The sequence below is a fragment of the Salvelinus alpinus genome, chromosome 1 (assembly GCF_045679555.1).
Source record: "Salvelinus alpinus chromosome 1, SLU_Salpinus.1, whole genome shotgun sequence".
Classification (NCBI taxonomy): domain Eukaryota; kingdom Metazoa; phylum Chordata; class Actinopteri; order Salmoniformes; family Salmonidae; genus Salvelinus; species Salvelinus alpinus.
Genome location: NC_092086.1, coordinates 69,983,032 through 71,090,704, shown reverse-complemented (window position 1 = coordinate 71,090,704; position 1,107,673 = coordinate 69,983,032). Strand labels below are relative to the sequence as shown.

Below are 1,107,673 nucleotides of genomic sequence, written 5' to 3'. Positions count from 1 at the left end.
GTGAAGGGCATATTAGACGGCTGACCATAAAGTTGCTGTGTGAAACACCAGATGGAGTCTGCGTGCTGTTGTGTCCTTGAGCGCGGCTCTTCAACGGAGTGGGCTCGCAAACAATGTCCATCTGCACAATGTCCCTCCAGATTAGGGTGTCTACAAGCAAAGTCATAAATAACCATTATAATCATGGAAACTGCTGGACAGTGAGACAGCTGACCTTCTAATTGATCGAATGAGGAGAGTCAATTTGCTGTGACTCTGCAGCAACACACAAGAACAACAACCAACCAACCAACCACTGTCCTCAAGATTCCCCATCTGTTTGTTTCATTGGCAATGACACTGTAGACTACTGACAAAATATTGGAAACACCAACATAAAGTGTCTTAATAGGGTGTTGGGCCACCACGAGCCGCCAGAACAGCTTCAATGCGCCTTGGCGTAGATTCTACAAGTGTTTGTAACTTAATTACAGGGATGTGATACCATTCTTCCATGGGAAATTCCATAATTTGGTATTTTGTTGATAGTGGTGGAAAACGCTGTCTCAGCATTCCAGAATCACCCATAACTGTTCAATTGGGTTGAACACACACACACACCCTTTAAATCCCCTACATTCCTTTGAGACATCTCTTCCAAAGTCACTGAGATCTCTTTTTCTAGCCATGGTAGCCAAAATAATGGGCAACTCTGCATTTTTATACATGACAGGAGCCACACCTGTGTGGAATCACCTGCTTTCAATTTACTTGGTATCCCTCATTTCCTCAAGGTTTTTGTTTATTTTGGCAGTTACATGTACATATACTAGTAATACGTGTAGAAACATTCTCTGGCCAACTAGAGCGCTCATTTTACAATAAGAAGGGCAATGAGGCACTCTAGTGGTAAACAATAGCCATTTCATTACACAGTGTGTGATACTGTTCTAAAACCTCTCCTCAGGGACCCTCAGCCATTGATCTATTCCAGAGCTAGCACACCTGGGGTGTATTCATTACGTCTTTCAATGGGAACCATTTACCGCTTGAGAACCAAATGGAAGCAAACAAAGCAAGTGGAACGAAACGGGACCTACCTGAATTTGTCCAATAGTTTTCCGTTTGGAGTAAACGATTTCTGTTGCAAAACAGTAAATAAAAGTAACCTGTACAAGGAATGTTATTGTAGTTGAACTGGTCTGTTGGTTTCTTCTATAGGTTGGCCTACTTTGAACATCATTGCAGACAGTTTTAAAGCTTTTGAAAAAGCTAGTAAGTGCATGTGACAGGATGTGCAAGTGCATGTGACAATAACAAATATTATATATTGCAATCTTCAGTTGGCTCCTTTTTCCTATATTAAAATAGTTGTGTTATAATGCTTACTTCATTGAATGTATAGGCCTTTTCACACTGCATTGTTTGTAGCCCTGGGCTATCTTAGCCCCAGGCTAAGACTGGCCCTGAGCTAGCTTATCCTGTGTTCACACTAACATTTAATAACCCAGGCCTAAGCTTTTCACGTGGGCTAAGGATTCACACTTGTATTCCAAAGCGCTGGGCTAACGGACAAACACATCCATGTGACCAACAATCTATCTCTGCCACGCAAACAATGTTATAAGTAAGGTATTTATTAACACATTATGTCCTCTTGCTTTTAGCCGGGCATTGTGTTTCCATCGCTGACGGTTTGTAAACCTCACTGTCTGCCTGTCTGACCTTGGAAACAAAGTTTCACTTTTGAAATAGGATCTCGCCCTTGTACAGAGAATGCTACGTACGAGACATAAACGTTTCTGATCCAGGCAAAATCATGCAATATTATTATCATGGATAGTAATATCTTATTAAATGTCAATTGAAAAGCTATGAAAACAGATGGAAATTGTGAGAACACATTAGCCAGCCTGCATACCAACCGTTTTTGTTAGCCATATCAACCAAAGTATTTGCACAGATGAGTATATATTTTGTTTTTTTTAATCAGGTTTTTGTCCAAGTATACATTTACTTATCAAAATAGCTGCAGAACGCATCACAAGCCTATGCAAATTCAGTGAATGTGCAGATTTTGTGATTGGAGAATGAAAATTATATGCGTTGTTCTTGACCCCGTTTCAAACTGGATATTTTGGTACCGTGTTTCTGGGGATAGCCCCGAAAAGTTGGTGCCAACCCTGCCGGTGCAGGGCCAAATAGCCCTGGGCTAAGAATGGTGCTAGCCCACTTTAGAACGTGCAAGGCTCTTAGCAATGGGCTAAGGAGCAGTGTGAAACATCTGTAAATTATGTCTTTTCAACTTTCATTCAGAACCGAAAATGAAACTGATTTCCAGGTCCAGACAATACGCATTTTCAACATCAGGAAAATACATATTTTCAATGTCCGGAAAATAAGTATTTTAAACATCCGTAATTAAAATTGGCGATGTAGAGAAATGTATGAATAGGGAGGCCATACTCCAGTACAGTAGGTGGTGGTGTATGCACCTCTCGGTTGTGATCCCCCAAAATACACATTTAAACAAGAAGAAAAAATGCTGCAATACACATGATGTATCAAATCCAGAGGGAGTAAAAAATCGGATTGATCCTGAATTGTCAGCATTTGTTAGCAGATGTGACTCACACAAGGCTGTTCCATTTCAAAGACTCTATTAAGCTCTTGCTTCCTCCCTCTGCCTCTCAATAAATGCTCTTAGGTTTCAAATGTGTGGTTGTGAATGTTCTGTGCTTTAATGAATTTATGACCATAAATTATTACAAATGTTATGTGTTTGGTTTGAAATACACTGAACATGTTTCGTGAGCTGAAAAAATGTTCAATGAGCACAAAAAGCGTATTTCTTTCAAATGTTGCCCCATGGTGGTGGTGGCGTTATGGTATGGACAGGCAAAGTTACGGACAACAACACAATTTCATTTTATCAATGGCAATTTGAATGCACAGAGATACCGTGATGAGATCATGAGGCCCATCCGCCATCACCTGGAACAATTTTAAATCCATGTAATGCATTTAATGTACATTTTATTGTATTTTATTAGCATTTCAGTATATTTGCTACATTTAAAATGTTCTAAATTCAGACACTTTTTTGTTCTTTTGTTCTTTTGTTCTTTTTTGTTCTTAAGTATATTCCGCAAAGGCGGAGGTGTTGCTAACATTTACGATAGCAAATTTCAATTTACAAAAAAAAAAATGGCGTTTTCGTCTTTTGAGCTTCTAGTCATGAAATCTATGCAGCCTACTCAATCACTTTTTATAGCTACTGTTTACAGGCCTCCTGGGCCATATACAGCGTTCCTCTCTGAGTTTCCTGAATTCCTATCAGACCTTGTAGTCATAGCAGATCATATTCTAATTTTTGGTGATTTTAATATTCACATGGAGAAGTCCACAGACCCACTCCAAAAGTCTTTCGGAGCCATCATCGACTCAGTGGGTTTTGTCCAACATGTCTCTGGACCTACTCACTGCCACAGTCATACTCTGGACCTAGTTTTGTCCCATGGAATAAATGTTGTAGATCTTAATGTTTTTCCACATAATCCTGGACTATCGGACCACCATTTTATTACGTTTGCAATCGCAACAAATAATCTGCTCAGACCCCAACCAAGGAGCATCAAAAGTCGTGCTATAAATTCTCAGACAACACAAAAATTCCTTGATGCCCTTCCAGACTCCTTCTGCCTACCCAAGGACATCAGAGGACAAAAATCAGTTAACCACCTAACTGAGGAACTCAATTTAACCTTGCGCAATACCCTAGATGCAGTTGCACCCCTAAAAACGAAAAACATTTGTCATAAGAAACTAGCTCCCTGGTATACAGAAAATACCCGAGCTTTGAAGCAAGCTTCCAGGAAATTGGAACGGAAATGGCGCCACACCAAACTGGAAGTCTTCCGACTAGCTTGGAAAGACAGTACCGTGCAGTACCGAAGAGCCCTCACTGCTGCTCGATCATCCTACTTTTCCAACTTAATCGAGGAAAATAAGAACAATCCAAAATTTCTTTTTGATACTGTTGCGAAACTAACTAAAAAGCAGCATTCCCCAAGAGAGGATGGCTTTCACTTCAGCAGTAATAAATTCATGAACTTCTTTGAGGAAAAGATCATGACCATTAGAAAGCAAATTACGGACTCCTCTTTGAATCTGCGTATTCCTCCAGGGCTTAGCTGTCCTGGATCCGCACAGCTCTGCGAGGGCCTGGGATCGGGAGAGACACTTAAGTGTTTTAGTACTATATCTCTTGACACAATGATGAAAATAATCATGGCCTCTAAACCTTCAAGCTGCATACTGGATCCTATTCCTACTAAACTGCTGAAGGAGCTGCTTCCTGTGCTTGGCCCTCCTATGTTGAACATAATAAACAGCTCTCTATCCACCGGATGTGTACCAAACTCACTAAAAGTGGCAGTGATAAAGCCTCTCTTGAAAAAGCCAAACCTTGACCCGGAAAATATAAAAAACTATCGGCCTATATCGAATCTTCCATTCCTCTCAAAAATTTTAGAAAAAGCTGTTGCGCAGCAACTCACTGCCTTTCTGAAGACAAACAATGTATACGAAATGCTTCAGTCTGGTTTTAGACCCCATCATAGCACTGAGACTGCACTTGTGAAGGTGGTAAATGACCTTTTAATGGCGTCAGACCGAGGCTCTGCATCTGTCCTCGTGCTACTAGACCTTAGTGCTGCCTTTGACACCATCGATCACCATATTCTTTTGGACAAGTTCTGGCCTGGTTTAGATCTTACCTGTCGGAAAGATATCAGTTTGTCTCTGTGAATGGTCTGTCCTCTGACAAATCAACTGTACATTTCGGTGTTCCTCAAGGTTCCGTTTTAGGACCACTATTGTTTTCACTATATATTTTACCTCTTGGGGATGTTATTCGAAAACATAATGTTAACTTTCACTGCTATGCGGATGACACACAGCTGTACATTTCAATGAAACATGGTGAAGCCCCAAAATTGCCCTCGCTAGAAGCCTGTGTTTCAGACATAAGGAAGTGGATGGCTGACAACTTTCTACTTTTAAACTCGGACAAAACAGAGATGCTTGTTCTAGGTCCCAAGAAACAAAGAGATCTTCTGTTAAATCTGACAATTCATCTTGATGGTTGTAAAGTCGTCTCAAATAAAACTGTGAAGGACCTCGGCGTTACTCTTGACCCTGATCTCTCTTTTGACGAACACATCAAGACTGTTTCAAGGACAGCTTTTTTCCATCTACGTAACATTGCAAAAATCAGAAATTTTCTGTCCAAAAATGATGCAGAAAAATTTATCCATGCATTTGTTACTTCTAGGTTAGACTACTGCAATGCTCTACTTTCCGGCTACCCGGATAAAGCACTAAATAAACTTCAGTTAGTGCTAAATACGGCTGCTAGAATCCTGACTAGAACCAAGAAATTTGATCATATTACTCCAGTGCTAGCTTCCCTACACTGGCTTCCTGTTAAGGCAAGGGCTGATTTCAAGGTTTTACTGTTAACCTATAAAGCGTTACATGGGCTTGCTCCTACCTATCTTTCCGAGTTGGTCCTGCCGTACATACCAATACGTACTCTACGGTCACAAGACGCAGGTCTCCTAATTGTCCCTAGAATTTCTAAGCAAACAGCGGGAGGCAGGGCTTTCTCCTATAGATCTCCATTTTTATGGAACAGTCTGCCTACCCATGTGAGAGACGCAGACTCGGTCTCAACCTTTAAGTCTTTACTGAAGACTTATCTCTTCAGTAGGTCATATGATTGAGTGTAGTCTGGCCCAGGAGTGTGAAGGTGAACGGAAAGGCTCTGGAGCAACGAACCGCCCTTGCTGTCTCTGCCAGGCCGGTTCCCCTCTCTCCACTGGGATTCTCTGCCTCTAACCCTGTTACAGGGGCTGAGTCACTGGCTTGCTGGTGCTCTTTCATGCCGTCCCTAGGAAGGGTGCGTCACTTGAGTGGGTTGAGTTACTGACGTGATCTTCCTGTCTGGGTTGGCGCCCCCCCTTGGCTTGTGCTGTGGTGGAGACCTTTGTGGGTTATACTCGGCCTTGTCTCAGGATTGTAATGTTGGTGGTTGAGGATTTCCCTCTAGTGGTGCGGGGGCTGTGCTTTGGCAAAGTGGGTGGGGTTATATCCTTCCTGTTTGGCCCTGTCCGGGGGTTTCTTCGGATGGGGCCACAGTGTCTCCTGACCGCTCCTGTCTCAGCCTCCAGTATTTATGCTGCAGTAGTTTATGTGTCGGGGGGCTAGGGTCAGTTGGTTACCTGGAGTACTTCTCCTGTCTTATCCAGTGTCCTGTGTGAATTTAAGTATGCTCTCTCTAATTCTCTCGTTCTCTCTTTCTCTCTGAGAACCTGAGCCCTAGGACCATATGTCAGGACTACCGGGCATGATGACACCTTGCTGTCCCCAGTCCGCCTGGCCTTGCTGCTATTCCAGTTTCAACTGTTCTGTCTGCGGTTACGGAACCCCTACCTGTCCCAGACCTGCTGTTTTCAACTCTTAATGATCGGCTATGAAAAGCCAACTGAGATTTATTCCTGATTATTATTTGACCATGCTTGTCATTTATGAACATTTTGAAAATCTTGGCGCTCTCTAATTTTCTCCTTCTCTCTTTCTTTCTCTCGGAGGACCTGAGCCCTAGGACCATACGTCGGGACTACCGGCCGTGGTGACTCCTTGCTGTCCCCAGTCCGCCTGGCCTTGCTGCTATTCCAGTTTCAACTGTTCTGCCTGCGGTTATGGAACCCCTACCTGTCCCAGACCTGCTGTTTTCAACTCTTAATGATCGGCTATGAAAAGCCAACTGAGATTTATTCCTGATTATTATTTGACCATGCTTGTCATTTATGAACATTTTGAAAATCTTGGCTCTCTCTAATTTTCTCCTTCTCTCTTTCTTTCTCTCGGAGGACCTGGGTCCTAGGACCATGCGTCGGGACTGCCGCCCGTGGTGACTCCTTGCTGTCCCCAGTCCGCCTGGCCTTGCTGCTATTCCAGTTTCAGCTGTTCTGCCTGCGGTTATGGAACCGCCACCTGTCCCAGACCTGTTGTTTTTCAACTCTTGATGATCGGCTATGAAAAGCCAACTGAAAATTATTCATGATTATTATTTGACCATGCTTGTCACTTATGAACATTTTTGAACATCTTGGCATAGTTCTGTTATAATCTCCACCCGGCACAGCCAGAAGAGGACTGGCCACCCCTCATAGCCTGGTTCCTCTCTAGGTTTCTTCCTAGGTTTTGGCCTTTCTAGGGAGTTTTTCCTAGCCACCGTGCTTCTACACCTGCATTACTAGCTGTTTGGGGTTTTAGGCTGGGTGTCTGTACAGCACTTCGAGATATTAGCTGATGTACGAAGGGCTATATAAAATAAAATTGATTGATTGATTGATAAAGAGCAAAACAAATATACTTTGACATGTATTTCTCATAAATTCAAAATATTTTAAATAGTATTTGAATTAGAATTCCTGAATTTCCTTTACAAAGAAGTGAATTTTAATTGTGTTTCTAGTACAGTTGAACAAGTACACTTATACTCCTACACCATAGTAGTTATTGTCATTAGCCATGTAAAGGTTACATTGATTGACCAAGACATCATCTCAGCTATTGCTAACATACTATTTAGCAAGCAGTTGCTTCTAGATTAGAAATGTACATGTAACATTGTAGAGAACTGTGCATCAGTCAGATGTCACACTTTAGTTGTAGATATTACGGTGATAAATTAACATTTCAATAAAATGTGTAATGTGTAATATGTCATTTGTAATTAAAAGTAAAACTTTATTCAGTTTGAAAATGAACATCAAAACATTTGAATAAGCTAAATATGAGGAACAATATCACATTATAAATCAAACTTCAGTTGCAGTAAAGGATGCTCGGTAACATGCAAAATATTTTTAACATGCGTTTTTGAAAGTATACTTTAAATATATTTTGTGGACATTTAAGTTAAATATGTTTTTTGGAAAGGATACTTTAGTATATTTTCTTAGGATATTAAAAAGAAGCATGTTCCTCAGCTGTGCATATTTCCTTATGTGGAATAGACAATTGTTACCATTATCATTTCTCTGCTCTCTTCTGAACAGGAAATCAGAAAGTACTTCAAAACTCATGTGTAAGGAGTGCGTACTGGCGGCAGAGCAAAGACTGTGTTACAATGGCGCAGTTTAATAATAAAAATCACTGTGAACAAAAACAATATATATACAATGGGACAAAACCCCTTCGCACACCAGACATAACGTGCACATACATTTACAATAAACAATTCCAGACACGGACATGGGGGAAACAGAGGGTTAAATACACAACATGTAATTATGGAACCAGGTGTGTGGGAAGACAAGACAAAACAAATGGAAAGTGGATGGAAAGTGGATCGAATGGAAAGTGGATCGGCGATGGCTAGAAGGCCGGCGACGCCGACCGCCAAACACCGCCCGAACAAGGAGAGGGACCGACTTCGGCGGAAGTCGTGACATCATGTGCCTTGCCAAAATATTCATATCCCTTTATTTCTTCACATTTTATTGTTACTAAGTGAGATTAAAATGTATTTAATTGTAAGTTTGTAATCTATGCAAAATACTGTGTCAAAGTGGCCATTTTTTGTTATATATATTTTTTAAAGATTGATATAAATTAAATAACTCAAATATTGTCATTGCATAAGTATTCAGTCAAAACATGCTAGAAACACTGTTGGCAGCGATACCAGAGGTAAGTCTTCTTCTGTAAATCTCTAAGAGCTTTACACACCTGGATTGTGCAATATTAGCCCTTTATTCTTTTCATAATTCTTCAAGCTCTGTCTAAATGTTGTGGATCATGGCAAAACAGTCATTTTCAATAGATTTACAAGCAGATTTAAGTCAAAACTGTAACTTGGCCACTCAGGCAAATTCACTGACTTCTTGGTAAGCAACTCCAGTGTAGATTTGGCCTTGTGTTGTAGGTTATTGTCCTGTTGAAAGGTGAATTCCTCTCCCAGTGTCTGTTGTTAAGCAGACTGAAGCAGGTTTTCCTCTGGGATTTTGCCTGTGCTTAGCGCCATCCCGTTTCTTTTTATCCTGAAAAACTCCTCAGTATTTGATGACGTCAATCATACCGATACCATGATGCAGCCACCACCATGCTTGAAAATAAGGTGGCAGTTACTCAGTGATGTGTTGTGTTGGATTTGCCCCAAACATAATAAGGCTTTGCATTTAGGCCCAAACTTTTTTTGCAGTATTACTTTAATGCCTAGATGCATACAAGATGTATGTTTTGGGATATTTTTGTTCTGTATATTTGTATTGTTCTTTTCACTCTGTCACTTAATCATTATTGTTGAGTCACTACTGTTTTTGATCCATCCTCAGTTTTCTCCCATCACAGCCATTGAACTCTGTAACTGTTTTACTATCACCAATAGCCTCATGGTAACATCCCTTAGCAGTTTCATTCCTCTCCTGTAGTAGCTCAGTTCAGAAGGATGACTGTATCTTTGATGTGTCTGAGTGGTTTAATACATTATCCACAGCATAATAATTAACTTGACCACGCTTAAAGATATATTCAATGTCTGATTTGATATTGTTACCCTACCAATCTACCAAATCACTGTCCTGTTATGGGGCGGTTCAAAAGGCTCCCTGGTCTTTGTAGTTGAATCTGTGCTTGAAATTCAATACTTGACTGAGGGACCTTAAATATGTTGTATATATGGGGGACAGAGGAAGGGTTAGTCATAACAAAATCGTGTCAACCCCTATTATTTCACACAGAGTCCATGTAACATATGTGATTTGTTAAGCTAAAAGTTACTGCTGAACTAATTTAGGCTTACCTAAACAAAGGGGCTGAATACTTATATTTGAGTTATCACATTTTTATTCGTCTTACTTTGCTTCCACTTTGACATTACAGAGTATTTTCAGTTCACTGTTGACAACAAATTACAATTAAATAAATGTTAATCCCAATTTGTAATACAATAAATGTTGAAGAAATACAAAGGGTATGAATACTTTCGCAAGGCACTGTATACTTATAGTGTACTTGATCACTCACAAGCAGAGTTTCATTTTTTTTTAAATCAATGCTTCAACTTATAAACAACTCTAAATGTATTTTGAATGAATATACAAAATTACAATTCAAGCATTTGAAAATGAAGTACAGTTTTAATGAGTAGTTTAAGTTTAATGATAGAGAACATATAGTATACTTAAAGACTGAAAACAATGAATTTAAAGTACAGTTTAAATAAGTGTATTGAAGGTTGACGGTAGTATATTTATAGTATAATAAAACAGTGAAAAAACTATGACTTTAAAGTACATCTTTAATATGTGTATTGCAGTGTAAATATATTATATTTAAAGTGCAGTATACTTAAGATATACTAGAAAAGTACATCTCATATTTGAAGTATATTATTATAATTTTTGGTATATTTAAGTATACTTTAGTATACTTGTAATATATTAAAATGTACTTTTTTTTCGCTTGAGGATGCATATCTATCTTCCCAGTCATGTTAAATCCATAGATTAGGGCCTAATTAATTTAGTTCAATTGACTGATTTTCTTACATGAACTGTAACTCAGTAAAATCTTTGAAATTGTTACATGTTGCATTAATATTTTTCTTCAGCGTACAATAGCTAAATTATTTATACAATAAAAAGTTTGGCTGGATGGCAAATGGGCCGAATTAAGCGCTGATTGCGTCTGTTTGATGAGCTGAGCTGGGGATCCCTCCTTGCAGCAGCCAGGGCAAAGTGGGATAGACCATTCAGACCGTTCTACAGAGGGTAGTGCGTAAGGCCCAGTACATCACAGAGGCTAAACTTCCTCCATCCAGGACCTCTATCCCAGGCGGTGTCAGAGGAAAGCCCTGAAAACTGTCAAAGACTCCAGCCACCCAAGTCATGGACTTTTCTCTCTGCTACCGCACGGCAAGTGGTACCGGAGCATGTGTGGGACCAAAAGGCTCCTTAACTGCTTCTACCCCAAAACCCTAACACTGCTGAACAGTTAATCAAATGGCTACCCGAAGTATTTGCATTGACCCCCTTATTTTATTATTATTTATTATTATATTTTTGCACTGACTCTCTTGCACAGGCTCGATGTACACTCACTGGACTCTATCCACACAATCACACATACACACTGACACTCCAGCACACACACACATGGACACAGACACAAAACACATACACACACATGCATATTGACGCCACACACACATACAGTGCATTCGGAAAGTATTCAGACCTCTTGACTTTTTCCAAATTTTGTTACATTACAGCCTTATTCTAAAATGGATACAATTTGTGAGAAATACGTTTTTGGGCATGTGGAACATTTCTGGGATCATTTATTTCAGCTCATGAAACATTGGACCAACACTTTATATGTTTGCGTTTATATTTTTGTTCAGTATAATTACAAATAATTTGTAGAATGCAAATTGACCTCAAGAAGCTAAATCATAATAATTTTCAACTTTGCTTACATTTCTATACGATCACATCTCGCTATTATATGTGAGAATAGTTACGAACAGATTTCTGAAATTATAATCACTTGGAACTGAATTGCTGGTGTTTTTACAGTCTTTTATGTCCAACCCCCCAAAAAAAATATTTTTTATTTTATTTTTGCTCAGAAAGCTTGGGGGGCCAAATTAAAACTGTCCAAGACACATCACTTTTTTTCAAACGGTACCAAAATGTGATTGGTTCATTCCACTGTCACTCCAAAATTCTCCTCTAATAGAGTTGAATGGCAGATGCTTTCTGTCCAGCTTCTGAAGGCCTAGCCAATGGCTGGCTGAGCTAGCCTGGTTTTTCTACCCAGTACCGCCAAAGATAAATTCTGATTGGATTTTTTCTTCTCTTCAGTATTAACCTTTCTCTTTCCAAAACAAACTGAAGAGATGAAATCAGAAGATCATAAAAATATTGAAAATATACAATTAAAACGAAATGTAAGAAAATAAATGATGCTATAGCTAGCATTGGAAGCTAGGCTATCTGTTAGCTAACCCTCTACTAGCATAAGCCTTGACACAAAAATATGAAGGTGAAGATCATTATTTAATTAGATGACAGACTTACTGACAAAATTAAGATCATGATCCTCCTTAGAATTACGATTAGTGCAGTTTAATCCTGAACAAGCCATGTTTGCCTGAAGAACAAACACAGGAAAGTGGCGCAATCTGAGATCATAAAAATAGCTGTGTCAGTTTTAATATCAGCTTGTAGGAAGGGAAGAGACTGGAACATCTTTCTCGTGGAGTGCAATGACCATATAAGGTACACTCTCTTCTCTACACAGGATTGTGATGTCAAAACCAGCTGCAGGTAGCAACTCAATTATCCTGTGTGTGATTTTAAAGTAATCGGTTCAAGGACAAACATCTGGTAAAATAGATGAAAGTATTGGTCCATGAATGTGTTGGATTTTTTTTAATCCACGAATATTGACGACGAAGATCACCATATTCCCCACCCCCCATTTTTACACTGCTGCTACGCTCTGTTTATTATCTATGCATAGTCACTTTACCTCCACCTACATGTACATATTACCTCAATTACCTCGACTAACCGGTTCCCCCCGCACATTGACTCTGATCCGGTACCCCCTGTACAGTACATAGCCTCGCTACAGTTATTTTATTGTTGCTCCTTAATTATTTGTTATATTTCAATTTTGATTAAAAAAAATCTTAAAACTGCATAGTTGGTTAAGGGCTTGTAAGCATTTCACTGTAAGGTCTACACCTGTTGTATTCGGCTCATGTGACAAATAAAATTTTATTTTATTTTACTATGATTGGGGGATCCTGTTTTCTGGAAACAATTGCCTGCAATACCGGGGTCGGCCTTGAAATCTTCATTCCTTCCATTTCTCTCTGTCACATGGTTATTTCTTATGACTGAAATGTCCTTGTGTTGCATGCTACATTACAACAGTCATTTGTAGGTATAATATCATACCTTATGTTTATACATCTCCTTACCGTGCATGTAGAGTTTGTGTATTATTACTATGGAGTATATTATTGTGTATTGCTCTGCATGGATCCTAATGATTGTTTACTCTGCCTTTTTTAGAACCACAATCATATAAATATCTTCATATGGCAGTAGCTGTGTCCGCGTTTGTGTGTGTATACGTGTGTTTGTGATGACAAACTGTATAGCAATGGGCCTAACTGGACAACGCTGTAGTGAGCAGAACCTAAGCATTCAGCATTAAGTACTAGCGGGTGAAGGCATTCACAGCCATCCACTCAGACGAGCTCCAGCTAGCCATTTTTTCATAGTCATTCGTATCGTTGGATTCTGACCTGCTGTAGTTGAGCTGTTGAGGTGCCCCGAAGAAGAGTCTGTGCGTCTTGCCAAGATATGCCTGTCACCACCCACCCCAGCCCACACTGCCCCACGAAGCCATCATGAACCTGAGGAAGATGAGCTGCGAGGCCCTACACACCTCTCTCATCAAAGAGGCTACCAGCCAGGACTTCCACTGCATCCCGAGGTGGTCCTGCTATTTACCAGATCGACGTCCCTCCAGCCCCAGCTGGAGCCTACATTTTAGCTACCAGAGCGTCGGGAGCTCCACTTCCTCCCGAGGTGGCCCAGCTGCTCCCCCGACCGACGTCCCTCTAGGCCACATCTGTCAAACTCATTCCACAGAGGGCAGAGTGTCTGCGGGTTTTTTTGCACTGTGCCCATGATAAAGTTAAGTACATTACTTTAGTTGGCTGCTTTGAGAAAAACATACGTATGTAATATAACCTATTCTGGGTGCCTAGTGTGTGTGAATGAACTATGTGGGATATTGTTTTTACCATTGGCTTCCCTGAAAACAGGTACTGGCGGGAGGAGCAATATGAGTCTGTCAGGGCTCGTCACGCTGGATGGGGATGGTGATGGAGGCCTTGGTGGTCCACACAACGAAGAAGCAGGTGTCCCTTCCAGTGATGGAGTGGAGCTAACCTTGGACCTGGTGCTAGTAAGGATTGTCTTCACTGAGGCGGTAAGACCCTCCCTCCCGCTTCAATGGTAAGGTCCCTTGCACCATAGGGACACTTGACCTCCACCACTGCTGTGGTGCCCACCAGACCATCCGGTGAGGCATCCAGGATCCCAGACCCCATGACCCAAAGCCCTGACTCCTGTACATCCATCCGTGTAGCCATTTCGAATGCCTTGATGGCCTCCTCTTTGTTATCTGTGCCCCTTTACAGATAACACCCCATCAAACGACTGCAATCTGAGGACCCTTTTAAGCAGCGACAGAGTAACACGCTTGGCACTAACCACTGGTCCATAATTGCTGGCCATCAACCTCCCTCTCCTCATGTTGTGCCAGTTGGGGTTGGTGCGCTGTCAACTGTTGCCTGCTATATAGCCAGCCAGGATGCCTGCATGCTCCAGGTGGCCTTGTTTTTTTAACAATGTCCGGTACAGACAGGGATGACAGGGAGGTTAGCGGTTGTTCTAGCTCAGGTTCAAGGAGACCTTTCCACTGAACCTACCCCGGAGACGGTTGTTTAGCCACTGCAGATCATCCTCTGTGGGCTCTCGGGACAGAGGTTTGTAGTCTTCGGCCGGGTCCTCTACTGACTGCACCTGGTTGGGCCCGGCTGGCTTCCTCCACTCGCATTCCACATCCGTACAGCCGATATTATGAACTGCCAAAATAGGCTGCATGGCTACACTTATGAGCTCCATGGAGGTATTCGCTTGTGGTAGAGAATCCCCTGGTCACCTATAGAGACCTGCCAAGAGGAAGGATGTTAAGTGCCACATGCCTTTCAATGCATGACTTTGAACACCTTGAAATACATTTGTTTTAAGAAATGTGCTACATAAGAGCACTTATAGTGCTCTTCTCCCCTTTCAATGCTCTTATGCTCATCCTTGAAAGATGCCATAAGGTCGGAAATAGCGAAGTTGCTTGATATTGGCGGGAACTGGAACACGCTGTCATACACGTCGATCCAGAGCACCCCAAACATGCTCAATAGGTGACATGTTTGGTGAGTATGCAGGCCATGGAAGAACTGGGACATTTTCAATGGGCCTCATTATCTCGTCACGGTATCTCTGTGAATTTAAATTGTCATCGATAAAATGCAATTATGTTCATTGTCTGTAGCCTATGCCTGCCCACACCATAAACCCAATGCCACCATGGGGCATTCTGTTCACAACATTGACATCAGAAAACCACTCGCCCACACAACGCCATACACTTGGTCTGCTGTTGTGAGGCCGGTTGGACGTACTGCCAAGTTCTCTAAAACGAATTTGGAGGCGGCTTTCGGTAAAGAAATTAACACGACATTATATGGAAACAGCTCTGGTGGACATTCCTGCAGTCAGCATGCCAATTGCACGCTCCCTCACAACTTGAGACATCTGTGGCATTGTGTTGTTTGACAAAACTGCACATTTTAGAGTGACCTTTTATTGTCCCTAGCACAAGGTGCACCTGTGTAATGATCATGCCTTTTAATCAGCTTCTTGATATGCCACACCTGTCAGGTGCATGGATTATCTTGGCAAAGGAGAAATGGTCACTAACAGGGATGTAAACAAATTTGTCCACCGAATTTGAGAGAAATTCGCTTTTTGTGCGTATGGAAAATGTCTGGGATCTTTTATTTCAGCTCATGAAACATGTTACGTTTATATTTTTGTTCAGTGTGAGCTAGCTAAAGTATAGTCGGTGGCTAGCTAAGACATAGAAAGAAGACGGAAGAAGTTCAACACTTTATTCAATTCATTTCAATACAGCAAATGGATTCATCATGGATTGGGAACAGGTTTCTGATCGAGCTGGTAAACGGTAGCTGACAGGGTCGGCTAGAGATGACATGCAGGAGCTTCCTGCAGGAATTTGTAGTCTTGCGAAGGTCTTCTCTGTTGCTAATTAGCATTTCGTATTTTTGAGAGTAAATTGAGGCGAATATATTGATAAAACTCACCTTGTCCGAGAGAGAATTACACGGTTAAGCCTACACCAAACACATACTTAGTTTGAAGTGTTAGTAAAATTCACTATGTGAAACATTTATGGTGAAAAAACGATTGGAACCATTTCCGTGTTTGACCGCTCGAGTTTATGGGTATTATGACACATCCACTGTGCCAGACTATTGTTCTTGGATGTGGTTGGAGTGAAGCCAACTCCAAACTGGCTTCCCTTAACACTTTTTTGGAGGGTGAGCCAGGACCATTCACAGTTTAGCTCAATGCTGATTGGCTATTATTTTATACTTTTTTATCAAGGGAGGCCTAAAGCTCGCTGGCTTCCCTTGAATTCAATGCTACAGGCGGCAACAATGTCATACTATTTTTGACCAGACAGCATCAGATAGATGGCCTACACATACAGTGCCAGAGGGGAGCTGTTTCGCTCGCTTGGATGCTTTCTCTGGTGAGATACATTCAGCCTCTTGCGAATTGAAGGACAATTATGAAACACAGAGAGACGAAAGATACATTATTTTATATATTTTTTTCTTGGTAGGCCTAAATTTTTCGGGGAAGCCTGGCATCCCTTGGCATCCATGAATACACGCCACTGAAATTAGAGGAATTTCCCCCATATTAACACATTTCATTCTATTTTGGGGAAAAACAGGCTACTGGAAAAAAAACTCTAAAAGCCTGCATTTTGAATCTTTTGAGTGTAAAAACATTTATGTTGAAAAACATAAGGGGTAGTAGGCCTATCATTTTTATGTTTTATATCCAGACTCAGGGCTCAAACTTTCTCTTCTGATGGCGCTGGGGCAGGTGCCTGTGAAGCACCCCATCCGTGTCACGTCAACCCACTCCACCCCCAGCGGAGTGCAGCTCCTCTCCTCTCACACTACTCTGTCCCGTGCCCCTCGCTGTCGGAGAATAGGCCAACCTATCGATACAGGGAGGCGGGCGGGCAAAAACAGAACATTTCACCCGGTGCAACCTCTAACAACGCTTGTAGACCTCCATTTTAACAACCTTGCGAAGTGCAGCATCGCATTTATTGTGTAGCAATAAACTAACCAAATGGCTTTTGCAAATCACAGTCATTTGATCCCCGAGCTAAAGCTGGAAGAGACTGAGAACGAATGTTTCCAGAGGAGCATTAGTCTGGGGCACCTGCAGCAACTACAACAACGAAGCAAGCCGCCGTCACCGACTCCGTCGAATTCGAGAGGACACAGGTAGGACACAGAAGAGAAGACTGTCTTCCTTCACTTCGCTCAAACGTTAAACGAGATGATGGTACACGAAAAAAAGTGCTCATTCATAGCCTAAAAAAGTCCGTGATGTTTGCTGGGTTGGAGTAAAACATATTGTAATGAAACAGGCAGGGAGCAGGTCTCGAACCCTCGACCTTCTAGCCCGAGGTCCGGCCGCTATCGACTGTGCCGCAAAAGCGTGCTCGTGCGGCAAAGTCGATTTCCGCGCTTATAAACCCAGGGTCGTTACAATATGCTTCATATATATTTTGATATGTATAAAACTAGTGGCATCAATGGATGAGACCTACTGTAAAAGATAGTTTTGTAAACAGAAGAAGCATGCAATCAATAGACTGAATGCTGTGCACAACACTGCATTTAAACAGTAAGCTCCCCTTACAAAAATGTATCATGGTACTACTATGGTACTTTCACTAATACTGTACCATGGTAGAGTCTGAATCATGGAAATAGACCATGGTTTTAGCTTTGAAGTATGATGGTAATACCATGGTACTGCCATTGTACCTAAATATTACTGTGGTATTGCATAATTTATACCATGGTATACTGTACATCTGAATAATGGAAATGTACCATGGTTTTAGCTTTGAAGTATGATGGTACTTTGAAGTATGATGGTATATTGATTAATTTATATACCAGTATGGGCAAGTTTCTGATAAAGGCAGGCTACTGTTGTTGGTCCTAGATTGTCTGTAACATCAAAGAAAAAGGGAAATAGTTGCTGTGAAAAAGGGGTAATACTTTCTGATAACAAATACCTTTTTATAAATAGTTTTTTACTATGTTGGCTATTTAAGTGGTAATACCCGAGAAGCCGGTGTTTGGAGGATATATTGGCACGGGTGTTGTTAGGCCTGATGCAAATGTCGGAGAGACAGACAGCAAGGTTTATACAAATATCTGCTGTTGAAAACTAAATATTATCTCACATTTCTTTTAGACTAACGTCTAGATGCTTTTTATAGTGGAGATCAAGTTTATAAATTGCCTGGTTGGGCTGATGAGACAGTGGATTGCGCAGTCAGATGGAACAGAATAAATAGGCATTTTAAGGTCATAGATTTAGCCGGTGGTAACTTGTGGAATAGACACCGGCTGGAATGCGATTTTAACCATACAGCATTCAGGATTAAACCCACCTGTTGTATAATTCTAGATACAGAACAAAAAGACTGAACGACTGTGTCGCACCTCTAGCAACTGAGCCAATAGAACGAACAACCAGACAGCTTGGGAAGCAACCCTAGATTTGTGTCAGGACTATATCTTGTGGAAGGATGAAATAGTATGAATAAATTAATCAAAATAAAGTTTTAAATAACATTTGTCAACAATTATTTTAATATGTTGGTAACCTGTTGTATAAAAGTGATAATGCCCGAGAAGCCAGTGTTTGGAGAATATATTGGCACCATTTGTCGGCCCTCGACTTCGTCTCGACCCTAGGAACACCCATGCCAATATATCCTCCAAACACTCGCTTCCTGGGCATTATCACTTAATTGTATAAGAGTAGCCAAGTCAGTTGAATAAGAGAGCCAACTGAAAATGGTATTGTAGAGAGAAGCACCAGATTAACTAACTATTTTAAATCTTTAAGGTTTCAGATCATTCTTCTCACCATACACAATCCAGGTCCCAATGGTTAAGAGGGTACACTACTAGACCATTTGTGTTGTGGTTTTTCACTATGAGCAAAAGGGGTTTAAGAGGGTATTAGGCCTATGCCAGAGCGAGTAGGCCAGAGCAAGTAGTCAATGTTGCATTATCTGAGTACCATAAATTACTACGTTTTTGGTCACTTTACCCAAAAAACAGTGGGACACAGACCATCATAATACATTGTAAACAACTACCATGTTTTTATTTTTCACAACCTGCTGCTCGTACAAAACCATGGTGTTTTTTTTATTGTGCTACCATGGTTCTTTTTTGGACCATGGTAGCTAGTAGTCTACAGTTAAAAAAATATCATGTTGTTTTTTTTGACACTACCATGGGAGGAAAATACAATGGTAGTGGTGCAAATACCACGGGGTGTACCTGCCATGGTAGTACAATTAAAAAACGACCATGGTTTTTTGGTCACGACCATACCAGGAAAATACCATGGTATTGCTACAGTACCATGGTATTTTCCTGCCATGTTAGTGACCAAAAATAACATGATAGGACCATGGAATTTTTAAAATTGTACTAAAATGGTACATTTTTGTAAGGATCTTGTTAATTTCAAACTTCAATTCCAAGCACCAAGTCTATCTAGTCAGTCCAACTAAAACAGCTCTATTTCAGCGTTGGCCTGTAAATAAACCTTAAACGTAGGCAGTTGTGTAAAGTACTTTAGTAAAAATACTAGAAAGTACTACTGTACTTAAGTCGTTTTTTGGTATCTGTATTTTACTTGAAAATTTATATTTTTGCCAACTTTTGCTATTACTTCCCTACATTATGAAAAAAAATTGGAGTAAAGACTCCATACATTTTCCCTCACACCCAAAAGTACTCGCTAAATTTCAACAGGAAAATTGTCCAATTCACACAATTATCAAGAGAACATCCATGGTCATCCCTACTACCTCTGATCTGGCAGACTGTTGGAGTGTTCCCCTGGATTTCCGTTTTGGAAATTCCATTTACTTTTGATACTTAAGTATATTTAAAACCAAATACTTTTAGTCTTTTACTCAAGTATTATTTTACTGGGTGACTTTCACTTTTACTTGAGGGATTTTCTATTAAGGTATCTTTACTTTTACTCAAGTATGACAATTGAGTACTTTTCCCACCATTGAACGTAGGAAGGTAACCAGATAATGCAGTAATTAAAGCTACAATATGTAACTTTTTGGGCAACCTGACCAAATGGATATAGAAATGTGAGTTATAGATCTGTCATTCAAATTGAAAGCAAGTCTAAGGCGCAAAATATCTGTTCTATGTGCACTATTTCTATGCTTCCCGTTCTTAAGTTTAGTTTTTGCCTTTTACTTTCGGTTTTGTACACCAGCATCAACAGCTGAAAATAAATATTTTTGGTTATGGAAAATATATTTCACAGTGGTTTAGATGGTACAATGATTCTCTACACAATGACTGCTTGTTTTCTCACATAAACTGAAATTAGTCAAACTATTACAATTTTAGCAACCAAGAAATGGCGGAGCGATTTCTGCATAGTGCATCGTTAAGTACAGTAATTGCATGTAAACTGTACACCTCTCTCTTATTCGGAAAAATTGGTTGTGTTGTCATTGCAGTCACATACAGTCAAAAGAACCAAACCAATCACAAGACAGAAGCACTTAACGTCATTGAAAATCATACGCAATATGAGACCAAAGCAGCAGGTCAATCAGTATTATACACATATTCAACACATTTTAGTGGCCAGTAAATATGTGCTAAATGTACAAAGTGATCACCAGGTTTGTTTAGCTTATCACCTCCATTCGTTCCCCTGACCATGGATTTAAGATGGGGAGAGTTACGAGCATGAAGGGTAAGGTGCGTGGTTCAGCCCAGCACTGATGCCATGTCTCTATCCTCTGCTGTTTGTCCTTGGTCTGACAGCAGTAGGCCTTGTGCATGAATTCGTCTCACGGTCAGGTCGTTTTTATTAGTCTGAGCCTCTCCGTTATTTAATGTTCCCCAGCTGAGTGCCCTCTGAATTGTCTCTTTATAAAGCATCAAACTAAAATGCTGGTCATGTTTTGGTGCTATTGATTGTATACTCATCAAGGTGAAGTGCTGGGAGGAGGCAGCACAGTGTTGTTTTTTTTCAGTAAGCCTTATGAACCATGCTATTCCCTTAAAGTATTTCCTTACCTTGAAAGGACACATATGTAAATATGTAAATTCTCTGAACTAGACCTTTAAGGTACTGTATCTACCTTTTTATTGAGCTAAAGCAAGAGCGAAAGTTGATGCTGTTGATCTGAAGTGACGGATGATGGATCAATCAGGCATTGATCTACCAGGTATAGGACCAGTCAAAGCTGATCACTCTGTTTTTAACAGCTATCACTGTTAATCAAGCCATTAAAACACTGTAGTACAGCTGCCAGATCCCTATCAAAGTCAAATCACTGTCAATATGCCCTCATATTAATTCAAGGCCCCCTGCCATGTCATTTGACTCCTGTGCAGATCAAAGCAATCTACACATTTCAGATCCACCAGCATGTCATGGGAAGTCAATGGGTCCTGGATGGGAAATGCAGGAAATGAATGATTGTAGCTGTACCGAGTGGCAAAGCGAGATAGTGGCAGATCCCCTCTTTGGGTTGGAAAGGTTTAATTAAATGAAAAGAGGGATGATTAAATGCTTTCAGGTGGAATAAAGCTTGCCGCCCCGCCCTGACTCCTACAAAGCCTATATTAAATACGATGAGATCGGACAATTTTTTATTATTCCGAATTCTAGCTGATATTCAGATGCATCGCAGCATGCATTATTAACAATACACGGGTATGAAGTTTTTTTTTTGTGATGGATTTAATAAATATTATGTTTAGGCAAAAGGCACTTCACTTTTAAGCGAAGGCTTTTTTCAATGGGATTCTGATGATTGTACTTCCACTGTGGGGGAAATTATTTTTCAAATATAATTTTAATGCCCAGAACAGTGTCAAATGTAGGTATTGAGTTGCATGTGTCTGATGTAACATCTCATTTAAAGCAGAGGATAACTCTTTCACCATAGGCTAATAATACACAAGTACATATCCCATGCATAGGCCATACGGGGCACCTCCATAAACTCTACATCAACATTCAGATAGCATACCTTTCCTGCTCTACATTTGAATGGTCTAATATTATCTATATACTTTATACTTCTCATAGTGGCTGGGGGTGGTGGTGGTGAGGTTCTTCTGTCTCTTGGCACTTTGTCAAGTGAACCTTGGCTGGAGGCCATGCATGAGATTGAGAGAGTACTGCTGCGCTCTGATTTGTGTGCTGCTGACACACGACCACACTCCTGACACTACTGGGAAGCTCAGGCACTGTGTGTGTGTGTTTGTGTTTGAGAGTGAATACACTGCTGTTGGACTGCGCAGAATCACTGATTTACAAATCACCTTGCATCCCAAATAACAACTCATTATGCGTTCAAGATTAGCAATTCTGCACCTCACCTTGCTCCAACTGATCCCCCTCAGACATGCTGACAGGCTAAATCCAAGGCCAGCTAGGCTCTTTCTCAACCCACTTGGGATTCTGCCTCAGAGGTTTGTCTGGCTCATAGTGCAGTATTGGTGGGCCAACCAGGGAGGGAGTAGGATAAAGTTGCCCCTAGACACTGATCTGAGGCAAGTTGTGTGTTTACCCACCGAATGGTTAAGGTTGTGGTTTGGGGAGAGTAAGCTGATCCTAGATCTGTGACTTTTAAATGGAGCACGGGCCAGTCTTGCATCTTAAAGACAGCCAGGCTCAAAGCAGGGTTTCCCAAACTAAGTCCTGGGGCCCACCTGGGTGCACGTTTTGGTTTTTGCCCTAGCACTACACAGCTGATTCAAATAATAAAAGCTTGATGATGAGTTGGTTATTTGAATCAGCTGTGTAGTTCTAGGGCAAAAAAACAAAACATGCACCCATGGGGGGCCCCAGGACTCAGTTTGGGAACCGTGCTCTAAAGCATCAGTGGACTGATGTCATCGCAATCTTCATTGGACTGTTTCAATAACTCATGAAGTCTTTCTTATTGCAATTTTCTTCACAGATGCTCAATATTTGGTTGTACAACAAAAGGACTGCAGGGTTCTTTTTTCCGCCAGGCTACAATTCAAAACGGACACTTCAGCACAATCTTGATCAGAACAATTTCTGTGGCAGACCCCTTTTTTTTATTAAACTCTGATTGTTTGGACTTGGCTTGAAGGAAAGCCTGCAGACAATCACCTTCATGACCATAAACCTCATATGAATGCAAGTCTTACAAGATGTGCATAAATTGCACTATTTTGTTGCGCTTATGAAATGCCTAGCATAACAAATGCTCGATACACAATAGTGATTCATACCTCTCCAATTGTTCTAGGCGGACATTGTGGTGATTTGTTTGGGTTTAAAAAAAGTAATAATAAAAAGCATTTCGGAAAATACAGCGGTGTAGGTCTAGTTCGGTAGGATATCTAACCGGTGAATGGTAGACTCAACACAGAATACAGACGAGCTGAGCTGAAATGAATCCCAGATCACTATTTCCATTTGGTAGATCCCAAACCCCATAGCCTACACACTGGTTGTGTTCGAAATGCCGGAGACACTGCAGGATGTCTGCATCTCAGTTACATCATCGACTCCTTAGCCATTATCTGTGACCTCTAGGAAAAGACAGATAGTGCAGTAGCCTAGCTAGCTGCCAAAATTAGATGAGGATCTAGTATCCTTGGGAAAAGCAGCAGTGTAGGAGCCAATGGATAAATAAGGGCTCAGGTTGTTGTATCCAGCCCAGGCCTCTTATTGGAATATAATGTCGATATTATGTAACATTAGGACATGAAATCCCTAATGCAACACTCAGTATCCTGTTTCACTCCATCTGCACAAACAGGACATGCATTATGTAATATATCTCTTTCCTTGTCTGTACTGTATCAGTAGCCATGCTGACTTAGAAGAAGAAAACACACGATGAATGAATACAATCTGTAAAAAAAAGTCTAAGGCAAAAATTTGACAAAGTAGCCTACACTGTCTTTTCCCGGTGGATATTTGTTCACCCCAAATAATCATTGTTCCATGAAAAGAGTGTATTTTGCATCCCTTTGATATTTTAAGTGGAAATTGTGCACCAATAATGCATTTTAAAAGCCTGTTATATTAAATGAAGTGCCATTTAATATATACCACATGGAGAATTAAATAAATCTGATTTACTTTTTTATATGAGAAAGAATGGCGCCAGATGGGATGGCTGCCGTTTTACTGGCTCCTAACCAATTGTGCGATTTTGTGTTTTTTCACATTGTTTGTAACTTATTTTGTAAATAATGTTGATGCTACTGTCTCTTATGACCGAAAACAGCTTCTGGATATTAGAACAGCGATTACTCACCTCAAACTGGACAAATATTTGTTATGTAATGAGCCTGATGCGTAAGATATAATGCTGCTCCCAGACAAAGCCCAAATCCCAGTCATTCGCATGAAGAAAATAAGGAAATACAGGGGGCGGAGATCAGGGTGCCTTGTGAGAATTCGTCGGCGAGTGGGTAACCCGTCTCTACCATCCGTTCTATTGTCCAACGTGCAATCACTGGAGAATAAACTGGATGAGCTCCGTTTGAGACTATCCTACCAACAGGACATTAAAAACGGTAAAATCTTATGTTTCACCGAGTCGTGGCTGAACGACGACACGGATAATATGCAGTTGGCTGGGTTTTCCGTGCATCGGCGGGACAGAACAGCTAAGTCCAGTAAGACGAGGGGTGGGGATATGTGTCTATTTGTCAATAACAGCTGGTGCGCGATGTCTAATATTAAGGTAGTCTCAAGGTATTGCTCGCCTGAGGTAGAGTACCTCATGATAAGCTCTAGACCACACTATCTACCAAGAGAGTTTTCATCTATGTAGTGTTAAAGCAGTGTAAAAGCAGGTGAGCTGGTTCTACTCTTTTTTGGAAATGTTCTGGGGTTTTTGATGGAAAACTGAGCGTGTTGAGCATAACACGTTAACCTTGTTACCCATCAATAGACAATTAAAAATGTTTGTGTAGCTTGCATTAAATTGCCATTCCGTGTTGCACACACTAATCCTCCAGGGAATTTATGGCTGATTTAACCCAGTTACAGTCAACACTGTTACTTTGTTTGGCACTTAGTAGGTAGTCTTTTTTTAGTTAACCTGTTGGGATGGTATTTGTTTCATTAGTCCATTGTTGACATAGTCCCAAAATGTTTTGTTGTCAGCAATCAAGTTTTCAAGACATGTAAAATGCATCATACTGGAATTATTTATTTATTTTCAAGTTACATATCTTGAAAACTTGATTGCTGACAAGCAAAACATTTTGGGACTATGTCAACAATGGACTAATGAAACAAATACTAAAATATATTTTTGGGGTGGAGTTTTCCTTTAACTTCTGATTCTCGCTCAAGACCACTAGATGGCAGACTTGGGTAGTACATAGAAGCTGGCTATGCTATGGTATTCCCATGTGAAACACACTGCTCTGGGGTGTATTCATTAGTGCACACCGTAGTAAAACATGTTGTAATGAAAAAAGTTTTGCAACGAAAACTAGTGCTTCTTAATGGACAAATTCAGGTTAGTGTCTCCCCGTTTTGGCCCGTTTTCTTCCATTTGGTTTCTAATGAATAGACTGCCCTGTAGATACCCAGACAGAACTATTCTGTTCACGGAGAACCAGATACACATGACTCCCGTCACTTGTTATGTTAATGATGACAAGGAGACGAAGTCCCATCATGCACTCCTTCACGAGGAGAGCCGTGACAGGCGGTGATGTTTTCCCCGTGGCCAAAGCAGTAATGATTGACAGGTCGTTTTCCACCAGCTGGGCCTAGATGAGAGATACACCATAAGATTAGCGGTTGTCAATCAGAGCATAGGCGTGACAGTGTGTGTGTGTGTGTGTGTGTGTGTGTGTGTGTGTGTGTGTGTGTGTGTGTGTGTGTGTGTGTGTGTGTGTGTGTGTGTGTGTGTGTGTGTGTGTGTGTGTGTGTGTGGTGTTGTGAGCTCGAGAAATGGACTCAAGCCTGTGTCGGAACGGACAGCATCTTTGTCATACAGACTTGCGTCCATCATGTCCACACATTATCCAATACTGCCCCTCAGGGGAGTTTAATGGTTTACACAAAGCTTTCCCATAAACACTGCAACATTAAAGGAATAGTTCACTGAAAACATATGATAGTCAGCCATGGACGTTTCCCAGTTTCTTTGAATGTTCAAAATCATAGAGTATGAATCATAGAGTATGAACACTTTTAAAGCCTCAAAGGATAACATGATCTAACTTTCAAAACAAGTCCTTTTTGGCTAGCCAGAGCAGTCAACTAGCTAGCTAGGTAGCTGCAAATAAATCAGATTTGACTGTTCAGACACAAGTCACATGGCCAGGAATCAGATTTGTATCAGAATACAAACCACCTACGGAGCTTTTTGACAGTTCAGACTGCAGGAGAAATAACAGATTAGTATCAGATATGCAAGTAAATAGGATTTGAGTCACTCCAAACTGCAATGTGAACCAAGCTTAAGAGGTTCCTAGTGTCTTGTCATTCTGTTAAAAAACCTCACATATCTTTAAGATATTTTATAATTTCTCTCCCTCATGAGGGAGGATAATGAAAGTTCACAGAAGTAACAGGTAAAGGTAGATCTACCAATTAGTTATAGCAGGACTTGACATTAACCTTTTTAGCCACTTGCCCATCAGACAAGTAGCTAGATTTTTTTTAAATAATAAAAGTATTATATTTCTAACACCACGGGCCAAAACGGTGAATGAAAGTTGTGTTGTATCATGCAAGGAACCACTTCACAAAATCTAATTCATTATTATTACTGGTATTTTCAATGGAAGGCTACTGATCTCTGATCCCAAGTATTATATTTCCTGCCGTTGTGGCCTTGAGCAAGGCACTAAACCCCCCACAAAGTAAAATATTGCACTGATAGGCTACTGTACCCCGAGTATACAAAACATTAAGGACACCTGCTCTTCCCATGACATAGACAGACTCGGTGAATCCAGGTGAAAGCTATGATCCCTTGATCCATTGATGTCACTTGTTACATCCACTTATCTAGATGAAGAGGAGGAGACAGGTTAAAGAAGGATTTTTAAGCCTTGAGACAATTGAGACATGGATTGTGTATGTGTGACATTCAGAGGGTGAATGGGCAGGGGTGCAACTCAATATCATGAAGGTGTTCCTAATGTTTGGTATAGTCAGTGTATAAAACATATGTGGTCAACCCTCCATCTAGAGCGCTACTGGGTTTGCAGGCTTTTCATTCAACCCTGCTCAAACACACCTAAGTCAGTTTATTAAGAGACTGTTGAGCAGCTGATTTTTTACAATGTGTTAGAGCAGGGCTGGAGCAACAGCCTGCACAACCAGTAGCTTTCTAGGACTCTATGCAGAGTGGTTGGCAACCCTGAAACATTAGAATTATAACCAAATTATTTTTGTCTTTATTTGGATTTGGCTTCACACCAATCAAATCACATCCTAAGCAAAACATCATCATTGTCAGAAAAACGTGTCTGTTTCTGGTTTACTTGTGTTCATGTTCTGCAGTAGCTAGCTTGCTAAATTGGCCCTTTCCTAAGCCATGGGTAGATATTTGGATGTGTGGTTTTGACTTCATTCTCTGTACTGGCCGATGATTATGTCAGCAATTCTGATCTAACCATAAATTAATATGCCACTGAAGTTCAATATGTAGCCTAGATATAGCCTAGTAAGCTCACGTTAACTAGCTAGCTAACTTAGCTGTTTCATTGCTGCCCATGCAAGGAAGTTAGGCTAGCAAGCATTTTAGCTAGGTAGCCTATGAAAACAAAAACTAAATGACAATGTATGACATAGCCATAGATCGTTTGGCCAACATGGAAGAGAGGAGGATGGCATTGGCATTCAACTAATCTACAAGTAGGGTGACGCACGTACACACACACCAACACAGACAGAAATCAGTACCAGGGACAGGCACATGATATTTACACTGATTGAACACTGATTGGACTAAATTGTTTTTGGTGTCTTGAAGTTTGTTTTCAGTGTATTAAACTAAGCATATACAGTATAGCCTTGTTGATTTGATGATGTTAACATTTTTGAAATGGTGCTGGAATAGCAGAGGCAGTGCTCCTGTTTTCTTTCTGCTGACTTGCGGTAACTCTGGTTCTAAAAAGGGAAAGGGGGATGCCTAGTCAGTTGTACAACTGAATGCATTCAACTGAAATGTGTCTTCTGCATTTAACCCAACCCCTCTGAATCAGGGGTATGCTGGGTGCTGCCATAATCGACATCGACATCTTCGGCGCCTGGGGAACAGTGGGTTAACTGCCTTGCTCAGGGGCAGAACGACAGATTTTTACCTTGTCATCAGTAGTTGTTTAGTGAACTGTTGAAAACATTAATTTGCTTGAACATGCTGCAGGTCACATAACTGTTTGTTACATGCAATATTTGCTTTGTGGACTTCACCGGACAGATGTTGCTCTCTGGTTTTGTGATGAAACAAACGTTTGTGTAGTTGAATTTATTCCGCCACTGTGTGACTGTTGTCTTTTTGTTGTCAAGGTCTTATTGCATATAACAGTGACGTATGGGTTATAGAGCAAACAACGCAAATATCACAACAGGTTGCAATATGGCTTTTTTACTGGCTTGGCTTCCCCATTGGTTTTACCCACGCATCTACAGTACAGTACAGCATAGTAAAGTTTAGTACAGTAAATCACTCTACATTAGAGTACAGTATAATTTACTGTATTGCACTATACTGTATATTACTGTACTGAGATCTGCTGTACTGAACTCTACTGAACTATACTCTACTGTGCTGTACTGAACTCTACTGTGCTGTCCACTTTTGAAACATAGACGTCTATGATTGGTACAGATTTGGTTCGGTCCGGACCAACCAAATGTGGTCTTGTTTAGGGCCGGAGCTCACTGGAATAATGTGTGTAGAATAATACCTAACATGCAAAAGAGGATATTACATTTTTCTACCTTTTGTTTACCTATTCAGGATACATCACCATAAAGAGAATGGTATATTACAGATCAGGGACCCATGATGTCATTCTGTTACCATCATTCTGTTACTGGGTGTTAATCCACTTAATTTACTGTATGTAGTTCAATAACCAAAAGAGATGTTTTCAAACTCAAGGTGTCATCCCATTCTTTCTGAGAAAACGTGGTCACATAAAAAACTGAGGGAGATTTTACTGTCATTCTGTTACTAAACTTTACATCTGCACTGTTCTTTGAGTAAAAAATGTTTTCTGTGCAAATTGTTAAAATTGGTACATATGCATAGAGTTGTATGGTTTGTTTAACTCTTTACACTCGTGGGAATTGGCCTATATGGATAGGGCTCAATTGAAATGTTTCTTACAGAAAGAAAAAAAAGACAAGCTAATGCATAATTGATAGGGAACAGTTTGGAGATTATGGGAAAATTATTAGAACAAAGGTGAGGACACAACAGTTCACCTGACACAAGACTGAATCCAACCATTACACTGTTGATTTTATGTGCATTCTACATTTACTGTACTCTTTGACACATTTGTTGATAGCAAAGTCTGAAAGTGGTCTGGATACATTAAGTAACGTGAAAATAATATTCCTGGAAAATGTGGTGTAACATAAGACAAAAAAAATGACAAGGGTTTGAGTGAGAGGACTAACTGGTTTCTCCAATTAAGTGATAATGCCCGAAAAGCCAGTGTTTGTTGTTATCACTTTTATACAACAGGTTACCAACATATTCAAATGATGCTTTACATATTTTCATTAAAAACATTATTTTTATTCATGTATTCGTACTATTTCATCCTTCCACAAGATATAGTCCCGACACAAATCTAGGGTTGCTAGAGACTCGACCCAGTCGTTCAGTCTTTTGGTTCTGTCGTATGGACGCGACCCAGTCGTTTGTTCGTTTTGTTCTGTGTCTATAGACGCGACCCAGTCGTGCGTTCTAAATGTTCCAATGCCATACTGACTGGCAACGTTGTTGTTTGATCGCGGGGAGGCACTAGTAATGTCTGCAGTTTTTCGGTTTGGCTATTTGTTTCAAGTGTATTAGTCTATAAAGAAATCTCTTTGCCAAAATCCGTCATCTCTCCCATGTCTTTTTGACTAGTAGTTGTTCTGAAATGTTTATTGCTTGCCTACATTTTACTCCCTCCTCTATGTTTAATATAACACACATACATTCATTATTCATTTCGGTTGCCTATTCTGGCTAGAGTCAAATACTTTCTGGGGCACACACTACTGGTCAACATGAGCTACCAAAATTATCCAGAAGTGTGCTAGGCCTTGCAGTCCCAAGATAGAAGAGGAGGGGGGGGGTGGGGGATAATTTTGGCAGGCAAGAAAATAGCCTTGCCGAAATCCTCCCCCCCTTCTAATGTCCTTCATTTTGTGACTAGAGTCAAATAATTTCTATAGAACAAACTTCACATCAGGATAGGCAACCGAAATGAATAATTAATAGACTAATACACTTGAAACAAATAGCCAAACCGAAAACTGCAGACATTACTAGCGCCTCCCCGCGATCAAACCGTGATAAAAAATCAAATGAAACGCAGCCTAACGTGATCAGAAATCTCAACTAGCAAGCAAGTCGCAGCAATGAAGAATTGAGTGCGTGCGCGTTCACTTGAATGGGGGGTGGATTCTGGCAGGGGGGAGCTTTTCGGCACAACACTGGAAAATGTTCTTAACAATAGACATACATAGGCTGATTCTGTTCAGAACAACCCAGGGTATGACGCCATGTCATCTTGTAACTGTACATCAAACATAGTGATCATAAACGTTGACCCTGTATATGAAATTAGTTTTATGTTATGGAAATGTAAATTGCACATTTGGTCTCACGGGTGTTTGTCTTGCTTTGCTTGTATGACATCAAAGCGGTATTTATTATAATCCTCAACGTCTCATCTTTCAAAATACATCAGTAATTAAAACATTTCCCTCACTCAGACAAAATCAAATCAAATGTATTCATATAGCCCTTCTTACATCAGCTGATATCTCAAAGTGCTGTACAGAAACCCAGCCTAAAACCCCAAACAACAAGCAATGCAGGTGTAGCACGGTGGCTAGGAAAAACTCCCTAGAATGGCCAAAACCTAGGATGAAACCTAGAGAGGAACCAGGCTATGAGGGGTGGCCAGTCCTCTTCTGGCTGTGCCGGGTGGAGATTAAAATAGAACATGGCCAAGATGTTCAAATGTTCATAAATGACCAGCATGGTCAAATAATAGTAATCACAGTGGTTGTCAAGGGTGCAACAGGTCAGCACCTCAGGAGTAAATGTCAGTTGGCTTTTCATTGCCGATCATTGAGAGTATCTCTACCGCTCCTGCTGTCTCTAGAGAGTTGAAAACAGCAGTTCTGGGACAGGTAGCACGTCCGGTGAACAGGTCAGGGTTCCATAGCCTCAGGCAGAACAGTTGAAACTAGAGCAGCAGCATGGCCAGGTGGACTGGGGACAGCAAGGAGTCATCATGCCAGGTAGTCCTGAGGCATCGTCCTAGGGCTCAGGTCCTCCTCTGAGAGAGAGAAAGATAGAAAGAGAGAATTAGAGAAAGCATACTTACATTCACACAGGACACTGGAGAAATACTCCAGATATAACAGACTGACCCTAGCCCCCCGACACATAAACCACTGCAGCATAAATACTGGAGGTCGAGACAGGAGGGGTCAGGAGACACTGTGGCCCCATCCGATGATCCACCCGGACAGGGCCAAACAGGCAGGATATAACCCCACCAACTTTGCCAAAGCACAGCCCCCACACCACTAGAGGGATATGTTAACCACCAACTTACCATCCTGAGACAAGGCCGAGTATAGCCCACAAAGATCTCCGCCACGGCACAACCCAAGGGGGGGCGCCAACCCAGACAGGAAGACCACGTCAGTGACTCAACCCACTCAAGTGAAGCACCCCTCCTAGGGGCGACATGGAAGAGCACCAGTAAGCCAGTGACTCAGCCCCTGTAATAGGGTTAGAGGCAGAGAATCCCAGTGGAGAGAGGGGAACCGGCTAGGCAGAGACAGCAAGGGCGGTTCGTTGCTCCAGTGCCTTTCTGTTTACCTTCACACTCCTGGGCCAGACTACACTCAATCATAGGACCTACTGAAGAGATGAGTCTTCAATAAAGACTTAAAGGTTGAGACTGAGTCTGCGTCTTTCACATAGATAGGCAGACCATTCCATAAAAATTGAGCTCTATAGGAGAAAGCCCTGCCTCCAGCTGTTTGCTTAGAAATTCTAGGGACAATTAGGAGGCCTGCGTTTTGTGACCGTAGCGTACGTGTAGGTATGTACGGCAGGACCAAATCGGAAAGATAGGTAGGAGCAAGCCCATGTAATGCTTTGTATGTTAGCAGTAAAACCTTGAAAAACAATTGCAAAAGTTTCCCAATTAGCTTGAGGGATGGGGGCAACTTCTTGTCGCGTGCGGTGCTCAAATTCAGAACGGTGTCATGTATAGCATGTTACTGTACAGCCACTGCATTCCAATCTAGCTCTTTTTGTCCCAATTTAGTTTTTCAAATTGAACAGCCTGGCTAGGCTATAGTTTAGCAGAGGAATGGTGAATGGCAAATACGCGTTTCCAGGTTGCAAAAGCACCCGTGGACTGCATGCTTTCCCCAAAGATCCCGCCATGGCTCGCCGATGTCTCCACCAGATCGGTTGTGATCTGGCCATCAAGACAGACCGCAAGTTTGTAGCCAACTCCCACTCTGCGCCGGAATGCTTTGCCAACTCGAGGGAAGTGGAAATGGGATTTGTGCAAAAAGCGCGACTGCTTCTGAAAGATGCCCGTGTCCCAACCTCTGCAGAACCTACACTGGCATCTCTCAACCTGGTGAGTGTGTTAGCAACCTAGCTTGCTATCTAGATATCAAAAGCATGGTGGCTGGATTAGCTATCTAGTTAACATTACCAATTAATATCTTCTTTAAACTCACTCAATGTGCTACGGGGTCTTGACCTGGCAAAGTGTAATGTGTGATCAAAGTTCATAAATACGTAGCTAAGCTAAATGATCTGCATCAACAGTGTTAATGTTTCAACTGTAGAGACTGGCTATATAAGTTGCTGAAATCTGGATGCAAGCTAAGCAGTCTTCGCTACTGTGTAGATTCATAATGATTACACTATGATCCAGCGCCATAGTAGCCACACGATTTACAATAGTCCATTTTAACTCTACTCACAATTTCTACATTATAGATCACGGGTCAAACTCATTCCACGGAGGGCTGAGTGTCTGCGGATATTCGCTCCTCCATTGTACTTGATTAATGAATGAAGGTCATTGATCAAGGAACTCTCCTCACCTGGTTGTCTAGGTCATAATATGAAAGGAAAAAACAAAAACTGGCAGACACTAGGCCCTCCATGGAATGAGTTTGACTGCCCTTTTATAGATCATGACCAATAAATGTTCTGTTTCAGCCTAAAAGCACCGGAGAGATTGGGTGCCCAACCAAACCATGTAGTCTGCAACCCACCTCTGTACAGGTTCATCTGAAGCCCTCTAAAAGAAGCAAGGGTGAGTATCAGCTCTCTGTAGCAAGCAAGAGGCAGGCTATGATTTTGTTGTAAGGAAGTGTAGTGAATGAGCTATTGATATGCACGTGTGGTATTTTATTCATCTTTTCATTGCAGCCTCCGAAAAATGTTTCCCTTTTCCTTTCTTGGAATGTTGTGCCGGTATGTCATTAAGATGATCATTGCAGTTATCAAAGGCCATTAGTACAATGTTTCTTTGGAATCATTGCTGTGTTTCCTTCTAAACTGCATCTGGCAGCGATGCATTATAATGAAAATGCATCGAACTCCGATATGCCATCTTCTATCCAAAATAGGGACTACACTGAGCTGGCCTTGAAGAGACATCCAATTTACAGTGAGTTATTTATTACACCAATGGTCATGACACATTTGCATGTCAATGAAAAGAAAATGACTCAACTCTGCTTTCTCATAACCCACTCTAGGCTATGTTGATATCATCCAGCATCTGCTGTTTGGGGATGTAGAAAGGCCACAACCCTATCAGGAACTGTTGGAGAAGGTGCCAGTTCCTGAATAACTCTGCGCACAATTCAAGAGACCTGGCAAAAATACTTATGTCATGCAATAAAATGCAAATGAATTACTTAAAAATCATACAATGTGATTTTCTGGATTTTTGTTTTAGATTCCGTCTCTCACAGTTGAAGTGTAATAGTGTGACGTGCAGTCAGTTAGCAAGCTAACTATATAGCTACTGAAACAGATTGTCATTTTGCTGTGTTTTTGGGGAAGAACATTGTTTGCATCCATGAGCTAGCTAGCTTTTTTTATGACCAGCACTGTAGGTGTGCTAGACAACTTTACCAGCATCATAGCCTATGTATCGATGAATCGTGACATATGAAATACGAGTGATAGTGTAGTCAATGTGTCAATGTGTAAACTACATAAAAAAATTATGAACATGTTAAATTATGTGACGTGCAGTCATATTCAGGTCCTGATTGGTCAACAAGCTTATTTGACACGTCAAATAGTGTTAAATAGTATATTTTTTGACACGCAAAGACGCAAACGGTGTTCCATAGAAATCCTGGTTGAAAATGAAACAACTGAACTAATGAACAACGAAACAGCACAGCAAGTTAGTGAAAGAAATAGGTTGTGATTATGTTTTACTGGTAATGGGGACATGCGTAAATGCCAACAAAATAACTTTTTGGTCAGTGTGGCGCGTGTGTGTGTAACCTTTATTTAACTAAGCAAGTCAGTTAAGAACAAATTCTTATTTACAATGACGCCAAACCCGGACGACGCTGGGCCAATTGTGCGCCGCCCTATGGGACTCCCAATCACGGCCGGATGTGATACAGCCTGGACTCGATCGACGGTAGTGACACCTCTTGCACTGAGATGCAGTGCCTTAGACCGCTGCATTCATGTGTGTGTGTTAACTATTTAACTGTACTAGAATGCTTAAAAGGCTGCACATTTTTTTTATATCGGTTATCGGTATCGTTTTTTTTGGACAAGGAAAATATTGTGTATCGGCCAAAAATGTAATATCGGTGCATCACTACCGATCACATGATGGATATCCATGTGAGTGAAATGAGAGGTGCTTCAGAGCATTTAAGGAGAAAGGCTGCTGAAGGCATGGATTTTTTTCGGGTGCAAAGGTGATGCAGAGGGGAAAATCGAGTGAATGAGAGACTGACGAAGTGTGTATAGCTTGCGCAAAAAAACAAAGCAGAGCTCATGCCTTTCAAGCGACTTTTTAAAAATCATCATTAGTTGTATCATGCAGCCTTACAATGTATTAAAAATCAAAACATATGGCCCAACATTGTAGAACAACTAAAGTTACATTAATAACTCTAAATTAAGCATATATGAGTACCTTTTTCTTAACTGCTCAACACAGAATAGCCTCATGTGCGCACTCCCTCAAATCGTTTGGAGAAAATATCCTTTCTATTTTATTCAGCTTTGTTCAATTGTATTCTTCATACTATAAAATAATGCCACGGAATTTTAAGCAAATCTTGTCTGCTAAATGAACTAGTGTAGCCCACAGCCATTTGGCATAGCCAGATCAGGACCTAACATAGGGACAACTCAGAGTATGCTATTCTGTTCTTCTGAAATAGACTACATTTTCTTCATATCATGCTTCTTTAGACCTGTCCAAAATAAATAATGGATTTAGGCTAAAATTAGGTGTAGGCTATATTACATGGATTTATTAGACTTTTTAAAATGTAGATGTTCCAAAGGTCAGCATCAGTAGCGTGTAGGTGTGTGGAAGCCAGGAAATGCTTACTGTGTTTATGTTAATTAATGGTCGGTTATCGTGAGACCGACACTTCTTTGCTTGACAATCACTGGCTAACGGCCCTACAGCCCTACTAACGTCAGAGTAGCATACTTTCCACGCTATCTGCACAGCAGAACAACAACAACACATGCACGTACACACACACACATACTGAATCTGCTGAGGGGAGGATGCTATATATAGCATACTCAATAATTCTGGTTGTGATGGCCCTGACAATGCTAGACTCCTTACAAGAGGCATGGAGAAAATGATGGTTTCCTGTTTTCCAACCGACTCAGTGTTTGATATCAGTAGACTTTGAGAATTTAGAATGTACAAATAGCATATGAATCACATTATTTGTGTAGGCTATTTTTGTTCAAGAATCTTATGCTTTCATTATATTTAGGCTAGGGTAATCGTACGTTAAGCCACGTACACATTAAGCCCTCTTCCATCTTCGGGTTCAAAGAAAAAAGGGAAAAATGACATTTTCTGCTGTTCAATGTTTCAACCAATTCATATGCTCGTTATATACATATGTTTTTATTCTGAGCTAATCAGATGTTTTATTAAGTTATTTACAATTATGTGTAAGTTCCCACTAGTGGCCAATTTCAAAGCTGCAAATAAACACATTTTTCCCTATATTTCTTTGTACCTTTTCACATAAGTAATCATACTTCATGTAAAATTAGGAGAATCATGTGCTGATATATGTGCATGGTAGCATTTTGTCTTATTTTACTGTTAAAATAACCTTGCATTGTTATACATGGATGCCATTTTTGTAAATTTGACATTTATCTCAGGTGGGCTTGAAGGATACAGGAGCACAAAAAGCAGTCCCTCTATACAGAATGTAAATGGCAATAAAGAAATATTGTTCAATATGATCAATACTAACTTTGAATAATATTATAGTCTATATTTATACTCCAAACCATTGGTTTCCAAATATTTTATGAGTAAACTTTACTATTCTTTTCACCATGAATCACTGTTCCAGTTAAGCCCAGTATGCTCCTATTAAGACAGAGTTTGCATTGAAACACATGGGGATAGTGTGTTTATTATATTCCTAATATTCATTGAACATGAGCATGAATATGTTTTTTATTCCGATTTAACTTCTACCGAGTCAGAAACCCGGATCCGGGAGCACCCCCCACCCCCCACCAGTAAAAAAGCTGAATAGCATAGCTAGCATAGCGTCACAAGTAAATAGTAGCATCTAAATATCATTCAATCACAAGTCCAAGATACCAGATGAAAGATCCATATTGCATATTGCATAGTGCATATTTAGCCACAAAAAAACGTGGTTATACAATGAGAATAGTAGCAAAACTGGCCTGAAAATGTCGGGCGCTATCTTTGAGAGTGATCTAGTCTAATCGATAGCTAATCATAAACTTGACTAAAAAATACAGGGTTGACAGGAATCGAAAGACAAATTAGTTCTTAATGCAATCGCTGACTTACATTTCAAAAATTATCCTTACTGTGCAATACCGGGTACGCCAAGCGAAGCTACACATAACAAAATGGCGATATATGCGTTTACATTTTTTCAACAGAACAGCGATTTATCATCATAAATAGTTCTTACTGTGAGCTGTTCTTCCATCAGAATCTTGGCCAATGTATCCTTTCTCCGGTCTAATCGTCTTTTGGTCGAAAGATGTCCTCTTGTCCCATCGAAATGGCCAATAACGTTCGGTATGTACAGGAAACGTGCCCAGCTCATGGAAGGGTGTCACAAATAAATGCCTCAAAATCGCACTAAACGGATATAAATTGCTATAAAACGGTTTAAATTAACTACCTTATGATGTTTTTAACACCTATAACAAGTAAAAACATGACCGGCGATATATTACTGGCTAAACCAAGGCTTGGAAAGAGGTCGGTCCAACGTCCTTCTCGCGTCGAGCGCAGGGTCCAAAGGAAAGCTACTTCCGGTCTTTTGTGTTTTATACGGGCCCTGATTGCGCAATCGACTCCATTCAAATTGTCACCACTTACTGACATCTAGAGGAAGGTGTAGGCAGTGTTTGTATCCTCATAGCATTCACAGGGACATTAAAACTGACCTGGGACCAGAGGCCAAGATTTCTGAAATCTCACTCCCTGTCAGGAAAAGTGCTGTAGATAGAGTTCTGTTCCACTCAGAGACATAATTCCAACGGTTATAGAAACTAGAGAGTGTTTTCTATCCAATAATAACAATAATATGCATATTGTACGAGCAAGAATTGACTACTAGGCAGTTTAATTTGGCAATGTCAAAAAAAATAAAGTGCTAACAGCACCCCCTATTGACAAAAGGTTTAAGTTGATTAAAACACACAAAAACTACAGTTATGCATATTATGCTTCTAGCCATGGTGCCTTTACCAAGATTAGAAACAATTAAGAATAATTATAAACTGGGTGGTTCGAGCCCTGAATGCTGATTGGCTCACAGCTGTGGTATATGAGACCGTATACCACGGGTATGACAAAACATTTATTTTTACTGCTCTAATTACGTTGGTAACCAGTTTATAATAGCAATAAGGCACCTTGGGGGTTTGTGATATATGGCCAATATACCACGGCTAAGGGCTGTGTCCACGCACTCCGTGTTGCGTTGTGTGTAAGAACAGCCCTTAATCATGGTATATTGGCCATATATCACAAACCCCCGACGTGCCTTATTGCTTAATTTGAAGCCTCTGTACTTTCTTCAAGACGTTTAGAGTGGACAGGTAGTCATTGATGCAGAGATAAGAATAATATCAGGCATGAAAGATATCTGGGATGGAAGATCTACAAGTGGTGGACAAAAATGCAAGCAAATGAGGGATAAGAAGATGACTATTGGGCAACTACTCATGCACTTTTGGGTGGGAGCATTGTCATGTTGTTGTCCTTCATTCATCCAGGTGATTCCATATTTTCGTCCACCACCTATACCTTTGTAATACAACAGTAGAGAGGGAGATTTCAGATGATTCATTTAAAGTTGCGTGTGTTATGGTCTTTGTTGTATGGCTTCTTACCCACAGAGAGCCAGTGTGGGTGCAGGGTTGTGTTTTAACCAAGTAATAACACACCTGATTCAACTAATCCTGTCTTGATTGAAGTCTATGATTAGTTGAATCAGATGTGTACTGGTTGGCAAGAACAAAAGCCTACATAGCCTTCAGAAAGTATTCATACCCCTTCTTTGACTTATTCTACATTTTGTGGTTTTACGGTCTGAGTTTAAAGTGTATTAAATAGATTTTCTTTCCCACCCATCCACACACAATACCCCATAATGACAGTTAAAACATGTTTATATTTTTGCAAGTGTATTAAAATAAATATGGACATATTTCATTAACAAAAGTTTTCACACCACTGAGTCAATAAACCTTAGAATCACCTTTGGCAGTGATTTACAGCCATTCTGCGTAAGTCTCTAAGAGCTTTGCACATCTGGATTGTACAATACTTGCACATTATTCTTTTTACAATTCTTCAAGCTCTGTCAAGTTGGTTGTTGATCATTGCTAGACAACTATTTTCAAGTCTTGCCATAGATTTTCAAGCCGATTTAAGACAAAACTGTAACTAGGCCACAAAGGAACATTTAATGTCGTCTTGGTAAGCTACTCCAGTGTATATTTGTCCTTGTGTTTAGGTTATTGACCTGCTGAAAGGTGAATTTGTCTCCCAGTGTCTGGTAGAAAGCAGACCAAACCAGGTTTTCCTCTAGGATCATGCCTGTGCTTAGCTCTATTCTGTTTATTTTTATCTTAAAAAACTCCCAAGTCCTTACATATGACAAGCCTACTCATAACATGATGCAGCTCCCACCTTTCTTGAAAATATTAGGTGTGGTACTCGATGATGTGTTGTGTTGGATTTGCCCCAAACATAGCGCTTTGTATTCAGGACATAAATTAATTTCTTAACCACATTTTTTGCAGTTTTTTGCCTTATTACAAACATTAATATTTTTATTCTGTACAGCCTTCCTTCTTTTCACTCTGTCATTTTGGTTAGCATCGTGGAGGAACTACAATGTTGTTGATCCATTCTCAGTTTTCTCCTATCACAGCCATTAAACTCTGTAACTGTTTTAAAGTCACCATTGGCCTCATGGGGAAATCCCTGAGCGGTTGTCACGAGAATTTTGCTATCTCTATGGTTGAACTCAACTATCACTCAAGCTTTGTCTATTTCCCAGAGGTCGTAAATCTCCGGTTAATAAAGAATTAGACAAAGTCTCAGATTCTGCAATAGATCAGTCCTTTATTCAGAGAGCGCTCTGACTTCAAAATGAGAACCAAATATTTTTATAGCACACACACACACACACACACAAATGAACTCACATCAGTAGAAACTCCACCTCTCTTTAGGTGGGCTGTATTTTTCCAAAGTTCACATACATTGTTTATCACCCTTCTGCAACATGTTTCATCATCTTCTGCAAGCCATTTCTAACAGTTTTTCTCCTCCCTAGGGTGGGGAGGCCTCTTTCCAGTTATTAGTTTCAACGTTATCACAAGTCGACAGTTCAGTTGTCCTTGAATGTCTCAACTATACCCAGCTCATATTGCAAAATACTAACACAATGGCCTAGTCACACACATTATTGAATTATGACTCTTAACACATTTCATACAATTATATGGTTTCAGGGTGGAATACTTTAGTCATTATCTTAAACATACAAATTATTCTATCAGCGGTTTTCTTTCCTCTCCGGCAACTGAAGGGCGCCTGTATCTTTGTAGTGACTGGGTGTATTGAAACACCGCCCAAAGAGTAATTAATAACTTCACCATACTCAAAGGGAAGTTCAACGTCTGCTTTTTTTTTACCCATCTACCAATAGGTGCCCTTCTTTGTGAGGCTTTGAAAAACCTCCCTGGTCTTTGGGGTACAATCTGTGTTCGAAATTCACTGCTCGACTGAGATGAGGTAGTCATTAAAAAATAATGTAAAACACTATTATTGCTTACTCCTGAACTTGTTTAGGTTTACCATAACAAAGGGGTTGAATACTTATTGACTCAAGACATTTTAACTTTTCATTTTTTATTAATTTGTAAACATTGTGTTGTGTGTAGGCCACTGACACAACATCTCTATTTAATCCATGTTAAATTCAGCCAGTAACACAACACAATGTGGAAAAAGTCAAAGGGTGTGAATACTTTCTAAAGGCACTGCAAATCCACATTTTCTTACCAAAACAAGGGAAGTATATGTCAGAAATGTCTAAACTTAAATTTTGGTGGCATTAATAGGTAAACGTACTCAATATGTCACTGTAAACAGGTTTGCATTGAGAATATTTAGATTCAATAATTGACATGCCTGTCTATAACTCAGTGGCTAAATATGGGGCTGCAAAAAAAAATCTGCCCTGTTCTAGATAAGATTGAGAGGCACTTCCATTGAAAGTAGGTCAGAAAAAGCTACTGACTTCATGGAAAATAAAAATACTTGGCTCAGAGATATTTTAGACTAATGTGTTGCCATGAGCGTGTTGTCAGTATACTGTATGATTATATGAGCATAAAGAATGTTCTTGTGAGAGTGCTGTCAATTAAAAGAGATAACCTTGTCACGGATGGGATGTTTGTTTTGTTTATTGTGTCTGATAAATAATAATGGTAAACATTTTGTAACGGTAAATAGAAACAAAAATCAGTGCCCAATGTTTCAGTTAGTTGCCTGTTTTCAAGAGCTCCACTAGAATAATGTTGCCATATATTGTACATGCTCCCTGGGCACCGACGATGTGGATGTCGATTAAGGCAGCCCCCAGCACCTCTCTGATTTAGAGGGGTTAAATGTGGGGAACTAATTTTGGTTGAATGCATTCAGTTGTGTAACTGAGTAGGTATCCCCTTTCCCCCTTTTTTTTGTTTGTTTACAATGGTGTGTTTTTGTGTTTCACTGGCACCCTCTTGTAAGATATTGTCCTTGGATTTAAATGTCTTATGGTGCCACGATGCTTTACAAAGACTTATGGCTCTCCTTTTTTATGCATGCACAAAACCAGACTGTCCAGAGGCATCAAATAGTAAAATTATGTATGTGTGTGTGCATGTGTGTGTGCACATACTGTACTGTAGTAGGCTATAACTCTGTATAGCAGGATGTCTGGAATTTGGTAAGACCTATTGCCATATTGTAAGTAATTTTTGGTAGGCGGAAAGTCAATTTTTATAAATGTTTTAACTTGTATTTTTCCATATATAGACACACCATAAATCAACTATATATGCATTTAGCTTGTCTGATGCTTTAAGTGCACTGTTTGATGAAATAAGACACAAATGACTCAAGGGGGAGTCAGAGATCAAGATAACCAGAAGAAGAAAAATGTAACCTGACCCAACTATCCTCCCGCTCCTACTGGCTTTTTCAGATTCTTCCGTTACTCTCCTGGAGTTGCCGGTAATAGGCTACACCAGAGGTTGGCAAACTTTCTCATGTGGCATGCCAATTTGTCCTACCATTTCTACCGATCTGCGTGCCAGCTATGCTTTTCTTATGCACATTTTAGTGGAACAGTTTTATTTAATTTACAATAACATCTTCGTATCTCAAAATCATTGTCATGTGGTTAATCAAAATTCTATCTAAATCTAAATTAAAATGATACAAACCTAAAAAGTAACTTATTGCCATTGTCAACTACAGTTGAAGTCGGAAGTTTACATACACCTTAGCCAAATACATTTAAACTCAGTTTTTCACAGTTCCTGACATTTAATCCTAGTAAAAATTCCCTGTCATAGGTCAGTTACGATCACCACTTTATTTTAAGAATGTGAAATGTCAGAATAATAGTAGAGAGAAGGATTTATTTCAGATTTGATTTCTTTCATCACATTCCTAGTGCGTCAGAAGTTTACATACACTCAATTACTATTTGGTAGCATTGCCTTTACATTGTTTAACTTGGGTCAAACATTTCGGGTAGCCTTCCACAACCTTCCCACAATAAGTTGGGTGAATTTTGGCCCATTCCTCCTAACACAGCTGGTGTAACTGAGTCAGGTTTGTAGGCCTCCTTGCTCGTACACACTTTTTCAGTTCTGCCCACAAATTTTCTATAGGATTGTGGTCAGGGCTTTTTGATGGCCACTCCAATACCTTGACTTTGTTGTCCTTAAGCCATTTTGGCACAACTTTGGAAGTATGCTTGGGGTCATTGTCCATTTGAAAGACCCATTTGCGACCAAGCTTTAACTTCCTGACTGATGTCTTGAGATGTTGCTTCAATATATCCACATAATTATACTTCCTCATGATGCCATCTATTTTGTGAAGTGCACCAGTCCCTCCTGCAGAAAAGCACCCCCACAACATGATGCTGCCACCCCCGTGCTTCACGGTTGGGATGGTGTTCTTCGACTTGCAAGCTTCCCCCTTTTTCCTCCAAACATAACGATGGTCATAATGGCCAAACAGTTCTATTTTTGTTTCATCAGACCAGAGGATATTTACTATCTTTGTCCCCGTGTGCAGTTGCAAACCGTAGTCTGGCTTTTTTATGCCGGTTTTGGAGCAGTGGCTTCTTCCTTGCTGAGCGGCCTTTCAGGTTATGTCGGACTTGTTTTACTGTGGGTATAGATACTTTTGTACCTGTTTCCTCCAGCATCTTCACAAGGTCCTTTGCGTTTTTTCTGGGATTTATTTGCACTTTTCGCACCAAAGTACGTTCATCTGTAGGAGACAGAACACGTCTCCTTCCTGAGCGGTATGACGACTGCGTTGTCCCATTGTGTTTATACTTGCATACTATTGTTTGTACAGATGAACGTGGTACCTTCAGGCGTTTGGAAATTGCTCCCAAGGATGAACCAGACTTGTGGATGTCTACAATTGTTTTCTGAGGTCTTGACTGATTTCTTTTGATCTTCCAATGATGTCAAGCAAAGAGGCACTGAGTTTGAAGGTAGGCCTTGAAATACATCCACAGGTACACCTCCAAGTGACTCAAATGATGTCTATTAGCCAATCAGACGCTTCTAAAGCCATGACATCATTTTCTGGAATTTTCCAAGCTGTTTAAAGGCACTGTCAACTTAGTGTATGTAAACTTCTGACCCACTGGAATTGTGATACAGTGAATTATAAGTTAAATAATCTGTCTGTATACAACTGCTGGAAAAATGACTTGTGTCATGCACAAAGTAGATGTCCTAACCGACTTGCCAAAACTATAGTTTGTTAACAAGAAATTTGTGGAGTGGTTGAAAAACGAGTTTTAATGACTCCAACCTAAGTGTATGTAAACTTCCGACTTCAACTGTATATTAAAATAGCCTTTAAAGCCAACAAATAAATCATTGCGGCCTGCAGTTAGAAAATATCCTTATAAAAATATATATCCTATAAATCACATTGGCTACACATGGCCTGTCTGCAACAAATTTGAAACATTGTATCAACTATTAACTATTAACTATTAACTATAGCTTGTGCTAGCAAACTTGCAACGTTGTATAAATTATTCTGGGCCCTCAGTTTCTTGCGCCACTGAGCTCTGACACAGCTGAAAGCTACTTGCGCAAGGGATAAGAAGTAATCAGGTAGGCCTATTTTATGACGTTTACACTGGGTCAGAGCCTGGCATTTTCCCCTTTCATTTTGAGTGTTTTCGAAAGGGAAAGAGCTGGAAAGATTTTGAAATACTTTGAGGAACTATTGTCATACTCAATTAATGTAAAAACAGAATTTGTTTGCTTGCTGTTTGAGGTGAAGAAAACATTAGTTTGAGAACCTCCACAGCTCATTAGTGGTGCTGCGTTAAGCCAATCGGAAATACTATAAGATCCCCAAATGGGCAGATTTATATGCCTACATTTGCGTATAGGCCAAGTAGCAACAGGCCTACTTCTATGCGTAATCAGGTGCGCGTACTTACTCAACATTGACAGGAGCGCTCCAAACAAAACACAATGACTAAATTGACAAAACCCATAAATAGAATGAAACAAACCAAAACGTGTTTCTCACAAGTGTAGCATAGGTTGTGCATAGACAAACAACGTGTCCAATGAGAATGGTAAAAGACTGGAATAGTAATATATTGAATGCATTAATAGAAATTGCCAAATCCAAACAAACATTGTAAATAAAGTATTTACGTTTTTGTTATTGTTATACATTTGCAAACATTTCTAAAATCTGTTTTGTTTGCCATTATGGGGTATTGTCTGTAGATAGATGAGTAAAAACATGTACTTAATCCATTTTAGAATAAGGCTGTAAAGTAACAAAATGTGGAAAACGGGAAGGGGTCTGAATACTTTCCGAATGCACTGTATGTAATGGTGAATTGATAGACACTACAAATCAAATGCAAACAATTCACACAATGCAGTTATAAAACAATTCTGGAGAGACACGTGCATTGTGCATTTTAGCCATGCTCCCCTTCTTAGACGGTTCTGTCCCCGCGGCCTCAGCAATGGATTAGTCTCGGACTCCGCAATGGATTAGTTCACTGAGATATACAGTACCAGTCTAAAGTTTGGACACACCTATTCATTCAAGGGTTTTTCTTTATTTTTTACTATTTTCTACATTGTAGAATAATAGTGAAGACATCAAAACTAAGAAATAGCACACAAGAAATCATGTAATAACCAAAAAAGTGTTAAACAAATCAAAATATATCTTTTGTTTTAGATTCTTCAAAGTAGCCACCCTTTGCCTTGACGACAGCTTCTCTCAACCAGCTTCACCTGGAATGCTTTTCCAACAGTCTTGAAGGAGTTCCCACATATGCTGAGCATTTGTTGGCTACTTTTCCTTCACTCTGCGGTCCAACTCATTCCAAACCATCTCAATTGGGTTGAGGTCGGGTGATTGTGAAGGCCAGGTCATATGATCCAGCACTCCATCACTCTCCTTCTTGGTCAAATAGCCCTTACACAGCCTAGAGTTGTGTTAGGTCATTGTCCTGTTGAAAAACAAATGATTGTCCCACTAAGCACAAACTAGATAGAATGACGTATCGCTGCAGAATACTGTGGTAGCCATGCTGGTTAAGTGTGCCTTGAATTCTAAATAAATCACTGACAGTGTCACCAGCAAAGCACCCCCACACCACACCACCTTCTCCCCCAGGCTTCACGGTTGGAACCACACGTGTGGAGATCATCCGTTCACCTACTCTGCGTCTCACAAAGACACGGTGGTTGGATCCAAAAATCTCAAATTTGGACTCATCAGACCAAAGGACAGATTTCCACCGGTCTAATGTCCATTGCTTGTGTTTCTTGGCCCAAGCAAGTCTCTTCTTCTTATTGGTGTCCTTTAGTAGTGGTTTCTTTGCAGAAATTCGACCATGAAGGCCTGAGTCACGCAGTCTCCTCTGAACAGTTGATGTTGAGATGAACTCTATGAAGCTTTTATTTGGGCTGCAATTTCTGAAGCTGGTAACTCTAGTGAACTTATCGTCTGCAGCAGAGGTAACTCTGGGTCTTCCTTTCCTTTGGCGGTCCTCATGAGAGCCAGTTTCATCATAGCGCTTGATGGTTTTTGCGACTGCACTTGAAGAAACTTTCAAAGTTCTTGAAATTTTCCCGGATTGACTGACCTTCATGTCTTAAAGTAATGATGGACATTCGCTTCTCTTTGCTTCTTTGAGCTGTTCTTACCAAATAGGGCTATCTTCTGTACACCCACCCTACCTTGTCACAAAATAAACTGATTGACTCAAACGCATTTAGAAGGAAAGAAATCCCACAAATTAACTTTTCACAAGGCACACATTGAAATCCCTTGCATTATTTACCATAAATTTGTTTGAAAGTACCAGATTTTGACCACTAGATGCCACTGTTCATGCCACACATTTCCTTAAAAAAAGGTCTGAATTAATTATTTTTAGACCATTTCTATGGAACAAGCAAACCATTAGGCTACAGCAGTTCTGTCACGATCGTTACAAGGAGTGGACCAAGATGCAGCGTGGTACATTTCCATCCTTTAATATTGGAAATGAAAACTTCAGAGAACAAAACAACAAAACAAACAAACGTGAAGCTAATAATAGTGCTGACATGCAACTATCCATAGACAAGATCCCACAAAGCACAAAGTGGAAATGGCTGCCTAAATATGATCCCCAATCAGAGACAACGATAAACAGCTGCCTCTGATTGGGAACCATAACAGGCCAACATCGACATATAAACACCTAGATGACCCACCCTAAATCACACCCCAACCTAACCAACATAGAGAATAAAAGCTCTCTATGGTCAGGGCGTGACAAGTTCTAATAGCCTTCAATGGTAAAAGTCCAAAACACACCCTGTATAGTGTTTTTCAATGGTGTTGGGTTTAATGGTAAATGTCACTAATCACACTACATATAGAGCTGTTTCTGATAAATGTATTGAAAAACTTTTTCGATCAAAGTTTTGGGCTTGTAGGACAACTCTTCATATGAGAATTGCACCATAAGGATGGCCCTCAGAGAGCTGTCACTTGTCGGACTATTTAAGGAGATTTGGTTGTTAAAACATTAGGTTGTTAAAACTTCTTATGGCTGCAATCCCGTTAACGGGATCGATATGACAACAGCCAGTGAAAGTGCAGGGCGCCAAATTCAAACAACAGAAATCTCATAATTAAAATTCCTCAAACCTTTTAAAGGTAATCTTGTTGTTAATCCCACCACAGTGTCCGATTTTCAAAAAGGTTTTACAGCGAAAGCACCACAAACGATTATGTTAGGTCACCTCCAAATCACAGAAAAAACACAGACATTTTTCCAGCCAAAGACAGGAGTCACAAAAAGCAGAAATAGAGATAAAATGAATCACTAACCTTTAATGATCTTCATCAGATGACACTCATAGGACTTCATGTTACACAATACATGTATGTTTTGTTCGGTAAAGTTCATATTTATATCAAAAACTCTCAGTATACATTGGCGCGTTATGTTCAGTAGTTCCAAAAACATCCGGTGATTTTGCAGAGAGCCACATCAATTTCCAGAAATACTCATAATAAACGTTGATCAAAGATCAAGTGTTATACATTAAATTTTAGATCCACTTCTCCTTAATGCAACCGCTGTGTCAGATTTCAAAAAAGTTTTTCGGAAAAAGCAAACCATGCAATAATCTGAGGTCGGCGCTCAGAGCCCAATCAAGACAAAAATATATCCGCCATATTGTGCAGTCAACAGAAGTCAGAAATAACATTATAAATATTCACTTACCTTTGATGATCTTCATCAGAATGCACTCCCAGGAATCCCAGTTCCACAATATTATTTTTATTTGTTCGGTAATGTCCATCATTTATGTTCAAACAGCTACTTTTGTTAGGGCGTTTGGTAAACAAATCCAAAGTCACGAAGCGTGTTCACTAAAAGCAGACGAAATGTCCAAAAGTTCCGTAACAGTCAGTAGAAACATGTCAAACGATGTATTGAATCAATCTTTAGGATGTTTTTAACATAAATCTTCAATAATGTTCCAACCGGAGAATTCCCTTGTCTTCAGAAATGCGATAGAACAGAGCTCGCTCTCACATGAACGCGCATGGTCAGCACATGTTCAGGTCATGGTAGACCTTACTCAATTCCCTCTCATTCGGCCCCACTTCACAGTAGAAGCATCAGACAAGGTTCTAAAGACTGCTGACATCTAGTGGAAGCGTTAGGAAGTGCAAAATGACACATATCCCACTGTGTATTCGATAGGGGCTGAGTTGAAAATTGACCAACCTCAGATTTCCCACTTCCTGGTGGATTTTTTTCTCTCAGGTTTTTGCCTGCCATATGAGTTCTGTTATACTCACAGACATCATTCAAACAGTTTTGGAAACTTCAGAGTGTTTTCTATCCAAATATACTAATAATATGCATATATTAGCAACTGGGACTGAGGAGCAGGCAGTTTACTCCTGGCACCTCTGGGCACCTTTTCATCCAAGCTACTCAATACTGCCCCGCAGCCATAAGAAGTTAAGAGAAGGACAAACTAAACTAAATTGCTTTCATAGAAGACTGGCTTGAATTGTGAGGATGACCACGCCATTTATTTTCATCATGCGCAAAATCTATTGCTTTTCTACTCAAAGTTGCAAAATTAATTTTGTGATCTTTTTAATAAACACAAGAAACCAGCAAAATGAACAAAAGAGTGTGGCAGTATAGCAGGATCAGCGTCATCTAGTGGTCGAAGCCTGGTATTGTCACACTATTTTATGGTAAATAATGCTAGCGACTTCAAATCAAAGTTTATTTGTCACGTGTGCCGAATTCAACAGGTATTACAGTGAAATGCTTACTTACAGGCTCTAACCAATAGTGCAAAAAAAGGTGTTAGGTGAACAATACGTAAGTAAAGAAATAAAACAACAGTAAAAAGACAGGCTATTTACAGTAGCGAGGCTATTTACAGTAGCGGGGCTATAAAAGTAGCGAGGCTACATACAGACACCGGTTAGTCAGGCTGATTGTGTAGTATGTACATGTAGATATGGTTAAAGTGACTATGCATATATGATGAACAGAAAGTAGCAGTAGCTTAAAAGAGGGGTTGGTGGTGGCGGGACACAATGCAGATAGCCCGGTTAGCCAATGTGCGGGAGCACTGGTTGGTCGGCCAAATTGAGGTAGTATGTACATGAATGTATAGTTAAAGTGACTATGCATATATGATAAACAGAGAGTAGCAGCAGCGTAAAAAGAAGGTTTGGGGGGGGGGGGTTGGGAGGGGCACACAATGCAAATAGTCCAGGTAGCCATTTGATTACCTGTTCAGGAGTCTTATGGCTTGTGTGGTAAAAACTGTTGAGAAGCCTTTTTGTCCTAGACTTGGCACTCCGGTACCAAGTCTTGCCATGCGGTAGTAGAGAGAACAGTCTATGACTGGGGTGGCTGGGGTATTTGACAATTTTTAGGGCCTTCCTCTGACACCGCCTGGTTTAGAGGTCCTGGATGGCAGGCAGCTTAGCCCCAGTGATGTACTGGGCCGTACGCACTACCCTCTGTAGTGCCTTGCCTTGTGGCCGAGCAATTGCCGTACCAGGCAGTGATACAACTAGTCAGGATGCTCTCGATGTTGCAGCTGTAGAACCTTTTGAGGATCTCAGGACCCATGCCAAATCTTTTTAGTTTCCTGAGGGGGAATAGGCATTGTCGTAACCTCTTCACGACTGTCTTGGTGTGTTTGGACCATTCTAGTTTGTTGTTGATGTGGACACCGAGGAACTTGACACTCTCAACCTGCTCCACCACAGCCCCGTCGATGAGAATGGGGGCATGCTTGGTCCTCCTTTTCCTGTAGTCCACAATCATCTCCTTAGTCTTGGTTACGTTGAGGGAGAGGTTGTTATTCTGACACCACAGTATGATGTATGTGTAGTATGATTCAATCTTAGCCCAGTATTGACGCTTTGCCTGTTTGATGGTTCGTCGTAGGGCATAGCAGGATTTCTTGTAAGCTTCAGGGTTAGAGTGCCGCACCTTGAAAGCTGCAGCTCTACCCTTTAGCTCAGTGCGAATGTTGCCTGTGATCCATGACAAATTCCTATGAACAGGGGAAAATAACTATCATCAGATTCACAGGGAATATATTACGTAGTTTGAAGAAGCAATACTCCAAACCGAAGCTTAATACTACTTGTCAGACATAGAGAACTGATACTGTATACTGGTTGTTGGGATGGGATTGGCGTGTGGTGAGAGGGTTCCGTGGGTGGCTTTTGACCATTTTATTGGATTCCTCATGTCATACTCAATGATTGTCACGAATTCCACCGAAGGTGGCCCCTCCCCCTGTTCGAGCAGCGCTTGGCGGTCGTCGTAGCCGGTCTACTAGCTGCTACGGATCCCTTTTCGTTTGGTTTTGTCTGTCTTGTTGTTCACCTGTGTCTAGTTTAGGTTAATTGTGGGGTATTTAATCTCGCCCTACCCTCTAGGTTTTCTGCGGGATTGTTTGTGTATCTGTAATTTGTTTGGGTTGCGTTTGGTTTGTTCCGTTGAACAGGTGTTTTTTCTGGACTGCGTTCCTGTTTTTTTTGTGGCTGCTGTTGTGGTCCTGTGCCTGTTCTTGATGGACTTGTAAATAAATGTCCTTCTTGCAATAAAAAGTTAGCCAATAACCACAAGGTTGCTGGATCGAGTCCCCGAGATGACAAGGCAAGAATCTGTCCTTCTGCCCCTGAACAAGGCAGTTAACCCACTGTTCCCTGGTAAGCTGTCATTGTAAATAAGAATTTGTTCTTAACTGACTTGCCTAGTTAAAAACAAATTAACTTCAGAGATGCTGGGTGTCAAGAACGAGTGTTAATGTTTCTGGTTCTAAGTTTGTTATTAAAAAAAAATGCTAGTTCCTTTTCCAAGCTGGCTTGCTTGGTGGTGCTTTCTGGCTTGGGCATCGAGATGCACCAATCTCCCAGGAAAACAGGATAACAGCGGGATACGCTGGTTAGGGAGTGCAGGAGAGAGAGAGCAAGGGAGGGAAGGGAGAGGGAAACGAGTGCAAGAGCATGCAAGGAGTGAGTGACTAGAGAGGCAAACAGAGAAGAGAGAGAGCGAGGAAAGGAGTGAGTGAAGAGAGGCGAACAGAGAAGAAAGAGCTGGGACAAGAGCAAGTGAAGGAGTGAGCTGCAAGAGGCAGAGGGAGAGCGGAAGAGCCGTAAGAGGAACAAAAACAATTGAATGAAAATGTGAGTGAGTCAGTGAAGAGACAAGAAAGAGAGGCAGAGAGAGAGAACACATGAAAGAGCAGTGTGAGACCTGGAGAGGGTGGCACACATTTTAAGAATGAGAGTACTCCTCTGCTTTCTGTGCAGAACTGAACTGAATCTCAGTTAGCTTTTATTTGCAGAAACCTGTGCTTCTCTGAGCTACATTCAGAGAGACTGGGCGGTAGAGGAAATACAGGAGAGGATACACATTCTACTCCCTTCACTCTTTTTTCCAGTTTTTACTCCAAGGAAAGGGATTTTTAGGCTGTTCATTTAGTGTTTAACAACAAGGCAAGGAATTTGGAGAGAGCGGTATGGGGAGCAAGGAAGAGGTAAATTCAACAGCTTGTGCTTCAAAGTTTTAATTGTAACACATTGTAAAGTCTTGCATTTTTATAACGTTATATACAGTATATGATGATTGGGTATGACTGTGTAGTGGCTGTGACTGTGTAATGTGTAGTCTGTGTGCATGGCTGTGGGTGCATGTGTGGATGTGTGTGCGTGCGCGTGCATGCATGCGTACGTGCAGTGTAGTGCATGTGTGAGCGGACGGAGCACAGTGACGACTTAAAATATTGCCAATCAGCTTCTAACGTTCATGAAATACTGCATAAGTAAGGAATCAGAATTCAGAGCCCATGTGAAGTGTCAGTCGGAGTAACAGAGTCTACCCAGTGCTTTAGGAAAGGGGGTTACCTAGTCAGTTGTACAACTAAATGCATTCAACTGAAATGTGTCTTCCGCATTTAACCCAACCCCTCTGAATCAGAGAGGTGCGGGGGGCTGCCATAATCGACATCCACGTCATCGGCACCTGGGGAACAGTTGGATAACTGCCTTTCTCAGGGGCAGAACGACAGAGTTTTACCATGTCAGCTCAGGGATTCGATCCAGCAACCTTTCGGTTACTGGCCCAACCCTCTAACCACTGGTATTGAGTGAATGGGGATAGCTAAAGTGAAAGGGAAAGGGGGATACCTAGTCAGTTGTACAACTGAATACATTCAACTGAAATGTGTCTTGTGCATTTAACCCAACCCCTCTGAATCAATTAGCTTGTGATTTTGCATTTGTGATGAGTGCACCAGGGATTGATCAGTTGGGCAACAATCTGGACAGGATGGATTTTACATAGTCTCCTTTTTCAAGAGAACCAGCTATCAGATTAGTAATTACTTGCTTCCTCCTTTTGTCCTGTCCTTTCCCTCTGTATTCCTCTTGGTGCCAACCCTAAAGAGCTGCATAGTGCAATGACGACTGCTTACGCAGTCCCAAAGACAAAATCAAGGCAGTGGTTTCTATTCCTGGGCATTTCACTGAGGAGAGCTATACAAGATTAGTCCACTGCATTCTGTGATAATGAGTTCTGTCTAGAGTCCAGGCGCAGAGGTGCCAATGCTAGCGGATCATAAGGGACTGTGGGTCGTGCCTGCCTTTCTCAACATCATGCAGAGGCAATGGGGGAGAATGTGAATGCCGTCACACCATTATACTGTCCCTGGTACATAGTGCCTTACTGCTTTTTGAGGTTCTTTCGGTTCGATTATTAAAAAATTATATATTTTTTATTTCGTTTAGGATTTTTTTTAAATGACATTAAATACATTATGTAATAAAGCTTTTTAATGGAAATTACGAAAGCCAAAAAGAGTGAACATTCAATTGCCAAAACATTGAAGATATTAAATTGTTTCTGTCAGGTCCACTTTGGGTAGACATCAATAGAAAAATAGGAAATTACAATGAAATAAGAAAATATTTAACTTCCTTAAAGTCCTCATCTCATCTCTGCTCAGGCAGTAGCAGTCTGCCAGCCAAACCTAACATCATCTCTGTGCTCCCCATACTGTACTGTCTTTAGTCATCCTATTTAGCTAGGCTAGCTTGCTTAAGTATGCTGCAGAGCTGCCTAAATCATTTCACTAGCTCTTCAAAGTCGATAAGGCATACTTTCACGAACTGTCTCTGTCCCTCTTGTCATTGTGGTGTGTACATTCCTCTCTGATCAATCTCCATCCGAAACGGAAAAAGCTGGCGCAATGGATTATGGGATTGTACTTAATTACCACGTTTCTGAGCTGAACTACACTACATGACCAAAAGTATGTGGACACCTGCTTGTCGAACATCTCATTCCAAAATCAGGGGCATTTAAATGGAGTTGGTCCCCTCGCTTTGCTGCTATAACAGCTTCCACTCTTCTGGGAAGGCTTTCCACTAGATGTTGGAACATTGCTGTGTGGACTTGCTTCCAATCAGCCACAAGAGCATTAGTGAGGTCGGCCACTGATTTTGGGCGATTAGGCCTGACTCACATTAGCCCTGGCTCATCGCAAAGGTGTTCGATGGGGTTGAGGTCAGGGCTCTGTGCATGCCAGTCTAGTTCTTCCACAACGATCTCAACAAACCATTTCTGTATGAACCTCATTTTGTGCACGGGGGCATTGTCATGCTGAAACAGGACAGGACCTTCCCCAAACTATTGCCACAGAGTTGGAAGCACATAATCATTGTATGTTGTAGCGTTAAGATTTCCCTTCACTGGAACTAAGGGGCCTAGCCCGAACCATAAAAAACAGCCCCAGACCATCATTCCTCTTCCACCAAACTTTACACTTGGCACTATGCATTCGGGCAGGCATTGCGCTTGGCATTGCGCATGGTGATCTTAGGCTTGTGTGTGGCTGCTCGACCATGGAAACCCATTTCATGAAGCTCCTGACAAACAGTTATTTTGCTGACGTTTTTTCCAGATGCAGTTTTGAACTTGGTAGTGAGTGTTGCAACCGAGGACAGACGATTTTTTTGTGCTACGCGCTTCAGCACTCGGCGGTCCCATTCTGTGAGTTTGTGTGGCCTACCACTTTGCTGCTGAGCCGTTGTTTCTCCTCGATGTTTCCACTTCACAATAACAGCACTTACAGTTGACCGGAGCAGCTCTAGCAGTGCAGAAATTTGACGAACTCTTCAGTAAGGCCATTCTACTGCCAATGTTTGTCTATGGAGAGTGCATGGCTTTGTGCTCGATTTTATACAACAGGTGTGGCTGAAATAGCCGAATCCACAAATTTTAAGGGGTGTCCACATACTTTTGTATGTATATTGTATTTACTCCGCAGTCATTTGTCCATTTTAGAATGGCCATCTTGTGACTATCCCACTACTACTACCACCAACATCTGACAGTGCGCTTTTTTATATTTCAAACATCCGCTCCATGGGGACCCAGAATTATTCTATGGCCTTTCTCTTCTGAATTCTCTGCCATTGAAACAAGTAGGCCCTACTCTACTATACATACTGTCCATACAGTGTATGTACTGTACAAAGGGCTTTTTGTCAGCACTTTTTTTTAAACTCATTCTGTGTTTTGTGAGCAGCAAAGTTACTTTGCTGCTCGGGAATGCATGTTCATCATGTTTCAGGTCTGCAAACCGCCAGCAATGATGAGGGAAACCAATTGTTCCCTTAAATATGTACTCTTTCTCATAACTTCGTCTCAACACTTAGACAATGTTTTTGTGTAGTATAATTATGAATATCTGGTCACAGCTTGAACGATTTTTCATTATGTAAGGCAGAACAACTCGTTTGCATGAATTAATCCATGAATTTCTTTGCATTTTCAGCCTTCATCATTTGCCTAAACACAATTAATCACCGACTATACCGACTAAATAGTTTGGGAAGAATCAGTCGGGGCTGAGGGCTTGAAAGACCCTCATTTTGAAAACACCATTCTTCCTCTTTTATAGTACGATGCGCAGTTGCAAATCCTAGATAACGGTGCACGGCTTGCCAATGAAAAATAACAGACAATATCAGCTATAAAAAATCTTTGGCATTTAATGTGTGAGATGTATAGCCTTTTAAGTCCTCTAAGTCCTCCTTGATAAGAGTGGATGCTGAGCCAATTAATATAAGGCATTAACAATATAATTTCACTCCCACATCCCATTGCATTCGTTTTGACACCTAGGCTCTTATCAATGGCGTGTGGGGAACATACTGTAACATACTCATAATGTATACCCCCAATAATCACTTGAATCATACCCCTTATGTTAATGGTAATCCTATGATTCCAAAAAGCACCAAGCTAAACCTGCTGATATACAGATCTTTACGTTAGATTAATATGATGTTACGTCCAAGGAGGCACATAGGTTATATAGCCTATGCACCGTACAGCCAAAAACTGGGGCCTCAGTTTGCCTCAATTATCTCCCAGATACAAACCTTGCCTGAACAGATTAAATCACCCTTATACTAGCCTGCGTGTTGGGCTCTGGAGTCATTGCTTTAGCATTGTAACAAATCATGCATACAGTACACTACCCTAGCTAGCTAGCATAGTAGGGGAGGGGTGACGGTTGAGGAGGAGGGGTGACGCTTGACTAGTGCACTGTTGAGACATAACTAGGGGAGGGGTGAAGTTTGAGGAGGAGGAATGATAGTTCCAAATATGTATTCCGTAGGGATGGGATTAGTCCAGGTGATGCCAGACTAGACTGGCCAGATCTATGATGTATCTCTTGCAGTCTGGCTGCGCTGACACACACAGACACAGCCATGATCAACCATCCATCTGGGGCATATTTGTGGCCAAATGTGGCTCAGGTGGTAAGAGCATTGCACTATCAATGCCATGGTCATGGGTTTGATTCCCACTGGAACCACCTTTAAGAAAATTATGCAAGTTGCTTTGGATAAAAGCATCTGCTAAATTACTTATCTTATAATTTCAGTATTATATTTCAGGAATCAAACTCACATGGGTTGTAAGCAGGCTGCTATACTTCAACGACTGAACAATTAGAATTATCTTGTGCATAAGTGTCTAATCATGCTGACACTAAAAAATAGTCTCTCTATGTCAGGGTTCCCCAACTGGCGGCTGATTTGTTGTTGGACATAAAACACTGCAAAAAGACCAGCAAATCAGCTCCAAGTGATTTTAGTTTTGGGAATCGGTTGCAAAGTATTCCCACACATAATTGCGAGATAATGTTTATGTGATCTTATACAAATGTAAAGCATGGTTTGAAATTATATATGTTTTTGTCAAATGTTATATCTGTTTGGACTTCTTGCGGTCAATTTGCAGTCTGCAAATTATTTGTAATTATGTTCCGGCCCCCTGACCATCCGCTCTAGAAAAAAATCGTCCCCCAGTTGAATCTAGTTGATGATCACTGCACTATGTGATACATTTCTACGCTCCTAAAACGTCTCCCTCCTCAGCAGAGATAGTGCAGTGAAATTCTCTCAAAACATTGTAGAGAAAACCTCTTCAAACAGCTGTTGGAAAACCGGGCTGGCAAAATGCTGGCCCCATCCATGAGAGGCTATTGATAAAACAGATTCATTAATGATGCCCCATCCTCTCAGGGGTTGATGTATGGCTGTTGGCTGGAATGAGGTCAACATAGCAAGCTTGTTTATGACGGGTCTCATTGCTCTTGTCAGCAGCACTGTGCCAAATACCTGTTTTGTGTCTCAATTGGCACCTTATTCCCTACATAGTGCACTACTTTTAACCTGAGCCCTATAGGCCCTAGTTAAAAGTAGTAAACTATTTAGGCAATATGGTGCCATTTGGGACATAATTCTGGAGGCCTGAGCAATGCTAATTAATGCAAATGACTGAACAGTGAGAAGAGTATGTTTGCAGTGCCCCTTTTGTTTCCTTAAACATAAGCATTACTTGCGCCTGGCCTCTCAACTGTATTTTTGCATAACATGTAACTAAAGGAATAATCAAAGTCTAAATGATCAGGATTGAAAAGATTGTGAGTGACTTAAGAGGGGTGATGATGTGTTGATGTTTGGTTGGATAGAAGTTTCAAGAAAAAACGGTTGGTTACACTTGAACGCTGCATCATAATGGCTCATGATACAATCCTATGATGTATCTCTTGCAGGTTGGCTGCACTAACACACACAGACAATGCCATGATCAACCATTCACCTGGGACATGTTTGTGGCTCAGGTGGTAAGAGCATGGGTCAAGCTAGAATCCTTAGTTGCTCGATCCATTGTTGTACTTACACATTAATGAAATATACCCACTGATTCTTGAAGAATATGTATTAAAAAAAAGCTTGCTTTACTCCAATGTTTGTAAACAACAAATATAAACAAACACTGTATAAGCTCAAAACATAGTTAAAATTATATATTTGTTTGTTGAGGAGGGAAATGCTTGACCCATGCTCTTACCACCTGAGCCACATTGGGCCACAAATATGCCCCAGGTTGATCATGGCATTGTCTGTGTGTGTTAGTGCAGCCAGCCTGCAAGAGATACAGCATAGGATTGAGGCTCCCGAGAGGCACAACGGTCTAAGGCACTGCACCTCAGTGCTAGAGGCATCACTACAGACCCTGGTTTGATTCCAGGCTGTATCACAACCAGCCGTGATTGGGAGTCCCATAGGGCGGCGCACAATTGGCCCGGCATTGTCCGGGTTAGGGTTTGGCCGGGGTAGGCCGTCATTGTAAATAAGAACTGTCTTGCCTAGCTAAATAAAGGTAAAACATAAAATAAAATAAAATAAAAAATACATTACTCAAGCGTGCATGTCACAGTGGCTTTGTTTAGGTGTATTCCAGGCACATACAGACAGAGACAGAGAGAGAGTGGGTCTGTTGGCAGAGTTTTATTGTGATGTAGTGCCAAAGGGCCCATAATACATATGTCAGCGGCAACGAAGGCCAGTGCTTAAACATAAATATGTCTGTTTGACTGCAATACTTTATCTTAGTCCACTAATTTTGACATGGACAGTGTAGGAAATAGGGTACCATAAGGGAAGCAGGTGTTTTCTTTCCCCATTTAGTCTTGGGTGGTACTGATGGAAATTAGAGGGCCGATATTAAAGTGTGCTTTGTGCACTGTATGTCAGATCGACGCCCCCGCGGGGGGTTTGAGGCTTTTAACTAGGGCAACGTCCCCTCTGCATATCTTCAAACACCCAAGAACAAAGTCTGCTGATTTTAAACCTCTCAAAAGATCAAGTGGAGAGGCTTTTAAATGAAAATAAGTGAGGTGTCTGAAGTGAAGGTTAAGACAGGATGCATCCACACTGCTGAGGAGATGTGGTTGGTCACTCATCTTGACATCAAATCAAATCAAATCAAATTTTATTTGTCACATACACATGGTTAGCAGATGTTAATGCGAGTGTAGCGAAATGCTTGTGCTTCTAGTTCCGACAATGCAGTAATAACCAACAAGTAATCTAACCTAACAATTCCACAACTACTACCTTATACACACAAGTGTAAAGGGATAAAGAATATGTACATAAAGATATATGAATGAGTGATGGTACAGAACGGCATAGGCAAGATGCAGTAGATGGTATAGAGTACAGTATATACATATGAGATGAGTACTGTAGGGTATGTAAACATAAAGTGGCATAGTTTAAAGTGGCTAGTGATACATGTATTACATAAAGATGGCAAGATGCAGTAGATGATATAGAGTACAGTATATACATATACATATGAGATGAGTAATGTAGGGTATGTAAACATTATATTAAGTGGCATTGTTTAAAGTGGCTAGTGGTACATTTTTACATAATTTCCATCAATTCCCATTATTAAAGTGGCTGGAGTTGAGTCAGTATATTGGCAGCGGCCGCTAAATGTTAGTGGTGGCTGTTTAACAGTCTGATGGCCTTGAGATAGAAGCTGTTTTTCAGTCTCTCGGTCTCTGCTTTGATGCACCTGTACTGACCTCGCCTTCTGGATGATAGCGGGGTGAACAGGCAGTGGCTAGGGTGGTTGTTGTCCTTGATGACAAGGAACGCGAAGCGAGGCGGCCATCTTGGTCGGCGCCGGAAGTACAAGTACATGAAACCGGGTCTGATTGTGGATGAAAGATGTCATACTAAAGCAGGGATCGGACCGAACCAATGCATTTGGAACACAGACATTTTTAGGTGGTATGCATTGTACAGAATAGGACGTAGTGCACATTTTGGTGGCACATGGGGATATTATCATTGGCATTTTAGGTGCATCAGGATTGATTCATATGATTATGATATTGTAGCATAACCCAACATGTCTGTTGTATCCAATCCTTGTCAGTATTGGTTTGAAACAGTTTCAGCTACTACCTTATGGCCTAACATCTCTTTCATTTCAATCACTGTGGGGTGGAAAACGTACAGTGAGTAGCCTACTTATCTGAGAGCGTGGTACAGTTCTATCAACTGGAGTTTCCTCACTTACACAGCCAATTCACAATTTATTTTCATAATTCTTTGGCTCAAACTTTTAAAAGACGAAGCTCGACACTAAAGGCTATCCGGATGACGTCACAACGTATTGTGCCATTGCCAAGCTGCAGTGTGGTGAGGAAGGTTAAAAAATATATATTTGTGGGTTTGTCCCAAATGGCACCCTATTCCCTTTGCACTACTCTTAACCAGGGCCCATAGGGTTCATAAGGAATAGAGTAGCATTTAGGATGCAGAAGTATTTCACCCCTAAGTCATGTAACTAACCAAATTCTTTGTCAGTCCTAACCTCCTAATGTGGCTAGTGATTGTCTGGCTCTAGGCCATCTTACAATGAGTTTATTTCAGACTTATTTTAGCGATAAAACAAATGCTAAAAATATAGATGAAAGAGAATGACTGGACAATAGTGAAAGATAAACTATACACAGCTGCTACTGTATACTATTACTGTATGGAAGATGCTAAATTAAATAATCTGACTCAACTTTCTATCACCATGTGAAACTGATTATCTTCATACACCATGAAGCATTGGCCTAATAGGCTATGATGAATACAATCAGACCATTTTCAGTCATGGCTTTATATTGTTTGTAGGCTCTGTGTGCTTCAAAAGGTCTTCATTATTTCGACTGCTTCTATTTCAGGCCATTGGGATGGTGTGATTAGTAAGGAGAAGGTATTATGCTCTGAAAAGGTGGATTTTAATTAACATCTATAGTATGCTACCGAAAAGTATCTCTGAGCTGTGAATATGTAGCCAATGAGATCATGAATAATCAAATTGATAACTGCATTTGCGTAATTTGCTGTCACATGCTTGCTTGGCAGTGGCACTTTCTCTTCGGTTGTGGCACCAAATGCAATGGGACAGACACCACACAAACCCCCTTCCGAAAAGCAGTAGCCGTCTCGGAACTTTCTTTTAAGCCTGCTACGTTAAATTAACTCGGAACTCGAGAGGCCCCGTTTGAAAGCGAAAGGCAATTCTGATTGCGTGGAGCGCATGCCAATCTAATGCGTTAACACTGGAAATGTATGAGCTTTTAATGCCGAAAATGCAGGGAATATCGTTGATAAAAGGATAAATCACGAATTATAGTTTATTTCGAATATACAACGTTTAATAATAGTTTATAGTATATGCGTTCACTTGTGATTGATACAACCTACGTTTAATTTGTCAAATCTTCTCCCCAAGGCTGTGCGTGGACACAAACGAAAGGAAGTGTTAAAGCCATAGCAGATTATGGATGTGACAAAGTTTTGAAGGGGGAATTTGACAGCCGAGTCCATGCCTGGGTCTGAAAAGGTAGGAACGCTGATAGCAGACTAATTGTTTTCCAACGCATGACATGTTGGTGTTTTGAGAAAGTTAGCATTTTTTACATTGTCGTACATATGTCGTACCGTGGGAACTGGTGAAGCTTTTCTCCACTGGTTTTGTATGAAATACAGTAATTCACACATAGTATCTCATTTATTTGACATACTTTGTCCAGTAGTATTACTTTCCTTGCATTCAACTGTGTTATAGTGTGATATTGAGTGGTCATATTTGTACATGAAACCTTTAGACATATGCAAATAAATAGTTAAAATGTAAAAAGGCTAATAAGCAAGAATGGGCTCAACCCAGCAGTTGATAACACTTCATGTCCACCCGATGCATCAAACCCTGTGTTCCAGCGGAAGTCAACGCTTCAGGTGATGAGGCACTAGGCTGTGGTGCATTCTTGTATATCTATTTCCAACTCATGCGTTGCTTTACCACGCAGTGGTACAAACTGAACTACACACACAGACTCCAACTAGGTAGTTTTAAGCTCAAGTATGGAAAATGCTGGCTAGACATCTGGGAAAACAAAATACATCTGTTGGACATCGGGTGTAAGAGTAGGGTACATTAATTTTTTTACTAGGACTACTTATTTAGGTGAGAAATGTGATTGACAGCACACTACGGTAGGCAACATACATTGTTTAATTAAACCACATTTTATGACCCATTGGGGTCAATTAATCAATATTCAGACTTTGAAATGTTATTAAATATTCATTTTTGGACATACATAATTACCATAATCAGTCCTTATTTAACAATGCTTTCGTACCTATGAAAGCCATCTCAGCAGGCCTAAAGTCATTTTTGTAATATTATTGAAATGAGTAAAAATGCTATGCAAATTGCAATTCTAACATGGCATCACTGGCATGGCCTTCTTTTGACTTCTCAACCATCTGGTAGAGCTCTGTTATTTCCATAATAAACAACAAGTTGAAAAAAAGTAAATAGTAAATGAAAGTTCTTATTTGAGATGTTAGTAATAGGAATGTATGGGTTTTTCAAGAAGAGACAGTTAAAGGGTTAAGATTTTAATTCCTAAGGAAATTGGCAATGCTTATAGTTACAGTATAACAACGTGAGATGGAACACCTTACACATTCTTGGCATTGTCAAGAAGCAAATGTGTCACCTGGTAACATTCTGAACAGGCACTCAGCTATGGTTAAGTTTAGGATGTTAGACTATGTAGCTTCTACAATGCCTAAAATAACACCAACACTCATTTGCCAAATTAAGTTGGCTTTGGACATTTTATGACATGATTTACACACCATGACCATGTATGCATGTTTTATGGTACAATGGCAGGCTCTTTTCTGCTGACTTTGCTGTTGTTGGTGCTTTGCTCTTCCTTTGACGGGAAAATGTGCACATTGACAGGAAGTAACAGGTCCGACCCTTATTTTCTCACAATGTGTCTTCTGATGATCTCTGATGATGTTGCTTTTCTTGTCATGTCCCAGACTAACTATGATTCTATGCCTCATAACCCTATAGGCAACTGTAGACCCTCTATATTTCTTTAACCTACTATTGAGTTCAAGTTATTGTCACATTTGTTCTCTTTCCTTCTGTTAGAGACCAATTCATTTCACTTTCATTATGACTTTGTGTAAATGGAACCTTATCATTCTTAGTAAGATTTAACAGGGATTCTTTCCTGTCAGGCACCGCTTTGAAAATGAAGAATGGTTTAGGTTTCCCTAAAAGTATGTGTTTTTTTATAGGGTTTCCTCAGACCACAGGACTTTTCCTTTTCGCTGTCCCTAAACGTTTGATTTTAGGACCTTGACCAAGTACCATCTTTCTGTTTGTGACTCAGAGACAAGGTTTAAGGTCAACTTTGAACAATCAAAGTTGACTTTTTTGTCAAACTGATGTAGTTTGTCTTTGCCTCGTGTTAACGGTTGATACATATCGTTGATGTATCAGTTGAGCAGGACTGTAGTGGCATTGTATCCGCGGCCATCTTGTGAAGCCAGGGGTCTCCGAGGTGAGCTGGGAACAGGCCTCTCCTGTGTAGCCAGTTACCTGAGCCCATGTGAGGTATGAGACGGAGTCAGGCAGTGGACTTTCTAATATGAGGTGCTGACAGACAAATTGACCTGGCCACATTCATAAAGCTTCTCAGAGTAGGAGTGCTGGTCTAGGATCAGGTCCACCCTGTCCATATTACCTTATTCATTGTGAAATGTAAAGGCTAAATTGATCCTACTCCTACTCTGAGACACTTGAGACATACGGTCTCTGGGGTGAGTTTCCGAAAGCCTTCGCAGTAGCTGAAGTTGTACGTTATTTCTCTCGATGACCCAGACACAACATTTTTCTTTTGACAAAATGTCCCTCCTCCACTCACAGAAGAATTGACCATCAAGCATTGATTTGGGAATTATTACTCTGTACAGATGGATTGTGGAGAGACATAACCTAGGCCTACTGCACTACCTAGCTAGCTTTCACCTGGTCACAGAATGAGGCCCCTACCACACTTCCCTCTGCTTCGCGGCCCATGTGATGTGAGCCTCAAGCAAACCTTCTCATTAAAAGCTTACATCCTTGTCTGTCACCTGAAAGAGCTTATTTGTGTCGTAAGCAAACACTAAAGTGTACTGTATATCAAATCAAATCTAATTTATTTATATAGCCCTTCTTACATCACCTGATATCTCAAAGTGCTGTACAGAAACCCAGCCTAAATCCCCAAACAGCAAGCAATGCAGGTGTAGAAGCACGGTGGCTAGGAAAAACTCCCTAGAAAGGCCAAAATCTAGGAAGAAACCTAGAGAGGAACCAGGCTATGAGTGGTGGCCAGTCCTCTTCTGGCTGTGCCGGGTGGAGATTATAACAGAACATGGCCAAGATGTTCAAATGTTCATAAATGACCTGGCATGGTCAAATAATAATAATCACAGTAGTTGTCGAGGGTCCAACAAGTCAGTACCTCAGGAGTAAATGTCAGTTGGCTTTTCATAGCCGATCATTAAGAGTATCTCTACCGCTCCTGCTGTCTCCAGAGAGGTGAAAACAGCAGGTCTGGGACAGGTAGCACGTCCGGTGAACAGGTCAGGGTTCCATAGCCTCAGGCAGAACAGTTGAAACTGGAGCAGCAGCACGGCCAGGTGGACTGGGGACAGCAAGGAGTCATCATGCCAGGTAGTCCTGAGGCATGGTCCTAGGGCTCAGGTCCTCCGAGAGAGAGAAAGATAGAAAGAAGGAGAGAAAGAGAGAAAAAGAGAGAGCATACTTAAATTTACACAGGACACCGGATAAGACAGGAGAAGTACTCCAGATATAACAGACTGACCCTAGTCCCCCGACACATAAACTACTGCAGCATAAATACTGGAGGCTGAGACAGGAGGGGTCAGGAGACACTGTGGCCCCATCCGATGATACCTACGGACAGGGCCAAACAGGCAGGATATAACCCCACCCACTTTGCCAAAGCCCAGCCCCCACACCACTAGAGGGATATCTTCAACCACCAACTTACCATCCTGAGACAAGGCCGAGTATAGCCCACAAAGATCTCCACCACGGCACAACCCAAGGGGGGGGCGCCAACCCAGACAGGAAGATCATGTCAGTGACTCAACCCACTCAAGTGACGCACCCCTCCTAGGGACGGCATGGAAGAGCACCAGTAAGCCAGTGACTCAGCCCCTTTAATAGGGTTAGAGACAGAGAATCCCAGTGGAGAGAGGGGAACCGGCCAGACAGAGACAGCAAGGGCGGTTCGTTGCTCCAGAGCCTTTCCGTTCACCTTCACACTCCTGGGCCAGACTACACTCAATCATATGACCTACTGAAGAGATGAGTCTTCAGTAAAGACTTAAAGGTTAAGACCGAGTCTGCGTCTCTCACATGAGTAGGCAGACCATTCCATAAAAACGGAGCTCTATAGGAGAAAGCTTAGAAATTGCTTAAAAAATCTCGGGACAATTAGGAGGCCTGCGTCTTGTGACTGTAGCGTACGTGTAGGTATGTCCGGCAGGACCAAATCGAAAAGATAGGTAGGAGCAAGCCCATGTAATGCTTTGTAGGTTAGCAGTAAAACCTTGAAATCAGCCCTTGCCTTAACAGGAAGCCAGTATAGGGAGGCTAGAACTGAGGTAATATGATCACATTTTTTGGTTCTAGTCAGGATTCTAGCAGCCGTATTTAGCACTAACTGAAGTTTATTTAGTGCTTTATCCGGGAAGCCGGAAAGTAGAGCATTGCAGTAATCTAACCTAGAATGGATTAATGGATTAATTTTTCTGCATCATTTTCAGACAGAAAGTTTCTGATTTTTGCAATGTTACGTAGATTGAAAAAAGCTGGCCTTGAAATAGTCTTGATATGTTCGTCAAAAGAGAGATCAGGGTCCAGAGTAACGTCGAGGTCCTTCAGTTTTATTTGAGACGACTGTACAACCATCAAGATTGTCAGATTCAACAGAAGATCTCTTTGTTTCTTGGGACCTAGAACAAGCATCTCTGTTTTGTCTGAGTTTAAAAGTAGAAGTTTTGCAGCCATCCACTTCCTTATGTCTGAAACACAGCCTTCCAGCGAGGGCAATTTTGGGGCTTCACTATGTTTCATTGAAATGTACAGCTGTGTGTCATCCGCATAGCAGTGAAAGTTAACATTGTTTTCGAATGACATCCCCAAGAGGTAAAATATATAGTGAAAACAATAGTGGTCCTAAAACGGAACCTTGAGGAACACCGAAATGTACAGTTGATTTGTCAGAGGACAAACCATTCACAGAGACAAACTGATATCTTTCCGACAGATAAGATCTAAACCAGGCCAGAACTTGTCCGTGTAGACCAATTTGGGTTTCCAATCTCTCCAAAAGAATGTGGTGATCGATGGTATCAAAAGGAGCACTAAGGTCTAGGAGCACGAGGACAGATGCAGAGCCTCGGTCTGACGCCATTAAAAGGTAATTTACCACCTTCACAAGTGCAGTCTCAGTGCTATGATGGGGTCTAAAACCAGACTGAAGCATTTCGTATACATTGTTTGTCTTCAGGAAGGCAGTGAGTTGAATGGAAGATTCGATATAGGCCGATTTGTTTGTTTTTTTCTGGGTCAAGGTTTGGCTTTTTCAAGAGAGGCTTTACTACTGCCACTTTTAGTGAGTTTGGTACACATCCGGTGGATAGAGAGCCGTTTATTATGTTCAACATAGGAGGGCCAAGCACAGTAGTTTAGTTGGAATAGGGTCCAATATGCAGGTTGAAGGTTTAGAGGCCATGATTATTTTCATCATTGTGTCAAGAGATATAGTACTAAAACGCTTGAGTGTCTCTCTTGATCCTAGGTCCTGGCAGAGTTGTGCAGACTCAGGACAACTGAGCTTTGGAGGAATACGCAGATTTAAAGAGGAGTCCGTAATTTGCTTTCTAATGATCATGATCTTTTCCTCAAAGAAGTTCATGAATTTAATACTGCTGAAGTGAAAGACATCCTCTCTTGGGGAATGCTGCTTTTTAGTTAGCTTTGCGACAGTATCAAAAATAAATTTCCGATTGTTCTTATTTTCCTCAATTAAGTTGGAAAAATAGGATGATCGAGCAGCAGTGAGGGCTCTTCGATACTGCACGGTACTGTCTTTCCAAGCTAGTCGGAAGACTTCCAGTTTGGTGTGGCGCCATTTCCGTTCCAATTTTCTGGAAGCTTGCTTCAGAGCTCGGGTATTTTGAGTTCCTTTTTGAGTTCCTCAGTTAGGTGGTTAACTGATTTTTGTCCTCTGACGTCCTTGGGTAGGCAGAGGGAGTCTGGAAAGGCATCAAGGAATCTTTGGGTTGTCTGAGAATTTATAGCATGACTTTTGATGCTCCTTGGTTGGTGTCTGAGCAGATTATTTGTTGCGATTGCAAATGTAATAAAATGGTGGTCCAATAGTCCAGGATTATGAGGAAAAATATTAAGATCCACAACATTTATTCCATGGGACAAAACTAAGTCCAGAGTATGACTGTGACAGTGAGTAGGTCCAGAGACATGTTGGAAAAAACCCACTGAGTCGATGATGGCTCCGAAAGCCTTTTGGAGTGAGTCTGTGGAATTTTACCATGTGAATATTAAAATCACCCAAAATTTGAATATTATCTGCTATGACTACAAGGTCCGATAGGAATTCAGGGAACTCAGTGAGGAACGCTGTATATGGCCCAGGAGGCCTGTAAACAGTAGCTACATAAAGTGATTGAGTAGGCTGCATAGATTTCATGACTAGAAGCTCAAAAGACGAAAACATATATATTTTTTTTGTAAATTGAAATTTGTATTCGTAAATGTTAGCAACACCTCCGCCTTTGCGGGATGCACGGGGGATATGGTCACTAGAGTAACCAGGAGGTGAGGCCTCATTTAACACAGTAAATTCATCACGCTTAAGCCATGTTTCAGTCAAGCCAATCACATCAAGATTATGATCAGTGATTAGTTCATTGACTATAACTGCTTTTGAAGTGAGGGATCTAACATAAAGTAGCCCTATTTTGAGATGTGAGGTATCATGATCTCTTTCAATAATAGCAGGAATGGAAGAGGTCTTTATTCTAGTGAGATTGCTAAGGCGAACACCGTCATGTTTAGTTTTGCCCAACCTAGGTCGAGGCACAGACACGGTCTCAATGGGGATAGCTGAGCTGACTACACTGACTGTGCTAGTGGCTGACTCCACTAAGCTGGCAGGCTGGCTAACAGCCTGCTGCCTGGCCTGCACCCTATTTCATTGTGGAGCTAGAGGAGTTAGAGCCCTGTTTATGTTGGTAGATAAGATGAGAGCACCCCTCTAGCTAGGATGGAGTCCGTCACTCCTCAACAGGCCAGGCTTGGTCCTGTTTGTGGGTGAGTCCCAGAAAGAGGGCCAATTATCTACAAATTCTATCTTTTGGGAGGGGCAGAAAACAGTTTTCAACCAGCGATTGAGTTGTGAGACTCTGCTGTAGAGCTCACCACTCCCCCTAACTGGGAGGGGGCCAGAGACAATTACTCGATGCCGACACATCTTTCTAGCTGATTTACATGCTGAAGCTATGTTGCGCTTGGTGACCTCTGACTGTTTCATCCTAACATTGTTGGTGCCGACGTGGATAACAATATCTCTATACTCTCTACACTCGCCAGTTTTAGCTTTAGCCAGCACCATCTTCAGATTAGCCTTAACGTCGGTAGCCCTGCCCCCTGGTAAACAGTGTATGATCGCTGGATGATTCGTTTTAAGTCTAATACTGCGGGTAATGGAGTCGCCAATGACTAGGCTTTTCAAGTTGTCAGAGCTAATGGTGGGAAGCTTCGGCGTCTCAGACCCCGTAACGGGAGGAGTAGAGACCAGAGAAGGCTCGGCCTCTGACTCCGACTCGCTGCTTAACGGGGAGAACTGGTTGAAAGTTTCTGTCGGCTGAATGAGCGATACCGGTTGAGCATTCCTACAGCATTTCCCTCCAGAAGCCATGAGAAAGTTGTCCGTCTGCGGGGACTTTGCGAGGGGATTTGTACTAACGTTACTATCTGTACTTACTGGTGGCACAGACGCTGTTTCATCCTTTCCTACACTGAAATTACCCTTGCCTAACGATTGCGTCTGAAGCTGGGCTTGCAGCACAGCTATCCTCGCCGTAAGGCGATCGTTCTCCTGTATATTATGAGTAAGGCGACTGCAATTAGAAGGCATCGTGTTAATGTTACTACTTAGCTTCGGTTGTTGGAAGTCCTGACGAACCATGTCCAGATAAAGCGTCCGGAGTGATAAAGTTGAATGAAAAAAGTTGAGTGAGGGAAAAACAAAAAATATAAACGGTAATTATATGCACAGTTTAAGGGTTCAGTACAGCTATTTTTTTTCAAAATCAAATCATTTCTGGGTAACAATTAAGTACCTTACTGTGATTGTTTTCAATTTAAATGGTAAAAAAAAATTGCTTCTTAGCAAAGATACATTTCTCAATCAAGAATTTTGATAGGACTGTCTGGGAGTGATCTGAGTGGGAAGGGGAAAACTGACGATATCACCAGGCAGGCCAAAACTCCATCCCACCAGAACAGGCAGACATTTCAGGCGGTCTTTTCAAACCCTTTTACACTAAAAGGGAATTATCATAAATTTCACAATTACACAGTATTATTCCAACCTCATAGTGTGGAAATATACACTCAATATACAAAACATTTGGAACACCTTCCTAAAATTGAGTTGAACCACTTTTGCCCTCAGAACATCCTCAATTTGTCGGGGAACGGACTCTACAAGGTGTTGAAAGCGTTTCACAGGACGCTGGCCCATGCTTCCCACAGTTGTGTGAAGTTTGCTGGATGTCCTTTGGGTGGTGATGCACACGGGAAACTGTTGAGTGTGAAAAACCCAGCAGCGTTGCAATTCTTGACACACTCAAACCGGTGCGCATGGTACTTACTACCATAACCCGTTCAAAGGCACTTAAATTTTTTGTCTTGCCCATTCACCAACTGAATGGCACACATACACAGTCCATGTCTCAATTGTCTCAAGGCTTAAAAATCCTTCTTTAACCTGTCTCCTCCCCTTCATCTACAATGATTGAAGTGGATTTAATAAGTGACATCAATAAGAGATCATAGCTTTCACGTTTTTGATGAGAGAGAGAAATAGCGAGAGAGAGATTTGGTGTCTGCGTTACAGTGTTGTGGAAGTGAGATTGATAGGGGTCGGCTAACTACCTGCACTACAGATATCACGCCACATGTGTTCGTCGACAGAGATTAAAAAGCAGAGGTTGTTGTTTGGTTTTTATTGGCTGCGGTTCCAAGTCAAATATTTGAACTTGACTTACAGCTCCACAGATCAGGGCAGAAAGGTTCCTTATTCAGCCTGCATGTCTTGAATAACTTCAGCAGGACTGTATAAACACAGCCAGGTGCTTTTTTTCTTCACCTCGTTAGATGGCCATTGTGCGGCCAGTCTCAGGATGCGTCCCAAATGGCATCCTAATACCTTTACGGTGCCATTTGGGACGCATCCTGAGAGGTCGACCGATTAGGATTTTTCAACGCCAATACCGATTATTGGAGGACCAAAAAAAAAATATATATATATATATATACAGTGGGGAGAACAAGTATTTGATACACTGCCGATTTTGCAGGTTTTCCTACTTACAAAGCATGTAGAGGTCTGTAATTTTTATCATAGGTACACTTCAACTATGAGAGACGGAATCTAAAACAAAAATCCCGAAAATCACATTGTATGATTTTTAAGTAATTAATTTGCATTTTATTGCATGACATAAGTATTTGATACATCAGAAAAGCAGAACTTAATATTTGGTACAGAAACCTTTGTTTGCAATTACAGAGATCATACGTTTCCTGTAGTTCTTGACTAGGTTTGCACACACTGCAGCAGGGATTTTGGCCCACTCCTCCCTACAGATCTTCTCCAGATCCTTCAGGTTTCGGGGCTGTCGCTGGGCAATACGGACGTTCAGCTCCCTCCAAAGATTTTCTATTGGGTTCAGGTCTGGAGACTGGCTAGGCCACTCCAGGACCTTGAGATGCTTCTTACGGAGCCACTCCTTAGTTGCCATGGCTGTGTGCTTCGTGTCGTTGTCATGCTGGAAGACCCAGCCACGACCCATCTTCAATGCTCTTACTGAGGGAAGGAGGTTGTTGGCCAAGATCTCGCGATACATGGCCCCATCCATCCTCCCCTCAATACGGTGCAGTCGTCCTGTCCCCTTTGCAGAAAAGCATCCCCAAAGAATGATGTTTCCACCTTCATGCTTCACGGTTGGGATGGTGTTCTTGGGGTTGTACTCATACTTCTTCTTCCTCCAAACACGGTGAGTGGAGTTAGACCAAAAAGCTCTATTTTTGTCTCATCAGACCACATGACCTTCTCCCATTCCTCCTCTGGATCATCCAGATGGTCATTGGCAAACTTCAGACAGGCCTGGACATGCACTGGCTTAAGCAGGGGGACCTTGCGTGCGCTGCAGGATTTTAATCCATGACGGCGTAGTGTGTTACTAATGGTTTTCTTTGAGACTGTGGTCCCAGCTCTCTTCAGGTCATTGACCAGGTCCTGCCGTGTAGTTCTGGGCTGATCCCTCACCTTCCTCATGATCATTGATGCCCCACGAGGTGAAATCTTGCATGGAGCCCCAGACCGAGGGTGATTGACCGTCATCTTGAACTTCTTCCATTTTCTAATAATTGCGCCAACAGTTGTTTCCTTCTCACCAAGCTGCTTGCCTATTGTCCTGTAGCCCATCCCAGCCTTGTGCAGGTCTACAATTTTATCCCTGATGTCCTTACACAGCTCTCTGGTCTTGGCCATTGTGGAGAGGTTGGAATCTGTTTGATTGAGTGTGTGGACAGGTGTCTTTTATACAGGTAACGAGTTCAAACAGGTGCAGTTAATACAGGTAATGAGTGGAGAACAGGAGGGCTTCTTAAAGAAAAACTAACAGGTCTGTGAGAGCCGGAATTCTTACTGGTTGGTAGGTGATCAAATACTTATGTCATGCAATAAAATGCAAATTAATTATTTAAAAATCATACAATGTGATTTTCTGGATTTTTGTTTTAGATTCCGTCTCTCACAGTTGAAGTGTACCTATGATAAAAATTACAGACCTCTACATGCTTTGTAAGTAGGAAAACCTGCAAAATCGGCAGTGTATCAAATACTTGTTCTCCCCACTGTATATTTGTAATAATGACAATTACAACAATACTGAATGAACACTTTTATTTTAACTTAATATAATACATAAATAAAATCTATTTAGTCTCAAATAAATAATGAAACATATTCAATTTGTTTTAAATAATGCAAAAACACAGTGTTGGAGAAGAAAGTAAAAGTGCAATATGTGCCATGTAAAAAAGCTAACGTTTAAGTTCCTTGCCCAGAACATGAGAACGTGTGAAAGCTGGTGGTTCCTTTTAAGGTGAGTCTTCAATATTCCCAGTTAAGAAGTTTTAAGTGTAGTTATTATAGGAATTATATGACTATTTCTCTCTACCATTTGTATTTCATTTACCTTTAACTATTGGATGTTCTTATAGACACTATAGTATTGCCAGCCTAATCTCGGGAGTTGATAGGCTTGAAGTCATAAACAGTGCTGTGCTTCAAGCATTGCAAACGCAGGAAAGTGCTATTTGAATGAATGCTTACAGGCCTGCTGCTGCCTACCACTGCTCAGTCAGACTGCTCTATCAAATATCATATCATAGACTTAATTATAATATAATAAACCCACAGAAATACGAGCCTTAGGTCATTAATATGGTCAAATCCGGAAACTATCATTTCGAAAACAAAACGTTTATTCTTTCAGTGAAATACGGAACCGTTCCGTATTTTATCGAATGGGTGGCATCCCTAAGTCTAAATATTGCTGTTACTTTGCACAACCTTCAATGTTATGTCATAATTATGTAACATTCTGGCAAATTAATTACGGTCTTTGTTAGGAAGAAATGGTCTTCACACAGTTCGCAACGAGCCATGCGGCCCAAACTGCTGCATATACCCTGACTCTGCTTGCACATAACGCAAGTGGCACAATTTCCCTAGTTAATATTGCCTGCTAACATGAACTAAATATGCATGTTAAAAAATATGTACTTGTGTATTGATTTTAAGAAAGGCATTGATGTTCATGGTTAGGTACATTGGTGCAACGACAGTGCTTTTTTCGCGAAAGCGCTTGTGAAATCATCACCCGTTTGGCGAAGTAGGCTGTGAATCGATGATAAATTAACAGGCACGGCATTGATTATATGCAACGCAGGACAAGCTGGTTAAACTAGTCATATCATCAACCATGTGTAGTTAACTAGTGATTATGTTAAGATTGATTGTTTTATGCTAGCTAGCAACTTACTTTGGCTCCTTGCTGCACTCGCGTATGAGGTGGTCAGCCTGCCACGCAGTCTCCTCGTGGAGTGCAATGTAATCGGCGTCCAAAAATGCCGATTACCAATTGTTATGAAAACTTGAAATCGGCCATGCCGATTAACCTGTCTAGCCCCGGGGTTCCGCTAGCGGAACTCCTCCCACATTCCACTGAAAAGGCAGAGCGCGAAATTCAAAAAATATTTTTGAAAAATATTTAACTTTCACACATTAACAAGACCAATACAGCAAATGAAAGATAAACATCTTGTGAATCCAGTCAACATGTCCGATTTTTTAAATGTTTTACAGCGAAAACACCACGTATATTTATGTTAGCTCACCACCAAATACAAAAAAGCACAGATATTTCTTTCACAGCACAGGTAGCATGCACAAAACCAACCTAACTAACCAAGAACCAACCAAACTAACCAAGAAACAACTTCATCAGATGACAGTTTTATAACATGTTACACAATACATCTATGTTTTGTTCGAAAAATGTGCATATTTGAGCTATAAATCAGTTTTACATTGCAGCTACCATCACAGCTACCGTCACAAATAGCACCGAAGCAGCCAGAGTAATTATAGAGACCAACGTGGAATACCTAAATACTCATCATAAAACATTTCTGAAAAATGCATGGTGTACAGCAAATGAAAGACAAGCATCTTGTGAATCCAGCCAATATTTCAGATTTTTTAAGTGTTTTACAGCGAAAACACAATATAGCATTATATTAGCTTACCACAATAGCCAGAAACACAAGCCATTTACCAGCAGCAAAAGTTAGCGATCGTAACAAACCAGCAAAAGATATATAATTTTTGACTAACCTTGATAAGCTTCATCAGATGACAGTCCTATAACATCAGGTTATACATACACTTATGTTTTGTTCGAAAATGTGCATATTTAGAGCTGAAATCAATGGTTATACATTGTGCTAACGTAGCATCTTTTTCCCAGAATGTGCGGATATTTTTCTAAAACTCACCTATTCTGACCAAATAACTATTCTTAAACATGACAAAAAAATACATGTTGTATAGGAAATGATAGATACACTAGTTCTTAATGCAATCGCCGTGTTAGAATTCTAAAAATAACTTCATTACGACATCCAGCTTACGTTATAGCGAGAGCGTGCCCAAAATCTGGGCGCTACCTAATAGTACACGTTCGACAGATATATGAAATAGCATCATAAAATGGGTCCTACTTTTGATGATCTTCCATCAGAATGTTGTACAAGGGGTCCTTTGTCGGGAACAATCGTTGTTTGGTTTTAGAATGGCCTTTTCCCCTCGCGAATTAGCAAGCAAAACTAGCCAAGTGGCGCTAAGCTGTTCATCTTCACCAAACGCAAAGAACGCAACACGTCTAAACTCCCGAAAAAATTTCAATAATCTAATAAAACTATATTGAAAAAACATACCTTACGATGATATCTTCACATTTATCAAATAAAATCAAAGCCGGAGATATAAGACGTCTATAACGATTGCTTTTCAGAAGCCAATACTGGTGACCTTTATGCGCTTCCTGAACAAACGAATTCTGGGGTCATGTCATTCCAAGCTGTCTCTTTTGAGACCACCTTTCACCTCTCACAGCCTATTGACATCTAGTGGAAGGCGTATGAAGTGCATGTATAGTCATAAATCTCAAGCAAAATGATAGGCAGGCCCTGTAACAGAGCCTCGATTTGAGATTTTTCACTTTCTGACAGGAAGTTTGCTGCAAAATGAGTTCTGTTTTACTCACAGATATAATTCAAACGGTTTTAGAAACTTGAGAGTGTTTTCTATCCAATAGTAATAATAATATGCATATTGTACGAGCAAGAATAGAGTACGAGGCCGTTTAAATTGGGCACGATTTTCCCCCAAAGTGTAAATAGCGCCCTCTATCCTCAACAGGTTAATCGGTCGACCTCTACTAATTTGGGCTGCAATCCCATTGATCTGTTTTGATGGTAGTTCTCACACATAGGCCTATGTCTCTTTTGTGTGCTGGGCTTTATTTGAAATGACTTTGAAATAATTGATTTATCACACAGAGGTTGTTATACCTTTTTCAGTTACTCTTTTATGGATTAAAGCCTTAAAGAAGGCCATACTGTTGCTGGAGCAGAACCATTGAAAGCTATTGACAAAGTGAAGATTTGTATTATACTGTAAATATATTTTTTATTCATATATTTTTTAAAAGCTACATTCTAGGATTTTTTTTTTAGGTAAATGGCAGCCCAGCCACCTGTTCTGGTATACAGCTGAGGGTTAGGGCTGGGGATATGTACACTCCCCTACGTTTTTATTTGGACAGTGAAGCTAAAACGTTTAATTTGTCTCTACACTCCAGCATTTTGGATTTGAGATCAAATGTTTCATATGAGGCTGTCACGTTCCTGACCTTATTTCCTTTGTTTAGACTTGTTTAGTTGGTCAGGACGTGAGCTGGGTGGGCATTCTATGTTATGTGTTTCTATGTTGGGTTCATTGTATTAGCCTGATATGGTTCTCAATCAGGGGCAGGTGTTTTACGTTTCCTCTGATTGAGAACCATATTAAGGTAGGCTGTTCTCACTGTTTGTTTGTGGGTGATTGTTGCTGTGTCTGTGTTTGTTTCACCACACGGTACTGTTTCGTTTCGTTTGTTCCTACCTGTTCGTGCGTTCATGTTTTATGTTCTCAAGTTCAGGTCTGTTCACGTCGTTTTGTTATTTTGTATTTTGTCAGTGTTCTGTTTAGTTGGATAATTCATTAAAATTCAACATCATGAACATTCACCACGCTGCGCCTTGGTCCTCCTCTCTTCCACATAAAGACGAGCGTTACAGAATCACCCACCAAAACCGGACCAAGCAGCGTGATAACAGGCAGCGGCAGCAGGAGCAGCACAAGGAGGAATGGACATGGGAAGAAATACTGGACGGAAAGGGACCTGGGCACAACCGGGAGAATATCGCCGCCCTCGTGAAGAGCTGGAGGCAGCTAAAGCCGAGAGGCGGTGGTATGAGGAGGCAGCACGGAAGCGAGGCTGGAAGCCTGAGAGTCAAGCCCAAAAATTTCTTGGGGGGGGTTACAAGGGAGTGTGGCGAAGTCAGGTAGGAGACCTGCGCCAACTCCCCGAGCTTACCGTGGAGAGCGAAAGTATGGGCAGACACCGTGTTATGCGGTAAAGCGCACGGTGTCTCCTGTACGTGTGCTTAGCCCGGTGCGGTACATTCCAGCTCCTCGTATCGGCTGGGCTAGATTGAGCATTGAGCCAGGTGCCATGAAGCCGGCTCAACGCGTCTGGTCTCCAGTGCGTCTCCTCGGGCCGGCATACATGGCACCAGTCTAACGCATGGTGTCCCCAGTTCGCCAACACAGCCCAGTGCGGGTTATTCCACCTCCCCGCACTGGTCGGGCTACGGGGAGCATTCAACCAGGTAAGGTTGGGCAGGCTCGGTGCTCAAGGGAGCCAGTACGCCTGCACGGTCCGGTATATCCGGCGCCACCTCCCCGCCCCAGCCCGGTACCACCAGTTCCGGCACCACGCACCAAGCTTCCTGTGCGTCTCCAGAGCCCTGTGCGCCCTGTTGCTGCTCCCCGCACTAGCCTTAAGGTGCGTGTCCTTAGCCCGGTACCACCAGTTCCGGCACCACGCACTAGGCCTACTGTGCGCCTCAGCCGGCCAGAGTCTGCCGTCTGCCCAGCGCCGTCTTGCACTGCCCGTCTGCCCAGCGCCGTCTGAACTGCACGTCTGCCCAGCGCCGTCAAAGCCGCCCGTCTGTCCTGAGCTTTCAGAGCCGTCCGTCAGTCAGGAGCCGCTAGAGCCGTCCGTCAGTCAGGAGCCGCCCGCCAGACAGGAGCTGCCAGAGCCGCCCGCCAGACAGGAGCTGCCAGAGCCGCCCGCCAGACAGGAGCTGCCAGAGCCGCCAGGAGCTGCCAGAGCCGCCAGCCAGCCAGGAGCTGCCAGAGCCGCCAGCCAGCCAGGAGCTGCCAGAGCCGCCCGCCAGACAGGAGCTGCCAGAGCCGCCCGCCAGACAGGAGCTGCCAGAGCCGCCAGCCAGCCAGGATCTGCCAGAGCCGTCAGCCAGCCATGACCTGCCAGAGCCGTCAGCCAGCCATGACCTGCCAGAGCCGTCAGCCAGCCATGACCTGCCAGAGCGGTCACTCGGTCCGGAGCCGTCACTCGGTCCGGTGCCGCCCCTCGGTCCGGTGCCGTCCCTCAGTCCGGTGCTGCCCCTCGGTCCAGTGGGGTTGATATGGAGGGTCGCCATTAAAAGGAGGCCACGGAAGCGGGGATTAACTATGGTGGGGTGGGGGCCACGTCCAGAGCCAGAGCCGCCACCGTGGACAGATGCCCACCCAGACCCTCCCCTATAGGTTCAGGTTTTGCGGCCGGAGTCCGCACCTGGGGGGGGGGGGGTACTGTCACGTTCCTGACCTTATTTCCTTTGTTTAGCCTTGTTTATTTGGTCAGGACGTGAGCTGGGTGGGCATTCTATGTTATGTGTTTCTATGTTGGGTTCATTGTATTAGCCTGATATGGTTCTCAATCAGGGGCAGGTGTTTTACGTTTCCTCTGATTGAGAACCATCGCTCTGGATAAGAGCGTCTGCTAAATGACTTACATGTAAATGTAAATGTAATATTAAGGTAGGCTGTTCTCACTGTTTGTTTGTGGGTGATTGTTGCTGTGTCTGTGTTTGTTTCACCACACGGTACTGTTTCGTTTCGTTCGTTCGTTTGTTCCTACCTGTTCGTGCATTCATGTTTTATGTTCTCAAGTTCAGGTCTGTTCACGTCGTTTTGTTATTTTGTATTTTGTCAGTGTTCTGTTTAGTTGGATAATTCATTAAAATTCAACATCATGAACATTCACCACGCTGCGCCTTGGTCCTCCTCTCTTCCACATAAAGACGAGCGTTACAGAGGCGACAGTACAGAATTTCACCTTTTAAATGAGGGTATTTTCATGCATAGGACTATCTGTTTTACCGTTTAGAAATTAAGGAATATATACATTTTTCAACCATTCTCCATCCTGAAAATTAGGAATAAGCAAAAGCTTTGGGATCGGCAAAGGACCGGACCAAATCTGAACCAATCATAGATGTCTATGTTTCACAAGTTTAGACATGAAAGTAGAGTACATTACTGAACAGTAAAGTTAAGAACATTCTATGTTAACCGAATTGGAAGTCAAATATTACATTACTATGTTTTCACCACATCCTGTGATCACAGCAATAGATGTTGTTGCGCCACAGACTAATATGAAGCATTATGTTCAAGCTGAGATATCTCTTTTCAACATTTCATATTACATTAGATGCAGGTATCTTATACCGAATCTGTAAGTAACCTGTAATGTGATTCAAAGGCTGTACACAGAGGGAGTTTTTAACAGTGCTTGTCAAGTTAAACACAAGTGGCATGATCAGTATGAATAGTGGATACAGAAATGAGGGGAATGAAGTTGCTTGATATTGGCGGGAACTGGAACACGCTGTCGTGCGTCAATCCAGAGCATTCCAAACCCAATGGGCCTCATTATCTCGTCACGGTATCTCTGTGCATTTAAATTGCCATTGATAAAATGCAATTGTGTTCATTGTCTGTAGCTTATGCCCATACCGTAACCCCTGCGCCACCATGGGGCACTCTGTTCACAACGTTGACATCATCAAACCGCTCTCCCACACAATGCCACAGACGTGTTTTGTGGTTGTGAGGCCGGTTGGACGTACTGCCAAATTCTTTAAAACGACAATGGAGACAGCTTATGGTAGAGAAATGAACATTCAATTCTTTGGCAAACAGCTCTGGTGGACATTCCTGCAGTCAGCATGCCAATGCATGCCAATTGCATGGTCCTTCAAAACTTGAGACATCTGTGGAATTGTGTTGTGCGACAAAACTGCACATTTTAAAGTGGCCTTTTATTGTCCCCAGCACAAGGTACACCTGTGTAATGATCATGCATTTTATTCAGCTTCTTGATGTGCCACACCTATCATGGCAAAGGAGAATGCTCACTAACAGGGATGTAAACAAATTTGTAAAACAAATTGTGAGATTTTGTGTCTTTTGGAATATTTATGGGATCTTTTATTTCAGCTCATGAAACACTTTACATCTTGCATATATTTTTGTTCAGTAAATAAATATATACTTTATACACTATATGGCCAAAGTATGTGTACACCCCTTCAAATGAGTGGATTCCGCTATTTAAGCCACACCCGTTGCTGACAGGTGTATCAAATCAAGCACACAGCCATGCAATCTCCATAGACAAACATTGGCAGTAGAATGGCCCGTACTGAAGAGCTCAGTGACTTTGAACATGGCACCGTCATAAGATGCCTTTCCAACAAGTAAGTTCGTCAAATTTCTGCCCTGCTAGAGCTGCCCTGGTCAACTCTGTGCCGTTGTTGTGAAGTGGAAACATCTAGGAGCAACAATGGCTCAGCCACAAAGTGGTAGGCAAAGTGGTAGGCCACACAAGCTCACAGAATGGGACCACCGAGCGTAAAAATCGTCTGTCTTCGGTTGCAACACTCACTACTGCGTTCCAAACTGCCTCTGGAAGCAAAGTCAGCACAATAACTGTTTGTCGGGAGCTTCATAAAATGGGTTTCCATGGCCGAGCAGCCGCACAAAAGCCTAAGATCACCATGAGCAATGCCAAGCGTCGGCTGTAGTGGTGCAAAGCTCACCGCCATTGGACTCTACAGCAGTGGAAACGCATTCTCTGGAGAGATGAATCACGCTTCACCATCTGGCAGTCTTGTTTTAGCATGACAATGTCCCCGTGCACAAAGAGTTCCATACATAAATGGTTTGTCGAGATTGGCCTGCACAGAGCCCTGACCTCAACCCCATCGAACACATTTCATATGAATTGGAACGCCGACTGAGAGCCAGGTCCAATCGCCTATTATAGCAGCAAAGGGAGGATCGACTCCATATTAATGCCCATGCGTTTGGAATGAGATGTTGTTTTTTTTGTAGTCCGTAATTGCCTGTAGACCCTGACACATACGTCTCTTGTCTAAGCCATTGAATTGTGACTCCATTTTGTCATTATACCGACATTTTGTTTGTTTGATTGCCTTGCGGAGGGATTAACTTCACTGTTTATATTCGGCCATATTCACCGACCTCTTTCCATGGTTGAATGCGGTGGTTCGCGCTTTCAGTTTTGCACGAATGCCACTGTCTACCCACAGTTTCTGGTTGGGCTAGGTTTTAATACTCAGTGGTTACAACATCTCCAATGTACTTCCTAATAAACTCACTCACCGAGTCAGCGTATAAATCAATGTTATTGTCTGAGGCTTCCCGGAACATTTTCCAGTCCATGTGATCAAAACATTCTTGAATCGTGGATTCCGATTGGTCAGACCACCTTTGAATGGTTCTAGTCACTGGTACATTCTGTTTGAGTTTCTGCCTATAGGGCGGTACGAACAACATGGAGTCGTGGTCGGATTTGCCGAAGGGAGTGGCGGGGGAGGGCCTTGTACGAATCGCGGAAGTTAGAGTAGCAGTGGTCCAGTGTTTTGCTCGAGCGGGTACTGCAGTCAATGTGCTGGTAGAATTTAGGTAGCCTTGTTCTCATATTAGCTTTGTTAAAATCCCCAGCTACAATAAATGCAGTCTCAGGATATCTGGTTTCCAGTTTACATAGAGTCCAGTGAAGTTCTTTCAGGTCCGTCGAGGTGCGACCCCCCCCCCCCCCCCCCAATTCTCTTGGGAGATAATGCAGTCAGCATTTGATTGTAAGGTATTCTAGGTCAGGTGAACAAAAGGACTTAAGTTCCTGTGTGTTGTTATTGTTAAACCATGAGTCGTTAATCATGAGGCATACACCCCCGCCCTAATAATTACCAGAGAGATGTTTGTTTCTGTCAGCGCGACGCATGAATGCCACTTAATATAATGTTTACATACCCTACATTACTCATCTCATATGTATATGTATATACTGTACTCTATATCATCTACTGCATCTTGCCATCTTTATGTAATACATGTATCACTAGCCACTTTAAACTATGCCACTTTATGTTTATATACCCTACATTACTCATCTCATATGTATATACTGTACTCTATACCATCTACTGCATCTTGCCTATGCCGTTCTGTACCATCACTCATTCATATATCTTTATGTACATATTCTTTATCCCTTTACACTTGTGTGTATAAGGTAGTAGTTGTGGAATTGTTAGGTTAGATGACTCGTTGGTTATTACTGCATTGTCGGAACTAGAAGCACAAGCATTTCGCTACACTCGCATTAACATCTGCTAACCATGTGTATGTGACAAATAAAATTTGATTTGATTTGAAGAAACCCGGTGGCTGTACCGACTCTGACAACATATCCCGAGTGAGCCATGTTTCCGTGAAACAGAGAATGTTACAATCTCTGATGTCTCTCTGGAAGGCAACTCTTGCCCTTATTTTGTCCACCTTGTCTAGAAACTGGACATTGGTCACTAATATGCTCAGAAGCGGTGGGTGGTGTGCTCGCCTTCTAAGTCTGACCAGGAGGCCGCTCCGTCTGCCTCTCCTGCAGAGACAAGGTTGTTTTGGGTCGGTCTCTGGGATTAGATCCAATGTCCAGGGTGGAGGTCCGAATAAAGGATCCGCTTCGGGAAAGTCGTATTCCTGGTCATAATGTTGGTATATTGACATCACTCTTATATCCAATAGTTCTTCCCGGCTGTATGTAATAACACTTAAGATTTGCTGGACTAACAATGTAAGAAATAATACATTAAAGTCCTCAGGACTTGAAGCGAAGTGACCATCTCTGTCGACGCCATCTTGCTGTATGGTTTTGGAGAGGTTTTTGACCCTCTCCACAGCGGCCCCGTCAATGTGGACGGGGCCATCCTTTCTCTGCTGTCTCCTGTAGTCCATGATCAGCTCCTTTGTTTTGTTGACGTTTTAGCCTACAGAGAAATTGCAGGTTCTCCCCCTCAGGACCGCTGATGATAGACGTGTCTCACTCATCTCAGACTCTGCATTCCAAATGGCACCCTATTCCCTACATACTGTGCTACAATTGACCAGGGCCCTGTATAGGGAATAGGGAGCCATTTAGGAAGCAGAAAGAGGTTAGCCTCCCATCACAGGGGAATCAACAGTCTTTTGCTCTGAATCGTCTCCCTGCTGGGAACGAGAGGAAACCAATCCTAATAACAAAGTCCTGTGCTCCCTCTGCGTGTGCGTATCTGCATCATTTAGTTTATCTGAGTGTATAATTGTGAATGGGAGCTGTGAATACTTGCATGCATGTGGCTAAACCATACTTAGCATACAGCACCCTTTCACTTTACTCTGACCTCTAGGCCATGGCTGTGATACCAGGGACTAGAGCCAGGGAGCGCTGAAGAGAACTCATCTAAGTGGGCTAAGAACACGCTGTGCCAGCTGGATCAGAAATGCACAAGACCTCAATCCATAGAGCATAGATACCGGGAAGGATAATGACACAAGAAGATGCTATACTGATACTGTATACTCACTATCACTCTGGACAAAACAGTGAGAGAGGCTCTCTCCACCTACATTAGTGCAGTCCAGGAAGCATCCTGCCAGGCACCCATTCCCTCCCTCTCTCTCATCCTCCCTGGATAGAGGTGTCATTCCTATATGAGCCAGTTGTCGGTGGGACAGAAGATCATGACCGAGACCGTCCGGCTCCCCTCCTTCCAGGTGCAGGCCCCGGGGGACTGGCAGACCCCGGATGGAGACCCAGGATCAGAAGCCTCCGCCGGGGGAAAGGTACCCATTGCGGGTGGTGACTCTTCCGCCCTCTCCAGTTCTGCCACTCCGTCCCTCCGCCGCAAGCGCTTCAAGATGCGGCACATGAAGAACGTGCAGAGCGAGAGCAGCGTGACCCCGGCTGTGTCTGCAGCGGCTGCCACTATGAGGTCAGAGGTCATGAGTAAGGGCCAGGGGTCGCACTCCTTCTCAGGGGGCATGGAGTACTTACAGCTGCCGTCCATCGAGATTACACCATCCAACGACGAGGACGCGGCAACCACCTGGTCCAACTGCTCCACACCCAGCGCTTCGCCGCGACGCAAGCGCTTCCTGCTGCACCGCTGGCTGAACGTGCGCGAGAAGAAGGATCACGACAGTGAGAGCAGGTAAGTTTCCCCTAGGTACAGATCTATGATGTACTTCCCCTCCCCAATCTTAATCTTAACCATTAGTGTGCAAAACTGTGTATAATGTCAAATACACAGTGGGTTACCCATTAAGTGTTAGACATAAAGTTGGGCCAGCTTAAGGCACCCTTATGCATCAAAGTGTAGTTGGAACCATGTAGAAATGGAATCATATCAGAACCATTAAACAGAACAGTAATTCTGATTATACTAGGAGTGCTGATCTAGGATCAGGTGCCTCTTGTCCATTTAATTGTATTGATTGTGATCTAAAAACTGATCCTAGATCAGCACTCCTACTGATCTCGACGCCTTGTGAATTCAGGCCCTGGTCTGTAGTGGAGAGCTGGAATCTAGTTTGTTTTTCTTTGTCTTTGCGTATAATATTCTTCCTGCGGGAAAAAATGACACCTACCTACTTCTATCAAAGGGATGTGGTTTGTTGATTTCTACAACTTCCATCACTTTTTCACTTGAACAAGCCCCTAATAGTGATTAGTGACACGAAAAGAACTGCACTTAGCGGTTGAAGTCCTCAATGGGACCCTATTTGTTTGTTGAAACGCCATCCCAGGTTTGTGTTTCTCATATATACCAGCTGTCCGAGTCTGATTAATATACATGTTCTGTAAACAGGTTATTTTCACCCTCAAGCTTATCTTGACTAAATAGGCACCTTAAAATGTTACATAAGCCACAGTGCTGAGTATGAATTGCATTATAAATTAAACCAGGCCCATGATACAGTATGCATCATCAAACAGCAGGAAATGGAGGAGTGTCCTAAGAATAATGGATACAAATGTTTTATACATACAAATGCCATTGCTGCCAGAGTTTGGTCTTCAGTGAATGTGGATGATATGCACAGCACTGGATTGCAATAGTACATCGTTTGGGAAATAAATGGTTTGTATTGTTTTTAAATGGGGGTTTATGTTCACTATTGGAATTTGAAGTTTGGGCCTTTGTATTTTATGAGCATAATATAATGTTAATCGCCTAGAGTTGCCTGGTGTCTGTTACTAACTGCGTCTAAGTTGAACGTGCATATTTTAGTTTTATGAGGACTATTGACTACTACAGTATTGTACCTGGCTGTTCACTACTTTAAAGGATGGGAGATTTCTACCACTTGTAGCATTGGTTTGACTTTGATGACTGACCAAATCAGCTACGACATTTTGTTAAGGCTGTCACAAGAGATTAGGTGAAACTGATCTCTGACTGCATACTACAGCCATTCCAAGAGACAAAGTGAGAACCACAATCCATGCTTATTACTGTGGATAGTTCTGGAGTTGACCAATGTCCTAGTCCCATTGACATGTACAGCCTTACAACTGAGAGCTAAAGGTAGTGATGCGTCCCAAATGGCACCTATGTAATGCACTACTTTTGACCAGGGTCCATAGGGCTTTGGTCAAAGGTAGTGCACTATATAAGCAACAGGGGGCCATTTGGGACACAGCCCATGTAGAAGTGCCAGGGGACAGCTGGAAGGAGTCTACAGGGCTATATGAAATATTCATAACCAACACTGCTTTCTGAAGACCTGGGCTACGTCCCAAATGGCACCCTATTCCCTATATAGTATACTACTTTTGTAGCCCCCATATGGGCCGTGATCAAAAGTAGTACACTATATAGGGAATAGGGTACCATTTGAAACACAGCTCTGATTTGCCTAATATAAAACAGTACTGCTGCTTATGTAGCCCAGTTTCCAGTGCTCTGACACATAGCCTGGATGGCAGATTCATGCACCCACGCCGTATTGTTGTCATGGCAAGTCTTGCCAAGTTGGCTATCGCAGAAACCGACAGGCTGCTCTGAAGGTATATTATTTGCTATGAGATGTGCCACTTTTCTGTCACACTCTTTCATGTGGTACATGTAAGGCACATTGCAGTTGTGGCACTCTTGGTTATGTGACGAGGTCTATCCGACCAATGGAGGCTTGTCTTTTGTTGATGTAGTTGCCGTTGTTGTTGATTTTGTCTGGATGCCTCTTTGACAGGAAATATCCCAACTGTTTTTACATAAATGTTGCTGCCTGAACACTGGCAACAATGCATGGAAATACTTTCAATAGAACGAATTATAGCTTAAAGTGACTAGACGACCAGAGATACAGGATATGTCTCTACATGCCGGTTTCCCAGACACAGATTTAATACTAGTTCTAGACAAGAAAATGTTCAATGGATATACTTTTTAATGCAGGATTAGGCTTCATAGGGCCAGCAGTTATTTTTCTTTCTCACTTGACCTGACCAACTAGCCACTCGACCCATAGCAATAGGCTACTATGACTAGGGACTGGAGTCTTTCCTAGTCAGGTCACATTCAGGAACAACTCCTAACCTAACCATAACATACTTACCCTCACATTGCATTCACATTGGCTAATATTGGCTCAAACCCGCTATCCTGATGTGGCATTTGTAAGCAATGCTTGGATCTTGAATCCAAGCATTGCTTGTGAGAAAGACCCGAGTGAGAAAGACCCGATCATGTGACGGAGAGCCATGTGAGTGAGAGGTGCTTCGGCACGCAGCTGGGAGAAGGGAATTATAATGATTATATTCAGCCCAAGAGCACAACGGCCACTGGCCGCAAAAGGCATGGATTTTTTTTAGGGGGCATAACAAAGGGGATGCAGGACGGGAAATTCGAGGCATTAACAAGTGCTTGTCAAATTGTGAATGAGAGGCTGATGAAGTGTGTACAGCATGCGCAAAAAACTAAGCAGAGCTCAAAAACATCATTAGAGTGGCATCATGCAGCCTTAGAATGTATAAAAATCTAAACATATAGCCCAATATTTGTATCACAACTTAAGTTCAATAAATAACTCTAAATTAAGCATATAGGAGTACCTGTTTCTTTGTTAACTGCTCAACACAGAATAGCCTCATGTGCGCACTCCCTCAAATCATTTAGAGAAAATATCCTTTCTATTTTATTCAGCTACATTCAATTGTATTCTTCATACTATAATATACTGTAAAATAATGCCACAAAATTCTAAGCAAATCTTGTGTAGCCCACAGCCATATGTCATAGCCATATCAGGGCCTAACATAAGGACAACTCAGAGTATGCAATTATGTTCTTCTGAAATAGACTACATATTCTTCATATCATGTATCTCTAGACCTGTCTAAAATAAATAAAGGATTTATTATACTTTTTAAATGTAGATGTTCCAAAAGTCTGCTTCAGTGGCTTGTAGGCTATGCGGGGAAGCCAGGAGATGCTACATTGTTTAAACAAGGGACATAAATAAAGGGATCATAGGTTTCACCTGAATTCAACCTGGTCAGTGTATGTCATGGAAAGAGCAGGTGTTGTATACTCAGTGTAGCTTCAAAGCATGGTTAAAACTATCATTTTGACCTCATAGATGGTCAGTCTTTGCATCCATAGCTCTTTCTGTTGAGTTGTTACATTTCATTTAACTCTGAACTTTTAGAGTTGTCACACACACTCACACACGTGCACACACACACACAAACAGACAGATCTCTCTGCATGTGTGTTTTAAATAACACATATTACACTCTAACACTGTATCTCTGTGCTGTGTTTTCCCAGCAGGGAGAGCAGCCTACACAGCAGCCACGAGGAGGACTCCGCTCGCTTCTTGACCCCTCACAGTCGGGAGGAGAGGTGGGTAACACCTGTGTGTGTGTGTGTGTGTGCATATACATGTACTGTATGTGTGACTGCATACTGTGTGCATGCATATGTGTGTTAACATGCATGCTTGTGGGCAGCTAGGTGAATGTGTGCAATGATAAAGCAAATGCAATGTCCATGTGTTGCTCATAAAGACTTTTGGAAGACACTATGTTTTACATGTGTCGCCTATCAGACAATTTAACACAACTTGCTAGCGTGCAACGAGATGTGGTGAGGATGATGTGTGAGGTGATAATTCCACTAGAGGGCAGTTCTTAACCAAAACCCTCAATGGAGGTCTACTACACAGTAATGCAGGGTTAGTCGAGGAGAGAGAGAGAGGGGATGTGTGTGAGAGAAATGGAGAAGGGAAGATAAAGTGATGAGGGAGGGAGAGAGAACGAGAAAAAGAGGGGAAAAGGGAGAGGGGGACTGTTTTAAAGAGGGGTGTTAAATGCTCAATTTTACACGGGAGGTGTTATTAAGTAGCTGTGAAACGTGCCCGTTTTTTTTCATCAAAAAGCATAGGGAGGCTGTACACACAACAACACAGCCTCAGAGAATCCCCCCTTTTTCCCCCAGATCCTTCTCTCTCTCTCTTTTAGTTTGTATCTTCTCACACCGAGCACAGGTGACGTTGAATACACTAAAGATTCATTACGGCACACCATAGCAAAACATTTCAAAATGCCGTGCAACAGAAAACTAAAATGAGAGTTTCTTTTTGACATGTACCACTCCATTTCAGACTGTATACGTCAGTGTCCTGCCTAGGGAATAACACCTAGCTGATGCTGATGCAGGATTTCTGCATTTACTCTTAGCACCATCTGTGGCAAGAACACACTATTAATTTATGTCAAATAATGGTGTAACATCTCTTCTGTGCGCTTGCAGGTGTAGCAAGCTTGAATTTGAAATGGTATGCCCTCTCACAAAAAAGGCGTAGCACACGCCCCCAGCAGCCCCCTGAGGGGGGTGCCTGCGAGCTCATTCCATTGAACTCAGGTCGGAAGAACATCAAAGGTTCCGACCCACCCACTGTAAATACACATCCACTCCTCAGGTCATTTTGGCCACTGTCCCCGTCAGCATCACAGTGTGCCAGTGTAACAGTGTAGTAGACAATAGACGTCAAATTACCTAGAAACACCAACACAGATACATTTTCAATGAAGCTCCTTGAATTATTTCTCCTCTTATCCCTTTTCTCATTAAACCCAACCAGTCTCCACTATATCCAACCAGACAGGTATCACTAAATCATTTATATATACACTAGATGTTTTGAAGCCACCTCGCCTCCATCTTGGCACTCCCCCAACTTTGTAAAAAAATATTTTGGAAGTTATAGAAATGCATTTATTAATGTCTACATTTGTTTTTGTCACTTTTATTATATTACAGACACCGTAATGCATACTTTTACATGATATTATGTGAGCTAAATAAAAAACAAAACACATATATGCAAACATTTTCCTTAAAGTATAATTTTTTGAAAGTACTGATGTTACTGTCCCCACTACAACAAAAACATACTTAAATACATGTAATTTTGTCTTTGAAACATTTTATTGAAATACTATAGAATTCCATTCATTCCTATGGAGGACTGCACATTCTGGGAAGTGCCAATATGGCCTACTAGTGGCATCAAAGCCTCTCATTGGCCAATACATAGCATCAGCCATCCAGGGTTTTTATACATCATTGGTATCACTCAGTGGCTCACAGAGGCTAGATACCCATCTTTTATCAGCACTGGCCAGCTCACTAACAGACCGCCTGGCACACTGATGCATTTATTTATGGTCACGTAAACTTGAGGCTCCTTCTCTGGTGTGAAGGTACAGCTAACTCTCACGTTAATGATTTATAACGATGCAAATGTGGTCTTGCTAGACTTTAGCATCCCCCTTGAAGGTGTTTTTCACAGTCACCCCGAGAGTGAGTGAGAAAGTGAGTGTGTGTGTGTTCTTGGGTGTGACCTAATTTAATGCTCACGGAGCTAAGAAAAAATAGATATCTTTGTGCTGGCTGTGGCTGTGCACCTGTCTGTTATGTTGTGAAACGGTAACTAGTTAGAGTATTTGGGCTGGGTCTTGTTACTCACATACTCATCTCAGATATCTTCAGACCTCGGTTCAAGTACATTTGGTATTTCAATGTTTTTTTTATTTTTTATAAAATTTTCTGATATATATATCTATTTTTATACTGCTCAAGAGATTAATCGGACTGGTTGGTGAACATTTCGCTAATGAATACGTATATTGTTATATTTTTTGTATTCGAACCCGGGTCTGTAGTGATGCTTCTAGCACCACCCACTGTAGCGCCTTACGGTCGGGTGCCTTGCAGCTGTCGTACCAAGCGGTGATGCAGCCAGTCAAGATGCTCTCAATGGTGCAGCTGTATAACTTTTTTGAGGATCTGAGGCCCCATGCCCATGTTGTGTCCTCTTCACAACTGTGTGTGTGTGTGTGTGTGTGTGTGTGGACCATGTTCATTTCTTAGTGATGTGGACACTGAGGAACTTGAAGCTCTCGACCCGCTCCACTACAGCCCCATCCATGTGGATGGAAATGCAAAACTGACGCAAGATCAGCATCTAGGAGGAACTTCACCCTAGACCTTGACTCTCACTGTAGGGAAAAGCAGTCTAGGTTTCTAACAACTCATTGGAGTATTTCATTAACCTTTCACGAGCCTCTACCCCGGGTCCGGGATCACCCCCCACCCCCCCCCCCACACACTGATTAGCATAGCTAGCATAGCTTCACAAGTAGATAGTAGCATCTAAATATCATTAAATCACAAGTCCAAGACACCAGATGAAAGATACAGATCTTGTGAATAAAGCCACCATTTCAGATTTTTAAAATGTTTTACAGGGAAGACAAAATATGTAAATCTATTAGCTAAACACGTTAGCAAAATACACCAATATTCTTTGTCCACCATTTTTTCTCTCCACCAGGTAGCTATCACCAATTCGGCTAAACTAAGATATTGATAGCCAATAACCAATAAAAAACCTCATCAGATGACAGTCTGATAACATATTTATGGTATAGGATAGGTTTTGTTAGAAAGAAGTGCATATTTCAGGTAGAAATCACAGTTTACAATTGCACCGACCATCACAACTCGACTAGAATTACTATAGAGAGCAACGTGTATGACCAATTTACTCATCATAAAACATTTCATAAGAATAGACAAAGCATAGCAATGGAAAGACCCAGATCTTGTGATTTCAGACAATATTTCAGATTTTCTAAGCGTTTTACAGCGAAAACACAATAAATCGATAAGTTAGCATACCACATGTGCAAACGTTACCAGAGCATCGATTCAAGCCAAAGAGAGCTATAACGTAATCATCGCCAAAATATATTAATTTTTTCACTAACCTTCTCAGAATTCTTCCGATGACACTCCTGTAACATCATTTTACAACATACATATAGAGTTTGTTCGAAAATGTGCATATTTAGCCATACAAAACCGTGGTTATACAATGAAAATACTAGCAAATCAAGCCTCAAAATGTCGGACGTCATCTTTCAGAGTGATCTAGTTTAATCGAAAGCTAATCATATACTTGACTAAAAAATACAGGGTTGACAGGAATCGAAAGACAAATTAGTTCTTAATGCAACCGCTGATTTACATTTCTAAAATTATCCTTACTGTGCAATACAGGGTTCGCCAAGTGAAGCGATAACAAACAAAATGGCGGATTATGCGTTTAAAATATTTCGACAGAACAACGATTTATCATATTAAATATTTCTTACTATGAGGTGATTTTCCATCAGATTCTTGGGCAATGTATCCTTTCTTGGGTCTAATCTTCTTTTGGTCGATAGATGTCCTCTGTCCTTCGAAATGTCCACTAACATCGACCGAGACCCTGAAACGTGACCAAAGCTTCAAAGTGCACGACAAAGAAATTCCTCAAAATCGCACTAAACGGATATAAATTGCTATAAAACGGTTCAAATTAACTACATTATGATGTTTTTAACAACTATAACGACTAAAAACATGACCGGAGAAATATCACTGGCTAAACAACCATTTGGAAGGAGGCAAGTCCGATGTCCATCTTGCGTAAGACGCGCGAAGGGAAAGGACGGTACTTCCACGTTTTGTTGTTTTATAGTGGCTCTGATTGTGCAATCGACTCCATTCAAAGCGTGATGACGTACTGACACCCAGAGGAAGACGTAGGCAGTGTCGGTTTCTCCATAGCATTTACAGGCACCTTAAAACCGACCCCAGATCAGGGGTCAAAATTTCTGAAATCTGACTCCCTGTCAGGAAAAGTGCTGTAGAAGTAGTTCTGTACCACTCAGAGACAAAATTCCAACGGCTATAGAAACTAGAAAGTGTTTTCTATCCAATAATAACAATAATATGCATATTGTACGATCAAGAATTGAGCACGAGGCAGTTTAATTTGGAGACCAAAAAATGCTAATGCGGAACAGCACCCCCTATAGTTGCAAGAAGTTAAATTAGATGCTAGGCAATCTCTCCGGATGCTTATTTTACTCACACTGGGTCATACAGTATGTCACTTTACACAACAAGAAAACACCTCGGGCCCCGAACACACCAGTAGCGGTTGGTGTCAAGTGACTCGTGACGTCGCTGGATGTAGGCCTTGCTCTGCTCCGTTGCCAGTGAATTCATGAATCATGAATCCACGAAGTGTGGACAAATTTGTTTTATTGAAAGTGCATTGAAAATGAGCTAAAGTACTATCGGTTTTGAGTCAGGAAATGTGTACTTTTCCACCTAATACATGAGATAGATTATTTTATGCCAATATTTTATGGAACCGACAGCCACAGCAGCGGGTATCAACTGCACATGGCGCCCTTGTGGGGGAGACCCTGCTACGTAGAAATGTAGCACTTTGCATTCAGCAACGCCACGAATCAGAGAGCTAGGCTACCAGCATCACTTTGCTCATTGTATAATTCCTTCTCATATCTACGCACTCTCCTCCTCTCACCTTTTCCCTTCAATTGTAGACTATAGTGCAGAACATAACATCTGTCTCTGACCAGGCGCAAAAACCTCTCCAAGACAAACCTTCATACCATGACTGTTAACCGCTACACAGCCTACATCGTTGTCGCCAGATGAACATTATAGTCAACAAACTAGAACTAATGTGTTAGTAAAACAACAATCCAATCCATGTGTACAATAAAGCAGTACAGTTTATAGCAAGCAGTTTAGCAGTTACAGCGGCGAGCCCCGGTGACAGTAAATTTATAAAACCGAAAGCTTACCTTGATTTGGAAGAGTTGCAGTATTGGATATCCTTAGCCAGCTAGCATTCCTCTCTGTTTGAGCCAGGTTGTTGAGTAGGCTAAATTAGCTGAATTAGCTAAGTAGGTGAAAGGTAAACTAAGAAGAGAAAAAAAATAGTACGAAATATAGCTAGCTCTCGCTCTCTGCTGCTTCTCCTTAATATTTGAAGAAGTTAATTTGTTTAAAACTGTTCAACTATTGTCTTTCTCTTTGAGTCAACTACTTACCACACTTTATACACTGCAGTGCTAGCTAGCTGTAACTCATGCCTTCATTTCTAGATGAATTCTCAGAAATCATGTCCGTTCATACTGCAAGAGCTCTGTAAGTTTGGAGGGCTTCCTCCGAAAGTTGTCATAATTACTGTGTAAGTCTATGGAAGGGGGTGCGAACCATAAGCCTCCTAGGTTTTGTTTGGAAGTGTCACGCCCCCTGACCTTAGATATCTCTGTTTTTCTATATATTTTGGTTAGGTCAGGGTGTGACTATGGTGGGTACGCTAGTTTTTGTATGTCTAGGGGTTTTGTATGTCTAGGGGTTTTTGTATGTCTATGTTGGCTTGATATGGTTCCCAATCAGAGACAGCTGTTTATCGTTGTCTCTGATTGGGGATCATATTTAGGTAGCCATTTTCCTCATTTGTGTTGTGGGATCTTGTTTTTGTATAGTTTCCTTGTGCACGTTTGTTAGATTCTGCGCCTTGGTCCTATCCTTTCAATGAACGTGACAGGAAGTCAATGTACCCAGAGGAGGATAAAAGCTAACTGTCCTCTGGCTACACCATGGTGCTACTCTACAGAATGCTGCTGAGGCTACTGTAGACCTTCATTGCAAAACAGTGTGTTTTAATCCGTTATTTGTTGACGTGAAGATATTTAGTATAGTTTTATCTACAAAGGATAACTTTTTGAATGTTTCACAATTTTTTTTAAAATTAAATTCACTGAGTGGGATGGTCCTCCCCTTCCTCCTCTGAGGAGCCTCCACTGACACACACACACACACACACACACACACACACACACACACACACACACACACACACCCAACACCCAACCCCCTGCATTACTTAACACCTGCAGGAACTGCCCTATGGGGGGACATTGAGCACTGCACAGACTCCCTCATGGTTAACTCCCCAGCTCCTATCCCCTTCTCCCTCCGCTCCCCCTCCCTGGTGGACAGCTCATTAATTATGTGGTGATTGTCTAGGCAGGCAGGCCGTTCCCATGGGGAGAATCATCCACACCGCACAGCGGGCTATAGCTACAGCCAGGTATACAGGTACAGGGTACTATACGCCAGCAGCGCTGAGCAGAGCAGGTGGAGAGAGGCAGAAGACGGAGAGACTCAGGAAGTGGGTCACCTTAAGAGAGGGCAGAGAGAGAGAGAGAGAGAGGAGCTGAGAGAGTGTTTGTGTGAGAGAGAAATTGAGAGAGGGAATGAAAGTGGGATAGCGGTAGTGGGGTACTAAGGGAGTGTGTGTGTGAGATAGTGAGAGGGAGTTCTTGAAAGAGATTAGGATGCTTTTTGGAATCTGGAGAGAAAAAAGACATAAGATAGCCTGAGGGATGCAGCTTTATTAGATCAAAACCTGGCTCATGTTCCGGACCCCCCTGTGTCGGGCACCACCAGACTTCCGGTTTTGGGCGGGGGCTCCTTTGACCAGGAGTGACAGCTCTGGGGGTTAGGAGGACAGTCACCATGGTCCAGAGTGGCTCGCTAAGTAGTCAGATCTTCTGTGGCCTTGGGGTCAGGCAGGGCTGGGGGGGTTCACTGAGGAGGAAACTGGCCTTCCGCAGGGTCAAGTGAGTAGCACCCCCCCATCTCTCTCTCTGTCTCTCACGCTCTATCTTTCTTTCTGCTCTGGGACCCACGGGACTTGCACATTTTTTATCCCAGCCCAGCATTAACCAAGCGGATTCAACTAATCGAGGGCTTGATGGTCAGTGGATGAGTTGAATCCAGCGGGTTAAGTGATGGGCTGGTACAAAAATGTGCAGTCGGGTGGGTTCCCAGGACTGAGGTTGATGAATACTGATTTGCGGCACAGAACAATTCACCCACTTTACTGGACTGTTCTGAGGCTTAGACCTGTTATGGTGTTTGTTCAGAGAAAGCTGTTCAAATGATGCTGAGTGTATGTCTACATTTCTTTGTGCAATGTACTATTTGCTGTATTATCAATATATTGTTCTTGATGAGGTGAATACAAGTTGTTGAGTTGTTGTTGAGCCATGAACGATAGTTAACACAAAGACGTGTGCTGGTATTGTGTTTTTATTGATTTGTGCTTTTACTACGTAGGCGTACAGTACCACGAGATGTGGACAGAGACTACAACGGTGTTTGGATTTGAATGAGCAGGTTCATATTAGCTCATGGTTGTTGTGTTATTGTTGTATATGTGTTGTGTGTACTTAATGGTTATGCACCTTGGTAAGGGTCTTTACCAGGTCATTTGGATATGTCAGTCACGGTTTATTTATAGGGCCGGGAAAGATACCAGTATCGCGACTCTCATTAGTATCGTGGCAAGGAAACAAAACATGAAGCAGATTTAACTTCTTTAGGAAAACAGCCCTAATGTTGGAAGCAAACATCATGTTGTCATCCAGAAACACATGCATTTATTTTCCAATCTATAGCACACAATATTTTACATACAGACGTTTTTTTAAGGACCAAAGAGTTTGGTCTCCTTCGTGTTTTCATTTTCGCCATGGAAAAAATATTGCGATACTGGTATTGTTACAGCCCTATTTATTTACATTATATTGCCGTGGTATCCTGTGTAACTCAGTTGGTAGAGCATGGCTAGGATAGTGGGTTTGATTCCTGGGATCACCCATTCGTTGAGAAAAAAATTGTGCACTCATATGACGGTAAGTCGTTTTAAGTAAAAGCATCTGCTAAATAGCTTGAATACAACTGGACGAATGAATGTGTTGAGTGGTGCTGTCCTTTTGAATTATGAATTGAGTGCCATGATATCAGAATGAGTATTCACCCCCCCAAAACAATAGTTTTTTTATATACCTCTAAAACATGTCATTTTGCTTTCTTACAAGTTTGACACTTTAGTTTTTAAAAAATCCCATTTTTTTTTGTGCTGAGAATGTGCTAAAAGATGGTTGCTGAATCATGACTTCTGCTCCAAGGTGGTGAAAACACCATTGTTTTAGCTGCCGGACAAACTACCTCTCATTGGGTGGAGAGTATTCAGCCTTTTCAATTTGTCGAGCTGGCTGTTTCTGGTGTTTTGTAAGGTCCAGGTGCTGCTTCACCTTGGACGACCTAAACGTACATGTTTGTGAGTGTTTGAACATAGTCTTGTTGATAGGCAGAGCCGTGCTCGTCAGAGAGAGTGTTCATAGTGGAAGCACCAGAATGGTTATTCAAAGTTTAAGTAATATTTTATTACAATTCTAGAGCATGCGAGCCCACCGTCCAGTATGCCTGTGTGTTGTATTAAGGTTATCTGTGGCCTTGTGTACTACAATCACAGGAATAGGAGCTGGCCACAGTACACATGCTACACAAGGTGCAGCTCAATAGTCTATAAAGTAGCATCCTCTCCTTTCCTTCATCTGCCCTGATTGTTAAAACATTTAACAGGTAAGAGCAGAAGGCGTTCCCGATTGCTTTCACCTATTCTGGCTTTTGTGATCTGTGCAGAATAGAATAGAATGGAACTGTATTGTCCATTGTACGGAAGAGCAGTAAAACCTGAGAGGTAAACCGCATGGGACAAACGAGAGTGACACCCAATGACAAGGTAAAAATCTGTCGTTCTGCCCCTGAACAAGGCAGTTAACCCACTGTTCCTAGGCCGTCATTGAAAATAAGAATTTGTTCTTAATTGACTTGCCTTGTTAAATAAAGGTAAAAACAATTAAAAAAAATAAAATTAAAAACATTATTTTATTGTTATATTATTCAGTCTCCTCAAACAGTCTTATAATCATGCATCCCTGGATCGACTCTGAAGTGCTCAAGAGACTCGCCAACACAACACAACAGAACATCTGACTGAACCCTATACAGCCCCTGCCAACCAGGGTCCCCAAACCCTGACCTATGACCCTTTGACCTTAAGTGTCAGCCATCGGGCCTCAGAAGGAGAGAGGAAGCTCCGAGGTGAGGTTTCCTGTAGTTACAGATCAGCCTCCCCCTCCCCACCCCCAATCCTAACCTTAATCACTAGCAGGGAAAAATCTCAACTGACCCAAGATTAGTGTCTAGTGACAACTTAACCCTAACCCTAGATGCTCAGGAGGAGAGAGGGACAGATGAAAGGAGACACCCTGGCCTTTGGCGCCCTCTTCTGGGCCAGATTGTCTCACACATAAATACGTCATCACAGGAATAGGAGCTGGTCACAGTACACATGCTACACAAGGTGCAGCTCAATAGTCTATAAAGTAGCATCCTCTTCTTTCCTTCATCTGCCCTGATTGTTAAAACATTTAACAGGTAAGAGCAGAAGGCGTTCCCGATTGCTTTCACCTATTCTGGCTTTTGTGATCTGTGCAGAATAGAATAGAATGGAACTGTATTGTCCATTGTAGGGAAAAGCAGTAAAGCCTGAGAGGTAAACTGCATGGGACAAACAAGAGTGAGGCCCAATGAAAGGAAGTCTCTTAGAGAGATAGCAGAGGAGAGAAGAGTGGAAGGAAAGGGGGGAAAATAAATGAAAAGGTCAAACCAATGACATTTAAAGCCGTAGAAGAAGCAGTGCTTCAACAGAGACCCGCTTAGATGCTGCGCTCGCTTGATGTTGAGACCACACACACAAGTCGTATCTTTTTAAACTAGCAAATACCTTTTAAACACTGGTTTCATTTTATCATCCCCAGTCCCAACCTGAAATTTAACCGCAACCACTAATGAATAAAACGGTATATGTATTGTTCGGATTCACTATTGTTTCATTTCACTGATTCAGTCTGGACCAATGATTTTTGTATACATCATTGCTCTGGACCCGTCTTCATTAAAACCTTGTGTGCCTATGCTTATCTTTAGCCATGTGCTAAGGCGCCTCGCTCATTGCCTGAATTAATTAGGCACTATTGACTGTGATTAGGTCTCAGCTCTATAAAGGGCCATTAACAAATGTTTCTGGTTTAAGACGTTATCACAGAAAACATGGAACATGGTGTAAACATTTTCAGTTGTGTTGAACAGTAAAGGCAATTTTTACATAGGTGTCCATTAGGGTGACCCCAATTAGTTGACTGGTCGATTGTTTGGTCGATAGACTGTTGGTCGACCAAGATTTTTGGGGGGTCTAGCGGTCTAGTATCTATATAGTATCAGTCAAAAGTTTGGACACACCTACTCATTTTTTATTTATTTTTACTATTTTCCTTGATGACAGCTTTGCACAGTCTTGGCATGGTGAGAAAGAAAGGTAGAGAGGGCCAGAAAAGCGGAACCAGGCTCACAGGCTGGCTCCTTCTGCCTCCTTCTGGCTATTGGCCATTGGTTTGTTCTCCTCAGCTGATCTAATTGGCCAAGCCCCTTTGAAAAATGCCCTGACACACTTATATGGCAGCCAGATCCCTCTCTCGCCAGGGAAACAGAGATTTCCAGGTGAATTCCACGAGAACTAGGTGTGTGTGTGTGTGTGTGTGTGTGAGTGCGTGTGAGAGAGATTGCATAAGTGTGTGTCTCTGTGTCTCGTGTGTGTTTGAGAGAGAGCAAGAGTATGTATGCAAATGTGTGTGTGTGTGTGCATGTCTGAGTGTGTCTGTTCACGGCTCTCTGTTCAGAGGTCAGAGTGTTGTTTGGAGGCTCTGAGGAGGTAGAGGGTGCTTCAGGGATGCAGCAGCAGCGGAGTGTCATATTACCATGTCTGATGATTCATCACCACCCTACTGCAGAATGCAGCAGACCAGGGTGATCTGAATACCTCTACACACACACACACACAGATACACACACACATACAGTGCCTTTGGAAAGTATTCAGGCCTCTTGACTTTTTCCATTTTGTTACGTTACAGCCTTATTCTAAAATGGATGAAATAAACAAAAATCCTCAGCAATCTACACACAATAACCCATAATTATGAAGTGAAAACAGGTTTTTAGACATTTTTGCACATTTATTAAAAATACAAAACAGATATACCTTATTGATATAAGTATTCAGACCTTTTGCTATGAGAAACGAAATTGAGCTCAGGTGCGTCCTGTTTCCATTGATCATCCTTGAGATGTTTCTACAACTTGATTGGAGTCCACCTATGGTAAATTCAATTGATTGGACATCATTTGGAAAGGCACACACCTGTCTATATAAGGTCCCACAGTTGAGAGTGCATGTCAGAGCAAACACCAAGCCATGAGGTCGAAGGAATTGTCCGTAGAGCGCCGATACAGGATCATGTCTAGGCACATATCTGGGGAAGGGTACCAAAACATTTCGGCAGCATTGAAGGTCCCCAAGATCACAGTGGTCTCCATCATTCTTAAATGGAAGACGGTTGAAACCACCAAGACTATTCCTAGAGCTGGCCGCCCGGCCAAAGTGAGCAATTGGGGGAGAAGGGCCTTGGTCAGGGAGGTGACCAAGAATGGGGGAAATACAGGTGTGCCAAGCTTGTAGCGTCATACCAAAGAAGACTTTATGCTGTAATCACTGCCAAAGGTGCTTCAACAAAGTACTGAGTAAAGGGTCTGAATACTTATGTAAATGTAATATTTTTAACAAATTAGCAAACATTTCTAAAAACCTGTTTTTTTATTTGTCATTATGGAGTATGGTGTGTAGATTGATGAGGGGGAAAAAACTATTTAATCAATTTGAGAATAAGGCTGTAATGTCAAGGGGTCAAGGGGGTCTTAATACTTTCCGAAGGCACTGTACCTACACAACACACATAGGCATGCTCATAGCACTTATACAGGCAAAAAAACACATGCACAGCCAGACAAAAGCTAAGAGGTTTACGAGGAGAAAGAGTTAAAGCTCCGGCCAACTGTTCACGTTTCTCTCTTTCTCATGCTGGCCGATCACTTTCTTTTCTTGTCTTTCGCTTAACTCCTCTCTCCATCTCACACTACTTCCCTCAGCCTCTTCTTCAGCCTCTCCTCCCCTGACTTTGATGTGCTCATTTAGATGAAGGTGCTAGATAGCGTATAATTAGGATGCTAATTATAGTCTTCCAGAATTACTAATGTCTTGGTAACTTCACTTTAATGTGTTAGTCGTGTCGTGAGAGAAACTGTGTGCTGTGCCGGGGAAGTGACAACCGGAGTAAGGTGGAGTTTCCCCTAGATGCTGACCTTGGGTCAGTTTTGTATTTCCCTAACTAATGGTTTAGGTTAGCGGAGGCTGATTGGCGGTGGCTGATCCTAGATCTGTACCTAAGGGAAACTTCACCCTGGAGAAGTGACAACCTTTCTATAGGAGGCCCAGTACAGATTGTAGAAGAGCAGATGCTAGGCTAAGGGATTAGCACCACAGCCTAGCGGCTCGGCTTTGGATGCTAACCGAGCCTGACAGGCACGCCTGTCACCTGACCCCTCACGCCGCCTACTCATTGGATGACCGGTATCAAGCAGCATGCGGCTAAAAATACCAAATAAGGTGATAGAGGGGAAGGAGGGTCAGTGTGAGGCCCTGTGAGCTCTGGCTTTGTGTGTGTGTTTGTGTGTGTGTGTGTGTGTGTGTGTGTGTGTGTGTGTGTGTGTGTGTGTGTGTGTGTGTGTGTGTGTGTGTGTGTGTGTGTGTGTGTGTGTGTGTGTGTGTGTGTGTGTGTGTGTGTGTGTGCACACCTGTGCATGTGTGTACCTGTGCACGTGTGTATACAAGTATGGTAGTTCTGTGTTTTTGACTTTCCTTACAAAAATAGGGACACAAAAACCTGTACAAAACTGTGTGTGTGTTTCCCTGCTGTGCTGCTCGAAGCACAGGGAGCTGTGTGTGCACATAAGTAGCTGTGTGTGTGTGTGTGTGTGTGTGTGAGGGGGGGGGGGGGGGAGCACTGGGCTGACAGTGAGCTCAGCCACGTCACCAGAGACCAACATAGGAAAAAAACTGACCCACATCCAGGACTATAATTACACTAAATGTACAGCAGCACTGTAAGCTGGCTAGCACAGTCCCCTTGCAAGACATACAACAGTTCTGTCCGGACCACACACCACACCAAAAGACAGGGGTTCGATTCACCAAGTCCGCCCCTAGGGCTCTCTCTTTCTTCCCTATATTTCGTATTGCATCAGTTTCGCTCTCTTCGCTGCTGTCTAAAGATAATAATAACACTTTCGTGTTACTGGGGCTAAATGTAACACGGATCAGTTGTTAAAATGTGCTTAACAAATTCCATAAGTTGCATGATCTCATTCTGTATTCAATAATAGTGGTTTATCATGATTTTTTAATAGCTACCCCATCTCTATACCCCACACATACAATTATCTGTAAGTTCCCTCAATCAAGTAGTGAATTTCAAGCACAGATTCAACCACAAAGACCAGGGAGGTTTTTCAATGCCTAGCAAAGAAGGGCACTGATTGGTAGATGGGTAAAAAAAATAAAGAAAAAAAATCAATACACCCAGTCACTACAAAGATACAGGCGTCATTTGAGAGGAAGCAGAAGAAGGAAACTGCTCAGGGATTTCACCATGAGGCCATTGGTCATTTTAAAACAGTTACAGAGTTTAATGGTTGTGATAGGAGAAAACTTAGGATGGATCAATAACATTGTAGTTACTCCACAATACTAACCTAAAAGTAAAAAGAAGGAAGCAAAATATGCATCCTGTTTGCAACAAAGCACTTAAGTAATACTGCAAAAAAATTGGCTACTGCAAAAAAATATGGCAAAGAAATAAACTTTTTGTCCTGAATACAAAGCGTTATGTTGGGGAAAATCCAGCACAACCCATCACTAAGCACCACTCTTCATAATTTCAAGCATGGTGGAAGCTGCATCATGTTATGGGTTTGCTTGTGATCGGCAAGGGAGCATTTTAGGATAAAAATAAACAAAATACTGCTATAAGGACTGGCAAAATCGTAGAGGAAAACCTGGTTCAGTCTGCTTTCCAACAGACACTGGGAGACGAATTCACCTTTCAGCAGGACAATAACCTAAAACACAAGGCCAAATCTACACTGGAGTCAGAGTATGTGAGCGGAGCTGGAGTGGAGCGAGGAGCAGAGCTCGCCCAATTTTCCTGAAGCGTGGAGCGGGTTTCCTAAAGGGTGAAGCGTCAGCCTTCTCGCCCGCTCCAATTTCGCTCCAGTACCGCTCCAATAGTGCTCACTTCATGGGCCCAGCATGCATTTGTAGGCTACTTTTGTTGCTATAGGTCCTTGCTTTAGCTGCTGTCGAGGAGTTCGCAAAATATTGAATAAAGAAACTGATAAAACACACAGGTGCAAAATCAAGGTGACTTACAAAGATGAGGAGGACCAAGAGCAAGAGAGGAACGCGGTGATGTAATGCCCACAACTAAAGACCGATTGTGGAATCTGAAGAGACACATATCCCGAAAACATGATGGTTTCCTAAGTGCACAAGGTACCAGAAAGGAGCAAGGTGGGTAGTTAGCTAAGTGTCTCTGTAGGAAGGTATTTATAAACTACAAAATCAGATCTCTTTAGATGTTCTTTGGGGCTACCTATAGAAGAAAAACAACAACATTTGGTTCCATGATCTATCCCTGTTTATTATTAATATTAGAATAATTGAAAGGCCATCATAGTTCATGTTTTGTGGAGATCATATGACAATAAAATAAATGTCAATGCATTATCACGCCGATTACGGCCTATAGTAAAGTAGGATACATGTCAGGTTAGGCCTATATCCGGGACGTTGTCTAGTCTTATTTAGGTACTAATTGAAGATAAGCTATCATTAGGGTAATTAAGCTTTGATTTGTATTTATAGAAAAAGAGACGCAGCAGCAACAAACTTCTGCACATAAAGCCCCAGAAGTGTTGTGAGTGAGAAATAGGCAATTGGATGAGGCTTTCTTTAAAATGGTTTACTTGGACTATGAGCCGCTAACTAGGGGAGAATGGGAAGGGATGCAGTACTTTGCGAGTGCAGCACAACCAGGCTGTAAACTGCCTTGCTATAGTACGGTCTGAGACACCGTCATGCCCTATGTCCTGCAAGAAATGGATGCCAAGCTGAGAGACCTACAGTATTGCAACTAAGTGATGGTTTCGTAGTGTCAACTGAAATTTGGATTAGCAGAACTGGGACAGTTCCCTGGAGATTGTCGCCAGTTTCATTGATGGAAAGTATAAAGGTCACAAGGTTTTGTTGAGCGCCGAACACATACAAGGACACCACACAGCAGAGGCCTTTTACCAACAATATGAAAGTGTCCTGAGGAACTGGAACGTGCAGCGGCAAGTAAAACGAGTGGTGACTAACAGCGCAAGCAACATGGTCAAGGCCTTCAACCTACCTGGTTTAGAGGAGACCAATGATGACGGACAGGAGGAAGATGAGGCATCCGACACGGAGGAGGGGGCACCACCTGCGCTCTCGTAGTTCCAAATTGACCATATAGACAAAAACGTGGACATAATGGTAAATCAAATCTCCATTTACTGTGCCCAATTCACATGCTTCAGCTCACAACGAAGGTTGCCATTGACATGCATTATGGGGTTAGTGGACTGATTCAGAAAGTGGGGAAACTTGTGAAAAGTGTTAGGAAGAGTACATTGAACACAGAGGAAAGTGACAGATTGGGAGTGCGTCCCACAGCTCCCTGCATGACAAGATAAAACAGCTAATTACGCATGATTGCGTTTTTGTTGAAGATGTTTGAAAGAGACACATTGTGGCCAAACAAATTTAAGTCTACCTCCGATGATGCAAAACTCACCCTAAACAAAGTGCGTTGGCTACAGTTCCTGGTGGAGGTACTGACCCCACTAGCAGACCTCACCGATAATATACACAAAGAGTTGGGAAACCTGGGCATAATTCTCTCTGCCGTGTTGGAAATAAAGAAACTGTTGACTACCGTGTCTCAGCTCATAGACATTGCTGCTTATGCAGAAACACGATCAGATAACGTCTTCACTCGGTACAGGCGGTACTATAATGATAAACATCTTGTCCTAGAAACCATCCTGGACCCCAGGTTTAAAACTAAGTGGGGGATAAGGGATGAGCTGGTGGAGAGATATGCAACCTCCTTGTGAAGGAAACTGAGGCTATCAGCGCGCCTCCGGCAGTTGCATCTGCCGTACCAACAGCACCTAACTCAGCCCCTGAGCAAAACTAATTGCCCAAAATACCTTGCATGTTCGGCTCCTACTTCATTCAGCAGCAGCGTTCCTCTCTTGACACGAAAGGAGAGGTATGAGAAGAAACACAGACGAGGACGTTATCACCTTTTGAAAAGACAACTCCTCATCCCTGCCCCGCCTGGAAAAAGTGTCCCAACGGGTTTTTAGCATCCCCAGTGGCTCTGCATGTGTGGAGAGGGTGTTCTCCGCTGCTGGCCTGCTCTCCAGGCACCATCGCATGAGTCTGAAGCCACAGACTCTGGCCAAACTCAAAGTGAATTCAAAGGCACTGTAGACTGAGCCTAATAAGGCATGTTTCGTTTAATTGTTATTTAATTCTAAGTAAGTCATAGCTTATATACACAATTTATAGACTATAAGGTTTTAATACAACTAAATGCTGTTTTAAATGCTGAGCGCTTAATGTTCCTGCCAGCCTATTGTGTCGCACTTGCAAATGCATCACAATGTATTTCTTCATAGGTTATAGCCTTGAAATAATAGGCTAATAATATTCCCTAAATAATTCATTTTCGTTCCTTTTTAGACTACCTGTCTGGCTCATGACCTATTTAGAGTGTTTATATGCTGTTTAATATTACATGTAGCCTATTTGAAATGATGAGTGCTTCTTACAGTCAACTTTTACAATTATTCATAGAGAAACAGCGAAAATTGATGTTTTGAGTCCATGTCAATGGTTAAATCACATCAGAAGAACCTTTTTTTAGGTCTGGAACTGACACACTTTGATTTGTGAGTGTAATTCCCCTTTAATTGCGCACCTACTGTAGCAAGAGAGGAATGTGTAGATCTAGCGATGTTTCTGCTTGTAGGTCACCTCAGCAGCACATGTAATGGCAGAGTTTGCAAAACAATCGCCACCCAATTGATACAAATAGTCATTATATAGTTCTGTCAGGTAAGCCTACTTTGCAGTTATCATTTAATTGTGAAGGTTTTTGGGGCAAGTCTTTCTGTTTACCCACAAGACGTTTATCATTAGCATCGCTAACTGACTAACGTTACATACAGAATGATAGACAAACGCGCGCACCAAACAGACCGACAGGAGCAATATTGCTGGAAATTAATTGGCTTTTTAATTAAGCCAATTTGCGTCGTTAAATAAAAAAAAGTAACAAAAAAGCCAATAGTGGCTAACCAGGAGGGGGATAATGTCAATGTGGCTTTGATTAGATAGTACCCGGAAGCTTTATGTTTATGACAAAAATGAATGTACTTTCAGAATTTATTGGCGAACTACTCATAGGTGGGCTGCGAGCTACATAGCTAGCGATCTACCTGTTGGAGATCCCTGTCTTAGCGACTTACCTATAAAGACTCACAGCTGTATTCACCGCCAAGGTGCTTCTACATAGTATTGACTCAGGGGTTTGAATACTTATGTAAATGAGATATTGCTGTATTTAATTTTCAATATTTCCTAAAATGTATAAAAACATGTTTTCACTTTGTCATTATGGGGTACTGTGTGTAGATGGGTGAGTAGTATTTAAAAATATATATTTTGAATTTCGGCTGTAACACAACAAATGTGGAATAAGTCAAGGGGTATGAATACTTTCTGAAGACACTAGATGTCAAATGAATACAAATCCATTATCAATGTATAAAACAATAACAAAGAACATAAAAATACAATCATTTTCAAACCCACTTTCTGTCATGCCTTTTTCAAATATATATCTTTAAAGCGCAGTAAAATGTGTGTTCCCTGTTAGTGCTGTCCATGATGCTGAAGGGGGTACTCCGGGAAGGTTGAAGTTCAAAAGGGGTACTTGGTTGTAAAAAGTTAGGAAACGACTGTGATAGAGTAATTACATGGTAGGAAATCCATACATTACATCAGTGTTGCAGTCTTCTCTGTTACTAAACAGTGGAATCGACCAGACTAGCAACCTTCATACTGCTAACCTTTACCAGATCATGATGGTTTGCCTTCATAAATCCTGAATGTCCGTGACATGTGTCATTGGTTTTGAGTGGTTTGAATTCCTGTGTCATCGTGGCACTTCCTGAGCCTGTGGCATCTGGGGAGGTTTCCATGACAACAGGCCCATCCGTGGCACCAGTGTATTTTGAGTAAGGTGACTCAGCAAAACTTGACTGTAGCAGGAAAGAGAGAACGAGAGCAAGTGGAGAAAAAAAGGGAGGCAGCCCCAGTGCCCACTGTCATTCTCTCTCTCTCTGCATGTCCTCTCCAGTTTTTACCTTTTGGTGTGCTGGAGTATAGTGCAGGGAGCAAGGCTCATTTCTGTCCCAGAGCTCAACCCAAGTGAGGAAGGAGTTTGAAAATAAAATTGGCACTTAAGGTTCCTGTTGATTTGAACAGAAACACACGTTTTTCCAAATTTGCTACCAGCATGTTGCATGAATGCAGAAGTACAGCGTATCATAGGATTCCCAGATGTATCCAGCTTGGAATTTGGGGAAATGACCTGAATTTGGCAACCCTATCCATGACCTGTGGTGTTTTTAGTAAGATGAAATGTTCCGAACGTTGTAGATAGAAATACAGTGCCTTCAGACCCCTTGACTTTTTCCACATTTTGTTAGGTTACAGCCTTATTCTAAAATGTATTAAATTGTTTTTTTTAACTCATCAATCTACACTCAATACCCCATAATAACAAAGCAAAAACAGGTTTAAAAAATAAATAAATGAAATATAACATTAACATAAGTATTCAGACCCTTTACTCAGTACTTTGTTGAAGCACCTTTGGTGGTGATTACAGCCTCGAGTGTTCTTGGGTATGATGCTACAAGCTTGGCACACCTGTATTTGGGAAGTTTCTCCCACTCTTCTCTGCAGATCCTCTCAAGCTCTGTCAGGTTGGATGGGGAGCATTGCTGCACAGCTATTTTCAGGTCTCTTCAGAGATGTTGGATAGGGTTCAAGTCCGGGCTCTGACTGCGCCACTCAAGGACATTCAGAGACATTCAGAGCCACTTCTGCATTGAATTGGCTGTGTGCTTAGGGTCGTTGTCCTGTTGGAAGGTGAACCTTAACCCCAGTTTGAGGACCTGAGCGCTCTGTAGCAAGGTTTAACAAAAATGTGGAAAAAGTCAAGGGGTCTGAATACTTTCCGAAGGCCTCCAGAATACAGTGCCTCCAGAAAGTATGCACACTCTTTGACTTTTTCCACATTTTGTTGTGTTACAGCCTGAATTTAAAATGTGTTCAATTTAGATGTTGTGTCACTGGCACATAATACCGCTTGACCCTATCCCCTCCTCTCTTCTCCAGACCATTTCCGGAGACCTTCTCCCTTACCTCACCTCGCTTATCAACTCATCCTTGACCGCTGGCTACGTCCCTTCCGTCTTCAAGAGAGCGAGAGTTGCACCCCTTCTGAAAAAACCTACACTCGATCCCTCCGATGTCAACAACTACAGACCAGTATCCCTTCTTTCTTTTCTCTCCAAAACTCTTGAACGTGCCGTCCTTGGCCAGCTCTCCTGCTATCTCTCTCAGAATGACCTTCTTGATCCAAATCAGTCAGGTTTCAAGACTAGTCATTCAACTGAGACTGCTCTTCTCTGTGTCACGGAGGCGCTCCGCACTGCTAAAGCTAACTCTCTCTCCTCTGCTCTCATCCTTCTAGACCTATCGGCTGCCTTTGATACGGTGAACCATCAGATCCTCCTCTCCACCCTCTCCGAGCTGGGCATCTCCGGCGCGGCCCACGCTTGGATTGCGTCCTACCTGACAGGTCGCTCCTACCAGGTGGCGTGGCGAGAATCTGTCTCCGCACCACGTGCTCTCACCACTGGTGTCCCCCAGGGCTCTGTTCTAGGCCCTCTCCTATTCTCGCTATACACCAAGTCACTTGGCTCTGTCATATCCTCACATGGTCTCTCCTATCATTGCTATGCAGACGACACACAATTAATCTTCTCCTTTCCCCCCTCTGATAACCAGGTGGTGAATCGCATCTCTGCATGTCTGGCAGACATATCAGTGTGGATGACGGATCACCACCTCAAGCTGAACCTCGGCAAGACGGAGCTGCTCTTCCTCCCGGGGAAGGACTGCCCGTTCCATGATCTCGCCATCACGGTTGACAACTCCATTGTGTCCTCCTCCCAGAGTGCTAAGAACCTTGGCGTGATCCTGGACAACACCCTGTCGTTCTCAACTAACATCAAGGCGGTGACCCGTTCCTGTAGGTTCATGCTCTACAACATTCGCAGAGTACGACCCTGCCTCACGCAGGAAGCGGCGCAGGTCCTAATCCAGGCACTTGTCATCTCCCGTCTGGATTACTGCAACTCGCTGTTGGCTGGGCTCCCTGCCTGTGCCATTAAACCCCTACAACTCATCCAGAACGCCGCAGCCCGTCTGGTGTTCAACTTTCCCAAGTTCTCTCACGTCACCCCGCTCCTCCGCTCTCTCCACTGGCTTCCAGTTGAAGCTCGCATCCGTTACAAGACCATGGTGCTTGCCTACGGAGCTGTGAGGGGAACGGCACCTCCGTACCTTCAGGCTCTGATCAGGCCCTACACCCAAACAAGGGCACTGCGTTCATCCACCTCTGGCCTGCTCGCCTCCCTACCTCTGAGGAAGTACAGTTCCCGCTCAGCCCAGTCAAAACTGTTCGCTGCTCTGGCACCCCAATGGTGGAACAAACTCCCTCACGACGCCAGGTCAGCGGAGTCAATCACCACCTTCCGGAGACACCTGAAACCCCACCTCTTTAAGGAATACCTAGGATAGGATAAAGTAATCCTTCTAACCCCCCCCCCCCCCTTAAAAGAGTTAGATGCACTATTGTAAAGTGGTTGTTCCACTGGATATCATAAGATGAATGCACCAATTTGTAAGTCGCTCTGGATAAGAGCGTCTGCTAAATGACTTAAATGTAAATGTAAATAATACCCCATAATGTCAAAGTGGAATTATGTTCTTCAAAATTTTTACAAATGAATTGAACATCAAAAGCTTAAATGTCTTGAGTCAATAAGTATTCAACCCCTTTGTTATGGCGAAACTAAGAGTAAATATTTGCTCAACAAGTCACATAATAAGTTGCAATAAGTTGTAAGGTTCCTCCGTTGAGCAGTGAATTGCAAGCACAGATTCAAGCACAAAGACCAGGGAGGTTTTCCAATGCAGCGTCCAAGCGCAAGAATCGCAGACATTCAATTCTTGACGCCTGATGCATATTTTTATCTTGTGAATTGAAATAATGAAAAATTAATTTGATTTAGGTTGCATATGGCCTCGACCATACACCACTGATTATTTTACTAAGATTTATGAAGTCATGAAGTTACAACTAGTAGCTAGCAAGCTACATTGACTAGCTAGGTTCGCAATGTAAACAACTTGTGTAGTAAAATAATCATTTAGTACAACCACTAGCAACAGATTTAATGAGTACTTGTAAAACATTAGACCAAAGCTATTGTACTTATGCATAATCAGTGATTATGGTACAGTACAGTAGGGGAAAACAGAATAAAGATGGTCTTCTCTCTGCTCTTCTCCCCTCTCAAAACAATGACACAACGCTGATGGCAAAGCAACACAAAGCTTATAGTGGAGCTGAAGTTTTACAGTGTAATTAATACATTTCATATATGCTATCGCAAAAATAATAATTTGGTAGTGTTTATGAAGGTCTTTGTTAACATTAGAATAAATAAAAAAATCTTCTAATAACACAATAGCATTTTAATTCGTTTGTTACTAAAGCAACCCTGTTACTTGGCAACCCTGTTCATAGAGTGCCGCAGGTACTGCAGGATTTTGTCCCAACTAGGCACCACACCAGACCAACTGAGCTAATTGATCAGTTCAGTGGTCCCTCAGTAAAGCAGTGAATTTCAACACAAATTCAATCACAAAGACCAGGGAGGTTTTCCAATGACACGGAAAGAAGGGCACATAATGTTATTGGTGATGGGTAAAAAAAAGAAGAGCATGGAGCAAGTTATTAATTACACATTAATTACACTCAGTCACTACAAAGAATCAGGCATCCTTCCTAACTCAGTTGCCGGAGAGGAAAGAAATAATCAGTGATTTCTCCATGAGGGTAATGATGACTTTAAAACAGTTACAGAGTTTAATGGTTGTGATAGGAGAAAACTGAGGATGGATCAACAACATTGTAGTTATTCCACAATACTATCCTAATTGACAGAGTGAAAAAAAGGACATGCATCCAGTTTGCAATAAAGCACTGAAGTAAAACTTTATGTCCTGAATACAACGTGTTATGTTTGGGGCAAATCCAACACAACACATAACTGAGTACCACATCATATTTTAAAGCATGGTGTTGGCTGCATCATGTTGTGGGTATGCTTGCCATCAGCAAGGACTAGGGAGTTTTTTGGGGGGGGATAAAAAGTCCTCGAGGAAAACCTGGTTCAGTCTAATGTGTTGGTCATTACTGAGACGTTAAGAACAAGTTTTTTTGTACACTGATGTTAACCTTACTGGTAGTAACCTTTTTCGGGAACACAGATCTTCCAAAGGTGGTGGAGTGGCAATCTTTACCAAGGAACACCTTCAGTGCTCTGTTGTCCCTACCAAGTCTGTCCCCAAACAATTTGATTTGCTGGTTTTATGCATTAAGCTTTGTTGACTGTTGCTGGGGTGTTATTGTCCACCATCAGCACCGGCCTGTACCCTACCTGCCCTAAGCTCTCTCCTGGACTCTTACACTAAGTGTCACGCCCTGACCATAGAGGGCTTTTATTCTCTATGTTAATTAGGTCGGAGTGTGATTTTAGGGTGGGTTATCTCGGTGAATTATATTTCAATGTTGGCCTAGTACGGTTCCCAATCAGAGGCATCTGTTTATTGTTGTCTCTGATTGGGGATCATATTTAGGTAACAATATTCCCATTGTGCTTTGTGGGATCTTGTCTATGTTTTGTTGCCTGTGAGCATTATTATTGCTTCACGTTTCGTTTGTTCGTTTTGTTGTTTTGTTCTTTGAAGTTTTCTATTCCATAATAAATAATGGGAACATACCATGCTGCATCTTGGTCTACTCCTTATGACAAACGTGACACTAAGTATGCATTTGTCCTGCTAGCTGACCTAAACTGGGACATGTTTAAACCACCTGACCAAGTCCTAACGCAATGGGATTCCCTCAATCTTTCTCAGAAAATTACCAATCCCACAAGTTATGACTCCAAACACCAAGAAAAGGCTACTCTCCTTGATGTTATCCTCACAAATACTCTTGATAGGTATCAGTCTGGTGTTTTCTGTAATGACCTTAATGATCACTGTGTTACAGCCTGTGTTCGTAATGGCTGCTCAGTTAAAAGATCTGTCCTGGTTTGTCATAGACGCTTGCTAAAAAACTTTAATGAGCAAGCCTTCCTTCATGACCTGGCCTCTGTAAATTGGTATAGAATAGGCTTGATCCCGTCTGTCGAAGACACTTGGGCCTTCTTTCTTGATATTTTCAGTGGTATTGTTAACAAACGCACCCCCATTAAGAAAATTAGAATTAAAACAGGTTCAGCCCTTGGTTCAACCGTGATCTGGCAGAGTTATTCCATCTCAAGAATTCCATTTGGTGAAATGCTCGGCACACGTATACTCAGGCTGACTGGCTCTCAATCAGAAAAATTTGAAATAAGTGCACTCAGGCTATCCGGAAGGCTAAAGTTAGTTACTTTAAGGAGCAGTTCTCTCTCTGTGGGTCTAACCCCAAGAGGTTCTGGAAAACGGTGAAAGGAGACCTGGAGAATAAACCCTCCTCCTCACAGCTGCTCATGTTCCATAATGTCGAGGATGTGGTTGTGTCTGACAAGGAGCGCATGGCCGAGCTCTTTAATCACCACTTCATTAAGTCAGGATTCCTATTTTACTCAGCCATGCCTCCTTGCCTGTCCAACATTTCTTCATCTCCCAGCCCTTCTCTTCCCTCTTTTTCCCCTGACCCGCTACAAAGTTTCTCCCTGCAGGCGGTCACTGAATCTGAGGTGCTGTAGGATCTCCTTAAACTTGACCCCAAAAAAACATGGGTCAGATGGGTCAGATGGTTTAGATCCTTTCTTCTTTAAGGTTGCAGCCCCCTATCATCGCCGAGCCTGGAAGGCAGCCACGGTGCATCCTTTATTGAAAAGGGGAGATCAAGCTGATCCTAACTGTTATAGGCTCATTCCTATTTTGCCCTGTTTATCAAAAGGTTGATGCTTATTTATAAAACCCTCTTAGGCCTCACTTCCCCCTATCTGAGATACCTACTGCAGCCCTCATCCTCCACATACAACACTTGTTCTGCCAGTCACATTCTGTTAATGGTCCCCAAAGCACACACATCCCTGGGTCGCTCCTCTTTTCAGTTTGCTACAGCTAGAAACTGGAACGAGCTCCAAAAAACACTCAAACTGCTGTCTCGTACAACTTTATGTAGTGTTCTGCTGTCTCTCTTGTCGCGGTGTGTGTTTTGTCCCCGCAGGAGGCTTTTTGTGTTTTGGTAGATCGTTAATGTAAAAAATAATTCGTTCTTAACTGATTTGCCTAGTTTAAATAAAGGTTTAAAAAAATTTTTTTTTTTAAATGCGACCAGTTAAAGATTTTACTCACACAGCCAAGTCAAAGGGTCGCAACATGCGACTAAATGGTCACAGTCTGGAGCCCTGGGTTAGTATTGTGAATTAACAGAAAATACATAGAGTAGGATGCATGCAGTACGTGTCATACATGGCCATTTAGCAGTATGAGAACTTTGGACTATAAGGTTCTATCTGCATTTCTGCATTTTTTATTGACATAGCCTTTTTCTGTTCAATGTTCTCTACTTATATAGTATTCTAAATACCCCCAATTCATGTTGTTAAGTTAAAAAGAATACTAGATAAAACTTAAACCAAAGAGGGTTCAGAACTTTAAATACAATTATCTCAGTATCCTCTTATAGTCCCAAGCTCGCGAGTATTGACTGACAACAAATGTGATTTATCAAAGTGGAAATGTGAGTTTCAGAAATTCTCAGCCACAGATACATACAAGCACCGCACACACATATAATATAGTAGAATTAACATTAGGTTTCCCTCATTCTCACTTACACACACATTCTCTCTCTCACTCACTCACTCACTCACGACACACACCCACACACACACACAGTGTGCTTCATCTATCCTGCATTAAGAGATTAGAGAGCCAGCTGCTAGGACTGACTGAGCCTGAAGTTTGTAGCCACACACCACACACACACACACACACACACACACACACACACACACACACACAGAGAGAAACTGTAATCCTCAGAGATTCCGGACTCTAACAGACATGAGTGAGTGAGTGAGTGTGGGTGTGCGTTCGTGCGTGCATGTGTGTGTAAGAGAGAGGGAAACCGTGCTGTTCTGTCGGTGGGAGGAGCTAAGCTCGTAGAGAGCAAGAGGGGATTGGATCGGATGTGAGAGGAACAGAGCATGCCCAGTAGGTCCCTCAGCCCGGAGAGGGACTCAGCTCTGCATTCATCTGCAGAGTTTGAGAGAGAGAGAGAGAGTGAGTGAGTCTGCTGCATATGGGAGAGTGCATGTGAGCAGCTGCCGCCACCTTACAATCACTCGCACACAAACTCACACACACACTCTTGCTCACACTCTCCTCCACACACACACACATCCACAGACACAGATGAGGCTGAAAGCGGACCAGACAGGCAGCAGCAGAGGACAGCTTTTATAGTGTTAGGGCTAGCGTTAACATTGTAGCATTTTGAGCTAGTTGAGCCCCCCCCCTCTCTCTCCCTCTCGCATGGGCATTGCGGACAGGCCTGGGGCCCCGGGACTACCCCCCCTGTTGCCACTCAACATGCCAAGGAATGACTGGCTGGCCGAGTGGGGAGACCTCGCTATGGGCATTGGACAGCAACGCTGCTGCTTATCTCTGCACTAATGAAGGGCTTCAAGCTCGCCTGGTAAGACTACTGGCAATATTGGTCTTTATGGGGAGACACTGATGATAGGGGGAAGAGGAGGAGGAGGAGGATCAGGAGGAGTAGCTGGGTACTTCCCTGCCCTAACACGCTGTTTATTTGTTTCCTCCATCCTTCTCTCCCTCGTTCTCTCTCTCACACCATCTGTCCATTCCTGCCATCAAGGGAGGGAGCTTTTTCCCAGCCTGAGCCCTTTGTAATATGGCATCCTTGAAGAGAGCATCGTATTCCTCTCCTCAGTTCTCCTCTCATCATGCTCTCCTCTTTTCTCTTCCACGTTTTTTCTCAGGTCTCCTCTCCTTGGTTTTCTTCTCCTTGATTAACCTCCCATACTCATCTCCTCATCATCTCAATGTTGTTTTCAGTGTTTCTGTGTGCGTCTCCCTCCAGCCTCTCTGTCTGATATTTTTAGTGCTGGCCAGGCCTCCACAGATTGTTACAGTAGGGAGAGAGGGAGAATGCAGCAGCAACAGAATGGCGTACTGAGCCATCTTTCTTTCCCACTCATACCCAGCCATTCTTCTGCAGTGTCCCGAAGCCAAACTGGGCAAATTCACGTTTCTCCACCTAATTTTAGATCTCACTCCCCTCTCAGCTTTTTGCTGCCTTAGAAGCTGCGGATTTGCAGTAGTTTTGAATACCCCAGGTTGACATGTGTGTCAGTGTGTGTGTGTGTGTGTGTGTGTGTGTGTGTGTGTGTGTGTGTGTGTACCTGTGTTTGCATTTCCTTGCGCTGGTGTGTGTATGTGTGTGTATGTACTGGTGTGTGTGTACATACATGTTTGTGTGTGTGTGCGCATATACTTGCAGGAATCGGCTGCCGCGATTTGATCTGCCCTGGCTGCATAGGAATGAGTGCAGATTAGAGCCCTACATTCTCCCTCCCTATTGGTGTCTGCAACTGACCAGTTGTCTGCAGCTCTAGTGTAGCCAGTTAGCCACAGTCAGCCACCACGGATAGCATGCTAACTGGAAATCGCTGACTGGCTAACAATACAACACTACTACTGGCAGTGACCGACACGGCAGTGTTTCTGCTGCAGTCATTTAGCTGTGGCTCTGCGCTACGGCAAAATCATTGCCGCCACGGTAAAAATAATATGGAACCACAAACATATTTTAAAGATGCTAAAACAGTACACATTGACTTTTCCTCTGCAAACAAAACGAGTAATGAATAGAAAAATCTGACAACCCCATAGTAGAATGGTTTATGTATTTACCTAGTCAGCTTGTTGTTGTGTGTTCTATTGCGAGATAAATATTAATCTCAAGGTGCGTTCAAGTTTCGAGTGACATAGGGAGGGAAACATGCATCCTGATAAGCAGTCAATGCACACAATTCTTGCAATTGTGGGGAAAACAGCAATTTTAATTGCCATTGTTATAAAGAGGGGGAACCCAGCTTTCCTTTACTACATTATTTATTTCACAACTCTTAAATATGCGTGAACCCGTGAACCATTTTACACCCTGAGGTTTTAGAAGTGCTTGAACCATGACATTACCGTTCCGTGAGTGTACAGAGGAGAGGGGCTAAATGGGTCAATTCTAGGGTAACTTGGGGTTACACACCACCCTACCTCAAAATACAATTTTGGGAGACAGATGCCATTTTTTTGTTGAGCAAGAGTAGTGGCAACCAGGGATTTTTTTTGGGGGGGGGGGGATTGTGACATGAAGTGTTTTCTGTGAGAAGTACAGGCAGGGGGCGTTTTACCCCAAGTTACCCTAACAGGTAGGCCTACTTTTTATTGACTGTGCTTATGCAAGTTAGGACGCTAACTAGTTAAAAGATCCTATTTGGGATCCAGCTAAGATCCCAAATGTAACCCCATGCGTCAGCCTATTTATTGATAGCCACTATGCTGCATCAGTGGAGCTACAGGTGATAATGCTTCTTGCTGATAGCATACCTGATCATTTGGACCATGCATAGGCTACTGTATATGCACGGTCCAATATGTTAACATCATTTTTTACAAATCGTTTTACCAATATGTTATTGGGCTAATTTCTGGAGATGGAAATTCTATTTTAGATGCTGTCAGCCTAATTTTATTTTCATTCGTTTTGGAGTGGAAGGTCCTTTTAAAAAGTCACCCGAATTTAGCCCTTCCCCACCCCCCACATGTCCTTTTCCCCTCACTGCTGCAGATGTTTCCAGAGGAAAAATTGTGACACGGTTAAGCATTTTAGCGATATTCCCTTATGTATTATATAAGCCGTGTCTATGCCCTTTTTAGATTTAGCGAAACAATTATTCGTCGGTTGGTAGGGGAGGGCTTATTTTTTTCGGACTTGCGGTAGTGGATTCAGATTAGGAGGACTCGGTGGTTTGGGTGGATGGTGGATATGGACCGTCGCCAGGGATGGATGGGGTGTAAACAGGTTTTGGATCAGAAAGCTTTTGGCATTATAGGAGTGGGGTTATGCAATATTGATGGCTTAAGAGGGTGAGTGTTCTGGCATTTGGTTTAGTGATGATTTGCATGATGAAAACAAATAACCCAGGTGGGATCTTTCCCGACAGGCAAAAGTGGTTGAAATAATATAATAATGATGTCATTTCAACATTATCTCACTGGGTAGAGTAGGGCTGATGCGGTGACCGTATTACCGCCACACCGGCAGTCATGAGTCATGACCGCAGTACAATTCTATGTGGCCGTGAATCTCCTCTTATGCATCTGGACATGTGCTAGTAGTACCCAACTCGCAAACGATTTTCAGGTTGCTAATGGCCTGGTACTCAGGACTCTATTGTCCCTCTAACCACTCTGACATCAATGCAAATGCAATCGAAACACTCATATGCATATTAGTGCCTATTCATACGATATGAGCCCAAGCCCCAAAAAATACCTGAATCAAAATAATTATTGTGCCATTATACAATACATAGCCTACCACATATTACGCATAGCAGAAAAACATTCAAAATATACTAATTTAAGATACTATATCTCTGTCTCTGTCTCTCTATCTATATACAGAATATATACAAAAGTATGTGGACACCCCTTCAAATGAGTGGATTTGGCTATTTCAGCCACATCCATTGCTGACAGGTGTATAAAATTGAGCACACCGCCACGCAATCAACATAGACAAACATTGGCAGTAGAATGGCCTTACTGAAGATTTCCAACTTTCAATGTGGCACCTTCATAGTATGCTACGTTTCCAACAAGTCAGTTAGTCACATTTCTGCCCTGCTAGAGCTGCCCTGGTCAACTGTAAGTGCTGTTATTGTGAATTATACAATGGGTGGATTTAATCTTGAATGCTGATTGATTAAAAGTGCATTCTAACAAAATGTATCAATGTTCATTTGAGTTGCCTCTTCGTTAATTCTCCTGCCCCCACAAAAAAACGTTGTTTGAAATAGAATATTAGGTCCGGGCTGAAAATATACTAAGAGTTGATTCCGGTTGCACTGGCCCAGGTTTATGATTTGCGCAACATTGTACTCTATGTTTGATAAAAACGCATGGTTGTGGCTGTGAGAAGTGCGCCAATATCTCTGACATAACTAGAATGAGATTCACTTTCTATGATCTCTCTCCCTCTCTGCTCTAATACACATGAGCCTGCAACTCTCGTCTCTCCAGTGTTGCACTTCATCATTTATTTCCCTATAGAATCACAGGGTTCTGAAGGAACTGCAGCACCCCTGATAAATTGAAATACATTTGCCAAAGTTATAGAATAACTGCTGTCTGTTCAGAAATAAATGAAATCATTCAGAATAGCCTATCATGAGAAGGCCTATAATTTAGCCACAGACGATCAATCACTCTTTTTTTTATATAGCCTAGCTGTGGATTGTAGCCCAATAACAAGGAATAGTCTATAGTCGGGAACGCACAGCAAATCTGTCAGTGAAAAAACTGCATGTAGACAAAACAGGCCTTTTGCAATATTTCGAATACAATCAAGGGAAAACACAGGTTGGAAAGCAAATGGCTCCTGCTGAAAGAGAAGGCTATATGCTCTAGGCTACCAAAATATTTGATGAATTTCCAAATATTGTTTTACAAAGTTAAACAAGAGAGAGGCTTTTGGCACAAGCGCATCGGCTATCGCCAGCGAGTGAGCTGCTCATCATTGGGTGAGTCAGTGAAACTGGAATGCATTTTTAGGACTATAGTTTCTTCCTCATAATGTAGCCTACAATATGTGTTTCCACACACCTAGGCCTAGACTATTGATGGATTCAAGACAAGATCAATTTTATTGATCTCAGATTCCCAGTTTGTCAGTGTCAAAGTAGCCTGACATTTCGATAATTTGTGTGGTATTAAAAAAGATTCTGCCAAAGTCTCCAGTCATGTAAAATGACATAGAATTGCAATCGTTTATAAAAGGCCACATTTTTCACGGACCCTAGGCTACTAAAAATGTTCCCCATTTGTGCAACTTCTGGAAGTGCCTCTACTACACTGCTCTATGCCAGTACGCAAATGCGACGATATGCATGAAATGCTTTATAATAAAGGTGATCTTTTTTTCTCATGCGTTAAGGTACCTCAGAACTCCCTCATGCTCACTTTTTTCACCTCCCGATTGACAAATTAAGCACTGGCCGTGGGCCTGTCACCACCACTGCGCAGGCCTGCCCTGAAAGACACACGCCTTCCCATCTACCCCAAGGAGCAGCGAGGGAGGAAAATGGGAAGGGAGAGAGAGGGCGAGAGAGAGACAGAGTGAGAGGGAGGGAGAGAGAGAGATGTGGTAGAGTGAGGGAGAAAGATATAGCGAGACACTATTTAGCCCAGGCAGCAGGAAGAGAGAGAGAGGGAGAAAAATAAGCAGAAATGTATAGAGAGAAAGAGTTGGACAAGGGAGATCAAGGTAGAGAGAAGAAGGACAAGGAGAGATGTACAGTGGTTGCGAAAGAATTCACCCCGCTTGGCATTTTTCCTATTTTGTTGCCTTACAATCATTTGATTTACACAACATGCCTACCACTTTGAAGATACAAAAAAAAATTTTTTATGGGAAACAAGCAAGAAATAAGACAAAAACACGGAAAACTTGAGCGTACATAACTGTTCACCCCCCACCCCCCTCAGTACTTTGTAGAGCAACCTTTTGCAGCAATTACAGCTGCAAGTCTCTTGGGGTGTCTCTATAAGCTTGGCACATCTAGCCACTGCGATTTTTGCCCATTCTTCAAGGCGAAACTGCTCCAGCTCCTTCAATTTGGAAGGGTTCCGCTGGTGTACAGCAATCTTTAAGTCATACCACAGATTCTCAATTGGATTGAGGTCTGGGCTTTGACTAGGCCATTCCAAGACATTTAAATGTTTCCCCTTAAACCACTCAAGTGTTGCTTTAGCAGTATGCTTAGGGTCATTGTCCTGCTGGAAGGTGAACCTCCCAGTCTCAAATCTCTGGAAGACTGAAACAGGTTTCCCTCAAGAATTTCCCTGTATTTAGCGCCATCCATCATTCCTTCAATTCTGACCAGTTTCCCAGTTCCCGCCGATGAAAAGCATCCCCACAGCATGATGCTGCCACCACCATGCTTCACTGTGGGGATGGTGTTCTCGGGGTGATTTAACATAGCGTTTTTCTTGATGGCCAAAAAGCTCAATTTTAGTCTCATCTGACCAGAGTACCGTCTTCCGTATGTTTGGGAGTCTCCCACATGCCTTTTGGCAAACACCAAACGTGTTTTTTTCTTTTTTTCTTTAAGCAATGGCTTTTTTCTGGCCACTCTTCCGTAAAGCCCAGCTCTGTGGGGTGTACGGCTTAAAGTGGTCCTATGGACAGATACTCCTGTCTCCACTGTGGAGCTTTGCAGCTCCTTCAGGGTTATCTTTTGTCTCTTTTGTCAGGTTTTGGCCAGGACTGTTCTGGTTTTTTGTCACTAGATGTCCCCATTGCACCTTTTTTGTACCTTTTGTTTTTCCCTTGCTCTATTATTGTTTGCACCTGTATGTCGTTCCCTTGTTAGTATTTAATCCCTGTGTGTTCCTTAGTTCCTTGCTCAGTGTTTGTATGTTAGCACCCAGCCCCAGCCCAAGCCTTGTTGTGAACATATATTTTTCTCTTGTTGGATTTTCCAGAGGTTCTCTGGTTTTGTTCTTTTGTATTTTGGATTAGTCTTTTAGGTTTGTTTTTTCCCTTGCTGTTTTTACCACTTTGTGGATTTTCTTTGTATTTTGGAAGTTATCTATTTTTATTAAACCACCATCTCTAGTACTGCTGTGTCTGCCTCATCTTCTGGGTTCTGCCGATTTAGTGACTGTTTCTCGCACCGGGTCCTGACAGAAACACTGAGCCATTAAAATGAACCCAGAGGCAGCCAGTACCCAGGACTTTTTTCCCATGCTGTCCCACCACGAGGGGACTGTCCAACGTCACAAAGCTGCTCTGGTTCAGCAAGAGGCCTTAATGGCTGGACATTCTCAACTTCTGTCGGAGATGATGACTTCCATAAAGCAAATTTCTGATCAACTTTCTCCTGCAACCGCTTCTGCTCCAGTTCATCAGATTCAAGTGCCCGTGGCAGTTAACCCCCTGGCTGAACCTCGTCTGCCGCCTCCCCAACGGTTCTCAGGTGATCCGAGTGGTTGTAAGGGGTTTTTCACCCAATGTTCTCTCTCCTTCGAGCTGCAACCCTCGTCATTTCCCACCGACCGGTCCAAGATAGCATATATCATCACCCTGCTGTCGGAAAAAGCCCTAGCCTGGGCTACTGCTGTGTGGGATGCCCAAAGTCCCTGCTGTGCCAGCTACTCTACCTTTGCTGATGAATTCAAGCGAGTGTTTCAAGGTCCTACCAGCGGTCCTGACTCAGCCAAACAGCTCCTGACTCTCCGCCAAGGTCGGCGCAGCGTGACGGACTATGCCATCCAGTTCCGCACGGTGGCAGCAGCGAGTGGCTGGAATGACGTGGCGCTCACAGTGTGCTTTTTGAAGGGTCTTTCCGACACCATCCAAGATGAACTGGCCACTCGGGAACCACCGGACAACCTCGAGTCCCTGATCAAGTTGGCTTCACGCATAGACCAGCGTCTGAGAGAGAGAGAGCTCAACCGTAGATCTCTCACCCTAGCTCCTATCGGTCCCAGCTCCGAGTCTCCACCTTTATCCCCGCTGACTCCACCGGAACCCATGCAGGTTGGACGCATCTCCCAGGCTGAGAGAGACCGCCGGATGAGGGAGCGATGCTGTCTATATTGCGGCAAACCGGGCCATTTCCTCTCCACGTGTCCCGGGCTCCAGGGAAAACGCACTCTCCCGTGCAGGCCTGGGAGGACTGTAACGGGAAACATAACCTCCTCCCATCCATCCAACTCCCGCCTGCTCATTCCAGTTACCCTTTCCTGGGACGACCACGAGTTTTCTCTTCAAGCCTTGGTAGACTCTGGAGCCGCAGGTAACTTCATGGATGGTGTCTGGGCGAAGGAGAATGGCGTTCCCTCTGAACCTCTAAGTGACCCCATAAGGGTTACTACGTTGGATGGAAGCCCTTTGGGATCTGGACTTGTCACTCGTGTCACTACCCCCTTGCGTCTTTCAGTTTCCCAACACCAGGAAGTGATGAACTTTCATCTGACCTCGTGTTCCGAGTTCCCTCTCGTCCTTGGATACCCCTGGCTTCACAGCCATAACCCTCACATCGACTGGTCTGTGGGCACTATCAAGCAGTGGGGTCCTACGTGCCAAGCCACTTGTATCTTCCCAAGTTCCCCGAGTTCCCCTCCCGAGTCTCTAGAATCCATCGACCTGTCCCGAGTTCCCGAGTGTTACCATGACCTCAAACCGGTATTTAGCAAACAGAGGGCCACCAAACTACCACCCCATAGACCTTACGATTGCCCCATCGACCTGTTTCCGGGCACCTGCCCCCACAGGGGTCAGATCTTTTCCCTATCTCCTCCCGAACGAGCTGCTATGGATACCTACATCAAGGACGCTCTGGCAGCAGGCCTCATGCGTCCATCCACCTCGCCGGCGGGAGCAGGGTTTTTCTTTGTGGCCAAAAAAGACGGGGGATTACGTCCTTGCATCGACTACCGGGGACTTAATGCCATAACCGTCCGTAACCGCTACCCGCTACCCCTTATGGCCACCGCCTTTGAGCTGCTCCAGGAAGCAGTGGTCTTCACTAAGCTTGACCTGCGGAACGCATACCATCTTGTGCGGATCAAACCCGGTGACGAGTGGAAGACCGCTTTCAACACGCCTACTGGTCACTACGAATACTTGGTGATGCCCTTCGGCCTGACCAACGCCCCGGCTGTGTTCCAAGCGCTCATAAACGATGTGCTTAGGGATATGCTTAACATTTTCGTGTTTGTTTACTTGGATGACATCCTCATCTTTTCGAGCTCCCTTCAAGAACACACTAAGCATGTCAGACAAGTGCTCAAACGCCTCCTAGACAGCCATTTGTACGTTAAGCCGGAAAAGTGTGAATTCCATTCCTCTCGAGTACAGTTCCTGGGATTTGTAGTGGAACCCGGTCGAGTCCAGATGGACCCCAAGAAGGTAGGGGCGGTAGCAGATTGGCCCACCCCCAAGTCCGTTAAGGAAGTTCAGCGTTTCCTGGGCTTCACTAACTTCTACCGCAAGTTCATCAAGAACTTCAGCTCGGTGGCAGCCCCTCTCTCAGCTTTAACCAAGGGTGGCAACACAAGGTTTCTGTGGGGAAGAGAAGCTGAGACGGCCTTCCAAGGACTCAAGCAGCGCATCCTCTCTGCTCCCATCCTGACACTACCGACGGCGGATGAACCTTTTGTGGTGGAGGTAGACGCATCAGAGGTTGGTGTTGGAGCTGTCCTGTCTCAGAGGGGTGAAGACAAGAGGCTTCATCCTTGCGCCTTCTTCTCTCACCGGCTTACCCCGGCCGAGAGGAATTACGATGTGGGGGATCGTGAACTCCTAGCGGTTAAGATGGCATTGAAGGAATGGAGACACTGGCTCGAGGGGGCTTCTCAACCGTTTCAAGTGCTTACGGACCACAAAAATCTGGAGTATATCCAGCAGGCGAAGCGGTTGAACTCCAGACAAGCTCGATGGTCTCTTTTCTTCAGCCGATTCCAGTTTATTCTCACCTATAGACCCGGGTCGAAGAATCTCAAACCGGATGCCTTGTCACGAGTCTACTCTCCTGCCATTCGAGAAGATACTGACATGACTGTTCTTCCTGCCGCTAAGATCGTGGCTCCGATCTCGTGGCAAGTGGAGGATACCGTGAAACAAGCTCAAGCCATCGAACCGGGCCCTGGAGGAGGTCCTGCTAATCGGTTGTTTGTTCCCAAGGCAGCAAGGTCCCAAGTCCTTCTGTGGGGGCACTCCTCTCGCCTCACCTGTCACCCGGGCGTAGGTCGCACCTTGGAGTTCATCCAGCGTAAGTTCTGGTGGCCCACCATAAAAGAAGACGTTGCCACTTTCGTCAAGGCCTGTTCCGTGTGCTGCCAGGGCAAATCTTCTCACCTCCGCCCTCAAGGACTCCTTCACCCTTTATCTATTCCCCACCGACCCTGGTCCCATATCTCGCTGGACTTTATTACTGGCCTTCCTCCGTCCCATGGTAATACTACGATCCTAGTCATCATCGACAGGTTTTCTAAGGCGGCCAGGTTTGTTCCCTTGACCAAATTACCTTCTGCCAAGGAAACAGCTGAGTTGGTGATTAACCATGTGTTCCGAGTCTTTGGCATCCCGCAAGATATGGTTTCCGACAGAGGTCCCCAGTTCGCCTCAAGGTTTTGGAAGGCCTTCTGCCAACTCATAGGGGCCACGGCCAGTTTATCTTCAGGGTACCATCCGGAGTCCAACGGCCAAACTGAGAGGATGAATCAGGAGCTGGAAACCACCCTCAGATGTATGGTTTCCAACAACCCATCCACATGGTCATCCTTCATTGTTTGGGCTGAGTACGCGCACAACACCTTGTGCTCCTCCTCCACTGGTATATCCCCGCACGAGTGTCAGTTTGGCTATGCTCCTCTATTGTTCCCGGACCAGGAGGCAGAAGTCAGAGTGCCTTCAGCCTCGAGGTTCATCAGACGCTGTCGGCTTACGTGGAAGAAGGCCCGTCTTAATCTTCTGCGTTCCTCTCAGCAGTACCAACGACAAGCCAACAGACGTCGCCGTCCCGGTCCTACCCTGTACCCCGGCCAGAGAGTATGGCTCTCAACAAAAAACTTACCGCTACGGGTGGAGTCTCGCAAGCTGTCCCAGAGATTCATCGGACCCTTTAAGATTGCCAGGAGAGTCAATCCCGTTACTTTTCGCCTGCACTTACCCAGATCCCTTAAAATCAATCCCACATTTCACATTTCTTTATTAAAACCTGTTGTTTTTTCTCCCCTTATTCCGGCAGGCAGACCTCCCCCTCCGCCCCGTGTCATCGGAGGCCAGTCGGCTTATACCGTCCACCGGATACTGGACTCCCGCCGGGTGCAGCGGTCCTGGCAGTATCTGGTGGACTGGGAAGGCTACGGTCCCGAGGAGCGCTCCTGGGTTCCTGCCAAGGACATACTGGACCCTGACCTCATTCGTCAGTTCAGGGCCCTCCACCCTGAGAAGGCTGGTAGGAACGTCAGGAGCCGTTCCTAGGAGGGGGGTTCTGTCAGGTTTTGGCCAGGACTGTTCTGGTTTTTTGTCACTAGATGTCCCCATTGCACCTTTTTTGTACCTTTTGTTTTTCCCTTGCTCTATTATTGTTTGCACCTGTATGTCGTTCCCTTGTTAGTATTTAATCCCTGTGTGTTCCTTAGTTCCTTGCTCAGTGTTTGTATGTTAGCACCCAGCCCCAGCCCAAGCCTTGTTGTGAACATATATTTTTCTCTTGTTGGATTTTCCAGAGGTTCTCTGGTTTTGTTCTTTTGTATTTTGGATTAGTCTTTTAGGTTTGTTTTTTCCCTTGCTGTTTTTACCACTTTGTAGATTTTCTTTGTATTTTGGAAGTTATCTATTTTTTATTAAACCACCATCTCTAGTACTGCTGTGTCTGCCTCATCTTCTGGGTTCTGCCGATTTAGTGACTGTTTCTCGCACCGGGTCCTGACATCTTTGTTGCGTTTCTGATTAATGCCTTCCTTGCCTGGTCCGTGAGTTTTGGTGGGCGGCCCTCATTTGGCAGGTTTGTTGTGGTGCCATATTCCTTCATATTCCCGCTGTGTCATCAAGGACCCCACACACGCCAGCCACAAGCTATTCACTCACTCCAGCCACAAGCTATTCACCATTGAGGTCTGATACAAACAGGCTGAGAAACAGTTTCTATCTACAAGCCATCAGACTGCTGAATACTTGAACTGGACTGACTACCTGCTCTGACTCTCTGCAACTTAGCACACATGCACTCACTCACGCACACACCCACACAGATACACGTGTAAATATTGGACTACAAATTGTGCCTTCCTGTATTATATCAAATTAATTGACGCAATCAATCAATCTTTGCCTCAGCAATGTAGCACAAATGAATGGTCCTGACATTTGAGTTCGGGGTATAAAGTGCAAAGAATATGCATAGAAAATAGTTGTATAAGTAAAGGATAATTAACAAGGCGTTCTGTGGAAAATAATGCACAACGTGGAATGTGCGCCACAAGGCGCTAGCAGAGTGCCACTAACCTTCCACGGAGTTGCATTCTTTTCCAGAGAATGCATAGAGCCCCGAGCTGATTATCCCGCTTATACCACAGCTATAATTTAACACATTTGCCACTAGAAATGTGTTCAACAACCATGGAAGTAGCTAGCAAGTTTACTATAGCTACAGAAGTTGCCTTGGTAACCAAACAAACAAACTTGCTAGCTTATCTAACCAAACCATCAGTCCTGCTAGCTTGCTATTATGAAAAGGGAATAAAAAAATTGCAATAATTATTTCAATTCGACTTCTGCTTTCAAAAGCAGCTCAAACATATTGTAGAACATGTAAGAATGAACTTCATAGCCATTGAATATTGTCGTGCATTATGATTGCTTCAAGCCAATCAGAAACAAGTATTCAACAAGGCAATGGTATAAGAGAGTATACAAGACTATACAGCCTATGCATCTACTGTATATGACCGCTTTAGTATAGTGTATTGTTTGTCCACGAATCAGAGTTAATTTGGCTGTGCTGTGTGGTCATCTAATAGAATTGATTGGACAGAAAGACAGACTGGTCATTGAACAGCTGGGCCTACATTCCACAATCTTGTTAGTCCTGTTTTTTGTCTACATTGTAGCAACTTGATTATTCTATTGTTCTTAAAACCGATGTTAAGCCAAATCCTGGACTAAGATTATCGAGCGATTCTCCAAAGAGCTCACTTTTTAGTCCAGGCTTAATTCGGGTCCGAGAATCTGTCCCTTGATGCTTTATTAAAGTACTGAGGATATCGCCACCAATAGCACATATTCCATATCTAGATTGCTTTTCTATCTAGATATGGATTATTATTATTATTTTTTACCTTTATTTAACTAGGCAAGTCAGTTAAGAACAAATTCTTATTTTCAATGACAGCCTAGGAACAGTGGGTTAACTGCCTTGTTCAGGGACAGAACAACAGATTTGTACCTTGTCAGCTCAGGCATTTGATCTTAAAACCTTTCGGTTACTAGTCCAACACTCTTACCACTAGGCTACCTACCTAGTAGGTATTCTGTCCAATTTTTTAATTGCCATACTAATCCTTGATTGAAATGTTACTTCCCTCTTAGCTATGTTGTCCACTTTGTCTCTCACTCATTTCACCAACCTTCTGGATAGCAGCAAAGAGAAAACACAGACATGGTTATCTATCATACCGATTCGGTGAATAAATGATTGCATCCGAGCTACTAGAGTGTGAAAAGGCTTTTCCTTTTCTTTTTAAAGTATCTGTCATACTGACCTATTATAGATTTACCAACAGTAGATGATCTGTTTGTTTTCAGCTGGGTCAGGCGTGGAGCTCTACACTTGCTCACACACGCATATAGTAGACACACATACACACATAGTCTTGTATAACTAACCTTGTGGGGACACACAATTCAGTCCAATTCAAAATCCTATTTTCTCTAACCCCCTAACTCAACCCTAACCCCAAAACCTAACCTTAACCCTAAACCTAACCTTAGCTCCTAACCCTAAACCTAAAACTAACTCACGTTGTGGTGGTAACACCAATGTGTGTGTGTGTGTGTGTGTGTGTGTGTGTGTGTGTGTGTGTGTGTGTGTGTGTGTGTGTGCGCAGTGTAGTATATTACCAGAAACTTTAGAAGTTATTCCAAATGCTAAGTATTTTATGGAATTTTCATAACATGTAAAACATAAAATATGATCATTTTAATATTCAAAATTGAATCACAAAGCTCTAAAACATTACCCAAATGTTTACCCTAACATTACCCAATAAACTTAGTGAATAACATTGGTGTTTAGTATGTTTTACAAGCTTTTATTTATTTTACTGTGTCAATATTACTTTGGTGTAAATGTTTTAGCGTCAAACTGGTAGCAGTTGTGAAAAAAAGTAAATACTCTGCTCAAAAAAATAAAGGGAACACTTAAACAACACAATGTAACTCCAAGTCAATCACACTTCTGTGAAATCAAACTGTCCACTTAGAAAGCAACACTGATTGACAATAAATTTCACATGCTGTTGTGCAAATGGAATAGACAAAAGGTGGAAATTATAGGCAATTAGCAAGACACCCCCAATAAAGGAGTGGTTCTGCAGGTGGTGAACACAGACCACTTCTCAGTTCCTATGCTTCCTGGCTGATGTTTTGGTCACTTTTGAATGCTGGCGGTGCTTTCAGTCTAGTGGTAGCATGAGACGGAGTCTACAACCCACACAAGTGGCTCAGGTAGTGCAGCTCATCCAGGATTGCACATCAATGCGAGCTGTGGCAGGAAGGTTTGCTGTGTCTATCAGCGTAGTTCCCAGAGCATGGAGGCGCTACCAGGAGACAGGCCAGTACATCAGGAGACGTGGAGGAGGACGTAGGAGGGCAACAACCCAGCAGCAGGACCGCTACCTCCGCCTTTGTGCAAGGAGGAGCAGGAGGAGCACTGCCAGAGCCCTGCAAAATGACCTACAGCAGGCCACAAATGTGCATGTGTCTGCTCAAACGGTCAGAAACAGACTCCATGAGGGTGGTATGAGGGCCCGACGTCCACAGATGGGGGTTGTGCTTACAGCCCAACACCGTGCAGGACGTTTGGCATTTGCCAGAGAACACCAAGATTGGCAAATTCGCCACTGGCGCCCTGTGCTCTTCACAAATGAAAGCAGGTTCACACTGAGCATATGAGCACATGTGACAGACGTGACAGAGTCTGGAGACGCCGTGAAGAACGTTCTGCTGTCTGCAACATCCTCCAGCATGACCGGTTTGGCGGTGGGTCAGTCATGGTGTGGGGTGGCATTTCTTTGGGGGGCCGCACAGCCCTCCATGTGCTCGCCAGAGGTAGCCTGACTGCCATTAGGTACCGAGATGAGATCCTCAGACCCCTTGTGAGACCATATGCTGGTGCGGTTGGCCCTGGGTTCCTCCTAATGCAAGACAATGCTAGACCTCATGTGGCTGGAGTGTGTCAGCAGTTCCTGCAAGAGGAAGGCATTGATGCTATGGACTGGCCCGCCCGTTCCCCAAACCTGAATCCAATTGAGCACATCTGGGACATCATGTCTCGCTCCATCCACCAACGCCACGTTGCACCACAGACTATCCAGGAGTTGGCGGATGCTTTAGTCCAGGTCTGGGAGGAGATCCCTCAGGAGACCATCCGCCACCTCATCAGGAGCATGCCCAGGCGTTGTAGGGAGGTCATACAGGCACGTGGAGGCCACACACACTACTGAGCCTCATTTTGACTTGTTTTAAGGACATTACATCAAAGTTGGATCAGCCTGTAGTGTGGTTTTCCACTTTAATTTTGAGTGTGACTCCAAATCCAGACCTCCATGGGTTGATAAATTTGATTTACATTGATCATTTTTGTGTGATTTTGTTGTCAGCACATTCAACTATGTAAAGAAAAAAGTATTTAATAAGAATATTTCATTCATTCAGATCTAGGATGTGTTATTTTAGTGTTCCCTTTATTTTTTTGAGCAGTGTAGTTGGAAGAGTTGCAGAGTCAATTGCAAATGATGTCCTTTTTGATTGGATGTTTTTTTTTATTAACTCATGGCCAGTTTTGAAACAGATATGAAGATTTAGGGAAAAAATCTATATTTTATATGAATACATTTTTTCAAGTTATTCACGTTAGTGCTGGGCGATATGGCCTAAAAATCATATCTCCAATTTTTTCAATCTTATGGGATATTCACAATATATCTAAAAAATATATACAGTGGGGAGAACAAGTATTTGATACACTGCCGATTTTGCAGGTTTTCCTACTTACAAAGCATGTAGAGGTCTGTAATTTTTATCATAGGTACACTTCAACTGTGAGAGACGGAATCTAAAACAAAAATCCAGAAAATCACATTGTATGATTTTTAAGTAATTAATTTGCATTTTATTGCATGACATAAGTATTTGATCACCTACCAACCAGTAAGAATTCCGGCTCTCACAGACCTGTTAGTTTTTCTTTAAGAAGCCCTCCTGTTCTCCACTCATTACCTGTATTAACTGCACCTGTTTGAACTCGTTACCTGTATAAAAGACACCTGTCCACACGCTCAATCAAACAGACTCCAACCTCTCCACAATGGCCAAGACCAGAGAGCTGTGTAAGGACATCAGGGATAAAATTGTAGACCTGCACAAGGCTGGGATGGGCTACAGGACAATAGGCAAGCAGCTTGGTGAGAAGGCAACAACTGTTGGCGCAATTATTAGAAAATGGAAGAAGTTCAAGATGACGGTCAATCACCCTCGGTCTGGGGCTCCATGCAAGATATCACCTCGTGGGGCATCAATGATCATGAGGAAGGTAAGGGATCAGCCCAGAACTACACGGCAGGACCTGGTCAATGACCTGAAGAGAGCTGGGACCACAGTCTCAAAGAAAACCATTAGTAACACACTACGCCGTCATGGATTAAAATCCTGCAGCGCACGCAAGGTCCCCCTGCTTAAGCCAGTGCATGTCCAGGCCTGTCTGAAGTTTGCCAATGACCATCTGGATGATCCAGAGGAGGAATGGGAGAAGGTCATGTGGTCTGATGAGACAAAAATATAACTTTTTGGTCTAAACTCCACTCGCTGTGTTTGGAGGAAGAAGAAGGATGAGTACAACCCCAAGAACCCATCCCAAACGTGAAGCATGGAGGTGGAAACATCATTCTTTGGAGCTGCTTTTCTGCAAAGGGGACAGGACGACTGCACCGTATTGAGGGGAGGATGGATGGGGCCATGTATCGCAAGATCTTGGCCAACAACCTCCTTCCCTCAGTAAGAGCATTGAAGATGGGTCGTGGCTGGGTCTTCCAGCATGACAACGACCCGAAACACACAGCCAGGGCAACTAAGGAGTGGCTCCGTAAGAAGCATCTCAAGGTCCTGGAGTGGTCTAGCCAGTCTCCAGACCTGAGTCCAATAGAAAATCTTTGGAGGGAGCTGAAATTCCGTATTGCCCAGCGACAGCCCCGAAACCTGAAGGATCTGGAGAAGGTCTGTATGGAGGAGTGGGCCAAAATCCCTGCTGCAGTGTGTGCAAACCTGGTCAAGAACTACAGGAAACGTATGATCTCTGTAATTGCAAACAAAGGTTTCTGTACCAAATATTAAGTTCTGCTTTTCTGATGTATCAAATACTTATGTCATGCAATAAAATGCAAAGGAATTAGTTAAAAATCATACAATGTGATTTTCTGGATTTTTGTTTTAGATTCCGTCTCTCACAGTTGAAGTGTACCTATGATAAATATTACAGACCTCTACATGCTTTGTAAGTAGGTAAACCTGCAAAATCGGCAGTGTATCAAATACTTGTTCTCCCCACTGTATGTTTTTATGTTTTCTCATAAGCGTAGTTGTACAATTAAAGGTCAAGTACACTGCATTTCAAACTGTCAGTATTCAGGGTTTATGAAGTTATACGTAGGCTAAATATAAGCCTTCCACAACCATAAGACCCAGTAATAATTTAATTATTTTATCAAAATAGTTTAACCTGCTTTTTTTTGTTACAATAATCACTGATCTGGCTTTCAAGTCTGTCTATGAAAATGCCCTTTTTTGTTACAAATTGAACTAGAACCATGCATAATGCACATTCACTAATAATTACTAACTTCTTGTAGCAGGCATTTGGCTATAGAAAATGAACACAGGTCTTATCAACAATCTCTCAAGCCCACATACTGTAACGACCCTGGGTTTATAATCGCGGATATCGACTCTGCCGCTTGAGCATTCTTTTGGGGCACAGTCGATAGCGCGCTGGACTTCGGGCTAGAAGGTGGAGGGTTCAAGACCTGCTCCCTGCCTGTTTCATTACATTGGTGTCAGAAGTGGGATTGGACCTTGCATCCACGACAGTGCGTGTGCTTGGCCAGTGAGCGCGTTCCTATAAGACGTAGAGTCGCAAGCTAGTGCGAGGACGCCCTCTTTGAATATGTGGATCACTACAAATACCTAGGTGTCTGGTTAGACTGTAAACTCTCCTTCCAGACTCACATTAAGCATCTCCAATCCAATTAAATCTAGAATCGGCTGCCTATTTCGCAAACAAAGCATCCTTCACTCATGCTGCCAAACATACCCTTGTAAAACTGACTATCCTACCGATCCTTGACTTCGGCGATGTCATTTACAAAATAGTCTCCAACACCCTACTCAGCAAATTGGATGCAGTCTATCACAGTGCCATCCGTTTTGTCACCAAAGCCCCATATACTACCCACCACTGCGACCTGTATGCTCTCGTTGGCTCGCCCTCTCTTCATATTCGTCGCCAAACCCACTGGCTCCAGGTCATCTATAAGTCTTTGCTAGGTAAAGCCCAGCCTTATCTCAGCTCACTGGTCACCATAGCAGCACCCACCCCGTAGCACACGCTCCAGCAGGTATATTTCACTGGTCACCCCCAAAGCCAATTCCTCCTTCAGCTGCCTTTCCTTACAGTTCTCTGCTGCCAATGACTGGAACAAACTGCAAAAATCACTGAAGCTGGAGGGTCATATCTCCCTCACTAGCTTTAAGCACCAGCTGTCAGAGCAGCTCACAGATCACTGCACCTGTACATAGCTCATCTGTAAATAGACCATCCAACTACCTCATCCCCATACTGTTATTTATTTATTTTATTTATTTTGCTCCTTTGCACCCCGGTATCTCTACTTGCACATTCATCTTCTGCACATCCATCACTCCAGTGTTTAATTGCTATATTGTAATTATTTCGCCACTATGGCCTATTTATTGCCTTACCTCCCTTGTCCTACCTCATTTGCACACATTGTATATAGACTTTTTCTATTGTATTATTGACTGTATGTTTGTTTATTCCATGTGTAACTCTGTGTTGTTGTTTGTGTCACACTGCTTAGCTTTATCTTGGCCAGGTCGCAGTTGTAATGACAACTTGTTCTCAACTAACCTACCTGGTTAAATAAAGGTGAGATAAAAATAAAATACAAATTTGAAAGGAGGGAGTAGTGTAACGACCCTGGGTTTATAAGCGCGGATATCGACTCTGCCGCTTGAGCATGCTTTTGGGGCACATTCGATAGCGCGCTGGACTTCGGGCTAGAAGGTCGAGGGTTCGAGACCTGCTCCCTGCCTGTTTCATTACAATACTATTGATTAGCCAGCATATCTTTATATTTCAAGTTCAGCCAATTTAGATATATTTGCTAGCTAACAGGGTTGAACAGTTTTGTTTTCAGAATTGTTATGAACACAACCTTTTGTCTGTCTCCAACTTTTTGAACAGCATGTTAGCCTGTCCACTTCGTTCAGATGTTGAAATCAAGTGGGCTACCGTATTTCTCAGAATGAGAACAAGTTGCCAATTCCTTATATAATTGTGCTTTATGCTTATTGAACATTTATAAAACACAGCCTAGACAGCTAGTATAACAGTCTTTGGCTAAAATGCTGCAATGTTCATTGATACTCTCATTTTAGCAGTGTCTGCTCTTTGCGCAATTTGAGTAGTTGAGACATAAAACGGGTATCATAAGAAAAGTGCTGGTCCAGCCTTTCACACATACCATCACACGGGTGTGATCGTTCTACAGTGGTCCCTGAAGCGTACGATCACACCCGTGTGATTAGAACACTCATTTAGAACGCTCGTTTAGAACGGCCAGTTTCGAATGACGCAACAATCAGCATTTGAGCTGGCCACACTTTTTTCAGAAACTATTTACACAAACACAGTCCTTACAAAGTTATGTCCAGAATGTGAGCAGTTTATTTTGGGATGCAATGTTCAGATATTCACAGAAGTATATATAGCATAACACAATCATCCTAACCGGAAAAATGTAGGCTACATTTGTCCAAGCGCTAACTGAGGAAAGATTGACCCAACACAAGCAGTACTATTTTCTAACTCTCGGCTGGCATAAACTACAATATGAATTAGCTAATAGCAATTATTATGTATAATTAATCACATCACGGGTGAGCTCACCATTGATCGAAATAATTAGGTAAAACACTTTTGAAATCGAAAGTAATCCGAGGATTAGTTTCAGCGCGCAGCCATGCATTTGTTCCTCACAGAAACCGAAGATAATAAGAGAAGACAAGATGAGTTTGGTCTGTTTATAGTATGCATGTTGAAGGGGTGTGTCAATCACTGTCGTTCACGTCCCACCCTTCATTTCCGGAAGTCCTCAAAAAATGAGTGAACTCTTACTCACCTCATTTTGTTATAACATCTTTGGTCAAACAGACGATTACGTGAAACCCAGAATGCATTGTATGTCAACAAACATAGCTACACAGCTGGAATTAGCTTAGCTCATCATAATCAGTACAACCTTCAAAAAAGTATTTTACACACATATGTGCCCATTACAATCTGTGCAAGAATCGGAATGCATGATTTGTCACATAGAATTGAAAACATGTGAATAAAACAGTAAATACACAAATAATTGCCACACAAAACATTTTCTGATAGTGATTTATTGAGACAAGTGGCGCGTGCCGGCAGTCAACCACGTACCACGTACCCTCTCACTCTAAACCATTCAGTGTTGTTGTTTATGTATGTAGATAGTGAGCTAAGCTGTAGCATTACCAATAACTTTCAAAAGGAGACAACTCACAAATGTGGAAATTCTGGAGATTTTGAGTCTGAAAGTCAGGAATCAGATTCTGACAGTGAGGAGCTGCCCCCCAACCTTGTAGCCATTGAGAACCCTTAATCTGAGGACCCCTTGTCCACTGACAAAGTCCCAGTTCCATTAGAAGATGCTGGTGGTGATGGTGGCAGACTGACAGTGGATGAAGTACAGGAGTTCTGTGGTAGCTGGAAGGCTGCCAGCCATTTCACCTCTCCTGGCCCTGATGATTGTGTTGATGAGTCCCAGTCTGGAGTGCAACGCCCCTTGCCATTTCCATCTGAGGCAGAGTGCTTCAAGTTGTTTCTGACAGAGGAGCTGGTGGGAGACATAGTAGAGACCAATCGCTATGCCTTGGAGCTACAGGATAAGAGAGAGCCAGTGTAACGGATGTGAAATGGCTAGCTAGTTAGCGGGTACGCGCTAATAGCGTTTCAATCAGTTAAGTCACTTGCTCTGAAACCTTGAAGTAGTGGTTCCCCTTGCTCAGCAAGGGCCGCGGCTTTTGTGGAGCGATGGGTAACGATGCTTCGTGGGTGACTGTTGTTGATGTGTGCAGAGGGTCCCTGGTTCGCGCCCGGGTATGGGCGAGGGGACGGACGTAAAGTTATACTGTTACACCAGGAGTGGGGGGACAACCACAATTAGTGAAATGTATACATTCCTGGTGACAGTAAAGAAGAACTCCCTAAGAGAATACTGGAGCAGAGATCCTATGTTTGCAACTCCCTTCTTTGCCACCCTCTTTTCCCAAGACTGCTTTCTAGTTCTGCTGCTATGACTGCATTTCATCATCAACGCTACTGCCATCCTAAATGACCCGTTATACAAAACAAGAGATGTCAACAGCTGGCAGTAAAGTGCCATGACAAACGAGACGTCCATGTCCTCTCCACTGTCCATACAGCAACCATGTCGGCCACAGGGAAGGTGAACCACCTGACGGGAGAGAGAAACAAACCAGACTGCGTGCTTGACTATTACCTCAAAATGGGGGCAGTGGATAAGGCCGACATGATAAACAGCTTTGTGGAATGAACTCAGAAAACGACCAAGTGGTATAAGATATTTTTCCAGGGTAGCGTCAAAATACAACATGCCAATACTTCTGACGCATTTAGCATTGTTTTACAGAGCTAATAGAATAATGTAACTAGTTACATAAGCACGATTGAATATAACACCATAAAAGGTGAGTAACGTTACCTAGCGTGTCCGCGGTTATAAGGAATATACACAAATATATTATGCTCCATACACACAGTGAGCTACAGTAGAAACGGTATAACACGACACAGAAACTAATATAACGTAATTAGGCACTTACTTTGATAGAAACGGAGTCTGGTGGATTTGAAGATGGGTGTCTGTAGTGACGCCTCTAGCACTGAGACGCTGTGCCACTTGGGAGTCAAAAGGCCAGGGTAGCTTCAACATACAACACATGCTAATACATCCGTGACGCAATTAGCATTGTTTTCCAGAGCTAATAAGACTGTAGCTAGATACCTAAGCATTGAGTATAACACCATACATGTTATGAAATGAGTAACGTTACATCGCGTGTCCGCGGTTATAAGGAATATACACAAAAACATGATGCTACAGTAGAAACGACATAACATGACATGCAGGCACTTTGATAGAAACGCACTCATTTCCAAAGTTATTATTGGTAACGAAAACAACTTTGATTGCGATGCAGGTGACAGGTGGAAAATATGAACACGTGTATGCAGGACGGCAGATGAGTAAATGTCTGCAGACTTGAACTGCACAAACAATTGAGAAGTGTTTGGGGAATTTGTCCGGGTCAGAAATGTCAAAAAAATTAATTGGTCCGCAAAAGTATTTTTTTTTAATGTGAATGAATGAGGCGGAACACACCTCATTTCAAACTGTTATTATAAAATAAAAAACTGTTTAGAAAATAATTTAAAATTGACAAATAAAACAGGCGGCGTGCTTTTCTTTGAGGGCAGCGCAGATTAAATGTACTATTACATAACAATCACATTCTGGAATTGGAGAGAACGTTCTAACATCACGTGCATAAAACAACTCACGCTGGGGCGACCGTTAGAGATATTTGGAACTCACGCATGAAAGGGATAACAGTCTTTGGCTAAAATGCTGCAATGTTCATTGATACTCTCATTTTAGCAGTGTCTGCTCTTTGCGCAATTTGAGTAGTTGAGACATAAAACGGGTATCATAAGAAAAGTGAACTTCTCCTCTATTTGTTGGCGTGAGAGGCAGAGGGAGGGGCTTGGTGTGAGTGTAAACCATAGAGGAAGAGGTGAAGCGAGAGATTTCACTTTCGCTAAGATCTGTCCAAAATAAACCCAATGCGTTTCTATGGCGTTATTTTGGATCTAAGCTTGTCGTCTGCCTTCCCGACATTGTCAAGGTGGAGACGTGTATCTCGTCATTATATACAGATGTCTGGTGCAAATGGTAAAGTGCACACAGCACAGAGGAGCGAAGGAGCCGAGACCAAAATTATAACTTGAGAACAAGCGGACATAAATGCTCATAAAAAGGAAAATAACAAAACCTCGATTCTTGCAATACATTAGATTGAATCGAATTGATTCGATATATCGCCCAGCCCTAATTCAAGTATAAATGACCAAAATTAGCATAGATTCCAGTTATTTGGATAATTGACCAGTAGTTTTTCATCCCGAGCATAGTGTGCATCCAATGTGTGTGTGTCAGCACTGTCTGTGTGTGTGCGCGAGTTCGTAAACTGTCTTTGTAATGAGAATGGAGAAACTATCTATGAACTTGCTTCATTAAAGTGATTCTCCCACAGAGGGAAAAGTCAAAGAAATACTGGCTTAGTGTTTTCCAAAATGGCAGAGGAGCCCAAATGCCACAGAGAAAATAATTGCCCCCCCAGTCATCACACAGTTCACTATATTATGGCAGCTATAGTACAGAGCCTTGAAAAATGACCTCCCATCTACATGATATATACCGATACGGCCCGCGATTGGCTAAATTTTGTCTCACTCAGCATCAAGGTGCTCTCTGATTCTATGATTTGTCTCAGTGGGCTGTGCACTGCAGTCTGATTGGATGTTTTTGGCTCAGGCCACATGGCGCTATGTGCCATCAGCAGAATAGTCCCATGGTGATTCATATTCTGTGTTACTCCACAGAAAACTATTTCTATAAGGCACAGAGAAAGGTTGGTAATGTCAAAGTTGAAGCTATGCACTGTGAATAAAGCATAGCATACTGTAGTGTGCCATGTTTCAGTTTTTAGACTATAACACAGAATTAAATAGAACAAACACTACCAAAAGTATGTGGACATCTGCTCATCGAACATCTCATTCCAAAATCATGGGCATCAATATGGAGTTGGTACCCCTTTTGCTTTCCACTAGATATTGGAACATTGCTTTAGAGACTTGCTATAAGGGCACAGGGCGAGACCCAGATGTACATGGTTCGAGTCTCTGGTATGTATTATAATCCAAGGGGCAGGCAAGAGAATGGTCGTGGACAGGCAAAAGATCATAACAAGGTCAGAGTCCAGGAGGTACAGAGTGGCAGGCAGGCTCGAGGTCAGGGCAGGCAGTATGGTCAGGCAGGCGGGTTCAGAGTCAAGGCAGGCAAGGGACAAAACCGGGAGGACTAGCAAAAGAGAGAATAGAAAAAGCAGGCGCACGGAAAAACATGCTGGTTGACTTGACAAGACAAGACGAACTGGCAACAGACAAGCAGGGAACACCGGGATAAATATCCAGGTACTAATGGGGAAAACGGGTGACAACTGGAGGTGGGTGGAGACAATCACAAAGACAGGTGAAACAGATCAGGGCGTGACACTTGCTTCCATTCAGCCACGAGCATTAGTGAGGTCGGGCACTGATGTTGGGCGATTAGGCCTGGCTCACAGTCTGCGTTCCATTTCATCCCAAAGGTGTTTGATGGGGTTGAGGTCAAGGCTCTGTGCAGGCCAGTCAAGTTCTTCCACACCGATCTCAACAAACCATTTCTGTATGGACCTCACTTTGTGCACGGGGGCAATGTCATGCTGAAACAGTTAAGGGCCTTCACCAAACTGTTGCCACAAAGTTGGAAGCACAGAATCGTTGTATGCATGTCACTGTATGCTGTAGCGTTAAGATTTCCCTTAACTGGAACTAAGGGGCTTAGCCTGAACCATGATAAACAGTCCCAGACCATCATTCCTCTTCCACCAAACTTTAGATTTGGCACTAAGCATTGGGGCAGGTAGCGTTTTCCTGGCATCTGCCAAACCCAGATTAGTCTGTTGGACTCCCAGATGGTGAAGCGTGATTCATCACTCCAGAGAATGTGTTTCCACTGCTCCCGAGTCCAATGGCGGCAAGCTTTAGACAATTCTAGCTGACACTTGGCATTGTGCATGGTGATCTTAGGCTTGTGTGCGGATGCTCGGCCATGGAAACCCATTTCATGAAGCCCCCGATGAACAGTTGTTGTGCTGACGTTGCTGCCAGAGGCAGTTTGGAACTCGGTAGTGAGTGTTGCAAGCGCTATGTGCTTCAGCATTTGGCAGTCCCGTTCTGTGAGCTTGTGTGGCCTACCACATCACGGCTGAGCCGTTGTTGCTCTGAGACGTTTCTACTTCACAATAACAGCACTTACAGTTGACCGAGTCAGCTCTAGCAGGGCAGAAATTTGACAAACTGACTTGTTGGAAAGGTGCCATCCTATGACGGTGCCACATTGAAAGTCACTGAGCTCTTCAGTAAGTCCATTCTACTGCTGATGTTTGTCTATGGAGATTGCATGACTGTGTGCTCGATTTTATACACCTGTCAGCAACGGGTGTGGCTGAAATAGCCAAATCCACTAATTTGAAGTGGTGTTTCTATGGGCTTTCATAATGTTTGACCTTGTGTTTTTGATTTACAAAAAAGTTAAACGAACTTGATTTGTGAATGTGATGAAAAGAAAACCGAATTATCTGGAGGTCTATACCTCATTTATTGTTGAGGACCTTTGCAATGATACTTGATCACATATGTAATTCAATTAGCTCGTTTAGGGTTGATTTAATGAGCTGAGATATGCAACGGAGTTCGGAGGAAATGTAAAGTATATTCACCGATGACAGCACAAACTGGAAAATATAGATTTGTAATGTCTTGGGATCTCGTTGGTCCCCAGGGAACACAGACTTAGAATCCAACTGCTTGCTTTCTCTCAGCAGGCAGCACCATTAGCCCCACCAAGGTTGTGATCATAAGGCACCAACTGGAAGAAAGTGGTCTTGTCCAATAAGAATAGATTGTTTTTGTTTTCTGTTACGAAACATTTTGAAATGTTTTCTATTGTGTGCCCTAATGAACATGACACAGGAGTAGGGTTGCAAAGGGAGGGTATATTACTGGAAACTTTTTAAGTTTACCAGTAAACTACCAGAATTTTGGTATCTTTCAAGGATTTTATGTAATCTATCACATCTAGTAGCCCTTTTGGGTAATTCAGATTATCACAGATGTCTGTATTATCTCGGGCCCTTTCTTTGGTCTTATCACATGTAAAATATATGAAATAATTATATAAGAAAAATATATATATACACTACCGTTGAAAAGTTTGGGGTCACTTAGAAATGTCCTTGTTTTTTAATGAAAAGGAAATTTCTTGTCCATTAAAATAACATAAAATTGATCAGAAATACAGTATAGACATTGTTATTGTTGAAAATTACTATTGTAGCTGGAAACAGCAGATTTTTTATGGAATATCTACATAGGCGTACAGAGGCCCATTATCAGCAACCATCACTTCTGTGTTCCAATGGCACGTTGTGTTAGCTAATCCAAGTTTATCATTTTAAAAGGCTAATTGATCATTAGAAAACCCTTTTGCAATTATGTTAGCACAGCTGAAAACTGTTGTCCTGATTAAAGAATCAATAAAACTGTCCTTCTTTAGACTAGTTGGGTTCGATTACAGGCTCAAAATGGCCAGAAACAAAGACTTTCTTCTGAAACTCGTCGGTCTATTTTTGTACGCCTAGATATAAATATAGATATTTCATAAAGAATCAGCAGTTTCCAGCTACGATAGTCATTTACAATATTTACAATGTCTACGCTGTATTTCTGATCAATTTGATGTTATTTTAATGGACAAAAAAAAAATGTATTTCAAAAACAAGGATTTTTTAAAATTATTATATTTTTTTCTCCCCAATTTCGTGGTATCCAATTGGTAGTAATTACAGTCTTGTCTCATCGCTGCAACTCCCGTACGGACTCGAGAGAGGCGAAGGTTGAGAGCCATGCGTCCTACGAAACACAACCCAACCAAGCCGCACAGCTTCTTGACACAATGCCCATCCAACCCGGAAGCCAGCCGCACCAATGTGTCGGAGGAAACACCGAATACGTGCACTGCGCCCGACCCGCCACAGGAGTCGCTAGTGCGCGATGAGACAAGGATATCCCTGCCGGCCAAAACCTCCCTAACCAGGACGACGCTGGGCCAATTGTGCGCCGCCCCATGGGCCTCCCGATCGCGGCCGGCTGCGACAGAGCCTGGACTCGAGCCCAGAATCTCTGGTGGCACAGCTAGCACTGCGATGCAGTGCCTTAGACCACTGCGCCACCCGGGAGGCCCAAAACAACAAGGACATTTTTAAGTGACCCCAAACTTTTGAATGATAGTGTATTTTATGACAAATCTGTCAAACATTTTCCTGAATATAAACCATCAATTTAGTGAATACTATGAGAGTTCCTTGACAAGATGGTTCGAGGTGAGGAAATCGCAGCTTAGTCAATGAATGAACAATTTTTGAAATATATTTATTTTTTCATTTATTTAACCGTTATTTAACTAGGCAAGTCAGTTAAGAACAAATTATTATTTACAATGACAGCCTACACCGGCCAAACCCAGACGATGCTGGGCCAATTGTGCGCTGTCCATATAACATTCTTCCAAGAGTCTTGATGATCATCCAGGTGCTTCCAGGTGCTTTTTGGCAAACTTGAGTCAACTTTTTGGACGAGATGGGTCACATTATGTCTGGCGAAAACCAAACACTACATTCCACAGTAATAACCTTATACCAACGGTCAACTATGGTGGTGGTAGTGTGATGGTTTGGGGATGCTTTGCTGCCTCACGACCTAGATGACTTGCCTCAATAGAAGAAACCATTAATTATGCTCTGTATCAGAGAGTTCTACAGGAGAATGTCAGGCCATCCGTCTGTGAGCTGAAGCTGAAGCGCAGCTGGGTCATGCAGCAAGACAATACCTACACAGTGATGTAAGAGACTGATCAACAATTACAGGAAGCATTTGGTTGCGGTCATAGCTGCTAAATGTGGCACAACCAATTATTGAGTGTAAGGGGGCAATTACTTTTTCACACAGAGGAATTGGGTGTTCCCTAACTTTGTTAATTAAATAAATAAAGTATTTTTAAAAATTGTTGTTATTTGTTCACTCAGGTTCCCTTCATCTAATATTAGGGTTTGGTTGAAGATCTGATAACATTCAGTACCAAAAATATGCGAAAAATAGAGTAAATCAGAAAGGGGGCAAATACTTTTTCACGGCACTGTATATGGACCCAACATTGAAGAGCCATTGTTTTTCCATAGAATAAATAACATTATTGGTAAAATGACAGAAGGAAATGTAATCATTGGGGAGGCGATTTTAGTCAAGTGCTGGATGGATGTTTAGATAGGACAACTTTTGCTAAAATAACCTCTAGGAACCAGCTGGCTGTTCACATGTTGATAAAATACTTGGGCTTGGTGGATATATGACGTCTGCTGAAGCCAAAAGGAGTATACTTTTTTTTCTCACAGCCATGGATCACATTCTAGAATAATTTTTTCCTAAATTCTAGCAGAATTACAGAAAATGTGATGAGCTGTAAGATAGGAGCCATTTCTCTAACTGATCATGCCATAGTGGAATTTGAAATTGAATTACAGTGGGAAACAGTCAGAAAATGTAGGTGGCGATTAAACACATTATTATTACAGGATGATGAATTTGAGAGATCACTTGGAGTATGAGCTCTACTGAGAACGTTGGATATGGTATGGGTAACTTCAAAGGCCTTTTTAAGGGGGAAGATGGTCAGCTTTTCTTCTAAAACAAATAAAGAAAGTATAGGTAAAGCTGATAGACTAGAACATTAGATACATTTATTAGAGAAAGAACTTTTAAAAAACTATTCTACGATTTTGTTGAAACATGTGAATTGAAATTTCAGCTACATGTGATGTACAATGCTAAGGCTGAATATGTCCTTTTTAGGAGGAGAATCAAGTTTTATGAAGAAAGTGATGAAGTAGGGAAACTTTAAGTGAGCCAACTGAAGAAAATAGTAAAAAATCTTGGTCGACCAAAAGTCGTCTGTTCTTTCAACCAGTCGATTGGTCTAAATTTTTAAGAGTGTATTTTTCCACATATAGACACACTCTATGTGTTTTCATAAAATCTACAGTGGCAAGAAAAAGTATGTGAACCCTTTGCAAATACCTGGATTTCTGCATAAATTGGTCATCAAATTTGATCTGATCTTCATCTAGGTCACAACAATAGACAAACACGGTCTGCTTAAACTAATAACACACCGTGTAAACGTTCTCAGTGCAGGGTAGAAAGAGTATGTGAACCCTTCAATTTAATAACTGGTTGACCCTCCTTTGGCAGCAATAACCTCAACCAAACGTTTTCTGTAGTTGCGGATCAGACCTGCACAACGGTCAGGAGGAATTCTGGACCATTGCTCTTTTCAAAACTGTTTCAGTTCAGCAATATTCTTTGGATGTCTGGTGTGAACTGCTCTCTTGAGGTCATGCCACAGCATCTCAATTGGGTTGAGGTCAGGACTGACTGGGCCACTCCAGAAGACGTATTTTCTTCTGTTGAAGCCATTCTGTTGTTGATTTACTTCTGTGTTTTGGGCCGTTGTTCTGTTGCATCACCCAACTACTGTTGAGCTTCAATTGGCAGACAGATAGCCTAACATTCTCCTGCAAAATGTCTTGATAAGCTTGGGAATACATTTTTCTGTCGATGATAGTAAGCTGTCCAGGCCCTGAGGCAGCATAGCAGCCCCAAACCATGATGCTCCCTCCACCATACTTTACAGTTGGGATGAGGTTGATGTTCGTGTGCTGTGCCTTTTTTTCTCCACACATAGTGTTGTGTGTTCCTTGCAAACAACTCAACTGTAGTTTCACCTGTCCACAGAATATTTTGCCAGTAGCGCTTTGGAACATCCAGGTGCACTTTTGTAAACTTCAGACGTGCAGCAATGTTTTTTTGGACAGCAGTGGCATCTTCCATGGTGTCCTCCCATGAACACCATTCTTGTTTAGTGTTTTACGTATCGTAGACTCGTAAACAGAGACGTTAGCATGTTCCAGAGATTTCTGTAAGTCTTTAGCTGACACTCTAGGATTCTTATTAACCTCATTGAGCATTCTGCGCTGTGCTCTTGCAGTCATCTTTGCAGGACGGCCACTCCTAGGGAGAGTAGCAACAGTGCTGCACTTTCTCCATTTATAGACAATTTGTCTTACCATGGACTGATGAACATCAGGCTTTTAGAGATACTTTTGTAACCCTTTCCAGCTTTATGCAAGTCAACAATTCTTAATCTTAGGTCTTCTGAGATCTCTTTTGTTCGAGGTGTGATTCACATCAGGCAATGCTTCGTGTGAATAGCAAACTCAAATTTTGAGAGTGTTTTTATAGGGCAAGGCAGCTCTAACCAACATCTCCAATCTCATCTCATTGATTGGACTCCAGGTTAGCTGACTCCTGACTCCAATTAGCTTTTGGAGAAGTCATTAGCCTAGGCGTTCACATACTTTTTCCAACCTACACTGTGAATGTTTAAATAATGTATTCAATATAGACAAGAAAAATACAATAATTTGTGTGTTATTTGTTTAAGCACACTATGTTTGTCTATTGTTGTGACTTAGATGAAGATCAGATCAGATTTGATTCCAAAGGGTTCACATCATTTTTCTTGCCACTGTATGCGTTGAGCTTGTCTGATGCTTTAACTGAAATAAGACACAAATGCCTCAAGAGGGCGCCAGAGATCAAGATAACCAGAAGGAAATGAAACTTAACCTGTCCCAACCATCCTCCTTCCGCTTCTGCTGGCTTTCGCAGATTCTGCCATTACTCTCCTGAAGTTGCTGGTAATAGGCTACACGAGGAGTCGGCAAACTTTCTCATGTGGAATGCCAATTTATCATACCATTTCTACCGATCTGCGGGCCAGTTATGGTTTTCATATGCACATTTTCGTGGAACAGTTTCATTTAATTTATATTAACGTTTTCGTATGTCAAAATCATTGTCATGTGGTAAATCAAAATTCTATCCAAATCTAAATTAAAATTATACAAACCTAAAAAGTAACTTCTATTGCCAACTACGTAAAAACAGCATATAAAGCCAACAAATAAAAACATTGCAGTCTGCCGGTAGAAAATATCTTCATAAAAATAAATATACTATAAATCACATTGGCTACACATGGCCTGTCTGCAACGAACGTAAAACATTATATCAACTATTAACTTGGGTTCGGCCTGAAGCTCCTTGCAACATTGTATAAAATATTCTGGGCCCTCAGAGTTTCCTTCACCAGTGAGCTCAGGACAGACACAGCTGTAGACTATTTGCGCAAGGAATACGAAGTAATCAGGTAGGCCTATTTTATGACGTTTACACTGGGTCAGAGCATGGTATTTTTCCATTTCACTCTGAGTGGTTATCGAAATGGAAAGATTTTTCAAATTCATTTAGGAGTTAATTTGCTTGAAGAAAATATTACTTAGTTCCACAGCACATTAGTGGTGGTGCATTAACCCAATCAGAAATACTATCAGATCCCCAAATGGGCACATTTATACAGTATGCCTACATTTGCGCGCAGGCCAGGTAGCCTATAGGCCTACTTCTATGCGTAATCAGGTGTGCGTCCGTACTCAACATGGACAGGAGAGCTCTAAACAAAAGACAATGACTACATTTACAAACTCTTAAATGGAATGAAATGAACCAAAACGAGTTTCTCACAAGTGTAGCATAGGTTGTGCGCTCTGCAAACAACGTGTCCACTTCGACAATGAGAACGATAAAAGACTGGAATAGTAATATATTGAATGCGACATTACCGTAACCAAACAAACATTGCATATTCAAAATTCTACGGTAAATGTACTATTGGTGATATATGTAATGGGGAATTGATAGACACTAACAATAAAACGCAAACATTTCACACAATGCAGTTATGAAACAATGAAAGTGCACAAATTGGCAGGAGAGAGTGCATTCTGGAGAGAGACGTGCATTGTGCAGCCACACTCCCCTTCTTCTTAGACTGTACCATCCCGCGGTCTCCGCAATGGATTAGTCTCGAAGACAGATGTCTCATGTGCCATAAAAAAATATATATAGTATATGCCACTGCTCGTCTAAAAAAAATCGCAGTCGACCAACAGCCTATCGACCAAAAAATTGACCAGTCGAATAATTGGGGTCAGCACAAGTCCTGTATTCAGGTCCGAGGGCAGCCGTAAAGTCTAATGCGATGATCTTTCAATCACAACAGGGAGATCCTCTTACATCTCTAATGTCTCTGATACTGATAGAACCTTTGGCTATCTCTATAAAGGTTAACCCAGAGATTCAGGGAGTATATAATGGGAGAGAGGACCATCAATTGTTCTTATGCTGATGACATTCTGTTGCCGATTAAAAAAATAAAAAAACATGTGCTGCCAAAACTATGGAGATATTTTCTGTTATTTCTGCATATGAGGTTAAATGGCATAAAACTTAGGCTATGCCAGTATCTACAAGATGCCCATCAGCCACGGTTACCCCTTTTAATTTAGAGTGGATTCAGTCAGGTATGAAGTATCTGGGGATTCTATTATCAGAGTTAGATAAGATAGTGGATATGAATGTGTTTCCAGTACTCAAAAAAAATAAAACAAAACATAGTGGAAGTTATTAAATCTTAGTTTATGGGGGGAAAATGTATTCTATTAAAATGATATTTGTTCCTAAGTTTAATTATATTTCAATGAGGCTAGCAATATGCATTCCATCATACATTTTAAGCAGTATGACGGTATTATTAAAGGCTTTATATGGGAGGGAAAAGACCACGCTTCAGTATGCAGATAAGGCATGCCTCAAAAGAGAGAGGAGGGTTAGGACTGCCAGATGTGATAGTGTACAATGTGGCTTTCGAGCTATCCAGAATGGCTAGGCACTGGAGAGAGGAGGTTGAGGAGAGATGGGTCATATTGGAAAGTGGTTTGACAACTCCTTTTGGGCCGTTACATATGCTAACGCAAAAAAGTGCCAATGATACAGATATTCAGGGCATCAATCCAATTCCAGGTCATTATATGGCAGTATGGTTGTCAGTACATAAAAGCACTGGAGTCTCCACATAGACAAAGATATGTTTCTGTATGTTATAATCCTGCTATTTGTATTAGGAAACAGTCAATAATGTGGGGACAATGGGTAAGAGAAGGGGTTCATACTCTGGGAGACCTGCACAAGAATTAGGTATAAGTATCAACTTTGTGATCATGAGGTGTGGAGATATATGCAAATTGAAAGCTGCGTGTCAACACTAGGTGGTGCCGTTGTGTCAAAAGGCAACAATGTTGTAGAAGGTATATTTTCACTACCAAGCTCTGTACAATCAGCTTCTTTATGTTACAAAATGCTGCTAAAAGGTTAATAATGACCCCTGTGAAAACTTGAGAATTGTCTGGCAGGGGGATTTACAATGTGAAAGGAGATTTTTTTTTTAAAGACATGGTTGTATATTATTTCAAATATTGGGCAAAATGTCAGAGAAGCCAAGGGAAAAGGTATCCAATTGAACGTTTCTCATCGATTTTTATTTCACTCCCCTAAGGTTACAGAGGATGGGTTTGTCACAGGATGATGTGTGTTGACGATGTGAAGGGGCAAAAGGAACCCTCCTACATGCACTGTAGGAATGCCCAGTTGTGCACCATCTACAGTATAGGACAAAGCCTTACAGTGCATGGGAGACAGCCTTGGATTCCATTTACCTAGGTCACCAAGGCTGTCTGTTGAGTGACAAGTCTGAAATAAGAGGGAGTCACTTGACAGAATTACAAATATTATGTTTAGGTATTGTGTCAGTGTTAAGGCTGGTCCTGAAACATTGGAAAGGCTTTAGTGAGCTAGTGTTCATTGTGTCGTGTCTTTGGCTATGCCGGATTAAGTGATATGACATGCTATTCTATAAAATCCTTTCTCTGTAATTAATATTACCTGATTGAGCTAATCATGTAAATGTAATTAACTAGAGAGTCGGGGCACCACGAAATAATATTTATAGAGCTGTTATCTTCTGAATAAACTCTTAAAGACCTAATAATATTTTACATCAATAGCAGTCAATATTAATCGTCACCTTAATTCAGTCTCATCTGAAAGTTGTAAATTCTTGGTTATCTTCACGAACCCTGGCTAACAAGTTCAATCAGCAATACAAAATTGGGTTTAATTATTTATTTACTAAATACCTAACTAATCACACAGAATTACATATACACAGAATGAATCATACCTTGATTACAAATTACATCATAAAGGAAAACGTCCCTAGCGGGCGGAACATATATGACAGCTGGTTACACAAAAGAAAAGGGGGCTGGGTTTGAGTGAAAGTGTCACGCCCTGACCATAGTTTGCTTTGTATGTTTTATGTCTTGTTTGGTCAGGGTGTGATCTGAGTGGGCATTCTATGTTGTATGTCTGGTTTGTCGATTTCTATGTGTTTGCCTGATATGGTTCTCAATCAGAGACAGGTGTTTTGCGTTGTCTCTGATTGGGAACCATATTTAGGTAGCCTGTTTTGTATTGTGGGTTGTGGGTTATTGTCTATGTTATGTTGCATGTTTGCACAGTGTTTATATAGCGGTCACGTTCGTCTTATTCGTTTTGTTGTTTTTGTTTAAGTGTTCTTCATTAAACTTAGAAGAATGTATTCAAACCACGCTGCGCTTTGGTCCGCTTCTTACGACGATCGTGACAGAAAGAGCGGGAAGACTTTGAGGAACCAAGGGAGAAGCCATGGCTATCGTAAATACAGTATCTTATGCATTCTAAATTACCACCCATTTGGAAAAGGAAAATGCAATAAATATTTACTCTGAGCTGCGCTTCGGTAGGTTGGTGGTAGATGGAAGGCCGTGTTGCCCAACTGAGACCTTTGTCCTTTGAAGAATGTCTCTGGTGGTAAATTGAATACGTTGTAGTAACGTCGTTGTGTGGTAGACGGGATACTCTGTTCTTTCCTAGCCCTCGTTTGCATCTGCTGTTGCTAACTCAACGGCTAGGAGGCATCACTTCTGTAGTGAATAAGAGTTCAAAGTTCATACCATTCGCAACCAAAGCTCACGCTGATGTTAGCTTAGTTCTGTAGTTGACATGTTAGTCCTTTTTAACGCAGAGGCTGCAGACCTCACGTACTTGGAACAGGAGTTACATTTTCGTCAAGGGCTTATATAGTGGAGGGAGAAAAGGGGTGTGTTTCATAATTTACAACCTATGTCTCTTCATGTGGGCGGGCCACTGAGTCGGGCCTAATTCACTCATGAAAACCCAATTCTCATATTTTAGAAGCTAAAATCACATTTCATCCCATCACGAATAATTTCATATTCAAACATTTAAATTGAACAACAATTCCATGTGAATCTGATAACTCTGATGTGTAGACTTTCCACTGTAGAGTTTATGTCATTCTATCATTGATGAGAATGTCTCAGATGACAACCGAACTGACATCATATTCATTAAGTACCACCGCATATGTTCAATTGGTCGGATTACCAGAATATAGTTAATTTCCCCCCACCTTCTGATGTTCCCAGAATCTCTATGTTAATCAAGGGGTTTTCTAATGTCACATCAGTAGGGTAGAGAGAGGAAAAAGGGGGGAAGAGGTATTTATGACTGTCATAAACCTACCCCCAGGCCAACGTCATGACAATGGAGTGGATGAATATGTTGACAAAAACAACATTGGATGAAATCATGTTGGAAAATAGGCTGGAGAAAAATAATACACACTCGCAAAAGCTTTGGGAACGATTCTTGTGTTTTCTTAAGGGCACATGAAAGAATATCATGGCCATCAAATAGCATATGATTTAACAGGAAAACATATTCCTGTGTATTTGTGTTTTGTATTTGTGTTTAATGCATTGGTTGTTTTTTGTTAAAATTGAAAAAGATTAAATCAATTGTCTATACAATTTTTTTTATCTCAACCAGCTTCACCTGTAATGCTTTTTCAAAAGCCTTGAAGGCATTCCCACATATGCTGAGTACTTGTTGGCTGCTTTTCCTTCACTCTGCGGTCATCCCAAACCATATCAATTGGGTTAGGTCACGTGATTGTGGAGGCCAGGTAATCTGATGCAGCACTCCATCACTCTCCTTCTTGGTCATATAGCCCTTACACAGCCTGGAGGTGTGTTGGGTCATTGTCCTGTTGAAAAACAAATGATAGTCCCACTAAGCGCAAACTAGATGGGATGGCGTATCGCTGCAGAATGCTGTGGTAGCCATGCTGGTTAAGTGTGCATTGAATTCTAAATAAATCACATACAGTGTCACCAGCAAAGCAACCCACACATCACACCACCTCCTCCATGCTTCACGGTGGGAACCACACATGCGGAGATCATCCGTTCACTTACTCTGCGTCTCACAAAGACACGGCGGTTGGGAAAAAATCACACATTTTGACTCCAAACCAAAGGACAGATTTCCACCGGTCTAATGTCCATTGCTCGTGTTTTTTTTGGCCCAAGCAAGTCTCTTCTTCTTATTGGTGGCCTTTAGTTGTGATTTCTTTGTAGTAATTAAAACACGAAGGCCTGATTCACACAGTTTCCTCTGAACAGTTGATGTTGAGATGTGTCTGTTACTTGAACTCTGTGAAACGTTTATTTTGGCTGCAATTTCTGAGGCTGGTAACTCTAATGAACTTATCCTCTGCAGCAGAGGTAACTCTGGGTCTTCCTTTCCTGTGGTCGGTCCTCATGAGAGCCAGTTTCATCATTGCGCTTGATTGTTTTTGCGACTGCACTTTCATGTCTTAAAGTAATGATGGACTGTCATTTATCTTTGCTTATTTGTTGTTCTTGCCATAATATGGACTTGATCTTTTATCAAGTTGGGCTGTCTTCTGTATACCACCCCTACCTTGTCACAGCATAAGTGATTGGCTCAAACACATTAAGAAGGAAAGAAATTCTACAAATTACCTTTTAACAAGGCACCCCTGTTAATTGTTAAATATATTTTGATTTGTTTAACACTGTTTAACACAATAATATGGCTTGGGGGTAGAAGCTGTTAAGGACCTTTTGGACCTAGACTTGGCGCTCCGGTACCGCTTGCCATGCGGTAGCAGAGTAAACAGTCTATGACTTGGGTGGCTGGACTATTTGACAGTTGTTTGGGCCTTCCTCTGACACCGCCTAGTATATAGGTCCTGGATGTCAGGAAGCTTGGCCCCAGTGATGTACTAGGCCGTACGCACTACCCTCTGTAGCGCCTTATGGTCAGATGCCGAGCAGTTGGCATACCAGGCAGTGATGCCACTGATCAGGATGCTCTCGATGGTGCAGCTGGGTAACTTTTTGAGGATCTAGGGATCCATGCCAAATCTTTTCAGTCCCCTGAGGGGGAGAAGGCGTTGTCGTGCCCTCTTCCCAACTTTCTTGGTGTGTTTGGACCATGTTAGTTTGTTGGTAATGTGGACACCAAGGAACTTGAAACTCTCGACCAGCTCCACTACAGCCCCGTCGATGTCTACAACAGGCACAAGCCAAACATACCTTAAGGAAGCTACTGCCACCTTGTGGTCTGGAGTATTTTAACAAGGCTGTTTGGCGGTTGATCTGTGCTATGTGAACAACAAAAAGTTTACTGCCAAAACTCTGGGCAGAGGTCTTAAGTACCTCTCGTCAGTCAGTATCCTTGGTGTGTCTGAGGCTATAGGCCCTGTTCCAACACTTGCTTGTTGTTCCAAAACTGGGACAAGTCTCTGAATGTCCTTGAGTGGCCCAGCCAGAGCCCGGACTTCAACCCGATCGAACGTCTCTGGAGAGACATGAAAATAGCTTTGCAGTGACGCCTCCCATCCAACCTAACAGAGCTCGAGAGGATCTGCAGAGAAGAATGGAACAAACTCCCCAAATACAGGTGTGCCAAGCTTGTATTATCATACCCAAGAAGCCTTGAGGCTGTAATCACAGCTAAAGGTGCTTCAACATAGTACTGAGTAAAGGGCCTGAAAACGTATGTAAATGTGATATTTCAGTTTTTATTGTTAATAAATTTCCACAAATTTCTAAAAACCTGTTTTTTGCTTTGTTATTATGGGGTATTGTGTGTAGATTGATGAGGGGGAAATATCTATTGAATATATTTTAGAATAAGGTTGTAACGTAAGAAAATGTGGAAAAAGTTAAGGGGTATGAATACTTTCCGAATGCACTGTAGATCAACCAAAGGTCACAGCTTCCTCTTTCTGAAAACCTTGTCAGTCTCATTTCAGAGTCGGATTATCTGGCTTGTTTGTTTGTTGTCCTACTTTGTACCGGCTCCCCCCCTCTTCTTTAATTTCTTCTGGGCTGGGGAGGATTGTATGGTCAGGGGATAGAGGCATGGAGGAATGAAGGGAAGGGGAAAGAGTCATGTCAAAATGCCCATCAATTCCCCCCAGGGCTGACACATGGGGCTAGAACCTTCTCCTCATCTCTCTCTCTCTTTGCCTCTACCACTATCTCTCTCTCCCTCTAACTCTTTCTCTCTCTCTCTTTGCCTCTACCACTATCTCCCTCTCTAACTCGTTCTCTCTCCCTCTCTCTTTACCTCTCTCTCTTTCTCTCCTCCCTCTCGCTCTCTCTTCCTCCAACCCTCTCTCCACCCACCCCCTCTCTCTCTCTGTGGATTTCCAAATGCACAGTCAGTCTTCAGTTATCCTGATGTGACCCTCTGAACATGAAACGGTGTCCTTCCTTTCTTCCTTCCACCACTTAAATGGAAACCTGAAGTGGTTCTCGTATTGGTTAGGCCCACACTCTTTCCCATTGCCAAGATATTACAAAAGCAGTGCCCTGTTAACCATTTATTAGTGTACACCGTAGCGAAACGTTTTGCAACTGGAAGTTTTGGTCCATTTTCTTCCATTTGGTATCTAGTGAATACAGTATGACCCTGAACTGTGTGATGCTGCAGATAATTACAGTTCTATACCAAATCATGGGTTCTATCTATACCTAATTACGTACTAGTACCATTTCCAATGCAACCTCTAATGTATACTGACTCTGTGCTTGGATACACAACCTGTTGGAGCTTTCCTAACCCCATGCCTCATGGGATAAATCTGAACATTAAGGCATATCTGAGCACTTAGTGAACGGGATATTTGTTTTTCCTCCACTGTCCTTGTGCAAACTGAAGCCTAGTAACCTGGAGGACTGATATAATCTTTTCCACAAATAAGCATTTCTGTATCAGAACAAAATAACATGCCATATATAGCTAGAGTATATCAGCCTCCACAAAGGATCATTGTTTCATTCTTGGTTTCATAACAACAGTGATGGAGTTCATTGGCAAACGGATGGTGTTAATGTTGCAAAACTATGTCTATGTGTGAGAGAAAGGAGAGGAGAAAGTATGTGTGTGTGTGTGTGTGTGTGTGTGTGTGTGTGTGTGTGTGTGTGTGTGTGTGTGTGTGTGTGTGTGTGTGTGTGTGTGTGTGTGTGTGTGTGTGTGTGTGTGTGTGTGTGTGTGTGTGTGTGTGTGTGTGTGTGTGTGTTTGGATCTGTGTTTGCACATGCGTGCGTGTGTGTTCTTGCATGTGTGTGTGAAAGACAGACCAAGGGGGATGATAGGAGGAAAGGGCAATAAGAGGAGAATAGGGAGGGGTTGTGATGGGTGTGTGTTTGTTTGGGGGGGGGGGGATGGGCTGCCAGCGAGGGTAAAGTGACGTCAGCCTTGCACGGCTCCATTCATGAACAGCGTGAATAATTGAGGGGCTGGCCCCGGAAGCCACGCTGCACAAACAGAAGCCATTATGCAAAGCAGCTTTGCATCAGCAGCCATCTCTCCCCAGCCTCAGCATCATCCACATCATAGAGAAAGAGAGGGGGAGAGAGAGCGAGAGATAGGGAGGCAGGGAAAGGGCATTTAACGGAAGCAGGGAGAACGGGAAGAGTGTACAGGAAGCCAAGGAAGGATAGAGAGAAAGGAAGAAGGAAGAGAAGAGGGAAGAGGCTTTGCAGCAGCCAAAGAATGCGCCTGTGAATCACTCTACAGAGAGAGAGAGAGGGGAAAAGAGAGAGAGAGACAGACAGAGGGTGGCCATGACGGTGTTGATTTAGGGCGTGCTCCAATGGTTGCAAGTGATATCGGAGGGCTAGGCGATTGTCTGTCTAACCGAGACCCCGCACACGGGCCCCTCTGTCTGGGATGCAACGGAAGACGTTTCCCCCCTCTCCATCCCCTCTCCTCCGGCTACTCTCTTCCTCTTCGCGCTGATCGCTGACTGAATGAATGAATGAAGCAGGTGGATGTTGATCAGGCGGGTTGAGTCCTTCATGGCTGCCAGGTTAGTTCTTATCATTGCTTGGGGGGTAATTCATGTTAGCATCCTTGCAATGTCTAGTAGAAATGAATAGGAGGGCTAAAGGGGCTACTTAGCTTACGTTAGGCTAATTCTAATTGGGGCGTCCAATGATGGAGGAGACTGGTTACCTCTCCTGTAGACGTGCTGGGAATGAAAAACCCACCGTCTCTTTATTGCTTTATCATTCCACACCAAAAGGCTACAGCTAATACGGATCAGTCATTCTATTGTTTATTCTTCTCTCTGAGTGGGGCTGGGAAGTGGCATGTGAGTGTGTGTGTGTGTGTGTGTGTGTGCGTGTGTGTGTGTGTGTGTGTGTGTGTGTGTGTGTGTGTGTGTGTGTGTGTGTGTGTGTGTGTGTGTGTGTGTGTGTGTGTGTGTGTGTGTGTGTGTGTGTGTGTGTGTGTGTGTGTGTGTGTGTGTGTGTGTGTGTGTGTGTGGTGGGGAATGACAAGGCAATGATGAGGCGGTGGGTTTTTCATTCCCCGCACGTCAAGCGACAAGGTAGTCCCGTGTAGCTCAGCTTGTAGAGCATGGTGCTTTAAATGCCAGGGTTCTGGGTTTGATTCCCACAGGGGATCAGTATGAAAAAAGTATACAAATATATGCGTTCACTACTGTAAGTTTCTCTGAATAAGAGTGTCTGGTAAAATTACAAAAAAAATATTTTAAAAATCTCTCTTTCATCATTGATTAGCATTAGCCTAGCATGAGCTAATTAGCCATGTTAGCCCCCCTCCTACTCATTTATACTGTACAGTGCAAGGTGAAGATGCTAACGTACATTAGCTATACGGGTTTCATTGAGGAAACGATAACATCATGTCTTGCCTGAATGCCCAGACGCTTTGGGATTAAGTGTCTGACTTTAGGGACGATGTGTTTTCATCAAAGATCAATCAAAGTGAATGCTTATTCTGTAGCATGGCAATCATTTGAATAGCCAACTGATGTCTATGAGAGAGAGAGAGAGATCCTTAGAATGACTATGAGATATCGAGATTCAGAATGGCTAGCTGCGTAATGCAGCCATCTCTTCCCATATTGATATCAACTCAATTTATGCACCAGTAGCATATGCGTCCAGGCTTGTCGGTATGTCGTATTTCTTTGGTGCATATTGGATGGAAAATCACCATGTTTTGACACATTTTCTTCACGTTCTGACATGTTTCCTTTACATTTTGACATGTTTTAAGAATGATAACTCATTGTCTTTGCATGCCTCAATTGATCCATCACACTTAGCTATATAATGACTCTGTTAACCCGAAACATAAACCATCCTTCCACCCTTTCAGTGCCGTCATTATAAATGTAACCTGTGCTGATGGGGTCTTGTTTTCAAGACCAGGAGTATGACCTCATGCAGAGTAGCTTGACCTGTGTGAACGATAGTGTCATTCGACCTTTGACACAAGGCAACAATGTGGGTGGGGGATATGGGTCTTTCTATTTACTAGGGTACCAGTGAAGATTTCCTACGCTGGATAACTTGTTACAGCTGTTGATAACCATTTTTGCAGATTATTATCAATGACTTAACGTCCTTACATTATGATATAAGGGGGGGACATAGCTATATTCAATCAAATTCACATGTTGATTTAAAACTTATGTTTAACCCTTTCTCATGGTGTCTTGACGGATTTGTCAAAAATTGTGTGACATAAAACATCGCTTTCCGGTCCTTGCATTTATTAATCAGTTAAATTAGACATTGAACTTGAATCCTGGATTGGGTGTGTTTTTTCCATTGAGAGCTCAGAAATGCAGTGTAACTAACTAACATTAAGTGTCTCCTTATGCTACGGGGTGAAAACAGTCTTCATGGGCACACAAATCCGCGAATGTATGCGGTTGCAAAATCGAGTGCTTCTCTAACCGAAAGAGTCACCTTACCTACAGTAGATACTTAAAACCTAAATCGATATTGTCAACGTGGTTGTTCAGGAATTATGGATAATACCTGTTGGATGCGCATTTGGTGTCGAGCTGTTTAATTACGCCGTGAAATTTTCACACCTCATCATCCGATCCAATTTTGTGAATGACAGTCAAGTGGCAAACAGCTGTTGTCAGGGTGCATGCGTTAAAACAACCGGCCAAGTGCTGGGGAAAAAGTGATAGAGGAATGTCCAGAATATTTTGGTGTCTCATTCATTACGCCGTGATGACAGTTACGCCTGGATCCACATTGGATCTAATATCTCTAGCGAATGAATGTTGATCATCTGTTGTTGTCTGCTTGATTTACAGCAGGGTCTCGTTAGAGCCCAGACAACCTAGTGGCTTCCTCACAATATGATCTAGTAATGAAATAACTTGACAAATACATTTTGGTTTCCATGTTACACCTGCAATTTTAAACAATACAAGGGGTGTGAAGCCGACTTGAACTTAGAGCTCAGAAATTAAAGTACAGTCGTGGCCAAAAGTTTTGAGAATGACACAAATATGAATTTTCACAAAGTCTGCTGCCTCAGTTTGTATGATGGCAATTTGCATAAATCTCCAGGAAAAATATCAGGGACAGACTGATATTCTGCAAAAGGTACAGGGATTGGACTGCTAAGGACTGGGGTAAAGTCATTTTCTCTGATGAATCCCCTTTCCGATTGTTTGGTGCATCTGGAAAAAAGCTTGTCCAGAGAAGACAAGGTGAGCGCTACCATCAGTCCTGTGTCATGCTTGCTGGACTTTCTTGGGTGCCCTGAAGCCTTCTTCACAACAATTGAACCGCTCTCCTTGAAGTTCTTGATGATCCGATAAATGGTTGATTTAGGTGCAATCTTACTGGCAGCAATATCCTTGCCTGTGAAGCCCTTTTTGTGCAAAGCAATGATGACGGCACGTGTTTCCTTTCAGGTAACCATGTTTGACAGTGGAAGAACAATGATTCCAAGCACCACCCTCCTTTTGAAGCTTCCAGTCTGTTCGAACTCAATCAGCATGACAGAGTGATCTCCAGCCTTGTCCTCGTCAACACTCACACCTGTGTTAACGAGAGAATCACTGACATGATGTCAGCTGGTCCTTTTGTGGCAGGGCTGAAATGCAGTGGAAATGTTTTTGGGGGATTCAGTTCATTTGCATGGCAAAGAGGGACTTTGCAATTAATTGCAATTCCTCTGATCACTCTTCATAACATTCTGGAGTATAATGCAAATTGCCATCATACAAACTGAGGCAGCAGACTTTGTGAAAATTAATATTTGTGTAATTCTCAAAACTTTTGGCGACGACTGTACTTTAATAGACCTACCTTGAAAATCTGACATTTCCTCAATTTGGTGCTTGTAATTATTGTAACCAATTTATAAGTTCTCCTGCTCCCTTATAATTATCCGTGATTTCATTTTGTATCCGTTTTTGTGAGAGATGTGGCCACTGTCACGATGGTATAAATAGATCGGGAGACAGGCGCAGGAATGCGTAATAGGGTTTTTTATTGACCCAAATTACAGCGTGCCATGTAAAGGCACGGGGACGAAGACCAAACAAACACGTATACAAAACACAGGCTTGAAACCCAAACAAAAGAGCGAGGAGTACCTCGAATAAATCCACCGGGGCGAGACCCGTAACATACACGCACACAATGATTCTACACGGGACGAGACCCGTAATCATCTGCGCAATACAAGCGGCACAAAAGCCAAAACAACACAGCACAGGTACTTACATGACTAACGGACATTGGAACAATAATCGACAGCCCAATGGTGAACCAAAGGGCACATTTATACAATTACAGTCACGGAAATGGAGACCAGGTGTGCGTAATGACACAGTTCCGGAGGGATCCGTGACAACCACTTTCGTTTTTTTCCCGCCGCTTCAATTGAAAGGTGTTGCCCCAATTTATTTAGTCAGACAAATCTATATTATTCTCACATATTTTTGAATGTAATAATTATTTGAATATCAATGCATTGGCAAGGCCTAAAAAATCGGAATTCTTAAATATGTTCTGTGTCCTTTAGGGTTGGGCGGTATCCAGATCTGTCAAACCTTCATACTGTTCCTTTACCATGCCGGTATACTGTATTACCGGCAATGTACACAAGGGGCGCTATTTCTTTCCAAAGAAAAAAAAGAATACAATTTCACTCATAAACAGTTTTTGGCAGCAGGGATCTTGATCCAGGAGGGGATTGATTTTCTCTGCTGTAACCAAGAAGCTTGATCTTGCAAGCAAGCCACTTACAGTGTACCACCCAAGCCTAGTGTCCTCATACAAGGGTCAAAGGCAGATGCAAGTAAGCTCAACCAGAGATTTTGGAAAATCAACCCCTATGACTGTAATTCTGTACCTTTTTGCATGCTTTGTGTCACTGTTCCTCTTCAGGACCGAGAACGGTCCTCCAAGTATGCAAAGAACAGTTAAGATAACCATAACCCTATAATATGTTTGTATACTAGGCTACAGCACATACTCAGCTATTGGGCGACAACACGTAGTCAGCTACTGGGCTACAGCGCATACTCAGCTATAAACTAGAGTACATACTCAGCTATAAACTAGAGTACATACTCAGCTATAATCTACAGTACATACTCAGCTATAAATTGCAGTACATACTCAGCTATTGGGTGACAGCACATACTTAGCTATTGGCTACAGCTTCACACAAAACGGTAACAAATAAAGCAGCACAATGAAGGCGTATATAGAACCTTTTGTGAGGGCTATATGAAGCGAGCCATTGAAACCCTTATAGTTTCTATAGTATAGCAACATTTCTTCTGGATGTAGGCTTCAGTGTTTGCTGTAGCCTAAAGGTAAGGGTCAATTCCAGGTGACTGTTACAAATGGGCTACACCGGTGGATAAGTGTCCCTGAATGCGGTCAAGCCACAAAGCAAAATGTGTAATGGAAACGAATGGATTCCAGGACGTTGTTGTTGTTTCTAAGGTCTGTTTTTACAGACGATAACACCCTGATGCAACTCCCTGATACAAAGGTGATGCACAAGACACGACAGGGGTATTAGTAAAGACATGATATTAAGGTATGACAGACATGATATAGCATGGTGACACTAGTGACTGTCGAGCATTGATGAGGACTCTGGTGGTTCACAGTGGTCATGGCTTTACTGTGTAATACCGAGTGGTAGATGAGTATAGGTTTCAATGGGCTGCATGCCAAATGGCTCCCTATTCCCTTTATAGTGCAATACTTTCGACCAGCGCCCACAGGCCTCTGGTACAAAGTAGTGCTTTATATAGGGAATAGGGTACCATTTGAGACATATTTGTGGTCTTTACTTGCTATTAGTACACACACACTGGTGCACTGATATCAGAGAGGGTTGCTGTGGCTCATGCAACTTGTTTTCTCAATAGGCGTGTATACAGTATAACTAATGCAAATCAGAAAAGCGTGGTGGGCGGAGATATAGGTGGACGGGCTTATTCTAATGCCTTGAATGCCCCTCCACACACACACCTCCTTATCCTCCTACCCAGCTATAATAAGCATCCCGGTATGGTGTATCAAGACAGTTTCCTGTGTGTAGTCTGGAATAGACCAGATGAGGATGTATAGAGTAATGAAATGATAGATGAGACTGTTAGTTACTCTGCAACGGGGCTGTTCAATGTCTGCCAAAACACTTCCTGGTTTTCTCTCTTAATCCTAATTTACTATCAGGTAGAAACAATAACTAGAAGTTTATTGGCCCTCCAGGACTGGAATTGAACAGCCCTGCTCTACACTGATCCTCCCACCATCCCTTCTTTAAGGCAACACCCACACAGGGTGTTTTACATTCACTTTCAACCTGGTGGGTACTGTTTCATAATGCTGGAGCTGAGCTCTGTGTGTGTGTGCATGCCCATGTGTATGCCTGTAATGTTGTCCATAGCTGTAATCTACTGAATACAAGTTAGATTTAGGGAGTGAATTAGGGAGTATTACTGAAGCATTGTGTTCAATGACAGCAATTGAAAGAGAGTGTCAAAGTAATGTGTCTCAATAGTTCAATTTCAATATAATCCTCCATATTGTACCAGACAGTATACCCGAGAGGGTATCCTATGCCCTCCCTCTCTCGTTTGTTGGAATCTGTTCGCTTTTTCTGCCTGACACACAGACACACACACTCTGCTTCAATAATACAGTCTGCACCCAAAGCCCCAAGGTGATATAGAAAGGGTTGTAAACTGTGGAGAAAGAGAGAGAGGGATAAAAAAGAGTGTGTGAAAGGGGGTGGCAGGACACTCCACAGGGGAACGTTGCGTGGGAGCTTACTGTTGGTATAGAGAGAGAGAGGGATGGAGACAGAGAAGGAGGGAGGGTGAGATGAGGCATCAACCCCTGCAGCAGAGCATCTGTTCTCTCAGCAACCATGAAGAGGGTTTAGTGAAGTTTTTACATTTTTTATTGAACCTTTATTTAACTAGGCAAGTTAGTTAAGAACAAATTCTTATTTACAATGACGGCCTACCAAAAGGCAAAAGGCCTCCCGTGGAGACAGGGGCTGGGATTAAAAATAAAAATGAATAAAATAATAAATATAAGACAAAACACACATCACGACAAGAGACAACACTACATAAAAAGAGACCTAAGACAACAACATAGCAAGGCAGCAACACATGACAACACATCATGTTAGCAACATAACATGACAACAACATGGTAGCAACACAGCATGGTAGCAGCACAAAATATGGTACAAACATTATTGGGCACAGACAACAGCACAAAGGACAAGAAGGTAGAGACAACAATACATCACGCAAAGCAGCTACAACTGTCAATAAGAGTGTCCATGATTGAGTCTTTGAATAAGGAGATTGAGATAAAACTGTCCAGTTTGAGTGTTTGTTGCAGCTCGTTCCAGTCGCATACGGGTGTTGTATGTGGAGGATGAGGGCTGCAGTAGATATCCCAGATAGGGGAAGGGGGGAGTGAGGCCTAAGAGTGTTTTATAAATAAGCATCTACAGGTATACAGAGATGACCAGTTTACAGAGGAGTATAGAGTGCAGTGATGTGTCCTATACGGAACATTGGTGGCAAATCTGATGGTAAAAAACATCTAGCTGCTCGAGAGCACCCTTACGCGCCGATCTATAAATTATGTCTCCGTAATCTAGCATGGGTAGGATGGTCATCTGAATCAGGGTTAGTTTAGCAGCTGGGGTGAAAGAGGAGCAATTACGATAGAGGAAACCAAGTCTAGATGTAACTTTAGCCTGTGCTGAGAGAAGGACAGTGTACCATCTAGCCATACTCCCAAGTACTTGTATCAGGTGACTACCTCAAGCTCTAAACCCTCAGAGGTAGTAATCACACCTGTGGAGAGAGGGCATTCTTCTTACCAAACCACATGACCTTTGTTTGGACATGTTCAGAACAAGGTTAAGGGTAGAGAAAGCTTGTTGCACACTAAGAAAACTTTTTTGTAGAGCATTTAACACAAAATCCGAGGAGGGGCCAGCTGAGTATAAGACTGTATCATCTGCATATAAATGGACGAGAGAGCTTCCTACTGCCTGAGTTATGTTGTTGATGTAAATTGAGAAGAGTGTGGGGCCTAGGATTGAGCCTTGGGGTACTCCCTTGGTGACAGGCAGTGGCTGAGATAGCAGATTTTCTGACTTTATACACTACTCTTTGAGAGAGGTAGTTAGCAAACCAGGCCAAAGACCCTTCAGAGACACCAATACTCCTTAGCCGGCCCACAAGAATGGAATGGTCTACTGTATCAAAAGCTTTGGCCAAGTCAATAAAAATAGCAGCAAAACATTGCTTAGAATCAAGGGCAATGTTGACATAATTGAGGACCTTTAAGGTTGCAGTGACACATCCATAACCTGAGTGGAAACCAGATTGCATACCAGAGAAAATACTATAGACAGATAGTATTATTGACAAGTTTTTCCAACACTTTTGATAAACAGGGCAAAATAGAAATAGGCCTGTAACAGTTAGGATCAGCTTGATCTCCCCCTTTAAATAAAGGATGAACTGTGGCTGCCTTCCAAGCAAGGGAACCTCCCCAGAAAGGAGAGACGGGTTAAAAAGGTCAGTGATAGGCTTGGCAATGATAGGGGCAGCAACCTTAAAGAAGAAAGGGTCTAAACCATCTGAACCAGATGTTTTTTGGGGGTCAAGTTTCAGGAGCTCCTTTAGCACCTCGAACTCAGTGACTGCCTGCAGGGAGAAACTTTGTAGTGTGGCAGGGGGAAACGAGGGAGAAGAATCGGGGTAGTTGCATTAAAAGGGTTGGGAGATGAGGAAATGTTGGACAGGCAAGGAGGCATGGTTGAGTCAAATAGGAATCCTGACTTAATGAAGTGGTGATTAAAGAGGTTAGCCATGTGCTTCTTGTCAGTAACAACCACATCATCAACTTTAAGGGACATGGGCAGCTGTGAGGAGGAGGGTTTATTCTCCAGGTCTTTAACTGTTTTCCAGAACTTCTTAAGGTTAGACCTACAGAGAGAGAACTGCTCCTTAAAGTAACTAACTTGGGCCTTCCGGTTAGCCCGAGTGCACTTATTTCTAATTTGCCTGAACGAGAGCCAGTCAGCCTGAGTATCTTGCCTGGAGTAACTCTGCAAGATCACGGTCGAACCAGGGGCTGAACCTGTTTTTAATTCTCATTTTCTTTATCGGGCCTTGTTTGTTAACACTACCACTGAAAATATTTTAAAAAGATCCAAGTGTCTTTGACAGAGGGGATCAAGCTGATTCTATACCATTTTACAGATGTCAGTTCATGAAGGAATGCCTGCTCATTCACGTTTTTTAGCAAGTGTCTATGACAAGTCCGGACAGGACATTTCACTGAGCAGCCATTGCGGACACAGGCTGTAAAACAGTGATCACTAAGGTCTTTACAGAAAACACCAGACTGATACCTATCAGGATTATTTGTGAGGATAACATCAAGAAGAGTAGCATTTTCTGCGTGTTTGAAGTCATACCTTGTGGGATTGGTAATAATCTGATAAAGATTTAGGGAGTCCCATTGCTTTAGGACTTGGTCAGATGGTTTATGTCCCAGTTTAGGTCACCTAGCAAGACAAATTCAGACTTAGTGAAATGGGCCAGGAGAGAGCTTAGGGCAGGGAAGTTAGTGTTCTCTTCACTGAGCTAGACCAACATGGCCAAAAGAGCCTTAGTTGCCTGATGTCAAATGAAGTTCACTGAATCTGCCAGACCCTAAACCTGAAGGTCTGGAACCGTGTTCATAAAATATATTCGAGTGCTGATCTAGGATCAGGTCTCCCCTCTTATTCATTATGATTTAAAAGGCAAAACTGACCCTCGATCATCAGTCCTACTCTGAAACGCTTTATGAATAAGTGCCCTGGAGAGTAGAGACTCTCTAGTGGTCTGGATATGACATCAGTTAGTCGATAAAATTGCCCTCTCTTGTCAAGGACAGAGATGGTGCCTCATTGATGTGCTCTGTAGTATCAAAGACCAATCTTTTCCACTGGAGGAAGTGAACAAATGATTGTAATTGGGGAGGTTGTTCTTTCTTTAAATTGTCTGATGGTCAAACAACTCAACTTCCAAGGTCTTTGTAGATTGAAAGAAATAAAAACAATTGCACATTATTCATGTCGAGTACACATTTGCATCTCAAGAATTCAGCCCATAAGTGCTGTGAGTATCACAGAGTTTAAGCAGTCATTTTAGTCATTCTCTCTCTCTCACTTCCTCTCTCTCTCCCCAACAGCACTGCTAGCAATTCGAACCGGAGCACGCCCACTTGCTCGCCCGTCCTGCGCCATCGCTCTCGCTCACCCACGCCCCAGCAGAGCCTGGACCCCAGTGGTGAGAACATGGTGGAGAAGGGCCACTCGGACCCCTCCTCTGACAAGGACAAGTCCCCCTCCACCATAGAGCAGGTGGTGCAGCGCACCTACAGTCAGTCGGTACACTCCACCACACGCAGCCACGGGGGAAAGAACTCCAAGGTGAGCATGTGTGCCTGGACCAAACACACACTGGATGAAACACACATTCATGGGCCTAAACACAATTGTGTATTGGTGGAGAAAATGTACGTAGTAACACACTCAATTAATTCAAAGGTTCCAGGAGTGTTCCAGGAGTGTTCCAGGAGTGTTTCACCCATTCCAGGAGTGTTTCCCCCTATCTCAGACCTGTCGTCCTAACTTAGTTTAACTTCTTTGGTAATTAGAGAAACAACCATGCCCTGGTCTGGACCCAGGTGCAAGTATGGACATGACACAAACACATAGCCATCACATGACATCTCTAGCCTCTCTAGCCCCACCCACTGCATATCATCACAGTAGTTTGCCTTTTAGGACTTCTGATCCGCTGTACCTGAAAGTAATCCACACTCTCACAACAAATGAAACAGCAGCGATCTTTGTACCAATGGTATGATTGATTACTTTCTCCCACTGAAATTACTTTACTGTAGAATATACTCCAATGCGGGCTGTCAGAATGAAATTGACAAGGTCCATCTGTAAAAAATGTTTCTCTGCCATTCGGTAGTGGATTTTGAAAACATGCATCTTTGTCAAGTACTCAAGTAGAGTACATTCGGAGAGTATTACAGCCTTATTCTAAAATGGATTAAATAAAACATTTTCCTCATCAATCTACACACAATACCCCATAATGACAAAGTGAAAACAGATTTTGACAGAAATACCTTTGCATAAGTATTCAGACCCTTTGTTATGAGACTCAAAATTGAGCTCAGGTGCATCCTGTTTCCATTGATCATCCTTGAGATGTTTCTACATCTTGATTGGAGTCCACCTGTGGTAATTCAATTGATTGGACATGATTTTGAAGGGCACACACCTGTCTATATAAGGTCCCACAGTTGACAGTGCATGTCAGAGCAAAAACCAAGCCATGAGGTCAAAGGAATTGTTCGTAGAGCTCGGAGACAGGATTCTGTCGAGGAACAGATCTGGGGAAGGGTACCAAAAAATGTCTGCAGCATTGAGAGGTCCCCAAGAACACAGTGGCCTCCATCATTCTTAAATGGAAGAAGTTTGGAACCACCAACACTCCTCCTAGAGCTGGCCACCCTCCCAAACTGAGCAATCGGGGGATAAGAGCCTTGGTATGGGAGGTGACCAAGAATCTGATGGTCACTCTGACAGAGCTCCAGAGTTCCTCTGTGGAGATGGGAGAACCTTCCAGAAGGACAACAATCTCTGCAGCACTCCACCAATCAGGCCTTTATGGTAGAGTGGCCAGACGGAAGCCACTCCTCAGTAAAAGGCACGACAGCCTGCTTGGAGTTTGCCAAAAAGCGTGTCACGTCTGGAGGAAACCTGGGACCATCCCTACATTGAAGCATTGTGATGGCAGCATCATGCTGTAGGGATGTTTTTCAGCGGCAGGGACTGGGAAACTAGTCAGGATCGAGGGAAAGATGAACGGAGCAAAGTACAGAGAGATCCTTGATGAAAACCTTCTCCAGAGCGCTCAGCACCTCAGCATGGGGCGGAGGTTCACCTTCCAACAGGAAAACGACACTAAGCACACAACCAAGACAACGCGGGAGTGGCTTCGGGACAAGTCTCTGAATGTCCTTGAGGTGCCCTGCCAGAGCCCGGACTTCAACCCAATCGAACATCTCTGGGGAGACCTGAAATTAGCTGTGCAGCAATGCTCCTCATCCAACCTGAAAGAGCTTGAGAGGATCTGCAGAGAAGAATGGGAGAAACTCCCCAAATACAGGTGTGCCAAGCTTGTAGCGTCATACCCAAGAATACTCGAGGCTGTAATTACTTCCAAATGTGCGTCAACAAAGTACTGAGTAAAGGGTCTGAATAGTTTTGTAAATGTGATACGTTTTTTATTTTTAATACATTTGCAAAAATGTCTAAACTTGTTTTTGCTCTGTTATTATGGAGTATTGTGTGTAGACTGAGGGGGGAAACTATTTAAATCACTGTAACGTAACAATGTGGGAAAAGTGAAGGGGTCTGAATACTTTCCGAATGCACTGTATATCATAGTAAGGTTCTTCTCAACCGTTTTCATATCTCATTTCATGCTGATGTTGCCTCACTTCCACTCTCAGGAGTTGACTTGTCCGTCACTTGTCATGCTTTCGTTTGCCATGTTTACTTTTGAGACATGGTTGTTACATTTCTTCACCACCTGAACAATCATCAAACCCCCCACAAGCCAAGTCTGTAACTTGAAACGTTTTTGTTCCTTATATATATTTGCTCTTTTTGTTCTAGTTTTCTGATTTTCTTTGTTCTTCTTCTCATGCATGCTAGTCTCACAAGCGACTTTCCAAAGTAAGCATCACTCTTTTTCTGGTTTTTCTCCTCCCTCCTTCTAGCTTGTACTCATGCCTCGTGACTTGCCCAATATCCCTGCGATAGGCTAATTGTTTTTCCTTTATGCCACCCTACATTATGCTAAGCTAACGTGCGCCTCTATCCTGTCTTTACCTATCCTACCCTATGCAATCCCGCCCTACTCTACCTGATGAGACTACCCAACACTCTCAATGCTAAGCTATGTTAACCTTACCTAGCTTACCCCTTGCTAACCAACTATATTAGCCTACCCTTGCACTGACCTGATCTCATCTCCCTCATGCCATGCTAGCTACAGCGTTAACTCATAATGTACTTTTTATGCTGCTAGAGCAGATGTTAAAATGGTTAATCATGGTAACCGGAAACCCTCAGACTATTCAACATTACCCTAAATTACTGTTGCTCATCTTTCCACGCCTCGATCACACTGCATTATCCCATCCTACCTTAAAGGTACACTCATCAATATGATGTCATCATACAGCGCTGGGGGCCACTTCCTGTTTACAGACAGAATTCAAATCTGCCAAGACTGACACTATTGGCTCTTTTCAATTTATGAACTCCCTTGAGACATGTCCATCATACAAAGCAGGGTCACTTCCTGCTTACAGACATAAAAAACGACTGTACTCTAGTGGTCTTTAAGCAGGAAGTGACCCTGCTTTGTATGACGTCAAATTGCAGTGTACCTTTCATCCACCCATCTCTACATTTTAACTGCATACATAAGACTGAAGTTCGCTACCTTATTACTGCAGGTTACCGCTGGATTTCATAACACACTACTAAACGGGAGATTACACGGAACGCCAAGCTAAAATAACTCTGCTTGCAACTAATAAACAGTGTGATGAAACTAGCAGACCAGCTGATCTGACACTGTTACGGTGTCAAGCCAGCTTGATACTGGACAGTGGAAATGGCGTGGGAAATGGTCATTGTCTGCATTTACTACTCCCGCCCCAATGAAACATACTATCAGGAACAGCGAAATCGAAAAAGATACATGGAAGAATATGACATATTACAACTGAAAAAACACGTTTATTTCCAGACAAGTCGCCTACTTAGCCAAATTATGCCTACAGCGAGGCTACTCTTCTGCAAAAATAAAGTTATTGAAGACAATTTTAATGAATTACCACATTGTAAAGGAAAGTGATACGTAATGCAACATGTGTGATAGACAATTTAGATATCATTATAAAACAAAGCACTCTGCAGCTGATTCTTTGGTGAAGATAACGACATCCAAATAATAAGAGGTTACTCTCCCTACCATATTTCCGTCAAATTCAGACATTGTTTCTTCAATAAAGTACAATATGCCACTGTAGACATACTGGCCTGGGAGAAAATATAAAGGTTCACTATTGAGTGTTAGCACGTTGTTCTAAAAATAAAGAAATGTCCGCTATTCACAGCATAGGAAATGTTACTCTTCACTCCCAGCCTACCCGCAAACAATATTTAATAAAAACAATATAATTTGTGTAACTTTAAATAACTACTAGAATACAATATCAATTTACAGTGGATTCGGAAAGTATTCAGACTTCTTCTCCACATTTTGTTACGTTACAGCGGTATTATAAAATAGATTCTATAGTTTTTTCCCCCTCATCAATCTACAAACAATACCCCATAATGACGAAGCAAAAACAGTTTGAGAGATTTTTTTAAATGTATTTAAAATAACAGAAATACCTTATTTACAAAAGTATACCCAGTCTGAGGTACTAAGCGCTCTGGAGCAGGTTGTCATTTCTCTGTACTTTGCTACGTTTATCTTTCCCTCGATCCGGACTAGTCTCCCAGTACCTGCCACTGAAAAACAACACCACAGCATGATGCTGCCACCACCGTGCTTCACCGTAGGAATGGTATTGGCCAGGTCTGAGAGTACATTAGGTTTCCTCCAGACGTGACGCTTGACATTCAGGCCAAAGAAGTCAATATTGGTGTTCATCAGACCAGAGAATCTTGTTTCTCATGGTCTGAGAGTACATTAGGTGCCTTTTGGCAAACTCCAAGCAGGCTGTCGTGCCTTTTACTGAGGAGTGGCTTCCGTCAGCCACTCTACCATAAAGGCCTGATTGGTGGAGTGCTGCAGAGATGGTTGTCCTTCTGGATGGTTCTCCCATCTCCACAGAGGAACTAGATCCCTACAGGGTGACCATTGGATTCTTGGTCACCTCCCTGACCAAGGCCCTTATCCCCCGATTGCTCAGTTTGGCCGGGCGGCCAGCTCTAGGAAGAGTGTTGGTAGTTCCAAACTTCTTCCATTTAAGAATGATGGAGGCCACTGTGTTCTTGGGTACCTCTCAATGCTGCAGAAATGTTTTGGTACCCTTCCCCAGATCTGTGCCTCGACACAATCCTGTCTCGGCGCTCGACGGACAATTCCTTCGACCTCATGGCTTGGTTTTTGCTCTGACATGCGCTGTCAACTTTAACCGATGTAAATAAGGTATTTCTGTTTTTATATTTAATACATTTGCAAAAATGTCTAAAAATCTGTTTTCGCTTTGTCATTGTGGGGTATTGTGTGTAGATTGATGAGGGGAAGAAAACTGGATACTTTCCAGATGCACAGTAGTTTCAAGTGTCTAATGTGTAGCCAACCGTTCAGGACTATTTCCTTTCCCCCTCTTGATAAGAAATGTTTTATTAGGACAAGTAAAATCATTAATGGATTAAATAAATTGCAAAAAATGTATCCTGCACCATGATTTCTTCCGTTCATATAATGTTTGGGTTGTTTCGTTGCCATAATAGATTTTCCGTGGTGAACGAGGAAATGAAATGCATTATTTCAGTTGTTTGGAATGATTGTCGAAGAGATTAATCGCCCCCCTTTCGTCTGCTTAAATAGCCAGATTGAAATGTTCCAATGATAATACCCACCAGAAAACAAAATGGTCTTGATAAATGTTAGTTGCAATCAATCAGGACTAGAACATAACCCCGACATCTGCGATATGGAGCGGTAAACCAGTGGTGGATGATGGTTGCAATTGAGATCAGCTCTGCGGGTGATTTTAGAGCGTATTGATGGTATAACGAGAGATCAGCTGGTGATAACCTAGTGGCCATCAGTGGTTGCAATTGGCTCAAGGAGTTTACTAAGAGTCTATACTAAGAGTTGGCTATACTAAGAGTATACTAACGTATACTTTGTTGTGACCATACGGTCTTTGTTATCTTAACCTTCTTTCACTTCTCTTGACCTTGCCTAACCCCTTCTCAAGGTTGTGTTCATTAGGGCACGCAACATAACATGTTTTAAAACGTTTTGCAACAAAAATGAATGGTTCTTATTGAACAATGCCAGATAGTCCCTGCCGTTCTCAGTGGGCTCTCTTCTGTTTTGTGCCTAATGAACATGACCTAGCCTTCCTACCCTACTCTAACACTCTTTCCTGACGACATCATGATCCCCTATGTGGCCCTCTGTGTGAAATGTTCTGTGTTACAGGTACTGAAGTTGCCCCTAGATGCTGATCTTGGGTCAGTTTTTTATTTTCCCCAATAATGGTTAAGGTTGGGGGAAGCTGATCCTAGATCTGTACCCAGGGGAAACTTCACCTCAGAGCTACTGTTCATACTGTTTCTTTACTTTGATGGAGTACCACGCTGTATGAGTGAAGTCTGTTCTGTGGTGTTTTGTAGCATTGCTGTGGTACCAGGACAGACCCCGAGCATGAGTATTTGAAGGCATGTACGCACACACACATACACACAGATGCACACGCACACTACTTCGCCTCCCACCAACCACCGCTAACTAGCTTGTAATACTTTCTGAACAAGCTAACATATGGAAGGGGAAAAGTTTAAATATATATTTTTGGGGTGTTTTGACACTTTATTCAGACAGTGAGAAAATTATGTGGGGAGACAGGAAAGTGGGAGAAATAGTGTAAGAGTGGACGCGGGGATTGGACCGTGGTCTCCAGTGGGGAGTTGTACATGTGACATGTGGAGTGGAAAAGTAATAGACATTCACCGTTGGTCACTATCCTCTTAGTTGGAGGAGCACACACTCACCACACACTCATATATTCAGCCTCTCCAGCCTCTGAGTTAGAACACAAGGTACATAATCGACAGCCTCAAACGGCTTGACTCCCTTTTGGAACACCATAACAGCTAACGACAAACCATCCACATTCCAACTCTGTCATTCCTTCCAGTGTATGTCATACTGTATGTAATATGCAGTGCCTTCAGAAAGTTTTCACACCTCTTTGACTTTTTCTACATTTTGTTGTGTTACAGCGTGAATTTAAAATGAGATTTTGTGTCACTGATCTACACACAATACCCCATAATGTCAAAGTGGAATTGTTTTTACACATTTCTACAATTGAGTCAATAAGTATTCAACCCTTTTGTTATGGCAAGCCTAAATATGTTCTAGAGTAAATATTTGCTTAACAAGTCAAATAAGTTCCATGTCAAATAGTAAGGTTTAACATGATTTTTAATGACTACCCCATCTCTGTACCCTTCAGTCAAACAGTGAATTTCAAGCACCGATCCAACCACAAAGACGATGGAGGTTTTCCAATGCCTCACAAAGAAGGGGACCTATTGGTAGATGGGTAAAAAAACATTGAATATCCCTTTGAGCATGGTGAAGTTATGAATTACTCTTTGGATGGTGTATCAATACACCCAGTTATTACAAAGATACAGGCGTTATTCCTAACTGAGTTGCTGGAGAGGCAAGAAACCGCTCTGAAATTTCACAATGAGGCCAATGGTGATTTTAAAACAGTTGTAGATTTTATTGGCTGTGATAGAAGAAAACTAAAGATGGATCAGCAACATTGTAGTTACTCCACAATACTAAACTAAATGACAGAATGAAAAGAAGGAAACACGTACAGAATACAAAATATTCCAAAAGATGCATCATGTTATGCGTATGCTTGTCATCGACAAGGACTCATTTTTTAGGATAAAAATAAACGGATCAGAGCTAAGCACAGGAAATATAATAATGGGCAAATATTGTACAATCCAGGTGTGAAAAGCTCTTAGAGACTTACCCAGAAAGACTCACAGCTGTAATCGCTGCCAAAGGTGATTCGACAAATGTATTTATCCAGGGGGTTGAATAATTATCTAATCAAGATAAATTAATTTTTTATTTTCAATTAATTCAACAAAATTAAAATTAAAATTTTCTTCCACTTTGACATTAGAGAGTATTTTGTCTAGATCATTGACAAAAAATGGTAATTACTTTCCGAAGGCACTGCATGTCTGTATGTGTCATCTTAACTCTCTCATCTCTCATTTGCATGACCGCTTTTGTCTGTGTGTTTATTTTCTTTCCAGTATGACAGACTAAAACTGATTAAAGTAAGCGCGCATCTTTTCTTTAACCCTCCATAGACCTCTTAAACCTCCATAGCCCTCTTAAACTTGACCCCTGCTTGTGACGATATTTCACCTCACCGCCTAGCTCAACCTACTTATCCTTGGTTCAGTGTGCTCCAAACGTGAATCTCCTAGCGGGTGTAACTGGTTACAATGACGTCGTGGTTAGGTTGCGTACTCGTTGTTGGACATCCACTCCCTTTTTATATTTTTTCTTTATTGGAGAGGTATTGAGCAAAATGAGATGTAGGCAGAAACAGAATTGAAAGTTGCAGGGCAGGTTTTACAACCCATGACCAGACAGGCAATAGGTCATCTGGTGTCAGCAGCACTACCACTGGACCAGACCCCAGAACATTTTAGTCGTTCTTGACCTCATCATGGTTGTAACAGAGACCAGCTGGTTGTCGTCTGGTTATAGGATGTTTTCTCAACTACAAAACAAGTTAACAACCAGAAAAATCATCAAAAGGATGTTGAAGTTCGGTTGTTTTATGTGTAATACGGATGATTCATTTGTAACAGAATATTTTTTACACACTTGAAGGCAGCTCGTTGTAAGCTGCTATCATAAGAGGCCTTCATACATACAGTTGAAGTTGGAAGTTTACACACACCTTAGCCAAATACATTTAAACTCAGTTTTCACAATTCCTGACATTTAATCCTAGTAAAAATGACCCGTCTTAGGTCAGTTAGGATCACCACTTTATTTTAAGAATGTGAAATGTCAGAATAATAGTAGAGAGAATTGTTTATTTCAGCTTTTATTTATTTCATCACATTCCCAGTGGGTCAGAAGTTTACATACTAATTGAGTGTATTTGGTAGCATTGACTTTAAATTGTTTAACTTGGGTCAAATGTTTCAGGTAGCCTTCCACAAGCTTCCCACAATAACTTGGGTGAATTTTGGCCCATTCCTCCTGACAGAGCTGGTGTAACTGAGTCAGGTTTGTAGGCCTCCTTGCTCGCACACGCTTTTTCAGTTCTGGCCACAAATTTTCTATGGGATTGAGGTCAGGGCTTTGTGATGGCTACTCCAATACCTTGACTTTGTTGTCCTTGTTTGCCTTGTCCTTGTTTGCCACAACTTTGGAAGTATGCTTGGGGTCATTGTCCATTTGGAAGACCCATTTGCAACCAAGCTTTAACTTCCTGACTGATGTCTTGAGATGTTGCTTCAATATATCCACATATTTTTCCTACCTCAAGTTGCCATCTATTTTGTGAACTGCACCAGTCCCTCCTGCAGCAAAGCACCCCCACAACATGATGCTGCCACCCCCATGCTTCACGGTTGGGATGGTGTTTTTCGACTTGCAAGCCTCCCCCTTTTTCCTCCAAACATAACGATGGCCATTATGGCCAAACAGTTCTATTTTTGTTTCATCAGACCAGAGGACATTTCTCCAAAAAGTACGACATTTGTCCCCTTGTGCAGTTGCAAACCTTAGTCTGGCATTTATGACGGTTTTGGAGCAGTGGCTTCTTCCTTATTGAGCAGACTTTCAGGTTTTGTCGATATTGGACTCGTTTTACTGTGGATATAGATACTTTTGTACCTGTTTCCCCCTGCATCTTCACAAGGTCCATTGCTGTTGTTCTGCGATTGATTTGCTCTTTTCACACCAAAGTACGTTCCACTCTAGGAGACAGAACGTGTCTCCTTCCTGAGCGGTATGATGGCTGCGTGGTCACATGGTGTTTATACTTGCGTACTATTGTTTGTACAGATGAACGTGGTACCTTCAGGCCTTTGGAAATTGCTCCCAAGGATGAACCAGACTTGTGGAGGTCTACAATTTTTTTTCTGAGGTCTTGGCTGATTTCTTTTGATTTTCCCGTGATGTCAAGCAAAGAGGCACTGAGTTTGAAGGTATGCCTTGAAATACATCCCCATGTACAACTCCAATTGACTCAAATTATGTCAATTAGCCTATCAGAAGCTTCTAAAGCCATGACATCCTTTTCTGGAATTTTCCAAGCTGTTTAAAGGCACAGTCAACTTAGTGTATGTAAACTTCTGACCCACTGGAATTGTGATACAGTGAATTATAAGTGAAATAATCTGTCTGTTAACAATTGTTGGAAAAATTGCTTGTGTAATGCACAAAGTTGATGTTCTTACTGACTTGCCAAAACTATAGTTTGTTAACAAGAAATTTGTGGAGTGGTTGAAAAACGAGTTTTAATGACTCCAACCTAAGTGTATGTAAACTTCTGACTTCAACTGTATCTAGAATGCTCTATATTCCCTACATAGTGCACTGCTTTTGAGTAGAACCCTATGGACCCTGGTAAAAAGTAGTGCACTATAGGGAATATGGTGCCATTTAGGATGCACACCTAGTCTTAAAGTCTACTACAATATCATATATGGACAAGATCTCTTCCTATCAATAATTGAACTTTTGAATGTCATCATTACCCCCCAGTTATTAATATGCAGCCCATTGCTGCTCTCTTGTGGTGTATATGAGTATTGACTTTTATATTTACTTCTTACATACTTTTCTAAGGTTTTGTTAGCAGTGTGACAGACTGTATAAGTTGTGAAAGCTCTTTTGTGTGTGCACTAACCCATGTCTCATGTTTCTTATCTTTTTTTTGTCTCCTTCACCTTGATGTTTGTAACCACAGAAAAGCCAGAGCTGGTACAACGTAAGTCCCTACCTCTTCTCCTACCTCTTCTGGATGAGCTGTTTTGTTACTGTGTGTGAAATGTTGCATGTTTCGTTGGCACAGTGGGTTGGAGCAAGGCGCTTTCATTTGTGAGTTTGATTCCCACATGGTGTGTGTGTGTGTGTGTGAAGTTGCTCGGGATACAAGCATTTGTTAAAATTACCATTATGACCATATATACAGTATTTCAAAGTGATATGGGTAAGACAGGTCTTCATGTTGTCTGACCGTGTTGTACTTTGTCAGTTGATTGATGGCTGATTGTTGGGTATCATGCTATACCTCTTCGAATCTTTCTTCGAATGCTGCTATTGGCTGAGCATGAGAACAGTAATCATTTTTAACAAAGGATGAAAGAGTTTGAATTCTGTTGACTTGCAACCCAACAACACCCAAAACCAACATGAAGGGAAAGGTGTGACACATTTTCCCATTTTTAACACATATTTCTGAGGCAGGCAATCTCATGTTGAATGATTTGATGTGAATGAATGATGTGCTGCATGGACACCTCACCTAGGCTACTTTGCTTCTTCTCCATATATCATTTTAAAATAGAAGTCACGGGGAAACCAATAGCGAGAACAGTTGCTCTGCAGATTTGAAAAGACCTGCCTTTGAAGTACTACAAATTATCTATCAGCACGTACCTGGTAATGATGACATTCATTATTCATATGAAATTATGAATTCACTTTTAATCCCAACAAATAAATGAAAATCAAGGCTCATTTAAATGCCATTAAAGTAAACATGAACATTTCCTCAATTTGCGATTCACCTGGTGAATAGGGAACACACATTTAACAATGGAGTTGCCTCGTGGTATATTTTTCCCATGGGAAATGGAGAGAGATTGGAGACAAATGACATTCAGTATGAGACGACGTTGTTCTGTCATGTTTTCTGTGTGTGTATGTATGTGTTTGCATGCTTCTATGTCTGTGTATATGTGTGTGTGTGTGTGTGTGTGTGTGTGCTGAATACGTTTGTGTATGCATCTGACTGCAACCATGGCCTGTGTGCCCTTGGACTGCAGATAAGCAGTGAAGCTGACAAAAGGTCCATTGTGAAGCGATCAGTCGATCGCCCCACCACCCTGTGATGAATCAAGCTGACTTTTGTTCTGTGTATCAGGATTGTGTCCCAAATGACACCCTATTCCCTACACAGTGCAATACTTTTGACCAGTGTCCCTTGTCCCCTGGTCAAAAGTAGTGCACTATAGGGAATGGGGTGCAATTTGGGACGCCATCACTGAATGAGCCTGATCAATGCAGATCCAACCCCATGACTAGCATTACCAGCCTCAGTCATTCCCACGCCTGCCTTTTTCTGTTTTTAGTTACCAAGTCTGCAGTATATTATATGAACATTACTGTGTATTTGAATTTTCATGTACTGTATTGGCTTTGCTGACGACCAGGATTTGTCCAATAACAAATGCTTGTTTCTGTTGTCCGTTGCATTACAGTGTGCCGGATTTAGTTAATGGTGGTGAATATGTAGTGTGATGCACTTCCTGTTTCTGAATATCAACAGGAAGTGTGAATTAGGGAGATGTGAATTAGGGACACTGTTTTTTCAGTGTCAGAGGAGAGTTGAGTTGTTAGTCCATTGAACAAACATGGTAGCCTACATCTGTACCTTACATTTCGTGCTGTCTGTCACCTTTGGGCCTTTGGTGGTGTAGTAAGACTGGGTTTGCACTCCAGCAATGTTCTCCTCAGCAAAACATCACTGACGCTTGAGTAAAGTTACACATTCTGTCATACACCGAAATCTCAGTGCAAGGCCCTTCATGTGGTGTGCAGTAAAGTCACAAAGCAGAATTTTGCTAAGCCTCTTTGGAGTGTGCTTATAGTGAGTGTAGAGTGTTACTCCAACCTAACTGGACTCCAGTGATTTACGGCGGCATGACTTGCATCCAGGTCAGTGTGTCCAGGTCATGCCTGATTGGATATAGATGAGGTGTGTCTGAACCTAACGGTCTGTAGTGGTTGTAAAACAAACCGATTCTTTGGCCATAAACCACAGTATGACTGAGCAGCTGAGAAGCCATTTTAGGTATTGTTATTTGTTTATTTACTAGGATCCCCATTAGCTGTTCCAGAAGCAATGTCCCTGGGTCCAAAACGTCTTGTATTTACTGTTTACAGTCTGTGTGGTTCAATTTCAAGTTTTAATAGTGGTATGTACGGGATACACGTGGTATACACCGTCAACGGAATATTTACTTGCAGGCTCCTTGACAATACAAAAACAATAATACAATCTAAGAATATGAACTTAAGTAAATGGCTCAGTAGAATAGAATAAACATTTTAGCATAAGTATAATACAGGAAGGCACAACATTATAGGTGGCATTATGAGGATAGGCTACATTATGAGGATAGGCTACATTATGAGGATAGGATACATTATGTGGATAGCCTACATTATGAGGATAAGCTACATTATGAGGATAGGATATATTATGAGGATAGGATACATTATGAGGATAAGCTACATTATGAGGATAGGCTACATTTTGAGGATAGGATACATTATGAGGATAGGATACATTATGAGGATAGGATACATTATGAGGATTGGCTACATTAAATCAAATCAAATGAAATCACATTTTATTGGTCACATACACATGGTTAGCAGATGTTAATGTGAGTGTAGCGAAATGCTTGTGCTTCTAGTTCCGACAATGCAGTAATATCTAACAAGTACTCTAACAATTCCCCAACTACTACCTAATACACACAAATATAAAGGGGTGAATATGTACATATAAATATATGGATGAGCGATGGCCGAGCGGCATAGGCAAGGTGCAATAGATGGTATAAAATACAGTATATACATATGATATGAGTAATGTAAGATATGTAAACATTATTAAAGTGGCATTATTTAAAGTGGCATTGTTTGAAGTGACTAGTGATCCATTTATTAAAGTGGCCAGTTATTGGGTCTTAATGTAGGCAGCAGCCTCTCTGAGTTAGTGATTGCTGTTTAGCAGTCTGATGGCCATGAGATAGAAGCTGTTTTTCAGTCTCTGGGTCCCAGCTTTGATGTACCTGTACTGACCTTGCCTTCTGGATGGTAGCGGGGTGAACAGACAGTGGCTCGGGTGATTGTTGACCTTGATGATCTTTTTGGTCTTCCTGTGACATCGGGTGCTGTAGGTTTAATGGAGGGCAGGTAGTTTGCCCCCGGTGGCGTGTTGTGCAGACCGCACCACCCTCTGGAGAGCCTTGCGGTTGAGGGTGGTGCAGTTGCCATACCAGGTTGTGATACAGCCCGACAAGATGCTCTCGATTGTGCATCTGTAAACGTTTGTCAGGGTTTTAGGTGACAGGCTACATTTCTTCAGCCTCCTGAGGTTGAAGAGGCGCTGTTGCGCCTTCTTCACCACACTGTCTGTGTGGGTGGACCATTTCAGTTTGTCTGGGATGTGTACGCTGAGGAGAATAGGCTACACGAGGATAGCCTACATTATGAGGATAGCCTACATTATGAGGATAGGATACATTATGAGGATCGGATACATTATGAGGATAGGATACATTATGAGGATCGGATACATTATGAGGATAGGATACATTATGACCACGAGATCTAAGAAACACAGACTCCTCCACACAGCCAGAGAAATGAACAGAAAATGAAACTGTAAAGGGAAAAGGGGATGAAGTTAGAACTGCGCAGTTTCACTGCATGATAGCCCAACCGACAGCACCTCTTCCCCATCAGGAGGCTGAAAAGATTTGGCATGGGCCCTCAGATCCTCAAAAAGTTCTACAGCTGCACAATTGAGGGCATCTTGACGGGTTGCATCACCGCTTGGTAAGGAAACTGCAAGGCACCCGACCGCAAGGCGCTACAGAGGGTGGTAAGTACGGCCCAGTGCATCACTGGGGGCGAGCTCCCTGCCATCCAGGACCTTTATACCAGGCGGTGTCAGAGACTCCAGACAGCCAAGCCATAGACTGTTCTCTATGCAAGCGTTTACCAGTGCACCAAGTCTGGAACCAAAAGGACAATTAACAGCTTCTACCCCCAAGCCATAAGACTGCTAAACAAATCTGCTAAATAGCTAATCAAATGGTTACCTGGACTACCTGCATTGACCCTTTTTTGTACTAACAACTTGCACTGACTCTATGCACACACACTGGACTATACCCACACACTCACACATACTTACTGACACCCCATCACACACACGCATACACACACTATACATACACCCACACACACATAACACGCGCACACATGCATACTGAAGCCACACACACACATACACACACTTTCATATTCACCACATACGATGCTGCTACTATCTATTATCTATCCTATTGCCTAGTCACTTTACACCTACCTATATTTATTCTAAACAAAAATATAAACGCAACATGTAAAGTGTTGGACCTAATGAATTTATTTCAATTGTATAAACCTTGCTGTGTGTCTCTCCGACATTTGTAACATTGTTTCAATGTTCAGATTCCATCTCCAGCTGTCCCATAGTAATGAATGTGTCGGGAGTTGGGACGAGACAGACAGGCAGACAGCATTTCTCAGCCAGTCGAAATCATGAATCAGCTGGCATAATATTTATGGATATATACAAAGAAATGTAAAATGAAGAAAGGTCAAACGAAATGAAGTGCAGCTAGTTTGATGTCTTTCCAGCTTCAGATTGAAGTTACTGTGTTAGCTGTGTTGGCTAGCTCCTCTGAACAACAGTGTCCTAATGAGAGAGCACATTTTCTATGCCAGGCAAAATCGTGCCTCATTAGCTCATTGTTATGGATGTATCCAAATAAATGTCACTAGAAAACAGCTTAAACAAGTGCAAATGCAGCTACTGTTGTTATTCTGGCTGCACTGTTTGATGTGACTGTAAATTAGCTATAGTTGGCTAGCTAGCAAGCGAGGGATAAGAATGTTGCCAGCCAATATGGCAATGGAACATTTAGAACAAACAACTAGGTCGCGTCCATAGATACAGAACAAAAAGACTGAACGACTGGGTCGCGTCTCTAGCAACCAAACCGATAGAACGAAGGACCAGCCGGCTTGGGCAGCAACCCTAGATTTGTGACAGGACGATATCTTGTGTAAGGATGAAATAGTACGAATAAATTCATAAAAATAAATGTTTTTAGGAAAATATGTCCGTCATTATTTGCATATGTTGGTTACCCGTTGTGTAAAAGTGATTGGGGATATATTGGCACGGTGCCAATATCCTCAAAACACCGACTTCGAGGGCATTATCACTTAAATACACCAAACACACTCAACTATAATAGGCACATTCTTCGTTATGAAAAACCTATCAGCACGGCCTGAACTGCCCTAGGGACACATCTATTCAAAATGTCTTTTGGAGATCATTCCAAACATGTGAAGCCAGAAAACTAAAGACTGACTTATCAAAGGAGTCTCAAGAGTTAGCCAACCCTGTGAACGGGTTTGATAACTAACCGTTTTTAAATATTAAAAGTGAAGTTAGGTAAGTCGGCTAACTTGCCACTTTGAATCTTAACAGTGAAGTTAGGTAAGTCGGCTAACTTGCCACTTTGAATCTTAACAGTGAAGTTAGGTAAGTCGGCTAACTTGCCACTTTGAATCTTAACAGTGAAGTTAGGTAAGTCGGCTAACTTGCCACTTTGAATCTTAACAGTGAAGTTAGGTAAGTCGGCTAACTTGCCACTTTGAATCTTAACAGTGAAGTTAGGTAAGCGGGAAGCTTGTCGAACAGGGCTTTGTAAATGAAAAGGAACGGAATGATGTGATCTGTGTGACTTCAAAGAGGTCACAAGAAAAGGATCGGTGTGTGAGCATTTCACTGTTAGTCTACACCTGTTGTGTGCGAAGCTTACGACAAATAACATGTGATTTGAGTTGAAACACACCCAGTCAATAGACAAGCTATAGTTGACTGTGGCTGCCCGTCTATCATAGGGTTGTTCACACAGCCTATAACAGCATATTGTTCCAGGTGCATAGTGGGGAAAAAAACATATTGTTTCTAGTCTCTGCAATGTGTTCAATGGATCTGGACTTCAACCATTCTATCATTGGCAGTCTTAACAGAAAAAAAGGGGAGAGGAGCTGCACCCAGAGTCACCCCACATGCACCCAGTGACAATGATATATGTAGGCTATTATCCTGCGCACTGAGTCATGTTCAGTAGAGAGAAAACATTTGAAAACAGAGTGAAATGTGGAGGTACTACTTACACTTGTCCATTAAGACACACTCCTTTTTCATGTTCTATTTCAAAACGTTTTGCTACAGTGTGTCTGACCTGAACACGTCCCTGGTTCCTTTGGGTAATGTCACAGAGAGACTGCAAGGTCTCAGCCAGATGTTTGTGTGGGGGGAGACGAGGGGGAGGGGAGAGAGGGTGAAGGTGGAGAGTCAGGTTGGGGGGAGGGGTGGGGAGGGCAGTGTAGCTGTATGAATCACCTTTCTGGTATGAGTGTAGGCGCCTCCAACGGCCCTAACTCCAAATCCCCGTCAATCAGAGGGTCTTTGGAGTTCATTCACCCCATGTCCTGAGAGATAGGGAGTGGGAGGGAGAGAAAAAGATTTAGAGAAAGAGAGCGATCTGGCTGGGGAGTTGTCCTTGGCAATACTACAATGTTTACACTATAGATAAAACACACACACACACACAGACACACACACACACAAATACATACAATGGGTACTTCTGTGTGCTGCTCTCTCTCTCTGCACACCAAACCTCTGAATTCATGGTTGCCTCCCTCACTTTTCCTGGAAAATAAATTCACACTGTGTACCATAAGAGGAAAAACCTTTGTGGTTCAAGTCGGGACCTCAGGACGGACACACACACACACACACACACTTCACGTATGTGGATACAGTGTATCCTCTGGGTCTTCACATAGAGACCCATAGGGGTCAACTCAGTTCATTGAGGAGGCAAAGAAAGGGCTTTTTCAAGGAAGTCAATTGGTTCTCTAAACTTCCTGAAGTGTTGTTGTGATGTGTTGGGCCACCATGGGGTGGGGTAGAAACAGGCTTTCTGACAGGCTGAGAAGGAGGGAGAGAGAAGGAGAGAGGGAGGTACTGGACAAGAAGGAGGAGAGGGAGAAGGGTTTTTGGACAGGATTCATACCCATAAAACCATACAGGCACCCACGGCAGGCACACACAAGCACACTGCTCAAAACGCGCACACACTCACATTGCAGAAACACACAGACACACTCAAACTCACTCCTGCTGCACTCAAGTACCCCTCTACACCCACCCCACCCACTGGGCTAGGGCCCTCCCATTTCCCCTCCTTCCTCACTCTCTCTCTCTCTCTCTCTCTCTCTCTCTCTCTCTTCTCTCTCTCCCTTAACACAAACACACACTCACACGCTCGCTCCTCCTACACAGCTTTTTTGTTATAAAGCAGAGAGAGAGAGAGAGCGCAATTTCAGCAGTAGGACTAGAGTCCTGGTATGAGCTCTGTTGTGGTTTGCCTGGTCAGTAGTGTGCAGTGGTCCGTGTGGTCAGTCACAGGGTTTACACTCTGTCCTGGGATGCACTGTTGACCACTTTCATTGATGAGTAGCTGGCCCTTCACTGGACAAGCTAAAGCATCCCAGACTGGCCAAGAGGATTTTTCGGCTTTCTGCTCTCTCACTGAGGACAAAGACTTTGTGTGTGTGTCCGTTTTCACACATTGGAATACGACTGAGATTGAGAGAAGGAGAGAGAGCGAGAGGCTACTGCTCTTTTTGTTTCGGGATTATATTTTGATTTGCTCAGTTGGATTTTTAGATGTTGAACCTGCTTGAGCTGGGATTGTATGGTTTCTCTGTGTCAGTGTGGAAAGAGCTACTTCTTTCCCTCCATGTGGATTGTGTGTTTTGATATGTTGGGATAAATATTGCTTTTGGGAAATCATTTGAGGAGACCGTGCCTTTCTACAGCACCTTTGGAGGTATCGCTCTCTGAAATGACTTTGGGGATGACTGCAGTGTCTTAGCTCCCTAGGTTTTGCTATCCTGGACGTATAAGTTGTCTCTAAACTCCATGTGAAGAGGACTGTTTTAAACCAACGTCTTAAAAGCATCGCTGGTCCATCCATTGATTCCAGACTACAAAGCATTGTTGCATTTTCCTCTGAAATCTTAAACTGACAGGCTTGTCCTGTGTCTGCCCCAGGTCTTAACCTCGTCTTAACCCGGGTTAAACTTGGTCCTGACTTGGTCTTAGACCGTTCTTAACCCGGACCAACCGGTGCACCTGGCTCAACTGGCCTCTCAAGACTTACGAGGGGGGATCAAATTTCCCCAAAAACAGGAACAGAGAGAGGGGGTGGAGGGTGGGGGACGTTCCCATTCCGGAAAAAGGGGTCTCCTGCTTTCCTGAGTGTAAATACGTTTCTCAGTTTACATTGTGGACACATGCCTAACTGTACTTTATGGATTTACCAGAGTAGTTAATGACACTGGCTGTCATCTGGAGTTCTCGCTATCTCCCAGCCTGGACTTTTAGCTGGAGAAAGGAGTAGCCTTCCGCTTGCCACTGGTCACCATGAATTCATGGTTGTGTCAGTCATGTCATGTCAGTCATGTCAGTCATGAATGTGGGTGTGTGCGATAGCAGGTACACCGATAGTTTCTAGGTTCTACAGTTTTTAGAGCGTTAGGAAACGTTCACGTTCCTTCATTCTTGAGCACTGAGTTGTGAAATAGGCTGTTGATAATTCTGTCTTTTTAAGTTATACTCGGCTCTAAAGCTCTGCCAGCTACCTGTAGTGGTCGACCTGTAGTTGTGACAGATATCATTCCAGATAGCTCTGATTCCCAAGGCTCTTTGGGAGGGTTCAGAGACGCGTTGTATTAGTTCTGACCATACTAGAGGAGAGAGAAAGGGGGAGAGAGATAGAGAGGCAGGGGCTGATGACAAACAACCACTCCCCCGAGGGCTGAGGTTACTGCAGGTCAACGGCAGCCTAGGCACTGTGTGCGTGCGCGCGTGTGTGTGCGTCTAAGGGAGCAATCAGAATCATGATCCAGGCCTAAAAAACAGTTGGCTCTCAGAGACAGCAAAGAATTCCACTCCGACGACAAAGGGGGAATACCAGACCAGCACCGACCGCTCTCCAGGCATAGAGACACTGCTCACACCTTTGACCAGAGAAAAGAGAGAAAGAAAATAAGAGGGAGGGGAGGGGTGAGAGCCAAAAGAACATAGAGGCCCAGGCCATGGATATTTCAGTCAGCATGGACACAGAGACAGTGAATGGGACAGACTGGGAGTGTCTGTCTGACTGGGAGGCTATCCCTCAGCCACACGACGATGAGACCCAGGCCGAGGCCCAGGCCCAGTGGGAGACCTGGGACTGGGAGTCAGAGAGGGTCCCAGCCGTAAGTCACCCTCCATTGAGCTGGGGTGGAGACGGGTGTGGGGGCGGAAGGGTGTTGGTGGTGGGGGTTACAGTTTGGGAATTCCAAGCGGATAATCTAGTCGGGGCTACCTCTGTGCTGTGCTGCAAAGTGACTTGTGGTCTACATGCGGTCAAGGTCATTGTTTTGTACGGCTTTGGGGTGGAAATAGGATTGGTGATGAACGTCAAGTGCAGTGAACCTCGAAGTTTCTCTAAACTCTTAACTCCCCAACTCATAAACTTCTCATCTCCCTGTTTAGAAAATATCTAAATTCCCAAACCAGTGCATTAGAATCCAGTGCACTACTTTTGACCAGGGCCCATTTGGGACAGTACCTTAATTGCTCAGAGCGTTGCAATGAATCACTAGAGTTGTTTTGGTCTTTATATTTATTTAATTTGATTTATTGAAACTTTATTTAAGTAGGCAAGTCAGTTAAGAACAAATTCTTATTTACAATGGCGGCCTACCCCGGCCAAACCTGGACGACGCTGGGCCAATTGTGCGTCGCCCTGTGGGACTCCCAATCACGCCCGGTTGTGATACAGCCTAGAACTTGACTGCGGTTAGCTACGGCTCCGTGGTTCAGAGCCAGAGAGTGAAGATGTTTGACCTGTACTCTTTTTACATCGCTGAGCTGAGCCAAGCTGAACTGTACTAAAGGTATCAAGGGTCTCAGAAATTATTTTAGATCACAATGAATAAAATTGCCTGGAGAGGGGGGACCTGTTCCTAGATCAGCACTCCTACTCTGTGATGCTTGTTAGATAATACATACGGCCCCTTGCCTGGTTTGGCATCCACCATAGTTGCTGGAACCGTGCTACAGAGGACACTGTACAATATAAAAAAGGGCCGTACGGTATTATCGGCACAATAGTGTGAAAAGGGTACAGCTCTGTCAGGAGCCATTTTGAGACGAGCCCTGTGTGGAGAATGTATCAACATACTCTTAACTGTGAAGTGTGGATGGGCTTTCAGTACTCCAGGTGGTCCGATGTTTTACAAAGTGAGGCTGGTCTTTTCTAGAACCGTCTGCCTCAGAAAATACCTCAGTGATGAGCTAAAGAAAGAGCTTGTTTGATAGCCCTGAATGTATTGTTTGATGTGCGATTTTCACCTCGATGATCAGCTACATATTTGAACATGTAAGCTATAATATCCAATCACTAATATATATATACACACTACATGACCAAAAGTATGTTGACACCTGTTCGGCGAACATCTAATTATAAAATCATGGACATTAATATGGAGTTGGTCCATATTGCTGCTATAACAGCCTCCACTCTTCTGGGAAGGCTTTCCACTAGAAAGCCAATGGGGAAGGTAGCGTTCAATGGGGTTGACCTCAATGGGGTTCTGTGCAGGCTCTTCCACACCGATCTCGACAAACCATTTCTGTATGGGCCTCACATTGTGCACAGGGGCATTGTCATCCTGAAACAGCAAAGGGAAGGTAGCGTTCTCCTGGCATCCGCCAAAGCCAGATTCATCAGACTACCAGATGGTGAAGCGTTATTCATCACTCCAGAGAACACGTTTCCACTGCTCCGGAGTCCAATGGCTGCGAGCTTACACCACTCCAGCTGACGCTTGGCATTGTGCATGGTGATCTTAGGCTTGTGTGCGGCTGCTCGGCCACGGAAACACATTTCATGAAGCTCCTGATGAATGGTTCTTGTGCTGACGTTGCTCCCAGAGGCAGTTTGGAACTCGGTAGTGAGTGTTGCAACCGAGGACAGATGATTTTACGCGCTTCAGCACTCGGCGGTCCCGTTCTGTGAGCTTGTGTGGCCTACCACTTTGTGGCTGAGCCGCTCCTAGATGTTTCCACTTCACATTATCAGCACTCACAGTTCACCGGGGCAGCTCTAGCAAAGCAGAAATTTGACTAACTGACTTGTTGGAAAGGTGGCATGCTATGACAGTGCCACATTGAAAGTCACTGAGCTCTTCAGTAAGGCAATTCTACTGCCAATGTTTGTCTATGGAGATTGCATGACTGTGTACTCGATTGTATACACCTGTCTGCAATGGTTGTGGCTGAAATAGCTGAATCCACTCATTTGAAGGGGTGTCCACATACTTTTGTATATGTACAGTACCAGTCAAAAGTTTGGACACACCTACTCATTCCAGGGTTTTTCTTTATTTTTACTATTTTCTACATTGTAGAAACTATGAAATAACACATATGGAATCATGTAGTAACCAAAGAAGTGTTGAACAAATCAAAATATATTTGAGATTTGAGATTCTTCGAAGTAGCCACCCTTTGTCTTGATGACACTATTATTCTACAATGTAAAAAAAAAAAAAAAAAAAAATGTAAATAAAGAAAAATCCTTGAATGAGTTGGTGTCCAAACTTTTTACTGGTACTGTATACTTGTGTCTCTATCCATAGATCCATATTCTTTCTCTTGTATCATCTGCTCTGAAAACGGTCTTATCACTCCTTACAAACTAATTATATTAGGCTCATAGGGTAGACGCATAGAGATGTACTAAAGAGCTCATCTCCTATATCTGTAAAGGCCTCTTCTGTGACAGCATGCCCAGGGCCAATCTCCATTTTCAAGTGGTTGTACCCGCTATCCAACTGTGTGGCCAGCAAAGTAACACTAGCTTTAGTTCTAGGCGAATGGCGCTTACCTTACAGAGCACTGGGGTGGTTCGAATGACCCAAGGTGATGTGTGTCCAGTCCACCACCATCACCACCACTCTGAGGGCTAGTTGGCTGCATTCCCTCCCTTTTCAGGCTAAAGAATGCAGTGTTTGTGTGTGGAGAGACAGGCAGACTGGGCAGTGGTCAGCAGCACTCTGGAAGAAATGTGTTTATCTGAATCTCTCCTTTCAGTGAGAGGGATAGACAGAGAGAAAGAGAGACAGAGAGGCAGAGAGAAAGAGAGACAGAGAGGCACAGAGAGAAAGAGAGGCAGAGAGAAAGAGAGGGGGAACTCCAGCTGAAGCTGGGGTATTATTTGCATATTTTAGAGTGCTTGTTTAGTTTGTGATAGGAGGTTCTGGGTGATTTCAGGCTCTGACAATTTGTAGGGAAAGAGAGGACACACATCGTTTGAGTCAAGGCATGCAGTAGCCATGGTCAAATCACTGAATGTTAACTGTGAAAATCTACTGTAACAAGTCTACTACAATTTTCAGAAAAAATAAAAGATGTTCCCCTGTGTTGTGCCTACTGGGCACAACCCATGATATTCAAATAAGTAAATACGTTCACAGTTTGTTCGTTGCTATCGGTGGGGGGCATTACACTTGCTTGTGTTTATAAAATATTTAATGTGTGTATTTATATTTATGAGTAGACTACTTTTGTGTAAATGGGTTGTCTCTCTCAATGTGTTGTATGTTATCCCTCTCTCCCCGCTGCAGGTATTGAGTCCCACGTATAAGCAACGCAATGAGGACTTCAGAAAACTCTTCAAGCAGCTACCCGACTCAGAACGCCTCATTGTGGGTGAGTAAGATGGAATGATCAATGAAAAACTATACCGAACAAAAATATAAACGCAATATGTAAAATGTTGGTCCCATGTTTCATAAGCAGAAATAAAAGATCCCTGAAATGTTTCATACGCACAAAAAGCATATTTCTCAACAACAAAAAATTCTCAAAAAACTTTTTACATCCCTGTTAGAGAGCATTTCTCCTTTGCCAAGATAATCCATCCACCTGACAGGTGTGGGATATCAAGAAGATGATTAAACAGCATGGTCATTACACAGGTGCACCTTGTGTTGGGGACAATAAAAGGCCACTCTAAAATGTGCAGTTTTGTCACACAACACAAAGCCACAGATGTCTCAAGTTTTTAGGGAGCGTGCAATTGGCATGCTGACTGCAGGAATGTCTACGAGAGCTGTTACCAGAGAATGGCGTGTTAATTTCTCTACCATATGCCGCCTCCAACATCGTTTTACAGAATTTGGCAGTCCGTCCGACCGGCCACACAACCGCAGACCACATGTATGTGGGCGAGCGGTTTGCTGATGTAAACGTTGTGAACAGAGTGCCCCATGGTGGCGGTGGGGTTATGGCAGGTATAAACTATGGACAACAAACACAATTGCATTTTCAGCGATGGCAATTTGAATGCACAGAGATACCGTGACGAGATCCTAAGGTCCAACGTCGTGCAATTATTCCTTCCGCCATCACCTCATGTTTCAGTATGATAATATACGGCCCCGTGTCACAAGGATCTGTACACAATTCCCGAAAGCTGTCCCAGTTCTTCCATGGCCTGCAAAATCACAAGACATGTCACCCATTGAGCAGGTTTGGAATGCTCTGGATCGATGTGTACGTCACCGTGTTCCAGTTCCGCGCCGATATCCAGCAACTTCGCACAGCCATTGAAGAGGAGTGGGACAACATTCCACAGGCCACAATCAACAGCCTGATCAACTCTATGCGAAGGAGATGTGTCAAGCTGCATGAGGCAAATGGTGGTCACACTGGATACTGGTTTTCTGATCCACACCCCTACCTTTTTTTTATTAAGGTATTAAGATATCTATATTCCCAGTCGTGAAATCCATAGATTAGGGCCTTATGAATTTATTTCAATTGAATGATTTCCTTATATGAACTGTAACTCAGTAAAATATTTCAAATTGTTTCATATGGTATTTATAATTTTGTTCAGTATATCTTCATATTTTTTCTGGAACACCAGGGTGGTGTTCAGTAGCGCACATCGTAGCAAAAACATTTCGCCACGCATCAAGGAAACCTGTCTTCTTATTGGACAAGTTCAGACAGTAACTCCCCGTGTCGAAATGTTTTCTCCCTACTGAACATGACCCAGGTTTTATTTTCTTTGTGTCTTCAATAGTATGGATCTTTAAGTGATTTAAAATCTCCATGTCCCTCGACTTCTTTTGGTGTCTGCAGTGCAAACGCCTGACAAACTGAGTTTTGAGTGACATAATGTACACTGTTTCCACACCACAAGTGTATTCACTGATGTGAAACATTAAGAACAATCCAGATAGAAATGTAACCAGTAGAGCCAATGCAAGTCCCTATTCTACCCGGCAGACAATCATACCTGTTCTACACAACACATTTCTGAACAGAATGTACAGGCCATTCATACGATCAGGTGGCTTTTTCTGCCATGGGAGCTATTTTGAAGCTCAAATGCGCATAGATGCAGCCTAGTCCTAGATCTGTTTGTGTTCTTGCCAACTCCATTTCTGTCATCGTCAAGCCAAACAGCCTGGCTTCACAGCAATCTTCAAACCTGAACATTCTATCATTAATGAAGCCAGACTGTTTGGCATGATAATGAGTGACAAAGGCGTTGGCATGATAACATAAATAGACTGAATAGATGTTTGATCTGCATATGTTTTATATTTATTGGTAGAGCGATGAGCCTCTAATAACCCTATGACCTTTAATAACCGGATGACCTTTGACCCTGTGTGGCAGACTACTCCTGTGCCCTGCAAAGAGATATCCTGCTGCAGGGGCGCCTCTACGTCTCGGAAAATTGGATCTGTTTCTATAGCAACATCTTCCGCTGGGAAACGCTGGTATGGACTTTAGTTTCTTTTACCGTTCTCTACACTAGGTTACTCTGTCCCTTACTGTCCCAAGTTAGCCTCTACATAACAATGAGGTTATCTATTTTCTATAAATAGAAGGTATTCGACTTCAAATTAAACTGATTTGATTTTCTTGGTTTGTCCCATAAACTGCAGTATTAAAGCTACCGTCTAAGATTTGGGAATCTATTTAATTTCTGTCTGATTATAACATTTGGCTCCCTAGTGGCGCAGCTGTCTAAGGCACTGCATCTCAGTGCTTGAGGTGTCATTACAGACACCCTGGTTCGAATGCAGGCTGTATCACAACCGGCTGCGATTGGGAGTACCATAGGGCGGCGCACAATTGGCCCAGCTTTGTCCGGGTTTGGCCGGTGTAGGCCATCATTGTAAAAAATTATTTGTTCTTAACTGACTTGCCTAGTTAAATAAATAAAATATAAATATATATGTAAGATTTTATTATTTCATTGTTAACAAGCAACAAGAATGCAAACAAGTAATGTATAGCTGAAAAATATGGTTCAAACCATAAAATCTCTTGGATGCCATGGCCTGTCAGTTCTTGCATCTAGAGCGCTGTCTATGAATTTGAGTAGTGTTACATTTCCCTCAGCTGTTTACCAAAATAAGTGTTGTTGAGGACCCCATTCTTTTATTTTCCCAATCACGGACTGTAACTGAATGTGTTATCTGTAGTCTTCCACAGTTTCTCTCTCCCCCTCTCTCTAGCTGACGGTGCGGCTGAAGGATATCTGCAGCATGACCAAGGAGAAGACGGCCCGCCTCATTCCCAACGCTATCCAGCTGTGCACTGACAATGACAAGGTCAGCACTGGACACACACATATACAAATACATGCACATACAGTGCCTTCAGAAAGTATTAACACCCCTTGACTTTTTCCACATGTTGTTGTGTTAAAGTCTGATTTAAAATGTATTAAATTGAGTTTTTTTGTTTTTTTATCACCGGCCTTCACACAATACCCCATAATGTCAAAGTGGATTTTTGACATTTTAACAAAATAATTAAAAAATTAAAAACTGAAATGTCTTGAGTCAATAAGTATTCAAACCCTTTGTTATGGCAAGCCTAAATAAGTTCAGGAGTAAAGATTTCATTAACATATCACATAATAAGTTGCATGGCCTCACTCTGTGTGCAAGAAAGATTGTTTTTGTGTTTTACATGATTTTTGAATGACTACCTCATCTCACACACACATACAATTATCTGTAAGGTCCCTCAGTCGAGCAATGAGTTTCAAACACAGATTCAACCACAAAGACCAGGGAAGTTTTCCAATACCTCTCAACGAAGGGCACCTATTGGTAGATTAAAAAATACATTGAATATTCCTTTGAGCATGGTGAAGTTATTAATTACACTTTGGATGGTGTATCAATACACCCAGTCACTGCAAAGATACAGGCGTCCTTCCTAACTCAGTTGCCGGAGAGGAAGAAAACCACTCAGGGATTTCACCATGAGGCCAATGGTGACTTGAAAAATAGTTTAATGGCTGTGATAGGAGAAAACTGAGGATGGATCAACAACATTGTAGTTACTCCACAATCCTAACCTAATTGACAGAGTAAAAAGAAGGAATTTTGTACAGAAAAAAAATATTACAAAACATGCATCCTGTTTGCAACAAGACACTAAAGTAATTCTGCAGAAAATGTGGTAAAGTAATTAACTTTTTGTCCTGAATGTTTGGGGCATATCCAATACAACACATTACTCAGTACCACTCTCCATATGTTCAAGCATAGTGGTGGCTGCATCATGTTATGGGTATGCTTGTACTTGTTAATGACCGGGGAGTTTTTCGGGATAAAAAGTAAACAGAATGGAGCTAAGCACAGACAAAATCCTAGAGGAAAACCTGGCTCAGTCGGCTTTCCACCAGACACTGGGAGATAAATTCACCTTTTAGCGGGACAATAACATAAATCACAAGTCCAAATCTACATGGGAGTTGCTTACCAAGAAGACAGTGAATGATCCTGAGTGGTCGAGATACAGTTTTGACTTAAATCTACTTGAAAATTGATGGCAAGACTTGAAAATCGTTATCTATTTAACTAGGCAAGTCAGTTAAGAACCACTAGGCTACCACTAGGTAACCACTAGGCTACCTGCTGTCCCGCCCCGCCCTATCTAGCAATGATCAACAGCCAATTTGACAGAGGTTGAAGAATTTTGAAAAGAATAATGGGAAAATGTTGCATAATCCAGGTGTGGAAAGCTCTTAGAGACTTACCCAGAAGGACTCACAGCTGTATTCACTGCCAAAGGTGTTTCTACAAGGTATTGACTCAGGGGTGTGCAAAAATGTATATTTTCAATAAATGTGCAAAATGTGCAAAAATGTATATGAATATGTTTTCACTTTGTCATTATGGAGTATTGTGTGTAATGGGTGAAAAAAACGACAACAATTGAATACATTTTGAATGAATGCTGTAACAGAACAAAATGTGAAACAAGTCAAGGGTTATGAATACTTTCTGAAGACACTATACACAAAGGTACATATACACATAGCTTTTCTATCAGGTTGGTGATGTCATATCTTATATTGTTCTTGCTTCCCACAGCACTTTTTCACCTCGTTCGGAGCGAGGGACCGGACATACATGATGATGTTCAGACTATGGCAGAATGCTCTGCTAGAAAAGGTAAGACTGTTACATTTATGATAGTTCACTTTTAATTAAACTAGAAGACTGGGGGCACTAGTGTGTATTGTTGCCAATTTAGTCAGAACTTACCCTTTTCCCCTTCTTTCTCTTATCCCTCCTTCTTCTCTCTCTTTCCTCTCTCTCTCTCTCTCTCTCTCTCTCTCTCTCTCTCTCTCTCTCTCTCTCTCTCTCTCTCTCTCTCTCTCTCTCTCTCTCTCTCTCTCTCTCTCTCTCTCTCTCTCTCTCTCTCTCTCTCACACACACTCTCTTTCTTTCTCTCACACTCTCTCTGACACACTCTCTCTCTCTCTCAGCCCTTGTGTCCCAAAGAATTGTGGCATTTTGTCCATCAGTGTTATGGCAACGAGCTGGGTCTGACCAGTGACGACGAGGACTACGTGCCGCCGGACGATGACTTCAATACCATGGGGTGAGTTTTGACCGCATACACACACACACACACACACCGCCACCCCCCATCACCATGCATCGTAAAGGCTGGCATCGTTCCCCGAGCTGATAACCTTGACCTACAGCTGTTGCGCGTCCCTGTGGTGTAGGTACTGCGAGGAGCTGCCCGTGGAGGATAATGACACCAACTTCGCCAAGATGCCTGACGCCAAGGGAGACACCAGCCCCCTGTTGTCCCACAGAGCCTTCCCAAACAACGCCCTATCCTGTCCGAGCACCATCGAATCACTCCTCCCCGTGAGTACCACTGGATATTATACCAAATCTTGCTGTGGATCACCTACATACAAAACGTCATAAAGTGTTCTAGAGTCAGCGGCTCAGTCTGCTAGACCACCCCAGGCCACAGTAGTGGCATTTCAACCCAAGATAAATATTATACCTGGCTGAGCTTCACAAGTATGTACTGTAGGTAGTCGGGCCTAGGGTTTCAGTTGAGCTCATGACCCCTCCTCCTCTATAGTTTAACTTGGCTGTCGTGGACGAGTTCCCCCTGTGTCTCCCCGATGGCGAACTCCTGACCCTCCAGTTGCCGGGGTTGGACAACCGGAGCAGTGGTCACAGTAGTCCCGCCCCCTCGCCCTCGCTGGACTTCAACGACAACGAGGACCTCCCTACCGAGCTCAGCGACTCCTCCGAGACGCACGACGACGAAGGTTTACACACCAGCACGCCCACTCGCTCACGCACACATTCACTATTTCACTCACGCACACTGTCACTGTTCATGTATAACACACGCACTTACTCTCCTCCCTCTTCCTCTGTGTGTGTGTGTGCGTGTGTGCGTGTGTGTGTGTGTGTGTGTGCGTGCAGCAGGGGAGGTGCAGGCCTTCCATGAGGACCTGAATGGGAAGCAGTACATAAACGAGGTGTACGAGTTCAGTGTTGACAAGATGTACGACATCCTCTTCACCGAGTCCACCTTCATGAGGGACTTCCTGGAGCAGAGACGCTTTTCAGGTGACACCACAGTACCCAGACCAGTTTTAGAGTCAGATTAAATGGACAGATGGGGACCTGATCCTAGATCAGCCCTCCTACTCTGAGACGCTTTGTGAATACTGGCCCTGTTCAGATACTGTAGAAAGGTCTCTTCCTTTCTCTCTTTCCTTCTTGTTGTTCTCCTTCCTTTACTGATCTGACATGCCTGGATTGGTGAAAGCGATATGGTGGAAACCCCACGTTCACTTATCCAATAACTCCCAGATCAGTAATGGAAGGGAGGCAGGTAGGATGCATGTTGAAAGAATTGAACAAAACCTCAGTGTGTGTCGGACTAAAACTTCTGCAAAAGGTTATAGGAGTAAAGGGCTGATCTTTCTGTCCACCTTCACTATTTATCTAGACATAGTCTATCACCCCTGGAAGAAAGAGAAAGAGGAGACGGGCAACCAGACCAGAGAGATCATGTACACCATCTCCCTCACGAACCCCCTGGCCCCCAAGACAGCCACAGTTACTGAGACGCAGGTGAGTGGAGCCCCCCAGTGGCACTGCATGTCATAGCAGTTTTAAATGTTGTACACGGTTTGTTTTCATGCTTTGTTTGCACTCGACATACTGTAACTACACTCACTGTAACGTCACTGTTAAATGCAAGCACAATGGTAACTCTTTAAAATAAAATAAAATCTGTGTGCAATGCATTATGAATGCTATTATGGCTATGTACTGTATGTATTTTCATAGGCTGCATTAGTGAGCCATGGGTTATTATGAATGCTTATAGCAAGTCTTATTATGCATTATGGGTTTAGCACTTATAGATGGCACTAAAACGTATAGAAAAGTTGCCACATTCATTTTTAGATTACAAATAGCTGAAAGTCATTTGCAGCCAACCAATAGCCGGAATAAGCCTTTTTTGTCTGTTAACTCAACGGTGTCATATTTGTGTGGTCTAGACGCTGTACAAGGCCAGCCAGGAAAGCGAGTGCTACATCATAGATGCCGAGGTGATAGCACACGACGTTCCCTACCATGACTACTTCTACACTCTAAACCGCTACGTGCTCACCAGGGTGGCCAAGAAGAAGTGTCGGCTCAGGTCAGATAGAATTCCTGTTTTCTGTCTATACTTCCTGTGAGTGTTCTGATTGGACACGTTTAGTTAGTATCTCCACAGTTCACTCTGTTTAAAAAACGCTTTGTCGCTACTGAACACCATCTTGATAATGTGCTACTTGACTCCTTTCGGTGAAACGTATTCTACCCTTTAGGGAAAGAAGTTACATTTGAGGTTGACGCATACAGTGGGCCAAGGAGGTGTGATGGGAGTTTATTTATGTGTGTGGTGTCTGTGCGTGTGTATGTCAAATCAAGTCAAATGTATGCGCCTCTGTGTGTGTGCGCATGTACATGTGCCTGTGTGTCTATGTGTGTGTGTGCATGTGTGTGTGACCTGCAGGGTATCCACAGAGCTGCGCTACAGGAAACAGCCGTGGGGGCTGGTCAAGGGCTTCATCGAGAGGAACTTCTGGAGTGGCTTGGATGAGTACTTCAGACACTTAGGTCAGTTGTATCTCAAATATGACTACAACTACCAATGGTACAGTATGTAGCCTGGGAGTATTCTTGGAGCCTAGGATTTGTTCGCCGGATCCTCCATCCTGCCCTCTGTGCTCCCGTTTAGTTTCACTTCGCTTCATCAAGGATCTGTGAAGCGAAACAGAATGTAAGCTCAAGAGACCAGGATGGTTGTACGAGGCTAAGGATCGGTATCTCTGAATTTTAAAACAACTGCCTGTTTTTGTATTCTCACTTGAGACACTGGAATAGGTACTGTTTAGATACTGCGTGTCCAAGAGAAATTATTGAAGTAAATATTTATTTAACTCAAAGAATGTGAACACTGCTTAAACCTCTAGCTTGCATGCCAGTCTGTCATCTTAAGCTGACCATTTACAAGTTGTCTTGCCAAACAAGCCAAGGCAACAACTCACAACAAATGAGGTGTACATAGCAGAAACATACCGGCATCCTGGCTATTAAATCTCTGCGTGATTTAGAATGACACAGCCTCTGAATACCATACAGTACCATACCTATGGGCCGGGTCAAAAGTAGTGCCTTATGTAGGGAATAGGGTGCCATTTGAGACACAGACACTGTGTAACACAGCTTCCTTTAACTCTTTCCAGAGCTGGAGCTGAGTAAGGTGGAGGTGGTCCTGGCCGAGCCCCACAGACAGTCCCCCAAGGCCAGGGCTCTACGGGCAGGGGCATTGAGGCGACGGAAACGGCCCCTGGTCCACCTGCGGCCCCCACACATGGACGAAGCCCTCAGCTCCGTCACCACGCCCGAGGACGAGGAGGTCACCCACCGCCACCGGATCAAACACGTGGCAGGTCAGAGGGGACTGACTGACTGACCGTTGATAGCTGTGTTTGACGCAGAGTATGGTGTACATTTTAGGACACCCTCAAGCCTTAAGCCGCTGTTATCAATTGCCAATAATACGGTTTCAATCAGACCTGGGTTCAAATACTATTCAAATTCTTTAGGTGCTTTTGATTGAGTTTTCCTTGCTCAATGGAACAACTATCAGACAAATTCCCAGAATGTTTGCTGTAGCTTTTCCGAGCACAAACCGCGGTACAGGGTTCTAAAAAACATACCTGCAACTGACAGGAATATAATATTAGGTCATGCATGGCTTTTTTGTATTGATCCAAAATGGCCGCCTCTCTTCCAGCAGGTTCCACTCAAACCAGATACATCCCGGACAATGTCCCAGGGGGCCTAGCGCTCTACAGTGTCTCCAAGCTACTCCTCATCATCAGCTTTGTGTGAGTGTCCTTCCACCGCCACCCTGGAAGCTGTCACCACTGCTGGTTGTTTAAAATACTCTTTCACCATGCTGTTACTGAGAGGTGGATCCATAGATATAGAATTACTAGAACGGACAAAGCCCCTAAGATGGCCGTTGTAGTCATTTTAATGCTATGGGTGGAGAAGTCTGACTCTCACCCTCATATAGATCCATTGAAGTAACCATAGATATCTCTGGTCTCTACATTTCTCTCAGATGATGTTGAATGTTTTCGGTGTTATTAATGTGGCAAAGTTGCCTGTTGTGAGTTGTGACTCATTTGATTAAATCTGGCCACATCAACACTTCTTGTTCTTGGTGTACCAATACACTTGGAAAGTGGAGTATGTCAAAAAGTAAACATTACTGGAGACACCATGCAGTTTTGAAGACATCATCACATTGCCTATTAACTCTAACTGCTTCTAAACTCTTTCGCTAGATACCGTTACACTGTTTGAAAAAACCTGTCTCCAAAACTGACCGAGGTGTCGCCAGTTTGAAAATGTTAACATTGTGACGTGCATCCATGCGTTTCCACTTTCTGTGCGTATTAAAACCAACCATTCATTGGTAATCTGATTTCCCCTCTCCTACTACTCTAAAGTAGAATGTAGTATGAGAGGGGACATATAAAACACTGTCTTCTTTCTCTCTTTTCTGGTGGTGTGTGTAATTGTCCTATCTCTCTCTCTCTTCTCTTACTCTCTCGCTCCCTTTCCCTGTCTCCATTCATGCATCCTAGGATCTGTATAAGGTATTCAACTTTTTTTCATAACGCCATGTTGATTTTGATGATTAGATGCGTTTGATGGACTTGTTTCACCCCATACATACACTGGACCAGAGAATTAACATCCTTCCTTTGCAGTAGATGTAGGCATTCCCATTCCAGGCGAATCCTGATATCTCTCGTCTAACATAGACTTATGTCAGTAGTTTTACGCAGTTTCTCTCTTTCCTCTCGCTCTCTCTCTCTCTCTCTCTCTCTCTCTCTCTCTCTCTCTCTCTCTCTCTACAGCCTAGTATTGCTGGTGTTTCTGAACATGATGCTGTTCTATAAGCTGTGGATGCTGGAGTACACAACACAGAGCCTGACCTCGTGGCATGGCCTACGACCACAGGAAAGGTACTTCACACAAATACAATACAACCCAATTCAATACCAGCACCGTGGAATGACTTTGGAATTGTAAGGTGGAGTTGTAGTACAGAACGGTTATTCAAGTTTTCCCTCCACAATATTACAGCAATTGACAAGACATATTGCAGATTCAAAACAACATTGTGGACCACTGTGTTTTTAGACACTATAAATTACCATAGACAGTCATAATACATATTATAAACCGGGTAGTTTGGGTGCTGATTGGCTGAAACAGCATTCCAGCCGCGTGTATATCATACAAAATATAGTACCATGTCTATGAGTACTTGTTCACTGTTATATTTATGTTGGTAACTTATAATATCAATAATGCACTTCACCGTTTGATGGTATATGGCCAATGTACCACTGCGTTCAGTTGAACAACTGACTAGGTATCCCCCTTTCCCTTTATTCAGGCACTTTGCTTCTCCACTCGGACCTTATTGCTTAAAAGAATCATACATATCAGCCATAATACATTGCGTCCTCTAGATGGCGATATTTCACTGTGTTTGTGTGTGTGTGTGTGTTTCTCTCACAGTAAACTTCCACAGACGCAGCTGGAGTGGGCCCGGCTTCTGGAGTCGCAGCAGCGGTACCATGACGATGAGCTGCAGAAGTGGAAGGAGATCATCAAGTCGTCGGTGATGTTGCTGGACGAGGTGAGACAGCCGATCAGAACTGAGAATAGGGATTCATAACTGACTAATTGGGTCAGAGAAAGAATGTTCATTCACAAACTTTAAAGAACATTCAAGAATGTGTCTGTGTGTCATAGATGGTTGTTCAAACACACATGCAGTACTGTATTTAATGTGCTCCGTCAATATTTGATTTGACCCTGACGTGAATTTAGGATTGAATCAACTTGTTCCGCTTGCTAAAAGAACGTTTAACAAATTGCACTTCATGTTGACTTGAATGCATGATCTGCAAAATGTTTTGTTTCCTTTTCCTTTCTTTTTCCTTGAAATGTTTCCTTTCCTAGATGAAGGACTCGTTACTAAACCTGCAGAAGGGCATGGGCTTAAGAGACTATAACTCTGAATCGGAGGAGAAGAGGAGTCGATATCACTGACAAACAAACAATCCTAAGCCACCAGCCAGGACATTATGTGCAATATCTAAGGAACCATTTATGGGAAAGTCTTGGGAAATGTCTTAGGAAAACAAGAGAAATATGTTTTCTTGCATGGGGGAATGACGACAGGTCTCCCAGAACGACCGACTCCACTCCCACCGCCCAACGTCTGGCAGAAAGTTACCTCATCACCACCAGGACAGGATTGGGGCGGACGCCGTCTGCACCGTTGCATCATGGGAAAAGACAGCGGTGCCATGACCTACATTGGCCTAAACTCTGACTTTTTTATCACCTCGTTCTCTGAGAATGCTGTACTGTAAAGTGTTTTGTTTTGTTAGTTTTTTTGGGCCACGTACGGACAAAGCAAAGATAGAAGGGATGGGTCAGGGAAGCTTGCATTTCTTGTCTCCGTCGGGAAAATGTTTTTGTTTTCGGTGGAGATGTGTATTGAAACGTCGGCATATTTGTCTCAGAAGAGCAAAAATAATACTGGGTCAGGGGTTCCTTGTGTTCCTCCGTCGCCTTTTTAGGAACTCTTGGACAAAGTTTTGGAGCTGCAGTATCCCTTTTTTTTTTACAGACCTTTGGACTCTGGGACCACGATCATAAACGGAACCAGAATCAACATGCAGTGTTTCAACACAACCCATCATTTCTAGGATGGAACCACCAGGAATCATAGTATATTATAAATACATAGATATATATACATATATATATATATATATATATATATATATATATATATATATATATATATATATATATATATATATATATATATATATATATATATATATGAATATATTATAATGACGTATGTCTTTTTTTGTAGAAGTCAGGGCAAATTTTTACCAGGCTTCCATGGTGTATCAGGGCAGGTTTCCCTGAAAGCTTGTGCCATGGCGTTGTGTTTCTATGTTTGTGTGTTCATGTTTTCTAAGGCATGTTCTCTACTGCGTGTAGAGTACCCCTACCCCTTTGATTTGTATTTGTGGACAGGGGAGCTAGCCATAGCTTTTAGCAGCAGTGAGAATGTATTGGGTAACTGGTTACGTTGCCAGCTTGTTAGCATACACGGATGAGAAAGCGGTCAGCTTTTGCAGAGGTACACAGTAGGTGTTTCTCAATATGCATACTACCGTGCGCCACACTGTCATGCTCCGAGTGCATTCTTAGAAGACGTTCTCTTGGGTACATTCTTGTGAGGACGAGAGAGTGGAGAACGCATAAAACATTACATTTGAGAAGCACACCCCCTACTCTATTCTCATGCTGCACTTCCCTATTCACTGAACTTTCTTCCAGCCAGGACAATGACAATAGAGATGAAACAAGATATACACAAAGCAAATGTTTTAATTCATAACTAGCAGCTATCTATATGTGAATTTTAATAATCTAGCTCATCAGATAGTTTAACAGGCAAAAATGACCTAAAACATATGTTATGCAAAGTAGATGTCAATTCTTCATGGTTAGCTAGCTAACAGTTCTTTGTGGCCATCTGGCTAGCTAACAGTAGTAGCTAGCCAGTTAGCCCTATTGACTTACTACGTACGGGCTTGCGATCTACACATACTACAGTGGGTATTGTAGGCAGGTAAACATGCCAAAATTAACACAGCATGTATTTATTAACGTATCCAGATAAAATATTGTAGTCAGGCAATATATGAGATGTCAGAGTTTATTTTCTCTCACTTCAGCTAAAATAATGTCTGCCATTGATTTCTAATAATTTTGTGTAATTTTTTACATGGTTGCATCATATTTCTGTGCATAGTTTCCATTGAAACTTGCTTGATGCTTCAAAATATGTACAAACAGAGTACGGATTCGGGAAGTGCCCTCCGTGCTCTGTTTCGCATACTTTGATTTGGACTCATACTCCGACCCTCCTGTGCTTCAATTTGCGTGCTCGGAGCATGATAGTATGCATTTTGAGAAACACACAGTATTTTCCAATGATGCAACGTTCTTCCGGGAACAGGGCTTTCTTGGCCCAAGCCAACCCCAAATGTTATATCAACGTTGTGCTTAGGTTTTATCCATACATGTCTTCAACCTTGTCCTTCAGGATGATTTGTTTTAGGTTATGGATACATCTATTCATTGTTGCCAAGATTTACGTGTCAACTTTTATGCTAACGTATAATTTTTTTGGGGGGGGGCAGTATTGTTATCATCTTTTATTTAGCCGCTTTGTGTTGTATCAATTCATTTGTGGCTGTCCTGTATTGGCTGGAATACAATGTACTTGGGAGTGTACTGTATAGGCATTGGTATGGACCCTAAGTGATTTTACACATTCAATGGAGCTTGAATGTGTCCCTACCGGCGCTTCAAAAATAATTTAGGTTGTTTTCCCCAGTATTTGTTATCAGCCCAAATACTGTGTCAGACAGAGAAAACATCATGATCAGTGTTATGATAATGTGGATGTTACACTATGTCACTCTATGAACCTTCTTCACAGGGCACCTGGTTGTTCAGCTTTTAACCACAGACGGAGTGGACAGTATTTTAGGGAGGGTATTTCTTCGGAGAGGGACGTAATTTTACGAAGGGATACTGCAGCTGAACCGAAAAACTTTGATTACTACGAAATATTTGATGATTAAAACTGTGAACTTCCTCATTGAAAAATATGCTTGAAGCTGGAAAAAACAAGAATAACGGAAATTGTACAGTATTCAGAGGCAAATATTTAGGGGTTTATTTATGTACAGTGTATACGAGAAATGTAAAAGAAACGTTTGGGGAAACGTTCAGTGGTCACCCACTGCAGAACTGGATTCAAATACAGTACCATTTGAAATAATTTCAAATATTTCAGCTGTGCTTGATTGAGTTTTCCTGGCTTTTACGGACCAATAGAAAAGTCCTAAAACTGCAGACCCCACCCATTTGACACTCTAGGCAGGCTAAAACAAACTCAAAGTATTTGAAAGATTTCAGATAGTATTTGAACTCGGGTCTGACTTACTGTACTCCTCTGTCTTCCCAAAGATGTATGTTGTGGGCTATGTCCTGGCATATTGGATGTGTCAAGTTGACACAGTCAACCATTCCCACATCGTTTGTGTTTGATGATTTAAAATGCCCCAAATGTAAAATGTACAAGTAAGGTATCAACTGTGGCTAAAACTACAATTTTAGTATCTCCCCATCTGTCTATGGAAGAAGCATAGCTATCAAAATACATTTTCATTTCAAATTGAATTTCGACAGCTAAACACTTCCATATTTGCTTGCCACCCATGTATGTTCAATTGGTTGGACTCTCAAGGATTCCTGTGACGACCTTGGAAACGAACAAAGCCTGCGGCCGTTGATTCAGCCACTAACTGGTATGTTTGAGGGATTGGGATGAAGACACACAGTGCACGGTGTGCAGAAGTAACATTTAGGCCAAAATGATTATGTCTGAGTTTATCAACATTACGCATTGGGATACAACGCTTTAGACATGGGTCATGTTCACTACGAAGCAAACGGGCGAAAACAGAGAGGGACGTACCTGAATTTGTCCAATAAGAAACACTACTTTTCCGCTACAAAGCATTTTGCTATAGTGTGCGCTAATGACTATGACCCTGCACTCATTGGCTTTGCAGACAGTGGATCGGGCACAACTCACGTACATTCCAAAAAGAGGAGGGTTTCATCTGAAAGAAGAAACGACAATATATGCAATGGATTGATACAGTGGGTAGCGCTTCATACATTATGAATGTGAGTCATTTACACTATTGCTGAATGATTGTCCCACTCCCTTGCGCTATGACATGGTCAATGTTGCTGAAATGGCCATTTGACCTAGTTCAGGTCAAGTTGTTAAGCCTCATTTTAAGAGTGATAATTGAGACAACAAGATCTATTCAGGGTAGATTAAATGGTATTCTTGAGAAAAAGGGCCCATGATGAGATTACAATGATTTATACTGAACCTTACATTATTCACCAGTCGACATGACAATCATTTCTGTTGACTCGGTGAGAGGAGTAGAAAGCGGTCAACCAACGTGAGACGATGTGCAAACCAAAAGGTGACCCTTGGAAAGGTGACCCTTGGAATGAGATGGAATACGAAGCAGGAGGAAACAACGCAACTTGCCGCTCCACCACTCGTTATTGATTTTGTTGCCGAGGAGCGTCGCACAACAATGTGCAGTACATATTGTGCTCTTCTATCGTGTGTGCAATGCTGTTGAGGTGGGAAAAAACAGTGTTCATTGATTGCAGTAACTTTGTTGTTGTAATATCTCAAACGGACGTGGCTGTTTCACCATGAAGGATTCAAAGAAAACGCTCTATTAATCCGATGCAATACATATATTTAATACATTATCTAAAATGTCGATAGTAAGCTGCCTTCGTTTGAGTTCCTGAAAAACGTGGAGACCCTTGATGACCCTTCTATAGAGAATGCATGCTAGATTCCTGTCTCATTTGATTTCATTCATGATCTCAGATGTGTTCTATGCATAGGTGCTTTATATATGCAGGAATGCCTCAAATGGCCCTGAAAATGAAATTGTTAAATTGTGTTTTTAATAGAATGGTCAGTAAGCATGTCTGAGTGTCTGAGAAAACAAACAAGATATGTTGCACCCAAAAAGTAGTGTTCTTAAAAACCTGAAACTGAAAGAGCTTTCTTTATTAATTTGAACGCTCACAAAGCTGCAGCTTGACCTGTTCATGTTTGCCAAATGATAGTAAATTCTAAGGAAATGATGAACAATATGCACAATATAGGTAGAAAATAGTGTCTTAAATTGAGCATGAGACATACATAGCGAATTGAAAGGATGTATTTTAGAGCTTGTGTTTGTGGTTAAGTTTCCATGACAATCCCAAGAAGCCTGACCTCCAATGCTTTCAAACCCTTCACTTCAGTACACACACGAGCGCACACACCTCAGACAGGTGCAAGTTTTCCATCTCAGAAACACTCGTTTGTGGTATTGTATATCCTCTGTGTGTGTGTACAATACCTGATATGTTTTTTAAAGTGTTTTGATCACCTATATATGACTGAAATATTTATACAGATAATACTGTATGTATATGTTGTGTATAGCTCCAGTGTACACAGACTAGAGACACCCATCCGCGCTGGGCGTGGTCTTGGGGGGAAAACTTTGAAAGAAAAAACATTCTGAAGGCTTTATTGGTTTGTGGAGGAGTAGAGATGAAATAAAATAATGGAAAGTACGACTCACGTCTGTTTGACTCACCCCTGCAGCGGTCTGTTTGTCTGTCCTTACCAACAGAACAAAGGAACTGTGATATTATTTCAATATGGGTCAAGTATTTTTCTGTACCCCTTTGAGCAATTTTCACATGGCTTCCATTTGTGTTAGTGCTACATTTGGTCATTCATTCATTCATGTAAAGTCAATATGTTCATTCATATCTTTAATCTGATAGTGATGCTGCCATGTTACCTGGATATTTCTAAATAAGACGTACATTTTATAGCCCTTTTAAAAGGATAGAATAAGGGAGTGAATGCATTGTTCATTCATGTCCTTGCCTATGATTTCCCATGTTATCTGAGGTTGTGTTCCAAATGGCACTCTATTCCCTATATAGTACATTACTTTTGTCCAGAGCCCTACACAGACATACATTCAGAGACATCCACTGAGTGTACAAAACATTATGAAGACCTGCTCTTTCCATGACAAAGACTGACCAGGTGGATCCATGTGAAAGTGACGATCCTTTATTGATGTCACTTGTTAAATCCACTTAAATCAGTGTAGATGAAGGGGAGGAGACAGGTTAAAGAAGGATTTTTAAGCCTTGAGACAATTGAGACATGGATTGTGTATGTGTGCCATTCAGATCGTGAATGGGCAAGACAAAATATTTAAGTGCCTTTGAACTGGATAGGGTAGTAGGTGCCAGGCACACCAGTTTGAGTGTGTCAAGAACTGCAACATTGCAGGGTTTTTCATACTCAACAGTTTCCCGTGTGTATTGAGAATGGTTCACCACCCAAAGGACATCCAGTCAACTTGACACAACTGTGGGAAGCATTGGAGTCAACATGGGCCAATATTAGGAACGTGTTCCTAATGTTTTGTACACTCAGTGTGCATTCCCTACATAGGGAATAGGGTGCCATTTGGGACGCACATAGCTGGTTCATTCCACGAAATGAGTCTCTTTTGCATCCCTTTGATATTTTAAGTAGAAATTGTACACCAATATTGCATTTTAAAAGCCTATTATAGTAAATGATGTGCTCTTTGATATAAACCACATGGAAATTTCTAGAATTCTAAAATAAACTAAAAACAATTTTGACATCCCTCTGTGCACTCTGTGACTTCTAGGAAGATTTTAACCCGAAAATGTCTCACACGTTTTTACCATCATTGTAAAGCCCTACTTATTTAGTTGCTTTGACAAAGACTTTTCTGAAGATTATTGTTATTAGGGATTCGTTTAAAAAAATTAAACGGTCCCATATTTTAAGGTCAACCCTGTTATGTGAGCTGAACTGTCGTAATATGGTGAAACTATTCCTTTTAAAATATTTTTTTCTAAAGAAACATTGAACATCTAATGGTCAAATCATAATGTAAAAGCAGATGAGCTGGTTCTACACTTTTTGGGTTTTTACTGGTGATTTGTGGTAGAAAACTGAGTGGGTCGAGCATAACACGTCAACCTTGTTACCCATAGATAGACAGGCTAAATGGTTTTGTGAAGCTTGCATTCCCAGTTGCACACAGCACACTTCCATTCCCCCTGTCAGAAGGGGATTTATGGCTGATTGAAGGTTAAATAATTGTCAACCCTGTTACTTTATTTGGCACTTAGTAGGCACTTACTATAGTCATTTTCTATTTAATCTCTTGAGATGGGAAACCTTGTTTTTTATTCAGTTGAAAATGACAGAATGTTAAATTAGGTTAATTCATGTTTTTTTTCTCACCAAGTTACACTACCCAAAAGGGACTCGTTTCGTGGAACAACCCATCTACTGTATCTCCCAGAAATGAGCAGGCTAGAGTAGTGGCCACTGCAGGCCGCACGTTCCATTATAGGCAAATGTTCCAGACACTTAAAGACGAGCGAAGAGGACAACTGTTGTTATGTACACCCAAGGTGTTAATTAGATAATATGTAGCACTAATGTGATCGTGTGAGTGATTGAGTGAGCGATCGTATGCATATGGCCACCAAATGGCGTCTTCTCCTTGTTAGGCTATAACGTACCCAATCTACAGGCAGAAAGTAGGTATCCAGTAGGCTACTTATCACTGAACTAATTGCAACCAACCTTTGTTCTTTTGTTTCTAGTACAAATGATGTATAGAACCGGCTGTCTCCCTTGCTACTAGTCATATGATGGCCTTATGTTGAACGTAATAAACAGCTCTCTATCCACCGGATGTGTACCAAACTTACTAAAAGTGGCAGTTATAAAGCCTCTCTTGAAAAAGCCAAACCTTGACCCAGAAAATATAAAAAACTATCGGCCTATATCGAATCTCCCATTCCTCTCAAAAATTTTAGAACAAGCTGTTACTGCCTTCCTGAAGACCAACAATGTATACGAAACGCTTCAGTCTGGTTTTAGACCCCGTCATAGCACTGAGACTGCACTTGTGAAGGTGGTAAATTACCTTTTAATGGCGTCAGACCGAGGCTCAGCATCTGTCCTCGTGCTCCTAGACCTTAGTGCTGCTTTTGATACCATCGATCACCACATTCTTTTGGAGAGATTGGAAACCCAAATTGGTCTACACGGACAAGTTCTGGCCTGGTTTAGATCTTATCTGTCGGGAAAAGATATCAGTTTGTCTCTGTGGATGGTTTGTCCTCTGACAAATCAAATGTAGATTTCAGTGTTCCTCAAGGCTCCGTTTTAGGACCACTATTGTTTTCACTATATATTTTACCTCTTGGTGATGTAATTCGGAAACTTAATGTTAACTTTCACTGCTATGCGGACGACACACAGCTGTACATTTCGATGAAACATGGTGAAGCCCCAAAATTGCTCTCCCTGGAAGCCTGTGTTTCAGGCATAAGGAAGTGGATTGCGGCAAATGTTCTACTTTTATACTCGGACAAAACAGAGATGCCTGTCCCAAGAAACAAAGAGCTCTTTTGTTGAATCTGACAATTAATCTTGATGGTTGTACAGTCGTCTCAAATTAAACTGTGAAGGACCTCGGCATTACTCTGGACCCTGATCTCTCTTTTGACAAACATATCAAGACTGTTTCAAGGACAGCTTTTTCCATCTACGTAACATTGCAAAAATCAGAAACTTTCTGTCCAAAAATAATGCAGAAAAATTAATCCATGCTTTTGTCACTTCTAGGTTAGACTACTGCAATTCTCTACTTTCCGGATAAAGCAATAAATAAAATTGAGTTAGTGCTAAATAAGGCTGCAAGAATCTTGACTAGAACCCAAAAATGTGATCATATTACTCCAGTGCTAGCCTCTCTACACTGGCTTCCTGTTAAAGCAAGGGCTGATTTCAAGGTTTTACTGCTAACCTACAAAGCATTACATGGGCTTGCTCCTACCTATCTTTCCAATTTGGTCCTGCCGTACATACCTACACTTACGCTACGGTCACAAGACGCAGGCCTCCTTATTGTCCCTAGAATTTATAAGCAAACAGCTGGAGGCAGGGCTTTCTCCTATAGAGCTCCATTTTTATGGTATGGTCTACCTATCCATGTGAGAGACGCAGACTCTGTCTCAACCTTTAAGTCTTTATTGAAGACTCTTCTCTTCAGTAGGTCCTATGATTGAGTGTAGTCTGGCCCAGGAGTGTGAAGGTGAACGGAAAGGCACTGGAGCAACAAACCGCCCTTGCTGTCTCTGCCTGGCCGGTTCCCCTTTCTCCACTGGAATTCTCTGCCTCTAACCCTATTACAGGGGCTGAGTCACTGGCTTACTGGTGCTCTTCCATGCCATCCCTAGGAGGGGTGCATCACTTGAGTGGGTTGAGTCACTGACGTGATCTTCCTGTCCGGGTTGGCGTCCCCTCTTGGGTTGTGCCGTGGGGTAGATCTTCGTGGGCAATACTCGGCCTTGTCTCAGGATGGTAAGTTGGTGGTTGGAGATATCCCTCTAGTGGTGTCCTTGCTGTCCCCAGTCCACCTGGTCGTGCTGCTGCTCCAGTTTCAACTGTTCTGCCTGCGGCTATGGAACCCTGACCTGTTCACCGGACGTGCTACCTGTCCCATACCTGCTGTTTTCAACTCTCTTGAGACAGCAGGAGCGGTAGAGATACTCTGAATGATCGGCTATGAAAAGCCAACTGACATTTACTCCTGAGGTGCTGACCTGTTGCACCCTTGACAACCACTGTGATTATTAGTATTTGACCCTGCTGGTCATCTATGAAAATTTGAACATCTTGGCCATGTTCTGTTATAATCTCCACCTGGCACAGCCAGAAGAGGACTGGCCACCCCTCATAGCCTGGTTCCTCTCTAGGTTTCTTCCTAGGTTTTGGCCTTTCTATTGAGTTTTTCTTAACCACTGTGCTTCTACACCTGCATTCCTTGCTGTTTGGGGTTTTAGGCTGGGTTTCTGTACAGCACTTTGTGACATCAGCTGATGTAAGAAGGGCTTTATAACTAAATTTGTTTGACATTTGATTGATAGCAACACAACTTGGTACAAATATTATTGGGAACAGGGCTCCGGGCAGCCGAGCGGAAATGGAGGAAAACTCGCCTCTCTGCGGACCTGGCATCCTTTCACTCCCTCCTCTCTACATTCTCCTCTTCTGTCTCTGCTGCTAAAGCCACTTTCTACCACTCTAAATTCCAAGCATCTGCCTCTAACCCTAGGAAGCTCTTTGCCACCTTCTCCTCCCTCCTGAATCCTCCTCCCCCTCCCCCCCCCTCCTCCCTCTCTGCGGATGACTTCGTCAACCATTTTGAAAAGAAGGTCGACGACATCCGATCCTCGTTTGCTAAGTCAAACGACACCGCTGGTTCTGCTCACACTGTCCTACCCTGTGCTTTGACCTCTTTCTCCCCTCTCTCTCCAGATGAAATCTCGCGTCTTGTGACGGCCGGCCGCCCAACAACCTGCCCGCTTGACCCTATCCCCTCCTCTCTTCTCCAGACCATTTCCGGAGACCTTCTCCCTTACCTCACCTCGCTCATCAACTCATCCTTGACCGCTGGCTACGTCCCTTCCGCCTTCAAGAGAGCGAGAGTTGCACCCCTTCTGAAAAAACCTACACTCGATCCCTCTGATGTCAACAACTACAGACCAGTATCCCTTCTTTCTTTTCTCTCCAAAACTCTTGAACGTGCCGTCCTTGGCCAGCTCTCCTGCTATCTCTCTCAGAATGACCTTCTTGATCCAAATCAGTCAGGTTTCAAGACTAGTCATTCAACTGAGACTGCTCTTCTCTGTGTCACGGAGGCGCTCCGCACTGCTAAAGCTAACTCTCTCTCCTCTGCTCTCATCCTTCTAGACCTATCGGCTGCCTTTGATACTGTGAACCATCAGATCCTCCTCTCCACCCTCTCCGAGTTGGGCATCTCCGGCGCGGCCCACGCTTGGATTGCGTCCTACCTGACAGGTCGCTCCTACCAGGTGGCGTGGCGAGAATCTGTCTCCGCACCACGTGCTCTCACCACTGGTGTCCCCCAGGGCTCTGTTCTAGGCCCTCTCCTATTCTCGCTATACACCAAGTCACTTGGCTCTGTCATATCCTCACATGGTCTCTCCTATCATTGCTATGCAGACGACACACAATTAATCTTCTCCTTTCCCCCTTCTGATAACCAGGTGGCGAATCGCATCTCTGCATGTCTGGCAGACATATCAGTGTGGATGACGGATCACCACCTCAAGCTGAACCTCGGCAAGACGGAGCTGCTCTTCCTCCCGGGGAAGGACTGCCCGTTCCATGATCTTGCCATCACGGTTGACAACTCCATTGTGTCCTCCTCCCAGAGCGCTAAGAACCTTGGCGTGATCCTGGACAACACCCTGTCGTTCTCAACCAACATCAAGGCGGTGACCCGTTCCTGTAGGTTCATGCTCTACAACATTCGCAGAGTACGACCCTGCCTCACACAGGAAGCGGCGCAGGTCCTAATCCAGGCACTTGTCATCTCCCGTCTGGATTACTGCAACTCGCTGTTGGCTGGGCTCCCTGCCTGTGCGATTAAACCCCTACAACTCATCCAGAACGCCGCAGCCCGTCTGGTGTTCAACCTTCCCAAGTTCTCTCACGTCACCCCGCTCCTCCGCTCTCTCCACTGGCTTCCAGTTGAAGCTCGCATCCGCTACAAGACCATGGTGCTTGCCTACGGAGCTGTGAGGGGAACGGCACCTCCGTACCTTCAGGCTCTGATCAGGCCCTACACCCAAACAAGGGCACTGCGTTCATCCACCTCTGGCCTGCTCGCCTCCCTACCTCTGAGGAAGTACAGCTCCCGCTCAGCCCAGTCAAAACTGTTCGCTGCTCTGGCACCTCAATGGTGGAACAAACTCCCCCACGACGCCAGGTCAGCGGAATCAATCACCACCTTCCGGAGACACCTGAAACCCCACCTCTTTAAGGAATACCTAGGATAGGATAAAGTAATCCTTCTAACCCCCCCCCTTAGAGTTAGATGCACTATTGTAAAGTGGTTGTTCCACTGGACATCATAAGGTGAATGCACCAACTTGTAAGTCGCTCTGGATAAGAGCGTCTGCTAAATGACTTAAATGTAAATGTAAATGTAAATTGGGCACAGACAACAGCACAAAAGGCAAGAAGGTAGAGACAACAAGACATCACGCAAAGCAGCCACAACTGTCAGTAAGAGTGTCCATGATTGAGTCTTTGAATCAAGAGATGGGGATAAAACTGTCCAGTTTGAGTGTTTGTTGCAGCTCGTTCCAGTCGCTAGCTGCAGCGAACTGAAAAGAGGAGCGACCCAGGGATGTGTGTGCTTTGGGGACCTTTAACAGAATGTGACTGGCAGAATGGGTGTTGTATGTGGAGGATGAGGGCTGCAGTATATATATATCTCAGATAGGGGGGAGTAAGGCCTAAGAGGGTTTTATAAATAAGCTTTAAACCAGTAGGTCTTGCGACGGGTATACAGAGATGACCAGTTTACAGAGGAGTATAGAGTGCAGTGATGTCCTATAAGGAGCATTGGTGGCAAATCTGATGGCCGAATGGTAAAAAGGGTTTTTTCATAGAAGATCATAGGAAATCCCAGAACACAGTGTCTATTGTAGTAAGCTCACATAGTTGCTGTCACATACTCCATACAGATGTCACTGACTAGTGGGATATCCATTTCACACTGAGCAAACGATGTACAGCATTCTTATAAATACACTTTCTATCAGGTTTTTGCTTTGGCGGACCATCTTTATTGGACATTTGTCAATAAAGCTCATGAAACTGTTTGTCAAACTGTTTTGTGTTCTACTTGTAGCCCTGAAAATAGAAAACGACTTCAATGTGAGGCTAAATATGAGGGCATTGCATTTCAGATTCTTCACTGGGGGATTTAATGGGACTGACTATGACTGACACCAAACTAGAGTTGTCTTGGGGGTTGTTTTAATATGGGTGTCTTTTTTGTGTGTTCGCATGTCACAAGCGTTTGTACATTCACTCTGGCTTAACAGTACACAATTAGTTTCTCACTTATCTAGATAACTTGAAACAGTCTAACCACTAACCAGGTTCAGTGTCTTTAAGTTGCCTAAGGAAGAAATACACAAATCCAATGCAACAACCCAGCAGTCTGTAGCTTAAGCACACCGTTTAAAAGGGGTTAGAAACCATAAATCATGCAGGAGTGATGGTGGGACTCAAAGAGTTAAAGGGCAGCTGAACTTCCTGATTTGACGACGACCAAATTCAAAAAGACATGTGAGTTATAGATCTATCATTCTCATTGAAAGCAAGTCTAAGAAGCTGTAGATCTGTTCTAAGCTTCCTGTTCTTAGGTTTTGTTTTTGCATCTTTTTTGCATATTGCACCTTTAAGAAATTCATGTCTGAATTCAAACATAAGTTTATTTCGTGGGTGTAGTTTGATGTGGGAGTCTGTGTGTTCACAGGTGGGAAGAGTTAGCCAAATTATTCAGCCAATTAGCTTTAGGAGGCTGGTGTGCAACCATGGCAAAGTTGACTTTGAAAAGCCTATCTGTGGGGGTAGTTAGGGACTGTCAATAAATTACACAATGTAAATGAGACAATATTTTCATGTTGTACACCTTTTGGTTATGTTGTACACCTTTTGGTTCTTATTAAACGCTTTCAATTTGTATATGAATTTCTACAATTTATAGTTGGTTTGAGGTTTTTAAGTCATTCAAACTTAGCTATTGGAATTTTAACATATTATCCAACGTATGCACCACACCGAACGCACTGCAACTGCCTCTGCAACGCAATGCTTCAAAGCAAACACAGTATTTCATTGGAAATTAATATTATTCTGGCGTACCAAAATGGAATGACGCTGTCGGTGTGATCGAAGCGTAAACTGTGCATGCTTTTTCCAAATCGCAGTGGGAGGACCACCTGACTGCAAATGTACCTGGACATGATGGTTATTCCAAAGACAGAACAGTAGTTTTTTTTTGACAAAAGCAATGTCTCATAAAATCATCATCACATGTAATGGAAACGGCAGATATAGGAGACATTTTCTAAAGATCGACAACATTTTATCTGTTCGACAGGTCTGGATTTTTCTTTTGTCTAACTTTATTATTGTGACAAATGATGATGGAAACGCTGTTGTTCGAATAAATGATGATTGCTGAATAATTTAAAGTACTGTAACGCTCTGGGCGTAGTGGGTGCGAAGTCAGGCGCAGGAAGCAGAGAGTACAGGCTAGTGCTATTTATTGCACACAAGCGAACATAAGCCACCCCACAAACACAGGGCGCACACAAAACAAATGCCCCAAACAGGGGGACTCAAACAGTCCGGAGAAAAACCCACGCACGAAACACGTCAACATCGAACGTGCTCAGAGCAACACAAAACAATCCCGCACAAAGAGCAGGCGGGCCTACTGGCTAATATAGCCCGACTAATCAGCCTACACAAAACAGGTGAAACCAGTAAACAGAAAGGGGAAAAGGCATCAGTGGCAGCTAGTAGGCCGGTGACGACGACCGCCGAGCACCACCCGAACAGGAAGGGGAGCCACCTTCGGTAGGAGTTGTGACAGGTACACGGGGCATTTGATGTCATCACGTAACTATAAAGCTCCACTCCACATTTCATTGCGTCCTACTTGCAAAATTACCTCAGATCTACAGGAGTGCAAGTTTCACCATAGCACAGACCGTGGCGATACGTTGGCATATGAAAATAATTAGAATATGGCAAATGTTAGTAAATGATTGCATTCTATCCATGCCGGCTTCGTGGGCCTGACACATGAAACAGTCTCAACAATTTCTTAATGCGCATTCTGCATAAATGGGTCATGGAAACACTTCAACCACAACATTATTATTCAACACTGTAGGTTTTTGCAAAAAATATGTAGTTTTTTTTCTCTCTGTGTGACGTCATTACGTCCTGCTGTTTTATCGACACAAGATAGTTACGTGGAAACGCACTCTAGCAGGCAATTTTCACATATATTGTCTCTGCAAACTTTCTTAAAATGTTGACAAAAAAATCACTGGACAAGTTCATGGAAACATAGCTAAGATCCACCCACTGGGCACAAACGGAATCAATGTTGTTTCAACCTAGTTTGTCAACGTCTTGTCACATCTGTGGAAAATACCCTGGATTTGCAAAAAGTCATTAACGTCAAATGTTGTTTTGAGGCTGAAATTTCTTACCACAGAATTATGTCATCATGGTAACCAATTTTCAACATAGCTTATACAAGGTTTGTCTATTTTGCATTTGTACCTTTCATACAACGTCAGATATTCCGGGGAAAAAAACAGGCTGGGCAGCACCTCCTACTCTAGAGTCTATCTACAGTTATCCATTTGGTCTCCGATCCAGGGTTTTAACCAAGCCCTACTTAGCTTTGATATTGTTTCCTGACTACTACCAATGTGCTATCGTGAGAATGAGTCTTGAGAGATCTCTTAATAACTAAATAGATTCACTGTTGCTATCAAAGTCATTCCAAAGGAAAGGTTTAATAACAGAACAAATGAAATGTAACCATACTTTATAAGACATATATCATCAATGATACTATTTTAGGGCTTTTTGGCATTTGCAAAGTTATCAACAGCTATTGTTAGGGGGCGGCAGGTAGCCTAGTGGTTAGAGCGTTGGGCCAGTAACGAAAGGGTGCTGGGTCGAATCCCCGAACTGACAAGATAAAAATATGTTGTTCTGCCCCTGAACAAGGCAGTTAACCCACTGTTCGCCCAGTAGGCCGACATTGTAAATGAAAATTTGTTCTTAACTGACTTGCCTAGTTAAATAAATGGAGATGTGAATCCAACTTATTAATTTGTAGACAAACTGGAATTAAATTTAGACTAAGTCAGCGGCCAAACACAATGTTGCTATTTGGGAAAACAAATATATTTGCTAGTTAACCACATGTTTGATCAAGTTGATAGCTGTCAACATGTAGCTAGCTAACATTAGCTAAATCGAAACTGCTGGGGGGTTAACTCCCACCATCATCACTCTAGCTAATAATGTTAGGTTTCTAGAAAAGAAAAACGATATATTTGCTAGCTATATTTTAAATACTTGTTACTGACTTTTGAACACTTTCTGTCAAACTACTTTGTTCCACTGCCTGTTTATTGATTGAAAAAGTTGACAAGAAATAGGCCCCTCCTGCAAATAGGCTGTATTGTTTTGGTATAATTTGGCTGAAAAGGCTTGTTCACATTTACATGAGTGTTTAGATAGCCAAGTTACTGACTGACTAGGTTTATTACTATTCATGTTTTTGTTGTTATTGCATTTCAGAAGGAGAAGGAGTAAGATCACTAGAAAGTAGAATGCTGCCAGACAGCCACAGGATCTCTAGAGGTATTACAGTCAATGCTTATGAACTGGATATTGTATGTGAATTGCACATTTATATCAATGACACTAACAAAATGGTTGGATTGTTCAGCAACATGTGCAGTAAATGGTAACACGGCTTTGGTGATGAAAGGTACATAATGTATATATTGTCATCTTCCCATCAGGCCCATGTCTGCATGCTGTGACATGGGTCTGGATGGTGATACATCTACTTTCAGCTGCCTGACTGAATACTGGGGCCTTCAGTGTTACTTTACCTGACAATTAAAGCGAGAGTCTCCTTATCTCTGTCTCGTAGCCATTTAACATGTTAACGTGTATTTTATGTAGTCACTCATTCATACAAACTGCCACAGTAACAATAAACTGACTTATATTCACTTGTCTATTTGTCCTATTCTTCAGGCTAGTGTGGTATATATATTTTAGTTGGCACAGCTGTGTGATGTCTTATATACATGAATACAAATTGAAGTCTGCATGTTGTTTGATGTTTAAGTTACCATGTAGTTAGTGAAAATGTGAAAAACAGGCTGTGAAAAATGTATTATTTTGTCACAACTTTTTTTTTAAACGAACATGAGTAGTTATTACAAAACTTTATTGTGTTTGGTGATTATCCTCCAAATTTGGCCTTTGAAAAGCCTTGATACTCTAGTTGCATCCTTCCTCGGGGAACTGTCTGCTGATAGCTGACAACAGGGTGGCAGGTTTTTTGATGCACTGTTCTAGAGTTCCATGGCCCAGCAGACTCAGCTGGGGATAGGGGGATGGACACATGTTAGTTTCTCTGGGTGACTTGTCTGGAGGAGATAGCATGCCTTTTGGAGTGAGTACATTACATCCAATCCAACCAGTGGCCCTGGATAATATACTGTATGTCATCACACAGACAGACAGCCATAGTGAAGGAGGTTTATGTAACAGTGTTGCTTCCGTCCCTCTCCTCACCCCAACCTGGGCTTGAATTAGGGATGTGTAAAAGGTACAGTACCTCAATGGCATTCAAACGGTGTTGGGGGAGAGGCTTGAGTTGTGCTGTCCATCAGAAAAGTTGCAAAGACTATCATTCAACCAATTAAAAGCGTAAAACAGTGTATTTCCCGACCAAACAGCTGTGTCGGACATGCGTTTCATGCATTTTGGTTTATAAACAGCCTTACTCTGTGGTTCAATTTGAATCTTCCCATTGGCCCATGGCCTGCTGCCAAACCCTCTAATGAGTCTCTTTGACAGGGAGTTACTCCAGGGGTAGACAGGTTTATGATGCATAGGGCTTCTCCACTCCTCTTATGAGTGGAGAATTATATTTAAAAAATATGCATGACATTTATGACATTGAGTGCTCCATGTTTCTGCTGGTAGCAGGCCTTAACCTGGATGCATGGAAATGTCTTGCAGGACTCCTGCATTGGAGTACGGTTGTATATATCTCCACCAGGCTCCTGGAAATCAAATAACAAACCTGCATAGATTAACAAAATAAAATGGTACCTGCATTTAGTCAATTGAAGTCATGACAGCCATATATGTTTTACCCAGCAGTGTACAGGTTTTTGTTCCAGCACTTCACTAAAACCTCATTCAACTAACTGTGGTCTAAATTGAACAAAAACATCAAATTAAAATCAAATCAAATTTTGTCACATACACATGTTTAGCAGATGTTATTGCAGGTGTAGCGAAATGCTTTTGTTTCTAGCTCCAACAGTGCAGTAATATCTAACAATTTCACAACAATACACACAACACACACAAATCCAAAGTAAAGGAATGGAATTAAGAATATATAAATATTTGGCCGAGCAATGTCAGAGCGGCATAGACTAAGATACAGTAGAATAGGATAGAATATACTATATGCTGTACATATGAGATGAGTAATGCAAAAAACGTAAACATTATATAAGTGACTAGTGTTCCATTATTAAAGTGGCCAGTGAATTCAAGTCCATGTATGTAGGGCAGCAGCCTCTAATGTGCTAGTGATGGCTATTTAACAGTCTGATGGCCTTGAGATAGAAGCTGTTTTTCAGTCTCTCGGTCCCAGCTTTGATGCACCTGTACTGACGTCGGCTTCTTGATGATATCTAGGTGAACAGGCAGTGGCTCGACTGGTGGTGTCCTTGATGATCTTTTTGGCCTTCCTGTGAAAATTGGGTGATGTAGGTGTCCTGGAGGGTAGGTAGTTTGCCCCCGGTGATGCGTTGGGCAGACCGCACTACCCTTTGGAGAGCCCTGCTGTTGTGGGCGGTGTAAATGCCGTACCAGGTGGGGATACAGCCCGACAGGATGCTCTCAATTGTGTATCTGTGAAGGTTTGTCAAGGTTTTAGGTGCCAGGCCAAATTTCTTCAGCCTCCTAAGGTTGAAGAGGCGCTGTTGCGCCTTCTTCACCACACTGTCTGTGTGAGTGAACCATTTCAGTTTGTCAGTGGTGTGTACGCAGAGGAACTTGAAGCTTTCCACTGCGGTTCCGTCGATGTGGATAGGGGATTGGTCCCTCTGCTATTTCCTAAAGTCCACGATCAGCTCCTTTGTTTTGTTGACGTTGGGTGAGAGGTTATTTTACTGACACCACACTCCTGGGGCCCTCACCGCCTCCCTGTAGGCTGTCTCGTCATTGCTGGTAGTCAGGCCAATTACTGTTGTGCCGTCTGCAAACTTGATGATTGAGTTGGAGTTGTGTGTGGCCATGCAGTCATGGGTGAACAGGGAGTACAGGAGAGGGCTGAGGACACATCCTTGTGGAGCCCCAGTGTTGAGGATCAGCGAAATGGAGGTGTTGTTTCCTACCTTCACCACCTGGGGGCGGCCCATCAGGAAATCCAGGACCCAGATGCACAGGGCGGGGTTGAGACCCAGGGCCTCAAGCTTAATGATGAGCTTGGAGGGTACTATGGTGTTGAATGCTGAGCTATAGTCAATGAACAGCATTCTAACATAGGTATTCCTCTTGTCCAGATGGGATAGGGCAGTGTGCAGTGCGATGGCGATTGCATCATCTCTGGATCTATTGGGGTGGTAGCAAATTTAAGTGGGTCTAGGGTGTCAGGTAAGGTAGAGGTGATACATTGCCTTGCAAAAGTATACATCCCCAATGGCGTTTTTCCTATTTTGTTGCATTACAACCTGTAATTTAACAGGATTTTTTTTGTTGATTTAATGTAATGGACATACACAAAATAGTTCAAATTGGTGAAGTGAAAAAAAGAAAAAAAAACTTACTAACTTACCACTAAGCAAGGGGCACCACCAAGCAAGCGGCACCATGAAGACCAAGGAGCTCTCCAAACACGTCAGGGACAAAGTTGTGGAGAAGTACAGATCAGGTTTGGGTTATATAAAAATATCTGAAACTTTGAACATCCCACGGAGCACCATTAAATCCATTATTAAAAAATTGAAAGAATATGGCACCACAACAAACCTGCCAAGAGAGGGCTGCCCACCAAAACTCACGGACCAGGCAAGGAGGGCATTAACCAGAGAGGCAACAAAGAGACCAAAGATAACCAAAGATAACCCTGAAGGAGCTGCAAAGCTCCACAGTGGAGATTGGAGTATCTGTCCATAGGACCACTTTAAGCCGTACACTCCACAGAGCTGGGCTTTACGGAAGAGTGACCAGAAAAAAGCCATTGATTAAAGAAAAAAATAAGGAGACTCCCCAAACATATGGAAGAAGGTACTCTGGTCAGATGAGACTAAAATTGAGCTTTTTAGCCATCAAGGAAAACTCTATGTCTGGTGCAAACCCAACACCTCTCATCACCCCGAGAATATCATCCACATGTGGGTATGTTTTTCATCGGCAGGGACTGGGAAACTGGTCAGAATTGAAGGAATGATGGATGGCGCTAAATACAGGGAAATTCTTGAGGGAAACCTGTTTCAGTCTTCCAGAGATTTGAGACTGGGATGGAGGTTCACCTTCCAGCAGAACAATGACGCTAAGCATACTGCGAAAGCAACACTCAAGTGGTTTAACGGGAAACATTTAAATGTCTTGGAATGGCCTAGTCAAAGCCCAGACCTCAATCCAATTGAGAATCTGTAGTATGACTTAAAAGATTGCTGTACACCAGCTGAACCCATCCAACTTGAAGGAGCTGGAGCAGTTTTGCCTTGAAGAGTGGGCAAAACCCCAGTGGCTAGATGTGCCAAGCTTATAGAGACATACTCCAAGAGACTTGCAGCTGTAATTGCTGCAAAAGGTGGCTCTACAAAGTATTGAGTTGGGGTGGTGAATAGTTATGTTAAGTTAAGTTAAGTTAAGTTTTCTGTTTTTTTGTCTTATTTCTTGCTTGTTTCAAAATAAAAAATATTTTGCATCTTCAAAGTGGTAGGCATGTTGTGTAAATCAAATGATACAACCCCCCCAAAAATCTATTTTAATTCCAGGTTGTAAGGCAACAAAATAGGAAAAATGCCAAGGGGGGTGAATACTTTCGCAAACCACTGTATGGTCCTTGACTAGTCTCTTAAAGCACTTCATGATGACATAAGTGAGTGCTGCGGGGCGATAGTCATATAGTTCAGTTACCTTTGCTTTCTTGGGAACAGGAACAATGGTGGACATCTTGAAGCATGTGGGGACAGCAGATTGAATATGTCTGTAAACACTCCAGCCAGCTGGTCTGCGCATGTTCTAAGGACATGCTATGAGGACGCGGCTAGGGATGCCGACTGGGCCGGCAGCCTTGCGAGGGTTAACACGCTTAAATGTCTTACTCACGTCGACCACGGAGAAGGAGAGCCCACTGTCCTTGGTAGCGGGCCGCGTCGGTGGCACTTTGCTATCCTCAAAGGAGGCGTTGAAGGTGTTTAGTTGTCCAGAAGCAAGATGTCGGTGTCCACAACGTGGCTGGTTTTCCCTTTGTAGTCTGTGATTGTCTCTAGACCCTGCCACATACGTCTTGTGTCTGAGCCAGTGAATTGTGACTCCATTTTGTCTCTATACTGACATTTTGCCTGTTTGATTGCCTTACAGAGGGAATAACTACACTGTTTGTATTCGGCCATATTCCCAGTCACCTTAACATGGTTAAATGCAATGGTTCGCGCTTTCAGTTTTGCATGAATGCTGCCATCTATCCACAGTTTCTGGTTAGGGTAGGTTTTAATAGTCACAGTGGGTACAACATCTCCTATACACTTCCTGATAAACTCAGTCCCCGTATCAGTGTATTTGTCTATGTTGTTCTCGGAGGCTACCTGGAACATATCCCAGTCCACGTGATCAAAACAATCTTGAAGCGTGGGTTCCGATTGGTCAGACCAGCGTTGAATAGTCTTTAGCACAGGTACTACCTGTTTGAGTTTCTGCCTATAGGAAGGGAGGAGCAAAATGGAGTCATGATCAGATTTTCCGAAGGGAGGGTGGGGGAGGGCCTTGTAGGCATCCCGGAAGTTGGAGTAGCAGTGGTCGAGTGTTTTAGCAGCGCGAGTACTACAGTCAGTGTGTTGATAGAACTTCGGTAGCATTTTCCTCAAATTTGTTTGTTAAAATCCACAGCTACAATAAATGCGGCCACATGATATGTGGTTTCCAGTTTGCATAAAGTCCAGTGAAGTTCTTTGAGGGTCGTCGTGGTATCGGCTTGAGGGGGAATATACATGGGTATTACTATAACCGAAGAGAATTCTCTTGGGAGGTAATACGGTCGGCATTTGATTGTGAGGTATTCTAGGTCAGGTGAACAAAAGGACGTGAGTTCCTGTATGTTATCACAATCACACCATGAGTAGTTAACCATGAAACATACACCCATGCCCTTCTTTTTCACGGAGAGATATTTATTCCTGTCTGCGCGATGAACTGAGAATCCAACTGGCTGTACGGACTCAGACAGTATATCCCAAGAGAGCCATGTTTCTGTGAGACAGAGTATGTTACAGTCCCTGATGTCTCTCTGGAAGGAAATCCTCGAAATCCTGAGCTCGTCAACTTTATTACCCAGAGACTGAACATAAGCGAGTAATATACTCGAAAGCGGTGGGTGGTGTGCGCGCCTCCTGAGTCGAACTAAAAGTCCACTCCGAGTACCTCCTTTCCGCCGGTGGTGTTTTGGATCAGCCTCTGGAATCAGTTCAATTGGCCTGGGGGGTACGAACAAAGGATCCGATTCAGGGAAGTCGTATTCCTGGTCATAATGCTGGTAATGCTGGTGGGTTACCGCCGCTCTGATATCCAAAAGTTATTCCCATCTGTATGTAATAACACACATTTCCTGGCCTAATAATGTAAGAAATAACACATACAAAACGAAATACTGCAAAGTTTCCTAAGAGCTAGAAGCACGGCAGCCCTATCCGTCAGCGCCATTTTGTTACATTTTGCACACAGTTCAGTCCCCTGGGCCAGAATTCCCCCAAGTCTGTATTATTGAATGAGCTTCCCAAATTACAAGCTTACGATTCTGCATGATATAGATCCACACGTTATTCTCTTTCTACCTAACCATGTGAATAAACTCCAAGAACAAGTTTCAATTTAGCTAGCTAGCTTGCCAATGGCATTTATATCAACTCTATCAATCAGTTGGTTAAATAGCAAATATTATATTTGCTTTACCCTTGCATCTAAAGCTGCCTGATGAAGCTAGGCAGTTGATAGTAAAGCTAGGATGAACTAGAGAGCTAATTAGCTAACATTAGCTGCTGTCAATTTTGTCTGAAATGTACCATTATATTTCCCATGCTAAACAAACTACTGTCATGCCTTTTCACCCAAAAAATCGATGTACACATATAAAATAAAAAAGTAGATAATTTTATTCTAGTACTTCAGGCTGAGGAGTAAGTAACGTCATTACTTCGTATAAATAACTTTTCTTCTCCTCTTCAAGTTACTTCCTGAGATTTGCGAATCACTTTCTACAAATTTACAAAACGTTCTACAAGTTTCTGAATCTCTTGGTAACGTGACAACAGTGACAGAACCCCGAGCGTGCACAGAAAAAAATCTGCACATGTATTTTTGATTCACAGCGGAGTATTAATAGTCGTAAATGTATGAGTAATAATTCTGAAATGTGCTTGCATATCTTATTGAATGTATTCAAATGTCAAGTTACACGTTTGGGACCATAGTTAAATGTTTCAGACATCATGATGTAAGTTTACGAAATTAAATTACACATTTCCGAATTGTCCTTGCAACCATGAATCTCAATGTGTGACCACGACATTCAAAATTCAAATTTACGCGGTTCTGTCATCTTTATTATCCCATAATCATGTAGGCTATACCCGCACTGTATCTGCGAGTGCGAGCTGTTGGCTATGTACCAAGACCAGAGTGGACATATTTGCTATATATAACGCAACATTTTTAGTGCCAAACCATCAGTAGAGTTGAAAATGTGATGTAAACCCTTTTAACTAGTATTTGTTATTCGGTACATGGGAATTTAACTGCAACAGTTATTTTTATGTGCACGCACATCCTTTTATCTGCAACAAGTAATTTGATGAAAACACCCCACTGGGTACTGGTTGAATCAACGTTATTTCAACGTAATTTGTCAACGTATTCTGAGGTATAATCTATGTGGAAAATAGATTGGATTTGAAAAAAGTAATCAACATAAACTGTTGTTTTGAGGGTGAAAGTTCAACCACACGACTATGTCATCATGGTAACCAATTTTTACATAAACAAACCTTGTATAAAATATGTTGAATTTGTATGTTTGAAACAACATGAGATTTTCAACGTTATATCCACTATCAGAAAAAAATTGGTTTGTACAGCACTGGCAGCACTGGCTATTTTTTCAATTCAACCCAGGGTACGACTACAACTTTGATTGATTTCAAATGTAATCTACAACTTAATAATCAATATGTTGGATTCACATCTCCTTCTCAATCAAAGATCTATGTTAAAGAATAGGACTAAATCAAATCAAACTTTAAAGTGCATTTCAAGTTTGATTTGATTTAGTCCTATTCTTTAACTTAGATATTTGTTTGAGATGAAGACGTGAATCTAACATATCAATTATTCATTTGTAAACAAACTGGATATTCAATTGTGTTTGGTTGTAAACGCAACAAAATATCAACACTTGAAGGAGATGTATCTTCTGCTTGGATCGTTCCATCTGTGCCACTGAATTAGTCTGGCTTTAATTCCAGTTTGTCTACAAATTAATAATTGATATGTTGGATTCATGTCTCAAAAATCTAGGTTAAAGAATAGGACGAAATCAAATCAAACTTTAAAAGCACTTTAAATAAAGTTTAATCTGATTTGGTCCTATTGTTTAACTTAGATTTTGGATTGCAGTGGAGACATGAATCCAACATATCCTTCAAATGTTATATTTGGTTGTATTGACAACCAAACACAATTCAATATCACTTTTGCAATATAGTACATAGCCTATTAACTTGTCGACAAGTTAACAAATTTGTAGAATAGGATTAAGACAGTGGCTTTAATGAAACTTTCCAAGCATTAGATCTCCTTTAAATGTTGATATTTGGTTGTATTGACAACCAAACACAATTAAATATGACTTTTGTAATACAGACTAATGTAACAGTATTTATTCAACCTTAAAATGAGTAACACATCCATGGCCACATTTAGATTTGACTGTATTTGTCTTCTAATGTAATCATAGAAAACATGTATGTTCAAGATAGCATGCAAATGTAACTGTTTAACTTTAGTCCGTCCCCACGCCCCGACCCGGGCGCGAACCAGGGACCCTCTGCACACATCAACAACAGTCACCCACGAAGCATCATTACCCATCGCTCCACAAAAGCCGCGGGGAACCACTACTTCAAGGCCTCAAAGCGAGTGACGTCACCAATTGAAACACAATTAGCGCTCACCACCGCTAACTAGCTAGCCATTTCACATCGGTTACACAAATGTCACAGGTCTGTGGAGATCTTTACATTTGCTATAATAATCTGTTCTGAATCTTGAACAGCATTGTTCACTTGCACTATGTACTTTTAATGTAATCACAAATGCATTCGGTTGTGTTAATAGATGAAGCACAGATATTGTAAGTTGTTGTATAAATACACAATAGGCCTATCTGATACAAAGTATTCCATGAATGTTGTTGTGCTTTTAAATGGTTGAAAGCATAGTGATAACACATTGAGACTTCAACTAACTTCTGGCTGTCTTTTTGTATGGGTGAATAAAGGTTGAAGTCTCATTGATCAACATCTCAACCCAATATGATCAAAATATCCACGTTGAAATTACATGGTGTGCCCAGTGGGCCATTCTGGTAGGAAAATGAGCATATTGTTTTTATGCGGATTTTAGAATATGAAAATCGCATGAAAATCTGTCACCAATTGGATGGAAACATAGCTAGTGACTGCAATGGGTTTAGGCGAGGTAGCCAGAGAATGTGCATGGATTCTCATTGAAGGCTGGCCTGGTACAACTTGATCAACGTGTTTCTCTCCCTTGGTGTCAACTTTTACGCATTAAAATTGGCAGAGGGAATATGATGTTGCAAGCAATGAAATACTAAGGAGAGCTCAGTGTCCAATGACATCTTAAAGAGTAGAATACCTTTTGAATATTAACTATTTTGATGTTCTGGGCAACCAATGGACCATCGGAAAAGGCCGGGCATGCTAATGTCAAATTGACAGCTGCGGAATTGGAATTCAGCAACAGCATTGAGCCAGCAGGAGGAATGGGTTCGGTTCTGGCTACAATGTTGCGCAGCTGTAACCTAACCCTTGCTGTCGCTACTTCGCTTTAAACATGAATATCAAAGACTGAAGTAACTTTGAAATTAAAGAATATATGCAGAACATTTAGCCGTACTTGGATACTAAATAGGAAGGAACCGCTGAGAAACGATCGAAGAAGAGTCAAAGAGCAAGGAGAACGATGTACCGAGCGTTTTCTTTCCCAATGACAGCGGAGCGCAGACGGAATAAGGAGCGCATTGAGGCGAGTTTGGCCGGTATATGTGAGTTGGAGCTGCTGAAACAGAGCCAGGAATGCCTAGTGCTCAGCGCCCTCTCCATCGGGGACTCTGTCCCAGGACGCCCGGCATGGGGCAACCTCCAGCCGACCCGACCTTCTCCCGACACAGCCAACTGTGCGCTGGAGGACTTGAGTTATAGGCGCCAGCCGGTAAGACTTTCGTATTGTACTTAAAATTGCATATTAAATCGATAAGAAAACATTTTCGTATCGATCTAATTCATAGCTTCTAGTTGGACATTTTTTTAAAATCAATTTGGTATTACTGCATGGTTATGCTTTTCGTGCTCTTGGAATGAAATTGGGTCATAACCTAGGGTGTATCTGTGCTGAATAACGGTACCATCACAAATGTAGACCCGACACCCCCATAGAGTGTGCTCAGAGCGCGCGTGACCATTTAAGGCAAACTTGGTGTATTCAGTGCTTGTGTTTTTTCATTCCATTGTCTATTGACGCTGTTTCGAAAAATATGTTCACCTGGCTATATATTCTATATCAAGTCTTGTTTTGAAAAGGTCGGACCGTGCCCACCATCATACTGTAGCATCGACCCTGAAGGTTGTTTATAGTTTCGGGATAATCTTACTGTCCACCATTGGTTGGGACACCTGTCAATTATTTATCTAGCCTACTCGGTAATAATCCTATGATGAACTATAATATCTCCATATCTTTTATTGTGTTTTACAATTCTTATTTATTTATCTGATTATTATTTATTTAGGCCTATTGCAGGTTATCTCCTGGCTGCTTTTTTTTAAGAGACATTGGCCGAATTCAATGAATTACCTAGGCTTAATTAGGTATGCCTAAAACATATGTTAAAATATTTTTAGAAGTTAAGATATTTGTGCAGTCATTGCACAGGCAGTTGTTCATTGACCAAGCAATGTTGCCTGGCTACCCAGACTCCTTGCTCTGGAAAAACACTGCCATGCCCATGGATATTAGTTTCTTCTCAGCAATAAGTCTTGATCTGACTACCTTCCCTACCCTTCACCGAATGAGAACACATTCGGGGCCATCTGATTGGTCCAGAAACTGATGGGTTGGGCCAGAGCCAGAACACATGTAGGTAAAGTGGCAGTTTGAAAATGATCCTTGCTATCAAGGATCCTTGGGACATCCCTACCCCATTGAAGTTGAAATGTAAAATGGTTAAGGTTAGGGTTTAGGGTAGGGACTTCCCAAAGATTCCGGATAGCATTGACCGTTAGAAAATTCGTAATTAGCTTTGATACTCTGATTGGTTAGAGACGATCCAATCGCTGATGACTTTGTACAAGCACCTCTTGCCCCTTGTCACCACAATAGTGTTGGGAAGATCAGCTCTTTTTACTGACTCTGATATTTTCGACTCGTTCAGACAAAATAATAAATCTTTCGACTCATTTCGTTCATTTGAGTCAGTAATGCCCAGAGCATTACTGGGACCCCCACAGGACCCCCTACCGGCCAACGATGAACTGAAAACTCGAAAACTGAAAAAGTCTACAAGCCTCTCGTTCACATGTCCTTCACCATAGGGGGCTTATTGGAGCTGTCATTTGTGACTGAGACTTGTAAACGTGGGCTTTAAACTATTTACATTTGATTACTAGTCATACAACAAATATACTTTTTTTAGACATTTGAAATGAGGTCTGGTTGTGGCCACAACCGGACTAGATTGTGAACGGCTCTTGGCGGAGTGCATTGCTTGTCTGCCATGAGGGTGATAAGCACAATATTGTCCGTGGACTTCAGCCACCCAAATGGTTCGTTCTCGAGTTCCAGTTTGTTGAGCAGAGGCTGTGTATGTTTTGGTTCCACAAAGCTGTGTCTATAATAACATTCAATATTCAAATAATTGCATTAATTCTTGCACCATGCGATCAACTGTCAGTCTTTTTCTTCTCTCTGCTGCCTGCAGCATGATCTATTTTCCGATCATGCAGGTCAAATGAACAAATCGTTCATGAACTGCACATCAATACATCACAAACGACTTCAATGGATTGCAGTCTCAGACTAAATAAAGTATGTAGCAAATGACGGAGCAGCGGAAGAATTTGCTGTGAGTTGTCAGGCTACAAGTGCTGTACTTGATGCAAGTGTTGCTATCGCCTCATCGTGGTCTTGGGTGGTCTCCATAAAGCATGGATTACAATAGCATTGGTAAACAAACAAGACAGGACAACATGTTGCAATTTTGCATCATGGATCATTTTCTCCATGGATTAAATTGGTGATATGGGGATAACCTGGACATGGCTTAGAAAATTTGCTACGGGCTACTAAAATAAGAACCATACATTTTATGTTAAAAACAATTTACTTGCCCCGGCAATGAACTATCTCGCTGCCTATAAATAGCATCTTAAAAATTGCCTCCAGCATCAAGCGAGAAATTGTATGTGAATGTAATCTGAAATGGTTTCCTTGCCTTGTAGCTTTCCATCTAATATAGACTGAAAAACGACACGCATGACTTGCACACAACCCCTATATAGAGGTCACTTTAAATCTCTGTCTCTCTCAGTCGCTTCAGGCCACAGTGTGAAAAATAGCCACGAATATTGGAATATTGATAGGCCTATTGTTGGGCCGTTGCTCTTGTGTTGTTCGTTTTGCATCGCTCGGTGCCCCGGGTGGTCGAGGTTTGCGCGTTTTAGACCATTCCATTCGTCCACCCAGCGAGTCATGCAACACGAACTCGCTCAATGATCACCTTGTGGGCAATTTGGTTAGGCGCTAATGCTTGAAATATTTTTGAATGATTGTCTTTGTGGGTTTTAAACAATAAATCCTTCAAAATGTTCATTATGTGGACTATCCAGTATGACTATCTGATGATTTTATATGACTATTTCTACATAAAAGAAAGATATAGGGCCATGCCGTTTCGGAGCCCAGATTAAGCCTAATCCTAAAAAGCATGTTCACTGGAGATTCTCAATTTTAAGTCATTTTTGTCCAATGCTTAATCTGCGCAGCACAAGTTATTCCTGGCCCACAATCACTATTTCTCCAAATGCTTTCCTACATGTTACAAATTCATCATTGGGAGCAGATCTCCAATGGAGGAGGGATTTATTAAATTACGTATAGGTCAATCAATAGGGAATAAGGATTTTGCCATCTGACCTCCTCCCCACACAAAGGGCTGTGCATCCCAAATGGCACCTTATTTGCTATATAGTGCACTAATTATGACCAGAACATATGGGGCTCTGGTCAAAAGTAGAATGTAAGGCATAGGGTGTTATTTGGGACACATCCAAGCTGACCCATTGCAGATAGCCTGCTCTAAGACCAGACCTCACATCTGCCTGATTCATAACCAAACAGTGCTTGATTCTCCTTCTGTAGTTGGATAAAGATAAGGCAATAACCAGGCCAGGTGTAAGGGACTGCTGTGTGTTTGTGTGTGTGTGTGTGTTTGTTTGTGTGACTGTGTGTGTGGGCGTGTGTCTGTGTGTGTCACAGGAGAAAGTTGAGTGTGTGTGAGGAAGGTGCTGCCATGTGGTTAAGGTTGGAGGTGTGTGTGTGCGTGCCACGTGCATATGAGTTTGTGTGTGCGTGTGCGTGTGTATTTGTGCGTGAGCAGACCCTCCAGGTCTATTCCTGAGGCAGTGGTGCTGACAGCCATCTGACAACAGACAACAGCTGGGAAATCACATACGGTCCCCATTTCAGAGGAAAAGTGTGTGTTTGTGTGTGTGCTTAAAAGAGAAAACGGATGAATGTGTGTGTGTGTGTGTGTGTATATGGAGGGGGGATTGGAGGACAGATTGTCTGTATTGTATTTGTGATATCTAATCAGTGCTGCTATGTGATATCAATGTATGTGTGGGAATGTTATTCAAATAATATGTTTGTGTGTGTGCGTGTGTGTGGGCGCACGCGTGTGTGTGAATGTGCATGTGTTTGTCCTTCCATTAGCAGGCTGTACTGTAAGCCCCCCCATGGAGCCTCTTGCAGCTGTGTGGCCATGTGTCACCGGAGCTTCTCATATTGTGACACTCACACTCTACTCTAATGTTTAATGTGTGTGTGTGGGTGGGTGTGTGTGTTTGCGTAGCCTGTGTGTGTTTTGTGTGTGTTTCATGCCTAGCTGTGTTGGGTAAACATTGTGGAGTGTCAGGCGAGTGTGTGTACAGAATCAAAGCAGTAGAGAGAGAGAGAGAGAGAGAGAGAGAGAGAGAGAGAGAGAGAGTGAGAGAGAGAGAGAGAGAGAAGAGGGGTTGTTGTCACTTCTCTCTTGTTGTGGGGTCTCTAGACACACTCTGGGGTGAAGTTTCCCCTAGGTACACATCTAGGATCAGATTCCCCTCCCCAATCCTAAAGATAACCATTAGTGTCTAGGGACAACTTCACCCTACTCCCTCTACACACAGTTCCAGGGATGAGGGCAGTGGGTAGAAGCTCCAAACCACTGACGTAGGGTCAGATCTTTTTCCATTCCCTAATGGTTTGTATAAGGGAGTAATCTGATCCCAGATCTATGGCTAATGACAACCTTGACCTCGAACCCCCCACCATCTCCAACCTCCTGAAAAGAACCCCCGTGTTGGCTTGAGGTGAAAATACGTGCAACACAATTATGGATCTCCTCCACCATCACCACCCCCTAGCTCCACGGAGGCCGACTACCAACCTCAGTACCCAGCTTCAGGGCTCCCTGCTAGGCTTCGCTGAGCAGCAGGCTGCCTTCCCTCCCCTGCTGGGAGTTGGAGGATCCAGCAGGGGCATAATTAGCCGTACTCAGTGCTGAGAGAAGCTGTTAGCGGTTGTTAGCGGTGAACCGCGATGCAGGCTGTTAATAATTGATGGGAACAAAAGGTTTAATTGCACAGGAATCCTGCCTGAAGAGAGACATAAGCGGAAGCCGGGATGAGGAGTGTGTGTGGACTCGAATGGAGCATGCTTGTGGGTGTATTGTAGCTGGGTAGAACGGGATAGGAAGTTGTAATGTATTGTAGTGCTGGTGTCTGTCTGTTAGGGTGAGTGTTTATTTTGGGAGTGTGAAAGGGAGAAAAGGGGATAGGAAAGGGCAGAATAATTGATTAAGGAAGATGGAGATGCTTGTGGAGATTGATTTAGTGTTGCTCTAAGGGGATTGCTGTGTGACTTGCCTTCAATCTCTCTCACTCAGTCGCTCCTCCGAACTCTCTCTTTCTCTCCTTCTTTCTCTCTCAATTCAATTTCAATTTAAGAGGCTTTATTGGCATGGGAAACGTATGTCTCCTTTTTTCTCTCCTGTCCTTTTCCTCTCATTTTCTTTTTCTCTTTTTCTCTCCCTCTCTATCCCACTTATAGAGAAGGCACCTCACTTTGTTGCTGTGACAACGCTAGGGGTGTTACATCATTGGGTTTACCTAACAAGCTTAAGGCTCTGTCCCAAATGGCATCCTATTCCCTTTATAGTGCACTACTTTTGACCAGGGCCTATAGGGAATATGGTGCCATTTGGGATGCACAGTTAGAGTTGATTTTACTTTGGGTGCTTCCAGCAGGCCCTCTGGGGGCCCCTGTCATCAGCAAACACAAACACACCACTGTGATTTGACCTGTCAGAGGGCCCTGCACAAAGGCAGCGTGGCCTCCCGCGTACTCACACACACTACACTTCTCCACACCGCACCACACCACAGCACACTGCACAGTGTGAGGGCTTCTGTTTGAACTGGACGGTTTTGTGCACTCCAGTGTGGTTTGTATGCACGTGCGTGTGATTGAGCGAGAGTGTGTGAGTGCGGGTGTGTGCACACTATTGAACAACTCACAAAGCAAAAAAGTCTATACAGTTAAGCACAATGTGACTTCATTCAGCTGCACCACTCTGGAAACTCTGTGTGCACGTCCCCAATGGTACCATATTCCCTATATAGTCCACCCCGTTTGACCAGGGCCCATAGTAACCCAGCAATATAATACTTTATTAAAGGATAAACCCACTCCAAAACTATATTTTGGTATTTGTTTTCATTAGTCCACACACTGTTGATACAGTCCCAAAATGTTTTGGTTGTCAGCAGTCAAGTTTTAAAGATATTTTACATTCAAGAAGCAATGTGTCACTTGCCACATCATCATGATGATGCCAAACGCATCATATGATGGGGGACTAGAGGACTATGGGAAGGTTCGAGGCCCTCAGGAGAGGTACTGGGAGTTAGGCTAGACTCCCAGAACTTGCAGGAAGAATGGTTTAATCACTTTTTAAAGATGGCTTGAATCATTTAGACTAGGGAGATTAAATGTGTGGGAGGTAGGGGAGGGGGAGAGAAAGACGCTTTACTGTAACTCAAGGCAATTGCTGTTTATTAATATGTTTTAGATTACGAGCCTTTTCAGCGTTAATAATGATGGTTTTGGGAAACAAAGGTTCTAACGTTGAACTTAGCTTTAAGATTATTTTGGGAAACCGGGCCCAAAGCTACTTACAGGCCCAATTAGGGTTAAGTGCTTTGCTCAAGAGCACATTGACAGATTTTTTTACGCACAGTCGGCTAAGGGATTTGAACCAGCAACTTTTCGGTTATTAAACAAATGCTCTTAACCGCTAGAATACCGCCACCTTGTGTGTGTGCGGTGCGTGCGAGAATTACCTGGGTTAATGTCATGCATGCGCTGGATAAGGACCTGTGTGTGGGTTTAGGAGCGACTCATGTGAGACCGCGTCGGTTCAATAGGCACTTGCTTCCTTTATACACACACATACACCTCACAGCCTCTGTGTGTAATCCCTAAGATCAAACTTCTATAAACCCTATACAGGTCAAACTACAAAGGCTCTGGTCCAACGTATATCCTCGGATTAACACTCCAAGTGCACCAGTCAACTCCACTTCCAATCCAATCCATTTAGTTCACATGGAGAATAGGGAAGTGTTCCCAAGCTCTAGCAGGCTTTTGTTCCAGCCCAGAACTATCTGTCGTAGTACTAAATCAAATCAAAATGTGCCAAATACAACAGTGAAATGCTTACTTACGAGCCCCTAACCGACAATGCAGTTTAAATTAATTAAGTAATTAAAAAGGAGCAGTAAAAAATACAATATATACAGGGGGGGTGCCGGTACATAGTCAATGTGCGGGGGCACCGGTTAGTTGAGGTAGTATGTACATGTAGGTAGAGTTAATTAAAGTGACTATGCATAGATGACAACAGAGAGTTGCAGTGGTGTGGAGAGGGGAGGGGGGCAATGTGAATAGTCTGGGTAGCCATTTGACTAGATGTTCAGGAGTCTTATGGCTTGGGGGTAGAAGCTGTTTAGAAGCCTCTTGGACCTAGACCTGGCGCTCCGGTACCGCTTGCTGTGTGGTAGCAGAGAGAACAGTCTATGACTAGGGTGGCTGGAGTCTGACAATTTTCAGGGCCTTCCTCTGACACTGCCTGGTATAGAGCTCCTGGATGGCAGGAAGCTTGGCCCCAGCGATCTATTGGGCCGTATGCACTACCCTCTGTAGTGCTTTGCGGTCGGAGGCTGAGCAGTTGCCATACCAGGCAGTGATGCAACCAGTCAGGATGCTCTCGATGGTGCAGCTCTAGAACCTTTTGAGGAGCTCAGGACCCATACCAAATCTTTTCAGTCTCCTGAGGGGGAATAGGTTTTGTCGTGCCCACTTCACGACTTTCATGGTGTGCTTGGACCATGTTAGTTTGTTGGTGATGTGGATACCAAGGAACTTCACATGATGTGGATACCAAGGAACTTGGATACCAAGGAAGCTCTTAACCTGCTCTACTGCAGCCCCGTCGATGAGAATGGGGGTGTGCTCCGTCCTCTTTTTCCTGTAGTCCACAATCATCTCCTTTGTCTTGATCACGTTGAGGGAGAGTTGTTCCTTCTATCTAGGTGGGAAAGGGCAGTGTGGAGTGCAATAGAGACTTCATCATCTGTCGATCTGTTGGGGCGGTATGCAAATTGGAGTGGGTCTAGGGTTTCTGGGATGATGGTGTTGATGTGAGCCATGACCAGCCTTTCAAAGCACTTCGTGGCTACAGACAAAGAGTTCCCTTTGTAGTCTGTAATGGTTGACAGGCCCTGCCACATCCGACGAGCGTCAGAGCCGGTGTAGTACGACTCGATCTTAGTCCTGTATTGAAGCTTTGCCTGTTTGATGGTTCGTCGGAGGGCATAGCGGGATTTCTTATCAGCTTCCGGGCTAGAGACCCTCTCCTTGAAAGTGGCAGCTCTAGCCTTTAGCGCAGTGCGGATGCTGCCTCTAATCCATGGTTTCTGGTTGGGGTATGTACGTATGGTCACTGTGGGGACGACGTCATTGATGCACTTATTGATGAAGTCAATGACAGATGTGGTGTACTCCTCAATGCTATTGGAGGAATCGCGGAACGTATTCCAGTCTGTGCTAGCAAAACAGTCCTGTAGCTTAGCATCTGCTTCATCTGACCACTTTTTTATTGATCTAGTCACTGGTGCTTCCTGCTTTAATTTTTGCTTGTAAGCAGGAATCAGGAGGATGTAATTATGGTCAGATTTGCCAAATGGAGGGCAAGTGAGAGCTTTGTATGCATCTCTGTGTGTTGAGTATAGGGGGTCCAGAGATATTTTCCCTCTGGTTGCACATTTAACATGTTGATAGAAATTTGGTAAAACTGATTTAAGTTTCCCTGCATTAAAGTCCCCGGCTACTCGGAGCACCGCCTCTGGGTGAGCGTTTTATTTTTTGCTTATGGCGGAATGCAGCTCTTTCAATGCTTTCTTGGTGCCAGCCTCTGACTGTGGTGGTATGTAAACAGCTACTAAGAATATAGATGAGAACTCTCTCCGTAGGTAATGTGGTCTGCAGCTTATCATGAGAAACTCTACCTCAGGCGAGCAATGGCTCGAAACTTCCTTAGATATCGTGCACCACCTGTTGTTTACAAAAATACCGCCTCCCCTTGTCTTACCAGAGGCCGCTGTTCTATCCTGCCGGTACATCGTATAACCAGCCAGCTGTATGTTGATATTGTCGTCGTTCAGCCACGACTCTGTGAAGCATAAGATGTTACAGTTTTTAATGTCCCGTTGGTAGTTTAATCTTCCCAATAACTCATCCATTTTATTGTCCAAAGATTACATGTTTGCGAGCAGAATTGAGGGGTGTGGGGGTTTATTCGATCGCCTCCGACTCCTCAGAAGGCAGCTCTTTCTCCGCCTCCTCTTCACGCAGATCACTGGGGTCGGGGCCTGTTCCCGAGGGAGCAGTATGTCCTCCGCCTCGGGCTCGTCAGAGTTGTGAAAGAAGACAAAGGATTCTGCTAGTCCGTGGTGAGTAATCGCAGTCCTCATGTCCAGAAGTTATTTTTGGTCATAAGAGACGGTAGCGGCAACATTATGTACAAAAATAGTACAAAAATAAGTTACAAACAACGTAGATAAACAAAAAAACACAATCGGTTGGGGGCACGTAAAACATCTGCCTTCTGCTCCGGCGTCATTACTACCCTGATAACCCTCAAATTAGTTAGTGTTCATTTATCACCCTCTCTAACTTTTGTGTTGATCAATCACCCTCTCTAACATCTTTACCCTCCCACTTATTTTCCCTCCTTCTCCTCCTCCTCCACCTCAGCAGTTAGAGTTCCTCTGAGCACAAAACCTGACTCAGTCTTACTAGAGAGAGAAATGGGGGAGGGGGTAGTGAGAGACTTACATCCCAGGGTGGTATGTTTACATCCCTTGTTCCCCCCCTCTTCCCTGAGGTGGTTGGACCACCCCTGCCCCTGACTGGAGTGGCGGGGCCTGCTCCTTGTCCGATGAGTCGCTCCACTGTGGAACACTGGAGGGGAGAGAGGAAGGGGGAAGGGAGAGGCCAATAGGGCTATAGGAAGGGCTATAGGAAGGGGGTGACAGTTTTGGAGCTGACATTTTGTCAGAGTGATTGACACATGGATTTAACAGAAAAAAACGAATTTGTGATGAAAAGATGCATCTCTCTATTTCATGCTGTCTTGATCTCTCTCTCTCTCTCCCTCTCTCTCTCTCTCTTTCAATTGAATTCAAAAAACCTTATTGATAAAGAAAGTTAGAGCACTTACATTGTCAAAGCAAACATAAAACAAGGATGGTTGAGTAAGACAGGAAGATCTTTCTCTCTTATCTGTTTCTCCTTCTCTCTATTTACATCTCTCTCTCTCCCCAACTCTTCCTCTCCTCCTCCATTTCAGCCTCTACCCTTTCCTCTTGCCCTTCTTTCCAGTAAGTTCGCCATGTTTTGCTGGATGGATCAGCATGTCTGTGTTTTCACCCCACAGCTCCCCTGCTTTTATATGGTACTTTTTACTAGGTGAGAAATACCTGATTCAAACAGGGATGCCCAGTTCGTTCTCAGCTGCACTGTGGAAACCTTTCCCGCTTCATCAGATGTTTGGCTCCCCCGCGAGTCTAACAGCTGTGTGTGTGTCGTGTGTGTTGGGTTGTAAAATGTGTGCAAGTGTGGGTTTGCATTTGACATGTACAATATGTGCAGGTGTGTGCTGTCAGTGTCAGCTTGTATGCCCACATACACCTGACATCAGCATAATTCCCAGATTCCCCCTCTCTTTCTCCTCTGTATAAAATATGGCACATTATCTCTGCCATTTTACCCAGCAGGCTCTTCTGCTTTCTCAGCTGGTGGAACCATGTCGATGTTATGAGCCAGCAGTGTGTGTGTGTGTGTGTGTGTGTGTGTGTGTGTGTGTGTGTGTGTGTGTGTGTGTGTGTGTGTGTGTGTGTGTGTGTGTGTGTGTGTGTGTGTGTGTGTGTGTGTGTGTGTGTGTGTGTGTGTGTGTGTGTGTGTGTGTGTGTGTGTGTGATTCAGCAGTGATTAAAACCTTGCTCCCACTACCTTCTCTAGGACATTCATAGAAAAAGTAAGTCATCTCCCAATGCTGAATTTGTATTTTTATCCCTCACCTGAACCAACAAGATGTGTATAAGCTGTCTTTCAGAACAATCCTAATGGTTGAAAAGCTATATATTAACTGATTAGAACAAGTTAAGTGCTAGAAATTCAGCTCTTTACTGTTCAATGTGTATATGGACGGTTTTAGATTTTGTCTCAGATCATGGTAAGCATGTAAGGTTGGAGAAATCAGCTGACTCTGTACACATATAGGGTTGAGTTGTGTCCCTCATTTGCCCTCTATCTACCCCCCTCTCTCTTTTTCTCTCTTTCTCTCTCTCGCTTCCCTGCCATGGGCATTTCGGTAAATGGACGCTCGATTGGTTGATTGATTATGCAATTTATTTATTGATTGAGTAAGAGATGCTCAAGGTCTGCCTCCTATAATGCTTCACTAAGAGATTTGCGTGTGGTTGTCTTGTATTTTCTGCCCCCCTCTCTCCCTCTACCCCCTCTCCCTCTTCTCTCTCTGGTTCTCTCTCTCTCTCTCCTTCTGTCTGTAATATATTTGGTACTGCTGTGCCGCTCATGGGGCGAAGGCTGAGGCCTGTTGTTTTGACAGTTTTAACCTCCTCCAAAGCCGATGCTGTTCCCATCCTTCACCAACCATTTGTTTGAGAGATTTGGCAGAGGCTTTGTGTGTGTGTGTGTGCATGCGCAACCGTGTGTGTATATCCTTGTATCTCAGTGTATATCTGCCTGTGGGGGGGGGATGACGTGTTACTCTTCCACTGTTTAGTTCATTAAAACATATATTGTCACATAGGTGCAGTGACATGTTGTTTTACAGGGTCAGCCGTAGTAGTACAGCGCCCCTGGAGCAAATTATGGTTAGGTGCCTTGCTCAAGGGCCCATCAACAGATCTTTTCACCTTGTTGGCTCGGGTATTTAAACCAGCGACCTTTCGGTTACTGGCCCAACACTCTAACCGCTAGGCTAGCTGCCGCGTGTTGTAATAGCAGTCTGCAAATGTGAAGGTTGTTTGCGATCTGGCATTGTCTCTGGCTTTGTTTCTGACCCTGGGAGATGAGACTGTGTGTAGAACATCCAAATACAGTCTCTAACCCTGATTTTATTTCTCTCTTTGTGTTCCAGAGCAGTCTACAGTGTAGTCCGTGGGGTCTGATGGCATCTCTGGAGCAGCAGGTTGGAGAGCTGAGGGTTAATACAGCGGATAACGCAGTGGAGCCCCCGACTGACGTGGTGGACAATCGGCCCCGCTCAGGTAACATAACACTACACAAATTGGACCCTTGAGTATGGTTGCAAAATTCCCAGGTTTTCCAGATATCACGGTTTCAAGATTCCTGGAATCAACAGGGAATAAGCAGGAAATCTGGGAATCCACCAACTGGGATTTCTGGAAAACCTGTGATGGTAAAGTTACCAGAATTATGCTAACTTTTCGGTAAGCCATTTGTTCAATCTATCATCTTTCTGCTAAACAAAACATAGCCATTGTCGGTAGTATGACAGAAAGTGTAAATTATGTGATCTACTATGTGTAACGGGGGTGGTTGCGTGATGAGTATCCTTACCCAAGACCAGAAGACTTGTCTTAGCTCCTATAAGCTAAACTACAGGACTGTTTTACTATCACAGCCTGGAACATGTTCCGGGATTCTTCCGATGGCAATGAGCAGTACACCACATCAGTCACTGGCTTTATAAATAAGTGCATCGAGAACGTTGTCCCCACAGTGACTGTACGTACGTACCCCAACCAGAAGCCATGGATTACAGGCAACATTCACACTGAGCTAAAGGGCAGAGCTTACAAGAAATCCTGCTATGCCCTGCGACGAACCATCAAACAGGCAAAGTGTCAATACAGGGCTGACAGGGCACTCACGTCCGTTGCCATGAAGTGCTTTGAAAGGCACTTGGTGTCCACATCACCAACAAACTAGAATGGTCCAAACACACCAAGACAGTCGTGAAGAGGGCACGACAAAGCCTATTCCCCCTCAGGAAACGAAAAAGATTTTGCATGGGTCCTGAGATCATCAAAAGGTTCTACAGCTGCAACATCGAGAGCATCCTGACTGGTTGCATCACTGCCTGGTATGGCAATTGCTCGGCCTCCGACTGCAAGGCACTACAGAGGGTAGTGCGTACGGCCCAGTACATCACTGGGGCTAAGCTGCCTGCCATCCAGGAACTCTACACCAGGCGGTGTCAGAGGAAGGACCTAAAAATTGTCAAAGACCCCAGCCACCCCAGTCATAGACTGTTCTCTCTACTACCGCATGGCATGCGATACTGGAGTGCCAAGTCTAGGACAAAAAGGCTTCTCCACAGTTTTTACCCCCAAGCCATAAGACTCCTGAACAGGTCATCAAATGGCTACCCGGACTATCTGCATTGTGCCCCCCCCCCCCCCCCCACCCCTCTTTACGCTGCTGCTACTCTCTGTTTATCATATATGCACAGTCACTTTAACTATACATTCATGTACATACTACCTCAATTGGCCCGACCACCCAGTGCTCCGCACATTGGCTAACCGGGCTATCTACATTGTGTCCCACCACCCGCCAACCCCTCTTTACGCTACTGCTACTCTCTGGTCATCATATATGCATAGTCACTTTAACCATATCTACATGTACATACTACCTCAATCAGCCTGACTAACCGGTGTCTGTATGTAGCCTCGCTACTGTATATAGCCTGTCTTTTTACTGTTGTTTTATTTCTTTACCTACCTATTGTTCACCTAATACCTTTTTTGCACTATTGGTTAGAGCCTGTAAGTAAGCATTTCACTACACCTGTTGTATTCGGGGGACGTGACAAATAAACTTTGATTTGATAAGCTAATGCCTAGGCTTTAGCTCAGTGGGCTAACACAGTCTTGTAGTGAGCAGGACACCCAGCTTCCAACCCAGTCTGTCACATATGCATGGTAGTTAAGAAAATTGTATTTTATGAAGTCATTGTAATCAAGGTACTATTCACACATAGCGGGGATAGGCCTAACCATGAGCCTGCTCTAGTTCCATGCCTCCATGCTCTAGTTCCATCTGAGTACGTCACCATCTGATGCTGAGGCAGAAAGAGAGATTACCAAGGCCCATCTAGTTTCTGTCCTTGGCTCAGAGGCTGACATCATTATATGAGGTGGTTTGGTACCCTGGCAGCCACAAAAGCAGGCAGACACGTCTGCTCCATTTTAGAATGGTAACTTAAATTACTCCACAGTGGGCCTATTACTGCTCCATATAGCTATCTCACCCCTATCTCACCTCACTCTTACTGTATAGTACTGTATATTTCACAATAGTCCTTTTGGAGCAGTGGCGGTCGGGAGGACGTTAACAATTTTTCTGCCCATGGCCTTATTTCTATTACAGCATATTGGTTGACTGTCATTCATATTCCATTCACCCAGCTCAATGTAACATTGATTGGTTTTAGCTACGACATGAAACTCAAATGTTCCATTTACCCATCCTGCGGTTACTACAACCTAGACTATGAATGACATTTTGCAACTTAGGTGCACAGGTAGCGAGAAATTTGAGTATTCAAGGTGACAGACAGTGAGTGACACATTCAATACCGCCTTGCACACTCTTGCCTGCATCTAGCTGATCTAGGGTGTGATAATTAGTCAAAAGTTGCAAACTAGAGTTTCTATTGGACAAATTCAGGTATGTTTATCCCCGTTTCGTTCAGTTTGCTTCCGTTTAAGAACGTTTTTCAACAGAATCGGCGGTATGAATACACCCATGATCAAACGCAAACACAATTCACTATCACAGTGGCCACATACAAACATCATGATCACTTTGATCATTGTAGCTATAATCCTTCTCGCATTTATGCGCTCTCCTCCTCTCATCTTTTCCCTTTTCCCTGGCTCAGCTGTCTGTAACCAGGTGAAAAAACCTTTCCAAGCCAAACCTCATATCATAACTGCTAACTGCTACACAGCCTACATCATTATCACCATTATTAGCTAAAGTCATAGTCAACATAGCTACTCGTAGTAAACCCGCTACCATCATGCAGTACAGTCAGTAAGCAGTGTTAGCAGTTACATGGGTGAGCCCCGGGTGGCAATAAATTAATAAAACCAAAAGCTTACCTTGACTTGGAAGAGTTCCAGTGTTGGCTAGCCATAGCCAGCTAGCTAGCATCCCTCTCTGTTTGAGACGGGTGTTTGAGTAGGCTAAACTAGCTAGCTGCATTTGCTAGCTAAGTAGGAGAAACCAAAATTGAAAAACAAATGGACAAAATCTTTATCTCTCTCTTGGTTCTCCTTCATTTAGGAAGAAATTCATTTGTGAAAGTGAAAAAAACATACAACAAAATATATCTCTCTCCCTCTCTTTCTCTTTTGAAGAAATTAATTTGTTCAAAACTGTTCAACTATTGTCTTTCTCTCTCTTTGAGTCAGCTATTCACCACATTGTATGCACTGCAGTGCTAGCTAACTGTAGCTTATGCTTTCAGTACTAGATTCATTTTCTTATCCTTGGATTGGGTGGACACCATAATCAGTTCATGCTGCAAGAGCTCTGATAGGTTGGAGGACGTCCTCCGGAAGTTGTCATAATTACTGTGTAAGTCTATGGAAGGGCGTGAGGACTATGAGCCAGAGGAGGACGGAAACTAGCTGTCCTCCGGCTACACCATGGTGCTACCCTACAGAATGCTGCTGAGGCTACTGTAGACCTTCATTGCAAAACAATGTGTTTTAATCTATTATTTGGTGATGTGAGTGTATTTAGTATAGTTTAATCTATAAAGGATAACTTTTTCAATATTTCACTATTTTTATTTTTATGAAATTCACTGAGGACGATGGTTCTCCCCTTCCTCCTCTGAGAAGCCTCCACTGAGATTGAGGGACTGTCTAGGGCTGCGTTGCTTGTGTTCTTTGTGAATCAAAGCAGGAAACAGTTCCAAAGCCCACATTAAGTTGATAAATGCATTCAGTTTTCCGAGGGAGCATTTTTGCTGAGAGTTTAAAATGACTTGTCTTGAAGAGCTGTAAGCCATCCAACGAAAATGTACTTCCAGCTCCCCGAAGATGCCAGGAGTATAATATCCAAGGCTAATATTGGGTCAATTACCTCAGAGTATGCACAGCCGGCTGGCGATTTGGAGATTGAGGATGGCACATTGAAAAACGCTTTGAGAAGCCTTGAAAGTTTCAAAAAGGAAACATTGAGAGGCATCAAATGCCTTGAGGAATGAATAAATGACTAACATGCCGTTCACTTTCAACATGGAAAAACATTGGGATACAAGGCCACAGTATATCTGCTAACAGTCCTGTCTTCATAACTGAATGTTCATCAGCTATAGTCACATAAAAATGAATGCTGTGTAAGTCTTTGGAGTGGGATTACTCTTTTGATCAAGACCTGACTACCAGCTCAACTCTCTTTTGTCGTTATTTTCGGGACCCACATTTTAATCTTGAGAAAGACAATAATAAACAAAAAAGGAAAAGCTCACTAAAAAGATTACAATTCAATCTAGAGAGAGGCCAATATAAGAGGGACCCACCCGCCTACAGCTGACAAAGTTTCAAAAGTGGTAGATACAAGTGAAAATGGCAGGTTCTTTCTTTTCAAATCAGTTAGTGTTCCGGTTCATAAGAAAAGTAAACAATACACTGTATGCATACCCAAGAACTGTAGAAACAACCATCCACAGGAACTACAGACTGTTGCACTTGCATGCCAGTATTCCCAAATCGTCATTTGGCTGAGACGTGAGTGTTATTGGTCCTGTGTGGCTTAGTTGGTAAGAGCATGGAGGTAGCAAAGTTAAGGTTGTGTTGGTTACTTTCCCGCAGGGACCTCAGCCACATACGAAATATGTATGCGTTCACTGTACTGTAAGTCGCTTCAGATAAAAACATCTGTTAATAAATGGTATACATGTGTTTGCAGGATTCTATGAGCTGAGTGAGCGCCTGTCTCCTATGGGTCTGTCTGATTCCTCTGGGTTTGGAGAGCTCTCCCCCAGCACTGCCCGAGCCATCCGCATGGTCTACGCCAACGACAGGCCCAAATCAGCCGGTAAGTGACTACACACGCACACACACACCAGTGGACGCTGCTGAGGGGAGGACGGCTCATAATAAATGGCTGGAATGGAGCAAATGGAATAGCATCAAACACATGTTTGATATAGTTGATACTATTCCGCGTCAGCCATTACCACAAGCCCGTCCTCCCCAATTAAGGTGGCACCAACCTCCTGTGACAAACACACCATGCAAATGCAGTACAATCAATATAGCCTACAGGCATACCTAAGCGAAGAATTCAATGGATTTTATTCATGTTTTTTATTCAGTTTCAATAACGTCACAGTTGTTCAGCAGATGCATTTACCCAGATATAGAGCAATATCCATTTATGTTCTTGGCCATCTGTTTGGTTAGGTCAGACCACATAGTTACTAAATGTATATTAGTCCACATAGACAGTGCAAGATGGCAACAATGACGCCAACAATGATGCCAAGCTGGCACTAAGTCCCCCACAGAGCAGCGGCCAGCAGAAGCACATTAGAGCCAGACGCCATCAGACTCAATCAGCGCTCCCAAATAGCCCAGACTATAACGAGTTCTGGACGCGCGGCAAAACAAACACAAACCCATTTCGTTTGGGATGCATTAAGCGAAGGACCTATACTAATGGATTTTCTTCTACTTGAGTTCCCCTCCGTAATTGGCTCCTAGCTATTAGATTAAGAAGATGTGCTCCTAAAGATAGAAATGTTTAAGTTGTATAGTATTGCATTGTACTTTTATTTTCTGGACAATACACTCCAAAATCAAAGTTTGCCAGATGTTTTGTCAAGAAACCAGGCATGGGATGTGGACATATCTGTATCTTGGCATGAGACTACTTTTGAGGTCTGAACAAACTTTGGTTTTGGAGTGTAATGTCCATTTAAAATCAATCTCTGCATCCCACATGGCATCCTATTTCCAATATAGTACATTAAATAGGGAATAGGGTACTATTTGGGACACAGTGTTTTGTATAAGGGACTTGTGAAAAAGGGGACATCTTGTGCCCAGTGACATAGATAAACGAGGGGACTGGTTGTGCTGGTGGAGGGGTGAAAAGGAGAGTCTGGTTGTTCTGGCTTTGATGTGTAATTGCATCAGTGGACTGTCCTGTCGGGATTATGTAGAGGCCTTGATTATAGTCATGGGATTTAGACGTGGCCGCCGTGTGTATACTCAGTCGGAGAGAGAAAACAGAAAGAGAAAAAGACCCACTGTACCATGTTAGAGACACACACACACACAAGGCCAGACATAAATCAGGATACAGGAGACAGTGATATGTTAAAGTGCAGGTTAGTTGGTCTGGCCTTGGCTGTGGCTAGCTGACGTTAAAGGAATGCTTCCCAGTGGGATACAGGCAGACTAGCTTAGGGAAGACAGAGGTTGTGTCCCAAAATGGCACGCTATACCCTTTATAGTGCACTACTTTTGGGGCACAGACATACTTTAGTTTGACATAGAGTTGAGTAGAGCCCCGGTGGCCGACCTCAGCTGTTTATTCTATCTGTGTGTGAGGATGATTCAAAAGAACACTGTGTCTGCGCTGCTACAGGCTCTGGTGAAAAGTAGTGCACTCATTAAGTGATAATGCCCTAGAAGACGTGGTTTGGAGGATATATTGGCACGGGTGTTGTTAGGCCTGGGATGAAGTTGAGGGCATTTTATACAACAGTATACCAACATATTAAAATAATGATTGATGTATTTTCATTAAAAACTTCATTTTGATGAATTTATTCATACTATTTTCTTCCTTCCATGAGACATAGTCACCAACACAATTCAGGGATGCTACCCAAGGCGGCTGGTCATTTTGGTTCGATTGGCATTGCTGCCAAGCCATCTGGTTGGTCATTCTATTGGCATCGTTGCCAGCCAAGCCGACTGCTCATTAGTTCTATGCGTTCTATGCCAAGCTAGCCTAGGCCCTAGCTATCTAAGCTAAATGGCTATACCAGATTAAAAAAAGAAGAGAAAACATAACTTTCATTTGAACTGATTTTAATCAATGAAACAATACCGTCACTTTGTTATCCCCGCAGCTGAGCTACCTAGCAAGTTATTGTATGTTACTATGACAACCAGACCAACTTGTTGTTTGTCTTGTCCGTACACTTCCTATGATGAGGTGGAGATCGCAAATCAAAATGTGAACAATGTTGCAAAGGTCAGGGAGGCAGTCAGCAAGGTTTATGCACATTTCCGCTGTTGAAAAACAAATGTTAGGCTTAAAGAAAGGGGAAATAATGTCCAGATGCTTTTTTTTTTTTTTTTTTACAGTGGATGAGCTCATTCAGTTGCCTGGATGGGCTCATAGGACAGTAGATTGCGCAGTGAAATGGAACAGTAAATCGGCATTTCACCATCATAGCCAGTGGTAGTTGTGAAATAGACACCGTCTGGAATGCGGTTTTAACCAATCAGCATCCAGGATTAGACCCACCCGTTGTATAAATAGGGAATACATGCCGTAAAGAGGTCAATCAAACACGACCACAACAATGGAATTGCCATGGAAACGTGTGGGGGGAAAATCCTGAATCTCCTCGTTGTCCCCCCCCCCCACCAAAATTAACCAACATTAAGGCTATTGTTTATATGTTTATTTCACCAATCAACTGCAGTGCAGTTAAAAACGACTTGGACTACCAACACCAATTTCTGTATGCTAGCTATGCTACCAGCTTATTCGAACAGGAGTTAGCATAGCAGTCACTTCTTCTAAACCTGAAAAGGTTATTCTAAATGTTAGGAAGCGAAAACAGCTAAATATTATATCCAAATCGGACTTTAGTTACCACATTGTGGACCTGCTACAGTCAACCATGACTGATTTGACTGGTATCCAGAGTTGTTGAATGTGCGCCAATCCGGTGTCCTTCTTCTACACCCCACGGTCTGCGTTCCATCGACCTCTTTACCGCATCTATGGGGTGCCTTTTAGAACACAGCCTGTGTTCTGTCTGTAACCGTTGGCCACAATAAGCAGTGTCCGGTGTTTTTGCAGCTGTGTGTATTGTACTCACAGCTAGGGCTACGTCCATGGTCCCTGGTGTATGTTTGCTCATTCACATTAGTGGGTTTGTTTACCTACTTCCCACGACCTACCCCGTTTTTAAAAAAGGGTTCCAAAAAGGTTATTCAGCGGTCCCCACTGGAGAACCCTTTTTTGGTTCCAGGTAGAACCCGTTTTGGTTCTAGGGAGATCGCAATCGACCGGTTGGTGACGACTATGGGGACACTCGAAGAACCCTTTTAGGTTGTAGATAGCACCTTTTTTCCCCGAAGAGTGTAAATTGAATTTAATTAAATACATTTTATTAATCCCATGAGGGGAAATTGGATTTGTCACCAGCAAGACACATACAGCAACAACATACACATGCATACATTGGATACACATAGACAGAGCACTGATGGCTGGTGAAACAAGCACAACCCATGACATCCTTAGAGTCATTGTATTAGTCCCGTGAATTAGGCAGCACCCATGTTTTGCAAAATAGTGACACATTTGGTCAAATTCATCTGGGATAAGGGTTAAGTCTCAGTTGTGGTTAGAAACATTTGTTTACCTGCAGGGTTACAACAACATTTTAGAGGGTTTAGGTGGGTCAGGTGAAAACCACAGACAAAGCAGATTTATTTTACAGATGCTCTCGTTCCTTTCCATAGTCCGCCAACAACCATTGATTTGTGCGTTTTTGTTAGTGATTACAAAATCACGCTTCAGACACACCCTTAGCCTATGTCTGTGGGGTTCTCTCTATTGCTGTGTCACTATCCCAAATCTGAGGTTGTCCATTATGTTTGTGTCTGATTCTAACCGTGTTACTGGTTCTGTTTTCCAGGGGAATTCTTTGTGGCCAATCGGGACAGACAGCCAGAATCCGGGTCCCGCCCCACAGTCCCCCGCTCGTTCTCAGCCCCCTACCCCTCCCTGGAGGGCATCGCCGAAGGGGCTAGCGAAGGGGAGGGGGAAGACGAGGCCTGGCCCTGGGACACCAGCGAGGGGCCAGGAGGAGTGCTGGAGCAGAGAGGAGATACGGTGGAGGGGGAACCCACAGAGGAGGACTACCGTCAGGCCCAGCGTGTGGAGACCTACATCCTAGGTTTGATCCAGCGCCGTGCTCTGCCCCTCCGGCCCTGCAAGCCCCGCACCAGCCTGGGTCTGCACGAGGCCCGAACCGCCATCACCGTGGCCCGCCAAAGCAGCGTTTGCCGCAAGGAACCCGATCCTCCGCCAGCCACTGACTCCATCTCTGACCATCACCCCCACTCCAATCCCCACCACGCCACTGCTGCGGTTTCCCCCAGCAGTTACGAGCGTCCCCCTCCACCCTGGGCCTGCCGCAGCCTGGACCAGGAGCCTTATGCAGTCATGGCCCTGCTCCCTGACCCCCCTCACCCTCACCACCAACACCCCCACCCCCACCCTCACTACCCCCAATCCAGGCAGCCCCCCCTGGCCAACACCTGCTCTGCCTCCCTGGACTACCCCTGTGGTGAAGCTCCATCCCAGGACCCTAGCAGCAGCGAGCCCGACTCACCCCAGCACTTCCACAATGGCTACCCGGCACTGCCCCCATCGCGCTTGCCTCCCCCGCCTGACGAGCAGTTGGTCAACGCCCAGTATATCCCTGCCCAACCCTTCCGGGCCACCACCGCCAGGGCCTCTGCACACTCCCACAAGGGGCCCAAACCCAGCCGGGGCACCTATTATCCAGAGAGAGGCTCCCAACAGCAGCCGGCCCCACAGCAGCTGCAGCAGGCCAAGTCTAGAGCCGCTGCCAAGAAGTGTCGCTTCAGCGAAGAGAGGGAGAGGGAAAGGGAGAAGGAGAGAGAGAAAGAAAGGAACAGGGAGAGAGAGAGGGACAGGGAGCGAGAGATGGAGCGGCCGGGAGGCTCCAAGAAGCCAGGAAGACGGGCCTGCAGGTCCCAGTCAGAGAACAGCCTCAATGGGCAGAGGGGGGTCCCTGAGCGCAAGTACAACACGGTGGAGAGAGACGGGGGAGGTTCAGGGAGCAGCCGCGGGAGCCAGTCCAAGGGGAAGAGGCCCCAGCCGGGCAGTGCCGGCTACCGCCGCTGGCGCTCCACCCTGGATCTCAGCCAGGACGAAGCCGAGCAGCCTCCACAGCCAACCCCAATGCCCCCAGCCGACCATGGCTCCAGGCGCATCCGCAAACCCCGGCCCCCACCTTACACCTATGTCAACCCCCTGCCCAATCATCATCCCCACCACCCCAATCTGGAGTACCTGGACCGGGATCGTGCGTACCTGTTTCGGCCCGAGGTGGGCTACACGCACCCGGGGCAGGGTGAGTCTGAGTCGAGTCTGAGTGAAGCCGACACGCCAGCTTCCAGCTCGCTGTCCAGCGATTCAGACGAGAGCGGGGGTCTGGTGTGGCCCCAGCAGCTGCCCCCTCAGCTCTCCTCCCCCCCGTTGCCCTCCGCCCCGGCTGGGGTCCCCCTGCAGCCCAAAGCCTTCATCAAGATCAAGGCCTCACATGCGCTCAAAAAGAAGATCCTGCGCTTCCGCACGGGCTCCCTCAAAATCATGACCACCGTTTAGAGCGCTACCCTGCACCCATGTGGAGAATCAACAGTGGGGATTAAGACACTTTAGTGACACTCGCCATACATGGTTTCCTTTGAGGAGTAGCACTGTCATTTTTGGAGAGCAGCGGATATATAAGACAGCAAACATAACTCAGTGCACTGCCTAACTGTACATGCATACATAGATTATTTAGCTTTCAGTGCAGCCTTCACAGGCCTCAGATCTGCCAACAACTCTCCTGAACACAGAGCTGAGCCTGAGCTCTAAACTCTGATCTCTGATCAGTGCAGCTTTCTGCTGTTGCCTGAGCCCAGCCAGTTGAGGTCTGAGATAATATGATTTGTGGCTTGATTTGATGCTAGTGGTCATTTGAGTAGCTGAAGTGGACACAAAACAGAGAGTACTGTGAGCATGATATGAGCCCTGTGATGTAACCTCTGTGTCTCAGCATCAACGTATCTGTAGCCTAGGTTACATTCCAGGCTGACTACATGGCAGACATTGCATTGCATCAACCAATGGATACATGCCATGTCATCAACTGCATAACGCAGTCAGGCATCAGATTGCTAAATCATAACATATGGTTAACTGATATGTTACACACCTACAGTATCCAGGTGAGGTGTTGTGAGATCCGGCACATGTCTGCAATGTAGCCTGGAAAGCGGCCCTCCTCTACACATGTTCACCTGTGTGGCGTGGCGGACACACTCCTGTATTTATGAATGTAGTCTGTAAATAAAATGAGCTGGGACCATGGAACCTTTAGGGACCACAGCGGTCTTGTCTCTCGACCATCCGCGGTCAATGTGTGTTTTATTACATTTACATTTTACCAACTGGGCAAAAACTGGTTGAATCAATGTTGTTTCCACGTCATTTCAACCCCAGAAAATCTATGTGATGACGTTGAATCAACGTGGAAAACTGATTGGAATTGCAAAAAGTCATCAACGCAAGGGCAGTTTGTATTTCTTTTACTTTGAACCTAAATCCAGTGACATGGTGAAATGTTTTGTTGAATTCGCGTTAGTTGAAAACTCTACCAAAACTAGACGTTGAACTGACGTCAGTGTCCAGTTGGTAGCCATTTAGCAGACACTCTTATCCAGAGCGATGCTGATCTAGAGGGAGAGCAGATTTTAAAAAAAATGTAACCAGGCAAGTCAGTTGAGAAAAAAATATTATTTACAACGACACCCTCCCCTAACCATGCTGGGCCAATTGTGCACCGCCCTATGTGACTCACAATCACAGCCAGTTGTGACACAGCCTAGGAACGAACCTTAGACCACTGCGCCACTCAGGAGGCCAGATGCAAGGAATAAAATAAAGACTTTTGAGGAAGAGCCATGCTGACCGATTTGAGGGGAAGAAACGAGAACTAAGATGGACATCCATCATTTAAATGTTTATTTATTTAACCTTTTATTTAACTAGGAAAGTCAGTTAAGAACAAATTCATATTTACAATGAACCAAGACGAACACCCATTTCAGAACCGGGATAAAGCTATGCCGGGATGAAAGACAAGCTTGCCATAATGGCTACCGATAACATGATGAATGATAATAAAGATACATGATACACGTTTAACTTTTGACAATTGAAACCATGTGGCACTTCCCTCTGACATTGTGGCCAGTCCAGTTGCTCTATCTTATTGAGATAAAACAAAAACTACAGTGCCTGAGTCTCAAATGGCATCCTATTCCCTACATAGTGTTCTACATTTGACCACAGCCCTATGGACTCTTGTCAAAAGTATTGCTTAAGGTCAATCTCCTTAATAGGTTGCCATTTGGAAAGGAAACAGTATCTTCTGTGCTGGGTGGTACCAATGGAGCCAAACACGCTAATAACCTTTCACTGAAGTAGGTTGAAGAACACACACAGCTAAGGGAACACACACATTTAGCAATAAAAAGCGGGTGATGTAAGTGTTAAGTGAAAGAAAAGGGGGAGGTGGAGGGGATAAAGGAGGTAAGAGAATGGGTAAAGGGAGCGACAGAGGGAGATAGGAGGGAAAGCGGGGTAGATGGAGTTGGAAAGGCAGAGGGAGAGCAGTAGAGAGAGGAGGGGAGGAACTGGTTTCTGGGTAGAGATGGTATCTTGTTTTTGTTGTTGTCATGCAGGTCTCGCCAGCTGTGTCACCAACGCGGCTGCAGGCTGCAAGGCACTGGACAGGAATTCACTCGAACATAAACACTTAATCAATTTCTCCCCTCGGAGAACTAACAAGATAATTAGCCCCATATGTAGCGGAGCAACATCCTACACACACAGGCATACACACACGTGCACTGGCATACACGTTACACTCACTAACATGCGCTGCCATAGGCACACACACACACACACACACACACACACACACACACACACACACACACACACACACACACACACACACACACACACACACACACACACACACACACACACACACACACACACACACACACACACACACCTATAGTGGGAAAGAAAGACAGGAAAGTGTCATTAGCTAAAATGTTGAAAACTCCTCCCACAAAACCTTCTGACACACACACATTCTTACACACACACATACACACCAGTGGCGGTTGGTGCCGTTTAAGATGAGGGAGGACCTTTTTTTAAATTTTTATAAGCATGTCCTTATTTCTGTTACAGCATATTGGATGACTATCATTCATATTCCATTCACCCAGTTGTAACAGCGATAGGTTTAGGCTACTACATGATACTTAATTGTTCCCTATACCCATCATGAGGTTGCTACAACCTAGCCTATGAATGAAAGTTTACAACACAGGTCAAGATTACATTTTTAGGTGAAAGACTGACACATGAACAGTCAGTGACACATTCAATACTGCCTTGCACACTCTTGCCTGCGTCTACTGTAGCTGATCTAGGGTATAATCATTAGTCCAACAGTTGCAAATGTTGGACAAATTCAGGTATGTTTATCCCTGTTTCATTCCGTTTTCTTCCTTTTAAGAAACTTTTTTTTCAACAGTACCGGCATAATAAATACACCCCTGATCACACGTAAACACAGTTCACTTTCAAAGCAGCCACGTTGTATTGTCTATGCACTCTCCTCCTCTCATCTTTTCCCTTCGCTTGTGGACTTCAATGAACAACACATCAATTGTATGTGACCAAGCGTTAAACCTTTCCTATAACAAACCATATCATAACCTCTACACAGTCTACATCGTTGTCACCATATTAGCTAATGTAACGTAATAGTCAACATACAACTTTGGGATGAATTGGAATGCCGACTGCGAGCCAGGTCTAATCGCCCAACATCAGTGCCTGACCTGAATGCTCTTGTGGCTGAATGGAAGCAAGTCCCCACAGCAATGTTTCAACTTCTAGTGGAACGTCTTCCCAGACGAGTGGAGGCTGTTATAGCAGCAAAGGAGGGACCAACTCCATATTAATGTCCATGATTTTGTAATGAGATGTTCGACGAGCAGGTGTCCACATACTTTTGGTCATGTAGTGTAGGTAATAGAATTAACGCATTAGTAAACCCACTACAATCATGCAGTAACGTTAGTGGGCCCTGGTGGTAATAAATTAGTCAAACCAAAAGCTTACCTTGACTTGGAAGAGTTCCAGTGTTGTGTTGGATAGTCAAAGCCAGCTAGCTAACATAGCATCCCTCTGTTTGAGCAGGGTGTTTGAGTCGGCTAAACTAGCTAGCTGCATTTGCTAGCTAAGTAGGAGAAACCAAAATTGAAAAACAAATGGACAAAATCTTTATCTCTCTCTTGGTTCTCCTTCATTTAGGAAGAAATTAATTTAGTCATATTGTTCAACCATTGTCTTTCCCTCTCTTTCAGTCAACTACTCACCACATTTTATGAACTGCAGTGATAGCTTTCAGTACTATATTCATTCTCTGATCCTTTGATTGGGTGGACAACATGTCAGTTCATGCTGCAAGAGCTCTGATAGGTTGGAGGACATCCTCCGGAAGTTGTCGTAATTACTGTGTAAGTCTATGGAAGGGTGTGAGAACCATGAGCCTAAGTTTTGTATTGAAATCAATGTACCCAGAGGAGGACGGGACGGGAAGCTAGCTTCCCTCCGGCTACACCATGGTGCAACCCTACAGAGTGCTGTTGAGGCTACTGTAGACCTTCATTGCAGAGCAGTGCATTTGAATCTATTATTTTGGTGACGTGAATATATTTAGTATAGTTTTATCTAAAAAGGATAACTTTTTTAATGTTTTACTTTTTTTATATGAAATTCACTGAGGAGGATGGACCTCCCCTGTGCCTCCACTGAATTATACACACACACACACACACGTGCTCTGACACACTCATGTCCCCTCAAATGCAGACAGTCACATGCACATGCACACACACACATGCACATGTCTTGGTGCAGCTGTAGAACAGACCACTATTGAGTGAATAAACAGTAGGGAGTGTGTGAGGCTGGGGGAAGAGAAGAGGACAAGGATATTTCTGGGATATGGTTGGGTTCTGACATTATGTCTGACATTATGACACTGTTGTAGTTGTGTTGGTCCTCTTTGTCCTGCTGCAGGACGAAAACAGCAGGAGAAAAGAGAAGGAAGGAGAGGAATGAAAGACTGAAGAAAAGAAGACGCGAAATTGAGAGAAACTAGCTGAAATTACTCAGCCCCTCACGCTAAGCAGTCCTGCTGGAAGGAAAGAGGGGGAGAGATTGAGGGACGGAGGGAGAGAGATGGAGAGAGAGGGAACTCAAGCAGAAGAAAGAAGCCTCTGTCGCCTGTTCTCCCTCTCTTCACTAGTTCACTAATTTGCTCTCGTGCATTCCCCCACCCACCACTCCTTCTCTTTCTCTCCCTCCCTCTCCCTCTCTCCATCCCTTCATCTGGATATGGTTAGAGAGGCATGCTCCCTTCAGGGCCAGGAACCTGGGGTATTTCCTGAGAGCAAGCAGGGAGAGACAGGAGAGGAAGGGGGCAGTCAGCCAGAACTGGGCCCGAGGAGGAAACCAAAACCCAGAAAGAGAAACAGAGGGTGGGAGGGAGAGAGGGGGAAAAAAGAAAGGAGAGTCAAACTCGGCCCGGCCGACGCCACATCTGGCTTTGATTTGCGAGGGAGAGAGAGAGGAAGGGGGGGGGGGGGTGATGGTGTATACAGGAGGAGAGGATAGAGGAGAGGAAAGGGCTTAATTTCTGGCACTTGTTTGGTTCTGGAGTGATTGACCTATTTTCTTCCTCTTTCTCTCTCGTTTTTTTATTGCTTTCTTTATCTCCTTGCGCTCTGACTTTAATGAGTTGATCCGGTTCTCAGGAGACAAAGCAGCAGCAGTCTGAGCAGCCTTTTGCTCATTTTCTGATTTTCACTCTGTCTGTGTGCTTCCTCTGTCTCTCCTATCTCTGCTCTGTCCCACTCCTCACTCCTACTCCCGCTACATACTGTACATGCGCGCACACGCACGCACACACACACCTACCTCTACACATACTTAGACACACACAAGTGCAATCATTCCCACAAATTCAAACACGTACTCAAACACACTCAAACCCCATACATCAATGTCTGCCCTTTCCATATCATACCCTACATAGAGAGGTCTCACACACGGGAAGTATGTGTGCTGTCGGACCGCAGTTCTGCATACCACAGTCTGGTAGCCCAGCCAGCAATGTTGCAGGGGCAAAGAGGGGGAGAGTGGTGAGGGTATGAAGGAGGAGAGGGGGGTGAAAGTGGCTTGTTTGGTGGGGAGGGGGCAAGGTTGGTTGTGGATGGACTTGGATAACTCAACCCCTCCATTTCCTATGACAGACACCTCCCCCCAGGTTCCAGCCCTATAGCTGGCCCCCAAACCCTCTTCCCTCCAGTCCAGGCGGTAGGAAAGACAGACAGAAACACAGCAGAGCAGCGCAGCAGACACAGAAAACAGAAATACAGAGGCGCACGTGCGTCTGACACAAAACAGCCGCTGTGACGCCATACCAACGGTGCAGCACAGGGTTATGTATGTGTGCACGTGTGTCTATGAACACATTGCCAGTATGCATGGAGAATAGACACAAATCATTGTACATCTAACATTTCACACTTACTTTTCCTGGCATGTACAGCGCAGGAACTTCGGATCTAATATACACTGTCTGGAACAGTTGATCTCTCCACTTGGTTTTCAATGGAGCCTCACTTTTTCCTGCTGTTCTCTTTCTTAATTTCTCCCTCTCTCTGTCATCTTTTATTGTTCTCTCTTTCTTGCTCTCACGCTCCCTCTTTGTCACGCCCTGATCTGTTTCACCTGACCTTGTGATCTGTTTCACCTGACCTTCACCTGACCACCCCCTCCAGGTGTCTCCCATCTTCCCCATTATCCCCGGTGTATTTATTCCGGTGTTCTCTGTTTGTCTGTTGCCAGTTCGTCTTGTTTGTCAAGTCAACCAGAGTTTTTGTATCAGCTCCTGCTTTTCCCCAGTCTCTCTTTTCTTGTCTTATAGGTTTTGACCCTTGCCTGTCCTGACCCTGAGCCCGCCCGCCTGACCACTCTACCTGCCCCTGAGCCTGCCTGCCTGCCTGACCACTCTGCCTGCCCCTGAGCCTGCCTGCCGTCCTGTACCTTTGCCCCACCTCTGGATTACCGACCTCTGCCTGACCTGACCCTGAGCCTGCCTGCCTGCCGCCCGTACCTTTTCCCCTGTTGCTGTAATATAAATTGTTACTTCGACATGGTCTGCATCTGGGTCTTACCTTTATCCTGATAGTACGAACTGGCCATGACTGACCCAGCAGACCCGGGCCAGCTGCGCGACGCCATCTCCTGGCCGACTATGCAGTGGATTTCCGCACGTTGGCAGCGGAGAGCACTTGGAACCAGGAAGCACTATTCGAGTTGTTCCTGCAAAGCGTCTCGGAGGAAGTCAAGGACGAGCTTGCTGCTCGGGAGTTACCTACGGATCTCAATTCCCTCATCACTTTGACCATCCGAATCGATGAGAGACTACGGGAACAATGGAGGGAGAGGAAATCCGACTTTGCTCGCACGTCCGAGTCATCCCAGAAGTCCCCGACGATCCTGTTGCCAAGAGAACCCGAGGTTTCCCGACCTTCCCAGAGAGTCGCCGAAGACGGCTGAGTCGCCGAAGACGGCTGAGTCACCGCTTCCCGAGCCTATGCAACTAGGTAGAGCTGGGCTATCACCAGCAAAACAGCAGGGTGGCAGGTAGCCTAGTGGTTAGGGCATTGGGCCAGTATCGAAAGTTTGCTAGGTCGAATCCCCAGGCTGACAAGTTGAAAATCTGTCGTTCCCTGAACAAGGCAGTTAACCCACTGTTCCCAGGCCATCATTGTAAATAACAATTTGTTCTTAACTGACTTGCCTAGTTAAATAAAGGTTACATTTAAAAAAAATACAGGATCAACACAAAGTTATCTGTGTTGTGGGACTCTTGGTCCCACTCAGCCTCTCTCCACTCCCATGGATGTTAGAGCACTGGATGGGCGCTCTATAGGCCGGGTCACTCATATTACCTCTCCCATCAACCTACGGGTGTCAGGGAATCACAGCGAGACTATTCAATTCCTGTTCATCAAGTGTCCTCAGATTCCCGTGGTATTGGGATTCTCCTGGCTCCAGCGACACAATCCCCTCATCAACTGGTCTACTGGTGCCATCATGGGCTGGAGTCCGTTCTGCCATGCCCAGTTTCTGAAGTCAGCGCAACCTGCCCCAGGACGTCTTCCTGGGGGCTCGGAAGGTGCCCCGGACCTCTCCGCCATTCCCGCGGAGTACCAGGACCTTTGGGACTGCTTAATTGACCTTCTCCCTAGCACCACTCTGCCCAGGGACGACTGTACTCGATGTCGGAACCGGAGACCAAGGCTATGGACACCTACATTGGGGACTCCCTAGCTGCAGGATTTATACATCCTTTGTCCTCTCCCACTGGAGCAGGGTTCTTCTTTGTGGAGAAGAAGTACAAAACCCTGCACCCATGCATCGACTACCGGGGACTCAATGACATAATGGTGAAGATCCTCGACCTTCAAGCCGCTCCAGGAAGCCACCGTGTTTTCCAAGCTGGATCTACGGAACGCCTTCCACCTGGTGCGTATACAGGAGAGGGATGAGTGGAAGACTGCCTTCAACATGGCCAGCGGCCACTACGAGAATTTGGTCATGCCATTTGGCGTTACCAACGCCCCTGCTGTGTTCCAGGCTCTGGTAAATGATGTTCTCCGCGACATGTTGACCCGGGCCGTCTTCATCTACATTGATGACATATTCGTCTTCTCCCGCTCCCCCCAAGAACATGTGCTCCACATCTGACAGGTTCTTCAACGCTTCCTGGAAAACCATCTGTTTGTTAAGGCAGAGAAGTGCGAGTTCCATTGCTCCACCATCCCCTTTCTAGGGTACATCATCTCCGCAGGGAGTGTCCAGATGGATCCCGGGAAGGTGAGAGCGGTGGTGGATTGGCCCCAGCCTTCGTCCAGGGTGCAGCTGCAACGTTTCCTGGGGTCGCCAACTTATATCACCTCTTCATCCGGGGTTACAGCATCCTGGCTTCCCACCTGTTAGCACTCACCTCTCCCAAGGTTCCGTTCACGTGGTCCCTTGCTGCAGACCGGGCGTTCCAGGACCTCAAACACCGCTTCACCTCTGCTCCCATCTTGGTTCATCCTGACCCTTCCCATCAGTTCATGGCCGATGCATCGGATGTAGGAGTGGGGCGATCCTGTCCCAGCGTTCTGCCCTGGACCTGAAGGTACATTCCTGTGCCTTCTTCTCCCATATTCTCAAAACCACAGAGAGAAACTATGATGTGGGAAATCGTGAGCTTCTCGCAGTTAAGATGGTGTTGGAGGAATGGAGGCACTGGCTGGAGGGGCAGAACACCCGTTCATCGTATGGACCGACCACAAAAATCTGGAGTATCTCCGTACCGCCAAATGCCTCAACTCCAGGCAAGCATCGATGGGCCCTGCTGTTCACACGGTTCAACACATCGGCCGGAGCCCGAGACCATCCTTCCCACCTCGTGCCTGGCGACGGCACTCAGCTGGGGTATAGGGAAACAGGTCCGGGAGGCACAGCGGTCCCAGCCGAACCCCAGGGGAGGGGTCCTGATAACCGGATGTTCATGCCCGCTCCGCGGTCCTGGTCCACTCCTCTAGACTGGCCAGCCACCCGGGCTCCCGCCAAACCCTGGCTTTTGTACAACGACGGTTTTGGTGGCCCACCATGGTCCCTGACTTCTCCGCATTCATCACCGCTTGCAAAGTGTTTGCACAAAACAAGACTCCTCGACAAGCTCCGGCTGGTCTCCTCCAACCTATGCCTGTCCCTTACCGTCCCTGGTCCCACATCTCCCTGGACTATGTCATGTGTCTTCCCCCATCTGATGGCAACACAGCCATCCTGACTGTGGTGGATCGGTTTGGGCAGAGGGTATGGCTCTCCTGCCCCTCCGGGTGGAGTCCCGTAAACTTTCCTCCGTTTCATTGGCCCGTTCCCCATCTCTAGAGTCATTAGCCCCACTGCTGTTCATTTTCTGTTACCCAGTACCCTCCGTATTCACCCTACTTTCCATGTGTCTAGGATTAAGCCCTTGTCTCACAGCCCTTTGTCTTCTGTTTCCAGGCCCACCCCTCCTCCCCATGTCATCGATGGCCATCCGGCGTACACGGTGAGACGCCTCCTGAGTGTTCGACCACCGGACAGGGGTTTCTAGTACCTGGATGACTGGGAGGGTTATGCCCCGGAGGAGAGGTGCTGGGTCACCGCTAAAGACATCCTGGACCCGGCCCTCATCGCCGACTTTCACCGCCAGCAACCAGGTCAACCAGGTATGCGCACAGGTAGGACACCAGGTGGCGCCCATAGAGGGGGGGGTGCTGTCACACCCTGATCAGAAGTTTACATACACCTTAGCCAAATACAGTGTCTCCTTCCTGAGCGATATGACGGCTGCGTGGTCAGAAGGTACCAACCATCAGACCACGCAGCTGTCATACCGCTCAGGAAGAAGACGCGTTCTGTCTCCTAGAGATGAACGTACTTTGTTGCGAAAAGTGCAAATCAATCCCAGAACAACAGCAAAGGACCTTGTGAAGATGCTGGAGGAAACAGGTACAAAAGTATCTACAGTATATCCACAGTAAAACAAGTCCTATATCGACATAACCTGAAAGGCCGCTCAACAAGGAAGAAGCCATTGCTCCAAAACAGACATAAAAACACAGACTACGGTTTGCAACTGCACATTGGGACAAAGATCTTACTTTTTAGAGAAATGTCCTCTGATGAAACAAAAATAGAACTGTTTGGCCATAATGACCATCGTTATGTTTGGAGGGAAAAGGGGGAAGCTTGCAAGCCGAAGAACACCATCCCAACCGTGAAGCACAGCGGTGGCAGCATCATATTGTGTGGGTACTTTGCTGCAGGTGGGACTGGTGCACTTCACATAATAGATGGCACCAAGAGAAAGGAAATATTTGTGGATATATTGAAGCAACATCTCAAGACATCAGTCAGGAAGTTAAAGCTTGGTCGCAAATGGGTCTTCCAAATGGACAATGACCCCAAGCATACTTCCAAAGTTGTGGCAAAATGGCTTAAGGACAACAAAGTCATGGTATTGGAGTGGCCATCACAAAGCCCTGACCTCAATCCTATAGAAAATTTGTGGGCAGAACTGAAAAAGCATGTGCGAGCAAGGAGGCCTACAAACCTGACTCAGTTACACCAGCTCTGTCAGGAGGAATGGGACAAAATTCACCCAACTTATTGTGGGAAGCTTGTGGAAGGCTACCTGAAACGTTTGACCCAAGTTAAACCATTTAAAGGCAATGCTACCAAATACTAATTGAGTGTATGTAAACTTCTGACCCACTAGGAATGTGATGAAAGAAATAAATGCTGAAATAAATCATTATCTCTACTATTATTCTGACATTTCTTAAAATAAAGTGGTGATCCTAACTGACCTAAGACAGGGAATTTTTACAAGGATTAAATGTCGGAAATTGTGAAAAACTGAGTTTAAATGTATTTGGCAAAGGTGTATGTAAACTTCCGACTTCAACTGTAAAGTATAACTTCTTTAATGTATATAAACAAAGTGCACATAAATGTAACAATTCAAAACAAATGCAATCTGAACAACATAATAATAGAATATTGCACCATAACAAAGAAAAATAAATAACAATGTGCAAATCTGCAGCATCCCACTTAAAACATGTCCCTGGTCCCTCTTTTCTGTCACAACTCTGTCACATGTCCTGTGGTTACATATGCTTCTCTCTGGCTGTGAATCGCTGCAGACCCTTACACAGGAGTATCATTTTTGAGGCTGTCACATAGCTGAAAAGAGAGAACAGTAACTTATTAGTTCAGGTTCATGTTTTGTCTACTGATACTACATTCTCATCTACTGCTCATATACATATATAATACTGGATTAAATAATGACGTAGTAATAACTGCTTACTGTACCTCTCTCCACTGATCTCCACAGTGACCTGTCAAAGGGTTGCAGGACTCTGCACACCTCCTCCACCACCTCCCATTCCTCTTGGGTCAGAGCATCAACAGGTGCATTGACAATGGCCAGGGTAGAGATGATGGCATCCTTTGACTCAAGAAACCGCTTCAACATATAAAATGTTGAATTCCACCTTGTAGTGCAGTCTTGTTTAGGCCTCAGCTCAGGCATCCCCATCTGGCGTTGTGTACACTTTAGTTTTTCAGCACCTACTGTGCTCCTGTGGAAATATTCCACTGCTGTTTTCACTTTGTCCACAATGGGCTTCATCACCTTCAGAGCATCTCTTACAGGTTGATTGTGTGGGAAAGACATGGATGATGGGTCCATTTTAACATTTTCATGGCTTTGGTTATGTTAGCTGCATTGTCGCTAACAAAACAGACCACTTTTACATCTACTTGCCATTCTCTGGCCACTCTCAACAGTTCCTCTGCCAAGTTCTCTGAGATGTGTCTGTCGCTGAACTCAAAGCAGTCCAGAAGACAGCTAGACATTGAGAAATCTTCAATTAGGTGACATGTAACCGACATGTAAGAAGTGGTTACCCTTGATTTCCAGCAGTCAGTGGTAAGGCAAACTGCAGTAGCTTTTTGGACTCTTTCCCACACTGAAGCCTGTGTGCTCTCACGCAGTTGTGGAATAAGTGATTTTGAAAGTGTTTTCCTGCTTGGAATTGTGTACATTGGATTTAGACTATTACTCTAATTTCTAAAACCTCTGTCCTCCACAATCGAAAATGGCTGGAAATCGGTGGCAATCATTTTAGCCAATGCAATATCAATTTGGCCTTGTTTTGCTACAGACATAGACTTTGGCTTAAACTGGTCCATAGAAGCCTGGGTCGCGGAGTAGGCCTACTTGACTGAGTGGATACATCTCCACGTGTGGAGGTGCTGGCTCCACCACTATCACTAGCAGGCCCGATAGTTTCTCGAAGCTCCGCTACAGCTAGCTTCACAGTCGGGCGCACAGTTCGCATATGCCGGTGTAGGTTGTGCGTTCAACCGGCTTTATATGAGATTTTGTTTTGGCAAATTCTACACTGTGCTCTAGCATTGTTTACATTATTAAAATGCATCCAAATGCTACTGTGCTTCCGACTCATTTTCCAGCTGTTTTTTTCACAGCTGTCCTTCCTCTCTCTCCTCGGCTGCTAAGTGTGTGACTGTGAGTTGGCTCGGCCCTCCCTCATGTACCTTTGGTTCATTGGTTGACACTGCGTGTCTGATTGACAGGAACAACAGGTGAGGCTGTTAGTTTGCGCAGACATTCAGAACGATTGTGTGTGCGCTTGAGCATTTAGGCCTATATTCTTTTTAAAAAGAAATCGTTCTTTGAATTAGTTAATTCTATTAATTTAGATTCGGTTCTTCTGATATGCGAGCCGGCTCCTAACGTTCACCTTTGCGAACAACCCATCACTAGTGACAGTTGCTCTCTCCACAGCCTCGGACAGCAGCTCTCACCCGCTGTTTAGACTCTTTTGACATCGCAGTTGATGGGTGCAGTCAATAGAATCAGTATTAACACAATGTCACATTGAGCCGACTGAGAACGCAGCGTTGTGAACTGTTGTGAAACTCAGCAGAAATGCACTTCAGTATGAGGTCATGTTAGGGCTGTTGTGATGAGTCATGAGTCATGACCGCAGTAAAATTCTACGTGACCTTTGAGTCATGGTAATCTCCTTTTATGCAGTCTGGACATGCGTTAGTAGTACCCAACTCGCTAAAAATCATCAGGTTGCTAATGGCCTGGTACTCAGGGCTATATTGTCCTTCTAACCGCTCCGACATCAAAAATCACATCATCAATACAGTATGTGCTTTTAAACTCACCTCACTGTGATTGATCAATTTGAAGAAAGAAGGTCAACAACAGGTTGAAACTGAGTGGAAAACATGGTCGTTGTGGATGTTGTTTCAAAGCCTAAAGCAATGAAATGGACAGCGCTTTCTAAGGTGACGATTAATTAAAAACTCCCATATCCATATTAGAGCTTATGCATAAGAGCCTAATCTCGAAAGAAAACCTGAATTAAAATAACAATTGTTCCATTTTGCAATACTATATTACGCATGGCAGAAAAAAACATTAATAAAAACAGATGTAATATCTTTTGTACATAATTGGTAGTCTATATTAAATAAATGCAGAGTTAGCCTACAGCTGTAGTGAATTTGTATTTGATGTTGAATGGTTTAGTAATAGGGCTTTTTTTTTTTTTTTTCATAATTAATAGGCTGACACAGTACCTTTAGCTATACAGAATATCTCACCACCCTGTGTTTCCTTCTCCTCCCCTCTCTCCTTCATTCCTTTCTCATTAAACTGGCTGTCAGCAGTTTAACGAAGTATGTTTCGTTGTGAAAACATGTTACTATCGATGTTCCCAAACAGATTTAATTTGGTTTCCCAAATTAAGTTCTGGGTAGCTACAGGAAAAGGGTTGGACAGCCCATGACATACAGTTTGGGCGAAATATCACCTGTTGTGTGGGGAGAGGCTGCATGCTCCTCAAACGGTGGTTGATGCATGGAATGAAATAACCGGAGTAGCCTGCTACCCAAAATGAGTGAAAAACTATTTAGCCTCCAATTACTATTGGAGTGCATACTAATGACATGTATTTTTTTCCCTGCCCTGTTCCTACCCATTTTGATAATGGGCCATTCTAAAACAAATTGTACATATTAGTAAAGATAAGATTAAATTAAGAATAGTATGATATGATCAGTAGATCAGTATTTTGAATTTCTTTTGATTTCTAAGGCATTCTAAGGTTTGTCGTCCAAAAAGTTGACTCAAGTTTGCCAAAAAGGACCTGGAAGCACCTGGATGATCATCAATACTTCTGGAAGAATGTTCTATGGACAGATGAGTCCCATTATGCCTGGCGAAAACCAAACACGGCTTTCCACAGTAAAAACCTCATGCCAACAGTCAAGCATGGTGGTGGTAGTGTGATGGTTTGGGGATGCTTTGCTGCCTCAGGACCTGGACAACTTGCCTTAATAGAAGGAACCATGAATTCTGCTTTGTATCAGAGAATTCTACAGGAGAATGTCAGGCCGTCCGTCTGTGAGCTGGAGCTGAAGCGCAGCTGGGTCATGCAGCAAGACAATGATCCAAAACACACAATCAATTCTACATGAAAATGGCTTAAAAGCAACAAAGGTAACGTTTTGGAATAGCCTTGTAATAGTCCAGAACTAATCCCAATTGAGGTGTTGTGGCAGGACTTGAAATGAGCAGTTCATGCTTGAAAACCCACAAATGTTGCTGAGTTAAAGCAGTTCTGCATGGAAGAGTGGGCCAGAATTCCTCCACGGTGAAGTTAGAGACTGATCAACAACTACAGGAAGCGTTTTGTTGGAGTCATTGCAGCTAAAGCTGGCACAACCAGTTATTGAGTGTAAGGGGGCAATTACTTTTTCACACAGGGACATTGGGTGTTGCTTAACTTTGTTTATGAAATAAGTATATAATTGTTGTGTTATGTGTTCACTCAGGTGCCCATTTTCTAATATTAGGTTTTGGTTGAATATCTGATAACATTCAGTATAGAAAAACATGCAGTAGTAGAGAACTAGAAAGGGGGCAATACTTTTTCACGGCACTGTAGATGTTCCAAAGGTGCGTCTCAGCAGCTTGTACGCAGCTTGTATGCATGGAGGCCTGGAGATACTAAACATTATATGTTAACTAACGTTCAATTACCGTGAGACCGGCATCCTTTTGCATGACAATAATCAGCTGACGAAATGTAATTGCCTGCGACAGCCCTATGTCATGTGATATCTGGATTGCGATCAGTAGTACAGAATGTTCTGACAACTGACAGATCGGACTGTAGTACATGTAGTTGTTCCTTCGAGGTCCAAGTTTCAAGTTTATTTGACACTTAGTTCCATCATGAATATGAAATGTCATGTTGTTTTTTTAATACATGAAACCCACTAATTAGGCTTCATAGACAAGATGAGAGTTGTGTTGCTACTCTTTGTACATGTTAATGACCACTCTAAGTTAACATCGGAGTAAAGAGTTGCGTTGCTACTCTTGCCTTCTTAAAATGTCAGTAATGCAATGCTACTCCTTTTGTGCCTCTCAACAAAGTTGTTTTGTTTCAGATATAAACGTCTGGGAGGTCTATGCTCAATAATATCTAGGAGATGCTTGAACCTTTGTGGTGTAGCTTTTCTTGTTTAAACTGTAAGCCCACTGCCTACAACACCTGCCTCCTAAATAATGAACTAGGATGCAGTTATCCCGTGCAACTCCAGTGCCATTTTAATACCCCACACTCAAAGACGACTCTATCCCATTGAGGCCAACACATTTCCAATGGTCTTTATTCTAAAAGTCCTTACGCTCAAATAGTGATTGTGCAACTGTAGCTTGATTGCGTTGGAGTTATTTGGCAAGGGTTGGGGTGCAGAGTGGAGTGGAGTAGACCTGCAGTTATGCTGCCCCCGTGAAGTCTGATGGTGTAACTGCACCCTCACAGCCTTGTAACGTGATCTGCCGTCTCCTTGTCTTTCATGACTGACACATTTCACCCCTCACAAAAACCAATAGCCAGGGCCATGTTTCAGTACTGAAGGCATCAATCACCATGACAAGCTGGGGTTAACCAATGCAATGATCATGCAAAGTAGCCTATGACAATTGGTTCATTCTAACAGTACAATGTCGTTTACACCAATTGGTAAGGTGTAGACAAGCCCACTTGCACTTGACTGCAATTTCGCTGAGAAAGCATTCGCGGTAAGCGGCGTGGATGTCGTTCGAGCATAAATTTCCTTCAAAAGCCATGCGCTTGTCGACAATGCGTCTTTGACTGAATCCCGGGGCCTATGTCTTGGTTTAAGCCCTACTCTTTTCCTTACGATTTCTCTCAACACAAATATGCGACAACCTCCTGATAGCCTGGAATTTGACGCTTGGAGGATGCACAGTTGAGTAAAATGGGACACACACTTCCTCCTCCAACTGATGAGCTCTAGCATCCTCATCAGTATAGAGCTCCAGGCTCTGGTGCACATCTGCCTGTGTGTGTTAATTGTGCACTTCCTCTAGACTAAGCAGTCAGTACAATGCTGCGATGGAAATGTAGAGGTAAGCAGGTCAAAAGTTCCCCGGTAATACTACTGTGATATATATTTGAGGGATCTAAGATGTCAATGGTGTTACTGACACAGCCACTTCTTAAGTTGCTGTTGAGATACGTGTCTTTTGTTGTTCGATTGTTTTTATACTTTTGTTTTTACATTTCCCATTCCATTCGTTTATAATTTCCTATCTTATTGCGTATGATATTCGCTGAATAATTCATGGGAATGACGAGATGAAAAAAGCATGTGTTCGGAATAAGATTCTCCTCAGATAGTCTTGAGCTAGTTTACGTTCACTGAAGTCAGTGGGATGCAGGGTTGGGGTCAGTTCCATTTCAATTCAGTCAATTCAGGAAGTAAACTCATATTCACATTATTATTTTATTTTTTATCTCATAGAGAAGCAATTGGATTTAGATGATCTGATTACTTCCTTAATTAACGGTGAATTGACCCCATCCCTTGTTGGAGGTTTGGAAAAACATGAACCAGCTAACCAGCTCTATTAGGTAAAATGGCTTTGAGGTAACATGTCACAGTCATACACACACTGAAGAAAGCTTTGACCAAAACATCAAAAAGCTTTTTTCCCGCCTGCTGCTGGCTGCTGCAGGTAATAAATATATAAAATCAGGTAAGGAAGATATTGGATTCGACTTTGTGTGTGACTTTCTAACCCTGACCTACTCTTTTTTTCCAAGAAACATGGCTTTATTTCCTTAGTCATTCTCCATATGACAGCAACATTGCATTAACGCTGAGAAACACAGGAGAGGGTGTAATAAAGATCCAGATGTCATCCAAATACTCCACGATCTGGATGGATGAAGCTATACAGTTAGAAATGCTGTGTTTTCTTCAGTTTCAGAGCCCTTGTCTCACAAAGGGAAAGACTGTGCCAGACCCGTGTTCGATTAGGTGTTCTTTATTCATATTGTTGATGAAATATTACACATCAATGCAGTCATTTGCGATTGCTCGCACTCGTACCGTTTGTTGGTGCCTGGCCTGCAAAATATTCAAAAACACCTGTGGTGCCACAATTACAAGATAACATTTTGTGATTAATCAAAATGATGAGGTGAATATTAATGAGCTACGTTACTTTATTCATTTGTTTTCCTTTCTGTGCCACATCCCTATTTGAATGTCCTAAACAATGGCATGTGCTCACAAAAACATACTTACAGTAAGCTATCAAAAGAGTATAGTAGGTCAAAATATGACTACTGTAAAATCAATCAATAATTGCTCCAAACAAGTGGTTTCTACGTTTTACCTTTACAGTCCAGCGTTTTGCGTCTCAATAAAATCCTAACACGTGTCTCCCATATTATCACCAGGGAGATGCAGGGTTAACTGTGACAAAATCTGTTTGCACAAACTGATGTACAACCAATTTGACAGAAGTGTTACACAACTGTTGCGGAGACAGCACAATGGTCGTGTGAACATTTGTGTGCAGACAAACTCCTCAGGACCACAAAAATAGCAATTGTATCACATCCATTGTGTAAAATACTTTGTACCTCAACTTTAGTGTGTATGGAGCCTATTTGTTTTAGGTAGTGAATAACGCTGTGACCTGCTTGTTCCATGACGGCAATAGAGAACACCATTGCTACAGGAACAGTCATAACAACAGCTTTGCTGGGTAGACGCCAGGGTCGCAAGCTGCTGGTTTGTAAATCTATGTTGATAGTCTTTAATTGAACAATATTATTTGCCGCGGGGAGAGATGTGGGTCAGATTGGAAAATATTCACCCTGAACCGCCCATTGCACTGTATATTAGTATCTCTCAGACCTAGGATGTGTCTCAAATGGCACCCTATTCCCTGTATAGTGCATTCCTTTTGACCGGGACCCATAGGGCTCTGGTCAAAAGTTGTGCACTATATAGGGAATAGGATGCCATTACAGATCCAGCCCCAGCCACTTGCTTGTTTCCATATTGTCACATAGCAACAGAGCTGTGTCTTGAATACAGTCTGAAAACTATGGGTAGCTAATATCTTTGTATTTCTGTTGTATGTACACATTCTTTCTAGTTTCCCAAAAGGGAGAGGAACTACCGTTTCGATAATATATGGCATTTTAAATCTTTATTTTAACAGTAAACAATTATTAAACACAATAAATGATCAAAACACATTCCAGTCATCTTGAAACATGTCATATTTTGGTTACATATCAGAGAGGTAAAAATCCACAGGGTGTGTGTCCAGATGATCCATTGTGGTCCAAGGTGGCTTAGCAGTTCAGACGTCTTTTTCCGTATTGTCGTGTCGTGTCCTGTATATATATATATTTACACCTTTTCTTCGCATATCTTTTATTTATTTTATTATCCAAGAACTCAACTACAAAAGCTTTCCTGCAAAAGCTTTCCTGCAACCCGCTTCACCAATTACAAAAAGTATTACTTACCTCAATCTGAAAATCCATCGTGGAAGCTAGCCAGGGGCTAATTCAGAAGCTAGCCTGAAAGCTAACCAGAAGCTACTCCGATAGCTAGCCAGAAGCTAATCTGTAGCTGCCCCGAAATTAGCCGGTTTGCTGGCTAGCGTTGGTGTTTCAGCTGCCCTCGTTTTGTGGTCATCAGCTATTCCTTTAGCTCGATAATCTACCGGCACTTTTGTGCAACGCGACTCGGACCGGAGCATTCCGGGACTTTTTTTCTTTTTCTCTCAGTTTCCCCGGATTCCAGCCGCAGGCTCTGGACACCTGCACCTTGATTTCGCAGCTAGCTAGCTGCATACCGTGTGACTATTGGCTTACGTCGACCCCGGAGCAAACTCAAATCATGCTGGAGCTAGCCAGCTAAGGAGTTCCATCACCATCCGGACCCGTTTCTTTTGTTGCTGCTGCAGATACGGAACCCCACCGGGCCTTCACGACTGACTGCCGACGTTATCTGCCCGAGGGATTTATCCAACCGGCACCTCCGTCCCGACGTTACCTGAACGCTCATCTGAGGCCCGCTAATCGTTAGCTGTCTTATCGGCTGCTATCTGAACAAAACCCCACTACACGGAACCTACCGACGGAAACGCACGAGGTATCTACAAACAGACCTCCATCCTATGCTGCTACCGATAGCCATATACCTGGCCAGCTGTCTGGATCGCCACGACCCCAACCAACCTCTACTCACTGGACCCTTATTGATCACTCGATTAAGCATGCCTCTCCTTAATGTAAATATGCCTTGTCCATTGCTGTTCTGGTTAGTGTTTATTGGCTTATTTCACTGTAGAGATTCTAGCCCTGCTCTCTATACCATATCCAACCTCTCAGTTCCACCACCCACATATGCGATGACATCACCTGGTTTCAATGATGTTTCTAGAGACAAGATCTCTCTCATCATCACTCAATACCTAGGTTTACCTCCACTGTATTCACATCCTACCATACCTTTGTCTGTACATTATTCCTTTAAACTATTTTATCGCCCCCAGAAACTTCCTTTTACTCTCTACTCTAGTAGCTCTAGGCGACCAATTCTCATAGCTTTTAGCCGTACCCTTATCCTACTCCTCCTCTGTTCCTCTGGTGATGTAGAGGTGAATCCAGGCCCTGCAGTACCTGGCTCCACTCCTATTCCCCAGGCGCTCTCTTTTGATGACTTCTGTAACCGTAATAGCCTTGGCTTCATGCATGTTAACATTAGAAGCCTCCTCCCTAAGTTTGTTTTGTTCACTGCTTTAGCACACTCTGCCAACCCGGATGTCTTAGCCGTGTCTGAATCCTGGCTTAGAAAGACCACCAAAAATTCAGACATTTTCATCCCCAATTACAAGATTTTCAGACAAGATAGAACGGCCAAAGGGGGCGGTGTTGCAATCTACTGCAAAGACTGCCTGCAGAGTTCTGTTATACTATCCAGGTCTGTTCCCAAACAATTTGAACTTCTACTTTTAAAAATCCACCTCTCTAAAAACAAGTCTCTCACCGTTGCCGCCTGCTATAGACCACCCTCTGCCCCCAGCTGTGCTCTGGACACTATATGTGAACTGATTGCCCCCCATCTATCTTCAGAGCTCGTGCTGCTAGGCGACCTAAATTTGAACATGCTCAACACCCCAGCCACCCTACAATCTAAGCTTGATGCCCTCAATCTCACACAAATTATCAATGAACCTACCAGGTACCACCCCAATTCCGTAAACACGGGTACCCTCATAGATATCATCCTAACAAACTTGCCCTCCAAATACACCTCTGCTGTTTTCAACCAAGATCTCAGCGATCACTGCCTCATTGCCTGCATCCGTAATGGGTCAGCGGTCAAACGACCTCCACTCATCACTGTCAAACGCTCCCTGAAACACTTCAGCGAGCAGGCCTTTCTAATCGACCTGGCCGGGGTATCCTGGAAGGATATTGATCTCATCCCGTCAGTAGAGGATGCCTGGTCATTTTTTTAAAATGCCTTCCTCACCATCTTGAATAAGCATGCCCCATTCAAGAAATTTAGAACCAGGAACAGATATAGCCCTTGGTTCTCTCCTGACCTGACTGCCCTTAACCAACAGAAAAACATCCTATGGCGTTCTGCATTAGCATCGAACAGCCCCCGTGATATGCAACTTTTCAGGGAAGCCAGAAACCAATATACACAGGCAGTTAGAACAGCCAAGGCTAGCTTTTTCAAGCAGAAATTTGCTTCCTGCAACACAAATTCAAAAAAGTTCTGGGACACCGTAAAGTCCATGGAGAATAAGAACACCTCCTCCCAGCTTCCAACCGCTCTGAAGATAGGAAACACTGTCACCACCGACAAATCCACTATAATTGAGAATTTCAATAAGCATTTTTCTACGGCTGGCCATGCTTTCCACCTGGCTACCCCTACCCCGGACAACAGCACTGCCCTCCCCTCTGCTACTCGCCCAAGCCTTCCCCATTTCTCTTTCTCCCAAATACAGTCAGCTGATGTTCTTAATGAGCTGCAAAATCTGGACCCTTACAAATCAGCCGGGCTAGATAATCTGGACCCTTTCTTTCTAAAACTATCTGCTGAAATTGTTGCCACCCCTATTACTAGCCTCTTCAACCTCTCTTTCGTGTCGTCTGAGATCCCCAAAGATTGGAAAGCAGCTGCGGTTATCCCCCTCTTCAAAGGAGGGGACACCCTTGACCCTAACTGCTACAGACCTATATCTATCCTACCCTGCCTTTCTAAGGTCTTCGAAAGCCAAGTCAACAAACAGATTACCGACCATTTCGAATCACACCACACCTTCTCCGCTATGCAATCTGGTTTCAGAGCTGGTCATGGGTGCACCTCAGCCACGCTCAAGGTCATAAACGATATCGTAACCGCCATCGATAGGAAACAATACTGTGCAGCCGTATTCATTGACCTGGCCAAGGCTTTCGACTCTGTCAATCACCACATCCTCATCGGCAGACTCGATAGCCTTGGCTTCTCAAATGATTGCCTCGCCTGGTTCACCAACTACTTCTCTGATAGAGTTCAGTGTGTCAAATCGGAGGGTCTGTTGTCCGGGCCTCTGGCAGTCTCTATGGGGGTGCCACAGGGTTCAATTCTTGGACCGACTCTCTTCTCTGTTTACATCAATGATGTCGCTCTTGCTGCTGGTGATTCTCTGATCCACCTCTACGCAGACGACACTATTCTGTATACTTCTGGCCCTTCTTTTGACACTGTGTTAACAACCCTCCAGGCGAGCTTCAATGCCATACAACTCTCCTTCCGTGGCCTCCAACTGCTCTTAAATACAAGTAAAACCAAATGCATGCTCTTCAACCGATCGCTGCCTGCTCCTGCCCGCCTGTCCAATATCACTACTTTGGACGGCTCTGACTTAGAATATGTGGACCACTACAAATACCTAGGTGTCTGGTTAGACTGTAAACTCTCCTTCCAGACCCACATCAAACATCTCCAATCCAAAGTCAAATCTAGAATTGGCTTCCTATTCCGCAACAAAGCATCCTTTACTCATGCTGCCAAACATACCCTTGTAAAACTGACCATCCTACCAATCCTCGACTTCGGTGATGTCATTTACAAAATAGCCTCCAAAACCCTACTCAATAAATTGGATGCAGTCTATCACAGTGCCATCCGTTTTGTCACCAAAGCCCCATATACTACCCACCACTGCGACCTGTACACTCTCGTTGGCTGGCCCTCGCTTCATACTCGTCGCCAAACCCACTGGTTCCAGGTCATCTACAAGACCCTGCTAGGTAAAGTCCCCCCTTATCTCAGCTCGCTGGTCACCATAGCAGCACCTACCTGTAGCACGCGCTCCAGCAGGTATATCTCTCTAGTCACCCCCAAAACCAATTCTTCCTTTGGACGCCTCTCCTTCCAGTTCTCTGCTGCCAATGACTGGAACGAACTACAAAAATCTCTGAAACTGGAAACACTTATCTCCCTCACTAGCTTTAAGCACCAGCTGTCAGAGCAGCTCATAGATTACTGCACCTGTACATAACCCATCTACAATTTAGCCCAAACAACTACCTCTTTACCTACTGTATTTATTTATTAATTTATTTTGCTCCTTTGCACCCCATTATTTCTGTCTCTACTTTGCACTTTCTTCCACTGCAAACCAACCATTCCAGTGTTTTTTTAGTTTTTATTTTACTTGCTGTGTTGTACTCACTTCGCCTCCATGGCCTTTTTATATTTTTATTTATTTATACATATATTTGTTTGCCTTCACCTCCCTTATCTCACCTCACTTGCTCACATTGTATATAGACTTATTTTTTTTCACTGTATTATTGACTATATGTTTGTTTTACTCCATGTGTAACTATGTGTTGTTGTATGTGTCGAACTGCTTTGCTTTATCTTGGCCAGGTCGCAATTGTAAATGAGAACGTGTTCTCAATTTGCCTACCTGGTTAAATAAAGGTTAAATAAATAAAAATAAATAAAGATAGAGTTCTGTTGATGATGTCAGAAAGAGTTCTGTAGATATGTCACTGTTTGTGCTCTGCTCCTATTGGCTCATCTCCTCAGGCTTGGGTGGGGCAGTCTCGTGGAGGGTCGAATGGGGAGGAGTCAAACGGGCGACACTGAGGGATTGAACTGTAATAGAACTCTTTCTTCTTCTGCGAGAGATAGAGAGAGAGAGACAGAGAGCGAGAGATGGTGGGTTGAGGGCAAGCATCCACACTAGCACTTGTGCTGATCTGAAAGAATTGGATAGGTTCTAGCAATAATTATGGTGGTAGCTCAACCTGCCGTTGTGCTTACACCTACAGATTTACACATGTGCCTGTGCCTAGCGGCTTAGCTCTGGTTCTTACCCCTGCGGCACCACCATATCCTCTTTGTTGTCCCCACTGATGCAGCTCTCTGTCTGGGGGAGGCTCTGCTTGTTGTAGGGGTCCTCCTTCTCCTCCTCTGCTCCCTGGGAGCAGAGCAGCTCCCTGATCTCGCTTGCCTCGTCAGTCTGCACCACGATGGAGGGCAGCCGCCCCCTGCAGTGAATAGGGTCCTCGGCAAAAGACTCCGACTCTGACTCTATGTCCATGGGAGTCAGGGGGCAAGGGAAGATCTGGGGCAGAGAGGGTGTGAGAGGGGTGGCAGGGAGAAGAGGCAGGGGGCAGAGAGGGTGTGAGAGAGGTGGCAGGGAGAAGAGGCAGGTGGCAGAGAGGATGTGAGAGGGGTGGCAGGGAGAAGAGGCAGGGGGGAGAGAGGGTGTGAGAGGGGTGGCAGGGAGAAGAGGCAGGGGGGAGAGATAGGATGAGGGAAAGAGGAGGGAGAGAGCAGACAGGAAGGGAGGGGAAAGAAAGAGAACAGTATTTATACAGGTACTTTAAGTCAATTTAAAAAACAAATTCTTATTTACAGGGACAACCTGTCCAGAGGCGAAGATAGCAGCGATATAGAACAACACAAAAATGTCACTTGAACATATACATACAGTATACATAAAGCAGAACTAATGACCTTGGTACACTCTAAAAATTAGGGGTTCATTAAGGGTTCTTCTAAGATCCTCAAAGTTCTTTGAAGAACCTTACAGTTTTTGGCACTGAAAATGGCCCCCAAAAGGTTCTTTCAAGAACCCCACAGGAGGTGGGGTTCATCGAGGAACCTCCTTAGTTGGTGGGGGTTCTTGCAGGAACCTAACTGCGATACTGAAACATTTGGATTTGAATTTGAAAAGACAGCAGGTGAAGGCACTTAACTGAAAAATGTAAAGATCTCCTCAATTTAAGGTGAGGCTTGTCTAATATAATTTGGCTTGTATAACCTAAATTGATATTGTTTTATGATGATACCATCTATCTTTTCATATTTATGCAAATCTTTCCAAAACATAGACTGGACACAATTGAATGGATATCAATCAACAAAGAGGTAAGAATATGTAGGCTATAAGAATATGTTGAAGGCTAGCTGTATTGGGTGCAGATGACTGAACTGCTCACTTTTGTGTCTGTGTCTGCAGGTATACATACGAGTAGGCATGCAAAGGTATGTCAATTGGTACTGTATGTTATGCTGATCAAATTTACCTTCCTCCTCCCTTACCTCTTCAATGGATATCCCAAAGGCCTCTACATTATGAACAAGGTATGTGTATGAAAACCATTATCAAAACATTTTTATTTTCATTCACATTCACCACAAAAACCAAGGTATGAATACTGTCTTGTGTTTGGTTAATCATCTGTATAATGACATTTTGGGGGATTCACAGACTTCACCCTCCCTACACCTCTGATGAATATAACAGGAAACCTGTTCGATCACCATGCACTGCAAAATCATTCTGGCTATGAATACGGAGAACATCAACACATTAACAAGCCAGAGGATATACCCATTGGACTTGGGGCTCTGCTGGGAGTTTACTTCATATTTAGATTTTTTTATTCTGCTTTGCCACTAAAATCATAATAAACTAAACTATTGTGTTATTGTTATGCATATTGTTATCATTAACAATAATAATAATATCGGGGGGGGGTATTAAAAAATGTACGTCAAAAAGTTATTGATATTTCACACCTGTCAGGTGGATGAATTATCTTGCTAACAGGGATATAAATAAATTTGTGCACACAATTTGAGAGAAATAAGCTTTTTGTGTGTATGTACAATTTCGGGGATCTTTTATTTCAGCTCATGGAACGTGACCAACACTTTACATGTTTACATATTAGTATAGAAACTTTCTTGCCAAATAATCATCAAAGAACACTTTCTTCCAAAAACAGTTCTTGGGATGAAAAATGTTCTAGGTAAAACCCTTTGCCTTACAAAAACCCTTGTCTTCTAAATAGGCCTCTTTAGGTGGAAATGGTTCTTGGTAGAACCCTATCCCTCTGCAAAGAACCCTTTTGGAGCCATTTTGTCTAAGAGTGCAGTGGTTCTGTTTCTGCACAGCTGTGTGTGTGTGTGTGTGTGTGTGTGGGTGTGCATTCATGCTTGTGTATCAGAGTAAGAAAATATTGCATAGAAAGTGTTACTGGAGAGATGTCAATGTCCTATGTGTAATTTCCTTCTATTGACAGATTGTTACATGTGTGTGCGAGTGTACGTGAGTACCTGGTAGACTCTGCTCCCTCTCCTCTGCTTTGGATCTGCTGAATCCTCTGGGGCAGTCACCACATTCACGCTGGTAAAACACGGTAGAGCAAGATACATCCATATAGTGCACAGGTATCTTTTAACATGCTTTCAAGTATACTGTACATACACACAGGATAATACAGAAGCTGGAGTCCATTTCATTGTGCTTGTTGACAACATGCCTTTGATTGAATCCCGGCCATGGTTTAAACTATACATTTGATCTCAGGGATTACATTTACATTTAAGTAATTTAGCAGACGCTCTTATCCAGAGCGACTTACAAATTGGTGCATTCACCTTATGATATCCAGTGGAACAACCACTTTACAATAGTGCATCTAACTCTTTTAGGGGGGGGGGGGGGGGGGGTTAGAAGGATTACTTTATCCTATCCTAGGTATTCCTTAAAGAGGTGGGGTTTCAGGTGTCTCCGGAAGGTGGTGATTGACTCCGCTGACCTGGCGTCGTGAGGGAGTTTGTTCCACCATTGGGGTGCCAGAGCAGCGAACAGTTTTGACTGGGCTGAGCGGGAACTGTACTTCCTCAGAGGTAGGGAGGCGAGCAGGCCAGAGGTGGATGAACGCAGTGCCCTTGTTTGGGTGTAGGGCCTGATCAGAGCCTGAAGGTACGGAGGTGCCGTTCCCCTCACAGCTCCGTAGGCAAGAACCATGGTCTTGTAGCGGATGCGAGCTTCAACTGGAAGCCAGTGGAGAGAGCGGAGGAGCGGGGTGACGTGAGAGAACTTGGGAAAGTTGAACACCAGACGGGCTGCGGCGTTCTGGATGAGTTGTAGGGGTTTAATGGCACAGGCAGGGAGCCCAGCCAACAGCGAGTTGCAGTAATCCAGACGGGAGATGACAAGTGCCTGGATTAGGACCTGCGCCGCTTCCTGCGTGAGGCAGGGTCGTACTCTGCGAATGTTGTAGAGCATGAACCTACAGGAACGGGTCACCGCCTTGATGTTAGTTGAGAACGACAGGGTGTTGTCCAGGATCACGCCAAGGTTCTTAGCACTCTGGGAGGAGGACACAATGGAGTTGTCAACCGTGATGGCGAGATCATGGACCAGTGTAACAGATGTATAGTGTACTCTCCATGCGTTGTGTTTTAAAATAATAAATCACTTCGGCCAGTGGTCCCAGTTGAGCATCATTTATTTCTGTGATTAAATGGGAAACAGCACGTTAGTTGTGCAGGACTTAACAGTGATGATGGCTGTCGATGGCAAAATCCCTCGCATCACATTTTCATACTGGGCGAACAAAATACAAAAATACAATACAAAATATAACAAGTGTAAATACCTGTGATTAAATGGGAAACAGCACGTTAGTTGTGCAGGACTTAACAGTGATGATGGCTGTCGATGGCAAAATCTGTAGCATGAAGACAACTGTGTTAGCCGTGGCTTATGTGACCATGACATCGGTGTATGCTAGCTAACACAATTATTTACAGCAATCATATGCCAAAGCACATCCCAGAAAGCCCCTCAATCCCTAACAGGTACCATATAACCACACATGTATAAAATCAGTAACGTACAGCAAATTTGTACACATTGTAAAATAGAAAATAGAAAACAGTATTCAGAACGTGACCTACCCCTCGCATCACACTTTCATACTGGGAAGACCTGACGTTCGCGATCTCCCCCTATCTGCAAGCGGGGCCAATCACAACACCCCTTATTGTCATCAGAGTTGAACTAACCAATAAGAATGCTTGAACATCAAATACACATTTCTTTAGAGGCAAGTGGAAACATAACCAACCCTGTTACATTCTCCCCTGCTGAATTACACTTGCATACTACAAAGAAACTAAATGAGGTATGCAATACCTTGCAATACATATGTCACCAAATATTCCAGTGCAAATACTATTCTCTAAAGAGAATTAGGGGAATTCAAAGACCCCGTAGGAAAACATGCCTGTTACATGTTCAGTACACTCAGTGACAATAAGAACCTCAGACAGAAAAAAAAAACCTTGGCCTACATGACCCCTGACCCATTACCTCTATAGGGTCTCTTGAAAGTTAAAAGTAAAAAAAAAAAAATGTGGCTATAGACTTGGATTCTAATCCTACACCCACACAGGTACTCTAATGAATTCTGTATGAAAAACCCTCTGTGTCTGCATAGTCTCAATGAGTCTCACTGGGCGTTTCCTAACTCGACCAGCCCCTGACCTGACAGTCCTAACAGAGTTATCATTACGTTTAACCTGTGATCCATCATCCATCCAGGGATGATCATTCCTTGCATCCATACGGCTCGGTCTATGAATTTCAGTGTGTTTACATTTCTCCAGCTGCTTACCAAAACAAGTGGCAGTTGGATCTTTTTTTGTTTTTCACATCGTAGACTGTGGTTTTTTAAGTAAGTCTCAGAGACTGATGTCACATAGCAGAAAATGGATCGAAGCTCACCGCTCAGGTGACATCATGTCCCAAATAAACACAGTGGAGCCATACTTTCTGACGTTAGCATAGGTCTAAATGTGCAAGCTTTTGTAAATGGGAACAGCTAACATGTAGCCTTTGATCGCGTGAATATACATCAACGATTTGAATTTGCTGATGCTTAAGCTTAACCTTGAATTTAAACTTTTTCTAATGTTCGCAAGTAGGCCCCTGACTGTTCAACCAGTAAATTGGGGGGCTGACCTTTTCTATATGTACAGTAGCTTCAGAAATGATTTATACCCCTTATTCTACATTTTGTTGTGTTACAGCCTGAATTTCAAATGGATTAAATAGAGATTTTGTGTCACTGGCCTACACACAATACCCCATCATGTCAAAGTGGAATTAAGTTTTAAGAAATGTTTACAAGTGAATTAAAAAAAGAAAAGCTGAAATGTCTTGAGTCAATAAGTATTCAACCCCTTTGTTATGACAAGCCTAAATAAGTTCAGGAGTAAAAATGTGCTTAACAAGTCACTTAAGTTGCATGGACTCACTCTGTATGCAATAATAATGTTGAACATGATTTTTGAATGACTACCTCATCTCTGTACACCACATACAATTATCTGTAAGGTCCCTCAGTCGAGCAGTGAATTTCAAACACAGATTCATGTACAAAGACCAAGGAGGTTTTCCAATGACTCGCATTGAAGGGCACCTATTGGTAGATGGGTAAAAAAAAAAGTTGACATTGAATATCCCTTTGAGCATGATGAAGTTATTATCATACTTTGGATGGTGTTTCAATACACCCAGTCACTACAAAGATACAGGCGTCCTTCCTAACTTAGTTGCCGGAGAGGAAGGACACCGCTCAGGGATTTCACCAGGAGGCCAATGGTGACTTTAAAACGGTCACAGACTTTAATGGCTGTGATAGGAGAAAACTGAGGATAGATCAACAACATTGCAATTTCTCCATAATACTAACCTAAATGACAGAGTGAAAAGAAGGAAGCCTGTACAGAATAAAACATATTTCAAAACATGCATCCTGTTTGCAGGCACCAAAGTAAAACGCCCAAAAATGTGGCAAATTTTTTAACTTGATGTCCTGAATACGAAGTGTTATATTTGGTGCAAATCCAACACAACACATCACTGAGTACCACTCTTCATATTTTCAAGCATGGTGGTAGCTGCATCATGTTATGGGTATGCTTGTCATCAGCAAGGACTAGGGAGTTTTTTTAGGATTTAAAAAAACGGAATAGAGCTAAGCACAGGCATAATCCTAGAGGAAAACCTGTTTCAGTTTGCTTTCCAACAGACACTGAGAGAAAAATTCACCTTTCAGCAGGACAATAACTTAAAACACAATGCCAAATATACACTGGAGTTGCTTACCAAAATGACATTGAACGGCCTAGTTACAGTTTTGACTTAAATTGGCATGAAAATCTATGGCAAGTCTAGCAATGAACCAACTAGACAGAGCTTGAAGAATTTTTGAAAGAATAATGTGCAAATATCGTACAATCCAGGTGTGCCAAGCTCTTAGAGACTTACCCAGAAAGACTCATACATGTAGCTGTAATCGCTGCCTAAGGTGCTTCTACAAGGTATTGACTCAGGGGTGTAAAAATCTATGTAAATGGGGCATTTCTGTATTTCAGTTTCAATAAATGTGCAAACATTTCTTCAACTTTGTTTTCACTTTGGCATAATGGGTGATTGTGTGTAGATGGGTAGAACAATTTCAATTTAATCAATTTTGAATTCAGGCTGTAGCACAACAAAATGTGGAATATGTCAAGGGGTAGGAATACTTTCTGAAGGCACTGTAGAGATAGTAATACAAACATAGTGGTGATAAATAATTGTGATATTTATTATAATTATTGTGAGGGCTGCCAATTCACGTGTGTTTATGATTAGTCCCAGAGGCCCTGTTTGACACAACTGTTATGTTTGTGAAGCTACAGAATTGGTCAGCACAAAAATGTACACATCATCATTTTTTTGCTGTCTCCGTAACCCTGTAGTCATTTTTGTACAGAAAGGCTCTCCATTGTGTCACAACCGTTATGCCAAATGCGTTGTACATTATTAAATGTCTATGGGGCCACATAGCCTAGGGACCACAGACAAAAAAAACACTGGGATTGAAATTTGTGTCTGATGGCGCAGTCTCTATTGAACAGACTACACAGATGAAATGAAATAAGACACAGCACCTCGGTCTATTCTTATACAGACACTCCACCGCACTGATAAGCAACATGTTAATCATGGCAAGCCAGATTATAGCCAGAAGTCAGAGCGAACAGGTGAGAGTCAAGCCAAAGTGTTGACAGACACGCTCCAATGGCAGCTCAGCTCAGCTCTGCTGTTGCCGGCGCCAACCTGGGATTGGTACGTACATTTTTGTGCTTTTAAATATAACATTGATTCTTGAAGAATTTAACTAGTACAACATGTCTTTTACTCTTTTACTCCCCCAAAAATTATTCTAAACAAATAATCGCTTCAAAACATGGTTAAAACTATCATGTCGATGTCATGGACTGTCAGTCCTTGCATCTAGAGCACTGTCTATGAGTTTGAGAGTGGTTACATTTCCCAGCCCCATCTCTCAACTATACAAAAATAACTGGTCAGGTGGCCGGTTTCACAGACTGTAGCTTTAACGAGAGGGAGGAAGTCTCTCCTCCTCCTTGTTAGCTAATCCTCCACAGTAAGACCTTAACGAGGTAACGGCTTGCACACCCAGTACCTGCTCACCCCTCAGAGGGATAGAGGAAGTGAAGGGCGGGAGGGGAGGGAGGGAGGGAGGGGGGAGGGGATAGGAAAGGAAAGGGGGGGTGAGTGCAGAAATGGACAGAAAACAAGGACACGAAGTCGAACAACACAGATGCTGTTTACATTGTCAGTGCTAATCTGAGGATGGGTTCAATGGGGGCTGTTTCTTTTACAGCGACGGTCGACCGACCGCTATCCTGGACCCCAGAAATAGGGACCCTAGGTTAGGGTCAATTTTATTTTAGATTGATTGAATTAACCTCATCAGGCCCGAGGACCCCAGCAAAAATCTATTTGAATTTATCTGGATGTCCAGCCCTTATATTTAGCATCACAATGAAGTGTTTTACCATTTGCTTTTCAGAACAACCAGAGCTACAAGTAGAATTCAAAACAATTTGACATAAACAGTTGCATTCGTGAGCTTTATTGACAAAATTCATGTAAATAATAAGAAATAGGTCAGCCAAGCAAAAACTTGATATGAATTTATGAAAATACTGTACAGAAATTCAACTCCCCAATCCTGACCTTATCCTAACCTTAACCATTAGTCGGGGAAATGCTAAGCTGACCCAAAATCAGCGTCTAGGGGCAACTTCACCTTACTTCGGCTCTTACCTGTGGGGAGGGGGTAACCGGCTGGCAGGAGTGCAGCTCATGTCCAATGGAGAGTCCTGGCAATGGCTGTACTGAGACCAAATCAATCAGAACGTCACCCAAATACCGAAACCCAAGTCTGATGCTCTTTTGCGTTTTATTTATGCCTTTCTCCTGCTCTGTTCTTTTACTTATCCCTCTCTCTTCTCTGTCCCTCATACACTGACACACGCATACAGTATGTGCATACACCCTCATGCACACACACAATCCCAAGCCAGCTTTACCGACTGACCGGCTTAACGTCACCTTCAATTAAAAAAGAGCCAGTTACATCATGGTGACTGTATGTTTGCACGGGGTTGGACACATAGAGACCACGAGGCAAATGGCCACCGCAGACAGATAGTCCAGAGTAGTATTTATTAGTGCACAGCATAGCAAAACGTTTTTGCAACTAAAAAATAAAACGTGTTTCTTATTGGACAAGTTCAGGTCGTCCCTCCCCTTTTCAGCTTGTTTGTTTCTGTTTTGGGTACTAGTGAATACGACCCAGCTAATTAAACACTCTCTCCTTATATTTTACATCATACAATTGACACAGGGTCTCCTCAAGATAACTGTGTTTGAAATACAGTATAGTATTGAGTGTACACTGAGTGTACAAAACAGCTCTTTCTATGACATACTGTAGACTGACCAGGTGAATCCAGATGAAAGCTGTGCTCCCTTATTGACGTCACCTGTTATTAAATTCACTTCAATCAGTGTAGATGAAGTGGAGACAGGTTCAATAAATATTTTCAAGCCTTGAGACATGGATTGTGTATGTGTGTCATTTAGAGGGTGAATGGGCAAGACAAAATATTTTAGTGCCTCTGAACGGGGTATGACAGTCGGTGCCAGGTGCACCGGTTTGAGTGTGTCAAGAACTGCAATGCTGCTGGGTTTTTCATGCTCAACAGTTTCCCGTGTGTATCAAGAATGGTCCACCACCCAAAGCACATGCAATTGTGGGAAGCTTTTGAGAACTTGTAGTCCATGCCCCGACAAGTTTAGGCTGTTTTGAGGGCAAAATGTTTGACATACTCAGTGTGTATATACATTTCTTAATTTCTTTCTTTGTACGTTTTTGATTATGTGCGTATTGTTTTGTATTGCTAGGTATTATTACTGCACCGTTGGAGATAGAAACATCTGCAAATCTGTGTATACAACCAATAAACTTTGATTTAATTTAGATTTGATTTCATTTAGAGTTTCTCAGCCCAATACAGTTCAATTCATGGGTCATTCTTACTTTTGGCCACATGGGGGCACTAGTACATGTGACTGAAACTTGTTGCAATGTACAGTCATGGCCAAAAGTTTTGAGAATGACACAAATATTAATTTTCACAAAGTCTGCTGCCTCAGTTTGTATGATGGCAATTTGCATATACTCCAGAATGTTATGACGAGTGATCAGATGAATTGCAATTAATTGCAAAGTTCCCCTTTGCCATGCAAATGAACTGAATCCCCAAAAAAACATTTCCACTGCATTTCAGCCCTGCCACAATAGGACCAGCTGACATCATGTCAGTGATTCTCTCGTTAACACAGGTGTGAGTGTTGACGAGGACAAGGCTGGAGATCATGCTGATTGAGTTCGAACAGACTGGAAGCTTCAAAAGGAGGGTGGTGCTTGGAATCATTGTTCTTCCTCTGTCAAACATGGTTACCTGCAAGGAAACACGTGCCGTCATCATTGCTTTGCACAAAAAGGGCTTCACAGGCAAGGATATTGCTGCAAGTAAGATTGCACCTAAATCAACCATTTATCGGATCATCAAGAACTTCAAGGAGAGCGGTTCGATTGTTGTGAAGAAGGCTTCAGGGCGCCCAGCAAGTCCAGCAAGCGCCAGGACCGTCTCCTAAAGTTGATTCAGCTGCGGGATCGGGGCACCACCAGTACAGAGCTTGCTCAGGAATGGCAGCAGGCAGGTGTGAGTGCATCTGCACGCACAGTGAGGCGAAGACTTTTGGTGTCAAGAAGGGCAGCAAAGAAGCCACTTCTCTCCAGGAAAAACATCAGGGACAGACTGATATTCTGCAAAAGGTACAGGGATTGGACTGCTGAGGACTGGGGTAAAGTCATTTTCTCTGATGAATCCCCTTTCCGATTGTTTGGGGCATCCGGAAAAAAGCTTGTCCGGAGAAGACAAGGTGAGCGCTACCATCAGTCCTGTGTCATGCCAACAGTAAAGCATCCTGAGACCATTCATGTGTGGGGTTGCTTCTCAGCCAAGGGAGTGGGCTCACTCATAATTTTGCCTAAGAACACACAGCCATGAATAAAGAATGGTACCAACACATCCTCCGAGAGCAACTTCTCCCAACCATCCAGGAACAGTTTGGTGACGAACAATGCCTTTTCCAGCATGATGGAGCACCTTGCCATAAGGCAAAAGTGATAACTAAGTGGCTCAAGGAACAAAACATCGATATTTTGGGTCCATGGCCAGGAAACTCCCCTGACCTTAATCCTATTGAGAACTTGTGGTCAATCCTCAAGAGGCGGGTGGACAAACAAAACCCCACAAATTCTGAGAAACTCCAAGCATTGATTATGCAAGAATGGGCTGCCATCAGTCAGGATGTGGCCCAGAAGTTAATTGACAGCATGCCAGGGCAGATTGCAGAAGTCTTGAAAAAGAAGGGTCAACACTGCAAATATTGACTCTTTGCATCAACTTCATGTAATTGTCATTAAAAGCCTTTGACCCTTATAAATATACTTCAGTATTCCATAGTAACATCTGACAAAAATATCTAAAGACACTGACGCAGCAAACTTTGTGGAAATTAATATTTGTTTAATTCTCAAAACGTTTGGCCACGACTGTATGTAGCATGATTATAGAGGTTAGAGAGGTTAGGAGGTTGCAGGTTTGAATCGTACGACTGACAAGATTTCAAAATCTGACAAGATTTCAGGTGCCAATTACTACCGTTGTGTCCTTGAGCAAGACAACCCACCCCAGGGGCATTGCACTACACAGCTAACTGTGTGCTACTCCCAGCCTGCCATGTGTGTACAGTATGTTTGTGATTGGTGCTGTGTCAGCAAAATGTCACATTTCTGTTGTACTGGACATAAAGATATATTCTATTCTATTCTAAATATCTATTCTATTTTCTTATGTTCTCTTCTATTCTGTGCGTGGGGGTGCTCTATAGTGACTGAACAGCACTGCTGTCTCCTGTTATACATTAGACATAGACACAATGTCTCACAGTGTGTGCTTGATAATGGATGCATCCGAAATTGCACCCTATTCCCTTTATATAGTCATATATAGTGCACCTTGGTTAAAAGAAGTGAACAATGTAGGGAATAGAGTGCCACTTGGGACACCTCCAATAACTCATCGGCTCTACCGTCCCAGTCACATACTGTACTGTGACACTGTGGCTCACGTGTTTAGACGTGTCACTCAAAGAGCACTAACTCCTCTTTTCAAAATCCTGTCTGTATCTGTGCATTAGCGGCCACTCGTGCATTAGCGGCCACTCTGTGCCTAGATAGAACGCTCTGATGAAGGCGATTCATGTCGAAACATAAGCTCATTGTTTGTTTCTCCCGTCAATAAATCTATCAGATTTACTGAGTGCTCTTTTTTATTTACTCTCCTGGATATCCTGGGGTAAGTTTTTGGGGATTTTCAAGTCCCTCAGTTGAGCACCTGATCCCCCCTTTTTCATTTAATCTTGGCTGAAGCACGTTTCTGGGGTGTATCTTTTTTCCTAGGTAGAAGTTGTCAGATTACCCTCCCCTAATCCTAACCATAACTATTTGGGTTGAAATGTAAAAACAGATCATAGGTCAGCATCTAGAGGCAACTTCACTTAACTTTATGGTGTCTGTGTGAGCACCAACCAAGGTTGGGCTCGATTCCATTTTAATTCCACTATCCCAGGAGGTAAAGTGACAAAGTGACATTTTGTCAACTGAAAACATTGGGATTAGAATTGGAATTTCAGTTTACTTTCTGAGATCACTGAATTGAAATGGAAATGCAAAAACTGACCGTAGATCAGAATTGGGTCTGACCAGGGTGAAGCTAGTTGCCCAGCGTTCTGTGCTGTGCCCTGGCGTGTCCCAGAGTGCCACTTCCTTAGGAAAACATTCCACTTACACTGTCTGCACCACACTACCATGTGGTTATGCTGTGGCTCCCATACACAAACACAGACACTCACATGGACACCACACACACATTCACTAAGTCTAAGATATGCTATGCACACATCAGTGGAGGCTACTGAGGGGACACACATAATACAAACACGCTGTGCACATACTGACATGCTAGATGTGCACCAACAAAAGACACAAATGTACGTAGACATAGGAACGTACGCAGGCACACCTGTGCTCTACATGCACAAACGCCTAAGTGCATGAGCTCAAATACGGATGTACATCAGGGAAAACACACATAGACAAGAAACACACTGTCATATGTGTGCACAACATGCCGGCTTGCACCCACACAAGCACACATGCCCGACACTGTCACAAACACAATTCAAACACACATATCAATATGGTGTTCAAATGAAACATACATCAATATAAATCACGCGCTCGGTAGAATTTGCTATGAAAACAATGAAATATTGGAATAAAATGGAGAACCAATTCAAGACAATGAGAGGCCGATTTGAGGCAAGGGAGGCTGGAGCAGTGCATAAACAGAAGAAGAGAGGAAGGGGGCAGTTCAGTGGAGCAGTCAAAACAGAAAAGTTGTGAGGAGAGAGACGGAGAGGAAAGAGGGAGAGAGGGAGAGGGAGAGAGAGAGAGGGAGAGGGAGTGAGGGAGAGAGAGAGAGGAAAGAGGGAGAGAGGGAGAGAGGGAGAGGGAGTGAGGGAGAGAGAGAGAGAGAGAGAGAGAGAGAGAGAGAGAGAGAGAGAGAGAGAGAGAGAGAGAGAGAGAGAGAGAGAGAGAGAGAGAGAGAGAGAGAGAGAGAGAGAGAGAGAGAGAGAGAGAGAGAGTAAAGAGGGAGCAAAGCTTACAGGCACACAATGAGCGACAGACAGCGGGGAAGTGGAGAAGGACAGACAGACAAAGAGAATAAATGTATGGACAGACAGAGAGTGGAGGATTTTCAGAGCCAGTGAGCTGGACAAGAAAAGTGGACAACCACTGTGCCCCTGAAAAGAGTGAGTGAAGGAGGGAGAGAAAAAGGGAGGGAGGAGGGCTGTGGAGATAGAAGATGAGAGAGAGGTGAGATGGAGGGATCTGCAAAGGTTGAGGGACCAAAATAGCTCATGGACCGTGGACAGTTTTGTAACAGTTGTGTGAGAATTGTGGAGACAATAAAGCATGTACTGTACCTGCAGTACAGAGTAGTGTAGGTTTTGGTTTGACCACATACAGTTCTAGAACATGGAGCTACAATTCTGTGAAAGAGGTGAACGATTTTGAACTTTGAAGTTTTGGGAGGCAAGTATTGACGAATGAGATGGATGAGAGAAAGACAGATAGACTGAAAGAGAAGAATTAAGAAGTGGTAGCAGTGAGACAAAAACAGAAACCAAGAGAGGGGGCCAAAGGGTAAGAGAGAGAGAGAGACACACACACACACACACACACACACTGTACAGCGTGACGAACGAACAGATGAGAGTGGAGTAGCGAGTGGAACAGAGCAAAGAGAGAGGGATCAAGAGAGAGAGAAAGAGGGAGGGAGAAAGAGAGTGACAGACAGGGAGGAAGAGAGAAAAAGACGGGGCACTGTAAACTACAGGAAGCCCCAGTGTCAAACAAACAGGGGACTAGAAGAGCTCCAGTCCAGAACCAGCCACCAGCCTCCAGTCTCCATTGACTTCAGGGAGTCGCAGCGCCTGCTGGACAGCATGTCGGCGAGCCCTGGGCCTCGTGACTCAGACCGACTGCTGTTGGAACTCCAGGCCCCAGGGCCGGTGGGACTGCAGACACTGTTGGACCTGCTAGTGGGGGTGTACCAAGAGTTCCGCTTCTCACCCCTTGCCAGGGAGAAGTACGTTGCGGGCTTCCTGCAATGGGGTCAGTCCCTTACTTACAAAGCCTTACTGTGTGTGTGTGTGTGTGTGTGTGTGTGTGTGTGTGTGTGTGTGTGTGTGTGTGTGTGTGTGTGTGTGTGTGTGTGTGTGTGTGTGTGTGTGTGTGTGTGTGTGTGTGTGTTTGTTCAGATGTAACCTTGCATGGCTACTCACTGGTTTAAAACCTGCCTGTGTTTCAATTTGCTTACATGCATGCCGGGTCGGCCGAGTTTGCCCTTTTGGGATTATCCATAGGTTCTATTGCCCCGGGTAAACTAAATTAAGCACAAAGTATTTGAATGAAAACGATTACACTCCCCTACGTATTTATTTGTAGAGTGAAGCTACAACTGTAAATGTAATACTCCAGCATTTTGGATTTGAGATCAAATGTTTTATATGAGGTGACAGTACAGAATGTCAATTTTATTTGAGGGTATCATACATATATGTTTTACTGTTTAGAAATGAAAGCACTTTATGTATCTAGTCCCCCCATTAGAAGGTGTTATAAGAGGCATGGACAAATTCACTTATAGTGTATTAAATGAAGTCAAAAGTTTAGTGTTTGGTCTCATACTCCTCGCATGCAATGACTACATCAAGCTTGTGACTCTACAAACTTGTTGAATGCACTTTGTTTAGGTTGTGTTTTAGATTATGCTGTGCGTTAATTGAAATGAATGGTAAATAAGGTATTGTGTCATTTTGGAGTCACTTTTATTGTAAATAACAATATAATATGTTTCTGAACATGTCTACATTAAAGTGGATGCTACCATGACTGCGGAAAATCATGAATGAATGGTCAATGTACAAAGATCATACCCCTCAGAAAATGTGCATGTTTTGGAGACATGATCTTTGTGTATCTGTAACTTTTTGTGGGATATGGTTCCGTCTTGACATTAGACTACTTTAGAAGTCTGAAAACATCGGACAAACTTCGATTCGAAAGTGTAATGTCCCTCAAAATGGACAGCATTACGACTAGTTCTATGTTTATAGAGGGCAGTCAACCCTTGGTTGTGGTGAGTGCATGTGATGTGTTCCCCAGAGTAGCGCACTGAGTCATGTTGTGTTCTAGTAAGGGCAGGAGAATAAAGTGTCCTTACAGTGTAAAGACTGCAGTGAAAACACAAGGTCATGTAAGCCAACACCCCTCTGTTAACCTTCTTCCAGCCCTCGTGAGCCCCCATGATATTTCAGCTGGTGTCAGCCTGTTAAGCCCACCAGCAGTCACAAACACGCACACACGCACACACACACACTTTACAGCAGGAAATCACAGGACTATTTGCTGATTGCCTGCCCCCCAGGCTACTAAAACTGAGTACTGTTTGATTGGGAACATTGGCCTCACTGTTGGACATAGACTATGTGAAAAGAACTCCTCACATCTTCACACGTTTCTTTTCAACCTTTCATTGTTTATCCTCCAATTCTGACATTTTTAATTGACCACAAAATCAGTCTCTGGACTTGAACCCTGTTGAAAACCTGTGGTTTGAATTGAAGATGGCAGTCCATAAGACCAGACGAGGATATCAATGATCTGGAAATATTCTTTATGGAGGAATGGTCTAAGATCCCTCCCAATGTGCACTCCAATCTCATAAAACATTTTAGAAAAAGGCTCAGTTCCGTTATCCCTTCAAGGTGAGGTGTTGAAAGATATTGAAAACAGAGGTGGCAATAATTTTGACCCTTATCTTTTAGCGATGTTTTTTATTACAAAATTAAAAATTGTATTAGTATAAAATAATGTGTTCAAATTGTTTTAGGGCATACAATACAGATCAGTATTTGTATTTTTAATTTTATAGTATTTTTTTCTCATTTTTATCAAGGATGCCTTAATGGACCAGACTGTATATTCCATGATACTTCAATCAAAAATATGTGTATACATGTATACTGTAACATATATGGTGAATGGTTCCACATGTCCCAGTATATACTGTACAATGCAGTGGCGGTGAGTACCGTTTAAGATGAGGGAGGAAGATTTTTTTCTCTGGCCTTATTTCTATTACAGCATATTGGATGACTCTCATTCATATTCCATTCACCCAGTTCAATGTAACAGCGATAGGTTCAGGCTACTACATGATACTGACATTTTCCCTATACCCATCATGCGGTGGCTACAACCCAGCCTAGGTTGAGGTTGCTACAACCTAGCCATAAGGGTGTTTCAGTAGGCTAAACTAGCTTTTTGCATTTGCTAGCTAAGTAAGTGATACTGAAAGTCCGAAATAATGCCAAAATCTCTCTATCAATTTTTCTCTTGCTTCTCCGTCATTTTGGAAGAAATGAATTTGTTAAAAACTGTTCAACTATTGTCTTTCTCTCTGTTTGAGTCAACTACTCACCACATTTTATGTACTGCAGTGTTAGCTAGCTGTAGCTTATGCTTTCAGTACTAGATTAATTTGATTGGGTGGACAACATGTCAGTTCATGCTGCAAGAGCTCTGATATGCTGGAGGAAGTCCTCTGGAAGTTGTCATAATTACTGTGTAAGTCTATGGAAAGGGGTAAGAACCACGAGCCTCCTAGATTTTATATTGAAGTCAATGTACCCAGAGGAGGACGGAGGCTCGCTGTCCTCCGGCTACACCATGGAGTGCTGTTGAGGCTACTGTAGACCTTCTTTGCAAAATAGTGTTTTAATTTGTTATTTTGTGTCATGTGATTATATTCAGGAAAGTTTTATCTAAAAAGGATAACTTTTGAAATGTTTTACAATTAACATTTTAATGAAATTCACTGAGGAGGATCACCAATCCACATCTTGTCAGATCTGTGCTTGAACTTAATTTCTCCTGTGCTCTTTTGAATAAACTCTTAGTGTACAGTATTTCAAAATGCTTTGTAAATATGTGATGCGACTGAGTGAGTGTGTGTGTGCACAAAATGTTGTGTACGTACGTGTGCATGCAATTGCTCGTGTCCTACTGCTTCTGTGTTTTGCAATTTAGTTCAGTGGCCGAGGGATATCATATGTCACAGAGATGGAGGTTCCTATTTTGGTCTTAGCATGTGTCCAGTCTCGCTCAGGGATGAGTGTACTGTAGAGTGTCAGATGTGGAACGTTGACCAGTGATGCAGCAGGTTCGTGGGATTAGTGTAGGCTGAGTGGGTTAGACCTCAGTTCACCTTTGCTTAACACAGTCAGCAAGGGTCGAACAGGCAGAGAGTCAAGGAGACCCTGGTTGGTTGTGGGGATCTAAAATCCCCTAAGGTCCCCACAAAGATAGTAAATCAAGGAAAATTCTCCCTCGTGTGGACATTTCCCAGATCTCTAAGAGGATAAAGGCTATTTTAAGTTTAGGGGTTAGGTTTAGGGTTACAATGAGGGTTATAGTTAGAATTAAGGTTAGGGTAAGGGTAAGGGTAAGGGGTTAGGTTTAGGGTTAGGATTTAGGAGTTAGGTTTAGGGTTAGGGTTACAAGTTAAGGTTAGGGTTATGGTAAGGGTGAGGGTTAGGTTTAGGGGTTAGGATTTTGAATGGAAATACATTTTAAGTCCCTATGAGGATAGATTAACATAACATGTGTGTGTGTGTCTGTCGGTCTGTCTGCCTTTCTTTCTTTGTTTCTCTCACTGTGCATCTTTCTGTCTGGATCTGTGTGTATGCCCTTCTCTCTCTCTCTCTCTCTCTCTCTCTCTCTCTCTCTCTCTCTCTCTCTCTCTCTCTCTCTCTCTCTCTCTCTCTCTCTCTCTCTCTCTCTCTCTCTCTCTCTCTCTCTCTCTCTCTCTCTCTCTCTCTCCATCCCTCTCTTTCTGGCTGGGTTCTGGTCTGGTCACTCCCTACATGGCATTCATAACAGAATGAGTTTTCGATGGGGACACGGCCAAAGTCAACATGCACAGGAACGGGCTGTGGCTCAATCACCCTCCTTTTCAGCTTTCAGACTTTTGACCTGAAAAATGTAGTTGACAACATGTGCCGGTCGTGTTGGCATGTAGCTCAGGTGGACTAGAGCGATGCGTGTCTAAATCTGGGTTTTGTGTCTTATTTAACGACTTATTCTTGGTTTTTCCTTCTTTTGAATTATCAATGTAGACACTGCATGCAACAAGGGGAGAAACATATACCATCATTGCTCACGCTTTGAGAATGCAATGTCATAGTTGCCTGCATGTGTATTACATGAATCATGTAACATTATATCTCTTGGAATGACTGTGTGTCAGCAGCTACAGAGGAGCATTAGGAGTTTTCAACTTGGGATAGTTCCTTATCCTCTTCATGATATTAGTATTTTGCATCATTCTTTTGGGTTATTATGTTATCTACCAACAAATCCGGATCTGTGTTTTATGGTGCCAAATAGAGGAGGGGTTGCGTATATGCTGTAAAAAGTCACGTATGCTGTGTAGATGCTGTAAAAAGTCACCTGACTTACCCATATGTCACTCAACCTTATCAAGTCAGCTCCTCCACTTATTTTAAGTTATTAAGACTCTTTATTTCCAAAACACGTACACAAAAACATAGCAACAGGTATGACTTACACACCTCCTCCCTGACACGCTCTATTTCCCTCATTTTCTCTCTCTGCCTCTCTTTCTCTTTATCATTGTTTTTTTCTTTCTCTCTCTGTCCCTCTCTTTTCAGCTCCCTGTCTCTCTCTCTCTTTTCCTGTCTCTGTCCATCTCCCTGGAGGAAAGACATTTACATTTACAGATGTAGGATCTTTGAGCCAATTTGAGCAAGTTTGCTACAGCAGGAATATAATCCTGCAGCAACAGGAAATATGAATTATTATGTGTATTATAATTCATGTACTTTTTGTCAGGGGTTGATACATTTTCAATTAGGGCAAATAAAGTCTGAAATGTTGAAGTGGAAATTACTAACTTGAGAAGCCTTTTTAAATATTGAATACACTACAAGATAGCAGTACAATTCTCATCAACAAATGATACAATTAAGATCCTACATCTGTATGAGACAGTTGGATGGGTTGGCACAATTCCACCAGTAAAGGACTGGGGTAAACAACACAGGCAGGCAGAGGAGAGGAAAGAATCTCATCCCACTCCATACCATACCTTCCATCAGGGCCCTGTTCTCTGTCAACCTGTGTGTGTGTGTGTGTGTGTGTGTCAGTGTCAGTGTGTAAATGGACCCAAAGGAGGCCCTGGACATGTGTCTCCCAAACAAGCATAGGCCTGCTGTGTGCATGCAGAATAAAATAATAACAGAGCCATGTCCATGACTTCTACAATGCCATCACTGAGAGGTTCACCCTGAATGACCAGATGAATGGACTTCATTTGCAAGTAAAGGTAGGCCTAAATGGATTTTTATAATAATAAGCGGCCCACGCTTGGATTGCGTCCTACCTGACAGGTCGCTCCTACCAGGTGGCGTGGCGAGAATCTGTCTCCGCACCACGTGCTCTCGCCACTGGTGTCCCCCAGGGCTCTGTTCTAGGCCCTCTCCTATTCTCGCTATACACCAAGTCACTTGGCTCTGTCATATCCTCACATGGTCTCTCCTATCATTGCTATGCAGACGACACACAATTAATCTTCTCCTTTCCCCCCTCTGATAACCAGGTGGTGAATCGCATCTCTGCATGTCTGGCAGACATATCAGTGTGGATGACGGATCACCACCTCAAGCTGAACCTCGGCAAGACGGAGCTGCTCTTCCTCCTGGGGAAGGACTGCCCGTTCCATGATCTCGCCATCACGGTTGACAACTCCATTGTGTCCTCCTCCCAGAGTGCTAAGAACCTTGGCGTGATCCTGGACAACACCCTGTCGTTCTCAACTAACATCAAGGCGGTGACCCGTTCCTGTAGGTTCATGCTCTACAACATTCGCAGAGTACGACCCTGCCTCACGCAGGAAGCGGCGCAGGTCCTAATCCAGGCACTTGTCATCTCCCGTCTGGATTACTGCAACTCACTGTTGGCTGGGCTCCCTGCCTGTGCCATTAAACCCCTACAACTCATCCAGAACGCCGCAGCCCGTCTGGTGTTCAACTTTCCCAAGTTCTCTCACGTCACCCCGCTCCTCTGCTCTCTCCACTGGCTTCCAGTTGAAGCTCGCATCCGCTACAAGACCATGGTGCTTGCCTACGGAGCTGTGAGGGGAACGGCACCTCCGTACCTTCAGGCTCTGATCAGGCCCTACACCCAAACAAGGGCACTGCGTTCATCCACCTCTGGCCTGCTCGCCTCCCTACCTCTGAGGAAGTACAGTTCCCGCTCAGCCCAGTCAAAACTGTTCGCTGCTCTGGCACCCCAATGGTGGAACAAACTCCCTCACGACGCCAGGTCAGCGGAGTCAATCACCACCTTCCGGAGACACCTGAAACCCCACCTCTTTAAGGAATACCTAGGATAGGATAAAGTAATCCTTCTAACCCCCCCCCTTAAAAGAGTTAGATGCACTATTGTAAAGTGGTTGTTCCACTGGATATCATAAGGTGAATGCACCAATTTGTAAGTCGCTCTGGATAAGAGCGTCTGCTAAATGACTTAAATGTTGAATGAACATGGGAATAGACAACATCCCTTCGATGCATTTGATCTCATTTTGATGAGACACTTTTGCAACGTTTTGAACTGTTAATTGTTGATATGGACATTTCGTTTGAACCTTATTTATTTTATACAGTATGTGTGTATAATAACATTTTACATAATAATATTATTGTGTGTGCAGTGCATTGGAAGAATGCATTGAAATCCATTGTGAATGGAGTTTGCTTTGCCACCTATTCGGATGAAATGTGTCCATATATTGGTCTTTTAGTGCCAACTATTGGTTGTAACTTCGGATGCTACATCGGTCTACAGCTGAGCTGAGTTGAGCAGTGTGTCATTTTGTTGGATGATATGAAATATGCCACCATCAGAGACTATCGCTTGCGTATCTTTGCTAAATTGGTATTTACATTGGTTGGGAATTGTTTGTCAATTTGTATGGTTGTATGGTTAACTTGGGTTTCATCAAGGTTTATTGTGAGTAAATCTGTCTTTGATAATAGCCAGTTCCTACCCAGCCACCGACCTCACCGCATGTCACTGGTGTATGTGTGTGTGGAGGCGGATACAGCTGATCAGGATGGGTGGAAATCGAGAATGATGATTTCTGACCTCATATCCTCTCCTGTGGCATTACAGTCATCATCTCTTTAAACCAAGCATGTCCTGCTGACAGGGACACATTCCCTGACACTCCAGAGTGAAGTTTCCCATAGGAACAGATCTAAGATCAGCTTCCTCTCCACCAATCTGAACCTGAACCATTATTGCAGAAAATGCTAAACCAACCCAAGATCAGCATCCAGGGTATACTTCACCCATAGCCATTCTCTGAGAGGTAGTTAGAGGCTAGTGGGTTCCTACACTGTGAATCATGAGCTTGCCTGGCACAATGGAACATTTGCAAACACGGCACATCTGGCACTCCAGGCTGGCTAAATCAAATGCTGGTGGGTTCAGGATGTTGGAACCCCTATGGGCTATTAGTAAGGTTAGAAACTCTATCATTGACCACATTTACATGCACTGGTACAGAGTCAATGTGCGAGGGCACCGGTGTCTAAATAATTCAGGTAATATGTACATGTAGGTAGAGTTATTAAAGTGACTATGCATAGATAATAACAGAGAGTAGCAGCAGTGTAGAATATGGGGGGGGGTCAATGCAAATAGTCTGGGTAGCCATTTGTTTAGATGTTCAGGAGTCTTATGGCTTGGGGGTAGAAGCTGTTTAGAAGCCTCTTGGACTTAGACTTGGCGCTTCGGTACCGCTTGCCGTGCGGTAGCAGAGAGAACAGTTTATGACTAGGGTGACTGGAGTTTTTGACAATTTTTAAGGCCTTCCTCTGACACCGCCTGGTATAGAGGTCCTGGATGGCAGGAAGCTTGGCCCCGGTGATGTACTGGTGTAGCTGTAAAACCTTTTGAGGATTGAGGACACATGTCAAATCTTTACAGTCTTCTGAGGGGGAATAGGTTTTGTCGTGCCCTCTTCACTACTGTCTTGGTGTGCTTGGCCCATGTTAGTTTGTTGGTGATGTGGACGCCAAGGAACTTGAAGCTCTCAACCTGCTTAACTACAGCCCCGTTGATGAGAATGGGGGCGTGCTCGGTCCTCCTTTTCCTGTAGTCCACAATCACCTCCTTTTGTCTTGATCACGTTGAGGGAGAGGTTGTTGTCCTTGCACCACACGGCCAGGTGTCTGACCTACACCCTATAGGCTGTCTCATCGTTGTTGGTGATCAGGCCTACCACTGTTGTGTCGTCTGCAAACTTAATGATGTTGTTGGAGTCGTGCCTGGCCATGCAGTCATGGGTGAACAGGGAGTACAGGAGGGGACTGAGCAGGCACCCCTGAGGGGCTCCAGTGTTGAGGATCAGCATGGCGGATGTGTTGTTGCCTACCCTTACTACCTAGGGGTGGCCCATCAGGAAGTCCAGGACCCAGTTGCAGAGGGAGGTGTTTAGTCCCACGTCCTTAGCTTAGTGATGAGCTTTGTGCGCTCTATGGTGTTGAACGCTGAGCTGTAGTAAATGAACAGCATTCTCACATAGGTGTTCCTTTTGTCCAGGTGGGAAAGGGCAGTGTGGAATGCGATTGAGATTGTGTCATCTGTGGATCTGTTGGGGAGGTATGCACATTGGAGTGGGTCTAGGGTTTCCGGGATGATGGTGTTGATGTAAGTCATGACCAGCCTTTCAAAGCATTTAATGGCTACCGACGTGAGTGCTATGGGGCGGTAGTCATTTAGGCAGGTTACCTTCACTTTCTTGGGCACAGAGACTATGGTGTTCTGCATAAAACATGTAGGTATTACAGACTCGTTCAGGGAGAGGTTGAAAATGGCAGTGAAGACACTTGCCAGTTCGTCCACGCATGCTCTGAGTACACGTCCTGGTAATCCGTCTGGCCCCGCGGCCTTGTGAATGTTGACCTGTTTAATGGTCTTGCTCGCATCGGCTACGGAGAGCGTGATCATACAGTCGTCCGGAACAGCTGGTGCTCTCACGCATGCTTCAGTGTTGCTTGCCTAGAAGCGAGCATAAAATAAATATAGCTTGTCTGGTAGACTCGCGTCACTGGGCAGCTTGCGGCGGGGTTTCCCTTTGTAGGCCATATTAGTTTGCAAGACCTGCCACATCCGATGAGCATCAGAGCCGGTGTAGTACGATTCAATCGTAGTCCTTTGTGGGGTATTGTCTGTAGATTGTTGAGATTTTTTTAATCCATTTTAGAATAAGGCTGTAACATCACAAAACTCAGGAGGTCTGAATACTTTCCTAAGGCACTGTATAGGGAATAGGGTGCCATTTGGGATCCAATCAAGGAAGCAATAGGACTCTGCAGGATTATGTTGTTTCCACAAGAAGCCTGAAAGGCTGAGTAGGTCTGGAAGTTTCTCTGTCACGTTCTGACCTTTATTTCCTTTGTTTTGTCTTTATTTAGTATGGTCAGGGCGTGAGTTGGAGTGGGCAGTCTATGTGTGTATTTCTATGTTTTGCTATTTCTGTGTTTGGCCTGATATGGTTCTCAATCAGAGGCAGCTGTCAATCGTTGTCCCTGATTGGGAACCATATTTAGGTAGCCTGTTTTGTGTTGGGTTTTGTGGGTGGTTGTCTTCAGTCTTTGTGTGTAGAACAGAACACCAATAGAACAGGGCTCCGGGCAGCCGAGCGGAAATGGAGGAAAACTCGCCTCCCTGCGGACCTGGCATCCTTTCACTCCCTCCTCTCTACATTCTCCTCTTCTGTCTCTGCTGCTAAAGCCAATTTCTACCACTCTAAATTCCAAGCATCTGCCTCTAACCCTAGGAAGCTCTTTGCCACCTTCTCCTCCCTCCTGAATCCTCCTCCCCCTCCTCCCCCCTCCTCCCTCTCTGCTGATGACTTCGTCAACCATTTTGAAAAGAAGGTCGACGACATCCGATCCTCGTTTGCTAAGTCAAACGACACCGCTGGTTCTGCTCACACTGCCCTACCCTGTGCTTTGTCCTCTTTCTCCCCTCTCTCTCCAGATGAAATCTCGCGTCTTGTGACGGCCGGCCGCCCAACAACCTGCCCGCTTGACCCTATCCCCTCCTCTCTTCTCCAGACCATTTCCGGAGACCTTCTCCCTTACCTCACCTCGCTCATCAACTCATCCTTGACCGCTGGCTACGTCCCTTCCGTCTTCAAGAGAGCGAGAGTTGCACCCCTTCTGAAAAAACCTACACTCGATCCCTCCGATGTCAACAACTACAGACCAGTATCCCTTCTTTCTTTTCTCTCCAAAACTCTTGAACGTGCCGTCCTTGGCCAGCTCTCCTGCTATCTCTCTCAGAATGACCTTCTTGATCCAAATCAGTCAGGTTTCAAGACTAGTCATTCAACTGAGACTGCTCTTCTCTGTGTCACGGAGGCGCTCCGCACTGCTAAAGCTAACTCTCTCTCCTCTGCTCTCATCCTTCTAGACCTATCGGCTGCCTTTGATACTGTGAACCATCAGATCCTCCTCTCCACCCTCTCCGAGCTGGGCATCTCCGGCGCGGCCCACGCTTGGATTGCGTCCTACCTGACAGGTCGCTCCTACCAGGTGGCGTGGCGAGAATCTGTCTCCGCACCACGTGCTCTCACCACTGGTGTCCCCCAGGGCTCTGTTCTAGGCCCTCTCCTATTCTCGCTATACACCAAGTCACTTGGCTCTGTCATATCCTCACATGGTCTCTCCTATCATTGCTATGCAGACGACACACAATTAATCTCCTTTCCCCCCTCTGATAACCAGGTAGTGAATCGCATCTCTGCATGTCTGGCAGACATATCAGTGTGGATGACGGATCACCACCTCAAGCTGAACCTCGGCAAGACGGAGCTGCTCTTCCTCCCGGGGAAGGACTGCCCGTTCCATGATCTCGCCATCACGGTTGACAACTCCATTGTGTCCTCCTCCCAGAGTGCTAAGAACCTTGGCGTGATCCTGGACAACACCCTGTCGTTCTCAACTAACATCAAGGCGGTGACCCGTTCCTGTAGGTTCATGCTCTACAACATTCGCAGAGTACGACCCTGCCTCACGCAGGAAGCGGCGCAGGTCCTAATCCAGGCACTTGTCATCTCCCGTCTGGATTACTGCAACTCGCTGTTGGCTGGGCTCCCTGCCTGTGCCATTAAACCCCTACAACTCATCCAGAACGCCGCAGCCCGTCTGGTGTTCAACTTTCCCAAGTTCTCTCACGTCACCCCGCTCCTCCGCTCTCTCCACTGGCTTCCAGTTGAAGCTCGCATCCGCTACAAGACCATGGTGCTTGCCTACGGAGCTGTGAGGGGAACGGCACCTCCGTACCTTCAGGCTCTGATCAGGCTCTACACCCAAACAAGGGCACTGCGTTCATCCACCTCTGGCCTGCTCGCCTCCCTACCTCTGAGGAAGTACAGTTCCCGCTCAGCCCAGTCAAAACTGTTCGCTGCTCTGGCACCCCAATGGTGGAACAAACTCCCTCACGACGCCAGGTCAGCGGAGTCAATCACCACCTTCCGGAGACACCTGAAACCCCACCTCTTTAAGGAATACCTAGGATAGGATAAAGTAATCCTTCTAACCCCCCCCCCCTTAAAAGAGTTAGATGCACTATTGTAAAGTGGTTGTTCCACTGGATATCATAAGGTGAATGCACCAATTTGTAAGTCGCTCTGGATAAGAGCGTCTGCTAAATGACTTAAATGTAAAAATGTAAATGTGTGTCTGCACCAGACATAACTGTTTCGGTTTTTTCACATTTGTTGTTTTTTGTATTTTGAGTGTTCACTTTTATTAAATCAAGATGAACAATTACCACGCTGCACATTGGTCCTCCGATCCTTCTAATTTCTCCTCCTCAGTCGAGGAGGAAGACGAAAGCCGTTACATTCTCTCTCTCTCTCCCCACTAAAAGGGTTTACAATGTTGCCTTGGTCTTGCACGCATTCCTCCCCACACAAGAAGGCTTGGGAGAAAAAAAAGAAAAATGAAGGGGCTGAAATACTTGCCTTAAAAAAGTATTAAACGGTGGTGGCTATTCTTAGACACACACTTAGACTATTTCAGACCACCAGTGTCTTAAAGGGGAAGTGGGTGCTTGTTACCGTCATAAGTGCATAAATTTTTCGGATGGTGGCCCCAGCAGGAATTAAACCCACAATTCTGGCATTACATGCTCCATGCACTACCAACTGAGTCACAGAAATACATGTGTTGGCTGTCTCTATGTTGTATTTCATGGGAGGCTGGTTGACCCATGACACTTAGGAGTGTTTGTATGAAAGGTAAAAGGAAACGGACGGTTCTTGCCAGCATGCCCAGATGCCTTCTTGTTAACAGTGTGTGTGTCATGCTTGCTTTTGAAGGACATGTGATGTATAAAACATTTTCTCCATACAAAACACCATCAATAAAAAATGCTGGCCCTGATTAGCATGCCATTCTTTTTCTCCAGCACCCTCTTTCCTTTCTTGTCCAATAACAACTCTCTATCCTCTAATCACAGTGGAGCCCCTGGTGAGGCAGGTGAAGAAGACGCGCATCAAGAGGGATGACTTCCACATCTTGAAGGTGATTGGTCGAGGGACCTTCAGTGAGGTGAGAGGACACCGCACAAGGTGCACATTGGACAATTGAATCTTGTCTCCGCGGTGACATGTTTGTGGTGCTGTGTTTGTAGGTGGCTGTAGCGAGGATGCGTAGCACACAACAAGTGTACGCCCTGAAGATTATGAATAAGTGGGACATGCTGAAGCGAGGAGAGGTAAATATAAACACACATACACACAGGAACGTTTGAGTATACTGTATTCTCACTACTCACACAACGGACACATTTTGTGTCAGCACCGACTTCCTTCCTTTGTTGCTTCTGGCTTCTACTGTAAAACAACACGTGACGCGTCATCCTTCTTTCATCCTTCTTTCTGTGTTGCGTTTGTGTGTGTCTGTCTGTACGTCCTGTAGACAGCGTGTTACCAAGAGGAGAGAGAGGTTCTGCTGAAGGGTGATCGACGCTGGATCACCGAGCTGCACTACGCCTTCCAGGATGACAATTACCTGGTGGGTATCAGTAACAAACTCTCAGTTATGAGGGTCACTTCGACCTTCTAGTCTGACACAGTCTACCTTGTGTGTTTCAGTGGCAGATTATTGTCTGTTCTGTTCATCAGTGTCATTTCAGGGAAACCCCCTGTGTACTTTGACTGAAGCTGTACTGTCTTTTCAGTGTAAATGTAGCTGCCCTCAGTTTCTTTCCCTCAAAATACACCAAGGAAAAATTCATTAACTTCTCGTTCACTCTCTTTATTGGCACTATCTCTCCCCTTTCACAACATCTCTCTCTCCCTCTCAGTACCTGGTGATGGACTACTACGTGGGTGGTGACCTGTTGACCCTGCTCAGTAAGTTTGGCGACCGTATCCCTGAGGACATGGCGCAGTTCTACCTGGCTGAGATGGTCTTGGCCATTGACTCCATCCACAGGATGGGCTATGTGCACAGGTTAGTTAGTCAGATACACCCGGAAAGACGACGTCCTTCCAGCAAAAAAAATTGGTGTTCCTAGAATGCCCCCCTAAAGTTCTGAAAACAGTCATGTTTCTGGAAGGAATGTTCGCAGAACACTCAGAAAACAGGGAACATACTCCGAGTTTGGTATTCATGTCATAACAAGGAATTCCTCTTGACCACGCCCACAAATTGGGGAAAACAATCATTATTTCGCAAAACTCCCACGTAGGGAAATAGAACCTTGTGGCTTCAGGGTATTCAGTGCGCAAGAGTGGGAAATTGTGGGGACCCGGTTTTCAAGTAGGCTAGACGTAGCTATATGTGTGGAAAACATTGTATCACAGGTAAGACATTTAACTTGTGTAATATAGTATGTTTGTAACTCCACTTACTACTCGAAGCATTATAGTCATTATTATTTTCTTGTGTACTTTTCTTAAATGTAGTTTTGTAATTGACTTCAAAAAAGCAGAGAACAAGAAAATGGTGTTTGAAAAAAGGTTACATTTTTTGTTGTGAGACAATGGGGTAAACAAGGCAACCACAGGTTGTTTTCCCCACAGGTGGGCGGGGCCGTACGTCCATTTAATACCGACTGGGACAATTGTTCCTTACTTCGGAACACCTACAAGGGAAGTTCAGAGAACATTGTTGACTCTAGAATGGATGAATATATCAGCATACAATAACTTGAAAACTCAATTTTTTGAGTGTGGACCGTGTACTGCATCTAATGGTTTATTTTTGGTCCATGCACCTCAAATGAGTGCAGGATTCCAAGAACCATGGCAACATTAGTTATGCAATCCCATATAGATGGCCTGGGAACGGGAAGACCTTTGAAAGCACATAGACAGATTGGCATCTTTTACTCTCCCTTCTGCAGGGACATCAAACCTGACAACATCCTGCTGACGGCAGAGGGCCACATCAGGCTGGGGGACTTTGGTTCCTGTCTGAGGGTCCAGGAGGACGGCATGGTGAGAGGCCCCAAAGGGCTGCAAAACACTCACAATTCACTCCACTGTTAACAATATTGCTGTGCAAAAGCAAAGGTATCGAACCTGGGTCTACTGTCACAACCCACTGGGCACACCACATCATTTCAATGTGGATAATTGGGCATTTCGTTGAGACGTTGATTAATGAGATTACAACCGATATTCACCCACTCAAAAAGACAACTAATAGTTTGTTGAATCTCAAATGCGTTATCACTATGCTTTCAACCATCTAAAAGCACAACCTAATTCCAATGGAAAAACAATGTCACATTTTTGGTGCATTTGTCACCCAAATGTTTATCACTGCGCTTTTACCTATTTGAAAGCACAGCAACGTTCAAATGGAAATACGATATCAAATTGTTTATTTATACAACAGATTGTGTTGTCACTGTGCTTCATTTAATAGCAGAACCAAAATGACCTGGATTGCAGTTGAGATTACATTAAAAGTACACGATCAATGCCAGCGATCAATGCCGTTTGAGATTCTGTGCAGATTATTACAGCAATTGTGAAGATCTCTACAGACCTGCAACGACCTATGCATGCTATCTAGAACATGCACGCTTTATATGATTACATAAGAAGACAATTATAGTTACAGGAACCTCAAAATGTGACCATGGACGTGTTAAATAACATGGTACTATGGTATAGATACAGATACTGTCCCTATCGGCATCTTGTCTGGTGGTAATGGGGTTACCTTGGCAAACATGTCAGAGCGGTCATACCTTCCTGTGTGGTGTCCCATATACAACAGGATTTTCCTGATCCTGGTGCAGAATACACAGGGTTTCTCCGTCTCCATATTGACTGATACCATTCAATTCAATAATAAAAAAAGAATTCAAGTAAAAGTTGTGTCTAGTAAGTGCCAGGTCTCTCTCCATTTTGAGACATCAGTATCAAGCCCGTCTGTCAGCCTGGACATCTTGCAAGTCTCCATTTGTTGGCTCCATAAATGTGTCTGTGAACACATACACATATAGTCACTTTTCTATTACCAATTACAGTTAGGATTGGTCATATCTGACACACAAACAGGTATTATGTTGAAGTTTGAACAGGTCAGATAAAACCTACCCAATTATGGTTTCCCCATCAAACGGCCAAAGCTGGCATCTGGCAAAAGCATCTACAGTCCTCTCCATCTGTAGAAATAGTCAGAGTAGAGGCAGAGTTCGTCAGTGACACATGGAATGAAAGTGTCACGTCTGCTCCCTCTCCCCCCCTGGCGCTTGAGGGCACCAGGCAGCCCTGCATCACACACTCCTATCATCCATTACGCACACCTGCCTTCCCTCGTCACGCGCATCAGCGATATTGGACTCACCTGGACTCACTCATCACCTGTTAATACCTCCTCTATATTTGTCAGTTCCCCAGCTCTGTTCCCTTCTTCTACATTGATTGTTCTTGTCTTTGTTTTCTTTTATGCTGACGCTGTTCCTGTCTCGTTCCATGTCCGTTATATATTAAATGTTTGACTCCCCGTACCTGCTTCGTCTCTCCGGCGTCAACTCATGTGACGGAAAGGATGTTGCAAATACTGGACATTTCTGCTGTGCTGTATTATTAGTAATCACCTTTAGTCCCACATTGTGAATGTGTTGAGTGCCAGGTCTCTCTCCATTCAGAGACGTCAGTATCAAGCCTGTCGGTTGGTCAGGACTCCATCACATCATCGTGCAAGTCTCCAAGTACTAGCTAATAGATGCATCTATGAACACATACACAGTCACTGTTCTATTACCAATGGCAGTCAGGATAGGTGAAATCTGAAAAACATATACTATGTTGAAGTTTGAACAGGTCAGTCTAAACAAACCTAATTCTGTTCTCACTATCGATCACCTTTAGTGAGCAGGCAGGAGGTGAGGCTGGAGGTAAGGTCTTTGCTAGTGCCCCATTAATGGGCATGGCAGCTCAGATCAGCTCCTGGCCCCTCATTATTTTAATTTAACAAAAATGTAACCTTCATTTAACTAGGCAAATTCTTATTTACAATGACGGCCTACACCTGCCAAACCCAAGCGACACTGGGCCAATTGTACGACGCCCTATGGGACTCCCAAATCACAGCCGGTTGTGATACAGCCTTGAATCGAACCAGGGTGTCTGTAGTGACACCTCAAGCACTGAGATGCAGTGCCTTAGACCGCTGCGCCACTCGGGAGCCCTGGATTAAAGATACTGCTCGGTCACACAAACACACGCACAAAACACTGATTACATTATCAATGGTGGTTATGATTAAAATGGTGGAACCAACCTGATTGCTGCGCTCACCTTTCTATTTCACCTCAGATATCATGTGAAATAGAATGGTAAACGCAGCAATCGGGCTGGTTCACCAGGCTGAGTCATGAAGGTGAATTGGGACAAATCTCAAAAATAGTTTGACCTTTGACCAAGTCAAATGTCACCAACCTGATTCAAGTGTCTGCCCTGCTCACAGCGAGGACATGTCTGCATGATGCTGAGGGTCCCTTGCTGGTCTTGTCTATGTTGTATGTTCGGCTGCAAAATTGACATCTCTCAAACAACTGCAGCAGGCAATCCTCATAAACAATTGACTTTCTCATCTTATGAGGTGGTGTTGACTGAGAGGTCCTGTGACAGGGGGATACAATAGACAGCCAAGTGGTAAATTGCATTTTACTATAAAGAAAGGACAACTCTTTCACAACCAAAATGATTCTACCCACTAAGCATTTCACATCAGGGGACGCAGACCGTCCTTGATTCAGCTCAAAAATAGATGTCTATAATTGGTTCAGATTTGGTCTGGTCTGGGACATCTATGTTCACAAGTTTGGACAGCACAGTACAGCTCAGTACAGGAGAGCACAGTAGAATACTCTGATTAGGTATAGAAGTAGGCCTAGTCTACCTGGCCTGCGCGTAGATGTAGGCCTATAAATGTGCCCATTTGGGGATCTGATACTATTTCTGATTGTCTTGACTCACCATCACTGTGTTTTTAATTTTTTATTTCACCTTTATTTAACCAGGTAGGCCAGTTGAGAACAAGTTCTCATTTACAACTGCAACCTGGCCAAGATAAAGCAAAGCAGTGCTACAAAAACAACAACACAGAGTTACACATAAACAAACGTACAGTCAATAACACAATCGAAAAAATCTTCTCAAAGTAATTTTTTCTTCGCCTCAAACAGCAAGTAAACAAAGTCTGTTTTTACATCCATTGAGAATGAAAATAGTCCCCCTACTTAGCTCTCTCCCTTTCGATAACCACTCAGCATGTAATGCTCTGATCCGGTGGAAACGCCATAAAATAGGCCTACCTGATTACTTCTTATCCCTTGCTCAAATATCCTACAGCTGTCTCTGTCTGTCTGGAGCTCACTGGTGCAGGACACTCTGAGGGCCCAGAATATTTTATACAATGTTGCAAGTTTGCTAGCACGATCAGGCTGGACCAAGTTCATAGTTGATATCATGTTTTAAGTTCCTTGCAGACTGGCCATGCATAGCCAATGTGATTCATAGGATATTTATTTTCATCAGGACATTTTCTACCTGCAGGCTGCAATGTTTTTATTTGTTGGTTTATGAAGGCTATTTTTAAATATTGGCAATTGCAATAGAAGTTACTTTTAGATGTGTCTCATTTTCATTTAGATAGCATTTTGTTAAACCACATTACATTGATTTTGAGATATGAAGACTTTATTATAAATGAAATGAAACTGTTCCACAAAAATGTGCATATGAAAATCATAACTGGCATGCAGATCAGTAGAAATGGTATGATAACTTGGCACTCCAAATGGAAAAGCTTACTTACAGCAGGTGTAGCCTATTACCGGCAACTTTTAGGAGCCTAATGTCGGAATCTGCGAAAGTGGGAGGAGGTGGGTTGGAACAGGTTTTATTCTTCTGGTTAGGATATATTAATATCTGTCTCCTTCTTTAGTCATTTTTAATATCAGTGCTTAAATCATCAGACAAGCTCAGTACCCTACATATAGTTGATTTTATTCAAACATAGGGTGTTTCTATTATAGAAAAACACACATTTAAACATTTCAACCAATCGATTTGTCGAAAGAACAGATGACTCTCGGTTGACCAAGATTTTTTGGGGTCATTCAGCAGAAGCTCTTATCCAGAGTGACTTACACTCAGTGCATTCAACTAAGGTAGATAAACAACAACATATCACAGTCATAGCAAGAAAAAAAAGCATCTGTAACCATCACTTAGAATGTTATTGTAGCTGAAGTGGTCTGTTGGTTTATTCTGTATGTTGGAGTACTTTGAACATCATCACTGCCAGTTAAGTGCATGTGATAGACGGGAGTAATAATACATATTTAGTTGCAATCTTCAGTTGTCTCCTCTTTCTTATTAAGAGGTGTGAAAAATGGTGATATAATACTTACGTAAATGAGAATGTAGCAGTTAAAATTTAGCCATAGAATCAATGACCCCCCAAAAATTCTCAATGTCAACAGTGAAGAGGCGCCTCCGGGATGCTGGCCTTCTAGGCAGAGTTGCAAAGAAAAAGCCATATCTCAGACTGGCCAATAAAAATAAAATATTAAGATGGGCAAAAGAACATAGACACTTGGAACTCTGCCTAGAAAGCCAGCATCCCGGAGTCGCCTCTTCACTGTTGACATTGAGACGTGTTTTGCGGGTACTATTTAATGAAGCTTCCAGTTGAGGACTGTTTCTCAAACTAGACACTCTAATGTACTTGTCCTCTTGCTCAGTTGTGCACCGGGCCCTCCCACTCCTCTTTCTATTCTGGTTAGGGCCAGTTTGCACTGTACTGTGAGGGGAGTAGTACATAGCGTTGTATGAGATATTCAGTTTCTTGGCAATTTCTTGCATGGAATAGCCTTCATTTCTCAGAACAAGAATAAAATGATGAGTTTCAGAAGAGAGTTCTTTGTTTCTGGCCATTTTGAGCCTGTAATCGAACCCACAAACGCAGATGCTCCAGATACTCAACTAGTCTAAAGAAGGCCCATTTTATTGCTTCTTTAATCAGGACAACAGTTTTCAGCTGTGCTAACATAATTGCAAAAGGATTTTTTAATAATCAATTAGCCTTTTAAAATGATCAACTTGGATTAGCTAACACAACGTGCCATTGGAACACAGGAGTGATGGTTGCTGATAATGGGCCTCTGTACGCCTATGTACGTAGATATTCCAGCTACAGTAGTCATTTACAACATTAACAATGTCTACACTGTATTTCTGATAAATTTTATGTTATTTTAATGGACAAAAAATGTGCTTTTCTTTCAAAACAAAGTAATTTCTAAGTGACCCCAAACTGTTTTTTATTTTTTTTGACACTCCGCTTGGCGGAATTAGAATTGATCTTGTACAGTCTCTCTAGTGTAAAGTATACCCTATGTAAAATATTGAATTGCATCAACTTGTGCCTTGTGTTAAATGAAAGACGCTGAGCATCTAAAAAGAGCGTTCCCCATTTCGCATCCTTAACAATGAGACCAAGGTCATCATGCCACTTCATGCATGATTTCAGAGGTTCATCATTCCCCAACAGAGTTTGAAGACCAGAGTACACCTAGGAAATGAAACCTTTTACCCATTTCCTTTCCAGCAAAAGTTTATCAGTTTTAGGTTTACTCATGGGCTGAATCTTACCTCCCTGCTGAGTGGTAATGTAATGCCTGTAGGTACTTGAAGAAATGTGTTTGAGGTAACTGAAAATGAGATGCCAGTTGTTGAAAGGATAGTAGTTCACCTTCTCTGTAGAGATTGACAAATGGTTTAATTCCTTTGTTGAACCAAGAGAATGTAATACCATCTCTCAGGGCTTTGGGTAAGATGGTGACCCCAAACTTGTTAATGGTAGTGTATTTTCAACGTCAGGAAAAGACGTCTTCTAAATGTTCATTCAGCACCTGAAGTGTACTTGATGTCGACGTCTGGAAAATAACTTCTAAAAGACATATTTCTAACGTCATTTTGGGTAGTACTTGTATCTGCTTGGCTGGTTAAGGAACCTACTAGTTAATTTTTTTGTAAAACTTTTCACATAACCGTTGTTGATGAAGCCGTCTGTGCCATCAATGCAGTAACTCTGGTCAAGCTAATTCTTTGCTTTACATTGTACACTGACTGTAGCTCCAGATTGGATTAGATTCAGGCCGGTGACACGGTTACGGTTCGTTTTGTTGCTCCTAGTTCACTGTATTAGTCAGACTTAGACATGAGTTAGCTACCACCATACAGTATCCGCATCCATTATTTAGGTTTGCCCTAGACAATACAGAATACTTTTATGAGCTACAAACTAACTTTCAAATCTGACTTGTAAGCTAACGTTAGCTAGCCTGTAGCTAGCTAGCCTGCCATGCTAGCATTATCCAGTATAGATACTTTTTAGCTTGTGTTGCCTACCACTTCACGGTTGAGCCGTTATTGCTTCTAGACGTTTCCACTTCACAATAACAGCACTTACAGTTGATCGGGGCAGCTCTAGCAGGGCAGAAATTTGACGAACTGACTTGTTGGAAATGTGGCATTCTATGATAGAACGGTGCATGTTGAAAGTCACTGAGCTCTACAGTAAGGCCATTCTACTGCCAATGTTTGTCTATGGAGATTGCATGGCTGTGTGCTAGATTTTATACACGTGAAATAGCCAAATCCATGAATTTGAAGGGGTGTCCACATACATTTGTATATATAGTGTAGATCAATTCTCCAGGAGGAGGTATTGCCCAGCCTATAGTTTTTTTTCTAACGGTGGCTAAAACGTTGAAGATCTGACAATGTTTTGAATGTAAAAATTCAACATTTTATACAAGGTTTGTCTATTTGGACATAATTCTGTGGTTGAAATTCCATTCTCAAATATATTTTTTCAAATCAAATATATTTTCCACGTAGAATCTACGTCACAATACGTTAACAAACCACATAGAAACAATGTTTATTCAACCAGTTTGTGTCCAATGGGAAGGCTGTGTTAGCCCTCTGAGCTAAAGCCAAGGCTCAGGGAGCTAACGCAAGTCTTTAGGGCTCAGGTAGAGTTACTTACTCACTAAACCACCTCGGTGACACAAAGGTGTACTCCTCTGTGTGTTATAGTGTGACAGTGTGTGACTTCTGTTGCTACTAATGAGTTAGAACTACTACTTTCTGTGAGGGAAGGTTTCTCTCTTCTATAATGTGAACGTATTGCATCCCAAGGATAGAATCCTACTTTTGTCAATGCATTTGTGTGTGTTGACATGTCACTGTGCATTTGCAGGTGCACTCGTCCTTGGCAGTAGGCACACCCGACTACCTGTCCCCAGAGATCCTGCGTGCGGTGGAAGGAGGGGGAGGCTATGGCCCTGAGTGTGACTGGTGGGCCCTGGGGGTCTGTGCCTACGAGATGCTGCAGGGGACCACACCCTTCTACGCAGAGTCTATCTCAGAGACCTATGCCAAGATCATGAACTTCCAGGTAAGATGGCGACTGAGAGCAAGTCACTTCACAAATTGAACAGGAGAACATGTTGAAGAGTCATCAGAAAATTTACATATGTATCTGTACATATCGGTGCCAAAAGTGGTGGGAAATCCGAGGAGGAAGGGATGTTTAAAAGTAGCTAATATTCAATAGGGCTCAATCCCAAATCTAGCCCTAAGCCCTACACTCTATGCACTTGTGGAGATCTTAGATAATTTGATTAGTATAAGCAATATTGTGAAACGTCCACCTAGCTTCCACTTATCAGAGGGCAAGGTTACGATATTACGATATTGCTTACACCTGTCAAATCCAATCAGGTCTACACAAGTGCATAGAGCGTAGAGGTCGATTTGGGATTTGGCCATAGTAATCTTTGTGACCATCTTCTTATACATCTGCAAAGACTGCAAAAAATGTATATATTGAGCTCAAACCTAAAGAATTGTGAAGAAGAGCTGCAAGCTTGAACTATAAGGAACTAACCATTATGTCCCTCCAGGAGCACTTTGACTTCCCCCCGTCTGGCCCCGAGGTTTCAAACATGGCCCGTTCCCTCATCATGGGGCTGATCTGTGAGAGGGAGGATCGTATGGGGGCTGGGGGCTCTGGGGACTTCAGGGGTCACCCTTTCTTCTGTGGACTAGATTGGGGCTCCCTGCATGAACTTCCAGCACCCTTCGAACCTGAAGTCTCCAACGCCACTGACACCTCGAACTTTGACGTGTTGGACGACTGCCTCAGTGAAATGGTATTAATCCGAAAAGCCCAGGATCGAATATGATCACACTATAATGTAATGACACCAAGATGTTGTCTGTATCATGTAGTTTACAGATCATAAAGTCTTACAGGAGGTGTATATACGCCTTAAAAGTGCCTTAAATGGTTTGTGATACAAATGTATAAAAGCATGTCAAACATCTTTCCTCACAATGAAGTTTCTATGTGAGAATTACCATAACAATCTGAGATACCAAGAATATTATCCGTCTGCGCTGGCATGGAATTGCCCATACCTGACATGCATATAAAGCACACTAGATGTAATGCTGTCTTTTGTCCTGCAGGAAACACTGAGTGACGTGATGGACAGGGCCCCTATCGGTGTTCACCTGGCTTTCGTTGGCTACTCCTACACAGCTACAAGGTCACATTCATATCATATACTGTCTCCGTATCAACGTCCCTCAAATTAATGGGGTATCATACAAAACTATGTCAAAACAGTTATGTTTGTTCCGCCAATTGCTCAATCTCTTACAGACAGACAGGTGCCTTGGACCGCAGTTGTGACATCATGATGGAGATTGACCACCAGCGCCATCAAGGGTTGCCAAGCCTCAATTTCCAGGACAAGCTGGTAGGTTGAATATCCACACTAGCGACTTGCTGAGATGAGTTGTAATAGTCAAAACTAAACTAAATACTAACCACTAGCTAGGCTAGTTAAGTCAATTTGAGTGTTCTCATGTAGCCGATATGGAATCGCTAGCTAGTTAGCTGTAGCTCTGTTACACATGTACATGTCAGTTTGTTTATTCAGGAATACTAACTGCTATAGTTAACCTCATCTCAAGTGTGCCAGTCAGCTGTGACACAAATGTTTCGTGCTTCTGAGCTAGCTGCATCTTGAATGTCTGATGTGTTCTGTGGCATGCGTCAGAGAGTTAGGCATGCAAGAGATATTAACGGCTGCTAGATTGTTATTTTCGGGGAACTGATATGTTTTACTTTACCATGCCGTGTATTTCTGACACTGAGTGGGGTGGTGTGGGCTTTCAGAGTCAGATGTGGCAGCTCAGAGACGCTCTGACATCAACTGACAGCCTGCCTGCCCTGCTTGAGCTCCCCCTAGCCTTGGAGCAGGGTATTGCAGAGTCCACTCACACCACGATAGAGGAGGACGAGGAGGAGACAGACCAGAATTCAGGACTTGATGAGGACCTGCACAGGTTAGATGAACCCTGAGTGTGCGGACGGACGGACGGACGGACGGACAGACAGACAGACAGACAGACAGACAGACGGACGGACAGACAGACAGACAGACAGACAGACAGACAGACAGACAGACAGACAGACAGACAGACAGACAGACAGACAGACAGACAGACAGACACACACACAGACACACAGACACACAGACACACAGACACACAGACACACAGACGTTGATATGGGGCATTTATTGCAGTATTGCTCTACTGCTAACAATGGGTCTCCCTCACCTTTCCCTTCAGACTTGACAGCTCTGACATCTAGGTAATGTACATGTATGTTATAGAGGTATCCATAATGTCATGATGTAATTTGATATTCAGCTACATATTCATAGCCAATACCAGAGCTGACCGTATCCACTTATCTCCATAGACGGCTACATGAGGCAGAGAAGAGGAATGGAGAGCTGGAGAAAGAGATGGAGAGTCTAAGGGTGGAGATCGGGGGCCTGAAGTCCTCCAAGGAGACAGGCAAGGGACACAGCACTCATCCCTCCTCATCTCTTCTTAAAAAAAACAAATACCTGAATCATTGCCTGTTCTATCATCCTCCCTTGGGTTTCTGTTCCATCCATTTGACAGATAATTTTGAACCTGTGGCCTCTCTCGTCAAGTTCAGTAAGATAAGGTCTGGGTTGTGTTTATTAAGGCACACAACGGGAAAAGAAAAGTTTTAAATCGCTTTGCAACGGAAAACTAAAATGAACATTTATTTTTGGACACATCCAACTAGCCCCTCCCTTTTTCAGTAAGTGTTCTTACATTTGATGCCTAATGAACACAACCCTTGTATTGTGTACAGCATTAACTCATCCTGTAGACATCTATTGGATATAGCATCTCTTCACAAGCAGCAGTGTCTAACATCAAGACAAATGTGAGATGGTAGGAATTCCAGACCATATGAGCCACATACTGTGAAAAAAGAGTGTTGCATAGCAGGAGCATAGCAGGAGCAGCATCTGCTTATGTTGGAACCTTTGGCCAGAACAAAACGATAAATATCCCTTCTAAAAATAGGTCTGGTATGCAGTCGTGGGCCCTCCCTGACAATAAATCAATACAGCATTATGAGCTTTATAAAGAAGCAGTATTAGGGGGTCTCCCTCCTCTCCGGGGAAGGTTTCTAATGGATGGATGGCTGGTGGGGCAGACCTTTGGTAGGGCAGGTGCTCAATGTGGAAAAAGCCCCCCCACACACACACTCACAAAAAGAGTTGACCTAATTCCATTCATTAAAAAATAGTTTTCTACTGCTCCTGTAGCCAAGATCTCCAATATTTTTAACCCATCACATATTGTATGCTAAGCAAGCTAGAACCCCCACAGTAGCTCTCGAAAACTCTAGGCGGCATTCTGCCTTCTCCCTACAGTTTTCAGCCATTAGCTTCGCCCAAGACTACCTCATGTGAACTACAATCCCAACGCTGTCTAGAAACGTCAAATAATCATCACTTGCGATATGGCTTTCGAAACACATGGCCCTTATCTTTCATCAGCATGACATAATCCTTCAAATAAATAAGAGGTGTTCAAAGCATGCTAGATAGCTAATTATCACGGGTGGTCGCCTCTTGTCTTCCGTAAAAAAAGCGTTGTAACATGGAGATATGGCCGTGTGGGAACACTAACCCTATAAAGGTGTGTATCAATTTAACCTTTAGTTTTTTTATTATTATTTTTTCTCGCTTATATGAAAGATAAGGTCCTTCTGCTTCCAAAACCGTACCGCAAGCGATTCGTGCTAATGTTCAGATTCAGCGATGTGGCTCTTAACATAACTCCCCCGTACAGAAGACGCCTTCGTCCAATGACTCTTATGTGTAATGTAATAGAACTGAGTGGCATGATCGGTGGGCTACAGCTGATGTAGCCCACCACAGTAGTGTTTCTAGCAAAGATCGTTTAGTTTAAACTAACTTGCTTTTACCTGTGGTTCTAGCCCTTGATCATGACTCTCAGTTCCACTACATTCCACATAAGAGTCATTGGTAGAGGTCTTCTGTAAGAGGGAGTTTTGTTAAGAGCCTCGACTGTCACGCCCTGACCTTAGAGAGCCTTTTTATTTCTCTATTTGGTTAGGTCAGGGTGTGATTTGGGGTGGGCATTCTAGTTTGTATATTTCTTTGTTGGCCGGGTATGGTTCCCAATCAGAGGCAACTGTCTATCGTTGTCTCTGATTGGGGATCATACTTAGGCAGCCCTTTTTCCCACCTTCAGTTGTGGGATCTTGTTTTCTGTTTAGTGTCTGTGCCTGACAGAACTGTTCGCGTTCGTTTTTTTTGTCTTTGTTATTTTGTTTTGGTGTCATCAATAAAAAGATGACACCATGTACGGACGATGTACGCCTACCGCGCTGCGCCTTGGTCCACTCTTCCTTGAGCCGTTACACCGACGCTCAATCTGAACATTAGCATACGTTGCTTGCAGTTCGGTTTTGGAAGCAGAAGGACCTTATCTTTCATCTTAGCAAGAATTATTTTCAAAACACAAAAGGTTGAATAGATACACACCTTGATAGGGTTATGGTTTCCACACGGCCATATTTCCATGTTAGAGCGCTTGTTTATGGAAAACAGACGGAAGGCAGAGTGGACTACCTGTGCTAATTGTAGCTCTGTGTCTCCGAACACCTGTGTGTAAATGGACGGACACCACAAACGTCTTGTCACTGAAAAATAATGTCGGTTGTAACTAGGTTAAAACTGTGCAGTAAGTGTGTGTTTTGCATTTGTGAAATAATTTTGATGTGATATGAAAGTAAAGGGGTTTATGTTTCTAGAATCGTACCGCAATTGAGAATCAATCCACGTTTAGATGGAGTATTTGGCTGTTTTGGTTTCCAGAGCCAAATCGCCTTTAAACAGAACATGTAAGGGACTATAAGGAGTAACGTTAGGCTCCTTCGTCCATTATTGGGCTACATCTGCTGATCATCGCGAATGTAGGCTAGATGAATCAGCTTCCCTGTCCCTTACCATGAGACAACATATACGTAGGTACTAGCAACTCCAAAGTAACCTACTACTGAGGATCACTGTGTGGGGATGAATGGAGAAAAGATGACAGAAGATGGTGGACAAGGAAAAACGGAAAAAAGTGGAACATATTATGAATAAATACGGAGTGGGGGATTACATAAGCCTTCTGAAAGATCTGGTGAAGGAGAAGATGGCAGATAAGGAGATATGTGGAATATGTTTTGAGGGAATGTGGAATGGAGGTTCGCAAAGAACTTTTGGAAGAGCTAGAGAAGGAAAGTGAACGTGAAGAGAGTGAGGGGGAATCCATTGTGGTGGCAGGTGCAGTGATGACCGCCGAGAAGGAGCTGAGTGTAGAGGGAAGCGGTGTGGTGTGGAAGGTTGGCACCAAGTGCAAAAAGAGGGATATGTGCTCCAGTAGCTCATAGATGGAACCTGCGGTGAGTAAGAAAAGTGCTAATATTATTTTGATGAGCTACTGACATTGACTTGGCTGTAGCAAGCAGCCTGGCAAGACACATGTTAGCCAAATGACTTATCAGGGGCTAGAGTGGCTAACGTCACTTAGCTAACATTAGCTGGATAGCTAGCTAGTGACATCAAAATGCAAATATAGATGTGGATACTGTAGTTGAAATGTCAAACACAGCTGGGAAACCATCATTTCTGGAGACATGTTGGAATGGCGTGTCGCGTTGAATGACAAAGGAGCTGATTAACTGACACTGCCATTCCAAAATGGCTGCTGTTGCTTCTGCATGAGGACAAAAAGGACAGTTTTCCAGTAAAAATAGCATTCCTTCAAGTCCTTCAATCATCTCAGTGTAACAGTTGGGATAATGGGACAATTCGGAGTACAACGCATTTCTCATCCCTGGATTGAGGCATGTTTTTCAAGCCATCCGTGGTGTCTTAATATACACAGGAATGCTGTCCGACCCTAGTACAGCTGTAAGCAAGTGGGTCAGATCTGCTGGCTAGCTATATTATAGGTTACTGTGCAGTGAAGTAAATCCATATGACGTAGAAAAGTTCATATATACCTCAGTGTGTACAGTAAATCTCTGCTTTACCAGTACTAGCTAATGCTACTGCACAGCCTTTGTTACCAAATGCGAAGCTGTCTCCAAAACTGTCTCTACAGTAATAATCCTAAGTGATCAAAGCGAGTGTGTGCTTGCTAGCCAATGTGATACAAAATCCTGCAAAGTAAAATCAAAACGTGCAAACTACTGTTCAAATAAAGTTGTAAGTATAAAACATAATTATGTTTTAATTAGCTAGCTAGCTTGCTTTCAAATATGATAAATTGGGTGTATATAGCTAGTGAAATTAGTTTATCCCTCAATTTTGCACTTCTGTGTCTAGCAGAGTAGCATTCTGTGCTATCTAACAGACACCAAATGTGAGAACTAATATTGTAGTTGCCTATATGGTATTTTGTCTTAGGCTACCCATCCAAGCCCCCCTCTGCTCTGCATGGCCATAGAAGTGAAACCATGGTCAAACAGACGCCATGCAAAATCTTTTCAGCCTCCTGAGGGGGAAGAGGCGCCGTCGTGTCCTCTTCACAACTCTATGGGTGTGTGTGGACCATGTTAATTCCTTAGTGATGTGTACACCATTGAACTTCAAGCTGCATACCACCAACTGCTGGCTTGCCTCTAAAGCTAAGCAGGGTTGGTCCTGGTCGGTTCCAGGATGGAAGACTAGATGCTGCTGGAAGTGGTGTTGGAGGGCCAGAATGAGGCACTCTTTCATCTGGTAAAAAAATATATAGATATCCCAATGACCCAGGGCAGTGATTGGAGATGTTGCCCTGTGTAGGGTGCTGTTTTTCAGATGGGATGTTAAACGGGTGTCCTGACTCTCTGTGGTCACTGAAGATTCCATGCCACTTATCGTAAGAGTAAGTCCGTTAACCCCAGTGTCCTGGCTAAATTCCCAATCTGACCCTCATACCATCATAGCCACCTTATTATCCCCAGCTTCCAATTTGCTCATTCATCCCCCCTCCTCTCCCCTGTAACTATTCCCCAGGTTGTTGCTGTAAATAACAATGTATTCTCAGTCAATTTACTTGGTAAAATAAGAGCTAAATAAAATGAAGCTCTCGACCCGCTCCACTACAGCCCTGTGAATGGGGGAGTGCTCGCCCCTCTGTTTCCTGAAGTCCATGATCGGCGTCTTTGTCTTGCTGACGTTGAGGGAGAGGTTGTTGTCCTGGCACCACATTGCCAGGTCTCTAACCTCCTCCATATAGGCTGCCTCATCGTCATCGGTGATTTGTTCTACCACCTTCGTGTCGTCAGCCATCTTGATGATGGTGTTGGAGTCATGCGCGGCCACTCAATCGTGGTTAAACAGGGAGTACAAGAGAGTTCTAAGCACACAACCCTGAGGGGACCCGTGTTGATGGTCAGCATGGCGGATGTGTTGTTGCCTACTCTCACCGCCTGGGGGCAGACGGCCCGCAAGGAAGTCCAGGATCCAATTGCAGAGGGAGGTGTTCAGGCACATGGTCCTGGTCCTGAGCTTGGTGATGAGCTTAGAGGGGACTATGGTGTTTAATGCTGAGCTGTAGTCAATGAACAGCATTCTTACATAGATATTCCTTTAGTCCAGGTGGTTGAGGGCAGTGTGGAGTGCAATAGAGATTCAGACATGCAAACTAGTCACCTTTCGGCGAAATTCTCCGTTTTGAATCCAAAATAGATGACCTAAGTGATTCGTGTAGATCTGATCACTTCTGGCTGTAAGCAAACGAGTGATACGCAATTGGAGCAATACTGGCTGTATCCAAGGCTCAGCCAATCAATCACATAACAACAGAATGCAGCATGCGACTGAAGAGAGAAGAGACAACCAATTTGCTAGTTACAGCATCAGAGCGCACTCTGGAAAGACCGCAGAGAGTGGAAAGGCAGTTTGCCAGTTACAGTAACGTGTCCCCTGAACAATAACGAAGAGGTAGGTGAGAAGCCTGACCACGGAGACAGGGGTGAGGTGATGAAGCATACTTCATGAGCTGTAACCGAAAAACAACTGGCATTTGGAAAGTTTGAGGTGAGGGAGAAAGTGTGATGGAACATGTATTGTTAGCATTGTTAAGTATCTTGCTAGCTGGATCTAATTTTCCGTTAGCGAGCCAGAGAAATGTTGAGCAACATTAGCCAACATAACTGATCAAATAATTGAGTTTATTGTGTGAAAATTAGCTGGCTAATAAAGTCAGACAGCTAACATTAGCTAGCTAACGTTACAACATCAGATGAGCTAACGTTAACATTAGTAACTTACAGTGCCTTGCAAAAGTATTCATCCCCCTTGGCGTTTTTCCTATTTTGTTGCATTACAACCTGTAATTTCAATGGATTCTTTTTTTGAATTTCATACAAAATAGTCCAAATTGGTGGAGTGAAAGGAAAAAAATTACTTGTTTCAATAAATAAAAATAATATAAAAAATGGAAAAGTGGTGCGTGCATATGTATTCACCCCCTTTGCTATGAAGCCCCTAAATAAGATCTGATACAACCAATTATCTTCAGAAGTCACATAATTAGTTAAATAAAGTCCACCTGTGTGCAATCTCAGTGTCACGTGATCTGTCACATGATCTCAGTATATATACAAGTGTTCTGAAAGGCCCCAGAGTCTGCAACACCACTAAGCAAGGGGCACCACCAAGCAAGCGGCAGCATGAAGACCAAGGAGCTCTCCAAACAGGTCAGGGACAAAGTTGTGGAGAAGCAAACTTTGAACATCCCACAGAGCACCATTAAATCCATTATTAAAAAATGGAAAGAATATGGCCCCACAACAAACGTGCCAAGTGAGGGCCGCCCACCGAAACTCACGGACCAGGCAAGGAGGGCAATAATCAGAGAGGCAACAAAGAGACCAAAGATAACCCTGAAGGAGCTGCAAAGCTCCACAGCGGAGATTGGAGTATCTGTCCATAGGTCCACTTTAAGCCGTACACTCCACATAGCTGGGCTTTACGGAAGAGTGGCCAGAAAAAATCCATTGCTTAAAGAAAAAAATAAGCATATGGGGGAGACTCCCCAAACATATGGAAGAAGGTACTCTGGTCAGATGAGGCTAAAATTTAGCTTTTTGGCCAATAAGGAAAATGTGATGTCTGGCGCAAACCCAACACCTCTCATCACCCCGAGAATATCATCCCCACAGTGAAGCATGGTGGTGGCAGCATCATGCTGTGGGGATGTTTTTCATTGGCAGGGACTGTGAAGCTGGTCAGAATTGAAGGAATGTTGGATGGTGCTAAATACAGGGCAATTCTTGAGGGAAACCTGTTTTAGTTTCCAGAGATTTGAGACTGGGACAGAGGTTCACCTTCCAGCAGTACAATGACCCTAAGCATACTGCTAAAGCAACACTTGAGTGGTTTAAGGGGAAACATTCAAATGTCTTGGAATGGCCTAGTCAAAGCCCAGACCTCAATCCAATTGAGAACCTGTGGTATGACTTAAAGATTGCTGTACACCAGCTGAACCCATCCAACTTGAAGGAGCTGGAGCAGTTTTGCCTTGAAGAATGGGCAAAAATCCCAGTGGCTAGATGTGCCAAGCTTATAGAGACATACCCCAAGAGACTTGCAGCTGTAAATGCTGCAAAAGTTGGCTCTACAAAGTATTGACTTTGGGGGGGTGAATAGTTATGCATGCTCGTTTTCAGTTTTTATTTCTTATTTCTTGCTTGTTTCACAATAAAACATATTTTTAATTGTCAAAGTGGTAAGCATGCTGTGTAAATCAAATTTAAAAAATCAAATTTAATTCCAGGTTGTAAGGCAACAAAATAGGAAAAATGCCAAGGGGGTTGAATACTTTTCGCAAGCTCTCTCTCTCTCTCTCTCCCTCTCTCACTTTCACACACCGATTCACTCACGCAATCACTCACTCCTGCTGAAATTGTTGTTGCTATGTCTTTTTCACATGGATGGCAAAGTCAGCTGGCTCACCAGCCGTGCTCCCACCCAAAACAGTCGCCTGCAACAGTGACGCTACATAGTCCTTTGCCACGTCCAGTAGGCAAACGTTGTGGAACGTTGCAGATAGAAATGTCATGAATAGAGCTGACACGATAGAGCTAATCCCCAATTCTGGGTGACAGACAACCATATCTGTTCTATAACGTTCCTGTAACGTTTCACCATCCTGAACAGGCCCCTGCTGTCTTGGGCTGTTCTAATACACCTCTCTCTTCTCCAATCACAGAACTGCGTGTCTGCCCGTCGTCTCTTTCTCTGCCTGCCCACTGTCTGGACAATGTAAGCCTTACTCACGCTCTCTCTCTCACTCTTTCTCTCTCTCCCTCTGAGATTATCAAAGGCTTTCTGAGGGCATACAAAACACATGTTTGGCTGTCTGCTCTGTCAGTTTGGAAACGTCTTGTTTTATCAAGTAATATTAGCCCTGTTTGGGGTATATACAGAGAATGTGTGTACATTTTCATGAGGATAGAGGTAATGTAAAGAGAAGAAAACAAGCTCTTTCCTCCCTCACAATCGACACCAACCCCTATTTAAGCTCCTGCAATGTATCCCACTTTATTTGGATAGTCCTCTATAGATGGTTCATACAATTTGCTGGTCTGTACCACTTGATGGTGTTAGGGGTAGGGTGAGATTGGATAAATGTGGCCTGTAAACCATCTGTAGGGTACTATCGAAATAAAATGTTACAAATGCAGTCTTTTGCACGCGTCACAGCACAGCATGCCACACTCGCCTGGGTCAAAATTGCCTGGGGAAAAATATTTTGCAGCATTCAATTGAATTCACCAATGCCACGTGTCTTCATCATCCCCAGGGAAATAAAAATATATTTTGTGTCTGCCTTTCTTTCACGGATTTTGTCCCAGGCGAGTGCGGCATGCTGTGCTGTGCTGTGCTGTGACTCGCACACAAAAAAAGACTGCATCTGTACCCTGGCCTGCAATCCTGTTCAGTGGCTGACTGTGAGTGTGTTTCAGGGGAAAAGATCACCCCCTGCCTGTCACTACCCGCTGGTGATCCCTCTCCACCGCCACCTGCTGCTGTTCCACAGGGTAGGAAATTCTAGTCTACATGGGGACTAGAAACAATGCTTTCATCCTAAATGATACCCTATTCCCTATTTAGTGTGCTACTTTTGACCAGGGCCCATAGGGGTCTGGTCAAATGTAGTGCACTATATAGGAAATAGGTTAGCCATTTGGGACACACAGTGGTTCAAATCTTTAGAGTGATATATGCTTGATGAAAAAATTACTTATTTTCTCTTGTTTCCTCTCCATGTTCTCTATCCCTCCCTTACTGACTGCATCTTTCCTTCTCTGCGCTCACTTGCACTCTCTCCCCATCCTTACCACAATGTCTCCACCTTTCTCTCTCCCTCTCTTCTGCCTTTCCCTCATGTTTTTCCCCTTGTATGCCCCCCTCTCCCTCCCCCCCTCTCCTTTCCCTCTCTCGCCTCCTCTCTCTTCATCTCATTCTCTCCCTCAGGTGCGCTGGCCACAGGAGAGGACTGAGTCCTACCTGTTGGTGTGTGCGGAGGGGGGAGAGCCCCAAGCCTGGGACAGACACTGCTGTGCTGAAATCTCCTGAACCCCCACCCCACCACCCCCACCCTCACTATAGTGGGGAATGACAGACTTCTCTATTCCAACGAGGGGTCCTATTACAGTATCTTGGAATGAGAGAGTTTTGAGTATGGTGGGTGGGTGCTAAAGACAATGCTACTCATGGCACTGAGCAGAGTACTGGGCCATAAATAAACTGAGAGCAATGGGGACAGCAGAACTGGAAACTTGCAGGCAGTTGGACAGACATGGGAAAGCTAATGACTGTCACTAGAAGGAATGAGGAGATGTAAATAATCAAATGAAGGACATCTCCTGACCTACCAATCGGACAGAGGTAAAAGCGAACACTGCAAACAAAGAAAACACCATAGGAAAAAGACATTGCTGGTTTGAGTGACAGCCAGAGGGGCCAATCAGCCTCCTCCATAAGCCAACACTCTCCAGCCCACCTGGACATTGATGCATTTTGCCCAATATTAGTGGCATGACTTATTAACAGCACCATCTAATGGTTATTCACTGTTTGAGTTCTCCTTTGTACTTTGTATCTATGCATCTAAGAGTGGATTGTGTTGAGTCTGAGAGATATTTGTTGCACTAATCTAGAGGCTCTGATTTAAAGGCATTTTAGATAAGCCTGTTTGGAGTACATAAATCACAGCTACAGTACAATATTGAGCGAGCGCTGACTGAAGTTTAAGGATAGAGTAACCTTGTCCCCAGGCTATTGGGAACAGCGCATGTAAGCCTGGGATATCAATGAGACTTAAACACTGCGAGACTTCCGGGAATGCTTGCCAAACAGACCAAACAAACCAGGCCGGGGGTTGGGGTTTGAGAAGAAAATGATTTCTTAGTTGTTCATTTTCTCGAAATCTAAAGGCACAACCTAGATTCGAGCCAATGTCTTAAGTAGTTGAACATGTTACTAATCCAACCTTATGAAAATGACAACTTATATTGAAGGAGTGGCTTTGATTTGACAGCCTGCACATGCAGTTCAGCCCGAGACGACCTTTAGACCTGGGCTGCGGTCCAAACACTTATAAGATACATCCTCGTCCACTTACCCTCGCCTTAAGCCCTTGGGGGAATCCCTGTCGCCATCTTGGAGGGTGGTCCAAATGATTAGCCAAGCAAGGGAAGTTTGCATCGTAAGCCCCTCAGCCCTCGTTTTTAGTCGGCTTTGCGAGTGTACAATTATGTTCTGAAACTCCCCATAATTCAATTTGCGACGTTTACACATCCGCTAAGAAAAGTCTGCGAAAACTTAAAAAGAAACATCAATGGAGAAGTCAACATAAAAGTGTAAGTAAAAACGAATGCAAATAAGTTAGAAATTCTGCTACTAATGCATATGACGGCACAAACACGTCTCGTAAAAAGTAAATATGTTTTTGTTTGGTTATCTTTTGGAAATTGTCGAAATAAAAAAAATTCCTTCAGAAGTTCCAGCCAGGTTAACGTTAGTTAGGTATTCATTTGCTAGCTATTATACAGTAGGTGTATATTAATAATTATATATTTAATATACACTACTGTTTAAAAGTTTGGCGTCACTTAGAAGTGTCCTTGTTTTTGAAAGAAAAGCACATTTTTTGTCCATTAAAATAACAGCAAATTGATCAAAAATACAATGTAGACATTGTTAATGTTGTAAAGGACTATTGTTGCTTGAAACGACTGATTTCTTATGGAATAACTACAGAGGCGTACAGAGGCCCATTATCAGCAACCATCACTCCTGTGTTCCAATGGCACGTTGTGTTAGCTAATCCCAGTTTATCATTTTAAAAGTCTAATTGATTATTAGAAAACACTTTTGCAATTATGTTAGTACAGCTGAAAACTGTTCTGATTAAAGAAGCAATACAACGGGCCTTCTTTTGAATAGTTGAGTATCTGGAGCATCAGCATTTGTGGGTTCGAGTACAGGCTCTAAATGGCCAGAAACAAAGAACTCTCTTCTGAAACTCATCAGTCTATTCTTGTTCTGAGAAATGAAGGCTATTCCATGAGAGAAATTGCCAAGAAACTGAAGATCTCGTACAACGCTGTGTACTACTCCCTTCACAGAACGGCGCAAACTGTCTCTAACCAGAATAGGAAGAGGAGTGGGAGGCCCCGGTGCACAACTGAGCAAGAGGACAAGTACATTAGAGTGTCTAGTTTGAGAAACAGAAGCCTCACAAGTCCTCAACTGGCAGCTTCATTAAATAGTACCCGCAAAACACCAGTCTCAACGTCAACAGTGAAGAGGCGACACCGGGATGCTGGCCTTCTAGGCACAGTTCCTCTGTCCAGTGTCTGTGTTCTTTTGCCCATCTTAATCTTTTATTTTTATTGGCCAGTCTGAGATATGGCTTTTTCTTTGCAACTCTGCCTTTTGGGTGGAAGTGTCTGGGAACGAGGTTAAGGATAAAGAGATCTGAGGCAAGTGTGTCTGTTAACATTTTCTGGCGTTGTCAAGTTAGAATTAGGTCTGGTCCAGGGTGTTACATGCAGCTTGCTGACACTGAGCCTTCCTACAAAACAGGAAGCACCATAATGACCTGGACCAGAGATAGGTTACACTATAGATGATGTGTACTAAAAATACATGTTGGAGAGCTATGGGACATAAGTCCAGTATAGCCAAGTAACCAACACAAGGCTATTGGTTTGAATCTCAAACTATGTGTCCTGTGCTAGCTATTATGCTGTCAAAATGCTTTTGTATATACTCCTTGCTGTTTGGTAAGCCATTTTAAATCATATAGGCCTAAAATGTTCCTTTGGACATTGAGGCATGTAAGAGAATTATACTGGATTTTGAGAGAAACCGTATAGAGTACCACAGTATGAGTCATAATACCCACAAAACCTAGTGGTCAAATAGGGAAATGGTTCCAATCGTTTTTTCCACCATTCGATTTTAGAAACACTTATAATAAGGGCTGTGTTTTGTGTAGGCTTACCCTAGCGAGACTTTTTGATAGATGTGTAAATCTCTCTAGGACAAGGTGACTTTTATCTATATATTTGCCTGTTTGACATCTAGGTTTATGGGTATTATGACACCTTCATCGTGGGGCTGTATACTACAAAATATGCACTGTATACTGTAGGTTGCAAGGCCTTTTGTATTTGAGCAATACTTGAGATGTACATGAGGAAGAGCACGATTGTCACTCACTGGGTACTATAAAAGGTCATACATTTGTGACTACATTTTGTTTTAAATAGGTGTCATTATACACGGAGTATACAAAAGATTAAGAACACCTGCACTTTCCATGACATAGACTGACCAGGTGAATCCAGGTGAAGGCTATGATCCCTTATTGATGTAACTTGTTAAATCCACTTCAATCTGTGTAGGTGAAGGGGAGGAGACAGGTTAAAGAAGGATTGTTAAACCTTGAGACAATTGACACAGATTGTGTATGTGTGCCACTCAGAGGGTGAATGGGCAAGACAACATATTTAAGAGCTTTTGAACGGGGTATGGTAGTAGGTGCCAAGCACACCGATTTATGTCAAGAACTGAAACGCTGCTGGGTTTTTCACGCTCAACAGTTTGCTGTGTGTTTCAAGAATGGTCCACCACCCAAAGGACATCCAGCCAACTTGACACAACTGTGGGAAGCATTGGAGTCAACATGGGCCAGCATCCCTGTGGAACGCTTTCGACACTTTGAGTCCATGCCGCAACGGATTGCGACTCTTCTGAGGGCAAAAGGGAGGGGGCGGGTTGCAACTCAGCATTAGGAAGGTGTTCCTAATGTTTGGTATGCTCAGTTCATATATATGTTGTATTACTGAGATGCCTTAACGTTCAATTGCACATATTTAATCATCTTTTGGAAACAATATGAATTATACTAATAAAATCTTTATTATGGATCTATCTCGCTTGGCTCATGAATGAAGTACGACATAGCCTATAGTGCCCCTATGTGGTCGAACAATTATGAAACGCTTTGTCAAACATGCATATTTTTAAGGGAATTATTACTTTTTGCTGTGATAACTACAATACATGGCCAAAAGTATGTGCAAAAGCACCCCTTCAAACTAGTGGATTCGGCTATTTCAGCCACACCCGTTGCTGACAGATGTATAAAATCAAGCACACAGGCATGCAATCTCCATAGACAAACATTGGCAGTAGAATGGCCTTACTGAAGAGCTCAATGACTTTCAACGTGGTGCCGTCATATGATGCCACCTTTCCAACAAGTCAGTTCGTAAAAATGTATGCCCTGCTGTAGCCTCCCCGGTCAACTGTAAGTGCTGTTATTGGGAAGTGAAAAACTCTAGAAACAACAACGGCTCACCCGAGAAGTAGTAGGCCACACAAGCTCACAGAACGGGTCCGCAGAGTGCTGAAACGTGTAGCACGTAAAAATCGTCTGTCCTTGGTTGCAACACTCTCTACTGAGTTCCAAACTGCCTCTGGAAGCAACATCAGCACAAGAACTGTTCCTCCGGAGCTTCATGAAATGGGCTTCCATGGCCAAGCAGCCTAAGATCATCATGCTTAATGCCAAGCGTCGGCTGGAGTGGTGCTAAACTTGCCGCCATTGGACTCTGGAGCAGTGGAAACGCGTTTTCTGGAGTGATGAATCACGCTTCACCATTTGACAGTCCGACGGACGAGTCAGGTTTGGTGGGTTATCACCTCTCAGTGTCTGTGGACCATGATTTATGAGCATGAAGAAGAGCAGGGAAGAGCTTAAAACGTAGATGATAGTCCACCGACGCTAAGACGTGATAGTCCGGCTTCCCATTGTAACATAGCTAGTGGCTCTGAGACCATCATCCATGGGGGATACACAACCCGAATATGCACCTCCCCATAATCCCCAACCAACGCGCCTCCGGTATGCGTCCTCTATTCATTTGAATGTGTTGACAGTTGAAAAAATTGCTTGAGCTTTACTGAGAATTTGAAAAGTATGAAAGCCAATTATGCAATATTCTAGAACACTGCTGTGCGTATGCGTAGGATGAATTCAGAATTCCTTCTTCTGTAACCTGTTTCGACATCTATCCAACATATTAGCCCAACACATTATACATTTCTGAAATCTTCAAGATGTTTCCTATGAAACATAATATTGGCAACTTTTTTAAGGATTTTGATGCACCAGTACATAAAATGCACATTTACATCACCGTTTGGCACAGTGCATTATTTATGACAGTTTTAGAACCTTCTATAGAAAAGTTTGTGGTCATACGCACATCCTTACAAATGTAGGTGCTGGGGTAATAAAGAATACTTGCAAAGAAAAACTAGGAAGAAAATTGCCAACCATGTGGAAGTCAAAATGAATAGGTCTTTAATGTCTGTCTCAGGAAAATCCAGGACTTCCCCCAGCCATCCTATGAGGGAAGAACCACTTAGTCCCTCTTTCTCCTCTGGGTCCCCAATGAATAAAGTGCATTTGGAAAGTATTCAGACTCCTTGACTTTTTCCACATTTTGTTACGTTACAGCCTTATTCTAAAATTGATTAAATCGTTTTCCCCCTCATCAATCTACACACAATACCCCATAATGACAAAATAAAAACAGGTTTTTAGATTTTTTGCAAATTTGTATTAAAAAGAAAATCTTGAAATATCACGTTTACGTCAGACCCTTTACTCAGTACTTTGTTGAAGCACCTTTGGCAGCAATTACAGCCTTGAATCTTTTTGGGTATGATGCTACAAGCTTGGCACACCTGTATTTGGGGAGTTTCTCCCATTCTTCTCTGCAGATCCTCTCAAGCTATGTCAGGTTGCATAGGGAGCATTGCTGCAGAGCTAATTTCAGGTCTCTCCAGAGATGTTCTATCGGGTTCAAGTCCAGGCTCTGGCTGAGCCACTCAAGGACATTCAGAGACTTGTCCTAAAGCCACTCCTGCGTTGTCTTGGATGTGTGCTTAGGGTCGTTGTCCTGTTGGAAGGCGAACCTTCGCCCCAGTCTGAGGTCCTGAGCACTCTGGAGCAGGTTTACATCAAGGATCTCTCTTTACTTTGCTCTGTTCATCTTTCCCTCGATACTGACTAGTCTCCCAGTCCCTGCCACTGATAAACATCCCCACAGCATGATGCTGCCACCACCATGCTTCCCTGTAGGGATGGTGCCAGGTTTCCTCCAGACGTCACGCTTGGCATTCAGGCAAAAAAGTTCAATCTTGGTTTCATCAGGCCAGTGAATCTTGTTTCCCATGGTCTGAAAGTCTTTAGGTGTCTTTTGGCAAACTCCAAACAGGCTGTCATGTGCCTTTTTCTGAGGAGTGGCTTCTGTCTGGCTACTCTACCATAAAGGCCTGATCGTGGAGTGCTGCAGAGATAGTTGTCCTTCTGGAAGGTTCTCCCATCTCCACAGAGGAACTCTGGAGCTCTGTCAGTCACCCGTGTGTTCTTGTTCATCTTCCTGACCAAGGCTCTTCTCTGATTGCTCAGTTGGCCTGGCGGCCAGCTCTAGAAAGAGTCTTGGTGGTTCCAAACTTCTTCCATTTAAGAATGATGGAGGCCACTGTGTTCTTGGGGACCTTCAATGCTGCAGAAAGTTTTTGGTACTCTTCCCCAGATCTGTGCCTCGACACAATCCTGTCACAATCCTGCAATTTCAACTTCTCTCTGACCGTCTGTATTACCTACATGTTTCAAGCCGACCACCATAGTCGCTGTACCCAAGAATACCAAGGTAACCTGTCTAAATGACTATCGACCCGTAACACTCACAGGAAATGCTTTGAAAGGCTGGTCATTGCTTACATCAACACCATCATCCCAGACACCCTGGACACACTCTAATTTGCATACTGCCCCAACAGATCCACAGAATCACTGGTCACTTTAATAATGTTTACGTACTGCTTGACTCATTTCATATGTATATACTGTATACTATTCTACTGTATTTTAGTCAATGCCACTCCGACATTGCTCGTCCTAATATTTATATATTTCTTAATTCCATTATTTTACATTTAGATTTGTGTATTGTTGTGAATTGTGAGATACTACTACACTGTTGGAGCTAGGAACACAAGCATTTTGCTACACCCGCAATAACATCTGCTAAAATGTGATTTGATTTGATTTGAGATGACGCAATCTCTACTACACTGTACAATGCCTTTTCCCACCTGGACAAAAGAAACACCTATGTGAGAATGCTGTTCATTGACTACAGCTCAGCATTCAACACCATAGTGCCCTCGAAATTCATCACTAAGATAAGTTCCCTGGGACTGAATCCTGGACTTCCTGAAGGGCCGCCCTAGGTGGTGAGGGTAGGCAACAACACATCCGGCCCCTCAGGGGAGCGTGCTAAGTCCCCTCCTGGACTCCCTGTTCACCCACGACTGCGTATCCACGCACGACTCCAACACCATCACTACGTTTGCAGACGACCCGACGTTGGTAGGCCGGATCACTGACTATGAGACAGCCTATATGGAGAAGGTCAGAGACCTGACAGTGTGGTGCCAGGACAACAACCTCATCGTTAGTAAGACAAAGGAACTGATCGAGGACTACAGGAAACGGAGGGCCGAGCATGCCCCCATTCACATTGACGGGGCTGTAGTGGAGCGGGTCGAGAACTTCAAGTTCCTCTGTGTCCACATCACTAAGGAACTATCATGGTCCAAACACACCAACACAGTTGTGAAGCGGGCATGACAATACCTCTCCCCCCTCAGGAGGCTGAAAAGATTTGGCATCGGCCCCCAGATCCTCAAAAAGTTCTAGAGCTGCATCATCGAGAGTATCTTGACTGGCTGCATCACCTCTTGGTATGGCAACGGCTTGGCATCCGACCGCAAGGCGTAACAGAGGGTAGTGCGTACGGTCTTGTACATCACTGGGGCCGATCTCCCTGCCAACCAGGACCTCTATACCAGGCGGTGTCAGAGGAAGGCCCAAAAATGTGTCAAAAACTCCAGCCATTCAAGCCACAGACTGTTCTCTCTGCTACAGCACAGCAATTAGTACCAGTGCTTCAAGTCTGGAACCAACAAGGCCCTGAACAGCTTCTACCCCCAAGCCATAAGACTGCTAAACAAGACTGCTAAATAGCTAATCAAATGTCTACCCAGACTACCTGCATTTTCTTTAAAAAAAATTATTGAACCTTTATTTAACTAGGCAAGTCAGTTAAGAACAAATTCTTATTTACAATGACGGCCTACCCCGGCCAAACCTGGACGACGCTGGGCCAATTGTGCGCCGCCCTATGGGACTCCCAATCCCGGCCGGATGTGATACAGCCTGGATTCAAACCAGGGACTGTAGTCACGCCTCTTGCACTGAGATGCAGTACCTTAGACCGCTGCTCCACTCTGGAGCATTGATCTGTTTTTTCACTAACTCACTGCCTTTTTTGCACATACACTGCTGCTACTATCTATTATCTATCCTGTTGCTTAGTCCCTTTACCCCTACCTATATTTACAGTACATAACTAACTCAATTACCTGGTACCCCTGCACATTGCCTCAGTACTGGTACTCACTGTATATAGCCGTGTTGTTTTCTAATCTATTTGTTATTCACTGTGTATTCACACGATTTCCCTCTCTCTATATCTATATATATACAGTACCAGTCAAAGTTTGGACACACATACTCATTCAACTGTTTTTCTTTATTTTTACTAGAATAATAGTGAAGACATCAAAACTATGGAATAACACATATGGAATCATGTAGTAACCAAAAAAAGTGTTAAACAAATCACAAAAATATATTTTAGATTTTAGATTCTTCAAAGTAGCCACCCTTTGCCTTGGGTAAGGTAGGGTTGGTATACAGAATACCATTTGGTAAAAGACCAAGTCCATATTATGGCAAAAACAGCTCAAATAAGCAAAGAGAAACGACAGTCCATCATTACTTTAAGACATGAAGGTCAGTCAATAGGGAAAATGTAAAGAACTTTGAAAGTTTCTTCAAGTGCAGTCGCAAAAACATTCAGGCACTATGATGAAACTGGCTCTCATGAAGACCGCTACAGGAAAGGAAGACCCTGCTTAAGACTTGTTTACCTAGCCACTGCCAGCAACCACTAATAACTGTAAAAATAGTAATATTAGTGGTCATGTCATTAAGTTTTACAATCTCTTTCACATACTTTGAGATGATATGGGGCTGAAATATAAAAATATGCTTGGTAAATATCCCAAAGTGTGGATTGTAGTCTGTGCTTAGACTACTTTCATTGTAAGGAAACAATATCTTTTGTTTTGTTAGGGTGAACTCTCCCTTTAAGCACAATAAAACATGGTAAGGAAACATAAGTAATTAAAACATTCGGGGAATCTACCTCATCAAGCAAAATAAAATGTTACAAAACCATAGTGGTTACAGAACAAGACCAATCCCATGATGCCTCACTACTAGCCTCTAGTTATGAGCTTCAGTCCCTGATTAGAGGGAACAGTAAAACAAAATGCAGTGGAAATGGCTTCGAGGTCCAGAGTTGAGTTTGAGGGCTTTAGAGGAATGCTGTAAGAATCCCATGTTTTAGGATTGTTCAACTTCACGTTCTAGTTCAAAACCATATTGCCCATTCTTGTTAGGAGTGTTTCCTGGTTACAGGCAAGTGGCTCATGCATATAGCAAACACACAGAAAACATATGACCACCGTAGTGTGTAATGTGTATGTGTTTGTATATGGATATATATTATTATTATTATTATTATTAAAACAGTGTGCAGGTGTGGTTGGAAGAACTTGTTTGAACAATGTTTTATGTTGGACCCCAGATGAGCTTGACTTTACTATGGGTGCAGTGAAATTAAACATCCAATTTGACAAGTTTTATGTTTCAGTCAGACCCTCCTCACTTTTCCTCAAACTCTACTGGTATCTAGAACTGTACCTGTCTCTCCCACTGGTCAAGCAACTAATCAGCTCATTTGTATACTAGTGATATATACAGATACTGTAGCCTTTCAAAACATGTACCCCACCCTCTAAAGCAGTGGTTTCAGAGGGTAAAGTCCCATCCACTGGGATTAGAATTATACTGAACAAAATATAAACGCAAAATGGAACAATTTCAAAGATTTTCCTGAGTTACAGTTCATATGAGGAAATCAGTCAATTTAAATCAATTAAATAGGCTGTAATATATGGATATATGATTTCACATGACTACAGATATGCATCTGTTGGTCACAGATACCTTAAAGAAAATGGGCCTCACAATGGGCCTCAGGATCTTGTCACAGTATTTTCTGTGCATTCAAATTGCCATCGATAAAATGCAATTGTGTTTGTTGTCTGTAGCTTATGCCTGCCCATACCATAACCCCACCGCTACAATGGGGCACTCTGTTCACAAAGTTGACATCAGCAATCTGCTTGCCCACACAACGCGTGGTCTGTGGTTGTGAGGCTGGTTGGACATACTGCTAAATTCTCTCAAATTAAGTTGGAGGCGGTTTATGGTAAATGAGAAATAATTCAATCATCTGCAACAGCTATGGTGGACATTCCTGCAATCAGCATGCCAATTGTAGGCTCCCTCAAAACTTGAGACATCTGTGGCATTTTGTTGTGTGACAAAACTGCACATTTTAGAGTGGCCTTTTATTGCCCCCAGCACAAGGTGCATCTGTGTAATGATCACGCTGTTTAATCAGCTTCTTGATATGCCACACCTGTCAGGTGGATGGATTATCTTGGCAAAGGAGAAATGCTCACTAACAGGTATGTAAACAAATTTGTGCACAACATTTGAGAGAAATATGTTTTTTGTCCAGATGGAAAATTTCGGGGATCTTTTATTTCAGTTCATGAAACATGGGACCAACACTTTACATGTTGCGTTTATATTTGTGTTCAGTGTTGAAGGCCTTTATTATCCAAAGCTTGGGAAATCCTTTTGGCATTTTAAGCTTCACAACATTTCTTAAAACACAAAACATCACCATGAAACGTCAAACATGCTGTATAAATAAACATCATGCAAAGAAAAAAGAAGCAAGTCAATATAACATGGGGGATTGTACAGGTAGGAGGATGGACGGCAAGGACAGGAGGAAAAAGCCTGTGTGCCAGGGATACAGTTCATTTTAAAGCACACATTGATAAGGCATCACTCCACAAAAACATACCATTAACCATTTCCACTCACAGCCTTTTCATCCCCTGTACGGGTTGAGAATGGTACATTTTGTCATTGATAGGAGCCTAAATTGGAACGCAGTGGCTGTACAGTAACATGCTAGGTGAACTCATATAAGCCCCTGGGGGTCCACATTGACAGTGGGCTGTGCTGGCACACCCATGTGGAGAGTGTGTGCTCACGCATTCATTCCAACAGTACTTGCACTTCCTGCGTCGACTCCGGGTCACCATTGCGTCAACAACGCTACGCCATTGTTACATGGTTTGGTAACCTGACGGTGCAGCTCAAAGCCCAAATCTTGAGACTGACCAAGACAGCACGGAAGATTATAGGCATGACACTTTCCTCCTCTTTCCAGGAAATTTTCGAGGAGACCATCATCAGACAGGCCAGAAAGGTCATATGGGACCCCACACATGCACTCGACAAAGAGTTCCAGCTGATTCCATCGAGGAGGCGTTATAGGGCTGAACAGAATAAAACGTTTGTTTGTGCCCTTCAATAAAACTGCTTAGCAGCAGGGGAGACATTAAGGCAGACGAGGGAGAAAGCAATGACGGACAAGAGCCTGGCCTGTAGGCCTTCATCATGTGGAACTGCCACCTAGTTTACATTTACATTTTTACATTTAAGTCATTTAGCAGACGCTCTTATCCAGAGCGACTTACAAATTGGTGCATTCACCTTATGATATCCAGTGGAACAACCACTTTACAATAGTGCATCTAGTCACAGCCATGAACTTATGAACTACTTGTATGTGTTGGGTGTGTACAGTATGATGGGGTGTTATTCTCAAATATTCTATGTATTTATGTGGAAGCAGCAGCACTCTCTACTGTTCAAGTCATTTACGTAGTTGACCATTGACTGACTCACCTTTTCCTCAATCTCTCTGCATTACCTCAACTGGACACAAGGAGGCAGTGCTTTTCAAATGGTCACACTTAAACACTGATGTGTTTTTTTAATATAATCAAATCAAATTTTATTGGTCACATACACATATGTAGCAGATGATATTGCGGGTGTAGTGGATGTTACTGCGGGTGTAGCGAAATGCTTGTGATGCATTTAGCCTTGGTGCTATACTGTCTCTACTTTGTGGCAAGGTAACAACAAAGGAATTGGCTAAGGCAGAAACAAGTACATTTGCCTGTAGATGCTCATCTAAATTTTGCATCTTCCCTACTAATGGTTAAGGTTCGGGTTGGGGAATGGGAAGCTGATCCTATATCTGTACCTAGGTGAAACTTCACTCATTAATCAACCCATATAATAGCCAGCCGTAGTATACATAAAAAAGGGGCTGGGTTTGTGTTGAGAGGGCATGTTGTTGGCGCCCTCATGTGCCTGGCGGCGGTAGTAGCGGCGCAGGGCTTGGCTGCCCGGGTGGCACTGGCACATGTGGAGGAAGTACTCTTCGGGCTGGTTGGATGTGTAGCCGCAGTCCTCGCACACGAAGATCTTGGAACGACGCTGGCGGTAGGCATACTGCTGGAAAACGCCATGGATCTTCCTCAGGTGGGACTCGAGGGAGCAGCGCTGGGTGAAGGCCTTGTCGCACAGCTCGCAGCGGTACGGACGGATACCTGGCGGGAGGGGAGAGAGGGTGAGGAGGGTGTGTGTGGGGGGGAGGTGGAACATGAAATAGTGTGTTTCAGGGCCGTGCACAGACCTTTCAGGAGGCAGGTGCTCAAAATGAACTCCCCCTGCTTGAACATGCGTTTTATTTCATAATGCATATCTAGAAAATCATAACATTCCAAATTCCTCTGTTGCTAAAAAAATTAAATATTTTTACCATGGGCAGGCTGGGTCATTCCTGTTATACGGTGCCTTTTCTGTTCCCATGAAATAACACCTCTTATTTAGATTAAAACATTTCATTCCAAAGGGCTTAAAATATCAAGTTAGGTGTCCTTTACCATAAAAAAAACTCAGATATGACTCTCAAAAGGGAATTTTATGCATTTTGACCATTTTGTTTTCAGTGGATGTAGGTGTTTTTGCCATGTCCCCGCATGCTATTTATCCACTTCTACGATATTTATAAGTCATAAAATAATAAAATATTCAACATATGTATTCATTATTTTATAGTCATACTTTTTAAAATATCTGTCATCAATTTTTTCATGATTACTGTATTTATTGTTACTGTATTTAAGATTTTCTGTGTTCCTGATTTCTACTCATTCCAGGGTTTTTCTTTGTTTGTACTATTTTCTACATTGTAGAATAATAGTGAAGACATTAAAACTATGAAATAACACATATGGAATCATGTAGTAACCAAAAAAGTGATAAACAAATCAAAATATGTTTTAACATTTTAATTCATGGAGGAGGATGGTCCTCACCTTCCTCCTCTGAGGAGCCTCCACTAGTGTGTGCGTGTGTGTATATGTTTACATGCTTGTCACCTGTGTGTGTGCGTGTTTGCAAGTTCCCCATCTCTGTGTGTGTGTGTGTGTGCATGCGTGTGCATGTGCGTGTGTGTGTGCATGTGTGTGTTTTCACACATCTCACCTGTGTGTGTCTGTGTCTATGAGTATTGCGTGCCTCACCTGTGTGAGTGCGCATGTGCCTCTTTAGGTCGAAGGTGTCGTTGAAGCCCTTGCCACAGTAGCGGCAGGGGTGTCTCTTCACCATGCTGTGGCACTTGAGGTGGCGCGTCAACATGCACTGCAGGGGGAACACCTTGTCACATTCCGAACACATGAAGTCACCCGAGCTGGGGGGGACATGTGGCAGGGGCTGAGAGAGAGAGAAGAAAGGGACGTGGAGGTTATGACACAGACACTGCCTCTGCCACTGATTCAATGTACTGTAGGGGACCTTGGACACATTCAATCAAACATGATAACTCCAAAACACTTCACATAAGTTGTAAGTTGCGAACTCTCCTTTTACAGTATATCACACAGAAATAAATTATATTTCTAATCAACAGGTAACTTCCAAAATAAAGGAAATAACCAACATAAAGTGTAGATACTGACTGGTTTTCTGATCCATGCCCCAACCCAAAAGGTATTGGTGACCAACAGATGCATATCTGTATTCCCAGTCAAATGAAATGCATAGATTAGAGCCTAATGAATTGATTTCAATTGACTGATGTCCTTATATGAACTATAACTAAGCCTAAAACATCTGGTTCTTGATGGTTGCTAGTCAGCGACAGGTACTACTATACTCCGGCAGTTCTAAACTCTTGAATCACCCATCTCTTTGCATAGCCCAGCCACCACATGCATTTTTGTTAGTCGATCCATAAACAATTTCATGAATATCTATGAATGATTTTGGAATAAAGTTGGCTAATGCAATTGAAAGGACAAAAGTATTGCTTATTGAAACTCCCAAAACCATTTAATTATTATAATACATTTGTAGCAATAGCCTACACGCGTGTGGTCAACTATTTAAGCATCATTTCGCACTGCTTTGAGACAAGCGTGGGGTCTCTTGATGAATCAATCTATGTCAGATTTTTCTTTTCAGTGAATCTCCATTTGGATATTGGTTAGGCTACAATTAGGCAGTAGTGTAAAGTACTTAAGTAAAAATACTTTAAAGTACTACTTAACCTTTTCACCCGTGAGTTCCAAATATCTCTAACCGTCGCCCCTGCGCGAGTTTCTTCATGCATGTGATGTCAGAATGCTCTCACTGTTCCAAAATGTGATTGTTACGCAACAGGAGAGTTACCAGCGCTGCCCTCAAATCAAGGCACACTGCCTGCTAATTATCTGTAGGCTATGTTTCAACTTGTTAATATCCTCCCACGATACCGTCCCTCATTTCTACCCACCATGTACTTGAAAACCCCCCATAAATGAAATGACTCCCCCCACAAACCCCCCCCTAAAATGGTTTAATCCCTGTTTAGATTTCGCGCTACGGTTAGGCTAGGCAGTAAACTTGTATTTGGTGTGATAATCTGTGAGGTGAAAACATTTTATTTGCTTTGTGATTTGTCAAAAATGGTAAACAACTTGTCAAGTCATGTGCTCTGGTCCTTGTATACACTGTAACAAGTACATCGACAATTTGTAATATGCTGAAAAGTGACTAAACTAAGTTCATATTTTTCAGCCAATAAGCGCAGACATCTTTGACTTTGTTTATTTGCGCCTTATAGTGAATTGCATTCTGGGATTAGGGAGTTTTGGCCAAGTCAAACATAAACAAGCAGGGCTGCCATCATAAAGAATGTAGCTGCTGTTAGCTGACACGCGTTTATTTTCTAAACCACATTACATTAGTCTCTTGCGCTCACCAGAGATGTGGTACATTGTAAACTAGTCTAGCAGTTAGGTCGTTAACTTATGTTTAGTTCTTTGTTTGCGAAACCTGTTATTTAGACTGGTTCGTGGAATGAGTTGGGCTGTGGATGTGTTCCGTGTGATGCTTGGATGATGAAGTTCACATTTATCTTTTAAGATGTTCTGTTCCAAATGTATAAAAGAAAAAAAACTGAAATATCACATTTACATTGTGTGTAGATTGATTAAAAAAAACATATCTATTTAATCAATTTAGAATGAGGCTGTAACCTAACAAAATGTGGAAAAAGTCAAGGGGTCTGAATACTTTCTGAAGGCACTGTGTATATATCTGTTTGTCACCGATACCTTAAAAAAAAGGTGGGGGAGTGGATCAGAAAACCAGTCAGTATCTGGTATGACCACCATTTGCCTCATGCAGCGCGACACATTTTGTTCTCATAGAGTTGATCAGGCTGTTGATTGTGGCCTATGAAATGTTGACGCACCTCCTCTTCAATGGGTTCTATATGGACCCCAAAAGGGTTCTATCTGAAACCCCAAAATGATATCCTATGGGGACAGCCGAGGAACCCTTTTCTTAACCCTTTTCTTAACCCGAGTGTATCAGCCTTAATTTGGCATTCCAATACTATCTATCTATATGTACTGTTAGCATAAAACTTTGGTTTTACACGAATTTTTTCGTAAGATTACATTTTTCAAACAATATTAACATACACAGACAAAAGAGAACGTACAGACGAACACAAACATCAACGACGTATCACCTGCCCAGACCCACATGCTCCCACCGCCTCCGTCTGCAAGTCTCGATGCCACATGACCTCAAACTGAGCCACTCTGCCATTCTATGTTGCCCACACCCTTTCAATATTCAATTATAATGCATTTGATTCTTACACCATCCCAATGATGGAGGATCACTTGATTTCCAGTTTTCAAATAAAAATTTAACAGACATTTCATAGGCAGCTTAGCTCGTAAAAGTTTACCTTGGCTCGGGAGACCAGAGCCAGTGCAGCAGGGTGATAAAAATTATTCTGGCCCATGGTCCGAGACAGGAGATTAGACCAACCATGGCCCCTGTCTGGCCCTAGCCCTGGTTCTTCCCCTGGTACTGGTCCTTGTCCACTTATTGGCCCTGCCCCAAGTGCTGAAGTCAAGGAGGGGGTATCTGGCTCTGGCAGAGCCACAGGTTTAGGGTGGTCAAGGCAGTTGACTGTTGCAGACTGTACCTCAGCATTCTCACTCACTGAAAAGGCAGGGAGACAGACTCAGAACATGCACAGACATATTATTCATGAGAAATAACCAGCATATGAGGCAACGTCAGTATCAAACTGCCTGTGAGGCTATTCTATAATATTCTATCCTCTGATTAAACAAACCTGTAACTTTCCTAAAAATTACAAGACTACAATTCAAACTAAATGCAAATACGGATCATCTTACTTATAAATATGAATTGATCAAAGCAATATTGAAATAAATACATTGTAATAAATACAGTAATTATAGAGCAAAATAATTCACACACACTGTTTGCCTCAACAACGCTGTACCTATTTTCTCCTTCTCCCTTATTTTTTGCATTTTTACCATTTTCTAAGATACTGCTATTTACAAAATTATAAGAATACTTGTCTTTTTTAACAATATGAATAAACATAAACATATCCAGAACTGACCTGATCTGTTGTCCTCTTTCCAGTCTGTCTGCTCTGGGTCTCTCCACCTCCATCCTCCACAGGCCCCCTGTTTCTTCTTTTTCTTATACAATAGGAATGACCGCGGCATCCTCTCTCTCTCTCTTAATTTTTCTCTCTCTCTCTCGTCTCTGTATGAATCTTCAACTTTCTGATCCTGAGACTACTGTTAAACGCTCCTGCATCCCACCACTTTTGGTTTTGTGTTCAGCTACAGGACCAGGTATCACCTTACACCCCCCCTCCCTCCACCCACCCACCCACACACCCCTCCTTGGTCCTTCCATCACCACCCTTCCTATACCCTCCAACCAACGTCCGTTGTCCAGGTAGCTCAAGAAAATCACAACGCTCATTTCCATAACACTCATTGCGATGGTAGGAGCGGGGGGGGGAGAGACTTTTTTACTGGTGCGCACCTGCGTTGACTGTGCGCCTGAGCCTCTTTTAACTGGTCCCACACTTGTTTTACATCCCAGGCTGTGAGAATCTGGCTTCCACATTCAAGCCATGCAAATGTGGGCCGGCAGTGCCTGGACAGAGGGCACGGTCGGAGTAAGAGGAGCATGCATAGAATAGCCACAGCCTGAACTGCTAGGAAAATCTGCCTTTTCTTTTCCACCCTGCTTGAATTGTCTGGCAGATTTAGGTCGCTCAAAAAACACAGACAATGATCATTCAAATGCAATAGGAAGGGTTAATTACTCTACTGTATGCCCTCCGTTGACTGCTTGGTTTAGAGAAACGGATCACTTGTATGCTTTACATCCCCACTCATGGCTGTTGATTTCTTGAGTGATTCTGCTTTTGGAAACAGACAGTAGAATGTGGCATGTGAACGCACAGAGATTTCTCCATTCAAACCACCTCCATTCAAACTCCCATAACTTTTCCAATGACACCCAAAAGTACTCAGTACTCGTAACACTCGTTACGCACCTATCGATATAAGACGTTGTCAACCCTACTGCCTCTTAACTGGCGGACACACTAAACACAAATACTGCGTTTGTAAATTATGCCTGTGTTTTGGAGTGTGTTCCTGGCTGTCTGTAAAGAAAGTATACAAATAAATACAATTGTGCTGTCTCGTCTGTTTAATATCAGCAATTTGATGTGTAGCATTTATTTTTATTCAAGTATGACTATTGAGTACTTTTTGCTTATTAACTGTACTTAATGCTTTAAAATGTACTTAAGTACATTTAAAACTCGATACTTTTAGACTTTTACTCAAGTTGTATTTTACGGGGTGACTTTCACTTTTACTTGAGTCATTTTCTATTAAGGTATCTTTACTTTTACTCAAGTATGACAATTAAGTAATTTTTCCACAACTGGTCCTTCACTCGTAGAAAAAAAAGGTTCCAAAAGGGTTCTTCGGCTGTCCTCATAGGAGAACCCTTTTTGGTTCCAGGTAGAACCCTTTTGGGATCCATGTATAACCCTATGTGGAAAGGGTTCTACATGGACCCCTAAATTGTTCTACTTGGAACCAAAAGGGTTCTACCTTGAACCAAAACGGGTTCTTCAAAGGGTTCTCCTATGGGTAAAGCCGAAAAAGATGGCACTTTTTTTTTATAAGAGTGTATAGGACAGACACAGAGAGAGACACAGAGAGAGAGAACTCACGGCTCATTTCACTGGATTCTGAATAGCAAATACAGCTGCAGCAGCCAGACATGAACAACATGCAAATGCCATAGAGGTCAACAGAAGAATATCCCAACACAACAGCAAGAGAATATTTACATAGCTAAAAATGGTTTTCAATTGTCCTCAGGAAACTGTCAGTGTAAAAGTGTAAGCCTCAGAGGTTATTACTATAAGGTAAAAGCTAAAAAGGGTTTGGACATCCTGGGCGAGGGGGTAGGATGGGGTTGTTGGTTTATTTTGCCCTTCGTCGTAAAGTGCATACAATTTATGAATAATAAAAAAATTAAAAATCACACGCAAAATACCAAAACGTTTTCAATTAATTTCAATAGCTGAGTCTCCCTCCCTATTCTTCAGACTTACTAAAGGGGAGAATCTATTGAAAGTATTGTAACGAAAGGGAAGTGAACCCGAGTCACTGGCATGAAAGGCAAACACCCTACACATCCCACCAATAGGGTTAAAACACTTACTGGGAAGTGTGGCTCATAGAGCTAGTATGGCTACAGTATGTTGTTTGAAACATTCACATAATGGTCGTAGAGTTTATGTTTGTGTGAAAATATGTAGTTCTATATAATGGAATATGATTACATTTCTACGGACTCCCGGAGACAGGTTTGACAGACATCCCACTGGGCACAGACGTCAGTTCAAGGTCTAATTTTGATTTGTCAACTAATGTGAATTCAAAGTGAAATAAACAAAAATGGAACCATGTCATTGGATTAAGGTTAAATGTTTTGTGGATAAAAGAAATTCATGAAACGTCTTTACGTTGATGACTTCTTTCAAGTCCAATCAGTTTTCCATGTTGATTTAACATGATCGGAAGGATTAACATATATTTATTTTGATGAAATGACTTAGAAACAACGTTGATTCAGCCAGTGTATGGGAATGGCTGCCTCATTCGGACAACCAGGATACTGTTGACTGTACTGTGTCCTAATGTCCTCGGGAGCTGCGCTGTAACTGTATGCAAATGTATGCTGCAGCATGGAAATCAGAGAGAGAGACAGAGAGAGAGAGAGAGCGAGAGAGAGAGAGAAACCTTTTGACCCAAGCTCTCTAAAATGTATTTTCTGATTTTAGAAACATTTGAAAATGTTGCCATATTTCCTAATTCAATTCAGTTATTAATCATCCGACCGCTCCCCTGAATTAGCTAACAATTCAAACAAGGCATGAAATGCTTCCCAATCCGCTTGGGAACCACTATGTTTGATTACATCCTGAACCCGAGCCTTCCCATCATCCGAAGTCACACGTTCAGCCCGTCCAGAAGAAGCCGCCATTCGTCTTTGCTCGCCGATGCTCTCACAAACACTTCAGTCAGATCCTCGACTTCCAAGCACATGCACCTGCACCTGCTTCACTCTCGGACTGCAACAAAGCATTTCCAGTCCTTTTTCTCTGCTCGGCTGATCCACGTAGCTAGCCACCGTAACGTTAGTCAGCTAGCTAGCTCAAGTTTAGTTTTTACTTCTGACACCAATGTAATGACCTCGATAGATCATGAATAAAAGAATGTCCATGACAGTGGATTGTGTTCTTGAATCAAATGGTTTATTATACAACTCGAACAGGCTACTACTGTATGGCCGTAGTCTACTCCTGTAACGGCAGTCCTCCTCCTCTTCATCTGAAGAGGAGGAGCAGGGATTGAACCAAGGTGCAGCGCGTTGAAATGACATGAATGATTTATTTTAAATAAACAAAACGAACAAACACGAAAACGAACTATACTTGAAAATGATACAAAATAACAAAACGAAAGTAGACAGACCTGAACAACGAACTTACATACAACGTGAAGAACGAAATGAACAGGAACAGACTACATGAAATGAACAAACCGTAAACAGTCCCGTATGGTGCAAACATCGACACAGACACAGGAGACAACCACCCACAAACAAACACTGTGAACAGCCTACCTAAATATGACTCTCAATTAGAGGAACGCCAAACACCTGCCTCCAATTGAGAGCCATACCAGGCAACCCTAAACCAACATAGAAACAGATAACATAGAATGCCCACCCAAACTCACGTCCTGACCAACTAACACACAAAACTAAACAGAAAACAGGTCAGGAACGTGACATAACCCCCCCCTCAAGATGCGTACTCCGAACGCATCACCAAAAAGTCCAGGGGAGGGTCTGGGTGGGCATCTGACCACGGTGGTGGCTTAGGCTCCGGGCGTGGTTCCCACCCCACCATAATCAATCCCCGCTTCCTTAGCTTCCCCACAATGACCACCCTCCAAATAACCCCACCTAAATTTAGGGGCAACACCAGAATCAAGGACAGCTCTGGGACAAGGTAGTTCAGGACATAGGGATAGCTCAGGACAGAGGGATAGCTTAGGAGAGAGAGGTAGCTCAGGATAAAGAGGTAGCTCAGGATAGAGGGGCAACTCCGGACTGAAGGGCAGCTCCGGACAGAGAGACAGCTCTGGACTGAGGGGCAGTTCTGAATTACTAGCCGCTTCTGGCTGAGGGACAGCTCATGGCTGACTGACGGCTCTGGACGCTCATGGCAGGCTGACGGCTCTGGATGCTCATGGCAGGCTGACGGCTCTGGACGCTCATGGCAGGCTGACGGCTCTGGACGCTCATGGCAGGCTGACGGCTCTGGACGCTCATGGCAGGCTGACGGCTCTGGACGCTCATGGCTGGCTGACGGCTCTGGACGCTCATGGCTGGCTGACGGCTCTGGACGCTCATGGCTGGCTGACGGCTCTGGCTGCTCATGGCTCTCTGACGGCTCTGGCTGCTCATGGCTCTCTGACGGCTCTGGCTGCTCATGGCTCTCTGACGGCTCTGGCTGCTCATGGCTCGCTGACGGCTCTGGACGCTCATGGCAGGTTGACGGCTCTGGCTGCTCATGGCTCGCTGACGGCTCTGGCTGCTCATGGCTCGCTGACGGCTCTGGCTGCTCATGGCTCGCTGACGGCTCTGGCTGCTCATGGCTCGCTGGCGGCTCTGGCAGATCCTGTCTGGCTGGCGGCTCTGGCAGATCCTGTCTGGCTGGCGGCTCTGGCAGATCCTGTCTGGCTGGCGGCTCTGGCAGATCCTGTCTGGTTGGCGGCTCTGGCAGATCCTGTCTGGTTGGCGGCTCTGGCAGATCCTGTCTGGTTGGCGGCTCTAGCGGCTCCTGTCTGGCGGGCGGCTCTAGCGGCTCCTGTCTGGCGGGCGGCTCTAGCGGCTCCTGTCTGGCGGACGGCTCTGTAGGCTCATGGCAGACGGGCGGCTTTGCAGGCTCATGGCAGACGGGCGGCTTTGCAGGCTCATTGCAGACGGGCGGCTCAGACGGCGCTGGGGAGACGGATGGCTCAGATGGCGCTGGGGAGACGGATGGCTCAGATGGCGCTGGGGAGACGGATGGCTCAGATGGCGCTGGGGAGACGGATGGCTCAGATAGCGCTGGGGAGACGGATGGCTCTGGCCGGATAAGGCGCACTGTAGACCTGGTGCGTGGTGCCGGAACTGGAGGCACGGGGCTAAGGACACGCACCTTCATACTAGTGCGGGGAGCAGGGACAGGGCACACTGAACTCTCAAAGCGTACTCTATACCTGGTGCGTGGTACCGGCACTGGTGACACCGGGCTGAGGGCACGCACATCAGGATTAGTAGGGGGAGAAGAAACAGTGTGTACAGGGCTCTGGAGATGCACAGGAGGCTTAGTGCGTGGTGCCGGAACTGGAGGCACCGAACTGGATACACGCACTACAGGGAGAGTGCGTGGAGGAGGAACAGGGCTCAGGAGACGCACTGGTAGCCTAGTGCGTAGTGTAGGCACTGTAGGTACTAGGCTGGGGCGGGGAGGTGGCACCGGAAATACCGGACCGTGCAGGCGTACTGGCTCTCTTGAGCATTGAGCCTGCCCAACCTTACCTGGTTGAATGCTCCCGGTCGCCCGCCCAGTGCGGGGAGGTGGAATAACCCGCACCGGGCTGTGTAGGCGAACCGGGGAAACCATGCGTAAGGCAGGTGCCATGTATGCCGGCCCGAGGAGACGCACTGGAGACCAGACGCGTTGAGCCGGCCTCATGACACCTGGCTCAATGCCCAATCTAGCCCTACCAGTGCGGGGAGGTGGAATAACCCGCACCGGGCTATGCACACGTACAGGAGACACCGTGCGCTCTACTGCGTAACACGGTGTCTGCCCGTACTCCCGCTCTCCACGGTTAGCCTGGGAAGTGGGCGCAGGTCTCCTACCTGCCCTTGGCCCACAACCCCTTGGCCCCCCCCCCAAGAAATTTTTGGGAGTTACTCACGGGCTTTTCGGGCTTCCGTGCAAGACGCGTCCCCTCATAACGCCGGTTCCCTTCTCCGGTTGCCTCTGTTCTCCTCAGTGCCTCCACCTGTTCCCATGGGAGGCGATCCCTTCCAGCCAGGATCTCCTCCCATGTGTAGCAACCTTTACCGTCCAATACATCGTCCCAAGTCCATTCCTCCTTCTTTCGCTGTCCCTTACTCCGTTTACACCGCTGCTTGGCTCTGGATTGGTGGGTGGTTCTGTAACGGCAGTCCTCCTCCTCTTCATCTGAAGAGGAGGAGCAGGGATTGAACCAAGGTGCAGCGCGTTGAAATGACATGAATGATTTATTTTAAATAAACAAAACGAACAAACACGAAAACGAACTATACTTGAAAATGATACAAAATAACAAAACGAAAGTAGACAGACCTGAACAACGAACTTACATACAACGTGAAGAACGAAATGAACAGGAACAGACTACATGAAATGAACAAACCGTAAACAGTCCCGTATGGTGCAAACATCGACACAGACACAGGAGACAACCACCCACAAACAAACACTGTGAACAGCCTACCTAAATATGACTCTCAATTAGAGGAACGCCAAACACCTGCCTCCAATTGAGAGCCATACCAGGCAACCCTAAACCAACATAGAAACAGATAACATAGAATGCCCACCCAAACTCACGTCCTGACCAACTAACACACAAAACTAAACAGAAAACAGGTCAGGAACGTGACAACTCCAAATAAATCGTTATACACAAAAAACAGACCACCATCTCTGAGAGCTCATTGATCCAGGATGTAAGAGAGAGAACAATGTCAGCATGGAAATATAACAGAACCTGTGCCCAGCCCCCCTGTCCAGCCCACTGCTGTTCCACCAACCACAACGATGCCTGGCACCAAAACATTCCAGGAATTCCTTTGATTGGCAGACAGCAGGTGGACTGGCTTGCTGGACCCCGCGAAATACTAACTGCTAAACGTGCCGTGATAACAACACAACAACAGAACGTCAGAACACAGGCACACATAACTGTCCAAGCGGTCACTACAATATGTTTGGTAAAGTAATAAAGAAGGTGAAATATTTTTGGGTGGGCAATACTTCATTATTCAAAATTTGCCCTCTTGCTAGATTGATGAATACAGCCATAGTGAAATTGTGTAAATGTGGTGTGGGCCACGCGCTTCACTAATTATTTAAGTGAAAGGGATTAGAAACTAAAATAGATAAGTGACACCTGCACCTGTGTGTGTGTGTGTGTGTGTGTGTGTGTGTGTGTGTGTGTGTGTGTGTGTGTGTGTGTGTGTGTGTGTGTGTGTGTGTGTGTGTGTGTGTGTGTGTGTGTGTGTGTGTCTGTTTGAAAAGACATGCCAAAGAATGATCTTCCTATGTTGTCAACTTTGTGTCTGTAGAAGTGTCGAGGAAGGTGTTTTGTGTTATAGAAGTTCCCAATACTTCTTATATCTTGTTGTTCGGTTAATCATGATCAGTCATACAAATTATCACAAGATGAGTAGTCACAATGACATGCCATTCAGTACAATGCTAACCATAGGGCAAGGAATGACTGCAAAATAAGTTATGCTAGACATGCAGGCTGTATCACATCCGGCCGTGATTGGGAGTCCCATAGGGTGGCGCACAATTGGCCCAGTGTCGTCCGGGTTTGGCCGGGGTAGGCCGTCATTGTAAATAAGAATTTGTTCTTAACGGACTTGCCTAGTTAAATAAAGGTTCAATTGAAAAACATTTCATAAAATATTGTTGCTATTTTGAGATCACTACAAAGCCTAAATTGAGATTTATATCTCAATCAATGACTGAAAAATATTAGGAAAACATTTATGAATGAGCTCTAATGGTATGTAGTGTAGTTTACGCTCCTTGTCAGTAGATGGCACTGCATTTTGTCCATTGTTAGAACTGCTTAGGAGCCCTTTTGTTTACCCGGAAGTAGTTGGGATTTTTCGGTTTCCACTAGATAGCACAGCCACAAAATTGCATTATTGTAGACATTCATGAAAACAAACATTTGCTTTTTGTTCTTAATTCAAAGTTAGGGATAGGCATATGGATAGCAGTGTGGTTAAGGTTAGGATTAAGGTTAGGGTTAAAACAAACTTTGAAGAAGATAAATTAAATCGATTTGGTCCTGCCGTACATACCTACACGTACGCTACGGTCTACGGTCACAAGACGCAGGCCTCCTTACTATCCCTAGAATTTCTAAGCAAACAGCTGGAGGCAGGGCTTTCTCCTATAGAGCTCAATTTTTATGGAATGGTCTGCCTATCTATGTGAGAGACGCAGACTCGGTCTCAACCTTTAAGTCTTTATTGAAGACTCATCGCTTCAGTGGGTCCTATGATTGAGTGTAGTCTGGCCCAGGAGTGTGAAGGTGAACGGAAAGGTACTGGAGCAACAAACAGCCCTTGCTGTCTCTGCCTGGCCGGTTCCCCTCTCTCCACTGGGATTCTCTGCCTCTAACCCTATTACAGGGGCTGAGTCACTGGCTTACTGGTGCTCTTCCATGCCGTCCCTAGGAGGGGTGCGTCACTTGAGTGGGTTGAGTCACTGACGTGATCTTCCTGTCCGGGTTGACACCCCTTGGGTTGTGCCGTGGCGGAGATCTTTGTGGGCTATACTCGGCCTTGTCTCAGGATGGTAAGTTGGTGGTTGAAGGTATCCCTCTAGTGGTGTGGGGGCTGTGCTTTGGCAAAGTGGGTGGGGTTATATTCTGCCTGTTTGGCCCTGTCCGGGGGTATCGTCGGCAGTGTCTGCCACAGTGTCTCCTGACCCCTCCTGTCTCAGCCTCCAGTATTTATGCTGCAGTAGTTTATGTGTCGGGGGGGTAGGGTCAGTCTGTTATATCTGGAGTATTTCTCCTGTCTTATCCGGTGTCCTGTGTGAATTTAAGTATGCTCTCTCTCTTTCTCTCTTTCTTTCTCTCTCTCGGAGGACCTGAGCCCTAGGCCATGCCTCAGGACTACCTGGCATGATGACTCCTTGTTGTCCCCAGTCCACCTGGCCGTGCTGCTTCTCCAGTTTCAACTGGGGCTATGGAACCCTGACCTGTTCACCGGACGTGCTACCTGTCCCAGACCTGCTGTTTTCAACTCGCTAGAGACAGCAGGAGCAGTAGAGATACTCTGAATGATCGGCTATGAAAAGCCAACTGACATTTACTCCTGAGGTACTGACCTGTTGCACCCTTGACAACCACTGTGATTATTATTATTTGACCCTGCTGATCATCTATGAACATTTGAACATCTTGACCATGTTCTGTTATAATCTCCACCCGGCACAGCCAAAAGAGGACTGGCCACCCCTCATAGCCTGGTTCCTCTCTGGGTTTCTTCCTAGGTTCTGGCCTTTCTAGGGAGTTTTTCCTAGCTACGGTGCTTCTACACCTGCATTGCTTGCTGTTTGGGGTTTTAGGCTGGGATTCTGTACGGAACTTTGTGACATCAACTGATGTAAGAAGGGCTTTATAAATAAATTTGATTGATTGATTGGTAAGTTGTAGAAATAGAGGGGCTGACTGCAGCCTGACCTAGCTAGCTAGCTGGGAAGGGAGGAAAAGGACGGAAGCGGATGTTCTGTTTGAATCAGATGGCATTGGCGTGTCGAGTGAAGATGAGAGTGAGAAGAACTGATTACAGTGGAGAATGCAAAAGGAATTAGGATCAGTAAAGTGGTAGTGGAATCTAGTGAATTCAAGCCTAGTTCTGATTCTTTTTTGGTCAGAGTAAGGGATTTGCCAGCTACCTAGTAAGCGATGTTGTTACCTCTATAAAATTGAGAATGCGTTTGATTAGAATAATGAGAAGTGGGCTCATTTTTTTTTTTTGTGTGTATCTATGGAACAGAAGGAGCATGCTCTGGGCCTCAAGAAGATATCGGATTGGAATGTGTCGTGTGTGGATCTTCGAAGCAGGGTGCCTATCAAGGGTGTTATCTCTGGGGTGGTGCTAGAAGTAAATACAAATTATATATGTGAAGAATTGTATCAACTGGTTGGTGCACACCCACTGACCCACATGATGGATGGAGTGAGGAAGCCCACTCCATCCATTCTATTGTTTTCGATTAATAGTCTCTCCCTTTTTACGTGTTTTTGGGGGTTTATGAGCTACCCTGTGAGAGCCTTTGTGCCCAAACCCATGCAGTGTCATGAATGTAAATAATTTGGTCATGTGTCAAGTGTATGTAGACGGGAAGGGTATTGTATGCCAGCTGAGCCTAAATGCTGCAATTGTTGTAGTGAACATGCACCTGCATTTCTTTCCTTCTGCCGCCTTATGGCCCGCTGCAGGTGCACATGGGCGGTGTCCCAGGTCTCCTCCGAGCGCCTAAACCATTCGCAGGTGCCTCGATCTGGCTCTGATGCCACGGTGCCAGAACCGGCTGATAGGTTAGTGGAGGAGTGGCGGAGTGAATTTTGTGCCATCTCTGCCCAGGGGATGAAAGCCGCCCACTCCCCCGGCCGGTCCTGGCAATAGGACCGCAGAAACCTACCCACATCCTGGTTAACTCTTTCCACCTGCCCATTACTCTCGGGGTGAAAACCTGAGGTTAGCCTGACCGAGACCCCCAGACATTCCTTAAACGCCCTCCAGACCCTGGACGTGAACTATAGGACCCCGATCAGGCACCCCGTAGTGCCGGAAGACGTGGGTGAACAGGGCCTCCGCAGTCTGTAGGGCCGTAGGGAGACCGGGAAAAGGAAGGAGATGGCAGGAGTTAGAAAACCGATCCACAACGACCAGGATCGTGGTATTTCCCTGTGACGGTGGAAGAGCCGTCAAGAAATCCACCGACAGGTGCGACCACGGCCGTTGTGGAATGGGTAGGGGTTGTAATTTCCCTCAGGGCAGGTGTCTAGGTGCCTTGCACTGGGCGCACACCGAGAAGGAGGAAACATATACCCTCACGTCCTTAGCCAAGGTGGACCACCAGTACTTCCCACTAAGACAGCGCACTGTCCGACCGATGCCAGGATGACCAGAGGGTGACGTGTGGGCCCAATAGATCAAAACGTACAGACGCCCAGCTGGACACTGGGTGGGAGTGGGCTCTGTACGTAACGCCCGCTCAATGTCCGCGTCCAGCTCCCACACCACCGGTGCCACCAGGCAAGAAGCCGGAAGTATGGGAGTGGGATCCATCGGCCGCTCCTCTGTGTCATACATTCGGGACAGTGTGTCTGCCTTAGCGTTTTGGGAACCTGGTCTGTAGGATAGGGTGAAAACAAAACGGGTGAAAAACATGGCCCACCTTGCCTGGCGAGGGTTCATTCTCCTCGCCACCCGGATGTACTCCAGATTGCGGTGGTCAGTCCAGATGAGAAAAGGGTGTTTAGCCCCCTCAAGCCAATGCCTCCACGCCTTCAGAGCCTTTACGACAACCAACAGCTCCCGGTCCCCCACATCATAGTTTCGCTCCGACGAGCTGAGCTTCTTCGAAAAGAACGCACAGTGGCAGAGCTTTGGTGGCGTACCCAAGCGCTGAGACAGCACAGCTCCTATCCCAGCCTCGGACGCGTCCAACTCCACTATGAATGACAAGGAGGGATCCGGATGAGCCAGCACGGGAGCCGAGGTAAACAGAGCCCTCAGATGACAAAAAGCCCTGTCCGCCTCAGCTGACCACTGCAGTCGTACCGGTCCCCCCTTCAGCAGTGAGGTAATGGGAGCCTCTACCTGACCAAAGCCCCGGATAAACCTCCGGTAGTAGTTGGCAAACCCTAAGAACCGCTGCACTTCCTTTACCGTGGTTGGAGTCGGCCAATTACACACGGCTGAAATGCGGTCCCTTTCCATCTCCACCCCGGACGTGGAAATGCGGTACCCTAGGAAGGAGGGTTCTCAGCCTTGACGTACAGGTCATGCTCCAACAGTTCTCAGCCTTGACGTACAGGTCATGCTCCAACAGTCGACCAAGCACCAGGGACACATGCTCGGCGCGTGTAGCGTAGTATATCAGAATGTCGTCGATATACACCACTACACCCTGCCCGTGCAGGTCCCGGAAAATCTCGTCTACAAATGACTGGAAGACTGATGGAGCATTCATCAACTCGTACGGCATGACGAGGTACTCATAGTGCCCAGAGGTGGTACTAAATGCCGTCTTCCACTCGTCCCCCTCCCGGATACGCACCAGATTGTAAGCGCTCCTGAGATCCAATTTTGTAAAGAAGCGCACCCCGTGCATTGACTCGATCGCACTGGCTATGAGAGGCAGCGGGTAGCTGTACCTCATAGTGATCTGATTGATACCTCGATAGTCAATACACGGGCGCAGACCTCCATCCTTCTTCTTCACAGAAAAGAAACTTGAGGAGGCATGTGAAGTGGAAGGCCGAATGTATCCCTGCCCCAGAGATTCGGAGACATATGTTTCCATAGCCGCCGTCTCCTCCTGTGACAGAGGATACACGTGACTCCTGGGAAGTGCTGCGTCGACCAAGAGATTTATTGCACAATCCCCCCGTCGATGGGGTGGTAGTTGAGTCGCCTTCTTCTTACAGAAGGTGAGAGCCAAATCGGCATATTCTGAGGGGATGTGCACGGTGGAGACCTGGTCTGAACTCTCCACCATAGTCGCACCGATGGAAACATCTACACACCTCCCTGAGCACTTACGTGACCATCCCTTGAGAGCCCTCTGTTGCCACGAAATAGTGGGGTCATAATGGGCCAACCAGGGTAGGCCCAGCACCACGGAAAACGCAGGAGAATCAATAACGAAGAGACTAATTCTCTCCTCATGACCCTCCTGCGTAACCATGCATAGTTGAGCGGTGGCCTCCCTAATCAGCCCCGGCCCTAAAGGTCGACTATCTAAGGCGTGCACAGGGAAAGGCATATCAACAGGAAAAATAGGGATCCCTAAACTATGTGCAAATGAACGGTCAATAAAGTTCCCAGCTGCGCCTGAATCTACTAGCGCCTTATGCTGGGATGCGGGGAAAACTCAGGAAATTCTGTAAACACAAACATGTGAGCAACAGGGAGCTCTGGGTGAGTCTGGTGCCTACTCACCTGGGGTGACACGACAGTGCCCTCCCTGCCTGCTGCCTCGACTCCCTGAGGAAACTCCCCAGCACCGACCAGCAGTGTGCCTTCTGCGGCCACAGATGGTGCAGGGAATGGCCCCCCCTCCGGTCACCCTAAGAGTAGCACCTACTAGTTCCATATGTGTCGGAGCAGAGGTACTGGGGGATGGAATTGACGGACCCCGATCCGGACGTACGCGGATGGCCAACAGGTTATCCAGCCGGATTGACAGGTCCACCAGCTGGTTGAATGTAATTGTGGTGTCCCTGCAGGCCAGCTCCCGACAGACGTCCTCGTGCAAACTGCACCGGTAATGGTCGATCAGGGCCCTGTCATTCCATCCCGCGCCGGCGGCCAGGGTTCGGAAGTCCAAACAAAGTCCAGTGCACTCCTCATCCCCTGTCTTAGGTGAAACAATCGTTCCACTAAAATCCTCATAGTGGTCCGAAAACCGCCCACCCGGCTCCTTCGGAACGCGAGAGCGTGTCCGCCCTCGTCTCCTGTCTATCCGGGAAAGCTCTTGAGTGGGCCAACGCCGTATGGGGAGAGGGCGACGCGGCGTTGGCCCACTCAAGAGCTTTCCCGGATAGACAGGAGACGAGGGCGGACACGCTCTCGCGTTCCGAAGGAGCCGGGTGGACGGTCGCCAGGTAGAGCTCCAGCTGGAGTAGGAACCCCTGGCACCCGGCAGCCGTCCCATCATATTCCCTCGGTAGCGCGAGCCGAATCCCACTGGGACCAGGTGAAGGAGGGGTGGACAGCGATGTGGGTTGATGTGATGATGATGAGTGCGCTGGAAAACCTCCTCTCTCCCATCGCTCCATTGTTTGCAGCACGCGAACCATGACTGTGCCGAGACTTTGCAGCATTGTCGCGTGCTGCTGGACGCGCTCCTCTACTAGCAAAGGAGGGCTGTGTGCACCTGCTGACTCCATTTCGAGGTGCGTGTTTCTGTAAGGCGTCTAGGTGAAGCAGGTAAGGCGGAGTCAGGCGCAGGACACAGAGATGAGTAATAAACTTAACTTTACTCATAACAACAAATATTCCAAGAAGGAAAATAATCAAGCTCACAAATGAGACCAACTTGACAACTCCATTGTGTCCTCCTCCCAGAGTGCTAAGAACCTTGGCGTGATCCTGGACAACACCCTGTCGTTCTCAACTAACATCAAGGCGGTGACCCGTTCCTGTAGGTTCATGCTCTACAACATTCGCAGAGTACGACCCTGCCTCACGCAGGAAGCGGCGCAGGTCCTAATCCAGGCACTTGTCATCTCCCGTCTGGATTACTGCAACTCGCTGTTGGCTGGGCTCCCTGCCTGTGCCATTAAACCCCTACAACTCATCCAGAACGCCGCAGCCCGTCTGGTGTTCAACTTTCCCAAGTTCTCTCACGTCACCCCGCTCCTCCGCTCTCTCCACTGGCTTCCAGTTGAAGCTCGCATCCGCTACAAGACCATGGTGCTTGCCTACGGAGCTGTGAGGGGAACGGCACCTCCGTACCTTCAGGCTCTGATCAGGCCCTACACCCAAACAAGGGCACTGCGTTCATCCACCTCTGGCCTGCTCGCCTCCCTACCTCTGAGGAAGTACAGTTCCCGCTCAGCCCAGTCAAAACTGTTCGCTGCTCTGGCACCCCAATGGTGGAACAAACTCCCTCACGACGCCAGGTCAGCGGAGTCAATCACCACCTTCCGGAGACACCTGAAACCCCACCTCTTTAAGGAATACCTAGGATAGGATAAAGTAATCCTTCTAACCCCCCCCCCCCTTAAAAGAGTTAGATGCACTATTGTAAAGTGGTTGTTCCACTGGATATCATAAGGTGAATGCACCAATTTGTAAGTCGCTCTGGATAAGAGCGTCTGCTAAATGACTTAAATGTAAATGTAAATGTAAACTTACAATGAACAAACACGCACAAAACCATGGGGGAAACAGAGGGTTAAATAAGGAACAATTCATTATGGGAATGGAAATCAGGTGTGTACAATGAAGACAAAACAAATGGAAAATTAAAAGTGGATCGGTGGCGGCTAGAAAACCGGTGACGTCAACCGCCGAACGCCGCCCGAACAAGGAGAGGGACCAACTTCGGCGGAAGTCGTGACACAATGTTTGACTACTAAACGTGGCCCTGGGTCAAGATCTGTAGGCATGATATAGAAGAAAACATTTAGAGCTGGTCTACTTACTTAAAAAAAAAAAAAAGTATCTGTTTTTTCCTACTAAACATCACTGTTCCAGATTTAGCATTACACCTGGATCTTGTTAAAAAATGCTCAAGTTCCTAAAAAAATTGAAATTACTTTGAATGGTCTGCAAAGGGACATCAACTTAATCAGATTTTTTTGCTGCCAACCTGTTAGTGCTGGATGTTAGTTTTAAAGGGTGATTGCACTTTCTGATTTGGCCTCATACTGAAAATTGCTCATTAAGAAATACTATTTGGAGCGCGCCAAATTCAAATTATAAAATGGTAATATTAAACATTCATGAACATACAAGTGTCTTACATCATTTAAAAGCTTAACGTCTTGTTAATCTTACCGCGTTGTCAGATTTCAAAAAGGCTTTACGGCAAAAGCATACCATGCGATAATATCTGAGAACAACGCTCCACATCAAAATATTTTTTCAACCAGCACCGGTGTCACAACAATCACCAATATTGATAAAATAAATCACTTACATTTGAAGATCTTCCTCTGTTTGCAATCCCAAGGGGCCCAGCTACACAATGAATGTTCGATAAAGTCCTTCTTTATATCCAAAAAGTCTGTTAAGTTGGTGCCATTGATTTCAGTAATCCACTCCTTTAACATGCATACAAAGGAATCCAAAAAGCTACCGGTAAACTTCATCCAAACAAGTCAAACAATGTTTCTAATCAATCCTCAGGTACCCTAATATGTAAATAAACTATAATATTTCAGACGGAAAGAACGGTGGTCAATAGAAAAGGAAAATAACGAAGAGCGCGCCCTCGTTCACGGGCGAGTGAAAAGTCTACCTTTCCTGATGAGAACACCTTGGATAAACTACAACTACTTGTTTGTTTTTCAAGAACAAGCCTGAAACCCTGTCTAAAGATGTTGACATCTAGTGTAAGCCATAGGAACTGCAATCTGGGAGCAATTCTTTGTATATCCCATAGGCTAGCATTGAAAAGGCCCGTGACCTAAAAAAGAAAAATTCCGGATGGATTTTCATCTGGTTTTTGCCTGCCATATCAGTTCTCTTATACCCACAGACATTATTTTAACAGTTTTAGAAACTTCAGAGTGTTTTCTACCAATTATATGCATAACATAGCTTCTGGGCCTGAGTAACAGGCAGTTTACTTTGGGCACATCAGTCATCCGGAAATCAGGATACTGCCCCCTAGCCTTAAGAAGTTTAACGAGGAATTTGTGGAGTGGTTGAAAAACAAGTTTTAATGACTCCAACCTGTAGTGTATGTAAACTTCCGACTTCAACTGTAGGTATTCCTCTTGTCCAGGTGGGATAGAACAGTGTGCAGTGCGATTGCGATTGCATCGTCTGTGGATCTATTGGTACGGTATGCAAACTGAAGTGGGTCTAGGGTGTCAGGTAAGGTAGAGGTGATATGATCCTTAACATGCCTCTCAAAACTTCTGCGGGAACGGGGGCTGGGATTTTTAAAATTATAATTAAATAAGATATAAATATAGGACAAAACACACATCACGACGAGAGACAACACAACACTACATAAAGAGAGACCTAAGACAACAACATAGCAAGGCAGCAACACATGACAACACAGCATGGTAGCAACACAACATGGTAGCAGCACAAAACATGATACAAACATTATTGGGCACAGACAACAGCACAAAGGGCAAGAAGGTAGACCTTAGCACGGGTACTTCCTGTTTGAGTTTCTGCCTATAGGAAGGGAGGAGCAAAATGGAGTTGTGATCTGATTTGCCGAAGGGAGGGCGGAGGGCCTTGTAGGAATCCTGGAAGGGGGAGTGTAGCAGTGGTTGAGCGTTTTCCAGCAGAGTACAGTCAGAGTACAGTCAGTGTGTTGATAGAACTTCGGTAGCCTTTTCCTCAAACTTGCTTTGTTAAAAGCCCCAGCTACAATAAATGCGGCCTCAGGATATGTGGTTTCCAGTTTGCACAAAGTCCAGTGTAGTTCCTTGAGGGCTGTCGTGGTATCGGCTTGAGGGGGAATATTCACGGCTGTGACCATAACCGAAGAGAATTCTCTTTGGAGGTAATACGGTCGGCATTTGATTGTGGGGTATTCTAGGTTGGGTGAATAAAAGGACTTGAGTTTCTGTTTGTTATTACAATCACACCATGAGTAGTTAAAAACCTCTTTGGGCTGAGATCCCGCTAACGGGATCGATATGACAACAGCCAGTGAAAGTGCAGGGCGCCAAATTCAAACAATAGGAATCTCATAATTACAATTCCTCAAACATACAAGTATTTCACACCATTTTAAAGATACACTTCTTGTTAATACCACCACAGTGTCCGATTTCAAATAGCCTTTACGGCGAAAGCACCACAAACGATTATGTTAGGTCAGAGCCAAGTCACATTTTTCCAGCCAAAGAGACGAGTCACAAAAATCAGAAATAGAGATAGAATTAATCACTAACCTTTGATGATCTTCATCAGATGACACTCATAGGACTTCATGTTACACAATACATGTATGTTTTGTTCGATAATGTTCATATTTATATAAAAAAATCTCAGTATACATTGGCACGTTATGTTCAGTACTTCCAAAAACATCCGGTGATTTTGCAGAGAGCCACATCAATTTACAGAAATACTCATCAAAAATGTTGATGAAAATACAAGTGTTATACATGGAACTTTAAATACACTTCTCCTTAATGCAACCGCTGTGTCAGATTTCAAAAAAACTCAAAATCAAACCATGCAATAAGTACGGCGCTCAGAGACCAAAACAACCCAAACAGATGTTGGAGTCAACAGAAGTCAGAAATAGCATTATAAATATTCACTTACCTTTGATGATCTTCATCAGAATGCACTCCCAGGAATCCCAGTTCCACAATAAATGTTTGATTTGTTCGATAAAGTTCATCTTTATGTCCAAATTCCTTCTTTTGTTAGCGCGTTCAGTTCACAAATCCAAATTCATGACGCACAGGCAGACGAAAAGTCAAAAAGTTCCGTTACAGTCCGTAGAAACATGTCAAACGAAGTATAGAATCAATCTTTAGGATGTTTTTAACATAAATCTTCAAAAATGTTCCAACCGGAGAATTCCTTTGTCGGTAGAAATGCAATGGAACAGAGCTCGCTCTCACGTGAACGAGCTTCACGAGCTCATGGCACTCTGCCAGACACCTGGCTCAAACAGCCCTTATGAGCCCCCACTTCACAATAGAGGCATCAAACAAGGTTCTAAAGACTGTTGACATCTAGTGGAAGCCTTAGGAAGTGCAACATGACCAATATCCCACTGTATCTTCAATAGGGAATGAGTTGAAAAACGACAAACCTCAGATTTCCCACTTCCTGGTTGGATTCTTTCTCATGTTTTTGCCTGCCATATGAGTTGTTATACTCACATTCATCATTCAAACAGTGTTAGAAACTTCAGAGTGTTTTCTATCCAAATATACTAATAATATGCATATCTTAGCTTCTGGAACTGAGTAGCAGGCAGTTTACTCTGGGCACCTCTGGCCACCTTGTTCATCCAAGCTACTCAATACTGCCCCCAGCCATAAGAAGTTATTAATCATGAAACATACACCACCGCCTTTCTTCTTCCATTAGAGTTCTTTATTCCTGTCTGTGCGATGTACTGAGAACCCAGCTGCCTGTATGGATGGGGAATGTATATCCGGAGAGAGCCGTGATGGTCTCACCAGTAGGCCTATGGTCTCATGAGTCATCTCAAGGACACCCCGTGGATAGGCCAAATACTCCCATGAGTCCTAGTACCTCTGGCTGGGAACCACTGGGCTACAGCACTCCTACTGTATGTACAGAATGATATTTCAATGCCCTCTAGTGGTAGGCTCCTCTGCATGATTTCACTGAGGATGTTGGGTTTCCTACTATTGTTAGGCTTGGTGAGCAGTGCAGCAAAATGTTGGTTTGAAAATGTCTCATATCCACGTATCCACGTATTACTCGTAGCTACATGTTAAGTGATTTTAGTCAACCTAAAATTCTCAGTAAACAGGAAGTAGAGCAATGATGTGAAGGTGTCCGGGGAAGGATATGAAAGCCTCAAATGTCATAACTGAAACCATTGCTGTTACAATAGATTTGACACTGTTGCAGAGCATAGTCATAGACAGTTGTCTGCACTAGAACAATCTCATTCATGGCTACACAGTCTTCCATCTCTTTTGCCCATATGTGACTCCAGGCTTGGAAATTGTATTTTGATTTGGGGACAGAAAGTGTGAAATGTTAACTTCCCAATCGGAAAATGCATAGGCCTATATGATAGATACAGGAAGGGTGTGTCTTCATGGAACGGTTTTCATCTGTGCAAAGTACACACTGCATTTATGGAACGCATGCATGTAAAGTTGTGTAGCATTCAATGCATGTCAGATCTACATGGGAAATAGTAAGATTAACACAATGCATATCTTCAATTATTGTAAAGTATTCATGCTTGCAGAATGTCAAGGGAATTGAATAGCCTCCCTAACATTGCAATACATTGCAGACCAATATGCATGTGTAGATTGAAATGCAGGGCAAATATCACGATTTTCACATAATACATGTGTGAGCTAATACATGACTGATACTGCTACATACATGTTGAATAAAACTGTGCTATAGACTGGAACCGAAAATAAACTACTGTCCTGTAGCATGATAACGTTACTATACTGTACTACTGTAGGCTACATCACATGCACACGATTTTACAACTTTACAGACATGTCATAGCATACAACAAAGCACATATTTAAGTGGTAGTATTCATTTAAATAGCTATGATTGTACAAATACTATTGAAAATACAGACACGTGGTGGCTGATTCTACCGGTAGCTAACGATTCCGAAACCAATGCTAGTATGTGCATCAATTGTAAACATTATTATACTGTGTGATCTCTGGTGTCTTTTGATTTAATTTGATTTAACTTTTTTTTTAACTAGGCAAGTCACTTAACACACAACACTCTACTCAACAAATTGGATGCAGTCTATCACAGTGCCGTCCGTTTTGTCACTAAAGCCCGCCCTCGCTTCATACTTGTCGCCAAACCCACTGGCTCCAGGTCATCTACAACTCTCTGCTAGGTTAAGCCCCGCCTTATCTCAGGTCACTGGTCACCATAGCAGCAACCACCCATAGCACGTGCTCCAGCAGGTATATCTCACTGGTCACCCCCAAAGCCAATTCTTACTTTTTCCGCCTCTCCTTCCAGTTCTCTGCTGCCAATGACTGGAACGAACTGCAAAGATCATTAAAGCTGGAGACTCGTACCTCCCTCACTAGCTTTAAGCACCAGCTGTCAGAGCAGCTCACAGATTACTGTACCTGTACATAGCCCATCTGTAAATAGCCCATCCAATCTAGCTCATCCCCATACTGTATTTATTTATTTATCTTGCTCCTTTCCATGTGTAACTCTGTGTTGTTGTATGTGTTGAACTGCTTTGCTTTATCTTGGCCAGGTCGCAGTTGCAAATGAGAACTTGTTCTCAACTAGCCTACCTGGTTAAATAAAGGTGAAATTAAAAAATTTAAAAAACTTAAGAACAAATTATTATTTACAATAACGGCCTAGCAAAAGGCAAAAGGCCTCCTAAAGGGACGGGAGATAAAAAATATAGGACAAAACACACATCATGACAAGAGAGACACCACAACACTACATAAAGAGACCAAAGACAGCAACATAGCATGGCAGCAGCACATGACAACACAGCATGGTAGCAACACAACATGACAACAACATGGTAGCGGCACAAAACATGGTACAAACATTATTGTGCACAGACAACAGCACAAAGGGCAAGAATGTAGAGACAACAATACATCAAGCGAAGCAGCCATGATTGAGCCTTTGAATGAAGAGATGGAGATAAAACTGTTTGAGTGTTTTTTGCAGCTCATTCCAGTCTCTAGCTGCAGCGAACTGAAAAAAAGGAGCGACCCAGGGATGTGTGTGCTTTGGGGACCTTTAACAGAATGTGAGTGGCAGAATGGGTGTTGTATGTGGAGGATGAGGGCTGCAGTAGGTGTCTCAGATAGGGGGGAGTGAGGCCTAATAGGGTTTTATAAATAAGCATCAACCAGTGGGTCATGCGACGGGTATACAGAGATGACCAGTTTACAGAGGAGTATAGAGGTCAGTGATGTGTCCTATAAGGAGCATTGGTGGCAAAACTTATGGCCGAATGGTAAAGAACATGTAGCCGCTCGAGAGCACCCTTATCTGCCGATCTATAAATTACGTGTCTGTAATCTAGCATGGTTAGGATGGTCATCTGAATCATGATTAGTTTGGCAGCTGGGGTGAAAGAGGAGCGATTACGATAGAGGAAACCAAGTCTATATTTAACCTTAGCCTGCAGGTTTGATATGTCCTGAGAGAAGGACAGTGTACTTTCTAGCCATACTCCCAAGTACTTGTATGAGGTGACTACCTCAAGCTCTAAACCCTCAGAGGTAGTAATCACATCAGAGGGGCATTCTTCTCACCAAACCACATGACCTTTGTTTTGGAGGTGTTCAGAACAAGGTTTAAGGGCAAAGAAAGCTTGTTGGACACTAAGAAAGCTTTGTTGTAGAGCATTTAACACAAAATCCAGGGAGGGGACAGCTGAGTATAAGACTGTATCATCTGCATATAAATGGATGAGAGATCTTCCTACTGCCTGAGCAATGTTGTTGATGTAAATTGAGAAGAGCGTGGGGCCTAGGATCGAGCCTTGGGGTACTCCCTTGGTGACAGCCAGCAGATGTTCTGACTTTATACCATGCAGTGTTTGAGAGAGGTTGTTAGCAAACCAGGCCAAAGACCCCTCAGAGACACCAATACTCTTTTGCCGACCCATAAGAATGGAATGGTCTACCGTATTAAAAGCTTTGGCCAAGTCAATAAAAATAGCAGCACAGCATTGCTTAGAATCAAGGGCAATGGTACATCATTTAGGACGTTTAAGGTTGCAGTGACACATCCATAACTTGAGCGGAAATCAGATTGCATACCAGAGAGAATACTATAGACAGTTGATAAACAGGGCAAAATAGGAATTGGCCCATAACAGTTGGGATCAGCTTGATCTCCCCCTTTAAATTTGGGGCGGCAGGTAGCCTAGTGGTTAGAGAGTTGGGCCAGTAACTGAAAGGTTGCTGGATTGAATCCCTGAGCTAATAAGGTAAAAATCTGTAGTTTTGCCCCTGAACAAGGCAGTTAACCCACTGTTCCCCGATAGGCCGTCATTGTAAATAAGAATTTGTTCTTAACTGACTTGCCTAGTTAAATAAAATAAAAAATAAAGGACGCACCGTGGCTGCCTTCCAAGCAATGGGAACCTCCCCAGAGAGGAGAGACAGGTTAAAAAGGTCAGAGATAAGCTTGGCGATGATAGAGACAGCAACCTTAAAGAAGAAAGGAGGAATCCTGACTTAATGAAGTGGTGATTAAAGAGCTCAGCCATGTGCTCCTTGTCAGTAACTACCACATCATCAACATTAAGGGACATGAGCAGCTGTGAGGAGGAGTGTTTATTCTCCAGGTCTTTATCCGTTTTCCAGAACTTCTTGGGATTAGACCCACAGAGAGAGAACTACTCCTGAAAGTAACTAACTTTGGCCTTCCGGAGAGCCTGAGTGCACTTATTTCTCATTTGCCTAAACGAGAGCAGTCAGACTGAGTATGCGTGTGCCGAGCCTTTTGCCAAATGGAATTCTTGAGGTGGAGTAACTCTGGCAGATCAACGGTTGAACCAGGGGCTGAACCTATTTTTTATTATAATTTCTTTATGGGGGCGTGTTTGTTAACAAACAAACAACCACTGAAAATATCAAAAAAGAAGGTCCGAGCGACTTCGACAGATGGGATCAAGCTGATTCTATACCAATTTACAGAGGCCAGGTCATGAAGGAAAGCTTGCTCATTCAAGTTTTTTAGCAAGCATCTATGACAATCAGGACAGGTCGCTTCACTGAGCAGCCATTATGAACACAGGCTGTAAAACAGTGATCACTGAGGTCATTACAGAAAACACCAGACTGATACCACTCAGGATTATTTGTGAGAATAACGTCAAGGAGAGTAGCCTTTTCTGGGTGTTTGGAGTCATACCTTGTGGGATTGGTAATAATCTGAGAAAGATTTAGGACTTGGTCGGGTAGTTTAAGCATGTCCCAGTTTAGGTCACCTAGCAGGACATATTCAGGCTTAGTTTAAGGGGCCAGGAGAGAGATTAGCGCATTTAGGGTACAGGCTGGTGCTGATGATGGACGATAACACCCAGTAGCAGTCAACAAAGAGTTATTTGAAAGTGTAATGCTTAGAACCAGCAAATCAAATTGTTTGGGGAGAGACTTGGTGGAGACAACTGAGCACCGAGGGTGTTCTTTGGTAAAGATTGCCACTCCACCACCTTTGGAAGATCTGTCTTTCCGAAAAATGTTATAACCAGAAAGGTTAACATCAGTGTTCAAAACACTCTTTCTTAACCACGACTCAGTGATGACCAACACGTTTGGATTTGAGCTGTGAACCCACACTTTCAATTGATCAATTTTAGGTAATAAGCGTCTTGTGTTAACGTGCAGAAAACCCAGGCTTTTACACGAGTAGAAATCAGCGAAGCAGAAATCAGAATTGGGGCTAGCAACAGTAGATGGGCCAGGGTGTACATGCACATTTCCAGATATCATATATCATCAGCAGTAATACAATCAGGGCATGACAGAGGACAGGGAGAGCTCTGCAGTGTTGATTTATGACATTTGAATGTGCATTAGATGGCAACATGATCAGATTGTACAGCATTTTTTGTAGAAAATCTCAGCTAGCTAGCTAACGTAGCTAGCAAGTCTCTGTCCACTGTTTTTTCCCACATGGAAAAGGAGGTCGTTATCTAGCTATATCTCTTCAGATTTTGCGAATGGTCCTTTACGATGTTCAAAAAAAGTTGTCCTCTGGCTGTTGTATTTTGGAGATTGCGAGGAGTATATCTTCTGATGTGATCAAAGCAACAATATTGTTTCTTATTGGGGTAATTTACAATTGAAGTGTCCTGGCTGTATATCAGTTAATAATAGAGATGAATCCAGGGGGTACTGTATTGTAATGACGTCTGCACCAATGGAGGGGGCTTCAAAGGCCTCTGGGTGGGGGACGCTGTGAAACTCTCTTGCCATTGTTGGGCTCAAGGGCTTTGACACCTCTCACTTCACACCTCAGTGCTAATTGATCTGATCTGTTCTATGATCATAGGTAGTGACACCAGGGATCGCACAGTATAATAATGTTTACAATTCACTTTTCCATTCTAACAACTTCACAGATGTAGCAATAACATTACAATCGATTACATGCAAGCTTATAAAATGTACTTACTCTGTAACTCTCTCTCCGTGTGACGTAAACAATGATCCGATGTGGGGAAAGTGTTGCCGTTTATATTTTTATTTTATTTGAGTTGGGGCCGGGACTTAAGTCAAAGGGCAAATACGATTGGACCACACGTCAGTGGATTTTCAAAACTGTTGGAAAAAGCATTCCAGGTGAAGCTGGTTGAGAGAATGCTAAGAGTGTGAAAAGCTGTCATCAAGGCAAAGGGTGGCTACTTTGAATAATCTCAAATATAACATTTATTTTTATTCATTTTTTTAACACTTTTTTGGTTACTACATGATTCTATATGTGTTATTTCATAGTTGTGATGTCTTCACTATTATTATACATTGTAGAAAATAGTAAAAAATAAAGAAAACCCTTCAATGAGTCCAAACTTTTACTGGTACTGTATTCATGAATGAAGTTACTGTTATTCCCATCATATTCCCCCATTAATTTAGAATGTTTGGTTATGAAAATGTTTATAATTCATTAAATATAATATACATTCATATCATTCTCACTCCAAGTGGAAATGTTGTTTGGAGAGTTCACCAGTAGTGGTGCATGGGTAAAATCATTGGGGAAGCCAAGCCCCCACCTACCACCAAACCATTTTACAGCCTATGTGTTGTGATAATTGCATTGTTTGCTCTATAACCTGTTGATTCATATGCCTTGTGACCATGATATATAGTCCTAAAGGCCGAGATAATAAGAAGACACAGTGGCAGAATAAACGTTAGCTAGTTAAGATTAGCCTTCTACATCTAGCTACATATTGAACTTCCATCCTCTCAGGCAAGGGGCATAACAATGTATGAATTAATGGTTGGATCAGAATTGGCCAGTACGTTATAGTCATTGGCCAGTACGGAGAATTAAGTAAAACTACAAGTCCAAATCCTTATCTCCATTCATGGCTAATTTAGGAAAGGGCCAATTTTAGCTAGTTAGCGACCTGAGGACAACAACACAATGAGATACAACAATTCAAGTTGTTTCTGTCAATGACGTACTGTATGCTCTCAATGCGATTTGTTAGGAGTGACACAAATCCAAGCTGCCTTCCCTTGACACTTTTTTTTGGTGCGCCAGGACCATTCACAGTTGAGCTCGCTCAGTTTAGCTCAACGCTGATTGGCACATTGTTTTATACTTCTTTTAATCGAGGCCAAATGCTCGCTGGCTTCTCTTGCGTTCATTGGTACAGGCGTCAACAATGTCATACTCGTTTGGACCAGACAGCATCAGATAGATGGCCTACACGTAGAGGGACAGAGGGGCGCTATTTCGCTCGCTTGGATGCTTTCAGCCTCTTGCAAATTGAAGGAAAACTATGAAACACAGAGATGAAAGATATATATTATTTTATGTAAAAAAATATATATATTATAATTTTTGGGGGGGAAGCCTGGCTTCCCTTGGTATCCATGAATACACGCCACTGGAGTTCACAAACTGCGCAACACTTGTGATAAAGAACATTTGTTTTATTTAATTACATTTAACTAGTTTACTGTCAATTTCTTCCTTGTCTTTGTTTAGAGAGCATGTGTTCGGCTTTTGACATCCCTCTCTCAGGGGTGTCAAACTCATTCAATGGAGGGCCTAGTGTCTGCTGGTTTTTGTTTTTTCCTTTCAATTATGACCTAGACCACCAGCTGAGGAGAGTTCCTTACTAATCAGTGACCTTAATTAATCATTCAAGTCCAAGGGAGGACCAAATCCTGCAGACACTTGGCCCTCCTTGGAATGAGTTTGACACATGCTATATGTGCAAACTTTTTTTCTTCAAAATATTTAATTTGATATCAGTGTTGCTGACTTTATTAAAAACTCTTAATCTGATGGATTTTGGATGTCTTTGGTCTCATTTATTATTTGTTCGAGGTCCTATTCACCTTATTTAACCTCTACGAGATCGGTGTCCCCCCACGGGACGGTTGAGCTAACGTGCGCTAATGTGATTAGCATGACGTTGTAAGTAATAAGAACATTTCACAGGACATAGACATGTCTTATATGGGCAGAAAGCTTAACTTCTTGTTAATCTAACTGCACTGTCCCAATTTACAGTAGCTATTACAGTGACAAAATACCATGCTATTGTTTGAGGAGATTGCACAACAACAAACTTTTATCACGGCAACTGGTTTGATACATTCACCTCTGAAGGTAAATAATGTGCTTATATTCAGTAATCTTGCTCTGATTTGTCATCCTGAGGGTCCCAAAGATAAAATTTAGCATAGTTTTCTTTGATAAAATCAAGTTTTATATTCAAATGTAAGAACTGGGTTCTATAGTTTGAACCCCTGCAATACTATGGAAGGTAGATAGCTCGCTGGCTTTTTGTTTATCATAACTTGCCCTTTCTATGACTGATACGTTTGATGTTAACTAGCTCGCTAATTGAGATGATACCATATCACTGACCAGAACTGATAACGATAACTATAACAACATGCACTCACGGTTCTTGGTTTCCGTGGCTCATTGTGTAAGTAAATCAGTCTAATCTCAAATGGCAATGAGGTAGGTACAGAATCAAGGTAAGCTTTACAGTCAAATAGGAAATTACCAACAACCCAAACCTATTAGTTAAAAGGGAACTATGTAAACTAGTCAACTGTGAACACCATGTAAACTAGTGTGCTGTACTGTAATTGACTATTCTAACAGTAGTTTTTGGTTGAAGGTGCAGAATGCTGTGTATGGAGGTTTGACAGGGGTGTCCTGTACAGATGAGCAATGCCAGTGGAACTCGGGGACACAGCGGTATTTAGCTCCAAAAAGGTTGACCAAGATCTGTTTCAAATGTCACAAACTAAATGATGAGTTCTCTGACAGCACCCTGGCCGCTTCTACATCTCTACCTCCAACTCCTGCGTACCAGTCCCACAACGCACTTAAGAAGAGTTTGAAAGGGGCCAATGTTCTAGTGGGGAGCCTTCTACACAAGTGCATCAAAGCTAAACCAAACAGTCATCAAGTTTCAGACGCAATCACACAGCTACAGCAGCCTCATGGTGAACATGGCATCAACATGCAGTGTCATAAATGCTTGTCATTTTATGATGTTTATGTTAAGATGGAGGAGTGTAAATGTGCCAGCTTGGAGGAGGTCACTAATGCACAGAGTGCCTCCCATGCGTGGTATGACGCACGTAAACTTCAGATCACTGCTAGCTCCGCAAAGAAGGTTCCTGTGCGCACCTCAACAAATCCCGACAAATTTGTGCGGGAGCATCTCTTCCCCAGGTCCCATGGGAACTCAGCAACCACATATGGTAAGGAGAATGAGCAGGTGGCCTACACATGGATGGAGAGCTGTGGGTTTAGTCTGGAGAGTAGAGGCACAGTAGTGAGCGTCAAGGAGCCATGGCTTTCTGCAAGCCCAGATAGTGTTAATAAACTCTCAAGAACATCTAGACATCAAATGCCCTGTTCTGAGTAAGAAGTGTCAGTCTCTGACTGAACTGTTCTATGACAAACTCACTGATAACAATGTAAAGCTGATGGATGGGGTTCCTCAGCTGCAACCTAATGGAGCCCGTGGGTACTACATGCAGGTGCAAATGGGCATGTTCTGCACAGGACTGGAGAGATGCAAACTGCTGTCTGGGCTCCATCCGAGCAGGTTGTTATTGATGTGCCGTTTGATCTAGAATGGCGTCAACAATTTATAGATGGTTACCGTTTTACGTGCTCCTAACCAATTGTGCTATTTTCCGTGTTTTTTTGCATTGTTTGTAACTTATTTTGTACATAATGTTTCTGACACAGTCTCTTATGACTGAAAAGTGCTTCTGGATATCAGAAAAGGATTTACTCACCTTGAACTGGACAAATATTTTTTCTTTAACGAGTCGGACGCAAAGGATTTACTGCTAATACCGGACCAGGCCCAAATCCCCGACATTCTCATGAAGAAGAGACGCCGATACAAGGGACGCAGCTCTACCATTTGTCCTATTGGCCAACGTGCAATCAATGGAGAATGAACTGGATGAGCTCCGTTCAAGACTATCCTACCAACGGGACATTAAAAACTAATATCTTACGTTTCACCGAGCTGTGGCTGAACGACAGTGGTGGAAAAAGCACATAACTGTTATACTTGAGTAAAAGTAAAAATACCTTCATAGAAAATGATTCAAGTAAATGTGAAAGTCACCCAGTAGTTCCTACTTGAGTTAAAGTTAAAAAAAGTATTTGGTTTTTAATTTTGTATACTTAAGTATCAAAAGTAAATGTAATTGCTCAAATTGACTTAAGTATTAAATGTAAAAGTATGAATCATTTCAAATTCCTTATGTTAATTCAAATCAAATTGTATTTGTCACTTGCACCAAATACAACAGGTGTAGGTAGACCTTACAGTGAAATGCGTACTTACAAGCCCTTAACCGACAATGCAGTTTTAAGAAAATACCTAAAAAAGTAAGAGATAAAAGTAACAAATAATTAAAGAGCAGCAGTAATATAACAATAGTGAGGCTATATACAGGGGGTACCGGTACAGAGTCAATTTGCGGGGGCAGTGGTGTCATGGTAATTGAGGTAATATGTACATGTAGGTAGAGTTATTAAAGTAATAACCAGATCAGAGACAGTAGGGATGACCTGGGATGACTACTTATATTGATAGACTACTTATATTGATAAGTGTGTGAATTGGACCATTTTCCTGTCCTGCTAAGCATAAAACAGTACTTTTGGGTGTCAGGGAAAATGTATGGAGTAAAAAGTACATTATTTTCTTTAGGAATGTAGTGTAGTAAAATGTTGTCAAAAAATATAAATAGTAAAGTACAAATACCCCAAAAACTGTTGAAGTAGTAGGCCTACTTTAAAGTATATTTGAAGGTGTAGAATGTGTCCCATATGGTCTAGCGGTTAGGATTCCTGGTTTTCAACCAGGCAGCCTGGGTTCTACTCCTGGTATGGGAAAGAGGGTTTTGGGCTCCCGAGTGGCGCAGCGGTCTAAGGCACTGCAAGAGGCGACACTACAGTCCCTCGTTCGAATCTATGGCTGAATCACATCCGGTCGTGATAAGGAGTCCCATAGTTCAGCGCACAATTGACCCAGCGTCGTCTGTGTTTGGCCGGGGTAGGCCGTCGTTGTAAATAAGAATTTGTTCTTAACTTACTTAAAAAATATATATATTTCATAAGTACTTTACACCACTTCCTGAAAATCACTGACGTCATGATTTGATCTCGATTTTTTCCGAGTTCCCCGTTATCTTGAAAGCACCAACAATTCTATTCAACCTCCTCCTCCCTTGAACCAGGAAATTGTCGTGGTGTGCCGGTGTCTATTTCGCCTATTTGTGCAGTCATATTAGGGTGTCTAGATTGATATATGTGTGTATCACATTTTTACCATCGTTGTATCTTATGTCTTCTATTTTCTACTCCGGCTACTCATCCAAAACCACATATCTAGCTTGGGAGAGAGGATTTGCAGTCTCGCCAAACAATGAGGTAAATTAAGTCCGTGGAAAATCTGTTTTGTGTAATTGCCTGTTTTTGTTTCAATATGCTACGTTACAATGTCGCGCTTTAAACATTGGTGTTAATTGTCCTGATTCTTTATTTAAATTCGAACAAGGGTAGATTAACGTTTGTCATAGTTTTTTTTCTCTCAAATTGACGAAATTCACGACAAAGCGCCTACGAACATGATTTATGGTTGGGCTATGCACTTGTGTGTAAAATGGTGCGAACGTAGACTACCGGTGTTTTATAGCTGGAGATAAAACATGGCCATACTCAGATGTATTTACCATATTCAGATTACTAGTTTTTGAACGTAGACATGGAATAACATTTCGTTTATATGTAAGTAGATTTCTCCGAACCTTTTTTATAATTTAGTTTATTCTACTGGCTAGGAAATAACTGCTCTGCTGTTCTCAAAATTAAAATACACTACAATTGCCAACACCCGATTGTTCAGACTATTTATAGACCTATAGAGTAGCGTAGCAATATTGGCAGATTCAGAGGTTTCGAGTAAACATTTTCCAACACCAATTAGCTACAGTAGACCCATGCAGTTTAGTTTTAATTGCAAAATAGTAGTCTACATTCCCTCTTCCAGGTTAGGTGTAATTGCTTTTCTTATTTTTTATTTGTTTAATATATTTAACCTTTATTCATTAACTAGGCAAGTCAGTTAAGAACAAATTCTTATTTATAAAGACTGCCTACCAAAAGGTCTCCTGTGGGGACAGGGGCTGGGATAAAAAAATAATAATATATATATATATATACATACATCACTCTACCGGTCAAAAGTTTTAAAACACCTACTTATTCAAGGGTTTTTCTTTATTTGTACTATTTTCTACATTGTAGAATAATAGTGAAAACAACATAAACAATGAAATAACACATATGGAATCATGAAGTAACCAAAAAAGTTTAAAAACAAATATATTCTTCAAATAGCCACCCTTTGCCTTGATGACAGCTTTGCACACTCTTGGCATTCTCTCAACCGGCTTCACCTGGAATGCTTTTCCAACAGTCTTGAAGGAGTTCCCACATATGCTGAGCACTTGTTGGCTGCTTTTCCTTCACTCTGCGGTCCAACTCATCCCAAACCATCCCAAACCATCTCAATTGGGTTGAGGTCGGGGGATTGTGGAGGACAGGTCATCTGATGCAGCACTCCATCACTGTCCTTCCTCGTCAATTAGCCCTTACACAGCCTGGAGGTGTGTTGGGTCATTGTCCTGTTGAAAAACAAATGATAGGCCTCCCGGGTGGCGCAGTGGTCTAGGGCACTGCATTGCAGTGCTAGCTGCGCCACCAGAGACTCTGGGTTCGCGCCCAGGCTCTGTCGCAGCCGGCCACGACCGGGAGGTCCGTGGGGCGACGCACAATTGGCCTAGCGTCGCCCGGGTTAGGGAGGGTTTGGCCGGTAGGGATATCCTTGTCTCATCGCGCACCAGCAACTCCTGTGGTGGGCCGGGCGCAGTGCTCACTAACCAAGGTCGCCAGGTGCACAGTGTTTCCTCCGACACATTGATGCGGCTGGCTTCCGGGTTGGATGTGCGCTGTGTTAAGAAGCAGTGCGGCTTGGTTGGGTTGCGTTTCGGAGGACGCATGGCTTTCGAGCTTCGTCTCTCCTGAGCCCGTACGGGAGTTGAGACAAGATAGTAACTACTAACAATTGGATACCATGAAATTGGGGAGAAAAAGGGGGTAAAATAAAAATTGATGGGTGCCATCTCCAGACTGCAAGTTTCAGATCTTTCCATAGATGTTCGATAGGATTCAGATCAGCAGCCTAGAAGGCCACTTCAGAATAGTCAAATGTTTTGTTCTTATCCATTCTTGGGTGCTTTTAGCTGTGTGTTTTGGGTCATTATCCTATTGGAGGACCTGTGACTGAGACAGGGGGGGTGGGGCTTTGGATCACCACTGGCTGTATGCGAACGAGTGATGCGCGTTTGGACCAATTCTGGCTATATCCAAGGCTCAGCCAATCGTTCATGAAACAACAGAATGCAGCACGCGACTGAAGAGAGAAGAGACAACCAATTTTCTAGTTACGGCATCAGCGCGCGCTCTGGAAAGACAGCGGGAGAGTAGAAAGTCAGTTTGCAACAACCCCTGAACGATAACGAAGAGGTAGGTGAGAAGCCTGACCAAGGAGACGGGTGAGAAGGTGATGAAGCGTACTTCATGAGCAACTGGCATTTGGAAAGTTTGAGGTGAGGGAGAAACTGTGGTGGAACAAGTTGTTAAGTATCTTTCTAGCTGGATCGAAGTATCCGTTAGCTAGCCAGAGAAATGTTGAGCAACATTAGCCAACTTAACTGATCAAATAATTGAGTTTATGGTGTGAAAATTAGCTGACTAATAAAGTCAGACGGCTAACGTTAGTAACCTAACCAATTGGCTATAGTATTGACTTGTATACGACTCCTTGCCGTTCCTCAAGTTATAACGCAACACGTTAGTTGCTTACTGGACCCTGGCAATCTGTGTGAAATGTTTACTAGCTAACGAACGGATGTTTTCCCTAAGGTATGTGGTTAATTTTCAGAATGAGAGAATTAGGTGAAAAAGAGCCGTTGCTTGTTAAGCAAGTGGATTCAGGGATGAAGTGTAGCTGGAGCTGATCCTGGTTTAAGCTGGATGCCACCAGAGGTGAAATGAACACCACACACTTTCCCTCTTTCTCACTTTTTCAATACAGAGCAGTGGATAAAAATGGGTATGTCAGGTGTACTTAGCATTTAGCTCGAATTTTTGCATCACAAAACTGAAGTAAAAGAGGCCTCCAATTTATTTAATGGACTGGATCTTTATACATACCACTTGGATCCTGTTTCAGTAATAATGAAATCAGACTTTCTTGTTACGTGTCCGATAATCTACCATTTATATAGGAGTGGTTAAAACATGCTAATAATGGTCCTCTGAGTATATAAAAAAAAGTTTGCTATAGCTCCACTGGTATGCCATCCAGCCCTGGAGTTTTCCCAGACTTAAAGGCTTTCATTGAATCAAGAAGTTCCTTCTCTGTAATTTGGCCATCACATAAGTGTTTCTGTACAGATATTCATTTTACATTATTAAAAGGGAAAAATCCATATAATTAGCTTCGGTTAGTGGAGATGGAGGAGACTGAAACGAAAACATGCTTAAACTACTTTACTTCCTCTTTCAAAGTATCGTTCGGTGAATAATGAGTGATAACTCCATCATTTGTAACAAGTTTCAGTAAAACATTTTTGATAGCATTTCTATGTTGAAGATTGAAAAAGAATTTGGTGCATTTTTCCCCATAATATATTACACTGGTTCTTTCTTGAAAAAGTTCCTCCATTTCTTTTTGTTTTTCCTCTAACTTACTCTGAACCTCTATGGTACAGTTTTTATTGCCATCTATCTGTACTGTTAGTCCTTTGTTAATATGGACTCTTTTGACCTAAATTGCTTTTGTTTTATAGATGAGTACTGAATTGCGTGGCCTCTAAAGGCACATTTAAAAGTGTCCCATACAATAAGGGGATCTGCTGTACCTATGTTATGTCGGGAAAAGTCAGTTTATATATTCTTCTGTCCTAGTTAAAAACAAGTTATCATCCAGTAGGCTTTGATTAAATTTCCAATATCCTCGCCCACGTGGAAATTATGTAAGAGTACTATAAACTCAGCAACAAAAAGCAGCGTCCTCTCACTGTCAACTGCATTTATTTTCAGCAAACTTAACATGTATACGAACATAACAAGATTCAACAACTGAAACATAAACTGAGCAAGTTCCACAGACATGTGACTAACAGAAATGGAATAATGTGTCCCTGAACAAAGGGGGGGGGGGGGGAAATCAAAAGTAACAGTCAGTATCTGGTGTGGCCACCAGGTGCATTAAGTACTGCACTGCATCTCCTCATGGACTGCACCAGATTTGCCAGTTCTTGCTGTGAGATGTTACCCCACTCTTCCACCAAAGCACCTGCAAGTTCCCGGACATTTCTGGGGGGAATGGCCCTAGTCCTCACCCTCCGATCTAACAGGTCCCAGACGTGCTCAATGGGAATGAGATGTGGGCTCTTCGATGGCCATGGCAGAACACTGACATTCCTGCCTTGCAGGAAATCTCACACAGAACGAGTAGTATGGCTGGTGGTATTGTCATGCTGGAGAGTCATGTTAAGATGAGCCTGCAGGAAGGGTACCACATGAGGGAGGAGGATGTCTTCCCTGTTACGCACAGCGTTGAGATTGCCTGCAATGACAACAAGCTCAGTCCGATGATGCTGGGACACACCGCCCCAGATCATGACGGACCCTCCACCTCCAAATCGATCCCGCTCCAGAGTACAGGCCTCGGTGTAACACTCATTCCTTCGACAATAAACGCAAAACCTACCATCACCCCTGGTGAGACAAAACCGTGACTCGTCAGTGAATAGCACTTTTGCCAGTCCTTTCTGGTCCAGCGACGGTGGGTTTGTGCCCATAGGCGACGTTGTTGGCGGTGATGTCTGGTGAGGACCTGCCTTACAACAGGCCTACAAGCCCTCAGTCCAGCCTATTGAGGACAGTCTGAGCACTGATGGAGGGATTGTGCGTTCCTGGTGTAACTCGAGCAGTTGTTGTTGCCATCCTGTACCTGTGATGTTCGGATGTACCAATCCTGTGCAGGTGTTGTTACACGTGGTCTGCCACTGCGAGGACGGACAGCTGAACGTCCGTCTCCCTGTAGCGCTGTCTTAGGCGTCTCACAGTACGGACATTGCAATTTATTGCCCTGGCCACATCTGCAGTCCTCATGTCTCCTTGCAACATACCTAAGGACCCTGGGCATCTTTCTTTTGGTGTTTTCAGTAGAAAGGCCTCTTTAGTGTCCTAAGTTTTCATAATTTTGACCGTAATTGCTGACTGTCTGTAAGCTGTTAGTGTCTTTAATGACCGTTCCACAGGTGCATGTTCATTAATTGTTTATGGTTCATTAAACAAGCATGGGAAACAGTGTTTAAACCCTTTACAATGAAGATCTGTGAAGTTATTTTACGAATTATCTTTGAAAGACAGGATCCTGAAAAGGGGTCTTTTCCCCAGGCTTTTAACCGTTATTTCATCGTTAAAGCAAGCAAATTTGGCAGCGATTGGGCGTTCATACCTCTGCTCTCTCTGTCCGAAACGGTGTACACGTTCAAGTTATTTTTTAACGACAGCTTCACGTGGGATCTGAAGCGCTGTAAGGAGGAACTCTCTAACTACACCTTGAGGTACTTTTCCTTATTTCTCTTGGATACCTGTAAGTACCAGATTCTCTCTCATGGATCTAGTCTGTATGTCAAGTAAGTCTTCTCTCAGAACGATGTTCTCCTTTTTAAGTTCATTAACTTCGGTTTCAATCTTATTGACTGTCCCTTTTAACTTGTTTGTGTCTTTCTCCAATGTCGCAGCTTTTTCGTCACTCATCTCGAGCCTTGCCTTAAACTCTTTTATATATTTGCTGACTAGTTCAAGTATGCCCAGTTTGTCATTTATTGATTTTAACAGATCGGTTTCGACCTCTACCATTCCCGGTGGTGAAAAGATTAAATTGTGTCCGCAGAAGAGTCAAAAGGAAAGAAGTACAAAGGGGAAACGGAGGTTGAGAGACGTATGACTTGAAACGATCACTTTACCGTTTTAATAAAGGCTTCATAAACTGAAGTAGCTGTATGTGTGGATAACAGAGAGATGCGGAAGGATCAGGAATGTGAGGCTGATTGTGAGAGATGTCAGCACATTAACGTTACTTATAGCTGTCTTTCAGTATGTGGCTGTCAAAGAGCGGTGACAGAGTCCAGCTGTCTTTCAGTATGTGACGGTGGTTATTAAGCATAGTTGTCACTCATGCCTCCTCAGGACTGGTGTCTCTCATACACACCAGCAGTACTACAGACAGACGGTCACTAATGCCACTATACAGTATTATGGACACACATTTACATTGACATTTTATGTTATTTAGCAGACGCTCTTATCCAGAGTGACTTACAGTTAGTGCATCCATCTTAAGGTCAGACAACCACATATCAGTCATAGTAAGTACAGTTCCCACAAAGTAGCTTTCAGCAAAGTCAATGCTAGTGCAATGAAGGTATGGTTTTTTGTGGGGTGGGGGTTCAGGTACTAATCAAGGTACTCTTTGAAGAGGTAGGTTTTCAGATGTTTTTTGTGATCTATTAAGGGACTCAGCTGTCACACACCCGACCGCAAGGGGACATCTTTATTTACACCCAAGTTTCCTGTAGACACTAGCCAGGGCATGATGGTGTGAGGCGCTTGCATTCACAGAAAGTCTATTTTTAAACTTGCCTTTGTTCTATGCTTCTGCTTATTTTGATGCCTTCACTTTGAGTGTGTCTGTGCAATTGCACCGTGTTAGCCACTGACCTGTAGGGCAAGACTATCACAAATAGCTCTCGTCTGTATCAGGGTTCATTAGCTCTGAGAGCCACCTGCAGTAGACAGGTCTTGGTCGCATTCCCCTGCTCAGACATCAACCAATGATTGCGTGCCACGTCAATTGCGTGTGGTTTTTGTTTTTATAGCGATAGTCTTTAAACTGGTAGCTAGCAAGGTGCGCTAGCAAGGTGCGCTAGCAACTGTATTACACGCTATACATTTATAGTTGTATACAGAAAGCATGTCTTGGTTGAAGGTGGGAGTTTTTTTATTACGCTCTGCATGTATTTGTGTCTGTTTTCAAAGTGAGTGAGAGTCTGTGGCTGGAACATTGTCACCCAGGTCACATTCATGGTTGACTATAGGAGTTGGCTATGCAGCACAAACCGTTCAGGAACCTGTCTAGAGTGAGTCAGGGTGTGAGTCGGCTAATTTAATGCCTTTTCTGGTAAATTTTTCTGGGGTGAGCCTCAATAATTTAAAGTGGTTTCATTTCCTCATCTCCTTTCCATCAGCACTGAAAGTATTGGAGAGGCATAAACGCAATATGATGGATGCCCTACAAGGGTCAAATTGTTAATTAGGGTACGCAACAGAATACATTTTAAAATGTCTTGCAGCAGATAACTAAAATGAGCATTTCTTTTTGGATATAGTAGTCCCTCCCTGTTTCAGTCCATTCTCTTCCGTTTTAGTGCATAACAAACACAAACCAGGTATTTCTAGTCCAGCTTTCTGAAATGCAAACGAAAGGAAGGAGATAATGAAAGGAAACCTTCAGGCTAATGAAAAACACCCCTGGGAACCTCTACAAAGGGTCATGTCCACGTAAAAAGACCCATGAGCACCAACAAGAAGTTTATAGGATCATATCAAATTTGGAGTACATTTTCTTTTGTTGAGTTGACTGAGAACACATTCTCATTTACAGCAACAACCTGGGGAATAGTTACAGGGAAGAGGAATGAGCCAATTGGAAGCTGGGGATGATTAGGTGGCCATGATGGTCAGATTGGGAATTTAGCCAGGACACCGGGGTTAACACTCCTACTCTTACGATAAGTGCCATTGGATCTTTAGTGGCCACAGAGCGTCAGGACACCCGTTTAACGTCCCATCCAAAAGATGGAACCCTACACAGGGCAATGGGATATTATTTTTTTTAGACCAGAGGAAAGAGTGCCTCCTACACCACTTCCAGCAGCATCTGGTCTCCCATCTAGGGACCAACCAGGACCAACCCTGCTTAGCTTCAGAGGCAAGCCAGTCGTGGGATGCAGGGTGGTATGCTGCTGGAGTCTATAACATACTTTAGACTGGGATCAAATGTTTTGTGGCAAAGTAACATTTTCTGTCATTTTACTGTGCACACACAGAGAGAGTCTGGACTGCAGTGAGAGAACACAGTCCGAAGGCACCATGGGTTCTGTAAACAAACTCAGCCCCAGATAAGGCTCAACTCCTAGAAACAAAGAGCGAGAGGGAGAGGGAGCAAAAAGTTGGGAGAGGTGAGAGTGAAAGGAGAGAGGGGGAGGTGTGAACATTTTGAAATGGAGGAGGAAACTGACTGTGGGAGTGGAAAAAATGATAACACCTAAGAACTGAGAGAGACAGGCTGAGGTGGTTACTGTGAAACAATGTAGAGATATAGACGGATGTGGGGAGGGGTGACAGAAAGATAGCGGGTGCATAAAGCAATTGAAAGTGATAGAAAGCAACAGATGGAGGGATTGTGCTAGAGTAAGAGTTGGTGAAGAGAGGGAAAATGGGGTGAGTAGAGGCAGACACACACATTATAGCCAGATCTGAGCATCAAATACTGCTTCTAGTCTTCAACCCTTTCATATCTGACTGTGTGTTACAGTTGCATACTCGTGTCACCTTGTTGTTTTTCGGGTAGCCTTTTAGGGAAAAGGTTTATGTCATGATTTGTTTTTGATCTCTGAACTCACCAAAATGCTTGTCAGATAACGTAGATTAGTAGAACACAGAAAGGCTCTCCTAATTGAGGTGGATTTAAATGCACACAAGATTAAATCCCAAAACCTCGGGATAACACCTCTTATGTGTGTGCCTGTTTGCATGCTTTTTATGTGTGTGATCTGGGGCGTATGTCCGTGTGTGTGTCCGTGCGAAGCGTGCATGTTACGCCTGCACCCGTGTGTGTGTAAATTTGCACTTAGCCAGCCATATTAGGCAGCAGTTTGTGAGAGCAGGAAGTGGTCAGGGCTCAGATGCCCCAGTTAAGGAACTCAGATTCTTTCACTTCTCACACCACCGACACCGCAGAGGATGCGGAAGCGGCTGAGACTTACCTTTCCAAGCGTTACCTTGGCAACGCCGCATGCGACCCCTTTGAATCAAATCAAATCCAGGTTTATTGGTTGCGTACACAAATGTGCAGATATCGCAGGTGCAGCGAAAATGCATGTGCTTCTAGCTCCAACATTGCAATAATACCTAGCATTAAAATACAATTTAAAAAAATACACACAATCCAGAAAAATTAAGAAATATCAGAATGAGGAATGTCAGACTAGAATGTAAATGAATACCTGTATATATATATATATATATATACAAACAGGTATTCAGACCTTTTGCTATGAGACTCGAAATTGAGCTCAGGTGCACCCTGTTTCCATTGATCATCCTTGATGTTTCTACAACTGCATCGGAGTCCACCTGTGGTAAATTCAATTGATTGCACATGATTTGGAAAGGCACACACCTGTCTATATAAGGTCCCACAGTAGACAGTGCATGTCAGAGCAAAAACCAAGCCATGAGGTCAAAAGGAATTGTCCGTAGAGCTCCGAGACAGGATTGTGTCGAGGCACAGATCTGGGGAAGGGTACCAAAACATTTCTGCAGCATTGAAGTTCCCCAAGAACACGGTGGCCTCCATCATTTTTAAATGGAAGAAGTTTGGAACCACCAAGACTTTTCCTAGAGCTGGCCGCCCGGCCAAACTGAGCAATCGGGGGTGAAGAGCCTTGGTCAGGGAGGTGACCAAGAACCCAATGGTCACTCTGACGGAGCTCCAGAGTTCCTCTGTGGAGGTGTGAGAAACTTCCAGAAGGACAACCATCTCTGCAGCACTCCACCAATCAGGCCTTTATGGTAGAGTGGCCAGACGGAAACCACTCTTCAGTAAAAGGCACATGACAGCCCACTTGGAGTTTGCCAAAAGACTCAGACCATGAGAAGCAAGATTCTCTGGCCTGAATTCCAAGTGTCACATCTGGAGGAAACCTGGCACCATCCCCACAGTGAAGCATGGTGGCAGCATCGTGCTGTGGGGATGTTTTTCAGCAGCAGGGACTGGAAGACAAGTCAGGATCGAGGGAAAGATGAACAGAGCAAACTACAAAGAGATCCTTGATGAAAACCTGCTCCAGAGTGCTCAGGACCTCAGACTTGGGGCGAAGATTCACCTTCCAGCAGAACAACAACCCTAAGCACACAGCCAAGGCATCGCAGGAATGGCTTCGGGACAAGTACTTCAGTGGCCAAGCCAGAGCCTAGATTCGAACCCAATCTAGCATCTGGAGAGACATGAAAATAACTGTGCAGTGACGCTCCCCATCCAACCTGGCATAGCTTGAGAGGATCTGCAGAGAGAAAAATGGGAGAAACTGACCAAATACTGGTGTACCAAGCTTGTTGCGTCATACCCAAGAATACTCGAGGCTCTAATCGCTGCCAAAAGTGCTTCAACAAAGTACTGAGTAAAGGCTCTGAATACTTATGTAAATGTGGTATTTCCGTTTTATTTGTAATAAATTTGCAACATTTTCAAAAAACATTGTTTTTGCTTTGTCATTATGGGGTATTGTGTGTAGAAATAGTTGTAGTAACACATTTCTTGTTAACGAACTATAGTTTTGGCAAGTCGGTTAGGACATCTACTTTGTGCATGACACAAGTAATTTTTCCAACAATTGTTTACAGACAAATTATTTCACTTAATTCACTGTATCACAATTCCAGTGGGTCAAAAGTTTACATACATTAAGTTGACTGTGCCTTTAAACAGCTTGGAAAATTCCAGAAAATGTGATGGCTTTAGAAGCTTCTGATAGGCTAATTTACATCATTTGACTCAATTGGAGGTGTACCAGTGGATGTATTTCAAGGTCTAGCTTCAAACTCAGTGCCTCTTTGCTTGACATCAAGGGAGAATCAAAAGAAATCAGCCAAGACCTCAGAAAAAAAAATTGTAGACCTCCACAAGTCTGGTTCATCCTTGGGAGCAGTTTTCAAACGCCTGAAGGTACCACATTCATCTGTACAAACAATAGTACACAGGTATAAACACCATGGGACCAGGCAGCCGTCATACTGCTCAGGAAGGAGACGTGTTCTGTCTCCTAGAGATGAACATACTTTGGTGCGAAAAGTGCAAATCAATCCCAGAACAACAGCAAAGGACCTTGTGTAGATGCTGGAGGAAACAGGTACAAAATTATCTATATCCACAGTAAAGAAGTCCACAAGCTTCCCAACAATTTAAAGGCAATGCTACCAAATACTAATTGAGTGTATGTAAACTTCTGACCCACTGGGAATGTCATGAAAGAAATAAAAGCTGAAATTAAATTATTCTGACATTTCACATTCTTAAAATAAAGTGGTGATCCTAGTAGAAAGAGGAGGAAGGGAAGCGCTACTAAGGTACACTATAGTATATTTTGGTAGATAGAAGGTGCTCTTTGGTAAAAGGTGTAAATTGGTCATCAAAAAGAAAGGAGGACCAAGGCACTCTTCATATAATTAATTAAAATGCCTTTATTAGTATGGCATGTTCAATAGAAACAAAGTTGTTTAAAAACCGACGCGTTTCGGCTGCATGGCCTTCGTCAGGGAGTACAGAAAAAGGAGAATACAATGTCCTCTTTTGAAAGGCTTTTCCAATTAGCCCTAATTAGAAGAGGGAGTGGTTACCAAATTGGAGTGGTGATCCTAACTGACCTAAGACGGGGAATTTTTACTAGGATTAAATGCCAGGAATTGTGAAAAACTGAGTTATATTTGGCTAAGGTGTATGTAAACTTCCGACTTCAACTGTAGATGAGGGAAAAATAAAATGTAATCAATTTTAGAATAAGGCTGTAATGTAACAAAATTTGGGAAAAGTCAAAAGTGGTCTGAATACTTTCCAAAGGCACTATGTAGAAAACAATGCTGGGCTAGGAGTGTAAACATATTTTCCTTCTGGGACCTCTTTGTACAGTTGAACTGACTGGCTTGAACAATTTTAGACTGACTGATCTGAGGGGTCTGAATACTTTCCAAATGTGTTGCCGTGAAAAAGTATTTGCCTTTTGGATTTCTCTATTTTTGCAAATGTTTGATACTGAAAGTTATCAGATCTTCAACCAAACACTAATGTTTGATAAAGGGAATCTGAGTTTGCAAATAACAGAAAAAAATTATACTTTATTGATAGAATTACCAAAGTTACACAACACCCAATTCCCCCTGTGTGAAAAGGTAATTGCCCACTTACACTCTAACTGGTTGTGCCACCTTTTAGCTGCAAAGACTGCAACAATGCTTCATGTAGTTGATTATAAGTCCCTCACATCACTGTATAGGAATGTTGGCCCACTCTTGCATGCAGAACTGCTTTAACTCAGCGACATGTGTGGGTTTTCAAGCATGAACTGCTTAATTCAAGTCCTGCTACAACATCTCAATTGGGATTAGGTCTGGATATTGACTTAACCATTCCAAAACGTTACATTTTTTGCCTTTTTAGACATTTTCATGTAGACTTGATTGTGTGTTTTGGATCATTGTCTTGCTGCATGAACCAGCTGCGCTTCAGCTCACAGACGGACGGCCTGACATTCTCCTGTAGAATTCTCTGATAATAGAAGGAACCATGAGTTCTGCTCTGTAAGGCAAGTCATCCAGGTCTTGAGGCAGCAAAGCATCCCCAAACTATCACACTACCACCACCATGCTTGTCCGTTTTGGTATGAGATTTTTACTGTGGATTGCAGTGTTTGGATATTTTTCCCAAACGATTTCCGAGGGAGTGCTCACATGCGGTGTTGAGCTGTTAACAAAGTGATAATTTGAGAGGTCCTCCTCTATGCTTTAATTTAGTTGCAACTTTAGTTGTGATACAAACCTTAGGGTTCTAAGGCTGCATGATGCAACTCAAATGATGATTTGAAAAAAGTTGCATGTAAGGCATGAGCTCTGCTCTGTTTCTTGTGCAGGCTGCACACACTTCATCAGTGTCTCATTCACAATTTGACAAGCACTTGATCATTTTTTCAGAATATTCTCAATTGAATCTGGTCTTTACATATAGCTTAAGATAATACAGTTTGTGTGGAATTTATTTTTCAGTCTGCACTCAAATAGTGAATGGAGGTTACCTGCAGTTACATTTTTAATATGCCAGGTAGGCTGCACCAGTTGGAAAGCAGAATAATGTGGTTAATTGTAAGAATTTAACAAATATAGCAGCACTAGAAAGCTGGGATCCTCTTTTAAATAGTGGCCAGTCAACTCTGTTTTCACACGCGATTGAGCAATGACTCGGCTAATAAGAACAAGTTTCACTCTGTAGGCTATGGGCTCTCGAACCCTGTTTCAAGTGTCCTAGGCCTGTAGATTACGGTTGATAGATTACGCTTAGAATTAATTGGCCACTAGTTTTATTAAAAACCTTATCAAAACATTGGGCTAGGCTACATGATGCATGTGACTATGAGTTGAAAAAGTCGCAAAAAATGGGGGGGGGGGGGGGGAATACATGTCATTCGTATGCACTTGAATAGAGAATGGATGATTAATTTCCTGCGGTTCATTTTCATGCCAGCCAGGCCATCTACTCCGGTTGTAACACGAAGCAATGTGCTTAATTTGAGGAAAGTTGAGATTTAAATATAGTAGGCCTAGCCTATAGAAAGCTGATGGATCCTCTTTTTAATAGAGGTCATCAACATTTTTCACGAAATTGCATGGCCTATAGAGGATGTTGCGCAACATGGGGAACCAATGTTGAACATTTTGGTTCCCCCCAGCAATGAGGAGCCGGCTCTCGCTGCGCAGCAGGTGGTCCTATTCCGCTGAAACGCCAAATGCCAGGGCTCTCATGAAGTGTTTGATTTGATTTTTGATTCCATTTGCGTTGCTGTCAGAGTGATTAGAGGGACAATAGAGCACTGAGTACCAGACCATTAGCGACTGGCCGTTTAGCAAGTAGTTCTAATGACCATCAGTGGCATCAGAGCGCAGTTTTGGAGAAGCCTAGTTACGGTGACTCAGCGGTCACGTGAAGTTTAACTGCGGCCATGAATGGTGACTGTTGATGTAGGGCTAATACAGTCACTGTAATAGCCCTAGTGGTGTCGCGTTTGACTTGAGCTCATCCCACAACTAATTTCACTCAACTTCAGTTATTTGGGTGACGTGTTACTGCTGGTCACAATTTTTTTCATAGAAAAAAGCGTGCTAAAAAGGCAGAAGTGACCATATATCTATTTTAAAACATTGCTTTGTGTTATGCATATCTGTTTTAGCCATCATGAATTTCCTCATCTTTGTGCCATAAAGCAACATGAACAACAAAGCAATGTCCACAGTTGTGCATTGCACTCCTCATGGGGTAATGGACTATCTTGTTAGTGTTAATTCAGTCATCCCAAACAGGGAAATGACTCTCCTCGGCCTCCTCATCTCTTTTGAACTTCCCGGACTTTCTTCCCCTTCTCACTCTCCCTGTTTCTCTCTCAACGCCCTCCCTCTCTTGCTTTCTCAGTGAGTCCAGTATCTGCCAGGTGCGAGCCACGGTCATGCAGTATGATGATGGTAACAAGCGCTGGGTGCCGGCGGGTGAGGGGGGCCAGGCCATCAGCAGGGTCCAGATCTACCACAACCCCGTAGCCAACACATTCCGAGTGGTGGGACGCAAGATGCAGGGTGACCAGCAGGTAACTAGTGTACACACACACACACACCATGAACAGAGAAATTCCTAAGATGCACTGTCTAATAATCGATAGAGCAAAATATGAACACAACATGTATTGTTGGTCCCATTTTTCATGAGCTGAAATAAAGTATTCCAGAACTTTTCCATACGCACAAAAACGTATTTCTTTCAAATTTGGTGCACAAATTTGTTTACATCCCTGTTAGTGAGCATTTCTCCTTTGCCAAGATAATCCATCCACCTGACAGGTGTGGCATATCAATAAGCTCATTAAACAGTGTGATCATTACAGAGGTGCACCTTGTGATGGGGACAAAAAAAGGCCACTCATAAATGTGCAGTTGTGTCACACAACACAATGCCACAGATGTCTCAAGTTTTGAGGTAGCGTGGAATTGGCATGCTGACTGCAGGAATGTCCACCAGAGCTGTTGCCAGATAATTTAATGTTCATTTCTCTTCCATAAGCCGCCTCAAACGTTGTTTTAGAGAATTTGTCAGTACATCCAACCGGCCTCACAACCGCAGACCACGTGTAACCACGCTTGCAACAACTACGGTGGCTCATCAAGATCAGTCGCGACCCGACCAATATGTTGGCTAATAAAGATCAAACGCATTTTACAGTTCACGTCACAGAAATGGGTAAACAGCAAGTACAGTAAATTCCGATATGATATCAAATGGAAAAATGCAACTGATATCGATATGGACATTCCATATTGGTGACCACCACTAATACAGTGTGTGTGTATATACAGTACCAGTCAAAAGTTTGGACACACCTACTCATTCCAGAGTTTATTTTTTACTATTTTCTACATTGATTTCTTCACTATTATTCTACAAACTATGAAATAACACATGGAATCATGTAGTAACCCATAAAGTGTTAAACAAATCAAAATATATTTTATATTTTTCAACGCAGCCCCTTTAGCCTTGATGACAGCTTTGCACACGTTTGGCATTCTCTCATCCAGCTTCACCGGAGTTCCCACATATGCTGGGCACTCGTTGGCTGCTTTTCGTTCACTCTGCGGTCCAACTCATCGCAAACCATCTCAATTGGGTTGAGGTCGGGAGATTGTAGAGGCCAGGTCATCTGATGCAGCACTCCATCACTCTCCTTCTTGGTCAAATAGCCCTTACACAGTCTGGAGTTGTTTTGGGTCATTGTCCTCTTGAAAAATGAATGATAGTCCAACTAAGTGCAAACCACATGGGATGGCATATCACTGCAGAATGCTGTGGTAGCAATGCTGGTTAAGTATGCCTTGTATTCTAAATAAATCACTGACTGTGTCACCAGCAAAGCACCATCACACCACCTTCTCCATGCTTCATGGTGGGAACCATACATACAGAAATCATCTTGTCACCTTCTCTGCGTCTCACTAAGACACGGCAGTTGGAACCAAAAATCTCAAATTTGGACTCATCAGACCAAAGGACAGATTTCCACTGGTCTAATGTCCATTGCTCGGGTTTCTTGACCCAAGCAAGTCTCTTCTTATTATTGGTGTCCTTTAGTATTGGCTTTTTATTGGTGCCCATTTATTTTGGCTGCAATTTCTGAGACTGGTAACGCTAATGAACTTATCCTCTGCAGAAGAGGTAACTCTGGGTCTTCCTTTCCTGTGGCGGACTTGAGTGCCAGTTTCATCATAGTTCTTGAAATTTTCCACATTGACTGACCTTCATGTCTTAAAGTAATGATGGACTGTCGTTTCTCTTTGCTTATTTGAGCTGTTCTTGCCATAATATGGACCTGGTCTTTCACCAAATAGGTCTATCTTCTGTATACCACCCCTACCTTGTCACAACACAACTGATTGGCTCAAACGCATTAAGGAAAGAAATTCCACCAATTAACTTTTAACAAGGAACACCTCTTAATTTAAATGCATTCCAGGTGACTACCTCATGAAGCTGGTTGAGAGAATGCCAAGAGTGTGCAAAGCTGTCAAGGCAAAGGGACTGTACTTGGAAGAATCTCAAATATAAAATATATTTTGATTTGTTTAACACTTTTTGGGTTACTACATGATTCCATATGTGTTATTTCATAGGTTGATGTCTTCACTATTATTCTAACTCTTGAATGAATAGGTTTGTCCAAACTTTTGACTGGTACTATATACCGTGCCTTTGAAAAGTATTCAGAACCCTTGACTGACAGAAATACCTTATTTATATAAGTATTCAGACCCTTTGCTATGAGACTTGAAATTGAGGTCAGGTGCATCCTGTTTTCATTGATCATCATTGAGATTTTTTTACAACTTGATTGGAGTCCACCTGTGGTTAATTCAATTGATTGGACATGATTTGGAAAGGCACACATCTGTCTATATAAGGTTCCATAGTTGACAGTGCATGTCAGAGCAAAACCCAAGCCATGAGGTCAAAAGGAATTGTCCGTAGAGCTCCGAGACAGAATTGTGTCGAGGCACAGATCTGGGGAAGTGTACCAAAAAATGTCTGCAGCATTGAGAGGTCCCCAAGAACACAGTGGCCTCAATCATTCTTAAAAGGAAAAAGTTTGGAACCTCCACGACTCCAACTGAGAAACAAGATTCTCTGTTCTGATGAAACCAAGATTAAACTCTTTGGCCTGAATGCCAAGCGTCACATCTTGAGGAAACCAGGCACCATCCCTATAGCGAAGCATGGTGGTGGTGGTGGCAGCATCACGCTGTGGGGATGTTTTTCAGCTGGAGGGACTGGGAGACTCGTCAGGATCGAGGTAAAGATGCACGGAGCAAAGTATAGCGAGATCCCTGATGAAAACCTGCTCCAGAGAGCTCAGGACCTCAGACTGAGGTGAAGGTTAACATTCCAACGGGACAGCGACCCTAAGCACACAGCCAAAACAACGCAGGAGTGGCTTCAGGTCAAGGCTCTGAATATCCTTGAGTGGCCCAGCCAGTGCCTGGACTTGAACCTGATCGAACATCTCTGGAAAAACATAAATAGCTGTGCAGCGACGCTCCCCATCCAACCTGACAGAGTTTGAGAGGATCTGCAGAGAAGAATGGGAGAAACTCCCCAAATACAGGTGTGCCAAGCTTGTATACCCGAGAAGACTCGTTGCTCTAATCGCTGCCAAAGGTGCTTCAACAAAGGACTGAGTAAAGGGTCTGAATACTTATGTAAATGTGATATTTCAGTTTATGTTTTTAATTATAAATTTGCGAAAATGTCCAATCCTTCGTTATGGGGTATTGTGTTTTAGATTGAGGGACAACAATTTGGAAAAAGTCAAGCGGACTGTAAATCTTGTGAGAGTTAGTACGTGGGTGCTATAACACTATATGGGAACCAGTCCCCTGTGCGTTTCCTTGCTGTCACACTCAGAGATTGTGGGTTAGGCTTTGTCCTTTTTTCTGTTGCTGCAGAATGTCAACATGCAGCCAGCAACCTCTGCTCATCAAGATTAGTCTCATTAGTATTGTTGGGGCTTTATGTGTCAGTAGTCTTCCTCTTTCTTTCAGTCTTCCCTATCTCACTTCTGTTTACTGTGTGACACTACCTCTGCTCTCGAGCTAATGCCTTCCTCTCACACTAGGGTAGTGGAAGACCAACACTAGCACTAGAGAGCCCTAACAAAGCCTAGCCTACGGTGTTGGAAAAAGTACTCCATTGTCATACTTGAGTAAAATTAAAGATTCTTTAATAGGGAAAATGTATTCCAGTAAAAAGTAAATTTTGTCTTTAGAAATGTAGAGGAATTAAAGTTGTCAGAAATATAAATTGTAAATTACAGATGCCCCAAAAAACTACTTAAGTAGTACTTCAAACGATTTTTTTTATTCATTACTTTACACCACTGCTAACCTAAAGGCTACTTTAGTTAAACTTATCCTAGCGTAGCATCTTTTTCAAAAGATCTGTTGCTTTGGAAAGGCAATGGAAGGTCCACACTAGTAGCACAAGACTTAGCCTCGCCTACCATAGTAGCTCAGTTTCACTAAAGGCTCTTGTTTTTTTTTTATTCACCACTGCGTCACTGGTTCCACAGAGAGGATTTATACTCATATTGGACCAACATGTATAATCCGATAAATAGCAATAGATGAACATAAAGGGATGTGAGGGGAACGATCTTGAAATTCAAAGGCTATAAAGACTATCTAGGTTCCACACACACACACACATTCTCGCAGTGAACGCATAATGTCATTCCACTTGTAGTTTCTCATTGCCTTTTTACTTCCTGTTTGACACTCCTAGGTGGTGATCAACTGCCCAATCGACAAGAGGCTGAAGTACAACCAGGCTACCGCCAACTTCCACCAGTGGCGGGAAGGCCGGCAGGTGTGGGGGATGAACTTTGGCAGCAAGGAGGAAGCTGTTCTCTTTGCCAACGGCATGATGCATGCCCTGGAGGTGATGAGTGCACTCACTGACTCAGGTAGGATCTATAATATAGGATCAAATATAAAAAACATTTTGCAAAATAAATGGTACTTTTTGTCCTGGTTCCTTTTTTTGTATTTTGTTTCTCGCTGCAATCACGGATTGGATTGCTTAAAGATTTAATCTGCAGTAGGTGAAACAGCGCCATTGTCCACCCCACCGCTTTTGTCCTTGTGTTTGTTTAGTTGACGAAGCGGCGCGTCGATGGTAAAACAAATTGCAGTATACATTCTGCTGTTCTATAGCGCATGCAATGATGTCAGAGAAGAGGAAAAAAGTTGCTGTTTGCAGTAATATCACAAATGTACTTGGCAGTTTCACAATGAAGGATTCCAGCTTTAATCTATCTAATGGTGTTATTGCCAGAAGGAGAAGGGAAGGATGCATTTTGTAAAGTATTTTAACAGGACTACTAAAATACTCACTCACTCACTCACTCAGTCTGTTTCTCTCCTCAGGCTACTCCTCTCTCCCCCGCCCTGTCCAGAATGGACCCTCCCCAGAGGAGCTGGAGCAACAGAGGAGGTACCATTCACATGATTTTAGTTGGAGGTGGGGGGGTGCAGATGATCTGGTTTCTGTCAGCAGAGGGGAGATGAAAGTATTGCAACTGTTGTTTTTTTGTTATTGTTTTACTAAGACCGGTGAAAGGGAACTTGGCTATTGCCTATCTGACTGTTGTTTAGTAGATCATTTGTGTATTTTAAGTATAAGTCTCTATACTTATTTACATTTTGCTAGGGTAAATGGTGTTCACAATGCTCAGTATAGATAGACCGTTCTAAAACGCTGCCCCCTAGAATTCCAGCAACAAGTACAGAATATTGGACAAGACCAGTGCTTCTCAATTATTTTCTGTTACGCCCCCCTTAGGAAGAAGTAAACATTTCGCGCCCCCCAACTCTCCGCCGCGACTGTAAATAGTATCATTTGTCTATAAAATTGTTATAAGTACACCTCTGCATAACATTGTATCCTTATTAACATTAAAGAAAAACAAAAAACAAAAAAGAAATAAATATAGATCAACTTACAACAAAGAATAACTTTATTAACATTGTTTTTTAGTCTGTAACAGAAAAGACTTAAAGTGCATCAATTTGCCTGAAATGAAGCGGGGTTTGAAGCATGATACTGCAACTCTCAGCTCCTGCTCAATGTTTAGCTGGGACCTGTACTTGGTCTTCAGTGCAGCAACAGCAGAGAAGCCAGTCTCACAAAGATAAGATGTTGCAAAAGGAAGAAGAATGCCCATGGCCCTCTGCCCTAAGAGTGGATACTGCCTCTCTACACTCAGCCAGGATTCACTCAGTGTCTGTGATGTGAACCTCAGTCTCAATGTGGAGTCAGACGTCATATCAATGAACTGGTCCTCCTCTGCAGAGCTGAAACCAGTTGGAGCTGGTGCATTGAAAGGATCTCTCACCCAGTTATATTGGGAACTGTTTTCAGGGAAGTACTTTTTAAAGAATCCCATCAGTGATGAACTATGCTCCTTAATATATGGAATCACTGAGGTGGCATCATAGTCAGTAGTGTCAACAAATTCATGCAGGTTCTCGAATGAATCAGTATTTCCTTCATCAAGTCGCCTGCCCCACATTGCAAGCTTTCGAGTGAAAGAGCTGATCTTGTCTGTGACCTGAGGGAGGTGTTTATCTTTCCCTTGAAGCTGTAGATTTAGTTCATTTAGCTTTCCAAATATGTCACTCAGGTCGGCCAGTTTTGCCAGGAAGTTCTCATCACAAAATTTTTCTGCGAGGTCATACTTGTGCTCCTGCTCCGAAAACATTCTTATCTGCTCTCTGAGCTCAAAAACTCGGGACAAGACTTTTCCTCGTGACAGCCACCTTGCTTCACTGTGAAACAGCACAGCTTGATGTTCTCCTCACAGATAGCAGAGAATACTCTTGTTTTTAGTGGTCTGGTCTTTATAAAATTGACTACACCTACAATGTCAGTCATAACCTCCCTTAATTCAGAGGAAAGGTGCCTTGATGCCAGTGCTTCTCTGTGTATAGCACAGTGTGTCCACTCAGCATTAGGTGAGGCCTTCTTGATGAGTGCCCGAAGTCCTTTTCTCATCCCTGCCATGGTCTGTGCACCATCACTGCAAACACCAATGCAGTTCTCCCACTTTAGCCCTCTCAGTCAGGAAGCAGTCCAGCATTTTGAATAGCTCTTCAGCTGTGGCTCTGTCTCTGACATATTACAAATAAGTAGATCCTCACACAGGGAGTTTGTCATGTCAAAACGTACATAAGCGATAAACAAATAGTCTTTGTTGCTGTCAGTTGCTTCATCGAACTGTAAGGCAAAACGTTTGTTTTTGAGTTTATCTACCAGCTGTTCTTTAAGATCGTTAGCAATGTCATTTATACGTCTGGCGACAGTGTCAGTGGACTGAGGGATAGTTTTTATTTTTGCAGCACTTGCGTCATCCAGCATGACAGAGACCATGTCTAATGCTGCAGGCAGTATCAGCTCCTCTGCTATGGAGTGTTTTTTTGTTGCACTGAGCAATTTGGTACGCCACCTTATATGATGCTAACAGTGCTCGCTGGTTTACTGAAGTAGCATTCACAAAGCGGGACGATTGTTGGCAATATTCGGCACGTTTTCGCTGAAAGAACTCAAGCGGCTTATCAGCGTGATTGGGGTGTAATGTCTTTAAGTGACGCCTTAATTTATTTGGCTTCATGCTGTCCACTGCCAACATTTTTAGACACAGTAAACATACCGGTCTTTCCTCGTCTCCCACCGTAGTCACAGTGAAGCCAAGCGCTACATACGCTTCGTCATATTTCCTCGTCTTAGCTTTCGGGAGACTTACGTTTATCTCCGTATCTCTCCGCCTTTCTTTTCATCCCTGTTAAATATTTTTCCATGGTGTCTCTTAAGGGTTTGTTATCTGCACTTCATATCTCCTGCTGTGTGCTCTTGTTCGGTGCAAAAAAAACTACTCCCTGCGGCAAAAAAAAGCATGTTCCCCGGGGTCACACGCGCCTCCCCTGGCATCGCTCCGAGCCCGAGCGCGCCCCACTATTTGAGAAGGACTGGACTAGACTGTAGACTGAATCATCCCAATCAGTTCACATGCCTACAATTCTGAACATTACAGATGGGAGAGTAATGAACAGAATAAACATGCCTTCAGAAAGTATTCATACCCTTGACTTATTCCACATTTTGTTGTGTTACACACTGAATTCAAAATGGATGAAATAAATAAAAAATGCACGCATCTACACACAATACCCCATAATGACGTGAAAACATGCTTTTAGAAATGTTAGCTAATTTATTGAAAATGAAATACAGAAAGATCTTGTTTACATAAATGTTCACACCCCAGCCAATACATTTTAGAATTACCTTTGGTAGCGATTACAGCAGTGCGTCTTTCTGAGTAAGTCTCTAAGAGCTTTGCACACCTAGATTGTACAACATTTGCCCATTTTATTATTTTCAAAATTCGTCAAGCTCTCTCAATTGGTTGTTGATCATTGCTAAACAACCATTTTCAATTATGTCACACATGTAGCTCACAAAAATATATGGAAATGTTTGCTCTATCCAAATTTACAACCAACTAATTGCAGCATTACCGCAAAAATGGGAGAGGCAAGTGGAAGGGGGAGAAAGTAAGAAATTTGTCTGTCGGCCCTGCATTAAAGACCAAAATGGTTAAAGAAAATTGTGATGAATAAAAGAGTATACCAGTTTCATTTAGGGACCAAATGATTTACAGCTCTCCATACAGATTGCAAAATAGTCAGGTAGAGGTTTCCGATGTACCAATTCCATGGCAACTGATACACAAAATGACGCTGGATTCAAAACTTACGTTTTTCAATTATAATTATTTTACAAAATTCTTGCAACCAATAGAATGTTATATACAGTTCATTCTGAAAGTATTCAGACCCCTTGACTTTTTCCCCATTTTGTTACGTTACAGCTTTATTCTAAAATGTATTAAATTGTTTGAGAATGAGATGGGCAAAAGATCACAGACACTGGACAGAGGAACTCTGCCTAGAAGGCCAGCATCCCGGAGTCGCCTCTTCACTGTTGACGTTGAGACTGGTGTTTTGCGGGTACTATTTAATGAAGCTGCCAGTTGAGGACTTGTGGGGAGTCTGTTTCTCAAACTAGACACTTCACTGTACTTGTCCTCTTGCTCAGTTGTGCACCAGGGCCTCCCACTCCTCTTTCTATTCTGGTTAGAGACAGTTTGCGCTGTTCTGTGAAGGGAGTAGTACATCGTGTTGTACGAGATCTTCAGTTTCTTGGCAATTTCTTGCATGGAATAGCCTTAATTTCTCAGAACAAGAATAGACTGACGAGTTTCAGAAGAAAGGTCTTTGTTTCTGGCCATTTTGAGCCTGTAATCGAACCCGCTGATGCTCCAGATACTCAACTAGTCTAAAGAAGGCCAGTTTTCAGCTGTGCTAACATAATTGCAAAAGGGTTTTCTAATGATCAATTAGCCTTTTAAAATGATAAACTTTGATTAGCTAACACAACGTGCCATTGGAACACAGGAGTGATTGTTGCTGATAGTGGGCCTCTGTACGCCTATGTAGATATTCCATTAAAACTCTTCGGTTTCCAGCTACAATAGTCATTAGCTACAATAGTCAATAGTCATCACAACATTAACAATGTCTACACTGTATTTCAGGTTTACTGGGGAGTATCGCCTGGTCATTGATAATGGGATAGAGCAGACTGGTATAAACTGGTGTCTGAACAAACATGTTAGGTGTCACTTAAACCTAATACTGACTCTTACACACTCAGGTCCTGTGGCTCAGTTGGTAGAGCATGGGCGCTTGCAACACCAGGGTAGTGGGCTACATTCCTGCTGATGCCATCCATATGAAAATGAATGCAAGCACTACTGTTAGTCACTTTGGAATAAAGTGTTTGCTAAATAACATATTATTCTAATCTACTATACTGTATACACACTAATCTATAGTAACACACTCTAACCTACGATACACTGATCTCACATTGTACACGCACCTTTTGTGTGTCCCTGCGTTTATACTTGTGTGTGAACATTATTTTATAAAGAACTCTGTCTCCCTCCTCGCAGACTGGAGCTGCAGAGGCAGGAGCAGCAGGAGAGAGAGCGGCTGGAGAGCGAGAGACAGGCCGCACCCATCCCCCCTGCAGCCCCGCCTGCTCCTCCCTCTGCCCCCGGTGGCCCCCCGGCTCCCCCAGGACCGCCTCCACCCCCAGGCCCCCCACCTGCTGGCCCCCCACCCCCACCTGGCCCCCCACCACCCCCTGGGTCTGGGGCCCCACCTGCCCCACCTCAGTCTGGTGGAGGGGGAGGAGGGGGCGATGGAGGGGGTCTCGGTGGGCCCGGGGGACTAGCTGCAGCCCTAGCAGGAACCAAACTACGCAAATCGGCCAAGGTGAGACATGGCCGTTTTCCAGGTTGCATTTATCGCAGTCATACTGCACCTTTGACCAGATCTTACAAGGCTTGGAGAAGTGTTTAACGCAGGGCACTCCAAACCTGTTCCTGGAGCGCTACCGGCCCGGATGTTTCTCGCTCCAAACCTAGTCTAACACACCTGATTCAAATAATTAGCTGGTTGATAAGCTGAATCAGGTTGGTCATAATCTGAGGTTGGAGCGAAAACCTACAGGAGGGTAGCTCTCCTGGAACAGGGTTGGAGAGCCCTGGTTTAACGTCTCAAGAACCACTCCAATATGATATAGTTGTCTTTTTTCAAAGACGCCTGCACAAACACGCCCCTTTTACTCCATATTCCATTGTTGATGCCTGATTTGATTTGATTTTTATAGTGTCATGCATCTTCAGGGTACCCAGGGAACATGGGCTTATGAGACACTGTATTTGCTGTAGCAGAATAAATAAATAATGTTTACAGTGTCTAGTGAAAGTCTATACACCCTTAGCACAGTCTACACATTAGCTGTCTTACAAATACATCTATTAAGGACTGGATCTTTCCCCCTACAGATCTATAGAACCTGCCCACACTTTTCAAGGTGAATGGAAATGATAGAACATTTTCCAAATGAATAACAAAAAACGAAGATGTCTTGATTGCATATGTCTTCGCACTCCACAGTTGATACAGCTATTACAGCTGTGAAGTTTTTTATTTTTTATAAGACTCTACCAACTTTGCACAACTCTTAGGGCAACATATATCTATTGTTTTTGTCAAAATTGCTAAATCTAACTACAATTGTTTGGGAATCATTGATGGACAGCAATATTCAAGAAAAAATAAAGACTGTACTGGACCATTCAAGAACACTCCATTCTGGTGTGGCTCACGCATTAAAATGTGTGTAATTGTCCCACTGAAAAATACAAATCTGTCCCAAGTTTAGCTATTCAGAAGTCTGAGGCAGGTTTTCCTGTAACTTTTTACCTGGACTTTACTTCTTTCATATTTTTGATCCTGACATACAGTACTCCCCAGTCCCTGCCTGTGACAAGCATACCCATAACATGATGCTGCCACCACAATAATTGGCAATACAGAGTTTCACTCGTGTTGTATTGGATTTGACCCAAACCTCTCGTTTTTAACTCGGGTCAAATTAAATATGAAAGAAGCAAAGTCCAGGTAAAAAGGTTGGCAGAAACCCTGTCATAGTCTTCTGAAACCTAACCCTGCGATTTTCAGTGGGACAATTACACAAAAGTTAATGCCAAAGACATACGTGAATGACTTTCCAAGCGGTGTTGAGTGTTCATGAATGGTTTAGTCTCAGCCCTGACTTAAATCTGCTTGAAAATCAGTGACATCAATGATTCCCAACCAAATTTTCTGTACATACAGAAATGAAACACAAAATAAATGCCTTTTTTTCATTTACAACTTTAATTTATAATCATGTCACATCTTCCAAGCTTTGGAGACCAGGAACACTTATTTCCTAAATAGCCGTTCAAGTTTTTCTTAACAGGAACTATTCTGGATTAGTGATTTTCGTTACAACATTGTTGTATATTCAGTGAGTTGGACACCTTTCAAATGCTTCATTCCTTCCTCCCTTGAGGTAATCACTGGTCTGTAAGTGAGTGGATATAGGTGAAGACATGGTTTCCATCTTTCACAAATCTTTGTCATATCAGTGATTTCCTTAAAGAAGGAAGGGAAGAAAAAAAATTGCATCTTGAAAGAGCCTGTTTATCTCTGTAGGAGGATGGTGGTGCGGCAGCACCTCCTCCATCGGGAGGAGGAGGTGGTGGTGGGGGAGGAAATCTGATGGGGGAGATGAGTGCCATCCTGGCCCGACGGTGAGCCACTGCCTTAGTCTTTGTTACATGTGGGGCTGGACGAGTGTGTGATGAGTGTTTACGTCAAGTGTTTGTGTTTGTCGTGTGTGTGTGTGTGTGTGTGTGTGTGATTACGATCATATGGCTTTGCGTGCGTAAGATTGCAGAGGCTAAGCTGTTGTCTTCATTGTCTTTTTGTACAGGAAGAAAATGTCAGATAATCCAGGCGTAAAGAAGGATGTGCCCAGCAATGTAAGTCTATTGTAAATCATCTTAGTAGAGACAACAATCCTCTCATAATGAATCCTTAAGAGTGTGTGTGTGTGTGTGTGTAAGCTGCAAGTCACACTGTGGTAAAGGGATGAAGCAATGTCATTTTATGCTTTTAGGAAGACTCCTCAAAGTCCTCAGGCCAAGGTGGTGAGTAGATCCACTGAAGTCTTCATTCACTACTGTATTTGACTGGGTGTGCACATGACGGCTGTTCCAGAAAGCATATATTTTCAAGAAATATTCATTAGGCACCACCAAATGAACAAAAACGCACCGAAACGGGGAGGGACTAGCTGAACTTGTCCAAAAAGAAACAGCCCCCATGTGCATACCCATTTTTGTTTTCTGTTGCTATTTATTTTCTTTTGCGGTGTGCACTAATGAATACAACCCAGATCTCTTGTCTCATATGAATTTTCTTCTCTCCTTTGTCTGATTTGAAATGCTGTGAAGCATTTTTTGGCCTTTTTATTGACTAAAATATCATATATATTCTTTGATGTTTCATAATTCTCATGATCTCCTTTTGCCAAGACAGACAGCCTCAGGAGACCGTGGGAGAAATCAGCCACCATTCCAAGGTAGGGAACTCCCTGGTCAGTTGAACATCAACACAATTAACACCACCACACTCTCGTCTCTGGTACCTGTGGTGCAGGAAATTACAGCCCAGTTCACCTCCCCCCTGTTTATTACTTTTCTACAATAATTGTTTTTATGTTTTCTATGGGGGTACAAAACTAGGCAGGCACAAATTCAATCTTTTTCTATCCCACCTCTGTAAAGAGAGCGTGTTTTGAGAGAATCTTGCATGTCTCAAACAGGACTAACTCAACCACCAAGACCCAGCTGCAGGAGAGCAGCCCCACCTCCACCACCCCTGCTCTTCCTCCCGCCCCCCCATCTCCATCCTCTGCCCCATTGCCCAGGTACACCCTATTTGCCCCACCCTACCCTTATCCCTAGACCCTAATGCTGGCGCTCCATGTCTGTCTACAGCTTCTCCGCAGCTACTCCACTGGTGTAGGGTGAAGTTGCCCTTAGACGCTGGTCTTGGGTCAGTTTTGCATTTCCCCCCACTAATGGTTAAAGTTAGGATTGGGGAGAGGAAGCTGATATTAGATCTGTACCAAGGGGAAACTTCACCCTGGAGTGTCCCACTAGGGAACTACCAACAGCCCTGTGTGCTGCGTGTGGCCTCTTGTGCCAAGGGATTAAGCAACACAATGCTTTGAACATTTTAGTTTTTGCCCTAGCACTAAACACATCTGATGCTATTCAAAGGCTTGATGATGATGATATATTGGTTGAATCCAGTATGTATTTTAGTGCAAGGGCAAAAACTAAAATGTGCACCTCTCCAGGACTAGGATTGAGAAACAGAAAAAGCAGAGGCTTTAGGTCCTAGCAATCCTCAAGGCCTGGTCATGTATTTGGTACTCTCTGTTTTTGTCTTTTCGGTCTTGTTGAGATTTAAAAAGGGTCACAACTAGCGCAAGAGATGGTTTGTCAACAGTGTCTTTTTGCCGCGGCTTTGCACTGAGCCTGCTGTAAGTGCCTTTACTATGACCTCTGACGAAGCATGTTTGTCCTGCTCCTGCTAATGACAAGGCCCAGCCCAGAAACAACCCTCTATACACCCTAGGCCAGGGGTCGGCAACAGGCGGCCCGCGGGACAACACCGAGGGTTGTCCCGCCGCCTAATGGCAAGTTATTTATTTAGCCCCCCACACACACACACACACACACACACACACACACAAAAAAAGTTATATTTATTATTTTGGGGGGGATTTTCATTTTTGGTATAAAAAATAAAATACAAAAAAATAACAGGGAGTTTGATTTAGGAAATCTGTTCCCAAGTATTCCCACGATTACAAAAATAGGTGATTGTGTCTCAATGTAATCAAGGTATGAAAATGTTTTTTTTCAAATACAATCTTTTTTTGGCCTTGGTTGTGGTCAATTTGCAATGTACACATTATTTCCTGGCCTCCCAACCATTTACCCAACAAAAATCTAGTTTCCTACACCTGCCCTAGGCATTGGTGTAGATTTGAAGGGATTGGATGGGTATAAGCAATATGGTTAAAAAAAACAATCCACTTAGCCTATCAGAGGGTAAGGTAGGGAAACTAGCATATTGTTTATAGTACCAGTCCAATTCTTTCATATCTACATCAAGTGCCAAGAGGTTAGGGTCTGTTTCTGGATTGGTGCCTCTCTCAAGTCGAACAATTGTCTCACCCCCTCAGATTTGGAAACAAAATGGATTAACTCAAGATCAGTGGCTATGATAAGTTAAATCTGGTGTACTAGTACATAGTTGAAAAAAAACCTATTGCAAGTAATGTAGCCAAAGTCACGCCACACTGACCATTGAAAATACTTCAGTTTCTATGTCTGTACAACACCAGCAGAGGGGCGTTATCCGCTCCTCATTGGTCTGCTATGGCTGTTACCACAGTGACAAGATGGCTGGATAGCAGCGTATTTAACTAGGCAAGTCAGTTAAGAACAAATTCTTATTTACAATGACTGCCTACACCGGCCGAACCTGGGCCAATTGTGCTCCGCCCTATAGGACTGCCAATCAAAGCCGGATGTGATACAGCCTGGATTCGAACTAGGGTGTCTGTAGTGATGCCTCTAGCACTGAGATACAGTGCCTTAGACCCCCGCGCCACTCGGGAGCGTAACAACCCGCCACTTTTGGCCAAACTGAGCTTCCATATTCTTGGTCTTTGTTGTTGACCTCCCGCTCTCTGCCCATCTTGTCCCACCATTCACTCCTTTTTTCCCCCATTCTCTACCTGTTTCTTTCTCATCTCTCTCCTTCTCCCATCGCTCTTACTCCCGTCTCGCCGCTCTCTCTCTTTCTCCCATCGCTCTCGCTCCTCTCTCCCTTTCTCCTCCTCCCATCGCTCTCACTCCCTGTCTATATGTGTTTCTATCAGGATGAAGGCAGTGAACAACACCACGGCCAGCACAGGCAGTGAAGACACAGAGATGGAGAGAATCAAGCAGGTAAGCTCCACCTTTGACCTGTTTATGTTGTGTTTTAAAGGATTACTGTCATGTAGACTAGACATAAAAGGAAGCCATTGCTCCTCTACTAATGGTGTCAGATAAAGACAATCTAGTGGCATCATTCTCAGATGATAATACTATTTTGATTTGTGTGTTTTAGGATATCCTTGAGGAAGTGAGAAAAGAGCTCCATAAAGTGAAAGATGAAATTATCGGGGGTGAGTTCCTGATTTGGCCCATCCCATTCAAGAAGCACTCCCTAGCGTTTTCTTTTTTTGTTACTAGCAGTACAGTCAATAAGAATCGCAATACATTTTTGCTCCAGCCAATGCAGTATATTTATCTACCTTTTACACACATTATTTATTTGGTTTAATATTATTATTACAAATCATATCTCAGAATAAGTCATACTGATGTATATGATTTGTAATGATGAGAATTGAGAAAATAATATTAATCCATGAGGTATTTAAAATAAATATTTTGTAGGTTCGGATACTATGTGAGGAATTTTGGAGCCTCTCTCTTTCTCACTAATTCCCCCCTCTTTCTCTTTCAGCATTTATCCAGGAGCTGCAGAAGAGAGGCCCAGTATAGTCTCTCAACATATAGCCACTGGCACCTGGACAGAAGATGGTGGGGAGGGGTGGATGGATCATACATTTCCTGCACTGTTCAGGCTGTTCTCCCTCAATGTTCTACTCACCACATACCTATACGTTTAGGATTGTACCAATCGGCACTCTTCCGAAATTCTGTTCGCCGTTATTTTTCTCGTTTCAAGAGCTTTGCTGTGCCTCTCTTGCTCCGCCATCACTGCCTACCTTACTCTACTCACCTCCCAAGTCAACTCCCAAATCTTACCTGTGTCCATTTCTGGCCTTACTCTTCACTAGAGAAAACAATTCAGGGAATATCATCGACCACACCATCGAAACGCAGTACATTTCCAACAGTTGCACATTTAAAAGTCAACCTAACTTTGGTCGCTGCAGCAGAAGTACATTTTTTTGTATATTTTTGTAACAAGCTGCAGTAGTTGACCACAGGGGGGCACTGTGAATCAGGAGAATCGCACATGAAGCCTATCTCTGTAGTTTCTGTACTACCCAGGAGCAGTTAGGGACCTACAAATCCCAGCTCGCAACAATAAGGGAGTTCTCCTGGTTAAATGTCTGTCTGTCCGTCTACAGCTATTAAAAGTAAGGTGTTGATCTTGGGTCAGTTTTGCATTTTCCCAACTAGTGGTTTATGTTAGGATTAGAGGCGGGGAACCTGATCCTAGATCTCTACCAAGGGGAAACTTCACCCCGGAGCCACTTTATACTGGTTGTCCTCTGAGCTCTGGCTACACCTCACATCAACTGTTTTTTTTTCACCTCAGGGATTAGCGGATGCATATCAGTTAGGACCGTCTGCACCGGGTCCTATTCCAGTTACCATGCCCACTTTTCCATGTAGCACAGACAACCCCAGCAGACCACCTATAGATGACAAACGGGCCCAATCCCAAATAAACCCCTAGCCCCTGCAACCTCTGCCTCACTAGTATAGATGTGAGAAGATTGGTGTAAGCAATATGGAAAAATGTCATTCAGCCAATCAGCGCAAGTTGGAGCTATTACCATATTACTTACGCCAGTCTTATCCATTCAGATCTCCACAAGTACATAGGGCTAGGGGTCGATATGGGATATGATGACAGTTTGCCACCTGAACACAAACATAGTTATTAGAATGGGCATTGTCCTCTAAAAGCAATGAACAATTGTTGATTGGATGTTAGGTGAACAATTGTATCTATTTAAGAATGAATAAATATTTTTTAAGCACTTTATTGCCTGACATTTCCTAGCTCCCTGTGAAGCACGTCCAATAGGTTGCCAACCATATCCATTTCCCAATGACATGGAGAACTATGCCTGTTCTGTCCATTCTATTTCTACGTTCCTAACACTGCCTACTCTTCTAGTCGCCACATAAGAGGAGGGGAGCAGGTTGGGGACTGTACCTGGTATGATTCTGCTGCAGTGCAGGTAACTGCAACGTATCACTGTGCAGTCCAGGGACTTGTACCTGACTGTGTAGGATCTTCTAAAGACACAGTGCCTCCAGAAAGTATTCACACCCCTTGACTTTTTCCACATTTTGTTGTGTTACAGCCTGAATTTAAAATGGATATATGTCACTGATCGACACACAATATCCCATAATGTAAAAGTGGAATTTTGCTTTTAGATTATTTATTTTTTACAAATTAATACAAAATGAAAAACTGAAATGTCTTGAGTCAATAAGCATTCAACCCCTTTGTTATGGCAAGCTAAATAAGTTCAGGAGAAAAACATTTGCTTAACAAGTCATGTAAGTTGCAGAGACTCACTCTGTGCAATAATAGTGGTTAACATGATTTTTGAATGACTACCCGATCTCTGTACCCTACAGAGCACAGCGGTCTAAGGCACTGCATCTCAGTGGAAGAGGTGTCACTACAGTCCCTGGTTCGAATCCAGGCTGTATCATATCCGGCCGTGATTGGGAGTCCCATAGGGCAGGGCACAATTGGCCCAGCGTCATCCAAGTTTGGCCAGTGTAGGTCGTCATTGTAAATAAGAATTTGTTCTTAACAGACTTGCCTAGTTAAATAAAGGTTAAATATGCTGCCACAGCCACTATCCAGCCATCGTGTCACTCTCTTAACAGCCATAGCACCACGGAAAGTTGCAGACCAATGTAACTGACTTGCCAAGTTAAATAAAGGTCAAATATTAATACAATTATCTGTAAGGTCCTTCAGTTGAGTAGTGAATTTCAAGCACAGATTCAACCACAAAAACAGGGAGGTTTTCCAATGCCTCACAAAAAAGGGCACCTATTGGTAGATTGTATAATAAAATATACCATTGAGCTTGGTGAAGTTATTAATTACACTTTGGATAGTGTACCCAGTCACTACAAAGATACAGGCATCCTTCCTAACTCAGTTGCCGGAGAGGAAGGAAACCACTCAGGGATTTCACCATGAGGCCAATAGTGATTTTAAATGACGGTTATGGGAGAGAACTGAGGATGGATCAATGACAATGTTACTCCACAATATTAACCTAAATGACAGAGTGAAAAGAAGTTAGCCTGTACAGAATAAAAAATATCCCAAAACATACATCCTGTTTGCAGTAAGGCACTAAAATAATAATGCAAAAAATGTGGCCAAGAAATTAACTTTTTGTCTTGAATACAATGTGTTATGTTTGGGGCAAATCCAACATCACTGAGTACCACTCTTCATATTTTCAAGAATGGTTGTGGCTGCATCATGTTATGGGTGTGCTTGTATCGGCAAGGACTAGGGAGGTTTTTTCAGGATAAAAATAAACGTAATCGAGCTAAGTACAGGCAATCTGGTTCAGTTTGCTTTCCAACAGACACTGGGAGACAAATTCACCTTTCAGCAGGACAATAATCTAAAACACAAAATGTGAAAAAAGTTAAGGGTTGTGAATACTTTCTGAAAGTACTGTACTGTACTTAATAATACTGGCAGCTAACATGAGAGATGCCAATCTTCTGACAGAGACGCCAATCTTAGCTAATGCAACTCTGCCTTGTCACCTGAATGCACTTACAATCGTATACATTCGTTATTAAGCAAAAAGAATAGTACTTAAATTGCATATGGTTTTCTATTTCCATTGGAAATACTGTGGTAATGACAATGGAATGTATTTTTTGATAAATTGTAATTGTTATTTTGGATTTATTATGGGTGATTTTTCTATTAGAGAGAATGATATTTACACTGACATTTGTGAGAGAAAATGCCTTCAAGTGTGTTAATTGGAGATGCCTTTCTGGTCAAATACAGCTGTTTCTTGTATTAAACTATGGTCTGTCTCATCTGTTGTTTTGGGTGGGTGGAGAGACTAGGGATGTATTAAACAGTTTTCATAGTGGCAGTTATATTTACTTGAATGTACACCATTATATACCGCAAGAATATGCAGTGTTTTGTGTGAATATGCATCACCTAGTAGAGGGCTAGTGATTTCTGTTCAATGGTCTGATAATAGGAGCAGTTTTTTTAGTCTCTCTGTCTTAGCTCTGATGCACCTGTACTGTATCCGTCTGTTGGACGGTAGCTGAGTGAACAGTCTGTGGCTCAGTTGACTGAGGTCCTTAATGATCTTCTTGGCCTTCCTTTGACACTGGACGCTGTAATGTCCTGGAGCGCAGGCAACGTGCCCCCAGTGATTTGTTGGGGTGCCCGCACCACCCTCTGGAGAGCCATGCGGTTGAGGGCGGAGCAGTTGCTGTACCAGGCGGTGATGCAGCCCAACAGAATGCTCTCAATGGTGCACCTGTAGAAGTGTGTGAGGGTCTTAGAGGCCATGCCGAATTTCTTCAGGTGCCTGAGGTTGTAGAGGCACTGTTACGCCTTCTTCACCACAATGTTGATGTGGCGGTCATGTTGAGCGTAAAAGTGATAATTTGAAACAGGTCCTATATGCTAGATTCAGAGTTATTTAGCAACTTTAGTTGTGACTGATATACGCTGTTCTCTCATCAACTGATCATATTTTCACTATTCTAAATGGAATCTTGTCTTTACTAATATGTAACATTTGTTTAGATTTAGAATGGCCCATTATCAAATGGGCAGGGACATGAGGAAAAAAACATCCATATGCAAGTTTTTCAGGCTACTCCGGTTATTTCACTCCATGCATCAACCACTGTTTGAGGATGCAGCCTCGCTGTGTGACAGGTGATAATCCGTCCAAACTCTGTATTGCCTCCAGCCCAGTGCCTGCATTTACCCAGTGCATCATTCTTTAGTCTACGATGTTGAGGAGGGCGGTGCTAAACTGACATATGGTATGGATCATTTAGCTGTTTGATTTAGAATTTTAGAACCCCTATAGGTATAAAAAAAAAATGATTTGGGCCTTTACTACTAAAGGCCATAGAAACGCAGGCAAAAAACAAATCATAAGAAACAAGGTTTTGAAGTATCTGCCCTAAATTTAGGAGATAAAAAACCCCGATATCAAATGTCTGGACACACATACTCATTCCAGGGTTTTTATTGAATGAGTAGGTGTGTCCAAACTTTTGACTGGTACTGTGTATATATACACAATACTAGAATCATAGTGAAGACATCAAAACTATGACAGAGTTCCTCTGTCCAGTGTCTGTGTTCTTTTGCACATCTTAATCTTTTCTTTTTATTGGCCAGTCTGAGATATGGCTTTTTCTTTGCAACTCTGCCTAGAAGGCCAGCATCCCGGAGTCGCCTCTTCACTGTTGATGTTGAGACTGGTGTTTTGAGGGTACTATTTAATGAAGCTGCCAGTTGAGGACTTGTGAGGCCTCTGCTTTTCAAACTAGACACTCAAAATTTACTTGTCCTCTTGCTCAGTTGTGCACCGGTGCCTCCCACTCCTCTTTCTATTCTGGTTAGGGCCAGTTTGCGTTGTTCTTTGAAGGGAGTAGTACACAGCGTTGTACGAGATCTTCAGTTTCTTGGCAATTTCTCTCATGGAATAGCCTTCATTTCTCAGAACAAGAATAGACTGATGAGTTTTAGAAGAAAGTACTTTGATTCTGGCCATTTTGAGCCTGTAATTGTACCCACAAATGCTGATGCTCCAGATACTCAACAAGTCTAAAGAAGGCCAATTTTATTGCTTCTATAATCAGCCACGTCAGCTGTGCCATTTTTTTTCTCCTTTTTTTATGCTGTGCCTTTTTTCTCTACACATAGTGTTGTGTGTTCCTTCCAAATAACTCAACTTTAGTTTCATCTGTCCACAGAACGTTTTGCCAGTAGCGCTGTGGAACATCCAGGTGCACTTTTGCCACCTTCAGACGTGCAGCAATGTTTTTTTTCTTCTGTGGTGTTCTCCCATGAACACCATTCTTGTTTAGTGTTTTACATATCGTAGACTTGTCAACAGAGATGTTAGCATGTTCCAGAGATTTCTGTAAGTCTTTAGCTGACACTCTAGGATTCTTCTTAACCTCCTTGAGCATTCTGCGCTGTGCGCTTGCAGTCGTCTTTGCAGGACGGCCACTCCTAGGCAGAGTAGCAACAGTGCTGAACTTTCTCCATTTATAGACAACAATTTGTCTTATCGTGGACTGATGAACATCAAGGCTTTTAGAGATACTTTTGTACCCCTTTCCAGCTTTATGCAAGTCAACAATTCTTAATCTTAGGTCTCCTGAGATGTTTGTTTGAGGCATGGTTAACATCAAGCAATGCTTCTTGTAAATAGCTAACTCAAATTTTGTGAGTGTTTTTGATAGGGCAGCTCTAACCAACAGCAGTCTCGTCTCATTGATTGGACTCTTGACTCCAATTAGCTTTTGGACAAGTCATTAGCCTAGGGGTTCACATATTTTTCCTAACCTGCACTGTGAATGTTGAAACGATGTAATCATTATAGACAAAAAAAATACAATAATTGTTGTGTTATTAGTTTTAGCAAACTGTGTCTATTGTTGTGACTTAGATGAAGATCATATAACATTTTATGACCAATTTATGCAGAAATCCGTGTAAGGGTTTACATACTTTTTCTTGCCACTGTATGTGTGTGTGTGTATATATATATATATAGTAGGGCTTTAGCTGAGATTGTTCTTTACAGAGTCAAGTGCTGTATATTTGTCCAGGCCTCAATTGTTCCTTTACTAGCATCATTCATTCGCACTGTCGATAATTATGTTCTAACTTCTAATAGTAACTGTATCTCCTGGTTAAATGTGAGAGAGGGAGGTAGTTGCCACCTTAGAGCCAACCTTGTTTTCATAACCATGCTGCCTTCCAACAGTAATCTTCTCCGATTGATTAAGAGATTCAAGGGGCTATCACCATTTAAGTAACATAATGGTTGAGTATTGAGTATTTAGAATGATGATATTTGAATAATTGTGAAACTTTGTCCAAAAGCATTTAACTGAAGGGTCCTCCCATATAGGGCTGTGGCGTGATTGGGCCCTTCTCACAGGCATCTCAGCTAGAAGTAGGCTACAAGTGAAGACAGACACATCAGGGATGCAACTGCGCGCATCCTTCTTATCCAATTCCGAGGCGCATATTGAACTCATCCTTTGCAACCACGTACCTATGTGAGAGTGGATTCTTGGCCCTCACTAGCATGAAAAACTAAATACAGGCACAGACTGTGTGTGGGAAATGATTTAAGACTGAGACTCTCTCCAATACAACCCAACATTGCAGAGTAATGTGCATCCTTTCAAGCACACCCTTCTCATTAACCTGTGGTGAGTTATTCACAATTTTCGATGAACAAATAAGGTTTTATATGTAAGATGGCTAAATAAAGAGCAAAATGATTGATTATCTGTGCCCTGGTCCTATAAGAGCTCTTTGTCACTTCCCAGGAGCCGGGTTGTGACAAAAACTCACACCCATTCTTATGTTTAATAAATGTATCGTATAGTGTGTGTGTGGCAGGCTTTCAATGATGGCAAAAAACAACATTTGAGAGTGTGCTGACCCTGGTGCTAGAGGGGGTATGCAGCTGGAGGTTTAATGTTTGAAGGGGTACGGGGACTATAAAAAGTTTGGGAACCACTGACATACAGTATGTAAAGGATGAGTTGTTAATAGTTTCCTTGTTTTTTGAGATATCATTACCAAATTCAGAGTGGTCCATCTTAGGCACGTCCATGATAGCAGTGACAAGTTTAAAGTTGATGTGGATTTACAGTGGTTTAAATGACCAATCCCTTAGCTTATCTCAAACTAAGTTAAAGCATGTACCATGGGCCTGCATTCCACAAGTGGTGTCCTTTGGTCCTATGGTTCATAAGGAGAAAAATTTAAAGGTTTTCAAAAATGTCCAAGATGGAGGAAAAGTCCTAACAGACCTCATGGGTCCTTGAGGCAAATTGTTCAGCACGAGGAAAGACATCTACGCGCAAATGCTCAAATCTCTAGGTCAAACGGGGCGGCTGGGTATGAGGGCCAATCAGTGCCATTCTTTTTGATCGAAGTTGCATATGGCTTCTATTTTCTGTCTGCAAAATTAGAAAATAAGTTACCAATCCATGCTTGAGTTATTTTACCATGTCAAGGGAAAAATCGCTGTGAACTCCTGATTAAAGGTATTGTGTTTACATCCTACTTTTCACTGATTAGTTTTTGTAATGGCAAAAGCTGCCACTTAAGAACATTCTTAAGTCCTTGGAAGTCCTCTCCACCACTCATATACGCGTCGCTTTGCTTTGCCATCAGCTTTGCGTCAATGTGATGTTTGAGAGCAGAGGGAGAGAGCGTCTTTAATCTACTTCCCCTACTGTACTTTACCATATTCATTGATTATGCATAAGTACAAAAGCTTTGGTCCAGTTTTTCACAGATACTCTAAATTGTTGCTAATGGTTGTACTAAATTATCCTCTAATTTCACAACTTGCTTTTTTTGTACATTGTGAACCTAGCTGGTCAATGTAGCTAACTAGCTAGTAGTAGCTTCTTGACTTCATCAAATCGAATTAAAAGATTTTGTCACATCCTTCGTATACAACAGGTGTAGACTAACAGTGAAGTGCTTACTTACTTCCCAACAATGCAGAAAAAAAGAAAATAAATTGTAGAAAATTTTAAACGAGGAATAAATAGAAAAAATTATAACACAAGGAATAATTACACAATGAGTAACGAAAACTTGGCTATATACACAGGGTACCAGTACCGAGTCAATGTGCAGGGCTATGAGGTAATTGAGGTAGATATGTACATATAGGCAGGGATAAAGTGACTAGGCTACGGGATAGATAATAAACAGTAACAGCAGCGTATGTGTTCAAAAGAGTTAGTGCAAAAAGGGTCAATGCAGATATTCCGGGTTGGTTAAATATTTGACTAACTATTTAGCAGTCTTATAACTTGGGGGTAGAAGCTGTTCGGGGTGCTGTTGGTTCCCAGACATTTACATTACATTTTACATTTAAGTCATTTAGCAGACGCTCTTATCCAGAGCGACTTACAAATTGGTGCATTCACCTTATGATATCCAGTGGAACAACCACTTTACAATAGTGCATCTAACTCTTTTAAGGGGGGGGGGGGTAGAAGGATTACTTTATCCTATCCTAGGTATTCCTTAAAGAGGTGGGGTTTCAGGTGTCTCCGGAAGGTGGTGATTGACTCCGCTGACCTGGCGTCGTGAGGGAGTTTGTTCCACCATTGGGGTGCCAGAGCAGCGAACAGTTTTGACTGGGCTGAGCGGGAACTGTACTTCCTCAGAGGTAGGGAGGCGAGCAGGCCAGAGGTGGATGAACGCAGTGCCCTTGTTTGGGTGTAGGGCCTGATCAGAGCCTGAAGGTACGGAGGTGCCGTTCCCCTCACAGCTCCGTAGGCAAGCACCATGGTCTTGTAGCGGATGCGAGCTTCAACTGGAAGCCAGTGGAGAGAGCGGAGGAGCGGGGTGACGTGAGAGAACTTGGGAAAGTTGAACACCAGACGGGCTGCGGCGTTCTGGATGAGTTGTAGGGGTTTAATGGCACAGGCAGGGAGCCCAGCCAACAGCGAGTTGCAGTAATCCAGACGGGAGATGACAAATGCCTGGATTAGGACCTGCGCCGCTTCCTGCGTGAGGCAGGGTCGTACTCTGCGAATGTTGTAGAGCATGAACCTACAGGAACGGGTCACCGCCTTGATGTTAGTTGAGAACGACAGGGTGTTGTCCAGGATCACGCCAAGGTTCTTAGCACTCTGGGAGGAGGACACAATGGAGTTGTCAACCGTGATGGCGAGATCATGGAACGGGCAGTCCTTCCCCGGGAGGAAGAGCAGCTCCGTCTTGCCGAGGTTCAGCTTGAGGTGGTGATCCGTCATCCACACTGATATGTCTGCCAGACATGCAGAGATGCGATTCACCACCTGGTTATCAGAGGGGGGAAAGGAGAAGATTAATTGTGTGTCGTCTGCATAGCAATGATAGGAGAGACCATGTGAGGATATGACAGAGCCAAGTGACTTGGTGTATAGCGAGAATAGGAGAGGGCCTAGAACAGAGCCCTGGGGGACACCAGTGGTGAGAGCACGTGGTGCGGAGACAGATTCTCGCCACGCCACCTGGTAGGAGCGACCTGTCAGGTAGGACGCAATCCAAGCGTGGGCCGCGCCGGAGATGCCCAGCTCGGAGAGGGTGGAGAGGAGGATCTGATGGTTCACAGTATCAAAGGCAGCCGATAGGTCTAGAAGGATGAGAGCAGAGGAGAGAGAGTTAGCTTTAGCAGTGCGGAGCGCCTCCGTGACACAGAGAAGAGCAGTCTCAGTTGAATGACTAGTCTTGAAACCTGACTGATTTGGATCAAGAAGGTCATTCTGAGAGAGATAGCAGGAGAGCTGGCCAAGGACGGCACGTTCAAGAGTTTTGGAGAGAAAAGAAAGAAGGGATACTGGTCTGTAGTTGTTGACATCGGAGGGATCGAGTGTAGGTTTTTTCAGAAGGGGTGCAACTCTCGCTCTCTTGAAGACGGAAGGGACGTAGCCAGCGGTCAAGGATGAGTTGATGAGCAAGGTGAGGTAAGGGAGAAGGTCTCCGGAAATGGTCTGGAGAAGAGAGGAGGGGATAGGGTCAAGCGGGCAGGTTGTTGGGCGGCCGGCCGTCACAAGACGCGAGATTTCATCTGGAGAGAGAGGGGAGAAAGAGGTCAAAGCACAGGGTAGGGCAGTGTGAGCAGAACCAGCGGTGTCGTTTGACTTAGCAAACGAGGATCGGATGTCGTCGACCTTCTTTTCAAAATGGTTGACGAAGTCATCAGCAGAGAGGGAGGAGGGGGGAGGAGGGGGAGGAGGATTCAGGAGGGAGGAGAAGGTGGCAAAGAGCTTCCTAGGGTTAGAGGCAGATGCTTGGAATTTAGAGTGGTAGAAATTGGCTTTAGCAGCAGAGACAGAAGAGGAGAATGTAGAGAGGAGGGAGTGAAAGGATGCCAGGTCCGCAGGGAGGCGAGTTTTCCTCCATTTCCGCTCGGCTGCCCGGAGCCCTGTTCTGTGAGCTCGCAATGAGTCGTCGAGCCACGGAGCAGGAGGGGAGGACCGAGCCGGCCTGGAGGATAGGGGACATAGAGAGTCAAAGGATGCAGAAAGGGAGGAGAGGAGGGTTGAGGAGGCAGAATCAGGAGATAGGTTGGAGAAGGTTTGAGCAGAGGGAAGAGATGATAGGATGGAAGAGGAGAGAGTAGCGGGGGAGAGAGAGCGAAGGTTGGGACGGCGCGATACCATCCGAGTAGGGGCAGTGTGGGAAGTGTTGGATGAGAGCGAGAGGGAAAAGGATACAAGGTAGTGGTCGGAGACTTGGAGGGGAGTTGCAATGAGATTAGTGGAAGAACAGCATCTAGTAAAGATGAGGTCAAGCGTATTGCCTGCCTTGTGAGTAGGGGGGGAAGGTGAGAGGGTGAGGTCAAAAGAGGAGAGGAGTGGAAAGAAGGAGGCAGAGAGGAATGAGTCAAAGGTAGACGTGGGGAGGTTAAAGTCACCCAGAACTGTGAGAGGTGAGCCATCCTCAGGAAAGGAACTTATCAGGGCGTCAAGCTCATTGATGAACTCTCCAAGGGAACCTGGAGGGCGATAAATGATAAGGATGTTAAGCTTGAAAGGGCTGGTAACTGTGACAGCATGGAATTCAAAGGAGGCGATAGACAGATGGGTCAGGGGAGAAAGAGAGAATGTCCACTTGGGAGAGATGAGGATCCCAGTGCCACCACCCCGCTGACCAGAAGCTCTCGGGGTGTGCGAGAACACGTGGGCAGACGAGGAGAGAGCAGTAGGAGTAGCAGTGTTATCAGTGGTAATCCATGTTTCCGTCAGTGCCAAGAAGTCGAGGGACTGGAGGGAAGCATAGGCTGAGATGAACTCTGCCTTGTTGGCCGCAGATCGGCAGTTCCAGAGGCTGCCTGAGACCTGGAACTCCACGTGGGTCGTGCGCGCTGGGACCACCAGGTTAGAGTAGCAGCGGCCACGCGGTGTGAAGCGTTTGTATGGTCTGTGCAGAGAGGAGAGAACAGGGATAGACAGACACATAGTTGACAGGCTACAGAAGAGGCTACGCTAATGCAAAGGAGATTGGAATGACAAGTGGACTACACGTCTCGAATGTTCAGAAAGTTAAGCTTACGTTGCAAAAAATCTTATTGACTAAAATGATATAGTACTGCTGGCTGGTGAAATAGGCTAGCTAGCAGTGGCTGCGTTGTTGACTTTGTTTGAAAGTGTAGCTGGCTAGGTAACCTCTAACTGGCTAGGTAACCTCGACAATTACTCTAGACTACACAATTATCTTGGATACAAAGACGGCTATGTAGCCAGCTAAGATCAAACAAATCAAACTGTTGTACTGTAATGAAATGAAATGTAATACTACCTGTAATACTACCTGTGGAGCAAAGCGGAATGCAACTACTCGCTCCAAACCAAACCGGAAGTGCGTATCGTAGAGGGAGAGGCAATAGAAGTGTTGTTTCTTGTATTATTGTCTTTTGTGTCTTTAGAGGACTGCTTCACCTTAATGTCCCCTTTCCCTTTTCTTCTGTCCTTATTTTGTCCCACTTTGTCCCTTCTTCTCTTCTGCCAACTAGACACTCCTTGTTAGCTAGCTAGCTTCTTTCAGGAATGTCCCTAGCAACTGCCTAGCAACAGGTAAACAACTTAGCTAGCTAAGAAAACGGTATAATTTTATGAAAAATTGTTACTTTTTCAAAAGCCTTTCTTCTTTGTTTGCTGCTTGTTTGGTCTCCTATTCAGTTTGCAGTTTTCTTTTGATTTTTTTTCGATGTACTTTACTCTAAAAAAAAACATTTAAATTTCAATATTTGTAGGAGCTCATCTTTTCAGCTGCTGCTGCTTAATTTAGACCTGGTGCATCGGTACTGCTTGCCTTGCAGTAGCAGACTGTCCACACAGTAGTGCTGAATTTCAGCCTCAGCTGAGCTCCAATACTCAAAGATTTTCCTTTGTACTTCCTAATTTTTGCCATTTGTTTGCAATGCGTCTTTGATGAAAATAACCTATGCCTATATTCCAATACATTCGATTTATCAGTTGGTTTATTATGGTTTGCTTTTGTCAGTCAGCTGTTTAGAGCACTCTTTGCTTTGTTTTTCAGGTGTTCTCCGTGTCATCCATTGCCAAAAGTAGTAGACCATTAATTTAGCTTTATTAGTTTCGATCAATATTTGTTTTCTTTCTTGGATCAGCTGATGATGGTTGACAATATCACTAGACAACTAGCCTACAGCTAGACACCAATTAACATTCAATAAGTAGGCTATACATTAATGACAGTAGGCCTATAAGGTGTTAGAAGAGGTTAACGTTCGATTAAAAGCATTCGATTTTGCAATGGCATAGGCCTACATTACTTGGGATTTGTGTACCCATGAGAACTGTTTTCACGGTGAAACATAATGAAGTGTTACGTCAGCATAGTTACACTTACAGTGCCTGTTCCGAGATCTCCAAGATCCATGATTCATTGCATTCTTGGGCACAGGGACTATGGCGGTCTGCTTGAAACATATAGAGTACATTTGACATTTTCTGTATTTTGTTACGTTATATACAGCCTTATTCTAAAATTGGTAAAAAAAATTCAATCTACAAGTAATATCCCATAATGACAAAGCAAAAATTACGTTTTTGCAAATGTAATAAAAATAAAAACAGATAAAAACAGACATGATTTGGAAAGAAACACACCTGTCTATAAAAGGTCCCACAGTTGTCAGAGCAAAAACCAAGCCATGAGATCGAAGGACTTGTCCGAGACAGGATTGTGTCAATGCACAGATCTGGGGAAGGGTACCAAAAAATGTCTGCAGCTTTGAAGATCCCCAAGAACACAGTGGCCTCCATCATTCTTAAATGTAAGAAGTTAGCAACCACCAAAACTCTTCCAAGAGCTAGCCGCCCGGCCAAACTGAGCAATTGGGGAGAAAAGCCTTGATCAGGGAGGTGACCAAGAACCCGATGGTCACTCTGACAGAGCTCCAGAGTTCCTCTGTGGGGATGGGAGAACCTTCCAGAGGACAACCATCTCTGCAGCACTCCACCAATCAGGTATATATGGTAGAGTGGCCAGAAGGAAGCCACTCCTCAGTAAAAGGCACATGACAGCCCGCTTGGAGTTTGCCAAAAGGCACCTAGAGGACTCAGACCATGAGAAACGAGATTCTCTGGTCTGATGAAACCAAGATTGAACTCCTTGGCCTGAATGCCAAGCGTCACGTCTGGAGGCAACCTGGCACCATCCCCACGGTGAGGCATGGTGGCAGCATCATGCTGTGGGGATGTTTTTCAGAGGCAGGTAATGGGAGACTAGTCAGGATCGAGGGAATGATGAACGGAGCAAAGTACAGAGAGATCCTTGATGAAAACTTGCTCCAGAGCGCTCAGGACTTCAGACTGGGGCGAAGGCTCACCTTCCAACAGGGCAACGATCCTAAGCACACAGCTAAGACAACGCAGGAGTGGCTTCGGGACCAGTCTCTGAATGTCCTTGAGTTGCCCAGCCAGGGCCTGGACTTAAACCCAATCGTTCTGAATACTTATGTAAATGTGATATTTCATTATTTTATTTTTTTGTAATACATTTGCAAAATGTACTAAAAACCTGCTTTTTCTTTGTCATTATGGGGTATTGTGTGTAGATTGATGAGGGGAAAAAAACGATTTAATCAATTTTAAAACAAGGCTGTGAAGTAACAAAATGTGGAAAAAGTCAAGGGGTCTGAATTATTTCCGAATGCATTGTAGTAGGTATTACAGACTGGGTCAGGGAGAGATTGAAAATGTCAGTTAATACACTTGCCAGTGCATGCTCTGAGAAGGCATCCTGGTAATCCATCTGGCCCCGTGGGCTTGTGAATGTTAACCTGTTTAAAGGTATTACTCACATCGGCTACAGAGAGAGTGATCACACAGTCGTCTGGAACAGCTGGTGCTCTGATGCGCATAGTTCAGTGTTGCTTGCCTAAAAGCGTGCATAGCTCGTGGGTGGGTTTCCCTTTGTAATCTGTGATAGTTTGCAAGCCCTGCCACATCCGACGAGCATCAGAGCCGGTGTAGCGTCCAGATTACGGATTCGATCTTGGTCCTGTATTGACGCTTTGCCTGTTTGATGGTTCGTCGGAGGGCTAGGCGGGATTTCTTATAAGCGTCTGGATTAGTGTCCCGCTCCTTGAAAGCGGCAGCTCTAGCCATTAGCTCATGCGGATGTTGCCTGTAATCCATGGCTTCTGGTTGGGATATGTATGTACGGTCACTGTGGGGACAACGTCGGCGATGCACTTACTAACGAAGCAGGAGACTGATGTGGTAAACTCCTCAATGCCATCGGATGAATCCCAGAACATATTCCAGTCTTTGCTACCAAAACAGTCCTGTATTGAGCGCGTCCCTGGAACTTTCTGTTTGAGTTTTTGCTAGCAGGAATCAGCAGGATAGAGTTATGGTCAGATTTGCCAAATAGAGGATGAGGGAACGCTTTTTATGCGTCTCTGTGTGTGGAGTAACGGTGATGTAGACTTTTTCCCCCCTCTGGTGGCACATGTGAGATGCTGGTAGAAATGAGGTAAAACAGGTTTCAGTTTTCCTGCATTAAAGTCAATGCTAGGAGCACCGCCTATGGGTGAGCATTTTCTTTTTTGCTTATGACCCTATGCATCTCGTTGAGAGTGGACTTAGTGCCAGCATCAGTTTGGGGTGGTAAATAGACAGTTACAAAAAATATAGATGAAAACTCTCTTGGTAAATAGTGCGGTCTACAGTTTATCATGACGTATTCTAGCTCAGGCGAGCAGAACTTCGAGACTTCCTTAATTTTAGAGATTGTGCACCAGCTGTTAACAAAGAGACACACACACTCTCTTCTGAGCTTTCCCGACGCAGCCATTCTGTCCTGTATAGATTTGTATCTACCATGTCCTTGTTCAGCCTCGACTCGGAGAAACATAGGATATTACAGTTCTTCAGATCACGTTGATAGAATAGTCTCGAAGGGAGCTCATCCAGTTTATTCTCCAGCACATTCAATAGATTGGAGGGTAGAGGCTATTTAATCACTCTCCGACGTAGTCTGGTCAGTTATCCTGCACACCGGCCTCTATAGCGCCGTCTCATCCTCCTCCGAGTGTCGGGGATTTAGGCCTGGTCCGACTCGTTGAAGTAGAAATCCTTGTCCAAATCAAGGTTAGTGATAGTTATTCTGATGTCCAGAAGCTCTTTTTGGTCATAGGAAACAATGGCGGAAACATTATTTTCAAGAAAGTTAAGATGAGCCCCCAAGAAATACACAAAATAGCAAAATTGGTCAGGAACCCGTAAAACTTCCGCCATTTCCTCTGGCACCATACTATTATAAATCTTAGTAAAATAGCCAGTGGTGAATAGTCAAGGCCATATGCAACCAAAATAAACTTTATTTCAATTCACAAGATAGAATGAATGCGCGCGTGTTAGCCATCGAGAATTGAACCTCAGCTTGGACACTGGCCATTGGACGTGACGCTACACAAGCTCAACACGGGCAGTGAAGCAGCTTTCACTGATTTCAAAGGAAGCATTTCCTCAATGGCTGACAGCAATTGCGGACGTCCGATGGCTATAGTGTAGCAGGGCCGTTAGGGGCATATTCTCATTTCACTGCGCACCACATCATCTGGTTCTGCACTACAAGTGTGTGCGTATCTCCAAAGTCACCCCAGTCCGCGCCATTGAGCCATCAGTATCTTCACAGGTGATGTTTATTTCAATGTGATACCTTAATATTCCACAAATTATAACAGTATAAAAACATCTGAAATAATGTAAGCACTATTGTGGAACATTGAACTTGTGATAGGCCTTGTGAAACTAATTAATAAAGTATCAAACTCATAAGAAGCCTGAAAGTTGGAGAAAATAAATATGCTTTAAAACAGTGTAATTTCGGAACTATGCCACATAGGTGTTTATACAGGCAGCCCAAATCTGTGTAAACACAGCCTTGGGAGCAATTCTTCACGTTAGGATGCTTTGTGAATACGGCCTTAGACTTGTGGGCTCACCACAGTGCATTACTATCAGTCCTCGAAGGACTTGGGACCTCCAGAGCTTGGGACTATAAGGTTTGATCTGCAAAAATATGAGTCTGAGATAATTGGCCTCAATGTTACGAACCCTAATGGGTTTGAATGGTGTCAGCAATTTATATCTAGTATTCTTTTGAATTTAAAATGAATTGGGCTATTAAGAGTGCTATATAGGTAGATAACAAGGCTTATATAGGTAGATAACAAGGCTATGTCAATAACAAGGCTATGTCAATAATTTTGACAAAAATGCAGATAGAACCTTATATTCCCAAATTCTGTAGTTTTCCATTTACCCAGCATCACCAAATATACAGTGCACTGTCAAACAAGATACATTTTTTCAAATAAAATGTTTAATCAAAGTTATACATCTTTATAATAAATATTTTCTGTGCTGTTGTGCCCTCTCAAAGCATCTCAACAATAATTGTTTTTTATGAAAGAATCCGCAAAATAAACAATACAGTTGAGGAAAATTCTTATTCAAATTAAAAATGTCCAACAAATCTGGATTCACAACATAATAAAATTAATACAAAATAACAATGTAAAAATAGCAGGAGTATGATGAACTGTGTACAAGGGCCATGTGAGTGCATAGATGCCAAAGTCACACAAAATGTCAACTATTGATGTGAGGTGAGCGTCAGAGGACACAAAGTCTAGCTGTTGGGTGGAGAAAAGCAAAAGAAGCTGATATTATTTCCTTCCCCTCCTTTGTTGGTGTGGCAATGACTTGTGTATCTGCCATCTTCTAAAATTCATTTCCTTAACATTTTCTTAAAAATAAAAATCATTAAATATACAAACAGTAACATTTCTTAGGCCAAAAATGTTTCTTGAACTTTGTGGTGTACATTCAGGAACATTCATATTGAAAGTGAAAAAAACAAAAAAAACAATAACAAAAAAAAAATCATATTAATTGGCTATAATTATGAACAATATAAATTGCCATTACAATTGATCATATGTTACAAAGTATTTTGTTTCTAGCAGTCCAATCTCCCTGCCAAAGTGGTGTGTTCTCATAATTTCTCCTTTGACGGGATCCAGATGTAGGGTCCTGAATGCTCTTCTACCACCATTTTGCAGTGGTTATAAATTTCCTCTAAGGTGTCCCCTTGAACAAGGGCTGCAAAACAAGGGGAGACATTCAGTACAGACAGATATAGCCATTTAGCAATTATTTTTAAAGAATAAAATTGCTCAATGTCAACTGAGAAGAACATTGTTTTTAGTAATGTACATACTGTTCGTGAGAACAATACATTGCACCCATATAACATATTGTGGTGAAATTTACAACCACAGGTTAGGTTGAAAGAGTCAATGCAAAAGATTAAAACATTCTGCTAACACTTCTAAGAAAAATCATCAAATGTACTAGTGCCTTAGTTCCAATTGTTCCTTGTCATACAGCAAATAAGGGTGTTATTTGTCACCATAAAAGTTGAATAAAGGGCATTATCCAGGCAGGGTTGTAATGCTCGTGCACATGCACAGAATTACATTATGGATCTGCTTTATCATTTGATAAACACCAATAATTTGTGGCGTACAGTATGCAATGTTCCCACTAATTGTAGGATTCTCGATGTGCACCAAAATGGTGTGAAATCTATAGAAGGTTGAGAAATAAGGCCTCATAACTGTATACACCAACACAGGTGGCACTGAAATCGACAAGACTACAATTTTTCACAACTCTTTTGTCTAAAAAGAGCAACATTGTGCATCTTTAACTCATGGATACTGTACCTGTGAAAAACTCGGCAAACTCCTGCTCCAGCTTCATGGCCCGGTCAAATGTCTTCCTGGCCTGCTCTTCAGTTAGCCTCTTATTCATCTCCCTGGGGACAGATGTTTGTTGTGAGGCCTCAGACTTCATGGGGAGGTTTCCCAGACACAGATTAAGCCTAGTCCTGGACTATAAAGCAAGCTCAATGGAGAATCTCCATTGAAAGTGGCTTTTAGTCCAGGAACAGGTTTAGGGCTGGATTTAATCCGTAGCGCTGAAGAGCTGCGCTACAGGGCGATATCAATTTAAAGGCAATGTTCGCGCATTAGCAGAGACTGCATCCATTCTAATCGCTGTATATGTCGGCTAAATCGGAAATGACCTTTATATTTAAATCGCTGATCTTCAGCACTTAATCTGTGTCTGGGAAACCGGACCCATAAATTCTACTGTCTGCAACTGTTGTATTTGTCAATTCAACTCCCATTTTCACTTAATTGTCCGATTTGCCCCCTGCCCACTTTGGAGACCACATAAAATACATTCTGCACTCACTTGATGTCAGCGCCTTCTATTGTATCGCATATCCGTTATAAACACATTTGCTCTGTAATAATATGTTCATGAGTTGGGAGATGAGAACTCACATTAATGAATCGATGGATCTAGGCTTTATAAAGATGGCAATGGGATAAAGTTGTGCTACTTGTAGTCGTTTAATGGCATTCCCCGACACGTCAAGTATGCAGTGTTTACCCTGCTGAAAGAAGAAAGAAACAGTTTATGTACAGTGCATTCAGAAAGTATTCATACCCCTTGATTTATTCCACATTTTGTTGTGTTACAGCCTGAATTTAAAATGGATTAATACCCCATAATAACAAAGTGAAAAGATGTTTTTAGAAAATGCTGCAATATATTTTTGCAATATTTCTCATTTAAATAAGTATTCACACCCCTGAGTCAACACATGTTAGAATCACCTTTGGCAGTGATGCTGTGAGTCTTTCTGGGTAAGTCTCTAAGAGCTTTGCACACCTGGATTATATCATATTTGAACATTATTCTTATTTTAATTCTTCAAGCTCTGTCAAGTTGGTTGCTGATCATTGCTAGACAGCAATTTTCAAGTCTTGCCATTGATTATCAAGCCAATTTAGGTCAAAACTGTAACTAGGCAAACTCAAGAACATTCAATGTCGTCTTGGTAAGCAACTCCAGTGTATATTTGGCCTTGTGTTTTAGGTTACTGTCCTGCTGAAAAATGAATTTGTCTCCTAATGTCTGTTGGAAAGCAGACTGAACCAGGTTATCCTCTAGGATTTTGCCTGTGCTAAGCTCTATTCCGTTTCTTTTAACAAAAAAAACCTCCCTTGTCGATGACATGCATACATACCCATAACATGATGCAGCCACCACTATGCTTGAAAATATGAAGAGTGTTACTCAGTGATGTGTTTAATTGGATTTGCCACAAACATAACGCTTTGTATTCAGGACATTGCTTTTCCACATTTTTGGCAGTGTTACTTTAGTGCCTTATTGTAAACAGGATGCATATTTTAGAATATTTGTATTCTGTACAGGCTTTCTTCTTTTCACTCTATCACTTAGGTTAGTATTGTGAAGTAACTACAATGTTGTTGATCCATCCTCAGTTTTCTCCGATCACAGCCATTGAACTCTGTAACTATGATATCCATAACTATGATATCCATGAGCGGTTTCCTTCCTCTCCGGCAACTGAGTTAGGAAGGAAACCTGTATCTTTGCAGTGACTGGGTGTATTGATACACCATCCAAAGTGTAAGTAATAACTTCACCATGCTCAAAGGGATATTCAATGTCTGCTTTTTTAGATTTTTACCCATCTACCAATAGGTGCCCTTTTGTGCGAGGCATTGGAAAACCTCCCTGGTCTTTGTGGTTTAATCTGTGTTTGAAACGCACTGCTTGACTGAGGGACCTTACATATTGTGTGTGTGTGTGATAAAGAGATGAGGTAGTCATTCAAGAATTATGTTAAAAACACTATTATTGCACACAGACTGAGTCCATGCAACTTATTATGTGACTTGTTAAGCACATTTTTACTCCTGAACTTATTTAGGCTTCCCATAGCAAAGGGGTTGAATACTTATTGACTCAAAACATTTCTGCTTTTCATTTTTTAAATTAATTTGTAAAAATGTCTAAAAACATAATTACACTTTGACATTATGGGGTATCGTGTGTAGACCAGTGACACAGAATCTCAATATTTTTTTTTACTCAGGCTGTAACAACAAATCACAAGGCACTGTACATAATCATTGAATTCACATGACGTCCTTGATTCAGTCAAATTACTGTTTCTGACAAAGAATCTGGTAATACTTTACTAGAAGGGGTAAACAGTACATACTGTATAAAGGGATAATTATGCTTGAAGACCAATAACACACACAGACTTTTAAAAGTTCAGATATCGATCAAATACATTTTTTTAATCTTTGTGTGGTTGCAACATACAGGAAACCACATTTTGTATTTCTCAGCCAATTAAAATCGTCGACGTAGTTGCACGTGATTAAAGGCGACATGTTAGCTATACTAATTACATAACCTGGAACATTTAGCCACATGCTAACCTTACCAGGTGGCCGTGATTATATCCTGTTCGTAACAGCCAATTAAAATCGTCAACATAGTTGGACGTGCTCTAACACTTGTTCATGGAAGTGTCCTTAACAGAAGTCCAACGGCACGTTCTGATAATCAAAGCAACTACATCACGTGTAGTTGACTGACTGGTCAAATATCTCTCTGTGTAGTGCCTAGCTCCACGTAATTGTCGCAGATTGTGGCAAGGGTTAGAATCACATGAGTCTCCCCCTCATTTTTAAATGTAGAATAACATTTACTGTGTTAGTGTATTAAGATAGGAACCGTGTTGAAAAGTAGTGAACTACATGTATTTCAACTTGTAATATAATTACATTTTGCGGTAGCTTTGTGGTAGTTGAACTAAATTAAAATATTGGTAGTTCAGTAGTTAATAACTTTTTTTGCCATGTAGTGGTGTAGCTAACTACTGGAACTCCACACAGTGGTGTAAAGTACTTAAGTAAAAATACTTTAAATTACTACATAAGTAGTTCTTTGTGGGGTATTATACCTCACTATTTATATTTTTGACAACTTTTACATCACTACATTTCTTAGGACAATAATGTACTTTTTACTCCATACATACAAAAGTACTCATTACATTTTGAATGCTTAGCAGGACAGGAAAATGGTCCAATTCATTCACTTATCTTTGGTCATCCCTTCTGCCTCTGATCTGGCGGACTCATTAAACACACATGCTTCATTTGTAAATGATGTCTGAGTGTTGGAGTGTGCCCCCGGCTATCCGTAAATTAAAGTGAAAATGGTGCTGTCTGATTTGCTTAATATAAGGAATTTGAAATGATTCATACTTTTACTTTTGATACTTAAGCATATTTAAAACCAAATACATTTAGATTTATTATTCAATTTTACTGGGTGACTTTCACTTGAGTCATTTTCTATTAAGGTACTGAATCTTTACTTTTACTCAAGTATGACAATTTTTACCACCACAAACTACACACAATTTTGTTTAGCAAAAGAAAAACTAAATATGGGTGAAGTAGGCAAGAACGTCCTTTCTTTTTCAGAAATAGACCTGCCTAATTATCACATGAAACATATGTTTTGTGTTTAATGGGCCAAAATTACACATTCTGTTAACATCTGACTCCAGAGTAATCTGTTCTTGCAATTTGTAGTCTATGACATTTTAGATTTAGATGTGATAATTTATCACAAAGTAGTTTGGATGTAGTGAACTACCTCTTTCAAAGTAACATTAATGAAGTAAACTATATTTTTCTTAAGCGTAGCTTGAGTGCAGCTTAACTTCTTCCGGTGTTAAGTAATCGATGACTTGCTAAACTATATGTTCAGAGTGGATTCCCCAAGACTGGGAGGAAAATACAGATAACAGCTTGAAAATGAATTTAATAAAGGAGCTATGGCCTAATAATCATATTGCATAAGCAGACCTATATATATTTATTTATTTTATTTATTTCACCTTTATTTAACCAGGTAGGCAAGTTGAGAACAAGTTCTCATTTACAACCTGAGCAAGATAAAGCAAAGCAGTTTGACACATACAACAACACAGAGTTACACATGGAATAAACAAACATACAGTCAATAATACAGCAGATAAATAAGTCTATATACAATGTGAGCAAGTGAGGAGAGATAAGGGAGATGAAGTCAAAAAAAAAATAACAGAAAAAAGAAAAAAGGCTATGGTGGCGAAGTAAATACAATATAGCAAGTAAAACAGTGGAATGGTTGATTTGCAGTGGAAGAATGCGCAAAGTAGAAATAGAAATAATTGGGTGCAAAGGAGCAAAATAAATACAGTAGGGAAAGAGGTAGTTGTTTGGGCTAAATTATAGATGGGCTATGTACAGGTGCTGTAATCTGTGAGCTGCTCTGACAGCTGGTGCTTAAAGCTAGTGAGGGAGATAAGTGTTTCCAGTTTCAGAGATTTTTGTAGTTCGTTCCAGTCATTGGCAGCAGAGAACTGGAAGGAGAGGCGGTCAAAGGAAGAATTGGTTTTGGGGGGGCCCAGTGAGATATACCTGCTGGAGCGCGTGCTACAGGTGGGTGCTGCTATGGTGACCAGCGAGCTGAGAAAAGGGGGGACTTTACCTAGCAGGGTATTGTAGATGACCTGGAGCCAGTGGGTTTGACGACGAGTATGAAGCGAGGCCCAGCCAACGAGAGTGTACAGGTCGCAGTGGTGGGTAGTATATGGGGCTTTGGTGACAAAACGGATGGCACTGTGATAGACTGCATCCAATTTATTGAGTAGGGTATTGGAGGCTATTTTGTAAATGACATCGCCGAAGTCGAGGATTGGTAGGATGGTCAGTTTTACAAGGGTATGTTTGGCAGCATGAGTGAAGGATACTTTGTTGCAGAATAGGAAGCCAATTCTAGATTTAACTTTGGATTTGAGATGTTTGATGTGAGTCTGGAAGGAGAGTTTACAGTCTAACCAGACACCTAGGTATTTGTAGTTGTCCACATATTCTAAGTCAGAGCCGTCCAGAGTAGTGATGTTGGACAGGCGGGCAGGTGCAGGCAGCGATCGGTTGAAGAGCATGCATTTAGTTTTACTTGTATTTAAGAGCAATTGGAGGCCACGGAAGGAGAGTTGTATGGCATTGAAGCTCACCTGGAGGGTTGTTAACACAGTGTCCAAAGAAGGGCCAGAAGTATACAGAATGGTGTCGTCTGCGTAGAGGTGGATCAGAGACTCACCAGCAGCAAGAGCGACATCATTGATGTATACAGAGAAGAGAGTCGGTCCAAGAATTGAACCCTGTGGCACCCCCATAGAGACTGCCAGAGGCCCGGACAACAGACCCTCCGATTTGACACACTGAACTCTATCAGAGAAGTAGTTGGTGAACCAGGCGAGGCAATCATTTGAGAAGCCAAGGCTATCGAGTCTGCCGATGAGGATGTGGTGATTGACAGAGTCGAAAGCCTTGGCCAGGTCAATGAATACGGCTGCACAGTATTGTTTCTTATCGATGGCGGTTAAGATATCGTTTAGGACCTTGAGCGTGGCTGAGGTGCACCCATGACCAGCTCTGAAACCAGTTTGCATAGCGGAGAAGGTATGGTGGGATTCGGAATGGTCGGTAATCTGTTTGTTTACATTTAAGTCATTTAGCAGACGCTCTTATCCAGAGCGACTTACAAATCGGAAAGTTCATACATATTCATTTGTTGACTTGGCTTTCGAAGACCTTAGAAAGGCAGGGTAGGATAGATATAGGTCTGTAGCAGTTTGGGTCAAGAGTGTCCCCCCTTTGAAGAGGGGGATGACCGCAGCTGCTTTCAAATCTTTGGGAATCTCAGACGACACGAAAGAGAGGTTGAACAGGCTAGTAATAGGGATGGCAACAATTTCAGCAGATAATTTTAGAAAGAAAGGGTCCAGATTATCTAGCCCGGCTGATTTGTAGGGGTCCAGATTTTGCAGCTCATTCAGAACATCAGCTGACTGGATTTGGGAGAAGGAGAAATGGGGAAGGCTTGGGCGAGTAGCTGTGGGGGGTGCAGTGCTGTTGACCGGGGTAGGGGTAGCCAGGTGGAAAGCATGGCCAGCCGTAGAAAAATGCTTATTGAAATTCTCAATTATAGTGATTTTATCAGTGGTGACAGAGTTTCCTATCCTCAGTGCAGTGGGCAGCTGGGAGGAGGTGTTCTTATTCTCCATGGACTTTTCAGTGTCCCAGAACTTTTTTGAGTTTGTGTTGCAGGAAGCACATTTCTGCTTGAAAAGCTAGCCTTGGCTTTTCTAACTGCCTTGGTATATTGGTTTCTAGCTTCCCTGAAAAGTTGCATATCACGGGGGCTGTTCGATGCTAATGCAGAACGCCATAGGATGTTTTTGTGTTGGTTAAGGGCAGTCAGGTCTGGAGAGAACCAAGGGCTATATCTGTTCCTGGTTCTAAATTTCTTGAATGGGGCATGATTATTTAAGATGGTGAGGAAGGCATTTAAAAAAAAAAAACAGGCATCCTCTACTGACGGGATGAGATCAATATCCTTCCAGGATACCCCGGCCAGGTCGATTAGAAAGGCCTGCTCGCTGAAGTGTTTCAGGGAGCGTTTGACAGTGATGAGTGGAGGTCGTTTGACCGCTGACCCATTACGGATGCAGGCAATGAGGCAGTGATCGCTGAGATCTTGTATTTATATATATATACAGTGGGGAGAACAAGTATTTGATACACTGCCGATTTTGCAGGTTTTCCTACTTACAAAGCATGTAGATGTCTGTAATTTTTATCATAGGTACACTTCAACTGTGAGAGACGGAATCTAAAACAAAAATCCAGAAAATCACATTGTATGATTTTTAAGTAATTAATTTGCATTTTATTGCATGACATAAGTATTTGATCACCTACCAACCAGTAAGAATTCCGGCTCTCACAGACCTGTTAGTTTTTCTTTAAGAAGCCCTCCTGTTCTTCACTCATTACCTGTATTAACTGCACCTGTTTGAACTCGTTACCTGTATAAAAGACACCTGTCCACACACTCAATCAAACAGACTCCAACCTCTCCACAATGGCCAAGACCAGAGAGCTGTGTAAGGACATCAGGGATACAATTGTAGACCTGCACAAGGCTGGGATGGGCTACAGGACAATAGGCAAGCAGCTTGGTGAGAAGGCAACAACTGTTGGCGCAATTATTAGAAAATGGAAGAAGTTCAAGATGACGGTCAATCACCCTCGGTCTGGGGCTCCATGCAAGATCTCACCTCGTGGGGCATCAATGATCATGAGGAAGGTGAGGGATCAGCCCAGAACTACACGGCAGGACCTGGTCAATGACCTGAAGAGAGCTGGGACCACAGTCTCAAAGAAAACCATTAGTAACACACCATGCCGTCATGGATTAAAATCCTGCAGCGCATGCAAGGTCCCCCTGCTCAAGCCAGCGCATGTCCAGGCCCGTCTGAAGTTTGCCAATGACCATCTGGATGATCCAGAGGAGGAATGGGAGAAGGTCATGTGGTCTGATGAGACAAAAATAGAGCTTTTTGGTCTAAACTCCACTCGCCGTGTTTGGAGGAAGAAGAAGGATGAGTACAACCCCAAGAACACCATCCCAACCGTGAAGCATGGAGGTGGAAACATCATTCTTTGGGGATGCTTTTCTGCAAAGGGGACAGGACGACTGCACCGTATTGAGGGGAGGATGGATGGGGCCATGTATCGCGAGATCTTGGCCAACAACCTCCTTCCCTCAGTAAGAGCATTGAAGATGGGTCGTGGCTGGTTCTTCCAGCATGACAACGACCCGAAACACACAGCCAGGGCAACTAAGGAGTGGCTCCGTAAGAAGCATCTCAAGGTCCTGGAGTGGCCTAGCCAGTCTCCAGACCTGAACCCAATAGAAAATCTTTGGAGGGAGCTGAAAGTCCGTATTGCCCAGCGACAGCCCCGAAACCTGAAGGATCTGGAGAAGGTCTGTATGGAGGAGTGGGCCAAAATCCCTGCTGCAGTGTGTGCAAACCTGGTCAAGAACTACAGGAAACGTATGATCTCTGTAATTGCACACAAAGGTTTCTGTACCAAATATTAAGTTCTGCTTTTCTGATGTATCAAATACTTATGTCATGCAATAAAATGCAAATTAATTACTTAAAAATCATACAATATTTTTTTCTGGATTTTTGTTTTAGATTCCGTCTCTCACAGTTGAAGTGTAACTATGATAAAAATGACAGACCTCTACATGCTTTGTAAGTAGGAAAACCTGCAAAATCGGCAGTGTATCAAATACTTGTTCTCCCCACTGTATATATATATATATAGCCTAAATATATCTCAATTGCTACGACATTGACACTTACCCTCTCAGCCACATATTTGACCGACTGAACACTGGTTCCATACAGATTGTCGTTGTATTGGCCCGCCTCTATGAACTTGTGCTCTTGGATGTCCTGCTCCATCTGCTCTCTGGACATTACAAAATGGTAGTCCCGCCCATCGACCTCGTAGTCCCTTCTTGATCGAGTGGTATCTTTGGTACAAGAGAAGGAGGCAAAGAGGTAAAAGAAAGTGAATTTAAAAGGAGGTAAAAGGAGGAAATTGTTTAACTGAATGTGCAAATTATTGTTGAAGAGGGACTTATAGAGGGGGCAGTGTTTAGAGTGATTGGTTTAACAACTTAAGTGTCATTGTGTCCTTGAAACAAATTCAATATGATCCTAGATAAACGTCAAGGACATATTTAATCCCAAATTATAGGGCGATGCGTCTCAAAATCAGACGACATCTACAGCCGTCCATCGGATGACAATTTTTAAAAATACATTTAGTCATTTAGCAGACGCTCCTATCCAGAGCGACTTACCGGAGCAATTGGGGTTAAGTGCATTGCTTAAGGGAACATCGACATATATTTCACCTAGTCGAAACCGCGACCTTTCAAATGTTTTATTTTTATCAATCTATTTGTTAGAAAAAGACACAAACTTCATTCAACCACTTTGAAATCAAGGTCTTTAAACAATCAGGGGGGAAAAAAGTTGTTCGCAAGACAACATTTAAAGATAGAGTCCTTAATTGAAACAATAAAGCGGTCACCCCGCCTCGGTTTTGGTAGAAAGCTGAGGGATGGGCCTGGAGAAATGTAACCCCTCTCAAATTCACAGACAGAGCTATGGATGCAAAGACTGACCATCCATGAAATAAAAAAAATATTGTTTTAAGCATGTTTTTGAGGCTATATAGGATTTATTTACATTGTTTTACAAACATTGCAGTGAAATACGTTTCTATTAAGGGGTTCTGATGGGGTACGACAGTTGAACTAAGCACATGAGCCATTTATAAGTTATATTCTTCAAGAATCAATGAGTATTGATATTTAATGTATAAGTCCACAAATGGCTGTAGCAACTAAGGATTCTCGCTTTAAATGTCATTTGTTAGTATGGTCCCACTTTACAATAAGTGGCTCTAATACCTTTTTATTTACAATAGAGTTACGAAAGGCAGGCACAGTGTGATCACAGTGTAGATACACAAACACAACTGCCTGTTTGTGTGTGTAAACAAACTAATTCATTGTGCACTGTTAGAAGAACATTTTTCAAAATAACATGATCGTTTTGAACCCATTATAACTAGTACACCTACGCTGAAATCTGGAGGATGTAGGGTTTTCAGTGTGATAGAATGTAAACCCAGTGTAAGTGTTATAATACTCTAAGGTGCTCGATTCAATCCGTATCGCGGAAGTTCAGCGCAATAACACAATTGAAATTTAAAGGCAATGTTCGCGCGTTCGCAGAGACTACATTCACGGTAAACGCTGCATATGTCGGCTCAATTGGAAATGACCTTTACACTTTAAATTGCCCTACAGCGCTGCACTTCCATGACAGGGATTGAATCAAGCCCTGAATGTGCTTTTGTTCAATCAGAATTTTTGGCATACGTGTTGACGTAAATGTGTATAATAGGGAAATCTATAGATTCTCTGTCGCGTTGGTTAAAAAATGTGTAGGTTTTTCCGGGGAATATATAGATTTACCAGTGAGAACAGAAATCTACATATTCCCCACGACGAATCTGTAGATCTCCTGGTAACTGTGTATAGAGAGGCATTTTAGTTTTTTTAAATGTCAATACTTCTACATTTTGAATCAAATACTTACAACAGAGTGGAACCTATTCTACTACCTTTCACTACATTGACTTTACCAACAACTTTGTTACACTACATATATTCTGTATACCAGCAACTAAGTGGCTTACTTACCTCGTTGCCCTGAACTGTTAGCTGCTTTATTTGGTTTTAAAAATAGAAAGATAAGTAAATGAAAACAAACAAAATGAAAACAAAAAATATGACATCAAGTACACAGTGATGTGAAATATACAATAGTATTAAATACTCAATTTAGTTTAGTCCAATATTGATAGTCCCAAAAATGCAAGTCTTCATGATCACTTTCATTACATGACGCTCAGTCTCCTGATTCCCAAAATCAAATAGGAGCAAAAAAAGTTATAAAACTTTTCACAGGCCTGCTATTAAGACAACCATGCGGCTTGTATGTGCAAAATAATTGGATTGTGAGACCACATTAATTGTGTACAGACGAGAAATGTGTGAAAAATGGTTTTTAAGAGTAAAATGCTCCTTTAAGCCAGAAACGCTACCGTCCACGAACCTTTGAACTTAGTAGTATGGCCTCACTATCTTTCATACTGGTCTACAACAGTCATACAGCTTTTAAACTAAAAACTACCAAAACACCAAATCCTGTTGTCCGTAAAACTATATCCAAATGTGTTCCCATAGCTTCTGTTGGATTGTGAAAAAATAAAGTTTGTAGTAACTTAAAAAAAAATATAAAACTAACCATCGATTACAGTGTCTCCTGGCCCATAGACTACATTCAGTGTGAGGAACCATTTAACATCAAGTTCTAAAACCCTGAACTTCCCCTTTAATGGTTCAATTAAATTGCACATGTGAATAGAAGTGAATAATAAGATCCTACATTACTATTGTCATCAAGAAATATTCTCTGGATAATTTAACCAAGTATGTAATATACAAAACAAAGAACCCAAAAAAAACATGTAAGAGGAAAAAATAAAATGCCTTTTGATGAGAAATTAGGAAAAACAATGAATCAAACACTATAATGACATAACAAATTAAGGAGATGGATATAAACCACTAGCACAATGGTGTATTGGCAGCACAGTGGAATTTACAAGGGCAACGGTGGTATCTACTGTTTATAGGGAGAGCTAATCACAAGGGCACATGATCACACAATTCATTTTTGATGCAGCAACTGTCTCCACCCTAAGACAGCGTGGAAAACTGACTCCTGGGTCCAGATGTATCAAGCATCTCAGAGTAGGAGTGCTGCTCTAGGATCAGGTCCTCTCTGTCCATGAAATCTTATCCATTTTGATCTAAGAGGCAAAACTGATCCTAAAATCAGCGCTCCTACTCCGAGAAGCTTGTTACCTAAGGCCCCTGGTTTCCTTGCGAATGTACAGGTACTTACGTGGCACGCAGGAGCCAAATTTTTCAGGGTATTCTGATATCAGGTCGTCATTGATTCTGTCCTTCATTGGTCCAAGGATTATGACGGGTCTGGCGTAATTAACTGAAAGATAAAATGTGTCGATTGACTAATTTACAGACGTTTGAGGCTATAACTGTCCCCCTAGCGTTACTCTCTGCAGTAATTGTGGGCATGCAATTTTACTACAATAGCCACTTACCCATTGTCACGCTATATCCGAGCAAGACGATGCATGCTAGCGCCAGAACGGGTTTGATGTCTCGAGACTCAACAAGTGATTACTTCCTGTAAATAACTAGTATGGGAAGAACTTGTTGAATCTTGCCTGAATCTTCCTGCAGGAGTTAACAGGAAGTCATCAATTGTTTTATATCTGGATTTTAAAACCTTGTGGCACTAGTACACATTGGCTTGCATGGATATAGCCTGACAATGTGTAAGTGGCTAATGTTTCACTGACTGAAAAAGTGCTGAGGCATTAACAAGGACCGCTTTGGTGAAAGATTGGAGTACTCACTCTCATGTCGAATGACAGGCTCATAAGAGAGAATCATGTCCTCTTGACTCCCTGGTGACATGAAACAAGAAAACGGTTACTAAAATAGTTACTATAAAACAGAAAACGGTTACTAAAAACAAACATGACATACATGTTCATGCTTATTCTCATGATCAAGTGTCTCACGACAGGAGAAATGTCAATCTGGATGAGTAAAGAAGTGATTAGATACTTGCAATGAAAACACTCTTGGTGTAAATTGTGACTTTGCCACACTAAAAATAGGGATTGAGAGACTCTGTTGCCAAGGGAGTTCAACTCCTCTGCTGCACTATGCAAACAGGCTTTTCAAGTATACATTTTACAACAAACAAACAAACGGAGGTTCTTTTCTCTCGTCTGAAATTACGACCAGTGGATGCATTTTGATTTAGAGCTGTGGCCACAAATGAGTGTACTGAGTGGATAATCAAACTACAGCTGGTAGGGACTGCCATATGGACCTCAAAAGGAACCCTTGACCATCAGTCAAGTTATGACTATGGTGATATATTGGTCGCTTCATTGCATTACTTGTCCATACACTTAAATAATATGACATCAAATCAGTTTCTTTAGTCAAAAGATTGTCAATATAGGCCTAATTTAATTTAGGTCACGATTATAGCTCTCAGGAGGATGATCACATTGGGTGCTTGTCTCAAAACCGAAAAAAAACCTCTTTGCCACGATTAATTTACCCTTCTACTATAACACACCAAGTGCCCTGCTTCACTTTGAAGGCTTCAGCATAACACCTATAAAACCTATATGAACTGTTATCTGGCAACTCACAGTTGTATTTAATTGGTGCTTCTTTGGCATGTTAAGTTAATTGGTTAGTATGCGCAAAACACAGCCACATCAACATTCCCCCCATACTAGCCATAGTTATACTGTAATTATAAAGTGTCAATCTACTTCACATAATTGGTGCTTTTTTATTTATTTCATATGAAACACAAGACGGTACCAACGTGATTTTGTTCTGCATCTATTTGTACTCTGATCCCGGGATTTGGACTCAACATAACATGAATAATAATATATAATAGTTATATAAAAATAAGAGGAGAAAGCAAATGTTACACAGGTGGGTGTCCATTATTGTCGCAGTAAAGTAAAAAGTTGTGACAGAAAAAGAAATGGGAGACAAGAACACCTTCTTTCTTGTCATGGGATTCAACAATGCAATGTGTCAAACTCATTCCATGGAGAAACATTCAAAATGTACTATAAGTGAGATAATTAAAAAGCACAAATATACATTGCATTGACAGTAAGAACCCCTTAGCATGCCAGCCTAAAAAGAGCTGATCCCATTCAGATGACCAGTGTATATCCAAACAGATAACACCTGTCTGTTATAGAAAGAGACAGAGAGATTTACTATAAACAGAATAGTTGCATTAAAAAAAAGTACATTTATTTCCAGACTTAAACACTTTGTTTCCGTCTTTCTTTTTTTTTGTGTCATGCAAACAATCCTAATGTTAGGTGACAGAAATCAAGACAATCAGGTCCCAAAGTGAGTCGTGATACTGCAGCATGCAAACAGGCTATCTAAAAAAGAGTTAATAAGGTAGCGAAAAAACAAAGAGGGAGGAAACAAGCCCAAACTCAAAAGGGAAATGTGTTGGGGGGGGTGGGAGATTTGTTTGACTGAAACGACAGGACCATTCCTAAACCAACTTACTCAGCGTCTTTGTCCCATACCCGTCATCACCTATTCCTGGGATGTCCTACATGGCCGTCCCAAGAGAGCAAAGACAAGGAGAGAAGGCAAGGATAGCCGGAAAAGAGGAAGGAAGAGGTAAGTGGCGTTAAAGAGGTGAAACGGTGAAACCCTGAAAGGCAAGATTGGTTAGTCCAGCTCAGATCATCTGTCTCAGTTCAGACACTGTGCAGACACCAGACGACCAGCCTAAACCGGTCCTAACTAGCTCAGCACCAGTACAGTTTCAGTTCTCTTATATCACCCCTTTCAGTAATCCTCACACGCTGTAATTAAAAATACATTTTTATTTTAGATTTTTTAGGTCATATCAGATAAGGGGGGAACATGATAGATGAGCCCCGGGGGAAGTTTTGAGGAACCACTGGTGACTGCTCAGTGCTTGACACCGGCAGATCCTGACTTGAGCTCCCAGATGCCATCACTCCACCAGAGCCAAAAGAGAGAGAAAAAAAGATAGGAGGGGGGCCGGCACACGTCTCGACAACGCACCTATGTATCACCTATATGTGCCTGTGTCAGTGTTTGTACCTGTATGTGTGAGTATGTTCGAGCCTACAGTACTTACGTTCGGAATCACTGCCATCCTGCTCACCCAGCTCGTTCTTGTAGAATGGGAACTTTCGTGTAAAGATGAAGTTGTTTTTACGCTTGTCATTGAATGACTGTGGAGGAAAGAAAGCATGGGGTGGGGCAAACAGGGAGCTCTAATTGTTGCCACATTCATGCTGACAAACCAACTAGCTGCAATATGTGGGACATGAAGAATTGATGGCGGTCACCAAAAATGTTACACATGACTGACATTACAGTACTGACGCTACACTAGCTGATTCATCCCTCAGAGCAGAGTTTAATTATAATAGCCTAATCATTCATGTTGTTGATTTTGCAAAGAAAATATTCAATAAATGAATCAAGACATTTGACAAAAACTCTCATCTTGTTTTACAAATTCGAATTGCAATAACAAAGATGCGGTTTGACAATAACACTGTCAAAATGACTCAATTTGTGATAGAGAAGAATTACCCAGCAATATCTGCCATCATTTACTTCATGTGCCATAATTGCACCCGAAACATTCTGAAAACACTTGAAAATAAAACAAGAACAGAAGTTGAAAAGAAAACACACATAATTGCCGATATGTGGTAGCCATGCAGCAAACACGTTACCAGGGTCATGCTATGAAAGAAGGAACATGGCTGTGACACAAATGACTGTCCAACAATCATGCAGGTTAGAACTTCGGGAGGTGGAGGGATGAGATCCCATGCCATGGCAGTTGGGAGTTCTAGGAGCTAAAATGATTACACTTTTTTTAAAGAGAAGTTGTGCGTAGTGCTGTTTGAGGAGCTTGGAGGCAGCGTGGAGGAGACTGAAGGAATAGCAGTTGTAGTGTTTATCTGCGGTGGATACTCATTTGCAGCCATGTACTTCATGAACCCATTCTAAAAGGTATATTCTTTGAACCAGCAATGACCACCGCAACTGGTTCAATAGCAGCCTCAACTGCATGTGTTCGATACATTTGGCTCTAACTGTCAGCTGAAATAAGTGTGTCCAATGGGTGGATTAAGGTGTGCATAAAAGTTGAGAATTGTATCAAGTAGTGAGAGTAGTAAGCTGTATCATGTAATCACAGTGGATGTGATTCTTACACAGGGGTATCATAAGGATTGACATACTGGCATATTTGTTAACGTGGGTAACATCTGTGACAGACTAATTATCGTGTTAATTTACAATTGAGAAGGATACAGCAATGCGACTACTGCAATGTGTGCTCAGAATATGTACTATTTCTCATGATATTACACACATAGGGCTCTGGTCAAAAGTAGTGCACTACATACGGAATATGATGTCTTTTGGGACGCATACTTAGATGTCCTATTGCATTTAATCATAGCTGTAAAGGACATGCTGTAAACGATGCACACAGCCTAGAAAAAGTATTCACCCCTTTAGGGATTTAAACCTGATCAGTTATGCAAGTCACTGACTGTAAAATAATTATTGTATTGACACAACTGCTGGAGAAATCCTGCTTCTTAGCCCATTAGTGCTGAAAGTTTGGCCCAGAGCCACATCAAAATACAGGGACCATTTCATGTTTCAAAAGTCTGCTTTACAAGACACACATTCAGAGCTAGTTATGACATTGCCATGGATACTTTCCCAACAGACAAGCTTATTCAGATGAAAAGGGTTCTGGGTAGACCCTAAGGCCATACAAATGTAATAAAATGTTAAACATATCTTTTTTAAATATATTTTTTTAAGTGAAGCACGCAAGCAAATAAAATAAAGTGTTCAAATACTATAATCGACCTTAGTTCAACACCTAGTGACCAAATCAAGAGATTTTAGCCTCTTTGGGAGGCCAAGAGGCATAGTTCAGCCATAATCTAAGAGGAAGTTGTGTGTCTCCTTACTGGAAGCTTGAGGACATTATTTTATTTGCAATTTGTCAATACAACTTTCCCCCAAAAAAATCATTGAAAAATAAACATTTAAATACATTTGTATGGCCTAACCCTCCAAAACCTATTGGAACCCTTTTAAATAAGAATGCAGCAAATTCAAACCAAAATCTTCTCTTTACTTGTAACATAGGTAGGCAAAAACATTGATGAACACTGGCTGAATGTCCTGCTGTTATGTCCAAAATTGAATAAGAGTACAAAGTATGGTCATTTGGCTTCTGCTTCCGCAGAGGCTGGGAGTTTCATGAAATAAAAAGAATATCCTCAAATGCTTCATTAAAACAAATCTAATTATCTAAATGTGCAATGTTTATTTAGGGTCAGGGCCGTGAGGGATAGCTGTCAGGGAGAGGGGACAGCCAGTAGAGACGTGTTGAGGTCTTTTCCACTCAGGCAGAGAGAGCTTAGGCTAATACTATAGATGGCCATACATGACTATCACAACCTCCCCTAATGTGAGGGTAATCTGATTAATTTCACATTAATTCAGAAAAAACTAAGTTTAGAGGCTACTTTTTCAACTTAACAAAGGAATTTATTTGATAAATGTGGGTTTACAAGTGTTTCCATTTCGTAAAACGTCTTCAAAAGTTAAGTTGACTTGCCAGTCCTTAGTATAAGATTGAACTTACCCCTTTTGAATCGATTCCAGGTTTGGCATTGAACTTCACTGTCTTTAGACGTGCTCGTTCTTTCCTCTCAACCCTGCCAGTGCAAGGAAAGACACATGTAAAATAAAAAATAATAATTAGAGTGGCTTTTCCATTTCTCCAATGCTCTCTGCGGCAATTGATTTTCTTGTCATTTTGTGGGCCTTCACTCAGTCTACCCAGAAGCACCCCCATGGGGCAGAGAAAATGTTGCAGTTTTAAAGTTTAGTCCCTGAAGTTCTACACATTTCACCATGACTTATGCCATATTCATATGGAATTCAGGACCCCTGGGCACGTGCCTTGCCTACCCGGTCAGTAATTCGGCCATGATGACAACAAGGTTTAGATAACTGGCTAGACTAACTTACCTAGCAATCTATAAAATGTTAGTTGACATTGGCTAATTGATTGACTGTCAGTAACTGACAAGAGGAAAACTGCTGATGTGCTAAATTTCAAAATTGCAGGTTGTCTATTCTACTATGCTATCTCAACAGTAAGTTGAGACCCGACAGGACCCCCCCCCCCCCCGTGGTCAGGGGCCCTACATGCAGCGCGTTGTCTGCACATAGGCAGAGGCGCTTGGGAACCTACCACACCTAATACACCTTTGAACTTCAGATAAATGGACTGGTAACTGAATGCTTTAGGAATGGAGACTGTAGGACAATATAATCTCTCATGTCATATACCAATATATCTCTGTTCAGCCTTGTGTTCATTTCTCAGCTATGCTTGCTAATAAAAGAGCTACACTGAACAAAAAATATAAACGCAACATGTAAAGTGTTGGTCCCATGTTTCATGAGCTGAAATAAAAGATCCCAGAAATTTTCCAAAGGCTAAATAATCGTATTTCTCTCAAATTATGTGCACAAATTTGTTTACATCCCTGTTAGTGAGCATTTCTCCTTTGCCGAGCTAATCCATCCACCTGACAGGTGTGGCATATCAAGAAGCTGATTAAACAGCATGATCATTACACAGGTGCACCTTGTGCTGGGGACAATGAAAGGCCACTCTAAAATGTGCAGTTTTGTCACGCAATACAATGCCACAGATGTCTGATGTTTTGAGGGAGCGTGCAATTGGCATACTGATTGCAGGAATGTCCACCAGAGCTGTTGCCAGAGAGTTGAATGTTGCTTTTGAATTGCTCTGCTATTATTCTTGTATGAGGTATTATTGGTTGGGTTACCCACCCCTGTGCTGTAACGTGTGTTTTAGATGGTGCGTCTTATCTTTTCTCTCCATTGGCTATCTGGCAAACAGGCTACACTCTAGGCATGGGCAATTATTTCCCATGGAGGGCCACATTAGAATATATTTTTGCCATCGTGGGCCAGAATCATATTACAGGATTATACATCATGTGTACGACTGTGTTGACAGATATATTTACTGTAAATCACGTCCAGATATGCAATTTATTTAACTTTTTTAACATGCACAGAAATAAACCACATTCATGTTCTCCTTTTGGTAGGTATTTTCATTATTAAACATGCAATGAACTACACAGAGGGAAAAGTACACTGTGCATTCAGAACCACGGACAGAACTCTTGTTAACGGGTATGCACAAAAACAAAAAGAGAGAGAGAGAGCTCAACATTACATTTAAACTACTCAATCAGTGTGAGGAGTGAAGTCTCTGATGGGCATTGACTAGAGCAGTGAAGTCAGGTATAGTTTCTGACATCGCTATGCGCAGGATTGCTGAGAGGTGAGAGTCAGTAAGAGATGATCTGTGCCTTGACTTGTTATATTTCATCACTGAAAATGTCTGTTCACATACATAGGTCGACCCAAACAGTACAAACATCTGAGCATGACTCCTAATCATTGGAAAGTTTTGTTCATTGAAAGATGCATAGAACCTCGTCAGTGACATTGTTTTGAATAGTTCTCCAATCACTGCATCAGACTGAAGATCGATAAGATCAAGCTGCAGGTCAGTGGGAGCATTAGCCACATTCAAGGTGAAAGGAGAGGAAACCAACAACATGTCATTTTCTAACACTTTGAAATCCTCAAAACAACGAGAACTCACCTTTCAAAGCACGCAGTACTTCTCCCGTTGGTCATCTGATAGGGAACAGACTAGTAATGTCAGAAGGTGGGTGAGATTGTTGGCTTCTACTTGGCTGGTCAGGAAGAGTCATTTTCCTTTGAAGGCTTTGATAAGGCTGTACATCTGATGTGCAAAAAGGCCCTTCCCTTGTAGTTTGGAATTCAGTTCATTCACGAGGGCCATGATGTCCACAGCGAAGAAAATAAAAATCAGGCAACCATTCTTTATCTTGCAGATGAGGGAAATCCACATATTTTAATTTCATTTGCAAAAACTCAGCAATCTCCGACTTCAGGTCCCACACCCTTTTAAGCATCTTCCTCAAACTCAGTCATCTCATGTTTGTGTGATAGGGGAGATCTGCATGACCAGAGTCTGTCTCTTCCAACAGTGAGACAAACTGCCTGTGGTTTAACGATTTTGCTCATGAAGTTGAACACTTTAGTGACTGTATCCACAACATGGCTCATTTTCAGAACACATTTACAGAACACCTCCTGATATATAATGCAACGCAGGAAAATAATGTTCTGATCTGGGTTCAGCTCAGCTACTTGATTTTGGATTCTTTTCAAAAGGCCAATGTTTTTTCCTGTCAAGTTTGGGCACCGATCAGTGGTCACACTAGATAACTTCTCAAAACTCAGTCCCAGCTTTGCCACACACTTATTAACCTCCTCCAATAAATATTTCCCTGTGGTTGTGCTCTTCATTGACTACACTGAAGCAAGCTCTTCTGCCATTTCAAAGTCTGGGGTTATGCCTCGTAAGAATATCAACAACTGTGCCGTGTCACGTGCATCACTGCTCTCATCCAGGGCCAAGGAGAAATAGGTGAAATCCTTTACCTTGTCTTTCAACTGTTGTTCCATATTCTCTGCGATGTCCTCAATACGCCGTGTCACTGTTCGTCTTGCCAGGGAACATTTTCAAACAGCTCTTTCTTGTCGGGGCAAAGTATTGCTGCAGAGTCAATTAAACATTCTTTAATGAATTCGCCCTCAGCGAATGGCTTGCTATGTTTAGCAATTTTGTGGGACAGTACATACTGTTGCTGGCTCTCGCAATTCCGTCGTTTGCTTAATGCCGTTTCGTGAAAAGTCCTTGCTGCTTTTGCAACTGAGAAAGCAACTCTTTCGATGCTCTTGCCCTCTGCTCAGAAGACATATTCCTATATTTCTCTGCATGCTTCGTCTGGAAGTGTCGGGACAAGTTGTAGTCTTTCAAGATTGCGACGCTCTCCACACTAAGCACACAGCTTTCCCTGATACCTCAATAAAGAAAGCATTTCGCTACACTCGCATTAACATCTGCTAATCATGTGTATGTGACAAATAAGATTTGAGAAATATTTCGATGTCCACTCTTGCTGGACCACCCTACATTCACTGTCTACTTTCCATTTCTTTGAAAAAATATTTTTTTTCGAAATTTCTAGCTAGCTACTATTTGTAACTGTAACTGTAACTGTGACGTGGTCAACCTGTCAGTCACTGTCTGTCCTTGTGTAGTTGTTATTTATACGTGCCTTCAAAATAAATGTCCCACAAGCGGTGGTAGTTAAATCATTACACAAAGGCGAGTATTCGTTGGGCTTTTCATTTGAATAACAAATACGTTTTTCCAAACTTTACTATCGCAAATTCTTTATGTGATCTGAGCATGATTCCGAGAGCCATACTGAATCAGGTCACGGGCCACATACGCCCCCGGGTTGGCCTTTGCCCAGGCCTGCTCTAGCCAGTCACTTTTGCTGATGTGTGTTTGTGTAGCCAGTCACTTTTGCTGATGTGTGTGTGTGTGTGTGTGTGTGTGTGTGTGTGTGTGTGTGTGTGTGTGTGTGTGTGTGTGTGTGTGTGTGTGTGTGTGTGTGTGTGTGTGTGTGTGTGTGGTAGCGGTATCTATCCTACTCTTTTCCTTTCGGCAGGGTTAATACCTGCCAGTCACCCGAACAAAAAGCTTTCTTTACCCCTCTCTAACAATACCGCTACAAACTCTATGCAAAGAAGATGTGTCGTGCTGCATGAGGCAAATGGTGGTCACACCAGATACTGACTATTTCATGCCCCTACTTTTTTTTTTTTAAAGGTATCTGTGACCAACAGATGCATATCTGTATTACCAGTCATGTGAAATCCATCGATTAAGGCCTAATTTATTCATTTCAATTGACTGATTTCTTTATATTAACTGTAACTTAGTCAAATCTATGAAGTTGTTGCATGTTGCGTTTATATTTTTGTTCAGTATAGCTTGTGTAGAATGAAGTATTTCTTGCAGTAAAATGATACACCCAATGTTATTTTTTTTTGCGGGAACATATATTTTTTTTTATAGCATCTCTCAAGCAAATTTGCGAACAGGTAGGGACGTAAAAAGTCCACTGTCCCCCCGGATCAGAAGTTAGCCTTTTGGTCAAACACGTTACAGTTTAGTTTAGCACATCCAACACTCACCTCCTCTTGCTGGGGATGACCCCCATCTCCTCGCTGTCCCCGTCGGGGGTCGCCCTCCGGGCCTGCCACCATTCATCGTCTGAGGCGTTGATGACGTGGAGGATGTCCCCGTATCTAAAGCTGAGGCCTTGGCTAGGGAGGCCACTGTCTTTGGCCTTCTCATAGTCAAACTGTGCTCTGTGATGGTAACAGAAGGAGACATACTATTATATAATTATTCTGGTAAATGCTATCTATTTGGGATGACAGTCCAAAAGAGACCCACCTGACGTAAAGGGAGCGTTTCTGATTGGTTCGGAGGGATCCGGACCCAGAGCTCATGCTGTGGTTCATCATCTGTTCCCGCAGATCATGGATTTTGGCCTCGAAGCGCCCGTACTCTGCAAGGGAAAGACAACACCCAGGAGTACAATAACGTTCCGTTTTACACTCAATGTATACTGCCCTACACTGCAATGGAAAAAAGGGGGGAATCTGTTCAGAACAGTAACCTAGGTTGGCCCTGGTCAAAAGTAGTGCACTGTGTATGGAATAGGGTGCCATTTGGGATGCATCCGTAAAGGATTATTGTGACATTTAGTGTGCATCAGTAAAAACAAAAATATATATTTGTTTATATGCTTACATTTCAATGGACAGATCCAATGTTTTCAACTGCTTTATATTGATTAATGTATGTACAGTATTACTATGTAAAAATATCCCTGATATTTTATGCAAAACAATATTGTAATGGCTGATTTTGTTCCCCGATATAAATGTCCAAAGGTTTAAAAAAATATTTGTATTTCTTAAATGTAATAAGTTGAATGAAGACGTCAATATGCCTATCATAACATTTAAATGCTTTGGTCAATATTAACGATCCTTTACTGTTGCTTAGGACATGCATTCCCAGTGATTTGCCTTGTTCGAATTTGTCTCTCGGTTTTGGATCGTTTCAAGATACTAGGTTGCAAAGGCTGGTTGTGAAGGTGGCTGTGGGACAGGACAGAGAACAGGTTCGATAATGGCAGTCCTATTGGCTCAGGGGGTAAAAATCCCCTACGTACAGATGAAGGATCAACTTATCCTAGCCGTAGTGGGAAAAATGTAGAACTGACCCAAGTACTTCCGGGTTGGAGCGAGTAGTCGCATTTCGCTTCGCTCCACAGGTAGTATTACATTTCATTTCATTACAGTACAACGGTTTGATTTGTTTGATCTTAGCAATTTTTTCTTAGCTAGCTACATAGCCGTCTTTGTATCAAAGATAATTGTGTAGTTTAGAGTAATTATCGAGGTTAGCTAGCCAGCTATTTTCGTCCTTCTAACGTAGTCAACACTGCTAGCTAGCCTACTTCACCAGCCAGCAGTACTGTATAATTTTAGTCAATAAGATTTTTTGCAACGTAAGCTTAACTTGCTGAACATTCGAGACGTGTAGTCCACTTGTCATTCCAATCTCCTTTGCATTAGCGTAGCCTCTTCTGTAGCCTGTCAACTATGTGTCTGTCTATCCCTCTTCTCTCCTCTCTGCACAGACCATACAAACGCTTCACACCGCGTGGCCGCTGCCACTCTAACCTGGTGGTCCCAGCGCGCACGACCCACGTGGAGTTCCAGGTCTCCGGCAGCCTCTGGAACTGCCGATCTGCGGCCAACAAGGCAGAGTTCATCTCAGCCTATGCTTCCCTCCAGTCCCTCGACTTCTTGGCACTGACGGAAACATGGATTACCACAGATAACACTGCTACTCCTACTGCTCTCTCCTCGTCTGCCCACGTGTTCTCGCACACCCCAAGAGCTTCTGTTCAGCGGGGTGGTGGCACTGGGATCCTCATCTCTCCCAAGTGGACATTCTCTCTTTCTCCCCTGACCCATCTGTCTATCGCCTCCTTTGAATTCCATGCTGTCACAGTTACCAGCCCTTTCAAGCTTAACATCCTTATCATTTATCGCCCTCCAGGTTCCCTTGGAGAGTTCATCAATGAGCTTGACGCCTTGATAAGTTCCTTTCCGGAGGATGGCTCACCTCTCACAGTTCTGGGTGACTTTAACCTCCCCACGTCTACCTTTGACTCATTCCTCTCTGCCTCCTTCTTTCCACTCCTCTCCTCTTTTGACCTCACCCTCTCACCTTCCCCCCCTACTCACAAGGCAGGCAATACGCTTGACCTCATCTTTACTAGATGCTGTTCTTCCACTAATCTCATTGCAACTCCCCTCCAAGTCTCCGACCACTACCTTGTATCCTTTTCCCTCTCGCTCTCATCCAACACTTCCCACACTGCCCCTACTCGGATGGTATCGCGCCGTCCCAACCTTCGCTCTCTCTCCCCCGCTACTCTCTCCTCTTCCATCCTATCATCTCTTCCCTCTGCTCAAACCTTCTCCAACCTATCTCCTGATTCTGCCTCCTCAACCCTCCTCTCCTCCCTTTCTGCATCCTTTGACTCTCTATGTCCCCTATCCTCCAGGCCGGCTCGGTTCTCCCCTCCTGCTCCGTGGCTCGACGACTCATTGCGAGCTCACAGAACAGGGCTCCGGGCAGCCAAGCGGAAATGGAGGAAAACTCGCCTCCCTGCGGACCTGGCATCCTTTCACTCCCTCCTCTCTACATTCTCCTCTTCTGTCTCTGCTGCTAAAGCCACTTTCTACCACTCTAAATTCCAAGCATCTGCCTCTAACCCTAGGAAGCTCTTTGCCACCTTCTCCTCCCTCCTGAATCCCCCCCCCCCCCCTCCTCCCTCTGCGGATGACTTCGTCAACCATTTTGGAAAGAAGGTCGACGAAATCCGATCCTCGTTTGCTAAGTCAAACGACACCGCTGGTTCTGCTCACACTGCCCTACCCTGTGCTTTGACCTCTTTCTCCCCTCTCTCTCCAGATGAAATCTTGCGTCTTGTGACGGCCGGCCGCCCAACAACCTGCCCGCTTGACCCTATCCCCTCCTCTCTTCTCCAGACCATTTCCGGAGACCTTCTCCCTTACCTCACCTCGCTCATCAACTCATCCTTGACCGCTGGCTACGTCCCTTCCGTCTTCAAGAGAGCGAGAGTTGCACCCCTTCTGAAAAAACCTACACTCGATCCCTCCGATGTCAACAACTACAGACCAGTATCCCTTCTTTCTTTTCTCTCCAAAACTCTTGAACGTGCCGTCCTTGGACAGCTCTCCTGCTATCTCTCTCAGAATGACCTTCTTGATCCAAATCAGTCAGGTTTCAAGACTAGTCATTCAACTGAGACTGCTCTTCTCTGTGTCACGGAGGCGCTCCGCACTGCTAAAGCTAACTCTCTCTCCTCTGCTCTCATCCTTCTAGACCTATCGGCTGCCTTTGATACTGTGAACCATCAGATCCTCCTCTCCACCCTCTCCGAGTTGGGCATCTCCGGCGCGGCCCACGCTTGGATTGCGTCCTACCTGACAGGTCGCTCCTACCAGGTGGCGTGGCGAGAATCTGTCTCCGCACCACGTGCTCTCACCACTGGTGTCCCCCAGGGCTCTGTTCTAGGCCCTCTCCTATTCTCGCTATACACCAAGTCACTTGGCTCTGTCATATCCTCACATGGTCTCTCCTATCATTGCTATGCAGACGACACACACAATTAATCTTCTCCTTTCCCCCTTCTGATAACCAGGTGGCGAATCGCATCTCTGCATGTCTGGCAGACATATCAGTGTGGATGACGGATCACCACCTCAAGCTGAACCTCGGCAAGACGGAGCTGCTCTTCCTCCCGGGGAAGGACTGCCCGTTCCATGATCTCGCCATCACGGTTGACAACTCCATTGTGTCCTCCTCCCAGAGTGCTAAGAACCTTGGCGTGATCCTGGACAACACCCTGTCGTTCTCAACTAACATCAAGGCGGTGACCCGTTCCTGTAGGTTCATGCTCTACAACATTCGCAGAGTACGACCCTGCCTCACACAGGAAGCGGCGCAGGTCCTAATCCAGGCACTTGTCATCTCCCGTCTGGATTACTGCAACTCGCTGTTGGCTGGGCTCCCTGCCTGTGCCATTAAACCCCTACAACTCATCCAGAACGCCGCAGCCCGTCTGGTGTTCAACCTTCCCAAGTTCTCTCACGTCACCCCGCTCCTCCGCTCTCTCCACTGGCTTCCAGTTGAAGGTCGCATCCGCTACAAGACCATGGTGCTTGCCTACGGAGCTGTGAGGGGAACGGCACCTCCGTACCTTCAGGCTCTGATCAGGCCCTACACCCAAACAAGGGCACTGCGTTCATCCACCTCTGGCCTGCTCGCCTCCCTACCTCTGAGGAAGTACAGTTCCCGCTCAGCCCAGTCAAAACTGTTCGCTGCTCTGGCAACAAACTCCCTCACGACGCCAGGTCAGCGGAGTCAATCACCACCTTCCGGAGACACCTGAAACCCCACCTCTTTAAGGAATACCTAGGATAGGATAAAGTAATCATTCTAACCCCCCCCCCCCCCCCCCCTTAAAAGAGTTAGATGCACTATTGTAAAGTGGTCGTTCCACTGGATATCATAAGGTGAATGCACCAATTTGTAAGTCGCTCTGGATAAGAGCGTCTGCTAAATGACTTAAATGTAAATGTAAGATCAGCATCTTGGGAAACTTCACCTTACACTGTCCTATTGAGTGAATGCTCTGTTTACAGCTCTGAGAGTCCCCCTGAAAATTCCCCCTCCCTCCACCACACCCTACGCAAGGTGACATTCTCGACATACTGTACAGAAAGCAGACAATGTTAGAGACAGTGTCTGAAGGGCACATGCAGTACAGAAAGCTCAGATAGTCCTCTAAAATGTTGCTCTCAGGATAGTCGAAGCCCCATGCTTCTTCCCATCCAAACCAAACATCCACAAAAACCTAAAATCTTATTTCAATCAAATTTGATGTTACATGCTTCGTAAAACAGGTGTAGACTAACAGTGAAATGCTCACTTACGGGGCCCTTTTCAACAATGCAGAGAGAAAAATATAGAAATGCTCAGAAAAGCAGTAATCGATATCTTCCAAGACAAAATGGCAAACTGTGTTTCCATTGAACTCCATGCCACTTTGCTCCATCAATTTGAAACCTGTCATGACACCACCTCTATATAAAGTTTGGGGATGATATATATACAAAAACATTGATGCCAGCGGTTTCATTTTGACCCCAAAATGCTAACATAATGCTAATACTATCTCATGAAACCTACTGTGATGACATTTGGGAGAAAGGCTCAAAGTCCCCTACCAGACCAAATAATCACAACATCTCTGAAAGGGATTGTGTAGCTTTGAAGTAACTTAAATTATTTGGATGTGAGTCAGCAGTTGGTGACCGTGGCTAGGTAAACCAGCTCAAAAAGTATCTTCTTGTCCATAGACTGATTTGAGTGTAAGGAAACTAAATATGTAATTATATGTGAGATAATCATTTGGGTGAACTATCCTTGTAATAAAACACTGCTGCAGAAGTCGTATCTGAAGCCCTGGGCAGCCATTCAGCTAATGAGGCAGAAAGACTCACTTCAGCCTAAAGCCCACAACATACCTCGGTATAGCAGTCAGCTAAAGCAGGACTGAGAGCGCATGACCCAGTCAATCAGACTAACGTTTGGACTGAGAGAGTTCATTATTCAGATTGGACAGAAAACATCTCCTGGAACAGTTCACATCAGTAAGGTTCCATACAAAATACATGGACACAAACACAACAAATCATCCAAATAGGGAATCCGCGAGTCTTAAAGCCAATTTCTTCCCGGACGCATGTAATGTGCTTCCCCCTGAGAATGCAGAGTTTTGGGGGAGAATAAGAGCAGATTCGCCCAGGCTGTGCCTTCAATGAGAGAGATGAGGGTGCGCATTACAACCAGCAGAAAGACCGTTCTCAGCATTGACATATTCAGGCATTGCAATACTCAGATGCAGAGAGAGAAAGATAGTCAGTGATCTAACTAGATGTGAGGTTCTAATACGGGTCTTGTAATGTGTCAGAGGATAATCGTGTCATCTGTAGAAAAACCTTTGAGTGTCGAAAGAGCCATTCCTTAATCTTTGTTTAGTTTGACAAAGATACCAAGTCTACCGTTTTAATTTGAGATTTGTCTAATCTTGTTTTGCGCCACTTATAATATAATAATAATAATAATTATGCCATATAGCAGATCGTTTTCTCCAAAGCAACTTACAGTCATGCATATGTTTTAAGTATGGGTGGTCCCAGGAATCAAAACCACCACCCGGGCGATAAAAGCACCATGCTCTACCAACTGAGCTGCTAAGGAGCATAATGAAAAACATCTGCAAACCTGAACAGTCATGCAGCTACAGTGCATTCAGAAAGTATTCAGACCCCTTATCATAAAATTAAATAGTTTTTTTCCTTCATCAACCTACACACAATACCCCATAATGACAGAGCAAAAACAAGTTCTGAAATATTTGCAAATGTATTAAAAAACACAAAAAAAACATAAATATAACATTTACATAAGTATTCAGACCCTTTACTCAGTACTTTGTTGAAGCACCTGTGGCATCGATTACAGCCTCGAGTCTTCTTGGGTATGACGCTACAAGCTTGGCACACCTGTATTTGGGGAGTTTCTCCCATTCTTCTCTGCAGATCCTCTCAAGCTCTGTCAGGTTGGATGGGGAGCGTCGCTGCACAGCTATTTTCAGGTCTCTCCAGAGATGTTCAATTTGGGTTCAGGTCTGGGCTCTGGCTGGGCCACTCAAGGACAGACTTGTCCCGAAGACACTCCTGCGTTGTCTTAGCTGTGTGCTTAGGATTGTTGTCCTGTTGGAGAGTGAACCTTTGCCCCAGTCTGAGGTCCTGAGTGCTCTGGAGCAGGTTTTCATCAAGGATCTCTTTGTACTTTGCTCTGTTCATCTTTCCCTTTATCCTGACTAGTCTCCCAGTCCCTGCCGCTGAAAAACATCCACACAGCATGATGCTGCCACCACCATGCTTCCCCGTAGGGATGGTGCCAGGTTTCCTCCAGATGTCATGCTTGGCATTCAGGCCAAAGAGTTCAACCTTGGTTTCATCAGACCAGAGAATCTTGTTTCTCATGGTCTGAGAGTCCTTAGGTGCCTTTTGACAAACTTCCTTGAGGTGCCTTTTGGCAAACTCATGTGCCTTACTGAGGAGTTGCTTCCGTCTGGCCACTCTACCATAAAGGCCTGATTGGTGCAGAGATGGTTGTCCTTCTGGAAGGTTCTCCCATCTCCACAGAGGAACTCTGGAGCTCTATCAGAGTGACCATCAGGTTGTTGGTCACCTCCCTGATCAAGTCCCTTTTCCACGGATTGCTCAGTTTGGCCGGGCGGCCAGATCTAGGAAGAGTCTTGGTGGTTCCAAACTTCTTCCATTTAAGAATGGTGGAGGCCACTGTGTTCTTGGGGAAATTCAATGCTGCAGAATGTTTTGGTACCCTTCCCCAGATCTGTGCCTTGACAAAATCCTGTCTCGGAGCTCTACGGACAATTCCTTTGACCTCATAGCTTGGTTTTTGCTCTGACATGCACTGTCAACTGTAGGACCTTATATCGGCAGGTGTGTGCCTTTCCAAATCATGTCCAATCAATTGAATTTACCACAGGTGGAATCCAATCAAGTTGTAGAAACATCTCAAGGATGATCAATGGAAACAGGATGCACCGGAGCTCATTTTAAGTATCATAGCAAAGGGTCTGAATACTTATGTAAATAAGGTATCTGCTTTTTTAAATTTTATACATTTGCTAACATTTTGAAAAACTTCCTTTCACTTTGTCATTATGGGGTATTGTATGTAGATCGATGAGGAAAAACATTATTTTAATCCATTTCAGAATAAGGTTGTAACGTAACAAAATGTGGAAAAAGGGAAGGGGTTTGAATACTTTCCGAATGCACTGTATTGGTTTCCTTACCCTTACGTGCAGTTTCATAGCAACATTTCTGTAATTCTGTAAAAAAAAAAAATCCATGGCATATGATGTGTTCGTATGCTATTCACAATGCAAGTGAATATCCGTGATTTTTTATTTCTTTGTGTGTTTTATGGGTAAATCATATTTTTATAACTTTATTGAGCTACACAATCAATTTTAGACACTTTGGGATAATTTGGACATGAAATTTAGCAATCAGAAAAATGTATTTTTAAAGAATGTATTAACATATATTTTTTTAAGGGAAACATTAATGGTATGTGCTACCTAAAAATGTTCCTCTGCATGTACTTGAATGTGTCATGAATCATGATGACTTTTTCTCCGTTAGCCATATGCTAAGCTTTTGCACCAATGCAATGTTGGTCTGTTATTTTTAGAAGGAATAAAACCAAACAAAAAAAAGTATAAATAAATGAATGAAGAATTAAACAGTCAATTAAATGTTGGCCTTAAATAAATAAATAAATAAAATTATATCTTCGAACAAAGGTTTAGAACATCTGGCCATTATCAAGCACAATTTAGGAAGAAGAGTGACATTTGTGGTGGGAAGAAATTGCAAAAAGGAAACAGCATTCAGTGAGAAAAGGATGTGTGGATGGATGGAATAGGATGTGTTGATGGGTGATGTGAGATCATGTCTTACACCAGGAAAAAAGCACAGTGAGCATTGGTTTAGGGCTGTGAGCTGGGGTATAGTATCAAGACCTGAAAGACAGGCTGTGACTGAATTCTCGTCTCTATATTTACTAGAGTTGGTGCATTACAAAGAAACTAACGGGGACACAACCTTTGTTTTTATACAATATATTAAATACTTTTGTTTACTTTCTGCATTTAAAAGAATCGTTAGAGCTCTAAATCCCCAAAACATGTCGCTACAACTCAACACATCATTAATGGGACAAGCCAATTTGCCTGCTCTAAACTTTGCATAAAGAACTTTATATATTATGTTTTATTATTTATAAACAGCTCAACATAAACAAAATAATACAAAAAACATGTATGATGTGAAACTATTTGTCGTGTTTTTCATTGCTGCAAAGGCAAGGGACACAAATGCCACGCAAATTCAATAATGACCCAGGACATAATATAATAATTCGGTCACAGCCATATAGGAGGGGGGTGAATGGAAATGAGGTATGCATCTGTGCATGCAGAGTGAAATACGAAATACAGTGTTCACCGCAGGCTGTGGAAGGGTAAAGTAATGGTGGAAGGAAGGATTAAAATGTTGTAAAGTGTGAATTGGGATTTGAGGATCTGTTTACACTTGCATATCCAGCGATTCATCTTGCATCTTGGTTTATTAGTTAGGCGGTTCTGAATGATCAAAAGCGGTATTTCAACTTTCAGTTAAATCTTCACTAAGTGGAGAGGTTTGATACACTGCCAAAAACGTTCAAATACACAAGCAATTACTCAACAGCAATTTATTTTATGGCACTGTACCGGTATTTCCTTTACATTTCCTGCAGTGAAGGTGACCTGCCATAATATGGAAGCAATTGCAAAGCTTGATGATTTTATTCAAGCAGTTATGTACCATCATCACAATATAGGCTAAAATGAAAGGATTGCTGTCAAATACTCCCACGTTTCTTCTTTGACCTGCTATTGCCAAAATCATATGCAAAACAGAACTGACAGTCTTTCATTTGATTGTCATCAATTATATTGGCAGACAGTTCAGTTTGCTAGTGAAGGCAACAAGTACTTATCCGATAATACATTTCTATGAGCAAATGTGAGTTAGTATTGTTATTCAGAATTACTTCAGGGGTGGGAAATATTTTTGTCTCGAGGGCCACATCAGGATTTAGAATTTCTCTATGATTTTAGACATTCAGGTGTAGACTGAAGTCGTTTATTCAAAATAATAATTGTATCATTATCGGGCACCGGATACTGCCCACCCCGATCTGCAGTATGTGTACTGTATGTGTTGGTGTGTGTGGGTGTGTGGGAGAGGGGGTGAGGTAAGATCTTGCAAGATGGGAAGATGAGGGACAAAAAGGGGGAGGAGGGGCTGTCTGATACAAGGAGTAAGCCTGTGAATGAGCAGGGGTAAGTGGACTGCCCGTGACTGGCCACACTTCAGTGATCCTCCCCCCCAAGCCCCCCGTGAGGAACGTCCATGTTCAGAGCTGCCACTGGGGCCAGATTGCTCAACTTTGACCCTGGGCGCTGATCACATGGCACAAACCTGGTGCTGGCGAAGGGGCCCGGCGCGGGGAGCACAAAGCAAGTTCTGACGGGTGAGAAAAGAGAGCAGTCGTCAGTTTGGGGAGTGATCGTCAGCAGGGAGTCCTGTGTGCCAGTCTGTTTCTGGTCAAATCTCAACCACATGATTCAAGCAGGCACTTACATCCCCAGTGTCAAAACAGTCTCAAACGTCATACCCTTTACTGTTTCTGAGGACAATCTTCGGACAAACCAATTCAGAACATAACGAATCTTCCCAGAATGCACCTTTACACAGTGATTCTGAAAGTCCAGGCCCATGACTCACTGTTACTGCAGTCATCCCCTGAAGTATCGCCAAATGCAAATGCAACCCAGTGTGAAATTCACTTTTTCTGAGCCAATGCAACATTAAAAGTAGTGCTGTATTAATGAGGGTTGGGTAGTGAATTTTTTTAAATTTGACTTCACTGGACTCGCAGTGCCTGCATCTGAAGGCCAGTCTCTCAGCGAATGGAGGGAGAGAGCAACAGAGGGTCCACCTCTCACCACCCAGGTAGCTGAATTTGCATATTCAGACCAATGACATTTTTCAAAATGGCACCACTTCGCCTACCAGGCAAGTTAATCAACTGTAAGTAGCCTTGCAGAAGCCTTGACTTGTGTGAGATGGAACGGCTCAGAGGAGCAAGTTTCTGTTTCTGTAGCTTGAGGCAGCTTGATGTACAAGTACACCACTGGACAGGACACAAGTCTATCGCAGGGCCTTACCCATAATCCATCTCCTTAATGCGGAGTGCCAAGCTGAGATGCATTGGGACTAATTTTTACAGTATTTGGTATGACTCGGCCTGGGATCGAACTTCCAACCTTCCAATCTCAGAGCGGGAACAAGGCCACTTAGTTGGTCTTGTTAATCAAGTGTACTTATCGCTAATAGCATGAGATGAATTTAATAAACGGGAGTGCACTGCTTTATCGTTGGCTATTCAACAGAAAAGTTTGCTGATGGACTAGGAATGCCTTAAGATCTACCAGTCGATTACAATTGACGGGATGGCGACCACTGTTCTAGAGTGTGTGTTGTCATGTGCCTTTCGCCTTGATCATGAAGCTCAGTGATTGACCGTTACAGCTGATACTCACCCTCGGGACGGTACTGGGCAATGATGGTGACCGTTTGGCCCGCCCCCTTTAGTGCTGCAGCCGCTTGCTCGTGGGTGGCCCCGCGTAGGTCGATCCCATTAACCTGCATTGACAAAGACACATTGATCTGTACATACATTTTCCACTTTGTACAACTGCAAACAAAAAATAACAAGTCAAACAGGTCCCTCCCTCCTTCCCTCTCAACCCATTAATCTCAACCCCTGTGTGTGTGTGCTTACTACTCAATGCCTGTCTGACAGTGTGACGTGAAGAGACTGGGAAGTGGGAGGGAAAGTGAGAGACTGAGGGAAAGACTACGTGCCTGAGAGTACATGCCTAAGAGAAAGAGGGAACAAGTTATTCTTAGACATGTAAATCAGGCCAGAGCTGAAATGCACCTAAACTGCCTACTCTGATCAAAGTTGCCAGAGCAGGGGCGTCAGTAAGGCTATTGTAGGGTATGTCTCAAGTTTTGAGGGAGCGTTCAATTGGCATGCTGACTGCAGGAATGTCCACCAGAGCTGTTGCCAGAGTTTAATTTTCATTTCTCTACTACAACCTGCCTCCAACTTCATTTTTGAGAATTTGGCAGTATGTCCAACCGGCCTCACAACCGTAGACCAGTGTATTGCGTCGTGTGGGTGAGCAGTTTGCAGATGTCAATGTTGTGAACCCAGTGCCCATGGTGGCAGTGGGGTTATGGTATGGGCAGGCATAAGCTACGGAAAATGAACACAATTGCATTTTATTGATGGCAATTTTAATGCACAGCGATACCGTGATGAGATCCTGAGGCCCATTGTCGAGCCATTCATCCGCCGCCATCACCTCATGTTTCAGTATGACACCCATTGAGCATGTTCGGGATGCTCTGGATCGATGTGTACGACAATGTGTTCCAGTTCCCGCCAATGTCCAGAAACTTTGCACAGCCATTGAAGAGTAGAGTAGTGGTACAACATTCCACAGGCCACAATCAACAGCCTGATCAACTCTATGTGAAGGAGATGTGTCAAGCTGCATGAGGCAAATAGTGGTCACATTTTCTGATGCACGTCCCTATCTTTTTTTAAGTTATCTGTGACCAACATATGCATATCTGTATTCTCAGTCATGTTAAATCCATAGATTAGGGTCTAATGAATTGATATAAATTGACTGATTTCCTTATGTGAGGTGTAACAGTAAAATCTTTGAAATTGTTGCATGTTGCATTTCTATTTTTGTTCAGTATAAATGTATTTGAGTGTTTACTAGCATTTGTAACTTGAGTCAGATAATTATCTGCACAAAACAAGTGAATCTGATATTACTTGTGGAATATAAAAAATACTTGCTTTACATATATTTTCCAGTTTCTTGAAATACTTTGCAAATGCAACCTATTTCGTACTGGTCCCCCGAGGGAATTGAACCCACAACCATATCATGGCAAGCACCATGCTCTACCAACTAAGCCACATCATCACAAACCACTTTATGTCTCAATGTACTCAATTACCGTATTGTGTCTTGTTTTTCTTCATGGTGATGGTAAGTCTACAGGTACAAACCTAGATGACCAGCCTATGTACAATACACTAATGTACATTTATATTAAGAGGTTTGTAAGAATGGCAAATTAATACTGCACAAAAAGTGGTTGTTTTTTGACCAAGAAAAATATCAAATATGATGTGGATGTTTTGTGTCTTTGCCCATTACTTTGCACCTTGTGATGTACATTTTTTGAGGACAGGGTTTTGTTCTATCTGGATTCTATTCGAATGACAATCGCAGAGAAAGGGACAGGGCAACACTGTTCCAATTCCAACTATTGACTCTTGCAAGAGCAAAGCTGAGATGCTGAATTGTTTTATTTTTTCGAGCTGCTGACGTCTGTCAGTCCGCTAATACTAGTAAAGGCCCAGTACACTGCATTTGTGAAAAAATATTTCTTTCAAAAAAGGGTGTCAAGAACTGCAACGCTGTTGGGTTTTTCAAAACATTAGGAACACCTTCCTAAAATTTAGTTGCAACTCCTTTTGCCCTCAGAACAGCCTCAATTCGTCAGGGCATGGAATCTACAAGCTGTTGAAACCGTTTCCACAGGGATGCTGGGACATGTTGACTCCAATGTTTCCCACAGTTGTGTCAAGTTGGCTGGATATCATTTGGGTGTTGGGCCATTATTGATACACACAGGAAACTGTTGAGTGTGAAAAACCCAGCAGCGTTGCAGTTCTTGACACACTCAAACCGGTGCGCCTGGCACCTATAACCAGACCCCACCAGACTTTCCACATTTTGTTATGTTACATACAGCCTTATTCGAAAATGAATTAAAAACATTTCCCCCCACATCAATCTACAAGCAATATCCGCTAATGACAAAGCGAAAACAGGTAAAACATTTTTTTGTGCAAATGTATTAAAAATAAAAAAGATACCTTATTTATTCAGACCCTTTGCTATGAGACTCGAAATTGAGCTCCGGTGCATCCTGTTTCCATTGATCAGCCTTGAGATGTTTCAACAACTTGGAATCCACCTGTGGTAAATTCAATTGATTGGACATGATTTGGAAAGGCGTACACCTGTCTATACAAGGTCCCACAGTTGACAGTGGATGTCAGAGCAAAAACCAAGTCACGAGGTCGAAGGAATTGTCCGTAGAGCTCCGAGACAGGATTGAAGGTCCAAAAGAACACAGTGGCCTCTATCATTCTTAAATGGAAGAAGTTTGGAACCACCAAGACACTTCCTAGAGCTGGCCACTCGGCCAAACGGAGAAATTGAGGGAGAAGGGCCTTGTCAGGGAGGTGACCAAGAACCCGATGGTCACTCTGACACAGCTCTAGAGTTCCTCTGTGGAGATGGGAGAACCTTCCAGAAGGACAACCATCTCTGCAGCACTCCACCAATCAGGCCTTTTATGGTAGAGTGGCCAGACGGAAGCCTCTTCTCAGTAAAAGGCACATGACAGCCCGCATGGAGTTTGCCAAAAGGCACCTAAAGGACTCTCAGACCATAAGAAACAAGATTCTCTGGTCTGATAAAACCAAGATTTAACTTTTTGGCCTGAATGCCAAGCGTCATGTCTGGAGGAAACCTGGCACCATCCCTATGGTGAAGCATGGTGGTGGCAGCATCATGCTGTGGGGATGTTTTTTCAGCAGCTGGGACTGGGAGGCTAGTCAGGATTGAAGGAAAGCTGAACAGGGCAAAATACAGAGAGATACTTGATGAAAACCTGCTCCAGAGCGCTCAGGCCCTCAGACTGGGGCGAAGGTTCACCTTCCAACAGTACAACGACCCTAAGCACACAGCCAAGACAACGCGGGAGTGGCTTAGGGACAAGATCAAACATCTGTGGAGAGAATTGAAAATAGCCATGTAGCGATACTCCACACCCAACCTGACAGCGCTTGAGAGGATTTGCATAGAACAATGGGTGAAACTCCCCAAATACAGGTGTGCCAAACTTGCAGCGTCATACCCAAGAAGACTCGAGGATGTAATCGCTGCCAAAGGTGCTTCAACAAAGTACTGAGTAAAGGGTCTGAATACTTATGTAAATGTAATATTTCAGTTATTCGAATTTGCAAAAATGTCTAAAAACCTGTTTTGGTTTGTCATTATAGGTTATTGTGTGTAGATTGATGAGGGGAAAAAAAGATTTAATCAAATTTATAATAAGGTTGTAACGTAACAAAATGTGGAAAAAGTCAAGGGGTCTGAATACTTTCCGAATGCACCGTAAGTGTGTCAACATGTACAGTATAAGTACATTACTTTGTACTGTAACTGTTTCTCAGGACATTCTTGAAAATGGAACATCTCAGGAGTATAATCTTGTTCTCAAACCTTGTTAGTGCACTGCCAATTACAGTACATGTGCATACCTGTGTGTGTGTGTGTGTGTGTGTGTGTGTATGTAGAAACATTATCAGTATAAATATCATTATGTGCGTCTGTAGGGGTAAACTCACCGACAGGATCTGGTCTCCCCTCCGCAGCTCTCCGCTTAGGTCGGCGGGCCCTCCCGCCAGGATGAAGGAGACAAAGATGCCCTCTCCGTCCTCCCCGCCCACGATGTTGAATCCCAGGCCTGTGGAGCCCTTGTGGAGGACCATCCTCCTGGGATCCCTGTACAAACAGGTCAGATAGTACATCAGCTCTGCATCCGAGTCCGAGGGGCTTAGCATCTTGACTGTCGGTCCGGGAGAGAAGAAAGAGAATCACACACTCAAGCAGATAGACGCGGGGGCACATAGAGCGCGCCTAGGCACAGTACAGAGATGGCAGAGGCCCAAAGGAGCATTGTGCTCTACTTAAATCATTGTCCCATTTCTGCCTGGTTTCCTGGAGACGAGGAGTCTGCACATGAGCGTGAGGTCACAAGTGTGCATGTATGCACGCACGCACGCACGCAGGCACACACACATTCACACATAGCCATGTATGAAGACCGAGAGCTAGCATCTGCCACCAGCTCCCACTGGGCGAAAGTCAAATAGCAATCAGGACATTGAGGACACCTTCCTCAAGGACTCTTTGGAGAGATGAGACTTATTTTCCCTGTAGTGCCACCAATCTACTCTGAAGGGAGCACTGTCGCTGTCAAACCAACAAAATGATATAGTTAATAATGTATGTAAAGTAAAGCTAGAAGGTTCGGAGTCCCTTGCCAGGTGTCTTTTTGAGTTGCTTGAGAACAGTAGGAGACTATGTCTAAAGACAGATGAAGTCTGGAAATCAAGCTATAGGGATCGATAGCAATGAGTCTCAGAGCAAGAGCTCTGATCTAGGACAAGGTCCCATGTAATCTTATTCATTGTGATCTAATGGTAAAACTGATCCTATATCAGCACCCCTATGCTGAGATGCTTGATACTGTACATATACATGGCCACTGACCTAGTTCTAAAGTGCTGCGCTGTGGGTTGTAGGTTCCCGCTTAGACCGATTGTTGTGACAGGCCTAACACTTGTTACACAACAATAGATTGCCATCTACTGGGGGATTAAAGGAACACTTCACTGATTTTTAACATCATTCAGCACCATACCACTATGTGTGAAGATGTCACCTTTGAATATGAAGTAAAAAATCTGTGAAATACTGCTTTAAAGTAATTGGGTAAAGCAGTGGTACCCAAAAACATTTAACGTGTGTCTCAAACAATTTGTGAAATAAGGTTAGGGTACGACATTGTCCGAGCATGGTGATTAGTAAGTTTTCCTATAATACAAGGGGAGTTTCTCAATTTTGGGGAGGTTCTCAATTGGGTTAAGTCTGTCCTCTCCTCGACTCCTGCGTCCTCCTCTCTTCCGTGAGCTGGAAACCGATAAGTGGTCGAAAAGTGTGTCAACTTGTTAGTAGGCGAACGGAGAAGTATGCTATTCTACTGACCTCCTTCGGCAGAGGTCACACGAGTATTCTCCCACCTGCTAGCGCGGAAGTGTTTTGAAATCTTTTGATGTCTCCTCGATTACTTTTGACCTTCTTCAAAAGCAGGCGAGGAGAGTACGGAGGAGAGGACGCAAGGAGTCGAGCACAACCAATTGATTCTCTCATTGCCTACAAATCTGAACTGTGAATAGAGCAGACAAATTCTAATTTGGACCATTTTCATTCTTTCAATCTAATTAGGGCTGGCACGATAATTGGATAATTGATTAAGGATGAAGACAGTCATAACCGTTTTTTAAAATATATATATAATTATTTTTTGTTTAAAATTTTATTTATTTAAAAAAATGTACTTCATATTTAAGTCAGAAACTTTACCCAAAAGCAGAAAAGTAAAAGTAAGCCTGATTTACCTCTAACAGCCCACAGGAGGGAGGAGAGGAGACAAAAGTATAGCCAGTTTTAGAATGCTGTGTCGTGGAACAATCAGCTGACTGAAAAAGGGAAATCCAGGCATTCAAAAAAATGACATGCGAGTGAGTCAGTTTCTATGGTAACGTGATGGAACTGTGTAGCTCCTTGCTGTAGCCAACTCAAACGATTAGAACGGCGCCCGCTGTCATTTGGCTGACAAATAACCTTCCTCCAAAATGCCATGACCGTCACTGCCCTACCTCTAATCAGGGACTGTAGTACCAGCAGTAATCCGGACCCTCAGGCTCGGATTTGGAAACCCCTGCAATAGCACATCTATAAAACAAAATAGAGCACGTAAAGTAAAAGAACAATGCGCGGTCTCCGCCACTTGTTTTGGTATACAGCTGAGGGCAGGGCCAAACATCAGTGTCTGCATGGCTTAACCTGCCAGCACCCAACAGAGCGTTGCTTCCAAAATGTAACACTAGATGGCAACCAAACTCCAGATGGCATCTGAATGTCCTTTAATGTAGCACAAAAGCTTGAACTGAACTTGAAATGCAGCCATGTATTTGAAATCTTCTTAATGTAGCTAATAATATTGGTTGGGATGTAATTATATCCATGGAAATGGGGATATATACATGTTCTGTGCTTAGACCAGCTTTTAGTATACGCTGAGTGGGAAAAACATTAAGAACTAATATTGAGTTACATGGACTCGACAAAATGTCGAAAGCTTTCCACAGGGATGCTGGCCCATGTTGATTCCAATCTTTCCCACAGTTGTGTCAAGTTGGCTGGATGTCCTTTTGGTGGTGGACCATTCTTGATACACATGGAAGATTGTTGAGCGTGGAAAACCCCGGCAGCATTGCAGTTCTTGACACAAACCGGTGCGCCTGGCATCTACTACCATACCCTGTTCAAAGACACTTAAATATTTTGTATTTTCCCTTCACCCTCTGAATGGCACACATACACAATCCATGTCTCTTAAATATCCTTCTTTAACCTTAACCTGTCTCCTTCATCTACACTGATTGAAGTGGATTTAACAAGTGATGTCAATAAGGGATCATAGCTTTCACCTGGTGTCATGGAAAGACCAGGTGTTCTTAATGATTTGTACACTCAGTGTATATTTGAAAGACAATGAGCATGGTTGACCCCGTTGCTAGGAATGACAAGCTGCTTTCACCACTCTCATTAATAATAATACTACATATATTACATTTGTAAAGTGATTTTCATTATACAAGAACAATCTCAAAGTGAATAAAATAGACAAATAGTTAAAAAAAATATATATATATCTGACCATATCATGAAAGCAACAATCAAAGTCTAGGAGGAAGGATAGGCCAGTTGATAGAGATGAGTCTTAAGGACTGCTTTAAAAGCTCCAACAGTCTGAACAGCTTGGAGACTATCTGGAAGGGAGTTCCATAGGTGTGGTGCACGGGAGGAAAACGCACGGTAGACGCACCCTTTTAAAACGCTATTGAGATGCATTAAAATCAGAGATTGTTATTGGACAAGTTCAGGTAGTCCTTCCTGTTTCGGCTGTTTTCTTCCATTTGGTTTCTAGTGAAAACGACCCTGATTGCGTTATGCTTCTGTGAGAATACACATGGTATTTAAGCCAGGGTTGTTAATAAATCATTAGAGTGGGCCCTTGCCCTCCCAGTGTCCCCAAAGGCCCCCCTGTGACAACAACACAGACAGCAGAAACACATTGATATGGAGAGAGGAACGGCCAGGTAGCTGGAGGCCCACCAGAGGCCATTCTAGGCTAGGACACAGGGAGGTGGCCTACAGTCAAAATGCTAATGCTAACATGGTTCTGTAAAATCTATTCAGCACACCAGCAATAGCTAATTTGGCGTTTGCGGCACCAAGGCAACCACAGGCATCTCACCGTAATCATGTGGGCGAATGAGAAAACAGAACATTCGTTGTGAATTCCACCTCTCTCTGGGTAAGCTCAGACAACCAATTCCGCCTATGCGTTAAGCATGCTCCATGAAATGCCTTTCTCTTCTTGCCTCATTATTTAATGTCACCTTTTGTTTGGCTCTCCCAGAATCTTTGTACTCATGCATCCCTTTGATATTTAAGTGTTAAAATCTGAAAATTTTAAGGAGAATTTGTAAGGAGAATGCCATGAAAGTGAGAAGCAAACAGCCATTTTGAATAGACTGTTGGGTTACAGAGCATATCTACTGCATATGTGCTTTGCTTCAACATTTCAAATGTCCAGAAAACGTTTATTTTCAACCTTCCTGCAAAAGTTAACTAATGTTAATCGGTCTGATATTCTTTGTAACCTTTGTGCAACAAGTGAAAATATAAATTCTGACGGATATATAACTCAACTTACAGCAATCGCATAATGAGTGTGCACAACACAGTTTAGAAATTTTTTAATATTGCTATTGACTGTGGGTGGGCATCCTCTATCAGCATCCACCCACAGCCACTCAATTTCTGCGAGCGAGAGAGCGAAAAATGTAAATACAACCCATGTTTATTTATTTTCCCTTTTGTACTTCTACTATTTGCATATTGTTATAAACACTGTAAACAGCCATAATATAACGTTTGAAATGTCTCTATTCTTTAGAAACTTTTGTTAGTGTAACGTTTACTGTTAATTTCTGATAGATAATAAACAAAGGTGAAATAAACAATTTCACTTGCTTTGGCAATACAATACATTTCCCATGCCAATAATTCCCATTGAATTGAGAGAGCGAGAGCCACAGTCAGTGAGCATTAGGTAGTAATCAGTTACATTGTGGAGCAAGCTAGCACAAGGCATGAGGGGTTCAACTAGAATTTCGTTTTTATGTAGAGATCCAAGAATCTGTTCAATGGTCATTTCAATTCTTTATATTTACACATTGATTCTTGAAGAATATAACTAATTATAACCACGACTGCCTATGCCTTCCTGCTCTGCATAAGTGTGACTACTTTATACCACAAAGCGATGTCAACGCTGGTCAAAATAACGTTGCGTGATTTCCATTCGAGTTTTTATAGCGAAAACAACACTGTACACAGAACAAGACCATGTTCAGATGCTCTAAGTACTTGTGTTTTCTCACTCAACTTACTCAATTTACAGCGGAATGAGTGATGAAAACAAAAGCCTTTGAGAAATGCTTGGAACTGCACACACCCTTGCATTCTAGAGTAGGTTTTAAAGAGACAGCTTGATTATTCTCTGCTCCCTCTGAGAAGTCGCCTCACAATACCACAGCTTTCTGAGGTTGTAATTGGATTACGAGAATGGAAGAGGCAGTGCACTCGGCTCACAACAGAGGGAATGCAAATTAAAACGGAGATGAGGCAATCCAAAACACAGGGCGCGTCCCAAACGCGCACCTTCTTTCCTACATAGGGTATTCCTTTTGACCAGCGTCCTATAGGCCCTTGTCAAAAGTAGTGCACTGTATAGGGAATAGGGTGCGATTTGGGACGTAACCACTGTAAACACATTGCCTTCTAGTTAATTAGGGTCCAGACAAAGAAGTAGATTTATGCCTACCAATGAGTAATTAGACAAAACGTTCCCCTTTAACAAAAGAAATGATTAAATACTAATATGTTCTGATATTCTGTGATTGTGAGGCTTTTGCTAAGTCTTTGTAAAAGGAGACGGTAACTAAAGCTCCTTATTAAAACATAAAAATAGCTCATAAAAACATTATTATTAAGGTCAAATGGACTAATAAACTCTGGGCTCCGGGGTGAAGTTTCCCCTAGTTAGAGATCTAGAATCAGGTTCCCTTCCCCTAATCCAAACTATATCTATTAGTGAGGAAAATGCCAATCCGACCCAAGGTCAGCATCTAAGGGCAGCTTCACCCTACAGTACATCGATACATTATGTCAGCTACACTTGAGCAATCAATAAAGGCTTATTGAATACCACATTTAATGGTTCTCTTATGCATCTCAGTAACCAGTGTTTGACATGTCAGACACATCAAGCATAGGGAAAGTCATCGAAATGAATTCAATTTCAGTCGGCACATCCAGAGCGAATCTATGAAGATCATTCCATCCCTACTTGTCATTTCATGCCAGATAAGCATTTGTGTGGTATGATACAAATGGCACAGATTGAAACCAAATGAAGCAATATTCTGACAAATAGTTGAAAAAAAACAATCATCCGATTTATAAAATCACATTTTTGTTTTATCCACATGACCAGACAGTGATAAAGACCTACGGTAGTGTGCTTCAACTGGAAGACTCTTCCACAGCAAATAAAACAGCAGACGACTCCATTTGAATTAAAACCATTGTCAAATAACTACATTGATTGTCTTCATAATTGTCAGCACAGTTTGAAATATCCCTTGTAAGTTTGATTTTGACCTAATACAAAACAAACCCTCCTCTACCTGTCCTTTGTGAAACAGCCCAGCATTGCTGCCACATGCGCACAACACCATTTCATGAATACTGATCTAACAAGCTCTGCAATGACCTGCATAGTTAACAGCAGGCCAATTCATTCAAATATTAAAGTAGTCAAGGGACTCCACGTAATGATGCTGGAAGGCATGGTTTGCCAAGTGCCCAGTCTCATGGCTGGTGCTGATCCACTCGCCAGAGCAACTTTGGCTGCCTTTCCTCTAAGGAGCAACACGGCATCCCAAAAGGAGCAACACGCCATCCCAAATGTAGCATCAGACTTAAATGATCACTTGACTCAAAAACATATTTTTGTATTTTGTTCATTAATCCACTGTTGATATGGTCTCACAAACGTATTCTTGTCAGCAGTTACATTTTCAAAACTTTCAGTAAAAAGCTACAAATGATGATGATCTCTCTTAACTTTACTGCTGTCACGTCCTGACCATAGTTCTTATGTGTTTTGCTTGTTTTAGTGTTAGTCAGGACGTGAGCTGGGTGGGCATTCTATGTTGTGTGTCTAGTTTGTCTGTTTCTGTGTTCGGCCTAATATGGTTCTCAATCAGAGGCAGCTGTCAATCGTTGTCCCTGATTGAGAATCATATATAGGTGGCTTGTTTTGTGTTGGGATTTTGTGGGTGGTTGTTTCCTGTCTTTGTGTTTTGTCTGCACCAGAAAGGACTGTATCGGTTTTGCCACATTTGTTATTTTGTAGTTTTGTGTTCACGTTGTGTTCACGTGTTCACGTTTTCGTCTGTCATTAAATATGTTGAACACGGAATACGCTGCGTCTTGGTCCGATCCCTGCTACACCTCCTCTTCAGACGAAGAGGAGGAAGGCTGCCATTACAACTGCTGACATGCACCATTTTTGGAGACCATATCAACAGTGGACTAATGAACAAAATACGTTTTTTTTTGTTGAGTAAAGTGATCATTTTAAATGCCTTAACATTCAATGTATCTTGTTCTCTGTTCGCATTGCATTAGGCTGGTCCAACTTGAACAATATGGATGACACACAGTTGAACTAATCTGGTCCGAATAGCATGCACTTTAACACCTCATGCCTTATTCATGGTTACCATCACACCCCAGCTCTGTTGATTGTACTCCCAGATACGCTGCTCATGCAGAAATGATAAACAAGCTGAAATAATAAATAAGCCCTGCACAAACGAGATAAAGATGGCAAAGTGCTGTTACTAAGAGAAAGAGCAGACAAACAACTGTATGCTTACCACTAACGGAATCTTGATCATTATCATATAAAATGGCACCTCAATACTTATATTTCAATTGATGCAAAAAGAGTCTACTGCTGTTCTTGTTGATGTAATATGTATATTATTTTTTGTAATATTATTTGTATTATTATTATAATAACTCCCACGGAGGCCAATTAGGAACTACTTTAGTTTTCATAACATAATGCAGATCATTGAAATTCTAAACAAACAAGCAAAACTTAACGAAGGTGGAGGCCATCCTGATCCAGAAGGGAAATAGTGCTTGAGGGTTCAACTACAATGTGTTCAGGGAGAGCTAAGAAAGAGATATATTGTCAAGCAATCTGAGATTTTGTTTTTGACAAGTATATCTAATATATATGACCAGTGAAATCACAACGTGCCCCTTAACGTTGCGATCACACCAACCACCGGCTTCACAAAAAGTGTAATAGCATCTGGTGCGTTAAGTGCGTTTGATTGTGTTTGAGTGCGTCTGAGTAGCTGCTATAGGCTTCAACATACCACTTTTTAAAACCACATTTACAGAGAAAACACATTCTCTGGGGGGGGTCCAAATGTGTTTGCGGAAGATAAGGCCAGCAGGTTTGGACTAGATCAGACCCCCTGGATTGAGAGGGAGCCGAAGGGAGGAGAGGCATGCAGGTTTAGAAGAGCGAGACCCTCTGGGAACGAGTGAGAAAGTGAGGATAGGAAGAGAGTAGGGGGCATGGATAGAGAGGTAGGAGAGGCATGCAGGCTTAGAAGAGCAAAGATCCTTTGGGAACGAGTGAGTGTGTGTGAGGATAGGAAGAGAGTAGGGGGCATGCCATGCCATGCAATACAATGCAAAGCTATGCCATGCAGCGGGTAGAATACCTGGTGATCTCGGAGTCAGGGAGCAGGCCTAAGTGATAGTGAGGGAAGGGTATGGAGTGGAGGAGGCTTTTGTCGCACTCCATGGGGGAATAGCGGCGGGGAGAATGTGTTTTGTCACACAGTTTGTTCACAGTGCTGTAAACTGGCTCAGGAGGCCTGGGGGTAGGAGAATAGAGCAAAGAGAGTGGTTAGTACAGAGAGTAGGAGGAGACAGAGACAGAACAGAACAGAGGGACAGAGAGAAACAGAACAGAATAGACAAATAACACCTATGTTATGGGAGTGGAAAAGGAAGAATTCAACCTTGGTTTATAAAGCATTTACATGTGCACTCAGGCTTTTGTTGTTTTACATGCAAAACACCTACTGTTACATGTCTTTTGTTTTTCATTTAGAATTTGGATTCCACAAAAATATCAGCACTCTTCCACCCCCCCATGCTGTCGGCACAGAGAGCCCTCCTGCAGACTTCCACTTCACTAGTTTCAAGTTTCAACTTCACTACACGCCACGCTAACATTACCGCTCCAGTGAGTTTTCCATCTGCTTTATCTTTGAGATTAAGCAAAAAAGGTCAAACTTGTTCTTAGTATGAAACAAAGTGATTTGCACCATGATAGTACCAGTAAAGGAAAGCCTACTACCATCAGTATGGGGTGGTAGCCGGTGACAACATATGCGGGAACTAAAATCTATATTCATTACTGAACAATCTGAAAATCTTTAAGCTTCATTTATTTTTATCATCAATTTTGTCAATGCTCATTCCGAGTATGCACATCACTAAAGTGGCCTTGTGGTTAGTGTCCGCCCTGAGATTGGAAGGTTGGGAGTTCGATCCCCGGCCGAGTCATACCAAAGACAAAAAATGGGACCCAATGCATCTCTGCTTGGCACTCAGCATTAAGGATATAGGTTGAGGGTAAGGCCCTGCAATAGACTAGCGTCCTGTTCAGTGGGTGTACCTGTACATAAAGCTGCTACAGGAACAGGAGATGGGTGCAGGAGCCTATGAGCCACTCCGGCTCGCACAAGGCTACTTACTTACATCACTAAAGCACGCTTAGGGCAAAAAGAGGCCGCTTTGAAAGGAAACTGATATGAGAACTGTAACAGGGATCCATATTCAGACAGCACATATAAATAACTTTTTTTTTTATATACTTGAGTTTAGGAAACTGAGCAAAACATAAATAACGCATCTTAATGCCATAATGCCTCTTTATATCTCAGATTAAATCACACTGACAGATTACAGGGAAGTTTATTGGTAATTTTTGCACTTTGCACAATTCTTTTGCACACGTAAATGTATTGTAATGAAACAGGCAGGGAGCAGGTCTCGAAACCCTCGACCTTCTAGCCCGAAGTCCGGCGCGCTATCGACTGTGTCGCAAAAGGCAGAGTCGATTTCAGCGCTTATAAACCCAGGGTCGTTACACTACTCCCTCCTTTGAAAGAGCGCGTCCTCGCGCTAGCTTGCGACTCTACGTCTTACAGGAACGCGCTCACCGGCCAAGCACACGCACTGTCGTGGATGCAAGGTCCGATCCCACTTCTGACACCAATGTAATGAAACAGCAGGGAGCAGGTCTCGAACCCTTGACCTTCTACCCCGAGGTCCGGCGCGCTATCGACTGTGCCGCAAAAGCATGCTCAAGCGGCAGAGTCGATTTCCGCGCTTATAAACCCAAGGTCGTTACAGTATGTTACCCACTGTATATGCTGTCCTGCATTAGAGGATAAAATGAGGACAAAGATGTATCACAGATGGAATGGGAGGCCAAACATGAGGGTCAGCAGTCATTTTGAAATGTCTCACCTCAACTGGAAGTGCTGTGAATCAAACCTGTGACCCTCCCCGTCATCTATTGAGGCATTTCTGATTGGGGAAGAGATAAGACCAACAAAAGAAGTGCAATAACAGAGTCAGAATCAGAGTGGCAATACGAAGGAAAACTGCAAAAAGGATCAGATTTGACATGGTTTTATTAATTAGAATTACAAATACTAAAAGCTTTATATTTACAATATACTTTGTATGCATTTAGCATAAAAGCCAAACGACGACAGAGCATGCATGTGTTCTTTGTCTTTGACACAACAAACAGTTGGACGCATGCTACAGAAGATGACACAAAGTGTTTGATCAGGGAGAAATGTTTGATAAACAAATGAATTCCTTACAATAGAGACTACAAACGGGACCGCCATAATGCATTTCTAAAATTACAAAGTCCTCATTGCCAAAGGTTCATTATTGACATGGCTCAATTACCCAACCTTGGGACAGACTATGTTTGTTCCCACACTCGGGACTCTGACTCTCTATTGGTTACATAGACTTTTAGCCTCAAAACCTATTCTAACCACCTCTCGCTGGCTTTGTATTCATGTTACCTGATGAAATTGCTGTACAATATGATCTTGTTGCCATCTGATGCACATTCAGATGTCATAAATCAGCACTGCAGAGCTCTCCCTGTCCTGTGCCGTGCCTTGATTGTATTACTGTTGATGACATCTGTAAATGTGCATGTACACCCTGGCCCATCTACTGTTGCTAGCCCCAATTCTGACTTGTGCTCTGATATCTGTTTCACTGATTTCTGCTCTCGTATAAGCGTATTACCTAAAATGGATACATTGAAAGTGTGGGTTCACAGCTCCAATCCAGATGTGTTGGTCAATACTGAGACATGTTTAAGGAAGAATGTTTTGAATACTAATGTTAACCTTTCTGGTTATAATCTTTTTCGACAAGACAGATCTTCCAAATGTGGTGGAGTGGCAATCTTTACCAAGGATCACCTTCAATGCTCGGTTGTCTCCACCAAGTCTGACCCCAAACAATTTGATTTGCTGGTTTTAAGCATTAAACTTTCAAATAGCTCTTTGTTGATTGGTTGCTGGACGTTATCGTCCTCCATTAGCACCGGCCTGTACCCTACCTGGCCTAAGCTCTCTCCTGGCCCCTTACACTAAGTCTGAATTTGTCCTGCTATGTGACCTAAACTGGGACATGCTTAAACCACCTGACCAAGTCCTAAAGCAATGGGACTCCCTAAATCTTTCTCAGACTATTACCAATCCCACAAGGTATGACTCCAAACACCCAGAAAAGGCTACTCTCCTCAATTTTATCCTCACAAATAATCCTGAGTGGTATCAGTCTGGTGTTTTCTGTAATGACCTTAGTGATCACTGTTTTACAGCCTGTGTTCATAATGGCTGCTCAGTGAAACGACCTGTCCTGGTTTGTCATAGACGCTTGCTAAAAAACTTTACTGAGCAGGCCTTCCTTCATGACCTGGCCATTGTAAAATGGTATTGAATCAGCTTGATCCCTTCTGTCGAAGATGCTTGGACATTCTTTTTAAATATTTTCAGTGGTATTGTTAACGAACACGCCCCTATTAAAAACAGGTTCAGCCCTTAGTTCGACCGTGATCTTGCAGAGTTACTCCACCTCAAGAATTGCATTTGGCGAAAGGCTCTGCACACGTATACTCAGGCTGACTGGCTCTCATTCAGGCAAATTAGAAATAAGTGCACTCAGGCTATCCGGAAGGCTAAAGTTAGTTACTTTAAGGAGCAGTTCTCTCTCTGTGGGTCTAATCCCAAGAAAGACCTGGAGAATAAACTCTCCTCCTCACAGCTGCCCATGTCCCTTTACATTACATTTACATTTAAGTCCCTTAATGTTGATTATGTGCTTGTTACTGACAAGAAGCACATGGCTGAGCTCTTTAATCACCAAGTCAGGATTCCTATTTGACTCAACCATGCCTCCTTGCCCGTCCAACATTTCCTCATCTCCCAACCCTTCTAATGCGACTATCCCCGATGCTTCTCCCTCTTTTCCCCCTGCCCCGCTACAAAGTTTCTCCCTGCAGGTGGTCACTGAATCTGAGGTGTTAAAGGAGCTCCTTAAACTTGACCCCAAAAAAACATCTGGGTCAGATGGTTTAGACCCTTTCTTCTTTAAGGTTGCTGCCCCTATCATTGCCAAGCCGATCGCCAACCTTTTTAACCCGTCTCTCCTTTCTGGGGAGGTTCCCTTTGCTCGGAAGGCAGCCACAGTTTGTCCTTTATTTAAATGGGGAGATCAAGCTGATCCTAACTGTTATAGGCCTATTTCTATTTTGCCCTGTTTATCAAAAGTGTTGGAAAAACTTTATCAACTGACTGGCTTTCTTGATGTCTAAAGTATTCTCTCGGGTATGCAATCTGGTTTCTGCTCAGGTTATGGATGTGTCACTGCAGCCTTAAAGGTCCTCAATGATGTCACCATTGCCCTTGATTCTAAGCAATATTGTGCTGGTATTTTTATTGACTTGGCCAAAGCTTTTGATACTGTTGACCATTCCATTCTTGTGGGAGATCCTTAAACTTGGAGTATTGGTGTCTCTGAGGGGTCTTTGGGCTGGTTTGCTAACTACCTCTCTCAAAGAGTGCAGTGTATTAAGTCAGAAGATCTGCTGTCTCAGCCACTGCCTGTCACCAAGGGACTAACCCAAGGCTCGATCCTAGGCCCCAATTCTCTCAATTTACATCAACAACATTGCTCAGGCAGTAGGAAGCTCTCTCATCCATTTATATGCAGATGATACAGTCTTATACTCAGCTGGCCCCTCCTCGGATTTTGTGTTAAATGCTCTACAACAAAGCTTTCTTAGTGTCCCACAAGCTTTCTCTACCCTTAACCTTGTTCTGAATATCTCCAAAACAAATGTCATGTGGTTTGGTAAAAATAATGCCCCTCCTCCCACAGGTGTTATTACTACCTCTGAGGGTTTAGAGCTTGAGGTAGTCACCTCAAGTACTTGGGAGTATGGCTAGATGGTGCCCTGTCCTTCTCTCAGCAAATATCAAAGCTGCAGGCTAAAGTTAAATCTAGACATGGTTTCCTCTATCGTAATCGCTCCTCTTTCACCCCAGCTGCCAAACTAACCCTGATTCAGATAATCATCCAACCCATGCTAGATTACAGAGACATCATTTATAGATCGGCAGGTAAGGGTGCTCTCGAGCAGCTAGATGTTCTTTACCATTCGGCCATCAGATTTGCCACCAATGCTCCTTATTGGACACATCAGTGCATTCTATACTCCTCTGTAAACTGGTCATCTCTGTATACCCATCCAACTGGTTGATGCTTATTTATAAAACCCTCTTAGGCCTCACCCCCCCTATCTGAGATATCTACTGCAGCCCTCATCCTCCACATACAACACCCGTTCTGCCAGTCACATTCTGTTAAAGGTCCCCAAAGCACACACATCCCTGGGTCGCTCCTCTTTTCAGTTCGCTGCAGCTAGCAACTGGAAGGAGCTGCAACAAACACTCAAACTGGACAGTTTTATCTCAATCTTTTCATTCAAAGACTCAATCATGGACACTCTTACTGACAGTTGTGGCTGCTTTGTGTGATGAATTGTTGTCTCTACCTTCTTGCCCTTTGTGCGCTTGTCTGTGCCCAATAATGTTTGTACCATGTTGTGTTGTCATGTGTTGCTGCCTTGCTATGTTGTTGTCTTAGGTCTCTATGTAGTGTTGTGTTGTCTCTCTTGTTGTGATGTGTGTTTTGTCTTAAATTTATATTGTATTTTTTTTTTTTATCCCAGGCCCCCGTCCCCACAGGAGGCCTTTTCATTTTTGGTAGGCCGTCATTGTAAATAAGAATTTGTTCTTAACCGATTTGTCTAGTTAAATAAAGGTAAAAAAAAATAAAAAAAAATATGATATAGCACCTTAAGTTGAAATAAGTAACGATTTGTGCGCAGTATTTGCCCATTATGTGAGCATTTATGCGCATTTTTGTGTGCCGTTTATATTTTCTAATACACTTTGTATGTGCAGTACTATTAAGAAGGTTGTTGTGGAGTGTACAGACGTGCACGTATCATACACAGTGTATAAGTGTGAACGTGTGTGATGCTCCATTGGTTGCAGGGCTGCATGAGCCATTCTTTTTGCTCCTGCCGATTAAACCAGTGTGGGTTGGATATAAGCCCTGCCCTGCTCAGTGGCCCACTTTCTATCTCTCCCCGTACTACGCCCCCTCACCACCCCACCCCCTACTACCCCCACTTCGTGTCGCATGGCCCAGGCTCGTGATGCCTCTACTTGGCCACAGCTCTGAGCATGCCGCAGTACAGCACAGACCCAGATCTCGCTCTCCTCCTGCTGCTACGCTCCTGCACTCTCTAGCTCACTTCTCTGAGTTTAATTGATGAAATACGATCCGATCACAGCTCCCAGCTAGCTTCCTCTTGTATACTTCCTATCAAGACACTCAAGACACAATGAAGGGTGCCTTGATGGGAAAAGTAAGCCCCACTATAAATTAACTATTTTTCTACATTTTCCAATTACAGAATGGTGGCCATAATCCCCATTTTTCCCAGTCCATAGACTACCCCTCTTATTAAAGAGCACCTTTATACCAAGTCTCCACAGCCTTATGGTTTTTACCCATTCAAGTGCAGCAGCTCATTGTTTTCAACTGCCTCTTGTGTCATGAGAGTAAGGTGCCTTAAAGCCGCAGTTAAACTGACTACAACCACTCTTCAGCTGCTTCTGTAGCCAGCTTTAGTGGAATATTGAAATCAAACATCAACTTAAATGTCTAATGTATCACAGACCCATACATTTGAGGCCCATTCACCGTCTTTGTAGGACACAAGTAGATTGCATGTTGTGCTTTACACTAACAAACTGTTATTTCAAGTATTGTTTGTCTAATTTAAACAGAGCAGAGATAGTGACACAGACTGTAGATGCAGTTGAGATACGCTATCCCGTGGCTGAGGCTGGTCTAGCGGGTATCTCCGAAGCCTGCAGCACATACAGTGAGCTCCAAAAGTATTGGGACAGTGACAAATGTTCTTGTTGTTTTGGCTCGGTATTCCACCTCTTTAGATTTTGAAATTATACAATGACTATGAGGTTAAACCCAGAGACCACCAAAGAAAACCCTTATTTCCAATACAAACTGAAGAGATTAAATCAGAAGATCATACAAATTATTGTAAGATGAAATAGAAGAAGAAGAAAAAATATATATTTTAAAATATCCTTATTCTTTCTCTGAAGGCCCAGAAGGCCCTCACACCATATACAGTAAGTGAATTTGTTCCAATACTTTTAGTCCCCTAAAATGGGGGGGGGACTATGAAAAAAAGTGGTGTAATTTCTAAATGGTTCACCTGATACGGATGAAAATACCCTCAATTTAAAGTTGACAGTCTGCACTTTAACGTCATAGCAATTGTACTATTTCAAATGCAAAGTGCTGTAGTACAGAGCCAAAACATTTGTTACTGTCCTAATACTTTTGGAGCTCACTGTATACACCACCCCAGCATGGCTATGAATCACAGCCTCAATGCTATTCTACATCTCCCTCTCTGTCTCCCCACTCATTTCATGCTATTCCTGTCTGAATAGATAGTCTGTCCTGAGGGGTGCTTTCTCCTGCTGGGGGCTCATTTAATTACGGCTGCATCCCGCTCCCCAAATGGAACCCTATTCCCGGGCTCTGGTCAAAAGTAGTGCACTATGTAAGGAATAAGGTGCCATTTGGGACACACCCTACATTTGTTGTGCCGTGTCACAGTATCAAAGCCAGCCAAGCATGCTGTCAGCTGCAGAGGCACACACAGATTGGCAGCCATTCAGGGCTAAACGCTTGCTCAGTTTCTGTCAGCTACACATCTCCCCAATTGGTCTGACAGAAACACAGAAGGAGTTGGCAGACAGCAGGAGTGACCTGACGTTACTATTTGCAGCTACTGAATCAGCAAGTCCTTGTGGGTCTACCTTACAGAGCGCCTACCTGGGCATTGAGGACAAACGTATAATAATATATCCCATTTAGCCAACGAGGCAATTTATAGATTTATACTGTCTGTGAGGTGTAAATGGACTTATTTGGTTATTTTATAACACCTCTGAACAGTATGTGATGGTTAGTGCTGAGCTATTTTACCGAATTGTAGGTAGTGGTGGAAAAAGTACTCAATAAAAGATACCTTAATAGAAAATGACTCAAGTAAAAGTGAAAGTCACCCAGTGAAATACTACTTAAGTAAAAAAATATTTGGTTTTAAATATACTTTAAGTATCAAAAGTAAATGTAATTGCTAAAATATACTTAAGTATCAAAAGTAAAAGTACGAATAATAAAACATTCCTTATATTAAGCAAACCAGACGGCACAATTTTCTTGTTTTAATTTTATTTACGGATAGCCAGGGTCACACTCCAACACTCAGAAATCATTTAAAAACAAAGCATTTGTGTTTAGTGAGTCCGCCAGATGAGAGGCTGTAGGGATGACCAGGATGTTCTCTTGATAAGTGTGTGAATTGGACCATTTTCTGTCCTGCTAAGCATTCAAAATGTAACGAGTACTTTTGGGTCTCAGGGAAAATGTATGGAGTAAAAAGTACATAATTTTCTTTAGGAATGTAGTGAAGTAAAAGTTGTTAAAAATTGAAATAGAAAGGTACAGATACCCCCCAAAAATACTTAAGTTGTACTTTAATGTATTTTATTTTTTATTTTTTTAAACAAATAATTGACAACTATTTCAATGCGCACATTACACAGTTTCTCTAGATAAATTAGATGTGCAATGTAGTAAGGAGTTGTAGTTTCCAACAGGCCAATATTCTACATAGTTTAGCGCAGAAAGTGGTAATTGACTACAAAGACCACAATCCATTGCCTATCTACTTGTCCAGTCTGTGTGTTTCTTTTACACCTGCTACATTAGGCTGACACAGAGAAGGTGACAGAAGAATGTGTGATTGAGTGGGAGAGAGCAGTTGCCAGATGACTGAATGGAATAATAAAATAAAACAAATACAATATACACAACTGAAATATTTTATTAAAGTAAAGTAATGTGAATAAATGATGGTTAATAAGTGATAAGCACTACCATTCACTACCATCATTGGACTTTCATTGTTTTATTCTGTGTTACAGCATTCAAACCACATAATGCATAGTGCTTTTACCGTAAAATAAATCAACCGAAATTGAAATCCGTGACTATTTTTTAATGATTGAACCAAAACAAAACCAATTTCAAAAAGACCTAATCACCCACAACTAGTGATGGCACTACACGTGTCAGCAATGGAGGTTATCAAAATTGTTGTTGAATTAATTTCTCATTAATTTACAGATTCTGGTAATGGGATATTTCCCATGAACCTGTCAACAATTTGGGTTAAAAAAAGTGTTAAAAACTGTGAACAAAAGATGACTTTATACAAATACAAAAAAAGTGGAGAAAAGCACTGCATTAGGCCCTTTATAGTACCAAGATCAATGAATCTGCAAGGGAGAGATCTCAAACATGAACCAAAATTGTGATTTCTTAAGATTTTTTAAATCTTAATTTAATCTAAGGCAAAAAACTATTTGGATGTTCCATATAGCTATGTTGGCACTGCTGGATTCTAGCTTGAAATGTATACTTATTCATGTTACTATACTAGAACTACTTTACATGTATAATGTCATTGTTAAATCTCATGGATCTTATGGAGAGGGCCAAAGGGTAACAGTCTGGTTTCAGTCACTGATAAAGTTGGATAGCCGTGGATTAGGGAGGAGTGAGGAATGTGGGCCGAGGTCAGGTCAGATGAAGTGACAAGGAGCAGTTATATTACACACGGTTGGATTCTGTGTTAGACTTTGAACAGTGCTATACTAGAGACATGATCGATCAGAAGTAATGCTATAGTATCTGAGGGGTGATAGAGAATGGTTGTCACATCAGAAGTTAATGGTTATCTGTAGGAGACAGATGGTTTTGGAATGTGGTGGGTAGACGGGAGGAAGTCACAGGTGTGCTATAAGTGATACGGGTGGAGTGCTTTAGATTAGACATCAAGGGGGTTGAGGTCAGGTCAGATCACCTGAAGGGAGACAGAACGGTTTATTACTCTATCACTTCGTCTTCCTGTCGAACCATAAGAGGTAAGGAGATGTAAGGAGAGAAGGAGGAGTGTCTAAAGTGGAGTATATATACTTGTGGTGGTGGGAACATGTCTTTGTCTGAATACAGCTGTGTCGACCCTTTGGGGAGAATTAAACTTGGTAAGGCTTCTCTAGTGTCCGTGAGTTATTTACTCTGAAAATTAGAACCTAACACACACCACCTGAGTTCCTACCTAGCAACAGAGATTAATTGGCCGTCTAGATGTGGAAAGACTCCGCCTAATAGGAGGGTATAAATACTTGTGCTGGTAGGAACATGTCTGTCTTTTCAGCTGTTTGACCCAGTGGGTGAATAAACTTGGTTTGAGCTTTGACTAGTCTGTTAGAATCACAAAATGGCAAAGTTGGGTTTGAGCTTACAAGAAGGCAGCCATACAGTACGGAGCCATCTCCAATGTTTAGCTAGTAAGTTTGACTTCAATTAAAATTAACCCAGTCAATTCAGGAAGTAAACTGAAATACCTATTCAATAATTGAGAAAAAGGCTTAATTCAAATCACTTCCTGAATTGACTGACTTCAATTTTAATTGACCCCAACCCTGTTAACTATCAGGGTCACCCTCTGAATTAAAGAGCCACTGAACATGCTGATTGACACGTGGGTTTATCTGTTGCTCATTAGAAAAACTAGATTTCAGTCTTGGAGGTGTGTTTCCTGACCTATTCATGACGTTTGGATAATGTTTGTCCCCCATGAGACACTGTAGTTCCCACGCCACAAGAACTCTCGACCATTGATACTCTCCCTTCCGGGATGGCTACAAGGCACTCCCCCGACCTCCCTTCGGCAAATCAGATCACGACTCCATTCTGCTCCTCCCATCCTATAGGCAGAAACTCAAACAGGAAGTACCCGTGCTAAGGTCTATTCAAGGCTGGTCTGACCAATCAGAATCCATGCTTCAAGATTGTTTTGATCACGTGGACAGGGATATGCTCCGGGTAGCCTCAGAGAATGACATTGACATTTCCACGAACACAGTGACTGAGTTCATCAGGAAATGTATAGGGGATGTTGTTCCCACTGTGACTATTAAAACCTACCCAAACCAAAAAACGTGGATAGATGGCAGCATTCGCGCAAAACTAAAAGTGTGAACCACCACATTTAACCCTGGCAAGGTGACTGGGAATATGGTCAAATACAAACGGTATAATTATTCCCTCTGCAAGGCAATCAAACAGGCAAAAGGTCAGTACAGAGACAAAGTGGTGTCGCAATTCAACGGCTCAGATACGAGACGTATGTGGCAGGGTCTACAGACAATCACGGATTGCAAAGGAAAAACCAGAAACGTCGTAGACACCGACGTCTTGCTCCCGGGCAAGCTAAACACCTTCTTCGCCCGCTTTGAGGATAACACAGCGACATGGTCCGCTCCCAAGGACTGTTGTCTCTCGTTCTCCGTGGCCGACGTGAGTAAGACATTTAAGCGTGTTAACTCTCGCAAGGCTGCCGGTCAAGACAGTATCCCTAGCCGCGTCCTCAGAGCATGCACAGACCAGCTGGCTGGAGTGTTTACGGACACATTCAATCTCTCCCTATCCAAGTCTCCACTTGCTTCAAGATGTCCAGCATTGTTCCTGTACCCAAGAAAGCAAAGGTAAGTGAAATAAATTACTATTGCCCCGTAGCACTCACTTCTGTCATCATGAAGTGCTTTGAGAGGTTAGATAAAGATCATATCAGCTCTACCTTAACTGACACCCAAGAACCAATTCAATTTGCTTACCGCCCCAAGAGATCCAAAGACGATGCAATCACAATCGCACTGCACACTGCCCTACCACATCTGGACAAGAGGAATACATACAGTTGAAGTCGGAAGTTTACATACACCTTAGCCAAATACATTTCAACTCAGTTTTTCACAATTCCTGATAATTAATCATAGTAAAAAATTCCCTGTCTTAGGTCAGTTAGGATCACCACTTTTATTTAAGAATGTGAAATGTCAGAATCATAGTAGAGATAATTATTTATTTCAGCTTCTATTTCTTTCATTACATTCCCAGTGGGTCAGAAGTTTACATACACTCAATTAGTATTTGGTAGCATTGCCTTTACATTTTTTAACTCAGGTCATACGCTTTGGGTAGCCTTCCACAAGCTTCCCACAATAAGTTGGGTGAATTTTGGCCCATTCCTCCTGACAGAGCTGACAGAGTCAGGTTTCTAGGCCTCCTTGCTCACACACGCTTTTTCAGTTCTGTCCACCAATTTTCTATGGGATTGAGGTCAGGGCTTTGTGATGGCCACTCCAATACCTTGACTTTGTTGTCCTTAAGCCATTTTGCCACAACTTTGGAAGTATGCTTGGGGTCATTGTCCATTTGGAAAACCCATTTGCGACCAAGCTTTAACTTCCTGACTGATGTCTTGAGATGTTGCTTCAATATATCCACATAATTTTCCATCCTCATGATGCCATCTATTTTGTGAAGTGCATCAGTCCCTCCTGCAGCAAAGCACCCCCACAACATGATGCTGCCACCCCCATGCTTCACGGTTGGGATGGTGTTCTTTGGCTTGCAAGCCTCCCCCTTTTCCCTCCAAACATAACAATGGTCATTATGGCCAAACAGTTCTATTTTTGTTTCATCAGACCAGAGGACATTTCTCCAAAAAGTACGATCATTGTCCCCATGTGCAGTTGCAAATCATAGTCTGGCTTTCTCATGGCGGTTTTGGAGCAGTGGCTTCTTCCTTGCTGAGCGACCTTTCAGGTTATGTCGGTATATGGCTCGTTTTACTGTGGATATAGATACTTTTGTACCGGTTTCCTCCAGCATCTTCACAAGGTCCTTTGCTGTTGTTCTGGGATTGATTTGCACTTTTCACACCAAAGTACGCTCATCTCTAGGAGACAGAACGCGTCTCCTTCCTGAGAGGTATGATGGCTGCGTGGTCCCATGGTGTTTATACTTGCGTACTATTGTTTGTGCAGATGTACTTGGAACCTTCAGGCGTTTGAAAATTGCTCCCAAGGATGAACCAAACTTGTGGAGGTCTACAATTTTTTTCTGAGGTCTTGGCTGATTTCTTTTGATTCTCCCATGATGTCAAGCAAAGAGGCACTGAGTTTGAAAGTAGGCCTTGAAATACATACACAGGTACACCTCCAATTGACTCAAATGATGTCAATTAGCCTATCAGAAGCTTCTAAAGCCATGACATCATTTTCTGGAATTTTCCAAGCTGTTTAAAAGCACAGTCAACTTAGTGTATGTAAACTTCTGACCCACTGCAATTGTGATACAGTGAATTATAAGTGAAATAATCTGTCTGTAAACAATTGTTGAAAAAATTACTTGTGTCATGCAGGAAGTAGGTGTCCTAAACGACTTGACAAGAAATTTGTGGAGCGGTTGAAAAACGAGTTTTAATGACTTCAACCTAAGTCATGTAAACTTCCGACTTCAACTGTAGACATGGAATCACTGGTCACTTTAAATGGAACACCAGTCACTTTAATAATGTTTACATACTGTTTTCTTCATTTCGTATGTATATACTGTACTCTACTGTTTTTTTAGTCAATGCCACTCAGACATTGCTTGTACTAATATTTATATATTTCTTAATTGCATTCTTTTACTTTTAGATGTATGTGTATTGTTGTGAATTGTTAGATACTACTGCACTGTTGGAGCTAGGAACACAGGCATTTCACTACACCCTCAATAACATCTGCTAAATATGTGTATATGACCAATAACATTTGATAGGCTTCCTTGTCTATTTCACTTCGTCAAAATCCCCAGAATGTATCTAAGATAACTGTAATAAATGTTTACATTTTTGTGTAAATTTAAATCTAACTAAGGTGCTTGGTGCAGTATTTCTCAAGCTAAAAAACTTGCGTCTTGTCTTATGTAAACAGTCGGAGCTGCTGGGCAGGTCTATCTTACTGTCCATGCTATTGGATAAAGAGCAATCACCGCAGCTGTTCACACCGTGTTAGTGGGCAAATAGACATTGTCAAATCAAAACCCAACCGTAATTTACCCGGTGTGACGCACGGATATTCCAAACTCTATTTTAGACAAGACTGACTTTATGGCCAAAATTATCCTATTTACACTTTGTAGTAAATTTTGACACTAGAATAACTGTTTTTGACGCATATTGATGCCACATATGCCGTTTTTCAAAGGGATCTGTTGCTTTCTAGAGCCAGTCACTATTTTTTTTAATCCAGTGTGCTTTTTTATCTCAAACCATCTATTACATGCTCAATGGTACGTAACTTTAAACTAGAACACTACTTTATAATGACAGAATCAGACTGCATAAAAAAAAAGTGTTCTGCATTTTCTTTATACAAAAATGTGAAGATTAAAAGATATATTTAAATTATTTGGCACTCTAGTACTGATCTATTATGCATTCTGTTTCAGTTACGGAACACATCAAGACAAATTCTAATGATGTTGCCGGATACACTTTAATAAAGTGGCTTGCAGTTGGTCTTAGTTTCTCTTGTAGTGATGACCGTCTAGACTTTCTTGTCTTGGAAAGCTGATTACAGGTTTGAAACATCTTTTCTCCATATGGTCTGCCAAGTCATTTCTTGTTGCTCTGAATTTGCCGGGGCATTGAGCCAATCAACTCGCAGCCCGTGTAGGACATTGCTTGGAGTAACACGTCTGCCCTGTGTCAGAGTAAATGCAAATTCACTATATCAAACACTCTACTTCTCTCCTTTAGTAGAAACTTTATTGGGAACTCCATCACCCACCCCCCCACCCCATGTCGTAACTTGTCCTTCCACTCGAGGAGTTATAGAATATAGACAAGTGGTTCAGTGCTACGACAGACTCCTCTTGAAGGGAGGCTCCTTCCTTTGGAAAGGGAGCGCCGGTTTAATGTGGATGTTAAGTGAGTGAGTGAGTGAGTGAGTGAGTGAGTGAGTGAGTGAGTGAGTGAGTGAGTGAGTGAGTGAGTGAGTGAGTGAGTGAGTGAGTGAGTGAGTGAGTGAGTGACAGAGATTTTCAGGTTAAGCACCCACTCAGAAAAATCAACTGCCTTGAAAAAAAAAATAAAAAAAATAAAGAACAACAAAAAACCATCTGCAACCACTACTGATGTAATACCACCGAAGGGATGGACCAACTTCCAAAATTAAAATAACTAGATCAAAGAATAAACCATTTTGTGAAACCCTGAAATAGCTAGTTTGTTGTCTTAAGCTGAATTGATTGTTCAGAGCCGTGATAGTCTGGTCCATTATTACATACATATAAGATTAAAGGAGCAAGCGGAAAAAACTACAAAGGTCGTAAAGGTACAAAACCTGACCATGCCACCCTTTAGTATATCTTCACATGTATCTCAAATTTACCGCCCGATCAAAACTAGTGCTACAACACAACACAGTTGAAAGAATGGACTTGAGTGGAGGTGAGCATTGGACCAAAACAGCTGGGTCAAAGGAATTAGGAAGGGAGGTGCGGGGGGGGAGGGGGGCTTGGAATCCCCAAAGCAATCAATTCCATCAACTTGTAACGTCGTCTAGAATTGCTTTTGAGTTTCCATACAAAACGGGGTGAGGTGGATTGAAGTGACGAGACTCTACTTGTAATACTACTGGCGTCGAGTAGGAAGGGATGTAATTACCGTAAGAAGGAAAAACCATCCAACCTGTTTATGTCCTCTTCCCCGAGTAGTTGGTTTGGGAGGGGGGAGTACCTTCCGGGGGAGATGGGCATGGGGGGAAGACTGCACTTGTATTCCAGAGTGCCGTTGTTTCCCACGGAAGAGATATGATTTTCCATTGCTGGAGAGAACGCTTGAAAGAAACAACAAGGGTGTACACAGCTCTTCAGACTTCAGCTTTCTGACATTACTAACCTATCAATCAATAAAATAATTTAGTTTGGAGGCCCACACACGGGAGAAAGGTTAAATAAATACTACGTGGCAAACACAATGCGCTCTAAAACAATCCCAACTCACATAACATTCTTGTAAAGACTTTATCTAAACTCAGGGATAATGCTCAAGAGATGAACAAGCATACCGCATCAGTGTGAAACTAAACACATTCATTTGCGAAGTGAAAGAAGACTGTCCTGGTCTACAACAGCAGAGGTTGCTCACGTCATTTGTAACTCAAATGCGGCCCTCTTGTTCACAACTCGGACGGCAAACTAAAGTTACGTCTCTGTAAGGCGGTTTCACAGACACAGACTAAGCCTAGTGCTGGACTAAGAACTTTTATTGAAGAACCCCCATTGAGCATGCGTTTTAGTCCAGGTCTAAACGTCATCTGTGTCTGGGAAACTGGCCAAACGGGTGGGTAGAGGGGTGAAAAAGAGGTGACAAACTCACAGTGCGTGATATCAGGTGGCCCATAGGGATCTGATAAGTAAACACTGGTGGGCTTGCCCACCTTCAGGTAGACAACGTCAGACGTGTTCTTCAGTATGGCTACTGCCTCCTCGTGGGAGACCTCTTCCAGAGTGTAGTTGTTCACCTGTGTGCATGGAGAAAATCTCAGGCATAACGTAAGAAAGTTAAAGGGTGACTGCACTTCCTGATTTGGCGTCGTTTTAAGATTTGGTTCATTAAATCATCCACTTTTACAAAGTAATTCACTTAAAAAGCCCCAAATACATGAAATACCCTATCCATAACAGATTTAAATAGAACTTGAATCAAACAAATGAACACAATATTATCCAAACCAACAGGGTGCTATTTTTATTGGACCAATATTAGTCCTGGCAGCTACTGTTTATTTGATCTGTACTGTGTTTTGAGAGCGATTTCGGCCATGACTGAATTCAAACGTGAGTTGGTTTCGGGTTGTGGTTTGATGTGGGAGTCCCTTGTGCCTGTTCGCAGGTGGGAAGATTTACCTAAATTATTTTGCCAAATAGCTTCATCCGGCTGGTGTGCAACCCTGGCAAAGTTGTATACACTTTGGATAGCCAATCTCAGGGAATAGTTAGGGACTGTCAATAAATTGCACAGTGTAAATGGGAAAATATTTTCATGTTGCACATCTTTTAGTTATCTCATTAAAGGCTTTCAATATTTGTAAATTAATATCTACAATTTATAGTTGGTTTGAGGTTAAGTCATTGAAATGTGGAGCTATTGACCTTTTAAAATATTGTCCTATGTTCATTGTAGTCAATCTATGTAGTCAATTATTTTTGTGGCTCACAGCGATGCCACATAAGCCATTCTCAATGCGAGAAGTTGCTTTTTAGGGGCAGTCGCTCTTTAAACCTTACGTTCCACTCCTTTAATGCCAGACTGACATGGTGCTGCCAAGTGCAGCCTGCCAAATGCAGATTGTGATAGCCCGGGATCCTCCAGAGCTGGAGGCAGCAGGAAGGTAGCTAGTTGAATTTAACTGCGGTTAAGCAACTCACTCTTCTGAAATAGGCTGTGTTGCTACAACACTATAACAGATTTCTGTAGTTGTGATGAAGTTGGCCGTTACCTCGTACACATCAAAAAGGTTTCAGGAAATGTTTCAAGGATGTTTACAAAAATTTTGAATTTGAATAAATAGATAGATACAACAACAGGTTAAAATCAGGCTAAGAGCTAACAGGCTAAAACTAGGATTAAAAGATAAAAATGGTAAGAGCATAAAATCTAGCAAACATGCTCTCCTCTATCCTTGCTTCCAACTAAAAGGTAATTTATGCTTGATCCGTAAATGCGGTCCAAAAGCTCCGTACGGAGGGTGTGATCCAATAGCGGAGGCCAAATCAAGCTTTGTACTGCATCGCTGTGCGCTTCCCAAATTGTGTAACAATGCAGAGTGCTCCGTATAGCTACGCATATCTCCGCATTGACGTGATTGTTTGACGGTAGGTGTGGGCGGTACGTCCTCTATTAACATAAACTCACTTCCTTGACAACAGCTCTGCCAAGCGCTAGATGTAAGAATGCCCTGACTTAGGCAGACGCCGCATCGCAGTAAATGCTGTACGGCGAATGCAGACGCCGGGATGAGCATAAATCGTCTTTAACGCTGCCACTCTCCTATTCACCTTAGTACACCTGAATGTAATCAACTCAAATTGGTGAGAGGGGCCTACAATTAATCTATCAGCCAGTCCTGAATTAACACACATATTCTTCACACATTCAATTGGCACACTTAACTATGGCAGGATATGATATTACTGAAAACAGGGCCCTTTAACAAATAAACATTTACACATTCATACACACAATGGGGAATATGGGTCTCTGTTTATACAGTAAATTAGTGTGTTACTGTAAAATAATTATACCGCATAACCTTCATAACACATGTATTTAACATCCTTCATAAGGAGTTTTCAAAATAAAAGTCCCATTGAATAGATCTTAATTTATCCATTATACAACATAAATGTATATTTTACTGCCACAGTACCCAACCTTCCTACACACTATTCATTATTTCGTGGCACAATGGATAAATAAAGCTACATTTTATTTTCAAAACTCCTTATGAATGATGTTTAATAAATATGTTATGAAGGTTGTTACGCAGTATAACGCTTTGACAGTACAGTATGGTCCACCTATGGGGGATGAGGACAGGGCAGGGTAGGGGTAGTGAAGCTGCAGTAACTTACCATAAGCAGCCTGTCTCCAACCTGCAAGCGCTGGTCCTTCTGTGCTGCACCGCCATCTATGATCTTAGTTACATAGATGCTGTTGTCCCCCGGGATGTGCTGGTTGCCCACCCCTCCTGCGATGCTAAAGCCCAGCCCTGAGGAGAAATAGACGTGGGGTGGAGGTTAAAAAAAAGTATTGTGGCCTAGGGTGGTCTAGCGGTCTAGGCTGCTGCCTCTGGATCACAAGCACAAGCCACTTACACTCATTAACAGTTTATTAGGTACAACAGCCCATTCACAAAAATGGATTGCTCCTACAGACAGTGAGTCACATGGCCGTGGCTTGTTATATAAAGCAGGTAGACAGGCATTAAGGCATTCAGTTACTGTTCGACTGAACGTTGGAATGGGCAACACGAGGGACCTAAGCAACTTCGAATGGTGTATGATCGTCGGTACCAGGCGCGACAGATCCCTCCTGGGCTTTTCACGACGACAGTGTCTAGTGTTTACCGAGAATGGTGCGGCAAACAAAAACATCCAGTCAGCAGCAGTCCTGTGGGCGAAAACAGCTCGTTGATGAGGTCGAAGGAGAATGGCAAGAATCGTGCAAGCTAACAGGCGGACCACAAATGGCATCTCAGAACGGCATCTCGGAACACACAACTAGTCGATCCTTGTCACAGAAGGGTAATTGCAGCATATGAATACACCAGGTTCCACTCTCATCAGCTAAAAACAAGAAGTGGCTCCAGTGGGTACGCGGTCACCAACACTGGACAATTGAGGAGTGGAAAAACATCGCCTGGAACATGACAGCGGGTTCAGTTTACTTGAGTGGCCTACGCAGACCCCAGACCTCAACCCAATACAGCATCTTTGAGATGAGATGGAACGGGCTGTTCACAGCATGAATGTACTGCCATCCAATCTGCAGCAACTGCATGATGCCATCGCATCAGCATGGACCAACATCCATGTGGAATGTATCCGACACAGATTTCAGACTGTTCTGGAGGCAAAGAGGGGTTCGACCCGGTACTAGATGGGTATACCTAATAAACTGTCCAGTGAGTGTATATTAGTACATTTCACAGACACCTGAAGCACTGGAAAATAGACTTGAAGGGTAGATGATTCAGCAAAGAGAGCCTTGTGTTTTTGCTGCTTCACGGATATGCTGCTTCTGCGGCAAGTATAGCGTGTTTCATTGATTACAGTGGGTTTGTTTCAACTCCGGCCAATTGACGTGTGAAAAACACATGGGACGCTTATAGTCAGGGTAAGAAAATAGCACCATCAATTATAGACCACACAATGTCGCTTTCCAAATCTCCTCTCCTCCCTCATCCATCTCCCAATCTGGGGTATTCACTAGGAGCCAAAAGTACCCAAAATGGGGAGGGACTAACCTGAACTTAAGATTCCACATTTTTAGTTGGAAAATGTTTTCATTTGCAAAACGTTTTGCCACAGTGTGCCCTAATGAATATACCCATTGTCACGCCCTGACCTTAGAGAGCCTTTCTATTTCTCTATTTGGTTATGTCAGGGTGTGATTTGGGTGGGAAATCTAGTTTTCCTATTTCTTTGTTTGGCCTGGTATGGTTCCCAATCAGAGGCAGCTGTCTATCGTTGTCTCTGATTGGGGATCATACTTAGGCAGTCTTTTTTCCCACCTTAGGTTGTGGGATCTTGATTTTGTTAGTTGCTGTATAGCCTGCAGACTTTACGTTCGTTTTGTTTTTTGTTGGGTTCTGGTGTTCATTTTAAATAAAAGTAAGATGTTCGCCTACCACGCTGCACCTTGGTCTCATTCCAACAACGGACGTAACACCCATGAATTCATTGCAGCTTTTCCCCAGTGATGACTCATCTCTTTGATATAAATAATGCATCAAAGTTATTTCTTTGTGTGGGGGGTGGTACAAACCCCCACTGATAATATACTAAATAAAACAAAGGATACTGGATGTGCATGGTTATCCGGTTTACCCTTACTGAGCAAAAGATAAAAAAATGAAGACTAGGAGAAAGGAAGTGAGTTGTAGATACAGACAGAGGGATATATTGAGAAAGTAAAGATGAAAATTGAGACAGAGAGAGATGAAAATTGAAACAGAGAGAGATGAAAATTGAAACAGAGAGAGATGAAAATTGAGACAGAGAGATGAAAATTGAGACGGAAAGGGAAAGGGAAGTTGTCCAATATGATGTAATGTAATAACCATTCAAATTTTACCTGAGTTCAATCCCCAAAACATGAGATAGATAGAAAGATGAGAGGGAGTGTAACAACCTTTTGGTCCTTTGATGAGTTTGATCTCAATGACAGTTTCCAGCATGGGTCTCCTCCGGCGAACGTAGAGCCTGACGATGGAGCCGGCCACCTTTAGCGCCTCCACAGCCTTACTGTGGGACACCTCGGACACGTCGGCATCATTCACCCGCAGGATGCAGTCATTGACTCTGCAATGAAAAAAGAGGATGGGAACATGAGCCTTAACCTGGAAAAATTGTATTTGTGTGTGCATGTGCATGTACGTGCGTGCGTGCGCGTGCATGTGGCAGGGGGAGGAGAAGGCCCCTGCTGCAGTGTGACCCTTTAACCCCTTCTGGAGAGGCCACAAACATCCATGCCCCCACATTCAAGAACAGAACTCTCCTGAGGCGCATTGTAAGGGACCAGCTGGGACCCTATGCACACACACTCAAGCAGAGCGAGAGAGTCTGCCTATTTACACATATAAAAGCTGTGTTTCTATGCTTGTCCTCAGCATGATGCCTTGGTCTGCAGTGAGTTCTGTTAATTTGGTATACACTATATGCAATTACAGTACAATGCCCAAAGTTGAATGGACACTGCAAATTGACCAGTGTTGATTTATCAGAGTTATATTTCTAGTGTTGATTCAGGAGTTAAATTCACTCTGTATTAACACTCAGTGGTGTCAAATAACCCAACTTTTTGGTGTTAATAACCAGAGCTATTGTTTTACACTGTGGAGAGCCCATCATTAACATATTTTCCAGCATGCTCTACTGCAGGTAGCTTTTTAGGATTGTTTTTAATGTCTGGTTTTGCATGTTCATTGATTGATTGATTAAACTTGTGCTACACAAAGATAAATAACATATTTTTCTAAACTAATCCAATCAGTTAGTTAGATGTATTGCACCGTTACTGAAATGGTTGTTCCAGTTTAAATGGTTTAGGTAGTCTCCTTTACCAATTTCCATTATCCTGACAGTCATTCTGAATATCGGTTACGGGTCAATAAAAATTACAACTGTTTGACATCCTAACTCTGTCTGGATTCCAATAGGAATTACACATCACGTTGCAAGCCCTCATAATGTGACTTGCAGGCCTGATGTGGCCTGTAAATGAGGAATTTCCTTACACTGAGTTAAGTTAACACTAGGCCATCAAAGTAAAGCCTTATGATATTTGTAATGTAAATTGTCATAGTTTAATTAGAATACTTTTGATGATAATTCTACAACCATGTCTGGGTCACTAAAAAATACATGGTAACTCTACAAATCACTCAAAAAGAAAAGGCATCCTGGGAAATATACAAATTAGGCTTTACACCATATACCATTTCATTATATTTCACTCCACTGTAAAATTAAATACTAATTAGTTCACTCCAATGTAGAGTGAAATGCCTATGAGTTAACTCCAGTAGTGTATAGTGTAATGCCTATTAGTTCACACTTTTGAAAGTGTGAAATTCATTCTGTTGAGTGTGGATGCATATACACCAGATTATGTGAGCGGAGCTGAGCAGTTAGAAATCCCGCTCATCGCTCAAATCCCGTGCAATGTCCTTTCCTACCACTCTGCTAAAAAACGGTCCACGCTCACAGAAAAAAAAACTGCAGCTCCGAATTCGCTGTGTTAGCTAATCCAAGTTTATCATTTTAAAAGGCTAATTGATCATTAGAAAACCCTTTTGCAGCAGCTGAGAACTGTTGTTCTGATTAAAGAAGCAATACAACTGGCCTTCTTTAGACTAGTTGAGTATCTGGAGCATCAGCATTTGTGGGTTTGATTACAGGCTCAAAATGGCCAGAAACAAATACATTTCTTCTGAAACTCGTCAGTCTATTCTTGTTCTGAGAAATGAAGGCTATTCCATGCGAGAAATTGCCAAGACACTGAAGATCTCGTACAGGCGACTGGGATGCTGGCCTTCTAGGCAGAGTTCCTCTGTCCAGTGTCTGTGTTCTTTTGCCCATCTTAATCTTTTCTTTTTATTGGCCAGTCTGAGATATGGCTTTTTCTTTGCAACTCTGCCTGGGAGGCCAGCATCCCGCAGTCGTCTCTTCACTGTTGACGTTGAGACTGGTGTTTAGCGGGTACTATTTAATGAAGCTGCCAGTTGAGGACTTGTGAGGCAAATGTACTTATCCTATTGCTCAGTTGTGCACCTGGGCCTCCCACTCCTCTTCCTATTCTGGTTAGAGCCAGTTTGCGCTGTTCTTTGAAGGGAGTAGTACACAGCTCTGTACGAGATCTTCAGTTTCTTGGCAATTTCTCGCATGGAATAGCTTTAATTTCTCAGAGCAAGAATAGACTGACGAGTTTCAGAAGAAAGGTCTTTGTCTCTGGCCATTTTGGGCCTGTAATCGAATCCACAAACGCTGATGCTCCAGACACTCAACTAGTCTAAAGAAGGCCAGTTTTATTGCTTCTTTAATCAGCACTACAGTTTTTAGCTGTGCTAACATAACTGAAAAAGGGTTTTCTAATGATCAATTAGCCTTTTAAAATGATAAACTTGGATTAGCTAACACAACGTGCCATTGGAACACAGGAATGATGGTTGCTGATAATGGGCCTCCGTACGCCTATGTAGATATTCCATTAAAATAAAATCAGCCGTTTCCAGCTACAATAGTAATTTACAACATTAACCATTAACCCCAAACCTTTGAACGGTAGTATATATATATATATATATATATAGGACAAAACACACATCACGACAAGAGAGACGACACTACATAAAGAGAGACCTAAGACAACAACATAGCAAGGCAGCAAATTGGGCATGCTCCGCTCCGATACTCTGATATACACACCGCAAAAGTGTTAAAATTAACACTACAATGAGTTAGTTTAACACTTCTGATTTTGCTGTGTTGGTCTGATTTATTATACAGCTGGGTTGTATTCATTAGCGCACACCATAGCAAAACGTTTACACCATAAAAAGGGATTTTATGCTGAACTTAAAATATCATTGTCACTTTCATCGCCAAATCAACTGAAATCAACTCCATATGTGTTTTGATGATACTTCAAGGTGATTTGCCCATTATAAAAAAGAGTGATTGCATCTACCACTTCCATTGGTTGTTAGCTAAATGTGGCTAGTCACTCAATCAATCTTGTTTTTTTTTAAAAGCCCTTTTTACATCAGCAGTTGTCACAAAGTGCTTTACAGATACCCAGCCTAAACCCCCGAAGAGAAAGCAATGCAGATGCAGAAGCTAGCTGAAAAGTGTCTGTTTAAAGAAAACCAAACCTACTTTCAAGGTGAGGAATCATCTAACATCAAGTTGTAAAATCCTGAACTTCCCCTTTAATTTACCCTGTCATCTTACTAACTATGTGGTACTCTAAGCATCCCTAAAGTCTTATGTTATGTAGAGTGCTCCCAGAGCAAAGCCTTTGAGTATTTCCTATTTACATTCAGCTAAAACGTAAGAGCAAGAATGTGCTTAGAATAAGTCATGTCAAGCTACAATCCCCCAGACGGTGAAGTGAATAAGTAACCACAAGAGGAGTGTGCCTAACTATAATACTTAAACGATGTCAAAACCCATCATGTCTTCTAGAGTAGGCCTTTTCCACTAATCTCTGTGCACATCTTAAAAACATAATAATAAATTGTATTATGCAAATGAGAAAGTATGTGGAATTCTGGGAAAATATGCCCCTGCAAGATAATCTCTAAATTGATTTTAAACGTAGAGTCAGTGGTAGACTTAACATCTAAGTGTGTGAAGCTAAACAGAAATTGTATATTTATGTTGGATGTAATTTAGGCTATATTGCTTAATTAACTCAGGAACTACACATGTGGAAGGAAGCACCTGCTTTCAATATACTTTGTATCCCTCATTTACTGACTTTATTTTGGCAGTTACCTGTAGTCTACTGTATGTAGTACCACATGTGAGATTTATATAGAGGTGTTTAGGGATAGTTTCTGGAATGAATGCAATCCCATGGAGAGTTAACGTTAGCCCAAAATAGTAACATGATGAACAAAGACAATGCGAACAGAGATCTCTGTAACAAATTGTCAAAGAACAGCTCTCGGAAGTAAGATAACATTTCGGGAAAAATCTGAAAACAACCCTTCCAGCTTTTCCATTATAGGATAAAGCCTTCAAAACAGATATACTTAGATCCAATGATAGATGAGAGTCCTCGAGCCATCCATTCTGACAGCATTTATACCAGAGCATTTTGCCAACTCAATGTCTTCAGTGAAGATTTAATTTGTAAAGGGCTCGATCTATAGCACTCACCTTAACCTGCCATCCTCTGCTGCCGCGCCACCAGAGATGATCTTGGTGATGAAGATCCCTGGGTCATCGCCGACATGGGGGTTATCTGTCCCTCCAGCTATGCTGAAGCCCAACCCTGAGTTCCCCTGTAGAGCATGAAGAACAATGAATAATAAATCTAGCAGTAATGTTACACTTCTATTCCTTATAATGCTAACCTGTAAACTGTCCTAAATTACATCCAACATAAAAATACAATTTCTGTTTAGCTTCGTGGGTCACACACTTAAAATATTAAGTTCACAACTGACTCTACGTTTAAAATCCTTTGACAAATTAGCGATTGTCTTGCAGGAGCATGTTTTCCCAGAATTCCACAAACTATCTAATTTGCATAATACAAGCCCCCAATTTACTAGAAACTAGTACCGATTTAGTATTGAGTACTAGAAATATGTCTGAAAACACGTTTTATAGTGAAAATAAATATAATTCCTAAGTATACTATTTGAAAGTGAGGAGAAGTGTTAGCATCAAGTGTAATGTCTGACAGAGTATACTAGACATACTGTATGTCTGAAAACATACTTTTATAGCAAAAAGTTATATAATTCCTAAATATACTATTTGAAAGTGAATAAACATCTAATACAAGTTCATATTTAGCTTTACGTTTGAAAAAAGTGAATTGACAATATACATTTATGAACATTTTCGTACGGGTTAATTTGTACGGGATCATTTTCAAGTTTGCGCTTGACCGCAATGGAGTCCCCAGAAGATGACTTCATAACCGGTAAATATAATACAGAGGCGAAAGCAGAATTCTCAAAGCCAATGTTTCTGTGTACAACAACAAAGCTCTATCAGTTTTATGAGCCATATCCCCCTCGACACATTTACAAAATGAATGTGGACGCTTTGATTAAATTGCTAGCTGATGGGAGTAGTGTCTACGGTTGCAAAATTCCGGGAACTTTCAAGAAATTCACAGTTTCTTCCCAAATCCCAGTTGAAAGATTCCCGGAATTAGGTGGGAATAAGCAGGAAACCAAGATTAACCAGGATTTCTGGAAAATCAGGGAATTTATTGAAAGTTCCTGGAATTTTGCAACCCTAGTAGGGGCATCTCTTGACTAAAAATCCACCCTGTAGGCTGAGCTGACGGACACAGCTCAACCAGGCTGAGATGGAAGTAATGATAGCTAGCTCACTCAAGTGCACACATAATCAACGCCCATTGGCTAGATAGGGCAATGGAAGTGGAGTGCATAGATAAAGGGTCCTGTGAGGTGAAGCCTGAATACACAGATGTAGCGTCAGCATTAGCCACTCTAAAGCCACCCTGTTTATTTCTGCTCTTGCACGTCAAAGGGTGAGCTGTGCAGTGTGCACCAAAGGCTTCAGGCTCCGCTGTTGGATGAATTATCACTTCCTTTGGCTGAACTGACCTTTTCCTATTGTAGTTTATTGTTTCAGGTCACAAGGATCCTTTTGTAGCTGTCAAAATGTAATTCAGCAGCCAAGCTAAGCCTCTTATCGCCACTGAGCCTTGGGGATGTTAGCCCTGGCTTCTCTCATGCAAATGCTATGTCCCAATTAAAGGCTGGCCTGCTCAAAATACCCAGAGGACTTGGATGTTTGTGTTACTTAGCTTGTCTGGCTAAGATCAATTAGCTTTAGTGGAAAGTAAAACGGGTTCCTGTTTAAGTTTGTCAAAGGCACAGTAACCCCAGGCTTTCCTCTTCATGCACCAATTTGAAATAAAAATGGTAACGCAATCACAGTTTGTTATTCTGTTATTCAGTTTGCGGAGTCATCTAGCTTCTCCAGCAGCTTCAAAATAGTATCAGTTAGCTTCTTGTTTTTTTTTTATTCCTCCCGTAACAGGTGTATGGGGTCAAGATCATTTGAAACATATTGGCCTATTAACTTATCCTGCCTGTCACATTCAACGATTACGCTTCCTAGTTTATGACCTAGTTTATGAAGCCCTTTATGGGACATGTCTGAGATGAGCATGAAACAGGATATGGCATCCCTTGTTCAATTTAAATGACTGCAATGTCCTCTCCGGGTCATTTTAAATAGAGTTTAAATAGAGTATTTTCAGATAGTGTGTTTATCAACTCACCCGCTCTAGTGTGATTTCTTCAAACTCGTATTCAATTTCTGTCCCGTTGACCTGTGGGAAAACAAAATGTAAAATCAATTATGTATACCCAGTACATAACTTAGTTTCCTATTTACAGACGTGTGAGCATAGTCAGGGTTGGGTAGGTTTCTAAATGTAATCCGTTAGTTGCTCGTTACCTGTCCAAAATTGTAAACAGTAACGTATCTTTTGGATTACCCAAACTCAGTAATGTAATTTGATTGATTTTAGTTACTTTTAGATTACTTTCCTCTTAACCGCAAGCTGCACACACAGCTTTTTTTGCGGACATATTCTGTAACTTAAACCTGTTAAATCTACAGTTCCAAGGAAGAGGGAAACAATTGTAGACATGGTGGAGAAATTTGAGGCCTTTACTAGGAAGCTTGAGTTGTTCGATTTGGACTCGTCACCAGGGAAGGCTACTGCACTTCAGCACACTGAAGAAACGACAGGCAGAGGGACCAGGCCGCAGCATTGTCACAGAGGTGATGGAAGATTTCATCAAGCAGCTGAGGGACAACTTATCCACCAGATTTGAAGACTACAGCATGCCCAAGGATATCATTGCGTTTGTACGTGATCCTCTCACAGTCCACCCAGGTGGAGAATTCTCCTCCCTTGCTAAGAAAACTGTACCCTTGCTGGATGAGGCCGCAATTCAAACCGAGCTGACTGAATTCCAGACATCGAGGCAAATCAGGGATAAGCTCAGGAGTGCTGAGTCCTTGTGTGCGTTTTGGGTGGCATGCTCAGAGGAATACATCACATTAAAGAAACTTGCATTTTATGTGCTAACGATGTTTGGATCGACATAAACCTGCGAGTCCGCATTTTCCTCTATGAATGCAATATAGACTCACAACAGGAACCGGTTTTCACATACAGTTGAAGTCGGAAGTTTACATACACCTTAGCCTGTGCCAAATACATTTAAACTCAGTTTTTCACAATTCCTGACATTTAATCCTAGTACAAAATTACCTGTTTTAGGTCAGTTAGGATCACCACTTTATTTTAAGAATGTGAAATGTCAGAATAATAGTAGAGAGAATGATTTATTTCAGCTTTTATTTCTTTCATCACATTCCCAGTGGGTCAGAAGTTTACATACATTCAATAAGTATTTGGTAGCTTTGCCTTTAAATTGTTTAACTTCTTATGGCTGCAGGGGCAGTATTGAATAGCTTGGATGAAAGGTGCACAGAGGTGCCCAGAGAAAACGGCCATAGTTGCTATTATATGCATATTATTATTAGTATTGGATAGAAAACACTCTGAAGGTTCTAAAACTGTTTGAATTATGTCTGTGAGTATAACAGAACTCATATGGCAGGCAAAAACCTGAGAAAAAATCCAAACAGGAAGTGGAAAATCTGAGGCTGGTGGATTTTCAACTAAGATCCCATTGAAATCACAGCGAGATATGATTGAGTTTGCACTTCCTACGGCTTCCACTAGATGTCAACAGTCTGTAGAACTTTGTCTGATGACTCTACTGTGAAGGGGGGCCGAATGAGAGGATAATTAGTCACGTCTACCATGAGGTGACCATTCTTTGACCATGCGCGTTCACATGAGAGGGATCTCCGTTCCATCGCTAATCTGAAGTCAATGTAATTCTCCGGTTGGAACGTTATTCAAAATGTATGTTAACAACATTCTAAAGATTGATTCAATACATCGTTTGACATGTTTCTACAGACTGTTACGGAACTTTTGGACATTTCGTTTTTAGTGAAAACGAAATGTCATTTCGGTTTTAGTGAACGCGCTTCGTGACTATGGAATTGTTTACCAAACGCACTAACAAAAGTAGCTAATTGGACATAAATAACGGACATTATCAAACAAATCAAGCATTTATTGTGGACCTGGGATTCCTGGGAGTGCATTCTGATGAAGATCATCAAAGGTAAGGGAATATTTATCATGTCATTTCTGGTTTCTGTTGACTCCAACATGGCGGCTAATTTGACTGTTGTTCTGAGCGCCGTCTCAGATTATTGCATGGTTTGCTTTTTTCCGTAACGTTTTTTTTTTTTTTTTAAATCTGACATAGCGGTTGCATTAAGGAGAGGTATATCTATAATTCCATGTGTATAACTTGTATTATCATCTACATTTATGATGGGTTTTTCTGTTGAATCGATGTGGCTATGCAAAAATCACTGGATGGAACTAGTGAACATAACACGCCAATGTAAACTCAGATTTTTTTATATAAATATGAACTTGTTCAAACAAAACATACATGTATTGTGTAACATGAAGTCCTATGAGTGTCATCTGATGAAGATCATCAAAGGTTAGTGATTAATTTTATCTCTATTTGTGCTTTTTGTGACTCCTATCTTTGGCTGGAAAAATGACTGTGTTGGTCTGTGATTTGGCGGTGACCTAACATAATCGTTTGTGGTGCTTTCGCTGAAAATCCCATTTGAAATCGGACACTTTGGTGGGATTAACAACAAGATTACCTTTAAAATGATATAAGACACATGTATGTTTGAGGAATTTTAATTATGAGATTTCTGTTGTTTGACTTCCTGACTGATGTCTTGAAATGTTGCTTCAATATATCCATATAATTTTCCATCCTCATGAAGCCATCTATTATGTTTATTTTTTATTTCACCTTTATTTAACCAGGTTGTATAGTTGAGAACAAGTTCTCATTTACAACTGCGACCTGGCCAAGATAAAGCATAGCAGTGTGAACAGACAACAACACAGTAAACAATAAACATGTGAAGTGCACCAGTCCCTCCTGCAGCAAAGCACCCCCACAACATGATGCTGCCACCCCCGTGCTTCATGGTTGGGATGGTGTTCTTCGGCCTGCAACCTCCCTTTATTCCTCCAAACATAACGATGGTCATTATGGCCAAACAGTTCTATTTTTGTTTCATCAGAGCAGAGGACATTTCTCTAAAAAGTATGATCTTTGTCCCCATGTGCAGTTGCAAACCGTAGTCTGGCTTTCTCATGGCGGTTTTGGAGCAGTGGCTTCTTCCTTGCTGAGCGGCCTTTCAGGTTATGTTGCTGTAGGACTCGTTTTACTGTGGATATAGATCATTTTGTACCTGTTTCCTCCAGCATCTTCATAAGGTCCTTTGCTGTTGTTATGGGATTGATTTGCATTTTTCACACCAAAGTACGTTCATCTCTAGGAGACAGAACGCGTCTCCTTCCTGAGCGGTATGACGGCTGCGTGGTCCCATGGTGTTTATACTTGCGTACTATTGTTTGTACAGATGAACGTGGTACCTTCAGGCGTTTGGAAATTGCTACCAAGGATGAACCAGACTTGTGGAGGTCTACAATTATTTTCTGAGGTCTCAGCTGATTTCTTTTGATTTTCCCATGATGTCAAGCAAAGAGGCACTGAGTTTGAAGGTAGGCCGTGATATACATCCAGAAATACACCTCCAATTGATTCAAATGATGTCAGTTAGCCTATCAGAAGCTTCTAAAGCCATGGCATAATTTTCTGGAATTTTCCAAGCTGTTTAAAGGCACAGTCAAATTAGTGTATGTAAACTTCTGACCCACTGGAATTGTGATACAGTGAATTATAAGTGAAATAATCTGTCTGTAAACAATTGTTGGAAAAATTACCTGTCATGCACAAAGTAGATGTCCTAACCGACTTGCCAAAGCTATAGTTTGTTAACAAGACATTTGTGGAGTGGTTGAAAAACGAGATTTAATGACTCCAGCCTAAATCTATGTAAGCTTCCGACTTCAACTGTAAGTCAGCCTGCACATCAACATCACATCCATCCATCAAACCCGACATCCACAAGATTGTCTCCGAAAATAACAAAATAATTATAAAGGAATAATAAACAACTTCTGGCAGGTCATTTAGAAACAAAGTGGCGTTTCCAAGGATGTTTAGTGACATTTATTGGAAACAGTCGAGGGACAAAATGCAATTAGCATCACGAGGGAACAGCATGCTTCTTCGAGACATTGGATGATGCAACTTTCAAATAAAATGTATTTGTCAAATGCGCCGAATAATTACTTACAAGCCCTTAGCCAACAATGCAGAGTAGGAAAATGCTGAATAAACGAAATGAATTTTTTTAATAACGAGGTTATATACACAGGTTACCGACAGCGAGTCAATGTGTGGGGGTACGGGTTATTCAAGATAATTGTACATATGTAAAGTGATTATGCATAGACAATAAACAAATAGTCCGGGTAGACATTTGATTAACTCCTCAGAAGTCTAATGGCTTGGAGGTAGAAGCTGTTAAGGAGCCTTTTGCACCTAGACTTGGCGCTCCGGTACCACTTGCGTGTGGTAGCAGAGAGAACAGTCTATGACTTGGGGGCGGCCAGTCAGGAAGTCCAGGATCCAGTTGCAGAGAGAGGTGTTTAGTCCCAGGGTCCGTAACTTAGTGATGAGCTTTGAGGGCACTATGGTGTTGAATGCTGAGCTGTAGTCTATGAACAGCATTCTCACATAGGTGTTTCTTTTGTCCATGTGGGAAAAGGCAGTGTGGAGCGCAATAAAGATAGCATCATTTGTAGATCTGTTGGGGCGGTATGCGAATTGGAGTGGGTCTAGGGTTTTGGGATGATGGTGTTGATGTGAGCCATGACCAGCCTTTCAAAGCCCTTCATGGCTACCGGCATGGGTGCTACGGGTCGGTAGTCATTTAGGACGGTTACCTTAGCATGCTTGGGCATAGGGACTATGGTGGTCTACTTGAAACATGTTGGTATTACAGACTCGGTCAAGGCGAGGTTGAAAATGTCAGTGAAGACACTTGCCAGTTGGTCAGCGCATGCTCTGAGCACACGTCCTGGTAATCCGTCTGGCCCTGCGGCCTTGTGAATGTTGACCCGTTAAAATGTATTACTCACATCGGCTACGGAGAGCGTGATCACACAGTCGTCCAGAACAGCTGGTGCTCTCATGCATGCTTCAGTGTTGCTTGCCTTGAAGCGCGCATAGAAGTAATTTAGCTCGCAATAGTTTGCAAGCCCTGCCACATCCGATGAGCATCAGAGGAGTTGTAATATGATTCAATCTAAGTCCTGTACTGACCCTTGGCTTGTTTGATGGTTCGTCAGAGGGCATAGCGGGATTTCTTATAAGCGTCCGGATTAGTGTCCAGCTCCTTGAAAGAGGCAGCTCTAGCCTTTAGGTCAGTGCGGATGTTGCCTGTTATCCATGGCTTCTAGTTGGGATACTTTATTTTCACCCTAACTCTTGCTCATTAATTTATTATCTCACTCCAAATTGTGTCCAAATGGCTTTTTGAAGGACTTTGTCCTCCCAGAGCCAACAAATAGAAACCATCAATAATAAATATCTGTTAAGAGAAAAGTTCTCCAAACCAAAATGCTGGCTTTTGGGCTGTACAAATCAGTGGTCCTGTGTAGGTGTTTTATTTATAACAACTATCAATAATTCACAATAGTGGCCTTATTTGTTTTACCCATACACTGTATGTTGTGTTCCAGATAAATATTTAAGAATATAACGTTCGGCCATTGACAACCAGTGCTGAAAAGTCTTACCTGTAAAGACTACTTAAAGTGGCTATAGGGTTGCATGAAGTTGCATCTTGCACTCGAATCAATCCACATGGAAATATATGCCGTTCATACTTAAACATAATCAAATCAATTGCCGAAAATTGAAAAAGGAACTCACGTAAGGTACAGACTCCAGAGTATCCGTGTTGACAATTATTGGGGCGGGACTCGCCTGCAAAAGAGAGAAAAAGGGGGAGAGAAAGATAAGAAAAAGCAAGAGAAGCCTGGACCCACCAGTGTCCTACTTTTTATAAATGGATCCAAAGGACAGCTTCTGGATCATGTGGTGACTTCACCCTGTATCATGAAGAATTCCAGAGCCTTCCTCCAGACGCTAGTGCTGTCGGAAACTATTCAGACCCCTTGACTTTTTCAAAATTTTGTTACGTTACAGTTAAAAATGTTACCCCCATTTTCTCCTCAATTTCGTGATTACGAACTTGTCTCATCGCTCCAACTCCCCAACGGGCTCAGAAGAGGCGAAGGTCGAGTCATGCGTCCTCCGAAACATGACCCCCCAAACCGGGCTTCTTAACACCTGCTCGCTTAACCCATAAGCCAGCCACACCAATGTGTTCAATTGACGACCAAAGTCAGCCTGCAGGCACCCGGCCTGCCACAAGTAGTCACTAGACCACGATGAGCCAAGTCAAGCCCCCCGGCCAAACCCTCCCCTAACCCGGATGACGCTGGGCCAATTGTGCGCCCCCCTATGGGACTCCCGGTCACGGCCGGTAATGACAGGCTGAGATCGAACTACAAGCTGTAGTGAAGCCGCAACACTGCGATGCAGTGCCTTAGACCGCTGCGCAACTCGGGAGGCCGGTTACAGCCTTATTCTAAAATGGATTAAATATAGTTTTATTTTTACAAATCTACGCACAACACCCCATAATGACATACCCCATAATGAAAACAGGTTTTAGAAATGTTTGCAAATATGTATTAAAAATAACAAACAGAAATACCTTATTTACATAAGTATTCTGACCCTTTGCTATGAGACTTGAAATTGAGCTAAGATTCGTCCTGTTTCCATTGATCATCTTTGAGCTGTTTCTACTACTTGATTGGAGTCCACCTGTGGTAATTTCAATTGATTGGACATGATTCGGAAAGGCACACACCAGTCTATATAAGGTCCCACAGTTGACAGTGCATGTCAGAGCAAAAACCAAGCCATGAGGTCGAAGGAATTGTCCATAGAGCTCTGAGACAGGATTGTGTCGAGGCACAGATCTGGGGAAGGCACCCCTGTATTTGGAGAGTTTCTCCCATTCTTCACTGCAGATGATCTCAAGCTATGTCAGGTTGGATGGGGAGCGTCTCTGCACAGCTACCTTCGACCTAGTCTGAGGTTCCTGAGCGCTCTGGAGCAGGTTTTCATCAACGATCTCTCTGTACTTTGCTCCGTTCATCCTCTTTCCCTTGACTCTGACTAGTCTCCCAGTCCCTGCTGCTGAAAAACATCCCGTCAGCATGATGCTGCCACCATCATGCTTCACCGTAGGTTTCCTCCAGACGTGATGCTTGGAATTCAGGCCAAAGAGTTCAATCTTGGTTTCATCAGAGAGCCCTTTAGGTGCCTTTTGGCAAACTCCAAGCGGGCTGTCATGTGCCTTTTACTGAGGAGTGGCTTCCGTCTGGCCACTAACATCTCTGCAGCACATGGTGGAGTGCTGCAGAGATGGTTGTCCTTCTGGAAGGTCACCTCCCTGACCAAGGCCCTTCTCCTCCGATTGCTCAGTTTGGCCGGGAGGCCAGCTCTAGGAAGAGTCTGGGTGATTCCAAACTTCTTCCATTTAAGAATGATGGAGGCCACTGTTTCTTGGGGTCCTTCAGTCCTGCAGACATTTTTTGGTACCCTTCCCCAGATTTGTGCACCGACACAACGGACAAATCCTTCGACGGACATGGCTTGGTTTTTGCTCTGATGTGCACTGTCAACTGTGGGACCTTATATAGACAGGTGTGTGCCTTTCCGAATCATGTCCAATCAATTGAATTTACCACAGGTGGACTCCAATCAAGTTGTAGAAATATCTGAAGGATGATCAATGGAAACAGGATGCACCTGAGCTCAATTTCGAGTCTCATAGTATAGGGTCTGAATACTTATGTAAATAAGGTATTTCTGTTTTTTATTTGTAATAAATGTGCAAAAAAATCAAAAAAACTGTTTTTGCTTTGTCATTATGGGGTATTGCTTGTAGATTCATGAGGAAAGCATTTATTTAATTCATTTTAGAATAAGGCTGTAACGTAACAAAATGAGGTAAAAGTGAAGGGGTCTGAATACTTCCCGAATGCACTATATTTGCAGGTCTTTGACAGCCAGATACTTCTAAGCAATAAGATGGCTCCACATTATCTTCCAATAGCCTTTCCAGCGCTCACTCTTACAGAATGCCCTGAAAGGGAAAGGCTAGCTCAGGCAAGTGATTCCGGTGTCTTTCAGCCTTTTCTACTAATAATTCCGTCAAACCTTTCGATGTTTCCATCAAACAAAGCTCCTTCATATATTTACACAAAGGCAAATTGTTTGGAGCAGGTAGACTGATGTGTGTGTGTGTTTGAGGCAGAATGGTGTTTGTGTGCAAAATCAATATCTCTGATTGAGACACTTTCTGCTTACAGCGCACTGCTGCTAATTGACTGAATAGATTCTCAACCACACAATCTCTCTCAATCAGGGAGAGGAAGGACGAGAGAGAGAGAGCATGTGTCTATGTGTGCATGCACGTGTGCAAAGAGAAAGGGAGAGAGGAAGATTGATTTGAGTGCATTTTAAATGCGCAGCACTCAAAGAAATCAATTGAGGCGCTATTCTGGATTATGATTATTATTCAAAGGCAGTTTATATTCAACCGGCAGAAAATGAATGTAAACCTTTATGCCTTTCCAGGAATACTAGACTCAATGTATGTTGTTAATTAGTTCACTGTTAATACAATCCCCCCCCAAAATTGTGCAAGTCAGTCAAGCATTCACTGCAGACAAACAACTTATGATGCAGAATGCCTCATATGATGCTAAACACATGCATCATCGTAAGAGTTTTTGCTTTGTACTGCAAGTGCTCCATGTTGTAAACTTGAATGCTGACAATTTTTGGGGACTCCATAAAACCACAATGGTCTAGGTTACACTATGTGTAAAGGAGGAGTGAGGAGCTAGATTTTCCCCATGCAATATTCATTGTAATGTCACACGCACGCACACACGCACACACACTAGCTTGGTACTCAGCATGTGTGCAAGTATAAGTCATGTGCACACATCTGAATACATGCAGTACATACTGTAATATTGCGTGACTGCATTTCCAACCCATTTTTATCTTCCTCTCAGAGAAGCATATTAAGTCTGAGGCCCTATCTACATTTCCTGTGATTCCTCGCATCCCATCTCCTCACCTCCTTCTCAACCGTATTGGAGGATATGATCCAAAGTCCCTCCCTCCAATGTGTTTTGAGAAGGATGCAAGGAGAGATGATGCGAGGAATCGAGGAAAGACAAATTCAAAAAGGGCCTGAACCTCCAAAAAACGGGACTGATCGGGATTCACAGGTCTGGTCTGATCTGGGGTTAATTAGGTGTTAATAACTACAATACACAGAGCATGTTAATTACAAGTCTAACACCGCGTCCCAAATGGCACCCTATTCCCTTTAAAGTGCACATCTTATGAACAGGTTCCATCAGGGTCTATTTAAAAGTACTGCACTACATAGGGAATAGGGTACAATTTGTATTGCATAAGAACCCTTTTAGCTATCGGAATTCCACCTCAAATGTATAAAACATGCAATAACTTGGCAATATCACGAAGCCACTCGATTAGTTGGGGATGAAATGTGAAAATGTTTCTGCTGAAGACGGCTGCATCCCAAATGGCTCCCATAGGGCTCTGGACAAAAGTTGTGCACTATATGGAATAGGGTGCCATTTGGGATGCAGCCAACTTCTTATATTTGACTGCACAATGTAGCAGAATATATCAACAACTATTTCAACCACTTATGCTACCAATGGTTTAGCCTTTCACTGTTCACCTAGGCAAATAACGTACATGAACGTTTACAATGCCTTCAGAAAGTACTCATACCTCTTGTAACACACATTTTGTTGTGTTACAGCATGAATTCCAAATGGCTTAAATTAACAAAAGATTCTCACCCATCTACACACAATACCCCGTAATGACAAAGTGAAAACACGTTTTTAGAAATTGTAGCACATTTATTGTAAATGAAAAACAGAAATATGTCATTTACATAAAGTCAGGACCCGGTGTGAGAAACAGTCACTAAATAAATCGGCAGAACCCAGAAGACACAGCAGTACAAGAGACGGTGGTTTAATCAAAGAAAAGATCTTCCGGCAAAAATATAAATCCACAACGTCCAAAGAAAAGCCAAGAGACAAAAATAGATATCTTCCAAAATACAAAGAAAATCCACAAAGTGGTAAGAACAGCAAGGGAAAAAACAAACCTCAAAAGACTAATCCAAAATAAACAAGAACAAAACCAGCGAACCTCTGGAAAATCCAACAAGAGAAAAAGTTTAACAGCATGGCTGGGGCTGGGTGCTAACTTACAAACACTGAGCAAAGAACTAAGGAACACACAGGGTTTAAATATCAACAAGGGAACGACACACAGGTGCAAACAATAATAGAGCAAGGAAAAAACAAAAGGTTCAAAAAAGGTGCAACGGGGACATCTAGTGACCAAAACCTGAACAGTCCTGGCCAAAACCTGACACATAAGTATTCACACCCCAGAGTCAATACTTTGTAGAAGCACCTTTGACAGCAATTACAGCTCTGTCTTTATGGGTAAGTCTCTAAGAGCTTTCCACAGCTGGATTGTGAAAATGTTCCATTATTCTATTCAAAATTCTTCATGGTCTGTCAAATTGGTTGTTGATCATTGCTAGACAACCATTTTCAGGTCTTGCCATAGATTTTCAAGTAGATTTAAGTCAAAACTGTAACTCAACCACTCAAGAACGTTCACTGTCTTCTTGGTAAGCAACTCCAGTGTAGATTTGGCCTTGTGTTTTAGGTAATTGTCCTGCTGAAAGGTGAATTAATCTCCCAGTGTCTGGTGGAAAGCAGACTTAACCAGGTTTTCCTCTAAGATTTTGCCTGTGCCTAGCTCCATTCTGTTTATTTTTTTATCCTGAAAAACTCCCCAGTCCTTAATAATTATTTTACATTACATTTACATTTACATTTAAGTCATTTAGCAGACGCTCTTATCCAGAGCGACTTACAAATTGGTGCATTCACCTTATGATATCCAGTGGAACAACCACTTTACAATAGTGCATCTAACTCTTTTAAGGGGGGGGGGGGGTTAGAAGGATTACTTTATCCTATCCTAGGTATTCCTTAAAGAGGTGGGGTTTCAGGTGTCTCCGGAAGGTGGTGATTGACTCCGCTGACCTGGCGTCGTGAGGGAGTTTGTTCCACCATTGGGGTGCCAGAGCAGCGAACAGTTTTGACTGGGCTGAGCGGGAACTGTACTTCCTCAGAGGTAGGGAGGCGAGCAGGCCAGAGGTGGATGAACGCAGTGCCCTTGTTTGGGTGTAGGGCCTGATCAGAGCCTGAAGGTACGGAGGTGCCGTTCCCCTCACAGCTCCGTAGGCAAGCACCATGGTCTTGTAACGGATGCGAGCTTCAACTGGAAGCCAGTGGAGAGAGCGGAGGAGCGGGGTGACGTGAGAGAACTTGGGAAAGTTGAACACCAGACGGGCTGCGGCGTTCTGGATGAGTTGTAGGGGTTTAATGGCACAGGCAGGGAGCCCAGCCAACAGCGAGTTGCAGTAATCCAGACGGGAGATGACAAGTGCCTGGATTAGGACCTGCGCCGCTTCCTGCGTGAGGCAGGGTCGTACTCTGCGAATGTTGTAGAGCATGAACCTACAGGAACGGGTCACCGCCTTGATGTTAGTTGAGAACGACAGGGTGTTGTCCAGGATCACGCCAAGGTTCTTAGCACTCTGGGAGGAGGACACAATGGAGTTGTCAACCGTGATGGCGAGATCATGGAACGGGCAGTCCTTCCCCGGGAGGAAGAGCAGCTCCGTCTTGCCGAGGTTCAGCTTGAGGTGGTGATCCGTCATCCACACTGATATGTCTGCCAGACATGCAGAGATGCGATTCACCACCTGGTTATCAGAGGGGGGAAAGGAGAAGATTAATTGTGTGTCGTCTGCATAGCAATGATAGGAGAGACCATGTGAGGATATGACAGAGCCAAGTGACTTGGTGTATAGCGAGAATAGGAGAGGGCCTAGAACAGAGCCCTGGGGGACACCAGTGGTGAGAGCACGTGGTGCGGAGACAGATTCTCGCCACGCCACCTGGTAGGAGCGACCTGTCAGGTAGGACGCAATCCAAGCGTGGGCTTGAATTATACCCATAACATGATGCAGCCACCACTATGCTAATAAATATGGAGAGTGGTACTCAATAATGTGTTGTATTGGATTTGCCCCAAACATAACCCATTGTATTCAGGACAAAAAGTGAATTGGTTTGCCACATTTCTTGCAGTATTACTTTAGAACCTTGTCACAAACAGGATGCATGTTTTGGAATATTTTTTATTCTGTACAGGCTTCCTTCTATTCTCTCTGTCAATTTAGGTTAGTATTGTGGAGTAACTACAATGTTGTTGATCCATCCTCAGTTTTCTCCTATCACAGCCATTAAACTCTGTAACTGTTTTAAAGTCACCATTGGCCTGGTGAAAACCCTGAGAGGTTTCCTTCCTCTCCAGCAGTTGAGTCAGCCACCGTGCTTCTACACCTGCATTGCTTGCTGTTTGGGGTTTTAGGCTGGGTTTCTGTACAGCACTTTGATAAATCAGCTGATGTAAGAAGGGCTATATAAATACATTTTGATCTGATTAGTTAGGAAGGACACCGGTATCTTTGTAGAGAATGGATGCATTGATACCCCATCCAAAGTGTAATTAATAACCACCATACTCAAAGGGATATTCAATGTCAGCTTTCTTTATTTTTACCCATCTACCAATAGGTTCCCTTATTTGCGAAGCATTAGCAAATCTCCCTGGTCTTTGTGGTTGAATCTGTGTTTGAAATTCACTGCTGGACTAAGGGACCTTACCGATAATTGTATGTGTGGGGTACAGAGATGAGGTAGTCATTCATGCAACTTAAAATGTGACGTTTTAAGCAAAGTTTTACTCCTGAACTTATTTAGGCTTGCCATAACAAAGTTGTTCAACACTTATTGACTCAAGAAATTTCAGCTTTTAATTTGTAATTAATTTGCCAAAAATTCAAAAAACATAATTCCACGTTGACATTAGGCCAGTGACAAAAAAAATCTAAATTGTATCTATTTTAAATTTAGGCTGTAACACAACAAGATGTGTAAAAAGCCAAGTGATGTGAATACTTTCTGAAGGCACTGTCATGTCTGCTTGTCATGTCCACTGGTGCTGATCAAAAAATAACAAAGGGGAAACTTTTATCCTGCCAGACTTATCTTAAGCTGTTACTTTAGTATGGGATGTTGAGAACCCTGTACTCCAATTTCTCAGTGCAGCCTCGTGCTCCAGTTCATTTTGCTCAATAATTTAAGGTGTAGTACGCACTAGTGTAGTGCGCCATGCATAGAAATAACAAATCTATAATTTACAAGAATTTGTTCACATGTAAAAACAGTCAACAACAAAAGCAGATAAAGAGAAGGAGAACAAGAGAGAGATTGAGAGAGGGGGAAATAGAGGGAGAGCTACATCAAGGTCGCGGCAAAAAAATACAAAGTTGTGGTCGGTCTTGGAGAATGGTTTAAATGATGGTGGGAAGTAGATGAGGGAAAGGTAGTCCCAAATCAATGTAGTCCCTCCTGGATCAATGTAGTCCCACCCCACTGTTCCTAGGCTGTCATTGACTTTTTTTAAATGTTTATTTAACTAGGCAAGTCAGTTAAGAACTAATTCTTATTTACAATGACGGCCTAGGAACAGTGGGGCAGAACGACAAAATTGAACCTTGTCAGCTCGGGGATAGCATCCTTTTGGTTACTGGCCCAACGCTCTAACCACTAGGCTACCTGCCGCCCCCCTGGATAGGGGTAAGCCCATCAGAAGACAATGAGAAATAATGACTATGTTGCTTACACCTATCCAATCCCTTCAGGAGTGCCCGGGGAGGAGAGTCTACCCAGCAAACAGGGAACCTTCCCAGAACATTAGCTAAGATTCCCATTAAGTTCTAGTCAGGGTTTTCTTACATTACGATGGTAACATCCCAAAAACATTCAAATAATGTTTTTGATGATTTGTTTTGTTGTTGTAGAAACTGATTTTAATGAAATATCCTTAGAATGTTCTTCTAACATTCACAAACATTTTGTGCACAAAATTTGTAACAACCACCACAGAACATTCTTATTAGGTTTCCAGGTAATGTAATAACACAATTTAACAGTAATGTTTTTAGGACACTGCCGCAACAAAATGTGAAAGCAATAGAAATGGTTCAGAGAAAACATTACGGTAACGTTCTGCTAATGTTGATGGAGAAAAACACCCATAACGTGCAGGGAACATTCCCAAGATGCTCTCATAAAGGGATAGTGGGATGTTATGACATGATTGTTCCAATAACATTCCATAAACATTCTTCAGCAATCATGTCTCGATTCAATGAAATTGTTTCTGAGAAAACATTACTGGAACGTCCCGCTAACATTAATGGAGATGTCATCTGAGACACCTACAGTATAACAAGATTAACAATCTCTTTTACAAGAGAGACCTAGCCAAAATACAGCACACAAAGTTGTAGACACATTTACAACATAAAACACAAAGCACTACAGTTTAAAAAAATATACGTTTACACATTAAACAGTAAGATGGTTTGGGAAAGTGTGGCACAACTAGGGTTCAAAACATTGACAGCCCCCCCCCCCCAAACTTAATTTTCCATTATAGTGTTTAGGCTAGCTTTCAACTAATTTAAAGAGACAAGCTTGTGTAATTTGAGGACCTTTTGAAGCGCATTTCAACCACAGGGGTAGAGAACTAGAAAGCTTTTTTCCCTAGCTCTGTACCGGCCTCAACAAAACACAATCATGTGAGAGCAGGCAATAGTTTTAATTGGAGCTGTCTCAATACGGCCTAATAAATAAAAACGTACCACTGATTAAATCTCCGATGAACTACAGAAGGCCAAGCCACTCTTGGGTACAGTGATGTGTGAGCGCTTTGAAGTTAGTAACAACCCTCAGCGAACCAAACCTCACTCCCTGTTCACAGTCATTTCCCCCACTGCACTAAAAGCTGATATGGTGAATCCCCTTCTGAAGAAAAGTAATCTAGAATCTTCAGCTCTTAGCAATTTTTGGCCAATCTCCAACCAATTCTTAAACAAAATTCTGGAGAAATTGGTTTTCAAACAGCTAAATAATTTAAGTGCCAACTGTATTTTTGTAAAATTCCAAACTGGTTTTCGGGCCCACCACAGCACAGACAGCTGGTGGTAAATTATCTTAGAGCCAACACAGATTCAAACAGCATCCCAGAGTCGCCTCTTCACTGTTGACGTTGAGACTGGTGTTTTGCAGGTCCTATTTAATGAAGCTGTCAGTTGAGGACTTGTGAGGCATCTGTTTCTCAAACTAGACACTCTAATGTACTTGTCCTCTTGCTCAGTTGTGCACCGGGGCCTCCCACTCCTCTTTCTATTCTGGTTAGAGCCAGCTGTTCTGCGAAGGGAGTAGTACACAGTGTTGTACGAGATCTTCAGTGTCTTGGCAATTTCTCACATGGAATAGCCTCCATGTCTCAGAACAAGAATAGACTGACGAGTTTCAGAAGAAAGTCTTTGTTTCTAGCCATTTTGAGCCTGTAATCAAACCCACAAATGCTGATGCTCCAGATACTCAACTAGTCTAAAGAAGGCCAGTTTCATTGCTTCTTTAATCAGCACTACAGTTTTCAGCTGTGCTAACATAATTGCAAATGGGTTTTCTAATGATCAATTATCCTTTTAAAATGATAAACTTGGTTTAGCTAACACAACATGCCATTGGAACACAGGAGTGATGGTTGCTGATAATGGGCCTCTGTACGCCTTTGTAGATATTCCATAAGAAATCTGCCGTTTCAAGCTACAATAGTCCTTTACAACATTAACAATGTCTACACTGTATTTCTGATCAATTAGATGTTATTTTAAAGGACAAAAAATGTGACCCCAAACTTTTAAACAGTAGTGTATGTACAATAAATGTCTAATACATGTCATGTAATTGCAAATATTTGTCATAATGTGTTTCTACATGGACTGTTGTTACATTAAAGAAACATTAATGGGCTGTTCAACATGTCATTCTGTCATTCTGGGAGCATAGGAATAACATTCAAAGAACATTGAGGGAATATTTTGTGCACACATATACAAACATTACAAGAATGTCATCACAACTGGGCAGATCTCGTGTCATATCCCCACAATGTTCCCACAAGCTAAAGCAATATTTTAGGAACTTTTAAATAACATAAAAAAAGTGTGTTCTGGGAACGTTCTTACAACATCAGGTGAATGTTTTTTTTCTTCTTCAACTTAATAGAAACATTGTAATCATCAGCACAACTGGACAGTTTTGTGTTTTGGAACAAACTGTATCTCGTCATATCACCACAAAGTCACTCCAACCTTAAGAAATGTGTCATAAAAAAATGTGATGACCCCACAATTTCCCCCACCAGACTGTTCCCACAACCTAATGAAATATTCTGGGAACCTTTAGAAAACGGACAAAATGTGTTCTGGGAACGTTCCTGCAACGTCAGGCAAATGTTTTATACATTGTATAATCATCAGCACAACTAGATCGTTTTTGTGCTATGAGAACATTTGCCGTAACCTAACAAATGTTCTGGGAACTTTCACAGAACCAATTTTGGTTTGCTGGGTAGGGGGTGATTTGGGATTCAGGGGTAGAGAGAGGAGTAGAGAGTAAATGAGAGTGGAGCACAGTAAAAGAGGAGAGGACAATATAGCAAATGAGAGATTAGTGATACAGAGAAAAAAGGTCCCATTTGGGATGCAACCATTCTCTGTTCAGCTCCATTTATCAACGGGAAACCCTAGTAAAACTAGAGGGCTGCATTGCCTCATTGAAATCCTGTAGCCTTGGTGATGGATGTTCCGACATTATTTGCTCTTGGCACACATCCCCGTGGCAATTTCAGTCGTGCTACGGTTGCACAAACATTATTCATCGGACCAATAAGCATGCATTGCATCAAGGTTTAGAGCAAACTTTTACTAGACGTCACACATCATCCCATAGTAATTGCCAAGATTGGTTATGTATTTGGAATTGGGAAGTCATATTTTTTATTATGGTCTGAATTTTTATGTTATGGCATATCTGTCAATGACAGATAGACAACCAAACAACCCAAAAACTGACTGACTATCAGATCTGACACTGACAGATTTTTCCCATAGGGAAGTCCAACACTGACACTTTACTATACTGAACAGAAACATACACACAATATGTAAAGTGTTGGTCCCATGTTTCATGAGCCAAAATAAAAGATCCCAGAAATGTTCCATTTGCACAAGAAGATCTCAAATTTGTGCACACATTTGTTTATATCCCTGTTAGTGAACATTTCTCCTTTGCCAAGGCAATCCATCCACCTGACAGGTGTAGCATATCTAGAAGCTGGTTAAACAGCATGATCATTAAACAGGTGCACCTTGTGTTGGGGACAATAAAAGGCCACTCTGTAAAATGTGCAGTTTTGTCACACAACACACTGCCACAGATGTCTCAAGTTTTGAGGGAGCGTGCAATTGGCATGCTGACTGCAATAATGTCCAACAGAGCTGTTGCCAAATAATTTTATGTTAATTTATCTACCATAAGCCACCTCCAACGTCATTTTAGAGAATTTGGCAATATGCCCAAACGGTCACACAACCGCAGATCATGTGTAACCACACCAGCCCAGGACCTCCACATCCGGCTTCTTCACCTACGGGATCGTCTGAGACCAGCCACCAGGACAGCTGATGAAACTGAGGAGTATTTCTGTCTGTAATAAAGCCCTTTTGTGCCTGATTGGCTGGGCCTGGCTCCCAAGTGCCCCTGCCCAGTCATGTGAAATCCATAGATTAAGGCCTAATTTATGTATTTCAATTGACTGACTTCCTTCTATGAACTGTAACTCAGTAAAATCGTTTGAAATTGTTGCATGTTGCGTTTATATTTTTGTTCAGTATAGTTGAAAAGACATAATTTCAACCAGTTATGTCATTGAAATTACGTTTTTTTCGGACAGTTTTACTCACTGGGATTGTGCCACTTCTTCGCTCAGGAAGTGAGAACCACAATCAGTCTCATTCCTCTCTCTAATAACCTTGGTCAATACACTACAATACTGCACCTGGGAGCAAAAGACATTGAACCCTGTTTGCCAATACCATGAAATGACATGATATGGTTTCATTCAAATGTTGAGATTTAAAAAGATGTTAGGACATGTAAAAAAGCTTATGGTGCAGATAGCAGGCTTGTAAATACAGAGCAGCCCGAGAAATAATGCTGCAGTTTCTGTGATTATTATCTGTGTATAATTAAAATTTATTTATATCAATGACTCATATGTGGCCCATTAAAATTGCCAAAACCCATTCATATTTCATTGTCCAAATAATATGTGTGTGTGTGTGTGTGCTTGTTTTGCCCACTTACTCACCTGAGCCTCTGTCCACACTGTCCCAAAAGTCTTATTTCAGAAACCGGGAGGTTACCAAACACATTTTTACCAGAGATCTGAACATTTCCATCCAAAATCTTTAAAAACACTTTCGTAAGTCAATGAAATCTAGCGACAAGATTTTCAGTCACAAAGACGTGGGCCTGCACGCACACGAGCCGTGCAAACACACTATTTCACAGTGTATCACAGATAAACTCAGCAAAAAAAGAAACGTCCTCTCACTGTCAACTGCGTATATTTTCAGCAAACTTAACATCTGTAAATATTTATATGAACATAACAAGTTTCAACAACTGAGACATGAACTGAACAAGTTCCACAGACATGTGACTAACAGAAATGGAATAATGTGTCCCTGAACAGGGCGGGGTTAAAATCAAAAGTAACAGTCAGTATCTGGCACACCAGATACTGACTGTTACTTTTGATTTTAACCCCGCCCTGTTCAGGGACACATTATTCCATTTCTGTTAGTCACATGAGATGAGTGCATCTCCTCTTCATGGACTGCACCAGATTTGCCAGTTCTTGCTGTGAGATGTTACCCCACTCTTCCACCAAATCACCTGCAAGTTCCCGGACATTTCTGGGGGGAATGGCCCTATCCCTCACCCTCCAATCCAACAGGTCCCAGACGTGTTCAATGGGATTGAGATCAGGGCTCCTCGCTGGCCATGGCAGAACACTGACATTCCTGTCTTGCAGGAAATCACACACAGAACAAGCAATATGGCTGGTGGCATTGTCATGCTGGAGGGTCATGTCAGGATGAGCCTGCAGGAAGGGTACCACATGAGGGAGGAGGATGTCTTCCCTGTAACACACAGCGTTGAGACTGCCTGCAATGACAACAAGCTCAGTCCGATGATGCTGTGACACACTGCCCCAGATCATGACGAACCCTCCACCTCCAAATCGATCCTGCTCCAGAGTACAGGCCTCGTTGTAACGCTCATTCCTTCAACGATAAACGCGAATCCGACCATCACCCCTGGTAAGACAAAACCTTGACTCGTCAGTGAAGAGCACTTTTTGCCAGTCCTGTCTGGTCCAGCGACGGTGGGTTTGTGCCCATAGGCAACGTTGTTGTTGATGATGTCTGGTGAGGACCTGCCTTACAACAGGCCTACAAGCCTTCAGTCCAGCCTCTCTCAGCCTATTGCGGACAGTCTGAGCACTGATGGAGGGATTGTGTGTTCCTGGTGTAACTCGGGCAGTTGTTGTTGCCATCCTCCTGTACCTATCCCGCAGGTGTGATGTTAGGATGTACCGATCCTGTGCAGGTGTTGTTAAACGTGGTCTGCCACTGCGAGGACGATCAGCTGTCCGTCCTGTCTCCCTGTAGCGCTGTCTTAGGCATCTCACAGTACGGACATTGCAATGTATTGCCCTGGCCACATCTGCAGTCCTCATGCCTCCTTGCAGCATGTCTAAGGCATGTTCACGCAGATGAGCAGGGAAACTGGGCATTTTTCTTTTGGTGTTTTTCAGAGTCAGTAGAAAGGCCTCTTTAGTGTCCTAAGTTTTCATAACTGTGACCTTAATGGCCTACCGTCTGTACGTTGTTAGTGTCTTAACGACCGTTCCACAGGTGCATGTTCATTAATTGGTTATGATTCATTGAACAAGCATGGGAAACAGTGTTTAAACCCTTTACAATGAAGATCTGTGAAGTTATTTGGATTTTTACGAATTATCTTTGAAAGACAGGGTCCTGGAAAAGGGATGCTTCTTTTTTTTGCTGAGTATATCTATTCACTTTAACATCACCAAGCTAATGGACTGGGAGGAGAAAGCATTGCTACATTCACATATTATGCAAGAGTGCATCTTTTGAACAGTGCATCCTCAACTCACACATCATTTTAGATGTGATGCCTACTGGGTATGTGCCTGCTCTGGGGTGAAGTTTCCCCAAGGTACAGATCTAGGATCAGCTTCCCCTCCCCAAACTCTAACCATTAGTGGGGAAAAGCTAAGCTGAACCAAGCTCAAGGTCAGCGACTTTACCCATCAATCTGCCTACAGCTTGTGTCACTCTCTGAGGCAAATCTCACAGAAGCCTCGTTTTTAGAAAACAGTAAAACAGAGTAATGATTCAGATGAATGTCTGAATTAAAATGCATCCTAGCTGCATTTAGTTTAGTCTTTGTCCTCTTGTTAAGACAATGCCTGTTGGCATATTGGCATAGCTACTTAATATTGTAAAGTTCTCCAGCTCTATGCAGCTCCCAGCCGCCAACCAAGAAACCTGAAGATTACACAGGGAAGGTATAATCCAAATTCAGCACCTCGGCTTTAGCCCGTGAGTGGGTTTGCTGAGACTGCAACTCATTCCCCCCCATACGGAGCCAAGGGGAACACAAACTCTTACACGCATACATACATACACACACACACACACAAACCTAACCCTTGCTCATATACTGCTATATAACAAAATCCCTTCTCAATCTTGTCATCCTAATGGTCCCCTTAGAGCTGCTCTGATCTGGACCATAATGCATGAATGGTTGGTTACCTGGTAGTGGTCCTGCCAGCTCTGACTCTGCGGACAGCCGCATTCGGACCACAGGTCACAGCTGCCTCCTTTGGCGTGGACCACAGAGCGTCCTGGGCTTCTCCAAGAGCTTTCAGAGCGGGTAGCCATAAGACGGCCCCTTTGCCGGGGCAGAGTAGCACCCCCTGAGGCTGAGCCATAGTGGTATCCCTGGGGCGGTTGCTGCTGCCATCCACAATAGCACGGCACCTCTCCACAGCCCCGTCTGTCCATCTCCACAAAGCAGCTCTGCTGTTTGTTCAGGTAGGCAGCAGTTATCCTGCCCCGTGCAATCCCTTGCTCCCTCTCTCTTTTTTTCCTTTCTCTTTAAGGTTTCTTGTCTTCCGTGCTCTGTGAACAAGGGAGGTGATGCTCGACTCCTCTAACGATAAATTAACAAACGACACTATTAAGTTGGCAGTGTGTGTGTGTGTTTCCCTGCTCTGAGAGAGAGAGTGCGTGTGCATGTGTGTGAGTGAGTGGTGACAGAGAGGCTGTACTTCTGTTAGAGACCAGGCATGATAGGAAAGTGAGAGGCAATAACAGCAGCAGCAGCCAAGCAGCAGCTGTGTGTGTGAGAGAGATATAGAAAGAGAGAGATAAGGGGTGGTCAGGGGCAGAGAGAGAAGGTGGAAGAATAACAAAGAGCAGAGATGGAACAGAGAGAGAGAGAGAGAGCGAGAGAGAGAGCGAGAGGAAAGCTGAATTAGAGAGAGAGAAAGAGGAAAGATGAATTAGAGAGAGAAAAGGAAAGCTGAATTAGAGAGAGAAAGAGGAAAGATGAATTAGAGAGAGAGAAAGAGGAAAGCTGAATAAGAGAGAGAAAGAGGAAAGCTGAATTAGAGAGAGAGAAAGAGGAAAGCTGAATTAGAGAGAGAGAAAGAGGAAAGCTGAATTAGAGAGAGAAAAAGGAAAGCTGAATTAGAGAGAGAGAAAGAGGAAAGCTGAATTAGAGAGAGAGAAAGAGAGAGAATAGCACAGATGAGCAAAGAGAGAAGGGGCTGGTTAGGATCTTTTGCGTTGCTGGCCATGTGCTGGCTGGTAGCTCTTTGTCAATAGATGACTCAACCTGCAGCACAACATGACGGCATCCACGAATCCAGGCAGAAGCAATCTATGCTCCGCACCTCTCTGTTTTCAATTACAGATGCTTCTGTCTTTTTCGCCACTTGAGTTTCTCACTGGGTCTGATAACATTCCTACCTCTAAACCGCCTCCGCCAAGAAACACATGGACTGAATCAAACCCAGATTTAATCAATGTCACTTGTAGTTTGAATGATACATATTTCTCTGTGTAATTCATACGGTAGACTGCATGGCATTGTAGGATTTTCAAATGCTATCTCATAGAATGGTAATAAAGAAAAATGTGTTCTTCTTGTCATTTGGACAATGACAATACATTGTGGAGATTGAAATGCGTCTCAGCACGAGGCATGTAGCCTATCAATCAATGACCAACCACAATACACACTCCATGATTGATAGAATTGAAGTAGATGGCCAAATGATTCATGCATTGGCAAGAATAAGGTCACTGGCACTTCCTAATTCAATGAAATGTCTATTTTTTTTTTATTCCAGCGTCAGATTTAATCACAAGCGAAGGGCTTTAGATGGAGTAATTGATGCTAAACCGCTCAGGCTAAACTATCCAGCTGCTTTCGATCAGATTAATGCCCCACACTGATATCTACTGCACAACTGTTGAAAACAAGCCGATCAGAAAAACCCTACCAGAAATTTCACAACAGATTAAAGCTAGACTCAGCGATATGATGTAGATGCAGAAAATAAACAGTATTGTGGATCAATTTCCCCAACAACTAAGAGCATTGAAGTATGAGGCTCTACTTCCCAGCTGTTGGTGCCCTTGGCTACAATGCTGAAACAGAGTGATGCGAACCTGAGCACATCCGCAGATACTGTGTGTGACTGTGATAGCAAAGTCATGCGAGACACATTTAGTATGATATGTTATGTTTCGTGTGGTATGTATTCATTTGTGGATGTCCATCACCCATTTCGTATGATATGTTACGAATTACAATTCGTATTACATGTTATGATTTTGCAAACATACAATATGTTACGAATTAGTAAAATGTATAATATGTTACGGTTTCCTTTTGTCCAGGTTTGAGATTGCGTCATCTGTGGCTCTGTTGGGGTGGTATGCGAATTGGAGTGGGTCTAGGGTTTCCGGCATGATGGTGTTGATGTGAGCCATGACCAGCCTTTCAAAGCACTTCACGGCTACCGACGGTAATCATTTAGGCAGGTTACCTTCACTTTCTTGGACAAAGGGACTATGGTGGTCTGTTTGAAACATGTAGGTATTACAGACTCGGTCAGGGAGAGGTTGAAAATGTCAGTGAAGACACTTGCCAGTTGGTCCGTGCATGCTTTGAGTACACGTCCTGGTAATCCGTCTGGCCCTGCGGATTTGTGAATGTTGACCTGTTTAAAGGTCTTGCTCACATCGGCTATGGAGAGCGTGATCATGCAGTCGTCCGGAACAGCTAGTGCTCTCATGCATGTTTCAGTGTTGTTTTCCTCGAAGTGAGCATAAAAGGCATTTAGCTCATCTGGTAGGCTTGGGTCACTGGGCAGCTCGCGGCTGGGTTTCCCTTTGTAGTCAGTAATAGTTTGCAAGCCCTGCAACATCTGACAAGCATCAGAGCCGGTGTAGTAGGATTCAATCTTAGTCTTGTATTGACGCTTTGTTTGATGGTTCGTCGGAGGGCATAGTGTGATTTCTTATAAGTCTGGATTAGTGTCCCGCTCCTTGAAAGCGGCAACTCTAGCCTTTAGCTCAGTGCGGATGTTGCCTATAATCCATGGCTTCTGGTTGGGATATGTATGTATGGCCACTGTGGGGACAACATCGTCGATGCACTTCTTGATGAAGCCGGTGACTGATGTGGTACAGTATACTCCTCAATGACATTGGATGAATCCCAGAACATATTCCAGTCTGTGCTAGCAAAACAGTCCTGTAGCGTAGCATCTGCGTCATCTGACCACTTCCATATTGAGTGAGTCACTGGTATCTCCTGCTTTAGTTTTTTCTTGTAAGCAGGAATCAGGAAGATATAATTATGGGCTAACATGCTATGTAGTTACAAAGTAGCTAAAAAGTAGTAAGTAGTTGAACAGTTGCTAATTAGCTAAAATGCTGAAGTTGTCCCTGATGAGATTTTAAACTCACAACCTATACGCCCGACCGACCGTTTTTCCCTTAAGTAACCATCGGATTTATGTAACCATACCAACATATCATACTCATTTCTAGTGTTCCGGATTTACATTTACTATGTTAGTCTAGTCTATGAGACCAGGCTGTGATCAGACCCGGTGTCATTGGTGACTGGCTTCTTTCCAGGCAGCCTTTGAGGCTCCGGCAATCCTAACCTTACCCATTAGTAGGGAAAATGCTAACCTGACCCAAGATCAGTGTCTAGAGGCCACTTCACCATACTCCAACGTTGAGAGATAAGCACTACAATGGAGTAGGAGTGCCCAGAGCCTACAGAATAATTGATAACAACACAGGACAGAAATACTTCTACATGACAGAGGATACTCTGAATCCTGGATTTCATTGAGAAGTATCAGATATTCTCTTTCTACATTGATAGGACATTATGGATATCAGTATAACATACTGGTTTCAGAATACGAGATTATATGGCAATCAAAGTGGCCAAGATTAGGTTTGGTGAATTACATGAACTACAGAGTACCCTTGATGGTAGAACACTTCCATGGACCACCACATAATGAATGCATGTATAGTGTCTTCCCAATATAGGTAGCCTACCACTCAACATGCATGCATGCATGCACATACACACACACTTACTCACGCATGCATGCACACACACACACACACACACACACACACACACACACACACACACACACACACACACACACACACACACACACACACACACACACACACACACACACACACACACACACACACACACACACACACACTTTTGCAGACCAACTCTAATCTCAATCTGCTGTTTACACTACTAATCCTTGGCACTCCGGATCTATGTCAGCTCGATTTCATCAGATATCCAGGGTGCCTCCCACCAGTGACCTCTCCCCCTTCTCTTGAAATGTAATACTCGTTCACTATTTCCCACAAATCTAAAATCATTGGGCTGGTGGGAGTTTTCACCTTATTTCTTATACCAGTCATTTCCTTTCAAAACAGTGAAGGGATGTGAACTAGTGCACATTTATGACGTAGTGGTAATTAGGACATAGCCTAAGTATGCCGTTGCATCAACCAGATAACTCGTCAGCATTACGTCACATGTTGTTTCCTATTGGATATTGTGCGCTATGTACAGGTATGTACACATCATTTTTTTAATGGAATGTGTATTGTGTACTTGTTAGTACATTTTTTCCCTAGATTGCCAATGGTTTTATATGTGCAAGGCAATTTACCTCTCAAGGGCAAAAAGAGTACCTATAGATTTAGAAATAAAACTGAATGGACACATAATGGACCTTATCCACAAAGCAGGCGTTATGGTTCTGAATCTAGGCTTGAAGGGTAAGAAGGAAAAGTGCTCCAGAAAATAGTGCTGAAATGTTCCTCATGTTTAACCTTTAATTCTGTTATGAAACTGTTATCTACCATATTACACTTTTTCTCTTATGCCGAACAGTCCCAGCAAAGTCAAGAAAACGTGACTTCACAATGTGACACGTGGCAATGCCAAGGGTGAAAAAGTCAGCTTCCATAGCTGAGAAGCTTCTTTGGTTGCGGTTGACCATTAAAGATGTGGGAGTTACATAATTTCTGCAGGCATTGGTGTCGGTCTCTGCCAGCTCAATGTTTGTGGGGGCTTAATTACATTGCGGAAGGCCTCCTCTCCCACTCTGAGGCTGACAGGAGTGTGAATGGATACTGACTGTGTCTGACAGCATCAGTACTGGGGGAATATCCTGTGGGGTTGATAGAAACGCAAGTCTCAAAACCGGGCCAGAGCTCAGCAATGCCCCCTGCAGGCCTTGTGGAGAGTTTGTTTCACAGAGTAGAGTCACTGTTTTGGCAAGCTAACTTGTTGTGTGAAGAGTGACTAGGAGTGGGGTTAAGTTGCTCCTAGACAATGAACTTGGATCAGTTTCACATTCTCCCCACTAATGGTTAAGGCCCGGATTGGGGGAAGGGGATGCTGGTGCTAGATACACTACATGACCAAAGTATGTGGACACCTGCTTGTCGAACATGTTATTCCAAAATCATGGAATGAGATGTTTGACAGCCTCCACTCTTCTGGGAAGACTTTCCAGTAGATGCCACACAAGCATTAGTGAGGTCGGGCACTGATGTTAGGCGATTAGGCCTGGCTCGCAGTTGTCATTCCAATTCATCCCAAAGGTGTTTGATGTGGTTGAGGTCAGGGCTCTGTGCAGGCCAGTCAAGTTCTTCCACACCGTGCTCCGTGCTATCTTGACAATTTCTGTAAGGACCTCGCTTTTGTGCATGAGGGCATTGTCATGTCCAGAATCGTCTAGAATGCCATTGTATGCTGTAGCGATAAGATTTCCTTTCACTTGAACCAAGAGGCCTAGCCCGAACCATGAAAAACAGCCCCAGACCATTATTCCTCCTCCACCAAACTTTACAGTTGGCACTATGATAGCGTTCTCCTGGCATCCGCCAAACCCAGATGCATCACTCCAGAGAACGCGTTTCCACTGCTCCAGTCCAATGGCGGCGAGCTTTACACCACTCCAGCAGACTCTTGGCATTGTGCATGGTGATCTTAGGCTTGTGTGTGGCTGCTCGGCCATGGAAACCCATTTCATGAATCTCCCGACAAACAGTTATTGTGCTGACGTTGCTTCCAGAGGCAGTTTGGAACTCGGTAGTGAGTGTTGCAACCGAGGACAGACTTTTTTTTTTACATGCTACGCGCTTCAGCACTCGGCGTTACCGTTCTGTGAGCTTGTGTGGCCCATCACTTCGCGGCTGAGCCATTGTTGCTCCTAGACGTTTCCACTTCACAATAACAGCACTTACAGTTGACGGGGGAAGCTCTAGCAGGGCATACATGTGATGAACTGACTTGATGGAAAGGTGGCATCCTATGACAATGCCACGTTGAAAACCACTGAGCTCTTCAGTAAGGCCATTCTACTGCCAATGTTTGTCTATGGAGATTGCATAAATGTGTGCTTGATTCTATACACTTGTCAACAACGGGTGTGGCTGAAATAGCCAAATCCACTCATTTGAAGGGGTGTCCACAAACTTCTGTATATATAGTGTAAATACCTAGGGAAAACTTCATCTGGGATCAATTGACTAAGCTACATCGATGTATGCCTGTCAGATCTGTCACTGTTCCATTAATGGCACAATCTATCATTTCCCACAGCCTGACTCTCAACTTTGTTTTGGAAGGTTTAAACTGAAGGATGGGGCTGGAGAAATGTAAACACTTATTCATTGATAGAGCTATGGATGCAATGATTGATAGTCTATGAGATTGGCACAATAGTTTTGAAGCTATACATAGTTTGTGAAAGACAAAAAAAAACATTGGACTAATACAGCCAGAATTTTGGGGTTGTCACAAGACTGTTCACAAATTTTACTTGTTGACTCATTGATCCGTAGCTGGTGTTGAATCATTTACAGATGATGCAATTGCATTTGACTTGCATAGTAGAGTCTACCCAATAGTAGTTGACATTATTAACAGAATTCCATTTAGAATAAAGATGAAATAAGGAGATGATAAAACAAGAAATATTTAAAAAGGTATTCCACACAGCTTTCACCTCTCAGGTCCTTCTTATCATATGTAGGGCTGTTATGATGACCGCCACAATAGCAGCGACGAGTCATGACCGCTGTAAAATTCCACGTGACTGTTGAATCATGGTAACTATGCTCCAAAACTGCGCCCTGATGCCGCTGAATGGTCATTAGTAGCCTACCAAACTTGTTAATGGCCGGTTGCTAATGGCCTGGTACTCAGCGCTCTATTGTCCCTCTAATCACTCTGACATCAATGCAAATGCCATCGAAAAATCAAATGCCCTGGCATTCAGAGTTTGCGCTAATAGGATCACCTGTTGCACAGCGAGAGCAAATATAAAGCAGAGTTTTGATGGGCTCTATTAAAAAGAGAGACCCCCATCAGCTATATATAGGCTAGGCCTACTATATTTATTTCTCAACTCTCCTAATATCAAGCACATTGCTTCGCTTTAGAACTGGAGTAGCCTACCTGGTTGGCATGAAAATGAACAGGAAACGCGTCCTCCATTCGCTATACATGTCTAAAGACCCGATTACATTGAGAATAGTCTGATGGCTAAGAATATTATCAAGTGCTTGTCAAATTGTGAATGAGAGACTGATGAAGTGTGTGCATGCAGCCTGTGCAAGAAACATAGCAGTGCCCTGCCTTTCATGCAACTTTTTTCAACATCATCAGTCACATTACGCAGCCTTAGAATGTAGGCCTATTAGAAATCGAAACATACAGCCTAAGGTTTGTATCACAACTAAAATGTACAAATAACTCTAAATGAAGCATATAGGATGACCTGTTTCAAATGATCACTTTGTTAACCACTCAACACAGAATAGCCCTCTGAAATATTTTGGGAAAAATATCCTTTCTATTTATTTCAGCTATGTTCAATGGTATTCTTCTTGCTATAAAATAATGCCACGGAATTTATAAGCAAATCTTGTCTGCGAAATGAACTAGTGTAGCCCACAGCCATTTGGCAGTCAGATCAGGGCCGAACATAAGGACAACTCAGAATATGCTATTCTGTTCTTCTGAAATAGGCTACATTTTCTTCATATCATGTTTCTTTAGACCTGCCTACAATAAATCATGGATTTATTGTGCTGGTGTAGGCTATATTAAATGAATTTATTAGACTTTTTAAAGTAAAATGTTCCAAAGGTCCGCATCAGTGGCTTGTAGGCTATGCTTGTAGAGGCTCGTAGAGATGCTAAACGTGTTTATGTTAATTAGTGGTCAATTAGTCTACCGCATGACAGTTTTCGTCTTGACAAAATTTCATGACCGCCACAGCCCTAATCATTTCCATTAGATCATGCGTTTCATTCATTCATTTATATAAATGTGCAAATTCATCTTGGACAGTATCATCCTGTTGAATATCTGGCGACTCACTCCACCCTCCCTTGGGTACTTCAGTACGTTTTTCCTTATACCATGCAGTAAAAGGCAATTATGAGCAGATCCCTAGTTCCATCTGCTTCAATGCCACTCCTCTCAAAAATAATTTGACCCCCTCAACAGTCACCCAGGTGAAAGAGCCTGTCAAAACCTGACAGGTCATTTACCGAGGCCGTTCCATTCTGTTGAACAGTGCTGGGCCACTCGAACTGCAGTCACACGGAAGCAGAGCCTTTGGACAAAGGGAGCATGCTAAGAGAAAGAAATGTAGATTATATCTGAACAACTAAATGGCTGGATCTTTCTCTGCATTCTCTTCAACGAGTATAATGTTCACAATAGATGCACAGAAAGAAACAGATATCGAGCTTAAGGTAGTATGATATCTGAGAAATGATATAAAAAACATAGCCTACCCTTTGGCAGTACACTAAGCTTTAGTATGACACAGGGGACCCAGCGGCAGTCTGGCAGATCAAGCATGTCTTTATATACCAATTGCTGCTATTTCTTTTTAGCAGAGTATTGAGGGGGAAAGACACTTGTACTTCATTAGATGTCCACATGGAGGCACTGGTAGCTCAGTTTTTATGTTTTATAGACAAGTGATCACATTGTATACTCCAGTTCAGATCCATCTTAAAGGGGCAATCCGCAATTAACAAAGGCTACTCCCCCTGCCACTGTTTCGGTAAAAAGTTGAGGCATGGGGTTGCAGAAAAGTAACCACTCTCAAATCAGAGGTATGGATACAAGGACCGACCACCCAGGATATCAATATTATAGTTTTAACCATGTTTTGAGGATATACTGTGTTTGTTTACATTTACTTTGTTTACAAACATTGGACTAAAGTGCATATTTTAGGTTCTGATGAGGTATGACAGTTGAACTAAGCGCATGAGACATTTATAAGTTATATTCTTCAAGAATCAGTGGGTATATATAATTAATTGAAAAGTTCAAAAAAATAAGGTAGCAATCACAGATTTCCCCTTTAAAATGCTGCTATTTTCTCAATATGACTTTCGAAGTTAACAAAGTTAATGACAATTCCTATAGAGCTGAGAAAATACAAATATACTACTGGGGATGGTAGAAGAACACAACAACAGGACCTTTTGTGTACATGATGATTAACTCTGAGATATCCGAATAGCTTGTCCACATGTGACGTAAATGGAGTGGAAATTTCATCCCAATCACAACCCTCTGCACACCAATACAACACAAGTAGTACTGTCAATACTTCTGCATTTCTTGGGTCCGTGGTGACAGTACTCAGAGAGGGTGGCGTCACTGTACTGTGGCAGCTGCTACTAGTTTACACAAAGCTGACTACCTATCGATTCCACACATGAACGCACATACATAAAACCGCACACTTTCCCTAACAGGATACAAAGAGGGCAGTGGAGCATAATCATTCATTGAACCTCACACACACGCGCACACACAGCGCCACTTAGCCAATTTAATGCAGCAAGATGAGCCATTCCAGCTCTACGATTTGAAAGACCTTTCACGGAGATATCAGAAGCTGTTGCAGACTTCTGTTGTCGAGGGTATACATAAAGAGCTACATGCAAAATGAAAAGCTGATGATTATTTAATGGCGGAAGGCAAGAGTGAGGCGCTGAGATATTCTAGATTATTCTACCGAGATGTGGCTGCGACTGATTAGAGACTTACCAGCGGGAGATACAGAGGAGGATGCTGGGACGGACCCCATAGTGTACTTTTTTCCCCATATTTTGGTTTAACTTTATTTAAAGGTCTGATATAGATTATCAGCTTAGTGCATATATTCCTGTTGCAACGATACAGTATGGTCATGGCTAGGGTTGCAAAATTCTGGCAACTTTCCCTGGTTTTCCAGAATTCCATAGCTGGAGGATTCTGGATTTCCGGCTTATTCCATTTTAATTCCAGGAATCTTCCAACCAGGATTTGTGGAAAACCAGGGAATTTTGAGAACGTTAACGGAATTTTGCAACCCTAGCCATGACCATACTGTATCTTTGCATCAGGAATATATGCACTAAGCTGATAATCTATATCAGACCTTTAAATAAAGTTAAACCAAAATATGAAGAAAAAAAAAACCCTAGCCATGACCATAAGATATATTTGCATCAGACATATATGCACTAAGCTGGTAGTCACGGCAGATAAGCGATATATCAACTGAAATATCAATATTGAATCTGGGGAGCGGTAGGTTGCCTGGCTAAAGCAACAGAATCTGGCTGAAACCAGAGGTCTCAAACCCCCAGGGGGAAAACAGTTTGGGATAACCAGTCAGAGCGACCCTAAAAAACACCATTAACAAGGGACTCAATGAGAGTAAATCAAAACAGGATATCCTGACCAACGTGTGTAAACAGCTCGTGGTCTTTGAGCAACACTGGCAACATGCAATGGCAACTACCAGCTGCAGACACTGCCAGTAGAACTGTCATCAAGGCACCTGGGTGACCTTTCACCTGTCTGTGACATGCCAAAAACTGGTTGAATCAACATGGGAAACGGATTGGATTTCAAAACATAAAGCCAACTTTTTACCCAACTTTTAACCTACATGGTTATGTTGGTGAAATGTTGGTGAAATGTTTAGTTGATTTTACATTTAATTCACGTTAGTTGACAGGGTTTTGATGGCCATTTGCCTCTGTCACTAGCGAGATAATCATGTTTCTGTTATAATGTATGGTGTCCATAGAAGAAGAGTTGTGCTGAGACTGAGGGTGTCCTAAAATGGACACTGTAGGCATGTGACAAACAAGCCATGCAACACACACAAATGCAGAAACTAATTAAGTGGAACATTGTATAAGTTTTTCCTTTTTTTTTTTAACCGTTTGTAGCATGTGCTGCCAGTTGTATAAAATGTTTGAAATATCCACTTCATAAACGTATTGACACATGTCAATGTCCTGTTAAATGGAGCAGCATGCTTCATTCCACCAAATATAAGACAAAAAAACAAAACAGATGTTTTTTTCAAGCTGAATGAACAGTATTTCTTTAGCATGACCGTGACGCAAATATTCTGCTCTACAATACTGTTGTCTCAAGGCCAAATACGCAAGCCTTTCGTTGAATAATGAGACATGCTCCATAGGTCAATACAACAAAGGGCACAGCTCCCTATGAAAGGCCATAATAACACTGCTGTGACTGCATCCAATGTTGCACTATACGCAATGAGAGGCTATTAGAAAACTCCATTAGGAGGTCAAAGTGCAACTTCTACTGATGATCCATCATTTTCAAACACACTATAAATTAACCAGCGTACAGTATGAGTTTATTGCCAAACAATTTTTTTTTTACTAAAAAAAACAAAAAAAAATGGTCACTGTGTGTCTCTCTACTGTACATTCCTCATTCATAAATATCACCTCATCAATTGTATTTAAAGATACCATTTGCCTCCATGCACATCCATACCTTGAGACAATTCTGCTTGTCATTTCATTTGGAAATACCAAGGGATATTATCTCCACAAGCCATTTTCATCTCTATAAGTAATTTGGGTGATAAGTGGCCTGCTCTGTACATCCTGAGCTCCGGTGTGATATTTCCCCTGGGAACCGATCTAGGATCAGCTTCCCCTCCCCCTATCATTACCTACACCATGAATGGGGAAAATTCTAAACTGACCCAAGATCTGTGTCTACGGGCTTCTTCACCCTACTCAATATCCTGAAGGCTGACCTGAAGGTAGCTGACACTGCTGCGGTGTCTCTTCAGTAGCCTCTCGGTCAGGGTCTGCTTCCACTTGCAGATGGTTACCAGCGAGGGCCACTTAAGGTCGGGCGTGCGGCAGGTCCTCAACATATCTATAGACAGACGCTTCTGCAGGAGCCGGGGCCGCAGGTCGTCCATAGGAGGGGGCAGTAAGATAGGAACGCTGCATCTGTGGGTGTTGTCTCCAAGGGGCACATTGTTCACCACCATATAGCTCATCTCACCTCACTGGTTGTTCCACTTCCAACAAGCAATCCACGTTTACCAGAAAATATAAATCAGCACACTGGTATGCTGCTCCCAAAGTGTTAAATGAAAAAATAACGTTTCGAACCAACAAGGGTCTTTGTCCGAACAAGTATTTCACCAAGTGCAATTCAATATATACATTTGCTTCCTCGTTCCCACAACCCACGTTTACCAACCACACCACCTCTCCCGGAATCACAATAAGAAGAGGGGGAGCTGAAATCCCACACCTTAGGTCCTTCCTGGGAGGGAAACAACTTGGTCCGTGCTCCCCAGCTCGCCAGGATCTCTGCTGATCTGTCAATCAAATGGAAAACCTCCTTATGGATGGCTGATAAAAGACAACATTCACCACGTCTTTATGAGCACTCATCTCACTTTGAAAGACAGCGTCTTTTCTTCCATCAGCTTTCCACCAGCATGTAGAGCAGAGAGGGAATCAGTGCAGGTCAGAGGGGTTGGCCAAGCTACGCTAGGTGCTCCTGCCTCTCTCTCTTGTACCCTGGTATTGGGTGAGCCTATACTAGGATCTTTGCATTCTGGACAGTTGGGCAAAACAGGGCAGGGAAACTCTTGTGACACATACTCAATATATCTGATTGGGTGAGAGCAGCACACAGGCCACAGAAGTGGATCTGATTGGATTAGTCAAGGGAGGAGTTGAACGGGCCAATGATGTATGTCACAGATAAACATAATTAATGCCAGAGGGAGGCCAAACTAGATTAAAGGCGATCAATGGAGCATGAGAGAGGAGGAGCGCTCCACTCATACCACACACACACACACAAAGTTCTCAACAGAACACAGCTGCTAACAAGTAAAAACACAACAAAAGGGTAAAACAACAAAGCCTGCCTGGACCGCCAGAAGGCAAATCAAATCTAATTGGAAATTCTTAGAATAGGCTGGCATTAACCTATTCCCTCCATGTGATTGGTGAAATCAGAGGAACCAAGCATACCAGACCCATAGTCCTCTGGTATAAAGTAGTGCATTAAATAGGGAATAGGGTGCCATTTGGGATGCAGGTGAAAACACTGGGGCTGAGAAAAAATGAGATGAGCAGTAGGAAGCAACTTCATTAATGTGCCCATAATTTCCTTCTGTTCCTCCTTTTCCCTCTATCCACACTTTGGCTGTGTTCCAAAATGCACATTTGCGTTCTGCCTTATCCCGTTCTTTCAAGGCTGATCTTCCAAGAACACTTGAGAGAACATACTGTCTAGTATGAGAGATTGCAGAGTGCTTAAAATCCGCTATATTTTTTCATGTAACTCGACGTGACCTCTAACCTAAACAGTAAACTGCCTCATCACACAGCATGCGTCAACAAAGCTAGCTTTTATGCTAGCTAGCTACATCTGTTCACATTGTAGCCAATGTAGCAGCATAAGCAACTAGTGCTAGCAATTCAGTGAACAACTATCCCAGAATGGAAATATTTAACTTGAATAACAAGTAAACAACAGAATCGATTTTCTCAGTACCTGTTAGTGTTAGTGAATTAAGCTGACACCGACTCATGGCAAATTGCTTGGTCTGCTGCTACATGGTTGTGGACGATTAACAGGTAAGCTTTCATGCACCTTGTGTATTGACACCTAATATTGATAGGCAATATGATGCAATACAATTAGAAGGCCACGATTACTTCATCCTAATGTAAGCTAAATGCATTGGAGACAACACAAACACTGACATATTACAAAGGTGGACATGTTCAATGTAATTATATGCATGCATATCAAACAGGATTATATATATTACATCAAATGAATACACCATTGTAATATTTTTAATGAATGCCCTTCTCTCTCCTTGCAGGGGATTCGACAGATGAACTGCAGCCCCCAGATGCCCAAGCCTCAAAACCAGAACAGTGGGGAGATAATACCGTGGGGAGAAAGATAATACAGCATAAAGTCAATAGCTAGAATTAACATTTTACCCTCCCCAAGTGAGGGACATCATGGAGATAGATGAACATTCAACATTCAAAAGCTTGTCCAATACACAAGGGCACATTTTGTCATGACAGCCGCAGTTTTTTATACACAGGACAGAAGTTTACAGGTTTTTGTTCCATCCCTTCACTTACGCCTCATTCAACTAATTGTGGTCTAAATTGAAAACCATGAATAGTTGAACATGGTGTTTGTGCTGGGCAGGAATCAAAACTGGGGTTTTGTACCCTGGGGTAGAAATCACCCACGTCTGTATTTAAGAATGAGCGTAATATGTTACAATGAGCTGACAGTTCTGCGTGATTGAGAATAACGTGTGGATCTGCTTCTAACAGTGATGTTGCACACTATTGACTAAACTCCTGGGATAGGGTGATTTTACTGGTGGACGGGAGGTTCTGGGTGATGGTGGGATGTGCTTCAACCTGAGGAGGACAGAGCAGAAACATAAGGCTAAGGGAGGAGAAATTAACCTCACTGCTCAAATTTCAGTGCTGGTTCAAGTTGCTGAGAACCACGACTACCTTTGTTAATGTGCTATGGTTTAGTAAACAGTTTTGCATATTCATAGCCTTGATGAAGTTTTCACCGATTTAATTTTAATTGAGCATTGTATTTTTCAATTTTTTTTATTTATATGCAATGGTGAAACAAGGGGGGGAAGGGAAAAAGTGACAAGAAGAAAGTTAGCTAACGTTAAGGGAAATAGACACTGCATGCATGTATTGACTGATAATGTAAGCATGCACAAATAACTTGGCTGGCTGGCTGGCAAGCCTAGATTGAACAGAACACAGCTAGCTGCATTTCCTACATTTTTAATCAGATGCTAAAATGTTTTGTCCTGCCAAGTCAATGCCATGGACTGAAGTGCACGCATCAGTTGCCACCTGTCCGTGAAAACAAATAGGAAAAAAATTGTTGCTACATTTGTCATTCGCTGACTAGCAAGGTCACCAATTCAGGATAAAAAAAATGTCTGGGTCTTCACAATTGAGACTTCTGATTTTACAATTAGTTTGTTTAATTGTTCATGCCCAAACAGCTGATAACCAGGACGAGATCGCCTGCTAGCTAGCCATCGCGTTCGACGAGCTAACGGCCGGTGTTCACTAGCATGCGGTAAATTGCCGCGTGTCACTTCGGCCGCTCTGAGTGGCTTGCTGGTGGGTGTGCTGGCAGCATATAGCAGCAGTTTGATTGTGCATCAAGAATTCAGCATAGCAAGATTGTATGAAGGTCTGGGTATTAAATGGTAAATCCATTCTCCATTTCATGAATTTATTCACAGGTAAATAGTAATATGCTCTAAACTGCTCTGGTGACAAACAAACTTTGTTACCCTGTTTCCAATCGTCCACATGGCTGGGAGAACCTATTCAAGTAAGTACATACATTTAGAAAATGTTTTAAAAAACGATTAAGCTATAGTTAGCTAACGCACTTTTGTGCATCGCTCTGTAACGTACAATTTACCTTATTTTAGCGCCCCCAAAAACTTAAGATCAACTGTAATATGATGACCATTGTAAAGCACAATTTCTCCCCTTTCCAGTAAAATCAATGACGTGGGGAAACGGCTTTTTTCACCCGATCTGTCCAACTTATCACCTCAAAAATGTAAATAAAACACTATAAAGAGTTTATATAATGTGTCATTAGACACCAATTTGAAGGTTGTGTCGAATTTGAATCGGGTTTTTAGGGCAGCGCTAAAGATATCATCAGAATTAAACAGCGGCTGTCGTGGCTTTTGAGAGTCATGATGGCTTGCGGTGATGACGCAAAAAATGTATGCATTCAGTTGTACAATTGACTAGGTATCCTCCCTTACCCTGTCCCTGTCCCTTTCTTGTTTTTAATCTGCGAGAGAAGCGCTAAACCTGGTGGAGAGAGGCTGTACGACACAGAATGAGTTGCATTATGCGTGCTGTACGTTCCGTCATGACATGCCGATTTTGTACTTTTCTTCAATACTATCGGGCCATTACCATGTCAATCAATGCTTGAATAGAAACGTAGTTCACACCCCAGATTTTGATGCCCACACTGTCACTACAGTCCCATTAGTTTTCATTACAGCCTTGTTAGAATGCAGCGGTTGCGCAAATTTGTACGGAATGGGGTTAGTCAACAGTAACTAGCTACAGTGCAAGCTGACTAAAATTAGCTGCTAACGTAGCTAGCAAGCTATCTAGCCAACTTTACATATTGTATAGCTAGCTAGCTAAGTGAATTAAATATCACCAGCTACCTAACTTCATATTAGCTACAGTAGCTATCTTGATGTATTTATCATTGTAAAAAAACAAACTCCAAATGTATTTGTAGGTAGCTAGCTAACAGCCATGGAAGAGGGTGAAAGGATAGCAGCTCCAACTGTCAAAGAAGGGAGAGAGAACGCCCTTCTGGATAGGGCAGATACTTTTGTGTAGTTCCAGTCCCTAGAAGTGAGGACAGAGATAATAGTAACATAATATTCAGTGCTGTCTAATTTGAGTATAATGAAGTATGTTTCTTGTGATGTTTTCTGTCCTCGGTTACAGAGAGCTGTGAAAGCCTGTCTGCAGATGAAGAGCAGTGGTTGTCAAACCTGGTCCTGGGGACTCAAAGGGGTGCACATTTTTGTTTTTATCTTAGCACTACACAGCTGATTCAAATGATCAATTCATCATCAAGCTTGAAGTGGTATGTATGTATTCATTTGTGATGCTATCCTTGATATGATCCTGCTGTTGTCACATGCTACACATGCACATGTGTGTGCACATGCATTTATCTATCAAATGTTATCATTATTTGTTATAAGGGATATTATACTTTAATAATGCACAGAGACCTGGTGATGTAAAAGTCTAATAATGACCTGCATCACTTCATGAGGATGGACACGAGGACCAGGAGGGGATCTGCAGCTCGCCACAGAGTGCCAGAGGAGAGGTCTGCTGCTCTGCAGGATGTTGCCAGGATGAGGGCTAACAACACATGAGAAGCAATCTGTGTGTGGGAGATCTTCACCTCCTACTTCTTCGAAGATGGTGCTCTTCCCTGGCAACACCATAGACTACAGTATGCACAACCAAAGGATCTTTTAAGAGTAATTCACATTGCAATAAGAGTATTCTTCCATTTACTTAGCTACTGTATGTCAACTGAAGTTATTCAATTCCCAGTTTCTCTCTCTTTTATTTCTACTTCTCAGGTGAGGGTGCTGTTCAGGTGAGGGTGATGTCTATACAAAAACAAAATAGGCTATATTGAACAATTAGACACCCTATAACCCACACCTACACACTCGTATCAATCTGATTGATGCATTGTGTTTTGCAGTAAGCAAGCTCAGGTGTATAACTGTGGCTCCTTCCACCTTCAAAGAATAGGCAAGAGGACCAATCATGGAGAATAGTAAGACACTTCATTATTTCTATTTATATAACTATGCTATATTGTTTGTCATGTGTCTGTGCATGTTTTTCAATATAAAGTACTCTGCAGCCATTTAGTGTGGACACCAGGTGAGGCCACACACACAGATTCCTGATGATTATGATGACTGACAGTGTAAGCATGATTAAGCCTTGTTTTTTCACAATTTTATCTCTCTCTCTCTCCATCTGTCTCTCGTCTGCAGGTATGTTTTGATGTGAGAGAGGACGCCAACCCCCAGTCGTCATCGCCAAATCACCCGCTCTTAAGATAACCTTCGAGCCAACTGGGGGCCCAAGGCTGTTTAGGAGACACCGCTAGAGACACTATTATGCAATTGTGATGACCTGAGAGACTATGAAGTTTAGTCCCACTGTAATTCATTAATCATATGCTGTCTTCCCTGCTCCTCTGTTCTTACCTCTTTCCCTTTCTGTCTTGCACTCTTTCTCACACCTCTCTCCCCACCCCTTCCTCTGTTTTTATAATGCACACCAGATATGCATTTGAAATACAGATTATTTACAATTATAATATTTATAATGCATGAATTATGTATTTATAACACTTGGATAATGAACTTTCAATAAAGTGTTTCACATTATCTACTGGTTGAAATTAGGTCTCTCATTTGATGAAATACTACACCTATCCTGTTTCCTCAGATCAGTGCAGATGAAGGAAATTAGTTATTGAGATGAACCTGTTTTTGTGTATTTACATGATGCAACCATGGATGTCCCAGGACCAGGATTGGTAAACACTGTTGAAGGGTATATTTGTAATACATACATGCAGACACAGCATCATTCAAAGACTGGAGTTTGATACTCCTGGATATGACTATTTGCCAAGGTAGAGTACATGATCAATGAATATATTCAATGTACAGGCTACAATGTGTGGAACTCATGCTTGGTAATAACTACATGTTGTGGCGTACCGCGGACAAGCCACCAGGGGGAGACTTGTTGAGGCCTGGTGACAGACAGATTCTACATCACGCTGCCGTGGCTCCCTCTGCTGAACATACTAGGTCTCGACAGGTTTTCCGGCCAGGACAAATTGGGGCTGATTTAGGTTGGTGAGTAATCAAGGGGCTGATTGCTCACCACCCGTACGGGGCCCATAAAGCTGCCAGGACGTAATGAAACACGGGAGGGTTGGAGGTAGTGAGAGGTTGCTACCGGATGGACAACCTCACGGTTCAGCCGGTTTGGACATCCCGAACGAGATCCTGACCGACCAAGGTACCGAGTTCATGTGCCGACTAATGAAAGATTTGTGTGCTCTCCAACAGTTAAAGCAGATCCGGACCTCTGACTTTCATCCACAGACAGATGGGCTTGTCGAGCGATTCAATAAGACGCTCAAACAAATGCTGCGGAAGGTCATCGAGCAGGACGGGAAGAACTGGGACCAGCTACTACCCCAGCTAATGTTCTCGATCTGAGAAGTGCTCCAGGCCTCCACTGGGTTTTCCCATTTTGAACTCCTCTACGTGAGGAGACCAGACGGCCTACTGGATCTCGCCAAGGAGGTGTGGGAAGCCCAGCTGACCCTCTTACGCAGCGTGGTGGAACACAGAGACGACGAGGAAGAGAATGACAGCCATATGGCCAGTGGTAAGGGAACATATGGAGAAGGCCCAGCGTACCCAAGCCAAGGTTTACAATCGGGGTACCCAGCCCCAAGAGTTCCATGTGAGTGACATGGTGCTAGTATTAATCCCCACCGCACAAAGTAAGTTCCTGGCAACAAGGCACGGGCCATACAAGGTGACAGAGAAGCTGGGACCAGTAAATTACCACATAAGGCAGCTGGGGAGATGGAAACCCAACAGATTTACCACGTGACCCTATTGTAGAGGTTGCACGTGAGGACAGCATTGGCCGTGTTGGTCTCGACGGGTCTTCCGGCCAGGACAAATTGGGGCTGATTGAGGCTGGTGAGTAATCAAGGGGTTGATTGCTCCCCGGCCGTACGGGGCCCATAAAGCTGCCAGGATGGAATGAAACACGGGAGGGTTGGAGGTAGTAAGAGGTTGCTACAGGATGGACAACCTCACAGTCTGCTAGAACCAAGGGGCTTGGTGTTCTACCCAAGAAGAGACAGCATTCCCCGGAGCCCAGATGACAGTTACCCGGAAGAGGTCTCCTGGAGGAGACCTGTTTCTTTTGTTTTTCATTATTGTTTTAAATAAGCACCCTTGAAACACCCTGTCTGTGTCTGATCAGTGTAAACATTTAGATCAAACCCCCTGGTCTGCCACAATGTATATACTACTTGCATACAAGGCACAATAAAGTTAAATTATATTCTACTGAATCCAAAGGCTTCATTGATGCCATTCAGACTGTTTTGAAGTCGATACAACCGGCTATAATAGCTGAGGTTCATAGCTAGGTTAACAGCTAACTAGCTAATATTGACATGTAACAGTCATTTTCTGCAATTTCTTGGGGATTAATGAATTACTGGTGAACCAATTAAAACCAATGTTCTGAACTAACATTTATACCAAACGTTTTAGGGTCCATACACAGATCGGCTACATAGCTAGTTACACATCCATAGGCATACAGATATTTTTATCCTCCACTACACAATAACAAGAAAATAGTTAGTTAGCTACGTTGCTTCAGCTGCATTGTATGGCAAATATCATTAAGGCAAGCTTACAAAATTGTACATTCAATTTGCAGTAGATGCTTTAGCGAGCTAGATTCTTTACATCCACTGTTTCACATTACGACAGCCTGGTTTGCTGTTTTTCTTAGGAGTCCCTAAAACATTAAACAACACGAATTACAATGTAATACTCATGTCATAACACCCATAAAAATAGCTAGCTAGCTGGCTAATGTTAGCTAGTCAGCTAGCTTTATAAATAGCGATTTTCGTAAATTTACTTTATGACCAAAAAAAGGCATAAATGCTTTTCTCTTCATTAACTAACATATTCCTCTCAACTGTAATTTTTTTTTTGCATGATTCATTCTGCCGTTATAATTACTTACATACAGTGCCTTGCAAAAGTATTCATCCCCCTTGGCGTTTTCCTATTTTGATGCATTACAACCTGTAATTTAAAAGCATTTTTATTTGGATTTCATGTAATGGACATAAACAAAATAGTCCAAATTGGTGAAGTGAAATGAAAAAAAGAACTTGTATCAAAAAATTCTAAAAAACAAAAAACTGAAAAGTGGTGAGTGCATATGTATTCACCCCCTTTGCTATGAAGCCTCTAAATAAGATATGGTGCAACCAATTACCTTCAGAAGTTACATAATTAGTTCATTAAGTCCACCTGTGTGCAATCTAAGCAAGCAAGGGGCACTAAGCCCCCCACTGAGCAAGGGGCACCACCAAGCAAGCGGCACCATGAAGACCAATGAGCTCTCCAAACAGGTCAGGGAGAAGTACAGATCAGGGTTGGGTTATAAAAAAATATCATAAACTTTAAACATCCCACAGAGCACTATCAAATCCATTATTAAGAAATGGAAAGAATATGGCACCACAACAAACCTGCCAAGAGAGGGTCGCCCACTAAAAATCACGGACCAGGCAAGGAGGGCATTAATCAGAGAGGTAACAAAGAGACCAAAGATAACCCTGAAGGAGCTGCAAAGCTCCACAGCGGAGATTGGAGTATCTGTCCATAGGATCACTTTAATCCATACACTCCACAGAGCTGGGCTTTACAGAAGAGTGGCCAGAAAAAAGTAATTGTTAAAGAAAAAAATAAGCAAACACATTTGGTGTTCGCCAAAAGGCATGTGGGAGACTCCCCAAACATATGGAAGAAGGTACTCTGGTCAGATGAGACTAAAATTGAGCATTTTGGCCATCAAGGAAAACGCTATGTCTGGCGCAAACCCAACACCTCTCATCACCCCGAGAACACCACCCCGAGAGCACCATGTTTTTCATAGGCAGGGTCTTGGAAACTGGTCAGAATTGAAGGAATGATGGATGGCACTAAATACAGGGACATTCTTGAGGGAAACCTGTTTCAGTCTTCCAGAGATTTGAGACTGGGACAGAGGTTCACCTGCCAGCAGGACAATGACCCTAAGCATACTGCTAAAGCAACACTCGAGTGGTTTAAGGGGAAACATTTAAATGTCTTGGAATGGCCTAGTCAAAGCCCAGACCTCAATCCAATTGAGAATCTGTGGTATGACTTAAATATTGCTGGTACACCAGCAGAACCCATCCAACTTGAAGGAGCTGGAGCAGTTTTGCCTTGAATAATGGGCAAAAACCCCAGTGGCTAGAGGTGCCAAGCTTATGGAGACATACCCCAAGAGATTTGCAGCTGTAATTGTTGCAAAAGGTGGCTCTACAAAGTATTGACTTTGGGGGGTGAATAGTTATGCACGCTCAAGTTTTCAGTTTTTTGTCTTATTTCTTGTTTGTTTCACAATAAAAAATATTTTGCATCTTCAAAGTGGTAGGCATGTTGTGTAAATCAAATGATACAAACCCCCCCAAAATCCATTTTAATTCCAGGTTGTAAGGCAACAAAATAGGACAAATGCCAAGGGGGGTGAATACTTTCGCAAGCCACTGTATGCTTCTATCCTAGTATTTTTGTCAGCCATCTTTGCTGAAGAAAGACTCCCTCGTTGGGTCGCATAGCGGTCGCCGCTGGTGATTTCAATAGAGTTGGAAAATGATGACATTTTTCACTGCCTTCCACGCCTTGTTCGTGCCGCCCAACGGTCCCCTGCCCACTCCGCTTCTCACCACTTTCCTTCCATTGAAAATTAATGGGAAGCGGTGTTCCACCACGCGGTGCCGCCAGCCAGTAACTTGTCTTGGCTGATAAACAGAAGTGACTCAACATTTGAATTCAAAATTCATATGAAAGTAATTTGTTGAACATTTTAACATAATTTGGTGAATAAATAAACATAATACTTACATTTGACAAAGTTATTCCTTATCCCTCTGGAACATTTTCTTCAGTCCACCATTAATCCAGAAGTTTTCAGAGTTTTCACTGCGTTGCAAGGTGTTACGGGATAGCCTCCCCGGCGAAGGGAACAAAAAAAGTATGCTCCCATGCATGCTTTGTTTTCCAGACCTCCAAGGAAGTTTATAGAACTTCTGGTAAACTTAGTACATACTTGCCTTTTTGCGTTCTTATGTTTTGAATCGCACTTGAAAATAATAGTTGACTTCCCTACTCGCTATACGCTCTAGATAGAACACAAGTACGTAAAGTACAGTCGTGGCCAAAAGTTTTGAGAATGACACAAATATGAATTATCACAAAGTCTGCTACCTCAGTTTGTATGATGGCAATTTGCATATACTCCAGAATGTTATGAAGAGTGATCAGATGAATTGCAATTAATTGCAAAGTCCCTCTTTGCCATGCAAATGAACTGAATCCACAAAAAACATTTCCACTGCATTTCAGCCCTGCCACAAAAGGACCAGCTGACATCATGTCAGTGATTCTCTCGTTAACACAGGTGTGAGTGTTGAGTGTTGACGAGGAGAAGGCTGGAGATCCCTCAGTCATGCTGATTGAGTTCGGATAACAGACTGGAAGCTTCAAAAGGAGGGTAGTGCTTGGAATCATTGTTCTTCCTCTGTCAACCACGGTTACTTGCAAGGAAACACGTGCCGTCATCATTGCTTTGCACAAAAAGGGCTTCACAGGCAAGGATATTGCTGCCAGTAAGATTGCACCTAAATCAATCATTTATCGGATCATCAAGAACTTCAAGGAGAGCGGTTAAATCGTTGTGAAGAAGGCTTCAGGGTGCCCAAGAAAGTCCAGCAAGCGCCAGGACCGTCTCCTAAAGTTGATTCAGCTGCGGGATCGAGGCACCACCAGTACAGAGCTTGCTCAGGAATGGCAGCAGGCAGGTGTGAGTGCATCTGCACGCACAGTGACGCAAAGACTTTTGGAGGATGGCCTGGTGTCAAGAAGGGCAGCAAAGAAGCCACTTCTCTCCAGGAAAAACATCAGGGACCGACTGATATTCTGCAAAAGGTACAGGGATTGGACTGCTGAGGACTGGGGTAAAGTCATTTTCTCTGATGAATCCCCTTTCCGATTGTTTGGGGCATCCGGAAAAAAGCTTGTCCGGAGAAGACAAGGTGAGCGCTACCATCAGTCCTGTGTCATGCCAACAGTAAAGCATCCTGAGACCATTCATGTGTGGGGTTGCTTCTCAGCCAAGGAAGTGGGCTCACTCATAATTTTGCCTAAGAACACACAGCCATGAATAAAGAATGGTACCAACACATCCTCCGAGAGCAGCTTCTCCCAACCATCCAGGAACAGTTTGGTGACGAACAATGCCTTTTCCAGCATGATGGAGCACCTTGCCATAAGGCAAAAGTGATAACTTAGTGGCTCGGGGAACAAAACATCGATATTTTGGGTCCATGGCCAGGAAACTCCCCAGACCTTAATCCCATTGAGAACTTGTGGTCAATCTTCAAGAGGCGGGTGGACAAACAAAAACCCACAAATTCTGACAAACTCCAAGCATTGATTATGCAAGAATGGGCTGCCATCAGTCAGGATGTGGCCCAGAAGTTAATTGACAGCATGCAAGGGCGGATTGCAGAGGTCTTGAAAAAGAAGGGTCAACACTGCAAATATTGACTCTTTGCATCAACTTCATGTAATTGTCAATAAAAGCCTTTGACACTTATTAAATGCTTGTAATTATACTTCAGTATTCCATAGTAACAGCTGACAAAAATATCTAAAGACACTAAAGCAGCAAACTTTGTGGAAATTAATATTTGTGTCATTCTCAAAACTTTTGGCCACGACTGTACTTTGGAACATATCCATTGTCTCTCTCTCTCTTTTATTATCGCTATGTCCCTCTCCCTAATTTTTTCTCCACTCCCATCCCTCTCTCTCAATTCCCTCAATCTAGATTTTACCTCATTATTCAAACATGCTCTTTCTCTCCCTCTCATGTCTGGGTATTTTATTGATATGTCCCTTTATCGCTATGGGCTGTGAGAAGCGTGTAGCTGGGGGATTCAGACGAGAGTTCTGATTGTCTGGAAGCTGCCTTGCTGTCTCCCTCTCCGCCTCATTGTGGCTGGAGGATTATCCGACTCTGGCCCGGCACCGATAACACAGCCCCCCACATCTACCAACAACTCTGCCCACAGCTGAACACAGCGCAGCAGAGAGTAAGGGTGAGGATGAGAACCTCAGCATGCTTGGAATACAGAGCAGAGGAGGTTGGTGGGTGGAGATATTGGAGGGCGGGCTCATTATAATGGCTGAAATAGAATAAATGGCACGGTGTCAAACACATGGAAACTATGTCTTTGATACGAGTTCATCCATTCCATTCCATCCATTACAATGAGCCTGTCCTCCTATATCTCCACCCGCCAGCCTCCTCTGCTTTTCCCAAACCGCTACTGGCCTCAAAGTGTGTCTGGCATTTTGTGCTTTATATCTCCCAGCTGTCTGGTACTTGAACGCGCTGCTTCATTTATAATGGATAGAGAGAGAGAGAGAGAGAAAGAGGGAGAGAGAGAGGACAGAGGGGAAAAATAGAAAAAGAGACAGAGAGAAAGAGAAAGAGCAAGAGAAAGGAAGGGAAATGAAAATTGAGACAGAAAGGGAAAGGGATGTTGTCTAATATGATGTAATGTCATAACTTTCTTAAAGCCCCCATGCAGTCTTGGCAATTGTATTTTTTTAATCATCACTGTATGTCTTATAAATCACTGTGTGAGTTTATTTAATGAAAATAACTCCAAAATATATGTTTAATCATTTATTTCCCTGAACTTCCTTTGGCCTTTGACATGCTCAGTCTGAACATGTGGGCGTTATGAAAAAGATTTGAAGAGATTTACATACACATCCCTGATTGGCTGAAAGGATGGTACAGAGCCCACCCCCTTACCCAGATGAACAGTCATTGGTCTATTATAATCAGATCGCATTGTGATGTCATGATGTTGACAATAAGTTCCATCCCACCTGAACAGGCGGAAACTCCATGATTTTTTTTTTTCAACCAGCTTACACAAAAAGAGCATTATCATAATGTTCACAATTTCAGAGTGTTATTTCGACCTCAGTTTGAAAATATCATAAACAAACAGGTAAATCCCATTTTTAACTGCACTGCCCCTTAAAAAAACATGGCTTTGAGCTTTTTCATAAATTAATGGTCTGAATAACAACAGCACAATTACAGCCGCAATCACCATTCAGGCTCAATTCGGAATATAATGGAACCTAATCATATGGCCAACAACATGGAGAGCTCTTGTGGTGTTCAAGTGGGCTCCGCTAATAAACAAAGTGATCTCGATGAGATGTTCAAAGCATTGCACCGCCCAGACGTATCCACATCAGTGCCAGCTGCCTCGGCAGAGGTGGGCCAATGAAACAAAAATGACATTCAATAACAGTCTGAATGAACCAAATAAGGGCTCTGCAGTACCTTTCTCTTTCCCTTAAGTAGCTTTCTGATGCCTCTTATGCCCATGTTGTTCTACCATTCGGCAGCTGTCTGCTAAATTGATCCTCGCAAAGCCCTTTGAAATAAAGAAAAGTTTGCAGAGCACAGCTGTGGAGACGTTTGATAATGTGGCCTTTGGAGGGACCGCCTGCCAGCCTGCCTTTTGAAGTGGAGAGTGCAGATAGCCCCTGACGGCTGCTGAAGGTAGGAGCCACCTTCCTCTTCCCATATAAATGTATACAGACATGTTAACAAGCACTGCAGTGTGGCCTAGGCTTGGTGTAGGGCCGCAGCCTCAGGCAAACATATCTACAGGGTCAGCATGGGTTTGAATCTGGCCTACTGCCCTTTGACACAACCTCTCACTATCTTTCCCACGTATTATCTTCTAGACAATCTTTGAAGAACCTACAATATTCTTTTAAAGAGTCAACAGTGTCTGTGTCTCCCTACGTTGATGTAATAGCAAAGCCTTATTCGACGGCTGACAGTGAACCGTAATTAAAATCGTAATTGTCTCTATTAAGGCCATAATACCCATAATCAAAGCCCTTCATAATTTTTATTTTAACAGACACTCTTATACAGAGCAACTAGGGTTAAGTGCCTTGCTCATGGGCACATTAACATATTTCCCCCCTAGTCAACTCGGGGGATTCGAACCAGCAACCTTTCGTTTACTGGCCCAATGCTCTTAACCCGCTAGGCTACCTGCCGCCCCAAAAATGACATCAGTTTGAAGTACTGTACAAACAAACCAATGAGCAGACCAATTCCCTGGACAATTAGCAGATTTCTTGGTATTCAAGTGCATGTCAAGAAGAATACACCCCAAACACAGAATAGAACAAAGTAGCTGATGTTATGCGCATCTACAAATGCATTTGGATCTTACCAACAGTTCATGAGCTATGAAAACACAACCAACCAATATATCATCCAGTGACAAGCTCAAACCATTTCCCCTTGTATTGACTTTGGACTTGCTCATTATGCTGTGCTCTATTCATTATAGTTAAAACTCAAATTACTGCTACGGTAGATACCCAGTGGTCTCAGTGCACAGCATCTACAATTAGGCTTATCTGTAACAACCATTTTCCTCACTCTCCAAGCCTGGGTAATCTGTGTTAATCTCCGAGAACCCTTGAGATTCAAAGCCTAACAGTAGAGCAAGGATAATAATGTTGGTTATACAGCCAATTTACACAATAGCATTACCGCTAATGCCAAGGACCAATTCAGTGTAAGTCAGCTTATGGGACTGAACAGTGCTTACAGCTGCTTTCATTAAAAGGATATAACTGCTCTTTTAAATTGCCATGCCTAGGCATAAAGGTCAAAAGCCAACGGAGATATCATTAAATATTGATTGGCGCCACGCAATCAGAAATGCAATTCTGTCTAGAACTTAGTCTCTAGTTAGGTGCTCTTTCTCTTTGGTATGCTGGCAGCCTTCCAGGGTCCTGAATCTATTGGCTCTCTGGCCTCACCTTGCTGGTACCTGTCAGGTAATAATTAATAACGCGGGTGTATGCTAATAAGATTGGTGACCAGGCCGGCAAGGCTTTTTATAAACTGACAAAATGTCTCCTAAATGGGCCGCACTCTGATGGAGAGATGAGGTCCCATGGGAATAGTTTGGCATTTGTCATTTCAGCCCGGGTGGCAGGTAGAAGGATTTAGCTGTCAAGAGGGGCCTAAAATCATGACGCCCCACAACTACTTCACCCGTCTCTCCCTCGCCAGGTTCTGCGGACTGCCATTTCTTGGCTGTTAAAATTCTAATAGTTTGCCAAATGTCAGTTTATGTGACAAAACAAGTATAGTGTTCAGAATAATTGTACCATCTAAACCGCTGTGAAAGACACTATGGCCAAAAGTATGTGAACACCTCTTTAAATTAGTGGATTTGCATATTTCAGCCACACCCGTTGCTGAAAGGTGTATAAAATCGAATACACCGCCATGCAATCTCCATAGACAAACATTCACAACAGAACGACCCATACTGAAGAACTCAGTGACTTTCAACGTGGCACCGCCATAGGATGCCACCTTTCAGTTTGTCAAGTCAGTTTGTCAAATTTCTACCTGCTAGAGCTGCGCCGGTCAACTGTAAGCGCTGTTATTGTTCAGTTGAAACATCTAGGAGCATCAGCAACTCAGTCGCAAAGTGGTAGGCCACACAAGCTCACAGAACGGGACCGCCGATTGCTGAAGCGCATAGCGTGTAAGAATCGTCTGTCCTCGTTTGCAACACTCACTACTGAGTTCCAAACTGCCTCTGGAAGCAACGTCAGCACAAGAACTGTTTCTTCTGGAGCTTCATGAAATGGGTCTCCATGGCCGAGCAGCCACACACAAGCCTAAGATCACCATGCGCAATGCCAAGCGTCGGCTGGAGTGGTGTAAAGTTCGCCGCCATAGGACTCTGGAAACGCGTTCTCTGGAGTGATGAATCACACTTCACCATCTGGCAGTGCGACAGAAGAATCTGGGTTTGGCGGATGCCAGGAGAACACTACCATAGTGCCAACTCTAAAGTTTGGTGGAGGAGGAATAATGGTCTGGGACTGTTTTTCATGGTCCGGGCTAGGCCTCTTAGTTCCAGAGAAGGGAAATCTTAACGCTACAGCATACAATGACATTCTAGACAATTCTGTGCTTCCAACTTTGTGGCAAAAGTTTGGGGAAGGCCTTTTCCTGTTTCAGCATGACAATTCTCCCATGCACAAAGCGAGGTCCATACAGAAATGGTTTGTCGAGATTGGTATGTAAGGACTTGATTGGCCTACACAGAGCCCTGACCTCTAACCCATCGAACACCATTGGGATGAATTGGAACGCAGATTGCGAACCAGGCCTAATCGCCCAACATCAGTGCCTGACTTCACGAATGCTCTTGTAGCTGAATGGAAGCAAGTCCCCGCAGCAATGTTCCAACATCTAGTGGAAATCCTTCCCAGAAGAGTGGAGGCTGTTATAGCAGCAAAGTGGGAGGCCAACTCTATATTAATAACCATGATTTTGGAATGAGATGTTCGACGAGCAGGCATCCAAATACTTTTGGCCATGTAGTGTATCTTTTCAATAACCAAAAATATAGTATTATCAGCTGTTTGAAGCTGGTGTACTAAGCCAAAAGTAAAATACGCAAAAACGAAACTTAAGCATAGAAATAGAGCACATAGAATAGATTTACCACTTCTTAGACTTGCTTCAATGAGAATGACAGATCAATAACTCACATTTCTATGTGAATTTGGTCAGGTCGTCCAAAAAGTTACACATACAGTATGAAACCCTTTAGGCATTATGATAAACCATTCAAGTTAAGTGTCACCTCACATTCTAGTGTCAGTACTCTTTCGTGCTATTGAGCTGCCACACTAAGTGATGTTACAGAGAACTGTACAATAGCAATTTAAGTTTGTATGGTTTCAAGTATCTAAAAGTCAATATTAAGGTCTTTCTGGGACAGTTCATGCTCTCCTTAAATTGGAAGCATTGTCTGAGCCTCTCCAAAGAACATCAAAGGAAATGATTTACTTTGGCGTTAATGCCTTTATTAAAGACTGTACAACCACATCGGAGCACAGGGAAATTAAGATTTCGAGACTTGTTTAAATAGCAAAGCTAAAGCTGAAATAGGCTCATGATGCAATGGGGATCTATTGAGGCTAACCAGTAGGCAAAACCCCATTCTGTTAGAAATAGAGAATGGCTCCAGAGACACCATGGAGTAAAGTTAAATTAGTTGATTCCTTTAAAATGTCGACTTTGATACACTACATGAACAAAAGTTTGTGGACACCAGTTCGTCGAACATCTTATTCCAAAATCATGGGCATTAATATAAAGTTGGTCCCCCTTTGCTGCTATAACAGCCTCCACTTTTCTGGGAAGGCGTTCCACTAGATGTTGGAACATTGCCGAGGGAACATGCTTCCATTCCGCCACAAGAGCAATAGTGAGGTCGGGCACTGATTTTGGGCAATTAGGCGTGGCTCGCAGTCGGACATCCAATTCATCCCAAAGGTGTTCGATTGGGTTGAGATCAGGGCTCTATGCAGGCCAGTCAAGTTCTTCCCCACCGTTCTCGACAAACCATTTCTGTATGGACCTGTGCACAGAGGCATTGTCATGAAACAAGAAAGGGACTTCCCCAAACTTTTGCCACAAAGTTGGAAGCACAGAATCGTCTAGAACATCCTTGTATGCTGTAGCGTTAAGATAATCCTTCACTGGAACTAAGGGGTCTAACCCGAACCGTGAAAAACAGCCCCAGTCCATTATTCCTCCTCCACCAAACTTTAGAGTTGGCACTATACACTCAGGCAGATAGCGTTCTTCTGGCATTCGTCAAACCTAGATTAGTCCGTCAGACTGCCAGATGGTGACTTACCGTTGCCCCCACACATTGACTAACCGGTGCCCTGCTGTATATAGTCTCGCTATTGTTATTTTACTGCTGCTCATTAATTACTTGTTACTTTTATCTCTTATTCTTATTTTTAATGTATTTTTTAAACTGCATTGATGGTTAGGGGCTCGTAAGTTAGGATTTCACTATAAGTTGTATTCGGCGCATGTGACTAATAAAATGTGATTTGATTTGAAGCATGATTCATCACTCCAGAGAATGCGTTTCCAGAGTCCAACGGCGGCAAGCTTTGGACTCGCCACTTGGTATTGCGCATGGTGATCTTAGGCTTGTGTGCAACTGCTCGGCCAAACAGTTATTGTGCTGACGTTGCTTCCAGAGGCAGTTTGGAACTCGGTAGTGAAGTGTTGCAACCGAGGACAGACAATTTTTATGTGCTACGCGGTCCAGAAATCGGCGGTCCCATTCTGTGAGCTTGTGTGGCCTACCACTTCGCGGCTTAGCCGTTGTTGTTCCTAGAGGTTTCCACTTCACAATATCATCACTTACAGTTGACCGGGGCAGTTCTAGCAGGAATTTTACGCACTGATTTGTTGGAATGGTGGCATCCTATGATAGTGCCACGTTGAAAGTCACTGAACTCTTCAGTAAGGCCAATCTACTGCCAATGTTTGTCTATGGAGCTTGCATGGTTGTGTGCTCAATTTTATACACCTTTCAACAAACGGTGTGGCTGAAATAGCCGAATCCACTAATTTGGAGGGATGTTTACATACTTTGGTATATTTAGTGGATGTGATGAAAAAACACAGATTTTTTTAAACATAATTTTAGACCTGAAAATACTTGTTTACCGAACTCCGATAGAAAGCCACATTGTAGTGTTCTTAAATGGATTGACAAGTCTATATATTTAAGATACAGGGCATTCGGAAAGTATTCCGACTCATTTACATTTTTCACATTTTGTTACTTTACAGCCTTATTCTAAAATAGATAAAATAATGTTTTCCCCTCATCAATCTACACCCAATACCCCATAATGACAAAAAAATACCACTTTTTTTTTTTTTTTTAAATGTTGCAAATTTATAAAAAATGAAAAACTGTTTTTATTTACATAAGTATTCAGACCCTTTGCTATGAGACTCGAAATTCAGCTCAGGTGCATCCTGTTTCCATTGATCATCCTTGAGATGTTTCTACAACTTGACTGGAGTCCACCTGTGGTAAATTCAACTGATTGGACATGATTTGGAAAGGCACACACCTGCCAATATAAGGTCCTACAGTTGACAGTGCATGTCAGAGCAAAAACCAAGCCTGAGGTAGAAGGAATTGTCCGTAGATCTCTGAGACAGGATTGTGTCAAGGCACAGATCTGGGGAATGGTACCAAAAATATATGCAGCATTGAAAGTCCCCAAGAACACAGTGGCCTCCATCATTATTAAATGGAAGAAGTTTGGAACAGCCAGAGCCTGGACTTGAACCCGATCAAACATCTCTGGAGAGACCTGAAAATAGCTGTGCAGCAACGCTCCCCATCCAATCTGACAGAGCTTGAGAGGATCTGCAGAGAGAACGGGAGAAACTCCCCAAATACAGGTGTGTCAAGCTTGTAGCATCATACCCAAGAAGACTCAAGGCTGTAATCGCTGCCAAAGGTGCTACAACAAAATACTGAGTAAAGGGTCTGAATACTTATGTAATTGTGATATTTCATTTTTTTCTCTCCAAAAATATATAAAACTTGTTTTTCATTTGTCATGATGGGGTATTGTGTGTAGATTGTAATGTAACAATGTGGAAATAGTTAAGGGGACTGAATACTTTCCGAATGCTCTGTAAATGTGGAAAAACACAAAAAGCTGTCTTGACAAATGCTGTCTAAGAGTCCATCTGAACAATGGCTAAATTGATATGCCAGCTTTGCAATTATCTTCATCAGTCACAGACACTGAATATCCTGCTGTACCTCACACAAAAGACAGTCTTCACACCGTAATAACAGCATCAGTAGCCAGATAAGTGAAAGCCTAATTGGCTACATTTCTGTAAAATCTTCCCTGTGCAATACAAATCATAAACCAAACTCAAAATGGTATGCAATACGGCATTCTATATTGAATAAATCGAACAATCAAAGCAACTCAATAGTCAATGCAATAGTTTATTAATAGATACGAAATATGAATTAAGAGATGCAGGACTCCTACACCAGGAGGATCAATCAACAAAGGGAAACCAAATTGAATACGTTCATCACTTCTTGATGATGACAAATCCTCATGTGAGAGAGTCCAGTCATTCTTACTTTTTACACACCCTATTTCCCATTTAGGGGAATATTATGAGGAGTACACCTATGGGACTCCTAATGACCTGTGTTGCTCAGTTGGTAGAGCGTGGTGTCTGCAACGCCATGGATTGTGGGTTTGATTCCTGCTTGGGCCACCCATATGAAATACTGCATGAATGCAAGCATGACTGTAAGTCACTTGGTATAAAAGTGTCTGCTAAATAGCATATATTATGTCCACACACCACCTCACGTTTAGAATGGAAACGGTCTATTCCTTCCCGTATCCAATTAAGGAAATCAATTGTGAAGGGATATTAAAAATCCTGTGTAAGGAATGAAAATCCTGCACTATGCACTCCTGTAATACATCTAAAAACTTTTGGCTTTGTGACAGATGGCAGGATCTCTTCCACTACACTACTGATTCAGTGTGCAGCCCAAATGGCACCCAATTATTCCCTATTTAGTGCACTATATAGGGAATAGGTTGCCATTTAGGATGCAGCCCCAGACTGCTGTAAATACAAAATGGAGGCTTTGCAGAAAATCACAAAGGAAGGCAATGTCCTAAAATGAATATCATTTTTTGTTGGCGGAAGTCCGACTGATCAAATCCTTTTCCAGAAACGTAGCTAAAAAGTTATTGCAACGTGATAAACCTGATGGAGGAAATGAGAAAGACAAATGAGTGCGACATTCAACAGTGTGAGATTATAATGACGTTACGATGGTCTCATCTGAGAATTAATGGGGTTCGAGCCCGACAACACAGGGCAAATGTTTGGGATGACAAGATGGTGTGGTATGCCCTTTGTTAGAGGGAATAATATCATATTTTTGTTGAAATGACTCCTGGACAGTAAGAACAACAATGTGTCTGGCCGTCTGCTAATCAATAAATTCCTAGTCATCAGAGGGTTTGAGTTTTTTAAATTAATGTTAAGGTCCAGGAGATTTGTGTGTATTGTTGTCAAATTGTTAGAAATTACTTGTTAGATATTACTGCACTGTTGGAGCTAGAAACACAAGCATTTCGCTACACCCGCAATAACATCTGCCAAACACGTGTATGTGACCAATAAAATTAGATATGAATTGAGAGGTGTTAAACAACGACAAAAATAATGAGGAACAGCAATTGACTCTTGATGGGGACATTATTTCAGATTTTTAGAATTGAGGTTATGGCAAGGAGCACTTCTGACATAACCTTCTGTTTGTGTTTGGCACGTCAATAAACTTCATTACACAAGTGATGCGTTCTCCAAAAATGATTCAGGAGTGAGTGACTTGATATCAATGGATCTTCATCATGAACTAACACCATAACAATGGAGAAACATGATGTCCAAGTGCCTCGTCGAAATGATGACCGTAGCTAGTCAAAATTAGGACTACCGTAACTGCTAAATCCTCTAGGGTTAAGTTGAGGTTAAACCCAGACGGCTATATCTTAAACCCAGACTGATCTTAAGGCAAAAGTAAACTCCTGAAGACCACACTCTGCAACCGGGACAAAACCTGAAACAAAACACTGAAAAAGCGACGTTCCGCTCTACAAGCAGGGTGTTATGCCCAACCTTCCCCATCGACCAACCTCAGACAACCTTCTGGTGGACGATTCACCAGGTCCCGACTGTACGTATAACCCAATTGGACACAGTCAAATAATGCAATCGAAGGCTTGCAGCCTGACTGGCTGGAGCTGAGAAATAAGTGTTTTTCCAAAATACCTTGATCAAACTTGATCAAACTTGAGAACCACACTGAAACGTTAAAGAAGGCTGGAGGATAAAAGCTGAAATATTTAAGTATGTCAACTGTAAATCAAGGTCTCTCTTTTCCGACTTTGCTTGTTGATAATGCTTCTCACTGTTCAAATGATTCAATAGAAACCCGAAGTAGCCACAAAAGAACCTAAACCCCGAAAGGAATATTACACAAAGAGCAGCCCTTTTCCAGACAACATGTCAGGGCTGCTTAGCAAACACGAGTACAACTCTATTTCTTCAAGTGGAAAATACATATTTTATATCATTCAAAAGTGTGAAAATTAAATTGGCTATTTCTGCTATGATTATGCATATGAGTATATCTGGCAGCAGTGGCTGCTCTGGTAATCTAATAACAAAACCAGTCCTCTTTCAATTTGATTTTATCGCACCGCTGCTTGGATTTGTTCTTGTGTTTCAGGTGAAGGTAAAATGACTATTTAATCAAGGTGGAATATCAAGGACTCTTAGAGAATAGGCTGTCGGCCTACTTTGACACGTATAAGAAGAAGTACATATATGATACTGTGAAGGTTACTTTAGAGGATTCATTGTTTTGGCTTTATGTTCAATTAACTTTTCAAAATCTGTAAAAGTTACATTTGTTTAGATAACACCATTCCAAAACTAGACTATAAATGAAAATAGATGTAGCAGTACTTTCACTGAAGATCATGATGCTCAGAACGTATTTTCTTAAAGAAACAATGGGTAGATTTCAATTAATCATTGAACAGTTTCCCAAATCCCAGACAGTAGTTTAGGGTAAAGAGCTTAGGAAAAAGAAAACCTGAAAAGTATATTCTACACTCCCCCCCAATAACTCTGTGGTTTATTCTGTACAAGAACTGACACAGAGGACCAATTAGTTGCTTCCCAACTGTGCTGAGGCCTACGCTCCTCTCCGCTCTCCCTGTTGCTCATTCACGCTCAGCTTCACAAGCACCATATTCCCTCAGCCACAACCACAACCAACACCCCAGCTTCTTCAGTTACAGGGCCGCAATACACGTGCGCGCACACGCATGAGTGAGTGGCTGCGGACCTGTGTGCCAATGCCAATGTTCTTTTGGCTGTGTTTAAGAGTGCTTGCACAATGCAATGTATGAGGTGAAGGTTATGGCCAAGTAATTTTGCCCATAACATACTGTAAAGTTAATGGTGAGTACAGTGAGCAAAAAAGACCCCTGGTTGGTAATCCATCCATTTCAAAATATATCACACTAAAACAACTACTTTCTTACTTACAACAAGCTAAAAAAAAAAAAAAAAAGTTTTTATTTTATTTCACCTTTATTTAACCAGGTGGGCCAGTTGAAAACAAGTTCTCATTTACAACCGCGACCTGGCCAAGATAAAGCAAAGCAGTGCGACAAAAACAACAACACAGAGTTACACATAAACAAATGTACAGTCAATAACACAATAGAACAATCTATGTACAGTGTGTGCAAATGTAGAAGAGTAGGGGGGTAAGGCAATAAATAGGCCATAGAGGCGAAATAATTACAATTTAGCATTAATACTGGAGTGATAGATGTGCAAGTAGAGATACTGGGGTGCAAAAGAGCAAGAGGATAAGTAACAATATGGGGATGAGGTAGTTGGGTGTGCTATTTACAGATAGGCTGTGTACAGGTACAGTGATCGGTAAGCTGCTCTGACAGCTGATGCTTAAAGTTAGAGAGGGCGATATAAGACTCCAGCTTCAGGGATTTTTGCCATTTTTGCAAATAACATAAGATACAAAAAATGATGCTACTAAAACTTTTCTTGTCCGATTCGGTCGGCAGCCAGCGCTTCCATTCCAACACAAAATTCTAAACTAAAAACCTCCAGACATCCAATAGTCGAGTAAACAAGACAACATTTGGAAGGTTGGCCCTGCGAGACTACCTTGTCCCTGACTCCTCTAGTCTCCAATCTGGATCAATACGTCCCACCCCAGACTCTCCACATCCCCATTGCAAATCAGCTCTATTGTTGCTAGACATCATGGTGTTTAAGTGAACAAATCCACATCACAATATAAGCCATAGAGGACAACACATTTTTTGGTTTACTGTACAGCTTGCTTAGATTCCACCACCAGAGGCTTGTGCAGCATAAAGGGCTTGGGAGTGACTGACTTAGCCCTAGAGCAGAAACATGTTGAAAGCCAATTGAAAAGAGCTAAAAAAACAGACAATCTCCTCAATAACCCCTATTTAAGTTTCAACATGTTCTGGTTAATACAAATCTTAGGGTCTAACCTATTCAACGATATTAAAGCCCAGGGTTGAAATTCTGATTTTCCAAGGAAAAAACAAACAGGTGGAAACTCTAGTGATGTAAAACTCATAGAAATCTGTAAAAGCATAAAAGCACACCGTAAATCAAATACTTTCCAAATTAGACTACTTACTTTCTACTTCACGTAAGTCACATTAAACACACACTATCCCAGGTGACTTATGACACTTACATACAATCCCAAACACTCATACGGTGTCCATATTAGGACAACCTCAGTCTCAGCAATGTCAGTAGGACTTCTTACAGGACCAAAACACACTTTCCAATCTGTCTATCTGTTAAACAGTATCTAGTGGCAATGTACTGTAAGCAACTGCCCCTGGACTAATCTAAAGCGATTCTGATTTATCTTAAGACCCTGTTTGGGGAGGAAATCTGCTAGTGCAACAGACACATCGTCAAACTTGTATCGGGGACTTCGGAGATGTTTGAGGAGAAATGTAACCGGAGGACAGCTGATAAGAGGATATTGTGCAGTTAATGAGAAAGATACAGCATGCTTTAAGGTCTCTTACACTCGCTCTCAAATGAGGTAGAACAGATGCTTTTAAGGAACAGATTGCATAGCCCACAAAACTGAGCCCGTCAAAATTATAAACAAGAAAGATGCTTCTTACATCCAGATGGACACTTTCACTTTGTATTCTTCTTAAACTATGCCACTATTTGTTGACCAAAATAAATCAGAAAACATCTCACACCTACCGTCTCTTTCTGCATTTTGGCTTTCCTCGCATTCTGTACAAGTCTTCTCCCTAGCTTCTTAGCATAGAAAATCGAGGCAAACATACTCACAGAAAATAAATATAGCAAATGTTTTGTTTGCACAGCCGTGTATGTGCCTGAGAGATTATTCCTTGTCAGTATATTCCACAGGCAAGAGAGAGCAGGAGGGGGAATGATGAGAGTGGGAAAGCAGAAGTGGGACTCTCTCGCTCGCTTACCCTCTCTCGCTTTCTCTGCATCTCAGCACAGCAGAGGCAGGTCTCTCTCTCTCACCCACACACACTCACGGTGAAAGAGAGAGAGAAGTGGGGGGGACCGTCTGCAGGTCTATTTACATATCACAGACAGAAGGGACGGACAGAGAGCATGTATTAGCATCCTTAACACCAATCTAGCCCTGAAAACGGCCTATCTAGACCCTTAGCACCCAGGGAAGGTTTGATATCACCCAGCCCAGTGCTGTACATCATCCTGGGGCCAGCATGCGTCTCTCTCTCTCTCTTCCCCCCTCCGCCTTAGGCAGCAGGGTTGAGAGTGGAAGGGGGAAAGCTGCTGCTAAATCAATGGTGCCTTCCAGCTTGGCAGGTTTTATACACACACTTTCACACACCGCCATGGTGAGGAGGACCCTATGGGGAACACAGAGTCTGTTTCCATGAGTCACGCTAGTGCAATGCAACGTGGGTACTAAACCTGTAATTTTCATGACAAAGAAAACAACCCAATTACTCACTACCTCAGATGGGGGTCCTACTACAAAACCTACTACAAAATGTTATTTAACCTTTATTTATACAGGTTTTTCCTCATTGAGATTAAATCTATTTTTCAGAAAACAAATATTTGTCATTTTTGTGTACATGTACCAGTCCCTTAAACAATAAAATGCATATGAAATATAATAAATGGATACTCCAATATTTCTCTGCTCATTTTCTTTTCTCTGCTCATTATAAGCTATTTTCATTCTATTTACTTCTATAATGCATTTTTTAGAGTGATTCAATCAGTACTTATGCACGAACAAGGACCATCACTAAAATTCCTTCTTGGAATTCCCGACCACAAGATATTGTATGTGTGACATTCACATCTTTTAAATTGAAGAACATTTTTCCTCTTCATCCGTCTAACGTTAATCTATCAATTTATTCTGCTATATTAAGGTACAATAAATCAATGTTTGTTACCTTTTCACTTTTTGCCATTTACTTTGTTTAACATTCTGTACACTACAGTCCTACTCTAATGCAATCAGCATTAGAACTACAATGACAATAAAGTGCATTTTACAGTTCGCATCATTGGGCAAAAATACCTTTGGATTCCCTCATAATTGTATAACATACTCTCTTTTAATCAGCTATCAAATGTTATGTGCATGATCATGTTCTGAATAGATATGTGGTTGTCTCACCTACCTTAGTCGAATGCACTGACTGTAAGTGGCTCTGGAGAACAGCGTCTGCCTAAATGACCAAAATGTAAATGTAATTCATTAAAAGCCTTAAGCATTACCCCCATCTTCTCTGATGGAAAATATGATGGCAGCAGTGAAGGATGTGCTTCATTAATGTAGTGTCGGCTCATGTCACACCTCATGGAGGGCTTATTAACACAACCACACCGTGCCTCATTTTCACCCCCAATCAATAGCCCGACACACACATCAAACCACTGGACCCCTGAGGAATAGCATCCGCAGCTGAGGGAGGGTTAGACTGGTTCCTGATAACCCTCTAAACAGCGTCTGAACGTTACAATCACTTAAGAGCACATTGTGAGCTGTAAAGAGTTCTCAGGGTCTTCAGTATTAAAGCAGACAACAAGATTTGTCTGGAAATTATAAGAACTATGGATAGTAAAAAATACTCTTGAATAGCTCCGTTTTGTTGTGAAGATTTTAAGCTCCATTGCTTTGTGACAAAAACCAACACGCCTGCAGTTTACAGTGATGACAATGGATTTTTCTAGGTTAAATATATCACCTCAAAATGTCTGCCTAGTCCACACTATGAGATGCCATAATGTTGTCGCTCATTTAAAAACATTTGTCGTCTGCTGGTGTATTTTGCATATATTCATGTCCAAACTGTGAGAGGGAATTCCTGTTTTAGATTATGAGGGATATCTTGTCTGTAATAGACTAAATGGAGCTGTACGTGGAGTGAACAGAAGAAGAGGACTGAGGTGTTTTGGCACAACCACAGTGCAATTGCGTCCCAGAGGCAATTTATTCCCTATATATCCAGGCTGTATCACAACCGGCCGTGATTAGGATTCCCGTAGGGCGGCACACAATTGGCCCAGCGTCGTCCGGGTTTGACCGGGGTAGGCCGTCATTGTAAATAAGAATTTGTTCTTAACTGACTTGCCTAGTAAATAAAAAATATATAAAAATCAAGGGTTTTTCTTTATTTGCTGTGGTAGCCCATGTAGGGAATAGGGTGCTATTTGGGAGACACACTACAACTGCATCATGACTGTTAGTATAATGCCTTCAGAAAGTATTCACAACCCTTTTGTTATGGCAAGCCTAAATAACTTAATTTGTAAAAATGTGCTTAACAAGTCACATAATAAGTTGCATGGTCTCACTCTGTGTGCAATAATAGTTTTTAACATTATTTTTTAAATGAATACCCCATCTCGGTACCCCACACATACAATTATCAGTAAGGTCCCTAAGTCAAGCAGTGAATTTCAAGCACAGATATAACCACAAAGACCAGGAAGGTTTTCCTATGCCTCGCAAAGAAGGGCACCTCTTGGTAGATGGGTATAAAAAAAGCAAACATCCCTTTGAGCATGGTGCCGTTATTAATTGTATGCTTCAGATTGTGTTTCAATACAGTCAGTCACAACAAAGATACAGGCGTCCTTCCTAACTCAGTTGCCAAAGAGGAAGGAAACCGCTCAGGGATTTCACTGTGAGGTTACAGAGTTTAATGGCAGTGATAGGAGAAAACTGTGGATGGATCAACAACATTGTAGTTACTCCACAATACTAACCTAAATGACAGGGTGGGTGAAAATAAGGAAGCCTGAGCGGAATAAAATATTCCAAAACATGCATTCTGTTTGCAATAATGCACTAAAGTAATACTGCAAAAAATGTGCCAAAGAAATTAACATTTTTTCCTAAATACAAAGCGTTATGTTTGGGGCAAATCCAACAACACATCACTCTTCATATTTTGAAGAATGGTGGTGGCTGCATCATGTTATGGGTATGCTTGTCATCGGCAAGAACCATGGAGTTTTTTTTTAGGATAAAATTAAACATAATAGAGTTAAGCACTGGTAAAATCCAAGAGGAAAAACTGGTTTAGCCTAAAACAAGGCCAATTTGTCACGCCCTGACCATAGAGAGCCTTTTTATTCTCTATTTTGGTTAGGTCGGGGTGCGACTAGGGTGGGTGATCTAGTGCATTTATTTCTATGTTGGCCTGGTATGGTTCCCAATCAGAGGCTGTTTATCGTTGTCTCTGATTGGGGATCATATTTTGGCAGCCATTTCTCCACTATGTTTTGTGGGATCTTGTTTCTGTGTAGTTGCCTGTGAGCACTGCTTGAGCTTCACGTATTGTTTATTCTTCTTTGTTGTTTTTGTGAGTTTCATTTGATTAAACATGTGGAACTCTACGTATGCTGCGCCTTGGTCCGTTAATTCATTAGACGATTGTGACACAATTATTCACTGGAGTTGCTTACCAAGACGACATTGAATGTTCCTGAGTGCCCTATTTACTGTTTTAACTTAAATCAGCTTGGAAATCTATGGCAAGACTTAAAAATGGCTGTCTACAATCCAAGTGTACAAAGCTCTTACAGACTTACCCAGAAAGACTCACAGCTGTAATCACTGCCAAAGGTAATTCTTACATGTATTGACTCAGGGGGTTGAATACTTATCTAATCAAGATATATTAGTATTTTCTTTTCCATTAATAAAAATAAAAATGTAATCTCCAACTGTGTATTTTGTGTAGATCATTGACAGAAAAAAAAATGACAAATCCAATTTTAATCCCACTTTGTAACACAACACAATATGGAAGAAGTCAAGGAGTGTGAATACTTTCTGAAGGCAGATCAGCCAAACTTCAATGATTGTTTTTGTTCATTATGAGCATGTCTGTTACATATAGATAAGAGTGGGTCCAAGGGAGTAACTTCAATTTGTAAATCCAGCAAATAAGGATTACGCAATAATAAGAATATTTTGTATTAATGAACTTGTATAGCAATAATCATATAAAGGCATAATATGCCTGAACATCAGGTGAACCGAAACCACATAATGCATGAGCGATGTCACACATTTACAACTCTACAGGTACACATTTTTATGACGCTATTTATCACTGAATAAAAAAACAACTGTATTCTAGAACTGTATTCATGCTCATTCATATGCCCTCATTCCCACTGCACTCTCATAACTATGCTTTGCTTCTGTTACTTAAAGTAGTCTATCATGCCTTTCTTTTGTTGATTTCAATCTACCCCCCAAGGTAAAAATTGCAATGTCCATATGAGTGATTGGGGGATTTTCTAACAGTGCTTTCAGACTTGCATTCAATTTTTCGGATGGAGAGAGTTAATACTTGATTTAGAAGTTGTATGTCTGGTTGCATGCACTTAGTCTGGTTGCATTTAGTCCTGAAAGGCTCACGACATAGGACTGCCGCTTTCTGAATATAGTTTCAACTCCCTTCATCTTGCACATGCCGGTGTGCATTTCAAACACACTTCCCGAAAGTGCTATCCGGAAATACACCATTGTCAATTGATTGAATATCAGCTTTAGATGCTGGTGAGGCTAAGAATGGCAGCTATGAAAAATACTTTCTGTAAATAATCTCCAAAAACAATTGCCTATTGCCTGCCGGCAAATATTCAACTTCGCATTCATGAAATCATTAATACAAAAGTGAATAACAACATGGCATTTTTTGGTGCTTATCTACTGGACTAATGCTACCTTTCAGTGGTGTAAAGTACTTAAGTCGTTTTTTGGGGTTTATGTACTTTACGTAACTACTGATATTTTCTACAACTTTTACTTTACTACATTCCTAAAGAAAATAATGTACTTTTTACTCAATACATTTTCCATGACACCCAAAAGTTCTCGTTACATTTTGAATGCTTAGCAGTACAGACAAATTGTCCAACTCATGCACATCTCAAAAGAACATCCCTGGTCATCCCTACTGCCTCTGATCTGGCAGACTCAATAACACAAATGCTTAATTTGTCAATTATTTCTGAGTGTTGGAGTGTGCCCTTGGCTATCCGTAAATAAATAACAATAAAAAAAATGGTGCCTGGTTTGCTTAATATAAGGAATGTGAAATTATTTAAACTTTTACTTTTGATACTAAAGTTTATTTGAGCAATTACATTTTATACTTATGTATATGTAAAAAAAAAAAAATACTTTAAAACTTTTACTCAAGTAGTATTTTACTGGGTGACTTTCACTTTTAATTGAGTCATTTTCCATTAAGGTATCTTTACTTTTGATCAAGCATGACAACTGGGTACTTTTTCCACCACTGCTGCATTTGGTAAAATTTTTACAATGGCTACCACGGGCTAAAAGTCCCAGTCGGTGACTACAGCATGTCAGTGAAAGTTTGGATCGTGACTTGTCATACAGGGTTGGATAAAATTCCTTGGCCGTCTGCACATTTGGAGGGTCTGCCCTGGTCATCCCGGGGTTCTGTCTGGAGGACATGCAGGTAAACAGTAAACAGCTCCAGGGGGGTCTGGGAGGGGGATGGGGCACTCAACATGGACGACACAAGGCTTCTTGTCATGCCACCCTTGGCCTTAGCAAGAGGTTACCCTCCACATTTGCATAATCTGATACACACACTACTTTCCCGCTGGCCTTTAGTGCATTGTTCCCCTTTGACTGGATCTTAACTTGAATAATAAACTGGTAATATAATAATACAGTATGATAATAACTATAAAATAATGATAATATCTACACAACACACGGGCAAGATATGACACCTACACTACCGTTCAAAAGTTAGAAATGTCCTTGTTATTGAAAGAAAAGCACATTTTTGTCCATTAAAATAACATCAAATTGATCAGAAATACAGTGTAGACATTGTTAATGTTGTAAATCACTATTGTAGCTGGAAACGGACGATTTTTTATGGAATATCTACATAGGCGTACAGAGGCCCATTATCAGCAACCATCACTCCTGTGTTCCAATGGCATGTTGTGTTAGCTAATCCAAAACACCACTCTCAACGTCAACAGTGAGGCGACTCCGTGATGCTGGCCTTCTAGGCAGAGTTGCAAAGAAAAAGCCATATCTCAGACTGGCCAATAAAAATAAAATATTAAGATGGGCAAAATAACACAGACAGAGGAACTCTGCCCAGAAGGCCAGCATCCCGGAGTCGCCTCTTCACTGTTGACGTTGAGATTGGTGTTTTGTGGGTACTATTTAAGGAAGCTGCCAGTTGAGGACTTGTGAGGCATCTGTTTCTCAAACTAGACACTGTCATGTACTTGTCCTCTTGCTCAGTTGTGCACCGGGGCCTCCCACTCCTCTTTCTATTCTGGTTAGAGCCAGTTTGCGCTCTTCTGTGAAAGGAGTAGTACACAGCGTTGTCCGAGATCTTCAGTTTCTTGGCAATTTCTCGCATGGAATAGCCTTAATTTCTCAGAACAAGAATAGACTAATGAGTTTCTAGCCATTTTGAGTTTGTAATTGAACCCACAAATGCTGATGCTCCAGATACTCAACTAGTCTAAAGAAGGCCAGTTTTAGTGCTTCTTTAATAAGTACAACAGTTTCAGCTGTGCTAACATAATTGCAAAAGGGTTTACTAATGATCAATTAGCCTTTTAAAATTATAAACTTGGATTAGCTAACACAACATGCCATTGGAACACAGGAGTGATGGTTGCTGATAATGTAGATATTCCATTCAAAATCAGCCATTTCCAGCTAGAATAGTCATTTACAACATTAACAATGTCTACACTGTATTTCTGATCAAGTAGATGTCATTTTAAATGGACAAAAAATGTGCTTTTCTTTCAAAAACAAGGACATTTCTAAGTGACACCAAACTTTTGAACGATAGTGTATATGCTTATGTTTGGAACAGGTGTTTACCCTGACCAGGAAAAACTCTGGGCCTGACTTACAGTGCATTCGGAAAGAATTCAGACCTCTTGACTTTATCCACATTTTGTTATGTTACAGCCTTATTCAAAAATGTTTCCTCAACAATCTACACACAATACCCATACCCCGTAACGAAAAAGCAAAAACAGCTTTTTCGAAGAAAAACAAATCTATAATTTTTTAAAAACAGAAATACCTTATTTACATAAGTATTCAGACCCTTTGCTATGAGACTCGAAATTGAGCTCAGGTGTACCCTGTTTCAATTGATCATCCCACGTCACGTCCTGTAAACTGTGACGTGGGACACGGAGCGGTCTATTGGCTCAAGCAATAGCAATATCCACGCAGAGGGAGCTAGGCTATAATCCTTTGCTAACGGATTGATTGTATCTATTTCCTACCCCGAGCAGAATCAAATATCTACAAATTATTGTGGATGAACAAGAACTTAGTTATAAATGTGATGTTTCAGGTGTTATGTCCGACTGAGAGCGAAGTGACTATTACGCAATGATAGATTCGAATCACAGCTGTTGTTACAGCACCTCCGTCATTCTCAGGCAAACAATGGCCCTGTTTTGTGCTTTACCGCTTATAAGCTATGATTTTTTTTAAATAAATAAGGCATGCATTTTCTGGGTGAGGCCTGTGTGTTATCTTCTATCAACATGTTGGATAATGCTCCTGAATTGAAAACAAATGTATTGACCAACATTTGAGCCACAGGGAATCTGTCAAAGATAATGGATACTGTAAATAATGCACAAATATGCATTTAAGCTTATAGTCTGTGTAATTCCCACCTATATTGTCACTACTTAGCTACATTCTCCTGGGTCAGATCTTTAAAACAAGCCCTTGAAAATTCATTAACTCACAGATTTGACCCTTCTACACCTAAAAGAAGCAGAGGACACCAATACAGGCACATTTGGCTTTCAGCAACACGACTCATCAGAATACTATGCCACTAAATGCCTGTAGATGATGGCAAGATAGACCATGATACTTTATCAGATAAAGTGTAGATAATCGGATAACATAGAATGCACATCAGTTAACATTCGACGCCATTATTTTCAGTCATACCACGTTATTAATGCTATTTCAGGTGATTCTCCTTTTTAAAAAGTAACATTTTGACGGTTACACTGTTTCAACTTCTAAGGTAAACTGTTTACCTAATATTGTTTTGTTGTCTGAGGACAATCTGCAGGTTTTAATTGGCATAAATCATGTGCATATTGAGAGATCTTTACCAGGATGTCCTAATATATCTTCTTAGTGTATTGTTTTCGTCCCTTCCTATAGAAATCATAATCCCAACAGTCAGAATTGGGATCTAGATTTGAAAGGTTGAAGTTGTCAGCATTGCAGTGATATACAGTGCCTTCAGAAAGTATTCACACCCCTTGACTTATTCCACATTTTGTTGTGCTACAGCCTGAATTTAAAATGGATTAAATTGAGATTTTGTGTCACTGGCCTACACGCATTGAATTTCAAACACAGTTTCAACCACAGGCACAGGTAAAATCCTAGAGGAAAACCTGGTTCAGTCTGCTTGCCAACAGATACTGGGAGACAAATTCACCTTTCAGCAGGACAATAACCTTAAACACAAGGCCAAATATTCACTGGAGTTGCTTACAAGACAACATTGAATGTTCCTCAGTGGCCTAGTTACAGTTTGACTTAAATCGGCTTGAAAACTTCAGAGTTTTAAGAATTAAAATAATAATAATGCAAATATTGTACAATCCAGGTGTGCAAAGCTCTTAGAGACTTACCCAGAAAGACACTAATTGCTGCCAAAGGTGATTCGAATGTGTATTGGCTCAGGGGCGTGAATACTTTTGCAAATGAGATATTTCTGTATTTCGTTCACAAAACATTTCCAGCAATTTCTAAAAACATGTTCTCACTTGTCATTGTGGGGTATTGTGTGTAGATGGGTGATATTTTTAAAAAGTATTATTCATTTTGAATTCAGGCTGTAACAACTAAATGTGGAATAAGTCAAGGGGTATGAATACTTTCTGAAGGTACTGTATAACGTATAATGTCTAACAAGGCTCTATTATAAAACCATATTGAAACAAATTGAATCTTACGCAAATTTTGGGATTCTTTTGGGTACCTGTTTGGGGTACTTTTGAGTTGTTTTGGGTTGTTTGGAGTACTTTTGAGTTGTTTGGGGTGATTAGTAGGACCCAAAATGAATCTTACCTTGAGTTGCTTTTGTAGGCCAGCAGTGACAGCAGAATCCATAATAATCCATAATTTACTTTTAGTAGTCAGCATGATTTAGTATCATCCACAACAATTTATGTAATCCATGATGCTGAAGGGAAGACGGGTCATTATAATGTCTGACATGGAGTGAATGGAATGGTATCAAACACATGGAAACCACGTATTTGATGTGTTCAATACCATTCCATTTATTCAGCTCCAGCCATTACTATGAGCCTGTCCTCCACAATTAAGGTGCCACCAGCCACCTGTGATGTAATCTAATATCCCAATGTTAGCAAAGATAACTACAGTAGATTGGATGAACCGTGCCTTTTAACCTTTTGCTGCAGTGAGCTAAATCAGGCTAACACAGTGTTTCTTTGTAGTCTTAAACAAATCTACACATGTCAAAGTATATACTGTACCTCACACACAATTTTAAGGTTGCAACCCAATTTTACACTTTATATACATCACAGAAGACTGAAATATAAAAAGAAAAACATTTGACATAGAAACACTAGATTTCTGGCTGTTTTTAAAAATGTTTATTAATGTTTTAATTATGAAAAATATTAATAACATTCCACCCATGAGGCCACTAGTCATTTGACTGCAGGAAAGGGTTACAGACAGTGGTACAGCTTGGGTGTACGTACAAGTGTTACATGACGCAGTTGCAGAGAGATGGGTTCACAGAGGTAATGTCCCTGGACTCATCAACTAATACTTATGTGCAATAGAAATCCTGTTCAAGCTGTCACTCATACTCAGAAGTAGCTTGGTCTCTCTTAAACTAGAGATTAGACGTACCAGCAGAGTGAGGCACATTACACAACAGGTCAACCTGCATCCTCTCACGCCAACCTGCATCCGCAAGCACAAGACAGATGACGATTACCTTATGTCCAATTGTACACAAGATCCAATGGAAATTCGACATCCACTTTATCCCACCCCTCCGAATACACACACGCGCACACAGACAGACGCAAGTCAGGATTTAAAAGAGGGAGAGAAACTCCATTCTACCAACCCATGTGGAGGTAAAAACTCACACTAGACTTGCCCTACGGCAACAAAAACTGTCTGAACCCCTGCACACAGACAAAATAAACAACAATCATAAATAAGCATACACTCACTCCATGGTTCACACACTGAGGCTGTCAAACTTGCAGGGCTGCCTATTGATTGAAGTGAAAAAAATATAGACCCGGCTGATGACCTTGACTTGTTGGTTAGTGCACACACAAACAAACACACACACACATCAGCGACTGCCTTTACTAGAGTAAAGGGGAAGGGCATGAATAAATACACAATTGACATATAGAATTACTGTAAAAGTACATGAATAAAAAGTTAATCAAAACACTTACAATTTTGTCTACTATTGCAGTGCCTTAGTAACTGGAAAGAAAACAGGTAAGAACCTAGAAAGTATTTGAATTATGAATTAATTATTATTTGAAGTATTACACGGGGAAATAGTTTTCTCTGCCCTTACAAAGTTATGGACATTGGACTTCGAGTTGAATAATTAAGTACAAGGGAGGAGCGAAACCCAGCAGACACACGGCACTCAAGGAATAGAGTTTGACATCCCTGCTCTAAAGCCTCATTTGGGACTCTTTGTAGCTCTCCAGCTATACGTACAGTTGAAGTCGGAAGTTTACATTCACCTTAGCCAAATACCTTTAAACTCAGTTTTTCACTATTCCTGACATTTAATCCTTGTAAAAAATGTCCTGTCTTAGGTCAGTTAGGATCACCACTTTATTTTATGAATGTGAAATGTCAGAATAAAAGTAGAGAATTATATATTTCAACTTTTATTACTTTCATCACATTCCCAGTTGGTCAGAAGTTTACATACACTAAATTAGTATTTGGTAGCATTGCCTTTAAATTGTTTAACTTGGGTCAAGCATTTTGGGTAGCCTTCCACAAGCTTCCCACAATAAGTTGGGTGAATTTTGGCCCATTCCTCCTGACAGAGTGGGTTTAACTGAGTCAGGTTTCTAGGCCTCCTTGCTCGCACACGCTTTTTCAGTTCTGCCCACACATTTTCTATAGGATTGAGGTCAGGGCTTTGTGATGGCCACTCCAATACCTTGACTTTGTTGTCCTTAAGCCATTTTGCCACAACTTTGGAAGAATGCTTGGGATCATTGTCCATTTGGAAGACTCATTTGCGACCAAGCTTTAACTTCCTGACTGATGTCTTGAGATGTTTCTTCAATATATCCACATCATTTTCCTCCTCATGATGTCTATTTTGTGAAGTGCACCAGTCCCTCCTGCAGCAAAGCACCCCCACAACATGATGCTGCCACCCCCGTGCTTCACGGTTGGGATGGTGTTCTTCGGCTTGCAAGCCTCCCCCTTTTTCCCCCAAACATAACGATGGTCACTATGGCCAAACGGTTTTATTTTTGTTTCATCAGACCAGAGGACATTTCTCCAAAAAGTACGATCTTTGTCCCCATGTGCAGTTGCAAACCGTAGTTTGGATTTTTTATGGCGGTTTTGGAGCAGTGGCTTCTTCCTGGCTGAGCGGCCCTTTCAGGTTATGTCGATATGGGACTCGTTTTACTGTGGATATAGATACTTTTGTACCTGTTTCCTCCAGCATCTTCACAAGGTCCTTTGCTGTTGTTCTGGGATTGATTTGCACTTTTCGCACGAAAGTACGCTCATCTCTGAGACAGAACGCGTCTCCTTCCTGAGCAGTATGACGGCTGCGTGGTCCCATGGTGTTTATACTTGCATACTATTGTTTGTACAGATGAACATGGTACTTTCAGGAGTTTGGAAACTGCTCCCAAGGATGAACCAGACTTGTGGAGGTCTACAATTTTTTTCTGAGGTCTTGGCTGATTTCTTTTGATTTTCCCATGATGTCAAGCAAAGAGGCACTGAGTTTGAAGGTATGCCTTGAAATACATCCACAGGTATAAAGGTAAATTATACAGGTAAATTATGTCAATTAGCCAAACAAAAGCTTCTAAAGCCATGACATCATTTTCTGGAATTTCCCAAGCTGTTTAACTTCTTATGGCTGCAATGGCAGTTTTGAGTAGCTTGGATGAAAAGGTGCCCAGAGGTGCCCAGCGTAAACTGCCTGCTCCTCAGTCCCAGTTGCTATTATATGCATATTATTATTAGTATTGGATAGAAAACACTCTGAAGTTTCTAAAACTGTTTGAATGATGTCTGTGAGTATAACAGAACTCATAAGGCAGGCAAAAACCTGAGGAAGTGGGAAATCTGAGGTTTGTAGGTTTTCAACTCATCGCCTATCGAATACACAGTGGGATATGGGTAATTTTGCACTTCCTAAGAATTCCACGAGATGTCAACAGTCGTTAGAACCTTGTCTGATGCTTCTACTGTGAAGGGGGGGGGGGGGGGGGGGGGCGAATGAGAGGGGATTGAGTAAGGTCTACCATGACCTGAACATGCGCTGACCATGTGTGTTCATGTGAGAGCGAGCTCTGTTCCATCGCACTTCTGAAGACAAAGGAATTCTCCGGTTGGAACATTATTGAAGATTTATGTTAAAAACATCCTAAAGATTGATTCAAAACATCGTTTGACATGTTTCTAGTGACTGTTACGGAACTTTTTGACATTTCGTCTGCTTTTAGTGAACGCGCTTCGTGACTTTGGATTTGTTTACCAAACGCGCTAACAAAAGTAGCTATTTGGACATAAATTATGGACATTACCGAACAAATCAAACATTTATTGTGGAACTGGGATTCCTGGGAGTGCATTCTGATGAAGATCAAAGGTAAGTGAATATTTATAATATTATTTCTGACTTCTGTTGACTGCACAATATGCCGGATATATTTTTGTCTTGATTGAACTCTGAGTGCCGACCTCAGATTATTTCATGGTTTGCTTTTTCCGTAAAGCTTTTTTGAAATCTGACACAGCGGTTGCATTAACTTTTTAGGGCAGCAATCCCGTTAACAGCCAGTGAAAGTACAGGGCGCCAAATTCAAACAACAGAAATCTCATAATTAAAATTCCTCAAACATACAACTATCTTATACCATTTTAAAGGTAATCTTGTTGTTAATCCCACCACAGTGTCCGATTTCAAAAAGGCTTTACAGCGAAAGCACCACAAACGATTATGTTAGGTCACCGCCAAATCACAGAAAAGCACAGCCATTTTTCCAGCCAAAGACAGGAGTCACAAAAAGCAGAAATAGAGATAAAATTAATCACTAACCTTTGATGATCTTCATCAGATGACACTCATAGGACTTCATGTTACACAATACATGTAAGTTTTGTTCGGTAAAGTTCATATATATATCAAAAAATCTCAGTATACACTGGCGCGTTATGTTCAGTAGTTCCAAAAACATCTGGTGATTTTACAGAGAGCCACATCCATTTCCAGAAATACTCATAATAAACATTGATCAAGTGTTGTACATGGAATTTTAGATCCACTTCTCCTTAAAGGCACAGTCAACTTAGTGTATGTAAACTTCTGACCCACTGGAATTGTGATACAGTGAATATTCCCTCATCAATCTACACACAATACCTCATAATGACAAAGTAAATTTATTTTTTATTTTTATGTTTGCCCAAAAAAATACAAAAATACAAATATTACATTTACATAAGTATTCAGACTTTGTTGAAGCACTAAGGCAATAATTACAGCCTTGAGGCTTTTGGGGTATGACGCTACAAGCTTGGCACACCTGTATTTGCAGAGTTTCTCCCATTCTTCTCTGCAGATCCTCTCAAGCTCTGTCAGGTTGGATGGGGAGTGTTGCTGCACAGCTATTTTTAGTTTGATCGGGTTCAAGTCCGAACTCAACTTCAAGTCTCATAACAAAGGATCTGAATACTTACAGCACCAGTCAAAAGTTTGGACACACCTACTCAATCCCGAGTGGTGCAGCGGTCTAAGGCACTGCATCTCAGTGCAAGAGCCATCACTACAGTCCCTGATTTGAATCCAGGCTGTATCACATCCGGCCGTGATTGGGAGTCCCACTCGGGTTTGGGTTTGGCCGGGGTAGGCCGTCATTGTAAATAAGAATTTGTTCTTAACTGACTTGGCTAGTTAAATAAGGGTTTTTCTTTATTTGCTGTGGTAGGCATGCTGGTTAAGTGTGCCTTCAATTCTAAATAAATCACAGACAGTGTCACCAGCACAGCACCCCCACACCACCTCCTCCATGCTTCATGGTGGGAACTACACATGCGGAGATCATCCGTTCACCTACTCTGCGTTTCAAAGACACGGCGGTTGGAACCAAAAATCTAAAATTTGGACAGATTTCCACCGGTCTAATGTCCATGGCTCGTGTTTCTTGGCCAAAGCAAGTCTCTTCTTCTTATTGGTGTTATTTAGTAGTGGTTTCTTTGCAGCAATTCGACCATGAAGGCCTGATTCACGCAGTCTCCTCTGAACAGTTGATGTTGAGATGTGTCTGCTATTTGAACTCTGTAAAGCATTTATTTGGGCTGCAATTTCTGAGGCTGGTAACTCTAATGAACTGATCCTCTGCAGCAGAGGTAACTCTGGGTCTTCCTTTCCTGTGGTGGTCCTCATGAGAGACAGTTTCATCATAGTGTTGATGGTTTTTGCGACTGCACTTAAAGAAACTTTCAAAGTTCTTGAAATGTTCCGGATTGACTGACCTTCATGTCTTAAAGTAATGATGGACTGTCATTTCTCTTTGATTATTTGAGCTGTTCTTGCCATAATATGGACTTGGTCTTTTACCAAATAGGGATATCTTCTGTATACCACCCTTACCTTGTTACAACAGAACTGATTGGCTTAAATGCATTAAGAAGAAAATAAATTCCACAAATATACTTTGAACACACCTGTTAATTGAAATGCATTCCAGGTGACTATCTCATGAAGCTGGTTGAGAGAATGCCGAGAGTATGCAAAGCTGTCATCAAGGCAAAGGCTGGCTACTTTGAAGAATCTCAAATATAAAACATATTTTGATTTGTTTAACACTTTTTTGGTTACTACATGATTCCACAAGTGTTATTTCATAGTTATTCCACAATGTACAAAATTGTAAAAATATAGAAAAACCCTGGAATGAGTAGGTGTTCGAAAACTTTTGACTAGTACTGTACTGTGTGTGAATAAGGTATTTCTGTATTGTGTGTAAATGGCTGAGGATTTGTTTAAATTTAATCCATTTTAGAATAAGGCTGTAACGTAGCAATATTTGATAAAAGTCAAGGGGTCTGAATACTTTCCGTTTCCACCAATGGATTTTCCATCAGAGGTAAACCAAAAAGTATTTTGAGTGAGTACTGGTAAAGCACAGAAAATTGACCACTTACAGGAGTGCTCCCCATCGCTACCGAGGCCAAGTACTTACCATCTAATAGCAAATCAATTTTGGCATATCCCTTCTTGTGTAAGGGCTTCAGACTGGGAGAGAAATTCTCCAATTCTCCAGTACCCTAGCACACAGTGGATGTTTCTGGGTGAAATCTACTTTGAAGGGGATGGAAAAGCAAGGGGGCATTAAATTAAAGGTCAGGGTTGCTTACTGTGGTGCTGATCTGCCAGTGGTGTACCACAGTTTTGCGAGCCCATTTCCTGCAATTCTACACATTTTACCATTGGTCAGCTAGAAAAATGTGCAGTTTAAAAGCTAATCTTTTGCTATAATTATTGCAGAATTAAAGCTAATTTCCTGTAATTCTAAACATTTTGCCTAAACAGTGCCTCTGTGGTGGGAGAGCAAAAAACACCCATCGGGATAGGGACAATCCAAAACAATTTGCAGTCCCACTGTCATTGAATCATGCAGTCAATGCACACCTGCATGTATCCATCAACTGCCGGAAACTATTATAAAACCAAAAATACAGACTAAAGTACAACACAACTATTCATGCCAGGGATGATTATGATTTTGGAGTACCTTGTCTCCTCTATGGTCCTCCTCTGACATTCATTACATTGAATAAAACGGAGCCATTGATGGCGCTGGATGAATTCTCCAATTATACAGGTGTTTCCCGGGAGATAATGTCATTCTAGCACTCAGAGACGCAAGTGCAAATCAGGAGACAGAAGAGCATCCAGATAATAAGGCAGATTGATAAGAGCATCCTGTGTAAGGGCAAAATGGCTTACGATGGCGAGATGACATTTTTCCGTTCCCACTTCCTAACCTGTGGTACAGAGCGAGGAGGCTGAACACTTCTGTCCTAAATGGCACCATATTCCCTTTAAAGTGCACTACTTTTTACCTATGGGCTCTGGTCAAAAGTAGTGCACTATATAGGGAATAGGGTGCAAATTAGAATGCATCCAGTGAATCTTCAAAACGGTCAATCACACACAAAAGGCATACACAGTAATCATCATCAGGAACTTCTGATTTAGCGATAACTACATCACCAAAGCTGTGCTTGCACAGCTCACCTCAAGAGGACTTTTTTGGGGGGGTTGATTAAGAATACTTTACTTTTCTACAGCAACGACCTTATCCATCCATCCGGGAAAATGCTACAGTATATCAACGGCCCTCCCTGTAGGCACAGAAGCAATAGCTCATGTTCAATGTGGCCACAGATACATTAGTGACAGACTGGTAACAAGGTCAGAGATAGAGGGAACCTCAGATCTGATTATCAAAATACTCTGGCTTGGTTCCAACTGTTACTAAGCAACTGCTGTCGAATGACATCTATTGTTTACAGTCTGATACTGGAGCACCGACCGATTTCCAGGTATGAAGAGACTGTATTGATGTGGAAATGAAATACAATCACAGTGCATCCCTACCGGAAATATACATGTTTAAAAAGTGTTGGAAATACAATAATTACACAATAATACATTTTACCTAAACACAAATGTAATTGTAACATGTTAAAATAACAGGCTAAAGCTTCTCAGCAAAATGTGCTTATCACTAATATCACTATTTGATGAATTGAACAGTAGCAGCTTACGTTTTCAGCTTTGTAATTAGAATACAAAGTGACATGATGTTGAAGCTGTGTAGAGGGATTAGAGAATGCTTCCAAGAGGTGTCCTGAGTGCTGCATTAGCAATACAATTGCCAAACTCGCTCACTCAAAAGATTTCTTTAGATTTGTAGACATTAGTGAGCTCAAGAGTTTCTCCCATTTCTTACACCGTCTTGAGTCAACAAGTCTGGATGAGACAAATGTTCTCTCTTTCAAGCCTGACAGAGAACACATAATGCCTGGGCTTGCTTGATTGAGACAGATGCTACTTTGATAACAAATCTGTTGGCAAAAAGGAGTAGACAAACACATTTCAAAGAATCTCTATCGGATGATACCAACGAAGTCAGACAGACCCTCCCCCCCACAATTAAAGCAACTAAAAGAAGGACTTGGGTAAATATTAATCCTCGTGTACCCCTCTTGTGCTGTGTTTGGTGAAGGTAACCTTGTGAGCATATGGTGTTTAGAGAGATTTACTCTTAGAAAAAAGAGTCCCATAGAAGAACCGTTTTTGGTTCCAACTAGAAAGAACCCTTTTGGGTTCCATGTAGAACCCTCCGTGGAAAAGGTTCTGCATGGAACCCAAAACAGTTCTACCTGGAATCAAAAAAAGGGTTTTCAAAGGGGGGACAGCCGAAGATCCCTTTTAGGTCCTAGATTGAAACTTGGGTAGTTACAGTGAATCATTTTCTACTGCAAATGCTAACTTAAATGATTTTACAATATATCATATCTGCCATGCAACATACTGTATATTGATCATGCCTCTTCCACACATCACTCCAAATATGTTAATAGAGGGTTAAAGCTAACAAATATGTCATACTTGCATGTACAGTGCCTTCAGAACATATTCACACCCCTTGATTTGTTCCACATTTGTTGTTACAGCCGGAATATAAAATTGATTCAATTGAGATTTTGTTTCACTGGCCTAAACACAATACCCCATAATGTCAAAGTGGATTTATCTTTTTAGAAATGTTTACACATTAATAAAAAATGAAAAGCTGAAATATCTTGATATGGCAAGCCTATATAAGTTCAGGAGAAAATATTTGCTTGGACTCACTCTGTGTGCAATAATGATGGTTAACATGATTTTTTTTGAATGACTACCTCATCTCTGTACCCCACGCATATAATTATCTCTAAGCTCCCTCAGTCGAGCAGTGAATTACGAACACAGATTCAACCACAAAGAGCATAGCCACAAAGACCTGCGGACCTGGCATCCTTTCACTCCCTCCTCTCTACATTTTCCTCTTCTGTCTCTGCTGCTAAAGCCACTTTCTACCACTCTAAATTCCAAGCATCTGCCTCTAACCCTAGGAAGCTCTTTGCCACCTTCTCCTCCCTCCTGAATCCTCCTCCCCCTCCTCCCCCCTCCTCCCTCTCTGCAGATGACTTCGTCAACCATTTTGAAAAGAAGGTCGACGACATCCGATCCTCGTTTGCTAAGTCAAACGACACCGCTGGTTCTGCTCACACTGCCCTACCCTGTGCTCTGACCTCTTTCTCCCCTCTCTCTCCAGATGAAATCTCGCGTCTTGTGACGGCCGGCCGCCCAACAACCTGCCCGCTTGACCCTATCCCCTCCTCTCTTCTCCAGACCATTTCCGGAGACCTTCTCCCTTACCTCACCTCGCTCATCAACTCATCCTTGACCGCTGGCTACGTCCCTTCCGTCTTCAAGAGAGCGAGAGTTGCACCCCTGCTGAAAAAACCTACACTCGATCCCTCCGATGTCAACAACTACAGACCAGTATCCCTTCTTTCTTTTCTCTCCAAAACTCTCGAACGTGCCGTCCTTGGCCAGCTCTCCCGCTATCTCTCTCAGAATGACCTTCTTGATCCAAATCAGTCAGGTTTCAAGACTAGTCATTCAACTGAGACTGCTCTTCTCTGTATCACGGAGGCGCTCCGCACTGCTAAAGCTAACTCTCTCTCCTCTGCTCTCATCCTCCTAGACCTATCGGCTGCCTTCGATACTGTGAACCATCAGATCCTCCTCTCCACCCTCTCCGAGTTGGGCATCTCCGGCGCGGCCCACGCTTGGATTGCGTCCTACCTGACAGGTCGCTCCTACCAGGTGGCGTGGCGAGAATCTGTCTCCTCACCACGTGCTCTCACCACTGGTGTCCCCCAGGGCTCTGTTCTAGGCCCTCTCCTATTCTCGCTATACACCAAGTCACTTGGCTCTGTCATAACCTCACATGGTCTCTCCTATCATTGCTATGCAGACGACACACAATTAATCTTCTCCTTTCCCCCTTCTGATGACCAGGTGGCGAATCGCATCTCTGCATGTCTGGCAGACATATCAGTGTGGATGACGGACCACCACCTCAAGCTGAACCTCGGCAAGACGGAGCTGCTCTTCCTCCCGGGGAAGGACTGCCCGTTCCATGATCTCGCCATCACGGTTGACAACTCCATTGTGTCCTCCTCCCAGAGCGCTAAGAACCTTGGCGTGATCCTGGACAACACCCTGTCGTTCTCAACTAACATCAAGGCGGTGGCCCGTTCCTGTAGGTTCATGCTCTACAACATCCGCAGAGTACGACCCTGCCTCACACAGGAAGCGGCGCAGGTCCTAATCCAGGCACTTGTCATCTCCCGTCTGGATTACTGCAACTCGCTGTTGGCTGGGCTCCCTGCCTGTGCCATTAAACCCCTACAACTCATCCAGAACGCCGCAGCCCGTCTGGTGTTCAACCCTCCCAAGTTCTCTCACGTCACCCCGCTCCTCCGCTCTCTCCACTGGCTTCCAGTTGAAGCTCGCATCCGCTACAAGACCATGGTGCTTGCCTACGGAGCTGTGAGGGGAACGGCACCTCAGTACCTTCAGGCTCTGATCAGGCCCTACACCCAAACAAGGGCACTGCGTTCATCCACCTCTGGCCTGCTCGCCTCCCTACCACTGAGGAAGTACAGTTCCCGCTCAGCCCAGTCAAAACTGTTCGCTGCTCTGGCACCCCAATGGTGGAACAAACTCCCTCACGACGCCAGGACAGCGGAGTCAATCACCACCTTCCGGAGACACCTGAAACCCCACCTCTTCAAGGAATACCTAGGATAGGATAAAGTAATCCTTCTGAACCCCCCCCCCCCTTAAAAGATTTAGATGCACTATTGTAAAGTGGTTGTTCCACTGGATGTCATAAGGTGAATGCACCAATTTGTAAGTCGCTCTGGATAAGAGCGTCTGCTAAATGACTTAAATGTAAATGTAAAGACCAGGGAGGTTTTTCAAGAAGGGCACCTACAGGTAGATGGGTAAAAATATTAAATATCTCTGTGAGCATGGTGAAGATATTAAATACTTTGGAAGGTGTATCAATACACCTAGTCACTACAAAGATACAGGTGTCCTTTATAACTCAGTTGCCGAAAAGGAAGGAAACCGCATAGGGATTTCACCATGAGGCCAATGGTGACTTTGAAACAGTGAAAATGGCTGTGATAGGAGAAAACTGAGAATATATCAACAACATTATAGTTACTCCACAATACTAACCTAAATGACAGAGTGAAAAGAAGGAAGCCTGTACAGAATGAAAATATTAAAAAACATACATCCTGTTTGCAATAAGGCACTACGTACACTACATGGCGAAAAGTATGTGGGCACCCTTTCAAATGAGTGGATTCAGCTAATTCAGCCACACTTGTCACCATAAAATCGAGCACACAGCCATGCAATCTCCATAGACAAACATTGGCAGTAGAATGGCCCATACTGAAGAGCTCAGTGACTTTCAACATGGCACCATCATAGGATGCCTTCATTCCAACAAGTCAGTTCGTCAAATTTCTGCTCTGCTAGAGCTGCCCGGTCAACTGTAAATGCTGTTATTGTGAAGTGGAAACGTCTAGGAGCAACAACGGCTAAGCTGCGAAGTAGTAGGCCACACAAGCTCACAGAACGGGACCGCGAGTGCCGAAACGTGTAGTGCGTAAAAATTGCCTGTCCTCGGTTGCAACACTCACAACAGAGTTCCAAACTGCCTCTGGAACAACATCAGCACACGAACTGTTCATCGAGAGCTTCATGAAATTGGTTGCCATGGCCGAGCAGCCGCACACAAGCCTAAGATCACCATGCGCAATGCCAAGTGTCGGCTGGAGTGGTGTAAAGCTCCCGCCATTGGACTCTGGGGCAGTGGAAAAGCATTCTCTGGAGTACTGAATCACACTTCACCATCTGGCAGGCCGACGGAATCTGGGTTTGGTGGATGCCAGAAACGCTACCTGCCCCAATGCATAGTGCCAAGTGTAAAGTTTGGTGGAGGATAAATAATGGTCTGGGGCTGTTTTTCATGGTTCGGGCTAGGCCCCTTAGTTCCAGTGTACGGAAATCTTAATGCTACAGCATGTGCTTCCAACTTTGTGGCAACAGTTTGGGGAAGGCCCTTTCCTCTTTCAGCATGACAATGCCCCTGTGCACATAGTGAGGTCCATACATAAATGGTTTGTCGAGCACGGTGTAGAAGAACTTGACTGGCCTGCACAGAGCCCTGACCTCAACCCCATCGAACACCGTTGGGATGAATTGGAACGCCGACGGCGAGCCAGTCCTAATCGCCCAACATCAGTGCCCGACCTCACTTATGCTCTTGTGGCTGAATGGATCAACTCCCCGCAGCAGTGTTCCAACATCTAGTGGAAAGCCTTCCCAGAAGAGTGGAAGCTATTATAGCAGCAAAGGGGAGACCAACTCCATATTAATGCCCATGATTTTGGGATGAGATGTTCGACAAGATAGAACTGCCAAAGGGGGAGGAGTTGCAATCTACTCCAGAGATAGCCTGCAAAGTTCTGTCATACTTTCCAGGTCTATGCCCAAACAGTTCGAGCTTCTAATTTTAAAAATGAATCTCTCCAGAAATAAGTTTCTCACTGTTGCCGCCTGTTATAGACACCCCTCAGCTCCCAGCTGTGCCCTGGACACCATATGTGAATTGATTGCCCCCCATCTATCTTCAGAGTTCGTTCTGTTAGGTGACCTAAACTGGGATATGCTTAACACCCCGGCAGTCCTACAATCTAAGCTTGATGCCCTCAATCTCACACAAATTATCAAGGAACCCACCAGGTACAACCCAAAATCTGTAAACATGGGCACCCTCATAGATATTATCCTGACCAACTTGCCCCCCAAATACACCTCTGCTGTTTTCAATCAGGATCTCAGCGATCACTGCCTCATTGCCTGCATCCGCTACATCACTGTCAAACGCTCCCTAAAACACTTCTGCAAGCAGGCCTTTCTAATCGACCTGGCCTGGGTATCCTGGAAGGATATTGACCTCATCCCGTCAGTCAAGGATGCCTGGTTGTTCTTTAAAAGTAATTTCCTCACCATCTTAAATAAGCATGCCCCTTTCAAAAAATGTAGAACTAAGAACAGATATAGCCCTTGGATCACTCCAGACCTGACTGCCCTCGACCAGCACAAAAATATCCTGTGGCGGACTGCACTAGCATCGAATAGTCCCTGCAATATGCAACTTTTCAGGGAAGTCAGGAACCAATACACGCAGTCAGCCAGGAAGGCTAGCTTTTTCAAACAGAAATTTGCATCCTGTAGCTCTAACTCCAAAAGGTTTTGGGACACTGTAAAGTCCATGGAGAATAAGAGCACCTCCTCCCAGCTGCCCACTGCACTGAGGCTAAATTTCAATAAGCATTTCTCTACGGCTGGCCATGCTTTCCTCCTGGCTACCCCAACCCCGGCCAATAGCTCCACACCCCCTGCAGCTACTTGCCCAAGCCTCCCCAGCTTCTCCTTCACCCAAATCCAGATAGCAGATGTTCTGAAAGAGCTGCAAAACCTGGACCCATACAAATCAGCTGGGCTAGACAATCTGGACCCTATCTTTCTAAAATTATCCGCCGCCATTGTTGCAACCACCTTTACCAATCTGTTCAACCTCTCTTTCGTATAGTCCGAGAAAGATTGGAAAGCTGCCGCGGTCATCCCCCTCTTCAAAGGGGGTGACACTCTAGACCCAAACTGTTATAGACCTATATCCATCCTGCCCTGCCTTTCTAAAGTCTTCGAAAGCCAAGTTAATAAACAGATCACTGACCATTTCAATCACCGTATTCTTATCGGCAGACTCAACAGCCTTGGTTTCTCAAACGACTGCCTTGCCTGGTTTACCAACTACTTCTCAGACAGAGTTCAGTGTGTCAAATCGGAGGGCCTGTTGTCCGTACCTCTGGCAGTTTCTATGGGGGTACCACAGGGTTCAATTCTCGGGCCGACTCTTTTCTCTGTATATATCAACGATGTCGCTCTTGCTGCGGGTGATTCCCTGATCCACCTCTACGCAGACGACACCATTCTGTATACATCTGGCCCTTCTTTGGACACTGTGTTAACTAACCTCCAAAAGAGCTTCAATGCCATACAGCACTCCTTCCGTGGCCTCCAACTGCTCTTAAATGCTAGTAAAACCAAATGCATGCTTTTCAACTGTTGGCTGCCCGCACCCGCCCACCCGACTAACATCACTTCCCTGGATGGCTCTGACTTAGAATATGTGGACAACTACAAATACCTAGGTGTCTGGCTAGACTGTAAACTCTCCTTCCAGACTCATATTAAACATCTCCAATCCAAAATTAAATCTAGAATTGGCTTCCTATTTCGCAACAAAGCCTCCTTCACTCACGCCGCCAAACATACCCTCGTAAAACTGACTATCCTACCGATCGTCGACTTCGGCGATGTCATTTACAAAATAGCTTCCAATACTCTACTCAGCAAACTGGATGCAGTCTATCACAGTGCCATTCGTTTTGTCACCAAAGTCCCTTATACCACCCACCACTGCGACCTGTATGGTCTAGTCGGCTGGCCCTCGCTACATATTCGTCACCAAACCCACTGGCTCCAGGTCATCTATAAGTCTATGCTAGGTAAAGCACCGCCTTATCTCAGCTCACTGGTCACGATAACAACACCCACCTGTAGCACGCGCTCCAGCAGGTATATCTCGCTGGTCGTCCCCAAAGCCAACACCTGCTTTGGCCGCCTTTCCTTCCAGTTCTCTGCTGCCAATGACTGGAACTAATTGAAAAAAAAATCGCTGAAGCTGGAGACTTATATTTCCCTCACTAACTTTAAACATCAGCTATCTGAGTAGCTAACCGATCGCTGCAGCTGTACATAGCCCATCTGTAAATAGCCCACCCAATCCACCTACTTCATCTCCATTCTGTTTTTATTTTGCACACCAGTATTTCTACTTGCACATCACCATCTGCTCATCTATCACTCCAGTGTTAATTTGCTAAATTGTAATTACTTCGCTACTACGGCCTATTTATTGCCTTACCTCCTCACGCCATTTGCACACACTGTATATAGACTTTTTCCCCCCCAATTGTGTTATTGACAGTACGCTTGTTTATTCCATGTGTAACTCTGTGTTGTTGTTTGTGTTGCACTGCTTTGCTTTATCTTGGCCAGGTCGCAGTTGTAAATTAGAACTTGTTCTCAACTGCCCTACCTGGTTAAATAAAGGTGAAATAAAAATAATAATTTTAAAAAGCAGGTGTCCACATACTTTTGGTCAGGTAGTGTAAAACTGCAGAAATTGTGGCAAAGAAATTAACTTTATGTCCAAAATACAAAGTGTTATGTTTGGGGCAAATCCAACACAAAACATCGCTGAGTACCACTCTTCGTATTTTCAAGCATAGTGGTGGCTGCATCATGTTCTTAGTATGCTTGTCATCGGCAAGGACTATGGAGTTTTTAAGGATAAAAATAAACGGAATAGAATAAGCACAGGCATAATCCTAGAGGAAAACCTGGTTCAGTCTGCTTTCCAACAGACACAGAGACAAATTCAACTTTGAACAGGACAATAACCTAAAACACAAGGCCAAATACACACTGTAGTTGCTTACCAAGACGACATTGAATGTTCCTGAGTGGCCTAGTTACAGTTTTGACTTAAATCAGCTTGAAACTCTTTTCTCTGTATATATCAACGATGTCGCTCTTGCTGCGGGTGATTCCCTGATCCACCTCTACGCAGACGACACCATTCTGTATACATCTGGCCCTTCTTTGGACACTGTGTTAACTAACCTCCAAAAGAGCTTCAATGCCATACAGCACTCCTTCCGTGGCCTCCAACTGCTCTTAAATGCTAGTAAAACCAAATGCATGCTTTTCAACTGTTGGCTTTGACAAAGCTTGAATAATAAAAAAAATAATAAAGTGCAAATATTGTACAATCCATGTGTGTAAAGCTCTTAGACTTACCTAGAAAGACTCACAGCTGTAATCACTGACAAAGATGATTCTAACATTGACTCAGGGGTGTGAATACCTATGTAAATGAGATACAGTATTTCTGTATTTAATTTTCAATAAATTAGCTAATATTTCTAAAAATCTGTTTTCACTTTCTCATTATGGGGTATTGTGTGAATATTTTGTGTATGTGTGATAAAAAAAACCATATATTTAATCCATTTTGAATTCAGGCTGTAACACAACAAAATGTGGAATAGGTCATGGGCTATGAATCCTTTCTGAAGGCACTGTAAATACTGTCTGTTTTCTGATTTAGCGCATATGACTGTTTCTCAGGCTGTTGGAATTTGAGCATTGTGAGTACTTGTTATAAGATCAATAACACATTGACATTTCATATTAAATGTGATTTGTACACAAATCAATTGTTGCTAAACCTCCCATAAAAGGGTTTTAGATCACTCAATTATTTTCAAATCATTCAAATTGTCATCATGCCACATACAGGTACAACAGTAAGGAAAATACAAGGTCGTCATTGGCACACATCTCAAGGGGAAACCATTGGTGCATCTATTTTTACTGTGGCAAGATGTGGAAGCCAACCACCTCTCCCCTCCCTTCAGGTTGTTTACTGTATGTGTCCAGAATACACATGTGCCCTTGGCTTGTGTCCCAAATGACACCTTTTTCCCTACATAGTGCACTACTTTTGACCAGAGCCCTATGATACCTGGTCAAAAGTAGTGCACTGTATAGGGAATAGGGTGCCATTTTGAGACATAGCCTGGGTATGTTCACCATGACATTTAAGACCCCGTCAAAAGACTGAATATATTAATGAGTTTATTTCCAAATACCCCACTCAGCCAATTCATTAAGCCTTCACTTCAATGATAAGAACTACGGTTGTATTTATACCAATCTGAGGAGAAAACAATGAGTATGATAATGAAAAAATGAAAAGTCCTCCATTAGGATTTGCAATGACTAATAGGAGCCTCGATATCTACTTGATGCTGTAAACCCTTGCTGACGGTAATACTTCAGAGGACCTTCTGTGGTACAACGTAATACACTTGTTGTTCTGTATGGCTCAGGTGATAGAGCATGGCGCTTGTACCACCAGGTTTGTGGGTTCGATTCCCGGGGCCACCCATGCGTAAAATGTATATACGCATGACGGTAAGTCGCTTTGGATAAAAGCATCTGCTAAATGTGATACATTACTTGTACATTGTGTTACGGTATGCTGGCATTAAGTATATGGAATGTTTCTTTATACAGTTAAAAAACACTCTATGCTCTGAGGTGCCATGGTGGGCAACGATGATGCCATCAAAACGCCACAACTTGTGTCGGATGCTGGTCTAATCGTAGCACTGCTAACTATGCCCCTTGTGACATGGGTTCGAACCCCGCATTTGCCTTCATAGCTACACTGAACGTAGAAAACATTAGGAACACCTTCCCAATATTGAGTTTTTTAACCTCAATTCGTCGGGGCATGGACTCTACAAGGTGTCGAAAGCGTTCCACAGGGAGCTGGGCCATGTTGACTCCAATGCTTCCCACAGCTGTGCCAAGTTGGCTTAATGTCCTTTGGGTGGTGGACCATTCTTGATACACACGGGAAACTGTTGAGCGTGAAAAACCCAGCAGCATTGCAGTTCTTGACCCAAACCGGAGCGCCTGGTACCTACTACCATACCCCGTTCAAAGGCACTTAAATATTTTGTCTTGCCCATTCAACCTCTGAATGGCACACATACACAATTATTGCCTCAAGACTTAAAAATCCTTCTTTAACCTGTTTCCTCTCCGGGCCGCCCCCTGTTGTAGGTCCGCGGACCAATCCAAGTTTATCATTTGACCAAGAAGGAGAGTGATGGAGTGCTGCATCAGATGACCTGGCCTCAACAATCACCCGACCTAAACCCAATTGAGATGGTTTGGGATGAGTTGGACATCAGAGTGAAGGAAAAGCAGCCAACAAGTGCTCAGCATATGTGGGATCTCCTTCAAAGACTGTTGAAAAATCATTCCAGGTGAAGCTGGTTGAGAGAATGCCAAGAGTGTGCAAAGCTGTCATCAAGGCAAAGGGTGGCTACTTTGAAGAATCTCAAATATAAATATATTTTGATTTGCTTAACACTTTTTTGGTTACTACATGATTCCATATGTGTTATTTCATAGTTTTGATGTCTTCACTATTATTCTACAATATAGAAAATAGTAAAAATAAATAAAAACCCTTGAATGAGTAGGTGTGTCCAAACTTTTGACTGGTACTATATATATATATATATATATATATATATATTTAAAATGTACTTGTTTTTGTCACACTCTGATCTGTTTCACCTGTCTTTGTGATTGTCTCCATCCCCCTCCAGGTGTCGCACATCTTCCCCATTATCCCCTGTGTATTTAGACCTGTGTTTTCTGTTGCCAGTGTGTCATTTGTTCAAGCCTACCAGCGTTTAGTGTCTCAGCTCCTGCCTTTTCCAGTTTCTCTTTTCTCGCCCTCCTGGTTTTGACCCTTGCCTGTCCTAACTCCGAGCCCGCCTGCCTGACCACTCTGCCTGCCCCTGAGCCTGCCTGCCGACCTGTACCTTTGCCCCCCTCTGGATTACCAACCTCTGCCTTACCCTGACCATAAGCCTGTCTGCCGCCCGGTACTGCTGCCCCACCTCTGGTTTACTGACCCCTGCTTGCCTTGACCTGTCTATTGCCTGCCCCTGTTGGGATATTAAACTATTGTTTATTCGATGTGGTCTGCATCTGGGTCTTACCATCATACCTGATAGTTTTGGAAAGAAAAGCACATTTTTTTGTCCATTAAAATAACATCAAATTGATCAGAAATATAGTGTAGACATGGTTAATGTTGTAAAGGACTTTTGTTGCTGGAAACGGCAGATTTCTAATGGAATATCTACAGAGGCCCATTATCAGCAACCATCACTGCTGTGTTCCAATGGCACGTTGTGTTAGCTAATCCAAGTTTATAATTTTAAAAGGCTAATAGATGATTAGAAAACCCTTTTGCAATTATGTTAGCACAGCTGAAAACTGTTGTTCTGGTTAAAGAAGCAATAAAACTGGCAAAACACCAGTCTCAACGTCAACAGTGAAGAGGCGACTCCGGTATGCAGGCCTTTTAGGCAGAGTTGCAAAGAAAAAGCCATATCTCAGACTGGCCAATAAAAAGAAAAGATTAAGATGGACAAAAGATCACAGACACTGGACAGAGGAACTCTGCCTAGAAGGCCAGCATCCCAGAGTCTCCTCTTCACTGTTTTCACTGAACAACAGTTTTCAGCTGTGCTAACATAATTGCAAAATGGTTTTCTAAGGATCAATTAGCCTTTTAAAATGATAAACTTGGATTAGCTAACACAACATGCCATTGGAACACAGGAGTGATGGTTGCTGATAATGGGCCTCTGTATGCCTATATAGATATCCCATACAAAAATCTGACGTTTCCAGCTACAATAGTGATTTACAACATTAACAATGTCTACACTGTATTTCTGATCAATTTTATGTTATTTTAATGGACAGAAAATGTGCTTTTCTTTCAAAAACAAGGACCTTTCTAAGTGACCCCAAACTTTTGAACGATAGTGTATATCGTTTTTTTTTTTTTTTTAGAAACTCAATCTCAATTTATAATATAATACATAAGGTGCAATTTCGAAATTTGGTTGTGCATAAGCAGTCACTCAATTAGTCCATTTTTAGATTGATAAGTCAGTATAGCGGCCACCTATCTAAACGTGTAGGAAGCATTGCTGAATTACCGACCGGGGTGGGGCATTGATCATCAGTTACCATATTAAAAAACGGGAAACATTTGCCTCCACCCTATGGCAACGTGTAGAATTGCAGGAAATTAGCTGTATAACTGCACATTTTTCTCTCTGCCCCACGGCAAAAAGAGTAGAATTGCATGAAATGAGTAAAAGAAATTGCTAAATATTGTTGCTCAATGGTTTTAACAAGCGACATCAATAAGGGCTCATAGCTTTCACATGGTCAGTCTGTGTCACGGAAAGAGCAGGTGTTCCTAATGTTTTGTACACTCAGTGTATATTCCTCTACCTATCCATCTCCCCCTCTCATTTATGACTTTCTATCTAAATAAAGAGAATTGACTCATAACTGTGGTTTAATAGCCAATCAGAGAAACCGCATGAGCCAATCAAGGCCTCCCATCCTGGGGATAACAAGTCTGTGGAGTAATTATGACAACAGGGAGTCAAGATGGAGACCCAATCTGAGTGTGTTTCTTCCCCTGGGGGATCCACACATGTGCAAGAGCCTGCTACCTACCTACCAACCATTGACACACACACAGCAAGAGCCTTCTCTCCGAATTGGACTGATTACTCTGACAAACATCTGTCACCTACTGCGTCTGGGCATACATTAAACCAACTTATCACTCTCAAAGTTCACACTGCTTGATTGACAGAGGGCTAATCGCTGCTGCGAGATTCATGCATTTTTACCGGCAGATATTACCACGGGAAAAAGACTACAGTAGGTCGATAACGTGTCGGCATGAATCGATGAAGATTTCCAAATCAGTCCATCCCATACTACCGCCTTGCTCAGACAAACTCTTATACCCCTCTCTCTCCTTAGCCTAATGTCTCTGTTGTCGGCCGCTATAATCACCCTTGACAATCGTTGAGCAATTAAAGTGTGGTAGCATTTTCTTTTATAGTGCCCAATACTTTGAAAGTACCATTGAAAAACCATATTACTTAGATTGCTGTTTTTTACTCAAGTTATTTCATGGAATTAACGCGCTAAATCGGTGTAATCCACATTTTTGTTAATCTAACCGTCAAAAACTTTGTTGATGGTGACAAATTATAGATTTTCATTTCATAATTGCCTTTTGATCATTCCTATGACAATATCCCACTTTCCACACTGAGATGGACGTGCCAAATATGTCTTGAGCGTAAGCGTAAACAAAGCATAAGCAAAGACACTGAGGGGATATGCAAAGAGTCATATTCATTAGTGTTAAGAAAAAGGCCTATAATTGTAGTACGCACAACAAACAATGATTGTTACTTTGCAACACTGATCAACCAAACTGAATGTCATATATGAATGACTGGCGGCACAAAAATAACTTGTGTTTGAGTGACATTGAAAATTAGCCACAAACACACATGGTATTCCTCAGGTAATTTATGGCGTTCAACCGCACAGAAATCCAGTGGAATCGCACAGAAATATGATAATTTCATCCGATTCTGCATGTTACCTTTCAAGTACAAAGAAAACATTTGAAAAGTGCCAAGTGAACTCCATGCGTGACTCATCAACATTTGGGCACAGAAATGGAAACTGACCCCAAAAGCACAGGAAAGAAAAAGAAAAAGAAAACTTTCAACAGCGATAAAAGGGAAAAAAACTTGCCAGGTAGTTTGCTGCAGTCACACCCGGGTATGTAAGATCAAAACGGGTAACCAGTGCAGGCTGCAAGTAAAATGTGAAAGACAACATCACTCGTAAGTCAGGAAGACAAAAGAGAGACGATTAATACATAAAGATAGAGAGCTGCAGGCTATTCTGGTACTTACAGTATACTGTCATACCCAGTCATACTGCATGTGCCACAGAGGGCAAGAAATAGAAAGAGAGAGAGAGAGAGAAAGAGAGAGAGAGAGAGAGAGAGAGAGAGAGAGAGAGAGAGAGAGAGAGAGAGAGAGAGAGAGAGAGAGAGAGAGAGAGAGAGAGAGAGAGAGAGAGAAAACAGGAGGATGCAGGAGAACAATAATAGGTTTGAATGAGGATGAGAGGAAGTGATAGAGTCTTACTTCCTGCATATGAGCCAATAAGGAAGCACCCTTTGGGGACAGATTTACCCACGTCTAAAGTCTGCAACTGTTTCATTCCCTTAATATTGTAACTGTTCTTAAGGGAATGGAAGACTGACAACAGACACAAACTTCTGGTTAAAAAAATGCTCAGTAAACATTGCATTATGTTGCTATAGCAACAGCACTAATTTGAATTTGTATGTTGGTTTACAAAGTAATCATTTCCAAAAGAACACTCAATAGAGTAATCCTAGACCACAACCCTAAACACCACCCAAATCAAGCTAGTGCGTCCTATGCACTGCTAAATGCTACTACTGTAAATTGTCGTAGCAACTTATCTTTCCTTGTAAATTCTGTGAGTTTGAGGGACTGACTAAAGAAAAAATTGTCTGGAAAAATTGTCTGATATTACCTGAATCAAAATTTGCTCAAAAAACACGGAGGTTTTCGTTCACAGCCTGTCAAAAGATTCCATGCGGCTGTCATAGCAGCTACAGGGCCGCTTGTTTTACAGTGTTGTGTCAAATCCAAGACCTGCTGTGTCCATTGATATGTCGTTGCCATGTTTTGAGATCTTCTGTCAAAACAGAGTAGAGCTAAGACGGGCAGCATTTTCTCACTTTGCTGTCAGTATAGTTGTTAAGCTGTTATTATCCTGTTCTCACAAGGACACTGGGATGTCACATGTCATTTTCAATAAAATAGATTTAACTTTGAAAAAACATTGGTCAAATAACGCCGCAGATTTTCAGCAACCCTAAGTTACGAAACTTGAATCAAATCCAGACAAAAATATTGAGTTTCTTTGTGACAGTTGACTGCAACTGTTGAGGCAAAGGTATACACATACACACAGAGAACACAACAGTATGTGTGATTTCTCTTCCATCCCTCTGTTATGTGTTACAGTTTGGAAATTGGTGCCCTGTGGGCCCTAGTCAAAAGTAGTACACAAAATTCACAGTGTACAAAACATTAAGAACACGTTCCTAACATTGAGTTTTGCTTTGACTCCAATGCTTCCCACAGTTGTGTCAAGTCGACTGGATGTCCTTTGGTTGGTGGACCATTCTTGATACACATGGGAAACTGTTGAACGTGAAAAATCCAGCAGAGTTGCAGTTCTTGACACAAACCGGTGCGCCTGGCACTTACTACCATATCCCGTTAAAAGGCACTTAAATATTTTGTCTTTCCCATTCACCCTCTGAATGGCACACATACACAATCCATGTCTCAATTGTCTCCCGAGTGGCGCAGCGCTCTAAGGCACTGCATCTCAGTGCTTGAGGCGTCACTACAGACACCCTGGTTCGAATCCAGGCTGTATCACAACCGGCCTTGATTGGGACTCCCACAGGGCGGCGCACAATTGGCCCAGCATCGTCCGGGTTTGGCTGGTGTAGGCAGTCATTGTAAATAAGAATTTGTTCTTAACTGATTTGCCTAATTAAATACAACATTTTTATAACGTCTCAAGGCTTATCTACTACACTGATTGGAGTGGATTTAACAAGTGACGTCAATAAAGGATCATAGTGTTAGAATATTCTAAGATAAATACACAACGCAGACGACTAAAGGTCAAGAGGGAATTTACGATCAATGGAAATAGTTGTTTTTCAGTTCAACATCTGTTTAGAATCGGTGTATGGGGTTCTCGTTGGAACAAGTGGTCGACTATGTTGGAGGCTACTAACATCATCATACAACGTGGCAAACCATGTAATCCAGCTACTCTGATGCTTCCTCCAGACACCACATTACTTGAACACGACTGTTGTGAGTTGGTTTCGGATCAGCCCTCTGATGGGTTTACTAAGAGTCATCCGTTGGAAAACCCTGAGTTTATCTTATAAAACAGATGGTTCAAGCGTTGTGGAGGGGGGGGGGGGGGGGGGGGGTGAGGAAGGCAGGCTGGGCAGTTACTACAATGGACAATGTGATAGTGACAGACACGTTACCTGCAGGAGCATCAGCACAGGTGGCGGAATTGGTGGCTTTGACAGAAGCATGTAAACAGGCTGAAGGAAAAACAGCTAATATCTACACAGACTCAAGGTATGCTTTCGGGGTTACCCATGATTTTGGATAAATATGGAAAAACAGAGGATTCATGACATCACTGGGAGCTCCTGTGAAGAATGGACCAGAGGTGATGGCTCTACTGAACGCTCTCCAGTTGCCGGCACAAGTTGCAATTTTGAAAATGAAAGCACATGGAAAAAATCTTTACAGACGAGAGTAAAGGTAACGACCTGGCTGACAGAGCTGCCAAGGCGGCTGCCAAGAGAACACCGCTGTCCCCTAAACTGATGAGGAAATACACCGTGGATACATTGCAACACATTAGAGACATGCAAAGCAATGCACCAAAAGATGAAGTGTGGGAATGGGTGGCTGCAGGATGCAAACACATAACAAAACCACAGGGTTGAGTCCGTTTGAGGTCGTCACAGGTCGACCCATTTACTACCAGGCTCGTTAGATTTGACAAAGGCAGACGTACACATTATGAGTAAAACAATGTTTAACTATTGCATACAACTTTCTAAGGCAGTAGGGGAAGCAGACAGACAAGTAAAAGAGGTGTGGGGAATAACTCCCGAGGGGGGACATGACGGTGCCAGGACAGTGGGTGATGGCAAAAAAATATTTTTAAAAACGCAACAGACACATTAAGGCGAAAATGGGAAGGTCCTTAACAGGTTTTGTTCATAACAAGGTCAGCAGTAAAAGTCCAGGGCAAATCACGATTGATACATGTTACTCATTGCAAAGGTGTCAATTTTGATGACAAAGTGGAGCCTGGAGAATAAAGAACTGATTGATTAGCAGTCGGGAACCAATCTCAGGTGAAGAAGCATAGTAAGATGATCAGAATCTGATAAGCTTCTATGTTGTACACCGCAGTCATCATATTAGGGATATCTAGGTGAAATGTCCACTTTTTCCTGAAAATCGGGACATGCTTACTTAGGGAAATCTAAGTGAAATATCAATTTCTCTTGAAACCAGGATATGTTACTTTCACTTCTTTGTTTCCTTCGTTACAGGTTATGAGAATCTACAGTCTGAAGCTGCAGAAATATCCCCTGACCCAAGGTCAGTACCTGAAACGATACAAGATCACTGGTGAAGCGTTCAATAGAGACGTCCTTATCAACCAGTGAAACGGAAGAAGAATTCCTCACAACCGGCAGACTCTCTAATATAGTTATTTTATGTGGGACTGATACCGTGGTGGAACAGCTGGTCACTTTTAAAGGACTCTGTGAATGATTACCTTGCCAATAGGACGATTGAATATTATTGTTTTACAGAGAATTTTTGGGGGGGTGAGTGTCATCCCAATACAGGATGTGGTAGGAATCGTAAGGGTCATCATCATCACACCTGTTAATACTTAGTTTCTATAACTTTGTGTGAAATCTATTTCGTAGATAGGCAAATAAAATATACTCTTTGTGTTTTATAGAAATGCAAGGTGTTTAATGTGAATGATTTTATGCTTACAGCTAATGTTTTTTTATACTGTCGATGTTTTCTATTGTTTTCTAAAAATACATTTTAAGTATATGTATTTTTTAAATGGTCTAGGGGGGAGTGTAAGAATATTGTAAGATAAATACACAACGCAGAGGACTAAAGGTCAAGAGGGAATTTACGATCAATGGAAATAGTTGTTTTTCACTTCAACATCTGTTTAGAATCGGTGTATGGGGTTCCAGTTCGGGACTCATAGCTACATGTGGCAAGTTCTCATTGGTCCAAATTGTCTATTGAGCCTGAAACGGGATACTTGGTATTTGGCCATTGGCCCAGTTTTACTGCAAGGAATTCTAATTGGTCAACCAAGGCTAGGCTTGGGTATTAACTACATCCTTTGTTCAGTGGAGAAACATTGAGAACAGGGAAGAATAAACATCTCCCATCTACTTTCCAGCATAACAACTATGATTTGTTCTCTTTGAATAAATATATGGGGTCTGTGTTATTGAAGAATAACATCAACTGCTAACAATAGCTTTCACCTGGATACACCTGGTCTGCCTATTTCATGGACATAGCAGGTGTTCTTAATGTTTTGTACACTCAGTGTAGGTAATAGGGTGCCATTTCGGATGAAGCCACAGAATTGATCTGTTGCCTTATCTCTTAACAATCCAATCCAAAGAAGGTTAAAAAAAATGTCAGGGTGCTGCCAACTCTCATCAGATATTTCTTTATCTGAACTGGGGAAAGAGATGGGGAAAGTGAATACTAAAAAGTATTTCACAGTGAAATAATTAAATGTATGTGATACTATCCCACACAATCTCCAAATAATATTGAGGCATTTAAGCCCACAAAATATTACATCAGATACACAGGGTTCAAAAGAGCAGGCCTTAACAAGGAAAGTTACTGTCTATCAGTCAGGCAAGTCTTCAATCACATACTGTATACTGCAGGCCGATGTGCTATTCAACCACACCAGAGTACAGCACATTTAAGTTGACTTTAAAGAAAAAAAGTATGTCTTTTTTTGGCACTATTTTATGGTAGGGGAGAGTTGGGTAAGTTTAACCAAAGGGGTAAGTTGAGCCACCCTTGTTTGTAGGAAACCATACACAAAATGTATAATTTGACCACATATTTAGGAAGAGGTCATCATTTCATGGAGTCTGTGAAGGAAGAAACCACATGGAAAAAGTGATAAGCAAGTTAGGTCCAAAAACAGATTTTCAACAAGTCTAATGAATGTATTGCGTTAGAGGTTTAATGATGCTTGTATCTAAACCAACGTCGATCATTTTAAGATTGTTCCACACATCCGTTGAGTTCTCTATACGATTCCATTTAAGGTCCTAAACCTAACATGAAAGTGCATCCTTGTAGCTGTGTGGGCTAATATAGTCAAAATGGTTGCCTTGGAGTAAGTTGAGCCAATGGCAAGTTGAGCAAATTGAAATGTTTTCTTCCCAGGCTTAATTCAAGGCATTATTGCTGGGATACGAGGTAACAACAGGGCCTGGCCTATAGAAATATTTATTTATTTAAGTACTAAGTGTTTGTTAGGTGTTAAGCCGGTGTAAAAAAAAGATGATTAAAATGATTGAAAAACTTGCGATTGTGTTGAATTGTGTTTGGGAAATAAATATTAACATGGTTTTAAAAAGTTAGGTCATATTTAATTCAGAACAGAAATATGTAGGCAGCCTAACTTACACTGTCCTGCGGCTCAACTTACCCCATACCCGGGGTAAGTTGTGTGACAAGAGAACACTTTTTTTGGACAAGCTATGTTTTTAAAACTGTAATGTTAACATGAATTATGATGATTTCCAGGGATACACAGCATCCTGAAATATATGCAGATATACTGTAGTATCTTTGTTAGGAAGAATACTACATTTCCCTTGACAGAGTGATGCTGAATGTAATAAATGGCTCAACTTACCCCACTCTCCCCTACCTTAATCTAGATAATTAAGTATAAATGTGAATCTTATTAGTGGAATATGAATATCAGTTCTGTGCTGCTTTACCTTTGTTTTATTTTTCAAAAAACAAAACAAAGATTAAACTACAGCTATATTCGGCCAATGAGAGTTTCCTACAAAAAAAACATTTAATTATTTCAATCACATATTAAATGAACTACAATGAAATCGCAGACAAATCCAAATATCTTGTCACTCAACAATATAGCTCCTGTGATAGACTAACGTCCTGTCCAGGGGGTGTACTTGTACATCAAGCTGCCTCATGCTACAGAAACAGGACATAGTCTCAGACAAGGCTGCCTACTTACAAAAATCAAATTACTGTGAATGCTGTCTGTACTAATCAGTGTTGGTTACTATGTACACATTCTCCATTGATTCCCATTCTGGTCCCACATTGCCCCCAGCTGGCTCGTATTGTGTTCTGAGCTCAGGGGTGAAGTTTCCCCTAGGTACAGTTCAAGGATCAGCTTCTCCTCCCCCAATCCTAACCTTAACCATTGAGGGGGAAAATGATAAACTGACCCAAGACCAGTGTAGGGGAAACTTCACCCTGCAGTGTGTGCTGAGCAACAATTGTTGTTTTAATTATGCTTATTTAAAACTGAACACTCAGCACCACCTGCTGTTCATTTACTTTATTACAGTCAGGAAACACTGAATTCAAATGACTAAGTAAAATCCAAGACAGTTGGCTTGCAAAGTAATCTCCTTAATAATTTCTCATTGGTTGAGTGCCATATCAACGACACTATCAATTACTTTATTTAACATGAATCAATGAATGTGTAAATCCTGTTCCATGAAGTCAAGCATGTCAGACATTTATTCCCCTTCTTAAATGTTAAATAACTTTTTAAGTACGTTAACAAGAGCATTATTCAGTATTATATCCCTTAAAAAACGAATTCAATCATTAGCTTTCTCTAGAAAAGTTTCTCAAATAGTCGAATGCATCCAACACAGATATGAAACAGCCCGTGTCGCATTTAAATAAAAACAGATTGCTTTCCACCCCGATCAGGAATTTTAGGCAGTGAACACATGGGTCATGTTCATTAGGGCATGTAAGGGACAGATCTAAATTTACTGGGGGGAGGGGCGGGTCCAACTCAAGATGTAATAAATAAAAATGCACCCCCTCGCCAAAGTAAAACACATTTTCACATGACCCTCCCCTTGTACTGTAAAATAAATTGAACACCCTCCACCCTCATATGATGAACTCAAAATAATTATAACTGGAGCGACCTTGCGTTTATAAACGTGGATATCGATTTTGCCACTTTCAGCATGCTTTTGTGGCACTGTCGATGCCACACAGAGCTCCGGGCCAGAAGGTTGAGGGTTCACCGACCACCACAGACGAGTTCACTCTCCCTGCCTGTTTCATTACACTATGATCAGAGCTGGCTGCAGGCAATGATCAGCTAGGGTAAAATCAGGTTTTCTAATTATGTAAAACATATAATACTAATTTTCCACCAACAGGTTACTGTGCTAATGCACCACACACACAACCAATAGACAAATCATTTACTGACTTCGGGCAGTTCAATATCACGGTTTGCGTTTTCAACACCACAATAAATAGACTATGTCAATCTTGACAAACAGAAAACACATCCCTCCCTACCTTAGGCTTACCCAGTATCGAAGGCTACCCGAATGTCATTCAACTTTTTGGTGTTTTGTAACAGATGTCTCTTTCCATTCATCAATTGGCCGCTGCACAATTTAGATTGAATGATTGATTGATTTGATTTGTCAGTTGAAAAAAATACATATATAGTGTACACAAATATTTTTTTAAGAGACCAGGATTGCACAATAAAGTCGGAGCCTTATTTCCATTGTGGTCCCTATTTGTTACATAAATACAGACACATTACAGAGATAGACGAAAACATGCTCAACCTCCAGATGAGTACGAGGGGGGAGTTTAAGTACAATTCTTACAAGCTTGTTTGGCTGGTAGTTTATTTTGAAGACGTTTGGGGCTGCTGGTGAACCATGATGTGCTGGCATAATCAAAGTGACATTGGACTAGAGCACTTGCCAGTCTTTAGGGTGTCTGTAGCTAGGTTTCCATCCAATTGGCAACAGATCTTCATGTGAATATTCTCTCAACCTTCATAAAAACAATATACCATTTCAGAGTGTCATTTAGGAAAATGTGGAGCTGGACAACATGACAGGGAAGATTTTAATTTACCGGACATTTGAGAAATGTAACGGACATCCATACGCATTCAGATTCAACCTGGCGCAGCCAGCACCATCAATAAACAATGGATGTTGGCAAAATGAGCCACATTTACATGTCCTTAAAAACAGTCTATTCCTTGTGTTTCAATGTGTAGCTTCTTTCCTAAAACAAGAATTGTCCACCTCACGGTTCAGCTATCAGAGGTTTGAGCACTATCTGTATCAGGGCATTGCATGCAAAGGCCTATAGGCTTTGGTGTCCACTGTATGATATTAATATTGAAATTAATATTGAAATAAATATATTATATATGTATATACACACAGTTGACAGTGCATGTCAGAGCAAAAACCAAGCCATGAGGTCGAAGGAATTGTCAATAGAGCTCGACACAGGATCGTGTCAAGGCACAGATCTGGGAAAGGGTACCAAAACATTTCTGCAGCATTGAAAGTCCTCAAGAACACAGTGGCCTCCATCATTCTTAAAATGGAGTTTTAAACCACCAAGACTCTTCCTAGAGCTGGCTGCCTGGCCAAACTGAGCAATCGGGGGAGAAGGGCCTTTGTCAGGGAGGTGATCAAGATCCTGATGGTCACTCTGACAGAGCTCTACAGTTCCTCTGAGGAGATGGGAGAACCTTCCAGAAGGACAACCATCTCTGCAGCACTCCACCAATCAGGCCTTTATGGTAGATTGGCCAGACGGAAGCCACTCCTCAGTAAAAGGCACATGACAGCCCGATTGGAGTTAGACAAAAGGCACCTAAAGACTTTCAGACCATGAGAAACAAGATTCTTTGGTCTGAAGAAACCAAGATGGAACTCTTTGGCCTGAATGCCAAGTGTCACGTCTGGAAGAAACCTGGCACCATCCCTACGGTGAAGCATGGTGGTGGCAGCATCAAGCTGTGGGGATGTTTTTCAGCGGCAAGGACTGCAAAACAAGTCAGGATCGAAGCAAAGATGAACGGAGCAAAGTACAGAGATCCTTGATGAACACCTGCTCCAGAGCGCTCAGAACCTCAGACAGGGGCGAAGGTCACCTTCCAACAGGACAACGACCCTAAGCACACAGCAAAGACAACGCAAGAATGGCTTCGGGACAAGACTCTGAATGTCCTTGAGTGGCCCGGCCAGACCCCGGACTTGAACCCGATCGAACATCTCTGGAGAGAGCTGAAAAAAGCTGTGTAGCAACGCTCCCCATCCAACCTGACAGATTTTGAGAGTATCTGCAGAGAAGAATGGCATGATGGCGCCGGAGGGGATGGCTGCCGTCTTATCGGCTCTTAACCATCCATGCTATTTTGTTAGTTTTTTCGCGTTGTTCGTAACCTGTTTTGTCCATAATGTTGCTGCTACTGTCTCTTATGACCGAAAAGAGCTTCTGGACATCAGTACTGCGATTACTCAACTCAGATTAGACAAAGAGTTTTTCTTCAATGAGTCGGATGAGAGGGATATACTACAGACACCCGACCATGCCCAGATCCCCGTGATTCGCTGGGAAAGGAAACGTAGGTTTCGCGGAAAAAGATCAGGGTGCCTTGTGAGGATCAGGCGACGAGTGGCTAATCTTCCTTTAACTTCAGTCCTGATAGCTAACATTCAATCGCTGGAAAATAAATGGGACGAACTGAAAGCACGTATATCCTATCGACGGGACATTAAAAACTGGTTATACACTCTAATCGGCAGGATAGAACAGCAGCCTCTGGTAAGACACAGGTGGGGGCCTATGCATATATGTAAACAACAGCTGGTGCACGATATCTAAGGAAATCTCTAGGTTTTGCTCGCCTGAGGTAGAGTATCTCATGATAAACTGTAGACCACACTATCTACCAAGAGAGATTTCATCTGTATTTTTCGGAGCTGTCTACATACCACCACAGATCGATGCTGGCAGTAAAACCACACTCAATGAGCTGTATACCGCCATAAGCAAACAGGAAAACGTAAATCCAGATGCGGCGGTCCTAGTGGCCGGGGACTTTAATGCAAGGAAACTAAAATCAGTTTTACCTCATTTCTATCAGCATGTTAAATGTGCAACCAGAGGGGGAAAAAAATTCTAGACCACCTATACTCCACACACAGAGACGTGTACAAAGCTCTCCCTCACCCTCCATTTGGCAAATCTGACCATAATTCTATCCTCCTAATTCCTGCTTACAAGCTAAAATTAAAGCAGGAAATCCAGTGACTCGGTGTATAAAAAAGTGGTCAGATGAAGCAGATGATAAACTACAGGACTGTTTTGCGAGTACAGACTGGAATATGTTCTGGGATTCTTCCGATGGCATTGAGGAGTACACTACATCAGTTGCTGGCTTTATCAATAAGTGCATTGAGGACGTCGCCCCCACAGTGACTGCACGTACATACCCCAACCAGAAGCAATGGATTACAGGCAACATTCACACTGAGCTAAAGGGTAGAGCTGCCACTTTCAAGGAGCGGGATAAGCTTATAAGAAATCCCACAATGCCCTCGGACGAACCATCAAACAGGCAAAGAGTCAATACAGGACTAAGATCAAATCATACTACACCGGCTCAGACGCTCGTCAAAAGTGGCAGGGCTTGCAAACTACCCAGTGACACTAGCCTACTAGATGAGCTAAATAACTTCTATGCTCGCTTCAAGGCAAGTAACACTGAAACATGCATGAGAGCATCAGCTGTTCCGGACGACTGTGTGATCTCGCTCTCCGCAGCCAATGTGAGTAAGACCTTTAAACAGGCCGCAGGGCCAGAAGGATTACCAGAATGTGTACTTGCATGCACTGACCAACTGGCAAGTGTCTTCACTGACATTTTCAACCTCTCCCTGTCTGAGTATGTAATAACAACATGCTTCAAGCAGACCACCATAGTCCCTGTGCTCAAGAACACTAAGGTAACCTGCCTAAATTACTACCGACCCGTAGCACTCACGTCTGTAGCCATGAAATGCTTTGAAAGGCTAGTCATGGTTCACATCAACACCATTATCCAAGAAACCCTAGACCCACTCCAATTTGCATACCTCACCAACAGATCAACAGATGATGCAATCTCTATTGCACTCTACACTGCCCTTTCATACCTGGACATAAAGGAACACCTATGTGAGAATGCTATTCACCGGCATGCATTTCTTTATGTCAGATGGCTACTGCATCTGCTATACAGATATAGACGTACCGAAGGTGTGTAATTCGTAACAAATTTTACCTAATATTTTGTATAAAGATAAGCATTACATTGTTAGATTATAGGAGTAACTCTGGTAGGCCTGAAAATGTCACCTCAAGTTCAACTGTTGGAGTCAGTTGGAGCGCCGGGGCGCACTGCCTTCATGTCATAGGCCTGTAGTAGCTAAAGCTTAATAATAGCCAAACCATACAAAACCTTCACAAACATTTCAAAAATCTATTAGGGTAATATCAAAAGTATGTCGAGCCATTGTTTATAGGGAAAATACGAGCAGAAGTGCAAATGTAAACCAGGGAAAAAACGCACTACCCTCCCCTGTGCCCCTCCAAAAAAAAACACAAAGTTTGACTACCCTCCCATATTTTGGACCACCCCTCCCCAGTACATTTCGATCTGTCCCTAATGGACAATTATTTAAAGGATTTCTTACTGGACAAGTCCAGGTAGTCCCTCCCTGTTTGTCAATTTTCTTACATTTGGTGCCTAATAAAATGACCACGACGATGTTCTTGTGTTAGCAGTAGGGTACTGAGTTGCACTTATGAGAGGCTTACTGATGACTCAGGGTAGGAATCACAATGGCTTTTGAATGACTCAAGAGATTAATAGAAGGAATGGCTAAGAGGAATGAGAGAAAGAGATGGTAATAAATAAACAAAGAACAAGGGAGAGATAAGAAATGAAACTTGAGGGGACAAAAGAAAAAGAACAAGAGAGCGAGAGAGAAAGAGAGAGAGAGAGAGAGAGAGAGATAGGGAGGAACACGGAGTCCACCATGTTGGCAGTCATGCATGGTGTGGTTTGGCGAGATCTCGCCAATGAGAAAAACACTGGTTGAAAATATGTAATTTTTGCAGTTGAAATTACGTATTTTCAGACAGTTTTGCTCACTGGATTAGGGGTGCCGGAGAGGACGTTTGCTAACCTTGAGCGGGGAGATATGGGAGTGGGACACGTAGCCATGCACATTCTCAATCTCTGAGAGGTTCTTCTCCGACACGTGCACCAACTCAGGGGCGCGCACCTCGTTGGTCAGCCGCGGGAACCCGTGCTCAGGCGGAGAGTCCTCATCGTCATAGCGATACTGCTTTAGAACGGAGGAAGAAGTGAAGGAGAAAAGGAGCACAGTGGAAAAGGGAAAAGAAACAGTAAAAAGTCAATCAGAATGACAACAATAATAGAGAGACATATATTTAAGTTCCACTTTGTGAACCATGCTGTTTGTAGATAAATGTTACAAAGTAACATAATACATTGACTAGGCTACATGTGTAGCCCAATTCTGTGGCCTAATGAAGTGAATGAGGAATCCTGTGATGGTTCACGTTACCCATATGGTTCCCATATGATTTATACGGTACTTCACCACTACTAAACTCTTGTGAAATGACAGTGAAAGCTTTGTCCCATTGGGGGCCTAGGGATAGAAGGGGAAGGGAGGTTTTTGCCAGCAAGTGTGAATCTATGACAGTGTATTTAAGTGTGAACATGTGGGCCCTACCAGATGATGTCAGAATGCAAAATGATGGGTGAACTGAAACATGGTAGCCTTGTTGAAATTGGAATGTAAAGTGAGAAAGTTGCACTTCTTTTCATAAGGCCTTTTTGTGAAATAACTAGCGCATGGATTCAATCAAAGCCGTGTTGTGGACAAATGCATTTAAATACAATTTCCCTCACCCTCGCGGATATGGCATTCACAGTAAAGCTGCAGATGACGGCTCAAGCAATAATTCCCTTTAAAAGTCAAGTGCAGTGCGCTTGTCGACAACTCTCCTTGGATTCAATTCTGGCTTAGGTGGACATTGCTACATTTAGTCGCAATAACAAAAGACTAAATGTAGTCTTTTGTTCTGGCTCCTGACCCATACTGTGATTTTGTGTGTTTTTTTTGTACGTAATGTTTCCGCCATCTTTTCCTATGACCGAAAAGAGCTTCTGAACATCAGAACAGTGATCAGTAACCTCAATTTGGATTAAGATTTCTACTTTTCTACCAACAAGTCAGTAGCGGAGGACATACTTCTCACTCTGGACTAGGCCCTAATCCCCGAGACTCGGAAAAGAAAACGGCTGCGTATGAGGGGCCAACATGTGGGCACCCTGACGAAATTACGTTGGCTAGTACATAAACCGTTTCTACCCTCCGTTCTATTGGTGAACGTACAATCTCTGGAGAACAAACTGGACAAGCTCCGTTCAAGACTGTCCTATCAACGGGACCTGAAGAAATGTGATATCCTATGTTTCTCGAAGTCATGGCTGAAGAAGGACATGGATAATATACAGTGCCCTTGGAAAGTATTCAGACCCCTTGACTTATTCTGCATTTTGTTAGCTTACAGACTTATTATGAAATGTATTAAATAGTTTTTTTCCCTCATCAATCTACACACAATACCCCATGACGACAAAGCAAAAACATTTTTGCTAATTTATTACAAACAAAAAACGGAAATATCACAATTACAAAAATATTCAGACCCTTTACTCAGTACTTTGTTGAAGCACCTTTGGCAGCGATTACAGCCTTGAGTCTTCTTGGGTATGACGCTACAAGCTTGGCACACCTGTATTTGGGGAGTTTCTCCCATTCTTCTCTAAAGATCCTCTCAAGCTCTGTCAGGTTGGATGGGGAGCGTCGCTGCACAGCTATTTTCAGGTCTTTCCAAAGATGTTCAATCTGGTTCAAGTACAGGCTCTGGCTGGGACATTGAAGGACTTTCAGAGACTTGTCCCGAAGCCACTCCTGCTTTGTCTTGGCTGTGTGCTTAGGGTCATTGTCCTGTTGGAAGGTGAACCTTCACCCCAGTCTGAGGTCCTGAGCGTTCTGGAGCAGGTTTTCATCAAGGATCTCTTTGTACTTTGCTCTGTTCATCTTTGCCTCGATCCTGACTAGTCTCCCAGTCCCTGCCTTCTGAAAAACATCCCCCATAGCATGATGCTGCCACCACCATGCTTCACTGGCTCCAGACTTGACACTTGGCATTCAGGCCAAATAGTTCAATCTTGGTTCAATCTTTACTGAGGAGTGGCTTCCGTCTGGCCAATCTACCGTAAAGGCCTGATTGGTGGAGTGCTGTAGAGATGGTTGTCCTTCTGGAAGGTTCTCCCATCTCCACAGAGGAACTGTAGAGCTCTGTCAGAGTGACCATCGGGTTCTTGGTCACCTTCCTGACCAAGGCCCTTCTCCCCCGATTTCTCAGTTTGGCCAGACGTCCAGCTCTAGGGAGAGTCTTTGTGGTTCTAAACTTCTTCCATTTAAGAATGATGGAGGCCACTGTGTTCTTGGGGACCTTCAATGCTGCAGAAATGTTTCGGTAACTTTCCCCAGATCTGTGTCTCGGAGCTCTACGGACAATTCCTTTGACCTCATGGCTTGGTTTTTTCTCTGACATGCACTGTCAACTGTGGAACCTTATATAGACAGGTGTGTGCCTTTCCAAATCATGTCCAATAATTTACCACAGGTGGACTCCAATCAAGTTGTAGAAACATCAAGGATGATCCATAGAAAAAGGATGCACCTGAACTCAATTTCGTGCCTTTTTTTTTTTATGTACATTTGCAAACATTTCTAAAAAACAGTTTTTTCGCTTTGTCATTATGGGGTATTGTGTGTTTTTTTTTATTTAATCCATTTTAGAATAAGGCTGTAAAGTAACAAAATGTGGAAAAAGTCAAGGGGTCTGAATACTTTCCGAAGGCACAGTATATCTAGCTGATTTTTCTATGCATTAGCAGGACAGAATGGTAGGGCCGGGTTAGCTCAAAGGGGGAGGTGTGTGTCTCTTTGTTAACAACAGCTGATGTGCAATCTCTAATATTAAGGAAGTGGATGCTAAGCTACAGGACTGTTTCGCTAACACAGACTGGAATATGTTCCGGGATTCATCTGATGGCATTGAGGAGTTTACCACATCAGTCTCCTGCTTCATTAATAAGTGCATCTACAATGTCGTCTCCACAGTGACCATACGTACATATCCCAACTAGAATGGATTACAGGCAACATCTGCACCGAGCTAAAGGCTAGAGCTGCTGCTTTCAAGAAGCGGCACACTAATCCAGACGCTTATAAGAAATCCAGCTACATCCTTTGACGAACCATCAAACAGGCAAATCATCAATACAGGGCTAAGATCGAATCATACTACACCAGCTCGGATGAGGCAGAGTTTGAAAACTATCATGGATTACAAAGGGAAACCCAGACGCCGAGCTGCAAGTTTACCAGACATGCTAAATACCTTCGATGTTCACTTCGAGGCAAGCAACACCGAATCATGCATGAGAGCACCAGCTGTTCCAGACGACTCTATGATCACGTTCTACATAGCCGATGTAAGACCTTTAAACAGGTTAACATTCACATCCGCAGGGCCAGAAGGATTACCAGGAAGCGTAATTAGAGCATGCGCTGACCAGCTGACGAGTGTCTTCACTGACATTTTCAACCGCTCTTTGGCCCAGTCTGTAATAACCACATGATTCAATCAGACCCCCATAGCCCTGTGCCCAAGAACATGAAGGTAATGTGTCTAAATGACTATCGACCTGTAGCACTCACATATGTAGCCATGAAATGCTTTGAAAGCCTGGTCATGGCTCACATCAACACTATCATCCCAGACCCACTCCAATTCGCATACCGCCTCAACAGATCCACAGATGACGCAATCTCAATCGCACTCCACACCTCCCTTTCTCACCTGGACAAAAGGAACACCTATGTGAGAATGCTGTTCATTGACTACAACTCAGCGTTCAACACCATAGTGCCCTCCAAGCTCATCACAAACCTAAGGACCCTGGGACTAAACACCTCTCTCTGCAGCTGGATCCTGGACTTCCAGATGGGCCACCCCCAGGTGGTGAGGGAATTCAACAACACATCCGCTATGCTGACCCTCAACACAGGGGCCCCTCAGGGATGCATGCCTAGTCCCCTCTTGTACTCCCTGTTCACCCATGACTGCAACATCATTACATTTTCAGACGACCCGGCGGTGGTAGGCCTGATCACAGACGACGATGAGACAGCCTATAAAGAGGTCAGAGAACTGGCAGTGTTGTGCCAAGACAACAACCTCTCCCTCAACGTCAGCAAGACAAAGAAGCTGATCGTGGACTACAGGAAACGGAGGGCCGAGCACGCCCCCATTCACATCAACGAGGCTGTAGTTGAGCGATTCATTAGCTTCAAGTTTCTCTGTGTCCATATCCCTAAGGATCTATCATGGTCCACACACACCAACGCAGTTATGAAGAGGGCACACCAATGCCTCTTCCCTCTCAGGAGGCTGAAAAGATTTGGCATGGGCCTCAAAGGTTCTACAGCTGCACCACTAACAGCATCTTGACTGGCTGCATCAACGCTTGGTAAGGCAACTGCTTTACATCTGACCGCAAGGCGCTACAGAGGGTAGTGAGTACGGCCCAGTACATCACTGGGGCTGAACTCCCTGCCATCCAGGACCTCTATACCAGGCAGTTTCAGAGGAAGGCCCAAGTCAAAGACTGTTCTCTCTGCTACCACACGGCAAGATGTACTGATGGTCTGGAAACAACAAGACCCTGAACCGCTTCTACCGCCAAGCCATAAAACGGCTAAATAGTTAGTTAAATAGTTAACCAAATAGCTACCCAAACTATCTGCATTGACCCTTTTTGGAGGAACTTTTTTGACTCATCACATACACTGCTGCTATTCTTTATTATCTGTCACTTTATTCCTAGTTATATGTACATATCTACCTCAATTACCCCGTACCCTGTGTATATAGCCAAGTTATCGTTACTCATTGTTTATTTATTATTACGTGCTTTATTTTCTACAATTTCTCTATTTTCTTTCTCTCTGCATTGTTGGGAAGGGCACGCAAGCATATTAATGTTATCTACACCTGTTGTTTACGAGGCATGATTTTTTTTTTGAAAATACACTAAAATGAAATTACTGAAGGAGTGTCTTGTTTAACTGATCCTTTGAACTTGCCTTGGGATACAGTGGACTAACATCTCTTTCTTGTCGCAGAAGTAGACAATGCTTCAGATGACCTTTCTGAACGTCTTTCTTCCTGCCTTCACAGAAGTCATATCATGGCAAACAAATTTTGCTTGATTTCTCGCATGAGGTGTTTGACAAATGACATTTGCTTTTTGGATGTAACATTTTCTATATTAATACCTAGAGAAAGACAAGACAAAGCTGTCTATTATAAGCCTGCTAAGATAACTCATCGCTATATGCCCACATAACCCTAAAATGTTAAAACCAACTCAAAACAATATCAAATAAATACCTATATTTCCATCAAGCTAATACTGTATGTCCCTTAACCTATTTTATCCATGATAGAGTGAAAAGGGGCAATACCCCCAAGGCCTGAGTGCCTTATGATATGAAAGCAGTGAAGTCCTCTCTGTGTACAGCACAAGAGTGGAAAGCGGCATGAGAGTGGCATGGATGGGCAGTGCCCTGCCCGAAGCATGAGGAGAAAGATGGCATGAAGATGGGGCCGAGGGACAGTGTAAAGTCCCCTCTCTCACCCAGGGAGCGTTCATCAAGTCGGGGTTCATGCATGCCGGGGGCTGGCCAGTGTGTGGGGACCCCTGCACCGCAGCCGGCCTGTTCTGTGGACAAGAGAGAGCAATCCAGCTTTGACCACAAGGGGGAAACCAAGAGAAGAGCAAAAAGTAAAAATGTTCAGCGTAAAGTTTCTCATATGGGTACATATCTAGGATCAGTTTACCCTCCCTAAATCCTAACCGTGTGGTTAGGGGAGGGATGCAAAAAAGTCCTTAGATCAGAGTCTGGGTAACGTCATCCTGCTCAAAAGTAAACACTCATCCAAAAGCTCCAGTCGCCCGGGAAGAAGCTCGCCACACGCAAACACGTGTGTGAAACTCAAGACAAACACACCAGCCAGTGTAGCTGTGATAGAAACAAATAGACAGGGTGACGAATGCCACCATGCTCTCCAACAATTAGACCCACCACACACACACACAGTTTGGGCAGACGGTAATGGCTGGAAAATGACGGGTCAAAAGGACAAACATGATAATCAAGTTCCCATGTACCGCAGCAACATTGAATGGACACACTCAGATTCCATCCCAAATTACATTCTATTCCTTAGTGCACTACTATTAACCAGTGCCCATAATGCTCCGGTCAAAAGCAGTGCTCTATGTAGGGCATATGGTGCCATTTGGGATCCAACCTAAATAAGCGATTCACAACATTCAGCAGGCTCGGAATACAAAAATCCCAGTAGGTGATGAACCAAAACAATAGATGAGATATCTACGACTGAGGGAACAGCATTATAGGTGGATCATGTCAGCTGCAATGCACCAGCAATCTTTGATAAGGGCCTCAAGGCAGGAAAATGGAAACTGAAGGCAACATTTTTAAGAGTTGAGGGAGAAGCCTATGTATAGGGCGGCAGGTAGCCTAGCGGTTAAGAGCGTTAGGCCAATAAGCAAAAAGGTTGCTGGTTTGAATCCCAGAGCCGACTAGGTGAAAAAGCTGCCGTTGTGCCCTTGAGCAAAGCCCTTAACCTTAATTGTTCCTGTAAGTTTCTCTGGATATAATGTCAAATGTATGCTATAAACCTAATGGTATACCGCCCAGCCGCTCACCCTTTGCAAATAACATCAAAAGCAATAGGCCAGAGAGAACTATCCCAATATATATTAATCTGCAATAAGCTAGTTACACATATCAGATTTCCCTGATTTAAGCTGCAGTCATATTTTAAAGCATCTTTCCACACGTTCCTATGCAGAGGAACAATCTGATGCCTCAAACTCTCCAATTACCCCACATCCTGTGCTAATAATCTCCCTTTATGATTAGACACTAAGCACTGTGGCCGACTGTCTAATCCGCTGTCCTATTTCCTCTTTTATCACTCCCTCGATCCTTCCTCAGTTTCTCTTTTTCCCTTTTCACACTACTAAGTCAAGCTAAGTTATACATCCACCATAGTTGCTGGAACCGTACTGGAAAGGCCAATTAAAAGGAAATATCAGACCCAGTACAGTCCGGGTTGACCCGCTAATCTGAAAAGGTCATTACATTCTCAAACTAATGCATTCTAACTCTCTCTCTCTTTCGCTCTCTAGTAGTCTGAGTAAGAACAGACAGACAGTGAACACTCCAGCTGGTGCCCACAGGGCAAAGGTCATGCACTCTTCCTCTCTGACCACAATTCCCTTCCCAAACTAAGTGTACCTCAACCATCTGACCCCTATCAGACTACCAGAGTTCTAACCCCAGTACTACACCAAATACAGTACATGGGTTTGATTCCCACGTCTGCCACACACTGAATATTAACACGACACCTTAGTCGTTACGCCAAGAGATCCGATCCCCTTGACAAGGTCGCCAGGTTTTGGGTTAGGGTTGCTACAATATGCTTACTGTCTATTATGATTGGTTGTTGAGGGACATACTGTAAGTACTAACATTGGTCACTTAGGGAGTGGGATGTCACTGGCTTAAGGTAGAAATAATGGTGCTTGGCCTCTCGAGTGGCGCAGCGGTATAAGGCACTGCATAGCAATACTTGATGCATCACTACAGACCCGGGTTCGATCCCAGGCTGTTACACAGCCGGCAGTGACCAGGAGACCCATAAGGCGGCGCACAATTGGCCCAGCGTCTTCCGGGTTAGGGTAGGGTTTGGCCGGCCGGGATGTCTTTGTCCCATCGTGCTCTAGCAACCCCTTGTGACGGGACGGGCGCCTGCAAGCTGACCTCAGTCATCAACTGTACGGTGTTTCCTCCGACACATTAATGCGGGATAAGCGAGCAGTGCTGCTTGGCAGAGTCGTGTTTCGGGGAGAACCTTCGCCTCTCCCGAGTCAGTACGGGAGTTGCAGAGATGGTACAAGACCGGAGCTAACAATTGGATAACAATTGGGGAGAATAAGGCGTAAAAGCACCAAAAATATAAATATATTTATATATATATAAGAAATGTAGAGATGTAGAGTGATTTAGGCATAGATTCAATCAAATCAAGTGGTCACCAGCGATAGCCGACACCCGCATAGTTTGTGTTTTGGGGCGTCGGAGGTGTAACTGCGTTAGAACTGTCAAATCGGTGAGAAGTTGCTGGCGTGGTCATTGTCATGAAGCCACACCCGTCCCACTCATGTTAGAAGTTCAGAATGAAAAAGTGTAGGCTATATACAGTACATTTAATGACACTCAAATTGAAGAATAATTTCACTAAATAATGAGGATTTGTATCAGCCTAATGGAGGTGTAGATTACATCTCACATTCCAGTGTTCCAACTTGTCAACAAGGCTGCATAGGATTTCTCTTAATGTGACTGTGTAGCCTTTATTTTCCCTATATCATTTATATGTATCCATACTGCAATGTATGTATCTGTATCCGGAGATAAATGTGTGTGCAAGAGAGACATTGTGTGTGAATGTATTACATTCTATTTTAAGATGCCATTATACCTTGCGTTGGCACAGTTTCATTGAACGGCACACTTTTTCTCACTGCACCCTGTAATTGAATATAACTATTCAGACAGGGCAATCAGCAGACGTCATCCCACACTGGCACTTAGTGTCTGTGCCTAACGTACCATAGCAGTGCCCACTGAAAAGTGGAAACTGGCAGTGCCATTCCTTAATATTGGCACAGTAACATAAAATGTCCTCTATGCATCTTCATTCTATACGTTATTAAGAAGCGGCTCAGTTGGTAAGCTCGCGGCGCCGGCAATTCCTAGCATCCTGGGTTCAATTCCGGAGGGGGATCACATACACGACTATTGCTTTGATAAAAGCTTCTGCCAAGTGGCATAAACTGCAAACGATTATATTAGGGCAACATTATCATAACATCAGAAATGACCTCTTCTCAAAGGAATGTACGTGTTTTTTATAGTTGTGTTTTTCTTGAGCTGATGATATCTTTCAATCTGTAAACTGAGAGGACTTGAAATTGTACGGTGTCCCAAGTAAAAAAAAAAACGCACTTCAGTTAAAAACTTTATACGGAGTAGAAAGGAAACAGTGAACGTAAAAGAACTGGGATGCCCACTCTCACACACACAAACACCCAAACACAGGAGAGGGGCACATGTGGGAAGCCAAGGGCAGTGCCCGGTTACTCTGTGCCAACATGGCCACTTCAGATGAACATAGAGAGCTGATGAACTTGGCTGCAAACACAGGGGCAGGTGTGTGTCACTATCGCTCCTGTCTGTCGCCCAAAATGGGATGTAGAGGAGTACTGAATAGATGGTCATGGGAAAAAAACTAGGCCTAATACCACTCTGTTGCATTTCAATGACCATTTGTAACACAAATTGTTTACACTTTCCATTACAGTGGCCTAATTACTGTGTAATTTCCTGTAATTGTAATTACTCACTATTACACTGAACTTATCTGTACTTAATAAGAGTTACTTAGGGTTAGAGTTAGTGCCTAAGTAAGGGTTAGGGATTAATGAGTAATTACAATACTTATTACACGAGTAGTTACACAGTAATAACGGCACTGTAATGTAAAGTGTTACCCAGAAACCTCATTAGCTCTCAATGTATTCTGTGGTTCTGTGTGCCATTTTATTCTTATTTAGGGTAGAATGGCATTTCATTCAATCCCCTGTAGACCTATACAGATGCAGTGATATGAAAATGTGGGGTTGGCCCATAAGCGGGCATACTTTACTTGAAGTTGTGAAGACACCATATGACGTATATAACACATATACTACCATGCAGTTACACAGGATTGCAATGTATTGGTAGTACATGTAACCACTACACCATTGCACCACAACTACTTTGAATGAGAATTTGGCGAGTTGTGAAGCTACCGTCTAACTCAGTGTTTCTCAATCCTGGTCCTTGGGACCCAAAGGGTCGCAAATTGTTGTTTTTGCCCTAGCATTCACACACTTCATTCCACTAATCAACTCATCATCAAGGTTTTGATTTGAATCAGGTGTGTTAGTGCTATAGGGCAAAAATAAAAATGTGCACCGCTTTGGGTCCCTAGGACCAGGACTAAGAAACACTGCAAGTGCCAACAACATTTTGGTTACCAAAGTAGTTATGGAATAACTATATTGGCATTAGGAAGAAGTAATGTGAAGTGTTACCCATTTAACTTGACTTTTTATAGTGTGTAGGCCTACATGTTCAAGCTGCCAGAATCTCTCAAAATCATTGAGACATTATCCAGAAAGAGCAGAGCTGAGCTAAGCTTTTCCTCCCTTTCAACATGAGTCATCCTGAGCTACCATTGACAGCAGTGAGTGTGCATTCAAAAATATGCTTGCCATAGTTCTTCAAAACAATGAAACTGACACGTAGTTAAAGGGATAGTTCACTCAAAAACAATACTTGAGTATGTTGTTCATCAGTCCACTGTTAATGCAATCCCAAACAAGTGTGCATGTCAGCAGTCACGTTCCCAAGATGGATCACTTTCAGTACAGAGCAAAAACTGTGATGTCTTTTACATCATATGTGTTAATAACTATAGCTACATTAATAAACTCAGCAAAAAAAGAAACGTCCCTTTTTCAGGACCCTGTCTTTCAAAGATAATTCGTAAAAATCCAAATAACTTCACAGATCTTCATTGTAAAGGGTTTAAACAATGTTTCCCATGCTTGTTCAATGAACCATAAACAATTAATGAACATGAACCTGTGGAATGGTCGTTAACTTCTTATGGCTGCAGGGGCAGTATTGAGTAGCTTGGAAGAAAGGTGCCCAGAGTAAACGGCCTGCTCCTCAGTTCCAGTTGCTAATATATGCATATTTTTGTTAGTATTGGATAGAAAACACTCTGAAGTTTCTAAAACTGTTTGAATGATGTCTGTGAGTATAACAGAACTCATATAGCAGGCAAAAACCTGAGAAGAAATCCAAACAGGAAGTGGGAAATCTGAGGTTGGTCGATTTTCAACCCAGCCCCTATTGAATACACAGTGGGATATGGATCTGTTTGCACTTCCTACGGCTTCCACTAGATGTCAACAGTCTGTAGAACCTTGAATGAGGCTTCTACTGTGATGTGGAGCCGGATGGGAGCTGTTTGAGTCAGTGGTCTGGCAGAGAGCCAGGTCCTGGTCACTCGCATTTCACATGATAGCGACCTGCGTTCCATTGCTTCTCTACAGAAAAAGGCATTCTCCGGTTGGAACGTTATTGAATATTTATGATAACATCCTAAAGATTGATTCTATACTTAGTTTGACAAGTTTCCTCAACCTGTAATATAACTTTTTGAAGTTTTCGTCCGACATTCGGCTGGACCTGCACGAGCGTTTGGATTTGTGTACTAACCGCGCTAACAAAAGTAGCTACTTGGACATAAATAATGGACATTATCAAACAAAACAAACAGTTATTGTGGAACTAGGATTCCTGGGAGTGCATTCTGATGAAGATCATCAAAGGTAAGGGAATATTTATAATTTTATTTCTGATTTCTGTTGACTCCAACATGGCGGATATTCTTTTTTTTTTCTGAGCGCCATCTCAGATTATTGCATGGTTTGCTTTTTCCGTAAAGTTGTTTTGAAATCTGACACAGCGGTTGCATTAAGAACAAGTGTATCTTTAATTCCATGTAAAACATGTATCTTTCATCAAAGTTTATGATGAGTATTTATGTTATTTGACGTGACTCTCTGCAATTTCTCAGGATATTTTGGAGGCATTTCTGAACATGGCGCCAATGTAAACTGAGGTTTTTGGATATAAATATTAACTTTATCAAACAAAACATATATGTATTGTGTAACATGAAGTCCTATGAGTGTCATCTGATGAAGATCATCAAAGGTTAGTGATTAATTTTATTTCCATTTCTGCTTTTTGTGACTCCTGTCTTTGGCTAAAAAATTGCTGTGTTTTTCTGTGATTTTGCGGTGACCTAACATAATTGTTTGTGACGCTTTCGCTGTAAAGCCTATTTGAAATCGGACACTTTGGTGGGATTAACAACAAGATTACCTTTAAAATGGTATAAAATAGTTGTATGCTTGAGGAATTTTAATTATGAGATATCTGTTGTTTGAATTTGGCGCCCTGCACTTTCACTGGCTGTTGTCATATCATCCCCTTAACGGGATTGCAGCCATAAGAAGTTTTTAAGACACTAACAGCTTACAGACGGTAGGCAATTAAGGTCACAGTTATGAAAACTTAGGACACTAAAGAGGCCTATCTACTGACTCTGAAAAACACCAAACGAAAGATGCCCAGGGTTGCTGCTCATCTGTGTGAACGTGCCTTAGGCATGCTGCAGGGATGCATGAGGACTGCAGATGTGGCCAGGGCAATAAATTGCAATGTCCGTACTGTGAGACGCCTAAGACAGCGCTACAGTGCTCAGACTGTCTGCAATAGGCTGAGAGAGGCTGGACTGAGGGCTTGTAGGCCTGTTGTAAGGCAGGTCCTCACCAGACATCACCGGCAACAACGTCGCCTATGGGCACAAACCCACCGTCGCTGGACCAGACAGGACTGGCAAAAAGTGCTCTTCACTGACGAGTCGCAGTTTTGTCTCACCAGGGGTGATGGTCGGATTCACATTTATTGTTGAAAGAATGAGCGTTACATCGAGATCTGTACTCTGGAGCGGGATCGATTTGGAGGTGGAGGGTTCGTCATGGTCTGGGGCGGTGTGTCACAGCATCATCGGACTGAGCTTGTTGTCATTGCATGCAATCTCAACGCTGTGCGTTACAGGGAAGACATCCTCCTCCCTCATGTGGTGAGGGCTAGTGCCATTCCCCCCAGAAATGTCCGGGAACTTGCAGGTGCCTTGGTGGAAGAGTGGGGTAACATCTCACAACATGAACTGGCAAATCTGGTGCAGTCCATGAGGAGGAGATGCACTGCAGTACTTAATGCAGCTGGTGGCCACACCAGATACTGACTGTTACTTTTGATTTTGACCCCCCCTTTGTTCAGGGACACATTATTCCATTTCTGTTAGTCACATGTCTGTAGAACTTGTTCAGTTTATTTCTCAGTTGTTGAATCTTATTATGTTCATACAAATATTTACACGTTAAGTTTGCTGAAAATAAACGCAGTTGACAGTGAGAGGACGTTTCTTTTTTTGCTGAGTTTAGCAATACGCCATATGGCACTATCTATAGTGTATGGCAAGATCAGTATTAAGAGGTCGTAGCGCAGAAGGTTAGGTGCCATATCTACAAGGGGCCAACAAAGACCCAGCTGACGAAAGCTTTTAAAAATGACTAGAAGGCTAGGCATTTTCAGTTATAATATGGTTGCAGAAAGATTGCAAAATTATATTTGTCATTTTAAAAACTCATGCAATGGTTAACCGTTTGGTCTGAAATTATTAACCTTTGGTTAAGGAGGTTTGAAAATGAAAAATACATTGGGATGAGGTGTGGAAGGGATTAGGTGTTTGTAAAATAAAACATTTTATTGGGATTGTTATTGAATGTACAGATTATACACTGTCAATACCCAACTGTACAGTTGTATTTATGATTATTTTAGTCACCAATTACACACAGATATACGAAGTTTATACAATTAAAAATACAGCAGTTTGTTAGCGTATATTTCTCATCAGTTCATTTGGTCTCAAAATATCTCAAGTTATCCTAATAGCAGGTCTATGTTTACCTCCTGGAAAGTCTTGTGATGTTGCAAAACCAGATTGATGCGCAAAACACATCATCATGAGGCTTATTAATTCTCTTGCTTAATTTTGGACATCAGGAGACTAAAAGCAATATATCTTTAACTTGAAAATGTACATGCTCAATTTTGTGGGACTGTAGGCTATCAAAAGTGAAGAATAATTGAAAAAATTATTAAGTAAAATGACACTTTATGACGGCTTTTAATTTACAGAGAACAATCTAACATTATGGCACTGTATCTTCGCATATTGGTTACTGCCAACAGACAACCAACCCACAACAACAACGGTTGATAACCATCAGATCTGAAACTTTGACCACAGGCATGTTTGTACTCGTTCCATATTGTTACCACAATCATAGCACTGAGACACAGCCCACGTAGCATGGTTTAGCACCGTAGCACGGTTAGCTCTGGGGTGACGTTTCCCCTAGGTACAGTTTTAGGATCAGCTTCCCCTCCCCCAATCCTAACCTTAACCATTAGTGGGGTGGGTTGCAGCGTCTAGGGGCAACTTCACCCTACTCGGTTCAGCCCACTGAAGTATACTTAGCGTTGCAAAGCTACCGGTAATTTACCAAAGTAAATAGGTAATCTATGTCAATCTATGGTAATTTTGGCAATGTATACTTAAATAACTTTTAAAAACTGTATTAATATATAGTATTCATTTCTTATATGTGTCCATATTGTCCCTGAGTTTCTAGTGGATAGACCATACAGTTTAAGAGAAAATAGCCTAATTAATGAAAACAAATTCTAATCAACAATGGCATTATTTTCTATTAACTCTGCAACTCTTCCAACTATTGACTTGCCAAACTGCCACCAGTTTACAATAAAGATACAGTATACTGACATAGTAAACTATATAAAAAAAACACCTCCAAAACAAAGTGGTTTGGTAAAAATAATGCCCCTCTCCCCACAGCTGTGATTACAACCTCTGAGGGTTTAAAGCTTGAGGTAGTCACCTCATAAGTACTTGGCAGTATGGCTAGACGGTACACTGTCTTTCTCTCAGCACATATCAAAGCTGCAGGCTAAAGTTAAATCTAGACTTGGTTTTCTCTATCGTAATCGCTCCACTTTCACCCCAGCTGCCAAACTAACCCTGATTCAGATGACCATCCTAGATTACGGAGACATAATTTATAGATCGGCAGGTAAAGGTGCTCTCGAGCGGCTACATGTTCTTTACCTGTCGGCCATCAGATTTGCCACCAATGCTACTTATAGGACACATCACTGCACTTTACTCCTCTGTAAACTGGACATCTCTGTATACTCATCACAAGACCCACTGGTTGATTCTTATTTATAAAAACCTTTTAGGCCTCACTCCCCCCTATCTGAGATACTTACTGCAGCCCTCATCCTCTACATACAACACCCGTTCTGCCAGTCACATTCTGTTAAAGATCCCCAAAGCACACACATCCCTGGGTCGCTCCTCTTTTCAGTTCACTGCAGCTAGCAACTGGAACGAGCTGCAACAAACACTCAAACTGGACAGTTTTATCTCAATCTTTTCATTCAAAGACTCAATCATGGACAATTGTGTCTGCTTCGCGTAATGTATTGTTGTCTCTACCTTCTTGCCCTTTGTGCTGTTGTCTGTGCCCAATAATGTTTGTACCATGTTGTGCTGCAGCCATGTTGTGTTGCTACTATGTTGTTGTCATGTTGTGGTGCTACCATGTTGTTGTCATGTTGTGGTGCTACCATGTTGTTGTCATGTTGTGGTGCTACCATGCTTGGTTGTCATGTGTTGCTGCCATGCTATGTTGTTGTCTTAGGTCTCTCTTTATGTAGTGTTGTGGTGTCTCTCTTGTTGTGACGTGTGTTTTGTCCTATATTTTTGTATTTTTAATCCCAGCCCCCGTCCCCGCAGGAGTCCTTTTACCTTTTGGTAGGCCGTCATTGTAAATAAGAATGTGTTCTTAACTGACTTGCCTAGTTAAATAAAGGTTAAATAAAAAAAGTATAATCTGAAGTAGCCAATACAGCCACTAGATGTCACCTGATAAAAAATAAAAAATCGAACTTTAAAATGACTAAAATTTTGGTAGTTTTCTGGGAAACTTACAAAGTAAGTATACCCTCCCTTTGCAACCCTACATATACTACTATAACCCTGAGTGACTAGTGCTCGAGGGGTGAGAGAGAGGCCCATCTGACAGCTGGTTAAACTGAGGAAAATGTCCTTTTGCTTCGTAAAAAGAGGAACGCAAGACTGAATACGTAATGAGGTCCTCCGGGGAAAATGTGAGCCTATTTTTACACACAATGTTATAACTGTAACTCATTACAGAGACCCAGCACATGCACAGCCTACTCTAGGCAGACAAATATGCGCTTCTCTTTGATCAATACAGCTAATTAAAAGGCAATCACTACCGAAATTCAAATTGAATGGCCGTGGAGCCCAGTCCAGGTAGGGATGGAACGAGATGTATAGATTTTCATAAGGCAGGGAAGGTTAGTGCAGAATGGATGGAGGGATTGAGGGGATTCTTTAAACCAGTCTATCAGTTAATCTGACCACGCTTTAATGGGTAGATCATCTGTGAGAGAGAGTGAGAGAGAGTGGTATTGTACTTTACAATGATGATGATGTTGTGGGACATGTGTGTACAGCACGTCAATGTGGGAAATCAATAAACAAAAATATACTGTTGACAAATTAATGATAATATTACATCAGAGTTTAAATGTCCCTTGGTCCTACAGTATCTGACATCTTAAGAGTTGGAATGTCTTAATGGTCACATGACTGGCTTGCTTTTGGCCACTATTTCAGGTTTGCCTTGAAGCTTATAAAAGGTACTGCACTGTCTCACACTGGTTGGCAGCGTGTTCCGTAATCCAGACCCTTTGATTCAAAAAGCAGTCTGGACAAATTCGGTGGACCTGAACTGAGTTGAGCATTCCCCTCTGGTTGAAGCTCTTGTCGCCTTGGTACTGTCCTTGCAGTATGTAAGAAACTGCTTCAGAGGTGGTGGGGCAAAGCCATGAGTGATCTTAAACAGCAGAGGTGTCAACAAGGCATACGAAGCTGTCCGAGCTCAGTATTGTATTTCTTAATGATATTGCAGTGTTGATAGTCGTTTGTTTTTTTGTCCGGCACTTTCAGTTTGTTTACAGAGCTTTTGAAGTGGTTTCATTGCTGTGATACCAGCTTGTGAGTGTGGTCAGGTTGTGACACTGTACGTTGTTGCTCTTCGATGACGTCATACGAAAGGTCAAAACGGTTTCCTATGCCTTTTTTGTATGTTATCAGTGACGTGGTTGTTAGGTCTTTTGAATATCGAGACATAATATTCGGAGAAAACGTGAAGGGATGGTGTCAACTACTGGGGCCAGTGATGACATTGCAGCCTCTCCTGTGTTACTAAAAGACTGAGGAGAACTGACAAGTATTAAACCTACTAACATGATCTCACACAATCCCATGACCAGGTAGGTTACGTCCCAAATGGCATCCTATTCTCTAAATAGTGAACTACTTTTGACCAGAGCCTCTTTGTCTCTGAAAGTGGCCACGGGAGACATCTATAAAGATGCCTAATCTCAAGGGATTTGTCCTGCTCACACATTTCTGAACAAAGCAAACAAATGTGCCAGTCCTGTATGACGTGTTCGGGCTCTTCACTCAAATGCACTACATTATGCAGAGGTTTAAGGATGTTCCATGGCTGGCTGTAGGGTTGCCTGATGAGCTGTGTGCTGCTCACGTATAGGGTAACGCTGTGTTGCCCTCAGTGCACGGAGGGTCCTTCCCCGGCGTTTGCTGCACTCAGAAAGGCTCAGCTCGTGGAAACGGGATGAGACGAGAATGTGAGGTGGCATGGCCGAGGGCTGATTCTGAGCTCTGTGCGGAATTGTTAGGAATCTCCTCGCGGTTGTGTGCACTGACCCCTTTTCCGTGGCTTTATATACCAACTCATCACTACGCTAGCCCTATTTCCCGTTCTCCAAGAAGTGAAGGGCGGGAGGGAGAGCGGAGTTAGGGAAAAAAGGGAAGCACCTGCCCTTTCCCCATACGTTTTGAGAGTTCTACTTTCATTCCATTTAATATATGTTGAATCCAATTCTTCCTGTACATAACAGCCTTCTACTGACTGTTTAATTATTCATATTTGACCCTTGCATGCCAATAAATCTCCCAATTTAATCTCCCAAGCGACAACCAATTAATTTGCCTAAAACCTGTCCCTCTATGCTGCCATTGCTCAGCAGTTGAAGCATGTTTGTTGGAATATGTGCGTGCGTGTGTCCAAAATATGTCCAGGAGCCATTTTCTTACAAACAGCATTACAGTGAAATGGGAAATTTCAAAGATACTCTACATGCGTCAATTTGGGGATTATTTAAGCTTGTAGAGACAAGGAATTTAGCTCTATAGTGAGAATGACTCTGGTCTCTCTCTCCCTCCCCCATCTCTGGTGCAGAGGGAGCATGGATCACTGACGCTGAGATTCGCTGTACCTTGTTAAGAGCAAATGCTCTTAGTCATGCCTCTGTGACAGGCAGCAAAAATAATAATTCAGTGACTGACATACTAGGCATCCTGCAGTCTTCCACTATAGCAAATCATACGCTTCAATTTGTCAGGATTTGTTCTGAATAAAAAAAAGAAACATGAGAAATTTGAAAGAAGTGGTGTAAAACCGTCACCGAAACATGCTGATATTGGACTCCCTCAACAAATGTGGATCCCTATGCATTCTACTTTACTACATTACAAGAAGCAATGGGAAGCTAAAGCGATTCCTTGTTGCTTGACGTAAGGCTGAAATACTGTTCTAGGTACAAACACATTACATCTTGAGCAAGTCCTCCCATCTAGGCACAAAGCCAGTCCCCATTACACTGCAAAGGCAGTAGTGGATAGTGGAATGAGGAGGGGGGAAAAGTTCAGACTTCTTTCTGCAGGCATGATTCACTTTCTATAGAATCTGAATCAGCTGACAGAGCGGCCAAAGCTCTCGGGCTTGAACTGACGTGTTCTGAGCCCAGTTTTTCGGGAAAGAGGAAAGCGAACAGGAAAAAGCAAAGGTTAAGCAGAGAGTAGAGCAACACATAAGAGATGAACCTGCATCACCGTGTCTCGGAAAGGAGTAGCCATGACCTTTCCACTAAGATTAACAAGGAGCGACAGTAAGAGGATGCACAAACGGTGTTAAGCACTATGCACTAGCTATGCATATGCTGAAGATCTGGCTTCATTAGGTCCCGGGTAACATTAATACAGACTATTGTTTTTGATGCTGGGCTAAAACTCAAAAATACCTCTAATGCTAAGGTTTCTTGGCTTTCGCATCCGACGAACTGTCCAACATCCCATACAAATATTTACGTGAGCGGTATACATCATTTAAACAAAACACTCCGTTTCGGAAAATTTCATCTAGTTATCCCAAACATAGAAAACAACACTATAACACAACCAGAGCCCCACGCATCAACATCAACTCTACTTTAACGACAAAACAAGGCACTCAACAGCCGTCAGCTGCTTACCTTGCATCCGAACATCAACGACAAGGTGTTGTTGGTGCATGCAACTTTGCAATGACAGAGCATGGGCTTGCAGTCAGGGCTTTTGACAATGGGCGACATTCCTTCAGAGGTGCGACGCGGCCAGTGTAGCTCCAGCTCCAAGGCAGTGGAGATAAGAGATGAGGAGAGGAGAGGAGAGGAGGAAAGTGCACGCGCAGCTTGAGAGAGCAGCTTTACTCCTGGCTAAGCGGGAGTCTATACCCTGCACGCTCTCTCCCTCTCCCCCCCGCTCTCTCTCACTTTCCCTCACACATTGTCTCTCCCGCTCACCCTCATATATATATATATACAGTTCTCTCTCTCTCTCCCTGCCTCTCCCTCTCACAAAGCCATGGCATGCCCATCACTTCCCTCATTCAGCCTCATATACAATATACTCTCTCTCTCTCTGTCCCAGCCAGAGCCATGGCGTGCCCATCACTTATTTCTCGCTCACCTTCCTATACAGTATACACTCTCCTCTAGATCTCTCACACACACAGAGCCATGGCGTGCCCATTGCTTCTCTATCACAGTCTTTTATATTATCCCTTTCCTCGCCACTCTCGCTCTGTGTAAAGCTGCCACTCCTTCTTTCTCTCTTATCCACACCCGCACCCTTGCGCCACAATCTGTTTTGAAAACTCCTACACTTTTGGAATAAACTTGGTTTCCTATCAGCTTTCCTGTCAATCATTGTTTGATTGTTTTTTTTAGCAGGGCTAGTTGGGTAACTAGCGCAATTGTACAATATACTAATATGAATTGCATCCCATTTGCTATAAGCTGCTGTGCCAGCTTATGACAAGCGATGCTATTAAGCATTACAACACTTTCTTTAGACATTGGTTTAGCTATGATGTGTGTGAGACTCAATGTGAACTAGCAAAATGACATACAGTTCACATCACTCTTCTGATAGTGGTGGAAAGGTACTGTGTCAGGCCACCGCAGGTAAACAGTAACCAAGTTAACTATGGTCTGAATCGGAGTAGGAGCTGATGAAAATAAGATTTTAAAAAATAAAAATGAAATAGTAAAAAAAGAATACAAACATTTTGGGTTAATGGGTTTGTATATTGATGACAGGTACGCAAACTGTGCATTTTCTGTGCTCTGGAAAGATTCGATTTTGACACAAATCAGGTGCTACTTAAATGGATCTTGATGCCATTCTCAAAACAAAGACGACAATAACAAACACTTTTTAATTTTTGATCACCCTAGGCAGTTTCAAGGACACCCACATCAATCTCACAATCATGAAAACAGTTTTGTGTTTCGTCAGGAGACGTTAGTGCTATGATTTATCCTGCCATCTCTCATCACTACGGTATTTAAACGTGTGACAGTAATGGGGGAGCTGAACACAACCCATGCCCTGCCTGGCGGGATGCCCATGTGAGCGTGGAGGGCCAGGATTAGGGGAATTTAAGAGAGTGCTGGATCTTCTGAGGTCAAGGTGAGAATTGCGAGTTGACACTCCAGGAAAATCCCTTTGGAAATAAACAAGGAACCTCCTGCTTCCTAACCCAGACCACATATGATGTCAAATGGAGGTTTATAATAATAATAATAATAAACTGTATACGCCACTTAGCAGACGGTGCGACAGTCATGCATGCATACATACATTTCCATTTGGGTGGCCCCAGCAGGAATCGAAACCACTATCCTGATATTGCAAGTGCCATGCTACCCACTAAAGCCTGTCCCATTCTTTCCAGTTGAAGCATTTTGCGCATATATTATCACAACATTGTGTGATGTTTTTGTTCGTTTTGGCGTTCGGCAAAGGCTTTTTCCAGCTGTTCGTGGACACCTTTTTTCTTGAGGCAAGTTGAAGTTCGGTAGCCGAAGTCTACGCGCCTTCGTCAGTGATTTGTCAACAGTAGGGGTGGGAACTATGGACGGGATTCTTCAATTGAAGTGCTTGCTGTCATTCAACGAGAGAGACGAGAGAGCACAGCAGCAGCTAGGCCCTACTGGCTGCAGCGCACTACTAGTTTTCATGCACAGTTTTTCACTTGAGAACTACAGCACCAAACATCTTAGCTGATGTAAAATTGCGCGACTAAGACCTCCTTGGCAAAAACTTCTAAATTAATTTCAAATTTCTTGATTTATCTCATTTTAATTATGACTATTTTGATCAAGTTTTATGGTTATGTTGTTGCTACGTTGGCTCAAGAGGGACAAACAGTAATATTGCCGCTTATATTTAGCAAAGATATACACAGGATCCAACCTAAAGGAGTGTGTGTGTGGTCCTTAAAACCTTTTCCCTCTCAAGCTCTAAACATGTAAACATGTGGCCCTCACTTCTGTGAGTGTTACCAACAATGACCCATAGGGGGTGCAACAAGACTGAGTTTTTGTTTGTGCTGGGGCACAAGGTTGGTGCTGGATAAAAGTGTGGGCCAAGCAACTCATCAGACCTGATACTTACGTAATTACAGCATCCCTGAATAACCAGTCTGCCATTATAATTAGGTTTGAGGTTTATTTATTTATTTGCACCAAAGAAAATAAGTGAAACACAAAACAGTACAGATAAATAAAATCTGTTAAAGCATATTCATTATAATTGTACATGATATACTCAGTATACAAACATTGTGCTTAAAATACATGGGTAATAGTGTGGTAATATAAAACAAAACCACTTAATTGAATGCTTTCTGGCAGGTAACTTTACCCTGTTGAGTGCTTCCTACTGAAATAACTGGTAAACTAGTGAATATGTAATGAGAAACTACTGATAAAAACTTGGCATAAAAGATTCCAAGTGGGGCTGAGACAGACTATTCATTCACTCAGCGAAATCTAGACTTTCCACTCACAGCCTTTTGATACCGTATACAGGTTGAAAATGGCAGATTTTGTCATTGATAAGCCCCTAAATTGAAACGCAGTGGCTGTACAATAACATGTAATGCAATGGTTACTCAGGTTGTCCGCTTCAATGCGTTGCTTATGACTGACAGACATGATAAACTTGAGCACCGAGGCCCCCATTCCTCCCGCAAATTGAGCTACTTTTGCACATTTGTTGTTGTCTGATTGACTGAAAGGCTGTAAATCGAAAGGGTCGATGTGTTCTGAAAGATGAGACGTTGAAGGTTATAATAAAATAGCGCTTTGATGTCATATAAGCAAACCACAAAACACATGAGTCCAAATGTGCACTTCCCATTTCCATACTTGACAACTCATGTAATTTACAGTATCAATGTTTATGATCGCTACGTTACAATGGCGACATGCGTTATACTCTGGGTTGTCCTGAACACAATGAGCCTGTCGTATTGTGAAGAACCATGCTCATAAGGTTCTAAATGGAACTGTTAAGGTGCTATAAAGAACACTTTCTGAAGGTCATACAAAGAACAATTAAACAAAGGTTCTACCGTGGCCTATTTTGTTGCCTTACAACCTGAAATTAAAATAATTTTTTGGGGGGGGTTGTATCATTTGATTTACACAACATGCCTACCACTTTGAAGATGCAACATATTTTTATTGTGAAACAAACAACTAAGACAAAAAAAAGAAAAACTTGAGCGTACATAACTATTCACACCCCCGAGGTCAAAACTTTGTAGAGCCACAATTTGCAGCAATTACAGCTGCAAGTCTCTTGGGGTATGTATGTCTCTATAAGCTTGGCACATCTAGCCACTGGGATTGTTGCCCATTCTTCAAGGCAAAACTGCTCCAGCTCCTTCAAGTTGGATGGGTTTCCCGCTGGTGTACAGCAAACTTTAACTCATACCACAGATTCTCAATTGGATTGAGGTCTGGGCTTTGACTAGGCCATTCCAAGACATTTAAATGTTTCCCCTTAAACCACTCGAGTGTTGCTTTAGCAGTATGCTTAGGGTCATTGTCCTACTGGAAGGTGAACTTCCGTCCCAGTCTCGAATCTCTGGAAGACTGAAACAGGTTTCCCTCAAGAATTTCCCTGCATTTAGCGCCATCCATCATTCCTACAATTCTGACCAGTTTCCCAGTCCCTGCCGATGAAAAACATCCCCACAGCATGATGCTGCCACCACCATGCTTCACTGTGGGGATAGTGTTCTCGGGGTGATGAGAGGTGTTGGGTTTGCGCCAGACATAGAGTTTCCTTGATGGCCAAAAAGCTCAATTTTAGTCTCATCTGACCAGAGTACCTTCTTCCATATGTTTGGGGAGTCTCCCACATGCCTTTTGGCGAACACCAAACGTGTTTGCTTATATTTTTCTGGCAACTCTTCCGTAAAGCACAGCTCTGTGGAGTGTACGGCTTAAAGTGATCCTATGGACAGATACTCTAATCTCCGCTGTGGACCTTTGCAGCTCCTTCAGGGTTATCTTTGGTCTCTTTGTTTCCTCTCTGATTAATGCCCTCCTTGCCTGGTCCGTGAGATTTGGTGGGCGGCCCTCTCGTGGCAGGTTTGTGGTGCCATATTCTTTCCAGTTTTTAAAAATGGATTTAATGGAGCTCCGGGGATGTTCAAAGTTTCTGATATTTTTTCTCCACAACTTTGTCCCTGACCTGTTTGGAGACCTTTTTGGTCCAAATGGTGCCACTTGCCTGGTGGTGCCCCTTGCTTAGTGGTGTTGCAGACTCTGGGGCCTGTCATGTGACAGATCATGTGACACTTAGATTGCACACAGGTGAACTTTATTTAGCTAATTATGTGACTTCTGAAGGTAATTGGTTGCACCAGATCTTATTTAGGGGCTTCAAAGTAAAGGGGTGAATACAGATGCACGCACCACTTTTTCATATATTTTTGGGGAGAATCTTTTGAAATAAGTTATTTTTTTCCTTTCACTTCACCAATTTGGACTATTTTGTGTATGTCCATTACATGAAGTCCAAATAAAAATCAATTTAAATTACAGGTTGAAATGCAACAAAATAGGAAAAACGCCAAGGGGGATGAATACTTTTGCAAGGCACTGTAGCACCAAAAAGGGTTCCGCTATGGTTTCTACAAATTATGTTTCTACAAATTACCAACAGATTTTTTGCTTATTCTGGTTAGTGATATATTGTTTAAATGTAATAGGTGCTGTTATTGTGTAAATGCAGAAGTAGAATCAGGTATGCTAGATCTGGAACAGTTGGCAGTCCCTGAGAAGAGAATTGAGAACCACTGATTAAGTCAACAGTTCTCAATTGACACAAGGACTTACATGAGTCTTTCTCAAGACACCGTTACTGGCTATGTAGTCATAATTAACATGTAATTACATACACAACAAACTAGATCAACTGGAATGACACTCACTCATGGTTGCACAAAAAGAGCTGTGTGCAAACCACACCCCAAACTATTTTAATTATCACTAAAAGATTAAAGAACCCTTTTCTGAACTGCAAAGACCCATTGAAGGGCTCAAAGGGTCATTATGGATCCAAATAAAACCATCTCGCTTACCAAAGAACCCTTGAGGAACCCTCTCTTCGAAGTGTGTAGGGTCCTAGGTTAACCTTTTCCAAGGAAGACTTGCTGTCAAGGTGAAATTCCTGGCTGGCATTATTACATTATTAATAATAATTTTGTTTTTTGGTAGATAACTCAGAATAGTTTCCTATTTATTCGAACCTACACCTTTGCTAATTCTAATTCTTCCATTCTACACTATGTTTCACTGTGTCCACACTTTTCTCTACACATACAGTGAGGGAAAAAACTATTTGATCCCCTGCTGATTTTTCACGTTTGCCCACTGACAAAGAAATAATCAGTCTATAATTGTAATGTGACAGGGGCAATTGTAACAGTAACAGGGGTGAAATGCAACCCCTAAAAAAGAACCCAAATAAATTTACTTCAAAAACATTAATGTTAATGAATTATCATAGACACGTAATGATTTTGCATATGCAAGTCTTGCTATGCACGCAACCAATATTTACAGTAACACCCATTTGTCCATGGCCATTTGGTTCCTCTCAAAACTGTTTACAACTTATTTGGTACTTTTAATAGGACCCCAAGGCTATTTAAAATGAGTATTTGTATAATTCATAAGATCTTAAAGTTAAAATCAGTTGTTTTCATCATTTGGCTGCTTGGCTCAGGGTCATTTTAACACTGCGTTACAATTGCCTCCAACCCAGCAGCCATGACAAAACCTCACGTGCCAAGCAAGAGACAACAATAGTGACACATGTCAATCATGTCAGTGTTTAGCCAATATATAATGATAAAAAGTATGCTAGTTTGAATTATTGAGCATTAATGCTCAGGACAATATAAGAAAAATGCAGCAGGTGGAAAAAAAACGATTTTAACCCCTAAAAAACAAACATTTGCTAATATTTTGCTGAAACTTTTCAAGCAAGGAGAGAACCTAAATGGGCATCTACTGTGTGAGCTTCATCACTCTAGCTTGTTTCTGTTCGGGGAATTTCAAGCTGTTACAATTGCCCCCTGTAACAATTGCTCCCAGTCTGCCCTACCTGCAACAAAAAAGCCGTCATTCATAATTTAGCATAACTTTCACAAGAACATGACAGGAGAGTACTTTCTCCTGCTGTCTTCGGTCTTAGCAGGTGCAGATGCAGTGCAGCATATCAAAAAGAGAGAGCCAGGCAGCTCAGCTTTTTTTTTTACCTTCTCTGATTTTCTTTCAGCACCTGCCAAGCTACAGTAACCAGTGATGTAAAGCAGACTGCTTTATCCTTAAGTCATGCGTGCATACATTTTTCCTATGGGTGGCCTCAGCGGAAAACAATCCCACTATCCTGGCGTTGCAAGCAGAACAGACGTAAAAGAGTTTTCAAACCCACACTAACATAAATGTAAAATCAAAGAACATATAAAAGTTCTAAAAAACGAACCGGATGTTCCAAAAGCATCTGTGTCCGAGCTAAGGCGGTAGCCTTACAGAATTCCTAAGAACCTGCCGGCAGGCCCCACAGGAGCCATCCGTTCCTCGCTGCAGGACATAAAGACGACGGCAAAGTGGAAATTAATTTAGAGTTTGATTGCATTTACAGCAGAATTAATTACAGCAGAATAGAGGTGATTAAGCTTGTAGCTGAGTGGCAGCACTGAGGTCCCACATCAAAGACGAACACGAAAAGTACTCGTTACATTTGGAATGATTAGCAGGACAGAAAATGGTCCAATTCTCACACTTATCAAGAGAACATCCCTGGTCATCCCTACTGCCTCTGATCTGGCGGACTCACTAAACACAAATGCTTTGTTTGTAAATGATATCTGAGTGTTGGATTGTGACCCTGGCTATCCGTAAATAAAACAAAAACGTTAAAAAGTTACTTTTACTTTTGATGCTTAAGTATATTTAAAACCAAATACTTTTAGACTTTTACTCAAGTAGTATTTTACTGGGTGACTTTCATTTTCTATTAAGGTATCTTTACTTTTAGTATGAGAATTGAGTACTTTTCCCCCCCATTGGTAAAAATGGTCTTAAAAAATGAAACTAGTAGATGCTACACATAACACGCGTACAGAAGAAACAACCACTGGACATTTGATTGAGGGGAATGATGTATTTGTAACTGTTATACATTATTCCGATAATAGAACTAAAAACAAAAAGGAACTAAAAACACAACCATGACAAACTGTGGCATCGTAATTCACAACAAGAAAATATTGTTCTGTTTTGTTATACAAAACAGCAGTAATGCTATATAATGCTGGTGATATAATAAGCAATCCCAGTGCTTTCTGGGTAAAGCCATGCCTACTAGGTAACCAAGACAACCTACAGTAATTGTAAGTCAATGAACCATAGAAAGAAGGGCAAATATTTGGGTCCAAAAATGGTTTGTCAATATTACTCTTCACACCAGCCCTAACTATTCCAAATAGAACCACACTTTTCACATAAATGAATGATGCAACAGTAAGTAGTATCCCTAACTCAATGATTCTCAACCACTTATGAATTCCATTCATGTTCCAATGAGGGTCTTGACTTGTTCACATGCATAATACAATCTTTGTTGTATTGTGTTTTTAAAGCTGGGAATTTAGAATACAGAAGTCATATGTTTTGAATATCTTCAAGATATTTGCAATACAATGTAATCAATTAGCTTGAGCAAAACGTCACATTCTACCCAAGTATGTTTTCTAACCGACTAACAGAATATGAAATGCACACAATCCCTTGCCCCTCAGGCATAGTCCATATTGTATTCATGGCGTCACACATGCACACTAATTATATTGTAAAAACAAACACCATATTGTTGTGTTACCCATAATAGGGTACACATGCAGGATTACTGCAACAACAATTATTTCAGGCATATTATGTGCATAACAAATGAAGGCATTGACTTCCACACATTTCACTGTACATGAACTCGAGTTCTTGGCCTGCTCTGTGTCTTGTATGTGAGTTATGTGTGCAGACGAGGCTTAACCAAAGATGAGATGAGTGCAGTGGGAAGGTAGGCCCCTAAACGGCAGGTAATCCAAGAAAGAAAACAAGTAAGCGGCCAAAACAATACATCAGCTCAGCCTATAGTTAACATCAGGATGCACAACTTGTTGTTTCTTCTGTTAATAATTGTAGGCTGATCTGCTCCTATATGTATTGTTTTGTATACATTTTCTGTAAATTGTTCAAAAGTTTATTGCATCACCTACTTGTTTTCATTCTTGTAGAAAAGGCTTCACAGAGCTCTCATGGCAGGAAGTGACAAAGCCAGTGAGGTTTGCTGTGATCTCTGGTCACTGCTGTGATTACTTGTCCTCTACTGATGTTGTCTTTGTGATTTACCATCTCTTAAATCATACGCTCAGCAGTGTCAGAGGCCATTCAGCTCTCAAAAGAACGAAAGTGCTCAGTGTACATTTTCCTCTTAAGAGAAATTCTCTTTCACCAGCAACATCTACATCAATGCATGTTCCTGCTGAGATATCAATAAATTAATTAGAACGACTAGCCATCCTAGATGGACTGTTATTGAGGTTAAATCTAAGACTTGGTTGTGGTCACAGTGTGTATAGAAAAGCCTGATATGCGTAGTCATTCACACCATCTCGTCACATTTTCCATGAATACAACCCAGTAAGCATAATTACGTTGAAAATACATCTTTTAGACATCTTTTCCAGACGTTGAACTCATGTGCATTTTAGGTGCTGAATGAAAGGTTAGAAGACGTCTTTCCCTTATATCGAAAAAAAAGTATTTTTGGGATGTCGAAAATACATATTTCGGACATTAAAAAAAGTATTATATGGACGTTGAAAATACGTAACTTACACATGTTGAAAATATGTATTTTTCAAAAGACGTCGCCATCAGTAAATTCTTAGTGGGAATTGGAGGGCTATACTCTTTCACAACAGTACTTCCCTCAAATTTAAAGGCATGATCAGGGGGATTCTAGGCTAGTAGAATGAGATTCCACCATTGCTTAGGCTACCAGTCATGATGTTTCACGATCATGGACGCCATCCCATTTTTGACACCAATGTTGCAAACAACATACCCGGGTCATGGCGTGAAAGGAAAACCCATTACTGGACCAATAATATATGTTTATATTTGGGCCAAATCAAGGCCAGTCTGGACCAAATCTGAACCAATTATAAAATGTACTTTTGGGGTCAAATCAAGGCCAATCCGGACCAAAGCTGAACCAAATATAGACGTCTATGATTGGTTCAGATTTGGTCCGGACGTTGAAATCAAGGCTGGTCCGGACCGCACCAAAAAAAAGATCTATAAAAGACAGAGAGCACCAAAAAAAAGACATCCAAAAGACGTCGCCGGACGGTAAACGCTTAGTGGGAACATAGCAGTATCACATCAAGGCATGCTTGACAAAGATGAACGCAATGCTTCCCCTCCAAATAACTTCCTGTCTGTTGACAATTCAGGAAAGGGAGCTTAGTTAGCTTGCACTTACAAAGCATTCAACCTCTTACATGTCACGGCTTCCTCACGACCCAACCGGGGGTTGCCAAACTACGTTAGCGGTGAAGGAGGACTTTGCCGTTGTAATCTAGTAAGGGCGTTGAATGTCATCACTAACTAAACAGAAGTCAAGAAAAACAACGTTTAAATCTGCCTAGACTGACACAGTTGCCTATTCACATTATGGAGGAGCCAGTAGTGGTAGAGTCATTTGAATTATGTTGTTTTTGTCAGTACCCAGGAAGTCACCCTGTGTATGATGATGTCATATTGCTGAGTTTACCTTTAAATGGATTGTTCAATCAAAAACTATATTTTAGTATTTTGTTCATTAGTCCACAGGTAATTTATAAAAAACTGTCCGTGTCAGCAATCAAGTTTTCTAGATAGAGCACAACGTGTGATGATGATGCATTTTGAGGGATGGTTGAGTGAACTCCTGCACCCTCCTATCGCATAGATTCTGAATTGCATTCGGGTAGCTTCTGGGCTCATGAGGATAGCGGTTGAGGCTAGAGAGAGAGCAGGGTGGGTCAGTCACTGGGTGAGTGCCAGGCCTCCCATCTGTTAACGGCCCATGTTTACTTATCTCCCTTAGCCCATGAAAAAGGAACTACCTCTCCACCTCCCACCCCTCTCTCCCTGCCTCCATCCCGTTACCCCGCACCAGGCCCAAACATGAGAGGGCTTCCCCAAACAATGGCTGCATTCTGGACGAGAGAAAGGGAGCGATACAGGGGGAGGAGAAAGAAGGAGCAAAACAGAGAGACATGAATAAGCTGAGGCCACTTGGATGGGCTCGAAGAAGAGGGAGCAGGGCCGAAAAAGAGTCAACACTTTCTCTCTCAAGCCACCTTCTTTCTCCGGGAATGTGTCTCTTTCTCTCAGTTTATGTCCCAAATATGATGTCACGGTTTTACTGTTAATAAAGAAACAGTTCTATAAACTTCCACTGTCCTCCAAGAGTTGTTGAAATGCCTCTTCACCAAATATAATTTCCCCTCTCTTTTTCTCACTCTTCAAAACACAAAGCAAACTTATTTAATCTTGCCACACACCACTTTATTGCAAGACTCTATCGCTCTCTCAAACATGCAAGTCACTATGGCTGGAAGGACTGTATAGAGCAGTGGTCCATCTCTTTTTTTTTTCATTTTGTATTTATTTAACTAGGGAAGTCAGATAACTTTTTAGGGATAGAGGGCAGCATTTTCACTTTGGATGAATAGCGTGCCCAGAGTGAACTGCCTCCTACTCTGTCCCAGATGCTAATATATGCATATTATTATTACTATTGGATAGAAAACACTCTGAAGTTTCTAAAACTGTTTGAATGATGTCTGTGAGTATAACATAACTCATATGGCAGGCAAAAACCTGAGAAAAAAATCCAAACAGGAAGTGGGAATTCTGAGGCTGGTCGATTTTCAACTCATCGCCTATTGAAATCCTAGTGGGATATGGATCTGTTTGCACTTCCTACGGCTTCCACTAGATGTCAACAGTCTGTAGAACCTTGAATGAAGCTTCTACTGTGATGTTGAGCCGGATGGGAGCTGTTTGAGTCAGTGGTCTGGCAGAGAGCCAGGTCCTGGTCACGCGCATTCCACATGATATCGACTTGCGCTCCATTACTTCTATAGACACAAAGGAAATCTCCGGATGGAACGTTATTGAATATTTATGATAACAACATCCTAAAGATTGATTCTATACTTAGTTTGACAAGTTTATTCGACCTGTAATATAACTTTTTGAAGTTTTCGTCCCACGTTCCCCTGGACCTGCACGAGCGTTTGGATATGTGTACTAAACGTGCTAACAAAAGTAGCTACTTGGACATAAATAATGGACATTATCGAACAAAACAACAATTTATTGTGGAACTAGGATTCCTGGGAGTGAATTCTGATGAAGATCATAAAAGGTAAGGGAATATTTATGATGTAATTATGTATTTCTGTTGAGTCCAACATGGCGGAGAAATGTTGTTTCTATCTGAGCGCCGTCTCAGATTATTGCATGGTTTGCTTTTTCCGTAAAGTTCTTTTGAAATCTGACACAGCGGTTGCATTAAGAACAAGTGTATCTTTAATTCTATGTAAAACATGTATCTTTCATCAAAGTTTATGATGAGTATTTCTGTTATTTGATGTGGCTCTCTGCAATTTCTCCGGATATTTTGGAGGCATTTCTGAACATGGCGCCAATGTAAACTGAGATTTGTGGATATAAATATGCACATTATCGAACAAAACATACATGTATTGTGTAACATGATGTCCTATGAGTGTCATCTGATGAAGATCATCAAAGGTTAGTGATTAATTTTATCTCTATTTCTACTTTTTGTGACTCCTATCTTTGGCTGGGAAAATGGCTGTGTTTTTTGGACTTGGTGGTGATCTAACATAATCATATGTTGTGTTTTCGCTGTAAAGCATTTTTTTTTTAATCGGACACGATGGGTAGATTAACAAGATGTTTATCTTTCATTTGCTGTATTGGACTTGTTAATGTGTGACAGTTACATATTTAAAAAAAAATATTTTTGAATTTCCCGCGCTGCCTTTTCAGCGGAATGTTGTGGAGGGGTTCCGCTAGCGGAACGTGTGTCCTAGAAAGGTTAAAAACAAATTCTTATTTACAATGACAGCCTACCCTGGCCAAACTCTAACGACGCTGGGCGCCGCCCTATGGGACTCCCAATCACGCCCGTTTGTGATACAGCCTGGAATCGAACCACGGTGTGTAATGACGCCTCTAGCACTGAGATGCAGTGCCTTAGACCACCGTGCCACTCGGGAGCTGTATCGTTCCATTTAGCCAAACGTCAAATTTCAAAGTGAAGGGTTAAGTTTAGCACACATTCCGGATAGTATGGGTTAAGGTTTGGGATAAGGTTAAAACCAGTGTCCACGACTGGGAACAAACACTCAACGTTCTGATCCATTCATACTTGATGCTAATAGCACTCACTGCTGCCCCAAGTGGCCTGTTTTGAAGGCATTGCCTGACATCCTCAGGACATGGATAATTTAGATGTCAATCTTGAACAATCTCCCTGGACCTCAAGCCCCCGCTCCGACATGTCAGCCTCAAATACACATTCCCCTTCCCTTTAAACATTTTGTTGTTTGTTCGCATGTATGTGTGTGGAGGGGGAGGAAGATAGATATAGAGGGAGGGAGAGAGGAGGTAAGCCAGAGACACTTTGCTGCAGTTGTTTTCTAGAGAGTTCAGTCTGCATGTCTCCTCAGTTTTAAGCCTGCTGGTTGAGAAGGCAGCAAATACACACCCGACACACACACACTACTAAAACCATAGTAAGACAGGCTCATTATTTTATCACTTTAACACTGCCAGCTCCCTAACTTAGCACTGAAGTGTAAATACCTCCTCGTAATTTATTGAGTGTTTTCTTACCTCCAAGCTTTTTTTCTTCTTCTCCTGCATGCCCGTGTATGGAGTGCGTATGCTCGCTGTCTGAGTTTCAGGAGCACTGGAAGGATTCACTCACTCACTCTGATACTGCACGACTGGAAGGAGCTCTTCTGAAGCTACTGCTACTTCCCACTCTGGCAGCTCTTAGACTAGACTGGCTGCTGCTCATTTTGTGTCTCTGTGTGTGTGTGTGTGTGTGTGTGTGTGTGTGTGTGTGTGTGTGTGTGTGTGTGTGTGTGTGTGTGTGTGTGTGTGTGTGTGTGTGTGTGTGTGTGTGTGTGTGTGTGTGTGCGCGCTTGCGTGCCAGCAATGCTGCCGGGATGTGGGACAGCTAAGAATTGCTTCCCCATCGCTGCACCTACCACTCTGCGGCAAAGAGTCCCCCCTCCCCACACACCCAGTACAGGGAGGGAGCCTAGCCAAGAAGGAACTAAGAGGCAACAGGGGCCATGTTGTAGCCCAGGCACATTTAGCTGCTGCACCACATGCCGGTAAGGGAGCAAAAAGAGGAGCACATGCAGAGATGGGGAAATGTATTGTTTGATAACAGAAAGGAATGTGGCGCATGAGGAAGTAAGGATGACCTGCGTTGGAACACATTCCATGTTCCTCAGATTTGATGTGAAGGAGATGTACATGCATGTCGGTTGTTGTTTTTTTCCCAGAGAATCACATACTTTGAGGAGAGCTGTACAAGCATGGTCAACCAACCAATGGAGCTTCTGATTGGGTTGATCAGATTGATATCTCACCCAGGGTAGGGCTGTGGCGGTCGCAACATTTTGTCAGCTGGTGATTGTCAAGCAAATAACTGTCGGTCTCACTGGAATTGACCGTTAATTAACATAAACACATTTAGCATCTCCTGGCTTCCACACCATTTTAAAAAGTCTAATATATCCATGTAATATATCCTACACTTTCACAATAAATCCACTGTTTATTTTAGACAGGTCAAAAGCAGCATGATATGAAGAAAATGTAGTCTACCTCAGAAGAAAATAATAGCGTATTCTGAGTTGTCCTTATGTTAGGTCCTGGTGTGGCTATGCCACATGGCTGTGGGCTACACTAGTTCATTTAGCAGACAAGATTTGCTTAGAATTCCGTGGCATTATTTAATATAATTTTATAGTAGAATATAATTGTACAAAGCTGAATAAAATATAAATATTTTCTTCAAACAATTTGAGGGAGTGTGTACATGTGGCTATTCTGTGTTAATTTAGAGTTATTAATGTAACTTTAGTTGTTCTACAAACGTTGGGCTATATGTTCAGATTTTTAATACATTGTAAGGCTGCATGATGAGACTGATGATGATTTGAAAAAAGGCATGAGCTTTTTGCGCAGGCTGTACACACTCCAATAGTCTCTCATAACACAATTTGACAAGCAGTTGATAATGCCTCAAATTTCACGGTGGCATAGCCTTTGTGGCCGTAATGCACTCTAAAAAAATCCATGCCTTTTGCGGCCCGGAGTGCTGCATTGTGCCCTTTTCCCAGAGTGCTGCGCAATCCAAAGCATCTCTCACTCACACCACTCTCCGTCACGAGATCAGGTCTTTCTCACAGGCTACAAGTTAAGACAGACACATCGGGGACGCAACTGCGCGCATCCTTATCCAATTCCGAGGTGCATATTGAAGATATTGGATGAACTGTCCACATTTACATTTCGTCAGCCAACAAGATGAATAGGCCTAATGAACAGCAAAAGCACTAGCCAATGTCAATATACTATCCCCCATAGTACAAACGTTGACCTATTCTATTCTGTGCCAGAAATATATATTACAAACAGTCTGGGACATTAATATAACCACTAAAATAAAATAAAAAACGTTTTTATGCAATGTGAATGATGCAACAGATCAGAACATTTACCTTAAAATGTTGATAAACTATTAGGCTATTTCTTCACATTATAAGTACAACGATACACACATTGTAGTAGACTAGGCTATAAGTGCGAATGTCCCATTAGCGGAAAACATTATTATCAAAAGTGACCGCAAATGCAATTATGCATGTAATGCTTTTATTATAAAGGTGCATTTTTATGGTGAAAATGATCTTCCCTAAACTTGAAACTCACACCCTGCTTATATATGCCAGTAAGGCTCTACACCCCTTGTAAAGCGCATTAAATGTGCTTTGTCATTATGAGATACTGTGTGTAGATTGATGAAAAAAAAAAACTATTTTATAAATTTTACAATAAGTCTGTAACCTAACAAAATGAGGAAAAAGTCAAGGGGTCTGAATACTTTTTCTATTTTCCAATATATATATATATATATATATATATATTTTTTTTTATAATTAACCTCTCCACCACCCCCCCCTCTTCGGAGGACAAATATCTTGAAAAAATGTTTACAGCTTTTCTGCTACATATACATTTTACATATACATACATGGTACTTTTATATAAAGCAGTCACATAACAATAATACATTACTAAACATAAACTCTTAATCCCACCTCTGAGCCACTCTCAGCTCATCCCACCTATCACCATAGACCATCCTCGTTTTGTTTCTATGTGCCATATATATTTCAACTGTGCTGTGATGTTTTACATAACTTTTTTACCTTCCTAATCATATATAAACTCAGCAAAAAAAGAAAAGTCCTCTTACTGTCAACTGCATTTATTTTCAGCAAACGTAACATCTGTAAATATTTGTATGAACATAACAAGATTCAACAACTGAGAAATAAACTGAACAAGTTCCACAGACATGTGACTAACAGAAAAGGAATAATGTGTCCCTGAACAAAGGGGGGGTCAAAATCAAAAGTAACAGTCAGTATCTGGTGTGGCCACCAGCTGCATTAAGTACTGCAGTGCATCTCCTCCTCATGGACTGCACCAGATTTGCTAGTTCTTCCTGTGAGATGTTACCCACACTTCCACCAAGGCACCTGCAAGTTCCCAGACATTTCTGGGGGGAATGGCCCTAGCCCTCACCCTCCGATCCAATAGGTCCCAGATGTGCTCAATGGGATTGAGATCCGGGCTCTTCGCTGGCCATGGCAGAACACTGACATTCCTGACTTGCAGGAAATCACACAGAACAAGCAGTATGGCTGGTGGTATTGTCATGCTGGAGGGTCATGTCAGGATGAGCCTGCAGGATGGGTACCACATGAGGGAGGAGGATGTCTTCCCTGTAACACACAGCATTGAGATTGCCTGCAATGACAACAAGCTCAGTCCGATGATGCTGTGACACACCGCCTCAGACCATGACGGACCCTCCACCTCCAAATCGATCCCGCTCCAGAGTACAGGCCTCGGTGTAATGCTCATTCCTTCAACGATAAACGCGAATTCGACCATCACCCCTGGTGAGACAAAACCGCAACTCGTCAGTGAAGAGCACTTTTTACCAGTCCTGTCTGGTCCAGCAAAGGTGGGTTTGTGCCCATAGGCAACGTTGTTGCCAGTGATGTCTGGTGAGGACCTGCCTTACAACAGGCCTACAAGCCCTCAGTCCACCCTCTCTCAGCCTATTGTGGACAGTCTGAGCACTGATGGAGGGATTGTGTGTTCCTGGTGTAACTCGGGCAGTTGTTGCCATCCTGTACCTGTCCCGCAGGTGTGATGTTCGGATGTACCGGTCCTGTGCAGGTGTTGTTACACATGGTCTGCCACTGCGAGGTGTCCGTCCTGTCTCCCTGTAGCGCTGTCTTAGGCGTCTCACGGTACGGACATTGCAATTTATTGCCATGGCCACATCTGCAGTCCTCATGCCTCCTTGCAGCATGCCTAAGGCACGCTCACACAGATGAGCAGGGACCCTGGGCATCTTTCTTTCTGTGTTTTTCAGAGTCAGTAGAAAGGCCTCTTTAGTGTCCTAAGTTTTCATAACCGTGACCTTAATTGCCTACTGTCTGTAAGCTGTTAGTGTCTTACTGACCGTTCCACAGGTTCATGTTCATTAATTGTTTATGGTTCATTGAACAAGCATGGGAAACAGTGTTTAAATCCTTTACAATGAAGATCTGTGAAGTTATTTGGATTTTTACGAATTATCTTTGAAAGACAGGGTCCTGAAAAAGGGACGTTTCTTCTTTGCTGAGTTTAGTATCCACAGATTGTGAGCTAAAGATGAAATCCTTTCCTACGACTATTATTATATTATTTATTGACTGACTATGGCTTTCCAAATCGCCCAACACTGCTATTTGTAAGGTTAATTTTCAGTGCATGTTTTTTAACCATTTCTGAACCTGTGACCAGAAACAAGCTACATACTGTAGGTGCAATACCAGAAAAAAATGGTCTATTGATTTGGTCTCTTCTCAGCAACATCATTCTGTTGGTGGCAAGAATTGTATATAATAATTTAAATTGGAAAAACTAAGTGTTGAATCAACCACGTATGCATTTTATAACCACGTTTTATAACCACGTATGCATTTTCGATTCCAAATTTCAGGTAGGCAAAGGCAGCCTTTCGTTTCATGGTCCGATAGCAGGGGTTCACTTAATCTCAGCTGTCAGGACCCTTCGGCGTGTAGTTTGCTCAGGAATCCATCTGTCGCCTACTCTTTATGTACTAGGGAAAGCAACCAACATGCATATTAGGAGTATCTCTCCTCTCTCAGTAGCACAAGTTCACTTAAGGCTATGGTGTTGGATTTACATGAACCTTTGCTAGAGGCAGTCTGTTTGATGGCTTTTATGGGTTCTTAAGTCTGAGATGCACTAATATTCCATCCCTTAAATCTTGCGTGACTATCAAATTATATTGTTTTATGGACTCTCGCATGTTAACAGTACTTATACACTCAGCGATGAGGAATTAGCAATGGAATGTCAGTCATCATTAACAAGAACTAACACTGCCTTATCCCTCTCTTTCATGTTACACTACCTGCATGCTGAGCACGGGCGACACCTGGCTAACCCCTGTTCAACACTGATGCTGGCAACCAATGAAAAGATCCTGGAACTCCTCACGGTTCTGATTCCTTTGTAAGCGTTGTGGGCCAGGTCTGAGCTATGGGCCGCCCACTCCTGCATCAGCACTGCTTCTCATCAGTCCCGGCTTGACCCTCAAGATTATGGGTCATAATCCTCTGCTGCCTACGATGTTTCACTCTGAGGGTGTGGAGCCTACATGAGTTCCGGCTGTAATTGCTAATATAATCGTGATTGCGTCAGCCCTATAATCCAGTATCTATGTTGCTTCTTTTCTGCATTGCATCTCATACAGTATATAACCCTGTTACCTTAGGTGAGTGGCTGACACCTGGCGGTGCATGTATTTTGCCGGTGGTTCATAGGTAGAATATTCTCATGTACCAAGACGACAGCTCATCTTGCTCAGCAAGGTCACCCAGCGGTGCATGTATATTGCAGGTGGTTGGCTGTGTTCATAGTTATAATATTCTCATGATCCAACATGACAGCTCATCTTGCCTGGTCAAGGGCACCCGGCAGGGTGTCACTATGGCAGGCGGGTTCATACTACACTGAAGAAAAATATAAATGGAACATGTAAAGTGTTGGTCCCATGTTTCATGAGCTGAAATAAAATATTCCCATATTTTTTTCATATGCACAAAATTTGTGCCCAAATTTGTTTACATCCCTGTTAGTGAGGATTTCTCCTTTGCCAAGATAATCCATCCACCTAAAGGTGTGGCATATCAAGAAGCTGATTAAACAGCATGAACATTACAAAGGTGCACCTTGTGCTGAGAACAACAAAAGGCCACTAAAATGTGCAGTATTGTCACACAACACAATGCCACAGATGTCTCAAGTTTTGAGGCAGCATACAATTGACCAGAGCTGTTGCCAGATAATTTAATGTTAATTTCTCTACCATAAGCCACCTCCAACATCATTTTAGAGAATTTGGCAGTAAGTCCAACCCGGCCTCACAACCGCAGACCACGTGTATGGTGTTGTGTGGGTGAGCCGTTTGCTGACGTCAACATTGTGAATAGAGTGCCATGTTGGCAGTGGGGTTATGGTATGGGAAGGCATAAGCAATACACAACGAACACATACCGTGACGAGAGCCTGATTCCCATTGTCGTGCTATTCCTCCACCGCCATCACCTCATGTTTCAGTATAATAATGCACAGCTCCATGTTTTCTGATCCATTATTAAAATAATAATGAATGCCAATGAACCAATTACTGCATGATATATTTTTGGAAAGGTTTACACACACACGTGGAATTGTGCCAGCTAGAAGGCGCAAAAAAACACTCACCAAAGCAGCCACACACACACACGCAGTGAACAAAAATCAAACCTACTACTAACACACTATAGATGATAAATGTGTAGTCAATACACACAAACCGGCACCGTCCTCACACTCAAACACACACACAGGCACACACACAACACTGCAGCAGCAGCTTGTCCTCCCCAATATTCACAGTGGCATCACTGTTCACTTCACTAGCATCAGTATTTTTCTCCCTGCCCAATCCATTTTAGCCTGTATATCAGTGCTCACCAACCTTTTCTGAGTCAAGGTCATTTTTCGCAGTCAAAAAGCAAGCCGAGATCTACCGCTCAGAATTTTTAAAAACATGTCTTACATTTTTTTAACATTAACCTAATAAAAACAGTTCTGTAAGAATGAGTTTTGTGCAGTAGGCCTAATACATTATCACAGTATATTAGCTATATGCCTGGCCTGCCAAAATTGATATTCTCAGACCATTTTATATTTCAAAACTTGATCTTTGATAACAAAATAGATCAGCTGGTGTAGCACTTGCAAGACACAGCTGAGCATAAATGTAAATAACTTGCAAATCACTTGCTTTTCTATTTTACTGGACTGATGGTACCTGCACCTGATGGTCATTGTGCTTTCAAGACAACTGGAAACTCAGAAAGAAAACCAGTTCCAATCATCCCGTCAGTGATTTACAGGTCGGAAACTCGGAATTCCGAGTTGGATGACCGTTAAAAAGATTTTTCCCTGTCGGATCTCGTTTTTTCCCTTGAGTTGCCAGTTGTCTTGAACGTACTGAAGTCCGAGATTTCCAGAGTTCCCAGTTGTTTTAAACACGGCATTAGTCTCAGCGGTACTGCTTTCTCACTCCTTCCTCTCCACCAGTCAGACTGACCAGAGAGAGGAGACACTGTCTTCCACCTGATGCCGGAACTCGAGTCGCACCGCATCTGCATCATGCACAAATTCATGTTGTTCCTATGACCAGAGAAAGTTAAATATTCCTCAATATTAAAATAGACACAACAATCTGCTGCTAATAATAAAAAGGGAGGACTATTGATACACTTGGGGTTGGCTACTCATTCATTGCAGCGCAAGTGGAAGTAGGGAGAATCGCGTTTTATGTTTTGCAATAGTGTTAAATAAAAACAGTGTTGACAGTGCTGAATAAAAACGTTGCTATATTCTTTGACAGTTTCTGTCTGGTCATGGTTTTAAAAGCTATGAAACCTCACATAGGCTGGTATCAAACTTTCCTGTGGCCAGGGTCGCGGAAGCTGTAGGAATGGTAATTTAAGCTATCCGATTGGCCAGCACAGTATGCAAACTCGATTTAGCCACAGATCTCCCGGTCGGCCGGGCAGGCAGAGTTTATTTTCAGCCAAATTAAATGGTTCAAAATGAGAACACTTTGCTTAATCGGTGCTTAGGGCTTCTGATTCAAATGCCCCTACCGCCAACAGCGCAACACGAATAAAAGAAGCTGCATAGTCGATCCGAGATCTGCATTGGACGTGCAGCATTTACAGTGATACGGCCTCTGCAGAAGTCAGGGCATTCATACTTCTTGCTCCGGATCAGCTCAGGGCTGTTGAGCAGAGCTGTTGTGAAGGACGTTGTCAAGGAAGTGAGTTTGTGTTTATATAGGACCTCCCGCCCCCACCTACCATCAACCAATCATGTCAATGCCGAGCTATACGTAGCTACACAAAATTTGGGAGGCGCACAGCGATGCGGTGCAGAGCTCAATTTGGCCTCTGCGTGCCTCCGATGGCTCCGCAATTGCGTCACACCCTCCAAACGGAGCCTCCGACAACCACCAGATCAAGCATAAGTTGGCTTTTATTTTTTAGAACCTATAATATGCTGATGTTGAGAGAGCACCATAGGTCACTATTTTTTAACAAATCTAATAAGCAACTTGTATGAATCACCTGATACTCTCTATGTATTTCAAAACCTTTTATTTTGCTATACCATGAAAGGTGTCATAATATTAATCTTTATAGTGATGCACAACTATGCTGTTGCATTCAACATGAAATGGTACAGTCTATTTCGACAGCTGTGCCACATTTTGCATTGGCAAAATGTCCATCTGAAAGTACCAGTCAGTGAACTTGACCAATAAATAGCCTTGTTATCAAAAACGTGAATTAATGTGAGGTTCAATATTCAAGTCTGTACAACATGCCTCATGCCTGCATAGTTATTGTAATTACTAATCCAAGGTGAAGTTAATTCCACAAAGTATAGTCCAGCATGCGTAGCAGACTTGCATTCAAATACATGTGTATTTGAAATACTTATTTTCTGTGTATTTTAGTATTTTCAAATACACAGCCAAAAACAACTATTTCAAATAGAAGTATTATGTACTAAGCGTAGTATGTAGTACAAATGTATTCATGAATGATTAAAAAGACATAGCCCTGCCCTGTGAATGTGGCATATAACATGTAAAGAGCTGCATGCTGTTATAATCAGCTATAGTAGGGGGACAAATAAACGACAACTACATAATGTGATGAGTCATCTATGACCATTTCTGCGGTATGTTAAGCTCTACCTTCAAAGTCGAGGCTTTACCTAGAGATGGCAGGAGATGTCGCCATCGTAAAAGTATATGCATTGGCAATGCCCCTTGCAAGTGCTCAGCTCAACTAGGAACTTGACTCTAGAGGGATGGGACCGATCCATCAGTAATTCATCCGTGTGCCTTTAGTTATCATCTGTGTAGTCCAGGTACAGAGACATTGCTGTTTGAATCATCGGTATGCATACATTACCCACAATTCCCATCCCACCCACTGATCCATTCCCGTAACTGCTCTGAATTTGACTGTCATGAACAGTGTTGCAAAATAAGTGTAGTTGCTGGACATCAAGCGTGAAACTATTTTTGTTTCAATAATAATCTCAGCATTCATTCAAATTAAGCAATCATTTATTAGAGCTTCCGAACAAACAATGGCAAGGACAATACCCCAAAGAAACTGGACCCTGTGCTTACGGCAAATATCTGTCTAGGGATTCTTTGCCAGAAGCGGTGGGTAAGAGGGAGACACTTTCCCCATGACAGAGAAATCTCCAGATCTGAACTGTGGCCACTTTTTTTTTTTGATCCCTCTAATATATGGAAACAAAAAGACTCAGACCCTCAAAAGAGTTCACTGCGCTCAGCTAACCATGACAAACAGGCACAAATTGAAATAACATATCTGTGTATGCACCAGGCACAGGGAGCTGAGGGAAGGCAAGCAAGGCAAGGGGGAGAGAGGTGGAAAGCTCCTTTTGTGGCTGAGAACAAAAACTCTAGCCTCATTAGAAATTATATTATGCACTATAATGCTTTGTATTGAAGCTGTCAGAGGGCATCAGGGAGAGCGTTTCTCAGCAGTTTCCGAAGAAGAAAAAGCTTGGTGATACAACGGTAGTCTCTCTCTTCAATTCATGAAAGACTGCAGCCTACATGGTAACATTCACACAATTGGTAAGAGGCGTGAAAAAAAAAAACACAACCACCTGTGCAGGCTGCACGTCTTCCAATACTTTTGCAACCTCCCTTTTTTCGCTCTCCCTCACTCTCTTACACACACACACACACACGTGATAGTGGGAAACATGGATTCCTTACCTTAGAAGCATTTTTCCCCCTCTCCCACACACACACACACACACACACACACACACACACACACGTGATAGTGGGAAACATGGATTCCTTACCTTAGAAGCATTTTTCCCCCTCTCCCACACACACACACACACACACACACACACACACACACACACGTGAGAGTGGGAAACATAGATTCCTTACCTTAGAAGCATTTTTTCCCAGTGCACAGTAACATGCAAAAAGCATTGCAGTGCACAAGGAGCATAAGGCTGACGATGTGACGGCTGAGCTTCTTTTAGGAAGGGAAAACAAAGGCGAGAGAGAGCACCAAAACATCAGATCAGAGAAACGTTACATCACTGAGCGAGGTCTATGCTGCTTTAGTGTCGTGTGCTACCGTATTGATTCCTTGCTTGAGCGACTTTTTACATAGACAAATAGTGGGGAAGGAGGCAATGCTACATCTAACACTGTAGCTGACAGGCAGGCGGGATTCAGCTGCCGAGAGTAAGCGAGTAAAAGAGAGAGAAAGGAGAGGAGAGTGAGAGAGAGCGTACTGTATATGTGAGCTGTCTGTGTGGAGATTGTGGAAGGAGAAGAAGAAGGAAAGTCTGCTTCTTATGACGGAGTGTGCTCACCTTATGCAAGATTCATCAAGAGCCATTGGACGCAGTTCATCATAGCGCACTACGCCTTGTTACAGGCGATCGGTTCAGTACACATCACTGCATTCTGTATCAGACAGTAGGCTGGCCCTCTTTGAAGTACTCGTAGGTATTGCACTCTTTTTGTTTATAAATCCCTCCATCATAAACTTCCTCCGTATCTTACGTCATTGTTAACTAAAAGATGTACGAGATACCAGGCCCGGTCTCAGGGATGGGTAACTCTGGAGTTTCCTTAAGATCTCCACTGAGTTGGGCAGATATGCTTGAAAAAAATGTTGCACCTTGTGTGGAATGATCTCCAAGGTACTTAAACATTTAAGGAATTGGTGCCTCTAGGACTGTTTTTACTGAATAATGTGTCTGTTTTTTATATTATTGTGTTTTCCTTATCAAGTTTGAAAGTTTATTCACCATGTGCACATGATACAACAGGTGTAAAAGAGTACAGTAAAATTCTGAGGTGGGTTTATAGACATAAAGTGACTTTTAGTAGGCATACATGTAAACAGGGCTGAAAAGTGTCTGGCAGCAGGCAGTGTTAATTTCGTCAACAAAAACAGTGACTGGCCTTCCGAGTGGCGCAGCATTCTAACGCCGCGCACGTGCGTCATCGTGCGCAAATTGATTTCGTCCCCCCACACAAAACGCGATCACGACAGGCAGGTTGAAATATCAAAACAAACTCTGAACCAATTATATTCATTTGGGGACAGGTTGAAAAGCATTAAACATTTATGGCAATTTAGCTAGCTAGCTTGCAGTTGCTGGCTAATTTGTCCTATTTAGCTAGCTTACTGTTTCTAGCTAATATGTCCTGGGATATAAACGTTGAGTTGTTATTTTACCTGAAATGCACAAGGTCCTCTACTCCGACGATTAATCCACACATAAAACGGTCAACCAAATCGTTTCTAGTCATCTCTCCTCCTTACAGGCCTTTTCTTCTTTGGACTTTATATGGCAATTGGCATCTAACTTTCATAGTTACCACCATGACCGACCGAACTCAGTTCCTCTTTCAATCACCCACGTGGGTATAACCAATGAGGAGATGGCACGTGGGTATCTGCGTCTATAAACCAATGAGGAGATGGGAGAGGCAGGACTTGCACCGCGTTCAGCGTCACAAGTAGAACTGACTTCGATTTTAGCGCTTGGCAATGCAGACGCTCGTTGGCGCGCGCAAACAGTGTGGATGCAATAATTGAATAACATGTATGTTTACATTTATTTTGCGACGTGAGCAGTGTGGTCTGCATGTAAGGCACTTGAGGAGTCACTACAGACCCGGGTTCGATCCCAGGCTGTGACTCATGATGCGGCGCACAATTGGCCCAGCAATGTCCGAGTTAGGGTAGGGTTTGGCCGGACGGAATTTCCTTGTCCCATCGCGCTCTAGCGACTCCATGTGGTGGGCCGGATGCCTACAAGCGGCTGGCTTCCGGGTTAAGCAAGCAATGTGTCAAGAAGCAGTGTGGCTCAGCAGGGTCGTGTTTCATAGGACGAATGGCTGGCTCCCTACCTTCGCCTCTCCAGAGTCCGTAGGGAAGTTGCAGTGATGGGACAAGACTGTAACTACCAATTGGATATCACAAAACTGGGGGGGGGGGGTAAAAGTAAATTATAAAAAAAGTTACTCAAATATTAGTCAAACACCTATTTTTCAATGGCAATTGATTAGACTATAACTGAGTAAGTAGACCCAGAAAAAACTATAACTAAACGAAAATGATTTTTCATTTCAGTTGGCTGAAACAAGATTAGACAAAATTATCTCTGAATAAAATCTGACTAAGTGGACTGCACAAGAGTTTTGGGAGAGATTGAGAGTTTTTCAGTGAAAAGCACAATAAATATTAGCAGCACAGATGCGCAGCGCCGTTCTGTTCAGCAGGGGCCACACCAGGCACACACAACCTAACTTTCACCAGCTGGTGAGCTGCGGGGGAGCAAGCGATGTGGGCAGACAGCTGCAGACAGGCTCCCTTCCGGCTCCGCCTCCAATTATACACATCCTGCAAGCGACTCTCTTGCTTCCCTATAGCTAACCAGTCACCACCAGCCTTCTAATTAGATACCCTTTGCCTGGTTAAGAAACAAGTTGCTTTACAAAATGTTTACTATTAGCATTAAGTTTAATAGTAAAACAAAAGTATAGTTTCTCTCCCTTGAGTATAGAAATGTTTTTGAATTTGTAGTCTCACTCAACCCTCGCACATTCCCCACTGCATTTCGTAGACAGGTTGTGTAGCCTCAGAAAACAATGTCTTGATTCTTAGCCATTACTTTTCAAAAGATATGACCCATGACACCGGCACAATTTTTTCCCCTATAGTGCATTGGCGGACCGCATTCTACATAAATAAAGCATTACGCGGGCCGTTCTAAAACTAGGCTACTTGCGGACCGGACCGTTAACCATTTGTTTAGGATACACCTTGTTCAGCCATGTTACCTCATTAGCTAGCTATAGCTAACAACCATTCAGTGCATTCAGCAGGACCCAACATTTAGGAAGGTTCAGATATAAATATGCTACAGTGGCAAGAAAAAGTATGCAAACCCTTCAGAAATACCTGGATTTTTGCATAAATTGGTCAATAAATTTGATCTGATCTTCATCTAGGTCACAACAATAGACAAACACAGTCTGCTTAAAATAATAACACACAAACAATAATAAATGTTCATGTCTTTATTGAACACACCGTGTAAACATTCACAGTGCAGGGTGGAAAAGGTATGTGAACCCTTGGATTTAATAACTGGTTGACCCTACTTTGGCAGCAATAACCTCAACCAAACGTTTTCTGTTGTTGCGGATCAGACCTGCACAACGGTCAGGAGAAATTTTGGACCATTCCTCTTTACAAAACTGTTCCAGTTCAGCAATATTCTTGGGATGTTGGGTGTTAACTGCTCTCGAGGTCATGCCACAGCATCTCAAATCGGATTGAGGTCAGGACTGGGCCACTCCAGAAGGCATATTTTCTTCTGTTGAAGTCATTCTGTTGTTAATTTACTTCTGTGTTTTGGGTCGTTGTCCTGTTGCATCACCCAACTTCTGTAGAAACTCAATTGGCAGACAGATAGCCTAACATTCTCCATCAAAATATCTTGATAATCTTCATTTTTTATTTAAAAAAAATGGAAGTCATTTTTCGACAATGATAGCGAGCTGTCCAGGACCTGAGGCAGCAAAGCAGCCCCAAACCATGATGCTCCCTCCACCATAATTTACAGTTGGGATGAGGTTGATCTTGGTGTGTTGTGCCTTTTTTCTCTACACATAGTGTTGTGTTCCTTCCAAACAACTCAACTGTAGTTTCATCTGTCCACAGATATTTTTGACAGTAGCGCTGTGGAATATCCAGATGCACTTTTGCAAACTTCAAACATGCAGCAATGTTTTTTTTGGACAGCAGTGGCTTCTTCCGTGGTGTCTTTCCATGAACACCATTCTTGTTTAGTGTTTTACGTATCGTAGACTCGTCAACAGAGATGTTAGCATGTTCCAGAGATTTCTGTAAATCTTTAGCTGACACTCTAGGATTCTTCTTAACCTCATTGAGCATTCTGCGCTGTGTTCTTGCAGTCATCTTTACAGGACGGCCACTCCTAGGGAGATTAGCAACAGTGCTGAAATTTCTCCATTTATAGACAATTTGTCTTACCATGGAATGATGAACATCAAGGCTTTTAGAGATACTTTTGTAACCCTTTCCAGCTTTATGCAAGTCAACAATTCTTAATCTAGGTCTTCTGAGATCTCTTTTGTTCGAGGCATGGTTCACATCAGGCAATGCTTCTTGTTACAAGCAAACTCAAATTTTGTGATGATTTTTTAAAATCGGGCAAGGCAGCGATAACCAACATCTCCAATCTCGTCTCATTGATTGGACTCCAGGTTAGCTGACTCCTGACTCCAATTAGCTTTTGGAGAAGTCATTAGCCTAAGGGTTCACATACTTTTCCCAACCTACTCTGTGAATGTTTAAATTATGTATTCAATATAGACAAGAAAAATACAATCATTTGTGTGTTATTAGTTTAAGCACACTATGTTTGTCTATTGTTGTGACTTAGATGAAGACCAGATCAAATTTGATGCCCATTTTATGCAGAAATCCAGGTAATTCCAAATGGTTCACATACTTTTTCTTGCCACTGTATGTACAACAAACATGCCACTAACATGTTGAATGAGGAATAACGTCAGCTCTATTCATGGGAATTCTATCTGCAATGTTTAAGAACGTTTTGCAACTGAACGTGGCCCTGCTAACATTACCAGTAGCCTATATGCAAACATTTGGTGGCACAGAAAGAAACGAAAATGGATAGCAAACAATTGATTTACTAATTCCCTCTCGCCACTATACTATATCTGATTGGGTGAATAACTTTACTTTGAGTTAATGTGGACCCAGTGATTCAGACTTGAGCACATGGACCAGAACTCGAGCACAGGGACTCGGACTTCAGCCATAGGGACTCATGACTCGATCGTTGGTGACTCAGACTTGGACTCGAGCAAAGTGGACTTGGGACTCAATTCGGACTCGAGGTTTAGTGACTCGACTACATTACTGGGCGAAACAGTCATTAGCTCCCGTTCAAAGGTAATAGCCCCTGTTCTACTTTTGTACATCAATTTGGCTGCAGCGTCTGTGGAACGTTGATAACAACGGCAATGACGCGACCGAGTGACGGAGGTACAATCCATAACACGCTTGAACAAAATTATAAACGCAACATGTAAAGTCTTGGTCCCATGTTTCATGAGCTGAAATAAAGATCCCAGAAATGTCCCATATGCACAAAAACGTTATTTCGCGCATTTTTTTTTTTACATCCCTGTTAGTGAGAATTTCTCTTTTGCCAAAATAATGAATCCACCTGACAGGTGTGGCATTTCAAGAATCTGATTAAACAGCATGATCATTACACAGTTGCTCCTTGTGCTCGGGACAATAAAAGGCCACTCTAAAATGTGCAGTATTGTCACACAACACAATGCCACAGATGTCTCAAGTTTTGAGGGAGTGTACAATTGGCATGCTGACTGCAGGAATGTTCACCAGAGCTGTTGCCAGAGAATTTAATGTTTATTTCTCTACCATATGCCACCTCCAATGTCATTTTAGAGAATTTGCCAGTAAGTCCAACCGGCCTCACAACCGCAGATCACTTGTATGGCGTAGTGTGGGCGAGCAGTTTGCTAATGTAAACGTTGTGCCCCATGGTGATGGTGGGGTTATGGTATCTTTATATGAACCACAACTCAGTAAAATCCTTGAAATTGTTGCATGTTGCGTTTATATTTTCGCTCAGTATACTTCTCCAATACTTTGCGGCACCATCTGGAGATTGTGCTACTCTATCTCTCGCTGCTTGTGTTTTATGTAATGTGCAATATCTATGTAAACTGAGTTAGGAATTTACATGGCCAGATAATTGTTATATATTGTTATATATTTTTGTCATATTTCTGCTGTTTGTAAGAGAATAGGATGTTATACAGAAAAATATGTTGGTAGGACAAGGCTATGTATGCACACGGAAGTCAGTGATTTATGTTTACTATAGGTCATTGAGGCAATACTAATGTAATGTGACTAAAATGAAAGGGCATATAGTTTACTAAAATGGTCCACTGTTTTAATTTCAGCATTTTGACAATAACTAGACTACATCATTATTCAAATGATATAAATGTGTCTAAAACGTAATGCTATTTTAGTCAAAATGACTAAGATTAGACTAAATCTAAAAAAAAAAGAGTGCCAAAATGAACACTGGTAGCAGGAATAGACACACTGAGTATACAAAACATTAAGAACACCTGCTCTTTCCATGACATAGACTGACCAGGTGAATCCAGGCGAAAGCTTTGATCCCTTATTGATGTCACTTTTTAAATCCACTTCAAAATCAGTGGAGATGAAGGGGAGGAGACAGGTTAAAGAAGGATTTTAAAGCCTTGAGACAATTGAGTCATGGATTGTGTATGTGTGCCATTCAGGGAGTGAATGGGCAAGACAAAAGATTTAAGTGCCTTGAACGGGGTACGGTAGTAGGTGCCAGGCGCACCGGTTTGTGTCAAGAAATGCAATGCTGCTGGATTTTTCACACTCAACAGTTTCCTGTGTGTATCAAGAATGGTCCACCACCCAAAGGACATCCAGCCAACTTGACACAACTGTGGGAAGCAATGGAGTCTAATCAATTTAGCAGTGGTGTAGGTTGCATCTGAGTGGGTAGAGACCTGTGGATGGGCACAGAGTCAATGTGGATATTCTGTGGGAGAGGGAGTGCAGTAGTTGTTACACATTTAACAGTCTTATGGCCAGGGGATAGAAGTCTGAGCCTTTATGCACCGGTACCGCCTGCCAGACGGGAGCATGGAGAACACTTTTCGGGTCGCTCTCATTCACCGCCTGGCATTTACGTGGATGGCTGCGAACTCGTCCCCAGTGATGCGCTGGGCTGTCCGCACCACCCTCTGTAGGGCCTTCCGGTTGAAGGCGGTGCAATTGCCATACCAGACTGTGATATAACTAGTCAGGATGTTCTCAATGGTGCAGCTGTAAAAGGTTCCTGAGGATCTGAGGGGCCATGCCAAATTGTTTCAGCCTCCCGAGGGAGAAGAGGAGCTGCCATGCCTTCTTCACAACTGTTCTGGTGTGAGAAGACCATGTTAAGTCTCCAGTGATGTGGACACAGAGGAACTTGAAGCTCTTGGCCATCTCCACTGAGGCCCCGTCGATGTGGGTGATCAGCTTGAGACAAGTAGGGATTACAGACTGGAATGCTTGTGACCACACACACATCTAAATATTTAACTTGGGGAAAAAACATCTTAAGTAGAAATAGAATGAAACAAACAGGCATTCTATTTTTGCTCTATTATAGTGGCCACTATAGTAGACATCGATCAAGTGCACAAGGCTACATGTGTGCAAAAATAATATTCACAAAGTAAAAAATTAAATAATCCCCCCTCACACACACACACACACACACACACACACACACACACACACACACACACACACACACACACACACACACACACACACACACACACACACACACACACACACACACACACACACACACACACACACACACACACACACACACACGTGTTACTGTCAAGTTCAACACAACAAAAGCAATATCTTTGGGCTACACTGCACATTATTACATTGTACACTTTCTGCCTGTGGACATCTGTTCTACAATGTGCCAGCAGAGCATAATACCCTTTGTTGGCATAATTGATCTCTTTCAGGCAGAGTACACCTGGCATACCCCTTTTTATCCACTGTATTGAAAAAGTGAGAAAGAGGGAAACTGTGTGGTGTTCCTTTCACCTCTATAGTGGCATCCAGCTTAGGCCAGGCCCAGCTCCAGCTACACTTAACTGTTTAGCAAGCAACGCCTCATTTTCACCTAATTCTCTCATTCTGAAAATTAACCACATACTGTAAAAGGAAAACATCAGTTCACAGATAGTAGTTAGTTTGTTAGCTAGTTAACATTTCACATATTGCCAGGGTCCAGTAAGCAACTAACGCATTATAATTTGAGGAAAGGCTAGGAGTAACGTTATAACGTTACCAGTTAATACTATAGCGAATTGGTTAGGTTACTAACGTTAGCTCATCTGATCTTGTAACGTTAGCTGTCTGACTTTATTAGCCAGCTAATTTTCACACCATAAACTCAATTATTTGATCAGTTAAGTTGGCTAATGCTGCTCAACATTTCTCTGGATAGCTAACGGATACTTCGATCCCAGCTAGAAAGATACTTAACAATGCTAACAATACTTGTTCCACCACACTTTCTCCCTCACCTCAAACTTTCCAAATGCCAGTTGTTTTTCGGTTACAGCTCATGAAGTACGCTTCGTCACCTTCTCACTGCCGTCTCCGTGGTCAGGCTTCTCACCTACCTCTTTGTTATCGTTCAGGGGACGCGCTGCTGTAAATTAACTGGCAAACTGCCTTTCCACTCTCTTTCCAGAGCGGGCGCTGATGCTGTAACTAGCAAATTGGTTGTCTTTTCTCTCTTCAGTCACGCGCTGCATTCTGTTATGTGAATGATTGGCTGAGCTTTGGATACAGCCAGTATTGCTCCAAACGTGCATCACTTGTTCGCATACAGCCAGTAGTCATCCAAAGCCCCCCGCTCAAACTTTTCTCACAGGATCTACACAATCACGTATGTCACCCATTTTGGATTCAAAATGGCGAATTTCGCCAAAAGTTGACTAGTTTACATCCCTGAAAATGATTATGAAGATGCCTGCCAGCTGGTTTGCACATGCTCTGACAACACGCCCTGGAATACTGTCTGGCCCCGTGTAGAGTGTTGACCAGATTAAAAACCTTACTCACATCTGCCTCGGCGAGCGAGATCACCCAGTCCTCTGGGACGGCAGGGGCCCTCGTGCACGGCTCGGTGTTGTGTTTGTCGAAGCGTGCATAATGTCACACCCTGATCGGTTTCACCTGTCTTTGTGCTTGTCTCCACCCCCCTCCCAAGTGTCGCCTATCTTCCCCTTTATCCCCTGTGTATTTATACCTGTGTTCTCTGTTTGTCTGTTGCCAGTTCGTCTTATCTTGTCAGGTCTTACCAGCGTGCTTTCCCGCCTTGCTGCTTCTCAAGTTTCTGTTTCCTAGTTTCTCCGTTTCTGACCATTCTGCCTGCCCTGACTCCGAGCCTGCCTGCTGTTCGGTACCTGCCTGACTCTGACACAATTACAAACATGGTTTTCATCTTGTCTGAAAGCCATGTTTCAGAAAAACAGATAATATTGCAGTTACAAGGCTATTGCAGTTGGGGCTCCTGAGTGGCGCAGCGATCTAAGGCACTGCATCTCGGTACTAGAGGCGGCACTACTGGTTCGAATCCAGGCTGTAACACAACTGGCCGTGATTGGGAGTCCCATAGAGCGGGGCACAATTGGCCCAGTGTCGCCCAGGTTTGGCCGGTGTAGGCCGGCATTGTAAATAAGAATTTGTTCTTATACTTGCCTAGTTAAATAAAAGGTTCAATTTAAAAAATATAAAATCAAAACAAGAGTCCCATTGATAGCAAATCTGCGATCGGAGGTCCTCCATCTTATTATCAAGTGACTGTACATTGGCCAATAGAATGGAGGGAAGTGGTGGCCAGTTTTCACTTCGCCTTAGTCTCAACAGAATGCCCGATCTCTTGCCTCTTTTTCGCAGGCGTTTCCTCTTGGAAGATTGGATCGGAGGTACATAAAGAGCCCAGGGCAGATGAGTTGAAATTGAAGCCGAAATGTAGGTTAGTAACTGCTGGGGGAGCTCGGCAATCCCAGCACGCTGCCCACAACCTCGGAAGAAAAAGTTATTCTTTCTTCACACAAACTGTTACATAACAGGCCTCTCTTCAGCTCCAAGCTCAGCTGCAGAAAAGTATTACAGTTGCTTCATAGCGATGAGGCGGAGGAAAACCATACTACTACACCACTACACGTTCCTGTTTGTCAGATTGGAAACCATTTTAGTATGCGACCGTACCCCTAACTTTTCTGGGCTGCGTTGTATACACACAAAGGCACAGAACATCTGTGTGGCGGAACTCAACAACAGCCATCATGATTACAGTATAAACAGCTGACAGCCAACTGAGATTGGTCTTCACAGGTACTGCACAAACAGCCACACTTTCGGTAATTTCCCAAAATTCCCAGGTTTTCCAGAAATCAAGTTGGAGGATTCCGGATTTCCAGCTTATTCACTTCTGATTCCGGGAATCTTCATGAAAACATGAGCATTTTGGGAAAGTTAACAGTAAACAGCCATCACTGAAAGTAGGAACACTAAACAAACAGCCATCATTGTAAGGAAAGCCAGCGTTATTACTACAGAGACAGCACATAATTATCCCTGCAAGAACTGCAATTTGAGGGCAATTGCAGTAGGCTACTGCCTCTAGAGGGTATATTTGTCACTATCATAGAGAGAACACTATGGGACCAGCCAACACTGTCACTCAACAAACAGCTAGGATTTTTGTACTGCGGGAACTGACAATTTGACAGAATGGTATACTACATACCGGTACATGAGTAAATGTCACCTTCTAATCTCTAACCCAACCAGTGTGTGCACTTGGGATCCACTAGGGGGCACAAAACAAGCTCTCACTAGCGTTCACAACTATTGATTCAACACTAAGGGGCACTGGTAACAGCTAAAAAGCTGCTCTGTGTCAAATAACCGATTGCAACAAAAGGTGAATACTCCTGAAAGAAAAACCCAGCAGATGTTATTTTCAGATGAAATGCATATAAATACGCAATGACTTAACACATTCTCTATGAAGTCAAGATCACATCCCCAAGTTTGGACACTGGACACTGAGTAAGTAATAAAAAAAAAACTGGAAACCTACTTAAGGCAGCCACCACTGGCTGAAATGACATTTTTGCATCTACCTATCAATTTTGAGATATGTTGGTATTTTGGTCCATTAATATTAGTATTTTCAAACAGCAAACATAAAAATGTCAAACTTCATGAAAATGTATATCATACTAAATCAAATCAAATCAAATCAAATCAATCAAATCAAATTTTATTAGTCACATACACATGGTTAGCAGATGTTAATGCGAGTGTAGCGAAATGCTTGTGCTTCTAGTTCCGACAATGCAGTAATAACCAACAAGTAATCTAACCTAACAATTCCACAACTACTACCTTACACACACACACAAGTGTAAAGGGATAAAGAATATGTACATAAAGATATATGAATGAGTGGTGGTACAGAACGGCATGGCAGATGCAGTAGATGGTATAGAGTACGGTATATACATATGAGATGAGTACTGTAGGGTATGTAAACATAAAGTGGCATAGTTTAAAGTGGCTAGTGGTACATGTATTACATAAAGATGGCAAGATGCAGTAGATGATATAGAGTACAGTATATACATATGAGATGGGTAATGTAGGGTATGTAAACATTATATTAAGTGGCATTGTTTAAAGTGGCTAGTGGTACATTTTTACATAATTTCCATCAATTCCCATTTTTAAAGTGGCTGGAGTTGAGTCAGTATGTTGGCAGCGGCCGCTAAATGTTAGTGGTGGCTGTTTAACAGTCTGATGGCCTTGAGATAGAAGCTGTTTTTCAGTCTCTCGGTCCCTGCTTTGATGCACCTGTACTGACCTCGCCTTCTGGATGATAGCGGGGTGAACAGGCAGTGGCTTGGGTGGTTGTTGTCCTTGATGATCTTTATGGCCTTCCTGTGACATCGGGTGGTGTAGGTGTCCTGGAGGGCAGGTAGTTTGCCCCTGGTGATGCGTTCTGCAGACCTCACTACCCTCTGGAGAGCCTTACGGTTGTGGGCGGAGCAGTTGCCGTACCAGGCGGTGATACAGCCCGACAGGATGCTCTCGATTGTGCATCTGTAGAAGTTTGTGAGTGCTTTATGTGACAAGCCGAATTTCTTCAGCCTCCTGAGGTTGAAGAGGCGCTGCTGCGCCTTCTTCACAACGCTGTCTGTGTGGGTGGACCAATTCAGTTTGTCCGTGATGTGTACACCGAGGAACTTAAAACTTTCCACCTTCTCCACTACTGACCCGTCGATGTGGATAGGGGGGTGCTCCCTCTGCTGTTTCCTGAAGTCCACAATCATCTCCTTTGTTTTGTTGACGTTGAGTGTGAGGTTATTTTCCTGACACCACACTCCGAGGGCCCTCACCTCCTCCCTATAGGCCGTCTCGTCGTTGTTGGTAATCAAGCCTACCACTGTAGTGTCATCCGCAAACTTGATGATTGAGTTGGAGGCGTGCATGGCCACGCAGTCGTGGGTGAACAGGGAGTACAGGAGAGGGCTCAGAACGCACCCTTGTGGGGCCCCAGTGTTGAGGATCAGCGGGGTGGAGATGTTGTTACCTACCCTCACCACCTGGGGGCGGCCCGTCAGGAAGTCCAGGACCCAGTTGCACAGGGCGGGGTCGAGACCCAGGGTCTCGAGCTTGATGACGAGTTTGGAGGGTACTATGGTGTTAAATGCTGAGCTGTAATCGATGAACAGCATTCTCACATGGGTATTCCTCTTGTCCAGATGGGTTAGGGCAGTGTGCAGTGTGGTTGCGATTGCGTCGTCTGTGGACCTATTGGGTCGGTAAGCAAATTGGAGTGGGTCTAGGGTGTCCGGTAGGGTGGAGGTGATATGGTCCTTGACTAGTCTCTCAAAGCACTTCATGATGACGGAAGTGAGTGCTACGGGGCGGTAGTCGTTTAGCTCAGTTACCTTAGCTTTCTTGGGAACAGGAACAATGGTGGCCCTCTTGAAGCATGTGGGAACAGCAGACTGGGATAAGGATTGATTGAATATGTCCGTAAACACACCAGCCAGCTGGTCTGCGCATGCTCTGAGGACGCGGCTGGGAATGCCGTCTGGGCCTGCAGCCTTGCGAGGGTTAACACGTTTAAATGTTTTACTCACCTCGGCTGCAGTGAAGGAGAGCCCGCAGGTTTTGGTAGGGGGCCGTGTCAGTGGCACTGTATTGTCCTCAAAGCGGGCAAAAAAGTTGTTTAGCCTGTCTGGGAGCAAGACATCCTGGTCCGCGACGGGGCTGGTTTTCTTTTTGTAATCCGTGATTGACTGTAGACCCTGCCACATACCTCTTGTGTCTGAGCTGTTGAATTGCGACTCGATTTTGTCTCTGTACTGGGACTTAGCCTGTTTGATTGCCTTGCGGAGAGAATAGCTACACTGTTTGTATTCGGTCATGCTTCCGGTCACCTTGCCCTGGTTAAAAGCAGTGGTTCGCGCTTTCAGTTTCACGCGAATGCTGCCGTCAATCCACGGTTTCTGGTTTGGGAATGTTTTAATCGTTGCTGTGGGTACGACATCGTCAATGCACTTCCTAATGAACTCGCTCACCGAATCAGCATATTCGTCAATATTGTTGTTGGACGCGATGCGGAACATATTCCAATCCGCGTGATCGAAGCAGTCTTGAAGCGTGGATTCAGATTGGTCGGACCAGCGTTGAACAGACCTGAGCGCGGGAGCTTGTTGTTTGAGTTTCTGTTTGTAGGCTGGAATCAACAAAATGGAGTCGTGGTCAGCTTTTCCGAAAGGGGGGCGGGGGAGGGCCTTATATGCGTCGCGGAAATTAGTATAACAATGATCTAGGGTTTTCCCAGCCCTGGTAGCACAATCGATATGCTGATAGAATTTAGGGAGTTTTGTTTTTAGATTAGCCTTGTTAAAATCCCCAGCTACGATGAATGCAGCCTCAGGGTGTGTGGTTTCCAGTTTACAAAGAGTCAGATAAAGTTCGTTCAGGGCCATCGATGTGTCTGCTTGGGGGGGAATATATACGGCTGTGATTATGATTGAAGAGAATTCCCTTGGTAGATAATGCGGTCGACATTTGATTGTGAGGAGTTCTAGATCAGGTGAACAGAATGACTTGAGTTCCTGTGTGTTGTTATGATGATCACACCACTTCTCGTTAATCATAAGGCATACCCCCCCGCCCCTCTTCTTACCGGAAAGATGTTTGTTTCTGTCGGCGCGATGCATGAAGAAACCAGCTGGCTGCACCGACTCCGTTAGCGTCCCTTGAGTTAGCCATGTTTCCGTGAAGCAGAGCACGTTGCAATCCCTGATGTCTCTCTGGAATGCTACCCGTGCTCGGATTTCATCAACCTTATTGTCAAGAGACTGGACATTGGCGAGTAGTATGCTAGGGAGTGGAGCGCGATGTGCCCGTCTCCGAAGCCTGACCACGAGACCGCCTCGTTTGCCCCTTTTTCGGCGTCGCACAGGGTCGCCGGCTGGGATCAGATCCATTGTATTGGGTGGAAGGCAAAACACTGGATCCGTTTCGGGAAAGTCATATTCCTGGTAGGAACGATGATGAGTTGACGTTAATCGTATATTCAGTAGTTCCTCCCGACTGTATGTAATGAAACCTAAGATTACCTGGGGTACCGATGTAAGAAATAACACATAAAAAAACAAAATACTGCATATTTTCCAAGGAACGCGAAGCGAGGCGGCCATCTCTTTTCGGCGCCGGAAGTTGGACTACCGTCATTTTATAAATTTAAACCACTTTCCAATGGACATACATCAATCATTTCAAAGCTCACTACATTCAATTACACATAGGGCTCTATTTTTGGCTGACATTACAGCAGTGCTAGTGCCAACGCACGTTAGTTTGCAATGTTCTCATGTAAAAACTGTCCAGCCCAACCACCAGGTTTGGCAATTTACCTGTTTTATATCAGCTGGCTTGCGCTCAGATGGGCGGGGTTGAAATATTTGAGGTGTGTCCTTAAAAACATGATCAAAAGTGCTAATTTCAGGCAGCACTGATAATGATATTTAAGACTAACCAAAAGCTGGTTTTAGTGGTAACACTGTTATGGAATGAAATCCAGCCGTGATGCACACTGCCCATATACGCATAGAACAAGAGTAGCCTAATGTGCTTTTGGGGCCTTTATACGTATTTAGAAACATAAAAAACTCATGTTTTTTCCCATTTCATTTTATATGGAAAACAAGCATAACCTCCTCTCAATTACATTTTTTTTTTTTGTCCTGCACAATGCAATCGCAAAAGTAGTCAAGACTGTTGTCTAAACTGTTGTTGCTCCTAGACGTCTCCACTTCACAATAACAGAACTTACAGTTGACCGGGGCAGCTCTAGCAGGGTAGAAATTTGACGAACTGACTTGTTGGAAAGGTGGCATCCTATGACGGTGCGACATTGAAAGTCACTGAGCTATTCAGGAAGGCCATTTTACTGCCTATGTTTGTCTATGGAGACTGCATAGTGGTGTGCTCGATTAAATACGCCTTTCAGCAACTGGTGTGGCTGAAAAAGCCAAAGCCACTGATTGGAAGTAGTGTCCACATACTTTTCTATATATAGTGTATGTTGTACATTTTTTATTCTATATAACATTTTATTTGAAAAAATTTGCCAAAAATGCATTTTACGTACAGTACATATCTTTAGTATTCTACAGATTTTACAGAAAGATGAAAAGTACTTATTCAGAATCTGCTCCGGACAAGTCCGGTACTGGAGTCTCATAACAAAATGAAACAAAATTATTTAGGATGACTTCATCTAGTGTCCAGAAAAAATTATTTGCATGGTAAGCAACTATGCATTTTTTTTTTATTTTTTTAACATATCGCCTCATTTGCACATTGTAATAAAATATTTCTGAAAATTGTAATACAAAAAAAAGATATGTGTTTACCATCAACTGGTAAAAGTTCATTATGATATGATTATGATTTAAAAAAAATCCCCATTAGGGTGTGGTGCCTTGCCTTAAAGAATAAGTTAATTTCTTGTGCACTGTTTCATTTATTTTTTGGGGTGAGCATGTTTGCAGAAATAGAACACCAATCGAGTTTGAATCTACAAGAAGGATATCTGGGCTCAATGTACAATGCAGTGATATTACACACGCCATGTGGTTTCTGAAAATAAACTCATGTATGCTTGAAAGCAGAAGTGTCATCGCAGGATCATTCTTCTGGAAGTCAGAGGGCAGCAGCTCCAATCATCTGAATCTCCATATTTGGAGCCGTGGAGGACCAATTATGTGACAGTTTGGTTTCCAGGCAGATGTGTCATGTACAGTAAAATGCTTGATGAGCTGCTCTTCATTCGTATGCATCCTGCCTCAGAGTGTAGAAAGTGGCGGTATGTGAGCAGGCCCGAGGCAGAAGGCAGTGGGAGGTATCAAAGATGCTTTATAGAATATATTTTTGGTGCCAGACACTGTTACCGTGGTAACTTGCTGTTCGGCAGTCAGCTGCTTTACAGTGTACCGGATGAGAAAGATCTCCCTTAGTTTTTCAATGCAATTGGAAACAAACTGAGATGAGTGGGAAGAGAGAGTGAGGGAGGGAGGGAGAGAGGGGGATGGAGGAGTGGGGGAGAGTGTGTGGGGGAGAAACGAGGAGGTTGCGAGAAAAGGAAGAGGAGGAAAACTGGGGGTGGTTGGTGGGTGAACGACAAGAGATGAAACTGCTGTGCAACAATGTTTTAACACCACAGAAAGAAAGGCTGTCTTGAAATTCATGTAGGCCTAGCGCATACAATACTGTATGTATTTTTCTGATTGTGTACGATACAATTGATTTCCCTTTTGTATGGAAAGGAGAGAGGGAGACAGGTGGAAGGGGATGCACAGTGAAGAATGTGGCAAACTATTTCAGGTTACCTCTGCATCCCAGAGCATTAGTAGAGACAAATGGGAAAATCTTCTCCAAACGTTCTTAAAATCATTACGGCATGTCCTATGTCTAACAAATAACGTTTACCTGGTACATTTTAAAAACATTCATTGGATGTTATCATGCTATCGTTAGCTAGAATCTAAATTGGGACGTACACTGTTTGATGGGTAGGGGGTATGCATGGTCTGGAGGCAGCTGTGTTAACCACCACGCCAACCTCCAGCATGGGTATGGAACATTTATGTTCTCTCTAAATGGCACCCTGTTCCCTAAAATGCACTACCTTTGGTCAGAGCCACACATACAGTATTGTAGGGCTCTGACCAAAAGTAGCGCATTTTATAGGGATTTGGGGGATATTTCAGACAACCCCATAAGTGATGATACTAGATACCGCAAAACATCTCAATGTTACACGACAAGAAAATGTTGTGGGCAAGGTAACTGATTGGGAGGATGTAAGCCATCCACACATTGACACATTCATTTTATACTGAACAAAAATATAAAACGCAACATGCAACAATTTTTTAGATTTTACGGAGTTACAGTTTATATAAGGCAATCGGTCAATTTAAAGAAATTCATTAGAACCTAATCTCTGGATTTCACATGATTGGGCAGGGGTGCAGCCATGGTTGGGCCAGGGAGAGCTTACAGTAGGCACACACACTTGGCAGCCAAACCCAGCCAATCAGAATGAGTATTTGCCCACAAAAGGGCTTTATTAGAGAGAGAAATACCCCACTCCTCCTTAGACGATCCTGCAGGTGAAGAAGCCGGATGTGGTCCTGGGTTGGTGTGCTAATTACACGCTCCCTCAAAACTGGAGACATCTGTGGCGTTATTTTGTGTGACAAAACTGCACATTTGAAAATGTCCTTTTATTGTCCCCAGCACCTGTGTAATGATCATGCTGTTTAGTCAGCTTCTTGATATGCCACACCTGTCAGGTGGATAGATTATCTTGGAAAAGGAGAAAGGCTCACTAACAGGAATGTAAACACATTTGTGCACACAATTTGAGAGAAATAAGCTTTTTGTGCGTATGGAACATTTCTGGGATTGTTTTTAGCTCACGAAACATGGGACCAACACTTTACGTTTATATTTAAAATATTTTTTATATGTTGCGTTTATATTTTTGTAAAGTTTATTTGGGGAGGTGGAAAAGTACAACGGAGGTAGCAAGTACACTCTGAGATTGCTTAAACGGTCTGCAACTGAGTGATAAACCTAACTGACCTTCTGTAACCTCTAAACCATGTGACACTTCAAATAGTGTTGCGCTTGCCCTGCTTGAGGATGAGGTGCATTGTTTGTCAATGAATGAAACGAGAGTGTAATAAAATCCTAATCTTCGCAAACAAACGACTGGATCCATGCTGGCAGCAGAGGAAGAACTGGCAAAGCTGCAGCAAAGCAGGTATAAATATATCTTCTCCCAGAGGCGTCTCCCACTGAATGAATGAGTCACCCCCACACACACAGATACACACTTGCATGTGCATACACTGACACACACAACACACAGACACACACACAGGTAGAATCGAAGGTCAGAGGAAGGCTTGTTTTTTCTGCAGACTCAAACAATCTGCCCCCATATGGTCTAGGTAGAGTCTCGCCCTGAACCTCAATTACTACTGTGTGCGTGTGTGTGTATGTGTGGGTGTGTCCTGTGTATGCGTGGGTGTGTCCAGAATGACACAGTGGGTCACACTCCTAACCACACTTAACACATCTCCCCCGCATTGGCATTTAAAATATAAATACGTAATGTAATTATATAACACAACTATTTCTATTCCATTACATACTACAACAGCACTATAGTGAAGAGCCTAAGTACAGAACTGCAATGCTCCCGTCCTCTAAGCCTTTACCATTCAATTAATGGTAACACTTTCTAGTATCTTTCATTGATACATCTTTAAAGATGCCTATAAATGCTTAAATGCTTTACAAACTATTGTAAATGCCCATGGAATCGAAAGCTTATACTATTTATACGCTTCTACATTTCCATCAATCAAATGACGTGTTTATTAATGCTTATTCATAATAGTGATTGTAAAGTGTTACCTAATAAATGAATGAATCAATCAAGTTTATTTTATATAGCCCTTCGTACATCAGCTAATATCTCGAAGTGCTGTACAGAAACCCAGCCTAAAACCCCAAACAGCAAGCAATGCAGGTGTAGAAGCACGGTGGCTAGGAAAAACTCCCTAGAAAGGCCAAAACCTAGGAAGAAACCTAGAGAGGAACCAGGCTATGAGGGGTGGCCAGTCCTCTTCTGGCTGTGCCGGGTGGAGATTATAACAGAACTATGCCAAGATGTTCAAAATGTTCATAAGTGACAAGCATGGTCAAATAATAATCATGAATAATAATAATAAATGATTCACTTGATTGGATCAAGCACTGTGTTCTCTTCCGCATGAGACGGCTGAACCGTTTGTGCACTGTTTCAGAGGAAGACTGGTTTTGGCTTGTTCATGTCGGAGGATATCATGGACATGAAAACATGGGTCCAGGGTCAATTTGCTCCATTTTCACATCAAATCATGCACTAAATGGGAAGTTATAACAAATCATTTGACAGCACTAAACTCAAACCCAGGTTCAAAATGTTATACCTGTCAGTGATATGACAATAGATTGAATATTTTAGACATATTTAGTCATTGAATATTGAATATTTGAGGAAGGTTCTGCTTGCAATGGAACTTTGCTCATATCTGTACCATGGATTACATTCATAAATTTGGATGATGCTAATTACTCGTGGCTGTGGCAAAAGTAAACAATGGATTATTATGAATGTGGTCACTATGGGTATTTAGACACAACTCAAGGGGAATTTGACCCAACATACATTTTCCCTTTAATACGTTGCAGTGTGTGGATTAGGTTAAAAACGCATGGCTATCAAGCATAAATAGCACTCCACTACAGATGAGTCGAAAGTTAAAATTTAGCAGACAACCCTAAGGAGCTCCAACACTCTGGCGGGCCAATGAAGTCATGGGAACAGGTCCGTTTTTACCAGGAAACAATGGGCTTGTTGGACATTACAGCTGACTGCCATCTGACTGATCTCCAAATCGCCTTGCATCATAAATAACTACTCATTATTATTTTTAGAGCAGTCGGTCAGTCACAATTTACCCACAATGCATCACATATTTGATGCTCTCAAACATGGCCATAGAGATTCGCTCTACCGTTACTGAATAAACTGTAAGTTCAGAAAGAGCTACTATTCTTTACACAGTTGATTCATACACTATATACATTTATACTGTAAGCTAAGAAAGTCTCAAATTGCTATCTAAACCGATTTATCCACAATTGAGTAGGTGTATTATGTATTCAGGTATATTTTGTCCTCATTTGTCAATAGCCATTTCGGTTATTTTGTTCACAATAAAGTAAGTAGCCTTGTCCAAGCCAGAAGGACCCATCCTGCTTCTGTAGCTCGAGGCAGATTGATGTACAAGTACACAGGATGCTCGTCTATTGCAGCGGTTCAGAGGAAAGTATAGAGATGGCCATGTTGATCCTTGGATCAGATAGAAGTTCTCTCCCCCTTGCTCCCTCTCTCTATGCTCTCATCCTGTCTTCTTCTCCCTCCACTGGCAACAATGTAACAGGCTGCGATTTGCCAAGCTCCTCTTTTAACCGTTCGGCGGCATGGTGTGTTTTGTCATTAACTTGAAGTCTGGAATTCAATCCGATCGCGGATTTGGCCAATGCCCCCTTTAAAAGGTCATTTCCGATTGAGCCAACATAGCCAGCGTGACCGTGAATGTGGTCTCCGCCAACGTGGGAACATTGCATTTAAAGACAAATCTCGATCGGATTGAATCTTAGTTTCAAATAAAAGCGCTTGCTAAATCCACAATGACCATCTATTCAGCCACTGGTCTAAAGACGGTGGGGAAACACAGACCCACAACGCAGGAGGGCCTCTCTCAGAATTGTCTTTCAGTCTTGAGTATTGACTTATTCAAGATTGCTTCAACCTAAAGCAAGATTCTAAAAGCAGATGTGTGGCGAACACATCCTTTGTCAACTACTGTGTTCATTTGATTTGTTCCCATCCAAGTTGCCAATTCCTAGAACAACAGTCTACCTTGATCTGTCATGAGCACACAATGACACTCCTGCGCTGAGCAATTTGCTATGCTAATTGTTTCTTTTCAAATCTGTCAGAACCTGTCCTCCTAGAACACTCCGGAACATCAATGCTCTGGGTAGTTTGAGCTTCTCCACTGACCTGACAAAATTTCTCTCCATGAGGGAGACAAAAAGCATCAGCCACATGGCAAGAAATGGCCTGGTTATTCTCCAGCGCTCATTGGATTTAGAGGGCTACATGGGCTGCTACATAGGCTTAGCCATCCCTCAAATGAAAGTACAAGAGGAATGTTGGGAAGGTTTCTCATAACCTGGATAACAGAGAGCGAATCCACTCGCAAGGTTTCCAAGGGCTAAGTCAGTCACTGATTAAAAGGTCAGGATCAAAAGAAGCAGACTCTGTGGCCCTTGAGGGCTGAGAACACCTGCCCTAGAGGGATCGAGGCAGTGTGTGTGCCTGTGGTATCCTGTGCAAGTCTCTCTCTCCATCAATCCATCTCCCCCTCCCTCTACCCACCCATACCTCCATCCATTCATCCATCTCCCTCTTTCAATCTCCCCATCTCACTCCCTCCCATCTGTCCCTATATGTCCACTTGTATAAACTAACTATAAACTGTATAAACACAATGTATAAACTATTAACACATATTTGAAATGTTCAAATGCTACACTGAACTCACAGAATGACTATGTATCAAACCTGTATTTATTTTAACTTAATTTGAGGCATTTCCCAAAGATAAAGCACAATAACTACAAATAGTATATTTTGAACTATGTAATAACCCAAAAAGTTTTACATTTTTAATGATACAATTATTCTGGTGAAGGTTGCTTAAAGCGACTTACAATATAAATATTTGTTTAGCAATTTTTGAATTTGAGTGGAATTACACCCTCAAGTATTTTTTTTGCTTTATTGAGACTGCATTAAAATAGATGGGGGGTACAGGTTAGGAGGGAAAGCAGGAAAGCCAGAGGTGGGGATCAAACCCACAACCATTGGCGCAACAACAAGTGTTACCACTTGACCAGGCGCCAAACAATATAAATAATTGAGGGGGGATTGGAGGGGGGTGATTGACATCACTAAAGAGATTGAGGATAACACATTTTCATTGTGACTAGGTCAATTATTGGTAAAAAAATTATCTGTAACACATCATTTGAATGCTAGATCGTCTAAGTGCATTTATATAGGTCTGGCGCAGGACAATTAAGTACAGTAGTACGTAAATTGGAGTACACTACAAAGTCTTTCTGCAAGTCAGATGGAAATTCCCCACGCTGAATCAGGATTCTAATCTGGATTCATCATTGGCCCAACCATCTATCACGCTACGTTCGCACACGCAATCAGGAGAATTAAATCACACTGATCTAAATTGTTAGTCTGGGGATTTCATCCCGTCTCGTATGTATGTAAATACACTTTTACATCTTGGTATTACTGACAACTAATGTTACATCGAGCCAGTCCCTGCCATACAAAAAAAAAAAAATATGTAAATCACGTCTACCACAGCCTTGCGTAGGCATTACAACAGAACATTCAAATAAAGTATAGCAGGGGGGGGAAAAAATCTATATCAGCTCCTGTTCCTACACACATGACCCGTAGTTGCTACTATATGTTCCACCGGGCCCCCTTGTGTGTGGGAACCCTCGCATGGAGATGCGTCCTCTGCATTGCATCACCACCTAGAGAATGGAGAGTGGGTCTAAAAAAGCAACGGCCGTGGAGAATCAACACACTATAGTGTAGGAGTGCTCTCTTCCTCTCCCTCTTTCTCTGCTACAGCTCTGCACTCAACGTGCCTCACTGTCGTTACATAATATGCCTGTGGAATGAAAAATGCATATCATTACGCTGCGTATGCTTAAAACTGGGAAGGGGGTTGTGGCCGATGTGGAATCTCTAGCCATAGCGGTGTGTGCTAGTAGCAACCATTACTTTAGGGTTAGATTAATAACCAGACACGCAGAGCACACAGAAGTCTGAATTAGCTTTTTGTCTATTCCTGTTGGAAAGCTGAAGCAGCTTCTTCCTACATCTTGGCTATGTCAGTCCAATGTTTGCTGGCCATAGTCAATACATCGGTCAATGTCATGCAATCGATTCTCACACAACATGTCGGATAACATTGGCAAAAGCCGAATGGATAGCATTTTCAATAGTTAGGGAATCTCATCGTATTGTGAGATTCTTTGTGTGTGGGCCAGAGTTGAACTGCCTCCCCACACAATCAGTCATCAGATTCGATTAGTAGTCCCTCGCACTCACCTTCACATGATAAACCAAATGCCAACCCACCTCTGCCATGGTCACAAGCAGCACAGCAAGCTAATGCCATTAGCGAATTAGATCCCAAATGTAACTTTACAAAAGGAGTCAACGAAACAAAAAACAATGAATAGTGAATAAGACCAGATTCAGGAACTGCCCACGACAAACTAAAACCAAAAGGCTAGTGGTAGAGCTAGCTAGCAAAACTGACAGCAGAAATATGGGGCTTGGAATCTAATGGCCTTGGAGTCTTAATAGCAGAGGTGAACTGGGGGGGGGGGTGCTTCTGTTGTTTCGATCTGGGACTCCCAGCGGTTCCCCAGGCCTCACTGTCTCAGACCCAAGATAAACATCAGACTCTCCATTTACCAGGAACAGAGCTCACTGTCTGAGGCCATGCCAGGCTGCACAGTGAGCTACATATCAGCCTGTGGCCTGTCATCAAAATAATTACACTTTGTAATTCAATGAAATGGGATAACCCCCTTTCCTGACTACAGTAAGGGTCCAACTCAAAACCAGGAAGTGGGCTCACAAAGTAAATCAGAAATCTTCCCTTGTAGCATGAAAGACTGTGTACATTTAAATGTATGTTTCACACAATTTTTTTTTAACCTGTTTTGTACCTGATGCCATTAAGGGGTGGCAGGTAGCCTAGCGTTAAGAGAGACTTCAGCTGCAGGGTTGCCAGTTCCAATCCCGGGACCGACAAGAGAAATGTGGTGGGAAGTGAGCTGGTACCCGGAGGGTTGCTGGTATCAAATCCTAAATGACATTGCCTGCTGTTGTGCCATTGAGCAAGGCACTTAACCCCCCACAACAGCTCCCTGGGCGCCCAGTGTGGCAGCCCCTGCACCTATCCAAAGTCTAATTTTGGTTGGACCTTGTATGCAATTGACAAATAAAGTGATTTTAATTCAACTGAGGGGTATACTACAAAATAGGATCAATTAGTTAGCTAGCTTACTTTGATAAGCAACCAGAAATAGCTATTGATTTTCTTGTTCATTATAAAAGTCCAATTTAGATATGTGTTTTCATTTGATGAATCAATTAGACCATTTGAAGCTTATCTTTCTAAAAAAATAAAAGGTTATATCAGAATATTTAGGCATTTTAGCTGTCTAACTCCGTCCTGCTTTGTAGTATACCCCTCTGGCCAATGAGAACTGATAAACACTGCTTTGTAGTATACCCCTCTGGTCAATGAGAACTGATAAACACTGCTTTGTAGTATACCCCTCTGGCCAATGAGAACTGATAAACACTGCTTTGTAGTATACCCATCTGGGCAATGAGAACTGATAAACACTGCTTTGTAGTATACCCCTCTGGCCAATGAGAACTGATAAACACTGCTTTGTAGTATACCCCTCTGGCCAATGAGAACTGATAAACACTGCTTTGTAGTATACCCCTCTGGCCAATGAGAACTGATAAACACTGCTTTGTAGTATACCCCTCTGGCCAATGAGAACTGATAAACACTGCTTTGTAGTATACCCCTCTGGCCAATGAGAACTGATAAACACTGCTTTGTAGTATACCCCTCTGGTCAATGAGAACTGATAAACACTGCTTTGTAGTATACCCCTCTGGCCAATGAGAACTGATAAACACTCCTTTGTAGTATACCCCTCTGGCCAATGAGAACTGATAAACACTGCTTTGTAGTATACCCCTCTGGCCAATGAGAACTGATAAACACTGCTTTGTAGTATACCCATCTGGGCAATGAGAACTGATAAACACTGCTTTGTAGTATACCCCTCTGGCCAATGAGAACTGATAAACACTGCTTTGTAGTATACCCCTCTGGCCAATGAGAACTGATAAACACTGCTTTGTAGTATACCCCTCTGGCCAATGAGAACTGATAAACACTGCTTTGTAGTATACCCCTCTGGCCAATGAGAACTGATAAACACTGCTTTGTAGTATACCCCTCTGGTCAATGAGAACTGATAAACACTGCTTTGTAGTATACCCCTCTGGCCAATGAGAACTGATAAACACTGCTTTGTAGTATACCCCTCTGGCCAATGAGAACTGATAAACACTGCTTTGTAGAATACCCCTCTGGTCAATGAGAACTGATAAACACTGCTTTGTAGTATACCCCTCTGGTCAATTACAACTGATAAACACTGCTTTGCACAAAATGAGCTTACCTGGTCACTTAGTCACTTTATATTTATACTTGCTTACATCCATTTTTACATTCCTCAAGGAACAACTGGCTGGACTTTTATCATGTTTTTTTAAATAATTTACCCCATTGCTTTTGTGGTCATGGCTTAAGTAAATTGTTATCGGTTGTTGTGTGTATTTGCACTGCTGCATGCACAATTACCCCTTGTGGGAAAAATAAAGTATTTTGAAAGGAATTTGAATTGTGTAGTATATGAAACCAAACTGCGCAATTGTTGTTTAGTTTGATGAAGTAAAATCTCCCTTCTGAAAGCAATACAAATAGCTTTACACAACCACAGTCACAATCACAGCACTGTTCTATCCTGCATGACACAGATGCTATTTCTAGCAGAGCAGCCGAAGAGAATTAGAATGTCAACTCCTCAGACCAGGGAGAGCTCGATACTTCAGCATCTAGAATGAGACAGCTAATAAGCTCCACACTGCAGGCCTGAGTCTGACACGTTAGAGGACACACACATGAAAAATACTACAGTTTCCTATGGAATACTACAGTACTTACAACAGAATTCTATAATAAACGGTAGTATACTGTAGAATACTATACTACACACTTTAGTATCTGTAGTATCCCTCGATCATGTGTCGTACTTACTATAGAATGCTGTAGTGTACTGCAGAATACTATCCACCCACTTAAAAACACTGTAGTAAATACTACAATATTGTCCGCAAAAACACCACTTTTTTAACTACAGTAAGTACTACAGAGCTCATTTGCATATATCCTGCCCATTCCCCTCCCTTTTTCATGTGGGGGCAGACAGAGTAACAGTAAAACTATTCAGCCAACTGCAGGTCATCTGCTGACTACCACATCTCTCTCTCTGTCTCTTCATGTGAAATGTCATTATCTTTCGGATGTGTACTCCTGACAATACAATCTCTCCCAGCTATGCTCACTTGTCCAGGAATGTTATGCTTTTTATTTAATTGTTTAGGTCAGCTGGGCAGTCCAGGTGAATGCATGCACCTCCAGCCAGTCTAGGGAATCATGTGCACCAGCTGGAAGGGTGGTGACTCCAGTGGCTTGATCAGCATTTTCTGCGTGGTATTAACCAGGTGAAAAGGCAGTCTGTGGCCTCCACACACACACACACACACACACACACACACACACACACACACACACACACACACACACACACACACACACACACACACACACACACACACACACACACACACACACACACACACACACACACACACACACACACACACACACACACACACACACAGACAGAAAGAAGGTGAGGACCTTAAATGACCCAATGTGGTAACACAGTCTGATGTCCCAATAACCCTTTGACACAGTCTTCACGTGCCATCAAAATGCATTCTGGGAGGCTAATTAAGGTATCATTCTGTGGCCAAGCACAGTCACAGACGCTTTGAAAGACCACCTCAACAACCAACGATGCATCTACAACCAACGACACGTCTACTGGGATATCCAATCGTGATGGCACACATTTTGAAAAGAAAGCACAAACACAGCACTAGTACCAGGAGTATATGCAGATAAATGTCTGTATAGATATCCCATCACCTAGATCATAGCTCAGACAATTAAATACAAGTTATAAATGATGAACCCAGTATACTGAGGATGACTGTCACAGGAAGCAGAAGAGGTATGGCAGTTGTTCAACAGAGGTGTTCCAATATGGCAAATTGGGGATTGTCTACTGATAAGGTCTTCCTTTTGTGTATGGGCATCCATTTCTCATCCTCTCTCCTATGGTTCGAGCCATACTGTGAGCAGTGTGTCCTCAGGGCTTTTTTTTGTATATTTTGTGTCAATAATACCCCCCACACACACACAGCTGATTCAAATAACCAACTCATCACCAAGCTTTGATTATTTTAATCAGCTCTGTAGTGCTAGGGCAAAAACTAAAGTGTGCACCCAGGGGGGAGGCCCAAGGACCGTGTTTGGTAAACCCTGCATTAGTTTGCCACAGACCTAGAAACTTTGTTAAATAATAATTTTATAAAGGCGCACATTTTCTCCTCTACTTCGCTACTGACTGCATGTGCTGCCATAGAAATAGAATGAATAGACCGTTCAAGTCAATGACGGCATAATGAGTGGACTGGCTCCCACTGCGAGTGTACCTATAGGTAGAAGATGACAAAGGTTAAAACAACGGGATTCTAATAACCCATAACTCTTCGCAACAAATGGGACCAGCTACGTTAGCAACGGCGCTGGTAGTTAGCAATGGTGTCACGTTCCTGACCTTATTTTCCTTTGTTTAGTATGTGTTTAGTTGGTCAGGACGTGAGCTGGGTGGGCATTCTATGTTATGTGTTTCTATGTTGGGATCATTGGTAATTTGACTGATATGGTTCTCAATCAGGGGCAGGTGTTTTACGTTTCCTCTGATTGAGAACCATATTAAAGTAGGCTGTTCACACCGTTTGTTTGTGGGTGATTGTCTTCCGTGTCAGTGTTGTTACCACACGGGACTGTTTCGTTTGTTTAGTCTGTTCCTGTTCGTGCGTTCTTCGTGTTTTTGTAAGTTCTCATGTTCAGGTCTGTCTACGTTGTTTTGTAGTTATTCAAGTGTGCTTCGTGTTCGTCTTGTTTAATAAATTTCATAATGTATTCCACCTACGCTGCATTTTGGTCCGATCCTTCTCGCCTCTCCTCATCCGAGGAGGAGGAAGAAATAGACTAACGTTACAAATGGCCCCAGATTTGTGACGACATTGTCTTAACCTGTATATTTTCAACCTAGCATAGGAAGAAGTAAAAGCAGGAAGTGTAACCATCAATATGCTGTGATTTGTTGATTCAACTCAACTGGCGTTACAAAACATACATTCCATTGCATGAGCCACATCAGGTAACATCAATTTGAATGAACATTCTACATTACAATGGAAATTATTGCATCACAATACCCGGCAGCCATTGCAAGTGTACCAATGAGTTTACGAGTCAAATTGCAAGGGTTAGAGGTTCGAAGCCCAGTCTAGTCATTCTATATCTATGTAATCTGTTTCAATCTCTGTCTATTTCACACACACACACACACACGCACGCACGCACCCTCCTTGCAAAACATAGAGACCCACACAGCTGAGGGTCCTATTCAATCAAAGCCGGTAACTAGTGAAAAACGTCATTCTTCATGAGCTCCGCCTGCTTTCTGACTGCACAGGAGGATTTGTTTAGTTTTTGCTTTGCCTAACTCAGAAACCTGATTACTGTAATGAGGGAATTGTTCACTTGACATTTTCCCAATGAGTACATTGCAATGAAAACAGTGTTCCTCATCATGGATTTAACATGGCATGGAAACAAACATACATATTTAACCAGGCTTTTAGAAAGGGAATTAACATCATCATCATCTATTCTAGGAGTTGCTGCCTCGTGTTCATTAGGGCACACAACGGAAAACATTTTGAAACGCTTTGCAATGGAAAAACAAAATGTGCATTTTTTTATTGGACAAGCCAAGGTAGTCCCTCGCTGTTTCAGTTTCTTGGTACCCAATGAACAATACCTTGATGTGATTTGTGTCATCCCAGATGGAGGGAATAGCTCTACTAGTGACAGAGTTTTTTTAGGGTCTTATGAGGCTTCCTTGGATTCCATGACGAGAATGACTGCAAAGCAGATGCTCTGGAACTACTTTTTCCCTTGGATCTCGGCTCTCATAATCATATCCTTAAACATTAGTGGGGGAAATGCAAAACTGACCCAAGATCAGCATCTAGGGGATACTTCCCCCGACACCAAAGCAGGTCTTACACCTGGTACTCTTTCCTTCCCAAAAACAAACCTTGACTACTGCTTTCACACTTCTGCCAAGACAATTATAAAAAGATAAAAACCATTAACACAGTCAAAATTGTTCTCATTTGTCAGATTGACAAACTTGGTCTCTTACAACAAACATAAATCAGAGAGGATGTACATGTCCTCAATAAACTGCTGCATTCAAATAACCACAGTGATACTTTACTCGACTGCTAATTGTGGACAGCTGGGAAAGAGGCTTCCCCTTAATTGATTCCAGATGCAGCTCAAGCCAAGCTCTGCTATAAGCTATTGTTTTGCCCCTGATCAAAAAGAATGTTCCGGACCTCACAACAAAGAGGGTCATTATCTCTCTGAAGGCAGCAGCGGAGGACTGACTGAAGTTTCCGACAAGTTCTAGTAGTGTGACATTTCAATAGAGGTGCTGTCGCTCCCCAGCGGGCTTTACGCCTGGTAACCAGCCAAGACCGTTGTGGACAGATGGACACACACAACTTGGGAAGGGGAAAAAAACAGAAATCACACAAACATGAAATGTGAACCACTGGCCATAACACACACACACGCACAGATGCGCGCACACACACACATTCCTTGAGCAGGCAGCTGAAATATGCAGATCAACCAACACTGGAGGACAGACACAGACAGAGCTTCTTCCCTCCTGTTCTCGCTGCATCCCTCTCTCGTTCTCTCTCATTATGTCTCTATCACTGGCACTGCTGCTCTTACCTTAGTTGTGACAATGCAAAGACAATCCATTGCGGGCAGAAAAGCTCAACCTATGCTTGAATTCATCGCCGCCACAAAATTTGTGAGATGGAAACGAGGGGGAGAAGAAGAAAAAAGAAAGAAAGAGGGGGTGGGGGAGAAGAGGAGTAAGCCGCCACGGGAGAGAAGGCACGCGGATAGCTGCTACTGGAATTGGGGCCCCTCTGAGAAACTAGATTCCTCCTCCACAATGCTGAAGGCATTCATGATCCTAACGCAATCTTAAAGTCCAGCACACATACAAATGCATGGTCTTGCTGGCCAGCGAGCCACAGGCTTGGCCCCCTCCAACCTGAGAACCTGCTCCCTCTCCTCCTCTGCTTTCCCAGACGATGACTGAGCGACAGTGTGGAAAGCGAAAAGAGCGGAGGAAGAGAGCCGTGGTGATGCTGATGCTGAGACGGAGCAGCAGCATTTCATTGTGTGTGTGGGCTGCAAGACTATGATGAGCAACCTTGAACACACCTGTGTAGGCCTAGGCTTTAGCTCAGTGGGTTAACGTGATTTTTAAAACATACACAATAGGCAAGTTTATAGAAACCGGACAGCAATGTTTGTCTTTGTTAAGTTTGTTGCAGAGACAAATCTTTACACTGAGTAGTCGTGTGCCCATTATGGACAAAGTGGAATTTATTGTGAAATTCCATGAGAACATTTGGTTGAATCACCAATACAAAAAATAATGATTGCTTCGCCGTTTAACTGTAAAATATAACACTACTTGTTTTACTGTAAAATACAAAAGTCTACTCTATTTACGGTAATATAAAACTCTACTTACAAGCCCTGATATCTATATTTAACCAAGATCATTAAATTGTTCTGGAAATCCAGCTGAAAGTGTATGAAACGTCCAACAGAGAGAAGCAGCTCATAGCTCACAGAATTTGTCTTTCTTAATATGCAGCAACATGGCCCGTCAGAGGAGGCTGCCCATAACACACAATAGATACCAGGGACGGACTGGGACCAGAAATCGGCCCGGACATTTGAACACACAGGACCATTTTTTACCCTTGAAGCCCACACACTGGCTGTCCCTGATGGAGACCAATAACTCTTGTTATGAAACACTTCTGTCAAAAAAACAGGAGAAGAATACCTGCATGCTCATCTTGACTCATTATTTCAACTCTTATAAGATATTCATGTTAACTAGCCAGAAAGTCACCCAGAAAATGCATTACTTTCACATGCATTACTATTTTGCCATGATACATACTTATATGGGCTGTGCCTAAAAGTAAAATACATTTATGAAAGGATTTGAGAGGAAATGCAGCTCCTAAAATGCTATAATCAACATGCTATAAGGCCCAAAGAGCTTAGCTAACAAGCCCAATGCAGACAAATGAGTAAACTGTTCCTACTCCTAGTTAGAAATAATTGGAATCATTGGATTACTGTACTTAAAACAAGCGACACATTTGCAAACTAACAACACTCTAAAATTACATCTGGCAGTTCTCTTTGAAACATGATTCAGAAATTAAGCGGAGCCAGTTCAGAAAGGAAACCCGAGTGCCCCGCCTCAGCTGAGATGGTACCAATTAGAGGCAAGTATCATTCACACCTACGTTATAGGGTGGTTATTTAAGCTTTACGGGTCTGCTCTCTCACTCTGCTGCCACTATATAGCAGCAGTGTATGTGCAAAGTTCAAGACTGATCCAATGAACCATTGTATTTCTGTTCAAAATGTTGTATCAAGACTGCCCAAATGTGCCTAATTGGTTTATTAATACATTTTGAAGTTCATAACTGCGCACTCTCATCAAACAATAGCATGGTATTCTTTCACTGACATATTGTAACTACTGTAAATTGGACAGTGCAGTTAGATTAACAAGAATTTAAGCTTTATGCCAATATCAGATATGTATATGTCCTGGGAAATTTTCTTGTTACTTACAACCTCATGCAAACCGCATTAGCCTACGTTAGCTCAAACATCCTACGGGGGACCCACCGATCCTGTAGAGGTGAGATATACTGAACAAAAATAGAAACACAATATGCAAAAAAAAATGGGATTTTACTGAGTTACAGTTTATATAAGGAAGTCAGTCAATTCAAATAAATTCATTAGGCCCTAATCTATGGATTACACATGGCCGGGAATAGAGATATGCATCTGTTGGTCACAGATACCTTAAAAAAAATGGGTAGGGTCGTGGATCAGAAAACCAGTCAGTATCTGGTGTGACTACCACTTGCCTCAAGCAGCGCGACACATCTCCTTTGCATAGAGTTGATCAGGCTGTTGACTGTGGCCTGCGGAATGTTGTCCCACTCCTCTTTAATTGCTGTGCGAAGTTGATGGATATTGGTGGGAACTGGAACACGCTGTCGTACACGTCAATCCAGAGCATCCCAAACATGCTCAGTGGGTGACATGTCTGGTGAATATGCAAGCCATGGAAGAACTGCGACATTTCAAGCATCCAAGAATTGTGTACAGATCCTTGCGACATGGGGCCGTGCAATATCATGCTGACACATGAGATGATGGCGGCAGATGAATGTCATGATAATGGGTCTCAGGATCTCGTCACGGTATCTCTGTGCATTCAAATTGCCATGGACGAAATGCAATTATGTTAGTTGCCTGTAGCTTATGCCTGCCCATACCGTAACCCAACCGTCACCATCCACTCTCCCAAACGACGCCATACACATGTTCTGCGGTTGTGAGGCCGGTTGGATGTACTGCCAAATTCTCTAAAACGCATACCATAACCCAACCGTCACCATGGGACACTTCACAACGTTGACATCAGCAGACCGCTCGCCCACACATAGCCATACACATGGTCTGCGGTTGTGAGGCAGGTTGGACGTACCGTCAAATTCTCTAAAACGCAGTTGGAACCGGCTTAAGGTAGAGAAATTAACATTAGATTCTCTGGCAACTGATCTGGTGGACATTCCTGCAGTAAGAAAGCCAATTGCAAGTGCCCTCAAAACTTAAGACATCTGTGGCATTGTGTTGTGTGACAAAACTGCACATTTTAGAGTGGCCTTTTACTGTCCCCAGCACAAGGTGAACCTGTGTAATGATCATGCTGTTCAATCAGCTTGATATGCTACAACTGTCAGATGGATGGATTATCTTGGCAAATGAGAAATGCTCACTAACAGGGATGTAAACAAATTTGAGCCAAAGTTGAGAGAAATAAGCAATCAGAGTATCTGCGTTCATTAATGCATATTTGTTGCACGAGTCACGCGATTAGCACACATTTTCGGTATCCAATCAGTCAATGTAGTTATATTGACTTTTTTTCCTGACTTGCAGCAGTAGATTTAGACTGTTTATTAGCATGTCTAATCATGTGTCATGCATTTTACATAGACGCTCCTCCCGGTCAGTCCATCTTGCGTTGTACTAGTATTATTGTAAGGACTGGTGTTATTCTTATCTTATGCTATTGTATCATATGCTGTAGCAATCACTTCATTCTAGTCATCGTGTATTAGTACTGGTATTAATTAATTTTCTGTGCATTTTGTTCTTTTCATGTCTTACATAATAGTTATATTATGCGTTTCGGCTGCCACTTCCCCCTCCCCCCCTTTTCCCCCCAATTTCGTGGTATCCAATTGTTAGTAGTTACTGTCTTGTCTCATCGCTACAACTCCCGTACGGGCTGGGGAGAGACAAAGGTCGAGAGCCATGCGTCCTCCGAAACACAACCCAAGCAAGCCGCACTGCTTCTTAACACAGCGCGCATCCAACCCGGAAGCCAGCCGCACCAATGTGTCGGAGGAAACACCGTACACCTAGCGACCTGGTCAGCGTGCACTGCGCCCGGCTCGCCACAGGAGTCGCTAGTGCGCGATGAGACAAGGATATCCCTACCGGCCAAACCCTCCCTAACCCGGACGACGCTAGGCCAATTGTGCGTCGCCCCATGGACCTCCCGGTCGCAGCCGGCTGCGACAGAGCCTGGGCTCGAACCCAGAGTCTCTGGTAGCACAGCTAGCACTGCGATGCAGTGCCTTAGACCACTGCGCCACCCGGGAGGCCCTCGGCTGCCACTCTTACTGCTGTGATGAATGCTCGCACATTCAGGTGTAAGCTGATATTCTCTGCTTCCTTTTCTACACACAGTATGCATATAGCATGGCTGCCAACATCACAACGTGGAAGCACGTGCTGGTTAGACTTCGTATACATCACCTAGGTGGATGTTTTTTTATTCATGCATGGCTGTATTGTCTGTATTATCTGCACATAGTGTTACGGCATGGTTTCTATAATTACAAAAGCACACAGGGAGGTTGTGGTTACATAGAGGGCAACACTAGATATCCCTTACACAGCATCTGCTGGAGCATTGCAGTATGATGGCGCATGATTTTTATGATAGTAGTAAACAAGTTTATGTGCATTATCATGCATGCTTGTACATAGTGCATATGGAGGCATCTTATACCCTGATGCAGCTCACTGAGCGTGACTCATATCTACCAACTTGTGCTGGTCCAAATGTGTGGGTGCTACATGCTAACACTGTTCAGCAGTCAAGCAGCGTGATATCTTGTGTTACTCGAATGGCGTTAGTCTGTCGTCGGCAAAACATTACTGGGACTTTTCATCACTAGTTATATTCACAGGACTACAGCCTCATTATCAAGTTGATCCTCCTGCCTAACCCTAACCTTTTTTCCTCAGATTTTAAGTGATCACTCTGGACCTTAGTGGGGAAGCTGACATGTACAGCAGTGCTATAGTTTCAGCGTTGATACTAGCATTACCTAGCATGTGTTGGGCTTGCTAAACACCCACAAGGCAATCAGTGTTGGCGATCAAGCATTCATTGCCTCTTATGGGAAAGTCTGTTAGAGCTCATTCAGACACTCTTATACGCAGGCTTACAGTGCATTTGTAAAGTATTCAGACCCCTTTACTTTTTTTCCACGATACAGCCTTATTCTAAAATGGATTAAATTGTTTTGTTCTCTCATCAATCTACACACAATAACCCATAATGACAAAGCAAGAAGGTTTAGGCATTTTTGCTAATTTGACACAAATAGAAAATGAACTTTTACTTTACTCAGTACTTTGTTGAAGCACCTTTGGCAGCGATTACAGCCTCAAGTCTTCTTGTGAAGGACGCTGCAAGCTTGGCACACCTGTATTTGGGGAGTTTCTCCCATTCTTCTCTGCAGATCCTCTCAAGCTCTGTCAGGTTGTATGGGGAGCGTTGCTGTACAGCTATTTTCAGCTTTCTCCAGAGATATTCAATTGGGTTCAAGTCCGGGCTCTGGCTGGGCCACTCAAGGACATTCAGAGACTTGTCCCGAAGCCACTCCTGCTTTGTCTTGGCTGTGTGCTTAGGGTCGTTGTCGTGTTGGAAGGTGAACCTTTGCCCAAGTCTGAGGTCCTGAGCGCTCTGGAGCAGGTTTCCATCAAGGATCTCTCTGTACTTTGCTCTGTTCATCTTTTGTACGATCCTGACTAGTCTCCCAGTCCCTGCTGCTGAAAAACATCCCCACAACATGATGCTGCCACCACCATGCTTCACCGTAGGGATAGTGCCAGGTTTCCTCCAGACGTGATGCTGGGCATTCAGGCCAAAGAGTTCAGTCCTTGTTTCATCAGACCAGATCATTTTGTTTATCATGGTCTGAATCCTTTAGGTGCCATTTGGCAAACTCCAAGCGGGCTGTCATGTGCCTTTTACTGATGAGTGGCTTCGGTCTGGCCACTCTACCATAAAGGCCTGATTGGTGAAGTGCTGCAGAGATTGTTGTCCTTCTGGAAGCGTCTCCCATCTCCACAAAGGAACTCTGTCAGATTGACCATCGGGTCCTCGGTCACCTCCCTGACCAAGGCCTTTCTCCCCCGATTGCACAGTTTGGCCGGTCGGCCAGCTCTAGGAAGAGTCTTGGTGGTTCCAAACTTCTTCCATTTAAGAATGATGGAGGCCAATGTATTCTAGGAGACCTTCAATGCTGCAGACATGTTTTGGTACCCTTCCCCAGATCTGCGCCTAGACACAATTCTGTCTCGGAGCTCTACAGATGATTCCTTCGACCTCATGGCTTGGTTTTTGCTCTGACATGCACTGTCAACTGTGGGACCTTGTATAGACAGGTGTGAACCTTTATCAAGGATGATCAATGGAAACAGGATGCAACAGAGCTCAATTTCGAGTCTCATAGCAAAGGGTCTGAATACTTACACTACCGTTCAGGTTTGGGGTCACTTAGAAATGTCCTTGTTTTTGAAAGAAAAGCAAATTTTTTGTCCATTAAAATAACATCAAATTGATCAGAAATACAGTGTAGACATTGATAATGTTGTAAATGACTATTGTAGCTGGAAACGGCAGATTTTGAATGGAATATCTACATAGGCGTATGGAGACCCATTATCAGGAACCATCAGTCCTGTGTTCAAATGGCACGTTGTGTTAGCTAATCCAAGTTTATCATTTTAAAAGGCAAATTGATCATTTGAAAACCCTTTTGCAATTAAGTTAGTACAACTGAAAACTGTTGTTCTGATTAAAGAAGCAATACAACTGGCCTTCTTTAGACCAGTTGAGTATCTGGAGCATCGGCAGTTGTGGGTTCGATTACATGCTCAAAATGACAAGAAACAAACAACTTTCTTCTGAAACTCATCAGTCTATTCTTGTTCTGAGAAATGCAGAAATGATGCTGACGTTCTAGGCAGAGTTGAAAAGAAAAAGCCATATCTCAGACTGGCCAATAAAAAGAGAAGATGGGCAAAAGAACACAGACACTGGACAGAGGAAGATTGGAAAAAAGTGTTATGGACAGACGGATCTAAGTTTGAGGTGTTCTGATAACAAATAAGAACAATCGTAAGTTGCAGAAAAAAAGAAAAGATGCCGGAGGAGTGCTTGACGCCATCTGTCAAGCATGGTGGAGGCAATATGATGGTCTGGGGGTGCTTTGTTGGTGGTAAAGTGGGAGATTTGTACAGGGTAAAAGGGATCTTGAAGAAAGAAGGCTATCACTCCATTTTGCAACGCCATGCCATACCCTGTGGACAGCGCTTAATTGGAGCCAATTTCCTCCTAAAACAGGACAATGACCCAAAGCACAGTTCCAAACTATGCAAGAAGTATTTAGGGAAGAAGCAGTCAGCTGGTATTCTGTCTATAATGGAGTGGCCAGCACGGTCACCGGATCTCAACCCTATTGAGCAGTTGTTGGAGCAGCTTGACCGTATGGTACGTAAGAAGTGCATATCAAGCCAATCCAACTTGTGAGAGGTGCTTCAGCAAGCATGGGGTGAAATCTCTTCAGATTACCTCAACAAATTGACGACTAGAATGCCAAAGGTCTGCAAGACTATAATCGCTGCAAATGGAGGATTCTTTGACGAAAACAAAGTTTGAAGGACACAATAATTATTTTAATTAAAAATCTTTATAACCTTGTCAACGTCGACTATATTTCCTATTCATTTTGCAACTCATTTAAAATATATTTAAATGGAAAACAAGGACATTTCTAAGTGACCCCAAACTTTTGAACGGTAGTGTATGTAAATACGTTTTTTTTTTTAAATCTTCACATTTGCTAAAATTTCTAAAAACCTGTTCTTGCTTTGTCATTAAAGGCTATTGTGTGTAGATTGATGAAGAAAACAAATATTTAATACATTTTAGAATAAGGCTGTAATATAACAAAATGTGGAAAAAGTCAAGGGGTCTGAAAACTTTCCAAACATACTGTAAATCTGAATGACCTGATAAATATCTATGGAAATTGACTAGAGAGGAGGCTCTCTGTATCATGCTTGTGAAATTCCAAAGCAAAAGTTCAGGGCCGAGTGTGTTTTCCAGGAGGAATTGGCTCAGTGAAGGCCTTGGTGTTGGCTGTGTGGGCGAGAGGTGGCAATTACTGCTAGTCTCACTGCCTTACATACAGGGAGAAAGAGAGAAAAAAGGGGGAGATAGGAAGATAGAGATAGGGGCGAGGAATGATGTAGAATGGTGCATGAAAGCGACAAAGAAAGAGAGAGAGAACAAGAGAGAAAGAAAGAGAGAAAAAGTGGAGGAAGGCCTTGAGAAAGAGGTTGTAATAATTTGCTAAGCTCCCCTCTCTCCGCCAAGCTTTTAATATGTAAACAATCATCTGTTCAGGACCCACAAAACAGGACTCAACAGACTTCTCATGCTATAGCAAACACCTTCACTCCTCTGACTACTTCTCTCTGTTCGGTGTTTTCTATCCTTCTATTTTAGGGCTTCCGATTTCTATAAATATTAGGAATATCATATTTCAATATGAATCTACTGTAATTCGTTTTTTTTGTTTTTTTTTGCCAATTCTCCTTAAATTTTGTGTACTGTAGATCAATGTTTGTGAATCATGGGACCAATACATACATCTACTGTATTTTGTCCCAACAGTTGATGAGGTAATTATACTGAACAGAAACACAGTACCCGTCAAAAGTTTGGACACACCTACCCATTCAAGGGTTTTTCTTTATTTTTACTATTTTCTACATTGTAGAATAATATTGAAGACATTAAAACAATAAAATAACACATATGGAATAATGTAATAACCAAATTAAACAAATTCTTCAAAGTAGCCAATAAGTTGTGCTGTGGCAAGGTACGGGTGTTATACAGAATATAGCACTATTTGGTAATAGACCAAGTCCATGTTATGACAAGAACAGCTCAAATAAGCAAAGAGAAACGACAGTTCATCAATACTTTAGACATGAAGTATTTCAATAACTTTGAAAGTTTCTTTAAGTGCATTGGCAAAAACCATCAAGCACTATGATGAAACTGTCTCCCCTGAGGACCGCTACAGGAAAGGAAGACCCAGAGTTACCTCTGCTGCAGAGGATCAGTTCATTAGAGTTAACTGCACCTCAGATTGCAGCCCCAAAAAAATGCTTCACAGGTAGCAGACACATCTCAACATCAACTGTTCAAAGGAGATTCCATGAATCAGGCCTTCATGGTCGAATTGCTGCAAAGAAAACACTACTAAAAAGGACACCAATAAGAAGAAGAGACTTGCTTGGGCCAAGAACACAAACAATGGACATTAGACCTGTGGAAATCTGTCCTTTGTTCTGATGAGTCCAAATTTGAGATTTTTGGTTCCAACCGACGTGTCTTTGTGAGACGCAGAGTAGGTGAACGGATGATCTCCGCATCTGTGGTTCCCACCATGAAGCATGGAGGAGGTGTGATGGTGTGGGGATGCTTTGCTGGTGACTTAGAATTCAAGGCACACTTATAACCAGCATGTCTACCACAGAATTCTGCAGTGATATGCTATCCCATCTGGTTTGCGCTTAGTGGGACTATCATTTGTTTTTCAGCAGGACAATGACCCAACACACCTCCAGGCTGTGTAAGGGCTTTTTGACCAAGAAGGAGAGGGATGGAGTGCTGCATCAGATGACCTGGCCTCCACAATCACCCAACCTCAACCCAATTGAAATGGTTTGGGATGAGTTGGACTGCAGAGTGAAGGAAAAGCAGCCAACAAGTGCTCAGCATATGTGGGAACTCCTTCAAGACTGTTGGAAAAGCATTCCAGGTGAAGCTGGTTGAGAGAATGCCAAGAGTGTGCAAAGCTGTCATCAAGGCAAAGGGTGGCTACTTTGAAGAATCTCAAATATAAAATATATTTTGATTTGTTGAATCACTTTTTTGGTTACTAGATGATTCCATATGTGTTATTTGATCGTTTTGAGGTCATCATTATTATTCTACAATGTAGAACATTTAAAAAATATAGAAAAACCCTGGAATGAGTAGGTGTGTCCAACCTTTTGACTGGTACTGTATATACGCAACATGTAAAGTGTTGCTCCCATGTTTCATGAGCTGAAATAAGATCCCAGAATTTTCCATATAGACAAAAGGATTTTCTCTCCAATTTTGTGCATACATTTGTTTACATCCCTGTTAGTGAGAATTTCTCCTTTGCCAAGATAATTAATCCACCTGACAGATGTGGCATATCAAGAAGCTGATTAAACAGCATGATCATTACACAAGTGCACTTTGTGCTGGGGACAATAAAAGTCCACTCTAAAATGTGCAGTTTTGTCAAACAACAATGCCACAGATGTCAAAAATGTTGAGGGAGCGTGCAATTAGTATGTTGACTGCAGGAATGTCCACCAGAGCTGTTGCCAGAGGATTCATTTTAATTTCTCTTCCATAACCCGCCTCCAACATCGTTTTAGAGAATTTGGCAGTACGTCCAACCGGCCTCACAACCGCAGACCACGTGTAACCTCGCCAGCCCAGGATCTCTACATCCGGCTTCTTCAACTGCGGGACCATCTGAGACCAGCCACCCAGACAGCTGAGGAAACTGAGGACTATTTCTGTCTGTAATAAAGCCCTTTTGTGGGGAAAAACTGATTCTGATTGACTGGGCCTGGCTTCCCAATGGGTGGGCCTAGCTCCGAAATGAGTGAGCCTACAATATGCCCTCCCAGGCCCACCCATGGCTGCGACCCTGCCCAGTCATGAATTTATTTCAGTTCACTGATTTCCTTATATGAACTGTAACTCAGTAAAATCGTTGAAATTGTTGCATTTATATTTTTGTTCAGTATACTTGAATCAAGTGTGTGAGTGCTAGGCTAGAACAACAATTTTCACACTATGGCATCGCTGCCAATTAATTAAATTAAACTTGGGCTCAGCGTAAATTCCACTCTGATTCTATTTTCAACAATTCAATGTGCTGCTCACATCTGAAAACACTTCAAATCAGGTGGCTTGTGCCCTGCTTACTCCTGCAAAAAGCTATGCGTCCAGCAGGTAGTGTGGGGCTTCCACATGGTACTCACTTCAGAGACTTTTACACTGATCTCCGTCTGCACCTTCCTACTGGGCTCCGAGCTGCTCCGCTCCCTCATCTGAGGACACACACACACACATTAAGTATCATTGTGTTAATTATGTTAATAGAATAGGCTTCATTGGGACGACAGAAAAACGAACTATTTCCTGAAGTTACAGTGTTTCTTTGACCCCTGAGTGCCAAAATAATTGTCATAATACTATATCAGGGTATAAAACCCCATCTCCACAATACAGACATTCGGCCATTAAACCTTGAAGCTGAGCAGTACCTGACTATTTGTTTGACTTTTGGCCAAGGTGATTCTTTAATAAGTACACCATGTATTCTTGTGTACATGTCCAAGACAAAGAAAAAGAAATGCTTAAACCTGGCACACAAACACAGGTGCACGCATGTGCACACACACAGCGCTTGCATAGTGGACACAGAGATAGTGGCTTGCGAAAGTATTCACCCCTCATGGCATTTTTCTTATTTTGTTGCCTTACACACTGAAATTAAAATGGATTTTTGGGGTTTGTATAATTTGATTTACATAGCATGCCTACCACGTTGAAGATGCTAAATATTTTTTATTGTGAAACAAACAAGAAATAAGACCAATTTTTTTTTAACTTGAGCGTGCATTACTATTCACCCCCCCAAAGTCAATACCTTGTAGAGCCACATTTTGCAGCAATTACAGCTGTAAGTCTCTTAGGGTATGTCTCTATAAGCTTGCCACATGGGATTTTTGCCCATTCTTCAAAGCAAAATTGCTCCAGCTCCTTCAAGTTGGATGGGTTCCGCTGGTGTACAGCAATCTTTAAGTCATACCACAGATTCTCAATTGGATTGAGGTCTGGGCTTTGACTAGGCCATTCCAAGACATTTAAATGTTTCCCCTTAAACCACTCGAGTGTTGCTTTAGCAGTATGCTTAAGGTTATTGTCCTGCTGGAAGGTGAACCTCCGTCCCAGTCTCAAATCTCTGGAAGACTGAAACAGGTTTCCCTCAAGAATTTCCCTGTATTTAGCGCCATCCATCATCCCTTCAATTCTGACCAGTTTCCCAGTCCCTGCCTATGAAAAACATTCCCACAGCATGATGCTGCCACCACCATGCTTCACTGTGGGGATAGTGTTCTCGGGGTGATGAGAGGTGTTGGGTTTGCGCCAGACATAGCGTTTTCCTTGATGGCCAAAAAGCTACATTTTAGTCTCATCTGACCAGAGTACCGTCTTCCATATGTTTGGAGAGTCTCCCACATGCCTTTTGGCGAACACCAAACATGTTTGCTTATTTTTTTCTGGACACTCTTCCGTAAAGCCCATCTCTGTGGAGTGTACGGCTTAAAGTGGTCCTATGGACAGATACTCCAATCTCCACTATGGAGCTTTGCAGCTCTTTCAGGGTTATTTTTGTTTTCTTTGTTGCCGCTATGATTAATGCCCTCCTTGCCTGGTCCGTGAGTTTTGGTGGGCGGCCCTCTCTTGGCAGGTTTGTTGTGGTGCAATATTCTTAACAATTATTTATAATAGATTTAATGGTGCTCCGTGGGATGTTCAAAGTTTCAGATATTTTTTTATTACCCAACCCTGATCGGTACTTGTCCACAATTTTGTCCTTGACCTGTTTGGAGAGCTCCTTGGTCTTCACAGTGTCGCTTGCTTGGTGGTGTTGCAGACTCTGGGGCCATTCAGAACAGGTTTAGATATACTGAGATCATGTGACACTTAGATTGCACACATGTGGACTTTATTAAATAGATTACTCATTTATTCATAGATTACTGCACCTGTACATAGCCCATCTATAATTTAGCCCAAACAACTACCTCTTTACCTACTGTATTTATTTATTTATTTTGCTCCTTTGCACCCCATTATTTCTGTCTCTACTTTGCGCTTTCTTCCACTGCAAACCAACCATTCCAGTGTTTTTAGTTTTTATTTTACTTGCTGTGTTGTATTTACTTCGCCACCATGGCCTTTTTATATTTTTATTTATTTATACATATATTTGTTTGCCTTCACCTCCCTTATCTCACCTCACTTGCTCACATTGTATATAGACTTATTTTTTTTTCACTGTATCATTGACTATATGTTTGTTTTACTCCATGTGTAACTATGTGTTGTTGTATGTGTCGAACTGCTTTGCTTTATCTTGGCCAGGTCGCAATTGTAAATGAGAACGTGTTCTCAATTTGCCTACCTGGTTAAATAAAGGTTAAATAAAAAATAAATAAATAAATAAACAAATTGTGTGACTTCTGAAGGTAATTGATTGGACCAGATCTTATTTAGGGGCTTCAACGGCAAAGGGGGTGAATACATATGCACGCACAACTTTTACGTTTTGAATGTTTTTGGAATTATTTGAAATCAAGTAATTTTTTTCATTTCACTTCACCAATTTGGACTATTTTGTGTATGTCCATTACATGAAAACAAATAAAAATTACAGGTTGTAATGCAACAAAATAGGAAAAATGCCAAGGGGGGTGAATACTTTTGCAAGGCACTGTAAGTCTATATCAACCCTAAATCCCCACTCCAATCAGTCTCTCTCTGTTCCCTCACCATCTATGCTCTCATTCTTGCATTTAAAATGTGTCCAAGGAAACTGTGCTCACTTCAAATGAATTCAAACAAAACATAAAAGAAGACTGCATCTTGTGTGGCAAAAAAACAAATACTGGGATCAAAAACACTGTACCGGATTGCATCAAAAACACACTACCACACATTTTGATAACCCTTCAATTTATTTAGCATGGCTTAATATACTTGCCATGTGTTTCGTAACACGGAACAAAATAACAACACGGACATCACATTATTGTTGGGAGATTTCTGACCCAAATGAGAAGACGGAGTGAAGACATGGGACATGATGTAGCCAGACTTTTCAGGCTCTTTCTTCACAAATGTAACTAGGGTGTTAGGTATAAGGTGTAGGGTGAAGTTTCCCCTAGATGCTGATCTGAGATCAATTTAGCAATTTTCCCATGGTTAAGGTTAGGATTGGGGGAGGGAAAGCTGATCCTAGATCTGGACCCGGGAGAAACTTCACCCCAGAGAGTCAGGTAAACCAACTCAACGCAGACCAGACAGTGTTGGCCAGTGGACAGAAAGCTTGCAGAGGCCACAACCTGCTTTGTGTCACTTTCTAAGTAGGGATCCTGTTGTAGAATTAAGCAATAAGGCCCGATGGGGTGTGGAATATGGCCAAAACACAACAGCTGCGGGCTGCTCTTAAGCACGATGCAACGAGGAGTGCCTGGATATAGCCCTTAGCTGTGGTATATTGGCCATATACCATAAAGCCCTGAGGTGCCTTATTCCTATAATAAACTAGTTACCAACGTAATACCTCCAGTATACAGTCTGATATACCACGGCTTTCAGCCAATCAGTGTTCAGGGCTCCAACTGCTCGGTTGATAACAGTGGTAAAGAACTTCTCCCATAGCCTACATGGTAGTAGGACCGGGGAACCCATCTCAGAGTTCAAAGTCGCTTGTGACTTCTACAATCCCTTCATTTAGCCCCATGCATCTACTAAACGTACACATCCAAACTCCTTTAACACCAAGGGCTTCTGAACAGTATATTAGTTTCAGATCTAAACATACAGTTGAAGTCGGAAGTTTACATACAATTAGGTTGGAGTCATTAAAACTCGTTTTTCAACCACTCCACAGATGTATTGTTAACAAACTATAGTTTTGGCAAGACGGTTAGGACATCTACTTTGTGCATGACACAAGTCATTTTTCCAACAATTGTTTACAGGTAGATTATTTCACTATATCACAATTCCAGTGGGTCAGAAGTTTACATACACCAAGTTGACTGTGCCTTGGAAAATTCCAGAAAATTATGTCATGGCTTTAGAAGCTTCTGATAGGCTAATTGACATCCTCTGAGTCAATTGGACGTGTACCTGTGGATGTATTTCAAGAACTACCTTCAAACTCAGTGCCTCTTTGCTTGACATCATGGAAAAGCAAAAGATATCAGCCAAGACCTCAGAAAATAATTGTAGACCTCCACAAGTCTGGTTCATCCTTGAAAGCAATTTCCAAACGCCTGAAGGTGCCAGGCTCATTTGTACAAACAATAGTACGCAAGTAGAAACACCATGGGACCACGCAGCCGTCAAACCGCTCAGGAAGGAGACGTGTTCTGTCTCCTAGAGATGAACGTACTTTGGTGCGAAAAGTGCAAATCAATCCCAGAACAACAGCAAAGGACCTTGTGAAGATGCTGCAGGAAACAGGTACAAAAGTATCTATATCCACAGTAAAACGAGTCCTATATCGACATAACCTGAAAGGGCGCTCCGCAAGGAAGAAGCCACTGCTCCAAAACAACCATAAAAAAGCCAGACTACGGTTTGCAACTGCACATGGGGAAAGTGGTGATCCTAACTGACCTAAGACATGGAATCTTTACTAGGATTAAATGTCAGGAATTGTGAAAAACTGAGTTTAAATGTATTTGGCCAAGGTGTATGTAAACTTCCAACTTCAACTGTACATACAGTACCAGTCAAAAGTTTGGACACACCCACTCATTCAAGGGTTTTTCTTTATTTGTATTATTTTCTACATTGTAGAATAATAGTGAAGACATAAAAACTATGAAATAACACATATGGAATCATGTAGTAACCAAACATTTTTGGGGTCATAGTCCTGTTGAAAAACAAATGATAGTCCCACTAAGCGCAAACCGGATAGTATGGCATATCGCTGCAAAATGCTGTGGTAGCCATGCTGGTTAAGTGTGCCTTGAAATCTAAATAAATCACTGACAGTGTCACCAGCAAAGCACCCCCACACCATCACACTTCCTCCTCCATGCTTCACAATGGGAACCACACATGTGGAGATCATCCGTTCACCTACTCTGCATCTCACAAAGACACGGCGGTTGGAACCAAAAATCTCAAATTTGGACTCACCAGACCAAAGGACAGATTTCCACCGGTCTAATGTTTGAGGGGCTCCAGAGTGGCGCAGCAGTCTAAGGCAGTGCATCTCAGTGCTAGAAACGTCACTACAGACCCTGGTTCGATTCTCGGCTGTATCACAACCGGCTGAGATTGGGAGTCCCATAGGGCAGTGCACAATTGACCCAGCGTCGTCCGGGTTAAGGTTTGGCCGGGTTAGGCCATCATTGTAAATAAGAACCGACTTGCCTAGTTAAACAAAGGTTCAATTAAAAATACATTTAAAAAATGTCCATTGCTCGTGTTTCTTGGCCCAAGCAAGTCTCTTATTATTATTGGTGACCTGGGATTCTCTGCCTCTAACCCTATTATGGGGCTGAGTCACTGGCTTACTGGTGCTCTTCCATGCCGTCCCTAGGAGGGGTGCGTCACTTGAGTGGGTTGAGTCACTGACGTGATCTTCCTGTCCTGGTTGGCGTCCCCCTCGGGTTTGTGCCGTGGGGGAGATCTTCGTGGGCAATTCTCAGCCTTGTCTCAGGGTAGTAAGTTGGTGGTTGAAGATATCCCTCTAGCGGTGTGGGGCTGTGCTTTGGCAAAGTGGGTGGGGTTATATCTGCCTGGTTGGCCCTGTCTGGGGGTATAGTGGGACGGGGCCACAGTGTCTCCCGACCCCACCTGTCTCAGCCTCCAGCCTCTCTCTTCTTCTCCCTCTCTTTTCTCTGAGGACCTGAAACCTAGGACCATGCCTCAAGACTACCTGGCCTGATGACTCCTTGCTGTCCCCACTCCACCTGGTCGTGCTGCTGCCTGCAGCTATGGAACCCTGACCTGTTCAACGGACGTGCTACCTTTTCCCAGACCTGCTGTTTTCGACTCACTCTCTCTACCGCACCTGCTGTCTCTAACTGAATGATTGGCTATGAAAAGCCAACTGACATTTACTCCTGAGCTGTTGACCTGTTGCACCTTCTACAACCACTGTGATTATTATTATTATTTGTTCCTGCTGGTCATCTATGAACGTTTGAACATCGTGGCCATGTACTGTTATAATCTCCACCCGGCACAGCCAGAAATGGACGGGCCACCCCTCAGAGCCTGGTTCCTCTCTAGGTTTCTTCCTAGGTTCCTGCCTCTTTAGGGAGTTTTTCCTAGCCACTGTGCTTCTACATCTGCATTGCTCGCTGTTTGGGGTTTTAGGCTGGGTTTCTGTTTAGCACTTTGTGACATCGGCTGATGTAAAAAGGGCTTCATAAATACATTTGATTGATTGAAATAAATTCGATAGTAGTGGTTTCTTTGCAGCAATTCGACCATGAAGGCCTGATTCACTCTGAACAGTTAATGTTGAGATGTGTCTGTTACTTGAACTCTGTGAAGCATTTATTTGGGCTGCAATCTGAGGTGCAGTTAACTCTAATGAACTGATCCTCTATATTCCAAATAGGGCTATCTTCTGTCACACCACAACTGATTGGCTCAAACGCATTAAGAAAGAAAGAAATTCCACAAATTAACAAGTCCCACCTGTGAATTGAAATGCATTCCAGGTGACTATCTCTATGCTTGTATGGATGTCAACCCCGGATTTGACAAATATCCACTTTGTTAGATCAGATTTGTTTGAATGTGCGCCAATCCGGCGTCTTTCTTCTAAGTTAAGAACACTGTTGTACAGGAGTGACTATCGCTTCCTAATTTGTCAATTCTTAAAGATCCCATCACAGGCAAGATCCCCTGCATGGCTTAAACTTGCCTTTACAGTGTTGAAGTAACAGTGGCACAATTATTCCAAAAGATTGCCTTTCTCAAATGAGTGTTCATTCAGGACTGCAGGGTGTGACTCAGTACTCAAGAGTATTCAGGTAAAAATATAAAATTATCTACAAATGATCTACCTCCAGCTCCATTTCGAGGACTTAATAAAAGAAGTCTGACTCATTGTGGAAACTCTTGCTTTCATCAAATGGCAAGCATTTATAACCCTCACCCTTTCAGCACTCTCCATTCATTGATTTTAATTATAATGTCACAGGCCTGGCCCCATCATACAAAATGACTCTGCTGACAAACACAGGCTTTCATGCTATTCTTTTCTGAAGCTATTCCAAACAAGGAAATAACAGGAGAGGGAACAGAGCGGTGTCGGCAACAGAGTGCTGGACTGTGTAGCACTAGCTAATTGGCCTTTGAGAGAGAAAGGCCACTAATGTTGCAAGAGAGAGTAGGCATTCTCATTTTGACACCAAACCCACCACTGGTGTGAGTGGCCAAAGAGCTCTATTTTGAACGTTTGCTACGTTGCGGAACAGTTTGTACTGAACGACACGTTTCCCCAAAACGTTGTTGTACATTCTTGAACAGACTTTGGAGGTACGTTTGCATCCATTTGGTGGGTGCGGCGAGCAGTGGCTTCAAGCAATGAATGACGTATTTAAAAAGGGCAGTAGCCATGCTGACAGCGTTCCCCAACCCACAACCCCTCCCAGTTTTTTCAAATGGTCGTTCAGTACAGCACCATTTCCGTTTAATTCTAATCAATCAAATTTTATTAGTCACATGCGCCGAATACAACAGGTGTAGACCTTACAGTGAAATGATTACTTACAAGCCCCAAACCAACAATGCAGTTCAAAAAATATGGATAAGAATAAGAAATAAAAGTAACAAGTAATTAAAGAGCAGCAGTAAAATAACAATAGCGAGACTGTATACAGGGGGGTACCGGTACAGAGTCAATGTGTTGTGGCACCGGTTAGTTGAGGTAACATGTACATGTAGGTTATTAAAGTGACTATTGTCGTAGCTGAATCAGAATTAGTTAGGTAACATAGATAAATAAGATGTTTTATTTACTTTCTTAATATGCTTATGTGAGATACTTGTCATTAGAATGTCTCTTTTGGACTTTACTGTCGGCAGTTGCATTGTTCCTTTGTTCTCTAGGGAAATATTCACTTGGGGCCCAGAGAGGGGAGAGGTCAGGCTTGTCTTTTACATGTCTGGGAATATGCAGAATATCAGAATGGAACATTGTCTTCATATGTGAACAGGTTTGAACATTGTCTTCATATGTGAATGTATCTGTTAAACCATGTGAAGGGCTCCACAATGTCTGTACTCCAGTCACTCCCTCCTTTTCCCATTGGGGGGAGGACTATGGCAGTGTCTGGAACCATTGTATTACCCCTCTGATGTTGAACTTATCTTGACCTAGTATATGACCCAGAGGCTCACTCCCCTCAGTGAGCTTGTACAGGAGGGGATGTATTTGAGATGGGAGTATCTAAAGTTGACAATTGATATACGCCATTGGATGAGGTAATGTTTTGGTACTATGAAGTACCAAGAACGAGATTAGAACCTCGTTTTAGAGATATAAACTGAACGATAATTTATAGCTAATGCTATCTGGCTATGGGATACTCCTCTCTCTCAAGTAAAAGGCCCTTTGTGAAGTTTCTGAGATCTGTGGTTTGTCATGTAAGTTGAGAGGGGTGTATCTTGGCTATAAAATATCTTTGTATTCTCTTATAGGAACTCTCAGAATTCATTTATAGACACTGAATTGATCTGAGAGTCAAAGGGTGAAGCTCATTTGATTAAAGATGAAGTTTAAATATATAACTCTGACTTGTGTGTTTTGTAAACTCTCCTCATTTAGTAATACAGGAAATGACCACAACACTATGCATAGATGATAACAACAGAGAGCAGCAGCGTTGTAAAAGAGGGGGGCAATGCAAATACTCTGGAATGCCATTTGATTACATGTTCAGGAGTCTTTTGGCTTGGGGGTAGAAGCTGTTTAGAAGCCTCTTGGACCTAGACTTAGCGCTCCGGTACCGCTTGCCATGCGGTAGCAGAGTGAACAGTTTATGACTTGGGTGGCTGGAGTCTTTGATCATTTTTAAGGCCTTCCTCTGACACCGCCTGGTATAGAGGTCCTGGATGGCAGGAAGCTTAGCACCAGTGATGTACTGGGCCATTCGCACTACCCTTTGTACTGCCTTGCTGTCAGAGGCCGAGCAACAAGTAAGGAAGTCAGAATGCTCAAGTCAGGATGCTCTCGATGGTGCAGCTGTGGTGCAGCTGTAGAACCTTTGAGGACGTGAGGACCCATGCCAAATCTTTTCAGTCTCCTGAGGGGGAAAAGGTTTAGTCGTGCCCTCTTCATGACTCTCTTGGTGTGCTTGGACCATGTTAGTTTGTTGGGGATGTGGACCCCAAGGAACTTGGAGCTCTCAACCTGCTCCACTGCAGCCCCGTCGATGAGAATGTGCTGGTCCTCTTTTCCCTGTAGTCCACAATTATCTCCTTTGTCTTGTTCACATTGAGGAAGAGGTTGTTGTTCTGGCTCCACACGGCCAGGTCTCTGACCTCCTCCCTATAGGCTGTCTCGTCATTGTCGGTGATCAGGCCCTACCACTGTTGTGTCATCAGAAAACGTAATGATGGTGTTGGAGTCGTGTCTGGCGTGCAGTAATGAGTGAACAAAGAGTACAGGAGGGGACTGAGCACGCACCCCGGAGGGGCTCCTGTGTTGAGGATCAATGTGGCAGATGTGTTGTTACCTACCCTTACCACCTGGGGGCGTCCTGTCAGGAAGTCCATGATCCAGTTGCAGAGGTCCTGTTTAGTCCCAGGGTCCTTAGCTTATTGATGAGCTTTGAGGGCACTATGGTGTTGCACGCTGAGCTGTAGTCAATGAATATCATTCTCACATACAGTGGGGAGAACAAGTATTTGATACACTGCCGATTTTGCAGGTTTTCCTACTTACAAAGCATGCAGAGGTCTGTACTTTCTATCATAGGTACACTTCAACTGTGAGAGACGGAATCTAAAACAAAAATCCAGAAAATCACATTGTATGATATTTAAGTAATTAAATTGCATTTTATTGCATGACATAAGTATTTGATTACCTACCAACCAGTAAGAATTCCGGCTCTCACAGACCTGTTAGTTTTTCTTTAAGAAGCCCTCCTGTTCTCCACTCATTACCTGTATTAACTGCACCTGTTTGAACTCGTTACCTGTATAAAAGAAGACACCTGTCCACACACTCAATCAAACAGACTCCAACCTCTCCACAATGGCCAAGAACAGAGAGCTGTGTAAGGACATCAGGGATAAAATTGTAGACCTGCACAAGGCTGGGATGGGCTACAGGACAATAGGCAAGCAGCTTGGTGAGAAGGCAACAACTGTTGGCGCAATTATTAGAAAATGGAAGAAGTTCAAGATGACGGTCAATCACCCTCAGTCTGGGGCTCCATGCAAGATCTCACCTCGTGGGGCATCAATGATCATGAGGAAGGTGAGGGATCAGCTCAGAACTACACGGCAGGACCTGGTCAATGACCTGAAGAGAGCTAGGACCACAGTCTCAAAGAAAACCATTAGTAACACACTACGCCGTCATGGATTAAAATCCTGCAGCGCACGCAAGGTCCCCCTGCTCAAGCCAGCGCATGTCCAGGCCCGTCTGAAGTTTGCCAATGACCATCTGGATGATCCAGAGGAGGAATGGGAGAAGGTCATGTGGTCTGATGAGACAAAAATAGAGCTTTTTGATCTAAACTCCACTCGCCGTGTTTGGAGGAAGAAGAAGGATGAGTACAACCCCAAGAACACCATCCCAACCGTGAAGCATGGATGTGGAAAAATCATTCTTTGGGGATGCTTTTCTGCAAAGGGGACAGGACGACTGCACCGTATTGAGGGGAGGATGGACGGGGCCATATATCGCAAGATCTTGGCCAACAACCTCCTTCCCTCAGTAAGAGCATTGAAGATGGGTCGTGGCTGGGTCTTCCAGCATGACAACGACCCGAAACACACAGCCAGGGCAACTAAGGAGTGGCTCCGTAATAAGCATCTCAAGGTCCAATCTTTGGAGGGAGCTGAAAGTCCGTATTGCCCAGCGACAGCCCCGAAACCTGAAGGATCTGGAGAAGGTCTGTATGGAGGAGTGGGCCAAAATCCCTGCTGCAGTGTGTGCAAACCTGGTCAAGAACTACAGGAAACATATGATCTCTGTAATTGCAAACAAAGGTTTCTGTACCAAATATTAAGTTCTGCTTTTCTGATGTATCAAATACTTATGTCATGCAATAAAATGCAAATTAATTACTTAAAAATCATACAATGTGATTTTCTGGATTTTTGTTTGAGATTCTGTCTCTCACAGTTGAAGTGTACCTATGATAAAAATTACAGACCTCTACATGCTTTGGAAGTAGTAAAACCTGCAAAATCAGCAGTGTATCAAATACTTGTTCTACCCACTGTAGGTGTTCCTTTTGTCCAGGTGTGAAAGGGCAGTGTGGAGTGCAATAGAGATTGCATCATCTGTGGATCTGTTGGGGCGGTATGCAAATTGGAGTGGGTCTAGAGTTTCTGGGATAATGGTGTTGATGTAAGCCATGACCAGCCTTTCAAAGCCTTTCATGGCTACAGACATGAGTGTTACGGGTCGGAAGTCATTTAGGCAGGTTACCTTAGTGTTCTTGGGCACAAGCAATATGGTGGTCTGCTTAAAACATGTTGGTATTACAAACTCGGACAAGGAGAGGTTGAAAATGTCAGTGAAGACACTTGCCAGTTGGTCAGCGCATGCTCGCAGTACACGTCCTGGTAATCCGTCCGGCCCCGCAGCCTTGTGAATGTTGAGCTGTTTTAAGGTCTTAATCACATTGGCTGCGGATAGCATGATCACACAGTCTTCCGGAACAGCTGGTGCTCTCATGCATGTTTCAGTGTTATTGGCCTCGAAGCGAGCATTGAAGTAGTTTAGCTCGTTTGGTAGGTTTGTGTCACTGGACAGCTCTCGGCTGTGCTTCCCTTTGTAGTCTGTAATGGTTTGCAAGCCCTGCCACATCCAACGAGCTTCAGAGCCGGTGTAGTACGATTCGATCTTAGTACCGTATTGACGCTTTGCCTGTTTGATGGGTCATCGGGGGGCATAGTGGGATTTCTTATAAGCTTCTGGGTTAGAGTCCCGCTCCTTGAAAGCAGCTTTAGCCTTTAGCTCAGTGCGAATGTTGCCTGTAATCCATGGCTGGGGTATGTACGTAGGGTCACTGTGGGGACTACGTCATCGATGCACTTATTGATGAATCCAATGACTGATGTGGTGTACTTTTCAATGCCGTCGGATGAATCCCGGAACATATTCTAGTCTGTGCTAGCAAAACAGTCCTGCTTCATCTGACCACTTTTTTATTGATCTAGTCACTGGTGCTTCTTGCTTAATTTTTGCTTGTAAGCAGGAATCAGAAGGATATAATTATGGTCATATTTGCCAAATGGAGGGCGAGGGAGAGCTTTGTACGCGTCTCTGTGTGTGGAGTATAAGTGGTAGAGTTTTTTTGCCCTCTGGTTGCACATTTAACATGCTGATAGAAATGAGGATTTAAGCTTCCCTGCATTAAAGTCCCAGGCTACTAGGAGCAGCGCCTCTGGGTGAGCGTTTTTGTTTGCTTATGGCGGAATACAGCTCCTTCAATGCTGTGTTAGTGCCAGCCTCTGACTGTGGTGGTATGTAAACAGATACAAAAAATACAGATGAAAACTCTAGATAGATAGTGTGGTCTGCATCTTATCATGAGATACTCTACCTCAGGCGAGCAATAGCTCGAGACTTCCTTAGATATCGTGCATCAGCTGTTATTTTCAAAAATACAGTCTGCCGCCCCTTGCCTTACCAGACGCTGCTGTTCTATCCTGCCGGTACAGCGTATATCCAGCCAGCTGTATGTTGATAGTGTCGTCGTTCAGCCATGACTCCGTGAAGCATAAGATATTACAGTTTTGCATGTCCCATTGGTAGTTTAATTTTCAGCGTAGGTCATCCATGTTATTCTCCAAAGATTGCACGTTTGCTAGCAGAACGGAAGGAAGTCTGGGTTTATTTCGACCGCCTACGAATTCTCAGAAGGCAGCCCGCCTTCTGGCCCCTTTTTCTCCACCTCCTCTTCAAGCAAATCAAGGGGATCTGGGCCTGTTCCCGAGAAAGCAGTATATCATTCGCGTCGGGCTCGTCAGACTCGTTAAAGGAAAAAAAGGATTCTGCCAGTCCGTGGTGAGTAATCGCAGTCCTGATGTTCAGAAGTTATTTTCAGTCATAAGAGACGGTAGCAGCAACATTATGTACAAAGTAAGTAAAAAAAATTATAAGTTACAAACAAGGCAAATAAACAAAAAAACACAATCGGTTGGGGACACGTAAAACGTCAGCCTTCTTCTCCGGCGCCATTGTTACTAATTTAACATTCCATAACGTAAAAACGTACACAACGCAGCCCTGGTGATATTTGTAGGAGTGTGGCTTAAGACACATGCATTGTACAGTGTGTGCTTCAGTGGTGATATCAAAAGGTTCGGACAGCATAATTTTTTTAACGTTTAAAAATAAAATAAACTGCTAATTAGATCAGTATCTTTCTATTTAATAACAGAACAACTCAAGATGTTCTATTGAAATAATAATGTTGAAAACATAACAAAAATCATGAATTGTTTTATTTTCAAACATGAAGTTTAGGAGTCAGGGTATGGGACAGCCACCTCTCAATAGAAACAGGTATATACAGTGGTGGAAAAAGTACTCAATTCTCATACTTGAGTAAAAGTAATGATACCTTAATAGAAAATTACTCAAGTAAAAGTCACCCAGTAAAATACTACTTGAGTAAAAGTCTAAAAGTATTTGGTTTTAAATATACTTAAGTATCATAAGTAAATGTAGTTGCTAAAATATACTTAATTAAATATCAAAAGTAAAATTCCTTATATTTAGCAAACCAGGCGGCACTATTTTTATTTTTTATCTTACGGATAGCCAGGGTCACACTCCAACAATCATATATAATCATATAAAAGCATTTGTGTTCAGTAAGTCCGCCAGATCAAAGGCAGTTGGGATGACCAGGGATGTTTACTTGATAAGTGTGTGAATGGGACCATTTTCTGTTCTGCTAAGCATTCAAAATGTAACGAGTACTTTTGGGTGTCAGGAAAAACGTATGGAGTAAAAAGTACATACTTTTCTTTAAAAATGAAGTGAAGTAAAAGTAGTCAAAAATATGAATAGGAAAGTAAAGTACAGATACTCAAAAAACCTACTTAAGCAGTACTTTAAAGTATTTTTACACCAATGGGTATATAAACAATGACTTTGTAGTATATTAATTTACAATTTGTTTGTTATTGCCTTGCAATTAATTAGAATATATCATGATGTAATTAAATGTTCTAAGTTTGGAGACTTAACAGTTTTTTTTATCGTTTTGTCACAACACAACTGAATGGCTCAAACGCATTAAGAAGGAAATAAAGTCCACCAATTAACTTTTAACAAGGCACACCTGTTAATTGAAATGTATTCCAGGTGACTACCTCGTGAAGCTGGTTAAGAGAATGCCAAGATTGTGCAAAGCTGTCATCAAGGCAAAGGGTAGCTACTTTGAAGAATCTCAAATATAAAATATATTTTGATTTGTTTAACACTTTTTTGGTTACTACATGATTCCATGTGTGTTATTTCATAGTTTTAACGTATTCACTATTATTCTACAATGTAGAAAATAGTAAAAAAATAAATTAAAAAAAACCTGGAATGAGTGTCCAAACTTTTGATTGGTACTGTATTTATAATTTATAAGTCCAAAAATAGATGTAGCAACTACAGATTGCCCCTTTAAGTCTATCAAAAGTGTGCGAGTTTGAGCATATGTCCATTAGGCCTATGGATTTATATTTTTTAATCAGCATGAATTAGATTGAGCAATAAAATCCCCGCTTTTTGCAATCGCTTACATGTAACGGATTACATGTAATCCGTTACTCCCCAAGCCTGGGAGTAACAACTAGGGCTGTGGCGGTCACGAAATTTAGTCAGCCGGTGATTGTTAAGCAAATAAGTGTCGGTCTTACGGTAATTGACGGTTAATTAACAAACACATTTAGCATCTCCTGGCTTCCACACACAGCCTACAAGCCATTTAAAAAAAGTATCTAATAAATCCATGTAATATAGCCTACACCTTCACAATGAATCCATTATTTATTTTAGGCAGGTCTAAAGAAGCATGATATGAAGAAAATGTATTCTATTTCAGAAGAAAAGAATAGCATACTCTGAGTTTGTCACGTCCTGACCATAGAAAGCCTGTATTTTCTATGGTAGAGTAGGTCAGGGTCGTGACTAGGGGTGTTTAGTCTAGTTTATTATTTATATGTGGGGTTCTAGGTTTATTTTTCTATGTTGGTGTTTGTGTATGATTCCCAATTAGAGGCAGCTGGTAATCGTTGTCTCTAATTGGGGATCATACTTAAGTTGCATTTTTTCCACCTGTGGGTTATGGGATATTGTTTATGTTTAGTTGCCTGTTCGCACTACATTGTCATCACGGGTAGTTTATTCTTTATTTTGTATTAGCTTAAGTTTCACTTTCATTCAAATATGTGGAACTTGAAGTACGCTGCGCCTTGGTCCGACCATCATTATTACGAACATCGTGACAGAGTTGTCCTTATGTTAATATTAAGTCCTGATCTGGCTATGCCAAATGGCTGTGGGCTACACTAGTTACTTTAGCAAACAAGATATCCTTATAATTCCGTGGTACTATTTTAGATTATTTTACAGTATGAAGAATACAATTGAACAACGCTGAATAAAATATAAATATTTTCTCCAAACGACTTGAGTGCGTGCCCACATGTGGCTATTCTGTGTTGAGTGGTTAACAAAGAAAAGGTACTGCTATATGGTTAATTTAGAGTTATTCATGTAACTTTAGTTTGTTCTACAAACATCGGGCTATATGTTTTTATTTTTAATACATTGTAAGGCTGCATGATGAGACTAATGATAATGCTTGAAAGGCATGAGCTCTGCTTTGTTTTTTTGCGCAGGCTGTACACACTCCAATAGTCTCTCATTCACAATTTGACAAGCACTTGATAATGCCTAAAATTTCATGTTGATAAACTATTGGACTATTTCTTTACATTATATGTGCAGCAATACGCACAAGGCAGTAGGCTATAAGCGCAAATGTTCCATTAGCGGGAAAACACCCTTATCAAAAGTGACCGCAAATGCAATTATGCATGTATAAAGGTGCATTCATATGGGGAAATTATCTCCCCCAAACTTGAAACTCACTCGCTGCTTATATATGCCAGTTAGGCTCTATACCCCTTGTAAAATGGATTAATGTGCTTAATTTTAAGAAGTTATTTGGCCACTTTAGTTGTGATACAAACCTTACTAAAACATATAGGCCTATGGGCTAGGCTACATGAGGTGTGCGAATATGATTCAAACAAGTCACACAAAAAAAGGCATTGTTTCTTATGCTGGGCATCATTCAAGTGATAATATCTAACTCACAAGTGATAGGCTAATACTGTCACCCGTCAGAATATTCTTGATTTAATCTGGTCTTTCCATATACGTGTGACATTTGTTTTGATTTCGAATGGACCATTATCATGCACCTGCATCAAAACAGGGGCAGCGGAAAAAATATAACTAATCTAAGCACATAAATAGTGAATGGACAACGTTTTTCACCGTGGTTTATTTCCATACCAGCCAGGTAGGCTATACTCCTGTTGTAAATATAAGCAATGAGCTTAAATATTAGGAAAGTTGAGAAATAAATATAGTAAGCCTTGTTCCCCGGGCGCCGAAGACGTGGATGTCAATCATGGCAGCCCCCCACATCTCTCTGATTCAGAGGGGTTGGGAAAATGTGGAAGACACATTTTCAGTTGAATGCATTCAGTTGTACAACTGACTTGGTATCCCCCTTTCCCTATAGAAAGCTGATGGGATCATCCTCTTTTTATTAGCGGCCATCACTCTGTTTTCTCCCGCAATCGCATAGCCTATAGAAATGTTGCGCAACATGAGCTCGTGGATTTTCATGAAGTGTTTGATTAGATTTTCAAATACATTTGCATTGATGTCAGAGTGATTAGTGGAACGATACTGCTGAGTACCAGCCAGTTATTAAGTTTGGTAGGCTACTAATGACCAGCAGCAGCATCAGAGCTTCGAGAAGCCAAATTACCGTGACTAAACAGTGATGTGGAGTTTGACTGCCTTCATGATTCGTAACCATAATATGGTCACCGCAACAGCCCTAGTAATTTTGTGCATGAGGCAGATTTGTGCATGAGGCAGATTTGTGCATGAGGCAGAAATGTGACTCGAGTTTCGCCATCAGCTCGAAGACAGTGTCTTAGAAGAGGGGAGAGAGCTGAGGGACGGTCCGACTGCGAGATGCAGACCATCTGATGCTCTTCCTCCGCTGAGACTGGCCATCAGATGCAGGCACCATCAGTCTAGTAAAATAAAGAAACCAAATGATTTAAATGTATGCTCACTCAGCTGTGCCTCACATGTAATACAACAAATTATGATATTTTACAAGTGTGATCATGTACCTCAAGTTTTGAAATATACATTTTTGAATGGTCTGAGATTAGCAGGGAAATTCAAGCATATCCAATATTCAGTGATAATGCATTGGGCCTATAGCCTACTGCACAAATATGTGTTTTTAATAGGTTCATGTTGGAAAGGCTTATGTTTTTTAAGTAAAAACAATCGGAGCGGTAGATCTTGGCCTGCATTTTGACTCAGAAAGTGATTTAGGCTCAGAAAAAGTTGGTGACCACTGCCATAGTAGAATAGTTGACCTATTCAATTGTTCAGCCTGTCACATTCTATGCAAGAAAATAATATTCCTCGAGGTGCATTCAAATTGCGAGTGGCGCACAGGGAGAGAAATAGGAATGCCCAGCCATTGTAGCCTACAACATTCTTAATGCAGTCGCGGGAAAACGCAGTTCGATGGCCACTTAAAAGAAGATCACTGAGCATTCTAGTGTTACTAAGCTACACTTATTTCTCAAATCCAAGAAATGAGTAAAATGCAACATTTTAGAACCTGAGTTTTTAGCAGCGGGTTGGTTTATGCACGTTAGCAGGCGCCAAAGGCGTTAAATGCATAGGGAAGATCGGGGCTAAATGTAACAAGGGTCAGGTGTAACAGGTTGGCCAACATTATATTCACAGTATATGATCCGTGGTTGGCTGAGTGCCAGTGGAACGTTTTTTGGGGGAGACGTTCAAGTCATCAATACGTAGCCTAATGTTTAGACTTGAGTGTGTGACCTAGCTAATGATTAGTCCAATGGGGTAAATGGGCAATACTTAGCCTATTTATTTTTAGCCACTGCGCAGTTGAGCTACATCAGGTGATAATAATTGTTGCTAAATAGCACACCTGCCTGATAATATGGACTAATAAGTTATATTGGACTCATTTCTGGAGGGGAAAATTATATTTTAGATGTCAGCATGATTTTATTTTCATTCATTTTGGAGTAGAATGTCCTTTTAAAAAGTCACCAGAACTGAATATATAGCAGTCAATATCCCTCCGCGACCTGTAGTATACTGTGATGTATGCTTTTGTCTGTATATATTTAGGCTAGTATATCCCTGGTTGGGAAGGAATCAGTGACAGTGGTTAACTCTGCAAGTATTGCAAAGCAATCACTAACCTGCTATTCAGTGGAGTGGCTGTGTGGTCCCAAATTGGTGATTAAGTGGCTCTTTTCCAAGTTTAAAATGATAAACATTGGCCATGCTGTCAATGAAGCATGATTTGTGCCGCGCTCAAAACAACTGTTAACTCGGAACTGTGAAAACTTGACTTCAGTGAGTTCAAGACAACTGGGAAGTCGGGAATAAACGAGTTCCGACTGAGAAAATAAGTTTTGAACGGTCATCCAACTCGGAATTGTAAATCCGGCCTCTTTCTAGAGCTACGACCTGAAGATCAATGACGTCATCATGATTCAACCATGTTTTTTTTCAAAGTTTCTAGTTGTTTTGAAAGCACCATAAATCCAGAGAATGCCAGACTTTGATGCCAAAATTCGCCCACAATAGACCGCCGCAGCACCTTCCTGTTCAAGTGAGCACAGCACAACAAGGTGAGTCCAAAACTGTATTGTGTGCTGCTGCATAAATGATGTAATATGCCAGGGAGATAGTATTACATTCTCAGCTACAGTATACATAAGTGTATGTTGGGTATTAAGATGTTAGTAGCCCTAATACTTTGGTATATTTACCCCTCTTAATTTATATTATATTGACTACGTCCGTCCTAGTTCGCTCATTAATGTCTTAATCAAAATTACGGATTGCCTCTTATCTGCTTGTCGTCCCCTTATGCCAGAGTTTGTACATCTCAATTTTCAGTAGAAACCACATTTGTTAAAGCAAGTCAGCCATATCAGCTACGTTTTTTTAAAGGCAGTAAATGAGGCTGAATAAACAGTTTCTCTGCCAGACAAGGCTCTGCTGATAGCCAGGTATAGCAGTGGTAAGGTGTTGGGACAGCTTTATGTAGGCCCTAACAGTTTGAGGGCACCATTTGTCACCGTGATAGTGCAATTAATGTATTGTGTTGTGTAGTGGTTTTGCTGGCATGCATCACACTTTTTGTTTTTACCCCACCAAGATTTACATGCTAAAATCGCCACTGAGAAGGCTAATGTTAACTAGCTGGCTCATCGTTGCCCATGAAAGTTAGGCTAGCGAGCATTTTAGCCAGGTAGCCTAGTACAACTAAAACTAAAAGCGTGTACTGTATGACAGAGTCATAGACCGTTTTGGCAACATGAAAGAGATGAGGATGGCAATGGCTTTTTTTACTTGCACGCACACACACACACACACACACACACACACACACACACACACACACACACACACACACACACACACACACACACACACACACACACACACACACACACACACACACACACACACACACACACACAGACAGACAGACAGACAGACAGACAGACAGAGAGAAATCAGTACCATGGACAGCCACATCATATTTAGCTTACGTTGATTAGACGAGTTATTCACAATTTCTGATAAACAAATAAAGGTCTTATATGTTAGATGGTTAAATAAAGAGCAACATTTTTTAATATTATTATATGTGCCCTGGTCCTATAAGAGCTCGTTGTCACTTCCCACGAGCCGGGTTGTGACAAAAACTCACACTCATTCTTATGTTGAATAAATGTATCGTATAGTGTGTGTGTGGCAGGCTTACAATGACGGCAACAAAACAACATTTGAGTGTGCTGACCATGGTGCTAGAGTGGGTACGCAGCTGGAGGTTGAATGTTTGAAGGGGTACGGGACTATAAAACGCTTGGGAACCACTGATCTAGGTCATGTAACTGTTTGTTACATGCAATATGCTTCGTGGACTTTACTGGACAGATGTTGCTCTCCGGTTCTATGATGGAAAAAACTGGTTGAATATATTCTGCCACTGTGTGACTGTTGTCTTCTTATAGTCTCGGCCTTAGGCCTATACAGTATATCAGAGTGGCATATGAACTAACAGGTTATAGAGCAAACATCACAATTATCACAACACATAAGTTGTAATTTGGCTTTTTTCCCCCCCTGGCTTGGCTTCTCAAGTGAATTTACCCACACACCGCTACTGCTTAAACTATGATACAGAAAAACGTTTCTTATTGTGATATTATTTCAGTGTTTTTTTTTTAAAGTCATTTTAAAGTCATCTAGCTTCCTCTTTGGTGAAATAGGACAGCTACCACAGAACTACAAGGAGAAGAAACAGCCTATTCAAGTCAATTATCCCTTATTGGGTGGACTGGCAGGACTCATTATATTTCTATGCCCACTACTCTTGAGGTCCCATCAGGCTCACCTCTGTTGGGCAGGCATGTTGTAGCACTGTGGTGGGGAAGCCCGTGCCTGTTTGATCCCACTTGTCAGCCATGTGGTTGATCTCTTCCAGCTTCTGCTCGCTGCTCTTTTGGGTGTTCAGCAGCGTCACCTCATAGATCTCCTGGATATCTGTGAAACACATGACGGATACACATTGGAGCAAATACAATACTCAGAAATGTCTCTTGAGAGGAAATATGGATGAAAACAGCCACATGACAGGCCTTTCGCTAATTCCGGTGTAAGTTAGCAGACTTTCATTTACTGCAGGTCAACATGCTGCGTTTCAGATGTACATGCAAATGGGGGTCTTGGATTAAACCGACGATCACAGCCTTATTGGTCAAAATAAATGGGGGCAATTTGTGAAATTAAATCACTGGTAGTGATATTAGATGCCATAGCAGGAGAACATCATTGACATATCTCCAAATGCTCTTGTCAGGTATATCTGGGAAACATTTTAAGGGAAAGAAGCGGAGTAATTCCAAACTCTGTAGTAGTACAATGCAGTTAACTTGCTCTGGATATTTGCATTGCATACGTCGGGAATTCACTCTCACTGAATTCTACTAAACTGAGTTATAAAGTACAAACAACATTATTCTATAGGGTTGTATCAGTGCTAGGCAGGTTCTCAAGGTAAAGAAACCACAAACAAACAAAAAGCAAATAGCTGTAAGCACTAAATAGATCTTCAGCTCTGATCCCAGTCCTTAGCCTTAGCAGCTGATAGATGCTAGATACTAGATGCTTCTTGATTGAGCAGTTGACAATATCTTTGACAAGGAGTCCAAGCTAGACCCATTTGAACAGCTGGTGCCACCAGCAGTCTGGTGTGCGCTGAAGAAGCTTGGTCAAAGCCGTTTTTCATTAAGTCTCAATTATACGGTGAAAATGCAGTTACAAAACTAATTTATTTCATTATTTTATCATTTCATTATTCATTATGCTAACTAACTTTCCAATTATTTGGTTACCAAAATGTAGTAATAATGATTTACAAAATGTTCAGCAAATCATTCATGTCTTAAATGAAGTTATTATAAAGTGTTACGCCAAAATACTTGATGAACCAGTTCTTGCATAATGTATTAACTGTAAATTGCATTGTAGGCAATAGGCATTGAACAGACTTTCAATCTGTACATATCTAGACAGAGAAGCCTACTCACTTGCATAAAACATTGTCTTTGAAGTGGGTCTTTAGCCAATAATCCCCTCCTTGCCAAAGAGACTGGCCTTTAGGCAATCTCAACGTTCAACATGCAGCTGGATTCACGGCGGAGTTGCTCATTGGTTGTGGAAAATAACATTAATATTTTGTGTGGAGCCTCGAAAATAGAATTATAATTGTAAAAAAAACAACAAAAAAAAACATTTAGCTGTTAACTAGGCAAGTTGTATTTTGAAGCTTAAAATCAAAGCTACCGGGTGGCGCAGTGGTCTAAGGCACTGCATCGCAGTGATAGCTGTGCCACCAGAGACTCTGGGTTCGAGCCCAGGCTCTGTCGCAGCCGGCTGAGACCGGGAGGCCCATGGGGCGGCGCACAATTGGCCTAGCGTCGTCCGGGTTAGGGAGGAATATCCTTGTCTCATCGTGCACTAGCGACTCCTGTGGCGGGCCGGGCACAGTGCACGCTGACCAGGTCACTAGGTGTACGGTGTTTCCTCCGACACATTGGTGCGGCTGGCTTCCGGGTTGGATGTGCGCTGTGTTAAAAAGCAGTGCGGCTTGGTTGGGTTGTGTTTCAGAGGACGCATGGCTCTCGACCTTTGCCTCTCCCGAGTCCGTACGGGAGTTGTAGCGATGAGACAAGACAGTAACTACTAACAATTGGATACCACGAAATTGGGGAGAAAAAGGGGAGAAAAAAAAAACTAACAAGTTTTGTGGTTGGAATTGGGGTATGTAATGGCCACAAATGCTGACACATGCACATTTGTGGCCTGCTGGAGGTCATTTTGCAGGGCTCTGGCAGTGCTCCTCCTGCTCAAAGGCGGAGGTAGCGGTCCTGCTGCTGGGTTGTTGCCCTCCTACGGCCTCCTCCACGTCTCCTGATGTACTGGCCTGTCTCCTGGTAGCGCCTCCATGCTCTGGACACTACGCTGACAGACACAGCAAACCTTCTTGCCACAGCTCGCATTGATGTGCCATCCTGGATGAGCTGCACTACCTGAGCCACTTGTGTGGGTTGTAGACTCCGTCTCATGCTACCACTTGAGTGAGAGCACCGCCAGCATTCAAAAGTGACCAAAACACCAGACAGGAAGCATAGGAACTGAGAAGTGGTCTGTGGTCACCACCTGCAGAATCACTCCTTTATTGGGGGTGTCTTGCTAATTGCCTATAATTTCCACCTTTTGTCTATTCCATTTGCACAACAGCATGTGAAATGTATTGTCAATCAGTGTTGCTTCCTAAGTGGACAGTTTGATTTCACAGAAGTGTGATTGACTTGGAGTTACATTGTGTTGTTTAATTGAGCAGTTTTTAGTTTGAGAATTTAGTTGTGAGCTATCAATTTTTGACAGATTGGTTTCATCTGGACTAACAAAAAATTGTTGTTCAGCAATAGAAAACCAACGAGTTCAGAGGGGAGAAAAATGTGAGTGTTCCAATAATCGTTGTGATTGAAGGATAGCTGTGAGGGTTATCGAATCAGGATCAAATCCTCTGCTCTCCAAGAGCTCATATTTGAAGATACTCAGAGTCAGTATTCATGTCATAAGAAGAAATAAGCAACTTTGCCATGTATTTTTGTTATACAGAAATAAAACATGCCAAAAAGCTGCTGTGTTGTTCAATGTACAAAACTCCTGACCTACGGTTCACAATGCTCCCACGTAGGCAAATAGAGCCTGCGAAAAGAACCCTGTGGCTTCAGGCTATTCAGCTTGGGAGAGTGGGAAATGTGGGGACCCAGTGTCCAAGTAGACTACACAAAGCTACATTATACAGTACCAGTCAAAAGTTTGGATACACCTACTCATTCATGGGATTTTATTTGTAATATTTTCTACATTTTAGATTAATAATGAAGACATCAAAACTATGTAGTAGACAAAAAATTAACAGGTGTGTCTTGTTAAAAGTTAATTTGGGGAATTTATTTCCTTCTTAATGCATTTGAGCCAATCAGTTGTGTTGTGACAAGGCAGGGGGGTATACAGAAGACAGCCCCATTTGGTAAAAGACCAAGTCCATATTATGGCAAGAACAGCTCAAATAAGCAAAGAGAAACGACAGTCCATCATTACTTTAAGACATGAAGGTCAGTCAATGAGGAAAATTTCAAGACCTTTGAAAGTTTCTTTAAGTGCATTCGCAAAAGCCATCAAGCGCTATGATGAAACTGGCTCTCACCAGGACCGCCACAGAAAAGGAAAACCCAGAGTTACCTCTGCTGCAGAGGATCAGTTCATTAAATCGAACCCACAAATTCTGATGCTTTAGATACTCCACTAGTCTAAAGGCTAGTTTTATTGCTCCTTTAATCAGAACAACAGTTTTCAGCTGTGCTAACATAATTGAAAAAGGGTTCTCTAATGATCAATTACCCTTTTAAATTATAAACTTGGATTAGCTAATACAACGTGCCATTGGAACACAGGAGTGATGATTGCTGATAATGGGCCTCTGTACGCCTATGTAGATATTCAAAAAAATTATTTTATCAGCCGTTTCCAGCAACAAAAGACATTTACAACATTATCAATGTCTACACCGTATTTCTGATCAATTTTATGTTTTTTAATGGACAAAATAATTTGCCTTTATTTCAAAAACAAGGACATTTCTAAGTGACCCCAAACCTTTGAACAGTAGTGTATTTTGATTTGTTAAACACTTTTTTGGTTACTACATGATTCCATATGTGTTATTTCATAGTTTTTCATTATTCTACAATGTAGAAAATAGTAAAAATAAAGAAAAACCCTTGAATGGGTAGGTGTGTCCAACCTTTCACTGGTACTGTATGTACAAAAGTATGTAGACACCCCTTCAAATTAGTGGATTTGGCTATTTCAGCCACACCAGTTGCTGACAGGTGTATAAATTCGAGCACACAGCAATGCAATCTCTATAGATAAACACTGGCAGTAGAATCGCCTTACTGAAGAGCTCAGTGACTTTCAATGTGGAAGGGTCATAGGATGCCACCTTTCCAACACGTCCTTTGTCAAATTTCTGCTCTGCTAGAGCTGCCCGGGCAACTGTAAGTGCTGTTATTGTGAAGTGGAAATGTCTAGTAGCAACAACAGCTCAGTCGTGAAGTGGTAGGCCACACAAACTCACAGAACGGGACACAATAACTGTTTGTCGGGAGCTTAATGAAATGGGTTTCCATGACCATGTAGCCGCACACAAGCCTAAGATCACCATGCACAATGCCAAGCGCTGGTTGGAGTGGTGTAAAGCTCGCCGCCATTGGACTCTGGAGCAGTGAAAATTAGTTCTCGGGAGTGATGAATCACACGTCACTATCTGGCAGTCTGGCAGACGAATCTGGGTTTGGCAGATGCCAGGAGAACGCTACCCGCCCCAGATGACAGGACAACGCTTGTGCCAACTGTAAAGTGGTGGAGGAGGAATTTTGGTCTGGGGCTGTTTTTCATGGTTCAGGCTAGGCCCCTTAGTTCCAGTGAAGGGAAATCTTAATGCTACAGCATACAATGACATTCTGCTTACAACTTTGTGGCAACAGTTTGGGGAAGGCCCTTTTCTGTTTCAGCATGACAATGCCCCTGTGCAAAAAACGAGGTCCATACGGAAATGGTTTGTCAAGATTGATGTGGAAGAACTTGCCTGGTCTGCACAGAGCTCTGACCTCAACCCCACTGAACACCTTTGGGATAAATTGGAACGCCAACTGCGAGCCAGGCCTAATCACCCAACAACCATGCCGAACCTCACTTATGCTCTTGTGGCTGAATGGAAGCAAGTCCCCACAGCATTGTTCCAACATCTAGTGGACAGCCTTCCCAGAAGAGTGGAGGCTGTTATAGCAGCAAAGGGGGGACCAACTCCATGTTAATCCCCATGATTTTGGAATGAGATGTTCAATGGGCAGGTGTCCACATACTTTTGGTAATGTAGTGAATATGTGTGGAAGACATTTAATCACAGGTAAGACATTTAACAAGTTTAGTATAGTCTGTAACTCCATTCACTACTTGTAGCTGTATAGTCCGTTTGTTTGTGTTGCTGGTCTTAGCAAGCTTAATGTACCGGTAGGGAAGCCCTACAATATTATGTTTTTCTAAATAGTGAGAACACTCAGGAGCAGGTAATGTTGAAATGTAATTTTTAGACATGTTGAACTTTTCTTAAATGTATTTTGTAATTGACTAAAACAAGCAGACAAGAAAAATGTATTTGAAAAAGGTCATGCTTTTGCTGTGAGCCAATGGGGTAACCTAGGTAACCACGGGTTGTTTCCCCACAGGCGGAAGGGGCCACAACGTTCTATCTAATGCCGACAGACTATGGCAGAAAGGCCCGTCTCTTTGGCAATGGCAAGAAGTGGCAAGCAGTGGAATGTTAGCTCAAGAGAATGGTAACCAGACTAGGTATCCACAGCCAAGAGGTGTCATTCACTGCAATACAGGGAAGTAAAGCTATTCAATTTAAACCCTAATCTTTTTGAACAAATTCCACCCAGGAGGATACCTCATTCAAACCCCAACTGTCCTACTTTGAAAAAGTTTGATACAAAACACTCTAGTTTAACACTGATTGGCAAACACCATGTTAATCTACATACAACACAATTTGTAGTAATTCCCCTCCGGTCTTGTGTGTAATTTAATCCAAAAATAGAGGTTGATGTCTTGCACGTATGTGTATCTTTGTTGTTATAGCAGCTTCAGCTTAAGACACTCACTTTGCCAGAAGGCTATAGCAGGATTCACTTGAGTGGCGGATCCTTGAAATAGAACAGCTTTAGCACTGCTCAGAGACAGTAGGCTGGCATGCAGCCAGGCATGAAGTGTCCTCTTTCTTTGGCACAGTACCATCAGATGTCAGGTCACTGGATGCATTTTCTGCTTCATTTTGTCACATATGGGAGAATAGATCAATTAATTAATTACACACACAAAAAAAATGACATCAGAAAATAATAAGACTTCAAGACGACTGAGTCACAAATAATATTTTCACCATCAAACAGGCAGCAGGTAGCCTAGTGGTTAGAGAGTTGGGATAGTAACCGAAAAGTCACTGGTTCAAACATATGAGCCGACAAGGTGAAAAATCTGTCGTTGTGCCCTTAAGCAAGGCACTAGGCGTACATTTTCTCTCTGGGCACCATCAATTGCAATCTTTAAGGCATTCCTCGTCATTCACCAAACATTTCTTTAGAAAAGCAAACAATATAGGTTTGCACTTAAATGTATTCGTGTTACACTGTTGCCGGTAGGTGCACTTCATTCAGAAGCACTGTGCACCAGGTAGGCAAAGTGTACCTGTACAAAATCATGTACATGTAGACGTTCGTAATTCGTTCATGGTGAGATCTTTAATAATAAACTAGACACATACTGAACAAAAATATAAATGCAACATGTAAAGTGTTGGTCCCATGTTTCATGAGCTGAAATAAAAGATCCCAGAAATGTTCCATATCCACAAAAATATTTGTGCACACATTTGTTTACATCCCTGTTAGTGAGCATTTCTCCTTCACCAAGATAATCCATCCACCTGACAGGTGTGGCATATCAAGTAGCTGATTAATCAACATGATCATTACACTGGTGCACCTTGTGTGTCACACAAAACAATACCACAGATGTCTAAAGTTTTGAGGGAGCATGCAATTGGAAGGCTGACTGCAGCAATGTCCACCAGAGCTGTTGCCAGAAGATTGAATGTTCATTTCTCCACCATAAGCCGCCTCCAATGTTGTTTTAGAGAATTTGTCAGTACGTCCAACCAGCCTCACAACAGCAGACCTCACAACCGCAGACCCCGGGCCTCCACATCTGACTTCTTCACCAGTGGGATTGTCTGAGACGAGCCACCCGGACAGCTGATGAAACTGAGGACTACTTCTGTCCGTAATAAAGCCCTTTTGTGGAGAAAAAACTAATTCTGATTAGCTAGGCCTGGCTCTTCACCAACGGCTGCACCCCTGTGCTTCGCAAGTGCTACACCAACTGATCTATTGTTTTATCAAAGCTTGAGTTTTGAAATGTAATATGGTCTGAGAAGAGCTATATTTTCAGGCCAAGGCATTAGCCAATATGCTGTGATAATGTATTAGGCCCGACTGCGCAAACCTCATTCCTATAGAACTGTTTTTATAAGGTCAATGTTACATTTTTTAAGAAATGTTGGGAAAAAATCGGAGCAGTAAATCTCGGCTTGCATTTTGACTGCGAAAGTGATCTTGACTCAGAAAAGGTTGGTGGCTACTTATATAAAGCAACACATTTCACTGCACCCATCTGGTGTATTTGACAATAAAACATACTTTATTTTTTATTTTTTAGAAATAATAATAAAAAAACAGGAGGACCTGTCCAAGGGTGGAATCAAGCCATCGACATTGCGATCCGGAAACTGACGCGGCATGCTACCAACTACTCCAAGAAAGTCACTTGGGGAAGTCAGTATACTTGCTTACCAGTGTCAGGATCACTACACTACTCCCTCCTTTTGAAGATACAATATTAGGTTTCATGTAACCATGTGACTGTGAAGCTACCCAAACATTCGCTATCAGGGATGCCGCCTCTTAACTGCCGGTCCTTTCACTTCTGACGTCATAGTAATGAAACAAGAGGGAGAGTGAGTGTCACGTTCCTGACCTGTTTTCTGTTGTTTTTGTATGTGTTAGTCGGTCAGGGCGTGAGTGTGGGTGGGCATTCTATGTTATGTGTTTCTATGTTGGTAAATGGGTGACCTGATATGGTTCTCAATTAGAGGCAGGTGGTTTTCATCTCCTCTGATTGAGAACCATATTAAGGTAGGTGGTTTCACATTGTTTGTTGTGGGTGGTTGTCTTCCGTGTCTGTGTCTGTTTGCACCACACGGGACTGTTTCGTTTTGTTCGTTCGGTTTTTGTGTAGTCTATTTTCCTGTTCGTGCGTTCTTCGTGTTATGTAAGTTCGTTTGTTCAGGTCTGTTGACTCCATTTATTATTTTGTAAATTCTCAAGTGTTTTTCGTATTTGTCTTTATTCTTTAATAAATATCATGTCAAATTACTACGCTGCAAATTGGTCCTCCGATCCTTCTCGCCTCTCCTCGTCTGAGGAGGAGGACAAAGTAGAAGAGCGTTACAGTGAGCTTTCCAAGGGTGGAATCGAACCACTAACGTTGCAGTCCTGAGACCTGCACGCTACCAACGACTCTAAGAAAGCATGCTCCCTTGGAGGAGGAGTCAGTAAATGTACTTATCAGCGTCAAGGGTCACTACAATATTAGGTTTCATGTAACCATGTGACTGTGAAGCCACCAAAACATTTACCTCTGCCAGAGAACATAGACATGTGGACTCCACTAGCCATACCCTGCTACATTACCTGAGCCATAAAGTAAGTAACTGAAATTCCAAGTCCATTTTTTTCTCAGAAGAATTGAGGAAAATTGGAATTGAATGAATTGGCTCCAATCTTGAAAATGGTACGTGCTTCACTCGACCAACGGTTGGGCAATTAACCCTAATTGAAAATTGTTATGAAACCGGGTAAATAGAAATGGAATTGACCCCAATCCTGACAAATGTATTACTCTAGAACAGTGATGGGCAACTGGAACTCAGCCGAATTCACTAATTTTAAGGGATGTCCACACACTTTTAGCACATCCTTTTAGTGTATATTATAGTATATAAACGGTTTTGTGGACAGAATACACATAGTTCTGCACTCTTAGAATTAAGGGTGACTTGAGGAACACTGGGGATATTTGCACGTTTGGGTAGTTGAGAGTTCTTGGAGGAAACTTTGATGTTTCAATGGAGCAAAGGGTTCCTGGAGGAACCTTTTTGCTGGCACGTGCAGAGCACTTGAATTTATTTTGCCGTTGGATTTGTTGCGCTCTCAGATTCAGAAGAAAATGAAATACAAGTACTATTTTAATATCAATATTGAATAATACAACATTGACCATCAAGCCCATTATATTATGACTGTAGCCTCCAGTTTTAATTACGAAAAGTTTTTTGTGAACGTATATATATATTTTTTTTTTATTAGCTTCAAATGAGGCTTATAGAGATGTAGGAGTTCCTCAAAACCTATGCAAATCCCAATGTTGGAAAAGTTACCACTTTATTTCTGTATGTAATCAGAAATGTTAATATTATTACTATTATATTAGATGATGTAATATGCATAAATATTCAAGGAAAATGTATATTTGCAGTGTACCAACTAAACATGATGAACAGGAATGACATTTACTTTCACGGATGGCCAAAAATAACTATCTGAAAGTCACGCCTCCAATCTTCTGATAGGCTGCCGCCGCTAAAATATGATAATGTGAGCCCCTCCCATCAGAAAAAGGTTCCAATTTGAACCTTTAAATAGGGGTTCCTCTAAGAATCTTTTCCTCTAAGAATCTGAAAAGGTTCCCCCATAGTGCCATTCTTTTGAACCCCAAAAGGTTATTCGAGGCTCCTTTACGTCTAGATCGTAGACTAAAAAGCACAGTGAAGTGATCAGTGAGCTACACATATACAAACAGCATGAAGTCATGGCCAACAACGCATCATACAAAGCATTTCCAAACACCACGGAGCATCAAAAAGCTAAATACGTACAATAATGTAGGTGGACTATTACTATTACTATTGCAGACTTTTCAAAAGAATGGCTACTGCATGTTCAACAAAAGAAACTGAACCCATGACAGGTTATCTGCTGCAGCAGTCCAGAGGTAACCGCGGACAAAACCCAAATGTACATTTAAATTGAGGTTAATGACAACAAGCTAATTTTATTCATCACAAGACGTTAGGAGTACAATGGTTCAGTCCCCAACACGGACGACTGTTTGAGCAAGTCCTTAATACACTGCTAAGAATTAGTATTTTGTTTAGAGTTAGCTGAGAAACTTTGTCAAGTTTGAAAGTCACTACATATTTATGTAACAAACCATTGGCACAAATGCCTCTTTTTGCAATTTATGGATTACAAGCAGGCACATACAAATACACACTTCATTGAACCAAAATGTATGCAAATCCCCTAAACTCATTGAGCGCCAAGTAAATGCTGAATTCTCTTCGTCACAGCCATCTTAAGATTCAATGTAATATTCACACGTTATACTAGCCAACAACACTACACGGCACCTTATTTAGTAATACTTGTATAGGTACCATATTCAGCAACGAACAGATTTAGATTATCTTTATTGTCCTACTGCAGGGAAATTTGGTTGCAGCAGTTCCCCCCCCCCCCCCCCCCCACAAAAAAAAACACAAATCTGAAACAACAAAACAGGGTAAACACAGCATTAGATTGTGTGATGTGTTTCCCTGTTTTGCCTCTTTTAATTGTAATTCATTTAAATTCAGATATATTATCATATCATAAAATATAAAATGGCCTACCGGTATATGCAACTTACTGTAAAACAGTGAACTGTATTCAAACAATCAAAATGTTTCAAACTCATTTAAATAGTTTGAAACATTTTGATTGTTTGAATACAGTTTAGTAAAACTTTGCTGGTCTCCATGGACATTCTGAGTGCTGCTGGTCCCTTGAAGCAGTGTGCTGTGGGAGCACCAGATGCCCCTGCAACCAAACAGCAAGCCTAATCCTCCGACAATCCGCCTGTTCAACTCCAATACAGACAACGACATTGCACCCTGGGCAGCACACACACTCCGGCAGCTGATTTCTAATGCAGCCCTGCGTCTCAGAATGTGTTTAACGCTGACACGCTGCCAGCAATCCCCTCCGCAACCTCTCTCATACACCCCCACCCAGTGTATACATATGGGTGTCCCCAAATTTCATAGACAGTTGAATCTACCGGCAGGCACTGGCAGTGACATTCTTTGGCATGGGAGAGGTATGGGGGGCCCCTCATTCCTCTCAGTCCCTCTGTGTCTCAGCGTGCTGAGCTGTCTGAGGGATGGGGGGGTTAAGAGCACACTCACGCGTGAAGGGCACACTTGAGCCTGTGAGGACAGCTCAACAGTATATCACTTTAAGTGGTCACATATCACCGGGGTGGAGGGCCACTGGCTTCCACACAGGGAGACATCTTCCCTGGCTTTCGCACACGGGGACAAAACGGGGACAGAAAACAATCCCAAACTGAGGCCATCAGGATAGTCCCTACTCCAGGAGGATACATGCACTATGTAATCTAAAACTCAAGAGCTTGAAACTCAACCACAGCCTGCTGGGGTAGGCCTGATGAAGCAAGGGTGATTTAATAGCCTTTCTGAGATGGCTACAAAATACCGCCTTGGGGAATCACATGTCAAACACGTCCATAGACTTGCTTAAGTCTCAGAGGAGTGTAGCATGTGCATATTCTGACCTGTAGGGTGTCTACCCACACAGCCCAGAGTAGATGAAAACGCACTCTGATGATGAAATTTCACTACCTTATGTTATAAAATACATATGGTAACACTTTACTTAACACCGAGCATCAGAACACGTTATAACAAGGTCAGAATCATGTCAGAACAGTTGCCATAACCTGTTATAATATGGTCATTACACATTTAGACCTGTTGTGACATATATTGCATTATTTTATGGCTGGTTATGACATCTACAGTACATAGGTTTTTACACTAACACACAAGGCAAAACATTCCATTACACCATAGCCACGTGTCAGTGAGTGAGTGAGTGAGTGAGTGAGTGAGTGAGTGATTGAGTGAGTGAGTGAGTGAGTGATCCAAATAACTTCACAGATTTAAAACACTGTTTCCCATGCTTGTTCAATGAACCATAAACAATTAATGAACACGCACCTGTGGAACGGTCGTTAAGACACTAACAGCTTACAGAAGGTAGGCAATTAAGGTCACAGTTATGAAAACTTAGGACACTAGAGGCCTTTCTAGACTCTGAAAAACACCAAAAGAAAGATGGCCAGGGTTCCTGCTCATCAGCGTGAACGTGCCTTAGGCATGCTGCAAGGAGGCATGAGGACCGCAGATGTGGCCATGGCAACACATTTCAATGTCTGTGCTGGGAGACATCTAAGACAGCGCTACAGGGAGACAGGACGGACAGCTGATCATCCTCGCAGTGGCAGACCACGTGTAACAACACCTGCACAGGATCGGTACATCCGAACATCACACCTGCGGGATAGGTACAGGATGGCAACAACAACTGCCCGAGTTACACCAGGAACGCACAATCCCTCCATCAGTGCTCAGACAGTCCGCAATAGGCTGAGAGAGGGTGGACTGAGGGCCTGTAGGCCTGTTGTAAGACAGGTCCTCACCAGACATCACCAGCAACAACGTTGCCTATGGGCACAAACCCACTGTCGCTGGACCAGACAGGACTGGCAAAAAGTGCTCTAAACTGACGAGTCGAGGTTTTGTCTCACCAGGGGTGATGGTCGGATTCGCGTTTATCGTCGAAGGAATGAGCGTTACACCGAGGCCTGTACTCTGGAGCGGGATCGATTTGGAGGTGGAGGGTCCGTCATGGTCTGGGGCGGTGTATCACAGCATCATCGGACTGAGCTTGTTGTCATTGCAGGCGATCGTAACGCTGTGCGTTACAGGGAAGACATCCTCCTCCCTCATGTGGTACCCTTCCTGCAGGCTCATCCTGACATGACCCTCCAGCATGACAATGCCACCAGCCATACTGCTCGTTATGTGCGTGATTTCCTGCAAGACAGGAATGTCACTGCTCTGCCATGGCCAGCGAAGAGCCCGGATGTCAATCCCATTGAGCACGTCTGGGACCTGTTGGATCGGAGGGTGAGGGCTAGGGCCAATCCCCCCAGAAATGTCTGGGAACTTGCAGGTGCCTTGTTACCCCACACTTCCACCATCTCACAGCAAGAACTGGCAAATCTGGTGCAGACCATGAGGAGGAGATGCACTGCAGTGCTTTATTAAAAAATATATATATATATATGTATTTCACTTTTATTTAAGCCTGTACTCGATTGAACTCTGTTATCGTTTTAAAGTCACCATTGGCCTCATGGTGAAATCCCTGAGCTGTTTCCTTCCTCTCCGGCACCTGAGTTAGGAAGGACGCCTGTATCGTTGTAGTGACTGGTTGTATTGATACACCATCGAACGTGTAATTAATAACTTCACCATGCTCAAAGGATATTCAATATTCAATTAAATTATTACCCGTCTACCAAATGGTGCCCTTCTTTAAAGGCATTGGAAAAACCTCCTTGGTCTATGTGGTTCAATCTGTGTTTAAAATTCACTGCTTGACTGGGGGACCTTACGGATAATTGTATGTGTGGGGTACAGAGATGAGGTAGCTATTCAAAAATCATGTTAAAAACTGTTATTGCACACAGAGTTCATGCAATTGACTTGTTAAGCACATTTTTCTCCTGAACATATTTAGGCTCACCATAACAAATGTATTTTATTTTAAATGGTTTTTTAAAGATTACATGTAAAGACATTGTATATTTCCCCACTTTTTGTCCCCCCCAACAAAGGGGTTTAATACTTATTGACTTAAGACATTTCAGCTTTTCATTTTTTATTAATTTGTAAAAATGTCTAAACATAATTCCACTTTGACATTATGGGGTATTTTGTGTAGGCCAGTGACACAAAATCTCTATTTAATCCATTTGAAATTCAAGCTGTAACACAACAAAATGTGGAAAAAGTCAAGAGGTGTATGCTAATACATTCTGAAGGCACTGTATCTCTGTGAAATGTCAACGGAGTACCGAGCGTACCACAATCTTTTTATTTTCAAAGCCTTTAACATTTTAATTCAGCTTGTGTCATGCTAATTTAGCTTTTAACAACTTTGCAGACGACCACCACAACATGTAAAATCCCTCAAAAATGCTATGAGAAAGCGTCAGTACTCAGTGCTTATAATCAGATGTATTAGGTTACGAAATCAGTTTTTGGGGATATAATGTTAGAGAAAGACCTGACTGAACGATTCAGAACATAAAGAATCATATTGCTCTTGGTAAAATGTATTGGCAACATATTACTTGACAGGCAGTGTCATAACACGCTATGCCACGGTCATAACATGTCATAATGTCATAACAGCTGACAGCTTTGGACACTCTTGGCATTCTCTCAACCAGCTTCATGAGGTAGTCACCTGGAATGCATTTAAATTAACAGGTGTGCCTTGTTAATTTGTGGAATTTATTTCTTTAACTGAATGACAACATACAGTGAGGGAAAAAAGTATTTGATCCCCTGCTGATTTTGTATGTTTGCCCACCGACAAAGAAATGATCAGTCTATAATTTTAATGGTAGGTTTATTTGAACAGTGAGAGACAGAATAACAAAAAAATCCAGAAAAGCGCATGTCAAAAATGTTATAAATTGATTTGCATTTTAATGAGGGAAATAAGTATTTGACCCCTCTGCAAAACATGACTTAGTACTTGGTGGCAAAACCCTTGTTGGCAATCACAGAGGTCAGACGTTTCTTGTAGTTGGCCACCAGGTTTGCACACATCTCAGGAGGGATTTTGTCCCACTCCACTTTGCAGATCTTCCCCAAGTCATTAAGGTTTCGAGGCTGACGTTTGGCAACTCGAACCTTCAGCTCCCTCCACAGATTTTCTATGGGATTAAGGTCTGGAGACTGGCTAGGCCACTCCAGGACCTTAATGTGCTTCTTCTTGAGCCACTCATTTGTTGCCTTGGCCGTGTGTTTTGGGTCATTGTCATACTGGAATACCCATCCATGACCCATTTTCAATGCCCTGGCTGAGGGAAGGAGGTTCTCATCCAAGATTTCCATCGTCCCTTTGAAGCGGTGAAATTGTCCTGTCCCCTTAGCAGAAAAACACCCCAAAAGCATAATGTTTCCACCTCCATGTTTGACGGTGGGGATGGTGTTCTTGGGGTCATAGGCAGCATTCCTCCTCCTCCAAACACGGCGAGTTGAGTTGATGCCAAAGAGGTCAATTTTGGTCTCATCTGACCACAACACTTTCACCCAGTTGTCCTCTGAATCATTCAGATGTTCATTGGCAAACTTCAGACGGGCATGTATATGTGCTTTCTTGAGCAGGGGGACATTGTGGGCGCTGCAGGATTTCAGTCCTTCACGGCGTAGTGTGTTACCAATTGTTTTCTTGGTGACTATGGTCCCAGCAGCCTTGAGATCATTGACAAGATCCTCCCGTGTAGTTCTGGGCTGATTCCTCACCGTTCTCATGATCATTGCAACTCCACGAGGTGAGATCTTGCATGGAGCCCCAGGCCGAGAGAGATTGACAGTTCTTTTGTGTTTCTTCCATTTGCGAATAATCGCATCAACTGTTGTCACCTTCTCACCAAGCTGCTTGGCAATGGTCTTGTAGCCCATTCCAGCCTTGTGTAGGTCTACAATCTTGTCCCTGACATCCTTGGAGAGCTCTTTGGTCTTGGCCATTATGGAGAGTTTGGAATCTGATTGATTGATTGCTTCTGTGGACAGGTGTCTTTTATACAGGTAACAAACTGAGATTAGGAGCACTCCCTTTAAGAGTGTGCTCCTAATCTCAGCTCGTTACCTGTATAAAAGACACCTGGGAGCCAGAAATCTTTCTGATTGAGAGGGTGTCAAATACTTATTTCCCTCATTAAAATGCAAATCAATGTATAACATTTTTGACATGCATTTTTCAGGATTTTTTTGTTGTTATTCTGTCTCTCACTGTTCAAATAAACCTACCATTAAATGTATAGACTGATCATTTCTTTGTCAGTGGGCAAACGTACAAAATCAGCAGGGGATCAAATACTTTTTCACCCTCACTGTAGACACAATACAATATGGAATTTTATTGAGTAGTTTGGGGTAGGCCTCGTCTCAGAGGAATGCTCGTCGGAGCCAGATGCTGACGACAAGTTATCTTATGCTGGGCAGCTGGCATCAAAACCCCCCCCAAAATAAATAAGTTACTCACCAGGGAGAAGGGACATAGTGGAGCGAAGGTTGGATCTAAATATTGAAGACAAGACAAATAGACGTAAAAGAGAATAACAGAACAAAAGTGCAATTATGCTGTAATGGAAAGTATTACGTGGAACGTTTATTACTGCAAGCACGCAGAGTGCAAGATAAATAGTGTAACGTGTCGAGTCTAAATGAGGAGTCTGCATGTATATCTACCCAGCCAAGCATAACGTAATGATATACGCACAAGTAACATTAAACACTGACGCTATCCCATCCCAATGCTGACCTGCTGAATGCCTCAAATTGTTACGCCAATTTGTTGACAAGAAATGCTACATATACACATGCATGATGGCACGTAGAACCCAACCACACATGCTGTCATGCAATTTGTAAGATGTGAAACATTTGCTGCTTCGAAGCCAGTCGTGCATGCGGTAAACGAGCGATAGGGACACACGACAAACAGTGTCTGACCCAAAAGCCAGGTGTAATATGAATTACCACCACATGCATGAGTGTCATTGGAACCTCGGCAACTAAAGTAGCGATTGATAGCTATGTAAGGAGCCATTGCTGAGAAGATGTCAAATAGATTAGGTCTAACGTGAGGTGTAGCAGAGCATAACCAGCGACCTAGTTGCTGGAGAGTGATGGTGAAATTATACCTAATGTAGCTGCCGTGGTTACGGCTTCAGATAAAGGGGAAGATAGCACCTTTATTTTCCTCATCAATCTACACACAATACACCATAAAGCAAAAAAACTGAAATATCACATTTACATAAGTATTCAGACCCTTTACTCAGTACTCTGTTGAAGCACCTTTGGCAGCGATTAGAGCCTCAAGTCTTTTTGGGTATGACGCGACAAGCTAGGCACACCTGTATTTGGGGAGTTTCTCCCATTCTTCTTTGCATATCCTCTCAAGCTGCGTCAGGTTTGATGGGGAGAGTCGCTGCACAGCTATTTTGAGACCTGTCCCGAAGCCACTCCTGTGTTGTCTTGGCCCTGTGCTTAGGGTCGTTGTCCTGTTGGAAGGTGAACCTTTGCCCCAGTCTGAGGTCCTGAGCGCTCTGGAGCAGGTTTTCATCAAGGATCTCTGTACTTTGCTCCTTTCATATTTCCCTCGATCCTGACTAGTCTCCCAATCCCTGCTGGTGAAAACAACCCCACAGCATGATGCTGCCACCACCATGCTTCACTGTAGGGGTGGTGCCAGGTTTCCTCCAGACGTGACACTGGGCATTCAGGCCAAAGAGTTCAATCTTGGTGTTATCAGACCAGAGAATCTTGTTTCTCATGGTCTGAGAGTCCTTTAGGTGCCTTTTGGCAAACTCCAAGCGGGCTGTCGTGCCTTTTACTGAGGAGTGGCTTCCGTCTGGCCACTCTACCATAAAGGCCTGATTGGTGAAGTGCTGCAGAGATGCTTGTCCTTCTAGAAGAAACTCTGGAGCTCTGTCAGAGTGACCATCGGGTTCTTGGGTCACCTCCCTTACCAAGGCCCTTCTCCCCAATTGCTCAGTTTGGCCGGGCTGCCAGCACTAGAAAGAGTCTTGGTGGTTCCAAACTGCTTCAGTTTAAGAATAATGGAGGCCACTGTGTTCTTGGAGACCTTCAATTTCTGCAGAAATATTTTGGTACCTTTGCCCAGATCTGTGCCTCGACACAATCCTGTCTCAGAGCTATAAGGCCAATTCCTTCTACCTCATGGCTGGGTGTTTGCTCTGACATGCACTGTCAACTGTGGGACCTTATATAGACAGGTGTGTGCCTTTCCATATCATGTCCAACCAATCGAATTTACCACAGGTGGACTCCAATCAAGTTGTAGAAATAATCTCAAGGATGATTCATGGAAACAGGACGCAATTTCGAGTCTCATAGCAAAGCGTCTGAATACTTACGTAAATAATATATATATATTTTTTTTTATATACATTTGCAAAAATATCTAAAAACCTGTTTTTGCGTTGTCATTATGGGGCATTGTGTGTAGATTGAGGAAAACAAATAATTTAATACATTTTAGAATAAGGCTGTAATGTAACAAAATGTGGAAAAAGTCAAGAGGCCTGAATACTTTCCGAATGCACAGTACTGACAACACTCATTCAATTTGACATCAGCAGATAGACCATGACTCTTTCCATTTTACTGTCTTTATCACAGTCTTTGTTACACTCACTAGTCTCCATATGTTTCCTTCAACTAGGACCCTTTTACTCTTCCCAATAGGAAAACCCTCTCAATGTTCTGCTTTTACCCATTTACATTACATTTAAGTCATTTAGCAGACGCTCTTATCCAGAGCGACTTACAAATTGGTGCATTCACCTTATGATATCCAGTGGAACAACCACTTTACAATAGTGCATCTAACTCTTTTAAGGGGGGGGGGTTAGAAGGATTACTTTATCCTATCCTAGGTATTCCTTAAAGAGGTGGGGTTTCAGGTGTCTCCGGAAGGTGGTGATTGACTCCGCTGACCTGGCGTCGTGAGGGAGTTTGTTCCACCATTGGGGTGCCAGAGCAGCGAACAGTTTTGACTGGGCTGAGCGGGAACTGTACTTCCTCAGAGGTAGGGAGGCGAGCAGGCCAGAGGTGGATGAACGCAGTGCCCTTGTTTGGGTGTAGGGCCTGATCAGAGCCTGAAGGTACGGAGGTGCCGTTCCCCTCACAGCTCCGTAGGCAAGCACCATGGTCTTGTAGCGGATGCGAGCTTCAACTGGAAGCCAGTGGAGAGAGCGGAGGAGCGGGGTGACGTGAGAGAACTTGGGAAAGTTGAACACCAGACGGGCTGCGGCGTTCTGGATGAGTTGTAGGGGTTTAATGGCACAGGCAGGGAGCCCAGCCAACAGCGAGTTGCAGTAATCCAGACGGGAGATGACAAGTGCCTGGATTAGGACCTGCGCCGCTTCCTGCGTGAGGCAGGGTCGTACTCTGCGAATGTTGTAGAGCATGAACCTACAGGAACGGGTCACCGTCTTGATGTTAGTTGAGAACGACAGGGTGTTGTCCAGGATCACGCCAAGGATCTTAGCACTCTGGGAGGAGGACACAATGGAGTTGTCAACCGTGATGGCGAGATCATGGAACGGGCAGTCCTTCCCCGGGAGGAAGAGCAGCTCCGTCTTGCCGAGGTTCAGCTTGAGGTGGTGATCCGTCATCCACACTGATATGTCTGCCAGACATGCAGAGATGCGATTCACCACCTGGTTATCAGAGGGGGGAAAGGAGAAGATTTTTTTACCCCTATTGTAAGGTTTAAAAACTAACAATACAATAGGGGTAAAAGCAGAACATTGAGTGATCCGTGTGTATATCCAGTAAAATGGAAAGATTCAAATTTGACAACAGCAGATAGACTATGAGTGTTGAAAGTATGTGAATGGTAATATGTTATTAGTGGCTTTCAGATAACACTCTGATAATGAAATATCTTATTAATTTGAATAGCTAAGGTTTCAATACAATGTCACATGACAAACATAGGGATTGAGCCTTGGGACTGATATTAAATCAATGGCTACCATCTGGTGTTTGGGTTAAAGATAAGCTTCCTGTGGACCCATTGTCACGCCCTGATTTGTTTCACCTGTCCTTGTGCTTGTCTCCACTCCCTCCATGTATCGCTTATTTTCCCTGGTGTATTTATCCCTGTGTTTCCTGTCTCTCTGTGCCAGTTCGTCAAGAAAACCAGCGTTTTCATTTCTAAGCTCCTGCTTTTCCGGTCTCTCTTTTCTCGCCCTCCTGGTTTTGACCCTTGCCTGTCCTGACTCTGAGCCCGCCTGCCTGACCACTCTGCCTGCCCCTGACCTCTCGCCTGCCTCTCGTCTGGTACTGCTTGGACTCTGACCTGGTTTATGAACTCTTGCCTGTACCCGACCTGCCTTTTGCCATAATAAATACCAGAGCTCAACCATCTGCCTCCTGTGTCTTCATTTGGGTCTCGCCTTGTGCCCTTATACCCATAGATAAGCCACCAGTGAAAGTGAGTGGTACTCAGGCTGTAAGGGACACAATGGTCAAATTTGTAACGGAGGTATGAATAATTGAATAAGATACGTTTTTGATCATTTCCAATTATTATTTCTCTATTCAATATTGTGAATAACACCAGTAATCTGTTTCCATTACATGGAACACTGTCCAAAATTGAAGTAGATCCAAGTAAATGTTTTTAGTACCAGGGCTGTAAAAAAAATATTAGAAAGAGCTGATAAGCCAGCACCAACTTTTTGAAGGCCCAAGCAGATTTGTTAAACAACAGGTTTCATATTTTGACTAGTTGATGTCCCAGGGACAGAAAGTGTCGAACAAAAGCCATAAGTCAATGGAACAGGTCTAGATAATAAGATTACAAGAAAGGGGCTCTGAGATTGTTTACTTTAGAAGGTGTCTACTCCGCTAAATGGGACCCTGTATCACCTGATGTGTCTCCAGTATGATTATGTATACGCATGGTTTTATCAATGCTTCCTGCACAAAATACAGTAAGCTCGATTGAGAAAGGGAGGGTGGTACATGTCGGCATAGTAGTACCGAATATTGCATTCTTAGAACTGATTAAGACTGAAAATGTTTTGCACTGATTAAGATGTAGCATAGTGAAAACTAAGTACATGTTTATTTTTTTTTCTTCCAGGACTGATGGAATGTCCACTACCAAGTTCTCTGAGTTTAACAATGATTCTGTATCTGAAATGCTTCCAGAGGCAGGTGCATTGGGAGAGCAGTGTCATGACGTGGCCCTCTTTGGGGATAGCGAGTACCATCTCCCTCTCTCTACCATCCCCCTCTCTCTCTCTCTCTCTCTCTCTCCCCCACCCAGGTTCTGTTATCGCAGGTCGTAAATTCCATGAGGAGACATGGCCATGCAGTATAGAGAGAGTTTCACAGGAGAACAAAGGAACTTCTTCCACATCACAGAACTTGAGAACTGAACAATGTCCATGTTTTGGAGAATGTGTACACAGTCGGTGGAGAATCCAGCTACGACCGGTCCATTTTGTTTAATGTTTGTGAAACTCATGAGAGACAATACAGCCACATTACCATAACTCTGTTTATACAAGAGTCTCCATTGTGAGGCTTGCATCTAATTGTTGTATTAAATGAATGAGTAAAGATGAAACTATTTGTGAAATTATGTAATGTGATTTTAAACTGTTTAATTAAGGAGTCCAATTTCCTTTGGAGTTTAACTAAGTCATAGGCCCGCCCCATGAGCACAGACATTGATCTGGCGTCATGGGACAGCCCTTTCCTACTGTTCTGGATATAACCCCCACCTGGGGAATTTCCCTACAGACCAAGCTTACCTTGATTACCGAGAGGGCTAAGGTTTGAGTAGAGACCCTGCATTCCTCATTGCTGAATTCTTAACCATACCACGTGGTTAAACTCTGAGACTATCGATACCGACAGAATAAGAGCAAATCTTTGATACTAATTACTAGTCTGCAGCTAGGAATTCTGTACCATTGAACGCGAAGACCGACAACCGCCGAAACATCTATTCTATAAGAACATTTCTGAATGGTACTCTGAAGTATTCTTTCTAACCAAAGACTCCAGGGACGCAGAAAGAATCTCGGATGAACTCTCCAACAGAAAAGGACGATTCCAACAGAGACACACTGAGCGTAAATATATATATTTATTGCAATTATTTCCGAATGAGTAAGCGTTCATGTGCAAAGGATTAGCATTTCAATTGTTATAATTATCAACGGTGTAGTGTCTTTTGTCTTTCGCGCCCTTCTCAGTCCTTTTGTCTACCAAGCCGCTATACCGGTTTAGCCCACTAGGGCACACCCCCTATCATTTCCTTGTAACCATATCTACTTTGTTTGTTTGTTGAAGCATTTCTTTGATTAGTTAGTTAGTTAATAAATAAATGATTGAGACAATTGATGTATGGATAATTCATAGTGAAGACTGGGTTCGTGCAGATAACCAACAATTTACGACGTTTGGAATGAGACTAATGTGAGGTAAATAATAATTAATTAGAAGACTATAATTGATCAGATATTAAAATATCTGAAAGTTATATTAGGAAAATTTTAACTTTGTAATCTGAATATTTTCCTTGGTGCCTCGACTTCCGAGTTAATTACATTTACATGATTAGTCTAATCACGTAATAATAATTACAGAGAATTGATTTGAAAAAATAACAGACTTCAGTTTAATGATACCAAAGACACGACAGCAGTTAGTGGGACTTCTATAAAGTATAACGGTACCCAGATTTGGCTGTTAAGGGAGCGCCCAAATTAAGACATGGCCATTTGTTTGTTTTTGCCCTACGTTTTACCATACACACACCTGCATACACACACACACACACACAACCCAACCGTCTATACTTATAAATATTTGTTAGTGGTGTTAATACTGTGTCTGATTATTGTGTGGGTTTTTCTGTTTGGATTTATTATGTTCTTTAAGGGTTAGAACGGATGCACCTTAAAGGGCACACAAATTATATTTTCAGAGATATCTATTGTCCGCATTTTGGTTGAAAACATGTAGGTTCTCCTGATGAGATATGTACTGAAAAACCCAATGTAAACCTGGTATAGAGAATGTTTAAAACATATATATATTTTTTTTAACAATGAGTCTCAAGTACAGGGAAAGAACAAACTCACTGAATGGTGTTGAATGACCTCTGTTCTGACTTCTGGTGAAGCCTGATCACCCTCGCTAGAAAGATCAGTGAAATTGGTTGAAATTGAAATATAATATGTAAACGCTGATAAGTATGGAGAAGTGTATTGTTGTTGATACGAATCTCACCAGATTTGTATTTATATCCTTAACTGTTTTTCCTTCACCCTTTAATTTATCAATGATTCTGATTCGGACGGGCGAGAAGGAGGGAGACAGAGCGCTGTCCCTGAAATATGAAGAAAGCACAAAGGTGAGCGACTTACACACGAGTGGCGTGAGTGTCACGCCCTGACCATAGAGAGCCCTCGGGGTTCTCTATGGTGTTTTAGGTCAGGGCGTGACTAGGGGGGTTTCTATGAATTATATTTCTATGTTGGTGTGTGTGTATGGTTCCCAATTAGAGGCAGCTGAATATCGTTACCTCTAATTGGGGATCATACTTAGTGTGTCCTTTTTCCCACCTGCTATGTGGGATATTGTTTTGTATGAGTGCTACATTTTTCACGATCGTTATATCTTTGTTTTGGAAGTTTCACTATTATTAAAATGTGGAACTCTACTCACGCTGCGCCTTGGTCCAATTATTTATACGCCGGTCGTGACAGTGAGGGAAGCCTGTCTAGTCTATTTGAGTATTCCTTGAATTCCCTTAGGGTATAAAATGATTTCCTTACGGACTTATCAAGGGATGTAATTGTATTTGTTATTCTGATTTTGGTTATTTTTATTTAAAACGGCTGTGGGTTTTTTGGGACGCATGAATCACAGTGTGAGTCATGTGTCCAAAGAGGGAATGATGGTAAGTAAGTGCTTGTAGAAAAGAACGGTACGCACCCAAATGTACTACGATCGCCGCACAAATCTGTGCCTAATGTCTAATTTGTCGAGAACACATCGCAGGAAAACAAGTACCAACCTCTTTGTCAAGCCTACCAATCCCCTGGGGCCCTTCTGTAGATTAGCAAATTGATTTTGTTCACAGGCCTACCTGTAAAATACGACAATATATGTTGGTAATGAATGAAAGCTACTCCACATCTAATTAGGAAACAAACAAAAACTGTGGCTAAATGCCTGTTACATGATTTTGTTCCACGATTAGTTGTACCACAAAATTATGATAAAGGGGACACATTTCAACTTGAAGATAATGAAAGCACTGTGTGACATGATGCAAGTTAAGAGAAATTTTCATGTACCGTTTCACCCTGAAAGTTCTGTATTTGTAGAACACTATCATGGCGTTCTGAAAAATAAACAGCCAAAAATACGTGCTCAAAACAGGACTTAGCTAGGTGGATGCGCTACCCATGACCTTGTTTTCAATGTGTTCCACCCCAGTCCAGAAATCTGGCCTTAGTCCACGAGGTACTGATGGCCCGTCCCATGAGGACCCCTGTGTCACCACCAGCTGCAATCCCATTTCTCATTTGTCTGATGACACTGATGAAGTACTGTACAGCTCTGACTAACTGTATTCGAGCTGGTCACGCACAGGTCTCTGCTGCCTAATCTCCCCCAGATGGCCGTCACCATCACGATCTCCAGCCTGGAGATTGGGTAGTGGTCAGGAGGCACGACAGAGGTAAAGAACATTTAAAACCCAGGTGGAAGGGACCGCATCAGATCGCCCTCACCACCCCAACAGTGGTAAAGTGCTTAGGGAAAGACACCTGGATCCACGCCTCCCACTGTAAGCAGAGCCAGAAGATGTTACTCCTTTCACTCCTAGGACCTCCTACAACACAGTAGGGGCACTCTGCTTACCCTGGGACCTCCTACAACCCAGTAGGGTCACTCTGCTTACCCTGGGACCTCCTACAACCCAGTAGGGGCACTCTGCTTACCCTGGCACCTGCTACAACCCAGTAGGGGCACTCTGCTTACCCTGGGACCTCCTACAACCCAGTAGGGGCACTCTGCTTACCCTGGGACCTCCTACAACCCAGTAGAGGCACTCTGCTTACCCTGGGACCTCCTACAACCCAGTAGGGGCACTCTGCTTACCCTGGGACCTCCTACAACCCAGTAGGGGCACTCTGCTTACCCTGGGACCTCCTACAACACAGTAGGGGCACTCTGCTTACCCTGGGACCTCCTACAACCCAGTAGGGACACTCTGCTTACCCTGGGACCTCCTACAACCCAGTAAGGACACTCTGCTTACCCTGGCACCTGCTACAACCCAGTAGAGGCACTCTGCTTACCCTGGGACTCGCATCCATTGTTGCTCTGGGCATCCTCTGGGTGATCGCAAACTTTGAGAAAGAAACGGGTGAACGTGCCAGTAACCTTTCCCCAACCTCTCTGCTCCAACGAGGCCTGGCTTCCACAGGGGGAAGCCCAGAAGTAGAATGCCCCGCTGACCTGAACCTGGTCTTTGATGACCCCGCGGACAATAAAAAAAAAGGTAATATACATGGTTGGGTTTTCCCCCGGGTCAAACACTTTCTTACAATTAGCTAGTAATGTCTCTGCACAGAAGAATGTATCAGATTGTTGGGGTTGTGGATTGTCACCAGACTATCCCATTACTAGCTATACCCTCGGTGCTTATGAAAGATTGATGTGGACCAAAGCAGGTAACCTTAAAAGACAGAGAGCTTGATTGGATGGAGGATAAGGTGTTTTATATGAGGAGGATTTGGTTCTTAAAAATCCCACCTCTCCGCCCAAGCAACCTATCACCCTGGCCTACTCTCCCCCAGGTTATTTGTGTTATATAGCAAATGGTACCAGTCTCCAGTTGGGGGAAAGTCATTGTAAGTATAACCTTTTTATCTACAATAACATAACCCTGCCCTGACTGTTGATAAATGGAACATTCCACCCTAACATGTTATTTGGGAATACGTTATAAACTCAAGAATGTCAGTGAATACGCTAAACCTACTTCCTCAGTAAATGGAACTATGTATGTGTGTGGGGGGTAAAGCGTACTATTATCTGTCTACAAATTGATCAGGATCCTGCTATGCTGCCTGTTGTTCCTGCTGTGTGTGCTACCCCAGTACACCCAACTCACCATCTCTCCAACTTGTATAGGAGGACCATTGCAGCTGGCCCTGCAAAAGCTTTTTCTCTGCATTAATTCCCAATTATGGCATAACAATTGTGTTCGATTCCATTAGAGAACTAGCCAATTAAGTAGAAAGAATGGGTAATGCTACTGCTCCTGCTATGGAATAATTAACTGCTGAACTTGTGGCTACACGTACCATGGTTCTACAAAATAGATTGGCTTTGGATATTCTCCTAGAGGATAAGGGAGGGGAGGAGTTTATGCGGTGGTGGGGGCAGAATTTTGTACCTACATTCCGTATTTCTCCATTGTGGTTGCTGAGTCTGTTGCCACTGTAAGACAGGTGGTAGCTAATGTAAAGAAGTGAGATAACAATTGGGATTGGGATCTGTTTGCATGGGTGAAAACTAGGCAACATTGGAACTCTCGTGTTGCAAGGTCTCCTAGCCTTGGTTGGAGTCCTTGTGCTATCATTCTGCCTGTTCTCATGCCTGACAACCTTGGTGAGGAGATTGTGTGAAACAGCAGTATCTCCTCCCCACCAGATGGTCATGACCACAGAAGTAAACTTGAATGACCTAACGGATCTCGCCAGATTCACCCTTTATTGGGGATCCAAATTGCCCTATTGGAGAGGATAGTGCCTACTGCCATCGAAATGACCCCGATCCCTATGAAACTCCCTTTTCCCTGGATTGTTATTATTAAATGACCTTTTTAGGAGTTCATTTACACCACCGCGTTGTGTAAAATGCCAATTTCCCAGAAAACAGAATGTTTTCAATTCTGTCTGACAACAGCTCAGATATGTCATGTATGGAGATGCTTATGGTTTCCATGGCATCAAAGTGGGAAGTGTGGTGGCGGAATTTGGGGTTGTGGAAAATTCGATCCAAAGATTAGGGCAGAGACTATTTAATTGTATAATAGCTAAATATTTAATACATATTTAATACAAGCAGCTGCAGGACAGATCTAATTCTGATTTTCAGAGGGAAGAACTCCAAGAGTGAATGGCTACATGTCTCTTATATAGTGGGACGTGATAATACAATCATATTGTTTACACAAGTTATTTTATACAAGCAACAGTTCCGGAACACAATGGCCTTGCGTTAGGGTGCAGACATACCAGGAGTCTATGAAAGGTATAAATCCACAGTCCAACACAGAACATATCTCTTGAAGTTACAACAGCTCAGGAGGAAGCACAGGAAGGAGGAAGCACAGGAGGAAGCACTTTGTGATCCTGTCAATTAATAGATCAATGGATGGATGTGCCATGAGTGGTTGGATTAAACGCGGAAGACATTTTGGTTGAATGCATTTAGTTGTGCAACTGACTAGATATCCCATTTCCCCTTCCCCTTCATATTCAAATGCTAATATGCGCTTAAGGCACTATTTATAGCTCTGTTAAATTGACTTTTTGTTTGTTTTAATGAATTTCTGCCTACTGTATGTACAGTGCATTCGGGAAAGTATTCAGGCCTCTTGACTTTTTCCACATTTTGTTACGTTACAGCCTTACTCTAAAATGTATTAAATTATTTGTTTTCCTCAATCTACACACAATATCCATAATGACAAAGCGATAACAGGTTTTTAGACATGTTTGCAAATTTATTACAAATAAAACACAGAAATACCTTATTTACATAAGTATTCAGACCCTTTGCTATGAGACTTGAAAATGACCTCAGGTGCAACCTGTTTCCATTGATCATCCTTGAGTATTGCAGGTCCCCAAGAACACAGTGGCCTCCATCATTCTTAAATGGAAGAAGTTTGGAACCACCAGCACGCTTCCTAGGGCTGACCACCCGGCCAAACTGAGTAATCGGGGGAGAAGGGCCTTGGTCAGAAACCCATGGTCACTCTGACAAAGCTTCAGAGTTCCTCTGTGGAGACAAGAGAACCTTCCAGAAGTACAACCATCTCTGCAGCACTCCACCAATCAGGCCTTCATGGTAGAGTGGCCAGGCAGAAGCCACTCCTCAGTAAAAGGCACATGACTGCCCGCCTGGAGTTTGCAAAAAGTCACCTAAAGACTCTCAGAGACCATGAGAAACAAGATTCTCTGGTGTGATGAAACCAAGATTGAACGGAGTAAAGTACAGAGAGATCCTTGATGAAAACCTGCTCCAGAGCGCTCAGGACCTCAGACTGGGTGAAGGATCACCTTCCAAAAGAACAACGACCCAAAGCACACAGCCAAGACAACGCAGGAGTGGCTTCAGGACAAGTCTCTGAATGTCCTTGAGTGGCCCAGCCAGAGCCCTGACATGAACCCGATCAAACATCTCTGGGGAGACCTGAAAAGAGCTGTGCAGCGACGCTCCCCATCCAACCTGACAGAGCTTGAGAGGATCTGCAGAGACGAATGGGAGAAACTCCGCAAATACAGGTGTGCCAAGCTTGAAGCGTCAAAGGTGCTTCAAAAAAGTACTGAGTAAAGGGTCTGAATACTTATCTAAATATGATATCAGTTTATTTTTAATACATGTGTACAAATAAAAATGCTTTTGTTTTGTCATTATCGGGTATTGTATGTAGATTGATGAGGGGGAAAAATAAAATGTAATCAATTTTATAATAAGTCTGAAACCAAACAAAATGTGGGAAAAGTCAAGGGGTCTGAATACTTTCCAAATGCACTGCATGTATTTGTTTTCCTTTAGTTCAACTACTGTTGCACATAAATCTTAATATATTTGTACAATTAATACATAATAAAAATGTTGGTTCAAGCTGGGCTGAAGCGCATTCTAGTATGCATTCATTCCATCACAATTTATTTGAAATACAAGTGTTACATTTTGGGGATTGTGAAAAGTGCTTTATGAATGAAATAGTCCTTGGTAGCGTGACCTTCAAACGTAATATATCACACTTGTTCTCAGTGTAACAATGTTTTGACTCGACCCAAATGTAGACAATTATTGTACGCCAAAACAGCATGATGTGTGTGTGCTGTCAGCTAAGATAGCTGAATGTGCTAATCTATTGATTAGCTCTGGCACTGTCTTATAGACAGATCTCTGTCAAATTCCACTTAAGACAGATTGTGTATCACGCACTCATGCTTCGTTTTTCTCAGATCGCTATCCGAGTGTGCACATCAAGCTCAGCTTTAGTCTGATGTTTGGACTGTTTGCGTCATTAAATAATATAAATCCATTTTAATAATCAATTCTGTTTTATGAAATCGTATCTTATGAAATAACACATACTTAGAAAATAGGGCTTTGTTTCAATTTGCTATTTAAAGAAGTGATATATTCTTGTGCATTGTGGACAATTCTCTGACGTGCTGTGATGTATGTTCTGAAATGCAGGCAATACAAATGAATTATTTGACATTCAACAATGTATCTTGGTTGTGTGTAGGAAAGGGAGGGGGTGGAATGGTAGAGAAATTAGGATTACACTGAAAAAGTGACCCAGCTGTTGGGTCAATCCCCCAAACCAATGTGCTGGGTTAATATGTCACCACCCAACACACTATGTTGTTTTAACAATATAGTCTAATTTACCCAGCAGCTGGATCAAGCGCTCAACCCAAGGCTGGCTTTCTGTTCAGCACTTTGTGACATCAGCTGATGTAAGAAGGGCTTTATAAATACATTTGATTGATCGAAGGCGCTGGGTTAGAAGCACAACCCAACCCCCGCTGGGTTGAATGAACCCAATGCGGTGTTTGGCCAATATTGACCCTGCACTAGGTTGTCGAAATGACACCGATTTTTTTTAAAGCGTAACAATTAATTTTGGAAAAATAATATGAATTGCCATATTAGGCATTACTAAATTTCTACCTTTCAAGATGCCAAAATAAAATGCTTTCAGTAATTGTTTTCAGTATGCTAATGTTGTTATTGTTTTGTTTTTTCTGATTATTCCAGTGCATGCATTCAACAAGCTGTGGACAAAGGACTTCTACAGGGCTGCCATCTCCAAAGTTCAATCAGAAAGGCAATAGTTCTGAACTGGGTTTGATTTAGTTTTAATTACTAACATTTTGTTAATTATCGTTTAAAGTTCCGCTGGTTGAAATCTATTGCTCAGTTATCACTTGGCTCATGTAAATAATTCTGTAGTTGCCACTTTAAACATCCTAAGGTCAACATCCCCATAGTGTACACGTTTCTCTCATGTACAGTTGAAGTCGGAAGTTTACACACACCTTAGCCAAATATATTTAAACTCAGTTTTTCACAATTCCTGACATTTAATCCTAGTAAAAATTCCCTATTTTAGGTCTGTTAGGATGACCACTTTATTTTAAGTATGTGGAATGTCAGAATAATAGTAGAGAGTGATTTATTTAATCTCTTATTTCTTTCATCACATTCCCAGTGGGTCAGAAGTTTCCATACACTCAATTAGTATTTGGTAGCATTGCCTTTAAATTGTTTAACTTGGATCAAACGTTTTGGGTAGCCTTCCACAAGCTTCCCACAATAATTTGGGTGAATTTTGGCCAATTCCTCCTTACAGGGCTATTGTTACTGAGTCAGGTTTGTCGGCCTCCTTGCTCGCACACGCTTTTTCAGTTCTGCCCACAAATTTCTATAGGATTGAGGGCTTTGTGATGGCCACTCCAATACATTGACTTTGTTGTCCTTAAGCCATAACTTTGGAAGTATGCTTGGGGTCATTGTCCATTTGGAAGACCCATTTGTGACCAAGCTTCCTGACTGATGTCTTGAGATGTTGCTCCAATATATCCACATAATTCTCCTTCCTCATGTAGCCATCTATTTTGTGAAGTGCAGGAGGGTCCTTTGCTGCAGGAGGGACCTCCTGCACCCCCACAACATGATGCTGCCATCCCCGTTTTTCACGGTTGGGATGGTGTTCTTCGTCTTGCAAGCCTCCCACTTTTTCCCCCAAACATAACGATGGTCATTATGGCCAAACAGTTCTATTTTTATTTCATCAGACCACAGGACATTTCTCCAAAAAGTACGATCTTTGTCCCCATCTGCATTGGAAACCGTAGTCTGGCTTTTTATGGCGGTTTTGGAGCAGTGGCTTCTTCCTTGCTGAGCGGCCTTTCAGGTTATGTCGATATAGGGACTTGTTTTACTGTGGATATAGATACTTTTGTACCCGTTTCCTCCAACATCTTCACAAGGTCCTTTTGCTGTTGATCTGGGATTGATTTGCACTTTTTGCACCAAAGTACGTTCATCTCTAGGCGACAGAACATGTCTCCTTCCTGAGCAGTATGATGGCTGCGTGGTCCCATTGTGTTTATACTTGCGTACTATTGTTTGTACAGATGAACATGGTACCTTCATGCGTTTGGAAATTGCTCGAAAGGATGAACCAGACTTGTGGAGGTCTACAATTTTTTTTCTGAGGTCTTGGCTGATTTCTTTAGATTTTCCTATGATGTCAAGCAAAGAGGCACTGAGTTTGAAGGTAGGCCTTGAAATACATCCACAGGTACACCTCCAATTGACTCAAATTATGTCAATTAGCCTATCAAAAGCTTCTACAGCCCTGACATCATTTTCTGGAACTTTCCAAGCTGTTTAAAGGCACAGTCAACTTAGTGTATGTAAACTTCTGACCCACTGGAATTGTGATACAATTGTTGGAAAAAATTATGTGTCATGCACAAAGTAGATGTCCTAACAGACTTGCCAAAACTATAGTTTGTTAACAAGACATTTGTGGAGTGGTTGAAAAACGAGTTTTAATGACTCCAACCTAAGTGTATGTAAACTTCCGACTTCAATTGTAAATGTAGCTACATAAAAATATGAAATAATTGATTTGGGAAATATCCAGTCTTTGCTCTTTTCTTCATTACCATGCGGATGATTTCAAGTTGTATTGGATTTATTTGTATCTGTTAAGACATTGAATGCATGTTTATAATATTTACTAGATTTAGTATGTTTAGTTTTTTCTCTGAGAAGTAAGTTAATTTAAAGATGTGAGATTTGGTTTACGTAGATACATCATTTCAATGTTGCACATTTGCGACAAATTGGCCAAAGGTTTATTTTTTTAGGGAGTAGATCAGCTTTAATATTGCAGATAGATTGTGGTTTCTGTTGGCCAAAGGTTTACCACAACTGCTTGCCAGAAACCCGTTTTATCAGTAAGCCATTTAATTCGCTATAGAAATAACACCCTTACTGATCCAGTTCTACTGTTTTGCCTGTGGCTATAGAACCCTGACCTGTTCACCAGACGTGCTACCTTGTCTCGGACCAGCTGTTTTCCTCTCAACCTCTCTCGACCTCTGAATGCTCGGCTATTTATATGTATTATGGATCCCCATAATAAATGCCCCTCTTCAATACAATATATTCACAGATTTCACAACACACTGTGTGCCCTCAGGCACCTACTCCACCACTACCACATATCTACAGTACAAAATCCATGTGTACATGTGTGTATAGTGCACATGAAAAGCCAAGTGACATTTGTTCCTGAGGGGCTGACCTCTTGCACCCTCTACACTGTGCTGATTATTTGACCCTGATTGTTTGTGCATTGCCAGTAAGGGGTGCCAGTAATTTTGGAGCCCACTGTACATAGAGCATTAATGTGAATCACACTGCTGCTCTCTCATTTAGCTATTTGCGCCTTACGGATTGTGGTTGTTGTGGATGGCTGTTCACAAATCTAAATGTGTATTTGAACCCAACAATGGTTGAATTCAAGAAGTTCAAGCTGCCTATCAATCATTGTTTGTGAAACCAACAGACATTCATTGTGCAATTGCAACTAGCGTTAGACATTTTTGGGGAATATTCGGAGGTGGAATTAACGGGAATATATGCAAATTAATATGAATACCATTTAAATGTAGATGTTTTTTTTGCATTGGATATATTTACCATATCATATGGAGACAGAAATATAAACCATTTACCTTATCATAAGTAGAGGTAATTCCAAATGATAATCCTCTAATATAATTTTATTTAAATACATTTAGTTAAGAATTGAACTTTAATAAAACGAGTTGACGCTTCACATGGGATGATTTCACTGAACAACAAAAGAAAGGGGCTGTCCATATCGGCAGACTGTGATATGGCCATTTCTTAGAGAGACTCCTACCCCTCCAGGAGACTGTCAAACATGATGACAACACCACCCCAACGGGTGTTGCTGGGCAGCTTCAATGTGGTGCTCTTATTCTTCTCACTTTGCTTGGTGAGGTAGATTGCTGCTAGAACTTGATAACCCTTCACATACATAACCATTTCCGTGGCTCTCTTGTAGAGTGTATCCATTGTTTTCAATGCCATGATGTCCTTGAGGAGCAGATTCAATGCATGAGCAGTACAGCCAATTGGTGTGATGTGATGGTAGGACTCCTCCACTTTAGACCAAGCAACCTTCATGTTTGCAGCATTGTCTATCACCAGTGCAAATACCTTCTGTGGTCCAAGGTCATTGATGACTGCCTTCAGCTCATCTGCAATATAGAGACCGGTGTGTCTGTTGTCCCTTGTGTCTGTGCTCTTGTAGAATACTGGTTTAGGGGTGGAGATTATGTAATTAATTATTCTTTGCCCACTAACATTCGACCACCCATCAGAGATGATTGCAATACAGTCTGCTTTCTCTGTGATTTGCTTGACCTTCACTTGAACTTTGTTGAACTCTGCATCCAGAAAATTAGTAGATAAAGCATGTCTGGTTGGAGGGGTGTATGCTGGGTGAAGAACATTCAGAAATCTCTTCCAATACACATTGCCTGTGAGCATCAGAGGTGAACCAGTTGCATACACAGCTCGGGCAAGACATTCATCAGCATTTCTCTGACTATGTTCCTCCATTGAGTCAAAAAAACTCCAGGAGGGCCATGAGCTGTTGCTATCGATAAGGTGTCCGATTCATCATTTTCACCTCGAATAGAAGTAGAGGGACTTTTGTCAGAGGTTGCTTGATGTGAGCGCTGAGGGAACTTTATGCACTTGGCCAAATTCTGTAATCTTTGTTGCATTCTTCACATATGATTTTGCACAGTATTTGCAAATGTACACAGCTTTTCCTTCTACATTAGCTGCAGTGAAATGTCTCCATACATCAGATAGTGTCCGTAGCATTTTCCTGTAAGATTAGGGGAAAAAATGTTTTTAAAAAACAAAACAATTCCATGTACAGATAAATAGTGAAGCTGTTAGATTAAACAACTTCTGGGATGTCGTTCTGCCCCTGAACAAGGTAGTTAACCCACTCTCCTAGGCCGTCATTGAAAATAAGAATTTGTTCTTAACTGACTTGACTAGTTAAATAAAGATATTCATCCCACCTAGTACTGTAATAAAAACTTAACAAAAAGCATATAGTCCTGGCTCAGACAGTATTGTAGTGTGGGCTCAATAGCATCTCATTAGTGTGCAAGATCTTGAGAATCAGTGACGGAAGAGTGCACTGCACATGTGATGGAAGAATGCACTGTGCATGCAGAGGGTTGCAATTCCATTGAATTGGGGATAGTTTAACCAAAATATGCCACAAGACCACTTATGTACCTCTGTGTGTGTGTGTGTGTGTGTGTGTGTGTGTGTGTGAGAGAAAGACAGACAGTCTGTGTGTGCGAACACGTGCACAGTGGTGTTGCCTGCCAAGTGAAGTAGTTTGATTAATCTGTTTGGTCCATGGCAATGTGAGGGCTTATTAATACCCCTGTTGTTTCGCCAGCTGGAGTCTAAACATAATACACGCTCACACATGCAGGGTTGGAGAGTAATGGATTACAACAACAAAATAACACTAATCCATTACGTTACCAGCAAAAATATTGCAATCAGATTTATAGATATTTTTAAAACTAGATGATTACTTCTAGGATTACGCCTACATTTGACACCTTTCTGTTTTTAATAACATTCAAATCACTGTTGGAATATGGCGCAAGTTTACATTTGTAGGATACAAGCTTTATCATTGATATCTACAGTACCAGTCAAAAGTTGCCACACCTACTCATTCCAGGGTTGTTCTTAATTTTTTACTATTTTCTACAATGTACAATAATAGTGAAGACATCAAAACTATGAAATAACACATATGGAATCATGTAGTAATCATGAAAGTGTTACACAAAGCAAAATATATTTTATATTTGAGATTCTTCAAAGTAGCCACCCTTTGCCTTGATGACAGATTTGCACAATCTTGGCATTCTCTCAACCAGCTTCATGAGATAGTCACCTAGAATTAAAGGTTGACCGATTATGCTTTTTCAACGCCGATACAGATTAATCATCCGATTTATTTATTTACAAATATATATTTGTATTAATGACAATTACAACAATACTGAATGAACACTTATTTTAGCTTAATATAATACATAAATACAAATCAATTTAGTCTCAAATAAATAATGAAACATGTTCAATTTGCTTTAAATAATGCAAAAACACAGCGTTGGAGAAGAAAGTAAAAGTGCAATATGTGCCATATAAAAAAGCTAATGTTTAAACTTCTTAGGGCTAGGGTCTATGCATATAATTGGTAACATTGGATAGAAAATACTTTGAAGTTTGTAGAAATGTTAAAATAATGTATGAGACTAACACAATTGATATGGCAGGCGAAAATCCAAAGAAAAACCAACCATGAGGACCACCACAGGAAAGGAAAACCCAGAATTACCTCTGCTGCAGAAGTTCATTAACTGCATCATTAACTGCATCACAAATTGCAGCCCAAATAAATTCTACAGAGTTCAAGTAACAGACACATCTCAACATCAACTGTTCAAAGGAGACTGCGTGAAATCAGGCCTTCATGGTCGAATTGCTGCAAAGAAACCACTACTAAAGGACACCAAGAAGAAGAAGAGACTTGCTTGGGCCAAGAAACACAAGCAATGGACATTAGACCGGTGGAAATCTGTCCTTTGGTCTGACGAGTCCAAATTTCAGATTTTTGGTTCCAACCGCCTTGTCTTTGTGAGACGCATAGTAGGTAAACGGGTGATCTCTGCATGTGTGGTTCTCACCGTGAAGAATGATCACCCGTTAAATAAAGGTTAAATAAATAAATACAAATTGGAGGAGGTGTGATGGTGTGGGGGTGCTTTGCTGCTGAAACTGTCAGTGAATTATTTAGAATTCAAGGCACACTTAACCAGCATGGCCACCACAGCATTCTGCAGCGATACGCCATCCCATCTGGTCAGTGCTTAATAGGACAATCATTTGTTTTTCAACAGGACAATGACCCAAAACACACCTCCAGGCTCTGTAAGGGCTATTTGATCAAGGAGAGTGATGGAGTGCTGCATCAGATGACCTGGCCTCTGCAATCACCCGACCTCAAGCCAATTGAGATGGTTTGGGACGAGTTGGACCGCAGAGTGAAGGAAAAGCACCCAACAAGTGGAAAAGCATTCTTCGTGAAGCTGTTTGAGAGAATGCCAAGAGAGTGCAAAGCTGTCATCAAGGCAAAGGGTGACTACTTTGAAGAATTTAAAATGTATTTTGTTTAGCACTTTTTTGGTTACTACATGATTCCATGTGTTATTTCATAGTTTTGATGTCTTCACCATTATTCTACAATGTAGAAAATAGTAAAAATAAAGAAACTCCCTTGAATGAGTAGGTGTGTCCAAACTTTTGACTGGTACTGTATATAGAACATTGATGTGAATCACACTGCTGTTCTCTCATTTAGCTACTTGCCCCTTACAGATTGTGGTTGTTGTGAATGGCTGTTGACAAATGTATGTGTATTTTAACCCAATAATGGTTGAATTGAAGGAGTTTAAGCTGCCTATCAATCATTGTTTTTGCGACCAGGGATGTATTCATTACGGAAACCATTTACTGTTTAAGAACCAGACGGAAGCGAACAGAGAAAAATGACATTGGACAAATTCAGGTAGGTCTCTCCCAGTTTCGTTCCGTTGGCTTTCATTTAAGAAACGTTTTGCAACAGAATCGGCGTAATGAATATGCCCCAGTGGACAGCCAGTTAAAAATGCGCTGTTGCAACAGCTGCAGAGTGTGGATCCCAGCCTATGGAATAAAAATTGAGTTCCTCCCTTCTAAACTCCTCCATGGTATTGTGCTCCATACTGGGGATTTTAGAGCTCAATCTAATACGTGCTGACAACAAAAAAAATCCATAGGCCTAACGGACACTCAAACTCGCTCAAACTCGCACAGCTGCAAATTATCGAGATATCAAAGTGTCACCAACAAAAACAAACAGTAGGCCTGCAGCAAATGGAATACATTTTTCACAAGCAAATAGCACTTTTCAGTAGTGCTCAAAGCACCCCATTTCGAGAACAGCATTTATTTTCAACTCTAATGCAATGAGCCCAATCAGTACTCCATGACAACAAAACCATAAACAGAGTAGGCTAATTAGTCCTTCGTTTTTGGGTTATGATCAGGTGAAACAATTTGGCTAATCTATATTTCCATATTTCTACATCCTATTTTTAAAGATCAATGGGTCTTGAATTAATTGGAATGACTAAATCTGGGCCCGTGTTTTTTTTAAATGTAAAGATATAGCCTAATGATATTATTGTCTGTAGTACAAAGCAATGGGTTAGAAGAAGCCTACATTACCAACCCATAAAGTAAAATGCAACAACTAATTTATAGCCAGCTATGTAAACTCAAACATTTATTTATCGTGCTATAAATGTTCAATTGATAATATAACTTTTTGTCTTCTAATGCCTAAGCAGGTTTACGTTTATTGAGATGAGTCCTGTCCTTGAGGCAGAACTGAGTGATTTCCGCTAGATGGACCACGCAACATGTAGTGTTGGTCCCATGTTTCATGAGCTGAAACAAAAGATCCCAGAAATGTTCCATACGCACAAAAAGCTTATTTCTTTCCATTTCAATTGTTTTCCACCAGACTGGTGCGGCAAATCAAGAAGCTGATAAAACAACATGATCATTACACAGGTGCACCTTGTGCTGGGGACAATAAAAGGCCACTCTAAAATGTGCAGTATTGTCACACAACACAATGCCACAGATGTCTTAAGTTTCGAGGGAGTGTGCAATTGGCATGCTGACTCCAAGAATGTCCACCAGAGCTGTTGCCAGAGAATGTAATGTTAATTTCTCTACCATAAGCCAACCTACAATGTCGTTTTAGAGAATTTGGCAGTTCGTACAACCGGCCTCACAATCGCAGACCACGTGTAACCACTCCAGCCCAGGACCTCCACATCTGGCTTCTGCACTTGCGGTATCGTCGGAGACCAGCCAACCGGACAGCTGATGAAACTGGGTTTGCACAACCAAAGAATTTCTGCACATCCATGTGCTCGTCGTCCTCACCAGGGTCTTGACATGTCTGCAGTTCAGCGTTGCAACCAACCTCAGTGGGCAAATTCTCACCTTCGATGACCACTGGCTCGCTGGAGAAGTGTGCTCTTTACGGATTAATCCTGGTTTCAACTGTATTACATTTACATTTACGTCATTTAGCAGACGCTCTTATCCAGAGCGACTTACAGTAGAGTGCATTCATTTTATTACATTTTTTACATACTGAGACAAGGATTGCAGCCCAATCCTACCGGCCAAACCCTCCCTACCGGCCAAACCCTCCCTAACCCGGACGACGCTATGCCAATTGTGCGTCGCCCCACGGATCTCCCGGTTGCGGCCGGCTGCGACAGAGCCTGGGCGCGAACCCAGCCCAGCCTGGGCGCGAACCCAGAGACTCTGGTGGCGCAGCTAGCACTGCGATGCAGTGCCCTAGACCACTGCGCCACCCGGGAGTATGGCAGACAGCGTGTGTATGGCGTCGTGTGGGCGAGCAATTTGCCGAGGTCAACATTGTGAACATACATTTACATTTACATTTAAGTCATTTAGCAGACGCTCTTATCCAGAGCGACTTACAAATTGGTGCATTCACCTTATGATATCCAGTGGAACAACCACTTTACAATAGTGCATCTAACTCTTTTAAGGGGGGGGGGGGTTAGAAGGATTACTTTATCCTATCCTAGGTATTCCTTAAAGAGGTGGGGTTTCAGGTGTCTCCGGAAGGTGGTGATTGACTCCGCTGACCTGGCGTCGTGAGGGAGTTTGTTCCACCATTGGGGTGCCAGAGCAGCGAACAGTTTTGACTGGGCTGAGCGGGAACTGTACTTCCTCAGAGGTAGGGAGGCGAGCAGGCCAGAGGTGGATGAACGCAGTGCCCTTGTTTGGGTGTAGGGCCTGATCAGAGCCTGAAGGTACGGAGGTGCCGTTCCCCTCACAGCTCCGTAGGCAAGCACCATGGTCTTGTAACGGATGCGAGCTTCAACTGGAAGCCAGTGGAGAGAGCGGAGGAGCGGGGTGCCCCATCATGGTGGCGGTGGGGTTATGGTTTAGGTAGGACTACCGGACTCACGGTAATTGACCGTTAATTAACATAAACACGTTCATAATCTCCAGGCCTCCACACATTGAAGCCACTGATGCACGCCTTTGGAACATCTACATTTCAAAAAGTATAATAAATCAATTTAATAGACACCATTACAATAAATCCAGGATTTATTTTAGTCAGGTCTAAAGAAGCATAATATGAAGAAAATGTATTTTAGAGGAACAGAATAGGAGTTGGCCTACTGAATGGCTATACTCCATGCCATAGGCTGTAGGCTTGTTCAATATATGCTTGAGTTCCACGCTATTATTTAATTGTATATGATTTTATAGAACAAAGAATATAATTGATATTTTTCCCATTACAGAGTGAGTATGCATATGACGTGGCTATATTGAGCGCAAAAGTGATAACTTTAAATCTAGCATATAGTACCCGTCTCAAGTTATTTGGCAACTTTAGATGTGAATAATACAAACCTTAAAATGTCTTAGAAATCAAAACATATAAAGGCTGCACGGTGCGACTATAGGCTATTGATGATTTGAGAAAGAAGCAAAAAATGCTTGACCTCTGATCCTTGCCTCAGGCTGCACAGCTGTTCTCTCATCAAGTGATTGTATTTTCACCCATCAGACTTTTCTCAATTTAATCTCGTCTTTACTAATATGTCAAATGTATTTCGATTTACAATGGGCCATTATCAAATGGGAAGGAACAGGGGCAGGGGGAAAAAACATGTCATCTGTATGCACTCCAATAGGGACTGGAGGCAAAGAGCTTTCCCGCCAGTCCGTTTTGTTGTCTACTTCCGTTTTATAGCGGCGCATGTGCTTAACATGAGCAGCTGAGGAATAAATACAACACTACCTATTATACTCCTCGGATCAACCACTGTTTGAGGAGCATGCTCTCGCTGCCCGACAGATGATATTCCATCCAAACTTTGTATGCCATGGGCTCTCCAACCTTGTTCCTGCAGCTACCCAGCGCTTAACTTGGGAAACCAAGTGAAATCTGTTCAGGACAGTGACAACCCGTCATTCGGGGAAGGTGGAGCCCCACCTGTTTTGAGACCCACAATTTTAGCAATAAATTAATTAATATATCAATAAAATTTTACTTTTTGGGGGGGGGGGCTTGCCTGTTTTGCATGTTATTTTGGCATTAATACATGTCACATATCAGTTCGCAAACAATGTAACAAATATATATCACGGAGTTAAAACAGCCTCATACAAATGTGGTCTTTTTTTTGCAGGCGTTTAAGCCTAGCTCAGTGGTTTCTGTGGTGGAGGGGCAAGCCAGCAGAAAATACAGAGCGTTGTGCCGGGATTGGCTCAGTGTTCTGTCACTAATGGGGACACTATGTCACCGCCAAGTAGACATCGAAAATTCTAGCCCTTTGGGTCCTGCCATATAGTTACATTAGAAGTGCCTTTCCAAGAAGGCTCAAGGTTGTTGGCCACAGATACAATTGTCAAATCACATTATATGTACAGTAGCTTTGATTGGACTAATCATGTCAACATCATATTTTAAAAATCTTAGCTAGCGGTCATCATCATGAATGAAGTCGACAAGCTACTGGCAAATCCTTCTTAATCCTTGTCATATGAAGTGAAATAATGAAGAGAAATTACAGATAAAATGTATCGGTGCTCATCGGCCATTGGACAAAGATTACACAACAAGTTGGAAATGGCAAATTCAACAATGAGTGGTTTGGAAGGAATCGGTGACAGTGGCAAATTGCAAGCATTGCAACTAGGAAGTCGGAAATAAACAAACTCAAACTGGGAAAATACGATTTGAACAGTCATCCAACTGGGAATTGTAAATCCGGCCTCTTTCGCTTTCTTTGATGAGAAAATTTGCCCAAGAAGGACCGCCGCACCACTTTCCTGTTCAAGTGAGCACATCACAACAAGGTGAGTCCAAAAATGTCTTATATGCTGCTGCATAAATTATGTAATATGTCAGGGAGATGTGTATACTGTAGCTAAGAAAGTAATACTAAGTGTATGTTGTGTCGTAAGATGTTAGTAGCCCATATGCCTCACCCTAATAATTTGGTCTATTTTCCCCTCTTAATTTTGCCTAATGTTCTGACTCGGCGATGCACATGTAGCCTATAACCTGTTTTTTGAAAAATGTAATCATTGAATATTGTAAGAGCTTTCATTGTCTGTTTGTATTCCCCCTTTATTTATCCTACTGTTCTGACTTGGTGTACAGGGAAAACACTAAGAACGGCCCATGTTCTGAATTCTGTCGCTGTACATTTCAAAAGTGCTGAACAAATAGTTATATTGACGACGTCCGTCCTACCTTGCTCATTAATGTCTTAATCGAAATTACGGATTGCCTCTTATCTGCTTGTCGTCCCCTTATGCCATAGTGTGTACATCTCAATTGTCAGTAGAAACCACATTTGTTAAAGCAAGTCAGCCATATCAGCTATATTTTTTTTAAAGGCAGTAAATGAGGCTGAATAAACAGTTTCTCTGCCAGACAAGGCTCTGCTGATAGCCAGGTATAGCAGTGGTAAGATGTTGGGACAGCTTTATGTAGGCCCTAACAGTTTGTGGGCACTGTTTGTGACCGTTATAGTGCAATTAATGTATTGTTTAGTGTTATGCAGGCATGCATCTCACATATTTTATTTTGGGCCTCACCAAGATTTACATGCTAAAATCACCACTGGTTAGGGAACATTGATAGTAATATGTTTTTGCAACAAAACATATTTCACGAAACTGTTGACAGCCCATCTGTGCGCTCGAGAAAGGAATAAAAGGAGAGAGAAGAGGAGATGGAAACGCATGGTGGTGAGATATTCTGTATAGCTAAAAAGGTCATGTGTCACCGAATTAATTATGAAAATATAAAACATTTCCTACTACTAGGCTATTCAAATTCAAATACAAAATTCACTAAAATGTAAGGAGCACTGCACAATCAATGAACCAACAGCATCGCCTAGGGATATACGTTCTCACCCACACTCATGCATATACATTTTGGAGCGTAGCATAATGTAACCAGTCCATTCAGAATGCATAATAATACAGTCCACACTCAAAGGCAAGACAAATTATATATCAAAGACATCTTAAATCAGTTTTGTTTTATGTTTTTCCTTGCATATGTAATATGCGGTAGGTTATGTATTGCATAATGGCTCATAATCCATCAGCCACTCCTGGGCTACAATCACCTATCCGGACCCGTTTTACTGCCGATGCGGAGCCCCACCGGGCCTTCACGACTGGACTACCGACGTTATCTGCCCGAGGGAGTTATCCAACTCGCGACGTAACCTGAACGCCCATCTGCGGCCCGCTAATCGTTAGCTGTCTTATCGGCTGCTATCTGAATAGGTCTATCGGACAATTTTCCTGGGCCACTATTACTATAACTATTTTTCCAATTGGATTGGTCCCCTCTACCACACGGAACCCCAATAATCTACCAACGGAAACGCACGAGGTGGCTAAAAACAGACCTCCATCTTCTGCCAGCTTGCTACCCATAGCCCAGCTAGCTGTTTGAATCGCCATGACCCCAACCAACCTCACTACTCACTGGACCCTTATGATCACTCGGCTAAGCATGCCTCTCCTTAATGTCAATATGCCTTGTCCATTGCTGTTCTGGTTAGTGTTTATTGGCTTATTTCACTGTAGAGCCTCTAGCCCTGCTCATTATACCTTATCCAACCTTTCAGTTCCTGGTTTCAATGATGTTTCTAGAGACAATATCTCTCTCATCATCACTCAATGCCTAGGTTTACCTCCACTGTATTCACATTCTACCATACCTTTGTCTGTACATTATACATTGAAGCTATTTTATCGCCCCCAGAAACCTGCTCCTTTTACTCTCTGTTCCAGACGTCCTAGACGACCAATTGTCATAGCTTTTAGCCGTACCCTTATCCTACTCCTCCTCTGTTCCTCTGGTGATGTAGAGGTGAATCCAGGCCCTGCAGTGCCTAGCTCCACTCCTATTCCCCAGGCGCTCTCTTTTGATGACTTCTGTAACCGGAATAGCCTTGGTATCATGCATGTTAACATTAAAAGCCTCCTCGCTAAGATTGTTTTATTCACTGCTTTAGCACACTCTGCCAACCCGGATGTCCTAGCCGTGTCTGAATCCTGGCTTAGGAAGACCACCAAAAACTCTGAAATCTCCATCCCTAACTACAACATTTTCAGACAAGATAGAACGGCCAAAGGGAGCGGTGTTGCAGTCTACTGCAGAGATAGCCTGCAGAGTTATGTCCTACTATCCAGGTCTGTACCCAAACAATTTGAACTTCTACTTTTAAAAATCCACCTCTCTAAAAACAAGTCTCTCACCATTGCCGCCTGCTATAGACCACCCTCTGCCCCCAGCTGTGCTCTGAACACTATATGTGAACTGATTGCCCCCCCATCTATATTCAGAGCTCGTGCTGCTAGGTGACCTAAACTGGGACATGCTTAACACCCCAACCATCCTACAATCTAAGCTTGATGCCCTCAATCTCACACAAATTATCAATGAACCTACCAGGTACCACCCCAAAGCCGTAAATACGGGCACCCTCATAGATATCATCCTAACCAACTTGCCCTCTAAATACACCTCTGCTGTTTTCAACCAAGATCTCAGCGATCACTGCCTCCTTGCCTGCATCCGTAATGGGTCAGCGGTCAAACGACCTCCCCTCATCACTGTCAAACACTCCCTGAAACACTTCAGCGAGCAGGCCTTCCTAATCGACCTGGCCGGGGTATCCTGGAAGGATATTGACCTCGTCCCGTCAGTAGAGGATGCCTGTTTTTTTTTTATGCCTTCCTCACCATCTTAAATAAGCATGCCCCATTCAAGAAATGTAGAACCAGGAACAGATATAGCCCTTGGTTCTCTCCAGACCTGACTGCCCTTAACCAACACAAAAACATTCTGTGGCGTTCTGCATTAGCATCGAACAGCCCCCGTGATATGCAACTTTTCATGGAAGTTAGAAACCAATATACACAGGCAGTTAGAAAAGCCAAGGCTAGCTTTTTCAAGCAGAAATTTGCTTCCTGCAACACAAACTCAAAAAAGTTCTGGGACACTGTAAAGTCCATGGAGAATAAGAACACCTCCTCCCAGCTGCCCACTGCACTGAGGACAGGAAACTCTGTCACCACTGATAAATCCACTATAATTCAGAATTTCAATAAGCATTTTTCTACGGCTGGCCATGCTTTCCACCTGGCTACCCCTACCCCGGTCAACAGCACTGCACCCCCACAGCAACTCGCCCAAGCCTTCCCCATATCTCCTTCTCCCAAATCCAGTCAGCTGATGTGAAAGATCTGCAAAATCTGGACCCCTACAAATCAGCCGGGCTAGACAATTTGGACCCTTTCTTTCTAAAATTATCTGCCGAAATTGTTGCAACCCCTATTAATAGCCTGTTCAACCTCTCTTTCGTGTCGTCTGAGATTCCCAAAGATTGGAAAGCAGCTGCGGTCATCCCCCTCTTCAAAGGGGGGGACACTCTTGACCCAAACTGCTACAGACCTATATCTATCGTCTTCGAAAGCCAAGTCAACAAACAGATTACCGACCATTTAGAATCCCACCGCACCTTCTCCGCTATGCAATCTGGATTGATTAAGTGGAGCCCAGGGCTAACTCAGCCTTGGGTAGGAAGACCGCTATGCACCCCCATAGAGACTGCCAGAGGTACGAACAGGCCCTCCGATTTGACACACTGAACTCAATCTGAGAAGTAGTTGGTGAACCAGGCGAGTCAGTCATTTGAGAAGCCAAGGCTAATGAGTCTGCCGATAAGAATGCGGTGATTGACAGAGTCGAAAGCCTTGGCCAGGTCAATGAAGACGGCTGCACAGTACTGTCTTTTATCGATGGCGGTTATGATATCGTTTAGGACCTTGAGTGTGGCTGAGGTGCACCCATGACCAGCTCGGAAACCAGATTGCATAGTGGAAGGTACAGTGGGATTCTAAATGGTCGGTGAACTGTTTATTAAGTTGACTTTCAAAGACTTTAGAAAGGCAGGGCAGGATGGATATAGGTCTATAACAGTTTGGGTCTAGAGTGTCTCCCCCTTTGAAGAGGGGGATGAAATGCATTCAGCCTCTTGCAAATTGAAGGAAAATTATGGAACAGAGACAAAAGCTAAATTATTATTTAGATTTTTTTTCTTGGTACATTTTTTGGGTAAGCCTGGCTTCAATGAATACAGGCCATCGTTTCCTGTGGGGTTTACTAACTGCATTCAGGTCGCGAATGCAGTCCGGCAGTGTCAATTATGCGTGTGAATTTATGGCGACTTTATGTGAATGAAATATGCTAGGCTAAAAGCTTCCATGTGACAGCCTGATTGGATAGTATGCTATTATATTTTTTGCTAATCTACTGCGTATTTTGTGGAATTGCATTAGTGCGACATTGGCAAAATGTGAAGTGTTCCCGGGACAGTCCTGGATCCCTGTTACCCATGTTAATCCCTATGGCAAGCATATCTGTGCCCAATCTGCTCATGAGTTTAAATAAACATTTTGTCTGTGTGGGGGGGGGGGGGGGGGGGAATTCAAACCAGTTTATATTCATTAGGCTATCCCTTTGGATAAACTCTCATTGTAAGAAAAACATTAAATGAAAAAGCACCTTTTGATCATCACACTATAAACACACAATATAATGAGCCAAAGTTCTGTGCTGTTCACAACACTATCCTCACTGTTTTTATTCATTCAAAAAGGTTGACACATTTTTCCCTTTCTTTTATTCCCTCTCTTCTTGCCAGTACAATCTTTTTGCTTCCAGGTACATGACAGCAACTGCTTGCATGCAGCTTTACGCCTTTGTTTCCATGGCAACCATGCAGTGGCTCTGGAAAGATTTTTGCATCTAAAATGGACACAAATGCTCATTCTGATTGACACACACACACTGCAAACCTGGTTTCTCTTCACTTACGTAATGGGTGGGTGGAGTGGGCTCTGGCTTGCAGTGCTCATCCCTGTAATAGCTTCTCCTCTCCAGGGAACGACAGTGATTATTCCGGCTGCCTCCACTTCCTACAACAAGCCCTCCTCCACTTCCTACAACCAGCCCTCCTCCACTTCCTACAACCAGCCCTCCTCCACAGCCTCCACAGCAGTGGTTTGTCACACCCATTATTTCAAATAAGATTTTAAAATCACCCATCAACATAGCACGTTTCACCCTTTCTCCCTCTCAAAAGAGACGCCACAATGTTACTTAGGAGGCAGATTCATGAATCCATGTTGGTTCCAAAGACGAAGAGAATTGAATGTATATGAACATGGTGGATTTTGACCAAACAAAACAAACACGTACAGTTCCAGGTTAAAACATGCAATAAATAATAGTAATATATACAGTGCCAGTCAAAAGTTGACAACTACTCATTCAAGGGTTTTTCTTTATTTTTAAAATGTTCTACATTGTAGAATAATAGTGAAGACATCAAAACTATGATATAACACATATGGAATCATGTAGGAACCAAAAGTGTTAAACAAATCAAAATATATTTTAAATCCTTCAAATTAGCCACCCTTTGCCTTGATGACAGCTCTTGGCATTCTCTCAACCAGCTTCAACTGGAATGCTTTTGCAACAGTCTTGAAGGAGTTACCACATACGCTGAACACTTTTTGGCTGCTTTCCCTTCAGTCTGCAGTCCAACTCATCCCAAACCATCTCAATTGGGTTGAGGTCGGGTGGTTGTGGAGGCCAGGTCATCTGATACAGCACTCCATCACTCTCCTTCGTGGTCAAATAGCCCTTAACACACCTCCAGGCTGTGTGAGTCAAATCAAAATCAAACTTTAAATTTGTCACATGCGCCAAATACTTGTAGACTTTACCGTGAAATGCTTACTTACAAGGCCTTAACCGACAGCGCAGTTCAAAAAGAGTTAAGCAAATATTTACCAACTAGACAAAAATAAAAAGTAATAATAAAAAAGTAACACAATAAGAATAACGAGGCTATATACAGGGGGCACCGGTACCGAGTCAGTGTGCAGGGGTACGGGTTAGCTGAGGTAATTTGTACATGTAGGTGGGTATGAAGTGACAATGCACAGAAGGGAGGGTCGATGTAAATTGTCCGGTGGCGATTTTATTAATTGTTCAGCAGTCATATGGCTTGGGGGTAGAAGCTGTTGAGGAGCCTTTTGGTCCTAGACTTGGCGCTTCGGTACCGCGCGGTAGCAGAGAAAACAGTCTATAACTTGGGTGACTGGAGTCTCTAACAATTGTATGGGCTTTCCTCTGACACAGCCTATTATATAGGTCCTGGATGGCAGGGAGCTTGGCCCCAGTGATGTATTGGGCCGTTCACACTACCCTCTGCAGCGCCTTATGGTCAGATGCCGAGCAGTTGCCATACCAGGCGGTGATGCAACCGGTCAGGATGCATCACCATATCTCAGACTGGCCAATAAAAAGAAAAGATTAAGATGGGCAAAAGAACACAGACACTGGACAGAGGAACTCTTCCTAGAAGGCCAGCATCCCGGAGTCTCCTCTTCACTGTTGACGTTGAGACTGGTGTTTTGCGGGTATTATTTAATGAAGCTGCCAGTTGTTTCTCAAACTAGACACTAATGTACTTGTCCTCTTGCTCAGTTGTGCACCGGGGCCTCCCACTTTTTATATTCCAGTTAGAGCCCGTTTGTGCTGTTCTGTGAAGGGAGTAGTACACAGCGTTGTGCGAGATCTTCCGTTTCTTGGTAATTTCTCACATGGAATAGCCTTCATTTCTCAGAACAAGAATAGACTGAAGAAAGAAGAAAGTTATTTGTTTCTGGCCATTTTGAGCCTGTAATCAAACCCATAAATGCTGATGCTCCAGATACTCAACTAATCTAAAGAAGGCCAGTTTTATTGCTTCTTTTATCAGAACAACAGTTTTCACCTGTGCTAACATAATTGCAAAAGGGTTTTCTAATGATCAATCAGCCTTTGAAAATGATAAACTTGGATTAGCTAACACAACGTGCCATTGGAACACAGGAGTGATGGTTGCTGATAATGGGCCTCTGTACGCCTATGTAGATATTACATTAAAAATCAGCCGTTTCCAGCTACAATAGTTATTTACAACATCAACAATGTCTACACTGTATTTCTGATCAATTTGATGTTATTTTAAATGGACAATTTCTTTTCCTTTTCTTTCAAAAACAAGGACATTTCTAAGTGACCCCAAACTTTTGAAAGGTAGTGTATGTATTTTTTAAATCCTGCAGTTTCGATAATTAGCAATTCATATTTTTAGTAATGTAGGCAATTTATGCAAAGAATTTTTAACTCTTACCAGTATCGCCATTACATTATGGCAAGCAATTATTATTTTAGCAAACAATTATTGTTATTCATCCTATATTGTGGGCGGCAGGTAGGCTAGTGGTTAGAGCGTTGGGCCAGTAACCGAAAGATTGCTAGATCGAATCCCTGAGCAGACAAGGTAAAAATCTGTCGTATCGCCCCTGAACAAGGCAGTTAACCCACTGTTCCTAGGCCGTCATTGTAAATAAGAATTTGTTCTTAACGGACTTGCCTAGTTAAATTAAAGGTTAAATAAAAAATAAATAAAAAATCCCTCGCAACAGTTGTGGGACACACACAACCCCTTTCCCACACAACAACCATAGACTCAGATTCTCAGTTGCACCATTCCAGAGCCCAACTCAAGAAAGATCTTGATTTACAAATGCATATACAGTTTGTATGAGAAGGCCTGCAAAACTGAGCAAAAAATGGGCAGAAATGGGGAGATTTGATTAACCATTTTCACATCCTAGGTGATAAATCAGATATATCCCTTCCCCTGAAACACATGGTCCCCTGTTATGACCATATTCCCAAGCATCTCTGTGCAGTCAGACTTTTGATTTTGTGCCACAAAAATATGCCCCCTCCCTGAACTTCCAAGTTTGATCCCCTCCCCATGGGCCACTGCAGCCAGTGTTGCCAGCACTGCCACCGCCTGGGTGGGGGCACCCCACCGGCTAGGTACAAGGTCGTCAAGGTTCTCACCAGCAGCTTCGAGAACTTCCTTGTATATTATGCTCTCCCATCAGGGGGCTCTGGCTTTGTAGGACCAACCCTGCCAGGCAGGCTCAGAAGGTCTCTGACCGCATTTTGGCTGCATACAGTCTGCTTACAGCAGGCCCATAAAACAGATAGGGACTTCTCTTTAGTATCTGGGTCATTCAGGTGGGTGTCTAGGGTATAGGGTTGTGGACCGTTCCGTCAAGATGGGACCATAAATAAATAAATGAATGTATCATTTATTTAAAACATGTTGTTCCCCATGATAGGACAATGAATAAATTAGATGTATAATTTATTTGACAAAAACACAGTTTGAGCTGTTCTTGCCATAATATGGACTTGGTCTTTTACCAAATAGGTACTATCTTCTGTATACCAACCCTACCTTGTCACAACACAACTGATTGGCTCAAATGCATTAAGAAGGAAAGACATTCCATAGGCCCATAGACTCATCTCTGCAACTCCTCAATGGGCTCGGGAGAGGCGAAGGTCGAGTCATGAATCAAACTAAACATGACCCACCTGGCCATCTACTTCTTATCACACTGTTTGCTTAACCCGGATGTCAGCCGCACAGTGTCTGAGCAAACATATTTCAACTGACGACCGGAGTCAGCTTACAGGCGCCCGGCCTTGTTACTAGAGCACGTTGAGCCAAGGAAAGCCCCACCGTCCAAACCCTCCCTTACCACGGACAGTGCTGGGCAAATTGTGCTGCGTCCTATGGGGCTCCTGGGCTGTAGTGGCACCTCAGCAGTGCTTTTGACCGCTGCGCCACCCAGGATCCCTATTAACATTTTGTGTTAAGTATGACACAAAAGGCAGAGACCACCAGCTTCAGGTGTCCTTCCATTAAAATGAACTGACATCTGGTATTTTGACATCCATATTTTTACAATATTTTGTTTCACCCGTTTTAATATGCTTCAAAACATTTTATTTTGTGCCTACTAGACACGATCCAGGCTTCCATTATGTGAACAAGAAATCTCAATATTACACTGCAAGAACATCTGGATTAGAAGTCGACCGATTTCAAGTTTTCATAACAATCGGTAATCTGCATTTTTGGACGCCGATTACTTTGCACTCCACGAGGAGACTGCGTGGCAGGCTGACCACCTGTTACGCGAGTGCAGCAAGTAAAGCCAAGGTAAATTGCTAGCTAGCATTAAACTGATCTTATAAAAAAACAATCAATCTTAACATAATCACTAGCTAACTACACATGGTTGATGATATACTAGTTTAACTAGCTTGTTCTGCGTTGCAAATAATCAATGGCACCGCATTGTTAATGTATCATCGAATCACAGCCTACTTCGCTACTACTGCTGACTTGCTGCACCCTCGACAACTACTGTGATTATTATTATTTGACCATGCTGGTCATTTATGAACATTTGAACATCTTGGCCATGTTCTGTTATAATCTCCACCCGGCACAGCCAGAAGAGGACTGGCCACCCCTCATAGCCTGGTTCCTCTCTAGGTTTCTTCCTAGGTTTTGGCCTTTCTAGGGAGTTTTTCCTTGCCACCGTGCTTCTACACCTGCATTGCTTGCTGTTTGGGGTTTTAGGCTGGGTTTCTGTACAGCACTTTGAGATATCAGCTAATGTAAGAAGGGCTATATAAATACATTTCATTTGATTATTAGAAATATATACAAAAATTAAAATTACATTTAAAAAATGTATTTAAAAAATAATAATAATAATAAAATTGGCCGATTCATCGGTATTGGCTTTTTTTTGGTCCTCTAATAATCGTTATCGGTACTGAAACATCATAATTGGTCGACCTCTAATCTGGATTATAGTGTCTTCGTGTGTGTGTGTAGGATGGGTGGATGGGAGTTAGAGATACAGGCAGTCCTTTGCAGAACGTCTTTATTTCATGCTCTGCTGAGCCAGAGCCTTCAGAGCGGCTCTTCACCTACACAACCACGAAACTACTGCTGATGGAGAAACACTAATGAATGGAGAGAGCGAGGGAAGTTCCGGATAAAGCAGAGCCGGAGTGAAGAGTGGGAGGAACATTACCCTTGAAGGGTAACACTGAATTGATGGGAGTTTAGAGACTATTTAATGCTCCTACAGTGGGTGAACTCTGACTTTAAACTTGACGTCACTGCATACAGTCATTCAGCGTCATCGGAACTGTGCCATAAACGTGTGGAAGTAGAAGCACAACTATATTCTTAACATCGACATCAGAACAACAAAAACATACCTGCCAAAAAACAGAAGTAAGATTTCCCACTCTTAGTATTTTTGTGCATTCAATTGAACAGATAGGACAGTGAAAAGCAGACAGGAAAAGGTGGGAGAGCTGCTAGTCAGAAGGGTTGGATTCCAACCCATGTCTACTCTGGTGTGTGCCGTGTCTAAAACGAAAGCTATATTACAAGGTTGTCAATGAACAGGAGTTAAAACGGCAATCTGCAGTTCAACAAAGTGGTCACGCTGTGTTGGGGCAGGAGAAATACAATCACTTTCAAATTCATAGATTGACTATCATGATATCAAAATGATTGTTGACACATTTTTTTTAGGCTATACAGTGTTGTTTATAATTGCAATGATTACAAACAATGGAGTAAAACAAGATTATATGTTGGGTTCTGATGGGAAACGACAGATTAACTAAACTCATTAGAACTTTAAGTTTACTCCACAAGAGTAAAACATACTTTTTAGAACGCTGGGTGACGCTGTTAATTAACATTTGTACAGCTAATTAACATTTAGTAATTATACGGTCCGGCTGTTGTTGTGTGTACAACTTCCTGAATTACAACTGGTTCTCGTTTGTGAGGTTGACAGCAATAGCAAAAACATTAGCAATACGAAAACCTTGACACATCCTGGTTTTGGGGATTATTATAAGGTAAGAAGCAGTACTAAGCCATGTTAGTCATTTCTAAGCAGTATCCTTCCAAAAAAAAACATGGAGGGAAAAAATTCTAATATGGCTAAAATGCAGGGATTGTTCTGCAATTAAAATCATTGGGCAGGCCACCCCAACATTTTTTAAGACGCCTAAATCCAAACAGTGTTTTTTCTAAAAAATAAAAAAAATCTGGATGGATAAACTCTTTTAGTGCAAATTTAAGACTAAAACCAGACAAAGTGTATAGAAAAGATAATGGACCTATATCTTTTTATAATATAATCTCTGAGAACTAACAATAATCAAAATAAAAGTCGGACAGACATTGAAAATTGAATATTCCCAAAACAATGAATTTAGCACTATTGACTGTGTTATGTTTGAGAAAAATAACATTAGCCATGGCAAAATGTGTATAATTGCAGGAAATTATCTTTAAAAACTGAAACACTCTCTCAGCTGCATGGAGAAATGTGTAGATTTGCAGGAAATTGGCTAAAGAAAATACAAATCTCTACACCACCAAGATGGGATCCTCTAAAATTCTCTAAAACCCAGTCGCACCGACCACGCCCCTTGATGATCCCGAAAACCATTTGAAATGTTACATGTAGCATCTTTAAAAGACACAAATGGAATGGATGATAGAGACTTTGTGGGTAGTTGGCTGGATGTCCTTTGGTTGGTGGACCATTCTTGATACACAGGGGAAACTGTTGAGCGTGAAATATCCAGCAGCGTCTTCTGTCTTGCCCATTCACCCTCTGAATAGAACACATACACAATACAATCCATGTCTCAATTGTCTCAAGGCTTACAAATCATTCTTTAACCTGTCTCCTGCCCTTTATCTACACTGACTGAAGTGGATTTAACAGGTGACATCAATAAAGGATCATAGCTTTCAACCTGGATTCACCTGGTCAGTCTGTCATGAAAGAGCAGGCGTTCCAAATGTTTTGTACACTCAGTGTGTGATCTGAACTTAGGAGGACTAGTCGGTCTTCCTCACACAGAGGCCAGGGCCTGTCTACACACACTGCCTCTTGTGCAGAGGACAGATGCCATACGAGCATAGTCAAATAACACATTTGCTCATATGGCCAGGTGCACACACACGCATCAGAACTGCCTCGTTTATGCCAAGTGATAAAATACAAACTCTCATCAATACACACACACACACACGTGAGTGCAAGAACAGACACAGGCCAGCTGAGCAATGTAACTCCAATGGCATATGTGAGATGAGAAGTGGTGGTGATCACAGAGTATAAGGGGGAAAGTGAGAATCAGAACTTCTGCAACACAGCGAAGATATTTACATTTTATTAACCTGGACACTTGCTTTCCATAAAGCTTAAACTTTCCACACTCATGAATAATTATTGAATTACCTTTCTTAATTACTGTACGTATCAGTTGTGTTCAAATAACAATTTCGCACTAAAGCAGGAAACAAAATGCTATGGTCTGCCTCATCTATCCAGGTGGCCATTGTGTGTAGTGAAGCGAAACGTTCTGGGAAAATACACAAGGTCTCACGAGCCCGCGGGCTTTCCCGGTGTCGATCAGCCGCACGGCTCACTCCTGCCATCTCCATGTAAACAAGCAAAGACCACACTTTCTCATCTGACATCTCATCTGAAGAGCTAACGCGGTTCACTCATCTCCCCAATGCCAAACCAGTCCCTCACCCCTAGCAACTTGGGGTCCCTCTGTTGTCACATGTTGCTGACAAAACTGAGGGTCACTTTCAGAGCTAAACATTTTGACGAGGAGATACGTAAACCCATCAACTTTGGGACACGCATTCAGTGTCACTTCCTTGAAATCAAATGTGAAAAAAATAAATAATAAATACCTTGCTCTATTGTTAAAATGGAGGCAATCGAGGATGCAGTCCAGCTGAAGCACTAGGTCTTCTAACTTCCAACCCAACAACACTGATAGTCACACAATAACGTTAGGCAACATCTACACGTTTTGAATGAGACCTGTCATTTATTTGAACGAGGACCCCACTACCTACTTGTGCGACGGCTGTATGGAAGTATTCACATGGCACTGCTGTTTCAAAGTGTAGCTAAGAGAATATAGGGGCTAATTAGACCCTCCGATTGCCACTTCACCACAGTCAGCAATCCAGAGCACGCAAACACATGTTTGCAGTTTGCGCAATTTAATAAAAAATTACATATATAATTTAAGTGCCTAAAGCTTGGTATCCACGAGATCAAGCAAAATGGCAACAAAAAAAAAAGAAGCATTCAAAGTGTAGCTAACATCTATTATTTTCAATCCCTCAGCTTTGGGACATTGCTGCATATGGTAGAGAAGTGCGCAACCACGCAAATCGAGGGAAGGTACCGGCTTAATATTGAACACTAACTCACTGAAGAAACTGTTTTCAGTTTTGGCCCACCATGGTGTGGGAGAGGGCACTCAGAGATGCAACGCCCACCCCCAACCATACCACAAACAGTCATGTCCATTTATGACTCACATCCATCTGCTTTATGTAAATACATAATGCCCTACGCTGAGCTTAGAAGAGAAATATTCAAAATACAGTGCCTTTGGAAAGTATTCTGACCATTTAACTTTTTCCACATTTTGTTACATTACAGCCTTATTCAAAAATGTATTATATAAATATTTTTCATCTACACACAATACCCCATAATGACAAAATGAAAATAAGTTTAGAATTTTTTGTAAGACTTAAAAATCAAAAACAGAAATAGCTTATTTACGTAAGCATTCAGACCCTATGCTATGAGACATCCTTGAGATGTTTCTACAACTTGATTGGAGTCCACCTGTGGTAAATTCAATTGATTAGACATGATTTGGAAAGCCACACGCCTGTCTATATAAGAGCCCACAGTTGACAGTGCATGTCAGAGCAAAAACCAATCCATGGAGGTCGAAGGAATTGTCCTTAGAGCTCCGGGACATGATTGTGTCGAGGCACAGATCTGGGGAAGGACACCAAAAAAACATCTACAGCATTGAAGGTCCCCAAGAACACAGTGGTCTCCATCATTCTTAACTGGAAGAAGTTTGGAACCACCAAGGCTCTTCCAAGAGCTGGCCGCCTGGCCAGACTGAAAAATCGGGGGAGAAGGGCCTGGGTCAGGGAGGTGACCAAGATCCCGATGGTCACTCTGAAGGAGCTCCAGAGTTCCTCTGCAGAGATGGTTGTCTTTCTGGAAGATTCTCCCATCTCTGCAGCACTCCACCAATCAGGCCTTCATGGTAGAGTGGACAGCCAGAAGCTACTCCTCTGTAAAAAAGGCACATGACAGCCTGCTTGGAGTTAACCAAAAGGCACCTAAAGACTCTCAGACCATGAGAAACAAGATTCTCTGGTCTGATGAAACCAAGGTTGAACTCTTTGGCCTGAATGCCAAGCGTCACATCTGGAGGAAACCTTGCACCATCCCTACGGCGAAGCATGGTGGTGGCAGCATCTTGCTGTGGGGATGTTTTTCAGTGGCAGGGCCTAGGAGACTAGTCAGGATCGAGGGAAAGATGAAGGAGAAAAGTACAAAGAGATCATTGATGAAGTCCTGAGCGCTATGGAGCAGGTTCTCAGACTGGGACAAATGTTCACCTTCCAACAGGACAAAGACCCTAAGCACACAGCCAAGACAATGCAGGAGTAGCTTTGGGACAAGTCTCTGAATGTCCTTGAGGGGCCCAGCCAGAGCCCAGACTTGAACATCTCTGGAGAGACCTGAAAATAGCTGTGCAGCAACGCTCCCCATCTAACCCGACAGAGCTTGAGAGGATCTACAGAGAAGAAATGGGAGAAACTACCCAAATACAGGTGTGCGAAGCTTGTAGTGTCATATGCAAGAATACTCTAGGTTGTAATCGCTGCCAAAGGTGCTTCAACAAAGTACTGAGTAAAGGGTCTGAAAACTTATGTAACTGATATTTCAGTTTTTCATTTTTTATACATTTGCTCAAATAAAAAATGTTTTTGCTTTGTCATTATGGGGTATTGTGTGTACGTTGATGAGAAAAATCAAGTTTAGAATAAGGCTGTAACGTAACAAAATGTGGAAAAAGTGAAGGGGTCTGAATACTTTACGAATGCACTGTATAGGGACTCTTCTGTGTGACTGCATTTTTCCGTTTAATAAAGAGTTAGGCCAATAGACTGTGCTTTTTACAGTATAATTCAATCCAGAAGGTCAACTCAGTGTGTGTGCGCTAATGACCCTGAAAAAGAAAGAGGTGTACCATTTTTCATAAAGAGACAAATTCGATCACATCAGAGACAGCCATTAGTCATTTCTACGGATGAGTCATGCATTCTCCAGACTCTTGAGTGGTAGGGCCATTAAGGCTGTGAAATGGTGCAGAGCATAATCCTGTGTGGTCTCTGCTGAACAGTTGAGTTGCACATTGAGTCGAACAGACCTACCATAGTTTGGACCTTCTGGCCCTAAAAAAAAAAAAAAAAAATACAACAATACCAGATTACATCGGAACGGTACAAGAGGTGACTCATCCCTTACTTCTGCAATCTAATTAATGAGGCACAAGCTCCTAGGCTACAATTATTTGTGTATGCGCGTTGTTGATTGGTCCTTTTATCAATGGTATAAATATGAATTTAGATTTAGGCATACGCCATTTGAATGCTCATGGTATTCAGTTTGCATTGACTGATATGTGCCAATAAATGAACTTGATGAGGCTCCTCTGGAATTACAGCACGTTCAGACCATCTGGAAGTGGATGCTCCACTGTTGCTGTTCCCCTCATTCAGGAAGTGTGCCATCTTAGCAATGTCGGCCTAACACAGATATCACCTTTCTGCTGTTCCCACCTGTGGGCTCCAACAGAGATCCTTACGTGGCAAGGACCACAGAGAGACATATAAAATGCACAAGACCCTTTGGTAGTATGATTGTAGCGTGTATCTAATCCTTATGGTGCCCTCTATTGGACCTGTGGCAGCATTATCAGCAACATCGTATATAATAACAATATGTACAAAATATATACAACGCTGCTGGGTTTTTCATGCTCAACAGTTTCCCGTGTGCATCAAGAATGGTCCACCACCCAAAGAACATCCAGCGAACTTGACAAAACTGTGGGAAGCTTTGGAGTCAACATGGGCCAGCATCCCTGTGGAACGCTTTTGACAACTTGTAGAGTCCATGCCTCAATGAATGGAGGCTGTTCTGAGGGCATAAAAAGGTGTTCCTAATGTTTTGTACACTCAGTGTACATTTTTATATATAATCTGCATTTATAAATCCAACTAACGTTATTCACATATTGTTTCAGTACATGTTGTTCATGGTTTACAAAGGGGTATGGATTCATAAGGCAACTGACATTTGCTACCTTTCCATATTCCACTGTTTTTCTATTGTTAGTTTCCACAGATCCTCTAGCACTACCGATTTAGCTGCTACCCCGAGTAACAATTGTAATCTTCTGTTTGCCATACTTTAACAGATAAAAAATGGCCACCAAAAATGGCTCCTACATTATTTTGAAGGCATGGTTGCACAATGGTCAAATAACATACAAACTACTAGAATAAAATAGTATACTCAATCCATAGGGAAATTGAGGAAACAACCTGATAGTTACCACCATCATGGGGGTTACAAGCACCAACACCGAGCTGTAATGCTCTTGGTATCCTCTTTAACATGTAATAGATTTCATTGCATGTCATGCAGACTACAGAAAAGGAGAGGACATTGCAAAATGTCATGTTTTCTGTCAAACCATAAATAAACAGTGCTCCACAGTCTCAAGATAAAGTAGTGGGAAATGAACTGCTGCAAGTCTAACATGCCACAAGATGGCAGTCTCCCTTCCCATTTGATTTAATCCCTTTTATTATCCATCAAGTTTGTAGTCTATAATAATGATCATTACAAACATTAGCATGTTTGCCTAGCTTACGTGTGGCATTGCTCCTCTTCCCATCAAGACCCTGGTGATAAACGCGCACCCACCTACCCACACTTCCAATCAAGACCCCGGTGTCTCTGTGGGAGATGTGTCATTTTCCCCCCCTCCTACCAGTCAGGACAGTCGTCCTGTGAGAGAAGAGATTCATTTCAAGTTGAGCTTTGGGGTAGGGGGCCCGGGGTGCTACCAGAAAGAGGATCTCCATGAGACAGGAGAGCAGTGAGATGCCTTCCCTATTAAGGGAGGCTGGCGTACTGCCTTTTTTCATCTGAATTACAAATAGAGCCCATTAAAAACCTCTATGGAGCAAATTGGCAGACTGTGGTCTGCTTTTGCGATTAGGCCACTGGAGCTAGTCTGTGTATCCCACTGATTCAGATGAATAGATGTGATAAGACTAACTTAGATAATACATGTGCAGGTAAGATGGTCTTTAAAAAGTCAGACAAGCCTTGTGGTAGATGGATCTAAAGGGGGCAAAGGGCACATCTAATGGAACAATCATGCTAGGTGAAGTGAAGCTACTGAATTTGAAATTTGATTGCTATGCAGTGTTTCACATTCACAACAATGCAATGTACCATATTCACACCAGTCTTGCCTTTTAAGAGGTTTTAAACAACAACAAATTAGATGTGTAAAAACACCAAAATGTGAACTCTGGGAAGTCATTGAGCTTCAGGAACAAATTTAAAATCAGCAGGAACATGGCCTTCCAAGACTGGCATGTGTAGACTACCCCTGGTTTAGGGATCCACAGGGAAGCGGACAAGTGAATCTTTCCTTGCCCTCCCTCTCTGTAGATGCGTAGCTGAGTGAGAGGCCTCTAGCCTTACTCCCTTGCCTGGTCCTGAGAGAAATTGGTCATGGTGAACAGGTTAAACCATCCACAGTTCCACTCTGCTGTGATGGGTTTCAGCAGGTTGCACATGCCCTGACCAGATTAGACAGCACCTAGGCTAATGCTTCATAAGATGATTACATCTATTTCAGGAGGCATTAGTTCCATAGCAGAGTTGGCAGAGAAATGGTGATTGATCGACAATTTACAGAAATCAATAGATCTAATCCCCCAAACATACACTACATAACCAAAAGTATATGGACACCTGATCGTCAAACATCTCATTCCTAAATCATGGGCATTGATACAGAGTTGGTCCACTCTTTGCTGCTAACAGCCTCCACTTCTGGGAAGGCTTTCCACTAGATGTTGGAACATTGCTGTGGGGACATGCTTCCATTCAGCCACAAGAGCATTAGTAAGGTGGGGCACTGATGTTGTGCGATTAGGCCTGGCTCGCAGTCGAGTTTCCAATTCATCCCAAAGATGTTCGATGGAGTCGAGGTCAGGGCTCTGTGCAGTCTAGTCAAGTTCTTCCACACCGATATCAACAAACCATTTCTGTATGGAACTCACTTTGTGCATGGGGGCGGTGTCATGCTGAAACAGTAAAGGGCCTTCCCCAAACTGTTGCAACAAGGTTTGGAAGCACAGAATTGTCTAGAATGTCACTGTATGCTGTAACATTAGCCCAAACCATGAAAAACAGCCCCAGACCATTATTCCTCCTCCACCAAACTTTACACTATGCATTGGGGCAGGTAGCGTTCTACTGGCATCTTCCAAACCCAGATTTGTCCGTCGGACTTCCAGAAGGTGATTCATTACTCCAGAGAACGAGTTTCCACTCTTTGCTGTGTTATTCTTATCTCTTACTTTTGTTATTTTTTTGTTATTCTGGCAAATTAGTTCGCAATGAGCCAGGCGGCCCAAACTGTTACATATACCCTGACTCTGCGTGCAATGAACGCAAGAGAAGTGACACAATTTCACCTGGTTAATATTGCTTGCTTAACTGGATATCTTTTAGCTAAATATGCAGGTTTAAAAATATATACTTCTGTGTATTGATTTTAAGAAAGGCATTGATGTTTATGGTTGGGTACACGTTAGAACAACGACAGTCTTTTTTCGCAAATGCGCACCGCATCGATTATATGCTTTAGATATTCTTGTCAGATGTTACTATGGTATACTGAAGTATAAATACAAGCATTTCATACATGTCAAAGGCTTTTATTGACAATTACATGAAGTTGATGCAAAGAGTCAATATTTGCAGTGTTGACCCTTCTTTTTCAAGACCTCTGCAATCCGCCCTTGCATGCTGTCAATTAACTTCTGGGCCACATCCTGACTGATGGCAGCCCATTCTTGCATAATCAATGCTTGGAGTTTGTCAGAATTTGTGGGTTTTTGTTTGTCCACCCGCCTCTTGAGGATTGACCACAAGTTCTCAATGGGATTAAGGTCTGGGGAGTTTCCTGGCCATGGACCCAAAATATCAATGTTTTGTTCCCAGATCCACTTAGTTATCACTTTTGCCTCATGGCAAGGTGCTCCATCTTGCTAGAAAAGGCATTGTTGGTCACCAAACTGTTCCTGGCTGGTTGGGAGAAGTTTCTCTCGGAGAATGTGTTTGTACCATTCTTTATTCATGGCTGTGTTCTTTGGCCAAATTGTGAGTGAGCCCACTCCCTTGGCTGAGAAGCAACCCCACACATGAATGGTCTCAGGATGCTTTACTGTTGGCATGACACAGGACTGATGGTAGCGCTCACCTTGTCTTCTCCGGACAAGCTTTTTTCCGGATGCCCCAAACAATCGGAAAGGGGATTCATCAGAGAAAATGACTTTACCCCAGTCCTCAGCAGTCTAATCCCTGTACATTTTGCTGAATATTAGTCTGTCCCTGACATTTTTCCTGGAGAGAAGTTACTTCTTTGCTGCCCTTCTTGACACCAGGCCATCCTCCAAAAGTCTTCGCCTTACTGTGCGTGCAGATGCACTCACACCTGCCTGCTGCCATTCCTGAGCAAGCTCTGTACTGGTGGTGCCCCGATCCCGCAGCTGAATCAACTTTAGGAGACGGTCCTGGCGCTTGCTGGACTTTTTTGAGCGCCCTGGAGTCTTCTTTACAACAATTGAACCGCTCTCCTTGAAGTTCTTAATGATCCGATAAATGGTTGATTTATGTGCAATCTTACTGGCAGTTCTTGATGATCCGATAAACGATTGATTTAGGTGCAATCTTACTGGCAGCAATATCCTTGCCTGTGAAGCCCTTTTTGTGCAAAGCAATGATGACGGCACATGTTTCCTTGCAGGTAACCATGGTTGACAGAGGAATAACAATGATTCCAAGCACCACCCTCCTTTTGAAGCTTCCAGTCTGTTATTTGAACTCAATCAGCATGACAGAGGGATCTCCAGCCTTCTCCTCGTCAACACTCACACCTATATTAACGAGAGAATCACTGACATGATGTCAGCTGGTCCTTTTGCGGCAGGGCTGAAATGCAGTGGAAATGTTTTTGGGGGATTCAGTTCATTTGCATGGCAAAGAGGGACTTTGCAATTAATTGCAATTCATCTGATCACTCTTCATAACATTCTGGAGTATATGCAAATTGCCATCATACAAACTGAGGCAGCAGACTTTGTGAAAATTAATATTTGTGTCATTCTCAAAACTTCTGGCCATGACTGTACACCAATCTAGCTCCCCTTAGTTACATTTTCTACTGATCAACTCAACATTTCCCACTGATCACAACGAAAGTCAAAAACGTCTGCATCGTCTTTCGAAACAGAAACTTTCATTAGACTATGTGATTTTTGTTTTGACATCTTATTCTGGTTCATGGAAATAAAGGAAGAGCGAGGGTTGTTCTGATTGGAGTGATTTGAGGAGCCCCTTTTTTTACTGGTTTCCCCTAATAAGTTGTGTAGCAGTATGATATTAAACTTTTGAGTCTACAAATGAAGTTGCAGTGTCTATGGATCATTCTTATCAATTGTCCTTAGGCTACATATTGGTGGAAGTGAGATTCTAACCCACGCCTAGAGACAGTATGTAAGGCCGACTATGAGGGGAAAATAATAAAACAGGGAGCAGCAGAGAGTTTGGCACCTTACTCTAAACCCCAATCAGCACTTACTCTTCCTCCTAAAACCATAACTACAGTTGTCAAAATCCCAGTACGGTCCCAAATAAAAAGTATCACATTACCATAAACGTTTACTGCAACAGCTCATGTTAGTACAATGACTCTAGGGATCAATAAACATTGTCAGGTTTGTAAAATCTACATGAATCAAATCTGTTTATTATTCGTTTTACCAGTGACTGCTAATCCTCAAGTTTCAAGCTTCAAAAGGGAACATGGCCAAAAGTCATTGAGAGTCCAATATTCATGTTCAATATTTAAATAATATTTCTACTTAGGTTTAGAGATCAATCTATTTAAATGCATGTTAAATGTTTTGATATTTCCGCTCTCCTTATCATTGTTCCGTCATTGTTTCCCTTTTTGATAGCCAGTGGGAGCTTGTGCCAGAAAGAGTGAAAGCCCATTCTCAGATAAGCTAAAACAGCCTTAACCTGATTTGGAGGATAGAGATTCCAGGTGGTCAAGTACAACATGGTCTGATCGGTGTGTAAAAGGCATGCCCAGCCTTTGAATGCCAACTCACAGGGAACTATGTATGATGAACTCCTCTCGTGTTACTACGTTATGGTGCACTTACATTTCTCGGAATTTCATGTCACATATAATAATACAGAGATTGTAGCGTGCTAGCATTCATTTCATCTAAGCTTTGCCACTGCTAATTGCAGAGAAGGCTTTGGGAACAACAATGCGTGGCCCGAGCAATACGTTTCACAATACATTATCAAACTCAACCTGAGAGCTCAGATTGTAGGTTTTATCATTCGGAAAATGATCGTGTCATGAACCTTTGAATGATGAATAAGAATCATGCATTATACCCATCTCCAATAATGCATTGAGGAGATACTTGTATGCCCTTCAAATCATTGAAAGGTGGTGAACAATCAAAGATGCAAAAATCCTACATCAATATGCTTCGTTTGAATCCTTACGAAGAGTACGAGGAGCACCTTAACAATACTGCAGGCACTGAGAAGCATCTACTGCAATATCAGCAGAGTTCAAAATAACTATATTTCAGAAAAAACACCTGCAGAATGTGCCCACTTGCTCAGGAATAGCAAAATGCAGGTTGAGCAAATATGACAATAGACAAATCTCTAGTGTTTTATTGTGAATCCCAAAAAGTACTGACTTGATTATAAAAGAGGTATTACTTGCGTGCATTTTTGCAGACAAGACATTCACTGTGTCTATCAAAATCCATACTGTATGTATGAAATAGAATAAGGGTGAACATGGTTAGACAGTTGAAGAGGGGCATGCCTCTGATTTATAATGACAGGTGAAGCATTTGACATACTGGAGTCAATTAAAAGAATGGATGGATTCCAATATCCAGCTGACTTACCAAGCAGTGCTTGGAACAGGCTGCTTTTGAAGACCCCCATTACTCTCTGAATGGCAGTTTTGAGCTGTTGTTCCTCTGGCTTCCTCAGTTTAGCACAGTAGTCTTCCAAAAGGCCTAGGGCCCTAGCTGTGTCTGCAGGAGGGTACGGATTGGAGACCAGTTAGAATGTTATTCAAAAGAAAAAAGTCATTTTAGTTTATAGTTAAACATACAGTCGAGTGATAAAATAGCAAACATCAGACAAGCACTGCCAGGACTAATTTACAAAGCCAATTTGTTTGAATAAGGTTTACAGTAGATTGAGCTTCTGCCCACATTTTTGTCCCCATTTGTGAAAACGATTCTAAAAAAAACAATCTTAAGCATGTAATGACAACTGCATGTGCAAAAGACGATGAGGTCACTTGTATGGTTTATAATTAGCAACCATTTTCACTACTAATATGAGGCAGTTTTGTAACGGCACAGAAATGTGGAGCATGGATAGTGTCCCTGCTTGGCACGGGTGTCAGGGGCGAGATACCACTCAGAGACATCATCCTTGGGCTACGACCCTGTCACCAAGGGAGACCACAGTACACTAAACTATGACTTGTTTCAAAGAAACTCATGAGAACAGACTGTAAAATGGTCTTTACTTTACTGTTATTGACTTATAATTCCTGTTAATTTGATGTGACAGTCTGCTGTCTAGTTCGAGTTTCCAGATGTAAAAGTATAAGTCTGGAAGGTTGAACGATCTTGCATGACTTTATTTTTATTCTTTTTTTATGTTAACCCCCGTTTTCGCCCCAATTTTGTGGTATCCAATTGGTAGTTACAGTCCTGTCTTATCACTGCAACTCCCGTACGGACTCGGGAGAGGCAAAGGTCGAGAGCCGTGCGTCTTCCGAAGCACAACCCAACCAAGCCGCACTGCTTCTTGACACAATTCCCACTTAACCCGGAAGCCAGCCGCACCAATGTGTCGGAGGAAACACTGTGCACCTGGTGACCGTGTCAGCATGCACTGCACCCGGCCCGACACAGGAGTCGCTAGTGCACGATGGGAACCCTCCCCTAATCCTAACAACGCTGCACCAATTATGCACCGCCCCATGGGTCTCCCGGTCACGGCCGGCTGCGACAGAGCCTGGACTCGAACCCAGAATCTCTAATGGCACAGCTAACACTGCGATGCAGTGCCTTAGACCACCACGCCAATTCGGGAGGCCTCTTCCATTACTTTCATTGTACAGTACAGTTGAACAACTCGGAGAGCATTTATTTTTTATTGCTGCACAATTACAGACCAGTGGCTGAGACTATCTGAGGTCACGCCAGGACAAGCCTCATTACACATCTATTTATATGGAGTTGCTTTGTGGACTGAACTTACACTACAATCACCATGTATAAAAAGGATATAAAAATCCTTTACTGAATATGATCACACAATTCCCATAAACACTAGACATAGTTGGGCTGGAAGTTATCTCCATTATCCACGATAGGCCTTATGTATAAGGCTATTCCCTGCAATATTCAATTAAAATAATGCCATCACTTTAATGAAAAAGGCTTCATAAATTCTTACAAATAAGTATAAATGCTGTATAACTTATACATGCTTTAGAAATAAGGAATTACAGTGCATTCGGAAAGTATTCAGACCCCTTGACTTTTTCCCACATTGTTACCTTACAGCCTAATTCTAAAATGGATTAAAATATTTTTTCCTCATCAATCTACACACAATACACCATAATGACAAAACAAAAACAGGTTAAGAAATGTTTGCAAATTTATCAAAATAAAAAACAAATACCTTATTTACGTAAGTATTCAGACCTGGCATTCTGTTGCCATTGATCATCTTTGAGATGTTTCTACAACTTGAATGGAGTCCACCTGTGGTAAATTCAACTGATTGGACAGGATTTGGAAAGGCACACACCTGTCTATATAAGGTCCCACAGCTGACAGAGCATGTTACAGCAAAAATCAAGCCATGATGTTGAAGGAATTGTCCATAGAGCTCCATGACAGGATTGAGTCAAAGCACAGATCTGGGGAAGGGTACCAAAATATGTAAATAAATCACATTTACATAGGTATTCAGACCTTTTACTCAGTATTTTGTTGAAGCACTTTTGGCAGAGATTACAGGCTCGAATCTTCTTGGTTATGACGCTACAAGCTTGGCACACGTGTATTTGGAGAGTTTCTTCCATTCATCTCTGCAGATCCGCTCAAGCTCTATCAGGTTGGATGGGGAGCGTCGATGCACAGCTATTTTCACGTCTCCCCAGAGATGTTCGATTGGGTTCAAGTCCGGCCTCTGGCTGGGCCACTCAAGGACATTCAGAGACTTGTCCCGAAGCCACTCCTGCGTTGTCTTGGCTGTGTGCTTAGGGTCGTTGTGCTGTTGGAAGGTGAACCTTCGCCCTGAGCGCTCTGGAGCTGGTTTTCGTCAAGGATCTCGCTGTACTTTGCGCCGTTCATCTTTCCCTCGATCCTGACTAGTCTCCCAGTCTTTGCCACTGAAAAACATCCCCACAGCATGATGCTGCCACCACCATGCTTCACCTTAGGGATGGTGCAAGGTTTCCTCCAGGCATGACACTTGGCATTCAGGCCAAAGAGTTCAACCTTGGTTTTATCAGACCAGAGAATCTTGTTTCTCATGGTCAGAGTCCTTTCTGTGCCTTTTTGACAAACTCCAAGCATGCTGTCATGTGCCTTTTAATGAGGAGTGACTTCCGTATGGCCACTCTACCATAAAGGCAAAGGCCCGATTGGTGGAATGCTGCGGAGATGGTTGTCCTTCTGGAAGGTTCTCCGATCTCCAGAGGAACTCTGGAGCTCTGTCAGAGTGACCATCGGGTTCTTGGTCACCTTCCTGACCAAGGCCCTTCTCCCCCGATTTTTCAGTCTGGCGGGGCAGCCAGCTCTTGGAAGAGTCTTGGTGGATCCAAAACTTCTTCCATTTAAGAATGATGGAGGCCACTGTGTCCTTGGGGACCTTCAATGCTGCAGAAATGTTTTGGTACCCTTCCCCAGATCTGTGCCTCGACACAATCCTGTCTCTGAGCTCTATGGACAATTCCTTCGACCTCATGGCTTGGTTTTTGCTCTGACATGCACTGTCAACTGTGGGCTCTTGTATATACAAGTGTGTGTGTGTGTGTGTGCCTTTCCAAATCATGTCCAATCAATTTAATTTACCACATGTGGACTCCAATGAAGTTGTAGAATCATCAAGGATGATCAATGGAAACAGAATGCACCTGAGCTCAATTTCAAGTCTCATAGCAAAGGGTCTTATGTAATTAAGGGTATGTAATACTTATGTAAATAAGTTATCGGTTTATTTTTAATACATATGCAACAAATTTCTAAACATGTTGTCGCTTTGTCATTATGTGGTATTGAGTGTAGATTGATGAGGGAAACAAATGTAATACATTTTAGAATAAGGCTGTACTGTAACAAAAATTGGAAAAAGTAAAGAGGTCTGAATACTTTCCGAATGCACTGTATTAGGCCTAGTACTTAAAATATGTATAAATGCTTATTCATGAAAGCTATAAAAAGTGTTTGTTACCCAATATTCCTATCTATAATAAACTACAGGTAACTGCCAAAATAAAGGAAACGCTTGAGTAAATGAGATACAAATATATTGAAAGCAGGTGCTTCTACACAGGTGTGGGTCCTGTGTTAATTAAGCAATTAACATCATACTTAGGGTCATGTATAAAAACGCCCAGTTGCCCATTATTTTGGCTACCACTGCTAGAAGAGAGCTCAGTGATTTTGAAAGAGGGGTTTCAAAGGAGCATAGAGGGTTAAAGGGGGTGTGTGTCACCAGATCTCCCCCCAACTGAACACTTATGGGAGATTCCAGAGCAGCACTTAAGACACTTTTTTCCCACCATCAACAAAACACCAAATTACAGATTTCTCGTAGAAGAATGGTGTTGCATCCCTCCAATAGAGTTCCAGACACTTGTAGAATCTTTACCAAGAAGCATTGAAGCTGTTCTGGTGACAACTCCTATCAAGACACTTTGTTGGTGTTTCCTTTATTCTGTACATTACCAATGACTGTTCTGTTTCATAGGCCACATTAGGCTTGCATTACAAGTTATGGGTCATTTTTTCTTTAATTTGCCATTAGCTTACCTACAGGAACGTAGGCAAGCCTACACGCCAACGTGGGTCTAAAAGTGCTGAATGACAAAGAGCCATTGTTGTTTTTTCACTTAGTGAAACCGCTTAGTGGCGAGACACCGGTTGTGCCAACTACGTTTCTGCTCACCTTTTTTTCTTACAGGCATAGTTGAATCCTGGATCCGTATTGGTGATTTACTTCTGCTATCAGTTCTCTTCAGTGCATCATTAAAAGTTTCCGGCAGTGGTAACCGCTAGGTAGGAACCCACATCATTGGCGAATCAGTTGTGCTATAACGTGTGTGCCCTTAGGTTCAGTTTTGAAAACTATAGGCTTTTGCTCCAACAGAATCAGTGGGCTAGACTATAGGGCCAAACAGGCCACAAACAAAAACTATACTTGCAATGTAGTTCGGCATGCTTGTTCAGTTAATCGTCAGCAAAGATGTAGCCTAACCAATGTTTCGCCGTGATGCAGTCAGCCCGAAAGTGTTCAAGTAAATACATAAAATTCCAAATCCTATTTTCTGTTGTCCTGTGAAAAGTATCTTGTCTGTAGCTTGTGTGGGCTATGGTTCCGATGAAGGCATGCTGCTGTGCTGACAGGTGCAACGGCTGTAGCGCGCGTTCTGATGTTCCCACACAGATAGTTGGCAGGGGATAATATGTCATGGACATTAACTATAGCCTAGGCTAAGTGGTCGGTCGGTATATTTCCTCAATTGGCAAACTTTTCTTGAGCTCGGCTCAGTGAGATTTTCCGCGTTTCTATCACTGTCCTTGCAGTTTGATGCTGGCATTGAGTCAATGGCACTCCCATGTGATGACCTGGAGATTTAAAAAAAAATCAAAACCAATGGCAGTCCAAAGAAACGTTAAAGGTGGGGTAACGTTAATCGGCAGAGTGAAATATGCAACCATTGCTATTTTAGCGCGTGAAAAAAAAACGCTAAATAATTAAATGAGTAGGGTTAACGTTAGCCGCCTTGTTGTAGCCTAACACTAACATCACATCAAGTTTAATTACCCTACCTTGCAGCAATTACTCAGCCTAATATTTTTTCTATGAATTTGGGGTGGCCCAATTAGTCAAACGAACCAGGTGTGCAGATATGGCAATCAAAATACACAACATTAGCTGGCCAAAATGTATTGCAAGTCATACCACCACGAATACAATTGATGGGCTCCATCCAATATCTCAGTTAGCTAAGGTTATGTAGCTGGTGTGATTCTCCGTCGTTTTCCTTTGATTTAGGATATGACATGCTTTATAGCCCAAGTCTATTCAACCATTCACAAACTGAAATGAACCCAATGCTCACAAACACATGCATCGTTGTTGCTCAACCTGCTAGGCTACCTAAAACGAAAGCCTGGACAGTGAAACTGGAAGTTGGCAAAGCGTTAGGTTAACGATAGGCTTTCCTGATGCCAGTGCGCTCGCGCATGTAGGAAAATACCTGCCTGTCTGATCTTGCTGTAAAACGTATGTCTTTGCAATAACCCGTCTATTTTACACATTTCATATATTATTTGCGAAATATCTGGAACTTCCTCATCCTCTTATTTGCTGTATCACATCACCACGTTTTTATTTCCAAATCTACAGCCACGGAGTGGAAAGCAGTATCAGTTTTAGCTTAGCAACGGAGAGGTTTGTTACTAGCTACACCTTGATTGACAAAACTTTACAACCAATGGCTTTGCGGTGCTTTTTGTCCAGGCTCGGGAGTATTAACCAATACAATTTGTTGTGAAAGGTTCAGAGTTCATTCTGGTTCACGTGGTTTAAAATGGCTGCGCCCTTCACTAAATAATGATATAGAAGAAAATATTGAAACAGCTACACGTTAAACCCCACCAAAGAAGAAGAAACAGTTAAACGTTTGCAGCATATAGCTACACTAGAGCTGAAACATCGCCAAGGTAAGGAAGGAATACTCGACAGTACAGCAATACATAGACTGGCGTTATTCCAGTGTAATCGTGATTAATAATATATAAATGTTTTGCTCTCTGAACTAGGCTACTTGGACTGGGTTTTATAACATGTAATGTTGGCTAGGTAAAGTTAGCAGTCTTATCGAACGTGTTGCATACACGTTTACTCAGCCCTGTCAATGATAGCCAACATTATTGATAGACAGTGACATTTATTTTAAAAATGTAGTCATGCATTGCAGGGAATCTTTCTGAAGATGTCAGAAAACAGCAATGTCGTTGTACAGAAAGGCACCAGCCGCACAGTTCCCAGAGCTCTGATCATTCAAATGATGGCGGAAAATTTCGAACGGTTGCCTGAACTTGACAGGTACGTTTTTGTAGGCTTATGCCAAAGAGAATGATAGAGGCCTCTAGTGGCCAAAATGTTGTTAGCATGGACAGCGCCACAGAGGGCTTAGACTATTTTAATGTAGTCAACTGACTGATCCCTCCAGGTGACCGTTGGAGTCATGTCCAACCAGTTCATCAGGAGTGATCAGCCAATCTTGAAGAAGAAAATGTACTACTTCAAAATGGAGATGGCTTCAATGGCACTGTCACAGACACTTTTGATTGGTCAGCTCAGGGTTTCCCAAACCTGGTTCTGGGGCCCCACCTGGGTGCACGTTTTGGTTTTTGCCTTAGCGCAACAGATTGTTCAAATAACCAACTCATCATCAAGCTTTGGTTTTAAATCAGCTGTGTAGTGCTAGGTCAAAAATCAAAACCTGCACTGGGGTGGACCCCAGGACAGAGTTTGGGAAACCCTGGGTTAACTAACAACTTCACAAACTATGCGCACGCTTCAATGGCACAGAAGTCCATGTGTTGTGATTCTGGATGGCCAGATTGCTTGCAATAGTGATGGGGAAAAGTAAGCTTCCTGAAGCATAGTTGAGCACGTCTGTTTTGTTGCTAAACAACCAACCTGTCTAATGGAACAGGTACAAAGATGAGTCATCCATCTCTATAGCCTAGACATGTTTTCATTTCCTTGACAGCTCTAGCACTACTTGTAATTGACAGCCTTTTGCATTTTGCTCTCATAACATTAACAACCTATGAAATATCACTGTTCTACAGGAAAATCTTCACCTATGGCCCCGTGTACCTGGGAGGTAATGGGGCATTTGCAGGACTGATTGCCAACAGCTTATACAGGAGAGCACTGAATGTCACTCAAGGGCGTTTTACATCAAATCTCCCGATGGCTGTCCTACCATTCTTGACAACAGTGGCCATGTATAATGTAGCTGTGTCCAAACCATTATTGTCTGGTGAGTGTTTAATTGTTTCAGTTGCAGTTGAAGTTTGACAATATTTTAATTGTTTCTGATATTCTTAAACTAATTTCAGGTGACCTTAACTGTCCAACCTGTGTCCTGATAAGAGGTGCCCTTGTCGGCGCAGTTGGTGCTGGTGTATATCCTATTCTGTTGGCTTTGCCTGTGAATGCAGGCCTTGCAACCAGGTATGTGCTACTCTTTGCAGTCAGTTTCATCAAGATGCTTGGCTGACTGAATTTGCATAATTATGCCATTGTAATTATCTGACAGGTACAACACTGCACCATTGCCAGAAAAGGGAAACGTCCTCCGTTTTTGGATGAACATTACCCAACCCATCTTGAGGAAAATGGGTGTTGTGATAGTACTACAGGTGTTCTTTGGAACCTACCTAAGCTCCAGACATTTTGACAGCTACTTGAAATTGATTCAGTTGTCCGTCTCAAATGGCGAGGAGCTTCAGGATTAAAACAGTTTCTAACAAACCTAAATGTTCTGCATTATTTTCTTCAGTCCTTGAGTTACATACACGTACAAACATCTGGATAATCATAATGTAATGACTAAATTATATCGACGCCATCGCTGGAATAAATATTTTATATGCAATGTCAAAGGGCAAAACAAAACCATGGGAGTACTGCAGATAGTAATTTTTCCCCGCTGTTTGCAATGAGGTCGTTTACGGCTGTATCGGAAAGTAGAGGCCCATTCATAACTAATTCAAGTAGATGATAGCGTTCACACTGCAACGATAAAAAAAACAGGCTTAGACATTTTTCCAATCACATAAGTATTCAGACCATTTACTCAGAACTTGGAAGCACCTTTGGCAGCGATTACAGCCTCGAGTCATCTTCGGTATGACGCTACAAGCTTGGCACACCTGGATTTGGGGAGTTTCTCTCAAGTTGGATGGGAAGCGTCGCTGCACAGCTATTTTCAGGTCTCTCCAGAGATGTTCGATTGGGTTCAAGTCCGGCCTCTGGCTGGGCCACTCAAGGACATTCAGAGACTTGTCCCGAAGCCACTCCTGCGTTGTCTTGGCTGTGTGCTTAGGGTCATTGTTCTGTTGGAAGGTGACCCTTTGCCCCTAGACTGAGGTCCTGAGCGCTCTGGAGCAGATTTTCAAAGATCTCTCTGTACTTTGCTCTGGTCAGGATCAAGGGAAAGATGAACAATCTCCCAGTCTGCCGCTGAAAAACATCCCCACAGCATGTTGCCACCACCATGCTTTGCAGTAATATTTCGGTATCCTTCCCCACATCTGTGCCTCATCACAATCCTGTCTCTGACATGCACTGTCAACTGTGGGACCTTCTTATATAGACAGGTGGGTGCCTTTCCAAATCATGTCCAATCAGTTGAATTTACCACAGATGGACTCCAAGTTGTAAAAACATCAGATTGATCAATGGAAACAGGATGCACCAGAGCTCAATTTCAAGTCTCATAGCAAAGGGTCTGAATACTTAAGTTCATTTTTTTTATAAATCTGCAAACATTTCTAAATCGGTTTTCGCTTTGTCGTATTGTGTGTAGAGGGGAGGGGGGGGGGGAAATTATCCATCTTAGAATAAGGCTGTAAAGTAACAATGTGGGGAAGGGGTCTGAAATACTTTCTGAATGCACTATATACATACTGTTCTCACTCAAAGCTAGTCTAAAAATCAACCCTGATTTTGAAGAATGTGCCTTATCTTAATGAGATGCACAACTGTCTTAGCTCAATTATCCTGTCAAATTATACATTCAAAATAAATAAAATATTCCAAAACATGCATCCTGTTTGTAACAAGGCACTAAAGTAATACTGTAAAAAATGTGATAAAACAATTCACTTTGTCGAATAGTTATGTTTTGGGCAAATCCAATACAACTGACTACCACTGTATTTAAGCATAGTGGTGGCTGCATCATGTTATAGGTATGCTTGTAATTGTTATGGACTGCAGAGTTTTGCCAGAAAAAGAAAAGAAAAAAAGCTCCATTCCATTTCTATGCACAGACAAAATGCTAGAAAAAACTTGGTTCAATCTGCTTTCCACCAGACACTGGTAGATGAATTCACATTTCAGAAGGACAGTAACCTAAAAAACAAGGCCAAATCTACACGAGTTGCTTAGCGAGAAGACATTGAATGTTCCTGAGTTAAATCTAAGTAAAAACTACAGCAAAACCTGAAAATGGTTGTCTAGCAATGATCAACAACCAATTTGACAGCACTTGGATAATTTAAATAATAAAAGGGCAAATGTTGCACAATCTAGGAGTGGAAAGCTCTTAGAGACATACCCAGAAAGGCTCAGCTGTAATCGCTGCTTGTGAATTCTTAATTAATTGAGTTCTGTATTTCATTTGATATATTTGCAAAAATGTCTAAAAACATGTTTTCACTTTGTCATTATGGGGTATTTTGTGTAGATGGTGAGAAATCTATTTAATCCAGGCTGTAATGCAAAAAGTGAAATAAAGGGTATGAATATTTTAAGGCACTGTACATACGTTATACCTTAATGCATGCTTTAATTTCCATTAGAATTAAGTGATTATCAGGTTGTACAACAGTTCTGCATTTTGAATGTTTTAACTTCGCATATCGCACATTTGAAATCAAAGGTATTTTGAAATGAATTTGTGACGCATGCGCCAATTTTAGTGATAGGAAGTTAAACCTCCGAATCAGGATCTCAATGAAATGGTTGTTTTTTTGTTTAAATACCTCACAGCTGTGTGTTAAATGAACAAACTGATATTGGGTTCTAAATTGGATGCTCTTTTAACACAAAGGTCATAAAAATAAAAAATTTATTCAACATGCGCATGACTATCAGGTGTGGAATATTATACTTTTTTGGAGTGGCCCTACATGGGAAAAGGTTTGAAAGTGCCATATCCTAGGGTAATGCAACTGATAAACAAAGCAAATATGATCCAATTGCGATCCAGTCAAAATAGCATAACATTTAGTTATCAATGTCAAGCAATATACTTGATGAGAAACATTTGCTTTGTATACTGATATCAAAATGTATAATGGACATTGGCTGGTTGACCTGCTAGTAAATGGCCAAATCTAAATATTAGCTGAGGATAGTTTTGATTTAAGTTAGTCGGGCTATATCAAATTAATGGATTCTCAATTTGACCAGTGTAGAAAACATTTTTTGGGGGAAAACCACCATCACCCCCATTGACTTTTGGTTAGCAATGGCTAAAAGTTTAAAGTGGCTGTTTTAAAGAAAACCAAATGACACATTGCACTTTCAGTGTGAGACACCATTTAACTTTGTTCTTAAATACCAAACTTATCCTTTAAAAGGCACTACACATTTTCAGTCAACAGCAGCCCCACCACTTGGTTTGCAAAAAGGGTGCGGGATCACAGGGCTGGAGAAATGTAACCACTCAAAATTCATAAAGCCTTGTGGATACTTCACATTAAATATATTCACTGCCATGCCATCCAGCTCGACAAACGTACGAGTGACAGTTCCTTACATTATTTGTTGGACATTCAGACCTCAAATGGTCTGTCAAAAAGAGTCAATGGCCTACGCTACCAGGTGTGTAAATCCTACTATATGCCACAACTCAAAATTAAATGGGAAAGATAAGTGCTATCCAAAATTACTTATATTTATCATTTTGAACAGCACCTGTATGTTCTATTAATTTGTGCTTCAGGCATATAGCTGGACATGAACTTCTTCAGTCAGACTTATTGAGGTCTGAAAACACCTGAAGCCAATTTAAGAGTAAACTATTACATTAAACCTAAATGCAGCAGCATTATGTTAAAAACAAGTACACCAGACTAGTAGGTGTATGCACATACAATATGCTTTGAGCTCTCCACTCAAATGAAGCCTCACGTGTTTGGGAACCATTACCAATTCCCCCCCCCCCCCCCCCCATTTTGTTGAGGAATTGATAGCTCTGTCTGCAGAAAAAGCTTGCTGTTTGAAAAGAGAAAATAAAGGTTAATATCAATGACATACAGCAACATTCAAGACAAAATACATAACTGAAGCATGTATAATCAAAATAAGATTTATTGTCAATTACTTTATCAAAACCAATCTTCCTGAAACATTGTTCTCTCGTTTAGAGATTTTGGCACAAAATCTTGTATTATACATAATTCTTCAAGACATACTGACTCAGAAATGGACTTCACCAATGTTGTATAAACTATCAGGATCACAACATCAATAACAAAATATACTTTTACAACTGGGTTACATTCAAAAGTGTCAACACAAGTCAAGTTAAACTTGTGAAGAAACTATTATACGACCTCTGATATTGTCAATGCAATAGGTAGTGGAACACTTGTCACCCACAAAATTCTAAATTCACTCATTTTTTCAAAGGTGTGGTAGGATACTGGTAAAATGTAGTCACTTACACTATTTGTTATACTACCTTCAAAAAAAAAATAACAGGCCAAGTTGGCAGCAGCGGGTTCCGCCTCTTCAGCTTCCCCGACAGCAGAATCCACTTTAGCAATAAAGAAAAATAGGGCCGCTAAATAAAAACATCCTTCAGCAGAATAGTAATGTTTCACAAAGAGACCATTTCTAACCAAACCGTGGTAACCAACTATATGTGTTGTTTCTTCCCCCCCATTCTGGTTAGAGCCAATATGAACTAATAATATTCTACGATTAAACTCTTTGTGAAACATCACCGTACTCCATTTATTTTTTCTTCAATTCCAATAAAACTTGACTGCTAAATTCAAAAAGGCCCCATTTCTTTATATTTGGGCGTGAAATCAGTTAGATTTGTATATTTACAGGTTAAATTCTTAATGCACAGAGCTTAATAAAAGAAAAGTTGAATATAAATTGAAGTAACAAATTGAAGTAATTACTCAACTCAAACTAACAGAGAAACATATGTTCCAGTGTATACTATACCTAAAGTTATTTTAAAACTTGAAATAACCTTGATAAACATCCGAGAAGGTATCAAATCAGCTTTTCTTGTTAAGAGATCCTTACCATGGAGCCAAGCAGACAGGGACGTTCTGTAACCCATTCATCCAGCATGGTTGAACAATCATCACCTAGAAGAAAACTGGCAACAAGGTTTAACGAGTAACGAGTTCTTATATCATTGGTTTCATAAGATTTCACACATGCACATTCAACATTTCTTAAGTAATGATCTCAAAACAGTTTTAAGTGTTCATAAATTCCCCTGATATTTTTTTTTACTCTGAAGTTAAAGCAGGTTCAGTCTCAACATCTGAAAACAGATAAAAGTACTTGACCCTACATTTTGAGTGATGCGCTTGCACTCTCTGCACACTTCATGCAGAACTCCACTGAGACGTGGTTCTTGTCCACGTGCAGACAGATGCCACCAGAAGTCTCCATCTTCACAAGTTTCCTAGGCAAGGCATAATCATGGTCTTTGTTCTTGTTGGACTCCTGGAAAAGTGAGGAAGATAATTTCATGCCGTTCACACCGCTCAGCCTTGACAACAGCTGGGCTAACATACTCTCGTTGGCCAACACAGCTCTCAGGTACCTCGACTCATCTTCCAACTCTTCCACCCTCTTATTCAATTGGACGTTCTCCTGTTTAAGTATGTGGTTTTCTGACGACAGAGACCCGACTTTATTCTCCAGCCCGTTGACGTATTCCTTCTTTTTCAGACGATTCATTCTTGCAGCGATGGCGTTCTTGTTGATCATGCGCCCAGACGGGTTCTCTCTCCACTTCCTTTTCTGACCAGCAGACATTCCTTCTGGCGATGGCGTCCTGGACGCGTTGATTCCAAAATCTTGATCTGTTGTGTCATCCACACCTAACTCGGTCAATCCAATGTCGAAAAGAGGGGAGACTGCGTCCTTCTCAAATGTCCAGTTTAACTTGTCGATTCCAAATAAACCATCAAGCTCTAATCCAACTGTACTATCCCCATTCTCTGAGCTCATGTCTTCATAGGGACTCGTTTTAAAATGTATAGTTTCAACAAAGTCAGGGACTTCAATTTCAAAAAGACAATTTGAGGTGTGCACCTCCACATCGGTGTTGTCTGAATGACCTCTTCGTCTGGTGATCATTTTAGATTTTGACGACGGGGACCACAAATTTATTTCCGCTCCAATCTGGACTCTGCATAGATTTTCTGTGAGGATACACAAAAGGACATTGATTAGTAACATTGTTTTTAATTAGGTCGGTCTAAAGAATCTGTTGGGTCTCAACAGATTAGCAATGAAATAAATATTTGAGCATTCAGTGAGTAAGTTACGCCTATTCTTCAGATTCCCTCCATTATCTCAATCCCCATTTGGAAGGGCCTTCTGTCTTGAGGCCATGCACGTTTCCTTTACCAAATATAAAATCAGGTTCTTGTGATACAAAAATGTTTCTTTAGAACTAGTTAGGTTCTAAAGAACATGCTCCTGATAAATATAAGCTAACGTTTGCTAGCTAAAATTACCATCCCTAGTGAATAAGTTGTTGGCGACATCCTCGTCAAATCTGTGCAGTAGTGTAAAGACACTTAAAAGTACTACTTAACTATTTTTGGGGGGTATCTGTACTTTAATACATTTTTTGGACAACTTTTACTTTACTACATTCCTAAAGAAAATAATGTACTTTTTACTCCTTTTCCCTGACACCCAAAAGTACTCGTTACAGTTTGAACGCTTAGACCATTTTCCTGTCCTGCTAATTCACACACTTAACAACTTACTAAAGTATATTTTAGCAATTACATTTACTTTTGATATTTAGAAATCAATCATTTTACTCAAGTAATATTTTACTGAGTGACTAACTTTTACTTGAATAACTTTATTAAAAAGGTATCTATACTTTTACTCAAGTAAACTCATTCAAAGAAACTTCCCTTTTTCAGGACCCTGTCGTTCAAAGAATTCGTAAAAATTCAAGTAACTTCACAGATCTTCATTGTAAAGGGTTTAAAAAATGTTTCCCATGCTTGTTCAATGAACCATAAACAATTAAAACATGTACATGTGGAACGGTCGTTAAGACACTAACAGCTTACAGACGGTAGGCAAATAAGGTCACAGTTTGAAAACTTAGGACACTAAAGAGGCCTTTCTACTGAGTCACACCAAACACCAAAAGAAAGATGCCCAGGGTCCCTGCTCATCTGTGTGAACGTGCCTTAGGCATGCTGCAAGGAGGCATGAGGACCGCAGATGTTGCCAGGGCAATAAATTGCAATGTCCGTACTGTGAGACGCCTAAGACAGCGCTACAGGGAGACAGGACAGACAGCTGATCATCCTCGCAGTGGACAACACCTGCACAGGATCGGTACACCTGAACATCACACCTGCGGGACAGGATGGCAACAACAACTGCCCGAGTTACACCAGGAACACACAATCTCTCCATCAGTGCTCAGACTGTCCGCAATAGGCTGAGAGATGCTGGACTGATGGCTTGTAGGCCTGTTGTAAGGCAGGTCCTCACCAGACATCACCGGCAACAACGTCGCCTATGGACAGAAACCCACCGTCGCTGGACCATTCAGGACTGGTAAAAAGTGCTCTTCACTGACGAGTCACGGTTTTGTCTCACCAGGGGAGATGGTCGGATTCGCGATAATCGTCAAAGGAATGAGCGTTACACCGAGGCCTGTACTCCTGAGCAGAATCGACTTGGAGGTGGAGGGTCCGTCATGGTCTGGGGCGGTGTGTCACAGCATCATCGGACTGAGCTCGTTGTCATTGCAGGCAATCTCAACGCTGTGCGTTACAGGGAAGAAATCCTCCTGCCTCATGTGGTACCCTTCCTTCAGGCTCATCCTGACATGACCCTCCAGCATGACAATGCCACCAGCCATACTGCTCATTCTGTGTGTGATTTCCTGGAAGACAGTAATGTCAGTGTTCTGCCATGGCCAGCGAAGAGCCCGGATCTCAATCTCATTGAGCATGTCTGGGACCTGTTGGATCGGAGGGTGAGGGCTAGGGCCATTCCCCCCAGAAATGGCCAGGAACTTGCAGGTGCCTTGGTGGAAGAGTGGAGTAACATCTCACAGAAAGAACTGGCAAATCTGGTGAAGTCCATGAAGAGGAGATGCACTGCAGTACTTAATGCAGCTGGTAGCCACCAGATACTGACTGTTACTTTTGACCACCCCTTTGTTCAGGGACACATTATTCAATTTATGTTAGTCACATGTCTGTGGAACTTGGTCAGTTTGTGTCTCAGTTGTTGAATATTGTTCTATTCATACAAAAAAAGTACACATTTTATTTAAGGTTTGCTGAAAATAAACGCAGTTCACAGTGAGAGCACGTTTATTTTTTTTACTGCGTTTATAACAATTGGGTACTTTTTCCACCACTGTAGCTGTGAGGGTCTTCGTCGAAAAAAATGAAAGGCTGTTTTATATAAACATTTCTTGTGCCGCTGTTCAAAGCAGGCTGCATCTAGACGCCAAAATATTTTCGGAGAATATAGCTAGCCAGTAGCTACACAGTGATTTGGGAATGATTCCATACCGCAATACACAGGCTGCGTTTCAAACTAATAAAATATACACCCTCGTCCACTTACCCTGGCCTTGTGCCCTAGGGGGAATACCCGTCACCATCTTGGATGTCGCTCCAAACAAGGGAAGTTCACAACGTAAGGCCCTCAGCCCTTGTTTTTGATCGTGATTGCGAGTGTACAATTATGTTCACTTCAGGGCCTGAAACACCCCATAATTCAATTTGCGATGATTGTACATCCGCTAAGAAAAGTCACACAAAACTTAAAACCTCAACGGCAATATGGAGAAGTCAACATACAAGTGTAAGTAAAAAACGAATGTAAATAAATTAGAAATTGTGCTACTAATGCACATGACAGCTCAAACACGTCTAGTAAAAGTAATTATGTTTTTGTTTGGTTAGCTTTTGGACATTTTTGAAATACAAACATTTTCCTTCAGAAGTTCCAGCTAGGCAGGCTAAAGTTAGTTAGCTAATTCATTTGCTAGTTATTAAACAGTAGGCATATATTAATAAGTATATAGACAATGTAAGTAAACATGCAATCATAATGGACTGTTGCGCATATAGCGCAAGGTACCGGTGGCTGAAAATACAATCATCGCGGGATTAACGCATTTCCGGGCAAGGGCGACCCATTTAAAAAGTAATTCCTTCCTCACACTGCAAGTGTATACTCGTCAGACTTCATGATACGTCATCAGAAGTGTCCACTTAATTTGAGGGATGAGGGGATACAGTGTGTCTTTTAAGTGTTTGGAACGCTACCACAGTAGGTAGAATATCACAAATTCGGTCCTGGGGCCCAGTTTTGGGTGTTTGCCTTAGCAATACACAGCTAAGAATTTGACTAACCGTAACTTGGCGATACTTCCTCAATTCCCGACTAGGAAGACAGATAACACCCATAAACGTCCATGTATAGTTGCATGGGGTTCGATTGAATTTAGAAAATGCTCCGTTACTAAATTATATAAAATGTTTTGGGCCATGAAGTAAACCAACTGTGTGCGCCCTGTCAATGAAAATATTTGAAATGGACAAGATGGCAGCGTACACATTTGATTAAGTGCTTCACGGAGCAACACATGTATTTCATTTAATAATGGTGCATGTTCTTAATTCAAACGAACCCCATGCAACTAACTTAAGTCATGGAAGTTTAGAACAATTGTCTAAGTATCCCCAAGTAAAGGGTTGTCACGAGTTACCATCACAGTCAATGGATATAGTATATCGTTAAACTATTTACTTTTGTCTTAATTTAAGGTTACTATAGCAGTGTGGTTACATTTAAAATCCGATTTTAAGATGATACATCGCTGAAATGGGCTGGGTTTATGGCTGTGGTGGGTTACCTCATTAACATAGCTAGCTAACTTTAAATAAAAATTACGTTGGCGAAAACACCAACTACTTAGTAACGTTAGCATTATCTCAATTATCACATGAGTATTTGCATGGATTGCTAGGATGTTCCAACAAATGTATGTTGACAAGCTAACTAACTAGGCCTAAAGACATTAGCCTTGCTAGCGTTAGGTAGCTAGCTACACTTAAATCTGAGTAGTGTAAAGCATACCTAGCACAGAATCTGACCAACCTTTACTTGAGTCGTAACAGGTTAGCGTTACTTAGACAGCCATTGGCATTGCGCACAAACAATGTCTTACACGGCATTTAAGTAATATAACCACACACTTACCGTCCGTCAAGCTTTAAGTAGATCAGATTGTATCTATTTGTTTGCAGTATTCTTCAGGTTCTTGTAGGAAAATCTAAAATGTTGTTTGAAAGTCGGTAAACTTACTGACCACACAAACTGAGAGAACTTCGAAACGTACAAAAGATGGCGACTCATCGGTGGAAATTCAGAACGTTAACACTGAGGCGCCATGCAGTTAGTATTTATGACGCGTCCAAAACAACTCTGAAGTGTGCGACTTCAGTGCTTTCAAGACAACTGGTAACTCGAAAACAAACCGAGCTCCGACTGGGAAAAGTCGTTTTGAACTTTCATCCAACTCAGAATTCCAACTCGGGAACTTGGGCCTCTTTATTATTATTATTTATTTTTTATTTTTATTAACAACAAATCAATACAGAAAGTACATAAGGGAACACAAGTATATATAGATTATATATAATGGACAATCGAGCTAGGGGGTACAATATCACATTACAATTACACAAGGACCTTTAAGGGACATACATACAATTACAATTCTAACAGCTTTTTTGTTAGAGTATTTAACTGTCTTAAAATACAGTTACTTTTATTTTTGTAGGGTAAGAAAATGTGTTTTTTTGTTAGTAAATTTACATTTGTGTATATGAAATTTGGCCAAAAGAATAATGAAATGACATTAAAATGTTTCAGCTTATTTTTATCATATGTAAAGAATCCAAGCAGTACATCTCTCCACAATAGTGTAAAATCTTCATAAATGTGTTCAATTATAAATCTACTGATGTCTTGCCACAGTTTTCTTACATATATACAATGCCAAAAAAGATGCAACACTGTTTCTGAGTGGTCATTACAAAAGGAGCAATTTGAGTTGATGTTTTCCTTAAACTTCTTCATATAGTGGTTGGCAGGATAATATTTATGAATAATTTTAAAGGAAACTTCCTTAATTTTGTTAACAAGTAGGTATGTGTGTGGCAACATCCAAACTTTTTTCCAACAGATATTATCAATAAATCCATTCCAATAAGGCATGACATAAGGTATAGATACAACATCCTGCTGAAACAAGGTTCGTATCGCTCTGTTGTTGAATGGACCAAAAGAGAAACAAATCTTTCCTACTGATGAGTCAACAGGGTCAATAGAAGGTAGGCTCTGAGGGTCAGGTCTTGACACGTTCCTGAATAACAGAGCAACACCTGAGGGAATGGCGTCTAAAACAATTGCAGAATCTTTAGGTGTTACAGGGACCTTGTAAAGTGATAAGAATTCCTTATAACTGAGTAAAAGACCCTCTGCATTTACCAGTTGGCTCACCAATAGGATATTATTTCGGAACCAATATTCCAAAAACAAAGAAGTATTTTTATACAATATATCCCGATTATTCCATATATAATATCTGTGTGGAGAAAAAATGTGTTTATAAATTAAGGACCATGACATGAAAACCTGCATGCCACGCAGCCATCATACCGCTCAGGAAGGAGACGCATTCTGTCTCCGAGAGATTAACGTACTTTGGTGTGAAAAGTGCAAATCAATCCCAGAACAACAGCATAGGACCTTGTGAAGATGCTGGAGGAAACAGGTACAGAATTATCTATATCCACAGTAAAATGAGTCCTATATCGACATAACCTGAAAGGCCGCTCAGCAAGGAAGAAGCCACTGCTCCAAAACCGACTTTAAAAGAAACGACTATGGTTTGCAACTGCACATGGGGAAAAATATTGTACTTTTTGGAGAAATGTCCTCTGGTCTGATGAAACAAAAATAGAACTGTTTGGTCATAATGACCATCGTTATGTTTTAAGGAAAAGGGGGGAGGCTTGCAAGCCCGAAGAACACCATCCCAACCGTGAAGCACGGGGGTGGCAGCATCCTGTTGTAGGGGTGCTTTTCTGCAGGAGGGACTGGTGCACTTCACAAAATAGATGGCATCATGAGGGAGTAGAATTATGTGGAAATATTGAAGCAACATCTCAAGACATCAGTCAGGAAGTTAAAGCTTGGTTGCAAATGGGTCTTCCAAATGGACAATGACCCCAAGCATACTTCCAAAGTTGTGGCAAAATGGCTTAAGGACAATAAAGTCAAGGTATTGGAGTGACCATCACAAAGCCCTGACCTCAATCCTATAGAAAATTTGTGGGCAGAACTGAAAAAGCGTGTGCGAGCAAGGAGGCCTAGAAACCTGACTCAGTTACACCAGCTCTGTCAGGAGGAACGGGCCAAAATTCACCCAACTTATTGTGGGAAGCTTGTGGAAGGCTACCCAAAACGTTTGACCCAAGTTAAACAATTTAAAGGCAATGCTACCAAATACTAATTGAGTGCATGTAAACTTCTGACCCACTGGGAATGTGATGAAAGAAATAAAAGCTGAAATAAATCATTCTCTCAACTATTATTCTGACATTTCACATTCTTAAAGTAAAGTGGTGATCCTAACTGACCTAGACAGGGAATTTTTACTTGGATTAAATGTCAGAAATTGTGAAAAACTGAGTTGAAATGTATTTGGCTAAGGTGTATGTAAACGTCTGACTTCAACTGTATATATTTTTTTTTTGTTACATTGTTTGCAAACTGATATGTGACATGTATTAATGCCAAAATAACATGCAAAACAGGCAAGCCTGTTAAAACCCCATTAAAACCCCATTAAAAAAAATATATCTATTTTTTGGGGGGGCTAAAAATGTGGGGCTCAAAACAGGTGGGGGACAGCCCCCTCTGCCATGAAAGACGGGTTGCCATTGCATAGCCCTAAATAAAAAAGTAAGCAGACTATTAATTACATCATTTTTTTCACGTGGTTGGGGTGCGAGAATTTTTAGATATCAAAATGGTGTCATGGGCAAAAAAAGTTGGGCTTCCACAAAGTCAAATTGGCATATTGTAAAAAGTCATGAAAACAAACATTTGCTTTTTGGTCATAATTTAAGGTTAGGGTTAGCAGTGTGATTACGGTTATGGTTAAAGTTTAAAATCACATTTTAAGAAGATAAATTGTTGAAATAGAATGAGTTTATGACTTTGTAGCTGCGGTACCTAGTGACGACCAACATGCAGGAACTGCCCGAATAGGCCCACAGTTCACTTTCTTGAAGCTGGGGGGCAAAGTTGAGTCGATCTATAATGTGGGGTTTCCATGGAAATAGGGGAACGCAGACATCTCTGTCAAACAATCATCAGCTGTTTTGTGAAGTTTTAGCTAGCCAACATGGGTAAGAAGTCATCCGATGAAGACAAGACTACGTTGGCGGAGGCCTTTATCAATTTTCAGTAAGCACTGTTTTATTAACCCTATTAGCTAATAAACTAAACCAATGTTGCAACGCTGGTTTATTGCAAATATCACTCTCTAAAGTCAGTGAACTAACGTTAGCTAGCTAGTAAGCGAGACAGTTTGGTTAGCTAGCTAGATTTGCTTGTCAGTTTACCAAGCTAGCTGCGATCTGAATTGAAAAGCCGTACATGTAAAGCCTACTTTTTTTATGATCCATTCATTCAACTAGCTAGCTATATAGAATGATGCAGAAATTCACGAGGTATGTTATAGCTAGATACATAATAATCTAGAGGAAAAAGAAACGCACACCTATTTAGGCGAGGTGCTGGCTATCGGAGAACACTTGTAAAATTAAAGGAGTGCTGCACACTCAAGCTCAGACGCAATAACGTAATAACCAACGTTTCGTTATACCCTGATGAAGACAGCTTGTCTGTCGAAACGTTGGTTATTAGGTTATTGCATCTGAGCCCCTAGTGTGCGGCTCTCCTTTAATTGATCATAGCTAGACACATAACCTTTGAAATAGACAGAAACATTAAGCCTCTCTAGCTTGATAGACCTTAACGTTTTGAGCAACAGAAATTGAAAGTGCCAGCTTTTTGACATTGACTCAAACCACACATTCCCAGACTATGACTTACTTGTGTGTTGTATTTAGGCTCCAAGTTAAGAGAAAGGAAATACATGAGTGCCAGGAGGAGGTCAGTCAACTCGAGACAAAGAAGCAAAGATACACAGAATTGGTGAGAACATTAAGCAATTGTGAATTCACAGGGTTCTGTATTAATTTTCCATTCCCCAAAACATCAGTAGTTTTATTTTGCAACAGTTTTATTAGTTTAGGACAAAGTTTCCCCAAACACGGTCCTGCCACCCCCACACAGTGGATTCAAATAATCAAAGCTTGATGATGTGTTGGTTATTTGAATCAGCTGTGGAGTGCTAGGTGCACATTTGGGTTTTTGCCCTAAGGTCATTGACTAGACTACCTACAGACTCCTTGAGTGAGAGAATATGCACTATAAAATGATTAAGTGTTTTGTGCTCACAGAGGGAGCAGTTGAAAGAGGAGCAGTTGGGGCACATAAAGGTCTTGCGGAAGCAGGCTAAAGAACAGGAGAGTAAGCTGGAGCAGAGAGAGGTGATCAACAAAGAGCAGGTGGAGCAAGCTCTGCAGGAGAACTTGGAGCTAGTCCGCAGCCAGGAGAAAGAACTGGCAGGTAGTCTCTCGGCTCTCCAATACGATATAACATAATCATAAAGCTACCTGTAAATAACTGTTTTTACCATCCACCGGTACTCCCCACCTGGAATATTATGAATGTGCAATATTAATGTAACATGAATACAAATAGTTTGTCCCTGTGCGTGAGAGAGCTGCGCGCTGAAGTCAGCCGCCTGGAGGAGGACGTGCTCGTCTTGCAGGCCGAGAGGCAAATCAGGCAGGAGTATAAGATGACCGGAAGCCAAGAGCACCAGCAGCAGATCCAGCACCTGGAGGCCGAGCTGCCTCAGATGCAGAAGGAGTTTCAGGAGATGGCAGGTACATGCACTCACAGGCTTGGCTCCTATAAGGGATGGATAACTAGGCCTATATTTTCTGGGAAGTCAACTCTTATTCAGACCCCTGTAACCCTATACAAACCAGTAACTGGTTTTAGGAATAAACTTTTCTTGCGAAGCGAGATTGAACCTGAAAATGATTTAATCAAAGAAATAATATTTACAAAAACAAAAGTCAATTAATTTACAAGACAGAGAGAGACAGATGTCCTTATAGCTTTTCCTTGACCGTGTCTCTTACTTCTACAGACAATATTCAGCGCTCTCTTGATGTAACTTTCAATGAAATTGACAAGAAGACAGTGCATCTCATAGATGAAAAAAAACAGCTGGCTACAGAGGTAAGACATAAGGCACATCAGCAGAACAGATTACTTGAGTTTTGATGATAACACACTTTTTCCTCAGAGGGCCATCAAACACCTTGACAAGCACAGCCGACAGGAGATCAAAGAAAATGAGTGGCTGAAGAGAGAGGTATGGCGTATGTGTGGTTGAAAATATAAACAGCACATTAGGTTTGCTTTATTTTACAGTTCATAATCTGGTAGTCATCATGATTTGTTCTAAAAGAAAGCATAAGAAAGCACAGTAAGACCCATCATTACATACCATAATAACATGGTACCAATTGGGGTTTTGTTTGTGTGACCCTATTGTTACACAGTATACACTGTACAAAACATTAAGAACACGCAACACTTAAAATGTAGTCCCCCCCAGAACAGCCTCAATTCAACAGGGCATGGACTCTACAAGGTGTCGAAAGCGTTCCACAGGGATGCTGGCCCATGTTGACTCCAATGCTTTCCACAGTTGTCAAGTTGGCTGGATGTTCTTTGGTTGTTGAATAAAGTGTTACCAGACATGATCAGAAAGCACATCCCCTTGCTCCAGGCGTCTGTAACAGAAAGATGGATTCATGAGTATAAGTTAGCCAGCTAACTGTCCAAAATAATTTCATGTTTTTGAGAAATATAGATTTAAAATTGACAAGGTATAATTGACTGAACAGCAACAACCAATATACAAGTTCTCTTAATCAACCAGAAAATCAAGTTTGTGTGTCTGTTTATCAAATTTAGTTGGCTAATTTAATAATCCTGCTTTCTGGAATACCCCACAGCTTGCTATTTACACAAGAGAGGTATCCATTACAGCATTGGCCGTCCAACAACTGGAGGAGGAGAATCTTGAGCACATGAGTCAACTGTTTGAGCGTCGCCTGGAGGACCTGCACATCTCTAGGTCCCTCACTTCAACATAACTCTTCACCCACATTCATATACTGTAGATGGCCATTTGCCCTGATTTCACTGTCACATTGTGTGACATGACATGTCAATGTTACTGAATGAAGCTGGACAGCCTGGTCCCAGATCAGTTTGTGTTGCATAGCCAACTCCTATGGTCTTTGTCATGCCATTTTTAGGCAAGACAGCCCAAACAGATCTGGGACCCGGCAATCAATTATATGCAATGCTATTCTATTAATCCACTCACCTGTGGTAAAACGGCACTCTCCTTCCTTTCCATCTGTGGTCTCACCCATCTCTGCTCTCCTGTCCACAGAAACGTCTTCCTGACTCAGGCGGCAGGACTGGGACCCTCTGACTCCACAGTACAGGAGACCATTATGAAGAGTAACGCTCTCAAATCAAATAAAACATTTTGTCACATGCGCCGAATACAACCGTTGTAGACCTTACAGGGAAATGCTTACTTACGAGCCCCTAACCAACAATGCAGTTTTAAAAAAATACAGATAAGAATAACAAATAAAAGTAACAAGTAATTAAAGAGCTGCAGTAAAATAACAATAGCAAGACTATATACAGGGGGGTACCGGTACAGAGTCAATGTGCGGGGGGCACCGGTTAGTTGAGGTAATATGTACATGTAGGTAGAGTTATTACAGTGACTATGTACAGATGATAACAACAGAGAGTAGCAGCGGTGTAAGGGGGGGGCGCAATGCAAATAGTCTGGGTAGCCATTTGATTAGTTGTTCAGGAGTCTTGTGCCTTGGGGGTAGAAGCTGTTTAGAAGCCTCTTGGACCTAGACTTGGCACTCCGGTACTGCTTGCCGTGCAGTAGCAGAGCGAACAGTCTATGACTAAGGTGGCTGGAGTCTGACAATTTTTAGGGCCTTCCTCTGACACCGCCTGGTATAGAGGTCCTGGATGGCAGGAAGCTTGGCACCAGTGATGTTCAGGGCCGTTCGCACTACCCTCTGTAGTGCCTTGCGGTCGGAGGCCGAGCAGTTGCCATACCAGGCAGTGATGCAACCCTTCAGGATGCTCTCGATGGTGCAGCTGTAGAACTTTTTGAGGATCTGAGTACCCATGCCAAATCTTTTCAGTCTCGTGAGGGGGAATAGGTTTTGTCGTGCCCTCTTCACGACTGTCTTGGTGTGCTTGGACCATGTTAGTTTGTTGGTGATGTGGACACCAAGGAACTTGAAGCTCTCAACCTGCTCCACTGCAGCCCCGTCGATGAGAATGGGGGCGAGCTCGGTCCTCTTTTTTTCTGTAGTCCACAATCATCCCCTTTGTCTTGATGACGTGGAGGGAGAGGTTGTTGTCCTGGCACTACACGGCCAGGTTTTTGACCTCCCTATAGGCTGTCTCGTCGTTGATCAGGCCTACCACTGTTGTGTCGTCGGCAAACTTAATGATGGTGTTGGAGTCGTGCCTGGCCGTGCAGTCATGAGTGAACAGGGAGTACAGGAGGGGACTGAGCAGGCACCCCTGAGGGGCCCGTGTTGAGGATCAGCGTGGCGGATGTTTTGTTACCTATCCTTACCACCTGGGAGCGACCCGTCAGGAAGTCCAGGATCCAGTTGCAGAGGGAGGTGTTTAGTCCCAAGGTCCTGAGCGTATATATGAGCTTTGAGGGCACTATGGTGTTGAACGCTGAGCTGTAGTCAATGAATAGCATTCTCACATAGGTGTTCATTTTGTCCAGGTGGGAAAGGGCAGTGTGGAGTGCAATAGAGATTGCAGCATCTGTGGATCTGTTGGAGTGGGTCTAGGGTTTCTGGGATAATGGTGTTGATGTGAGCCGTGAGCCATGACCAGCCTTTCGAAGCACTTCATGGACTGTGGCCAACCATCAGGTTATGATGATGATCAACTGTATTTTTTATTTGACATCCTTGTACAAATGTCAGCAACAAGCTGAATTGAAACAACAACTTAATGACATTATTAAATACAAATTAACAAAACACCATAATATACAAACACAGCTATCTTCAACTGTTTAGCAGGCGAACCAAAGCTGGGATGGCACTGCAGATAGTTCTCGGTCCTGCAGTGTAGATCCTAGGTCTAGGATGTCTTTCAAATTGAAACTATTGATACATTTTTATTGCTGACAAGTGATGACATTTGTCCAGTGTTGCCAGTAGTGCAGCTCCTTAACTAGAAGCAGGGAAGACCACAAGAGGGACAGAGTAGTGATTCCTTGTCACTTTTGGAGTTTGTGCAACAGTTGCTGCCTTAGACTGTATTGACAAGCATATATCACAAATCTAAATATGTTAGCCTTTCTGAAATACTCACGTTTCTTAATCATCTGTTATTGCCACTTACAAATGTCAATTATCACAATCGTCTGACAAATTAATTAATTTATTTGTCACATGCTTTGAAAGCAACAAGTGTAGACTAACTGAAATGCTTACTTATGGGACCGTCGCAACAATGCAGAGAAAAAAAAGAGAAATAAAAGAATAGAAAAATGCACAATTTCACATGAAATGGGAAGCAAGTAGAAATAGACATACCTGATCATTTTCGATCTACGATTAAATGTTTTCGGAGACGACGACTTTCCTTTGATGATTGGTTAGTAAAACAATCTTCCACTAAGTGGGCACCAGTGTGCCACTGAGAAAGGTGCTGTGATCAGTATCGTCTAACTCTAATGGGAGGCCCGCCCGGGCACAGGAAGCCACTGAGTCACAGCTCCCTTCCCAAGACTATTTGGCAACATGGCAACACTCATTTCCGTCTAAGACGGCATGTCCTCTCAGCTCAACTCAAGATAAAAACTTAAACTAACAATGGCTACCAGCACGTTCCTCTCTTGGAATGTGGCATTTTCTTTTACTGAGCTAATTCTTTTCACCCCTAACCCTATCCAAATTTCCTCCATATTGGATACTGTACAGGCTTTTATCTTTCAGTAAATCACTGTAGTCATTTTAACCCCCCCTCTCCCAATTTCTAATGATTTTCATGATTCCCACCAGACGGGGTAAGCAGCAGCCCCGTACCTCCCCTCCACCCAGCAACGGAAGCATGGCGGGCTCAAAAGCAGGCCAAAGAGTTGGAGAGGGATGAAACAAGTGGCAGCTGCAGTGAGGCAGCCTACAGGCCAACAGAGGACCCCCTTCAGGACCTCAGTGTGCTTCTGTACGGCAGCCAGACCTACCTGCAGGTAAGACCCATCTCAGGCTATTCTCGGATTCAACACATCCGTTAGAGTTGGAATAGAACTGAATCTCTATACGTCTATGGGCATATCTCAATAATCAAATGTGGTTTCCTCGACTCCTTTTCTCCATCTGTGCCTACATTAAAAGAGGCATCTTATAACACAATTCAACTCAGCTTCCCTCGACCAAGGGTATAAGCTCTGTTTACAGCAGTTGTCTCTACGTGGCATTCACCTTGCTTTGGCCGATAGTTCTTCCATTTGAGGGTGGCTCAGGTAGAATAGAAAGCAAAAACATGGTCCAACACATTTTTGTTTCTTAGTTGCCAAAGTTCAGTAGAAAGATAAAGCTGTACTGGCAGCCTCCATCGTCATCTGTCGATAGATATATAGGTCAGCCTCAGCTGAGCGACAGCACAAGCAAGAGCTCGTAGCTACACTGAACAAAACTATAAAAGCAACATGTAAAGTGTGGGTCCCATGTTTTATGAGCTGAAATAAAAGATCCCAGAAATGTTCCATATGCACAAAAACCTTTTCTCTCAAATGTTTACATTCCTGTTAGTGAGCATTTCTCCTTTGCCAAGATAATCCATCCACCTGACAGGTGTGGCATATCAAGAAGCTGACTAAACAGCATGATAATTACAGGTGAACCTTGTTCTTGGCACAGTAAAAGGCTACTTTAAAAATGTGCAGTTTTGTCACTTAACACAATGCCACAGATGTCTCAAGTTTTGAGGAAGTGTGTAATTGACATGCTGACTGCTGGAATGTCCACCAGAGCATTGAATGTTTTTTCTTCTTTCTTCTAAATATTACAGCAGTGTGTGGCTTGGGTGTTCCTTATGCATGCTGCTAAATCACAGCAATAATCTGTATCCAAACCATGTGCCCACCTGATTCAATTGGGAATTTCATTTTACCAGTGTTGGAGAACATGATTTCAGTAAGGTGCTAAACAAAGTCATGAATGTGACATCGAACTTGGCTATCCTATATCTAAAATGAACAGATGCCATTCATTTTAGATTCAGAAGGTATTGAATCCTCCTAAAAAATATTTAAAAAAAAAAACAGGGATAGAGGTTTGAGTGAAGAAAGGGTGCGAGAGAGAGCGCCTTAGGGATTGCCTCTGTGCCACCTCTTGGCAGTGGAGACAACTTAGGGATCTGAGAGTAACAATCTCTCTCCTTGTTGCGATGGGAAATCTTGGGCCAAACAGGATGCATCTCTTATATGGGACTACTCCCTTCCCCCTCTCTGTGCTGGCCAGCAGGGAGACATGCACCTGGGCCCTCTGGAGATGAAGCTGCTGACTGTGGTGGGCCAGGCCCTTCCCCTGCACCCTGTGCCATCCGAGACCCCCGGCTTTGACGGCTCCTCCTCAGCTCCAGGGATGCTCCAGGCTCCCGAAGACTGGCCCCTCACTGCTGGCATCATCCACAAGAGGTTCAAGTAGCCAGGCCCAAGCACTAATACACACACTTTTGTAAAATCTAGCATTGGCCTCATGTTGGGATCAGAGACATGTATTACCATTAAACCTGCAATGATACTACAAACACAAGGGTCTAAGAATGTTTTCTTAAGGAACAATTGTGCCACATGATGCTTCACAGGTTTAAAGCAGCTCAGAGTAGAAGTATTGATCTAGGTTCTGTTCATATAAAATCTTATTCATTAAGATCTATAAAAAGACTCACATGTAACTGATGTTAAAATGTGGATATAGACCCAGGTTATAACCCGGGGGAATTAGTGATTCACTTGTCTTACTCTTCGCCACATATAAACCTTTACCTCATTTACACCCAAATGGGTATAATCCCCCCATACTTCTGTAATACAGTTGATTACAAATCATTATCATCAAATCACCCACACAAACTCAAGATAGTTGCAAAACACTTTGTGGAAGCTGCACTTTATTGAGAAAAAAGAAAAATCTACCAAATTCTGCATACATTTATTTATATATTTAATATAAACAAAAATATAAATCTGCAGGTACAATGCTGTTAAAATGCTAATTTGATGAATAGAATAACCTTCATGTTCTGACCATCCTGCACATAACCCACCACCACGATGGAAATGATCCATTTTATATACACAAAGCACCGATCAACAGTGCTCCATTTCCCCCCCCCCCCCCTGCTCAACTGGACCCTACTGCCCACTTACCCGACATTTATTCAAATATTAAATCATTTAACATACTTTATCTGTGCTTGATTGATCTTGTATGGCTTAATAGACCAATAGAATAGTCCCAAAACTGCTAACCCGGCCCTTCTGGCACTGTAGACAAGCTAGAGCAAACAAAGTATTTAAAAGAGTTCAAATAGTATTTCAACCCAGATCCGACACTTAGAGCTGACCAGTGACAACCACAGCTCTTTCCCCTGCCTCCTGTGACCACCTCCTTTCCCCCAACGCTGGTCTATGTAAAGATGGCCTGAGCATGAAGGACACTCTGCACATTCATTTTGGAAAGGCAGCCATAGAATTGTTCCATGTAAAATAAATTACATGCCAAGTGTAAAGCATAAATGTGGATCGTTCCCAACGCAATGCCGGCAAATCAAACGTAGTGCTTTGCAAGTGAGTGAAAATGTTCCCTTAAGAAGAAAAAAAAGACCCTAGCTCACAGAATTGACAGTTGAATCATTACACTTGTTTTATGCCAATATCACCCCAGGGTTGTGACTGAGCTACTAAAAACTGTGCTTGACATTATGCTGGTTCAGTCGGTTACATTTTTCCATCTTTATATTAACATTTTTTTTTTTTACTCAGTCACACTCAAACTCCAATTATACAAATCAAATCATACCGATGTATACACCTGAATACCTCCCACAAAGAGTTCAATGTCATTCATTTTTTTCTATTTCATATCCTCCGTGGGTATAAATAAATAAACAATGCACAAGGAATGTCTACTGCAAACGTAATACATCATTTTTTTTTGAAAATCATGGTATTAACAGAGGTTAGCTTTACTAATCAGTTATGGTTAAATTAGATAATGTACGATTGATGATCGGATCAATCAATTCTGTGATAAACCACTATTATCCATACATAACAGCAAAGTCAAAATGTCTCCCTTTCCGCAACCATTTGTATCTTTTACAAAAGACAAATGGGATGAGTGATCCCTGTAGAGAGGTTAGAATGGCAGCGCACATTGTTTCTCAGGAAGACAAATTACAAAATGGGATCCGTGTCCTATACTTGACGCCTCTTGGACATGGTTTCCCCTCTTGAGTCCTTATTTGTGCTGATATTCTCGACGAGCAGTATAACAGCTAACTGGATTTTGCTTGAAAGTTAGTCTCGCTGCTTCATGGTTTGTCTTCGGAGGGCAAAATCCTCCTTTTTAGGTTACATGAACTGCATCTGCTGAGAGAAAGATAAAGGCTATATTGAATGTATTTATTTAAGTGCCAAACATTAATACTCCTTGTTTCCCTTGATAACAAACCAAGTTCCTTCACAAAACGTAGGCCAGAATACAATAGAAAAATATTTGTAGATATTTTTTCTCCAGCACTTGCGTTCTCGGATGTGTGTTTGATCAGGACAACAGTGAATCCTTGACACGATTCAGTTAAATCGCCAGTCCTGTGTCATGACTAGCTGAGAAGTCCTCCGGCACAAAACAGGACATATGATTCTTAGATCAAAAATGCCTTCCATCCAGGACATACTGTTGGCCAAATCAAACACACCTGAAAGCGTAGTGCAGAACAAATTACTATCTATTAAATACATTCTGGCCACATTGATTTAATGCAAATGGAATGTATTGCAATGAAGATGACAGCCCCCCCAAAAATGGGGGAAACGATTATTTGAAGCAGGGGTTGAAACCGGTTCAGGGAACAGAACTGATAACCGTAAAATAATTTTTTTCAATGAACAGAAACAGAACCTTTACTTTAAAAGCATGGGAACCGGTGAATAACCTTACTTTACGTTCCAGGCATTTTTTTCCAAGTCCCACAACAAAACACCCATGCAAAGCCCTCACTCTGTCACTCAAGAACTTATTCCAGTGTCTGTCTGCAAACTGAAAATCTTTGCCTGTGCGATTTTAGGCTACCTGCCCCTCCGAAGCATAGGCTACTGTACTGACGTTAGTTACAAGCTTGATTCAGAAGATAGGGAGAAAGATTTTTAATTAGCCTGAAAAGAATGGATTCACTTTTAATGCTAGTTAAGGGTACTACAGGCCTAGTTATCACGTTTCAAGTTGGATCTATTAACTAAAAAAAGGTAAGACGCGTTTTTAAATTCTGGTGCCACTCTGCACACACGAGCTTGCTAGCTTCCTCAAACGCCTTAGCTAGCTCAAACTAAGGACATTCAAAATTGCTCCTCCTAGGTATAATTCTGTGGACCTAATTCGTATAATGCATGTCATAAGATGCCCAGCACTTAGCCTCCTCAATGCTCTCTCCCCACCCACAAAATTTCAGTCACATTTTACACCATGTAAACAACTAGCTTGCCTGCTCTATTAAGTTATTTAATGAGCTAAATGTAAACAACAACAAAAACTTGATTTCACAGGCTAAAAATAAGAACAATATAAACCAGTACTTTGAGGGGTTTGAACCAGTTCAGAACATTATTTTGCTGGTCAGAACAGTGGAACAAAATGAAGTGGTTCTGTTCAGAACAAATCGATTGGAATATAATTTTGGTTCCACCCCTGGTTTGAAGCTTGAATTGCAGCATGATAAACAAACATAGGGCTGAAGTCCACTCTAGAGAAAATAAACATTTAGCAGAATTGTCACAGAATTATCTCAAAGGGCTCCATTTTGTAAGCATAGACGAGTGTCAAAAGTACCCATATTAGTGGTGACATTTATTTTAACGGTCAACTTCCACAAGAGGCTGCTGATAATTTATGCACATGCATGTAAATGTTTGATGCACACCAATGTGGCTTTGTTTTCAAAATAAATGTCTCAGCTTATGAAGTGATGCGGTCTGTTAACAGCGCTGCTTTCATTACGTCGTCAAAATGTCACATGGGCCAATGTACTTTTCGAAAAGTGTTGTTTCGCAGTCTAGGTCAGACTTCCGTGCAGACATGCAAGGCAACGGAGCAAGCGACATCTTACAGGTGGTTGAGTGATTATGAAGGGAAAGACTGGGCCATTCAGCTTTGAAGCACAAATAATGATCAAACCCTAGAGACATTGGTGTGTTGGCAAGCGGAGCAGAAGTGTGCAGATATAAGCATGCAGCGCACACACACACAGGACATGTTGTACCTAAAGAGGTTCTACAAGAAATCCTTGAGAGAGAGTTGTGCAAAGGGGTCCTTTCCTGGTGCTCTGAGAGGACTCTGACTGGAAGGACTAGAAGCTGACGAGGGCTAGTTCAGAGAGAGAATGACAGGGTGAGGGGAATCGAGGAACGGCTAGAGGGAAATTACAAACAAGAGGGGAGAACCTAGCTACAGATATAAAGGGAGCGGAATGGAGAGAACAGGTTCAGGTCCAGAGTGTAGTGCCCTAACACGGTCAGTGTGGAGGTAAAACCTTACAGCAGATAAATCGTGTCAGAAAAAAATACACGCTTCACAAGATATATTCTCCTAAGGCAGCTACCGTTCTGATTTAGAGCCTACTGAAGAGATGAAAGGAGGATGAGGGTGTTATATCCTATTCTAAATACTATGTTGACATGCCAGGCATCATTCAGAATAATAGCTAAAATGGTACGAGGGTGAATGAAAGCTCATTCTGAATAGAAGTCCCAAAGCGCAGAATTCCTATTGACCTCCAGAATATAATTCCTTCAGTCACTTGCCACATTAAACCATTTACCAGTGATATATGAAATAACCATGTGTATATTACAATACCACTTTTATGGAGAATGAGTTGTGGGGCTGGACAATGCATCCTGCAGATAGATTTTTCATACAGACAACAGGCATACCACCTCAGAGGGTGTTGAAGTTGGCCACAGTCAAACTTCATTCTATTGCAAAAGGCAGTAGAAAGCATGGTTGGGCTCAAATCCATTTCAACTCAGCAAGTAAACTGAAATAAACTTGCCAAATTGCAATGGAATCGACTCCATTCTGAAAGATACTAGTTTGAGGACGTGAACAATCTAACCAGGCTCCTCCGAGGGCAGGGAGAGTTTGTAAACGCTCCGGGGGGGGGGGTGAAGTTTCCCCAAGGTACAGATCAAGGATCAGCTTCCCCTAAACTTAAAGCGGAGATCCGCATTAGGGCGAAACAGCTGAGAATCCAGCAACGTAATATATGATCAATTCTAGTACATACTCTGCTGTTCTATCGCACATGCATTGATGTCAGAAGGAATAAAAACAGTGTTTGAAATAATGTACATGGCAGTTTCACTGCAACGGATTCCTACTTTAGGGCGTAAAATACTAAACTAACCCAAGATCAGCGTCTACGGGGCAACATCACCCTACTGCTTGGCATCTGTTCAGAGAAAAGCTACCAGGGAAGGGAGTAGAATGGAGAGTCCAGTACCTGTGCTCCTGGGGCCGAGCCAAAGGGGTTGGCCGGCCTCATGACTGGTTGGCTGTACATCATAGTGGGCTGGGTCATCATGCCCATGGAACCCATCTGGGGAGGCTGAAGGAAGACAAAGAAAAAATGAAATTGTGAAAATCAAAACGTCATGAAAGTTCTGCGTGCACCAAATTCTTTACTGCTGAAGAAATGGTGATAACATGAGCAATTCTGTCAATTATTTCAGCGATATATGACGGGTTACATGGTAGTACGACGTCTCAGTTCAAGCACAGTCGAGTTAACAGAACAAAATCATTGTACATGTTGTCCTCGGCTGATTTGACACTGGTTACTGATTAACTATAGTTCAAATATAGCTCCATAATGAGACACGAGCACTGGGATGTAAAAGTTAATGGCTGAATCAGCTCGTCTTGATGCATATCAACAGCTTGCTTTGTCAATCATTACAAGATGACATCCATTACAATGTCTTGGTCATTTTTCCATTTGATTCGTCATGGACCTTTTTGCTAGTCTGTGGGTGTAGAAATGAATACCTGTTTTTGCGAACATACAGTGTCACAAATTGGTCCTAGTGTCACATTTTTCAAAAGCCTAACATAACATATTCCCCACCAAGATTCCCTTCCCGATAGAATTTAGAACCCCAGGAAACAGGGTCATGTTCATAACCGCACGCAATGGAAAACTTTTGCAACAGAAAACGAAAATGTGCATTTCTTATTGGACATTAAGGTTTTTCACCAGCAATTTCTAATAACCCATCCAACCGCAAATATAGAAAATGTGCTATAGGCTACAGTCAAAGACTGCAGAACAAAAACATTTTTTACCCCTTTTTCCTCCCCAATTTCGTGGTATCCAATTGGTAGTAGTTACAGTCTTGTCTCATCTCTGCAACCCCCGTACGGACTCGGGAGAGGCGAAGGTCGAGAGCCATGAGTCCTCGGAAACACAACCCAACCTAGCCGCACTGCTTCTTGACAACGCACATCCAACCCGGAAGCCAGCCGCACCAACAGGAGTCGCTAGTGCGCGATGAGACAAGGATATCCCTGCCGGACAAACCTTCCCGGACGACGCTGGGCCAATTGTGCGTCGCCCCACGGGCCTCCCGGTCCCGGGCGGCTGCGACAGAGCCTGGGCTCGAACCCAGAATCTCTGGTGGCACAGCTAGCACTGCGATGCAGTGCCTTAGACCACTGCGCCACCCGGGAGGCCGGCAGAATTTTTTTGTTTTGCCATTTAAATATATTTTTCTGCTTATAATTTGTACAGAGTTTATGCTGGTGAAATTTAACATTTTGATCATTGCAAGGAGTTGGCCCTATGGCTTCATTGAAAGCACAGGGTTGGGTGCCTTTGCATCGGAAGATCTATAGTCATAAAATGTCAAATAGGGCTGATCTAGGATCAGGCCCCCTCCTGTCCATTCCTTATAATCTAAAAAGGCAAAACTGATCCTACATTGAGATGTTTTATGAACCCGGGCCCTGGAGTGAACCAGAGGCAAATGTATAATCTTTATTTTTTTTTATAAGTAAACCCAGCAAACAATTGTTATTGATTCAAAGTAAAAGTGGAATTCTCTTTGTCAGCTAAAAATAAGGTTCATAAACATAATTAATGTACTGAGGGAGGCATTCACAAAGCTCCAGAAGTCAGATATGGTTGCACATTCTCAGAAAGATTGAGGCATGGCTGCAATAGCTTGAAAAGAAGATCCACCCCCCCAAAAAAAATACTTACCATTCCATATGCCATCATTCCCGTCGGCGTCGTTGCAGGGAAGGCCATGACAGATGGTGCCTGAGATGACAAGCAAAGATGGTCACTCACAATAAACCAGGACACTCCGTCACTTTTACCCAAAGTTAGCATATAACCAATTGTAAATAATGACCGTTTTATATTCATGTTTATTTAGTTCATTAATCACTTTTGCAAAACAGGTGCAAATGCTTAGTCATTTTGGTCCGTATAGTTCCCTCCTCTCCAGAAACAACCCACCTGAACAAAGTTGTCTTTGTTCATCTCTCAGACAAGCTACAATTGTCTCATTCACATGCAACACTTCAGTCTCATTGCCTGCCTGCTTCCACTTTGGCAAGACTAATGGCACATCTGGGAAACATTTGGCATGCCTGTCCTTATTCCCCCTAGTTTATCCTTAGTGTGTGTTAGGGTGAGAGAGAGAGAGCGAGAGAGCCCTGAAGCAAGAAGCTGTTACTTGCAGGTGCAGAGCTGCTCTTCTGAAAAATACAGAGGGGGGCTTTTATAGAGAAACTACTAGACTCTCAAACAGCCCTCAGAGTAGTAACAAACCCCGATTTGTTTCAACATCACAGGCCTTTCAGTTGAATGAAAAGGCACCCTCGGGAAGGAAATATTTCATTAGCAAATCAACCCATTGAAAAACGGACAGAATGAACAAGTGGACGTATATAAAACATAAATGTGGGTTTCATTACATACTCAGCACTTGTTTCGATAGTCCAACAACCATTTTTCAACTTCTCACATTCATCACAAATGCTTTGCATAAAAGCATACTCGGCAGACAATATAGGCCATGCAAAACGATTGCAGACATTTGCTTGAATAGGAAAATATGGAGGTAATTATCAGGTTCCGGAGAAGCTCACTCTCTGCTACTGCACCTCTGCAATAGTCATCATAGCCCAGCACCTTCTGACATTTCACAACAACACTAAAACATAAACATAAACATAAAGATAATTGTGTAGTCTAGAGTAATTGTCAAGGTTACCTAGCCAGTTAGAGGTTACCTAGCCAGCTACACTTTCAAACAAAGTCAACAACGCAGCCACTGCTAGCTAGCCTATTTCACCAGCCAGCAGTACTATATCATTTTAGTCAATAAGATTTTTTGCAACGTAAGCTTAACTTTCTGAACATTCGAGACGTGTAGTCCACTTGTCATTCCAATCTCCTTTGCATTAGCGTAGCCTCTTCTGTAGCCTGTCAACTATGTGTCTGTCTATCCCTGTTCTCTCCTCTCTGCACAGACCATACAAACGCTTCACACCGCGTGGCCGCTGCTACTCTAACCTGGTGGTCCCAGCGCGCACGACCCACGTGGAGTTCCAGGTCTCAGGCAGCCTCTGGAACTGCCGATCTGCGGCCAACAAGGCAGAGTTCATCTCAGCCTATGCTTCCCTCCAGTCCCTCGACTTCTTGGCACTGACGGAAACATGGATTACCACTGATAACACTGCTACTCCTACTGCTCTCTCCTCGTCTGCCCACGTGTTCTCGCACACCCCGAGAGCTTCTGGTCAGCGGGGTGGTGGCACTGGGATCCTCATCTCTCCCAAGTGGACATTCTCTCTTTCTCCCCTGACCCATCTGTCTATCGCCTCCTTTGAATTCCATGCTGTCACAGTTACCAGCCCTTTCAAGCTTAACATCCTTATCATTTATCGCCCTCCAGGTTCCCTTGGAGAGTTCATCAATGAGCTTGACGCCCTGATAAGTTCCTTTCCTGAGGATGGCTCACCTCTCACAGTTCTGGGTGACTTTAACCTCCCCACGTCTACCTTTGACTCATTCCTCTCTGCCTCCTTCTTTCCACTCCTCTCCTCTTTTGACCTCACCCTCTCACCTTCCCCCCCTACTCACAAGGCAGGCAATACGCTTGACCTCATCTTTACTAGATGCTGTTCTTCCACTAATCTCATTGCAACTCCCCTCCAAGTCTCCGACCACTACCTTGTATCCTTTTCCCTCTCGCTCTCATCCAACACTTCCCACACTGCCCCTACTCGGATGGTATCGCGCCGTCCCAACCTTCGCTCTCTCTCCCCCGCTACTCTCTCCTCTTCCATCCTATCATCTCTTCCCTCTGCTCAAACCTTCTCCAACCTATCTCCTGATTCTGCCTCCTCAACCCTCCTCTCCTCCCTTTCTGCATCCTTTGACTCTCTATGTCCCCTATCCTCCAGGCCGGCTCGGTCCTCCCCTCCTGCTCCGTGGCTCGACGACTCATTGCGAGCTCACAGAACAGGGCTCCGGGCAGCCGAGCGGAAATGGAGGAAAACTCGCCTCCCTGCGGACCTGGCATCCTTTCACTCCCTCCTCTCTACATTCTCCTCTTCTGTCTCTGCTGCTAAAGCCAATTTCTACCACTCTAAATTCCAAGCATCTGCCTCTAACCCTAGGAAGCTCTTTGCCACCTTCTCCTCCCTCCTGAATCCTCCTCCCCCTCCTCCCTCTCTGCTGATGACTTCGTCAACCATTTTGAAAAGAAGGTCGACGACATCCGATCCTCGTTTGCTAAGTCAAACGACACCGCTGGTTCTGCTCACACTGCCCTACCCTGTGCTTTGACCTCTTTCTCCCCTCTCTCTCCAGATGAAATCTCGCGTCTTGTGACGGCCGGCCGCCCAACAACCTGCCCGCTTGACCCTATCCCCTCCTCTCTTCTCCAGACCATTTCCGGAGACCTTCTCCCTTACCTCACCTCGCTCATCAACTCATCCTTGACCGCTGGCTACGTCCCTTCCGTCTTCAAGAGAGCGAGAGTTGCACCCCTTCTGAAAAAACCTACACTCGATCCCTCCGATGTCAACAACTACAGACCAGTATCCCTTCTTTCTTTTCTCTCCAAAACTCTTGAACGTGCCGTCCTTGGCCAGCTCTCCTGCTATCTCTCTCAGAATGACCTTCTTGATCCAAATCAGTCAGGTTTCAAGACTAGTCATTCAACTGAGACTGCTCTTCTCTGTGTCACGGAGGCGCTCCGCACTGCTAAAGCTAACTCTCTCTCCTCTGCTCTCATCCTTCTAGACCTATCGGCTGCCTTTGATACTGTGAACCATCAGATCCTCCTCTCCACCCTCTCCGAGCTGGGCATCTCCGGCGCGGCCCACGCTTGGATTGCGTCCTACCTGACAGGTCGCTCCTACCAGGTGGCGTGGCGAGAATCTGTCTCCGCACCACGTGCTCTCACCACTGGTGTCCCCCAGGGCTCTGTTCTAGGCCCTCTCCTATTCTCGCTATACACCAAGTCACTTGGCTCTGTCATATCCTCACATGGTCTCTCCTATCATTGCTATGCAGACGACACACAATTAATCTTCTCCTTTCCCCCCTCTGATAACCAGGTGGTGAATCGCATCTCTGCATGTCTGGCAGACATATCAGTGTGGATGACGGATCACCACCTCAAGCTGAACCTCGGCAAGACGGAGCTGCTCTTCCTCCCGGGGAAGGACTGCCCGTTCCATGATCTCGCCATCACGGTTGACAACTCCATTGTGTCCTCCTCCCAGAGTGCTAAGAACCTTGGCGTGATCCTGGACAACACCCTGTCGTTCTCAACTAACATCAAGGCGGTGACCCGTTCCTGTAGGTTCATGCTCTACAACATTCGCAGAGTACGACCCTGCCTCACGCAGGAAGCGGCGCAGGTCCTAATCCAGGCACTTGTCATCTCCCGTCTGGATTACTGCAACTCGCTGTTGGCTGGGCTCCCTGCCTGTGCCATTAAACCCCTACAACTCATCCAGAACGCCGCAGCCCGTCTGGTGTTCAACTTTCCCAAGTTCTCTCACGTCACCCCGCTCCTCCGCTCTCTCCACTGGCTTCCAGTTGAAGCTCGCATCCGCTACAAGACCATGGTGCTTGCCTACGGAGCTGTGAGGGGAACGGCACCTCCGTACCTTCAGGCTCTGATCAGGCCCTACACCCAAACAAGGGCACTGCGTTCATCCACCTCTGGCCTGCTCGCCTCCCTACCTCTGAGGAAGTACAGTTCCCGCTCAGCCCAGTCAAAACTGTTCGCTGCTCTGGCACCCCAATGGTGGAACAAACTCCCTCACGACGCCAGGTCAGCGGAGTCAATCACCACCTTCCGGAGACACCTGAAACCCCACCTCTTTAAGGAATACCTAGGATAGGATAAAGTAATCCTTCTAACCCCCCCCCTTAAAAGAGTTAGATGCACTATTGTAAAGTGGTTGTTCCACTGGATATCATAAGGTGAATGCACCAATTTGTAAGTCGCTCTGGATAAGAGCGTCTGCTAAATGACTTAAATGTAATGTAAATGTAAAACACAATGTTGAGAATTTAGGCCAGGGAGTCCACTGTGGAAGCTTAAACCCTGGAACTTGTCCAGGGTGAGGTGAAAAAAAACAAGTTAAATGTTGCTTAAAACATTATTTTAAGTATTTGCGTTTTGGAATCCCGTTTTGATCATGTAGCCCAAAAGGTTAACATCTTAATCAAACATAATGCTTACAAATATTGGTGTAGGGCAGTTTGTTTTTTTGGATGTCAAGTATCAGGGAGACGGAACATCCAAACATCCAACAAGACAGCAAAAAAATGTAAATCTGTATTTCCATTCAAAACAAAGGCCGCTTTTAACGGCTTGGAAGGTGATCGTCATTATTCTTGGTGACCAACGTAACTACCGTAATGATTTTCTTTTTGGTGATCGATTTTACTACCATTAATAACCTTCCACTGAATTATCAGTTAGAATGTGGAAAATCTTAACTCCGGGTTTTCACCAGATACAATTTCTAATGCCCAAACAGAAAGCAGTCATTTTCAATGAAAGGGAGGTGAAGTGCAGAGACTTTTGACGATGCCATCAGAACTTTATGCAAATCATGAGCAGTCGCTTTGCGATAATAACCAAACATGCTGTTTTGCACACTGTTCAGAAGAAACAAGGGAAAAATAATCATAATAATAAATAAAAATTGAAGAGATGCCTTACGGTAAAGTGATATCTGGGTAAAACATAGCATAAAGCGTGTTAGTTGTAGATCATGCAGCTACCCAAGATGTTACCTCAGTTTCTTGTCCATCCACCCATTGGCCTCGACAGTATCAATAGACAAAGATACCATGGTCTTTCGGCATATTTCCATAACAGTTGTCACTTGATAATAGCTGACTAGGCTTTTGTTGTCGTTGTAAGAATGCTTATTTAACATTCTTATGGAAACACCATACCCACTCACAAACCATTGAAACTTTTTTGGAAACCCTTCACTTGAACCTTCAGTCATGAGCTTGGAGAACACCGTCTTAATAATGACATTTGAAAGTGTTGTGAACAGGCGAGATCAGCTTATGGAAACAGGTCTTGCTAACTTTTACCGAGTTGGAGTGGTCTAGTGGTTAACACCACCACCCTCAAAACATACAAGGGCACACAGTAGCAAAAGGGGTGTTCCTGTTGTAGAAATTCAGATAGTTACAAAATGTTTCACCCTACTAAACCCCGTTGTCATGTTATGACTGTCATGGTGTCACAACAGTTATGTCCTTATTATACAGGTAGTATGTGACCCTTAATGCAGGCTCAGAGTAAGGTGTGACCAGAAGTTCAATAAAAAAGACAAGACTATTAAATCAAATGAATAATATTTTTTTTTTTAAATATGTACAGTAGGTGTAACGACGGTCCATGGATGTATTCTTATAGTCTAGAGACATGTCGTTAGACCTAGTATAAACCAGCCTTTGGAGAACAAAGGGCTGAGCTGAGGAGGAGAGGTCAGTCATGACAGATCATGCTGTGGCATCGGTGTTAGATTGAGGTCAGCAGGTCGTAAGGCGCCCACGGGGCAGACCGCAGGGCGGGTGATGAGTGACCCGGGCCTCTTGGCCCACAAGTCAGAGAGAAGGCGTGGCTGGGTGAATGTGTGGGGTTAATACCAGGCATGCCAGCTTTGGTCAAAGAGCAGGAAATGGTACGACCATTGAAACTTACGTATTGTGGGAAATGCATTCCGTTCTGTATTTTTTCCCCCAGGAGAACAATTATACAATGCAGCAGACATTTGAGACAGAGATTAGAAGATATTGAAACAACAAAAAATACACGTTCAGTTAACACAGTAAAAACAAAAACACACTAACAAAGGCAGTTGGTGCTTTCTGTCCATATGATCCGTATGCACCAGGAACTTAAACCAAGCAGCGTTTGGGTTGGTTAAACAATTCCAAAAGCAGATGAGGAAATGGCACATTTCCTTTCATAAATTGTATAATTTATATTGATCAATGCAATCGATTTTTGTGATCAGAACTTTGAAAACTATAAATAATTAAGACAAATACCGAACAAACTTACCATGGTGGCAGGGTTCCATGTGGTAGAGGGAGCAGTCTTTGGTTGCCAATTGTTTCCACCCGTCAACTTCTTCTCACCAGGCTGACTCCAATGAATATCACTAAATAAAGAAAATGGAAATGTTAATTATTTTTCTTTTAACTGCCACATCAGTATGGGGGAAAAATAGAAAAAATTGATTCCAGTTTAGTTAACATAGCATTCTTACTTTTTTGCCACGCCATTGCCAATTCCCAAATCTGAAAAGGAAAGAGAATGCATTGACAGTTGAGTGCATAGAGCCACTGACTTGACAATGTCCAACAGAGCTGGCACGTGACACGTCATCTGGAAGCTGGTCTGCTAAAAATGTTGAGTATTCATCAATAGCATATGCAGTTGACCATTACAGTAGAGTAGGAGAAAGGCCTAAGGAGCACGTTAAATGATACATACTGCCCACAAGGTTGGCCAAGGACGAGTCCAGGTCGTCGGACACCAGCTTCCCAGGCTGCTGCCCGCTGGGGATTAGCCCCTGGCCGGACAAGGAGGCCACTGTGGGTTTGAGGATGCCACCTAAAACATTGTTTTAAAAGTAAAGGGGGCAGGGGGAAAAAAGGAGGTAGTAAAGGAACGCCAGACAACACACAACACCAGAGACGAGACAGGTAAGAGGAAATGGTTAACGTGAGCGAAATGGGAAGCGGGTGTCGCATGTGAAAATGACATTTCTGGTGGTCCGGGACTAAGGAGTGTGTAGTCAACTCACCCAGTCATGCATGTGCCATGCAAAAGCCAAGGCCCAAAGTGTGTGTTCACCCAACGGACAAGGGAGAGAAACAAAAACAACGGTGAGGTCGTGAGCGAAGCGCCCCAAAAACCACACATTACATACGTGTACATTCTCCCCTCTTCACTAACACTTTATTGAGCACCAACGGGCCCTTCGCTGACAAATGCTCCCATCGGTGACGTGCTTATTGACGTCATAGGCACAACTACTCAGGGGCAGTAGTCTATATTAAGAGAGATTGAAATAGTGCCAATACTCATTTCCTAAGCTCTTCCATTTTCCTTAAAGATCATGCAAGGTTAGACAATGTGAAAGGAATAAAATGACTAGATGGACTTTAAAGGAATACTACACAAAAAAAACGTAAAAATCATGCATTTTAAATCCTATGATGGATCATGGAATGTTTTTGCTTTCTATAAAGTGCTTTATCTTGAAAACATGCTAAAAAAAAAAAGTGTGTGGGGGGGGGGGGGGTTTATTAACAGCAGAAAAATTGACAAAGTACTAAAATATGTTTTTTGAATGTAGTATTCATTTAAAAAGAGACACTTTAAAGGAATACTGTGCTAAATGCATCATACTGGCTGTATTTTGAAAGTTGTACATCTTAAAAACTTGATTGCTTACATGCAAAACATTCTGGGACTATATCAACAACGGAATAATGAAACAAATACCAAAACATAGTTTTTGGGTAGTTTTCCTTTTAAGTGTTATGTTACAGTGTGATGCTGAGGAAAGCACTACCCTGAGTCTTTGGGTTCTATTCATGACAAACTGCCATGTTGCAGGCCCCAGCAGTGCAAGAGTTCAAGTGTTCACTAAAGAAGCTCAAAGGCACCAGAGCAGACCTGAAACCCACCATGTCTCGAATGACAGACAGGTAACTGAAAATAGTGCATATGAATCCCCAAGGGAAGTCTGTGCTTTCCCATCTCCCAAAATATAAAAATAAGATCAAATGAATGCTTCTTTTGGAACACTTCAAAGCAAATCATTCATGCCCATATTTCATGGTGGTAAATTTTCTCAATCATTGACCAAGCACTCACTGCAAGTCATTTCCAAAACATCCAATCCCCAAGCACTGCGATGGCCCATGAGGTGAGTTGCCCCCAGTGGGCAGCAGAGGATGTGGTGCCCATGGGAGAAGCATTATGTTGCCCCTAGACACTGTTCTAAGTTCAGCTTTGTGATTCCCCTCTGATGGTTAAGGTTAGAAGAGGGTAAGCTGATCCTAGAGATGTGCCGAAGGGTAACTTTTATGTGAAGCGAGGGAACACTTCAAAGCAAATCATTCATGCCCATATTTCATGGTGGTAAATTGGGAGAGGTAGGGGGATAAGTGATCTTTACCAGCCGAGTCCACGTTGTTGCCAAACACAGAGTCAAAGTCGACATTAAGGCCTCTCGCGGTCTGAGGCTGCAGGGTGGGAGATGCTGAGAACCCTGGGTTAGAGGAAACAGAAGAGGGTTGGGGGCTGATATTAGTTGAGGCATTAATCAAGCCATTAAGCTTTATGGTGCAAAATGGAAGTCATTTCTTTCACTTGTTAACTTAAGTAGGATGGTTCCACCATCTTCAGCCATCTTGCAGAAACCCTTCTTGTCCAGTCAAATCTATTCTGTACACCCAAGTTCTCTTTTCAGACCAGAGATAAGACAAGGAGACAGTAGGAATGGCAAGCCCCAAGTACTTACCTCCAAATAGACCAGCTACAGCAGGGGGCTCAGATTGAAAGAGAGGGGTGGTAGGGTAAGATGCTGGCCCACAGAAGGAGTCTGACACACAACCAGAGGCAAGCAGGAAGGATGGACAGCAAAGAGAGGCAGTTTTAGAAGGCACGTTGAGAAACAAGATTAGAAATGAAGAAAAACAAATGAAAAGTATAGCTCCAGAAAAGTGGCACAAGAAGATGGTCAAAATGGAAAAGTAAAATCTAGCAGAGCAGTTTGTGAAAAGGAAGGAATTCTTCAAAAAGCTTAAACCCAAAACCCTAGTACTAAAAGCAAAATGGCAATCAGGAAAGCAACTAGACTAGAGCAAACATGAACCCGGGGTAGGTTCAGGGTCCTAAGTTTCCGTGGTTTCCAGAAAACATAGGTCAGTTGGGTTCCCCATCATAGTACCTGAGATAAACTGCTCTATCCGCACCGTGTGCTCATGATCAGATGCAATGGAGGTGCTCGAATCAATAAAGGGATTGTAATGATCTGGAGAATCAAAAATACAAATTCAAACAATGTGATCTCACTTTAAAAAAGGCAAAAACAAAATGACAGAAGTCTTATGTTACATTATATGCTATGAACCTACATGGGTGAGCAAACAGAGTCAGCGGCATTCCAAAATCGCCTGTGTCATCACTGCACACAGTCAAACAAAAACAAATAATATACTGTCACAGCAAGTGTTTTAGGTAATGGTGCTAGCAATTGACAAAGACCACACGGTCGAAATGCATCATCTTTTTCAAAATAAAAGCGCACCATGCACTTAAAACCTTGTTGGTGTGGTCATTTATGGGAAACGATATCACCTTTCCTTATTTGGAATACCAAAGACCTACAGCAACCCAGATAAGCACCTGATTCCTGAAAAACGTTGGTAGCGCCAGCACATCTAACTACAACATCATATACCCCATGTAAACACAAAATCACACACACTCACACAGCTTGAGTTGTAAAAACTAGGACAAAGAGGGCAGAATGGTGCATGCAGGCTGAATATGACAAATGGGGACAATTTGACAACACCCCATAATAGAGAAATAAAGAAATGTTGTTTACCACCAAACATTTCATGACTGGGTGTCCTAGAACTAACACCATCGGAAGATTCAACAGGTAGATGGACAGCATCAACAACAGGATGTGATAGGAAAGGGTTAAAGTTTGGAATGGAGTCATCGACAGCTTCTGTAGAAGAGAAAGGATCTACACAGGCAAAGGGAACAAACAGAAGAGAGAACCGGGAGGTATTAGTAGAGGACGATGAGTCAGGTCAAACGAAGCATGCAGAAACACAACATAGGGTGCGGCAGAACATAAAACCCATGCCAGAATTACCCAGACAGAATTCTTCATGAACTGAGTTCTCTTATCAAAAATACTCAACGTATCATTGCAAGGAAACAAAACAGCCTTGTTGGTCACCCAGAGTCACAATAATTGTATCTAAGCTATGTAAGCAATATTTGACATGAAGCAGGTTCTTCCATCACATGCATCTCACCCCATAATATGTTTACACCAAAGGCCATATACTAAATTTGTGCACCAGTCCAAAATTGTCACTTCTTCACATGAAACAAACAGAGCCTTAAAAAGGGATACTTCGGAATTTGGCAATGAGGCCCTTTATCTACTTCCCTAAAGTAAGATGAACTTGTGGATACCATTTGTATGTATGTGTCCAGAATAAAGGAAGTTTAGTACTTTCGCAAGCCAACGCTAACTAGCGATAGCACAATGACTGGAATAAAACACAAAAGAACAACGTTTTAGTTGAGGGACACTAAACTTGGTGTATTTGTAAGTGAAAAGGCAAACGCAGTTAGGTTGGTTTGTATCTAATCATTTCAACCTTATCATTATTTACTTTCCATTGACACAAGACCCTGAATTCCAAAGCACACAACATTACAAGGCACTCAAGATAAAGGTGCCTCTTAATTTGCCACCTCCGTCGTAAGGTTTAACTACCAATCCCATGAATGATGGACAGAAGGTGTCATAGCAATCAGATGGGGTAAATTAATAACTTGAATAATACTCTGAATGAATATCTGTTCATATTCTCAATATCTGACTTTAGCTGATATTGAGAAGTATTACTACCCAAATGTTATTTTACCCCTATTTTCTCCCCAATTTCTATCTTGTCTCATTGCTGCAACTCCTCAACAGGCCCGGGAGGCAAAGGTCGAGTCACGTGTCTGCCAAAACATGGCCCGCCAAACCACGCTTCTTAACGCCTGCCTGCTTAACCCAGAAGCCAGCCGCACCAATGTGTCGGAAGAAACACCGTTCTACTGACTACCGAGGTCAGCCTGCAGGCACACGGCCTGCCACAAGGAGTCGCTAGAGTGCCGTGAGCGGAGTGAAGCCCCCCTGGCCAAACCCTCACCTAACCCGGAAGACGCTGGGCCAAATTGTGCGCCGCCCTATGGGACTCCCGATCACGGCCGGCTGTAATATAGCCCGGGATCGCACCCGGGTTTGTAGTGACGCCTCTAGCACTGCGATGTAGTGCCTTAGACTGCTGCGCCACTCAGGAGGCCTCCCCACTCAATTTTTTATTCAAGTTCACCAATAGCTTTCAGGAGTTGTCAAATACACAAGGTATATACTGAGTTAATAAGCCCTTTAATTAGGCACAGGCTTGCTTGAACATGTATGACTATGATGCATGTACAGGCCTATCACATTAGTTTACACAGAGGAATACAATGAAGAGTGTGTATATGTACAGTATGCTTGTCAATAAGGGTTGTAAAACAGGCGTCCACAGTGTGATGGGAGCTTTCACCTCCCCATGTGTTGGCTGTCGGCAGGGCAGTGGAGATGGGCAGTGCCTGCTGCTGAAACGCAGGCTGCAAGTCCAGCAGGTCGCTCGCCGCCTTGGAAGTGCTTGAGTGGAGAGGAGGAAGAGAAGTGTAAAAGACAAAGATGCATCAGTCTCCCAAAAAGCTAAATCCCCAACTCATCCGTAGCCTATTCAAAAAGGTTTTCATAACGCTCAAGGTAGAAGTTGCATCTAGCAGAGGACAGGGGGGAGGGGGGGGGGTGCTTTCTACCTATTCCTTACTCCCACCCCTCACCTACAAACTTTTTTTCTCTCAAAACAATCCCAAACATTTCAAGCACCCACACTGAAGACAAAGGTTGCAGTCTTGTTTGAGCAGTCGAGCGGGAGAAACAGTAGTCTCTCTGAAAGTCACATGCAATCAATACCCTTTGTACAGCCAGAGGCGCTCCTTGAACAGCTACCCTGATCTGATTCGAACATGGGAATGCAATGCGTTCTAGCGGTGCCGTTAAGCAACAACCACTCTTGCTATTATTCACCTTAATGTTGGAGATATAATTGTTTGTAATGCTTACATTTATGAATGAGATTATTTTTTAGAAGTACATTGACATTCATGCAGCTGTGGCACGACAGATGCGTTCCACTGGCATCGGTTTCTTTAGGTGGGCAAAGGCACAGGAAGGAGTGTGTAAGAATAGATGGGCAGGCCTATTAATAGCAATGGAGTGTTTATATCTATGGTTACATGGCACTGACTGTCTAGTTTGGCTTCTCTTGGAATAGGCCCTGAACTACTGAGCAGTGGCTTGCTAGTGTGGAATGAGGAGGTTTGCTCAGTCTAAATTCAACAATGAGGCTATTATTAATGCCCCACTCAAAGATCTGAAATAACTGGATGGGTAAACAAACGTAAACATTGGGTGCATCCCAAATGGCACCCTATTCCCTATAGGGCTCTGGTCAAAGGTAGTGTACTTTATAGGGAATAGGATGCCATTTGGGACACAAACAAATTCCATAAGGAGTTTTGTTCACATCAGTGCCTTGGCACTATGCATGTAACCTAGTTTTTTGGCCAACTCCGCCACTTTTACATTAATGTGCACTGAACAGAATGGAATTACAATAGTAGACGCGGGTACATAAAACCACTACAGAAAATAGAAAACAGCAACATAGCGTCTTAATAGGGCGTTGGGCCGCCACAAGCCAGAACAGCTTCAATGTGCCTTGGCATAGATTCTACAAATGTCTGGAACTCCATTGGAGGGATGTGACACCATTCTTCCAGGATAAGTTCCATAATTTGGTGTTTTGTTGATGGAAAACACTGTCTCAGGCACCGCTCCAGAATCTCCCATAAGAGTTCAATTGGGTTTAGATCTGGTGACAGACAACCATGGCATATGGCCAAACTATTCAGTGACCACTTGTGCCCTGTGGATGTGGGCATTGTCATCCTATGGGGGCATAGCCATGGTAGCCAATATAATGGCCTGCCCAGCATTTTTATGCATGACCCAAAGCACGATGGGATGTTAATTGCAGAAGCACCCGCTTCAATATAATTTGTATGTATCCCTCATTTACTCAAGTGCTTCCATTCATTTTGGCCGTTTCCTGTATATAAAAAGTACTTAGGCCAGCCAGCATGGCATCTATGTATATTTTAAGTAAAGAAACATAACTGAGGGGTTGGCTGTTTATTGATAAATGACAGTGCTACCAACGTTTATGTACGAGCTGGCAGCAAAGCAACGGCACCAAACTCCTCATCATTTTGCTCAGCACAAGGTTTATTAGCTAGCCGAGTAACTAGAGTTTGTCTGTATGAACTACTAACATTCCTCAGTCTATGCAACTTCACAGCATTTTGCTAGACAGACCCGACAGCGGTTTGAGTTGTTTGAATATCAGCCTCTGCCTTCACTACTCTGCCATGTTGCCTGCTTAGTGACAGACTCTCCTCGCTCCATCAGTTACACTGGGAAGACACTGGTGTTGATGGTCAGAAGGGAGGAGGCAGTGGGGCATAGATATTGGGTAAGGGCTAGGATAGAAAGGGTGCTCTCACCTGTTTGCGAAGCTGGGCGTGGAGAAGAGGTCGATGGCCGGTGCTGTGTTGATGGTCCCACCGTCCATTGACACAGGGGAGGCAGCCGTGGTGGCAGAGAAAGAAGGCCCCTTCTGGAGATCCTTCAGACGCTGCTCCTAAGTGGAACGGGACAAGTTCAACAAAACCCAACACCAGGCCTACCTACTAGCCAGATCAAATTAAAATCCAAGCTCTGAAAATGTTATTTTTAAACTTAATTTGGTGGTGGGGAGTCACTGGAATCATCAGCCAATGACTAAGGACCTAATGAGAGCAACTTATGAGCTAAAAAAAAAAAAAAAAGTATCTCAAAATGCTGAAAAACCAGAACAGATTAAACCCAGTCAGGTAATAAGCAGAGCAAACAAGGGCACTAGAAGAAAAATTTACCTTTAGCGCTTTTAGGCGAGCCTGCTCTTCCTCCAGAGCTGCCTGTTTTTCCCTCTCGTCCACTTTGGTGAAAGATATGCCCGTGTTGGCCAAAGAGGAGACAGCGTTGGAGAGTGTGCTAGCCCTTGAGACAGAATAAGAGGAAGAGAGACAGGGGTCAGCTGGGGGGGACGGGGGGGACTGTTAACCGGCCATTGTCAAAAGTGCTGTGTTGGCAGAAGAAGAGTTCTACAAGCTCAGTAAAAGAAAGTGGCGCATATTTTTACAACTGCACTTCGATAGATGGCTACAATAGTAGCAGGAGGTTTGGCATAAAATAGAAAGGATTTCTGCTTGAGAGGGATAATTCAATTTTATAATACAGGTTTTCTGTTTAGAATGGGAGAAGTGTATCAGCACTGATGGTCAGTGCACATAATTATAGTGCATTTAAAGACACAAAAAGGAAACAAAAATCAAATGCCCCTGATATTAGCCACAGACAAGTAGGTCTTTATTAACAATGTAGGACTTGCATAAATTGAAGATAAACACTGCAACTGTAGCTCCCGGAGCATTTGTCAATATTTTCAAGGAAACAACTGGCAAAACACAGAAAGGAAAAGCATACATTGGACCACAGTAACAAAACATATTGTTGGGATTGCTGCCCACCAACAAACACTTCAGCTCCAACTCATACCCACTTGCTAAATTTGGTGCCTGAGCAAACAGGCTTTGTCTGACTGGACTGCATTGGACTGGCAAGTGAGCAAAAGGAAGGGAAAAGGACTACCTGCTGGCTGCTGTGGAATCTTTCACCTTCTTCCCTTCTAAAGAAGCCAAATGCTGCTCCAAGGCATCTAAGAGGCTACTGGGGGCCTATTATAAAATGGAAAGACACAGTGAGTTCAAAGTTCAGGAAAAAATATATAAATCACAACCGGGTAACAGCAGAAGGAAACAAACAGTAAGGATGCTCAGCTATTTCACAACGCACACGAAGAGAACGTACTTGGCTTACAAACACAGAAAGAGAGTGAGATACAGATACTTACACTAACTGTAATCTGAAGATGGAAAGTTAAGGAAAGATACAGAATATAAAGGTGATAATTGTCAGAGATAATACAATAGGTTTTGGGAGCAAGGTACCAACTAACTAAAGTAATAGATCTATTTAAATCCAAAACAGTAAAATACAAAGCACAAAATGAGGGACCTTGTGAAATACTGCTGGTCTTGGTAAAGCACCATCTGAACATGTTCGTAAAAACAATGTTAAACATGTTATTCTAAGATTAGATAAGTAAGTGAGAGATATACAGGTAACTGCCAAAATAAAGGAAACCCTTGAGTAAGTGATGTACAAAGTATATTGAAAGCAGGTTCCCAAGTCCCCAAGAACACAAAGGCTATTTTAGGCTTAGGGTTTGGGTTTATGAAAAATATGAGTCTAAAAAATGTTTTGCTTCCCACAAGGACAGTAAAATATTTGCTGTGTGTGGGTGTGTCTAAGTCACCAGTTCTATCTGAATTTCACCTATCGGATAGGATTAAATGCATAGCAATAGAATGAATAGAGTGGACTAATCGTTGTCTTAAATGGGGACTCCCGTTCTATTAATTATATTTCAATGCATTTAATCCTGTAGGCAAAATCCAGATAATTAATTTTTGAAAAACTGGGCCCAGATTGCAACCTAATTGAACACTTATGGGAGATTCTGTAGCGGCGCCTGAGACAGCGTTTTCCACCACCATAAACAAAACACCAACTTATAGAACTTCTTGTGGAAGAATGGCATCCCATCCCTCCAATAGAGTTCCAGACACTTGTAGAATCTACATCGCATTGACACTGTTCTGCCAACTTGTAACGCCCTATTAAGACACTATGGTGGCGTTCCCTTTATTTTGGCAATTACCTGTAGCTAACCCCATACAAAATGTGTCCCTTTTTGAAAGGTGACATGTAAATGGTATAATAGCATACCGTGTCTATAATTTCCAATATATGCAAAGTGGGGGTATTATTTTCCTCCTAGTTCTTTCATCTCGGCTCAAGCCTACTCGATATAGCCCTTGACAAAGGCAAATGTTAACACCTTTATGTGCTGTATGCAGTGCAAGGTCAGGGGAGAGCGAGTGAGGCCCTGTTCGAATGCAAATAAAATGCACCCTTCCTTTCTCCCTGCCTTGATCACAGGTCTAGAAGTGATTGGATAGACGAGAGAAAGGATATCAACCCATTGCTATTGCTTTCAGCAATCCAACCAAATCAGATCTGTGATTATCTGAAGGGAGGACGGAAGCATTTTGAAAGTATTCGGACAGGGACCGAGTCTGGCATTTCCTCTATGACGGGGCCACATGCAGTGTGGGTCCAGCAAGCAATGCGTTATAGCTAGAGCTGTGCAAAGGTACAGAAACCTGGAGCAATTTGGAAGGTCTGAAACAGCAGCGTGGTGAGAGTGGTGAGAGCAGTCAGCACACTGAGGTGGGGTTGAAAGTAAAGTCAAGCTAAGGGGTCCAGCAGGGCTCCGTCTCAGACCCCATGCACTTTCAGGCAGAGAGAGGAAAGCGATAAATACTAAAAATACATTTTTGGGGGAACGCCTTTCAAGATACTCAAGGACATTAAGAGTCAATCATGGACACTGGGCTATAGGTTCTCTAAGAGGTGTGTTTTGAATGAGATGACTGTCTGCATGTCGTATGTGTGGGGAGAGTGCTTTCCAGAGCCTGGGTGCCAAGCAGCTGAAGGCCCTGGCACCCATGATGGAGAACTGGAATGTGGGGGTGAAAAGGAAAACAGCAGAGCGGAGGGAGGGGGCATAGGCTGAGAGAAGGTCAGAGAGTTCGGTGGGTGCCAGGTTGTGGAGGGATTTCTAGGCGAGGAGGAATGTCTTGTAGTCAATACGGGATGGATCCCTGCTGCACAGAGAGCCATCGTAGATTGTGGATTATTGGTGTGATGTGTTCAGTTGATCTGAGGATGCTGGCAGCAGTTTGCTTTTACCTCACTTTTAACATCTTACCTGGGAGAGGTCTGGGATGTCCCCTCGATCAATCCCTACTTGCTGAAAAGGAAGAAGAGAGGTGGGTCAAGATGACATGAGATAAAAGCGAATGTAGGAGTCCGATCACACAGAAGTTTCCAAAAGGTGGGATCTTACCTCTGCTACTTTGAGGAATTCAGAGATTCTTGTCATTCGAGTAAGGAATTTCTTGTAGATGTCAAGGCCCTCCTTGCATTGAGTTTTCTTCATGTCAAAGTACTTCTCTGTGAAATGAATAGACAGGAAAATTATAACGGAGCACTGGAACTAATGCAAAATAGCAGTGATAAAACGCTGGTATTACAGTGCCTTCAGAAAGTATTCAGACCCTTTGACTTTTTTCACATTTTGTTACGTTACAGCCAAAACACACAACATAGACAACACAACATAAAGAGAGACCTAAGACAACACCACAGCAAGGTAGCAACACAACATGGTAGCAACACAAAACATGGTTCAAACATTGGGCACAGACAACAGCACAAAGGGAAAGAAGGTAGAGACAACAGTACATCACACAAAGCAACCACAACTGTCAGTGAGTGTCCATGATTGAGTCTTTGAATGAAGAGATTGAGATAAAACTGTCCAGTTTGAGTGTTTGTTGCAGCTCGTTCCAGTCGCTAACTGCAGTGAACTGAAAAGACGAGCGACCCGGGATGTGTGTGCTTTGGGGACCTTTAACAGAATGTGACTGGCTGAACGGGTGTTGTATGTGGAGGATGAGGGCTGCAGTAGATATATCAGACCGAGGGGAGTGAGGCCTAAGAGGGTTTTGTAAATAAGCATCAACCAGTGTGTCTGGCGACGGGCATACAGAGATGACCAGTTTACAGAGGATATAGAGTGCAGTGATGTGTCCTATAAGGAGCATTGGTGGTAAATCTGATGGCCGAGTGGTAAAGAACATCTAGCCGCTCTAGAGCACCCTTACCTGCCGATCTATAAATTATGTCTCCGTAATCTAGCATGGGTAGGATGATCATCTGAATCAGGGTTAGTTTGGCAGCTGGGGTGAAAGAGGAGCGATTACGATAGAGGAAACCAAGTCTAGATTTAACTTTAGCCTGCAGCTTTGATATGTCCTGAGAGAATGACAGTGTATTGTCTAGCCATACTACCAAGTACTTGTATGAGGTGACTACCTCAAGCTCTAAACCCTCAGAGGTTGTAATAACACCTGTGGGAGGAGGGGCATTCTTCTTACCAAACCACATGACATTTGTTTTGGAAATATTCAGAACAAGGGTAAGGGCAGAGAAAGCTTGTGGGACACTAAGAAAGCTTTGTTGTAGAGCGTTTAACACAAAATCCAGGGAGGTGCCAGCTGAGTATAAAACTGTATAATCTGCATATAAATGGATGAGAGAGCTTCCTACTGCCTGAGCTATGCTGTTGATGTAACTTGAGAAGAGCGTGGGGTAGTCCCTTGGTGACAGGCAGTGGCAGAGACAGCAGATTTTCTGACTTTATACACTGCACTATTTGAAAGAAGTAGTTGCAAACCAGGCCAAAGACCCCTCAGAAACACCACAAGAATGGAATGGTCTACCGTATCAAAAGCTATGGCCAAGTCAAAAATAGCAGCACAACATTGCTTAGAATCAAGGGCAATGGTGACATCATTGAGGACCTTTAAGGATGCAGTGACACATCCATAATCTGAGCGGAAACCAGATTGCATATCAGAGAGAATACTATAGACATCAAGAAAGCCAGTCAGTTGATTATTGACACGTTTTCCCAACACTTTTGATAAACAGGGCAAAATAGAAATAGGCCTATAACAGTTACGATCAGCTTGATCTCCCCATTTAAATAAAAGGATGAACCGTGGCTGCCTTCCAAGAAATGGGAACCTCCCCAGAAAGGAGAAGGTTAAAAAGGTCAGAGATAGGCTTGGCAATGACAGCAACCTTAAAGAAGAAAAGGGTCTAAACCATCTGACTAAGATGGTTTTTGGGGGTCAAGTATCAGGAGCTCCTTTAGCACCTCGGACCCAGTAACTGCCTGCAGGGAGAAACTTTGTAGCGGGGCAGGGGGAAAAGAGGGAGAAGCATTGGGGAAAGTCGCATTAGAAGGGTTGGGAGATGAGGAAATGTTGGACGGGCAAGGAGGCATGGCTGAGTCAATTTCCGGTCACAACTTGTAGACTTGTTTACGTGCTGCTGTGCGGTTTGTTGCTAACCTTACTTTTCTACCTGCCAACTTCACGGTTTTTACTTTTTAATTACTGTAATATATATATATATATATATATATATATTTTTTTTTCCCCTGCTCACTTTTTCAACTTACCCAATGATGTTAGGCTGAAACAGTCAGAGGTCAAAGCGCAACATAGCATCAGCATGTAAATCAGCTAGAAAGATGTCGGCATCGAGTAAATGTCTCTGGCCCCCTCCCAGTTAGGGGGAGCGATGAGCTCTACAGCAGAGTCTCACAACACAATCGCTGGTTGAAAACTGTTTTCTGCCCCTCCCAAAATATAGAATTTGTAGATAATTGGCCCTCTTTCTGGGACTCACCCACAAACAGGACCAAGCCTAGCCTGCTGAGGATGGACGGACTCCATCGTAGTTGGAGCGGTGCTCTCATCTTATCTACGAACATAGACAGGGCTCTAACTCCCCTAGTTCCACAATGAGATCGGGTGCAGGCCAGCTTAGTGGAGTCTGCCAGTCAGTGTAGTCAGCTCAGCTATTCCCAATGAGACCGTGTCTGTGCCTCGATCTAGGTTGGGCAAAACTAAACACGGCGGTGTTTGCCTTAGCAATCTCACTGGAATAATGACTAGAGGTCGACCGATTAATCGGCATGGCCGATTTAATTAGGGCCGATTTCAAGTTTTCATAACAATCGGAAATCTGTATTTTTGGACACCGATTTGGCCGAATTATTATTTATTTTTTTACACCTTCATTTAACTAAGTCAGTTAAGAAAACATTCTTATTTTCAATGGCGCCCTAGGAACGGTGGGTTAACTGCCTTGTTCAGGGGCAGAACGACAGATTTTTACCTTGTCAGCTCGGGGTTTCAATCTTGCAACCTTAACTAGTCCAACGCTCTAACCACCTGCCTCACGAGGAGCCCGCCTGTTACGCGAATGCAGTAAGAAGCCAAGGTAAGTTGCTAGCTAGCATTAAACTTATCTTATGAAAATCAATCATAATCACTAGTTATCAACCATGTGTAGTTGATATTACTAGTTTATCTAGCGTGTCCTGCATTGCATATAATCGATGCGGCGCGCATTCGCGAAAAAGGACTGTTGTTGCTCCAACGTGTACCTAACCATAAACATCCATGCCTTTCTTAAAATCAATACACAAGTATATATTTTTAAACCTGCATATTTAGTTAATATTTCCTGCTAACATGAATTTCTTTTAACTAGGGAAAATGTGTCACTTCTCTTGCAACAGAGTCAGGGTATATGCAGCAGTTTGGGCCGCCTGGCTCGTTGCGAACTGTGTGAAGACTATTTCTTCCTAACAAAGACAGCCAACTTTTTATTTGAGGCTAAATTGATTTTATTGATGTATTAAGTGGATTTTTATTTAATCCATTTTAGAATAAGGCTGTAACTTAAGAAAATGTGGAAAAAGTCAAGGGGTCTGAATACTTTCCCAAGGCACTGTAACAGACATTTTATCAAATCAGGATAAACTGTATCAAATAATTAAACAGCCTTTACAAATGAATGGGAGAGATGTTTAATTTTCTATAGTATAATTCCAGAACTAACTGTTTTCTCAAATCAGAAACTTGGGAGTTAAATGTGGATGTCTGCAGGACGTATACAAACTCTTCAGAGTGGTGCATGAATGTCTCACTAGCTTGTAAACCTCTCACTGATGTTTGCGCATCTCCAATTTGCTCCCCTCCAAGGACCTGCTCAGTCCCCTCAAAAGACCCAAGGCTCACATCTGAGTGAGAAAGGCACACATCCTCATAGCAGAGAATATAGCCTTGATATGAAATGACTAGCACTACAGCATAAATATCACATAGCTGCATAAAGTTCGTAAACAAGTCTAATAAACAAGTGCAATTCTCTAACTCCATTATAATGTCCAACTTTGTGGAGCATACAAGAATGTCAGTGTACTGGAACTTCCATTTCCAACGTTAGATATTATTTTAATTTCCAACAGATAGAATCACACATGCACTGATGAACATGCACAGATCTAACGTTACAAAGTCGTTGAATTCAGACTGTGTGAAAGACAGCCAGCACAGAGTAGTTGAAATCAGACTGTGTGCAAGACCAGTCTCTCCACCAGCATTGAGCTCAATTTCAGTTTAACACAGTCCCTTCAGGAAACTCATTTAATAGGAATGAGAAGAATTGGAAACTAGATTTGTTTATGTGTTTCAGAAATCAAATAGAATGGCTCAGTTCAAAAGGGAATTCACCCAACCCCTAAACCTAAATACAGACCTTATGTCACCCAGCACAACTAGAACACGAGAGCAAAACAGAGTAGTAGCATAACATGTCCTTCGTCGGCCCCCGTTAAGTCAGCCAGGCTAGCATGGCAGCAGGCTGATAGTGAGTGGTGGTAAACATTTGAGGCAGGGATACAGTATGAACTCCGTACGACAGGGTGCAAAGGTGTCTATGCATCATCAAAGGTGTTTTTGCATCAGTACTCAATGGTAACGATGACACGGCGATAAGGACTTGGTTTTGGCAGGACAGAGACTCTTGAGAGCCGGAAGGCGGAAGCACTTACCCAGCAGGTTGATAATGCCTTCATTGTAGGCCGCAAACAGTCGAATGGAATCTTTAAACAGAAGCATGAAGGACGCGTTGATCACTCCATTGGTGAGCTCGTTGGCGTTGACCTGGAGATGGAGGGGGTCCAAAGCAAATGAATTGACAGCCAACCTATCGACCACTCATTGGTCTGACTCACAGAGCTCCCAATCCACAGGACAGAGGTAAAGGATCTCGACTACTCAATCGTCGACTATGTTTTTTTGCAATACATGAGCTGAAGAGTTTGAGGCCATAGCAATACAACAACGTACAAAATGTCAAGCATTGAAAACTCACGTTGAAGTCAAGTAGCGCATCCATCTGGTTTTGGATAATAGGTATGGTCTTTAGTAACTTCTCTGTGTTCATGGTTCTCATAACGCCATCCGCCCTTGGGTAAAGATAATATTCCAATCATTAAGGGCCCAATCCTAATGGCTTTGGACTGTCATGAATGTGTGTACTAAGCTGAAGCATGCAATTTAAAAGAATGCACTTAGACGCCAAATCAACCCCTAGCCGCTAAACTATATGCACTTGTGGAAGAATAAGCACTATGCCAAAAAAATATCCAAAACACTTCAGGACTCGACTGTACAGTATTTATACAATATAGAGGATGCTAGCGGATCCTGATGCTATAAGGAAATGTGAATAGAGAATTAAAGTCCTTACCCTCGTTTAACTTTTGTAAAGTCAAAAGCGACTTGTCGATACGACACAGCCTTCTCATTCAGGTAGCGACTATATCTCCTTATGAACGTTGACATGTCATAGCCTGAAAAAGACAATAGGGGAATTACTCTTTGAGCATCAGGTGCATCTTCATATACAGTACCAGTCAAAAGCTTGGACACTTACTCATTCAAGGGTATTTCTTTATGTGTACTATTTTCTACATTATAGAGTAATAGTGAAGACATCAAAACTATGAAACACATATGGAATCACGTAGTAACCAAAAAAAAGTGTTAATCAAATAACTATATTTTACAAAGTAGCCACCCTTTGCCTTGACAGCTTTGCACACTTGGCATCAAGGCAAAGGGTGGCAACAAGCCTATACTCTTAACTGTTTATTAGGGAAAATAAGGGATGCACTTGAGCTTGAATAAGCCAAGGCACATTCTTCCATTGATTTATGAAAGTTACGACTGCTGATTTTTTTTCGTAGATTTATGGGCTACTTCCCGTCGGACAAATACACAGGCAAACTTTAGGACACTTCACGTGTGTGTTCCAGTGTTGCCATGATACCAATGTCATACTATCGTGATACTTGTGAAAGCTTTACATGGAAAAAGAAAACCGACTGAATTGTATGGCCCTTTGAGGAATACCTGTTTTATGTGAAATAGTATGTGCAATAGCTTGAAAAAATAAACAAATGGGACTCATAAGGGTGTCACGTTTATTTTCCAAGCTATTGGACATTCAGTCCGTTTCCTGGTTTCTTTTTTTTTTTTTACGCAACTGCAATACTGAGAATTGTGCCAACACTACTTCAAACAAGGTATGAAAATGACCATGAACTATCATAAATACTGTATGTATCGTAAATAAAATCCCATATTTCTCCGAAAGCAAAGGCCCACCATCTAGTGGATTTCTGTCATGAGCGCTATACTCCAACCTAAATCCAGTAGTCAAACTGACAGCTCCCTATCCCCCTAATTTATAAGTAACAACTTGACAAAAGGCATTAGGTTATGATTAGGGGCGCTTACTCTGCCTTTACACTCGCCCTTGAAAGTCCCACTGGTCTGGGCTGCCAGGCATCTTGTTAACATGGGAAACAACTTTAAGTAAATAAATTCTGCTGGGCTTGATGTGAGCTGAGTCGGCCATGTTGCCATTTCATTGGGAATAGAGCGGAGGGGAAAAGGGTAGGACTGTCTAAAATAATTGTTCTCCGCTTCTAACATAGTTTGGCAGGTCTCAATATCGCCTGTTGTCGTGTGTAAACACACACACAGTAGGCAAAAGTTATGGTACGTTGCAGGTTTTGAATAGAGCTGACGTTTCCTTATTCTACATGTCAGATAAGCATGCTTGTTCGAGAAAATATATTTATATCTGAACGCCTCAAAAAAAAAGGTGTACACAGAATTTTTTTAAATGTTTGCATTGTAACTTTAGAAACCGTCCATAATATATTTGCCGCTAATAGTGGAATGATATTGTTTCACAGTATTACTTATCTGCCAGTGTTGTGATTGGCTGTGATTGATTACTTCCGCTGGAGCGGCATCTGTTGTCAAACTGGGAAAGCTGTTCTGACTTTGTGGCTGTGTTATCTAGTGGAAATCGCTCTGTCATTCTACACTGTTCCCTCAATTTCAGTTTCTGTGAGGAAACAAGCACTGAATAGCGTAGGGAATCATTCTACCATCTAAATCCCTGAGAAATATCTTTCCATTAACAAATATAATTTTACAGCTGTTTGAAGCTGGTGGACCAAAACTAAAAGTTACTTTCGGTTTTGGTCGACCAGCTTCAAACAGCTGTAAAAACTACATTTTTGCTAGATAACACAGCCAAAGTCAGAACAGCTTTCCTAGTTTAACAACAGATGCTGCTCCGGTGGGAGTAATCAATAGGTGAATATCACAGCCAATCAAAACACTGGCGGGTAAGTAATACTGCGAAACACGATCATTCCACTATCAGCGGTAGATAGATTATGGACATTTTCTGAAATTACAACGCAAATATTAAAATGTGTAGCACCTTTAAAATATTGGAGCGTTTCACCTCATCCAGTTTAGATGATACTGAACCCGTGATAAAATAGAGTACTTCAGCAAAGTTTGTGCAGAGCTGACGTTACTCACCTTGCAGGCCACTTTTGTCCAAAAAGTTACTGAGGTTGAAAAGCGTATTCCTTGAAGCCATGTACTGTATAAATCTCTGCAACACAGAAACATGTGTGTGCAAACCTTCATAGATGGTGAATGCAAATGATTGACTAACAGCAATACAAGCCAACCACTTTTGAAAATGCATAGCAATGTTACATAAGAGAGCCTCCTCAAAAGAAGAAGTATAATACAAATGACACAATTCTGTGGACTGGATATTGCTGACACTTTTCAAAACCACTAGTGTTAAAAGGATTTCAAAAGACCTTAAACACCACAGTATTAGTGTCACTTCTGACACTGAATTTATTTTCTTATACGTGAAATCTTTCATGACATCATATTTAGGAGAGATAGGCATCACCAGGAGTAGAGCATGTTACAATGGTACCATTACCGTATGTATGGAGGGATAGGGGTTGAGTTGGAATTCAGAGTGTGTCTGGCATGATCACCAAGGAGTCAGATCCATTATATATGGCTCTGCTGGAAGTGTTGAGTTGCAGAGCTCTGGGGTGAAAAATATCCCCAGGTACAGAATCCTCTCACCCAACCCTAACCATTTGTGCCCCCAGACAGGTTTCACTCACCTCGTTGCCGTAGACCATGGTGTGGTGGGTGGCGGTGAGAGACTTGAAGACCACCACCCAGCTGGTGCTGGCCGTCCTCTCAAACAACGTGTCTGCCAGCTGGGGGATGTTCACATTCATCTCATTGGTGCAGTGGATCAAGTCTGGGGGAGAGAGTAGGAGAAACGGTCACTGTAGGGTCTTAATGGAATATTATTGTGTGTGTGTGTGAGCGAGACAAAGAGTGTGTTTGACTGCATGCGATTGAGTGTGTAAGCGAAAGCGTTGGCAAATGTTATTTTGAACAACCAGTTCCACAGAATCAAGCCATTGTGGTGAGCTAAGGACAAACTTCTTGGTACAGGTTTTCGTCAGTTGGACCCACCAGGTTTGACAGAGCACTAAGTCCTTATGGTGCTGTTTAGCACAGCCCAGGATAGGTTGCATCCCAGTGTTTATATTCAGGCTGTTGTCACAAACGTCTAAGGATAGCGCATCCTGGGCATTATTTAGCCTTTGGCAGGGCTCCCATGCCATCTGGCCTGTAGTGAAAGCCGATGCCTTCTGGCACCTTTCCATCAGTGCCATGAGACTGGTCTCTCATGCCAGAACTCAGCAGGTCATTCATACACCCTCTAATACAGGCCTTAAACAAACAGAGATTTCTCTCTCTCTCTCTCACACACTGAAGATGGTCCATCACTGAAAGCTCGAGAGGAAATTTGCTGCTTGCACTGATAAGATTTCACCAATCATGTACCGTTCTATGACAACACAGTAGCTGGCTGATCAAACATTGAAATACAATGAACAAAAATATAAGACACAACACGTAAAGTGTTGGTCCCATATTTCATGAGCTGAAATAAGACGCCAGAAATGTTCCATACGCACTAAAAACGTATTTCTCTCAAATTTTGTGCATGTCCCTGTTAGTGAGCATTTCTCCTTTTCCAAGATAATCCATCCACCTGACAGGTGTGGCATATCAAGAAGCTGATTAAACAGCATGATCATTACACAGGTGCACCTTGTGCCGGGGACAATAAAAGGCCACTCTAAAATGTGCAGTTGTCACTACACAATGCCACAGATGTCTCAAGTTGAGGGAGCATGCAAATTGACATGCTGACTCCAGGAATGTCCACCAGAACTGTTGCCAGAAGATTGTTCTGTTCATTTCTCAACCATAAGCCGCCTGCAATGTCATTTTAGAGAATTTGCCAGTACGTCCAACCGGCCTCACAACTGCAGATCACGTGTAACCATGCCAACCCAGGACCTCCACATCAGGCCTTTTCACCTGCGGGCTCGTCTTAGACCAGCCACCCGGACAGCTGATGAAACTGCTGGTTTGCACAACCGAAGAATTTCCCCACAGAAACCGTCTCAGGGAAGCTCATCTGTGTGCTCATCGTTCTCACCAGGGTCTTAACCTGACTACAGTTCGGCGTCGTAACCGACTTCAGATGGGCAAATGCTCACCTTCGATGGCCACTGGCACGCTGGAGAAGTGTGCCCTTCACAGATTAATCCCAGTTTCAACTGTACCAGGCAGATGGCAGATAGTCTGATGACACTATTTGTAACACAATCACTTGAGAAGAGTTCAGTTCAGACAGTTGTCATCCAAGACATAGAATACAATTCTACCTTCACAGCTTGGGGGTTATTCTATCAAAAGTGGTATACAGGAGTTTGCACACGCACTCTCTCCAGGTGCATTGTAAGTGCAAAAGGCTGATTATACAAGCACCAACCTATCTTACATGTAAAACCAATCGAGACCCTGTTCTCTGATTTTCCTTCCCCGTTTCAAGCAAAACTTATGACTTTAGGGGGCTGTTCCCACAATACAATATTCAAAACAATCACTTGCCAAATGGTTGCTTGGCAAATAACATCTATAAATATTTTTGTGAAATTATTTGTTGTACAAAGCAAATGATTTAACAGATCAAACTATATATCCATTAAATAAATGTGGAATTTATACACATCACAAAAAAAGTCAGTAATAACTAGCCTGCATTTCACTGTAACAAAGTGCTGCCATGTTAACCTACAGTTGAAGTCAGAAGATTACATACACCTTAGCCAAATATATTTAAACTCAGTTTTTTACAATTCCTGACATTTAATCCTAGTAAAAATTATCTGTCTAGGTCAGTTAGGATCACCACTTTATTTTAAGAATGTGAAATGTCAGAATAATAGTAGAGAATTATTTATTTCAGCTTTTATTTCTTTCATCACATTCCCAGTGGGTCAGAAGTTTACACACACTCAATTAGTATTTGGTAGCATTGCCTTTAAATTGTTTAACTTGGGTCAAACGTTTTGGGTAGCCTTCCACAAGCTTCCCACAATAATTTGGGAGAATTTTGGTCCATTCCTCCTGACAGAGCTGGTGTAACTGAGTCAGGTTTGTAGGCATCCTTGCTCACACATGCCTTTTCAGTTCTGCCCACAACATGTCTATAGGATTAAGGTCAGGGCTTTGTGATGGCCACTCCAATACCTTGACTTTGTTCTCCTTAAGCCATAACTTTGGGAGTTTGCTTGGGGTCATTGTCCATTTGGAAGACACATTTGTGACCAAGCTTTAACTTCCTGACTGATGTCTTGAAATGTTGCTTCAATATTTTTGTTTCATAACACCAAAGGACATTTCTCCAAAAAGTACAATCTTTGTCCCCATGTGCAGTTGCAAACAGTATTCTGGCTTTTTTAATGGCGGTTTTGGAGCAGTGGCTTTTTCCATGATGAGTGGCCTTTCAGGTTGTCGATATAGGACTCTTTTTACTGTGGATATAGATACTTTTGCACCTTTTTCCTCCAGCATCTTCACAAGGTCCTTTGCTGTTGTTATGGGATTGATTTGTACTTTTCACACCAAAGTACATTCATCTCTAGGAGACAGAACGCGTCTCCTTCCTGAGCGGTATGACGGCTGCATGGTCCCATGGTGTTTATACTTGCATACTATTGTTTGTACCGATGAACGTGGTACCTTCAGGCATTTGTTAATTGCTCCCAAGGATGAACCAGACTTGTCTACAATTTATTTTCTGAGGACTTGGATGATTTTTTTGATTTTCCCATGATGTCAAGCAAAGAGGCACTGAGTTTGAAAGGTAGGCCTTGAAATACATCCACAGGTACACCTCCAATTGACTCAAATTTATGTCAATTAGCCTATCAGAAGCTTCTAAAGCCATGACAATTTTCAGGAATTTTTCAAGCTGTTGAAAGGCACAGTCAAATTAGTGTATGTAAACTTCTGACCCACTGGAATTGTGATAGTGAAGTGAAATAATCCACCTGTAAACAATTGTTGGAAAAATTACTTGTGTCATGCAAAGTAGATGTCCTAAACAACTTGCAAAAACGTTTCTTTTTTTTGTGTGGAGTGGTTGAAAAACAAGTTAATGACTCCAACCAAAGTGTATGCAAACTTCTAACTATATATATTTTTTCTTATATTTATATCTATGTCTGATATTCAATCAATCCCTATCCCAGTCTACTGTTACTACATGTTTGAAGAGGGCCACCATTATTCCTGTTCCCAAGAAAGCTACGGTAACTGAGCTTAATAACTATTGCCCCGTAGCACTCACTTCCGTCATCATGAAGTGCTTTGAGAGACTAGTCAAGGATAATATCACCTCCACCCTACCTGACTCCCTAGACACACTCCAATTTGCTTACCGCCCCAATAGGTCCACAGACGACGCAATCACACTGACCTAACCCATCTGGACAAGAGGAATACCTATGTAAGAATGCTGTTCATCGATTACAGCTCAGCATTTAACACCATAGTACCCTCTAAACTCGTCATTAAGCTCGATACCCTGGGTCTCGACCCCGCTCTGTGCAACTGGGTCCTGGACTTCCTGACAGGCCGCCCCCAGGTGGTGAGGGTAGGAAACAACAATCTCCACCCCGCTGATCCTCAACACTGGGGCCCCCACAAGGGTTCGTTCTCAGCCCTCTCCTGTACTCCATGTTCACCCATGACTGCGTGGTCATGCACGCCTCCAACTCAATCATCAAGTTTGCAGACGACACTACAGTGGTATGCTTGATTACCAACAACGAGACAGCCTACAGGGAGGAGGTGATGGCCCTCGGAGTGTGGTGTCAGGAAAATAACCGCACACTCAACGTCAACAAAACATAGGAGATGATCGTGGACTTCAGGAAACAGCAGAGGGAGCACCCCCCTATCCACATCAATGGGACAGTAGTGCAGAAGGTGGAAAGTTAGTTCCTCTGCGTACACATCACGGACAAACTGAAATGGTCCACCCACACAGACAGCGTGGTGAAGGCGGCGCAACAGCACCTTTTCAACCTCAGGAGGCTGATGATATTTGGCTTGTCACCTAAAACGCTCAAACTTTTACAGATGCACAATCGAGAGCTTCCTGTCGGGCTGTATCACCGCCTGGTACGGCAACTGCTCCGCCCACAACCGTAAGGCTCTCCAGAGGGTAGTGAGGTCTGCACAATGCATCACCAGGGACAAACTACCCGCCCTCCAGGACACCTACACCACCCGATGTCACAGGAAGGCCAAAAAGATCATCAAGGACAACAACCATCCGAGCCACTGCCTGTTCACCCCACTATCATCCAGAAGGTGAGGTCAGTACAGTTGCATCAAAGCTGGGACCGAGAGACTGACAAACAGCTTCTATCTGAAGGCCATCAGACTGTTAAACAGCCATCACTAACATTGAGTGGCTGCTGCCAACATACCGACTCAAATCTCTAGCCACTTTAATAATTAAAAATTGGATGTAATAAATGTATCACTAGTCACTTTAAACAATGCCACTTTAAAATGTTTACATACCCTACATTACTCATCTCATATGTATATACTGTACTCTACACTATCTACTGCATCTTGCCTATGCCGCACGGCCATCGCTCATCCATATATGTATATGTACGTATTCTTATTCAGTCCTTTACATTTGTGTGTATAAGGTAGTTGTTGTGAAATTGTTAGATATTACTGCACAGTCGGAACTAGAAGCAAAAGCATTTCACTACACTCGCATTAACATCTGCTAACCATGTGTATGTCACCAATACAATTTGATATACATCTGATTTGACTGGCACACCCCTAAGTCTAGGAGAGAGGAAACTGACCATCTATTCACAGGAAGTATTAAAAGCCATAAAAATCCATTTAAGGGCAGAATTCAGAAGATGCTAGTTAACCTGAGCATAGCACCTCGTGGTAGACAAAATACAGATGGTAATTGAGTCTTGCAAAGCTGCACACCATAAATCTTGCATTCGCTCTGTTAACATCTGGAGACACTACGGTCAGAAAGTTGGCTTCGGCCGCAGCAGCGGAAGCGGACAAAAACTAGAGCCTACTAAAATGGCTGGGATTACTCTTGGAACTACTAGCGAACATATACTTTCATTGTTTATCACCATTCTAGTTAATGTAGCGTTTCTGAAACCCTTTGATTCTGACTCCCAACATCTACCAAGCTATTGGTTCTAGTAAAAATGTTTTAAAGTGTTTAAATTAGACCAAACTTTTATTGTTAAATAAGCTTGCCAGAGTCTGATTTATAAATAGGCTGAATTGGGCAAAATGCCTGACACATTGGTTCAAAAAGAGAGCCAGGCGTAGCAAAGTCCAGCAACCTAAATTGCAGTTTCACTCCATAAAGCAAACCAAGACCAATTTGCATGTTCTCTCATCTGACCCATGTATTCCAGGCAGTCGGTCTGATTCTTTGAAACTTCCAAAAAAATGTCACGCTTGAATTCAAATATTTTGTACGTGTACAGTAAGCACTGCAATCATGTACATAACGATCATAAATCTCACACAACAGATATAGGGTCTCATGAGACCAGCCTCTCTAACGAAAATAACACGGTTGGTGATTTGTCCATTACTTTAGTTACCCAACCAAGTTTAAACCACTGGTCTCTTTGTAAAACACCACCAGCCTGAAAATCCTAGAAGGCCTACAGACTTTACTCTAGTGCTAAATCATCACAATGAAAGAGTACATATTAGACAAGTCAGTCTTGGTGACTCACAAAAACAATGGCAGCAAGTGTCATATCAACAGTGTGCAAATTGAGCTTTTCACATCAGCACTGATTTTGGCAAGGATGTCAGCTGAAATTGTAAAGGTCTCGAATCCAAAGCATGAAAGAGTTATGGAGTGCAAAGAACAAGCTGGTGGGAAATCAGACAAGGCTCTATTCTGAATACTTTGTGGTTTGGGAGGGTTGTGTGGAAAGTTTAAAAATGAAAAGCATGACAAAAGGATTCCAGTAATGACAAACCACGATATTTTGGGTAGAGAGAGTGCATTGCCAATGTCTGCAAAAGAGCCTGCATCAGCAGCTGTAGCCACATGTCAAGTCATAATTAAAATATGAAATAAAGTGAAAATGATTACTAAACCGTCCTAGAAAATAAAAGCTAGGTCACTTTCATAAGCTACTGTATATCATTTATTTGCAATCAATTTATAAATAATTATAATACATGCGATTCATGAGTCCAGATTTAGTGTGATGACATTAAGTGCTATGGAATGCTTATGCAGTGGTTGACCTGGACCTCCCGTTGAAAGTGTTTCTTCCCCTCACCATTTTCTCAGTGGTCGGTCATTGAGTCAACACACATTTATTCCAAATGCAAGGGTCAAGGGCTTGTACATAGGTGAAACGTACTGTAGATAAGGGTATTTAATAGCCATTACATGTTAGTGATGACATGGTCAGGGCAGCTGACGGGAACTAAAAGCATTAAAATGAACTAAACAGTCCAATAGAAAGTAGAAGCCCCCCCCCCATGCGGAACTCTGGACAAGTTAGCAATGATTGGAATGCAATGGCATTTCCCTCGCATTCCCTTGAGAGCTCCTTAATTAACAAACCAGATTTCAAGGGCCAAACATGCAAGGAACAGACTGATGGCTTTGGCAAACAGTTCCAATAAGCTCAGCAGAACACAAGGTTTACAGGGGGAAGATTATAATAATGAAGCCCTTTTTTTTCCCACTTATTGGGAAAAAAAATGGGTAGCATTAATTACCCCAAAACACTTCCTGCCTCCGGCAGAACCCAAATCTAGCCTATAAGTACATCTGTTCGACAGAAAAAAACCACATGAAGTGTACAGTATAGCGTTACGAGCCTTGTCAATGACACTATTCATTTTGAAGAGACAGATGCCACCCATAAACATGAGCTTGGAGGACACCATAGTGAAGCTATAGGCCTACAAGGGTTCAACATCTAAATAAAGAGTAATTTGTGGTACAACTAATTGCTTGTCGACGACTGAATTACAAAAACTAGGCTTGAGTTTGAAGAACATGTCCCCAGAAGTGGATTTCTTTTGGTTGGGAAGGTAGACAAGTTCATTTAGAAAGTTGAGTTGAATCGTTTTGTGGAAGACATTTTCAAATCACACAAAAACTGTGCATACTTGAAATGCCATAAGCCAAAGACCAATTTGTCAAATCGTCGCAGCGCTCTATTCAAATGGTGTGTGGGGAGCAGGGCTGGGGCGATATGACCAAAATATGATATCATAGTATTTTTCTAATTTTTGACGCTATGACAGTATTTTTTGATTTTGATTAATAAAAGTTCTAAATTTGCTTAAAGAGTAGTGTGTGACCCTAGGGTGGCAACATATATTCTAAATTATTTCAATGGGTCTTTTTCCATTCTGATTGTTTTATACTGTTCAATTCAACTTCAACCTAAATTTCCTGCATTTCCATCAATTTCTGCAATTCCACATTTGAGATCATTTCCACTGTCACGATATGGGCAAAAATACTAGGCCTTATTTTTAACCAAATGTTGCAATTGCGATTTAGATCAAAACACTTGGGTGAACTTTTGGAATCATGGAAATAGAAATAATAGTGGGCACTTTGAATACAGTGTTTGACATGACAACGAATGAAAATGCCATGGACGAGTTATTGCTCTGACTCTGTACTTTTATTAGCTAGTTAGCTAGGTAGCTAACACGATTTAGCTTAACTTGCTAAGAAAATACAAACTAGCTGTTTGCAGATGTAAGAAACAAACTAATATTGCAACTATAAAACACTTGTGGATTTATATTAAGATCAAATTGGAAACAACGTTGCATTGACCGAACGAAAGTTTCTCGTGTAAAGTGTCTCGAGGTCAAGCAACAACAAATGCGCTCCTTGAGTGACAGGGGGTGGGACTAGGTCTGTGTGGAAAGCGGCGTGGAGAGAGAGAGCGGAGAGGGATACCCAAGTAGCGGAGTAAACTATAAAAACGGACGTTACACGCGGCGTATCACATTTAAACATTTAACAAACCAAACATTCAAATACCGTTACAGAAGGTAAAGTAAAAACCCAAACCGGTCCATGCATCAATACCAGTACATGGTAAAATACGGTATACCGCCCAGCCCTAGTGGGGAGACAGAGTGGACAGACGATACGCTTTCATAATAAATGACAGAAAGCCGATCAAAAGGGTATTACTATTTTCCTACCCTAACAAACAATCAGCTTCCTGACATATTTGGAATGCACACATACATATAAAATCAACATCCTGCCCGGCTGTTGACACTCAGGAAGTGAGTTTATTTCCCAAGCCTGCGGTGTAGTGGAGCTTAAAGAACACAACCAATGGTAACGTACCTTTTTTTATTTTACCCATCCATTGCGAATACAGTGATCCCTCGCCACTTCGCGGTTCACTTAACGCGGATTCGCTATTTCGCGGATTTTCATAATGCATTTTTTTTTTTTTTTTTGTGCATTGTGCTCTGCATTCTGATTCGCTAAAAACTCACTCCCGCTTCTTGTATCAAAACATGCTACGAATTGTGCTATCATTTTGTCGTCTCGTGCAGTTATGTGTACGTACATAAAACAGCTTGGCAAATTTACATTAAGTTGGCCAGGAAGGAAGGAAGGACTAACGCTTGGTCGCTTAGCAACCATGGTGCGAATGGCCACTGAACTTAAGCGAGTAGCTGAGGAATGGGACCCTTTGATGAGCCGTTCATTACAGTTCTCCAACGTAATCGATGGTGGCATGTCGGTGTACAAGGATCTTTTTGCAAAGAAGAAAAAAGAGCGACAACAGCTGCCTATCACTATGTTCTTCTCCCGAACAAACACACCTGCACCGCGGGCTTCAGAAGAAGAGAACACTGCAGAGCGCAGTCAGGATGCAGCGGCCCAGTCTGAAGAGCAGTGAAACGGCCTACACGTGAGTCACTGTATTTGTATACATGTAATAGTTGCTAATTGTAAAAAAAAAAAAAGTTTTCTATTTCGCGGATTTCACTTATCGCGGGTCATTTTCGGAACGTAACCCCCGCGATAAACGAGGGATTACTGTATATGCATTGAAAAAGGCTTTACTTTATTCACTGCAAACGGCGATCAGTGTTAAGAGGTCGACTGATTATAATTTCTCAACGCCGATACCGATTATTGGAGGACCAAAAAAAGCCGATACCGATTTAAAAAAATAAAAAATATTAATAAAAATAATTTAAAAAATAAAAATAAATTTCGGCCAATTTTTTTTATGTATTTGTAATAATGGCAATTACAACAATACTGAATGAACACTTATTTTAACTTAATATAATACATCAATAAAATCAATTTAGCCTCAAATAAATAATGAAACCTGTTCAATTTGGTTTAAATAATGCATAAACAAAGTGTTGAAGAAAGTAAAAGTGCAATATGTGCCATGTAAGAAAGCTAACGTTTAAGTTCCTTGCTCAGAACATATGAAAGCTGGTGGTTCCTTTTAACATGAGTCTTCAATATTCCCAGGTAAGAAGTTTTAGGTTGTAGTTATTATAGGAATTATAGGACTATTTCTCTCTATTTGATTTGTATTTCATATACCTTTGACTATTGGATGTTCTTATAGGCACTTTAGTATTGCCAGTGTAACAGTATAGCTTCCATCCCTCTCCTCGCCGCTACCTGGGCTCAAACCAGGAACACATCGACAACGGCCACCCTCGAAGCAGCGTTACCCATGCAGAACAAGGGGAACAACTACTCCAAGTCTCAGAGCGAGTGACGTTTGAAACGCTATTAGCGCGCACCCCGCTAACTAGCTAGCCATTTCACATCGGTTACACCAGCCATTAGGCTGATAGGCTTGAAGTCATAAACAGCGCTGTGCTTGCGAAGAGCTGCTGGCAAAACACACGAAAGTGCTGTTTGAATGAATGCTTACGAGCATGCTGCTGCCTACCATCGCTCAGTCAGACTGCTCTATCAAATCATAGACTTAATTATAACATAATAACACACAGAAATATGAGCCTTAGGTCATTAATATGGTCGAATCCGGAAACTATCATCTCGAAAACAAAACGTTTATTCTTTCAGTGAAATACGGAACCGTTCCGTATTTTATCTAACGGGTGGCATCCATCAGTCTAAATATTCCTGTTACATTGCACAACCTTCAATGTTATGTCAATTACGTAAAATTCTGGCAAATTAGTTCGCAATGAGCCAGGCGGCCCAAACTGTTGCATATACGATGACTCTGCGTGCAATGAACGGAAGAGAAGTGACACAATTTCACCTGGTTAATATTGCCTGCTAACCTGGATTTCTTTTAGCTAAATATGCAGGTTTAAAAATATATACTTCTGTGTATTGATTTTAAGAAAGGCATTGATGTTTATGGTTAGGGATACGTTAGAACGACAGTCCTTTCGCAAATGCGCACCGCATCGATTATATGCAACGCGGGACACGCTAGATAAACTAGTAATATCATCAACCATGTGTAGTTGTAACTAGTGATTATGATTGATTGTTTTTTTATAAGATAAGTTTAATGCTAGCTAGCAACTTACCTTCTTACTGCATTCGCGTAACAGGCAGGCTCCTCGTGGAGTGCAATGTAAATCAGGTGGTTAGAGCATTGGACTAGTTAACCGTAAGGTTGCAAGATTGAATCCCCGAGCTGACAAGGTAAAAATCTGTCGTTCTGCCCCTCAACAAGGCAGTTAACCCACCGTTCCTAGACTGTCATTGAAAATAAGAATGTGTTCTTAACTGACTTGCCTAGTAAAATAAAAGGTGTAAAAAAATGTGTTTTTATTTTTATATTTTTATTTAAAAAAAATAAAAATCGGTCAAATCGGTGTCCAAAAATACCGATTTCCGATTGTTATGAAAACTTGAAATCGGCCCTAATTAAAATCGGCCATTCCGATTAAATCAGTCGATCTCTAGTGTTAACCCACAAAAAAAATGTTTTGCACTTCCCTAAACATGGCATTGATGTAGCATACAGCTTTGAATCAAGGCTCAACCTCCTCCAGTAAATATATATAAAGCAGAACAGTAGCGTTAACACTATAGTCAATTCAGTCAATTTCCAGAGGATTCCCCCCCTTTAAGAATTTTCATTTCCTGAAATTGTAGAGGGATATGTTCCAGGGGAGTACAATTAAGTTAGTTCACTACGTGATCTTGCAGTGGACAGATGCAAGATGATTACAGTGCATTGAACAATTTTCATTTAGAGTAGTCGGTGGCTCTTTCAAGGTCTGCATTTGCATCAGTGGCATTTGTAACCAGTTTCCTTTTTTCCTCTATATTAGGGACCAGCTCATGGATGATATGATCCAATCATTTTATAATGATAGAGTTGACCATGCTAAAATAATTCAGTGATCACAACACAGGTATAGTAAGACCAGAGTGGGTCAATCTTTAAAAATCTTGCTAAATACCCTGAACTGAAGGCAAACTGCCCACTTCACTTCATTGTAGACAAATGGCTAATGAGGTTAATCTATGAGATGGGCCAATACAGATAGAAATCAAGCTCGGAATATGGAGGTTAAAGAATGAGTATTTGATGGTAGTGCCTGGTTCGCAGCTTTGAATCATGACACTGAATCGCAAAGGCTTTTCAGAGTTACAGTGGGCTCCATTCAGTAGGGCAGGCGGTGTCAGCACTCTTTTTGAGGGACTGTCATTCGATGCCACTGCGGTCACATGCTCTGAGTGGGCTGCGTTCTGCAGGGGGGGGGGGGTAAGGTTGAACCTGTGGCAGAGCCTCTCATGCTGCATGTGTTAGCGTGTCCTCTGGCCTGACCCAACTGACTGCTTCAGTACCAATCCTCCTTGTCCACATTTTGAATCCATGTAGGCTTACTCAACATGCAATGTCAACTCAAATGCATTGAATTCTAAACGTGCTTCCTTGCTCAGCAGGGAGAATATTATGGTCACCAGTTTGACTGCATATGGTTGTCTCCATTTAAAATACAGACCACAAACAAGAAAAGAGCTATGGGTCACTGAAGTGCTTGAGGGTTCCACTCTACACACTGCTGAGGTTTGAAACCTACATGGATCATGCCCCTTACCCTCAGCAGATTCTAGGGAGCATCATGTTGCAGGATTGACTCACAAGTCAAGCTACCAGAATAAGCTTGGATCCTATAGAACACGCTTGCTCAGTAATCAGTATTACCACATGCACAGAGGAGAGAGATGTCCTCACAACTTAACACTGTTCTAAAATAACATTTTACATTTCTGGTTAATTATCTAAATGAAGCCCACTCCTACTCAGGGCCTTAAGTAGGAGGTGGTTGCGTGTTCAAGTGACATAACACCTTGTCCCATGCAGCTAACCTCTATTGTGATGCAAATAGGTCCAGGAACCAAAACAAGTGTTTTGTACAACACATATATTGTAGGCTTACATTATAATCAAAGTAACAAGAGCAGGTAAACTCGTTCTTCCTAGTTTCAGTCTCACCAGTAATCGGAAAACCTTTTTTAGTAAAGTAGCTACAATACAACATGGATACCTGGTATTTGCATTTTCATATGAGAAAAATGATAGGAAAGTCAGTGTTGAGGTTTCCATCCAAAAAGAAGTGTGCTGACCCTAGATCTGTGTCCAGATCATTTGGACCACTGAGGTACTGTCAGGTGATTGCTACCACGCCACCCAGCTACTGTCGCTGAGGGACTATCGTATCTACTCCCTCCTGTGTGATTACTTTGGTTTAGGGCATGTATTGAGAGATTTATGCCTGAGCTCGAATAAGAAATTAAGACTTCAAAGTAAATTCCTTCTGGAAATAAACAAGGTTTAACTATCATCATCATCATCATCATGTTTGCCCAATTGTAAAGAACTTTGCACAAACACACACAAAGGACGCAATCAAAAGGGAACAATTCCAAATGGAATTTCAGGCATGCTGACTCACTGAAGGAAGGTGACGTTATAGTCAAGTACAAAGGTCCTCATCACAGACTTTTTTTTAAAATATGTTTTTACTTTATTGTTCACCAAATGTAGCCATCATATCAAGTGGCAGGTGATGTGGGAAGTTGGGAACTATACTTCATTACCTCATTATGATCACACATCCTGTTTTGGGACGCAAAACAAGTTTAGTGACACAATGACAAAATAAATGTTCCATTTACAGTGGTTGAAAAGTCCCTAAAGCATCAAATAGACTACACTCGCGATTGACCCTTGTACTTTGGGATGGACAGAAATGGGTTAGCGTAAAAGCAATTAAACCATAAAATCCCTAACATGCAATAAAATGACAGTCTTTTTCCCTCTCTGTAAATAGATGGGTGCAATATTGAGTTGGGTATGTTGCACCGATTAAAACAAACTGAATACTAAAGTTTTAGGCTATAGCTTATAGATAGATCTATATTTCTAAAATTGCAAGAACAGTCATCTTGGAGCAAATTTTACACCTGCTCTTAACCAGAGCAGACCAGAAAACAAGAGCAGGCTCATAGCGTGGAAAAGACTACAATTTGACCTTTGCACATTTTTCCCCCCCTCTCTGGTAACTGTTAAGTCTCAAAGTTGTTTGGTGGAGTTTATTTAACAGGCCGTGTTAAAGAATGCGGACACTGGCCGGAAACCCAACCCAAATCAAAGGAGCTAAGAGAAAGAGGCCATATCTTGCGTACAAATCAGACCGGAGGGGAGCTAGACACACCACTGCTATTTCGGTCTGAGGAAACGCCAACTCCAAGTGCTGCCGGCCCTCCTGAAGTACCTCCAACCTTTGTGACATTCCTGCTCCGCTCCTGCCACCCCCAGACGACAAAAGGAGCCTTGAGGCCCTCCCCAGCAGCCTCCTTATCAAGGAGAAGACAATCAAGAAGCCTTCTAGGGACAGGAGTCAGTGAGGTATGGCCTCTACACACTCTTTTAGCTTCGAGTTTCAGACATGCCCTTCAAAACCGCCGTCAAACACCACACATGACATTTCTTATTACGGAGCCACTGCTAAAAATAGTGCCCAGCAGGAAATTGGTTTCAGTCTCTAGTCACCGAAACCGAGACGTATGCAAATAAGCAGCATGGTGTGAACAGCTATTGATGTGGCGATGTCTGCAGTCAATCTGCTTCAGCACTGATGCTAGGGTGCTGAGAATGACCCAGAATTAAAACCCATTAAAACGGGAGTAACCCGACACGGCAAGGGCAAACACCAGGAAGAGACGGAATAGACTAGATTAAAAACCAACCTAGACTGAGTCTGAACAAAGTTTACCACCACCATAAACCAGGATACAGTCGAAAAGGGTAATGCTAATGCCAACTTAAAACCTATTCAGTCATTGAGAAGGCTGGCTATTGTAATTGTAAATAGTCACTGTAACAGAAGATGGTTCTGCTGGTGACTAAATCTGTTGGCCATAAATACTTGATACCTCCAGTTTTTCATGAACAAGACTTGATGCACTCTTATGTAGGTGTTATTGTTGTGCGTCAACATGCAATCACAACGTCAGTTTGTTGGAAGGGGAAAGGCTTAACCACTGCTAATGTCATTTTCATTGAGACCTGCTTGTGCCTTTTTTCTCTTTCACCAGCCACACTCCTTGCAACATTACAAGAGGTTGTTTTCTGGTGAACTAGTTCTCCTTGGAAAATACTTATCACATAGATCTGCAACATATAACAGTAGCACACCAACTTTCCAGGTATCCCCTGAAAAAACAGACAAGAACATAGGTATGTCTGCAAAGCACATGCGTCGGTGGTACGTTGAGGTCCCCTATTGTTTTAATCCAGTAAAATGTGTGGACAGTTTGAGGACTTTTAAGATGAAGTTCACTTGATTTGTCAATGGTGAAGGTACATGGAGATGTCGGGATTCAGATATGACGTGATTGTTTTAGCACAATCCACAGAGATTTGGCGCTAAGGCGTGCAACATGGTTCAATGCATCATTATATCAGCACAGTCTACTTTCAGTTTTTCAAATTGCCAGCGTCTTATGGCTCAAGTATACTGTGCTATTAGCAAAAACATTATTATTATATTTTTTTTAAATGTGTAGAGTAAGAGCCATGAACAATACAGCGAACTTAGTAAACGAGGCAATTCTGGTAAGTGCATGGAGGACGCCATATTTATGCACCTCCGCCACTGTGATTTAGGGTAATCCCGGGTTATCAGACCCTGCGCTTTCGAATCCTGGTCTGGAGGTGGGTCTGACCCTGGTTTTATCTCAAATCAAATACTTTTGTCACATGCGCCGAATACAACAGGTGTAGACCTTACCGTGAAATTCTTACTTACAAGCCCTTAACCAACAATGCAGTTCAAGAAATAGAGTTAATCAAATATTTTCTAAATAGCCGAAAGCTTAAAAAAATGTTTTTATCTAATCAAAAAGTAACGAATGTACATAACAATAACGAGGCTATGTACAGGGGGTACCGGTACCAAGTCAATGTGCGGGGATACAGGTTAGTCGAGGTCATTTGTAAAAATAACAAATAAAAAAAGAAGAAGTGAAAATGCATAAATAATAAACAGCGAGTATCAATCAGCGGGGTAAAAATCAAAGGTGAGGTGGTGGGGGGGGGGTCAATGTAAACAATCCAGAAGGCCATTTGATTAGTTGTTCAGCAGTCTATCTGGGTCTGCTTTGGTGTATTTGGGGAGCCCTGGATTTATGGGGCGGCAGGTAGCCTAGCGATTCGAGGCGCAAGCCAGAAACCAGAGGGTTGCCAGTTCAAATCCTAGGTCTGACAGGAGAAATTTGACGGGAAGTGAACTGGCAACTGGAGGGTTGCTGGTATCAAATCCTGATGCTGTTCTGAGGGCAAAAGGGGGTGCAACTCAATATTAGGTAGGTGTTCCTGTTTTGCACACTCAGTGTATACAGTACATTCGGAAAGTATTCAGACCCCTTCCCTTTTTCCACATTTTGTTACATTACAGACTTATTCTAAAATGTATTACATTTCTAAAACCCTGTTTTTGCTTTGTCATTATGGGATATTGTGTGTAGATTGATGAGGGAACACATTTATATAATCCATTTTAGAATAAGGCTGTAACTTAACAATTTGGGAAAAGTCAAGGGGTCTGAATACTTAGCGAATGCACTGTATATGCGTGTCTTTTGGAGGGGTTTGGATAAAGTGCAAGTCAAATTTTGGTTGGATTCAGAAGGAAGAACCAGAAAAACCTGGGTAGGTAGCCTGTTGTATTAGGGACTTTAAATAGAGCAAAACATCACTGCAGTACTCTGAGCACACATGACATGCTTCAATAGAAAATATTTATAGTGAGAAATCACTTCCATTCCTTTATGTAGATCATTCTCCTACACATACATTGCTCATCAAATATACCAACACATGGTTGGATTAAGTAGAGTTCTAATTTCAGTAATTCCTTCCCAGATTACTTGCCTGATTCACTGTTTATTTTATTGTGTATTATGTGCATGCAAGTTGATTTCACAATGCTCATGAACCATATAACATTGGTGTGGTATAAGGTGTGGTGCACTGTGATCTGGTCACAAAGATCCCATGGTACTTATCTCAAGAGTTGGGGGTGTGAACCTGTGTCCCCGCTTTATTCCCAACATCATGGCCACCTAGGCCAAGGCTAATGGTCCCCTGATCCCTAATAGGCATAAATCACTCCCCACTGTGATAACTGGGTCTTATCCATAGGTGCCAAAAAGGGGAAAAACTGACTGAATGAAAAACTGTGACTCAACTATGGTCAAATGTCAGGAAGTGCATAGGGTATGTCTTTTACATACCTAGTCAGACCATCTTGCGGGCAATGACACTAAAAGTTACGTGTCTGTCGAGGTTCCCCATTGAACGACTAAAGAACTGAGTCAGCCAAAAATACTGGGAGGAGAAACCCTCTGATAACGTCTAGGTTCGCAGAGCATACGATCATGTAGGCACACTCAATGGACAGTAAATTGCCTGTAAGCAAGTAAAGTCGCTATTGGAAGGAGATAAATGGACCATGCACGTCTCAATAGAAGCCAGCACAAACAAATTAGAGTAGTTATCAGATTTATATTATTAAATAATTGCATTACCTATAATTTTATTAGAACCATCATCCTTGGTGGAAGTCAAACCATTTCTTGAAAAGTTTAAAACGTTACAATAAGCCTATAGGCTATGACGTGATTGTAATCCAGTTAATCTCATTGTTTACATGCCAAGCACGTGCCAAGGCTAATTGCAATTGAAAATTGACAGCATGACATCTGACTCGAATTTAGGGTAATTGTAGAACATTTCTAGATAATCTCGCATCATTTCATAGGTACATCAGCGAACATCAGACAAGAACTACTTGATTATAGCCTACGGGTCCGTTTATGTTCGTAGGCCTCAACCAGAGTCCAAACAATTTCTAACGAATACACACGCTTGATCAAACGCAACATTGTGGCAACTCGCCGACATATTGATACTTACAATCTAAATGTTTCTTTTTCGGCCCCATAATTTCATGCGTAGTCGCCTTGCACACAGTTTTTGCCACCGCAGATCCGGTAACACTGTGTTGAGCTGCGGTTATCCTGTCCGTAATGCTTTGCCCAGACATCTTTGCACTTCTGTATTAAGATATAGAACAAATGTTTCAAATCCTGTGGAATCGCTATTGTCCTCTGTAGCTTCCACAGTTCTGCCACATGACACAAAATAAAGACGAGAAAATGAGACGGCAGGAACGTTACCCTTGTAGCTAAATCCCAGGGTGATATGTAGTCCACATACACGATTTTTGAGGGTGAAATTGAAGTTTGGTTGTATATTATATTGGATACAAACCTAGAGTTTTTACTTCTTGTCAATTCCGAATGAGCTCACTCTCCTAACAAAGTCTTTCTCTCGCACTAACTGACTCCCCCTCTCTCTTTCTCTCGCACTGGCTGAGTCTCCCTCTCTCTTTAGTTCCCACTGAATAAGTCTGTTCCCTTTTCTACTTCGCCTCCCCCTGCTGGCTCTAATGGACTGGAGGCTTACAGGAAAATGGCGGGTCTGAATCCTCCAGGGACAGGCTATAGCCTATCAGAAAGGAAGAGGCGAAGCAGTAGGGTCAACTCCACCCAGAATCTGTCCAGGCAGATTGAGGGCGCGTTCCTGTGCCCAGGGTTATATTAGCCATATTCTAATAATTCTCATGTGCCATCATTTTGCTATGGTGAAACTTGCACTCCAATAGAGAGAAATAGTGATGGCGGTTTATTGTAGGCACTAACTCCTATCATGGTTCGTTGGAAAAAGCTTATTGGGAAAATGAATGGCATTTTTGTAGGGTTTTTGGATAAACGCCGAAAATAAGGTATGTGGGAAACACAGGGTTAGATTTTATACGTTTTGTTCTATGAGATAATCTTCATCAGCTAACATCACTTTTTGTGAATTTTGAAGAATGTATGTAATAAAAAAAGCACAAAGGCTTCATAATTCATAATGGTAATGTTAAATTACTGTTACTATTTAATAGAACGAAATGTATAAAATATCTTAAGCCTGTGTTAACTTTAGCACTTATTTTAAGCATTATTTTTCCCATAAATTTTTCCGATAGGGATGGCTGAACCAACCAGAGGTCACTAATTTCCCGGTTTTAGAACTTCAAACTGGTGAGCTCTAGATCTGAAATAATTGGATGGTGAAACTTGCTAGCCAACCAGAAAAGCAAGGCGAAGCTATTAAGGCATTCTTGAAAGTCAGGGCAATCCTTGTCCTGTAAAGAAACATAATTTTTTATAGTTTACATTTTTTATTTTGCAAGTATTAGGCATTTAGAATGAAATGTGGAGTGGAGCTTTTAAACTCGGACAAAAGAGATTCTAGTTCTAGGTCCCAAGAAGCAAAGATATTCTGTTGGATCTAACAATTAATCTTGATGGTTGTACAGTCTTCTGAAATAAAACTGAAGGACCTCGGCGTTACTCTGGACCATGATCTTTCTTTTGAAGAACATACAAACTACCCGGACAAAGCACTAAATAAACATCAGTTAGTGCTAAACACGGCTGCTAGAATCTTGACTAGAACCAAAAAATTTGATCATTTTACTCCAGTGCAAGCCTCTCTACACTGGCTTCCTGTTAAGGCTAGGGCTGATTTCAAGGTTTTACTGCTAACCAACAAAGCATCTTTCCGATGGGACCGTACGCTATGGTCACAAGACGCATGTCTCCTTATTGTCCCTAGAATTTCTAAGCAAACAGCTGGAGGCAGGGCTTTCTCCTACAGAGCTCCATTTTTATGGAATGGTCTGCCTATCCATGTGAGAGACGCAGACTCGGTCTCGACCTTTAAGTCTTTATTGAAGACTCATCTCTTCAGTAGGTCCTATCATTGAGTGTAGTCTGACCCAGGGGTGTGAAGGTGAACGGAAAGGCACTGGAGCGACGAACCACCCTTGCTGTCTCTGCCTGGCCGGTTCCCCTCTCTCCACTGGGATTCTCTGCCTCTAACCCTATTATGGGGGCTGAGTCACTGGCTTACTGGTGCTCTTCCATGCCGCCCATAAGAGGGGTGCGTCACTTGAGTGGGTCGAGTCACTGACGTGATCTTCCTGTTTGTGTCGTGGGGGAGATGTTTGTGGGCTATACTCGGCCTTGCCTCAGGGTAGTAAGTTGGTGGTTGAAGATATCCCTCTTGTGGTGTGGGGGCTGTACTTTGTCAAAGTGGGTGGGGTTATATCCTGCCTGGTTGGCCCTGTCTGGGGGTATCGTCGGACGGGGCCACAGTGTCTCCCAACCCCTCCTGTCTCAGCCTCCAGTAATTATGCTGCAATAGTTTGTATCGGGGGCTAGGTTCAGTCTGCTATATCTGGAGTATTTATCCTGTCTTATCCGGTGTCCTGTGTGAATTTAAGTATGCTCCCTCTAACTTTCTCTCCTCTTGGAGGACCATGCCTCAGGACTACCTGGCCTGATGACTCCTTGCTGTCCCCAGTCCACCTGGTCGTGGTGCTGCTCCAGTTTCAACTGTTTTGCCTGCGGCTATGGAACCCTGACCTGTTCACCGGACATGATGTTTTCGACTCTCTCTCTACCGCACCTGCTGTCTCTAACTCGGAATGATTGGCTATGAAAAGCCAACTGACATTTACTCCTGAGGTGCTGACCTGTTGCACCCTCTACAACCACTGTGATTATTATTATTTGACCCTGCTGGTCATCTATGAACCTTTGAAAATCTTGGCCATGTACTGTTATAATCTCCACCCGGCATAGCCAGAAGCAGGACTGGCCATCCCTCAGAGCCTGGTTCCTCTCTAGGTTTCTTCCTAGGTTCCTGCCTTTCTAGGGAGTTTTTCTTAGCCACAGTGCTTCTACATCTGCATTGCTTGCCATGTTTGGGGTTTTATGCTGGGTTTCTGTATTGCACTTTGTGACATTGGCTGATTTAAAAAGGGCTTTATAAATACATTTGATTGATTTATAGTTATGTGATGACATCAAATGCCCGTGTACCTTCAATTATTCAGCAATAATTTATTCCAAAAGCATTTCCATCATTTGTCGCAATAAAGAAAGTTAGACAAAATAAAAATCTCACCCTCTCCAACAGATCAAAAGGTTGTCAATCTTTAACAAAAGTTTTCCTAGTCCTGTAGTTTCCATTACACATGCCAAAATGTTTTTGTTGTTGCGACACTGCTTTTGTCTAATAAACCTGGATCAATGGAAACCTGCCTATTGAGTGTCAAATTTGATCAAGATTAGAGGGAATTGCTATTTTGCTAGGTGAGGCTTACTTTATCGAATAGAAGTTTCATAATGCTTAGGTGGTTATTGCCATCCACAGACTTGAGAGCAGACTAAAGTTTTTGAAATGAACCGCGACTCCTTCAAGTCGCTATGCAGCTGATACTTCAACATGTCAATTCTTAAACCCTAACCGTGTACCTATATCTAACCTCTGTTACGTGCCTTTGTTTGCTGAGATCCATACGTTTTAATGAAATATTAATCAAATACAACCACCGACTGTTTCCTTGTTGAGAGTCGATTGGCAAGTGCATTCGAGCCGAGTTGCCAATTTAGAGAAACAGCAATGAGAAAACAGTTCGTGGTTTTATTTGATTAACGTTTTATGACAAATTATGGATTTCAAACAAAGAAAAGCACGCAACAGCAGAGCACAAACAGAGGTACACAGTAAGAGTTTACGCATTTTAGTTTACGAGTATCGTCTGCATAGACTCAAAGGAGTCGGAGGTTAATTTTAGAAAAAATAAACTATAGCCTGCGCTAAACTCCGTGGATGAAATCATCTTGGAGTTGAGGTACTTGGCAGTTGTGTATTGATATGTTTTCTACAAAAGACCATTGGCGAGAATGTTCCCAGCTGATCTCGCCGCCTTAGGCCTGCCTTTCGCCTTTGCGGACATATATTTACATTGTTAGAAAGATCAGTCGACCATCTTCGCAACGTCATTTATCATATTTGGCAATATGGACACGCCTGGTGCTCCAATTGATGACGTATGTTGTGCAGCTGGAGACTAATGGGACTTGGTTCAGTAAGTCGCAAATTTATTATAGTAAATTGAAATAAAAAAACAAAAACGAATCATGAAAAAATATAAAATAATGTTTAAAAACTACAATATACTGAAACTATTATCTTTGACTTTTACCCAAAAAATGTTTAACCAACATTAGTTTTAACATTGACATCAGCAAACCTCTCGCCCACACAACACCATACACATGGTCTGCGGTTGTGAGGCCAGTTGGGCATTCTCTAAAACGATGTTGGAGGCAGCTTACGATAGAGAAATAAAAATGTAATTCTCTGGCAACAGCTCTGGTGGACATTCCTGCAGTCAGTGTGTCAATTGCATGCTCCCTCAAAACTTGAGACATATGTGGCATTGTGTTGTGTGACAAAACTGCACATTTTAGTGGCCTTTTATTGTCCCCGGCACAAGGTGCACCTGTGTAATGATCATGCTGTTTAATCAGATTCTTGAAATGCCACACCTGTCAGGTGGTGGGATTATCTTGGCAAAGGAGAAATGCTCACTAACAGGGATGTAAACTAATTTGTGCACAACATTTGATAGAAATAAGCTCTTTGTGCGTATGGAACATTTCTGGGATATTTTAGCTCATGAAACGACACAATGTGAAGTGCCTGGACACAGCCTTGGTATATTGGCCATTCACTACATGACCAAAAGTATGTGGACACCTGCTCGTCAAACATCTCATTCCAAACTCAAAGGCATTAATATTGAGTTGGTCACACCTTTTTGCTGCTATAACAGCCTCCACTCTTCTGGGAAGGCGTTCCACTAGATGTTGGAAAATTTCTGCAGGGACTTGCTTCGATTCAGCCACAAGAGCATTAGTGAGGTCGGGCACTGATGTTGGGCGATTAGGCCTGGCTCGCAGTCGGCGTTCCAATTCATCCCAAAGGTGTTCGATGGAGTTGAGGTCAGGGCTCTGTGCAGGTCAGTCAAGTTCTTCCACACCGATCTCAACAAACCATTTCTGTATGGACCTGGCTTTGTGCACAGGGGCATTGTCATGCTGAAACAGGAAAGGGTCTTCCCCAAACTGTTTCCACAAAGTTGGACACACAGAATCGTCTAAAATGTAATTGTATGCTGTAGCGTTAAAATGTAATTTTACTGGAACTAAGGGACTTAGACCGAACCATGAAAAACAGCCCAAGGCCATTATTCCTTCTCCATCAAACTTTATAGTTGGCACTATGCATTGGGGGAGGTAGCGTTTTCCTGGCATCCGCCAAACCTAGATTAGTCTGTCGGACTGCCAGATGGTGAAGAGTGATTCACCACTCCAGAGAATGTGTTTCCATTGCTCCCAAGTCCAATGGAGGTGAGCTTTACACCACTCCAATCGACGCTTGGCATTGCACATGGTGATCTTAGGCTTGTGTGCGGATGCTCGGCCATGGACACCGATTTCATGAAGCTCCCGACGAACAGTTATTATGCTGATGTTGCTTCCAGAGGCAGCTTGGAACTCGGTAGTGAGTGTTGCAACCGAGGACAGATCATTTTTATGCGCTACATGCTTCAGCACTCTGTGATCCCGTTCTGTGAGCTTGTGTGGCCTACTACTTCGTGGCTGAGCCGTTGTTGCTCCTAGACGTTTCCACTTCACAATAACAGCACTTACAGTTGACCGGGGAAGCTCTAGCAGGGCAGAAATTTGACAAACTTACTTGTTGGAAAGGTGGCATCCTATGATGATGGCACATTGAAAGTCACTGAGCTCTTCAGTAAGGCCATTCTTCTGCCAATGTGTGTCTATGGAGATTGCATGGCTGTGTGTTCGATTTTATACAACTGTCAGCAAAAGCTGAAATAGCCAAATCCACTAATTTGAAGGGGTGTCCACATACCTTTGTATATAGTGTACCACAACCCCCCGAGGTGCCTTATTGCTATTATCAGCTGGTTATCAACGGTACAAATAAAAGTTTTGTCATACCCCTGGTGTACGGTCTGATATACCAAGCATTTAAGCCAATCAGCATTCAGGCCTCGAACCACCCAGTTTATAATTATAATTGAGGGATGATGACAATCGATGACCCTGTTTTTCTGTTAGACAAAGTGCACAGTTGGGTGCCAGACTGATGCTTTGGTCATGAATGGATGCCGGACCTATCAGAAGGAGCAACGTTGGGTATCATAACAGCAATGTGATTGCAATGGTCTAGCGACCTCCAAAAATTATTTAATTCACTGTTCACTTGCTATTTTCACAGCATATCAGGTAAGATCTCAGAATACAAGTGTGTCATGCGACACAAGTACCCTTGTGACACCTTTACCGTTATGAAAAGGACATGCCATCACTACTCTGATAGTGGCCCAAGTTACTGCCCTGATGACACAGATGGCTTCATCAACAACGACAGGTAATGTATGTTATGTGAAAAGTTTTTTTCCAAAATATCCGACTTCATAAACTAGTACGCTAATTTCCCAGCCATGCAGATACAACTAGTACAGTCATTTTGGTTGTGAAGTGCATTGGCAAAAAGCTTTGTCCTTTCTTTAGAACAAAATGCAATTTACCACTTGGCTGTCTATTATAACACCCTGACAAAGGCCTTTTCCAGTCAACACCACCTCATAAAATTGCCTGCTGCAGTTGTTCGAGAGATTTGCAGCCGAACATGCAACATAGTGAAGACCAGCAAGGGGGCTCTCATCAGCATCATGCAGACATGTCCTCGCTGTGAGCATTCCTATGAATGGAACAGTCAGATACATGTTGGCAAGTATCCGGCCAGCAATCGGCACCTGTCAGTGGCATAATTTGTACAAATGCTGAAGGTAACCTACTTCATACTTTTTTTCCATAAAACATATTACCGCGCTAGAACTGATATAATGGCGACAAAGCGCAAGAACTGATATAACAGCAACAAGCGCTAAAACTGATTTAACGGCGACAAAGCGCTAGAACTGATATAACGGCGACAAAGCGCTAGAATTGATATAACGGAACTAATATAATGGCGACAAAGCGCTAGAACTGATATAACGGCGACAAAGCGATAGAACTGATATAACGGCGACAAAGCGCTAGAACTGATATAACGGCGACAAAGCGCTAGAACTGATATAACAGCGAAAAAGCGCTAGAACTGATATAACGGCGACAAAGCGCTAGAACTGATATAACAGCGAAAAGCGCTAGAACTGATATAAGGGCGACAAAGCGCTAGAACTGATATAAGGGAGACAAAGAGCTAGAACTGATATAACGGCGACAACGCGCTAGAACTGATATAACAGCGACAAAGCGCTAGAACTGATATAACAGCGACAAAGCACTAGAACTGATATAACAGCGACAAAGCGCTAAAACTGATATAACAGCGACAAAGCGCTAGAACTGATATAACAGCGACAAAGCGCTAGAACTGATATAACAGCGACAAAGCGCTAAAACTGATATAACAGCGACAAAGCGCTATAACTGATATAACAGCGACAAAGCGCTAGAACTGATATAAGGGCGACAAAGCGCTAGAACTGATATAACGGCGACAAAGCGCTAGAACTGATATAAGGGCGACAAAGCGCTAGAACTGATATAACGGCGACAAAGCGCTAGAACTGATATAACAGCGACAAAGCACTAGAACTGATATAACAGCGACAAAGCGCTAGAACTGATATAACGGCGACAAAGCGCTAGAACTGATATAACAGCGACAAAGCACTAGAACTGATATACCAGCGACAAAGCGCTAGAACTGATATAACGTGACAACGCGTTGGAAAATGACTTTAGGCGCACTAGAGCTCATTAGATACATGTTTTACCGACATGCAGCCAGGACACTTCAACTGTAAATTACCTCAATAAGGAACAATATTGTTGCTTTGATCACATCAGAATATATCCTCCTTGCAATCTCCAAAATACAACAGCCACGGAACAACTTTGTTTGGACATCGTAAAGGACCATTCGCCGTAACTGAAGAAATATAGAGGATGGGATTTTCTACAAGGAATCTGCCTCCCGGAAAAAAAAGCTTCTCCCAAACGGGTGTGACACCTACTATCTTTGACTGCTGCACTGCTACTAGGATTCCATCTGGCGATCTGTTCACCATCTGCCCTGTCTCCCCCTGTCTGGTATAGGTACCCCCGCCACACTCCCCCCTCTCTCCCGGGCTTTCGCTTGCCTCCAGCACACATGCACTTACACACACAGCGCAGACTTCGGACTGATCAGAATTTTAGGTAGGTTAATTAACTTGTGAAGCTTATTATGTGAGCTTACTCAGAAATTATTTAATTAACTAGTATAGGCCTACTATTTATTTATTTTATATTGTACTTTTATAGCCTACTGGACTCATAGAGCGATACTCTCTCAAGTTATCTTGTTGGGGCGAGTGACTCTGAACTTACAATGGCTAGCCCCAAGTCGTTATATATTTTTCTTGTGGTTTATGCCATTTGCCTCATGACTCTTGCGTGCTTTGTTGACTATGAACTTGCTTGTTTACCCAGCAGTTGGACAGACTGTTCGTTCCCACACTCAGAACTCTGACTCTCTATTGATTACACTGACTCTTGGCCTCCCATCCTATTCTAACCACCTCTTGCCGGCTTTGTATTCATGTTACCTGATGAAATGTCTGTACAATATGATCTTGTTGCCATCTGATGCACATTCGAATGTCATTAAAAAAAAATCAACAATGCAGAGCTCTCCTAGTCCTCTGCCATGCCCTGATTGTATTACTGCTTATGATATCTGGAAATGTGCATGTACACTCTGGCCCATCTACTGTTGCCAGCCCCAATTCTGACTTATGCTCTGATACCTGTTTCGCTGATTTCTGCTCTCGTAAAAGGCCTGGGTTTTCTGCATGTTAACACTAGAAGATTCTTACCTAAAATGGATCAATTGAAAGTGTGGGTTCACAGCTCCAATCCAAATGTGTTGGTCATTACTGAGATGTGGTTAAGAAAGAGTGTTTTGAATACCAACGTTAACCTTGTATTATAGCAAAGTGAAATGATTTTGAAGTCCTTGACTGACACCCTCACACTTTGATTATCGCAGAGAGACAAGCCATCATCCAGACAATGTTCATACAGAGTGTGTTACCTAATCAGTTTACAACACAATAAACATGAGACATCTGTCGTGGTAATTTCCTGTATTACTCAATAGAGAGAGAGAGAGAGCCAACCACACACAAGTCAGAGTTAAATTATATATTCCATCTTCAATATATATACAAGCTTCACCAAAGCCCTTTTTTGACTCTCAGATCAATTCAGTGTCTATCAATGAATTCTCTGAGAGTCCTTACAAAACAATTCTTAGTTTCATTTATAGCCAAGATCCACCCCTCTCAACTTACAAAGAATCCTTTACCCGAAAGAAGAGTATCCTATCGCTAGACAGCATCAGCTATAAATCATCGTTCAGTTTGATCTCCCAAGACAAGGTTTAAATCTCATGCTTGATACTTCACTGTCTACCAAAACATTACCTCATCCAATGGCATATATCAATTGTCATTTCTAGATGCTCCCAAACCTGGACAAACTCAAAATCAGACAGTGAGCCCCTTAGGTCAAATACTAGGTCAAGATAAGGGCAACCTCAGAGGGGACATACAATGGTTCCAAACACGGCCAAACTCCTTCCCCCTATGAGAAAAGTAGGGAGTGACTGGCGTACAGACATTGTATGAGATAACTAAATGGTTCCCCAATTAATAACTCCATCCCGTCACATGGTTTAGGAATAGTTACAAACAACGTTCCCATAAGAAAACAACGTTCCACTCTGTCCTCCTCCCCTTCTAATATTCTACTTAGCACCACATGGTTTAACAGATACATTGACATATGAAGACAAGCCTGACCTCTCCCCTCTCTGGCCCCAAGTTACCAATCCCTAGCTCAGAAGATTCTAATGACAAGTATCTCACAAGCATATGATGAAAATAACATCTTATCTATCTATGTTACTTAGCTAAATCTGATTCTGCCACGACACATCCTTCAAAAATCGATTGGTTGATGGATTTGGAAAAAATCGTCCATTTGAATCATCTATTCCTTTTAGCTTTGGTTTGTTGGCGTTTTACATTATAATTCAGAATCACTGTGCACATAGGTTATATCAACTCTAAAACAATATCATTTGAGATTAGCATTTATTTTCACTCACATACAGACAACTGACTCAACTGCTAAACTGTTAAGTGGCCACCTACCTTTCCAAAAAATAAAAAAAACTGTAGCCTACACAGGAACTATAAAACATTCACATCTGTAAATCAAGTCCACCTAATATATTTGAAAGAAAACAATACAATTTGGACCCAGGTGTGATTTACATACACATGAATTGTATGCAACCCTGGATAACATTTCAAAACCCACGTCTTGTTCCCATCACATACAATATATTCACTTAGGAGGACACCTATTGGCCAAAATCTGCAATTACCTAAGATGATTCCTCAATACCTTTAGGATAATGTATTTCCAATTTTTTTTTGTCATATTGTGTTTTGTCAATACAACTAACGTTACAACCATAAGGACCCATTCAACATGTTATATTTTACTCAAAACAGCATTCATCTTGCTCTGACCCACAAAACAACACACACAACCTGTTGATGCTAAGACATGCATTTTTTTTTAGAAAATAAGTAAAATACAGTATGGATTCATAGCTCTTTCTTCTCTCCGTGGCCATCCATGGCCTCTTTCTCTACATTCACTGGATCCTCTTTCAATACATTTACTGGGCTAACAGTGACCGATAAATGTTTGACTGTGGACTGCACCAGACCTCAATAGGCCTACAAGGGTCCGCTCAAACTAAAACGCATGTCAAATACAGCGGTGTGATGGGTAGAAATAATTAGGTAAAAACGCAGTTCTATGTTTTCAATTGGTTGACTAAGTTTCAGCGTTTTTTTACGCATCAGTTTGTCTGTTTTGAAGGACTTGACTCTTTGAAGTCTCGCCCTACTCAACTACCCATTCAAACCAATGGAGAAAACCACTTGCATTGAACCCCTAGAAGTCCGCAACCAGTTTGCCTTGCATGAAAGCTCCCATTCCCTCCTTGATTGCTCCGCTTGCATTTGTGCTTGAGACACTCGCTAGCTGAACAGGCAAACGCTACGAAGTACTAAATAGTAAACCAATCAAAATTTGTGTGCTATCCAGATACTATCATCTGCTATTCACATCTGCCAATCATGTTCTCTGTGCCTAAGGTATATAAACACAGCTGGTGATTTCTGTCTTTTTATATTTGTAATCTATTTAGTTATAGAAATGTGATACCATCAATGCAAGCTGTAAAATAACTCCCAACTTTATTTAGAACGCATCAACCTTAGCAATGTAGCTAGCTACAACAATTAGACCTGTTGCTTGCTAGCAGGAGCAAATCTAATTTTATTGGTCACATACACATATTTAGCAGATGTTATTGCGGGTGTAGCGAAATGCTTGTGTTCCTAGCTCCACCAGTGCAGTAGTATCTAACAACGCAGTAGTATCTAAAAATATATCTAACAGCAGATAGCTTTATCACTAGTACTAGCATGTAATTCCAGGACATGGAGCTTTAGCTATCATTATTCCAAGTAATAATTTAAGACAAGATTTGTGCTCTGATATCTGTTTCACTGATTTCTGCTCTTGTAAAAGCCTGGGTTTTCTGCAAGTTAACACTAGAAGCTTATTACCTAAAATGTATTAATTGAAACTGTGGGTTCACAGCTCCAATCCAAATGTGTTGGTCATTACTGAGATGTGGTTAAGAAAGAGTGTTTTGAATACCGACGTTAACCTTTCTGGTTATAACCTTTTTCGGCCAGACAGATCTTTCAAGGGTGGGGGAGTGGCAATATTTACCAAGGATCACCTTCAGTGCTCAGTTGTCTCCACCAAGTCTGTCTCCAAACAATTTGATTTGCTGGTTTTAAGCATTAAACTTTCAAATAGCTCTTTGTTGATTGTTGCTGGATGTTATCGTCCTCCATTAGCACCGGCCTGTACCCTACCTGGCCTAAGCTCTCTCCTGGCCCCTTACACTAAGTCTGAATTTGTCCTGCTATGTGACCTAAACTGGGACATGCTTAAACCACCTGACCAAGTCCTAAAGCAATGGGACTCCCAAAATCCTTCTCAGATTATTACCAATTCCACAAGGAATGACTCCAAACACCCAGAAAAGGCTACTCTCCTTGATGTTATCCTCACAAATAATCCTGATAGGTAATATCCTATATTTTTATTTCATTTATTTGTAATCTTAATCCCAGCCCCCGTCCCTGCAGGAAGCCTTTTGCTTTTTGGTAGGCCGTCATTGCAAATAAGAATTTGTTCTTAACTGACTTGCCAAGTTAAATAAAGGTTAAATAAAGATTTACTAATTTGATTCATGCTGACAAATAACAAATGCTACACTATCCCTGTCAATAGGCATAGTTGGAGTAGGATGCAGATTACCATGCCTCTTTCATTCTCCTAGTAGCCCAGTTGTTGTAATTTTTTTAGACTGTCGGGATGTTCATTCCTAGTTCATAAACTACAATACTTTGCTGTGATGATTTCTGTGATGAATTATTGTCTTTAACTTTTGTCTCCCAAGATCTATTCAGCTCTCCTCTCCTGTTCCCAGAGATCAACTAAGTGCTATACAGCATGCATAGGCTCAGCTGATTCACTCACTCACTATTAGACATTGAGACCTGCTGTTTTTTCTTTGTGGTTTTGTCTAGTGCATTTTAGAGTTGAAGAGCACCAACTACAGATACACATGCTTGTTAGAGCATCTTGAAGACTGAATACAATATAGAATCAGTTTGACGAGGTGAAAAACTGATTGTTTTTTCTATTGTAACATGCAGTGATTAGAATTATATTGTCCACGTCAGGAGCCCAGGCTTTTGCCGTATAGTTTGTGTCACTGGACCGCGCGATTTTAAGATTGCATACTGCTAAGGCATTTCTCTTTCTCTACGGTTGGCTACATTGGTAACCAGGGCACACGAATGTTCCTAGAGAGAGGGGGAATACTGAAGCATGCGTTGATGTCAGTTCTACTGTCTCCATCAGAGGCTCAGGCTTTTGGCATAGATAGTAAAACTAAATTTTTTGGACTGCAACTTTGTAAGATTGTTCTCCCCACCTCACCCGGCACTTCTCTCTATATACATTTATTGGTAGGTTACACAGTATTTAGATTGATCAAATACTGCCTGAGACACCTTTGCTATTTGTCTCCATACTCAATAAATGGTGAGACACTAAATGTGATGTTGTTCTTTGTTCAAATGTATATGCATGAAACGTACATAATGGAAAACATGCCTCACACTCAGTCATGGTTAGTAGTAAAATAATGGATTGGCAATAATTTGTCACTGTCAACTTAGGTTAGTGCTATTTGTCTCCATACTCAATAAATGGTGAGACACTAAATGTGATGTTGTTCTTTGTTCAAATGTATATGCATGAAACGTACATAATGGAAAACATGCCTCACACTCAGTCATGGTTAGTAATAGAATAATGGATTGGCAATAATTTGTCACTGTCAACTTAGGTTAGTAGGAAAGTTAGCCTAATTTAAACAACCTAAATATATTCACATTCACTAAAAATGTAGTATTTGAAAACGCAAACATGCTATGTTAGCTAGCTGGCTATGACTTTCCAACACAAGTCTGGAACTCTTCCAAGTCAAGGTAAGCTTTTGGTTTTACTAATTTATTGCCACCGGAGCCCGCCATTAATACATGATTGTAGCGGGTTTACAAACGTGTTAGTTCTTTTAGCTATGCTGACTATGTTACTAATATAGCTAATATGGTGACAACGATGTAGGCTGTGTGTAGTGGTTTGGCTTGGAAAGGTTTTTTCGCCTGGTCACATACAGCTGATGTGTTGTGCATTGAAATCCACAAGGGAAGAGGTGAGAGGAGCGCGCATAGATGCGAGAAAGAATACAACGTGGCTGCTATGGAAGTGAACTGTGTTTACACGTGATCAGTGTACTATTCACTCTGCCGATTCTGTTGAAAACGTTTCTTAAACGGAAGCAAACGGAACAATACGGGGATAAACATACCTGAATTTGTACAATAAAAACTCATGTTTGCAACTGTTGGACTAATGATTACACCCTATATCAGCTAGATGCAGGTAAGAGTGTGCAAGGCATTATTGAATGTCACTGTCTGTCACCTTAAATGTGTCTCTCGACCTGTGTGCACCTACGTTGTAAACTGTTATTCATAGGCTAGGTTGTAGCAACCGCATGATGGGTATTGGAACATTTGAGTATCATGTAGTAGCCTAAACCTATTGCTGTTACATTGAACTGGGTGAATGGAATATGAATGACAGTCATCCAATATGCTGTAATAGAAATAATGCCATGCTTATAAAAAAAAAGAAACATCTTAATTAAACGGCACTGACTGCCACTGGAACGTACATTTATGTGACTTGCTAGCTAACTTTAGCTTGCTAGCTCAACGAATGCTGCTGGGCGAAGAAATATGCACCTCTTGCTGTTTTTTTGGTGACCTTATTTGACCTTTTCTGCTTCTTTTGAGAAACGGTTTGATCCTACCTTGGGGCACTACTTGTTGAGTAATTAAAACACTAAATCATGATACAGTAACTATTGGTCACATATGTTTTCATTATAGAATTGTCAGTTATTAACGATAAACCTTTAAACTGCACTCTTCCTCCCCATCTCTAAGTTTCAGCTTCAGATGACAAAACCTGCACACATTCTGAGGGTTGCAGGTCTGCCGACTTCCTATTGGTCACACATTTAATAAGGAGAAATATCCAATAAACCAAAGACATTGCTTTAACTGTGAACAAACTTTATTGCAGACATTTTCCTCAAATAAAATGGAGCATACATAAAATAAACAAGTAACTACCATGTATTTACATTGGGGATAATGTGTGTGTGACAGAGATGTTGGGATAATGTGTGTGTGTGTGTGCATGTTGTGTTTTAAGTTTCCTTGTCACCCACCCATCTCTGCTTTGTCAGTCTTGATAGGCCCAGTGTATGCACTTCTGGGTGAGGCTGTCAGGCAGTGGTGGAGAGCATTGCAGATCTGAAAAGGAGATGCAAAGTGACAGTACGTATACAGCTCAACAACATGTTTGTGTGCACATCTGTTGGTGGGATTGAGCATATGTGTATGTAATATAATTCTGAATTACCTGTATCCATTTGGGAATCGTCAAAAGTTTCTCCCTTCAAGGCCAGTGAAGTAGGAACTGGTGAAGCCGGTCAATTAAATACCACAGCAGAGGACTGCTGTGACTACAGCTGAACTACTGGGGGTGGCAGATCTAAAAGAGAGGCATAATTTTCTTAACTGACAATAATCATACAAGTAAACAGAGTGAATGAGTATAAGGCCTAGATTCAATCAGATCGAGCGTTAACCAGAGATAGCTGACACCAACATAGCTTATGTTTTGCCGGTGTCTGACGTTGGATCTGTCAAATCGGCAAGCAGCTGCTCTTGATCATTGTCATGAATCTACACCGTGAACGAGAAAGTGTAGGTTATATATAAATAATGACGCTCAAATTCAAAATCATTAAGCTAAATGAGGATTTATATCAGCTTAATCGAGGTGTAGATTACGTCTCAAATTCCAGTGTTTTAACTTGTAAACAGGGATGCATGAGATTTCTGTTAATGCGACTCCCTGCCGCCAACGGCAATGTGCGTTTTAGGTATAACGCCAGGACCGCTTGTGAATTTGACAGCTTTAAACACAGTTCCACCAAAACAACCGCTATGCGGATGTGATTGAATAGAGCCTCAAGTGAGGGAGAGTATGCATGTGATAATTACCTGCATCACCCGTCATGGCCGGTGAAGCAGGTGCCGGGGCAGACGTGTTAATATATATATATATATATATAATCTAGCTAGTATGATTGTAATCATCTGTAAAGTTGTTTTACATGCAAAGTAAGAAATAAAAGTGGACTTACCGGTCTGCTGCTCTTGGGAACTAGATGGAGGCATCCACATAGGTAAGCTGGACAATAGAACGAGTCAAAATTCAATTCAATTCAATTCAAGGGGCTTTATTGGCATGGGAAACATGTGTTAACATTGCCAAAGCAAGTGAGGTAGATATTATACAAAAGTGAAATAAACAATACAAATTAACAGTAAACATTACACATACAGAAGTTTCAAAACAATAAAGACATTACAAATGTTATATTATATATATACAGTGTTGTAACAATGTACAAATGGTTAAAGCACACAAGTTAAAATAAATAAGCATAAATATGGGTTGTATTTACAATGGTGTTTGTTCTTCACTGGTTGCCCTTTTCTTGTGGCAACAGGTCACAAATCTTGCTGCTGTGATGGCACACTGTGGAATTTCTCCCAGTAGATATGGGAGTTTATCAAAATTGGATTTGTTTTCAAATTCTTTGTGGATCTGTGTAATCTGAGGGAAATATGTCTCTCTAATATGGTTATACATTGGGCAGGAGGTTAGGAAGTGCAGCTCAGTTTCCACCTCATTTTGTGGGCAGTGTGCACATAGCCTGTCTTCTCTTGAGAGCCATGTCTGCCTACGGCGGCCTTTCTCAATAGCAAGGCTATGCTCACTGAGTCTGTACATAGTCCAAGCTTTCCTTAAGTTTGGGTCAGTCACAGTGGTCAGGTATTCTGCCACTGTGTACTCTCTGTTTAGGGCCAAATAGCATTCTAGTTTGCTCTGTTTTTTTGTTAATTCTTTCCAATGTGTCAAGTAATTATCTTTTTGTTTTCTCATGATTTGGTTGGGTCTAATTGTGCTGTTGTCCTGGGGCTCTGTGGGGTGTGTTTGTGTTTGTGAACAGAGCCCTAAGACCAGCTTGCTTAGGGGACTCTTCTCCAGGTTCATCTCTCTGTAGGTGATGGCTTTGTTATGGAAGGTTTGGGAATCGCTTCCTTTTAGGTGGTTGTAGAATTTAACGGCTCTTTTCTGGATTTTGATAATTAGTGGGTATCGGCCTAATTCTGCTCTGCATGCATTATTTGGTGTTCTACGTTGTACACGGAGGATATTTTTGCAGAATTCTGCATGCAGAGTCTCAATTTGGTGTTTGTCCCATTTTGTGAAATCTTGGTTGGTGAGCGGACCCCAGACCTCACAGCCATAAAGGGCAATGGGCTCTATGACTGATTCAAGTATTTTTAGCCAGATCCTAATTGGTATGTTGAAATTTATGTTCCTTTTGATGGCATAGAAGGCCCTTCTTGCCTTGTCTCTCAGATCGTTCACAGCTTTGTGGAAGTTACCTGTGGTGCTGATGTTCACCCAAGGCTGAAAAATGGCTTTAGAACGTTGGCTACGCTAAAACACTAGCCCATATCAAATGAATGGAATCGAATGTTCGCAGAGCCTGTTTTGACTGGAGTGAAGCTTAGATTCCCATTTAGCCCAAATGGCACCAAAGAAAGGTATCCCTTTTTATTTTACCACTACAATCTATTCTAGCGCCACAAAACTAACCGGTGGCCAGAATTATTACAGCCGGGTTGGTTTAGAAACCCCATTGACAATGCATGGGAAATGGTTTGTCAGTTTAGCCAAAGAATCACGGCTGCCGGTCAAATCAATGGTTGGTTATTAAAGTTTTCCAGTATCGAGATCCATGATTCCCCTTCAAGTGAAATATCACAACCAATTCTAACTTAACTCAAGCAACAATCAGTCAAAAGGAAATATTTTAAGTAGGTACTCCATCAATTGATCCCTCTTATTTAACGAGACAAGTTAGTTAATACAAATTATTAATTAATTATTATAATAATAATAATTATAATAATGATTAATTACTACGGAGCTGTGAGGGGAACGGCACCTCCGTACCTTCAGGCTCTGATCAGGCCCTACACCCAAACAAGGGCACTGCGTTCATCCACCTCTGGCCTGCTCGCCTCCCTACCTCTGAGGAAGTACAGTTCCCGCTCAGCCCAGTCAAAACTGTTCGCTGCTCTGGCACCCCAATGGTGGAACAAACTCCCTCACGACGCCAGGTCAGCGGAGTCAATCACCACCTTCCGGAGACACCTGAAACCCCACCTCTTTAAGGAATACCTAGGATAGGATTAAGTAATCCTTCTAACCCCCCCCCCCCCCTTAAAAGAGTTAGATGCACTATTGTAAAGTGGTTGTTCCACTGGATATCATAAGGTGAATGCACCAATTTGTAAGTCGCTCTGGATAAGAGCGTCTGCTAAATGACTTAAATGTAAAATGTAAATTGTTATTTACAATGACAGCCTAAGAACAGTGGGTTAACTGCCTTGTTCACGGGCAGAAAGACAGATTTTTACCTTGTCAACCCAATCTCGCAACCTTTCTGTTACTGGCCCAATGCTCTAACCACTAGCCTACCTGCCGCCTCTTGGGAAAACTACTTCAACATCTATTAGGAATAAAACACGCAAACATTTTATTACTATTATTTAATTCTGGAAACTTCCACAAGAACAAATAATATCTTAAAACCATAGTACTATTGAGACCAGAACAGCAACATCCTCTGGCCTTGTCAAATGTAGAAATGTTAACTGCAGGAAAGGTATGAATTGTGAAGTACAATAAGAATTACACCTTAAGTCACTATTTATTCCGTCATTACTTCTAAGATATGATAGTATCTTTGCATCAGAAAACATTCTGATATGTTCGTATTGCTTTTCACAGTTGAATTTGAAAAGGCATACCATTTGAGACAACATCCATGTTTATCATACCCTGCTCATTCATGACAAACCACAATTAGGTTTAAAAAGTTCCGAACATTTTATTAGCGTCATTTCACCTTAATATGTTCATACTAAAATCAACAATTCTTTACCATAATGTAGTCTCTTCAATACACAAGTATCAATAAGCATGATTAAAAGATCACAATGGCTTTGTCTGTATTCAAGAATTTCCCATATCCTATTATATTAAAATATTTCATATATAGCGTTTGTATTTAAACAGAGGTTTAATAATAAAAAGTTCCCATAGAAGGCAATTAGAGGATTTAATCAGATCGGGATTCTCATTAAACAAAGCAACGTCTTCAGAGGTGTCGAATGTCCATGACAAGTGAGAGAGAAGAAAGAAAGGGTGAGAGAAGGACAGACCAGACCCAAGAGATGACAGCATTGCATTGTTTAGTCAACAACATTCGAAAGGCAGCAAATTATAACAAGGTTAGTTCGCCTTCAAACGTCTACATTTCTGCCTTTGCATTAAGCCTAGATTTGTTCGACACAATAACCAAAATAAAGCACACATCTGTCCTTCACAACTAAAATTGGTAGATCGTTATTCTTGTAGCTGAGATATTATTCTTACGCTCAAGGTGACATCCAATAATAAGTCCTCAGGGCAGGCGATACTCCAACATTGCCTTTAGCATGATACTTCTATTATTTTATTAGCAAATACAACTATGCTTTTGATCAAAAGACTTGACATCCATAACTGTATATGAAAAGATCTAAGAAAACCTTGTTCTTTGAGAATAAACACTGATTTCCTCAATCATTGACGTACATATCGTATCATGAGTTCCCTGGTTTCGACAAGCTGTTCCAGCTTGAAAAATAGTCAAACCAGCAGCAAAATCAGACCTCGCTTAGTCACCTCTGTCCATGTCCTGCTTACCACACAAAGTTTGATTCGTTTGAAAGAAAGTCTGCAGCTGGGGGAAATCTTCAGGAAAGGCAATGATACACACAAAAAAATGGTGAGCCACAACCGAAGATGCTGTGAGAGGCAGCAGTCCCTGACAGGTTCCCACCGTTCGTTCACACACTGATGTTCCCAGGACTGGCTGACTGAATACACTGGGTTTACTTGGAGATTTGCTGTTGGACGTGGAGTAAAAACTCATAGTAAGACAAGGCCGACTCTGTCCGATCCTCTATCATGTTCTGCAAGAAGCTGGCTTTCAGTGGGCTCTCATCCCTGAAAGGGAACAAAAAAAAGGGAGGTTGGATCCACAACATTTACACATCGTCTCTTGCAGAATTGACCTGAGCCGATTGACAGGTCAACAAAACTCCGTAGGCTGTCAACACTGTCAATGAGTTCAACCGGATCTAAATACACATTCTATTTTGGCCTTTATTTACCCAAGGAAAACATCAAACATTGTATGCAACCAAATTGCACCCTTACTCCCCATAGTGTGCACTACTTTTTATTTTATTTTTATTTTTTTTATTTTATCCCCTTTTCTCCCCAATTTTCGTGGTATCCAATCGCTAGTAATTACTATCTTGTCTCATCGCTACAACTCCCGTACGGGCTCGGGAGAGACGAAGGTCGAAAGTCATGCGTCCTCCGAAGCACAACCCAACCAAGCCGCACTGCTTCTTAACACAGCGCGCCTCCAACCTGGAAGCCAGCCGCACCAATGTGTCGGAGGAAACACCGTGCACCCGCCCCCCTCAGTTAGCGCGCACTGCGCCCGGCCCGCCACAGGAGTCGCTGGAGCGCGATGAGACAAGGATATCCCTACCGGCCAAACCCTCCCTAACCCGGACGACGCTAAGCCAATTGTGCGTCGCCCCACGGACCTCCCGGTCGCGGCCGGCTGCGACAGAGCCTGGGCGCGAACCCAGACTCTGGTGGCGCAGCATAGCACTGCGATGCAGTGCTCTAGACCACTGCGCCACCCGGGAGGCCCCCTGTGTGCACTACTTTTGACCAGAGCTCAACAGTAGTGAACTATAAGTGGAATAAGGTGCAATTTGGAACGCAGACATTGCCTCTGAACTCGCAGTGCTCTAGTCTAGTAAAGCCACACCACTGTTCCTAATGCCTACCTGATGACATGCAGGATGGGGAAGAAGGGCCTCTGTTCCCTCAGCCAGCCAACGAACGCTCTGGTTCTCTGGGACTCTGCAGTGTCCAACTCTGGGAGCATGTTCTGGGAGATTCAACACCATTATAATGAAGCATCTTTATGGCACCCCTTTCAGGAAATCTGTTGTGCATCTCATTTAAAACAGCACTACTAATATATATATATATATAAATAACAAAAAAGATACAACTACCACATGTAAATACAGTATAATACACAGAGGTCCTGGTGAGTGATACAGAACCTTGACAGGAGCAGAGGAGCTGGGCTAAGAGAGTGAAAAATGGGAGCAGGTGTTTAAGTTCCTTACCATGTTCAGAGGCACAGCAGCGTAGTTTGGGAGCCCCAGGACTTGAGTGAGGAAGTTGGGGTTGCAGTTTCTTCCAATCCAGAGATAGATCACCTGTTCGGACAAAGGAGAAGTCAGTCAAGAATGTGTTCATGTTATCCATCGGTCCGTTTCTCCAGAAAAATCCACTGTAGATAGTGTTGCATGTCTATTTTAGGTTGTACGCCAAATGACAGATTCCTTTAAAGAAAATCAAGTAAATGAGGGCAAGCTAAAGCATGATGGTGCAATGCATCAGACTCTGGATTATTCATATGTCAATAACAAATAAATGCATCATCATGGTCATTCTACTAACCGAGCCAGCGTCCATAAGGAAGGCCCCATCTCTGCTCAGCTTCTCCACAGACAACTGCTGGACTCTGGGCTGGGGGATGGTGCGCTCACTGATGTTCAGGGCTCCCTGTGGTGGGAGAAGAAAAGAGGGGAGAAGCGAATAAAATAAATAGTTAATAAAGCGGAAATGTACAATATATCCACACGTCAGATGGAAGCAGAACCATGTATAGACAAACAAATGTGGACACCCCTTCAAATAGTGGAGTCAGCTGTATAAAATCGAGCACACAACCATTCAATCTCCATAGACCAACATTGGCAGTAGAATGGCCTTACTGAAGAGGTCAGTGACTTTCAACATGGCACCATCCTAGGATGCCAGCCTTCCAACAAGTCAGTTAGTCAAATTTCTGCCTTGCTAGAGCTGCCCCGGTCAACTAAGTGCTGTTATTGTGAATTGGAAACGTCTAAGAGCAACACTGGCTCAGCCGCGAAGCTACACAAGCTCACAGAACGGGATTGCAGAGTACTGAAGCTTGTAAACATCTGTCCTCGGTTGCAATACTCACTACAGAGTTCCAAACTGCCTCTGGAAGCAACGTCAGCACAATAACTGCTTGTCGGAAGCTTCATGAAATGGGTTTCCATGGCCGAGCAGCTGCACAAGCCTAATATGACCATACACAATGTAAAGCATAGGCTGGAGTGGTGTAAAGCTCGCCACCATTGGATTCTGGAGCAGTGGAGTGAAGTTCCCTGGAGTGACATCACGCTTTACTGTCTGGCAGTCCAACGGACTAATCTGGGTTTGGCGGATGCCAGAAGAAAGCTACCTGCCCCAATGCAGTGCCAACTGTCAAGTTTGGTGGAGGAGGAATAATGGTCTTGGGCTGTTTCATGGTTCAGGCCGTTTAGTTTCAGTGATAAGAAATATTAACCCTACAGCATACAATGACATTCTAGATGAATCTGTGCTTCCAACTTTGTGGCAACAGTTTGGGGAACGCCCTTTCCTGTTTCAGCATGACAACGCCCCCGTGCACAAAGCGAGGTTCACACAAATTTTTTGTCGAGATCGATGTGGAAGAACTTGACTGGCTTGCACAGAGCCCTGACCTCAGAATGGAAGCAAGTACCTGCAGCAATGTCCCAACATCTGTTATAGCAGCAAATGGGGGGGACCAACTCCCTATTAATACCAATGATTTTGGAATGAGATGTTCGACGAGCAGGTGTCCACATACTTTTGTGTATGTAGTGTATGCATTATCATTTAAGACATGATCAAATATAACATTGTATAAACTACAAGAAAATATAGCTTCTCTCATTATCCATCTATGTGAACATCAGGGTTTCCCCTAGCCCTACCTCATCAGTCAGATCGTCCACGCGGTACAGCGCTGGGTGGATCATCAGCATGACGTAGGCCAGGGGCTGGTACTTCAGCTGACACATGGCAAACACACGGTCGTCCAGCCTGGTGCTTGTACCCGTTCGGAAGGCTTTCTGTGGATCATAGAACAAAAACGACATATGAGCAAAGCATGAAGGAGAGACAAACAAATCGCAATAGCTGCGTCTTACATTGTCAGTTTATATGACTAGATTTGTTATGGTGTTTTGCTGGTTTATGTTCCAAGACCTAAGCCATGCCGAGTTGTAATAGAACTACAGGAATAGCCTGTTTGGTGGGAGGTAGGTTTCGTCCCAAATGGCATCCTATTCTCTTAATGGTGCACTGCTTTTTTGGGGGGTATTTTACCCCCTTTTTCAATCGTCTCATCGCTGCAACTCCCCAACTGCCTCGGGAGAGGCGAAGGTGGCATCGTGAGTCCTCCGAAACATAACCCGCCTAACTGCGTTCCTTAACACCCGCCAGCTTAACCCGGAAGCCAGCCGCACCAATGTGTCGGAGGAAACAACGTTCAACTGGCGACCGGGGTCAGCTCGCAGGCACCCAGCCCGCCACAATGAGTTGCTAGAGCCAAGTAAAGCCCCACTGGCCAAACCCGGACGACACTGGGCCAACTCTGCGCCGTCCTATGGGACTCAGGCCGGTTGAGGCACAGCCTGGGAAATGAACCCGGGTCTGGAGTAAAGCCTGCAGCACTGCATGCAGTGCCTTAGGCCCATGGTGCACTGCTTTTGACAAGAGCAAAAGGGTATATTTTGAGACAAAGCCGTAGACTGCCAGGGGACTAGCCAGGGAGGGAGTGTGTGGATAGCGTACCTGTTTGAGCAGGGCGAGGATGTAGAGGGGGAACAGTCTGAGGCAGGCGGGGGCCAGGAGGCCAGGCTGCTGGATGGTGAGTACAGAGGTGCGGAAGGACGTCAGAGAGTCGATGGACGCGTTGGTCATCGCGTCCCTGGCGTCACTCAAACTGGCCGTCACTGAGCGATCCACAGCTGGAGAGCGAGAGACACACATAAGGAAAACAGAACCAAATTCAAACCTCAGCTACATTTCTCAGGGATTGTGATTCACAAGTTACATGAATGTACAGTACATGCAACCGTTGGTTTAAATCATTTCTTGTTGCTTTATATCAGGGTAAACTATCAATAATAATGGTATAATATTATTACAGTAGGTTCTCTTTAGAAGAATAACATTTCATCAGTGACTGAATAGACATGGGTAAAACCCCCATCAACACACTATATGAAGATTAGTCCACAGTCAGTTTCATTTAGCTACTTGGATCCCTCAAAAGGTCACGGTAACCAGGCAACCATCTGATATCACTTACAACCATCTGTCCATGCAAATTAGGCAACTATGGTAGGGTGGGGATGACAAGCCTGCGCTCACTATGAGACATTAACTATCACAGGATGGGACACACTAAGGACTTCACCGTGATGGAAATAAACATGCCTTTAATAACTACACAAATACCAACAAACTACCTACCCATGCTAGCCAGCAGACAAGTGATGGCCTGGACATCAGCCCCAGCGAAGATGTCGGATAGGGAGTTGACAACAGGCAAACACATGGTGTGGACTCTGATTCGTCGCTCTCCTGTAGAAATACAACACCAAGCAACAAGTTACTGTTTCAGCATTACAATGGGTATACATCTGAAATAAACATTGGTCAAGTAAGGAAACAAAAAAATATTAATTTAATTGCACTTCAGAAAGAACATGTTTACATTTCGGTATTCAGTTTAAAAAGTGTTCCATCTCACCCTTTCATGGCTCACGTTTACAAACATGGAGTCTTGAGTCCCAAACGGAACTCTTTTCTCTATATTGTGCACTTTTTTTTTTATTAGCCAGAGCCTTTTGAGTCCTGGTAAAAAGTAGGGCACTATGCATGGAATAGTGTGCTATTTGTGACGTATACAATGAGTCTCAACCAAGTAAATCCCACAGAAAAATAATGACGCTTTTTGGTAAACTCCCCTATACTACCACAGAGTCCCCCAGCCCACCACAGTAGCTTCAGACAGTATACCTTTGCTGGACGTGTAGAGCAAAGCAGCCTGGAAGGAGACCGACTGCATGTCCACCAGGTTCTCTTCAATGGACATCTGCACAGCGAAGCCTGCATCTGGGTTCACGTTGGGCAGAGACAGCAGGTCCGTGGAGCGCACAAAGAAGTTCCCATGGAACGTGTGGATGGACAAACCTACATGGAGGTTAAGGGGTTTGAGTTGAATATTCTTTTCACAATAATCAACATGCAAAATAGATTGAAGTGGGTCAGAGAGATTTGAGTTAAATTCAAGTTCATCCTCCCAGATAAAGAAATCTACTGGAGCAGGGACAGACTCACAAGTTCACAGGGTTAACATTATCCTTCATCATTGAGCATTGGGATTATCAGCAAATAATTTACACAGATTTAAGATGAAATAAGATGCATTGTCCCCGAAGGGAAATTCGTCTCAGACAATTACAGTGCTGCTGCTTTCACATAATACAATAAAATCAGCACAGTGAAAAAAGTAGTCACCTTTAGAGCAGCGTATCCTCATGACAGCCTCGAAGCCGATCTTGCGGGTGAGGTACCTCTTGAGATCCTTCTGGAAGCACTCTACCCCGGCTGGATTGTGCTGCTGGTGGTAGGAGGGGTAGTAGTACACACTTCCCGCTGAGTACCTGGATATGCAACCTGACGGGAGGAGAGAGAGAAGATTGAGAGATTACACATGAATCCAGCCAAGGTATGATGTTCTATACACAAGGGGAAATTTGATTTGTCACCAGCAAGACACATACTGTACATACATCAGAGACATGCACAGGGCACTGATTGCTTGTGGAATAAGGTGACTTCGTAAACAATCACACATTGTAGTGCAGATGTATGTGGCTGAAGGCGCCACTCACCTAAAGAGGCCAGGTCACAGTACTGGGAGCTCAGTAGGAACAGATCCACAGCCACCTGCTGTCCTGAACAGTCCAGGGCCAGCTTCTTATAGAAGTCTGTGGCAGGAGAAAGATGCTGGATATCCTGGGGAATCACCACACAACACAATGAGCACCACAGACAATAGTTTAAAACATTTGTTTTAAAGTGGGTATATTATGCACAACACATTTCTGAAACCCTATCTTTGGGATTGAAGTTATCATGTTTCAACCATCACTGCACAACAGGCATGCACATTGCATACAACTAGAAATGTGGGCGCATCCCACATATGGTCCCGTGTGGCTCAGTTGGTAGAGCATGGCGCTTGCAACGCCAGGGTTGTGGGTTCATTCCCCACGGGGGGACCAGGATGAATATGTATGAACTTTCCAATTTGTAAGTTGCTCTGGATAAGAGCGTCAGCTAAATGACGTAAATGTAATCCCAAATGGCAGAGTATTCCCTACGTATGGGACATATAGGGTGCAATTTCAGATGCAGAACGTATAAACCAGTGTGAACCGGTCTCTAGTCTCTACCTTGGCAGAAGCCCTCTGGTTGGGGTCCTCTCTGGACTTGAGGGCCCCCACACCCAGACTGGGCAGCTGGGTCTGGAAGACGGACACACGCCCTCCGGTGGCCGACAGCAGCTTGAACGCTGCCTGCAGGGCCGGGCCCAGAGCACACTGGGTCTCCATGGTCTTGCCAAACATCTGGGGCAAGCTCTTCAGCAGATCCTGCACCAGCTGCAAAAATAGAAAGACATTTACATAAAGTATTGAAATGCAAAACAGAGCTAAAGAGAGGCTTAGGCAAAACTAAGTGACTCAATGTGAGTGTGTCTTGATTAATTCAGGCAATGTGGTGAGTTGTTTGACAGATTTGAGTCATAGCCTTTTCGTTTTATATTAGCCCGTCTCTGGGGAATATTAGCTCCTTACCTCCTTGCATTCATTGAGGTTCACTAACAGGCTGTCTGGTGTTGGTAAAAATATATCTGGAGAAAAAGAAAAGACAGCACAGAAGACCATTAGACTATTTTGACCTCTTAAAAGTACAGTATTTGATCACTTCTAGGCAGTGAATTAGTCTACAGATGAAGCTTGTAAACCCTTGCGCCTTATCGTTTTCTTTCTTTCAAGACGCAAATAAACAGCACAAATAGGACAAAACAGACCCCACACAATGTAATTTAAAGAGCTCCGGCCCATGTTCACAATCTTCTCTCATTCTTTTTTCTCTCTTCTTTACTCTCACCTTCGATGTCAGAGACTACGAGCATCTGTGGTTGGGACAGGCCCTCCTGGAGGTTGTAGAAGTGGATGGTGCTGTCAAATGTGATGAAGCCAATCTTTGTCCTCGAGTCCCCAGGGAGCCTGGAACACAGACAGGCATTCAGAAGGACTTGTTCAGCAGACAGTCACAGGACACACATTTTTTGTTAAAAGCTACATTGTTTTGGGGTTATTGGAGACGAAACACTTTAAAGCTAGCAAGGTTTCGACTAAAACTTCAGGAAAATGTTAGTTTCTTAAGCCGAGAACATAAGAAAACGGACCATGCTGCAAAGGCCTAATCAGCTTTTTTGTCAGTGTCTCAGTGGTGACGTTGATCATACATACGCATTGATGTTCTCGAGCAGTGACTGACAGACGACGTCTAGGTATCCTGTTTCCACGGCATTGTGGGATACGTCCAGCACGATGAGGTAAACAGCAGGCTGGGGGGGTCTCAGCTGAGTATGACAGGTTTCACCACGTCAATACATAGACTAACACAAACACGCAGACACAAAATATGTAAACGTTTCCTAGAAAAACGGGAGTAAATTATGAAAAACTTAAGCGCATCATAAAGCCTGTTGGAATCACTTCATGAACACAGCAGCAGTAGCACCCAGCTCACTTCATCCGCATTTTATTAGCGGATTAAAGGGGGCAAAATTCCACATAGAGAAGATATATTTTCAGGCAGAAAATAGAATCAATCAATCTTGAAAGACTACATATGTGTATTTACCATGTATTCTGATGGTGCAATGAACTCGAGGGTGGCATTCTGGACCTCAGGTCTTTTGTGTGGCTCGCCATACGATCTGCTGACTGGGTTGTACATGAACTCCTCTGGAACTATACCAAACAAAGATGGAGGTTATCGTCACAGTCAGAAAGGAGCAGCACCAGGCTTGTCCTTGTCCATCACCACTAATATCGGCAGGTTAACGATATTCTGGATGTTTAGGTCAAAGCGGTGTGCTTGAAAACCTTGGTAGAGCATGGGTGAAGTTAGTCCTTGTGGTGCTTGTGTGAATTTCCATTATTTTTTCAGCTTCAGACAAGCCTAACTTCTCACTTGGAACCTAATTTTAGTGTTTAATTAAATAATGAACATTGGATCTGGTCAAAGGAAGTGCCATATATGGGGAATAGGGTGTCATTTGAGAGGAGCTTGGTGGCTGTGGTCCTCACCGTCGTTGACCCGGTAACACAGGTTACACTTCCATCTCCTCTGGTCCAGGAAGGTCACGAAGGGGTTGATGTACGTCCTGCAGGAGCGACACCTCACTATAGTGCTAGAGGTGACCACAGGCAGTTGCTGCAGTGCACAGACAAACCAAAACAATTAAGGGGCAATCTGGGATTAGTACATACATTTTAATGAAATACTGTATATACACCCATCGCCTCTTGAATAATTTTACTTAATACAGCTAGTTGCTGCAGTGCACAGAGAAACAATTAGATTGTCATAGCCTATCATCAATGACAAGTCCCACACAAATCTTTAAAAAAACAAATTGCATTTCAGACATGATCACAGATGCGTAGATTGAAGATAATTTTCCTAGGCTATATGCATCCTTTGATATTTTACTAGAAGCGGGACTGGTAGAAGGAAGATTCTACTGAAGGTTGGGCATGTTTTGCAAGTTGGGAGTGAGTGGGCAATGTCTTACCGAGAGATCTTTGAAGGGATGGAGGAGCAAGCCGAGTGGGAGCTTGGCTTTGTTTAACAGAGACTGGGTCTGGGGGATGCTGGTCAGGGTACTGCGGAAGACCCTGTAGTGAAAGGGAGATGCACAACAGGTCAGAACCGGTACATATTATTTACATGTAGGGTCAAGTTCAAGCACATTAACACACAATATTCACAATGTGGTGGGAGGGTTGACGTTGAGAAACAACGCCAGACAAACTACTACGCACTCTGGGTGGCAGTTGATTTTCTGCAGGTCCTGGGACAGGCAGGGCGTAGGAGGGGTGACTGGGCCCGGAGGGAGCAGGCTCCTCTCCTGCAGCAGGTTGACCACCCTCAGGGCCTCTGGGGTCTGGGACTGCAGACTCAAACCAGACAAGGAGGGGCTCAGTTGGGCTGGACCTGCAGAGGGCTGCGGAGGGAAATTAGGACAGTTAACCGGTGAATACATTGAATGAGGGCAGCACTTAACTAGGATACACCCTTGAGGGTCTGATCAAAAAGTAGTGCACTTGTTGTGCATCCCTGGTAAGTTTCAATATTTCAGTCTATGCATGTCCTATTTCAACATAGAGTTCATTTTAAAAACGTCTGAGTGTTCAATAGTCAGACATGCGCTAAGATCTGACTGTATATCATACAGAAGGTTCAGCTATGAACTGTAGAATTTAAAGTGGAACTGACAGCATTTTAGCATCATAAAATAAATTCATATACATCCCCAGGAAAAAAAGTATTTTTTTCTGAGCACTTCGATAAGGTCATTTTCACAAATGTATAGAATGTTTGGGAATGACGTATAGTAAGGCATTTGTGAAAATTCTTTAGCAATATAGAGTGGGAAAGCAGCCGCGCATTTGGACAATTAATAGACACTGCAGTAAATAAAACCTAACAAAAACATCCGTCTTGATCAGAACCGGAGTAAACGCAGACCGGTGCCCCATAGCCAATCAGAGATTCAGTAGGCATATATGCAAATAAGTCATTTGCAACACGTGCCTGCAATCAATCACTTCGAACTGGACTGTGTGATTACAGGCAGTTGCAACAGCGCAACTTTAGATCATCAGAACGCATTAGTCAAAAGCCACAAAATACACCTGAATGGATTTCTGCAAATACCACGGGAGTCCTCACATTTTGGATCTTCACAGTCCTATTGATCAAGCCACCATGAAAAGTTAAGCTTTCCCCCCCTCAGTTGCCTATGCACATCAACAAGATAAACAACTAATGCTAGCCAGATAAGCTCAAATCTAACGAGGGAACATAAGATAAACCCTCTCAAACTAAAAAAAATAAAAAATAAATAAAAAAAAGGTAGTTGGCTGTCAAAATTGCACTTAAACAATGGGGAATAAAATCCTGCTCATCCTTCTGCAGCTTGCCAGCCAATGCATGCTTGTACTAACCCAAATACATTTGACGTCGACGTCAAATAGATTTGTTCGACAACTAAGAGATCTATTATCCACAGTTAGCATTCGTTCAAGTTCAGCATAGCTACCTAGGAAAGCGATGTACATTTCTTTCTAGCTAACCAAATGACACCTGCCTCTCTAGCTGTAGCCACTGAAAAAAGGTGAGGGGAAAAGGTCAGTCACACCTCCAATGATATGACATCCTCCCAGCAGCTAGCGTTAGGCACAGTGTTTTTAGCTTACTAAATAGATAAGCTAGCTCAGGGGAGTCAAACTCAATCAACGCACAGCCATATAGAAAAATAATACCCCGAATTTGCAGGCTAGACAGCCTATTTGTTAAAAGAAAGAGCGCAACTGTGTCCCAAACTGCCCATTGTTTTATTGGAAATAATACGGCCCTTTGTAATGTCCACTTATTGGATGCTGTATATAGGACTTTAATATATTAAAACTAAAGAGATATGTCCAGCCTTTGCTGCTATGCTTGCAGATGTACATAATACGCTGCGGCCCTAATCAAAAAGGTATTTAGTAACTCCAAATAGTAGCTATAGGTTTGTTGCAACATTTAAACATGTTTTTCATTTTTTTGCACTGCATGGATCACCAGTGGGGTTGAATGCCAGGCCAGCTGTGATTTACAACAATAGCAATAGTTTTTGGACTACTATCCATCTATAACTGCATCCACCTATTCTGCCAACAATGCCTTACCGTACGTACATCATGAAATAGATAAAAATAGGTTCTAACATCTCTTAAAGTTGTTTTTGAGGCATAAACTGGGATTTTGATATTTATTATTTACTGATAGTATGATTGTACGTTTCATATCTGCAAAGTAGCTCAAACACTGTCAATTAAAATCCAAGACTTGAATTGGCAAAGCATAGAGATGAAAGTCAGGTCGCTTACCTGCTGGTATGGCTGAGGATGGGTGTAAGGCTGCGTCAAGGGCTGCATGGGATGTTGCATGGTAGCGGCGTTAGGGGGTGCCGAGGTGTTCTGGTACCCCGGGGGTAGAGAGGGGTAGGATAGACCCATGTGTCGAGTAGGGGGGCCTGGCTGCTGGGGCGGGAGTGGGCCAGCTATAGGGACAAGCACCAAAACAGGCCTCATGTCAGTTCTTAGTGTTGCTAGTAGTAAATCTAGGGGACTAAAAAGTTACATTAGTCATTCATTTCTGATGAAACTATAATGTAGTGGACGACTGACCCATTGTAGGGCCCATCTCCAAGTGATCAAAGCTGTTGGGAACTTGAGCACCATTACCAGGTGTGGGCATGTGTCCTGTTACAGTGCAAACATAACATTAGGGGTCAGAATAAAGATGCATTAAAACAAACAAAACACCACTACTTGTGTAAGCACTTAAAAAGGCACAATCTGTACATTTGGGAAAACTTAGTAATTAGCATACATGTTGTTTGTGTTATGTTTCAGGTCAGTTGTGGTTGTACTTTGTATCATTGCCAAAGGGTTGAGAACATATGAATTACGCATTCAATGTACCCAATTCACAGTCACAATGACAGACAGTAAGACAACGTGATAAATTGGACACATGGGGGAAAACACAGACAAACTCGGAAATAGTGTCAGATGTAAACAGGTGATATCTGAAATATCCATGGAAGTTCCAGGCCTTTTGTTCCTTGCGAAACCATGTTAAAAATCTAATAGAAGACAATGGATCGTCATCAAAACTGCACAGGGGACACAACACACTGACAGCGACGAAACCACACCTGGACACTCAAAATCATTCTCCTGGTTCTCGTTCTCAGTGTGGGAAGCATCATCACTAGCATCACTCTGACCCTGAGCTGGCATGGTGGGAAGACAGAAGGCAATGAGACCCAAAGGGGGTGGCTGTTGGGAGCTAGTTCCACTATTGAGAAACCCCACGTTAGACCCCGCCACCCCAGAGGAAAAGATAAATATTGATAAAATGAATGTACAACTACTGAACCACAAATAAACCACAGTACAAATGAGGATTATTCAACAAGTAAGGTAAACAAACTAGGATCTGGTTCCCCTCTTATTCATTAAAAGGCTAAACTGATCACAGATCAGCACTCCTACTCAGACCTTCCCTGAATACGGCATCAGAACTGATATTTCCTTACCATCAGTCTTGGGGCCAAGGGGAGGGGTGGCATTGCCCATGGGGGGTCCAGCAGTGGGTGGGGTGGGTCTCACAGAGGGTGGGGGGCCGCCGTAAGGCGCTCTCATACCTGGCTGGTATGAGTGAGGAGCTGCCATGGGGTTCATCGGAAGAGGGGCAGAGCCTGGACAAAAACATGTAGGGTCATTAGCTACACATATTACATGTATCTTACACAGTATCCTATCCAAACACCCATCAACTAAAACCTTGTACAATTGTTTGGTTGACATTTTGGATATTACATAAATGGCACCTACATAGTATTGTGCTGCCAGCCCAGACATCAACCTGGCTGTGGCACAATGGCTGTGGTCAAGGCTAACCTATCACATAACCTTAGACAAAACTGGCAACTACACATCATGACAATGTAACCTATAAGACATGGGGGTATATGAGAACTACCGTGCATAAGATGGAAAACGGCCCGTGGCGAGCAGCATTACAAACCCACACTGGAGGTGACAGGTCAGGTAATGTCAATGAACTGGAAGACACCTAGGCGACTACTGAGACTACACTGGGGCATTCCAAATAAGAACAATCTGATGTTGCTTCCAACAGCAAAGAACTGTCATTCAGAGATTGTAAGTGTGAATAAATATTCAATCATCAAATCAACTTGAATGAAAATAGTAAACTAGACAGATTAGAGTGAATCATGTTAAAACAGAAGTCAGGAAGACAGTTATGTCAGCCAGATAATGTGATATTTCTTAGACCACAATGTTGTATAATGCAATAACGGCTTTGATCATGAATCACTGATGGCTTCTGACCAAAAATAAGCCACAAACCACTACAGTGGTAGTGGGGGTAAGTGGTGACTAAACTATCTCACTTCCCCAGAAGTTACTGAAACTAATTTGGCCTGTGAACAAGTATCCTTGAGTAAAGAGTGTCTGCCAAGGAGATATGTGTAGCCAAACTGATCTGTTCGTGTGGGAACGGGAGCAGGAGGGGGCAATGTCCACTTTCAACATCAGTTAGCTAGACCACAGAACAAGGAGCCAGATGTTTCACCGGATGTGCAAATCTGATGCATCCGGGTAGGCATTTCCACTACCCACCAAATATGGCTGAGGGGAAGCCCAGTGGCTGACAGTGGGAGAAGATGGAGTGAGATTGACTTCGGTCTACATTCGGCCCATTTTCTCATCGATGGAACATTTGATCTCATTAGAGCGCTATTCACAAAACTAGAATCTGTTACGAACAGTGGACTAAGTTTTGTAGACTTTACCCTTTGCCCCCCAAAAAATTAAAACGTGGTTTAGGAGTGCAAGGGCAAATAGTTATTGGACATACCATGCTAGAACGCGCCAATAGGATCTTGCTAGCTCGTGCTTGGCTCTGCCCACCTCCTTGCTTGTTCTGCCCACTTTGATTACGTTTTTTCCCCCACTGGAAACGACAGGCTGTGGTCTATCTTGGGTTAGTTCTAAAAAAATCTTAAGCTAAACCACCATCGGTGCCACCGATGTGGAGTGTCATTACACAGACAAAACAACCATAACATGTCATAAAACATGTCATAAGATCATAATGATATCTCAAGTTTTCAACAAAGTGTTCTTCATTGTAGAAACAAACAGCTGTAGAATATGTAACACTTAATCATGCAGCCTTTGTACTGCTCCCTCCAGCACTGTGCTTTACCTTGCTGGGTGTATCCCTGGAGCGAGGTGGGAGGCCCCAGGGGTTGCGTGGCATTGTGGAAGACAGATGGCGTTGCGTGGTACTCTGCCGAGGTGGCCTGGGGGGTTGCCAGGCTGGGCGAGGAGGTTATGTGATTACCCACAGGCCTAAGGGGAGGCACGGCCATAGGAGGCGGTGCCCCCATTGATGGAGGAGCTCCCATCGGAGGAGTCCCCCCATACTGCCAGGCTGGGGCGTGCTGGTAGTTGTTAGCAGACACAGGTGGAGGGGTGGCATGCGCTGGGGGCATCCTGGAGCCTGGGCCAGGGCTGGCAGACTGAGGTGGGGTCATGGAATGTTGAGGTCCCATAGGAGGCCTTTTTAACATGGGCTGACCTGGAAGGGCCTGGTTAGAGCTGACTGGTGGGATGGGCTGGTAGGGACCGGAGTTATAGAGACCAGGGCCAGGCGGCATAGCACCCTTGGCTTGCATTGGGTTGTATGGAGTCTGGTGGGCCATGTAACCTGGTCCGGGTGGCTGCAGCGCTACTGGATTCTGTGAGGGACCTGGAAGACGGGAAAATGATACGAGGTTAGATGACTCCAGGCCAGTTTGACTTAAAGACAAGCACCATACTCTGACATCCCATGTGAATGTCCCTATAGTCTGCATTCAAAACATAGAGGTTCATTTTGCATGGCACAGTGTAGACCATTCCATTGGTCCTTAAGTGAAATCTCCACCCCCAGGGCACCAGGCCATGCAAAACAAACTACATCAATAATAGCCCACTGCCTCATTTGCATGCCAATTAATGCAGATGAAGATAATCTCACTCTACAACCAATGTTTCATTACTACACTATGAACTGCATGGCAGTACTGATTGACTAGGCCTACAACAGTTATGCAACAACGGAAATTATGATTTAAATAGACTCCAGGCCTCCAAAATAAGAAAAACAATCTGTGGACAGACTGACAAAGCAATAACATTACTCAACACACTTAGAGAAGGATATAATCTTCTCACCTGGATTTAAAGCATGCTGCTCCTTTACTGACAGTGAGTGTGAACAGAGAGGAACGGACTGATTAGAAAACTTGTCAATAGTGAAGACAAAAACCCATAATCCCAGCATTTCTAGGCAGCCCCGGGGAAATTGCCAAAATGAAGCTAACGGCCGGCCACAGCTGTCATGTTGAGGGCTTCCTCCAATCACAGTGAACCTGGCCTTGGTGAACCTGTCAGTGAACCTGGTACAACTGCTCAGCCAATTAAAGAGTAAGATGAGGCAAATGAGCACGACAGACAAGAATAGGAGTCACAGGAAGTAGATCCTGTACAGCAACGAGGGTCTATCGTCTTAAAGTGGAAACAGTAAATTGAGTTGGATGAATTCAGCATAGATTAAATCCACTTTGGCAAGAACAATAACACTTGAGTGCTAGCTTTTGCTACCAACATAATAGAACAGTAATCTAGAGAACATATGAAATGCCTTCTGTTAGTAAGATGGATGTTTGAAGCATCTTGGTTTGATCAGAGTTGAAAGACCAATGTTGGAGTAGAGGCATTAAATTGACTAATGCAGAGATAAGGAAACAACAAAGCCAGATTAACTCTATCCTAGGAAGTTTAATCATAATAGCTCAGACATCAGTAGGATTGTCAAACATTTGACAACACTTAGCACCTCTGAACAGTGTCGGCAGACAAATCTCATGTTCACACAGCAATGACATTAAAGTCGTCAGTCACTCAGACTTGTTAAATACTCCAAACCAGAAGGTGGCAGTAGCATTGTTAGGCAATGCATGCCCGTGTGTGTTGCTTAGTCTACGGTCTCAATTCCAATGTTCTCTAGCTAGCTGCACTAATGTTGCTATTTTGTAGAAAGCCCTTGTTGATCCTTGCCAGATGGCCACAGCTAGATGACTACCTAGCAAGATTACTTAATTCAGTCTCCATAATGCCAGTGCTAGCTCATAGCCAAATGTTTAGCTAGCACAACATAGTGTTTTCATTAAGTATACACACGGACTTCTCCACATTTTGTTGTGTTGCAGCCTGAATTTAAAACTGATTAAATTGAGATGGGTTGTCACTGGCCTACATCTAAAATGTCTTAAGTCAGTAAGTATTCAACCCGTTATGGCAAGCCTAAATAAATTCAGGAGTAAAAATGTCCTTAAATGTCCTTAATGTCCACATAAGTTGCATGGACTCAGTCTATGTGCAATAAGTGTTTTAAATGATTTTTTAATGACTACCTCATCTCTGTACCCCACATATACATTTATCTGTAAGGTCCCTCAGAGCACAGATTCAACCACAAAGACCAGTGAGGTTTGAGCATGGTTAAGTTAATTACACTTTGGATGTTATTTCAATACAGTCACTACAAAGATACAAGCGTCCTTCCTAACTCAGTTGCCGGAGAGGAAGGAAACCATTCAGGAATTTCACCATGAGGCTAATGGTAACTTTAAAACAGTTAGAGTTGAATGGCTGTGACAGGAGAAAACTGAGGATGGATCAACATTGTATACTGAATAATATAACAATCGCAACATTTTTACTGAGTTACAGTTGATAAGGAAATCAGTCAACTGAAATACATTTTATAAGCCATAATCTATGGATTAACTCTAAAACGACATTGGAGGCAGTTTATGGTAGAAAATGAACATTAATTTCTCTACCATAAGCTAAAAGATACATCTACAAACATTTAAACGAAATACTGTATGAGTCTATTCATTCCTATGGAGGACTGCTTTTCTGAGGAGTGCCAATATGGCCGACCGGTTGCTTCAAAGCCTCTTATTGGCCAATACGTAGTACAAGCAATCCAGGGTTTATATACACCATTGGTATACACAGGTCTGTTTACGAAGCATGTGAAAAATACAATTTGATTTCGAATTGCCAACTAACTGCAATTTGTGTCTCTAGAGGACAACCAAGTTTAGCTAGCTAACATTAGCCAACTCATCTGACTTGTCTCAACTATTCTAAGACAGATAAATGTTAGCTACCTGTCCTAGTTGGGGAATCAACGCGTTTACTTACAGCTATCCAAATAACGTAGCTATCTATATGAACATGTGTGCTTGTGGTCTCGATAAGAGCAATATTAAGTTAGCCCACTACTAGCAGCCATCATTCATGGTTAGCATTATTACCAAGGCAGCAAGTTACTGTAGTAATCTGGCCATCTTGCTAACAAGCCAAGTCAGATAAGGTCGGATAAAATCTTATTTTGCTAGCTAGTTAACGTTAACGTAGAAAGCCAACAGAAGATAGTTAACTCGTGGCGAAAGTACTCACCATTTGCGTACGGCGGTCCTCCTGCCCCATTCTGAGAGCTAAAATCTGTACTTGACATTATGAAATAGACACCGACCGTAATCAAATATACTGCAGAAATGCTTGGTTGTCGAATAGCTAACTGCGTTTTACTTGGCTAAGTTAGCTGTTTACCTAGCAGGGTAACGTTAGATGTTTAGTTAACGGAGCGACTTTGCCACACAGGCTTTCAGGTAAAACAAAAAGTTAATTAGCTAGCCCACTTGTTAGCTATCACAGGACCATGATTGGGCCGTTCCCCGTTCAACTACGGGTGTAGGACTTGTCAAGACAATCATGTGAGGCCACTGAAATCACTTATCGTCTTGCACAGGAAGTTGGGATCACCCAGTAGACGATGGCTAGATGGGGTACAGATTATGTCCAAAATAATTTGTGTTGCATTTTAGCCAACCCTTAACATAACCTTAACCTAATTCTCAGAACCTGTTACGATTAATTATCCAAACCTGCAGCATAAATTATATTAAAAGTAAATTATGACATAAACTGTATCCATCGTAGTCCCACCCAGCAGGCTCAACGTAAAACCTCCTCAAGCATGCGCAGTTGGTACACGTGGCACTTCCTGTGCATAGTTGATTTCTACAGTACTGGAAACAGTAAAAAAGCTCACAATTTTGTACTGTCTTCGCTTCCTTTGATGTTTGAGTCCAAAAACATGGGATCAGTTCAATACATGGTGACAGACTGGCTTTTACAAATAAAATGAGTTTATATAAAACCAGACTAATGCTTAACGTTTTAATAAATACTTTTCTCTAGCGCGATTTTTGCTGGAGTTGAAGATTTTGGACTGGAAGTCGTTATTGTCAGATCAGAAATTTGGACATACAAACTGCCCCGTCAGATTGTTTGTACAATATGGCCTGATGAACATGAGTATTGAAATGTTAACACCATTACATTACAGGAGGGCACGAACTTTGTTAATATTTTTGTTCCCCTATCGGAAAGATGATTGTGAAACATAAACAGGAAGCGGCTAGGCCTGAGAACAGCCATTGCTGTGTCGTGGCTCTGTAACAAAACACGAAGGTGGAGAGGAAGACGCGAATTGCGGACTCTCATTTCACCAGAAGGCAGATTTTCATGATTTTAAGAGAAAACATATTTACTCAATTGAAATACACTTAGATAGCTAACGGGTAAGTGTTTCGCATGAATTATTTCAAATATGTGGTTTGCGCCAGTGAGTTTATTTGAACGTTCAGCAACACTGCTTGTTAACGTTAGCTTTATGCTAACGTCATTTAAGCAGGAAGCCTAAAACAAATTGTGTAGTTTGCGGCTGACGTTAGTTAGCTAACGTTTTGTCTTATTTTGAAATATAATGTGGTAACCTTAAATTAGGCCCATTAGTAGCATGTGAATTACTACCTTGAGAAATGTTCTCTAGTTGTAACAAACCGCTTCGCTGTTAACTAAAGTTAGCTGTATTGGCATTATCTCCCTCCCACTACTAGCTCGATGCTAATGTCTGTAGCTAGCTTTGAAAATGACACGTATCTATGAATTCAAATGCACTTAGCTAGCTAGAGGGCCAACCAATCACTATGGCAACTTACGTGTGTATGTCAACGTTGTCGTTAGCTAGATTTTAATGTTAACCAGTTAGCTAAATGTGAATAAAACCAACTCCTCCTCCGCTGCCAGCTAACGTTAAACGTAATAATAAAATTTGTGACTTTCACAGCTCGCTATCCTTTAGCTTTGCTTCCAAACGTTAGCTAGCCAACTGGTCATAGTGGTCGTTGCTATATTATTCATCATGGTGATTTTGCACCATTAATTAAACAGATGCCTTAATGACAGGTAGTTAGCGGATTGTAACGGGCTAATGTGATGCTGTTACAGCATAGGTAAATTACTGTTAGGCATAACACAGAACTTTCGACCAACCTTAACTTGGCTATACAGTATCTAAGTTTTCGATTCGGCTAAACGTATCTACACCTGTCGGTGTATACACATTGTTGGATTACTTCATTGAACAAAAAAGGGAATCATTTTCATAATGAAACATTTTCTACATTCAAACATGACATATCCAGTAGCGGGTAATGGAGCATCACAATAGGCCGTAAAAATCTGATAGCTATGATACCTTCGAGCTGAAATGTTATTTTTTGGAGTCAATAAAATCAAACTCAATATGTATTGGTGACACAAGATTCGTTTTGAGGTGTGTGAGTTGGTGAATTCTTGTGTGAGGTGCGCTGTTACTTATGCAATGTTGAACCCAATTCCCTTTAGCCAGAAATTGGAATTTTAATTTTAAGTCTGACACGTTGATACATTAACAGAAATATCCTCTCCTAGTAATGTTAGTCACCAAACTAGAAATAACTAAATCAGTCAAATAGCTCCAGATTCTCCTCTATGTTGAATTCAATTGGCCATATATTGAAAATCCCCCCCCCCCCAAACTTCTAAATGATGATTGATTGATTAGATAGGAGTGAGATCAACAATGTTATGACAACTACTATTAATTAGTGGGCATTTGAGATGAATATATTTAGTGTCTGACACTATGCAATTGTCTTTTGTCTTCCGATTATAACCACGACTGTGAAGCGTTTCATATTAGATTGATACAGATTATACTTAAGCATTAAGGCATGAGAACCTGGGAATTATCGTGTGAATAACTCCTGACTAAAGGCTGTTTTTAGGCCTGAGGCGAAGCCAAGGGCCGGGTAAAGAGCCCTTAGAGGGGGTGTTATTTTTGATAATTCCTGTGTTTGAGGGCCTTATTGCTTTTATAAAACGCTTGCCAACATGTTCATTTGATGTTTATATGGAAAACATTATATTGAGTAAATTTGTTTTATTTGATTCTTCCACCATACAAAATAGTCTGGGAAAAAGCCAGTCGTTAGTATACAGATTCTCAAGTTGCTAGCCAAATAGACGGGTTGGTTGTTTATCAACAAAACTGACGCGTGTACAACTATGGTGCAAAACAGACAGGGTTGGCTTAGATTGTTGACAACATGTAAGCTATATTTGGTCTCCAATATTTCATTGAAACTATAAATACATTTGCACAATGAGCACTTGTTTCCTCTCAAATATATGCTAACAGTAGTTGGTTAGCTAGCTAGCGAATTTGAGCCATATTAGCATTGACATGAAATCTGTCAAAACAAGACATGGTATCAAGAACAAGATGAAACGAGCCAATTATGATTCCCCAAATGGCAGTTTCTTGTCATTCTTGCTAGCAATCTAGCCATCGAGAATCACAACACGCTGACTTCTGCCACATGGATGCGCTCACGCACATTAGCTGACTATGTCATGAAAATTATCTATGGGCTGGTCGTTCATTCTATCTATTGTATTTGCAATTGTTGTTATGGTAAACAAATCATTAACATGTAGCTATGCAGGCTAGCTACTTCTCCTTTGCTGGCTTGCCAACTAAAGCTAACACAATCACCTCAAGCAGCCGAAATGACTTAGTTTGTTTTTACCTTTGTTGCTTTTGCCATTTCTTTGGATATGTCCATTTATAATGAAATATGTCTGGGGCAGCAGGTAGCCTAGTGGTTAGAGCGTTGGGCCAGTAACCCGAAAGGTTGCTGGATCGAATCCCCGAGCTGACAAGGTAAGAATCTGTCGTTCTGCCCCTGAACAAGGCAGTTAACCCACTGTTCCCCTGTAGGCCGTCATTGTAAGTAAGAATTTGTTCTTAACGGACTTGCCTAGTAAAATAAAGGGGGGAAAATGATCCTGATAAATGAATTCGCCTGGCCAGAGAAGCTGTCAAAAAAACTGCAACATTGTTCCACAGGTCAGAGAAGCAGACAGCAAGTTTTAGACAACCCAAATGTTAGCCTACTAGCATAGGGAAATATTGTCTAGACACTTTTTTCCAGGAGAGATGAAGTTTATAAATTGACTGGCAGGACTTTAGGACAGTGGGTGTGCATTGATAAATCTAATCGAACCTGGAGAATGCTGAGATTGTGGTGCCATAACGCCGTGCTATCATCCAATCAGCATCCCAAAAACCAGTTTTATAATCCGGATTTATTCATTGTAATTTCTTTCCCCCACGTATATAGTAGCTATGGCTTTTCTAGAGCAGTCTGCTCTCACCTCAACTTCTATTAGGGATAGAAAGCTTTGAGCTGAAAACAGTGACTTGATTGATCAATGTTTGTAAGTTATCGCTAGCTGTCATAACCTGTAGGTTATGTTTGAGTTGAATACATGTTCTCCTATTTAAGAGGCTCTAGGAAAAAGGTGAGAACACTAGCCAGTTGGCCTGGCAAGTAGATCTGTCAGGGAGTCTGATGTCCTACTGGAAGTATATTTTTCTATAATCTGTAAGTACACTTCCGTTCCTTTACCTCAATGCCCTCTGGCCTTAATATTGAAATATCATACAAAATTGTGCAGAGGTGTCACTACTTTCTGATTTTTCTTTTGGTTAGGCTAGATGCTGTAAATTCTAAATATTATTGTTGGGCCTAGATTGATCAATTACATGTTTAAAAGGACTGATGTTCAGGGGAATTAACAGAATTAAGTTGAACATATAACACCATAGAATACTATTATATTGTATCTCCATGACGACTACTGCTGTGACTTTTTTGAGCATCCATTGACGTAATCATGTAAAATCAGACTGGTATGATAAATCAGAGGTTGTTTAGCGTAGGGCTCTGCTCTCTTGCTTTGATAGTTGGAAAATACTAGAAGCCGGTGTGGTACATCTCTACAAAATATGCTGGCTTTCCTGCTAAACTGTTCTAGAGTAGGGTATTTACTTGGCTGTGTTTACAAAGGCACTCCAATTCAGAAATTTTGCCAGTAGATCTTTTGCCTCCACTGGATCACGTCACACACAGATCCTCCAACCCACAGTGTGTCAGCAGCAGCCAGGGCAAAGGGGAGAGCTCCTGCTGATGTGTAGTTCAGCTGTATTTGCATGGTCTTGACCTTTGGCTCTCATATACTTTAGCCCTGGAGCTGTTTGCACGTTGCGTAACTGGTCACAGGTCGGCCAGCCTGCCGGGCGCATTGTGGTGCACGCTAGACGGGGACACATTTGAGTCTGAGTTTTGTGACAAAGTCTTGGTGTAAAATTACCAACTCAGCCAGCCATGCCACTGAGGCCTCTTTTTATTTCAAATATACAGTACCAGTCAAAAGTTTGGACACCTACTCATTCAAGGGTTTTTCTTTATTTTTACTGTTTTCTACATTGTGGAATAATGGTGAAGATTTCAACAGTCAACAGTTCTGTATACCACCCCTACCATGTCACAACGCAACTGAAGGGCTCAAACGCATTAAGGAAAGAAATTCCACAAATGTACTTTTAACAAGGCACACCTGTTAATTGAAATGCATTCCAGGTGACTACCTCATGAAGCTGGTTGAGAAATTGCCAAGAGTGTGCAAAGCTGTCATCAAGGCAAAGGGTGGCTACTTTGAAGATTCTCAAATATATTGTGATTTAATACGTTTTTTTTTGTTGGTTACTACATGATTCCATGTTATTGTATAGTTACGGTGTCTTAACTATTATTGTGGAAAATTAGAAAAAATAAAAACCCTTGAGTAGTTGTGTCCATTTTGACTTAAAAAATATATATAAATCTCCTGCTCAGTGCTCACTGAAGGAGGAACTTATGTCGAGGTGTTGAGAGGATACCTTTTGACTTTGAACTGTATTTTATTTTGCATTACAGAAGCTGCAAGCACATTTTTATTTTAGAGGATATTTTTCTTAGATGGCCATTGGTTTGTTAGTTTAGTCAAATTGTTCATGTTAAATATTAAGTTTAAAGGGTTCCCTGTGCAGCCATTCCATGCTAGAATGATTATGGCAGGACATTAGGTTTTTATCTTGCATGCATTTTTTTATGGAAAGTACAATAGGCTAATGTTAGCAAACTAAACCTGATTGGGATTATCCATTTACAAGGCCCATGGTCCACATCATCAGGCTCTGAGTCAGTGTCGTTGAGGCCATGTTCATGAGCACGTGTCTTGGCTGTTAGGAAAGAGACTTTGTGAACATTGGTCTGAACTGCCTGTACTTCTGTCCAATGAATCTCACTGGAACAAGATAATACTTCCTGAGGGGTGCTATTGATTGTCATTGTTCTTATCACATGTTGCTAAATCCTTCAGATGAGACTCTCTCCTTGCGACGATCTGACACGTTCCACATGCTGAACTTGGATTGCAGGGATTCTAAAGTCTTGTAGGACCTGGACTCTAGGATGGTTGTTAGCCTATGTGTTTCCAAAGGTAGACTAATTATGCCATATTGCTTTGCCTGTGTCACTGATGCTTCCCCTGTTTCCAGAAGTAGCTAAACCCTTAGAATTATAATAGATCAGGGATGGGCAATTGGTGGTTCTAATGCCCTCAGATCACTATTGTTTGGTGGAACTCAGTCGGGGTCTCAATTTTAATGTTCAGTGTTAGAATAGAATACACAAGGTGGAATTTCGAAATGTGGTTGTGCATCAGCAGTTTTTCTCTTATGTCAGTCACTGACAATCAGTTAATTAGCCCATGTCAGCTAACATTTTTTAAGATAGCTAAATTAGTTTAGCGACCATCAATCTCAAGTGATCAAGGTCGAATTACCGTTTGGGGGCCCCCATTGATTTTGTTAGTCTCACTCAGAAACCATATTTTATTTAACCTTTAGTTTATCAGGGAGTCATGTGGATGAGGCCTGAATTACAGAAAATACACGCAAGCGGGAAAAATAACATGGTCGTAAACACATTCATCAATAATAAAGTCCTCAATTATCATTTTGAATTGCACCAAAACATCAAATTTAAGAACATTTTAAATTAGGTTAAGGAAACTAAAAGCTGATTTACCTAACTCGGTAGAGGAATTTCCATAGTTGGCAATCCCTAAGACCGGGTGTGGTAACTTGTATGCTTAAAGTTTTTAATGGTTAGGTACAGTAGGACAAATTTTGTAAAAGGCCTTTACACACAAGTATGTTTTCATTTATATGTGGACACCCCTTCAAAGTAGTGGATTTGGCTATTTGAATGAAACCTTTTGCTGACATTAGAATGGCCTTACTGAAGAGTTCAGTGACTATCAACGTGGCATAGGATGCCACCTTTCCAACAAGTCAGTTCATCAAATGTGTGCCCTGCTAGAGCTGTCACCGTCAATTGTAAGTGCTATTATTGTGGAGTGGAAATGTCAAGGAGCAACAATGGCCATCCGCTATCTGGCAGTCTGACAGACAAATCTGGGTTTGTTCAGATGCCAAAAGAAAGCTACCTGTCCCAATGCATAGTGCCAACTGTAAAGTTTGGTGGTGGAGGAATAATGGTCTGGGGATGTTTTCCATGGTTCGTGCTAGGCCCCTTAGTTCCAGTGAAGGGAATTCTTAATGTGACAGCACACAATGACATTCTGGATCCATGATCATGGAACCTGAAAGGCTGTAAGAAAGAAGCCACTGCTCCAAAACCGCCATTAAAAAAGCCAGACTTACGGTTTGCAACTGCACATGGGAACAAAGATCGTACTTTTTGGAGAAATGTCCTGTGGTCTGATAAAATAGAACTGTTTGGCCATAATGACCATCGTTATGTTTGGAGGAAAAAGAACACCATCCCAACCGTGAAGCACGGGGGTGGCAGCATCATGTTGTGGTGGTGCTTTGCTGCAAGAGGACCTGGTGCACTTCACAAAATAGATGGCATCATGAGGGAGGAAAATTATGTGGATATATTGAAGCAAAATCTCAAGACATCAGTCAGGAAGTTAAAGCTTGGTTGCAAATGGGTCTTCCAAATGGACAATGACCTCAAGCGTACTTCCAAAGTTGTGGCAAAATGGCTTAAGGACAACAAAGTCAAGGTATTGGAGTGGCCGTCACAAAGCCCTGACCTCAATCCTATACAAAATTTGTGGGCAGAACTGAAAAGGCGCGTGCGAGCAAGGAGGCCTGCAAACCTGACTCAGTTACACCAGCTCTGTCTGGAGGAAGCTTGTGGAAGGCTACCCAAAACGTTTGACCCAAGTTAAACAATTTAAAGGCAATGCAACCAACTACTAATTGAGTGTATGTAAACTTCTGACCCACTGGGAATGTGATGAAAGAAATAAAAGCTGAAATAAATCATTCTCTCTACTATTATTCTGACATTTCACATTATTAAAATAAAGTGGTGATCCTAACTGACCTAGACAGGGAATTTTTACTAGGATTAAATGTCAGGAATTGTGAAACTGAGTTGAAATGTATTTGGCTAAGGTGTATGTAAACTTCCGACTTCAACTGTATATGGCCACTGTCCCTTTCTGCAATCTATCACATCTAAATACATTATAATAATTCGGTGTCTTATACACTGAGTATACGAAACATTAGGAAGACCTGCTCTTTCCATGACAGATTGACAAGGTGAACGCTATCATCGCTTATTAATTTCACATGTTAAATCCACTTCAGTCAGTGTAGATAAAGGGGAGCAGATGATTTAAAGGATTTTTAAGTCGTGTTACAATTGAGACATGGATTGTGTATGTGTGCCATTCAGAGAATGAATGGGCAAGTAGTTGACGGTTAACTAACTCGGAATTTCAACTCGGGAACTCAGGCCTCTTTGTAGAGCTTTCCGACAAAGATCACTGATGTCATTGAATTTGTATTTTTCCAGAGTTCCCATTTGTCTTGAAAGCACCAACTATTTTTTATTGTTGATCTAAAATGGCTCCTTATTTGAGATTGGGGAAACTGCTCTTGTTCTAGCTTCCATTAGGCCTAGATCTGAATTTTTTTTGTGTCTAAGGAAGATCAGAGCCAAGTAATTAATCAAATGTTTTAACATGTACTGTTCTTGCATGCCTGTTGTTCATAGCCTCTGTTCTTGCGGTCTTACAGGATTCACCAGCTCCGGATATGTCCTTCATATTTGATTGGATTTATAGTGGTTTCAGTAGCGTACTGCAGTTTTTAGGTAAGTACTATCTAAACATCACCTATTACACTTTCAATATTGTCCTCTGAATGGCTTGTATAGGAAGATGGCTCTTAAGCTACTCAGTACTGATACCTTTTCTGTTTATTTCTTGGTTTTCCCAATCGCCACCCGTTCTAAAGAATGCCAACGAGTGTGGTACTGTCTGTCGTTCCTAGAAATCCATGTTGTCCCTCTTGTGGTTGAACGGGATAACTGATGATTTGAGTAGTATAGGCCTAGGTGTTTTACAGTGTGTGTGCCCACTACCAAGCTACAGTGAAACACAAACAAGAGGCTGCTGCTACCGCTCGCTTTAGCCTCCCTCTCCAGAGCCCTCTAGTTTCTGTGACACTAGCTAGCTCTCATCCCCGAGAGGCGTGGTGACACTCCTGCTTAACTTGTTAAACAGGTAGTGCTGATGTTCCAGTGGTGTGGAGTAATGATGACGGCTAGGCCTCAGAGCTCACTCGGATAGAAATGACAAAGCTTGTTCACTATAGATTATGCATACCTGACAGCAAGTCTTAACTTGTTACTTCAACACTTTCAAGTTTGACTTATTTTGTTGCTGAGAAGAGTTTCCAATGATTTGGTTTCATTGTGAATACATTGTTAGGCAAAGGAAAGTCAAAAATTATTGACAGGGCAAGGTGATAGGAAGTCGCAGCTTCTTCGCTTTCAATGTACAAAAACATTTCTGAAATATTTGTTTGATACATTTATTATATTTTAGGACTGTACAAGAAATCGGGCAAGTTAGTATTTCTTGGACTGGACAATGCTGGCAAGACAACGCTACTGCACATGCTCAAAGATGACAGATTGGGACAGCATGTGCCAACTTTACATCCAAGTGAGTATATCTTTTATAGTCACATTTGTGTAATTTTTCTGTAAACGTACCCATCGAGAGCTAAGGAAACAGACGGTAGCTTGTGAAACAGGCCTAACAGTGCAACAATCAATCCCAAGTAGGATCTTCTCCGCAGTGATAATTTCAACAACAAAAATAGTGACACAAATATTCGTCAAACACCAGGTTTTTTTGGTGCCAATTGACTAGACTATAAATGACTAAATAGACTAAGACAAAAATATAAATATAAATTTTCATATCAGTTGACTGAGACGAGATTTACTTCTCTGACTAAAATCTGACTTTTAAGTGGACTGGACAGGAGTTTTTCGAGAGATTAAGAGCTTTTCAGTGACGAGTATAATTTTTTAGATTTTAGCAGCACAGATGTGCTTCGCGATGAATATGGGCAGACAGGCTCCGCTCAGCCTCCGATTATACACATTGCGCAGGTGACTCTCTTGCTTCCCCATAGCTAACCAGTCACACAATACTTTGCCACCTGGTGATTGCTACTCTCTCTTGTCTGTCTCTGTGTGTGTGTTTTGTATGTAATGTGCAATATCTATGTAGGCTAAAATAGGAATTTACATGGCCAGATCTTTCTTATGTTTGTCATATTTCTGCTGTTGGGAAGATAATCTGATGTTATGCAGAAAAATATTGGTAGGACAAGGCTATGTATGCTTGTGCACATGGAAGTCAGTGATTTATGTTTACTATAGGTCATTGAGGCAATACAAATGTAATGTGATTAAAATGAAAGGGCATTTAGTTTACTAAAATGGCACGCTGTTTTCGCCATTTTGACAACTACATCAAATCATAATTCAAATGACAAAAATGTGACAAAATGACTAAGACGACTAAATCCAAAAGAGTGACAAAATGAACACTGCCCCTCAGATGTTCATTAAAAGCTAGCGCTGGCTACTTTTACTCTTGTCCTACCTATTTGATGGTTACCCAATTGACTGAGCTTGTGTAGTAGTTTTCCAATGTAACCATGACCCATTTTACCCACCAGCCTCGGAAGAGCTGACGATTGCTGGCATGACCTTCACCACCTTTGACCTTGGAGGCCATGCACAAGGTATGTATGTGTGCCTGTCTGTGTGCGAGAGAACGTCAATCTGTCCATTTGTTGTTCCCAGCAAAACTGAACTAATTTATTTTGCTTTGTGTGCGTTTTCAAACAGCTCGCAGAGTGTGGAAAAACTACCTCCCCGCCATCAACGGCATCGTCTTCCTTGTGGATTGCTTGGACATCCCGAGATTGGCCGAGTCCAAAACAGAACTTGATGTGGGTAATCATGGATTTCACAACTACATTGAAAAGGCCCCATGAATACGATAAATGGGGCTGAAAACGATTTCAAATTAACCCACGTACATGTTCTATCTGAACAAATGGCCTTTTCATAAGCAGTTCATCAGTTTTGTACTGATTTCTTTGGATATGTGCGACGAAAGAATGGTTTCTTTACCGTTTCCAAAGTCGTAACTGCTAAAAGTTTCATTGGTAGATTATGTCTAACATCATGACATGTTTAGTGTGGAGTGATGTGATAACTAACTAGACATCTCTGTCCTGTGGTACACACAGGCACTAATGACAGATGAGACCATTGGAAACGTGCCCATCCTGGTCCTTGGCAACAAGATTGACAGAAACGAAGCCGTCAGCGAGGAGAAACTGCGTGAGCTGTTTGGATTGTATGGACAGACAACAGGCAAGGTGAGGAGATCACTGCACTAACCCACATCTCCTGTCATCTGCTGATACTACTGTGCCACCCACTTTTCTTTCCTCACAGTGCAACTACTGAACTGTACAACACATCACAAGAGTTTCACCTTGTCAAGTCATGTTGGAAAACTCTTGGCCCTAGCAGTAACCAAAGCAATATCCTGTTGAACAGCCTACCTCTAACATATATATGATTTTTAAAACAAAGGAAGAACAAAAACAGAGCCACAGGTGGTTAGAACGATGATGTTCCTGACGTTGTTTGTCTGGTCTCCAGGGCAACATTCCCATGAAGGAGTTGAACACGAGACCACTGGAGTTGTTCATGTGCAGCGTGCTGAAGAGGCAGGGCTACGGGGAGGGCTTCCGCTGGCTCTCCCAGTACATCGACTAGAACCCCGGCAGCAGGAGGCGCTATAGGGAGACTCTCCACTTCTACCACCACCGCCACCACACTCAGTCCCATGTTTGATTTATAAAGTCTGCCTCCACTATCAGAAAAAAACAGTACAACTTGAACCCAATAGACTTTTATTGGTCTCCGGAATTTTTTTGTGTGGCTTTTTTTCTTCCTTTACTCTCTTTTTCTAAGAGAATTAACATAGCATTGATTCTGCAGAAGCGTTGAAAAAAATTCTAACTGATGAATCTTTTCTATTTTGTTTCAGTCTTTTCACCTCCCCCGTGACATCTGTTGGTGTGATAAATGCATTCTAACTCTAAATCTGTAAATTAATCTAATGGTATAGGCCCATCGTACCCTTCCGACACATTTTGAGCAGTGAGACAGAGCTGAGTAGTTGTACACGTCGCAATACATATTTTTTTGAAACTTGAAAGACAACATGCAGATGTGACTCGTGTTTAATCATGTTTCATTCAGTTGTTTCTTCATCCTATATATATTTTTTTACATTATTTCAGTAAACATAGAAAGAAATGTAGACAGCAGTACTCACCCTTCTGTGGCTGTGTCATACTCTTATAATATACAGAGCCATGCATTGATCTACATTAATGTATTGGGGGGGGGGGGGGGGTTTAATTCCTTAAGAGGTCACTTAATGGCATTTCAAGATCACAGTTCATCAACACTGCAATGACTAGTCCCACGCTCCAAGACATGAGTGTAGGTAGGCCAACGGGTTGTAGGCAGCATGGACCTCTCGTGGTCCTCGGGCATGGTGTGAGAAGATAGTAGAAAGGACCACAATGGGAAGGTACATTTTAATTCAGAAGAAGGAAAAGGAAAGTAACTATTGGCTATATAACCATCTCTGTGAGTCTGAGGTTCAAAGTTTAAGTTGTTAGCTAGCAGACAAGATCAGAAAGATGATATTTAACTGTGAATTAAATGATTGAAAATAGCTTGATAACATGCAGTAAAAAGTGGTTGGTTTCATATAACATCTAGAAGTTGTCAATGTTATAAAGCCATTTTACTGATGAGTTCCCTGAGCAGATACAAACAGGATCAATATATTGACCAAGTAAGATATGAGGAATAGTCCATGAGTGGGAATGGATAGGCATATGAAAACCTATAAGAAAGAATGTACATGCCCACCATAGATTTTTTTATAAGCGGTTTCCTTGATCAATGTGCATTATAAGAAAAACTATTATGCATGCCTTGTTTTTTGATTTTGAATGACCATCTACAGAAGTACAACACGAGGGAGGAAATGCCAAATTACAATTGAGTGCTTATCTCAACGTGTTTTTTCAGAACCATAATTGAATGGCGCATAATACTTTTGTTGTTCTGTCCCTTTGCGTCTCTTTATTCTTTCGTATTCCATGAGCTGTTCCGATAAGGGAGAGACTTTCTGTTTGCATCATAAATTGTAATAAATGTTTGCAATGAATAACAGGTTAACAGTGGTCCGTAACCAACAGTTATTTTGGAGTGGCTCAGTGGCTTGACTTGTCACTAGAAATTTCATCTTCGTTTTCTCTGCTGTAATAATGGAAGTTGACATTTTAAATGGTTAGGGTTTACGGTAGGGATGTCCTAAGGATCCCGGAACCAATTGAATCTCACTTTACGTTGTACGAACAACAAGGGATTGGTGATTGTATTCGCTAAAATATGTTATTAATTAAAGGTATACATTTCAGAACCAAGCGGAAGAGGGCACTTGTATATGACAAACAGGTACATGTAAGTGTTTTCAGAATAACTTTTTTTTACAAGAATCGACTGATGGTGGCTCGTTGTTGCTAGCGAATTCCAAACTCAACTCTGCCTCGATATAATCGAGTTGAACGTTACTCCGCTGCGGTGTGATTTATGAAAAACGGTTCTGCCACGTCAACATTTGTAATTGGCTGATATAGAATTTGTTACAGGAAATAGACCTAATCGGTCTGGGCTAGAAGGGATACCGATTTTGTTAAAGTGGCGTCATAGTCCCGTCTTCTCCACTCGTAGCTTGAGTTGTCTCAGGAATTTTGTAATGACTCATTTACAACGATGGTGGTTAACACTGCTAGTCTTCAGTATTTTACTAGCCTACAAGCTTTTGAATACCATCTTAACCATTATAAACAGAAGACAATGACCACATGTATTGTAAACAAAAAAGATACAGCGTCTGGACAGAAGACTCAGTTCGAATTGAATCAAGAAGTGATATTAATCTAGGTCGTTACCTAGTAAAATAGCTAGCTTACTCCGTTGACTCACGTTATATATTGTAGCTAGCTAAGTAGACAGACGTGTGTGTTATTAATCGATTTTAGATTAGCTATAGAGATTAGCTGCTATTCTAACTTGTCATTTGTTTAACACCTCAGATCTCGCATCGTGAAAAAACTTGCATTGGGAACTGATATGTTCCCTACGATGGAACTCCCTGGTGTTTGGTAAGAGAACCTACTGTACGCCTGCCACCATGGCAAGGATAAACATGCGAGTGATAGTAAGAGGGAAACACAAATGGTAAATTAGCTAATGTTTTACAAAGAGGCACAGTAAAGGTGATTACGATTGACTGATGTTGTGAGGGGATGTCGGTCAGGAATGGAGAGTTGAGAGGTTGAGAAGGGTATGTGTTAGAAAGGGAAGAGAACCACAAGATGCAGGACTCCTTGTTCCCCAAATATCCAAGAAAACAGATGGATACAGGGCTTTCTCCTACAGAGATCCTCTTTTATGTGAGAGAGTCGGACTTGGTTTCAGTCTTGTAAGTAACGTTACGTCACTAAGCCTTGGACAAATAATCCTTGTCTGAGCATGAACGGCCCATATGGACAGAAGTATATCTCCTGTTTGTCACGTAAGGCAACTTGATGTACAAGTAGCCTGTTCCCCCCTGGACAGGACGCTAGTTCCCTAATTCCTTAATGCTGAGAGCCAAGCAGAGAAGCATCAGGTCCCATTGCACTGGACTGATGAACCATACCACTGACTATTATGGGGGAGTCCCTGGCTTGTTGCACTGGACGGGGCCACATTGTCTCTCGATCCCCCTGTCCCAGTCTCTAGTGTTTATGCTGCAATAGTTTTTATTTGCCTAGGGTCCATGGTCAGCTTGTCTCATCTGGTGTACTGTACTGTGTCTTATCTGATGTACATAAGTATGCTCCCAGTAGACCCCTTCTTTTGTCCTTTTCTACATCTAACTCCAGGACATGCCTGGCCCTACGCCTACCTGGACTGTGGCCGTTGACCCCTAGTCCTAGCTCCTCCCCTGGGGTGTGTCTAGCCCTAGCCCCTCCCCCCTCCACTGGGTCTGTCTACCCCAAATGAGATTGAGATTATTCCAGAATACAATCATAATGAAGATTGTTTTCTGTGATTATCTACGGTACATTTAACATTTCCGTTCTACAATATTTTTCTCAAAATTGTATTTTTGGTGTGGTTTGTCTCTCACAGAACATGAGGCAGAGGAGAAAAAAACTCACAAAACCCAGACACTGGGAACAAGGTAAAGTAAAAAAAACTAAAACAAAGGAACATCAGTGGGAGTTAACACACACACATCTAAATATCATAACACATCTGAACATACAAAACAATGGCAAATACAGCAGATAAAACACATCTAGGACTACACACTAACCAAGCAAACAAGGATTAGGATTGTATCATTATCATAATACTTACGCCTATCCAAACATCTCCATAAGTGCATAGGGGTAGGTCTAACATATCCATCCACAGACACAATTTTTTACTTTTCAGGAGAAGAGATGTAAAAATGAGAGAAAAAAAGTAGTGAGTGGAAAGGGAGGAGACAGTAGACAGAAGAGAAAAGGGAAGGGAGAGGAGACGGTAGAGAGGGGAGAGGAGACACTAGAGGGAAGGGGAGACGGTAGAGAAAAAGGGGAGAGCAGACGGTGGAGAAAAAGGGGAGAGCAGACGGTGGAGAGGGGAGAGGAGACGGTAGAGAAAGAGGGGAGAGGAGACGGTAGAGAAAGAGGGGAGAGGAGACGGTAGAGAAAGAGGGGAGAGGAGACGGTAGAGAAAGAGGAGAGAGGAGACGGTAGAGAAAGAGGGGGGAGAGGAGGAGTTAGTGGAAGAAAGGGAGAGGATAGGGTTCAACTTCATGTTAGGAGAGTGAGGGTTCCACTCTTTTTAAAGTTCCACATATTTGTTGTATTTTGTGTTTTTAATGGAAACGATTATAATAAATGAAATCTAAGCAACCAATGACTTTGTTCTTTTTGGCATCCCTCATGCCATATTCCTATTGCTAGCGTTATAGTTATTGCTATTCCATTACTTCAGTTCCATTGCTGTAGTCTGGTGGCCAGTTAGTATATGAAAAGAAAGAATAAGAAAATATTAACATTCTTCACATCACAGACTGGTAGAGCTGGGACACCAGATTGGTGCAATAATTATCAAGTAGAACAGAAAAACTACTCAAACTCTACACGGACCTCTAGCCGCTGTCCTCTTAAGTTCCACTAGGGCAAAATTACTAGCTGATAACACTAATAAATATTTTTTATATATTTATTGAACCTTTATTTAACTAGGCAAGTCAATTAAGAACAAATTATTATTTACAATGACAGCCTACCCCGGCCAAACCTGGACGTAGCTGCGCCAATTGTGCGCCACCCAATGGGACTCCCAATCACGGCCGGATGTGATACAGCCTGGATTCGAACCAGGTACTGTAGTGACGCCTCTTGCATTGAGATGCTAGCTAGCGGTTCTGTGGAAATCAAGTCCAGTCTGCTGTAGAACTCGACAATGTGTAAAACGCAAACTTGTAATGAACAGGACTATGACAAAATCGGTATCCCTTCAAGCCATGACAAAAACTCGTAGTGAACGAGAATATGACGTAACTTTGACAGTAACGGTAAATTAATCAAAATAACGTGATTAATGAGAATATGTAAAGTGATAATGCCCTCGAAACCGGTGTGTATCGAATTCGTCTCGGGCCTAACAACACCCGTGCCAATATATCCTCCAAACACCGTCTTCTCGAGCATTATCACTTAAATAATCACATCCAGCTGTTTTTTATAGCATTGGTCTGAGTATGGTTGTCACTAGTTACCACAGCCACAAATTCCAAATTATGGCTAACCCCTGTGCCTATTTCTACAATTTATCTTCTTAAAATGAGATTTTAAACCACCTAACCTTAATCGTAACCACACTGCTAACCTTATGCTTAACCTTAAATTAAAACCAAAAAGCAACAAAAAAAGCATGCATTTTTACGATAATTTAGACTTTGTGGCGGGGGTAACTAGTGACAACCACTAATTACGTCAGGATATCTCCTGATGGGAAATAGCTTCTATCACGTGCAATTACGTCAACAATTTTAATTGGCGGATGCGGATTTTGAGACGGAGAAACAGTTTACATTTAAACTGTTCGTAATGTTCGCAAGTATAGCTCCAATATTTCCAATGTATACTACCAGACCAGGACATGTTATTCTCTTTCTACTGACTCGATGTATCCGTCCTAAATGGCACCCTTTTTCCTTATATAGTGCACACAAAATCTAAGTAAAGGAATGGAATAAGAATATATACTGTACATATAAATATATGGATGAGCAATGACAGAGCGACATAGGCAAGATGCAATAGATGGTATTTAAAATACAGTATATACATATGAGATGAGTGATGCAATATATGTAAACATTAACAAAGGCCAGAGGCGATGTGGGAAGTGTGGCCTCATGGTCCTGATGCTAGTCCTGGCTGTTTTCTCCTGTCAGTGGGAGTCTGCATGGTCAACATTGTTAAATGGGAACGTTATAAGCTGGATGAGAAGGACATACTCGATTGATGAATTCATTTGAAAAGAAAATGGAAATCACTGTGTACTGCATATGTTAAAAGAGACTGAGATATGGGACAATATACTCTTCTCAGTCAATACAGTTCCTCAGGGTAAAAAAACAACTGATCTGAACCACCTCATTATATTATTGAGTGTCCCGAAGGACACACATGGCTCTGGTCAAATGTTGTGTATTAGGTAGTTGTTGTGGAATTGTTAGATTACATGTTAGATATTGCCGCACTTTCGGAACTAGAAGCACAAGCATTTCACTACACTCGCAATAACATCTGCTAACCATGTGTATGTGACCAATAAAATGTAATTTGATTCTGGGCACATCTGTCCCTCTCAGCCCTGCCACCTCCAGGCCCCTCCACAGTTCCACTCACAGCGGCACCACCAACTCCACTGCCCCCTCACAGGGTTGGCCAGTTCTTGGGCTGGGAGATGGAGGTCCTCGACACTTCTGGCTCTCCTTAATGGGAACCCTGGTGGTCTTTCCTCCTTTGGCTGGTCTGATGCAGAATCCCCTGATGGTCGACTTCTGTGTTACACCGCTCAAGTGTGTGGCTGGCCTCGGTCTCACCTGTACGCAGAGAGGATGATCTCTGGTCTGGGAATGGATCAGTTGCTTCCTCTGGCCAGGCAAGACTGTGGGCAATCTTGTCCACTTCCAGAACCAACTGAGAATGGCTCAGCTGTTGATGGTTGAATGATGTTGAAGGGTTTGATTTGAAGATTAAACAGAACACAATTATAACTTCATTGTCTTCACAAACCAGCTCTACCATCTCATTACACATGACTTTTCGTGTACATAACCTTGTATGTGTGCCAACGTGTGATTACAATGTTTTTGTCATTATTACAGAATGTCATGTATAGGACCCTTAAATGTTTTCATTTCAAATTGTTTTAACTGGATAAGAATGGATGATTGAAAATATGTGATAATTCATTATACAAAGACCAAAAGCATTCCCACCAACCTCTGCGAGTCTGCTCTGTTGTGGAGCGTAGAGTGACTGTTGTGATGCTGTTTTCACGGTGACAGCACATGACATAAAGTAGGACACGGGAAGTGATTTCCAATTGCTGAGGATGGCATTACCTCTGTCCCATTTCGGATCAAATCAGCATTAAGACAACTTTCATACTAACAACAATGAGAAGAGAGCACCATCCGTCCTCCACAATTCGCACTGTCTGTGTTTTATTACCAAATGATATTGGATAACAAAGGTAATCTCTAATGAACTTCTGAAAAACTGTCCATGACAGTTTTTAAAACCCATGAATACATGAGACGCATCATTAATGGTTGAACGGAAAAGACACATTTGATATATTTCTGCCATTTTTAGCTACATTAGCTATATTTCTTTAATTACATCTTAAATGTTTTCCTATTTTTCCTTGTGCTGGCGAATGCTGTATATATGTACATGTTTCAGAGTGTAGCCTACTTATAACTTTATTTCTAGATGTTATATAAGTATCACGTAGGATGACCTCACCAGTGAGATGACAACCATTCAGTGCCAGACATGCTTTGTTGTCTGGGGAGTCATTTGATTGACCTCATGTGTGCCTCTGTACTGTACTCTGAGTTTGGATTCAGTCTATGTGCACACACACACACGGTTACAGTAGCTGATTGATCTGGTTCTAGTTGATGGGTGAGAAGATAACGGGCAATTCTGGCATGTGTCCCTTGTTCCCAGTTCAACAAACCAGACCAGACACAAGTGACTGGAATGTTAGAGGAAGTGCAATAGATTGTGTCGAAACGTGAAGATGACACTCGTGTGAATGATTGTCCCATCTAGGTTTGTGATGACAAGTGAATTCTGTATGGGAATGTAATGATGAGCTTATGGTTATTGAGCTAAATTAAGTTCTGCATTGTCAATTTTTTTTGATACATTTGTTTGACGGTGTGGGCATGACTTTCATATTGTGGCATTATCAAATACCTTTGATTTGATTTGACTTGAGCCTAACCATTTGCTGAGGCAAAAGTAGGAGAATATTGGACCAAAAAGCCTATGGTCTTGAATAACTGATAATCATAACTATAACCTGTATTTCAAGAGATATTTGTGAGTTTGCACATACTATACTTATTTCTTGATGGGAAAGGCCACTGTACTTTACTGTATTTCAGTGAAGGATGGCACTTAATGTTGGCATACGGGGCCAACACTACAAAGACATTGAGGCCGGACCAAGTCTTTACGACGCACATAAAGACATGTCTTCTTGCCTAGCAATGAAACATAATGACAGAATCAAGTTCAGACTTTTACAACTTTACATTAGGTGAAAAGTACATGCGCGCGCGCACGCACACACAAACACAGCGCCTATTATCTATTACCTAATAACATTGTGTCACAAAGACAACTTAATAATATGAATGTACAGTTGAAGTCAGAAGTTTACATACACCTGAGCCAAATACATTTAAACTGTTTTTCACAATTCCTGACATTTAATCCTAGTAAAAATTCCCTGTCTTAGGTCAGTTAGGATCACCACTTTATTTCAAGAATGTGAAATGTCAGAATAATAGTAGAGAGAATGATTTATTTCAGCTTTTATTTCTTTCATCACATTCCCAGTGGGTCAGAAGTTTACATACACTGAATTAGTATTTGGTAGCATTGCCTTTAAATTGTTTTACTTGGGTCAAACGTTTCAAATAGCCTTCCACAAGCTTCCCACAACAAGTTGGGTGAATTTTGACCCATTCCCCCTGACAGAGCTGGTGTAACTGAGTCAGGTTTGTAGGCCTCCTTGCTCGCACACGCTTTTTCAGTTCTGCCCACACATTTTCTATAGGATTGAGGTCAGGGCTTTGTGATGGCCACTCCATTACCTTGACTTTGTTGTCCTTTAGCCATTTTGCCACAACTTTGGATGTATGCTTGGGGTCATTGTCCATTTGGAAGACCCATTTGCGACTAAGCTTTAACTTCCTGACTGATGTCTTGAGATATTGCTTCAATATATCCACATAATTCTACTTCCTAATGATGCCATCTATTTTGTGAAGTGCACCAGCCCTCCTGCAGCAAAGTGTAACAGTATAACTTTAGACCGTCCCCTCGCCCCGACCCGGGCGCGAACCAGGGACCCTCTGCACACATCAACAACTGACACCCACGAAGCGTCGTTACCCATCGCTCCACAAAAGCCGCGGCCCTTGCGGAGCAAGGGGAAACCCTACTTCAAGTCTCAGAGCAAGTGACGTAACCGATTGAAACGCTATTAGCGCGTACCCGCTAACTAGCTAGCCATTTCACATCCGTTACAAAAGCACCCCCACAACATGATGCTGCCACCCCTGTGCTTCACAGTTGGGATGGTGTTCTACTGCTTACAAGCTACCCCCTTTGTCCTCCAAACATAATGATTGTCATTATGGCCAAACAGTTCTATTTTTGTTTCATCAGACCAGAGGACATTTCTCCAAAAAGTACAATCTCTGTCCCCATGTGCAGTTGCAAACCGTAGTCTGGCTTTTTTATGGCGGTTTTGGAGCAGTGGCTTCTTCCTTGCTGAGCAGCCTTTCAGGTTATGTCGATATAGGACTCGTTTTACTGTGGATATAGATGCTTTTGTACCTGTTTCCTCCAGCATCTTCACAAGGTCCTTTGCTGTTGTTCTGGGATTGATTGCACTTTTCGCACCAAAGTACGTTCATCTCTAGGAGACGGAATGCGTCTCCTTCCTGAGCGGTATGACGGCTGCGTGGTCCCATGGTGTTTATACTTGCGTACTATTGTTTGTACAGATGAACGTGGTACCTTCAGGCCTTTGGAAATTGCTCCCAAGGATGAACACATTTTTTTCCTGAGGTCTTGGCTGATTTCTTTTGATTTTCCCATGATGTCAAGCAAAGAGGCTTGACATCTGAAAGGTAGGCCTTGAAATACATCCACAGGTACACCTCCAATTGACTCAAATGATGTCAATTAGCCTATCAGAAGCTTCTAAAGCCATGACATAATTTTCTGGAATTTTCCAAGAAAATTATGGCACATTCAACTTAATGTATGTACATTTTGACCCACTGGAATTGTGTATTATAAGTGAAATGATCTGTCTGTAAAAAATTGTTGGAAAAATGACTTATGTCATGCACAAAGAAGATGTCCTATCTGACTTGCCAAACCTATAGTTTGTTAACAAGAAATCTGTGGAGTGGTTGAAAAATTTGTTTTAATGACTCCAACCTAAGTGTATGTAAACTTCCGACTTCAACTGTGGGGACGACGTCCTCGATGCACTTATTGATAAAGCCAGTGACTGATGTGGTGTGACTGAGTAACTCAGATGTGACTGAGATGAACGAAGAATCCCGGAACATATTCCAGTCTGTGTTAGCAAAACAGTCCTGTAGTTTAGCAATCTGCTTCATCTGACCACATTTTTTAGACCGTGTCACTGGTGCTTCCTGCTTTAATTTTAGCTTGTAAGCAGGAATCAGGAGAATAGAGTTATGGTCAGATTTGCCAAATGGAGGGCGAGGGAGAGCTTTGTACGAGTCTCTGTGTGTGGAGTAATAAGGTGGTCTAGAATTTTTTCCCCCTCTGGTTGCACATTTAACGTGCTGATAGAAATTAGGTAAAACGGATTTAAGTTTCCCTGCATTAAAGCCCTCGGCCACTAAGAGTGCCGCCTCTGGATGAGCGTTTTCCGCTTTGCTTGTGACGGAATACAGCTCATTGAATGCGGTTTTATTGCCAGCCTCGATCTGTGGTGGTATGTCGACAGCTACGAAAAATACAGATGAACACTCTCTAGGTAGATAGAGTATCTCTTGATAAGCTGTAGACCACACTACCTCAGGCGAGCAAAACCCTGAGACTTCCTTAAATATTGTGCACCAGCTATTGTTTACAAATATGCATAGGCCCGCGCACCGTGTCTTACCAGAGGCTGCTGTTCTATCCTGCCGATAGTGTATAACCCGCCAGCTGTATGTTCTTAATGTCGTCTTTCAGGCATGACTCGGTGAAACATAAGATATTACAGTTTTCAATGTCCAATTGGTAGGATATACGTGCTTTCAGTTCGTCCCAATTATTTTCCAGCGATTGAACGTTGGCTGGCAGAACGGAAGGCAAGGGCAGATAGCCACTCTTTGCCTGATCCTCACAAGGCATCCTGCTCTCTTTCCACGACACCTACGCTTCCTTTTCCAGCGAATCACGGGGATCTGGGCCTGGTCGGGTGTCCGTAGTATATCGTTGAAGAAAAACTCTGTCTAATTTGAGGAGAATAATCCCAGTTCTGATGTCCAGAAGGTCTTTTCGATCATAAGAGATGGTAGCAAATCAAATCAAATTTATTAGTCACATACACATGGTTAGCAGATGTTAATGCGAGTGTAGCGAAATGCTTGTGCTTCTAGTTCCGACAATGCAGTAATAACCAACAGTAATCTAACCTAACAATTCCACAACTACTACCTTACACACACACACAAGTGTAAAGGGATAAAGAATATGTACATAAAGATATATGAATGAGTGGTGGTACAGAACGGCATGGCAGATGCAGTAGATGGTATAGAGTACGGTATATACATATGAGATGAGTACTGTAGGGTATGTAAACATAAAGTGGCATAGTTTAAAGTGGCTAGTGGTACATGTATTACATAAAGATGGCAAGATGCAGTAGATGATATAGAGTACAGTATATACATATGAGATGGGTAATGTAGGGTATGTAAACATTGTATTAAGTGGCATTGTTTAAAGTGGCTAGTGGTACATTTTTACATAATTTCCATCAATTCCCATTTTTAAAGTGGCTGGAGTTGAGTCAGTATGTTGGCAGCGGCCGCTAAATGTTAGTGGTGGCTGTTTAACAGTCTGATGGCCTTGAGATAGAAGCTGTTTTTCAGTCTCTCGGTCCCTGCTTTGATGCACCTGTACTGACCTCGCCTTCTGGATGATAGCGGGGTGAACAGGCAGTGGCTTGGGTGGTTGTTGTCCTTGATGATCTTTATGGCCTTCCTGTGACATCGGGTGGTGTAGGTGTCCTGGAGGGCAGGTAGTTTGCCCCTGGTGATGCGTTCTGCAGACCTCACTACCCTCTGGAGAGCCTTACGGTTGTGGGCGGAGCAGTTGCCGTACCAGGCGGTGATACAGCCCGACAGGATGCTCTCGATTGTGCATCTGTAGAAGTTTGTGAGTGCTTTTGGTGACAAGCCGAATTTCTTCAGCCTCCTGAGGTTGAAGAGGCGCTGCTGCGCCTTCTTCACAACGCTGTCTGTGTGGGTGGACCAATTCAGTTTGTCCGTGATGTGTACACCGAGGAACTTAAAACTTTCCACCTTCTCCACTACTGACCCGTCGATGTGGATAGGGGGGTGCTCCCTCTGCTGTTTCCTGAAGTCCACAATCATCTCCTTTGTTTTGTTGACGTTGAGTGTGAGGTTATTTTCCTGACACCACACTCCGAGGGCCCTCACCTCCTCCCTGTAGGCCGTCTCGTCGTTGTTGGTAATCAAGCCTACCACTGTAGTGTCATCCGCAAACTTGATGATTGAGTTGGAGGCGTGCATGGCCACGCAGTCGTGGGTGAACAGGGAGTACAGGAGAGGGCTCAGAACGCACCCTTGTGGGGCCCCCGTGTTGAGGATCAGCGGGGTGGAGATGTTGTTACCTACCCTCACCACCTGGGGGCGGCCCGTCAGGAAGTCCAGGACCCAGTTGCACAGGGCGGGGTCGAGACCCAGGGTCTCGAGCTTGATGACGAGTTTGGAGGGTACTATGGTGTTAAATGCTGAGCTGTAATCGATGAACAGCATTCTCACATGGGTATTCCTCTTGTCCAGATGGGTTAGGGCAGTGTGCAGTGTGGTTGCGATTGCGTCGTCTGTGGACCTATTGGGTCGGTAAGCAAATTGGAGTGGGTCTAGGGTGTCCGGTAGGGTGGAGGTGATATGGTCCTTGACTAGTCTCTCAAAGCACTTCATGATGACGGAAGTGAGTGCTACGGGGCGGTAGTCGTTTAGCTCAGTTACCTTAGCTTTCTTGGGAACAGGAACAATGGTGGCCCTCTTGAAGCATGTGGGAACAGCAGACTGGGATAAGGATTGATTGAATATGTCCGTAAACACACCAGCCAGCTGGTCTGCGCATGCTCTGAGGACGCGGCTGGGAATGCCGTCTGGGCCTGCAGCCTTGCGAGGGTTAACACGTTTAAATGTTTTACTCACCTCGGCTGCAGTGAAGGAGAGCCCGCAGGTTTTGGTAGGGGGCCGTGTCAGTGGCACTGTATTGTCCTCAAAGCGGGCAAAAAAGTTGTTTAGCCTGTCTGGGAGCAAGACATCCTGGTCCGCGACGGGGCTGGTTTTCTTTTTGTAATCCGTGATTGACTGTAGACCCTGCCACATACCTCTTGTGTCTGAGCTGTTGAATTGCGACTCGATTTTGTCTCTGTACTGAGACTTAGCCTGTTTGATTGCCTTGCGGAGAGAATAGCTACACTGTTTGTATTCGGTCATGCTTCCGGTCACCTTGCCCTGGTTAAAAGCAGTGGTTCGCGCTTTCAGTTTCACGCGAATGCTGCCGTCAATCCACGGTTTCTGGTTTGTGAATGTTTTTATCGTTGCTGTGGGTACGACATCGTCAATGCACTTCCTAATGAACTCGCTCACCGAATCAGCATATTCGTCAATATTGTTGTTGGACGCGATGCGGAACATATTCCAATCCGCGTGATCGAAGCAGTCTTGAAGCGTGGATTCAGATTGGTCGGACCAGCGTTGAACAGACCTGAGCGCGGGAGCTTGTTGTTTGAGTTTCTGTTTGTAGGCTGGAATCAACAAAATGGAGTCGTGGTCAGCTTTTCCGAAAGGGGGGCGGGGGAGGGCCTTATAAGCGTCGCGGAAATTAGTATAACAATGGTCTAGGGTTTTTCCAGCCCTGGTAGCACAATCGATATGCTGATAGAATTTAGGGAGTTTTGTTTTTAGATTAGCCTTGTTAAAATCCCCAGCTACGATGAATGCAGCCTCAGGGTGTGTGGTTTCCAGTTTACAAAGAGTCAGATAAAGTTCGTTCAGGGCCATCGATGTGTCTGCTTGGGGGGGAATATATACGGCTGTGATTATGATTGAAGAGAATTCCCTTGGTAGATAATGCGGTCGACATTTGATTGTGAGGAGTTCTAGATCAGGTGAACAGAATGACTTGAGTTCCTGTGTGTTGTTATGATGATCACACCACTTCTCGTTAATCATAAGGCATACCCCCCCGCCCCTCTTCTTACCGGAAAGATGTTTGTTTCTGTCGGCGCGATGCATGAAGAAACCAGCTGGCTGCACCGACTCCGTTAGCGTCCCTTGAGTTAGCCATGTTTCCGTGAAGCAGAGCACGTTGCAATCCCTGATGTCTCTCTGGAATGCTACCCGTGCTCGGATTTCATCAACCTTATTGTCAAGAGACTGGACATTGGCGAGTAGTATGCTAGGGAGTGGAGCGCGATGTGCCCGTCTCCGAAGCCTGACCACGAGACCGCCTCGTTTGCCCCTTTTTCGGCGTCGCACAGGGTCGCCGGCTGGGATCAGATCCATTGTATTGGGTGGAAGGCAAAACACTGGATCCGTTTCGGGAAAGTCATATTCCTGGTAGGAACGATGATGAGTTGACGTTAATCGTATATTCAGTAGTTCCTCCCGACTGTATGTAATGAAACCTAAGATTACCTGGGGTACCGATGTAAGAAATAACACGTAAAAAAACAAAATACTGCATATTTTCCAAGGAACGCGAAGCGAGGCGGCCATCTCTTTTCGGCGCCGGAAGTGCAGCAACATTATGTACAAAACAAGTTACAAACAATGCGAGAAAACAAACAAAATAGCATGGTTGGTTAAGAGCCGATAAGACGGCAGCCCTACCCTCCGGCGCCATCTTCGCAAAACACCAGAAAATAGCCAAAAAGAGTAGAACCAGTTAACCCTGCTTTTCTACTGATTTTACTCACAAAAGCTCTGACGAAGGCCGTGAGGCCGATACGTAAGCTTATTAAAGATCAGTGACACTATCAAGAGCAATGTGCGGTTTCCTTTTTCCTTCACACTGATTTTACTGACATTGATTCTACTATAAATGTTCAATATTTCTTATGTATGTAAAAAGGAATAGTGTCACCATAATAAAATGAGAGTTCAGTTCACGTAACAGGGTTGACCTTAAAATGAGGGACAGACGTAAATGAATCACTAATAACATAAATTATAATCTTCAGAAATGACTGTCAAAGCCAAAAAATAACTAGGGCCTCTTAATGATGGTGAAAACTTGGAGAAATGTTGGGGTTAATTGGGTTAACATTTTCCTAGATGCTGAATTTTGGCACTTAAGCAAGTCTTTATTCCTATAAAAAACAGAATTCTCTATGTGGTCTATATTCAAGTGCACTTCATTTAATATGTTATGATGTTGACTACTTTAAACGTCTTATTTTTCAGAACCGCTGGACCTAATTTGGTATGTTGAATCTATGGATGCATGTCTTTAAACACAACATCTTCCAATATTCTAGCTCAACCAAGATGGCTGCTACAAACCAATGAGTTTGTATGAGTTTTTAAATTTTATGTCTAACATCGCCACCAAAAGGCCAAACTGAAAGACACTCTACAGGTTAGCTAGACACATCATCGAACATGTGTGCCAAATGTAATCACTCGGAGTCAAACCGATCAAGAGATATAAACATGTGCCAGTTATAGCGCCATCGTGTGATCGATCTGAAAGTACTTGCATATGTTGAGTCTTCACACTGTTTGGAACATGTGTATCAAATGTTGTTATATCTATGTGTGACTTATATGCATTTGTGTGCTCGACCACGCCCGCGTGAGTGGTTATTCATATGCAGTGGCCATGTTGTTTGAGATGCTAACCTGGAAAATATTGTGTTGAGAGACCTTGGTTCACAGATGCTATATGTTGTTTTGTGTAGATCGGTCATTCAGTGACAGAATAGTACTGTTTTAAGCGCCTTTCACAAAATGTTTAATGGCAGAAGATCCATCTTGGCATACCTTAGGGGTCCATGAGGCAAATTTGTTCCTTGTGAGGAGAGGGATCTTATGTACCGAGTTTTATGACTCTAGGTCAAACGGGGTGAGGGGCATGACCTTTCAAAGTTTGCTTTAAATTGCTTGTTATAGCACCACCATCTGGCCAAACGGCATGGCATCGCATGAGAGGCTGTGGACCGTGGGCCTTCACCATCATGCCAAGTTGCACCCTTCTAGGCCTTACCATCTCACAGGAATTAGCATTTTTCACCAAATCTGTGGAGAACCAGAATAATGAACGCCAACAAATACAATAGGATTTCACCCAGCTTCGCTGCTTGAACCCGTAAATATAAAATGGACGCAAAAGGCACTCTTCGTGGAACGACCTGTTAACCTACTACTCTACAGCTTAATAAACACTTTGACTGAAGTCTACAGGGACAGCCATCTTTGAAAGTGTTAGTTTTTTGGTTAACAATATAGATCCAGTATTGGATTTGTGATTGTCAATAGAGCTCCACTCAAAATTAGGACAATATTGTAATTGTCCTCAATCGTGTACTGTTACTGTAGCCTAGTGAGGAATTGATTTTGATGTAATTTAATATGGCCACAAGAGGTCACTAGTTGAGTGTTTCACTGTCAACTCCTCCTGTCCGGCTTCCACTCTGCAGATCCGCTCTGGCAAAACAGTGTTCTCTAGTTGCTTAGTCTCCTCCAAAATGGTTTAACATGCGGGGTCATAAAGTCAGGCCAGTTGATGTAGACATCCTGTCATGGTAGCAGCCCCTTCCTCCCACAACGCCATGTTAAGGGATGCCCAGCCGTAGCATTGACATAAATTGGCAACTAATGCCCCTCAGAAGTGACTTTTTCCCAGCTGTCCACCTGCAGGAGACAAAATGACAGCTGCCCCCTCGTGTGGCAGGATGACTCAACTGCAATCTGTTTCTGTTTTGGACAGAAACGTTACAGACGAGTCAGAAGAGGTCATGGGGGATTATTCACCAACATGGCAACTGTCCACATTACAGTGACATAATCATATTACATTTACCAACTGTTTGTTCATATAGACAGACATAGCTAAGAGGTAGCAATGAGTCTAAACAGCAGTGATGGTATCAAATCATTATTTTAAAAGGATACATGGTGGCCTTATGCGTTTGTGCGACTATCAAGATACCATTACTTTTAAAAATCAACCAACTTTTAGTTTGGTCTTTTCAATTCACACACAGGTTTACTCCCAGTATAGCTGCTCTACTACTATTTTTCAAAATGTAGATTTGATCGACAGCACTTCTTCTGTCATGGTGGGTATTTACTAGGGAAGTAATACAGTACGTCACTTACAGCAAAGTGCCTTGGACCCAAGCCATGAACAACAATAAACTATCTTTCATTTCCTGCGGGCTGGTGGGTAGGACTCTTTAAACAAGTCGTCCACAAAGTCAACGCTTGTTTCTTTAAGAGCAGCGGGAGACCCTAATTCTTCCCAGAGAACACTGAAGGTCACGCTCTTAACATTTGGCCTTTGAGGAGGGGAACAGACAATTTCAGATACTTTAAGGATGATTTGTATAAACTACCCTTTGGGTCCGTCCCAAATGGCACCCTATTCCCTATATAGTGCAGTGGCACATAAAGGTCTGGTCAAAAGTAGGGCAAAGGGAATAGGGTGCCATTTGGGATGAAAATGTTTCCTACCCAGTTATTCTGCTTGCTGGATGTCCTGGGAAATTTGTTGTAAAAGTGTCTAAAAGTGGTGTAAATTTGACAGGAACATGGCAGAAGTCCATTAACATTTTGTTATAAAAGATTCTCTCTGCTTCGTCAAGTCTTTAAAGTACGGGATGTTTTTGATGTTACTTGGAAATGTTAAACGGTTGACATAGGCACATGGTATATATAGCAAGCTACAGTATGAGCTATCAAGCACTGAGAGGAACTAGCTGTATAAAGATACTATGGTTTTGTTCACCTGAAGATTAATGTGTTAACAGCAACTTATTCATCACCTTCAGCTTTTCTTACACATACACTTGTCAACATTTAGTAGGCCTACAACTTGGGATGTTTCATATATAATAGAGCGTTTTACAATTAGTACATTCCTCTTAAGATAGCTAGGTGAAGGTGGCAGGGGTGACTTGGGGTTTAAGATCATTTTTTGAAGAGGTAGTGTTTCAGAAGTTTTAGGAAGATTGGCAGGGACTCAGCTGTCCTGACGTTAAGGGGAAGCTTGTTCCACCATTGGGGGAGGGGGGGGGGGGGGGGCAGCCAGGACAGAGAAACGCTTTAACTGGGCATAGCGGGAGGTGACCCCTGTAGAGGTTGAAGGGCCAAGAAACCAGAGTTGTGTGGTTTGTGCCCGGGTTGGGGTGTAAGGTTTGAGCATAGCCTGAAGGTAGGGAGGGGCATTCCCCTTGCAGGTCTGTAGGCAAACACCAGGGGATGCGAGCTTCAACTGGAAGCTAGTGGAGTAGGCGGAAGAGCGGGGTGACATGGGAGAAATTGGGGAGGTTGAAATCCAGGCGGGCGGCGGCCTTCTGGATAACTTTCAATGGTTTGATGGCACAAGCGTCACCTTTTACTGTCCCTTTATCTCTCAACCTACAGTACATGTAAAATGAAGTATCTAGCCTAGTTACCTCTGGGTCCGTCTGTAGAGACCCAGATTGATTCAACACAGTGTGACTGAATCAATCAACCCTTGAACAGCGCTTTAAAAAGGGGCAATCAGGTATTAGTACATAATTTAAAAAAACTTTTAATTCAATGATATGCAGCCATTGATTCTTTAAGAATATCACTTAGAAATGTGCTTAGTTTAACTATCGTACCCCATCCCTCAACTGTTTATCTTTGTTGTTATTTGAATCCCAGATTGCCCCTTAAAAATGAGCTCCTGGGATGGTGAACTGAACAGAGAGACAGTCCAGAGCATGGGTACACAGAAAGCACTGCTTTATTGACTACACTGGTCAACCACACCATAGTGCCGGGGGGAGGAGGGCAGGTGGGGAGGAGGGGGTCATAGTGGACGCAGCAGCCGTCTTTAAGGCAACACAAACAGCATGCAGATACAGTCACATGGAACATCATAATATTGCTTTTTAACGTTTTGCTTAACATTGAAAGTGTACAAAAAGGAAAAAATAGTTTTTTGCACTAATGAAAAATACATTTTTTGTTTTTCCTCCTACAAAGACTCTAATACAAGAAAATAAATATTGCAAAAAAAGCCAAAAAATAATTTAAAATAGCTCTTCTTTTTAATATATGTTCAATATTTCTCTTTGCTATTAACAAATGGCACAACATTCTTTGAAACAAAGAATACAGGATAAACTCCTGCAACATTCATATTATCGTATTGTAGAACTGATGCAGATCGAGCCTAATTGGGTGTGGAATTTGATAGGATACGGCAGCAGAGATTTCAGCGCCTTTAAAGGACAAATAAGACAGCCACGTGGTGGAGGGAGGAGGAACCATGTCAGAGTCTGCTTTGATCGGAGAGATCACGTACTCCTATCAAAATGACGCATGTGACCATTAGGAGATACAGGACAGGCATATTGGCTGTGTTTACAGGCAGCCCGATTCTGATATTTTCCCCCCACTAATTGGTCTTTTGACCAATCAGACCAGCTCTGAAAAAAGATCTGATGTGATTGGTCAAAAGACCAATTAGTGCCGGTGTAAGTCAACGTCAGAAAAAGGCACCCCATTTCCTACATAGTGCACTACTTTTGACCACAGCCCTATGGGGCCCTGGTCAAAAGTAGTGCACTATATAGGGAAGTGGGCGCCGTTTGTGATGTAGCCTGAATTTGGAGGCAGCAAAGTGATGCCAGATCAACTACAAAAAACAAAACCTGCTAAGTATCAGAGCTTGGCTCTGTTGCAGAGACACAACCGGTAAATTAGCCCGACCTTAGGAGGAGCAGCTATGGTTATGGATAAACCTTCTCTCCTGGAAATGGATTCATACGTGTATTCATACAAGTCACGGAACGAAAGTCGCAAACAAACATGGGAGCAAGTTGTTTGAACTGTGGAACTTGAACATTTTGAAATGCTATTGAATTTAATGAGAGGAACACATTCTGTGACCCTGCTGGTCACAAATAGCTTGAGTACATCCTAAATGGCACCCTTTTTCCTTCATAGTGCACTACCTTTGACCAGGGCCGTAGGTACTATAATAGGGAATAGGATGCCATTTGAGATGCACCCGCTGTGTTGCCAGAGAGCAGCGGTTAGTTTCTGTGAGTGTTCTCCATGGAGGAAGTGAGAGAACAAAAGGTCTCTCCCAGGCTTCAGCTGCACGCTGATCAGCCCACTGGGGAGCCGGCCTGACCATTTTAACTTCAATTAGCCCAGAAACACACACACACACACAAATGCTTGCACACACACAGATACACACTCGTGACTCGACAGACAAACATGCACGCACACACAAGCATTGACTCGGACAGACACTAAAACAAACGCACACTCACTACTGGCTATGCAGTTCCCACCTTTCAAATCAATTTCTCTCTGGTTCTGCATATAAAACAAAACCAGAGAAAGTAAATAATCCTAGCTCCAGTGAAAACAGAGAAGTGTTTGCACTTTACGTTTTGTGAGCCACACAGAGGGAGGGACAGAGAGAGAGGGAGGGGTGTTGTTTAGATTCCCTGTCTGTTAAGTTCACTGTGGACAGGGTGCAAACACTAAGAGGAAAGAACAAACTGTCCTCTCTCTCTCTCACTCTCCCTCTCCCTCCCTCCACCAGTGTTTCTCTCACTCGCTCTCCCTCCCTCCACCAGTGTTTCTCTCACTCACTCTCCCTCCCTCCACCAGTGTTTCTCTCACTCACTCTCCCTCCCTCCACCAGTGTTTCCCTCTCTCCCTCTCGATCTTTCGCTCTTCTGCCCAGAGCGGAAGCAGTGACAAACGCTCCCTCCATTACACAACACATGCACGTCATTATTTGTCCTTAAAGCTTCTTCCTTTGACCCGCCCGTGCTTCAAAACTCTGAAGGAGCTGAGGCGGGCCGTCGGGAACACTGAAGAAGGGGAGGGAAGTGAGACAGAGCACTGGTCTGCGGGGCGGGTGTTGGATTGAAACCATACTTCCCAGTGTGGAAGCAGTCAGTCGACGCTCGGAGAAGCGCTAGTAAGGAAGCAGTCTGTCTGATTATGAGTCAGCATTCTAGTTATATGAGCCGCGGCTGAAGCGTTACAAAAACAGCTTGCGAAGGCTTTTAACACGGAAACAAAAAGGGGTTTCTAGTACAGTATTCTACATTATTGTTGGTGCATAAAAATAAAATTAAAACGGATAAGTAAACGGCAGTCAAACTACTTGAACCAGTTCCCTAAGGGATAAAGCAACTAACACAGAAGAGGAGATCCTTTTCAATGATGTTGTCGTTGTGTTCTGTTAGTGTGCTGACGGCTTTTGTCACGCTACAGACAACAACAGCAGCGGCAGCAGCAGCTGGGTGGTACGGAGACAGCACTAGGACATTCATCCACAGCAACGGCAAAGCAGCATTTCTCAACCCAATTCCAGGGGACCCACTGTCGGGAATGCACATTTTGTTCCAGCCCAGCACTAACACACCCTACTCAACTGATCATCAATTTGATTAGCAGAATAAGGTGTGTTAGTGTAGGGCTGGAATAAAACATGCAAACCAGGTGGGTCGTCAGGAATGGGGCAAAGAAACCCTGCTTGAGGAGGATAATAATAATACCATCCATCCATACTCTGTAGGATAATACCATCCATCCATACTCTGTAGGATAATACCATCCATCCATACTCTGTAGGATAATACCATCCATCCATACTCTGTAGGATAATGTGGGATAATACCATCCATTCATTAATCTATAGTCTGCATGAAAAGTGCTGTCACCTGCTGCCTGCTGGACCGAAACGCCTCACCACCTCACTAAAACTCCAGCCTACTGTTTCTGAAAAGAAGCGGAGGAAGAGGGCGTAGACGCCCCTCTCCAATAATAAGAATAATAACAACCTGTTTTCTACTACGTTGGGGGCCGTACATGAAGGGTCCCATCTAAAACACAGCCTAGTCTAAATCTGTGTATATATTGAATATTGAAACCAAGTTTACATTTCATTGTCTTAGCAACACGTAAACGGTTAGGTGGTGGGGGTGGATTCTGTGGGTTTACTACAGTGCTAACCCCACTCACCCACCCCGACGACCTATCTGCAGACAACGATGAGCATTGTTGTTCTTATGGTATTATGTTGTAACTGTAGAATACGAATGAATAGAATGTGCTACTCATTCTGTTTCTATGGTTGTAATGGTCTGCCTCCAAGGGTTACGGTGGATGGAAAGGAAGGAGCCAGACTGGCTGTAGACAGACAGTGTCACCTGACCAATACGCTGCTTTAGGAAGTTTCATCCTGAATCCTTGTGTCCCCTCTGGGACAGGAAAACAAACATAAAAAAACGAGTCATCTTCTACATTACGACCCTGTTATACCAGCGCTGGGGGTTGTCAGCGGGCTCAGCCATCAGCCGCCCATCCATACACGGTTCAGCAGCATTCAACTCCCTCCAGGTTGGGGGGAGGGGGACGTAGGCCACTCCATCCAGAGTAGGTCAGTGGCACAGAGGGCCAGTAAGTAACACACCTGTGGGAGCAGGGAATGGGAGAGTCCAAGGTGGAATAGTGGTGGTGGGTGTCAGGACGCCCCCCTCTTTAAAAAGGCCGAGTCACACCATGCCAGCGCAGGCCTGAGCAATGCACAACTCCCATGTGAGGCTGCGTCACAAATGTCACCTTATGCACTAAGCAGGGAATAGGGTGCCGTTTTGGGACGCAGACAGAGTAAGTGCATGGTGCCCTGTCTGTTATACACACTGTTCTTTGGCATTATCAACTCAGGAGACAGCCAGGTGGGTAGTAGTAGTAGTGTACTGACTGAGACATGTGAAAAGCTCTCAGCACAGTAGTAGTCAGAGTTTAAACAGTGAGCATTGCCAAAGGAACCTTTTCTATACATACCTATCATATGTAGAAAAGGCCTGTATATGGTATTATATATTTACGGATGAACTTTGATTTCAATACATTTTCAACCCTTCTTCGTCGCCTTCAATTATTATTTTTTTTATTTTTTATTTTTTTTAAACCCTGAGAAAATACTGTGGACCGCTTTTAGTACAAAATACAACTCTGAGACGAAAAAAACCCAACAAATTTACAAAGAACTCAAAAAAGTAGTCAGAATCCAGAACTCTGTGCTGTAGCTGACTATACGATTCGTCTGACTGGAGCAACAATGACTCCAGAAGTTGCTTTGTTGGGGCAGCACTTTGCACAAATATGGTAGAACGGTGTGGCTTTGCATGCGGTTGGGTTGATTAATGGCAAAAGCTGCATTTACATATTTTTTTTTAGGCACTACAATTAAGGTCCGAGAAGCCCTCTGTTTCAGTACGCTTGATGGCCAACAACAGATTTTCCTTTTTTTGATTGTAACAAATCTGATTATAGAAGTGATTGATAAACTTATTTTTGGGGGAGCGACAGAAGGCACACGATAAAATACTGTTTCTCCAATGATTCAGGCCCAAACGGAAGATGAGGAGGAGTCAGTGAAGAGCTGACGTAATTATCAACCAGTATGTTTCTACAACGGCTGGATCCAGACAGAGTCGTTTAGAGTATGTGTGTGTGTGTGTGTGTGTGTGTGTGTGTAATGTTTGTGTAATGTGTCTGGTGTACATGTCTGAAAGAGTGTGTGTGTTTATGCCACAATGTTTGTGTTACAGTTCCTGTTAGCTATTTGTGCTTTTAAAAGTCTAATATTTGTTTGATATTTTCTGCACATTTCTCAGAATGATGCTGAACTGAAAGGCTTTTTAAAAACATCAGATCCCAGGAATCGCCTCGCGGGATTCCATCTTACGCCAAGAGAAAGGAAGAGATTCATCTGAACCAGCTTATAATGCCCACAAAGTATTCACCCCAATGCTAGCGGCTAGTCACCACTGACCACACCACTAGGAAGGGTTGATGACATGGTTCACCGCCATGTTATACTTCAAAATAAAAACTAAAATGTAACATTGTCCAAAATCCATTTCCTCTTTGTCTTCTTACGTCATCATACAGCATTTGTTACTTTAACAAGCACTACTAACATCTAGGGTCTCGTTGTGTATGTAGCTATCTGACTAACAGCTACGTTCAAATCCCCAGAACAGAGCAGAGAGACTGATTTAGGACTAGTGAAGTACAGAGATTTGGTTCATTAAAGCGATCTAGAATGAAAAGAACGGCATGTATAATATCAAAAGCACAGACGGACAGACAGACAGTAGCCATGGTAGCGGGAGCTGGGATGGAGCTCCGGTCAATCTGAGAAATCAGTGTGTCTTCTGGACGATGGTTTGTGTGAGCGTCTCAGTTTTTTTCCTACAACGCTAGCACGCTCCTCCTCAGCAGGTCCTCGCTCCCAGAATGCAACTGGGCCAGGCGGAGCTTGCGGCCGCTGGAGCGCGTGTCCGAGTCGCTCTGCTCGGCGTCAGAGAAGTAGCCGTCCGTCTCGGGGTCCAGCAGCGACGACGATGACGTCTCCTTCACTGGGTGGGGGTCCCTCTCCCTCTCCCTATTCAGGGGGCGCTCCACCACCTCTTTCCCCCCTCCACCCTTCCCCCGGGACTTACCCTGCCGGGGCAGGCGGAGGCGCAGGGCCGTGCGGTGACCGGGACCCCCCCCTGACCTCCCCTCAGGCACTGTCCCGGGACTAATGCAGGGCTGTGGGGGGGAGCAGGAGGCCAGAGGGGGCGGCGTGGGGGCGGACGCTGCCCCTGTACCAATGAGGCTGTCCCAGGGGCCGCGCTCCTCCGAGATGTGACAGGAGTCCATTTTGGAGGTGGGCGGCTGCGGCGGCGGGTCCAGCGGTGCCTCAGTGCTCCTGGTCTGGGGGTGGTGGTGATGGTGGTGGAGGGCCTTGGAGCCCCGGGACCTCTCCCCTCTACGGGCCCCGTGGCCTGGCCTGTCATCTGCCAGCAGAGTCCCCTTGGCTGTGGCTGTGGCTGTGGAGGAGGCGGTGGCAGCAGCAGCGGGGCTGACAGCGGTGGCAGAAGGCGGGGTGGTTGCTACGGCGGTGGAGTGTTGGGCCCGGGCTCTGGGCTTGCCCCGGGTCTTGCGGCCCAGCTGAGGGGTTTTCCAGGTGGACTTCATGGAGTGGTCCATCATAAGGCTGAGCAGGCTCTCCTCTCCCTGCAGCAGCTGGTCAGACAGCAAGCTGGCCGTCTTGTCACGGTGCTGCCCGGCGTCCAGGGCCCACTGGCTCAGCATGTCGTCAGCCGTGATCTGCACCGACTGGGCCAGCCAGCTGTCAAACAGCGAGTTGTCCAGAGGGAAGGTCTTGGGGAAACCTGGGGGAGACATGGACAGGTGAGAGGACCATAGAGGACCAGTCTAGAGCGAGGGCGTCAAACTCAGTTCCAGGAGGGCCGTGTGTCTGCAAGTTTTTGTTATTTCCTTTCAATTCGTGCCCAATGAAGACCTAGACAACCAGGTAAAAAGGAGTTCTTAATTAATCATTGACCTTAACTGATCACTTAGGTAACAAGGGAGGACTGAAAACCTGCCGACACACGGCACTCCCAGGAATTGAGTTTGACACCCTTTTTATACAGATGATTCTTATATCTCATGAATGTCTGTGGGAGGTTAGTAGGATCAACTGTTCCGTCCAAAACATAAAGCCTTCCGGGAGGAAGTCTGGAGCAAACCTGTAAAACATAGGAAGACACAGCGTAGGACTGGGTGACAAAGTACAGTATGGGGGATTTGTGGTCGGAGTCGTGATGCTAAACCTGACCAGACTTTCCTTCATCGAATCAATCATTTAACAGGCGGTAGGGTGTGCGTCCCAAATATCAACCTATTCCCTATATGGTGCACTACTTTTAACCAGTCCCCTATGGGCCCAGGTCAAAAGTAGTGCAGTACATAGGAAAAAGGGCACATTTGGGACTCAACCCCCTATCTACCCCACTTCCTGTGTGAGTTTAAACAATGCATTAGCCCCGTTCTGCGTCTGTCTGTCTGTCTGTGCTTTGTCACCACCACCACCAGGGACGTTCACTGTCAAACGCAGCTTTTGGAGACAATGCATGCTGTGTGTGTATATAATTACGAGATTTGCATGGCTCCTCGTCTGTCATTAAGGCCCAGAGTTGGCTGCCAGAGCCTCTCTGCAGCTCGGGAACACCGATTCTCACAGGAAATAGAGGGAAGGAGGGAGAGAGGGAGGGAAACGCACTGGTGCCAGGCGGTGTTGCAAATGGGACCCTATTCCCTATGTAGTGCACTACTTTTGACCAGGGCCCGTAGGGTTGCATTACATAGGCCGGGGATAGGGCGCTATTCAGAACACACCTAGAGACAGAGCTCCATCCACCACCCGTATTCCAATCCCATGAAGTCCCTCTCCCACGGTCTGGGAGATGCATCAGGGGACAGCACGCCGGGTAACACTCTCCACTCCCCGAACCCTGCCTCTAAACCAGAAACACACTGGGTTCCTGTCAACCCAAAACATCATGAGCCACTGTTCACAAAGGATTTCACACACCTACACACACACCTTCCAACAAACAGAGCTTGAACGCACACACACGCGCGCGCATCTTTTAAAAAAGGTAGACCTGCTGAAAATACATTTAAACCCGATAGGTGTGGCGTTGTTTCAATGAGCTACAATGACCTCCTTAAATGTGTGTGTCTCTGTCTGGTGTGGAGTGGTGTCTATCTCCTCAGGTGATGAGTAAGGTGCTGGCTGGCATAGGGACAGAGTATTAGCAGTGGTGCAATTGGCTCCAGCTCCACACACCCAGCCTGCCTGTTTAATGAGATGAAGCTCCTACTTAGAATAGCATTTTTAAAATCACAGTCATTAACAGAGAGGGCTAATTCCACCACAGCCCCTATTGAAGTATGGGAGGAACACAACCGAGGAGAGGAGGGATAGAGGGAGGAGAGGAGGCAGGGAGGATCAACTTGAGAGACGCTCTCTGCTGGGCATGTCAACATCTTAGCACAGAGACACGGAGGTAGGGGTGTGGGGACGGGGGGAGAGAAGATTGGAAAACAAGTGTACTTCTCCCCGCAAACTGAGATGCTAGTCAGCACACCTTTTTATGGTCCATCAAAAGTACAACTAAAGTCAAGTATTCTCCGACGAGTTGCTTACGTAAAAAGACAGACCGTTTGGGTGTTTTTGTTGGACAATGCATCTCCGTTGTCATTTACCCGGCAACGGATTACTCCTATTGGAAAGGCATTGGGTCCAGTAGTGCACTAAATAGGTACTAGGGTGCTATTTGGGATGCATCCTCTACCCAGTCACCCCCCTCCTCCCCCTTCAGTCCATAAGGCACTGTGCCCACCAGGAGGTCAGGAGGAGCTGCTGTGATTGGATCAGCATCCCCAGGCCAGCCGTTTCCATGACGCAGCAACAGCACCAGCGCCTCTGCTGGAGACAGGAGACTAGAGAGGGGAGGAGGGAGGTGTGGAGGGAATGAGAGGTGGTGAAACAGAGAGAAGGGAGGAGGGAGAGAGGGGGAAACAGAGAGGAGGAGGGGGGGAATAGAGAGAAGGGGAGAGAGGAGAAACAGAAAGAAGGGGGCAGGGGGGAATAGAGAGAAGGGGAGGAGGGAGGGATGGGGGAACAGAAAGGGAGGGAGGGAGCAGAGTTGGAAAAGAGAGAAAGGAGGGCGGGGGCTGGTCGTGACCCACTCTGCTCCACCTCTCCTCTTCATCTCCAACCCACCCCGCTGCGCATGTCTGCTGGCTGCAGCCCCTCTCCTGGCTCTGCTCCTTGGACCCGGTGAAAGCAGCCCTGGGGCCTAGGCTGCTGCGGTATGGTAGCAGCCCACGCTAGGCTAGGTGAGGCCCGGTAGGGCTAGGAATGCGCTGGCTGGGACAGGGCCAGACCAGGCTAAGCTACGCTAAGTAGGGCCAGGGAGGGAGGTAGGCTAAGCTACACTAGGATAGGCAGGAGGGAGGGAGGCTAAGCAAGGCTAGGATAGGCAGGGACAGGAGGGAGGGAGGCTAAGCTAGGCTAGGATAGGCAGGGACAGGAGGGAGGGAGGCTAAGCTAGGCTAGGCTAGAAAGGGCCAGGAATGCACTGGCTGGGGCAGAGCCAGACTTGTGTTTGTGCAGGCCCCGCTACAGTGTGCCAATTGTTCTCAGGTGCCAACTGTCGCCTTGACAACCCCACATACGCACGGAGCGAGGGAAAGAGAGGGGAGTGAGCAGTGCGAGTCAGCGACGGAGAGCACTGTAAACTCCATGCCTGAAGAACTTAGAGGCGGAAAAACAAATTAAGTGTTAAAATGATGCCCAAAGTATCAGTCTGGGGAGAGAGAGTTATTATCCAGCCCTCTCAATATCAACACCCAGAATGTCTTGCAGTCTATTTGACCACTGTAACACTCAGAAGGTACTCTACACCACTCTGTCTGCCACCCAGGGGTCACATTACAACAGGCTTATCACGGTGGACAGATGCCAGTATCCATCCGCGTCCCAATTTGCACCCTATTCCCAAAGGGCTCTGGTCAAAACTAGTGCACTATATAGAGAAAGGGGTGCCATTTGCGACTCTCCCAGCCCCTGTCCCGCTGCCTTATCTGGAGATGCTCTCCCCTACCCTCTGACCCCCTGGGTTATCCTGTTCCGTGAGGGAAGGTCACACACACTAAAGCCCGGGGATTTAAGAGAGCAGCTCTGCCTTAGTAGGGGGGCACGTAACTGATCTGGCATCACCAAGGACTCAACTGGCATCTCTCAATGACATGGTATATCACACCAGCCAACAGGAGAGTGCAAAAAGTGTCCGGGAAGAACAATAGAATACCAGTACTACTACAGCATCCATTTCTGTTGAGAAACACAACACACACACACACTTGGGGTTAAGTGCTTAAAGGTAGAGTTGGAGTGTATACCAACCTGCTCCTACATGGTACACATGCAGTCAGTCAGACAGAGCACTACCGAGCAGTCTGACAAAGAGCAGATGGCCTCAAAACACATACACCATCCTCAGTCGCCAGCATAAAGGCTTGTCACACACAAAACCCGATCAGGTAGGCTGAGTCGATAACATCTGAGGAATCAGTCAGGCGGAGGGAAAAAACAAAACAGTCCTCCGTTACATGTTCTGTTATCACAGCACTGTGGAGCATTGATATAACTGTGAAGGACAGTCAGGAAGAAACCCGCAGCTAGCCACTGTTAAACGTGTTATTTACCTTAACCTAAAAAAGGTCAGCGCTCTGCCTACTGAAAGTGATGCTACCGTCTATCTTCGCTGTGTCGCGTGCTATAGGTGGACCCTGAAGTGTGTGTTTGCACCACCGTAGTTCTATACCGCACTGCTTATAATGTAACAATAGGTTCCCCCATGTAATAGGTATCAAACATAGGTTCCCACGTGCAAGTTCTTCACCAGGTCCACCTGTTTACTGGTTTTGGAGTGGTTAACATAACGAAAAGCTGAAAGTGAAGTATAAGGATCGGCATTGGGAAGCACCGGTCCCACGGGAGCTCTTAAGAGTCGAGGGCTCTGTGGACACACGTGGGATACGGTTCGTCTTTGGTACTGTAACCAAGGCTCGGGTCATAAAGGCTCCTCCGGCCCTGTCCATATGTCGGTTCTCAGCTCCAATAAAGGGGCCAAGCCACTCGCAATCACATCAGCGTCTTAGTCATGTCTGCTAAAAGACAGGTATTGACCCAGAAAGTTAAATATTGCAGGACAACCACAGACGTCAACATTGGCTAACAGTTTCCTAGTCGATTCCCTGTTAATGGTTCTGCAGATTCTCTAGGGATGAAGGATGCTTCTAGTTGAGTATGTGTAACCGAGGAACAACTTTTCCTCCTGAATGTTGATACTGTAAGCATCTTCATCATGACCATCAGCTGGGGAGAGTTTGGACACTGAATAGTGCCGAGCGATTAACCGAAATGTCGGTTATTTTTCGTTAAAAAAACTAACTAATTGACCGACGTCAGTTCAATTATTTGAATTCCATTTCATTCGGTTTTCCTTCTAAGCTCAATGCGCACATTGCAGTTTCCCTAGATATAAACCAGATCCAGCCTGAACTGTGCGATGTAGTAGGGAGTTGTAGTTTCCAACAGGATAATATTCTACATATTTACAACATTTTATGTGCTAAACTAACTACAATGACCACAATCCATTGCGCATCTACTTGTCCGGTCTGTGTTTCTTTTACGCCTGCTACTTCAGAGACAGAAGAACATGCGATCGTGAGGTGACAGAGAGCAGCTGTTGCTTCAAGGTATCTCTACCTGAAAATACATGATCTAAGTGATTGATAGTTGGTATTCAGTAGTCATAAAAGTATGCCTCATTTACTTTGAACAACTACTAAAATTGTGATTTTTTTCAGACAGCATAGACAGCAGCTCTGTAGAGATGAGACGACTTAGAATGAAATCATAAAGTCATCAAATAAAACAAATATACATAACAAATTCAATATTTAATTAAATAAAGTCATGTGAATAAATGATGGTTAATAAGTGATTAAGCAGTAATGGGCAGTCACTAACATCATGGGACTTTCATTACAATTATTTTATTCTGTTACAGCATTCAACCAAAATAATCGAAACCGAAAACCGTGATAATTTTTTTAAATAATCACACCGAAACAACCTCAAAATGTACTAATCGCTCAGCACTGACACCGATGTCTTCTCCAGAGATGGTATCCACAGAGGACCTAGGCTGCATCCTGATTCACCACACTTTGCCCAAAGTGTGCTCTTGTACACTCCCAGTAATTGATTTGAATGCTTTGGATTGGTGTAAGCATTGGCTTTCCAACATTGTTAAATCCATGACAGGGAGTGTGCAAGTGCACACTTCAGAAGAAGGGTGTAGAATCAGCACCCAGCTCTAGATGGTGCGAGCCTGGACAAGTCTGGGGAGGTGTGATAGCAACTCAGGGGGGAGTGGGTGTTATACACGTCATCAACTCAACTGGAAACTCGCAGCACATACACAAACCCCCGTGGTGTGTCAGACCTACCTAGCTGTTTGAGGAGGGAGCCGTTGTCAGACTTCCACCTCTCTTTCTTCTTCTCCGGGCTGCTTTTCCGCCGCTCCTTCCCCTTCTCCTTCACCCCGTTCTGTCTTCCCTTATGGCCCTTCATGGTTTTCTCTGCAGAGGAAATAGAGCAACATTGAAGTGGAGCCAGCCAAGCATGAAGTCAGGGAGAGGCAGGTCAAGACCGGGATATTTTTTCTCATGAGACAGATCAACTACTGGTGTTTTTAAACTGATTGGCTGTGCCCTTGGGGACATACCGCGTGCGCCCTTGGGGACATACCGCGTGCGCCCTTGGGGACAGGGCGCACTTGGGGACGTACCGTGTGTGCCCCAAATGGCAGCCTATTCCCTATATTCTGCAGGGCTGCAGTCAAAGGTAGTGCACTATATAGGGAGCCATTTGGAACACATGCTGTGCAGCAGTTAAATACAGCTGCATAATGTAAACACAGTCATATACTGAGGAGGCTATGTAGCAGTCAATGTTTGATTTCATTATCGTAAACTAAATTGGGGGTCAGTACTAAGCAGTGAACAGTACCCTGAGGCTCCTTGTCTCCATCCTGGTTAAGTTTCCCTCTCCTCCAGTCAGAGTGAACCTTACACTGAGAAACTGAGCTATCTGACCCCAGAATGGCACCTTTAACACCACCAGCTGGACTAATTGTTGTGATGAGAGAAATGACCCATAACCTGACAGACCGAACTGAGAAACTGTCCCACTTCTCAGAAACGCTCCGACCAAAGAACTCCCTCACAGTCAAAACCTTCACCATCTCTATTCACAGCTCGTGTGTAGTCATTGGGGACTGTGAGGCACAGGAAACCCACCCACACTCACAACTACAAATATGCTCACAAACAAGCACACTTACAGTAAATATACAGTACCAGTCAAAAGTTTGGACAGATACTCATTCAATCATTTCTTTATTTTTTTACATTGTAGAATAATAGTGAAGACATCAAAACTATGAAATAACACATATGAAATCATGTAGTAACCAAAAAAGTGTTAAACAAATGTTATATTCTTCAAAGTAGCCACCCTTTGCCTTGACAGCTTTGCACACGCTTGGCATTCTCTCAACCAGCTTCACCTGGAATGTTTTTCCAACAGTCCTGAAGGAGTTCCCACATATGCTGAGCACTTGATGGCTGCTTTTCTTTCACTCTGCAGTTCAACTTATCCCAAACCATCTCAATTGGGTTGAGATCGGATGATTGTGGAGACCAAATCATCTGATGCAGCACTCCATCACTCTCCTTCTTGGTCAAATAGCCCTTACACAGCCTGGAGGTGTGTTTTGGGTCATTGTCCCGTAAAAAAAAAAAAAAGATAGCCCCACTAAGCACAAACCAGATGGGATGGCGTATCACTGCAGAATGCGGTGGCCCTTGAATTCTAAATAAATCACAGACAGTGTAACCAGCAAAGCACCTTCACACCTCCTCCTCCATGCTTCACGGTGGGAACTACACATGCGGTGATCATCTGTTCACCTACTCTGTGTCTCACAAAGACATGGCGGTTAGAACCGCCATTGCTTGTGTTTCTTGGCTCAAGCAAGTCTTCTTCTTATTGTTGTCCTTTAGTAGTGGTTTCTTTGCAGCAATTTGACCACGAAGGCCTGATTCACACAGTCTCCTCTGAACAATGATGTTGAGATATGTCTGTTACTTGAACTCTGTGAAGCATTTATTTGGGCTGCGATTTCTGAGGCTGGTAACTCTAATGAACTTATACTCTGCAGCAAGAGTTAACTCTAGGTCTTCCGGTTTGACTGACCTTCATGTCTTAAAGTAATGATGGACTGTTGTTTCTCTTTGCTTATTTGAGTTGTTCTTGCCATAATATGGATTTGTTATTTGACCAAATAGGCCTATCTTCTGTATACCGCCCCTACCTTGTTACAACACAACTAATTGGCTCAAAGGAGTCATAAAATGATGTAGAGGAAATGAAATACAAACTAATTCACCATTAGTAAGAAGGAAAGAAATTCCACTATTTAACAAGGCACACCTGTTAATTGAAATGCATTCCAGGTGACTACCTCATGAAGCTGGTTGAGAGAATGCCAAGAGTGTGCAAAGCTGTCATCAAGGCTACTTGGTGGCTACTTTGAAGAATCTCAATATATTTGGATTTGTTTAACGTTTTTTTGGGGGTTGCTACATGATTCCATACGTCACTATTATTCCACAACGTAGAAAACAAAGAAAAACCCTTGAACGAGTAGGTGTGTCAAAACTTTTGACTGGTACTGTACATCTGCACTAGCATCTATTTGGACACACACAGAGACACAATAAACAGAGGGAGAGCACCCCGCTGAGAAACCGTCCCACTAGCTGTGCGGTTGGGTTGGTGCCCCCCCCACACTTATTGTTGGGGAACATGTTTTAACACGCTCCCGCTGCTTAGACCAACAGTGGAGCGGGTGGCGTGCACGCCTGACTTCCTCTCATGCTGGTTATAATAGAGGCTGAGTTGAGTTGTGGGGGCACTGAGGGTCTCCCTCCATCATGCTTCCCCTAGCATGGAGGAGCAGGACATGCATGGGGGGGGGCTGAGTGGTACCTCACTGTGGTCTTCCTGGAGGGTTGTGTTTCACACTGAGGCTACCCTGGGTGTGTGTGTGTGTATACATGTGTCCATGTTGTTTTCAACAAATCTGTTGTGTGGGTGTGTGCGTGCCTGAACACTGCCGGTAAGTGTGTGTAGGATAGAAGGTCATATGTATGAGTGATGTGTTAGCTATTTTTGTGAATATGTGTGCTGTCGGGAGAAAAAAAATAACTCATATTTTCTGCAACGGTCCAACTTGGAGAGACATTTGGAAACGTTGTCGTCAGATCAGTTGTTTTTTCTCTTCCCCCCCTCTCACTTCTCCCTCTTCCCCCCTCTCATTTACATTTTCTGTTGCCGTCAGTTAGGTGCAGTGCCTCCAAGGGATTCGTCTTTTTGAAGTGTGTGGTTCATTTCCTCTCTTTCTGGGAGCACTCAGCTGCGGTGTGTGTGTGTGTGTGTGTGTGTGTGTGTGTGTGTGTGTGTGTGTGTGTGTGTGTGTGTGTGTGTGTGTGTGTGTGTGTAAAAGAGAGAGTGTGTAAGTGTGTGTTTGTGTTTGTTGCACCGTGCCCCACTTCTTACCTGCGCTCATTAGCACGACACCAAAGCGTCTTTACACTCCCTCTACCACTTCCTCTCCTTCTCTCTCATGCTCCCTCTACCACTTCCTCTCCTTCTCTCTCATGCTCCCTCTACCACTTCCTCTCCTCCTCTCTCATGCTCCCTCTACCACTTCCTCTCCTTCTCTCTCATGCTCCCTCTACCACTTCCTCTCCTTCTCTCGCATGCTCCCTCTACCACTTCCTCTCCTTCTCTCTCATGCTCCCTCTACCACTTCCTCTCCTTCTCTCTCATGCTCCCTCTACCACTTCCTCTCCTTCTCTCTCATGCTCCCTCTACCACTTCCTCTCCTTCTCTCGCATGCTCCCTCTACCACTTCCTCTCCTTCTCTCTCATGCTCCCTCTACCACTTCCTCTCCTTCTCTCTCATGCTCCCTCTACCACTTCCTCTCCTTCTCTCTCATGCTCCCTCTACCACTTCCTCTCCTTCTCTCTCATGCTCCCTCTACCACTTCCTCTCCTTCTCTCTCATGCTCCCTCTCTCTCTAGAAGACAGAGAGCTCAGCCCAGAGTCCCCTCCACTCACACACACACACACACACACACGTCTACAGGAAGGTAAGCCAGTAGAAAGGAACCTTTAAGACTTGACTTGAATATCCCTAGACAGATAAAAATCTGCGTTCCAAATATGCACCCTATGCTCTCTATAACGCAACAGTTTTGACCAGGGCCCATAGGGAACAGGGTGCCATTTGGGACTCTCCCTGACCCTATTACAGCCCTCAGTCATGTGAGTAGTTGCAGTGTAGTAGTAGTCAACCTGCAGTGTCCATGTCCTCCCTCTGGCCCCAGTACTGGACCCATAGTAACCACACTCAGAGGCGTGACAAAAGTCTTTACACACTACTCCACTTGGCCAAGTAAAGGGCCCAGGGCAAAGAGTCTGAGGGTTTCCCCTGTGTGTCTGTCAGAAGGAATGGGAAACGAGCCACCCTGTTACAGAATAACTAGCCAGGACTCTCTGGAGTCTAGAGAGGGAGAAACTAGAGAAAGAAGTGTGTGTGTCTTGGAAAAGGGGAGGGGTGGGGTTTGGGTGGGAATTTATGTGCATATTAACATTTGAAAGAGGAATAGGCTATGTTAGTTCAGGTGTGTGTTGGAGTGGGATCTGTCTATGTGTGGAAAAGGAAGGGTGTATGTGTTGTTGTGAGAGTCCTTGCGTGTGTGTCCTTGTACCTATGTCTGTGTGCACACTTGTCCGTGTGTGTGTGTGTGTGTTAGCCTGGGGAGTTGTACGAGTCTCTCCAGCCGGTACTCAATTTGCAGTGTTCATCATTCCTGAGCTCCCAAAGCCCGCTGATGTGTAGTAGGACCTCCCAACTGCACTTCTCAGCGCTATCAGGGGCCTGTGTTGGCTGCCCGGCGCTAAGCAGCCATATCTATTCACACATGGAAATGAGGGGCCGACACACAGAGCCGGGGGAGGGGACAGATAGCTCCGTGATAGAACAAACTGCTTCAGTGGATGCGGCCCAAATGGCACCCTACACCCTATGTGGCGCACTACTTTTCACCAGGGCACCCGTGGGCCCTGGTCAAAAGTTGCACACACTAGGAAGGGAGTAGGGTGCCATTTGGGACGCAAAAGACAGGGCCTCTGCCTGCACCCTGCTCGCTTAGATGGAGAAAGATGGGGCTGTCAGTATCATAATGACTGGGCGACCTCTCTCATATCCCTCTCTTTGCCTCTACATCGCTCTACTTCTCTCCTTTTTTCTCTCTCTACATCGCTCTCCCTCTCTCTCTACTTCTCTCTCCCTCTACTTCTCTCCTTTTTTCTCTCTCTACATCTCTCCTCTCTCTCTCTCTCAATTCAATTTCAACGTAAGGGCTTTATTGGCATGGGAAACATGTTAACATTGCCAAAGCAATTGAAGTAGATAATAAACAAAAGTGAAATAAACAAAAATTAACAGGAAACATCACACTCACAGAAGTTCCAAAAGAATAAAAGACATTTCAAATGTCATATTATGTCTATGTACAGTGTTGTAACGATGTGCAAATAGTTGAAATACAAAAGGGAAAATAATAAACAAATATGGGATGTATTTAGAATGGTGTTTGTTCTTCACTGGTTGCCCTTTTCTTGTGGCAACAGGTTGCACATCTTGCTGCTGTGATGGCACACTGTGGTATTTCACCCAGTAGATATGAGAGTTTATCAAAATTGGGTTTGTTTTCGAATTCTTTGTGGATCTGTGTAATCTGAAGGAAATATGCATCTCTAATATGGTCATACATTTGGCAGGAAGTGCAGCTCCGTTTCCACCTCATTTTGTGGGCAGTGTGCACATAGCCGGTCTTCTCTTCAGAGCCAGGTCTGCCTACGGCGGCCTTTCTCAATAGCAAGGCTATGCTCACTGAGTCTGTACATAGTCAAAAGCTTTCCTTAAGTTTGGGTCAGTCACAGTGGTCAGGTAATTTCTCTCCCTCTTCTTCTCTATGAATCTCCCTCCCTCCCGCCCTCCCTCCCTCCATCCATCCCTCCCCAGCTCACAATAACCATCAGTTAGCCTGTCACCACGGGAGAGACGGGTTTTCTTTCCACACGTCACGGCAAGACTCCCAACACAGAACACTGGGCTATTCCCATGTTCCACACGCCCAGCAGACGTACAGCCAATCAACGCCGAGTATAGCCAGAGCGCATAGCACGGTATGCGTCCCAAATGGTGCCCTTATTCCCTAGGTAGTGCACTACTTTTGCCCAGAGCCCTATGGGCCCTGGTCAAAAGTAGTACACTATGGGGAATAGGGTGCCAATGGGGAAGCAGGCCATGTCTGGATGATCTCAGCTTCCACAGTGATAGCATATTGCTTTGTGTCTACCATCTAGTCCTGAGAGTGAATCCACTAGGCGGAGTCACTGGGCTTTGAGGGCTGAACGCAGCCTAAGCTGAAGAGCAGCAATCCATGTAGGCACCAACTCAGGGAGGGCCCTGCCCACCTGCCCACCTGCCTGGGACGGGCTCGGTTCAAATACTTTACACGTGCATCCTTCCCTCCCTCCCTCCTTGAAGTCACATGGGAATGGAATGGAAACCTGAAGTATTCCCTAAATCATGACCAAGGGTTCCATCCCATTCCCATATTACCTCAAGGAGGGAAGGATGCATGTTTAACATATTGAACAAGGAGATAAGGGTGCATTTTGAAAGTATTAGAAAAGGGCTACATACTGCTGTCCTGAATTCACCCTCGTTGAGGTTATAACAGGAAGGAAGTCACAGCAGTGTAATACTGTATGTATGTCTGTTTCTGTCAAACACAGCCCTACACTGCAGCTGGTGGCTTGTGTTTGGGCTCTCTGATCGTGTGCGTGCGGGTGTGTGTGTGTGTTTGTGCCACTCACCTCCAGCTAGGTCCTCCTCCAGCAGCTGGATCTGCAGGTGGAAAATCTTCTCCTGGAGGTCACACAGGGAACTCTTCATCTTCTCCCGCCGCGTGACCATGTAGCACAGGTTCCTCACCTGCCACACCCAGAGACAGAGAGACACACGTCACACCCAGAGACAGAGAGACACACGTCACACCCAGAGACAGAGAGACACACGGCACACCCAGAGAGACACACCCAGAGACAGAGAGACACACCCAGAGACAGAGAGACACACGTCACACCCAGAGACAGAGAGACACACCCAGAGACAGAGAGACACACCCAGAGACAGAGAGACACACCCAGAGACAGAGAGACACACCCAGAGACAGAGAGACACACGTCACACCCAGAGACACACCCAGAGACAGAGACACACCCAGAGACAGAGAGACACACCCAGAGACAGAGACACACCCAGAGACAGAGAGACACACGTCACACCCAGAGACAGAGAGACACACGTCACACCCAGAGACAGAGAGACACACGTCACACCCAGAGACAGAGAGACACACGTCACACCCAGAGACAGAGAGACACACCCAGAGACAGAGACACACGTCACACCCAGAGACACACCCAGAGACAGAGAGACACACGTCACACCCAGAGACAGAGAGACACACGTCACACCCAGAGACAGAGAGACACACGTCACACCCAGAGACAGAGAGACACACCCAGAGACAGAGAGACACACCCAGAGACAGAGAGACACACCCAGAGACAGAGAGACACACCCAGAGACAGAGAGACACACCCAGAGACAGAGAGACACACCCAGAGACAGAGAGACACACCCAGAGACACACCCAGAGACAGAGAGACACACCCAGAGACAGAGAGACACACCCAGAGACAGAGAGACACACCCAGAGACAGAGAGACACACCCAGAGACAGAGAGACACACCCAGAGACAGAGAGACACACGTCACACCCAGAGACAGAGAGACACACCCAGAGACAGAGAGACACACCCAGAGACAGAGAGACACACCCAGAGACAGAGAGACACACCCAGAGACAGAGAGACACACCCAGAGACAGAGAGACACACCCAGAGACAGAGAGACACACGTCACACCCAGAGACACACCCAGAGACAGAGAGACACACCCAGAGACAGAGAGACACACCCAGAGACAGAGAGACACACCCAGAGACAGAGAGACACACGTCACACCCAGAGACAGAGAGACACACGTCACACCCAGAGACAGAGAGACACACGTCACACCCAGAGACAGAGAGACACACCCAGAGACAGAGACACACGTCACACCCAGAGACACACCCAGAGACAGAGAGACACACGTCACACCCAGAGACAGAGAGACACACGTCACACCCAGAGACAGAGAGACACACCCAGAGACAGAGAGACACACCCAGAGACAGAGAGACACACCCAGAGACAGAGAGACACACCCAGAGACAGAGAGACACACCCAGAGACAGAGCCAGACACACCCAGAGACACACCCAGAGACAGAGAGACACACCCAGAGACAGAGAGACACACCCAGAGACAGAGAGACACACCCAGAGACAGAGAGACACACCCAGAGACAGAGAGACACACCCAGAGACAGAGAGACACACCCAGAGACAGAGAGACACACCCAGAGACAGAGAGACACACGTCACACCCAGAGACAGAGAGACACACCCAGAGACAGAGAGACACACCCAGAGACAGAGAGACACACCCAGAGACCGAGAGACACACCCAGAGACCGAGAGACACACGTCACACCCAGAGACAGAGAGACACACCCAGAGACAGAGAGACACACCCAGAGACACACCCAGAGACAGAAAGACACACCCAGAGACAGAGAGACACACCCAGAGACAGAGAGACACACCCAGAGACACACCCAGAGACAGAAAGACACACCCAGAGACAGAGAGACACACCCAGAGACAGAGAGACACACCCAGAGACACACCCAGAGACCGAGAGACACACCCAGAGACCGAGAGACACACCCAGAGACCGAGAGACACACCCAGAGACAGAGAGACACACCCAGAGACAGAGAGACACACCCAGAGACAGAGAGACACACCCAGAGACAGAGAGACACACCCAGAGACAGAAAGACACACCCAGAGACAGAGAGACACACCCAGAGACAGAGAGACACACCCAGAGACAGAGAGACACACCCAGAGACACCCAGAGACCGAGAGACACACGTCACACCCAGAGACAGAGAGACACACCCAGAGACAGAGAGACACACCCAGAGACAGAGAGACACACCCAGAGACAGAGAGACACACCCAGAGACAGAGAGACACACCCAGAGACAGAGAGACACACCCAGAGACAGAGAGACACACCCAGAGACAGAGAGACACACCCAGAGACAGAGAGACACACCCAGAGACAGAGAGACACACCCAGAGACAGAGAGACACACCCAGAGACAGAGAGACACACCCAGAGACAGAGAGACACACCCAGAGACAGAAAGACACACCCAGAGACAGAAAGACACACCCAGAGACAGAGAGACACACCCAGAGACACACCCAGAGACAGAGAGACACACCCAGAGACAGAGAGACACACCCAGAGACAGAGAGACACACCCAGAGACAGAGAGACACACCCAGAGACACACCCAGAGACAGAGAGACACACCCAGAGACAGAGAGACACACCCAGAGACAGAGAGACACACCCAGAGACAGAGAGACACACCCAGAGACAGAGAGACACACCCAGAGACAGAAAGACACACCCAGAGACAGAGAGACACACCCAGAGACACACACCCAGAGACAGAGAGACACACGTCACACCCAGAGACAGAGAGACACACCCAGAGACACACACACAGAGACAGAGAGACACACGTCACACCCAGAGACAGAGAGACACACCCAGAGACAGAGAGACACACCCAGAGACAGAGAGACACACCCAGAGACAGAGAGACACACCCAGAGACAGAGAGACACACCCAGAGACAGAGAGACACACCCAGAGACAGAGAGACACACCCAGAGACAGAGAGACACACCCAGAGACAGAGAGACACACCCAGAGACAGAAAGACACACCCAGAGACAGAGAGACACACCCAGAGACAGAGAGACACACCCAGAGACACACCCAGAGACAGAGAGACACACCCAGAGACAGAGAGACACACCCAGAGACAGAGAGACACACCCAGAGACAGAGAGACACACCCAGAGACACACCCAGAGACAGAGAGACACACCCAGAGACAGAGAGACACACCCAGAGACAGAGAGACACACCCAGAGACAGAGAGACACACCCAGAGACAGAGAGACACACCCAGAGACAGAAAGACACACCCAGAGACAGAGAGACACACCCAGAGACACACACCCAGAGACAGAGAGACACACGTCACACCCAGAGACAGAGAGACACACCCAGAGACACACACACAGAGACAGAGAGACACACGTCACACCCAGAGACAGAGAGACACACCCAGAGACAGAGAGACACACCCAGAGACAGAGAGACACACCCAGAGACAGAGAGACACACCCAGAGACAGAGAGACACACCCAGAGACAGAGAGACACACCCAGAGACAGAGAGACACACCCAGAGACAGAGAGACACACCCAGAGACAGAGAGACACACCCAGAGACAGAAAGACACACCCAGAGACAGAGAGACACACCCAGAGACAGAGAGACACACCCAGAGACACACCCAGAGACAGAGAGACACACCCAGAGACAGAGAGACACACCCAGAGACAGAGAGACACACCCAGAGACAGAGAGACACACCCAGAGACAGAGAGACACACCCAGAGACACACCCAGAGACAGATAGACACACCCAGAGACAGATAGACACACCCAGAGACAGAGAGACACACCCAGAGACAAAGAGACACACCCAGAGACAGAGAGACACACCCAGAGACAGAGAGACACACCCAGAGACAGAAAGACACACCCAGAGACAGAGAGACACACCCAGAGACAGAGAGACACACCCAGAGACAGAGAGACACACGTCACACCCAGAGACAGAGAGACACACCCAGAGACACACACCCAGAGACAGAGAGACACACGTCACACCCAGAGACAGAGAGACACACCCAGAGACAGAGAGACACACCCAGAGACAGAGAGACACACCCAGAGACAGAGAGACACACCCAGAGACAGAGAGACACACCCAGAGACAGAGAGACACACCCAGAGACAGAGAGACACACCCAGAGACAGAGAGACACACCCAGAGACAGAGAGACACACCCAGAGACAGAGAGACACACCCAGAGACAGAAAGACACACCCAGAGACAGAGAGACACACCCAGAGACAGAAAGACACACCCAGAGACAGAGAGACAGACCCAGAGACACACCCAGAGACAGAGAGACACACCCAGAGACAGAGAGACACACCCAGAGACAGAGAGACACACCCAGAGACAGAGAGACACACCCAGAGACAGAGAGACACACCCAGAGACAGAGAGACACACCCAGAGACACACCCAGAGACAGAGAGACACACCCAGAGACAGAGAGACACACCCAGAGACAGAGAGACACACCCAGAGACAGAGAGACACACCCAGAGACAGAGAGACACACCCAGAGACAAAGAGACACACCCAGAGACAGAGAGACACACCCAGAGACAGAGAGACACACCCAGAGACAGAAAGAAACACCCAGAGACAGAGAGACACACCCAGAGACAGAGAGACACACCCAGAGACAGAGAGACACACCCAGAGACAGAGAGACACACCCAGAAACAGAGAGACACACCCAGAGACAGAGAGACACACCCAGAGACAAAGAGACACACCCAGAGACAGAGAGACACACCCAGAGACAGAGAGACACACCCAGAGACAGAAAGAAACACCCAGAGACAGAGAGACACACCCAGAGACAGAGAGACACACCCAGAGACAGAGAGACACACCCAGAGACAGAGAGACACACCCAGAGACAGAGAGACACACCCAGAGACAGAGAGACACACCCAGAGACAGAGAGACACACCCAGAGACAGAGAGACAGACCCAGAGACAGACCCAGAGACAGAGAGACACACGTCACACAGTCCTCTGAACCCATTATAATAACCAGGTTGGATCTATAGCAGAGAGAAAGGCCCCATTAAAACCACCCAGCTTCCCTCTCTCTCTGTCTTTATTCAGTCTCAACCTCCCAGACGCGGGGTAGAAGGGTAGGGGTGTAACTAGACTGCAGCCAAGGGTAGGAACTCCAGCTAGACTAATTCTCTTAGCAGCATCACCACCCCCCCCCCACCCCCACCACCACCACCAACTCCTCACCCTGTCAAATCACTTTCATATGTTTTCATGTGTGTTTATGGGGCTCTGCTTTGGCAGTGGGACAACGTGGCTGTCGAAGGAGTAGCAGTGTGTGTGTGTGTGTGTGTGTGTGTGTGTGTGTGTGTGTGTGTGTGGTGGAGAGCTGGAGCGACTAACCTCCCCTCGGGAAGCTGCCGGGTTAGGCCATAGCCAACCCACTCTGGAGTAGTCCCCAGTAAAACAGAGAGAGGCTGGCTCACAGCCAGGAACAGGATACACACACAGGGGGGGAAAAAACCACACACACACGTCTGAGGGCTCCCAGTGTGTCCTGTGTCAAAGCACATCTGTGTGAGAGTGTGTTGTTTTTCCACTCCAGCATATTTCAGTGTGCATCTTTATCAATGAGAGTCTGTGACTAAGGATTAGTCACAGTGATGATGGGAAGAGGGGCAAGAGAGGAGGGGATACGGCTGACAAGAAAACAGATATATTTTTTGAGAGAGAGAAAAAGACAGACAAGACGGACGGACAGCCGCCGACAGACGGACAGCCGCCGACAGACGGACAGCCGCCGACAGACGGACGGACAGACAGAGCGTAATGACAGAGGATGAAAAGTACTGCGCAGTCAGAAAGAAACGCCGTCTTTGTCTGCCAGCCAGGCTATGCTGTGCGAGGCGTCCGTCCTGTCACTCAGATGGTACAGCACGGCGGAGCTGAGCCACCCAGACACTCCACAAAGGACAGATCTGTTCACGCAGTCCGCCCGCCTGTCTCGCACACTGACGCAGACAGCACACGCGCATAGCCAACGCAAGAACGCGCACACAACAGCGCACAACAAAAAGGCACACATCTGATCTGGCATCACCAAGGACTCAACTGGCATCTCTCAATGACACGGTATATCACACCAGCCAACAGGAGAGTGCATAAAGTGTCCGGGAAGAACAATAGAATGCCAGTACTACTACAGCATCCATTTCTGTTGAGAAACACAACACACACACACAGGAGAAAAAACATTACTGTTCTCCTGTCCCTGCTATGTTTAGCTCCAGCAGGAACAAAACATTAATTGTGTCCCAATGTATTCCGCTGATGGGGATAGTACATTAACAAACGGTTAACAGAGGAGATACGGCCAGCACACTGCCACTGTGTGGGAGGAGATAACCACAGGCCTAATGTTTGGTATCGCTTGCTGCTAGTTTGCTTATTAAGTTGTCTGGCGGCCAGCTATCCTAAGTATTCTATTACTTCTGAGTAGGATAAAAATAGATGTGGGACACAATGTTCAGTATCTGTGTTAGATTACGAGTGGTGGTAAGGGGGGGGCTGTTTTCAACAACAGGTTGAGGGGGGATGAGGAACGGAAGGCCTTCAAATGGGGGGGGGGCAGACACTTCCCTCCCTCTCTAATCTATGACTGAGTCCCAAATGGAACCCTATACCCTTTATAATGCGCTACTTTTGACCTGGGACCAGAGTGCACAAGTAGTGCACAATATAGGGAACAGGGGGCCATTTGGGACACAACCTATTAACCTCTCTCATCTTTAGCAATTTCTCCAATCCACACTATCCCCTCTCTCTACCTCCCTCCCTCCCTCTCTACCTCCCTCCCTCCCTCCCTCCCTCATTTTGTCCTTCGGCCCTGTGATAGAAGTACAGATAACTGCTAAGGGGCCACTCCTCTTCCATAGCACACGCAGAGCAAACAGCTTTTCACCTACTTTCTATTCTCCTCTCTCTCTCTCTCTCTATCCTTATCTGTTCCCTCCTCTATCCCTTCATCCATCTCATCCTTCCCTCTCAGGCTCCGTACACAGAGGCCTTAGTGGTGTATTTACTGTGCCGAGCAGGGCCAACTGCTCCCATACCACACAGTAAACAGATGTCTCTCAGTTTCTTCCCTCTCGCTCTGATCACTTCCCCAATCGCACAATCTCGCTCTCCCTCCATCCCTACAACACAGTAAACTGCTTCCTTTTCTCCCTCCATCTCTCACTCTCTTTTTCTCCCTCTATACTAGAATTACACATCTCTCCCCCACTCTCTCCTCTCACCATCCCCTCCCCCCCTCCCCCCTCCCTGACTCTGTAGCACAGAGAGACAGCGAGGATAGAGTGAGTATTGGTGGTGTAATAAGTGGACTGAACAGGGCCCGCTCCTCTCCTCTCCTGCCAGACACCTGTTGATTTAATTAGGGCCCGATGACAGCAGATGCGTTGGTGACCGCTCGCGGTCCAGGTCTCAGTGACCACGGTGTGAAACGGGTCTGCGTGCTCACATGCAGACGACCAGGCTGCCCCAGGCATGGAACGTGGCGTGGAAATGCGGCTGCCCCGGGCTGAAAGTGCACCGTGCGCATCAGAGAGGATCCCACCACTGATCCTAGAGTTACAGACAGTGACTAGAAGGGCTGGCCAGAGCCCCAGAGAGGGAGAGGCGAGAACACCTAGGCTACATCCCAAATTGTACCTTATTCCCTGTATAGTGCATTGTCAAAAGTAGTGCACTATGTAAGGAATAGGGCTGGGAAATTCCAGGGACCTCACAATACGATTTTGTCACGATAATCAAGTGCAGATACAATATGTATTGCGATTCTATACTGCGATTTTATTGGTATTTGATGTCCCGATATATTGCTCACTACATGACCTGCCACCACGTTTAACAGCAAAAATAACAACCCTAAAATATATTTTTTACAACTTGAAATGTGATGACTTTTCCTAGAGTGACCCCAACATTAGAAAAAGTGAAACATCGCCTTTGTTCATATTTCCATGAAAGCTGTACACCACCAGGGTACAAAGAATGTCTTCGGGTCATTTTTGACCCGGCAGTTATAAAATAATTTACACACCACAAAGACACACACACAAAGACACACACACACAAATTAAGATTGTGTGCTACTGTTTGAACTCAGAACGCTACTGTTTGAACGTTCTTGTGCATGTGCAGCATCTCCCCTCCACGACCCCACACCACTCAAGTTCACAGACAAAATAAAAACTATTTCAGACTAAATAAACATTTCTTGAAAGCATTGTTTACTAATGGGGAATGCAGTCAGGGGCTATAAAGGTGCTGCAGATGACAGTCCCCCCAGTTCTATATTTTGCTGAAGCCATGACTGCACGTTTCAGTGCCCAACAGGTCATAGATCTGATTTTTTCAGATGTCCAGGAAGAACAAGAGAACAATGATTTAGAAGAGGAGGAGGTATCTGAAGAAGAAGATGGGGAAGAATACAACCCAGAGCACGATGCATCATCTTCAGATGAAGAAATCCCCCAAGCTGAAAGACACATTTTTGTCAGCAAAATAACATGGTCCTTGACACCTTATGACAACCAGGGCAGGATGGCAGCACAAAATGTCATAAGGATGACCCCAGGGCCCACAAGACATGCCCATGCCCAGGACATCGCCTCCACATTATACATGTTCGTCACACCAGCCATCAAAAAAGTCATCCTGGAATTGACAAATTTGGAGGGTTTCTGTAAATATGGAGACAACTGGAAAAGGATGGATGAGATTGACCTGCGTGCCTACATAGGGCTGCTAATCTTAGCGGGTGTGTGTAGGTCCCGAGGCGAGGCTACATGTAGTCTCTGGGATGCAGAGAGAGGAAGGGCGATTTTCCGTGCCACAATGCCACTGAAAGTCTTTCACACTTTCGCAAGAATGCTACGATTTGATAACCGTGAGTCAAGACCTGCCAGACACGTGAGAGACAAACTGGAGGCCATGAGAGAGTTCTGGGAGAAGTAGGTGGAGCGTCTGCCATACCTCTACAACCCTGGGCCTCAGTGGATGAGCAACTGGTTCCATTCAGGAGGTACATTTTTAATTTTCATATCTGTAATGTAAGTGATTTTTACTGTTAATTATATTATGTATTGCTGTAATATCATTGATTTATGTGATTGTTTTCTGTGATGCTGATACTAATTACTGATAGAAATCTTTTTTGTCAAAAGGTCGCTGTCCTTTCCGGCAGTATATGCCCAGCAAGCCAGCAAAGTATGGCATCAAGATATGGGTGGCCTGTGATGCACAATCCAGCTACGCTTGGAAGATGCAAGTCTACACAGGGAAGACGACCAGTGGAGGCCCGGAGAAGAACCAGGGGATGCGGGTTGTGCTTGATGTGACAGATGGACTGGGGGGGCACAATGTCACGTGTGACAATTTCTTAATCTCTTATGAACTCAGCAAGCAGCTCCTGAAGAGGAAGATCACCATGGTTGGCACAGTTAGAAAGAACAAGCCTGAGCTCCCCCCTGAACTCCTCGCAACAAGGGGGAGAGAGGCTTTGTCATCAAAGTTTGCCTTCACCCCCACACCCACTCTAGTTTCTTACATCCCAAAGAGGAAGAATGTGGACCTCCTGAGCACACTGCACGAAATGGCTGAGAAACGTGATCGTGAGGACAGGAAGCCAGCCATCATCCTGTACTACAACCACAACAAAGGAAGCGTAGACAACCTGGACAAGGTGACTGGAACTTACAGCTGCAGGAGGATGACTGCCCGCTGGCCCCTGGTCATCTTCCATAACATCATTGATGTGTCCTCATACAATGCCTTTGTGACATGGAACAAGATCAACCCTACCTGGATGTCTGATAAGCAGAACAAGAGGAGGGTGCTCCTGGAGCAGCTGGGAAAGGCACTTGTAACCCCACACGTTCAAAGAAGGGAGCGCCTCCCACACACAGCAGCCTCTGCAGCGCTTGTGAAAGCTGTACAGGGGGCTGAATCTTGTCCTGATCCACCTGAGGCTGCAGCTGGAGCAGGCAAGAGGAGGAGATGCCAATTCTGCCTCCCAAAGAAGGACTGTAAAACAAATACTATGTGCTGCACATGTGAGAAATACATCTGCAAAGTCCATGCATGGGAGAAGACTAGTATTTTGTAGTTGAATTCCTCATTGTACAGTATATAAGAAAGTTCAAGACTGTTATTGTTTCGCTTCAATAAAATGCATTCAAAACTACTTCCTGCACATTTCTGCTACTTTCTTAGGCTATACAAGTGCGCTCTCATGCTAAAATGTATGTTTACACCTATGCAGTACCTTTAGCAATAATAATAAACCTCTACTTGAGTAAAGAAAACAATTATGACAAGTATGTTGAATAAAAAAGAGTGGTGTCCACTAATTAAATGCAGTCTTTCTGCACTGTGAAGAGGGAAAACCCAGAAAGTGTGTGATGTTTCTTCATGCAAAATAGATTTGGGGTTTAAAATTCAATTAAGCTGCTTCATTTGAGGGGTTTAGTGAAGGCAGGTCATTTTTTACCCTTATGACAAGGGGAGTATACAGAATGGTAAGACTACACAAAGACTACACAAGGGTTAAATAGATGGAGAACATGCTATAGGATGAAAAATACCAGAGTTTTGGCGCAGATACAGCCGATTAGTGCTAGCTAACGCTACCTAGGAAGAAATTGTGACATTGTTTTGGACAAATCGACGCATGGAGTCAAAGTACAGATATAATGCAATCCAAAATAATATTGCGATATGGGTTGCAGCCCTCACCACTGACTCTGTAGGGCTTTACAGTTAATAAAACGGTGAAGCTGATAAACAACTAATGAGTAAAGGGATACACGTGTATATTGGTGACTTGAACAATATCACTGAGCAACACCCTGGAGAGGGAGAGTAACAGCATCTCCCCACTGACAGACTACATGGATATAGCAGAGACTACTTTAATTAGTGTGACATATCCCTCTCAGGAAAACGTGTCAAAAGGGCAAGAGCAGAGTGGGTTGTCAGTGCGTACTAGGTGAATGTGGGGACGTGGAGGACTTCATTATCCGTTGAGGTCCGACGATAAAACACTGCCTGACATTCATATGAAATAGAAGCTCATTCACTAGACAATAACACGTTCTGATTCAGCCCAATCCATTGTGCTATTGAGCCTGAGTGCTAAAGAAGACACAGGAGAGTACAGCGTCGCAACATGGGTCTCTGGGACAGACAGACAGACGGACGGACAGCTCTCTCGCTCACGCTCAACCTACTCTGCTGCTAGTTCTCTGAACAGGACAGGAGAAAGACGCAGTGGGAGAGAGAAAGACAGACAGAGAGGGAGAGAGAGAGATCCTGTATGGCTCAGTTGGTAGAGCATGGCGCTTTCACCGCCAGGATTGTGGGTTTGATTCCCGGGGCTACCATCACGTAAAATCACTGTTAAGTCGCTTTGGATAAAAGCGTCTGCTAAATGGCATAAATATAAGAGGTCTTCAAGAATCCACCTGTACCCGAATACCCAAGACTCAATCTGGGACCAGAGTGGGTCCAGATCCAGAATTCTAAATAATGTCACGGTCTGGGTCAGATCTGATTGTCACGGGTATGTGTAATTTTAACGGACTTGTTCGGAAGGACCCATTCGTATTCGAAAGCACCTGCTGTAGTAGAGAGAGAGAAATTGTGTAGTTTGTGCTGCTGCTCTTTGCTTTTCAACGAGAGTGGTGTGTGTAGCTTGTTGTTGTTGGCCAATCATAAGTCATCAAAGCAGTCAGAGCCTCCGCATGGGGCAAAAGTTAGGATTAAAACTATATATACAAAAGTATGTGGACACTTGTGTATGTATGTGGACACCCTTCAAATGACTGGATTCGGCTATTTCAGCCCCACCCGTTTCTGACAAGTGTATAAAATTGAGCACAGAGCCACGCAATCTCCCTAGACAAACATTGGCAGTAGAATGGCCTTACTGAAGAGCTCAGACTTTCAAATGTGGCACCGTCATAGGATGCCACCTTTCCAACAAGTCAGTTCATCAAATTTCTTCCCTGCTAGAGCTGCCCCAGTCAACTGTAAATGCTGTTATTATGAAGTGGAAACGTCTAGGAGCAACAACAGCTCAGCCACAAAGTGGTAGACCACACAAGCTCACAGAATGGTACTGGTGGAGTGCTGAAGCACGTGAAAAATAATCTGTCCTCGGTTGAAACACTCACTACAGAGTTCCAAACTGCCTCTGGAAGCAACGTCAGCACAAGAAATGTTCGTCGGGAGCTTCATGAAATGGATTTCCATGGCTAAGCAGCCTCACACAAGCCTAAGATCACCATGTGCAATGCCAAGAGTCTGCTGGAGTGGTGTAAAGCTCGCCGCAATTGGTCTCTGGAGCAGTGGAAACGCGTTCTCTGGAATGATGAATCGCGCTTCACCATCTGGCAGTCCGACAGACGAATCTGGGTTTGGCGGATGCCAGGAGAACGCTACCTGCCCCAATGCATAGTGCCAAGTGTAAAGTGGAGGAAGAGGGTGGAAGAGGAATAATGGACTGGGGCTGTTAGTCATGGTTCAGGCTAGGCCCCTTAGTTCCAGCGAAGGGGAATCTTAAAACGCTACAATGACATTCTAGATGATTCTGTGCTTCCAACTTTGTGGCAACAGTTTGGGGAAGGCCCTTTCCTGTTTCAGCATGACAATGCCCCTGTGCACAAAGCGAGTTCCATACAGAAAAGGTTTGTTGAGATTGGTGTGGAAGAACTTGACTGGCCTGCACAGAGCCCTGACCTCAACCTCATCGAACACCTTTGGGATGAATTGAAACGCCGAATGCGAGCCAGGCCTAACCGCCCATCAGAGCCCGACCTCACTAATACTCGTGGCTGAATGGAAGCAAGTCCCCACATGTTCAAGCCTTCCCAGAAGATTAGGGGCTGTTATAGCAGGAAAAAGGGGACCAGCTCCACATTAATGCCCCTGATTTTGGAATGAGATGTTCGACGAGCAGGTGTCCACATACTTTTGGTCATGTAGTGTATCTAATCAATGGAAGATGGAATTAAAATGATGGAATTTAAAGGAGAGGGATAGGCTACTATATATTCTGAATGGAGTTGTTTGTAATTGTGTAGAACGAGAATGCGCATCCAGCCTCAATTATCCTAGCCAGCCAGCTAGCCAACTTAACTAGCTTCTCCCGGTTTGATGCAGTCAAGACAGGTAGTAAGTAATCATATTGGATGATAAATAACCTAGCTATGGCAGCGCTATAGCAGCTATATGTCTACTATAGCGCAGGTCGGCTTGGTTGGTTGCGGTCTCTCGTCTCTCCCTCCCACCTCTCTCTACCTCGCTCTTTATCAGCGCCGGTTAATAAAGTAGCTTGACAGTAGACTTTCCTGCTACTGACAAGGTCTATAAGGAACGGGTGCAGTTGTCCACGGGTCCGTTCTGAGCGGGATTCTTTGTTTCAAAAATGTATTTATGCATATTGGGCCCGGATGGGAAAGCCCCAGGTCCAACTTCTTGGACCCGCGAAAGGCCTCTAATATATATTATATTAAACAGCGAGAGAGAGAAATGCTGTGACTCGTCAACACACGCCTGCCAAAAACCAAAGCACCGCATATCAAAAGACACACAGGAGGAAAAAGGGAGGGAGAGAGACAGAGAGAACGAGGGAGGGAGAGCTGAAAAGTGGGTCAGACAGACAGCCCAGGCTGTTGCAGCTGGATACGGTAGTGGGTGAGGAGACTTAGTGAGAGAGGCCAGCTCTGTAGAGTGCCATGCTGCTTACAGCCATCAGGAGATCCTCCCTACCAGATTCCTCCTCCTCCCTGAAGAGAGTCAAGCCAGGAGGAGAATTTATTAGGTCCTGTTAATCACGCACTGACACTACACCCAAGCCCAGTCCACTGTGGGGGGGGGGGGTGTCCAGGGAGACATCCTCATACAATCAGGGCTCAGAATATTTTGACTGCTGAGTCAGAGAAGACCCACAGGGCTGGTATCTGTCTGGAGATCTCCATGAGCAATGCCAAAAAATCCCCAAGTATCCCTTTAATAAACAGAGTGATACTGTTCTGCTCTGTTCTCTTCTGATCGGTTGACCTAGTCACAGACAGTCCCAAATTGAACCCTATCCCCTATATAGTGCACCACTTTTGACCAGGGCCCTATATAGGGAATAATGCACCATATAGGGAATAGGGTGCAATTTGATCATCAACAGACTGCTTTTCTAAGCCCTCACCAAGGTCGTTTTTGGAATTAATTAAAGTGAAAGCAGCAGCAAAGCACATATGTCATGGCAGATGTGGAAAAAAAAGAAAAAAAACTCTGGCTATGAAACTAGCTAACTGTTTTGTTAAGCCTCTCAGGAGTGGAGGGTTAATATTACTCAGTCAAAATGCTTTGTGTGCACAAACAAAAACAGGAGTGGGAGATTAAAGTTGTGATTCCTCTCCCATTTTGATGATGTATTGAGCATGTGTTTTTCAGGCTAGTGCATGCTGCTGCTACAGCATCAGAGACTGTGGGTAGTTGAGAAAATACCAGACATATGATTTGGGGGGGGACCGCTTCACCAGGGGAAGCCGGCTCGTAATAATGGCTGGAACGGAGCAAATGGAATGGCATAAAACACCTGGAAACCATGTATTCGATGTAGTGGCTTGCGAAAGTATTCACCCCCCGTGGCATTTTTCCTATGTTGTTGCCTTACAACCTGGAATTAAAATAGATTTTCTTTCATTTGATTTACACAACATGCCTACCACTTCGAAGATGCAAAATATTTTTTATTGTGAAACAAGCAAGAAATAAGACAAAAAAAACTGAAAACTTGAGCGGGCATAACTATTCACCCCCCCCCAAAGTCAATACTTTGCAGATCCACCTTTTGCAGCAATTACAGCTGCAAGTGTCTTGGGGTATGTCTCTACAAGCTTGGGACATCTAGCCACTGGGATTTTTGCCCAATCTTCAAGGCAAAACTGCTCCAGCTCCTTCAAGTTGGATGGGTTCTGCTGGTGTACAGCAATCTTTAAGTCATTCCAGATTCTCAATTGGATTGAGATCTGGGCTTTGACTAGGCCATTCCAAGACATTTAAAGGTTTCCCCTTAAACCACTCAATTGTTGCTTTAGCAGAATGCTTAGGGTCATTGTCCTGCTGGAAGGTGAACCTCCGTACCAGTCTCAAATCTCTGGAAGACTGAAACAGGTTTCCCTCAAGAATTTCCCTGTATTTAGCGCCATCTATCATTCCTTCAATTCTGACCAGTTTCCCAGTCCCTGCTGATGAAAAACATCCCCACAGCATGATGCTGCCACCACGCTTCACTGTGGGGATAGTGTTCTCGGGGTAATGAGAGGTGTTGGGTTTGTGGCAGACATAGTGCTTTCCTTGATGGCCAAAAAGCTTAATTTTAGTTTCATCTGACCAGAGTACCTTCTTCCATATGTTTGGGGAGTCTCCCACATGCCTTTTGGCAAACGCCAAACGTGTTTACTTATTTATTTTCTTTAAGCAATGGATTTGTTCTGGCCACTCTTCTGTAAAGCCCAGCTCTGTGGAGTGTATGGCTTAAAGTGGTCCTATGGACAGATACTTCAATTTGCTATGTGGAGCTTTGCAGCTCCTTCAGTGTTATCTTTCGTCTCTTTGTTGCCTCTCTGATTAATGCCCTCCTTGCCTGGTCCGTGAGTTTTGGTGGGCGGCCCTCTCTTGGCAGGTTTGTTGTGGTGCCATATTCTGTCAATTTTTTTATAATGGATTTAATGGTGCTCCGTGGGATGTTCAAAGTTTCTGATATTTTTTTTCACAACTTTGTCCCTGACCTGTTTGGAGAGGTCCTTGGTCTTCATGGTGCTGCAGACTCTGGGGCCTTTCAGAACAGGTGTATATATACTGAGATCATGTGACAGATCATATGACACTTAAATAAAGTCCACCTGTGTGCAATCTAACTAATTATGTGACTTTTGAAGGTAATTGGTTGCACCAGATCTTATTTAGGGGCTTCATAGCAAAGGGAGTGAATACATGTGCTGTTTTTGGGGGGGGCGGGGGGCAGTTTACTGAAACAAGTTTTTTTTTTTTTTTCACTTCACCAATTTGGACTATTTTGTTTATGTCTACTCCATGAAATCCCAATAAAAATCCATTCAAATTACAGGTTGTAATGCAACTACATAGGAAAAAGTCAGAAGGGGATGAATACTTTTGCAAGGCACTGTATTCGTTACCATTCCACCTATTCCGCTACGGTCATTAACACGAGTCTGTCCTCCCCAATTAAGGTACCACCAACCTACTGTGTGCTCCACTGCCTACATTCACCTCAGCAGCCAGTAGGGAGGTTTCTGTAACGGACAGACCCAAACTTAAGTCTTCGCCTTTGCCTCTAAAGCCTTGTAATGTGCTATGAAAAAGCCATTCACTTGATTGATTGGCTGACCCAGGGCTTTAGCCTACTAACATCCTCGACTGTAGGAGCACAGCAATTAGACTGTTAGCATCCTCCACTATTGGAGCACAGCCCATTAGCCTGTTAGCATCCTCCACAATAGGAGCACAGCCCATTAGCCTGTTAGCATCCTCCACAATAGGAGCACAGCCCATTAGCCTGTTAGCATCCTCCACAATAGGAGCACAGCCCATTAGCCTGTTAGCATCCTCCACAATAGGAGCACAGCCTATCAGCATCTCTGTAAGCCTGTTAGCATCCTTCCCTGTGGGAGCACAGCAAGGAGGTTCTGCTCCACACTTCCTTGACCAGAGAGGAAAGGAGTTAATCAAGCTAAAATCAGCAATACTCCTATAGTAGAAAGCAATAATCCAGCAGGAGAGAGGCTTCACACAGCTACGTGTTAAAGTTGAATTGAGCATTTTTATTGCCACTAGTCAGGGGTTAAGTGAGAAGTCCATATACGGTGGTTAGCTGTTTAAATGAATAGAATCATGAGCGAGTGGCTGGCGGCAATATTCGAAATAATCAGTCCCAATGAGAATAATAATGATAGTAGCTCATATCTCTGGGATAATGCTTGTGAGCATTACTGTTGTCCAAATTGGTCATCTGCAATGTAAGCTACCTATAGACTGAACTGTGTCTGGCTTACTCTTTGCAAAGGCAGCGCTACTAGGGCTGGGCGGTATACCGTATTTTACTATATACCGGTATTGATGCACGGACCGGTTTGGGTTTTTCCCTTTACCTTCTATAATGGTATTTGAATGTTTGGTTTGTTAAATGTGATTACGCAGTGTGTAACGTCCATTTTTATAGTTTACTTCGCCTCTTGTGCAATCTCTCTCCACTCTCTCCCTCCATGCCGCTTTCCACACAGACCTAGCTCCGGCTCCTGTCACTCAAGGAGCGCATTTGTTGTTCCTCGACCACGAGACACTTGCGTTCAGTCTGCATGGTCAATGCAGCATATGCAACAATTTTGATGACAACGATGCAGTTGTCACTTTGCTTCTTATATAAATCTACCAGCATTCTATAATTATACTATTAGCTTGTGTTTCTTACATCTGCAAACAGCTAGTTTGTTATTTCTTAGCAAGTTGGTCCTAAATCTTGTTATAGCTGATTGTTAGCCGCTAATGCTAATCACTAGCTAGCTAATAAATGTACTGAGTAAGAGCAAGCGTAATTAGCTATACAGCCTGATAATACCAGTGATGGTGTAGAACTAAATCAGCATATTGTTTGTGCAACAGTATCTTCTAAATTAAAGAGGAATAGGCAAAGCAAGAATATGTTAGCTACATGAAGTAGCTAAGAGAAAATATTCAATGTAGGCAAAGATTATAGGGTCCCCTAGGAAACACCCATCAACACTTTAGTTCCTACCATGTCACAATAACTCCTCCCTTCATTCGTTGTCAAACAACACTGTATTAAAAGTGTCCACTATTATATTCTAACTATATAATTAGAATAGACATTCTATTTCTATGATTCCAACAGTTAACCCAAGTGTTTTGCTCTAAATCCCCAGTCAAATTGCAACATTTGGTTAAAAGTAAGGCCCAGATTGCTTGCCCATATCTTGCAGGCCTACGTGGCAGTGTGGAAATGATTTCAAATGCAAAAATGTATGAAAATTATGACTTTTTGGGGGTTGAAGTTAAATTGAAAAGTATAAAACAATCAGAATGGAGAAAGACCCATTGAAATCATTTATAATATATGTGTTGCCACCCTAGGGTCACGCACTACTCAAAGCAAATGTAGAACTTTTATTATTAAAAAACATAAAATACCGTTAAACCGTCAACTTTCTTTTAAAAATATCATGATATAATATTTTGGCCATATCGCCCAGCCCTAGCCGCTACCTCACTCTCCAACCAAGGTGCATGAATTGAGGAGCAAACTGAAGTGCAGAGGAAATTCAGCAACTCTTGGAGGACATTGGAAGTAGATTTTTCCTTTTGAAGCATATTTTTCACTCTGTAGCCTTCATCTGGGTTTTTGTGGCTAACTCTTAAGACAGTCCCTGATGAAGATTCTCAGAATGCTATTACTGTACTAGTTATGCTATGAGAAATGTTTGTTAGCAACCTTTCTAAGCTTAATCCAAACAGAGTGAAGATAAGATGGGAAACTGTTGCAATCATTTCATCAAACAAACCAAGCAAGACTGTTTACGCAAAAGCTTATCCCTGGATCACACACTCCCATCAGATCTCTCCATTTCTACACACAGGTACCAAATTATTTATCCCACCTTTTCTTCAACCAAACCATCTTCATACAATGCGGACAGTGATTCCACAATTTGGTCCCAGAAAAAAAATAAAGACACACACACACACACACACACCTGCGGCTGCTTTAGTTAATGGCTACATCCCAAATGGCACTCTGGTAGTGCACTAAATAGGGAATAGGGTACCATTTGGGATGACACCTGCGGCTGCTTTAGTTAATGGCTACATCCCAAATGGCACTCTGGTAGTGCACTAAATAGGGAATAGGGTACCATTTGGGATGCTACCTCCAGTCTGTTTATATTTCTGACAAAAGCTAATAGGCTCTTATCTCTTCAAGGCTGCTAATGTGTGGGTTTGCTGTGTGCTCTGTCAGTAGAGTATTTTGTGATGGAGGTTTAGATGCTATCCAACCTGACTGGGAGACAATGCAGGGAGGTAAACAACACGTTGCCACAATAACAGCCAAGTTATGGAGGAGCGTGTTCGGTTGCGTCGACTTAGAGAAGACATGGATATGAACATGATATAACATCCATGTTTCAGATCCTCCCGTTTCCAAGAATTCCAAAGAACTCATCAGATTTGTGTGTGTAACCAAAACTACATGTTCTCTCTTTAAAGGGATACTTTGGGATTCCGGCAAGTAAGCCTTTTACCCTACTTACCCAGGGTTCCAGTCGGAGAACTCTGACATACAGGCTTTTAAAGTCCTAAACCTCACAAGACATTATGTGCCAAGCCAAGAGAGGGGCAAATCAAGTACCATTTCATATTCAGGACATAGCTGAACGTTAAGCGGACCAGCTTTTTAAGTCTGAACCAAGTACCTCAACCCCCCCCCGAGAAATTATTCGATTCAATTCAACTTAAGCGTGGGGAGGAGTGGGCTACCATTTGTGTTGAGTGCAGTGCAGTCCCATTTCACAGTTGAGCTCGTTTACTGGCGTGCAGCATTGTCTCAGAACCCACACTGTAAAATATTAAACGGCTGGGTCAACTTCGGGGCGCTTATATCGCTCTCATTGCTTATTCATGTACCCCCCATCCAAGTGTAACTGAGTTAGTGTTTGTAGGCGGGCCGGGCAAACACGGGCTGCCTCAGGCGGTGGACCGATAGACAGACACTGTGCACAAACCTCAGGAATGGGGAACGTCCTGTTGTACGGAGACAACATGGGTCATCCATACACAGTCACAAAGCTTCAGAGAGGATGAGCTGCTTTACAGGCCTCACACGTTGTGTGTGTACGTATTGTGTGAGTCAAGGGAGCCATTCAGGGTGAAGTTTCGACAACGTCTCAGCTCTGGTCTCACTGTCTTATCAAAGTAATTTTGAATTCAAGGTTTTGCAACTTGAATTATTTATCTGACCACCCCGGAATCCCCGGCCACGCTTTCGCCGGGTGTGAAAGAATATACGGCACGCAAAATTATACATTGGGCCAGCAGGTATAAATATTGATGTCTCCCCCCGCCTCATATTTTTTTCATCCATCAGGCAGGCTGATATCAGAGGGGTCTTTGTGTGATGTGAGCTGCTCACACTGCTGCCACTCTGAAGAGGGAAAGGAAGAATGAGGGAGACTGAAGCCACTGCATCAAAAGTAGTGCACTAATATAAGGAATATGGTGCTATTTGGGATGCAGCCTGCGAGGCGGAAGGAGGGAGGCAGAAGCCACTCGGGATCGGTGGGTGTCATTGAATAGGCTGACCGGCTGGCATTGAAACACAATGGGATTCAGGGCGATGAGACACTTCACTGAGATAAAGGGCCCTGCCGCGGTCTGTCGCCTGGCCTTCGGCGTTCAGCTCAGGACTATGGCAGAAAGAAATGTCAGGGAAAATAAAAGACTCCACAGTTCAGACTGGCGAGTCAGACTCGTATGTATCAGAGGCAGACTTAGACTCAGTGTGGCAGACTCAGAGTGGACTGGGCTAGGTAGGTTAGACAACACTGGGGCTGTGGAGATGAGATGGTGCGTACCAAGTTGTCGTTGGGGCTGTGGGTGGCCCATGAAATTTCCCCTTCAGTCAGTCCACTCGTGGTATGGTATATGCCATTTAAGCTGTACTATGTAGTAGGGATGCACAATACAGCCAACAAAAACATTTTGTTACCAAATATTGCGATTTCACTTGCGATATACAGGTAAATGCCAAAATAAAGGAAACACGTCAGTAAATGTTGAGCAATGTAATTAAGTAATGACTTTCAATTATTTACGCTACACATTATGTTGGCTGACAATGTGTTGGCTACGGTATGCTTACAAACCGCATAGCATATCATTACAGCAGTCGGTACTACCGGTATGTTAGCTAGCTACCAAGTTGGTTGGCTACTAATACATTGAACTTGCCTGTATATTAACTATATGCTAACTAATTACCCAATGTTTATTGACTTAATATTCACATCAGTCTTAGCTAAGTGGTATAGTCTTTGTGCGTTCACAATGGACATAAATTCACTAGCCAGTTAGCTTGGGTGCTTGACTGCACTGGCGTTGTGATTGTCAGAACGCTCAACCTACGCTCTGAACGCTCCAAGAGGGGAAAACGCTCAGAATTTACGAATCTGACAACGCTCTGAATTTAAGAACACCCAGAGCGCACTCTAGCACTCCAGATTGAATTTACAAACAACAAACTGGTCTAGATAGTAATTTGTTATACTAACAAGCTAGCAAGAGGTTGCATTGCTACAGAATCAACTTCCTGTAGACAGGCGTAGCGCTAGTAAGCCCAACTGAAAGGATACCGTTTGTTTCCAGTATACTAAAATGAACTAATAGTGTATAGTATATACTCATTAAGTATGTAGTATACAGTATGTTAGTATTGGTATTCGAACACAGCCGTAGACTGGGAGGCAGATGCATAGTACTCTGTAACACAGTGAGCCAGTCTTAGAGAAGTCTCTGTGAAGAGAGTCAGTCTTGTAAAGGCCTGCAAGGCAGAATGAAGCAGTACAGTAAGCCAATCTCGTAAAGGCCTGGGAAGCAGAGTGAGGCAGTGCAGTTAGCCAGTCTTATAGCGACCTGAAAGGCCGAATGAAGCAGTACAGTAAGCCAGTCTGGTAGAGGCCTGGGGCCTCTCTCTTCATATGAAATGCAACAGCACCAAAAACATGAATAACAATGATCCTAGTCAGTCAGTAACTTAGTTAACTAATGAAACACTAATGTAAATGTGCACAAGCCTATTCAGCCACATTATACCAAAACAACAGCCAACATGCAGTGAAATAAAGAGGGGCATGTTTCTTGCCAACTTTTCAGTCACCTACGCATCAATAAACAGGCAGGGGAACGAAGTAGTTTAACAAAAGGTGTTCACAATAGTCAGTATTATTGCTAGTAAATATATAGTTGTTATTTTCTAGAAAACTAGCTACAGTCAGTCCACTTAGCTAGCTACGGTGTTGAACTCAGACTGATGGTGGGGGTTAAGTAACATTAGCTAACTTTCCCCCCAGCAGTTTCAATCTAGCTAGTTTGCTAGCTAATGGCATTTTTTATTAACTTTATTAAAATCAGACGGATAGCTCAGCAAATATAGCTATTCGTTTTCCCTTTTCATTTAAATACAGCTTGCCAATTGCTAGTAAAGTAGGATGAATAAGTCAGAAGCAGGCTAAGCAATGCCAAGTGCATGCCTTTTACCAACAAAAACCATGTACAAGTACAAAAGAGGCAATGAGCTTCAAGCAGATCCTGCTAGTTTTATTCTAGGACTTCAGGCCGAGGAGTAACAGCTACTTGTTTGTAGAACCAGCCTCTTCACCAGATGTTGTCCCCAGTCAGCTCCAGACTCTTCATCTGAACCAACGTCACAGGCAAAAATCACAGGCTCCGTCATGCACTTGAGGGGGGCGTTGCTTAATTGTGCACGCGCTTCGCAATTTTGTTACTTTAGCAACCCGGGGGGGGGGGAAGTTGAGGTGTGACGTTTTTTTGTTTTGCCATCTACAAGGAGTGTACGTATATTCTATTAGTAGTAGGTGACAGGTGCACCGGTTTGTGTCAAGAACTGCAACGCTGCTGGGTTTTTCACACTCAACAGTTTCCCGTGTGTGTCAAGAATGGTCCACCACCCAAAGGACATCCAGCCAACTTGACACAACTGTGGGAAGCATTGGAGTCAACATGGGCCAGCATTCCTGTCGAACGCTTTCGACACCTCAACGAATTGAGGCTGTTCGGAGGGCAAAAGGGGAAGTGTTCCTAATGTTGTGTTTATTTTTACCCCATTATATGCTTGACAAGCAATTCCCTTATTCCACCACTTGGCACTGTGCATACGCATGGTCATGGCTGTGCGTACATTTACACACTCAAGCAAACGTTCATATTGACAAATCTCACACTTTGCATGGAAATGATCCCACGCATGGTTTACGCACAGATTTGTGCCTACGCATGATTGATAAATGAGGCAGTGAGGCTGAGTGAGTCAGGCTTGTAGAGGCCTGGAAGGAAAAGTGAGAGTCTGTGGTACAGTAGGCCTGGGAGGCAGTAGAGGGAGCCAGTTTGAAACCCGTTCAGTAGGGCGGGCCTGTCTGCTGTGTGACCCGGCCTGTCTGGCCCGCAGCAAGAGACCCCCCTGCAGCTACAGACAGTGTATGTGTGTGTTAGAGGCGGAGCCGGCACAGAGAGCAGCCAGAGCCAACGTCTGTCCCCCTCTCAGGGGTAAAAGCACAACTCGTTCTTTCTGTGCCTCTGTCCTCCCGGTGAACCCCTCTCTAATTGCGCAACACCAGAAACATCGTGCGAGACAGTGGTGGTGGGGTGGGAATGGGTACGCACGTAAACAAAAACAAAAAAAAAACGTGTGGAATCACGGTGGGGAAAAATAAATAGCGAGGGCGAGTCAAGTGACATTTCATTCATATCCTCTCTCTCTTTTCCAATAGCCCTTGCTCTCTCTCGCTCTCTATCCCCCCGCCATAGCAACACAAGCTTCCTTTCCGCTGCAAAGTACTGTAGACAGGGGGGGGGTGGGGGGGTGGGGGACAGGCTGACTCTGTGAAATTGTAAAGTGCAGCCAAGAACAACTCTGCTGACGCTCCTCACCATGGCACACAGTGTACCTGACCGTACTGACCGAACCCCTAGTCCTGCTCTGCTCTGCTTCCCTGAGCCCGTGCTGCACTGGCTGTACTTTTTGCAGCGACACACCCCTCCCTCCCTCCCTCCCTCCATTCTCTGTTCCTCTCTCGCAAACACAGTTTCATAAGTGTTCTTTCCGACTGGCTCCTCTATGGCCGGGGCAGGTGACCTGCTGGGCTGGGTGTACAGTCAAGACTGCCAAGGCAGAGAGAGGGCACGGCTGAGCAGAGAGGGCTCAGTGCCCCCCAGCAATGGAACACAAGAGAGGAAGAGAGGGAGGAAACCTTGCATGGAATATCCAGAGGGAATGTGTGTCAGAAGGTGTTCTGGAATGACTGGTGCATCTAGGCATCTATGTCCATTATCATATCAAGTTGTACACCCTCATTCTCTCTGTCCTTTCTCATGGAAAAGGAGGAGGACTTCTCCCTCCCTGCGGAGAGTCTGTGTGGCTGGTAAGCCATCCCCTCTACTCCCATAACACCCCCCCGATTCTCTATCCATCTCTTTCTCTTGCTCTCTCTGTGCGCTGGGGTAATCCTACTAAGCCCTCTCTCCCATGCAGCCCCAGTGTATGTACTGAACCTAGCCCAGCAGTATAGCCCAGCTGCAGACCCAAAGCCTGCGTGGCTAATCGACTGGAACCCCAACCACAGCCCTGCATGGACACTCACTCAGTCTTAGGCTCAGCTTTGGGCCATCTCCCTCCACATCGTCTCAACGCCCTCGCTTTCACAATCCCTCACTCATCACTTCACCTCTCCAGCCACACACACAGGGATGGACGCAGCCCCAGCGCTAGCCATCCTGCTCTGACGCAAAAAAACAACAGCGAGAATTCGCTACCCAATCACCATGCCACACATATCTCCGACATGAGCAACCCTGATTGGCGGAGGGATGGGGGTGATGGGACGTCAGGGGGGCGGGGATAGGGGCTGAGGTTTCGGGAGTGGGCCAGGGAAGGAGAGTGGGGGCAACGGGGGCTGGGTGGGGGATTGGAGAGCAGCGGCAAAAGCTCAACAGTGCATTAGGGACATCGCAGTGCGATTCGTTCCACTCAGAGAACTTCAAAAGGAAAGGGAGAGATAATCCGCCCCAACATTAGCCCGGAATCTTCCGTCCGCAGAGGTTCCCCTGAACGACGACTGGGAGGTGGTGGAGGGAGAGGAGGAAGAGAAAAGGCTGGGGTTGGAAGACGGAGGGATAAATTTTTTTGGCCAGTAAATCAGAAATGATTGAAATGCGCCCGTCTCCCTGAGAGAGATACCTACCGCACCACCATAAACTGTCTTCCTTTTATGATACCCATTCATAGGCTAAACATTTCAAGTAAGAGAAAAGGTCTCAAACGAACCACTAATGATCTTCAGCATAGTATCTCCTTGATAGTAAATATCGATGAAAGTGGAGGTGTAGTAGCCTGGGTGCCAGTCTGCTTCTGCTCTCTCGTCAACTCCTTATGGAATTGTCACGCAAATCATGTTTGGCTTGACAATGAAGTAGGCAAAGGCACAAACAGATCTGGGACCAGGCTAGAGCTGTAGCAACAAATAGAGAAGAAACAAGAAGCCAGTCCCAGTTCACTCTGAAACACACTGACATTTCAACAGCTTCCCTTGATGTCTAACAGTCACGAGCTAAAACACACTCCTAGTCAGAGAAAGAGTCTCAAATCAAACAACATAAAATATTCTGGATTGAATATCCTCCTCCTTGATGACAGTAAATATCACTGAGAGTGGAAGTATACTATAAACCCTTCTACCAATAAGGTGCCAATAGAAGATCAAAGGATCAATACACCTGATCAGTGCCTGGCTGACACTTCAAACTCTACGATTTCCCCCCACTATCAATTTCCCAGGGCTCACTGGCCTTAGCGGTAAGATAAATAGAGCCTTTGGGACTGTCACTGGGACTTTCTGATACAACAACAACAAGTTGATGTCCACCAGGAGAGAACAAGGCCAGATAACAGAGAGAGAGGCTGGAGGAGAGCAGTAGAAGGTTATCCAGGCAAATCAATGCGTTAAGACTATAGACTAGTACAGTACACACACTCCATAAGCCTACAGTACAGCACACAGATTAAAAATTGCCTGTGCAACTTGAGTGGAGGTCATTTGCAATGTAATGTACTGTATCCATAATAACACGGTCATGATGGTCTATTTTATACATATATACACACATACATATACACACACACATATACACAAATATACAGTGGGGAGAACAAGTATTTGAAAAACTAACAGGTCTGTGAGAGACGGAATTCTTACTGGTTGGTAGGTGATCAAATACTTATGTCATGCAATAAAATGCAAATGAATTACTTAAATATCATACAATGTGATTTTCTGGATTTTTGTTTTAGATTCCATCTCTCACAGTTGAAGTGTACCTATGATAAAAAGTTATAGACCTCTACATGCTTTGTAAGTAGGAAAACCTGCAAAATCGGCAGTGTATCAAATACTTGTTCTCCCCACTGTATATACACATATATATACACACATATATACATACACATATATACAGTGAGGGAAAAAAGTATTTGATCCCCTGCTGATTTTGTACGTTTGCCCACTGACAAAGAAATGATCAGTCTATAATTTTAATGGTAGGTTTATTTGAACAGTGAGCGACAGAACAACAAAAAAATCCAGAAAAACGCATGTCAAAAATGTTATAAATTGTTTTGCATTTTAATGTGAAAAAAGTTTAAAAAGCTGAAAAAAATGGCACTATTTTTGACTGCTGTCATATCGACACTTTTATTCATTATAATGCCATTATTGCTTTTGTGCCGGGTTTCACTATTTATCAAGGCCACTTAGCGTTTATAATGATGTTTCTGTCTGGCCAATCTACCATAAAGGTCTGACTGGTGGAGTGCTGCAGAGATGGTTGTCCTTCTGAAAGGTTCTCCCATCTTCACAGAGGAACTCTAGAGCTCGAAGGCCCTTCTCTGACCAAGGCCCATCTCCTCTGATTGCTCAGTTTGGACGGGCAGCCAGCTCTAGGAAGTGTCTTGGTGGTTCCAAACCTCTTCCATTTAAGAATGACGGAGGCCGCTGTGTTCTTGGGGACCTTGAATGCTGCAGAAATGTTTTGGTACCCCTCCCCAGATCTATGCCTCGACACAATCCTCTCTACAGACGAATCCTTCGACCTCATCGTTTTTTTCCCTTCTCTGACATGCACTGTCAACTGTGGGACCTTAAATAGATAGGTTTGTGCCTTCCCAAATCATGTCTAATCAATAGAATTTATCACAGGTGGAGTCCAATCAAGTTGTAAAAACAAAGGATTATCAATGGAAACAGGATGCATCTGAGCTCAAACATCTACTTTGTGCATGACAAGTAATTTTTCCAACAATTGTTTACAGACAGATTATTTCACTTATAATTCACTATATCACAATTCCAGTGGGTCAGAAGTTTACATACACTAAGTTGACTGCCTTTGAACAGCTTGGAAAATTCCAGAAAATGATGTCATGGCTTTAGAAGCTTCTGATAGGCTAATTGACTTCATTTGAGTCAATTGGAGGTGTACCTGTGGATGTATTTCAAGGCCTACCTTCAAACTCAGTGACTCTTTGGTTGACATCATGGGAAAATCAAAAAAAATCAAGACCTCAAAAAAAAAATATGTGTAGACCTCCACAAGCCCTGGGTCATTCCTTGGGAGCAATTTCCAAACGCCTGAAGGTACCACGTTCATCTGTACAAACAATAGTACGCAAGTATAACCACCATGGGACCACGCAGCCGTCATACCGCTCAGGAAGGAGACGTGTTCTGTCTCCTAGAGATGAACGTACTTTGGTAAGAAAAGTGCAAATCAATCCCAAAACAACAGCAAAGGACCTTGTGAAGATGCTGGAGGAAACAGGTACAAAAGTATCTATATCCAAAGTAAAACGAGTCCTATATCGACATAACCTGAAAGGCCGCTCAGCAACGAAGAAGCCACTGCTCCAAAACCACCATGAAAAAGCCAGACTACGGTTTGCAACTGCACATGGAGACAAAGATCTTACTTTTTGGGGAAATGTCCTCTGGTCTGATGAAACAAAAATATAACTGTTTGGTCATAATAACCATCCTTATGTTTGGAGGAAAATGGGGGGGGCTTGCAAGCCGGAGAACACCATCCCAAACGTGAAGCACGGGGGTGGCAGCATCATGTTGTGGGGGTGCTTTGCTGCAGGAGGGACTGGTACACTTCACAAAATAGATGGCTTCATGAGGATTGAAAATGATGTGGATATATTGAAGCAACATCTCAAGACATCAGTCAGGAAGTTAAAGCTTGGTCGCAAATGGGTCTTCCAAATGGACAATGACCCCAAGCATACTTCCAAAGGTGTGGCAAAATGGCTTAAGGACAACAAAGTCAAGGTAATGGAGTGGCCATCACAAAGCCCTGACCTCAATCCTATAGAAAATTTGTGGGCAGAACTGAAGAAGCATGTGCAAGCAAAGAGGCCTACAAACCTGACTCAGTTACACCAGCTCTGTCAGGAGGAATGGGCCAGAATTCACCCAACTTGTTGTGGGAAGCTTGTGGAAGGCTATTTGAAACGTTTGACCCAAGTAAAACAATTTAAAGGCAATGCTACCAAATACTAATTGAGTGTATGTAAACTTCTGACCCACTGGGAATGTGATGAAATAAATAAATCATTCTCTCTACTATTATTCTGACATTTCACATTTTTAAAATAAAGTGGTGATCCTAACTGACCTGGACAGGGAATTTTTACTATGATTAAATGTCAGGAATTGTGAAAAACTGAGTTTAAATGTATTTGGCTGAGGTGTATGTAAACTTCCGACTTCAACTGTATGTAAATAAGGTATTTCAGTTTTTTATTTGTAATAGTGTACATTTGCAAAAATGTCTAAAAACCTATTTTTGCCTTGTAATTATGGGTAGTGTGTGTAGATTGAAGACAAATGTTTTATTTAATCCATTTCAGAATAAGGCTGTTACTAAAAGTGCTATTTTGTTATTTGAAATAAAATACAAATCGTATTCTAATGTTACCCAAGGCCTTCAGAAAGACAAGCAAATTATTCGTTTTGCGATAGCATATATTCAATATATTATTTACACTGTTAGAATGTTGCAGTCTGAATGACTGCTCATTCGTTTGTAGGGGGGTCAGAATGTTGCAGTCCATCGAGGCCCAGCAGTTGTAGTGTTAAAGAAGGATTTTTAAGCCTTGACTAGAGTTGTCAAAAAGTAGGCTAAATGTGAACAGTTCTAAAATTTTTAATATGCGCCTTGGAATTCAATAAGAGGGAAGCACGCGGTTGCATCCCCGATGTGTCTGTCTTCATACACTTCTGGCCTACTTCTTAGCTGAAATGCCTGTGAGAAGGACCTGATCACATGACGGGCATTGGCTAATAACAATTGAGACATCTGACAGATCTATGTGAGTGAGAGGTGCTTCGGAGCACGGCAGCCGGGAGAAGGGAATTATAATGATTATATTCAGCCCAAGGGCACAACGGCGACTTTCGCCGCAAAAGGCATGGATTTTTTAGGGTGCAATACAGCCACACAAGGTGGATGCCACCGGTAAATTCGAGGCCTGGTGATAATATTATCAAGTGCTTGTCAAATTGTGATTGAGAGACGGATGAAGTGTGTGCGGCTTGTACAAGAAACAAAGCAGAGCTCATGCCTTTCATGCAAAAAAACAACGTTTTTTACAACGTATTAAAAATCAAAACATATAGCCCAAAGTTTGTATCACAACTAAAGTTGCATAAATAACTCTAAATCAAGCATATAGGAGGACCAGTTTCTTTGTCAACCACTAACACAGAATAGCCGCAGGTGTGCACTTCCTTTGAAATCGTTTGGAGAAAATAACCTTTCTATTTTATTTGTCTATAAAATAATTAAAATAATGCCATGGAATTCTAAGCAAATGTTTTCTGATAAATGAACTAGTGTAGACAACAGCAATATGGCATAGCCATATCAGGGCCTAGCATAAGGACAACTCAGAGTATGCTATTCGGTTCTTCTGAAATAGACTACATTTTCTTCATATCTTGCTTCTTTAGACCTGTTCAAAATAAATAATGGCTTTAGGCTATATGCTAAAATTAGGTGTAGGCCACATTACATGGATTTATTAGACTTCTTAAAATGTAGATGTTCCAAAAGGTCTGCATCAGTGGCTTGTAGGCTATGCGTGGAAGCAAGGAGATGCTACATTTGTTCATGTTAATTAACAGTAAATTACCGTGAGACCGATGGTTATTTGCTTGACAATGACCGGCTGACCAAGTTTCATGACCGCCACAGCCCTGGCCTTGACACAATTGAGACATGGATTGTGTATGTGTGCCATTCAGAGGGTAAATGGGCAAGACAAAATATTTAAGTGCCTTTGAACAGGGTATGGTAGTAGGTGCCCCGGCTTGAGTGTCAAGAACTGCAACGCTGCTGGGGTTTTTCACGCTCAACAATTTCCCATGTTTATCAAGAATGGTCCACCACCCAAAGGACATCCAGCCAACTTGACAGAACTGTAGGAAGCATTGGTGTCAACATGGGCCAGCATCCCTGTGTAACGCTTGATACCTTGTAGTCCATACCCAGACAAATTGAGGCTGTTCTGAGTGTAGGCGCTAAATGAAATACATCCTCATCACTAGAGACAGACATCAATCTATAAAAACGGTGTTCACGTTGATGTTCTTTTCTACTGCTCTGTCTCCAGTGGGTCCTGTTGCTATGCACGTTGCTAACGAATGAGCGGCCCCTTTCATAACATATTGTGGGAGTGTTACGTGACAGAAATAGACCAGAAATTTGTTAATTAGCCCTTAAAAGGAAAATTCCACCCAAAATCTATCTTTCGGTATTTGTTTCATTAGCCCATTGTTGACATAGTCCCAAAATGTTTTGCTTGTCAGCAATAAAGTTTTCAAGATACCTAACTTAAAAAACACAGAAATCATCCCGTATGATGCATTTTGCATCATATTAATCAAAATGCATCATATGGGAATGATCTCTGTATTGTTAAAGTTAGGTATCTTAAACTTGATTGCTGACAAGCAAAATACTTTGCTTAGGGACTAATGGACTAATGAAACAAATCGTTATTGGGTGGAATTTTCCTTTAACTCGCAGTCACAATTCTTCATACTTCTTTGATCGAAGAGGACCAACTCCTGTCCACAGACAATCCACTCAATAGGAACCCACTGAGAAGTGCCCCTATGGGGAAGGAAAGGAAAGGGAAAGGGGGATATCTAGTCAGTTGTACAACTGAATGCATTCAACTGAATTGTATTTTCCGCATTTAACCCAACCCCTCTGAATCAGAGAGGTGCGGGGGGCTGCCTTAATCGCCCGGGGAACAGTGGGTTAACTGCCTTGTTCAGGGTCAAAACGACAGATTTTTACCTTGTCAGCTCGGGGATTCGATCCAGCCTTTCGGGTTACTGGCCCAACGCTCTAACCACTAGGCTACCTGCCGCCCCAGATTAACCATAAGGTAATAGGTACAAGTGCCATGTTGAGTCAGTGGGCAGACAACATCTGGTAGTCCGGGCAGAACAGAATTCAGTTGGTGATAACAGTAACCAAAAAGCACAATATAGGGCTGAAGGGCTCAATTAAATTCATATCATTTTTACCTACGTTCAAATGAATTGGAACTAGGTATACGAAGACATGAGTGCAGACTAGTTAGTTGACAAAGATATACACAGCATAGCCTAAATACCGCTCGGCAAATTTGATTAAATCTGACCTATTACACTAAGTACTAGGCCCACATCAGATATTTCACGATGGGAGAACAGAACACCAAGGTAGACAGCTCCGCGTTCACCTGAAAATACCTTTTAATCTCTATTTAAAATCAGCTCATTATCAAGACACAAATGCTCTGAATGTTTGAATTCTTGGGCTTACAGAATCAATGAACCTGCCTGGAGGATCACTCAGCAGTAGTAACAGCGTGGCTGTTTAATCCAGACAGCAAACACAGAAATCACAGCCCCTGAAGTCTCTCTACTCTCACCTCTCCCTGGCTGGCTCATTTAACCAGTGAGCGTGGCAAATAAAAAAAATAAAAAAGAGCTCCTTGCCAAGCGTCCGCCCGGCTGCCACGCCACTGGGAAGGCAGGGAGGAAACCTGTCTACTTAAACACTTCCTACTCCCTGCTCAGCTCAACCATTGTCTCTTGCTGAGGGGTGTATTATTAACTAGGCCTACCCAGCACCAGCTGTCAAGCCACCACTGTTAAAACAAGGTAACAGTCAACATGTCTCCCCCCCCCCCCCCCCCACGAATGTTACAGCGCCCCCTTGGGCCAATCAGTGTCATTTTGTAAACGCCGGATCTCTATGGCAAGACGCACCATTCACCCAAGTTTCATCAACATTGGGCGAGTTGTGTCTGGGATATCGTGTGGGTTAAGTACTCATATCCCTGAGCATGTGTGCCAAATTTCGTTACTCTGAGTCAAACAGATCAAGAGATAAACATGAGTCTGTTATAGCGCCACTGTGTGGTCGATATGAATGTTCTCGGATTTGTTGAGTCTTGACAGTGTTTTCAACATGTATACCAAATTTTGTTACAATACGAATAACCTTGACTGATTTATATGCATTTATGTGCAAGACCATGCACACGTGAATGTTTATTTGTCAATAGCAGCCATGTTGTTTAAGGTACTTGTCTGGAAAATAGTGTTGAGAGACCTTTGTCTATAGATGCAAAGTCCACTATATATACAAAACAGTATGTGGACACCCCTTCAAATTAGTGGATTCGGCTATTTCAGCCACACCCGTTGCTGACAGGTGTACAAATCAAGCACACCGCCATGCAATCTCCATAGACAAACATTGGCGGTACAATGGTCTTACTGAAGAGCTCAGTGACATTCAACGTGGCAACGTCATAGGACGCCACCTTTCCAACAAGTCAGTGCGTCAAATTTATGTCCTGCGAGAGCTGCCCCAGTCTATTAAGTGCTGTGATGGAGAAAAGGAAACGTCTAGGAGCAACATCGGCTCAGCCGCGAAGTGGTAGGCCCCACAAGTTCACAGAACGGGACTGCCGAGTGCTGAAGCTGCATATGGCAAGACGCATCATTCACCCAAGCTTCGTCAAAATCGGGCCAGTGCCGTCTGAGATATCGCTTGTGACTAACGTATGACCGTACGGAAACAGATCCACAGTCTTCGGACCGATTTCATCGTGGGGGACAACAATCAGGGTGGTCAGGGGATAGAGAACAGGTGGAAGGGTTGCTGTCCTATCGCATCCGATCAGCAGCAGCAGAGAAGAATCCTAAATGGCATCCTATTCCCTTGATAGTGCACTACTTTTGACCGAGGCTCATACGGTCAATCAGAAGTAGTTCTTGATTAAGGGAATAGGGGTTCCAATGGGGATTGCAACCCAGAAACACAATCCTCCACTACTCCAATGATTCAGGTTAAGAGGATAGAAATTTATTTCAAATAGCCTGTTAACCCTCCCCTGACACAGTCACCCACACAATTCCCTTTTGGACCCGACCCTTGTCCCCGAACTTAATTATAACCACCAAAACCACTCAATTAAGACTTCAATGGATAAATAAAATAGTACCTTCTCGTGTTTTTGTTATTCTCTGTACTGTGGCGTGGGGGGACTCAAGCACATTGACAGCGTTGTGCATTGCAGCATATAGAGAGCTGCGATAACCTGATAAGGCCCGGTCCACGCATGTTCCTGCAGTGGCAGGACTCAGGATGGAGGTCTATAGAAGGGAAATGGGATCGGCAGCAACTGCGTGACAAACACGGACATCACTTAATCTAAAGGCCCCGTGGCTAAGTGGCGGGCCCCGAATGAAAGAGGAGCTCTGGACACATCGATCCGCCTTTACCACAGAGGGTGTGTGTGCGCGGTGTGTGTGTATATGCGTCTGCTTGTGGTGTGTCTGTGTGCGCGAGGTTGTATGTGTACGTGTGCGTGTATGTGCCCGTTTGTGTCTCAGGGGACCACTGAGTCTGTCTGCTCTGCTCAGCCTCCCTCTCCATCCTGGTAATTAATCGGCTATTTGGACCTAGTTAGCTGCCTACCTCTCTCCACTCTATACAACATACTTTCCTGGAGCCTTGCCTGATGTAGCCCCTGATTGTTTTCCTCGGGGAGGCTGCACGGGGCATCCTGAGCGGATAGCACAGGGCAGGCTACCCCTGGTCTCAGTCAAACTACATTATGGACAGAGTTGGTGTGAGTGTTACTGAAACATCATTCAGGTATAAAGCCTAACAGACATAAAGTATCTTTACGGAAAATCTCCTTTTTTAATTTTTTTTATTAATAGCACCGACTTTGCTGATAGCTACTTTACTGAGGAAAAATTGACTTACTATAACAAGTGGTTGTCTCACCTAGCTAGCCTAAGATGGACGCACAACTGTAAGTTGCTCTGGATAAGATTGTCTGCTAAATGACTACATTGCAAATGTAGCCCTTTCACCGTCTGCCCAATGGATGACGCAGGATTGTGTAAGTCATACAGCTGGACAGACAGACAGACCAACGCACATACATGTCATTATAACAACAAACGACACACACTCACATTACACACACATTGTCCCCACCTCCCCGGGCCAGCCACTCACCCTCTCTAGGTCCTGGCGTAGGTGTGTGAACAGTTTGAGGCGTCGGTACAACACGTCCTGCTCCTGCTGCGCCAGGTTATCTACCTCGTCTCTCTTCAACGTCACCAGAGGACGGTTGAAGTTGGACTTCCTCCTCAGCTTCCAGAACTGGTACAGGAAGTCCACGTGGGCGTCCGGCAGGCCCAGGCTCTCCGCCACGTCTTTGGGGTCCACCAGGCGGTAGAACTCGTCCTCCAGCTCCTGTAGCTTCTGTTTGCGCTGGCTGGCCTTCTCCCGCTCTATCTGGTCCCGGTCTGGACGCTCCACAGGCGGCAGCGGCCGCTCTGACGGCGGCAGCTCGCTGGTCGCTTGGTGGTGGTCCGGCGCAGTTACGGAGGCTCTGTGGTCGTTGCCGTGTCCAGCCCAGTCTGGTTTGCTGCTGGCACCAGCGTTGTTGGTGTGGTTACTGTTGCCGGCCATGGCGTTGTTACTGTTGCCGGAGGCGGTAGTGCTGCTGTGCTCCAGGCAGTAGGATTTGAAGCGCACTTCATCGTTCTCCGCCAGGATGGTGCGCATCTCAAGGCCATGGTCAAAGGCGCAAGTCACGTGGAAGGCCACAATGCAGGACGGCATGGAGCACTGGGAAGGGAGGGAGGAAGAGGGAGTGAGAGAGGGAGGGAGGTGAGGAGGAGAGGACGCACAAGGGAGTAAAGGAAAGACAAGTTTCAAATATGAGTGTCACATCAAACACCGCTTCAGAGTTGTTAAACACGAATACAGAAGACGGGTACACAGTCCCACAATCTGTAGGGGAAATAATAGTTGGTCTCTGATGATGTTGTCTTCACAAACATGGTAATGACTGCTCCGCATTACTGTCCGAACTCCTTCCTCTGCCACCACAGAGAGAAATATGCGTGACAGAGATCGTGTTCAGAGAAATTAGTGTTCTGCTAAATTTCCTCTGTCTGCCTCTATCCTGTCTACCCCAGACAAACAGGAGCTCCGCTATCTCCTGACCTGTGGGCAACACGATCAAAATAAAATCTTGGTTCCTATAAGTATCAGAAGCCACAGAGAACAACAAGGGAACCCTGATCTGTCCGTGCCTCCCTACATTACAACCGCAGTCTAAAAATCAAACCTCTGTTGTTGCCTTTCCTCAGGCCTATCCATTTCAGACCTCACCAAAGACTGCCTCTGGGAGAGGTCTCATGAGGGGATGAAGGGAGGATGGGGGATAGCAGTGTTTTCCATGCCATCAGAGAGCAGCAGAACAAGAGGCCCACATTCTCTAAGGGCCTGGGATGACAATGACAGGCCTGCTCAGCTCAGGGTCTGCGCCCCGAACGGTACCCTATTCCCTATCTAGTGCAGTACTTTTGACCGGGACCCAGAGGGACACCCATACTGCACTATGTAGGGAATAGGGTGCCATGTGGGACAAAGCCACGGTGTCCCTGTGGCTGCCTGGGAACTGGCTCTTCTCTGTCGCGCCCTCCCTCCCTCTTTCCCTTTCTTTCGCTCTGTCTACAGAGGCCCAACTCACAGAAGATATCACAGCCCACTTGTCACTCCGGCCCTCTCCTGTGCCCATTCTCTCTCTTTATCCCTCCCTCTCTCTCTCTGCCTCGTCCTCTCTCGCGCTGTTCTCCAGAGGCCCAACGCACTCCCATCACTGAAGCTGAGAGGAGAACTTGTGGCTCTGACTCTTCCTTTCCATGCTTTCTCTCTTCATCACAGTAGAGTATTCCACTTGTCACAGTGGCTGTCTCTCTCAGTGCCTCTCTCCTGAGAGCCCATACAGCTTTGTCTGCCATGATGAGGCGAGAGAGATAAGCCAGAACTGGAAATCACCATTCCTCATCTCTTCACCCTGCAGCTTGGTAATGCCCTCAATACCAGCTCCCCACACTGACTCCCATTGTCAGTCCGCTAAACATTAAATGGAAGTAGTTGTTTTCAGTCCAAATATATCACACTGTCTGTCTGGTGGATAGTGGATACAGATACAGTACGAGCGCTGCTACTTCACTGCACCCTTCCTGGACATATCAACGTTATGGGACCATAGCCTTAGAATACGTCCCAAATGGCACCCTATCCATATATAGTGCACTTAAAGTAGTGCGTTATGTAGGGGATAGGATGCCATTTGGGACACAAACTAATTGATGAGCTACATAAAAAAAAATATTAAAAAAAGGTGAGTATTTGAATATAATAATCCTCCAATAAAACATCAATCATAATTTGTCAGACAGCAATTCACTGAATACACACACTTGTGGTTAGTTAGTGTAGCCATTTCAGCTGTTTGGTCTCAAAACGGGCCCAGCTTGCTATCTGGGGATTTGTTCAGTATTCCGTGAACCATCATAATCCATACACAAGTAAGAGTCTACCGTTAAAATGGCAAGATAATAACATATATACATGTAGCTATCTCAATTGAATCAAACAGTTGTTTTCATTGCTAGATATTGTTCGCTATCTGGCTAGCTAGTTAGCTAGACAGTTGCATACAGGTACCGTTCTAGTTTGCTTCGTCCCGCAACGAGCCACTGTTTACATGGCTAGCTGAGTTGGCCAGTTGCATTCTGCTGTTAATTTTGATTGAGGATGTGATAATCTTTTTCATGTTTGCCAGTTTGTCATTCATGTTTAACTAGCTAGCTACCGAAAATAGCCACTGTGGCGCGAACACAAATCAATTAGCAAGCTAATCAAACCGCATGTTATAGGGACATGCTAAGTTGGCTAGCTAGATAGCCACGATGAAATTATACCTAAATAGCTAGCTACTGTTTTTTTTTTGCATGTACAACTAGCTTCGTAATTACGAAGCTAAATGTTTGCTAAATCTAGCTAGTTATCTTGTGTCTTCATTGACATTATTGGAATGGAAGCAGGTTAAACGTGCACAGGGCATTTTAATACAACTGTAGCAATCAACAGGAAATAACAAGCTATAGGGCATGAATTCAATAATGTTTAAACCCATAAGAGTCTAAGGGAGTATGGGGGGGGTTCTACTAAGCTATATGGAATTGTTTTAAGAAAGTCATACCAAGGATAATTTAGCTATTTGAATTTGAAGAGCCCTCGAAAGTGGATATCTATATATATATAAAGTGTTTTAATTATTTGATGACAAATCAGTTTTGGCCTTACTGCCAATACAAACGCATTGAATAACAGATTCACCACATGAAACGTATCTTCCCTTTAATATATTTTTGGGACTTTTGTTCCGAAGTGTCAGTCCTACAATATATCTGAGCGATATAAGAAAGATCAGGAAACATTTATTTATTTAGTACATATATTTAACCCCTTATTTTTTACACTAAAACAGTCTCCAAATATACTTCCATAAATGTTTTCAATTGGTACCGGGGGACCTTAAGATGAGTCTTGAGGCATGTGGGAGTCCTAGAGCAAAACAACTGACTTGGACGTGTTCACGAGAGTCTCATCTTAACATAGAGGCCAAACCATTCAGACGCTACAGACGATTTTTGGGATGTCTCATGGTCTTACAAACACTGCTCTAGCTCTGTCACATTTCACCGCAGATGGGAAGGTGCGACATCGACGGTTGCGGTGGATTGAGACGCATCCAATGCAAAAAAACAAATATCTCTAGCTGAAACCCGACAGATTATTATGGGGATTGTTTTATTATGCTAATTAGAATTCCAAGGGCCTATTTTGGGGGAATGTGTCTTTCAGCATAAACCTGCTCTCCGCTACTAGTACAAGGAGATGATCGAGGGTGAACACGCAAGACTTCAGGTAGTTTGTCTTTGTACTTCGGGCTTATTATTTGGGAGTCAATGAATGTTATTGCTGGTATGCAAGGTTTTAATGTCTTGTCTATTTTTGTCTGCTTTCCTCCTTTATAGTTTTAATTGTCTGGAGCCTGGTGTTGTTGTGGCCAAGGAGCTTTCACTCAGATGTGACTAGGTTTCAGCTGCTGTGCAATGTTGATGTCCTTCCTCCTTGTCCTGTCAAAGGGCAGGACAGATATACAGTACATTCTGAAAGTATTCAAACTCCTTGACTTTCTCCACATTACGCTACAGCCTTATTCTACAAATAAAATAAATCATCAATCTTCAATCTACACACAATACCCCATAACGACAAAGCAAAAACTGGTTTTTAAACGTTTTTTGCTAATTTATTCTAAATAAAAAACTCAAATACATTTACGTAAGTATCCAGAACCTTTACGCCGTACTTTGTTGAAGCACCTTTGGCAGCGATTACAGCCTCGAGTCTTCTCGGGTATGACGCTACAAGCTTTGCACACCTGGATTTGGGGAGTTTCTCCTATTCTTCTCTGCAGATCCTCTCAAGCTCTGTCAGGTTGGATGGGGAGCGTTGCTGCACAGCTATTTTCAGGTCTCTCCAGAGCTGTTCGATCGGGTTCAAGTCCGGGCTCTGGCTGGGCCACTCAAGGACATTCGGAGACTTGTCCCGAAGCCACTCCTGCATTGTCTTGGCTGTGTGCTTAGGGTCGTTGTCCTGTTGGAAGGTGAACCTTTGCCCCAGTCTGAGGTCCTGAGCTCTCTGGAGCAGGTTTTCATCAAGGATCTTTCTGTACTTTGCTCCGTTCATCTTTCCCTCGATCCTGACTAGTCTCCCAGTATCTGCCGCTGAAAAACATCCCCACAGCGTGATGCTGCCACCATTCTTCGCCGTAAGGATGGTGCCAGGTTTCCTCCAGACGTGACGCTTGGCATTCAGGCCAAAGAATCTTGGTTTCATCAGACCAGAGAATCTTGTTTCACATGGTCAGAGTCCGTTAGGTTCCTTTTGGCAAACTCCAAGCAGGTTGAAATGTCCCTTTTACTGAGGAGTGGCTTCCGTCTGGCCAATCTACCATAAAGGCCTGATTGGTGGAGTGCTGCTGAGATGATTGTCCTTCTGGAAGGTTCTCCCATCTCCACAGAAGAACTCTGGAGCCCTGTCAGAGTGACCATTGGGTTCTTGGTCACCTCCCTGACCAAGGCACTTCTCCCCTGATTGCTCAGTTTGGCCGAGTGGCCAGCTCTAGGAAGAGTCTTGGTGGTTCCAAACTTCTTCCATTTAACAATGACGGAGGCCACTGTGTTCTTAGAGATCTTCAACGCTGCAGAATTGTTTTGGTACCCTTCCCCAGATCTGTGCTTTGACACAATCCTGTCTCGAAGCTCTACAGACAATTCCTTCGACCTCATGGCTTGGTTTCTGCTCTGACATGCACTGTCAACTGTGGGACCTTATACAGACAGGTGTGTGCCTTCACAAATCATGTCCAATCAATTGAATTACCACAGGTGGACTCCATTCAAGTTGTAGAAACATCTCAAGGATAATCAATAGAAACAGGATGCACCTGAGCTGAATTTCAAGTCTCATATCAAAGGGTCTGAATACCTTTTTATTTTTAATACATTTGCAAACCTTTCTAAAAACCAGTTTTTCACTTTGTCATTATGGGGTATTATGTGTAGATTGAGGAGGGCTTATTTTTATTTATTTAACCCATTTTAGAATAAGGCTGTAACGTAACAAAATGTGGAAAAAGTCAAGGGGTCTGAATACTTTCCGAATGTACAGTATGCGCTCAGGCTAGATTAGTTTGTTCATATCGTAACCTGAATCAAAGTTACTGAAATTATCTTATGATATAGGCCTAGGTCTAGATATTGTCTTGAACTTGTGGTGTTTGACGTTTTCCTAAATGTAGGCTACCACCTTCAGCACTTATCTTCGTTTTTTTAAGCACTACCTCACTGCTTCAGCACATGGCCACAGTCGCATGTGTTCTATTGTGAATTCTTTAAGGGTCTAGAGCCTCAGAACGATGCTACATGGGCCAACACAAAGAGCGGCACTGTAGCTGTTCAATGTGAAAGGTTATCTTTATTATACAAGAACAGGAAATTTAATACTGTAAATGGTTTGCCTAAAGGGGTAACTTGGTGAGAACAAGACTCCTTTTGGGGAATTTGGTTAAAGTGTTACTTTTCTAAATACATTTTCCCCCAAGGACTCATGTAGAGCAAGTGTGAAAACCACAGCAAAATGTTTGAATGCTTTTTTTCTCCTAAATGGGATTACAAATGTATCAACTTTTCAAAGCAGCATTACTTCCCCATGTTTCCTCTAACTACAGTGTATGATATGCCATTTTGAAGCTCTGAGTCTGTACTTTTATCCAATGCAAAAAACACCATTTACATTTTTATTTTTTTAAACATAAGACAGAAAATAGATGGTGGGTCACGTATGTGCTGCTAATGAGAAACTTAAATTAAAATGAAGAACTCCTTATCACACCTTCATGGCATCTTTAACACCCTTACTGCGTGTTAAAGGGGGGCTTACTGCGTGTGTGTGTGTGTGTGTGTGTGTGCGCTTGTGTGTATAGAATGTTGTGTAGAAATGCATCTGTCTGGCGATACTATTGTGTGTACTGGTGCAGTAAAGTGGTGTTTTCTGGTAATGTGTGTGTCTCACCTGTATGCAGGTGCCTGTGTGTTCTCGACACAGGCTGCAGAACAGGGCCCAGCGGCTGGAGGGGATGTGGGACACCTTGGTAATGGGCTCCATCTTCTCCGGGCAGCCTATACTCACCTAGATAACACACACACACAGTCAAAACAGATGTGTCTTACAAGACATTAATACACACAGAACAGTTGACAGATGCTCATCAAGCACTTTGCTTCACAGACGTTAATACAGACTTTGAGGTTGGAAGTAGTTCTTTCACTGAATGTCACATTCTCTGCGAAGTCTATATTCCGAGAGCCCAGTGTCATCCCTTAAAAGGGCTCTTCCCTTCCGCCCAGCTTCCGACATTCATTCCCCCACATTCATATTCCTCTCTCTGAAAAGAGTATTTCTGTAAAGGCCTCATCCTTCATGCCCAGGCCCTAATAACTGGCAGACAATCCGGACTTCCTCCATCCCCTCCTCTCCCTGATAGTCCATGAAATGCTGCGTGAATCCTCCCCCATTCTGATTGCAGCCATTGAACCAGGCCTTTCACACAGAGTGGAGGGCTATGCTCTCTCGCTCTACGCAGGCATCACCATCTTCCTTCCCCTCCCTAGCTTTTGTCCTCTCTTGATTAGGATATCCAAGAGTCTTCAACTCTCAAGATGGAGGACTGGGTCTCTTTCCAAGTGTCTTTCTCTGAGTGTGTGTGCGCGCACACGCGTTACTTTTCAAAAATCGCTCTTTCCCCTTATTCCGGCTCCAATTAGTTCACATTACCAAAATGCAATGAAAAGCTTTCATTTAAAAGTGACAACTGGAAATGAGGAGGAAATCAAGAGCCTGAAGGAAAGGCGGAAAATTGAAGTTGGCCTTATTTTGGAATAAGGGCGGAGGAGGGGTGAGGGAGTTTGGAGGGTTGCGGAGAGAGGTGTAGAACGGCGAGAGGTTCGAGCATTTGAAGTCTAAGTGAGAGAGATACAGCCTCAGCTGATGCCGGACCCTCTCAAAGCTGAAAGCCCCCCTGACGCCTGTGAAATTCCCATCTCCGCCACAGCTTCTTATTAACTACCCCTCTCTGCCTGTGTCTTTAGTGCAGAGAGAGAGAGAGCGAGCGAGCGAGCAAGCAAGACGCAAATTAATTTCCTTTCAAAGACGTTGGTGGGGGAAGTAAAACAAACAAGAACAACAATAAGAATTAGTCCAATCAATGTGACAGAATTCAATTATTGCTAAAAGGGTACAGGACACCAAAAGGCACTTCATTAACAGGGACCTAAGCGCTTCACGCCGGTTTGAGCAGCGGGCCTTAGCGTAACCACGTTTGTCTTATTGTCCCAGTAATGTTGATGCTCAAGGTGTGTGTGTGTGCTTGTCTTGTTTAGGAGTGGGAGCGTGTGTATTTGCATATATATTAATCATTCATATGATTGCATGTATTGAAGGTCTATAAATGTGTGTGTGCATGTGTATAATGTGGGGATGCGTACCAATATGTATGCGTATGTGCATGTGTGTCTCTGTGCAGGTGTGTGTGCCCAGTGGGCTCACCTCGGGGATCCATAAGGCACAGCTGACGTGGACCCACTTGGTTCCACTGCGGGTGGGCTTCAGGGCTCCGCCTCTCTTGGGGCACAGCAGACATTTGGGTTGCACCCCCAGGGCGCAGGTTCGGCACAGCCAGTTCCCCTGTGGGACCTTCAGGATCCCATAACACGCCTGGGGAGAGACAGAGGGATGGGGGAGGAGAGTGAGAGAGGGGGGGGGGGGGGGAGTGAGAGAGGGAGGGAGGCGAGACGGAGGGGTGGGGGAAAGGGAAAGACGGTGGTGGAGATGGAGGAGAGAGGGAGAGGAGAGGGAAAGAGGAGATGGAGAGAGGGGGGAAGAGAGGGGTTGGGAGGAGATGGAGAGGATGAGGGACTATTTTCAAACATGTCAAAACAGTGGTGAACGGAGGAGGTTGATAGAGCTGTATAACTGTCAGGGGATTGTCAAACCAATTAACACCATTCCACCCAATAAAGAAAAAACTCCAGTCTAAAAAACTAAAAACATGAAGTTGATGTTTCTATTTCTGGGACGTGTTTTTCTTGCTGTTTATAGTCGTCAAATACCCAGAATCCCATGAACAGGGAGAGTTTCTGTATGATCTGACAATTGGAGGTAAGTAGTCAAAGAAAGAAATGAGTAGAGTATCTAGTTTCTCCCCACAACTATAAACAAACCTAAATTACCACCTTTGACCTTTATGTAAATCTTTCCATGACCCAAAATAACTACAAATCCCCCCCCCCATCCCCAATCGCATCCTGACCCCCCAAAACACCCGTAATACTGCCCAAACAGACTTAACGCTCACTAAACACGTACACCCTCTTTCAAAAGACAGGAAACTCTTAATATCCCTACAACTTCTAATTGTCCCCTCCTCTTCACCCAGCAAAATATCCCACCTCCACCCAACCCTCATCTGTACCTGATGTACGCAGATGTTGCACTTGTCACAGAAGACCATCTCGTTGCCGTCTTCTCCCTCGGGGGACCGGCACACGTCGCACACCACGTCCTCGTCGTACTCGATGCCCAGGCCCTCCTCCGTCTCTATGGCCTGCTGCATGTTCTCCTCACACTGGCTCTCCAGCTCCACCAGAACACGCTCCATGGTCAGCTCGTCCAGCTCCGGCAGCGCTGAGGGAGGGAGAGTCAGTGTCACAGAGGGTCAGACACAGAGGGTCAGGTCAGAGTCATACATTTGGGAGAGAAGGAACAGAGGGTCTAGTGAAGGGTCACAGTTAGTCACATGGCTAAGGCTAAGCCGTCACCTATGGGAATTTATATCGGACTCCAAGTAACTGAATTGGCACGCGTTTTGTGTTTAACTCAACTGTTTGTCTTTCATTCGCAGAACATTTTGTACTATTAAACCCTGGCTATAAATTGATCTTGTACTTCTTCCGATTCTTGCCAAATTCTAACATCCACAGCCGAAAGCAAACGACCATGTGTCAGACCATGTTTTATAAGTACTGGGAAAAGGACTCCCATGGGTTACATACTGTACAGTGTTCAGTGATTAAAGAGTTGTTTTTAAAAGCAAACCAGGAAGAAGCTGAGTTTAGTTAACCGTTCACTTCGGAGCCTGTGACATTTACATCTTGTAAATAGGGAGAGGCTAGAGGAACAAACATTTCAGTGGGAACACGTGTGTGTGTAAGTACATAACTTCATGTGGGGAAAAGAGAGAGAGCGAGAGAAAAATAAATGGAGTGAGGGATGTTGGGGGATGTTGGTAAAGCAAGAGAGAGAGAGATCAAAATAAAAGATGGAGCATGCTGTATCAGCCTATCGGTGTTGCGATATGGCATTATACTATAACCCGGCAACAAGCAAGTGCTTGTTTGGTCTAGACATTGGGGTTATGAGAAGCAACCCATTTGAGGAAAAACTATTTAAAAAGCAGCGTAAATAAGCCAGGGCCTGAGGGATTTAAAAATGCAATTATATTTCTTATCTATGAGCACAAGATCAGATTGTAAATAAACTGGGTCTGTGATGTGGAGAGAGAGTGAGCTTCAGGGTCAGCTACAGTAGCCCAGGCCAGCCAGCCAGAGAGCGGTTGATTGGTTGATAGAGACTGGGCTCAACAGTGGGAAGATCCCTCTGTGTGGACAGAGTGCAGGGAGGCGCACCCTTCTGAACCCCAAAACTCCTCTCTCCAACGTCACTACTCCACAATAAAAGAGAGATGAGGAGTAGTGGAGTTGTAGAGTTGTAGAGAGGAGGACTGTGTGTGAGAGGGTGAAGTGTTAAGGCACGGACACACCAGTGGCGTTGGCCAGCCGAGAGTACTTAGCACCTCTGAACAGAGTGCCGGCCCGTAATTTGCAAAACCCCGACCGAACGGTGAAAGAATGAACCACTCTGACCAGCACTACCAACGCTCCCTGGCCACAGACCCCAGATGGCGAACGGCAGACCATCACTCGGTGCGATGCTTTTTCTCCTTTAAAATGTGTCTGCAGTTTAGAGTTTTGAGGATGCAAGTTTTCACAATGGAGTAGAGGTACAATAGTACGGTCATAGTGCAGGATGGTCATACAATTGCTGGTAAAATGCTGATCCACATTAGCCCAGTAAATGTGTGAGGTAGTTGTTTTACTAGCTTTTGCGTCATATTCTAGACTAAATGCTCAAACTAACAGATGCAACAAATCGATAGGCTAATAAAGTCCTGTTGACGTCGATTTGAAGGTTCTCATTCCAAATGGAACCCTATTCCCTTACATTCCCTTACATAGTTCACATGTCCTGAACACAGGCTACATAAACAATGAGCGAGTGAGAGGGAGGGAGGGAGGGAGGGAGGGAAGAGTACATAGAAAATAGAGACAGCAGAGACCTATGGACCCTGCTCAAAAGTAGTGCACTATAAAGGGTGCCGGGTTGGGACTCCGAAGAAGTCTCTCACCTAGTTCCCTGAACTCCTGGTTGACCAGCTCCAGCCAGGACACGTCTATGTCATCCAGGTCATAGCGACTGTGGGGCTCATCGGTGGTCTTCATGTCCCTCTGGCTCAGCCCCAGGCCCAGCACACACCCCCGGCCTTGGCCCTGCACAGGCCAGTAGAACGGGATACGCCCCACCTCCGGTAGCATCCTGTCAACACACAGAGAGAGAGCGAGAGAAAACACACCGTTTTAACTTTTAGTCCATTTGTATTTCATTAACTGACAAACATGTACAGTGAAGGATATAAACATTTTTTGAAGGTCAAACATGCTTGGACTTATGAGCCAGTCAAGGAATCGTTTGATCAGGGCCCACCAGGGTTCTGGTCAAAAGTAGTGCACTATACAGGGAACAGGGTGCCATTTGGGACCATGGAGTGACATCCTGACATTCCTACAGTGGACCAGCCCTAACAGACCTCCCTGTCCTGTGTTCAATACACAGGCCCTGTGTTGTGTCGGTCTGCCCAGACATGGGGGTATGTCAGCAGCACACAGGGAGCCCTAGGCCAAGGGGGGGGGGGGGGGGGGGGGGGGCATAGCTGGAGTCAATCATCAAATGGGGTCAGGGAACGCCACTTGACCCACTGGGAGGGGAGCCCACATGCGTAAACATTTCTGTAAGGATCTCTCTTCCGTTCAATGGACGGAATTAATTGACACGACTAACTGAACTTTTTAACAAAGTATTTACATTTGTTTTCATTGTGATCTGCTTCGGGTTTGTTTGGTTAACACGAGTTGTTGGGGACTAATATATTTTGAATCCTAATCATTAGTATGCTTGTGTGGAATGGGAATATTGCATTCTGAATGGTTTTACACGCGCAGCGCTTTACTGATCAACATTGCAAGACTGAGGTCAAATAGGTTCACTTGAATTATTTCCTGGGCCAGACTATTTTTTCCAGCCCAGTTACCACACACATCAACGCTTGATCCCAGAACGGTACACAACCTAGGGTTTTCCAGTCCTATCAGTGCACAAAGAAACAAAAACACACACGGATGGATACACACACACACACACACACACACACACACACACACACACACACACACCTCGTCATCTCCTCCACCTGTACTCAAATCGTGACCTTTGAGTGAGTGGGAAGCGATGTGATGATGACAGATTCGGTCTCTAATCTTAAACAGGTCATATCCTCAACATCACCATGGCTCCTGCCTCACTGCGTCGGAGGGTGGGTAGTGTACAGGCTGTTTACACAGGCACGCTGTGTGTCCCAAAATGGCACCATATTCCTCGCGGTGCTCAGTCAAAAGTGGTGCACAGTATAGGGAATAGGTTGCCATTTGGGACGCATCAAACACTTTGCTCTCCACACTTCCTCCACTTCCCTGGCCGACACGTCTGATGTAAAACCATGCAAATAGTGTGAGGCCTGAGAAATCCCCCTACAGCTGCCTTACTGCTGCTAGCAGCCCGTTGCCTCCATCACACACACTGTGATTTCCATCTAAAAAACCAAAACAGGAAAATATAAAATGTGAGTGGTTTACATTCGCACGCGGGGGAGAGAATCATTCCATACATTTTCATACAGAGTTGCTGTGTCTTATTACGCAGGTTATCTTTTCATTAGATAACCCCCTTCTACTGTCCCCCCCCCCCCAGCTTCAATAACTATAATTAAATCCGCAGGCAGGACCAGCTAGCCTAAAGGTGTTCAGAGCTACAGGAAGTGTGGATTGTCTGAAGTGGTGATCAGAGACTCACTCGTGGAGTTTGCAGAGACGCAGGCAGAAGGTGGCTAACCTAATGCTCCTTTTTCTCCATCATTTCCAGCGTAGTGTATCTATGTACAGTGGCTGACTGTAGATGTCTTGTGAAAGTGGAGGGAAACCACAGGGGTGAGGTGAGAGAACGGTGTGTTCTCTCTGGCCAGGGTCACATGTCCTGAACACAGGCTACATAAACAATGAGCGAACGAGAGGGAGGGAGGGGAGAGTACATAGAAAATAGAGACAGACAGTAAGAGAGGACAGAGAGAAAGAGAAGAGGGGGGGAAAGAGTTGTTCTGGGCTGCCAGACTGGGTGGAGTCACAGCGATGTGGGCAGGAGGGCGAGATGACTCAGGTCAACAGAGATTATGAAACAACAAACAACAAATCCAGACAGAACTAACTCTAGACATGAGGGGACAGACAGTAAAATTAGAGGCAAATGTATCCTAGCTACCCATCTTCAGTTAACTGGAAATACGTCTTCAATAAGCTGACTACGAAGGGAGCTGTAGTAACTGTTGTTATTTTGTTGTTGTGCAATCCCTACAAAGGTATCACTGGCAGACAAATGCATGCTGGTCTGGTGTCGCGTGGTCTAGTTCAGCGTTTCCCAACAGTACACTTTTTTTTGTTTTTGTAGCCCTGAACAAACACACTTCATTCAGCTCATTGAGGGCTTGACGATTAGTGGACAAGTTGAATCAGGTGTCTGTCCAGGGTTGCAATAGAAATGTATACCGTTGAAGGTACTCAAGGACCAGGGTTGGGAAACACTGGTCTAGTTGGTAAGAGTGTGGCGCTAGCAACGACAAGATTGTGGGTTCAACTCCCACAGTGATCACATGTACTGAAATGTATGCCCTCACTGTAAATGTAAGTCACGTAAGGATAAAAGTGTTTGCTAAGTAGCATATATTATACATTAGTATGGACTAAGGCTATCAGAGCTATATCATTGCTATATTATTGACTAAATCCTAGGTTCCAAATTACCATCACTCCTGTCTAAGGAAGGTAATTGCCCAAGACACGAGTGGGGAAACAACAAATATTTGGATATTCCCTCGCTCTCCTTTGAGTCCCGGCTTCACAGCAGAGGCAGCTTTGATCCTTCTTTGCCCTGTGGAATATTTATCTAGAGCGGGGGGAGAGCTGAATTACACAACAAAAGGGCTTCAGACTCTCAGCTCCTCCATACCAAACACCAGTACATGCTTCCCTTCGCGCCACCCCAGACCCAGAGGGGATGTGGCTTTGGGTTTTATTGCACACTGACTGGCCTTGGGGGATCTGGAGTGTGTGTGTGTGTATCTTGCGGCTACTGTACCCTCCGTGCGAGGCTCAGAGAGAGAGCTACTGTACAAAAGAGGGGCAGTGTGTTAGGAGTGCTAGTGAGTGAAGAGGGAGAACGGGAGATAGAATCAGAGAGGGCTAGTGTGGAGAGAGAAAATAGAGGGGCCGCAGCATCTCAGGCAGCAGACGCACAAAGCAGACCTTTGTGACCCCCTTTGACCACCGCCCCCACTAAGCCAATCAGGTGGCAGACGCGCCAGGCCCGGGGGCCGAGCCTGTCCAGTCACGGCTGGGTCTGGCCGGGGACGAGAAAGTGGGCGAGCATGTTGCCGGGCCAGAGCAGAGAGAGCTCACTCCATCAGCCTGTCTGCAACCCACAGGAACATTTCGGATGTTACACTGTCAGCTCTCATTTTGTCTTCCTACCCCACACAACTACGGCCTTGTTTGGAAAACTTCTAAACTTGCATCCTTCCTTGAGATGATCACTGATGTAGAAAGGATTGGATAGGTTTTCACACAGCGTAGCTTCCACAACTCTTAACCAATGGCATAACAGATCAGCGATTTCTAAAAGGAAACGAAGGGCATATTTTAAAACATGTTTGGACAGGGCCTTGGTTCAAACTTCAGGGAGAGAAGTTTCCCCTAACCAGTGATAGAGGGTTTTATATTTATAATGTACAGTACCAGTCAAAAGTTTGGACACACCTACTCATTCAAGGGTTTCTCCTCATTTTTACTATTTTCTACATTGTAGAATTATAGTGAAGACATCAAAACTATGAAATAACACATATGGAATCATGTAGTAACCAAAAGCGCAAAACAAATCAAAATATATTTTAGATTTGAGATTCTTCAAAGTAGCCACTCTTTACCTTGATGACAGATTTGCACACTCTTGGCATTCTCTCAACCAGCTTCATGAGGTAGTCACCTGGAATGCATTTCAATTAACAGGTGTGCCTTCTTAAAAAGTTAATTTGTGGAATTTCTTTCCTTCTTAATGCGTTTGAACCAATCAGTTGTGTTGTGACAGGGTAGGGGTGGTATACAGAAGACAGCCCTATTTGGTAATAGCCCAAGTCCATACTATGACAAGAAAAGCTCAAATAAGCAAAGAGAAACGACAGTACATTACTTTAAGACATGAAAGTTAGTCAATGTGGAAAATTTCAAGAACTTTGAAAGTTTCTTCAAGTGCAGTCGCAAAAACCATCAAGCGCTATGATGAAACTGGCTCTCATGAGGACCGCCACAGGAAAGGAAGTCCCAGAGTTACCTCTAATGAACTGATCCTCTGCAGCAGAGTTACCAACCTCAGAAATTGCAGCCCAAATAAATGATTCACATAGTTCAAGTAACAAACATCAACTTCAACTGTTCAGAGGAGACTGCGTGAAATCAGGCCTTCATTGTCAAATTGCTGCAAAGAAAAAACTACTAAAAGACACCAATAAGAAGAGACTTGCTTGGGCCAAGAAACACGAGCAATGGACATTAGAACGGTGGAAATCTGTCCTTTGGTCTGATGAGTTCAAATTTGACATTTTTGGTTCCTACCGCCATGTCTTTGTGAGAAACAGAGTAGGTGAACAGATGATCTCTGCATGTGTGGTTCCCACCGTGAAGCATGGAGGAGGTGGTGTGATGGTGCTTTGCTGGTAACACTATCTGTGATTTATTTCGAATTCAAGGCACACTTAACCAGCATGTCTACCACAGCATTTTGCAGCGATATGCCATCCCATCTGGTTTGGACTTACTGGGACTATCATTTGTTTTTCAACAGGACAATGACCCAACACAGGGCTATTTGACCAAGAAGGAGAGTGATGGAGTGCTGCATCAGATGACCTGGTCTCCACAATCACCCGACCTCAACCCAATTGAGATGGTTTGAGATGAGTTGGACCGCAGAGTGAAGGAAAAGCAGCCAAGAAGTGCTCAGCATATGTGGTAACTTCTTCAAGACTGTTGGAAAAGCATTCCAGGTGAAGCTGGTTGAGAGAATGCCAAGAGTGTGCAAAGCTGTCATCAAGGCAAAAGATGGCTACTTTGAAGAATCTCAAATATAAAATATATTTTGATTTGTTTAACACTATTTTGGTTACTTCATGATTCCATGTGTGTTATTTCATAGTTTGATGTCGTCTTCACTCTTATTCTACAATGTAGAAAACACTAAAAATAAAAGAAAAACCATGGAATGAGTAGGTGTGTCCAAACTGTTGACTGGTACTGTATGTGATCATCCCCTCATGGTTGTGATTTAGTTTCGGTGTTGGGTAACCTGATCCTAGATGTCTACCTCGAGGGCAGTTCTCAGCACAGTTAGGCCAGCAACCTAGGCCACCAGGGGTGGGATGTGGGTTGAAGACATGAGGAGAGCTAACGTCATGACCAGAAGGTTGCAAGCGTGTCGCCGCGTTTAACAGACAGTAAATGTACTTCACACCACAGCAAGTGCAAAAGGACCACGTCCCAAATGGCACTACGTAGGGAATAGGGTGCCATTTGGGACTCAGACCAAAACACCACCCACTGATTTGTCATCTTCCTGGATAACATGTTTACCCCCCAACACCTCTGATGTGGATGACATTTCTCAGAGAGGGACAGAAACAGCACAGTGCTTTATTCAACCCGGTGGGGGCAGAGACAAGGCCACCAGCAGGCATGGGAACACCGGCTCCTGTTTCTGTTCTGTTTCTGTTCTGTTTCTGTCAGAGGAAGGAAAAACACAGTAGATCTATCTTAAGCTAGTCATTTACAGGTGCACGTTGGTGTTTGTTAGGAAATAGAAAAAGTGGAGACTCCCACTCACAGTTTTCACCCAAGTGCTAGACAATGTTAAGAGACTGAACTACAACAGCACAACAGTAAATTGAAATGTTGCAGGAAAACACTGTGGGAAATCTCTTCTTCTCTGCATTGGTCTCACAATACCCCCCCCCCCATCATCTCCATCTTTTCATGCCTCTTTCCCAATCTAGTGCCAACTCTGCCAGGATGTATGAGGTTTTCCACTGTGCCCACCCCTGCCCCTCATCCTCAGATGACCCCATTCCCACCCCCACCTACATCCACAGAGCAGCCAACCGGAACAATCAGGCCAGGCTTCCGCAGGGCTTCCTACCCCGGAGTGCCAAAGGCAGGGGCACCCATGTCTGGGACTGGCTTAGATGTGTGTGTGTGTGTGTGTGTGTGTGTGTGTGTGTGTGTGTGTGTGTGTTTCTGGTGCAAGGGTCAGCTGTTTGTTCACCCGCACCCGCCTGCAATTGCTGATGACCCATCCGCAACCACCCAACTATATGTGATGAAGTGAAAATCTGAGGCCCGCACCCGACCCTAACCTGCAAATATAGAAAATGCGTTGTCGGCAAAAAAAAAAAAAATTGACAGAGGGTGCCTGATGTAGATACGTTTCTGCTTATAATTTCAGACATTTTGGTAGGCTATTTGTTAGTCAACATGTCTATAATGAGATACAGGTAGCTTCTCCTTTGTCATTGCACGTTGCCCTAGATGACTAAATAAACACTTACGTCAACAGAATGATGTAATAGAGCGATAGAATGAATGCTTCAATCCAGTTGACATCGGTGAAGTTCTCTCTCATCTTTCACGGGAAAAAAGACGCTTAGGTATTGGGGAGAAAATACAATAAAGCAAAAAAACGGGAAAGATTTTCTGTGGAAAATGTCTAAATGACATTAGTTTGACCGGTTGTAAGGAAAAATATGTCAAAACGACCCAACGTGTTTTGATAAGATTTCAGTCCGGTTTCGATGCATATTTTATGTGCTTGAAATATGATCGGCTTTTATGATGAAGACAGCACCTCTACAGATGATATCTAACTGAGCAAGCAGAAAGAAATCAATTATATTTCTCCACTTCTGTTCCAAAGTCCACATTTTTCCTACATTTGGTGTGAATGCTTCATTCTGCAGGAGTTACTATTAAGGCTATAGCTTATTCGTCGCAAGGGACTAATACTACCAGAGAACATTGGTTATGTACAGTGGCAAGAAAAAGTATGTGAACCCTTTGAAAATACCTGGATTTCTACATAAATTGGTCAATACATTTCATCTGATCTTCATCTAGGTCACAACAATAGACAAACAGTCGGCTTAAACTAAACACACACAAGCAATTATACGTTTTTTCATATCTTTATTGAACACACCGTGTAAACATTCACAGTGCAGGGTGGGGAAAAAATATGTGAACCCTTGGATTTAATAACTGGTTGACCCTCCTTTGGCAGCAATAACCTCAACCAAACGTTTTCTGTTGTTGCGGATCAGACCTGCACAACGGTCAGGAGGAATTTTTGACCATTCCTCTTTACAAAACTGTTCCAGTTCAGCAATATTCTTGGGATGTCTGGTGTGAACTGCTCTCGAGGCCATGCCACAGCATCTCAAATCGGGTTGAGGTCAGGACTCTGACTGGGCCACTCCAGAAGGCGTATTTTCTTCTGTTCAAGCCATTCTGTTGTTGATTTACTTCTGTGTTGTTGTCCTGTTGAGTCACCCAACATCTGTTGAGCTTCAATTGGCGGACGGATAGTCTAACATTCTCCTGCAAAATGTCTTGATAAACTTGGGAATTAATTTTTCCGTTAATGATAGCTAGCTGTCCAGGCCCTGATACAGCAAAGCAGCTCCAAACCATGATACTCCCTCCACCATACATTACAGTTAAGATGAGGTTGTGATGTTGGTGTGCTGTGCCTTTCCCCCCCTCGACACAGTGTTATGTGTTCCTTCTAAGCAACAACTGTAGTTTCATTTGTCCACAGAATTTGCCAGAAGCGCTGTGGAAAAACCAGGTGCACTTCTGCAAACTTCAGATGTGCAGCAATGAAGTTTTTTTGGCCAGCAGTGGCTTCTTCCGTGGTGTCCTCCCATGAACACCATTCTTGTTTAGTGTTTTAGGTATTGTAGACTTGTCAGAGATGTTAGCATGTTCCAGAGATGTATGTAAGTCTTTAGCTGACACTCTAGGATTCTTAACATCATTGAGCATTCTGCGCTGTGCTCTTGCAATCATCTTAGCAGGATGGCCACTCCTAGGGAGAGTAGCAATAGTGCTGAACTTTCTCCATTTATAGACAATTTGTCTTACCGTGGACTTTCTTTTAGAAATACTTTTGTAACCCTTTCCAGCTTTATGCAAGGCAACAATTCTTAATCTTAGGTCTTCTGAGACCTATTTTGTTCAAGGCATGGTTCACATCAGGTAATGCTTCTTTTTTTGTGAGGGTTTTTAATAGGGCATGGCAGCTCTAACCAACATCTCCAATCTCATCTCATTGATTGGACTCCAGGTTAGCGGACTCCTGACTCCAATTGACTCCAAGTCATTAAGGGTTCACATACTTTTTCCAACCTACACTGTGAATGTTTAAATGATGTATTCAATATAGACAAAGAAAATACAATAATTTGTGTGTTATTAGTTTAAGAGCACTATGTTTGACTATTGTTGTGAATTGGATGAAGATCAGATCAAAATTGATGACCAATTTATGCAGAAATCCAGGTAACTCCAAAGGGTTCACATCATTTTTCTTGACACTATTTATTACCCCAGAATGTACGTTCAAATTTTTTTATGATGCATTTGGCGATGTTCAATTAATTTGCAGAAAGCGTATAAATGAAAGCATTCACTGTGAAAGTTGATACATGTAGGCACTTCATACATTGCCTTCTGAAAGTATTTAGACTCCTTGACCTTTTCCACATTTTGTTACGTTACAACAAATCCTCAATCTACACACAATACCCCATAATGACAAGGTGAAATGTATTAAAAATTCTAAACAGAAATGCCTTATTTACATAAGTATTCAGACCCTTTGCTATGAGACTCGAAATTGAGCTCAGGTGCGTCCTGTTTCCATTGCTCATCCTTGAGATGTTTCTACAACTTGATTGTAGTCCACCAGTGGTAAATGCAATTGATTGGACATGGTTTGAAAAGGCACCCACCTGCCTGTCTATATAAAGTACCCACAATTGACAGTGCATCCTAGAGCTGGCAGCCCGGCCAAAATTAGCAATCAGGGGAGAAGGGCCTTGGTCAGGGAGGTGACCAAGAACCCAATGGTCACTCTGACAGAGCTCTAGAGTTCCTCTGTGGAGATGGGAGAACATTCCAGAAGGAAAATCCTCTCTGCAGCACTCCACCAATCAGGCCTTTATGGTAGAATGGCCAGACTGAAGCTAATCCTCAGTAAAAGGCACCTAAAGAACTCTCAGACCATGAGAAACAAGATTCTCTGTTCTGGTTTCACCAGAACAGTCTCCGAATGTCCTTGAGTGGCAGGACTAGAGCCCGGACTTGATCCCGATCGAACATCTCTGGAGAGACCTGAAAATAGCTGTGCAGCAACGCTCCCCATCCAACCTGACAGAGCTTGAGAGGATCTGCAGAGAAGAATAGGATAAACTCCCCAAATACAGGTGTGCCAAGCTAGTAGCGTCATACCCAAGAAGACTTGAGGCTGTAATCGCTGCCAAAGGTGCTTCAACAAAGTACTGAGTAAAGGGTCTGATACTTATGTAAATGTAATAGTTTTTTAAATTTAAATTAAATGAATTAAAAAATTTAACTTTGCAAAAATATCTACAAGCCTGTTTTTGCTTTGTCATTATGGGGTATTGTTTGTCGATTGAGGAATATTTTTCATTTAATTTTTGAATAAGGCTATAACGTAACAAAATGTGGAAAAAGTCAAGGGGTCTGAATAATTTCCGAATGCACTACGCGCACCCCTTCGTTCAATTTACCGAATCAGTTAGTTTTCTTGCTCAAACCGCGAGTAACACCTGTAAAACTCAGACATTTTCTCAAAATACAGGGATGTAGAGTCGCACGGGACTAGTATCATCATAGGACTTTAGTTACCCAAAAACAGTAGTTTATTCTGGTTAGTCAATGTCCAGATTTTAGTTTCCTTTTAACCCATCTAAAACAGCAGGCTACAGTCCCCTTGACATGCCATAGCCCTATTCAAAATCCTGTCGAATTGGGATAGAGTCTCATAAATCATCACATCATCTATCCCACTGCTATCATCCTCTTACCACCACCAAATATTTCTCAGACATTACTTTTCTGTCCCTCCCTTCTCTTTATTTTCAACTCACCTTTCGCAGCTTTTGTCTTATTGAATTAAACTTCGACAAATCTAATTTTTGCCTCCGCAGATTGACATGAACTTTTTCTGCCCTTCCCAAAAGCATTATCTGTACAGTTAAACCCTAAAAATGTAGGCTTATGCAGTAATACCAGATAGCCAAAAATAAAATAAAATCCTCAATGTAGCCTATATAAAAATTGCACAATTGTACATTAAGGAATTTTTAAGGTTTTGTTTCTCTTTATTCAACCCGCCCGCCACCCACCCGCCCTTCAGCCACACAATATTTAATGACCGTAAACCCGCCTGCCCAGCGGATGTAACCGCTGGGACCACGGTTATGATTCAACCTGCGCATCACTAGTGTGTGTGTCTGTGTTTTTTTAACTAGCCGCAACATTGACCTGACCTATGCAGGAGAGGAAGAGAATTATTAGAGACGGAAGACCTAGACAGACAGAGACAGACAGAGAAACTGAAATCATCAGAAAGATACTGTGATGCATCAGCATCTTCCCCCAGCAGAGTAAAGTCCCCGCCGAGATAGACAAACGGCACAGTGTTTAATGCGAGTCATAGCAACCCTCTCAGTCAGATATGACTTTAAAATGTTCCAGTGACAAAATGGATGAAAGCCCTAGACCCATAGGGCTCTGGTCAACTGTAGTGCAGTATGTAGGGAGTAGGGTGCCATTTGGGAATCATACCGCTAGTGAAATAGCTTGCACTGATAACAGAATGAATTGAGGGGGTCAAGAGGAATTTGTAATTTCATTCATTCTTTGAGGAACCGGGAAATGTAAAAAATAAAAATAAAAAAAATAAATGACTCTGCACTTTAGATGTTATTGCTGGATAGTCACTTTGAGAACACAAACAATTTAGCCTCTCTCACAATGACAACTAGCCTAAACCGAATCAGAATGTGGGGATCATTTTTTATTTTAATCAAGCACTAGACAAAAGCAGATAACAACAGTGTCTCTTTCTCCGAAGTCGTCAGGCGTGGCACACAGAGGGTTAACCGGAGCCCCGACTGAGTCTTTTTGTGTGCTGCCATTTTGTGATTCCTTCAGATGCCAATGCGGTCTGCCCAGGAATGCCAAGCGTGTTGTCATGGATATGGCTGAGCCTTATTAAGAGCCATATTCCTGTGCCTCCTTACTACAGAGTCACTCTCACAACAAGAAGAATCAGTCTAGCCGGCTAGGGTTTTACGTTTTACTGCGCTTCCTACTAGCCTTTTTTCTGTTTTCGTCCCCATTTGTTTTCTCTTCTTCTTCCCAAAACTCTGGCAGTTACCCTACACAGAAAAACACTAAATCGCAAGCCCCCTTCCCACTCCCCCCCCCCCCAAAAAGGCACATAATAATCCCGCTTGGGGGGGTTTTGAGGGGTGGAGTGGGGTAGGGGGAAAAGTGATTTGTGTTAGGGGCTTGGGGAATGTTTTCATTCACATTTTCCACTGAGTCAGTTGCGAGCCAGGAGACAGGGAAGGGAAGGCTGAGAGGCTGCTGCCCAGAGCAGGACTGGCACCGCGCCAGGACCTTACTTCAGGTCTCACAGCTCCCTCAGTGTTTGCATCTACCTCCTCCCTTTTGTCCCCCCCCCCTCCTTTTTTGTTGCTAAAACACTGCAGTGTGAAGAAATTCAGCAGAGAGCTAGCTTCCCTATCTGTCCCCTTGATTAGGAAGCTAAAGAGGGGAGTGCCAGCCAAGCAGGCAGGGAAGCGTCGAGCTAGCTGCTAAACAGGCTACACGTATGCTAACAGTCAGGCTGCTAGCTAGCTAGCGCTTAACGGCAGGTTAGTATGTGTTGAAGACACCAACCCTCTAGAGGAAGAACGAATACCTCTTTACATAAACGATTATGCAACATCAGTCCGCAAGAGAAGTGAGAAAGAGGGAGAGAAAGATGGAGCGAGGGAGAGAGAGAGAGAGAGAAAGGGGAAACGCCTCCATTGTTTTCTGCCAGTTTCAAATCCTTATTGCAGGACACACATACATTTCTGTGTACAGCAGCTGTACAGCTCATTTATATATTTTCCACCATTCATATTCAATCAAACAGGTGGAAGAAAATAAGGGAATGCAAGGCGTTGGAAAACATGTTGAAAGTGGTTTTATCTATCAGCACTGCATGATCTGTGTGTGTGTGTGTGTGTGTGTGTGTGTGTGTGTGTGTTTGTGTGTGTGTGTGTGTGTGTGTGTGTGTGTGTGTGTGTGTGTGTGTGTGTGTGTTTGTACAGGGTGTTTATGAAAATGAAAGTGTGTCAGTACTTATGTACCACAAGTTTCTATTCAATGCACCTGCACATTTGCGTGTAGTTGTCTAGTGATAGCAAGAGAAAGCAAGCTATTGCTCATGTTCTGAGAGCCCGAGTCCTCATTACATGTATGGACTGTATTCACAAATTGGAGTGTGTGTGTGTGTGTGTGTGTGTATGCATGTGTGTGTGTGTATGCATGTGTGTGCACGTGCCTGCCTGTTCGTATAAGTGATTAGGCTACATGTTACAGCTTCCTGGTAGAGATGGTGATCTAACAAAGAAAGACCAGTTCTCAGAAAGCTGTTTTCCCATTATTGCTATTTTCCAGGTAAAGCACCATAAAAACAGCCAGCCAGGCAGGCATTGCATTCATCCACCAGTCTCCATCATAAATCATCTCCACACACGCAGAAAGTTGATGAAACTGTATGGCATAAAGAGTGGAGTTATTGAATTGGGCCGTGTACAAAAGTACTGCAACCTGGAATTTTCTACCGCTTGAGTACTGGCACCTCATATAGAATATTGGTTAAAAAAAATATAGGCACTCAAAATGAGTACCGGGCCCCTATGTACCCTGGTCAAAAGTACAGCACTATAAAGGGAATAAGGTAACATTTGGGAGCATCTTGAACCAGTGGAGATTCTCTCAATAATGCTTAAGGCCCCGGGTTTAGCTGGAGAGAAAAGTAGTTCTCAGTCGGTGCTGGAAAACATATGGCGATGGTGAATATTAACTAAGAGGGAGCGCTAAATATGCTGAGCTCTTTTCATTTCGTCATAGTAAAGGGCCTTTGCATGGGACTTTCTGGTGGGAATATCTAAACTCGCAAGAGGCTGTCCTCCTTAATTGCGTCATTGTGAACACGTTAACAACTGGTCAAATCCCTCGGGGAGCACAGGTGGTGAGGACTGAGGAGATGTGTTGACGTTTAAACTGCCATTTCTTTTTTCTCGCTTTTCCGTTAAAACAATAAGAACATTTCATAAAATTCCATGTGAATTTACAATGCAGCTGTGCTGCTGCCAGAAACAGTTTGGGTCTCACGGTGTCCCTTTCAGATGGTTAAGCATTGTACCTTTACTACCATTACAGTACCTCAATTCCACCTCGCAAAGTTTGCATTTCCTTCTCATTTAACTTTTCAAAGTATTACTATACAGGACTTTGCTGCTGTCACTTGCCTTTCTCTGCCATTTCTCCAACTTTTAATGGATAGTGACGAAGTGGTGGAGAGTCGACTCCAAAATAATTGATTCCTCGACTCCTTGCACGTCGACTCCCGGTGTCGACTTCCATTTATGAGTGTCAAAAGTTGATTCCACTAGGAATCGACTATTTTTGGAACGGAGGAGACTGATGAGTTGCCATACTTCCGAGACCAAACACTTGTATCTTTCATAGTGAGCTAGCGAGGGACGGAGAGGGGAGGGGCACAGTAGAGGCAGGTCGGCCACCAGGCAGACATTCAGAACAGTGCACTAGGCCTATCTATCGGCAATCATAAGCTGTATCTCGCAATGTCTTGGCTTGCAATGCCTCGCAACTTCAGTTAAGCAGGGCCCATCATCAATGAATAGGCTAGGATATTCTACAGACCGAAGACTGAACACACACTCGCATCATTAGCGAAGAGAAAGAGCAGGGGTATAATCATTAGTCCAAACAGTTGCAAAACTAGAATGATTTGCAACTAAAACGTGAGTTTCTACTGGACAAATTCAGAATCAGTGTAATGAATACACCACAAGTGAGCCAGCGCAAGGGAGAGAGGGGGCAGGCAGAAAGAAATGTGGTGCGCATACAATGCCTTCAGAAAGTATTCACCCCCCTTGACTTTGTCCACGTGTGTCAAAGCAGAGTTTTGTTTTCAGAAATGTTTACAAATTAATAAGAAATTAAAAGCTGAAATGTCTTGAATCAATAAGTATTCAACACCTTTGTTTTACCAAACCTAAATATGTTCAGGAGTAAAAATGGGTCAACAAGTCACATAATAAGTTGCATGGACTACCCGATCTCTGAACCCCACACATACAATTATCTGTAAGGTCCCTCAGTCAAGTAGTGAGTTTCACGCAAAGATTCAACCACAAAGACCAGGGAGGTTTTCCAATGCCTTGCAAAGAAGGGCACCTATTGGTAGATGGGTAAAAATAAAAAGCAGCATACACTGAATATCCCTTAGAGCATGGTGAAGTTATTAATTACAATTTGGATGGTGTATTAATACACCCAGTCACTACAAAGACAAGTGTTCTTCCAAACTCAGTTGCCGGAGAGGAAGGAAACCGCTCAGGGATTTCACCATGAGGCCAATGGTGATTTTAAAACAGTTACAGAGTTTAATGGCTGTGATAGGAGAAAACTGAGGATGGATCAACATTGTAGTTACTCCACAATACTAGCCTACATGACAGAGTGAAAAGAAGGAAGTCTGTACAGAATAAAATATATTCTGAAAAATGCATCCTGTTTGCAATAAGGAAAGTAACACAGCAAAAAATGTGGCAAAGAAATTTACTTTTTGTCCTGAAAACAAAGCATTATGTTTGGGGCAAATCCAACACAACACTGAGTACCACTCTTCATTTAGTATTTTCAAGCATGGTGGTGGCTGCATCATGTTATGGATATGCTCGTCATCGGCAAGGACTATGGAGTTTTTTAGGATAAAAAGAAACGGAATAGAGCTAAGCACAGGCAAAATCCTAGAGGAACACCTGGTTCAGTTTGCTTTCCAACAGTGGGAGACAAATTCACCTTTCAGCAGGTCAATAACCTAAAACACAAGGCCAAATATACATTGGAGTTGCTTACCAAGACGACATTGAATGTTCCTAGGTGGCCCAATTACAGTTCGGACTTAAAATCAGCTTGAAAATATATGGCAAGACTTGAAAATGATTGTCTAGCATTGAGCTTGAAGAGTTACAAAATAATACATTTTTAATAAATGTTTAAATGTTGTACAATCTAGGTGTGCAAAGCTTTTAGAGACTTACCCAAAAAGACACACCGCTGTAAACGCTGCCAAAGGTGATTCTACCATGTATTGACTCAGTGTGTTGAATACTTATCAAGATTAGGGTTTTATTTTTCATAAAATCTGAAGATAAAAAAAAAAAAAAAAATCTACTTTGTCATTTTAGTATGTTGTGTAGATAAAAAAATATATATACATTTTAATCCCAATTTGTAACACAACCAAACGCGGAAAAGGTCAAGGGGTGTGAATACTTTCGTTATCCCCCCCCCACACTGCCCATAACACAGCGGTCAGAAGCAAGCATGGCGGAGCAGGTGGTCACAGACCTAACTGTGTCATCTGATCTGCCACGTTTCCAACTGCCTTAACAAACCAGATTCATAGAAATGGATGATAAGTTATTCAGTATAATGATACAGTAGAGCACACTGTAGCAGCATGACCCCTTTCTAGACCTGGGTTCAAATACTGCTGGAAATCATTTACAATACTTTATCTCAGTGCTTGATTGAGTTTGCCTGGCTTAATGGACTGATAGAATAATCCCAAAACTGCAACCCCTGCCAATCTGGCAGTCCAGGTAGGCAAGAGCAAAATGTAAGTATTTGAAAGATTTTAAATTGTATTTGAACCCAGGTCTGCCCCTCTCCTCACTGCTTTCTCTATTAGCCTCTCATCTCATGAGCTGCCTGGGGTTCAGTCACAGTCAGACGTTCTCAATACCCCACTTATAATGGGGCACAGTAACTAACCCACATGCAGTGTCGTCACGTTGCTTGGTATGTGTTTTTGGTTCCCCCACCCTAACCTCTTCCTATGCAGCTGTGGCACAGCACTCTGTAGCACGTGAACGCGCACGCACGCACGCCACTCTGCAATACAGTAAAGTGCTAACCGACACCTGGCCTGGCCTGTAGTAAGAGGGGTTGGGGTGGAGGGGGGTCCCACCAGCAGTCTCTGCCCCCTCTTCCTGCATTCCTCTCCCTGTCTGAGACACTTCCAGGCAGCCAGCCCACCAGCATCCAGCCAGCCCACCACACCGGTTTAAAATGTGTTGTTTTGGGGGTTCAGTAACTGAACCCTTTGAGATTAACAAAAAGACCTTACTCGGTGCAGAAGTACTTTTCTATTTTGAGGATCTAGGCTACGGTACTGTATGAACAATAGTGCTGAGCAATTAGTGCTGTTTGAGGTCAGTTCGTTTTCAGTTCGATGATGGAAAAAAATTATCATGGTTTTCGATTTAGATTATCTTTTTTCTTTTTTTTTTTACATTAAATGCACTATGCATTATGTGGGATGAATGCTGTAACAGAATAAAACAATTAATACAAGCCCTTACTGCTAATCACTTATTAAAGCTGCAATATGTAACTTTAGTGACCTGACCAAATTTACATAGAAATGTGAGTTATAGATATGTCGGTCATTGAAACAAAGTCTAAGGAGCTGTATATCTGTTCTATGTGCATTAGCTTCAAACAGCTGAAAATACAATATTTTTGATTATGGAAAAGATATTTCACAGCGGTTTAGATGGTACAATGATTCTCTACACTATACTTGCTTCCTTTGTCACAAACTGAATTTTAGCAACCAGGAAATGGCAGATCGATTTCTGCATAGCCATCTTAAACAATTTATTCACATTACTTTAACATATTTCAGTTCTGTATACAACATTTGTTTTATTTGATGACTTAACTATAGAGCTGCTTCCTATGCGGTCTGACAAAATCACTATTTTTGTAGTTCAAAGTAAAAGCATACTTTTATGACTGCTGAATACCAACTATCAATCACTTAGATCATGTTTTTCAGGAAGAGATACTGTAACTTGCGAAGCAACAGCTCTCTATCCCTCTCAATCGCACTTCTTCTGTCTCTCTCCTTGTCCGTGTCTGCCCCACGCAGACAAGTAGGCGCACAACGGGTTATGGTCATTGTAGTTAATTAGCATGTTTTCAACGCTAAACCTTGTCGCACAGTTCACGCTTGATCTCTTGAGAAACAGAGCATTGAGCTCACAAAAAAAAGAACAAAATGGAATTCAAAAGTTAAACTGACGTTGTCAATAGTTTAAAAAAAATAAAAATAAAATAAAGCTCCTGAATAACATGAGCTTTCTTTTAAAAAAGTTGTTATTTTATTTATTTTTTACATTGAATAAGCTGAATAGTCATCAATGCAGGTTTTGATTTATTAGGATCCCCATTAGCCGATACCAATGGCGACAGCTAGTCTTACTGGTGCCCGACATTTAACAAAAAATGCATTACAAACAAAATACTTTACAATTGACATAAATGTAAAAACATGAACACGTAGTGTGTGTGTGTGTGTATCCATCAGCTACACAAACATGCAGTGGCGATTTTAGCATATAAACCTTGGTGGGGCAAACCCCCAAAAACGTTTTGGGGGATGCACGCCAGCAAAGCCTCTACACAACGCTAAACAATACATTAATCGCACTATAACAGTGACAAACGGTGCCCACAAACTGTTACATAAAGCTGTCCCAACAGCAGAGTCCCAACACCTTACCACTGCTACACTTAGCTATCAGCAGAGCCTTAACTGTTTTGCTGCCAGACAACTCAGCCTCATTTACTGCCTTAAAAAAAAACATAGCTGATATGGCTCACTTGCTTAAAAAAAAAAAAAGGGGGGTTTCTACTGACAATTGAGATGTACAAACTATGGCATAAGGGGACAACAAGTAGATGAGGCAATCCGTAATTTCAATTAAGATATTAATGAGCGAGCTAGGACGGACGTAGTCAATATAACAATTTGTTCAGCACTTTTGAAATGTACAGCGACAGAACATGGGCCTTTCTTACAGTGTTCTCCCTGTACACTAAGTCAGAACCATAGGATAAATAAAGGGGGCATATAAGCAGACAATGAGAGCTCTTACAATATTCAATGATCACATTTCTCTACAAACAGGTTATAGGCTACACGTGCACCACCAAGTCGGAACAGTAGGCAAAATTAAGGGGAGGGGAAAATAGACCGAATTATTAGCGTGAGGCACATGGGCTACTAACAGCTTACTACACAACATACACTTAGTATTACTTTCTTAGCTACAGTATACATATCTCCTTGGCATATTACATAATTTATGCAGCAGCATACAAGACATTTTTGGACTCACCTTGTTGTGCTGTGCTCACTTGAACAGGAAGGTGGCACGGCAGTAAATTTTGTCATCAGTCTGGCATTCTCTGGATTTATGGTGCTTTCAAGACAACTAGGGGAAAAAACAACGTTGAATCATGACGTCAGTGATCTTCAGGTTGTAGCTCAAGAAAGAGGGCCGAGTTCCCGACTTACAATTCCGAGTTGGATGACCGTTCAAAATGTATTTTGCCAGACTGAGCTCGTTTTCTCCCGAGTTCCCAGTTGTCTTGAACTCAGTGAATTCAGATTTCCAAGTTCCGGGTTAACAGTTGTTTTGAGTGCGGCAGAAATCATGGTGGATTGACAGCATGGCCAATGTCGAATGTTTATCATTTTAAGATGGGGGGGGAAAGAGACCCTTTTGTGGTCCCCAGAATTGGGAACACACACTCGCTCCACTGAATAGCATGCTAGTGATTGCTTTGCAATGCTTGCAGTTAGCCACGGATTCCTTCCAAACCATTCATTGTTGAATTTGCGATTTCCAACTTGTTGAGTAATGTTTATGTCCAATGAGCACCGATACATTTTATCTATAATTTCTCTTCATTATTACTCTTCAAATGACAAGGATTAAAAAGGATTTGCCAGTAGATTGTCGACTTGATTCATGATGATGACTGCTAGCTAAGATTTTGAAAGCATGATGTTGACATTATCAGTCCAATCAAAGCTACTAAGTAGATATAACGTGATTTGGCGTAATTTTATCTGTGACCAATAACCTTGAGCCTTCTTGGATGGCCACTTCTAATGTAACTCTATGGCAGCACCAAAGGGGGTTGAATTTTCGAGCTCTACCTTTAGATTTGGCAGTGACGTAATGTCCCCATGAGTGACAGAACACTGATCCAGTCACAGCGCAACTAAAGAACATTACCAACCCCTACGCTCTGTATTTTCTGCTGGCTGCCCCACCACCACAGAAAGCACTGAGCTTGGCTGAAACACCTGCATTTTGGAGCTGCCTTACTCAAGAGACCATGTTTGTTTGGAGGCTTTATTAACTCAAATACTATTATTTTTTTTACATTGTTTGCAAACCGATATGTGACACGTTTTTTAGCTACGTGTGGCTCAAAACAGGTGGGGCGCTGAATGACAGGTCGCCACTGTATACATGTCAATACATACACACAACAAGTAGGTCACATGGGGGAGAGACGTTGTGCCATGAGGTGTTGCTTTATTTGTTTTTGAAACCAGGTTTGCTGTTCACTTGCGCTATATAAAAGATGGGAGTTCCATGCACTCATGGCTCTATAATTCCTTGACTTTGTTCTGGACCTGGGGACTGAAAAGACCCCTGGTGGCATGTCTGGTGGTGTAAATCTGTGCGTCAGAGCTGTGTGTTGACTATGCAAACTATTTCGAATTTCCAACACATTAATGTTTCTTATGAAAACAAGAAGTGACGCCAAGAGAGACTGGCATGCATAGTATTAATATTAGCCCTCTGATTACAAATGAAGAGCAAAACGTGCCGCACTATTCTAGGCAGCTGCAGCTTAACTAGGTCTTTCTTTGCAGCACTTGACCTTACGACTGGACAATAATCAAGAGAATATAAAACTAGAGCCTGCAGCAGGCCTTGCTTTGTGGAGTGTTGTGTCAAAAAAGCAGAGCATATCTTTATTACGGACAGACATCTCCCCATCTTTACAACCATTGAATCTATATGTTTTGACCATGACAGTTTACAATCGAAGGTAACACCAATGTCACGACTTCCACCAAAGGTGGCTCCTCTTCCTGTTTGGGCGGCGCTCGGCGGTCGTCGTCACCGGTCTACTAGCTGCCACCGATCCCCTTTTTCCTTTTCTGTTGGTTTTGTCTTATTGGTTACACCTGTTTCTTGTTTGGGGTTTGTTTATGGCTATTTAAGCCGGTTATGCCCACCTGCTTTTGTGAGGGCTTGTTTCTCTGCTCGGTTTTGTGGATGTGTAATTTTTGTATTTCTCCGGACTGTTGTGTCCTGTTTTTGGGCCGGTCATTTTATGCGCCTGGTGTTTTGGCGTGACCTTTCTTTCACCGGAATAATTACGGTTGTCCTTAACCCTCTGCGCCTGACTCCGCACCCACTACTCCTAGTCACGTAACAACCAAGTAATTTATGACCGACCGCCTTGATTTTGGTATTATGTAGCAAAATTTGAAATTCTGTTTATTTTTATTTTTACATTGGATAAAAGCAGAAACACAGAGCTACAAAATGGTATATCATACACTACATTTGAGGAACAATGGGAAAGTAATTCTGCTTTGAAAGTTGATAAACTTGTAACCTCACTTTTGAGAAAATGGCCTTTGAATGTTTTGGTACCTATTGGAGAGCTCTTCTTTGTCTACTTCCATTCAGCATCGTTCACACTCGCTTAAGCCCCACCCAATACTTTAAGGGAATATCTGAGCGTTTTGTCCTAAAACAACAGTTAACCAGCCAAGCAAACTGGCTAATGTTGGCTAGCTTGCTAGCTACTTCCATACACAGATTAGAGTACAGCTCACTGACCATTTTACTTGCCCTAGCAGAGCTGGTTAGGATGTTATGTTATCCAGAGCGTTGGTGACTGCAACTGTGCTGCTGGCAACAATTTACGCTTTTTTGCCAACGTTTACTGACACCGACCATATTCAAAACGTGTTGAGCGTTCTTAAATCCGTCAGTTATTCTGCGCTCTGGCACACAGACGAGAATGCACTGAAATTTGCGTAGAAACCCAGAACGATTTTACAAGCCCGTCGTAGAGGATGTACGCAATTAAACTCATTAAGCTGAGCCTGGGAGAACTACAAACTGTTCTTCAGGTCCTGGACCTCTCTGGTCAAGTCGTCCATTCTTTTATTAGTTGACTCTATCAGTATTTGGACAACACTTTACGCTATTTTCTTGTTGTTAACTGCTTGTAGAACTATTTGTTAGTTTAAAAGATCCCTCACCTATAATAGAGACACCACTGTCGCCAACGGTATTCCCGTCGGCTTTGATCTTTGTCATGGTAGCAACATAGGTTACGCTGTTACACCTCATAGTTCCAGACAGGGCACGTCACAGGGAAGACTGGAAACAACAGAAGACATCTAGAGAGCCACAAGCCCAGGACAATCCGCGGTCCCAGCCACGCATCGTGGGCTGTGTTCAAGCCTTCAAAAAAAAAACTGCTAGCTTGATAAGCTGCTAGCTAGCAGCTAGGCTAGCTGCTACGCCAAGCAGCTCCTCAGATCGCCTTGGTCGGCAGGATCACTGGACAGATAGTAGCGGTCCCAGCAACTGATGCCAACCGCGTCGCGTTTGGGGTAGGTACCTAGCAAGTAGGTAGCTAGCAAGTAACCAAACTTTTTCAATAGACTTTCAAAACAACAAACTCTCCCTTGTTCCGCATTCAACAGGAAGTGACACAAGGTGAAGGGAGACAAGGAAGAGGAATTGATGCCACTTTCAGACCATAGAGCTGCAACAACTCAAGGAAGGCTGCTGTGTGGCACGCGTTTAGTCTGTCTGGTCTGTGGTTCAGTCCTTCACTTAATTTCTCTGAGAGGAAGGTGTAATTTTAACCACTACCGTCATGCATTTCCTCTGTCATCCCTCGCCCTCTAATATTTCTCCCTCTATCCAAAAACGCAGCGAGAGAAACGGGTCGGTCAGTCGCTTAGAACAAGGTCATCCAAAACAAAGTAGTGGACAACGCAGCAAAACAGAACACCGGAGCCTCCAGCAGGAAGAAGAAACACGACTACGCCACCTCAGAGAAAAAACACCAAACCTTGAGTGAAGGACGAGAGGAGAATGGGAGGATGAGAGAATAAAGAGAAGAGAAGGAGAGGCTAAACGAAACACTGCAAAGCGGTGCATGGTAGTGTTGGGTGGCTGGTTCTTTAAAAGAGAGCTGAGACGTTGGGGTCTGCTGGGTAACACAGCATTTACTCTCCTTAAAGCGGGGAGGCGAGAGTGACTGGCCAGGGTGCTCTGGCATCCCTGATGAGGTCATTAAAGAGAATGGCTTCTCGTTGCCAGCTATGTTTTGCTGGATGAGGAAGTGTAGTGAGTGAGTGAGATTTTTTCAGCATAGAAAAAGTATGTGAACCCTTTGGAATTACCTGGATGTCTGCATAAATTTTACATCAAATTTGATCTGATCTTCATCTAAGTCACAACAATAGACAAACTCAGTGTTCCTTAGACTAATAACACACAAATGATTGTCTATTGAATACATTATTTAAACATTCACAGTGTAGGTTGGAAAAAGTATGTGAACCCCTAGGCTACTGACTTCTCCATTGAAGTCAGGAGTCAGCTAACCTGGAGTTCAATCAATGAGACGAGATTGGAGATGTTGGTTAGAGCTGCCGTGCCCTATAAAAAACCCTCACAAAATGTGGGTTTGCTATTCACAAGAAGCATTGCCTGATGTGAACCATGCCTTGAACAAAAGAGATCTCAGAAGACCTAAGATTAAGAATTGTTGCCTTGCATAAAGCTGGAAAGGGTTACAAAAGTATCTCTAAAAGCCTTGACTTTCATTAGTCCATGGTAATACAAATTGTCTATAAATGGAGAAAGTTCAGCCTTGTTGCTACTCTCCCTAGGAGTGGCCGTCCTGCAAAGATGACTGCAAGAGCACTGCGCAGAATGCTCAATGAGGTTAAGAAGAATCCTATAGTGTCAGCTAAAGACTTACAAAAATCTCTGGAACATGCTAACATCTCTGTTGACGAGTCTGCAATACCGAAAACACTAAACAAGAAGAATTATGTTCATGGGAGGACACCATGGAAGAAGCCACTGCTGTCCAAAAAAACATTGCTGCGCGTCTGAAGTTTGCAAAAGAGCACCTGGATGTTCCACGGCGCTACTGTCAAAATATTCTGTGGACAGATGAAACTACAGTTGAGTTGTTTGGAAGGAACACACAACACTATATGTGGAGGGAAAAAAGGCACAGCACACCAACATCAAAACCTCATCCCAACTGGAAACTATGGTGGAGGGAGCATCATGGTTTGGGGCTGCTATGCTGCCTCAGGTCCTGGACAGCTTGCTGTCAGACAGAAAAACGAATTCCCAAGTTTATCAAGACATTTTGCAGGAGAATGTTAGGCGATCTGTCCACCAATTGAAGCTCAACAGAAGTTGGGTGATGCGACAGGACAACAACCCGAAAGACAATTAAATCAACAACAGAATGGCTTCAACAAAAGAAAATATGCCTTCGAGTGACCCAGTCAGTCCTGACCTCAACCCGATTGAGGTCATGCCACAGCATCTCAAGAGAGCGGTTCACACCAGACATCCCAAGAATATTGTGGAACCGAAACAGTTTTGTAAAGAGGAATGGTCCACAATTCCTCCTGACCGTTGTGCAGGTCTGATCCGCAACTACAGAAAACATTTGGTTGAGGTTTCTGCTACCAAAGGAGGGTCAACCTGTTATTAAATCCAAAGGTTCACATACTTTTTCCAAGCTGCACTGTGAATACAGTGTGTTCAATAAACCACATGAAAAATCAATTGTTTGTGTGTTAGTTTAGTTTAAGTGTTTGTCTATTGTTGTGACTTTATGTCTACAAATTTTATGACTAATTTATGTAGAAATCCAGGTAATTCCAAAGGGTTCACATCCTTTTTCTTCCCACTGTAAGTGTTTTATTTCCGGTCTGCCTAGGTCCAAACCAGGGGAGAAGGACTGCCCCCTCTCATTGAAGCCAAGAAGTTCAAGGCCGACCGCAGTATTGCAGGCACGGTAGGATCCCCCATTATAGTGAAAGGGAAAATGGCAATATTCGTGTAAATAAAACTTTTTTTTAAGACAACCATGATGGTACCAATAATTGCTTCTATTACACCAGATGAATGTTCTTGAACCGATTATTTTAAAATCACGCACAGAAGAAGTTTAGTTGATGAGACTACACAACAAAGAGTTGTGACCCACTGTGTAAAATTCAATATTCGCTCATTTGAGCAAACTTTTTGATTGTTTCTCATATGCACGATATGCGCATGTGCAACACCCCCCACGCTTCCTTGTCAATTTTCTACACCCCCACTAGAAGTAAACAAGCCAAGCTAAATATAGCTAGCTAGCCCAGCTAGACAAACTGTGGGGAGAAATACTCTGATGGGGCTTTCTGAAAAGGAGATAGAGAGACGACACTGCCACATAGTAATGACCAGCTTAGAGATTTAATTAAAACAGGACTAAATTGGAGCATTTTCGAGCCTTCGTGCGAGAGGAAGATGTATTGGCGGTCTCGCCAACGAGCTCTGGGGGAAAGTCTAATTTACCAGCTAGCTAGTTCTAGTCTTTAAAAAGCTCGGAAAACAACCTCCAATTCTGACAGTCGTCTCCCGGCTAAAGACTTTAGTGGACGGATGACGAAACCCGCAAAGCAACAGCCCTGGGTCTCAGAGCAGTGTGTGGTGGAAGACAAGAACGCTATACGTGAGGGTGCATGTGACCTTGTCTTCGGAAGTCCGGAGAGCTGGTTGGGGAAGCCTGGGAGAGATGTGTTGGCCTCAATCCTATACAGCTCCAAAATCGTCAGAATCATTGTGGATGAAGTTCATATGACCTACATATGGTATGCACAATGACCTAGAACTGTACTTCAACGGTATAGAATAGCACTGCGATGGATACATGTAATGTCGGAATGTAAAGTATAGTGATGACATACCATTGAATGATTGAAAGTTTTGTATTTCTACAAACATAATAACCCTTTGCCTTGATGACAGCTTTGCACACTCTTGGCACTCTCAACCAGCTTCACCTGGAATGCTTTTCCAACAGTCTTGAAGGAGTTCCCACAAAGAATGCCAAGAGTGTGCAAAGCTGTCATCAAGGCAAAGGGTGGCTACTTTGAAGAATCTCAAATATAAAATATATTTTGATTTGTTTAATATTTTTTTGGTTACTACATGATTCCATGTGTGTTATTTCATAGTTTTGATGTCTTCACTATTATTCTACAATGTAGAAAATAGTAAAAATAAAGAAAAACCCTGGAATGAGTCGGTGTGTCCAAACTTGACTGTTACTGTATATCTCTTTATTATGTGTGGGAATACTTTGGAACAGATTTACAACATTTGAAATCACTTGGAGCCAGCTACCACGAAAATGGGGCGAGAAGGGGGTTAAAATAAAATATCGCTTGGAGCTGATTTGCTGATGTTTTTAATCAAACAAAAAATTTGGGGGTCGAATTGCAGGCCGAATTGCAGGTAGACTCCAATCAAGTTGTCAAAACATCTCAAGGATGATCAATGGAAACATGATGCACCTGATCTCAATTTCGTGTCACATAGCAAAGGGTCTGAATACATATGTAAATAAGGTATTTCAGTTTTTTTTTTTTTTTTACATTTCCCAAAACCTTTTTTCCCCCTCCTTTGTCATTATGGGGTATTGTGTGTAGATTTATGAGGGGGGGGGGAAATATTTTATACATTTTAGAGTAAGGCTGTAACGGAAAAAGGGAATAGGTCTGAATACTTTCCGAATGCACTGTATATTCTGTACTGTCACCTCATATTAAATATCAGAGCTCAAATCCTGGAGTATGTCGGTCAACGACGAGGTTTCCTCTTGACATCCAACTTTTAGCTACAAACCACAGGATTTGAAATAGAAGTGACTGGTGAGACAAGGGATGCACGATATAAAATCGGTGAGCATATCGGAATCGGACGATATTAGCTAAAAATGCCAACATCGTCAGCGAGACAGCTCAAAAGGAGAAATCCATCAACGTCAAGACAATGGAATTCATTGCCCTTGACAATCAACCGTCCTATGTCGTGGATGATGTTGGCTTTCGCCGACTGGTCGAGCCCCGGTACACACAATTTTTCAGATGTTGCCCTACCGGAGTTACACAGTATTGTTGAAACGTACATCTATGAGCTACTGCTATTAACGTCACGACTGACATTCGGACCAGCGACGTCAGCCCCATGAGCATGCTGAGTGAGTCTGACCGCACAGCGGGTCGACGAGGATTTCGTACTGAGGAAAGCCGTATTGCATGCCCAAGAATGTGCTGGTTCTCATACCGCTGCTGCCATTTCAAATGGCATTTGAGAACATGTTTGAAACTTGAACACACTCCTAGCGCCGTTTGAACAACTGACTGGAGAAATAAACTCATCGACTGTGTCTGGAGCAGACGTGATATCCTCCGTCGTGGAATTGAAACGCCTGCTCAACAAAACTGCCGACACAGACCGCGGGGTTAAAACTTACAAAACTACTTGAGGCTGTGAACAAGTGAGCCGGTGGCATTCTCTCGGAGCCTCTTTACTGTGTCGCCACCAGGCTCGATGCTAGGTACAAGGACCGCTACTTCGATGCAGACACGAAACAGGGTTTACGTGAAATGTTACATACACAGCTGGACAAGATGGAAACGGACACAGCGAAAGTGCGCACCGAGGAAGAGAGGCCACGGACAGACAGAGCTGAAACTTCACTGCCTGACATGTGTGATGAAATCCTGGTTGAGAATGAAACGACTGAACAAAAGAACAACGAAACAGCACAGCAAGTAAGTGAAAAAAAGGTTTTGATGATGTTTTACTGGTAATGGGGACACACGTAAATGCCAACAAAAAAACTTTTTGGGGGTCGGTGGTGTGGTGTGTGTGGTATTTGTGTGCGTGTGTGTGTAACCTTTATTTAACTAGGCAAGTCAGTTAAGAACAAATTCTTATTTACAATTACGGCCTACCCCGGCCAAACTCAGACGACGCTGGGCCAATTGTGCGCCGCCATATGGGACTCACACTCACGAACGATGTGTGATACAGCCTGGATTCGAACCAGGGACTGTAGTGACGCCTCTTGCACTGAGATGCAGTGCCTTAGAACGCTGCGTCCATGAGTAACTATTTAACTGTACTAGAATGCTTAAAAAGCCGCAAAAATTTCAAATATCGTTTTTTTGGGGGACTAGGAAAATATCGGATATCGATATCGGCGCATCTCTAGGCGAGACAGTTGTTTAGGCTTCGTCCGTTTTGCTAACACCTGCTGTGGATTGCTTGGCTTGCTACATGTGTGTAGTGTACTTCTGAGCCTGTGTCTCCCCTAGTCTCCTTCTCCCTACCAGAGATATTCAAAAACAAAAAGGAAAAGGCTGCTGAACCAACGGTCTCCTGGTCCCTGATGAGCAGGAAATAGCGTCATTTGTGAGAAGGAGTGGGAAGTGAGTAAGTGAGGATGAGTCACCCAGGCGAAACCGAGCAGAGGTTGTGTCCCAAAGAGTACCCTATTCCCTTTATAGGGCCCATAGGGGTCTGGTCAAAAGCAGTGCACTATATAGGGAATAGGTTGATATTTGGGACTCAGCCTCTGAAGGTCCTGCTGCCACCTGCAGAGCCCGCAGTGGCCACAGCTATTGGCATGAGGGGCCCCTCACCAAACCACAAAGAAAAACACCACAGAGACATGCACCACAGGGCAGCAGTGGAACTGATAACAACGGAGCTGCCTGTTGTTTCATGTGGGATGATCAACAACTAGAGCTTTCCCCCTAAAGCGGTCTGTATGTCTGAGGTGGCAGGGTGCACAACACGTGATACATACATGTAGACAGACACACAACGAGCTCGCATAGAAACACACATGCAGGCACAGGAGAGAGGGCAGGCAGATGGGAGTTCGTAGGGAACCCTTTAATGCCCCAGATGTTGCTCAGCCCACGATGCATAGCACACAGCTTTGATCCGCCACACGGGTCCAACCACAAGTACTGGTGTGGAGGGTGAGTGTGTGTGTCTGTAGGCTGGATTCATAGCTGTGGCATGCACACTGCTTTTGGTGGGAGGACTGCTTTTCCTTGCGAAGAGATCCAGCTGCACCACCCAAGGGAGAAATAACACACACACACACACACACACTCGCGCCCAACTAAACGCACAAACACATACAACCCAAGGGACCACTACTGTAAAACACACACACAAGCCCCCCCCACACACACACTGGGGACAGCTTATACACACATACATCCTTTGGAGAATTTTGTGCTTTAGGATGTAATACAAATGACTTAATAGCCTACTTTCAGTGATCTATGTGCTTACGATTCCAAGCACAGCTCGCGTGGATTTCATCTCCCGTTTTACTAAACCAGTCTTCAACTCAATAGGTGGTGTACCACTACAGCGAGGTCTACTAATCCACTGATGGGTTACTGGCGCATAGAAAAAGTGACCAGAGAGTCCAAACCTGAGCATATTTACCTTCGTATTGCTTAAAATGATCTATTATTTTCCGTGCATAGGGGGTAGGGGCAAGGGGTGGTTGTGGGATTGAACCAGAGTTCACCAAGCCATAGATAAGACAATGAAAGGAGAGGGCATCCCTGTGACATAGTTAACAGGAGAGTATAGGCCTAGAAGTGATGGCGCCCCTCCATCCAGCCACCCTGGTGAGTGAGCTTACAACAGCATGACTGGACTCTTACAAAGCCTGTTCTGCACAGCAGCTCTGGAGAACAGGAGACCACACCTGGGTTCAAATACTATTCAAAACCACATCTAATACTTCAGCTGGGCTTGATTGAGCTTCCTGACGCATATGGATCCCACCCCCAGCACTCCAGGCTGACTAAAGCAAACACAAACTATTTTGAAAGTTTTCAAACAGTATTGAACCCAGGTTTGCTCTGGAAACTGCAGGCCTGCAGGCCCAGGCACTGGGATTAGACAGACAGCAGGCAGGCTGCGGTCCGAGTTACCATTACCAAGCCAAGCAGAGCCAGGCCAGAGAGCAGCAAGCCAAGCTCAGTCAATCCTGAACCCAGTGACCCAGGCCAGGCAGAACCAGTCAGTTTGGTAATGATGTGGTACAGAGCAGTGGGTTCTTAAAACCTCTTTGACCCATGCTCATCCTTGGCCGAAAGCCTGTCTCTTTATAATGTCAATCATCATCATAGAAGGAGTCTTGCATGGAAGGAGTTTGGGGAGGTTCCAGTTGTTGAAGTGGACATAAAATAGTGTACTGTGATTTCAAGCCTGGTCTGCTGGGAAAGGATGCAGCCTTGAGCTGATCAAAGGCTCTGGCCACAGTTAGTGCACTATACCGAATATGGTGCCATTTGGGACGTAGCCTAGGACTGAGATGAGGTTGTTCCCTGGGGAAGCAATGCTAGTTTCCTAGGTCAAGGCCCTGCTCCTCGGCTCTCTAGACCTCTGAACCCCAAAACGTATTTTATCTCCCCACTGAGCCACCAAGCCATGCACTCGCTCGCCCTTTTTCTCAGCTACTGTTCAGTTTCTCTCCTCTTCCCCTCAGGCCAAACCAAAAGACAAAGTCTTTTCGAAGTATGATGGTTTCCAGTATGCCGCCACCACAGTCAACAGAAGAAAATAAAAAATTGCCTTTGCTGCTGCTGCGTCAAGCCTTTTCTCATTAGGAGAAAAGAAGGTTCTCGTACATGTAATGATTTCTTTCCCCTGCGTTTCAATGGGGACTGAGGCTAAAGAGACCGTGCCAATTCGTCATTCTCTGTCTGCCGAATGAGACTGTTATGCAACGGCTAATTACTTCCACTTGGCCAAGGGAGTGGGGGGGGGGGGTCTCTCTCTCTCTCTCTCTGAAAAGGACCACAAACACAGGGACCGAGCCATCTCGGTCTTTCTCTTCGACCATTAAGTGTTTATCGGAAACCACGACGGCACAGTGAGCTCGTACAGACAGAGCGAGGGCCGCACAGTGGACGAGAAGAGGAGGACTGCGAGCCCGAGAGAGAACGCAAGGCTAGCTGAGACCGACAGGCCCTGCAGCTTTTCCTTTCCACAATTCTTTGGAAGATGTCATTATTTTTAAGTGCAGTCAACTCACTTATTATCTACCTTCAACCATCTATCCCTGCATCTCCCCACATTCTAAATAAATCAATCAATCAAGACAAGCACATGCTAATTTGTGAATCTTTCCATCCACTTATCTAGTTACCCTCATCTGTTCCTCTCCTAATTTGTACCTTTTTTAATTCATATTTATTTAACTAAGTCCGTTAAGAGCAAATTCTTATTGACAATGACGGCCTACCGGGGAACAGTGGGTTAACTGCCTTGTTCAGGAGCAGAAAGACCGATTTTTACCTTGTCAGCTCGGGGATTCGATCCTTTCGGTTACTGGCCCAACGCTCTAACCACTAGGCTATCTATCCAGGTCTACACACAGCTTATCTATCCAATCCATCTTTGCACACTGTGTTTCCTGCATGACCAGAAGGAGAGTAAAGCACTGAGGTTTGTTGATGTTTCCCTGTGACCCAGTCCCATTGGTGTGACTTCTCTACCCCCCACTTTACCTCTGCCTCACTCCGTGAGTCTCTATGTAGGTGTGTGTGTAGGTGTGTGTGTGTGTCACCGCATGAGTGTGTGTGCGTGCGCCCCAGTCTCCCATCCTCACTCTGGGAGAGGAATAAGCCTACAACCCAGTCTGTGTAGTCCCCCCCCCCCCATCTGACGAACGCCGACCAACATCTCCATGTTCCCAGATCCTATGAACCCTGGTTGGTGTGTGATCCTACGATCCCTGGACACTGAGCAGCACTTAAGGGCCCACTACAAACCCTTTCTCACAATGCAGCTGACCTGACCTCTAGAACACATGGTGCTGCTGTGATCACTTCCAGTAAAACCTGTCAAATGTGTGTGGTGGGGAATGGGGCGTGTGTGTGTGTGTGGGGGGGGGGGGGGACTCCGATACTGCCACACGCCCGTCTGTCTGTGGGAGATGATGATAGCCAAGAGCCAGGCAATGCAACATGCTGCAACGTTACACTGAAGCTAAGCACACAGGTCTGTGTGTGTGTGTGTGTGTGTGTGTGTGTGTGTGTGTGTGTGTGTGTGTGTGAGAATGTGTCCTCTGCAGTGTTTCCCAACGGCGGTCCTTTTTGTGTGTGATTGGGCACATTGTGTTTCCTGTACGAGCAGGAGAGTAAAGCACTGAGGTTTGTTGATGTTGCCCTGTGACCCAGTCCCTTTGGTGACTTCTCTACCCCCCACTTTACCTCTGCCTCACAACCACACACACACACACTTCACTTATCAGAGTTGTATCAGAATAAATGAAAGCATTCAAACAGTGTTGTTGGTGTGTGAGGGTTCAGAGTGTGGTTGTTTTTCCTGGTTGCACTGTATCAGAGCAGTGAAAGCATTCAAACAGTAGGGCCCTAAAAATGTGGACGGAATCACAAAAAAATGGAATTCAACAATATTCAAAAAATGTATTGAACTTAGTATTGAATAAACTAAATGAATTGAATATTTCTTTAAAATTTACCCAAGTCTGTCATAAGATACGAACAGAATGTGATTCGTGATTCCTGCAACTTTCTGAATAGGCAAACAGAATTTCCCCGTGCAGCTGGCACTTTGTGTAGTCATCGGCAATGAGGCTCATGAAAAATATTCTGGTAGATGGAAAGGCGTTCCCAAAAACCTTGTCAATTAAATGTGACATACAAAGTAGCCTATGCTTACCTTGCAGAATGATATCATGATTATTTGCATCCAGTGGCTAGTTTTGTTTTGCAAACTCTACCATCTCATATAGCGTTGCAAAAACAATCACTAAACGACAGCCTCTTGCTAGGTGTGCAATGGAATTCGTCTCACATTTTCCCTATAGCTCAAAAGTAGTCTCCTGATGTGGTTTAAACATTGTTTTTCTATTGAAATTTTGGGGGGGATTTTGAAAGCGAAAACCTAACAAAACAGAACCCTGGTAAAACAAAATGGAGTCAGGTGATTTTAATAGAGCCCTCAAACAGTAAACATCCTCCCTACCTGACGACAGGTTCTGGGATGGCGTCTACGCTGGCAGGGACTTGGACCCCCTTCTCCCACTCCTGTCTCCAGGGGTCAGACAGCACGTAGAAGTCATCAGGGCCCAGCTGGGCCGAGTCTGGCAGCTTCATGGCCGTGATGAAGTCCGTCCGGAACACCTGACCGGAAACGCACAGACAGAGAGAGTTTCAGTCATACGGACACCATTCACAACGCAAAGCGAGAGTGTTTGAGTCAAATGATTATGATAACAATCATTTGCATCTGTATAGCAGTTTGAATTTGAGAAAACATGACAGGTTTCAGGCTAAAAACATTGCAACCTAAACATTACCATCACTCAGGCTGCCCGTTGTATGGGGGGGCAGTCCATTTAGGTCAACTTTAGGGTGATATCGTGAGCACAAAAAAAGACGCAATGACATAATTTGGCGAACTAAGTATTGTCGAAGGGGGTGTAAAGTAGCACAGGTGAAAGAGCCTTTACAATAGTGCTGAGTGATTAGTGTTTGAGATTGGTTCCGTAAAAAAAAAAAAAAAATTGGAAATTACAGAAAAGATTTTACAGCTTTTTAATGGAAATTACAAAGCCAAAAATAGTGAACATTCAATTGCCAAAACATTGAAAATATTTCATTGTCTCTGTCAGGGTCACATTGGGTAGACATCAATAGAAAATTGGAAATGACTATGAAATAAAATATTTCTGTGAATATTACTTACTTTTTATTTAATTACTTTATTATTTGATTACTTTATTATTTTTCATCATCGCATCTCTGCTCAGTCAGTAGCAGCCAGCCAGCCAGACCATCTAACGTCATCTCTGTGCTCCCCATACTGTACTATCTTTAGTCATCTTATTTAGCTAGGCTAGCCTGCCTAAGTATGCTGCAGAGCTGACGAAATCATTTTACTAGCTCTTCAAAGTAGATAAGGCATACTTTCACAAACCTTCTCTAGCTCTCTCCTCATTGTGTTGTGTACATTCCTCTTTCATGCGGTCTGTATGCAACCTAACGTAGCAGGCGTAAGTGTGTCCGTCTCTGTCCGAGCCGGAAAGAAAAGGCGCAATGGATTATTGTCATTGTAGTTAATTATCACGTTTCTGCGCTGAACTAGGTTGAATACTTGCTTAATGAAAATTACGTCTCCCTTCAAACCAGTATCCCACATAGTTCTAGACTTAATTTCTCTCATGAATGATTCGATTTCGCTCTAGAGAGAAACGGCACATTGGGCTCACAAAAAAACACGAACTAAATAGAATTTAAGTAACTGAATCGACATCGGTCAATTAGTTGTTTAATAACCGAAAAACTATTATTTCAGTTAATCACTCAGCACTACTTTACAACTAACGCTATAAAGAACACCTGACAGAAGACAGCGAGAGAAACAGGGTTTCACTCAAATTGACACATGGAAAAACACAACAGAAAGAGTTTCAGTCACTGTCAAATTATCATCATACCAATCATTTGCGTCGGTATAGCAGATCTCAAACTCAAAAATCATCGTCAACAGGGAATCTCCATTGTACATGTGTCACTGTGTGCATCCCAAATGACACCCTATTCTCTTTATAGTGCACTACTTTTGACCAGGGCCCTATGGGTAGTGCACTATAAGGGAATAGGGTGCCATTTGGGACAAAGCCCCTCGCCTCACACCGGGCTCTGAGGCACAGAGCATCCTGATGCCCAGCTCTTTCTTTTCTTTTATATTTCCTATGAAATCTGACCAAGTTGTTGGTCTGCCGGTGGCCTTTTGTCAGATGTTGAAATTGGCCGTTTTTATGCAGGCTTTGCATACACAAAGACTGTGTAGCGTTAGTTGTAGCGGTTATTTGACCTGGGCTACCGGATATCAACACCACTGCCACCTGCAACAGTACAACAGTGATCGCCATGTGACTTTGGCTTGTTTTGTGCTTACAATATAAGTCTAAAGGACTGCCCTTTCATACAACGTGAAGCCTTTTCCCCAAATGGCACCCTATTCCCTTTATAGTGCACTACCCATAGGGCCCTGGTCAAAAGTAGTGCACTACAAAAGAGAATAGGGTCCCATTTGGGATGAACCCAGTGGGTCTCAACCCTGTGCCCTGGCGGGGACCTGCGGGGCAACACTGATGTGATCAGTCCCATAAGAAGCACTGATCCCCCAAACCTACACCAACCTTCCTCAAGGACAACAGGCACGGGCCCACCATGCCATGCAGAGCATTATCCAACCAGGCTGGCAGATCAGCTTTGACACCCACTTCATTATACACGTTATCATTCCTTAAGAAGCCCCTGCTTATCCCCTGCTTTATTAGCTCGCTGCCTGTACCTATCCCTTCCTACATCCTTCCATCTTCCCTCCCTCTCGCCGTTATCCTCCATTCCTCCGCTGATGCTCTCACTAGCACACGCATAGATATAGCCAAGGACTCCTAGTGCGTTTCTTTCTTCTTACTTCAGAAACAGGGGGAGGGATACTGGGCGTTGATAAACAGAGAGAGGGAGGATACGTGTCTCAGAGCGGGAGCGAGCGAGTTGAAAGACAGCTGAAAGAGAGACTGGAGAAAGCTAAATGAAGAGGAAGGGAGAAGATAGAGCGGGAGTAATGGTTAGGTCACAGGGGAGTTGACCTTTATGACCGGAGGGCAGGAAGGATAGATTTCTCTGGATGAGTCCCAAATGGCCCCCTATTCCCTTTTTAGTGCACTGCTTTTGATCGGGGCCCATAGGGCTCTAGCCAAAGGTAGTGCACTATACGGGAAAAAGGTGCCATTTGGGCCTCACACCTTTATCTAGAAGAGCTCTTTCTCTTCCTGGGATTAATGTGGAGAAGCTGAGAAAGCGAACGCAGCAGCCCCAGTAAGTGCTAGGCTGTATATGAAAAGGCCATATGTAAAAACCCAGGCAGACAGCCGGGTGAAAGTCGCCTTGGTCGACCAGGGTGTCTGCCAGCGCAAATAAATAATGCAATGTAGCGAGTGTGTGTGAGACAGTGTGTGGGGGACGGAGAGTGTGTGTGTGGGACGGAAAGTGTGTGTGGGACAGAGAGAGCAAAGAGAAAGTGTGTGTGTGTGTGAGATGTGTGCATGCGTGTGTCTCAGACAGTGAACCGAGGCCAAGATGAATCCTCCTCCCCTTCAGCAGAGCAGAACTGGGGGAGGACAGTCAGGATGATCTCCTGTTCGCTCTCCAACACCCAGCAGGAGAGGAGAGGGTGTGTCAGTGATTCATTTTTACTGCCGTGTTTATACAACCCAACCACAGCTAATTAATGTCAGGGAAACAGAATTACAAGGTCCCTGCTTTTAATGTCCACTCCTCCCTCCCTCCCCCTTTACCCCATCCATCTCTACTTCCACCCCACCCCTCGCCCTCCCTCCCCCTTTACCCCATCCATCTCTACTCCCACCCCACCCCTCGCCCTCCCTCCCCCTTTCCCCATCCATCTCTACTTCCACCCCACCCCACCCCTCGCCCTCCCTCCCCCATCCATCTCTACTTCCAGCCCTCGCCCTCCCTCCCCCTTTACTCCATCCATCTCTACTTCCACCCCTGTTTCCTCTCTTCCCCCTCTCCCTTTATTCCCCTTTCCCTCCCTTTCTTATATCAAACAGTGTGTTGTGGAAATCAAATAAAATGTTATTGGTCACATACACGTGATTAGCAGATGTTATTGAGGGTGTAGCGAAATGCTTGTGCTTCTAGCTCCGACAGTGCAGTAATATCTAACAAGTAATATCTAACAAAGTACACAACATATACCCAACACAAATCTAAGTAAGGAATGAATTAAGACTATATACATATGGACGAGCGATGTCGGAGCGGAGCGGACTAAGATACAGTAGAATACTATAGAATATAATATAGTAATACACTATAGTATACACATACGAGATGATGTATGTGTGTTTACAGCTGAGGATGAGCGACTCCCTGGCAGGGGCTTGTCAATCGGCTATGATAATGATGACAGGAGGACAGTGTCGTTCCCAGCACTCGTCCTGTACACAGCAGTAACGGTCAGGGATAGGGCACCTCAATGACCTACAGCTACTTACGTCAGCATCATCAGTTAAAAACACACACAAACCTCTCTGTAGCGGAGTGAGGATGTAAACTCCTATCCATCCTGGGTTATGTTTTGTAGCGAGCAGGGTTCTCATTACCTCCAATCTAGTGCTTAAGTGATGACATGGGGAAGGAGGGGATGACAGGCCGAGAGGGATTACAAATCACACTACACACAGAGAGAGAGCGAGAGCGAGAGCGGGAGAGAGAGAGAGGGAGAGATCTGCATAGCAGAACACTGTTCACCTCAGTAATGTAAATCTGCCTCACTGCAACAGGAATGTGTGCAGGTTTGACTGACTCACCTGGTCTCGCTCACCTTTATAAATCATCTACATTAAGAAGGTAGATGTGAATTGAGAATAGTGACGGTATGGAATGGGAAAGTGGCTAAATGCACACCTGACCAAGCCGCACCAAGATGTCCCCAAAGGCACCCTATGTAATGCACTACTTTTGTAGCCTGGTCCCATATCTATGTGTGCTTTTGCCTACTCCATAGTCATTGTCAAGCCAAACCATTTTTTCTGCATGACAAGTCCATAAAGTGTTGTCAAGAGAGCAGAAACAGACTAGAGAACACTTTGTCTGCAGAAACATACGCATACTTGAATGAAAAGCGACATGCAAACTGGCCTCTCTCGAAGCTGAGATCCGCGAAAGGTGACTGGTCATTCCCAGGCGCATTTTGTTATTGTTTTGAGGAAATTAGCATTCAGCATTGTGGTAAAAGAATAAGTGGAATTGTTTGTTTTCTTTATAAAAAAAAATATATATATAAATAAATAAATAAATAAATCGGACCCGTGCCATAGACTTACAGTAATTATGACAACTTCCAGAGGACGGCCTCCAACCTATCTTGCAGAACTGAATCTAATACTGAAAGCATAAGCTACAGCTAGCTAGCACTGCAGTGCATACAATGTGGGGAGTAGTAGACTCAAGAGAAAGATAGACGAACAGTTTTGAACAAATTGATTTCTTTAAAAATGAAGGCGAAGTAAGAGAGCGAGAAAGAGCTAGCTACGTATATTTCGTTGTATTTTTAGCTATCGAATGCAACTAGCTAGTTTAGCCTACTTAAAACACCTGGCTCAAACAGCCAGCTAGCTAACATAGCGTCCCTCTCTAAGGCTATCCAACACCAACTCTTCCAAGTCAAGCTAAGCTTTCGGATGTATTAATTCAATGCCGGTGTAACTGCTAAACTGCTTGCTGACCGTACACTGTACTGCATGATTGTAATGGGTTTACAAACTCATTAGTTCTAGTAGCTATGTCTGCTATGAATATGAATATGGTGGCAGCGATGTAGGCTGTGTATGTAGCAGTTAGCGGATATGAAATGAAGGTTTGGCTTGGAAAGGTTTTTCACCTGGTCACAGACAGCTGATGTGTTGTGCACTGAAGTCCACAAGCGAAGGGTAAAGGTGAGAGGAGGTGAGCGTGTAGATGCGAGAAGGAATTATACAACAAGCTAAATTATCATGCTATGAAAGTGAACTGTGTTTGCGTGTGATCAGGGGTGTATTCATTCTGCCGATTGTGTTAAAATGTTTCTTAAAAACAGAAGCAAACGTAACAGGGAGAAACATACTTTTGTAAATATAGTGTATGTGGACACCCCTTCAAATTAGTGGATTTGGCCATTTCAGCCACACCCGTTGCTGACAGGTGTATAAAATAGAGCATACAGCCATGCAATCCCCACAGAAACATTGGCAGTAAAATGGACTTACTGAAGAGCTCAGTGACATTCAACGTGGCACCAACATAGGATGCCACCTTTCCAACAAGTCAGTTTATAAAATGTCTGCCCTATTAGAGCTGCCCCGGTCAACTGTATTGCTGTTATTGTGAAGTAGAAACATCTTGGAACAACAACGGCTCAGCCTCGAAGTGGTAGGCCACACAAGCTCACAGAGCGGGACCGCCGAGTGCTGAAGTATGTAGCGTGTAAAAATCGTCTCTCCTCAGTTGCAACACTCACTACAGAGTTCCAAACTGCCACTGGAAGCAACGTCAGCACAATAACTGTTAGTCGGGAGCTTCACGAAATGGGTTTCCATGGCAGAGCAGCCAAGCCTAAGATCACCATGTGCAATGCCAAGCGTCGGCTGGAGTGGTGTAAAGCTTGCCGCCATTGGACTCTGGAGCAGTGGAAATGCGTTCTCTGGAGTGATGAATCACGTTTCACCATCTAGCAGTCCGATGGACAAATCTGGGTTTGGTAAATGCCAGGAGAACGCTACCTGCCCCAATGCATAGTGCCTGCTGTAAAGTTTGGTGGAGGAGAAATAATGGTCTGGGCTAACCCCCTTAGAATCATCTAGAATGTCATTGTATGCTGTAGCGTTAAAATGTCATTTTACTGGAACTGTGTGTCCAACTTTGTGGAAGACCCTTTCCTGTTTCAGCATGACAATGCCCTCGGGCACAAAGCAAGGTCCATACAGAAATGGTTTGTCGAGATCGGTGTGTAAGAACTTGACTGGCCTACATAGAGCTCTGACCTCAACCCCATCGAAAACCTTTGGGATGAATTGGAACGCAGACTGCGAGCCAGGCCTAATCGCCCAGCATCATTGCCCGACCTCACGAATGCTCTTGTGGTTGAATGGAAGCAAGTCCCCGCAGCAATGCTCCAACATCTAGTGGAAAGCATTCCCAGAAGAGTGGAGGCTGTTATAGCAGCAAAGGGAGACCAACTCCATATTAATGCCCATGATTTTGGAATGAGACATTGGACGAGCAGGTGTCCACATACTGAATTTGTCCAATAGAAACTGTCGTTTTCAACTGTTGGACTAAGGATTACACCCTAGATCAATTATACTGAAGAATAAAATAAAAACTCAACATACAACAATTTCAAAGATTTGACTGAGTTACAGAAATCTGTCAATTTAAATAAATTCATTAGGTCCAAATCTATGGATTTCAAATGCCTGGGAAGGGGCGCAGTCATGGGTGGGCCTATGGGGGCATAGGCCCACCCACCTGGGAGCCAGGCCCAGCCAATCAGAATGAGTTTTTCCCCCCCACAAAAGGACTTTATTGCAGACACAAATACTCCTCAGCACCCACCCTCCCCCTCCTCAGACAATCCCACAGGTTTAGAAGTCAGATGTGGAGGTCCTGGGCTGGCGTGGTTACATGTGGTCTGCGGTTGTGAGGCCGGTTGGATGTACTGCCAAATTCTCTAAAGTGGTGTTGGAGGCGGCTTAGGGTAGAGAAATTGACATTAAATACTCTGATAACCGCTATGTCGGACATTCCTGCAGTCAGCATGCCAATTGCATGCTCCCTCACAGCAAGACATCTGTGGCATTGTGTTGTGTGATTAAACTGCACATTTTAGAGTGGCCTTTTATTGTCCCCAGCACAAGGTGCACCTGTGTAATGATCATGCTGTTTAATCAGCTTCTTGATATGCCACACCTGTCAGGTGGATAGATTATATTATCTTGGCAAAGGAGAAAAGCTTACTAAAAGGGATATAAACAAATTTGTGAACAAAATTTGAGAGAAATAAGCTTTTTGTGCATATGGAAAATTTCTGGGATCTTTTATTTCAGCTCATGAAACCAAAACTTTGTTGCGTTTATATTTTTGTTCAGTATCGATGCAGGCAAGTGTGAAAAGCGTTATTGAATGTCACTGTTTGTCACCTTGATTACTCAAATTGTTCTCTCGACCGTTGTAAACTTCCATTCATAGGCTAGGTTGTAGCAACCTCATGATGGGTATAGGGAACATTTGAGTATCATGTAGTAGCCTAAACCTATCAATGTTACATTGAGCTGGGTGAATGGAATATGAATGACAGTCATCCGATATGCTGTAATAGAAGGCCGTGCTCATAAAAATAAAATAAAAACATTGTCCTGCCTCATCTTAAACGTCATTTAACGTCACTGTAGCAGCAGCGAAACTGCTGCTGCTACAGTGCTGCTGCCCGCATCAAGTCTCAAGGCCATTTAGGATGACAAAAAAAAAAACACGACTTAAGTAGAGGGAAAAACAAACTGACAACTTCAACGGATTTAACTGAATTCTGAAAGTGTCGTACATTTCAAAAAGGCTCATGTTGACTTTAGGCTACACTACAGGAGGCTGGAGAGCGAGGGAGAAACAGAGATACAGAGAGAGAGACACATAAAGCTCAAGAGAAGACAGGCTATGTGCACACTGCCCACAAAATGAGGTGGAAACTGAGCTGCACTTCCTAACCTCCTGCCAAATGTATGACCATAGAGGCACATATTTCCCTCAGATTATACAAATCCACAAAGAATTTAAAAACAAACCCAATTTTGATAAACTCCCATATCTACTGGGTGAAATACTACAGTGTGCGATCACGGCAGCAAGATTTGTGACCTGTTGCCACAAGAAAAGGGCACCCTTTTGCACTTTACTTATTCGCACATCGTTGAAACACTGTATGACATGACATTTGAAATGTCTTTATTCTTTTGGAACTTCTGTGAGTGTAATGTTTACTGTACATTTTTATTGTCTATTTCACTTTTGTTTATTATCTACTTCACTTACTTTGGCAATGTTAACATATGTTTCCCATGCCAAAAAAGCCCTTCAATTGAGTGAGTGAGCGAGCAACAACAAATTAGCACTAGGAGCCATGACTACCTCCTTCAGCGTCATGACAGATGTCCGCAAGCAGAGAGGCGGCTAATTTTAGCGCCCGCGTGGCTTTAATGATTGGTGTTTTTGACGATCTGGAGGAGTTATGGGGGGGGTCTCGCCATTTACACTCACCCATTAGCCTAGTGACTCACGGCCCAGTGAGAGAGGACCAGCAGGGAGAGGCACAGCAGGGGTCATGAACCACACTGGAGATGAATTTAACACCTCCCCAACCAACCACCACACACACACACACACACCCTTTCCTCTATCCCCCACACCTCAGACACACTTCAAGAGCGTTCCTCCATCCCCCATCTCTCAGCTGAATCCAGACAGGTCTGTCAACAAGGTTGGTCACCTCCACCTCCACACCAGTCTTGCAGTCTCAATGCCAAACTCTACACCAGTCTAAACCAGGATGGCACAATGCTGCTGCCCTCTGCCAACACACACCAGACTGGCCGTCTACAGACAGAAACCTGCGTCCCAAATGGCCCCCTATTCCACGTGTAGTGCAAAACATTTGACCAGGGCCGATAAGGCTTTGATCAAAAGTAGAGCACTATATAGAGAATAGGTTGCCATTTGGGACGCATCCAAACCGTGAGCGGCTGTCCACTACTCCCCAGCCGACTCAGGCCAAACGACACAGCAGCATCTCCACAGACCACATCAGCACCAGGCATCTCCCCTTTCCTCACTGGAACTACACATGAAGCCATTACTTCGAGACCAAGAGAGATCATGAATAGGATGGTTGTGGACGAGGCGCCGTGTTTAGGGAGGGATTGTAGGCTGTCCCATTGCAGAGCAGCCAAAGCCCAGAATAAAAATGGGTTGGACTCAAATTAATTTGATTAATTCAAATGTATGTTTTAGCACGATGTTCTAAATTCCTGTAAATCGCAAGAATCAAAGTTTTTATACTTGTTTGTTTTTTTAAGAGGCATTCTACATCTTTTTAGTCTCCTTCACCCCTTCTGTCCTGCATGCACCTTCCCATTCGCACAGACACCGAGCCCCTCCCCCTGCCACTCACAACAACGACAAAAGATAACTGCTTGTTGTTAGGGAAGAAGTTGAGACTCGCTATTTGCATTTGAGGTTTGGGCCAACAGAAAATAAATATTACATTTTTTTAAATTTATTTAAAAAATACATTAAAAATGTCTTCTTTTTTAAAATATATATGGCTTTTTTTTTCAAATCGGTCATAAAAATTGGTCAAATGAAGATATGTGAAGTTATTTGGATTTTCACGAATTATCTTTGAAAGACAGGGTCCTGAAAAAGGAACGTTTCATTTTTTACTGAGTTTATTTGGATAAAAATCATTAAAGTGGGTCTTATGGTTGTGGAAGGCTTTATAGTTAGCCTAGGAATAATTTTACATGGAGTGTATTGACCTTTAAAGTGGGCAACAAAACTTATTTAGAAAATGTAATAAATAAAGTTTGGAGAAAGAAAAATCGAGATATGATTTTTAGGCCATATCGCCCAGCCCTAACTCAAATGGCAGCAAATGTCTTGAATGGATGCTCCCATAGATGATCCATATAGGCCTATACCATGTCAATTTGAACAGCCCCTCGCTCCAGTTGTAGTTCACTGTCCAGTCCAACCCTTCCTGAAACTATTCCACATCCACACAAAAATCACACAGTGTTGTCACGATAGCATAATTTTGACTTTGATACAGATACCAGGTTTAGTATGGCAATATTGAACACCAAAACGATACCGGGGGGGGGGACACTTGACCCAGACAGATATTTTGAGTTCAATATCATTACATTTGAAATTAGATTTTTTTTTATTGTTACGAATGCATTAATGAACCAGTTACACAAACCATTTTTTTTTTTACCAAACTACATACTGGTAAATCTCTAGTCTATTAATACACTGGGTAAATCAAGATGTAGCCTAGGCCAAATACAGGTGAATGCATATTCAATAGGAGTATTGAGTTATTGAGCTTGTTTTGGCTCATGTCATGGGGCTACAGACATTCCCTACTTTATTGTACTGATCAACAACATTTCCATAGAATAAACATATTTTATCAAATAAAGTGTGCGCTGTCTCTTTAAGACCAATGACATTTTCACACACACAGTTCAGTGCTCGAGCAAAGATGATCTTGACTGGGAGAGACGTGAGGCGGGGGAGATTAAATGAATGAATAATATTTTTGGTGACAATTAGGGTTGCACATTTTGGGGAATATTCAGAGGTGGAAACTTTCTGTGGGAATTAACTGAAATATGCAAATTAATATTAATACCATTTAAATGTTGTTATTTTGCATTGGATATATTTACCATATCATATAGAGCCAGAAACATAAACCTTTTACCTTATCATAAGCAGACATAATTGCAAATGATTAAATCCTTCCAATAGAAAAAAAAATATATATATTTATTACGAATTTAACTTTAATTAAATGAGTTGAATCTTCACATGGGATGATTTCACTGAACAACAAAAGAAAGGGAATATTAAATGATCCATCGCATCTCCCAACAACATTTTCAACGTACATCTGTAAAATGATAGTCTAGAAACTAAAGCTTTGGTTGTCTTCCTCTCAGGCTCCCATGTCTTCTCCCTGGACCTCCTCAATGTCCACCTCTTGAACGTCAGACTCTGAGGCCTCATCTGCACTGTCACTTTCCAACCTTGAGGATGGCTCATTGTCAGGCTCAAAAAGCCTCAAATTTGCCCGGATGGCCACCAATTTCTCAACCCTTGTATTGGTCAGCCTGTTGCGTGCTTTGGTGTATGTTCCCAAACAAGGACCAGTTGCGCTCTGAGGCGGCTGATGTTGGTGGGATTTGAAGGATGATGGAGGCAACGGGGAAAGAGCCTCAGATTCACAAAGTCCCTTCCACCAGGTGGCTGATGAGATATGTTGGCACGACTGCCATATTGCATCTCCATCCCAAAGCCCTTGCTTGGAAGTGTACTTCGCCAGACTGCCAAGAACCTTGCCCTCATCCAGGCCAAGGTGGCGAGACACGGTAGTGATGACACCATAGGCCTTGTTGATCTCTGCACCAGACAGGATGCACTTGCCAGCATACTTGGGGTCCAACACTTACGCTGCAGTGTATATGGACTTCAGAAGTCATCACGCTTTTTGATGCATTTCAGAACTGCAGTTTCCTCTGCTTGGAGCAACGGTGAAATGGGCAGGGCAGTACAGATTTCTTCTCTTACATCTGCAAGCAGATTCTGAACATCAGACCGAATGGCATTGTCTCCCCCAACCCGTGCAATGGCTACTGCTATAGGTTTCAGGAGTTTCAGGCTGCTTACCACTCTCTCCCAAAATACATCATCCAGGAGGATCCTCTTGATGGAGCTGTCCATAACGGCAGACTGTGATATGGCCATTTCTTGGAGAGACTCCTTCCCCTCCAGGAGACTGTCAAACATGATGACAACACCACCCCAACGGGTGTTGCTGGGCAGCTTCAATGTGGTGCTCTTATTCTTCTCACTTTGCTTGGTGAGGTAGATTGCTGCTATAACTTGTTGACCCTTCACATACCTAACCATTTCCTTGGCTCTCTTGCAGAGTGTACACATTTTTTTCAGTGCCATGATGTCCGTGAAGAGCAGATTCAATGCATGAGCAGCACAGCCAATGGGTGTGATGTGAGGGTAAGACTCCTCCACTTAAGACCAAGCAGCCTTCATGTTCGCAGCATTGTCTGTCACCAGTGCAAATACCTTCTGTGGTCCAAGGTCATTGATGACTGCCTTCAGCTCATCTGCAATGTAGACTAGTGTGTCTGTTGTCCATTGTGTCTGTGCTCTTGTAGAATACGGGTTGAGGGGTGATGTAGTTAATTATTCCTTGTCCACAAACATTCAACCACCCATCAGAGATGATTGCGATACAATCTGGTTTTTCTATGATTTGCTTGACCTCCACTTGAACTCCGCATCCAGCAAATGAGTAGATAAACATGTCTGGTTGGAGGGGTGTATGCTGGGCGAAGAACTTTCAGAAATCTCTTCCGATACACACTGCCTGTGAGCAGAGGTGAACCAGTCACATACAGCTCGAGCAAGACATTCATCAGCATTTCCTCCATTGATTCAAAAAAACTTCTGATTCCACGAGGACCATGAGCTGTTTCTATCGAAAAGGTGTCCGATTCATAATTTTCACCTTGAATAGAAGTAGAGGGACTTTTGTCAGCGATTTCTTATTGTGAGCGCTGAGGGAACTTTATGCACTTGGCCAGATGATTCTGCATCTTTGTTGCATTCTTCACATATGATTTGACACAGTATTTGCAAATGTACACAGCTTTTCCTTCTACGTTAGCTCCAGTGAAATGTCTCACATCAGAAAGTGCCCGTGGCATTTCCTGTAAATAATTTTTTTTTTTTTTTTTACGTGTAAAAACAAAAACAATTCCATGTACAGATAAATAGTTAAGCAGTTAGATTAAACTACTCCTTTGTAAGATAAATGTTTTAAAATGAAATATGTAAGGAATCAGGTGAATTAACACTCCTCAGTTAGCAGGCTCAAGCAAGCTAAACCCACATGGTAGCAAAAACTACTAGCAGAAATTGTTAACAAGTTAGAAATGATTTAAACACACTTTGCTGTAGTCTACTATTTACTAGTTAACAAAAAATGTCATATGAAATATATTCACCCCACCCAGTATTACTTGTAATCAAAACTTACCAGAAAGCATGTAGTCCTTGGCTCAGACAGTGTAGTAGTGCTCAATAGCATCTCATTAGTGTGCAAGATCTTGAGAATCAGCTGTACATGATGGAAGAGTGCACTGCACATGTGATGGAAGAATGCACTGTGCATGCAGAGGCTTGCAATTCCATTGAATTGGGGATAGTTTACACAAAATATGCCACAAGACCTAGAATTTCCTTGTGTGTATCCCACAAAAAAAGGTTAACTTTAAGCAAAATTCCCCAAATTCCAGGGCTCAACTTCCCATGGAAAAATTCCAGAAAAAAAGTTTACGACCCTTTGCAACTCTAGTGACAATCAAATTTGAAATCAGCAATATTTTGTATCATGGTTTGCATATTATCCTAAACAAGGTACTAGGATAGTGAATTGATGTAAGCTTCAGCTGTAAGCTATGAAGGAAACCTGGACGCTACCAGTATCTTCTTGCATAACCGTTCTAGCCTGTAATGGACATTGTTCCCATTATGAATTACTCAAGTGTGTTAACTTCTGTGCAGCATAAGTGGTGATGCAGCCCAGACTCCCAGTGAGTGTACTGGTTCCTCGGGACAGGCTAGAGCTAGGAATGAGGAAGTGGAGCAGCCACGGTGCCCTCGCGCTATAAGGGGACATCGGATGTGCTGATACAGACTTGATTCTCAAATCAGTAGACGACGTTGCCTCCTGAGTGGCGCAGTGGTCTAAGGCACTGTTTCGCAGTGCTAGAAGCGTCACTACAGATCCGGGTTCGATCCAGGGCTGTGTCGCAGCCGACCGTGACACCCATGCAGCGGCGCACAATTGGCCCAGCGTTGTCCGGTTTAGGGGAGGGTTTGGCCGGCCGGGATGTCCTTGTCCCATCGCACTCTAGCGATTCCTGTGGCGGGCCGGGCACATGAGATATCTAGCTTTGGATGTGTCTCAATCCACCGCATCCGCCGATGTCGCACTTCCACATCTGCGGTGGAAGGTGGCAGAGCTCGAGTGGTGTTTGTCTTCTCACGGAAAAGTGCCCCCCACCCCTAACAGCTATCCAAAGCGGTAGACAAGTAGGCCCTACGTGCACCGCACACAGCAGGTCTCCACATTCAGGTCAATTAGCCAGTGACAACTTAAAGCTACTGGCACAAATGAAAAAAATAAAAATACTGGCCCGGGTCAAGATATGACAGGAAATCAAACGATGCACGCATAATTTCAACAGCAGGTGATTCTCTCTTTCATTTGCGGGCCGAGCAAGTAGCCTAAATATGGTTCATACTGACATTGGCAAGTCAAATTCAAGGTCTTTCAAGGAATTTTCTAAGGACCTACATTTTACATTTCATTGTTGTAATAGCCTATAGAAGAAAACCAACCCCTCCCTCAAATGTATGCAATAAAGTATGCATTACCACTACAGGAATATATAACCTACACAATGGCATTATACATTGACATTCACATAATTTTTACATTCTAAAATATGTCAGAATAATGTGGGCATTGCCTGACTAATTAGACCGCATTGCTCCCGACAAAAACACACTAATGAAGTCTGTCCATTTGGTAGCTAGTCAGTCTCGCCATTTGAGACGTTGAAGAGTTACTGAGGGTTTACTGTATCATGTTTTAAAACAAGAAAAGCGACAAATGTGTTCTCTTTGTAATGGAACACTAACCATTTAAAACCCTGTTAACAAAAAATAAATGTTTTGAATTTGTTACCTTCCTAAAATCAACTGATTTCAAATATAATTGACCTCAACTCTGGAAGCTCCACATGCCTCAGAGCAGGCAGCATACCCAGCCCCCCAGGTCCCCCTCCCTGGCCAGTCCAGAGACGATTAGGGCCCTGCCGCTCCAGAGCAGCGGTTGAGAGTTGATCCTCAGTTGCTGGACACATCTGACCTTATCACGGAGCCGCAGGCCCAGGCACCAGGGCCGTCTTGGCGTCAGTACCCAGCAGAGGAAGAGGCCAGGGCCAGGACCAGGATCCTCCACTACACATGGCCGGCAAAACCCGCATTTGATCATGTCATAAAGAACAAGAGAGAGCGAGACAGCGGGGGGGGAAAAAGTGAGAGAAAATAAAATTCCCTCTTTCCCAAGACAAACTCCAACTGGGAAGCTTCACTGCCTGATGTTCTTCCAATAACTTTCCTTCTGTGTGTAAACCACAGCAAGCTCTTGGACATGGAACAGAGTATATGCCGGGGCAGGGAGACAGACAGTCAGAAAAAGAAGGGACTGCTGAGACAGCATGTTCGCCGGGTTGGGTTGCTGTGTGCTCTGAACCGTCCCTGAGATCAGGAGAGTCCGCCTTTTCCCGTTCCCAAGGTGAGGTTATTCCCTCTGGAGAGGCAGGGAGGATTTCCTCTGGCTCACTGGATAACCCCTGGCTCAGGGTGGATGTGATGTGTGTGTGCGAGTGAGCTGAGAGATCAGCTAGGCTATAGCTATATCCTTTACAGAACCACAGAATAGCATGTACTGTCGGACAGAAAAGCCAGTCACCAGTGTTGACCCTATATTCATTTAGCAGCGGCGCCCTCGCTTAATTATTATTATAATGTTTTGCAGAGATGCGCTTTTAAAGGGATAGTGCGATATTTTGGCAATTAAGCCCTTTTTCGACATTATTCTAATTCTGGGTACCATTTTTTATGTCTGCGTGCAATATGAAGGAACACTCCCCTTAAAAAAGAAAAAAGGTCAGAGTGACAAGTTACAAGTATATTTGTAGCAAACAGAGCGAGCAGTGGTGGAAATGAGAGCCACGAGCAAACAGCCACCACTTTGCTCCTCATCTCCCTATCAGTTATATTTCTGATGGTGTCAACACATTTACATTTTCATGCATTTTGGAGTAGAATGTCCTTTTTTTTTTCTTTTTTCTTTTTTTTTTTTAGTAAGAGTTGACCTTCTCACGTTTGTTTACAAAATAATCCCCCAAAAGCACTGGGGGAAAAAAAATACATTAAACATTTTTTAAATAGTTTGATTTAGTTTCATTTCTATAACAATCCACTTCTGAAATGAGCCCATTTAGTCTTCTTCAGTGAATGACAGGCTTCTTCACAAATCGCTGTGAATTATGGTTGACTGAGCAAAGCTCTTCTAAATCACTTTAATTGTTAGCCTCACGTCCTTCAGTAACACAGTAGCCTTCCTGTATACGGCTCTTTGACAGCATGCGCAATTCAAACAAATCCCAATCGTCAACTCCCACATTCCCTTTTCTTTTTTTTTAAGTGCATCAAAAGAGACAGAGGTACAACAATGTACAACAATGGGCCAATATCCCACACAACACAGGGAATGCAAATATCATCATGCGTAATATGTCAACACTGTCTGCATTTTCTAAAATGGCATTTTTCTTGTCCTGAAAGCAAAACTGAGCGATTTCCCTTCAGATAGGCCAGCAGCAAAGTCAAAATTGGCAATATTGTAAAGATTTCTGAAAACAAACATTTGAATTTGTCTGAATATAAGGTTAGAGTTAAGCATTAGGGTTAACAGTGTGGTTAAGGTTGGGTTTAAAAATCTGATTTTATGACTTTGTGCCTCCAAAACAAGATTCATAACAAAACAAAAAAAACACTAACCTACTTGAAATGAGGGGAAGATTACCTACTTAACTGGAACAACAAAAAACAATTCTGCCCAGATGGTTGTACCAAGTTTGGTCTACCTTTTAACCAGTGATGTATGGTATAAAAAAAAAACTAAGACCAACTAGTGGGTGATCGAGACAATTTTTATTTTACCAGGTAAGTTGACTGAACACATTCTCATTTACAGCAACGACCTGGAGAATAGTTACAGGCGAGAGGGGAGATGAATTAGCCAATTGGAAGCTGGGGATGATTAGGTATGAGGGCCAGATTGGGAATTTAGCCAGGACACCGGGGTTAACGCCCTACTCTTACGATAAGTGCCATGGGATCTTTGGTGACCACAGAGAGTCAGGACTCCCGTTTAACATCCCACCTGAAGGACAGCACCCTACACAGTGCAATGTCCCCAATAACTGCCCTGGGATATTATATATATATATATATATATATATATATATATATATATATATATATATATATATATATATTTTTTTTTTTAGACCAGTGGGAAAAGAGTGCCTCATACTGGCCCTCCAACACTACTTCCAGCAGTATCTGGGCTCTCATCCAGGGACCGACCAGGACCAAGTCTGCTTAGCTTCATAGGCAAGCCAGCAGAGGCAAGCCAGCAGTAGGATGCTGCAGACAAACAACTATCGATATAAACTAAAACATATGACATTTTTTAGAACTGTACAGGTTCTCAAGGGACCCCAGATGGGGCCCTGACCCCAAGTTTGGGAACCACTGTACTAACCCCTCTAATCTGCTTGCTTGAGTTGTTACCTCTTTCTCCGTGTCTCCTCTGCATGCATTGCAGCCTGCCTCAGCACAAATAAAAAAAGGTGTGTAAACGGCGTTCACCCTCCACTAAATTCCTGCATTTAACCCAATATCAAGCGTCAGTGACGTGAATGTTGGCCAACTCAACTGTCCCGAAGTTTGGCATATCAAATACACAAGCACATAGTTAGGGTTGACTGCATCCTAAATGTAAGCTATGAAAATACATGGCAAGATGCTGCAGAGACATCCAATGTCAACTTAAATGTCTTCCGTTTTTGCTTTTCTGGCTAAGATTCAGTTGCCACACCACTTTGTCTCACTAGTATCCTCCGTAAAGCAAAGTTATGATGAACTTAGTAACCTATATTTTGCTCCTGCAGAGGACTGTCTCCATTTAACGTTAGCTTCTTACTTCGTCACGCTAACCACAGCCCCACCCCTAAACTCAATGTCTGTGGCCCGGTGGAAATCTAATTAGCATAATAAATACAAAAATCCCATCAAAATCTATTTGAATTTATTAGGGATGCCCATTAGCTGCTGCCAAGGTAGCAGCTACTTTTCCTGGGGTCCAAACACATTAAGGCACTTACATCATACATAAAACAAATGACAAAACAGTACATCAACAAAATAGAAAATCTGCTTAAGCTAGAGATATCGTTTTTTTTGTGTGGGCTGCCTCTCAATCCACGACATCCACCAATGTCGGCCTCCTGCATCTGCGGTGAAAGGTGGTAGAGCTACACTGTTGTTTGTCAGACCAGAAAACATCCAAATAAATAAAATTGAAAAAAAATCATCAAATAATGTACAAATCGGTATTCTCACGAAAATGTCTGTAGTGTCCGAATGGTTTGGGCTACAAACTAATATGGAAAGATCAGACTTTCACAAACACAATGGTGTTTTGCTGTGCAAACCCCACAAGTATCTCGTCTGAACGTAACCGTGTACCGGGCTGAAAAATGTATGGAAGTGAATGGGGCATTACCACGTCAAAAAGGTATACGGATAATTCCACGGTAAAACATTTTATCTTTTTTCTGAGCATTCTCTCAGATATAGGACAGACACTTCAAAACTTACCTCCTTTTGATACATTTTTTCAGACTGTTTGATATGTTATTCAATGCATTTCTATGGTCTAATAGCAGTAATACCAATTTCAAAAATAAAAATCGCTAAATGATCCTTGGTATAACCATCTTAAAACAATTCCATGTGTTAGCTAAGTAAACCCTACCCTGGGCCTTTAGACTTTATTAGCGTTAGCTACCGCAGTGCTAATAGAAGTCTCTGCTGGCAGCTAGCCACCTGGCTGACATAGCCTATAAGTGCTTATTTACCAGTTGTGCATTCATTCTCAGAGAGCTCGGTTTTTTGTTGCCTATGTCAGGCATCTCGCAAACCCACGATAGTCTGTCAGCGGTGTCTATAGTTCCCTTCTTGTATAGCCAATTGCCGTCGGTCTGTTGTGCCTGACTCCGAGCCGGGCTAGTTCCTTTCACGTCTCGCTGGCCCACGGCGTTACTAGCGAGAGTCCAGAGTTAGCCGTTTGAGAGAGTGGTGAATGTGCTGCTAACAAGGCAAACCCGGAGGACAAATCCAGGGGGTGCAGGCGAACAGAACATCACTGACATTAAGGTAGGCCAACTCAACGGTCCCAAAAAAGGTTTGGCATGTCAAATACATGAGGCCCATAGTTAGGGTTGACTGCATCCTAAATGTAAGCTATGAAAATACATGGCAAGATGCTGCAGAGACATCCAATGTCAACTTAAATGTCTTTCCTTTTTGCTTTTCTAGCGAAGATTCAGTTGCTCTATAAAAAGTTCCTTCCATAAACTTTCAATAAAACAGAGATTAAGGAAAACTCTGGCCCCTTGAATAGCTCACAATGTCCTTGAGAGTGGCCAGTGCAGCAACAATGCAGAATTGGCTGAGGGAGCATGATTTGCACTTATCAGAGAGAAACAAAGAGTTGAGCCTCTTCTGGATCAATTAGGCATGCAGAGCCAGCAGTACCGGGAGGGAGATAATAGCACAAACATTAGGCCACTTTTCCCCTATAGATACCAGGTCCTGGGTCAAACCTAGACTACCGCTTTGAAGAAGCTGTTTGTGGCACTTAATGTGCCAGAACCCTTTCTCTTTCTCCATTTCCCTCTCAGCACCAAAAAGCCCAGCCAGAGCTGCCTACCCCACCCAGTTATCCAACCATCAGATCTGTTGCAATGAAGATCGTGGAAAACTGCAGAGTAAAATAGAGGTGTCACGCATGACCGAAGAACAAAACACACTGCGCGATTGGATGTGTGCACTCAGATAAGCATCTCCATTTTACCAGTGAGTGGGGCTTGGCTTGCCTGCGCCTGAGAACAGAGAATCTAGGCTCGTCGTCCATCTCTAGTCTTCTTGGCATCGGTTGATGATTTCAGATGGTTTCTTTGCAGCAGTAAGGGTTCCTCTACCTGGCACCAGACCACAGTGCCTACATTGATATTTTAATAGGGCGGCTGGCGGGGATCTTGGAGCCCGTTTCTCTTCCGGTTGGTGTCGACATGCGAAGCAGCGTGGACCAGTGACATCCAACCAGCTAGGCAGGCCACTCAGCCATTCACTGGGCCTGGCACTGGCAGCAGGCAGAGCCCGCTAGCTCGCTCACTCGGGGGGGGAGAAACAAAGCACCCTTATCTACGCATTCCTGCAGCTGTTTGCATCTGGTTGCCGTGGACCTGCACAGCTGTTTCTACCCGCCTTAATGAGCTCCAGCAGCTGGGCGACTGTCGGAGACTCGGACACCCCACCCAACCCTTCCCCTGTGTGAGCGAGTTTCACACCTGCATGCTCTGCAAAGGCAACTTCCTTCCTCTGGGCGTAGAGTGGGAGAGATCTTGTTTCCTAATATTAGTCATTCTTGAGCACGTTAGTATTGAAACCACTGAGTAGGTAGGTATTGAAAATACTGGCTAAGAAGCACACGGAAACTGAACCCTACTGAGCCCTAATAAAAATCTACATAACGCAAACTAAACACGTTCCCACCTATGGACCTCATTCAAGACAAAACAATCCTTTACTCAGCATGACAATAAATTAGAACCTGGTCATTTACATTTACTCAATCATGACACACACACACACAGGAGGACAACATTGTCATTACATTTCCATATTTTAGCCAGCAGCTATTTATCAAGCGGTAAACAAGCAAAGTTCCCCGAAGAATCACAAATGAACATGAGCCATATGAATAAAAACATGATTTTTTTTTTCTTCCAGTCTGTAGAACTGTTAGAGCCTGAGGAAAGGCTGTGTGTGCCCTTGCCGATGTTGGTAACGTGTTGACAACTGTCACAGCATCCTCCAGAGACACAACAAAGGGATCTAGCTAAAGCCCTGATTTTGAATTGTCAAAGCCAGTCAACACACGACTGGTTCACACTGTCCTTGCTCCAGACTAGTCTAAGGAACGACACTTCAAATCAAATCCCTCCGAAACAATGACAAGATCCTTGCATAATAACATGGCAACACAACAGATGGCACAAATATAGTCTACTGTTGTAATTTGAATTTTAAAAAAAGGACTTGTATATTTTTTTTCATATTCTTAAAATTATGGAGAGCTCAAAAGTCTCCTTCCTTCTTAAAACAGACTAGTGCAAGTGTAGTTGGGGACTACTTCTCATACCATCCTCCACACTTCCCAAGCCAAACATCTGATGCAAAAAGTAGGCTAACAGGGCTCAGCTTTGACTGCAGGAGAAACCTTGTAATTACTGAGAGTGGCTTTAATTTCAGCAGCCTACCCTGTGGTGAGAGAGCGCTCCTTAACATATCATCTGGAAGGAGACGTAGATATTGCTTTTTAGGAGGCTCATGCCATCTTTCTATTTAGGGGGCTTAGTCCCAAATGGCACTCTATACCCTACATAATTCACTACTTCTGACCGGAGGTCTATGTGGCCCGGTCATTTAAAATCCCATAGTGTCTACCTTTCATGGACCTATGGGTACCCAACCTGATAATTAGCCAGCAAACCCATAATCATGTCATCACTGGATTCACTTGGTTTAGTCAAATTGTTAAATTGTTAGTTTTTAAACCAAAATATGAAGTGGCGGACATTCTTCGAAAAAGCAAGGCCTACTGCAAAGGACCACCCAGGTAAGTCATGGGATTACATCCCAAATGGCATCCTTTTCACTCATTGGGCTTTGGTGAAAAAAAGTACACCATATAGGGTTTATGGTTCCATTTGGGATGCACCCATGGTGTACAGATTCCAACACATCCCACAATGCACAGCTCACAAGGACATCTATTGTTGGAACAAACACTGCATTATTGTACTGTCATTACCATACGGTCATTATCCTCAGTGGATTATCATTGCCTCAATGGACCCACCACACCATAAACACCAGTAAACTCACAAGGACATCATCGACCATTATCCCACCACCATTACAGCAACAGGCTCACAACATAAAATCAGCAATCAATCAGTCACATTATCATTACCTCATGGGACTCCAACAACCTAATCACCAGTCACAGTCAGTCAGCCATTTCCGAGAGAGTACGCTGGCGTGCTTTGGCTACCGCTTATCCTCTTGAAACTTCGATATTGTTCGCTACTTAGTGTTAATCACTGTGATTTTTGCTTAACAGTATTTGTTGCCTAATAGTTCCACCTTTTGATGCCTGCGGAGTCTTGCTTGCTGAGCGTTAGTTTGTAAAAAGCCATCCGGTCCGTTTACCTGACTACTACCAACTAAACCTTCGTTTTGCGGGTTGTCTACCAGCAGAGTTGCCTTCCTTGGATAACTATACAGGTAGATCCCACACGTTTTCTGCATCTTAACCAAGTTATTTGGACACTAGCCAACTGGATGCTAACTAGCTTGCCAGGAGCTATCAGTGTGTTTTTGTACAGTGATGTGGATTCTACTACTACTACTGCCTTGGCTCCTCTGCTGTGGGGAGGGATCTACTGTACCCCAGGACCATTCACTGGCCTGCCCCATGCCTGAATGGGGATGCCATCATGACACGGATAAGGTACTCCTTGCCGAAGTCTACCACTTTCAGTCTGCCCGGTTTAAAGCCCCGTTTTCCCTACGGGCGCGCCACGACCTAGGGATTGTGCGTCGGGATGCCTACTGCCATAGTGCTCGCGCAGAAAATACACATACAGTTACACTGAACTGTAACATGAACTGCCCTGGTGCAAATCTAAGCTGCCTTAAAGCTTTGGCTAAAGTGGACAGCTCTGTTCACCATGCCTCCTCCTCTCCTACCCAATACAGCTCGTTTGCGCTGTTCAACTTTCGCTCTCTCCAATAACAAATGACTGTTGGTTTATGATGCTATCATGGATAAAGATATCGACGTGATGTGCTTAACAGAAACCTGGCAGCAGCCAAATTACTTTCTGGTGCTTAATCAAGCTACTCCACCAGGCTGTGTGTGTACCTACAAAAACCTCGCTCTGTGGGTCGGGCGGGGAGCTTACTGTTATCCATCGTACAGACTTCAAAGTGCTTCCCATACCGAATGCCACATCTTTTGAACGTCTGGAATTTAGCATGGCTGGTCCTCAACCTCAGCAAGTTGTGCTTATCTCCCGCCCTCCCAAAACGCTCCTCTGTGTTAATCTCAGAGGTCCTCATGTCCGTCTGCTCCATGTCACCTTCTACCCTACTGTTGGGTGACTTCAACATCCATGTCAACTCCAACAATAGTGGCTTTTCTGCCAAGTTCCTGTCTCTCCTGGACTGTTTCAACATTACACAGCATGTACAGTTTTCAACACATTGACAAAGGCCATGTTCTGGACCTCGTGTTCGACAGGCTTTACACCCTCCAACCTGCGTGGCCTGGATCTTTCCAAGCTGCGGCAAAAACGGACCATTACATACAGGAACAATAAAACTGTCAGCACATCCGGCCGAGGAAACAGGCTTCAAAAACACAACAGCCCCGATCCTCTTCCGTCCTCTGCCGTGGAGCTCGTGTCTCACTATGACACACTCCTCTCCTCCAGCTTTGACGCTGTTGCCCATCTGGAAACTAGGACTGTCTCATTATCTGCCCCCCGAGGGTTTACCCCTGAGCTGTGTTCTTTGAAGTCCACTGGCCGACAACTGGAAAGGGTCTATAAAGAATCTGGTCTCACAGTTCACTTAGAGGCTTACAGGGAGCATGTCAAGGACTACAAGGATGCTCTCTCCCAGGCAAAATCAGTATACTACAACCTCATCAATAACTGCCAAGGCAATCCTGGAACCCTTTTCTCAAGTATCAGACTACTCCAGCCCCTGGATTACTCCTCCATCAATGGCTCTCTTGAGGTGTGCAATATGTTTCTGGACCTTTTTCAGTCAAAAAATATATTCCATTTACCAGCAGCTTCAGTTATCCCCCACCCATCCTAAAGAAACAAGGATTGGACCCCGATAACTTGAACAATTACCAGCCATGACATGTATGAACCTCTTCAACTCAGGGTTCCGGGCCAAGCACAGCACAGAGACTGCACTGGTAAAAGTGTTCAACAACCTCCTAATTAGCGGCGACTCTCGCCACTTCAATATCCTTATCCTACTCGACCTCTCTGCTGCCTTTGACAACTTCTGCATCCTCCACAACCGCGTGAATACGGTCCGAACGCCACAACTGGTTCCAGTCCTACCCGGCTACCGGAAACAGTACTTGTCCTTTGGAGACTCCAAATCCCCCCCCAGCCCCTGTCAACCAAGGCGTGCCTCAGGGTTCCGTGCTTGGACCCCTGCTGTTCATCATATACATGCTTCCCCTGGGCCACATCATCCGCTGCCATGTTCTCAACTTCCACTGCTATGTGGATGACCCCCAAACTTACATCCACACCAAACCCACCTCTGACCTCCCTCCCCCGTCTCCATGATACCAAAAACTGGATGACATCCAAAATACTCAAACAGCAATAAAACCGAGGTCATGCTGGTGGCTCCCAAGACTCCCCTCAAGAAAGTGTGTGACCTCATGATGTCCATTGACAGCTGCTCCATCTGCCCATCAACAGAGGTCTGAAACATGGGTGTCATCCTGGACCCCACTCTCTCCTTCGAGTCACACATCAAGTCCATCACCAAAATCAACCGTCTTCCACCTCAACATCTCCCGACTCCGACCATCCCTCATACATGCCTTTGTTACATCATGTCTGGACTACTGCATTGGAGTCCTATTCGGGGTGTCCGGGCAAAGCCCTATATAGGCTCCAGTACATCCAGAACTCCACTGCCAGGGTCATCACACACACCAAACCCTGGGAACACATCAGCCCCACCACCTTCACTGGCTCCCTGTCAAATTCCACATTACCTACAAGATCCTACTCCACACCTACAAGGCACTCCATGGCCTTGCCCCTCATACCTCTGACCTGCTGGACTACTCACCATCCCCGAAACAAGACTGCACACCATGGGGTCCGGGCTTTCAGTGCTGCTACCCTCAAACTCTGCAACTCTCTGCCCCCAGCCAGTCGCAACTGAACAGGGCCACAGTATCCCACGATCCCTCCTGGGTTTCTATATAAGCACTTTGACAACCACTGGTGTAAAAAGGTCTTAATAAATAAGTGTGATTGAGTGATTGACTAAAAACCGACTAGTTCAGTCTGGCTTTCCCCAATTACTCAGCTTTAGCTAAGTAGCCAGGGATTTTTCTGCCATTGAAATCCTTGGGCGGGCCGCCTAAGGGTGTAAAATATCTGTCTGTGTCTATAATTTTTTTTCGGGATGGAAAACGCTTTCAGTGTAAACTTAAAACGACTAAAACCCAGATATAAAGTATCTAGAAATTATAATGGACCCTTAATACTTGAAAATATTATAATCTTTGAGAATTAACAATCCCCAAAATAAAAGCTAGACAGTCAGGGAGATTTAAATATTCCCAAAACAATTAATTTCGTAGTATTGATTTTGTTGTTATGTTTGAGCAAAACACAGCATTAGACAAATGCATGAAATAGATTCTCAGCGCCATCGCAGAATGTGTGATATTGCAGAAAATTTGCTTTAAAAATGCAGCACTCCACACCGCCAAGAGGAGGGCCTCTAAAATTCATCCATGCCACAGGCCGACCACACCCATTGCCACGCCCCCGGACACCACCTAAGCTTATTTTTGATCCAGAAAAAACCCTGTGTAGCTTTTATTTCTTTTTATCCTTGTTTTGTTTTTTTACTCTCTTGCTGTACAATCACCTTGGATTTCTTAAAAAGGCACTTTAAATCCCATGTATCATTTATTATTAGTCAGTGTCTGCATCCCAAGTGGCACCCTATTCACCAGGGCCCATTATTCCCTATATAGTGCACTATTTCTGACCCTGGACAAAAGAAGAAGTGCACTATAAAAGGAAATAAGGTGCCATTTGAGACTCACAAGTGAGTTGTGTATAGCATGGAGTTGGCAGTCACTCACCTCAGACGGTTTCTTGTGCTCCTGTCTGACCCAGGTGCTGCTGGTCCCGGTGTTCTTGGAGGACCTGGACCAGGAGGTCACTTGACCTGCAAACAATGACACGGTAACGGTTACATTTCAGATTTACATTTTGGTCATTGAGCATCCATTTAACTTATCCAGAGTGACTTACAGTCAGAGGAGACAGGAGGCTGCCATTTTCAAATCACTGAGCACAACTTAGAGCCTCTGAAAGGCTGACCGACTTCCCTAGATATCATAATTAGTTTGGTTCAGTAACAACTGACAGGTGGATGGATAGAGATGGTGATACAAGCAGATAAGACTGAGAACAGAGAGGCACAAGGTCATAGTCACTAATGGGCTGAAGAACCTTTCAACAACAAGTTAGATTTGGTCAGCATCACTTACTCGAAGGAATATAAGTACTGATATTACTGTATTTTAGGTCAATATATATATATATATATACACACAGTGGGGAGAACAAGTATTTGATAACCTGCCGATTTTGCAGGTTTTCCTACTTGCAAAGCATGTAGAGGTCTGTAATTTTTATCATAGGTACACTCCAACTGTGAGAGACGGAATCTAAAACAAAAATCCAAAAAAATCACATTGTATGATTTTTAAGTAATTAATTAGCATTGTATTGCATGACATAAGTATTTGATCACCTACCAACCAGTAAGAATTCCGGCTCTCACAGGCCTGTTAGTTTTTCTTTAAGAAGCCCTCCTGTTCCCCACTCATTACCTGTATTAACTGCACATGTTTGAACTCGTTACCTGTATAAAAGACACCTGTCCACACACTCAATCAAACAGACTCCAACCTCTCCACAATGGCCACGACCAGAGAGCTGTGTAAGGACATCAGGGATAAAATTGTAGACCTGCACAAGGCTGGGATAGGCTACAGGACAATAGGCAAGCAGCTTGGTGAGAAGGCAACAACTGTTGGCGCAATTATTAGAAAATGGAAGAAGTTCAAGATGACAGTCAATCACCCTCGGTCTGGGGCTCCATGCAAGATCTCACCTCGTGGGGCATCAATGATCATGAGGAAGCTGAGGGATCAGCCCAGAACTACACGGCAAGACCTGGTCAATGACCTGAAGAGAGCTGGGACCACAGTCTCAAAGAAAACCATTAGTAACACACTACGCCGTCATGGATTAAAATCCTGCAGCGCACGCAAGGTGTCCCTGCTCAAGCCAGCGCATGTCCAGGCCCGTCTGAAGTTTGCCAATGACCATCTGGATGATCCAGAGGAGTAATGGGAGAAGGTCATGTGGGCTGATGAGACAAAAATAGAGCTTTTTGGTCTAAACTCCACTCGCCGTGTTCGGAGGAAGAAGAAGGATGAGTACAACCTCAAGAACACCATCCCAACCGTGAAGCATGGAGGTGGAAACATCATTCTTTGGGGATGCTTTTCTGCAAAGGGGACAGGACGACTGCACCGTATTGAGGGGAGGATGGATGGGGCCATGTATCGCGAGATCTTGGCCAACAACCTCCTTCCCTCAGTAAGAGCATTGAAGATGGGTCGTGGCTGGGTCTTCCAGCATGACAACGACCCGAAACACACAGCCAGGGCAACTAAGGAGTGGCTCCGTAAGAAGCATCTCAAGGTCCTGGAGTGGCCTAGCCAGTCTCCAGACCTGAACCCAATAGAAAATCTTTGGAGGGAGCTGAAAGTCCGTATTGCCCAGCGACAGCCCCGAAACCTGAAGGATCTGGAGAAGGTCTGTATGGAGGAGTGGGCCAAAATCCCTGCTGCAATGTGTGCAAACCTGGTCAAGAACTACAGGAAACATATGATCTCTGTAATTGCAAACAAAGGTTTCTGTACCAAATATTAAGTTCTGCTTTTCTGATGTATCAAATACTTATGTCATGCAATAAAATGCAAATTAATTACTTAAAAATCATACAATGTGATTTTCTGGATTATTGTATTAGATTCCGTATCTCACAGTCGAAGTGTACCTATGATAAAAAATTACAGACCTCTACATCGTTTGTAAGTAGGAAAATCGGCAAAATCGGCAGTGTATCAAATACTTATTCTCCCCACTGTGTGTATATATATATATATATATGATTTTCATTTCATAGCCTAAGGGTGAAACGATAATCATTTCCCACCAACTAGTCCATTCTTGTTTCCCTCCACATCACCCCAGAACCGAATGTTAATTAACCAGACAGAAGACAATTAAGCCATCAGAAGAAACTGATTTGTGATAAACATATTCCTAATCCCTCCATAGCCAACATGCTAGTGGTGGGTAACGTCCCAAATGCCCTATAGTGCATTACTTTTAACCAGAGCCCTAAGGGCCCTAGTGCATAATGGGATAGGGTGCCGTTTGGAAAGCAGCCAATATCTAGGGATGGCGTTAAACAGGGCTGGAGGCCGACCGTCATTCCTGTCTTCAGAGTCACTCTGTGATGAGTGGGTTTAAGTCAAAGGCCTAGAATGAATCCTCCGCTCGGCTGTACTGTGACGGTGTGTGTGTGTGTGTGCGCACACGAGTTAAGACGAACAGGCAGGTGGAGAGAGGTGGTCGTCATCAAGTCATTGTATTTATAGACCAAGATCACACCTCAGCCAGCCACAAAGTCCCTTGCAGCAACACAGGAGAGAAGAGAGAGACACTAATCTCCTCAATAACTGACATTTCCATTTGTACACGGTGACAGGTTGTTATTTTAAATGTGTGCTGTTCCAACTACCAGGAGGAAGTTCAGAGCCACATCATTATGTAATCTCAGTGTGTGTGTGTGTGTGTGTTGGGATGGCTATGAATGGTCCACACGCTATTGGCTGTGGTGTGGTACCTCCACACATTGCAGAGCGACCGCAAATCAGAGCTACCCATCAAGGCCCGTTTTAATGACAAGCCCCAGAGGTAGCACAGGGACAAAAATGATCATTGGGATCCTTCAATTAGAAACATGATAACCCAAACCCATGTGGAACAGATGCAGGCTAGCCCGGGACACTGGCGTGTTACCGGCACTCAGAAGCACTGGTTGTTTAGGGAGCATCACGCGGCGTAGCCCCCGGCACATGGCCCAGAGCTAAGGCCACTGGTCCAGCGGTAGGAGTTGCCCGTAGGCACACATCTCAGATCACCTCCCCATATCATGAATAAATCAAATTGGGGACAAAAAAAAAAAAGCTAATCTGACCTTAGATCAGAGACGAGTGGTAATTTCATCCTACTTCTTCACAAGCATACATATGTCCATCACTTGGCCACCAACATTGTGGCTCACAGTGATCAGTCAGTCAGTTAATGGACGAAGCCGTTGTGGTGATGCAGGCGTAAACATCTAGACACTGCCTCTGTCTTCGATCTGAGCCCAGGCCACTACAAAGAGTCAGGGATGCAGCGAGCGGAGAAAACAAGATGACAAGCAGCAGATTGTCAGAGTAGTAGAGAGGAGGCCAGGCTACTGACTGTTCCAGCCATCGGTAGTGTTGCAAATGGCATCCTATCCCCTACAGCGCACTACTTTTCGACCAGGGCTCATAGGGTGCTAGTGACGGGTCCTGCCCCTGAGAATGTTCTGCCAAGCTGCTCTTTAAGGCCCGTAGTTTATTCCGCCTGTTTGTTTCGTGTTTGGCTGCAGAGCGTGCGTCGGCCCTGTCCTAATCTCTCCCGTTTAGTCAGAGTACAGCTTTCATGACTCACTCCTAACTAATTGGTCTCCAATGGTGACAATCCCGCCCTTCTAGCTCTCCATTAACCTCCCCCCGGTATCCCCCCACCACCCTCACTCTCCAGCCCTTTTTATCATCTCTAACTACATAAGTTTCAGCTCACTGTCAGTGGTGTCCGAGTCATTGCTGCTGGTGGAGTATTTTCTTCTCTTCTTCTCACTCTCCATCTGTTAGGGAAGAGAAGAATCCAATACAGAGACACATCAGTATACAGCAGCAATCACAGTACAGGCTACAGTTACTATACTGCTACAGAGTCAAACTAGACCACTGAGTGAGTGAGTGAGTGAGTGAGTGAGTGAGAAGCTGAACTAGAGAGAGAAAAAGAAGCAGAGATGAGCAAAGAGAGAAAGCAGCAGAGAGAGAGAGACTGAGAGCGAGACAGAGCGGTGGTTATAACACAGGGGAAGGGCGAGACTTTATGAGGATATCTGCTCTGTAGATATGCATGTCTGATTCCCCCATCAATCCACAGAAAGAGTACAGTGAGCCAGCAAAAGACAACTAGAGGAAAAAGCAGGTTATGGCCTTCAGTGACTGAGCGCAGATTTATGTGGCCATAAAACAGGGCTTTTCCCTCTTATATTGGGCTCTTCCTGTTGCCTTGCTCAGCCCGCCGTAAACTTTACTAGTGACATTTAGACGTCCAAATAGAGCTGCCTCTCATACTCCCTGTGCTTTAGAATAACTTGCTACGTAGTGGTGAGTACATAATGGACTTCCTCTGTCTGGCTTCGCTGGAGGTTCAGTGACCGAGGTATCCCTCAGGGATGTGTTGTTTTTCCTTTATTGTTTTACCCTCAGTGCCGTATCAAAGACGTAGAGAAAGCAATAAAAGTGGGTGGTGGGAGTCATGTTTCATACTGTAGGTTGAAGACAGCGACTCATCGCCTCCCCTCCACATCAGAGGGGAAAAACACTGGCGTGTCTGACCGACAGCTTTTCAACGGGGAAGAAAACCTGTGTGATTTTCCCTTTCTCACTCCCCCCCATATTTTTCTCCATCAAACAAAATCCTTGTTAAGATTGAGACATTTCCATGGCCATGGAGAGGAAGAAGTCTGTGCTAGGTGCCAAAGAGGAATAACAGATGTATAAAGAATGCATTTTCCACTTCAACATTTTTTTTTTTTTTGTAAATCCAGTGTGAGATCCATTTTCAGTTAAAACTCTTAAAATGCAGAGCAGGATTCCCCCAGAGGTGCTGTACTGTAGGAATGGAGGAACAGTTCTGCAGGAGGAGTCCCCTTGGTGACGACTTCGCACCATAAAACAAATGAAGTGCTCCACAGCACAGAGAGATCTAAATCAAACTGTATTTGTCACATGCGGCGAATACAACAAGTGTAGACTTTACGGTGAAATGCTTACTTACAAGCCCTTAACCGACAGTGCAGTTCAAGAAGAGTTAGGAAAATATTTAACAAATAAATGAAAAATATATTATTTTAAAGTAACACAATAAAGAGGCTATATACAGGGGGTACCGGTACCGAGTCAGTGTGCGGGGGTACAGGTCAGAGGTCATTTGCACATGTAGGTAAGGGTGAAGTGACTATGCACAGATAATAAACAGCGAGTTGCAGCAGTGTACAAAACAAAATGGGGAGGGCAATGTAATAGTCAGGTGGCCATTTGATTAATTTTTCAGCAGTCTTATGGCTTGGGGGTAGAAGCTGTTAAGACCCTTTTGGACATAGATTTAGTGCTAAGGTACTGCTTGCCGTGCGAGCTCAGGTACCGCTTGCCGTGTGACTGGAGTCTCTGACAATTTTATGGGCTTTCCTCTGACACCGTCTACTATATAGGTCCTGGATGGCAGGAAGCTTGGCCCCAGTGATGTACTGGGCCGTACACACTACCCTCTGTAGCGCCTTACGGTCAGATGTTGAGCAGTTGCCATTACAGGCGGTGATGCAACCGGTCAGGATGCTCTCGATGGTGCAGCTGTAGAACTCATTGGCATACCATGCCTTGCACAGTGGCCAAGATGGATTACATTACTGCTCTGTGACTCCACAACGGCCCCCTTTTCACGCATGCCTCAAATCACCTACTTCCGAACGGCGGCACGGCATTGCAAAACTGGCAGTGCCACTCCATCTGTAGTGGTAATGGGAGTAGTAGTGGTGGTATTGTGTACTCATGCCTGCTCTTGCTACACAGAGAGGAGAGCAGATGGCCCAAACAACGCCGGGTCCTTCCCACGACACAGAGTCCCTCCATGGAGTCACCACACAGGGCTGTGGCCCTTAGCTCTGCTGCCCCTGGTCTCATTGGCATGGTGCAGGGTGGTGTGTGTGGCAGAGCCACCCAATCTCCAGACCCTCACACACACACACACACACCTCTGACTCACTCACTGGGGAGGGCTGTGTGATGACTGAGCTGCATGGATGGAGAGGCCGCAGGCTAAAAAGGCTGCATCCCAAAACTGTCTGCCAGTGCCAAAGGGGGCTGCCCGGTCATTTCCGTGTGTGTGTGTGTGTGTGTGTGTGTGTGCCTGGTCTTTCAGAGTGCTGAGAGATGACTGCCAAGCCCATTAGATGGCTAATTCTGACACCGAGGCTCTGAAATGGATACAGTTACTGTCCTGCCTGTCCTCCTTGCCTGCCTGTCCTGCCTGTTCTCCCTGCTTGTCCTCCCTGTCTGCCTGCCCGCCTGCCTGTCCTCCCTGCCCTTTCTTTCCATCAACAAGCCACTTTCAGGTCCCAGGATAGAGGGAGAGGATGCCTTGGCATTTACAGCACTAACAGTCAGGCAGCTGATATGTCATTAATAACAGGCACCAATCTGCAATTACCACACACACACACACACACACAGAATGACCAAGCATTTGTTCAGAATCCGGTAGGTCAGGCTGTTTGATGAAGAATCCCTGCATTTAAATTGCTTCATAAACAACATCTCTCTGAGGCTGACTGTTTCTGAGGCTGGTTTGTGACAGCCAGTGTGTGTGTGTGTGTGTGTGTGTGTGTGTGTGTGTAAGGGGGAGATGCAGCAGTGTCATTAGGCTGTTTTAAACAAGATGCCAATGTGTAAAAAGAGCCACTGGCAAAACTGCCAGAGAGCCAGGCAACCAAGCTCCACTCTCCCTCGTTCTTATTTTATTGACAGTCCTTTTCCTCCTCTCTCTCTCTATGGAAAAAGCGGAGGGGAGGGGAGAGGAGAGTGCATGCAACATGAGTGTTGGGTGCATTGTGCAGTGTTAATGCTGTGTGTACAAAACAAGGCAGCAACAAGGCAGGCGAAGAGGGAGCAGTGTATCACTGCAGTACCCCTGGGAGACAGATCCCCGCCCGCCTCTGCCTCCCCGGAATGCAACGAAACGGCAAGTCGGCTATTTTTGGAGAAGGAGAGGGGTGTAGTGAGGACAGATGGGGAGATCTAGCAGAGAGAAAGCAAGCGTGAGAGAGAGGGATGGCAGAGGTTGAGAGAGAGAGAGAGAGCGAGCGCACGCATGTCAGTGGAAGAGAGAGAGCAGTGTGTTCGTAGTAGTTGTGGCGTAAACCACCCTGTAGCCCAGCAGGGGTTGTGATGCTCTGCGAGCCTCTGAATGAGGCAGCTATGGCTCTGAATGACATGATCACAGGCACAGCTGTGCGGAGTCATGGAGTCTTTACCCCAGCTAGAACACACACACACAGAGAGAAAAGGCAACAACAAAATAACACACAAAAGCATACAGACGAACACACATACAGTGCACAAGGTGCGCACGGTACACACACACGAATATGAATTAAAGATAAATGCTAGATCATATCTAAAACTTTCATCTCTCCTCACACACCAACGAAAACCTAGAAGGAGGAAAAAAGCCTAGGGGGGGGGGGGGTCTCATTCAGAGAGCACCCAGCACACCTATGTCGAATGAAGAAGAAAAAAATACACAAAATAAGAGGTCTAAGAACAAGAAAATGCACTTGAACTATTACTGGTACACACGGCAGAAGAGGAACTGAGACGGTACAAGAGCTCCGTGCCAGCATTATAAACGAGAGCAGTTCCACAGTTGGGCTGGGCGAAATATTTGTTTTGGCGCGATCCAGTACCTTCAGAAAGTATTCAGACCCCTTAACTTTTACCACATTGTTACATTACATCTCATTCTAACATTTCTTAAATCGTTTTTTCAACCCCCCCCCTCATCAATCTACACACAATACCCCATAACGACAAAGCAAAAACTGGTTTAGAAACTTTAGCAAATATATTTATTTTTTTACGGAAATATCACATTTACATAAGTATTAAGACCCTTTACTCAGTACTTTGTTGAAGCACCTGTGGCAGCGATTACAGCCTGGAGTCTTCTCCCATTCTTCTCAGCAGATCCTCTCAAGCTCTGTTAGTCCAGGCTCTGGCTGGGCCACTCAAGGACATTCAGAGACTTGTCCCGAAGCCACTCCTGCGTTGTCTTGGCTGTGTGCTTAGGGTTGTTGTCCTGTTGTTAGGTGAACCTTCTCCCCAGTCTGAGGTCCTGAGCGCTCTGGAGCAGGTTTTCATCAAGGATCTCTCTGTATTTTGCTCCGTTCATCTTTCCCTCGATCCTGACTAGTCTCCCAGGCCCTGCCACTGAAACACATCCCCAAAGCATGATGCTGCCACCACCATGCTTCACCGTAGGGATGGTGCCAGGTTTCCTACAGACGTTACACTTGGCATTCAGGCCAATGAGTTCAATCTTGGTTTCATCAGACCAAAGAATCTTGTTTCTTGTGGTCTGAGAGTCCTTCGGTGCCTTTTGGCAAACTCCAAGTGGGCTGTCATGTGGCTTTTACTGAGGAGTGGCTTCCGTCTGGCCACTCTACCATAAAGGCCTGATTGGTGGTGCTGCAAAGATGGTTGTCCTTCTGGAAGGTTCTCCCATCTCCACAGAGGAACTCCAGAGCTGTGTCAGAGTGACCATCGGGTTCTTGGTCACCTCCCTGACCAAGGCCCTTCTCCCCCGATTGCTAATTTAGGTCGGGCTGCCAGCTCTTGGAAGAGTCTTGGTGATTCCAAACTTATTCCATTTAAGAATGATGGAGGCCACTGTTCTTGGGGACATTCAACGCTGCAGAAATGTTTTGGTACCCTTCCCCAGATCTGTGCCTCGACACAATCCTGTCTCGAAGCTCTACAGACGATTCATTCAACCTCATGCCTTAGTTTTTGCTCTGACATGCACTGTCAGCTGTGGGACCTTGTTTTGACAGGTGTGAGCTTTCCAAATCATGTCCAATCAATTGAATTTATCACAGGTGGACTCCAATCAAGTTGTAGAAACATCTCAAGGATGATCAATGGAAACACGATGCAACTGAGCTCAATTTCGAGTCTCATAGCAAAGAGTCGGAATACTTAGGTAAATAAGGTATCTGTTTAAAACATTTGCAAAAGAATTCTAAAAACCTGTTTTCGCATCATCATTATTGGTTAGTGTGTATATTGCTGGGGATTTGTATTTTATCCTTTTTAGAATAAGGCTGTAACGTAACAAAAAGGTAGAAAAAGTTAAGGGGTCTGAATACTTTCCAAAGGCATTGTATTCCAAATGCCTGGATTGCAAGAATCAAGTTACTTTATTTATTTTTTAATCCTTTTTCCTCCCCAATTTCGTGGTATCCAATTGGTAGTTACAGTCTTGTCTCGTCGCTGCAACTCCCATATGGAAGAGGCAAAGGTCAAGAGCCGTGCGTCCTCTGAAACACAACCCAGCCAAGCCACACTGCTTCTTGACACAACGCCCACTTAACCCGGAAGCCAGCCGCACCAATGTGTCAGAGGGAACACCGTACACCTGGCGACCATCTAGTCAAATGGCTACCCAGTCTATTTGCATCTCCACACCACTGCCACTCTCTGTTGTCATCTATGCATAGTCACTTTAATAACTCTACCTACATGTACATACTACCTCAACTCACCGGTGCCCCCGCACATTGACTCTGTACCGGCACCCCCCCTGTATATATTGTTATTTTTTACTGCTGCTCTTTAAATGACATCTCTTATTTTTGTCCGTATTTTTTTTTTTTTACTGCACTGTTGGTTAGGGGCTCGTTAGTAAGCATTTCACTGTTGTATTCGGCGCATGTGTCTAATAAAATTTGATTTGACCGTGTCAGCGTGCATTGCGCCCGGCCCTCCACAGGAGTCGATAGCGTGCGATGGGACAGGAACATCCCTGCCCGACCAAACCCTCCCCTAACCTGGACGGCGCTGCGCCAAACGTGCGCCGCCCCATGGGTCTCCCGGTCGCGGCTGGCTGCGACAGAGCCTGGACTCGAACCAGGTTCTCTAGTGGCACAGCAAACACTGCGAGGCAGAATCAAGTTTTGTTATTTTTTGTTTTCATAAGCATTTATGTCCGCTTCTTCTCATGTTGTCTTTTTGGTCTCGTCTCCTTCGCTCCTTCTGCTGCGATTGTGCACCTTCCCATTCTCTCTCTCACACCCCCCAACGAAGATGAGTGATCACTTCCTCCTCTCTGACAAGCGGTTTCAACTTGTTATTTGTATTTGAGATTTTGTCCAACGAAATCGATCATACGGACACCGAAAGACAAACATTATTTTACTGTAATAGAGAAGTTACCCTTTTTATTTCTCAACTCCTCAAACTGCGTGCAGAACAGACACTACTTAAACAGGAGTATCAATGAACATTCATTCTGGAAAATGTGTGCTCAGTTTTTTGCTTGCAGCACTGCTGTACAGCTAGCTACATTTTAGCCAAAGACTGTTCATACTAGCTATCTAGGCTGTGTTTTATAAATGTGCAATAAGCATGAAACAATTACATAAAGGAATTTCCAACTAATTCTCATTCTGAGAAATAAGGTAGCCCAAGTGACTTCAACATCTGAACAAATTGGACAGGCTAACATGCTGTTCAAACAGTTGGAGAAAGACAGAAGGGTCAATTCATAACAGTTCAAAATGTTCTACCTTGTTAGCTAGCGAATACATACATACATACATACATACATACATACATACATACATACATACATACATACACACACACGACACACACTTGAAATATAAAAATTTGCTGGTTACTCACTAGCATTGTGCTTAAAAGATTGTTCATGAGACCGGTGTTTTATTGCTATTGAGACACAGCCGTGTGTAGTTAGCTTCTTCATCAAACCTCTAAATCCATCTTTGTTGCTCATTTTGCTTGCTGCCTGCTCCCTAGGGTGCATTTGGTCTGTGGCCCTTCCAGGGCTACATTGTGTTTCATAGTCGTAGGCTACTCTCCCATGAGGATTCTGCTTCTGTTTCAAATGGCACCCTAATCCCTATTTAGTGCACTAATTTTTACCCTAGCCTCACTGAATGACCTCAGCAGCGACCCCAGGGGACCAGCCCAACATATGAACAACAAAAATATCATGGATTTCCTTTAACATCACCTTCACGGCTCCGGTCCAGCCACAGGTATTAAGACAATATTTATTGATGCTGCTGCATTATGGGGAAAAAATAAAATAATAATAAGTAAAAAGAGGTGGAAGCGGGGGGGGAGAGAAGGCCAGGACCAAATCATTTTCTACAGTCTCCCTCTCTCTCTCTCCTGAAAGTGCTGACAAACAATGAAAGGGACCTGAGTGCCAAAACCAGGGAAGAGGGAGAGGAGGGCTGTTGCAGGAGGGAAAGAGGAGATTAATCCCCCTGCTCTCACCTCCCCTGCCATCAGGAGTTCATTAGCCCCAGTGAGGGATGGAGGAGTGCACATTGCCCTTCACTCACACTAACACGGGCCCAGCTACCGCCCTGTTTATCTTCCTCCTCCCACCACCACCCTGTTTACCCCCCCTACCCCTCATTTACAACAGGGGCCCAAGCAAGCATATGTCTGCATGTCCAACCATTTAAGTTTCCTGGCTGGACACTTGTGTTACCTTGAGGTGAATAAAGAGTTAAAACCTAGGGGACCGATTGTTGTTTATCGTTTCCTTTCATTCCTAAATTGTGGCCTTGACCATTTGTTGCCATCAGAGAATGAACGCTGCTTTTTGGATGTATATCCTTGTAAAGGGTTGGTGTTGTGTTTATTATTAGCGGACAGCAGTAAATACAGATACCAACCCAAAGCTTGGTGCTTTTTAAAGACGACTTGCTTTACAGAGGCTACTGACTGGTGTAATCAGGCACTGCCGGCAGGCATAAAAATGGACCGTTTTTCAAGCCTTTTCATGTGCCGGGAAACTAGAGATGCTGGGTAATCTACCTGGCTTTGATGCAAGGTGAAAAGGGCAGGGGGAAAAGACAGCCACGTGACAACCACCTACTGTATCACCATCAGCAAAGCCTCCGATTACCTTCTTGAACAGGCTGGGGACTTGCGTTCCCAATGGCATCAATTTATATCACACTACTTCATTTTATTTTATAAAGGGCCCATAGGGCTCTGGTCAAAAGTAGTGCACTATGTAGGGAATAGGGTACCATTTGGGACAGAAACAGTAGTTTGACAAGTATCATTTGTTCAGTACCACTGACTGCCACAGGAGCTAGGCTTTATTATTTCCCTTATTCAGAAGGACAGTGTCAAAGAAAGCATGAAAAGCTGTTATTCCAAAAAAGCCTTTTGAAATGTGTTGCATGTATGTTTGTTTAGCCTGTGTGTTTTGTGTTCCAATCCTGCCTCACAGCCGAGGGGAGAAAATACAAAAAAATAAACTACATTTTCCATTCCTCCTGCATCATACTCTGCTCCACAATTATATTTCAATAACAATTCGTGAGTCACCGGGCCGGGTGAAAGACATTCATCTCCTGGCGTTTCCAGAGATTTCATCCGCCCTCTGCCCACTGAACAGCAGGCTCCCACTGAAACCTTGACAGGCTCAGTTAATGAGCATCCATTCCAGGCCACAGCAGGGCCATCCGCAGCAGAGAACACACACACACACACACAGAGAGACATGAAAGCACACACACACACACACACAAACATTCTTACATAAACATGATGCATGCACACGCTTACACACAAACAAGCACAAACATGCAAGTACATGGTCACACACGCACAGGCTACAACACACACACCGCTACACATGTAAGGAGATAAACAGCCAGGGACGATGAAATGAGCTCAAGCCAACAACCATTCCTATTCATGAGAATGCCTTACCAAGAGAGAAAAAAAACATACAAAATAGGGACCAATTCGAGGTAAAAAGGAGTTGGAGCACCCCACAAAAAAAAAAGGTTAACAGCTGACTGACGTTGACGTCACGCTGATGTCAGTTTGTCGTGGAAACGTCAGTCACCTGTTCGCATCGGATACAATGGATTAGCGTTGGACAGGTAACCGAAAGGTTGCAAGATCGAATCCCCGAGCTGACAAGGTAAAAATCAGTCGTTCTGCCCCTGAACAAGGCAGTTAACCCACTGTTCCTAGGCCTACATTGAAAATAAGAATTTGTTCTTGGGGTACCCCCCCCTTCTCAATTTCCACCTAAAGACATACCCTAATCGAACTGCCTGTAGCTCAGGCCCAGAAGCAAGGATATGCATATTCTTGGTATCATTTGAAAGGAAACACTCTGAATTTTGTGGAAATGTGAATTGAATGTAGGAGAATATAACACAATAGATCTGGTAGAAGAAAATACAAGGAAATAAACATACGTTTTCAGTTTTTTATTGTTGCTGCATCATCTTTCAAATGACCAAGAACAGCCAAACATACAGATAGGATGCTGTGGATGATTTGAATGAAGAACATAAGATGGCAACAATAGCTGAGCAAAGTTTTAGACAGATAACTTCAAAAATGAGCGAGCTACATGACATTGAGCATGAAGTCACCCAGGTGTCCCACACAAATGTACCCAAGTGGCCGAATTGGTACAGTGATACATTTTGAAGGAAATAACTATATACAAAATACATATATGCTATTCGAACACACCCCAAAAAAATAAATATATATATACAGTGGGGCAAAAAAGTATTTAGTCAGCCACCAATTGTGCAAGTTCTCCCACTTAAAAAGATGAGAGAGGCCTGTAATTTTCATCATAGGTACACTTCAACTATGACAGACAAAATGAGAAAAGAAAATCCAGAAAATCACATTGTAGGATTTTTAATTAATTTATTTGCAAATTATGGTGGAAAATAAGTATTTGGTCAATAACAAAAGTTTATCTCAATACTTTGTTATATACCCTTTGTTGGCAATGACAGAGGTCAAACGTTTTCTGTAAGTCTTCACAAGGTTTTCACATACTGTTGCTGGTATTTTGGCCCATTCCTCCATGCAGATCTCCTCTAGAGCAGTGATGTTTTTGGGCTGTTACTGGGCAACACGGACTTTCAACTCCCTCCAAAGATTTTCTATGGGGTTGAGATCTGGAGACTGGCTAGGCCACTCCAGGACCTTGAAATGCTTCTTACGAAGCCACTCCTTCGTTGCCCGGGCGGTGTGTTTGGGATCATTGTCATGCTGAAAGACCCAGCCACGTTTCATCTTCAATGCCCTTGCTGATGGAAGGAGGTTTTCACTCAAAGTCTCACGATACATAGCCCCATTCATTCTTTCCTTTACACGGATCAGTCGTCCTGGTCCCTTTGCAGAAAAACAGCCCCAAAGCATGATGTTTCCACCCCCATGCTTCACAGTAGGTATGGTGTTCTTTGGATGCAACTCAGCATTCTTTGTCCTCCAAACACGACGAGTTGAGTTTTTACCAAAAAGTTATATTTTGGTTTCATCTGACCATATGACATTCTCCCAATCTTCTTCTGGATCATCCAAATGCTCTCTAGCAAACTTCAGACGGGCCTGGACATGTACTGGCTTAAGCAGGGGGACACGTCTGGCACTGCAGGATTTGAGTCCCTGGCGACGTAATGTGTTACTGATGGTAGGCTTTGTTACTTTGGTCCCAGCTCTCTGCAGGTCATTCACTAGGTTCCCCCGTGTGGTTCTGGGATTTTTGCTCACAGTTCTTGTGATCATTTTGACCCCACGGGGTGAGATCTTGCGTGGAGCCCCAGATCGAGGGAGATTATCAGTGGTCTTGTATGTCTTCCATTTCCTAATAATTGCTCCCACAGTTGATTTCTTCAAACCAAGCTGCTTACCTATTGCAGATTCAGTCTTCCCAGCCTGGTGCAGGTCTACAATTTTGTTTCTGGTGTCCTTTGACAGCTCTTTGGTCTTGGCCATAGTGGAGTTTGGAGTGTGACAGTTTGAGGTTGTGGACAGGTGTCTTTTATACTGATAACAAGTTCAAACAGGTGCCATTAATACAGGTAAGGAGTGGAGGACAGAGGAGCCTCTTAAAGAAGAAGTTACAGGTCTGCGAGAGCCAGAAATCTTGCTTGTTTGTAGGTGACCAAATACTTATTTTCCACCATAATTTGCAAATAAATTCATTAAAAATCCTACAATGTGATTTTCTGGATTTGTTTTTCTAATTTTGTCTGTCATAGTTGAAGTGTACCTATGATGAAAATTACAGGCCTCTCTCATCTTTTTAAGTGGGAGAACATGCACAAGTGGTGGCTGACTAAATACTTTTTTGCCCCACTGTATATATATATATATATATACACATTAAAAAAATCATTAAAAAAATTAATAATAATAAACAAACAAATAACATGGTAACTATTTACACATTTTCTATTTACAATATTGTGAAGACCCTCAGTCATCTACACAATATTGTGCTGCTGGTGCCATGGCCCATAGCAGTCTCTTTCTGCTGTAAAGCAGAGGCTTACTGAACAGGTGGTGCAGGTGATGGGGCATTTCCTGTGACAAAGGGCACAACGACGTCTCCCTACTGTGCCCTTTTTGCCCTGAGGCACATTCATGCCTGCAGAGATGAATCTGGGCAGGTGAACACCACTGGTTGGAGCAGAAGGTGCTGCAGTGGACTTGCTGTAGCTAGCAAGCTCCTGGATGAGCAGCTCCCTGAAGGCTAGCTGTGAGATGGGGGGCTGTCTCTATCAATTTCCTCTATAATTTGGGTTAAATCTGTATACCTAAACTTTGTTTTAGCTTTTCCTGATTTATTCGCCATAATTTAAATATATAAACTTGTTGAAAATGCTATTGAATATGTACTGCTATGCGTAACACTCGTGGCTCCGTCAAGTAGGATTTGCAATGGTGAATGAACCTCTTTTACGCCAGAGTTTACGACAAAGGCTGGTCTTCAAACGTATAACCATTACATATTGCCGTTTACCTCAGCTCATTGGCTATCTTCCAAGCTAGGTTTCAAGATGATCAGTGGTCATTGGGCCAAAATACAGTCAATCAACGATAGACCGGTCCTACCATTGGTGCGTAATGAGGTCATTGATTGGTGTCTTCAAATCGGTTTGTTTCGGTTAATACGCCCCGGGAAAAGAGCCATCATGTATGGTTGTGTTAGTTACAACCAGAGGATTTCAATGAAACCAACCATGACTGGATAAACGTGTGTTTAGTGTGTGTAATTACCACGAACGCTTTGTCCAAAGTTGAATGAGACGGAAATCACGACGCAACCGGTTTACAAATGTTTCGTGTTAGGCTATAAAAATGGATTTTATCAAACAAAACGAACATTCACTGTGTAGTTAGGACACTTGGCATTGCCACCAGAGGAAGATCTTCAATGGTAAGCGATTTATTTTACTGTTATTTCTGACTTTCGTGACGCTAATGCTTGGTTGGAAAATGCTAGTAATACTTGTGTGTGTGGGGCGCCGTTCTCAGAAAATCACGTTTGCTTTTGCAGTAAACCTTTTTGAAATCTGACACAGCGGCTGGATTAATAAGACGTTCATCTTTTAAATGATGTAAGATACATGTATTTACAAGAATGTTTAATACAACGAATGGTGTATTTAAAATGTTAGCTCTCTGCAGTTTCACCGGATGTTGGCCTGGTGGGACGTTAGCATCTCACCTACACTAGAGAAGTTAACTGACTTGCCTAGTTAAATAAAGGTTATAAATAAAAAAAGGGAGCATAAATAAATCACTTCCTCTTCCTCTTTCTTTGCTGAAGCGCGAATGCCCACCTGAACTCTTACCCTTCCTATTCCTTTCCCCCTGTGTGGATGTCATCTCCCTCCCTTGACACCTAGCAGCAACACACACACACTGCTTGGGGAGGTTACTGGGGCGAGTATGTGTGTACAGTTGGAGATGTTAAAATGACATGAGCAGCAGTCAGTGACTCCATTCATGAACCCCCCGTGGAGTAGCTGCTAATACCATACTGCAGATCATGGGAGGTCCTTGCCCCCTTTTTTCAACCAGTCAGAGAATGCTACTAACACACACACACACACATACGCAGATTAGGAGCCCGCCCACACACGCACCTACCTGTAACATAGATTACCAACACACATGTACACACTCCCCCCGAGCGACCCCCACCCCCCCTCTCCATGTAATCAACTGTGTTTTTCTAGGTAAGAGTATCTAACCGAGAGAGGAGAGAGAGATGCACTTCCTAACGTCCTGCCAAATGTATGACCATATTAGACGCGTACACAATATACACACACACAAAAGTATGTGGACACCCCTTATAAATTAGTGGATTTGGCTATTTCAGCCACACCTGTTGCTGACAAGTGTATAAAAATCGAGCACACAGCCGTGCAAACTCCATAGACAAACATTGGCAGTAGAATGGCCATACTGAAGAGCTCAATGACTTTCAGCGTGGCACAGTCATAGGATGCCACTTCTCTAACAAGTCAGTTCGTCAAATTTCTTCCCCGCTAGAGCTGCCCCGGTCAACTGTAAGTGCTGTTATTGCGAAGTGGAAACGTCTAGGAGCAGCAACGGCTCAGCCGCAAAGTGGTAGGCCACACAAGTGCACAGAACTAGACCGCCGAGTGCTGAAGCGCATAAAAAAATAATCTGTCCTCGGTGGCAAAACTCACTACCAAGTTCCAAACTGCCACTGGAAGCAACATCAGCACAAAAACAGTTCGCTGGGAGCTTAATGAAATGGGTTTCCATGACCAAGCAGTCGCACACAAACCTAAGATCACCATGCGCAAAGCCAAGCGTAGGCTGGAGTGGTGTAAAACTCGCCACCATTGGACTCTGGAGCAGTGGAAACGCGTTCTCTGGAGTGATGAATCACGCTTCACCATCTGGCAGTCCGATGGATGAATCTGGGTTTGGCGGCTGCCAGGAGAATGCTACCTGCCCCAATGCATAATGCCAACTGTAAAGTCTGGTGGAGAAGGAATATGGTCTAGGGCTGTTTTTCATGGTTCGGGCTAGTCCCCTAAGTTCCAGTGAAGGGAAATCGTAACACCTCGATCACACCGACCGCATCACTGCATTTTGGTACACCAGAAGTACATTAATTTCCAATGGAAATCTGCGTTTGCTTTGCAGCATTGCGTTGCAGAGGCAGTTGCAGTGCGTTCTGTGTGGTGCATACGTTGGATTTATCGAACGTATGTGTAGACGGTTTGACAGAAATCAGAGCAGAAAGTGAATGTTGAACTTTTGTTGCACACATTTTTATTCATTTAACTTGGCAAGTCAGTTAAGAACTTCTTATTTACAATTGACGGCCTAGGAACAGTGGGTTAACTGCCTTGTTCAGGGGCAGAACGACAGATTTTGACCTTGTCAGCTGGGGGATTTGATCTAGCAACCTTTCGGTTACTGGGCCAACGCTCTAACCACTAGGCTACCGGCTACATATCCAGATGATGCTGCGTACTATTTTGCGCAATGACTGTCGGTGTGATCAAGGCGTAGCACTACAGCATACAATGGCATTCTAGACGATTCTGTGCTTCCAACTTTGTGGAAACAGTTTGGGGAAGACCCTTTCCTGTTTCAGCATGACAATGCCCCTGTGCACAAAGCGAGTCCATACAGAAATGGTTTTTCAAGATCGATGTGGAAGAACTTGACTGGCCTGCACAGAGCCCTGACCTCAACCCCATCGAACACCTTTTGGATGAATTAGAACGCTGACTGCGAGCCAGGCCTAATCGCCCAACATTAGTGCGACCTAACGAATGCTCGTGGCTGAATGGAAGCAATTTTCCAATATCTAGTGGAAAGATTTCCCAGAAGAGTGGAGGCTGTTATAGCGGAAATGGGGGGGAACAACTCCATATTAAATACCCATGATTTAAAATTAGATGTTCGACAAGCAGGTGTCCACATACTTTTGGTCATGTAGTGTATTTCCCTCAGATTACATAGACCCACAAAGAATTCGAAACACAAATCAAATTTTGATAAACTCATATCTATTACCAAAGTGTGCCATCACAGCAGCAAGATGTGTGACATGTTGCCACAAGAAATGAGCAACCAGTGAAGCACAAACACCATTGTAAATACAACCTATATTTATCAGTTTATTTATTTCCCCTTTAGTACTTCAACTATTTGCACATTGTTACAACACTGTACATAGCCATAATATAATATTTGAAATGTCTATTACTTTGAAACTTGTGAGTGTAATGTTTACTGTTCATTTCAATTTTGTTTTTGTTTATTATCTATTTCAATTGCTTTGGCAATGTAAACATGTTTCCCCATGCCAATAAAGCCATTTGAATTGAAATTCAATTGAGAGAGAGAGCCTCTTATGCCCCCACACCATGACTCATCTCCTGTTTCATGGGGGAGGGGGGGGGGGGGGGGTAGAGCTGTCACAACTGGGTCCCTACATGAATCAGACTTAATTGATTCAAGGAAGGGACCAGTTCAATTACATTTGTGCAATAAGACGAGCAGGATGGATTGCACAGTCTACTATTCTAAATCACTGGAGGTAATGGATTGTAAGAAATGTTTACTTCTTTGTTTGTTATTAAAGAGGGCCATAATACATAAAAATAACATTTGAATGTACTCGAGGTTATGTGCTGTAAAGTAAACTTCACATACATTGGCACCCCCCATAATAAACCAAAACCCCTCTCCCAATAAGAACTGAAAATATAAATGTGAGCCCCCCAAAACTGTCAAAGATATCAGCGCGTGGCACTTACGAGTCTCAATGTGTAATTCAAAACACTGGAAATATCTTGATCCCAAATATATCTGATTATGAACATCAAGTTCTCGTTTCTTAAAATGGGAACATCAAGATGCTGCTCTGTCCCTCTACTCGCCATGCGCAGCACCAACACCAGGCCCACCCCCTGATCTATGAGCACAGAGTTTCTGAAGGTAAACAATAGCCACTCCCCCTACAGTTAGAACTGCACAGTGAGAGCCAGGGAGGGGAGAGGAGAGTTAACAAGCTTGTTCTAATTCTTAGATAGGTGCGTGCTTAGCCTTCCGAAATACACACTCCACTTCTTGGGAACGCAATTGGCATTCACGTGCGATGTCAAACCCACAAGCGAGCGACACTGGATGGCAACAGTAACTTTAGACAAATCCAGTTTTATAGCGCAATCGTTATTACCAAAATTCTGCTCATTTGATATTTTCAACGGGCAGATAATATCCGATCACTCGTCATTAGCCCAGCATGTGCATTTTCAGCGCCATATGTTGGCGAGACGCGGTCCCTCCTCGCGACACACATACACACTTGCACGACTCTTGCATAAGTTCTCAATAATTTCTTCGAATTCAACAAAATAATTAATTAGCCATTTGTTTCACTGAGGCATGTTATGCAAGAGCACCTCAGGAAAATCCCGCTACCAAAATTATTTCATAACAGAGGTGAACATAGCTATGACCGCCCGCCTGTAAATAATACTCGCTGCGTAGTTGGCGTTGCTAACATTGCTTGTGAACTGGGACCTGACATTTTCATATTTTAGAAAATAAGAAGTTGCAGTTGAATGATCTTCTCGTGTTAACTATTTGTCTGGCTATCACAACCATCTGACCCACATGCACTAACGTTACACATTTCACTACCAGCTCTGGAAGTGTGCTTTTCCCCCTGTGCTAACGTTACATGCTACTACTGTACTTCTTGGGGGAAGAAACCAAAATCTAACCTACCTTTTTACCTTGATTGCAGTCAGCTTCCGATGGCGAAAACGTCCTCGACTCTGGACGATGAGAAATCACAAAATCATTTGAAGTTAACCACATGTAGTGACAGTGAATTTCACGGTGGTCAAATTCCAGTGCAACTACCCTAGCTAGTTAGCTAGTTAACGTTAGCCCACCGACTATCCACGTTGGTGACAGGACGTGCCTGCGAGGCTGTGGTGACAGCACGTCGATCAGATGCTCTCCCAAGAGAGTCAAAATAAAAAGTAGCAATTTACAAATTTAATCCATTATAAAGTCTATCCGGCAGCATAACATTATTCAACAAAACTGCGATGGCCGCCTTCGCAGTTCTCAGCTAAATACAGTTAATGTAGCTAACTGTGAGCTACCTTTAGCAGACTTTAGGAGTATCATCCGTAAATCCAAATTGTCTAACGGCTTGCAAGATAGCCTCGAGCTGCAGCCAGCAAGTCAGTTCTAATGTAAGCTAAAGCTATGCCGGGTACAGCACGGTAAGCTAACAAATATAATTTTCAAAGCCATGTCGCATTTGAAAATAGTCCAATGTGATATCCCCCAGATCCCGATTTGTCACGTGAGTGTGTTTTCAGATCCAGTAGGAAAAGAATATGCTTCATTTTCAGGGAATGAAATGTTGCAAGCTAGTTTCGAGACGTTCTGCCGAAAAAACATCGCCTGCCCATTCGCTTCCCCTCTTGCCCGCTCATGTTCTCCCTCTTGTGCGAGGGTTCTGCAACCTCACAACAAAATAAGCTCATACTTTAAACTCTTTTGGCGCCATATTAATGACGTACTTTAAATTTGCCGTTACTGAAAGCCGATTCAAATATCTTTACGATGGGTTAATTTCGCAAAATGGGCTAAAACCTGAAATAGAAATCAAATGGAATTATATTCTTCACCTATCACTCGTTTGAAAGTGAAAGCCACCGTTTAGTGTAAGCGGTTTGTTTAGTCGGGTAATATCTGCTCAATAATTGGCCATTTACCGAGAAAAAACTTGGCTATTCATATTTCCTTTAATAATAAGAAAGACATTGAAGAAACATGGAAATAACGTTAGGCTTACTTTCAACACTCCAAGCCATGCTGTTAGTTCACACAGACAAGTGATATCAATTCCACAGCATTTACTACTTTCTATTAGGAGTGATCTGTATTTTGTCGGATCTCCACCAATCTAGGTTGAAGCTAAAAATGGGAAATTGTACAATTCCCATGCAGAAGCGTTCGAAAATAAACAAATTCATTGGACCTGGGCCGGAGCGAAATTGAATGGAAGTGAATACCATTACAGAAAGTTCGACATCAAACGCTCTGCATGGAATTATTGGATTGTCTTAACCTTAGTATATTTTACAGCTAGTCTCCGGTGAGGGTTACTGTGTATCTGGTAGTAATCGCACGCACCTTCATGTTATTGCGCGTGGCCACCCAGCCAATGATGCATGGCAGTATTTTTTTTCTATATCAATGATTGTTGCAGTGTTTCTGACATCATATATTTGCACCCTTGGCACGCATTTCTAAAAAATAAATAATAATAATAATAAACAAGAAAATACAAGCGGTGCAGGCCTTTCTTTACCCATCTCACACAACCGCGGGTGAGGGAACAGGTATTTTTGAAATAAATATATTTTTTCACATAAGTAGTGCACTGGGCATTTAATAGTCCTGTATTAGTGTACCAATTACCCCCCCCCCCCCCCCCCCCCCCCAAGTGAAATGAAAGACACACTAGCTTTTTCTGGCACAGATTCAAATGTGCTGTAGCAGCCTGCCCGCACCACAGGTGGGTTAAGTCCCTTGAGAAAACATACAATGCCACTCCATGGGTATTTGATTGTACTGACTGTTAATTTACTGTCTGCTGGACTCATCGTTTATTTAGCAGAAAATTCAGCCATGCTGCAACATATATCATGTCTGTCCCAAATGGCAGACTATTCCCTATATACACTTTAAAGGGGATATGGTGCCAAATGGGATGCAACCCTCCTCTCATTAGAAGGGCCTGTGGTTAGTGTAAGTTGTGGTTCTCTTTCATTCAAGGTACAGTATGTCCTTTCGGTTTGATTGTGGCATCCAATAGGCTTTTGATCAGGCCAGGCCAGGGCATCCAAATGTCAGCTACCTACATCAATGCCACTGTATCTCATGATGGATAATATTACAACAAACTGCTTGTCGGGACTGTAGAATTGGTGCTGATTCTGATAGTTCAGAGGTTATTTTAGGGCAGCCTGACAAACCTGGGAGACTGACAGACTGAAACGCCTGCAGAAAGAAAGACAGATCCTCAAATTTGTTTCATTATGGTCTAGACTCCTAGAATTATCTAGGCCATCCGTAGATTTTTTGCATTACAGCCCTTTCATACTTTAAATCCCTATAGAGATCATCAGCACAGCAGAATTGTATAATGATATGGCACAGCCTTAAAAAAAACAGTGATTTAAAAGGGTGCAATGTTTTAAACCGAGGTATGAAGATGTAATCATTGTCTCCTGAGTCAGAAGCCGATGATTGAGATCTACTATCTCCATCTCTATTCAATTCGAGTCATCATTTGTTTTCCTGTACTTCTCTCATACTTGTCCCATTTGCGAGGCATTGACCTTCTCAGCCTGCGTCCCAAATGGCTCCCTATTCCCTATATGCTGCACTACTTTTGACCAGGGCCCATGTGATATTGGAGTGGGGGTAATACTTCTTCCTTGGCTCATTCCCAGCATGCTGCTGAAAAGGCTACCTGTTGTCTCCATGTCTCCCAATTACAGTTTTCTCTTGACTAAGCATACATTAGATGACTCATCAAAAATATGTGTTGCCAAGCCTCTTGGAACAGTGTATTATTTCAGCATCATTGTGTATTTTATGCTGAGTGAAGAGGTGCGCTATGTGGCTATAAACAGAATGGGGATCAAATGGGGACTTATATGGGTTGTAAGCTGCCCATATTTAACAATCAAGATTGCAGATATTTTTTATGGAGATTGAGATAGGAATGTGTGCACCTCATTGTATTTTAACCACTGGGATTCCCCCTTCTAATGAGTGCACACACACCTACAAGCAGAAGTGGCAGAGGAGCGCCTTACGGTCGGATGCCGAGCAGTTGCCATACCAGGTGGTGATGGAACCGGTCAGGATGCTCTCGATGGTGCAGCTGTAGAACTTTTTGAGGATTTGGGGACCCATACCAAATCCAATACCAAGTCTCCTGAGGGGGAAAAGGCATTGTCATGCCCTCTTCATGACTTTCTTGATGTGTTTGGACCACGATAGTTTGTTGGTGATGTGGACACCAAGGGATTTGAAACTCTCGACCCGCTCCACTACGGCCCCGTTGATGTGAATGGGGGCGTGTTCGGCCCTCCTTTTCCTGTAGTCCACGATCATCTCCTTTGTCTTGCTCACATTGAGGGAGAGGTTGTTGTCATGGCACCACACTGCCAGGTCTCTGACCTCCCTATAGGTTGTCTCATCGTTGTCAGTGATCATGGTGTTGGAGTCGTGCTTGGCCACGCAGTCGTGGGTGAACAGTGAGTACAGGAGGGGACTAAGCACGCACCCCTGAGGGGCCCCCGTGTTGAGGATCAACGTAGCAGATGTGTTGTTGCCTACCCTTACCACCTGAGGGTGGCCCGTCAGGAAGTCCAGGATCCAGTTGAAGAGGGAGTTGTTTAGTCCCAGGGTCCATAGCTTCGAGATGAGCTTTCTGGGCACTATGGTGTTGAACGCTGAGCTGTAGTCAATGAACAGCATTCTCACATAGGTTCCTTTTGTCCAGGTGGGAAAGGGCAGTGTGGAGTGTTATTGAGATTGCGTCATCTGTGGATCTGTTGGGGTGGAATGCGAATTGGAGTGGGTCTAGGGTTTCCAGGATGATGGTGTTGATATGAGCCATGACCAGCCTTTCAAAGCACTTCATGGCTACCGACGTGAGTGCTACGGGGTGGTAGACATTTAGGCAGGTTACCTTCACTTTCTTGGGCACAAGGACTATGGTGGTCTGCTTGAAACATGTTTACATGTTTATGTATTACAGACTCGGTCAGGGAGAGGTTGAAAATGTCAGTGAAGACACTTGCCAGTTGGTCCGCGCATGCTCTGAGTACACGTCCTGGTAATCCGTCTGGCCCCAGCGGCCTTGTGAATGTTGACCTGTTTAAACGTCTTGTTCCCGTCGGCTACGGAGAGCGTGATCACGGAGAATAACCAAAAACGACCAATTAATATCAAATATTTGACACTGTGAAGGGGAGACTTCTCAAGATGTCAAGTGAAGTGACACCCTCCTCATAACAAATGAAGGGGAAGACCTACCTACATGTTCTATTACACTTTTGCCTTCATCCCCTGTCTTGTTCCATTCATACCTGTCAGGATGCTGTCCCAACCTGTTCATGTAGACAGAGTGAGGTAGGGTGGTCTCCCTCAGAACTGACGGGATTATAAAGTATTTCTCTCTGATCTTGTTCCTGCCATGTCTGTAAGGGGGCCCTGGTCACATGAAGAGGCAGCCAAGGATGTGTCAGTATGTTCTTGGATGGTTTCCATTCAACCCTGCCTTTGAAAAAAAAGGCCTTTATTTATTTTGGCTTGTAGCCTGGTAGTAAACCTGTAACCTGAGTTTGGGGTTGGGAAGATATCATCATTTATTTTTGATATGTCACAATGTTCATTTATAAAGGCTTTCTTTCTCTAAGGTCAAGTGACAAAATAGAACATAGGTTCTTACTGTATCTGATGTTTTTTGGCAAATGGGTAAAGGAGTGATGTATGAGTGATACTGTATATAGGTCACAGACTCGCAGTCCAAACAAAATGCTTTAGGTGGCATAAATTGTCATACCAGGTACACCCCCCCCCCCTACATATTTATTTAACTTTTAATTTTGCTCTATACTCCAGCATTTTGGATTTTAGATCAATTATTGTATATGAGGCGACAGTACAGAATTTCAGCCTTTTATTTTAGGGTATTTTCGTACATATCTGTTTTACTGTTTAGAAATTAAAGCACTTTATGTATCTAGTCCCCCCCATTTGAAGGTGCCATAAGTATTTGGACAAACTCATTTGTAGTGTATTAAAGTAGACAAAAGTTTTGTATGTTGTCTTATATTCCTACTCTCTTAGAAAAAAAGGTGCTTTCTAGAACCTAAAAGGGTTCTTCGGCTGTCCCCATAGGAGAACCCTTTGAAGAACCCTTTTGAGTTCCATGTAGAACCCTTTACACAGAGGGTTCTACATGGAACCCAAAATAGTTCTACCTAGAACCAAAATGGGTTCCTCTATGGGGTCAGTCGACGAACCCTTTTGGAACCCTTTTTTCTAAAACTGCATTTCAGTTTGTTTTGGTTGTGTTTCAGATTATGTTGTGCCAAATAGAAATGAATGGTCAATTATGTATTGTGTCATTTTGGAGTCAGTGTTACTGTAAATAAGAATATAATATATGTTTCTGAACACTTCTACATTAATGTGGATGCTACCATGATTATGGATAATCATTAATCATTAATGAATTGTGAATAATGATGAGTGAGAAAGTTAGAGGCATAAATATCATACCCCCCCCCCCCCCCCCACCAAACAAAATGCTGTGACATTAGCATCTGTAACTTATTTACTCATCATTATTCACGACTCATTCAGGATTATCCATAATCATGGTAGCATCCACATTCATGTAGAAGTACTCCGGAACAATGTATTCTTTATTCTATGCTAATGTATAGAATTTATTATACAAGAGACAAAATTCACAAATTCTACAGCACAATGGCAGAGTCATGTCTTCAGTGTAAAACTAAGAATGACCTAATAATCCATGCTTTCTGGGAATGCTATGAATTAGAATAGGTCACACAATTCTTATGTGTTCCCCTAACCCACAGGTATCTTCTTAATTGCATTGCAGAGTTGAATTGGATAAATCTGTTGAAATAGAGTGGGAACAGCTGAAGCTGTGTTTGAACCAACAACTTGGCAAAGTCAGGGCAAGGGTGTTACATCATGTGCTTAAGAGGTCCATATTTATTAGCAGAGGCTACAGGGTGGCAGGTGCACATAAAGCAGGGTATATTTGTACACAAAGTAGGGAGTCAATTTAATGATTTCCAAAAAATAATCCAGTACCAGTCAATAGTAGTGCAGACATTTTGCAAATATTGTTCTCTGTTCGGTCACAGGATGGCGCTGTAATAAATACTGGTACCACAGAGTTTCTAAACCCAGAGGCGCAACATCGCGAAACTTCCGGGGACGCTTGCGAAACAGACTTAACGGGGTTTGGGGTTTGAGAAGTCAATGAGAGAAGTGACAAATTCTTCCTTAGTTGTTAATTTCCTCGAAATCTAAAGGCACAACCTAGTTTCGAGCCAAAAAGTATTTAAATATGTTATTACTCCAACCTCGTAAGTGACAAAGTGACACGTTTTCATTTTCGTAACAAACGACTTTATATCGAAGGAGTGCCTTTGATTTGACAGTTTACACATGCGCAGTTTGGTGCGAGACGACCGTTAGACCCGAGGACGTGTTCTACGCATGAGTTTTGCTAACCAACGTCGCCATGACATCGCCTACAAGTGTGGTCAAGGATATCTATTATCACGAGAGGTGGGCTTTTCTGCTGTTCTTCTGAGGGTCAGTATGAGGTTGTACTGAGTCTCACCTGATTTGAGAAGTTTGATGTGTCTCTTCGGAACATGGCACCCCTCAAGAGGGTAATATCTGGCGTTTCGTGGGAAGTCGATGTTGCAGAGATTAAAAATATTCCTGGAGTGATTGATGCTCGTCGGATGAATCGTGTGTTGAATGAATAAAAAGTGAAGAGCCTGTCTGTTATTTTGTTTTTTATATGGAGTCTTTCAAGTGCAAACTAAAGAGTCAGAGCATTTATTCCAAGACCAATGCAGTGTTGATCATTGTAAAGCTTTTGGAAATGTTTCAAGTGTTTGCAGAAGGGAGAAGCTGAGATGTTCAACCTGTGGAAAAGATCATAGCATGTGTTTTAAAAGTGATGAAAATGTGACATGTTGCAATTGTGGTTGGAACCATGAAGCCATGTCTTTGGGAATGTTAAAAGGGATGAGGGTTCGAATGGTGCTCCTGAAGAGTCAAATTGTGGTGGATAGGCCTTCACTGAAGGCTGCAGGGGTTGCCATTCAACACAGGACCCAGATATGTTAAAGGTTAAGAAGGTGGTCTTTATAGCTATGGTGATGAATGGCACTGTCAAGGTGGGGAATAGATATAATTATGGATGTGGTGGAACGGTTCCTGGGACTGAAAGACTTCTCGGTGGAGTTGCATGGAGGATTGTCACAAGCCGTACCACCCTCTCAGGTCGTAGAGCCTGAGAAGGGAGATATGGAGATTTGAAGGAAGGAAAAAGCGGGAGGTTTTGGTTTCATCAATGTGTTTTTTTAATAGTTTTATTTTGGGTGGATTAATTTAGTTTTCCCTATCACGTATGGGTTTTATTTGTACCTTGTTTTTTTCAACCCCGTCCAGTTGGTGGCGGTAATACACGTTTTGGGGTTGTAATCTGCCATAAAACCCATAGAAGAAGGGGATTTCTATCGGAGACGTAGTTTTTAAACATTTTGTAATATATATTTTTATTAACAACAAATCAATACAGAAAGTACATAAGGGAACACAAGTATATATAGATTTATTGGAGACGTAGTTTTAGCCGATCTACAAGCAGGCTTTGACGTGCTGGGCATTGCTGTATAAACACAACTTTTCACCTCATAAATGTTTTATATGGAATAATGGGTCGATATTCGATAGAAACAAGATGTTATTTTACCGTAACTGGTTCTCGAAAAACATTATCCTTGTCAGCCAATTAGTTAGTATTAGTGGGAATCTATTTACACGGAGAGAATTTATGGAAAAATACAACTTTGAGGTTTCAAGCAAGGAATATGAAACTGTTATAAAAGCTATACCTAGTGGGATAAAATATTTACTTCAGAATAATGCATATTTTGTGACATCTCCTATTGCAAGCGATATTTAGGTGAATGGCATAGGTTTACTAGATAATAAATTCAATAATTGTTTAATAAGGTATACTTTCTACAGAAATTCTATATATATATATATATATATATATATATATAAATTCTATAAATGCTATATTTTCTTAGGCTTCATCATTTGATGTGAACTGGAGCCATGCTTGGCTCACTTCACACAAGCTATGCTGACCAATATATACCTGATGTTACAAGTGAATGAATCTATTGAACACTTATTGTGTAATTGTTTACATAGTGAGGTGTTCTGGAATTATGTAAAAAATATATCTTGGCAACAAAATGCATACCACCATTGAAATTTTGAAAGTTTGACATATTAGTTCACTACACTGATTCCACAATTGAACTCCAGTATGTCATAAATCTATTTATTTTATTAGGAAACATTCTCATACACAAACCAACATTTATGAAGAAAAAGGCCTATACATTTTTTTTTTAAATCTGATTTGGAAAACTATTTAGAATCATTAAAACTTATACAAAACAAAATCGCTACATGTCTATATTATTTCTCTGTGTAATCCCTCTGGCTGTTCTGGTTTTTGTGTTTTGCATGTTACTGTTTAATAAAAAATAAAAACAAGTTTTAGCTGATCTTCATACTGTACTGTCTTTGCTGGGACTTTCGCACGAGCTTCCTGCCTTCCTCTCTGCAAGACGCATTTTGTAATACGGAAGCGTGGGTTACTAGTCGAAATGGCCGAGATGGAAATCGAGGAATTCATTGAACAAAACAGGCATTTGGCCACGCTTGTAGATACATATCGTGGCATCTCAGAGAGTGAAAAACACTGGAAGGCCAGGAGGGAATTCCTATTTAGAAATATAAACGACTTTGAAGAACCACACATTGACCAGCTGCTAGCATTGTCCATGGTATGGGCCAACAACGTGTTTCTTGGCTGTCGGTGAGTAAACAATAATACACTTCACGTGCATTGACTACCGGTACTTGAGTTGTTATTTAGCTAAAATGCCTTCTAGCATACCATCATGTAACTAATGTATGGCATGCAACTTCTGTTTCTGCATGCTCTCTCAGATACAGTCCAGTCCTCCTGGAGAAAATGAAGGAAATGGCTGAAGGAATTGTGGTGGAGGATGCCCCTGTTTTCAAAACCAGAGATGAGATAATGAAAAACCAGGTAAATTCTATTTCATACCAAAATAATTTCTCATCTTTTTGTCTTGTCTTAGACTAGTCCTTCCAACATATCACTTTCTCATATCCACTAAATTCAGGTAAGTGATCACATACACAGAGGCAAGGTAACACTGTTAGGACCACCACAATAACCATTCTCTCTCTCCCTCTCCTTCAGAAACGATGATTGGAGGACCTGGTCTGTTATGGATGGATTACCTTACTGTCCAACTTTCCTTTTTCCAGATGCATATGATTTTTAAATGTTGTTTTCTTAACATGCAAGCTTATTGTTTTTTAATTAGGTATTACAACAAACGTAACATAAGCAATAACTTTTGAAACATTTTATACATTAAAATAATTGTAGTTGATTGGCCTGCTTCAATATCTGATGTACTTGACAATGGCCATTATCTGAATACCATGGGTGAGAACATGTTGCAAGAATAAACATTGTAAGGCCAGAAATATGCCATATGATGAGTTACGATTTTTACATAATCTCCTGAGAGCCGTGTACCTCACATTCAAATCAAGGGAGGGGTACAGAAAAGGGCTTTCCACGTGGTCTTCACACATTCCTCAGTTCTCCCTAATTATCCCAGAGTGAACTATCCTTGATTCCATGCCTTGCCTCCTCAGAACCTCAGATCTTCTGCTCCAATGTGCTTTCTGAAGTCTATGCTGGTATATGGCCCTGGTGCTTGCTCACTGAGCAGTAAGGGAAACACTGCCCCCTGCCTGCCAGGGATGATCCAGACCAGTCTGCTCTACTACTAAAATATAAACGCAACATGTAAAGTGTTGGTCCCATGTTTTATGAGCTGAAATAAAAAAATCCCAGAAATGTTCTATACGCACAAACTGCTTATTTCTCTCAAACTTGTTTACATCCCTGTTAGTGAACATTTCTCCTTTGCCAAGATAATTCATCCACCTAACAGGTGTGGCATATCAAGAAGCTGATTAAACAGCATGATCATTATATAGGTGCATCTTGTGCTGGGGACAATAAAAGGCCAAAATGTGCAGTTTTGTCACACACAATGCCACAGATGTCTCAAGTTTTGAGGGAGCGTGCAAACTGACATGCTGACTGCTGGAATGTCCACCAGAGCTGTTACCTGAGAGTTGAATGTTAATTTCTCTACCATAAGCTGCCTCCAATGTCGTTTTAGATCATTTGGCAGTATGTCCAACCAGCCTCACAACCGCAGACCATGTGTAAACATGCCAGCCCAGGACCTCCACATCCAGCTTCTTCACCTGCATGATCGTCTGAGACTAGCCACCCGGACAGCTGATGAAACTGTGGGTTTGCACAAAATATTTCTGCACTAACTGTCAGAAACCATCTCAGGGAAGCTCATCTGTATGCTTGTCAGGGCCTGACAGCCGTTTGGCGTCGTAACCGACTTCAGTGGGCAAATGCTCACCTTCGATGACCACTGGCATGCTGGAGAAGTGTGCTCTTCACGGATGAATCCCGGGTTTCAACTGATACGGGCAGATGGCCGACAGCATGTATGGCGTTGTGTAGACGAGCGGTTTGCTTATGTCCACGTTGGGAACAGAGTGCCCCATGGTGACAGTGGGGTTATGGTATGTGCAGATGTAAGCTACAGACAAACACAATTGCATTTTATTGATGGCAATTTGAATGCACAGAAATACCGTGACGAGATCCTGAGGCCCATTTTTAAGGTATCTGATCAACATCTGTATTCCCAGTCATGTGAAATCCATAGATTAGGGCCTAAAGAATGAATTTCATTGACTGATTTCCTCATATGAACTAACTCAGTAAGATCTTTGAAATTGTTACGTGTTGTGTTTATATGTTTGTTCAGTATAGTTGTGCAATACATTTTATAGATAAAAGGATAAGTAGGGTATTGTTTTTTTAAATGTGTGCATGCTTTTCTCCTTCGAGAAAACCGCTCATTCAAAGGGGTGGACAGATCTTAAAATTCTTCCGCGAAGGACTCAGGTAGGATACTCGTGGTTTCTCAGGGGGAGGCGAGGACACTCCTCCGTTTACCTACTAACTTAACACTCTTCAACCACTTATCGGTTTCCGGGTCACAGAGGACTGTCTTTTTCCCAAATGAGAGTCTCCCCTAGTTGCCTGGTACTGCCCATCGAGGTTGCAGCAGATGAGGTTTATTTACCCTAGTCCATAATACTATCAAAGACAAAACAATTATACATGCCACAGCTGCACTCTTCACATAAGAAAATTGAGCTGAAATCAAAATCACAAAGTCTGAAATGTTTTATTTTGTTTACACAGCATATAAGTATACATTTTCAGTAAATTCACAAAAATGTATAACATATCCCTTCTCCATATAAGGTTAAATAAACCACTTGCCACAATATGACCCATCCTGTAAAAAATATATACAGTGGGGAGAACAAGTATTTGATACACTGCCGATTTTGCAGGTTTTCCTACTTACAAAGCATGTAGAGGTCTGTAATTTTTATCATAGGTACACTTCAACTGTGAGAGACGGAATCTAAAACGAAAATCCAGAAAATCACATTGTATGATTTTTAAGTAATTAATTTGCATTTTATTGCATGACATAAGTATTTGATCACCTACCAACCAGTAAGAATTCCAGCTCTCACAGACCTGTTAGTCTTTCTTTAAAGAAGCCCTCCTGTTCTCCACTCATTACATGTATTAACTGCACCTGTTTGAACTCGTTACCTGTATAAAAGACACCTGTCCACACACTCAATCAAACAGACTCCAACCTCTCCACAATGGCCAAGACCAGAGAGCTGTGTAAGGACATCAGGGATAGAATTGTAGACCTGCACAAGGCTGGGATGGGCTACAGGACAATAGGCAAGCAGCTTGGTGAGAAGGCAACAACTGTTGGCGCAATTATTCGAAAATGGAAGAAGTTCAAGATGACGGTCAATCACCCTCGGTCTGGGGCTCCATGCAAGATCTCACCTCGTGGGGCATCAATGATCATGAGGAATGTGAGGGATCAGCCCAGAACTACACGGCAGGACCTGGTCAATGACCTGAAGAGAGCTGGGACCACAGTCTCAAAGAAAACCATTAGTAACACACTACGCCGTCATGGATTAAAATCCTGCAGCGCACGCAAGGTCCCCCTGCTCAAGCCAGCGCATGTCCAGGCCCGTCTGAAGTTTGCCAATGACATCTGGATGATCCAGAGGAGGAATGGGAGAAGGTCATGTGGTCTGATGAGACAGAAATTGAGCTTTTTGGTCTAAACTCCACTCGCCGTGTTTGGAGGAAGAAGAAGGATGAGTACAACCCCAAGAACACCATCCCAACCGTGAAGCATGGAGGTGGAAACATCATTCTTTGGGGATGCTTTTCTGCAAAGGGGACAGGACGACTGCACCGTATTGAGGGGAGGATGGATGGGGCCATGTATCGCGAGATCTTGGCCAACAACCTCCTTCCCTCAGTAAGAGCATTGAAGATGGGTCGTGGCTGGGTCTTCCAGCATGACAACGACCCGAAACACACAGCCAGGGCAACTAAGGAGTGGCTCCGTAAGAAGCATCTCAAGGTCCTGGAGTGGCCTAGCCAGTCTCCAGACCTGAACCCAATAGAAAATCTTTGGAGGGAGCTGAAAGTCTGTATTGCCCAGCGACAGCCCCGAAACTTGAAGGATCTGGAGAACGTCTGTATGGAGGAGTGGGCCAAAATCCCTGCTGCAGTGTGTGCAAACCTGGTCAAGAACTACAGGAAACGTATGATGTCTGTAATTGCAAACAAAGGTTTCTGTACCAAATATTAAGTTGTGCTTTCCTGATGTATCAAATACTTATGTCATGCAATAAAATGCAAATTAATTACTTAAAAATCATACAATGTGATTTTCTGGATTTTTGTTTTAGATTCCGTCTCTCACAGTTGAAGTGTACCTATGATAAAAATTACAGACCTCTACATGCTTTGTAAGTAGGAAAACTTGCAAAATCGGCAGTGTATCAAATACTTGTTCTCCCCACTGTATATATAGCAAATCAAATGTTATTTATCACATACACATTTTCAGCAGATGTTATTTACCCTAGTAAATATGAAAAATGACTTCCATAATAATGTTGGATATGGACAGTGTACTCGTTATTACAGTGCATTCGGAAAGTAATCAGACCCCTTGACCTTTTCCACATTGCTTTGTCATTATTGGGGTGTTGTGTGTAGATTGAGGGGGAGAAACAAAAACAGATTTGACTTTTTTGCAAATTTATATGTGAAAAAAATAAATAAACATTTACAAGTATTCAGACACTTTACTCAGTACTTTGTAATCGCTGCCAAAGGTGCTTCAACAAACTCGAGTCGTCTTGGGTATGAAACAACAAGCTTGGCACTAGAGGTCGGCCGATTTCATAACAAATCGGAAATCTGTATTTTTGGAAGCCGATTTTGCCGTTTTTTTTACACCTTTATTTAACTAGGCAAGTCAGTTAAGAACACATTCTTATTTTCAATTACGGCCTAGGAACGGTGGGTTAACTGCCTTGTTCAGGGGCAGAACGGCAGATTTTTACCTTGTCAGCTCAGGGATTCAATCTTGCAACCTTACGGTTAACTCTTCCAACGCTTTAACCACCTGCCTTACGAGGAGCCTGCCTGTTACGCAAATGCAGTAAGAAGCCAAGGTAAGTTGCTAGCTAGCATTAAACTTATCTTATAAAAATCAATCAATCATAATCACTAGTTATAACTACGCATGGTTGATGATATTACTAGTTTATCTAGCGTGTCCTGCGTTGCATATAATCGATGCGGTGCGCATTCGCGAAAAAGGACTGTCGTTGCTCTGTGTGTCTTTTGACACTATATAAACGAGTCATCCCGCAGTGTTTGTGATTATACCCTGAAACGTTGGTAATTCAATTTTTGCATCTGAGCTCCTAAAGTGTCTCCTTTATTTTCAAGTTTTCTACTCCGCTAGCCAGCACCTTGCCTAAATAGGTGTGCGTTTCTTTTTCTTCTAGGTTGCTCCAACGTGTACCTAACCATAAACATCAATGCCTTTCTTAAAATCAATACACAGAAGTATATCTTTTTAAATATACCGATTAATTGGTATCGGCTTTTTTTTGGCCCTCCAATAATCGGTATCGGCGTTAAAATCATAAACGGTCGACCTCTACTTGGCACAGCTGTATTTGGTGATACAGATCCTCAAGCTCTGTCAGGGTGGATGGGGAACATCGCTGAACAGCTATTTTCAGGTCTCCCAAGAGATGTTAGATCGGGATCAAGTCCCGTCTCTGGCTGGGCCACTCGAGGACATTCAGAGACTTGTCCTGAAGCCACTCCTGCGTTGTCTTGGCTGTGTGCTTAGGGTCATTGTCCTTTTGGAAGGTAAACCTTCGCCCCCAGTCTGAGGTCCTGAGCACTCGGAAGCAGCTTTTCATCAAGGATCTCTCTACTTTGATTCGTTCATCTTTGCCTCGATCCTGACTAGTCTCCCAGTCCCTGCCACTGAAAAACATCCCCACAGCGTGATGGTGCCAGGTTTCCTCCAGATGTGACGCTTGGCATTCAGGCCAAATAATCTTGGTTTCATCAGCCCAGAGAATCTTGTTTTTCATGGTCTGAGAGTCCTTTAGGTGGCTTTTGGCAAACTCCAAGCGAGTTGTCATGTGCCTTTTACTGAGTGGCTTCCATCTAGCCACTTTACCATAACGGGCTTAATTGGTGGAGTGCTGCAGAGATTGTTGTCCTTCTGGAAGATTCTTCCATCTCAACAGAGGAACTCTGGAGCTCTGTCAGAGTGACCATCGGGTTGTTGGCCCTGACCAAGGCTCTTCTCCCCCAATTGCTCAGTTTATACTCTAGGAAGAGTCTTGGTGGTTCCAAACAAGGCCATTATGTTCTTGGGGACCTTCAATGCTGCATAAATGTTTTGGTACCCTTCCCCCAGATCTGTGCCTCGACACAATCCTGTCTCAGAGCTCTATGGATAATTCCTTTGACCTCATGGCTTGGTTTTTGCTCGTACATGCACTGTCAACTGTGTGACCTTATACAGACAGGTGCCTTTCCAAATCATGTCCAATCAATTGAATTTACCACAGCCGGACTCCAATCAAGTAGTAGAAACATCTCAAGGATGAGCAATGGAAACAGGATGCACCTGAGCTCAATTACGAGTCTCATAGCAAAGGGTCTGAACTACTTATGTAAATAGGTATTTCTTTAAATAGATTTGCTAAAATGTCTAAAAACCTGTTTTCGCTTTGTCATTATGGGGCATTGATGGAATATATATTTTTTTTTTTAAATTGTAGAATAAGGCTGTAACGTAACAAAATGTGGAAAAAAGGCTTAGCAGATGTGTTGTTCAATTACAGCTCCAAACAGTAGGATTTTTGTTGGAGTCAACCTACCATCTGTCCATTTTCCTAGATGAGACAAATTATCCTCTTATTACAAGTGCCACTGTACTTAAAGTTGATACAATTAACACATGACATGAGAATTTTGTGTGTTTGTGACTTAGGTAATTAAAAAAAAAAGATTATTAAAAAATAATTTAAAAACAATCGACATGCAGGATACCAGTTACCTTGATCACTAATCAATAGTACTGACTCCATTCAGGGCGGTAATTTGAAACTACTGCCAGGATGGGTGCAAAAGAATATGTCTGCCTTATAGCTGGTCAATTGATCTTACATTTATGCTACACGACAAACTGTAGCATTTCCCAGAAAATACATTATTTTAACCAAGTCGTCATGTTTTATGGATTTCTACTAATTTGCCGATATGACAAAATACTCTCAAGTGGTTTAAACCGAGACGTTAAAAAATAAACTATTCTGTAGAAACTAAACAATAACAGCATCAATCCAACAAAAAAATATATATTACAAATTCTGTTAGCAATAACTTATTTCACATCATGCAATAAAAAATTGGAACAAGAACAGAAGTATCAGATTGATTTTCTTCAAATGTGTTGGCAAGCAAGTAAAAGTCCCTACTTTCTCTTTCTGGTGGCACTTAAGTTCTTCTGATGTCGACTTATTTTCTTGATGAGGTAAATGACCAATTGAAGCATTTGATAGGAGTGATGAGGGGGTGGGGGGGAGATGTGTTAGGAGTCTACCCAGCTCTGCTCCACGATGGCAGAAACTCTCTTCTCGTACTCCCGCTTGTTTTCTTGATAAAGCTGTGCAGCCTGGCTGTTGGCTGGACTGTTAGGATTCGGCTCATCCAACAGGGACTGTGAACACAAAGAAAAATAAATTGTGATTGAATGTACCGCTATGAACGCGTGTAGTTCTTCGACCCTACACTTTTAGTGAGGTGTCAGAGTCTTACGTACAGTATATCCAGGAGCAGAAATAACACAATGCTACATTACAACAAAGGTTATACAGAACATACTGCAAAACAGAAATTAAGTACACTACATAAAGAACCTGTGTTACATTTGTAAAATGCACACAGACAAAGTAGTCTCATGATGTCAGACTGATGGAGGAGAGGATTACAAACCTACCTGGATAGACGTCAAAATGGACGACACATCATATGTGGGGCTCCAACGATTCTGAAGGATGTCTAAACATATACTTCCATCTGCATAGACTACAAGATCAAAAGGATTGTTTTAATTTCAAAGAAAGATGTATACACAATCACATGACACAGAATAGCTTACTCGCTGGAAGAGCTAAATTCTGAACAGTTCATACCAAGTTCACTTTCCCATCAATAACGTGACCTAAGTATTTAGGACATCTCGAATGTGTACATAGGGGACTCTCTTACCATTTGGGTGAAACATTTTGGAGATAAATCGAACCGTGGGTGGCTTGTTAGGGTACTCTTCTGAAAATTCTATCACAAGCTTAAAAGTTCCTGCAGAGAGAGAGACAATGTGTTACTTAAAAGAAACATCCGTTCCTCATTAATCAAACTAATCCTTTATGGAGGGGAGAAAGAAAAGTGGTCCACCCCACAGCTAACAGTCTGTCACATGACTAATATAAGCCTGAATATGAAGGCTGACTCAGCACCTTCTCCAGATTCCACACAGCATAATTAAAGGCAGCGGAGTCATGCACCTGTTCAAATTGATCACACTTTAGAATACCAAGACTGTCTTTGCTCTTGGCTAGCATGACTGGAAAAAATAAAAAAGCCAAGTTCATTGTTTTCAACCAGTTCATGGGTTACAGTAGTGTTATGATAAACTGATGATTTACATTACTGTAAGCTAACTCAAACTGAATGAGATGTTTTTTTAATCTTACCATCTTCAAATGGTGTACCCACAGGCCTGCAAATAAAGAGAGGAACAATTACTTGTACTGTAACAAGCTCATATCTAGTAATTAGACCCTGACAAACAAAACAAACATATTGCCACAATATCACTCCCTCTGTAATGGGGAATATTTAAGATAATTACTCTTAAATGAAATTACCTTTATTTAACACAAAGCTTAGCATATTTATGTTTCCCCTTTATGTAATACACATGATTTCAAGTGTTCTATTTGTGAAACATTTGTGTCAAGGGTTAATGGTCACTATGCATACTTGATGCTGTATGTTATGTATTAAATCGAACTTTATATGTCACATGTGCCAAATACAACAAGTGTAGACTTTACCGTGAAATGCTTACTTACAAGCCCTTAACCAACAGTGCAGTTCAAGAAGAAGAAATTATTTACCAAGTAGACTAAAATAAAAAGTAACACAATAAGAATAAAGAGGCTATATACAGGGGGCACCGGTACCGAGTCAGTGCGCAGGGGTACAGGTTAGTTGAGGTAATCTGTACATGTAGGTGGGGCGAAGTGACTATGCGTAAGTAACAAACAAACAGCGAGTAGCAGCAATGTACAAAAGGGGACCCCCAATGTAAATTGTCCGGTGGCGATTTTATGAATTGTTCAGCAGTCTTATGGTTTGGGTGTAAGAGCTGTTGAGACTTTTGGCCCTAGACTTGGCGCTCCGGTACCGCTTGCCGTGCGGTAGCAGAAAAAAGTCTATAACTTGGGTGACTGGAGTCTCCGACAATTTTATGGGCTTTCCTCTGACACGCCTATTATATACAGTTGAAGTGGTAAGTTTACATACACCTTAGCCAAATACATTTAAACTCAGTTTTTCACAATTCCTGATATTTAATCCCAGTAAAAATTCCCTTTCTTAGGTCAGTTAGGATCAACATTTTATTTTAAGAATGTGAAATGTCAGAATAATAGTAGAGAGAATGCTTTATTTCAGCTTTTATTTCTTTCATCACACTCCCAGTGGGTCAGAAGTTTACATGCACTCAATTAGTATTTGGTAGCATTGCCTTTAAATTGTTTAACTTGGGTCAAATGTTTTCGGTAGCCTTCTCACAATAAGTTGGGTGAATTTTGGCCCATTCCTCATGACAGAGCTGGTGTAACAGTCAGGTTTGTAGGCCTCCTTGTTCGCACACGCTTTTTCAGTTCTGCCCACAAATTTTCTATAGGATTGAGGTCAGGGCTTTGTGATGGCCACTCCAATACCTTGACTTTGTTGTCCTTAAGCCATTTTGCCACAACGTTGGAAGTATGCTTGGGGTCATTGTCCATTTGGAAGACCCATTTGCGACCAAGCTTTAACTTCCTGACTGATGTCTTGAAATGTTGCTTCAATATATCCATATAATTTTCAATCCTCATGATGCCATCTATTTTGTGAAGCGCACCAGTCCCTCCTGCAGCAAAGCACCCCCACAACATAATGCTGCCACCCCTGTGCTTCACAGTTGGGATAGTGTTCTTTGGCTTCCAAGCCTCCGCCTTTTTCCTCCAAACATAATGGTCATTATGGCCAAACAGTTCTATTTTTGTTTCATCAGACCGGAGGTCACGTCTCCCAAAACGTACGATCTTTGTCCCCATGTGCAGTTGCAAACCGTAGTCTGGCTTTTTTTATGGCGGTTTTGGAGCAGTGGCTTCTTCCTTGCTGAGAGGCCTTTCTTGTTATGTCGATATAGGACTCGTTTTACTGTGGATATAGATACTTTTGTACCGGTTTCCTCTAGCACCTTTACAACGTCCTTTGCTGTTGTTATGGGATTGATTTGCACTTTTCGCACCAAAGTACGTTCATCTCTAGGAGACGGATCGCGTCTCCTTCCTGAGCGTTATGACGGCTGCATGGTCCCATGGTGTTTATACTTGCATACTATTGTTTGTACAGATGAATGTGGTACCTTCAGGCGTTTGGAAATTGCTCCCAAGGATGAACCAGACTTGTGGAGGTCTACAATTTTTTTTCTGAGGTCTTGGCTGATTTCTTTTGATTTTCCCATGATGTCAAGCAAAGAGGCATTGAGTTGAAAGGTAGGCCTTGAAATACATCCACAGGTACACCTCCAATTGACTCAAATAAGTCTATTAGCCTATCAGAAGCTTCTAAAGCCATGACATCATTTTCTGGAATTTTCCAAGCTGTTGAAAGGCACAGTCAAATTAGTGTATGTAAACTTCTGACCCACTGGAATTGTGATACAGTGAATTATAAGTGAAATATTGTCTGTAAACAATTGTTGGGAAAATTACTTGTGTCATACACGAAGTGGATGTCCTAACCGACTTGCCAAAACTATAGTTTGCTATCAAGAAATTTGTGGAGTGGTTGAAAAACTAGTTTTAAGGACTCCAACCTAAGTGTATGTAAACTTCAACTGTAGGTCCTGGATGGCAGGAAGCTTGGCCCAGATGCACTACCCTCTGTAGCGCCTTACGGTCAGATGCCAAGCAGTTGCCATACCAGGCGGTGATGCAACCGGTCAGGATGCTCTCGATGGTGCAGCTGTAGAAACTTTTGAGGATATGAGGACCCATGCCAAATCTTTTCAGTCTCCTGAGGGGGAAAAGGTTTTGTCGTGCCCTCTTCACGACTGTCTTGGTATGTTAGGACCATGATAGTCCGTTGGTGATGTGGACACCAAGGAACTTAACTAGAGTTCGACAGATTATGATTTTTCAACGCCGATATCGAATATTGGAGGACCAAAAAAAGCTGATACTGATTAAAATTGGCTGATTCTTATTTATATATTTGTAACAATGACAATTACAACAATACTGAATGAACACTTATTTTAACTTAATATAATCAATTTAGCCTCAAATAAATAATGAAACATGTTCAATTTGGTTTAAATAATGCAAAAACAAAGTGTTGGAGAAGAAAGTAAAAGTGCAATATGTGCCATGTAAAAAAGATAACGTTTAAGTTCCTCACTCAGAACATGAGAACATATGAAAGCTGGTGGTTCCTTTAAACATGAGTCTTCAATATTCCCAGTTAAGACATTTTAGGTTGTAGTTATTATAGGAATTATTGGACTATTTCTCTCTATACCATTTGTATTTCATATACCTTTGACTATTGGATGTTCTTATAGGCACTATAGAGAGCTGCTAGCAAACGCAGGAAAGTGCTGTTTGAATAAATGCTTACGATCCTGCTGCTGCCTACCACCTCTGTCAGACTGCTCTATCAAATCATAGACTTAATTATAATAAACACACGGAAATACGAGCCTTAGGTCATTAATATGGTCAAATCCAGAAACAATCATTTTGAAAACAAAACGTTTATTTGAGTGAAATAAGGAACCGTTAAGTATTTTATCGAACGGGTGGCAACCCTAAGTCTAAATATTGCTGTTACATTGCACAACCTTCAATGTTATGTCAAAATTATGTAAAATTCTGGCAAATGAATTACGGTCTTTGTTAGGAAGAAATGGTCTTCACACAGTTCGCAACGAGCCAGGCGGCCCAAACTGCTGCATATACCCTGACTCTGCTTGCACTGAATGCAAGAGAACCGACAATGAATTTCTAAACTAACTAAATATGCAGGTTAAAAAATATAAACTTGTGTATTGATTTTAAGAAAGGCATTGATGTTTATGGTTATGTTCATTGGTGCAACGAATGTGCTTTTTTCACGAATGCGCTTTTGTTAAATCATCACCCATTTGGCGAAGTAGGCTGTGATTCGATGATAAATGAATTGGCACCGCATTGATAATATGCAACGCAGGACAAGCTAGTTAAACTAGTAATATCATCAACCATGTGTAGTTAACTAGTGATTATGTTAAATTTGATTGTTTTTTATAAAGATAAGTTTAATGCTAGCTAGCAACTTACCTTGGCTCCTTGCTGCACTCGCGTAACAGGTGGTCAGCCTGCCACGCAGTCTCCTCGTGGATTGCGATGTAATCGGCCATAATCAGCGTCCAAAAATGCCAATTACCAATTGTTATGAAAACTTCGGCCCTAATTAAAATCAGCCGACCTCTACTTGAATCTCTCGACCCGCTCCACTACAGCCCCGTCGATGTTAATGGGGGCCTGTTCGGCCCGCCTTTTCCTGTAGTCCACAATCAGCTTCTTAGTCTTGCTCACATTGAGGGAGAGGTTGTTGTCCTGGCACCACACTGCCAATTCTCTGACCTCCTCCCTATAGGCCATCTCATCGTTGTCAGTGATCAGGCCTACCACTTTTGTGTCATCAGTAAACTTAATGATAGTGTTGGCAGTCGTGTTTGGCCATGCAGTCGTGGGTGAACAGGGCATACAGGAGGGAACAACGTACACACCCCTGAGGGGCCCCAGTGTTAAGGATCAGTGTGGCAGCGTGTTGTTGCCTACTCTTACCACCTGGGGGCGGCCCGTCAGGAAGTCCAGGATCCAGTTGTAGAGGGAGGTGTTTAGTCCCAGAATCCTTAGCTTAGTTATGAGCTTCGTGGGCACTATGGTGTTGAACGCTGAGCTGTAGTCAATGAACAGCATTCTCACATAGGTGTTCCTTTTGTCCAGGTGAGAAAGGGCAGTGTGGAGTGCGATTGAGATTGCGTCACATGCGGATCTGTTGGGGTGGAATGCGAATTGGAGTGGGTCTAGGGTTTTCAAGAGGATGCTGTTGATGTGAGCCATGACCAGCCTTTCAAAGCATTTCATGGCTATTGACGCGAGTGCCACGGGGCGGTAATCAATTAGGCAGGTTACCTTCGCTTCCTTGGGCACAGGTACTATGGTGGTCTACTTGAAACATGCAGGTATTACAGACTCAGTCAGGGAGAGGTTGAAAATGTCAGTGAAGACACTTGACAGTTGGTCCGCGCATGCTTTGAGTACACGTCCTGGTAATCCGTCTAGCCCAGCGGCTTTGTGAATGTTGACCTGTTTAAAGGTTTTGTTCACATCGGCTACCGAGAGCGTTATCACACAGTCATCCAGAACAGCTGGTGCTCTCGTGCATGCTTCAGTGTTGCTTGCCTCGAAGCGACTTTCTAAGGCATTTAGCTCGTCTGGTAGGCTCACGTCACTGGGCAGCTCACGTCTGTGTTTCCCCTTTGTAGTCCGTAATAGTTTTCAAGCCCTGCCACACCCGACAAGTGTCAGAGCCAGTGTAGTAGGATTCAATCTTAATCCTGTATTGACACTTTGCTTGTTTATTAAAATCATACTTGATGCTGTATGTTATGTATTAAACTCATATTTGTTGATAGTGATTGACGTCAGACTGTCTTTTGTTGTGACTTTGAACAAGCCTCTCTGGCTGTTGAGAATGGCTTACCAAGAAAAACTTCCAAAAGGACTAATTTGAGGTTAAAAGGAGCACCCAACAAAAAAAGGCAGAGATTTTTTTTAGGCCCCCCCCCCCCCCCAGCTGTTGTTTAGAGAACATTGGTGCTGTGATATTAGAATATAAGGACTTCCTTCATACTGCACACAGAGACAAAAAAAAACAGTATCCATGAGTTTATCTACTTCCCCAGAGTCAGATTAAGGGCCTCATTGCCAAAATCCCAAAGTATCCCTTTAAAGAAGGCAAATTAGACATTTGTCTTAGCTTCTGCTCTGGAGATGGTCTCCCTGAATTATTGTAATAAATTGAAATTATTTTGATTGATATGATCAACGCCTGCTCTCACTTTTGTTCACCAGGAGATGCCCTTTACACCCTCCGTATAACAAATAGAATTTTGATACAGACTATTAAATAGCACATTGCATTACAAAGAAGTTTAACTAATGTATGATGTGGCTGTTACGTTGTGATGGTTGTTTTAATCCTGTTTGGACCCCAAGGATCCTAATAAATACAAATAACGAGTATAACTATGCAATACATTCCAGGTTTCAGATACAAATATTCTCATTAACAAAATAAATGTATGTGGCAAATAGCCTCCACAGTTCAACAATTACATGTCACCATCTAAACTAACCCCCAGCCATCACACACCTCTGGCTCCCACTCTGACTGTAGCCTAAAACCACAGCTCAATTTGCCCATATCCACCTAATCCGTATGGTCCTGATGCCCATGCCAGGATGATGACACTGGCACAATAACAAGGGTGGCTTTAGAACACTCACCCAAAAATAACAGCATTCCACATCATGATGTTATTCTCTGATGGAGCACCACTCACACCAGTTGGGGGGTCTTCTTGAAGTCTGAGGACAGAAAAACCGAGAGGAATGAATGAAACCTAAACCCTGGCCCGACGACTGGTTTTCTAAACATCGAAAATATTTTTGGAGCAAACAAGACGACAAGTGTGCATCCTATTAAACTGAAAGAAGTGTTATTGCTTGTTTGCAAAACAACAGCCATGCATGACAATCATTCTAGAATCCAGAGTCCATTGTGGGCTTCAACATACAAAACAACCCAAACCATAATGGCATTATTACAACCTTAAATATCGGTCCTCCTTGCCGCGTATTATCACCAAACCCCAGTGTTCTCTGGTAACTCGAAATCCAGCAGTACCGTTCCAAAGCGCACCGCAATAAATAAATAAAAACGAACTTTAACAGCATACCTTCACGCACCAGGTGAGACTGTTTTTGTAGATCCAACTACAAGTCTCTACAGAGAACACCACTGACCCAACTTACTGTAATCCCGTGTCAACGGAAAGGCTACTACATGGTGCTGTTACCAATTGTGAGTCCCATTTGAATCATGTCACTGTTCCCTGCAAATCCAATAAAAAGCATGAGCTGGCGCACACCCAGAGAACATTATTTAGCGTAGAGGTTCTGACTAACTGCGAATAAACTGTAACCTATAAAAACAAAGAGTTGCACACTCCATATGTATAACCTCCAAGTAATTTGTTTGGTAAAAAACACCAACGTTTGTTTCGGCATCACTGTGCCTTCTTCAGGGTAATGTCATGAATGCTTGAACCAGGTTATGTAAACAAACAATCTACTAATTGCACTGTTTGTCTACATAACCTGGTTGAATCATTCATGACATGACCCTGAAGAAGGCACAGTGATGCTGAAACATTGGTGGTTTTTTAACCAATAAGTGACTGGAAGGTTATATAGATGGAGTGTGCGACTCTTTGTTTTTATAGCTTACAGTTCTCTGTAAGGAAATCTTGATGTTGCCAACCAGATACTTGCTGTGTGACGTAGACTACAAATAGACTAACTAATAAAATATCTTATGAACAATGTATGTCTAACAATAGGTGTTGTGTGAGACTGAATTAAACTAAGCATTTACCAAAGCCACAATGCTTATCAAGAAATGCTCCATTGGTCTATTTTACACACAAGGACAGTTGATGGCAGAGGAAGCCAGGTAGAGTAGGAATAGAAATGTGACAAATGATAAAATTCTTAAAGTTTAAAACTGCCATTTAAAAAAATGATGTTTTCCGTTTAAAACGATAGCAAAAATTCAATGTGAATTCACAATTCACCTGCGACGGTGCCAGCAACGGCTTGGGTCTCACGGTGTCCCTTTCAGATGGTTAAGCATTGAACCTGTACCTCAATTCGACCTCGCAAAGTTTGTATTTCCTTGTCAAAGTATTGCAATACAGGACTTCGCTGCTGTCGCTTGCCGTTCTCTGCCATTTTTCCAACTGTTATTAACAACAATGAACACATACGTGGAGAGTCGACTCCCGGTGTCGACGGACATTTCTGAGTGTCAAGATTCAGCTTGGACTCGACTCCTAGGATTCAGTATTTCAGTTAGTGGTGGCCAAAGTTAACTGAAGTTTGTAATGGCATTTATTAAATAACGAAATCATGGACTAAAGTTTATCCTGGCCCATAAACTACTTTCAGGGTGAGGAACCATATAACATCAAGTTGTAAAATTGGTAACTACTCCTTTAACTTAGATAGCTAGCTAAATGCAGTGGCTGACAAGTATATTTAGCTAGCTAGTTACACATGTTGATGAATAAAAACAAGTTAACTGGCTAGTAGCACATCTGTGTGGCTCTAGCATGTTGGCTAACTGAAGCAACATTGTTACATCTTACTCTAGCTAGCTAGGTACCAGACAGTACAACGTGGCTAGGTATTATATTAATGACTGACTCAATGATAGCTAGCTACAGCCAACTCTGCACTGTACACGCCTCAAATTAACGGTACTGTTAGCTAACTAGAGCAAGTGGCTAGCTAGCTTCCAGCAAGCTATATTTACTGTAGTTAGCTAGCTAAATACAAAAAAACGCAGAGCTAAAACTCTTCATTACCTTTTGAAATCTCTCATAAGTCGTCTTCTAGCGGGAGTAGACATGATTCAAAGCGTAAAAACGTATACTTTGGTCATAAAAATCTATCGAATCGGTGTTATTAAAGGGTAAATCTTTCGTCTGTGCTTTTCTATTCTCCTCGACACAACTACAGTGACGTCATGTACCTCCACAGGGGGGAAACCGCAAGGACATTCGATTGGAACAGTGCACTTTCTCGATGCGTGGTGTAAATGTTATCAAATTAACACACTTTTTCCAAAACGTGAACACTGCATGCAATTTATACGACACCTTAACTTGGTTAGTATTCTAACCTTTAAACATATGAGTTGTCACACCAGGTATCAGGGATGTCTATCCCAATAATGGACAAAGGAGCCTATGTTACTCCTTATAGTCCATGGACCTTACATGTTCTGTTCAGAGGCAAATTGGCTCTGGAAGCCAAAACAGCCAAATATTCCATGTAAACTTCAATCGATTTTCAATTGTGGTCTGGTTATAGAAACATAAAGCCCTTTACTTTCATATCACATCAAAATAATAGTACAAATGCTAAATATACACTTACTGTACACTGTTTTAACGCAGTTGCAGCCAACAGTATTCTTCGATAACACATGTATGGCGTCCTTCGTGCGTTTACACACAGGTGTTAAGAGACGATGATAGATCATTAACACAGATATTCCACTTTGTTTTCAGTAAACAAGCGCTGTAACATGTAAAAACCCCTAAACCTATAAATTTGTGTAGTAATTTAAATTTCCGTTTTTTTCTGATTTCTCACTGTTATGAAGTATACCTTATATTTCCAAAACCGTAATGCAAGCCATGCATTTTATCTTTCAGAAGGTGTGTCAAGGGACTTAAAACAAAACTCCACTGGCCAGAAGATACTATTGTCAAGGGGCACTATAGATAGTAAGCGTATAGGAATGGGTTAAGGGATGGCAAACTGGAAATTCCTTTGGTCTCTGACTTACTGAGTTAGCTTGGTAAATCAGCTTTTGGTTTTCTTGGTTTAAGGATTCTAGCTTTATGATGTAAATTAATCTGAAAAAGATTGTCTGCTAAATTACTAAAATGTAAATGTGTGGGCATCGATGTTTGGAAATGTGGACTTGATAACATCTGATGCCTCTAATGTTGTGGATGTATTTCAAATAACTGACTATACACTGGCTTAATCAAACTGTTGTCCATTCTTCCAAGGGAGCACAGATAACCAAAAGCTTTTCCGATATCAATAGGGCAACAAGCCTGCTAGGATTTCACCATTGTTGAAAAGTAGGTCACACAGAGACAAAAAAGTAGTGTACTTGTGCGTCCCAAATGGCACCCTATTCTCTTTTCCCCATTCTGGTCAAATGTAGTGCACTAGAGAAAAAGGTGCCATTTGGGACGTATCCTAATTTTTCCCTGGCTCCCCAATGAATTAGTTATTCTCATGATGCTTAACAGATTTACATCATATGTGGCTTTGTGGCTTATCAAGGGGGCAGAGAGGGACAATTGGCTTCACTCTATAAATAAACTTGATTCAATCCCTGGCCAGCAGCGACAAACAAACCAATGCTGAACTCAACTGTGGCATTCAGTCTTTTACCCATGCCTACACAAGGAAAAGCCCAATGATCCTTTTGACATTTTGGCCCTGGACATAAACGCAAGCTAAATAGAGGGCATCAAGAGAACATTGCTGTTGTTGTTTTTTCCTTCGGTGCTTTCATTAGGATAACTAACTTGGTGTAGATACACAGGCCTATTACTGTGAGAGAGAGAGAAGTGGTCCCCTCCATATTAGTCTTTTATCAGGTTCAATCTGTGGTTTATTAAATCTCTGTGGTGGAACGGGATACTAAGGCTATTTGACTCTCTAATCAGCCCCAGTGTGTTCCTCTCTGTCTCCGCTGAGAGTGGCTCTCTGGAGGGAGCTAATGGCAGAGTGTCAGTGAAGATGGAAGTCAATAGCCACAGTGACAGGTAGGTAGGGATGTGAAGAGGCTGAGAGACCATCTTCTCGCCTCCATCAGCTGTCTGTGGACAGAACTCATCCTCCCAGCAGACTAAAAAAGCTATTTACAACACTCTGTGTGTCACCCTAATGATTCATTACACTCCATAGTGCTGTGATGGCTGCCACCACGCTGAGTGCAGGGGATGTAACCAGTGCCATGTACTGTCTATCAGTGCTAATCAGAAGGGAAGCTATGTGATTGTACAGCTACTATCTCATTATAGGGGTGTTGTTTTACTCCTGACTGTGTGATGGTCATAATTGGATTACATGGATAATTGATGTACTGTACAACTATTTGAGGAATGAGAGGACCTCGGGATGGCTCCCCTTCTATTATCTGTTATGTAATGGCTGCTTTCAGTTCACCTATTGACTGTCATTAAAGTGTGTGTACAGTAAAACTGTGTGCAGTAAATTGACACACAATTGCGTGTTTTGTCTTGATCGGGCCTTTGACTCGCCATCAGCAGGACCTGTACTTCCAGAACCCTATCTTTACCTTGGCCAGCCTCTCCTAGGTGCAGCTCCTCAGGGACCCCAGGAAGAAGTACTACAAACTCCACCCCTTAGTTGCTGAAATAGTGGATGTAAGTCTGCAGAGAGATAGTCAAGAATGTGTATGGAGTGGGACAGGAGTTTTTTCCTGACTACGTCACCAGGAAAAACGGGATTTTCCATGATGGGTCACAAGGTCTGGAAAAACTCCTGGGCCTAACAATTTGGTTTGCATTGGTTGTTTACTTTCACATTGACAGTCTCCTTTTTTTCAGACATGCCTACAGATCGATCCTGCTGACAGGGCTACGTGCTCCATGTTGCTCATTCACCGATACTTCTTCAAAGATGGGTTCCCTGAAAGGTGAGTCAGGGCAACCTTGCATGTCGAGTGTACTTGGAGAAGCAATTAGCCAGTGAGAGAGGGGAGAGAGACGTTTGACCTACATTTTGAGCTGCTTATGTAACAGTTTTAACTTTACGTTCGTCCCCTCGCGAACCAGGGACCCTCTGTACACATCAACAACAGTCACCCACGAAGCATCGTTACCCATCGCTCCACAAAAGCCGCAGCCCTTGCAGAGCAAGGGGAACCACTACTTCAAGGTTTCAGAGCAAGTGATGTCACCGACTGAAAGGCTGCTAGCGCACACCACCGCTACCTAGCTAGCCATTTCACATCGGTTACATTCACCCCCCTTTCGACCTCCTCCTTTTCCGCAGCAACCAGTGATCTGGGTCACGGCACCAATGTAACAGTTTTAACTTTACGTCCGTCCCCTCGCCCCGACCCGGGCGCGAACCAGGGACCCTCTGCACACATCAACAACAGTCGCCCATGAAGCATCGTTACCCTTCGCTCCACAAAAGCCGCGGCCCTTGCAGAGCAAGGGGAACCACTACTTCAAGGTTTCAGAGCAAGTGACGTCACCGACTGAAAGGCTGCTAGCGCGCACCACCGCTACCTAGTTAGCCATTTCACATCGGTTACATTTACATACAGTACCAGTCAAAAGTTTGGACACACCTACTCATTCAATGTTTTTTCTTTATTTTGACTATTTTCTACATTGTAGAATAATGGGAATGTGGTACTATATTGTCACAGTGTCATAATCTGGCCACACACATGTTGATTTGTCTTGTGTGTCTAGCCTTGAACCTTCCTTGAAATTGTTTAACATTTATGAGATACTGTGAAGTAGTTGTAATAATGTCATGATGAAGTGCCATTTACCTGAATGACTGCTGGTTCCTGCTCCAGATTCATACCAAAGATACAGGTGTTGATATTGAAAGATACCAAGGTCAACAGCTTGCACAGGATCCATAGTGGCTTGTGGGAGGCACCAGAGGAGTAGGGAGCAGTAGTCCCATTCTCATGTAACAGAAAGTCAGTAAAGGTATAAACTACATGGACCCTTAGTCATTTAGCATATTCTTACCAAGAGCATTTTACCATCTGTATGTGCAATAAAGGGGCATAGCAACTATGTAAATACAAGTCAAAGGCTATATACTGCGCTATAGAAATGGTTGTACAAGATCCATACCAGTCAACCATATTGAACATGGACTGCTATTTGTTTTAGGACACTGAATAAGGCAGGCGTGGAAAGGAGCCTAAGCATTAGCCTTCCAGGGCAGGCAGGAGGTCAGAGGTCAGGATGACCGACAGCCCTGTCTCATCTCAGACTGACAGCCCTGTACCTCCACCTCTACCCCAGAACCCCCTCACTCTAAGGCCATCTTTCCTGTCACCTTCACCATGCCCCATCAATGCCAGCAACAACCTGTTCGCTGCCGTCCCTGTTCCCCGCTTAATGGAAGTCAACAAGTCCCGGTCAGTGGCTCTCAGATCAGAGAGATATAGGATATCTGGTTTTATCTGGTTAAGTGGCGTTCAGAATACCACCCAGTCATTTCAGAGTATGTATAACAGTACATACAAACTGTATCTTAAACATATTTAGTGCCTTGCAAAAGTATTCAGACCCCTTGGATTTCTTCACATTTTATTGTTACAAAGTGGGATTAAAATGGATTTAATTGTGATTTTTTTGGTCAACAATCTACTCAAAATACTCTATAATGTCAAAGTGGAGGAAAAATGCATTGAATTTTTTTTTTTTTTATATGAATATAAATTTGATACCTAAAATATAGTCAATGCATAAGTATTCAGCCACTTTGTTCAAATAAGCCTAAATTAGTTCAGGAGTAACATTTGGTTTAAATCATATAATAAGTTACATGGACTCACTCTGTGGGAAATAATATAAGGGTTGACATGATTTTTTCTATAACTAACCGTTCCGTCCCCCATACATACAACATATGTAAGGTCCCTCAGTCAAGTATTTCACTTCAAGCACAGATTCAACTACAAAGACCAGGGAGCTTTTCGAAAGCCTCCTAAATAAGGGCAGTGATTGGTAGATATGTAACAATAACAAATCAGACATTGACTATATCTTTAAGCATGTTCAAGTTAATAATAATGCTGTGGATTATGTATTAAACCACACAGACACATCAAACATATAGTCATCCTTCTGAACTGAGCAACAGGACAGGAATGAAACTGCTCAGGGATGTTACCATGAGGCCATTGGTGATTCAATGGCTGTGATGGAAGAAAACTGAGGATGGATCAACAACATTGTAATGACTCCACAATAATGACTTACGACAGAGTGAAAGGAATAATACAAATTTACAGAATACAAATATTTCAAAACATGCATCTTGCATGAAACAAGACACTAAAGTAATACTGAAAAAAAAAGGAATACACTTTTTGGCCTAAATGCGAAGCTTTATGTTTGGGGACAATCCAACACAACACATCACTGAGTAAATGCCTCCTTATTTTAAAGGATGGTGGTGGCTGCATCATGGTATGGGTTTGCTTGACATCTGCAAATACTGGGGAGTCTTTTAGGATAAAAGGAAACGGATGGTGTTAAACATAGACAAAATTCTCGAGGAAAAGCGACGTCAGTCTGCTTTACACCAGACACTCGGAAAGGAATTCACCATTCAGCAGGACAATAACCAAAATCACAATGCCAAATTTACGCTGGAGTTGCTTACCAAGAAGACAGTGAATGTTCCTGAGTGGCCAATAATTCCAGGTTGTAAGGCAACAAAATAGGAAAAATACTAAGAGGGGTGAATACTTTCGCAAGCCACTGTACGCAAGCCACTGTATGCAACAGCTATATTTTAGTCATTTAATTTATTTCTATTAATCTTTAAAAAATGTTTTCAAAAATTCTTCCACTTTGACATTACAGAGTATTTTGTGTAGATTGTTGACATATACAGTGGGGAGAACAAGTATTTGATACACTGCCGATTTTGCAGGTTTTCCTACTTACAAAGCATGTAGAGGTCTGTAATTTTTATCATAGGTACACTTCAACTGTGAGAGACGGAATCTAAAAAAAAAATCCAGAAAATCACATTGTATGATTTTTAAGTAATTAATTTGCATTTTATTGCATGACATAAGTATTTGATACATCAGAAAAGCAGAACTTAATATTTGGTACAGAAACCTTTGTTTGCAATTACAGAGATCATACGTTTCCTGTAGTTCTTGACCAGGTTTGTACACACTGCAGCAGGGATTTTGGCCCACTCCTCCATACAGACCTTCTCCAGATCCTTCAGGATAAAAAGTATTTAGTCAGCCACCAATTGTGCAAGTTCTCCCACTTAAAAAGATGAGAGAGGCCTGTAATTTTCATCAATTTTCATCAAAATAAGTATTTGGTCACCTACAAACAAGCAAGATTTCTGGCTCTCACAGACCTGTAACTTCTTCTTTAAGAGGCTCCTCTGTCCTCCACTCGTTACCTGTATTAATGGCACCTGTTTGAACTTGTTATCAGTATAAAAGACACCTGTCCACAACCTCAAACAGTCACACTCCAAACTCCACTATGGCCAAGACCAAAGAGCTGTCAAAGGACACCAGAAACAAAATTGTAGACCTGCACCAGGCTGGGAAGACTGAATCTGCAATAGGTAAGCAGCTTGGTTTGAAGAAATCAACTGTGGGAGCAATTATTAGGAAATGGAAGACATACAAGACCACTGATAATCTCCCTCGATCTGGGGCTCCACGCAAGATCTCACCCCGTGGGGTCAAAATGATCACAAGAACGGTGAGCAAAAATCCCAGAACCACACGGGGGGACCTAGTGAATGACCTGCAGAGAGCTGGGACCAAAGTAACAAAGCCTACCATCAGTAACACACTACGCCGCCAGGGACTCAAATCCTGCAGTGCTAGACGTGTCCCCCTGCTTAAGCCAGTACATGTCCAGGCCCGTCTGAAGTTTGCTAGAGAGCATTTGGATGATCCAGAAGAAGATTGGGAGAATGTCATATGGTCAGATGAAACCAAAATATAACTTCTTGGTAAAAACTCAACTCGTCGTGTTTGGAGGACAAAGAATGCTGAGTTGCATCCAAAGAACACCATACCTACTGTGAAGCATGGGGGTGGAAACATCATGCTTTGGGGCTGTTTTTCTGCAAAGGGACCAGGACGACTGATCCGTGTAAAGGACAGAATGAATGGGGCCATGTATCGTGAGATTTTGAGTGAAAACCTCCTTCCATCAGCAAGGGGATTGAAGATGAAACGTGGCTGGGTCTTTCAGCATGACAATGATCCCAAACACACCGACCGGGCAACGAAGGAGTGGCTTCGTAAGAAGCATTTCAAGGTCCTGGAGTGGCCTACCCAGTCTCCAGATCTCAACCCCATAGAAAATCTTTGGAGGGAGTTGAAAGTCCGTGTTGCCCAGCAACAGCCCCAAAACATCACTGCTCTAGAGGAGATCTACATGGAGGAATGGGCCAAAATACCAGCAACAGTGTGTGAAAACCTTGTGAAGACTTACCTTGTGAAGACTTGACCTCTGTCATTGCCAACAAAGGGTATATAACAAAGTATTGAGATAAACTTTTGTTATTGACCAAATACTTATTTTCCACCATAATTTGCAAATAAATTCATTAAAAATCCTACAATGTGGTTTTCTGGATTTTTTTTCTCATTTTGTCGGTCATAGTTGAAGTGTACCTATGATGAAAATTACAGGCCTCTCTCATCTTTTTAAGTGGGAGAACTTGCACAATTGGTGGCTGACTAAATACTTTTTTGCCCCACTGTATATACAGTTGAAGTCGGAAGTATACATACACCTTAGCCAAATACATTTAAACTCAGTTTTTCACAATTCCTGACATTTAATCCTAGTAGAAATTCCCTGTATTAGGTCAGTTAGGATCATCACTTTATTTTAAGAATGTGAAATGTCAGAATAATAGTAGAGAGAAGGATTTATTTCAGATTGTATTTCTTTCATCACATTCCCAGTGGGTCAGAAGTTTACATACACTCAATTAGTATTTGGTAGCATTGCCTTTAAATTGTTTAAGTACGTTCATCTCTAGGAGACAGAAAGCGTCTCCTTCCTGAGCGCTATGACGGCTGTGTGGTCCCATGGTGTTTATACTTGCATACTATTGTTTGTACAGATGAACATGGTACGTTCAGGCATTTGGAAATTGCTCCCAAGGATGAACCATACTTGTGGAGGTCTATACAATTTTTTTTCTGAGGTCTTGGCTGATTTCTTTTGATTTCCCCATGATGTCAAGCAAAGGTAGGCCTTGAAATTCATCCACAGGTTCACCTCCAATTGACTCAAATTATGTCAATTAGCCTATCAGAAGCGTCTGAAGCCGTGACATCGTTTTCTGGAATTTTCCAAGCTGTTTAAAGGCACAGTCAACTTAGTGTATGTAAACTTCTGACCCACTGGAATTGTGATATAGTGAATTATAAGTGAAATAATCTGTCTGTAAACAATTGTTGGAAAAATGTATTGTGTCATGCACAAAGTAGATGTCCTAACCGACTTGCCAAAACTATAGTTTGTTAACAAGAAATGTGTAGAGTGGTTGAAAAACAACCCAAGTGTATGTAAACTTCCGACTTCAACTGTATACCTTTTTTATTAATCCCACTTTGTAACACAATAAAATGTGAAGAAATCCAAGGGGTATGAATACTTTTGGCAGGCACACTGACATTTCATCCTGGTAAAGTATGCTTTGGTAGGGTATACCAAGTCAGAGATTCTCCTACTTGTGTCCGTGTTTGTAGGACTGATAAGGTAAAGAGGCGGCCGAGCCCTACTTACCTGGCCATTGGGAGCAGTCAGCTGACTTTTACCCCGTCTCAAGTATGTAAGAGCAGGTGTGAGAAGTTAATGTAAAGGGGACATATAAGCATACATGGAAAAAAACAAGCACGTAAATAAACAAAAACGATGAAACACTAAAGCTATTATACAACATGCTTGACATCTGGCCCAAGCCCATGTCAGTAACAGCATGTTGGTGAGGTGTCTATGAATACAACAAGCATTGTGGCGCTGCCAAGCTTTCTGTCATTGTTTCTATTCCCGAAGGGATGCCCTGATTCACCCCACAGTAATGTTGTGGTTTTCCTAACATCTCGCCCAGTATGTTCAGAACATAGTGTCTTATATTTTTAAACCCTTTCTGGCATCAGGCTAAACCACATGGAAGACAGTGCTAAAGCAGGTGGAATGCAATGGTGACCGCAATATTAAATCAATGGACACAATAAAAATGTCATAGCTTACATTTCGTATGTACAAGGTTATACAATATGGTAGCAAACAACTATTAACATTTTCTGGTGTTGAACATAGTACTTTATCACCTCTACTTTGTAAATAAATGTTGTTGTTTTCCCCTGACAAGTGTGTATGTAGGTCATGATAGTACAGTTACGGACAAATAGACGACTGTGAATTCAATAAGTAGGTGATTATATTTAATTAATGTATACTTGACTTGTTGTCTGTTGATTAGAACATGAAGATATTGCATGTGTGTTTATGTTAGTGTTTATGTTTAGGATTGTGTTGTTTTTGGTTGTATTGCAGAGTGACAGCCATAATAACTTGCAGGTTGAGGTGTTCAGTCTGGCTAAAAATAAGTTAAAGTCAGTGAGAGATGCATAGTCACTTTGTACCTCTGCACATTGACTCGGTGCCAGTACCCCCTGTATATAGACTCGTTATTGTTATGTACATTTATTGTGTTACTTTTTGATTGATTCGATTTTTTTACACTTTAGTTTATTTAATAAATATTTGATTAACTCTATTTCTTGAACTGCATTGTTTGTTAAGTAAGTAAGTAAGCATTTCACGGTAAGGTCTACCTACACCTGTTGTATACGGTGCATGTGACAAATACAATTTGATTTGAGATGTAAGAGATGTACGCTTCCCTGGACTTCCTGTGTATGGCCACCAGATAGAGCTGAAGTCTACATATGGTAAACTGCATTGTCATGGTTGCTGTACCTTTGTCTATCCTACTGGTCTTTCTACTTCGTGATCGACTGGAAAGCTCTGGGTAGAAGTTGTCCTTTTTCTCAGATCCAGGATCATCATACCCTCACCAAATCTTAGCCATTACTGTTAGAGGATTGGGAAAACACACGCCCATGGTAAATCAAACCCCCAAATTGAATCTGCTCCCAGACTTGATTAAGCATCATTTCCAAAAGGAATCTGTCTGGTTGAATTGAAATCCAAAAGAAATTGGCCCAAAACCAAACCCTATGAGCACTGAATGAGAATGAAAAGAGAGGTAGGTACTGTAGCACCTGTATTATTCAATTGCACCTGTATTATTCAATTCAAATAACCTTTATCACATAAGGTCAGAGATAAACATCCATTGACTTATTCAAGAACATTAATGTGCCTAGTTCATACTTAATGGGGTGTCGCAGCAGCTCGTGGCTCCAGGACAGAGCATGTGGCCGGAATAATGTTACTCTATGATTAGGCCCACATCTCTTCTGTATTGTGTTACCTGTAAATGCCTCCCGATGGTCTGGTGCAGGGAGTGTCCAAAACAACCCAGCTTCTTGTTGTTCTAAAACCGTCCAAACAAGCCACTGCCCAGGCCTCTGTCGTTATATGATGTGTCCCAAATGGCACCCTATTCTCTTTTATAGTGCACTTATTTTTTTACCAGGGCCAAAGTAGTGCACTATGTAGGGAGTAAGGTGCCATTTGAGAGGCAGTTATACTGAATGTCCTCTTGTCACACGAGGATACCAAATAATGTGGTTATATCCCTGCCAATCATGGAACAATGCCCATCTCGGGGGGAAAACACAAAGCAGGGCTCCATAATCAGAAATATTGTGTTTGTGTGAGTGGATGAAATGTTGTAATGTCAGAAATTATTAATAATCCTAAATACAGTTGAAGTCCGAAGTTTACATACACCTTAGCCAAATACATTTAAACTCAGTTTTTCACAATTCCTGACATTTAATCAGAGTAGAAATTCCCTGTCTTAGGTCAGTTAGGATCACCAATTTATTTTAAGACTGTGAAATGTCAGAATAATAGTAGAGAGAAGGATTTATTTCAGCTTTTATTTCTTTCATCACATTCCCAGTGGGTCAGAAGTTTACATACACTCAATTAGTATTTGGTAGCATTGCCTTTAAATTGTTTAACTTGGGTTAAATGTTTCGGGTAGCCTTCCACAAGTTTCCCACAATAAGTTGAGTGAATTTTGGGCCATTCCTCCTGACAGAGCTGGTGTAACTGAGTCAGGTTTGTAGGCCTCCTTGCTCGCACACGCTTTTTCAGTTCTGCCCACAAATTTTCTATAGGATTGAGGTCAGGGCTTTGTGATGGCCACTCCAATACCTTGACTTTGTTGTCCTTAAGCCATTTTGCCACAACGTTGGAAGTATGCTTGGGGTCATTGTCCATTTGGAAGACCCATTTGCGACCAAGCTTTAACTTCCTGACTGATGTCTTGAGATGTTGCTTCAATATATCCACATAATTTTCCATCCTCATGATGCCATCTATTTTGTGAAGTGTACCAGTCCCTCCTGCAGCAAAGCACCCCACAACATGATGCTGCCACCCCCGTGCTTCATGGTTGGGATGGTGTTCTTCGGCTTGCAAGCCTCCCCCTTTTTCCCCCAAACATAACGATGGTCATTATGGCCAAACAGTTCTATTTTTGTTTCATCAGACCACAGGACATTTCTCCAAAAAGTACGATCTTTGTCCCCATGTGCAGTTGCAAACCGTAGTCTGGCTTTTTTATGGCGGTTTTGGAGCAGTGGCTTCTTCCTTGCTGAGCAGCCTTTCAGGTTATGTCGATATAGGACTCGTTTTACTGTGGATATAGATACTTTTGCACCTTTTTCCTCCAGCATCTTCACAAGGTCCTTTGCTGTTGTTCTGGGATTGATTTGTACTTTTCGCACCGAAGTACGTTCATCTCTAAGAGACAGAACACGTCTCCTTCCTGAGCGGTATGACGGCTGCGTGGTCCCATGGTGTTTATACTTGCGTACTATTGTTTGTACAGATGAACGTGGTACCTTCAAGTGTTTGGAAATTGCTCCCAAGGATGAACCAGACTTGTGGAGGTCTACAATTCTTTTTCTGAGGTCTTGGCTGATTTCCTTTGATTTTCCCATGATGTCAAGCAAAGAGACAGAGTTTGAAGGTAGGCCTTGACATACATCCACAGGTTCACCTCCAATTGACTCAAATTATGTCAATTAGCCTATCAGAAGCTTCTAAAGCCATGACATCATTTTCTGGAATTTTCCAGGCTGTTTGAAGGCTCAGTCAATTTAGTGTATGTAAACTTCTGACCCACTGGAATTGTGATACAGTGAAATAATCTGTAAACAATTGTTGGAAAAATGTATTGTGTCATGCACAAAGTAGATGTCTTAACCGACTTGCCAAAACTATAGTTTGTTAACAAGAAATTTGTGGAGTGGTTGACAAACGAGTTTTAATGACTCCAACCTAAGTGTATGTAAACTTCCGACTTCAACTGTACATATCATTGCCTTCTGAGAATTGTAAAGGGTTGTCTTTGTCAAACTGTAAAAACAAGGATTGTTCCTACCATTCACAGTTATTCATTATGAGGAAAGTGATTTACTAAATGACTAATTACATGCGTCATTGTTCATTGGGAGATTTAATTAGGGAACTGCAACTTCATAGCAACATGTCTTTCAACAATGAGATATTGATCTCCCAGAATGGTCATAGACTGAATTTGATTGGCTGGTGTCATAGTTTTTTTCTTGTTGGCGTGGCAGATTTTAATCTCTATTTCTCAAACATAAACTATGTTTATACTTTCTATGGTAACGAAGTTAATCAAAATACTGACTGATCAGTAGTATTCAATGTGTCTTCCCACTGACCTCCTCAGCTCTTTGTTCTGGTGGCTTGTCATCGCAAAGACAAAGCCATCGAGCAGAATGAATTTATGATAACCAATCCTGCATTTTTTCGTGGAATTGAAATGCTAATCAAAATTTTGATGATGTGGTCCTAGTGCCTGGGTCTCTGTGCAGGACTTGTCATTTTTTATGGAAATTCAGTGTGGAGGGAACATGAGGGAGATGGCGGTGGTGATTGAGGACAAGGGTTATGTTTTTGTCATGGATAGTGCTCCAGCTGGGCAAAACAGACAGTGCTGACGCACACACACACACACACACACACACACACACACACACACACACACACACACACACACACACACACACACATACACACACACACACACACACAGGGAGAGAGGGAGAGGAGTAGCTTGCATGGAGGAATATAGATGACATTCAAATTAATTCTGTTTCTTCTAGGTTTAATACTTAGAAGATGGCAATATCTGTTAACCTCCTGAACAATCCTTTCTGCTTACTGAAGAATATATCAGATCAGAGAAGTATATTCAAAAGAAGACCATGTTTGATTCTGAAAACCTGATAAGTAAGCTCAACTGTGCCGACAACATGCTGTTTGATACTGAATATTTCACTCTTCTATGTAAATGTAATTTCCAACGTTACCCTATGTGTAAACAACATGCGGTTTTCTCTGTGCAGATTAAGTATGGTTTCTAAATGTAGATTAAAGCACTCGAGGAAGGAGCAGAGGAAGGGAAGAAGACTCCATAATACCATCATTACCATCATCCAATTTCACGGACCAGGGAAATAATATTGTGACAACGATTTGCATAGGGACAGACATGTATTATATTTACCATTGCTGCTATTAACTCCCTAGGAGGCCTTACTTAATTGAGGTCTATGTCAAAGTAACTCGTAATTGCAATGTTTTTTTTCGTACGGTTTTGGAGGGAACAATACTACCATTGAGAGGTGATGTGAATTCTTAACCCAGTCTTGACAGTGGATGGGTCATGACCCTAACCAACATTTGACTGAAAATAAATGATAACAATATATTTTTTGTACAAACTTTGGTGGAAACAGATCATATATAACTTCAACAGTTTTAACATTTTCTTTTTTCCCCCTTCTACTTCTCAGGATTTTATCCTCCAGATATCTCAATGTGAGGACACGAATAAGGAGTCCATATGGTATATAGCTGACCCTGGTAATATCTGATTCATTTAGGATTTTGGACAAATCTTGACCAAATCTCAGACACTTCTTTTAGGAATCACAGTTTTGAGAGAAATACTCTTTAAAGTCATAGAGGGCTATTGCAAGAAACTACATAAGATAACATGGGCATAATGTAGTTGTCAAAAACAGATTTTTTTGTCATCTTTTATTTTAAAGGTAAAAAGGTCAACAGTGGAACGTCACAACTAGGCAACAAAATCTGTTTCCCCATTTGTAATTCGTATTTGAAGGGTAGTTCAAGTGAAAAATCCCTGTCGGAACTATAACTTCCGATAACTTCGATAGGACATGAACGCAGCATTGCACCAGCAAGTAGGTGGTACTTTCATGGTCATGTCTAGAAGGGGTACATCTTTTGTCAAATTAACGTACAAAGTTTTTATTTTCTTAATTGTAGCTAACCCAATTCTCCTAACCTGCTGCGAAAAGTCAAATTTGACAAAAGCTGCATCCTTTCTCGTCAAGACCGATTAACCTGCTACGAAAAGTCCAATCTTGACAAAAGCTGTATCCCATCTAGTCGAACCTGACTTTGGTATTTGTGTCGGAGTGGATCACGGCCTCGGGTGGGACAGGCGCAACTGACGTCTATACATTTCCTAGTCAGCTTTCCCCCCCCTCCTTATATACTTTCAGCAATAGGAACCGGGTTGACAAGTTTGCGGAGGATTTCGAGTATTTGGGTAAATAGCGCCAATTGTTGTGCCACTGAATTACCCGAAATAACAACCAGAAATGGATGAGAAGTGTTTTACGAAGGAGATCGACCTATGGATCGAACAAGTCACCGAATGTAAACAGCTGTCGGAGAGCCAAGTCAAAACTCTGTGCGAAAAGGTATGGTATACGGAAATTAATGACTTTCCATCTCAAAATGTTTGTGTACAGTAACATTCAGCGGGCGATACATGTTGTGGAGCTTGTCTGTCAGCACTTCCTACTTGCCAAGTAGCATACATAATCCTGTCTAGTTTCAAGAGCAGACATTTATATTTCCATAGCTTACTTTCTCATGTAGTCTACAGTATCTAAACTTCTCGTCAACCTTTCAGAAATAGTAACACACATGGCTTGCACATTATAGAACAACTCGAATGCGGCTTTTCTACGCTTACACTCGCCCCAGACATTCTTAAAATGGCGCCGATTTTGTACATCACATTGAACTTCTCATTCTGCTGAGCTGTAAAACCGGTTTAGCATTTTACTGCAGCAATGTGTATTGTTCATTGGAGACGCCAAACGGTTGCATTCATTCAGTCATATAAACATGCTTGTCCGGAACATCTAAATGACAAACCATAACATGTCTGTTTAGTACTGGCACAATTTATGTTGGAAATCCAGTCATACTAGGCCTGGTCTGACCGATATGCTGTCAAAAAAAAATGCAGCCTTTCTATCACCGCAAAGTAGAATAGTCGCCTAGGCTCTACGGCCCACAATGCACTTTAATTAATGCCTATCCATGTGGTGGTTGCAGTGGCTTTAGTCTTGATACCTGACGACAGACTTAAGTCATTTTAGCTATTCAAGCTCTGAATATCAGACGCCGCATTATCAAGTAAATTGAAATACATTTGCCAAAATAATAATAATTCCAGTCTTTACAGAAATAAATTACAAAATTCAAAATACTTCATAAGAGAACATGACTTAACCACAGAGGATCACTAGCTTCGTAAAAAAATTAGAAATTGGAAAGTCCGTAATTTGGGCAGCACGCGTGACAATAGGCCTAAATGATTATTGAGTGGTGGCTGTCAGTGAAAAGCATCTAAAATATGTGTATAGATAATGTGTCTTGAGTATAATTTCAAATGTTGAGACAAGGAGGGAGGGGTGGGTGGTGAGGCTCTAGGCACATTGCTCTCCAGAAGCCGCTCAGCTGTCTCCCACCAATTCTTTAGCATCAATTGTTTCATTGTGTTTGTTTGCTTTTTGATTATTTATTTTGTATTAATTTCCCATTACATGTCACCAGTAGTACATTTACCGTTAATCCCCGTCATTTGGTTACATACGTTTGTTAATGCTATTTTCATTCGTATTTAGTTATCATTCTCGGAGTGGAAATGTTGTTTGCAGAGTTCACACTTGTGAGAAACAAGTTAAGGGTTTATTTCATACCACCATTTACGAGTTTTGTAAAAAAAAAAATATATATATATATATATATTTTTTTGTTTTGTTTGGTGCGCTCCGTGTGAGCAATGAGCATGTGTCTGGTTTCTTTCGCTGTCTTGTTAATGTTGAGGGAGTGTGCATGCCTAAAGGCGGCTACATGGATTAGGTGGGTGGAGTCGTTTCGTTGCGTTTTACACAGAGGAAGTCCAACTTGTATCGTGTATATCCACTAGGGGGCTTGGGGAGCCAGAATAGTTTACCAAGCAAGAGGGGTCAAGGCCCTCTTTTTGACTAGCTCGCGATGACATTTGAACTTCTGTATCTGGTGTTATGTCTGTTTACAAATGCTAGCTAGCTACATGTCAGGCTAGTCTGGTGTTCTATACTTTACAACGCTTTTTTTTTTTGCCGCAGAAGCAAACGTGTCTCTCTATGAATTGCAATTGCTGAAGTTTGAACAGCAAGAGCTTGGACTGCTCTTACTACTCAGGAGGAGGGAAAAAAACCTGGAGAAAATGGTTAATCCACTGAAAAATACAAGGGGGATGATGGCGAATACACGTTTCTTGTCCAACCTATGCGAAGCATTGACGAGGAAATGCATTTAATACTTTCGATGTCTGTTGCCAGATTTGCCGACTTGTTTCAGCGGCGTGCCCCTCCACCTCACATTTGTTGACCACTCCACACCCACTGGGGACTTGCACCCAGGAGATGTAGACAGCTGGTACAAGGGGACACCAGCTTCCTGGACTCAATAAACATGTCGACATAAAGGGCAACCAGAGTTGCTATAGACAAGCGCAACAACCTCAAGGACTACTTCACACCAGCTGGTCAAGTGTCTTTCCAGGATGCTGCTGTCACGTGTCACACCCTACAGTGAATGTGGTTTGGAAAACATGTGCACACAAAGTATGTTCTCTTCCTCTGGTGGATGACTGTTTATCATGTGAGCTACACACTTGGTTTTGCTGTTTTTCTTATTCTCACTTTACAAATCAGACTACCATAATGGCAGGAAACAATAGAAAAAGTAAACACCAGTAACATGTGAATTACTAAATATAATAAAAAATGCACAAAATTAAATTAAAATTACACCATCCTAAAGTGTGAAGAAGAAAAGCAAACACCAATTTTTGGGGGATCACTCGAGCGGACGGAGCACTGATCGATGGTCCAGTGAGAGTACATTGTCTTGTCCCTGACAAACGACCTTGATCAGCAGGAACAGACACCATCCATGGTACCATGCCGTCATTGACGGCCTTTGCTGAACACTGCTGCTGTTTCCTAAAGTCATGCACCTGCTGCATAATGTCAGTGTCCAAAGGATCCTCCACATTCTTCCTCTTCCGGCCATTGAAGCTGGGTTTGGGAGATGGTGGTTGATGGAGTGCGTCGAGTGTTGGTAAGATGGGCCTTGGGGAGAGGGGCCGGAGAGGTGATGAACCAGGCTGGGGAGATGATGAATTTAAGGGGCTACGAACCACCTGTAGATTTGTTCAAATTTCATGATATCTCCCTCCAGCTGCTGTCTTTTGCAAGCTTGTCTGAATACAACCGTATCGAAGGGTTGTAAAGGTTCCCCTGTCTCACCTGTTTGCACAGACGCTCCTCAAAAAGACATAATTGCGCAAAATAAAGTTAAAAAGGAAGCTTGCAAGTAGTAGAAGCGAAGTAGCAGAACGTCCATCCATCTCTTCTGTGTTTATACCACAAGGGATACCGGAAAATACGTGACGTAGACACAGGGGTGGGACTTCCATTGCAAAACTCACTCAATACTGCCCCTCAGTCTTTGCAAGGAATGGTCTGTCGGGTCTCAATTTCCAGGTAGAAAAAAACTTGAATGACTGAGCGTCTTACAAGGAGCTGCCCCTTTTGTGACGATAAACAACACTGCAATGCTGCACTATGTTCCGTCGGCCCTGTTCTGCGTATTGTGTGTAGACCCCTTTTAGCATGCATAAAGTAGACTGCCTGCCATGCTGCGTGCAAATGTAGGAAAGTGCCCATTTGGGGATGTCTGATTTCTGAACACCACAAATAATAAGCTGAGCCTTTGTCATTTTTGTAACCACGTGACAATGATTTTTAGAAATGAAAATGTTATTGAAATTAAACTGTTGTGCGAATATGAAAATCATAACTGGATCACAGATCGTTTAGAAATGGTAGGATATGTTCTTAGCTTCCCCAAAAGTGAAGGTCACGCTCAATCCTATGTCAGCTACCCAAGTTTATCAGGCATTGCATTATCTTGGAAAAGGCAGTTCGTAGCCTTTTTTTCTTCTTTGCCATGATCAGAAATTGACGAATAGGCCTACTAACTTGAAATCGCTAATTATAATGTAAATTTAGCCCACTGAGTGAAACTCCAGGACAGCAGTCGTGAGTAGCTTCATTTCATTCCATAGATAGGCTATTGTCCATTTACTTTGACCTGTCATGTTTTTAGGATATGGTGTGTTTGTTAACATGTTAATTCATATTCACGTTAAAGAATGTTTTTATTGATAAGGCGCCATTTAGGCTATTTGATCGGAAACAGGAATTATGTAAAAAGTGTGGGTCTCATGACATTGTCATAAATTTGGTTGCCCTGTAGGCTACAGAAAAGGCCACAGAGGCTACATGCTCTTTCTACAATATGTACGTACATACATACATACATACATTTGAAGTCGGAAGTTTACATACACTTAGGTTGAAGTCATTAAAACTCGTTTTTCAACCACTCTACAAATTTCTTGTTAACAAACTATAGTTTTGGCAAGTCGGATAGGACATCTACTTTGTGCATGGCACAAGTAATTTTTCCAACAATTGTTTACAGACAGATTATTTCACTTATAATTCACTATATCACAATTCCAGTGTGTCAGAAGTTTACATACACTAAGTTGACTGTGCCTTTAAACAGCTTGGAAAATTCCAGAAAACGATGTCATGACTTTAGAAGCTTCTGATCGGCTAATTGACATAATTTGAGTCAATTGGAGGTGTACCGTTGAATGTATTTCAAGGCCTACCTTTAAACTCAGTGCCTCTTTGCTTGACCTCATGGGGAAATCAAAAGAAATCAGCCAAGACCTCAGAAAAAAAATTGTAGACCTCCAAAAGTCTGGTTCATCGTTGGGAGAAATTTCCAAATGCCTGAAGGTGCCACATTCATCTGTACAAACAATAGTATGCAAGTATAAACACCATGGGACCACGCAGCCGTCATACCGCTCAGGAAGGAGACGAGTTCTGTCTCCTAGAGTTGAACGTACTTTGGTGCAAAAAGTGCAAATCAATCCCAGAACAACAGCAAAGGACCTTGTGAAGTTGCTGGAGGAAAAAGGTACAAAAGTATCTATACCCACAGTAAAACGAGTCCTATATCGACATAACCTGAAAGGCTGCTCAGCAAGGAAGAAGCCACTGCTCCAAAACCGCCATAAAAAAAAAGCCAGACTACGGTTTGCAACTGCACATGGGGACAAAGATCATACTTTTTGGAGAAATGTCCTGTGGTCTGATGAAACAAATAGAACTGTTTGGCCATAATGACCATCGTTATGTTTGGAGGAAAAAGGGGGACGCTTGCAAGCCGAAGAACACCATCCCAACCATGAAGCACGGGGGTGGCAGCATCATGTTGTGGGGTTGCTTTGCTGCAAGAGGGACTAGTGCACTTCACAAAATAGATGGCATCATGAGGATGGAAAATTATGTGGATATATTGAAGCAACATCTCAAGACATCAGTCAGGAAGTTAAAGCTTGGTCGCAAATGGGTCTTCCAAATGGACAATGACCCCAAGCATACATCCAAAGTTGTGGCAAAATAGCTTAAGGACAACAAAGTCAAGGTATTGGAGTGGCCATCACAAAGCCCTGACCTCTATCCCATAGAATATTTGTGGGCAGAACTAAAAAAGCATGTGCGAGCAAGGAGGCCTACAAACCTGACTCAGTTACACCAGCTCTGTCAGGAGGAATGGGACAAAATTCACCCAACTTGTGGAAGGCTACCCAAAACATTTGACCCAAGTTAAACCATTTAAAGGCAATGCTACCAAATACTAATTGAGTGTATGTAAACTTCTGACCCACTGGGAATGTGATGAAATAAATAAAAACTTAAATAAATCATTCTCGACTATTATTCTGACATTTCACATTCTTAAAATAAAGTGGTGATCCTAACTGACCTAAAACAGGAATTTTTACTCTGATTAAATGTCAGGAATTGTGAAACTGAGTAAATGTATTTGGCTAAGGTGTATGTAAACTTCCGACTTCAACTGTACATACATACAGAGCATTCGGAAAGTATTCAGACCCCTTCCCTTTTCCCACATTTTGTTACGTTACAGCCTTATTCTAAAATGAATTAAATTGACAAACTATCTACACACAATACCCCATAATGACAAAGAAATATGTTATTATTTTTTTTAAATGTTAGCAAATGTATTTAAAAATAATAATACGGATATATCACATTTAGATAAGTATTCAGACCCTTTACTCAGTACTTTGTTGAAGCATCTTTGGCAGCCATTACAGCCTTGAGTCTTCTTGGGTATGACGCTACAAGCTGGGCATACCTGTCTTTGGGGAGTTTTTCCCCACTTCTCTGCAGATCCTCTCAAGCTCTGTCAAGGGAGCGTCGCTGCACAGCTATCTTCAGGTCTCGCCAGAGTTGTTAGATCGTGTTCAAGTCCGGGCTCTGGCTGGGCCACTCAAGGACATTCAGAGACTTGTCCTGAAGCCACTCCTGCGTTGTCTTGGCTGTGTGCTTAGGGCTGTTGTCCTGTTTCCCTCGATCCTGACTAGTCTCCCAGTCCCTGCCACTGAAAAACATCCCCACAGCATGATGCTGCCACCACCATATTTCACTGTAGGGACGGTGCCAGGTTTCCTCCAGACATGACGCTTGGCATTCAGGCCAAAGAGTTCAACCTTGGTTTCATCAGACCGGAGAATCTTGTTTTTGATGTTCTGCCAAAAGGCACCTTAAGGAATCTCGAACTCCAAGTAGTCTGTCATGTGTCTTACTGAGGAGTGGCATCTGTCCGGCCACTCTACCATAAAGGCCTGATTGGTGGAGTGCTGCAGAGATGGTTGTCCTTCTGGAAGTTTCTCCCATCTCCACAGAGGAACTCTGGAACTTTGACAGAGTGACCATCGGGTTCTTGGTCACCTCCCTGACCAAGGCCCTTCTTCCCCGATTGTTCAGTTTGGCCAGGTGGCCAGTTCTAGGAAAAGTCTTTGTAGTTCCAAACTTCATCCATTTAAGAATGATGGAGTCCTCTGTTCTTGGGGACCTTCAATGCTGCAGATATTGTTTGGTGTCCTTCCCCAGATCTGTGCCTCGACACAATCCTGTCTCGAGGCGCCACACATCATTTCTTACGTGTTTCTGTTTTTTATTTTTAATACATCTGCAAAAATGTCTAAACAGTTTTTTTGCTTTGTCATTATGGGGTATTGTGTGTAGATTGATGGATTTATTTAGTTTAATCAATTTTAGAATAAGGCTGTAACATAACAAAATGTGGAAAAGGGGAAGGTGTCTGAATACTTTCTGACTGCACTCTAGGTTACATCATTTGGAGTGTTAGTGGAGCGCCACAGCACTGTCTGTCCTACAGCACCATGGAGAGGTGAGCTGAGCATGGACAAGATACATATTTTACGCCCCTGCCTTTAGCAAAGTGGGCACTGAATATCATGGGGCGGCATCAGCGTTCATCTTCGTAGCACATATGCCACTGGGCGAGAAGTTTTCTTTGTTTTTCGGGGCAGAATTATGCGAGGGTTTTATGTGGTGTTGGAGGTGTGTCTTGGCCAGTTTAGTTGGGAAAATGCTGCCCTCTTCAATCTTCCGCTTTAGGCAGCCACCTAATCCTGCCTAATGGGCGGGTCGGCCCTGAACCATACTCTCGAAGAACCTTTTGTAAAACACACACACATGCCTCATCCATCCTAAACTGGAGAACGGTCATGGGATGGGGCCAGAAATGGGTGTGTTAGAAGTTTCCCTTTATCACATCATCAGTACACCATCAACGGTCTGAGCAGGGATTTAACCTCAATCTTCCTTGATACCCTTTTCACTAGGTTGCTTAAATACTGTCTGTTCTACAACCATATATCTACTCATGTTCTTGTTTTGTCTTGTTTACAAACATGTGATTTATTGTCCTGAGATGCCTTAGAGGCCAGGATTACAGTATGGATGGATATGGTACTTGGCAAGAAATGCCCATTGCCAAATATGTAATACTAAGCTACAAGGTGTCGGCGATCACGTTCTATTCGCCTGTGGAGTTCAGTCTCAGTCAAAATCAGGTGATTAGAAGGAATTCACTCTAATTTGTTTAAAGTAAAGGGGATTTTGTCACTTCATCAAGTCAAACTCTGAGTTGTCAAATGCTTAGTCAGCGGTCTCACAAACTCCTGAGCACATAATCGAGCAGGTCCCTCACAGCTCTAAATTGGTAGGCCTAAGCATAATGGTAGTGGTGTGTGTGGTTTGAGAGCACACATTTGCTCAGAGATGTCTGATGCATCCATCCCCTGTGAATTTTGGTAATGTGTTCAGCAGAATGCGCAACGAGTGTAAAAATAGCCGTAGATGTGAATGATTCTGAGTTGCATCACCCCCACATTGTTGCTGGGCTCTGTGACTCAATATAACACTGGTGGAATAGCCTCTGTCTTGGGATACAAATTAAAGAATGGGGGAGAGGGAGAAAAGCAAGCTGTTACATCACAGCAACACACTCATAACACATTGAAAAGCTGTTGTTTTCTTGTATTTAAAACATATTCTTACACCAGGAGACTTCAGTGTTACGATCCCAGAGAAGCAGGAGCTCTGAAACAACAAAACGTCACATGCAAACCAGACTCAAAGACTTTCAGGTAGACGTTTGCTTGTGTATTACTCAGAGCGGTCAACAAGAGAATCAAACTCGGATCACTGGATTCTGAATTACTGATTGCCCCCGTGTGATGGTTAATGTGTTTTGTTCTGAGAACGGTGTTGTGAGTGATGACAGAGTACACTTTCGACACCTTGGAAGGTTAAAGGTAGGTTAAATGTTAAATTGGTTAAATGTGATCTACTGGTGCAAAGATGGTGACATCCACCATGTTGTTAAGTAGTTTGATTTCACAGAGTCAACATTCTAGGCCAAAGGTTTCTAGCTGACGCTGGACAAGCAGTTCTGTAGTAGGTGCGGTTATGAGGGGTGAGCAATTTATGTAACCTGCTAAGTCATCCATTCAATAAACACTGAGTATATAAAACATTAAAAACATCTACTGTTTCCATGATGTAGACTGACCAGAAATGTTCCCTACATTTTTTTCTTTCAGCACTGAGCAAATTTCAGGTCTGCTGAGCGTGAACTCGAACGTTGTGAAACTTCCAGCGGGCATTTACTGTGAACACTGAGGCTGTACCCCCTTTAAGTTCGTTTTAACAGTGGCCAAGTAGGCTACTGTGACTGTTTTGATCATAAGGTAGGTCTACCAGAGTGGCCTACCATCAAAACGTGGAAATAGCATTTTAACATGGAAATAGCTGTTCTGTCATTCATCCTACAGTAGCAGCCAATGTGTGGTGTTCAATGTGGGCCTACATTCCATGAAACTTAAACATGCTTGACATGAACCTGTTTATCTGACTGAAAATGGTGTTTGATGCAAGAAACCACTTTACAAAATAAAATGCATTATTATTATTCCCATACCACTATTACAGAGAATCAGACAAATTATGCTACCCTCTGCCTATTGGCTATTTAGCCTGTCTCAAAATACAACACTGCCCCTTTTGGACAAAAAAATGCTATTTACCCGACTCGCTTTTCAAAGATGTCTATAAATGTACCCGTTTTGTGCTCTTGTAGGAAGAAATCACTCCCCTATTGCTGACTACAAATTGTCTAGAACTGGGCTAACTCCATAAGTAGCAAAGGGTATGAACAAAATTTGCACACGTGGTTACATGCAGCTCTCGCTTTGATCTCGAAACAATCTGCTCACAACCGCTCATGCTGTAAACAGTCCAGTTCAAAGGGACATATCCATGTATGGCAATGGTCTATTTGTATATTGGCCTACTGCAACTCTGATTGGTTATGCTGCACCAGTCTGTGTAGAATACGGGTTGAGTCATGCGTGTCAACGCAATAGAATCCTACTCTGATGCGTTCTGCCTACAACAAAATCTCATTTCTAGTTCCTTTTGTTTCAGTATGTTCCATTGAAAGTGGCTAATATTGCCTTGATTCAATCACAATTGCAACATTAAAGGGACATTTTGATAGTGTTAACAAGGAAAACTCTAGAACAGTGGTTAACCTTTTTCAAGTCAAGATCACTTTGAGTCGATGCAAGCTGACATATACCGTTTTTTTTTTAACGTGACTCAAAAAACGTAAGCCTATGCAACATTAACACATTTTAAATGTGTTAATGCAAATAACTGTCGGTATCACGGTTAATTGACTGTTAATTAAACACATTTAGCATCTGCTGGCTTCCACACAGCCTACAAGACATTTTTTTAAAGTCTAATAAATCCATGTAATATAGCCTACCCCTTCACAATAAATCCATTATTTATTTTAGACATGTCTAAAGCATAATATTAAGAAAATGTAGTCTATTTCAGAAGGAAAAAATAGCATACTGAGTCGTCCTGATGTGGCTATGCCAAATGGCTGTGGGCTACACTAGTTTATTTAGCAGATAAGATTTGCTTATAATTTCGTGGCATTATTTTATAGTATGAAGAGTACAATTGAACAAAGCTGAATAAAATCTAAATATTTTATCAACGATTTAAGGGAGTGCGAACATGTGGCTATTCTGAGTGTTTAACAAAGAAATAGGTATTCCTATACGCTTAATTTAGAGTTATTAATGTAACTTTAGTTGTTCTACAAACGTTGGGCTATATGTTTTGATTTTTAATACATTGTAAGGCTGCATGATGAGACTGATTTGAAAAAAGTAGCTTGAAGGGCATGAGCTCTGCTTTGTTTTTTGGGCAGACTGTACACACTCAAATAGTCTCATTCACAATTTGACAAGCATGTGATAATGCCTCAAATTTCATGGTGGCATCCCCTTTGTGGCTGTAAATCACCCTAAAAAAGTCAGTGCCTCTTGTGCCCTTCTCCCTCAGTGTGCTGCGCAATCCGAAGCATCCCACTCACACGGTTTGCCGTCAGAAACTGCGCGTTCTTATCCAATTCCCAGGTGCATATTGAAGATATTGGATAAACTGTCCACATTTACTTTTCGTCAGCCAACAAGATGAATAGGCCAAACAAACAGCAAAAACACTAGCCAATGTCAATCTACTATCCCACATAGTACAAAAGTTGACCTATTCTGTGCGTGAAATAAATATCCCAAACAGTCTGGGACGGTTGTGGGATGCGATAGATCCCAAATCAATACAACCACTAGCATCAAAATTTTTTTTGACACAATGTGGCTGACGCAACAGATCAGAACATTTAGCTTGAAATGTTGATAAACTATTAGACCATTTCTTCACATTATAAGCGCAGATGGTAATAGGCTATAAGTGTGAATGTTCCATTAGCGGAAAACATTATTATCAAAAGTGACCACAAATGCAATTATGCATGTAATGCTTTAATTATAAAGGTGCATTTTTTTATGGTGAAATGATCTTCCCTAAACTTGAAACTCACCCACTGCTTATGAATGCCAGTTAGGCAGTACACCCCTTGTAAAGTGGATTAATGGGCTTCATTTTAAGAAGTTATTTGGCCAATTTAGTTGTGATACAAACCTTATTAAAACATATAGGCCTATGGGCTATAGTCGCCAAAAAAAAGGAATTGTTTCTTATGCTGGGCGTCATTCACAAGTGATAATATCTAACTCACAAGTGATAGGCTAATATTGTCACCCATCAGACTATTCTTGATTTTAATCTCGTCTTCAAATATACTAAATAAAATGATTTTTATTTATTTTTATTTAGAATGGACCATTTATCATGCACTTGTATTGAAACAGGGGCAGCGGGGAAAAATACATGTCATCTTTGCACTTAAATAGTGAATGGAGGTCGCTTTTCCCGTAGTCCATTTTCATGCCAGCCAGGTAGGCTATTCTCCTGTTGTAAAAAGACGCAATATGCTTAATATTAGGAAAGTTGAGAATTAAATATAGTAGGCCTAGCCTATAGAAAGCTGATGGTAGCCTCTTTTTAGTAGAGGCCATCACTGTTTTCTCACGCAATTGCATAGCCTATAGAAATGTTGCGCAACTTGAGCTCATGGGATCTCATGAAGTGTTTGATTAGATTTTCGATTACATTTGCATTGATGTCAGAGTGATTTAGAGAGACAATAGAGTGCTGAGTACCAGGAAGTTAGCAAGTTAGGTAGGCTACTAATGACCATCAGCTGCATCAGAGCTTGGGAAAGCCTAATTACCGTGACTAAACGGTCATGTGGAATTTGACTGCCTTCATGGCTCGTGACCGCCGGTTTGGCGGTAATACGGTCACCGCAACAGCCCTATATAGGCCCAATACATTACCGCATTTTGGCTTTGCTTGAATTGACCTGCCAATGCATTGTTCGGGCCATTTTAAACATTTGAGGTAGTCTATATGATCACACCGATAATAGATCCGTTGTTGTATTACTTGTGAGGCACAGCTGAGTGAGCACAAATTTCAATAATTAGCTTTTTGTTTTTATTTTCCTGGGCTGATGGTGCCTGCATCTGATGGTCATTCTCAGCAGAGGGAGAGAGCAGCAGACTGAGGGTCAGCCTCTCAATAAGGTGTTCCTTATGTTTGGTATACTCAGTGTATATAGACATCCCCAGATCAGTTGGTTCAGGTTACTGATTTAAGAGGATCTATATTCTAGGATTTGTTAACTCTGGTACAAATCATGTTTACCGAGGTTCTGAGTCCCACTAATCTCTCGTAAACGTATGTATCTGATCAAATTACGCAAGACTTTACTTCTGGGTTAACCAAGATTAGAGTCCCATTGACCCACAATTTTTTTCCAGTCTTGGCCCTATCTGACTCTCTTCAATTCCCACTCAAATTAATTCGGAAAAATATCAGATTTGTGTAATACGCATCTAGAATTTGCCTTTTGGCTGAATGATTGAATGGCTTTATAGAAACCCCAGCCAGCAGTTGATTGAAAGGCCTGATGCGGCATGGTTGTGAGGGCACGTGGAGCCGGCTTGTTTTGTGGGCAATTGGGTCAAAACTAACCATAGTCCGCTTTCGCCCTGGTCACTCTGTTTCTCCTTGGCGTCCATCTGCCAGTGTGGCTCTCTCCCCCTCAGGGTGCTGCCTGGAGCTGAGATCAAAAGTTATTTCTCATCTTGACCCACAGGCACAAACCCAGTGACACATCCCTGCTCTACTCTCAACATGGGAGAGTAGATGTTCTCAAAGCGCCTTATAATCACTTAAACCCTTAGTGTATCAAAGACCTGCACTGATGTTTTTTGAGAAAGAGGGAGAGATTGACAACCTATAGCCTTGCATGCAATCACTCGTTCATTAGAGAACAGTAGTGGACTGTTTTCCTCTGTAACACCACCGGCGTTGCGCCCAGCAGGCAGCACTGTTCTTAGAGCTGCCCTACACAGTCCAATGGTTTCTAGGAACTGCTTTGGCATTCAACTAGCTTGCCAAATGTCATTAGTCTATTTATGTCTTGGGAAGATGACAGTTGGGAAGAGAGGGGACTGAAACGTAATGCAATGTAGCCCACAACACAGCCTTATGATGTTTGTGTTTTATGTTTTGTCCAGGCGAAGGAGATTCTGACCAAGGAGTCCAATGTGCAGGAGGTCCGATGTCCAGTCACAGTATGTGGAGATGTCCACGGCCAGTTCCACGACCTAATGGAGCTCTTCAGAATTGGAGGGAAGTCTCCAGACACAAACTACCTGTTCATGGGAGACTACGTGGACCGAGGCTACTACTCTGTAGAAACCGTCACGCTACTTGTATCACTTAAGGCAAGTTGTTGTAGTTGTACACTGGGGACCAGTTTTCCAGACACAGATGAAGTCTAGTCCTGGAATTAAAAAGCAAACTCAATGAAGAATCTCCATCAAATGTTTTTCACTTCAGGACTAGGCTTAATGTGTCAGGGAAACCGCCCCTGCAAGTTTTGAATTACCTTTCACTTTTTAATTTGACTAATGAGAGAGCTGAATGGTTAGTTATACAAGGGGGGCCTTGTGATGCAATGCTGAGAGACACTCGTTTACAGAATGCACTAGTCTCCATTGAACAGTGCCGTTTTGTAATTCCCTGTATTTTTAACATTTGATCACAGGTTCGGTACCGTGAACGCATCACAATCCTTCGGGGGAACCACGAAAGCAGACAGATCACACAAGTGTACGGCTTCTATGACGAGTGCCTAAGGAAGTATGGCAATGCAAACGTATGGAAATACTTCACAGACCTCTTCGATTACCTTCCCCTCACTGCCTTGGTAGATACTCAGGTAAGAGGTTTCGCATTTTTATTTGATATGTAGTTGAATCTTCTATGGTGCAATTCCACACTAATGGAATTACACTGAGACTAAAATGGTTATTTGTAAAATGTATGCCAAACAAAAAACATTGCTTTCAAAGTTTAACAAACATTTACATTTACATTTAAGTCATTTAGCAGACGCTCTTATCCAGAGCGACTTACAAATTGGTGCATTCACCTTATGATATCCAGTGGAACAACCACTTTACAATAGTGCATCTAACTCTTTTAAGGGGGGGGGGGGTTAGAAGGATTACTTTATCCTATCCTAGGTATTCCTTAAAGAGGTGGGGTTTCAGGTGTCTCCGGAAGGTGGTGATTGACTCCGCTGACCTGGCGTCGTGAGGGAGTTTGTTCCACCATTGGGGTGCCAGAGCAGCGAACAGTTTTGACTGGGCTGAGCGGGAACTGTACTTCCTCAGAGGTAGGGAGGCGAGCAGGCCAGAGGTGGATGAACGCAGTGCCCTTGTTTGGGTGTAGGGCCTGATCAGAGCCTGAAGGTACGGAGGTGCCGTTCCCCTCACAGCTCCGTAGGCAAGCACCATGGTCTTGTAGCGGATGCGAGCTTCAACTGGAAGCCAGTGGAGAGAGCGGAGGAGCGGGGTGACGTGAGAGAACTTGGGAAAGTTGAACACCAGACGGGCTGCGGCATTCTGGATGAGTTGTAGGGGTTTAATGGCACAGGCAGGGAGCCCAGCCAACAGCGAGTTGCAGTAATCCAGACGGGAGATGACAAGTGCCTGGATTAGGACCTGCGCCGCTTCCTGCGTGAGGCAGGGTCGTACTCTGCGAATGTTGTAGAGCATGAACCTACAGGAACGGGTCACCGCCTTGATGTTAGTTGAGAACGACAGGGTGTTGTCCAGGATCACGCCAAGGTTCTTAGCACTCTGGGAGGAGGACACAATGGAGTTGTCAACCGTGATGGCGAGATCATGGAACGGGCAGTCCTTCCCCGGGAGGAAGAGCAGCTCCGTCTTGCCGAGGTTCAGCTTGAGGTGGTGATCAACAAACCATACAACTATATGCATAAGGAGTTGTTTGAACAATTTACACACATTTCATAAACACATTTACTGGAAGAACTGTGCAGATACAAAGTTTAGTAACAGAATTACGGTATAATCCCTTTAAAAAAATATATACAATTATGCGACCACATTTTCCAAGAACTCTGTTAAATATCTACTCCGAATTAAGATTCAAAGATGTCTACAGAAAGAATGATATCAGCTATGGCATGACACCATGAGTTTGAAACTACAGTTTGAACTACAGTAAGTGAAGTGGATTTACATCATGGGTCCCTGTTCTGTACTACACAGAAATGCATAGCATAATAGTGGATAGGAATGTCATTCGCTTCATGATGTATACTAAATAGTTACACAAAGATAGAAAGATGCAATATCATCCTTTGCATATATGGGCAGGGCTCTAGTGTGACAAAACATGTTGCTGTGCGACCAGGAGTTGTATTTTGGGAGAATTGTTGTAATGATAGCGTTTCCCGGTACGGTTGTTTCCGAGGGCTGCAGATTTGTTAGCATCATGGTTGCACCATAACTACAGCGAACGTAGTTTGCTTCTTGCCCAACCACGTCAAAAGACCTGACCCATATTACCAGCGCAACATTTTTTATCCTTCTACAACGGACCCCCGGACCGTATTTTACATTCATAAACCATGTCGTGCTCTGTTCTAAAACTACTCGCGTGTCGACGTCGATAACCATTTGTTTACACTTTGTCCAGTCATGTTACCTCGTTGGCTAGCTAGCTAACAACCCGGTAACCTTACCAGTATATCCAAACATTTGAAGGCAGAGAAAGAAAGGAAAAGGGATAGCTTCTTCAGGAGATCAATGAACATAGCAATGACCGATCTCTTGCTGGTTGTCATCACGTACGTGACGTTTTTAAAGACAAAGTACAATTTTCAATGTAATCCATCCTCAATAGGAAAATTAGTGCTTTTACAAAATGTAAAATCTAATATTCCACAAATGACTTTGTAATTTCAATGACAGGTATTCGTAACATTTTATAATAGACAAATGTATTTACAGTGTTACATATTAGTTTCTAGGCCACAACATGTACTTCAAAAGTAGATAGAATTCATATAGTTCCAGTAGAGGCTGTATCTCAATTGAAAAAATCATTTTTTTTGCTGCTCCTAAATTTCATGTGGTACTCCTAACTTTTTAAAAGTGCTACCAATGAAAAATATACATGTAGAGCCCTGTATATGGGTATTATTCTACACACTGGCTATTATTCTAATGAGCGCAGCCCCCAAACAAGACCAAATTTGGTTGTTTCAGACCAAATCTGAACCAATCATGGACGCCTTTGTTTGGGCCAAATCAAGGCCGCACTGGCCCAAAAAATGACGTCTGTGGACATTGAAATCATGTCCATGGACATAGGTTAGGGATGGGCATTTGACATTTTTGGAATGTGAGTACTTGCGTGATTTTCTTTTGAGTACTCAAATGAAATAATATATATAATTTAGAACACAAGGGAAGAAATATGTGCACATTTAGAACTATGCCAACACAATGCGACAATGCCTAATTTATCATAGCCTTTACAGATAAATTGCACCAAATGCATTGAGTTTACAAAACATTAAGGACACCTTCCTAATATTGAGTTGCAACCCCCCTTTCGCCCTCAGAACAGCCTTAATTCGTCGGGACATGGACTCTACAAGATGTTGAAAGCATTCCACAGGGATGCTGGCCCATGTTGCCTCCAATGCTTCCCACAGTTGTTTCAAGTTGGCTAGATGTCCTTTGGGTGGAGGACCATTCTTGATACACACGAGAAACTTGAGCATGAATTTCAGCAGCGTAGCAGTTCTTGACACAAACTGGTACACCTGGCACATACCCCGTTCAAAGGCACTTCAATATTGTATCTTGCCCATTCAACCTTTGAAAGTCACACATACACAATCTCAAATGTCTCAATTGTCTCAAGGCTTTAAAATCCTTCTTTAACCTGTCTCTTCCTTTTCATCTACACTGATTTGAAGTGGATTTAACAAGTGACATCAATAAGAGATCATAGCTTTCAACTGGATTCACCTGGTCAGTCTGTCATGGAAAGAGCAGTTGTCCTTAATGTTTTGTACACTCAGTGTATATTCAGTCAATAAAAAAGCAACTGCCATTTTATGAATTTATTGAAACTGGAATATCTCCTTGGTTATATTATATTGTGAAATACAGTCTTCAAAAAGGCAGTAACCTCAGCAGTGACACTTGCTTGTAGAAGCCTATGGCTGTGCAATGGCATAACCTTGCTTTGTAAATATGTGTTTATTAGTTGTCAGGGGTCTTCAACATTGTGTTTTGATGTATTTCTAATACCTTTTTAAGACTTTTTCTGGTAGATGTTTTCAAAGACCCGTTTTTTATCCTTAGGTCTAGAAATCAAATCCATTACATTGTTTTAGATGGAAAATGGTTGAAAAATGTATCTGCTTGCATTTCCCAAAGATGTAGACCCTTAGCTTTCATTTGACACCCAGTTTGATATGCTCCTATGAACACGTTGGTGCTCATGGGTCCTTTTACATGGAAATGATCTGTGCTTTACCGCCTGCTGTAAATACATGTTCACTCATGTCTTATGTCTCTGTCAACCTGTTACTCCGAGTCAAAACCAATATTGAAATTCTCAAGTAACATTTCTGTTTTCTTTCCCTTCAAAGATATTCTGTCTTCACGGGGGCCTGTCACCGTCCATAGACACGTTGGATCACATCCGAGCGCTGGACCGATTGCAGGAAGTTCCACACGAGGTACATGGCTCAACAACCCTGCTTCTGAGCATGCTCTGCTGTCTCATTGGTGCTAGGCAGATAGCTTGTATGCACATGTCTAGGATCAGTTTATTTGACCCTAACCTCAACCATTAGGTTGAAAAACACAAAAGCTTATTGAGGCAACTTTCCATCCTACTCCATCATATTGGATCCTTATCTTTATCTGTATCTTTATTACTGCTTAAACGCACCTCCTCCTCCAGGGCCCCATGTGTGACTTGCTGTGGTCAGACCCAGATGACCGTGGGGGTTGGGGCATCTCCCCCAGGGGGGCTGGCTACACCTTTGGCCAGGACATATCTGAGACATTCAACCATGCCAACCGCCTTACTCTGGTGTCCAGAGCTCATCAGCTGGTTATGGAGGTAAGCTGTCTGTCGCTGATTCTCCATGCTTGAAATCTCAAAAGGTGACCATGATGTGAAGCGTATGAGTGTGAAACCATTTTGGAATGCATTTCATGTTAGCCCCCTCATTCAGGTTGTTGAATATGTCAAATGTTGCGTCTGTATGCATGTCTCAGGTTTCTGCATTCACTACTAATTCGCTGCTTTCCTGTTTTCTTCTAACAGGGTTATAACTGGTGCCACGAGCGAAACGTAGTAACAATATTCAGTGCACCAAATTACTGTTACCGTTGTGGTAACCAGGCAGCTATCATGGAACTCGACGACACCCTGAAATACTCCTTGTAAGCATATTGATTACCATTCCATACATGACCAACCCTTAGAAGTGTTACCTCCTCCATTTGATGAACTACCATCAAGGGACTCTTATTTCTGGAGGAGGATGAATTAAATCAAATTTTATTTGTCACATGCTTCGTAAACAACAGGTGTAGACTAACAGTGAAATGCTTACTGGGGCGGCAGGTAGCCTAGTGGTTAGAGCGTTGGACTAGTAGCCGAAAGGTTGCAAGATCGAATCCCCGAGCTGACAAGGTGAAAACATGTAATTCTGTCACTGAACAAGGTAGTTAACCCACTGTTCCTAGGCCGTCATTGAAAATAAGAATTTGTTCTTAACTGACTTGCTTAGTTAAATAAAGGTAAAATATATATTTTTAATTAAACAGGACCTTCCCAACAATGCAGAGAGAAATAATAGACAAGTAAAATGTGTAGTAATAAATATACAATGAGTAGTGAGTGAGAGAGAACTGTATATGTAATGATGTTCCATCAACTCTCAACAGGATTGTTGATGAAAAACAAGATGTGTGATATGTGTTATTCTTTTCCAGCCTGCAGTTTGACCCGGCGCCTCGTAGAGGGGAACCTCATGTCACCCGTCGCACCCCAGACTACTTCCTGTAAAACCTCACCCCTTGTACTGTCCAGTATTGCCATGATTTATGAAAGTACTTTAGCATCCAACACAATGGGAGGAGGGGGGGGGGGGGGCACAAGGCAAAACATCAATGTACATAATTGTATTCACACAAAATGCTATTTAAACATTCAGAAAATATCTGTGTACATGGACCAAAAGGTGCGTGCCATGTATTCATTACGAAATGCTGAAGAGTATAATGTCCAAGATCACAACCCCAATTCCTTACTCCACTAGCTCTACTCGGTCTTAAATCTCAAGGTGAGTGCGGCAACCGAGTTTTGTAAATTGAAACGTTTTCAATCCACTGTATCGTGGCTTATTTTGTGAGTCCCCACATTTTCAGATGTAAAAAGAATCACTGTTTGCACTTTTTTTTTTTTTTTTTTTAACTTTCTAAGAACATTTTAACATAAGTCAGAAGTTGGCTGTTTCATTCTACAGAATGTTTTATTTTAGATTCTGTCAGCAGCTTTTTGATGGGATAATCTCTCCGGTATACATTTGAGGACAAACTTGCTTAAACAGACGCCCATTCAAATGTGTATGGCAGACCGATTTGAAAAATACCATTGTGTAAATGGTCACACACTCACTACTCATGATTATTTAGTTTCTGTATTGAAGGATCCAGTTCAATAATAAAGATGAAAGTTGCTCCTTGACTTGTGCGATGTGTTGGTTTATTCACTTGACTTTGCGTCATCTGACACTACTGATGGACTTTTAACCAAGGCTAATGATTATGTACAGTGCCTTCGGAAAGTATTCAGACCCCTTGACTTTTTCCACATTTTGTTACAACTTTATTCTAAAATTGATTAAATAAACAAATTTTCTCAATCTACACACAATATCCCATAATGAGAAAGCAAAGACGGATTATACATTTTTGCAAATAATGAAATATTACATAAGTATTCAGACCCTCAATTCAGCTCAGGTGCATCCTGTGTCCACTGATCATCCTTGAGAGGTTTCTACAACTTGATTGGAGTCCACCTGTGGTAAATTCGATTGACTGGACATGATATGGAAAGGCACACACCTGTCTATATAAGGTACCACAGTTGACAGTGCATGTCAGAGCAAAAACCAAGC

General features: G+C 42.8%; 17 protein-coding genes, 3 long non-coding RNA genes and 1 pseudogene across 89 annotated transcripts; 12 read left to right on the top strand and 9 right to left on the bottom strand.

Moving 5' to 3' along the window:
- Nucleotides 1-51,415: 51,415 nt before the first annotated feature.
- On the top strand, nucleotides 51,416-203,370 carry LOC139584623 (protein Aster-B-like). 3 transcript variants are annotated; one of them, XM_071416688.1, is made up of 21 exons: nucleotides 51,416-51,963; nucleotides 82,500-83,303; nucleotides 86,925-86,999; nucleotides 163,250-163,490; nucleotides 173,885-173,905; nucleotides 186,757-186,841; nucleotides 188,825-188,928; nucleotides 189,673-189,768; nucleotides 191,548-191,628; nucleotides 191,946-192,061; nucleotides 192,192-192,339; nucleotides 192,566-192,758; nucleotides 192,919-193,065; nucleotides 193,451-193,575; nucleotides 194,010-194,152; nucleotides 194,513-194,616; nucleotides 195,246-195,452; nucleotides 195,800-195,893; nucleotides 196,938-197,045; nucleotides 197,608-197,728; nucleotides 198,055-203,370. In XM_071416688.1, the coding sequence occupies exons 2-21, from the start codon at nucleotides 82,804-82,806 to the stop codon at nucleotides 198,142-198,144; spliced, it is 2,799 nt and encodes a 932-aa protein (XP_071272789.1). In that variant the 5' UTR covers nucleotides 51,416-51,963; nucleotides 82,500-82,803; the 3' UTR covers nucleotides 198,145-203,370. The 3 variants fall into 3 exon arrangements, with proteins under 3 accessions (XP_071272789.1, XP_071272807.1, XP_071272797.1); XM_071416706.1 differs by lacking the exons at nucleotides 51,416-51,963; nucleotides 82,500-83,303; nucleotides 86,925-86,999 and adding an exon at nucleotides 113,123-113,566; XM_071416696.1 differs by lacking the exons at nucleotides 51,416-51,963; nucleotides 82,500-83,303; nucleotides 86,925-86,999 and adding an exon at nucleotides 152,981-153,525.
- LOC139584635 (uncharacterized) lies at nucleotides 133,636-135,833 on the bottom strand. Its single transcript, XR_011676800.1, has 2 exons — nucleotides 135,137-135,833; nucleotides 133,636-134,748 (listed from the first exon to the last, which is right to left on the bottom strand). It is a non-coding gene; the product is annotated as an uncharacterized lncRNA (long non-coding RNA).
- Nucleotides 203,371-223,917: 20,547 nt separating the features above from the next.
- Nucleotides 223,918-247,439, top strand: LOC139584619 (dapper homolog 3-like). The gene is made up of 4 exons (XM_071416673.1): nucleotides 223,918-224,296; nucleotides 236,127-236,256; nucleotides 240,944-241,072; nucleotides 244,929-247,439. Exons 1-4 carry the CDS (start codon nucleotides 224,048-224,050, stop codon nucleotides 246,647-246,649), a joined length of 2,229 nt encoding a protein of 742 aa, XP_071272774.1. The 5' UTR covers nucleotides 223,918-224,047; the 3' UTR covers nucleotides 246,650-247,439.
- A 22,760-nt stretch (nucleotides 247,440-270,199) lies between these two features.
- On the bottom strand, nucleotides 270,200-274,161 carry LOC139584610 (uncharacterized). Its single transcript, XM_071416661.1, has 4 exons — nucleotides 273,328-274,161; nucleotides 272,843-272,912; nucleotides 270,589-270,839; nucleotides 270,200-270,390 (listed from the first exon to the last, which is right to left on the bottom strand). The coding sequence occupies exons 1-4, from the start codon at nucleotides 273,798-273,800 to the stop codon at nucleotides 270,279-270,281; spliced, it is 906 nt and encodes a 301-aa protein (XP_071272762.1). The 5' UTR covers nucleotides 273,801-274,161; the 3' UTR covers nucleotides 270,200-270,278.
- Nucleotides 274,162-284,346: 10,185 nt separating this feature from the next.
- LOC139584601 (myotonin-protein kinase-like) lies at nucleotides 284,347-322,219 on the top strand. Of its 2 annotated transcripts, none has more exons than XM_071416650.1 (15): nucleotides 284,347-284,757; nucleotides 297,268-297,359; nucleotides 297,442-297,525; nucleotides 297,729-297,824; nucleotides 298,117-298,265; nucleotides 299,161-299,254; nucleotides 306,552-306,749; nucleotides 307,258-307,506; nucleotides 307,826-307,905; nucleotides 308,022-308,118; nucleotides 308,541-308,710; nucleotides 309,132-309,229; nucleotides 316,982-317,034; nucleotides 317,739-317,813; nucleotides 318,250-322,219. In XM_071416650.1, the coding sequence occupies exons 1-15, from the start codon at nucleotides 284,589-284,591 to the stop codon at nucleotides 318,349-318,351; spliced, it is 1,806 nt and encodes a 601-aa protein (XP_071272751.1). In that variant the 5' UTR covers nucleotides 284,347-284,588; the 3' UTR covers nucleotides 318,352-322,219. The 2 variants fall into 2 exon arrangements, with proteins under 2 accessions (XP_071272751.1, XP_071272740.1); XM_071416639.1 differs by having other exon boundaries at nucleotides 284,450-284,757; nucleotides 317,628-317,813.
- Nucleotides 322,220-330,460: 8,241 nt separating this feature from the next.
- Nucleotides 330,461-332,182, bottom strand: LOC139568205 (transcription factor Ovo-like 2). The gene is made up of 2 exons (XM_071389949.1): nucleotides 332,023-332,182; nucleotides 330,461-331,044 (listed from the first exon to the last, which is right to left on the bottom strand). Exons 1-2 carry the CDS (start codon nucleotides 332,174-332,176, stop codon nucleotides 330,719-330,721), a joined length of 480 nt encoding a protein of 159 aa, XP_071246050.1. The 5' UTR covers nucleotides 332,177-332,182; the 3' UTR covers nucleotides 330,461-330,718.
- A 33,126-nt stretch (nucleotides 332,183-365,308) lies between these two features.
- Nucleotides 365,309-398,844, top strand: LOC139584586 (vasodilator-stimulated phosphoprotein-like). Of its 3 annotated transcripts, none has more exons than XM_071416612.1 (13): nucleotides 365,315-365,548; nucleotides 379,776-379,947; nucleotides 384,186-384,366; nucleotides 384,830-384,896; nucleotides 389,479-389,803; nucleotides 391,577-391,674; nucleotides 391,857-391,905; nucleotides 392,043-392,073; nucleotides 392,465-392,507; nucleotides 392,751-392,855; nucleotides 394,887-394,956; nucleotides 395,120-395,177; nucleotides 395,522-398,844. In XM_071416612.1, exons 1-13 carry the CDS (start codon nucleotides 365,544-365,546, stop codon nucleotides 395,557-395,559), a joined length of 1,242 nt encoding a protein of 413 aa, XP_071272713.1. In that variant the 5' UTR covers nucleotides 365,315-365,543; the 3' UTR covers nucleotides 395,560-398,844. The 3 variants fall into 3 exon arrangements, with proteins under 3 accessions (XP_071272731.1, XP_071272713.1, XP_071272722.1); XM_071416621.1 differs by lacking the exon at nucleotides 365,315-365,548 and adding an exon at nucleotides 373,622-373,762; XM_071416630.1 differs by lacking the exon at nucleotides 392,751-392,855 and having other exon boundaries at nucleotides 365,309-365,548.
- Nucleotides 398,845-411,725: 12,881 nt separating this feature from the next.
- Nucleotides 411,726-760,979, bottom strand: LOC139584449 (disks large homolog 2-like). 31 transcript variants are annotated; one of them, XM_071416318.1, is made up of 29 exons: nucleotides 760,231-760,979; nucleotides 755,928-756,059; nucleotides 692,446-692,594; nucleotides 671,683-671,751; nucleotides 593,804-593,887; nucleotides 588,177-588,338; nucleotides 575,945-576,004; nucleotides 492,008-492,061; nucleotides 486,307-486,357; nucleotides 484,194-484,318; nucleotides 479,941-480,110; nucleotides 477,660-477,796; nucleotides 475,402-475,546; nucleotides 474,688-474,859; nucleotides 460,869-460,928; nucleotides 459,047-459,202; nucleotides 450,662-450,818; nucleotides 446,688-446,790; nucleotides 445,564-445,608; nucleotides 435,713-435,827; nucleotides 435,448-435,624; nucleotides 430,898-430,970; nucleotides 428,342-428,438; nucleotides 426,018-426,068; nucleotides 425,480-425,581; nucleotides 422,291-422,463; nucleotides 414,462-414,574; nucleotides 413,835-413,926; nucleotides 411,726-413,208 (listed from the first exon to the last, which is right to left on the bottom strand). In XM_071416318.1, exons 1-29 carry the CDS (start codon nucleotides 760,247-760,249, stop codon nucleotides 413,102-413,104), a joined length of 3,150 nt encoding a protein of 1,049 aa, XP_071272419.1. In that variant the 5' UTR covers nucleotides 760,250-760,979; the 3' UTR covers nucleotides 411,726-413,101. The 31 variants fall into 31 exon arrangements, 30 of the variants coding, with proteins under 30 accessions (XP_071272419.1, XP_071272437.1, XP_071272473.1 ...); XM_071416336.1 differs by having other exon boundaries at nucleotides 414,462-414,571; XM_071416372.1 differs by lacking the exon at nucleotides 428,342-428,438 and adding an exon at nucleotides 427,735-427,780.
- Nucleotides 760,980-761,730: 751 nt separating this feature from the next.
- tmem126a (transmembrane protein 126A) lies at nucleotides 761,731-763,839 on the top strand. 2 transcript variants are annotated; one of them, XM_071416594.1, is made up of 5 exons: nucleotides 761,731-762,011; nucleotides 762,269-762,396; nucleotides 763,152-763,345; nucleotides 763,425-763,539; nucleotides 763,625-763,839. In XM_071416594.1, the coding sequence occupies exons 2-5, from the start codon at nucleotides 762,284-762,286 to the stop codon at nucleotides 763,821-763,823; spliced, it is 621 nt and encodes a 206-aa protein (XP_071272695.1). In that variant the 5' UTR covers nucleotides 761,731-762,011; nucleotides 762,269-762,283; the 3' UTR covers nucleotides 763,824-763,839. The 2 variants fall into 2 exon arrangements, with proteins under 2 accessions (XP_071272695.1, XP_071272704.1); XM_071416603.1 differs by having other exon boundaries at nucleotides 762,256-762,396.
- A 3,552-nt stretch (nucleotides 763,840-767,391) lies between these two features.
- On the bottom strand, nucleotides 767,392-773,829 carry LOC139584568 (CREB/ATF bZIP transcription factor-like). The gene is made up of 4 exons (XM_071416581.1): nucleotides 773,563-773,829; nucleotides 768,641-769,499; nucleotides 768,364-768,439; nucleotides 767,392-767,857 (listed from the first exon to the last, which is right to left on the bottom strand). Exons 2-4 carry the CDS (start codon nucleotides 769,432-769,434, stop codon nucleotides 767,774-767,776), a joined length of 954 nt encoding a protein of 317 aa, XP_071272682.1. The 5' UTR covers nucleotides 769,435-769,499; nucleotides 773,563-773,829; the 3' UTR covers nucleotides 767,392-767,773.
- A 2,860-nt stretch (nucleotides 773,830-776,689) lies between these two features.
- On the top strand, nucleotides 776,690-785,822 carry ccdc83 (coiled-coil domain containing 83). Of its 3 annotated transcripts, none has more exons than XM_071416286.1 (10): nucleotides 776,690-776,841; nucleotides 777,510-777,594; nucleotides 777,903-778,071; nucleotides 778,227-778,394; nucleotides 778,664-778,755; nucleotides 778,823-778,891; nucleotides 779,541-779,662; nucleotides 779,987-780,057; nucleotides 782,673-782,860; nucleotides 784,137-785,822. In XM_071416286.1, exons 1-10 carry the CDS (start codon nucleotides 776,780-776,782, stop codon nucleotides 784,317-784,319), a joined length of 1,209 nt encoding a protein of 402 aa, XP_071272387.1. In that variant the 5' UTR covers nucleotides 776,690-776,779; the 3' UTR covers nucleotides 784,320-785,822. The 3 variants fall into 3 exon arrangements, with proteins under 3 accessions (XP_071272387.1, XP_071272369.1, XP_071272379.1); XM_071416268.1 differs by having other exon boundaries at nucleotides 784,134-785,822; XM_071416278.1 differs by having other exon boundaries at nucleotides 777,887-778,071; nucleotides 784,134-785,822.
- LOC139584342 (phosphatidylinositol-binding clathrin assembly protein-like) lies at nucleotides 784,755-842,314 on the bottom strand. 23 transcript variants are annotated; one of them, XM_071416084.1, is made up of 25 exons: nucleotides 834,745-834,944; nucleotides 834,388-834,527; nucleotides 816,583-816,725; nucleotides 815,966-816,041; nucleotides 813,807-813,909; nucleotides 813,429-813,522; nucleotides 813,106-813,217; nucleotides 808,477-808,583; nucleotides 808,339-808,380; nucleotides 806,094-806,179; nucleotides 805,319-805,442; nucleotides 804,908-805,044; nucleotides 802,831-802,931; nucleotides 801,090-801,236; nucleotides 800,427-800,510; nucleotides 799,998-800,078; nucleotides 799,653-799,745; nucleotides 797,957-798,076; nucleotides 797,730-797,760; nucleotides 797,522-797,621; nucleotides 797,159-797,182; nucleotides 791,155-791,214; nucleotides 789,397-789,501; nucleotides 788,155-788,258; nucleotides 784,755-786,268 (listed from the first exon to the last, which is right to left on the bottom strand). In XM_071416084.1, the coding sequence occupies exons 2-24, from the start codon at nucleotides 834,515-834,517 to the stop codon at nucleotides 788,166-788,168; spliced, it is 2,193 nt and encodes a 730-aa protein (XP_071272185.1). In that variant the 5' UTR covers nucleotides 834,518-834,527; nucleotides 834,745-834,944; the 3' UTR covers nucleotides 784,755-786,268; nucleotides 788,155-788,165. The 23 variants fall into 23 exon arrangements, with proteins under 23 accessions (XP_071272185.1, XP_071272177.1, XP_071272275.1 ...); XM_071416076.1 differs by having other exon boundaries at nucleotides 834,651-834,943; XM_071416174.1 differs by lacking the exons at nucleotides 834,388-834,527; nucleotides 834,745-834,944 and adding an exon at nucleotides 842,296-842,314.
- A 10,975-nt stretch (nucleotides 842,315-853,289) lies between these two features.
- Nucleotides 853,290-872,496, bottom strand: LOC139584320 (protein transport protein Sec24A-like). 3 transcript variants are annotated; one of them, XM_071416019.1, is made up of 24 exons: nucleotides 871,928-872,496; nucleotides 869,627-869,653; nucleotides 868,614-869,159; nucleotides 866,914-867,075; nucleotides 865,997-866,071; nucleotides 865,697-865,869; nucleotides 863,585-863,766; nucleotides 863,335-863,437; nucleotides 862,847-862,973; nucleotides 862,398-862,507; nucleotides 862,001-862,113; nucleotides 861,636-861,754; nucleotides 861,320-861,375; nucleotides 860,918-861,124; nucleotides 860,354-860,477; nucleotides 859,977-860,135; nucleotides 859,476-859,649; nucleotides 858,927-859,037; nucleotides 858,243-858,418; nucleotides 857,381-857,518; nucleotides 856,029-856,133; nucleotides 855,692-855,784; nucleotides 855,341-855,444; nucleotides 853,290-854,477 (listed from the first exon to the last, which is right to left on the bottom strand). In XM_071416019.1, the coding sequence occupies exons 1-24, from the start codon at nucleotides 871,983-871,985 to the stop codon at nucleotides 854,363-854,365; spliced, it is 3,357 nt and encodes a 1,118-aa protein (XP_071272120.1). In that variant the 5' UTR covers nucleotides 871,986-872,496; the 3' UTR covers nucleotides 853,290-854,362. The 3 variants fall into 3 exon arrangements, with proteins under 3 accessions (XP_071272120.1, XP_071272136.1, XP_071272127.1); XM_071416035.1 differs by lacking the exon at nucleotides 866,914-867,075; XM_071416026.1 differs by lacking the exon at nucleotides 869,627-869,653 and having other exon boundaries at nucleotides 871,928-872,495.
- Nucleotides 872,497-872,887: 391 nt separating this feature from the next.
- LOC139584336 (small COPII coat GTPase SAR1A) lies at nucleotides 872,888-885,432 on the top strand. Its single transcript, XM_071416049.1, has 7 exons — nucleotides 872,888-873,114; nucleotides 880,869-880,944; nucleotides 881,681-881,800; nucleotides 882,831-882,896; nucleotides 883,003-883,106; nucleotides 883,410-883,541; nucleotides 883,831-885,432. The coding sequence occupies exons 2-7, from the start codon at nucleotides 880,887-880,889 to the stop codon at nucleotides 883,945-883,947; spliced, it is 597 nt and encodes a 198-aa protein (XP_071272150.1). The 5' UTR covers nucleotides 872,888-873,114; nucleotides 880,869-880,886; the 3' UTR covers nucleotides 883,948-885,432.
- A 17,411-nt stretch (nucleotides 885,433-902,843) lies between these two features.
- Nucleotides 902,844-1,047,560, bottom strand: LOC139584298 (protein Jade-1-like). 4 transcript variants are annotated; one of them, XM_071415980.1, is made up of 14 exons: nucleotides 1,047,158-1,047,560; nucleotides 1,046,772-1,046,821; nucleotides 1,029,892-1,029,955; nucleotides 1,026,051-1,026,136; nucleotides 999,714-999,871; nucleotides 985,875-985,970; nucleotides 967,206-967,393; nucleotides 965,214-965,425; nucleotides 964,289-964,456; nucleotides 962,756-962,872; nucleotides 956,264-956,881; nucleotides 921,601-921,718; nucleotides 915,029-915,160; nucleotides 902,844-909,324 (listed from the first exon to the last, which is right to left on the bottom strand). In XM_071415980.1, exons 1-14 carry the CDS (start codon nucleotides 1,047,180-1,047,182, stop codon nucleotides 908,357-908,359), a joined length of 3,000 nt encoding a protein of 999 aa, XP_071272081.1. In that variant the 5' UTR covers nucleotides 1,047,183-1,047,560; the 3' UTR covers nucleotides 902,844-908,356. The 4 variants fall into 4 exon arrangements, with proteins under 4 accessions (XP_071272081.1, XP_071272072.1, XP_071272091.1 ...); XM_071415971.1 differs by having other exon boundaries at nucleotides 1,046,772-1,047,559; XM_071415990.1 differs by having other exon boundaries at nucleotides 1,046,780-1,047,559.
- LOC139539991 (uncharacterized) lies at nucleotides 930,092-930,855 on the top strand (annotated as a pseudogene).
- On the top strand, nucleotides 930,954-955,677 carry LOC139539982 (piggyBac transposable element-derived protein 4-like). Its single transcript, XM_071343448.1, has 2 exons — nucleotides 930,954-931,646; nucleotides 955,627-955,677. The coding sequence occupies exons 1-2, from the start codon at nucleotides 930,972-930,974 to the stop codon at nucleotides 955,675-955,677; spliced, it is 726 nt and encodes a 241-aa protein (XP_071199549.1). The 5' UTR covers nucleotides 930,954-930,971.
- On the top strand, nucleotides 966,303-972,501 carry LOC139584313 (uncharacterized). The gene is made up of 2 exons (XR_011676749.1): nucleotides 966,303-966,723; nucleotides 972,080-972,501. It is a non-coding gene; the product is annotated as an uncharacterized lncRNA (long non-coding RNA).
- A 15,322-nt stretch (nucleotides 1,047,561-1,062,882) lies between the features above and the next one.
- LOC139584274 (ubiquitin-conjugating enzyme E2 B) lies at nucleotides 1,062,883-1,073,260 on the bottom strand. Of its 5 annotated transcripts, XM_071415925.1 has the most exons (7): nucleotides 1,072,583-1,072,715; nucleotides 1,071,983-1,072,048; nucleotides 1,070,442-1,070,522; nucleotides 1,064,298-1,064,323; nucleotides 1,063,813-1,063,902; nucleotides 1,063,541-1,063,629; nucleotides 1,062,883-1,063,261 (listed from the first exon to the last, which is right to left on the bottom strand). In XM_071415925.1, exons 2-7 carry the CDS (start codon nucleotides 1,072,012-1,072,014, stop codon nucleotides 1,063,133-1,063,135), a joined length of 447 nt encoding a protein of 148 aa, XP_071272026.1. In that variant the 5' UTR covers nucleotides 1,072,015-1,072,048; nucleotides 1,072,583-1,072,715; the 3' UTR covers nucleotides 1,062,883-1,063,132. The 5 variants fall into 5 exon arrangements, with proteins under 5 accessions (XP_071272026.1, XP_071272051.1, XP_071272035.1 ...); XM_071415950.1 differs by lacking the exons at nucleotides 1,071,983-1,072,048; nucleotides 1,072,583-1,072,715 and adding an exon at nucleotides 1,073,157-1,073,260; XM_071415934.1 differs by lacking the exon at nucleotides 1,071,983-1,072,048 and having other exon boundaries at nucleotides 1,072,583-1,072,793.
- Nucleotides 1,073,261-1,075,083: 1,823 nt separating this feature from the next.
- Nucleotides 1,075,084-1,079,083, top strand: LOC139584272 (uncharacterized). Its single transcript, XR_011676742.1, has 3 exons — nucleotides 1,075,084-1,075,195; nucleotides 1,075,379-1,075,467; nucleotides 1,076,696-1,079,083. It is a non-coding gene; the product is annotated as an uncharacterized lncRNA (long non-coding RNA).
- Nucleotides 1,079,084-1,086,951: 7,868 nt separating this feature from the next.
- LOC139584263 (serine/threonine-protein phosphatase 2A catalytic subunit alpha isoform-like) lies at nucleotides 1,086,952-1,107,237 on the top strand. The gene is made up of 7 exons (XM_071415902.1): nucleotides 1,086,952-1,087,518; nucleotides 1,100,655-1,100,864; nucleotides 1,101,188-1,101,361; nucleotides 1,105,124-1,105,213; nucleotides 1,105,441-1,105,602; nucleotides 1,105,810-1,105,928; nucleotides 1,106,484-1,107,237. The coding sequence occupies exons 1-7, from the start codon at nucleotides 1,087,417-1,087,419 to the stop codon at nucleotides 1,106,554-1,106,556; spliced, it is 930 nt and encodes a 309-aa protein (XP_071272003.1). The 5' UTR covers nucleotides 1,086,952-1,087,416; the 3' UTR covers nucleotides 1,106,557-1,107,237.
- The last annotated feature ends 436 nt before the right edge of the window (nucleotides 1,107,238-1,107,673 follow it).

Bases quoted from the DNA above. Each gene is read 5' to 3' on its own strand.
- LOC139584320 (XM_071416019.1), bottom strand. From the start codon at position 871,985: ATGTCAAGTACAGATTTTAGCTCTCAGAATGGGGCAGGAGGACCGCCG. The intron at 869,160-869,626 runs GTGAGAAGATTA...CCCGTCTTCCAG, and splicing joins GCAGCATGCTTTAAATCCAG to GTCCCTCACAGAATCCAGTA. The intron at 863,767-865,696 runs GTAAGCGACCTG...TTCCCTCCGCAG, and splicing joins ATCCTCAGCCATACCAGCAG to CCCTCTGCAGGTCCAGCCCA.
- LOC139584610 (XM_071416661.1), bottom strand. From the start codon at position 273,800: ATGCTCTACAACATTCGCAGAGTACGACCCTGCCTCACGCAGGAAGCG. The intron at 270,840-272,842 runs GTACTCACGTAC...TCTCTGCCCCAG, and splicing joins GAGGGAGCAGAGTCTACCAG to ATCTTCCCTTGCCCCCTGAC. The intron at 270,391-270,588 runs GTAAGAACCAGA...TATCTCTCGCAG, and splicing joins GATATGGTGGTGCCGCAGGG to AAGAAGAAAGAGTTCTATTA.
- LOC139584449 (XM_071416318.1), bottom strand. The intron at 588,339-593,803 runs GTGAGAGAGGGG...TCCGTTCTAAAG, and splicing joins ACTTGATGAACGCTCCCTGG to CAGTATCGCTATGACGATGA. The intron at 480,111-484,193 runs GTGAGTGCTATA...TTTTCATTGCAG, and splicing joins GCAGAGGATGGCAGGTTAAG to AGTCAATGACTGCATCCTGC.
- LOC139584568 (XM_071416581.1), bottom strand. From the start codon at position 769,434: ATGATCACCAGACGAAGAGGTCATTCAGACAACACCGATGTGGAGGTG. The intron at 768,440-768,640 runs GTAGGGTCAAGT...CCTTGTTGCCAG, and splicing joins GCAAGCGCATCACTCAAAAT to TTTTCTTCTAGGTGATGATT. The intron at 767,858-768,363 runs GTAAGGATCTCT...TTATTGCTAAAG, and splicing joins CCTGTCTGCTTGGCTCCATG to TGGATTCTGCTGTCGGGGAA.
- ccdc83 (XM_071416268.1), top strand. From the start codon at position 776,780: ATGGGTAAGAAGTCATCCGATGAAGACAAGACTACGTTGGCGGAGGCC. The intron at 776,842-777,509 runs GTAAGCACTGTT...TGTTGTATTTAG, and splicing joins GAGGCCTTTATCAATTTTCA to GCTCCAAGTTAAGAGAAAGG. The intron at 779,663-779,986 runs GTCCCTCACTTC...TCCTGTCCACAG, and splicing joins GAGGACCTGCACATCTCTAG to AAACGTCTTCCTGACTCAGG.
- LOC139584586 (XM_071416612.1), top strand. The intron at 391,906-392,042 runs GTAAGTCTATTG...TTATGCTTTTAG, and splicing joins AGAAGGATGTGCCCAGCAAT to GAAGACTCCTCAAAGTCCTC. The intron at 392,508-392,750 runs GTAGGGAACTCC...TGTCTCAAACAG, and splicing joins AAATCAGCCACCATTCCAAG to GACTAACTCAACCACCAAGA.
- LOC139584298 (XM_071415971.1), bottom strand. From the start codon at position 1,046,864: ATGTGGTTAACTTCAAATGATTTTGTGATTTCTCATCGTCCAGAGTCG. The intron at 965,426-967,205 runs GTGAGAGACTTC...TCCCTCCCTCAG, and splicing joins CCAGGAGTTCAGGGAACTAG to CGCTGCCGGAGCTGGACGAG. The intron at 921,719-956,263 runs GTGAGTGGCTGG...TGGGTGTGGCAG, and splicing joins TACGCCAGGACCTAGAGAGG to GTGAGGAACCTGTGCTACAT.
- LOC139584601 (XM_071416639.1), top strand. From the start codon at position 284,589: ATGTCGGCGAGCCCTGGGCCTCGTGACTCAGACCGACTGCTGTTGGAA. The intron at 306,750-307,257 runs GTAAGATGGCGA...ATGTCCCTCCAG, and splicing joins CCAAGATCATGAACTTCCAG to GAGCACTTTGACTTCCCCCC. The intron at 317,814-318,249 runs GTAGGAAATTCT...TCTCTCCCTCAG, and splicing joins ACCTGCTGCTGTTCCACAGG to GTGCGCTGGCCACAGGAGAG.
- LOC139568205 (XM_071389949.1), bottom strand. From the start codon at position 332,176: ATGTGTTCGGAATGTGACAAGGTGTTCCCCCTGCAGTGCATGTTGACG. The intron at 331,045-332,022 runs GTGAGGCACGCA...CCCTCCCGCCAG, and splicing joins GCACATGCGCACTCACACAG to GTATCCGTCCGTACCGCTGC.
- LOC139584342 (XM_071416062.1), bottom strand. From the start codon at position 834,517: ATGTCTGGGCAAAGCATTACGGACAGGATAACCGCAGCTCAACACAGT. The intron at 816,042-816,582 runs GTGAGTGAAACC...TCTGTGTTGCAG, and splicing joins CCATGGTCTACGGCAACGAG to AGATTTATACAGTACATGGC. The intron at 788,259-789,396 runs GTACTGGACTCT...TCTCTGAACTAG, and splicing joins GCTCGGCCCCAGGAGCACAG to CCCTCGTCAGCTTCTAGTCC.
- LOC139584619 (XM_071416673.1), top strand. From the start codon at position 224,048: ATGTACCGAGCGTTTTCTTTCCCAATGACAGCGGAGCGCAGACGGAAT. The intron at 236,257-240,943 runs GTAACATAACAC...ATGTGTTTGCAG, and splicing joins GGACAATCGGCCCCGCTCAG to GATTCTATGAGCTGAGTGAG. The intron at 241,073-244,928 runs GTAAGTGACTAC...TCTGTTTTCCAG, and splicing joins CGACAGGCCCAAATCAGCCG to GGGAATTCTTTGTGGCCAAT.
- tmem126a (XM_071416594.1), top strand. From the start codon at position 762,284: ATGTCAGAAAACAGCAATGTCGTTGTACAGAAAGGCACCAGCCGCACA. The intron at 763,346-763,424 runs GTGAGTGTTTAA...AACTAATTTCAG, and splicing joins GTCCAAACCATTATTGTCTG to GTGACCTTAACTGTCCAACC. The intron at 763,540-763,624 runs GTATGTGCTACT...ATTATCTGACAG, and splicing joins AATGCAGGCCTTGCAACCAG to GTACAACACTGCACCATTGC.
- LOC139539982 (XM_071343448.1), top strand. From the start codon at position 930,972: ATGCCCAGCAAGCCAGCAAAGTATGGCATCAAGATATGGGTGGCCTGT. The intron at 931,647-955,626 runs GTAACCCCACAC...TTTGTGTCTCAG, and splicing joins AGCAGCTGGGAAAGGCACTT to GGGACCACTGAGTCTGTCTG.
- LOC139584274 (XM_071415934.1), bottom strand. From the start codon at position 1,072,626: ATGTCTACTCCCGCTAGAAGACGACTTATGAGAGATTTCAAAAG. The intron at 1,070,523-1,072,582 runs GTAATGAAGAGT...TTCTGTCCTCAG, and splicing joins CTTATGAGAGATTTCAAAAG to ACTTCAAGAAGACCCCCCAA. The intron at 1,064,324-1,070,441 runs GTGAGTGTTCTA...CTTTATTTGCAG, and splicing joins TGGAATGCTGTTATTTTTGG to GCCTGTGGGTACACCATTTG.
- LOC139584623 (XM_071416688.1), top strand. From the start codon at position 82,804: ATGAGCCAGTTGTCGGTGGGACAGAAGATCATGACCGAGACCGTCCGG. The intron at 191,629-191,945 runs GTAAGACTGTTA...TCTCTCTCTCAG, and splicing joins AGAATGCTCTGCTAGAAAAG to CCCTTGTGTCCCAAAGAATT. The intron at 195,894-196,937 runs GTGAGTGTCCTT...CTCTCTCTACAG, and splicing joins CTCCTCATCATCAGCTTTGT to CCTAGTATTGCTGGTGTTTC.
- LOC139584263 (XM_071415902.1), top strand. From the start codon at position 1,087,417: ATGGATGAGAAGTGTTTTACGAAGGAGATCGACCTATGGATCGAACAA. The intron at 1,087,519-1,100,654 runs GTATGGTATACG...TGTTTTGTCCAG, and splicing joins TCAAAACTCTGTGCGAAAAG to GCGAAGGAGATTCTGACCAA. The intron at 1,105,214-1,105,440 runs GTACATGGCTCA...CTCCTCCTCCAG, and splicing joins TGCAGGAAGTTCCACACGAG to GGCCCCATGTGTGACTTGCT.
- LOC139584336 (XM_071416049.1), top strand. From the start codon at position 880,887: ATGTCCTTCATATTTGATTGGATTTATAGTGGTTTCAGTAGCGTACTG. The intron at 880,945-881,680 runs GTAAGTACTATC...ATTATATTTTAG, and splicing joins TAGCGTACTGCAGTTTTTAG to GACTGTACAAGAAATCGGGC. The intron at 883,542-883,830 runs GTGAGGAGATCA...TCTGGTCTCCAG, and splicing joins ATGGACAGACAACAGGCAAG to GGCAACATTCCCATGAAGGA.